We start from the raw sequence: 1,153,433 nt of genomic DNA on the forward strand, positions 1-1,153,433 counted from the left end.
ACCCTTTAAACTGCAATAACATTTTTGAGTTTCAATTATGTGCTGATTTATTACTGTAGGAATCTTTAGAACCAAGACTATGTCTTTTTCATCTCTGTATCCCTGTAGCAGAGTAGTGAATTTATCCTATGTCATCTTTTTTTTTTAATTTTCACTATATATGTTTCCAAATTCTATTATGCAACTTTGCAGTTTTGAGACTACATGTTACTTTGTACTTTTCCCCAAATTGTATACTATGTTTAAACTTTGCTTTTTCAGGGAGCTAAAAATACCAGGGATTATGTCTTTCCTTTCATTGGCACGTTCCCTCCACATACACAGTCTCCTCGCTTATTACCCCAACATATACTACCTATTGGAAGTTCTACATAAAGCAGATGTTAAGTAAATTCTTATCAAAATAACTAATTACAGGAGTTTAAGGAAAGAGTAGAGATATGAAGGAATCACTAGTTACCTTGAATCTATGCCCTTAAGCTACTAAATGAGTTCTTTCAACAAAATAAAGATGAGGAGGCCGAAGTATGAGAGGTAATATATTGCCATAATATATATTTTATGATAGAGAAACATGTAACTGATCTTATTAGGCAATCTAAAAATACTTTGGAATTCATAATCCATTCCAACCAACATTACAAAGGAAAAAAAAAACCTTGACTTGAAAAAAAAATACATCTCATTCTTCGAAAAATGCCTACTATAACAACATTGGTCTATCTGTATCAATTTCAAGGCCAAGCCATGCCTACAGTCCCTTCTAAAGATAATTTCCTGAGCTACCCAGGACCTGTGATCTCCCTTTCTCTCTGGCCACAGCTTATTAGTGATCATCTAACCCAAAGGTGTCATTTAATTACCCAGACACCTATGAGCTAGAATGCAAAGCTTTATCCAAACAAAAATAACAGCTAACGCTTGAGCCACTCAGACTCTATATGTCTTTTTCCCTTTTCTCTATCTCCCTGTTTCTTTCTCAAATTTAAACTTGAAATTTCAGAGCATGCAAAAAGATAGCAAAGCGAAAAGCTCTAATTCTGAGACAGAACTATGAGGCATCGCAGTAAGCTAAAGATAGGGGAGCAGAAATTATAAGAACAATAAAAGGTATCCAGACTGGAAAAAAAGTAAAACCATCTCTATTCACAGATGACATGACATGATCTTATAAATACAAAACTCCTAAGAAATCCACTTAAAAAAAACTATTAGAAATAATTTTAAAAATTCAGCAAGTTTGCAGGATATAAGATCAACATACAAAAACCAATTGAATTTCTATACACTAGCAATTAACAAGCTGGGAATGAAACTAAGAAGACAATTTAATTTATAACAGCAGCAAAAAACAATTCACATGCTGTGAGCTAATGAATTGGTAAACAAAATGTAGCATTTCCAGAAAATGGAATATTATTCAGCAATAAAAAGTAATAAAGTGCTGACATCTGCAACAATGTGGATGGACCCCAAGAACATTATGCCAAGTGAAAGAATTCAGACATTAAAGACCACTTCTTGTATGATCCATTTGAATATAATGTCCAAAATAGGCAAATTCATAGGGGGAATAAAAGTAGATTAGGCTTGCCAGGGGCTAGGAGGGGGTAAGATGGAGAGTGACTTCTAGGTGGAACAAAGTTTCTTTGGGGGGGGGGGGGGAGGAGCAGTGATAAAAATGTCCTAAAATTAGATTATGGTGATGTTTGCAGAACTCTTTGCATATACTGTCATAGAATTGTATACCCCAAATGGGTGAACTATACGGTATGAAAGCTCCATACCAATACGACAGAAATTTATTTATCATTCACTAAAGTCTAAAATAGGATTTTTAAAGAAAAATGGGAAAGAAAAAAAAAACTCTGAGAAGCTTCAAGATACTGAAAAATAAGCCAATCAAAAGAGATACTAGAATAAATTGGACCTTTCAGAATTAGCTCAGTCCTACACATAGCATGGGGGTGTTGAGGGTGGAGACCCACAGCTCCAGAAGCTTCCGGAGTTCCCTAGGATTCATAAAGGCCTTCAAACTGCAGTTTTTTACAAGGACTGGATCTTTGAAGGCTCCTACTCTTCCTAATGCCCAGCTGTTCCGTGTTTCCTAGGCTCTGGGGTACACATGCCCTTACCAAAGAATCTTTGTAATCCTAGGAGGCCTACCTAAATATCTACAACAATATTAATACAACATAGCATTCTCTTCAGTCTTCACAAGGAGACCAGCACTCTAAGTAAAATCATTGGCTGTCAACAGTTTACATTGATGCCGAACAGAGAACTGGGCAGTACTTTGTTCACAACGCTTAGCTTGGCCAGCAAGCAACATTACCTTCCAATTCCTTCATCCTGAGTGACCTCTTACTTTCCCGCCATCTCAAACCTTTAGAATTAATGCTCCAAATAAAGAAAACAAATAAATAAATGCTTTTGGTGTCAAAATTCCAATCATCCCTAATTCCCTCCATCCCCTGGAAAAATAAAAGCACACCTAGACTTCCAAATCACTCACATAAAATTCCAGAAGTCTCACGTGAGGAAGGTTTGCACTACATACTCTTGATTTTTCAATTCCAACTTTAAACACAAAGTTGCAGAAGCAAAATCCTGGTGATCCCTCTTCTACCACGTTTCTTCACACATCACTTGACTGTCCCTGATATACTACTTGGGAATGTAGGAAGAAGTGTGTGAGAAGGAGAGGTAAAAAGAAAGAAAGAAGATGATCTGGCATGATGAGATATCAGGAAGGAGAGAGACCTGTTCCTGGTCCTGAACCAGAAACACTAATGAATGTGTTGTTCATCATAGCCTCTCCCCCGCATTTCTGAGTAGCATTTCAGCTGCACAGGAGATCACGCAGATTCTATGACCTGTGCTGAAATAGAAGATAGATATAACGATCATGTTTTCTGAGCTAAAAATTGGAACACATGCTCTGACTATTATTTGTGTACTTATAGAGACAATTAAATCAGTCCTTGAAATCAGGATCATCCTAGAAAATCTAGGACATATAGTTGCCATAGTTATAGGAAACCAATTAAAATCACTGAAAAGGGCTTCTTATGTAGTGCAGACAATCAATATAAAAACATTCTGGAAATATAGACTGAGACTTATTCAACAAGCCAGAACAGGACAGCAGCCTTAAAGCTTTCCCCACCAATTACTGTATGTAGAATCATAAAAACAATGAAGTGTGTGTGTGTGTGTGTGTACCTGCACAAGTGTGCTTATGTGACATATTTCAAATACAAGAATTTTGAGCAGCATACTTGAAGAGATTAGAAAGCCAAAATAGCATGAAACAAGTCAGCAATAATTACAAGGTATTCATAAGTACAGTAGGACAATATCTCTTTATGTCTTGGAAAATATCCACAGTAATGGCACAAATCACATGGTGTTCCTTTAGTATCTCATCACTGGTCAAGTAAAACAGACCCCTGCACTGCCCATGCATCTAGTAAAATCATGAGGCAGTGTTCTCCATGTTTCAAGGACCTCTCCATCTATCTTTGACTTTCACCTCATAGTAGCCTTTGCTACTGATTTCTTGTTCACAATAAATTGTATAAGCTGTGCTACATCGTCATCACAGTATGGGCTCTGGTGGCCATTCTGCTTAACAGACATCACTTAACACCACATAGCTAAAATAAATTTTACACATGGGTTATCACTTGGCAAAGCACCAGGAAGATTTCCTGGTACCTCTGGCATAAAGATTATCATAGAGTAAAGCTTCAACAAATTTATAGCCAGTTTCTAAAAGGCCATTCTCTGCCATTTCCTGGACATCCTTCTGATATATATATTTTTTCATTTTTATGTTTTTTCCTTGACATCTTATTTCTTTTCTCCTCATCCTACATTCATCAGAATACAGTAGCCGAAATACAGTGTTGGCATCAGGACATGGAAGGAAGGATGCCAGAGAGTAGGGGAAAGTCTGCCCAGAGAGTAAGAGGCCCACCCAGCCCAGCTCCTGTCTCATCCACCCTCAAGCCCTGAAAAGGTCTCAGGGCCTTGGATTTCCTCTGTGTCTGATCTGGAGTGATCATCTCTGACAAACAGAGCCCAGGTCAGAAGAGGCTCATTTCTCCTCTCTGAACCTCAAACAGGCTCAAACATTCCATCTGTCATCTCTCCTGAATGGCTCCTCTGGCCTTGATGAATTTTCAAGCCATTTTTATCTGAGAGCACAGGGACATTCTCCTCACCCTTTAACAATATCGACCTGTCATGGATCTTGAGAGATTTCTGAAATACAGGCTGTTAGCTTCTTTACTTCCAGATAACAAATGCTTGAAATGCATCAAGGTTATATGAGCACTTCTGCTTCAGTGTTGGACAGGCAGAGAAATGCCTGTTTATTGATGCTAATAGAGTAGAAATGTCCCTAAGTATACATTCCACACAACTGGTCCTCACCTAAGTGTGTTTCCCTGCTTGGTTCCACTTGTGCCCCAGCTTAGAGAAGCACCAAGGAGGGCACCGTATGAGAATCTGAACTCCACTGAGATTCTGTTCTACTCAGATGTTCCAAACCACAGTGAATCCCAACCCTCACCCTGCAACAAGAATCTGGACAATACAACTCTTTGATTAGTAATCACAAGAATTCCAAATGGAGGTGACCTTGACAACTATTGAATCTTCTCTTTACTTTGTAGATGAAGGAGCTGAGAACCAGAAAGGCTATGAGTTGCCCAAGACCACACAGTCTTACTTTATCAGAACCTGGGGAGATCCCGGATTTAGTCTAGGACTTTATCACCACCCCCATGCTGCTCTACCATGAGAAACTGCCCTCGTGAGCCCTATATGTCAGGGCTCTGAAGCCTGATCTGAGATACTGCAGTGGCTACTGGAACCATGATGAACAAGATTATCAAGCAGAGATGGGGAGGGACAGTGCACAGCTGTGAGGTGGCAACAGAAGCATCCAGCACAGAGGTGGCTCAGGTAGCAAGAATCAGTATGCCTTCCCCATAGGAATATAAGAGGCTTCATCAATTCATTTACTAACCATCCACTAGCTAATGACCCAGAAATTCCACGCCTGTGAATATATGCAACAGAAATGAAGGCTGGTGTCTACCAAAAGACACCTACAGGAATATTCACTGCAGCTTTATTCACAAGAGCCCCAAATGTCCATCAACTTTAGAATGGAGAAATAAATGCTGGTATATTTACACAATGGAATGCCGTACTTCCATGAAAAAGAATAAACTATTGCTACATTCAACAACATGGCTGAATATCATAGACATGAAATTGAGCAAAAGAAGCCTAATGTAGAAGAATATATACTGCATGATTTACATGGTGTTCAAGAACAGGCAAAACTAATGTATGGTGGTAGATATCAGAGTAGGTGTTACCTTTTTGAGTGTGGTTGAATGGGAGGGGGCATGATGGTGTCTTCTGGTAGGCTGGGAATGTTTTATGGTGTAGTTATTATATAGGTGTCTAGAAAATTCACTGAGGGGTGCCGGCATGGGTTAGTCGGGTAAGCATCCAACTCTCAGTTTGGGCTCAGGTCATGACCTCATGGTTGTGAGATGGAGACCTGACTCATCTTCTCCATGCTGAGTGTGGAGCCTGCTTGGGATTTTCCTTCCCTCCTTTTCCCTCTGCACCTCCCCTGCTTGCACTCATGCTCTCTCACACACACACACTCTCTCTCTCTCTCTCACTCGCTCTCTCAAAAAGAAATAATAGTAATTAAAAATTAAAAAATAAAAATTCACAGAGATGGATGATTACAATTTTTGCACTCCACTCTGTGTAAGACATAAATAAACTTTAGAAGGTACATTTAAAGAGAGATTTGTTTGATACAATATGTCTTACGGGATGAGTGAATCCTTTACAGGGAAGCTGGGATCCAGAATACTTCATAATTAACAAGAACATTCTGAATCTAGTATAGCCTTCATCAGTGAAATTGAGAAAATCGAAAGACAAAAAAAGAGGAAGCAGTGGAACCAATGTGTCCAAGGCAGTCCCAAATTGAGGAATTTAAAGCAGTGATGTGCTGAAGTAAACTTCCACTGACTTGTGAGAGCTGTGCCACATTAGGTGATATCCCAACTCTCTCTTCAGCAACATCACCTCCGTGGCTTGCATTTGGCTGGGGTGGGAATAGTTTCCACCACAATGGAAGGCAAACGCTACAAATCAGAGCTCTTTTATTTTTTTTCTTCCAGCTGTTTGTTACACATCAGGTTATTGAAATGGATTTAAGGTGCAATCCACATGGGATGGTGTACTGGCATCTACTGTTAGAACCAGATACCTGAGAGTAAGTATGTCTAAGTAAAATGTGTCTGCGCTCTATTGGCTACTAATCAGGGAGGATCTGATCCCAGTCAATCTTTCTCACTATCTACCTGTGGTCACCATCTCACTAAACTTCCAAGTAGTCCAGTACATTTCATAACTCCAGACCATTCAGCAAGTTGTTACCTAAATCTAGAAACACTCTTCCTGTTCTTCAGATCGTGAATTTCCTGAAAACCCCAGTTCAAATGTCATCTTCACAGTCTAAAGTCTTCCTGAGATGCCTAAAATCAAAGAATTGCCGGGATGGACATTTGTTGGTTCTTCCCTGACACTTGCTTCTCTTCTCTCCTGCCATTAATATTGTTGTCTTCTATTCACAAACTCCCTCTTTGCCTTTCTCAGACATCAGTTTTGAATTACACTGTCCCCCATCCTCAGCTCCAGCAAGGGGTAGGAATGAGGTTCCTCAGTGGCTTACGCCTATCAGCAGATCTGGTGATTCTAGGAGGGAAAAAAATGTTCTTCTGAGGAAGCTTCTGGAATAGACTTACACCATATGGGAAGGAGGCTATAGCCTACCTAGAGTGTGTCCTTGTTTTCACCCCGAGAAAAAGCTGCCTGAAAATGGAGCTGACCCAGAAAGAACAGAGCCAAGAAGAACTGGAGAGAGAGAAAGTGAGCCCTGGTCACATCTCTTGGCTCTGAATCAAGCCTTACCTGAAGCCAGAGGTCTTCCTGGACTTTTAAGTTAAATGAGCAAACAAATCTGAGTCTTGCTTTCTGTAAGTTGCCACAAAAAAACACACCAACTGATACATTGCTTCATCTTCTGTATGTCAAGTTACATTCATTCCACCAACTTTTAGGGTAGCACCGAGTGGTCACTGCACAAGTTCACGCAGTCCTTTTGGTCACCAGGGTAGAAGGTAGGGACTGGATCAGGAACTAGGGAGATCTCTTGGGGCCCTGACCAGGGGCAGAAACTACCTAGAGTAGGTCGGAGCCTGAGAAACAATGTGAACGTATTGTTTTTTGACACCTGCTGACTGGCAGAAAGGAAGAGTCATTTGCTCCCAAGACTAGGTTGTGAGGAAGGAGTTTCTCAAGGAGGAGTGGATGTCTCAGCTAGAGTCTGCTCTAAGGCCTGAAGCTGGCCCTTCTCAGATGTTTCTACCTTTTCCCTCTATTATCTATTGATCCGTTTAAATAAAGGAACTTTTTACCCTTTCTCCCCATTTTAGCTAATGTATTTAAACCACCTAGCACAGACAGCATCTGACATCCACTGAGAGCTCAATAAATGGTGATTTTATGTTCTGGTGGGGTTAATTTCATTCTGCCTGATTTAAAATTTCTTATTAATTATATTTCCAAGCCCTTAATATTGTATTTTGTTTGTATATGTTTTAGATACTTAAATTGCTTAGATTGACTCTTTTTAAATTCTTAATTTAGAATTCTTATTTGTAACCTGCTGTCTTATTTTCCTTAATCTTCCTTGAGTTACTTTCACCTATTAAAAACAACACGTTGGGGCACCTGGGTGGCTTAGCTGGTTAAGCAACTGACTCGGGGTTTCAGCTCAGTTCAAGATCTCATGGTTTATGAGTCGAGCCCTGCATCGGGCTCCAAGCTGACAGTGCAGAGCCTACTTGGGATTCTCTCTTGCTCTCTTTACCTCTTCCCCGCTTGTCTGTGCAAATGCGCATGTGCTCTCTCTCTTTCTCTCTCAAAACAAATAAAACTAGAAAACATAATGTGTTTATTGTAGTAAAGTAGATAAACAATAAGTTGAAATTTAAATCACCCATAACTACTCATTACCCATAAATAACTTGGGCTAATTTATTAAGCATATATACACCTATTTTCCCCCCAAAACTAATGGAATCATATAGTATGCATTGTTATTTAGCCTGCTGGAGTTTTTGCTTAATGTATTGAGATTCTCTTTTCCATGTCATTAAATACTCTTTTAAACAATGTTTTAATGATTGTATAGTATTTCTTTTGTAATAAATCTTTATTAAATTTCCTACTATCAGGCCAGAGGGACTTTCTCCCTCTTAATTTCAAAAACGCCACCATCAATGCTTTCATGAAAGTAACTCATTGTGCATATTTGTGATTATCTCTCTACCATAAAACCCTAGCATCGAAATCATTGGGCAAAAGAATATATATCCTGAAAAACAAATACTGTCTGATTCCATTTAGAGGAGGTTCCCAGAGTAGTCAAACCCACAGAGACAGGAAGGAGAACAGCAGTTACTGGGGGCTGGAGGGAGGGGGAAATGGCGAGTTATTACTTAATGGGTATAGGGTTTCGGTTTTGCAAGATGAAAAGAGTACTACTGGAGATGCATAATGGGGATGTTTGCATAACTATGTGAATGTACTTAATTGCATCCACTGAACTGGACATTTAAAATGATTAAGATAGTACAATTTATATATACTTTGCCACAATAAAGAAAATTGAAAGAAAAAAAGGTTCAAGGTCCTTGTATGTCTTCTCAACCTCTGTATCTGAAACAATTCACAATTCCACCTGTCAGGCATGAAATGGTTGTTTTCTATATCCTTGACTACACTGAGCAGCATCATTTTTTCAAGCCGTTCCCAACTTAATAAATAAAAAACCAACTGCTCATAGTTTTAATTTGCATTTATTTTATTACTAGTGAGATTGAACATTTTGGCGTGTATATATTATTATTTGAATTTCTTCATATGTGAATTCATGTTCTTAGTCCATTGTTCTGTTAGTGTACTCATCATTTCTAAAATATTATGTTAACTAATTAGAGTTTTTAACTTAATAATATTTATCTCTGCTTTTTAATTATAAGTCTTTTAAAAGTATAATTAACTTAATTTTGCCTTATAATGTTAATCATGATTTTGTTTTTATATTATTAATTATGATTTTTACTTTAAATTATTTTGTATCTATTTTTAATTGTCCATCTCTCAAATTTGTTCCCAATTTTTTATAATTGATGTCATCTTACTGAGTCTTTCTAAATTCTTTCTTCAAACAATTTTTTGCCTTATATAATCTTCTTTTTATTCTCTCCTCATTTCTTTAGAAAATCATTTTCTCTGCTTTTAATTACATTTTTAATAATTACAAAACTAATAGGAAGAGAAGCAGAGACAGCAGTGGTTCTGGGTGGGGAGAGTCCTCGACATTCAAGACATCTTTCCCCATCTGCCCTGAGGTTACTCTTCTCCTGGACTTCCTTACCTTCTGAGGCTGGGTTCCTACCCCTTGTGGGTCTGTCTCCTTATGACAGACACAGCAGACACAGCCTGTGTGTGCTTCTGTAGGAACCCTATTACCTCTGGCCACTCTGCATCTGGACCTTGCATCAGAGGTTACGAGTTCGTATATGGGATTCCTGAAACACTACAGCAGCTAGATTTGGGACACGCTGTGCTACGCACATTCCATGAGGAAAGTGAAGAAGGTAGGCAGGAGATCTCACCCAAGGAGGGCTCCTACACAAACCGTCCTTCTGAGCGTGGTGAGAAACCAGGGAGCACCCATCTGTATCACAACACCGCCCTCCTCCCTTGTACCCTTGTGGGGACTGTGTCCCACTCAACTTTCTATTCTGCCCATCTGGAGTCCCTAGTCTTTGATGTATGTCTGTTAAATGATTAATTGATGTGAACCAAGCACATTCTCGTTTATAAAGTGCCAGCATTGTAATGCAGTGGAGTCAGAATTCTTAGGTTGTAACCCAAACTTTGTGGTCAGTAAATTGCTATCTAGAATGGGACCTGCACATAACTTTTAATTTCTCGAACTTTTTGTTTTCTCATCTCTAAAAACAACACCTACCTCATCTAACTGATATGAGTAACATAGGGGCGCCTGGGTGGCTCAGTCGGTTAAGCATCTGACTTCAGCTCAGGTCATGATCTCGCAGTTCATGAGTTCAAGCCCCGCATCGGGCTCTGTGCTGACAGATCAGAGCCTGGAGCCTGCTTCAAATTCTGTGTCTCCCTCTCTCTCTGCCCCTCCCCTGCTCGTGTTCTCTCTCTCTCTCAAAAATAAACAAATATATTTTTTTTAAATATGAGTAACATAAAGAATAGCTGTTTGGTTATTATGAAGATTTCAGGAGAATTTTCTAATTATTTAAATTTAAAACGACTAAGATGGTCTCGCTCTTGCCCAGTAAGATACACATGTGGCTCGTCTACTCAGCAGATGAGGCTATGGTGGAGGCAGAGGCATGGGGTGACTGCAGAACACAAGGGTGTCAGGGATTGCAAATCCTAGTGATGAGGGAGACGGGGAAATTCCTTGGACAAAGAATTGGCTCCATTATATTGGCTCTTAGTAGATGCCAGCTGTCTCTCCAGAGAAACAGAAATAGTAGGAGATTTGATACCAGATTGAAGATAGTGATGATAGATGATAGATAGATAGATAGATATTATGGATGATTGATAGATAGATGGTTCATAGGTACAGATATTTCAAGGAATTTGTTTATGTGGAGGCTGGCAAGCCTGAAATCTGTAGGGCAGGCCAGCAAGCTGGAAACCCTGGGGCAGAAGCTGATATGGTAGCCTTGAGCAGAATTTCTTCTTCCTCGGGGAAAACTCAGTTTTACGATTAAGGGCATTCAACTGATTGGTTGAAATTATCACCCGCATAATCAAGGATAATTTCCTTTATTTAATCAACCGATTTTAGATGTTAGCCAGATCCAAAGCAACACCTCGAGGGGCACCTGGGTGGCTCAGTCAGCGAAGCGTCTGACTTCGGCTCAGGTCATGATCTCACGGTTTGTAGTTCGAGCCCAGCATCAGGGTCTCTGCTGTCAGGGCAGAGTCCGCTTCAGATCCTCTGCCCCGTTCTCTCTACCCCTACCCCGTTCATGCTTTCTCTCAAAAATATAAACAAATAAATAAATAAAGTGACACCTCAATGAGTGTTTGACTGAATAACTGGCCAAGTCATAGGCTAGCCATGTTGACACAGAAAACCGACCCTCACACCAGTATAGATTAGATCTGCTTTACATTTTTGTCATTGGACAGTTTCTTTGGGTGAGACCCTGACCCGAGGCGCATCCATACAGTACAAAGGGATTTATTTCTGTTAAAGAGTATCAGACATGCACAGACACAAAGACCAGTGACTGTCTGCAGACTAAGCGGGTGCTGTGCAAAGCATTTTTGCTGATTAAAATTGGGGTATGGGGAGAAAGAGAAAATAATGGGGCAGGTGGGCATTGTGGCTCTGTCTTTGGAGAATTCCTGAGGAAGGGCCTTTCCTCTGAGGGCGAGCAATCTGGATGCGTACATCCCAGGATGAAGAGCTGGCCCAGAGAAAGGACAGAGTCTTCGAAGAGAACACCTTGATGTCTGACATGCACATCCTCATCCACCATAACTTATCCAGTGCGTGCATCTGCAAAGTCCAAAGGTGCTATTCACATGTAAATAGAAACAACCTCTGAAATCTGTAGGGCAGGCCAGCAAGCTGGAAACCCTGGGAAGAAATTGGGGGCCAGAGGGCCACTGAAAAGCAAGCAAAGGAAAATCTGCAAAAGGCTTCTTGAACAGCCTAGTCACGTGAGCTCTCCTGCACAGAGCATTAGCTCTGTTCTCTAGGGCCCCGAATGGAGGCTGCTCAAAGCCCTGTGCTCCCAAGGCCCCATTCACCAGGGCAGCGTGACAGGAGGGAAGAGAGGCAGCAACCTCCTGTGTCCTCACCCCGCCCTCACCCTGAGTCCCAGGGAACCATTTCCTCCGGCTCAAGCCCCGCATCATCAATCGCCAATGGACTGTTGAAGCCCTCTTTGACTTCCCAGAGTAGGAGATTTCCTGGATGGGAAAGCAGTCCTCTAGATACCCCTTCCCAAGTTACGTGCTGTAAACCGAATCCTGAGCATGGAAAATGCAAGCCTTGCCAGCCCACAAATCACTTTTAATGATCCCTGAAAGAAACCATCAGTAAACCTCAGGCAGCAATCTGGAAGTCTGAAGGTACAGCTACAAAAACACAAGGTAAGGAAGGTGACATATAAAGGCTCATTTCACTTGGGCAGCATCTCTGTTTCTTTCTTTCATGGATCATTGTGTTTGCCTTTTTGTCTGCTGTGAGGTAGAGATGTGTCTTACCTAAACACATTAGGAATTTATAGTTAATCTGGAGCTGCGATGAACCTTATCAATCTCATATCGGCACCGTCTTCATGACTCTACTGCCTGTGTGTTCCAAGACGGCGATTCAATTATAAACAAAATCCTTGCAAGAAATGCCAGCCTTCTACCAGAATATTAAATGGTTAATGGAGCTGTGAACAGCAGAAGGAAGAATTCCTAGCAACCTCCTCTCTCCTCCTTCAGTTCATTTCTGCTCCAACTTCCCCAGCCTTTCAGAAATGGGATGGGGTACTCATACTCAGGCCTCACCCTCTGCCACCCCCTAGGCAGCACCCCCTCCCAGGCTGAAGTGGGCCCCAGTACCAGAGCCCATCTGACTCGGAGAGGACTTGTATCAATGTCACGGCCCTGATTTTATATTATGACTCTGACAAACTGAATTTTCCAAAAATAGCCACTGATATTTCCAATCTTTCTAATCCCAAGTGCTTTTTTCCAAGAGCGTTGCCACTCCCTGTGAAGAAGTGGGGTCTATTCCCCACCCCCACCCCCGCCCCCTTGAGCCTGGTTGGGACTTTGCCACAGCCTCAATGAATAGAATGAGGCACACAGACACTGCATGACTTCTGAGGCTAGGTCATCAAAAGCACTATAGCTTCTGCTTGGCTCTCTCTTTTTCAAGATGCTGACCTGTGCAAACCAGCCACCATGCTGTGAGGAAGCCCAGGTCACATGGAGAGGCCGTGCGTTCCAGCGGATGGTACCAGCTAAGGTCCCCACTTCCAGCTAGCATCACCGCCAGACATGGGCATGAGAAAGGCTTCAGATGATCCCAGCTTATGCTGTGTGAACAGAGATGAGCTGTCACTGTTGAGCCCTGTTCAAATCAGATCTGCAAGCAGAATGAGCATTGCATTGTTTCAAGCCATAAAGTTATAGGGTAATTCTATTGCAACAGCCACAGTAACTGGAATAATTACTCTTCTAGATCTGGAATCCAGGGCTTGGAAAGACCACCAGACTCGTCGCTCACTGAGTCGGTCTCGTCCAGGCCCATCCCATGCCTCGGTTCCCCAGGGTGGCCCCCCGTGACTGTTAATGCCTCCCCATGCGGGCTTAGTCTAAAAGGTTGGGCTCCTGCACGCTTCCATCCTCCTCCCTTCTAACCCCTTCCCTTGCCCAGTCACCCCATCTCCCTCAGAAGGGCAGTTTGGCCCTGTATTCTGCCTGGTGGCCCAGGAACTGAGCTTCTCTGCTCTGTTCTGGTCCGTGTTTGCTGTGGGATAGAGACCCACCTCTACAAGTCCAGCCCTGTCACCCTAATACACCTACCCCAGCCCTTTGTGTGTGATGGCAGCCCTGGTCCCCGACCCTAACCCTGGCAAGACCAGCTTGCTTGGGACAGGATCGGGCATGCCGTACCCAGGGATGTTTCTTGCCAGGTGGTGATACCTCAGGAATGGGCTTTGCAGATGGGCGAGCTTCCCAGTTCACAGGGACATTCTCTTACCAGGTCCCCAGGGGCTCCTCCTCTCCAGCACCAGGTGTCTCAAGTAGCTCATCCTTCAATAACCGCTGGGTTTTTTTTTTTTAATTTTTTTTTAACGTTTTATTTATTTTTGAGACAGGGAGAGACAGAGCATGAACAGGGAAGGGTCAGAGAGAGGGAGACACAGAATCTGAAACAGGCTCCAGGCTCTGAGCTGTCAGCACAGAGCCCAACTCGGGGCTTGAACTCATGGACCGCGAGATCATGACCTGAGCCAAAGTCGGCCGCCTAACTGACTGAGCCACCCAGGCACCCCAATAACCGCTGGTTTAATACCAGAGAGTGATCCGGGGTAATTGTGGGTCAACAGCTGGTATTACTCTAGGAGTTCTGATCAAAACAAAAGTTCTTGGAGGGACAGAAGTTGGAAGTTGCTATCTAATCTTTTGATTCTTACCTAGGATTTGGCAGTCTATCTATATTTAACAAAATAAATAAAAATACATGCTCTCGGTTGCTGGCAGCAAATGTATTCTGAGGGAAAAAGTCTCTGTCATTGGAAAAATTCCACCACACGATACAGGCAAGAACATTGGCCAGTGTCAAGGCTTCAGAGAAGGCTGAAAACATATTTTGTGTAAGACAAAGATGGACATTTTTCGCTCCCTAATGGAGAGGGGAGAAGGAAATGAAAGGAGAGGGAAAAGGGGGGGTGGGACCTGTGTGGAGAAAGCGTGTTGTCAGGGATGGAGGAAAGCCTCAAGGTCTTCCGTGTGCCCCTGCTCTGTGAACTGCACAGCTTCCGAGAAGTGCCCCCAAACCGACTAAACACTACTTGGCTGTGGAAAGTAGGGATGATGCTGGAGTTTGGATCAGGGCTGAGGTGGGGCAGAGAAAGCCCACAGGGAGGACACCAGAGCTGGAGACAGAGGTCAATGTCAGCCTGGAGGAAAGGGCTGCAGGAAGCTGGGGAACCCCCTGAGGTGATGGAACTGGGAATTCAGAGCAATCTCGCTGAGGCCTAGGGGCTGTGCAGGCTCCAGCTGAACTCTGCCTCGTGTAGAATTTCAGGCACCCGAGGGCCTGAAATTTATACTTTGATCCTTCTCTCACGACACAATGAAAAGGCAATACATGGTCACTGGAAAATATTTGGATAGTTCAAAAAATAGAAAGAACAAAGTGCAAAATCGTATTTTGGTATCTTTGAGACAAAAAGTACTTTTCTCTGAAAGAATAGGAACAATAAAGATGTTCTGTTGCCACCTCTTTTCCCAACTAATAAGACCATTATTAAAAATAATATAATATCTTTCTATATAATTGTTCCTCTTTACCAGGAACAGCTGGAATAGCTGAAACCCTATCATGGTTTATGCAGAATTCTAAAAAGATCCACCTAACTTTTTGGAAACGTTTATTGCTGGATAATGCTGTACATATTCCCATGTGCCACATATTAAGCTTTTCGTCACTGACAACCCTGCAACCTCTCTAGAAAGTCCTATGTAATTTGCACTTAGAGTCACCAGTTTTTGTGGACAAATTTTCAAATACTTGTTCATGTGTGTCATCAGAAGTATAAAAAGAATTAGGAAATACCGGTTGTTTCCTCAACTCAAGAAGCTCCGTAAAAAGCACAGATATCAATAAATACATATGTGGGGGCACCTGGATGGCTCAGTCAGTTAAGCGTCTGACTCGTGATTTCGGCTCAGGTCATGATCTCACAGTTCATGAGATCAAGCCCCAAGTTGGGCTCTGTGCTGACAGCACGGAGCCTGCTTGGGGTTCTCTCTCTCTCTCTCTGCCTCTCCCTAACTCATGTGTGCTCTCTCCCTCACTCTATGAATCAATAAATAAATAAATAAATAAACTTAAAAAAAAAAAGAAATATAAAGTTGACCAGAAGCTCTCTTTTTATGCTAGCTGGAATTTATCCAAAGGGAATTCAGACTGGAGAAGTGTGCAAGATGGAGTTAGAAACTACAGACCTGCGTGAAATGCAAACAAAACACACTTTCCTCTACAACAGCCCACAGAAGCTCATGCTGGAGGTCAGGGGGGTACTGCCTACTCCTGTGTCCTCCTGGCATTGGCCTCTGGCCTCACGGCTAGGAGCTCACCTCTGCAGGACCTGACAGGGTAACCCTGGGGCCACGGGTAGCATTTTCCTTGTGAATGTGTCTTTGATTTGGCACAACTCTGAGCTGGAGCTATCCCACAATAGCTTTAACAGGGTTATACACAAAATCTTGTGATGCTGGCTAGCAGAAGGTTGGAATCTTCAAGTGATACTTTAAACATGCTTTTCAAAGCAATACGTTGTTAAGTCCCCTCAATCCTTTCATTGCTTTTATCCTTTGAAAAATGAGGTAGGGGTTTCCCGATCAAATAGTACATTCTCTTTAAAAATACCTATCTCATGCTAAGTATTTCTTGGCCTCTTTCTATAAAGTGGTGGTATAATGAAGAATAACATTGCAAGTGCATTGTTAATTTCTTTTTTTTTTTTTTTTAATTTTTTTTTTCCAACGTTTATTTATTTTTGGGACAGAGAGAGACAGAGCATGAACGGGGGAGGGGCAGAGAGAGAGGGAGACACAGAATCGGAAGCAGGCTCCAGGCTCCGAGCCATCAGCCCAGAGCCTGACGCGGGGCTCGAACTCACGGACGGCGAGATCGTGACCTGGCTGAAGTCGGACGCCCAACCGACTGCGCCACCCAGGCGCCCCTGCATTGTTAATTTCTTTATCTGTCCTTACAAAGGTTTACTTCTCCAGAGCAGCCTTAAAATTGAAGTGCCAGGTGCTGTCAGTGCCAGAGACAGAGTCCTACCTCTAGTGGCTTTCTGTTTGGGGTGGCAGTTCTAAGCACTGATGTGCACCAGAATCACCCAGGAGGCTTCTGAAACATGTATGAATAAATATCTGGCCCCATGCCCAGATACTGTGATTCACATTAGGTTTGGGTGGGACCTCCTCATCTACCTTTTTAAAAAAATTTTTTTTTAATCTTTATTTATTTTTGAGAGAGAGAGAGAGAGAGAGAGAGAGACAGAGTGAGAGTGAGAGTGGGAGAGTGGGAGAGAGGAGCACAGAGAGAGAGGGAGACACAGAATCCCAAGCAGGCTCCAGGTTCTCAGCTGTCAGCACAGAGTCCCACGCGGGGCTCGAACTCAGGGACTGAGACATCATGACTCAAACCGAAGTCGGATGCTTAACCGACTGAGCCACCCATGCACCCCTCTACCTTTTTAATAAACTTCCCCAGCGATCCCCGATGCAGGTAGTCAAAGGCTCACACTGGTGTTTCTATGGTTCAAATCTCCTTGGTGGGCTTCCTGCCTTCCTAGGCTAGAAACTGTCATCTCTCTGCATCTGAGATGTCCCTGTCATTTTGATTTTCAATATTAACTCTTTCCCCAGCGTACAACTTCCAAGACTTTATTAAGACTCACTTTTTACGTTTTCCTATATGTCCCCTAAGGTCCAGACTTGAGATAGAGGTAGGTTTGGTGGTGCAGGATTTCCCGCCGGTTCAGTGTTTAAAGTCTAAATCAGAATCTAATTGCAATACAAGGAATAATGATCCTTTGCTAAAAGCAGCTTAGGGATTCTGAGCTGAGAAATATTCATGTGAATGGGAAAAATATAATCCACTGTGGAAGAAGTGAGCCGTGTGTTCTTTTCTGGAATGGCATCCTCTATATTTCATGAAAGCCTCTGGGCTCCTTGCCACTTGTGCGAATAACCAGGTTGGCAGACCACACAACTTGAAGAATGAAAAGGTCATAACATCCTGATTCAAGACCTCATAGCTGCAGAATTTATCGTCTTACCACGGGGTCAAGAAAATTTTCCCTTCTCGTCTGACCTTGCACAAGCCCTCTGTTCCCCCTAGACTTCTGTGCACAGAGCAGAATTGAGATGAACTAAGTGGAGCCGCAAGTATTATTTCACGTCGGTCCCTCGGCTTCTTAAGGACGGCAGCTACGGTGAGGGCAGTTTGATAGTACTCCCGAACTAGAGGGAAGAGAGCGAACGAAGAGGTGAAATCTCCCCACCTCTCAGAATTAAAGGTCTGGCCACCAGGAGAAGGAGAAAAGCTAGAAAAACAAATGGGTGGTCGTGGACAGCTGCTGGGTTTCCCCCCACCGAACATCCCCTTTTCACCTTCTGCTTGTAGAATTCTTCTTTTCTGGGGGAGACTTTTTCCTTGTGGCTAGGATAGGCTATCTCTGCCTCTCACCACTGAATACTCTGCCCCTTGCCCCGCCCCCCCATCTCAGGCCTTCAGCGATTGGTTCAGGGATACAACCCGGGAGGGGGGGGGGGCGGCCAATCAGCAACTTCCCTGGTTTTTTTTTTTGTTTTTTTTGTTTGTTTGTTTGTTTGTTTGTTTTTTGCCAGAGCTGCAGGAAACCTCTTTCCACTGGGATTGCCAAACCAGCAAGATGGGAGTCTTGGGCTGTGGGATGTCATCCTTATGATCACAGTGAAAGAGGCTGTCTGAGAAAGGGAGAGATAAGTGGAGCTCTGGATGCAGCCAAGTATGATTTTTTTTTTTTTTTTTGGATGTTATTTATTTTTGAGAGAGAGAGAGAGAGAGAGAAACAGAGCACAAGCAGGGAAGGGGCAGAGAGAGAGGGACACACAGAATCTGAAGCAGGCTCCAGGCCAGCCAGGCACCCCGGGTTTTTATTTATTTATTTATTTTTGAGAGAGAGAGACAGAGCTCAAGTGGAGGAGGGGCAGAGAGAGAGGAAGATAGAATCTAAAGCAGGCTCCAGGCTCCAAGCTGTCAGCACAGAGTCTGACACAGGGCTCGAACTCATGAACTGTGAAATCATGACCTGAGCCAAAGTTGGATGCTTAACCGACTGAGCCACCCAGGCACCCCAAAGCCTGATTTTTAAGAGTCAACAAAATCCTTCTGTGCCTTGTTTTCCCTTATTTTAGTTCGGAGTGGCTTTCTGCCACTTGCAACCTAAAGAACCCCGACTACTAGAGATTGTGCATTTATCCTTGAGATCTATGGCATGTTAGTGTGAACGCTGTCGATGCCCCATCCAGGGCTCCTTTGCAGCTAGTGTGCCCACCCCCCAGCTGCCATAAGTGCTACGCTAATGACTTAGGCCTGATCTCTGGGTTGACAAAACATCTTCACCCTGAGGTGCCTAGGAAATTATGCCAGGCATCAGCCTCCGACTGACTGATGCAGGCCTGCCTCCGGGTGGGACAACTCTGCAGAACACATGACCGAGAGCTCTCTGTGGATCCACCAAATCGAGACTCGAGCTAAGGCCACTTTCTTGCTGGGCTCCTTCCTCCTCCCTGTCCTCCGGCTCTTGCTTCCTTACAGAGCTTTCCCAAGGGGCCCGACAAGTCCCAGGCACCCGAGTCCCTCTCAGCTCTGCTTTTTGGGAACACAACCTAAGATGCAGAGTGGTTTGTTTTTAATTAGTTTTTATTTTAATCAAAGAAATAGATAACATAGTTAAAAGTAAAAAAGTAGGAAAAGGCGTTTACTGGTAAACAGTCCCCTGCCCAAACCTTCTCCACCCCAGTCTAGGAGGTAGTCCTTCTCGAGTCTTCTAATTCTCTTACTATTTATCCTAATGTTTTAAGTAACATGCATACCCTATTTCCTTTTTAAACATTATCTACTGACTTCCCACGGGGATAGAGGAGAACTCAGTCATTTACACTGCCTCTGCTCCCGCACACCCCTTGACACTTTATCATAGTATATCAGAACTTTTGGCTAAATCAATAGTCATTTTTTTATATTATTTGTGACTTCGATGACCTACACCCATATTTCATCAAATTTAAGATGCCATCAGTTGTAAGACACACTATTAGTTTATCTACTACTAAGAAGAAAAAGTGTTGCCAATTAAGCATGACATGCCATCAATTATATGGTGCATCCCAGTTTCAGAAGTAACATGAGGTGAAAAAAATGTTTTGTCAATCCGCCTCCCCAACACACGCTAGCGTATCAGATCCATACAAGCACTCGGTCTGTTTTGTTCACTGCTGCGGGCACACCAGCTGGCACATAGTAGGTGCCCAGTAAAGAACTCTTGCGTGTATTTGCAAATAGTGCCAGAAATGTCACACATCGCTTTCATTCACAATTCGTCAGGCAGAATAAATCGCCTGCCTTGCCCCGCTCCAAGGGCGCTAGGAAGCCTTCCACCAGCCCAGAAGCACAGCGGAGGCAGATATTGACAAGCTACCACTACCTCCCGACCATCTCCATCAGAGCGGCCACACTCACCTCCTAGTCAACAAGTCCGAAACAGAGCACGTCTTCTCCCATCCCACCCCGCCCTACGGAAGACTGAACGGTGTAGGTGCTCTCTCAGAGACTGATACCACCCTCTATCCAGTTCCCAAGCCTCGAATCTGGTACCCATCGTCTCCCTTTCTCTCTACATACAACTGGTCTTTTCGATTCTGTTACCTTAAAATATTTTGATTTGGTTTTCCATCTCCGGAGATCTCTAGTACTTAGTATCTGCCTTCCTTGTTTCCCTCCTGGAGCATTAAAAGAGGCTTCTTTTAAAATTTTTTTAAGTAATTTTTTTTTGTTAAGTTTGTTTGTTTGTTTGTTTGTTTATAGAGAGAGCATGAGCCAGGAAGGGGCAGAGACAGAGGGAGGGAGAGAGAGAGAATCCCAAGCACCATCAGTGCAGAGCCCAATGTGGGGCTCGAACCCAGGAACCATGAGATCATGACCTGGGCCAAAACCAAGAGTCAGATGCTTAACAGACTGAGCCACGCAGGCACCCAGAGGCTTCTTTTAAAAAGAGAATAGAGTAGTGGTTACCAGTGCTGGAAGGTGGGGGAAATGGAGAGATGTTAGTCAAAGAGTACAAACTTCCAGGTACAAGACGAATAAATTCTGAGGATTTGATGTACAGCATGGGGATTAGAGTTAATAATACTGTATCATATACTTAAACATTGGTAAGAGAGTAAATCTTAAATGTTCTCACCACAAAAAAAGGAATAGTAATTATGTGACAGGAGGGAGGTGTTAGCTATGCTGTGGCGGTTATAGTTGTGCAATATACAAGTGCAATATACAAGTCAACAAGAGGTGCACCTTCAACTTACACAATGTTAAATGTCAATTACTGTCTGTAAAACTGGGGGTGGGGTGGGGGAAAGAGGCTTCTTTTTATCCCTCCAGGCTTCAGGTTCCAGCCCACTCGCTACACAGTTGCCAGAGGTAACCCTCTAAAATGCAAGTAGTGAAATGTCATTCCTTTGTGTGCAAGACTCTGCTGCCCTTAGGCTATGGTTCAAGCTCCTCAGGGGTTGTGAATTTGTCAGGTTCTGCCCCCATCTCTCTGCCCTCACCTACTCCTCTGCCCTGCTACCCCTGCACCAGGAATGCAGGTCTCCTCACCTCCTTTCCGCCTGCTCTAGAGACTCTGCCTGGAGCACTCTTTCCCCAGCGATTTACATAATTAATTCCCTCATTTCCTTCCAGTCTTTTCTCAAAAATCACCCTCACACCTCATTGCCTCCTCACTTGGGACCCAACTTACCCTGTTTTCATTTTATCTTCCTCATACTTAGCACGTTTGCGTGGGCAATTCTTTAATTTTGCTTATTAGATGTTTTCTGTCTTCCCCTCTGCTAGAATATACACTTCGTGAAGAGGAGGAATGTTTGTCCATTTTGTTCACTGATGTTTTCCAAAGCACTAAAGAGGACATAGCACATAGTAAGTGCTAAGAGAATACATGAACAGATGGAACAAATGAACCTCTGTTGTATCACGTTGCCTAGACCATTGTAATTATTTACTGGTTTATCTGCTGCTTGCACTAAGATGTGGATTATTTTATTTCTACAGCCCCAGCATGATGACTGACACCTACGTGTTCAATAAATATTCGGTGTATATCTCAGATAGGATAAACCTCTCACTCTATCAGTGGGAACACTGAGGCCCACAGAGCTTGCTCCATGGCACACGGTGAGTAGATGCTGGGGCCAAGGTAAAATCCAGATCTTCTGTGTCTGTGGGATGAATCTCTCCACTATACAGCCCAACGATACTGAAAGTATTTGTTTATTTTGTTATTATTATTATTATTATTAAGGTTTACTTCTTTTTTTTGAGAGAGAGACAGAGTGTGAGTCGGGGAGGGACAGAGAGAGGGAGACACAGAATCGGAAGCAGGCTCCAGGCTCTGAGCTGTCAGCACAGAGTCTGCTGCCCAATTTTATTTTATTTTGAAAGACAGCACGTGCACAAGTTGGGGAGGGGGAGAAGGAGAGGGCGAGAGAGAATCTTAAGCAGGCTCCTCGCCCAGCACGGAGCCAGATGCTGGGCTCCATCCCACCACCCTGGGATCAGGACCTGAGCTGAAATCAAGAGTCGGACACTCAACAGACTGAGCCACCCAGGCGCCCCTGTACTGAAAATATTTTAAAAGAGAGCTTGTCTTTCAGCTATGTTGTAAATTTCCAGAGCTAGGGGCCAGGTGCCGAGCTACTCTGAAGTTCTAGGGGCGCCTGATACTGTGCTAGGTAGACACAATACTTATTCAATAATATTTGCAGTTTGAGTGCTCAATAACAATATTATTATTGGTAGCGTTGTTTCCACTTTTAACGACAGAAAGGCTAATAACCTCCCAGCAGTCTGCTTTAAACAGGTTCAAGACACTGAAATACAATTTTAACAGTGTCTTCCATCAACTTGCTCCCTGGAGAGATGAAATGAGTTCATAATGAGATTCCTGCAATGAGTCAAAAAGCAGAGGGAATGAGTGCGGGCTTTTGCTGCGGCTGACCCAGATGTTTTTCCCTGACATTTGGGAGCCCGGTTCTCTCCGCGGCTCAGAGCTAGCACCAGGCTCTGGGGAGACGGACAGCAGTGTGACCCCACCAATGCCAACAACACATCTTCTTTTCTGGGCATCCTCCTTAAACCTAGCTTAGCTGCGGTAAAGGGCTGGCAGGCAGTGATTGTCTGCTCACAGCCAATGCAGTGTGCTACCAGCCTACGGAAACATAGGCGCCTCTGAATCCCCCACAAAATAACAAATTGATTAATTGCCAGCAACTGCAACAGCTTATTTTCTCGGCAAGAGATTGCTGTAAAGACTCTTATTTCAAGCTTATGTGGCTAATATGTTTGACTTGCTTGGTTTTAACGTAGGGGTTGATCCCATCTGCTGTTTTGAAGCCTTGGTGATGAAAGCATTAGTTCGTAGATTCTGGGCCTGAGGTGGCCAAACAAATAATTGGATGAACAGGGGTGGGTTTCCTTATTTCCCTTTATGCAAATCGAATGGAGAAAAATAGCGAAAAGTAGCCTGGATTGGAAGGGCTCTTGAAATGCTGTTCCCTGCTCCTGGTATGTTATGCTGCTTTTCTGTTGTTCGGTGGTTCCAGGGTCAATCAGGGGAAGGTGTTCCAATGACAGGATGTCAGAATGCTGTCCTATTTATTCCTACTCCTGAGCTACAATGTCTAAGGGCCTTCTTCACCCCTAATGACTCTCTGAAATAAATAAGTATATACCCTTATTTCCCAAGCACTTTCGTGACTCTGTGGCATCACTTCTGACCATGTCTAACGTCACAAATCCCTGAGATGCTTTAGGGTAGCCAAGGGTGGCCGAGGTTGACCTTCTCTGTGCGGACAGCATCTGTGCTCACATTCAGGGCCTTCCGACTGGGCCACGTCACCACTTACTGCAATGCACCCTCCCGATCTCCCCAAGTAGCACAACAAACAAACCCATCTATAGTAAATTCTAACTCCAAAAGCACCGGCAAGTTGCATACGTTATGGCAGATTTTGTGATAAGACAGAGGAGAGACCTATAGTACAGTCCTGTCAGCAACATTTTCCAAAGATTGTTCTAATGTCTTCTTAGGACTCCGTGGCCTGCCCTTTCCTGGAGAGCAGACTCTCCAGCTATTTGGAGCTCAGCATCGCCCTCTCCTAGCTTCCTATTTCCCATGGAACAATTTAGAGCTTCTCTCAGCTTCCTCACTTTGCATCCGTACAAAGAACTTTCTCCGCATCCAACTTTCTTACAAGAGAGGGGGATTGAGAATGACATTTTGGGGGTCAAAAGCTATAAATTCCAGCTGTAAAATAAGTAAGTCCTGGGAGTGTGATGTACAACATCACGACTATAGGTAATAGTATGCAGTGCATATTCGAAAGTTCTTAAAAGAATAGATCTTAAAAGTTATCATCATAAGAAAGGAACCCTTATGCACTGTTGGTGTGAATGCAAACTGATAAAACCACTGTGGAAGACAGTGTGGAGGTTCCTCAAAAAGTTAAAAATAGAACTACCCTCCGATACAGTAATTGCACTACTGGGAATTTACCAAAAAAAATGAAAACATTAATTCAAAGTATTAATTCAAAGTACATGCACCACTATGTTCATTGCACCATTATTTTGTAAATTTTTAAAAAAATTTATTTGAGAGAGAGAATGCAAGCAGGGGAAGGGGGCAGAGGGAGAGAAAGGGAATATTAAGCAGGCTCTGTGTTCAGCGCAACATAGGGCTCGATCTCACAAGTGTGAGATCATGACTTGAGCCAAAATCAAGAGTTGGATGCTCAACTGACTAAGCCACCCAGGTACCCCTTTTGCAGCATTATTCATAACAGCTAAATTATGGAAGCAGCCCAAGTGTCCATCAATAGACAAATGGATAAAGATGTGAGATATATGTAACGGAATACTATTCAGCCATAAAAAGATTGAAATCTTGCCATTTGCAACAACATGGATGGAGCTAGAAAGTATAATGTTAAGCAAAATAAGTCAATCAGAGAAAGACAAATACTATATGATTTCACTTATATGTGGAATTTAAGAAACAAAACAAATGAGCAAAGGCGGGGAAAAAGGAAAGAGAAAAAGACAAACCAAGAAACAGTTTCTTAACTATGGAGAACAAACTGATGGTTACTAGCGAGCAGGTGGGCTAAGGGGATTAAGGAATGGACTTGTCATGATGAGCACGGGGTGGTGTATAGGATTGTTGAAGTACTTTATCACAGACCTGAAACTAATGGAACACTGTATGTTAACTGTTACTGGAATTTTTTAAAAACCTTAGTAAAATTATATATATATATATATATGCATATATATATACATATTTTTTAAATTTCCCATCATAAGAAGAAACTATAACTGTGTGTAGTGATGGATGTGAACCAGACTTATTGTGGGAATAATTTTGTACTATATACAAATATTGAATAATTATGTTGTACGTCTGAAACAAATCTAATGTTATATGTCGGTTATACCTCAAGAGAAGAATGCCTACCAATAATTGAATCATGGCATTAGACTCACACCTAAGTTTTCTGGCCCTACGTGAAACGCTATTTCTATTGTGTGCATTTTGTCCAAAATAACATTAAAATCTATTTTTTGAAAAAGGATATAGCATCTTTCCCTTTGTCACATGATGCGAAAGCGGTTGTTTAATGGGTATCTCGTGCTGAGATATGGGGACTCGGGCACTGGATGGTATGTGATTCAGCTTTCATTGGGCCATGTTCTAGTGAGGGCACCAGGATCAGAGGGTAAGATACTGGCCGGAGCTCGGATCTGTGAAGGACATCTCTTCTACCCTTTCCTCATTGATAAAGTGGGGCTCCTAACACCTTCCCTACCTCCTCTGCAAGGTGAGATTATAGATGAGAAAGCTTTAGAGGGAACAATTAACAGATCCTGAGACATTGCACCACCATGGCTGAGACTCTGTGATTCCCTTCCCACTCTTTCAACTTCCAGTGGTTTCTATCTGTAATCTCTGTTTCCTTTCCCCATAGTGGCCCGAGGGAAGTCTGATACAGATAGATACTTGGAGAATCCCAATATCTAAGCCCCCAGAAGTATTAGTGTGCCCATGTCAGTCTAGCACACTGCTTGCCTGATTAGCCCTTTGTCCCTGCCTTTCTGATCGCTAAGAAAAACATTGCATTGAAACGAAAAATCATTCCTTTTCTATGCCTGCTATTATTTCTCTTCACTGAGAGTATGTTTCCCAAGGTTTCTAAGGAAAATGCAGGGAATAATGGCCACAAAGGTAAATTGAATTACATTCTCGTGGTATGAGGATGACTCTCAGGTTAAAAAAAAAAAGTGCAATAATGTAAGAGATAACTTTTATTATTTTTAGCAAAAGTGTCTCTTAAAGGAGAGTTTACCATAGGATTTTCTATTAACTTGTCACCTGATCTGGCTGTATAGGCACAAAGAAGCAGGCAAAGCAGAGAGGGATTGAAAATTCAATGAGACTCAGAGGGTCTCTTTCCCTTTTTCTGTCTCTGTTTTGCTCTGATTCATTGTGTTGGTGAGGAGTTGATCTTCCGTCTGGGCATTTGGTGCCACTGAGAGAAAAAAACAAGGATGGGCGGAATTTTATTTTGGTGCCAGATTCTTTCACAAAGCCTTTCAGAGGACATTGGCCTCTGCTTCATTTCATTTTTGGAAAACTCATCTCCCAGCCCTGCCGTGACAATATCCCTAAGTCTCCTAGGGTTTGGTCTGAGTTCCGGGTTTCTGAAATCCCCTTCTAGCCTGTCAGTTTCGCACGTGATGGACCTGTTGATTCCACAACATGCCAGCACACAAATCCATCTGTCATGATGGCATGGTGCCCTTGCTGCAGGGTGACATGCCAATATCCACCAGTCCCGGTGCCAGCCAAAGTGGCATTAGCAACAATGCCCTGCATGACACAATAAACTGTATACCATTCAGTAAGAAGGTCTTCCCAGGGAAGGCACATGCTGCCAAATTAGGAACATCGCTCATTATGGCAAGTGACACATGGCCCATTTCGGTGTAGACCCTGTCCCATGGGTAAGATTGGCTCTGTCTGTGAAGAGTGACTGTGAGAGGGCAGCTCCTGTGCACTGACAGAGCACACCCTGGAAGGGAGAATTAGCAATTGCCAGAAATGTCATTGGGTGACAAAATATCCCCATGTGCCATGAACTGAGGGGTTTCCTGGGACAGAGGATTGGCACTGCTAATAACAAGAGTGTCTCAAGAATACTGGGATGAGTTGGTCAACCTACCTGTATCCCCATCACTGGCCCTACCAGCTAAATTCCCCTTGGTCCTGTGTCTCCATCTAACCCTATTTCCATTTCCATGCCATTGTAGTAGGCATCCTCTGAGATGGCCCCAATGATCCCCTCCTTCTAGTTTGCATGCCTTTTTAATCCCCTCCAGTTGAGTGTGGGCTTAATTTATTCACTCACTTCCAATGAAAACAAGGTAGATGTGAAGGATATTACTTCTGAGATTTTAGAAAAAAGACTGGTTTCCATTTTGGGTAGTCCCTCTCCTCAGTCTCTCTTCTCCCTGCCCCTCCTTCCCCTCTCTCTTCCCTCTCTTTTCCTCTTCCTCTCTCTTTCCCTCTGAGGATAGCCAGTGACCATGTCTTGAATAGCCCTATGGAGAAGCCCACATGGCAAAAAATTGATGTCTCTGCCACCAGCCTACAAGGACCTGAGACCTGCCAAGTGTCATCTAAGTGAGCCTGGACACAGATTACCCCTCTATCCAGCCTTGAGCTAACTGTAGCCCATGCCAACACCTTGACTGTAGCCTTGAGAAAGACCCTCAAGCTGGGCACCAGGTGGAGTCACACGGGGATTCCTGATACAGAGGAAGCTGAGACAATAAACATTTGTTTGTTTGTTTGTTTGTTTGTTTTGAGCTATGAAGGTTTGGGGTATCTTGTTACATGGAAATAGATAACGAATACAACAGTAAACCATGAAGGAGCCAGACTGGTTCAGAAAGAGATGGGACTTGGAATATCACAATATTTAGAATTTACAGGAATGCAAGAGCTCAACTGTTCCTAACAATTCATTAGGAAAGTGAGGAGCCTGAGCTCAAAGGGGACCAAGGCACTTGTTGTGGAGTGAATTGGTGACAGCTTGACTTAGACCTGGATGCATCTTCAGACTCTGGCTTTGGTGGTGGTTTTGTTCAGTGCTGCTGCCCGGGTTTGGTGCCACCAAGCACCCAGAAACCTGCCACCTCTCATTTGGTTTGCAAAAGGAGACTCCCTTGAACAGACCAGCGGCTTCTTAATCATCTCTTCCCTGCTGGAAGCCTTTCTGACTCCTATTAGCTGGCTAGATGCTGCTTTCAAAGGCTTTCCAGGTGGAGTGGAATGTGAGTCCCATCCCCCTATTTGATTCCTTTTCAAATTGTAGTGTTTCTCTGAGATCTTACAGGGAGAGAATTTATCTCCAGCTTTGTCATAGGGTTGATAAACTTAATAAAATCTTTTATACATGATCTAGAAACACTGCAGATTTTTCCTGGATCTGACAATCAAGTAGCCTCTTATCCTCTTTAAATCAGATTTCTAGAGTGTGAATAAACTCTCATCTCAATTTAATTCAATGAGTGTTCCCAGAGCACCTCTGTCAGCATTTGTTCTAGAAGGACTGGAGTGGAAAAAATTTAAGACATGATTACTATCCTCAAGGAGCATTTCTGGGTGGAAATGATAATCATAAGCAAAGTCATAATAACATTTAGCACCAAGGGCTTATCTATGTTTATCTATAATGTGTTCTTTCTTTCATTTAAAAAATCCGAAAAAAAAGATGAAATATTAGTTGTTAATTCTGAGTAGTGGGCACATGGTTGTTATGTTATTTTCTTTTTAAAAATATGCACTATATTGAGGTGTCTGGGTGGCTCAGTCACTTAAGCGTCCCACTTTTTTTTTTAATTTGTTTTTAATGTTTATTTATTATTGAGAGACAGACACAGAGCATGAGTAGGGGAGGGGCCGAGAGATGGAGAGACACAGAATCCGAAGCAGGCTCCAGGCTCCGAGCTGTCAGCACAGAGCCTGATGCGGGGCTCGAACTCACAAACCGCGAGATCATGATCTGAGCTAAAGTTGGATGCTTAACTGACTGAGCCACCCAGGTGCCCCATTAAGCGTCCCACTCTTGATTTCAGCTTAGAATATGATCAGGGTTTGTGCTGAGCATGGAGTCCGTCCGCTTGGGTCTCTCTCTCTCTCTCTCTCTCCCTCTCTTTCTCTCTCTGTCCCTCCCCTGCTCATGCATGGGTTTTCTCTCTCTCTCTCAAAATAAGTAAACGTTTAAAAAATATATACACTATATTTTAATAATATGTATATTATAACAAAACTAAGCATACATTTTTATAATGTATACATTATAAATGTATGTATCTTTTAAATTAAAAGTATCTGGCATTTAGCAAGTTTTCACTATGTCAAAAACTCTCTACCAAGTCTTTACATGCAATTTCTCATTGAATCCTTCTACCAATCCTCTGAGGAAAGTACTGTTTTTACCTTGTTCCAATTCAGAAAGGTTGAGTAATTTATTCAAAATCGTTAGGCTAAAAAATGGAATTAAAATCTAGTTCTATGTCCTTCGGAAGTGGATGATCTCAGTCACAAAGCTTAAATTCCTGCCAACAAGAAGTAACAAAAAGTATATTGAGGTGCAGAAAAAAGAGATACGTGTTCAGACTTCAGTAAGCTGCCACACCCGATCTAACCTAGGGTCAAAAGTGAGGTAATGTGCTATCAGTCAGGAAAGTGAGGAATCAATGTCAGCCAACCTAATAAGAGAAGGCTTCATGAAACAGACTCATTCATTCATTCAACTACTATTTCTTGAGCACCTGCTATGTGCCAGGCACAGGTGCTGAGGATAAAGTGGGGAACAAGATGTACAGGGCACTATTCTTGTGGAGATCACAACCTAGTGGGGAGGGATAGATTGTCAACAAGGACATGAATAGGTCATTTCAAATGATGAAAAACTCTGTGAAGAAAAGGAAACAGAATGAAAGTAACAGAAGTAGGGGCTTTTAGACTGATTGTTTTCGAAGTCCTGGTCATTAAAGTTTGGAATCAGTTCCCCTTTATGCCTCATTGCTCTGAGGTGGAGGGCTTCACGTGACTGGGGCACCCTAATAATCAGTGACATTTGTGAAGAGAGGACCAATGTGAAGATTGACTGTGTCAGGTAGAGTGCTAGATTCTGCTGCACATATTATCTCATTTAATAACATTTGGATGTTAATGATGGGCAGGAAGGCAATAATAAGAGCACGTGCGATGTGAGATCAAGAAAAGCATCCTGAGTTTGGGCAACAGACCAGATAAGGGAGGGCACAGGAAACAAATTAGGGATGGGGGGGGGGGCGCCTGGGTAGCTCAGTCAGTTAAGCAACCGACTTGGCTCAGGTCATAATCTCATGGTTTGTAGGTTTGAGCCCTGCGCCAGGCTCCGTGTAGACAGTTCAGAGCCTGGAGCCTGCTTCGGATTCTGTGTCTCCCTTTCTCTCTGCCCCTCCCCCTCCCCTGCTCATGTGCTCTCTCTCTCTCTCTCTCTCTCAAAATAAATAATCATTAAAAAAAAATAGGGACAGGGTATTCTAGACAGCTGAAGAAGAGCTGACTTTCAAAAGCCAGGATGGGGTCTTAGATAAAAAATTTGAACCAGAATGAGATACTAAATAAGACAGTGAAGTGATGAAAGTGGTGTTTTAAATGGCTTATCCTGGCTACAGATAACACAGGGTACATACATAGTGGTGATGAGGTAGTGGTGGGAGGCAAGAAAATCTTCCAGAAGACTATAGTTCAGATAAGCCATATGGAACCCTTATCTAAGAAAGCAGGAATGGGGAACAGAGTGATGTATCTGAGAGACAAATTGCAGAGAGAGAATCAACTACCCAACTCCAAGAGGTAGGACGGGGAGGGCTTTCTTTGGATATAAGCTGTGTGAGCTCCCAGTTGGAGGTGACAGTGTGGTTTTTGCCCAACAGATCTGGAGGACTGAGTTGTTCTGGTCTGTTGATGCTTGAACAGATGGTGAAAATGATCTCTCCAACTTTTTGGTTTTGGACTTGAGATGAAAAGTTTCTCTGAACTATTTACTGGGTAAGTGGGAGGGACTGTGCATAGGACTTGAGCTTCCGGGGGCAAGAGAGCTACTGCACAGATGGACATATTACAGAATGCACACTACAGTCAACTCCTGTGTTCAGAAGATTTCCTTTCTCCCTAAAATTTGTTTCACTCCTTGAGAAATAACAAAAGAACTTGTACCATATGCTTCAAATATCACTAATGCTCCATTACTTTCCAAAAATATTGAAACTACTATTCCCTCCCAGTCGTATAATTAACACCCTCTTTGCCAACATCTATAGGTTTTCATTGGATTCTGGGTTTCAAAGAGTAAAGATTTGCCCAAGTGGCCTCAAGAGAAAATAGGGAAGGGCAAAGAATTATAAGGACTTGTAATAGGATATAAAAATAGGACTCTTCTTGTCTCAGAATTTGGGCTCAGGCTCCCCAACTCATGATTATAGGTGCAAAACACTCCTACATTCTAAACTGCATCCCTAGATCACTGATAAAAGGGGTGGTGGAAACATTCTGGCCAGCATTGGCTCATCACCCGCTTCTAGGCAATATGAAGGATGGGAAATTTATTAAGGAGAATAGAGGCCAAGAGTTGGGATATCTTTGGAAAGAGTCATCCGTGTGTTTTTCATCACCACACGCCCCATCCCACCCCCTTCCATGGTGTGGCAGATGTGGTTAGTGCTCGTCCCCTTGCCCTTCCCTCCTCATTGAGCACTGATCCCCCAAACAGCCTGCCCTGCCTTTCTTTGCCTGAGAGTTTCTCTGGCTCTCAGAACCCTGATAGGAATTGCTGGAAATTAATGCCTCCCTACCTTCAAACTCAGGGATTTCAACCACTCACTGATTGGAGTTGGTATATGAGAACCCCAGTTCCCATGCCCGTTGAGGGGGACATGCCTCTGAAGCACCCAACTTGCAACACTGTTCTATAGGAATCAATACTCCGAAATGCTTGGAGATTTCTTTTTCGTCCTAGCACAGGGTCAGTTTTTGTAAATTTTCCATAGGTCCTTGAAAAGCATCAACATCCTAAAGATGTTGGGTGCTGTGCTACTTGGGCTATTAGGCAAAGTTTGTTTGTTAAATTGTTAATTGTTCTAATCTTCCATATTCTTACTGGTTTTGTCTATATTATTTTATTTTATTTTATTTTATATTTTATTTTATTTATTTTATTTTATCTTAAGATTGATTGTTTGATTTTTATAGTAAGCTCTATGCCCAACGTGGGGCCTGAACTTGTGGTCAGGAGATCAAGAGAGTCACATGCTCTACTGACTGAGCCAGCCAGGTGCCCCTGAATTTTGTCAGCTTTTTAAAGGAATTTTTGAGAGAGGTGGTTAAAATCTCTTGCTAAGTTTGTGGATTTATCTGTTTTTCATTTTACTTTTGTTCATTTTTGCTTTATATATTTTAAGATGATATTATTAAGTACATATTACGTTAAATTTGCTATCTCTTTTTGGTAATTTAATTATATCATTAAGAAGTGATCATCTTTACTGCTAACAGTATTTTTTTGTACTAACCATCTATTTCACCCAATATTAGCATAGCAAAAGCAGATTTCTTTCAGTTAGTATTTGCCTGGTATCTTTGTGCATCACAATGAACATAACCATCACCTTCAAAAGTTCCCATATGCCTCATTCCCTTTCCCCGTGATTCTCCCTGCATTGTCCCCTAACAGTTCCTAGGCAATGTCTGACCTTTTTCTCTGTCACTGTAGATTAGTTTGCTTTCCCTAGAATTTTATATAAATGAAATCATTCCTTATGTACTCTTTTTTTATATGACTTCTTTCATTCAACATATTTATTTTTAAATTTATTTATGTTGTGGGCATCAATAGATCTTTCCTTATTATTCCTTATTTTTTATTATTTCTTATTTTCACTTGAAGTTGTCTCATGGTCACTGAAGCTCTTTTCATTAAAAATTTTTTTTTTCTTTTTGTTTCATTTTGAAAAGCACTTATTTAGTCTTCAAGTTTAGTCTTCAAGTTCACCACTCTTTTCTTCTGCAATGTCTAATCTGCTGTTAACCCATTCAGCATTTCTTTCATCTTAAATATTATAATTTTCATATCCATTTTTTTAATGTCTTGAATATCTCTATTTACCTTTTTAAATATATGAAAATACAGTTTTTAATATCTTTGCTAATTTTAATCTGTGTAAATCCCTTATCGGTTCCAATTAACAGATTTTACTCCACTTTCTGGGTCATAATTTCCTGCCTTTTTTTCCAGGTCTGGTATTGTTTAATTGGATGTGAGTCATTGTGAATTGCACCTTGCTGGGTGCTGAATAGTTTTGTATTCCTATAAATAATTTTGACCTCTGTTCTGGTTTAGTTACTTGGAAACCCTTTGATCCTTTCTTTTCTCTCCTTAAGTTTTGTTAGTTAGGACCAGAGTAGTATTTAGTCTAGGACTAATTATTCTTCACTACTTAGGCAAGATCTTTTTAAGTACTCTGTTCAGTTATCAGTGAAGTAGGTTTCTAGTCTGACTGGTGGAAACAAGTACTGTTCCCAACCCTGTGTGAAAGCCTTCAAAGGTTGTTTCCCCCCTTCCCCACCATCTCAGAGTTTCCTCACATGCATGTACTGATCAGTACTCTGTTGAGTACTCAAGGACCTTCTGCAGATCTCTGGAATTATCTCTCTTTTCAGCCCTTTCTTTTCAGCACTCTCCTGAAAACTTGAACCACCCATATCACCTTGGATTCTTAGCTCTGTTTCCTCAATTCAGGGAGTTCACCAACCTCTGCATGGCTTCTCCCTCCCTATCTGTGACCGGGAAACTCTCAAGAAATTAAACTAGGGTGGTGGTGTGGTTCACCTCATTTGTTTCCTGTCTTCTACAGATCATTGATCTTCATTGCCAAATTCCAGCATCTTGAAAATTATTGTTTCAAATATTTTGTCTGCTTTTATTTGTTTCAGGTGAGAGAGTAAATTTGAACTCTGTTATTCCATCTTGGCTGGAATCAGAAGTTCTACCTTTTTACTCCTAATCTTTCTATAGTCTCAAGTTTTAGATGTGTTTTTTGTAAATAACGTGTATTTGGATCTCTTTTTTTTTTTAATTTTTAATGTTTATTATTTGAGAGAGACAGAGACAGAGACAGAGAGCAAGCAAGGGAGGGGCAGAGAGAGAGGGAGACACAGAATCGGAAGAAGGCTCCAGGCTCTGAACTGCCAGCAAAGAGCCCGACATGGGGCTCCAACCCACAGACTGCGAGATCACAACCTGAGCCAGTCGGCCGCTTAACCCACTGAGCTACCCAGGCACCGCGTGTATTTGGATTTCTTAAACCTAGCATAAAATCTTCATTTTAGCTAAAGTATTAGCTAAAATTTTATTAATTTTAGCTTAATTATAATACAATTTAAATTCTTTATTTACGCACTCAATGATTTATTTAGGCTTATATCTACCACCTCATCTTTTTATTGTTCGTCTCTATTCTACATGTATATATATTTTTTATTTCCATTTACTGATTTTTAAAAAATTGACTATTTTTTATTTTTCTCGTTTTTGCCTCTGGACTAGTTTGGAACTTAGTAGGATATTACACTTCGCGAAAGCAAGTTTTGTGAACCTGATAATATAGTCAGCAAGATTCAGAAGAAGGATAGCTCAGAATCCAGGTGCCATAATGAAATCACAACAGGCCTCTGAAAAGAGAATTCAAGGAAGGAGAATATCCAGCATGGCTACTGAGTAAAAAATTAATTAATAATGGGAGGGAAGATAACTGGGAAGAAAAACTCATTATTATCAGAAAGATTCTGGTGGAAGAGGTAAAATAGCAATCGCCACTGTAGTTTTAATTATGTTTGCATGCCTTATGGGGCCCAGCAAGCAAATGAATTCCTTAAAAAGACGATCCCAGAGATGATGGGAGGTGGTGTTATAATAATCTAAGCTTTATGCCCCTTGCTCTTTCCCTAAATAAAAGGTCTACCCCTCAGGGAAATAATAATGATGATGATGACAGTAATGACAGAGTAGCTAAGAGTTTTTGAGTACTTAAGTATGTAATAACAATGCTTTCTCGTTTAATTCTCCCAATAATCCTTTGGCGTAGATTTGACTGTATAGAACACGTAGGCTACTTTAAATTCTCTGAATCTCCCTTATCTGTTAGTCTAGCCAGTGCTACAGTGACCAGTCCTGCCCAGCTCCATGCAGATGCAACCTGGCGATATCTGCCCTCAGCCCCATTCTTCCTGCCCCAGAGCTTCCCTGCTCATGATCAGCATGGGTTGTTCTGAGAAAGCCCACGTGTGTCATTGGGATGGATATACTCAAAAGTTAGAAGAATCCTCTCGTTAGTTTTCTGAGCTCTAGAACAAACGCCACTGTGATAGAAAGGACAGTGTGGAAGCTCTTGTCATTTCTCCCCTCCCTCACTTTTCCCGCCAAGAGAATAAAGCAATCGTGTATCTCCGAAGTTGTAGAGATTAGTGCTACCAGCAAATGTTTAAAAGGTGCAGGCGTAGTGGTTGCCATAATATTTCCATTTAATTCACCTATCCAGATGCTGAAAAACAAAAACAAAAAATCCATGATAGATCATGGTGGATGAAAACCAGAAACCTTAATCAAGTGGTAACCCCAATTAGCAGCTGCCATTTCAGCTGTGATATCTCTACTAAAGCAAATCAACACAGCCGCTAGCTTTTCATATGTGTCTGTTGATCTGGCAGATGACTTCTTCCCCATCCAGATCAGTACAAGAAGGATCAGAATTAGTCGGATTTAAAAAAAAAAAAAAAAAAAAGAGTCGGATTTTACATGGGAAGGACTGAAGTACGTTCACTGTCTTGCCCCAGGGCTGTGTTAACTTTCCTATTCTCTGCCCCAGTTGAGTCTGTAGGGACTTGATTGTCTTGACATGCCACCAGAGCATTAATGACATCTTGCTAATGGGATCTGGTGAGAATGGGATGGCAAGTGTCCTGGATGCCCTTGTAAGTGAGCCAGTTTGTGGAGATAAATTCTACAGACTCAAGCTGCAAACATTAGCAGTGTGATTAGTTGCTAATAACTTAAAATTTTTTAACTTAAAAATTTAGCTTTTATTATGGAAAATTTCAAACATATACAAAGCTAGGCAGAATGAGATAATAAATCACCATGCATCCTTCACCAATTTCAACACTGATGAACCCATAGCCAATTCGTTTTTCATCTATAACTTCATTCACTTCCCCTTCTCATATATTTTGAAATAAATCTCAGAGTTTGTATCTTTTCACTCATAAGTATCCCATATATACCTCTGGAAGATAAGAATTCTTTTTAACATAATTACAATATTATGTTCACATCCAAAAATACTTAAGAATTCCTTAATATCATCAAATGTTAGTCATTTTTAAAAATTTTCCAGTTGTTTCATAAATGTTTTTAAAGTTGGTTTTAATGTTTTTAAACGTTTTTAAAGTTGGTTGTTTGAGTAAAGGTACAAAGAAATCCTACACCTTGCAAGTAGTTGGTATGTTCTTTTTAACAATTTTTTTTAATGTTTTATTTATTCTTGAGAGAGAGATAGAGCATGAGCGAGGGAGGGGCACAGCGAGAGAGGGACACAGAATCTGAAGCAGGCTCCAGGCTCCAAGCTGTCAGCACAGAGCCCGACGTGAGGCTTGAACTCATGAGCCGTGAGATCGTGACCTGAGCCGAGGTCAGATGCTCAACTGCCTGAGCCACCCAGGCGCCCCAATAGTTGACATGTTCTCAATGTTGCTTCTAATTTACCAGTTCCCTTTCCATCTCCCTGGGATTTGTTTCTTGTAATTTATTAGTTAAAGAGACTGGGTCATTTTTCCTACAGATTGGATTTTGCTAATGGCATCCCTGTGGTGTCTTTTGGCATGTTCATCTATGTTTCCTGTAGATACGCAGCTCGTGATGAAGTCTTTAAAAGTCCATAAAGTCTGGGCTGTCCTGGTAGAGGACAAGCGTTTGTACCTTGCACCTCTTATCAAGGAGGCACAACGTTCGATGCGCCTTTTGGATTTTGGAAGCCTGCACTTACTTGAAAATACTATTCTAACCAGTTTATCAGGTCACTAGAAAGTCTTCCATTTTCAAGTGGGATTCAAAACACAAAAACAACTCAGCAACAGGTCCAGGCTTTAGGGCAAACTGCCCCGTCGCTTGGACCACATGGCCCAGCAGATCTAACAGTGCTAGGGAGATCCCTGGTGGGCAAGCAAGCTGTTTAAAATTTCTGGCAAGCCCTGACGTGAGGGTTATAGCAGGTTTCTGAAGCAACATCTGTCCTCGACTTGCAACGATGGCTTTGTGGAGTGGGAAGAGGGTGTCCTTCCAGCCAACTAACACAGGGAGAAAGAATGTGCATCTGGTTCATAGACGGGTTGGCTATATATGTTGGTGCTGGCCAAGAATGGATTCTGTAAGTCCAGTGGTGAAGGGAAATTTTCCTAGTAGATGGAGCAGTGAGAAGTAGTGAACTTAATTGTTCCATTTTCTATGAAAGGAGAAGTAGCCTGAGGTATGGATAAACACAGATGTCTGGGCAGTGGTGAATGCTTTGGCTGGTTGATCAGGGACATGAATGAGACCGGAAGATGTAATAAGACAGATAAATCCAGGGGAAAGGTGTGTGGCTGGACCTCTGGGAATGAGAAAAAAGCAGGCAGACCTTTGTGTCTCACATTGATGCCAACAGAAGATACCTGATATCTCCTCTACAGAAGCTATAAACAGCCAGGTGGATGGACAGGCTAACTCATCCTATGAATGAATGTCAGCCAGCTTCTCTCCTAAGCCACTGCAGTGGTGGCACAATGGATCTAAAGATGGAGTGACTATGGTGGCAGCCATGGAGACTATGCATGGGTCCAAGGGCTTAGGTTCCCCTCACCAAGGCTAATGTCATTTCTGAACGTTCAACCTACCAACATCAAAGACTGACCATGAGCCCTCCATGTAGCACGCTATTCCTCAAGGACATCAGCCAGACAATCGGAGTTGATTATAGCAAACTCTTCCACCCCAGAGAGGGCAGCAATTTGCCTTTAATAGAATGGATATTTACTCCAGATATGTGTTTGCCTTTCTAACCCACAGTGCCCCCACTAGAGCCACTATTATCGAACAACAGAATGCCTGATCCATTAACAGTGTGCACAGAACAACACAACCTTAGAAAAAGGGTCGTTTTTATGGCAAACAGCGGGCAACATGGATACATGACCACAGGACCCTCTGGTCTGACCACTTACTCTGTTATTCAGAAGCAACCAGCCTAACAGAATATTTCATTGAGCGCCAACCCCGGTGAGGCTCCATCTCAGAGGTAGCACCTGCTGGGTTGTCTTTTTTTTTTTTTTTTTTTTGGCTTCAAGATATATGCATGGAGTCTAAAGAAGACATGTGGTGTTATCTCCCCAACATCTAGAATACCTGGAAGGGGAGAAATTGTGCCAGGGGACTTAGCCACCGAACTTGAAGCAGTCACTACCACCGGATCGTTTGGGGATCCTCATGCTGGAGCGCAAGGACACTAAGAAAGGAACTGGCAAGGGTATTTGACCTTGATAACTACAAGGAGCTAGTGCTATACAACTCAAGTAGGGAGGGGTTTTTCTAGACTCCAGGGGATTCAATGTGGGCATCTCTTAGTGACTGGTGAATGAGAATTGCAGTGATCACTGTCTGGCAAGTGCAGGGCAACCAAAACTTAGGTTGTTCGGAGATGACCATCTGAATCACTTCCCCTCACCAGGAAGGAAGCAAAGGGGGTAAGAACCAATAGATAAGTGTTTCCCATCCCTTTCCATTCCCCAGAAAACGGAATCTGCATTGAGCCTTATATAGTTTTTCAGATAGTCTTGAAGAATCGAGTTGTTAATTGCTTGTAGATGATGTCCACTCAAACACATACCATGTACAGGCTCTCCTCCTTTCATCCTTCACTTGTCCCATCCTGTTCTCTGCAGTGATACTCCCCAAGAAAGGATTTGCACATAGATCTCTGTTTTAGATTCCGTTTTCTGGGACACTTCGGTGAGGACAGGTACTATTATTATTTCCATTTTATAGATGCCAATTAATTATTTGTCCATGGTTATATAGCTGTAGGATCATGCAACTAGGATTCAGGCTTTGTCTGACACCGAGGCTGTGTTCTCAACTGGTGCCGTCCAACAGAACTTTCTGTGATAATGGGAATGTTTTCTCCCTGCACTGCCCAATATGGTAGCCAGTAGCCACCTGTGGCTACTGAGACTTGAAATGTGGTTAGTGCAACTACATTTTTAATTTAATTTAATTTTAATTAGGTTGAAATCAAATAGCCACATGCAGCCAGTGACTATCATATTAGGTAGTCGCCGATTATCCAGGCCAAACAGCTCAAAACCACTTTGTGCAATTGCCTTCTAGGAAAGACCTAGGGTAAGCTATGAGGCACCGCTGATTGAATATTCATAAAACAATCTGGAAGCAGAGTGGCCAAAACCAATAAAGGTGTGTTTGATTATTCTTGCTGAGATTTAACTGCGAAACAAACAAAAGAGCCTCATGTCAGAGACTAGAAACTTATTTGACAAATCAAAGCAAAGATGAGGAGCCAAGCACGTTCTGAGCAGAGGGTAGACACCGGCAACCAGGACAGATGTGATCCTTCCCCTGCGTTTAGATCAAATCAATGCCAGATATTACAGGCAGGAGATATTATCTCCCTTCGTCTTCCTTCGTCACAACACAATTCATCTGTGCAGGATGTCATTTTTCTTATCTACTCTCTTGACCTTTGATAGTTTCATTGCTATCTTACCAACCCAACCTGTTCAGAAGCGTATCTAGTGAAAGGAGCCCTGGAATCACACAGACCTGGGTTAGAGTCAAGTTCTACTTTTAAGACCTGCCCTGTCGTATGTAGTTACTTACGTCTCTGAGACTTAGTTTTCCTCATCTGTAAAATGGTGGTGAGAGGATTAAATGAAGTAATAGATGTATATCCTGGCATTGGAGAGCCCCACAGAAATGTTACCTCTCTTTTCCCCACTCTGACCTTTAGGGATTCCCTGTCCTCGTTCTCCTGGAACATTTAAAAAAAATTTTTTTTAATGTTTATCTATTTTTGAGAGAGAAAGACAGAGCATGAGTGGGGAAGGGACAGAGAGAGAGAGGGAGGCACAGAATCTGAAACCGGCTCCAGGCTCTGAGCTGTCAGCAGAGAGCCCAACGCGGGCTCGAACTCGGAAACGGCAAGATCATGACCTGAGCTGAAGTCGGTCGCTTAGCCGGCTGAGCCACCCAGGTGCCTCTCTCCTGAAACATTTATAAGAACTTTCCACAAAACAGTCAAGTACATGGCAAGAGAAGCCAACTCTAGAATGCCACTGGCAGTGACAAGTTAGTTACAAGATAATATTTAGAAATAATTTGTAAAAGGAGATAAAGCTCCAGGCCTGGTGATCACATAGCTCTTTCAAAAGCAAGAGAGAGTTACAGGCCCATAATCACATATTCCTGCCGCACTCACCATGGAAACAGGTTTGGGTTACTAACCTGAGGCATGTAAACACAAAGCAATAAAAAATAGATGATACGAGAGCTATGCTCCTTTTATTACCTTAGGAAATTTAAAACTGCTCAATTTACATGCATGGCACTATTAACAAATACTTTTTGAATATCCACGGTGCGTTCATCACTGTGCTGGCTCCTGGGGATAGAAAGATCAATGCAACCTGGCCTGTGTCCTCACCCAGGCTGAAGTGCTGGAATACTATGTTCAACACATATCACAGGTAACATGTGACGAGTGTCAGGCCATTAGGACAGCTGCCTTTTCCCGGGATGCCTCATGGCCCTGGATAGAGTGACAGAAGCGGTGATGGAGAGCTCTAACAGCCCAGCTTAGAGGACACAGCTAACTGGCCAAGTCATGGTCTGTAGCAGGAATTGGGCCGGGAGTCTGAATGATGTTACTACAAAGGTTCCAGGCTCTCGTTTGCAGCCAGGTGAGATTTCGTTGCAGCTTAAGTAAGCCCCGTTCCTGATGGCTCAGACGGTGGAACTGGAGGCCAGAAGAAATGCACATGACTAGCTCTGTCCTGGCTCCCAGGTAGGGAATTCTGGCAGTATTCTGAGATACTCAGCTGAGATAACTCAGGCTGGACCATCAGCTGATCTCCATTCAGATGAAAGGGCTGGTTGCATCTGAACACCCATTTTGATTTCCCTGTGGTAATGGCTGAGTCCTCCTTGGCCCAAGAACCCTTGCTGTGGTTTCTGTAGGTAGTTTAACATCACTGAGGTGACTGGTTTTCCTTGTGGAGTTAAAGCTCCCTTCTTGGTTCATTTTGACCACTCACCTTAGGTCTTCAGGGTTCCCCGAGAATTCTCATTTTAGGAGGACGTGGTCTTCTCATTAGATCAGAGCCAGAGGCACCTGTCTGAGGTACCACTGGTAGCGTCTTTGAGTGTCCACTGAAGGGAGAGAACCCTGGAGACTGAGGGGGTCCATCCCAAGATGGAGCATGATCGTCAAGAACACTGATCACATGGGGTCTGTGTGACTGGAGCCCCTGGAGATATGCAGTGCACAACATATGTAGCTGCACATGGCATCCCTGTAGATAAGTAAAGAAGAAGAGGGTTGAGCATTCTAGGTAGGGAAGACAATGTGAGCAAAGACCTAGAAGTTCTCTCTTTTTTTTTCTTTAATTTTTAATGTTTTAATTTATTTTTGAGAGAGGCAAAGACAGAGTGGGAGAGGGGGTGGGGCAGAGAGAGAGGGAGACACAGAATCTAAAGCAGGCTCCAGGCTCTGAGCTGTCAGCACAGAGCCCAACATGGGATTTGAACTCAGAAACGGTGAGATCATCACCTGAGCTGAAGTTGGACGCTTAACCGACTGAGTCACCCAGGCGCCCCCAGAAGCTCTCATTCGATTCACATTCACTTATTACCACTTTCAACCAAGGAAGATTCTATAATCCACAGGCATTATCACCTCATTGTTACTTCATTAACTCCCTCTATATCTCTGGAGAATTATTTTGTGGCAAGTGTTAGTAACCTCAGTAGAATACATTAAGGGTAGTGATATGGATTCTGATGATGAGTTTTTGAGAGGTCGAAAACGAGAGCTTCCTGTCCTTGGGTTCTACCTCGTCTGTAGTCCCACCTTGGATTCTATCACCTTCATTTTAAAAAATCAACCTGATTTTTTCAGGCTGATGGAAACAAAGTAAGCTAGCCATGAGTGTACTCTACTGAGGAAGAGCCAAATCTGGACAAAAAAATTTAAAAATCACTTATCCTTGCACAGTGACAAACTGAAGTTGCTATAAATGCCAAGAGAAAACAATACAGAGAAAATAGATGGGGTTCCTGGAACACATTCATAAATTTATGCAGTAAATGTGCTGTGTGTTCTCCAATTGGCAAGCGTCTAATATAAGACAATATTAAGGTGCTGCAAAACCTAAGTTAATATAACATTTCCCCTCTATACTATTTAGATTTATTGCCTGAATTTTTATGGGTTTTAAACAGCTTTTCTTGACATTAAATATTTAGCAGTTAACAGTTAATTTGTCACTTTAATCTCGAATTGTTTCATACTACATAATATGACAGGAGTTAGGGGGAAAAGGGAAGTTATGTTCCTCTGCATGTTGTAAGGTTATGTCTTGGATTTGTGGGCACGTTTGGGGATGAGGGTGCCAGCTTGGAAAATTTCAACACTTTCAGAAGTCTCTTGCACTTGAAATGATGATATGTTTCACGGCTTTCTGGAAGGTACTTTAGGAACGGGAGGATGGCAAGATCCTCTGATCGCTGCTATCCATTCCTGTTAGCAAGGAGGGGAATAGACATTGGTCATTCTTTACTATACATGGGAGAAATTAAGACACCAAAACCAAGTTGCATATGGTTGGCAAACACTCATTGAGACTGGAGGAGTATGTGGAAGGTTGATTAGAGTATGCTCTCTGCTTTGGTGTATGCTTAAAAAATATCCATAATGAAAAGGAGAAAGAGAGATTCTAGAAACAAACAAAAAAGCAAAAAGCACATTTTTGTCCCAGTGACAGGACATGGCCTTGAACCTTGCTTCCTCTCTCTTTCTCAGGTTGCTCTGGTTTCACCTCAGTTTCCTGTGCTTTTCCTCCAGGCCCTCCTGAATCATGTGTTAGCACTGTCATTGCAAATGTAGGATTGAGGCTCCTTTAAGATTTCATTTCAGGAGAGTCAAAGAAATAATCAACACCATAGAAAGTAATAATAGTTGCCATGTTTTGAACACTTACTGAACACTGAACCAATGCTTTAATACATCATCTCAATTAAATACTCAGATCATCCTCTGTGGGAGGGTATTAGCACTGTTTTACAGATAGAGAAACTGAGACTTAGAGAGTTATATAATGTGTCCAAAGTCACAGAGGAAGGCAGAACTGGCATTAGAACCCAGGTCTGTTGTCCCAAAGCACCAGTTTAAATCTTGTGTCGAAGTGGATCTAAACTAATCTGTAGGGGGCGGAGGGTTACGGGAGGCCCTTCAGGCTGACCATCAGGGGTCAACTCCCCTTCACTCTTGGGTTTGAAATCATCCTCCTATTCAATGTCCAAAAGCAGCAACATAATTTCAGGCTGTCATCCCCCTTTCTGCCCCCAGTACACCCACAGGAATCCACAATGGGAGCACAGAGTTGGGGCATGGGACAGATGATGTGGATGATGAGGTCTTCCTTGGGAAAGATTTAATCTGGGCAGTGCCACAATACCTGGTGTCTGTCCTGAAGGCATGCTGGGTTCTCGGCTGTAAGCCAAGATGAAAAGGAAGAAGCCACAAATAAGTAGAGCTGGCACTGAGGTATTACTTTTGCTTTCTGGGTGGTCCTCATGGGATGGTAGCCTGTGGTCTTTGTCCCAGTATGAAAAGAAGGATAGAAACAAGAAAAGAAGGAAGGAAGGAAGGCAACTCGAACTTCAAAGGGCTATAGCAAATTCAGGCTCTGTCTGGGATGACATAAATATGTAGAGGTCCAGCCCACTGGGTGAGGCATGTCAGCAGAAGTTTCTATGATGCCGAGATGCTTGAAGGCAGACAATGGCAGTATTAAGGTTCAAGAAGTTCATCCTTGTCAGAGGCCAACATTAGGTAGGAGATTTTTACAAATTTCAGATAGGATATCAAGGCCCTAGTCAAAGAGTAGGAGGTTCAGAGAAGAGCTCTTGCCTCAGCAGAAACCCTAGAGTTCATGTCAAGTAGTCAAGGTCATTTAGATTTGAGACTGGTCCTTAATGATTCTAGGAAATACCACTGCAAAGCCCACCATGATTTCCTCAAGGAAAAGGTCCACATATCAGCCTTTTTGTATCCGTATCTGCAGTTTCAAATGCAATGCCTAGCGCAGAGTGGGTCCAAGGAAATGTCTGTTAAAAGAATGAACGGGAAGGTTTCATGCCTGGATAGACACAGGAACTTTCTGAAGTCAAGATAATCCTGACAGATCAGGCCTATTGATAGACTCAGCTCCAACTGTGTACACACCTCTCCAGGTGTCCACAACTCAAAAGGTAATCACTGAAAAAAGCAGGTCAGCCCTGCAGACTTGATTCAGGTTGGACCTTCTTCAAGTATAACCATCCTGGTTGGGGCTCTGAGAGACCAGAGCCTCATTCTGTCCCCAGGTCTCCTCACATAGACCAAGCTTCAAATGCTGGAGTGCCAGACTGGAAAAGGACACCCACAAGCCAGGAGTGGTAAGACTTTCTCTGTGGCTCTGAGTCTCATTTTTAGGCTCATTCTATTTCATGAGCATCTATCACATTGCTATAGGGATCCAGGCCCCCGGGACTGAGAGGAGAAGTTCCTCAGAGCAGCTAGCTCAAGAATCTATGGTAGAGTCCGTAGGAGAGTGGTGCCCCGGCATGGCTCAGGTCTCATAACATAAATGAAGTTGTGTTGAATTTGCTCTTTGCTGCTTACCATACTCCAGGGTAGCTTTGAGTTAAACCAATCTGAGCTCTGCAAGCACAGGTTCCTTAGGGACAGTGAGGACAACGTCTTACTCTGAATCTGGTCCTCCCTTGTAAAATCAACACTTGACATTGTGTCTGGGCTCCCTGTTGCTCGTGGACATGCCCTCTGCATCAGTTAGGGGTTGCGCAGCCACCAGCAGCAAGAAGATGTGAGCTTCCATCGCTCAGCTTCTGTCTTGCATCTTCCAGAGCCTGTGAGATGAGTGTAACAAGCTTCCTGCCAAAGGACTAGTGAGAAGGGTAGAGGCAATAGGGATCCCTGGACTGCTGGATTCTCCTTCCTCATCCAATTTCTCTCTTCTTTCTTTCTTTCTTTCTTTCTTTCTTTTTCTTTCTTTCTTGCTTGCTTGCTTTCTTGCTTTCTTTTTCTCTTTCTCTCCCTTCCTTTCTTCCTTTCCTTTTCTTTCTTTCTTCCTTTCCTTTTCTTTCTTCCTTTTTCTCTTTCTTTCTTCCTTCCTTCCTTTTTTCTTCCTTCTTTCCTTTTCTTTCTTTCTTTCTTTCTTTCATTCTTTCCTTCCTTCTTTCCTTTCTTCCTTCCTTCCTCGCAGGAATTATCAGTGTCTGTCTTAAGATTGCTGATGAATGCTGTGATATGCCACCCAGATACCCTGATGGATGTGTTGTCCCAGTTTATTATTCCTCTTTGCCTTCTTACAGTCCAGTCAGCCCAAGACGTGACTGTGTATATTAGGAAGTAAGCCTAAATAGAAGGAGGAGCGCCAGAGTTCTATGTCCAAGTGCTGACTTTTCTATTGACTTTGATAAGACCACAAGAAGAGCCATTTGCCCTTTCTCTATCTTAGGGCCTTTATCTATTAAAGGAGAAACAAGGGTATCAAGCTGACTTTTGTGATGGGGGAAACATACTGTTAGATTGTCAAATTCTCAGGAATAGGAATCATGAAAGAAATGTGAAGCGATTGACTTGAGACATGTTGCTTACTGCAGATTCCAAATACAGCCACGGTGGGAAAAATCTTTGAAATGATAGATCTGTAACTGTGGGTTTAACTCCTGTCTTTGATCTCTGCTTCTCTTTAAGAATAGTGAGCATTTCTTTCTTTCAGTGTTTAAAACAAGAAGGAGCCTTGAGGGACGGACTCCAGCATTTGAGAGTTTCAATTTCTTAAAAAAAAATTCTTTCTTCAAATGGCAGGATCTCAGAATTATTGCTCGTAATTACCTTGGAGAAGGAAATGCCATCGGAGGTGGAGGGATGAGGGATGAACTGGCAAAGGGAGGGCAGAATGGGACCCCAGGGAGTCAGACTGTTTTGCTCCAAAGGGGTCCCCAGGTAATGGATGTTTCTGGATTCTCTCTCAGGCCCCACTGTGATAGGACACTAGGTACTTACTTCTCATTTCCATAAAATCGAATTGGTTATACGTGGTGCCTCTCTCAGCTGTTGTGAAAATGGATTTCAGAGAATAGATTCTTTCACCACATTTTCACCTCGACTGAACCAAGCAGCGATGAGCAGTGATTTGCAGATGTTGACCATCCCCTGTCTCCATCATTTCTCTCCGCGTCTGCCTCTTCTTTGACAGCCCAGAGTATGGATGGCATCCTGGGATGGCTCACATCTCTCTCTGTCTCTCTCTGTCTCTGTCTCTCTCTCTCTCTCCCCCTCCTCCTTTTCTTCCTCTTTCTTCCCCGGCTTATTTCTCCCTTTGATGAAAACTGTCTTCTACCAGGGTGAGATATACTTTGCATATATTTGAAAGCAGCAGGATCTTTGGTTCTCCCCAGGTATTGCATAAGCAGCAAATACCATCAAATATGAAAAGTGTCCTTTCAATGGTCCCAGGAAAGCAAGATGCCTATAACGTGAAGAGGTATACCACCCAAACATAGTCCTATTTTTCAAGAAACAGTGGGCTGGGGGCTCAGGAAGATCCCACAGCTTCCTTTTTTTTTTTCCTTTTCTTTTTTTTCCACTTTCAAAAAATAAAAAGTAGTCCTGGTCAAAGGATTATCTGTTTTTGTCAGAAACAGGAACCTCCTATAGTTTTTCATGGATGCTTACAGATCCTTAGGGCTCAGAAGCGGACTGATCAACAAAGAGGTAGGAAAATGCCAGTGGGTAACAAGACACATCCTGGGCCAGGCAGACCTATCTAATCCACAGAGGCAAACTTCCACTGCTAAGTGCTAACTGTCCTCAGATGGGGCTGTTGGCAAGCTGCTGGTAGACAACACTCTCTGAAAAGTCCTCTGTGTTGTAGAAGAAATGGGAAGGTGGCTCTGGCAGAAAAAATAGTACCCCTGTCATATTTATATGGTACTCTGCTCTTTGGGGAAGCTTGAAATGAGTTTAATCCTCACCAGCAACGTATGAATTAGAAAGGGCAGTTTTTTTTCCAGACTGAAAAGATAAATAGCTTACTAGGGTCGGTCAGGACCGCAAAGGTTCATCTTATATATCAACTTGACTGGATTACAGGTGCCCAGATACTTGCCTAACTGTCATTTCTGGGTGTGTTTCTCTGGAGAATCCCGACTGAGACAGGGAATCCAGGCCTTCCAGCGTCCAGAACTGTGCTCTTTCCAGCACACGAGGCACCTGCTTCCACAAGGTCTGCAAGGCCAGCCGGAGGGGATCCGACAGCCAGCAGCGAGAGATATCACTCCAACAGCATGGATCACAGCCAGGGGCCCAAACTTCATTCTACTTAGCCGTGTGGACCCCTGCCGTGCAGATGTCTGGGACACCTGCTGAGTGCTGGTCCTAAGGGCAAGGGACAACTACTGCACTTACCACTTTGTGTACCTTATCACACTGTGAGACGGCTTCCTTCTTACTTGCCTGTGCCCTCTAGATCATAGTTAGCAAGCTTTTTCTTTAAAGGGCCAGATAGGGGTGCTGGTTGGCTGTAGTCGGGAGAGCATGTGACTCTTGATCTTGGGGTCATGAATTTGAGCCCCACGTTGGATGTAGCTTTACTTAAAAAATATATTGTTAAAGGGCCAGATAATAAATAGTTTAGGCTTTTCAGGCCTTAAGGTCTCCGTAGCAAGTACTCGACTCTGCCACTGTAGTGAGCAGGCAACTACAGACAACAATACAGATGTATGAGCATCTGTGTTCCAATAAAACTTTATTTACAGACACTGAAATTTACATTTATTTTTTTAAGTTTATTTATTGATTTTGAGAGAGAGAGAAAGAGGGAGCATGAGTAGAAGGACAGAGAAAGGGAGGGAGAAGGAGAATCCTAAGTAGTCTCTGCACAGCCAGCCCAGATGCTGATGAGTGGCTCCACCCCACGAACCATAAGATTATGACCTGAGCCGAAATCAAGAGTCAATGCTCAACCGAATGCGCCATGCAGGTGCCCCTGAAATGTGCATTTAAAAACATTTTTTTAAATTAGTTTTCTTTATTTTTGAGAGGCAGAGAGAGACAGAGCATGAGCAGGGGAGGGGAAGAGAGAAAGGGAGATACAGAATCCGAAGCAGGCTCCAGGATCTAAGCTGTCAGCACAGCCCCACGCGGGGTCCGAACTCATGAACCGTGAGATCATGACCTGAGCCAAAGTCGGACACTCAACCGACTGAGCCACCCAGGCATCCCTGAAATGTGCATTTCTTCTCATTTTCACTGGTCATGAAATATTTCCCCCCAACCACTAAAAAAAAAAAAGTAAAGACCATTCTTAGCCCTCAGGCTACTCCTGGAGTAAGGGAATGAGTTGCTCAGGCAGCCTCTGCCCTGTGTGTCACACAAGTCTTGGCACACAGCATGTGCTCGGCACTTACTGGGTGACTGGATAAATGGAGTAAAGGCCAGTCCCTAGACTGTTTCCTAAGGCTTTCACTGGCTTAACCCCTTATTCCATCAGCCCATGAAGTCTCCCCAAAGGCAATTGCTTTCCCGAATTGCCCATCAGGCTGTTAGGATGCTTTCCTCAGCACCAAAGGCTCTCTGAGAAACACATCATATGGGTTTGTGTTCATTCCCAGCAACATAAAACCTCCTCTTCCAGCCTTGTTTCCAAAAATTTCCAGGGAACATTCTGGCACGGTAGAGAGTCTGAATTTTGTTGCTGTAAACAGGAACATAGGTAACAGGTGTCTCGGCTGCTCTCATCAGAAAAGGGAAATTCCAATGATATCAAAAGCTTTGTTATTGAAATGATACACACGCCAGGGGAAAATAATGATTGCAATCTGATCAAGCAATATTACCAGCCTGGTATTTTATAAGCCCGGAGTACATTCCTTAGATGACTTCCCCATTGATTTCGTCCTCAGTTAGGATAACCATCTGCGGGCTCAGCCTAAAGGATTTATCACCTCCTGGTTCTGCTGCTAGACCAAGTGCCCACTGTTGATAAGATCAGGAGGCTGATTTAACAAATTGAACTTTAATATGATTTTCCTAAGAAAATTTATCATCCCCAGTTCCCCTCTGCCTTATTGAAACAGTCCCCGCAGGAGATAAAGAGATAAGGAAGTTCTGAAGCCGCCCAGCCATTGGGCTCAGCACTACCCTCATCCTTGGAGATTGTGTGGACACGTGCCACTTCCAAGAGCTGCTAGAGAAACGTGGTGAGGTCGGGAAGAGCCTGGTTAGCTAGGGATGCCAGAGCTCCTACAGGATTCAGGCTGGGACCCTGGACCGACCCCAGCGAAAGATGTGATGTGGGAACAGCCCAGACCTCTGATCATCCCATCTGGGTCTTCCTCTCATTCACATGTCCCCAAATAACCCTGTTTCCCCAAACCAGGTCCTCAAGTTTGGGCCATCTTCTCATCTATCAAAATCTACCTTCAGGGGTGCCTGGGTGGCTCAGTCGGTTAAGCGTTGGACTTTGGCTCAGGTCACCATCTCTCAGTTCATGAGTCGAGCCCCGCATCAGGCTCTGTGCTGACAGCTCAGAGCCTGGAACCTGTCTCCCTCATTCTCTGCCCCTCCCTCTCTCTCTCTCTCTCTCTCTCTCTCTCTCTCTCTCAAAAAAAGAATAAACATTTTAAAAATTAAAAAAAAAAAACCAAACAACCCTGCTTTCAGAAAGACTATCTGATGGACTTATTCATCCCCCAATGCTGGGTTCCCTAGAATAGTTATTTATAACTAATTTGTTTGTCTTTTTCCGCTGGGATATAAGTTCCGGAAGGTCAGAGTGAGCTCTTTCCTTGACTTAACAGGTGTGCAGTAAATCTTTCCTGAAAGAATTAATGAATGAGTGGTCTACACTTAGGTGCACCATGCCATCGTGCTGACCCCCAGAACAGAGAGAGGAAGGTGAGAGAGAAGAAGTGTACCTGCTACTTTAAACAAAGCCCGAGACTCCTGGGCCTACATACGATCAAATGCTTAGACTTGTAAATTTGTACATTTGTAACAAATTTAATATTTACAAAGCGCTTAGAGTAGTGCCCAGCTCACAGAAAACAGTATATGGGATTCTTCAGAAAGCAAGCAGATGTACACAAAATGAACAAAAAGCCGGCCAACATTCCCTCATTGCTGAGACAAATTAGAAAAGACAGCTTCTCCTAACATCTCCCTCATCACCTCTCCTTTTCACCTTCCACCTCCATTCCCCCACCCCTTCCCCTCTCACCACATTACTTATTTTCTTTCTTCTCCAATTTAAGGGTATTACCACTGTCCATTCTTACCGAGTTTGATCCGTCTGGGAACATCGGGGTGGGAAGGGCCCCAGCCCCCATCCCTTAAAGCGGCCTGAGGACCGAGGAGCTCCTAGAGAATGCTAACTGCATTTCGATAGGCTTGAACTCAAATATGTCTCGGAAGGTGTACTTCTGGGGACAGTGAACAGGCCCAATCACACCCCCCTCACTGAATATGTAAATCCCTTCTTTGTAAGATCAGACCTGGTGGGTCACTCTGGGATTGATTTCCTTCCCTAAGGTAATGGTGGCGGTTGTGGGTGATGTTGAAGGTATAAAGATGAGGAGGAGGAAGATGAAAACAGGGGCTGCCGTGTAAGGTGCTCACCGGGGGCTCTTTGCTGTACTGAGAAGCTCTTTTCTCATTAATTATCCTCCTTAACCCTACGAGATCGTTATCATTTTTATCTCCCCATTTTACAGACTCAGAGAGGTTAGCTAACTTGCCCAGGGTCAAACATCTAGTAACCAGCAGAAATTCAAACCCAGCTCTGTCTCTACTCATACAAACTCTGCATGAAGTGCTATCCGTAAGGCCATGCTTCTACTATCACTCATTCTTGCCACAATACTCTCAGGGAGGTATCAATGTCCCTTTTCTAGACCTGTGACAAATGAGACTCAGAGGAGCTAAGTGTCTTGTGCGAGGTTACAGCTAAAAATGATGGCACCAGCATCTTAACTGAGAAGTCCCACATTCTCTCCACATGCCATTTTGTTGTCCCAACACGGTGGATCGTTTTTATTTGCTCCTTCAAAGTTATAGAATATTTTTCAAATTTTTAATAAGCATGTATTTTATTTTTATCTCTTTATAGCCTTTTAATTACAATATTAATATCGGAATACATGCTTATAAAAAATTTAACACTGCAGAAGTTATATTCCTTTTGTAATGAGGAGAAAAGATAATAAAAATGATGTTATTCCATGTTTCTTTGGTTGCATTAATGACCTCGCTTTTGTTATCACTAACAGTCCTTAGAGCAAGAAGTGAGGCATGACTGTGGCAACACCCCCATTTTTCAAATGAAGAACCTGGTAGGTAGTGAGAGTGCTATGGTCACCATCAGTTTACATTGAGAGATTATGTTGACTAAATCCCTCATCGTCCTGCTTCAACCTGGTTTGCAGACTCCAAGGCAGTCAAGGTGGGCTTCAGGGCATCAGTGGGAGGCAAGTTTCTCTTGTTCTCTAACAGAAGCATGTCGGTTACAGGCTAGTGGGGTGAGGGGTTCCGGGGGATGGGGCAATCACACGAAGGAGCATTGATGATAATCAGGGTCTTGAAACCCTGAATGTCAGTAGGATCAGGGCGGGATTCAGGTGGCACATTCAAGTGGGGAAATAGGGAAGAGTTTAGTGAAGGGACTACTTATAAAGGTGTGGGCAGGGTTAAAGGAAACCAAGGAGGAATGGTAAAATATCTGGGTAGCAGTAGCATCTGTAACCAGGCTAGATCTGAAGGAGAAAGAGGACGGAGTGGTTAGGGAAACAGAGAGAGATCTGTTGAGAGGGCCTCCCAGAGCTCTAGCCTCAGGTAGTACAACACAGTCACCGCCAGCCCACAGGCAAGCAGTAGGGACACCAGGGAAGTAAATACCCCAGCTTCTCCCTCCTTCCACTTTCTGATCTGCCAGCACCTTCATTTGCAGAACCCAGCAGGAGTCAGAGAGCAAGGGAGCCCAGTTGGTGCAATTCATAGTGGGCAACTTCTAGAGGCACAGAGTAAGGGTGAGGAGTGAGGGGCAGAGAGACAAACAGTACATCTGGCCTTGCCCTGCCATGCTAGCCAAAGGTAAAGGAGGGCAAAGCAGAAGAGCTGCGAGGCTCCCAGAATGTGGAGGTAGGAGAGAAAGGGACCGGGAAGGTAGCCTTGATGACCACAGAGCTTGTCCCCCCCACCTTTTAGTCTTTGTTTGAGAATGGTTTTGGAGTTACAGATAAATTAAGAAGATAATACAAAGAGTTTCCATAGACCTTGCACCCAACTTCCTCTATTGTTAACATCTTAAATTAGTATAGCACATTTCTTATGGTTAATGGACCAATTTTAATACATTATTATTAACTACAGTTCATCGTTTTTTCAGATCTCCTTAGGTTATGTTTAATGTCCTCCTCGCTCCCACCCCGAATCCCATCCGATACCATATTACATCCAGCCATCATGTTTCTTTTGGCTCATTTAAAAAAAATTTTTTTTCAACGTTTTTTATTTATTTTTGGGACAGAGAGAGACAGAGCATGAATGGGGGGAGGGGCAGAGAGAGAGGGAGACACAGAATCGGAAACAGGCTCCAGGCTCTGAACCATCAGCCCAGAGCCTGACGCGGGGCTCGAACTCACGGACCGCGAGATCGTGACCTGGCTGAAGTCGGACGCTTAACCGACTGCGCCACCCAGGCGCCCCATCTTTTGGCTCATTTTAGATGTGACAGTTTCTCAGACCTTCTTTGTTTTTGATGTCCTTGACAGTTTTGAGGAGTACTGGTCAGGTATTTTGCAGGATGCTACTCTACTGGAACTTGTCTGATGTTTTTCTCATGATAAGACTGGGTTATGGATTACTGGAAGGAAAACCACAGGGGTAAAGTACCATTTTTATTGTGTCATATCAAGGGTACGTACTTTCAACATGATTTATGACTATTGATGTTGACCTTGATCACCTGGCTGAGGAAGGGTTTGTTAGCTTTCTGGACTACACAGTTATTTTTTCCTCCTTTCCACACTGTATTCTGGAAGGAAGTCACTACATGATGCCTAAGGATTGGGAAATTATGCTTCCCCTCTTTGAAGGAGCAATATCTACATAAATTATTTGGAATTTTTCTGCATGGCAGATTTTTCTTTTCTCCACCATTTATTCTTTTATCCAATCATTCATTATATCAGTATGGACTCATGTATACTTATTTGGATTATAATCCAACACACTTTATCTGTCAGGTTGTCCAAACTGTCCCAGCTTTGGCCATTAGGAGCTTTTCAGTTGGTTCCTGTAGTCCACTGACACATCTCTATCAATTTGTTTTATTTTTATTTTTTTGTGTGCACTTTCTTTTTTTAAAAATTTTTAAAAAGTTTATTTATTTTGAGAGGGACAGAGAGGGTGCAAGTGGAGAAGGGGTAGAGAGAGAGAATCTCAAGCAGGCTCTGAGCTGCCAGCACAGAGCCCAATGCAGGGCTTAAACCCATGAAACTAAGACATCGTGACCTGAGCGGAAACCAAGAGTCGGACGCTTAACCAACTGAGCTACTCAGGTGCCCCTGTATGCACTTTCTTAATTTCTGGCCCTACGAGATGTCTCAAGGCTTATTCTACGCATTTCTTGCTAAGAGAAAAACCATTTCCTCTACCCACATAACACGTCTAATGCCAAACGTGTGGAGTTCACCCTTATATTAAGCAATTTTGACACTAACTACCTGGAGTTGGCACAGACCCCACAGGTTAAGAGTTCAATCCCACAAGACTACCCTTGACTTGAGTTGCTAATCACAGGCAGTGAGCCCCCAGGTTATCCACACTTCTGTCTGACTTGGCTACAATTGGGGGTTCCCACGACTTCTTCCTCAAGTCCAATAATTTCCTATAATGGCTCACAGAATTCATAGGAACACTTTATTTACTATTACCAGTTTATTAGAATGGATTCAAACTCAGAGCATCCAAATGGAAGAGATACGTAGGGCAAGGAAGAAGGCATGTGGCGCCTCCATGACCACATGGGCACAACATCATCCTAGCACCTTGGATATGTTCAACAACCCAGACTCTCTCTGAATTCCCTTGTTTAGGGTTTTTATGAAGATTCCATTACATAGCATAATTGATCATACCACCAGGCTCTGGCGATTAATTCAGTCTCTTGCCCTTCTCCCTTCTTTGGAGGTAGAGGTAGGGTTGAAAGTTCCAGCTCTCTAATCACATGATTTGTTCCCCTGGCAACCAGCTGTCCTCCAAGAGTCACTTTGTTAGCATAAACTCAGGTACAGTTGAAAGGGGGTTATTATGAAGAACAAAAGTGGTCCCTCTCACCCTACGACTCAGGAAATTCCAGGAGTTTTAGGAGTTCTATACCTGGAATTGGGAAGAGAGACCAAATATATATTTCTTACTTTGTCACATTAGCCTTCATTCTAGAAACTGCCGTTTCTTCAACGGGTTCTGGTCCCTTTCATTGAAGGATGATATTAGAAACCAAGATCTGGGTGTTAAGTGTGTTTGTTGCTCCTGGGGTGTTGTTTCTCTTAGACCCTCTTAGCTAACAAATCAAAAATAGATGCATGTGTACGTATATACACACATACATACACATACGGACATGTGTATACACATGCACATATACAAAAATACATTTCTACATGTAATCATCTGTATCTATACTAAGCTAAACATGAATTCATACTGATATCTCCAACTCTAACCCATTACCGCATGGATCATTCTAGGTTTCTTCCCCTACTCGTCTGTAAATTTCCACTCCATCAGTGAGAAAATTGGTTTGGATCATTGGCCATTCATTTACCTAATTCCAGTATACATGAATGTTCACTTCCAACATGCACAAAATGCAATATCAGAACTTGTGGCTGTGGCTAACAACTGTGGCTAACAACTTCATAAATACAGGGCTTATGTGCAGTGTCTTTCATTTTTATTCTTACAGACTCAACTAATTTCCAAAATTACTTAGGTCGGCATCTTTTCCCCTGCCCTCTTCAGTGAGGTTTCATACATTTAGACTCTCTTAACATAGTCTGCATTCCTTCCTGGGATCCTTCAACACCTTAAATAATTTTTTTTAAGTTTACATACATTAAGATTCACTCTGGGGGCACCTGGGTGGCTCAGTCCATTGAGCGTTTGACTCCTGATTTCAGCTCAGGTCACGATCCCAGGGTTGTGGGATCAAACCCCACATTGGGCTCTGCACTGAGCATGCGGCCTGCCTAGGATTCTTTCTCTCTCCCTTTATGCCTTCCCCCACCCTGTCTCTCTGAAAAGAAAAAAAAAAAAAAGATTCACTCTTTGTGCTGTAAAGTTCTCTGGATTTTGAGAAGTGCCTAATGTCAGGTATCAATTACAGTATCATACAGAATAATTTTACTGTCTTAAAATTGCCCGTCCCTCACCCATTCATCCCTCCCCTCCTCCAACTGAATTCCTAGAAACTGCTGAGCATTTTACTGGCTGTATAGTTTTCCCTTTTCCAGAATGTCATATAATTGAAATCATACAGTATGTGGCCTTTTATATTGGCTTCTTTTACTTAGGAGCTTTAAAGTTCCTTCATGTATTTTTGTGTCTTAATAGTTCATTTCCTTTTTTTAAAAATTTTAACCTTTTTGAGAGAGAGAGAGAGAGAAAGATCACACATGCAAGCAGGGGAGAGGGCAGAGAGAGAGGAAGAGAGATACTCCCAAGATAGCCCCACATTGCCAGCACAGAGCTAGATGTGGGGCTCAATCATATGCTCCTGGGATCATGACCTGAACTGAAATCAAGAGTCCAATGCTGGGGCACCTGGGTGGCTCAGTTGGTTGAACGCCGACTTCAGCTCAGGTTATGATCTCGCATTCATGGGTTGGAGCCCCACATTGGGCTCTGTGCTGACAGCTCAGAGCCTGGAGCCTGCTTTGGATTCTGCATCCTCCTCTCTCTCTGCCCTGCCCACTTTGTCTCTCTCTGTCTTTTAAGAAATAAAGTAAAACGATAAAAAAAAAAGAGTCTGATGCTTAACCAACTGAGCCACCCAGGTGCCCCTCATTTCTTCTTATCATTGGATAATATTCCATAGTGGGGATGTACCACAGTTTGTTTATCCATCCGCCTATTGAGGGACATATCAGCTGCTTCTAAGTTTTGGCGATTATGAGTAAAGGTGCTATAAACACTTACGTGCAGGTTTCTGTGTGAACATAACTTTTCAAATCAGCTCGGTAAATGCCTAGGAGCATGATTCCTGGATTGTATGGAGAGACACTGTTCAGCTTTGCAAGAAACTGCCAAACTGTCTTCCAGAGTGACTGTACCATTTTGTATTCCCACAGCAACGAATGAGCATCCGTGTTGTTCCAAACCTTCCCTTTTAATTCAAGCCATGTCACTTAAAACATGAAGACAAGCACCTCGCTAGTCTCTCCTGCTCCAGAAGGCAGGGTTTCCATAAAAAGAGGTGGTGACTGAGGCACAGAGCCTCAGAATCTACCACACCCATGACTCTGTGTGTCTCCAGTTCCCAAAGGATACCTAGAGCTCCAATATTTTCACAGTATAAGGAGAGGCTGTGATTCCATGGATGAAATGAGGGAAGAGCATGTGGAGAACACCCAGGACACTAGAAATTCTCGTCACACACCCCAACAGTGCTTCCTTGATATCAAAAAGGAGCTCCACTAACCAGCCACTCAAGTTGCATATATATCACCTGGGTCCCAAGATTTCCTCATCTATACTGCGATCAGGACAAATTTATCAGCAGGAGCCTTCAAAATGAAAAGCTGTAACATAGCAGAGAACTTAAGAACTTGCTAGGGTTTTCAATGCCAACACTTAACCCCAAAGATGCATTGAGCCCATGCTACGGACCAGTCACTATGCTAGATGCTAGCATCCCAGAACTGCTTGTACATGGAGGAGACCAACATGTCCACAAGCCATCACGATTCAATGTGGTACACACCATGACAAATGGACACACACTGACTTTGGAACCGATGACACAAGTCCGGTTAGTGAATGGGAGCAAGTTAAGTAGCAATTTCAACAACAGCTTCTGCATCCAAGGAACCAAGCCAGTCAACCTGAAGGCCCATAATTAACTTTTTCAGGCTTATGCTAAATTACCGCAACTAGCTTTTTGTAGATGGATTCGAAAGAAGAAACGAATTCCCTTGTGTTTTTGAGGCCGTTGTGGAGGAAAAGATGGCAGGAGGTTAGAGGAAGAAGCCCAGCAGTGGAGCGGCCCTGGGCAGACAGGCAGAGACATTTATTATAGGAGCAGCTGTACCCCACACTCACCAGTTTCCAAAGCTTCCCTGTCATTTGGAGGGAAGACAGCACACATTTTAAGGACACAGTGGAATGCAAGCGATTGATGGGTCAACACGGCTGACTGGGCTGGTGATTTTGTAATTACGAAGCAGATTTTTTAGACAGAATGGTTACCCCGACTGTGTAATTAAGAGGATCGTTAAGGATTGTTGCTGGGCTGTGTGTCACCCTGGGGCGAGAGCTACCACATGGTTACAATAGAAAAATGCAGTCAGGCTTCATCATAAGGCCATCGCTAATTAATTGAAACAAATATTTGCAATAACAACTCCAATATATGATATATTTGCAACAGTTGAACGCTGAGAGAATCCTAACAGTGGGGTCTGATCAGGGGTAAAACACACACACACACACACACACACACACACACACAGAAAAAGAAAAAAAAACACAAACAAACAAACAAACAAACAAAACAGGTGTTTTGCCCCAGGTCAGAGAAAAACCAATGGGCCAGTTGAAATTGGAACTGAAATTGGCCTTGGTGCAGGTTTGGTTGACTCCAACCCCAAAGCGCTGGTTAAGACCATATTTTGTTGTTACATTTACCCTAGCATGGGCATGGATAGGTGGGAGAAGTTCCATCCACAAACAAGAGTGATTGAGTTGGAAAATAGCACCTATGGGGAAGGTGAGAAAACAGAGATTTAGTCTGGCTATAAATCTGCTCACTACATTAATAGAGACTTTCACAATTATGAGAAGTTTTATTCCCCAAGGATAGAAATTCACTGTGTCCATCTCTCCAGAGCCCAAAGAAGAAATGAGCCCCCACTGCAGAATGAGGAACTGAAATTAGCACACATTTTGACATTTTAGGTTCTAGAGCAAGAGATGACACAGACATCTGATCTAATTCCCCTCGAAGCCTTTAGAATAGCAAAGAGGCCATAAATCCCAACACAGAGCCCCCTCCATGCTCAGCACACATTTCTATTTTTCTTCATATCATTCTGCACATCATTTTTGCTGGAAATCATTAAGCAGCCTTCGCTTCAGTCGCGAAAGCACTACTTTGGAAAAAATACAGGCCGAATCATTAACAAAGGACGCCATCTCATGTACTGGAAGGAGGGTCAGACTGTAGACAATAGCTGAAGCCACTTGAGGCATAGGCATGAATTATATATGCTTTGGAGGTTGCTTCTAATCTTGGGATTCTAGAAACTAATGATTATTTACCTTATATTTCCACTGTCTGCTACTATATCCAACACAGTAGGTGCTCAGTATCATTGCTCAGGGATCACATGTAATGTAATTACTCAAGGCTCTTGCTTATCAGGGAATTTACTTTTTTTAATGTTTATTTATTTATTTATTGAGAGAGAGACAGAGAAAGAGGGAATCTTAAGCAGGCTCTGAGCTATCAGCACACAGACCCACATGGGCCTCAATCCTACATACTGTGAGATCATGACCTGAGCTGAAATCAAGAGTCAGACATTTAACCAACTGAGCCACCTAGGTGCCCTGGGAATTTACATGTTTAATAGCCTCTTCAAGTGATTTTGAAAACCTCTGGCCTAAGGCTACCAAACCTCAGCACTGGGCTTGAAGTGATCTCCTTGAGAACAGCATCCTCAGAACGCTAGGACCTCAGTGATCAGACAGGAATCTGCTAACTGGCCAACAAGTTCAGTCTGCATCCACACAGCCAGCCAGGTTGTCACAGCATAGTTAAGGAATGGGAAAGACCTTCTGAAATGACCTCTAAATGTTCCCTGTGCTTTACAGCATCTCACTGGATGTGTGGGGAAGTTCTGTGAGAGGTTTGCACTGGTGACAGGCAGGGGAGAACAGTCCTCCACACCCCCAAAGGGTGTTCCTCCAACTGCAATATGAAAAACCACAGGATAAATCTAATGCCTTTCTGGCTTGTCCTTGTTATTCAATGTTTGATATTTAAAATCATATTTTTACATTAAAGCAAATGTGTAAGTGTCGTATTATAGAATGAGAAATGCGCATGAGCTTTTCAAGGAAAATGAGAGTCTTCAAAGAAATTTATTCCCTGATGAAGTTCTGGGAAATGCTCCAGAATCCAGGGGTATGCATTTATTCTCCTCTAACTAATAAGAGTTTAGGGCAGCGCTATCCATAGAACTTTCTAAGATCATGGAAATGCTCTATATAGACACATGTGCTATTGACATAGTGAGACTGTGGAGCTACATTTTTAGTTGTATCTCATTTTAATTCATTTAGTTCATTTACATTTAAATAGCCACATGTAGCTGGTGGCTACTGCATAGGACAGGTTTAAAGGACAAGTTTATATTTTATTCCCAACATCTCCTGAGGCAAGTCTTTGGGAAGTAAGGAAGAATCCAGGAAACGGAGCAGAGCATGAGGCTTCTGTAACATTTTCCCCGTCATGCCTCACTTCTGCTCCTAAGCCTCTGCTCACCTGAGAACCCTTTCCAGTCTTTGGAAGAACTGAGCAGATGAAAAAACCTGTTTCTGGGAAAAGCCAGAAGTGGTGAACAGTGCGTGTGAGGAAATCTGGGAACCCATCCTGGGTGTCTTGTGATCCTCTCAACAAGACCTCAGGAGTCCTGGAGGTAATTTTTTTTAATGTTTCTTTCTTTATTTTTGAGAGAGAGAGAGAGAGAGAGAGAGAGAGAGAGAGAGAGAGAGAGAATCCCAGGCAGGCTCCATACTGCCAGTACAGAGCCCGAAGGAAGGCTCTAGCTCACGAGCCGTGAGATCATGACCTGAGCTGAGATCAAGAGGACGCTTCACAGACTGAGCCACCCAGGTGCCCCCGAATCCTGAATCCTGGAGGTAATTTGCAAGTTCCTCCTAGAGAGGTAGAAAGTGAGGTTTGGCAGGTGGAACTATGTATTGTTCCAGCGACTCGGTGAATGAACTGGAAGAAGCACCCTCAGCCTCCAGCTGCCGTGGATTAGTTCCTGTAATGAGCCTGGACCCTTCTCAGGGAAAGATGCTGTGAGGTTGCTAAGATTTCAAAGCCGGACAACATCCTTGCAATGTGACTATATATATATATATGTCACGTGATTTACAAATGCCCCTCTGACTTAGTAATTCCTGTACCGGTAATGTATCCAAAGTAAACTATGGAGAAATGTTAATAATATAATAAATGGGAAAAAGGAAGGGCACCAAATTATATATACTATATTTGTATAAAATAATATGCCATATATATTATATATTTTATAATAATGTAGTTATTATATCATGTAATCATTATATATAATATATTATACATGCTAGTATGTATCATATATATAACCTCAAGAGGTTTTCTTCAATGCATGAATATGTCTATAACAAAAATTGAAAGAAAATATACCAAAACATTACTAGTGATTATCTCTGAGTGGTAGGATTATGAGTAGTTTTAGTTTTTCACTTTATACTTTTTGCACATTTTAATTTTTCTTTAGTAAACATCACTTTTATGATTAGGAAAGCCAATTATATATATGCTAACACCTCACTTATGAATTGATTTAGTATCTCATATTCAGTGAGACCCTACAACATTATCTTCACTGCTGTGGACATACATTAGTATGCTTTGGTCCTGCACTCAAGGAGTGGATGTTCTCAAACAGCTTGGAATTTTATTTTATTTTAATGTTTACTTATTTTGAGAGAGAGAGAGAGTGAGTAGGGGAGGGGCAGAGAGAGAGGGAGACAGAGAACACCAAGCAGGCTCTGCAGCTGTCAGTACAGAGTCCGACGTGAGGCTCAAACTCACGAACTGTGAGATCATGACCTGAGCCAAAACCAGGAGTCAGAGGCTTAACCGACTGAACCACCCAGGTGCCCCAGGAACCGCTTGGAATTTTAAACATCCCCTTAACTTGCTGTGTAAGTTTTCTCTGAAGGAGACTCTGCATGAAGATAGGCATGTTCAAAGGGCAATGCCAATGGGCAAAGAACAAGAGTAACTTGACCAAGGAAGAGACTGTTTAGAGAACATTTCAAGCGACTAAGAGCTGGGGTGGCTGTAACTAGCAAGCAGCTATCATCGGAGTGAGCAGTCTTGTGGACACCCAGCGGAAGAAGCGGTGCCTTTTTCCCATTTACAAAGAGGCAACTTCTAGGCTGACAGTGGTCTGGCGTAGACTCTTTGGTATCACTGACTTGATCATATTCAGAGCGAATGCAAATCCGGCAAACACATGCAGGAGCTAAATGGGAAGTTGTCCTCATAACAGCCTTCAAAAGACAGAGCAAATGCCGAGATTTCAAGCATGCCTAATTTCTAACCAAAGATATGCCATTCCAGGCTCCTGTCTTCCCTGAGGCGGCTGATTTTTTTTTTAAAGCAATTGCTGATAGAATTGGGGAAAATGCACTTAGAATTGAACAGTAGTTTCTAAGGTGTTGAGAGCCTAAGCGAGCCAGCTTCCCCCAGTCCACTGACAGACGCAGGATCGGTTGAGAACAGGGCTTTCTGTTGTGATGTGCTGCTCCCACTGAGAACACGCTGCTTTGCAGGCGGGACACGTAACATTGCATTATACATCACCCAGCTTGCCACATCCTGTTATGTTGCATCCCATCAACCTCAGCCGTGATGGAGGCGAATACAACCTGGGGTTGCATGAAGCACTTTGTAATGCGTCGCAGCATTTAAGCCAGCATCAGCCAGGTTGCACACTTTGGCTTGGAGACTACATGCTCTTTATTCAGAGGATGCAGTCTAATGTGCAGGAAGTGATGGCTGAGGGTACAAAATTCATCAAGGAGGGGCATCTGAGTCACACCCCGTCTGAGAGCCAAAGTTCATCCACGATGTTGAATTATCAGCTCCCCCTTGGAAAACCCCACAACCGTTGGCTCCTTATGAGAGAGGATCTGACAAATGAAAACATTCCAAACTTTTGGCAAGAGGAGGTGCCTCCAATCTACTGTGGAAAGAGTCATGCCTTGTAAGGAGATCATCTTCAAGTATTCATGCTGGTGGATCAATAGCAAGCAATTTACAGAGCCTAGGACTGGATTAACAGCTATCACCGTGAATCAGAATAGTGCCAATGCTTTCCATGCTCTGAGGTTCTCTTGACCCAGTCAGAGAGGGAGGGAGGCACCTGGGAAGAGGGGTCAGGGCCACATGTCTCTCAGGACACTTCTTTTTATTCAGTAGAATTGGAACACTCTGATGGATGAGCAGTCTGTCCAATGATCCAGTGATGAGTAGCAGGCCCAGAGCCATGGCGATGTCAGGTGACCCTTCAAGCTCTCAGGCTTCCTTTGATGTGGCTAAATTCTTGCCTTCCCGTCCTAGTCAAGACTCACTGGTTGGCAGTAACAGAAAGAACAAGCTCAATCAAAAGAGTGCAGCTGGATTTTGCCAGACCCAGCACTGGAAAACCCAATGAGTCAAAGCAGCTTCTCTCTACCTCATTTGGTCCCTTTCCCTCTCTAGAACCACATAGCCTCTCACTTCACCTTTCCTTACATGACCCTCCCACCCTTCTCTCTCCATCTCCATCCTCACCTTTGCTTTTCCCATCTAGCTGTCTCTCTCAATCAGCTTTTTCTACCTCCTTACGTGTCTAAGGACAAATGTGGCTACCTCGACCCATTTTCATTCTCCTCAGGTCAAGTGGCTAAAAAAATTTTTTAAAAAGTACTGTATCTTGTAGCTCTAATAAAATTCCCCAGAATATTTAGGCTCATGTTTTGTCTACTCCAGTTCGATTGGTACTGTCCCCTGAGTGTCTACTCTAGTCCGTTTGGGATGGCCAGAAGAGTCATATCCTCCAACCAAACCTTTGAACGACAACTTCACACAAAACATGACACAGTGGAAGAGCAGAGGCTCAGAACCAGACAGACTTGGGTTGGGGCACTGGCTCAGAAATTACCAGCCATGTGACCTTGGTTAAGGAGCATAAACCTCAATTTCTCCATAAGAATAGAGGAAATAGCATCTCTCCTAGCAGGTGTTTTTGAGGAATAATGACTTATTTTGGAAAGAGTTACCTAAACTCAGAATCTCCATTTCTTCACTCCCCACTCCTTCTACATTCACTTACTTCTCATTAAGGTCAACTGTGGCTTTCCTACTGGGAATATTTGTCTTAATCTTACTTAGCTTCTTTTAAGAATTGGCACAGCTGACCATTCTCTCCTTGAAAATGCTCTTTCTATGGCTTCTATGACAATATATCTTGTGTTTTTACAAACCTATGTTGGTCGCTTTAAGATTGCCTTAATATATAAATGAACAAAATGAAATATTTCGTCTTTTTTGTGTCATCACCAAAAGTTAACTGCTGCTAACATGTTTGATTCTCTTTTCTTTTTCATTCCTGTCTTTATGAAAACTACTCCATCATTTTGTAAAAGAAATTTTTTTTTACTTGTCCAGGATGTAAATTTCAATTCAAGGAAGTGTAAAAAAAAAAAAAAAAAAATTAGAAATTTAGAAACAGCTCAAATCCCTCCATCCCCAAATTCTATTCTTTATTTAGGATGAGACAACCAAAGCCTTTTTGTTATGCACGATATCTTTTTACATTTATTCATTTTTGAGAGACAGAGCATGAGCAGGGAAGGGGCAGAGAGAGAAGGAGACACAGACTCTGAAGCAGGCTCCAGGCTCCAAGCTGTTAGCACAGAACGCAATGTGGGGCTTGAACTCACGAGTAGTGAGATCATGACCTGAGCGAAAGTCAGATGCTTAACCAACTGAGCCACCCAGGTGCCCCACACAAAATATCTTTTTAAAATGCAAACGTGGAGGGTGCCTGGGTGGTTCAGTCAGTTAAGCAACCTAATCTTGATGTTGGCTCAGGTCATGTTCTCACTGTTTGTGAGTTCAAACCCTGCATCAGGCTTCACACTATGACAGTGTGAAGTCTGCTTGGAATTCTCTCTCTCTCTCTCTCTCTCTCTCTCTCTGCCCCTCCTGTGTGCTCTCCCTCTCTCTCAAAATAAAGAAATAAAGTAAAATGCAAATGTGGAACTAGAAATAGATGCAAATACATTTTTTTAAATGACCTCACACTATAGATGCTATTTTATTTAGTTTTTTATTTAAAAAAATTTTAATGCTTATTTTATTTTTGAGAGAGAGAGAGAGAGAGAGAGAGAGAGAGAGAGAGAGTTGGGGAGGAGCAGACAGAGAGGGAGACACAGAATCCAGAGCAGGCTTCAGGCTCTCAGCTGTCAGCACAGAGCCCAACGCAGGGCTCAAACTCACCAACCGTGAGATCATGCCCTAAGCCACAGTCAGATGCTTAACCGACTGAGCCACCCAGGTGCCCCTATAGACGCTATTTTAAATTAAAAGAATTAAACTTAATTTCACTTTCTTTTAATAGACATGAAACAAAAGAATTGTTGACCTTCAGATAACTATTTCCTTCACCTGCAGTAGAAGCAACTTTCCAAAAGATCCCTTCAAAGCTAAGATGAGAATATGAAAAATATTTGACAGATAGAGTCATTTACATATTTCTCCTTTAGACATCAGTACTGTCTCAATTCCTCTCAGCTCCCTTCACGCATGTCCCAATCTGCTTGCTGTATGTTTTTTTTTTTTTAATATTGTCCACACTTGTAGCTTTCATTTTAATTTCTGTACATGTAATTCTCATCGTTTCTTGGAATCTGGTTTTGGCTCTAGAGTTGGCTCTCTATTCAAAGGTATTTAATGCTTCCTCCCAGTCCTTGGATCTTGGAATGTCCATTCTTGAGCTCTTGATTTTGAGTTATCTCTATGTGGTATTTTGTTATCTGCAGTTTTTTTCAGAAATGCTCAGGGGTCTGTAGTCTTTGAGTTATTTCATATGTGAGAGAGTCTGCCTGTAGCTTTTTACATGAAGGCTTCTTGGGTCATGTAATGGTCACAGATCATACTTTCTTTCTCTTAGAACTCTGATGATGATAGTCCTCCTTTACTTTCTTCTAGCATCGGATGCTCTTGTAGAAAAGCCTGGGGCCAGTCTTATTTACTGTTCCTTACTTGATGCATGAGAAAAATCTCTCTTTACCTTTGTTCATGTAACTTAACTACATGAGCTTAACTGGACTGTGCCTTACATTCTGAGCAATTGAGATAATACATAAAAGTGCCCAGCACAGAACCTAGTACAGGGACTGACCAACTGTGACCCGTAGACCAAATCAGCTTACAACCTGTTTTGGTAAACAGAGTTTTACTGGAACACAGCCACGTCTATTCATTTATATCTTAGCTGTGGCTGCTTTCCTGCAACAATGGCAGAGCTGAGTAGTTGTGACAGAGACGACATAGTCTGCAAACCTAAAATATTTACTACCTGGCCCTTTACAGAAAATGTTTATCATCCTTGACCTAGACACAATCTTCTCCCCATTACACACCTTTTCTCACCCATAGAATCAGAATACGTGGACATTAAAAGAAACTTTATACTTCAGTCTCTAGTCTAACACCTTGTTTTCTGCAAGAAAAGTTTCCATAAAACCTAGACATGTGCGCACCCGTCTTTTGTTAACCAACTCTAAAGAAGAGTTCACCTGCCTTCCATCATGTCCATCTTACCTGGTATTACCTTTCAAAGATGAGCTCACATCTATGTCCAGAGACCCATCACAAATGAGGCAGAATTTAAAACCGTCTGCGTTCAGACACATGCCCTGTTGCCTTCATGCTGTCACATGGGCCTGGCCCACTTGTAAATAACCAATTGGTATCAACCACAGTATGACGTTTGATGACAGGGAGAATGTAGTCAAATCACTTGATGTGAGTCAAGTCCAAGAAAATTAAACGTGAAGTCTCTTAAAGGTAACTTTGAAACGATCCAGATTTTAAAAGAGTTTCACTATGATGACTTTGAAATGCACTTGAGCAGGACTCATCTGGTCCTTCCTCTTGGGGAATGGGCAGCTTTCTGCAGGAGGAATACCTGTGGAGATCATTTCCGGCTCTGTGAATTGCCTTCTCCACTCACTATCTCTCATGTACCAATTTACGGAGAGTGATGAGGGGTGGTGAGATAGGAGAAAGGATTAATAGTCTGCTTTCCAGTGACTGGGAATGTTGAGAATAGATATTTAGCAGAGGGTGAGATAAGGAATCTCCACGTTCTCTGTGTGTTTGTACATGGAGGATATCAATATATCAGCCTTTTAGATATCTACTTGCCTTAGGGCAGTAAAAATTAGAGGCAAGAATTTTATTTAACTCTGTGTTATCTGCTCTTTGCAACTTGAAGTAGAGGTAGGCTGGTTAACACAAAATATATCTCGGCGTGGGCACATATTTGTAATGTACATAAAAGGCTGAAATACAGCTTTTTCTAGTTCCTCGTCCATGGACAACAGAGTAAGCATCTACAAAGCTAAGAAATATCATGAGTCAATACACCCAAAATGTGTGGCTTCAGGCAAGTTTCTTAACCTGCTCTGCCTTAGTTTCTTTATTTTAAGATGGAAAAAGAAGAAGAACTAACCTTAGGCAAGTACTGACTATGTGCTAGGTATGATTCTAATGATGTCCACCAATGATCTCATTCAATTCTGACAACTCTTCAAGATATAGACTATTATCCCCTTTTGCAGGAGAAAAGTGAGGGATAGAGAGGTTCAAGCCATTAGTTAGCAGGATGGGAATCTGGAAGTCTGGTTCCAAAAAGTATTCTGCCTCCAATTAACAATGAGATTAAAAATATACATAAAGTGGGGCACCTGGGTGGCCCAGTCAGTTGAGTGTCCAACTTCGGCTCAGGTCATGGTTTCATGGCTCATAAGTTTGAGACCCATGTCGGGCTCTGTGCTGACAGCTCAGAGCCTGGAGCCTGCTTCAGTTTCCGTGGATTCCCCTCTCTCTCTGTCCCTCCCCCGCTCACTCTGTCTCTGTCTCTCTCAATCTCAAAAATAAATAAAAACATTAAAAATGTTTTTAAAAAATATATGAAAAGAAAAAAATTCAGCTACATTTCTTATCATATGCATTTGTATATAGTAAGATGCAAGAAATGGTAGTGATCTAAAATAATGATGATTGTGAGGAAAAGAACAATAAAAAAAAAAACCAAAGTAATTTAGAAAAGAGGGATTATAACCCCTGAGAGGGCTGCTGGCCCTACGCAAACTCTCCTCCTTACTGGAGAGAGGGCTGTCTTTACTTGATTCTTAGATCCCACTTGGGACAAAGAATGCCTCCTCCTGCCACAGCGCTGATGGAGTTCAAAGTTGCTGAGGCCATTATCACAGTTCTGGCTTTTAGTCTTTGATTGTGGGACTTATCCTCAGCCTTCATCTTCTGACCGGGTCTCAAAACCAAGGATGATTTTCATGCATTCATGTAGGCTGCTGGGTAGGAATCAGGAATTACCATTTCTGGCTGTGGAAGGCTTGGGACTGGGGCCCACCCTGGCTATTGGCCATCAAAGAGAAAAGGTGCAAGTATTCCTCCTCTGGGAGTCCAGCCCTGGGCCCCTGCCTCTTCTATGGCAGACTCATGGTAAAAAGGAGGTTTGGGAGAAAAATCACAGTCTGTGAGCTGAAGAAGAGGATGCAGGGAGGGCAGAGAATAAAAAGAGGTGAAATTCAGGTAGCAACAATGAAAGGCTTTGGCGGGAACCGCAGATCACAAGGAGATGGGGTTGGGATGTGGTCACATGGTAAAGATGAGCAGTATTTCTAAAGAGTAAGCAAAGACCAAAAGAATTAAAAGCAGGTGCTCAAACAGATACATTTATACCCGTGTTCATGGTAGCGTCAGCCGACTTAAAATGGAATGCTATAAGATGGTCTGTGTAAACCACATGGTGACCACAGAGAAAAAACCTTTAGTAGATACACAAAAGATAAAGAGAAAGAAATCAAATCATGCCGCTATAAAAAAAAAATCACAATAGCCAAAAGGTGGAAACAACCCAAATGGCCATTGATGGACGTAAAAAAAATATGTATATATATATATAACATATGGTCAATCCATACAATGGAATATTACTTGGCCCTAAAAATGAATGAAATTCTGATATGTGCTACAACACAAAACTTGAAGATATTATGCTAAATGAAAGAAGCCTGATACTGAAGGGTGGATATTGTAGGAATTACACAGGGCACCTAGAGTAGTCAAATTTGTAGACAGAAAGTAGGTTGGAGTTTGTCAGGGGCTGGAAGAGGGGAGCGGGGGATGAAGAATTATTGATTAATAGGTACAGAGTTTCAGCTTGGGAAAAATAAAGAAAGTTCTTATTTTGTTCTGGAAGTGGATGGTGGTGGTGACTGCAGAACAATGTGGAAGTCCTTAATACCACTGAAAATGGATAAAATGGCAAATTTTATGTTATATCTATTTTACCATAATAAGAATAATAAATATGGGTGCCTGGGTGACTCAGTTGGTTAAGCACCCAACTCTCGATTTTGGCTCAGGTCATGTGGTTTCATGGTTCGTGAGATCAAGCCCTGCGTCGGGCTCCGGTCTGATGGTATGGAGCCTGCTTGGGATTCTCTCTCTCCTTCTGTCTCTCTGCCCCTCCCCCTGGCACTCTCACTCTCTCTCTCAAAAAAAAAAAAAAGTAATAAAAAAATAATAAAGGAAATCTCAAAGGAGCAGGCAAATAGGACTTCATCACTGTAGTCGCTTTCTAATGTACATTTATTACATAGATTTATGTTTACATTTAGTGGTAGTGGTGGCTGGGGTAAAGAGGAAACTGACTACATGTGTTTTAGGTTCCATTTTTTACCAATCTGAACCCACTGGTCAAAAATAAGGCCCCTAATTTCTTCGGGGGAGCTGCCACAGAGTTTAGGCAATCCTGCCCTCCCATCAGTCACTCTCCAGAGAGGCCTAAGGGACACCCCATGCAGGGTGTCATCACCAGGATTCCTGACTACCAGAGTTGGCAAGATTAGAGGGGCAGAAAAGTAGGTCAGTGGAGAAGCCATTTGGCAGCTTGCAGAGACTTCGGTTGGGGTACAGAAGAGCAGGCTGTGCTGCCGGCTGTGATTCAGGGCATGAGTGCCTTATTATACACAGGGGTAAATGTTGTTAATATCATGAGGTTGCACAGAGCTCTCCAGAAGCCAAACCAAGAGACTCTCATTGACTCTGGCAGGCTCCCCAGTGCTGGCAAATCAGGGCATCACGGGACTCTAGTCTCCCTACAATTAAACAGATAATTAAGAAATAAGAACATATTTTTCCAATATAAATTGATAGATGCTGGTTGGTAATGTTAGCATCAGGAATAAATTGAGCAGTAATCTGCAAAGGATGTTATTGCTATTACAAAAATAAAGATCTGTCTCCGCAACCAATCAATTCGGCAGATATATACCGACAATCAAATTGTTAAAAATGACTTCTATAAATTGCCCAGTGTTCCGTCTAATGGTACCAGAAGCAGCTGTGACACAATTTAGGGCTGATATAACCATACGTCAAGCACGCTTTTTCATCCTGATGTTTTTTGTTCCCTTCTAAGCAGTTGCAGTAGGGCCCCAGCTTAGTTTAATGCACCCATGTGAAAACAAAGTGTATTTCACTCCACGGGTTAGCAAAGGCATTTTGGCAGAAACACTCACAAATATATGCATTTAATATGGGAAGAATAATTCAATTTTCTTTCTATTATTTCAGCTACAAGGTTGCAATATCTTTAATTCTTCCTTAAGCCCTCTGGCTTGCAAGGAAGTTGCTGTTCTTTATGGGCTGCCATACCTCTTTCACATGAATGTGGAAAAGACCCACCAAAGGGTAGTTATAATCAAGTATTTTTCAGTCTTGTCTAACAGCCATTTCAATGGAATCAGAACGATTTAGTACATTTTCTTGATACCCGCAGCACTTGAAGACTCGGTCTGTTCAAACTCTGATTGTCTGTTAATTCCTAATCACCAAGTCACCCCGTGATCTGTCAGTGGCCTTTTTTTCCCCTTTGCATATTCATGTCAACTGACAGAGTAGTTAAATACTGGCTGGACTGAAAGCAATTTCCCCGGTGGGGAGCCCTGACACAACAGGAATCCATCTTGAATATTACAGTTCCAAACTTAGTTCTCATGTTGAAGTTTGTCTAGTAAACTTAGATGGTGCCCAAGCTGAGACATGGTTTACTCCAGACACAATTAACAGTGAGAACAAAAACATCAACAGTACCCACCGGTCTCCTACTGAGTGTTAAGTTCTTTCCTCAAAACCAGAAGGCATATCAACACAAATAAACATGGTCCCAGCCCTCAAATAACTTACAATATGGTGAGGAAATGGCTAAAAAAAATGGAATGGTTTGGGAACGACTAAGGTGATACAAATTAGGAGGAGTCCTATGGAATAGATTAGGTAGGCAAGATAAAGGTAGGCAAGCCCTACAGAGGTCATGTGGAAGGTGAAAAAGGAGCCACATCCTTGTCTTGAGTTCAACAATCTAATGATGTAGCAGAGGAAGAAACTTAGAGTGATTAGCTTCTATAATAAGGTAAGAGAAACAGAGAAATTCAGGGGCAGGGGAAGGAGAGAGTAGTCGAGGTGGGACAGGGCCAGGGAAAGTTTCGGCCTGGGGGTGGGTGGGGGGCACAAATGAGGCATATTAAGTTTGACATAGAAGTGAAGCCCAGCAATCAATTCAAATCTGAGTTGGAACTCAGGAGAAAAGTCAACAATAAAGATAAAGATTCAGAAGTCCTGTTTTGTGGAATACTAGGCAGGAATATTGCAGAATGCCCTAGAAGTCCTAGTTTTGACTCTCAAAAATATTTAATTTCTTCCTGACAAGTACTAATCCTGAAGCTCTTAATGAAAACTCCCTATCTTTTGGTATAATTTTTAAAAAAATTTTTAATGTTTATTTCTTTTTGAAGGAGACAGAGAGAGAGAGAGAGAGAGAGAGAGAGAGAGAGAGAGAGAACCTGAAGCAGGCTCCAGGCTCTGAGCTGTCAGCACAGAGCCCAACGTGGGGCTTGAACTCACGAACCTTTAGATCATGACCCAAGCTGAAGTCGGACGCCCGGCCGACTGAGCCATCCAGGTGCCCCTTGGTATAATTTTTTAATATAAAAAATGTTGATAACTCTTAATCGGTCTATTAGAGATTTTTTGAGCGCACCTCCAGATTCTCCCCATCCTTCTCCATCCTGCTTTGTGACCCAAGAGGCTGACCCCTGTGGACTGTATCATCTTGCCCTCTGGTTGCTAACGGCCGCTGGGAAACCCAGATGAAAAGTAATAGTCAGAAAGAGAATGAGGTCAAAGTATATCTTTCCCTGGATCCCTCTATGCCTGGTCATAAGGAGGTGGCTTGCCTTTCTCTGTAGATCATCCAGAAACCTCTTCTCCTCCCTGCCAGTCTGGCCTAGAAGTGGTGATAGCTTCTTGAATTTAGTATGTGGGGTATAACATCATCCCTCATTAGTTTCCCTACCCCCTGCCTATGCTTTTGTAAATCCTGCCTTTATTAAGGATTATTACTTTATCAAACTTTAAACTTTATTAAACTCTTCTCAAATACCGAGGGTGAATGCATTTTCTTTTTTTTCTGGCATGACTCTGATAGCGTTCTCTGCAAATATTGACTAATTGACTGATTGGTTGACTTGATATGATCCAGTCTTGGCTCTAATACATCTTCCCTTTAAAAAGTTCTACAGCATAGTAATGGCTCTCAGGCTGGTTTCTTTTAATGAAAAAAAAATGTTTAAGATAGTTTCCTCAATAAATATTCATCAATGGGAAAATGGTTAAATAAATCATAGTTCATTGTTATATATAATACATAAATTAAAAAAATGAGATGGTCTTACCGGTACATGGAAGTATCTCCAAGACGTAATAAGTGAAAAAAATTAAGTGTCAGAAAAAATAGACTCAGTATAACCCCATTTATGAAAACAACATTAAACAAAATAAAAATAAATATTTTATATGAACTTTTGGTCCTTCAATCTCTATTCCCAAATTTTCCTTGCCTCATCTCCTGCTATGTTCCTTCCTCGACCTTACATTTCAGCCTCATTATACAGAAGCTAAGTTATAGTAAGCATTCAATACTTGTTGGATGAACAAATGAATTACAATTTTCAAATATAACCTACACTTTCTCTTTTCCCCCCATCTGAGGTATAATTGACAAGTAAAAAATATATATATATTTAAGGTATATGCCTTGATTTGATAGATATATAGATTGTGAAATAATGAATACTGCCAAGCTAATTAACATATCCATCACATGTTTACCCTTTCCTTTCCTTTCTTTTTTTTTTTTTTTTTGTTTTTTTGCACACGGTGAAAACACTTAAGATTCACCCTCATAGCAAATTTCAAGTTTACAATATAGTGTTGTTGACTATATTTATCCTGCATTTCCAAGACTCCGAGTGTTAGCTCATACTGTTCCACCTGGTTGGAATACCTTAACCTTTCCTCCACCTGTTATAATTAGATTAGTCATCCAGCATCTGCTCTACATACCCCCATATCTGTGAAGTCTTCCCAAACAACTCAGCCTACAATTTCCTGCCCCTCCTCTGCCATTCTATAGGGATTTGTAAGTTCAGCTGAGCACTTAAGACACCTTGCTTTGTATTCAGTTCTAATTTCCTCATAAGATTCTAAAATCCTTGGGAGGGCTTTGGCAATTTTGTATTCCTAATACATGGCATAGAATCTCACACATAGTAGGCACTCCATAACTAATTGGTGCATCTGTCTTGAGTTAAATCTAATTGATTGTTAGGATACAGTGGGCCAGGTCTTGCTGCCTATTGTTGATCATTAATTGAATGTCTCCCAAACTAAATTGATTAATTTAATTATGAAATTGTGCGTTGTCGTATTTTAAATAATTTACTCTAAAATTTCAGGTAATTTAAATTTACGATGAAAAGCAGATGTTTCATGTAAGACCGCTAAGTAGGAAAAATGTTTCTTTGTTGGATATCAACGTCAACACAGACAATGTAGGGGCTTCAAGCAAAGATCTGGCCTGGCCGGTGTGGGAATGGGCAGGAGAAGAGACGTTGGCACATTTTTGGGCAATCAACCTCCTTTCCCTTTTCTCCAGGGGGATGAGCATATTTTCCCGTCTAGTTTAGCAGCAGTTACCCCCTGCAGACTTCCCAATGAATCAGAGGCCGCCTCTGCACAGACCCATAATCCACAGCTTGTAAGTAATTCTCAAATCTAATTTATTAAAAACTCATTTATTTTCAACAACACCAGATTTCTGATTAATTCCCAGCACCATGGGTTATTTAATGCAGTGGGTTTCATTGTCATTTCTGATTTCCCAAAGTGCTTGATTGATAGAAGCTATTGTGGGCTTAGTCTGTCAGCGTATTGTTCCCTTGTCAAATGACAACAAAAAAACCTTATTGATGGAATTGCTTAAATAAGGTAGAAATACGGAATTGCATTGGAGACACACAGGTGTTAGGCATTCACTAGGGAAGCTAAAAAGTATGTTTAGAAACTTCACTGAAATGTAAGGCATAGATCCCCATCTATACCCCACCTAGAAAAGTGTAGCAAAGCATGTAGTTGTGCTATCTCCTCCAATGTCAAGGAATTAAGAGGTTTATTTCCATTTTGCCTTTTTATGAGGGTGATGAAACACAGTGAAGTAGATTCAGAACCATAAATCACCTTTAAATGAAACCAGCCATTTTGTTTGTTTTTTAAATTTTTCAGAACTCTAAAGACCCATTTAAATCTTTGAGAAGAGTAATCCTTAGAAGACAAGATACAGTCATTAAGGCTCAAACTGCCAGGATGTTTGTGTAGCTGATATGCCGCACTAAACAGGAACCCCTCTTTGTTGACTCCCTTAGCCTCTCCCCAAACTGAGATTACTTCCCCAACCTAGCCACAGATACACGCTAGGAATTGGAAATTTGGTATAAAAATTGCCATAAAAGGTTAATAAAGGGGAAAGACTCAGTTCTTCCACATATTCACAAAGGATTTTCACAATTTGGTGCACTAAGTTTGTTAAAATGCAGCAACTCTCCCTTCTATACCTTCCAAGAGTGTCTTTTATCTTTCTAGACAGACAAGGAGCCCAGTGTGAGAGAACTGACCATTAAGTGGGAAAATCCAGATCCTTTGCATTTCTTAAACTTGAGGGTGGATAACTCCCTAATCAGATCTTTCTTGTCTAAACAACTTCCACAACCCTCAGTGATGGCAGACCAGAGATTTGGATTCACTTCTGTGTGAATGTTTCCCTTTAGCCTGGCATCTAACGGCTGGGCTCTTGTGCCATTTGTGAAATGTTCATTGTCAAAGAGATTATAGAACACCTTGCACAGCTTAGAGGACACATACTGTGTAAAACTAAGAGCTGAAAAATCAGGAGCCTGCGAAGAAAGCCTACTATAGGATAAGTCTCCCCACCCCTTTCCCTCACCTGTACTTGCCTCCCTAGAGGAAACTCTAAGAGGGCAAACTAGGGAATAATGTTACAGGATCCAGAGTTCTTAAGATTACACTTCCCCACACCCTTTATTATATGCAAACAAGCCCACTCATGTGCAATTTCTCATATATAAATACAACTCTCCAGAAAATCTCCTGCGAGAAAAGTGAGCGCTCTGATATATTTACTAAAGAGGAATTTATAGTAATTTACCTACAAACATCTGTAGGCAAAGACATGTATTTACTGAGCGACTAAATTTAGAATGAATGGGGCTTTACTGCCCTTTGCAAAAGATGTAGTTAAAACTGGGCCATCTCCATCCTTCATGAAGATTGACCAAGACTAAAAACGGACTGTGTTAAGATGGTGATGATATAGAGAAGGGACACCTTTATATTGCTATTTATAAATTGGTGCAAACTCTATGGAGGATAATTTGAGAACATGCATCAAAGTTAAAATGTGCTATTAGAGATTTCCAATTTTAAGATAGCAGTGTAGTGTGTAGTTTTTTTTTTTTTTCTGACCCTGTTTCTTCTAAGAAATCACCCACAACCAACAAGGAATATGAGAAACAAAACACAAACTCCATAATCCATGAAATTAGGAAATATTTATAAACTCAAACTATAATAGATGAAAATAAATGGAGTTTAAATGATGTAGCAGCATGAAGAAAGACTGTATAGTTGGTTAACAATAGGATTTTTTAGGACACTTGATACCATAGAAGGTAAGAGTATAGAAAGTGGCTAAAAATGGGGAGATTGATTAAAAATCTATATAAGGAGCAGAGAGAACCCCTCAGAACCTCATCCTGAGCGGCCAGGTGTATATCTCTCATTCCCAGGACCAGGAAGGAATTAAAGCAGTGACTTCAAACTCAGGGTCACCAGCCCAGTGGAAGGCAGGGAATAAGCACTAGATTAAAAAAAGTAAATTATGTGTAAAATGAACAGCAAGACCCCCACCTCCTCTGCGATGCGTAGCTGCCAAAACACTGGGAACCAGATTTATTGCCATGGCCTTCCCCTTGCCCCACCACCCTCTACCCAAAGAAAGTAAAATAGATTATAGACTTCTTCTCTGGAATAACTGAATGTCCCAGAGAAAATACCTAGAGATATAGATATGAATTCCACCAATAAAAATCAATCAGCTTGCTACTCTACTAATTTACAACGGAGCCAGCAAACTCAGCTCTACAGATGGAATTTCCAATCAGCTCTTTAATAGCTCCTTCTAAAATATGAACTGACACCCAAGGATCTCTTGACATTTGAGAAAATCCTCCAATATGAAAGACAGTAACACACACACACACACACACACACACACACACACACCAGTGAAAAGGAACTAGGAAGAAATAGAGACAATGTAGGCAGCAAAAAATTATTTTCAAAAAACAAATAATTTATTTTCTTAGAAATAATAAAAAGAAAAAAAAGAAATAATAAAAAGAATAAATCCATGGGGGTGGGGGGAAAGGAACTATAAAAAGAATAATCAGAAAAAAGGAGCTCTTAAAAATATCACAGCAAACATTTAAAAAAATTTTTTCAATGAATGTGTAGAAAAAAGAGTTTAAGAAATCTCTCAGAGAGTATACCAAAACAACAACAACAACAACAACAAACCAACAAGGAGATAAATCATAAGAGAAACAATGAGAACATTAGACATTCAAACCAAGAAATCCAACATCTGATTCATGGACATACCAGAAAGAGAGAACAAAGAAAGGCATGGAGAGAGAATTATCAAAGAAATAATACAAGAAAATTGTAGGACATGGGTCTCCAGATTGAAAGAGCCCCCAGAAAGTCACTACAAAGAACGAAAAAGACCCACACCAGAGGATATCATTGTAAAACTTCAGTGCATCTGGAATAAAGAGCCTTTCAGAGGTTTTTTTAAAAATCATACACAAAAGATCAAGAATCAGAATGGCATAGCATTTCTCAACAGCATTATTGGAAATTAGAAGATAATGTCTTTAAAATTTTGAAGGAAAATTATGTTCTATCCATATCCAGCCAAACTATCAACCATGAGGGTAAAATAAAGACATCCTCAGTATCAAAAGACCTAAGATGTTTACCTCTCATTAATCATTCTTAGGAAGCTACTAGAGAATGCACTTCACAAAAAAGGATTAAAACAGACACAAGAAAGGATGAGAAACAGTTCTTTGGGGATCCAACACAAGACAGAAAGATAAGGAGGATTCTTAGAATGAGAGCAGCAAGCCCAGAAAGCAACCAGTCAACACTGGAGCAAGGAAATGTAAGGTTCCAGGGATAAGAAGGAACTGATTGATCATCTCATGAGTGTGTCACCGTGGAAAACTGTATTGAGAGGTAGTTGGATGAAAAATTAAGTATTTACAAAGAAAACAGGAAATGGAAAGTACGAGGTAATCATTAACGCTAGAGGAAAAAGTCCAAGAAAGGAAACAATCATGGTATACTCCCTGGTGCACCAGTGGACAAAGTTTGCACAAAGTAATGTAATGTAAATACAAATGTCACTTTAACCTTCAACTGTGATGTAAGCACATCCGGAGAGAGGGGAGTGAGTGTGTAAGAAACCTAAACCTTCATCTGACATAACACGAAGTCAGTAGAAAACACCAGAGAGGGTAACTCACACATCAACATGAGCTCATGACCTAGAGAGGCAGAGGTAAAAACCAGAAGGAACAAACAGAAGGATTGAGAACAGTGGGCCTGCAGGGAATCAGGAAATGGCGGGGTCTGGCACTGTGAGTTTTACTTCTTTCAGTGCTCCTTGGTTTTTAAAAATTATCTGCCTGCGATAATTCATTAAAAAGTAACGTTTACTTTTTTAAAAAGTTGTTCAAAGTTTTAATTTATTTATTTTGAGAGGGAGAAAGACAGCACAAATGGGGGAGGGGCAGAGAGAGAAGGAGAGAGAGAATCCCAAGTAGGCACTGCACTGCCAGTATGGAGTCTCCCCCACCCCCGCCCCGCCCCCCCGTGTGGGGCTAGAACTCACACACCCTGAGATCAAGACCTCAGCTGAAATCAAGAGTCAAACATTTAACTGAACCAGCCATGCGTCCCCAAAAGTAACATTTACTTTTAAATAATAAGGTGGTCATATTAGGTGATCTTTACAATTACTCCTGGCTTTAAAAGGCACTTATTGGGGCACTTGGGTGGCTCAGCCAGTTGAGCATCTGACTCTGGTCAGCTCAGGTCATGATCTCAGGGTTTGTGGGATTGAGCCTCGCATCAGGCTCCATGCTGACTGTGCAGGGCCTATCTGGGATTCTCTCTCCCTACCTCTCTTCCCCCCCCCCCCCCGCCCCACCCCCGCTTGCAAGCACATGCTCTCTCTCAAAATAAATAAATAAACTTAAAAAAAAAAAAAGGCGCCTATTAAAAGGTTCCAAGGAAAGAAACCACTTGGAAGGAGAAAAGTATGAAAAATTAACTAGCATGTTGAAGGACTAAAGACTTTTTTCCCCCTTCATGGGCTTCTTTTTTCCTGCTCTTATGCTAATTCCATAAGCTTTGAAGTAAAAAAAGTATGTGTTTGCATGAATAGAATCGACCTCTAAACTTGGCCTAAGTTCATTTCCTGAAGAGTAATTTCTTTCTTTTTTTTTTAAATTTTTATTAAAAAAAATTTTTTTTTTTAACGTTTATTTATTTTTGAGACAGAGCGAGACAGAGCATGAACGGGGGAGGGTCAGAGAGAGGGAGACACAGAATCTGAAACAGGCTCCAGGCTCCGAGCTGTCAGCACAGAGCCCGACGCGGGGCTCGAACTCACGGACCTCGAGATCATGACCTGAGCCGAAGTCGGCTGCTTAACCGACTGAGCCACCCAGGTGCCCCCTGAAGAGTAATTTCAAAGAACACAGACAGAATACTATTCAGCAACACAGGAGAACAAACTGCATGCTACAAAATGGATACACCTTAAAGGAATTATGCTAAAGCAAAGAAACCAGAACCACAGGATTAAGACATTCTGGAAAAGGTAAGACTATAGAGACAGGAAATAGATCAGAGGTTACCAAGACCTGGGAGTAGAGTGTGGGGTTGACTGTAAGGGTGCTAGGGGGAGGGGGAAGAGGGCTGATTTTTTGAAGTGATGGAATAAATCACTCGATTGTGCTGGGGGATGAACTACGATAAGCATTTGTCAAAACTCGTAGAACTGCATTAAAAAGGGTGAATTGTATTGCATGTACATTATAACTCAGCAAGAGAGGCAGAGAGGGAGAAGAGAGAGAGGACATGGACAATGGTTCCAAAGTAGTTTTAGCTTCACAGATTGTTAGATGAGCCTGAAGTAATCCCACCTCATTTGGCCTTTCCTCACTGCACCAGGTAGGTAATTAAGGTCCCATAAAGCCTGAGGTTCCACATAATTCTTTCCCAGATATACCAGCAGGGATAGAGAAACCCAAAATATCATGCAGGACTCTATGATAGTTTTTTGTTGTTGTTGTTGTTTTTTGTTTTAATTTTTTTTTCAACGTTTTTTATTTTTTTTTGGGACAGAGAGAGACAGAGCATGAACGGGGGAGGGGCAGAGAGAGAGGGAGACACAGAATCGGAAACAGGCTCCAGGCTCCGAGCCATCAGCCCAGAGCCTGACGCGGGGCTCGAACTCACGGACCGCGAGATCGTGACCTGGCTGATGTCGGACGCTTAACCGACTGCGCCACCCAGGCGCCCCGCTAGTTTTATGATCAGCGCAGTTTTTTTTTTTTTACAACTTTCTAAAAGCCAAATATGAAAATTAAAAGCATCTCTATGAAAGACTGCAAAAATAGCCACAATTATTCTCTTCCTTGAATCTACACTACTTTGCCATGTGCCTTTGCAGCTCCTTCCATCAAGAGGACTCATCTAGGTCCCCACTCCTTGAATCTGGGCTGACCTTGTGAATTGCATTATGAGCAGAATATGGTGGGGGTGAGTTTGTGCCAGTTCTGAGCATAGGTCTGAAGATAACTTGCAGCCTTTCGCTGATCTCTTGGAGCGCTGTCCGGGCACCATGCAAACAAGCCTGGGCGTGTTCCTGTGAGAGACATGGGTCTGAGTCACCATCATCATTGTTTGCTAACCTTCAGATATGTGAGTGAGGCCATCCTAGACAAGTAAGCCTCCAGCTAACCCATTGGCTGACCACAGACACATGAGCAAGCCCAGTCGAGACCAGCCAAGCCTGGCCCAATGAGCTCGATCATCCAGCTGAACTATAGAATTAGAAACAATAACAAATGGTTACTGTCTTAAGTCACTAAGCTCTGGGGTAGTTTGTTAGGCAGCAAAGCTAACTGATAAAATATAAAAGAGAATATGATTAGGTAAAAAAAAAAAAAAAAGAAAAGAAAACACTTAGAGTCTCTGTAATATGACAATACCTAGAAAATAAAATAAATCAGAAAACAAAAATAAATAAGTCTTCTTAAAGTTTCATAAAATAGAGTATTATACTTTGAAAAAGTAATTTTACTTACAGGAATTTATTCTATAGGTGTACTCACCTCGGTATGCATTAATATCATTAGCCAAGTGAGCCCTGATTAGGCTAAATAAAGTTCTGTTACAACACAGCCTCATCCATTTGTTTACATATTGTTCATGGCTGCTTTCACAACAATGGCAGAGCTGAATAATCTTGAGAGATTGTGTCGCTGTCAAAGCCTAGAATATTTATTATCTGATCATTTACAGAAAAAATTTGCTGACCCTTGGTCTCAGCCAGCTGTTCTCAAATGTTACCGGGCCTCAGAGCTACACGAAGAACCTATTAAAACATGGATTGCTGTGTCTACCTTCAGGGTTTCTGATTCAGTAGATCTGAAGAGGGCCTAATAATTTGTATTTCCAGTTCTTTCTAATGATCTTCAGATTACCCTATGGAGGCAACTACCTATTCCATGTTCTCTATGAGCTGGAAGATAGAAGATTCTCAATCCAAATGGCAGGTGTAATCTACAGCAGTGTGTTCAATGCAACATTGCTCTGCCCACTCTGCATGGAGCATTCTGCCCAGCACTAGGGTCCAGCTCACAGCTCTCACTTTGTCTTACGATAAGCCATTTAATCTTTCCTGCCAAGTATTTGGAGGGAGAGCCATAGAACCTGGAAAAGAAATACAAGGCCTGGGTTCAAGGTTTTGTCCTACTGTATCCTTGAGTAAGCTGTCTGAAGCCATGGAGATACTAAAATGCTCTTACCTACTTTACACGGCTATTGTGAATATTAAATGGGAGATTCTATACAACCTATTCCGTCAACGTTAATTTTTCAGAAGCTGAAGTTATATTGTTATGATGTATTATTGTCAGTAACCTACTGTATTGTAACATTGCTATTATTTTTTTTCAATTTTTTTAACATTTATTTATTTTTGAGACAGAGAGAGACAGAGCATGAACGGGGGAGGGTCAGAGAGAGAGAGGGAGACACAGAATCTGAAACAGGCTCCAGGCTCTGAGCTGTCAGCACAGAGCCCGACGCGGGGCTCGAACTCACGGACCTCGAGATCATGACCTGAGCCTAAGTCGGCCGCCTAACCGACTGAGCCACCCAGGCGCCCCGTAACATTGCTATTATTGATAACCCTAGCAGTTTTGAGCAGACGTTTGCTCTCAGTAGAGAAAAAGGTTCTGCCTGAAAAGAATGAAAGACATTAATAAATTATTAAAGACATTAATAAAATCCATCTCCAATTAAAAGGGAGGACTTCAACCCATTAAGTAGCTTTAGACATTGCATTCAAACATCAATGTTTGTCTTCATTCTTGGCGGAAAACAAATGTGTGCAGGACGCGCAAGTGGTGTTGATAAAGATCAGACTTGCCAGACTGAAAACTCAAAGGAAATCTACCTGTTTCCCTGCAAAGAACGCGTCCTCAATCTCTAGGTTCCACTCCTATTGGAAGCCAGCCACCAATGCCACGCCAACCTCTGAGTACCTCCAGGTGCTCTAGCACCTCCTGTTGAACCACTCCAGGAGGACCTCAGGCCCTGAGAACACCTGCCTACACAACAGGAAAGCTCAGGGAACTACTGGCGGCCGGCTTCAAGCTACAAACAGCCATTAACTGCCATTGACCTTTGGCACAACTGCTAGTCGGGTTAGAAGTTGGTGCGGAGTGGGGCAAGCCAGCATAGCTCATTACTGTTCCCTCTAGCCACTCCAGAGGCACCTGAGCTGAGGTTTGCTGGCAGGCTGATCTTGTCGATGTCTTTTCTGGGACCTCACCGCTGGTACTTCTCAGGGAGGTTAGCCAGAGGGGAAGGCCCGCCTACCTGCTTCATGTTTTGCTTTTTAGCTGTTATTTCAGGGTCAACTTAACTCAGTGGCGTCCAGGTCCCAGCTTTCCCATCAGGTTGGCACACGCTGCCGGAGTCCTGATTCAAAGCAAGGCGCTCACGCACTCTCTCCCTCGCAACACTCCCCGAGGCACAGATCCGCTAATCCCAGTCTTTGTGGCCTCCCCCGCAGTTCCCTACTCCCAACTCACACAGAGCTCAGGTGATCCTCCTTGGGGGCTCTTGGCTGATGCCAAGCACTGCAAACCTGACAGCCTGTAGTAAGAAGGCTCAGAGCACTCCAGGGCTATTAGCTGCCTTGGGGAAACAGGTGTTAGCTAGTCCACGTGGAGGCGGAGCCTTCCTTGTTCTGGAAGTCCTGTCCCTCCAGAAGCCAGGATGCCCACGGCTTCACCCTTTGGAGGCACTAACAAGATGGTTTCCGTGTTCGGGTTTGTCCGGGAAAAGCTGGAGCACTCAATCGGGCTTCTGGTTTTATAGCGCGTGTTTCTCCCTTGGAACGATGCCGCCTCGGATGCCTACTCCGCGGCCAGTTTAACTCGGCATCTCACGTAAGTCGAGTAACCGCTCCAGGCCTCGGCTGCTTCCTCTAAAGAAGTGAAGGAGTAGTTGCATGACGATTTCGAAGGCTTCTTTCCATGCCCAGGTTTTATGATTCTCTTGAACTCCGGGAATGCCATTCCTCCCCCCCCCCCCCCCCCCACACACCCAGAGAATGCAAATAATTTTTTAATATAAATCCAAGCAAAATGTAATAAAGAAGGTAAATTTGCTGTCAAAATTTGCATAATGTATTCTCAAGCCAAGCAGAAATGGCATTTGGGTTGTTTGCTGTTTTGAATTATCTGCACCACCGCATCCCTGCATTTGTGCCGATAATTGGGAGTGACTGTATATGGGGGAAGATTCACAGTTGTCTCATATGGATCACATCACAGTAGCATTTCTCAGAGTTTGGGTTAATGTGGTTAACTCGGGTGGGGGAGCCAAAGAAGAGCTTTGTAAAGACTCTGTAGTTTTCTAGGGGGAAAAAATCTCTTTTTCAGATGTCCCTAATTGCACCTCTAATCATAAAAGAAAAAAGAAGCTCAAAAAATGCATGTGTTCACTAAATTCTGAATCAGTAGACTCTTGCATTCATGAATTTTCGTTCGTCATCGGGGTAGCTCCAAAGGCAGGTAAGAGAATTTGTCACTTTATTGAGGCCTGAGTTTGGATGGCTTGTGCTTGGTGACGAGTACCAGGAACAAAGCCTATAGGTGATGGTGGCACCGAGCCAGTCGCAAAGCAGCCACTCAGCATCTCAGCTCCGTCCTTCGCATAGGCAGCAACTCGCGTGGATGCTGTAAGGAAGTGATTTTACTCTGACACTTCAATAAAGCTTAAAAAGGGCTGTAAGCTTGTCTGTGAAGATATGCAAAGAAAATACATGATTTGGAGAGCAACTCGGAAGCAAAGCGCCGCAGCACCCGTACAGATGCTCCCGTTCGCTTGAAGTCGGAAATGCGAGCAGGTCCTTGTGGTGAAGGTCCCCGGGGCTACTGAGGTAGAACCGAGACGCTGTCTTCAGGAGTTTGAAGGCACAGGGGCCGGTTTAGGACAAACACAACAAATTACTACTGGACAAAGCAGGTAGTAAAGAAATGAAACATGTTGCCGCTGAAGGCGATATAGACTGAAAATAGAAATAGGCTCAAAAATTGCTTTGGATAAATTCAAAGCTTATAAATCTACAACAGAGGGTTTCCTTTGTAATGGGAAAGCTAGGTATATTGACACTTGACCGAGAATAGCCGCTCCTGCCGCAAAGCATCCTTTTTCCCATTCTGACTGCAGCTGACATTATCATTACCATCCAACGTTTACTGAAGGCTAGGCGATTACTAAAAACTTTATATGCATTATCTTTTTTTAATCTTCACAGGTGCATTGTGCTGAGTATTATCCCCATTTCAGAAAGGAGGAAACTGAGTACCCTACAAACATCCCGGGTTGACTGCTCAGCTCACACAATCCACCCCCCCAACATTTGACCGCATTTATGTCACATGATCCCTCCCCCTCCCCCCGCTTGCCAGCCGATTTGGGGGGCAAGCCCCTGATCCAACCCAAGCTGCGCCGATGGCATTCTCTCTCCCGAAAACGTGAGATGGGAAGTGAGGGCGGACAGATGTGGAATGTGCCCATTAGAGGCAGAAATTCAGTTAAAGAACATATCCTTCGAGAAATTGGAACCCTCCTAAGTTGCTGCTGGGAATGTCAAGTGGTGCAGCAGCTGTGGAAAATAGTTTAGCGGTTCTTCAAAAAGCTAAACATAGAATTACCATATGATCCAGCAATTCTGCTAGGTATATACCCCAAAGAATTGCAAGCAGGGACTCAGATACTTATATACCAATGTTCACTGCAGCATTATTTATAACAGTCAAAAGGTGGAAGCAACCCAAATGTCCAGAGATGGGTGGATGGATAAACAAAATATAGTCTATCCATATGATGGAATATTATTCACCCATAAAAAGAAATGAAGTCCTGACACATGCTACCACACGGACAACCTTGAAAACATTACACTCGTTGAAATTAACCAGACACCAAAGGACAAATATTATTTGATTCCACTTATATGAAATATCTAGAAGAGGCAAATTAAATGAACAAAAAGTTTATTAGAGATTATCGAGTGCTCAGGATTTTTGGAAGGGGTGTTCAGTGTTCAAAGTAAGAACAAACCTGCTTTTACACACAGAATTGGCCTTTATAGTCTGAAATCTAACTAGTACAGGTATGCATAGAAGAGCAAGGCTACATTTCATTGTTTATTTAGTCCAAAAAAAGTCTCACAGTTCATGTCAAAAGGATCCCGTCACTCTGGATCATCTTCATGTCCGATCTCTTCCCCGACTTACCATTTTGGGTAAGCCTGACTTACCAGGTCAGACAGTTCAGTGATCAGCTGTGTAAATCTCAAAAATATCTCTTAAATTCAATATGATAAATTATACCCAGGAACACACTCACAGGAAAACAGTCTTACATGGGGATCGAGAAAAGTAGCAACCCTTACATCCGACTTACAAATGTATCTTCTTTGGCCTGTATAGCAGATACTGTTGATCGATTATAAAAACATTTCCCAAATGTTTTCTCCCTTGGCACTTTTCACTATGGGGGAGGGGGGGGTCTCTCTTGCAACTCGGAATGATCACATGACCCAGTTTTGGCCTTTGTGATGAAAATGAATGGCTCTCGGGCTAGGGTGAAGGGGGGGCTTCAGGAAAATAATTTTTGATTTCCTGATTAAAAAAAAAAAAAAAAAGGAGATGGCCTCTTCTGCAGGCCAGGAAGGTGAATGTGAGACACAGGGTGTTGGGGTAGTCATCACATGAGGGGACAGCGTTGAGGATAAAGTCCAACAGGCTTAGGATGTAGAGCACAAATACAGAAAGGCCTGGGTCCCGGAATTAATACCAGCAACCACTCACCTCTACACTTTTTCTTCTTTTAAAATATTTTTATTATTGGGGCACCAGGGTGGCTCAGTTGGTTAAGCGTCTGACTTCAGCTCAGGTCATGATCTTGCGGGTTCGTGAGTTCCAGCCCCATGTCAGGCTCTGTGCTGACAGCCTGCTTCAGATTCTGTGTCTCCCTCTCTCTCTGCCCTTCCCGGGCTTGCACTCTCTCTCTCTCTCTCAAAAATAAATAAACATTTAAAAAAGTGAAAATTTTTATTGAAGTGTAATATACATGTAAAAAGGACAGCAACCATAAATGTACAGCTCAGTGAAACCTCACAAACTGCACACATCCACAGAAGCAGAACTCAGATCACGACCAGCACCCCAGTGTCCCCCACTATCCCATGTCTTCTTTCACTGTTTACCTCCACAAGGATAACCCTCTTCCTGCTTCTAATACCACTGATTAATTTGGCCCGACTTTATACTTTATATAGATAGAATTTTACAGTGTATCATTGGGGGTATTATTTGGGGTCTGGCTCCATTCACACAATATTATGTTTGTGACAGTCTTCCATGTTGGTGTGTGTTGTGGGTCATTTGTTTTCGTTACTGTGTGGTATCCCATGTGTGTATACACCATAATTTATCCATTCTACTGTTGATGAACATTTGTATACTAGCCAGTTTTTGGTTATTATCAATGAATGTTCATAAACAGTCTGAGGATAAACACATATCCCCATTTCTGGTGGGTATACACCCAAGACTGGAATTGCGGGGTCCTTGGATATGCACTGCTGAGCAGTTTTCCAAAGTGATTGTGTCAGATATCTTCTTATGTGGAAAAAATACGGCCGCATTTGATTGAAGCCATTGTAAGCTGTGTTTTCAATAACTTGCAATAGAATGTATTCCTAACCTTCTTGGTGTCTTGAACAATTTTTCAATATTTTTCAATAGATAGTCAGGGACTTACCATAATAAACTGCCTTTTTAGTTGTCTTAAGATATTAGAAGATCTCACAAGATAGAGAACATCCCAAAATCAAGAGTCAGATGCTTAACCGACTGAGCCACCCAGGCATCTGCTGTGGAGTTGTTTTTTCTTTTTAATTTTTTTTCAATGTTTATTTATTTTTGAGAGACAGAGACAGAGTGTGAGTAGAGAAGGGGCAGAGAGAGAGGGAGACACAGAATCCGAAGCAGGCTCCAGGCTCCGAGCTGTCAGCACAGAGCCCGACATGGGGCTCGAACCCATGAACCGCGAGATCATGACCTGGGCTGAAGTCGGACACCCAACCGACTGAGCCACCCAGTCACCCCTGCTGTGGAGTTTTTAAAAACTATCTCTCTGGGGCACCTGGGTGGCGCAGTCGGTTAAGCGTCCGACTTCAGTCAGGTCACGATCTCGCGGTCCGTGAGTTCGAGCCCCGCGTCGGGCTCTGGGCTGATGGCTCAGAGCCTGGAGCCTGTTTCCAATTCTGTGTCTCCCTCTCTCTCTGCCCCTCCCCCGTTCATGCTCTGTCTCTCTCTGTCCCAAAAATAAATAAAAAACGTTGAAAAACAAACAAACAAAAAAAAAACTATCTCTCTTCGGTCAATAGTTTAACAGATAATTGTGTTACTATTTGTTTTTTTGTTTATTTATTTATGTTGAGAGAGTGTGTGCATGACAGGTGAGGGGCAGAGAGAGAATCCTAAGCAGGCTCTGTGCTGTCAGCATGGAGCCCCATGAGGGGCTCGAGGCAGAACTTGATCTCAAAAACTGTGAGCTCATGACCTAAGCCAATACCAAGAGTCAGATGGTTAACTGACCTAGCCATCCAGCCACCCCATGTGTTACTATTGGTTAAAGTAGGCACCGTTTGCCAGGCTAAAAGCCATCAGGCCTGGACGCTCAAAAATACCAATAGAATGGGGCCAAGGGAAGCAGGCAGAAGAATGATATACAATGAGGGAACATGATCTGGGGGAAAGCAGAAGTGATCAGAAAAATTACCTAAGCAAGAGGCAAATCAGCTAGAAGAGGCTTGGAAACCGGCAGCAAATGCTGAAGGGAGTATTTTCACTTAGTTTGAAAGCTCTGAGGGAAGGAAAAGGAAGGAAGAGGAGAAACTCACACGGTTGAGGTTGATAACTAACTGAGAAATTCATTTTCTAATTGGAACTGAAGGTAGGAGAAGACGTTCCTGAAAAAACAAAGAAAAGGACCTTCTTAAGGTTTTAGGAAAGTCAAGAAAAAGAAAAAGAGAAAAAAGGGTATGTGGTGGATATTGGTTGCTTTTGCCCTTCTGGTCATGCCACTCCCAGTCTGTGTTGTTCTGTAGAATTGATGGTGCCCACAGGTCCGGGAGTTGGCATGTGGCCCGAGCATGGCCAGTAAGCATATTGCATTTTGCTGACACATCGATTGGTTCAATAATGGGCACGCACTCCAAGTCGGGCAATGCAATGAGCCCCATGAGTTTCACTGAAATTATGGGGGAAGATCCGCTCTTGAAGATATTCCTCGCTATTGATATAAACATGATAGATGTTTGAAGTTGCTGGGAGCTCGCACATGGGGACCATCTTCTTGAAAATGATGTTAATAGATATGAGAGAGAAGAAAACTGAGTGCTAATGATTCGGCCTGGTTCAGGCCCCTACACCCAGCTATACCTGAAGTTCTAGGCTTTTTCCATCACGAGAACCTATTCGTTTTTGTGCGAAAGTCAGTCGGAGTTAGTTATCTGTCACTTACAACAACAACAATACAATCTTGATTTATTTCTTTATATTCAAATTACAATGCACAATGAGTAGGTTAAGGCATGATAGACTATAAACCTTTAAAAATTAAGATAGAGAGGAAGAGAGAGAAAGAGCTTTGGCTGGTACAGAATAACAGGAAGGATAATATGTCGAAGCATATATACCCTAGAACTATTAAGAGACAGATGGAGCTGAGAAAGAAAACTGGAAGCCCCTTCTGGTATCTTACTCGCATGTGGAAGCAGGTTGAGGGCCATGAGCCCTGGTGTTCACTCCCTGCCCCGTTGGAATTTTCAGGTCCTGACACTCTGGATGATGGAATCTGTTTTATGTGGAAGATGTGGCTGAGAAACAGTGGAGAGAGTAGGGGTAAATGGCTCTGGACATAAGACTTCAAGACTATTCTAGGGATTTCTTTTACTTTTGCTTCTCAAAGCCTTTCTCATAATTTCCTTCTTCACACCTTTCTCTTCCTTTCCTCCAATTTCCATTTTTAGATTTTTTTCAGTCTTCTTCAAAAGAGTTCAAAAGAGGAATTTGAGATTGTCACCATTAATCATTTGGCATTTAATTGGGTTTTGATTAATATCTATGGATTAAGGTCACATCCTTCACTTAGAATTTCTGGCAGAGTGATGAAGGTGTATATAATCCTAACCCTGAGCCCCAGACTAAAATACTATAGACTAGGACAAATCACCTGTCAACATTATGCAAATGTTCAGCTTCCAAACTGTAAAGACAGGTTTCTCCAATGTTATAGACAGCTTTAATTTAATCACCAGAAAGGGTCTCAAGTGAGCACTCATTGCCACAACTGAATCTTTTAATTAAAAATTATATATACATACAAAATATATACTACATATATATAAAATATATATCATATATATCATATATATAAATATATAAATATATGATAAAATATATAAATATATGATAAAAATATATCATATATTTGTCATATATATGATATATATGATATATATATGATATATGTATATATATATCATATATATATATATCATATATATATACACTATTTTTCAGAGGTTGTGAAATGCTTTCTCATTTGAACCCAAAAGTTTCTAAAGAACACCTTTCCTTGTTGGTGTTATCTTTACCTGACTCAGATACAGTTTATTCATTTTTATTCCAGGTGACAGTATCACAAGGGCAAGCAATATTGGAGACTCCTCCTACTGCATAAAATTTTTACAGGATCCCCTTGATTTTGTAAGTTATGTGTCAGCACAACTATTGACATGTCACAAGTTTTTGGAAGTAATTAAATACTTTTCCACCACACCTATTTATATCTATTTTCAGTCTTTTCATTGGTTTCCTCAAAAATCGGAACTAAATTCGAGTCAGCAAGCCTTCTTTCCCATGTCCCTTTCCTCCCACCTCCTCCGGATCCATCCCTCATTCCTCAGTCTCTCCCCACTCCCCCTCCCTTTTATCTATCAACATTTATTGAAGGCCTATTGTGTTCCAGTATTGCCAACTCTGAAATGACACTAAAAAGTCCCTTACGGTTAAGTTACAGCCACTATTGTTCCCTATTATTTGACTTAATCCACTGAGGGAATAGTTTTTAATTTCATCGCTGGAAATTTCCTTAGCTTCTGATTTCCCCGGGGGATTGTGTTAAGGAAGAAAAAAAAATGTCTTTTTTTTTTCCTCCTAAGATCTTAGTGAGTTTGAGGGCCGATATACATCACTGCAGTTTGCTATTAACATTAAGTTAGTTAATTATGGCAAACACACAGTCGACATGCTGTGATGATGGAAGGGAAAAAGAATAGCCCATCAGTCAGAGGGGCCTTTAAATGATTTTGCCGTAATCTAGGGATATTGAAATTGATGGGTCTCAGCCCATCAACCAACCAAATATAGCATCTAGCTCTTACTGAGATGGGATCTTGACTTTCAAGGAAACTGAAATCCTGAGCATCTGGGGTTGGTTGCATCACATCACACTTGAACAAAGAATTATCCCTGTGTTTGTCACCAGGACAAGCGCAAGTATTCTCTACATGACCTACTGTTAGTGCCTTATGCTTTTCTGAAGGTTTCATGGCTACGAGATCTCTTTGACTTTGCTCTTGAAACTTGTGGCTTGACCACCTGTTGTAAGTGGCCCTGATTAGGTATGCTCCAATGTTTGAGCCTCTGCTCCACCCCCAGGTTACAGGGTGAGCCCAGTTGTGTCCCTGTAAACCTAGGGCCACCAGAGAACTTCAGGGTGCTGGGAAGCTTCCCGAAACTTTGGATTCCTCCGTCCCTGCTGCAAGCCACTCACTCTCCTGTGGGTGGAAAGCTTCACCTAGCCAGGTGACTGGGATCAGGTAAAGCACCCAACCCAGGATTGGCAATTGAGATCCAGGGCCAATTTGAACTGGTATTTGGATCAGTGAACAGCTGGAAGACATTTTGGAGGAAACTGATGGAAAACCTCCCTTCTGGTAGGCGTTTTCTTTGAGAGAGAGAACACTAGCGAGCGGTGAGCAGGGAAGGAGCACAGAGAGAGAGGGGGACTGAGTATCTGAAGCAGGCTCTGTGCTGCCAGCCAGCTCGATGTGGGGCTCGAACTCACCACCTGGGAGATCATGACCTGAGCCAAGGTCCGGCACTTGACCAACTGAGCCACCCAGGTATCCTTCACGGGCTTTTTCTAACACCAATTCCCTTACCCTCCCTCTCCTTCCTCCTGTTCTTCTACTTCTTTCTCTTCATTTCATGCGGATGAGTGTGTTCAGAGCTTCCTTAATCGCACAGCAAGCCCTGCCCGAAGATATTTCGCACCCCACCACGCCTGCAGGTCAGGTCGGCACCGTGCGTCTCTTCACCAACCTGCTGTAAGTGTTCCCTCCATTGTGAACAGTGTCTTTCTCTTCATCTGCATATGCTTTGTCTCCTTAACAGAAGTGCCAGCAGCTTGGAGCAGTTAATTTTTCCAACCTGACCTCTTCCAGTGATAGGCTCCCTCTTAAAATTACTGCGTACCATTTTCTCTGAAGAAAACAGAATATTAACGAAGAACACAGGCTTCAGAGCTAACAGGATGACAGAATTTCCTCCACAGAGACAGAGGGTGTTAAAATGTTCTACAGCTGGGCACCGAGGACATTTCTTCCCCCTCACACCTCTGTGAGGCCCAGAGCTGTGTCTACCAGGCTTTCGGGGTCACGTTTAGCACATATTTACACGTTCAAGCTCCTGTAAGGGTATCTAATCTTGTTTCAAAACAAAGTCGGCCAGATTGGACCACCTTATCAGTCTGAACCTATTAAATCTTATTTATTTCCCAGCTGCTGGAGATTCAGGTACCGGTGATTTATGTAGGAATCTGGCAAATGTCAGACAAAGCCAGCGATGCTTGTCTGCAGAACTGTTTGCAGAAGTTGGCAGTGAAAGGGTTATGTGAGTATTTCCCAGCCTCATCTCCTAAGGCTCCCCTGTTTGCGGTTTTTAGACAACAAGGCCATGCGATGTCTGAGCAGGAGGGAACCGGTGAAATTGTCTCTCCCTGAATGCTGAATGCTCTGGGAAACAGAGCATCATTTATATCAATTGTAAAACTGTTTGCTCCACAAAGTCGGGGTGCAAATATGTTCACAGTGTTTTTGCTTTCCCCATTATTTGCCTGACAGCAAAACTCTCCAGGTGCCTATTGGCAGAAAGCCCAGGATTTCACCCTTGAGGCCAAGCTGATGCTTCCAATTATCAGTGGACACTAAAGGCTTAATCCCCAGGGAGAGGGTGTTGGGCATGGTGGTGACAGCCCCCCTAGAGAGCCGGCTTATCAGCACACAGTACAGTTCCTGGGGCCCTCCCCTAAGCCCCTCCCCCAGCCTTTCCCTTTTAGGCCTGATTTGCTTGTCTGTCCTTCCTCAGAGAGGAGCTCCTATACTAAGAAGTATTCTCTGCGAACAGCCTTGCCACTCTTCCTCGCACTGCAGGAAATCCCTCTCCCACGTGTACAGATGGTCTGCTCCAGTGAATCTTCCTTGATAGGACAGGAAGAGTCCATCTAGGAAAGGCCGTCATTTTAAGCATCTCTCTGTACGGACACTGTGTAATCTGTCTTTTAGGTCCCAGCGTGTCACTTACACGTGGTCATTTCTTAGTTCCAAATGCAAACGTAGGACCAAAAATCTGCCTACGCTAACCCAAATGTCCGAAACCCACAGCTTAGGACAAAATGTAAGATGCTCGAATTTTCTTTAAGACCCCAGGCCACCAGACCCCTGAGCCGCTCTTGCCAGACCTCCTTAAGAACCCCATGGTTTCTCCAGGGAGGCCCCCCTCAGGGCTGGCCAGCTGTTGGCAGCCAGGAGAGAGAGAATTCATTTATTCTTGAGGCCAGCCAGCCAGTCAACAGCAGTGGGAACTGTTGGCCTCCCACTGGCCTGGAGTTTCCATCTCTGCCCCCTGCCATCGGGCCAAATGGAAAGCCGGGAGAGGCAGCCAGCCGCACTGCCGTCTGGGTCGCAGCGGGCACAGCTCTTTGAGTTTACAGCCATTTTCACCATGGAGGTCTCAGAGTGCTGAGAAGGCTGGGTGGGGAGAAGTTTTAGTCCATGGGCTCCGCTTCAAACCAACAGTTTCCTCTGATAGCAAACTGCTTGTGCTAAGTCAAAGCCTCTGGCCTGGATTTCCTCCTCTCTTGTGGCATAACTTCTCTGTTCCGCAGCCTGGCCTTAGGCTGGAGGAATAGTCTTTGTCTTTCATATCCGAGGGAAGGGGAGAGAGTCTCATATATTTTCCCCACGTGGCTCTACTGTCTCCTACTTCTGAATACAAACCGCTAAGGGAAGGGAGTGGGGAATTACCTCTCTGACTGACAAGAGTCAAGACCCACACCCAATCTACCCCTCGAAACAGTTCAGTTTCAATTCTTGCCAAGCCTACAACGGGCTCTTACATCAACTCATGATGACAATGATACATTTCATCCACATTGCCCATGGGATTAGCATTCTATTGCTGCTGTTAACAAATGACCACAGCCTTGGTGACTCAGAACAACATCGATTTATTACAGTTCTGGAATTCAGGCAGTAGTCCAAAATCATATATGTTACAAAATCATGACCACACTAAGGTCAGTTAACACCTTTATCCCCTCCCATAATTACTAGTTGTGTGTGTGTGTTGGGGGGGGGGTGGTGATAATTTTTTTAAAGATCTTATTTTTAGGTAAACTCTACACCCAAGGTGGAGCTTGAACACACAACCTTGAGATCAAGAGTTGCATGCTCCACCAAATGAATCAGCCAGATGCTCCTGGTGATAACTGTTAAGATCTACTTTCTTAACAACTTTCAAGTATGTAATAAAGTATTGTGTGGGGTTTTTTTTCTTAATTTGAGAGAGAGAGAGAACGAGAGTGTGAGTGAGCATGGGGGAGGGGCAGAGGAAGAGAGAGAGAGAGCGAGAGCGCAAGAATCGTAAGCAGGCTCCACGAGCAGTGTGGAGCCTGATGTGGGGCTTGATCCCACCACCCTGAGCTGAAATCAAGAATCTGAAGCTCAATCAACTGAGCCACTCGGTGCCCCTAAAGAATTGTTAACTACAGTCACCGTGCTGTACCTTAGATCCTCAGAACTTAATCATCTTGTAGCTGAAAGATCGTACCCTTTGACCAACGTTTCCTTATTTCCCTCGCTTCCCATCTACTGACAACCAGCAGTCTGCTCTCAATGCCCTTGAGTTAGGCATTTTTAGATTCCACATATCTAAAAAAAAAAGAAGAAGAAAGAAAAAGTAATTTTTTCCTGTTGAGTTGTAGGAGTTGCTTATGTATTTGGAACATCAATCCCCTATCGTATAGGTGGTTTGTAAATATTTTCTCCCATCCCACAGGTTGCCTTTTGATTTTGCTAATTGTTTCTTTGGCTGTGCAGAGCTTTTTAGTTTGATGTAGTCCCACTTGTTCATTTTCGCTTGTGCTTTTGGTTTCACATCCAAAAAATTGTTGCCAAGATCAACGTGAAGGAGATTTCTCCCCGTGTTTTCTTCTAGAAGTTTCACAGTTTCAGGTTTTACATTTATGTCTTTACTCCATTTTGAGTTAGTTTTGTGAGTGGTGTAAGATAGCAGTCCAATTTCACTTTTCTTCATTCTTTGTTGGTGCAAAAGACTATGATTTCCCCCATTGAGTTTTCTCAACTCCTTGCCAAATATAGTTGATCGTATATGCATGGGTTAATTTCTGGGTTCTTGATTCTATTCCATTGGTTTATGTGTCTGTTTTTATATGAATATCTTACTTTTATATTATTTTTTTGTAATAAAGTTTGATATCAGGAATCATGATGCCGCCAGCTTTGTTCTTTGTCAGCATCACTTTGGCTATTAGGGGACTTCTACGGTTCCATATGAATGTTAGGGTTGTTCTTTCTTTCTCTTTCTGTGAGAAATGCCATTGGAATTTTGATAGGAATTGGCTGGAGTCCATAAATGGATATGGGCATTAGGGACATTTTAATAATACTAACCCTTTTCATCCATGAACTTGGGATATCTTTCATTTATTTATATCATCTTCAATTTCTCATAGCTTTCAGCTTACAGGTCTTTCACCTCCTTGGTTAAATTTATTCCTTAGCATTTTATTATTTTTGATGCTACTGTAAATGGGATTTTTAAACCTCTTTTTCAGAGAGTTCACTGTTAATATATTGAAACGCAACTGATTTCTGTGTGATTTTGTATCCTGCAACTTTACGGAATCTGTTAATTCTAATCGTTTTTTGGTGGAGTCTTTAGGATTTTCATTTGTAAGATCGTATCATCTGCAGAGACAAATTTACTTCTTCCTTTCCAATCTGTGTGTCTTCTACTTCTTTTTCTTACCTACATGCCCCCAAGATTCCCAGTACATCGCTGAGTGGGAATGGTGAGAGTGGGCTCCCTTGTCTTGTTTCTGTTCCTTTAAGGAAGGTTTCTAACCTTTCACCATTGAGTACAGTGTTAGCTGTAGGGTTGCCACCCATGGCCTTCACTATGTTGAGGTACATTTCTTCTCTATCCAATTTCTTGAGAATTTTTAATCACAAAAGAATGTTGCATTTTGTCAAATGCCTTTTCTATATCTGTTGAGATGATCATATGATTTTTATCTTTCATTCTATTAATGTGGTATATGACACTTATTGGTTTGTGGATGTTGAACTATCCTTTCTTTCTTGGTAAGTCTAGGGAACAGTTTGTCAATTTTGTTTTTTCAAAAACCAAGCAATTCATTTCATTGATCTTTTCTTTGGGCGTAGTTTCTCCTTCTTTTTCCAGTTCCTTGACGTGTAAAGTTATGTCATGTTTTTGAAATCTTTCTTTTTTCTTAATGTAGACTTTTAACACAATAAACTTCCTTCTTAGAACTATTTTTGCTGCATCTCATAAATTTTGATATGTTGTGTTTCCATTTTTATTTGTTTCAAGATATTTTTATAATTTCCCTTTTGGTTGTTCAGGACCCATTGGTTGTTCAGGAATGTATTATTTAGTTTCACCTTTGCAAATTGTCCAGTCTTCCTCCCATTACTGATTTCCATTTGCAAACCATGGTGGTTGGAAAAGATACTTGTTATGATTTCACCCTTCTTATGTTTGCTAAGGCTTATTTTGTGACTCAGCATATGACCTGTCCTGGAGAGCATTTCATGCACACTTGAGAAGAATGTGTGTTCTGTTGCTCCTGGGTGGAAGGTATTGGATATATCTGATAGGTCCATTTGGTCTAAGAGGTAGTTAAAGTACAGTATTCCCTCATTTTCTGCTTGGATGACCTCTCCATTGTTTAAAGTGGGGTACTGAGTCCTCTACTATTATTTCATTGTTGTCTATTTCTCCCTTCAGATCTGTTGGTATTTACTACGTCTAGGCTCTCTGGTGTTGGGTGCATATATTTATAATTGTGACATGCTTTTGATGAACTGGCTCCTTTATTATATAGTGACCTACTTTGTCTCTTGTAACTGAATTTGACTTAAAATCTATTTTAAAATCTAGACATTTTGTTGTTTGTTGTTTATTTGGACCTCTGGTTCTATTATTATACTCCTCTGTTCATTGCACGCTGCCAACACTGGTTGGGCTAGTTTTCCAAATGCACTTAAAGGAGTGTCTTTCGTTACTAAACTCTTCTTCTCTGCGTCTCCATTCTGCCTGGCTATTTACTAATTTACAAAATAATCATATTCCCAGAGGGGAAAAACTGAATACAGAGCAAGGAATTCTTTGTTCTGGTTCTCGAAATCTAAGTCATAGGACAAGATACCTGAGTAGACTTTGAATCTAAAGGAAATTTTTTTTTTCGTATAATATGGGAAATTGTAATGCAAATTTCCTCTTGCTTTAACAATCACACTGACACTCTGAGTCTTTTGCTTTTTATAGTTTGCACCATGTTCCCCTTTGTCCTTACTGAAACAAGTAATGTCAGTCTGATTCTTCTCGTCTAACTTCAACAGCACCTTTGAAGTGAGTCCTGAGAAGCAGAAATGAGCAGTCCTATATACTCTTAGTTGCAATTATATAACTCCTTTTCCACTCCTTGGAGCTCATATCAAAATATTGGTACAACTTTTAAGATGAACTGGAGGCATTCTCTCTTCCCATTGCAAACAGGAATGTGTTCATCCTGTTCTCTGATGTTGGCATAGTCTTACCGTCTTTAGCAATCATCCTAAAGCAAGTGATCCCATTGACTATCAAAAAAAAAAAAAAAAGCCTAAAATTGTACCAAATTCTAAATAGTCACCATGCACAAATGTGCTCCGGTTTTCAGACTAAACAACTTTGTTATTTAATTTAGTCATCAGGAGATATTTTAGATATCCAAAGCTGTATCCTGACAAAAATCTTGGCACTGTCTACATATGCATCGGAAAACTACTAAGGGTACAAATGGAAAAACCTTCCACCTAGGCAAGAATTTATTATTTTTTATTTTTTTATTTTTTCAATATATGAAATTTATTGTCAAATTGGTTTCCATACAACACCCAGTGCTCATCTCAAAAGGTGCCCTCCTCAATACCCATCACCCACCCTCCCCTCCCTCCCACCCCCATCAACCCTCAGTTTGTTCTCAGTTTTTAAGAGTCTCTTATGCTTTGGTTCTCTTCCACTCTAACCTCTTTTTTTTTCCTTCCCCTCCCCCATGGGTTTCTGTTAAGTTTCTCAGGATCCACATAAGAGTGAAACCATATGGTATCTGTCTTTCTCTGTATGGCTTATTTCACTTAGCATCACACTCTCCAGTTCCATCCATGTTGCTATAAAGGGCCACATTTCATTCTTTCTCATTGCCACGTAGTACTCCATTGTATATATAAACCACAATTTCTTTATCCATTCATCAGTTGATGGACATTTAGGCTCTTTCCATAATTTGGCTATTGTTGAGAGTGCTGCTATAAACATTGGGGTACAAGTGCCCCTATGCATCAGTACTCCTGTATCCCTTGGGTAAATTCCTAGAAGTGCTACTGCTGGGTAATAGGGTAGGTCTATTTTTAATTTTCTGAGGAACCTCCACACTGTTTTCCAGAGTGGCTGCACCAGTTTGCATTCCCACCAACAGTGCAAGAGGGTTCCCGTTTCTCCACAGCCTCTCCAGCATCTATGGTCTCCTGATTTGTTCATTTTGGCCACTCTGACTGGTGTGAGGTGATATCTGAGTGTGGTTTTGATTTGTATTTCCCTGATGAGGAGCGATGTTGAGCATCTTTTCATGTGCCCGTTGGCCATCTGGATGTCTTCTTTAGAGAAGTGTCTATTCATGTTTTCTGCCCATTTCTTCACTGGGTTATTTGTTTTTCGGGTGTGGAGTTTGGTGAGCTCTTTATAGATTTTGGATACTAGCCCTTTGTATGATATGTCATTTGCAAATATCTTTTCCCATTCCGTTGGTTGCCTTTTAGTTTTGTTGGTTGTTTCCTTTGCTGTGCAGAAGCTTTTTATCTTCATGAGGTCCCAGTAGTTCATTTCTGCTTTTAATTCCCTTGCCTTTGGGGATGTGTCAAGTAAGAAATTGCTACAGCTGAGGTCAGAGAGGTCTTTTCCTGTTTTCTCCTCTAGGGTTTTGATGGTTTTCTTTCTCACATCCAGGTCCTTTATCCATTTTGAGTTTATTTTTGTGAATGGTGTGAGAAAGTGGTCTAGTTTCAACCTTCTGCATGTTGCTGTCCAGTTCTCCCAGCACCATTTGTTAAAGAGACTGTCTTTTTTCCATTGGATGTCCTTTCCTGCTTTGTCAAAGATTAGTTGGCCATACGTTTGTGGGTCTAGTTCTGGGGTTTCTATTCTATTCCATTGGTCTATGTGTCTGTTTTTGTGCCAATACCATGCTGTCTTGATGATTACAGCTTTGTAGTAGAGGCTAAAGTCTGGGATTGTGATGCCTCCTGCTTCGGTCTTCTTCAAAATTACTTTGGCTATTCGGGGCCTTTTGTGGTTCCATATGAATTTTAGGATTGCTTGTTCTAGCTTTGAGAAGAATGCTGGTGCAACTTTGATTGGGATTGCATTGAATGTGTAGATGGCTTTGGGTAGTATTGACATTTTAACAATATTTATTCTTCCAATCCATGAGCATGGAATGTTTTTCCATTTCTTTATATCTTCTTCAATTTCCTGCATAAGCTTTCTATAGTTTTCAGCATACAGATCTTTTACATCTTTGGTTAGATTTACCCCTTGGTGTTTTATGCTTCTTGGTGCAATTGCGAATGGGATCAGTTTCTTTATTTGTCTTTCTGTTGCTTCATTATTAGTGTATAAGAATGCAACTGATTTCTGGACATTGATTTTGTATCCTGCGAATTTGCTAAGTTCATGTATCAGTTCTAGCAGACTTTTGGTGGAGTCTATCGGATTTTCCATGTATAATATCATGTCACCTGCAAAAAGTGAAAGCTTAACTTCATCTTTCCACCTAGGCAAGAATTTAAATCAAGCCTTAGTTTTCATAATAAAACCTCAGCTCTGCACACCAGATATGTGTGTGAGTCTCCTATCAGCAGCGTGGAAGATCTATGCTCTAGGTCTCACATTACCTGTCATTCACTGTCTGTTAATTATCCACCTAAGATGACTGATGATTGAAAAGAATTTTCTAAGAAACATAGCTAAAGATGTATTCCTCTAGCCTAACTTCTCTTCTGGTCTAAGTTTTATCTTCATGCCAAATCAAAAACTAGCAAATAACACTTTGAAGATAGACTTCTTTAAGCTGCCTCTGAGAAAACTTTAACAAATGTATGACTTAAGATACTCCCCTTGGCACTTACCAAAAATGTATTTGAGAACTTTCCTTGTAAGAATGTCCCTGTATCTCAAATAAAATTGGAGGTATTTGAATCCACCATATTAGTTGAATATCTGCATGACAGATAAATTTACTTGAGAATTTAATGATAGGAAAATATTTTTAAAGCTGATATATTTAATTTAATAGCTAATGAAGACTGCTTCCATCATATTTTTTACCTTGGCTTCCAGGGAGCTCAGAACTATGTTTGGGGATTAACTGTAGTTTTGCTTAGCCTAAGTTTGTAAATTATGACATGGCTATAACTGACCTATTGCTTGGCCCTTATGTTTTTGCTCTCTGGATGGTTTCTAGAAGTTTGCTCTTTATTGTGAATAATTTCAAATGCTTTGGGCAATAGATAAAATCAAAGTAATAGGTAAATAAACTGTATATGCTTTTTATATCACCATTCTTGGAATTTGATAGAGGGAGAGCAAGAACAAAAATGAACTGCCCTAGAAAAAGAGAAGGCGTAGATAGAAACAGAACAAAGGTAACTTTCTGCCTAAGAGCAAGACAGGAAGACCCCATCTATGGAGCCCATTTTCTCAGACGGATTAGAATTTGCATTCACTCTGGCTACTAAGCAGCTAGATCTGCTGCTGCCTTGGCCCAGCTGCTAATGACCTTTTAACAGAAAGCGAAAGATACCGTGTTGGTGACTGATTTTAACTGAAGAAGAATAAGAAATTAAGTCTGTCTCCAGATATGATTTTTTTTTTTTTTTAGTGGTGTATGTTTGTTGCTTGCTTGCTCGGGAAGGACTTTTTTTCTCTTTTCCTCATTTTGCTCCATGGTCTATTCCTAGGCTTGCCATTTCTAAGCACTCTTGGGACCATGAGCACAAATGTGTATAGCAGAGACCCTGTCATTGGCCCATCAGTTCCCTCAGCTGCCCTCTGTGCCAAACCTGTCTCTCTGACTTGTCTTCCCAGGTCAGAGTGAATTGGCGAGAGAGTGAGGGTCTCCGATGTCCCTTCCACAGCTTCAGCTGTGGGGTTGGGCTGTTGCCAGTCAACAAACAGGATGCCAGGCTCAGCTGTTTCGGCCGAAGGGATTGATCCTTTTTAAATAAAATCTGTTGGGGTGAATAACATGACTCTCAGGTGCTCTGACAGGGAAGGGTCTCACTAGGAGGGAAATATCAGGCCACAATCAGAGAGAAATGTATATGGTAGCTCTGGACCTCACCAATTACAGAACAGGATCTCAGAGACAAATTTAGGGGAAAGGATTACAAGAAAAATTTTTTTTAATTGTCCTTTTTTTTTTTTTTTTTTTTTTTGCTAACAAGCCAGCTGATTTTGTAGTATAACTGTAGTCATAATATTGAATTGAAAAGATACCCATGGTAATCAAAGTCAGGTTATATTAAGCAACAGTCTATGGACCACCTTTCAACTGAATGCAGAATTGTGTGGGTATGTGCAACGTTCATTTTCCTGGAAAAAGAAGTCGTATTTTCATCAAATTTCCAAAGAGGTCAACAACAAAGAAAGAGGTCCAGAACCTCTCACTGATCTAATCCAATGCCCTCATTTCCTAGAGCTCATCCAATCATAACTAACTCAAGTCACTGTGCTAAAGCTGAGGTGCCAGGTGAGGGATTAGGAAAGATCAATCACAGGAAAGGAACTTTTTTAATAAGATTTTTTTTTAAGTCCTATAGCTTGCAAGGCTGAAAACACTTGAAAGGACAAGAAAGAGCTGGACCATCTAGAGCACTAAATACACAGTGTTTCTGATCAAAATATTTCAGGCATGATATTTTTCCATGACCATTTTATGTGTTTAGGAGTATCATTTTTTTACAGAGGTTGTGAATCACTTAAAGTAGCAAAACCTGCAAGCAGGAAATGCTGAGATATTTATATATACATATATACACACACACACACATATACATACATATATACACACACACACACACACACACATACATACATATACACACACACACACACACACACATATATATATATATATATATATATATACACATACATACATACATACATACATTTACTTAAGGAATTCACTCATGCAATTATGGAGGCTGAAAAGCCTAAGATCTGTAGTCCCAAGCTGGAGACCCAGGGAAGCTGGTGGTGTAAGTTCTAATCTGAGTCCAAGTCTGAAGGCAGAAAGAAGACTGATGTCTAAGTTTGAAGACAGAAAACTCTACCTTAGCCTTTTATTCTATTCAGGCCTTCAACAACCTGGATGAGGCCCATCCACATAGCTTTATTTTTTAAAGTACTTTGGCAGTTTTATTGAGGTATAATTGATATACAAGAAACTACACATATTTAAAGTATACAATTTGAGAACCTTTGCGTCTATGTTCACCCTTGAAACTAAAACCAGTCAAGATCATGAACACACGCATCACCTCAAAGTTTTCCTAGTATTCCTTGTCACCCCCCTCTCCAGCCCCTTCACGCCACCACTCCCTGACAGTCCCCAGGCAACTACTGATCTGCTGTTTGTCACTATGGATTCATTTGGATTTTCTAGGATTTTTTTTCAATTTTAAATACAGTCATATGGCATATTCCCTTCTTCAACACTTGTTTGTTTTTTTTTTAACGTTTGTTTATTTTTGAGAGAGAGAGAGGGAGAGAGACAGAGCACAAGCAGGGGAGGGGCAGAGGGAGAGGGAGACACAGAATCTGAAGCAGGCCCCAGGCTCTGAGCTGTCAGCACAGAGCCTGACACAGGGCTGAAACCTATGAACTGCGAGATCATGATTTGAGCCGAAAGTCAGACACTTAACTGAGCCACCCAAGTGCTCCTTTCATGACTTGTTTTTAATTCTCATAATAACTTTGAGATTTATCTATATTATTACATGTATCCGTACTTAATTCCTCTTGTTGCTGAATAGTATTCCATTGTGTAGCTATACTACAATGTGCTCACCCATTCACCTGTTAATGATGAACACTCGGGTTGTTTCCACTTTGGGGCATTACAAATAAATCTATACAGATTTGTGTACAAGTCTTTGCATAGACACATGTGTTCATTTTTCTTCTCAGTTTTAGCCATCCCAATGGGTGTGAAGTTCATTGTAGTTTTAATTTGCATTTTCCTAATGACTAAAGATGTTCAGTATTTTTTCATGAGATTGTCATCTATATATCTTCTTCGGCAAAGCGACTTCTCAAATCTTTTGCCCATTTAAAAAAATTTTTTTAATGTTTTTTATTTTTTGAGAGAGAAACAGAGGATGAGTGTGGGAGGGGCAGAGATGGAGGGAGACACAGAATCTAAAGCAGGCTCCAGGCTCTGAGCTGTCAGCACAGAGCTGGACTCGGGGCTCAAACTCACAGACCGCGAGATCATGACCCGAGCTGAAGTTGAGCATTTAACCTACTGAGCCACCCAGGTGCCCCAAATCTTTTGCACATTTTTAATATAATTGTTTCTTTTCTTACTATTGAAATTTGAGAATTCTTTATATTCTCTGGATCTAAGTTCTTTACCAGATACATAATTTTCAAATATTTTCTCCCAGTCTACGGATTTTCATTCTCTAATGAAAGTTCTTAATTTTGATCAAGTTCTGTCAAAATTTTTAACTTTGATGAAATCCAATGTATTGATTTTTTTTTTCTTTTATGGTTTGTGGTCTTGGTACCATATCTAAGAAACCTTTGTATTAGGCCACAAATATTTTCTTCTAGAAGTTTTAGTGTTAGGATTTATAGTTCCATATAAAATACATCTTGAGTTTGTTTTTTATATAGTATAAGATAAAGATCAAGGGATAATTGTTGCACATAGTTGTTCAATTGTTACAAAATCATTTGTTGGAAAGACTAGCTTTCCTCCATTGAATTGCTTTTATGCTTTTGTTGAAAATCAATTGACCATATGTGTGCATCTATCTCTGTACTCTCTAATCTATTTCATTGATCTATTTATCTGTCTTTATGCCAATACCACATGTCTCGATTACTGTATCTTTATAAGTCTTGAAATCAGGTGGTGTTAAGTCCAGAATTAAATACATTCTCTCTTTCAACCTAGTCTTATTCCTGTCTTCTTTATTTCAATGAATGGTGGTGCCATTCGTCATGCCAGAAACCAGAGGGTTAGCTTAGGCTTCTTCCTCCACTCCTATCTTCCCTCAATTACTGGTGTTTCCTCCACCCTTACCATGACTACTCTGGGGCCACTATTGTTTTATTACATATTGAGTCTCAGTCTCTCTCTCTCTCTCTCTCTTCCTCTCTCTTTCTCTCTCTTTCAGCTTTAAAGGTCATGAGGATAAATCATATCTGCCTTGTCACCACTGTATCCCAAGCCCCTTGTATGGGAATCAATAAAACTTAGTTGAATGAATAAATCAATTATCTAGCTTATTACCTGGAACTCTGTAACCCACACAAACCAGTCTTTTAACTGGTTTCCTCCATTGTGAGCCCATCCAATCCATTCTGCATGATGCAACTGGAGTAATTTTATAAGCAAATCTGATAAAGTGCATTTCCCTTTAAACCCCTTCTATGGCACCTCATTCCCCTCAAGATGATTTCCAAGTTCTTGAAATTGATTTCCACTGCCCTCTGACCTGGCCCATACTTAGCTCACTAGTCCCAAGTCTCTTCGTGCCCATCCTCAATGTCATGTTCCATGCTTTCTCTTGCTTTTTGATCTTGCTGTTTGCCTACTTGGAAAAATGTTTTGCCCTCCCTCTTCCCTTTCATCAGGCTAATTCCTATTCATCCTTCATGCTTAAGTTGAGATGTCTTTTCTGAATCCACCACCCCTGGGTTAAATGCTTTTCATATGCTCTCAGAGCATCAGGTATTTCTACTTATCACAATGTATTACCGTTATCTTAGGTATCCGTACCCATAGGAGGCTCTGTGGGAGCAGGAGATGTGACTATTTTGTTGATCATGTATCCCCAGCATTTAGTACAGTTCCTGTCACACGGTGAGTGCTTAATAAATATTTGTTGAATACAGGTTGCATACCCTGATCTACATGATTTAAAACTATGTGTGTGGCATTAAAAGCACGATTGATATTGTTTCTAATGCATTGCTCTCTACTAACAGATTTAAAACTCTTTTGAATAGTTGAACTTTACATTTTTAAGAAAGCCTTCAATTTAATATGTAAATGGATAACTTTTAAAGACATTCAAGTCTAAAGTAGCGCTTCTCAAACTTCAGTGTGCATAGAATCACTTGGAGAACTTAAGAATCCTAGAGTCCTGGATCTTGTTCCAAGAGCATCTGATTCAATATATCTCGTAATGGAACAAAACATCTGTAATTTTAATGAGCACTGTATTAATTAAGGTAGCTTATCTGCCATAACAAATAATCTCCAAGCCTCAGATGGTTAACATGAGAAAAGGTTCATTTCAGGGCACTTGGGTGGCTCAACCGGTAAGCATCTGACTCTTGGTTTTAGCTCAGGTCATAGTCTCACGGTTTGTGAGTTTGAGCCCCACATCAGGCTCTGTGTCGACAGCACGGAAGCTGCTTGGGATTGTCTCTCTCTCTCTCTCTCTCTCTCTCCCCCTCCCTGCTCATGCTCTCTCTCTCAAAATAAATAAAAGGACTTTAAGAAAAGGTTTGTCTCTTGCTCATATCCCAACCCAAACGGATTAGCAGCTTTCCATGCAGAGATTCAGGGACTCGGACTCCTTACATTTCATGGTTCTGTCACCTTGTAAGGACTTTGAGTTCTCTGTGTGGGAAAATGGCCTCCAACCAAGAACTGAATGAAGACTGAGAACGTGAAGATGTGGACGATCTGGGAGTTTTTGCTGCAGTGCCATAAGTCATCCAGGGCTCCACTCAATCGAGAGATCACACCTAACTGTGAATTGGGAAGGGGAATGTAGTCTCCTGGCATGTCCAGGTGGAACAGAAAAGGCTTAGATATTGGTGAAACTTGCGTTTCCTCTCTAGAGCCCTTTGCTTCAGATGCACTAATCTATGAGCCATCGTTGGAAAAAACCCTAGCATAACATAAAACTCAGTTCATCTCTTACAAATTCTGAACATAATCATTCATAGCATAGTTTCTTATCCCAAGACTTGATTTTATTTATTTATTTTTTAAAATGTTCATTTATTTTTGAGAGAAATAGAGCATGAGCAGGGAGGGGCAGGGAGAGAGGGAAACACAGGATCCGAAGCAGGCTCCAGGCTCTGAGTGATCAGCACAGGGCTGGACACAGGACTTGAACTCATGAACTGCCAGATCAAGACCTGAGCCGAAGTCGGCAGCTTAACCGACTGAACCACCCAGGCGCCCCTTTAATATTTGTTTTCAAGTCACATAATATATCAGATGGTTCATGTCCATGGCTCCATAGGCTGACTGCCTGGGGGTAAAACATTGTTTTCATAGAGTCCATCAATTCCTGGCTATTGCTTTAGCTTAAAGAATCATTTCAGGGACTCCAGTCTCTCCATAGCTTCTGCTGAAGTAGCTCCTTCTAAGTTTTAGGTCTTTTCATCGATTCTTTGCAAGGAGCAGGAAAAGGAGGAGATTATGACCAGGTAAGGCATTTCAGCCCTTCAGATAAAAAAACCTTTTAGTAATTAATTCTATTTCTAGATCTCTCTTCACTTGAGTGCCTTTACATCTTTGCGTTTTATTTTTCTTTTATGTGAGAGCTCGCTTCAAGTTACAACCATTTGATCAATATTTTATTTTGCACATAAATGATTTTCCTTAGTAACTTTTTAACAACTTACAACTTTCATAAACTACCTTCTTAAGTAAACTACTTTCTGAGAAAGATTACATAAGAAAGTCATTTGTAAAGATTATACGTTGTAAAAGTCCTAATAAAAATTATTGTGTGCAAATATTTTTGCCTGCAGATCTCACATTTGGAATAGCGTTTTAATACCAATGATAGAAACCACTTAAAGTAGATTTTAAGTTTTTTTCTCAAAGACTCCAGAAATTATTTGGATGATTTGGGGAGGCAGGGTAGGAGACAAAGTATTGCTTCAGCTTTAAACATGTGAACTTCGTCTTCCCCTTCATTTTCTGCCTTGTAGAAAGAGAGCTATAGTTGAAGCCTGGGAGATAATTATTCTAAGATGCCAAAAAATCATTGAGGGGAAGAGTAAAAAAAAATCAACTCTCTGGTTGAGTTTCTCATCAACTCATAATGCCATCGTGTGCTTTCAAATTCCCCTCCTAATCTTTTTTTAAAAATATATTTTATTGTCAGATTGGTTTCCATACAACACCCAGTGCTCATCCCAATAGGTGCCCTCCTCAATGCCCATCACCCACTTTCCCCTCTCCGCCACCCCTCCTTCAACCGTCAGTTTGTTCTCAGTATTTAAGAGTCTCTTATGGTTTGCCTCCCTCCTCTCTGTAACTTCCCCCTCCTAATCTTGAGTAACTTGGACTCCATCACTCCCCCAACTCCCTGCCTCAGTTTCCCCACCTTCGAGGCCAGAAAGTCCTGCACTGATCCACGAACTTGAAAAATCATAGGTCAGAGGAACTGTACCAAATCTGAAAAACACTTTGAATTCTCTTTTAAAAAATAGTATAAGAAAAACGATGGATGGAAATAGTGTTGGCAAGATGCAGTTCTGTATCCTTTTATTAAAGAAATCATTCTGTCTCAGACCTTTCTCAAATGGCCAGGGAGAAGGGTAGAGAAGAGGCTCAGCCTCCTTCCAAACAAGCAAATGTTAGCTCTTCTAATGCAATCTAAAGTTCAAAGGATAAGTAAGTGGAACACATCTGGGGCACAGTGGCAAAGGCTCTGTATACATTTCTAGGAATGAAATTCCCCTAAGCCCTCGAGAGGGCAAAGAGCCTGCTGGGTTGTGGCCTTTCTCTCACCACCATTCTAATCACTGCAGATGAAAGTTTTAATAGTGTTTCAGGTTAATATTTCCCAAGCTCTTCCTCTTTGGGCCTTGCTGGGACTGGGTGCCAGGGGCTTAGTATTCTAATCCTGGCTGTGTAGAGTAGATTCTGGGGAGAGCTCAGTTAAGATGGTGGAGCTATCCCTGATCTAGTAAGTTCTGCCCCCTCGTCCACCACTGAGAGGTCTAGGAGCCTAACTTCCTTCTGCTTCCATTTTCTCATTGAAAACCTTAGAATGATGCTCTCTGCACAATGGCTGTGGAAAAGGATGGCAAGAGGGCAAGGGACTTTGAGTATCTTATAGGAAGTCTTCCCCTATGGCTTATATGCCGGGCCATACAGATCGCTCTGCTTAGATTAGGTTTATATCAAATAGAGAGAGGGGCTAATAATGCAGTATGCCATATAAACATCAGGCTTAATTAACTGTTAAGGTGTTGGCAGAACTTTCTGGAGACTCTAGCGGACAATCTGTTTTCTTGCTTTTTCCAGCTTCTACAAGCTGTTGGATTTCTCAGTTCAGGGCCCCTTTCTCCATCTTCAAGGTCAGCAAGAATGGACCAAGTCCTTCTGACGCCTCTACCTCTTTGGTTCTTCTGTCTTTGTCTTGTGATTCCACTGAACCCACCCAGAAAGCCACTTGTCTTTTCTTCTATTATTACTTTTTTGCATTAAGCTTTTTAAAAACTGTGATGAAATACATGTAACATAAAATTAAGGGCACCCGGGTGGCTCAGTCAGTTAAGCGAACGACTTCAACTCAGGTCATGATCTCGAGGTTCATGAGTTCAAACCCCACTTTGGGCTCTGTGCTTACAGCTCAGAGCCTGGAGCCTGCTTCAGATTCTGTGTCTCCCTCTCTCTCTGCCCCTCCCCCACTTGCACTCTGTCTCTCTCTCTCAAAAATAAAAATAAAGTTTAAAAAATAATTAAATTTACCATCTTTTTTCTAATTACTGTCCTTTTAAGTTTTTTTTATTTTTTGTCTTTCAACATTTTTAAAAATTTAAATCCAAGTTAACACATAGCATAATAATGATTTCAGGAATATAATTTAGTGATTCATCGCTTACATATAACACCCAGTGCTCATCCCAACAAGTGCCCTCTTGAGTGCCCATCACCCATTTTCCTTACCCTTCAGCGGCCCACCCCCATCAACCCTCAGTTTGTTCTCTGTATTTAAGAGTCTTTTATGGTTTGTCTCTTACCATTTTTTAAAACATTTATTTAAGAGAGAGAGAGAGAGATTGCATGGGCAGGGAGAGGGGCAGAGAGAGAGGAGAGAGAGAATCCCAAGCAAGCTCTATGCTGTCAGCGCAGAGCCAGAGGTGGGGCTCTGTCTCACAAACGGTGAGATCATTACCTGAGCCAAAATCAAGAGTCAGGCGCTCAACTGACTGAGCCATCCAGGTACCCCTACCAATTTAACAATTTTTAAACGTACAGTTCAGTAGTGTTAAGTATATTCACATTGTTGTGCCTTTTCTTCTGTCAAAAAGGAGATTCAAGTCCCCCTAAAATATAAGTTAGATATTTAAGGCACACTTCTAATAATTTTTGGTTTACAAACCATATCAATGCTGAAATTATAAATTATTGAGAAATGAATGGCCACGGTAGCCCCACATATCAAAACCTGTAGGGTATGCCAAAGAAAATTTATAGCCTTAAATGTATTTATTAGAAAATAACATTTAAAAAAGTGAACTAGTCATTTGTTACAAGAACCTTTGAAAATAACACAAGAGTAAAAGGGAAGTATTATAAAAAAAATAGAATTAATGAAAATATAAAAATAGACATGATCAATATAAACAAGAATGAATTATTTAAAAAGAATAGCAAAATAAACAATGGCAATTCTTATAAAGATAAATGAGAAAATTAAAAATAATAAACATTAGAAAAAAGAAAGCAGACTAGAGGTCTAACAGTAGTTTTTTTAATGACGCAAGATTATGTAAATCTTGTACATTATGTTTGAAAGTATAGACAAAATTGATGATATTCCAGAAAAACATAAATCTCCATATTGACTTAAGGAGAAATAAGAGGTAGAAAGCTGAATTTCTCAATAACTACAAAAGTAATTGAATCGGTAATCAAAGATCAATTCTCTAAAGGCTCGGTCTCAGAAAATTTATAGACCAGTACTATCAAACTTTCAATAAACAAATATTCTTATGGAAATCATTCCAGGAATAGAAAAAGAGGGAAGCCTTCCCAACCTGCTACACAGTCATGGATAGAACAACAAAAAAAAAAGGACTATAAATACAAATAAATATCCTAAGTAATATATTATAAAATGAAGAAATATAAATATATAATCTCATAAGCCCACACCATAGGCAAGTATCATTGAAACTTATGAATTTAAGAATACTGAAATGTTAGAAAATCTTTTTCATGTCATTTTCTACATTAACAAATAGGAAAAGTGACATCAATACATGGTTTAGAAATTTGCTCAAATTGAATTCTTATTTCTGATCACCATTAAAAGCCTCAGACTAAACTAGGAAAGGAAGAAAACACTCTTACCCTGATAAATGATCTCTGCCATAAATTCAGACCAAGCAGTAGAACTTCAGGTGGGACATTGGGAACATTCTTGCTAAAATCAGGGTGCGGGAAGGATGTGTACATCAGCTCAGTTTTTCTATATTGTACTGGAGCTTGGAGCCAGAAGACGAAGAAATAAGTCCCAAATACTGAGGGAAAGTAAGATAACTGTCTTATTTGTATCTTTACAAATTACTGTGTAATGCAAATGTTCAAGATAATTAACTGAAACTATTAGAGTCAATAAGGAAGTTCAGAAATTTGAGCAAACTTGAAATCAGCATTTAAAAAAACATGTAAGTGCCAAAGAGCCTTGAGTATTCATTTGGGATCAAGTGTATCTACACACACTTTTAATTTTTCTAATTCTTAAATTTTTTGGCTTCTTTTTTTAATTGAGATATAATTGACATATAACATTGTATTAGTCTTAGGTGCACAACATAATGATTTTGTGTATGCCTATATTGCAGAATGATCAGCATGGTAAGTTAATGGATATCAACACACATATTACAAATTCTTGTGAGGCAAACGTTTAAGTTTACTCTCTTAGCAACTTTCAAACATAGAATATAGTTGAATGTGTTATTATTTTTTTTAAGTTCATTTATTTTGAGAGAAAGAGAGAGAGAGGGAGGGACAGCAGAAAGAGGGAGAGAGAGAATCCCAAGCAAGTCCCGCTCTCTCAGCATAGAGCCAGATGCTGGACTTGATCCCACAAACCACGAAACCATGACCAGAGCTGAAGTCAAGGGTGGGATTCTCAACTGACTGAGCTACCCAGGTGCCTCCAGTTGTATGTATTATTAACTATAGTCACCGTGCTGTACATTATATCTCAAGAATTTATTTATCTTATAACTGGGAATTTGTACTTTTGTGCATCCCCTCTCTGCCCCACCTCTACCACCTCTAGCAACCATTAATTTGTTCTATGAGTTCATTTTTAAAAATAAATTTTTAAGGGATGCCTGGGTGGCTCAGTCAGTTGAGCCTCTGACTCTTGATTTCAGCTCAGGTCATGATTCCAGGGTCATGGGATCGAGTTCTGCATCGGGCTCTGTGCTGGAGCCTGCTTAGGATTCTCTCTCTCTCTCTGCTCCTCTCTCACTTGTACTCTCTCTCTCAAACTAAAAAAAAAAATTAAGTAATAATAATTTTAAAATTTCTTCTTTATTGAAACATAGTTGACATACAATGTTACATCAGTTTCAGGTATACAACGTAGTGATTTGACAACTGTGGTATGCTCACAAGTGTAGCTACCATTTGTCAACATACAACGCTGTTATAATACCATTGACTATATTTTCTATGCTGTATCTTTTATCCCTGAGATGTATTCATTCTGTAACTAGAAGCCTGTACCTCCCACTCCCCTTCCCTTCTGGCAACCACCAATTTGTTCTCTGTATTTATGGGTCTGTTTCTGACTTTTTGTATACATACTTTTTTTTTTTAATGGTTATTTTTGAGAGACAGAGAGAGACAGAGCATGAGCAGGGGAGGGGCAGAGAGAGGGAGACTCAGAATCGGAAGCAGGCTCCCGGCTCCGAGCTGTCAGCACAGAGCCTGATGAAGGACTCGAACTCACGAACTGCAAGATCATGACCTGAGCCGAAGTCAGACGCTTAACCTACTGAGCCACCTGGGCACCCCAGTATACTCTTTCAAAAGTCACACAGTGCCAGGGGCTTTTATAACAAAACACCAGTCTTTCCCCATCCAATTCACCCCCTTCCCACACCATGCTCTCGTTACCTGGTTCCCTTTCCTTCATAGAGGCAACCAACGTTACTGATGTCTTGTATCTCCTTCTAGAGGTATTCTGCATGTGTACAAACACAAGCACACCTGTACGTAAAGTTTGTATAGTGCTCTAAATCTTACTTACGTCACTTCACAATGTACCTCAGAGATGTTTTCAGTGTCAGTACCCATGGCACTGTCTCATTCTTTTGGATGGTTGAATATTATTCTATTGTTTAGAACACTATTGATTTAATGCTATTGTTGTCCTTTATGTTGTTTTCAACCTTTTGCTGTCTTTTTTTTTTTTTAACTTTTTTTTTTTTTTTTTAATTTTAGAGACAGAGCATGAACGGGGGAGGGGCAGAGAGAGAGGGAGACACAGAATCAGAAGCAGGCTCCAGGCTCTGAGCCATCAGCCCAGAGCCCGACGCGGGGCTCGAACCCACGGACCGCGAGATCGTGACCTGAGCTGAAGTCGGACGCTTAACCGACTGAGCCACCCAGGCGCCCCAGCCTTTTGCTGTCTTAAACAACATTGCCCTAAGTATCCTTAAGTATGTGTGAATACACAGTATGAATTATTGTAGGGGGAATTCTTGGGCCATAAGGTATGTGCATTTTAAGTTCATAGCGACTTCCCCTTCTTCCCAACACAATCACATGTTAAGTGTGTTTTCAGTATAATGAATATATAAATACTGTTCACTGCTGAGCCAACTGATGTGCTGTAATTACAATTATTTTCTTGTGCAAATTTTTGTTTTACCTGGAGTTAAAAATACACTCATTTTTTCATTTGCTCAATACTCTTCGACTGGATAGTTAAGCTTTCCTGTATAATCACAGAGAAGTGTGAAACGCCACTGCAAATAATTTTCTACATAGTCAAACCTGTCAGGAAATGGATCTATTCTAATTTTTATTTCCTGGAAATAATCCTTCTTGGGGCTTGCACCTTCCTGCTCCAATCTGGACTCTCTGTGGTTTAATTTCTCCAGAAAAGAAATCCCCTATCTCTGGCCAAAGTGGGTGAGCATGGCTGTCCTGGGTTTGAAGCAGAGGCAGGGACATGGGTATTACTAGCCAGCCTTTTAAACAGTCGTCCTGTTTTTACCACCTTGTACCCCTTCCTTTCAGACAGTCTGGTGCTTTCCCAAGCTTTGCAATGTTGTTTATCATTCCTCATCCTCTTTTCTCTCTTCATATAATGTGAGTTGGGATTACACATGACAAACGGGGTGTTTGTTCTTCTGTTCATTGTTTTCATTAGTGTTTGGGGTGATTTTTAAGAGGAGAAAGGGGTGTGCCATTCAGGGTCCTGAGAGGAAACATATAGCATATTGAACTTGGGATAATTTGAGGTATGTTTAATAAATGTACTTTTTGCAAAGAATGAGCTGGAGGGAGGGGAATCACAGGGGATACTATGGTGCCAGAGGCTAGAGCAGAGCTGTTACTCACCCAGGCCCCAGCCTGAGGGGGGAAAAACAGGGAAAGGTAACTGGGATCCAAAAGAGAGGGCTAAGTAGAGGAAGCCATCTTGAAAGAGTAGCAGTGACCTTTGGTTGAGGTGACCCTGTAAGGAGGCAACCAAAGAACCTTATCATCCTTCCTCCTCCTCTTTTCTTCCTCTTCTCCCTGGGGGTAGATGGAGGATCCCCCAATCACGGCGCCCTCAACCTGGAGCCAGAGGGCAAGGGAGACCATGCATGGCTCCTTACACACTTACCAATTCGCTCAAGGCAGAAAGTGGTGTAGAAACAGGAGGAGAGTGAGTCTTGGGGGATGGAGGAGAAGGACAGACAGAAGATAACTGACACAGGGACAGAAATGCCTTCTGCAACTATTTAAAAACTGGAAGATTCGTCTCCTGGCTTTAAGTGTTATCTCTTGGGGGCACCTGTGTTGTTCAGTTGGTTAAGCATCCAACTTCGGCTCTGGTCATGATCTCGAGGTTCAGGGGTTTGAGCCTTGCATCAGGCTCTGTGCTGACAGCTCGGAACCTGGAGCCTATTTCAGATTCTGTGTCTCCCTCTCTCTGCCCCTCCCTTGCTCATGCTCTGTCTCTCAAAAATGAATAAACCTTAAAAAAATTTTTTTTAATAAATAAGTGTTGTCTCTATATTTGTCACCTAAATTGATGTTATTAAGGCCTAAATTTATTATCTCATGCCACAGTTCTTTAAAATCTAGACTTGTAGCTCCAACTGCCTACTTAACAGTTTCACTTGTGTGTCTAACTGACATAACACATTCAAAACAGAATTGCTGATTTCCACCGCCAAACGTGTGCCTCCCTGGCCTTTCCAGAATTAGCAAAGCTCTGGCAGACTCCCAGTTGTTCAACACCAACACCCAAGACTCACCATATACTCCCCTCTTCCTCTCACTCTTTACATGCAGTGCTGTAAACTCTATCCTCAAAATACACCTGGGGGTGCCTGGGTGGCTCAGTTGGTTAAGCGTCCCACTTTTGATTTCAGCTAGTGAGATCAAGCCCCTTCTTAGGGCTCCCCACTGGGCATGGAGCCTGCTTAAGATTCTCTCCCTCTCACTCTGCCCCTTTCCTCTCTCTCTCTCTATGTATATGTATATGTATATGTATATGTATATGTATATGTATATGTATATGTATATGTATATATAAATATCTTGATTCAGGCCATGACTCTCAATCCCGTTGCCATCACCTTAACTGAGCCCCCATCATCTCTTGCCTCAATTACTAATTTAAAATTGTTTCCAACAATCAATCAAGCAATCAGCTTCTAATTGGCTTCTCTGTTTCAACTCTTGTGGTCCTGAAATTTGTTCTTCTTGGAACAGCCCGAGTAATCTTAGCTAAAAACTTAGCCAGATAATACTCCCATACTAAAAATACTTTCCAATAATTCAAGAGTAAATTCTTCAATAAAAATTGGGGGAGGGGGCAAATGGAGAGAGGGAGAGAGGGAAAGAGAAACTTAGGCAGGCTCCATGCCTGAGGTGAAATCAAGAGTCGGATGCTTAACCTACTGTGCCACCGAGGCATCCCAAATAAAATTCTTGATACCAAGAATAAAATTTTAACTGCTCATCACGTTTCAAGCTTCCACGGTCTTTGGTCTGCCTCCCCAACTTCTTATATGAATTTAAATGCAGTCTTACATTTTATGCTATTTTTTAAGTTTATTTTTATTTATTTTCAGAGAGAGAGAGAGAGAGAGAGAGAGAAAGGCAGAGAGAGAAGGAGAGAGAGAACCCCAAGCAGGCTCTGTGCTGTTAGCAGAGCCCAACTCAGGGCCTGATCTCATGAACCCCAAGATCACAACCTGAGCTGAAATCAAGAGTCAGACACTTAACTGACTGAACCACCCAGGCACCCCATAGGCTATTTTTTTTATCTGCCCATGAGAATAGCCCTCAAACAATGACTATTGGGAATTGTATATAAATACTGGAGAATAGGAGAGTATGCCACTCCAAAATATGACTGTAGGAGTTCAGGACGTGCCACCCCCAAAAAATCCATTTTGATAGATTGATTCTTTTGAGCTGAAGGCACTTTGAGAAACAGCAAATGCAGGGAGAGCTTTCTGTGAACACCCCCCATGTCTGCCTAAAGATGCACCCTCCAAAAGGAACTCAGTTGTAAATCTCCTCCCCAAGAGTTTCCTCCTCCCCAGGGAAGATTGACTCTTCTCACAGGAGAGGAGACCAGAAGTCAACGCCACACCAGACAATTTTGTCTACCTTCCATAGATTTTACTAAGGATCCATTCACCTTCCCTAAAAATCATTGACCCTCCCTTTACTCTATTACCATGGTATTTAAACCTGAATTAAAAGCCCCCTCAGAGAGTTACACATTTCCCCCTGGGCATCTCTCATGCAGGTATGAGGTGCACGTGTTAATGAACTTCTGTTTGTTTTTCTCTTATTAATCTGTCTTTTATTACAGGGGTCTCAGTTTAGAACTCAGAATGGTGCAGGGAAAATTATTTTTCTTCCACAATACTTAGCTCCTTCAGCTTTTGGCTTGGATGATACAGGTGTGTGTTCTATAACATTTACCAGAGTTTCTTATGGGAGGAAGCTGCAGACATTCAATTGGAAGTTTGCTTGATAATGCACGCCTTTTTGGCTGCCTTCCCATTCCTGTCTCACTTGCCCACTCCCTTATGGAGCTTCTTTCCTGCCCTTCCAGATGAAAGCACTTGCACTTGAATACTTGTCTCATAGACTGCCTCTGGCAAAATTCAAAAGTGGAGAACACTAAATTGAGCTGTATTATTTCCCATTCTCCTAACTTGTATACCTGCCCTCCCAACCCTCCTCCCATGGTATGATTCCTAAGATTGAACATAACATAGATCTAGCTGTCAAGTCTAGACAGTGAGGGTAGGGGAGAAGCAGATCACTGGATTCTCTAGAACATTTCTACTATACATATATAAATATATTACATATATAAATATATATATATTTATATATATACACACACACATACGCACACACACTATGTATATAATATATAGTATATATATAATGAACAATATAAAATTAGTACCTATATATTTAATATATTTTATTTATATACTTATAAATATAATTTTTATACATATACATAAAATATTATCTGGTGACACATGTGCAAGTCAGGGTAGAGCAATTCTGGGTTCCATTCATGTTTTGAAAGCCAAGTTGTAAAATATATAGTTATGATGCTTATTTCAGCCCACCAAATTTCTTCATTCAGTGTATATTTTAAGTAATTGGTCTTTCATATAGACCAATGGAATAGAATAGAAACCCCAGAACTAGACCCACAAACGTATGGCCAACTAATCTTTGACAAAGCAGGAAAGGACATCCAATGGAAAAAAGACAGTCTCTTTAACAAATGGTGCTGGGAGAACTGGACAGCAACATGCAGAAGGTTGAAACTAGACCACTTTCTCACACCATTCACAAAAACAAACTCAAAATGGATAAAGGACCTGGATGTGAGACAGGAAACCATCAAAACCCTAGAGGAGAAAACAGGAAAAGACCTCTCTGACCTCAGTTGCAGCAATTTCTTACTTGACACATCCCCAAAGGCAAGGGAATTAAAAGCAAAAATGAACTATTGGGACCTCATGAAGATAAAAAGCTTCTGCACAGCAAAGGAAACAACCAACAAAACTAAAAGGCAACCAACGGAATGGGAAAAGATATTTGCAAATGACATATCAGACAAAGGGCTAGTATCCAAAATCTATAAAGAGCTCACCAAACTCCACATCCAAAGAACAAATAACCCAGTGAAGAAATGGGCAGAAAACATGAATAGACACTTCTCTAAAGAAGACATCCGGATGGCCAACGGGCACATGAAAAGATGCTCAACATCGCTCCTCATCAGGGAAATACAAATCAAAACCACACTCAGATATCACCTCACACCAGTCAGAGTGGCCAAAATGAACAAATCAGGAGACCATAGATGCTGGAGAGGCTGTGGAGAAACGGGAACCCTCTTGCCCTGTTGGTGGGAATGCAAACTGGTGCAGCCACTCTGGAAAACAGTGTGGAGGTTCCTCAGAAAATTAAAAATAGACCTACCCTATTACCCAGCAGTAGCACTGCTAGGAATTTACCCGAGGGATACAGGAGTACTGATGCATAGGGGCACTTGTACCCCAATGTTTATAGCAGCACTCTCAACAATAGCCAAATTATGGAAAGAGCCTAAATGTCCATCAACTGATGAATAGATAAAGCAATTGTGGTTTATATACACAATGGAGTACTATGTGGCAATGGGAAAGAATGAAATGTGGCCCTTTGTAGCAACGTGGATGGAACTGGAGAGTGTTATGCTAAGTAAAATAAGCCACACAGAGAAAGACAGATACCATATGTTTTCACTCTTATGTGGATCCTGAGAAACTTAACAGGAACCCATGGGGGAGGGGAAGGAAAAAAAAAGAGGTTAGAGTGGGAGAGAGCCAAAGCATAAGAGACTCTGAAAAAATTAGGGCTGATGGGGGGTGGGAGGAAGGGGAGGGTGGGTGATTGGTATTGAAGAGGGCATGTTTTGGGATGAGCAGTGGGTGTTGTATGGAAACCAATTTGACAATAAATTTCATATATTTAAAAAAAAAATAAGTAATTGGTCTTTGTTGGTAGGCTGGTTGCTTTTAGTTGTTCCCCAGTTCTGCAATTAATCCATTAACTCACTTTTTCACTGATCTTTAAATTTGCAATTTTTATTTATCAGCAGTCGTATGATGTAGGTCAAAGCCTTGTTTTATTTGGGTTTAAAAACATTTCAGTGCATGTGGTGCTCACTAACACTGGCTAACAATTTTGTGCTTCCATATTTAATACATAATGTCCAGACTTGAATGGTATTAAGAAAAAGAAAAAAGCAATCAAAACACTAAAAGCTCCAATATCTCTTGGGGAATTATTGCTTAATGGTTACAAATTTCTGTTTGAGATGATGAAAAAGTCCTGAAAATGGATAGTGGTGATGGTTGCACAACATTGTGAATTATCAGTTAACCATAAACTCTTAATAATGATTCAAGTAGTAAATTTTATGTGTATTTTACTGCTATAAAGAATACCAAATTTTAGGTTCCAATGTCCTTATCTTTTATCAGAAAAAAATTGGAGTTTCCTAAAATGTTTAAATTAGACCAAAAAGTCTATAATATCATCAAGAGTAGAAACTTCAATATGGTTCTCTTACCTCCAAGCCCAACCTCTATTCACAGGAGCTCAGCCCATTCTGTGGTACATGGCAGGCCTTCAATAAGTACTTATGGAATTAACTTTTGAATGGTTAAAATCATGCAAGCCTCCATTATGTATCTTGTATGAGCAGAGACTGAAAGAGATATCTTCTCATAGAACAGATTTAATTCTCATCATTAATACCATTACCTTTGTTCACTCTTGATCAAGAATCTTTTATTGTCCAGAAGACCATTCCCATTGTCTCTTGTTTGTCTACCATGCTTCCTTGTTTGTTTCTTTAGCCATTGCTTCAAATGCTTGCTTTCCCAGTCTTAAATCACTGCTGTTTCAGTCTCAGATTAGGGTGCTGATATGAGCTCAAGTTCAAAATCCAGGTGCAATCCTTCAGCCCCCTAGAGAATGGAAGACTTGGATCCACACGATCGTACTTGGTGTTTGTCTAGTCTTTCCTTGTCCTAGACAATATATAATTGTCCTAGACAGTTTGTGATGAGCAGGGAGCAATCTGCTGTGCCCTCCTTCTACACCACTGAGAAACCAGCCCCTCACTTGATCCCACCTCCTGTCATCTTTATCTGGGTTTGCTGCATCTGCCTAGCTTCTTTAACCCTTATATGGTCCTGAATAACTTCCAGCTGATTCTCCCTGCCACATGATCCTGCCTATGGGTTACCTGCCCCCTCTCCCATCAGCTTGCCAAATTCAGCATGGACAGAACAGTGTGGGGGTGTACTCTAATCTGGAATGTGTTGGTGAGTGTTTAACAAGTGGCTCTCCTCACGACACATGCAAACACACAAAATAACCCACAAAGAAACAATAATGAAAACCACTTGATTTGTAGCACTTCTTGATTACTGTGGTATAAATACTTCTACTACAGTGTCAATCAGTGCGATGTCACTGAAGGCAGAGTTGGGAAGATAGACACAGTAGCACATCATTATACAGTATTTCCACCTGTGCTGGCCAGCCTCTAAGATAGCCTCCCTGGTATTCACACCTAGTGCTTATTCCCACATTGTTCCAGGGTTAGTTTGTGTAACTGATAAAATATGGCAGAAGTAATGGTAAGTTACTTCCAAGGTTAGGCGATGAAAGACACTGCTGCTTCTCTCTCTCTTTTTCTCTCTCTCTCATCATTCACTTAAGGGTTAACTGCCATGAGCAGCCCAATAGAGAAGCCCGGGCAGCAAGGAACTTAGGCCTCCGGCCAACAGCCATGTTGGTTAACTCTTGAAAGCAAATCCTCCAGCCTGAGTCAAGCCTTGAGACACCTTGACTGTAGCCTCATGAGAAACCCTGAGCCAGAACTATCTAGCTAAGCTCTTCTCAGCTTTTTGATTCAGAGCCTTGGTGAGCTAAAAAGTATTGTTATTTTGAGCTGTTAAATTTTGGGGTAATTTGCTATACAGCACTAGATAACTAAAACACCACCATACAGATAAAATAGATGTAAATAACCTCAAGAAAAGATACTAAAATAATAATAGCGAAATAATTAGGAAACAAAATTTTCAAATAATTACTACCTTGGTTTTAAGTATTTATTTATTTACTTTTTTTTTGAGAGAGAGAGAGAGGATGAGTTGGGTGGGGGAGAAGGGTAGAGGGAGAGGGTGGGAAAGAGAGAATCTTAAGTAAGTTCCTCACCCACTGTGGAGCCTGACTCAGGGCTCAATCTCATGACCCTGAGATCATGACCTGAGCCAAAATCAAGAGTTGGACGCTTAATCTACTGAGCCACCCAGGGGCCCCGCTACCTCTGTTTTTAACAAAATTTGTAAGATTACAAAACTAAAATTTTAATAATATCTGCGTTTAACATAGAGCTTGAAAAATTCCTAAAAAATTAACAACCAGCTCTCATGAGCCTCTATGGGCCAATTCCAGCACACTACTGACTTTCATCCAGGGGTTGCTGAACTTTTGTAGTTGTGTATACCTATCAGGAATAATTCTTTGAGTTTACAATTGCAAAATAGCATGTACTACTCTATTAATATGTTATGAAATTATTAAGGAAAAATATATAGTATTTTAAAATAGATTTTACTCCATTTATATAACACTTTCTATTTTCAATGGAAACAAACTTGTCCTAAGCAAGAGAAATGTATTAGCCCTATTCAATCATCACTGTTTTCACCTGCAATGTGGCTGAAATAGAGATCATGCCAGGAGAACGCAATACATCAACTTTGCCAATTTCTTGTTGTTCCCTTGTACCTGCATTATTAAAATTCAATTTATGGTCTTTCTGTAGGAACATTTTAAAACTACTTCTTCGTTGAGTGGATTAAACCTACACAACACAGTCTGTAAAGTCCTGTAACTATATGCATGCAAATGACAACATTTCACAATTCCATCAAATACTGGGAATGAGAATGGGGATCACAGTCAATTTCAACTCACTGTGGAACCCCCACTCTTCCCAGTTCACTTCGCACACCACAGGTGGCAAATGACTGAATGGACCAGGTGAGGATGATAGGGTCAATCAATCCATGTAATAAGTATGGAAGTTTAACTCCTTTCATTTTTTTAAGGAGAAATCACTGTCTTGTTATTTTTCCTCATACACCAAAGGACAATTTTACCCAATCCCTGGAGTATCACAGGTCTCCCCCACCTTCCCCTTTTACTTTATTATTTTATTTTGTTGTTTATTTATTTTGAGAAAGAGAGACTGCACGTGCACAGGGGTGGGGCAGAGAGAGAGAGAGAGAGAGAGAGAATCCCAAGCAGGCTCCAAGCTGACAGCACAGAGTTCGATGCAAGTCTCAATTCCATGAACCATGAGATCCTGACCTGAGCCAAAATAGTTAGATGCTTAACTGACTGAGCCACCCAGGTGCCCCCACCTTCCCCTTTAGAGACCTATGGTCTAGTCCTTTGCTGGCAACCAAGGCTGATAAATGGTGTTAAATAGCCATGTAAGACCTCCAACAAGGGCTCCTAAGAGGCACATCCTCTTTTGTAACAGGAGGGGAATCTCTGTAACTTGGATTTACAAAACTACGTTGAAAGCAAGGGATAGAGGAATACAAATAGCTAGAAAACACGAAGCTATCTCTGTGGAGCTGAAAAGATGAGACTACAAGAAGAATGTTTTAAAAACAGCAAAACCAAAAAATCGCAGCCGAGGCCCAACATGGGTGATGGATGTGACATCAGGGTCATGAAGCTTTGTGGAGAGCAAAAGTCGGAGAAAGCCTGTGACATAAAGAGAGGAACTGGAAGTATGATTTGCAAGCACCTTTCGAGTCCTTAAAGTTTCCTTTTCTGGGAAGATTTAATAGAAGAATAAAGCAGTCACCCAACCTCCTGCATAACGTCTATAAATGTGTTATTTCCTCTCCCTCCCAAACTTCTTAAGAGACGATCATTCAAATGCATATTTTTTGGCATATTATAAAGTAATTTGTCACTTCCTTTGTAGTTTGATAGATGTTTCCTGGTGTTTAGCTCCAGAACATTTTCTTTCATGCATCTGAAGCCTTGACATTTCTTAGAGACTCCAGTGTGGCTTTAAAGAGACTGCTTCTGTGACCATCACCAGCTCTCCAACAGAGGGCCTTAACCCAGGGAAACTGGAGGGCACTGGTGATTTACAATGGAGGTGGAATCTTGGTCCACCTCAGTTAAGCTTCCTTATCCCCGTTTATAACACCTCTGAGTAGTCGTTGGGGTTAGGGTGAAGGTGGAGAGAATATATTGACAACATTTCTTTTAAAGACATCCAAGCCTGTTTTAGAGGTGATATTCCAGGAGGAAAAAACACATACTAAAATATCTTCCGTAACTCTCATATAAATAAAGAGAAGTAAATATTGAAGACAAATAAAATAACTTTCCTAGCCCCAGCGTTTTCTAAAGTACACTCACATCCTTTTCTCATTGGAGCCTACCTGCGGTCTTTGGTTGAGATTATTTTTTATTTACAGTTGAAAAACCTGAGGTCAAGTGGCTTACCCTATTTACACAAAGCTGGTATCTAAGGTAAATATAGACAGACACAGCGGGTCCCACCTTCGGTGATGTATAGCAAAAAGGGGAAAGGAAAACAGATTATTTTTTCTTCTCTTTTGCTTCCTGTGTTGCTGCCTCCCTACTCACCCCAGTCCAGGTTGAGGTAGGCTGACAGTCCTCATTTACTTTGAACTTGTTTTGAGAAGACTCCTGGGCAAAATGAAACCTCCGGGCCAGGCTAAGAAAACAGGGGCGAAGAGAGGTTCATTGGAGACGTAAACCATGAAGATGATTGTAGATACAAGGGACAGAAGAGGTTAATTAGAAATCTGTTTGGCCGTAAAGCAGAAAAGACAGAGGCAGGACGGCACGATCAAGAAAGACAGGAATCAAGAAAGCTCCAGTTTTTCAACCACGATTTCACCTTCTCCCAGCATCTTAGGGCAAAATGAACAGGGACCCTGACTCACCATGGGAGACTGTGCTGGGACTACCATGCCTTCTCTGACACTCAGTTTCTGTCTCTCCTAAACACGCACACCCCTCATTTAGGATGGCCAGATAAAATACAGGTTACTCAGTTCAATCTGATTTCAGATGAAATCGCTGTCTTAGTCTAAGCATATTCCAAGCAAGATGTGGAATATACTTTAATGTTTATTTTTTTAATTTATTTTGAGGGGGGGAGAGAGTGAGAGAGATGGGGGGCAGGTGACAGAGAGAGAGGGAGAGAGAGAACCCCAAGCATGCTCTGCACTGACAGTGGGCTCCGTCCCACAACCATGAGATCATGACCTGAGCCGAAATCAAGGCTCGGACACTCAACCAGCTGAGCCACTCAGGCACCCCAGAATATACTTATACTTTAAAAATGTGTTCTTGGGGGCGCCTGGGTGGCTCAGTCGGTTGGGTGTCCAACTTCAGCTCAGGTCATGATCTCACAGTCCATGAGTTCGAGCCCCACATCGGGCTCTGTGCTGACAGCTCAGAGCCTGGAGCCTTCTTCAGATTCTGTGTCTTCCTCTCTCTTTGCCCCTTCCCTGCTCATACTCTGTCTCTCTCTGTCTCAAAAATAAATAAAAACATTTAAAAATGTGTTCTTGATCTGCAATTCAAATTTAATTGGGTGCCCTGTGTTTTTATTTGTTAAATCTGGCGGCCCTAATCTAATAAAAACCAGATCACCCAGATTACTCGTGAAGCAGTTTTTCCCCATTTCCCTTCCCGCCCCAGGCCTTGCAACCAACAATCTGCATCTTGTCTCTATGGCTTTATCCATTCAGGACATTCCGTATAAACGGAATCCTACAACCTGCAACCTTGTGTCTGGCTTCTTTCGGTGTGTTTTGGAGGTCTGTCCACATCGTAGCATGCATCGGTACTTTATTCCTTGTTATGGATGAAAAATATTTTCCCTGAGTTTTAAAATCCGAGTTTATAAATCTTATTCTATTTTATAGAATTCGCAAATTTTGAACAATAAATTTTAAACTGATTAATATTTAGCCATTTACATTGTTAATTAAAATTCCTTTAAAATTTCAACTAGCGCATACACTTAATATATTCAATTTCCCTTAATACATTAATGAGCTTTTTAATTGAAGTATAACTCACATATAGAAAAGTACACACAACTCATAAGTATGCAGCTGCATGAATTTCCACAAAATGAACACTGCTAGGTAGCTGTCACCCAGATCAAGAATTAGAACATAACTGGCATTGCAGAAAGTTTCTCCTGCCGCTTTGCATTTTCCTGTGAAAGAGTCGTCTTTAAGTCTTGAATCGTTACGATTTTCTGCGGTTGCTGGACTCATCTGCCAAATGTTCTACCAATTATTCGCCAGTCACTTGTGTACTTTAACAACAATGGCTTCGTGGTGCAAAGGACAAGATTCGGAAAGAAGCTGTGTGTTTGTCTTGTGGCTTTCGGTATCCCTGGCAACCCCTCACAACATCCCCCCTGCCCCCGCCACCCACCAGGGAACATTCTTCCCGCCGGCCTGAGTATACGACATTCACGTTGCCCTTTATTTTTTTTTCAAGTTTTATGAATTACTTTTATTTACTTCTTTTCTAATTTTATTTTTTTAATTTTTTAATTTATTTTTATTTTATTTTTAAATTTACATCCAGGTTAGTATATAGTGCAACAATGATTTCAGGGGTAGATTCCTTAATGCCCCTTACTCATTTAGCCCATCCCCCCTCCCACAACCCCTCCAGTAACGCTCTGTTTGTTCCCCATATTTAAGAGTCTCTTCTGTTTTGTCCCCCTCCCTGTTTTTATATTATTTTACCATCCCTTCCCTTGTGTTCATCTGTTCTGTGTCTTAAAGTCCTCATATGAGTGAAGTCATAGGATTTTTGTCTTTCTCTGATTGATTAATTTTGCTTAGCATAATACCCCCTAGTTCCATCCATGTGGTTGCAAATGGCAAGATTTCATTCTTTTTGATTGCCGAGTAATACTCCATTGTATATATAAACCACATCTTCTTTATCCATTCATCCATCGATGGACATTTGGGCTCTTTCCATACTTTGGCTCTTGTAGATAGTGCTGCTATAAACATTGGGGTGCATGTGTCCCTTCGAAACAGCACACCTGTACCCTTGGATAAATACCTAGTAGTGCAATTGCTGGGTTGTAGGGTAGTTCTATTTTTAATTTTTTGAGGAACCTCCATACTGTTTTCCAGAGTGGCTGCACCAGTTTGCATTCCCACCAGCAGCACAGGGAGATCCTCTTTCTCCGCATCCTCGCCAACATCGACTGTTGCCTGAGTTGTTAATGTTAGCCATTCTGACAGGGGTGAGGTGGTATCTCATTGTGGTTTTGATTTGAATTTCCGTGATGATGAATGATGTTGAGCATTTTTTCATGTGTCGGTTGGCCATCTGAATGTCTTCTTTGGAGAAGTGTCTATTCGTATCTTTTGCCCATTTCTTCACCGGATTATTTGTTTTTGGGGTGTTGATTTTGATAAGTTCTTTATAGATTTTGGATACTAACCCTTTATCTGATATGTCCTTTGCAAATATCTTCTCCCATTCCGTCGGTTGCCTTTTAGTTTTTCTGATTGTTTCCTTCAGTGTACAGAAGCTTTTTATTTTGATGAGGTCCCAATGGTTCATTTTTGCTTTTGTTTCCCTTGCCTCTGGAGACGTGTTGAGTAAGAAGTTGCTGTGGCCAAGATCAAAGAGATTTTTGCTTGCCTTCTCCTCGAGGATTTTGATGGCTTCCTGTCTCACATTTAGGTCCTTCATCCATTTTGAGTTTATTTTTGTGTATGGTGTAAGAAAGTGGTCCAAGTTCATTTTTCTGCATGCTGCTGTCCTGTTTTCCCAGCACCACTTGCTGAAGAGACTGTCTTTATTCCACTGGATATTCTTTCCTGCTTTGTCAAAGATTAGTTGGCCATACATTTGTGGGTCATTTCTGGGTTCTCTATTCTGTTCCACTGATCTGAGTGTCTGTTCTTGTGCCAGTACCATACTGTCTTGATGATTATGGTTTTGTAATACAGCTTGAAGTCTGGGATTGTGATGCCTCCAGTTTTGGTTTTCTTTGGCTATTCGGGGTCTTTTCTGGTTCCATACAAACTTTAGGATTGTTTGTTCTAGCTCTGTGAGGAATGCTGGTGTTATTTTGATAGGGATTGCATTGAATATGTAGATTGCTTTGGGTAGTATTGACATTTTAACAATATTTGTTCTTCCTATCCAGGAGCATGGAATCTTTTTCCATTTTTTTGTGTCTTCTTTGATTTCTTTCATAAGCTTTCTATAGTTTTCAGTGTATAGGTTTTTCACCTCTTTGGTTAGATTTATTCCTAGGTATTTTATGGTTTTTGGTGCAATTATAAATGGGATCAATTCTTTGATTTCTCTTTATGTTGCTTCATTTTTGGTGTATAGGAATGCAACCAATTTCTGTGCATTGATTTTCTATCCTGCAACTTTGCTGAGTTCATGAATCAGTTCTAGCAGTTTTTTGGTGGAATCTTTTGGGTTGTCGATATAGAGTAGCATGTCATCTGTGAAGAGTGGAACTTTGACCTCCTCCTGGATAATTTGGATGCCTTTTATTTCTTTGTGTTGTCTGATTGCAGAGGCTAAGATTTCCAATACTATGTTGAATATCAGTGGCGAGAGTGGACATCCCTGTCTTGTTCCTGACCTTAGGGGGAAAGCTCTCAGTTTTTCCCCATTGAGGACGATATTAGCATTGGGTCTTTCATATATGGCTTTTATGATCTCGAGGTATGATCCTTCTATCCCTACTTTCTTGAGGATTTTTATCAATAAAGGATGTTGTATTTTGTCAAATGCTTTCTCTGCATCTATTGAGAGGATCATATGGTTCTTGTCCTTTCTTTTATTGATGTGATGAATCACATTGATTGTTTTGCGGATATTAAACCAGCCCTGCATCCCAGGTATATATCCCACTTGGTCGTGGTGAATAAGTTTTTTTAATGTATTGTTGGATCCATTGGCTCATATCTTGTTGAGGACTTTTGCATCCATGTTCATTAGGGAAATTCATCTATAGTTCTCCTTTTTACTGGGGTCTTTGTCTGGCTTTGGAATCAAGGTAATGCTGGCTTCATAGAAAGAGTTTGGAAGTTTTCCTTCCATTTCTATTTTTTGGAACAGCTTCAAGAGAATAGGTGTTAACTCTTCCTTAAATGTTTGGTAGAATTCCCATGGAAAGCCATCTGGCCCTGGACTCTTGTTTTTTGGGAGATTTTTGATTACTAATTTGACTTCTTTACTGGTTATGGGTGTGTTCAAATTTTCTATTTCTTCCTGTGTCAGTTTTGGTAGTGTATATGTTTCTAGGAATTTGTCCATTTCTTCCAGATTGCCCATTTTATTGGCATATAATTGTTCATAATATTCTCTTATTATTGTTTTTATTTCTACTGTGTTGGTTGGGATCTCTCCTCTTTCATTCTTGATTTTATTTATTTGGGTCCTTTCTTTTTTCTTTTTGATCAAACTGGCTAGTGGTTTATCAATTTTGTTAATTCTTTCAAAGAACCAGCTTCTGGTTTCATTGATCTGTTCTACTGTTTTTTTGGTTTTGATAGCATTAATTTCTGCTCTAATCTTTATTATTTCCTGTCTTCTGCTGCTTTGAGTTTTATTCGCTGTTCTTTTTCCAGCTCCTTAAGGTGTAAGGTTAGGTTGTGTATCTGTGACCTTTCTTCCTTCTTTAGGAAGGCCTGGATTGCTATATACATTCCTCTTATCACCGCCTTTGCTGCGTCCCAGAGGTTTTGGGTTGTGATGTTATCATTTTCATTGGCTTCCATGTACTTTTTCATTTCCTCTTTAACTTCTTGGTTAGCCCATTCATTCTTTAGTAGGATGTTCTTTCGTCTCCAAGTATTTGTTACCTTTCCAAACTTTTTCTTGTGGTTGATTTTGAGTTTCATAGCGTTGTGGTCTGAAAACACGCACAGTATGATCTCGATCCTTTTGTGCTTGTTGAGAACTGATTTGTGTCCCAGTATGTGGTCTATTCTGGAGAACGTTCCATGTCATGCGTGTTGCCCTTTAGTGTGAAAGGATGGCAAGTGAAGAGAATGACATTATATATCAATTATAGCTGGGTTTATGCTGAAGATCAACTGTTAGTAACTGTATATAAATTTCCCACTGTGGTGTGGACAATTTAACCCTTCTGTTATGAAAACCCTTTAGGTATTGCCAGGGATAGACACAGGAAGTCACTGGGCTTTAGCAGTATTTGCTGTCAAGGGTTCTCACACCCAGATTGAGTAAAGAGCCCCCCCTTAGAAAAGATACCTTGAAATGAATTATTTCTAGCTGGAATAAACTTTCACAGCAGCTCGATGAGCAGAAGGCCCAGAGCTAAGATACATTTAGAAAGTCGTCAAGAGTTCAGATGGGAAAAGCCGTCTGGGGCCATTTAATAAAGGTCTCTAACAGCTAAGGGAGGAATCTGTTGTTGGGAAATCGGGAATCCTTGCAGGCTTTGGAAGGGAGAGCTGACCAGATGCTAATCATCCTCCTCCTCTTTGTCATTATTTTTATTTTTATTTTCAAGAGGAGCTTTCTGATGCGAAGCCTCAGACTGATGAGTGATTTTTCACCCCTGTGGCTTGCTAGGGGAGATGTATCTGTTCAGCAAGGCTCCTTTTCAGCTTTCCGACCTCATCATGGTATGGGCTGCCCACCCAGCCTACTGGAGGAGTTGAGGACACATTACCTCAAAATATGCCACTTTGGCATATCGATTATTTTGAGCTGAAGTAACTTGAGAAACAGGAGATGTAGGAAGGGCTCTCTGACCACCACTCTTTCCACCTAAACACTGGTCATAACATTTTTCCTGAGGAGGGTGCTCTCCCTGTACCAGGAGGAGAACTTCCTCTGCCCCGGAGACCAGGAGTTGCTTTTCTACTCAGAAAATGGAGCTCCCCTGATAACATTTTGCAACAGAATACTTGGAGGGTTTGTTAGAGTAAAAGTGGTTTAAGATCTAAGGCAAAATAACAAATGTTATTATCTGAGTACACATTGCCCTTTTAGTACCACTGCCTGCAGCCTTCCTGCACAGAGCAAAGCCCTCTGGGAATGAGCACTTACAACGAAAAATGGTTTATTATCATAATGGAGTATTCAATTACTTGCTCTGATGAGAAGTAAAGGCGTTTCTAAATTCATTGTAGTAATTTAGAGTTTTGGGGGGAAATAATTAAAAATGTAGGCCACCTATGGGTGCTACATAACGTGGATGATCTAGTGTGGTTATAATGGGAATATAATACATTTTATTTATACAGTGTCTAGCTACAAAGAGTATATTAGGTATTTTGCAGTGGGGCTCAGAAGCCTAAAGCAAACAAGATTAAAATCAGCAATAAACCAGATCAGGAGAAGCCAGTGAAATTCAGCAATAAATTTGATGCAAAACCAATGTGATATGCCAAAGGCCTTTTAGAATTTGCTGCAGGCTGATGCGTATGTTTTTTCATTTTAGTGATATAGAAGGATAGAGAAGGTGGGGTTGATGGCTGTGAAGGAGAGTTCAGCCCTGGAGCACTTTCTATTGTAGGAAGAACAATCCTGATTTTCTGGGGAGAGGAGAATGTTCGTGGCCTGAGATTTTTTGAAAACTCTTGTGTGTGTGTGAGCTTGTGTGCGTGTGTGTGCGTGCGTGAGCGTGTGCGTTGGGAAGATTTACTTCCCACAGTCACTCATTCCTGTGTGACTCATAATCCTTATAGTCAGGAAATCCTTCCTTCCTGCATAACCCCACATTACCTTCTGGGTTTTTCTGCTAATGTTTTCCCTCTCTGTGTGTGAATTTTATTTCTCCTACTCTCCTACTCAGCTTCCAATCTTCTAAGACCTCTACTCTTGGCAGCCCCTCACGTTAGTGTGACACAGCATACTAGACAGAAATAGGCTGTGGAAATCCGATTTTGCAAAGAGGACCAGCTAGCTTCTCCCTATTCAGGCAGGGGGATACAGACTTAATGGTATGGGGTTTGTTGGGTCCAGGTATCTAAATATAATAATACTTAGAGAAAGTCCTTATCGCAGAACTTTATGAAAATGGCAGAAAACATTTGTCGAGAAGGGCTGAGTGCGCCCTCTGTAAGGAAAATAGCTTCTTTTTCTGTAGGCACCTATGTTACGCGTACTGCAAAGCATACCTTCTGACGCCCTGGCAAAAACCTGTAACCAATGTGGCGAAGAGGATGGTGCTGGTCTCGTTTGTGCCCTCTTTGATGTATTCCGCGTTGTTCTTGCTGCAAATGCAGATGTGTTTGCCTGTCAAAGAATCACCTCTAAGGACTGAGTCTTTATTACACATTTTCTACGGAAGGTTTGCCTGTCTGCTCTGTATTATGCAAATTACTTGCCCGTTGCCTGCCCGCCTTGTTAACAAAAATGGGTGCGTGCTGCCACGGCATCTCTCATTCCACTCAGCGTGGACTACACACTTCGTCTCTTTGGCCTCTGCTTGTGCTTTGGCACAACCCATCTTCCGTCCTTGGTGGCGATCTTTCACAGAGCTGGTTCATCCCCCTTTGGTAGGAAGTGTTACTTCCTGTTTGGCAGCCAATGATCCTGCTCTGGGCTACACCATGGTACTTTCTAGACAACACCATTAAACATCCTCTAAGTCCCTGTGCCATTGACTGGAGGTGTTATTCTTGGAGCACTTTGTTTCCAAAACTGCGTAGTAACCTCGGATTGTAAGCATGTTTGTGTTATTTCCCTATCTGTTGATGTGATACCACAAGATGAGAACTATTTTCACATTTTCTTTATGTACCTCCGTGTCTGGTCCATTTACACAGTAAATATGCCTTTTCCACATACACGTTTTATATTTTTCTTTTGTCCCTCGACGTCGTATTTTTAAAATGTTCAAGCCTACAGAGAAAGTGAAAGAAAAACTGTATTCTTGGATTTACCAATTGCTGACACCTGGCCACATTTGCTCTATCTGTTTACACATACATATGTATTTTTTTTTCTAAACCATTTGGAAATACACTGCAGAAACCATGATTTTTCATCTACAAATAATACACATTTCCTAAAAACAAGAACATTTCCCTATATAAGCAAAATACTATCATAACACCTAAGAAAAAAGAATAATATACAGTCTATATTTACAATTCCAGAATTGTCTCAAAAATATCTGCTATGATTGGTTTACTGCTTTTTTATTTACTTTAAAAAAATGTTTAATGTTTATTTCTTTTTGAGACCAACAGAGAGAGCGAAGGAGGGGCAGAGACAGGGGGAGACACAGAATCTGAAGCAGGTTCCAGGTGCTGAACTATAGCACAGAGCCCGATGTGAGGCTCAAATTCATATACTGTGAGATTATGCCCTGAGCCGAAGTTGGTTGCCTAATCGAGTGAGCCACCCAGACGCCCTGGTTACTGTTTTTTCAAAATCTAGAATCCCATTAAGGTTCATGGATTGCATTTTGTTCTTATATCCAAAAAGTCACTTTGAATGAATGTGGAAATTGAAAATCATTTGTGTCGTGGTTCTTCTTGGTAGAATCTGGAATAATTATGTCTACCTAGAAAGATGATAAAGGAACTAGGGATAACATATTTAGAAATATTTATGTGTGTGTGTGTGTGTGTGTGTGTGTGTGTATCTCAGGAGATCATGATTGTTACTGGGATTAGAACAGGTCTTGTATTTTGCTGATATGCACTGGCATATGCAATGATGTTAATACTGAAATGCTATTTACTGTTGATAAATAGCTATTGCCTGAAGCCCCCATAATGTACTCCCTTCCTCACACCTCTCACACTGAAGCACCTAAAGTCTGAATTCCTGGCACTGCAGATGGCCTCCAGGACCAAGGCTGAGATGTCTGCTCTGCTTGGTTAGTCCCTGTGTTATATCATTCTTAACCTTTAAAATATCACTCCTGCACTGTTGGTGGGAATGCAAACTGGTGCAGCCACTCTGGAAACCAGTGTAGAGCTTCCTTAAAAAATGAAAAATGGAATTACCCTACAACCCAGTGATGGCACTATTAGGAATTTATCCAAAGGATACAGGAGTGCTGATTTGAAGGGACACATATACCCCAGTGTTTATAGCAGCACTATCAACAATAGCCAAATTATGGAAAGAGCCCAAATGTCCATCAACTGATGAATGGATAAAGAAGAGGGTATTATGCTAAGTGAAATAAGTGAAAGAAAGACAAATATCATATGTTTTCACTCATATGTGGAATCTGAGAAACTTAACAGAAGACTATGGGGGAAGGGAAAGGGAAAAAATAGTTTCAAACAGAGAGGGAGGCAAAATAAGAGACTCTTAAATACAGAGAATAAACTGAGGGTTGATGGGGGTGGGTGGTTGGGGGGCAGGGAAAATGTGTGATGGGCATTGAGGAGGGCACTTGTTGGGGTGAGCACTGGGTGTTGTATGTAAGCGATGAATCATGGGAATCTACTCCCGAAGCCAAGAGCACATGGTATATGCTGTATGTTAGCTAACTTGACAATAAATTATATTTAAAAGAAAAAATAAAAAAAATAAAATTGTCATCAATGGTATCACACTGTACAAAAATTTTTTTTAAATAATATCACTCCTGGATTAAAAGAATGAAAACCTTGAATAGACACATTCCAGATTACTCTGTGTCTATTTCAGTTTTCCCATCTGCTGAGATTATTGTAAAAATTTATTTTAGAACTTCTGCTATTTTATCAAGTCACTCAGTAGGTTTAGGATTTAACAGTTTTTACTATTTAAAGTATTAAGTCACCTCATTCGTCTGTCCCGTAGTTCTCTGCATTTTGCTTTTCATTAGACTCACGCTAATGTATTGTATATAAAAATCTAATTTATGTTTCCCCAAAGAAGAGCACATTCTCTGCATGATCACTCCAGCCAAAGAACCCAGCATTCCATGCTCAGGTGAAAACCATATTTATCAATTTACAAATGTTGGCACTGAGCAGGTAACAGGTGGTAATGACTGTTTCTTCAGAATTGTGTGCATAGCTGAACATTTATTTACTTAACATTTTTGAAATTAAGTGTGAAAATTCCACAAACCTGTAAAGTTAAACAAATGTCTATTTTGCGTTTACTTCGTGCACACAAGTGTTTAGGAAAGTGGTGCTTCTGAGCAGTTATTTACATAATCAAACAATGTGATGAGGTTTTGAGCCATCATTTTGTTCAATTTTTAAAAGTTTTTAAGAATGTATAAAAGTGAATGAACTGTGTTTCGGAACTCTGAAAACCTGTATCAGAATTGTCAATGAGGGGCACCTGGGGGGCTCAGTTGGTTGAACATCTGATTTTGGCTCAGGTCATGAATGATTTCATGGTCTGTGAGTTCGAGCCCTGCGTCGGGCTCTGTGCTGACAGCTCAGAGCCTGGAGCCTGCTTTGGATTCTGTGTCTCCCTCTCTCTGCTCCCCCCCCCCACGCATTCTCTCTCTTTCTCTCTCTCAAAAATTAATAAACATTAAAGAAAAAAAAAAGAATCGTCAATGAAATCTTAGGAGAGAGTTCTGGAGCCTGAAAGGGATCAGTGATAGAGAGTGCCGGAGGATGACTTAAAACGGAAAGAGTAAAACGCCATCAGATTTCTTAAGTAGATGCTGATCGTCAATGGACCGTCATCACCCGAGCAAGACACCCATGTGAACCCTGTGCAATGCAAGATATTGGTGACAAATGTAAACCACAGGAAGTAAAAGCCAGAATACAGATACTATGTATGTCAAACAATGTATGTCAGATAGAGCTTGGAATAACTTATCTAAATTATTATTGTTTGAACAGAGAACATTCACATGGCTTAGACATTTTCAAATACGGGGGCCCCTGGGTGGCTCAGTCGGTTGAGCATCGACTGACTCAGGTCATGATCTCACAGTTTGTGAGTTTGAGCCCCTCATCGGGCTCTCTGCTGTCAGCCTGTCAGTGCTGAGTCTGCTTCCGATCCTCTGTCCCCTCTCTCTGCCCCTCCCTGCCTTGTGCTCTCCCAAAAATAAATAAAATATTTAAAAGGTTTTTAAAAATACATTCCTAACCTTCAGCTGCCTGGTTCCTTCCCAGGAGGGAACCCAGATGATGACATTATCAGCTTCTTGTATTCTTTTTAAAAAATTTTTTTAAGTTTATTCATTTCTTTTGACAGAGAGACAGAGAATGAGGAGGGGAGGAAGAAAAAATAACCTAACTATAAACTAAATATCAAACCAATTGTTAACCCAACACAGGCATGCAACTAAGAAAGATTAAAAGAAGTAAAAGGAACTCGGCAAACACAAACCCCCCAGAGAGAGGGAGAAAGAGAATCCCAAGCAGGCTCCATGCTGTCAGCACGGAGCCCAACGTGGGGCTCAAACTCATGAACCACGAGAACATGACCTGAGCCAAAACCAAGAGTCAGACTGAGTCATCCACCCGGGTGCCCAGCTTCTTGTACTCTTACAATATATAATGCATCTGTAAGTGTAATATATTTAGATTTTATGTAAATTCAGTATGGTGACATTCAGAAAAGTGAACAATATATTTGGCAATTCATTGTTGTCTCTTTCAGAAAAGTGAATAAAATAGAATATAAAAAATAAAATAGAAATAAGGTATAAAATAATGTTGACACTTATATAGCTACCACCTAATCAAGAAAGAGAACACTACCAGCACCTCTCCCCTCCAATTGCTACCTGTGCCTCTTACCTAGAAGGTAACCACAATTTTGACTTATAACAGTATATTTGGCCTGTTTTTGAACTTTGTGTAGGTGAAACTATACAGTATGCATTATTTTGTGTCTTTCTTTGCGTATTCCATATTCTATTTCTGAGATTCATTTATATTGTTGTGTGTAGCTGAAGTTGGGCACTTTTCCACTGTTCTAGGGTATTCTATTGCATGACTATGGCACTGTTTCTGTGTTCCACTCTTAGGCATTTTCTTGTAATGCCCAATTGGGAGATATTATGAATGATGCTGCTATGAATATCTTTCACATTTCTCTTTGTAATATGTACTCATATATCTGCTGGGGAAAAATATATCTATATAATGTAAATAAATCTTACTATGTTATCCCTCCTTCCATACATACAATGGCTTTTTTCAGAAGGGTTTTTATCAAACAGGATTAATAGAGGAAGATTAATGTTGGAGACCTAATCAAGTTACACCAGGTAAGTAGCTGTTTTTCATCTATTAGCTGAACCAATTTAACTTGATAATCTCTGTTCAATAGATGATTAACCCATGCAAAATAATTGATTCCATTTGTGAATCAGGTTCCCCTGTGATGCCTTCCAGTCTCCAGATATCAGAGGGAATTGTCATAACAAATAAAGCTATCTCAGTAGATGGTTGAAGATGCTCTTAGAAGAGCTAAAGATTGGGGTGCCTGGGTGGTTCAGTGGGTGAAGTGTCTGATTTTGGCTCCAGTTATGATCTCAACGTTCATAAGTTCGATCCCTGTGTCAGGCTTTATGCTGACAGCTCACAGCCTGGAGACTGTTTCAGATCTTGTGTCTCCCTCTCTCTCTGCTCCTCTCTTGCTCACGGTCTGTCTCCTTTCTCAAAAATAAATAATCATTAAAAAAAAAAAAAGAGCTGAAGATCAATGGTGGTCAACCTGTTGTTCCCATTGGAATGGGAAGTGTGATTTCAGAGTGACTGAACTTCTTGAGACATTAATCCTTGAAATCTTGGAATAGGAAACTCTATTGTTTAATTGTCTGGTACAAGTTTATTTTATTTTTTAAACCACTGATGGACTAATTAAGGACAAAAGTATTATCAAATCATTATTTAAATAAAAACCAAAAGCTTTTATATTTTGAATATTTGTTTCATTCCACAATAAACATCTACAAGCATTTTTACAAGACAAGCACATGGGTCTTTGTATTGTCTATGGTTTACTTTTATATGGGAAAAATGTAGACAGCACATGATAGGATTTTAGTCCAGACAGTATGAAAAATTACAGATATGAAATTTTGATGCTGATTCTATTTTAATATTCCTCATGATCTTATGTAGTAAAATGAGATTATAATCTATAAATCTGTCAAAAATAATTTCTATTTTTGTTATTGCTCCCAAAAGGCAACTTAAATTTGAATTAAATGGTAACTAAATGGTAAAGTCTTCTTTAAATTGCTGAAAAAAATACTGTGTTTAAATCACTTACTAGTTTGATGACTGTGGTGACATTTGCCAGCCTCTCTGGTGTAATTTTCCTTAAAGTATTTTTGGAAGATTCAGTCTCAGCCCAGTACAGACACACGCACGCACACGCGCGCACACACACACACACACACACACACACACATATATGTATATATAATTTCAGAGAGAGTGTGAGCAGGGGAGAAGGGCAAAGGGAGAGAGAGAGAATCTTAAGCAGGCTCCACACTCAGTGCTGGGGGGCTCGATCCCATGACCCTGAGCCAAACTCAAGAGTCAGATGCTCAACTGACTGAGCCACCCAGGTGCCCCTGGCCCATTGTATATTAAAAGAGTATAAAGGATGTTTCAGTTCAACAAATACTGAGACACTACTCTGTGGAAGGTGCTGAGTGTATGGAAATGAATACAACAGTGTTTGTGCACTCGGGTCCCCAAATTAACAAGACCCAAGGAAACCAGCACAGCCGCTATAGCAACCATATCATCTCGTCATAACTGCTACTAACCAAGAATTAAGGGAATTGTGATGTATGCGTGTGTAGTGCATGAGTGCTTAAATGAGATACTGACTTTTGGCCTTAATGGGCAAGCAGAATTTTAACCAGGTAAATGGAAAAGACATTTTTTCCCTTAAAAATAACTGTATATTGAGCGTCCTACATACATATCTACTTATCTCTGAGTTTCTCAACAAACCTGAAGATAGATAGCCACATGTTAATGGATATGGGATCTGGGGCTCGGAGACACTGTAGGCTGAGCAGAAGCACGTAGAAAAAAGGAAAATGTAAGAATATCTGGTGTATTTGGAACATGGCTAGAGAGTAAGATGTAATGGGGAGGAATCACTAAGGAAGCTGGAAAGATCATTTGGAGCTGGTTCTCTAGCAAACAGTTTTAAAACAATGCTGTGGGCAATGAGAGTCCTTGGAGGTTTCCAAAGCAGGAGTAAAAGGATCAGATTCCTTGTGTTAGGGGTGGGGTATGTGAGAGATTCATGTGAAGAAATATTACAACACATAAAAAGTACATAAAGTCTTGGGGTGCCTGGGTAGCTCAGCCAGTTAGACATCCAAGTCTTGATTTTGGCTCAGGTCACGATCTCATGGTTCGTGAGATCGAGCTCTGCATTGGGCTCTGCGCTCTGCTTGCGATTCTCTCTCCCTCTCTTCTCCTCCCCCTCCCCCCTCCCCTCTGTACACACTTGCTCACACGTTCTTTCTCTCTCCAAATAAGTAAATAGTTTTTTTTTTAAGTACGTAGAGTCTTACTTTGCACTCATACAATGGTAGATTAGATTTAATGCATAAGAAAAAACTTTTAACATCCAGAATGCACAAAGTACTGCACAGTCAGATCCCTAAATCATTAGTTGATATGCAGACCTCACAGAACAGCTTCAAGTCCTCAAAGACCACAGACACCGCATGCAACACATTTGAAATGGCAGATTTCGACTAGTGGTGGAGAGATCAGAATGAGGGAGGTATAACAGGAAGGAATACCGCGTGGGAAGCTAATGAGGGCTGAGAGGAGAGATGATGAGGACTTGATGAAGGCAATGGGGAGGCAATGCCAAGAAGGGGATGGAATTAAGAAGCATTGTGCAGCTCAGGGTGCCTGCGTGGCTCAGTTGGTTGTGTCCGACTTCGGCTCAGGTCATGATCTCACAGTTCGTGAATTCGAGCCTCACATCAGGCTCTGTGCTGACAGCTCAGTTCAGATTCTGTGTCCCTCTCTTTCTCTGCTCCTCCCCTGCTCTCTCTCTCTCTCTCTCTCAAAAATGAATAAACATTAAAGCATAATAATAATAAAAAGCATTGTGCAGGTCAAGTTGATAGAATTTGGTGACCAGTTGAAAGATGACTTAAAGGACTAGCTTGGTCTCTTTCTTCCTTTTTTGCTCTTTCATTATATGTATATATTATAACTACATTATTATAAAATATATTAGAACTTTATACATATTATAACTATATATTATATATCATAATATATATTATGTATATATAATAGCGTACAATTTAGTGGCATTTAATGTATTTACAATGGTACGCAACACTATCTAGGTTCCAGAACATTTTCATTACCTCAAAAGGAAACCCTGTACTTGTAAAGCAGTCACTCCCTATACTCACCTCCCCTTAGCCCCCAACAACCCCTAATCTACTTCCTCTCTTTTTTGGATTTACCTTTGCTGGATAAAGGGAATCACACAACATGGGACCTTTTGTGTCTGGCTTCTTTCACTTAGCATAATGTTTTTGAGATTCATCCATGTTGTAGAACTGATCGATACTTCATTCCTTTTTATGACTGAATAATATAATCCATTGTATGGCTATGCCACATTTTGTTTCTCCATCCATCCACTGATGGACATTAGGGTTCTCTCCACCTTTGGATATTGCGTGTAGTGCTGCTATGAACATTTGTGTACAAATTTTGATTTGAATACCTGTGTTCAATTCTTTTGTGTATATACCTACATGTAGAATTACTGGGTCGTATGGTGATTTTAGGTTTAACCTTTTGAGGAACCACCAACCTATTTTCCACAGCAGCTGCACTATTTTGTCGTCTCACAGGTAATGTACTAGGTTTCCGTTCCACATACTTGCCAGCAGTTGTTATTTTCCTTTTCAAAAAGTTATAACTATTGTAGTGGGTGTGAAGTGTTAGTATCTCATGGTGGTTTTGATTTGCATCTCCTTGATGACCAATGATGTTCAGCATCTTTTCATGTGCTTATTGCCCATTTGCATATCTCCTTTGGTGAACCGTCTAGTCAGATCCTTCGCTCGTTAAAAAGAAATGGATTATTTGTCTTTTTGTTGCTGAATTGTAAGAGTTCTTTATTTTCTAGATACCTGACTCTTATCAGATAAATGATTTGCAAATATTGTGTTCCACTGCATAGGTTGCCTTTTTTTTTTTTTAATTTTTTAAGGATTATTTATTTTTGAGACAGAGGGAGAGAGAGCACGAGTGGGGGAGGGGCAGAGAGAGAGGGAGATACAGAATCTGAAACAGGCTTCAGGCTCTGAGCTGTCAGCACAGAGCCCGATGCGGGGCTCGAACCCACGAACCGTGAGATCGTGACCCAAGCCGAAGTCGGACGCTTAACCGACTAAGCCACCCAGGCACCCCTACGTTGCCTTTTTTTAAAAAAACTTTATTTATTTTTGAAAGAGAGAGAGAAAATGAGTTGGGGAGGAGCAGAGAGAGAGGGAGAGAGAGAGAATCCCAATCGGGTTCCACTATGTCAGCACAGAGACCAATGTGGGGCTCAGACTCAAACTGTGAGATCATGACCTGAGCTGAAATCAGGAGTTGGACACTTAACTGACTGAGCCACTCAGGCATCCCAGGTTGTGTTTTTACTCAACAGATTTTTGAGCCATTTGTTGAAACAGGAAACACAATGGAAGAAGGCAGTAGGGATAGAAGGGAGTAGAAAGAGTGGGTTCAGTTGGAGGCCTGGTTGAAAATCTGAGCAGAGAGCCCCAGAAGGTATTTGGCTATGCCTGGTGCCTGGAACACCTATGCACTTGGTGTTTGTTGAGTGTTGGAATCTGGACTAGAGACTGGGGTACAGTTGCTGCCTTAGCTACCAGCAGTCAGGCTTGTGTCCCACAGAAACAAAGGACACTCCCCTTTCAACAAAGTTCCTCTTTATTATTGAAAATACTAATCTTGACCAACTTCCTAAAACACTCATAAACTCCAGTGCATCATGAAAATTAAACCATAATTCTGCAATCAGACAACACAGGCTGAACCAGGTACCAAGAATATGGAAAACAAAATCCATAGGTGAGACGTTGTAGAGCCTATTGTGATCTACTTACATTTGCCTCCCAGTAGAATACATTGTGTGTATATCTCAAACTAAGCTTATATTTTTGTAAGATTTATGTAAACTTAAGTCATTGAAAAAGCTGATAAATTAAAATGCTGAATAAAATCGTTGTTTTTTCCATGATCAAAGCATCATTAACTTTTCCCTTCAGTTTTAATCTAAAGGCTCAACCATGCCTAAAACACATTTTTTATGTTTATTTATTTGTTTGAGAGAGAGAGACAGAGAGAGAAAGTATGAGTGGGGTCGGGAGGAGGGGGAGAGAGATAAGGAGAGAGACAATCCCAAGCAGGCTCTGTGCTGTCAGCCCAGAGCCCCATGGGGGGCTTGATGTGAACCGTTGAGATCATGACCTGAGCCCAAACCAGGAGTCGGATGTTTAACTAACTGAGCCACCCAGGCGCCCCACGTTTTTTTATATCTTAGATGAGCTGACTCTTGTATGAAGGCAACATTGACAAGGACATGAAATAGCTCTTTCCAGGGTTCGGCCCACGTGGCTGACGTTATGAGACACTCTTTTTAAAATATGCTGGGTCAACAGGGAGGGGGACAAAACAGAAGAGACTCATGAATATGGAGAACAAACTGAGGGTTGCTGGAGGGATTGTGGGAAGGGGGATGGGCTACATGGATAAGGGGCGCTAAGGAATCTACTCCTGAAATCATTGTTGCACTATATGCTAACTAATTTGGATGTAAATTAAAAAAAATAAAAAATAAAATTTAAATATGCTGGTTCTGTGCTGGGCATCCTGCAGACACCTAGGCCTGGCATTTTTTATGAATCTGCTGCTGAGGTAGGCTTACTCACACATTTCATTTATCTGCAATAATAAGAATATCAATACCTTGGATTTATGTAGAGCCTCTCATCCAAAGAGGTCAAAGCGTTTTAATTTAATTGGATGTTCCCGTGGCTTTAAAAGCCTCTGGGTATATTTACAAATGTAATAATAAGAAACAGTCTGCCCTGGTTTACAATATAATAGACAGCATAAAACAAGATCTGAACATAAACTGCTTCTCACCCTCACCGCACAAATGTATCCAATGCCCGGCCATGGGGTTCAAGGTCCTTTCTGAGCGGATCTCCATGTATCTCTTCATCTATGACACCATTTCTTCTCCATGAATCCTTTATTCTATTCAAATGATTCTTTTAATACAAGATATGTGTTTTCACTTTGTGCATCTACCTGTCTAAAAGGCCCTTCTCTTCCTTTTCTTGTATTTAAGTCTCCACTCTTTTTTTTTTTTGGATCTGATTCAATTATAACCCACCTTTTCCATGAAGACTGCTATAGTCATCCTAGCCTTCCTTTATTTCCCATTGAAACATCTACAGTAGTTATGTTCTTTTTCTTTGAGTATTGAGTAGATGCTATTTCCTTCTCTTTTATTTCCCCATATAGTAGGTCAGCCCCTCCACACAGCAAAGTCCGTAATCCGTGCCTTAGATCTTCATAAATTTTATCTGGTTCCAAGTAGCATGGTGAGTTTGGGAGTCTGTGGTTGAAGGCTTACAAAAGGGTGGACCTACTAAGCCTTCCCTGGATTTTATTTTTCATTGTTCATAGTTGTGTGTGTGTGTGTGTGTGTGTGTGTTTTAATTTTTAATGTTTATTATTGAGAGAGAGAGAGAGAGAGAGAGAGAGAGAACAAGTTGGGAGGGGCAGAGAGAGCTGGAGACACAGAATCTGAAGCAGGCTCCAGGCTCTGAACTGTCAGCACAGAGCCCGATGCGGGGCTCACACTCACAAACCAGGAGATCATGACCTGAGCTGAAGTTGGCTGCTTAACGGACTGAGCCACACAGACGCCCCATTTGTTCATAGTTTAGTGCAAGTTTGAGATTAGTTTGGAAGGTCACCGAGAAGAGAAGCCATGTGAAAGGGCATGCCTGTCCCTTTAAGATGAAAGGTACAATGGGTAAGATTTCCTGAGATGAGATATGAAGGAAATGGAATAGAGAAGCAAAAGCAGTTTGTTGAATTAAGGTTTAATTGGGGTGCATTGGTTTAACTATCACATAATTATATTTCCAGTTTGTGATAGAAGTAGCCATCATTTTGATTTTTATCCAATTCTTGTGTTTTTTAAAAAAAGTTCTTTTGAAAAAAAAAAGTTCTTGGGGCGCCTGGGTGGCTCAGTCGGTTGAGCATCCGACTTCGGCCCAGGTCATGATCTCGTGGTCCGTGGGTTCGAGCCCCGCATCGGGCTCTGTGCTGACAACTCGGAGCCCGGAGCCTGTTTCGGATTCTGTGTCTCCCTCTCTCTCTGCCCCTCCCCTGTTCATGCTCTGCCTCTCTCTGTCTCAAAAATAAATAAACATTAAAAAGAAAAAAATTTTGAAAAAAAAGTTCTTTTGTTTATTTCTGTTTATAAAGGCAATCTATTCATAGAAAATTCAGGAAACACAGGAAAGTATTAAAAAAATGAAAAAATGCCTATATTCTTGGTCAAAACAACTTCATGATACCTGCAGAGGTGTATTTTAAACAAAACTAGTACCTTACTTTACTAATAATAGCTGGTATTTGCCAAGTGCTGATCATGCATATCTCACACAGTCTCACAATTACTCTCTCTAGGAGACTTCCCTATTATCAACTGCTTTACAGGTAAGGAAACTGAGGTACAGAAAGGTTAAGTAACTTGCCTAAGGTAACCCAGCCAGTAGGTGGAGAGCTAGGATTGAATCTAGGTAGCCCTACTGCACAGCCTGAATTTTTAATGTTTTCATTGTGGCCAAACACACATAATATTTACTATTTTAACCATTGTAAAGTATATTATTTAGTGGCTTTTAATATATTCACAGAATTTTGGAGCCATCACCACCATCGAGTTCCAGAACATTCCCATCTTCCCCAAAGGAAATCCTATGTCTCTAAAGCAGTCATTCTTCATTCCCATCTCCCTCAACCCCAGAGAATCACTAATCTGTGTTGGTGAAGAAGAATTTCTTCTGGTCTTCAAGGTCCTTCCAGCTGGACTAAGAATCAAATTGCCATGAAACAGATCAACAGGAGAAAATACAATTTAGTTTCCTATATACAGGGAATCCACACAGACATGAGATTCCAAAGGCAGTCAGACAGAATGAGGTATATGTGTCAGCCTGAATGGAGAAGAAGAGTGCAGAGGTCTGGGACTTCAAAGGGAAGGAATACAATTTATAGGAAGATACACAAGAGTATATGTTTGATAAACAAACATTTGCTGGGGCACTCAGAAACAATGAGACATAGAGGACTTGGGTCAAACAGGCATTGCTAGGTTCCTCCATGTCTGCTGTACCTGGTTCATATTGCAATGTAGTTATCTATGGACCCAGAGCAGATCCTCTATCTAAGTTCTTTTTAGGCGGTTGAGAGGGAGGTAAAGAGATTTTCCTGAATCTGCAGAGTTTTGATTCCTTTTTAACTCAAAACAATCTTTATGCTAAAGTGGCCCATCTTTGGGTGTCCTGCCCTTGGCCCTGACATCTGCTGTCTGCGTGAATTTGCCTATTTTGGATACTTTTCATATAAATGGAATCATAGATTGTGTAGCCTTTTGTATCTAGCTTCTTTCAGTTAATATAATGTTTTCAAGGTTCTTCGATGATGTAGCATGTATTGGTATTTCAATCCCTTTTACGGCTGAAGGATATTCCTTTGTATGGGTATGTCACATGTCGTTTATACCTCAATCACATACCACATATTATACCACATTCATCCACTCATCCAATGATACACACTTGTGTTGTTTCCACCTTTTGGCTATTGAGAACAGCGTTGCTATGAACATTTGTGTAAGAATTTTTTTGAGTACTTGTTTTCAATTCTCTTAGATATATACCTATGGGTAAAATTGGTGGGTCATGTAGTAATTTTAACTTTTCGAGGAATCTCTGAACTGTTTTCCACATTGGCTGCACCATTTTACCTTCCCACTACCCATGTACAAGGGTTCCAATTTCTCCACATTCTTGCCAACATTTATTTTCCATTATTTAAAATTATAGCCATCTGATGGGTGTGAAGTGGTATCTCACTGTGGTTTTGATTTGCATTTCCCTGATGACTAATGTTTTAAAGCATCTTTTCGTGTGTTTCTTGGCCATTTGTATATTTCCCTGGGAGAGATGTCTATTCAAATTTATTGCCCAGTTTTTAATTTGAGTTTCTGTCTTTTGCTGTTGAGTTGTAAGAATTCTTTCCATATGCTGGATATAAGACCCCATCAGATATATGATTTGCATATATTTTCTCAAACGCTGTGGGTTGTCTTTTTACTTTCTTGATTGTGTCCTTTGATGCACAAAAGTTTCTAATTTTGATGAAATCCAAGTCATCTATTTTTCCTTTTGTTGCTCATGATTTAGGTGTGATATATAAGAACCCACTGCCAAATCTAAGGTCATAACAATTTACCGTATTCTTTCTTCTAAGAATTTTATCTCTTATGTTTAGGTCTTCAATCCATTATGAGTTAAATTTTGTAATATGCTGTGAGGTCTGAATGTATTCATCCTGACCTGCAAATTCCTATGTTGAATCCTAACCTTGAAACATGATAGTATTAGGGGGGTGGGGCCTTTTGGAAGTGATTAGATATCAGTATTCTTTATAAAGGAGACTTCATGAAAGTCCCTAGTCCCTTCTACCACTGAGGTCACAGTAAAAAGTTTCTGGCCATGAACAAGGACGAGGCCCTTCACTGGAACATGACTATGCTGGCACCCTGGTCTTGGATTCCAAGCCTCCAGAAGTGCAAGAAATAAATTTCAGTTGTTTATAAGCTACCCAGTCTGTGGCATTTTGTTATAGCAGCTTGAGTAGACTAAGACAGGATCCAACTTCATTCTTTTGCATGTGTATGTCCAGTTTTCCCAGCATTATTTTTGAAGAGACTTTTCTTTTTTCATCAAATAACATTGGCACCCTTGTAGAAAATCAGTTGATCATAGATATACGGATTCATTTCTGGACTCTCCATAAAATTCCAGTTATCTATATGTCTATCTTTATCCACATGCCACACTTTTGAATACTACAGCTTGTTAGCAACTTTTGAAGTCAGGAAGTCTCAGTTCTCCAAATTTGTTATTAAAAAAAATTTTTTTTACATTTGTTTAATTTTGAGAGAGTGTGAGCTGGAAAGAGGCAGAGAACCCACAGACTGTGAGATCATGACCAGAGCTGAAGCTGGACACTCAACTGACTGAGCCACCCAGGCGCCCCCAAAATTTGTTATTGTTAAAGATTGCTTTGGCCATTTGGGGCTCCTTGCAATTCTGTATGAATTTTAGGATCAGTGTTTCCAATTTGGCAAAAAAGGCCATTGGAATTTTCATAAGAATTGCATTGAGTTTCTAGATAGCTTTAGGGAATATTGGCATCTTACCTGTATTTTGTTTTAATTAATGGACACAGGATGTCTTTCCATTATTTGATTCTTCTTTACTTCAGCAATATTTTGTAGCTTTCAGTGTAGAAGTCTTTCACTTCCTTGGTTAAATTCATTTTTAAGTATTTTATTCTTTTCAGTGCTGTTACTGGAATTGTTTTGGCAATTTTCTTTTGGATTGTTCATTGCTAGTGTATAAAAACACTGCTGATTTGTCTTAATATTGCATCCTGCAACCTTGCTGAAGTAATTTACTAGGTCTAATCATTTTTTTTTTTTAATTTTTTTTCAACGTTTATTTATTTTTGGGACAGAGAGAAACAGAGCATGAACGGGGGAGGGGCAGAGAGAGAGGGAGACACAGAATGGGAAACAGGCTCCAGGCTCTGAGCCATCAGCCCAGAGCCTGACGCGGGGCTCGAACTCACGGACCGCGAGATCGTGACCTGGCTGAAGTCGGATGCTTAACCGACTGCGCCACCCAGGCGCCTCGGTCTAATCATTTTTTAAAAAAAATTCTTTAGGATTTCCATGTGTAAAATCATAGTATCTGCAAATAGAGATAGTTTCACTTCTTCCTTTCCAATTTTATTCTTTTTCTTGCCTAATTGCTCTGGCTAGGATTTCCAGTAGTTTGTTGAATAGAAGTGGCAAAAGTGGGCATCCTGGTCTTGTGCTTGATCACAGCTGGAAAGCTTTCAGTTTTTCACCATTGTGTATGATGTTAGCTGTGTTTAAATAAATAGTCTTTATCATGCTGAAGAAGTTCCCTTCTATTTCTAGTTTGCTGAGTGTTTCATTGTGAAAAGGGTGTTGGATTTTGTCAAAAGCTTTGTCTGCAGCAACTGGGATGATCATGGTTTTCTCCTGGCCTGCATTCTTGGTCAGTAGGGTCAATTACTTTTCTCTATGTATATAAGTTACCTAAGTTTGTAGCCTGCTTTCTGTACTCATACCATGAAAATCTCATTTTCATTAAAAACCATTAAAATTATGATTTCCTGAGGCCATATATATATATTTCCCCCGAGGTTGTATGTTATATCCTCATATGGATGTTCTACAACTTACTTAGTACTTCTATATCGTTTCAGTAAAAATAGTTGATGTGTTCTGCTCTACAACTCCAGAACCTCTGAATTTGCTTTCTTTTCAGTTCTGAAGTTCTTTAAATCTTTACTGCTACTAAGCAGATCACCTCCTTCCCTCCTGCTTCATGTTTATTTTTCTTCTTGTTCCTTGATTTATACTTCTCATACATATGCTAATCTTTGTTTTTTGCTTATTTCATCTGCTGAATTAATGACTAAGCCAGTAGAGTCAAATGCACGAAATATAACAACCAGGGCACCTGGGTGGCTCAGTTTGTTGAGCACTGGATTTTGGCTCAGGTCATGATCTCAGGGTTCGTGAGTTCAAGCCCCGTATCAGCTCACTGTTATCCACCTGTCAGTACAGACCTGGCTTCAGATCCTCTGTCCCCTTCTTGTGCTCTCCCAGCTTGTGCTCTCCCCCCAAATAAATAAATATAAAAAAAAAAGCATAAAAACTTACTGGCAAAAATAATAAAGTTCAAATGTACATTATTACTATCTATATTTTATTTAGCTTGGGAAGAAAAAATCTGCAATTTGGTCAGTTTTGTTTTTTGGTCTTTTTGTCAGTATCCAATTTGTGAGCTCTTGCAGCTATGTTTTTAAAGCATTATCTGCAAATACAGGGATGTTGGAAGATTATTGAACTCACATATAAAACGAATGTAGAAAATTTAGTTTTAGAGAATAAGTATTTATTCTCTAAAGAAAAGCATCTCCGTGTCTTATTTTCGCACTTTATTTATTTTTTAAACCACTTGTGTTTAAATTACAATTTTGCTCATAGACATCCCTTTCCACAACCCCGCCCCAGTAAAATACACTCCCCTACGTACACATTTTGGCATCGTTAGATACATTTGATTAAAAAGCTGATCAAATTCTAAAAACAAGGACACTGAAAAAAAAAAAAAATCCCACAGATCAGAACAGATACAAATCAGACAGTCCTTAGGAGACTTGACCAAGTTACCACTGGTTTAGTTTCCCTGTGTTCCCAGGAATCGCGGAAGAAAACTACAATTCCCAGAATGCTTAGAACGCGTGCGCGGCCTGGAAACTTGCTGCCTCAGTCCCGCCTCCTTATTCCAGTGATTGGACTATCCCGTTGCGCGTCTCTGAACTTCTCTTTTTCCATTGGTGGACTCCCCAGCGAGGTCAATTACAGAGCCTACGTTCGTTTTGGCCCTTCTAGCCTACCGGCTCTCCCCCTCCCCGCCCGGTACCAAGATGGCGGCAGAAGCAGCTGGTGGGAAATACAGAAGCACTGTCAGCAAAAGCAAAGACCCCTCGGGGCTGCTCATCTCTGTGATCAGGTGAGGGAGGCAGGAGGCAGGGTCAGGGGACAGGGGGCAGCGGGCAGCGGCTCGACCTCCGCTTTGGAAGGGAGAAGGGTTAGGTGGGTTCCACCCTGCCGACCCCTCCCCTTTCCTCCTCGCCTCCCCCAACCCCTCCCAAGGACCCCCACAGTCCCCCCTTTTTCTCTGGGGTTGGGCTAGAGGGAGGAACCCCGCCTCGCTGTCTTTTCTTTAGGGCCAGAGCTTTCCATTAAGGTCCCCGGGTCCTAAAGGCACGCTGTTTGGGGGCTTGGTAGAGAAAGCCAGGTGTTTCATTTATTCATACAACGTTTATTTATGGATTGCCTTCAGCCGCGCTCACTAGGGAAGGCTTCTTGTTTCCTGGATTTCTGGGTGGAAGGCCCTGAAGTCCGGGGACTACTGTCACGAGTTGCAGATTGTGTTCTCACACTTCGGACACCTCCAACCACCTGTGAATGGCCACAGCTTCAGATACAAGAGCCTGTAATGAGCTGGTAGAAGGGCCGTGGGTTTGAAGGCACACATCCGTTTTCAATTTTTTTCTGCCTTCCTATCCCGGTCTAGTCCTTCAAAACAAAACCAAACAAATTTCGAGTTATCTGCCATTCTCCCAGAATATGTATGGTGGGAGTGGGATTGGTGGGGTTCCTGTTTTAAAAATGTGATCTAGATTAAGGATAGGAGAATCCTTTCAAACACCATTAAGCATGATCCAGGGAGTGATTAAAACAACCTGAATAAAATGTATTTAACACGTTTTTACTTTGTTGACCTTTGAATTTAAACTCAGGTATTTTTCATAAAATGCCCCCCCCCCTTCCCCCTCTCCTCTATCCCTCTACCTATGCTAAACTTTTGGTTGAGTTCTAGGAGGGCTCCTGGAATGTCCTGTTGATCTTTTTAAAACCCAGGTTTAGTAGTACCTGGTAGTTCCTAAGGGCTTGAAGGTATGCATAGATTGAATTTTTGTTTTAATTTTTTTTAACGTTTATTTATTTTTGAGACAGAGACAGAGCGTGAACAGGGGAGGGTCAGAGAGAGAGGGAGACACAGAATTTGAAACAGGCCCCGGGTTCTGAGCTGTCAGCACAGAGCCCGACGCGGGGCTCGAACTCACAGACTGTGAGATCATGACCTGAGCTGAAGTCGGACGCTCAACCGACTGAGCCACCCAGGCGCCCCATAGATTAAATTTTAAAACAGTCTCCCACTCATGGACTGATAAAGACCCTTCTCATGGGTGTTATTTTGGGGCCTCTAATTTCATATCATGGTATATTGAATCATTATTACTAAGTTTTTTGGTTGATTTTTTTCTTTTTAATTAAGATTTTTAAATTAAGATGATAATTCTCTGTATGGAAATACTTAATAAACCTGGCAGGCCATACAAAGGGAATGCGGGTCTAGTGTGGACCCACATTCTTGCTGTGACAGTATAGATAGTGTAGATGTTTCATGATACTAAAACTCCAACTAGAGTGTTGGTAGTGGCCCATCTTAATCTCCTGTAGAATTATAATGCATGAATTTATTTGGGTTATTTTTTGAGCTTCTTTTTTCTGCCTTGTAGTCAACATTCATTTAAACTGTGCACTTAATGCTAGTTTGTAGTATGATGCCTGGTCCTTAATACATACTTAGTAAATATATAAATATATGCTAAACAAATGAGGGAATGCCCTGAGTTTTGCGAAGATGAATCAGACATGACGTTATCCTGAAGAGTATAGCTCACTTGAGGGGTAAAATACAGAAGTAAAAACTATGACATAAGAGTGGGAGAGACAGTGACAGGTGAAATATGAGAATCCAAGAGGAGTGGTGAAGTAGAGTGTGGATTAGGGAAGGGAACAGCTGTATATAAATGTACCATTTCAACTGTGTACTTATGATTCTGTAGGCTTTACCACTTCTGCTGTGTATCAATTTTCTTAAATGCCAATTACATTCACTCTAAATGCCCTACATTTGAAAACATGAAAACCAAACTAAAGTTAATTTATTTATTTTTTTACTGATGCTGGTTCAGAAACACTGCCTTTGGTCGACTGTTCCTTTGCTCTTCAGGGGGACTTTGCCGCTGGATGGTGTGGAATATGATTTTGGTTGTTTGTCCATCTTTTCCACCCATCTATATTACCTTCACGTTATCACCATGATTTAGGGCAATGCATTTTTTGTGCTGACTTCTGTTGTGTTTTAATATTGGTCATTTTTCTTCCTTATCCTTGACCACCTCCGACCGCTTGAATAACCCTTTTCAAACATCTGTTGACTAGCGTGGTATAACAGAGTGTCCAGACCTAGTATCCTGGGCAAGTTTTTTTTTTTTTTTTAATTTATTTTAGAGAGAGAGCATAAGCTGGGGGGAAGGGACGGAGGGAGGGAGGGCGGGGGGATCATCTTAGGCTCCACGCTCAGCATGGAGCCCAATACTGGGCCCAATCCCATGACCCTGGGATCATGGCCTGAGCCGAAATCAACGGTCGGACACTCACTGACTAGGCCATCCAGGTGCCCCTCTGGGCAAGTTTAGTAAGGATTCGAGCTCATGGTTACATAGGACCTTACTTATGACTGGATATTGTTGGTTCTGGAGTGTTAATGTTTGTATTTCATTATTTCTTTGAGTCATAGGAACATCGTGGGGTTGAAGCGAAAGCGTTGCTAGCTCTCCCTCCTTGTTGTTATGTCCCTGATGTGCTTTTGAACATACACAGTGGTTTAAATTTCATAAAAACAGTGGCAGTTAATGAGAGGAGGATGGTAGTAACTTCGGTGTTTAGGTGGGGAGTAGCAGGGGAGAGTACTTCAGCAGAGAATAGAATGGGGAACGTTGTTGGTAAGACAGTAGATCTTAAAAGTTTTCATTACAAGAAACTGTCACTGTATGAGGTGGATGGATGTTAATTAAGCTTATTGTAATAATTTTGCAATATACACAATATATTAAGCCATGTTGTACAGCTTAAAGGACTGCAGTGTAATATGTCAATTACATCTTGCTAAAACACGAAAAAACGGGAATGTATATTTCTTGTTAGTAAACTCTTTTCTCACTCTGAAGTTGCTGCTTTGTCTGTTCAGTTTGTATTCTTTGTGATACCCTTCTTGCAACATTGTATTTGTGATTAAAAATTTTTTTTTAATGTTTATTTTTGAAGGAGAGAGAGAGAGAGGGAGCACGTGAGTGAGCATGAGCGACCATGAGCGGGGGAGGGGCAGAGAAGTTGAAGCAGGCTCCAGGCTCTGAGCTGTCAGCACAGAGCCCGATGTGGGGCTTGACCCTAGGAGCAGTGAAATCATGACCTGAGCTGAAGTTGGATGCTTGACGGACTGAGCCACCCAGGAGCCTCTGTCTTCATGATTCTTAATTTCTCATGTAAAACTTTTGAGGATTGCCTCCTCTTCTCCTTAACTTCTTTTCAGATTCTCTTTCAAATAAATACCAAAGCTTTCTTGAACCCATTTTAGGCTCATGTTTGTAAAGTCTCAGCATCCTTGAAGATCTATCGGATACGTGCCAGTTCTCTTTCATGTTCCCTTGGACCTATCATTTTATCACCAAAGAAATGATTTGTCAGTGATAGTCCTTTGAAAAATTTGATTAGTTGGGCTTTATTTCTCTTTATTTCTCTTTTTATGTCACTGAGCAGTTTTTTTTTTTTGAATAGTGAGTGTTAAAAATTCTCCATCAGTTCTTTTGTTCAGATGTGTAAAAAACAGTTATTTGTATTTCTTATTGGGCATTAGCATAACACATATATATTTAATGCTCTCTCTATGAGTTTGAACAGCATAAGGAAACTACAGGTGGGTAAGGGTTCGACCTAAAGATACAGTAGATATAGACACGGGGAATGGCCAAATCTCATCACTGTTTCCTGCTGTGGTGCCAACTAGTTAAATAACTATTTTGCTGGTGTGATCGACCACCACTTTAAAGCATTTGAAAAACAAAATAGCTTCAAGAAGTGTAGTGTAGTTGTAATGAAAATGTTATGTTTGGTAGGTGGTTATTTAAGAACCTTGAGACTCGTAAAATGCAATTCTTAGCCTTTTAAAAAAAAGTACTGGGGAAAAAGATTTCAGGTCAATCAGAGGTTTCAAAGGGTGGGCTCCCGGGGTATTGCTGGGTCCTCAGGCTGGGAAGTGGGGCTTTGATGAGGAGACAGACAGTGCTTGGGACTGAGTCTGTCGGAGGCCACTCCTCTAACTGCAGCTTTTGGCTTAAAGTCTTGCCGCTGGCCCTTTGAGATGGAACTAATTGGGTGGACAGAGTCGTGATTACCTGCTGATGTAAATTTGGACAGTTTTACACGTGTGTGTGCACACACAGCATTTTCCTACTTTTTTATTGATTCCTACCCCCTAACCTCTTGTTTGGTGTGATGTCGAAACAGGCAGCCTTTCTAAATGAGAAGTAAGCAGAATGGCATTTTGGAGATGCTATTTTATTTTTGTGAGTTCTTGTCAGATTTTTAATTGGGAAATGTGTCTACCACTTACTGTTCGGTGATTTGCTTTCCAATTAAATGTTGACTCACTTCTCCTTGCAAGTTGGCCTTTAATAGACCATTTAATTGGGAAGCCAAACTTTGGCTGTGGCTTGAGGTGACCTTACCGGAACCTCAGAGCGGAGCTTTTGTAGACAGACTCTGGCTACAGTTGTCAAGGAGGTTTGAAGGCAGTTGAAGGCCCACGGTGTCACCAACTTTCATGTCTTCACAGAAGTTGGGATTTCAAAAACTTGGGAAATCCTTTATTGTAGACACCTGTTAAATTCCCTTCCTCCTCAGAGAGTGTTTTTGGTCAGCCCCGTACGTAATTCAAAGCCCGCTTTGTTGAAGGGGTCCGGGCTCTGATCCGAGCTTTGAACAAACAGCTTTGAGGTCCATGGCACAGTCTGTGGCAGAAGGGAACGTGGTCACTGTTCAGAGCGGAGGCCTGGAAGTTGCGCTAAGTGGTGAGCGCTCTTTGCGGTGGCCCCTCCTCTCTTCATCTGAGCCAGGCTCATTGTGGTTTTTAGGGTTCCCTGCTCTCTCTGCATCCTGGGGCGTCTTGGCCCTAGCAATGTGGTACCGTTTAAACATCACTGCTAGGCTCTCTCGAGACTAAACACTTTTTTCTCGAAGTCCTGCCACATCCGACAGCATATGTGGATATGAAGCAAAATAATCCCCCCCGCCCGGCTTATTTTTTTCTGTGAAACATGAAGAATTAATATCTTGGGAACCCGTGTCTTAGTTTCCAACCTCATGTGTCGTTTTTAACACGGGGATTTCCTGAAGGCCTTGAGGCAGAGAGGGGTATTTAATGTTGGGTGCTGGGTCAGGTTTTTTCCAAGCCACTACTTAGAGTAGATAGGTGCGGTCAGTTTTTGGTGGGAGTTGTGTAGTTAGTAGAGGGAGAGAGAGAGAGGAGGGGGAGAGGGAGAGCGAGATCTGGTGAGAAACTTGATTGTAATGTTTCCCAGATAGCAACCGGGATAGGATGTTAGTTTTCGGTCAGAAATCTCCTTCCCAGTTTGGTGTGAATGTAACCAAAAAACCTTCTGTAGCTGAATTAAGATGGCAATTATTGATAATTTGGGAGTCAGCCAAAGAAGCTAGATTTCAGTATATGTACTCTTACGTGTACATATGAAATATATATAAGCAGACGTAAAACACAAAATATTTATTAGGTTAAGGACAGAAAGTTTATAAACGAGCAAATTGAAAAGCCTATGATCACTTTGTCTAGATAACCCCTTTTGCCATTAACAAATTATATGATTTTCTGAAATCACAGGTATAATTTTCAAAATTCAGTTACATATTTAGAAAATGCAAATATTTCAAGAGGAACAAAATAAAAACCGAAGACTTTTCTCCCTGTTCATCTCTTCCCTGAAATATCTCTGTTTAAAGTGTCGTTTGGTTCTTTGAGGAAAATAGAAACTGTATTTAAGTATGTATGAATGTATGATCTTTAAACAAGAATGTATATCCTTTAATATTTTTTCTTTTTTTAAATGTTTATTTGAGAGAGAGCGAGCGAGTGAGCACGAGTGGGGGAGGGGCAGAGAGAAGGGGAGAGAGAGGATTCTAAGGAGGCTTCGAGACAGCGTAGAGCCCGATGCAAGGCTTGATCTCATGAACCGTGAGATCGTGACCTGAGCCGAAACCAAGAGTTGGATGCTTACCTGACTGAGCCACCCAGGCGCCCCATTTTTTAATATTTAATATGTTAATATATAATATTATTTATGAAATTATATGCACTTAAAGGAATATTCATGAAAATTATGTATTATATATTCTTTAAACAATTGGGGTCATACTATGTATATTTTTGAACCTTTGTTCGTTGGCTTATTTTTCTCTATTTTGGAGATCTCTTCTAGCAGCACGTATTGATCTATTCAATCTTTTCAGTGGTGATGTCGCGTTCTGTCATATGGCACCCCATAACCTATTTAATTGGTGGTCTCTTTCCCACCCCTTTTGTAACACTTAAGTTTTTTTTTTCCCCCTTTTTGTCTTCTGTTAAAAATGCATTGCAGTGAGCATTCACGTACCTCTGAGAGCCATATCCATGGTGTAAAATCATGGCAGTAGCAGAGGAATTGCTACATCTGAGTATATGCACATTTTGTATTTTGACAGAGTCAAAATGTCCTCTGGGAAGATGGTAATTTACACCCCCACAAGTGGTGTGGTAGCGTACCTGTTTTCTCTGGCCCTGGCCAGGAACTGGATGTTTTTGATGACTGTCTTTCTTTATTAACTCTGTTATGAGTAAGAGGGTAGTATTTGTCTCACTGTCACGTAGTTGCATGTTGTAGTTGGATGCATGTGGGTATACGTGTTTTGCAAATATTTTTTCCCGATCTTGTGTTGTCATTCTCTTGACATAGTCTTTCCCAGAGCAGAAGTTTGTAATTTTCATGAAGTCCAGCTCATCAGTGATTTCTGTCGTGGGTCATGTCTTTGGTGTTGTATCTAAAAAGTCTGTGCCGGGTCGCCTGGATGGCTCAGTTGGTTACGCGTTTGACTTGGCTTCAGCTCAGGTCAGGATCTCGGTTTGTGAGATCGAGCCCGGCTTTGGGCTTCGTGTTGACACTGTGGAGCCTGTTTGGGATTCTCTCTCTCTCCCTCTCTTTGCCTCTCCCCTGTGTGCATGTACGTGTGCTCTCTCAAATAAACTATAACAAGTCTATGCCATACCCCAAATCGTCTAAATTTTCTCCAATATTAACTTCTAGGGGCTTTATATTCGGTCTTAAATTTGGGACTGTTATCTGGTATGAGTTAAGTTTTGTGAAGGCTGTAAAATCTGTGTCTAGATCTTTTTTTTTTTTTTTTTGCACGTGGATGTCCAGCACCATTTGTTGGAAAGATGATCTTTTTTCTCCATTGTTGGACACATGTGGGATCGTGAACAACATTCCATGCCTTTTGTTCTCTTCTTGTGCACACTTGTCACTGTAGCTTTCCTCATTTTCCTTTATAAAAATTGCATCACAAAAGGTGGTAAAAAAAAAAAAAGTCATAAAAAAAATCCAACAATCTTCTTCCCAAATAATACCTATTTTCTTTTTAAGGTTTGTGTGTGGATTCTGTTTAGGTACATACAGAGATTTAATACTTGTAATTATAACAAACTTAATTTTTTTTTTAGCATAACAAAATTTTTTTTGTATTGCTGTGTAGTCTTTGTAATTATACATTAAAAAATTTTTTTTAATGTCTATTTATTTTTGAAAGAGAGTGCGAACAGAGACAGAGAGAGAGGGAGACAGAATCTGAAGCAGGCTCCAGGCTCTGAGCTGACAGCCCCACGCAGGGCTCGAACCCATGAACAGCAAGATCATGACCTGAACCGAAGTGGGATGCTCAACCGACTGAGCCACCCAGGCACCCCTGTAATTTTACATTTTCTAAGTGGGGAAATCAAAAAATATGGAAAATTACAGAGAAGAAAAATATAAACTCATTCTCTTTACCCAGAATTAAAAATTATTAAGAAATTTGCTTCCAGTGTTTAAAAATTGTTATAAAAATAATACACATTCATATAAAGAGTTCAAACACTGGAAATGCAGCAAGATGGAAGATGAAAAGTATTCCAAACTTTATCTTTTGTAAATTACTAACCATCATTGATATTAGCTGTACCTAACTGTAGACATTTCTCTGTCTCTGTGTGGGTATGAAATGGGTGTATCGATAGAAATAATTTTTTAAATAGATATAGGATCTTTATATGCTGACTTGTATGCTCACTTTATTTGTCTCACTTTTTGAGGCATATATACATGTAGTAAAGTGTATACATATTAAGTATGTGTCTTGACGAATTTTAACTTGTGTAACCACTACCCACATCAAGGTAGAGGTGAACATTTCCAGCATCCCTGTCCATTTCTTTCCAATTCGTATTTTGTGTGAGAGTATCCTGTTATTCCAGCACCATTTGTTAAAAAGATTATGCTTTCTTCACTGAATTTCTTTTGCACCTCTGTCAAAAATCATTTGACCAGTGCGGGTCTCTTTCTTGATTATCTAGTCTGTTCCATTCATCTGTTTATCTTGATAACATTATTACACAGCAGCCCCACAGTCTTTTTTTTTTTTTTTTTTTTTATTTATTTTTTTTTAAATTTTTTTATTTAAAAAAAAAATTTTTTTTCAACATTTATTTATTTTTGGGACAGAGAGAGACAGAGCATGAACGGGGGAGGGGCAGAGAGAGAGGGAGACACAGAATCAGAAACAGGCTCCAGGCTCTGAGCCATCAGCCCAGAGCCTGACGCGGGGCTCGAACTCACGGACCGCGAGATCGTGACCTGGCTGAAGTCGGATGCTTAACCGACTGCGCCACCCAGGCGCCCCTTTTTTTTTTTTTTTTTTTTTTTTGAGAGAGAGAGTGCAAGCAGTGGAGAGGGGCAGAGAGAGAGAGAGAGAGAGGGAGAATCTTAAGCAGGCTTCATATTCAGTGCAGAGCCTGACACGGGGTTTGATCCCATGAACTCTGGGAACATGACCTGAGCTAAAATCAAGAGTCGGCTGATCAAAAAACTGAGTCACCCAGGTGTCCCTACAAAGTCTTGATTGTTGCTTTTATAAGTCTTGTAGACAGTGTATGTTCCCCAACTGTATTGTACTTCTTAAAAGTTTTTGTCACTATTCTAGGTCCACTTCTGTATCAATTTTATTTTTTATTTTTTTCCATATTAATCTTTGAATTAGCTAGTCAATTTCTACCATAAAACATGCTGGGATTTTGGCTGGGATTGCCTTGAATGTACAGATTAATGTGGGAGAATTGACAGCTGTGAGTTGTCTTATCCCTGAACAGGTATATCTCTTTATTGAATTAATTTCAGCAGTTTTTAAATGGATTTCAGCGTGTAAGTGTTACACATATTGTTGGTCAGATTTATCTTACAGGCCACTTCAGTGTTTTCACACAGTCTTTTTTTTTTTCTTTTTTTCTTTTTTTTTTTTTTTTTTTTTTTTTGTATCGTTTCCATTATTGTGTCTTCAAGTTCATCTTTTCTACAATTTCCAATCTGTTGTTAATCCTATGTGATGTAATTTTTATTAGATTGTAGTTAGGGGCTCTAGAAGTTTGATTTGGGTTTTTTTAAGAAAAAAAAATCATTAATAGCTTTCCTTACATGTTCAGTCTTTCCTATAGCTTCTTGAACTATGGAAACAGGTGTAATGGTTTTAATGCTCTTCTTTACTAATTTTGTCATCTGTGTCATTTTTGGGTTAGTTTCAGTTGATTATCTCCCCCCCCCCCCCCCCCCCCCGTTTTACATTCTTCTATACCTTTTCTATACCTTTTGGATACTATATACTGTGATTTTTACCTTTTTGGGTACTGGTAGTGGATGTCTTTGTTTTCCTGTAAATATTCCTGAGTTTTGTTTTGGGATGTGGTTAGGTTGCTTGGAAACTGTGGTCCTTTCAGGTCTTATTTTAAGTTTTGCTCATTGGGAGCAGAGCAGCATTTGGTTTAGCGCCAATTTTGTCTCACTTCTGTTGCAAAATCCTTTTGAATACTCCACCCAGTGCTCTGTGAATCATGAGATTTTTCACTCTGGCTGTGTGTGATTTCAGATACTGTGTCCACTAATCCTTACTGGTGGTTCTATTCCTGGCCTTGGGTTATTTCCTTTCATGCATGTGCTGATGATGGTCAGCGGGAGCTTTAAGGGAGCCCTTCTCCAGATCTCCAGAGTGCCCTGTGAAGTTCTCTTTCCTCTGTCACCAGCCCTGCAAACTCTTAACTGCCTTCATGTTTAAGGCTTCAAAATTGGGTTTTTTTGGTTGTTGTTGTTACTTTCAGATGCTAGGGTAAATTTAGTTCCTGTCATTTCATCTCGGCCAGAAGTGGAAGTCCATCAGGGCTTACTATTTTGAAAAATATCTCTAAAGTTTGATTTTTCATCGGTCCGATTTCATCAGCTGCATATGCCCAGAGAGGAAGAATAAGGTAATCAGATGTGCTGTCTGAAGGTATGGCAGGAGAGTGAGGTAGGTATCTCAGCCCTGATGGCCTGATTTTTGCAGTATTTTGCAGAGTGTTTAATTAAGCAGCTAAAAAGTTTCACTTCATATAATATTTTTCCAGAAACTTTGCCTTCAGAACTCCTAGAAATGCTTTAGAACTATTTTGCATCTGTTTATGTATTTGTTTTTGGGGGTATAGTTTTTTTTGTTTTGTTTAATGCCTGTGATAGTATTGTTTGTCGCAGCCTGAGCTCTCATAGAGCTGGTAATTGGTTTTCTTTGGGTGGCACAGCGTTTAGATTATTTTTGTTGGTGGTGGTTTTGTTTTGCTTTTTGCTTTTGCTTGCATTTGGAAGTTTGCAATCTGTGCTCACATTTTTCAGTTTGCAGTGGTGGGGGCTGTTCTCTATCATCTTCTACTCTGCTCCTTACATTGTTAACTGCTTTTCAAGCCATGAAATGAGTTCTGCTCTTTTCAGTAGCCAGTCCTTTATGTGTTGGGAATTCGCCTTGAAAAACACGGGAACTACCATTTAACAGGGAGGTTCTTGTGACTATTTGACATGGTAGGCAAACTTAATGTTTTAAGTTCCTTAGGAGAACCTTTCCTGACGTTTATTGTTTTAAAAGTTTTTGTATAGCCCTTGCAAAAAATAAAGTGGCACATAGTTCAAAAACGTGTTTTTCCATTCAAAATTTGGTGCCTATCATTGTGCTAAATATTATGGGAGACGTCATTTTTATACTCAAAAATATCACTTGCGTGTTTTTAAAAATTCAGAATCTCAAAAAAAAAAAGTGCAGACTCAGTCACCACCTACCCACCTTGGCAGAACCTCCATTTTAGGATTAGCAGGTGTTTTGAATGCACATTGGGTAGCCTTTAGGATGTAATTTAGTTGGGGGAAATAAGGTAAACCAATTAGCATTAACTTTTTAAAGCGGAGACGATGGTATCTTGGCTATGTTTACAAAAATGTTCTTAATTTAAGTAAAAGAACAATTGAACATGGAAAAAGACAGACAAAAGAAACACAGCCTTCTAACTGCCAGAGAGGAGGTGAGTGGGAGGATGGGTGAAGTAGGTGAAGGGGATTAAGAGTACATTTATTGTTATGAGCACGGAGTGATGGGTAGACTTGTTGAATCGCTGTATGTACATCTGAAGCCAATATAACACTATATAAATTATACTGGAATTAAGACTCTTTCCTTTTAATTTTGAGAGATACATACTGAATATATGTAAAAATACCGTGTCTAGTATTTGCTTCAAAATCATGGGGGTTGAGGGTCGAAATTAGGGTATAACAAGATTGGGATGTGTTCACAGTTATTGAAGCTGGGTTATTTGAGGAGTCTCTTGGTTTTTGTACGTGTTTGAAAATTTCATGAAAATGTGTGGGTGTGTTTATAATGTAGGTCCTGGGGAGAGGGAGGGAAGGGCATTACAAGGGTCTGTGGACAAATCTAAGAGATACTACATACTCTTCACGTCTCGTCCACCCAGCTTCTGCCCTCCCTCCCTCGCGCATGGACGTGTTAAAGTCTCTTGGATGTCTGTAGTTAAGAAACCTGCTTCAATTTGGGTAATCCGGAATTTCCAAGATAACCTAGTGCCATGCAACACCTACTTTTGTCTTCTAAAATGTGATTTCTGAGGAACTCGCCAGAATCTCCACGTTAGGGAAGTAGCCTACACCTTCAAAATGACCAAATGCCGTAATGTGTGGTAGTCACAGGAGCCTTCCATCGGGGATGAAAAATAAGATCCCTGTGGAGAAGGCTGTAGGGAGCATGTGGAGCTTCAAGCTCAAGTGGGAAAAGAGATAGTGCTGGTTAAGTGAGGGTAGAGGGTGGATTTCAAATGGACTCTGTCAATCCTGGATTCAGTTTTATGCTTTAGTGAGGCTGATTTTACTTAATTTTAGATAATGCCCTTCTCTGTTGGTTATAAGATTTAGAGCTTTTGGCCCCCAGAAGTATTTTGTATAACCGAGTTAATTGAAATATTGAAAAACCACATGTGTTGGGTGTAGTAATTGGCCCTAAGTGCTGTCTGAAGCAAGACACCAGTGAATTTTCAATTGACTTTAAAGCAGAAATTGTTTGCTGTCACTTGATATTAAATGAATCTTAGTAGTGAATTAAGGGATGTTGTTTTTATGCATCCAAAAAGTTTTTCAGAAGACTTGTCATCATGAATTGCTATCAGTTGGGATGGGATTATCTTGTATTTTGTGGGATCTAATAAGACATAATTAAGAAACAAGCCGTCACAGTGTATAATTGAATATAATAAAATCGGATTAAAAAGTGTAATGTAGATTCGGTTATGCTTTGAGTGAAGCCATATCTTATGTGATTATATAGTGATACACATCTCAAATATTTAATGTGTGATTTTTTTCCATGCAAACTCAGAATTACGAGGGTCTCTCTTTTTTTATAATTCATTGGACCATTTATAGACGATTCATCATATACAAAGTGCTCTGCATAGTAGAATAGGCTTTGAAGACCACTTCTCAAGTTGTTTTATATTTTTGATCTCTTTTCCTCTTCTTTAGTTTGGAGTTACACTCTACTCTTATGTAGAACTGGCTTTAGTTCCCCTGCTGACATGTTACTGTCAGGCATTTCTTAGGTTGGTTGTTTCATGCTTTAAAGGAAAAGAAAATCTGACTCTCAGACTTTGAAATAAGGGCTAAGTAGATCAGCTAATAGTGTAACCTAAATGTTTTTGTTTAAAAGCAGTTTGGGAAAGAAAATAGGATTCATGTTTTCAAGAATCATGTCTGTTCTAGGGTTTTTTTTTTTTCTGTCTTGGGATCAATAACCAAAAGGAATATTCTAGAAAGCTCAGTAAGCTAATGGTTTTTTTTTTTTTTTTTTTTTTTTTCCTGTTTGGAGTGAGGGTCCAAAACTAGTTAATCCTTGTGTTTTGGGGTTTAAAAATACTTACTTTTTGCCTTATGACAATGTGTTATTCTATTTTGTAAATAAAGAGGACCCCTTGTCTGGTGCTCTTTCCATTATGTGATTAAAAAAAATTCATTAGGATTGTCCTGACAAGAGTGAAGGTGGTACAGGTTGAGGGGTTCAGGTGCCTGATGAGGAAAAAGTACAAGGGCTCAGAGACTGCTAGCTTCTCTAAGAGGCCTTATTTCCCAGGAAGGGTATCACTGAGTTTTGATTCCTGCTGTAGATTGTGCTTTGAACAGCTGTAGCTTCCTGATAAGTAAGTGATTTTTGGATATGTGGGACCTTACTTGTGATTAGTTTTTCTGAGTTGTTTGAAGGGATTTACATCAGTTGTTTTTATTATTCCTGGAGGAGAGGTCACTGGATACCAGCAAGGAATGCCCTTAGTAAATACTTAAGCATATTAACTGTTTTCAGATAGCATGACTTAATACTAATTGTTCTGCAGGGGTCACCAGAATTCAGGTGTATTACGTTAAATATTTCTTCTAGCAGGTTAGTTATCTGAGGCTGTATCAGGCAGTTAATTCTTGAGGATTTGTGGAGAATCCGTGTTGCTGTGGCTAAGGGGTATGACCGATAACATCCGCCTTGAGATTTTAGCGAACCAAAATAATACTGCCTGTGTTTTGCAGGGTGGTGTATAAGTCTGCTCGAGCTGCCATAACAAAACACGGACTGAGTAGCCTAAACAGAAATTTATTTTCTCAGAGTTTTGGAGGCTAGAAGTCCAAGATCAAGGTACCAGTCAGGGTTGGCTACCTCATTAAAGCCCCATCCATATGACCTCCCTTAGACACCCTAATCTCCAAAGAGTCACATTGGGGGTTAGTGCTTCAACATAAATTTGGTAGTGGTAGGGGGTATGTCTCAATTCAGTCTATAACAGCTTGTACTCTGGGGACTCTTATTACTTTGTTAAAATACCCTAAAAGGCTTCCAGAGTGATAGCCTGTTATCACCTATAGGTGGTCTTGAGTCTAGAGTCCTGGGCAGGCCACTAATTTTTCCTGACTGGTCGTCAACCTTTCTACTTGCTTTTCTGGCTTATAATATTTAACAGTCCCCTACTAACCCTTTAATACAAATACTTGTACTGTTGAACTGCTCTCTTGTCAGGTTGAACTATCAAAGGGCTTTCTGAGAGGAGGAAATTAATGAAACATGGTTTGATTCATTTCATCCTGTAAACTCCCCCAATTCTATCCTTAGATTAAAATGGATCATTGGAAACCTTCGTGTTAGGATTATGTTCAGAGTCACAATCTCTAGGTCTGAGTTGTGTTTTAATGTTCTGTTCTTGAAGGGATTTAGAAGAACTGACCATATAAAATTTGTATTTACAAGGTGGTTGAAGACATTGTTCACTGTATTGTATATTGTATTCCTTGTTGTTGTTGTTGTTTTAAGTTTTTATCTATTTATTTTGAGAGAGAGAAAGAACAGAGAGAGGGAGAGAGAGATTACCAAGCAGGCTTTGCACTGTCAGCGCAGAGCCTGACATGGGGGGTGATCTCATGAGCCGTGAGATCATGACCTGAGCTGATAGCAAGAGTCAGACGCTTAACTGATCCACCCAGGCGCCCCTCTTCCTTGTTTTAAGTGAAAGATTTCTTTTAGAATTTAGGACTAGCTTAAAGTGTGCTTCCTCAGCAAAGGAACTGGAATCTGTACTTTTGATAATGAGAATTATTTAGCTACATTTCACTTTTTGCATGGCTAGGAACCTCACGGTTAGATTGAGGGCTGATTTCATATCAGCTGTGTTCGTTTGGGTATGACCTGCATACCTGTGTTCTACATTCATGTGGCATTGTTTTGTCCTGTATCTCCTTAACTAGTTCTGTTTTCTCATTGATATTTTCTATATTCTTGTACAAATGATCTCCAGTCCTTTTTGGAAGAGGTTGGAGAGAAGTGAAATGAAACTTGAAATATTGGTGAATATTCGCCATTCAGTATTCACGAATAAATACTGGTTGAGGGGTGCCTGGGTGGCTCATTCGGTTAAGCATCTGACTTTTGGTTCTGGCTCAGGTCATGATCTCACGGTTTGTGAGATTGAGCCTGCATCAGGCTCTGTGCTGGGCATGGAACCTGCTTAAGATTTTCTCTCTCTCTCTGCCCCTCCATGTATGTGCATGCACAAGCTCGTGCTCTCTCTCTCCTCTCTCTCTCTCAAAAAAAAAAAAAAAAAAAAAAGAAAAAAAAGAAAAGACAAAAAGAATACTGGTTGAAAGCTATCATTGTTTTTTAAAGTTTTTATTTTTTTTAGTTACCTCTCCACCCAACATGGGGCTCGAATTCATGACCCTGAGGTCAACAGTCGCACGCTCTTCAGTCGACTGAACCAGCCAGGCACCCCAAAAGCTGTCATTCTTTGTTTGGGTGCTAATCCCCAGGTGGCATCAAAGAACACTTTTAGAGTACAAGTCCACAAAGGTGTCCCTGTTCTGGCTCCCGGCTTTCTACCTGATCTCATGTCTATCACTGTCCCCTTCCTTGCTTCTCTGAAGCCACACGGACTTGCCTGCCATTCTTTCTTCCTTGAACAGGCCCAACAATCCCCTGTGCATCTTGAGAGTCTGTGCATCTTCCCTTCTCTCTAGAATCCGCTTCCCCAGATAGTGTTCCCTCTCTTTCCCTCATTTCTAGAAAGCTCTGGTCAAATGCCATCTTTATCTGAGAGGTCCTCTGGCCTCCTGTGTAATACAGTTCCACTCCTCCTACCGTCCCTCTTTTTTCCATAGCTGCTTCTTCCTGGGCTGCCGTGTATTCTGTATTTCTCTTGTATCACCTGCTTCTCCCACGAGAATGTAAGTTTCCTGAGGAAGGGATTGGCTTTATTCACCTGCCAAGTAGTAGGTGTTTAATCACTATTAGTTGAATGACTAAATGAACTAAATAGGGTCGCTGTAACTATTATTCGTCCTTTCCTAGAGATTTCTGAGCAGGCATTTCTTTGCGCGAGATAATTTAATAGCAACTGTTTCTTCCGGCAAGGAACTGCCCTCCCTGACCCCTTCAGATCCTGTATCTTGCTGCTGCTCATTATTTAGCTTTTCCTAAGCACTTTTAAAGTGCCACGCACCAGAAGAGTATAAAGAAAAGGTCTGACCTCAGTTTGTGGATAAATATCTTCAGGAACTTTCGAATGGGGGGAGGCTTTGGGCTAACCGTGTTGTGATTCACAGATGATGTATTTGGTTCCTAATAATGTATCAGCCCACACGTCAATGGCACTTTTTATTTCACCAAGCACATTCATGGACTTTGCCAATCACAACCGCCTGGTGAGGCAGGTACACTTATTATCTTGTCTGTCTGACAAGGGAAGAAACCCACAGAAGTTGACTTGCCCAAGTTCAAAGAGCTTGAAAGTTATAAATGCCTCATGGTTGACATATATGAAGGGAAGAGGAAAAACTTCTGGTACATTCCAAATGGTAGTATTTTTGGTTTGTGGTTCTTTGTTGCATCCTCTCATTTGTCTTTGATTGAAGGTTATTGTTTCTCTTGAGTGATGGGTTACCTTTGGGTGACTAACCTTATTTTTATAGGTGTGCTTTTTCTGTTACTTGATCTCACTTTTGTCTTTTTTAAGAGTAATAGCAACTTTTGTGTGCTTTTCCCGTGTCTGGACTCCATTTCTCTATTAAGTCCGAAGTGAAGGCAAAATTGCTCCGTAGAAGTAGTCCATGATGGTGACTAGTTATTTTCCTTTCAAAACACTTGACTGACTACATGGAAACACAGAGAAGCTGGTATAAAAAGAGGAAACTGACAAATTCAGTTTTAGATCTGCAGGTTTTTAGCTTGGGTTTAACGCTCATGCGTCTGGCTTGCTTAGAGCCGATGGTTATGAATTCACTAGAATCATGTAGTATGTGTCCCTACTAAGTGCTGTAAACAGTAACTTAACATGTGTGCTATGGTCTTTTGAGCCCATTAGGTAAATAAATTCCTTCCTAGGGATTAATTAGTCATGGTTAGAGATGCAATTCATCATGCAAAATGCCAGAGCTGTCTTAGTGAAAAATTCTTGGTGATCCAGAAATGTCTCTCTGTCTGGCCTAACTAGAATTTAGCGTAGGCTTTTGTGTTCCTCCGTGAACTTGGCAAGTTTGTAAATCATAATGGTTTTGAGATAAGAGTGGGGAAAAAAAAATCTAAAGAGCGATTCGCTAACGTGAATGCATCTTGGGGTGGCAACTTCAAATCGTTTCCTCTCTGCTTATGTCTTTAAGCTCATACTTCTTGTTCATACTCAAGACTGTTAGAGCTCTTAGCAGCTTTTTTAGTACTGTCCGCATCTCTACTCATCCACTCGTTTCTTCACATGTGAGCTGTAGCTTGATTAGGAGCTGAAAGCACAAGAAGTAGGAGTTCATAACGTGCACAGTGGAAAAGGCATGGGCTTTGAAGTCGCGTATAAGCTTGAAGTCCAGGTCTGATGTTAGCTGTGGGTGTGGGAGCAAGTTACTGTACCTCTCTGTTCCTCTGATTCCTTATCTGTAGAAAGGGTGGTGATAACCATCTCACCAGACTGTTTTGAGTATTGTCTTAGATTATGTGTGCAGAATAACCACCGCAATCCCTGGCACGTAACAGACACTAAATAATATCCTGTGTTCACTTTCATCTGCCCTTTCCCAAGTGTATGACACAAGGTGCATGTACATTTTTGTGGTTCGTTTGAAAATTTCCCAAGTAGATGAGTGAGAGCTGGCTTGTCAGCATTTATTGTCAGTGGGATCTTGGATAATTTTTGGACTCAATATTTACAAAAATGCAGGTACTTTTAGGCCTGGTCATTTAGAAATATAGTACCCATGTTAGAGGATATAGAAGCCTTTTACTGGGGCGCCCAGGTGGCTCAGTCAGTTAAGTGTCCGACTCAGGGCTGATTTTGGCTTAGGTCATGAGCTCATGGTTCGTGAGTTCGAGCCCCGCCTCGGGCTCTCCGCTGACGGCGCAGAGCCTGCTTGGGATTCTCTCTCTCTCTCTCTCTCTCTCTCTCCCCCCCTCTCTGCCCCTCCCCTGCGCTCAAGCTTTTTGTCTCTCTCCAAATAAATACAACTTAAAAAACAACCAAACACCTCTTCCTGTTTGGATTGGTCACAGCATATTAGGAATTTTGTGTTCGGTTCTAGCACCACGTCTTGAGAGGCAGGACAGGGAAGCTTTTAAGGGCCAGAACGCTCAGGCTTGCGGACGGGCTCTGCTACTTAAAAGTTCTGTGCCTCCGACGCACAACTCTGTTTCCTGTCTGTAAAAAGAGGGGTAATAATGGCACCTACCTCCTAGGGTTGTTGTCAGGAATAAATGAGTTCCTATGTGGAAACCACTTAGGTTAATGCTGAGCGTACAGTGAGCTCTATGTGAATGTTCGCTGTTTTTGTAGGGACTTCAGAGCAAATCCACAAGGATGGTGGGCTGCGTGGGAGCCATGTTGTGGGAGAAACGGTGGAAGCAGTTAGAGATGTTTATGTAACCTGAGAGAAAAGTACTGAGAGCGCATTGCCATCGAAAGAGAAATTGTACGGAGGAGGGAATAGACTTCCGTCACCGCAAGAAGGTGGAACTCAGATCAATAGTAGAAATCATCAAGAGGCTGATTTTATTGTAATGAAAGGCTTCATAACAAGGAGAGCTGTTAAGAATTGCAGTGAACGGCTTTGTGAACCGGGGAGCTGTCCGTGTCCGTGCCACAGAGGCTCGTCAGAAGGCTGGGGAGAGGTTCGCGCCCCGGCTGGCAAGGTGACCTCATTGGCAGGTGTTCTCTCCTACCCTGCTATCAGTCCGGGTCAAGTGACTGGCTTCCAGGAAGATAATTCCACACTGAAATTTGCTGGGTTTTGGTAGCAGGCCTGGAAACTTTCTCCCTAGAATTCTAGTCTGCTCTTATGGTCTACCGTTCATTCATTGTGCAGATACTTATTGTGGGAGACATTGTATTTCTGGTCTCAGAAAAGAGAACAGGTTGGAAACGCCGTCCACTACGCAGTCTTTGAAGGTACCCAGTGAATGGCGTTTCGTTATTGTTGGGGGCCATTCTCCTTGTGTTGTTTCTGAAGTTCTCTTTAAAAGAAAAAAGGTTTTTTTAATGTTTATTTTTGAGACAGAGAGAGAGCATGAGCGGGGCAAGGGGAGAGAGAGAGGGAGACACAGAATCCGAAGCAAGCTCCAGGCTCTGAGCTGTCAGCACAGAGCCCACATGGGGCTCAAACTCACAAACCACAGAATCATGACCTGAGCCAAAGTCGGGACACTTAACTGACTGAGCCACCCAGGTGCCCCTGTTTCTGAAGTTCTTAGGAGCAAAGCACGGGATGCCCTTTGTTTGAGAATGTCTTTGTTAAGGATGTTTATTTGGGTGTTTGGAAGACAGAGATGATCTGTCCCTTTAGAAAAATGGGAAGGCATGTTTACTGTCCGGTATAGAAGATGTAGTTTTCTAAGCTGAGGGTTCCTCTCTAGGTACTCACAGCGTATACAGGCACGCATTTGGGTCCAGTTGCCTAACCATCTTGGGACTAGGGGCCTGGTGGTGGGGGGGGGGGGGCTGCTGCAGATATGCTGGTGCCCTTGCTTCTTGCTGTGCTGTGAATGACAAAGCCCTTTGCTTCTGACCCACGAGTTTTGTGTCTTCTAGCAGCATCCATGAAACTCTGGCTAGCTCACTCGTTAGCTTGTGGGTAGGATAAAATCTCAGACTGTCCACAGTGCTTGACGGCAAAGAGGAGTAAGGTGAGCCAGAGAGGTTAAATCTCATAGCCAGTGCCAAATGACCTACTGTTTTGGGGGTGATGGAATTCGAACCTGTGTCTCCAAAGGATATTCTTTCCATGACCTCGTGGAACACTGCTCTTGCCTTTAGTGCCATCACTGCTGTTCCTGTGACAGTGATCGCCAGCCACAGTCCCCACCGTTTGTTGCGTGCTGGTGACTGCCAGGCCTTGTTTGATCTCCTTTACTTCCCACCAGCAGCCCTCCAAGGAAGGTGACCGTACTGTCTGGGTTCTGTAGGCGAGCAAAATGAGATGCCGCGACCAAGGTCACATGGGCAGTAAATGGTGGAGCCAGGATTCAAAAGGTAGAGGGAGGATGACAAGAGGGCTCCCCCCCACGCCCCAAGGGCCGTTAGGAGGGTTAAACATACGTTTTATGAGGTGCACAGCACTGCTGGTTTCTGGCCACTATAACAAACCTTCCTAAAGGCTATTATTATTGTTATTATTAACCTTGGTGCCTTTTCCCCTTCTAATTAAAAAACAAAAAAAAACCAAAAAAACAAAAAACTTTAGTTTTGGTCTCTCTTACTGACGAAAGGCAGAATGTCATTCAGCCCGGTTCACATTAAGAGGATGAATATTAAAGGGGTGCAAACCTGGCACAGGCTATTTCCTTATACAAATATTTTCTTTAAAAATGAAAATAGGAGCTAAAATCCCCTATAGACCCAATTTACTTTTAATCTTCATTTTAGTAACCCTTTCCATCTCATAAATAACTCCTAACGCGACGGTAATGTGTTACAGTGACAGCTGATGCCTGGGAAGGTGTCCTCTCTGGGCCTGACATTTTCTTTAATGGTAATTCTCCTAGTTAATGTAAACAATGTGAAATGTTTGGCATGTTTCCTTCCACAAATGGTGGTGGAGAGGAAATCAAAGCATTGTAAAGACGGCAAACTGATCCAGGGTAACTTTGACAAATCCGTGTCTGTGTGCTGTTATAAGGGGAAATGAGAGGTAGATACCTAGGAACTCTTCCCTTTGGGACAGCTGATACATTGAAGGCCTTTTCTGATTGTGCTTTACTTTAGATTACCAGCCTGGAAGGTTTCAGATTTAAAGAGCAAAGTTATGTATCATAGAAACAATAGGAAGACATGCTTAGCTCCCTGTACCTACGTATTGCAAGTGATATTCGTAGCTCCATCTTTGAAGCCATATTCCTCCTAGGTTCTCCACTCTGATTCATGTTATGAGTCAGATACTTGTGTGGGACTTTCTCCCTGAAAGTAACCTTGGAGGTATGGTGGTCTGATATATGATCACCAGTTGACAGAGGAGGACACAGGATCTGGCAGGATACAGGCCTTCCTTCAGGTCTTGGGGTTCCTACTGCGTTGCTTTCCTGAGCGAACACCACAGCCCTTAGAGGCTTTGCCTTTTCCTTCGTTATATGTCTTGTCCTGTCTGTACCTCCCTCACCCCCGTCCCCGCCATTTGCTGCTAGAACTGGTCTCTTGGCATCCCTAACACATTTACACAATTCTTTTTAGAGGTGAGATTGATGTCAAAGACTGGCCTGCTGAATCTCTCTGTAAATTGGAAAAGAAGTTTTATATATTATGTGGCTCATGAATTAAGATCTCTTGCTCTAAATGACAGTTGGGGAAAAAATCTGTTGTACAGTATTTTGCTTGTGAATATCTGGAAGTAGATATGTGATTGATTCACTGACAGACCATCTCTGAAAGCAGTTCTAATGATGGACTTATAATTGATTGCATCCATCATTGAGAACCTAAACTACCCCCTTCCTAAATTAAAGATAAATGAAATAAGCTATGCTGAATGTATAAGCTGACAAATCTGAGGGAATTTAATGAAACTCTAAATTACCACAGCCAACAGATAAGAGAAAAGGGTTTCTTTGTTGCTGATTATAACACTAAATAAAAAAATTTTTCAAAAAAAGATAAAGAAACAAAGATCTGTGGCCCACATATCAAACTAAGTTATTGAAAGGTTTTTAATAAGTGTATCTATCTCATTCCCTGGTTATTGTTGATTTATATCAATCTCATTAGTGCTGTTGGAAGAATAGTAAACGTAGGGATTGTCTTCTAGTGTAGCTTATATTATTGTTGTTGTAACATACTTTAGAATCGATATGACTTTATTTCCGGGCTGTTGGGGGCTCTGTGCCAAATTTAGTTCATTTAAATGAGCTATTTGGAATGTAGTTCTTCAGTGTATAAGTAATTTTATCAGTGAGTACACTTTTAGCTGTTTGTAAAAGACAGGTTGAGGGTGACTTAAACAGTGGGTGTTTGTTATCTCCCCTAACAAGAAGCCCTGAGGTAAGGCAGTGTAGAGTTGGCTGCTTTGGTGGCCCAATGATGTCACAGCAGTAGCCGGCATTTCTCTTCGCTTTCCCTTCCATGGTTGTAAGGTGTGTGAAATATTTGAGTATCTTAGCGTTGTGTAATAATCGGGAAAAGGGACCTGCATCCTATTAATCTTGCAAGAAAACTCCTGGAGGCCCTTAGGTCTCATTGCTCAGATTTGCCACGGATAAGGCGAATGGAATTACTGGGATTCACTCAAGTGATCAAGACCTGCCCAGACTCTTGCAGAGTTCATGCTGCCTCTTAATGGATTAAAATTGGTATGCCAGGGAAAGAGTGAAAGCCTCCTTGGATAGGCAAACAGCAAATCCACTTAGATGGGCTACTGAAATTTGCTATGAAAGTGGTTTCATATTTTCTGTTAGTAACTTGTTTTCATTTCCTCCCTAGTTAGTTAGATGAATGTGCCAGCATATTAACTTGTCTTTTACTGTTTTGCTTTTAAATGAATTTTTTAAAAAAAGTTGATTTTGAGAGAGAGAGAGAGAGAGAGAGAGAGAGAGAGAGAGAGAGAGTGTGTGTGTGCATGCCAGCCAGGAAGGGGCAGAGAGAGAGACAGAGGATCCGAAACAGCCTCTGTTCTAACAGCATGGAGCCCGATGGCGGGGCTTGAACTCACGAACCGCGATATCATGACCTGAGCCGAAATCGAGAGTCAGACGCTTAACAGAGTAAGCCACCCAGGCGCCCCCTTTTTTGCTTTTAAATTTCATTCGGCTTGATATAATCTCTGTCTTCACCAGGACTCTGTCTACCAGTGATGATGTTGAAGACCGAGAAAATGAGAAGGGCCGCCTTGAAGAAGCCTATGAGAAATGTGACCGTGACCTGGATGAGTTGATTGTACAGCACTACACAGAGTTGACAACAGCCATTCGCACATACCAGAGCATCACAGAGCGCATTACCAACTCCCGAAATAAAATAAAGCAGGTGAGCCTCCTTCCCTCCTGTGATTGTCGCACCGCATCTACCGTTAGTAGCTTGTAGAGGTGCCACGGTGGTGGTGAATGGCCATGGTGAGTGATGCGTAGCGACGCTTTTCGGGAGTTTTGCAAGTGTCTTTGAAAGCCTGGCTGCGGAGGATCACAGAGGGCGTCCCAGGCTTGCCTCTTCCCGACGTCTTATCCTCGGCTTCTGCTGCTCCTTCTCCTTGCCGTGTGAAATGGTGAGGAGGAGGTGGCCTCAACATGAGGACACTGAAGGGCCTCTTGCTATTAGAGGCTCCCATTTCTGTGTATCAAATGTATGGCGTCTGGTCCTATCCCACACTGTGTGTGTGTGTGTGTGTGTGTGTGTGTATGTGTTGCTGTAGCAGTTGAAAGATTTTTTGAAATTTCGGCTTTCACTGTGTCCCCTCATTTGAAATTGGTTGTGATTTCTATGCAGTCATTGTACATTCTTGGCATGATTTTGGGAAGAAAACCTAACTTACAGATTAATTCAACATGCATTTATGGATACTGGCATTCTTGAATATCGTTCTTCAGTAGTGACGAGCATGTATTAACTTACTTACATTTTGTCATTTTCTTAATATTTTGCAGCAATTTCTTTTCATTCTTTTTTTCTTCCTCCCCGTCTTTCTACTTCTTGCCCCCTTTCTCTCCCCGCCCACCTCCTTCCTTTTGTAGTAGGTCCTTGAAAAACTCTTGGTTCCTGGCTACCAGGTCTTCACTGCCTAAAGGATAAAGTGGGCTCATAAAGGGTATTTTTATATTTGGCCTGAGGGATGAACTGACCTTTAGGTGCTGTCACGTCGTCATATGGTTTTGGCCATGTGTTTCGAGGGTCACTCCTTTTAATACCACTCCGATGGCAGTAATTGCTACCACTTAGCACGGCTTGTTTGCCAGGCATGGCTGTTCCTCACTCAGCAGACTAGGATGTAAACGCTGGTCTCCCTTTCAGGTCCTTGCTGCTGGTTTTCAGACATCTTTTAAGTGGTAACCTCCCTTTTTGAAATGAGCTGTCTTGTGGAACCCCGATATGTTAGCTGCCTCTTGTTCTGTGTTGGGTGAGAGATGCAGGGCCTCATGCTTGATCCCCTCCTTAAAAGCCTGCAGCTGCCCTTCCAGCACCTCTGCGGCCACAGGGCTGCACAGACCATTTGCAGCACTCTGGCTGTGCTGTTGATCGGTCAGGGAGTTCCCTGCACTGTGCCCGCCTGGTGGTATCTTCCCCGCCTTGTGCCCGCCCGGGGATATCTAGGCTCCCAGCTTTTTCCCGCATTTTCTTTTCTGTCTTCTAGGCCTTATGTTATGATTTTCTAAGCAGAGACCTAAATTATTCTTCTAAGAATGTGGTTGATGGTTTCAGCCTCTCTGAGTACCGGTTGAGAACCGGTAAGCTCTTAACCTATTTTGAAGCAATTTGTTGACCTCTTTACCTTGTCAAATTAACTGGGAATTTTCAAAAGGAATACTATAATTCTTAGCCTTTACAAATGATGAGTTCATCCTATGGATTTATCTGTGAAACTAGGTAAAGCTGTAGATCAGTTTAAAGTAAACTGTAGTCCATTTTGACCCAATATACTAAGCTCGAGAGGAGTCAGAAAATGAATGTTCAGCGGTGCTGACCTTCTGGCTCTGCCCCGGGGAATCCCAGGAAGGGTGAAGGTTTGGTATCTCTGTTTTCTGATTAGTTTGCTTGGCTGAAAGGACTTTGTCATAATGTCAGGGGAAGCGCTGTGGTGGTTTCTGCCTTGACCCCCTCTCACTTGGAGTCGATAGCCTCTTTGCCTAGAGAGTGTTGGCTGGTTTTGAAGAGTCTCATCTTGATTATTTCACATTTACTTTAGTGGCCATAGTCTGTCCACCATCCCCATTTTTAAGTACGTTGGAATTTTGAGCGAAAGAAAATAAAAAGAAAACTTGGTGTTTGTTACATCAGACAGTTGTCAAAGTAAATGTCACACAACTCTGTTATGAATTAGCTTCAGTATTGGGAAGAGAAAGGGCTAACGCTCTTTTCCAAAAAGCCTCTAGTAATTGATAAGTAAGAGCAGAAAAATGTTGGGGGGAAAAATGAAAGCGAATTTGTTTCTATTGTATAATTCAACAGTTTTGTAATGTGAAAGTCCATTTCTTATCACCAAGGAAACACTGATGTTTTCTTCCGAATCTTTCCCTGTCATTTTTGGTTTTTAATTGTTACTTTGGATTGTGTGTAAAATCTAGGTGTATGTAGGTGTGTGTATTTTTAAAGTAAAAGTGGGGATGATTGTATAATCATGGGGCTACATGATTTCACACCCAGCAAGATATTGAGGATGTATAGATGTGAGTTGAAATTTTCTTTCTGCTCTCTGCCAAAAGTAATGAGGATTCATTCAACAAATACCTGTTGAGTGCTGGCTGTGTACCTGGTTCTGTTTTAACTGCTGGGGTGACACCAGTGGAAAACACCTGTCCCTGTCCTCATGGAACTTACACGTTACAGGAGGAGACGAAAGGAAAAAGAAAGTGGGTGTTATTTAACAGCAGTGATTTGGTCTCTGTATAAAGTGCCTGTTTGGTGCTGAGCGTTGCTCTAGGCTCTGGGGTCTAGAAGTGACAACAAATTCCTGTCCTTGTGGAGTTTACATTCTGCTTTACATTCTAGTCAAGGGAGACCCCACTATAAATTAGTAAAATGCTGTCTAACAGATGGTAAGAAGTGCTGTACTTAAGAATCCAAGAGCAAGGAAGGGAGAAAAGCGAGTTGCTGCTTCAGTGGCCTAGCCGGGCAGAGTTCACTGAGGTTACATTTGAGCCAACACCTGCAGAAACTGAGGGAGAGTCAGGAGAAGCGCCTCAGGAAGAAGGCATGGCAGGGGCAGCAAGGTCTTGAAGCAAGAACATGATAGGAGTTTGGGGGAAGCAGTGAGGAGGCCAGTGGGGCTGAAGCAAAATGGGGTGGGGAGAGGTGAGAGTGCTGGAGAGAGAGGGCGAGGGAGAGAGAGAGAGCTGGTGGGTGAGGTACAGTGTAGTGGGTCAGGTCACGTGGGGTTTTGGTGCCTGAAAGGACTTTGTTCATAACTCTTTGTGATGGGAGACCACTGTAATAAGCTTTTGAACATAAAACCGGCATGATATAACTAACGTTTTAAAAGGGCTAGCTGCTATTCTGAGAGTAGATATTGGTGGGGACCAAGGCAGGTGAAGGTGTTCATGTTCACGCTTTTAAAGCTTGAGAACACAGAACTGTTTACGTTTCCCGCTATGTTAATAGTTTCGTATATGGATTTATATTGGGAGGATCTATGTCCTTGGGGATATTGAGGTGACAGACAGAGTTGACTCTTTTCCCAGGTAGTCAGGTCTATTGGGGATGGTTTTCTAGATTAAAAAATTTACATGTCCATACAAGAGATATATATGATTGATCAGGTTGAGTGATGTGGATAATCAAAATACTTAGGCTACCCTATTATTACTGTTGAACACATATTGATATCAGTCAGAATGAGATGTTACTGTACTAGAAAACTTCAGAAGCCACAGGTACTGCCAGTGTCTCATAATAATGACTGTTCCAGCAGCGGCACCAAAATAGAGGGATATGAATGGATACAAGCTGGGAACTTGGGTAATGTTTGAATTTGAATGTAATTGTTGGTCTTTGAATTTGAGTGTTTCCTCCATGCTCTACTAGGTAGAGGAGAGGACATCAGATTCCTTTAAAGATACTAAGTATCTGTCTAATGTTTATCACAGGAGCTGGAAGACCAGGGAAAACAGATACTTGTCTCTCTTGTGAGGTGTGCACAAACACTTTACGATTCCCCCCAATTTCAGCTGCTGTGTTGGTACTAGATGAAACTGCTAACTCATTTTTCTTGCCTGTAATTGGAAATAACTATATGTGATTATTCAAATGAAGTTGTTAAGAGCTTAATCATTGAGTAGTGCAACATTCATTACTTAACATTTAAAATAATTTTGTGGCTTTTATATGAAACTATACCTTAAGAGGCAGAATAAGAACAAAGAATAATCTTAATATAGAAAATGTCGCAGTAGAGCAACATGGTTGTGGTAGGAAATTGTTTACGGCCCAAACGTATGATGGAAACATCCCGGCTGCTTCTATGAGAAAGGGAGAAAGGGTAGAAAGGTGGGCTAAACGGTCGGCAATAATGCGCTAGCATAATTTAAAATGTACTAGGCAGTATTGCGTGTTAATGCGGTCACAAGAACTATGCGCTCATCTCTCCGTTCAGTTTAACTGTATCTGTATTTGTGTACCATGTCAGGACTCTGCAACTTAACGGAAAAGTATTGCCCTCAGAAGGGGTTCTGTGGAGCCTCTCAGAGAATTTAAGACCTTAGAATGGCAGCTAAACCTGCCCCTCCTCCTCCAAAACTAAGGCAACAAAAGCATGGGAATAAAAGTTTGAAGGTAATTTAAAAGTGATCTGCAGTTCTTCTAACAGGCTTTTAAACAGAACGGTGAGTGGTGTTTCTGCACTTCTTTCTAGGCACTTTCTAGAAGGCTGTGGAAAAAAATGGGTTGGACACAGGTCAGGAGAATACCCATGAACACGCTTATATGTAGATTTATTTTTAACTACAGAAGAGAAGTCTGTTTTGTACTTTCAGAATTAAGAATGACGTTGACTGTTACGTTAGTTTTCACCTCCCATCCCTTGCGTAGAACATTTCTAGTCTCTAGTTTCAGTGGGGTGCTTGCACATTTGTTGTGCTTTATTATAGATAGTTTGCACACTCAAAGGCAGTCCCTCCTCCCATTATCCTTGATCAAAATCAGAAAGGCATTGAATTTGATGACTTAAGGCCTGGATCCATCAGCCTCTCGTACATGTATCTCTGTTACTCAGAGGCTCCAGGTAGTTTTCCTCCTGTCTTCATCTTCCCCAAGTCAAGGGTGCGAATGACTCTGTTTCTCTGCTTTCTGTATCCTCTCCCATACCCATTCACAGTAACCTCTTGGGGCCTGTTACCCTCATTTTCTCTTTTGCTAATAGTCTCTAATTAGAATGGCTGGAAGTTCTAGTATATTGAAACTGAAATTCTTGCTGTGGCTGAACAGGTGATTAGGAGCAAATGTGAAGTTACTAGAAGTCTCAGGAAGGAAAGGAAACTTGTGTTTGAAGAAGGATTTCTGTACGTGGGTTTCGATGTCTTGATTTGAATAGTTTGACTCCGTGGATTTATTTCAAGAAGAAACAGGAAGATAATTTTTCAATCTTAATTATCCTGATAAATTAAAATAGAATGGAATTAAAATACTGTTACCACATCGAGAAATAAAAGTTTAGACGTACTTTGGTGACTTTCTCACATTTTAGATGATATTCATTGATGGATACAGTCCTGTTTCTCTTCCCTGTATAAAAACATTTATTGAGCTATAATTTACATACAATAAACTGCAGTATTTTAGAAGACAGTTCAGTGAGCTTTGGCAAATGTATATGTCCTAGGATGTGTTCCCACCCACCCCAGAGAGTTCCCCCTTGCTTCTTTGGAGTGAAAAGACTGTGTTCCTCTACTTCTTTCCCACTCCCCTCCACATGCTGCTCCAAACAACTGCTGATTTGAATTCCATCACTACATTAATTTTTGCATGTTCTAGAACTTCAGTATGTACTTCTTTGTATCTGGCTTCTTTTGTTCAGCATAATGTTTCTGAGATTCTTCATATTTCTTTTCTTCTATTACTGAGTAGTATTACCCCCCTGCCGCCCAAGTTTTAAAATAACATTTCTTCATAACCGTGACTTTCCAATCAAAAAGCTGAAGCCTCGGGGCAATTTAATATTAAAAGTTCTTGTACCTTCTTATGTCTGGAGCTTTGGCTAATAACTCAGTTTAGGGAATAGTTTTGGTGATGTTCATTTTCACACAGCCTGATGCTGTCTTCCCCACCCCTAAACACAGACAGAGTCTACTTTTCTTTTCCATTTTCTTCCATGTAGTAAGCAAAAATGAGAAGTGAGCAGACTACATTGTATATATCCTGCTGTGAAATGCCCTAACAGTCCTTTTCCCAATCAGAAAGGAGTTTGCCAAGCTTTACTGACACTAAGTAAGTTTATCCCGAGCCCTCTTGATCAAGAGCCTAGTTGGGTGTTGCACGACATAAAATTTATTTTTAACAATTTCCATAATAACTGTTAAACACCAAAGAAAAATCCGAGAATTACAGAACCCAGGTGATAAAAGTAGACTATCAGAAATCAAATTCTAATAGATTTTAACTAAGGATTTAAAAGAGAATGGATTTAATAGTTGGAGTTCTTAGCCCAGAGACCAAGAGTGCCAAGAGGATCTGGGAATAGCCTTGAGAAATACGTTTAAGAAGTCCAATAAAGGGCATTAAGAGATACACAGTTCCAAAAGAAGACCTAGGGATGAAGAGTAGAGCCTGGGGAATACCGTCAGTAATAGTGTAACGACTTTGTATAGCGATAGATGGTAATGACACTTCGTCATGGTGAGCATTTTATAATGTATATGATAGTCATATCGTTGTGTCATATACCTGAAACCAATAGTACATGTCAACCATACTTCAATTAATATTTTCAAAAGTCAAAACCGTAAGTGGTGACAAAAACCAGTACTTCCCTACCTCATCCTTCCCCAGTCCCACTTCCAAAACTTCAGAGACACTGACTTTTACTCTTAGTAATATGCTTATACTATTCTTGGTTTTTCTACTTTAGACATTGGATATAAGCTTCCGGCTATGGAAGATGAGGATTTAGGTCCCCCTCCCACCCTTTCCCCTGCCCTACTTCATCTTCTTCCCACATCCTCTCTCTAGTTGTATCCTAGTTGTTGGTTAAATAGATGGTGCTCATTTTATTACAGCTACGTGACTATTTCCCTCTGAGCCATCCAGCATACTATTTGTGCCTGTGCAGTTTTGTTGTTGCTGTTTTCCTTGCAGTTAATGCTTGAATCCTCCTGTTGTCTGTCTTCTGCATTGGTTTTCCCCTTTCCTGGGTCCTGTGTTTCTGGTCTTCTGTTATTCTCTTGTGTTGATGGAGCACGTTCTTCACTAGCTTGCTGAGCTATGGTGCATCTAAGGTTTATCATTTTGAGAGCTTATAAGTCTGAAAATGTCTTTATTCTTCCCGCACACTTGATTGATAGTTTTTCTGGGAAATAATTCTCTCTTAGGATTTTGAAGCTATATCATTCCTTTGTCTTGTAGCTTTTAGTGTTGCTGTTGAGAAAAGTCTGATGCATTCTGATTCATAATGCTTTATATGGATTCTGTCCCTCCCTACTTCCCCCAAAAGCTTTTAAGATCGCCTCTCTATCCCATGTGTTCTCACACGGCAGGATCACATGTCCTGGTGTGGTTCTTTTTTCACTCCGTTTTCTTGAACACTTGGTGTACTTTTTCAGTCTAAAAACACATGTCTTCTGGAACATTTTCTTTTATTGTATTTTTCTTCACTCCATTTGTCTCATTTTTCCTCCCCTGGAACTCCTATTTGGCAAATAGTGGACTTCTTGGATCAGTCTCCTCATTTCTTTTATCTTCCACCTTTCGTTTTTTGTTTTATTCTCTGTAGATTTCCTCAAAGATAGCTTCTGACCTTTATATTGGATTTTTTTCTACCATATTTTAATTTCCAAAGCTGTTTTTATTCTCAGGTTTTTTTTTTTTTTTTTTTTATAGCATCCTATTCTTGTTTCATTGATGTAATATTTCCTATTTTTCCTAAGGGATATTATAGTTATCCCAGTCCCCTCCAGCACTTTTTTCTGTTTGTTTGTTTTGGTGCCTGCCTTTGCGTATTCCAAGCTTTCCTTGGCTGTCTGGTGATCCTTGTCTAACTATTTGAATGAAAGAGGGAGTCAGTACAAAGCTGATTGGAAAGCTCAGAGCATGTTGTGGGCCTTGTCTAGTGATGATCGTGCAGGGACCCAGTAGTTTCCTCGGCGAAACTTCAGGTGTCACTAACTCTGGGTCTTTTCGCCTTGTCATCTTTCCCAGGGAAGGCCATAAGTTTCCTGTGTTGGAGCTAAAATTCAGGCTGAGTGTATTTAGAGGCAACCCTAGCAGGAGGCTGGGTGTCCAGAGCAGGCTGAGGGTTTTACTGTTCCATAGGCCCACTTTAATATCATTCTTGTGTTTGCAGTCTGGTGCCTCACACCTTCCCCTTAGTGATGTCTGGCCTGGATCCTTTCTGATTGAGTTTCTTCAGATCATAAGCCTTCTAGTTAGCCAGTGTTTGGGGGGAGGGAATTACCCATCTGTGTGGATTGATGAAGGTCCAGGGCTCAAAATACTCCCTATGGAAGGTGTTGGCCCTGGGCTCCAGCTTTCCGTGTCCTCGGCACCTCCTTGTCAGTGGTAGCAAACCCGTCTCCATGCTAAGACTTTCAGATCACTCTGCTCTGCGAAATTACCCACATTCCATCTTCCTGCCAACTTGAAAAGTTTTGTTACCATCTCTTATATACCATTCCCCCCTCTCTGTTCTCTTTTCTAGATGCTTTATGATTAGCAAAAAAAAAAAAAAAAAAAAAAAAAAAATCACTTAGGGACTGCAGAAAGGGGAAGGAAGGAGTGGAGGTAATTAGCACTGTCTTTGGTAGTTTTTCAAAAGGGTCCATGACTCCTTCCAAAGCAAATAATCGTTCCACTTTGCTTATCAGGAGAGATTACAGAATCTCTTTATTTAGGGTTCTTTTTACGTTGGAGAGTTTCATAAAAGTATGATAGGTGTATTGTCCTTAAGTTATTGGGATAGAGTAGATGCTTTCTCAGCAGAGAAATGTTTCTCAAGAAACATTCTGATCTTAGCATTCCATCTTTATATTTTCCTTGTTTGTCGGAAAATGTTAAAATTTAGTTTTATAATCACCAGAAGCATAGTGTTCATGAGTGTGTGCACCACCACCCCAGATCTTGTAGAAGACAAATTTTCAATGGTCAGAAACGTGGTAGACTTTCTGGGCTGATGGAAATGTCTTATATATGATGGTTTGGATTATACAGGTGTCTTACATTTGCTAAAATTCATCAAATGGTATAACTGACATGTATTCATAAATTTTACCTAAAACAAAAACCAAATTAAATACTGAATTCGAATTTAAAAATACATGTGAGGACTGTCAAAAGTACATAAGAGTAGTTCTGTGAATTGTGAAAGGTCCTGATTCTTTTTATTTCATGCTGTAAAAATTGAAAAGCCTTAATTATGAACATGAAAATGTGCTCATCATGTACATCGTGACTACCTCCTGCTCCTTCTCCTCCTGTTCTGTCGAGCTGTGCCATACTGATCACTAAGCTAGATCCATGAGAATGTTTGAGATTGTCTTATTTAATATCTAAAAATCCTTGGTATGTCCTAGTGCTTTTATTTTGAGATTGTCTCTGGACGTGTCTCCTCTTTTCTGGAAAGTGGGCTTATTTTCGTGTTAGTTGAGATGAATGCACAGTTCATTGGCTGTAAGCTTCAGCTGAAGTTGTAGATCTAGGATGGTCCAAGTGAGCTGTCTGCTGAATAAGAAACATGCAGAGAAGAATTGGGAAGGAATAAGAGCATGGACTCGATCAGTCATTCCCTTTTAGATAGTTTAACATCCGTGGGTTCTTCATGTCTTCAGAGTGCTGTATATCCTAAGTAGCTTCTTCCAGATTCACTCAAAGGTAGGTTAGGAGTAGTTTTCTCATTTCACAGGAGAGCAGATACACACAGAGGTGGAGACCCCCATCCATGCGAGTCAGTGTCAGAACCAGGATTAGAATTTTGCAAGCCAGCCAACCACGGGGAACTAGTGGGAGGGGGAATTGGGAACTGTTACTTCTAGTGACACTGATAGTGAAAACTACTAACCAGATTATAGGTTTAGGATGGCAAGACTCTGGACTGACCCAAGGTTGAATCTGTTTATTGTAGGTGAAAGAGAATCTGCTTTCTTGCAAGATGCTGTTGCACTGTAAACGGGATGAGCTCCGGAAATTGTGGATTGAAGGAATTGAACACAAGCATGTCCTGAACCTGCTGGATGAAATTGAGAATATCAAGCAAGTGCCTCAAAAGCTGGAACAGTGCATGGCCAGCAAGCACTATCTCAGTGCCACCGACATGCTGGTGAGAGAGCTACCTGTGCGAACGGTCATTTCTGCTAAGATAGGAAAGCCCTTGCTCTTGTTCTCTGAATGCTGTCTTTCATGTAGCACATTACAGACCGCCTCTTGGGATTCACAAGCCCTTGTAGGTGAAGCCTGACCGGTTCTCTTCCTAATTTCAGTGTTTGAAGTGGTAGGCGATTATTTATGCATTATCTGCCTTTGGGACAATGGCAAGGTGCGTAATGGTAAGAAACTGGTACCTAGATCACGTTGGCATGGTAATGAAGGTGTTTGAATTTCAGAGGAAGGTGGCTAATGAATCCTATTTTATTTTATTTTTTATTTACTTACTTTTTTAAAGTAGGCTCCATGTCCAATGTAGGACTTTAACTCACAACCCCAAGATCACGAGTTGCATGCTCTACCAACTGAGCCAGACAGGTACCCCTAATGAATCCCATTTTAAAGAATGAAATCTGTGTGAGAGACAACTTAAGGATATTTATGGACTTCATGTTCCACAAATTCTTTGAAGGGATTGTTACGTGAGGGCTTTGTTTTTTCCTTTAAACTGAAGAGCAAGAAAATAATTTTGGAGCAATAATTCTGGAAGCGACTTTGTCAAGCAAGCATACTCCACAGACTAGCCTTTAGCCTCTGAGTCATTCTGTTACTTTTTTTGTTTTTTTTTTTAAAGTAAGCTCTACACCCAGCATGGGGCTCAAACTCCCAACCCTGAGGTCAAGAGTCACATGCTCTACTGACTGAGCCAGCTGGACGCTCCCATTCTGTTACTTTTTGAATTAGAAATGAAAATTCAGAGAATGTTGTTACTGGTGGTGCATGTGCTGAGTGTCAAGAAGATGAATAAAAAATAATACACATCTTATTTCCTAACAATCCTAACTTTCCCAGGGCTGGTGGCTCTTAGAGGGCTGCTCTGTCTACCCCCCACCCCCGCCCCCCCCCGCCGCTTTCCACATGACCACTCCACTGCCATGTTTCTCGAGCTGTTTGGGGACTACAGAAGCCCTCCATAGCAGGTGACTGCATTTGGTTCCTCTTTTCCACAGTTGGTGAGAGTCCCCTGTCTTTGTTTCACTGAGTTAGATTGGCTGTAACACTGAAAAAAACACTGAGACGACTTGGTGGGAGAAGCAGGATAAATCTTCCAAATGGTAACAATTTAGATTTTCAAAAAGAATTACGCTGTAAGCCCTTCATGAGAACCTGTTATGGGAATTCGGTCACTAAGATGTGAGGTACGCTGTGATATTCTGTCATATATTGAAACCTGGTGTATGATAGGAGTAAACAGTAAGCAGTTCCTGTAACCAGTCAGCTAAAAGGACAGGAGGAGATGTGGAATGCCACCTGTGTGTTCTCTCTGCCTGTTGTCTTCAGTGTCCTCTTGCAGACTGTTGCTTTCACAAGTGGGTGGGGTTTGGGTGTTTGGGGGAGGAGAAAGGGTGTGGGCTGTGGCCAACGTCTTTCTAGCTTTGCGGAGGAAAATTTCTTTTAATTAAAACGTGCAGGGATAGGGATGCCTGGGTGGCTCAGTCAGTTAAGCATCCGACTTTAGCTCAGGTCATGATCTCACGGTTCATGGGTTCGAGCCCCATGTTGGGCTTTTTGCTGACAGCTCAGTGCCTGGAGCCTGCTTCGGATTCTGTGTCTCCTTCTCTCTCTCTGCTCCTCCCCCTCTTGTGTACTCTCTTTCTCTCAAACATAAATAAATAAACTTAACCCCTCCTCTCCCCCCAAAGAAAACATGGATAGGGTCCAGATTGGGCCAGCTTGAATACTATGATTGTCAGTTCTAACTAAAATCATGTGGTTGGGAGGAGTGGGGTGGGAAGGAGGAGCATTTACCTCCAGAAAGGGGTGAGTATATGAGCTGTGTTGCCCAGAAGTTCCTTTTTTTCCCCTGTTTGTCATTGTTTATATATAATGGACACTAATATTTTGTTAGAGGTATTTGAAATATCTTCTCCTAGTTAGTGGTATATATTTTTGCTTTATGAAGCCCTTTGTTACAAAGAAGTTTTGAAATTTAATGTGGTAAGATTTCTTTCTTTTTTCCTTTATCTGATTTTTAAGAAAAAATTTTTTCTATCCCAGTGTCCTCTAGAGAATCTACTATGTCTTCTTTAATTCATTTGGACTCTATTTCCGTATATGGTATAAACTCGGGATCTAATTTTATCTTCTATGTAAAAAGCCACTTAGCTCAGACCATTTGCTAAATTTGTTTCCTACTGACTTTGAATGCCATCTTGGTCACATACCAAGTTTTCACGTATGCATGGGTCTGTTTCTGAGCTCTTCATTTTTATTAATTGGTCTTGTCTATATCTGCACTGAAACCATGCTGTTTTAATTACCGTTATTTTATGATATAGCTTGATAGCAGGTGGAGACGTTCCCTCATCTTGCTTCTCAGAACAGACAGAACTGTCTGTTCTATTCGTGGCCCTTTACTTTTCCGTATGAATTTTAGTATCAGCTTGTCACATTCCGCAAGAAGCGTCATGAGACTGATTCATTGTAAGAATTTCATCTTCATATTACCGAGTCTTTCAGTGAACAGGATAGACCTCATTTATTGAGATCTTCATTTATGCTCTATATAATAATGCTTAGTAATATGTTCCTTAGAGGTATTAAATATATCTTATTGCTGGTTATCATATTTTTTAAAAGTGGCGCTTTATTAATAACAATTTTTAGTTATTTGTTAGTGATGAAGGGATGTGATAGATGTTTAATTGATCATATGTCCCTGAACCTAATCCCAGTCCTGTCTGCCTGGAAAATTATTTATTTATTTATTTATTTATTTATTTATTTATTTATTTAGGGCTTAGCTCAGGTTTCTTTAGCTCTCTGAATGTCCCAGGTGATTAGGTGCTTTTTCCAAAAAATTAGGCATTTGTTTTTATCGTGGTTGAGAATACTTGACCTGAGTAGATGCCTTTTTTTGTTTGTTTGTTTGTTTCCATAAGCTGCATGTACTTCCTTGTAATACAATTGCTTTTGTTTGTATGGTAGGTCATTGAGGGCAAGGGCTATATCTTATTTATTTTTGTCTGCCTTGTGCTGAGCACCGTGGGCCTCATATCGTCAGGGTTCACAGATCATTAGCCAGATGGGTAACCATGTGAAAGACTTTAATAGAGGAAAGAGGTGTTTCCTCTCTAGGGGCTCTGGTCTGATTTTTTCTTTGGGTTTGGTGTTTGTCTTAATGACAAAGTCTTCCAGTTTCCAGCCTTTCCCTTTAGCAATATTTGAGTGAACAACAAAAAACAATAATTACACTAGCAGCCAATACGTACTGAGTATTCACTCTGTCATTACATTTAAGAAGCACATTTGTTAACGCATTTAATTCTTATAGTGACCCTATGAGAGATGGGTTTCTGATGTGCTCTCCATTTTTCCGACGAGGTAGTTGCTTTGTATGATCTGAGGAGCTGGAGCATCCTAATGTACAATGAAGATTTCATGAAGGTAGGATTAAAGGTGTGCTTGAAAGGTTGGAAATTTCCTTCAATTTGGCCTTTTGTATATGAGCGAATAGTAAGGGCTGTAATTGCTCCTTCATTGGACTTGATGTGAAAAAATATTCACATTTCCTTTCCCCGTGGCTATGTGCTATTAGAAGTAAAATCTACTTAAGGCATCTCGAGGGTCAAAATGAAACATGCTTGCTAAAAGACGTCATAGGAAAGTGAAGACAAAAAAATCAAGTCTTTCAAAACTCTCCGATTTCCTTGGATCTGTTTATCGAAAGATTTTGCATTTCCATTGTAAGGCAGGTGCGGACAGCCAGTAGTGTAATCCCTACTCAGGTTCATAAATCCAGAGTAAATAAATCAGTGGTGACCCATGGCCCTTGTCAGCTCCTGCGATTCCTACTTCACTATCACACTGGTCTGATAGCTAGAGACTTGGCCTCTAGATGGGATATTTATTTCTTCTTTTGATATGATAACCTGAGTATTGCATAAAATAATTAAATTGTCATGACAGGGACTGTCTGCAAATAGGCATGGCCTTTTGTTTCCTTCTTCAAGGTAAACAGCTGCTGTTAGCTCATGAAAGGCTAAAAGTGGTCCAACAAGAAGCCTGTATCCGTCACATTGAAATCAGAGACTTGATTAATATTGTAGCCTGTAGCTTTGCGATATGTATGGTTTAAATTAGACCTCTGCAGTCATTGTGCTGGGTTGATGCAAGCACATTAATGACATAATTTCTGGTTGCTGCATCACATTTCTGCAGTCTGTCCTTTGTATTCCACTCACATTAATTGAAGTAATTTTGCCAGTGAAGCGTGTTTCAAACCTCTGCATTTAAATTGAAATTTTAATTCCCTTATTGTCTTGAAAAGACGGCTGAAGATGCCTTGTTACAGGTTTCATTATCACTCAGAACACTCCAGCTGCTGGTTCTAATGTACAATGACTGATTAATTCCGGGAAGAATTATTAATATAAGAACAGCAGCTTCTTCCCAGTGGCATGAGCTAACCAGGAAGGTATTTGATGATAGTTAATATTTTTATGAACTTTTTTTAAAGGAAAATTTATGTGGAAGTCTGCATCACACGAAAACTGCACAGATGAGCTTTGAAAACCACTTACCCAAGTTCTGATTTATCAACCCATAGAAGTCGACTCATAATTGCATTCAATCAGTGGAAACTAAGCCAGTGTGAGTAGTTTTGAACCACTTGAGCTGACCGTCACAAGGCCTGGGACTACATTTTTTTCATTTCTAAGTCTTCCTGAGATTGTAGAGATTTTGAATGTCTCTTGTTTTTCTACTTATATTTTTTAAAAAAAATCATAGCTGTGTACTAAGATAAGGATTATTATAATAACTACTTAGATTTATGTAGTTGCCTTCCTCCCAGAGACTCCCACGTGCTTTGAGAGAATAGTATGGTGGAATTATATCACTTACACTGAAAATGTGGCCACATCGGGCATAAAGGGAGTAAGGCAGCAATTTAATCTCATGGTTTTCTAAGCTCCTATAATAAAAATATACTTCTAATGGTTTCAGCTTACAAGAGCCTTTGCATTAGTTGTATAACAATCGAGGTCGTGAATGTCAGTGTGGGTCAGATGGACCTGTGTTTGGGTCCTGGCTTTGACTTTTACTAGCTGGGTCACTTGGGGCTAATTATTTGACTTTGCCGAAAGTTGGGAGTTGAGAATTACATCTACTCCCAAGGATTGTTGAAGGGATTAAATGAGATACTAAGCTATTTATATAAAGTACACGCAGTATACACAGTAAGTGCTTAGAAATGTTATTTATAGTGAATTGATTACTTTAATGGATACTGTAAGAAGGATAATGGTGATTGCTCCCACGTGAGAAGTTCGCAAAGTGTTCGGAAGTGGACTTGTTCTGAACTGTTAAGAGTTGGAGTAGGGCTGGCTAGGTTAGGCATTATGGATTCCTTCTTCCCTTAAATGGACATCTATCTAAATGAAAGACTACCCCACATTTTATGTAGTCCAAGGAGTTCCTGCAGGCCTAGATAAGATTTTTCTCTGAAAACGGGTGCCTGGCTGGCTCAGTTGGTGGAGCTTGATGTCAGGGTTGTGAGTTCAAGCCCCACGTTGGGTGTAAAGATTACTTAAAAATAAAATCTTAAAAAAAAAAGATTTTTCTCTGAAAACAAGGTTAGTCTGATCTAACACACGCACAGAAGGATGATCAGGACCCCAAAGTTCTTTCCCATATATTTGGGATTTGACATGGGTAAATTTCAGATTCTGTGTCAATCACCTTTTTGGCTTCAACGATACGTTCATAGCAATGCAATTTGTCAGTAAACTATCTAGGATCAGTTTGTTGCAAAATCGACTCTTAGGTAACTAAGTGTGTTTTTCTGCTAGTATTGTAAGTAAATATAAGCCAGTTCACTATTGGAGGGTACTTATCAATAATGTTGATTGTAGTGTTATAAAGTAGTTGATGTTAAGCTATTTTTTTCTGTCAGTGCTTAGATGGCAGGAGCAGTGGACCAGCGAGCTTGTTCTTTATGCTGCCATTAGAACTGTGTCATTAGCAAATAGACAAATTCTTCTTTTCTCATATTATGGGCAGGGAAGGGGTGATCATGCATCTACTATCAAATGATTAATGCACAAGAAAGAAAAAGGGGGCAAAGTGTACATCCCTTTCATCTGATCCGAGAGTTTCTAAGATCTCCCAGGACTGTTTTTTCTCATTATGACTGTGGGAATGGTATTGAGGTGAAAACTCTATAAATATCGAGAGCTGGAACATTCTAGTGAACTTATTGGACTTAACCTGAAAGTGGTAAGTGACTGCAAAAATGTTTCAATATTCCATATAGATTTCTCTACACGTTAAAAAATATATCCGTGATCAATAATGAAATAGCCACCATTAAACCCATCTATTTCTAGTGTAGAATATTGACTTGAAAGACCATTGCCAATATTCTGTACTAATAACAGGAAAGAATCGGGCACATGTTTTGGTAGACTTACAAAGAATGGTATGATGCCATTGTCGATGACTTCCGGTTGCTGGGAAATACATCTGAATGTGTGCCCTTAACCTTGAAGGAGCTTACATGCTAATAGGGAGAGACAGTGAACAAATAAAGAGTCTCATATCATGATGAGCATAACAAGAAATTGGGGATCAGGAAAATTGGGGATGGAGGTAGGGTAGTATGGTTTGCTCTATAAATAAGGTGGTCAGCTATAGCTGCTTCTAGCTGCATTTGGGACCCCTTCAATCCTTCAAACGCCTACATCTGGTCTTTTCAGAAAGGTTTAGGAAGAGCTGAAAATAAAGGTATTAAACAAGAAATCTTGGTAGTTGTCTAAAATTAAATGAGTAGGCCTAATGTGGCAGCTTTATTTTTTTCCTGGAGAGTAAAAGCACAGGGCTTGTAAACAATTATTTGTGTTCGTGTCCAATGCCCTTTTTTATTTATGTTTGTTTTTGAAGGCTAGGGTAGCACACTGTTTGAAAAGCACCAGGTTATTGTATTAGCTTTCCTTCCCTTTTACTTTGTTCTTTTGTCTGCTTTTCTTTGCCTCTTTTATTTTAAAGCAAATAGAAATTTTGTTATATTACACTAAACCTCATAAGGTTCAGCAGTTTTCAGTTGACTCGCCTGGCTGTAGGGCAGTGATTCCCAAACTCTGCACATTAGGGACCTTCTTGAAGAAATCTAAAGCCCAGGTCACACCTTACGCTGATGACATTGAAGTCTCTGATGGTGGTACACTACCTTCAGTAATTTGACATTCTTCAGGTGATTCCATTGTACAGATAAATGTGGAACTGTAGATCTAGGGTATATATACCCTGTGCCACTTAACAGAGTAAAACTAGTTGTCTTTGATGTCTTTTGATACCAGTTTTGAGGGGTTAGAAACCAAGTACGAGTAAAACCTTGGACTGTGAGTTACTTGTTCTGTGAGTGTACTGCAAGATGAGCAAACATTTCTAATAAATTTTAACTTGATCAATGAGTGATGTCTTGCAGTATGAGTCGTACGTGATGCTGAATGTCACATGATCACAACTGAGCCAGTGGTTCTTGAAATCCTCTTTGATATAAAAGTGCTTTGGATTATAAGCATGTTTCCAGAAGGAATTGTGCTCACAAACCAAGGTTTTACTGTATTTGCACAAGACAGACTTCGCACAGTGATTGGTACATTTTTGTAGAAATACTGTAGTGTGGAGTTGCTTTGTTGCCATCCTCTGTTGCAGGTTTTGGGTAGGGCTGACAAGTATTTGGCCCTTACTCTGATTTTATAGCCTGATTATTTGGTCAGTAGGAATGGTGTTGAGTGGTTAAATTAGATGCTCTCCAGGTTTGGGTGGACTTGAACTCTTCAGGGCTGCCTTCTTGGTGCTCTGCCTGCTGCTTTCTTCCTGTGGTTTCTTATTGGAATTGCACTGGGATTTCATGGGTTGAAATTGGGGCACAGATTTACTCACTGACGAGTGGTGGCTAGGTACATCATGGTGTAGTGCAAACAGAATGGGTTTGGAAGCCAGACGTTCTTAATTCTAGTCCTGACTCAACAACTCCCTAGTTCTGCGAGCTTAGACAAATCACTCTCTCTCTCTGTTATGTAGTATTCTCTTCTCTAGAGTGGATCTACAAATACCCTATCTAGATTGTAGACAGGCTGTGAGAATAAAGGTGAAATTGGTAAGGTTACAGTGCTTTGTAAAATATAAGGCAATAGACAAATTTAAGAAGGTGTAAGTAGCGTCATCATCACTATGACAAAGTGCCAGGTTAAGAGAAAAGCGGTCATCTATCATCTGGGACTTGTTTATACCGAGAAGCCTTTCTCTCTCTCCTGGTGCTACCATCACTAATGCATTAATCAGATCACCTGTGTGCACGTGCCCTTTTATATACTTTCGCCCCGTATGAGGAATAAACTAAGGCAGGAATAATACACGAGGCCTTTGCTGACCTCCTCTGTCATATTCCGGGTTTCAGCCTCACATATGGACTTCCTCAAACAGGTTTCTGTTTGGTCATTGTGTGGCCAGATGGGGACCCTGTATATGTATAAGTAGCTGCAGGTGACCACGCGTGTTGGTGGGAGCCCTCTGTCTCAACTTGACGATGACTGGGGAAGGTGGATCAGTAGCTTTTGCTTGGCTCGACCAGAGAGGAGCTTGCTGAAGTATGTTTTCTCTGTGATTTATCCCAGTAGTAATTACTTGTCGTTCCTAGCTCTTCCTCTCACATTCCTTTGTGGGATTTTAACAGTTGATGTTAGTAAAGAATTGTGTAAGTGCTGGGCATTTCTAACGGATTGGGAATTTGTCTTGATTGAAGTGTGAGCCTGACGTGACTCTCAGAGACCTCCTTTGCCAACTCCTACGATAATTGTTCTGTAACTTGTTCTTGTCCCAGAATAACAAACAGGATGACAGAAGTAAGTGGCTTTGGGACCCTTGTCAAATGAGGATGTCTTTCCTAGTGGTCTCTTCCCTTGGATTTTGGAGTAGAAACCTAGGATTTAGTGCTGTCTTTATGGAGCACTGATGGGAACTGAGAATTGGAGGGACCATTAGATTAGGCACAAAGAAGGATTTTTTTTTTAAAGTTTGTGTATTTATTTTGAGAGAGAGAGAGAGACAGACAGACAGACAGACAGACAGACAGACTGAGCAGGGGAGGGGCAGAGAGGGAGACAGAGAATCCCAAGCAGGCTTTGTGCTGTCAGCACAGAGCCTGATGTGGGGCTTGAACTCAAAAACTTTGAGATCATAACCTGAGCCGAAACCAAGAGTCAGCTGCTTAACCATCTGAGCGACCCAGGCTCCCCATTGGGGGTGTGTGTGTGTGTGTGTGTGTGTGTGTGTGTGTGTGCGCGCGCGCGCGCGCGCGCGTGCAATCTTGCCCATAAGCAATTGACATTTTAACTTTCACTTAAGGTGTTAGGTATGTTTAATTTCATCAGGAAAGTAATTATGAACTGATCTGTTGTAAGTTGATTTAGAACAAATAAGGCTCCAAATTTGGCATTATGTATTAGAAGCCCTAAATATGTGCATTACTTTGGACTTGGAATTCTACTTCTAGAATGTTAAGAGTTAAGCATTTTAATTATGTGATAAAAAATCTATACAAGGATAATTATCACAGAAAGATTTGTGAAAGTAAAAGAATATAGCAACTACTTTGTATGGGGAAGTGGTTTAAATCATTAAATCAGTACTTCTACATTTGGGGAATATTCATTTTATGGAGTAGTATGAATGCTAAAAATATATTTGGTAACGGGCAGATGTTCCCAATGTATTGCCAAATGGAAAAAGCCTATTTAAAAATAATAATACTTTTTCAAAACTTTGTATGGAAATCATTTGGAAGGAATCAGATTAAAACATATTTCACCTGAGTAGTGAAATGTGGACCATCTTTTTCCTTTGGGATTTTGTGTTTTTTGAGTTTTCTTGATCATGTATTTTTATAATTGGGAATTAAAAATAAAGGTTAAGAAAAATACATTCCTGGGCCTTAGGCCTCACTTTTTTTTTTTTTCCTTAATCTGTGAAATTGGGGTAGGACTCCAGTCCTGACAGCCTTTAAATGTCTCTTGTAATAGAAAACTCAACATTTCATTTCTCAGATACTGTCATTCTTTTAGACTTGGGCTTATGGAATATCTTAGATCTGAACACCCCTACTTGACAAGAGGAAAAAACCCCCAAAGATTTCTGCTTAAATTATGGGAATTATTTGTGGTAGAAGGCCCTGATGTTTAAGAAAAAACGAAAACCAAGAAGTTGGGGGGATCCCCAAAGAAGACTTAAGAAAGAGCTTAGTCAAATGGTATGCTTTTAAACCAAGTCTATGTGTCACAGCAGTGGTAGGATGAGCTCTTTGTTAAAATCAGAAGTCACATTTGATCTCTTGTGAGTTTTGTTTTCTAAGATAGTTGTGAAGATAGTTTAAAGAAGAAATTCACAAGTAAATGGGCTTTTCTTTGACAGCACTTTATCTTACAGGCCCCCCTCCGCTCATTCACTTATCAATAACTTCATCTCATTTGCTGTATCCTGTAAATTCCATTAGCTCCCCGGCAGTCTATTGCATTAAGCCTTTACTACCTAATATCACCTCATTTACATTGACACATGCTTGACCTCAGCCCTTCTCCTCTCTTTGCTAATGCACCAACAAGCACTGATATCTCTCTGGAGCATTATCATTTGGCTGTTAGCACAACTAATAACAGCCCTTCATTTGAACTGATGAAGGTTTATTAAATAAAAACATGTAATAACCCTAGCAGTAATGAAAGCAGAATGGAAGTAGACAGCATCCTGTTTTTAATGGTGTGAGAGCATGCTGAGTCTGCATTATAGGTATCGGGTTTCTGGAGGGAGAAGGGGCACCTGAATGGGGCTGATCAATATTCTGTTCACAGATGACTTTAAGAATGGGCATTTTTGATTGCCTGATTGGATCACTGGGTTGGCTGCAGGCTGAGGACTTAGGGTGGAAAAAAGTGTTCATGCTCCAGGCGCTTGGCCTTGCTCCTGTGATGCAGCTTTCTTGGGAAGTGTGTCTTAAGTTCCAACTGTCAATAGCTCGGGGGCCTGCAGGCTGTGGCAAAGCGGAACCCTAGGGAGCCAAATCTTCTCCAGTAAAGCTGGGATCGGGGATTCTGTTTTTCCTATAGATCCCCGAAGACTCCTCTAAGCCTTGCAGGCATTCCCTTATTCTGCTTTCTATGCCCCTTACCCTGCCTCCCGACTTCCCTCCCCCGCTCCCCTAACCATTTTTGTATGAAGAGCAGTCTAAGCCATCTTCTACATATGTCCCCTGTGGTGGCTGCTGTCACGTTTTAAACACAAGCCGAGTGGAGGTTGTTACTAAGTTTATATTTAACAGGATTTTGATCAGCAAAATCCTTTGGGGGTCACATGTTTGTGGTTTTATGTCGCACACATATATAATATTCTGCTAGTTGAAATTTTCCTAGGTTCTCTGCTGCAGTTAACCCTATAGAACACAGGTTCTATCAAGGCCACAGTGTTCTACAAACAGCACTGCGATGTCCTAGATGCACCAAAGCTTTCAGATCTCCTAAAACTGTTGGATTAAATCATATGAAACAGCCAATACTGGATCATTTTTGACTTGTAAGAAACAGTTTCCTAAGGTTCCGATTTCAAACTAATACATGAAAAAGACTGCGATTTTGTTTGGGGGAGGGGCTTAAAGCTGTGTGTTGTTGTTGTTTTTGTTGTTGTTTTGGTTTTTGGGTTTTTAAAATTTCTGTCGGATAACCAAACTACTGCTTTGGGCACTGTGGTATATAGCAAAATGACAATGTTTGGTAAGTGATTGATCTGGAGTTCTTGGTGATAAACATTTTCCTGATTGTGTAAAGGTGGGTTTGGCTCATTCTGCGTCCAGAGGAATACTTCTTATGCCCATCTAGGACTCCTTGAGCCCTCTATGTGGATACTTCTGGGTATAGGGCTGTCTTGAGGAGCAGGGCTGAAGCCACCAGAGGTTGCCTTCTAGCAGCTCAGGGGCCCAGGTGGCAGCTGGCCAGTGGCCTGGGCACTAAGTAAATGTCAGATTCCAAGGCCTGCTTCTTTTGTTGTTCATAGCCGAGGTTTTTTGGTGTTCTTAGTTGAGTCTGTTCAACAGGTTTAACTCGTGGTGGTATAGGAAGGGAGAGGGTATCCATTCTCTGGAATAGCCTAATTTCATATCTAAAAAGATACGCTTCTGTAAGTTGAGCCAAGGCAACATTTGCAGAATGGTTATGTCTTACTCGAAAAGTACTTCCTTAAGGGAGGCATACAGACCTATTGAAAAGTGATAAAACATTTTGGAACCATTTAATTATGAGAGTCCTGAAGGAAATACTTGTTTTAGGCTCAACAGTGGCAACACATTTGCTTTCTTTAGGGAACATTATTGCCAAAACAAGCATTTTCCTTAGCTGACAGGTGGTTTAGTTAGATGGCTACTAATGTCAGTTGCCATTGTGTCTCTCCTCTCCCCCAACTGAAATAATAATATAAAAATGATAAGAAACCAGTCTTTCTTCGGTGAAGCCAACTGAATGTTGAGAATGGCCAACTTTCCTCCAAAACATTTCAAGTGGTTCATATTAAAGCACAAAACTAGATCTTTTTACCTAATCAACTTGAGTGAGGCTAGCAGAAGATGAACACTTAACTATGAGATAAGAACTTCCTACTTTAAACTAGAAGGAAATTGAAGGGTACCTGGGTGGCTCTGTCGATTAAGCATCCGACTTCGGCTCAGGTTATGATCTCGTGGTTCATGAGTTCGAGCTCTGCGTTGGGCTTTGTGCCGACAGCTCAGAGCCTGCTTCGGATTCTGTGTCTTCCTCTCTCTCTACTCCTCCCCCCACTTGTGCTGTCTCCCTCTCTCTCTCTCTCTCTCTCTCTCTCTCAAAAATAAATAAACATTAAAAAAATAAACTAGAAGGAAATTGAGAAATAGACATTTGGGAAAGAAAATTTAAGGGCTCTGTAGTTCGTAATTACAAAGATGGCTTTTGTTGTAAACTTATCTCTCAACTCACGGTAAACTTTTTTGAAATACCAGACAATTCTTGATTGTGTACATTTTAAATGTAACTGTTGCATACTTACTGAGTTATGGAAACAGTTTTTGGGATTTCTTTGTTCTTCAGTGCATAGGTTTCTAATAGCAAAACATGCCGTCCTGTTCAGTATCACGTATGAAAACATTTGGTGAATGCTTGCTTATTTTCATAATCCTAAAGGAAATATTTTTCTTCCTTTTTTTTTTTTTTAAGTTTATTTTGAGAGAGAGCACGTGCATGCAAGTGGGGGCAGAGCAGAGAGAGAGGGAGACAGAATCCCAAGCAGGTTCCGCACTGTCCGTATAGAGCCTGACACCAGGCTTGATCTCATGAACGGTGAGATCATGACCTGAACCGAAATTGAGAGTCAGACACTTAACCAACTGAGCCACACAGGTGCCCCCCCCCCCCTTTTTTTAAGTTTATCCTAAAGGAAATATTTTTCAACTCCAAAGCAGAGTTCTGTTATCAAAGCCATTTCCAACTGTGGTGAGTAGAACACTAATGTTCTTTTGGGTAATAATAGATGTTGTATGAAAAAATTCCCTCAACCCTCCAATTTTATTTCTGAAAATATGTGTAAGAAAACTTCCAAATACATTTAATTGGCTCATTATATGGCCATCTACCCTTAAGAAATGGTGTGGCCTGTCTGAGATTTCTAGAGGGTCATCTAGACATCATTTGGGGTATGAATGCATGTTATTCCATCTGTGAGTAGAGGTATAGACAGCATTTACTAGTGAACTGTTGTCCTGAATGCTGTCTATTTGATTTTTCATCTGGTATGTCTTGTTTGGTAAGAATATATATTTATTTGATGTTGTATGTCACATTTAAGAACCCAATTTCAATAATTTCTCATAGTAACTCACCTGTGAGACCGTTTTGTTGCTACTTTAATCCAACCTCATCTCTTGAATTCTTGTTAATGGTTCATTAGTGTTATTTAAAAAGTGCTCTGTAGGGGCGCCTGGGTGGCTCAGTCGATTAAGCAGCCGACTTCGGTTCAGGTCATGATCTCACGGTCTGTGAGTTCGAGCCCCGCATCGGGCTCTGTGCTGACAGCTCAGAGCCTGGAGCCTACTTCAGATTCTGTGTCTCCCTCTCTCTCTGACCCTTCCTCGTTCATGCTCTGTCAATCTCTGTCTCAAAAATAAATAAACATTAAATAAAAAAAAGTGCTCTGTAGACATTAAATTTGGGAAACAGTGAAATGATTCATAAAATGACCACATTAAAAAAAACCCAAACTCTTTAGTTGTGTTTTTACCAGTAGTTATGCATATCTAAACGTGGATGTATATTTAATATATATATTTTTTAAGATTTTATCTTTAATCTCTGGACCCAATGTGGGGCTTGAACTTACAACCCTGAGATCAAGAGTTGCATGCTGTACCAATTGAACCAGTCAGGCACCCCAAAGATATTTAATGATTTCTAATAAAGCCTGAATGTTAGTAAATGCCTGGAAACCAGGTTTCCCCCATCCCCCATACAGCAGAATTGACCATCAGTGATGTTTGGATGGATTGGCTGTTTTCTGCCTCACCAAGTTTTGCTTATGTATAAATGTTATGCTACAAGCTTCTTGAAACCAGGTAAGATAAATGTCAGGTTTCTATAAACTGATGTTCTAGAGATCACATGTTGCACTGATAACTATTTTCTTAAAATCCGTTTTAGTACCACTCGGTAAGGTTAGAGTGGGGGAAGACAGTGCCCTTGCCTAGCTTTCATAATTATAGCTTTTAATAAGTGAAGGCCAGGAAATTGGAGCACTGTATTTTCATATAAAAATAAGCGTGCTGTCTTCCCTGTGGTATGGTTTTCAAATCTTTGAAATTGTAAAATTACTCTTGATTATATATATATAAATTGTACTTGTATTTTGGGTCAAGAAGACATATTCAGAAAATTTGTCATCCAAATGCTTGTAATGGAAACGACACTTTACTGAAAACAGTAGCATTAGCACATGTTAGTAACACCCCATGAGATTTCTTTAACCACAGAATAAATAGATTCTGTTAAAAATCTCATGTCTAATTCCAGTGAGCACTCAGTATGTGCCAGGCACTGTGTTAAGTGCTTTACTTATATTAAAAAAACGAAAACAAAAACAAACTTCAATTAAGTAGCTTTGAAAGTTGACATTATCCTATAATTTTGTTTTGGGAACATGAACTGTTTGGGTTAAAAATCTTCATGCAAATTCCTACAAACAAATTGAGTGTGGATGTGCAGTGGGTGGTTTTTAAGCTTAAATATCTCAGCTGGATTTAATTACCTTAAGGGATAAGGCTACATGATGGGCCAGTGGCTTACCAAATTATTTTTCATTTTCTGGATCTCGATGTCACTAAAGGTTAATGCATCCTCTTTTCTCTGTTACAGACCCGAGTTAAAATCCATTTTAGAGCATAAGTGTAAATGAATTTGTTGTTGTTTTTCCTCCTTGGGGACACAGTGGTCATTTTGCGAAGCTGCTTTTCCATTTGGAATTGTTGGCAGCTCGCATGAGGCCCAGGGGCTCTTGTCACGGGGGCAGTTATGGGTCAGCATGAAAATGAACTGGCAGGCTTCCGGGGGCAGAGCTGGCTCAGGGCTTGCCACTTTTTCATTCCTTCCTTCTTGCTTGGTTAACTTAAGGAGACTTACTTGCTACTGACATTTGATTGTATAGCACATCACAAAACAAGTGCTGTGTTTGTGGGTAAGCCGTTGCATTTTCCTCCCCCACCTCAGGCCAGTTTGTATTTGGCGGCTCCCAGACTTTCTGTATTCGCTGCCCACGTGCTCCTCAGTGACGTTGTGCACTGGTGTAGGTCTGTGATCAGCACTTTTGATCATTGATACGTTTCATGGCTTTCGTTATCTATTGCTTTTATTTAAACGCCTTACTTTTTAGGAGCATGTTTATCTCCCTAATTACATCCACTCTTTGTACCTTGAAGTATTACCAGTTATTGCCTTTCTCTGTACCTTTTAGGGATATTTACAAGTATAACCTAAGCAGGGAAGAGTCATAGCATAGGAATCCCTTTGGGGAGCTGGGTAGGGCTCTTCTCCCTCTGAGTTCAGCTTGTAGTCCTCTCTTTTCTATTACTACTCCTACTACACTACTACTTCTATTATTATTATTTTGTTTTGTTTTGTTTTATTTTATTTTTACTCAATATAGTGTATTGTCAAGTTAGCTAACATACAGTGTATACTGTGTGCTCTTGGTTTCGGGAGTAGATTCCCGTGATTCATTGCTTACATACAACACCCAGTGCTCATCCCAACAAGTGCCCTCCTCAGTGCCCATCACCCATTTTCCTTACCCCCCAGCGGCCTACCCCCATCAACCCTCAGTTTGTTCTCTGTATTTAAGAGTCCTTTATTTTCCCTCCCTCTGTTTGAAACTATTTTTTCCCTTTTCCTTATAATTATTTTCTTCTTTGTGTTTCTCTCTTGCTTTTATTTTTCTCCTAAGGAATAGTAAGAATATATTCTTCAGCTTGTTATTTTCTTTAAAAAATCTAGATCTTGGGGTGCCTGGGTTGCTTGGTAGGTTAAGTGTGCGAATTTGGCTCAGGTCATGATCTTGTGGTTCTTGAGTTCAAGCCCCACGTCGGGCTCTGTGCTGACAGGTTGGAGCCTGGAGCCTGCTTGGGATTCTGTGTCTCCCTCTCCCTCTGCTCCTCCGCTTGCGATCTCTCTCTCTCTTTTTCTCTTTCTCAAAAGTAAATAAACATTAAAAAGATTTTTAAAAATCTAGATCTATATGGAAAGACAAATATAATCTTACATCCGTGGATAAATGGGATCATATGAAACATACTTTATTTCCCCCCCTTTACAGTTACTACTGTGGTTTCAAAGTGAGTTGTTCCACACTCCCCGAGGCCCTCATCTTCATTTGTTGGAGGTATTCCTATTCCATTTTTATTCATCCAATCTTTTCTGTCTTAAAATCTCCCAAATTGCACGTCACACCAGGAGCGTTTCCTTCTCTGTAGTTTATCTTCTCTTCACCGTTCATATCCCATTTCTTCTGTCGAACTGGATCAGGTCAAGGAGAGGTGATGACTGTTATTTTCTGCTCGTAGCTTTCATGTCAAAAATGCATTTACCTCTGTGTATGTGTGTACGAGGAAGAGCGAGCAAGAGCCTGTCTGTATGTAGGCACACATGTAGACTTAGGCTAACCAAGCTCTGCCTCATGATCACAGTGAGAATTATTTAAACATTCATGTAGTGTGCTTTTCTTATGTTTTATTTTTATATTTTAAACATTTATTTATTTTTGAGACAGAGACGGAGCATGAACAGGGAAGGGTCAGAGAGAGAGGGAGACACAGAATCTGAAACAGGCTCCAGGCTCTGAGCTGTCAGCACAGAGCCTGGCGCAGGGCTCGAACTCACAGACCGTGAGATCATGACCTGAGCCTAAGTCGGCCGCCTAACCGACTGAGCCACCCAGGTGCCCCTCATGTAGTGTGCTTTTATTTAGTCTTAGTCTTAAAAAGCTAAATGTGATTAAAAGTTGATTTCAGTCATTAGTATGTGGACTTCTTGTGAGGAAATGAATGACATCATGTGGTCGGGGAGGCCATCACACTTGTGTCTGTTAACAGGCAGTGTGTGTGGGAATGAATGATACATACAGCTCTATGGCGCTTTAGATGCCTTTATGTTTATCTTTTTTTTTTTTTTAGTGAAAAATTTTCCTCTATTCTTTTTTTATTTTAATTTATCGTCAAATTGGCTTACATACAACACCCAGTGCTCATGCCAACAAGTGCCCTCCTTACTGCCCATCACCCACTTTCCCCTCTCCCCCACCTCCCCATCAGTTTGTTCTCTGTATTTAAGAGTCTCTCGTGGTTTGCCTCCCTCCCTCTCTGTTTGTAACTGTTTATTTTCCCCTTCCCCTCCCCCATGGCCTTCTGTTAACTTTCTCAGGATCCACATATGAGTGGAAACATGATATCTGTCCTTCTCCGACCGACTTATTTCACTCAGCATGATACCTCCCAGTTCCATCCACGTTGCTGCAAATGTTTATCTTTAACAAGATTGTTTCCTTCACTATTTCTCTTAGATGGTGCACCTTCAAAGGCACAACTAGGCCTAACCACGTTATACTCTTCAAAGTCTGATGTATGCTGGTAGGGTTCATATAAATTCTCTTTTTCTTTTAGAAATAGTCTCTTGTGTTTCTAATATTGGTAGGTTTTGTAGTTGTCCCACTTAATCATTTTTTATTCTCTCTTCAGGTGTCAGCAGTGGAGTCTTTGGAGGGCCCCCTGCTCCAGGTGGAAGGACTGAGCGACCTCAGGCTGGAGCTTCACAGCAAGAAGATGAACCTCCACTTGGTTCTCATAGATGAACTGCACCGGCACCTGTACATCAAATCCACCAGCCGAGTTGTGCAGCGTAACAAGGAGAAAGGGAGAGTGAGGTTGGTTAAAGAGCCTCTTCGCTACAGTGCCTTGTGGCAGTGGAGAAGTTCAAGGACCATTATTTGTTTCCCAGAAGACTGTTGTACTTGATTTGCTTCTTGGTTTTGCTTCTTACTTTTCAACATACTGTCCCTGAAACTATAAGATGGCTTTGTAATAGCAAATACTCCATGTTCTGAAAGGCTGTCATCCCAAGTTTCTTCCTTCCTTCATTGCACACTTATTATGACCTTTTTATGTAAAGATGGATAAGAAACATGTACTGTGGGCCTGTGTGTGTACTGGATCAGAGATATTCTGATATATCTCACAAGGGAGAGAAAAAGATCCTTAAGTTATACAGTACAGCTGGCCTAATTAAGAAATATGTGTGTGGACTGAAGTTATAAGATTCTTTGTTACTTAGGGGTCATGTTCAGCTGTAGACAGTCTTCTTTCTGGAATAGTTCAGGGGAGCTTCAGAGAGAACACTTTTCTTTTATCCCTGGGCTTGATCGTAGCATAGTCCTGTACTTAAGGGCCTGGGTGTGGACTCAAGAAATTCACTGGGTTAGTTTAGACCTGGTAGGAAGTAAGACCAGGTCTTAAGACAGTTAAGACAGTAGACTACTGACGTTATTAACATGTACCAGATAGCTGTGCATGTCGTAGTCCTTCCAACGTTCCTTGAAAATAGCTCTCAGATCTCAGAGGGCAGTTGAGCTGTACCTGTCGAAATACATGTGCTCGTACTTTTTCATCCAGCTACAGACAAGAGGAGCACTGGAAGCAGTGCATGCTGGGAAGGAAGCCTTTGAAGTCCTATCCTCTTCAGACAAAAATTGCCAACTTTGTGTGTGATGCTTCAATTTAGTCCAAGACCCTGACAGAAAGAGAAGTTTCTATCTCGTTTCCGCAGATGGGCACTAGAAAATCTTCTGCCAGGCACACAAATTGAGCTGAGGGTTATGTACCCGAGAAGTAACTTCAACACTGTGTCTGAATAGAATGTTAGTTCCTTAGTGGAAAGTAGTGTTGGGTGGGGGCGGTGTTAAGGCAATTCCTTCCACAGTGTGTGGTGGTAAATAGAAGGTATGAATAGATTCCTTCCCATGTAAGGATTAAAAAAAAATCCAAAAATACCCTGGGTTCTGTGAAAGTATTCTATAACATAAGGGAGAATAAGCATTACCTTGAAGTCTCAGAGAAGAGCATTTATTTGAAATAAGTTTATAAATCAAAACAGGAAAATTTAAGATGCTTAAGCTGGAGTTTTCCAAAGGATACAGGATGATGTGATAGATGAGATTATTCAAAATTACTACTCCTTCCTCCAGTGTAGTGAGAGAGGTATATTTCCTGTTCTTTGATTTTTTGTGATTTTTTTTTTGGGTGGGGTGGGGTGGGGTCTTGCCTTTGCTTATTGTTAAGCATGTGCCACAAAGAGGGGCTCGAAATGGGCTTGCGGCAGGGAACATGCCCTCTTGTGTCTTTGCTGTTGCCGGGATGGCATCAGGCCCAGAGGAGGATGAGAGCTCTGTGGAACTGAGCTAAGATCACCTGGGCTGCCTAGCCTGGATTAGTCAACCACCAAAATATGTGCTTATTGTTGAATGTGCTTATTCTGTGGCTGTATGCAGCAAGCATATAGCTTCTGTGAGAGGGTAATGGAGAGCTGTAAGAATGGAATTGGTAGAGATGCAGAAAGAATGAACTAAACATGAACAAAATATAAGAACAAATGAGACAAAGTAGGGAAATTCAATCTTTGTTTCAAGCACTGGGGAGAAGACTTGAAGCAGTGATAAGGAGGGAAAAGTTTCCTCATCATACAGAGGATAAAGACAGGATGATAAAAGAAAGATAGTGGATACGAAAGTTGGAGAATAGTGATTTTAGTTACTCTGTAGAACAACACTAACATGATAGTGTTTTGGGCTGAATTGTGTCCCCCCCCCCACCCTAAAATTTAGGTCTTCAAGACCTAACTGCAAGTACCTCAGACTGTGACTAGTTTGGAGATAGGGTCCTTTAAGAGGTAAATAAGTTAAATGAGGCCATTAGGGTGGGCCCTACTCCGGTATGACTGTTGTCTATTTAAGAAGAAATTTGGATACAGACTCACCCAGAGGGAAGATCCTGTGAAGATCTCGTGCTGAGATACCCTCTACGAGGCAAGGAGAGAGTCGTCAGAAGAAACCAAGTCCCAACTTCTTGATCTCGACTTCCTGCCTCCAGAACTGTAAGAAAATGCATTTCTGTTGGTTAGGCCGCCCAGTCTGGGGTACCTTATCGTGGCGGCCCTAGCAAACGGATACAGGGAGAAACAGATAATAATTACAATGTAAATAAAGAAGCCTACTTAAACAGGAGAAAAGAACCCAAAAAGACCTTGGTCTGAAAATCAAAAGGATTTAAGATGAGATTAATGAAAAATCTTGTTCTTAGATATGATCAGGAGATATTTATGAATTGTAAAAAAATTCTGTGAGGACTAGGAAGAAAAATTGTCTCCTGTGACAGAGTTATTTGCCCACCTGATATCCATTTGGCCCTTCTTCATTTTTCATGACAACCCTTATTTTGTTCCTGGCAGCTCACAGGCTGTATTTCCCATCCTCCCACATAGCTAAAGGTGGTTCGGGAGACTTCTGCTTGCAAGCTTTTGAATCAGGGCTCCTAGGAAGGTTCTCTAAAGGTGCCAGCCAAACTGGTACACTCACTATCTTACCCTTCCCTTGCCTTCCTTTACTTCTCGTCAAGGACGTGGATTGGTGCCATCAAGCTGTCGTGGATACTAGGTGACCTTGAGGATGGAAGGACATCCTGAACCCCGTAATAGCATGGATCCTCCTTTATAGTCTGAATGGGTTACATCTTTCATATGAGAGGGAGGAAAATTTTTTTATTGTGCTCAGGCCACTGCTGCTTTGAGTCTTCTGTTTTTTGTTTTTTTAATGTTTGTTTATTTTTGAGAGAGCGACAGAGTGCGAGTGGGCGAGGGGCAGAGAGAGAGGCAGACACAGAATCTGAAGCAGGCTCCAGGCACTGAGCTTTCAGCAAAGAGTCCGACGCGGGGCTCGAACCCATGAACCGTGAGATCATGCCCTGAGCTGAAGTCGGATGCTTAACTGACTGAGCCACCCAGGTGCCCCAATGAGTTTTCTGTTTTATACGGTTGAACCTAGGCCTGGTAAAGAGGAGCAAAGATCAGGATCACCAGGATTTGCTGAACACAGAATACCAGAAGATAGCAGAACAGAGTCTTACAAAGTGTTGAATAGGGAAGAATGGGGACCAAAGGTTTCTATACCCAGCCAAGTGGACACTGTTAAGCATGGGCAGCAGCAAGATGTTCTCATATATAAAGTAACAACAAAAAGAACTAGTATGCAAAGATGAACTCTAAGATACAAACCACAATCAGCAACTTGACAACATTAAAGTTGTAGTGGTTTGAAACTACTGTAAGGACCACACACCATTAAATATGTAAATGTGCATATAAAAAACTGACAAATACATTTTTATAAGATCAAAAATATAAGCTGAAGCTATATTTGAAAAAGGTCTATGTGGTAAAAGAATACTCTATAATAAACAGGAATTATATCCCTATCTTATGTTAGAGACTGGGAAATTTGGACAGTCAGGAGATAAAAAGGAGTGGTGAATTCTTGTGTAAGATAAGTCAGAAGTTGTTTTGGATTTGAATAATTGGAGAAAATGTTTAATTTAATTTTGTGTTTATTAACCTAGATATGTATATTTAAAGATGTCTTTTTTTAATTTTTAAAATTTTTTTAAATGTTTATTATTATTATTATTTTTTAATGTTTTTATTTAGTTTTGAAGGAGAGAGAGACCGAGCGTGAGCAGGGGAGGAGCAGAGAGAGAAGGAGACATAGAATTTGAAGCAGGCTCCAGGCTCTGAGCTGTCACCACAGAGCCCGATGCGGGGCTCGAACTCACAAACTGTGAGATCATGACCTGAGCCGAAGTCGGACGCTTAGTCGACTGAACCACCCAGGCGCCCCATTAAATGTTTATTTTTGAGAGTGAGAGAAAAGAGGCCGTGTTAGCAAGGGAGGGCCAGAAAGAGAAGGAGACAGAATCCCAAGCAGGCTCCAGGCTCTGAACTGTCAGCACAGAGCCCGATGCAAAGCTTGAACTCACAAACCATGAGGTCATGAGGTGAAGTAGGATGCTTAACCGACTGAGCCACCTAGGCATCCCAAGATTTTTTTTTTTTTTTTTAATGTTTATATATTTATTTTGGGAGAGAGAGCGCGTGAGAGAGGAGAGAAAGAATCCCAAGCAATCTTGGTGCTGTCGGCACAGAGCCCGACAGAGGCCTCAATCCCATGAACCGCGAGATCATGACCTGAGCTGAAATCAAGAGTCGGACATCCAACCGACTGAACCACCCAGGCGCCCCTACAGATTTCTATATGGAAAATCACTAGAGGGGAAGCAAATAAAATATTCTCTAGTGCAAGGATGATTTATTAGCTAATATTCTAGATTGCAAGTAGCAGAAATCCTGATAACTCAAACAAGGAAGGGAATTAAGTGGAAAGTGGTAAGGCGGTAGGTCATAGAGCCGAAGGGAAGGAAGGCTGTGCTATCAGGCTCTAACACCCAGGAGGGACCAGGAGAGATGAAGCAGCTGAGCGCACCCCGTCGACAAACCCAGGGAAGGGGCTGGTTGGGTTGTTGTCTTTGTCACCATGCCTGCAGCTGCTGGAGTTTGTATTCTTGTGCCAGTGTTCTGTAAGTGTCCCTGCATCTGTCTTTATCTCCTCAGGATTTGAAGTCCTGGGTAGAAGCATCCAGTTTGTTGAGCCTGAGACATGTCTGGCCTCCTTCAGCTGGTACAGTAGGAAGTTGGGCCCTCTTTCTTTTTTGCATTGACCTAGACAGTCGAGAGTCTTTCCAAATACAAAGACTGTTCTAACTGCTGGTATCCAGAAACAAACACATAAACACCCAACAACAAATTTCTACTCTCACAGAAAACAACAAAAAAAAATCACCCGAAGGCACATACATATTTTTAAAAATTTTTTGTTTAACGTTTATTTATTTTTGAGAGACAGACACAGAGCACAAGAAGGGGAGGGGCAGAGAGAGAAAGAAGGAGACAGAATCTGAAGCAGGCTCCAGGCTCTGAGCTGTCAGCACAGAGCCCGATGAGGGGCTTGAACTCACGAACTTTGAGATCGTGATCTGAGCCGAAGTCAGATGCTTAACCAACTGAGCCACCCAGGCACCTGGGCACATACGTATTTTTGAAGTAGAAATAGACAACTAGTAGGTGTAATAAAAGGAAGTTACATGGCTCCATGGAAAAAATAATAAAAATGGTATTTGGAGGATATGAAACAAGACCTAAATAAATCGAGAGAACTTCCACATTCTTAACTCAAAGATGTCAGTTCCAGTTAAATCCCAGTTGGGTTTTTTGAAATTGTCAGATCTGTAGTTCACATAGAAGGATAAGTGAATAAGAACTATTTAAAATATTGAAGGGCAGTATTAAGGGAGGCTTTTCTTATCTAATATTAAAATGTATTATCAAACTAATGAAAACAGTGCAGGTATGCAAATAGAAAATCAGATTGGGGAGGCACCTGCATGGCTCAGTCAGGTAAGCGTCCGACTTCAGCTCAGGTCATGGTGTCATGGTCCGTGGGTTCAAGCCTTGCCTTGGGTTGTGTGCTGACAGCTTGGAGCCTGGAGCTGCTTCAGATTCTGTGCCTCCCTCTCTCTCTGCCCCTCCCACAGTCACTCTCTATCTCTCAAAAATGAGTAAATGTTAAAAAAAAAAAAAAAAAAAGAAATCAGATTGGTATAACAAAATAGAATTTAGAAACAGATGCAGGATATATGGAACTTTAATATTTTTTAACAATAATTCAAGTAAGTAGAGGGAATGATGGCTGCTTAGAAATTAGTGTTGAGACATTTGGCTAAAGAAAAATAAATTTAGATGCCTACTTGTTATTATATGTGAAAAATTCTAACTCAGTTTAAAAATCACATGCTAAAACTTTACTAGCATTAGAAAAAATTAAGAGAATGTATGTGGAGGAGGCTTTCTTGGCCCATATCCTACAAAATAGTACCATATCATGAAAATATATGTAAAAGGATATTCATTGGAATGTTGTTGGTAAGAACAACAACAAAAAAATACAGTTTAGATGTTCATCAAGAGGCATATAGTGAAATGAATTATGGCGTACCCATGCCATGTAATTCTTAAATAAACGAGAAAGATCTCTGTGCAGATAGGGAAAGATTTCTAAGATACATTATTGGGTCTAAAAAAAGCCAATTGAAAAACAGTGTGTACAGGATGAACCTATTTGTGTAAGAATTGAGAGAATATATATTTAAATATGTATCCTTTATATGTAGACATAAATGTATGTTTCTATAAAGAAAATTCCTGGAAGGATAATACTGACACTGATAAAAGGAATTAGCTATGAGAAGTGGAAATGGTAGATAGGAAATAGGAAATAAGGACTTAGTTCATATCCTCAGGACTGTGAGTGTATCCATCATGAGCATGTATTATTACTTCAGTAGTAATATAATTATTGATGATGCCTCTGAAGATTACTTTTAATGAAATAGCAAAATGTTTGCTGCTGAAACGAAAAACCAGGATCTAAAATTCTATATAGGATGATCCAAATAATGTTGAAAAAGAGCATGTGTACGTTTTTGTATGTATGAGTGTGTGTATATGTAGGGGGGTAGGGATGGATGGACAGATAGACTCTTTGCTGTCAGCTGTTTTAGAAAGTGCTACAGTATAATTAGATTATTTTTTAATATATATTTAAAAAACCTATAATACCTTCATAAACTGATAAGCAATAAAGAGTTATTTTTTAAGTTAATCCATTTACTTTCTGCATCCTGGCTTAATACTTGATTTGACCTTGTTTCCTTGGATGCTCTCTCGCTCATACAGAGCCCCATGGATTTCAGCCCCATGGATTTTGGTGTCCATATTTGTCTGTGGGGGCATAAGGAAAGTGCTGGACCCTGTTGTGTTATTTGTTTCCTATTTTGTCTGCTAATTTTTTTTCTTTTTTTGTCTGCTTTCTTTTTTATCTTTCAGTTCTTTTTCTCTTCTTTTTCCCTCTGCCTACATTTTAGTTTCACTTTTTTTGTACTACATGGCTTCACTCTTGATCTATCATTTGAGACCATTACTGTTTTTGACTTTTATACCCTCTGAATCATTCATTATTCTTTCTGTATGTTCAGGCCGATCTTAGAACGACAGAGAATTACTTTGCCAGCCATTCCCCTGTTTCATTATTCAGTTACATTTTCTGACTAAGGGCATATTATCGTGGACAGCAATTTCTCAGCTCAGTTTGACTTAACAAACTTTTACGAACCCTTGCTCCTTGCCGGGTACTGTGCCAGGCGTTGGGGTTATAGAGGCAAACCTAGTCATTACTAGATTTACAACTTAAAGTTCGGCTCACCTCTGTCAAGTTGTAGTTTGACACTAAAATCAGCCATAGGAGCCGCCCCTGTGAAGTTCGGCCGTAGTTAGACAATACTGTTAAGTGAAGGAGTGGAAGGAAATTCTAATTAAAAAGCAAATGTTTAATAAGTTTTTGGGTCTTCTAATCCTTCTTAAAAAAAAAAAAAAAAAACGCCACAAAACCCAAACTTTTCATGGTGTATTAAAGTCAAGCACATATAAATAGGTCCTTACTAGATGGATGGTTAACGGCCAGAAAGTCCTTAGGGTTACGGTGGTAGGGAATGTTTTTGGTAGAGTTTGCTTTATAGTTTTCCTGTTTGCCACCAGGTGGTTAGTCAATGGCAAACCCCATTCAATCACAACATGCAGTTAGTAATTGTGAGGGTATTGTCTTATGCCGGAAAGGATTTTGTGTATGTCAGCTGTCTTTGACAGCTCAGCCATGAATGATTCTAAATATATTTAAAATAAAAATTTGTAGGGGACGCCTGGGTGACTCAGTCTGTTGAGCGTCCGACTTCGGCTCAGGTCATGATCTCACAGTTGATGAGTTCGAGCTCCACGTCGGCCTCTGTGCTGACAGAGCCTGCTTCGGATTCTGTGTCTCCCTCTCAGTGCCCCACACCCGCTCTCTGTCTGTCTGTCTGTCTGTCTGTCTCTCTCTCTCTCTCTCTCTGTGTCTCTGTCTCTCTGTCTGAAAGGTAAACATAAAAAAATTTGTAGTAATATATGTATAAAAAGAAAAATAGCTTCTGATGTTTCTTTCAAAATAAAGCAGTTCAGAGCATTCATATGAATTACAAAATTGATAAGAACAATCTAATTTTGATTTTATTTTTTGTTTTCAAAAATACTTCCTTAGAGATATTCCGAACTCTTTGGAGGTACTAATACTTGCTCAACTTTATTTCTTCTGAAATGGAAACAGAGGCCGTGTTCTATAATAGCACCTCCTTTCTGTGGTGCTTCATGACTCTAGTTACTTGAATGAGTGGGTGTACTCGTTTCTCTCGAACTCTTGAGACTAAGTCCTTTCATAAAGGAACAAGAGAAAAACCAAAAGTCATTTCCAGAGTTACTTGCCTTTGGGTTAGTGTTCACAAAGGAGAAAATTGAAGCCCAGGGGAAAATTTTAGAGAGACGAGTCTATGAAAATAGTTTTGCAGTCCATTGACTTTCTAAAAATGTATTGATGGAGTTTGAGAGTCCTTTTGGCTCTCATAATAAAGTCAGTAGGTTATGTTTTCCAGAGTTAAAATGGCATGCCACTTATTACCCTGTTTTTAACTGAAAACATATTTTTGGGTTAAAATTGAGAAAATAATTGTAGGTTTTAGTCTGGAGTGAAGCTCGTGCCCATATGTGTCTGTAGAAGGGTGTATTATACTCACATATAGACACATCACTGCACACAAGTAGGTACTAACTTTACCGCCTCATGTATCCCAGGTATACACCTGAACTTTCCTGTTAATTGATACCTTCATTTATCAATGCTCTAAAAATAACTTGTCCATTTTTGTTATGGAAATATTTATGAAATGTATTATATATTTTTCCTATCATTTAGAATTGGAATGGACTTTTTCTTAATACCGGGTAGCAGCACTGTAAACATTGGTGTTTACACATCCTGTATCCAGGGGAGGGAGGCGTATGGAGCTAGGTTTGCAATTGTGAGTAAATCCGGGCAAGAGGATGAGGTGACGTAATTGAGGGAGAAACTGAGACGAGAGCAGTAGTTGGTATGTAAAAGATGACTGGATAAATCTATGCTCTAATTGATTTTATAAACAGACAAATTACTGTCACCAATCACTAGGTTTGAAGGCTCTGTTTCTTAGGATAGTTGAGGTAAACAGGAAATTAATAGCTTTATATTGGAGGAAAAGGTTTATAGGAACCATGTCCATTTACTTCCAGGTAAATGTTATCTTTGTTACTTTTATATCTTACATTTGAGGTTTGACGTTAGTGTGCAAGCAGTTCCAGCAGCTGGAAATGGGCTAAGTTTGGTTTCGCTCGTATGGTGTTCGTACTTGCATCCTTGGCACTGAACCCTGTGCCCAGCACTTAGATGCGGAAGACTTGTTTGAGTCAATGGTTCCTTCTTCCCCTGTAGTCAGTGAGAAGGGAGAACTTAGTAACTGTCACTTATCCACAAGGCCTGGGACAACAGCTCACATGTTATTAGCACTTGATAAAAATAATACCTGAAATGATGATTTTGCCCTTTAATGTAAAGTTTGTTTTTCAGCGTTTTCTGAAAGAACGTGCATACATTTATTAGATTAAAAATACACACATACTAAAATACCTAGTACTTAGGACCCAAAAGGAGTGATGAGAGGGAGATAGGGATATGTCACTGTGGGTTGGGGGGGGTGCAGATGTTAAAAAAGCATGCGACTTTCTGTCCCATTTGGAGAAAGCTTTCCTTAAGGTGTGGTCTTGTCCCCACGCCCTGGCTCTGCCTGCCCTCTGTTTACAACCACTGTGAGGGTCACTTCCATGGTTAGCCAGGTTGCCACTGCTACTACTGATATTGTTTATGGGACTGGAGAGAGGTGAGAATTGTGGCTTTGACCTGTCTACCCTTGGAACTTGGAGAAGCTTTCCTGTTGTAGATGCAGAATGTTAGATGATTCAGTTTATTCCTTCCTTCCTCCCTCCCTCCCTCCCTCCCTCCCTCCCTCCTTCCTTCCTTCCTTCCTTCCTTCCTTCCTTCCTTCCTTCCTTCCTTCCTTCCTTCCTTCCTTCCTTCCTTTTTTAAGTTTATTATTATTTCTTTAGTGATCTGCACACTCATTGTGGGACTTGAACTTACGACTCTGAGATCAAGAGTTGCGTGGTCTTCTGAATGAGCCATCCAGGTGCACCATAGATGGTTCAGTTTCTTGAGAGTAGAACACAGGTGTTACTTGCCTTGAAATTGCCTACTTCTTTCACTTCACAGATGGCTATAAGTGGGAATTAACTTGAAAATTTAATTGTTTTTTATAGTCTTTGTGTCATTTAAAATTAATGTGTTTATTTTGGAGATGCTTAAAGTTAATCATTAAGATGAGGTGTTAGGCCTTTTTGGAAAAGGTGAAATGGGTAATCAGATACTGAATTAAGCTGTTTGAGTTCCTTAAATCATCTTTTATTGTCGTGATTCTCAATTTGATGAAATTTATGAACCTCTTTTAAAGAAAGCTGAATGTAGTGAACTCCCAGAATATATCAAAAACTCCAGCTGGAAAACACAGGTTCAACAAAGCTTAACTACTTAAACCTTTGTTCAGTTATCATGAAATGGTGACATTGGATCTTCCTTTGCTGATAAATTAATTTTAACACAGAAACAACAAAGGGTGCTGATATTGCATGGCATAATTTGGTTGTAAGGTATTCATCCAGATGATCCAGAATATATTTACGCTAATGTTTTTAAACCTAGCAGTGAAGTAAGACAATAAAAAATTGAATACTTAGAACCCTTAGAATATATCTTTAACCCCCTTTCTCTAGCAATCACCACTGGAAATACTCTTGGGAGACCTTTGAAGTCACAGTGGAGATAGAGGGCTCATGACAAAAAGAAAGGGCTAAGCGATGGGCATGTAGTTGGTTTTGGAGAAAGTGGAAACTAACTACTCTACCTTTCCCTTTTAGCTCCCTTATAAAAGATGCTTCTCCCGTTCCTCTGATTGATGTTACCAACCTTCCTACTCCTCGAAAATTCCTCGATGCCTCTCAGTTTTCTACTCCTGGAAGCTCAAGTGGTAAGCTTTTAATTCTTTAGCCACTTAGCCTCTTTTCATAATACTACAGTGAGGCAAAGACCTGGGGAAGTCTGGGGAGTCAGGGGTGGGAGGTCCTGGGGTGAGTGCCTTGGAGCCTCTGATGAGCTCTTTGCCACCCTCAGAGGGAATAAGGAAATGATTGGTTGGGCCTGTTGCATTATCAGCTTTGAAAACTGGCAGCTGAATCTGGCCTGACTCCTGAATCCAGATGTAGTTATGCTTTATTTGACGAGCACGGTTTGTTTTTCTGAAGTTGAATTTGAATGCTTTTTGATGCATTGTCTTTTTTTTTTCCTTCTTTTTTATAACCTCTATTGTTTGTGTTAGCTTTTACCCAGCTGCTGCACCTGTTACATTGCCTGTCTGGTTCTTGAGAGCTTCTGAGTGTGTGATCTATATCCTGTGTGTCCTCTATACTGATTCCTTGTACCTTCCCGTGGCCTCTCCACTTCCATACGTGCTTGCATGTGGGTGTGCACACACACTCATACATATAATGCACTTCGAGGTCATAGCTGCAAACTAACCATGTTTCTTCTTGGGCTACCTACTATTCTGTTGAGTAAGACAAAGGAGGGCCATTTTAGCCTATATTTAAAGTTGCTTTGAATTTAATGCAGATTTAGGGGAATTCTGGGATGGCTCAGACCTGCTCCGTTGGAGGGTTCAGCTTAGCTTGGCTCAGATTGCCTCTGGGTCTCTGCAAAGAGCTGTTCAACTATTGCATTTCTGGATCGAGGCGAAGGAGATGGGGTGTTTTTGAGAGATGTCCCACAGGTGCCTTCTTGTCACAGCTAAAGTCCTCAATACGTTTCAAGGAATGAGTAATGTTGGTTATCGTAGGCTTTGCAGGTATAAATCAGTTCTTACTATTTCTTTAGTCCTGTAGAGCTTGAAATAATGAAAAGGTAGAAAGGTAGAAAAATAATTTGGATTCAGTCAATACATTTTGTGTAACTAATTGAAAGTGTTTCTTTTGAGAGCCTGACTATATATTGTTGTTGCTGGAACGTATTTAATTACCTTTTAAAATATCATTTAATTAAGTTTTAGGGTTATTTAGGCTTGGAATCTTGAGGTTTATTGCTTTTACTGTAGGAAAAGTGTAGAAATTATTTTATAATAGATTTTACTGTTAGTCTACTTAATGATTTTTTTTTAAACCCCAACACTTATTTTTATTATGACACTTTACAAGGTTTGTGCTCAAGCCTCTTCCTGGAGCTAAGAAGTTTTGTTTTCTTCCTCTGTCTGTTGTAGTGTTGCCGTTCTCTGAGTTTTGACACTGCTTTGAGCTGTTGTAGAATGTAGAATTATGAAACACAATATATATTTATACTTTTGATTTGGATTTTTCCCTCTACCTGGAGGAGACATTATCAGTTGTTATATTTTCTTATGTTTATAATGTGAATTATCATTGCTTAGCCTGGTTATATCCATTTAAGTAAATGTTGCCGAGTCAACGGTCATGTAACAAAAATTTTAATTGTTTATGAAGAAATGATAGGGCAGGCATTTTGCAAATGAAAAGCACTGTGTAAATATCAAGTAAGTTGAAAACATGCCAATTATGGCAAATTTAAGTAGAAACTAATTTTGCTCCATCTATTATTTTTAACAAGACAGCTCTTTGACGGGCACTTTTTCTGTCAGGTCCTGTAGTTAGCGTTTCTCACTTAGTGGAGTTCGTGGTGACACTTTGACTTCGGCAGTCTGTTCTTCATTATTGGGGGCCACGCTTGAAGAGCCGGATGTTGTCTGAGTGGAGCTGGGACCGTCATGGAGACTGCTTGTACATAAGCTACAAACCTTTCTTTTTACAAAGGCTCGTTTCTTTGACCGGTTAGGACTTTTGATCTCATCATTTTTCTGTGGGTGACCGAAAGAGAAGGTGGTCGAAATATTACTGGTGGAGATGTATACTAGTAGTAGTTAAGACACGTTTAGGGCCTACTTGTATGCAAAATGGTATGTTGAGTGCTTCATGTGAATTAGCTCAGTCCTTTAATAGTCTTTCTAGGTAGGTACTGTTATAATGGCTCCATTTTATAGCTGAGAAGAACTGAGGCATTGGGGGGAGTTAATAAGTGGCTTAAGTTGACATAGCTGACAAGTAGTAGAGCTGTGATTTCAAGTGAGGAGCTGGATTCCGGAATACGCTCTTCTAACCAGTGCGTTTCCTGCCAGAGAGGTAGGTATGCTCTGGGCATTAATTTTCCCTTGTTACCCCAACAGATGACCACGACCATCTTACGGTTTTGTAGCTTAGAAGCCCAGTATGGGTCTCCCTGGGCTGTGTTACTTCTGGAGGCCCTCTGGGAGGCCCTCTTCCTCACCTTTCCCAGCTCCTAGAGGCGGCTGCTTTCCCAGACTTGTTGACCTCTTCCTCTCTCTTCCAAACCAGAGACAGTGTGTTCACCTACTTCTTGGGTCACATCTCTTTGACCTACCCTTCTGCCTCTTCCTCCCTCTTTTAAGGACTTGTGTGATAGATTGATTCCACCTGGATAATTCTGGCTGCTCTCCCTAGCTCAGGGTCCTTAGCCTTAGTCACATCTACGAAGTCACCTTTGCCATGTAATGCATTCACAGATTCTGGGAATTAGGGCACGGATAGCCTTTGGGAACAACTGCTCTGCTTACCATACTCTGTACTGCTTGTTTTCACTTGAGTCGCCTTGAGGAGCCAATATGTAAAATTTTGACTTTCTTGAAATTATGTGTGAAGTCTTTTTTTAAATCACTGCAGTCCTAGTCTTTAGGACTATATTAATCTGGGTCACATTATTCAAGGGGGTTGTATAAATGAAGAAGATGCAAATTATGTAGAGAACTGCACAGAATGTTGCTAAGTACATATAAAAGTATGAGGCTGATGAAATACACTATAAATAAAGGGCAGGTATTTTCTTATTCTTAGTGAACAGTAAGTCCTGCGAGTCTATTTGCAAAGTGCCCTGCAAGTCAGTCCTGGAAGGAATAGTCATTTTCAGCAGGGAATTTAACATGGGATTTTAAAATTGCCTTCTCAGCTTGTGAAATAGTGGGATTGAGGGTGTGATCCACTAGAACTGACATCTTTATAGAGGAAGTTCCAGTAGGGAATCCCTGGATAGAACAGATCTCTCGTTGAGGTGCTATAAATCAGGGTTGGAGGTGATTCCTAAGGACTTTCAGATTATTATTAATTAAACAAGAATTTTGATTGTTTGCAAATGAGTCATTTTTCAAGTGTCTTATTTAGAGGCAGAGATGTGAGTGACTTATGTGAGATTTTCTAATGGTTTACATGTTATGGTTTGCAAAACATGTTGCATCATGCAACTGATGCAGCAGTCCCCTGAGGTAGTTAGGGCAGGTACTGTTGTCATTATCATGATGATTCTTTTCATATCTATCCTTTTTCAGTCTAGTAAATACTTAAGTTATAAGTAAATACTTAAGGTATCAATATAAACTAATATGGAGTGATTTCCAGGATATATTATAAAGTGAAAATAGCCAAGTATTAAGAGAGTATCTGAAGTAAAATTTCTCTTCCTGGAAGAGAGGTATAAGAAACACAGGAGGGATAAACCAGAAACTAATGAAATCGATTAACTAACTACATGGGATGGATAGAAAAACAGAAAAATGATTAGCATCCTTTTAACTCTCATACATAGTAATAGGGAAAAGAAATGGCCTAGTAAAAACCAGGGAAACAATAGACGATTTACAAGAGACCCAAATGGTTCATATACCTGGAAATATTCTCAACACCACTAGAAACCTCAGAAATGCAAACTAAAATAACAAACTGAAAAAAATAAAAACACAGAGCCTGTCAGATTTGTAAAAATCAAAATCCACTTGTAAGAATTAAAAGTCTAACAAAGCCAATTTTAAGGGCAAGAAAGAGAGAAACAAAAGCTCATGCACAGGTCAGAGAAATCTACATTGGCACAATCACTTTAAAAAGTTATTTGGCAGGCTCCTGGGTGGCTCAGTTGGTTGGGCGTCCAACTTCTGCTCAGGTCGTGATCTCACAGTTTGTGAATTCGATCCCCATGTCGGGCTCTGTGCTGACAGATCAGAGCCTGGAGCCTGCTTCAGATTCTGTGTCTCCCTTTCTCTCTGCCCCTTCCCTGCTCATGCTCTCTCTCTCTCTCTCTCTCTCTCTCAAAAATAAATAAACATTTAAAAAAATTAAAATAAAAAGCTATTTGGAAAATGAAGTTTAAAATGCACCAACATTCCTCTACATATATAACACACATGCCCCCCCAAGAGTTGGGCTTCCTCAGTTTTTAGGCATTATGGCGCATATGCAAAATAACTTATACAGCACAATGACTTATATAGTACAACTAGGGTAAAGGGAGGTGGCTACACGTAGCTAAAGAGAACTTGTCTAGAGATTCTGATTGCCCCAAGACCCACCTAGTTACCTGCCCGAAGGCTGAGGGGCCCATTATCTCAGATATATCTACAACCCATTCCCAAGAGATCAGTGGTTGGAGAAATTCTGTCCTACGGAAATATGTACAATCAATCTCATTCCTGTAAGGTTTCTAATAATGACACATTGCAAACTTATAACTTGCCTATCTATAGAAGAATGGATAAATTGTGATTATATAATGAAATACTATACAGTAGTTAAAACTAATAAACTAGAGCTATACTGTAACATAAGAAAACCCAAAAGATACAAAGGTGAGTTTAAAACCCAAGCAGTAAAATGATACATATCATATTATACAATTATAAGCAAATTAATTAAATTATACAAATTCGAATCAAGTAAACATGTAAATCAAGTTATACAATTTAAGCCCTACTCAAAATAATATACTTCGTATATATAAACATGCACAATATATAACATTTATATACAAATATATGTATATATATATATATATATAAACCACATGTATTGTTTCTATATTTACAAATATACAACATACACATTTACGTACAAACAGTAAAAGTGTGCAAACATACAGGACAAAGATACAGAACAATTTCAAAACAGTAGTTACCTCTAGGGTAGAAGAGAGAAGAAAAGAATTGAGAAAGAATTCATGTATTCACAGGGGCCTTCAATTATACCTGTAATTTTTCTTTAAAGAATCTGAATCAAATACAGAAAAATATTAAGATTTATTAATCTAATGGGAAGTACCTGAAGATGGTTACATTAATCTCTAATATATGATATAATACTCATGTGTAATAAATGTATTTTAATTAACAAACCCTGTCCTTGCTTTATTTTTACATTTATAAACATGTGAACTAACAATTCTATTTTGGCCCCTTTGTATATAGTCCTCAGCTCTAGGGGCTGGCTAGAGCTATGGGTGCCTCAGTCAGTTGACCATCCTACTCCAGATTTCTGCTCAAGTCATGATCCCAGGGTCATGGGATGAAGCCCTGCGTCAGGCTCCACGCTCAGTGTGGAGCCTGCTTAAGATTCTCTCTCTCCCTCCGCCTCCTCTCCCATTTTCTCTCTCTCTCCCTAAAATAAAATAAAAATAAAATAAAATAAAATAAAAATATAGTCCTCAGTTCTATTTATGATTAATCATAGAAATCAACCAAGATAGTTAATAGCAAATGAAGGATTCTTTAGGAACAACTGATTTAAAATGCCTAGGGAGGCCCCAACCTTAGGACAGAAGTAACTCAAAAAGTGTCCTGTCGTTTTGGAGAACCTTCATTATTCTAGATAAGTGAGTTGCAGGAAGAAAAATTTCATCTCCTTTTATGTTAGGATTCATAGCTCCCACTCCATGTAGAGAGAATTTAAATATCAAATACTAAATTTTTTTTTTAAATTTTTTTTTTTCAACGTTTATTTATTTTTGGGACAGAGAGAGACAGAGCATGAACGGGGGAGGGGCAGAGAGAGAGGGAGACACAGAATCGGAAACAGGCTCCAGGCTCTGAGCCATCAGCCCAGAGCCAGACGCGGGGCTCGAACTCCCGGACCGCGAGATCGTGACCTGGCTGAAGTCGGACGCTTAACCGACTGCGCCACCCAGGCGCCCCCAAATCCTAAATTTTTAAGAAAAATATCAAGTCCCAGAACAAGACTTTACGGAATAGAATGCACGTAAGAAAACAGCAGCGAAAGAAAAAAAAATGATTTAATTTGTGCTCTCTTTGGGTTTTATTGCTTAACCTATGCTGGTACCAAAAAGAAAGAAAGTAAGAAGTCCAGTTTCATTACGGTTATATTCACAGCAATCCCAGCAGGAGCATGCATAAAATGAATAAAGAAGCCACAAATGAAATGCCTGTGTACCCCGGGAGTAATTGCTCAGTCAAAACGTTCCAAAGGCAGTTTGCCAAATGAAAGGACATACTGAGAATCCAAAAGCTTAAACCAACATTTTACTACAATTATTGGCTTTTCTCCACATTTCTCCCATCCTTTTACCTAAGTTATAGTTGAATTACTACATCTAAATTAGACATTAGTTTCCTGTACATTACAAAATACTGTGACTGATGAGAAATAGGAGAAAGGCTTGCAAAATACATCTCTTACTTCTTTAGAGTGGAAACAGCAAGGGGCTAGCTTCCAATAATTACCATCTGGTGAACCTGGACCAATCACTCAACCTCTGTGGATGGAATAGGTTTATAAAATGAGTTTTGAAAAATAATACCTGATGGGGGCACCTGGGTGACTCAGTCAACTGGGCGTCTGACTTTGGCTCAGGTCATGATCTCACGGCTTGTGGGTTTGAGCCCCACATCGGGCTCTGTGCAGACAGTTCGGAGCCTGGAGCCTGCTTCTGATTCGGTGTCTCCCTCTCTCTGGCCCTCCCCCACTCACACTCTGTCTCAGTCTCTCTCTCTCTAAAATAAATAAACAAACAAAAAAAAAGATACAATTTTGAAGCTTTTCTACAGTCTCTTCTCTCAAAAATGAATAAACATTAAAAAAAATAAAATAATAACTCATTAACTAGAGTGTATAAGGAATTTTTCATATATTTACTACAAACTGTTCATGTGGTTTGCCTATTTTTTAAATAATTTTACATTTGCATATTTTTGCTAATTAGCTTGTTTTATTGATTCATAGGGGTTCTTTATATATTCTGGATACTTAACCTCCGTTGGACAAATGCCAATCTTCCCATGTATAAGGACTCTTTGGTAAAATGCCCATCATGTGCAGAGGCCTTTAAGATGTCATTTCTTTTCTTCACTAACATACAGGAAAGCTAAATGGACACTAACCATTTTTCTCTCAGTGGGTTTCTTGCTTCTGCCAATCTGTGCCTTGATTTTACATTTTGCAATTAATATTTTTTAATTAATGATGTATACACATATACAGTTCTATGCTTTTATTTTGGTATTTCCAAATACCAAAGTTCTATGCTTTTATTTTGGTATTTCTGGTATTCTCCAGAAGAGTTGTAGTAGGTCACATTGTACCATGAGTGTGTGAGAGTGCTCGTTTCCCTCACAGCCTCACCGAATAATGTGTTATTAGACTTTAAGAAAAAGAAAAAAATTTTTTTAATGTTTATTTACTTTTGGGAGACAGAGCGAGCGAGCGAGAGAGCGTGAGCAGGGGAGGGGCAGAGAGGGAGGAAGACACAGAATCCAAAGCAGCCTCCAGGCCCTTAACTGTCAGCATGGAGCCCAATGTGGGGCTTGAACTCACGAACTGTGAGATCATGACCTGAGCTAAAGTTGGATGCTTAACCATCTGAGCCACCCAGGCACCCCTGTGTTGTTAGAGTTTTTCAGTTTTGCTCATTTGATAGGTGAAAATGGTGTCACAGTGTTGTTTAATTTGCATTTCTCTGGGGTGCCTGGGTGGCTCAGTCAGTTAAGCATTTGACTCTTGATTTTGGCTCAGGTCATGATCTCATGGCTCATGAGTTTGAGCTCCGCATTGGGCTCTGCGCTGGCAGTGTGGAGCCTGCTTGGGATTTTCCCTCTCTCCCCTTTCCCTGCTTGTGCACGTGTTCTCTCCCTCTCAAAATAATAAAGCTTAAAAATATTTCAAAAGTTTGCATTTCTACAATTAGGAGTCAGTTCAGACAATTTTCCTTAATGTTTAAAGTCCATTTTAACTTTTGTGAATTGTTATTGTCTTTTATCCACTTTGTTCTATTTTATCTTTAAGTCTCTTACTGTGCAAGACTTCCTATTATTGAACCAATTTTTCATTACCTAGAAAAAAATGCCTCTTGATCATGGTGTGTTATTTTCTCAATGTGGTGGTGAATTCTATTTGTGAATATGTTAGTTAGAATTTTTGCATCAATGTTTATAAATGATACCACCACCATATTGGAGTTTGGTTTCAGTGGAATAATTTGCTTCCTAGAAGGAGTTAGGAAGCTTTTCTTTACTCTCCATGCTCTAGAACAATTTCTGGAGCGTTGGAGTTCTCTGGTGTTTGAAGGTTTAGGGAAATTTCCTGTGAAAACATTTGGATCTGATACATTTTTCATGTTTGTGCTTTTTATTTTCTCTGTTTTTTCCTGTGTAAATTGCTCTCCTCAAGTACTCTGTCTCTTTTGGGATCAATTTTAATCTGTATTTTTCTAGGAAATTATTGATTTCATTTAGTTTTTCAAATTTATTTATGCAGAGGTCTCTAAAGTATTTTCTTATGGTTTTGAAATTTTCTTTTTTCCTTTTGTTTATTTTATTTGCACTAGCCCCCTTTTCTTGATCAAAGTAGCTGGTGGTTTGTCTATTGTGTTAGGGTGGTTTTTTTTTTTTTAATTTTCAAGAAATCAATGTTTTGATTATTGGGTAGGTCTATTTTTCTTTTCTCTACCTCATTATTTTCTGCTTTTATCTTTATTTCCTTTTTTGTGCTTTCTTTTGGCTTATATTTTCTTCTGATCTAGACATTGAAATCGTGTATTTTAATTTTTACTGATAAATGTGTTCAATGACAGGAATTTTTCTCAACACTTTAAATTTGTCCCATAGACATTGGTATTTAATGTTTCCATTATCATGGGCATTGAAGAGGGCATCTTTTGGGATGAGCACTGGCTGTTGTATGGAAACCAATTTGACAATAAATTTCATATATTTAAAAAAAATGATCTCATTTCAATTTGTATTTGGCTGGAAACATAATGTTTTTAGTAGAAGGATTTTACATTCATAAATAAAAGGGTCTTCTGTGTGTGTTTTGTTTCTAGTAATACTTTCTACCTTTATTGCATTGAATTCAGAGAGTATTGTTTTTAATATTTTTACTTCAGGGAACTTACATTTTCTTTGTGACTTATTATATGATCAGTGTTTATGAGTGTCCCATGGATACTTGAGTAAAAGATGCATTCTTTATTACCAGGTGGATGGTTTGATATATATCCATAGGATCCACCTTATTTAATTATGTTGTTTAGGTCTTCTATCTCATTTTTTTTTTTTGTGATGTATTCAAGTTTTCTCTTGGATTTTTCCTCTGTCTCAGCATCACTTGAAGCTTTTGTTTTAAAATGGTGGCTGCTGTTTAATTTGGTATATAAATATTCATAAATGTTATAGCCTTATTGTGAATTGTGGCATGTGGTATTAGAGGGCATGTGCCTTTTGTCATTATGGTTAATGCCTTTTGACTGGCATACCTTTGTTCATTTTTTATTTCTAGCTGTTCTAAATTTCTAGTTTTGGGATCAACAATATTGTTGAGCTTTGCTTTCTGATTCAGATTGAAAAACCCTTTTCTTATAATAGGGGAGCTGAATCTATTAATATATGTTGATAAGACTAATATGTTTTGTCTCAACTCTATCGTAGTATTTTATAAATATGTATATTTGCTATATTTCTTTATCTCTGGGATATTAATTCTTTGCTCTTTAAACAAATTTTTTTTTTGGCTTAGGAGGTGATATTTTTCCCCCCAGTGATGGTCTATTTAATGTATTTAAAAACTTGGATAAAATGCTCTTAGTCCCTTTTTAATGCTTTAATCTTTCTCTCTCATTTCTGTTTTTGTTGGTATCCTTGAATCCCCATCTTTTAAGTAGCAACATGACTTTATTTTCCTTTCTTTTCTGCCAATTGTTAATTGTGTTATTTTTACTTTTTCACAACATACCCGTCTTAGTTGTCTTCCATTCACACCGGCCAGTTTTGCTTTTGTCATAAATCTGTACTTAAATATTTTAAATGCTTACCATCAATCTTTTTTGCTGAAGTTTTCCCACTTATCTCTTGGTTGCATAAAGCTTATCAAAAGATTCCTTAAGGCTAACTGCTTTTTCCCCTTTTTTGTTTTCTTTTCATTGGTACTTAAAGGACAGCTTAGATGGGCATAAATGCCTTAGTTTACAATTTTACTTACTGATTTTTTGCCCTTGTAAGCTGTGATCCTGTAGACCTTGAGGATTTTTAACTTAGGAACTTAATAGTTTTAGTAGGATATGCCCTGGAGGCTTTTTTTTTTTTTTCTTTTTTTTGGGGGGTGGGGTGGTTAATTTTTCCAGATACCCAGTAGGCTCTTTTATTTTGCAGATTCAAGATTTTTTTTTTTTTTTTTTTTTGCTTTATAATTTCAAGTATTCTATTGTTTGTTTTTTTCTAATGTGTACTTTTTTTCTTTGCCTGTCTTCCATTTCTACTGCTTTCTCTTTGGTCTCTTTATTGCTGTCTTTATATCCCTTTTATTCCCTATTTTGGTTCCCTGAATTTCCACAATGCCCTTTATAAAATATTCATTTGAGTCTGTTTCCCCTTGGGTATTTTATAATTTATTCTTCCTTTCTGAAATAATCGTCTTTTTCTTCCGTATTTCTTCTGAGTTTAGTCTGTTTTCTTTCCATACCTTTCTTTTATTTGTCCATGTCTGTTCCTAGTTTTGGAATTTTTGACTCAAAGTGACTTTTCTTATCCCCAGATTCTTGTTTGAGTATAATACTTCCATCTGGAGTGTTGTCATCTAGTTTTCTTGTGCTTCATGATAGTTTTATTGTAGGAAAATTTATTGAATTTTCCTGTTAATGTGTGTTGGATTTTCTGATCGCCCTCCCCCCATATACCTTTATATGAATCTGTTCATTTTTTATGTTTTTTTTTTTTTTTTAAATGGGTATGGGGTGTTTTATAGAATTCCTAGCTCATTGGCTCCCTCTTCTGTCAGCATAGCAAAATCCAAATACTTGCGTGTATTATTTGTTTTGATGGTAGGAGAAGATTGTTCTCAGAATTTTGACTCTCTTGTGGGGTCCTGAATGTTCTCTTTATGCTTCTTTCTCCCTTCACTATGCAGTAGTCACAGGGCATTTCTCTCTTCCTTTTGTCTTATTTCTCCCATAGAAGCTATAGGTCTCAAATACTCTTGCAAATTGTCTGTTTTTAAACTCTCTCTCTCCTGTAGTCCATGTTCTCATCTACTTGGATACTTTTTGGGTATTTTCAAACTTAGGGTGGACATTGTCTCTTTTAGTGATAGTTTTAGGTCAATCTTAGGATCATCAGTAAGTCCCTTGTCTCTTCATCATGGTTCTTCACCTGCCTGCTTTTGCTTGCTTGCGACAAAGCCTTGTGGCAGAGCAGGGGTGGGGCAAAAGTTTGAGAGATTGCTTGCTGGGATTAGGTGTTTCTTATTACAGTTGTGAATTTTGGGCAATTTCTATCTTCCAGGTTATCCTGAGAGTATTATTTGCACAAATTTTATTTGTTCTTCTAGTTGTTCTTTGTTGTTTTGGAGGAAATAAGGAGAAATGGGGACCTAAGCAACTACCATTGTCTCCAGCAATCCAGGAGTTGCTAAAGCTGGAAATTTTAAAAGTACATTTTTTTTTTTTTACTTCCTTAGGGGATTGTTTTTGTGTTTTGATATCACATTATCTCATTTAATAGACACAGCGGTGTCGATGTTATCTCCATTTTACAGATGGAAAAATTGGGGTTCCGCAAGATTTAATGACTTGAGAGAGATTTACACAGTTAGAACATGGTAAAGTTGATAATCAAATCTAAAATTCTATGATGCCCAGTTCTTGCTCTTTTTACTACATCATGCTGTCTCTTTGGGCAATTGAACTTATAAAGCCTTAGATATTATTGAATATTAATATAAAGTATGAATTTGTTCGTCTCCTCCTTGTCTCTTCTCTTCTCCTGTATCCCTGTTATATTTTTAGTAGCCACTTTTCCATTGGTGGCTATTCCTTGACTTTCAAAGATGCATCCTCCTTGCTCTAAAAAGAGATAATGTACATTCAGTGCTGTCCCAAGGGAAACTGAACAGGTGTCGGTTTTGTTGGTTTTTATCCTAATAATCCTTCCTCCACTCTACCTTCCCCTTCAAACGTACCATCATTTCCCCCTTAGCCCACTTTCAGTTGTGGAGGGACCAGTGTTCATTCATTGTGCTTTCCAACCTCACTGCAGTGTGGGGTTCATCTCCACCTCTGAATTGAAACTATTCCTACATTGCAGCTGTAAAAACCCCTAGCTCCATGTCAATGACAGCCCAAGTAGCAGTTGGCAATATTTTTTGTCAGTCTCCTTTCTGGAGTGGGGTGTTATACTGTCTGTAGTTTCCTTCGGAATAATTTAATCTGCACCTTAGGGGTGCTTAGTTAACATTTTTGAAGTACCTTAATCAGGAATCCACACTTCAGAGATAGTTAACATTTGAAAGACCCTAATCAAGATTCTATACTCCAGAGGCGACCAGTGCATCGTATACTGCGCTCTCGATCTGTACCAGTGGGTGTGTTAAATAAAAGATGTTAGGAGTAATTTTTTATTGGTGAAACAAATGGTATTTAAGGTATAGGGTTGACCAAGTATCTCCACTGGGACATGAATGGAAGATAAGGATTTGAAGAGGCCAAAAGCGTACCCAGGTCTAGAGCTGGATTTGGTCCTGTTCCTGCAGTCTTAATGGAGGATTTTGTCAGCTCATATGGCCAGTGGTGCGTGTTAAGTCTCTGTAACACCCCTGGGCTAAAACCTGCCTGCCTCTGCCTGCTTGTCCACACACAGGTCACTGGATACATACTTTGGCTCCACTCCTCGTTTCCATTTCTTGTCCACAGAGGTGTTACTCTCAATTTTGAACCAGACTGTTTTTTTTAATTTCTTACTCTATACTTTATGTATACCTGTGTTTTGAGATTGGATGTCTCAAGTACGACTTTACAGTGCCATTTTGACCAGAAGCACAGAATTATTTTTAGGTGGTAACTTTCTTATTTTCTACCTGAGAGTATTGTTACTCTTCTGAGGCCAGATTCCCATCTCTGGGGGCAGCATTTTGGATGTGTAATTCTCTTGATACTTTATTGGTCAAATTAGGCTTGGTAATTTTTTTGAAGTCCCTTTTTTATATTGAATTCCGTTCAACAGTGACACAGTTCTCCTGTTATATAATGTTCTCATATGCAACAGGTAAATGAAGTTATGTATGTAGGCCAAAATCATATATATCAAATTTACATACTTTAGGTACCGTGCATAGTATGAGGAATGACATCTACCAGGAGTTTCTGTGGTAAACACCACCACTATTTTACAACTCAATCAACATGTATAAATGCTAAGTCAAATAATAAAGCTTATTCAATACAAAGTTAAAGTGTATTACCAGGTTTCTTGTGCAAATTTGATAACATTTGTATATAGCCGTGGCATGTGTTACTGATATTTTCCTACCAAACATACTGAGAAAAGAAAGCAGATATATACCAGTCTACATTGCTTCCTGTACTCACTGGGAAACAAAAGGTGGTTTTCTTTTATAGAACACTTACGAGCTTAAATGGATTATTCACTTTATCTGTTATTTTTTTAAATGGGCTATCTATAATCTAGGTGCACATAATTAGCTATGGGCCATGTAACTGGAGATGTAGAGATTTAGACTAAGTTGACAGAATCATGGAATTGTGGAGCTTGAAAGGACTTGAGATATCATTTAGTTAATCGTTCCATGAGTCCCAGCGTGTCTTACTTAAACCTTCCATGAATCCCTGCTTAGCCTCAAACCACAGACACGGTTTCTATGCACTTAGGCATGTATATCTACACATCCATATCTCTTTCCTTCCTTCCCCATCTATGCGTGTAATAGAGACCAATTGGGACCAGTAGGATTTTGGTAGAAATAATGGGTTAAAGGATGTGAAAGTCTTAATATTTAACACTGTCCTGCCAGTAAAGGTCTTTAAAACCGGGTTCAAGAAATCCTCACTTGGTAAGTATCCTCAGAGCAAAAAATCAAAGAGAACTAGGTAAGAGAGTCAAGTGTTTCTAATTATAAAGTGTTCTCAAACCTACATGGTGAGTACGTATTCTATCACTGTAGATACAAGGGAATGGTTTGGTAGCATTTGGTAGTTTAGAAATATGTACATTTTGTTCTAATTGTGGTGTGAGGCCCTTGCTGAATTTCAGCTACTTTATTTTTGTACAAGCCTTTTTCCACAAAGCACCAATAATTCTCTCTGACCTCACAGGGCTTTTGTGATTATTGGACTAGTCTTCACGGTTGATTATATTATCCTTTTAAATTGCCTTTTAATTTTCAGCTGATGTAAGTGAAATAGATCATATAAATTAATTAATATTGGATCCATTCAGTGTTTATGCTCTAGGAGATTTCAGGAGACAAACAGAAAGGTAAGGTTCTACACAAATGTGTCATTTGGGGCTGTGGCATTTTATTATTCAGACCTTGCTTATTTGTTATTTTTTAATAGGCCATCTATCATATTAGCGCACATATAAGTAGCTATCTGCCACATAATCTAGGGGCTTATTGATTTAAACTACATTTATCTCCTTGCCAATCGCTTTTGCCGCAGGTGGTTGCCACATTCAGATGGCCCCTTGCTTGTGTCTTTTGTGACTCATAGGTGCCCTTTTGTGAAGATCATTTTCTCCCAGCTAAATTTCTATTACTTTTGTCCCCTCGCCTGAAGCCCCGCTTATAGTTGTGTTTCATTTTCCCTCTCTAACATGCTGAATTTAGATGGCTCCTTGGCTGCTAAGTATTTCTCTCTTCTTGCTGCTGGGATTGGTTTTGCAGGATGCAGTGATTCTGTGGCCTGAGGTGTCTAGTTCTTAATGTATAAAGCAAAACCAGTAACTAAAATGTCTTTTCTTGGGATGTCACATTTGGAAATATCAATGCCCCCCCCCTTTGTTGTTGTTGTTGTTGTTTTTGATTTGCCATTAGAATTGTCATCTTCAGAGGGTTAAGCCACTTTGGTTCTACTCCTGCTTTAACTAGTATTAAAATTATTTAAATTAAATACCGTATCATCAGATGTCCTCTATGTTGCAGAGAAAATCATAGGAATTTGGTCTTTCCTTATGTGGTTCTCTTTTTCCACATGGTTTCAGCATCATGGATAAATATTGAGAGGATGTCTTCAGTGAAGAGCAAGCTTGTTCAAGTAATTATATCATGCACATCATTAAATGCTTCTGGTTCATGTTTAAGTGCATTTTATGAGTTGGGAACAAAAAGAAAAAGGATTGAGGAGAAGAGACTGCATTCATCTGAAGCAGGGATTTTTGGGGGCTTTGGGCAGTGGGTATAAGGATTTACTCCATAGGCTGGGATATTTTTATTCTTCCCCAATAAATAGATTCCAGTATATTCCAGCGGTGCTGAACAACTTGGAGTGGGACCCGTAGTGTAGTTGAGATTGAATCTACTGGAGAAGAATGCATGCATTCTTTCAGGATATCCCATGTTTTAAAAACTTGCCACTCGTTTTGAAGAATAAAGGAGAGGGAAGGATGGGGAAAACTTTCACTATTGGGGTCCAGCTTCAGGCTTGCACTCACTTTTGCTTTATTCTCTCTTAACCCAACCATTTTTAATAGGAGAGAATTATTTTTGGGCGAGAGGTTTTTTAACCTGTGGTTCTTTGGTAGTTGTGAACCCCCTGGCATCCTGTGAGAAGTTTCGTGTGTATCTGTGTTAGTTTGAAGGGAAGGCCTGGTTATCAGTGGTTATCAGTGGCTAATAGAGGTCTCAGAGCCTCATCCCTTGTTCCTGCCAGCTCCTCCCTGGGGGTAAGAAGCACTGCACTGGGCTGTCCTCTTCCAATCCCAAACCACGTGGTTTCCATGGAAGCTGTCCTCTGCCGATCTACAGAGACTTTGGATGTAGAAAATTACTTCTGAAAACTAGCACGGATTAGCAAGAACTGTTTACAGCAGAGAGTGTTATGGTAGACCCATGTTTAAAGAAAAATAGAAGGTGGTTCTTTTGTATTTATGAAAACTCCTTACTTAGTACTCTTTTCCTCAGAGTCTTGTGTCACTGATACGTATTGTTCTTCCTTTATTTTTCTTCATCTTATTTAACTTCTTTACCTTTCTACATTAACTTGTAATCTCTTCTTATCAAGTTACTTATCTTTTCTATTAAGTGAGAGCTTTGAGACTATGGTCTGCTTCTTTAGAATTCTCCTGCACACCGAGCATGGTGCTTTATTATTTAATTAATTTATTAAATTTTTCTTTTTTTAACATTTATTTATTTTTGAGAGAGAGAGGGAGGGAGGGAGGGAGTGTGATCAAGGGAGGAGCAGAGAGAGGGAGACACAGAATTCGAAGCAGGCTCCAGGTTCTGAGCTGTCAGCACTGAGCCCTATGCGGGGCTCGAACTCACAAAGTGCAAGATCGTGACCTGAGTCGAAGTCGGATGCTTAACCAACTGAGCCACCCATGCGCCCCAGAGTATGGCGTTTTATAAACAGTGAATGCTTTATCAGTGTCATGAACTGACTGACTGTGGATGGGGCAGTCTGTGGAAAACTTTCTGTGGAGATTTGCTTGTTTTTAATGGTTTCTACCTCTTATTTTAACTGATGGGTATGATTTGAGGAATATAACTGTTATTTTGTGATTCTTAGTTATTATGTAAAAATGATTTAATTATTAATTTAGTTGAAGAAATCTTCTCTGATTCCGTTAAGGGAGTAATCAGAGCAGTGATCCCGTTTAGTTAGCCCATTCTGTTTTTGAATCTTGTAATGGATTTTTTTTTTTTTTTTACAGTCAAGGAGATAAACCTGCAGGACATCAAGGAGGATTTGGAGTTGGATCCAGAGGAGAACAGCACCCTTTTTATGGGCATCCTCATCAAGGGGCTGGCCAAACTGAAGAAGATCCCAGAGACCGTTAAGGCAATCAAAGAACGCTTGGAGCAGGAGCTACAGCAAATTGTGAAGCGGTCTACGACCCAGGTCGCAGACAGTAGCTATCAGAGAGGAGAGAACCTCACTGTGGAGAACCAGCCAAGGTAAATAGCGTTTTTGAGAACTCTGTGTATTGTACGTTTACTAGGATGGGGGATTGGTGCCTAACTCCTGTTAGTGTTATTTCCTGAACTTGGGCTGTTAGAGCCCATACAAACTCAGATTGGTGAGAGAGCTTGAGTAGGCATGATTCAGCTGGTTCTGATGTAATTAAGAAGGGTTTTTTTGTCTAGTTTTTTTTTTTTTTTTTATAAATTTTTTTTTTTTTTCAACGTTTATTTATTTTTGGGACAGAGAGAAACAGAGCATGAACAGGGGAGGGGCAGAGAGAGAGGGAGACACAGAATCGGAAACAGGCTCCAGGCTCGGAGCCATCAGCCCAGAGCCTGACGCGGGGCTCGAACTCACGGACCGCGAGATCGTGACCTGGCTGAAGTCGGACGCTTAACCGACTGCGCCACCCAGGCGCCCCTTGTCTAGTTTTTAAGAGCAAGAATGCATACGTGGTGGCTGGGGAGGGACGGAGAGGGAGACAGAGAGAGAGAGACAGAGAGAGAGACAGAGAGAGAATCTTAAGCAGGTTCCACACCCAGCTTGGAGCCTGACACAGGGCTCGATCTCACAACCATGAGATCATGACTTGAGCTGAAAGCAAGAGTTGGATGCTTACCTGACTACCACCTAGGTGCTCCTGAACAATATGCTTTAAAACTTCTTAACTACAGGGGTACCAAGAGCTGACTCTTGGTTTTGTCTCAGGTCATGATCTCACGGTTTTTTGAGTTTGAGCCCCACGTCGGACTCCACGCTGACATCTTGGGGCCAGCTTGGGAGTCTCTCTCTCTGTCTGTCTGTCTCTCTGCCCCTCCCCTGCTTAAATAAATAAGCTTAAAAAAACGTATATTGGGGTACCTGAGTGGCTCAGTCAGTTAAGCATCTGAATTCAGCTCAGGTCATGATCTTGTTTGTGAGTTCAAGCCCCGCGTCTGACTCTGTGCTGACAGCTCAGATCCTGGAGCCTGCTTCGAAATCTGTGTCTCCTTCTCTCTCTGCCCCTCCCCTTCTCTCTCTCTCTCTCTCTCTCAGAAATAAACGTTAAAAAAAAGCATATTGTTAATACTCAAATGAAAAAAAAGTACCAATTATTGAATATTAAGTACTAAGCAGTATTCAAGCCAATTTATATCATCTCATTTAATTCTCACGACAACTGGGGCTCAGAAACTAGTTATTAGCTCAAGGACACAGAACAAGTGGCTGGCTTTGGAATTGAAGGCAGGTCTATGGTCTTTCTTCTGTCCTATGCTTTCTTTAATGTGTGGTGCTATTTGCCAATAGGCACATCAGTTTCAAAAAATAGAAACTATGATTCCGGTGAGAGCAGAGGGCAGAGTGAAGCATGTCTTCTCAGTTTCTCCAATAACGTAAGTCCCTGGGAGGTGCCAGACTGTGTGTAGAAGGGCTCATAATATCGTGGACCTGTTGTTAAGGAAATTCTACTGTGTGTACTTAGGGCTTTAATATATTTTTTTTAAAAAGCAGGTAACAAATGTAAGGAGAAATAATAGCTTACTTAGTATGGAATTCTCCAGACTTTAAATTTTGGGGAAAAATTAATGTTACCTATATACATTTTCTATATTCTTTTATACCGAAATCACATTGATTTTGATTATGCCTTAAATGTCTTCAAAAATTAATTGCCTTTTAAACTTCATTTGGAAGTGCAATTGGTGAAGAAACCATCCTTAACCCATCTCCTGCCGTAGACCCTTTCCCAGCACCTGTTTTGATGAGCATGCGCTTTGGAGTCAGGCAGACCTGACTTTGAATGCCAGCTCTGTAATCTGAAGAAAAGAATCCCTGTCTTAGAGGGTTGCTTGGTCTAGGTGAGATCTTATGATTAGAGTTTAGTCAAGTAGCGCCAGCAAGGACTATCACATGCATACATATATGTGAATGCACGCGTTTGTTTATTCTTGCCTCCTTCCTCGACTTCCGTGTTCTTTGATTCACCCTGTGATCCAGAGAGGCTGGGCAATGGTTCTCAATTGAACTTTGCTTTTCTTCTTTCTATGCCCTGTGCCTGGATTTCCGTGAAGACCTTTTGCCTCCTTACTAATGAACACTCCAGAATTCTGGTCTGGCTTGCTATTTGCCCTGTTGCTGCAAGTCCCTAGATGAATACCCTGAACTTTCATAGGGAAATAACATGACTATCGGGTATATTGAAAATGAAACGAAAGGGCACGGATCAATAACTTTTCTGCAAATCTCATTACAGTACCCTTAAAAGCAATGTGTCTTTCATAGGATTTTGACCTCTTCCTCTTCCATTCCTAAGCCCGTTCCAGAATTCACAAGTAGAAATTACAGCTATGGAAGTGGAAATTCAGCATACTGCCCCAGGAAATAATAACTGTTTCCCTGTGAGGAATGAGTCAGCAGCAGGGTCTCCCCCCCACCCTCTTTAAGTTTTGTTGTCGTCCGTATTTAGAGGCTGTTGTGGGTAGGGTATATTTGACACTGGAAAGTAAACCAGCTGCTTGCTCTGGTTTCTGGTGTATCACATGATCCCATTTTATAAATGACCAGATCTGAAAAACTGGGCTGAAACTATGGTGAGATAGAATAATACAGAGAAAGCAAACATTTGGGGTGAAGCACTCCTCTTGGAGATGAAAGATGAAAGTCTTGGGCTGGGATTCCAAACGACTGATAGTTTCATGCTAGTCTGTGAGGGCTCTGTGCTTTCAAATGCTTTAAAACTCACCAATTAGTGACCTTGGGAACGTCATTCAAAAGTGATTGGCACTGTTACTTCCAGAGGCTGAAAATTTTAGAAGGGATGTTGTCAGATTATCCCTTGCAGCCTGCATGGTACTTTGTGTTCATTAAACTGTACTGGGATGTGTTAGTGGCATTTATCTTAGAAAGAAGTCAAGTCGCAAAGCTTCATATTATTTACCATCCAGGGCATCTTTCGCTAAATTACCAGAATCTGTTTTTCTTAAAGTTGGGGTGTAGGCAAAAAGAGCCACAAATCCTTTTTCCCCACTATGCACGTTCTTTCCCCCCCCCCCCCCCCCCCCCCGTGAAATAACCTCTTTCAGATCATAAGCATATAAATGCTGCCGTGAGGCAAGACACCATTACTGTAACTTTTCTTAAAAGTCTCATTGTTCAGCATCATCTTACTAAATATATTCTGGTTGTGATGCATTGCAGGCCTGTTTTCATTTGTCTTTATGGAAAGAGAATTTATATGGTGTGCTATTCTTCTGGAAAAGTAGAAGGAACCAGGCTACTGAATGGTCATGTTTCACTTCCTGCAGAGAGAGCCAGGATACTCCCTCAGCCAGTTTGTAAAAATCACTTCGGTGACCCACTTGTTTCCCGACCCCCCCGCTCCCGACGATCTGTTGTCTGTGTGTAGGAGAGATACTCCTTTCATTCATTCGTAATCTGTCTGGTGTCCATAAACCTCTACTTACTTTTGAAGAAAAATATTCAGATGGTCTTGTTGCCAACTCGATATAAACATTAGGGCAACACGTGCTTTTTGCTAATCTCCCGGAAGCTCTCGCTACCCATAATTTCCTCAGAAAGGCAGCCGGGGTCTTCAGTTTCAGATGCTGAATGTGGTCTCCAGTCTGCGCAGCACCTTACCGATTTCTTCCATCTCCTGCTGCCTAATTGTTGATTCTTTCCTCAAATCTAGCTCATGAGCCTTTCATATCATTTTTGAGCCTAAGAAGCTGGAAGAAGTTCTTTAAAAAAAATTTTTTTTTCAACGTTTATTTATTTTTGGGACAGAGAGAGACAGAGCATGAACGGGGGAGGGGCAGAGAGAGAGGGAGACACAGAATCGGAAACAGGCTCCAGGCTCGGAGCCATCAGCCCAGAGCCTGACGCGGGGCTCGAACTCACGGACCGCGAGATCGTGACCTGGCTGAAGTCGGACGCTTAACCGACTGCGCCACCCAGGCACCCCAAAGGAAGAAGTTCTTTAATAATTAACAAATAGGAAAAGCATGAGGAAGAGCTAAAAGAAATAAAATCCTCTCAGAGGTGCAACGTTAAGACAATGGAGGAAAGAGGGGCGCCTGGGTGGCTCAGTCGCTTGAGCACCTGACTTCGGCTCAGGTCATGATCTCACAGTTTGTGGGTTCGAGCCCCGTGTCAGGCTGTGTGCTGACAGCTTGCTCAGAGCCTGCAGCCTGCTTTGGATTCTGTGTCTCCTTCTCTCTCTCTGTCCCTCCCCCGCTCATGCTCTGTCTCTCTCTGTCTCTCAAAAACAAATAAATGTTAAAAAATTAAAAAAAAATAAAAAAAGATGACGGAGGAAAGAAAGATGTGGGAAAAGACAGTGATTGGCGTGCGTGAGGCAGCTCTTCCATCTATTTGAAAATGGTCCTTTTTCTTTTTCTTTTTTTTTTTTAATTTTTTTTTTCAACGTTTATTTATTTTTGGGACAGAGAGAGAGACAGAGCATGAACGGGGGAGGGCCAGAGAGAGAGGGAGACACAGAATGGGAAACAGGTTCCAGGCTCTGAGCCATCAGCCCAGAGCCCGACGCGGGGCTCAAACTCACGGACCGCGAGATCGTGACCTGGCTGAAGTCGGACGCTTAACCGACTGCGCCACCCAGGCGCCCCGAAAATGGTCCTTTTTTCAATATGGAGGCAGCCGATCGTGCAAGAGGCGATGGAGGGCTGCTCCACTTTGGTAAACCTGCTGGTCTTGGAGAGGGCAGGAGGGATTGAGTCCGTGGAAGCCGTGGCGGGTTATGGAGACCTTTTTTCCTTTTGGAAGGTCCTTTTGCCGTGTTCCTCCATCTTGGTTACGAATGAAGGGAGCTTCAGTGTCTGATCTAAAGAGAGCTAAAGAGAACATTGCATATTCTGTGCTCACTGTGATAGGAAAGAAAGGTTTGTGGAAGACATGGGAAAGAAATCTGCTTTAACGCTAAAAGTAGTTGTGTTTGGATAATAAGGTTGTAGATCTCCCCCCCCTCTATTTTGTAACTGTTAGGAAGTCTAGTAAGAAATAAATTCGTTATTTAAGAATTAAAGTACTAAAGTTATTTTCATCAGAAAAAAAATCATTAAAAATGAAAATGCCTACTGGGGGTATCAGTATGGAAAAATGTAATACCTGTCGAATATTTGTTGAACGAAAGCGTGAATTCCACGTGTACTGAGTATGTACCATGGACCAGACACTGGGATAAAATGCCAAACAAATAAGACATAGTCCCTGTCCTTATAGAATTTAAAGTCTAGAGGGAAGTAAAGGCATTAATCAAAGAACTGTTCAGTAAGTATATTATTACAAACTGTGTGAATGAAGTGCTGTAGAGGAAGAATAGAGCGTGCCCTGAGAGTGTATAACCACGGACACCTGACCTGGTCTGGCTAAGTGGGCACTGAGGTATTTCTTGTGTGGTTTTAGATAAAGTGACGCAGCTCCTGTGTTTTATAATAGTTGTTTTCAAGCTCTTTTCACTGATAGCACCTATCAGTTGTGCTTCCAGTGGTGCAGTTAGCTTGGCATCCATATAGAAGATGGGAGAAGGAAAGCAGCTAGATTCTCCATAGAGCATTTTCAGAGTTTGTGCTGACCTCTGTGGTTGATACGATTTTGATAATTATTGCCAGTGTGCTTTTCTTAATACCAAGTTTTCATGTCGTGCAATGTTTGAGAGTTTCTATAGTCCCTTGCCAACAGATTGTATTATCAAACATTTAAAAAAAAAAAATTTTTTTTTTAACGTTTATTTATTTTTGAGACAGAGAGAGACAGAGCATGAATAGGGGAGGGGCAGAGAGAGAGGGAGACACAGAATCTGAAACAGGCTCCAGGCTCTGAGCTGTCAGCACAGAGCCCGACGCGGGGCTCGAACTCACGGACCGTGAGATCATGACCTGAGCCAAAGTCGGACGCTTAACCGACCGAGCCACCCAGGTGCCCCTCAAACATTTTTTTTATCTTTGCCAAGCTGATAGGTGAAATGGTATTTCCAAGGTGGTTTTGATTTGCATTTTTTTTGTTGTTGTTGTTAATATGAGTGAGGTTGAACTTGACATTTGTGTAAAAAAATTTTTTGTTATGATACCTGGGTTGTATCTGAATATATTACTTCAAAATAATCTGAATTGAGAGTGGGTGGAGATACAGATAATATATTATTAACTGTAAATGATATTTCCTGAAGTAGTGTTCTAGATACAGGGTGGTTTATTTTCCTGTTCTTTTTCCTTTTTAAAATTTGTAATTTTCAATAATACAGAGTTCAAATAATGTTTATTCTTTTTCAGCGAACTATCTACTTTTCTGGTATTTATTATTATTATTATTATTACTGACTTGTGGGAACTCTTTATTTTTTAAGAAAACTAGTTCCTTGAGATTTATAATTTCCCCTCACTTTTTCTCTTTTGACTTTGTTTATGATATCTGGCCATGTAGGCATTATATATTACAGTTTTTGTTTCAGTGAGGCTGTATTTATCAGTGTTTTCTTTCAAACCTTCTGAGTTTTGTGTTAAACTTAGATATTCCCCACTCTTAGAGTATAAGTAAAATTTCTCAACTTTTTTCTGGTATTTATGTAGTCTCATTTTTAATATTTATGTCTTTGATACATCTGGAATCTGAAGGAGTGGCCACACCACTTTTAAGCGGATATAACACTAATGAACTGTATTATAATGGGCTGTATGCCCCCTTTCATTTGTGTCTTCTATGTATTTGCCATGTAATTGATTGTGAGTGTGAGCTGAATGCTTGCAGAATAATTCTAACACTGAATCATTTACTTTATAGTCATGTTTTTTTTTCAAGGTTGGTATTTGCCTCATTTCCTAAAACTATTTTTTCCCCCCCTGGTTTGTCAGTCAGTGAAGCCTGGGAGGTTTGCATAAATCATTGAATTACTGCTCTAAAAGCTAAAAAAAAATAAGCTTTAAGAATATTTTTAAAACTCAGAGGTCAGAACTTGGAATGAGGGCATACTGATACAATAGGGCATCCTTACACGGTAATTCTGTCTATAAGGAAGTCTAAAGGCTCAGTCCCCAAGATTAGTTTTGTCGTTCAAATGCAGTGTTTATGAAAAGACAAATGTAACACTTCTCATGGTTCATTCAGATCTGTGGCTAGAGTCAGGCATATGTTTCTCTTTTTTAAAGAAGTAGCATTGCCTTTCATTTTTTATTTCTCTATTAGTAGTTCTCCTAAGTATCTGAAATGTAGGATTATGTGGGATTGGTCATTGTATTCGACCGAAAAGTCATTTGGAGCAGCGTTGCAGCAAGGTCAGGCATTTGTCCTTGTGGCTGCTTGAGGCCATTCCCGGGCACCACACGTAGCACCTGGACATGCTTGGAATCAGGGAGGGCCTTGATGTAATTTAGATGAGTAGTTAATTCGAATCAAAGCAAGCGGGAAGCAAGTAAATTTAACTTCAGTGATTATGGTATCATTTGATTAAATCTCTCCTTTTGATTACACATATCAGTGAGAACATGCTTTAAATATACTCAACTGTTAAACACTGAAGGATGGATAGATAGGATGAACTAGTGACATACAGAAGAAATCCCACTATTCTTCGACTAGAATATATCCCCTGCAGCTTTATTGCAATATTTTTAGAACAGATGAAAGGAGTTAATTCTTTACATGTGGGACTTAATATACCAATTGTTAACTAAAACATAAACTTTATTACCACGGATCATGGTACTGGTTCCAAACCTCTGTAGGTTCTAGTAAGACTTAATAAATAAATTGGTAATAGCTTCATAACATATCAGGTGAGTTAGTAATGTTCATTACTCTCTTGTAAACATGTTTGGATAAATGGGACAGGGCTTAATGTCACATCGTTTAAATCTTTATATTTGTCAGGGTAATAAAAACAAACGCTGCTTTTGATTTCTCTTGTTTTGCAGGGTTTGCAGGGTCAAATTAGGGATCATGCCAGTTGTAGGGATGACGGGTAAAATCTGTTTCATAGGATATCGATAACATTTAGGTGATAGCCATCACGCTGCGTCAGGACCACTCCTCTATGTGGCAGATAGTGGGAGCTGCCTTAGGTCTTATTTTCTGTGCACTTGGTGTTCGATGGAAGGTATTCCACATTCAAACTGACATTAGGTCTTTCGTTGAGGAAACACACGGACAAAAAACTTGTGTCAAATGACAGTCTTTCCTTGCTGATGTTGACGGTGGTATCCCTTGGGATGTCACACCTTATGGGCTCTTCTAACTCCTGGCCCATTCCATTATCATGGTCTCTAATCACATCGGATTGTGATTTTTGTAAAAGGGTGCTTAACTTTGTGTTTGAAGCCTGATATAGGGCTGAGCACATATTAAATGCCCAAGAAGTTTAATGAATAAGAAAAAGTTGCCAAAAAGGTGATTTTTAAATAAGAGGCTGTGAATTATTTAAAAAAAAATCCCCACACTGCATACCGAAAGATCAGTGTCACCAATGCCATTTGAAAGTTAGAAAGGGAGGGGTGATTAAATTGGAATCTCTGGGTGCAGGGCCCACAGGAGTCTTGCCTTAGGTAATTCTCATGCATGCCAAAGTTTGAGAACACTCTTTATAACATTACAGATATCACACCGGTTGGTAGTTTGGTGGTATTTATGCTTTGCAAAGCAGTTTGTCATCCAGTATCTCACCTGAGTGAGCCTCACTATTGGCGTCATCACAGGTAGGGACATTATTATTAATCCCAGATTTGCCCAAGGAAATGGGAACGCTCAAATAACTCAGCAGTTGGTGGTGGTAGAAAGAGGAGTGGAAGCACTGTCTTTTCATTGTGCAAGTTTGCCTTCAGTCTTACATAAAGATGATGCTCCTGACCCCTTCCTGGGCTGATTTTGTTTTTCCACCGGAGAAAGGTGGTATTTGCACTGACGTATCCATTCTCCCCCCCCGACCCCCCGTGGTGATCAATGACAGGCCTCTCAGAGATAGCTGGACACGTTAGGAAGTATGATCAGCAGCCACAGAGTAAATGGGTCTTAATTAGCTCGCGTGAGAATTAAACAGATGACTTAGATACCTGAGTAACTCCCCTAGAGACCTTGCACATTCTTGTACTAAAAATACACACCTAACATCTTCAGGTATCGCTGAGAAGCGGATTTATGGATACTTTTTCTATTGTTCCACTCTGATGAATATTATTTCGGAATGGGGGAGAGGTGTTTTCCCCCTAGCTTTAGTGAGGTGTAGTTGACCTACAACATGGCATACATTTAAGATGTAGAACAATATATAAGGACACCCTCATATGTTGCAAAATGACTACCACTGTAGCATTAGCTAACAGCTGTATCACATCAATTAAATACCATTTTCCTTTTTGTGGTCAGAGCTTAAGATCCACCCTTGGCTATTTTCATGTGTATAATATGGCATTAACTACAGTCACCTTCTATACATTAGCTACCCAGAACTTAACTCATCTTGGAGCTGGAAGTTTATACTATTTGACCGTCACCCCATTTTCTCTACCCCTAGCCCCTGGCAGATACCATTCCAGTCTGTTTCTTTGAGTTTGGCTTTTTTAGATTTCACGTATGTGAGAATGTACAGTATTTGTGTTTGTTGGATTTATTTCACTTATCATAGTACCCTCAAGTATTATGAGGGTTGTCACAAATGACAGGATGTCCCTCTTTCTCATCACAAAAACATATTCTGTTGAATGTGCACACACACACACACACACACACACACACACACACTGCATCTTCTTTATCCGTTCATCCATTGATGGACACTGAAGTTGTCCTGTCTTAGCTGTTGTGAGCAGCACTGCAGTGAGGATGAGAGCTCAGACATCTTTTTGAGATCCTGTTTTCATTTCCTTTGGGATAGATACTCGGATGTGGAATTGCTCGATCATGTGGTAGTTGTATTTTTAAATTGTTGAGAAGCCCTCATACTATTTCTCATACTATTTTTCATATTTTTTTGTTTTTGTTTTCTTGTTGTCATTTGTTAAAGGCCCTTCTGACAGGTGTGAGGTGTGGTATCTCATTGTGGTTTTGATTTGCGTTTCCCTGGTGATGAGTAATGTTGAGCACCATTTTATGTACCTTTTGGTCATTTATATGTCTTCTTTGGAAAAATGTCTTAATATTTAGCTCTCTGCTTATTTTTATTTATTTATTTGAATTTTTATTTATTTATTTAAGAAAAAAATTTTTTTTAACGTTTTTATTTTTGAGACAGAGAGAGACAGAGCATGAACGGGGGAGGGGCAGGGAGAGAGGGAGACACAGAATCGGAAGCAGGCTCCAGGCTCTGAGCCATCAGCCCAGAGCCCAATGCGGGGCTCGAACCCACGGACCGCGAGATCGTGACCTGAGCTGAAGTCGGACGCTCAACCGACTGAGCCACCCAGGCGCCCCTTATTTGAATTTTTTTTATCTTACAGAGGGAGAGTAAGCAAGGGGAGAGGAGGCAGAAGCAGAGGGAGGGAAGGAGAGAGAGAGAATGAGTGGGGGAAGGGCAGAGAGAGAGAGGGAGAGAGAATCCCAGGAAGCCTGACTGCAGAGCCCAACATAGGGCTTGATCTCATGACCGCGAGGCGAGATCACAACCTGAGCTGATATCAAGGGTCAAATGCTCAACTGACTAAGCCACCCAGGCGCCCCAAAATCTTAGATATTAACTCTTTATCAGATGTGTCATTTACACATATTTTGTTCCATCCTGTAGGCAGCTTCTCATTTTGCTGGGGGTTTCCTTTGCCGTGCTGAAACTTTTTAATTTGATGTAGTCCCACTTGTATGTTTTCACTTTTGCTGCCTTTGCTTGTGGTGTCAGATCCAAAAAATCGTTGCCAAGGCTGATTGATGTCAAAGCGCTTACCTCTGTTTTTTCCTAAGAGTTTTATGGTTTCAGGTCTACGTTCAGGTCTTTAACCCATTTAGAGTTGATGTTTGTGTATGGTGTGAGATCGTGATCTAGTTTCACTCTTGTGCAAGTGGCTTCCAGCATTCCCAGCACCTGCAACCGAGGAGGTTATCCTGGGAAAGGCTGTGGAAAAAATGACCCTGATACTTTAATTAAAAGGAAGAAGGCCTGGGTCTGTTTTCTAATTTTAGTCATTAGTTTGCCCTCTGTTAGAATTAAAAGTTCATTTGCGCTTGTGTACTGAGAGTTCAGAAACCGAGCACAAGGGGCCAACTTGACAGGGAAGTGACACAGGAGGAGAGTCGCCAGAGCTGGGGCCCAGCTCAGTGTTCTTACTTGTGCTCCGTGTCTTTCTATGTTGCTAATGGTTTTTCCCGTTCTTTTCATTGCACAGATGGAGAATTAGTCAGCACTCCTCAAATAGTAACTTCTTTTTACATGAAGATTGTTATTAATAAGTGGCAGGACTTATCTCTGCCTTTAAAAGTAGGCATTAGATAACCCTGAAGATTAAATAGGGGTCTCTGTCCTGTTTGAAAAGAAAACTGCTAGTTCAGCCAAGCCTATTCTGAAACTGTGTCTGTGAGGTAGAGACATGTAAAACTGAGACCGTTTTGATAGGAACGTTTTGATAGGATCAATTTCTTTTCCTTTTTCATGTAAGACCTAAGCTCCGAGTTCAGTCTCTTCTTATCTTTTAGAGCATAGTGGTAGGAAAATAAATACTCTGTGGTGTTTGCCTTGGTCTGTCAGTGGGAAAATGCAGAACCCTGATATTAAAGTCTCTGCAGATAAGTAGTAGAACGGAACCGATTTTCTACCTCGTGTGTGTGTCTGCTTCGTGACCGAGTAAGGCAGCTTCTTGGCTGCAGGCATGGGTTTTCCAGCCAAATGACTAATTCAAGGTTCCCTGGATGTTAAGCTCAGATTCAGATAGTCGTATCTCACCTTAAATGTTGAGCATTTTTCACAGCTTGATGATCCAGCTCTAGACCATAGACACTTCTTGCCCCTTGCAACTGTACCTGTTCCTCCACATTTTCTCCTTCTGTTTCTTGGCGATGACACAGATTGGGGTGGCTGCAGGTGGGAGGTTAGTGCAAGATCGGGAAATAAGTAACAGGTTACTTATAAGAGGGCTGTTTTAAAAACCTGCCAGGTACATCGCATGTATGTTTGAAGAACAAGCGCTTTCTTCAACTTGACACTTATGTGTTTCTTTTTTCTTTTTTCTTTTTTAACACAAAATGGATTTTATTACAGTATTATTAATGTTAGCTCTGAGTGCGTGTATCTTTCAGCTTGAACTATACTTCTTTTGATTCTCATGTTAAGGTTGGTAAGGTTATCTTTTTGAGAGGATAGTTACATGTGGAATATTTTTTTTTTTATCGTGGGCTTCTAAAACTAGGAGGCTATAAAACATAAAAAATAAAACCAGGAGATTATAATTCGTAACACGTGTTTCCTCACCTTGTTATCTATAACCAGGCCTCTCTCCCTCTCTCCCCGACCTGCTGGAGCTCATTTTTTTCATTCTTTCAACAAATACATACTGCCTATCATGTGCTGAACATTATGGTAAATATTGGAATACAGTGATAAATTGGACACAGTTCTTACCCTCTATTAGTATACAGTCTAGAGAGGGGGAGGGAAGGACCGGAGGAAAGCAGACCAGTTTGAAGGCTGTTTTTGTGGATGGTATGGCCTGCATTAGTAGGGTAGCAGTGGCATTGGAGCACTGTGGTCCATCTGAGAGATAGCACAGGAGTAGAAGTAGAGGAACGTGGTCACTGATTGGATCTGGGGGAGGAAAGGAGGTAAGGGTGATTTGCTGGGGCAAGTGGTACCATTCACTGGTGTAGGGGCCGTGGAGGAGTAGGTTTGGGGAGCGATAGGATGAGTTCTGTTTGAGACCTGTGAGGTTTGAGGTCCAGAGCTCAGGAGAGTGAACTGGCCAGAAGATGGGTTTAGGCATCGTTAGTAGGTGGGAAATTGAAGGCCGTGCTGAGCGAGCTCACCCAGAGAGAGTGTGAGGATTGAGAGGAGTGCACAGCCATTCAGGAGAGGAAGAGGTTCCCGAGGAGGAGCAACCAGAGGGAGGAGGAGAGCCGAGGAGAATCGCGTTGTGGACCAGTGGGAGGCAGTGTTTCCAGGAGCATTGAGAGTAGTCCGTAGAAACCAGTGCTGTACTTATTTAAAGAAAGGGTGTCTATGAGATGGAGCAAAATGAATGTGGGAGACTTCTGCAAGAGTTGTTTTAGTAGCGTGCCGGGGACAGAAACCAGTTTGCAGTGAGAAGGTAGAGGCAGGTATAGACTGTTCTACTGACACTCTTTCCAGCCTGGTTTCCTTGGCCTTGTACAGTACTGATACCTCTTTGGCCTCTTTTGAAAAATGACTTCCTTTTTTTTTTTTCTAATACCCCTGAAAAGGAACATCCTCTACAACCGAGGGCTTTGCTTGCACCTTATCTGTGTTGTAGTCTCCTGGTCCGTAATAAGCGGATAAAAGCGGCACCTTCCTCACGGGGTCATCCAAAGGTTTAAATGAGCTAATCCAAGCACAGCACTTTGCACAGTGCCCAGCATGGGATCAGTGTGTCTGTCTGTGGTGGGCGTAGTGGTCTTTGTCATGGCCCTCGTCCCCTGTGGTCATCATTCTCTTTCCCCTCCTACTTCAGCCCTGCTGTTTCAGAGCTCGCTTCCATTGTGACACCTTTAGCCACCAGCCCCATGCAGAGGACCCCTGGTCAGTGTCTCTGATCCTAGACTTCTACTAATATTGCCACCTTCTAAACTGCTCATTCCTTTACCCCTGAGCCGGGGCACCCACAACATTCGACTGTTTCCATTCTGAGCATTGGGCCATGTGTTGGGGGAGGTGGGTGGTTATAAGGAAGCATTAACCAAGGACTCTGTCCTTACTTTCTAGTCTGGGAGGCCATGCGTGTCACTATTTTGTCACTTCTCTCCGTCCATTGGGAGCATCTCTTTTTGGAGGGATTATAGAATCCCAGAGGAATGAGGGAATTGGCTCTTATTCTGTGAGTTAGGCCTCCATTAGTTACCAGTGACAGACCCCAACTCCAACTAAATTAAAGAGGGAGTTTTATTGGGATCATGCTGGAACATGTCACGGAATACAAGCTGGGTTTTACTAACTGAGCTGTGGGAGGGACAGAGACGACGCTGGGCCATGGAAACATCTGGAGCATCTCTTGTGTCTTCTGCATGTCCCACCCCCTCCAGATGGTGACTGTTAAAGGTACAGAAAATAGGGGCGCCTGGGTGGCGCAGTCGGTTAAGCGTCCGACTTCAGCCAGGTCACGATCTCACGGTCCGTGGGTTCGAGCCCCGCGTCAGGCTCTGGGCTGATGGCTCAGAGCCTGGAGCCTGTTTCCGATTCTGTGTCTCCCTCTCTCTCTGCCCCTCCCCCGTTCATGCTCTCTCTCTGTCCCAAAAATAAATAAACGTTGAAAAAAAAAATTAAAAAAAAAAAAAAAAAGGTACAGAAAATAGTTTATGTTGTTTTAGGTTTGTTTTTCTTTTTAAGTTTATTTATTTTGAGACAGAGAGTGAGTGCAGCGGAGGGGCAGTGAGAGACAGAATGAGCAGGGGAGGGATAGAGAGAGATGGAGAGAGAGACAGGGGAGGGGCAGAGACAGAGAGAGAGGTAGAGAGAATCCCAAGCAGGCTCCGCTCTGTCAGCGCAGAGCCTGATGCAGGGCTCAGTCACACAAACTGTGAGATCGTGACCTGAGCCGCAACCGAGAGCTGGACACTTAACTGACTGAGCCACCCAGGAGCCTCCGGGGTTGCTTTTTGAGTATACTTTTGCATAGTTTTTGCATGTAATTCTCGCCGTCTGTGATTAGGAAATGGTAATCGAAGAAGTTTGCGTTTGAGGAGCCTGCGATTGGGAAGGCCTGCGTGACGTGTTGAAGGTCCCACGGACGTGCAGCAGAGAGCAGGCTTCAAGTCCACAGTTCTCAGTGGCATTTATACTGTCTTGCCATCCCGGGATTAACATTTTCCTTCACCCGCTGTGATGTCGTGCTGGTGTTACAGCATCCTTTTCTGTGGCTCCAGACATAACCTCTGTGGTGTGTGTGTGAGAGAGAATGTGTGTTCTTTTCTTCTGAAGGGTAGAAATTGCAATTAATTGAAATTTTAATCTCCGACGTTCTTGGGCGTCTTCGTGTAAGAGACCTTTTCTCGTTGAGTTCGGTCTAAGGAGTCTCTGGTAGTTTATTGATTCTGTCTGTTCTTTTGTCTTTTAGATCAGTGGTGAAGGCTTGAGCCTGATACGATTTAAGCAGCTGAACTATCTGCAGTGTAATGTCTTATTTCTCTTATTTATTTAAATTTTGTGGTGGGAGTAGGGAATGATTTCAGCGGGGCTCTGTGTGTTTGGGTGACCCTGAGTATATCTGCAGCGGAAGGCAAAAGACGTGTTTTCTCCATCTCGTGTTGTGTGGGCAGTTGGAGAGTGTCTGTGAATATTAACTCGTTTCAGTTGATTTCTGCCGGCTTTAAATTGAGCCAGATCAGTGTGGATTTATGTCCTATTTATGTGAGTGATTCCCAATCTCTCTTGTTCTTCGGCGCATCGGGAGGGAGTGGTCTTTCTTTTTTAAGGAGTGCATATGTTGGTGAGGAATGGTGCGCCTTTCGCAAAGCGTGCGTTTTAACTTTGGTTACTTTTTCCTTATTAGCCATTCACTCCTCATCCCACTGCTGAGTTCAGACATCCTTCTTGCCAAGGTCGCTGGGACCTGTGAGTCGTACAGTTCTCCGTCCTTGCCTTCTCTGACCTCCGTGTAGCTTGGCTGCTTCTCTTCTCCTTTGTCTTCTACAGTTTTCTCTCCTGGCTTCGTTCTTCCTCCCTAGCTCCTTCCTCACCATCTTTTCAATGCTGCTATTTTGGGAAGTGTTGGCTGTGGACCTCGCCTGCCTTACTTACTTTGCATATTATCCCCGAGTGATCTCATCCTCTCAAATGTTTATCATTTTAAAAATTTCCAATGTCATTCTCTCCCCTGAGCTCCAGACTTGCATATCCAAGTGCTTAAATACATAACACCTTAAACTGAACCAGATCTAAACCCACCATCTCTCCTTCCAAATTTCTGCCTTCGCTTGAATCATCTCTCACTCTCAGGAAAGGTAAGCGTCATCTTCAGAGTTGCTCAGGCCAGAAACCCAGACAGAGAGGGTCTGAACGCCCTTTCCTCTACCGAGTTCTGTCCATTTTCTACTGTGCTGTTTCCAGCAGTTCGGTGAGAGCTCTAGAGAAGGTATCAATTAATACTTTGTTTTTACAGATGGGAACACTTGGAGACGTTGACTTTTTTTTTTCCATAAAGAAATGTAAGAATTATCAGTGCTGGGAAGGAATTTGAATCTTTTGATTTCTTACAGGTTATTTACATTAGCAGGAAGAACAAACAAAAAACAAGTGAACCAAAAGAGAAAAGTTAATGTCCTCCTGTAACAAGACTCCAAAGGAATCCATTTTCTTAATATTTTACTTTTTAAGACATCAGTTTCCTTTTTCACTGTTTTATATGTTTTTTCATTACGAGGGAGGTTTTGGGCCCTACTGTCCTCACTCAAATGTTATAGCTGATGGGTTTCTTTTTAAAACAGACATACTGAGATATAATTCATATACTACACAGTGGTTTTTAGCGTATTCACAGGGTTGTGCAACCAGCATCACTGTCTAGTTCCAGAACATTTTTGTCCCCTGCCAGACAACAACCAAAAAACCCTCATAGGGGCACCTGGATGGCTCAGTCAGTTAAGTGTCCGACTCCAGCTCAGGTTATGATCTCATGGTTCACGGGTTCGAGCCCTGCATCGGCTCTGTGCTGACAGCTCAGAGCCCGGACAGAGCCTGCTTCGGATTCTGTGTCTCCCTCTTTCTGACCCTTGCCCACTCGTGCTTTCTCTCTCTCTCTCTCTCTCTCAAAAATAAATAAATGTTAAAAAAAAATGTAATAAAAAACCCCATATGCTTTAGTAGTCAGTTCCCACCCACCGAAATAACCATGAATATATTTTCTTTTTCTGTCATTTGCCTGTTCTGGATATTTTTTATAAATATTCGTATCTTCCGTGACTTACCTACGTATGTTTTCAAGATTCTTCCATATTGTAGCATGCACCCACACTTCTTTCCTGTCGATAGCCAAATAAGAATCCATTGTATGAATATACCACATTTTGTTTGTCTGTTCAGGAGTGGATGGATATTTGGATGATTTCCATTTTTACAATTTTACTAGTATAATATTTTACTACTAGGAATCATGCTGCCATGAACATTTGTGTACAAGTTTTTGTGCACGTGTATTTTTTAATTTCTCTCGGGGCTATCCCTAGAAATGGAATTCCTGGGTTCGTATGGTAATTGTATGTTTAATGTTTTGAGGAAGTGACAGACAGGTTTCCAGAGCAGCTGAACTGTTTTACACTCCTACCTGCACTGTATGGAAAGTTCCAGTTTCTCTCTGCATCTTCACCAATACTTTTTATTGTTTGTCGTTTTGAAAATAGCCATCCTGATGGGCTGAAATGGGATCTTATGGTTTTGACTTGCATTTCTCTGATAGCCAATGATGTTGAATGTCTTTTGTTTGCCTGTTGGTCATTCGTAGATTTTCTTTGGAGAAATATATTCAAACTCTTTGTCTATGTTAAAATTTGGTTATCTATCTTTTTATTATGAGTTGTATGAAGTCTTTAGGTATTCTAGATACAAGTCTTTGGTCAGATAAATGGTTTTCAGATATTTTCACTCATTCTGTGGATTGTCTTTTCACTTTACTGATGGTATCATTTGCAGCACAAACGTCTTTAGTTTTGCTGTAAGAACCGCGGGTTTTATTAATATTGCCATAGTCATGCTGTGGTAAGGCAGAGGAGAGCATCCCTCTCCTTGAAATGGGTCACTGTTTCAAATGTAGGTAGAGCTGGTAGAATGTTTCCACTTCCAGCCCTTCTCTTCTCCCTTCCTTCTTCCCTGTGTGGCCTGTGTTAAGGCTATGATGGTCATACTACAGCAGGTCTGTCTTGGCCTTGATTGTCCAGGAATGAGAGAAGCTGGCAATGAGTCTGCATTTTATCAAAGGACTGCTGTTTCCACGATGTTCACAGGTACCATGGATCTCATCTTACACTTCAGTTCCCTGCTGGGTCTCTTTTCTAAATAGAGCACTGTCCCAGGTTGCCGAGCTGCTCGTGTCCTTGAGCGCCGGCAGTCAAGATGTGCAGTCATGGAGCTTGGTGGCCCTGGAGATGATCAGACAGCAGCGCCCCTCCATGCAGAGGAGCCACTGCGTTTCCGTTTTCTGGTTCGTTGCTGGTGTGCAGGCTTTTACCTGGAGCTTTGTGCCGTTGGGAAATTGGACACCAGTGTGCTTCAGGCTTCTGGATGTCCTGGATCAATATGACTTCAAAACTGTTAGGGTATAATACGAGGTTATTCAGTTTTAATTTTGTCAAGGACATTTTGGCAATGTAATTGCCATCATGACAGAAAGCAACTGGAGACTTTTCCTATCAGGAGAGTGCTCAAAATACCAAATTAATTTACTTTTGTGAAAAGTTAATATATGTTTCTGTTTTTCTTATTTTGCTATCACTGAAAAGTACACTGTGGTCTGTGGATTGATATTTGGGAACCACAGACTTACATACTTAGCTTAAATATTTGAAAAGTAGAATCTTCACTTCATCAGGAATTTACTCTGTACGATGCCAGGTATCTGTTTTATGCAGATCATTTCCCTACGATGAATTAGCTATTTCGGCTCTTACGTTAGGCACGTCTTCCTGCACTTTGTACCCCTCTGCTGATATGTGAAAATTTCTTCAGTAACACAGATGAGAAAGAACTGTTTTAGGTATATGTGAGCATAAATAGGACTTGACCTTTCAAAGATTAAAAAAAAAAAGTAATTCCAAAGGTAGAGTGGCTCCTATTTATAAATACAATGTTTAATTTCTGGATTATTTGTGTTCTAAACTGGGAGTACTACATAAATTTTTATTGATTCTGTCTCATCTAAATTAAAACGTCAAACAGATATTAGGGTTTTATCATAAGATAGTTATTGGCTGTCATACTGGCACATTAATTATCGTAATTGGGCAGTAAAGTAGCCATAGGAATGGTAATATGCTATACATTTTGATGAAATTGTAGTTATCACCTCTTATTTATGGCACTAAAATCTTGTTAATGGACACTGCTGACAAGCTCTTTTGCTTTTCCTTTTCTACTTTTCAGGCTGGTTTCTAAGTCCACTTAGGAAATCTCAAACCGAGAGCCCACAATATACAGTAAAGGTCACATTTCCGAATTTTCTCGACTCTTGCATGGTATATACATTAAATTCAGCAAATATTTGCTGATCACTGTTTTAAATGCCCTTGAGTATACGGAGATGCATAAAGCAGTTCCTACACTGAAAGACTAATAATGAAGAAGGGAGTTAGAATGTCTCTATATAAATACCTGTGACCCGCATTTATCGAGTCACATCTATGAGTCACGTATAAGCACCTTACAAGTGGGATGAGATACAAGTTCAGAGGAGGAGAGGATGCTTCGAAGCCTGGGTGATCAGTGCAGCTGTAAGCCTCCGTGATAGAGGAATTACTTGGCATTCCTGACATAAAGCTTCGAACTATCTGTGAATACATATCTACATTTTAGAACTATAGTGAGAGGTACGTGGCTAAATGCACTGACATGGAAATCAACTTTTGTTCTAGGCTCAGCTGCCTCGCAACCTCATTTTGTGTCCTTGAGTATATAAAATTGATGTAATAATATGTGTCCAGCATCTCTCACTATGAAAAATGAGATAATGCAGATGCCTAAGCTGCTCCCTGTGGTGAAAGTCAGATTGCTCGGCAGGTGTGTATCTTTTTTCAGGCGACTTCGGCCATACGTTTGAGTGGTAGGCACAGCTTTCCATGACTAAAAGGATTAGTATCCTTACAAAAGTGCCCAATTTATTGCTGGGGAAATAGCATATTCTGTGTAACATCTGAGCTGTTGTCTGAAAAATTGCCTGAATTTCTTAGAGAAACTGCCTGTATGAATACAGAGTAGCAGTGTGGTGATCACTGAAATGTGATAAAAAGGGAATGTGTTTATTGAGCTGCTCCAGCTGGTTTAGGGACGTTACAACTGGTTTTTAGATTCTTACGTCGCTTCCAGTTTGCAGCAGAGGAAACTGAGGCTTAGATTTCCAAAGCTGCTTAGATCCTACAACTGTTGGAAATCCGTCCGTGGAAATCTCATGTGCTCTATCCATGGTGGCTCGTTGCTTCCCCGCAGATTGATGGTTTTGGTGTGGGCCCTCGTGAGCCATCCTCGTGTGCGTGGGCGTGCGTATGTCAACGTTATCCCTTTTTTCCACCAGGCTACTTCTAGAACTGCTGGAGTTGCTATTTGACAAGTTCAACGCTGTAGCCACTGCGCACTCTGTGGTCCTGGGGTACCTGCAGGACACCGTTGTGACCCCGCTGGCCCAGCAGGAAGATGTCAAATTGTACGATATGGCAGACGTGTGGGTGAAGATCCAAGACGTTCTGCAGGTAAAAGGTCCTTTTACACGTGGTGCCATCTCGATTCAGAATAACAGGTTGGAACGAAATATCTACCACCTAAGATATTCCCTTGCTCATAAACAGTGAGAGAATAATGTTACTATTGAAAGGGGATGCTGCTGATGTCATCAACTTCTGTCATCTTCAGAAGACCTCTTAACTTTTTTTGCCAGGCTTGAAAATGAGGAGATTCTCAATATGTAGCCATCAAGGAGGTACAGTATTTGGCCTTCTGTTGTAAAGTGCTTTACTGCACTGGAATTAGTCCTATATTAAGGTAATCAGTGTTAAAATGTTCTCAGACAGTATTTTATAAACATATGTAGCTTAGTTTTATGGCCGTTTTCGTACAGTCATCTCTTGCATATATTGAGGTAAATGACCGGTCAAGAGCTTGTTTTGAGAGATGAAAATTACTGTAAGGAATAAATGCCTCACTTTGATTTGCTGAAGATTGGAGCAATGATATTACTGTTTGGTATGATGCTGCAGAGATGGCATTTAGAAATTTTATTATATGCTGTCTCCAAGTGCCAGGCAAATATATTTGATTTGGCCACAGGAGAATTGGAAATACGATTAAGAGGTAGCCGAAGCAAATTTGACATAGCTAAATAGAAGTGACTTGGTTACATAGTCCCTACTAATGTGAAAAAAAAGTGTACGTAGGAAATTGAAAAATATAACTGTGCGGGGATGAAATTTCTTGCATGGCAAATAGGAATATTTGCCGGAAAAAATAAATCACGAATCTAAATTGTAGTCGTTTTTAAGAGTATAGGCATGCTCCTGATGGATTGAATGATGGATTCTTGCTTACTCATTCTTTAGACTTTTTTTTTTTTTGGTGCAGTCTGGGTGCTTTATTGGTGGCTCAGTGGAAAGATTATAGGTTGCAACTACGTCCCCCGAGGCCCTTTTGCTCCTTTGTCAATTACCACGTGTCCATAGTAGGCACTTGAGGAACATTTGTGTATTGAATAAAATGTCTTTATTGCCCAGACACTGGTTTTACAGTGTTTTATATCTTGATTTGCTAATGTCATGGAAATAGGTGCTTTTCAGGTCACCTGTTTATTTTAAGGATGAAATAGGATCGTAGATTTTAAAGCCATTTCAGAAATAGTTAGAATGAGGGACTCTGGTTCTAGCCATGATGAAATTACCTCCTTTTGTGAGCAGCTCTACAACTGGGTGGACTCAGTCCGCACATTCAGTTCAGAGCAGAGAACACGTGAGGTGGATCCCACGTTCATCCTGGCTTCTTCCTGGGGGACACCTGCCGTGCTATGGCCCAAGGAAGTGAAACGTAGGCAGACAGCAGCGGAGCCTGTAAGCAAAGGGAACAGAGTTGAGAGCTTGGAGGTGTAGAGGCAGCTGGAATTTGTGGCGTAGGGTAGTGGGGAAGAGAGGATCACACAGAGGAGGCACCCTGTCAGCCTGAAAAGAGTGCCTTTGAGCCTTTGGTCAAAAACCGAGTGATGCAGACACCGCAAAGCTTGGCAGGAAACTGTCACTGTGGGACCGTGAGTTGAATGGAAATGCCGGACGTTGCCAGATGATTGGAAATTGGATGTTGGAGTTCAGTCAGTGTGGGGGGATCCTGCTGAACACCCCATGCTTTCAGATGTGGCCTCAGCAAGGTTGTGATTCAGGGATAGGGACTATTCCAGCTGTAGGGGAGGGGTTACTCTGGATCTTGCATAACCAAGTCTCTCCAGCATCAGCCCGATCCACCTGTACATCAGCTGCTGGCCAGAACAAAACTCACTCTGACGTAAGGCAATATAATCCACATTTTCACTAGTGAAGCATCTACAGTGTCCAGCGTACAATTATATTTGTGGGAAAGCAGAAAAATGTGACTCTAACTGGGAAATAAGAAAATTAATAAAAATTAATATCTGAAATGGACAAATCACAAGATGGGTTTAGCCGCAGATGCCTGCTATAGAGAAAAAGACCAGGGAACTCAAAGATGAGTAAATCAGAGTGATCCAAAAGGAAGCACAGGAAGAAAACCAACTGCAAGGAGAAATGAACAAGGCCATATTGTCCATAATGGCACAATATCATGCAGCGTAGTAGTTGCAGGTACGGAGGAGAGGGAAGAGAGATACTGAGGCAGAAAATTATTGGAAGAAATCATGACCAAAAGTTTTTAAATTTACTGAAAAGCATAAACCCACAGATTCAACAAGCCCAACAAATCCCAAGCAGCTTTAACCTAGAGAAAACCAATGCCTAGACAGATCATCACCAGGTTGCTGAAAAGCAAAGAACAAAGGAGTCTTAAAGATAGCCAGAGGAAAAAAAGACACAATGCTAAGAAGGAACCCATGATAAAAATGTCCACTAACTTCTCCCTGGCATTTTGAAGAACATGGCCCTGTCTTTTAATACGAGTTCCTGATTTTGGATTTTATAGATCCTCTTTAGGGGGCCCTGGCTGGCTCAGTTAGTTGGTTGATTGATGCTTGATCTCAGCTCAGGTCATGATCTCATGGTCTGTGGGAAGGAGGCCTGTGTCAGGCTCTGTATTGACAGTGTGGAGCCTGCTTGGGATTGTTTCTCTCCCTCTCTCTCTGCCCCTCTGGTACACTCGTGTGTGCACGCATGCGTGGATTCTTTCCCACTCTCTCTCAAAATAAATAAACATTAAAAAAAAAAAAAAAAAGAGATCCTCTTTAGGGTTGCCTGGGTGGCCCCATCCGTTAAGCATCTGACTCTTGACTTCTGCTCAGGTCAAGATCTCACGATCACCTGGGGCTCCACGCTGGGCATGGCACCTGCTTAAGATTCTCTTTCCAGGGCGCCTGGGTGGCTCAGTGGGTTGAGCATCCAACTTTGGCTCCAGTCACGATCTCGTGCTTCGTGAGTTTGAGCCCCACATCAGGCTTACTGCTGTCAGTGCAGAGCTGTCTTTAGATCCTCTGTTGCCCTCTCTCTCTGCCCCTCCTCTGCTTGTGCTCTTTCTGTCAAAGATAAAGTAAAACATTAAAAAAATAAAAAAGATTCTCTTTCCTTCTGCTCTCCTCTCTCTCTCTCTCTGTCTCAAAAAAAAAAAAAAAAAGAATCCTCTTTAAATATAAAGATATAGATAGATTAAGGTGTATGAATGGAAAGAGACATACCGTGGAATACTAGTAATTTGTATTATGCAAACATGTTGGACTCTATTAGAATATGTAATATTATCAGATGGAATTGCTTTGTGTCCTGGTACTTACGGTGTTTAAAACTTGAATACATGAAGCCCTAGAAAGTATTTATCGACTATTAAAACCTACTCTTGCAAGGTTATGAAATACTTTATAAATTCTTATGATCTCTGATATGTGATCAACTTAGGCTAGATAGATGTTCTAAGTTGAAAACAACTTTAAGCCTATTAGGATCCTATTTATAATACTATCATGAAGAATTATGATTATGAACAAAGATATATATGCCTTAGCTCTACTTACTTTGGATATGTTAAATGTATACAATCCTCATACTTTTGAAAACAAAACACATAATTTTATGTTGAAAATGTTTATAATATACTAAGGAACTTTAAGTTCGCTCAGACATTAACAGCCAAAATGTAAACATGATTTAAAATATGTGTTTGTGTCTTATTAAATGACTTATACCTTTCACATATGTTGTTTCAGGAGAATGATTTGGGGATCCTACCTTCATATTATGAAATGAGTTACTTGTTTTGCCTATTTAAATAGCTTTATTGAAATAGAATTTACATGGCATAATATTCATGCATTTAAAATGTAGATTTCAGTGGTTTTTAGTATATCTGTGGAGTTGTACAACCATCACCATGATATAATTTTAGAATATTTTCAACACCTAAAAAGAAACTTGGTGTCCATTTGCAGTTTCTTCCCATTCCCCACTGCTTTTACCCCCAAGACACGTTTAAGTCAGGAAAGAGGGCTCCGTTGTGTGTTACAGCTCCCAGGAAACTGGTAGTGCCCAAGTCATACACTTGGAAAGACTGTTACTATTTGATGTTAATGTGTTCATGTATCACTGGCATAAGCTATTTGACAGATAAAGAACATAAAACTAAAACTGATCTAATAGCACAAGGTGAGGTGTCTAACATAGAAATACTGTTTCCTTTCACTTACTGCGTTTGATTGGTTTGAGATCGAGGTATAACTGTGTTCTTCTTTCCTTTTAGTCCATTTTTCTCTTCCTCTTACCTATCTACTTTGCTGCCCCCATCTTTTGTTTTCTTAGACATATGTTGGAAGAATGATCTTAGTCATGACTTGAATTAATCTGTGGTTGTTCTCTTAATGGTCCATTCTGCTCTTTTTTATTAACCCGCAGATTTGAGAATGAAGCATTTTTGAATAAGAAGTTCATACTTTACATTGTTACTATACTATAAAAATCATTCTGCAACTTTTCAATTTGTTTTCAGTGTGCTGTATTCTCTAGTTCCTTCGGAAATTCAGGGTGCAGGTTACTGTACCTGTATCAGTAACAGGTACACACCCGTCAGTGAATTGGGTACACAGTGGCAGACACACGGATGAACTGATGTTGCCAAGTGTAAGAAGGTAGGTGGCGCCGTGTGTCATACAATTGTTCTAAAACATGTGGAATGGACCAGAAAAGTTTCGTTTTGTTTTGTTTTTCGATGTTGATGATACGCTGATCCTTGGAGGAGCCACAGGAACAGAGGAGAGATGGAAATGGCCGTCTAGATAGCGGGAATGGCGAATGAAATGATGTTAAGTGGCTCAGAAAGAATGGAAAATGGTATTCAGAGATAGAAAAAGAATGGTTTAGCTGTAAGCGAGGGCTTATTTTGTGGACTAGATAAGTTTGTAGGTGGATTTGGGTACAGGTTGTGGAAGACCTCTAGTGTCATCCATAGGCTTTGTTATTAATTTTCAGACTGATGGTTTCTGAGGCTGGACGTGCGTTTGATATACCCAGGGTTTGATTCCTAGCCCCATCCTAGACCTTTTGAATGAGAATCACTATGGATAAAGGCTGGGTTCTGTAGGCTTATTTTTTTTTTTTTTTTCGTTCCTAAGGTGGTTTTGTTATATATGTTTAGGATCCTATAATTGGGAACCATTGCTTTGGGCCAGTGTTACCTGGGGGAACATATTAAAAATGCAGATTTTTAATTTCTTATTTAGAAAATTTTTTTAATCTGTATTTTTGAGAGCGACAGAGCACAATCAGGGGAGACACAGAATCCAAAGCAGGCTCCAGGCTCTGAGGTGTCAGCACGGAGCGTGACGCGGGGCTCAAACTCACTGACTGCGAGATCATGACCTGAACCGAAGTGGGACGCTTAACCGACTGAGCCACTCAGGCTTCCCGAAAGTGCAGATTTTTATCCTTAACTTACACTTACCAAATCATAAACGCCAGGGATGTGGCCATATAATCTGTGTTTTAAGAAGCCTTTTGGGAGATGTGTGTGTGTGCTGAAGTTTGGGGACCTTTGTTTTCAGTACTATTGGCTCACTGGGGATTTTGATTGGGGTGTGATAAGATAAAGTAGGATCAGTGCTGGCGTTGAAATGGACTGAGCGGAGAAGCTAGAGACTAATGCAGGGAAGCTGTTCTGTAGGCAAGTGGAGAGTCTGCGGATATTACTGGAGGTATTGTCTAATAGTGAAATAAACAAGACAAGCTCCCACGGGGTATGGAAAAGGAATACAAAGGAGAGCAGGATTTGTAAGCCGTTTGGGAGTCTTGGGAATTCTACAAAACTATGTCGTCGACTTAGGAATCTGGTTTCCAATGTGACAGAGACTTTAACGATGGTTTAGTATTGTTATTGGGGCCAGGTACATGCTAGGCATTAGGGAATAAAGGTAAACACGAGACCGCTCACTGGCAAAGTGAGGAGGGACCTGAAAGCAGTGTATGTTTTTCCACTAAAGTCATTCTTAGGGATCTTGTGGGAGTGGTAACACGGCGGAATGTTTTTTTTTCCAAACCAACACGTTCCTCATAGAGTTTTATGCTCCGGCCAATTTAGCTCTCACATACTTGGTGGTGGCATGCTCTTTGGGTTAAAGATCATTCCTGGAGAATGAAATAAGGGAGCGAACAATAGATACCTGCAGTTAAGCATGCGCCAGGCTTGAGTGGAGGTGATGGCATCACATGGCGAATGGAGTCACGTAAGTAGAGTTTGAGTTTCTGCGTTTCTTTGAATGGAAAGTGTTTCTTGCTAAAAAGTGGAAACGCCCTTATGTTTATTAAATCTCGGAAAAGAAAATAATTTTTGATCTTTTAAAGACTTCAGCAGTTTTTCTCCACTGGAACCTGGGCTTTCCCCAGCAGGCAGAATCCATCCTGCAGTTGAAAGGCTCGTTTGTCTCGGCGTGTTTGTGTCTGGAGACAGCCTCTCGAGGAGACAAGGCTGTAGCTATCATAGTAACAGGGTGTCAGAGTTTTCTCCTGGTGTCAGCCCTGTGACCACACACCGCTGCACTCCTTTTTCAGTTTTACACTCTCTTTGAAACTGTGATAATAGAAATACATGTTTTTGCCCTTCTGAGCAGCGGCAGCACCTTCCAAAATGTCACCTACTTGGTGACATGCCTGTCATACTGTTGGCTGCACATTTTCAAGTGCATAAGACTAAGGTACACTGGAAACAAAATACTCTGTTTCTTGTAGAATTCTGCCCAACAGGAAATAAGAGCATCACTTTGAATGGGTGTTAGGATTCTAAAAAAGAAATCTCCCTCTTTCATATCTCTTTGTAAAACAAACTGTTTAGCCATTGCTGGCTGAAACGTGTAACCCTTTGGTGTGCTAAGCAGCGTTCTATAGGTGGAGGCAGTTCTAATTACTCTGTTTACCACTGACAGTGACGCCCAGAACAAGTCAATTCCCCTTTTAGGGCCTTGATCTCTTTTTCTGGAGATTAACACACACAGAATGTAAAATCATTTTCCTTTTGTTAACTGCCACATAAATGTTTAAATGGTGATAAAATTAACCTCACCCAGAGAGAACTTGAAGTTTGCTGTCAGGTAAGAAAATCGACAAATCTTATTGGTGGTGATCTGTGACCCGGAGGAGTTTTTCAAGGAGACACGTGCAATTTCTATTTTGAATCCAGGTCTGAAACTAGGTTATTCTTAGGTTTGGTTTCGTTTGATATTTTGTTGGCTGAGGATTCCAGACCTTAAAGTAAAACTAGCTTTTTTTTTTTTAATATTCCAGGCCAGATAACCTGTGAGATTATCTTTGCAGAAAGAGCTTTTCTTCATTTCTCAGCCTTTAAAACTTTCTGATAGTCTCTCTTTTGGGTGGCGTATTGAAGTCCTCCCACTGTGTCTCCAGAAAGGTGCTTGCTCCTAGAATTTTTGTTGTGTCTTGTCAGTGGATAGTAGGCTGCCCAGTGAACAGGACTGAGTTAGCACTAGAACGTTAAATTAGAAATCTTCCTCCAAATTGGAGTCCGTTTCCATAGCATCAGGACTCAACCTGTATTGTTTAAGGTTCACTACTACTACTACTGCTTAATGCAGGAACTGATGGCTGTCGCGGTGTCCCTCTAGCTCCTGGTGTACATGTGGCAAGTGCTAAGGTGTCTGTCTGCCCAGTGAAACCGGAGGTACATGTCACGGGCATCTGAATACATTGGGCCAGACTCTCACACAGTAACTTGGTGGCAGAAACTGCAGAATAAGTACATCTGGTGGAAAGTCTGCTCTCCTTAAATTCCTTGTTACCCAGGCAGCGTCTGCTTGGCTCTGATTAGATCTTGGTCTAGAAAAACCAGTGGTAGAGATCGCCGGTTTTCCATCCACACGACCACTTCCAAGCCTTCTTCCTCCGTCCCGTTTTGTCTGAGGTTTGAGAGAGGGGAGTGTTACAAGCCACGTGCCCATTAGGCTTGTGCCGCTACTGATGCTGTTAGGGTCCCTGTGATGACGGTGTGCTTATCAAGCTGTAGTGCACCTGGGCTGAAGCAGGGGGCTTGTTAGGAACCAAGAGACCCTGGTGAGTGGTGAGGATTCCAGCCAGAATTCCCTGTGCGGCCCACCCCTGGAGAGCCTGTTTCAGTAGGATTCCGGTGGATGCTACTGCATGTTCTCAGTTGAGAGCCAGCATTAGCAAATGTTAGAGGTTTGGTCATGTTAAAACCGGAGCTATTAAAGACAATCTTCAGGAGTAAGAGAAGTTCGCAAAAGGCGAATCTGGTTTAATTTTGAAAGAAATGTCGCTGCCGCATGTTCAGGAATGTCAGTGGTCCATGACATAGAGCGAATGAGAAGATGTTGAAACTCCATCAAGATGTGAAAATGCTTGAGTATACACACTTTAAAGGGAAAAGAAAACTGAATGATTGTGCTGTCACTGATCTCCCTTCATAGCTTTTGGACAACTTATTTAGAGTAGCATCCCAAACAGGTGATTCCTATTGACTTGAATAGTTGAGAATGTGGACAAATACATTATTTCATCTGAGACTTTGTTTGGATTGGAAGCAATTACATCAGAATGTCTGTCATTAAGAATGGGGGTTTTCTATGTTGCCTTTCCCCACCTCCACTTACTACTTATTTGAGGTTTCTAAATTTATGTTAGCGGAACTTCTTTTTTTTTAATTTAGGGGGAAAAGAAATGTCTTCCTTTTTAAACACTCATTAAAAGGAATTTAAGAAAGTATAACCTTGCAGGGAGTTCAGATAAAAACATATATCAAGGACAATTACAGAACAGTTTATGATTCGAAGGGATAATGTTCATTGTGAACACCATTGCTAGGGAAGACCAGCGAAGGAGGTCAGAATGGGTTAAAGCCGTTGAGTTCATGGTCAAGAGGATACTGGGCATGTTTCAATTTGGTTGGGGTTAAATGCAAAATGCAGGTGGTATGCTAGAGAGCTGCGGAGAATGGAGGTTTTTGGTTGGTTGGTTGGTTGGTTGGTTGGTTTTTTGGAAAGCATTACCAAAAAAAGATTGAATAATTTTGGGTGACAGGGGTAAGAAATTGGGCAATTTGGAGATAAGAGATTGGGAAGTTTGGAGATAAGAGATTGAATAAGAGATTGGGCAGTTTGGACTTGCTCCTTTTGGCAGTGAGCTACCATTATGGATTTTTGTTATTGTGGGAAATTTCAAATGTGTTCAGAAATAAAAAAAAAAAAAGTATATAATGAACCCCTATCATCCAGTCTCAGCAGTTTCAGGAGCTATCAGTTGATGGTAATACTGTTTTGTTTCTACCACTGCCCATTTCCCTTTCCTTTACTGTTTTGGAACAATCCTAGAGATGATATTATTTCATCTGTATTGGAGTATGAATCTCGAAAAGATAAGGACTCCTTTAAAAAAAGAAAACATAGCCATACCTAAAAACATAATTTCCTTATCACCAAAATATCCAGTCAGTGTTCAAATTTCCGGTTGTCTCAAATGTTGTAATTGTATATATTTTTTTTACAGTTTGTTTGCATCAGAATCCAAATAAGGGTTAAATAGTGTGGTGTGATTGGTAAGTTTCTTAAAACTCCATCAGTCTGTAAGTTAAATCTCTCATTTTGTTTTTACCACTTGCAGTTTATTTATTGAAGAAACCAGATCATTGTCCTGTAGAACTTTCCACATTCTGGCTTTTGTTGATTGCTTTTCCACAGTGTCACTTGCTATTTATTATTGTCTTGTAACTTGGGTCTAGAGGCTTCATCAGATTGAGGCTGATTTGGGGAGGCATAATTACTTCGTAGCTGATGGTAGAAATTATGTTTTTCTGATAAAGTAAAATGGTGAAAATAATATTTTTAGGGTGATTTATCTGGAAGCGGTGTGCAAAATGGATTGGTGGAGAAGGAAATGGATGGAGAGATCCCAGTTAAACGTCAAGCTCAATCAGTGCAGGAGAGAAGAGGGAGACTAGGGCAGGGGCAGTGACAAGCGAGAGGACAGAGGTTAAAGAGATTTTGAAAGAGGAGTGAATTTTCTAAAACCTTTTACCATCGACTCTAACAAAGAATCGTAAGTCAGGATGGAGTTTTGGGAATGGGTGGTTGGCAGTTAGGATCAGGAAGATGGTATTTTTGTGCCTGTTGAATCGGCAGAGTATCTCCGTCGAATTGGGTTACTCCAGGCGACTAGAGATGGAACGCGGGAGGCTAGGGGAGAGACTAGGGCGGGAGATAGAAATATAGGGATCATCTATCTGCTTGGGGATAATAGCCGAAGCAGGACAAATGGCCCAGCTCAGAAACTCGTGAGTGTAAAAGTGGAGCGAGGTCTTTCCTTGAGCAGTTCATCAGCTCAGTTGGCTCTCCACACTTGCGATGAGCAGCCTGTTACACAGTCCCTCGAGGCTAGAGTTTCTCTCCGTGAGGCCACATCTTGCCTTTCTTTCGCTTCTGCATTTTTTCAGGATGTGCGGGTGGTAGGACCGCAGCCTCGTTGAGCGGGACCCACGTGCTGTTCCAGCCAGGGGTGGTAGCTTTCCGACGCAGGCGATTCCTTCGGGGATGTGGACAGACAGCTTGGAGAGCGAATAAAAGCTTGTGTGAGCAGGTGCAGAAGTGAGCCTGGAAGGAAGTGAATGAAGCAGAGGGAGCAGGGCCAAAAGTATATTTTGGCCAGCGGTAGGGAGAAGACATTGGAGTTGAGGTGACTTGACACTTACTTCTTTCCCTCATGATCCTTGCATTTGCCAGCCTGGCCTACGCCATGACTGAGAAGCAGGTAGTGAGGGTGATTGGTTACCAAGAGTTTCCTGATACCCTCTCCTGTTTCTTTCGTCTTCTAACCCTCAGAACTCCAGGGAACGTGGTTAATGGGAAGCCACGAAAATTATATGCTGTCATAAGAAGTTCCTCCTCACTTAAAGTATCTTAAGAAAATGTGTTATTCAGAGATCTGTTTAAAACTTTTTAATAGCATCATATTCACCCAGCTATGTTTTATGTATGTATTGCCTAGTTGTCGAAGGATGGACAGAATAAGTTTTTGCTGTCAAATCTCTGTTGGTAATACAGCGAGGCATTGCAAAAAGATGATGGGCCCTTCACAGGGGAATTTTCTCACAAATCACTTAAAAGTTTTAATCCTTGATAAGATTGCATTATCATAGCATTCAAAGCTGCAATTTTTTTTTTTAGTAGTTCTGGGCTTTCTGGGAGTATTTGTTGGTATTGTCAAAGAGTTGTCACACTAGTGAGGGGTGTGGACCTTTTTTTGTTCAGCTACTTAAAAGTTTTGAAGGCTTTTGAAAATATAAAGTGAACAACGACACACAAAATTCACCGCTTGGGATATGATTCCATCTAAGGAAAACAAGGGCCGCCAGGCACACTATAGCAGATGACGAAAGCTCAGCATGAAGTAGCCAGTCTCACGGGGGTGATAAATGACAGCACATTAGATATGTGTTAGCAACGTGATATGGCAATGAAAAAGGCCAGCGCTATTTTTGGCTATGCTGCACAAAACCGCATCTCATCTCGGAGGCGGGGCCGATCATCCCTGTTTACCCAGTTCTGGAGAGGCAGTATCCCAGATGCTGTGTGGGACTCGGGTGCACCACACAACGGTAGACAAATGGATGGAAGTCCCAAGCAGAGCATCTGCAGTGATTAAGGACTTCAGATGAGGCAAGTTCAGCGGTTTTTAGAACTGGCATATTTAGGAAGGAGCACGGAAGCAAAGAGATGTTAACCTTTTTGGAGATAGGATGATACTGAAGAAACATCGTCATTCTAACGTTAGTCACTCACAACAGAGTTATGAGTCCTCAGAAGTTGGCATTGGTTTAGTACAGAGCACGTTGGTGTAGTTACTCAAGCTATTTCCCAGATAGCTCCAAGTAAAATTAAGCAGTTGCTTATAGCCAACTGTGATTTTTTTTGATGTTTATTTATTTTGAGAGAGTGAGCAAGTGCACACGCATGGGAACAGAGAGAGTGAAAGAGAATCCCAAGCAGGCTTCATGCTCAGTGCAGAGCCCAACACAGGGCTTGATCCCACGACCCTGGAATCAGGAATCAGATGCTTAACCAACTGAGCCACCCAGGCGCCCCTCAACTGTGTGTGTGTGTGTGTGTGTGTGTGTGTGTGTGTGTGTGTGTGTGTTTTAAATGTTTATTTATTTTGAGAGAGTGAGAGAGAGCGCGAGCATGCACATGCACAAGCTGGGGAGGGGCAGAGAGAGACAGAGGGACAGAGAGAATCCCAAGCAGGCTCTGCATTGTCATCTGCAGAACCTGACGTGGGGCTCTATCCCATGAACTATGAGATCATGACCTGAGCCGAAATCAAGAGATGGATGCTCAACTAACTGAGCCACCCAGGAGCTCCTCAGCTGTGGTTTTATCAAGGGATCGATAAACGTGGCAGTGCCTGCTGTTCTCAGAAAAGGAATACGAAATAATAATTGATCAAGTAGCTTAGGTAGCTTGTGATTGGAAATACAAATGTGAAAGGTAAACTTGGGAACAATGAAGTTGAGGTTCTACAAGAATTTTTAAAAATTCAGATAAGAAATGAAGGAATTACTTTTCACAACAGTAGAGGTGAGCACGGCAGAAAGAAATAAGAAGCGCATGCTGTATACTGAGTGTCAGGAAATACTTCCACAGTGAGAATTATTGGGCTACCGGATAGTCCCCTAGGAAAATGGGGTTGAATTTCCTTGGGCATTTGATCCTGACAGGATTGAATGTGTATCACTAGGGAAATAGGCTGAATATCCCTGCAGGCTTTCTCATTTCTTCTCTGATTCTGCGTCCTTGCTGATGATCTGCTCACCTGCTGTGAGTAGAAATACCATCTCTTGTTTTTCCACACACGGGCACATTTTAGATGCTCTGCTGATTGATAATAGGGCACAGTGGAGAGTCATTGCCCTGGGGTTGACCTGGTTACCCCCCCCCCCCGCCCCCCCCCCATCCCCGCTGATTTTATAGAACTGCCCCTCTGTCTGGGATGTAGCACAGGTGGGGGCACTGGGGTCCCTCACTGAATGCAGATAAACTTGGTAGAGTGGGCTGGTGTGAGGGGTCAGGGTCTTCTTCAGAGATCCCTAAGAATCCCAAAGGGTTGCAAGCTGCCCTCCCCGGGGTGCTTTGGGAATAGGAGAGTGGTAGGCATGAATGCCAGTCCTATCCCCACTGTTCCTCTAGGATTTTACTGTAAAGAGAAAGGATATTCCGCAGGCTCAATGACCACAGACCCTTCCTGTGTCCCGTAGAAATGTGCTTATTTTAAGTTCTTGCATGGGAAAGGGCTCTTGAAGAATAGCTTGACTCCCTATGCTGTGGTGATGATGGCTATTCCAGGCTTTGTGGCAGCATCGTTGCTTAATCAAAGAAAGAAATTGCAAATGCAAACTACATATTAGGTTCATCACAAATGCTCTGCTTCCCTGTAATAAGCTAGTTTGTTGGATAATATTATTTTCCTAGCTTGGCTTTCAAATGCCTCCACGATTTGGACAAGCCTACTCTTCCATGCTTAGTTTTATTCTTTTCCTATAGAAATGGTCCTAGTAAGTTAGTCTGTCCTTGAAGTAGGACTCTGCCCTTCCTTTATACTGCACATCTTCTCCCTGTCTTTGCCCCTGTGCCTGAATCCCCTCTCTGCTGTGCTCCAGTCAGTTCTGTCTTATCCGTGAAGCGGCCATGATTTCCTCTCCAGAACTCATTGCGCTGCTTGTTTTTACTATTCATTTGACATCTCTCATGGTCATTTCTTTTCCTGTACTGAATCCACATCTTTCCTTCTCAGGCAGGTAACAACAGTCCCCTGGAGGACCATTTCTCACATGTCTTTAAATTTCTGACAGTGCTTTCACACTTGTAGTTTTTAACTCCTTTTTCAATTCCTCTTTGAGCCTTTTGAGAGAAGGGACTATTGTTTATTAACCGTGGTTCCCACCCCCCGGCCCCTGCCCTGCTGCCCCAGAATTTGGCACAGCTTCTTAGGTGCAGGATGTACCTAATATTTCTTGAATGAATGAGTACTTGATACCCAATAGATACCTATTGATTGGTTGATTTAAGATTGAATTCTAAATGCCTTGTAAATGGGATGAACTTTGTAGATTTAAAACTCATGTAGCAGAGGAATCATAAAACTCAAGATTTGCTGTGTTCCCAGGAGACCATTTCTTCCTCTTTCTCTTTTTTTTTTATTAAAAAAAATTTTTTTTAACATTTATTTATTTTTGAGACAGAGAGAGACAGAGCATGAACGGGGGAGGGTCAGAGAGAGGGAGACACAGAATCCGAAACAGGCTCCAGGCTCTGAGCTGTCAGCACAGAGCCCGACGCGGGGCTCGAACCCACGGACCGTGAGATCATGACCTGAGCCGAAGTCGGCTGCTTAACTGACTAAGCCACCCAGTCGCCCCTCTTCCTCTTTCTCTTAAACTGGATGGTAGTTAAATCATTTCCAGGGTTTCTGTTGACCAGGCAGATTAGCTCAGGCTTCCAGATAAGGGGCGTGAGTAACGTTGGCAAGAGAAACCGTTAATGACAGAGATGATCCCAGTATGGTTACCAGCTAACCCAGCCTCACTCATTGGCATCATTTTTAGTGCGGGTGTGACAACCCATTTGGAAGAACTGTGACACTTTTGATAACAGGTTAAGTCAAAACGAAAGCACCCCAAATTGTTCTTAGTTCTTTCGGGAAAAAAAGGGAGAGATTTTACATTTTGATTTTCTTATCCTTATTAAAGTTTTCCTGCATATCTTGCTGTAAATTAAATCCACTTTCTTCAGTGGTATCTTTTGGGTGTAATTCCCTTCTTTAAGTGTTACGTCTCTCTTTCGAATCATCAGAGCTCGTGTGACGTGATTCTTTTGAATAAATGCCATTTAGTCAGAGCATGCCTTTCACCTGAGGGCCAGCTGGGAGTGCGTGGTGTGGAGATGTTCCTTCTGGGTATAGTTTTTGGAAGTGTTTTGTGATCTTCTGGGAGTTGTGGTGCTATAGAAATGTAAGGTTTTTGTTACAACTCCCTACTATGCAGAAAGAACCATGCTTAACATCACTGATGATTCTTTTGCGTAATCAAAGAATTAAGCAAAAAAGTCACATTAATTTTCAGCTCCATTAGAGACGCAAGAATCAAAAAAGATGTTTGCCAAATGGGAACGGACTAAATTGGTAAGAAAGAGAAATTTCAATTTCAGGCTTCAAGAGAACGTTACAAGTCTAGCATAAAAAAAAGATCCTACCGAAAGTGCCTAACAGTGGCCTTTTTAAAGACCAGCAAAGTTTTACAAGGGGGAAAAAAGAAACTATAAGAATATGAAATTAAAATTGCTGTAATTCAGGGGGCGCCTGGGTGGCGCAGTCGGTTAAGCGTCCGACTTCAGCCAGGTCACGATCTCGCGGTCCGTGAGTTCGAGCCCCGCGTCGGGCTCTGGGCTGATGGCTCAGAGCCTGGAGCCTGTTTCTGATTCTGTGTCTCCCTCTCTCTCTGCCCCTCCCCCGTTCATGTTCTGTCTCTCTCTGTCCCAAAATTAAATAAACGTTCAAAAAAAAAAAAAATTAAAATTGCTGTAATTCAGTCAGTTTAGTAAATTACTTCAGCGAGCCTCAATTTGAGGATGTCCAGCCAGTCTGTGGTAATTAGTATAATTTTCCCATGGTGACCAAGTCTTTATATTGTTTCTGGTCAAACAGCAGTACTTTTGCCTTTTTTTTTTTTTTTTTTTTTTTAAACCTGGTAGCAATTGGAGATGATGAAAATCCATTTACTTGTGGAATGGCAAAGGTGAAATTCCTGAAGTGAAACAGGGACATTTAAAGTGTTCACTTTAGGGGCACCTGGGTGGCTCGGTCAGTCGAGCGTCCGACTTTTTTACTCACGTCATTATCTCGTGGTTTGGTTCGTGAGTTCGAGCCCCACACTGGGCTCACCACTGTCAGTGCAGAACCCGCTTCTGATCCTCTGTCCCCCTTTCTCTCTGCCCCTCTCCTGCCTGCGCCTTCTCAAAAATAATAAAACATTAAAAAAAATAAAGTGTTCACCTTAAAGTTTGCATTTTTAATATAAAATAGTCTTCTAATTTTCCTCTACCTGCACAGAAACTCCATTTCAGTGTGTGTGAGCAGCTGTTCGATGGTCAGAGGACTAGCGGGGTGGGAAGGGGTATGCCATGAAGAGCAGAGCCCTTTTCTTGAAAATAAAAACCTGGAGGCAACCAGAAGAGCGTGGAAAAACCCTCATCTTCCATCTCTCTAAGGCTCTTGACTTCGTATCTACTTTATTTCCATTCACGGCCAACGGGGATCTGATAGGGTATGAGCAGTTCACAGTGTTAAAAGAGCAAGTGAACAGGACCCCAGCACTGTGGTGGTTGTGAATGCACGGAGATTACTCATACTTAGGCCCTGTGTGACTCTGGAGGCAGTGAGTTTTACTGCTCAAGTAAAAAAAAAAAAAAAAAAAAAAAAAAAAAATTACACACAGTATTCAGAAAGGAAGACGCCATCTGTTCATTCTGCCTATGTTTCTGTGGGGATTTAATCTGACATGAATCACTTGGGATTTGTACAAAATAAGCCTGTGCTAATATTTTATGAAAAAGGGCACCAAGAGGTATGTGTGGGGCAACCCAGACTTTCTCTTTAAGGACTGTTTAGCTCCTTTTTTTTTTTTTTTTCCAAATGTTTGTTTTTATTTATTTTGAGAGAGAAAGGCAATCCCAAGCAGGCTCTGCACTGTCAGCACGGAGCCCGACGTGGGACTTGAACCCACAAACGGTGAGATCATGACCTGAGCCAAAATCAAGAGTCAGATGCTCAACCGACTGAGCCACCCAGGTGCCCCCAGGACTGTTTAGCTCTTAATTCAGCTGATGCGGTCTTCTTTTCTTTATTGCATATGTACATGGCCAACAATTTTTTTTTTTTTTTTTTTTAATGTTAGCCCCTCTTCTGACTCCTTCTGAAAGAGGTTCGTTCCTTTGTCTTAGCATGAAAAGTTCTCGGGCTGGACAGGGGCATCAGGAATGACTTCAGACAGACCAGTGGTTACAAGTGTGGTTCCCAGACCAGCATCATCAGCATCACTTGTGAACTAGTTAGAAGTACAAATTCCAGGGCTCCGTCTCAAATGCACTGAGAAATTCCGGGAGGATGGAGTTCTGTGATCTGTGTTTTAACAAGCCCTCCTGGTTATCCTGATGTGCAAGAGAACCATGGAATTAGACACTAGGGTGTAAAAAGAAGATACTGATGTCACTTCAGGAAACTTCAGCACTCGTACTCACTTAAGCTAATGACTGTGACCCAGGCCAAGCCTTAAATATAGTCTGTTTTTGAACCCTCACAACATTTCAGAGAGCTTGGAGGTATTCTTCCCATGCTCGGATGACAACTGTGTCCTCATAAGTGGTGAGCAGTAGAGCCAGGCTTTGAATCCTGGTCTGATATCAACGGTTATTGTCTTAACTACTATCAAATAGGGAGATTTACGAAAGAATGATTTAAATGACCACAGTAGTGACTTTTTACAACTAGTGTTAGGATGGCACCCGGGAAGTTAGTTGCATAGCAAGTTGGGTGCCCAGAGCAACCCAGGCTGTAAACCTAGAGCTCCGTTCTAGCCCATCTCTGCCTTTGTTTTCTCGTATTCATTGAGTTAGTCTAATGTCTTACTCAATCGGCTTCCTCCTGGGGGTCCTGGTTCCTTGGATGTCAGTCACTTCCCTGGATAGTGCATTAACATCTCTTACCGCAAGGCTCTCACTTCAAACTGGAAAAATCAGCATGGTCGAGTGACTTTTTCAAGGTCATTATCCCTGTTCAGTGGAAGAACTGTAGTTTGTTTCCATTCATATTAGTGTTGCAGGATTAAAAGTTGCTGCCAGTCTTTCTAAGAGCAAAGAAATACAAACTAACCAAGAGGCTGACTTTCACTTTTACCTGCATTTTATTGAGGAGTCTTTTTGCAAACCCAGAGTATTTGTTTGACTCCAACCTGGGTGTTTGTCACAACTATCATGGTTTTATCCATCTTGAGCCTTGGTTCCTCACAGCCTGTGAACCGGTCAGGATCTACCACAAACAGAGCTGGTCTTGCCGCCCATCTTGTCTAAGCCTGAACATATCCTCTGCTGCTGCTGTTTTTCCCCACCCCCAACCTGTCACCCAAAGTCCCAGGCTCTGCAGCTGAATTAATAGCTCTTGAGCTGGTAGCACTGAAGACAACCCCTTCGTTTTTTTGTCTATAAACTATGTCATCTCATGGAAGGTGCTTGACAATTTCGTAAAGAATTAATATTTTTGATCCTTATCGTGCTATCTTTTCCTATTATTATGAAGCCTGCCCTCTATTATTCTATTTATCTTTCAGTTTTCATAATTCACCCTGTGTTACCTCTGAGCATTTGTACTTGCCATTTGCCTAGTACAGATACACCGTTCTCTCTACATTTAGTCTCTCCATAATAACTAAAACATTAAAAAAAAATTACAGCTAATGTTTCCTGAGCATTCACTACATGCCGCTGTGCATAGTACTTGACATACATTATTCCATTTAATCCCCACATTGATAATGCCATTATTCTTCGTTTTCAGTACCAAAAACAGGGTTTAAAGAAGTTTAGTGACTTACCCCACTCCTAAGTGGTGAGGCCAAGATTCACACTCTGTTTTGTCTAATTCCAGTTAGACACTTAACCACTGTGACATATTGTCTCCATTGTTTTTCGAAATGTATATAAACCTTTATGGCTTTGTCTGTTTCCCTTTATTATTGTATCTTGCTCGTATATTAAGCTTCATATGCTTGTTGCAATTGGAAAAAGATCAAAATGTGTAGAGATTACTAGGCAGGCCCTCCAGGCCAGAACTTCTGCATCTAAAATCTCGAGAATTTTCTAGTAAAGGGCCCTGAATATTGCCGGAGGTCATGATGGGCTACAGCCTTCCGGGTTAGGATTTATTTGATGTAGGTCAAACTGTCTCCTCACTGTAGTTCTTACTTAAGCTTGGGTACCATTTTTTGTAGGTTTAGGGTCGGGGTGAGAAGGATGCATGTGTGGCTCTTAAGAAATAGGGCTGTGTCAGCATTTTCCTAGTTGAAGCAGTTCCTTTCAATCCAGGACCTTAGTGACTCTGTCCCCTTGCATGTAAACCCTTTCTTTATTTCACACTTGCTCTCCACATTTGCTTTATTCGATTATGTTGAGCTTCTGGTGTAGCGTATAGCATAGTGGGGTCTGATCTTCATTTTACTTAAATTCCCGCCCCAGGCATTCCCAGTAACCCCATCTTTTTTTTTTTTTTAATTTTTTCAATGTTTATTCATTTTTGAGAGAGGGAGAGCGAGAGCGAGAGGGAGAGCGAGATCGAGATCGAGAGCGAGAGCGAGAGCACAAGCCACAAGCAGAGGAAGGGCAGAGAGGGAGACACAGAATGTGAAGCAGGCTCCAGGCTCTGAGCTGTCAGCACAGAGCCCGACGCGAGGCTTGAACCCACAAACAGTGAGATCGTGACCTGAGCTGAAGTCGGATGTTCAGCTGACTGAGCCACCCAGGCGCCGCACCCCATCTTTCTTTAAGCAAAGTTTACAGGACGTTGAGTTTTTCTTGTCCTCCTTTGTTTATTTCAGTGTGTTCCCCATTCTCAGTTGACATTCTGAGCACCAGAGAGAACTGGATTATCTCTGGTTCTTTCAATATGAGCCCGACTGAGTGACCGGACTTCCATTTTCTCTAAATGGAATTATTTACATGTATTTCTGAGGATGACCTGTGGCTTAATTAGTATCTCTAAACTGATTAGAGAATGTAAAGCGGTATTTAAGTGCTTAGTTTTTAATTACATTTGTAAAGGTTAAAATATTGATAACTCAACCATCATTATCATCATCATTTAGAATTTGTATACCATTTGCATTTCCAAAGTGCTTTATTCATGTAAATTAGCTGGTCCTCCTGGCATTTCTGTAAATTATGTCGGTATTATCCTCTGAAATGTTGACATTTTTAGTTTATAGTTATTATTTTTATTTCAGCCAAACTGCACCTTGTTCAAAGGGTGAAAGTAATTAATAGCATTTGAACCTCAAAAGTAAACATTGAGATGGCCGCCAGGCTAATATCTGCGAATGAATTCTTCCTTTGTACAGATGGTGGATCTTAGGTTTTCCTCTTCCCCTTCTCTTTCTCCCTCTCCATTTCTCTTCCACCTGCTTATTTGCCTTGCCCACACACCCGAGAATGTGTACACATCCTAAGAGTGTATTCTTTTTTATATATTTTCACAAACCAAACATACCCATGGCATCAACACCCAGGTCAAGAAGTACCACAGCGGCAGGATCTCCTCGGCTCCCCATTTACTTGTTCAGTAAGTTCATTTGAGGGCAAGATTCTGACTTACGGACAAGAGATAGGTTGGTAGAGTTGGAATTAGGGGCAGGGTGAGTTTCATGCTGAGATGTTGTTTCCGTGATGACACTCATCAATCATGTCTTCCAGAAATTTTATCTCACCCATTGGAAGTAGTACCTGATGGTCACAGAAAGAGGTTTACACTGCATGAGTGATGTGGCCAAAATGCAGTTTGGACCTCACAGGAGCCATGTCAGGCCCTCTTAGGAAAGCATCATGAGGAAGTGGGAGTAGAGCCGAATGGCCCTGGTGGTGGAGAGCATGGACAGAAGAGTAGGATCGAGTTAAGAGAAGGGAAAAAAGGGGGAGGATAAGAGCGGTATATATTCCCAGCAGGGAAAACAGATTTAGCATGTGGGGTGTTGTGGTGACAGGTAGTCACCACTTTGTCTGGAGGAGAGGAGCCCTGCAAAGGCCTCATCACCATTCACATTTGTGAGGGAAGTAGGGGCCAGATTTTTGAGGCTCTTGAATGCCAGCTACGGTTTCATAGTAAACTGACATTTACCGAATACCGTCTATGTTAGGCATAATGCTCAGTGCTTTTATATGCATTTTGAGTTTATACGCGAGTCATTCGGGGCTGTGGGATGCAGAAGTTAGTGGCACTAGAGACATCGCAGCAGCCTGGAGAAAAATGGCGAGGCTGGAAGTGGGAAAAACAATTAGAAGGCCTCTGTGGTTGATGTGACAGGAGATGATGAGACCTCAGAATAGGCTTGGTTTTGAAATGTGTAAATTTAGCTACTTGAAGACCCTGGACCTAGACAGCAGAGATTTCAGATTTTCTGAATTATTTTACATACAATACATATAATTACATATGTAATTATATACATATGTATATATAAAATGTGTATAAAAATACATATTGTACATTTAATACATATAACCTAATGTAACAGTGATAAAGTGATAAACAGTGATAAAGTGAGTATTATTTAGGTGGCAGATAATTATCAGTTACCTCCTCTAGGTACATCTCTATACGAGCTTTGAGGTGTTGCTTGGCCCCGGTTAATTTGGGGGCAACCATTTAATAAGTCACTTCTTAATATTTGTAGACAACCGGTTACTGAGGAGTCGCCCTGCCCCCTGGAGATTGTGTGTTACAGTGCTCTCTCCTCTGCTTTCTTCTTGGGGATTGTTGCTTTTCTCTTTTATGGCAGCATGTTAACGTTAGGTCATTGAATCTAGTATAGGGCTTATCATTTTTTCTTTCTCATTTCATCATTTTGGGAACCAAAGTCAGATTTCTGTGAGAAATTACTTTTGACCTCTTTCTCCTAGGTTTAGAACTTGTTGTTCATAGCAGCTACCTACGGTTGGTCTTGGGCTGTCCTTCCCTCACCCCTCCGAGAGGTCTTGTTCCCCTGTTTTGTGTTACATGGCAGGTTAATAAACTAGATGATGGGAGGATGAGTATCAAGATGGGTGGTGTCTATAGATTGGTAGACGAGTGGGTATGACGGAAACTGAATTGTAATGGAGAAATAAGGAAGAAAGAACAGATGCAGGGAGTGAAGCGGTGAAATCAGGACAGAGAAAAGGTGAGGGTATGAGACCTCGGAGTGGCGACATGAGGAGCCGTTGGTAGCCGTGAGGGTCATAGTTGACGTCAGGTTCCGAAACTCATAACCAAGTTGTGCAGCCAGCAATGAGAGTGACAAAATGCCTTTCGAGTGTTCTCTTAACCTCCTGGCAGAGTTGCCATGATTTTTTTTTTTTTTTAAGTTTATTTGAGAGGGGGAGAGAGATGGCACGTGCATGTGTGTCGGGGAAAGGTAGAGAGAGAAGGAGAGAGAGAGAATCCCGAGCAAGGTCTGCACTGTCAGCGCAGAGCCAGATGCAGGGTTCGACCTCGTGACCTGTGAGACCATGACCTGAGCCGAAACCAAGAGTCAGATGCTTAACCAGTTGAGCCGCCCAGGTGCCCTGCCATGATTTTTAATACTGTTCTGGGTGTGCCTAAGAACCTTAGTTATCAGCACCATTTTTTTTTACAGCATTGTTCCTTGAGGCCATAGTGCACACGTCTTTTTATTGGGCGTTCTGAAAAGATTGAGCTTCGTTGTAGTGGCTTTTGTACTAATTCTGATCCCTAAATTAGGGAACCGTGTTATCTGCTTCTCTCATACTCATTCTGTTAACTTCCCAGTGACCTTAGTGGTCCTAAAATTTGGTCTTTTGTAACATGGAGTTTTATATTCTTTAATAATTAGAGGCTAAATTATGAGTCTTTTTACTGAAGATTTAAAAAAATAACTAAACATATTAAATAATGTATACAGCGACGTTTGCATGGCTTCTTTTGTTTTTTTTTTGTCTAAATTTTGACATAACTTTAGCTTCTTCAACTTTTAAATTTGTTCCTAAATGCAGTACTTTTAATAGATGTAGTGTTTATTTTCAAACTAGAATATTAATTACCCCTTTTAAGGCAAATCACTATCCAAAACACATTAACTGTGCCTTCACTGAGAAATGCGGTAACACATTTTCATCTGACAAAAGGGGTGGGCAGAAAATTAGCTAATGAAATAGTTGTTCCAGACTAGTATATAATTAAGGTCTTTGCAAAGCCCTTTGGGAAACCAGAAAATCCGGGATGAGTTATAGGTATGTAAGTTATCTATTGCTTTACTAAATAAAGTGGAAATGAATTTTTCCTCTGGAAGGTATTTAAAACAAGAACAAGTCATAATTATATTAGTTTTGCCTAAGCATTCTGGTGCACTGAATACACGAAATACTTGAGTTGCTTTTTGACTCCTGCTAATTGCCATTAACTACCAGTGCGTACTTCTGCCTGCGTTGCCTGATTTGAAAGCTGTTGTTGAATTACTCCTTCAAACAGGTGGGGGGCGGGGCTCCTGGGTGGCTCAGTTGGATGATTGTCCAACTCTTGATTTTGGCTGGGGTCATGAACGCGTGGTCCGTGAGTTCAAGCCCCGTGTCTGGCTCTGTGCTGGCAGCATCAGGCCTGCTTGGGATTCTCTCTCTTCCTCTCTCTCTGCCCCTCCCCAGCTCTCTCGTGCACATGTGTACAAGCTCTCTCTCTCTCAAAATATATAAATATTAAAAAAACCACAACAGGTGTGGGGGCATCAGTGCTGACATGCTCATTTGAGCTTTGGGAGGTGAGTTTTGGACAGGTCCCCTAATTCAGTGCTTCTCAAACTTTAACATGGATATGAATCACTTGTTGATCTTAAAATGCAGACTTTTCTTCAGTAGTTGTGGGTGGGGCTGCATGGTTTGCATTTGCAGCAAGCTCTCAGGTGATGACAAAATCACGTGGACCACAATTTTAATAGCAGGACTCTGATATTTACTGGAACGAGTGGAGAAATGTCTTTACTTGTAGAATACCGCCCTCCCCTCCCTCGTTGAGCATTTCTTATCTTGAGAGTTTGGGAGCTCCTTAGGGTTTTTAAAGGGCTGTGATCTCGACTCTTGTCTCTTCAGTATCCTTTTCCCCTAATTACTGCAAGCCTACTGTATTTGTGGAAAGACTCCTGGCTGGGCATCACATTTGACCCAGAATGCAAGTTGTGAACTTTTCTGTCAATGTTAGCAGAAATGAATTTGGCCTGTTCCAGTGATTGACCACGAGAGTGATGCCAGTTATTTATCAGATCCTCCCTTTTTTGCTTCACTCAGTGCTGGGTGTTAAGCCAGCTGTGTTTTCTACCCTAGTGACTTTGGAATATTACCATTCCAGATGCTCCAAGTTAAAACTGTCCCATATCACCCTCTAGAGTCTGACAAGTCCACCTCTTATGTCCCTAAAATACTCTTTTAAAAAAATGTTTTTAATTTTTTTTTTTTTTTTTTTTTTGGAGACAGAGAGCAAGCGGGGGAGGGGGGGACAGAGGGGGAGAGAGAGACTCCCAAGTAATTCTGTGCTGTCAGCACAGAGCCAGATGTGGGGCTCGATCTCATGAACCATGATATCATGACTTGAGATGAAATCAAGACTTGGACACTTAACTGACTAAGCCACCCAGCTGCCCCTGCTAAGGTCTAAGTAAGAGCTTTAAGCCCAGATCATAAGAGCTCCGTCTCACGGACCGTGAGACCATGCTCTCAGCTGAAATCAAGGGTCGAGTGCTTACTTGACTGAACCACGGAGGTGCCCCACTCTAAAATTCTCTTATTCCTGTCACCTCTACCCCCAAGGCTACAGCTTTAGTTCAGGGCACCATTCTCTCCCCCCAGGTCACTGCACCAACTATTAATGGAACTTCTTACCCTCTTCTTACTTACTCTCCACATTGCAGTGGATTATCTTTCTAAATGATGAATCTCTCCTTAACATCTAAACTCTGGTTTAAGTCCAAACTCCTTGGCATGGCATATAGGGCCTTTCTTGAGTCTGGCCTTGGCAATTTTACATCTCACTTTACAGGTGGCCCTTGAATGATGTGGGGGTGAGAGGGGCCGACATGTGGTTGAAAGGCTGTGTGTAACTTTTGATTCCCTAAACACGTAACTACTAATAGCCTGCTGTTGACCAGAAGCCTTACTGACAGCATAAACATCCGGTTAATGCATACTTTGTACGTTATATGTATTGTATACTGTATTCTTACAATAAAGATAGTTAGAGAAAAGAAAATGTTAAGAGAATCATAAGGAAAATACACTTACACTAAATGCTGTGCTGTATTCAGCAGGGAAAAAAATACCCACACAGTTTAACGCCGTGTTGAAGGGCCAATTGTAGTTCCTTGATGTGATCCTATTCTTTCTTGGCTCCAAACTTTCACACTTACTGGACCCTTTGCCTAAGATACTTGTTCTCACCCCCCCCCCCCTTTCCCTGGGTAGCTCTCATTTATCACTCACTTCTCAACATTGATGTCAAGCTTCCTGGAAGGCAGTTCCTGAACCTCCGAGGGAGGATTACGTAACTCCGCGTGGACTTCCCTAATGGCCTCTGTGCTTTGCTGCCCTAGCAGTTTGTGTCCAGTACGCTTGTTCTTGGCTCATCTGGGAACTTTCTCGGGGCCATGACAGAGGCCCGTGCACAGCTATGTGTTTTTTGTTTTTGTTTTTTTTTCTTTTGGCCTCAGTTTTGACAATTGTGGTAAAATGTACCTATTAAAATATTATATAATGTTGGGGCACCTGGTTGGCTCCGTCAGTTGTGTCTGTTGATCTAGGCTCAGGTCGTGGTCTCACGGTTCTTGAGTTTGAGCCTCTCATCGGGATTCTCTCTCCCCCTCTCCCTCTGCCCCTCTCCTGTGCTCGTGCTCTCTCTCTCTCTTTCTCTTTCTCATTCGCTCTTTCAAAATAAATAAACTTTATATAATATGCCATCGTATGTGTATGCCACATTTTGCTTGCATTGTGATTTGTCAGTGGACACTCGGATTGCTTCCATGTTTTAGCTGTTGTGAATAATACTGCTGTGAACACAAGTGCACAAATATTTCTTCAGGACCCTGCTTTCATTTCTTTTGCATAAATACCCGGGAGGGGAATTGTTGGATCATATGGTAATTTTATTTTTAGCTTTTTGGTAGTGGCTGTGCCATTTTACATTCTTACCAACAGTGCACAGGGTCCCAGTGACTCCACATCATTACTAACACTTGTTATTTGTTTGGCTTTTGTTTTGTTTTGTTTTGGTTTTTTTTTGAATAGTAGTTATCTTAATGATTATGAGATGGCATCTCATAGTTTTGACTTGCATTTTCCCAATGATTAGTGATGTTGAACATCTTCTCATGTGCCTCTTGGCTATTTGTGTATAATTTTTGGAGAAATCTCTATTAAGTCCTTTGGCTCTTTTTGAATCAGATAGTTTTTTGGGTTAAGTTTTAGGACTTCTCTATCTATTCAGGATATTAATCCCTTATCTGATGTATGATTTGCAAATATTTTCTCCCATTCTGTGGGTAGTTTGATGCACATATAAAAATTTCAAGCAGTCCTACTTATTCTTTTTGCTGCCTGTGCCTTTGGTATCATATTCAGGAAATTATTGCTAAATTCAGTGGCATGGAACTTTTGCCCTGTTTTCTTCTAAGATTTTATATATTTACGTCATACATTTAGGGCTTTAATCTATTTTTACTTTTATTTTTTTTAAATGGTGTTAGGTAAAGTTCCAACTTCAGTTTTTTGCAAGTGGATATCCAGTTTCTCTAGCACCATTTGTGAAAAAGAGTCACAGCTGTATTCTTAGTGCCTGGTACATACAAGTATTTATTGAATAAATACTCAATGAAAAAAAAAGTTACAGGTTAAGTATTGCCTTTATTTTGTCGAAGGCAGAATTTACAATGCTTTTGTGGCTATGGAAACTTTCTATTAAAATCATACCACATTGATTTAGTAGTAAAATTTTAATGTATGTAGAGCAAATTTCAATAAGACAAAATTTATCATTTTATGTTAATATGTAGGCAGTGATCCTTATTAAATATGAAGGAGGAAGGAAGAGTTCTGGAATAATCATCATAAGACCAATAATAAATATCTGAATAGAGATAGGTTGTGGGAATTATAAAAAATAAGATTACTTTTCCTTTTTGTGGTTTCTCTATTCAGATTATTGCCAAATAATGTAAATATTACCAACAAATATTGATCTGATAACTTCTTGTTTTCTGAATGTGATTTTTGTTTGCCCTACAGGGCAAATGAGCCACCATAAGATGGTAATGGGATCATGATTTAGAGCTAGAAAGAGAAAGAAATTCTATCCACCCATCTACCCATCCATCTGCCTCACGTGGCAAATATTGGAGTCTACTGTGGGCAAGATGCTGGGGTTGCCAGCACAATATATATGATCTTAAAATATGTACATAATTTTCAAAGGCATCTCAAGCATGAGTCTGCTTTGGTATTCTCCATGTTGTTGGTACTTAGTGATTTACTGCCTGCAAAGCTCTTTCGTGAGCCTCATCTCCTTTTATTCCTACATCACAGATGAAGAGACTAAGGCTGAGAGTGATTTACACAAAGTCACATGGCTACCCATGGAGAAAGTAAACTGAAATTCAGGATAGGCTCTGATCCCAAATCCCACGCTATTTTCTTAAACCATTCTTTGTTCACGAGCTACTGTGGAGTACTTCACAGAACCCCAACAAGTTTTCAAGATCATGGTTTGAAAAATACTTAAAAAAAATTACCACACGTGTTCCAATGTTTAGTGGTTCTTGAGCATCGTGGATTAATACAATCTGACTTGTGTCCACTGTACTATCTATTGAGTCTCTGTTGCTTTAAAGCATTAAAGTCATATTTTTACCCTTAATGGTTTTCTAAGATGGTGTTTTTAATTTAAATGTAAACAATTGCACTTTTTGAAAGTTCTTTGGACTCTTTGTCTTTGCCTCTTGTAATTTGCTGTATTGATAAAATGTAAAAGATGCAATCCTCACAGCTAAAAGGAACTTGAGAGAGTGATTATATGATTGGAATTCTAGCATGTAAGTAAAATGTAGTTCTTACAGTTCACTTTAGTTTATTTTTCTGTCTGCTTGTGCAGAAAGCATTTCGGCAATAATCATTTTTATTGATAGTATCAGTTGATGAAAATGAATGTAACTGTGGTTTATTAAGTACATGATGCTTAGTGAATGTGAAGTGGTATTATAACCCTGAACTTAGACAGTGACCGGAAATATTCTGTTGCTGATAGTGTAAATGTCCCACAGTGTGTGCAGTGAAGCTCATTTTCTTTATTAGGATGGCTGCTCTTTTTCCTCATTCATGGATTGATTACTCTTGGATTTGACAAAGATCCTATCTGTGAGTAAACTTTAATAAGAGTCCTCTAGCCATCTTCGTGACTGGGCCTCGACCTTGAGCTTCTGTGTTCGTTCTCACTGGGTTCAGTTTTAGCAATAATCCTAAGTCAGTTTAGGGAGAATCTCCTCATCTTTGGTTTTTGGTCACTCTTAATAACTCATCCAAATTCCTCACCCCCCACCTTTGATATATAAGTCCTTGACCTGGGTTTAGCAAGAATTCCCCTACCCTTGGTTTTTCCTTTTAGTACTTTTTGATCCACTGACCTCCTCACTCTGCCTGTCATCTATAAATCCCCAACGGTCTCTGCTGTATTCAGAGTTGAGCCCTCTCTCTCTCCCCTGTTGTAGAAATGCTTTTGCAGTAGTCTTGAATAGTCTTTCTTACCCTTCCAACAGGCATCGGAATGATTTTCTCTTTAATGGATTCGCAACAGCAAAAGCAATTCAAGTAATCAAGTCTGTGACTGGGCGTAAAGGTTAAAGTCACTGTGTCTTAATGTTAAAGGAAAGGGATATCAGCTATATGAAAATACAAAGTATTTGAAAATTAAGCTATGAAAGAATACCGGCCTGCAGCAAGATGAGATGTTTGTAACATGACGTCTCCAGCTAACTGAAAAGGATTGCTGTCAATTGCTGGACTTAGATCAGTTTAAAGAGAATGTTGATAGTACCAGAATTACCAAAGTATGGAGCATTTTTCCTTGGTCGATGCAGAGATACTTAAAATGAACAAGCCCAGAACGTAGAATTTAGGTCAGAAGGGGTCCATGTTGAGTACGTGGGTTTGTGAGGTGAACGTGATAACCACTACACTACGGAAACAAGACCTGGAGTTTTAAGTGTGTACTTGGTCTCATTTAATTTTTTTGTCCTCTCAATGCTTATGTTAAACCAAGACCATTATTCATTTTCATTTGCTCAGCTGAGAAACCTGAGGCTACAAATGGTCAAGTAACTTGAGGTCAGCTGGAAGTTAAACCCAAACCTGACTCCAAAACCAGTAAAACGATGATGATGAAGATGGCAGGGGGTGGTGGTATTGGTGATGCCGGTGAAGGTGACATAGGCGACAGTGCTGGTGGTGGTGGTGGTGATGACGGAGGCGGTGTGATGACACAGCTGTTGGGAGTCGTGATGGTGGTGGACGTGGGGGTGGCAGCTACTCCTTACTTAGGATTTTGTTGTTGTTCTGAGCTCTGCCATAATCTTGTTTCCCCTACGTTGCAATGTTCTGTCCGCGTTTCACTATGTTATTGCCAAATGACAATGCTTGGATTTGAATCTAAATTAGTCTGACACCAACGTCTATGTATTCCACTGGAGTATTAGATTGCTGCCCACATTCTTTCCCGTCCATCATATGTAAATTCTACGGATTTTCATCGAGTAGCGACACTAGCCATGGACTGTGGGCTGTGGGCCTAGGAGAAGATGATTGAACAGGAATCGATGATTTTTTTTTTCATATTTTAATATTTAATACTTTATAAGACCAAAAGACCTTTCTGGAGCGCCTTCAGTGGTCTGTGTTCCGACCATCTTACATAAGCTTTTCTCTTGCTGGAGCTGTCTGGAGTGACTGCATAAAAAGAGAAGTGTCATCAAAATCAGATAAGCCTCCCAGTAGGTTAGTTTATAGATAAATCATCATCCTTTTTACCCATAGGCTGTGCCTTTGCATTGCTCATGAGGGACTGTACAATAAACCAGCAGATTTATAAATGTTTAGCTCAAATACAATAACAGAATGATCGGGCTTTATTGCCACTTTATTGAGGTTTTGTTTTCCTACTACAAAGCTACCATTTTGATAGTCTGAACATACTAGAATTTTGGCTGTGTTAGGTTTGCTCTCTCAGTGCATTCCTCTTACAAAGGCTGCATACTGCCTCAGTGAGAGGAGAGTCGCATGTGTAATGTCTGTGGTACTACACGTTGAGGTTAAACATAGTGCTTCCCCTCCCCCCCCCCCCCCCCCCAATTTTCTCAAAGCAGTCGTGTGGAGTATCACCAGCTATGAGAGACAGAATGTGCTGGAGGCTAAATTTCTCTGTTGATGTTCCAAATATTGCCAGAAAAGTTGATTTGCTTTTGTTTCTCTGAGCATTTCCGTTATTACCTTCAGAGCTCACTAGCTCAGAGCAGCGGGCATGACTTTCTTCTATCCTCATCCTGACCCTTGCTCAACTTTTCTTACTGTGGAACATATTAACAGCTAGCCTTATTCAGACATTTGGCAGGCTGTGATTGTTCAATTAATTCTTTCTTTCTTTTCTATATATTTTAATTACCCCAGGGATCTGGTATTCTGCAGAATGTTACATTTGGCCTGTTGGAAATACTTTGCTCTTCGTAACTCTGGGTTAGTTAACCTTACCAGGGAGGAGCCAAGGGAAGAGAGTCGCTTGAAAACTAGAAGTCATTGGACCTTACTTGCAGAGAAACCTGCTGTCAGTTAACATTTTTAAAGAATTTTGCATTTTCCTTGTTCTTTTTTTTTTTTTAACTTTTTAAAAAAAGTTTATTTAGAAGGAGACAGTGCAAGTGGGGAGGGGCTGAGAGAGAAGGAGACAGAGAGTCCCAAGCAGGGTCTGCGCTGTTAGTGCAGAGCCTGCTGTGGGGCTTGAACTCATGAAACTGTGAGATCATGACCTGAGCCGAAATCAAGAGTCGGACACTTAACCAACTGAGCCTATCCAGGCGCCCCTGTTCTTAATCGTTATTGATTCGTTTATGTACATTTTACTCTTAACAGCGTATTCAGAATTATTAGCCTTGTTTAGAAAATAAAGACGTGAAGACGAGGCATACAGATTTGCAGGGAGTCTCTTTTTCCAGGCTAAGAAATGCAATTGTATTTTACCTGGGCCTTTCTGCCTTTTCATTTTTCCCCAAGCTCCAGACAGCCCATCCTCCTGAGCCACTGCACAGTGAGTGCACTTCTGAAATGGTTTTATGCCCCTGAGCACCACACAGTTAACTTGTGGGGATCATAATAATGTGTTGGGCATGTGTTTCCAGGTAGTCCAGCGTCTCCTTATCAGGCTTATCCATCTTACAGGATATCAGAGGAGGGAGAAAAGAAAGCATTGTATTTGAGAAAACAGCATTCATTTAGAGAAACTAAAGTTTTGTGCAGGATTATCAAAAGAAAGTTAAGATGGAGGAATGTCTTTGTGTGATATTCTTCTCTGTATGGCTATGCATACCTTCACAATGTTCATATGTGGGCCTCTGTCTACTGTCTTTATTTTGTATTCATTTGAATAAATATGGGGCGCCTGGGTGGCGCAGTTGGTTAAGCGTCCGACTTCAGCCAGGTCACGATCTCGCGGTCCGTGAGTTCGAGCCCCGCGTCAGGCTCTGGGCTAATGGCTCGGAGCCTAGAGCCTGTTTCCGATTCTGTGTCTCCCTCTCTCTCTGCCCCTCCCCCGTTCATGCTCTGTCTCTCTCTGTCCCAAAAATAAATAAACGTTGAAAAAAAATTTGAATAAATACATTTAAGGTCCCCAAAAGATGGCAGTAAAATTGCTTTGAAATCTACATTAGCATCAATAGATTTTGACCATTTAAATTGTGCTAGGTCACCATCTATCATCTTAGTAAAATTTGCGACCGGCATGCTAGTGGATACAACTATGATCTTAAAAGTTACAGACCCTGTTTTGTTTTGTTTTTTTTAAATATAATGTATTGTCAAGTTAGCTAAAATACAGTGTATACAGTATGCTCTTGGCTTCAGGAGTGGATTCCCGTGACTCATCACTTGCATATAACACCCAGTGCTCATCCCAACAGGTGCCCTCCTCAATGCTCATCACTGATTTCCCCTCCCCCCCAGCAACAACCCTCAGTTTGTTCTCTGTATTTCAGAGTCTCATATGGTTTGCCTCCCTCTCTGTTTGTAACTATTTTTTCCCTTCCCTTCCCTTCCCCCATGGTCTTCTGTTAAGTTTCTCAAATTCCACATATGAGTGAAAATACTGACTTATTTCACTTAGTATAATACCCTCCAGTTCCATCCATGTAGTTACAAATGATCAGATTTCATTCTTTTTGGTTGCCGAGTAATACTCCCATTCTATATGTATACCACATCTTCTTTATCCATTCATCCATCAATGGACATTTGGGCTCTTTCCATACTTTGGCTGTTGATAGCACTGCTATAGACATTGGGGTACATGTGCCCTGTCGAATCAGCACTCCTGTATCCTTTGGATAAATTCCTAGCAATGCTGTTGTTGGGTCATAGAGTTACTCTAGTTTTGTTTTTTTGAGGAACCTTCACACTGTTTTCCAGAGCAGCTGTACCAGTTTGCCTTCCCACCAACAGTGCAAGAGGGTTCCCCTTTCTCCACATCCTCACCAACATCTGTTGTTTCCTGCGTTGTTAATTTTAGCCATTGTGACCAGAAAAGTTAGAGATACTTTGTCATTTACCTATTTTTTGGCTACATATGATAAATTATAAAATAAACAAAAATAACCGTTACAGGCAACCGTCTTAAAGGTGTCCATTTTCTCTATCAAAAGGAACTTGACAAAAGCATGTGTCAACTCATTCACTTTTGTAAGAAAAAAAACCCAGTTGAACTTCATCATATCTCATATCTGTAGAGTCATTTTTGGATACAAATGAAAGGGCCTTAAATAGTTGATTAAAAGTGTTAACTAAAATAGAAGGAAGTTGAAACATCTTTCAACCATCTGTAGATCTTACAGCCTCACTGAATCACTTTACTCACTACAGTGTTGTCTCTAGTAGTCTCTGAAATGTCATTAGAAGTAAACTCAAGAATTCTTATTATCTAGAAATATTCTTAGTCATTTATGCATTATAAAGACATTTCCCTTTTCCGGTGCTGTACCTGACCTCTGCCAGTACATTTAGCACATTCTTACACTTGCCGAATTCTAACTAGATCTTATCACAGATTTTTAAATCTGTAGATTTAATATTTTTGAGACTCAGCATCAGCAAAAGTAGAACAATTTCTTGGTCTTTACATTCCGTCTAAACATGTATTGACATTCTCAAGAAAGGTGTTTAAACAAAAATCCCGACACCAAATAGCCCGATGAAGGTATCTCTGGGTACAAATTATGATCAGATTATGAGAGACTTATCTTCAAGGTCACAAAAATATGCCAGCTTAGGGAAAGCTGTGCCCCAGTGTCAAGTGGAGCATGAACTAGTTTATTTGGAACTCATGCAGTGTCGTGTTTACTGAAATACTTGAACGTATGTTCTCATCTGCCGTCTGTCTTTTTAAAAGTCATGGAGTAAATCATTATAACAAAGCAGTTTTTTCCCCTTGATGTTGACTTGCAAGTGTTTTGTTCCTTTCTAGTGCAGTTTACTTCTAAGTGTGGCCTTTGAAAGGAGGAGGTAGGACCCCTAACTGTTAAAGTGGATCATGAACTAATAATAACCTGTCCTTCAGTGAGCTAGTTGATAAGAGTATATTGCTTTGGGAGAGTTGTTACTTGACTGTCGGGCCAGGGTTAGTCCTGCTCCTCAGTGGACAGTCTAACTTTAAGCCTTGTAAGGGTTTCTAGAGTATGCAGAATTCCTGATTTATACCTGCTAAGTACTTGAGAATTCACCTTTTTAAAAAAATCTTTAAAATTTTTATTTATTTATTTATTTATTTATTTATTTATTTATTTATTTATTTATTATGTTAAATATAATTTATTTTCAAATTGGTTTCCATACAACACCCAGTGCTCATCCCAGCAGGTGCCCTCCTCAATGCCCATCACCCACTTTCCCCTCTCCCCCACCCCCCATCAAGTTAACATACAGTGTTGTATTAATTTCAGGTGTATCATATAGTAATTCATCAATTCTCTGCATTACTCAGTGCCCATGAAGATAAGTGTAGTCTTAATCCCCTTCACCTATTTTACCCTTTTGCCTCCCCAGCCCCCCACCATGGTAGCCATCTGTTTGTTTTCTATAGTTAAGAGTCCATTGTTTGGTTCATGTATCTTTTTTTTCCCCTTTGTTCATTTGTTTCTTAAATTCTACATATGAGTGAAATCACACCGTATTTGTCTTTCTGTGACTGGATTATTTCACTTAGCATTATACTCTCTAGATCCACCCATGTTGTTGCAATGGCAAGATTTCATTCATTTTTATGGCTCAATAATATTCCATTGTGTATATACCACATGTTCTTTATCCATTCATCTATCAATGGACACTTGGGCTGCTTCCATAGAGAATTCAGCTTTTTTGGGGTCAGTGTGTGGTGGGCGGGAATTAGTTAGCTGATAAAAAGTAGCATGTTGTGGTGGTGGCATTTGGAGGATTAGATACACTTCTGTTTGAATGTATTTGGATATTTTAATATTTTCATCTTTATTGGTGGTAACGTCTAATCTTTTTTCCACATTCAGGTGTAGAGTGTTTTAGCGTTGATTCTGAAACCTCACAATTGTATGTTAATCCCAAGCCAGCATGTAGAATCAAAAATCCTTGAGTTAATTAAAACAAAGCCTGGTCATAAGCCTAATTCATATGACAGCAGCAAGCATGAGAAAAAAGTAGTATTCATAAAGAACATTTTTTCCATAAATAAATCCTTAAATCATACTAAAATTTAAAAGGAGAGATAAACTCTTTTTCTTTCTTTTCCCATGAAAATAAAATCCAAGAGTGACTTACAGTCGTTGTGTTGACTTTCTCGAAACACTGGTTGATGGCAAACTACCAGGCAAGTGCTCTGTCTCTTTCTTACAGGTGCTGAAGGCGTTGTTGGTGCTCAGTTCATGTTTAATAATAACATTATTCAGAGTTGAAATGTGGCTGGTACACCAGGGTTAATGCCAGTGCTCTTAGGAGAGGGTGATTGGCATTTTAATCAGCACAAATGTTCAGAACCTTTGTCTAAATGACTATATTTCTAGCTCTTCAGATTTCCCTGCTCTGTGTGGTTCAGCACCAATTCAGAGGGGAGAGCTCCATCTACCGAAGGCCCGTATCAGAATGATTCCTTCTGTTGAGTTCAGTGATTTTCCTTTTGCACAGCTTGTTGAATTTTCTTCCGATATATAGGCTCCGATGGAGGTAATGCTGAAACTGGTAATTTTGTTGTTTCAAAACCAAATTTCATGTCATTTTGCTTAGTGCTTAAATCTAAAGGAGTTATTAGGGAGCATTCTTAATTCATTTAATAATCGTGTTTTGTTGGGACTTAGTAAAATGGTAAAAACTGCCCTTAAGAAAATGTTGCCATAGGTGGTTTATCTTTACTTATCCCTTCCTTGAATCCCCTTCAATACCCTCACATTGGCATTGTATTGGTGATGTCTGGATATTAAAAGTGACTTTGGTGTCAGATTGCCACTTGATTTTCAGTCTAACCGTCTTGGCTGGCTCTGGGATATTGTGAAAGTGACTTAAGTTTTTTATAAACCTCAGGGATCTTGTGGGCCATGCTTAATGCATTTGGATTTTGTTGGAGAGGCATTAGAGTCTTTCAAGAGTTTTAAATAGGGGACCATTCACATTTGCATTGTGGATCCGACCAGAGATCTTGGTGGCCATGACTCTGGACGTCAGCCTCTTCAGAGACTGCCCAAGATGCCTATTCTTGCATTCGCTCACATTGATCAATGAAGGAGTGTGAAGGTGAGGCCATCTTTGCTCTGAAGGGCCCTTCTAGCTCCAAAGCTCCCCATGGTGTCAGCTCATGCTCTTCTTGGGCCTTTATTGGGCCTTGACATTTCCCTCCACCCTGCTTCTCTTCTCTGAAAGGAAACTGTGGGTGTTGATCCCAAGAGTACTCCTAAATAAACATCCGGCATGCAAAACTCTGTCCTGGTCTGTTTTCTGAGGACTCCAGTTTGGGACTTTGGATGATAGAGAGCGAATTATGGAATTTGGACGTTTACCCGTAGGTGATAGGGGGCCCATTGGGGATTATTTGAGCAGAGAAGTAACTCGCTAAAGCAGTGTATTAGGATGTGTAATCTGGCATCCACGTGGATCCCACAGAGGGGAGGCGGGAGTAATCATTATGAGAGGGTGAATGGAGCAAGAGTCCGTAGGTACTATTGAAATAGGGAGAAATGGCACATTGCCACCCACCAGCTGTGTGGCCTTGGGAAAATCTTAACCTCTTTATGCCCTATATTCCTGGTCTGTGAAATGAGGGAATTAATATATGTATCATAAGGCTGTTGAGAGGATTAAATGAGATAATGTCACATACATATTTAGGGTTTAGTAAGTGCTGTTTCCTTTAAATAGATTTATTAATCACAGTGTCATTACTGACACACACGTGCACACACGCACGCGCCCACACACCTTCTGCACCCGTAGTAGTGTGCTATTCTGCCTCTTAAAACCTTTCAGCTTTGCCTTTTCCACACTTCTTAAGTGTCGCAGCCAAGGGCTTTTCCTCCGTCGCGGTGCTCGCCTGTCATCTCCTCACCTTTATGTTCCCACAGTGCATGCAGCAGGCCAGAAAATTTCATGTTCTTCGTGCCTCTTTGCTTGTGGGCATGCTGTTTACTCTTGTTTCTGTGCCCTGGCTCTGTGGTCTCCCTGGTGAATTTCTATTCCAGCTTCTACGTTCCCGTTCAGATAACCTGTTTTTTAAAAAGAATTACTAACTTCCTGGTCTGTATATTGTATACATTTGTTCCTCAGACTTAACGCACCGCGATGCTTTTGTGTATGCTTAACCGCTTTCATCGTGACCTTTCCCAGGTTGTATTCATGGTTGATTTCTCCGCACACGGAATGGTGTTGATGGCACATCATGGGCACTCGATAAATGTTTATTAATTTTTTTAAAGTTTCTTTATTTATTGTGAGAGAGACAGAGACAGCGTGAGTGGGGAAGGGGGCAGAGACAGAAGGAGAGAGAGAGAATCCCAAGCAGGCTCCCTACTGGCAGCACAGGGCCGATGTGGGGCTTGAACCCATGAAGCCGTGAGATCATGACCTGAGCCGAAACCAAGAGTCGGACGCTTAGCCGACTGAGCCGCCCAGGCGCCCCTCAATAAATGCTTATTAAAAGTAGGTTGACAAGGGATTCTGCACGGTGCCAGCAGCGGTCAGCGTTGCACAGAGTCAAGGCAACTTGCGTATCGCCCTGAGGATTCACAGAATCTGGGAACGCCACACAGTGCCGGGGCGCGTGCACCAAGGGTTCCCTGGATCTGGGGAGGCCGCACAGGGCGCGTGCACCGAGGGTTCCCAGAATCTGGGGAGGCCGCACCGGGCCGGGGCGCGTGCACAGAGGCTGTGTTGCGTCACTGCATCCTTTGGTAGGTTGGAAGTCTGCTTTGCCTATTGAGGACATGCATTCTAGAACCCTGGCCTAATAGAAGATCCTGATACCTTGCCAGCTACACCTGGTGGCTCCAAGACGTCTTGTCAGTTGGTGGCTTCTTGTTCTGGGAGGTCTGGTATTGGAACAAGCCTGTATGCCATCTCTCTGATGGAGAATGTCATTGGATCTGCCTTCTTTGAAATTCTTTCTTGGACTCACCTTGTCTGTCACAGATTTATCAGTTTAGTTCTTCAGAGTTATACATTCTTTCTCCACTTACTGGTCTATTTAGGTAAAGTAATTTTTATTTTTATTTTTTTTAAGTTTATTCACTTATTTTGAGAGACAGCGAACAAGCACGGGAGGGGCAGAGAAAGAGGGAGAGAGGAGATCCCAAGCAGGCTCTCTGCCATCAGCACAGAGCCTGATGCAGGGCTTGAACTCATGAACTGCGAGAAAATGACCTGAGCCAAAATCAAGAGTCAGATGTTTAACTGACTGAGCCACCCAGGCACCCCTAGATAAAATAATTTTTAAATTGTAATTGTCAAAATCAGTAAAATTGGTCTTAATAACCTCATAGTACCCTACAAGTTGAGTACAGGATCTTGAGTCTAATAGGATAAGTCATGCTAAAACAACTTGATAGAAATTAGAAAATTAGAAAGGGAGGCTATATTGGGGAAAACATTTATTTTAGGTTGATGTCAAAATGATGGTGTCAAAGATGAAATTTAAAAAGCAGTAGTTCAAGATAGAAGTTAGGAGAGGCACTGTAACTTTTACCCGTAGGGTTTTTTTTTTTTTAACTTAAACTGTAAGAAATATTGAAAGATAGTACAATAAACATTATAGACTTGTCACCTAGATTTGCCAGTTCTTAAAATTTGCCAGATTTATGTAGTTTCTCTCTGTGTGTACATATTCTATATTGTATGTATATATGCACACACACAAGTATAAAAATATGTGTGTATTTGTAACACACATCAAGACACTTTATCCTTAAATCCTTTAGCTTATATCTTCTCACAAAAAGAGCATTCTTTTACATGGCTGAATTCAGTACTGTTATTACACACGATATTGATACAGTATTATTTAACATGCATTCCACATTCACATTTCTCCAATTAGTCAAAAATATCTTTTACAATTGGACCTTTAAAATAACCTAGGATCTCTGCAAGGATTGTATTTACATTTTTGTTTGTCCTGCCTATTTAATTTTTTTAGAATAGTCCTTTCACCTTTTTGGTTTTGATAATTTTGAAGAGGTCAGACCAGTTGTCTTGTAAGAATGTCCCACATCTGGATTCGTCCAATTCATTCCTCCTTCTTGGGTCAGTTTGGCAAAGTTGGGCACTAATGCTGCGTGGGAGGTGTTGTGTGCTTTCCATGGTCGTGTCAGGAAGTACGTATCACTTTGTTTGGCTATTGGCGATGCTGGGTTTGATTGCTTGCTTAAAATGTTTCCTCCAATTCTTTCCATTTTAGGGAGACAGATCTCCTTTATAATAGGCAGTCTATAGAGTGATAGAGACCATTTGTTGATCCTCTTTCTTAACCTTTCACCAGGTAGTTCTTGCATCCAGTTTTGATTCTAGCCCGAATCAATGATTATATTGGTGATTATAAAATAGTTAATACAGATTTGAAAGTAATGCATGAGTTAATGATTAGTGGGATAAGAATGGATTTGGTAAATAATAATGAATGGATATAGAGTTATCTATATAGAAAAAATAAAATTAAATCTCCACTTAACAGCACACAGAAAACTAAATTCCACATGAGTTATAGGCCTAAATATGGAAAGCAAAACTCTAACATTTTCATAAGAGAACACACAATGCAGATTTCCATGACATTGTGATAGGGAAGAATTCCTTAAGACATAAAAATTATAAGCCCTAGAAGAAAAGACTGACATTTTGGAATATATTAACATAAAAATATTCAATATAACAAAAGGCATTAAAAAGAAAATGAAAAGACAGACCACAGACTGGGAGTATGTACTTGTAACTCTTCTAAATGATTAAAGGTAAGTATCCAGAGTTTGGAAAAAGTTACACAAATCGGTAAGAAAAAAACCCAGTAGAAGCAGGCAGTAGAAAACAGGCAAAGACTCAGTAGAAAACAGGCAAAGGATGTGACTAGGCACTTCACAGAGGAAGAAGATTGAATGGCCAATTATGAAAGATGCTCAGCATCACTAATAATCAGGGAAATGAAAAGTAAAACCCTGGTGAGATTCTGTTTTACACCTATTGATTGGCGCAATCTAATCGGTTTGCTAACACCAAGTGTTGGCATGGATGAGAAGGAACAGGAACTCTAGCATATAACTGATGGGAGCACATTCTCTAATATATTTAGCAAGCAACGTGGAAATATCTGGTACAGTTGAAGATGCACATATTCTGCAACTCAGCCGTTCTGCTTTTAGGTGTTAGCCTAGAAAACAGTCACACACTTACAGGAATATGTACAAGGAAGTTCTTGCTAGCACCACTTCTAATAGACAAAAAAGTACGGGTCCTGATAAATGCAGTGTAATTTTCCCCCCATGCACTGGAGCCGTTAAAATAAACTAGTTTTATCCACATGGATGAATCTCAGGAATATAGTACCGAATTAAACCGTAAAAGAGTATGTAATACATACGTAATGTAATGCTATGTATGTATACCATGTTTTGTGTGTATAAAAAAGCCAGCTTTATTGAGATATAATTCCCATATCACACAATTCACCTGTTTGAAGTATACAGTTCAGTGGATTGCAGGGTATTCAGTGTTGTGCGTCTGTCAATTTTAGAACCTTTACATTATCCCTAAAAGAAACCCTTAGCTGCCCTACCCCCTTTCCGAGTCTTCTATCCTCTCCAGTCCTAGGCAACCACTGATCTACTTTCTGTCTCCCTATATTTGGCTATTCTGGACATTTTGTGTAAAAGAAATTACACCCTATGTGCTCCTTTGTGACTGGTTTCTTTCAGATAGATCGTATTTTCAGTGTTGATACATGATGTAGCCTGTAACAGTCCTTCATATTTTATTGCCGGGCAGTATTCCATTATGTGGATACACCACGTTTGTTTATCCATTCATCAGCTGGTGGACCTTTGGGTTGTTTCCGCTTTCTGGCTAGGATGAATAACGCTGCTAGAACATTTGTGTACAAGTTTTTGTGTGGACGTGTGTGTTCGTTTTTCTTGGGTGTATGCATTGGAGTGGAATTGCTGGGTTATATGGTAACTGTGTTAGAACCACCAGACTATCTTCCCAAGTGGCTGTATCCTTTTACATTCTCACCAGCAGCCTATGATGGTGTCTGTCCTCTCTGTCCTTGCTGGCACTTGTTAATGGCCGTCTGTTTTATTTTAACATTGTAGTGGGTGTGAAGCAGTATCTTATTGTGGTTTTTATTTGAGTTTCCCTGATGGCTAATGATGTTGATAATTTTTTCATATGTTTGTGTATGGATCTACGAACATTAGTATGTACTGTTTCTCATATATGTATAATCAAATGTATAAAAATGGAAAGAGATGGGAGAGTGGGTCTTTAGCTATATTTGTATCATTTTGCTTCTTAAAAAAATGAAGTCGTGAGGCAAGTAAGGCAGAATATTAGCATTTATTAAATCATGGTGACAGATACATAGTTCTCTGTTACATCATTGTCTAGTTGTGTGTGTATGTATGTAAAAAAATCCATATTCTTATATATATATATATATAATTCCATATAAATCCATATTCTTATATATATATATATATATATATATATATATATATATACACACACACACATATGTGGAGAGAGAGTGGGGGAGAAAGACAGCTCCCCAGAAATGATAGTTGGTGTGGTGAGAGTAGAAAATTTTTTCTGTGGAAGAATAAAAAATAAATAAATCTCAGAAATACTTTAGTGCGTGCTTCCGTTTTGGTGAGGTATGAGAAATGGGAAATAAAGTTTGGTCAAAAGGCATAAGTTGAAGAATTGTTTGTTAGTACAAATACAAGTTACGGTTGTCAGCATTGTCACATGCTGCAGAGAGGGAGAGAGTGTGGTCTCGCTAAGTAAAAAAAATTGGGCCGCCTGGGTGGCTCATTTGGTGGAGTGTCTGACTCTTGATCTTGGTTCAGGTCATGTTCTCACTGAGATCGAGCCTCCCATCGGGCTCTGTGCTGGGTGTGGGGCCTGCTTAAGATGCTCTCTCCCCCCCCCCCCGCCCCTCCCATTCTCTCTCTCTCTCTCTGTCTCTCTCAAAATTAATAAATAAACTTAAACACAAAACTTTTAATTTGGTGATCAGCTCATTAACACCCTCCAAGGACAGAGTTTTGAGTTTTAGAAATAAGGCTCAGATTTACATTGTAGGAGGTAAGCAGGATATGGTGTGTGAGAAAATAAGTGTAAAACACATTCAAAAGGTCGGTGAATTGAAGGAGAGAAATAGGGCAGTAGCTCAAAGGGAGAGGTGGATCAAAGTATGTTATTTAGCCTTACATATCAGACTTGGTGCAGTACTTGACCATCATCCATGTGAGCCGGTTGGAATTTCTAAGTGGCACCCCAGCAACAGTGTTCTGATTTAGAAACACGAGAGTGACTACTTCCTTATTCATATCTTCTCTCCTTCCTCCCTTGTTAAAAGCATGATAGTATTTGCATATATGGCTTTTTCTCTTTCTAGCTCTTAAGATCCTTTGAGTGAAGGAATAATGGGTGATTTATTCATCTTTGTACCACTGCCAGCTACAGTACTTTGCATGTAGTAGATGCATAAATGATATATCTTAATTTTAAAAGGAACAACTTTATTCAGCACAGAGAGACCTTATGGGAAAGCCATCCAAAAGTTGGAACGACTGAATGGTAACAGTGTGTGCAAAGTGTGTGCACAGTACATGACTCAGGGTCGATAAACATTAGTATTCCCTCATAGCTCCTTCCTTCCCAGTTATTTGAGAGGATACAATTGAGGAAACAATTCCAGAAGACACAGAAAGGATGGCAGGATTAGACTTTTTAAAGGCGGGATGGAGGGAGGCAGGATAAGCCAGTGTTGGAGCAGAGAAGGGTGATGGGACTTGTGATCATGGCTCTGTGTGTAGTGAAGTGAGGGCCTGTGGAGTTGGAGGTGGCAATGTAAGGTTATCACAGAGAATGAAGAACATTTACAGCATCTTCCTCAGAGCAAAGAAATAAAAGCGGATGACTGACTGCATTGTCTGGCAACATTGAGAGTTCACTTGAATTTAGATAGTGTGAATGATGAGGTCTATGTGAATAGGTGATTTTTATGCTTTGGAAGCTGGGATTGAAGAAAAGCACCCAGAATGTGCAATATAAACGAAGGGATCCACAGGGCTGCAAGGGAAAGATTTGGTGGAGGTATGGTAGTTTCCTTTTAAATGTTCGAACAGTTCCCATATGGATAAGTAATTCTTCTAATTCTGTTTTGTGAGAGCACAGGGCTCAGGCTAAGTAACTGGAAGTAAGACAGATTTCTGCTCGGTAAGAGAACTTACAAATAATAGAGCTATCCAATATTAGAATACAGTATTCCGAGAGCTAGGGAGTCTCCTGTCAGGGGAAGGATTCAAAGAGGGGCTAGGATGTGAAAATGGAAGGTCTGATTGCATGCCAACTAAAAACCTTTTTTAACACTTAGGGTGTTAAAAGGTTTTGTGATCACAAGGTTGATGGGGTAAGAAAATGTAGTTTCTAGTTAAGAGCAGAAAAAAAATGTAATGACTGTGAGTCCACACTAGATTGGGACATCATTTATAGACAGAAAAGAGCCAGAGATTGAAGACAAGTGGGAATACCCAGGCCACAGTTACCTCCTTTTTGCTGCCTCTTCACAGTTGACATTAACAACGTGATCTCATCCGTCCTCATCTGCCGTTGTTTGCAGGAATTCTCCACCACTCCGTCTCAGCACTGCCTTTGGGTGCCATGTGCTTTTACCTTCGTCTAAAATGTCATTGTAGAGTGAATAACTATAATTAACTGATTTGAAATAAAAACTCTGGATTTTAAAATTTGTGCATGTAAAACATGAACATTTTTTATATACTGACGGTTTTTGCATGGTTTCTTTTTACTGGCATCAGTTAATAGATGAATGTTTGATTTTGAGTTAAGGCCATACTGTTAATAGCTAAATGTTTTTTTTTTTTTTTTTCTGTTTTTACTGGAAAACAGCTTCTAAATAATTGTCTCCTAACTTTTCTCCTCGCTTTATCTCCTCTTAGTAATAGAGAGAACATAGTAGTTTTATCAGTTTCACCCACCTTGTGAAGAAAATGTCACCAAACATATAAAGTCCAGGATAAAGAACAACTAATTAGTACAGAATTCATGTATTGGTTTCTTTCCGGGCTCAGTGCTTAGCATATATAAGCTGTAGGCTGTGATCTTGTAGGGTCTCAACCTCAACACTTTTTTTGTTTGTTTGTTTGATATGGTACCTCAGTGCCCAGAAATTTCACATTGATTACTGTAGGATCTCTTGGTTCATCTGCATGTGAAAGGAATGGAAAAATAGCTTGGATCCTAAGGTTGGCCAGTTAGCCCTTTGGCTTGCTAAGGTTGTGTGTTGGTTCCTAGAGAAGATTGAATAATCAGTCGGTTTAGCTTTCATATCGCACTGCTAAGACACTGTGGAATTAAAGTCACAGCATTCACGGAAAGCCATGTGTTCGAAATTACATCGAAGGATGTCTGACATGTACGTAGGTTGGGGATGTACCGGTGAGGAAAAAAAAATGGGTCAGTACATGGATTCTCTTGGGGTGAGGGAAAGGGCCACAATCTTCAAGGGACCATGACAAAATCTCTGGTAAAAACTTTCCTGCATATACCTGACCCATCTCCTGAGGTCCTGCTGTGGCTATCACTCCCTGGATTCTGTGTATTTTTAAGGCCTGTTTGGAATCATTATGTATACTATTACCTGTAACTACTTTTCAGATTATCATGAATATTGTCAGGTATAAGATGAATTGAGGACAGTAGTGCCGGTGAATTACTCTGGGCTGAGACCGTTGTAATTGATTGGCCAGCTGTTTTATAGCAACTCTTATGTGGGGCATAGGATTAGATAAAGCCCTCAGACATGATAAGCTTTTAGAATTTAAATTAAAAATGAAAAGAAACGGACATTTATGGGGAAATATTGTAAGGACAACTGATATTTTCAACGTTAGGAAAAGGTCATCCTTGGCCGTATTTAGAAGTGATTAAATGGTTCAGTGTGATCTTTCTGGTATGAGTGAATCCGAGGGAGTTATACAGCGGACTCCTCTGAATATCAGTGTTATTTCAAGTAGCAGGTATCTGGGTGGAGTTGAAGAGGGTAGGGCGGAAAAGTGATTTCAAGAAAATAACAAGGTGGTTTCAATCTGAGGGACATCAGATGAATCATCTCGTGAGACTGTTGGTGCTTATGGAATAACAGAACGGTACAGGGGCAGATGAGCTGACATATGGTCAGTATGACCAGGAAAATATCAAGGAAGAGAAGGAAAGGAAGCACAGGGCAGCAAACAGAGTAAGGGCTTCTTTACAGATGTAAGTTTGAAATTCTCCAACCCTCCAAGTTAGCACTCATCCTTGAAAGAATGAAGAAGTAATTTTTGAGAACCAACAGTAAAGAAATTTACCACCTGTGTGTGATGTTTTGATGTGAAGCTGAATTAAAGGGATAAACCGAAATCTGGTGGAAGTGAGACGAGGACGGTAACAATGACACGAAGAAAGCCAACACTCAGGTATTTATTGAGGACTGTCCTGGGAGCCATGGAATATAATGCTTTGTGTTATAAGGAGATTGTAGTCTGATGGGGACCAGAGCAACTTGAAAGCTGAGCCCAAACGGGCAGGCAGCAAACGTTGGTGTCACATGCCTCGTGCTGTTCCAAGTGGGTTTCTCTCAGTCCCCCAGCTAGACCTGCTCTATTAGTTTTCATGGTTGCCTTGTATATTACCGAAAACTTACTGACATAAAACGGCGCACACGTTTATGACTTCACAGCTTCTGTGGGTCAGGAGTCTGGGCAGCTTAGCTGGTTCCTCTTCATCAGGGTCTGTCACCAGGCTGCAGTCTAGGTGAGCCTCCTAGGTTCGACTGGGAAAGAATTTGCTTCCAGGCTTCCTCGATTGGTGTCTGAATTCATTTCCTTGCTGCTCCTTGATTCCTGGGAGCTTGCTTCTTCAAAGCCAGCTAACTGTGGAGACTGACTAGTGGTGAGGGTAGTGGGGAGAGAGAGAGAAAGAGTTTACTAGCAAGACAACGTCTTACATAACATGATATGACATCCTGTCATCTTTGCTGTATGCTGCAAGTCACAAGTCCCTCTCCAGGCCCACGGGGAGGGAATTACACAGAGGTGCGGACACCAGGAAGTGGGGATCATGATGGCCATCTTTTTTTTTTTTTTTTTTTTTTTTTTTTTTTTTTTTAAATTTTTTTTTTTCAACGTTTATTTATTTTTGGGACAGAGAGAGACAGAGCATGAACGGGGGAGGGGCAGAGAGAGAGGGAGACACAGAATCAGAAACAGGCTCCAGGCTCCGAGCCATCAGCCCAGAGCCTGACGCGGGGCTCGAACTCACGGACCGCGAGATCGTGACCTGGCTGAAGTCGGACGCTTAACCGACTGCGCCACCCAGGCGCCCCTCATGATGGCCATCTTAAAGTCTGTCTGTGGCACCTACTAAATCATTATCTGCATTTTAACTACAGTCCCTAGGTGATTGCATGCTAAGAAGCAGTGTTAAAAGGTGGTAGATGCCAAAAGAGTTTCATGGAGGGAGAAGAAGATTCTTGGGGCTTGGCTTAGGTAAACCGTTTTATGACTTGAAGATAATCTGTGTAAAGACTTCTGCACACCAGGGAATTTGTTGTATCTCCTATCGCCCCTGCTAACAACCCCCACCTCCCCCACCACCTCCAATTAAGTACAGTGTTTTTCCCTTGTGTGATGTTGCCCGACGTTTCTTTCAGAGTTTGTAAGTTCCTAACTTTGGCTTTTTGAAAAAACGTTGCTCTTTTCACCTTCACTGTTCATTTTGTTGGTGGGAAGTATCGGATATGGGTTTTTTTCCTCTGCCCTAATAGTTGAGAAACCCTGGGGAAGTCCTTGAACTATCCTCTGCCTCTGTTTTCTTGTGAGTTCTAGCATTCCTTCTTGGAGGGTTACGGTGTGAATTGAATGAATTAAAGAATATGACCGTTGTTGGCAAGCTGTAAAGCCTTATGTAACGTTTCAGTGGACTTGTTCGGTTGTACATGCCTGATTCCTAGTGCTACCCTCTTCCCGTAGAAACAGGCCCCTAAAAGTCATGATTGTGCCTTGTTCGTGCCCGTCTGACCGCAGTCTGTCTGAGCGGGGATGGATGCCAGAACCAAACAGGGCCACACAGATTTTCCTCTTGCAATTTGAATTTGGGACCAAAAGATGACAGTTCTGGCCTGGCTTATCTAATGTGAGGAGATTAGAAACCAAGGAGGCTTTAGTGCAACTGCCTTCTGTTACATGGGGCAGTAGAGAAAGCTTGTCGCAGAGCCTAGAGGGAAATTAGATCTGCAGAATAATGGCGAGAGAGGGATCTTGTCTGCTTCCCATTTCCCGCCTGCTTTTCTTGGTTCTGGCTACACTTTTGCCTTTGAGTTGCATAATAGCCCTCTAAATTCATATATAAATTCCCTTTTTTATTTAAGCTATTTCGAGTTTTCTGTTACTTTCAACTAGAGAGCTGATGCGAAGGCCAATGAGAATGGTACTTAAAATTTCTTTTTTATCCCCTAACTACTCACCTCTTTTTCTTCCCTACATAATTTGTTTGTAAAGGCCAATTATATTCTTTATTGAGTATTTTTTTTTTCCAGGGCGTTTTAGAAATGTGAGACCAAGAAATATGATCCTTGCCCTCAAGCAATTTTTAATTTCTTGAGGCAGATGGACATCTAATTGACCACGTATAATATTGGGCAGAAGAAAGAAATAAGTCCTATGTGCAGCTCCTGTGAGGCAATCTTGATCTTCTGCTTGATAGCATTACTTAAAGCCATTTAAACCTTTCTTTCTTTCTTTCTTTCTTTCTTTCTTTCTTTCTTTCTTTCTTTCTTTCTTTCTTTCTTTCTCTCTCTCTCTCTCTCTCTCTCTCTCTCTCTCTCTTTCTTCCTTCCTTCCTTCCTTCCTTCCTTCCTTCCTTTCTTCTTGTTTGTTTTTTTTTTTTTTTTCCACTAAACCGTTTTGTCCCTGACTTGGTGCTAGGGTCCTGACTGATGCTTCTGGATCTATCATTTTTGTCTGTTCCTCTGAGCACTGCAAGCAGGCCCCGTAGGATGGCCACGTACGCCTTTCTTGATTAAAGTAAGTGGAGGAAGTTACAGTGATGAAGCTAAAACTGGAAACAAGACCAAACAGAAGTTCTGGTCTGAAATTTATTTTTTTTTAAACTTGCTCAGTGAAGTTATTTGCTCTCCTGAGATGACTTAGGTCTCCCTTACCTGAGGATGATTTGAACATTTCTGTGTTTAAGCTTGCTCTTAGAGTTCTGTGTTTCCTATAAGCAGCACTGCGTACAAAAAGGGTGCTTACACAGCTTGCATTGTATACTAAAAAGGATAGTCCGTACAAGAGTTCTGTGTTCCCTATAGCTCGTGTTATGTAACGAAAAGGGTATTTATATAGCTTGCATTGCGTAATAAAAAAGAGGACCTACTCGGAGATTTCTGTGTTCTCTATAGCTTGCGTTACATAACGGGTGCTGAAATTAGATGGAAGCCAGGGAAATTGTGGTCAAACTGCATAGGACTGATTTTAGAACCACACTTTCCTAACGTGGAGGTTATATAGGTTATATGTTTTACTGGCTCGTGGCAGCTTTTCAAAATGACCCAGTTCGGAACGACATTCAACTTAGAGCTGATTGAAATGGGCATCGGTGGAAAATCCCTTGGGGATTTGTGGAGCAATTAAAAAATCTAGGAATCTCATTCTTTTCAATAATAGAAAAAAAATCTGTGGTTAGAATTTTAGAGAAGGATGTGAAGCTTTATCTTACTAAAGAAATTGTGGGAAATGCTTATATTTTTTAGAGAAGAAAGGAATTACTGTAATGAGTCTTAATTTTGAAAATATCATTAGGGTAAGTAATAGAGTTAATGGAGTAACCCAAGGATGAGCTCAGTGATTTTCTTTGAAGTGAGACTCCTTCTAGAGATTAATTCTAGAATTGTTCTGGAGACTTTATAAAACAAAGGAGTGAAACCACAGGTAACATTAATCCTGGCTTAAGGTATTCTCTCCCGCCTTTTTTTCTTGCCTTCTTTAAGGCACGTGTAGTTCCCTCATAGTGTTCTTTATCTTATGTCATATCACTTCGCTCATTTGGGAATTGTGTGTCTGTGTGTGCATGTTACACATTTGTCAGGTTCTTCCCTCTTCCCTTTCAAGCTCATAAAAAATGAGAACCATGTAATTATCTCATTGTCAATATGTGTCCTGTACCTGGCACTGTTCTTGGACATGGTAAGCCCTCACTAATTGTTGATTGAATGAGTGCATATTTGTTATTTATTCACATAACCCTGTACTCTACAAGTATTACTCATACAAAGATATGCCAGAAATACTTACGCACAACATTTTTAGTCTCTTAGAATATTGTATACTTGCTGTGAGATATAGCACTACAAATATGGCTGGTAAATCCATAAAAATATGATCAGTTAAGTCTAATTTCTCATATTCTATCAGAGAGAAACTAAAGCAAGGAAAGAAGAATAAGAGAGAGAGATCAGTATGTGGGGCTTTAATAATCTTTAACCCATGACTTGGCGAATGAGTACCACAATCTTCTGTGGACAAAGCCCCGACTAGGTCGGCCAGCGCATAGACAAGGTTAGGGCCATTGTCCCAGCCACAAACTAAGTCAGTGGTGCCAGCAAGCAGACTCTTTTCTCAGGGCCAGAGCTCAGGAGAGAGTGCTGTCTGGGGGAGGGGATGTGCCCCGTGGATCACAGTTACAGGTCTGTAGGGCGAGGCCCTGAGACAGTCAGTCAGCCGCAGCCACAAAAGCTGCAGGGGATGTGGGGGAAGGTGGCAGGGAGTTGCCCTTTGAAGGGAGCCACAGGATTTAGAAGTTGGGTTTGGTGCTGATTGCCTCCATCCTACCCCTGAGATGTTTTCTCTGTCTCTGGCAAGGATGCTTTCGGCACAGATTGTGTCACTGATCAACGTGCTTACCTGGATAGTAGAGGTGTTACTGAATTCAGCCTTGGCTAATTCTCTGTTCACCCTAAAGTTGATGACATCACGCCCCAGTTGGGGTTGTGTCTGCTGTCACCACAGAAACAGCTCTGTGTGTTATATCTGCAGATGGCTCAGAATCTGTCAAGGAAAGAGCAAGATAAATATTTTCTTATAAATATAAAAGGAAGAGTTAAACACTTATTGTTTAGAAATCAAGCTGATAAACATATTATATTGTCTGAGGCGCCAGAAATAAGCAAATTAATTACATGCAAATAACTGTTGCTCACGAAGTGTGGGATAATAATAGTATCTGTTGGATGTTTATGGCAAGTTTATTTACATGACTCAATTTTCTGCTAATTTTCCTGTGGAAAATGGTAAATACTTGGTTCCTTTGCCTTTGTTTCAGAAATACTTTCTTGAAATTGTGAAAACTGTTGCTTTGTCTTGCTATCATTGCCTTGCCAAGGGCAGTTCTAAAGACAGTATTTATGTAAACATGGTGAAGAAAGAACTGTTACTTGTATGCGGGGCCTTTTTGCCTTAAATGAATGTCATCATCAACATGCTTCCGTAACAGAAGTTCTGATTATTGAATATTGTCACTCGTGTGGTGCAGTCCAGATTGACCTTTTGTTGATCGTTTTCATGAACACCTTTTGATGTCAGCTTCTTGGTGAACTTCAGACGTTTCCTCTCTTAAGGCAGCACAGGGAATTGAGCAGTTTATATTGACAGTGCGACCCATGGTGTGGATCGCTGGCTTTTGTGCTAATGAGTGATTGGGTTCATTTTGAAAAGATGGCTCTGAAGTCTACATAGGACTTCACACACTGTCAAGAAACCTGTGCGTTCTGCTGTCACTCTTCACGCTCCTGGAGGTGTATGCTCCTTAGGTACTTGAGAGGTGATTGGATGAGTTCTTTTATTCTTTCAAGATGATCAGTTCTTGTGGGTCATTAACTTGTACTGCGTATCAGATGCCTCATAAGCTAGGCAGCATTTTGGTTGGGGTAAGGAGGGGTTGGTTTTCTGTCCAACTTTCCAGGCTGAGTTTATCCACTGAATGTGTCCCTCGATAGGGTGATACATACCTCCCCAAGATTACTGTTTTGTTTGCTCTCTATATGCTAAATCTCAGGCATTTCACTCACCTCTGTGCATTTTCATCAACAACCCTGGCATCTTGATATAATTTAGAAACTATTATCTTACGGCATGCCAAACACTGTGATTAATTATATATTCACAGAACAGGAAGGAGAATGGAAGTAGACTTTTGCTTTAATTTTTGGTAGAGGAGGAATTTTAACATCAAGTCTGAAAGGAAAACAGAGCATTTTGTATCTTGGATTAGTTTGTACCTGTTACTCTCCAACCTGATTTTGCCATCTAGTGGTTACATGTGCATTGGGGTGCTGGAAAGCATGGGGGTGGCCTAGGAAGGTTGAACCACTGAACTCTGTAAATTAACATCTTGCCTTTGGGGACTCTCTTTCCTATCCTTTCCATGCATTACCATGGTGCAGATTAAAATTCAGAAGGCTGGGGTGGCCAAAAATTTTCTTACTGTGTTTCTGGACAGTGGGAGTGAGGAGTGAGGGCAGTACACACACACACACACACACACACACACACACACACACACACGCCCCTTGGGGATCCCCTGTGCTGCTATTCCTCCTTTCAGATTGAGGTTCCCACATAGAGAAATTCTGCTGATAATATTAATAATCCTGATTAAAGGGAGGAGAAAAATCAATTGGTAGATTTTGAGGATAGAATCAATTTTTTTATTATAGAAAAGGATGAGAGACATAACTACCTTGTGTTTGCAAATTATTTGCTTTCAGTCTGTGGTGCTTTCAAGAGTTTGAGAAATAGGGTATTTAACTTCTCAACTTATGACTGATAGGATCATGCTAAAAGTGCTGCAGCCTAATGGAAGCTTAAAATTCAGCTCTCAGAATTGCTGGATCACACTTGACAGTGATGTGTATGTCTACGGATTATTAAACCTCAGCATAGAGAATGTCCTGATTTAAAAATTTCCAATTTTATTCACTTGGTCTGATGTGAGGAGTAGCTACCCTGTCTGCAGTCTTGTGTAGTAGAATGTGAATTTCTCAACCCCAGGTTAGTTTCTGGTCAGGCCCAACCAAATGGAGCTGTAGGGAGTTCTTTCCTTCTTGGGCTTCACAGAGGATTACTAACATTTCTTTCCCCTTGACTTTGTTCTTCATGGACACCTCAGTGCCATTTGTCATTCCAGCAGCCAGGAATGCCATTCCAGTGCCAGGAACTGGAGCACATGCTAGAGAGTGATCAGGAAGATGCAATCTCAGAACAAGTGGCCATCACTCTATGCTAATATTTTATTGTATAATGCAGGCCCTCCTATAATTCATGTAAAAATCCCTGGAGCTTCTTTACGTTTGGCTAAGTATGCATAAACTTAATGTTCAGAATTTGCTGCTGTAGAATTTATAAATTAGGAAACTGATTCAATAATTGTGGCTCGAAGACTTCTTTACCGATTTTGAGCTTTCTTCAGCCAATTTCTACATCAGTGTATTTTCCTGTTACTCCTCTTTGCTTATTCCACCCGCATTTATTGGTGCTTACTGTGTATGTTTAGTTCTGATTTGGGTTATATCAGGACTTAAAGTTAATTTTGGTAAAATTGCTTGCAGTGAGTATCATCACTTTTTCATTTTTGTGTTTTATCTCTTGTTCTTTTGCACTAATCAAAAGATGCCTTATGAACGTTATGCAGATGTATGTATCTAAGAATACTAATTTGTTGTGAGTCAAAAGCCAATTAAAGGGGGATGGTAGAAATATTGATGCCTTAGAAAGCCTGGAGAGGCAGGGAAAGTATTAACCAAGAGAGATATGATTTGAGAATAGGGATTGAGGTAATTAATAACATGGGTTAGAAGAACAATGAGGAAGGAGAAATAGGGAGTATATTGATTTAGTAGGTGCAAGCGTACTAGAACAATGAAATCTTATAATAGAATATTAGAGAAAGAATTGATAGAAACATGGCTTTTCATATCTTTTAATTGACTTTAACAGTGTTTGCCCTGGACCTAAAATAATGAACCAAGTGTAAAATTTACTTTGAAATCTTAATCTGAGTATTGTAAATATTTCACTAGCAAATCCTCTACTTTGTATTCCAATGTACCATTTTCTAAGATTTGCTAAAGGGAAGTGATGCTATTACATATTGGGGCCAATATTTTTCCATAATTGTTTTATTTTTCAAGATTTAAAAATTGAGATATAATCCACATACCATAAAATTAATCATTTTGAAGCACACAGTTCAATAGTTTTTGGTATGTTCACAAGGTTGCGCCTTCTTCATCATTATCTAGTTTCAGAACATGGTCATCACCCCAGAAAGGAACTTGGTCATTGGCAGGAAGTCATCCCGAGCAGCTCACTGCCATTCTTCCTCCTCCTCAGCGTTTTGGCAGCCATCAGTCTACTTTCTCTCTGTGGCTTTATGTATTTTGAACATTTCATATAAATGGAGTATGCAGTATATCTACTTTTGCGACTAAAGGTATATATATATACCTTTTGCGACTAGCGTCTTGTACTTAGCACATTGTTTTTAAGGTTCATCCATTTTCTGACATGTATCAGTATACCGTTCCCTTTTATTATCTAATATTCCATTGTGTGGACATTTGATTTATCCATTCATAAGCTGGTGGATATCTGGATCGTTTCTACTTTTGGCTGTTATGAATAATGCTGCTGTGAACATTCACGTACAAGTTTTTGTGCGAAGATATATTCACAGTTTGAATAGACCTAGGAATGGAATTTTGAAGGTCATATGGTAACTCTGTTTGACTTTTTGAGGAACTGCCAAGCTGTTTGCCAAATTGGCTGCACCATTTTGTATTCCCACCATACTGGGCATATTATTTGAAATGTAAGTGGAGTACAGTTAAAAAGCTTACCATTTGTTTCCTGCGTTTTGGAACATCATGTGTACTGGAATGAGTTACTACCTGAAGCTTTGAGTGGTCATAGAACTTTGGAGCTGGAGGGTTTTTGATGGCTCCGTCTTCCCACTGGAATGGAAGGTCCGTGTCTCTTTGGTTCACTGCTGTATCCACTCCATCTAGATCAGTGCTATAAAATAGTAGCTGCTCAGTAACTGTTTTTGAATAAATGAGTAGAATCCAACTCCTCTGTATTTTAATGAGAGAAATTATGCCCAAAGAAATCAGGTGGCTTTCTAATGGTCACACAGAAACTTCATGGCAGAGCAGTAGCAGGAATCCTGGTCCTGATTTCCTTGCCCAGCTCTTAGCATCACAATCCTTTTGAATTCAGTTCTCTTTCCAAGCGTGGTGGTCCATTGCTGACCTTGTATAGCATTTTCTGACAGTTTATAGCTTTACTTTGGGGCTTTATTGACATTTAATGAGTGTTTTTGTTCTTGTGAAGTCATTTACATGTTTACTGCTGAGGCCAGCATTCATAAAAGGAGAAAAACATTTAAATAACTGCATTTTACCTAGGGAAGATAAATTACAGTTGCCCATCAATAAATAGATAACTTTCATAGCTGCCAAGATTATTAGATTGTGGAAGACAATAAATTTGTACCCTCCCTTGTGAGTCACTTGCTTTAAAAAATTCACAACTAATTATCTAAAAGTGAGGCAAGTTAATGGACGTTTGCTATCTATTTACTAGTATTCTTTTCTTTCCTAATCACCCTTGTGGATAGAGGAATCCATTTTATCCGTCTTTCCTCCCTACTCTGCTCTTCAGAGTAATATATGTATAAATTAAATGTAGCATAGCGTAAGTAAGCGTAGATTACCCTGTATCTGAGACAGTGTTCTTGGAGCCACATTTGCATGTTAAGTGGAGTTGTGCACCATGAAGGATAGGTTTATAGACTGGACCCTTAATGAAGTTGAGAATCACTGTGCGAAAGCTATAGACTGTAGGTAGAAATCTAGAGCCTTTGAACACAAAGAATATATATTTCACTTCCTTTTGACCAAGTCTTTATTTTATAAGGCTTTATGGGAAACAGTTCAATTACTTCAGTTAAAACTCATTCCAGGAAGCAGAATAGGAAGATGTTACTTGGAAGTATTGAGATTCTTCTTTTTGTAACTTGTCACCAGCTGATTGATACTTGATATTAGAGTAAGAGGTTTAACAGATTCCTCAACTCTGCTTATGTTTGTCAATAGCTGTGGGACATCTCCTGGGGAGGATTATAAGGCTGTTAAGGTAATAATTGTGTTTCTGGTTTATTCCATTCATGTAGTGTTGGCATGGAGGTCGGGAAAATATAAAAAGAATCTGCTTTTTGGTTAAGGTAAAAAATAAAGGCATTTTTAGGGATTAGCATGGGGTGGTAGAGGGGAAAAACACACTTTTGTTGAGAAGATTTATCTTCAAATTCTGGCTCTATGACTAACTTGTTGAATAATCTTATTTAAATCACAGAACTTTAAGTATGTATAAAACACGGATAATAGTAATTCCTCACAATGTAACTTTTGTATTTTGTGAGATACCGTATGGGACACACAGTAGGCATTCGGTAGTTGTTAGTGGAGTCTGAACCTGGGGTTCTTTGTCCTGTCTTCATCAAGTTTTGTTATATGTCCGTGCATGCATACATACATACATTCAACACATACACGCGTGCGTGCGCACGCACACACACACACACACACACACCAGTCTGTCTCCATCCCACATTGTGTTCCCACTAGAATTTAACTGGTTACGTAGTTGCCATACATTTAACTCTTAAATGTGTGTAGATAACCAGAGCCTTTTAAAATTATTTTATAATGTTATTTACTGTAAGATTTGTTCATCTTTTCTAGTTTCTGCCAGTGCTACTCCTATCGCTTACATCTTGGCATGATCTTTTCTACCATCTCGGTTCTTTGTCATTTTGCTGCCTAGAAGGCTATTTCTTTGTAAAGCTCATATTGTATAAAAGATTGTTGATGCTGATGTAAGGTAGACAATTTATTAGTTAACAGATTACCGAGGTGCTAACAATAAACTTCCTAATTGTGTCCATTTGTACTCAGAAATACATTATAATTCAATTCCAAAGGTTCCCCCACCCCCATTCTTATTTTCTAATGATCCTCTAAATGACAAGCTTATAAATCGAGGTCTCTTTCACCAAGATGATGTAGTGAGTAGACAATAGCAGGATACCAGGTGTGCATAAACAACAACAAAAAACTGTAGCAGCCTGCATCTGAGGATGCAATAGATTGGGTTATTGTTCAGCAAATTGTCATTCCCTAAAACTATCCAGCCCCCCTCCCCCACCCCCTGCCTTTCTCTATGAGAGAGGTATACTTCCTCCTTCCATTGATCATGGGCTCAGACATGTCACCTACTGTGACCAGTGGAGTTAGCAGATAATGCCACTAGCAAAGGCTTGAAATGTGCTTTTGGATTTGGTCTTTTGCCAAATCCCAGATAGCCAGCATATATATTGTTGGAGAAGGAAATGCTTATTGTTGTACATTGTTGAATTTGTTACTCAGTATTCTTGTGGCAGTAGCTAACAGATACAAAGAGATGCAGGTTCCTTATAAAGATTTTCTGTATGTACTGATTTGGGAGCCTTAACTTTCCCTATAGGATCAAAAACTTTATTGGTTGTTCCTATTTTAAAGCCAATTTTGTGTCTCTGGTCACTGACAAAATCGTTCAGGATTGAAAGCCCACTTAAAAATGAATGCTAACAATTTCGATCTGGAAGAGGAAGGGCGCTTGGTTGACCCTCGCTATCTCTGCAAGCCTATCTGTACTTGGAAGTTGTTTCTGGGAGAGGATAATGGCCAGTGGCTCCTTTCTTTGGTAAAGTCATTGCATTTTCTTCGTGCTGAAAGGGCAGTGAATACACAAAGATAGTCTCTTTAATTATGGAAAGAGCCTATTAAAATTCCATTTTGTCTGTAGAAGTAAACATATAAAGGAATGTGGAGGAGGCCAAACACCTCTTTAAAATAATGATTATCTTGGGCTAATTCCTTCACTGTGCCTCCAGCATCATTAGATGCCAATCCTTCTGTGCAGGTTCATTTGCAAACAAAACTGATTAGAGAGGGGAGGCTGTGTGCAGGAGACTTCCCTAAAGCAGAGGTTTCAGACACCTGCCCATTGTTTAAACTGGTTTCCCTTGGCAGGACTTTTATTTATTTTCCCTCTACCTAGGAAAAAAATGGGGGGAGGGAGATTGTTTATTTCAAAGGGTATTGGAACCCATCTTTCAAAAGAGAGCCCTGAAAAAAGAGAAAAAAGGATATTGTGAGAAACCTCAGAAGGTTTTCAGAATTTCTCTCTGGCCCTTGTAAACCTGATCATTCCCTTTGCTCTGAGCTCCCCCCTCTGGCATTCATGGTATATTTCTCTTTCTATTATTAACAAACTTCAAAGCTCCCCCACCATGTCATTTTGCTATCCCTCCAGACTGTAAAGTGATGGTAGGGGCTGCTTTTATTTCCTAGAGTTTGGGGGTTGCTGATTAAGGAATGCAGAGGAACTGCCTGCGACATTTATTAACTTTTAATTCAGTGCAGAAAAAAAATCAGAAACCCAGCGCGCCATTGATACACTGATACTTTGAGCTTGTCTAACCGTTTTTTAAGGCTTGTGTGCCAGGACTGAAATGAGTTGTATTTCACAGACCTCAGGATTGTGCTGTCATAATAGCCAAATCCATATGGCTCTTTGTTTTTGTAATTAAAGCTTTATCCTTGCTGCTTTTTTTCTTAAATGGCAACCACAGTTCTGATGGGGACTGATTGCTTTATTGTAAGTAAACTCCTAACTGTTGTATCACATTTTCTCCAAAAGGAAGATTGATAATGTTCAGTTTCTTTTGCACTGTCTAGGGATCGGATTTTCAATATAGCTCTATTTTTATATTTTAGAAAGCAAAAATCTCATTTCTTTAAGTACCAAAGGTTGTATTCTAACGTTTTTAAGTGGAAAAGTTTATAAAATATAGTTCTTGAATTAGGTATGAAGGGGTGGAAAAGTTTTCCTTCCCCCGCTTCAGGTCCCGGCTGGGTTTGAACATCGACAACGATGTTTAAGAGGAGAAAGGCATACAACTGTATTTAATGTCACTTTTATGTGACACGGGCCCCTCATCAAGAAAGACTCAAAGACATAGTGAACCCTACTTGCTTTGTTCTGTTAGGTTGAACAAAGAGAGGCAACCATGGAAGTGACTGAGCTATGTGAGGAGGCTAAAGGAGATGAGAATTATTTTAACAAGACCTGTTTGTACAGTTCTTTCCCTCCCAAATTCTTGTCCTTGACGATAAGAATGTCACTTTCCCTCTGGTCTAGAGAGGATATCTTTCATAGAGGAATTTCATCTCCTGCTCTTAAGAAGGAAAGTCAGAGTGTTTTTCTTGTACTTGCTGTTTTTCAAGTGCCTTTAACTGAAAATATGCCAAAATGGCACATGTGCTCTGAACTCTTTCAGATCTTTGTGCCACAAAAATCCCGACCACATTGAGACTTATCCTGATGATTTGAAGGGCCGTCATGTTGACCCTGGTTCACTGATGCTTCCTTTCAACTCTGCACTGCTACCCTTTATTGAATGTATGGTGGTGTGTCAGAGGTCCCCTCATCCCCTCCAGAGGCTCATACCGTGTTGCCTGCATTTTGAACCCGCCCCAGCCTTCCATTTCTTTCTGTCTCTCTTGTCTGTTTTTCAGGCCATCTGTCTTTTTCTCCTTGCCGTGTGGTGGTAGGTTATCCTATCTAGAAGTTTATCATGTCTGTTTCAGACAAGCTCCTCTTGCCTTCTCCAAGCCGCCCAACTACTCTGGTATGAGCTCCGAAGGCAGGAACCAAGGTCCCTAGAATTGCGTGCAGAATACCTAATCAGGAGAACTCTCCCTGGCATCAAGTGCTCCAGCTCTTCGCTGTGGATTTTGTAACATGAGTAAATTTTGGCTCTGGAGAGGTCTCCTTTTCTTTCCTGTTCTTTAAGTTCTGAGCGGTTCAGGTTACCAGATAAATTAGGTGTCAGTTGTGCTAACAATAACAATCAAATGACACTTAAAACACGTGTGTTGTGGAACGTTCTCTCCTAGTCAGCTGCACCTGTACTTCTGTTATTCCGGTTTCAGACGTGCCATGGACATCGAGTTTTGGGGAAAAAATGCTCCATTATATTTAGTAATTTGTTAATTTCCGAAAGTATCTGAATTAGGTAAGTTTCTGTCATTGCTTCTTCTCCTACCTAGATTGTGTTCACTGAGTAAGTGACTAAATAAACTTGCTTCTTTCAACACTGAAGCACTTGGGTTTTTTTCCTTGCCTTGGGGTCAAGTCCTAACTTGGTTAGCTTTTTTTTTTCTAATTTGCTCCTAAATTTTTTTCTCCTGGTTGAATGATATTCCACTGTGTGTGTAGGTGTATGTATGTGTATATATACATCTTCATTATCCATTCATTTGTTGATGGACACTTTGGTTGCAGCATTATTCACAATAGTGAAGGTACAGAAACAATCTCTTAGTTTGTTCCTGTCAGTCTTTTATTCCTAGAGGTGGTATAGGGTGTTTGAACTTTTTTTTTTTTGATCAGCACTTTTTTTGCATGCGTTGTGTTATGCCCTGTTCTAAGGAGATAGAATTTATTCTTGCCAATTATTTCAAGAGATTGGTACACTTATATCAGCTTGATTGTTTTTGAAAGATTTTTTTTTTTTTTTTTTTTTTTTTTGGCATCCAGACAAACTGGATATTCCACGGGTCAAACCTAGAGTGGTCTGGCCTTCCTTGTACTTCCTCTTACTCTCTCAGCTTGGTATCTCTGTGCTTGCCCATCCAGCCACCCTGAGCTGGGCCCTCTGAATGAGGTCTTGAATTTGACTCTAGCCTCTGTAGGCCAGAGCTGTTGTTATTCACACAAAATTACCTTTGGGTTTGTTTTCTCCTTTGTTCTTCATTTGGCATAAAGACTTATCAGTGATGAAACCCCTTTTCTCAGTCATCGGGGCCAATACTCTTTTCTGTTCCTCTTCATCTCCATGTGGTCAAAAGCCCAATATCACTCATATCTTAAGGGATAGTCTGGTAGCTTAATCCTTTACTAAGGCCATAGAGGACCTGATCAGACAACTGGGACTGACTTGTGACATAAACAGCCTTCTTTTTTTTTTTTTTTTTGGGACAGAGAGAGAGACAGAGCATGAACGGGGGAGGGGCAGAGAGAGAAGGAGACACAGAATCGGAAACAGGCTCCAGGCTCTGAGCTATCAGCCCAGAGCCCGACGCGGGGCTCGAACTCACGGACCGCGAGATCGTGACCTGGCTGAAGTCGGACGTTTAACCGACTGCGCCACCCAGGCGCCCCCATAAACAGCCTTCGTAATTGTCACATACCTTTCCTCTATCTGAGTTCAGTGGCTTTCAGTTTGGCTTAATCAGTGTGTAGTTATTAGTTTATACACATGGAATGCACTCTACATAAAGATATACCCAAAGATGGAGTCTCCCCATCTTTTAGTGTAGCTTGTGGGGAATGTAGCGTTTTGTCTTTTTGCTTCTGTTTATAACTGTTTGAGATCTTTTCCCATTAGCTAGTGTCAACCTCCTGAAAGCCTCTGCCTTAAATAAATTTGCCTGTCTGCCTTGTTTATAAATTGAGGATAAATTAATCAAAAAAGTAGTTGGGTGTTTGGCATTGCATGGGGGTTGGGCTGGAATGTGTGTATATGGGACTCACTTCCATGATTCATTGAATTGTAAGGATCATAGTAACGGTTGATTTTAGGATTTCTGCTTACTTTTGGCTCCTCTTTAAGCTTGGTATGTTCTCCAAATTCTTAAGAAGATTGCTTTATAAAGACAGTGCTAAGAATATTTGCTCAGTTTATGGTATATATTGTACTTCTTTTCTTTTATAGTTTCTCAAATTTACTATATGTTTCTAGAGTATTTATGGTTTTATTCTGATTATGGTTTATGATTTAATTGGCTACCAGATGTTCAAGTATTTTACCTTTTCTTATTACATTATTTCATACACAAGAGAAAAAATGGGCTATCACTCCCTCTGTGGTGCAATTTTCTGCTTAGAAGAAATGGAAAAGTTTGGTACCGTTCACTTTCTAGCTCATTGCCTTTATATACACTCAGCTACCGGATGCTCACTTGCTGATTGCTCCAAACTTGGTGCAGGTGTCACAAAGTGAAGAGAAATGCATGTCTCTGGCCTCATGGAGCTCCCAGTCTGCATGGGAGAAAATGTCACTGGTTTTACCATGAACGTCTTCCGTAATCTTTCTTTGTAACCATTTTAAGACTGATAGGATATTTCACTGTCTAAGCCTTTCCCCTTCAAACCTTCTGTTTCCCCATTTTTCTGTGATCTTTCCATAATGATTGTAAATGACTCCTCAAGTATGTGAGTGAATTCCCTGAAGAGGCTCAGCTTCCCATCATCCAGGCCGGCTCACTGGGATGAGTTCAGTTTTGTCAAGTGTTCCCCATCTGCTTTTTGTCAGTCGCTATTTTTGTAAAGTCTTCATTCTCTCTAATTATACAAATACATCTTCTTCATTTCTCTTGTCAAAGACATATTAGCAGGAATTAGTTCAGTTTCTGAGCTGGTTTAGACTTCATTCATTCCGTCCCCCACCCCATTTTTAGCGGCACTTTTCCTAGTCTTCCCTCCTCCCCTTGATGATTTTAAAAGCTTGTCTTCTCTTGTCTGACTTCTTTGAGGAGCACGAATTAATTTGCTACCTCTGATTATCTTTTATAAGTTTTAGCTGACTGTAACAAGATACTTTTCACTTTCCTCCATATTTAGTTCAGATCTGTCTTTGTCTGTAGGTATTTGAAGAGTCATTTGTGAAAGTACGTTAGGTGTTTCTTGTTCGCTGTAATTTCCCCCAAGAGGAATTTTAATCCTATGTGTGTTAATTATTTAATTATCCTAATGATGTCTCATATGGTACTCCTGGCCTCTTGCACACTAATGGAATTAATCCTTCATCCCAGGGCTCCTCTGAGCTGATTCTGTAATGTTTGTACATTTATATTCAAATGGCTCTTACTTTATAACTAACCTTCCCTTGTTTCTTCCCCCCATTGCCCCAGTTCTGTCTCTTCTCTCTCTAATGCCCTGTGTGCTTTAGATTTAAACTTTTGTTTCTCTGGAGTTCCTTACCTTCCTTTGCCTCCACTGCAGGTCGTTATTGTCTCATACATTTGGGTTCTCAAACGCTGATGGCCAGGAGAATCGCCACGGAATGCTTGTCAAAAGTCAAGATGTTGGGTCCCATGGGGCGCCTGGGTGGCGCAGTCGGTTAAGCGTCCAACTTCAGCCAGGTCACGATCTCGCGGTCCGTGAGTTCGAGCCCCGCGTCGGGCTCTGGGCTGATGGCTCAGAGCCTGGAGCCTGTTTCCGACTCTGTGTCTCCCTCTCTCTCTGCCCCTCCCCCATTCATGCTCTGTCTCTCTCTGTCCCAAAAATAAATAAACGTTGAAAAAAAAAAAAAAAAGATGTTGGGTCTCAAGCCCAGAAATTCTAATACATTTGGTGGGTGAAGAGCTTAGATGTCTACCAGATTTTCATCTCAGGACATTCACCTGTAAATTAATTTGCAAAATGCCTGTTATGTGCAAGGCACTGTGTTGGGCACTCAGAATTGTCATAATGAGCAAAAGTGACTCTGTCTCTGGTCTTTTATGTGTATGGGATACTGAATTGCTTTCTTCATGTCTTCCTCATCCCAAAACTTTTTTGATTTCCTGTTGTTTACATGTAACACCAAGTCAGTTCTCTAGTATCTCTGGTGAGATTTTAGAACACAGAACAATAACTGTATCAGGAGGTTTGGATTCCAGGATTGATTTTGGCTTCTGACCGTGTGTGTGTGTGTGTGTGTGTGTGTGTGTTTAACTTACAAAAGAAGGGGATTGGATTGGATCAGCAATATTCCCTTTAGTCAATCATTGTGAGAATCTGTCTTGCTCCCTGCCTTCTTATTGTACCAGTTCTAATATATCATCCTTTATAAGACACCCCCCGCCAATTTCAGAAATGTTAAAACGCAAAATGATGTGCACCATGTAATCAATGCAGTACTGCCTCTGCGTGTGTGTGTGTGTGTGTGTGTGTGTGTGTTTATGACAATAAGGATGCTACAGAAAGCTATCGTCTAACTACTGACATATGATCACCTGGGACCAAAAAAGATGTCTCACTGGTCTGGCACTGGTGAAAGAATCAGGATGTATTAAGAGACACAAAGTCTGTAACACAAAAGAAGCAAAGATGTAGTAGGAGACCAGCAGTCTCCTCGCTCAGGTGACCCTTCCTGTGTTTCCCCTGGATCTGCCTCACTGTTGAAATGTGGAGTGTGTAGAGATTTCTAACAATAAAGTAATCAGGGTGACTATAACTCAGTGGGTAACTCTTACATCTATCACTCAGTTCAGACAGCTCAAAGAAACCAAACTCAAGTTAGCACAATGCTTCTCATGAGTTACAACCTCTTTATTTATTTTTTTCCTTTTAATTAAATGTGTTCATTTAAAAGCATTTTTAAAAAACAAGTTTAGTGGTTCATTTGAATAATCACTTGCTGGCAACCCTCTCCCACCCCCCACCACCCGCACCCCCACACTTTAACTCTTCCCAAGCCAGAGTCTTGCATAGGTAATATCAACTACCTTTTAAACTTAAAAAAAAAAAAAAAAATTGTAGTTTCTGAAAACTACAAGGGCTGTCTCATTTCTCTTCCTGCTTTTTACTGAGTCTTACTGTTCCTGAGTGATATATTAAGGGATGCAGAGGAAAGTACCAGAATCAACTCTGTACTTTTATGAAGGCTCTCACTTTGTTATTCTTCCTACCTTTATCTCTACCCCTGGCTGCCCATTCAATTCCCTCTCCCTTTCAGGCATTTTTAGCCTTAGAATTAACTTCTTATGCTACATTTGGGCATCAATGTTCATGATTTGACTCGAGGTATTTTAGTACTACTGGGACACTTTGGTTGAAATCTTCTATTTCAAAAGTTGTAGCTTTAACAGCTATAGTGCTAAGTGCCAAACCAGTGATATGGACTCCAAGTACCAGGGGAGTTGAAGGAAAGGAGAAATTACGGAGTTGTTGGGAAATGCATCAAGATGGAAGCGGTGTTGCAGAGGAATAAGCAAGTGAGGTCTGGGGGAGCAGTGCCCGCACAGGTAGAGGTGGGAGAGGGCAAGGAGTGTGTCAGTGGGGGGACTGGACTGCATGAGTTGGGAAGGAGGCTGTACGTGGGACACATGTATGAGTGAGAACCCTGTCCAGGTAGGCTGAGGCTGAGTCATAGAGCACCTAGAAATCCCAGCTAAAGATGTTCAGTTTATATTTTATGGAGCAAGAGTTTCTAACATCTGAAAGAGACATTTATCATTCCCTGTAGAGCTCTAACCCGTCCTCTAAGGGATCGGGCTTGTGAATTGTACAGGGGGGCTAATTCTGACCAAAACCTCCGAGCCTTTGTGTAGGTCTGTACATGTGTGTGTATGTGAGCAAACACAGTACTAATGGATATTCCTGAGATGAGAGCCCGGAGCAGAGCAGAGCAGAGAGCAGCTCTGCCGGCTGAGTTCTTACGAACCACCTTCGAAATTCTGCCCAGATCTGTTACTAGTGATGATCAGCCTGCCCACGACTCCTGACGTCAGGAGTGGGAAACCATTGGAAGATTTCTGTTGTGTTTTTGTGTGTGTGCACTATGTATGTTTGTTTGTTTTTTTTTTTTTAACTCTGGAATTGATACGATGAAATTATTGTCTTAGAAAGGATGTGGGATGTGGTTTTCATGATAAACTGGAGGGGATGAGACTCAAGGCCGATTCAAAAGACCCCTCTGTAAGGACAGTGAGAATAGAAACGGGTAGTTATTAGAGAAGATTTATAGGGAGAATTTATTCACTTAGTAAACATTTATTGAAATTGATTATACTGTGGAGATTTAAAGTTGGAAAAGCTGGAACCTCTGCTTTTCAAGAGCACTCACCAGTAGGCAGTCAGTCATATAAATTGTGATAACAGGATGTGCTAAGTGTTGGAGCAGGGCTGAAGCACTAGGGAAGTAGGAGGGAGTCCTCAGTTTAGTGGGGCTGGGGGAGGGACACCGGAGAGCTTGAACATGATGGGATTTGAGCCTGTTTATAAAGCTAAAGGAGAGAGCCTCATAGATAAGGAAGGGTTTATGATGGAAGGGTTAGTGAATGAACAGACATATGGAGGGGTGGGAGTACATTGACTTTGACCACAAGGAGAAAACATTTGAGGGACTTGAAGATTGGCTGGTTATTGGGGAAAGGAATAGATCAAAGCTGACCAAGCTTTGTGTAACTAGGAGAATGGCAGGACTATTTGTAATAAAGGGAAGATGAATGGTTTTAAACCCATTCGAGTTTGAGATGATGGCGGTCCAATCAGAAGCTTGGAGCGAAGGGTGATAAGGTTGACCAGGGTAAAGATAAGGGCAAACACCATTGATCAGAGAGGAGCGTAATGGTAACGTATCCGTAGTAGAAAGTGCGTGTCTGTGGGGCTGGGGGGTCCGGGCAGGTGGTGGAGCGAGATGCTGTAGTTGATGTGGATGGAGGCATTGAGTTAGTTGGAAGGCCATTCATTTCCTTGTTGGGGTGGTGCCGCAGCTTTTGTCCTCAGATAATCTTCCAGAGGTTATGTGTGTTTGTCCAGGCTGGACCTGGTGTAGGAAATACAAGTAGTGGTGGGCACAGGAGGATGGGTTTGCAGGAAATTCTAGCAGGGGAGGCCCACCCCAAGGGGAAAGATGAACACTAGCACACCTGCTGCTTGGTAAACTCTTATGTGGTGTACCGAGCGCGGGCTCAGCTCCACTTTCTTGACCAAAGAGCAGCTGGGTAAGCTTGGATACGTCAGGACTCGGTCTGTGAAGTGCGTAATAGTTGCACGTGAGTCTTGTCACTTGCTTCTGGTGGTGGAAACACAAATATCATAAACTTTTCAATGACCCTTCCTATGGTTAAGGGTGCAGAATCCAGCAGATTCTGCTGCTCTACAGATTCAGTTTCCTGCCTGTTGGCTTGCCCCTAAGGGGTGTCAGTGGGTGGGATGAGTGGCCCTCAGGAAGAATTCCCCCATCTTCCTGGCTGCACTGGGGGGCCAGAACCAAGCATGTTACTGTGGACCCTGGGGCTTCATCCTTATCTCTCAAAGTTACATGCCCAGAAAGCTCAGCTGGAAAGTGGCTCCTCAAAGTGCAAAGTGGTAGCTAAGTGAGGTGTTATCGTCTGTGCACGGAAAGCTCAAACTGTACAAGAAGTATTTGTGGCAAGAAGATGGTGCCCAGATCAAGGAAGCTTGTGATGGAGTATTTCCTTTATTTTGACCATTGCGCCAGGGCCAAGGACAAATGACAGACCCAGGAACTGTGTGGTTCAGGGAGTTACGATCACTTCCTGTTCTTTTGTTCCCAGGAGACCTGAGTCTACTGGTATCCTAGTCAAGAAGGTATGCTGAGAACCAGGTCTGCATCAGAGTAGAGTGTAAGTTCACTCACTGACTGCGGTTGGCCAAGGGTTCGATCTGAGTGTTGTCTTCAGGAAAAGCCAAATTATAGAGTCAAGCTGGTAGCCAAAGGAATTTTTAGTTCAAAGGGGCAAGGGAGATTCTGGGTGAGAGTTAGTATAATGGACCAAGGAGACCAGAAATGGAGGGATCAAAGCATAAAATACCAAGTAGAGCTTGGAGGACTTTTCTGCATCAGAGTGAATGGAGTATCAGGTACGAAAAGGAGGAAATCTTTAAAAGAGCCTGACCATTTGTGGGTAGTTTATTCCTTTTCTAGTCATCTTCTTGAATTTCCCTTCTTCAAAATGCCTCTATTGGGACACATAGTTAGTTGGAGAGTAATATTTATTCAGGACTGACTCTGTACCAGGTACTGTTTCACATACCATGGCTACAGCAATGAACAACAGAATCCTGGAGATGGAGACAATAAACTCATCCATCCATCCATGCACACACATACGCTCGTGTGCACACACACACACACTAATTTCCTTCCTGATGAATTCTTATGAAAAAGATAAGATAAAGGAACACCACTTCAGGGTGTGGTTTGTTGTCTTCTTCAGGCTCGGATGGTCAGCAAGCTCTGGTTGAAGAGGTGACATTTTAGTCCTGAATGATGAGAAAGAGCCACATTAAGATCAAGGAAAGGGAGATGAGAATTGGGGTTTTGTTTGGCCATTTTAAGTTTGTAGTGTCTGTGAGACGTGAGATACCGAGCTGCCAGGTGGGTTATGCTTCCGGGTACTCAGAGGTCTGGGCTGATAGATTGAGAGGTTTCAGCAGATAGATTGTATTTTAAAGTCACAGGACTGGATGAGATCTCAAACTCACACTTTTTAGAGGCTTTTTAAAATCATGTCTGTCTGCTTAGGGATTAACTGCACATAAACATTTTTATTTATTTATTTATTTATTTATTTATTTATTTATTTATTTATTTATAGTGCACGTGTATGAGAGAGGGACAGAGGGAGAAAGAGAATCTTAAGCAGCGCCCACGCTCAGCACAGAGCCCAATGTGGGGCTCAATCCCACGATCCTGAGATCGTGACCTGAGCTGAAATCAAGAGTTGGGTGCTCAACCAACTGAGCCACCCAGGTGCCCCTAAAACATCTTACTTTAAGTACAATAGATTTTTACAAATTAGGCACATCTTTGGAGACATGAATATGGTTTCCTGTGTGCATGTATTTTTTTGTGTGTTTCTGAATCATATGTGTACTGATTGCCAAGTTCCTCCTAGCATATATTTGATTCTAAATGGCAGCATTTCTCAAAGTTTTCAGCTTACATTCTGACAAATTGAAATTTTCCTAAACTCATTATAGAATCTACTCAAGTGTGCATATGCAGTCATAGGTTTCTGATCTTCAGATTTATTAAGAGTCCCTGAAATCTCTCTCTTAGTAAATATTATATTTGAAAAGGATTCCTGGAACACGTGTAGAGTGCTCTATGGTTAACACACATCTGAGGTTCTGAATCCCCCATGAGGTACAAGAGTGTTATATGTACTCATTCCCTTGCAATTGTGTAGAGTAAGGCTTTGGACTATCAAGCAACTTGTACAGAGCAACACAACTGAACATTGTTAGGGCAAGTCTTAGAAACCAAGGCTTAATTTCTGTGCTGGGGTTCTTTTTCATTACGTCAGTCCTCAGTGGTTCTCAGCCTGGACTGTATATTAGAATTATCCTGGGGAGTTAAACCAACCTATTTTATTTTATTTATTTATTTTTAAAGTTTTTTTTTTTTTTAAACATTTATTTATTTTTGAGAGACAGAGCATGAGTGAAGGAGGAGCAGAGAGAGAGGGAGACACAGAATCCGAAGCAGGCTCCAGGCTCTGAGCTGTCAGCACAGAGCCCAGTGTGGGGCTCCGACTCATGAACTATGAGATCATGACCTGCCTGAGCTGAAGTCAGATGCTTAACTGACTGAGCCACCCAGGTGCCCCAAGTCAACCTTATTTATACCCAGGCCCTGCTCTAGAGGTGTGGATGGTGATAACATATATATTTTTAATTTTTTAAGTTTATTTATTTATTTTGAGAGAGAGCTTGAGTAGGGGAGGGGCAAAGAGAGAGAGAGAGAGAGAGAGAGAGAGAGAGAGAAAATATCCCAAACAGACTCCACAGTGTCAGCACAGAGCCAATGTGGGGCTCAAACTCATGAAACTGTGAGATCATGACCTGAGCTGAAACCGGGAGTCCGATACTTAACCAACTGAGCTACCCAGGTGCTCCGATAACGCATTTTTTATACTCCCCTGGTAATTCCTTTCTAATGACACTGGTAGGGAAGTCGTCTCTTTTCTTTGCCGGTAGAATCTCATGCAGAGCCCCTCCTCTTATCATGACTGCTTTCCTTCTCCAGTTGTGAGTGTGAAGGCGTTACATTTTCATTCTCTGGCATCAGCATTTTCTCTGCCATAAGACCAGTGAAGCTCGGCCAACCTTTTCTTCCCTCCAGCCCAATAAGATGACAACCAAAAACTGGCAATAAAACTTTCCATTTCTTATTTAGGGCCGCCTGGGTGGCTCAGTTGGTTAAATAGCCACCTCTTGATTTCCATTCAGGTCATGATCTCACAGTTTGTGGGTTCGACTGGGCTCTGCGCTGACAGCGCAAAGCCAGTTTGGGATTCTCTCTTCTGTCTCTCTCTGCCCTTACCCCTCTCGAGCTCTTTCTTCTGCTCTCATAGTAAATAAAAACTAAAAAAAAAAAAAAACAAAACTTTTTTAAAAGGGCACATTGTCCAGTTTTTAGGATTGAGAGATAAGCTTTTGTCTTTGTGCTGGAAAGTTCTCTCTGGTGATTTGATGGTAGTTTGAATGGTTGCTCCCAGCTTTTAATGCAGATTTATCTGTAAAATGCAGGTGGCTTTTTCTCTAGTTTGCTCACTGTTACCTGGTGAGAACATACCTGCTTCTAGCTTGCCCAGACTAGTGATACTCAAGGCATGGTTCTAGACCAGGGTCATTTTGCTCAGTTACCTATTCTTGACAAAAGAAGCTTAGAAATGAGATTATGCATTTGGAAACTCTAGGTGATTGCACAAAGTACTTTTATAAGTCTGAATAATAAATAAATAATAATAAATAAATAATAATAATAATAATAAATAAATGAACTGGGAGCTTTGATTTTTATCTTAGTGTTTTTTAAGTTTTACTTTTTGTGTTTTTTTAATAGCATCAAAACTGATCCAGCCTCGCGGATGATTTTGGAAGCCATGGATTAGATATCTGAACCCAGTAGAAACTGAGAGGAATAAGGACCACTCTTCCTTTTTCCCAGATGAGCAGTGATGATATTCTTGATTTGGGACTATTTTGAGAATGTGGAGTGATAAACCGTAAAGTGGAAAAAACTCAAGTTCTGGCAGTGAGAATCGGCCTAGAACTCAGCCTCAGTTTACTGTGTTAACTTTCTAAAGTTGCATGTTTCTCACACTTTCCACCTGTCCTCCTGAGGCTGCAGTTACATTTACATAAATTTTATTTAGCTCTTTGCAGTCCCAGGAACATTTTGACAGGTTTACTGTTGGATTTTTAATCACGAATCAAGAACCAAAGGGGAAAAAGAGTTTTGGGTTTGCTTCGACAGCCTCTGTTCCCATTTTTAAGTGAGTCTGGCCGTGTCAAGTAAGCATTTCATCATTTTTTATATTCAGATGCATTTGGCTCTCTATGATTATGTTCTAGAAGATACATCATTTTCTAAAGCATATTGAGGCATGAACACATCAATGTTGATTCCTTGCTATTATATAGTGTTTTAGGCAGTCAGAGTTTTCTTGTTGCTTTTCCCCCAACTAGTGTGCATAGATCTTACAGATGGGAAAGGACGATGGGTTCAGTCTGCTCTTCCTGCAGAGTCTTCCAGGGAAGTCCCCCTCCCCATTTTCTTCTTATATTATTATTTCCTATTACAAGAATAAGGCCTGCTCATTATAGAAAATTTCAGAAATACAGAAATGGAAGAAAGTTAATTTTTCCATGTTCCCTGCACCTAGAAATAACTGTTGTTTATATATCAGTGAATTTTCTTCTCCAAATTTTTACTTCATTAAAAATCATAAAATCAGCGTCGTATTGGGAATGTAAAATTCTATGCACTTATTTAAATAAGCCATTTTACTCTGTTTATAAATGTAGTTGTATGTTCAGTAAAGACATGTTTAGAAAGCAGAGAATATATGTAAAGTCTAGAATTTAAAAATCACACAGAATTCTATATCCTGGGGATAATTTTAACTTTGACTTAGGTTTATTTACTTTTAATATTTTTGAAAGCATAGTTGAGGTCATATCGTAATTATTTTTAAGCATATATAATACAGTTGTAGTCATAGGACCTAGATGAGAGAAGAGTTCATTAAAGAAACCTAATGATTCAAGAAATTCAGTGTGAGTTTGAAATATGTGAAGTTATTTCTCGAGTTTCTAGGCCAAAAAAAGGGGAGCTATTATGTTGCTCTAGGTAGCTATTCTCTTTTAGAGAGAACAATACACTTACTATTTTAGTGCTTCTCCTGGAATATTGTCCCAAATGTGTTTAAAATAGTTGAGCCACTATTAGTGGTAGAAAGAATAACACTGCTATTGTTCCAAGTGTCTAATTAAGATATTTTGACTGTGAGTCAAAATAAGTGATTCTCAGTAAAGGGCGGAAGAGGAAAGGTGCCTATCAGGGGAGCGTTTTCTGCCCACACTGCTCAGCGCCCTCCATTACACCAGCCCAGGCATGTTACTAATGTTAGGGCTGGGAAAGCCCACCAGTCCTTTGTGTCATGACTTGCTCATGTTTTCACTCCCAATTTCTACTCATCTTTGGTAGCCTAGAGTATCTGAACACCTCCCCAACACCCCCCACCATGACATTGTAGGTAGAATTGTGTACCCCCAGAAGATAAGTTCATAAGATAAGAAGATAGGATAATAAATGTGACCTTATTTGGAAATAAGGTCTTTGCATATATGATCCGGTTAAAATGAAATCATACGGTATTAGGGTGGGCTCTAATCTAAAGATTTATGCCCTTATAAGAGGAAAATTTGGATACAGAGCAAAAAGACAGGATACCATGTGATGTTGGAGGCAGAGGTTGAAGTAATGGGTCTCCAAGCCACCGCCGGAAACTAGGAGGTGGTGAGGTAGCGTCCTCTCCTAGAGCCTTCAGAGAGCTGTGGTCCTGCCAACACCTTGATTTCGTACTTGATTTCTCTAGAAATGTGAGAGCAGTTTTTGTTGTTTTGAGACGTCCTGTTAGTGCTAATCTGTTAGCACAGCCCTAAGAAACCAATGTACTCCCAAGAACTACTGGTTCCTTATTTTCTGAAGTCTCTCAAGTTTATGTTTTTTAAATGTGAGGCTAATTTTTAGGGGACACTATCTTTTCTCTTAAAAACCCGTGGACTGTGTTCCATAGTCTTCTATCATACAGTGTTGGAGAAAGTATAGAGCTTTCCTCATTTTATTTTTGTTTTTAGAAGTTTTTTTTTTTTTTTTAATGTTTGTTTATTTTTGAGAGGGAGACAGAGAGAGAACATGAGCAGGGAGGGGCAGAGAGAGGGAGACCCTGAATCCGAAGCAGGCTCCAGGCTCCCAGCTGTCACCACAGAGCCCACCCAACACGGGGCTTGAACTCATGAACCACGAAATCATGACCTGAGCTGAAGTCAGGTGCGTAAGGGACTGAGCCACTGAGGCATCCCTAGAAGTTCTTTATTCTGCCTGTTTATTTTAATTTTACATCACAAATGAGATCTAACTAGATAAGGGTCAATTCATTGTCACTCTCCCCCCTCCCACTCCCGGAAACATGGTAGATTCCTTTGTCTTACACATATTTTTCCCCCAATGCAAGGAAATATGCTAAATGGTGTGTGTTTGTGTGTGTGTGTACATACACATCTTTTTAAAAAAAGTCTTGTTTCTATCATCTTGGATTGAATCCATGTTCTCCAATCTTGGTGGCTATCACCTGTTCTCAATCTTTGTTGTTTTTTCCCATCTACGTTTGGGAGTACTTCTCAGATTTGTGTGTTTCACCTCTGCTTTTACTTTATGGAATATAAATTATTAACCTATTGCTCTTATTGGAGGCTTCTCTTTTGTTAGAGCATTTCTATTTTCCTTGCAATTCTTCGTGTCTTTCCATTGTCCGTTTTTTATCTTATAGTGGTGTCTTTTCCTTTCAGCCTGTTTTCTCTTCACAGATTCCTTTTATTGTTACAAGAGGCCGTGTGTCCTTGTACGCTCCTGAAGATGCCAGCATTTATTGACGTTTTCTCGTTTCTCGTTTACCGAAATTTCTCTTGCTTACTTTTCCTTTTTTCTGTTTACTCATTCTCAAATGAGAGGAAATCTGAGACTTTGTGTTTGCCGACTGTTAGAATATGAAGACTGCTATTCAGCTTATTATTTAAATGTTTGGGTGCTCATGAAATCATTTTCTGGGTTTTTGCTGCTAAAACTCAGTGTCATGTGTATATCTGCCAAGCCCAGTTCCTAGTTTTCATATAATGCAAATCTGTTTCCTTGAGATAGCATCTTCAACCTTCATTTCCTTTTGACTTCCTGATACATAGAGAAAAGGTGACATATTAAAATATACAAATGCATTTTCCATGATTATTTTTGTTCTTATCTACAGTCTTTTACATAAGAGGATTCTATTTGTCAGAGCCTCATTGCTAGGACTCTCCCACTTGCTCGCAGATTGTTTCCTGTGAAGTGCTGTTTCTAGTGGACATAGTTCAAGAAGTGCTCCCATGAATGTGGCTCAGTTTTGTTTCATTTGGAGAGCAGGGACAGCGGAAGAGTGGGGAAGGCTTTTTGCATCTCATCCAGGCAAGCGGACTGGCTTTGCTTCCAGTGGTGCGCAGCAGTTAAACCATTAAATGTGAACCAGAAAGGTGTAGGTTTAACCCCATTCCATCAGCCTTCTATTTAGTGCAAGGTTTTTAAAGATTTTGACAGGAGTTGTGTGTGGGCCAGAGTCTGAGCATGGTGGGTTGTTTTTTTTGTCTTGCACTGATGGATGAGACTGTGGGGAACTATGGCCCAATACCGTCTTGACATGTTGACTTGAAAGGCTGATGGTTGTTTCTCATTTCTACTCAAAGATTTTGTATTGACTTGCAGCTTAGGTCAAGATCCTCTTTTTATCTCATTTTTGTTAGCTTCAATGGGATTTTTAAAGTATATATTCAAAACAGATTAATATAAATATGTATTAACTCAGGTAATTTGCTAACATTTTACTTAATACATTTTCTTTCTTGTGTTCTTGACCAGACGATTTTTCCTTTCTTCATTTGATAGACTCATAGAATTGAAATTTTTTTTTTCTCTTTGTATATTCTTCCTCATCCCCAGGCATATTTTATTTAAAAGGCGTGAGTCACAGAAAGAGTTACAGGCATTTATTGAGGGGTTAGATGGTGGCCGCCCATCAGTAAACTGCCTTGCTAAGCATGAAATGAAACCCCAATTCTGATGTATCTTCAGTAGGGTCTCCAGCAGGAGGCCAGTTAACTGCATGTCAGGGGGGTGGATCTGCTTAGCCCATAGCTAATTGATGCGATGGAAAGAGGTCAATGATTTTGAGTCGAGAAGGTATAGCTATATAACAGGATGACTCCAGAGAGACCTTGTGCCTTGCTTGCTTTTGCTTTTTTTTTCTTTTTTAAATTGTAATTGTTAAAAGACACATAACATAAAATGTACCATCTTAGCCATTTTAAAGTGTATAATTCTATAGTGTTAATTATGTTCACAATGCTGTGATGCTTTTAAGTCTTTCTCCTGAGAAGGGTGAGGGTTTGATAATTAGTCCAACGCATTTGATTTGTTGAACAAACCAGCTTTCCCTGTGAAACAAGTATATGAAAAAAAGACAAAAAGACAAAAGACAAAAAGGGGGGGGTGGTGATGGTGGGAGAAAAGCAGAAAGGAGGGAAGAGGAATAAAGCTTCAATTAGGAATAGGCTTTACTATTCTTATTCTTAACTCTAAGATACTAAGAAATATAAGATTAGGAAGAAAAAGGAAAGGTACCTAAATGTGTACATTTGTCATACAAGACAACTGTTGATAATTACTTTTAGAGATGTTACAACTATTTTAGTACGTTAAGATGGGAGAAAGTGTGTACCCTGGAATCTAAGAAATAGAGGGAAATGTCACATACAGTGATGAGAGGCGGTAAACGTCGTGTCTGAGGAGAAAGCTGGTGACCCAAGAGGCAGAACGGTAGCGCAGCACAGGCGTGGAGTGTGAAGTGGTGTCAGGGGTCACGTTGACAGCTTCAACGGCCACCGCCACCTCCGTACCCGCCCAACCTTCAGCTCTCCGCCTGTCTCCCATGTCCAGAATAGCTAACGCGCGCGAGCGTAGACAATAGTTTTTTTCCTTCTAAAAGTTATTTTTAACTAGACGGTTTTGATTCTCCACCATCATGGGCTATTGACAGCGGCTGACAGCCTAACAAATGTACACTGTGGAAACATGTTCTTAGCAATAATGACAGAAGAGCCAACAAAATGTTACACGTGTGAACTACTAGCCTTTGTGTTTGCTCTGAGCAAATGAGCAGTATAGGGACATTTGAAATATCTGTCCATTTAAAATTCTGTCTTGTGAGGTTAGTTGAGTTCTTTAGTTATATGTATTTTTCTTCCGTGCGAAAAGTACCTTATAATGGCATCACCCACTGTTCATCAGTCTCCTTTCCATTATGTAAAGTCCACATGTGTCCCCCCCCATCATTCTCTAAGTTTATCATGACACACATACATGGGATGGATTGTTACCTTTTTGGGGAGGAGAATAAACCATAAATAGGACCTAATACAAAAGCCTAATATAAAACCACTAAGGAGGTCAATGATTTGAGCCTAATATAAGAGCCTAATATAAATCACTAAGAAAAATCTGTAGTAGGCTGTAAGAATATAAAAGTCACTGTGAATTATAAATAATACAGAGGGGTTATAGAAATCATCTTGTATGAAAGCAGATACAGATTTCTTCTTCCTACAATAAGGCTCAGTGATTTTCTATTTATATATATATATATATATGTATGTGCATGTGTGTTTAAATTTTATTTATTTTAGAGAAAGAGCAGTGGTTCTAATAACATTGGTTGACCAGATTTCTGTGGAATGTGGTAGAAAGTTCCATACTGAAAATTCTTGGTGATAATTGATAGCGTGGAACACTAATGCTTCCTTCTGTGGGAGACTGCATTTGTTTTCTTTTGCTCTCAAGGTATTCTCAAATAAAATCTTCACCTTTCCTCTTGCATTTGCTCTTAGATAATACCATACAGATTTTTAATCCTTTTAAAGTTAAAAGTCTGTATTGAACATAGCAAACATTATATTTTCCCTCCCTTAAAAAGTCATTTCTCTGAAATTAGTGATTAACTTTTGGGCAACTTATGAAAAGCATCCAGAGAATCTCTTGTTTTTTTTCCCCCCTGTTGTATCTATTTTAACAAGATTTTCTGAGGAAAATTAATCATAAATATATGTTAGTAACCTTCTCAAATGTATATCGAATATTCTCTGCTAAAATATCCTCTTGGTTAATTAGCTGTTTTAGCTAGCAGGGTATTTCGTGCTTTAGAAAGTTTTCTTTTCAATATGTAACTCACACGTGGTTAAGAGTTACACGTTCGATGTTAGATGCACAACTTTACTTTGAAACCAGGATGATACTCTCTTTACATAAAAAGTGCTTTATTCATGTCATTGGCATTGAGCACCTCTATATAATGCAGGAGATAAAGAAAAAGTGTAAGATGGTACTTGTTCTTGGATTGCTTCCTAGTAGAGATCAAACTAATATTATTTTTAACAGCACTGACATTTCAAGACAATATATGATTAAGTTCTAAATTGTGTGGTTCAGGCCGCTTTTAAATGTCAGTCTTAAGGAAAGCTAGAGACAGGCTGCTATTACATTTTTACCCCTATTCACACATAACTGGACTGAAAACATTCTAAATATTCAGTTTCTAATAGATTAGGAGACTTTTTAAAATTCATTTCTAGAAGGAAATTTTTGCCATACGAGGATAGCTCTGCTTATATGTTCTGTATTATATTTTAATAATTTCTCCAGCACTGCCTTCATTCTTAAGAAGATTTGCTTTGGTTCATCGTTAGGCTGAAGGTTACAGCACACAACTTTTTCTCTGCTAGAAATAGATATTTCTAAGGTGGCAGTATATGATTATTATTTAATAGAATGATTATCTTGCCAACTTTCAACCCATCTGTGACAGAGCTCAAGAATACCACCAGCTAGACTCCGTTGATTTTTTTTTTTTTAAGTTAAAGTATCATGACTGACACATGAGAAAAAAATAATAGTCTTTATTTTCTAAAGTTGTTACCTGTCGAACCTTTCTATTATGAGAAGCCTAGGTTTCTTTGAGAGCTGTTTCAGAGTTGATGAGTCTGAAACTTTTCATATATATATATATATATATATATATATGTATATGGAACTGTATCAATGGAGGCTGAGCTGCTGATTGTCTGGATGGAAAAGTGCTGATTGAAAAGCACATGTGTCATATGCATAATTGGCATTCTATAGATTTATGGGTTTGAACTTCCTCCTATTTTTACTTAAAAATGGAATGATCTGTCTGTGGTCCTAGCGGTGTTTCAAGCAGTAAAAGACACGGAATTCCATGAAACATAAGCAGTTCAGCTAGCTACTCCCCCATCTGCCGTCTCCCAAGTCATAAATTTATATTATTTAACTATGTTACTTATTAATTTAAGAATTATTGATTATGATAGCTTCACTCTTTGAGAACATACAAGAAATTAATTACATTAGCAGTCTGTTTCCCTCACGTTGCACTAAACCCAAATGTCTTTGGTTGCTATGCTACGTTCTGCATTCAATCTAGGTGTATTCTCCTTTATCCATGGAAGCTATTATTTAAAGGTAAATACATGTTTTCCTGTCGAAAGTAAATGCGAAGGAAATGAAAGCAACTGTATCCCGGCCTATCTATATGTTGTCATTAACAAATCTAATTCCTGCTTTCAGGTTGCTGTAACTGAATCCTAGAATCCCTGTATTCCTATGGGTCGTCAGATTCTCAGGGGTCATCGTGTGGCTAGAAATGGCATTGTGAGTCCAGAAGAAAGAATAGCTGTATCACGGCCAACAAAACAGGCACTAATTATTTTATCTTCGCTGCGTGAAAGTACATCACTATCAGGAATGATAAGCTCTGTTGCTTTTATGAAGCACACCATCATAATTTACATTGACGTGATCATATAATTGAACACCTTCAGGAGTGTTCTTTAGGAATGCTTCAGGAGAAACTTCAGATGAGGCTGCAGAAAACTAGATTCGAGGCTATCTAATCAATGTCTCGTGTGTGAGAAAACTCAGGAGACATCATGGATTGAGCTCCACAAGCTGCTCTGAATGGTGCAGATACTCCTCTTGTACCTGATGGCAGATGTGCCTTCCCAGGCTCCCAGAGCTTTCTTTTGGGTTGCAGGTGTCACCAGTATGGAATCGGTTAACACGGAGCCTGGGATAAAGGGCATGATAGGTGATTTGGGGACTAGTTCATCCCACATAGCAGCTAGGTGACAAATTAAGGTGCTTAGGGTAATGCCTACCATCTAGAAGGTGCTTACAATTACTGTTTAAACTAACAAAGGAAATTACCGAAACAAGCCAGACAATATGGAGAGTAGAGCTGGGAGCTGAGTCAGTAGCTGAAAAGTCTGTTCTAGTGCTACCTTCGCGTGTATACTTTGGGTGTGATGTTTGTAATAGATTTAAGGCTAATTTTGTTTGCAGCATTATTTGTTTAAGCTAGCAGAGAAGCTAAATGCTGTGGTTCAAAGGAATGGAAGGCCATTGAGCAACCCTTAGAGCTCCTTCGGGGCGTCCACTGTCTCCTGTGCCTTTGTATCCAACACGCTGCCTTACACTCAATAAATGCTTGAAAAATGAACAGAAACGTTAGTGTAAAGCTGATATTTGTGCTGGGTCTTGAAAGGTGGTTGAATTTGTAAGCAGAAGGAAATGAGCCAGTTTTTCAAGTTACTAACTTTTCAAATCAGTAAAACTCTATGAATAGAGGCACAGATACTAGAATGAGGTGGTTTCATTTTGTGAGACACTGGCTAGGCCAGTCTCATTAGAAGCCTGTGGTGGCTGTTGTGATGGTAATGGTTGGTAAGAGGTTGTTTTTAAAGACCGCTTCCCAAGAATCTTGTCTTCTGTCTTTATTGAAGCCCTGCCCTGATTATCTTGCTGGGTACTTTAGGAGGGCAGGGTCCTAGTGAGGCCAAGCTTATGGGTTTCATCCGCATAAAAACCGCTTATTCAGTTGGCATTAATTGCATGTACACACCTCCCTGCATCCACAAACAAACACACAATAATAAGCTTCTTTGGGGAAATACAAAGGAGAATGGAACATTTTTCTGCTGAGAAATTCTGTCTCATAGAAGGAAGTGCTGTTTCCTAGTCTCCTAACTCCTGGTCAGCTGCCTTGCTGCGTGCCGTTGGTCACAAAGGGGCACTAGCAAGAAGCAAATGTGCTTTCTCATCCATCCATCTTCCAGTAGCTTAGAGTTGACCGTATCGAGTGCGGTGATTTTCTCAATCAGATTGCTTATTGAAAGCCTTGGGGCACCTGGGTGGCCCAGTCAGTCAAGTGTCCGACTCTTGATTTCGGCTCAGGTCATGATCTCATAGTTTGTGGGATAGAGCCCTGCTTTGGGCTCCTTGCTGAAAGCACGGAGCCTGCTTGGGATTCTCTCTCTCTCTCTCTCTCTCTCTCTCTCTCTCTCTCTCTCTCTCTCTCTGTCTCTCTGTCTCTCCCCCCGCTCCCTGCTTGTGTGTGTGTGTGTGTGCATGTGCAGCCTCTCAAAACAAACAAACAAACAAACAAACAAAAAAGCCTTGCGGACAAGTTGGTGGGCTGAATCTAATGTAAAATTCAGACTCTGCCCTGAGGAAAAGGGAGTCCCTTGTAGTTTAAAGTTGGTCGATGCCACCGTCATGCCAGTCTTCGGGAAGCACAGCCGTGACTCAAAGGACCTCATAGTCTAGCAGAAGCGTTTCCCAAAAAGAACCATTTAAAAATTCTTCCCTGCTTCCTGTCTCTTCACCTCAAATTAGCTGATCATTGTATTGTATTACTTTTTCACTTCTGGATTTCTTTAAAACACCAGAGCCTGGGTTTGCTTCATGGCCAGGTTTCATCATGATAGTACAATTACTGGCAAGAATTCTAACAGCAGTCATAGCTGTAGCTCTGGCAGGAACACGAAGAACCCGTGTTTTTCTATTAAAGTGTGCTGTAGGTACGCGGTATGGCGCAAACACTGAAATTTGCTCAGACCTTTAGAAGGAATAAAAGGGAGAATTAAAAGTATAATCAGAGACAAAAGCAGATGAAGGTAGGGCCGCAGAAGAGATTTCTTTCTCTTCCATAAGTAGGTACCTGGCTTAAGGAAGAATTATTTATTTTTACTAGCTAAGTATTATACTACAAATATTTTCCGATTTTGAGTTCTGCTGTTGTTTCGTCTAGGGCACCACACAGCTGTTCATCTTAGTCATTATTGTACTCAGCGGTCGTTGTGCCTCGCTCCTCTTAAGCCGGCGAATCTGAGATGGAGTGTTAGAGCAGGAGGACCCGACTCGGGGGTTGGGGATCCGTCATTTATCCTGTCGCAGAATACAAGCACTCGCAGATTTTGTGAAGTGTGCTCCAAAGACATGGTTTTGCTTTCAACTGTGATGGCACTGTAATTGATCAAATATATTCTTTCCAAGAATCATAAATTCTTATTGGAGTTTGAGGGGATGTCATGTTCATTTGTCAACATGTCACTCCAGGGACACAGGTGCAGCAAATTTATGGAGGAAGCGTCTCGCGTTTCTCCCAAGCCACATAAATATGAAGCAGACTTGATTGAAAACGTGTGGCTTCGGATTACTCCTCGGATGGAGAGCAATTAAGATCTCTGTGTGGAAGGCATTTCACTGTGATTCTCAGGTTCTCGTGTAGCGGGTCTGAGGGGACACCGGAGAAGTTGTTGGAGACCTGCAGATGTTGTCTCAGGAAAGAAGACGAAGGCATTTCTTCTCTGGCAGAGTGAATAGTGCACATTTTTAGTCGAGTGCATGATTAACTTTGACATTTGAAAATAGAACTTCACATAAAAACAAGCATGGTACTTCTGCATGTTTAATTAAGATGTTTGGTTCCTGTCAAGGCTGATAGTTTTTTTCCCCCATGAAGGGCAATATATTCTCAACTTCTGAAATTTCAGAAACCTGTACTTAACCTTTAATCGTCATTCCATTTACATGGGAATCTGATTAACAACTCTTAAAGTTCATGAGCTCCTGGTAAATGCAATTAAGACCTTTTTGGAGTTTGTTATTAAGAGCTGGCATTTAAAGAAGACTAGGTCCTGGCTAGTGTTGCTGTCTCCTCCATGGCAGGATGTCTTCAGCAATTAGCAGAGAACACGAGGTACACGAATTGTACCGTATTGCTTCCGCGTTAACATGGTTGGTATTTAAAATAGCATGCTGCCTTTTTCTTTTCAATGACTTGCTTTACGGTATGAGCTTGTTACCCAGTGAGAGTAGGGCCGGGGGCAGTTAGGCGGAGCTATGGCGGTTTTCATCCCAGGAGGGGTGGGCTCAATTTCCCCCTCCCTCTGATGTTCCCAAGTCATGTTTACAAGCATTCATTGCCAAGTTGTAGGAAGTCGGGTGCACCACGCTACTGCGCTGCATTTTATTGCATCTCTCTGCTGGGTGTGGTGGTCTTTCTGAGAGTTAAAAGTAACAGATGAGATTTGGGAGAGAGAAATGAATCAGGTATGCCACTTACTTTCTAAACTCTTAGGCATCCGCTCTTCAGACATTGCCCTTAGACCGTAGGGACAGAAGGGAGGAGCTAAATGTGTTGGAGCCGACAGGTGTAGTACAGTCTACAAATTGATATGTGCTGTGATGTATGGAAAATGGAGGCTAAATAATTGAAAGCCAAAAGGATCTTATTGGACCATATGCTGCCAATCTGGCTTTTTTTTTTTTTTTTTCTTTTTCTTTTTTCACTTGCTGATAGAGTCGGGTTCTCTGGAAGGACATAACGTGTTTCTTAGGTCCTGTATTTGTGCACAACACTGTGACTATTACCAGAGGAATGACGAGAAAATAATGAAATGAGGTATCAATAAAGGCATCTCAGTGAAATATGTTGCATATAACAGTACGATTAAAGAGAACTTGAATCTTTACATGTTTCTGTGTTATTTGAAACTTTCGTGTGCATATATTACTTTTAAACAAAAGATCAAAATAAAACAAAGAAATATTTGGGAAAAAGTAAAGTTAAATAGGAAAACCAGTCTAAAAGAATTAAAGTTGATGCCATAAATATCAGTAAAATAGTTCTCCATTTTTGAACCCTTGACTTTTTTAGAATGTTCAATAAACTTAAACCAATAGTACGGTTAATTTGGTTAACCTTTCCAATTATAGGCTAACCTCAAGTTCACTAGATAAATGTAATAGTTTAATCCCCATGTTTTGAATTAGCGTATAACATTTCAGTAGAAATAATGTATAATAATCACAGATTTTGTTACAGGAATTTTTTTTTCCTTGGAAACAAAACCGATAAAGTAGGATTATTTATTGTTTAACCAGGCTGTTGACAGGTATATTTCATCAGGTTAGTATCTTGCCTCCGGGATGTATATGTATTTCATCACCTTCAGATAGAAGAATTTTGCTTAGTTATAGAAAAATCATTCTTGTAGATGCAGGAGTTGACAGAGTCTAGAAATGAGTGATATTAAGTTGTTCCTTTGGTTTTAAAGGACTTTAGTTAAAGTGTTTCAGTGTGACGTGAATTATGGTAATACAGGGAAATATTAGAGTGCCTTCTCATCAGGTCACATTGGGAGTTTAAGAGATAAATACAGGAAAAGTTAAATAAACAGCAGTATATGATTAATTACCGAGTCCAGGTAACCATCTGTGGATCCTGGAGGAATTTAAGTTCCTGTAGGAACTTAAGATACGTTGGTCAGAGAAGATTTCGTCTGTTTGTAGGAGCTGAACTGGTCCTTGAAGGAAGGCTAGGATTTAGGCATTTGGGAAGATCATTCTAGGTAAGGATAATATGCACGTATTCACAACAGTGAGTACCTTACTGAATTTACCATATACATAATTCATAAGAAAAGCATAAGATGTGATTCGATAGCCTGAAACCAGATTCTGAAAAGCCTTAGATGAATTCAGTGGAGATCTTTGTGAACTCCTTAAAGAAGGAGCCATTTTTTTTTTTTTTTTTTTTTTTTTTTGGTCTTTGTATCCTCGTGCGTTATACACTCAGTGCCTCCAAACGCCATTATCCGTCCCATCTTCAGAATATTATCCTCAAATACTAATGAGAAGGTACTTCACACAGTTTCTGGCACTCAGTAGGTACAAGGTAAATGTTAATGGAATCTGAATCTGCACTTGTTATTCCTGAAGAGTCTATTTTGAATGAATGATAAACAAACATTTTTTTATAGGCGTGTCACTGTTCACAGATTACAGAGAACCAATATGAAGGAGGCTTTAGTAACTGAACTGCTAATTGAAAATTCTGGGTTGGAGCCACTTAATTGAATAAACTGTCTCCAGAGAGCAATTTGGGTCTTTTCCAAGATGCATTAACTCTTTCAGGTCATTAGGGTAGCACTTATCTCAGTGGAGCAGAAAGTTCATAAATGGTATTCCTGTGATGTGAGTAAATTAATGTACCTCAGAAAGCCTGAAGTTTCAACCTGGGTGTTGTAGTTCTACTCCAAGGAGCTCATCTGTGAGTGTAAAACATCAATATGGAGCTGCCCTTTAGAGCATCTTACTTTGAATTTAGGTGACCTACTAGAGAGCACCTACTTTGTTTAAGACACTCTGCTGGATGTTACCAGAGATACAAAGAAAAGGCATGGCCTGAGCTGAGAGGCAGGAGAGAAAGCAAATAGCTATAAGATAAAACCCTTGAATAATACAAATAGCTATATGGGTTTTAATGAGAATGGGACATTCTAATTAGCAATTAAGAAAGATCTATGACAGGTCCACACAGCATGCCCACTTACGTTTATTTTCTCAGCATATATAAATCTGCATATGTGTCAGTAAGAACAAATATCTGTATCCATGTACATACGTGCACATGTAGCGGTAAAATATGAGCTAGATCATCAGAAGCGTTTACAATTTTCACATAGATTTCCCCCTGTGGGATCTAAGTTATCAGTGTCTAGTGTTGATCTGAAATGAGTATGTTAAGTATATGAAAACCAGAAAAACAGCCAGTATCTTTTGGAGATAAGCTCACTGGTTGTCTGATAGTCTCAATTTGGATGTCAGTTGACTGCTGGAATATTGACCTCCAGGTAGAAAAGCAGATAAGAAAGGTCTGCCCTGCTCACCAGCATGTGTTACACATTTACATCTAATGTGAAGATAGAGACAGCTGGCTGTCATCCTAAGACTAAGGATAAGTGACATTAAGAGACCACTGCGAAAAGAACTCTGAAAGAGGAGGATGGAGATGACACCTCCATGAGAAGATAAAGCTTCAAAGGTGTTTATCTGCCTCTACTTCCTTATTCCTGGGGTTGACACCTCCTCTGGGCTTGTGGGCTCTGATTAGTAACATCTGCATGGAACACATGAAATCTGTTAAAATCAGTCCAGTTAAAAATTCATAAAGTAAAATCAGTCAAGTTATACTTAAATTCACTTTCTTGATCTCATTCCCCCATGTTTGATAGATGGAAGAGGTAGTAACAAGTAAGGGTTAAAAAAAAAAAGAGAGAAACTCAGACAGGACAAAACACCTTGGGACTTGGGTAAGGAACAGGACACTGGTTTAACCAAACAGTAACTGTGTAAAAACAGTTAACGGGAACTGAGGCTACAGAGGTCAGTCAGGGCTGTGGAAGGTGCTGAGTAAGAGTGAGGAGATGGGGTTTATTTTGTAGGCAGGGGGAAGCCATTGAAGGGTTCGAGAATAAGAGTGATTATGTTGAGCTCTGCATGAGTGAGCTTAATCTGGTGCCAGGTTGTGGGATAGATGGTCATGAGGCGTTTGAGGCAGAATGACAGTTGGGAGACTACTGTTAAGACTTTATGACAAAGATAACGAAGACCAGATTTAAAAGGATGGGTGTAGGGATGGAAATAACTAGAAGGGGAAATGGACGTGAGATGTATGTTATAACATCTATAGGGCTTGGCATGTGATTTGGACAGCCAGACTGAGAAGCGTCAGAGCTAACTGCAGATTTTGATCTTGGGAGATCAGTAAAATAATGGTATTAACAAGGAAGGGAGCTAAGGGGACCTTTCTTTTGTCCCTCCCTCCTTTTGAAGAATGGTGGTGATGAAAGAGTTTGTTTGGTCAGGCTGTTGGTTTTGACCCTGTGCCTCTGCGCTCCCTTAATGTCTGTTGTGCTGTTTTCATCTTCTTGTTGTAAGAAGGATGTGGAAACCAGACAGGTGCTCTTGCAAGTGAGGGTATCGTAGCTTGAGAGAAAGTATGATGGTAGAGGGAGACTTGGGAATAATTTGAAATGTAGAACTAACTAAAACAGAAGAAAACAAGAACAAGAGTAGGATATTCAGCATTCAGATACTTAGGTTGGACAATATGGTAGTCAGATTCACTGAAGCGAAAGAAAGTGTTCCAAAAGTATAGAGAATGAGTATTAGCAGAAACCTAGCCTTAGCAAATGAGGTTTTTATTGTAGAGAGAAGGGGAGGAGGAAGGAAGAGGAAAGTGATAGCAGTGGGAAGATTATGAGGATGTAGAGAGAATTCTGTTTATTTAATAATGCTGATAAATTGTTTGGTATGCTCCAGGCAGTGTTCTCAGTGATTGATAGCATTAACTTATTTCATCCTGATGATAGTACCTTGGGGTAGGTAATATTATTACTCCCGTTTTACAGTTGAGGAAACCCAGGTTCCGAGGCGTAGGGAGATAATATCTTAGTTATGTGGTTCCTGGGATGCATCACAAATAACAACAGCAGATCTTCTGAGCCTCATCCCCAGAGATAATAGCCTGTTATGTGCCAGACATTTTATGTTTTTTCTTTTAATTCTCATATTAATTTTATGAAGTAGATTCTGTTATCCTTATTTCACAGATGAGGGAAATAAAGCTTAGTGAGATTGAGCAACCTATGAAGGTCGTACAGCTAGTGAGTTGTAGAGCTGATTTCAAACATAAACTTTATGCATTTCTATATGACCCTCTCATTTTGCATTTTTGAAATTGAGGACACTGAAAAAGGATGTGTAATGATAAGAGGGGTCATTAAAATATTGTCATGAGACATCTTAGTGCAGTGGAAAGCTGAACCAGTAGCTGAAATTTTACTTTGTAATGATATAAGAAAATCATGGAGCTTGGTGGTCAAGTTTGAGAGAAGGGGAGAAAGTGATAGAAATAGATAGAATGAACTTTAAAATACATTTGAATTGAAGTGGGTAGAGAATGTATTGAAATAGAAATGTGCCTTTGGGTGTTGAGACCATGCTTGTGTCCTACCCTGGTATCTGTCTGTCTTCTGTTTTCTGTAAATGAATTAAAAGTAACAAACCATCAAAATACTGTAAGGTCCAAAATACATGGAGGAAAAACTGACAAACTTGAAAGAATTCAAAAATTCAGTGATTAAAGTTAGAGATTTCAATACTTTTCTTCAATAATTAATAGAACAGCTAGACAGAAAACATAAGACTGAAACAACACTATTAAGCATCTTGAGTGAAACCAACATACATGGTACACTCTACCCAACACCATCAGAAAAGAGATTATTTCACAGTGACATATTAGACATGTACTAGATCATGGAATAAGTCTCAGTACATTTATTTTTTAAATTTAATTTTATATTAGAGCACGTGAGCAGGGGAGAGTGGCAGAGGGAGAGAGAATCTTAAGCAATCTCCGATGTGGGGCTTGGTCCTACAACCCTGGGATCACGACCTGATCCGAAATCAAGAGTCAGATGCTGAACCAACTGAGCTACCCAGGTGCCCCTCTGTATATTTGAAAGGGTTGAAGTCACATAAAGTATGTTCTCTAGCCACAACGGAATTAAAAAAACAACAGGAAGAAAATTTGAATCTTCTCAAATATTTGGAAATAAAACAGCAAACTTCTTTTTTTATTAAAAAAATTTTTCTTTAATGTTTATTTATTTTTGAGACAGAGAAAGACAGACATGAATGGGGGAGGGTCAGAGAGAGGGAGACACAGAATCTGAAGCAGTCTCCAGGCTCTGAGCTGTCAGCACAGAGCCCAACGCGGGGCTCGAACTCATGGACTGTGAGATCATGACCTGAGCCGAAGTCAGATGCTTGACTGACTGAGCCACCCAGGCGCCCCAAAACAGCAAACTTCTAAATACACCATGGGTAAAAAGAAAAAGACCTAAAAGCAGCACTATCACTTTCTACCTTAAGGGCTAGAAAAAAGGAGAAAGAGAATGCAAAGCAAGCAGAGGTAGGAAATATTAAATTGAAAATCAATGAAATAAAAATCAGAAGAATAATAGAAAAATGTAATGAAACTGAAAGGAGATTCTTTTAAAAGATCAAAATTGATAAATCTCAAATTGATCAGTTAAAAAGAAAAATTAAAAAACAGAACAAAATCAGGAATGAAAGAAGAGACATTACTACAGACCTTAAAGAAATTAAAAAGCTTACATGGGGATATTGCAAACAACTTTATGGCAACCAATTAGATAACTTAAATGGAGAAATTCTTAGAAAGGCACAAAATACCAAAACTGACTCAAGAAGGAGAAAAACTGAATTACCCTAAAACAAATTAGTAATTTTTTCCTAAAAACAAAAAGCAGAAACATCCATAAGTACAGAGAACAAACTGGAATTCGCCAGAGGGGAAAGGGCAGGAAGATTGGAAAATGGGTGAAGGGGTGTGGGCAATAAAAGAAAAAAAAAAATTCCTGTGGATACAGAAGGTTGCACGATGGTGTTCTGTGAGACATTTAAAGAGGAAATAATACCAAATCCTTTGCAAACTCATTTAGAAAATAGAGATATGAAGGAACATTTTCCAGTACATCCTGTGAGATTAGTATTAGCCTGATAAGAAGGGAAAGATACCACAGGAGACTGTAGAGCAATATGCCTCATGAACATAGATACAAAATTCTAGAACAAAATATTAGCAGATGGGATTCCTCAACTTAAAACTATATTATGCATCATGATTAAGTTGAGTTTATTTAAAAAATCAATGTAATACACAATTATTAATGGAATAAAGGGCCAAAACCACTTGATCATCTCTGTAGACACAGGAAAGCACTTGGCACCTGATAATGATTAAAAAGCAAAAACCTTTAGCCAACAAGGACTAGAAAGGAACTTTTTCAACCTGATAAAATGTTCTAGGAAAAGCTGCAGCTAACACCATAAGGGAAATTTTGAGATGTTAGAAGTGTTCTAAAATGACGGTGATGATGATTTCAGTGTATACATTTACTTAAAAATCACTGAACTGTACCCTACAATGGGTGAATTTTATGGTACGTATATTATACCTCAACAAAGCTGTTTTACAAATACTGTGGGACAAAATCACATTACAGATATTCAAGGGTATATGTCCTTCAAAGTGTCCTTATGAGACTGTATAGAAATATACTTAATAGTCCTAATGCAAGTTAATTAATGTATAAATCATGGAGATCTCATCACCATTATTTCCCCTTTCACAATTATGCATTTGAGGGTACACACGAATATGAATATTCATGTGCTTCACAAGGGAGTATATTTCAAACTAAATTTATCGTCTATATGAAACAGACTCTTCCTGCATTCCTGGTTACTGTTCCTGGAACCATAGATTTTTATTTCCTCAGATGTGCAGTCCTTTGTTTATTCTTTATTTCTCTTCATCTTTCCTTTGCTGAGTAGCTGGTTAAATTTTATTCAGTTTTTCCTCTGCATTGGCTCTCAGAGGTATCCCTAATTATACAATCTCATTCCTACTACTTTAGTTAACCTCTCTTTTTCTTTTCCTTTTGAACTATTTTGGTAGATTTTCTCTTCATGTGTTAAGCACTTCCTCAATCATTGACTGTTTCCTTAATCATTCATTTTGCCAGAAATCCCATTGCCTTCTAATCTATTATTTCATATGCCGCTAGATTAATTTAAACTAGATGTCTCGCCGTTTTACTTACCCATTGAAAACCTTTTTTGCCTTCCCATTTTACTGTGGCTTCAATACCTGAGCCTGGTGTTAAAGGTCCTGAGAAGTTTGTTTACCAACTTTTCGGGTCTACCTCTTACTGTTTCTTTTCATGTTACCAGAACTATTTGTTCTTCACTAAAGATACTCTGAATTTCCCTAGCTCCATTTCTGTATTTGTTGGGTTCCTTCCACCATTTTAGGTTTTGGCCTTTTACACATTTGAATATTGTATTTATGTCTTACATGTGCCATGATCTTGAAACCTTATTTCACTGCTTCAGTTAGGAGTAGTTTTGTCCTTTTGATAAGTGCTCACGGCAATTTCTTTGTCCTGATGCTTACCACTTTCCCTTGTATTGTGGTCACTCATGTGTGTGTCTGTCACTAGATAAGCACTTGGGGTGAGAAGGGGGAGGATTGATTGATTGATTTGGCTTTTAACTCTTTAAAAATGTTAACACCTTAAAAATTTTATTTATATATAGTAAAATTCCCTTGTTTTGATATGAGGGAAGGATTTATTTTTAAGTCTTGTTTTTATATCCAGCACAGTACTTTGCATATTTTGTGTATTAAATAAATATGTTTAGTTTAAAAAAATGAAAACTTTCTTCTGGAAGCTTTTAACTGGGTTTTCTTTGTTAGGAGCTCATCTGTTGGAGGTTGGCAGGGAACTAAACATGATCTAGGCTTTCCTGATTAGGTGTTTGATACAGGACCAGAAAATACATGTGTACTCGTTGAATTTTTTGGTTTGTTTTCCTTTAAACACTAAGGCAACTATTCACAAGATCATGCTAATAGTGGTTTTAATTACACAATTGCTGTTGATAATGAGTATAATTAAGCAGGCAGCCATTCCACTTTCAAAATGACTGTTTATTTTTCTTTTAGTTTCCTTACTGCAGAATATTTTAGTCCTTATATAATGGGAAAATGAAAAAGTGCTACATTGAAAAAAATAATTTTTTTGGCTTTGTTTTTCTTCCTCTTTAACGTTCCATTCACTAGCAACATACATGGGGGAAACCTGATAGTTTTTAATAATTTTAAATGGTCCTAATTTTTAAAATGTTTCAGTGTCTGTTGTAATACTTTCTGGAATCAAGGTGATATTTTGAGGGATATATTACACTGATTTTGCCCCCACCCCTTCTTTGGATTTCTCTTCTCAAATTCTGGACGTCTTGGTATCCCTGGACCTAGTCTTGTCTGCTCCATCCTCTAAGACTATAGTTTCTGCTTGGGTTCTACCTTGTTCCGTGGAAATTAGAAGTAAGGGCTTTTTGGGAAGAAGCCAGGGGAACTCACCTACTGTGCTTCACTTCTTTTAAGGAGCATAGTTTATGCCTCATTTGGTTCCTCTCCACGCCCTTCAAATTCTTATTCTTTTGGTCTCACTGTTGAGCTCTTATAATTATTATCAGGATAAGGGCTAGTCCAATGGAAGCTACTTTGCTGTTCCCGGAACAAAAAAACTCCTAGACATCTACATCTGAAAAGTAAATTATTGAAAATTATACTATTTAATATAGGCACATTCAACATATTGCTCAAGATGAGTAGAGTGTTGGTTCATATTGGGAGCTGAAAGTGATTTTTTTTTCCCACTATATTATTGCTCCTGTCATAAGCAGTTGAATTCTCAGATTCATCACATGGGACAAGTACAGTATGGCTTTGCTGTAAAAGCATTGGACATTCAAAGTTAGTGGTGAGGAGAATTGGTTTGTTAGTTGAACAGATTGAAATATATATAGACTGCTACTCTTGTTATCATGAGATACCAGTGTTCTGCAAAAAATAGGATTTGTGGTATAAATGTCACCAGATGCATGTTAGTATATATCCATTTATCCATAGGTATCTTGGTGAAGAAACAAAACCCCATTGAAGCTGTCATAAGAAAAACGTAGGGAAAATGTATTAAAGGCCAAAAGGATACCAAAGAATAGCAACTGGATTTGAGACCTATAAATTATGGAAAACTTAGGTTGCCACCTTTAAATCTCTGTTCTGTGGGTCTCCTGTTTCTCTGTGTCTGGTCATCTTGTTCATTCTTTTATTCTCTCTGTGCAGGTTGGCTTTCTTTGATTTCTCATGGTACAAGGTGGTTGCCCCAAAGAATTTACATCTCTTTGCCTATATTGACCACCGGAGACTGTATCTCACTAACACATTCCTGGGAGAGAGAACCTGACGGGCCAATTGGATGTTGGCTATTCCCCCCGGTGGAGTAGGCTTCGGCTGGGAAGGCATGGTTCCAACATGGTCACAAGCATGGTTACCAGAATCTGCTGTGCAGTTGGGGAACAGTTCTTAGATGAGGTGAAGATTTTGTAAGCTGGGAAGCTACTGAAAGGTATTTACCATGTTAAGCACCTAGAAGGATCTGAATGTTTCTACTTAGATTAATGTGGAGGCTGAAGACAGGTGATGTGTTCATTGGAAGCTGGTAAATTCAACATTTATTTTTAGAAAACTCTGGGTGTATGACCATAAGCGGCCGCAAGCAATCTGTTAAATAAAGAGGGTTAAGTGGTAAATGAGGAGTTCATTCAGAATGATGTTACCAATACTAAGCAAGTTCTAAATCTCAAAATCTTGGCCCTGCTTTATATATCATGTGATTTCTGACTAGCATCTTAGCAACTGCTGATCAAATATTATAGCATAAGAGATGCCTGACTCCCTCGTTGTGTATGTTCTTTAAAGCATCATATTTCTTTGTTTCCACCACAGAACCATCCAGTATACCAGGTACTCAAAAAATATGGTGAATCATAATATCACTGGAGTATATAGATACTCCATGTTTTTATATTTCCAGCCATGTTTTTATATTTCTTGTCTTTGGTTTTACAAATTAATACCTTTTCAAGTTAAACTTAAAACACCTATAAACTTTGAGTTTATTTTTTGAAATAGCAATTCCCTGTACTAAAAAAGAGAAAAGAAATGAGTGTCAGAGAGATGAAGGAATTTAGAGTCAGCGAGAACATGGGATAATCTGCAGATTTTCTGTGGCCAGGATGTATTTGCTATTATATGTAATGTCCCCTTGCCCCAGACTTCCAGGCTTGGGTGACTTTCCCCGGGCAAAAGACAAGCTGTATAGCTTACTTCCTTTCATAAAAATGGAAATTTGAACTCATAGGTAGTGGTTTAGGATATTTATGTACAATTTAGAAGATGCAGCACATTATCCACAATGATGAGGAATCACCAAGAATTGCCATGGTTCTACTTTTTTTTCTTAAATTTTTTCTTTTTTCTTTTTTTTTTTTTTTTTACATTTATTCATTTTTGAGAGACAGAGAGAGACAGAGCATGAACAGGGGAGGGGCAGAGAGAGAGGGAGACACAGAATCCGAAGCAGGCTCCAGGCTCCGAGCTGTCAGCACAGATCCCGATGCGGGACTTGAACCCACAAACCGTGATATCATGACCTGAGCCGAAGTCGGATACTTAACCAACTGAGCCACCCAGGCGCCCCTGCCACGGTTCTGTTTTAATGCCAGGTGTCTGATGTGTGTGTCAAGACTTGGTCGTAGAAGATTTAGTCTAATTCAGATAAATTTCAAGCATCTTAGAAAAAAAGATTTATTTGTTCTTTGAGATATTTAAAAGGTACTTCTCATAATTTGGTGTCAAAATAAAACTTTACCCTGTTTTAAAGTAATATTTTCTAGCTGGTAGTAAACATTATTAGGAAAGAAGAAGATATAGTGAAGGAAACAAACATGGCAAAGCCTATGATTAAAATCATAGGTATCCCTTTTAATTTTACTTGTAGTATAGATTTGTGTACTGAGGAGTCATTTGCAGGGCTCATTTTGGAGACTGTTTCTAATACGTGTATTACAAACATATCCATCAAGGCTTCTTATCACATACTTTGTAAAATTTAGGAATTCAGTGATATATATAGATATGTATATATATGAATTTATATGAATTCATATATATATTCATATTCACATATATGTATCTGTATTTATATATATATATATATATTGATTTTCTGGTTTGTTTCACGGTTGTGCGATTGAAGTAAAGAAATGTAAAAATTGGGGTGGTCAGGTGTCTTTTTCCTTAAACGATAAGTAATAGTATAGGGCAGTTTTCAACTAATACTTATCGAATGATGTGGGAAATGGGTACTGTAGGAACTCAGAAAAGGGGACAGCTGGCCTAGAGTGTCTTGGGAAGGTGTCATGGGAGAGAAAACGTTGGAATTGTTTTTGGGCAGGGTTTGTCAGGATATTGAGGAAAGAGGGTAATCTAGGTAAGGCATTCCAAAATCGAGGGGGCCCACGCATGCGTGTTCAGGGAAGAGTTAAGTAGTTGATGCTGATGGAGTGTTGGGTTCGTGTTGAGGAGAATAAGCTATGACTGGGAATAGACATTGAGGTCAGATTAATGTAGACGACAAAATAACTAGCCTTAAGATGACAGTGGCAACAGTTGTTTAGGAAGATCGCTCTGACCGTGGTGTATGGGAAGGACTGGAAGAATAAAACATGTGAGGCAGAAAAGGAGAGAAACTGCATGAGTTGAACTAGGTTGGTGGCTAGCAGATGGATGGGGAGGGGCAAACTAAGAGAGAGCTGAGGAAGAGTAACCAATGGGCTGCATGGGGACAAAGGGAGGGAATGTATCTAAAGACAGTTCTGAAGTTTTAAACCTGGAGGCCGGTGAGAATAAGAAACCACTCACAGAAAGAAGACAGAGGAAATTACCGATTTTATGGGAAAAGCATTCAGGTCTCAGAATTTAGGGTTGATGTTATCAGTGAAATGTGTGAATATGTCAAGCGTGCAGTCACATCCGTGGGATTGGAGTGTGGAGAGGAATTGGGACTACATTACGTCATGATAATGGAAATATGTGGGAAGGCTGCCTTTTAAGTTTGGAACCTAATGACAAAAGAGAAAGGAAATTATAGAGAATGAGGACCAAAGCAACATTTTCATTAAGAAGGTAGAAATAGTACCTGTTTGTAAAAAGAAAGGAAGAAGCCAGTGTGTAAGAACAGACTAACAAAGTGAGCGGTGAGAATTAAGAGGACTTTACTAACGTGGAGAAAAAGAACAGTGATCTTGAAATACCTGAATTTTAAGGATGCTCACCAGGTAGGCCCTGATCAGTCAATACTTTATTGTACAAGGCCAGTCATTGAATTCTAGGACGATGAGTACCTCAGAAGGATCACTGGTCTGGTGTATCTTCATGCTTTGGCTGAAACATACTTCCATCATACCGATCGGTGTTAAAACCAACAGGTGCCTTTGTAGACCTCTTTCTGTGTTCTGTCAGTTTGAAATTCTGTTCTCGTGTACCAGCCTCTTTTGATCACACAGCCCCACAAACCTTATTAGCATCAGTGCCAAATCGACCAAGTAATTGAGTCCTTCAGTTGAGTCGTTACTGGAGACCCAGTTTAATACCCTTCTTGACTCTTGGGCAGTTTGGATGATGTATTCACAGAGATAGTATTTGTCAACATACTACTTCATCACCATGCTGAATGATGCTGTAGTAGCCTCGTAAATATATATATTTAAAAAAATTGAACAGTTTGTTAATGTGTTTTATAGTTTTCCATTGAAATCTCTAGTGTACATATATATATGTATGTGTGTATGTGTATATATGTATATGTATATAACTTATATTTAATGTGTATATATATACACACACACGTATATATATATACACACACACATTTATAGGTATGTGTATAGGTTCACAGCAAAATGGAGGGGAAGGTACAGAGATTTCCCATTAATCCCTTTACCCACACCTGCATATAGGCTAGTTTCTTCATACCTCTAAATCTGTTTCTTAATCTCTAAAATATGCATATTAGCTCTAACTTCATAGATTTCAGGATTGAGTTAAGATCATTTTCTAAAAATGCCTGATATTTGATAACTATTTAGTAATGTTTGTGCTCATAACAGGCATAATTAGCTTTAAAACTTGGGAGAGCATCATGTTCACAGAGTGCTTCATAAATGCTTTTCGATGATAACATTTAATATGATCCTCAAATCTTTTTTTTTTTAATTTTTTTAACGTTTATTTATTTTTGAGACCGAGAGAGACAGAGCATGAACGGGGGAGGGGCAGAGAGAGGGAGACACAGAATCTGAAACAGGCTCCAGGCTCTGAGCTGTCAGCACAGAGCCCGACGCGGGGCTTGAACTCACGGACCTCGAGATCATGACCTGAGCCGAAGTCGGCCGCTTAACCAACTGAGCCACCCAGGCGCCCCATCAAATCTTTATTGAATGAATAAGCAAATGAATGAATATATACCCCATACAGGAAGGAATCGTTTTTGGAACCGGAGTCTCTGAAAAGCTTTTACTTCAGTCATGGGTAGAATTGCTGGCTTACATTTGCTGTAACACTTGGTTATCTTAAAATTTTAAATGTTTCTTCTTCTTCTTCTTTTCTTTAATGTTTGCTTGTTTTTGAGAGAGAGACAGACAGGGGAAAGAGAGAGAGGGAGACACGGAATCTGAAGCAGGCTCCAGGCTCTGAGCTGTCAGCACAGAGCCTAATGATTCAGGGCTTGAACCCACGAACCGTGAGATCATGACCTGAGCGGAAGTCAGACGCTTAACCCACTGAGTCACCCAGGCGGCCCGGTTATCTTAAAATTGTAGATGTGGCAAGTGATTTCAGAAATGAGTCGATGTACTTTAATCCCAGGTTAGATATGCTTAGGAACCATGATGATTTCTGGTCCAGATCTGCTGTTTTCTTTCACAACGGTGGGAACTTTAAAAAGTTTTGTATTTGTCTTAGAAATACGATGGCGGATTCTAGCCCAGGCCCCACCGAATGAGGCTGTAAAGCGGATTGATTTTTTAAGCATTGCCCATTGGCAATAGTGATTAAAAAGCTGTTGGTTTGCTTGCTTTGGAGCCGTCAAGATGAGTGGTGGCCCTAGAAATTATTTGCGGGTCAGCACCTCTTAGCCTGCAGTGGCTCACGATACCTCTTAGCAGGTCTGTTAGAGTTGTTTAATCCCCTGTGCTGTGGAGTGAGGGGTGTGACGAGGGCTCCAGAGCGAGTCCCCCGGGGTTCCTTCTGCAACCCCAGCCCTATTCTTGGGCCTCGCTTCCTTCTCTGTAATCTGAGAATTCACTTGATCAGAGTTGTGCTTTAAATAAGATAATACATCTAAATTAGCCCCTAGCCTACCACAGTGTAAGCCCTCAGTAATTATTATTGTATTGCTGCTGATGTTGCTGTAAATGGCAGTGATGAGGATTAAGCTGTGAATGGTGATTAACTCGCTCGGCACAGCGCATGGCAAGTAGCAGACCCTCACTAAAAGCGCCCCCCTTGACCCCTGTGTTCAGATGCCTAGCACATCCTATTCTCAGTTTCGGGTGTAGGTGGCAAGTAGATGATGTTCTGGCTGCGATGAATCTTTCCTCAGATCTACAACTGGAAATATGAATAGCGAGGTTACTCTACTTCTGAATGTCAAGGATGAGGGTTTAGAATTAGGTTTTCGTTGTTTTAAATTTGCTTTTCTTAGTAGCACATCATAAATGTGTGTGTTAAACTGTTTATCTGATTGTACAGATGCTGTTGACCGAGTACTTGGATATGAAAAATACTCGTACGGCCTCTGAACCATCAGCTCAACTAAGTTATGCCAGCACTGGCCGAGATTTTGCAGCCTTTTTTGCCAAGAAGAAACCTCAAAGGCCAAAAAATTCTCTTTTTAAGTAAGTATCTCCCTGATGGTAAGATAGCAGGTGTCAAGAAATGTTTGATCCAAGTAGGATGGCTTTCTACTTTATTGGCAGCCGTTGCTTCACCCAGTTAAAGCTGTTTTGAAATAATTTATGGGCAGTGAATGTATTTTTTATTTTGTGTACATTTGTTTTCTATAAGGGGAAGTAGATATTTTGGAGTATGGTTATTGGACTGTCTAGGACTTTTAATAAAAATTTTTTGTAATTTGTTTCTGTGGCATTTTATATAAAATGAAGGGCAACAAAACCCTATTTCTGGGGAATTTTGTATGAAATGAAATATGTCAGCTTTCGGGAAAAAAACACTAGTGCCAAGAAATAACCTTAAAGTTTACAAGAATCTCCTTAGCTAAGTAGCATTGGATTCTGTTTGATTTTTAAATAAAGGAACACTCCGGAAATTCTTTTTTTCTAATTACTATGTTAGTTAATACCACCAGGCCACGTACCTATGTCATTTGGTAACAGCTCATAGTTAATATTATTATATTAATAGTAACAGCAGTAACAGCTACCACTGAGTGCTTACTATGTACCAGGTACTGTGGGAGATGAATTTCGCAAAATAATCTCAAACATAATTTACATGTAATTATATCAAATTTTGGCAGCGGGAGTTGTGGCTGGCACTGAATCCTCACCAAGTACTAGCGAAAGCATTAAGCCATTTTCATGGATTATCTCATTTACTCGTTGCAGCCTTACAGGTCTGGGTTTTATTTTTAATCCTTTTTTACACATAAAAGCTTGAGGCAAGCGAGGTTAAGTAATTTAAGTAGATTCACTGGCAATAACTGGCAATTGGTCAAAGCAGGATTTAAAATCTTAGCAGATCTGTGCATTCTTCTGACGAGTCGGGAGATAACTAGTTAAGTTGTACCTGTAAATCTAAGCCTATAATGTGACTCTAGAAGCATTTTGAATTCATTCTTTTTGAACAGTTGAAGCTCCAGTATCTTTTATTGATTCACTTTTGAGATTTGTTTATATCATAGATTCATAGAGTTCTTTTTTTTTTTTTTCATAGAGTTCTTAATCATTATGGAAAGTTTCAACAGTTCATTTATCTTGTGGTCCAGAGGAGAGGAGATTGAGTGTGCCTGCATTGGGATAAAATACATTCTGTTCGTTGAATGCATTCTTTTCTTATGTTTTACAGTTTTGTTAAGAGGACAGATGCACTATTAGTTAAAATGCCTTAGTCCGCAGGTAATCCAGACCCCAAAAGAATGGGATTAAACCATAGGAAGGTTATTATGTTACACAGTGGGGAGGATTGTAGAGGACTCCGTAATCCAACAGTGCGGAATGGCCAACGACCCCGCCCTTTCCATCTCCCTGCCTTAGGTTCCACTCCAGGATAGAGTGATGCCAAGGAAAGGGTGTGATTCTTCCTGCGACAAAATTTTTTATTAATTAGTAGACTATTTTTTACACCATTTTTCAGTTTACAGAAAAGTCAAGCAGACCATACAGAGAATGTCCTCATGTCCCCCTTCTTCAGAATTTCTCCTTTTGTTAACATCTTGTGTTCTTACGTATGGTGCATTTGTTACAATTGATGAACTGATAGTGATCCTTCGTTATTATCTGAAGTCCATGGTTTATATTGGAGTCCACTCTTTGTGTTACACATTCAGTGGGTTTTGATAAATGCATAATGTCATATATGCATCAGTACGTTATACAGAATATTTCAGTGCCCTAAACATCCTCTGTTTTCTACTTATTCCTTCCTCTTTTCCCCACCCCCTGAGCTCCTGATAATCACTGTCTCTGTAGTTTATCTTTTCCAGAATGTCTTATAGTTGGAATCATCCGGTATGTAGCCTTTTTAGATTAGCTTCTTTCACTTAGCAATATGCAGTTAAGGTTCCTCATGTCTTTTTGTGGCTTGATAGCTCATCTCTTTGTATTGCTAAATAATATTCCATTGTGTGCCTGTACCTTGATTTTTTTTTTTTCATTCAGCTTTTGAAAGACATCTTGGTTGCTTCCAATTTCTGGCCATTATGAATAAAGCTGCTGTAAATGTGCAAGCATTTGTGTAGATGTAAGTTCTCTGTTCATTTGGATAAATACATAGGAGAATGATTACTGGACCATAAAGGAAGATTCTATTTAGCTTTGTAAGACACTGCCAGACTGTCTTACAAAGTGGCTATCCCACTTCAGATCTTTTTTTGTTAATAATTATTATCCATTTATTAATCTTTTCTGCCAGTGACAAAGTCTCTCTGCAAGTTTTCCTCAGGTCTTACGCCCATTCCTAAAGCAGTGACTGGCAAAGGGGAGCACGCCACGGTGATGGTCTTCATCCAGTCAGGGGTTCTCTCTGGTGATAGGTCTTGGGCTGTAAAGGAACCGCTTTTCCTGAGCACACAGCTGTTTGCAGAGGGAGCAAAGGCAACTAAGACGGCCTGAGATGCTGCCTTAATGCTTAGGCCTTTCCTCTGCTCACTTGTTTGCTCGCTCATGTGTGCGCTCTCTGTCTCTGTGTCTGTGTCTGTCTCTTCTTCTTCCTCTCCTCTTTGTCTCTTCCTCTTCCCTTTCCATCTTCCTAGCTCCACTTCCTGTGGTAAATCTAGGTGTATTGCAGAAGCAGGTTTCAGGGTGTTTAGGTTTCATGCTGTCAACCCTCATCCTTAACTTTGAATCTCAGGCCACACGTACATTTTTATATGTTGAGCCAATCCTGAAATTGAGGTACTGGAAAACATAGAATATTGGAAATGAATAAATGGACTTAAGTAATTGTTAAACATTTATTGTTATTGCATAGCAGTAAAAACTCATCGCCCACATGGAATGAGGCCATTACTACAGACTTGCCTGTTTCCGGACCCGGCTCTACCATTAATGAGCTGTGCGCGGCAGACCAGGTCTCCCGTCTCAGTGGGCCTCTGTGCCTTTGGCTATACAGTAAGAGGTGAGGCTGTATCTTCTCTAGTGCCTCTTTTACTGTAAAATCATACGAATCTGTGAGTGGTGGCAAACATAAAGAGGGTTCCTCAGTAGCAAAAATACATCAGGTCATAAAGGATTAAGGTTTGGGCGAGCTGTAATCTGGTTTTATCGCATCCATGAAGGACTTTATTACTCTCTTTAATTGCCCTTAGCCAAGGTTAATTAAGTGTGTTTAAGTTCTCTCTCATTGTATAATCTGTGCCTCTCTGTTCTTTGCTCAAGAGTTTATTTTTCTTTCCCCCCCCTCGCCATTTCTGATCAATAGCCGTCAGCGTGCTTTTTGGAGGTCGGCGGCTTCTTTCCTGCACTTGACTGGCAGGTGGCACTTGTGAAGTACCACACACTTTGCGTTCCTTCTGGCTGTTAGGGCCCTCTCAGTTCTTGGCAGGGTGCAGAGAGAGGATCAAGAAGGCCAAGTGTTTCCCTCCAACTGACATTCATCTTCCTTGTCAAAGAATGGATAAAGAAGGCATAATTAAGAAAGTGATGGCGTTCCTTTTTTGTTGCCAGAAACCTATGCCATTATCGCTGCTGCTCTTTCGTGATGTTGCTGTTTACCACTTAGAGGCAGTCATTCTTAGAAGGATTTCTCCTGTCAGCCTGCTCCCCTCACTTTGAAAATCTCAGGTTTGAAATGCAATTTCTTAACACATCAGGGGATTTACTGTTGATTTAATCTTAAATTTACCTGTTTCTTTTTCCCCTTACCTGCAAGTTTCTCTTAAGACTGGGATTTTTTCTTTTGTTTTCTTCATCCTTGAATTATTATTTTAGCCTTTAGAAACCTGTTCTGTGTCCTGTGCCTATCCTTCATGTTTCTGGCCTCTGAAACGAACGATTCCTGGGATGATGTGAACACACACTTTGTCACCTGATTTTTGTTTTGTTTTGTTTTGTTTTGTTTTGTTTTGTTTTAATGTTTATTCATTTTTGAGAGCTAGAGAGAGACAGAGCATGAGCAGGGAACGGGCAGAGAGAGAGGGAGACACAGAATCCGAAGTAGGCTCCAGGCTCTGAGCCGTCAGCACAAAGCCCAACATGGGCTCGAACTCACAAGCCATGAGATCATGACCTGAGCCGAAGTGGACGCTTAACCAATTGAGCCATCCAGGCGCCCTTGATACTTTTGAGAATATTTTATGTTGTAGATGGCAGATCAGAAACCATTTAGAAACGGTATTGCTTTTGAGGACTTTTAGGGAGAAACCACAGATGCCTTGCTTCCTTGGTGTAGTTATCCAGCGGCACTGCTAGTGTGCCTTCTGTACTCGTTCTCTAACCAGGGGAGTGTAGAAAAGCAAGATACATTTCTGTGGCGGGGGCGGTCACTCACAGGTTTTGAACCACATAGCAGCAAAATGAGAATGACCTTACAGGATACCCTTATTCGTGTGTGTAGGGACCCTGGCAAAGGGTCTGGAGGCAGAAGAAAGTTGCAACAGATGAAGAGTTGTACCCGTTGAAATGAAGAATGAGCGAATGGCCCAACTGCTGTTGTGGAGGGGCGTTGGCCAGGAGTGTTGTTCATGAATCCAGGTCTGTGGCGGCCGGCTTTGGCCCTGTCATGGGTTGGCCAGTATGTTTGGGTCAAGGAACGCTAGGGAGTGCCACACAGACTGGAGTAGGACACTTGGGGTACAAAGGTGGCCACCGCTTGTTTGGTTACTGCCTCTCTGTTTACCCTGCGCTTCATTCCAGGTTCGAATCCTCCTCCCATGCCATCAGTATGAGTGCCTATTTGCGAGAGCAGAGACGGGAGCTCTACAGTCGCAGTGGAGAACTTCAAGGTAAGTGATTGAACTTCTCTGGAAAAGTTAGTTTCTGGAGGAAGATCTGAAGTGTGTGGCACATGTGAATTTGCCGTTCGCATTCACCAGTTTCTTTCAAGATAGCAGAGATTTAAAGACTTGATAATCTGTTTCCTCTATCACTTCCCAGCGTCTGCTGCCGAGCAGCTAAAACGATTGCTATGGCCACAGGATTTATAGACCTGCTACCATTCAAGTGAGAACTCAAAGCAGAAAGACAGGAGGTCAGTCTCTTTGTGCTTAAACATGGCAGCCATGAGTCCAGTCACAGTCCACGGGAATGCCAGTCTGTGGCCGTCAGTGTTACACTTACTGTTTTCTATACCTTCTGGAATGTGGCAGGAGTGCCTGGGATTTGGAAAAGGGCAGATGCAGCCTCTGCCATTATTTAAAAGGAAGAAAGATGCCTCTAAATAGCTAGCTAGCTCTGATATACAGGATATTTGATATCCATACGTGGTTACTAAAGAGTTGTAATCTGTAGGAGAAAATACTTGAGAAAATAAATCGTAAGTAGATTTAATTAAATCAAAAACCCAATAACGTTTCCTTCTGTGACAAGAAAGATGCTAATTATGGTAAATGGAATCAATCAAGAAAGATTTGTGAAGTCCTGCTAAGTGCAAGCCATCCCAGGCATCAGAGGGGATGGAGGGGGAGGAGACGGAGGTCGAATAGAAGGAAAGAGAAGATAAAGCCTTAAGATCCAGCTGTCAGTGTTCATGGACATCAGTAACAATATCAGGAAGTCAGTGCTTACAACCAAGTAATGTTATGCATAAAAACTAGTAGAGGAGTTGAGAGGACGGGGCGATGATTTAAAATTATTTTAAAACCGTGGGCTTCCTGCTTGAAGGGTGCATAAGAACACTTCCACTTTTGGGGAGGCAGTAGAGGCACTTGAAATATTTTGCAGCGAGTAGCCTACACAATTAAATATTTAGTTTTTAAGATTCATCATGGTTCTACGTCAAAACATTATAAATTAAGCAGCTAGCCTCTCTGGATTTAAGGACCACCGCCTAGTCATTTCTACCCACACCTTCATTATTGATCTAAACACTTGTAAATTTTTCTGAAGATGCGGCTATGCTCTCCCATAGCTCTGCCACAGTAATAATTCCATAGCTCACGTATATATCAGAACGAAAAGCCTAGAAATAGTTTGAGGATACAAGGAAAAGGAAATTAGCTTACCGGCATTTTATTTAATGATAGTGTTGCCATGTGGCGGGGGCGGGGGGGAGGGAGGGGGGAGGGAAGGGGCCTGGGAAACGTGAAGTGTGCATCTTGGAGTCTTAAGGTACATGGGTACAGAGGGCAGTTAGGATTGAAAAAAGTCAAGGAGTGAAGAAATACAATTTTACTTCCTGTCCTTAGCGTAGTGCCTGGTATGGTAAATATTCAATAAATACTCACTGACTCAGCGACAGAACAAATGAGGACAGTCAATGTCAAACGTAGGAGAGGGAGCTTACCATGGAGAGAGAGGAGGGGCCCCCAAAAGGAGGGGAGGCCACTGAGAGCCGGTATCAGCTTCACGGTTCTATTAGTTTTTAAGTTTGAGGAGAAGCAGAGGCTATGTGTAGATCCATTTTTGTTCTGTGCACTTGTAACTAGCTTCAATAAGTAGAAGTGTGGCCACTGAGCTGTCTGGCCTAGGATGATACTGCCGTATATGATTGGAAAACGTTTTGAAATCCAAGTGAGTTATGGAGGAAGTTTATTCTGTGAGGGTGGTTAATTGAAGAGTCACTATAATCTAATTAGGAACTTTTCTCATTTTTCAGCAAGTTAATAGAAATACGGAGCTGTATTCTGTAGTCTGTTTTCCTTACCAGGGTTCAGCAAAGTGGGAGGATTTATCTTTGGTTCCAGGGAAGCAAGTAGTTAGCAAACATATCATGCTCATAATAATCATTAAATAATTTCACTGAGCTGACAGATCACTGCCTGGTGAGAGAATAGCTCAGCTGAGGAGTGTTTGTAAAAGTTTGATGGTGTTTCATTGAGGAGCAAAAGCATCTCTGATGAATGCTTTTAACATTTCAGCTGGAAAAGGGGAAAATCACACCTATTTTCCATTAGAAAACGACCATCCTTTTTCAGTTACTCTATTAATCTGGCTTGTACGAGGGCCACAGTGAGATCTGCATTTCAGTTTATCCTTGAAAAGGCATAATTGAATAGGTCAGTCAAATCATAAAAGACTGGCAGAAGATTTGTGTCTCTCCTCTTACTACCGCGTAGCTGCAGGCTTCGCTTCCTAGTGCTTTGGTTCACAGGGTCAACCTTTCCTTCTGCGGCAAAGAAAATCCATCAGAAAGACCATCAAAGTAACATTAAAAAGCTCAAATTTTATGAAAGTAAAGTTCCTGCCAACATTTTCAGGTTATCATGCAATTAAAAATGTTACCCACCCTAACGACACACAAGGGGAAAAAAGAATGCAAAAATGAGATTTCTTTGGTATCATCAACCCATCTCAGTTGGCCCTGTTATGGTACAGCTGGTTCATTATATAGTCCACTGTTGGCAATTGGGCCGAGGAGGTGGGGGTGCTGTTTCAACGTTTTTTTTTTTCTATTTATTTTTGGGACAGAGAGAGACAGAGCATGAACGGGGGAGGGGCAGAGAGAGAGGGAGTCACAGAATCGGAAACAGGCTCCAGGCTCCGAGCCATCAGCCCAGAGCCTGACGCAGGGCTCGAACTCACGGACCGCGAGATCGTGACCTGGCTGAAGTCGGACGCTTAACCGACTGCGCCACCCAGGTGCCCCGGGGGTGCTGTTTCAAAGTGTGCACAATAACAAGTGGAAATCTAACTTGTGTGTCTCCATTAGTCAGAGACTTCCCGTTGTTTTGAGCCTCTTGACTGCTTCATTTTACCGCTTAGACAACCGTGTCATAGGTTACATGAACATTTAGGTGAATATAGCTTCTCGGGTTTAATGTGGATTCTTTGGGAAACAAGGTAACTGATGAATACAGTATCTCATGAGGGTTAAAAGAAAATCAGAATACTGCTGCTCATGATCAAAATAAGCTCTTAGGTTAATCAGCCCCACTGTGCCTCGGTTTTTTCATTTGAAAAATAGAGCTGTTATCAATTCTGACTACTTTAGGAGGGACATAGGGACTGTAAAATTAGATACTAAAACTCTGGTAAAATTAGAAGAGCTATAATTGATTTACGTTAAAACGGTACTTTAAAATATTAAACACGGTGGAACTGGGAGAGTTGCATCCATTTCTCTATATCTCTTGTTTTCTCTGCCTCACCAGTCTTACTCTTCCCGAGTTGGTTCTTCTCAAGGTCACCGGTGACCTCCATCTTGGCAGATTGAGCGTTTGCTGCTCTGTGTTCGTCTCACTTGATCTTTCGGCCAGCCACGTTTCTTTTCCCCTCCTTATGTTTGAGTGTCTCAAGGTTTGGTCCTGGGAACCTTTGCTGTGTTCACTCTGTAGACTCCACCCAGGTATCTCAGCCCCAGTTGAGTTTTGCTTAGTGCCTTGGTTCCGGTGACTCCCAGATCTAGATCTCCTGCCCAAATCCCGTTATTGTTTCCTGACCTCTCCCAGCATCCTGCCCACTCCCACCACCATCCTATCATTCTTTATCCCATGTTTTTGATCTTCCGCAAAAGACTTAATTTCTGTGTGTGTGTGTGTGTGTGTGTGTGTGTGTGTGTGTGTGTTTCCCGCTTGGTAATTTGCTACCCTTCTCTCCGAATACCCAAGTCTTACTCATTAGTGCAAGTCTTACTCATTAGTGCGTTCCAGTGCCTGGGACAATGCTTGGCTTGAATTAAGCACTTAAAAAGTATAATGGAGGAGGCCTCTATCCCCAGTATCTCCTTATTTGTAGCTATAGGCCTACTTATTTGAGAAGGCCTAGTGGGAGGTTTAGTACAGAGTAAGAGGCCTGTGATTTGTCCTCTTTGCTCGTTTTTCAGATAATAAAATCACGAATGAGTAGAGTACATTAATTGTCATTGATCCAAGTAGAAATGTATACTCAGTTTTGATTACAGTTCTTTCCTGTCTTGGGGCTACTTAGTACTTCTGTTTGTACTCAATAATATTACCTTTAGAGTGCTATTTTTATTCCCATTAGTCTAATGAGTGGCATTTCTATAGCCCTGACATTAAAATATTCTGTAAAGCTCCCACCACTTGAGAATTGACTTCTCTAAGAGGATTTGCTTTACATGGTAAATATGGAAGTACTCGCATCAGGGAAAACTGGGCTCTTAGCCTGACCTGACCTGAATTTTCTTAGTCTTTCCCTCTAATGGGTTGTTGGTATCTGGGGCTGTGAATACTTAATGATATCGTATGTAATTAATCTGTTTGGAGGTACCTTGCCTTAAGGTACAGTGATATTTGGAATATATTAGGCATGAGTTGATCATCCTTTTCTACCAAAGGATTTATAATACAAGTCTCTCAGATAGCGAACTGTTCTATAATGGAGCATTTAAAGCAAGACTTCATTTACGCACGCATTTTCAGGGCCATTTTGGCTGAAGTGAGGTACAGCACCTTTACACTTATACCACACGTTTGTTCCACAGCCTTAAATATAAGAAGCACTTATAAAGCTTTATATCCTGAAATAAGATTGGAAGATTCTTTGTAGTCTTAAATTTTGCGTAATGACTTTGTTAATAACTATGTAGCAATGTGCTGGGCACATGAAAAAATATATTTTTCTTCTTAAAATTGCATATAATTATTTCAAAATAACCTTAATCTTTCATCGTTATCTCTTCTGGTTTAGATTCTAAAATAGGGTATAAAAATTGATTCCCCTTCCTTTTATATATGTACACTCTTGCCTTTTTAAAAGACTGAACTTACTCTTATGTGAGGGTAACCTTATAATGAGATTATAATAGAATTTTCAGAAATGCTAATTTCTTTATGTGTTCCTAAGAAGTGGTAAGTTATAAGTATATGTTCCTCAGGTCGTGAACAGATATGAAATAAAAGTATTCTTATGCTGAGATTTGTTACTGAGTGTGTCGCCTCTCAGCCTTAATGTGTGCAACGTAGACATTTATTTAAAAACGTTCTTTGTTTCTGGGTTTCATTTATAATGCGGGTTTATTTTCCGAAGAATTCTAGTTCCTATAACATCCTTTCTACCCATGGTTCAGAGTATTGGTATCTGCACTGTGTGGAGGAGCCTGGTGGTCATGGGACAACGGATCCTGAGAGTGCAGAGCAACTGTCACAAAGCCTTCGTAAAGCCTGTGAACCTCACTCTTGGGAAGTGATCATTGGTCATCATGCAGAACTGGTTGATGACCTGTAACCTTTGTTCTACCCATTTATTCATTCATCCATACAGATAGGGGAAAAGAGTGAATACTCTTAAGTGACATATGTATTAGAGATTGGAAAGTGATACATATGCATTTCTCTTTATATTATACTTGAGTTAAAAGTGTTTTTTTCTGTCAGAAAACCCGCCCAAAATATGAAAAAAGTTAACAAATTTCTAATATGTAACAGAAAAACTTTAAAGTTAGCTTCTGTCATATTTTTTACCATTTGTTCACATTAACTTTTCAATGTAAAATAACAGCTTTACTCCTTTCCTTAGAGTTGTGTTAGGGCTGCAAGAAATTATATTTTTTCCAACCTCAGTAGTTTATATGATGCAACTAATTCTGACTTCATCTGTTTTCACAAATAGAGAAGACCAGAAACGTTTATGACCCATCATGGGGAAAGTAATTCTTAGACTGGTGAGGGCACCGAAGAACATGTGGGTCATTGTCCCAACAAGACATGGTTCCTAAGGCCTTTTTACGTTTTCAGAATGAAGGTTGAGTCCTTTCAGGACTACTCCTAGAGATGGCCTTACCTGAAGTGAGCTGTTATCAAAATCCAGAAGAAGTTGACATGCATATATATATATGTAATATGACGTCTAGAAAATAAAGCAGTAGATTTTAATGGTAGAAAGTGATTTGGAACTCGTAATCTAGTTTTCGAACTCATTTTCTTAGTCTTAGAACCTGTTTTCTGTAGGTCTTATTTCAGAGTTGAGTATAGAAAGCAGATGGAAGTGGAGGTGGTTTGACTAAGTGGGGTCCAGGGTTCAGACCTCTGCCTGCCTAGACCCCCAACATCTGTCCCTTTTCCCCTCCTCTGTACAGCACCCAAGGTACCATTACAAAATTAAAGACTCGCAGAAGCAGAGCACTATGCAAAGGAAAATTGATAAGGGAGACAGATGCCATTATAGATCTGTAGGGATAGGACAGATGAGTCAATGATGAGTGGTCAGACAATTATCCATAAGCAAACAAAACAAAACAAAACAAAAAAGATGTTGATTTGAAACTCCTATCATTTAGGAAAATAAATCCTTGGCACATTGAGAACTGAAAGGCAAAATCTGTTGACACTTGAGTTTATAGTAGCATTGTTTGAATAACAAAACCTGGAAACCATTCAGATACCATAGACAGGAGAATGGATTCATAAATAGTGGCATAGCCACACAGTAGAATACCATGTAGCAATGAAAATGAATGAACCGGACTGTATATTAACATGGTTGAATCTCAGAAGCAATCACAAATGTTATGTATAGTCAAATTCCATCTGTATAAAGGTCAAAAGCAGTCAGAACCAAATAATATCTTCAGGTGTATGGCCTTATGTGGTGAAAATGTGAAGAAGGAAAAGGAGGGAGCATAAACATAAAGCTCAGGGAAGAGATCACCTCTGGAAAGGATAGAGGAAGGAATAATCAGAGAGGAGCACCTAGGACTTCAAGGATAATGGTGCTGGTTCTGTTTCTTCAGCTACGTGATGGAAATGCTGTTGTGTTTTTACACAATCGGTACTAAATGTCCGATACATTCAGCTATTATACATTTCATAAAAAGTATAAATACAACAATTTTTAAAAGGCCTCTGAAACCTCCAGAGACACAACCATATATGTAGTGTAATGTTCCCATTTAGAAGTCTGCAGGAAATTTGGAGTGTTCTGTGAGAGCTGGATTGGTTCTTTGGCCTGCACCTTTCCACTGAAATGCCAGGTCTGTGCCACCGCTGTGAATTCCTACTGGGCTGGAGCTGTCCCTTGAGTCCTTCACGAGAAGATGACTCAGGAGCAGGAGCACTCCCTGCTGACCTCCTGCCCCCTCCTCTCCCTCATCCTCATCGGCCAAGTCAGAACCTAGTGTTAAGTGACGTCAGCAGCTATTCTTTCATTTCCTGTGTTTTCTAGGTCTTTCTGGTTATTTGTTGAATATGTACAGATTCATTACATTTATTTGTCCTGGACGCTTCACTAGGCCTTTAGAATACAGTAATGAACAGAACCCAGTAATGTCTTTGGAGGGCAAAGGAGCAGAAACGGGCCGTGACTGTGTTCCAGAAATGGGCAGTTGCCCCCCCAGCATGTGTTCTCTTTCCTCCATAGGAATAGAGCCCCTGGTTTTTAGCTATGCACGTGGCCCCCCAAAATAAAACATTTCTAAGCTTTCCTTGCAGCCAGCCATGAACATGTAATTCAATTCTAACCAGTAGAATGTGCGTGGAAGTGAGAAAACTTCAGGCCTTACGTTTAAAGAGAAGGAACAGGCTGCCCCCTTTCTGCCCGGCGCGGTGTGTGTGAACGTGTCCTCACACACAGCCCTAATGACACGTGGTGGTGAGCCATGTTGGACTGTGCGGGCGAGGCGCCCCTGTCGGTGGTAGAACAATGAGATCGGAGCAGCTTGAGTTGGCTGCTGGGGTCTGTGTCACATCGCTGATGGCCAGAGCCACTGTAGCCTCCCGGACTTCTCCACGAGAGAGGAGTTTCAGTCTTGTTTCAGTCACTGGTATTTTGGTTCTCTGCTACTTGTAGCCCTGCTTATATTCTGTTTAATTCAGCAGTGCAAACAAGTGATCAGAGCACTGTGAAACGCATTATGATGGAATCGTGTAGATCTGTAACAGATGTGCGTACAGGGCTGGGAAGGCAGGGAGGCTCTTGGGAGCACTGAAGTTTCAAACTTCTTATAGAAGAAGGTGGAAAGAAGCTTTTCAAGTAAAGAAGGTGGGCGTTTCAGGCAGTGGTCATGGCAGGTAGAAACGTCTAGAAGTGTGAGAGTAGATAGAGGCTTTTCTTGTTTCATAACGTGAGTTAGATGGATATAACTTTTTCTATTTAAGGAAATCAGTTTATGTATACAGACCTTTACTGATTATAATTTGTTACTTTCAGGAACCAGAGATAATAGATGGGACACTAAAGCTGTTGTTCATAATAACAATTGGGCCACTGTTCATAGTAACAATTAAGACATTAAGAATCGGTAGAACCAATGGTGTACTGGTGATGATAATGAAATAGAAGTCGTGCTACACTTGAGCAAAAGCCAAGTGTAATCACATACTGGATTTTCTGAAGCGTATTCAAATGGTATAGCTGTGCCCCCTTATTAAAAATTTTTGTAGGAAAAATCACGGTGTTGAATGCAACTGTGGTAGTGTATCATATCAGACTGTGCACGGTGCATTTAGCCAGAGATACTGGCAGGGGCTGGATCACGAAGGACCCGCCTACCCTAATGCCATAGTACCTCGTTCAGTGTGGACTGCAAATGGCAGCAGACGGCAGAGTTCTGTGTGCTCACATCTGATTTCCAGCTCGTAATTGTGTGGGTGAAAATACGCATCAAGTTACTTTTGGCTTCACCACAATTTTAAACTCAAAAAGCCCATATTACAGTAATATATGATAGTATGTACGAATGCTACATGAATATTGTAACAGTCATAATATAGGATGTTCATTCCTAGAATTGTGATGACATCTACTGAATTGCAGCCAGTTCATTTGCATATTCATGCCCACTTAGCTCAAATAAGTCCCTGTTTGTTTGCACATTAACGTCTGATTTCAGCACCAGTTAACTAATTTACATATCCCTGTTCAGTTGGTTAGTGATGTTCATATGTGGAATATTGGTGCAGCTGTTTGTGCTTTGAGTAGCTTGGGGAGCATGGTGGTTTAATGGAAGGAGTAGCTATTACTCATCTTGTTCTTACTAGGCAAGTCACGTTACCTTTCTGGGCCCTAGATTGCTCATCTGTATAATGAAGTTAGCAGCACTTGCCCTGTCTATTTCTTAGGGTTGTTGTACCAATTGACATAACAAAAGTGACAACATACGGTCAACATTTCTAGGCCACCTGTATTCTAAGCCTGCTCCTGGAACATCTGCGTGTAGGAGAGTTCTAGGTGCCACGGAAGACAAGGCTTGCAAACAGATACAGTTTTAATGAACGTCCTAAGCACTTTCAGGAGCATGGAGGAGGAAACACTGAACATTGCTAAGGGGAGTTGTAATCCAAAAGCGAGACTGTCCAGGGAGGGCACGCACTGCCAGTAGGCAGAAGACGAAAACAACACCCTGTTGTGTGAGAGCTTCGTGGGGTAGTCGGTATTTTGTTGGGGTTGAGGCAGAGAATGTAGGGAAGATTGGGCTTAGAAAAGGGAGGCCCGGTGGGCAGGTATCAGGGGACCTGGTGTAACAGCAAGAAGGCACGGTTTGTCCTCTGGGTGATAAGGAGTCCTCCAAGGGTTTAAAGCAGGAGAGTGACATAATCAGAAATGCATTCTAGAGAAGGTATTGTGGGAGCTCTGTGGAGGATGCATTGAGTATAGTGAAGCTGGAGAGGGGAGGCGAGTTGTGTTGTTATGTCAGCTGAGAGCTTATAGAAGATCATGGCAGCATTTTAGGAGGTAATAGTGGAGAGGTTGGAGGAGGGGAGTACATCTAAAAGCCAATTCTGAGGTAGAATCAAGTGGACATGATGACTCCTCCTGTGTGGAACTTGAGCAAAGATCAGTGTTTTGGCTGATTCCCAGTTTTCCTCTTTGGTGACTTGGGTAGATAATGATGTTATTTGTTAGGATAGGCAGTACAAGAAAAGGGTAAGGTTTTTTTTGTTTGTTTGTTTTTTTGTTTTGTTTTAAGTTTATTTACTTTTGAGAGAGACAGTAGCAGAGAGAGAGAGAGAGAGAGAGAGAGAGAGAGAGAGAGAGAGAATCAATCCCAAGCAGGCTCTCTGCTGTCAGCACAGGGCCTGACATGGGGCTTTGAACTCATGAACTGTGAGATCATGACCTGACCGGAAATCCAGAGTCAGATGGTCGACTGACTGAGCCACCCAGGTGCCTGCCCTAAGAAGAAGGTGGTTTTAATGGAGTGTTACATAGGGGTGAAGATAGCTTTTTATAAACATATATTTTCACGTTTCTCTTTTAATTTTGTTGAGATCTGTCTAATCTAACGACATCTAATCTAGCCTAATCTCTTATCAAGTTCCTCACATATAAGGCATTCGGCAGTGTTTGATTACCTGTCACCATTCCCTTTCTGACATCCGGTGTCGGAGTTCAGGTTTTCTTTTCGTCCTTCCTTCCTTCCTTCCTTCCTTCCTTCCTTCCTTCCTTCCTTCCTTCCTTCCTCCTCCTCCTCCTCCTCCTCCTCCTCCTCCTCCTCCTCTTCCTCCTCCTTTTAAGTTGCAAATACCACTTTCTCCTTTTTGGCTTTGTTTGATCTGTTAATTTGAGTGCTCATTTTAAACCATCTGTAGAATACGATTCTTTATTTTTTATTCCAAGAAGGACCTGTATTTGTGTTATTAAAATCTAGCTACCATTCATCTTTCTTAACAGCTTGCTCTGGGGTTTTGTGCAAGTCCCTTAACGGGTTTTCTCCGAGAGAGAGAAGTTACATGATTTCTATGACTCTCCATCAAGTCCAAAACTCTGGGTTTTGGATTCTCAGTATTTGGTCACTATTCCTAAAGACTGGAATCTGAAGACTAGTTGGAGGTTCAGAGTGTGGTCTCTGCAGTCAGGCTTCCTACCTGGGTGACTGAGTAAATTGGCTCTTTTGTGTGTCAGTTTCACTTTCTACAAATTGAATGTAATATACTTAAGTATATAATATACTTAATGTCATAGGACCAGAGTGAGATGTGTGAATACGTATAAAGTGTTGAGAACTGTGCCTGGCACGTATGAAGTAATGATGAAGTGTTAACTGTTGTTAATTTATCTGGGGTCCCCCCCCCCACATTCACACATAGGAGACACTTAAATTCACACATAGGAGACGATTACATTTTTAAAAATTAATGAAAATGAGACTCAAGTAAAATAGATTTAAGTAAAATCTTCTAGAATGGTTCTTAGAAACTTTTTTTTTTTTTTAATCCCTGCTTTCTTCTTTGACAAAAGTTCTTTGGGAGTGTTGAAAAAATGTGCTTACATCAGTGGTCATCCCAATCATGCAGTGTTAAGTGTCATCCAGTGCGGTGGCCCGGGTGGAATTCACATAACGTCTCTAACCAAGAGGGCAGCACTTAGTGACTCCTTAGTGATCTGCTCTTAACCACTTACATCCACCCCAGAGGTAAAATCTCATGGCAATAATCAAAGTGGCCATTCCTCTTCAAAGTCATTTTGATATTCAGTGCCACTGACTCTGAATTGTACTACATAAGTAATTGAGAATGATTAGCATATGGCTAAAAAAGGAGGTTAAAATGGAAAGGTCATTCCTTCTCTTTATAAATGAACTACCTTACATCTGATCATTTGGCAATGTGTTAGGACACTCTTGTCTTGCCTGCCTCTTGCCTTCATTCTGAGGTCACATCCTGGCTACCCATGGGGGAAATAAAAAACAACAAAAAAAAAAGGAGTCATAGGCTCACTTGTAATTTGCCAACAATTCTTAAACTAAAAAATCCTAGAACTAGCAGAGATCTCAAATTAGTACCATAAAGGAAATGATTTGAAAACAACATAAGTTCTTGAAAACAATAAAAAGTGTATGACTGAAACAAGCAGAAAGAAAGAAAGAAAGAAAGAAAGAAAGAAAGAAAGAAAGAAAGAAAGAAATGAAGGTTACAGCTAATCTGAAAGGGAAGTTTTTGACTTGGCTTGGAAGATGAGCAACGAATTGTTTACCTAGTTTGCGACAGCGTGGCTGTAGGAAGCGGCTGGATAAAAGTGAGGTTGTAGATGGGACAGACCACCAGTCATCTATGATTACCCCTTCTTTCTAGATTCTGTGACTCTTATTGGGAATCAGTCATTCTAACACCTCTTGAAAACCTTATTGAATCATTTTTAAAAAATTCTCAAGAGAAGATCTTGTGCCCCAAGAATTCTTTAGTATCTAGATTGAGTGGTTGTCGCTGATCATTTTTTTTTAAATTTTTAATGTTTATTTATTTTTGAGAAAGAGACAGAATGAGTCGGGGAGGGGCAGAGAGAGAAAGAGACACAGAATCTGAAGCAGGCTTCAAGCTCTGAGCTGTCAGCACAGAGCCTGATGAGGGGCCTGAATTCACGGACTGAGAGATCATGACCTGCACCAAAGTCGACGTCTAAGCTATTGAGCCACCCAGGTGCCCCGTCTCTGATCATTTCTAAACTGTTTACTGTGGTTAACTCAACAGATATAGTTTCCTCAGAACAGATACAGAATTTGGTTTTATTTCCTGAGAAATTGAAATCTTTTGTTACCTAAATGATAGTAGTGTTCCTTTTATACCTTCACTTCTAGGACATATTTAGGCAAATATAATGCCCAAGGAGAATAATTACTCAGTTTTAGATGACTTTGCTGAGATTTTAGCCATCATTGTTTGTTTACACTTTAAATTTATAACTGCCTCAGTTACTTTTACAAGTGGTAACATATGTTATGTAAACTTTTGAGCTTTAGTTCCTATGAACTGAATCCTTTCTGTTTCTTCTCCCTTTTTTCTAGCTTATTATTTTATTTTATTATTTCTCTTTATATTGAAGTGGACTATACCTACAAAAAAGCGTGTAAAGTGCTGTTTACCTTAGATATACAGCTGGGATTTTGCGCACACACACACACACACACACACACACACACACACACACTCATACCCGTGTAACCAGCCCCCAGAAGGCTTTCTCATGCCACTTCCTCGTCAGTACCACCCCCTCAAGGTGCCACTCTTCTGATTTATAATGTCATCACTTAGTGTTGCCTGTTCTTTAGACCTATAGAAATAGGGTCATACGGTATCTTGTGTACTAGCTTCTTTTGTTCAACAGGATGTCCGTGAGATTCACTCATGTTATTGTATGTATCAGTTTGTTGCTCTTGTCGTATATTCCATTGTATGATTGTAGGACAATTTATTCATTCTCCTGTTAGTGGACATTTGTCATTTCTACTTTGGGGCTGTGACAAATCTGCTATAAATAACTTTGTACATAAACACTCATTTCTCTTAGGGATGTGCCTGGGAGTGGAATTGCTGGGTCATGAGACAGCTTTACGTTTAGCTTTAGAAGATACTACCAAACATTTTAAAATCATAGAAATTAATGAGAAATTGCTTGAGAATTTCAGTTGCTTTCCATTCTCACTAAAATGGGATTTTATCAGCCTCTTAAGTTTGTGTCCTTCTGGTGGATGTGCAGTCTACCTTATCGTTCTCATTTTTAAAAAGAATCTCTAGGCTGTCTCTATGCTTTCCGTAGGGGAGTAACCTTGTTCTTCCTTGGAAGGCCTGACTGTGTATACATTTTTACCCAGAATTCTTGGGTGACCTTTCTTGCTAGAAATCACTTACTAATTTCTTACAACTTTTGAGGTAGAATATAAAGATATTTTCTCTCTTCCCCTATGCCATTGTTTTGGTCAGTGGCTTTCTACTTTGAATTATACCTTTATTACACATATCTAATTGATATTCCTGCTGGTGGTAGGCAGAACTCTAAAATGACCCCAATGACCTGCAACCTTTATAATTCCTCCTCTTGTGTGGGGGCTGAATCTGTGAATATGACGGACTATCACTCCCATGATTAGGTTACACTATATGGCAACTGTCGTAGGATTTTCCAGATGTGATTACAGCCCCAGACGATAGTCTTTACAGTATTCAAAAGGGAGATTGTCCTTGGTGGGCCTGACCTAACCACGTGAGTCCTTAAAAGAGACAAGAAGCAGTAACAGATGCTTGCCTTGAGGAAGTAATTCTTGCGGGAAGAGTGTACTATGTGGCAAGTACCTGAGGGTGGTTTCTGGGGCCAAGAGGAACCCCCATCCAACAGTCCAGCTGGACAACAAGGGTCTCAGTTCTACAACCACAAGGAACTGAATTCTGCCAACAGCCTGAATGAGCTAGGAAGACGACCTTGAGCCTCAGATAAGGTTGCAGTCCTGGTTGATACCTTGATTTTAGATTTTAATGAGGCCCTGAGCACAGGACCCAGCTAACTCATGCCTGGACTTCTAACCCACAGAAATTGCGAGCTATTTGTTACACATCAACAGAAAGCTAATCTAGCACCCCATCTTGATACCCCATGATTTCCCCTTTGAGACTCTCAAATATTTCCTCAGACTCATGGGTAGAAGTTGCTAGAATAGTTCTTGCTGTAAGCAAGGAAAAGAGCCGTATTTATTCTAGTTGTCAGTCTTATTTCCTAGGTTTCCAGTTCTCTGTGATTTTAGTTTGGAAGCTGAGACGGACTTTGAGAAAGTGTGGAGGTCTAGTTGTTTTTCAGTGTTTCTGTAGACTTTACAGTGGGGAGTAACAATTTAAAAATATTGATAATAATTTATGCACACAGCAATACAAAACCGTCACTGTCATGATAACCTTCTGAGGCAAAGCAGTATAGATTTTCTGAGCTGGCTGTCTCTTGAGCACCCGATCCTGAACATGGCCAAGTCAGACCCACAATCTCCCCTTCTCCCCACTGCCCCCCAAACCTGCTCTTCTTTCAGTGTATGTACTTGATTTCATTAAATGTGATTGTTGAGTTAGCAGTTGCTAAACCTGGAGGCCACCCTTGTCTTCCACCCGTGCGGCGTGCAGTTAATCTAATACCGGGTCCTACCGATACTGCCCCCTTACCCAGGTTCTGACTGCTCTCCCCTGTTGGTTGGTTCTGCCTTGAATCCTTCCAAACCATTCGTTACACTGGAACCAGAGTAATTTAAAAGTATTTAGTGGTTTTTTTAAAAATATCTCTTAGTACCAAGTACCATGCCCTTAATACGCCTAATAATGTTCTGCCTGATTTGGGCACCACTTACACCCAGCCTCTTTGTGGCCTCTTTTCTTTTCTTTTGTCTTTTCTCCTCCTCCTCCTCTCCTCCTCCTCCTCCTCCTCCTCCTCCTCCTCCTTCTTCTCCACTGAGATATTTCTTATTTATTTATTTATTTATTTATTTATTTATTTATTACAATATAGTTTATTGTCAAATTGGTTTCCATACAACACCCATTGCTCATCCCAACAGGTGCCCTCCTCAATGCCCATCACCCACTTTCCCCTCTCGCCCACCCCCCCGCCCCCCGTCAACCTTCAGTTTGTTCTCAGTATCCAAGAGTCTCTTACGGCTTGCCTCCCTCCCTCTCTGTAACTTTTTTTACCCCCTGCCCCTCCCCCATGGTCTTCTGTTAAGTTTCTCAAGATCCACATAGGAGTGAAAACATATGGTATCTGTCTTTCTCTGCCTGACTTATTTCACTTAGCATAATACCCTCCAGTTCCATCCACGTTGGTGCAAATGGCCAGATTTCATTCTTTCTCTTTGTGTGGCCCCTTTTCTGATCACAGCCATGTTGGGCTTCTGAACATGCCATGTTCATTCAGGCCCCGGGAACACCTCATGTGCCCTTCCCTATTCATAAAACTGACTTGCCCATCTTCTCTTTGTCCTTGATAACTAGTTGTCATCTTTAAGGTAGCTCTCTGCTTTATATGATTTTTAAATAATGCTTATTAAGTACTTACCATGTGTCAGTATTCTAAAAGATTTTACATGGAGTGTCTCTTTTTAATCTGTAAACTGATATTTCCTTGAGGCGGCTTACCTTGTTTTGTTTTTTCAACCACCCCCCTCCCCCCATCCCACCCCCAGAACTAGGTTAGCTTCGTATTGTTGTAGCCCAGGACATGCCTGTAATGACTCAGTGTTTTGTTTTTGTTTGTGAAAAATGTGTAGTCATTATTTATTCTAAGTTCCAAGCGTGCAGGGTCCATGTCAGTTGAGCTTACCTTACATCTCAAGTTCCTCATACAGTGACTGGAATATGCTGTGCACACAATAAATATTCATGCTTTTTACAAATGACAAGAAGTTCAATATTACACGTTAACCAAATGGTGAACTAGATAGAAGCTTAGGTGTTTTCTCTTCAAGTTTGGAACTTTTTCCAATATGTTAATGATACTTGAGGAGATACATGAATATATCATAGATTATAATAGGGAGGAAGAGAAGGGAAACTAATATTGCGAGAAGAGGGTGAAGTTACTGAGCTGTCAGTTTTTTGAATACATACATAATGAACACTTGACTCTCATAATCCTTTTGTCTAGTAGGCCTTTATTTTCTAACTTTTTACTTCTAAGAACAGCTTGGCTCGTAGAGGTTAAATAACTTGACCAGTCACACAAAGTTGAACAATTGATATCATAGAGTTCATTATATAGGGTTTGCAAAATAACTTGCATTTGAAATAGCGGGTGCTTATTTTTCTTTTATCGAGATAATCTGTATACAGTAAGCCACATTCATTTAGAATGAACAATGTGATGAGTTTTGAGATATGTTCACCTGTCATAATACAGAACATTTTCATCACTCAAGAACTTCCTTGTGCCCTTTCATAGACTATTTCTCTCTGTTCCCAGCTCTAGGTAACTAGTGACATGATTTATCCCAATAGTTTAGCTTGCAATTTCTAAATTTTATGTAAATAGACTCATATAGTAAACAGTTTTGTGACTGGCTTCTTTCACAACATAATGATTTTGACATACATACATATTACTGCACATATCAGTAGTTTCTTTCTACTGCTGAGTGGTACTCTATTGAATGGATATACCACAGTCGAAATGGATTTACTACTTTGTTTATCCTTCCAGCTGCGGATGTGTGTTTGGATTGTTTCCAGTTTTTGGTCACTGTGATAATGCCGCTCTAAACATTTGGGTACAAATCTTTGTGTGGCACATAAATTTTGAATTCTCTCGGGAATACCTAGGTGTGAGGTTGTGGGTCCTATGGTAGGTGTATATGTAACTTTTTAAGAAGCTGCTAGGTTTTTTTAAGTGAGAGTATCATTTTGCATTTCCACCAGCGGTATATGCCACTACTTGGTATTGTCAGTTTTTCTAATTTCAGACATTCTGGGGGGTATATAGTGGTATCTCGTATTGGATTGTGAAGTTTTTAATGTAATCTTATTGATGGTAGAAGGCTATACAACTGTGGGTTTGAGCATTCTGTGTTCAAGTCAGAATCAACCTGAAATCCTTTTTCTCTTGTTGTAGTAATTCATCCAGGCCTGTTATTCCGTCATTTCTTTTAGCATAACTTTTGTTGTATCTGCTTTCATGAAATTTAGGGAACGTAGACGTAACTATTTTATAAGTCAACTGGAGAACCACATTTATTTTCATTTATATGTTAAAAATAGTGCTTGTTAAATGTACTCATTGTGCATCTATATTGTTCCAACATCTTCTGAAAGTTTGTATAATATTATTAAACAGCAGTGAGTGAATTCTAAATAATTCCTGCTCTGAAGCTGAAAATTCCCAATTGTTGCCTTATTAGTAATCATAGGATTAATGCAAAGTGCTGCTAATTAAGACTTACTTTTTTCCTTTGAGTGCCACCGTGGCAGCAAATGGTATCTTATACTGACAAGCTGTAAATTAAAATCTGCAGAATGCAAGACCCAGTCTAGGGAAAATGAAGTTATGTATAGGTGACTTGTTCCATTTGAATTAATCAAAGGGCTGCTGGTGTAGACCAGCTGTGTTCTGTGATGACAAAAACGAATCTTGACATTTTGGATAATGAAAATCCAGTTCAGCACCTCTTAGAGATATGTATGATAATATATTGTCAGTCAGAAGCCGAGGGAAGGAGAGAAACAAAAACCCTGTCTTATTAAAATAGACAGTGTGACACGTGGACATTGTTGGATCTCCAGTTTCTAGGGGGAAAAAATGCCAAGGGAAACCTCTTTTAAAAAAATGATAGGAATAGCTGTTTTACGGGAGGAGGGCGAAAAGATTTGACTTTTGATGCATGACCTCTGTGACAGTTGACTTTGTTCATGATGCCTAGTTTCATGGTTTATTTTACTGGGGTGCTGGGTGAGGCATGAAAAGCCCGGGAAGGAGACTCACTTTTTTAGTTTGACAGTATTAATGCAATCATCTAGTTCATACCTTGTAAGCCCACTTATTATTTCTTTCTGCGTGTGTTTTTTCTAGTTTAGTGGATTAGCTGCACTGTCTCTTCAAAGGCTATCCAATCAAGGAGGGGTTATTAAAACCAGGGCGATTTATGACTGAGAATTAATTAGAGAAGCATTTTCATGCAAAACATCCAATTTTTTGATTAGCAATGGAGCAGGGCTGCAATTAACACTCTAGGAAGCTTAAATTTCCAGCTTTTTGATTCTCAGGAAATGAGATTATCAAACTGGGGTCAGACACTTGACAGCAAAGCGGGGGTGGGGGAGTGTGAAATTATATGTAAAAAAAAATTGTCTTTTGATTTTAATTCTGAGATTACCATTAAAGCAAAGGAAAATTTGGAGAAGGGAATGAGCAAGAAATCAGAAATGGAAGAACCTAAAATGCCCGATTCTTTAGTGGCCTGTTTGCTATGCAAAATCTCTGTTGTAAATGTTTGCTTGGAATATGTTTTAGAAGCACAGTGGTATTTTTTGTTCCTGCATTATTACTTATTATTCCATTTTCCTCCAATAAATTTCATTTGCATATTCAGTTGCTGAACAAACACTTAGTGTTTATATGCTTTGGAGAGAAGCCAACATTTCTTTCATTAGGAAAGGAACCTTTTTTTCTAAATGGTGGTTTGTTATTTGGGGAGTGTATTTTATTTACTTATTTATTGGGGGGGTGTTTTAAATTATTTTAAATCATTTGAGACATCATTTAGGTGGTGAGTTATCTCAAGACATAGTTTACCACTTAATGATAGGTGATCTTTGTCAAGCTTAGGGGCCTGAGATGATAAGTAAGGCACCCCCACGCGTCCTGTAAAACAGCGTATTCTGTCATCAGCATAATTGGTGCTCCCCGTGGAAATTCAACATAATGAAAATTCATTTGTTCTGGAAAATATTTTTCATCCTCTCCTTCCTTAATTTAGACATCTCATTTCGGATTGAGAAATAGAGGAGCAGTGTATCTTTTGTGTTAGCTCACTCTGCCAGGGTGAAGCTCTTCTCTTTGTCTTCTTTATCCCGTAGATTCTAAGGTTTCCAAGTAAAGGGACCTTGTCAGTACTTTCCAATCACCCAGCATTGTCTTCGCTTCTCTGGTATTTTGTTTTGTTGTTGTTTGTTTGTTGTTTTTTGTTTCTTGTGCTTTTTTTGCACTCACGATGGTGGTACGCACATCTGAAGCTGTCAATATATACATTTATGGCCCGCCTGCTTATTGACATCAGGGAGATTGTATCCAGAAGATGGGATGCAGGTGACGAGCCCTGCCTAGGCCTGAGGTGGTGGTGGGGCTGTGAATGTGGCTTTTCTCATGCTCTCCAGTGTTGATCTTCTCTATTTATATAAAGGATAGGCGCTTTTGTTAGAATCTTGGGGGATATTTTAAAAAACAGATTTATAAGCAATTTTTGGACTGTGCTAACCATGAATGGAAGAGACCATATGGTGACTATATAATCGGTGATTTCTGTCATTGCATTTCTTCCCCCTAAAGCATCTCTGATTTAGGAACAAGATTCATTGATCTAGTCTATCATTCTTGCAATCCCACACGGATTCTCAGCTTTGTCAGTCTTGCTTAATCTTCCTTCCTTTGTTGGTGAAGAGTATCTATCACTGGCTGGATGAGAATTGGCTGCAGTTTAATCTTGGGGAAAGGAGGAGGAAAAACTGCCAATCAGGGTCTGAAGAGTTGATCCTGTCAGATTTGGAGCCATCAGCCTCGAATGCTGGCCTTCGTGTTTTTGGATGTTAATGGTTATATAGGCTTATTTTGGTATCCAATAAATATTTGCTGAAAGAATTTATAGGGTTATGTTTATGGATGTTTTCTTTGTTGGAAAATGTTCCTACATTTCCGGATCCATAACATGGGGAGCCTAAGCAGATGAATTAGGGATTTTCACTACATGTGCATGTTTGGAGGACGGGGCATGGATGACCTGTGGGGAGCCTGACTTCCGCATTGTACGCAGATTTGTGGTAGAAGAGGAAAGAAGGTGCCTCGTGTTCGTTAGATTTGCCAGATTTTGTAACTGCACATAGACACGCACACGTTCCCCAGTATGCGTATAAAAACAGTTCCCATCTATGAAAGCAATAGAGGAAAACAATAAAATAACTCCAGCAAAAGTGCATGAAATGATATCCTTTTGTAATAAGTGTGGACATACCTATATTCAAATGTTTACTTCAGCATCAAAGATAGAAATAATGGAATTTATCAAAACCGGAAAAATTGATCAGGAGAGGCATTCTAATTAAAGTGAAGCCATTTTAAGGAAAACAAGGATTATTATTTAGTGGAGTGGAAAAGGAGAGCATATTCTAGGGTTCCCCCCTGCCTCCTGTAATGTTAGGTTTTTAAAAACTATAGTTTGATATAGCTCAATTCATCAAATGATTAAGGAACTTGATTTACTTTAAGAGGCTCCCAGTTATTAATAACCTTATTCCATTCTGAAATTCCCAGTGACAGGGTGAGGATGTCAGCTGGTCTTCTGGCAACATTTCTGCTTTGTTTGGTTTGCTGTGTGCTCAGTTCGTGTCATGGTGGATGATGGACTTGGGTGTAGGCTGTTGAAAAATCTTTGCTGGCAAAGTTTGGAAAAGATAGCTTGTGCTTTTACGTTTAACATAGTCTTTAACAGTGGTTGAATCATGTGTGTTTGCATGATTATATCTTTCTGTACAGATACAGATATTAAGTATGCAGGTAAATATTTAATTATTATTGAAATTTCTACTGGGAAAATCACATTGTTATGGAGTGCCTAAAACTCTATTCTTTAATACCATTTCTCATTGAAATACTTGATTTGATAAGGATAGCTTATTCTAGCAGAAATAGTGTGGGAACAAAGAAGCCTACTTTTTATCCTGATCAATCTAATGTAAAAAAAAAAAAAATCAGATTTTGATGAGTTGATGCTCAGTTAGGCCAGTGAAATGAAAAGCTGAGACCTGGGGGTTCCAAGCAATGAATTGGGAGAGGTTCGGGTCAGGAGTTGAAATAAACGAGGCATTTGTGTGGTAGATAGAAACCTTGGTGTGGCTGAGTTTTTAAAGTCAGGATCAATACAAAGAGAAGCTCAAGGTTAAGCCTTGGTTGACGGCCTCACTCCTCAGGAAACGTGAGGGGGATCTTCAGTAAGTTAGGGGGAGGACAGACAGGTGGACAGTTAAAGTTTATAAGTATAAAAATCTTCCACCATCAGCTTTTTAAAAACCTTAACGATTCCCAGTAACCATAATTAAATGTTTGCTTTTGATAACTATGCCTTTGCAAGCCCAACATATCTAAAATACATCTAAAAATATTAAAGCTGTCTTTTCCAAACATTACCAACAAAGATTTTTTAATGGTTTAATAGTCTGCTCTTGACTACAAGTTCCTGAGTTAGAATGGGAGGACTTTTGCAACCATTGTGAGAATAACGGTCAGTGAAAAACAAGGTTGGACTAAATAATGGCATCTTGTCTTTAATGGAAATAACTTGTTCTGATGACATGAAATAGATTAGAGCCATGAAAAAAGTTTTAGTAAAAAAATAAGAACTTCTCTCTCGCTCTCGCTTTTTAATGTTTATTTATTTATTTAGTTTTGAGAGAGAGAGGGTGAGAGGGGCAGAGAGAGAGGAAGAGAGAGAATTGCAAGCAGGCTCCTCGCTGTCAGCACAGAGCCTGACACGGGGCTTGAACCCACGAACCATGAGATCGTGACCTGAGCCGAAATCAAGAGTTGGATGCTAAATAGACTGAGCCACCCAGGTGTTCCTCTCTCCATCTCTTATATGAACCTTCTTTGAGGCCCAGGTGATTGCAAGACCTCCCTTCCTGAGAGGACCCCATCCTCTGATTCTTTTAAGCTTGAAGTACTATTGCAAATCACATTAATATTTTCAGATTTTTTTGTTAATTCCTTGATCGTATAAGAACAAAAGCTTGATGTCCTGTAGCTGGTTTCTCTTAAATAATGTAAAAAATGTTATAAATGATTAGTAGCTTGGGTGACTTTCCACATTTCTCTTTGGGAGTCTTAAATTGCTATGATTTTGTGGTTGTGTTCAGCTGAATTGCCATTAACCACTACTGAGGGCTCCTGCTTACTCAAGTGCAGCCATTGCCCCTAAGAGGCATTTAATACGGGATGAACGAACAATCCCTTCCTTGTGTGTTCAGCGAGGGTACAGATACTTTCAAATGGTCTTCCTCAACTAGAGTTTCTTTAAAATGGGAGACATGCTGAAGACATATTTTCAAAAATACTCTTTTTTTCAATAGCAGGTGGCTTATTTGGTAGTAGTATTATGCTTGGTAGTTGGCTGATAGGTTGTCTTAGAATATTTAAATGGCTAGGAAGATATGTTTCTTAATATTGACACATGACTGATTTCAGTTGAAGGTCAAACTCCATGTCAGTGGTCTAAAATCTAAATGTAGTCTCACGTATGTGACTGAAATTTGGACGGACTTCAGTAATACTAAATGCCTCAAAAACATTATATTCTCCTGTGGGACTAGGAATCATCTTCTGAGTTCATATAGTCTAGTGGTTTGAAAACTGAGTTTGTCCTCTGGAACACTTCCAGGCCTGAAAAGGTTCAAGAAATGGTTTAGTCAAGATGCCTCGTCCTCCCCTGAAAGCTTCAACCAAGGAGGCTCGAGTTTATTGTTTTGTTTGGTATGTTGAGATTTAGTGTAAGATTTTTTTAATTGGAGTGGAGTTGACATATGATTTTACGTTAGTTTCAGGCGTACAGCATAGTGATTGGACAACTCTATATGTTATGCTATGATCACCTTAAGTATATAGATGTATAAGACTTTCTTTTAAGTGTTCCTCTGTATACTTCTATTTTTTAAAATTTTTTGAATTTTATTATTTTTTAAATATTTATTTGTGTGAGAGAGAGACAGGGTGTGAACGGGGGAGGGGCAGAGAGAGAGGGAGACACAGAATCTGAAGCAGGCTCCAGGCTCCCAGCTGTCTGCCCAGAGCCCGACGAGGGGCTCGAACCTACAAACCGTGAGATCATGACCTGAGCAGAAGTCGGGTGCTTAACCGATTCAGCCACCCAGGGGCCTCTGAATTTTTTTTTTTTAAGTTTTATTTTGTTTATTTTGAGAGGGAGAGAAAGCCAACAGGGAAGAGCAAAGAGAGGGAGAGAGAGAATCCCAAGCAGGCTCTGCGCTGTTAGCACAGAGCCCGACTTGGGCCTCGAATTCATGGACCGCGAGATGATGACCTGAGCTGAAACCAAGGATCAGATGCATAACTGACTGAGCCACCCAGGCTCCCCTATGTTTTTTTGAATTTTATGTGTGAAACTGTTGTTCATGCCTGATGTAATTTTTTAAAAAAAGTTTAGAATCGTTCATCCTCTCACTCTTTTTGTTCCTCTGCCCAGACGGTCCATTGTAAGGAATCTACTGTGCATCCTTTTCCAGTTCCTGCTGTACGCACTTCTGTATGTATTACATGATTTCACAGACACACGGTTTCCAAATGTTGCTCTTTCAAAAATGTTGCAGTGCGCACTTTCAATGAACATTTGTGAACACTCCCTTTTTAAAATAGGTGTCTAGGAGAGGAATTCTTGTGTAAGAGGATAACCCCGTTCAAAATTGGAATATGAGGTGCGCCTGGGTGGCTCCATCGGTTAAGCGTCCAGCTTTGGCTCAGGTCATGATCTCATGGCTCATGAGTTCAAGGCCTGCATCAGGCTCTGTACTGAAGGCTTAGAGCCTGGGCCTGCTTTGGATTCTGTGTCTCCCTCTCTCTCTGCCCCTTCCCCACTCACATTCTGTTTCTCCTTCTCTCTCTCTCTCAAAAACAATAAAAAGAAAAGAAAGAAAGAACCAACAACAACAAAATTGGAATATGAAAATTAGAATCTGAATAGAGGATCAAATTACATTTCAAAACAGTTTTTGCAATTTTACATTCTCTCCAAAAGTCTGTGAAAGCATCCACTTCTTTATATCCTTGATATCACTGGATATTATCAATTTTTTAAGAACTTTGAGTGCATACTCAATTTAGCCAGGTTTACCACCTTTTCTACATTTATTTGATTCTTGTCGTTTTTTCATTGAATTAGAGTCTAAAAGTTTTTTTTTTTTTTAATTTTTTTTTTCAACGTGTATTTTTTTGGGGACAGAGAGAGACAGAGCATGAACGGGGGAGGGGCAGAGAGAGAGGGAGACACAGAATCGGAAACAGGCTCCAGGCTCCGAGCCATCAGCCCAGAGCCTGACGCGGGGCTCGAACTCACGGACCGCGAGATCGTGACCTGGCTGAAGTCGGACGCTTAACCGACTGCGCCACCCAGGCGCCCCGAGTCTAAAAGTATTGAATCTTTAACCCCTTTGCTACTTTTTATTGAGTTATTTTTGCTAGTCTTTTTAATGATTTTTAGATATTTTTTGTGTGTTCTTGAGGTGAATGTACTGTGTTTTTTTCCCCTCCCTAGTCTGGCCCTTAGATCAGATTTAATTTTGAGGGAAATAATGTTTGTGTAAAAATAATTTTAGAGCTATTAAACTAGCAGTGCTTTTGGTGGTAGGATTTCTTTCAGATGGATGGCTAGATGTTTAAAAAAGATTCTCAAGTAAGTAGATATTGCAGTTTTCCTTTAGTAGTTTTCCTGGAGTGTCTAATAGTTCTTACCAATGTTGTTTCGTGACATAAAAAAAAAGAAAAATTAAGGTCTATTCAGGTCCACGGCCCACTTTTTAATCTGATTATTTGATTTTTTTGGTCTTGGGTTATAAAAGTTCTTTATGTTTTGGATATTAATCCCTTATTGGACATATCATTTGCAAATATTTTCTCCTATTGGGCAGGTTGCCTTTTTGTTTTCATGATGGTTTCCTCACTGTACAGAAGCTTTTCATTTAGATGTAGTCCCAATAGTTTATTTTTGCTTTTACTTCTCGTTAGAGACATATCTAGAGAAATGTTGCTATAGCCAATGTCAGAGGAATTACTGCTCATGTTCTCTTCTAGGATTTTTATTTCAGGTTTCACAGTTAGGTCTTTAATCCATTTTGAGTTTATTTTTCTGTATGGTGTTAGAAAGTCATCTGGTTTTATTCTTTTTTCATGTAGCTGTCCAGTTTTCCCAGCAAACTTTATGGAAGAGACAGTCTTTTCTGCATTATACATTCTTGCCTCCTTCGATAATGAAGTAGCAGAAAGAGACATTAAGAAAACAATTTCATTGATAATCGTACCGAAAAGAATAAAATATGTAGGAATAAACGAAGGAGATGAGAGACCTGTACTCCAAAAACTATAAAATGTTAAGAAACTGAAGATGACACAACAAAATGGAAAGCTATTCCATGCTCATAGATTAGGAAAATTAATATTGTTAAAATGTCTGTACTATCCAGAGCAATCTATAGGTTAAGTACAATTCCCATCAAAATACCAACAGCATTTTTCACAGAACTAGAATAAACGATACTAAAATACGTGTGGAATCGCAAAAGACCCTGGATAACCATAGTCTTGAGAAAGAAGAACAAAGCTGGAGGCATCATATTTCCAGAATTCAAGATATACTGCAAAACTGTAGGAATCAAAACAGTATGGTGCTGGCACAAAAACAGACACGTAGATCTATGGAACAGAGTAGAGAACGTAGAAATTAATTCATGCTTATATGGTCAACTAATCTTACTTAGCAATGTAAAAAATTTTCCTGTTAACCTAAAATTCCAAAATTTTATTAAGTCTTTTAATTAATATTTCAAATCATTAGTAACTAAGTAGCAATTTGACTCTAGTTTTTCTTCTAAAAATTAGTCTGTTGTATAGACCGTGGTCATCATAGTGTGCCTTATGGGTTGATTGTGAATGAATAGGCATCCTCTGTAATTTTTCAAAAGGAGGAACAGATGTTTAGTAACTTGCCATAGGTCATACCACAGCAGAACCATAAGTTAGCATCTCAGTCTATTGAGATGTGTTCTCGAGAGAAAACACATTTGCCATGCAAATAGGGCATAGTTATCTTGTGTAGCAATACGTGGTCCAACATGTGGTATTTTCCTTTAGAAGGCATGGTAATCAGCTTTGTGTTCTATTCCTCTATTCCTTGTGTTGTATACCTCCTTGAAGAATTACCTCCTGGCCGAGGACCATAGCTGAGTAGGGCTGGAAGAATTTTAGCATGACTAGTTGACTGACTTTTTTTGCCATCACCAGCAGCTAGTGCTGAGGTATAAATAATAAACTAAGGCATTATAAGTCCTCGTCTCTTAAAATAAAAAATCAACAAATACATACGTTATTTTAATCTATGACCAGAAAGGCACTTAGTTGAATTTGTAATGATATTTCTCATTTGTCCGTGAAAACTGGGTCATTTTCCATGGAAGATGTGAAACACGATGTGTATCCTGAGACAGTATTTTCCAATGTGAAGGCACATGAGAATACCTGCAGGGTTTGTTAAAACACAGACTGCTGGACTCTGTTTCCTGAGTTTCAGATTTAGTAGGTTTGGGGTGGGGTCTGAGAATTTGCATTTCGGACTTAATTTTACGTGGCCCTTCATGCTGCTTGTCCAAGGAATACATTTTGAAAACTCTACTCTCAACCTTGGAGTAAAATGAAAAATGGGGCTGCGAGTCAGGATAGCCCTGTTGTCTCTGACCAGCTGATTTTGTTGCCTCTTTTACACGATAGCACTTAGGAATCATCTTATTTCCCCTGGAGATCAAATCTAATAGAATTATGCATGTGCATTAAGAGATCATCAACCTTATATACCTTTTCCCCTGGGCCTAGAGCAATTTGAAAAGAGACATTCCCATCAAATGACATAAAACCTGTAGCTATAGTAACCAGTTAACAATTGCCAGGCTCTATAATTGGGTGTTTTGTTTATACAAGTCTCCTTCATTTGGGTTTTATTTATCAGTTACAGACTGGAGATGGGGAATGTTTAGGAGAAGGTTGAAGGACTAGTTTTCAAACTGTTATCCTAATAGAAATTTTGGACTCTAATTTTGATTTGAAAACGAGAGTCAGTATGCTTCTTGGCATTCTTGAAAAGACTAAAATACACATATGCCATTTTTATCCTAGGTGTTTAATTGTACAGTAGTATTTTGTGAGTTTCTGTTCTAGACTTTCTTCTGATTATTTTTGGTCCTGGGCGATTTTGAACAAAACCCAGTAGAAAGTGCTGGTTGCTTAGCGGTGTCCATTCACGGGCCCCTTTCTTTTCCTTTTCATTCTACCTCTTGAGTGTATTCTAGATGGTAATGTTACCAGCTTAAGTAAATGAATTTTTCCAGTATTCTTGGCAGTTAGGCATGGCCAATGAAATCTAACCTGAGGTGGTTGGACGGGGCTTTGAGAAAATTCCTTAACAGGCCTGACTCAGCTGGAAGGTATCCCTTTATAGTGTTCTCTCCCCCTCTCTGCCTGGAATTTGGGTGGGATGGCTGACATTTCAACAGCCAACTGCAACTGGGAGGACATCTTCCAAGTTGGAAGCCAGGCAGTAGTGTTGGTAGAGCAGGGAGGAGCCTCAGTTGCTGGTGAACACAGGAGTCCTCGTTCCAGCCCAGGACCGTGTACTTTCAGATTGGAGGGAGAAATAAGCCTCTGTCATATTTAAGCAGTTTGTATGTGGCTTCTGTTATTTGCAAGCAAACCTTCAAACCTTTGATATTGAAGATTGTGTTTTCTCTCTTTTTAAAGAAGGGTAGGCCTTCCAAACCTGTGAGATGTTCACTGCTGCACCTGTAAGTTCATTAAAAATGATTCCACACGTATAACTTCATCCCTGTCATCTCACACCTTTTATTTTTTCTTTCCTTGTGAAATAACATGTTTCAAAGGTCAGATACACCTGTTTGATTTTTCACAACTTTATTGAGGCATCATTAAAATAACAAAATCCACCCATTTTAAGGGTATAATTCAGTGATTTTTAGTGAATTTACTGAATTGTTCAAACATCAGCACAATCCAATTTTAGGACTTATTTGTCACCCCAATAAAATCCCTTGAGCCTGTTCACAGTGAGCTCCTGCCCCAGCCTCAGACAATCACTAATCTATGTTCTGTCTTTGTAGATTAGCCTTTTGGGACATTTCACATACATAGAATCCTACAATTATGTGATCTTTTGTATCTGGCTTCTTTCAGTTAGTATGGTATTTTGAGGTTCCTTCGTGTTGTGTATATCAGTAGTTCATTACTTTTTATTGATGGATAGCTTTCCATTATATGCAAATATCACATTTGCCTATCCATTCATTTGGGTTCCTTCCATGTACTTTTTGGCTGTTATGAATAAGGCTGCTGTGAACATTCTTCTGCAAGGCTTTGGCACACCTGGTTTTGAATCTTAGCTCCTACACTTAAAGTCCTCTGACCTCAGGTAAATTACCAACTGCTCATCTCTAAAAGATGTGATTTCCTTGTCTCCAAAAGATGATGCTACAGTCTTCCTCGTGGAGTTGCTGTGAGGGTGAAATCCTGTAAGAGATCATTTATTAAGAAATCTAAACACTGGAGGCATACAAGCAATAAAAATTGTTTTAAGAGCATACATTAAATACAAATCACACCATTACAGTGATTTTTAGTAATGCACTGTGGGTGGTGATAATGGGACCCACGGGGCTGCAAATGACTAATTAGTACTGTCATGATAGTTTGTTCGGTTCATTATGGACAGGACGGTACAGATCACAGCAGAAGCTGTAGTGACTCTATTAGGATCGTTCTGGTAATGCACAAGTTGTGATGTTTTGCTTCTTAGAGTTTGGCGGGTAAGAACCATCTTGTAGTTCTAAATTGCAGTGTGCAAATACATATTTTATTTTGGGAAGCACTTAGAATTGAAGATAAATTATCTGAAACTTTTAGCCCTATGCCTGATGTTATTTTTATCTTTAAAAGTTTGATCCGTTTTCTAGAAAAAACTTTCCGAGATATTCTGTGTGTTTCTCATTGTCTCGAACAGAATATTTTATCCTGCAACTTTGCTGAATTCATGAATCAGTTCTAGCAGTTTTTTGGTGGAATATTTAGGGTTTTCCATATAGAGTATCATGTCATCTGCGAAGAATGAAAGTTTGACCTCCTCCTGGCCGATTTAGATGCCTTTTATTTCTTTGTGTTGTCTGATTGCAGAGGCTAAGATTTCCAATACTCTGTTGAATAACAGGTGGCGAGAGTGGACATCCCTGTCTTCTTCCTGACCTTAGGGGGAAAGCTCTCAGTTTTTCCCCGTTGAGGATGATATTAGCGTTGGGTCATTCGTATATGGCTTTTATGATCTCAAGGTATATGATCCTTCTATCCCTACTTTCTTGAGTGTTTTTATCAAGAAAGGATGCTGTATTTTATCAAATGCTTTCTCTGCATCTATTGAGAGGATCACATGGTTCTTGTCCTTTCTCTTATTGACGTGATGAATCACGTTAATTGTTTTGTGGATATTGAACCAGCCTTGTATCCCAGGTATAGATCCCACTTGGTCATGGTGAATAATTTTTTTAATGTATTATTGGGTCTGCTTGGCTAATATCTTGTTGAGGATTTTTGCATCCATGTTCATCAGGGAAATTGGTCTGTAGTTCTCCTTTTTAGCGGGCTCTCTGTCTGGTTTTGGAACCAAGGTAATACTGGCTTCGTAGAATGAGTTTGAATGTTTTCCCTCCATTTCTATTTTTTGGAACAGCTTCAAGAGACTAGGTGTTAAGTCTCCCTTAAATGTTTGGTAGAATTCCCCTGGAAATCCATCTGGCCCTGGACTCTTGTTTTTTTGGCAGATTTTTGATTACTAATTCGATTTCCTTACTGGTTATGGGTCTGTTCAAATTTTCTATTTCTTCCTGTTTCAGTTTTGGTAGTGTATATGTTTCTAGGAATTTGTCCATTTCTTCCAGATTGCCCATTTTATTGGCATATAATTGTTCATAATATTCTCTTCTTATTGTTTTTATTTCTGCTGTGTTGGTTGTGATCTCTCCTCTTTCATTCTTGATTTTATTTATTTGGGTCCTTCCTTTCTTCTTTTTGATCAAACTGGCTAGTGGTTTATCAATTTTGTTAATTCTTTCAAAGAACCAGCTTCTGGTTTCATTGATCTGTTCTACTGTTGTTTTGGTTTCAATAGCATCAATTTCTGCTCTAATCTTTACTATTTCCTGTCTTCTGCTGGTTTGGGGTTTTATTTGCTGTTCTTTTTCTAACTCTTTAAGGTGTAAGGTTAGGTTGTGTATCTGTGACCTGGATTGCTATATACTTTCCTCTTAGGACCGCCTTTGCTGTGTCCCAGAGGTTTTGGGTTGTGGTGTTATCATTTTCATTGACTTCCATGTACTTTTTAATTTCCTCTTTAATTTCTTGGTTAGCCCATTCATTCTTTTTTTTTTAAATTTTTTTTTTCAACGTTTATTTATTTTTGGGACAGAGAGAGACAGAGCATGAACGGGGGAGGGGCAGAGAGAGAGGGAGACACAGAATCGGAAACAGGCTCCAGGCTCTGAGCCATCAGCCCAGAGCCCGATGCGGGGCTCAAACTCACGGACCGCGAGATCATGACCTGGCTGAAGTCAGATGCTTAACCGACGGCGCCACCCAGGCGCCCCGAGCCCATTCATTCTTTAGTAGGATGTTCTTTCGTCTCCAAGTATTTGTTACCTTTCCAATTTTTTTCTTGTGGTTGATTTCAAGTTTCATAGCGTGGTGGTCTGAAAATATGCATGGTATAATCTCGATCTTCTTGTACTTGCTGAGGGCTGATTTGTGTCCCAGTATGTGGTCTATTCTGGAGAATGTTCCATGTGCACTGGAGAAGAGTGTGTATTCTGCTGCTTTAGGATGAAATGTTCTGAATATATCTGTTAAGTCCATCTGGTCCAGTGTATCATTCAAAGCCATTTTTTCCTTGTTGATTTTTTGATTAGATGATCTGTCCATTGTTGTGAGTGGGGTGTTGAAGTCTCCTACTATTATGGTATTACTATCAATGAGTTTCTTTATGTTTGTGATTAATTGATTTATATATTTGGGTGCTAAATGTGCACCAAATGTGTTTGGTGCATAAATGTTTACAATTGTTAGGTCTTCTTGGTGGATAGATCCCTTAATTATGATATAATGCCCTTCTTCATCTCTTGTTACAGTCTTTATTTTAAAGGCTAGATTGTCTGATATAAGTATGGCTACTCCGGCTTTCTTTTGTTGACCATTAGCATGATAGATGGTTTTCCATCCCCTTACTTTCAGTCTGAAGGTGTCTTTAGGTCTAAAGTGGGTCTTTTGTAAACAGCATATAGATGGATCTTGTTTTCTTATTCATTCTGTTACCCTCTGTCTTTTGATTAGAGCATTGAGTCCATTGATGTTTAGAGTGAGTGCTGAAACATGAATTTATTGCCATTATGTTGCTTGTGGAGTTGGAGTTTCTGGTGGTGTTCTCTGGTCCTTTCTAATCTTTGTTGCTTTTGGTGTGTGTGTGTGTGTGAGTGTGTGTGTGTGAATTTTTTTTTTTTCATCTTTTCTCCCCTCAGGTGGTCCTCCTTAAAATTTCATGCAGGGCTGGTTTAGTGGTTATAAACTCCTTTAATTTTTGTTTGTCTGGGAAATTTTTTATCTCTCCTTCTGTTTTGAATGACAGCCTTGCTCGATAAAGAATTCTTGGCTGCATATTCTTCTGATTCAGCACGTTGAATGTATCCTGCCACTCCTTTCTGGCCTGCCAAGTTTCTGTGGATAGGTCTGCTGCAAACCTGATCTGTCTTCCCTTGTAGGTTAAGGACTTCTTTTCCCTTGCTGCTTTCATGAGTCTCTCCTTGCCTGAGTATTTCGTGAATTTGACTATGATATGCCTTGCTGATGGTCGGTTTTTGTTGAATCTAAGGGGAGTCCTCTGTGCTTCCTGGAGTTTGATGTCTGTGTCTTTAGCCCTTCTACCCCTATTTCTCTCTCTTCCTCTTCTGGGATCCCTATGATTCCGATGTTGTTCCTTTTTAATGAGTCACTGATTTCTCTAATTCTTAAATCGTGCTCTTTTGCCTTAGTCTCCCTCTTTTTTCCAGCTTCATTATTCTGCATAAGTTTGTCCTCTATCTCGCTGATTCTCTGTTCTGCCTCATCCATCCTTGCCGCTGCAGCATCCATTCGTGATTGCAGCTGAGTTATAGCATTTTTTATTTCATTCTGACTAGTTTTTACTTGTTTTATCTCTGCTTGAACAGAATATTGTAAACATAATGCAACTTTTTCTTCATAACTTAGAGTCATTGTTATGAACTTTAAAGAGTAGACTGTACTAAAGGTTGGGTCTCTTTGTCCTTGACTTAGATCATCCAGCATCCTATCTTTTTTGTTTTCTAGGTTCAGCTTTTTAATTTAATTGTTACTTATTTCCTATGTCTTGTTTCCATATTTTCCAGCATTTTTTCTGCTTTTAGCTTACTTTCTTCTAGTAATCTTGTTTTCATTCTTTCTTTTAGACTTACAAATTGGATATAAAAATGTCCAAAATTCACAAAATTGTTCTTTGTAAAGTAAAAGTAAATAGACCTGAGGTGAGTAGTAAGGCTTATGAATTTTTTAACATCCATCTTGTCCCTTAAGAGGCATTTTTTGTTTACTTTCAATTTTTGATTATTATCTGGAGTCAACAAATTGCTGAATGTATGCGAGCTGTGTCTGCTGTCCAAATTGCTGGAAGGTAATTGGGCAGAGGACAAAATTGGTTGTTCCATTGAGTGGTATTTTTCTAGCACATTTGTGGCTGGCTCAGGGCCCTACATCATGCTTGTTAATGCATGTAGTGTGATATCTAACATTTGTTGGGTCCTATGTCCAGACATTGTTCTAGGTGATTTACATGCATTAGTAATAGTGATAATATTTTGTTACTATTATATAACTCAAGTTGATAAATTTTGCTCTAATATTCAACTCTCAGGGACATCTCTATATTTATAACAAATAGAAATTCCTCTAGGTAATTTCTGATACATCTACCTCTGGAATGAATGTTTTAGAAAATTTGTCAAAGGTGCTCTGTGCAGCATCAGATAACCTCTTCAGTATCTAAATTATTGATGAGAGGCTACGTAATCTAGATTTAGAGACTGTTCATGGGGGCAACAGGAAGCATTAACGTTGTTAAAAGGAGAGAAATAAAAGTACAAAAGTGTGTAACTAAGAACATGTTAGTATTTTGAGTTGGCTAAATAGCAGTGAACCTCTCAGAGCCTAGACTTAGGGGCACTAGGAACTGGGCACTAAAATGAGAAAAACTGGAGCTATGGATTATTTTGATCCGTATTTTGTTTGTTATACTAAATTCTCTGCAAATAAGGAAATTTTCCTTTCATGCATTAGACTAAGGATATTTGAATGTTTGTTACCACTGCCAGTTTATTATGTATTATTAATCAGAGGTTCAGATTGATAACCAAGTATTAACTCTAGTTCTTATTAATGTCAAAAGAAATTTTTAGAGCATGTTGTTTTTCTTGTACATGTCTCTACAATGTAATTCATTTTGATTACTAGTTGCTCATTTTTTTTAAAATTTATTTTTAAGTAAGCTCTGCATTCAGTGTGCAGACTAACAACTCTGAGATCAAGAGTTGCATGCTCCACCGACTGAGCCAGCCAGGCTCCTCTACTTGTCATTTTCTTGTGGTATGACTTTATACTATTGGTGGTTTTAATTAGTAACTTAATATTAACTTAATATTAATTAACTTAATACTGATGCACAGTACACTGTATTGCAAGAATTGCAAGTATTGCATACTTCCTTTAGGTGGGCTCTAAGTCTTTTCACCTAATGACCTTGGAGGTTGGTAGGGACACAGGAGTTCCCAATGGATTTGTTTGTCACCAATCCATTTTTTTTACAGTAGCAAAAATAAAAGTTCCAGTACAGCCACTTTCTTAAAGAACTTACCAACAGCATGTCTTCTTACAATTTGTAATTATTATAAAGGTAATGAAAACAGGCCATTGAAGAGCCTTATTGTCAATAACAGTGGTTTCATCAATCTAAATAGAAAAATTGTCTTTGATCTTAATTGACCTCTCATCAACACATCTTTGAGTTGAATCATTGCTCAGTGCCAGTACTTTTAAAATACTGGAGCAATCCCTATAAAAATAACACCAGCATTCTTCACAGAGCTAGAAAAAACAATCCTAAAGTTTGTATGGAACCAGAAAAGACCCCGAATAGCCAAAGAAACCAAAGCTGGAGGCATCACAATCCAAGACTTCAAGATGTGTTACAAAGCTGTAATCATCAAGACAGTATGGTACTGGCACAAAAACAGACACTCAGATCAATGGAACAGAATAGAAAACCCAGAAATGGACCCACAAATGTATGGCCAACTAATCTTTGACAAAACAGGAAAGAATATCCAATGGAATAAAGACAGTCTCCTCAGCAAATGGTGCTGGGAAAACTGGACAGTGACATGCAGAAGAATGAACCTGGACCATTTTCTTACACCATACACAAAATGGATGAAAGACCTAAATGTAAGACAGGAAGTCATCAAAATCGTAGAGGAGAAACCAGGCAAAAACCCCTTTCAGCTGTGTCACAACAACTTCTTACTCAACATGTCCCCAGAGGCAAGGGAAACAAAATAAAAAATGACCTGTTGGGACCTCATGAAAATAAAAAGCTTCTGCACAGCATAGGAAACAATCAGAAAAACTAAAAGGCAACCAATGGAACGGGAGAAGATATTTGCAAATGACATATCAGATAAAGTATCCAAAATCTATAAAGAACTTAAAATGAACACCAAAAAAACAAATAATCAAGTGAAGAAATGGGCAAAAAACATGAATAGACACTTCTCTAAAGAAGACATTTAGATGGCCAACTGACACATGAAAAAATGCTCCACATCACTCATCATCAGGGAAATTCAAGTCAAAATCACAATGAGATACCACCTCACACCTGTCAGAATGCCTAACATTAACAACTCAGGCAATATTAGATGTTGGCAAGGATGTGGAGAAGAGGATCTCTTTTGCACTGCTGGTGACAATGCAAGCTGGTGCAGCCACTCTGGAAAACAGTATGGAGGTTCCTCAAAAATTTAAAAATAGAACTACTCTATGACTCAGCAATTGTACTACTAGATATTTATCCAAGGGATACAGGTGTGCTGTTTCAAGGGGGCACATGCACCCCAATGTTTATAGCAGTACTTTTGACAATAGCCAAAGTATGGAAAGAGCCCACATGTCCATTGATGATGAATGGATAAAGAAGATGTGGTGTATATTATATATATATAATGGAGTATTACTTGGCAGTCAAAAAGAATGACATCTTGCCATTTGCAACTACGTGGATGGAACTAGAGGGTATTACGCTGAGCAAAATTAGAGAAAGACAAATATTATATGATTTCACTCATATGAGGAATTTAAGATACAAAACAGATGGACATAGGGAAGGGAAGCAAAAATAACAAAAACAGGGAGTGGGACAAAACATAAGAGAGTCTTAAATGTAGAGAACAAACAGGGTTGCTGGAGGGGTTGTGGGAGGGGGCGGATGGGCTAAATGGGTAAGGGGCATTAAGGAATCTACTCCTGAAATCATTGTTGCACTGTATGCCAACTAACTTGGATGTAAATTAAAAAAAATAAAAATAAAAATAATAAACATTTGAAAAATAAAATACTGGAAGGAATTTGATGCATCAGTGTTGAAAATACAATCTCTAGTGTAGGTCACATAGCAATGTCACATGGTCACAGTTTCTGCAACTGTATGAACACCAGAAGGTTTGGGGGAGCTTTTTTTGTTTTTTGTTTTTGTTTTTTTTTTTTTTTTTCCTTTTTTAAAATATAGCTTGATTGAGGGGTGCCTGAGTGGCTCAGTTGTTTAAGCATCTGAGTCTTGATTTCGGCTCAGGTCATGATCTCATGATTGGTGACTTCGAGCCCCACATCAGGTTCTGTGCTGTCAGTGCAGAGCCTGCTTTGGATTCACTCTCTCCTCTCTCTGCCCCTACCAACCTCTTTCTCTTTCTCTCTTTGTCTCAAAATAAATAAATTAAATTTAAAAAATATGGCTTTATTGAAGTACAATTCACGTGACCATACAATTCACCCATTTAAAGTATACAGTATGGTGGTTTTTAGGATATGCAGAGTTGTATAAACATCATCACAATCAATATTAGAACATTTTCATCATCCCCAAAACAAGTCCTGTACCCTTTAATACTCTTTTGTTTTCCCCAGACCTTGGCAGTCAGTAATCTACTTTATTTCTCTATAGATTTTTCTTTTCTGGACATTTCATATAAATGGAATTATACAGTGTGTGATATTTTGTGACTTTTTTTTCACTTATGTTTTCAGGATTCATGCATATTTTAGCATGCATCAATCCTTCATGGCTTTCCTTTGCTGAATAATTTTCCATTGTATGGTCATTTTATTTATCCATTCACTAGTTGGTGGGAAATTTGGGTTATTTTCACTTTTGAGGTTATTTCCACTTTTTGGCTACTGTGAATAAGGCTGCGTTGAACATTCCTGTGTAAGATTTTGTGTGCATGTAAACTTTATTTTGCTTACATATATATGTAGAAGTCAGAAGGTTGGAAGATAAGGTAACAGTTTTTACTGCCAAACTACCTGTTCATTTTGTCATAGAATTTGAACCATTCACAGAAAATAATCATTTAAGGTATTTTTGTTTCAGGTCATTGTCTTCAAGGTAAGTTGTTTACCCTTTGTTCTCCTACCTTGTGAACCTGTCTATTTATAATGTGGCTCAATCACTGACTACAATTTAGACACATATCCACCTAAATCTGTTCTTTCTACCCCAAGTGCATATGTCTAATTACATGTCCTCACGAACTAAGGAATATGAGATATACTATAACCATGAAGAGACTGATATTGGACAAGAGTGACTAAATGAGAGCTTCTCACAGTTACAGGAGTTCCACCCACTGACGTGACATTGTGAATGTACTTAAAAATGGTTAAATGGCCATATGTGGAATTTAAGAAACAAAACAGATGAACATATGGGAAGAGAAGCAAAAATAAGATAAAAACAGAGAGGGAGGCAAACCATAAGAGCCTCTTAAGTACACAGAACAAACTGAAGGTTGCTGGAGGGGTGCTGGGTTGGCGGATGGGGGCTAAATGGGCAATGGGCATTAAGGACGGCAGTTGTTGGGAGGAGCACTGGGTGTTACATGTAAGTGATGAATCACTGAATTCTGTTCCTGAAATCATTGTTGAACTATATGTTAACTCACTTGGATTTAAATAAAAAATAAAAATAAAATAAATAAAATAAATGGTTAAGTGGCAAATTTTATGTCATGTATTCTTTTATTAAAAAATATATATATATTCACTGCAGCAGTGAAATAGTGACAACTACCCAGATGCTTCACAATAAAGAAATTATACTTAAGTGAATATTTCACCAAAATTTTAGGAAGCATTAGGTATTAATTTAAATATTTTATGAGAGTGTGGAGCCTGGGTGGCGCAGTTGGTTGAGTGTCTGACTTCGGCTTCGGGTCATAATCTCCAGCCCCAGGTGGGGCTTGCTACTGTCAGCTTGGAGTCTCCAGATCCTCTGTCCCCCTCTCCCTGCCCCTCCCCTGATTGCACTTCTCAAAAATAAATAAACATTAAAAATATATATATAACAAATGTTTTAATAAGAAATATGTTATAAATGAAAATTACACATTCAGTACAAACATGTAAATAAAATACATAAAAACAGGTATGTGTTTACCTTTGAAACTATGAGAGAAGTTTCTAAAAAAATAATCAGAAAGTAGATAGAAAAAATAATCAGAAAGTAGAAAAGCCGAGCCAGAGAGGAATCCACATAGACTTCTTCATACAAAATGGACAAAAAATTGGACAGAAGTTGACTACAACCTAACTAGTCTCCAAGTGAGAATTATGAATGAATAGTTTATAGAGGTTGAGCATTTATAGGAAATCAGGTCTGCCAACCTGTGGCATTAGGAAGCAGTTTTCAGGTCTAATTCTTACTGTAAAACAGACCTCTAGACCAATGGGAATGAGTAGACATGTTATTTTCTTTAAGAACTTACTGCATATGATAATTCAATGTAGAATGGATATGTGGTCAATGATCAGTATTAGAACAATTTGGAAAAAAATTTAATTTGTGAAATATCTGACAAAACTAATTACAGATGGTTGAAAGACTAAATGTAAGAAAACAAAAAAAATTAGAAGGTAAAAGTAAATATTAGGTGTTGAGATATGCAGAGACTTAAAAGAATAAAGAAAAAGATAGTTTAATATTGCTCCATAAAAATGTAAAACCTTTTTATCATCAAAACATAACATTGAAAATAAATTTTTTAAATAAATTTTTAATAACACTAAAAGCTAAAAAAATAAATTGAATAATATCACAACAAATAGTGGCTGAAAGGCTTATGTTCTTATCAGATACAAGCCTTTGTTTTTTTAATTGAAGTATGGTTGACAAATAATGTTACATCAATTTCGGGTGTATTACATTGTGATTTGAAAACTCTGTGCATTATGCTATGCTCACCACAAGTGTAACTACCATCTGTCATCATGAAATGCTATTAAAATACCATTGACTCTTTTCCCTATGCTGTACCTTTTATCCCATGACTTCTTCATTCCATAACTGGAAACCTGTGCCTCCCATTCCCCTTCAGCCATTTGATCTGTCTCCACCCCCGCCTCCCATCTGGCAAACCTACCAGTTTGTTCTATTTATGGGTGTGTTTCTGCTTTTCTCGTACGCCTCTTCTGGATGTACCGTATATCCTGTACATGTCTCTTTAATGTACTGAGTGCATTTTTTTTTAAGTTTATTTATTTGTTTTGAGATGGCGGGGGAGGGCCAGAGAGAGACGGAAAGAGGATTCCAAGCAGGCTCTGCAGTGTCACTGCAAGGCCGACGTCAGGCTCAAACCCACGAACCATGGGATCATGACCCGAGCCGAAATCAAGAGTCAGATGCTTAACTGACTGAACCACCCAGGTGGGCCAATGCCCATCCATTGGTTTCTTAATTGCCGTTTTTCTCTCTCTCTCATTCGATGGGGGTCCTGTATTCATTTTTACATTTTTAGAGATAAGCACAAAATCTAGCCCCTGGAAGGAACCCAGTAATGTCTGAGTATGAAGGAATAGGATTTTAAGGCCCTTGCTTTACTGAGGTGTGAAATGCTTATAAGTGCATTGCAGTTGATGATACCGATTTGAGTAAAGGGCAGAAAGGTGCTCAGTTCAATTATTGTACAAATGTAGACTTTTGATGTAAAATATTTTAAAAGATTAAATATATATTCCAACAAAAAATGGAATGGCTGTTAGAGTCATACTATAAATTATTACTTTATATAAATAATGGGAGATCTCTTTGCTGTTCTTGATAATTCTTCTCTCTTTCAGTTCCTTAAAGCCTTACCTTCATGCCTCTGGTCCTGATTTCAGTTCTCTCCTTTCCTTATCATTTTCTCTCTTTCTCCCACCTTCTGCTTTTCCTATCTTGTGCCCTCTTTTCCTCCCCACAACAAGCTCAGCAAGAAAGTAAAGATTCTGAGTTTCATTTATGCCTTTCCCCACTTGGTCATAAGAATCAACCAGGTGTGTGTTACAGAGAATCCCAGTACGATTTGGAAGTGAGCTCCAAACACAGGATGACTGCTCTTGGTGATGTATAAAATAAATAAAAGGATGCTATGCGGAATGTTGACCCTTCAGGGCTATTATGTGCAAACGACATGATTTGGATGGTAAACTGAGCCAATTTAATATTGGCTAGTGGAAATGACGGTGTTTATAAATTTGCAGAGTGACATTTGTATGAACCAGGCTTTAAGTTTTATTGCATTGAATATACTTACTTTAATATTCTTCTTTTAGGGGCGCCTGGGTGGCGCAGTTGGTTAAGCGTCCGACTTCAGCCAGGTCACGATCTCACGGTCCGTGAGTTCGAGCCCCGTGTCAGGCTCTGGGCTGATGGCTCGGAGCCTGGAGCCTGTTTCTGATTCTGTGTCTCCCTCTCTCTCTGCCCCTCCCCCGTTCATGCTCTGTGTCTCTCTGTCCCAAAAATAAACGTTGAAAAAAAATTAAAAAAAAATTCTTCTTTTAGAACTGTTTATGCTATGGGAAACTCTAGTTGAAAACTTGAAATCCTTAGAAATTGGATGATTTTACCTAATCTTAAATGATGGCTGTAATTAAGGTGTTAGGTTTGTAAATCACCCTGCCATAGCCTGTGAGAAAAAAGTTGTTTTTTTTTTCCCCTCCAATGATTTTCTCACTGAAAATAGTTTTAGCCATTTCTGTTTAAAAATGCTTTCTTTTAAACAATGAGTGCTCCTTATTTCCATAGTTTTTGAAATTTTTACTGCTCTTAATGCATTTTAAACAATAATGGGGGTGTTGAATGAAAGATAACCTAGAATTATACCTCCAGAGTAACATATACTATTTATTATTTATGATTTATTCCAGTTCTGTTTCATATGTATTTGCAACTAAAACAATATGATAATGTATGGATTCAGCTTTTTAAAAAAATGGACGTAAGTAGTTTATCTTATGACTTCTAGTCGTTAAATCAGAATCAGCAAAGGTATTCATGAAGACTAATATTTGCCCTTTTCAGCCATTTTAGTAAATTTTAAGAAGTGCCAAATGAGTTTAATACCAACCTTCAGTAATGTGTTAATTTTTAAAAAAAATTGTCAAGCTAGCAAAAGCCCTTCCAAAACAAACACACAAACCCCCAAACTACAGGTGTGGGCCGCCATTATCTTTCCTGAGTTTTGTGCCATTAATGTGTTTTTGAATCTCTCCAAGGTACATAATATGTGTGATTTGTTTGAGTTTCAGCCATAACTTAGTAGCGATTTTTCTCCATTATGGACTTTACACATAATGAATTTCAGGAAATAGGCAACAACAGCTTCTTCTGCTTGTAGATAAAGACAGTAATATGATGAAGTGATCAAATACAAATGCTCCTTTAATTTATTTTGCCAAGACATTTATCCATGTTTTATTTATAAGGCAACTGAAGTCATTCATTTTGTATGGAACTCTTCCTTTTCTGAATAACAAATAATATATTATCATATATACCACATTAGAGAAGGGAGTGATGAAAGCCATACTTGAAAATAAAAGTTTAATATTTTGGGCTCATTGGGCACAATTACAGTGGCATTGTCTTTGTTTTCAACTGGATTATAATTGTGTGTTCAGATTTTTAAACAATTGGGATGGCTTATAGCATAGTTGTGTAGAAAATAGAAAATTCTTTGTTCAGAGAAGAAAAAAGTGTTTCTTTTCAGCTGCAGAGAATTTTAAATGCACAGGCTCTGTCTCAGAAATATCCCTTTGTGAGATCCTTGCATACACATGACTTTAAGTTGTTTCATTGTAGGGATGATAAGGAAATTGAAGCCTGTCTGAAAGCCGTGGCCAACTTGTGTGTTTTGAACTCTTTTCGGAAACCATCCTGTGTAATGGGCCTCTGCAACATTTCCCTTCTGCACCAAATCAAGTAATGTTTTGCCACTAGTGTTTTGCTCTCCACTTGGTGTTTGTTTTTGCTGATGTCATGAAGAAATCCATTTAGAGTTGCATCATAGTGATAATTGTTACTTACCCCTAGGTACAATTCCAGCTAACAACTGTCATATGCCACAGCTTCTTATGTACTGATTGCTTGAGACTACCCCCACTTTGGGGCGAGCTTAGAATAAAAGATCACGCCAGAAAGAAAAGTTTGAAGTTTGGAATGTCATGGCATAGAAGTCAGATGATGACGTAGCTAGTGCATATCTCTGTTAAAGCAGACACTGCATATTAATTTCTGTAAGGATTTGTATATGGTTAATAGTTTCCTATGAATTAGTTTGGGTAGATCCTTGTAATGTTGATATCATAGTTTACATGTTTTTTTCAAAGCATGGTCCCAGACAACTCAAATCTTACTATAAGAGTCCTTTCAGTAATGCACTCATTCTTAGCACATTGAAGGTTATCGGACTTACAAACCTTTATTTCAGGAATAGCCACTATGTACAGAGATTGGCCTATCAAAACATAGCTGATTATTACGAAGATGTTAGTTTGTGACTGTTTTCATCTCCTGTGTGGAATTTCGCAAAGCTATTCTGTTGTCAGGGCATTTGAAATCTTTTCTATACAGAGAGCTTTTGACCTATTCCATCTTGTAAGTGTAACATTTAGCTATTTGAAATACCCACCACAGGTTATTTGCTAGTTACTACTTTCATACTGTAAGGCCTTTGGTTCTTGGAGTGCCTCATAGTGTCCTTTCCGCGGTACCTTGAGTGGTATTTTGGACTGTGGAAAATGTGGCTCCTGACGATATGTTTGCCGAGTTATCTCTGAGTGGCCTTTTCCTTTTCCAAGAATAGCCACCGCTGTTTGGGTAGTATTTCTAAGGTCATATGGATTGCTAGAAATTATTCCTATTCAGACCAAATAATCCATCTGAAACTTTCCAAGGTTTTGTTGTAGTTTCCAGGTGAGAATAGTGAGCTGGTGTTGCTTCCTGACATGTTTGTGGATTTCGGAAGAGAACAATGGGTATATGTTTTTCTTAGAAAATTCTTTATGGTAGGGTTTATGATGAGTTTCTGGGACTGTTTGGGAGTATTTCCTTTTCCCCATACTACTTTCTTCTTTCTAAAGTAGGGTTCTTAACAGTTTTTGAATCATGATCACTTTTGACTTGTCACAATACTGTTAAATGGATTAAAAATGCACAGGAATACAAAAGGGACCGACTATGTCAAAATGCACTTATAATAAATAACAAGATCTAGTGGCAAGTTTGATGACAAAAAAAGTTTGATATTTTTGAAGCCGTTGTGAGCGTGATTTTGAGATACGTGGAACAACTGTAAGGATGTGAAAATATTGTTGATTTCTATCGGTGACAAAGTTGCAGGTATGTTAATACTGTTGTAGTTGTTGCCTGTGACCAAAACTGAAGGGAATGCCCAATTTCAGTTAGCAGTTAGTGAAATAAAGATAAGGGTTTTTTTTTTTTTTCCGTTCAAGGTCATGTACTCCTTGAATTCTCTCCATGGATCACAGATTAAGAGGCCCTTTCCTAAAGGGATTCCTGCTTTCCTATCAGTATTTTCCCTGAGCTGAGGAATGAGAGAGTGAGACACTTACTTGCCTTTTGTTCCTGAAGGACAGACTTCCTTAAACGTTAGCAGATGAGTCCTGCAATACTGCTAAGGCTTCACCATCTTTGGCCTCTTCTGCCACAAGAGACGTATGTTTGGTGCATTATTTTCCTTTCCCCAGTAATTGGCTCTTTCTTCACTTGAGAGACCAATACAAAATTGTTCCCCAAGCTGTTGAGAAATTCTTATTTCCTTGGGATGGTGTAGACCAAAGCATAAATCAGTTTGACAGAAATACCCGACCTTTTTCTTTCCAATTTGCTGAAATAAGTTAATCCCATTTATAAATGTTGACCACTCCTCCCCTATCCAAGTTGATGTCCGGTTAGGAATTTGTGATATAGGATCAGTAATTTGAAGTCAACCAGTTATTCACTGGTCTAAGAAGAAAGATCAAATTGATTTGAGAATTTTTTTTTTAATACATGATCTAAGATTCTATAAAAGTTTTCCCATTGATCTTCTCTTCTGTTTCTTAGAAGTTTACCAGGATAGAGCTTCCTGTAGCAAACAAAAATACATCATGACAATCTAGTTTTACAAATTGATTCACTTCTTTTTGCAAAGCATTTCCCTTCTCTGCGCACATCAGAGAGGATTAGCAGTATGAATATAACTAATTTTGCTAGAGACTTAATGGGAAATCGATTTAGAGGACAGTAGAAAAGGGAGCAGTGTTGTGGGGACACTAACCATAATACTACTCCCATTAGTTGGATTTCTCTTGCATCAAGCTGTAGTTGATTTTATATATATGTATATATACACACACACACACACACACATCTATATATACACACATATATAATATATATTTTATATATATGTATATACATATATACATAAATATGATTTTATATATTAAAAATGTATATTATATATATATATATTTGTATTTATATTTAAGTCATGCAATAGTTGGGCCTTTTATGTTGGTTAAGGGCTTGAACATACAAACAGAGACCTTTGCCTGATTTCTGAACCTAAGGTATTCCTATGATATGTCTGTTGTGTTATACCCTGAGCTGTAGTCAAAGGAATGAGATGTAGGCAGTGTGGTAGAGTGTAGTTCGGGAAAGCTGGAAAGTCACTGTAAAACTAAAGGAAAAAAACCCTGGTTAGAATTACTTTCCAATTCTATAGAAGGAAAAAATTGTATATGAATGAAACAAAACGTTTCAGTTCATTTTGTGAGGGCAATGAAAAATGTGAATTGCACCCATTTAAGAAAAATGGCAGCAGTTGAAAGTATTCTATTCAGTAAACCACTGTAGGATGCCCTAGGAAATAGTCCTCAAAATTCCCAAATGAAATGCAACATTGTTCTAAAAATAATCAAAATTCTTTCTATTTTTAACAACAAAAAAAGGGGGGGGGGTTAGGGGACATGTTTACTGTTCATCTGCACTTATTTTTCATGGTCAGACATCCTCGAATATACTAGTCACTCTTTGAACTTTATTTGCATCAGAATCATCTGGAGGGCTTGTTAAAGCACAGACTTCTGGGTACCATCCACTCCCCCTCGACTTCTGACTCATTATTAGGTCAGGAGCAGGACCCAAGAATTTGCATCTCTAACAAGTTAGGTACCACACTTCAAGAACCTCTCTGCTATCTTATCCACCTAGTTATCTCCTGCTGGTAGTGATGACTTACCTGATGGCTTGCTTCATGTGTCTGCATGACCCAGTATGACCCAGTAGGCCCAGCAGACCGTCTCATCTTATTAAAACACAAGGGAGTGGTTCCATAGTTCAAAGAGGCTGTCTGAGGAACACGAGGCCCTGTGCCTTGATCTCAGGAACATTCAGAGTTCTTTAGATTGGAGGTTGATCCATTATGAAATGTTTTCTTATAGTCTCAGCAAATATGTAGCTTAAGTAAATGTTAATATTGTTAACTGGCTGTGAAAATTCTGATTGTTACAAATATACTTAAATGTTTTATCAGTTATTTTGATTTTGAGTTTGGCTTTAGTTATGCGTTGGATAACTATCAGCTACACATTGGGTGTGTGTGTGGGGGGGCTGATATTGTTCTCAGATTGTTGTTACCATCATTTGATTTATGCAAACATAAATGAGGAGTGTTTCAAAATTCTCTTCTCTGGTCATTTAAATTAGTGGTTTATTCAAATTCTACATGACCATTTAATATTCTAAATGAGCTGGGACCCTTAAGTGTGCTCAGACTGAGAGGGTATATGGGTACTGTCTGCACTATTCAATTTTCTGTAAACCTAAAACTAGTCTAAAAAATATAGGGGATTGTTTTTTATAAAAACTGCTCTGAGCCAACACATTTGACTGAACAAAAGGAAAAGGGATTAGAAAATATACATAGGTTTGACAGTTATTGGACAAGAAAGATCCCGGACGTGCAAGGTGTTTTTTTTTTTTTTTTTTAATCCCTATTCATTTATACATCCAAACACCAACAGATGTATGATTTAGCATTTGCCCTGCACCTCTGGCTGTAGGGACTGTGGAGTTTTTGTATGTGGATCCTCTGCCGCAGTGAACTCTGTCATTGTTCTGAACAGCTGGGAATAGAAGATAGCTCATTAAGACAGGAGATGTTATCCAAGCCTCCCCTGGCATCCCAAAGAGGAGTGAATATGTTTTTGCTTCCCAAGATCTAAAGTATCCATTTCGTTACCACCTAGTGTTCTCTTTGCTTTTATTGAAAAATTCTATTGGCCCCATTGCCTCTTTGAATGATGTGCACAGTTTATACCAGCTGTTCCCTTGTTAGCCTCTTCTCCTTCTTATTTCGCTTTTTATTATGTTTATGGTGTATGGTGTGCCTTTTATTTCAAAAAATAAAACCCCAGTGTAATTAGTGCATATCGCTTGTTTATGTAACTAGAACAATATTAAGAACAGATTTCCACAAATAAATCCCTACCATCCGGACATCCCTGCTCCCTTGGGGATAAAAAGCAACTTTGCTGGGGAAGGGGTTTAATTTAAATTCATTACCTTATCTGGGAAGGAGCTTACATTTGAGTCTTTATTGTGTGCCAGGTGCTTTGCTCATATTACTTCATTTGATGATATAAGTGTTATCCCATTTTATAGATGGTGCATGGGGCACTGAGCATTAGGAAGATCAAATAACTCATTAATGATTCGTGGAGCAGGGATTCAAACCTGTGTCTTTCTGATTCTGATACCTATTATGTTACCTTTTGATGAGGTATATGTCCATGTTCATTTTTCATGTGGCATCATTGCTTATGAGGGATGATTATTCAGAACAAAAAGACAATTAGAGAAATCATGTTTAAAATACCCCTTTTATCTGGAGATTCAGATGCTTATCTAGGTCATCATTTTTCAATTTGGAGAATTATTCAGTCTTTGCAAATGAAATAAGCAGGGACAATCAGGAATAGCAGCCTGGAGCCTCCTTTGTAATTGGAGCGAGAAACATCGCAACGTCTGCACGAACATTTACTGGGAGAGTACAACGTGCCAACCACATGCATGCATCATTTAATCCTCTAGGAAGTGTAGGAATATATATGGAAAATGGCATCCAGAACCATTGAGTAATGTGCCCAAGGTCACATAGCCTGCAGGTATACCGTGGGGCGAGAGCTACCATCAGATTCCAGGGCTCACACTCTCCATATGTGCTACGCTGCCATGAAGTGGCAGTTAAAACATGGAAGTGGTGTGATGCCATAGCCTAGAAAAGAGGCAGATGATTTGAGCACCTGGCATTTTCTTTTTCCATCCGCTAAATAAAAATATTCTTTAAGCGGAGGTACATTTGCCCCTCCTCAAATAACAGATTTCCGAAAGGGAAGTTAAAGTGCAGGTCAGTTTACTCTGTATACTTTTGATTAATCCAAGAAAGTTGGTCATAGGATTTCTAAATCACTCTATTTGGGTATAAATGGAAGGAGCTAGGGGTTTTGATAATAAAAAAAAAGTTAAAAGCAGGGACAGAGAAAGGCTAGAGGTTTTGCATGTATGCGTCTTCACCCAAGGTAAAAGGCGGTGAAGGGTATGAGTCAATTCACTTTCCATTTCAAGGCATCTGTGAGGAAGGAATAGACAGTGTCAGGTGCTTTGGCATATTGATTGCTTATGCAAATACCTTGAGCGTGGTGGAGGGGCTTACCCTAACCTTTTTTTCCTGGTTTAAGTCCCATTAGACATGAGCCATCATGGCAAGATTCAAGGGGGCAGGACTTAATGGAGACAGTGATCATTAAAAGTGAATGGAGTAGTAGACACGTTTGGGTAGACGTATACAAACACATACCTGTTAATATACATATTTTCTTGAGCACAGCAAAACTGTAGGCAAGGAACAAAGTTACATTTCTAGCGAGGAAATAATTTCAATTAAAATTAATAGTATAGTACCTATTATTATTCATAGCTTTTAAAATATACCTGATACTTCCTTTGTGTAAGAAGGTGTCTTTATTTTGTTGACTGGATGTGGTCTTTACTAGGTTGAGTCCTGAACCACAGAATTTGCCTTCAGTGTTCTATGGCATCTAACCATCCATGTTGGAGAGTGTCCATGCTTTTTTAAATTCGTTTTCTTTAATATGATGAAGTATTTCATGTTTAGCATTTGAGAGTACGGTCCACTTGGCTGCTGACTACAGATTCATTAGCTGAATTTGTGTTTATTTGTAAAATGTTGACAAGTAGGTGAAAACTGGAGAGGAGACAAAGGAACATGTTGACAAAACCAAGGAAGACTTGGCTGGCGTCAGGGCCTGTGGCACTATCACTTCTTGGGGACCCAGGGAAGGCTTGGGAGCAGATCTTTCAAACTCCATAAAAAAAGAGGGGGCATGAAAAAAGTTCTTTTCATGTGAAAAATACAGTAGTCCTTAGGAACATAAATGCATCTTGGGGTTACAGTTGAGAATTCAGTGGTACTGCTGCTTTTCAGTGAACCTGTCCTCATAATAACGTGGTAGTTTTTTATTAACCTTCTATTGGATGGTTTTTAGAAATCAGTTTTGGGAATCAGAGGCCTAGGGGGCCTACAGGTACCCAGTATTTACTGCTTATAATTTTGGGGAGCCCAGTTCCTTCCCAAAATTCTCCGAACTTTTTCTCTCTCCATTAGCCTGCACTTGACTTACTAACTGTATTCATTAGCATATGGCTGATCAAAATTAAGTATTTTAGAAAAATACAAGAAAGGATGAGCTTAGAGTGAGAAGATTTAGGATAAATTGCATAAGTGAAAAACCTCTTGGGAAATGAATATCTGTTGTATTCTCCCACTGTGTAAACAGAGAGGGGCAGAGTAACCACACTGACCGAGAGGTGGGTCTTAGGTAATTTATTTGCCTGAGTGCTTTTCATACATGGTGCTATGGTGGTAAGTTAATTCCACAAAACAAAGAGCAATGCTAAAAGAAACCATTGACCTAGGAGAAAGCCTGCTTTGGTACCCTTTTCTTTTCTTTTTTTTTTTTTTTTCCAAAAAAAATTTTTTTTTACATTTATTTATTTTTTGAGAGACAGAGCACAAGTTGGGGATAGGCAGAGAGAGAAGGAGACACAGAATCCGAAGCAGGCTTCAGGCTCTGAGCTGTCAGCACAGAGCCCGATGCAGGGCTCGAACCCACAAACTGTGAGATCATGACATGAGCTGAAGTCGGATGCTTAACCGACTGAGCCACCCAGGCGCCCTGATACCCTTTTCTTTGAGAAGTGAATAAGACTTCGGTGTAGCCAAGTCATAAATTGGCCACATCTGTTAAGTTTGGAAACCATGTTAGATTTTAAATCTTAGCACACACACAAAATGAATTATTTACTCCCATATAAATTTGTTGGGAGGTTCCTGTAATTGACTTATTTAGAAGCAATAAGGTAATTCAGATAATTTCAGAAAATTTACTTTTGAGAAAGAATTCTAATAAAGGATAATTTAGATAATTATGCACGAGAAAAGATTGTTTACTGAAAAGGGAGTAAGTAAGGTTACTATAGATGGTTAGCGTTCACAACAAGAGATTCTCTTTGAAAATTGTCTATTCTCTGAGATTTAAGGGTGAAAATTACATGGATGGAGTATGACCCAGAAACAGCCCTGTCAGTGATTGCCACTGGGAATACAGTAATTGAAGATTTGCCTGTGTTGATTGACTTTCAATATCTGATTACAGAAACTCTGAGCAGTGTATCTTATTCTTTGATCTCCTTTGTTACCTCTTCAGAAATGCTTGTAAAGTGGGTCTGGTCTATCTATAGGTTTTTGGATTCTTAGAGGGCCACTTAACCATTTCTGCTCAGGGTTTACCAGTAGAATATTTTGATTGATAGCAACATTAACATTATACAGTACTTGAATTAGAATTTGCTAGAAATATGAGACCGATATTTTTGTTTTTTTTTTTAAATTTTTTTTAACGTTTATTTATTTTTGGGACAGAGAGAGACAGAGCATGAATGGGGGAGGGGCAGAGAGAGAGGAAGACACAGAATCGGAAGCAGGCTCCAGGCTCTGAGCCGTCAGCCCAGAGCCTGACGCGGGGCTCGAATTCACGGACCGCGAGATTGTGACCTGAGCTGAAGTTGGACGCTTAACCGACTGAGCCACCCAGGCTCCCCAGAGACCGATATTTTTGGCATATAATACACTTATTTCTTATACTACTTCATATATATAAATATTTATACTGGAACACTTCTTGATCTTCTGTGCTAGAATGAGGACATGTGGCTGGATGCTGTAGCTTCTGGATGCCAACCCTTTTAGAAAGACTCGTTGGTACAGGGTACGTTTTAAGTAAATCTGCCTTTGGGAATTAATTATTCAATACTGTCAACATGAGAATTTGGTCACTTTATTTAGAAATTAACAGTGGCAGTGTGTATGAGTGGACTTTAACTTAAAACAAACAAACTGGGGCGTCTGGGTGGCTCAGTGGGTTAAGCGTCCGACTTCGGTTCAGGTCGTGATCTCACAATTCATGGGTTCAAGCCCCACATTGGGCTTTGTGCTGACAGCTCAGAGCCTGGAGCCTGCTTTGGATTCTGTGTCTCCCTCCCTCTCTGCCCCTCCCCTGCTCATGCTCTGTCTTTGTCTCTCTCTGTCTCTCAACAATAAATTTTAAAAAGTTAAATAAAACAACAACAAACCAAACACATCTGTCTTCTGTTTTACTCTAGCTCTGAGAGTAAGCCTGTACAGGGTGGGTTATTTATGGTCAGCTTTTTGCCATGGAAAGCTATGGTAGTGCCACAGCTGACCATGCCATTTCTGTGTGGATTTCTGTTTTTGTTCAGTTTCTGGCTTTGGGGTTTTTGAAACTGGATTATGCTGCTGGAAACATTGGTGGATGAAGAGCACTCTATTAGAAAAGAGACATATGTTACCAACTTCTTTAGTTTTTCCAGGAGTACGTTTCGACTCTTACAAACCCAGTTCAGCGACTTTTCTGTTTCGCCATGTACTGACATACCAATTTGGCCATGATGGCTTGGGAGTAGATGGAGAGGAAGGGGGAGGTGAGGAAGGTGAGGTGATTGTCCTGAAGGCTGTGGATAAGATCTCCAACTCCAAGTCTCTCACAGCGACCAATGCAGGAAGTTCACATGGCATATGAGAACACTCTTCCTACATTACTGTAGATGAGAGACTTTCATTTCAGCTCTGATAACCACTTGCTTTGTGTTTCTAGTATGCCCGGTGTTTTCATAATCAAACCATATCCTCTACCTTTTGACATTTTGTTTTCCTTGGCACTTGGGTTCTATGTGTTGATGTTTATTGCCATTTTTTGATTTAGTGTAGGATTTGAATAATGACTGCCTCCATTTTAAACGATGTCTCATTGCAGTGTGTATTTGCTCAAATTTATGTATAATCAGTAAACATGTGTTTTTGGTGTTTCCTTTCTGTTTCAGAGATGTGTGCTTGGCTGTAGCTGTTTTCAAAGCCCTTCCATTTTGGTCCTGGGTTGAAGAACCTTAGCTAATTTTAATCAACCCTGAGCTGTCATTTCTGTTCATCACTGTCACATTAGCATCATTCCTGTTCATCAATGTCACATTAGCAGCAAATCTGAACTTGCTGATTAGTAAAGTGGATGGAAATCACAGCTCTGTGTGTGTCCAAATAGCTACTCATCAGCAAGGCTTGTGATGGGGTCTGATGGTTTAATGCAGGCCTTAATCAAGGGCTGAGAAATGTTTTCTCTGCAGTTTAACCTAGTACTATTGAATTGCATTAATGTGTATATACGCTCGCATTCACATACACACACAGAAGGAATGCTATATCAGTGTTCAAAGCCAATCAGGCCGACTCAAATGAAGGAAAGAATGGACTTCGAAGATGGCTTTTCTTGTGATTTCAAGTCAGCAAACACACATAGCATATTCACTTTTGGTAACATTGAGTCATTCATATCTAGCTGAAGAACTGTTTGATTGACAATATACTGTCTTTGGGGACATAAACTGGAAAAACTATGGGGCAGATGGGGTAGATTTTATGTTCAGAGCTGACATTACCCTAAGTAGTTGCTTATTTCTCAGTGGTCCTTGTGCAGGTGTGTAAACACACATTTGGATTGTTGTGCTTGAGAGGCACGGGAGTCCTTATTTGGATGAGATGAGGTCACATTATGTAATATCTCTGCTTGAGCACAGGATACAAGTATATTTTATTTTTCAGAAACAACCTTCTTTGTGCATCAGTTAAACGCTGTATATTGAGTATGCACTGTAAAACCTAATGTCTTTGTGCACCTGACTTTTGACATGGCATTTTGATTTTGGGAGGGAAGTGTCAGTATGACTTTACTGATGAAGTTCTGAGCGGGTAAGTGACAAAGTCACACGACCCACACATAAAAGCTGGGCCTCACAGACAGGTCTTTCTGACTCCGGGTGTGGTGATTTTGTCTTTTAACCACACCGCAGCTGCCTCGTTTCTGTGACTTGTTAACACGATGCCCGACTACGATGATGAGGGTTTCAGGTTTTTAAAAATCCCCCATACCTTGACGCTTACAGTCCTATCTGAATGACCAGAGCCATTGTGAATCCTGACTTCACTCAGGATAGCACAGACGTTGGAAACATTGGAGACAGCAAGGATGAAACCAAAGTTTGCACCAACACTCTCAGGAAGGTTGGTAGGATTTGCCTTCAAACTAATGAGGACAGCCTGGAGATCAGTACTCTGGTACTATTTTATGGAAACCAGTGTAGTGCATATTTTTAAGGTAGTATTCATTCTTTTATCTTCTTAAAAATTTTACCTTACAGATTTTTATTTTCTTTTATAGACTCTAGTCCTGGAATTGTGTCTTTTAAACCTATTGTCATTTCCTTTCTTCTAAGACTAGTAAGTAAGTGCATGTTCAAGTATTCCCAGCATATATTGTGTTGCTGTTACAAACTGGATGAACATACTTCTTTTCTTCCAGGATGTCTGTTACTATCACATTATCTCTTTCTTTTCTGATGGCTCAGATTAACAGAGTGCTGTCACATTTATTTCTCTGGTCTTTTATGCCAGACTGGGTGTTTTACTTTGCTTCTATTCTGAGTCTGGTGAGTTTTGTTGAGATATAGAACTTTGAGGATGCATCGTCATCAACATGTAATGGGAAGAGTGTGAGCTTTTGAGACAAAGCCCTGAATTAGGATTCTTGCTCCTCGACTTACTGGCTTTTTGAGTTACTTTTTGAACCTTTTCCCAGCCACATTACCATGATCTGTAATAATAGGGATTAGTTGGGTTTTTGTGAGGATTAAATAGGGCAACCAAAAAGAAATGGCTCCTATATTCCCCTTTTAGAGTAAATGTTCAATAAATTGTGATTTTCCTTTACATGCAGTCCTACTTTGTGTGTTTGCTCCCCTCCCCCCTCCCTCCTGCTCTCTCCGTCTTTCTCATTCTGTCCCCCCCCCCCCCCCCCCCGAAGTTTTAATGATCCTTAAGAGATCACACTTATGCATTTTCAAGAGTACTTTGACCATGCTCTGGTCATCAGTGTTAGACAAATAGGGTCCTCGATACTGTTTCTAGCCAGACTTCTCATTTCAGCAAAAATAGTCCTGGGTATAGTCTGCGTCATAGCACTTTTCCCTGTCACACCTTTTGTCTCTCCTGTTGCCTATTTTTATCCAAGCTTGTCTCTTCCCTCCTATCTATTCATGTTAAAACTCTCCCTGCCAGGTTGAGGCACTTGGCTGCCAGACGTCTTTAACTTGGCTGTAGGGGCAGGTGTAGTTATGAACAGCAGAGACTCACCAGTGGCATCAACAAAATGGAATTTTATTCTTTTTCCACATCAAAGTCTGGCAGTCAGGTCCTGGTCAGTGGCTTTGGTTCATGACGTCATTGAGGAACTAGGCTCGCTTTTCTTAATATTTCATCACGTGTGTGCTCCATTCCTAAGGCTACTTTGTTGCTGCCTATTTACTTCTCATACCACTTTATCACTTAAGTCTACACTACCTGTGGAAACAGAATATCGCCTATATAAGAGGAAAGTGTCTTTACCAGTCGGATTCTTTGTTCCCGCCTGTATCAGCTATCTTGACCATCGACTGCCCCCTAGCAGAGTGCCATGTTGGATTTTTCTCCACATTCCTCTGAAAGTAGTCCAACGTGTGAATTTTAAGATTGTCTTCCACCAGAATAATGGTAGCACTCTTCAGTTTATTTTTATCAAAGCATTTGTGGAAATAGAGTCCGTATTTAAGATGTATAGGTAGTCAAGTGTAATTATGAATTGTATTGAAGATGAAATTGTAAACAGTTCTATGTGTCAATTGTAATAGCCCATACTTTTGGTTCATTTTGTTTTCTTTTATAAATATTTCCTCTTTTCAGTAGCAACAACTACAAGAACCTTTGCTTTTTTCACATTATGTATTGTGATTGACAGATATGTGAGGCCATAAGAGCATTTTTATTTTAATAAATGAGGCAACTGGTTTCAGAGGTTGGGTAACTTGTCCCAGGTCATATAATGAGTAAGCGGCAGACCTAAGCCTCAAGCCCAGATCTTTTGAATCCCAAATCACTTCCTTTTGCACTATGGTATATGAGCTGGAAAATAAGGGCATTTTTTTTGCTTAGTGCAGACTGAATTCTCAGAACTCCCTGTTCCTGCTTTTCCAGAATGGATGGACCATCCTTGAAGGGAGAACCATCATTTCTAGCAGAATGTTGAGCTGGAATAGGGTTGTTTTCCTTGATTTGCGTTAAATCTTCATCCATAGCTTAACAAAGATCTCCTCTTCCCTCTTTAAAATCTTTTACCTGTAGTCCTTTTTCTTTGTCTTCTGGGATTGAATTTATAATACGTTTTTTTCAAATTGTGTCCATGCTCTCAAGGAGCTTAAAACCTCTTTATGGGGGTTCCATTGGCATACGTGTCTCAGTGAAATTGCTGCGTGTGTATGTTTTTGGGTTTTTTTGTTGTTTTTTTTTTCACTGTTCTTTATGTGGTGCATTTTAAAATTGATATAGCTCTGTCATCCTCTGTTTCAGAAATGTGTACTTAATTGTCTTTATGTTTTACCCTTGTACTTCGTACCTGTGGTATGCTTAAAACTCTGCTTTACTCTGTTATGTCTAGAAAGAACAATCTAGATTCACACCTGAACACACTTTATCATCTTATAATTACAAAGGGTCAGACAGAAGGTGCTGGCAGAGTATCCCAGCTCTGCCCAGAAATGGGGATAGTGTCATTCTTCCTTCTGTGCTGCTTCAACCACCGTGATGCTTTGATTAGGTAAGAGAATTTTTTCCTTATTGTTGCAAGCTGCTATCTGATGCAAATAGCCATCTCTCCCGTATCTAATTTGTCTTTAGCTTTACCTCTTGAGCGGTATTTTTCCATTTTGCACGACTGCCAATGTGTGAACTTTAAAATGAACTCAACTTATGAACTCAGGAACTAGCTTTCTTTGGCAAGACTGACTTCACAGAGTTCTGGATCTCAGTTGCCTTGTACTCCTTGCTGATGTAAGTGAAGACAGGCTATTTTAGTACCTCGTTAATCAAGAACAAGAAAAGCCATTTGTCTCAGGCATAGGTTCTCTCTAAGAGCTAACCGTAATATCTTTGTAGGTTGTGACTGAGTAATTTGGAGTTTTTCCTTTTTTGTGTGTGACTTAGCAGTTTTCAAATATAGGAAAGGAAATTGTAATATGGTTTGTAAGCATAAAAGCGTTCCCCAGATCCTGTCATGGATATAACCTCAATTTTTAATTGTCCTTTGGGAAGAAGTCCATTGCTTATGAATCCCTAGATCTGAGAATTGTAGACTTTCTCCCAGAAAATTCGAAGGAAGCATGCTGTAGGGGCACATCTGCTCTAGAGGTAATGGATTCACTGTAGGCACTCTCTCTCAGAATCCCTTCTTGCTTTATGATGCTTTGGTAAACATTCTGTAATTCAGATAGGTGAAAAAAAATCACCACCAGCAACCTCCAAAACCCGGGAGGAACAGTTAGCTATTGCCTGTTGGTAGTTTTGAGTACTTTAGAGGGAAGGCATTAGATAAACATGAGGCATTTTTTGTTATAACGATTGCCCTTACTTGTTGTCATTTATGTACCACCTGCCTCACTAATGCAATTGCTTACGGGAGCTGCAATTTTATTCCTGATGGCTACTTTTTGTCAGTATGTAATCTCTGGTAAACCACATACCATCTGAATGTTGCCATTGGATTTCTTTTTTTCTTCAAACTCCAGCCGTAGAATACTGTTTCTATCCCATTTGTCAGTGAGCCACCGATGGGAATTTCTTAGGAATATATGCTGCCTGGTGCCCAGGAGAAGAAAACATTAAAAACCAGTGTAACAGCAACTGGTTACCCCATCATAGTTCTGATTACCTCAGAAAACTATTAAAAGAACATTAATAAGTTTTCCATGCGTGGCTTCATTTTTATTACCAATTGCTAAATTGCTCACTTGCCCCTTTATTTACTTTCAGATTTGCAAACATAAAATTTGTGGCTTTCATTTGCTGACGCATAGCTCATCGTATATATGTACGTGTGTGTGTGTTTTCCTGGTCAACTGCTGTTTCTTCCCTGTTCAAAAGCTTGGGGTCTTTTATTCTGAAAGATTTCTGCCAGCAGTTACCAATTTGTATGTTAGGGAACAATGTATTGACCTGATAGACTTTGCCAGTTTCACTTGCACAACTAATAGCTTCCTTCTAGAAAGCAGAGAAAGGCTTTCTTGCTGAGAAATATGTTGATTTAGTCTCTATTTACTTCTCATCAAAAAACTTTTTAAAAAGCATATTTTGTTTTCAACTTTGAAATCCCTTGATGTGTGAGGTATTTTTACGTAATGAATCAAAGCACTTCTTACTAGTTATTTTTCTTTTTCTGACAGTACTAACAATTGTATTTTTAATACAATTAGGAACATGGAAGATTTCACATTATACTAGGTAGCAATATGGAAACTCGTGGCCCATCTTCTGAATTTTTATGTCTGTATGAAATCATTAGGCTTAAGTAAGCTAATTATAGTCTTTATTTACTTTTTTTTTTCTTATTGGAAAGGATTCTCCCCACTTTTTCAAACAATTGGAGAATTTGAACAGTACCCTGGAAGCACAAGTTCGGTATGCCATCTCCGAAATTCTGTGCCAAATGGCATCTGGTCAGTTTTCTGTGTCTGAATGTCCATCACTCTTACCTGCTCCATTCTTTATTTAGCACTACTGGTTGGCTTCCCCCTGATACATTTGAAAGACATGGGCCATAAACACTTTGGAATAACAATGTATGGTACCCCATAAATAGTTCCTTTTAGGTGTGAATCATCAACCCAGGAATATTTGTTTTTTAAAGAAAAATCTCGGGGCACCTGGGTGGCTCAGTCGGTTGAGCGTCCGACTTTGGCTCAGGTCATGATCTCACGGTTCATGGGTTCAAGCCCCACTTTGGGCTCTGTGCTGACAGCTCGGAGCCTGGAGCCTGCTTCGGATTCTGTGTCTCCCTCTCTCTCTGCCCCTTCCCCACTTGCATTCTGTCTCCATCTCTCTCAAAAATAAAGAAACATTAAAATTTTTTTTTTTTTAAATAAAGAAAAGTCTTATCTGTGGACTTACTTCCTGTGGTCTTTACTTGGTAGATATTTTAGCAGTAAGATAAAGTTAAAAAAGGTTAGGGAGTAATTTGACAAGGGGGGAAAGAATTTTTGTCACAGCACGATATTTGCATCGTGTGTGGGGTTACCTTCCCAGTAATAAGATAGAGGCTCGGTTCTCTCTTCTGGTGGTTCTGCATTTTTGATTCTTGATTCTTTGTTTAGTATACAGTATAACTCCATTTTATAAACTTATTTTGTTTTAATGTTCTTAATCTTTATGTATTTTTGAGAGAGAAAGACAGAGTGCGAGCTGGCGAGGAGTAGAGAGGGAGACAGAATCTGAAGCAGGCTCCAGGCTCTGAGCTGTCAACACAGAGCCCAACGTGGGGCTCGAACCCACAAACTGTGAGATCATGACCTGAGCCGAAGTTGGATACCCAACTGACAGGGCCACCCCGGCACCCCTATAAATTTATTTTAAAAATTATTTGGAAATAATATGTCACTTAGAGAGTGCCCATTTTTTTCTCTTTAAGTTGTGATGTAGTTGACATATAACATTAAATTTAAAATGTACCACATGTTGATTTGATAAATTTGTATATTGCCATGTGCATACCGTCGTGGTGTTAGTTAATACCTCTGTCCCATCACATAATTTTAATTTCTTTTTTGTGGTGAGAACAATTAAGATCTAGTCTCGGGGCGCCTGGGTGGCGCAGTCGGTTAAGCGTCCGACTTCAGCCAGGTCACGATCTCACGGTCCGGGAGTTCGAGCCCCGCGTCAGGCTCTGGGCTGATGGCTCAGAGCCTGAAGCCTGCTTCCGATTCTGTGTCTCCCTCTCTCTCTGCCCCTCCCCCGTTCATGCTCTGTCTCTCTCTGTCCCAAAAATAAATAAACATTGAAAAAAAAAATTAAAAAAAAAAAAAGATCTAGTCTCTTAGCACCTTTGAAGTTTATAATATGGTATTGTTGACTATCATCACTATGCTGTGCATTTGGTCTCTAGAGCTTACTTATCTACTAGTTGCTAATAAGTTTATATCCTTGAACAACATCCTCCAGTTTTCCCATCACCCCAGGCCTTGGTAACCACCATTCTACTCAATGTTTTTACAAGTTCAGCTTTTTTAGATTCTACATATAAACGATATTGTACAGTATTTGCTTTTTTTCTGTCTGACGTATTTCAGCCTCGAGCCCTCAGCGTGCATTCGTGTTGTCATAAATGGCAGAATGTCCTTCCCTCTCCTGGCTGAATAATATTTCATCGTGTATATATGCCCATCTTTATCCATTCATCCAATGGTGGACATACAGGTTGTTTCTATATTTCAGTTCTTGTGAATAATACTATAATAAATATGGGAATGCGGGTATCTCTTTGATATCCTGTTTTCATTTCCTTTGGATATATACCCAGAGGTGGAATTGTTGGATCACATGATAGTTCTATTTTTAATTTTTAGAGGAACCTCCATACTGTTTTCCATAGTGTCCACACCAATCTACATTGTTACCAAAGGTGCACACGTGTTCTCTCATTGCCACGTCCCTGCTAACACTTGTTATATCTTGTGTTCTTGATGACTGTCAGACAATGACCATTTATTATTATTATTTTTTAAATGTTTTATTTTTGAGAGCGAGAGTATGACTAGGGGAGGGGTGGGGGGGGGGGGCAGAGGATCCTAAGCATTGACAGCAGCGAGCCTGTCGTGGGGCTTGAACTCACAAACGGTGAGTATCAGACGCTCAACCGACTGATCCCTCCAGGTGCCCAGACAATGCCTATTTAAAGGTGTTCATAAAATGATTTGAAATAGTTTCACACTGATTCAGTGAATGGCATTAACTTTATATTGGATTATCAGTACCAGTTTTATTTTTCTTTTCATTAAGGACCACTTGAATTGTTCTTTTCAAACCTGTTGATGGATTCAGAATTAAAACTTAAAGATTAAAAGTATTAATAATAAGCATATTTAGACTGGAAACATGTCATTTGAGAGCTGTCAGATGACCACAGTTGTCAAAATTCTTTTTTGCTCGTTTTCATTAGTCCGCAAATACAACAGGTTGAGTGTTTTGCGAAACTTGAGCTCCTTAGCTTTTGTCCCTGAACTCTTGATTGGCTTTGCAGTTTGGTGTTTGGTATTTAGTCCTCCTTGGTAATAATTTAAGAAGGCAATCAGGTTTTTATAGCTCTTCCAAAACTCCCTTTGCATGTAAATTCAGTATCCTGATATAATCCCTACAACCTAAGATTTTTTCCCTAAGACATATTTTCATGTTTGTATTTAATCGACTATTTCTATTCATTTCATTATTTCTTGAGAGTTTCAGTAGATTACCTTGAGAATCCAAATATAATGTAATTAATTCTGTTGACTCCACCCAAGCTCTTGTTCAGTTGATCTTCCCTAGTGTTGAGTTTCACAGGAGAATTTTTATACATTCAGTATCTAATGGTTATACTGTGGGCAAGTTCCTTTCTTCATTTTACCTGATTTCTCTCATTCCATTTTTGCTTGGGTTGTGCAGCTTGACCCATCCTTCAGACAATAAGCTTTCATATATTTAATAACTATTATTAGGTTACCCTTATGCTGTCTTTTCTTCAGCTACAGTAATCACAGTTGCTTTGAGTTTTATTTCTATGCTGCTTTTATAAGGCTTTAATAATTTTAGTGGCTTCTTCTCGATCTTTAGAAAACAGTAGTATGAGATTATAAAATGAACCTACCGGTGGAAGTGTGCTTGTCGTGTATCCTCTATATCAGTCAAATTCTTGGAGATCTTCAAACTGAAGCCTCCATGGGAACATTTATTATTTGTTCAACTATGGCCATAAAAATCGACTTTGCAATCATATTGAGTCATCTTGACAGTGCTGTGAGTGACAGAAACTAATCTTATCTGCTGGCTAGCATTTTAAAAATGATAAATGGACCCTCAGTCTTTAGTTAGCCTATAAATGAAATTAGGTTTATCTTATTTCTCCAAGAAATAGCATTACTTAGAAAATTTTGAATTATACCTTTCTGAATGGAGTTAAATAGTAAAGGCTAGGGGCTACATTTTGATTATTATTATATACATATATAAATTTTTTTTTTTTGGCCTGGCTTTTAGCACCAAATAATGGTGCTTTGGGAAAATGAAAGTGTAAAGAACTCAGCATATATTTCCTGAAGAGAACAAAAGATTCCTCATTGTCCCTGCTTGCAACCTAACGTGAAAATTATACTCAGATACACTGAAAAATACATGTTGAAGATACAATTTTACCAGGTATTTGTGCTTTGATTTTTTTTTTTCAGATCTAAAATACATTTTTAAATCTTGATAATCACAGCATGTGAAGGACTAATGTTTTATCTGTCTTCCTTCTAGTCCTCTAATCATTTAAAGATCAAGTTAAATTGAAATCTAGTACAATTCCTGCTGGTAAAGTGACTTTTATAGTAACTTCCGCCATTCATTTGTTTTCCCAGTAGGAAACTGATTTACCTTACTTCTCCATGTGGTTCTGATATCTTTGTTTTGAAATGGTCTTTTCTTTGTCAGTCAGGATCAATGACTTCAGAACCCATTTTTATCAGCTCCTAGAACAAATTAAATTAGGTCACCTCACAGTGTCTAATGCCTTTTGCTTCTGCATTTTAACTGAAATTTCAGAACCTCAACACTGTCAGTTTTCCCCTTTTCTCAATTCTTATTCTCCAAGACCATGCTAATAAGTTTGTTAGATGGTATTTTGTCAAATCTGAGGTTTAACCAAATCAAGGGAATTAAAGCAGTAACCTTTTTATGTTCTGTTTCTAAAGCAACAGGATATTGATGTGCTGGGTTGATTGGGTGCGGAAAAAAAATGTTATCTTCCATTTGTAGATTTCCTTCTTTTTTCCTGGTCAGCATGCTTCAGAGCTTTGTATCTCATACATGAAATAATAGAGCGATAAGACTTGAATGAGTAGGAGGATAACTCTTCACCTTTTGTTCTGATTATTTTGTTTTTAATTCCGTTTCACTTTGGGTTTTTAAAAGCCAGGGGATCTGTGTATATGCTTGGTGGTTGAAAATTTGCAAGGGATAAAAAGATTACTTAAATTTTTTTTTTTTTTTTTTTTTTTTTTTTTTTTTTTTTTTTTTTTTTTTTTTTTTGGCGTGCATGGTAGCTATTTTCTTTGCCAAATACTTTTAAAAGAGATATTTCACCCCTCTAACACTTTAGGTTCAAGACTCTTGCTTTGTGGAGAAAAAGTATAGTAATGCCTCATTTGTTAGTATCATTAAGAAACAAAGTGTCGCTCAAAAGTTAATTTTCCAGATAACTAAATCCTACCTCTGGGAATCACACGGGGGTTCAGTGGACGTGGTGTGGGCTTTTGAGGCAAATCCAAGTAAGAATCCGAGCTCCACCAGTTTTTAGAGGTTTAACTAGTTGTTGAACTTCTCTGAGCCTCAATTTCCTCTTTACTAAAGATGGACTTGTAGTAATCCACACTTCAGTGGTTTATTCTCAGGATTACATGTGTATAAAATACCTAGAGAAGCACTTGATATCAGCTAGCCATTTATTTTTCAACGTTTATTTATTTTTGGGACAGAGAGAGACAGAGCATGAACGGGGGAGGGGCAGAGAGAGAGGGAGACACAGAATCGGAAACAGGCTCCAGGCTCTGAGCCATCAGCCCAGAGCCTGACGCGGGGCTCGAACTCCCGGACCGCGAGATCGTGACCTGGCTGAAGTCGGACGCTTAACCGACTGCGCCACCCAGGCGCCCCTTCAGCTAGCCATTTAATACACAGTAGGTTCTTTCCTCTTTCCCGTTGGATGTCATAACTTGATTTACCTTCTCTTTCTCTTATTTCTTCACATTCTTACCGTCACAAAAACATTTAGATTTTACATCCAGTTGTCTTGTCTTTCCATATTTGCTACAGCTTCCCAGTTAAGATTCTTTGCATCACTCCCTGGAACTATTTTCAATATTAAAGGCTTTTAAAAGCCATCTGGACTGACTATTCTCCTAATGCTTGGATTCTCTCGCCATTACTTCTTCAGCTGGTTTTCCAGTCTACATCTGTGCTTCATCATGCTGGTCATAGTGTGACCCCATCTAGCCTTAGAGGGCCATGTCATCTCAGTCTCTCATGGCAGCCCTTGAGATACATGAGGATGGCCAGCACGTTCCCACTGAGCCTCTTCTTTTCCAGATGAAAACCCTCAGTTCCTATTTTATATTTCTGGGATATTCTGCTAGACATTCTTGACTGGTTAGGTTGGTTCAAATCACTCTTAGAAAATGGATTCTCACTACAGACATGATTTGATCTGTCTAGAGGAAAGTTGGACGATTTACTTCTCTTGTTCTAAAAACTGTATATCTGTGGGGTGCCTGGGTGGTGCAGTCGGTTAAGCGTCCGACTTCAGCCAGGTCACGATCTCGCGGTCCGTGAATTCGAGCCCCGAGTCAGGCTCTGGGCTGATGGCTCAGAGCCTGGAGCCTGTTTCCGATTCTGTGTCTCCCTCTCTCTCTGCCCCTCCCCCGTTCATGCTCTGTCTCTCTCTGTCCCAAAAATAAATAAACGTTGAAAAAAAAAACTGTGTATCTGTTAATCTAATATTACTCTAGATATGTCTTTCTTTTAATGTTTATTTTGAGAGAGAGATGGCAAGTGGGAGCAAAGCAGGGGCAGAGAAAGAGGGAGAGAGAGAATCCCAAACAGGCTCTGCACTGTCAGCATAGAGCCCTACACAGGGCTCTGTCCCACGAATTGTGAGGTCGTGACCTGTGCCGAAATTAGGAGTTGGATACTCAACTGACTTAGCTACCCAGGCACCCCTTCTCTAGATATATCATAGCTAGTTACTCTGTTGATTCATATTGACATTTAATAGTTCTTCACTGGTGCTGTTACAAAGCTAGGTTTGTCCATTTTAAGATCAAGTTTATTGTGATTTAATTAAAGCAGAATTCACTCTTTTTAGGTGGACTATTTGATGAGTTTTGACAAATATACGTAGTCATGTAACCAGCACCACACCCGATATATAGAAAATTTCCTCATTCCCAAAAGTTCCCTAATGTCCCTTTATAGTCATTCTCTTTCCTTACCCCCCAGCCTCTGGTACCTTTTCTGTCCCTATGAATTTGCCTTTTCTAGATGCTTTTGTATTCTTACATGGCTGATTTTTCTGCTTTACTATAGAACTTGATTTTTATTTTTTAAAATTTTCTTCATCTTAGCTTGGGTACATAGCTCTAGACTATCATGATCTCTTGGGATCTTATTGTTTTTATTGTCTTCCCAGTCTCATGGCATGCATGAACTTGATATGCACTTGGCTATATTTTTTTTTTGTCCATGTTGTGGAAAAGTAAAAGGCTGACCAAAGAAGAGCTAAGAACAGAACTTTTGTTTGATGCTACAGAACATTCTCTAAGCTGACATTTACTTATCAGTCTCTTTTTGTGTTCTGTTCAAGAATATTGTTCTGCTTATGTTTATATATATATTTGTTAACCAAGGACAACACAAGAAATTTTGGCAGGTGGAAGTCTCGAACATAGTTTTCATCCTGCATTTCTATTATATACTAGTCTAACCTTTTCCACCTACCGATATGATTTTGAAACTATCATATGATACATTGTTGATTAAAATACACATTTCTCCTGACATTTCTGTTCCCTGACAGCTTTAAATTTGAAATGTGTATGCCTAGTACGTTCCATTCACCGTAAGAGGTAAGAAACCCATGAATTTTGTTTCTCAACTGATTTTTTTTTTTCTTACAAATTAAAATTTTTGTGAGGTATACTGTAAGACGTTTTTGTTTTTGATTTGAAGCCATGGTTTCTGTTATGAAACTCTTGTCACTTTCGTTAGGTATTAAACAACCCTACACTGGTAGGGAAGAGATGTTTTGCAGTAAATGATTTATATTTATTAAATGAATTCTCTGAGGGCAGGGACCATGTCTCCCCTGTGTACCACTGTGATCCTAGTACCAAGAAGACAGCAGTAGGCACTCCCGGAGAAAGAATCTCTCCCGTAGCTCAACCCTTTCATAGAAGAATGTACTGTGTTCCGTTGTATTCAAAACCACACCCTGTTTAGGCTTGTTTTGTTACACAGTTATGGTTGTCATTTACAATGCTAGTTATTTTAGCTGCGTGGATTTCCAATAAAGTTTTGTTTGTTTGTTTTTTTAACTGAGCTCCGTGGTTGAGACTGTAAAACCTCTCTTTGAGCAATTTCTAGTAGTTAATGACATCAGCCTTGTTCAAGAGTGATGGCCTGACTGTTATTACCACCAGCAGCATCATTAAGGCTTTTTGTATTGTAGCATCCATTTTGTATGGATTAAAAAAGCATAAGCTTTCAAATTTAGCCAACAGAACTGTGTGCGTGACGTCCACTGTGCCTTAACCCCGCAGGTGAGGGACTCATGCTGGCTTCCAGATGATTACCTGTGATGATCTTTTTGAGGTGTCAGCTTGATTAGGCTACAGTCCCTAGTTAGTTCAATACAACACTAATCTAGCTGTTGCCGTGAAGGAGTTTTGTAGCTATGATTAAAGTCCATCACCAGTTGACTTTGAAACGTGGGGGATCCTAGGTAATATGGGTGGGCCCGATTCCACCAGCAAGAGGCCTTAAAAGCAGAGCTGCCCTACCTCTTTGAAGAAGGAATTCTGTCCATGGATGACAGTGTCTGCGTGGGCCCGAGAGGGAGCCCCTGCCCTTCCTGGAGAGGCTGCCCTGTGGGTCTCCGACTTGCCTAGCCAGCCCCCAGTCACTTCCTTGTAATCTCTTCACCTTTATCTCCTACTGATACTCTTTCTCTGCTTGAACCATGACTGATAAATTACCCCTCAGAGAGGGGGTTTCTGATCACTTTATAATGAAAAATGTGACGAAAGCATGCTTCCTAACACATCAGGCTGTTGCTATGTGACTTTTGCTAGGTGAGAGATGCTTCCATTTTGCACACATCAACCGCACTGCCGTAATTTGACGTTTGATTTTTTTTTCCAGGTTTTTCTTCAGAAAGAAAGGTTCATCTTACAATTTTACTGCATGAAGAGGATAGGGAGATAATGTTTTTGTAATTTGAGTTGTTTTGAAATTGCTCTGTTTACTTTTTTGGAAGGAGAAAAGTAACTGCTGTGCATTTTGATTTACTGCCTTCAGTAGTTAGGGAATATGTTAGCATAAGGTTTAAAATGTGAACGTTCTAGAGCACCAGTACAGAGAATTGATACATGGAGGATGTCAGTTATTCTGAAGCTATATTCCAGGATTCTGTCACATGCTGATAAAGTGCCAAAGCATATGGATCTCCATATGGTATTTCTTTTGGGGTCCTTCCCACCTGTAATCTAGCTGCTTTTCATTCATTTAAATTTGTCCAAGAGGTAAGCAAACTAAATATGGAAATGGAAATAATATGCCAGTGTTAAGATGCTGAAGTTTGGGATGAGTTACTGTTATTACAGTGATTACCAAGAAAAAAATAATTCATTAAGTAAGTGCATTAGTGCTATAGGAGTAGGGTTTCTATTACCTCATTAACAGCAGGGAGCAGTGTATCCATTTCTGACTTGGGGGAGTGGAGAGGAAAATTAATTTTTTTTTAATCTTATTGAGTCTTTAGAGAAGATAGAGTTAGATCATTTTGGACATCCTTAAATGTAATAATAATAATGAATTTAAACATGTTTTCATGGTTCAGGGATAATGGTGTTGTGAATAGCATTTGGCATTTTGATTGAATATAAAAAGTAATAAAATTAGTTGCATTCTGACTGCATGATATTGCGGTTGTTTTATATCATTAAGAACCTTGATTTCAGAAATGGAAAAAAAAAAAAAAACTTCATTGAACCTGGTTTTCAGACCTCATATAAATGCCTCTCTAAGCTCCAGAGTTACTGGTTTATATGTCAGCTAGCATTGTTTTACATCGTGTCTTAAATGTTTTAGCTTTTCTTCAAAGCAGGTGTTTTAATAGGGCAGAAATCATTGAGGATGTCTGTGTTACTGTTGTCATGTAAAAACAAAAAGGTACTTCTTGTTTATAGTTTAGCAAACATCTGAGACTTTTAACTGGGGGTATTAAAAATTTTCTTTAATGTTTGTCTAGTTTTGAGAGATGGAGACATAGCGGAGCAAGGCAGGGAGTGGGGGCAGAGAGAGAGGGAGACACAGAATCCAAAACAGGCTCCAGGCTCCGAGCTGTCAGCACAGAGCCTGATGTGGGGCTTGAACTCGTGAACTGTGAGATTGTGACCTGAGCCGAACTCGGACGCTCAGCCAACTGAGCCACCCAGCACCCCTAACTGGGGGTATTTTTATTGATACCCACATGTTGGGGAAATTGAGGCATTATTATTGATATTTGAAATTCTTTCAAAAGCCAGATACACTAGGAATTACCTCCTTCCCACCACTGACACCCGCAGGGTTAGTTATTCCTGAGACTCAATGGTTACTTGGAATGGGCGTGGAGGGAGGAGTATCTCTAGTTGGGACTGGTGGTAGAATTGATCATATGCATCTAATCAATACAGTCAGCCCAATCAGCCCACATGAATGTATCCACCGTGGTATTCATAGCCTGTTACACGCTGTCTGGTGTGAAGCACTAAACACCATATTTTCTTGATAAGAAAACATAATTTTTTCTTATGGTATTCATGGTATCTTAGGTATTTATGAATTCAAGACACATCTTGTTTAACTTCTTCAAAAATTAAGAAATCTTTGAACAAAATATGTTTGAGATAACAAAGGAAGGAACAGAACTTACCCTTCTTCATGTCTGATCTCTTTGCTTTTTTTGTATAGTTGAAGGATCCTTGGGTTGACGTGCACTGAGCTCTAATACTGTCTTTGCCATTTAATAGCAGGTGACACTGGGCACATCTCAGGCACAGAGTCATTATTGATAAGGTACAGACTATTCTATATCCTACTTAACTTTACAGGATTATCATGAGAATCAAATATAATTGATAGAAAGTGGTGTTTGTAAAGTATGATATACATATAAAAGATATTATTAAATCACAGTATGTCTGTAATTCATATTTTCCCATTCCCATGGCCCCAGTTGATTCAGGCCTTTTGCTGCCTCGCACTCGGACTACATCTGTCTTCTATTAAAGAAATTCCCTCTGCTTTTATGGACTGCGTTGAGTGGTCTTCAAATACTATTATAAATATGTTGCTTTCCTTTTCAAGACTTCAATATGCCACCTGTCTACTCTTCCAGTTGCTGCTTTCTTTTTGTACTTCTTCCTCTCGTTGCATTCCCTGAACATTCCGGCTCTTTATACTTGCCACCCATGGTGCCTTTGCACGTGCTGTTAGTTCTACCTTGAACCCTTTCTCCCTTTTAAACTCAATTTGTACTCACTCAATAAAGTCTGTCTTCCAAAGTCCATCTCAAATCTGATTTTCTGCCTTTAAGTATCTTCTGGACTCTACTAGACCCAAATTTTCTTTAATAGAAATGGAGTAGATAAGGGGAGCCAGGAATAAGGGATGACGACCAGGGCAAGTCAGTATGACCCAGCTAGATTTTCCATGTTCCCAGCATGGTGAGAGGTGATCACAGGGTTTATTTGCTGTTGGAAAATCTAAAGTTGTGGTAGGTTTTTAACTCGATGGTAGCATGTCACCAGTGCCTCGTGCCACCACCCATGTCTATTCTATGGTGCTTAAACCTTGTTTTACCTAGTAAGTAGATGTTATGTAGATCTACAAATATTCCTATTTTATAAAATGAAGTAATACAAATTTTAAATCTTATAATGTAAATTCCTTGGGAAATGTGCTGTTTAGAGGAATGCAGAAGTAAGCTCTCTTGAAAGTGAAAATTCAATTGTACATTGAAAAATTTTGGATTGCCTGTTACATAAATTGAGATATTTGAATGTCAGCTTCTCTCAGGTCATACTTTATCCCATGTTAATATCTGTAGGAATGCAGCCCAGGCCAATTCCTTAAAGCTATAAAATTTTATAGACTGTGTTACTGTAGGTTGATCAAACTTTAAGGTTTAGCGTTTGGTGATGAAATACTATTCTCTAAAAGTCTTTATTGTTAATAAGGTTTGGGCAAGAAGAATCTTGAAATATGTATAAATTCTAGGTTCCTAAGCTTGCTGCTCCGAAAATAGAAATGTTATAATTTTTGTCAACATCAAAATAAGTTGCTCTCTGGTAGAGAAGTTCATTGCTTCTGTCCTTCAACCTTCATCTGGTGCTAGGTTAGTATCTAACCACTCTGCCTGATGTGTGCTTCAAAATACAACCAAACTGACTTTTCTCTAATAAAATTACCATACATCAGGATTCTAATCACAGAGCATATTTCAGGTTTTAGACTTGGTCTCCATTGTCATTTTTTCTTTATTAATGTACTTGAATCTGCTCTTGTCCCAGGTCTGCCTATCATTCTGTGTGTCAGTTTTCATCCATAGAGCCCTACCTGACCTCTTAGAGTCTAATGTCTTCTCTTTCCTATTTCAGTAGTTCCTTATATATTAATAATCATCACATTGTATTACAATTTTTTATTTATACATTTGTCTCCCAACTTAACTGTGAGATCCTTATGGGCAAGAATCCTATCTTACTAATTTTTTTTATCACCTTGTGCCTTGCAACTTACAAGCAGTAAATGTTTATAGAATCAAAAGATGGGTTAACTGAGAGCAAACTGGTGGTTGCCAGAGGGGAGGTGGTAGGGAAATGGGTAAATAAAGGGAATTAAGAGTACACTTAAGCTTGATGAGCAGTGAGAAATGTATAGAATTGCTGAATTCTTATACACCTGAAAGCAGTGTAACGCTGTATGTTAATTATACTTCAATTAAAAAATGACAGATTAGCGAGCATAAGATTCTCTCATCTTCTAGCTCCCCTTATGTATAGCAGTATGTGTAAAATATATAGAAACCTCTAAAACGTTGCTATGGATGGAAAATATTTGGGAAAGCAGTGGATTAGAAGTTACTGGAAAATTGAATCTAGCCTGTAATGCCCCTGGGTATGGATTAATTCCTGTAACACAGAATGGCCTGGGCAAGTTATTTATCTAAATAACAATGAACAAATATTTATTGAGTCTCCATCAGCTTAGGGAGCTGTGGAGATTTGCCTGTTCTTTGCAGAGAGTAAGGTGTCTGGATAGATTGAAAAAGTAGCAATGATTACTTTTTTTTTTTTTTTTTTTTTTTTGAGAGGCAGAAAGAGTCAGAGCACAAGTGGGGGAGGGACAGAGAGAGGAGACACAGAATCTGAAGCAGGCCCCAGGCTCTGAGCCATCATCACAGAGCCCGACGCGGGGCTCGAACTCACAAACCGCGAGATCATGACCTGAGCCGAGGTCGGACGCTCAACCGACTGAGCCACCCAGATACCCCAAAATAACAGTGATTAAAATACCTTTTTTCTTTGCCGGTCACTGACTATGTAGTGGTTAAGAAGATGTAGTACATTAGCTATGTGTTAACTCTTTTCCCAGGCAAGACATTTCATGTCTCACCCTCAAAGATACCTATAATTTATTTTTAGGTGTATTTATTTCCTCACTAGAGTTTTCTTTTTTGAGTAATACCTATATGCTCCTATTTTTATTTTATTTTTACAATAAAATTTACAGACATTAATTTTTTCTATGAAACAGCTTTATATTCAGAAGCCCTAAGGTCCCATGAAATACACCTAGAACACAGACTTTAGAATCAGACTGCCAGATATATGTACGTGTGTATATTTTTATTTTAGAGAGAGAGAGAGGGCAAGCAGGGGAGAGAGGGTGAGGGGCAAAGGGAGAGAGAAAATCCTAAGCAGGCTCCGTGCTTAGCATGGAACCTGACACCGGGCTCATGACCCCGGGATCATGAAATCAAGAGTCAGACACTCAAGGTGCTGAGCCACCCAGGTGCCCCAGACTGCTCTTTGTTCCTTCAGCTTCATGAATTTAGACAAATACTTGGCATCACATTGGTATTTTGTCATCTACAAAACAAGGACAACAGTGGTTACCTATATCATAGGGTAAATTCTGAGGATTAAATAGATAATGCACAGAAGACTGTTACCAGTGGTTGTTAACTATGATGACACACACTCGATACGCAACTGTTTTTGAAGTAAAAATAGTGGCATGACACTTCTACATAGCTGGCAAAATGCAGTTTTTTTAATTTTCAAAATGTTGAATGTTTCACCTTTTATATACGTAAACATATAAGGTAGCTAGGCTCTTCTGAAAGAATTGGCCAGGCAAATTAGGTTGCCGCTGACAGAAACAGGATGTGTGTACCTCCCTGAGAAAATTGTTACACCTGAGGTGGCTTTTCACGGACTTCATTTTTCCTGTCACTTGGTGCCCATAGTGATGCTGTTGCAGGGTAGCTTGGTACCAGTACTCTCCGTCGCCAGAATGTTCCTAATGGATTGCTGTAACTTTAATGAAATCCAGTCTTGCTGAATCACTAAACCTGCTTTCTCCTAGAAGGCTCTTTATTGGGAGCTGACAGATCACCTCTCCAGAGCTTTCAGACGTCCTGGCTCTCTAATTCTTCTCCATAACGAGTTTTGTGCTGCATGATAAAATATTCATGTTAAAATAGGTTCTAAACTAATTATCTGCAGCCAGCAGTTGCCAGTGCAGTCATTTGCTGTTAGCTTGGCTCAAGTTAATGGCTTGTATTTCAGTACAAATAGTCCCTTCTGGCTGTTTCCTGTCGCTGATTCTTATCCTAAATGGAATTTCCATACATATCTAGAGTTAATTCTTCTTATTTAGAGAAGAGATTTCTTGCCCTACTTTTTCCATCTCATTTTGTGAAGATGAACTTGATTTTAGTGTCCAGTTCCTTATTGTTCCCCTCCATCTTCTGTCCCTGTGTCACCGCCAAATTCATGACTCCCACCCTGACCGGTAAGAGAGTAGTCAGGTTCCAACTTTATAGTCAATGGAATATGCCATATCAGCTTTTTAAAGAAACAAAATAAATACCATGTAAAGGATGAATTTTGGCGTTTAAGATGGGCACTTAGGCTTAGATGCTGGAGACCTACAAAGGGGGTCTGAGGAGAATTAACCACTTTAGGAAGGATCATGGGGCTGGATGTGAGGGAAAGGAGACACCAATGGAGTGGTTTGGGTGGGTATCAGTGGAAATGATGAATGAAATGCTGAAGCCGTAGGTGTTTTCAAGAGCAGAGGACTAAGGACTTTGTCTCTGGATAATCCACAGTGAAGTAGAAGTGAAAAGAGAGGAAGCCAAGCAAGCCAGGGAACCTTCCCCGTAGCCAAGGCCAGGGTTGGGTTTCCTGCCCAGGTCTTTCGTTGATCCTTTCTGTTCCCACGTGTTTCCGCAATGAGTGAGTATGAACGGAGTTAAGTCGGAGAAACCACATGGTTCGGTAGAGGGTGGGCTTTCTTTGGAGTCTGAGTGCCTCTCGCCTCAGCAGCCTCAGCAGCATCTTGGCCACTGAGCTCTTCAGAAAACAGCAGCTAACCTAGAGCAGGTGACTGGGGTGTTTGACCACGGAGACACATACTCATCCCTTCAACTAAATTATACAGCTTTTCTTCAACTCCTTTTTCTTCGAACGTTGTAGGTATCACACTCTTTTAAGTACCACCTGGCCTCCTCTCCTCCTTCCCAAGTACAGCAAACACAAAAATCCTAAGTTGCATATTGATTCTCTGTCAGTTAATTGATACATGCCATATGCATTCTATAAATGGCCTGCGGATTTCATGAGTCCAGTGTTCGTGATTCAGTTTTAAAATAAAGCTTTCCATTTTTCACGAGCTTATAAAAAAATTAGAATTTTACTTTAAATAAATAGTTACTAGATTTGTACCGTTAGAGATGTTAATAGTAAAGAAAATTCTCCTGATACTAACTGCTCAAATCCAGCAGTCCATTTTTCATTGTACTTAAAAGAGCACACGCATGGGGAATTAGTATGGTAAGTGTTTTCCCCTCACGCGTTGTTTCTGACCTATGTCATATGTTTGTTAATTCATCTGCTTTTTATTCCTTGATCAAAGCCGAAATATGCCTGTTATAACACCCACGGTAAGATGCTTCCTGAAAGGAAATGTGAGCTGACATTTTGGTTCTCTTCTTTCTTTTTTTAGTAAAAACATTTTTGTCCTGGAATCTGTTATAAATGTGGTTCCCAGGAAATGTGTAAAAGGGAAATCTAATAAAAGTGTTAGTTAGAATTGTGGCTTCTGAGAGTTCAGGTATAACTTAAAATTAAGAGTTATTGCATATTTTATATTTCAGGTTTTAGTTATAACTTCATAATAATCAATGTCTTCAATTAGATGTATGAACAATCGTTTCTTTTAAGTTCATAAAATACCTGAGGTATTTTGGGGTGGGTGTGTAGATATTGACTACTTAATGGGAAAAATGTGTTTAAGCTGACACCTCCCTGCTTTTAATGGTAGGACAATAATTTTGGAAACTACAAACAAATGTTACATGTATTCTTTAAATCTCTTTCCTATTCTCTTTTTTCAGTTTTAAAGGAATTAATGTTTTATGTTTTTCTGATAGTCCCCATGGACATAGATGTATGTATTCACTGAAGAGAGAAAAGATGTAAATTGTATGTAATGGAATCCTGATCATTTAAGATGTCTGAGAGTTAACGCTGTTGATACTTGTTCCTGTCATCTGCTAAACTTTCAGTTGCTCGGAAGGAGAATGCTCCTGGTGGTGGCCTCTAAGAGATGTATGAGGGGTGGAAGAATGAAATTCTGTACCCAGCTAGGGTGCCTCCGGGATCCCATAAGACTGGCCATGTTAGCCCTCTCTGCTATTTTAAGCCTGAAGGGCTCGTGAGGAGAAATGTATGATAATACACAGAAATTATATAAAATGTGTATCTGATTTTAAGCAGTTCAGCCAATTACCCTCAGCTTTGGTTTGCATTTGGTATGTATTTCTATTTTCCTTTTTCCCCAAATTGTCAGATTCTTATCTCTTGACCGTTTTTCTCTACTTCTGGATATACTCTCTACTTCTCTACTTGTATATATTCTGGATATCCTTTTTCATTAAATACGACAAAATTATTTTCTCTCAGTTTGTTGCTCATTTTTTAAACCTTGTGTGCAATGTCTGTCATTATGCAAAAGTTTAAGGATTTATGTCATTAATTCTATCTATTTCTTCCTTTATAGCTTATTGGTTTTTAACCTTTTTAAAATAACCCTTCCCTGGAAAAACAGCTATGACTTGGGGACTCAGATGCCATCATGTTTTCATTCGCTTTCTCTCTTTCTTTCTCTCCATTTCTCATCTTCCTGTCTACAAGTTGGTTTCATTCTTAACTTCCTGCTGTAGACCGTCCTTTTGTAAGTGGTTCCTGGGCTTTTCATCTACCCAGAAAGAGACTGATTCTTTTGCTCTTCAGTCCAAAAATCTCAGTTTGGGTCAGCTACCCTTCATGGTATCCTAGAAATGAAGTCATGCAAGAACATGGTCAGCCCCAACCAGAACCACAGGGATAAAAGTGTAGTGACTAGTAAAAGGCATCCTTAGATGCCTGCCTGCTGTAGCTTAGGTACATGGGTATCGTTCTGGGCTCTCTAGAAATTATAATTTAGCTATTGGCCTGTGCCTGTTCCAGTTCAGTGTGGTGTGCTGTTGTCCTCAGAAACCAGTAGGACAAGTACTTTCTATTTTTTTCCTTTAGAAAATATTATTGGCTGGTGTTTGTTCTTCCAGATGAAATTGAGAATTAGCATGTCAGGTTCTATTACACATCTCTTTTTTGATGGGAATATATTGAATACATAGATATATAAGCTCAGAATTGGCTTCTTATTCTGAGACTTACTTTCTAGAATCATGGTATAACTCCATTTTTTTCAACCTGTCTCTATGTTAAAGTATCTTACGTGGCTGTATTAGTGTCAAATGAATATTTGCGATTTCTCCTTAACCAAATAAAGCTTCGTGGAATAATTATAATTTAGGAACAGATGTAAGTAAAGGAAGAAAATAAAGGTTTCCTATAGTCCTGCCACTCAGAAATAACTATTTACATTGACGTACATGATGGGCTTGCATCTTCCTTGCACAGGGGTTGAATTTTAGGATACAGAAATGGCACTTGTATCAGTTCAGAATGCATTCAGTTGTACATAACAGGAAACCTGATGATTGTAGGAGTTTATTATTCACATAAAAAGTCTGGAGATAGGCGGTTGGTTCAGTGATGCAATGAAATCAGAGCTAATTCTGTACAGTTCTTTTGGCTTTTCTCAGGTGGTCACAAGATGGCTGCTGCAATGCAATCATTATATTCATGTTTGAGGCAAGAGGGTAAGGGATGGGATGCATCAGTTTGTCCCTTTGTTAGAAAAAGGAAGGCTCTGAGGCACCTGGGTAGCTCAATCAGTTGAGTGTCTGACTCTTGATTTCGGCTCAGGTCACGATCTCATGTTTTGTGAGTTCGAGCCCCACATCGGGCTCTGCGCTAGACGGTGTGGAACCTGCTTGGGATTCTCTGCACCTCTCCTGCTCTCTCACTCTCTCTCTCAAAATAAATAAACTTTAAAAAAATAAAGAAAAAGGAACGCATTTTCAGATAATCTCACCTTCTGTCTGCTCACTTGACCATCCCTCTATGCAGATAAGGTTGACAAAAGCTAGCCTTTGGCATTTTAGCCTCTGTTGTGGTAAGTGAGGTTGGATCTGCCTTGGATAGCCATTCAGCACTACCTGTCTTTGCAAAAAAGGTGAAAAATCACCATTGGAAACATTTTAAATTGTACAAACCCACTTTCGTACCAGAGGTAGAGATACAGAGATACCGAGATAACGTCTTAAACCAGTATTTCCCAATACCCCTTAATTAAGTCTTCATCTCCTCCCCCCCCCCCCCCCCAAGGGTTTCTAAGAAGCCTTTCTCTCTACTTGGCTGCCACCTGTACAGTGCAGGACAGAGCCCTGGAAATCCTAGAAATAATTTATACTTGGTTTCCCTCAGTTTTAAATGCCATTCCTTGACTCACTGAGACTGAATTACCTTGGCCGTTGCCCAGGAGTTGGAGTGATGACTCCAGTTGTGTTTGCTCGTTTGCTTTTTACTGTTAAAAAATAGTTGAGCTTCTGTGAAGGGTGCTTTTGCTCTCTGCCAGCTCTGCTGTCCTCTTCCACGCTGCCCAGGCCCAGAGTTTGGTTTCTGCTGCCATGATAGACAAGGAGAAGGCAGCGAGAGAAGTTTCCCTGGGCCATGCCTGACCTCTGGATTAGCCTCACGGTGCCTCTCTGACTCTCGGGTTCTGTTTTCCTCAGTTCCTCTGCTTCCTGAAATTGCAGCCTTGTGCTTCTGGTTCGCGTGGTTCTCTAAATCCCATGCATCTGGCACTTCCAGACTTGTCATTTTTATTAGGTCTCATTGCTTCAGCAGTTATGGCATACCCCTGACAAATAGAGTTCTTTCTTACCTAGGAAAAATATTAGCTTTAGTTTAACCATAGCTGTTTTCTGCAAGTGTGTGAAGAGCTGGAAAATTGCAATTAGTTTCAGATAAGCACAGATGAAATATTCTTGTTTTGTACTAAGGCAACAAATTGAAAGAAGGATTGAGGGCATTGAGTCATTGTAGTGTCTAATGATACAACTAATGCATTATGGGGCTCATGTATCATACTGGGACCTTGTTACTTATGAAATCTAAAATAAAAGGATCTTAATGTGTCCTTACTAATCCTTGTGCCTCTTAATAAGAGCTTTTAATTTTTAGTCCCGGGGTTAGTCATCACATTTTTGTACTGCTAGCCCCCCTGTGGCCAAACTCAGTACTAATGAATTTTAATAATAGACTCATTAGGAATGTGCTGGCCTACAGGGATAGGCTGGTGACTCATGAAGTCATGGGAAGAGGATGAAATCATTGTGGTCATTTCAGTGCCACTGAAAAAAAAAATTCAAATGGCTGTTTCAGGGCAAGGAGGACTGTTTGCGGTCAGCATTTGGGAGGTTGAGTGTTAAATTGCATTGGTTTGATGTGTACTGGTGGGTTGTCAAACTCTGCCACTGATGGTCATTTTTTAAAAAAATATTTATTTTTGAGAGAGAGAGAGAGGAGCAAGAGCACACAGGGGAGGGGCAGAGATAGAGGGAGACAGAGGGTCCTAAGTGGGCTCCGTGCTGACAGCAGAGAGCCCGACTGGGGGGGCGGCCGGAGGGGGGCTTGAACTCACAAACCGTGAGATCATGATGTGAGCCAGTCATGATCTGATTGAGCCACACAAGTGCCCCAAGAAGTGTATGTTTCTAAAGAATTAGCAAATGAGCTCTCTCATAAACATCTGTAAGCGTTGAGTTTCGTTGAGCTGCAGCCACTATTGGCTGTGAGGTTTCCAGTTTTATTTCTCCATTGCTTCCCCATCATTATATGTCACTTTATTTCCTCTTTTCTGTTGTTGCCTGGGTCAGATGGGTTTGCTTGTATAGAACAATTAGGATGCTCTAGTTATTTTTAAGAACCTAAAGACAAGTACACTTATCTGTTAGAACGCTTCCTCCAAACACCTCTTAACAGTTGAATTGAATCTGCACCAGCTGTAGCCTCGTTATGTGTGGTTTGAGTGGGAGGTGTCTGATACATGGTCTGTGTTTCCTGTCTGTGTTTTCATGGAAATGGATTTGGTAAAACTAAGTGACATCAGTTAGAAAAATGAGACAAACCCAATACTAGATGAAGACCTTGCAAAATTGGGCCTTAAAACATAGTGGTTCAAATATACTTGCTCACACTTTCAACATGAATGCAAAATTGGGTGATGGTAGAAAATTGTTTAGGCACGGTTGCCAGGAATTGAATTAATTATACACTGAGACCACTCTCTTTGACACCACCCACTCTGTCTATCTGAATTTGCTGCTGAGTTACTCATTCGGGCATGATTTGTTTATTTTTTTGGGGGGGTGGTTTCAGAGAGAAAGGTTGACAGAGGATCCAAGGCGGGGGCTCTGTGCTGAGAGCCCGATGTGAGGCTCGAACTCACCAACTGTGAGATCATGACCTGAGCTGAAGTCGGACGCTTAACTGACTGTGCCACCCGGGTGCCCAAATGGTTTAATTTTTTACAAGAACGTGAGTTCAGTATCATTTATGAAGGTATGCAAATGCATTGGCCTGAATGAAAGTGAAGATAATAGATTCCATTTTTTTAGCATGATTTTAATTTAGCCACATTTTCATGAATTTTAGATTTATAGCCTTCTAATGCCAGGAATTATATTTTGGGTTTGGAGTGAAGAGGGCCAAGGGCTAGACTTGAAACTCCTGTGTACTTTATCTATAATCTCTCTGGAAGTCAGAAACCAGCAGTGAGAGACATGCAAGAGGCAGTGTTTAGAGAGTGGTAATTTCATGAGCTGTAGAGGTAGGTAGTATTTAACCCATCTTCGTCTCAGTGTCTTCATCTGTATAGTGGAAACAATAATAGGACCTATCTCACAGGGTGGTTGTGAGCGTCATAGAGAAGAATACGCATACAGCATGACTTAACATGTCGTATGTACGTTAATAGGATTAGGATTTAACAACACTCAAATGTTCTTTCTAGTGAGTAAATTCTTAAACCATTGTAAATCAATCCTCTGAATTAAGTTTTTTTTTTTTTTTTAAACAAGAAACATCATTTATTTGTGATGCATGATCAGTATGCATTGACTACAGATGCATGTTGAAACTCAATTACTTGGTCTTCTATCCACTAGAATATTAGCTCTAGCAGGGCAGGGACCATGCTTGTTTTCTTCTCTCTTTTATCCTTTGTGCCTTCAACAAGGTCTTTCACATAATAGGTGCTCAGTAAATATTTGTGGAAAGAATGAAGGATGCCTGCCACTGTAAATGCTTTCACGAAACTAGATTTAAAGGATTTTATGATTATGCATAGGTAATCTTGTTATACTGGATAATTATGTTTCTATGGATATAATAATATTGGACTAAAGATTTAGAATATTTTAAATGACAAATCTGGGCATCTCTATGGAGTCATGTAGGATGTGAGGAAAAATGGAAGTTTTCACATGTGTTTGTGTACTCCGTAAAAGTACTGATGTGAGAATAAAATCATTTGGCTTTTTTTTCTTTCTTTAAAACTTTGATACACTATGCTGTCCTAAAAAAAGCCTTCGATTTTACTATTTTGAAAAAGTCAACGTAAATAGGCAATACACCCTTATGATTCAGAATTCAAAAGTTTAAAAGTGTGCATGGTAAACATCTCCCTGTGACCCCCGTAGACCAGCCACTCTACCGTCTTTCCCACAGACAGCAGATACCTTTAGTTGCTTATGTACCATTTCAGAGATAGTTTTTGCATAAGTAAGCAAATATGTCTATATTCTTTATTCCTTTTTTGCATTGGTGATAGCACATTAGAAATACTGTTCTGAACATGGTTGTTTTCATTGGGTGTATCATGGAGTTTTCTTTCTTCTTTCCTTTTTATGGTGAGAGCATTTCATTGAACTGATAAACCAGAAGTTAGAGAACTGCTCCTCTGTTCATGGGCATTCAACTTGTTTCTGATTTTTTTCTTCTCACAAGCAGAGCTGCAATATAAATGTATGAATATAGGAGTCTGCAGACTTCACTGGGTATCACCTCTCGGCCTTTTGGCTAAGATCAAGTGCAGACCCCACTGGTTATGCACATTTGTGATTTAATGGACACTGTCATACTGACCACCATGGTGGTTGTGCCAGCTTATAGTTTCACCAAACTAGGTTTGAAACTATTTCTTTGCATTCTCATTCATATCCATGTAATGGATATTCAGTCAATATCCACTATATTACCAAGCTCTTGACTCATTCCCTTTCTGACATGTAACAGAAAACAGTGTTTTAGTTTGAATTTGTATTTTTCTTCTCAGGTTCAACTTTATATATATATATATAAATACATACATACATACACATACACACACACACAAACACACACATATATATGTTTAAGGACTTTCTATATTTCCTTTTTGTGTGACCTATTTATATTATTTTGTATAATTTTTAATTAACTCATTTTCCCCCGTTTTTGTTGATTTGTAGGGATTCATTAACAGGTAAGTGAGCACTTTGAGATATGAATTTCCAGTTTTTTTCCTATTGATCTTTTGACTTTCCTTACCATAGTTTTTGCCATCAGAAATGTTTGATTTTTATTCTGTTAAGTATAACAAGCTTTTCTTCTATGGATTCTTTGTGACTCAATTACAAAAGAGTTCTACTGGCTGAGGTTATAATGTGAGGAATTTTCTCATTATTTCTTTCATTACTTTTATGTTTAATTTTTTTACATTCAAATTTTCAATCCACATGGAAATTATCCAAATATAAATGATGGAAAAATCATTTGACTTCTGCTTTGATTTTGCTTTATTTGTGATCTCACCAAGTCACCTAATTTTTATCGAGTACATTTACATGCAAGAAACCTTGCTGCACACCCTCTTACTGGGTACTTTATAGCTTAGTAGGATTGATAGGATTTCCAAATCAAATTATACAAATAATAACACAACAAGTGTGATCAGTTCAATGGTAGAGATGTTTGGGAATGCAAAGAAAAGAGTGCTTAATTTTTTCTGCATATAAGAAGGGACAGGACTCATAAAGAAATATGCAGATCATAATAATTTTTGAACCAATTAGTGTCTCAAAGCAATTTCATTTTATAAGATGCTTATTGAAAGATTGATTTAGAAGAACAGGTACAGTCTGAATTCTAAGAATGTTGAGTGTGTGGTATGAATAGATTAATGATATGATTCACATTGATAAGCCTGGCATCCCTAATGATATATTTTTTAGCTAAGAAAAAAAAAAAAGAAAAAAAGAACTAGGGAAACAAATTTGAGAGAGCCAGTTTTCAAGATAAGGGAGAAGATGGCACTATAAGAACAGTAACATACCAACTTCATGCATTTGGAACTCCCTTTGAGAAAGAACCAAGAATAATTAAGGCTTAATTTTTTTAAAGGTCAATATATCAGTAAAAAGGAGCTCAGATAACTAGAAAGGTGACAGTAAGTTGTGAGGCGATGAAGGAAGAGAAGCTTAATCATGTGGGGAAATGTGTAATACTTGGTACAAGAAGAGAAAGTAAGCAGAGAGTTTTCCGTCACGCCACAGGACTTGAATGAAGGGGACGTCAATGATGTCCAAAGGACACGAATGATGTCCAAAGGAAACGAATGATGTCCAAAGGACACGAATGATAAGAGAACAGCTTAAGTTTTGACCATAAGATGAAATGTGTAAGTTGACGTAACTTTCAGAAAAGTGAAGGAAATTTGATGTCAGGTACCAGCAGGTAGTTGCTGTCATTTGCAAAAGGAAGCAAACCGTTTGCAAAGCGGAGTAGAGATTGTGACTTTACAGTGAAGCATGCATTATTAACCCACTGTTTTATGAGAATAAACAGTGAAGAAGACCCAGTACTGGGGGAATAAACTCCAAATGTATATGGAGTAGATTATGTTTCAAATATATGTATATATATATATATATATATATATATGTATATATGTATATATGTATGTACATATATATGTATATATGTATGTGTATATATGTATATATATGTATGTATATGTTCATATATATGTATATGTGTATGTATATAGGTACACACACAGATATGGTAAAGCATTGAGTTTTGTTCTCAGAGAGCCAAAAGAAGTATGAAGTACCTACTAATGCTTCAGTTTGGGGCACAATCTTTTGCATTTTATGCATGAAGATTAATATTCTTCTGTACTCAAACCCTCAGGTTTACAGGCTTCTCTTAGTGAATGTGTGGTGACTGCTAGAGAGTCTATACTTTTGCACACCTAATATTTTACATTTATGTCTCAACTGGAACATATTTATGAGACCTGTGTGCTTATCAGCAGTACGCACACTTGTTTTGCTGTGCACCACTAATTTTGATAAGATAACGCCAAAATGCAAGAAAATATCAAATAGTTGCCTAACTGTGCCAAGATGGCAGTGTTGCTGACATTGAATTGTGAGCAGGCAGGAAAGCCTTCTGTGGATTAACTGGAAAGATCTGACAGTGTATATAAGTCAGCTTAGTGGTGTCACTATATAATATGTGATGTATGGCGCTGTATAGATGTTGACGTCCTCATGTACGTAGAACCTCTGCAGACTTTTAGTACTATGGGGGAATAAGGCCGCCATATGTCTTTAGACTGGGGTTCGGGAATCTAAGGTTGTACAGCCTTAGCAGCTAATGATCACCTGGTTTAGTCACATTATTTTATAGTTATAGTTATTTTATAGTTGGAGAGTAAAACCTAAAGAAGTTGTTTTTGTTTTTTTGTTTTTTGTTTTTTGTTTTTTCCTGAAGGGATAAGGCAGATTGGGTGGCAGAGATGTGATTAACAGTCAGGTTTTCTGATGGGCTGCACTGGTTTTCCTCAGCACGCGTTGCTACTTTGCCATACTGGTTTTCAATTTCAGTGTACCCCAAGTAATTCTTGGCAAAGATAGAGATTCCTGGTCTCCAACCCAGAGATGTTCTGATTTGGCAGGTCTGATATCTGGGCCTAAGAATCTATATATTAAAAAAAAATTTGTTTGAACATTTTTTGAAGTGTGTTTATTTTGAGAAGACAGAGCAAGTGAGGGGCAGAGAAAGAGAGAGGAGAGAAAATCCCAAGCAGGCACTGTCAGCACAGAGCCTGATGAGGGGGCTTGAGCCCACAATCCATGAGGTCATGACCTGAGTCGAAACCAAGAGTCAGATGCTTAACCTACTGAGCCACCCAGGTCCCCCCCAAGAATCTATATTTTGAAGTATCCACTCAGATGAAGATGGTATTTGCGCCATACTTTGCAAAGGGTGGCCCATGTCATGCATGAAGCCGGAGTACATAGATGTTATATATCCATGGTCACGCATGTAGGAAGTGGTAAAACCAGGACTCTTTCCCATTCCTCAGTATCTTTTTGCTGTGTGGCTTTGATGTTACGGAAAGGGAAGTGACTCCCGCTAGAGGTTGGGCACAAGATGCAGCAAGCAGCTGAAATCAACATAACCCACCGCTCAGGGTGATGTATGCTTGTTAATAACCAAAGTACAGTTGCCCAACATGAGCCACCTTTATACAGGCATTTAAAAGAAGTAACGCTAGGATAACTAATGCTTTCAACCACAATTTATTTTGAAACTGATTAGAGACGCTGATTTTTAAGTATTGGCATCTCCATGCTTTCCAGTCATTCTCCTATTGAACATCTTGGGTAGCCTTCCCCTCCTAGACGCTGGACTTTAGAATTGTTTAAGAACTCTGCCTTTATAGTTTCTGGAACATACAACTTAAATATATAAATAATTAAGGAACATTATTAAAGTGATGAGAGTAATTGCTTCTTGTGTCTGTAGGTCATGTAGTACATGTCTCTCTTCACAAGAGAGACAAGTGTGAGCCCTTGGAGTGACCAGATAAGCTCCTTTGGTGGTCCCTACAGACCAAATGTCATCAGACAGAAGGGAGCTAGTGAGAGTGGAAATTGCTAGTAAAAATGAATCCTTTAGAAGGAAGGATAATGAAAAATTAGAATTCACTGAGAAAGTAGATATGGAGATTTTCTGTTTTGCCAAGTCATTGGGTGAAAATAAACCAGAAGATGGTTGAGAGAATCTAATGGAAAAGGCAGTAGTGTTCATGAGACGAGAATTTAAGTGCCAGCGGATGTTGAAGAAACCAGGACGTTATTTGAATGGCTATACTTGTTTGTGTTCAGAGGTACTTTAACACAACATCCCAGTCTGTTTTCTTTTGTTTCTGCACCTTTACAGGCTAAATTCTTGTCTAGAGGGCTGTCTAAATTTTTCCTCCAGATTTGTAGCACTGCAAACAGTAAATCAGAATCCTAGCACTGAATAATTGAACAGGCTAAAACATGAGTCTGCCTGGAAAAGAAGACTGGAACTGAAAAATCAATAAGGTTAGGAAAAAACTTATAAAAGCTTTGCTCAATATAAAATAGCAATAAATCAAGAATAAGAAACAATCAAATTGTTTGGATAATCGTTTTACTTTGAACAACATAAGCAAAAAAATTGATAGTTTTTGTGTGCGTATATGAAAAATCCCTAGCATTTGAAAGGTTGTAGAAGAATAAAGGAAGTACAAACAAATAGGTACATGAAAGGAATTCCTTCTGGCATAACAAAAATCACTTTAGTAAAATAAAATAGTAAACTTTAAGGAAGATAGATTACTGATTTGAAGAGCTGCTAGGATTCTGGGGAAGCTTTTGGGACATCTCTAAATGTCATCTCGCTGAAACAGGAACAATGGTATTTGAATATGATCTATAGTGACTTAAGGCTTATGACTCGGTCTCTTTCTCATAACTTCTAGAAATTCAACAATTTAATAAACTCATGTCCCCACTATGAAAATGGGGAGTTTGGGTTTGTTTGGTTTTTTTTGTTTGGTTTGGTTTTAGGGCTTTATTTATTTATTTTTTTTCTTCCAATAGGAGAGGGCTGAAAACAAGGCCCTGATGCCCTTGGGGTGAGCTTTGTAGGTAGCTGCTGGGAGCAGAAGCCTGTTTAGGGAGTGAATGGGAGTTGGGAGCTGGGAATGGGGCCTCGGAACATCAACTTAAAGAATTTTGCTGTGAAGAAAACAAAATATGATTTTTTTTTTTTTTTTAAGGTGTGAGAGGGTCAGGCAGCTTGAATTCTAAGCTAGGGCCAGTGGTGATGGAGATGTTGAGGTGAAGAGAAAGGGGTACACCGTGGACCATTGCCCTGGGTGAGCCTGAGATGGAGGGGGGCAGCAGGGTTTCTGGGTGTCGGCAGGAAGGAGCAGACTGGGAAAGAATCTAATTTTAAATTTTTCGGTTTGACACCTTCCACTTACCAGGAAGCCCTAGCCAGATTCTAAGGTAATATTTAGGGATATGACCATATGATAAAGCATAGATAGATAGATAGATAGATAGATAGATAGATAGATAGATAGATAAATTGAAACTGTACCAATTCTGAAACAAAAGAATATGGTCATATGTAGCTACAATAATATATGAATAGTTAGATCTTGAATATAGTTAACACTGTTGACTTTGAAATTTCTGATTAATAAAAAAAAAAAGCCAATACTAGTCTATGATGTATGTGATACTCTTAACTTCCCATGGAATATTAGAGATGGGGGGCACATGGGTGGTTCAGTCAGTTAAGTGTCAGACTTCGGCTTGGGCCATGGTCTCACGGTTCGTGAGTTTGGTCCCCGCGTGGGGCTCCTTACTGGCAGTGCAGACACTGCTTGGAATATTCTCTCTCTTGCTCGCTCGCTCAAATTAAATAAGTAAATCTAAAGATAAGAATACTAGAGAAGTGAGTGGACTGGTTATTGACAAAGACAAGGAGGAACTTAGGTATTCTGGGCACCAGTCCAGAGAACCGTAGAGCTACTTCTGAGAATGGAAGAAGGACCAGATGGGTGACACAACAGATAGTGCTTCAGTCTCCTCCTCTCTGGCAGGTCTTCACCTCTGCTCTTCTACTTGAGTCCATCTGAGGAATTGCAAGGGCAAGTCCGACACTGGGGATTCAGGGGCCCAGGAAGCTTGTGGTGATGTGCCCCACCATATGCAGTCCTGCAGAAGTTCATGGACTCAGAGTCCTTAACTGCCAACCTTGGGTTTCGCTGCAAGCCCTAAAGTTGCATGTTCCTGTGTTGAGCATGAAGTAAAGATGTTGGGATGTAACTTCTGCTGCGAAGAGAGATTCTTCAGCCTCGTAAAAATTTAAAATCCCTTTGGTTATGTTATAGTTATTTCCAGGTGTTATTTAGCACGTATAGAGCATTTTGTGCCCTCAAAGTACTTCTTAATATCATTGGTTATTAGGTAAGATTTCTGATAAGTTGTTCTTACTAGTAGTTTGGATAATTACATATTGTTATTTATAACCAGTATCTGACAGGAGTAAGTAGAAAGTGTATAGTATAGTGACGTGGCTCTGGATCTTGAATGGAATCAGAGGCGTGCGTGTGTGTGTGTGTGCGCACATATATAATTCTACATAGTCCCATATTATGATTATACATGCAGTGTATACGTATGTAAAATCTATATACATACGTGTCATTTAAATATTTATACATATACCGACACACACACACACACACACACACACACACACACAGACTTCTTTAAATATTTAGGGAGAGATTAGACTGAATCTAGATTATAAACTTTTAAACCAGATTGTAAGCTCCTTGAGAGTAGGCATTTTTTAAGTTATCTTGTTGCATCTCTTGCTTAATGGACACTAAAAATACTTGCTGATTGCTCTGATTTTATTACCAAGTATGGTGGACATTTTTCCTAAAGAACAGGGCTCTGTGTGTGTAGTCAGTCAGTTTGTCTAAAGGGCTGCTGACATGCCGCCACTGATAACTGTCTTTATCCTGAAGTGTCTGCTCTTTGCTTGTATGAGACATGAAGCTCATGGTCAGCATAGCCATTGCTTCTCTGAAATGTAAATATCCTCACTCTTGTTAATGTCGTACTTTGATCTCATGCTGGCTGCTCTCCTTTTCTTCATTTTTTTTTTCATTACAGCTTTGCCTCTGCCCTTTACACCCAAATGCATCTGAAAAGACATCACCTGCAGAGATGCTATTTGGTGAAGATTTGGAACCTCTTAAGACTTAAAATATCGCCCTTTATCTTCAGTGGTGATGACAAATGTTTTAGAACCAACTTTTTGGAAGGAATAGTACAATAAAGATGATGAAATAGATACTATCCATAAAAATTAGTGTGCTCCTATATTACCTATATCAGTGAAGTGCTCATCGATAATCAGATAATTATATTTGGTTATATACGTTTGTTGAAAAGAAAGAGGTGGGCTTAATTCTTAGCTAAAAAAGTTTTAAAGTGGGGCACCTGGGTAGCTTAGTCAGTTAAGCGTCCGACTTCAGCTCAGGTCACCATCTCATGGTTCCTGGGTTTGGGTCCCGCATTGGGCTTTCGGCTGACAGCTCAGAGCCTGGAGCCTGCTTCACATTCTGTGTCTCCCTCTCTCTCTGTCCCTCCCCCATTTGCACACGCTCATGCTCGCTCGCTCTCGCTCTCGCTCTCTCTCTCTCTCTCTCTCTCTCTCTCTCTTTTTCTCTCTTCCCCCCCCATAAATAAAGAAACATAAAAAAAATTTAAAAATCACCTTTTAAACTGATTCCCCCCCCCCCACCCCATTCCCCGGGGAAATCAGTATGTGTCCAATCACATGTACTTTTGAAGGTACCACATTTCTTTTGTCCCCTAGATCTTTCTAGAACTAGATCCCTTAGAACTTTCATATCTTGTCATTTCCTCTTTCATTTAGATTTACCTCTTGTGACTCCTAATCTCACTGCTACCACCTTGTCCAAGTTTTCATCACCTTGCACTGAGTTATATATACCTAATGATATCTCTCTTAATCCTGACCCATCTGTACAGTGCATTTTTCAGTGCAGATTAGTTTCACCTCGAGTATGGGCATGATCACAAAGTAGACGGGAGTTTTTTTGCTTTGTAGTGGAACATTAACTTTGGAAGAGCTCTCCTCACCTTAAAATTATGGAGCCATAGAGCTTACAATACTACTTTAGATGTTGAGCACATGTAATAAATGTCTCAAGAATTGAAACAGTTGCCTTGATTTAAAAATCGTGTTTTGGTGGTGGGGGATGGGAATAGGATGGCTGTAGAGGGGTCAGTTCCGTATGTTCCCTGTCCAGAGGGAACCAGTTCTGGGAATGAGTAGACAATTTCTTGAATTTACAGTTGTAATAAGCGCAGTAGAGCAAAGAGGGTTTATATCATAGTGGCACCTCTCTCCTTTCATGCTTCTTTGGTGCCCAGCGTTCAATTCAGATACATTCTGGTGAGTGCTTCTAACAGTTCTCTAATTTTCCTGTTTCCTTTCTTCACCTCCAGGTTCATCTTAAATGAACTTCTCCTTGGTCCCATAAGGCCAGTCTGTTTTTGCATTCCTCAGTTCTGATTTCTTTTGGCAGGAAGATGAGATGTGGTTGACAGATTATATCTGAAAAGGGCTTTGGTAATTGCTCGTTCTGTTCGGTGACTGTGTGGCTGACAGATGGGCACAGTGAATACCGAGAGTGTTCTGGACCTCCACATACTTCTTCAGCTCACGAGCGGCGAGCACTGCCAGCATTTTTGTTATTATCTATCAGCATATTTAAAAAGAATTGCTTGGATCTTTACATCTTCTTTGAACCTATAACTAAATCACGTTTATGGCTAGGTTCTCTCCCACCTCTTCGATTCCCTCCTCATTATGTATTTTTTGGAATAGACGAAATTCTCAAGATGTTAGTGCAGGCTGGCATGAATGGGTGCCAACAGCTCTTACAGACTTGTTAAAAGATTTATTTTTTGCCTGCGAATTACACATATGGCCTAGAATGATAATATTAGGATCTGTGTTGGTTGAGATAATTGGCAGATCACACCTTAAGAAAAGTGATTGGTTGGCTTGTCTCTTTCATTTTAATCTGCTGTCTCCATCACAGTCACATTACCATTATGTAGTGTATTACTATGCCTGTTTAAAAAACTTATTTAACCCATTTATAGGGGGCATCTGTTAGTTGAGCTTGAATTATTTAAAACATTCTCTTACGTTGGCCCATTTGGTAACCGCCAGCAAAGTCAAAATGAGCAAAGGGGGATCCCAATAATCCCAGGTCTATAAAGATGGTTACTTAAGGAGGTGACAGTTAGCATCCAGATAACGCTAGAGGTAATCTCATTCAGACTCCGTAGAAAAATAAGCCAGAACTGAGAAATGGGACCTCTGGGTACCAATGTGGAGACTAGGTCTTGAGTGTGCTGTTGGAGAGGTAACCATGAGGCCTTTGCCTCCGTGCAGCCCTTATATATATAACACAGCAAGTCTTGGTAGAAGTCCTTGAGATGCAGAGCAGATTAATTCATCTGTTTAACTTCAGTGATGACAAATGAGAGGATGACCTTCGAAATATCCATAGTTCTGATAATTATTCATTTAACATTCGTGTAAACACTGGAGTTGTACTACACCAGTCTTGTAACACCTAATTCTTGTGATGGGGATGATGATTATTTCTGCTTATTAAAAAATGCTAGAATTAAATTAACTTGGTTTTCATGTTTTCTTTTCTGTTACTCACCGTATGCATGTGAGTGCTGCATGAGAGAGAGAGAGAAAAACATATGCTCAGGTTTGGAGATTAATTTTCATATGTTAATAAATGGAAGAAGATGTTCTTACTCACAGGCACAGAAGCTGGACTTGGAAGTCTCTTTTACAATGTAGTTTAAAGATAGACATAATCGGGACACCTGAATGCCTTGGTCGGTTAAGTGTCTGACTTGAGCTCGAGTCATGATCTTGCAGTTCGTGAGTTTGAGCCCTGCATCAGGCGCTCTGCTGACAGCTCGGAGCCTGGAGCCTGCTTTGGATTCTGTGTCTCCTTCTCTCTCTGCCCCTCCCCCACTCGTGCTCTGTCTCCCTCTCTCTGAAAAATAAAAACATTAAAAAAATTTTTTTTAAAAGATAGACATAATCAAAAAATAAAGTATACACGCGACGGAGCTGGAATATACCTTTGTTAAAGTTGGGATAATATTTTAGATTAGAAAAGTAGAATATGTTACCTCCCCTTGCCTTCAAATATTTACTCGCTGCATCTGTCAGTCTTTAGGAAGCTAGCAAATACATGATGTAATAACAAACTTGTATGTCTTTCTTTCTCCTTCAACTTAATAATATTTTTCTCCCAGAAAAAATTTTTCTTTGTTCCATGAAAAAAATTTTGAACTCTAAAAATGCCACCATGTAAATTCCTGGACCACCCTCGAAAACATTTTCATTCTCTTCCTGGTACTAACTTGTCCTAAAATAATTGTTGCCGCATTTATTCCAGTGATTACTGTGCAGTTAGAAGATGTCTTGGAAAATGTCTAGAGTGTTTTACAGAAGCGAGAACTGAGGCTCGCAAAAGTTAAAGCGACTTGTTTGACATTGCACAACAAATTACGTCACAGAGTCCAGAGAAGGAACCTAGATCTCTTTGTTCTTTCTCAGGACTCTCTTGTGGTTTATGTTAGTCCCATTGCATCTCAGTTTGGGTGAATTGCCTGTAAGAGTCAAGAAGATGCAGTTTTTAGTCTACCGATTATTATCAATGTCGTCATCCATGTTGTAATAATCGAATTATACAGTTCAAATTTGTTACTTCCTCGGGCCTTATATACTCAATACATATTTGTTGACTGACTGAAACTGGTAGTTTTGTTTTACATATGCAATTTTTCTGACACCCCCCCCCCCCGAAAAACCCATTAAAATAAAAAAAAAAAGAAACCAAGATGGATCCCTCTGATTATTTGGAAGTACATTGCATAGTAAGATACCAGTACAATGACATTATGCAAGTTAAGTGTTCATAGTTGGAGATAAATCAGCATAGTAGAGATTCTAGATTTTGAAAATTGTACAGGTGTTCCTTTCATAACCCCCTCGCCCCAAATAGGTAAATGTAAATTTTTTCCAATTCGTTCTACATGTGAAATTGTTATTCTTACAGGCTTAATGTGTTAAAATTAAAATACATAAGTAATGGAGTTACCATATTGAATTCAAACAAAGAAAAGGAAGCCCATGGTTCTCTATCCTGCTTTTGGCCACATTCCTCCCTTTGAAATCAGTTTCACCTCTCATCAGATATTTGGTGAGATTTTCATGACTTACCTGTCCATCCTAAGTCCATAGAAAGGAATATTTTTACCTTACTTGATGCTCCAAAACCTTGAGTGCAGTTCCCAGATTTCTGATTATTTATCAGGCAACTAAAATTCCAACCTCTTGGGCTGCCTGAGTGCTTCGGTCATGTAAGCATCTGACTTTTGATTTCAGCTCAGGTCATGATCTCATGGTTTGTGAGATCAAGTCCCACATTAGGCTCTGGGCTGACACCACAGAGCCTTCTTGGGATTCTCTCTCCCCCACTCTTCTCTGCCAGTCCCCTGCTCATGTTTGTGTGTGTGCGTGCTCTCTCTCTCTCTCTCTCTCAAAATAAATAAATAAACATTTAAGAAAAAATAAAATTCCAGCCTCTTGTTTTCCACTCACAAGATTTTGAACTTAACAATATATTTTTGTATCTCAAAATCAGTGAGAATCAGAATTTTTCATAGAATTTTAGTCATTATATTTCTTATCACCATGGCTAACTTGCAAATAATAACATGATTTAAAAAGTATATAACCTGATGCGGTGACATATTCTGTGTAGCTCTTTGAATCAATAGGTTATTTGTCCCTTTGCATTAAAATGTGTTGCTTCACTTTGGGGGACTACCAATTTGCATAAATGTATTTGCAACTGGAAATGGAAGGAATGTGCAATTAGTTTTATAAAACAGTTGGCATGGCTGTCAAAGTTCTTAAAATGTTTTGCAATGTTAGAGCTGGAGTGTCCCAGGGCTTCAAAGAGAAAGCAGAGAAACAAAGCTTTGATAACATTGTCTTCTCCTGGTTCTCCTGGGCTTGTCGTGAGGAACAGGTGTTGGGGGTGGTTTTGAAATTAGTTTGGAATCCCGAGAAATAAATACAACTCTTTCAGAGGGTTAGGGTAAAATGACTTTGGAATACCACTGTTGACTCTGCCCCCATCTGAGAAAATGTTGCTTCTGTTCAGTAGCTCTTGTTAACCTGAAAAACTCTAGGATTACATAAATAATGAATGGGCCCACAATGCGTTGGTTTTTGTAATGTAGATGAAGGTAAGATGTCTTGTCAGGGTTGAAATTTGCATATTAGAATAATTCGGTTATCTTACCATGTTCTTTAAAGAAATAAATGCCTATGAATATTCATGTATTCAATTAAAATATTAATGGTATACTGATACTTGAGTTTTAGGTCTCTAGTCATCCATAAAGAGTTTCATTTAAAGTTGATTAACAGTGAAGGGATAGTTCAGCATAAAGTATAATATATTGGCTTTTTGTCTCTGAAATGAAAATGTAGTACCTGACATGAGTAAATGATTTGTTTATCCTTGCCATGTATCATTTCTTTTGATAAGAAATGGGCACTGACAGAGTATGAATATCTTTTGGTGCCCGAGTACTCTTTTTGGTTTGTTTAAACGCTACTATTTACCTGTGTTTTGTAGCTGGGATTTTCTTTAATCGCTTCATTGACTTTTAAATTTTCACTTATTTTTAATTGTGGCGATACACACATAACATAAAATTTGCCAATGTTATCAGGTACATTCACCATCATCCATCTCCAGAGATTTTTCATCCTCCCCAACTGAAATGCTATAGCTATGAAACATTAACACTCCATGACCCCCTCCTCTAAGCAACCACCATTCTAATTTCTGTCTCTTTGAATTTGACTAGTCTAGTTACCTCCTTAAGTGGACCCGTAGTATTTGTCTCTTGTGACTGGTATATTTCACTTGACATGCTGTCCTCAGGGTTTATTCTTGTTGTAGCAGGTGCCAGAACTTTGTTCCTTTTCAAGGCTGCATGATACTACATACTGCATTGTATGTGATACCAAATTTTGTTTATCCATTCATTTATCTGATGGATGTTTTATTTGCTTCCTGCTTTTGGCTATGTAGATAATAATATATCGATGTTGTGATTAATGCTGCTGTGAACACGGGTGTACAAATAGCTCTCGGAGATCCTGCTTTCCCTTCCTTTGGAAATAAACCCAGAAGTGCAATGACTGGGTCATATGGTAATTCTCTTTATATTTTTTTTATGGAATTGCCATACTATTTTCCATTTTACATTACCACTGGTAGCGCACATGGGTTCCAATTTCTCCACAGCCACACCAACACTCGCTATTTTCTGTTTTTAGGTTTTTTACAAAATGTTTATTTATTTTGAGAGCAAGCGAGTGAGCATGAGTGGGAGAAGGGCAGAGAGAGAGAGAGAGAGAGAGAGAGAGAGAGAGAGAGAGAGAGAAAGAAAGAGAATCCCAAGCAGGCTCCTTGCCATCAGCTCAGAGGCTGACGCGGGCCTCCATTTCACGACCAAGAGATCATGATCTGAGCCAAAATCAAAAGTTAGATACTTAACTGACTGAGCCACCCAGGTGCCCCCTGTTTATAGATTTTAAGTTATGTAGAGATTCCAAGCAGTACAGAAAGGTGTAACGTAAAATTGAAACTCCTTCACTCCCTCTGACCGATTGGGTGGGGGAAGGCGAACGTGTAAAGGACAGGAAGGAGCGTTGAGGTGAGTGCTGGCCTGGGAACTTGGGTGGTCGAGCGTCCAGTTTGGGGGGAAGAAACCCAGGTTGTAGAGACGAGGCATTCGGATTATTGAATTTGAAATGTCCGAGACATTTAGATGAAATCTGAAGTTTGGGAGAGAGGTCAGGGCTCTATTAGCAGGCTTTTATTAGCATTCAGGTGGTAATTGATGCCCTGATGGTGCATTTGATCATTCAGGGTGAGGGTTAAGAAGAGCAAAGAATTGGAGAACAGAATCTTGGGGGCCTCTCAAGTTAGGGACGTATGGAGGTGGAGGAGAGCATATTAACCTACAATCATAGTCATCATCTCCCTTAAAACCCTTCTCTTCCTAAATTTCCCTGTTCTCCCAAGATAGCAGCATTAGCAATGTAGTTAGAATCCAAAATGGCAAGTCCTCTCTGGTGGTTGGTTGTCTTTGCCTCATCTCTTACCCAGTTCTTTTACTTTTTTCTGTGATAGCACTTTTCACACCTGTCACTTGTTATTTCTTCCACTTGCATCATTGTTTTTTAGGCCTTTGTTTTTAGTCTATTGTAGTTTTCTGTTAACCTCTCTTCTCCAGAATTTTCTCTCAGATTTTTCATTGACAGTATTTCAGAATTCTATATAAGCTTTCAGATGACAAAAAAAACCATCTACCATTTAAGAAAAATAAAAGTTTGTAAGTGTTCGTTTGTAAAAATACAGGCCCTGGCATTCAAAGCCCCTCAGAGTCTTACCTCTAATTTCTCTCAACGAAAATCTCTACCTAAATGTTGGGGGTTTGCCATTCTGCTGTCTTTGATCCTCGTGACTTTTCAGGTGTGTGTTTTTTTAGGCCATTTTCACACAAAGATCCAACTCAAGGATTCAAGTCTCATTTCTTCCTTGAAGAGGAAGCAGTGTGGTGTCGCTTAAGAGTTTTGTGCAGATCCTCGTCAGTTACTTACTATCTGTGTAACTTTGAACAACGTACTTTCCTCAAGTTTCGATCCTTCATTTGTAAAGGAGACTATTGTATAGGTAAATTTTGAATTAAAATTTTTAAAAAGTGAAATGTGAACCATAGTAGTTAATAGTTCTGATTTTTGTCCCTTGGGGTTGTCTCACTCATTTATTCATTCAGTGACTACTTGCCTTGGCAGGATGCTGGGCTTTGGGGATGTAGCATTGTACGAAGTGGACAGAAGTCCCTGCCATCATGGAACTTAGCAGAGGTGGATGATAAGCCAGATAAGAAATCTTTTATAATGCTGTAACAATGATAAAGGCTAAGGAGGAATATTAAAGCAGGAGAGGAGGCATAAGGGAAGGTTGAAATTTTAGATGGGGTATATGGAGAAGGCCTCTCTGAGAAGTTTTCTCATTAGAAATTCAGAACAAACTCAGTACTTAGGCTGTGACATGCTGTTGTGTGTCTCGATGTGTGTGTGCAATCAGCTTTGACCTCAGTTCCCTGATGGGCTCCTTGCGCAGAGGGACAGACAGTTTGTATTAGCTCTTTGTATTCCTCATCCCTCTTACCCTGCAGTGGAAATACATCATCCTGACAAGGAATTGATAGAATATCAAAATATAACTGGAAATGGGAAAAGCCAGGCCTTCATATCTAAGAAGAGGTTGGTGGAATCCCTGGGAGTTAAATATTTAATAACTTGTTTCATCTGATTTTTAACAGGCCAGACACTCAGGATTGCAAAATCAGAAGCAGAGAGATAAAGACTAGTTGCCTCCATTGGTTAGGCCTTGTTAATTGTTTTTTTTTTTTAATTTTTTTTTAACGTTTATTTATTTTTGAGACAGAGAGAGACAGAGCATGAATGGGGGAGGGGCAGAGAGAGAGGGAGACCCAGAATCGGAAGCAGGCTCCAGGCTCTGAGCCATCAGCCCAGAGCCCGATGCGGGGCTTGAACTCGCGAACCGCGAGATCATGACCTGAGCTGAAGTCGGACGCTTAACCGACTGAGCCACCCAGGCGCCCCTTTGTTAATTGTTCTTTAGAGACTGAATGAGGAAGGAAGTACCTTTGAATTCCATAGCGAAAACTGGATCTCTCAGGGGAAATTGAGCTCAGAACTAAGTGAAACGTCACTGCTCACACACAAACTGAACTTGACTGGCCTTGGAAAGCTGGGGAGTCCACAGCCATTTTTATTCAAATCTTTAGTCTGTTACAAGGTATTTACATGTCAGAGGGAACAAAACTCTTGGAGTAAATGGCCAAGTTTTACCATCATTGTTTGAACCCATCAGCAAAATCAGATGATGGCTTGCATCTGTAATTAACAGTTAAATTTGTTCTCCGGATTGCTTTAGCTTCCCGCATACCAGGCAGGAAATTGGAATCTGAGAGAGGAACTCAGAATGTGCAACTCTTATTTCTGGTTCATTTTTGTCCAAAGAAAAGTTATCCTGAGAAGAGTTAAATTTCCTGCCAACAGTGACATGAAAGCTATGTTGTTGCTTTTGCTTCTGTTTTGAACTTCGAAAACAGAAAACCCAGCAAACACTACACTTTGATTAGTTCGAGCATTTTGTTCCCTTAGGGGAGACTGTAGACTATAATTTCATCACAAGAAAAGTAGTGCCTGAGCTGTAGCCAAAGTTTGAGTTTGTTTTTCCCTTGGGGATTTGACATTTTCTGTTTCCTGACATTTTTACCATTGTTAGACACACGTCTTTGTATTCCTGCCCTATATTCATCCCCTCAGGGAATTTGTGTATTTTATCTACTGGAAGGCAGGAATGCCTTCTGTTTTGGACAAGTCATTTAATTGTTCAAATAAATCCACCTATAGTGTAATAGACCAATCATTAGGAACTGAGCCATGTGGCAGCATTTAGATTCATGAGACCCAGATCCCAGGCTCAATCCAGAAAAGAAATTAAATACCACGTACACAAAATGAGTGATTTCCCTTTCCCTTCCCTTCCTCACCTGGCCCTTCCACCCCACCCTTTGAAAATATTAAATAGCATCTTAAAAGCAAACAAAATACCTTTGGTTCAGTATTTCTGGCATGTTATTTATGGTTATCTGTTTGGGAGGATAAGAATTTATTAGCAGTAAGTACACTAGTAATGAACGACGGCTGCCTTTTTGCCGTTATCCTTTATCTGTTTTATATAAATGTCCAGTAAAAAAAAAAAAAAAAGTAATGAAGGCCTAACACTTTTTTGCTCCCTTTTTAGCTAATTTGATGTAATTCCACTTTAATTAATGGATATATTATTAACGAATATATTCCATATATATATACACACATGGAGATATAGCATATTTTCCTAGCTGTATTTCCCAGCAATACTGCCTCTTTTCCTTCATTTCTGACACTGTATTTATTTTGTTTAAAAATACACGTTCTGGGACAAAGTTGCTGATATGAATTTCTTAAGGGGCTTATTGAACCGTTAGTTTCTGGAAGTGATTTCTCGTAGGTTTGCACCCCGTTGGACAGAAGGCGCAGGTCATTGGATTACAAAAGGTGACATTGGGTTTTGGGACAGTGAATGAATGCAGGTTTGAGAATTGGTTCATTTTTGCCTCATACCGCGGCAACAAGGTGCATACAGACATGCAGACGTGGGGCAGTAACCGTACTGTGTCCTGAGAGCGTAATTTGGGTCTGTGGGACTAACCAGTTCTTGTCATTTTTCCCGTCCAGAACTCTATAGAATTCACCTGCTGTAATTATTCGTTAGCCAACAAAAGTACGGCAAGGTGTGGACTTGAGTTCTCTGTAGCCTTAGGAGCCTTTGGAAAGGATTCTTTTTCGGCCACTGTGTTGCACACAGGAGTGTTGACACCTGCAGTTATCTGGAGAGCCCTCGAAAGATCCATCCAACAACCGAATTGATAGATGTTAATCAAAGGGCTTAAATTTTCAGAAAATCGAGGAAGTCTTCCATTTCGCTGGCCGTAATTCTTCTCCGACTTGGTGTGATGTGACGCGCAGGAGACAATGCGGCGAATAGCCACTACCTCTGTGCCTTAGATAAGTATGGTGATGCCGTTTTGTTGTTTTTACAAGTGATACGGAGTGAGTAACATCTGCGCGAGGAGAGATTTGTCAAGGCGAGATTGGAGAGGCTGCTTTATTGCTCCGGTTGTAGACTCTGACGTTTCTTCATTAGTCTTGGTATCTCCAGTTCACTATCTGAAATTAACTCTGCTAATCCTTTCCTAGCAGGCATAACCTTCAGAGCCTGAGATAATCCAGCTAGAAATCTGTAAGCCATAGGCCATCTTGCTCCTTGAATTAGTAATGTGTGTATAATTATAAAATGGGAATCAGTTTGTCTTGGAGAGTCTGGATTGAGAATAGCTGATGAAGTCCCCTTGTCAGATCTGTATAGTAAAAAATCGTAGGAGATCTTTATGGATGGAAGCTCTTGAATTATGACGTTCCCTCCCGGTTTTAGATCCTTCGGTTCTGTATTTTCCATACATCGAAGGGTTGGCTTTAAAAGACAATCCTGTTTGTCACATGCAGTTCTCACAACTCCTGCACCTCACTTTCACAAAATCCTTCTAACGGTGTGTTTCTATAATAGATGAGCAAGCATATTTGAGCAAATACAGTAAAATATACATCTTAGAAACAATATACAAAAGGATCTATTAAGCAAACAAAAAGAAACCTGCGTTGTTTATTAAATATTAAAATGAATTATTAAGTATTAAAACAAGAATAAATGCATTCTAATTTCCTATCAGAATCCACATTTCATGTGGTTACATAAAGACGTAGTAGAATTTAATAATATTTTAAAAACTCATTTATCAGAAAGCAACCCTGCAAAGCCTAGCTGTATGTTAGATGAAAATAAGTAATGTGCTCCCAGGAGGTAGAATCGGGGCATAGTGATCAAGAGACTATCTGCAAACCAGAGATACTCCTTTCGATGATTCCGGGTGTCAATGAGAGAAGAATTTTAGAATCTTGCAGTTGCCAGAAACCTTAAAGGGAAACCAGGTTGATGCAGGTTAAATGGTGCTTTCCTTAGACCAAAAGGGGGAAAAGTATGTGAGGCTTACAGATTAGAGAGACGGTAGATAAGATCTAAAGAGGGAGAAACTAAAAGCTGGTTAGAAGAGATGGGGCAGAAAAAGATTGAGAAAAGATTTCCATGTGGACTTTCCTCTCTTTCTTCTAGCAAGTGCTGAACTTTGTTGTTTGAACTCTGGTCTTTCTAATTCTAAAGCACACCTAACACCAACACGAAGTTCTTTCCTGTATCTCCCACTTCCTATATCTTCTCACCAAACTTCTCGACTCTTCGATTTATTTTTTTTTCTTCTTTTTCCTAAGGCATTGACGGAGAGTCTCAGATTTGGAGTTCAGCCGTGATCCTCCCCATCAGGCCTCTGTCCTCCCTGGCTCCGAAGACTTGAAACCCAGATTCCGGCACCTCTGTCTGCCTGTCTTTGTCATAGCTGACGAAGCGTGGCTTCTAAGTGGCCTTGGCCACCTCCCCTGCTCCACCATCTGTCTTCCTCCGGCTTTTCTCTCACCCCACAATTTTCTTCCTGTGTCTCCCATCTCCCGCCTCACTCCCTCGTGCCATTTCGTTCCCTTCCCCCATAGTGTAGGTACCCCAGTTGTTCCATAGCTCGATCCTTGACCTATCCTTAGGTCAATCCTTGACCTAAGAAATCCTGGATTTCTTCTAGTCCTTTAACTGCAGTAGTAGCAATGCTCTTTGGTTACTTTATTTTACATTGCAAAAAGAAATTGTACCATGGATTCACGAGAAATTTTGTGAGAGTTCTGGCTGTTGTTTTATTTCCTAATGTGCTGCCTCGTTTTGGAGAAAAGGCAAAAAATAGGCAACATTAACTTTGTTTTATTTTATGTTTCATTTTTTAAATTTATCAAAATTTATTCTTTAAAGTATTTTTATTTTTTTAAATGTTTATTTATTTTTTTAGAGAGAGAGACCAGAGTGTGAGCAGAGGAGGGGCAGAGCGAGAGGGAGACACAGAATCTGAAGCAAGCTCCAGGCTCTGGGCTATCAGCACAGAGCCTAACGGGGGGCTCAAACTCAAGAACCATGAGATCGTGACCTGAGCTGAAGTCACACACTTAACCAACTGACCCACCTAGGTGCCCCATATTTTAATTTTTTAACTGTGTTTTAAAGATAGGGAAAATACGTGTTAAGTTGTTCATATTTGCAAAATGAACAGTAGAACTACTTAAAGTCAGATTTTCCTGCTATTAAATTCCATCCTTTGTCATCAACCTCTATGTTCCCCTAATGCAGTGGTGTATTCTTTGTTTGTACATTCATGTTTTTTCTTTGTTTTGGGGCTTGGGAAAAATGGTATGCTTCTGTGGGGAAATTCTTATATCATTTTATATGACCCTAGCTATTAGTAATAGAATCACACATCTTCGGGGGGCCTGGGTGGTTCAGTCAGTTGAGCGTCTGACTTCGGTCAGGTCATGATCTCACGGTTCGTGGGTTTGAGCCCTGCGTTGGCCCTGTGCTGACAGCTCAGAGCCTGGAGCCTGCTTCCGATTATGGGTCTTCCTCTGTCTCTGCCCCTGCCCTGTTCACACTCTGTCTCTCTGTCTCTCAAAAGTAAATAAACGTTAAAAATTAAAAAAAAAAAAAAAGAATCCCACATCTTCCCCTTAATAAAGGGGCTTCCCAATCAGTGTCGCAAGAAGCCCCTTCGGAAGGGTAGGTTTCTGGTTTAGTACAGAGGCCCTGCCTCAGGCTTTGTTTCTCTGCTGTTCTTTTGGGGTCTTCCCTTTTCCAAGTGTGGACTTCATTTTCACATTGGCTCCAAGATGGCACCAGTGTCCAAGCACATTAGTTTTCACAGCTATCATGAGAGCTTGTAGGCAACAAAGGTCCACCTCTTCTTGAATTTCCTGTATAAAACAAGAGAGCCTTTCTCAGAAGACGGCATATCTCACTGGCCTAAAGTACAGACTCTTGGCTAAATCTAGCTCTGGCCCTAAGAACATTGGGGTCAGCCTCCCGTATAGCGTGCTGCTGTCCAAAAGAACAAAATCGGGGTTCTTTTGAAAGGCAGAAACTCAGGGGCAGATGTGAATTTGTAACCAGCCAAATTTTCACTTTTGTTCATCTTCTTCAGTATATGTGAACTGTCCTTTCAAGCCAGTCAGATCATGGAGATCAAGTTTGCTGAATTGATGTCCATAGAGTACCCACTCTGTCAGTGTGGCTAGTTTCTGCTCTAAGTAACGAAGACCTAAAATAACGACGGCTTCTACAATGTAGTTGTTTTTCTATTTTTCCCTCTTACTTAGAAGTCAAAAGTTACGTAGTTCAGGGATGTATGATGGTCTGGTTCCACAGACTCCTTGTATGGTTTGGTTCCTTCCAAATCATGGTCCTGGCATGAGTTCCAACTCATTCTGTGGCAGAACCATGGTCTGAGATGATGGCCATTGCAGCCACTGAATGAAAAAGGGACAAATTATAAATGGGACAAATGGCCTGGTCCAGCTGTTTTTTAAGGGCTATCCCAAGAAACGACTACCCAGCACTTCTGCTTATGTCCCATTGACCAAACTCAGTCATAGAGCCACACCTTACTTGATGGAGGGCCAGAAATACAGTCGGAATTTCAACATGCTTCACCTTAACTCAGGAGAACTGTTCGTATGGGAGAGCGATTGTTGGCAACAACTAAGTCTTTGCCACACCCTCCCAGTCTAAGTACTGTTAGTGAACAGATGACCAATTATTTAGTATTTGGACTTCGTTCACCTCCATTTGTTCTTTTGGAAGCTGTACCAGGTTTGGCAAAATGATGCGTGATGTTCTAGAAACTGCAGAACTTGATGTGTATGGTTGTGCTGTCCAGCATAGTAGCATGAATTACATAAGGCTCATTATACAGCTGAGGAACGGAATTTTAAATTTTATTGAATTTTAATTAATTTAAATTAAAACTGATACTGATTCAGTCACTGAAAACTTATAATTATATCTAGAACACCTTAGGTATATGAAATCTACTTTTTCAGTTGCAAATTTTATGAAGCTGAAATACAGATCAGGGTTTTTCTGATGAAAATTTAATGTCTGGATTGGGTTGTGCTCTAAGTATAAAAAGTAACCTAGATTTCAAGGCAGTGTTAAAAAAGAATATAAAATATGTCAATTGTTAAATGTATTCACTTGTTTTTTTAATGTTTATTTATTTATTTTAAGGGAGGAGGTGAGGGACAGAGAGAGAGAGAAAATCCCAAGCAGGCTCTGCGCTGACAGTGCATGGGGCTCGATCACATGAAGCGCGAGATCATGACCTGAGCCAACACCGAGAGTCAGATGTTCATCCGACAGAGCCACCCAAGCGCCCCTACATGTGTTTACATGTTCAAATGACATTTTGGATGTGTTAGGTTAAGTTAAAGTATTAATGGAATTAATTTGACTGGTTTCTTTTTACTTTTTTAATGTGGCTACTGGAAAATTCTAAATTTTCTAAATATGTGACATATGTGGGTCACATATTTCCATTGTTTATCACTTTTGTAAAGCCTCACCTCTCAGCAGAGGACATGACTCCCATGTGCAAATGAAGAGGCTTGCTAACATTTCCTTTTTTTTTTTTTTTTTTTTTCTGGAAGAAGCAGAAATTCCAAGATGAGTAGAGAAAGCTGTGTTTTAGTTTTTTGTCATATTGTTCTTGCTGAATGTTACTATATTCTTTTCTCTTTGCTGCATTCCTTTCGTTCTCCACTTGTTCCTCTTGTTTCTTCTACATTGTTCTGACCCTTTCTGGCTTCCCTTTGGCCCTCCCCTCCCTCTGAGAAGCCCTGCTGTCTAATTGCTGTTAGACAGAAGATGACCATACTGTGAAATCTTCATGTGCTCACTGAATATGGTGTACTGTTGTGGTTTTGAAGACAGATACCAAATCAGCCTTTCTGACCTTAACTTCTAAATCTGCTATGAGCTCGTCCTGAACATTGGTTGTTTCTGAGATAGATGGGTACAGATTAAGTCTTTTTCTTGGAATTCGTGGAATGTTTTGTGTTCAAAGCCTACCTTTCATTGTTTCATTTATTTTGGTAACTGCGATGAGATAGTTGGAGTGAAGTGGTATGATTCTTAGTCTACAGAGTACAAATTCATGTCCAACTTGACATCATTTCCCCCTAACTACCAAGTTGCGGGTTAATTATAGAGCAGGTATTGAAAACTAGACAGATCCTTTGACTTTTGAGATGTTTGAATGTTCCTCGCATTGCCTAACATTTTCTTTTGTTTTAAAGTACTAACCATCTGTCAAGATCTTAGGCAAGGTGCTTCACATTTTGGTGTCTTGATTTTTCTCATCAATTGCTTTCCCTCAGTACTGTGAGGCTCAGATAAGAGTATGATTACAAAAGCAGTTTGGACATTAAGTAGCTGTGTCGTTTTCAAGTGTTATTATTTATGTAGACCTGTTTTCTTCTTCAGTGAAATGAGGGTTGCATAGTTTCCCCCTCGCCCGGTCATCTCGATGTGGAGTACCCTCTATTATTCACACTAATGGAGAGAAGCAGTGTCGCACATTTTCCAAAAAGGCACATCATTAGAAAATCATTTAGAAAATATTTCAGCATTCTCATTTATATAAGGTCTTTCTGCTGTTCCAGGAATTCATAATTGCAGAATCAAAAACAACAACAAAAATCAGTCATGCTCAGAAGAAAATAAGAAACCTTACAACTTTGCTCTCTCAGCCCTTTGTTCACCCTGCAGCCTATTGTGGGGCAGAAATGCACGTATGTTTCTAACCAGCCAAGGGTTCTAGCTTAAAGCGTTGTAGGCTTATTTTCTTAATATTTCAAACCTTTGTCTAGTCAGATAGTAACAGGCTTTTGAGAAATAGCCTCTTTTTTAGCTTCTGTAGAAGCGTCAACTACTTACAAATTATACCAAGAAAAGTACACAATTAAATGTTGTCCATATACATTTGAAAGCAGGTTTGCTGTGAGTCATCTATTCTGGGGGGGGTTATCTCTTAAAGATTGTCCTGGTAACAGTGCATGGAAGTGTGACAGGTACAGACTCCCTGGCCCACTCTCTGTCCTGTTTATATGTTACTTAAACAAAGAAACAAACAGAACTGGGGTGCCTGGGGGCTCAGTTGTTTGATAGTCCGACTCTTGATTTCGGCTCAGGTGATGATCCCAGGGTCATGAGATCAAGCCCCATGTTGAGCTTCATGCTCAGTGTGGAGACTGCTTAAGAATCTCTCTCTCTCCCTCTCCCCCTCTTTCCCACTCACACTCTCTCTCGCTTTCTAAAATAAAAAATAAATAAATAAAAAGGAAACTAAGACATAGTTTATTTGGCATATTCTTCTCTCTCTCTCTTTCTCTCTTTTCCATAGACCTCTCTGTGATTGGAGTGGTGTTTTCCAGGATAAAAACTCTGATTGGCCTTTTAGTTAATTGCAGTGCTGAAATTTGATGTCTGTTGGTGTCATTGGCCTGGAATATCACTCATAGTCACATTATTTATATTCAGAGGAATTTCTTTGATTAGCAGAATGATCTGGTGGAAATATTTGGTGCTCTAAAGCAGTCTGTGGAAACGTTTGGAGATGTGTATTTCCGTGTGTGTGTGTGTGTGTGTGTGTGTGTGTGTGTGTGTACATACATATATGGGCGTATATATTTTTTAAGAATTAAGACTGAACTCATCCCCTTCAATTCGAATAGGCTATAAGTCATCCTGAGTGGTTTCTTCCGCCATTATATAACATATACATACATTTCCTGATGGAAATAATCTTTATCGATATATAAAACATTTCAAAGTGGCATCTCCCTCTCTGCGCCCTCTGCCCCTCTCCTCAGCGCTCCTGGTTGGTGAGAAGAGACAAGTCCTGTAAGTGAGAGGATAGCAGAGACGATGACCTGTCAGTTTTCTGTTGTTCTTTCTTTCCTTCTACTTGAGGACAGAGGACAGCTCTACTGTGCCCTCTCCAGCTACAGTAGCAGTTGTGGCAGCTGCTGTAGCTTAAGGTATGACCGTGGCCTTTGCCATTTCGCCAGGACATAGTCCAAAAATCAAACTGATGGCCGAGTTAAGTCAAGCTTCATGGCTTCCTGAACATCTGGGCCCTGTGTCTATTGCTGGCAGAGGCTCGGCACCAAAAACACTCTACCCCAAATTTCTCTTTTGAAGAAAGCCTCCAGGATCATCTCTGGGACATGGGGACAACCCAATCCAGATCCTGCACCTGCCCACCCAGCTGCTCACCAGTCATACAGGTTCACATTTTCCAGTACTTTCGTTGACCATAGAACCTTAACAGTGTGACTGCGTGCCTCGGTGGTGTCTCTGTGGACGTGCATGTGTGTGTTTGTAGAATATAGACGTGTGAATATAGAACTGCTGTATGGTATCAAAGAAACGTTATCTACAGAATGTGTATGTACGTAAACTTTTTAGAGTTTTGCTAAATTGGGCCCAGCATGGCGCTGACACATTGGCTCTTATGAAATTGGTTTCTATCAAAGTCTGCAGGTTATTCTTGTACCGGCGGTGGCTTTGATTAAGCACTGTATTAGGGTCATATCCTAGAATAACAGCATTTCGAAATCCCTGGCTGTTTTTGAAAGAATTGTGATTAAAGTTCTGGCTGTTTTCCCATGATTACTAATGTCTGCTGAGGGTTGAGTTTCCCTGGTTGTTACTGGCGATTGAGTCGTGTGGCAGCCCCTCGTGCTTTCTCGCCAACACCAGTGGCATTCTCGAGGGAAGAGTGATTTTCCATTGAAATGTGAGAACCAAAAGCTGTAACAAAATTAACACGGGGTCTAGGGTTTCTGATGTGACTACAGAGCCTGAATGGGAATGTTTCCTAAAGTCCAATTCATCTGTGATTGAATTTCAGACAAAACAACATTGCCGTGATGAGAAGGGAGAGAAACCCATCCAAAAGAGATTATGGATGAACAGGTTGAGGAATGCGATACGGCAGGGGGAAGTCTAGGCAATCAGATATTTCAGCTTCAGCTGGGGCTTTCTTCTTCACGGGGGTGGTGTTCCCTTGGCGAGAGCGCTCTGGGCAGCAGCGTGCTTGGGAAACCATGCTTTTAGGAACTTTGTTTGCCTGCCATTTACAGTGGGGAATGGAAAATGAGCTTCTTTCTTATGTGTGTTGAAAACAAGCGTGCGTGTGTGTGTGCAGGGATATGCTTCCCTAGGTTTGAAGATATACCGGGAAACCTTGGACTGCAAGTAACTTGTTCTGTGCGTGTTCCACACACATTTCTAATCAATTTTAACTTGATGAATGAGCGATGTCTCGCAATAGAGGAGGACAGGATGCCGAACGTCACGTGATCACAACTGAGTCAATGGTCCTTCTCTCTCTGTCTCTCTGTCTCGCTGTGGGATTGTGGGTGATTATCTCCCATGTTCAGATGCTTGGTCTCAGGTCATGGTGTTTGGCAGAAATCCGTGATTTTTCAGAACATTAGAAGGTGCCCACAACTGGCACCTGAAGTATCTTTTTTGCGACTTCAAAGCAGCTATGGACAGTCCTTTGCTCTTCTGTACAAGAGTAAGCTTAGGAATCCTTTGCTTCATTCTAGGTCAGGCTGCCTGCAGTTATAGACCCTTTGCTGCCTTATTGCCAGTTACATTCAATACTGTCTATGACAAGAGTTTATTAATACTGTACTGTAGTCAAGTTCATTAATGATAGTGAAAGTTCATTAATGATAGTGAAACTCATCTTATCCAGTAACTCTCCTCTCTCTTGTGTCCCTCACACCAGACATGAAGGTTTTCAAAGGTAAGTGCAGGTTAGCTTATTTTCCTTTATGTTTTGTATTTTCTTTATCATTTTGTATTATATTACAGTATTATAATCATTTGTATCAATATTTTGGGGTTGTGGAATGAATCCTCTGAATTTCCATTATTTCTTATGTGGAAATTTGCTTGGGTATACAAGTGCTTTGGATTACAAGCATGTTTCTCAAATGAATCATGTTCACAAACCGAGGTTTTACTGTACTATGAAGTTATGGTCATCTAAATGAAAGCAATTATTGAATATCTACTACCCGCCCCCCTCCCTCCCCGTTAATGATAAGGTCTCTGCCACATAGAAAGAAAAACCATCAGATTAAAAAAATGAAGGATGTTAGATATGTGATTTTTCCCCCATTGCTACCAAATTTAAATCATACATAATTTTATTCTTTGACTTGCTGGGTTTTTTTTTTTATAAACATGTGGTTTAACCCATTTTTATCTTAAAATAGATTTAGATTTATAGAAAATTTGCAAAGATAGTGCAGGATTTCACATTAGCTCAGATCCAGTTTCCTGTCTTATTACTGTCTCATCTCATTATGATTTATTATTAATGAACCAATGTGCTACATACACTATTATTAACTACGGTTCATTTTTTTCAGATTTTCTTAGTTTTACTTTTTTCCCCCTCTATGTTCTCATTCAGGATACCTCATTATTATATTTAGCAATCATGTCTCCTTAGGACATTCTTGGTTAGAGTTTATAAAAAGTTCCTTTGGTCTTGAGAATTTTCAAGAGTACTTTTCAGGTATTTTGTTCTCCATTTGGTATTTACCTGATGTTTCTCTTAAAATTAGCCTGGAGCTACGTGTTTTTGAAGAGAAAGTCTGCAGAAAGCACTTCATATCAAAGGCACATGTTCTCAAGATGACTTATTTCTGTTGATGTTGATCTTGGTCATCTGGTTGAGGTGGGGTTTCTCAGGTTCCTCCTCTTTTCCCCAGTCCATTCCATATGTACTTTTTTGGGAAGAATGTCACTATATGCAGCCCATACTTCCTAGTGTTTTTACCTTTGGAAATTTTAGGCCTTAGGTATTTATTTTCTAACCATGTAGGTTAGAAATTCCTTGAGAGTAGACTTTTTATTTTCTGTCATTGTACCATTCAGAAATGGTTTTATAATACCTATCTGTGGGTTGATTTAGAATTTACCCTTTGTGCTCTACTAAAATATAAATTGAAATTTTAATTTTTAAGCTTAAATGCAGTGATATGCAAATACCTAAAATTATCTTGAGAGAGTTACGAACTTAAAGAATTGACATACTTGATACTTCTTATTCAGCTCTTGTTTCATGTTTAATTTTTAGGGCTGATTTCAAGATAGAACAGTGGACCATGGGATATATGCACAATAGTAGGTGTGTATATATGTGTGAAATTTAGAGACTAATTCATCAGTTATTCAGTAAATATTTTTTGAGTAGCCTCTTGTCAGATGTTGTCATAGGTGCTTGAGATACAAGGACAAACAAAACAGTTTCTATAATCTTTTATCATTTTAATTTTAAATGTTATTGAGATAAAATTCACATACCATAATATTCACCACTTTATAGTGTAAAACTTAATGAGTTTTAGTATGTTCATAGAGCTGTGTAACCATTACCCGTATCTAATTCCAGAAGATTTTTATCACCCCCAAAAGAAATCTATCTCTGTTATTAGCACTCGCTCTCTATCCCTCCTTCCCCCCCTGACATCCACTAATCTATTATTGATTTGCCTATTCTGGACATTTCATATAAATGAAACTATATATGGCCTTCTGGGTCTGGTTTTGGCCACTTAGCATAATTTTCCAGTTCATCTATCGTGTAGCATGAGTCAGGACTTTGTCCTGTTCTGCAGCTATAAGGAAGGCTGTCAGAAGAACAAGTAGGGAATGGGAGGTGGAACAGATTGTGTTGTTGGACATACTACATTAGCGTCATGCCTACTAGAATTCCAGTGGAGATCCTGAGTAGTCAGCTGGACATCCAAGTTGGGGTTCGGGAGAGAGATCTAGCCTGGAGACATGAATTGAGGCATCATTCGTATGTAGATGATACTTAAATAGAATCTCCTGTTCTTGTGTCTAGAGCACAGAAGGGTTCAGGGGTTGAGCACTGGGGTACTTGAATGATAAAAGGTCAGGAAGATGAAGGAATCAGCAAGAAAATGGAGAAGGACTGATCAGTGAGTAAGGTGGAGAGTCCAGAGATTATAGGGTCCTGGTAGCTAAGTGAAGAAATTGTTTCAGGAAAGGAATGGTGCTGCTAGATCCAGTGAGAAAGATGAAGACTGAGAAATGTTCGTTGACTAAGACCATCTTGAGAGGGTGCTTCCATCCTACCATCCAAAGAGTGAACATGAGGGTTCTAGAACTATGCATATTCTTGGCACTTTCACAGCCCTCATTCCCCCCACAACTGTTAACAGGCTCATGTCTGTAGTCTGTTCCATGCCATCATGCCCTGTATCTCATCCATGTCAGTTACCACAAAGAGCCCAGGGTTCCCCACTTACCCAGCATAGTAAGGCCCCTTGTCCCCAGTACTGTGCTCCACATTTCCATTTCCCTCCTCCATCCTGTCTGAATTTACCTGTCTCACCATTGCGAATCTCTTACATCCCAAACACCTGTATTGAATGTTCCTTTAACCTTCTTCCTAGAGCAATTGGAACTAAAACCTCTTAGCACCTTGAGAGCCTTCTTCCCTTGCTGCTGTTGTAAATAGTGGCTCTTTCTGCCCCACAGAGACACGTGATAGGTGCCTTCCTTGCCTCTTCCAGACGGTTTTCTCTCTCTTCTCCCTAAGAATTCCCACACCTGCAGATGGTTCCGTCTGTTATTACTCCTTGTAGTTATTTTGAGACCCTAGGATTATTCCATCTTTTCCTAGCTATAGATCATGCCATATGTACTTGTTAATAATAGTTTTTCCAGTTTGGGCAAACCTCAGTGTTTCAGTCCGACCTCACTGTTTTTTACAAAAGCAAGGACAGTTTTTTGAGACTGGGTTTTTGAAACATTAGTAAATATGGAAGATGACAAATGTATTAGTCAAGCTCCTGGTGTACTGAACTGATCTTAAAGAAATGCATGAATTTTAAGTGGTTTGTGTAGTTGAAAGGAGAACTTAACGCATGTGTCAGATATGCTGATCAAATGATAAAGTGAAGGGAAATCGAGCCTCAACCTTTTGTGCAGCCAGTGAAAGTGAAACATTGCAGTTTTCTGAGGCAGATGGAATGTGAACAACTAATAAATCAGGTTTTGAAACATCGAAGAACAACTTATTTCAATGCATATGGGGTTGGATCTTAGACAAGATAGTACTGGGGGTAAAAACAGATAAAGTAGCATCAGAAGGACATTGTCCCTAAGCATCATCTGCATGACAATATTTTCTCCATATCATGGCATCAGGCTCAGAAATTGAGTAAACAAATAATTGTAGTGTGCCAAGGAGAGCCTTGGAGATCTCCGTGGAGTTGTACATGAAAGAGATCAGAGTGAAATTGTATTACCACAAGCATTCTGTGATCATTCTAGCATTTCCTTCTCTATTGTGCTTTAAGAAGATCAGAAGACTATAATCACTTTATAGGCTTCTCATCAGAAGCATTTAACAGTAGAAATGCTAATTATTATAATGGACAAATTTGCATCAGTGCTTGTGAACCCGCTTTGTGCCTGGAATGTATGCTGTATGATCTCTTGTTCACAGAGTGATTTAAAATGGACTATTGTATAAAACTACATACATCTCATGTATAAAATAGATTTGGGGAAGGGAACAAGAGGTGGGGGAGAAAAAGCAAGCAAAACTTAATATCATTAAGTAATTTTAAGTCCTTTGTTGACCTTTTTTAGTTAGAAGTGGAGTAAGAAAATTTTTCTTTGATTTTTTTTAATAAAGCATTTTTAATAGAATATGCTTCAACTTGAAGTTGTTCAAAGTTTTATAGCATAATTTTCCTGGGATTTTGTTTTAAGCTACCTTCTGGATCTTTAGCTTAATACAGAACAATTTAATCTGAATTTAGGACTGTTTTTTGGTTGGATAAATAAACAACAGGAAAAAAATTATTTTCTCTTGGAAAAACCAGGAAGATGAATATAGCGAACATCTTCTCTCATATTCCTCCAAGATACCTCGGTTAACAATTTGTTTGATTACCTCATTTGCGTTGGTGGGCAATTTCTTTCTGTCTTCTCAGAATAGTTCTATATTTATTGTGCTCATCAGTTGAACACTATGTTAGTGCATTAGGCATCATATGTAAATAGGAGATACAAAGACCTTCAAGATGGTCACAATCCCTGGATGGAAAGAGAAAAAAACAAAACAAAACAAAACATTGAATGGTTCCAAAATGCCGTGAAGATAAAGATGAAATCGAACATCAAAGTACAAGATGCATGAGATTTGTTTGGCAGGACAGTCATTTGTCCTGGGCCTAGAATGTAAAACTTTTCTCCAGTTATAATAAACTTGTGACCAACTTGTACCCATTTGTGATGTTTTGCTCTCAGCCTGTCTTATGACTTGACACTGTAAGCGTATGTTAAGTCAGGTTATTTCTTCCTTTGGGTACTTTTGAGACTATTGAGTGCTACCCCCTGAGCATTTCTTGTTAAACTCCGTGCTTCTGATGAGGAACATGGAGTGTCCTGCCGTCAGTCAAGCCTTCTAGGTTGCCCAAATCGTGGCTTACTGAGTGTGTGTTATTTCCCAGGCCAGTACTCAGCAAAACAAATGTAAAATGACTAACAGTGGGTGTTTACCTTGGGGTAGTTTCCTTTAATAGGAGAACAATTAATATTATGAATGAACGCAGTGATAGATATCTGTGCAAGGTCAAATACAGAACTCCAAGAAGGCCTTGTGGCTTTACATTACTTTGGAATGGGAGAGGACTCAGGTTTGTCCTGAGTAGTTAAATGGTGTTCTTATCCTCCAACTGTTAATAATAATAAATATGTATTCAGACATGCCAAACAGGATTTAGGAGGATGTTTACTAAGGTCTCTAATAGAGCCGCAGAAAATGAAGAAATGTTTTCTGTGTTAAAGCTAACGAGTGTATTTCTGGCAGCTTTGTTTATTTTAGGGTGTGAGGGAGAATTTCAAACAAACACAAAAGTTGGGGAAATGGGGTGTGTGCGTATCTTGTATATACTCCTCACCCACATTCATTAGTGATTAAGATTTTATTTGCTTCATCTCCTATTTTCTTTTTCTTTTTAATTCTTTGCTGAGGTATTTTAAAGCAACTTCCAGACATGATGTCACCTTATCCCTGAACCCCTAAATATGCATCTTTGAATGCTAAGAATACTTTCTTAGATGTACACAGTTCTGACAATTGTTTAATATTGTCCTGAGCCATATGGAAATTTTGAGAACTCTAATTATGTATTTTGCCTTTATTTAGGGCTCATCCATTGAAAGGAGGTGGTAAAGAAAGGAAATAACTTTTGTTATGTGAAATTCAATATAAAAATACAAAACCTCTTCATATTATTTACGTACTTAAAATGAACTTGTAGTTGAACTTAAATTGAACTTGCAGTTATTCAAGATTTTGATTCGGATATTAACCCTGAATGATTTTTTAGCTTTTGTGAATTTAACATGTTCCAATTACATGTATACTGTGCCTGCAATGAGTTGGAAACTAATAATTTTCTGATAGTACTAGTCCATAATAGGTCTGTAGCAATTTCTCTATTCTCCCCCTGTGTGATAAGCACGGGGAGTATGTAGAAGTCAGCTGAGGAGAAATAGAGATAGAAGAATACTTTCACATAAACTGCAGCTCTCACATTGAGACATAAATACAAATTTGTATGTGCAAAACGTAGTTACTGCCCAAATGGGAAAATCCTGTATGTAAAGGAGAGGTATCGTTATGTTACATGTGTTTTTTTGTGGGGAGGGAGTAGGGTTGTAGTAAAGTTATGTAATAAGAATCCTGAGGATAGTTTTAGACTCAGTGGTGGGCTGGAGCAGACTCATACTAGCTCGCTGGAGCTGACTCAGAACCTTTTGTCCCAACTGTGCGTTCAGTGATACCATGTTGGTAGCTTAAAATTGGCCTTGATGGCAGTATTTACCCCACAGAAATCAGCCAAGGCTACAAATCAGGGCTTCTGCCGCCCTCAGAGAGCTGGTTATTAAACATTTACCAGCACAGCAGTGGTTATAGTCCATCAAAAACTTTTTACCTGTAAAATAGAGATTCAAGTAATGCTTTATTGTTTTATACTCTTAACCTGTTTTTAAAAAATAGTGTTCCCATTGCTTTGTAATCATTTGCTCTTTAATTTGGGTAGTACTCCCTTTTATTCTTGATATGACTAGACATAACTAGATATAATTAGACAGGTTATAAGTTTAATTCCATTTTTATGATCCTACATAACTGTGACAGAATTCTTTAGGGAAGTTGACTATTGCAGAATCCTTGGTGATGGGCTTTGGCTTAATTATATTTATGGGTTTAATCCCAGGATGTTTTTGTGAAATGCCAGAATCTCACTGTTGGGACTGATTCTTACTTTCTAATCATTGCTTTAAATCTCCTGCACGGTACCATGACAAATGCATCTTGTCTTAGGAAAAAACAAACAAAGACAGACCTTCAGTTACAATGAAGAAACTATCTTCTAAAATAGTCGTTGCTTTCTCACGCTCCTCTAATCCTTGGGAAATTTGCCCTTTTATAAAGCCAAATCTGCCTTTTTGAAGGTTCCAACCTATTTGTCCTAATACTGTCTCTAGGACCACAGAATACAACTCAACTCCTTTTTTATTTTTAATTTATTTTTATTTTTTTATATGAAATTTATTGTCAAATTGGTTTCCATACAACACCCAGTGCTCCTCCCAACAGGTGCCCTCCTCAATGCCCATCACCCACTTTCCCTTCCCTCCCACCCCCCATCAACCCTCGGTTTATTCTTAGTTTTTAAGAGTCTCTTATGGTTTGCCTTGCTCCCTCTCTAACTTTTTTTTTTCCTTTCCCTCCCCCATGGTCTTCTGTTAAGTTTCTCAGGATCCACATAAGAGTGAAAACATATGGTATCTGTCTTTCTCTGTAGGACTTATTTCATTTAGCATAACACTCTCCAGTTCCATCCACATTGCTACAAAAGGCCAGTTTTCATTCTTTCTCATTGCCAAGTAGTATTCCACTGTGTGTATAAACCACAATTTCTTTATCCATTCATCAGTTGATGGACAGTCTCTTTCCATAATTTGGCTATTGTTGAAAGTGCTGCTATAAACATTGGGGTACAAGTGCCCCTATGCATCAGCACTCCTGTATCCCTTGGGTAAATTCCTAGCAGTGCTATTGCTGGGTCATAGGGTAGGTCTATTTTTAATTTTTTGAGGAACCTCCACACTGTTTTCCAGAGCGGTTGTACCAGTTTGCATTCCCACCAACAGTGCAAGAGGGTTCCCGTTTCTCCACATCCTCGCCGGCATCTGTAATCTCCTGATTTGTTCGTTTTAGCCACTCTGACTGGCGTGAGGTGATATTTCAGTGTGGTTTTGATGTGTATTTCCCTGATGAGGAGTGAAATTGAGCATCTTTCGATGTGCCTGTTGGCTATCTGGATGTCTTCGTTAGAGGTGTCTATTCATGTTTTCTGCCCATTTCTTCACTGGATTTTGTTTTCCAGGTGTGGAGTTTGGTGAGTTCTTTATAGATTTTGGATACCAACCCTTTGTCTGATATGTCATTTGCAAATGTCTTTTCCCATTCAGTCGGTTGCCTTTTAGTTTTATTGATTGTTTCCTTTGCAGTGCAGAAGCTTTTTATCTTCATGAGGTCCCAATAGTTCATTTTTGCTTTGAATTCCCTTGCCTTTGGAGATGTGCCAAGTAAGAAATTGCTGCGGCTGAGGTCAGAGAGGTTTTTTTCCTGCTTTCTCCTCTAGGGTTTGGATTGTTTCCTGCCTCATATTCAGGCCCTTTATCCATTTTGAGTTTATTTTTGTGAATGGTGTAAGAAAGTGGTCTAGTTTCATCCTTCTGCATGTTGCTGTCCAGTTCTCCCAGCACCATTTGTTAAAGAGACTGTCTTTTTTCCATTGGATATTCTTTCCTGCTTTGTCAAAGATGGCCATACTTTTGTGGGTCCAATTCTGGAGTTTCTATTCTATTCCATTGGTCTGTGTGTCTGTTTTTGTGCAGATACCATTCTGTCTTGATGCTTACAGCTTTGTAGTAGAGGCTAAAGTCTGGGATTGTGATGCCTCTGGCTTTGGTCTTCTTCAATATTACTTTGGCTATTTGGAGTCTTTTGTGGTTCCATACAAATTTTAGGATTGCTCGTTCTAGCTTCGAGAAGAATGCTGGTGCACTTTTGATTGGGATTGCATTGAATGTGTAGATAGCTTTGGTTAATAGAATGTGTAGATAGCTTTGGGTAGTATTGACATTTTAACAATATTTGTTCTTCTAATCCATGAGTATGAAATGTTTTTCCATTTCTTTATATCTTCTTCAATTTCCTTCATAAGATTTCTATAGTTTTCAGCATACAGATCTTTTACATCTTTGGTTAGGTTTATTTCTAGGTATTTTATGCTTCTTGGTGCAGTTGTGAATGGGATCAGTTTCTTTATTTGTCTTTCTGTTGCTTCATTATTAGTGTATAAGAATGCAACTGATTACATTGATTTTGTATCCTGCAACTTTGCTGAATTCACGTATCAGTTCTAGCAGACTTTTGGTGGAGTCTGTCGGGTTTTCCACGTATAATATCATGTCATCTGCAAAAAGTGAAAGCTTGACTTCATCTTTGCCAATTTTGATGCCTTTGATTTCCTTTTGTTGTCTGATTGCTGATGCTAGAACTTCCAACACTATGTTAAACAACAGCAGTGAGAGTGGACATCCCTGCTGTGTTCCTGATCTCAGGGAAAAAGCTCTCAGTTTTTCCCCATTGAGGATGATGTTAGCTGTGGGCTTTTCATAAATGGCTTTTATGATGTTTAAGTATGTTCCTTCTATCCCGACTTTCTCGAGGGTTTTTATTAAGCAAGGATGCTGAATTTTGTCAAATGCTTTTTCTGCATCGATTGACAGGATCATAAGGTTCTTATCTTTTTTTTTATTTATGTGATGTATCACATTGATTGATTTGCAAATGTTGAACCAGCCCTGCATCCCAGGAATGAATCCCACTTGATCATGGTGAATAATTCTTTTTATATGCTGTTGAATTCGATTTGCTAGTATCTTGTTGAGAATTTTTGCATCCATATTCATCAGGGATATTGGCCTGTAGTTCTCTTTTTTTGCTGGGTCTCTGTCTGGTTTGGGAATCAAAGTAATGCTGGCTTCATAGAATGAGTCTGGAAGTTTTCCTTCCCTTTCTATTTTTTGGAACAGCTTGAGAAGGATAGGCATTATCTCTGCTTTAAATGTCTGGTAGAATTCCCCAGGGAAGCCATCTGGTCCTGGACTCTTATTTGTTGGGAGATTTTTTGATAACTGATTCCATTTCTTTGCTGGTTTTGGGTCTGTTCAAGTTTTCTGTTTCTTCCTGTTTGAGTTTTGGAAGTGGGTGGGTGCTTAGGAATTTGTCCATTTCTTCCAGGTTGTCCAGTTTGTTGGCGTATAATTTTTCATAGTATTCCCTGATAATTGCTTGTATTACTGAGGAATTGGTTGTAATAATTCCATTTTCATTCATGATTTTATCTATTTGGTTCATCTCCCTTTTCTTTTTGAGAAGCCTGGCTAGGGGTTTGTCAATTTTGTTTATTTTTTCAAAAAACCAACTCTTGGTTTCATTGATCTGCTCTACAGTTTTTTTTAGATTCTATATTATTTCTTCTCTGACCTTTATTATTTCTCTTCTTCTGCTGGGTTTGGGGAGTCTTTGCTGTTCTGCTTCCATTTCCTTTAGGTGTGCTGTTAGATTTTTATTTGGGATGTTTCTTGTTTCTTGAGATAGGCCTGGATTGCAATAAATTTTCCTCTCAGGACTACCTTCACTGCATCCCAAAGCGTTTGGATTGTTGTATTTTCATTTTCATTTGTTTCCATATATTTTTAAATTTCTTCTCTAGTTGCCTGGTTGACCCATTCATTCTTTAGTAGGGTGTTCTTTAACCTCCATGCTTTTGGAGGTTTTCCAGACTTTTTCTTGTGGTTGATTTCAAGTTTCATAGCACCGTGGTCTGAAAGTGTGTATGGTATGATCTCAGTTCTTTTATACTTACGAAAGGCTGTTTCGTGACTCAGTATGTGATCCATCTTGGAGAATGTTCTGTGTGCACTCGAGAAGAAAGTATATTCTGTTGCTTTGGGATGCAGAGTTCTAAATATACCTGTCAAGTCCATCTGATCCAATGTATCATTCAAGACCCTTGTTTCTTTATTGATCCTGTGTCTAGACGATCTTTCCATTGTTGTAAGTGGGGTATTAAAGCCCCCTGCAATTACCACATTCTTATCAATAAGGTTGCTTATGTTTGTGATTAACTGTTTTATATATTTGGGGGCTCCCATATTCGGCGCATATACATTTGTAATTGTTAGCTCTTCCTGATGGATAGACCCTGTAATTATTATATAATGCCCTCCTTCATCTCTTGTTACAGCCTTTAATTTAAAGTCTAGTTTGTCTGATATAAGTATGGCTGCCCCAGCTTTCTTTTGACTTCCAGTAGCATGTTAGATAGTTCTCCATCCCCTCACTTTTGATCTGAAGGTGTCCCCAGGTCTGAAATGAGTCTCTTGTAGACAGCAAATAGATGGGTCTTGCTTTTTTTTATCCATTCGGATACCCTATGTCTTTTGGTTGGAGCATTTAGTCCATTGACATTCAGTGTTATTATTGAAAGATACGGATTTAGAGTCATTGTGATATCTGTAGGTTTCATGCTTGTAGTGATGTTGCTGGTACTTTGTGGTCCTTGTAACATTTCACTCACAGAATCCCCCGTAGGATCTCTTGTAGGGCGGTTTAGTGATGATGAATTCTTCAGTTTTTGTTTGTTTGGGAAAACTTTTATCTCTCCTTCTATTCTGAATGACCGTCAATTCCTTTTTTATGATGTAGCACTTTACGTGTCTGAAGACCATCGTCATATTCCTCCCCACACTCCCATTCCTCCCACCTAAACATTTTCCTTTGCTTCTACCCTGGTGTTTTTAATGCCTCAGAATAAAACAATGACTTGAACCTACCTCCCTCTGAGGATTTGACTCTTGGAGCGTCTTCCTAGTAGGGATTAGCAAAACACATAGTTGTTTCCGTGTTACATAATAACTATCATTCATACCATGCTTCGCAAAAATTTGATGAAAAGCTTCACATACGTGCTTGTATTTGTTGACAATATTTTGAGGGCACAGATGAGTATTATTCTCTTTGTAGATAAGTAAACAGAGGTTGGAAAAGTTTAAATGCCTTGACCAAGGACAGACAGAGAGAGGAAGTGGTTGAGTGGGAATTGCACCCAGATCGTTTGGACTCTTGAAACTCTGGTAATTCTCTTATACCTGGGGTCTCTTGTTTGGAGCCTCTCTGTGTTCCCCTGGAATTACTTGTCACATTTTGTCTTAATGTGTATGTGCATTTTTCTGAGAAGATCCATAGTTGAGATCAGATTCTGAAAGGCTTTCGTGACCTCACGAAAGGTGAAGAAGTATTACTGTATTGCCTGTGCTTCTGAGGGATTATTTATCAGGAAATTATTTAGAAGTAGAATCTTCAATAAATAAAAGATTGGGTTTTAATATTTCCTTTTTGAAGAGCTACAGCTTTCATTGAGATTTATGTCATAGAGCAAAGATGCCTTTCTGTAGCCTGAAGCAGCTGACTATATTATATGAAATACATAATAAACATTCACAGTTTTTAGATCCAACCAGAGCTCACTCGGTCTCTCTCTGTCTCTCTCTCTCTCTCTCTCTCTCTCTCTCTCTCTCTCACACACACACACACACACACAATATATATATTTCATACTCTCTGAATATGTTTTCCATTCTTTAAAAATTTTTAAACTTAGAAATTTGTTAGTTTCATAAACAATAAGATAATAAATTTGGGGAAAATAAATTTGGTATATGGAACTGGTCTTACTACTTTTCTGCCCCACCTCATTAAATAATATTGAATTTTCGTCAGAGTTTAATGTGTGCCATCAATTCCCTTTGGTTATTTTGAGTGGGGCTGAATTTTCACTTATGTCATAAGCTTAGAAGTGTTCTAGAACTCCTAGGTATTGGCTTTAGGTTGGGAGGACTCTGTTTGAAATGCTCAGAAGAACTAAAGTGGGTATAGATGTAGGAACATTTGTTTTTCTGCCCATGGGGAGATGAAGGATGTCCAGGTTGTTTATCTGTTTTCTCTGTAAAGTAGAAATAATTTTCTCTGTAAGGTCACCTGTTAGAGTTAGGGAGAAAGTCATGTGGTGAATATTTGAGAGTGGAGGATTGTTGTAGACAGCGGGAGAATGAATTATCAAGAGAATGGAGTTGAGTTGCCGAAGGGTTCATTTTAGTTGGCCATTAACACCTTGTTTGCTGACTCTCTACAGGAGTGGTTGGTGAAAACCCTGAGAAGGCAGGTAATCGGGCTTTACCATGTTTGGCTCTTACCAGACTGGTATGATGAAAGGACAGAAGGACCAACAGTGGCATTGGCAAGAGCGCTCCTTGCATTACACATCATGAATTGTTGAATACAGAGAGAAGTGGAAAATTTCAAAAGGTGATGACATGGGAGAAAGATAAAGGGCCTATATGTTGGAAGTCATATTGGCGTCAAGATGGTGTGAGGAGAGTGGTAAATGTGTAACTAGAGCAGTAACAGATGGTAATAAGTCCAGGTTGGCTCTGAGAGTGGGTGGCTGTTACAGGTTGGGTCCTCCAGAAGCAGACACTGAGACAGAGTCAGTGGTATGGAAGGTATCTTTCGGAAGTCACCACCTGTGAAAGCAAGTGGGGAGTAAATAAGGGTTAGCAGAAAGAAAAGTCAAATTGGAGGGGTTCTTCTTAGAACCTTGGCCAACCCAGCAGAGATCGGTGGAGTGGATCTTGCCCATCAGAATTGTCTTGCATTCAGCTGAAATGGCTGGAACTTAATATTCCTTCCTAGCTTAGTCCCTGGATGTGGGCCTTCTGAGAAAAGGCTCTCTGTGGCTGAAGCGGACTCTGAAGTGACTGATAGCTAGAGACTGTATGCTGGGTAGTGCGTATCTCTATTGACTATAGTGCCGAGGTGGAATGAAGGAGGCCATTGGTGATAAGAATGTCAAAGCTCGTAGAAGCCTCTGTGTTTAGGCCATAAACATGAATGTCGAGGTCATTATGCTAGATACTAGATTGTGAATCAGGGGCCAAAGGTAGGAAGAGGTAGCAAAAGACAGGGTGACATAGCACAATGAGATGGACCCTGAAGTCTCAAAATTAAAAAAAAAAAAAAAAATATATATATATATATATATATACACACACACACACACACACACACACACATGTATGTGTGTGTGTGTGTGTGTGTGTGTGTGTGTGTGTGTATATGTATGTTATTTATCAAGTGCTGGAATTACAACGGTCTGGAAGCTGCTTTGGGACGCCACCCAGTCTAGATTTTCACTTCTTCTTCCTATGAGAGAGGAAATAACCAACACTTTAGAGCTTGTGGAGAAATGGTGTTCATGGGAGAAAACCAGGGGTAATAAATAGCGAGGGGTTTTGGAGATTGGAGGTGAGTAGGATCTGGATCAGGAGCAACGAGACTCAGAATATTATGCGGGGATAGTAATGGTCAGTTACTCTCCAAGGAGGTTGATTGGCCAATGACATTGGAATGAGAGGTGGGGTAGGCTTTGGGCATAGTGGCCAGAGGCCATGCCACCTTTGGCTTGCTTGATGGTGGTCCCAGAAGGTGCAGACTCCCATGTGCTGCTTGGCAGAATTGAATGCGGCAGATACAGAGACTTGGCTTCAGAGAAGATACATGAGGCATTTTGAAGCAGGACTTTATGTCAGGCTAAAAAATAAGGAGAAGGTTGTGTTAGAGATTGCTCTGGGTCTTTAAAACATGATCTTCTGAAGATTTTACACCTAAATTGTTATTTTTCAATTCTGGGGAAAAAGGAGAAATGAAGTTAAATGACTTGCCAGGGGTTATTGTTAATAGAAAAAGGAATAAGAACCAAGGTGTTCGGACTTTTACATTTTAACTTGACTTTCCCCACAGTAATTGTGTGCAAAGAACTTGGTACAGTAGGTAAACAAAAACAGAGTCAAACAGGAAAGTCAGTGAAGATAAAAAATCACACAGGGAATGTCAAATAAGATGTCTATACCTTCTCTAATAACTAAATTAAATAATATTTTTAAAACTCAAAAACACACATGATCTTCTTATATTTGCATTAAATCCTATCACTCTCCTTCTCCAGATCTTAACAGCTTCCTCTTTAGGATAAAAAAAATCTGTTTTCTCCAGCATGACCTACCAGGCCCTTTGTGACCTGGTTTTGCCTAATTCCCCTTCCAGCTAACTCTTCTTCCTCGTTAGCCTTCTAAGGCTGAACTTTTTCTGGTGCCTCCAGTGTGCCTTGCTGTTTATCGCCTCAGGGTCTTCACACATACTCTTCCCTTTGCCTCGAACACTCCTACCCCTACTCTGTACAGACAATCTCCTCCTTATCCGTCAGACTCTGTTAATATCACTCCCTCAAAGAAGTCTTTTCTGTCTTGGAGTAAATTAGTCCCTAATATATACTATGGAGATTATTGTTAAATATTACGGAGGTATCATGGTCTGTCCTGCTAGTCTGTTCCAGTCTCATAACACAAAAGACAATTTGTAATTACATATTTCTGTGTTAGCTTCATGTCTTAATACAATATGGTTAACTCCTTAAGGGCAGGGGCTATGTCTTTATGACCACTTTTTTCCTAGTACCTAGCATAGTGCCAAGCACGCTTGCTAGTAATTGTTTGAATGGTGAATGTTTGGTGCATCTCTACAGTATTACACAATTTTTAATCATATTCTTAAGTTTATTTATTTTGAGAGAGGAAGAGAGAAAGAATCCCAAGTAGGCTCCTTGCTGTCAGTGTGGAGCCCGTGTCCGGTCTTGACCTCGTGAACCGTGAGATCATGACCTGAGCCGAAATCAAGAGTCAAACACTTAACCAACTGAGCCATCCAGGTGTCCTTTTAATAATCATATTCTTCAGAAATATTTAATAACTTGGGAAAACACCCAGGATAGAGCGGTAGGAGCAAAAAGCTGGCTTAAACATTTATATGCACGTGGTTTCAATGTTTTCTGTGTATGTGTATTGTTTTAGTGGTTACTCCCTATGTAATATCCTCCTCAGAATTATATCATCGTGGCCGGGTTTCAGAAACTTAGTTTTTTATAGACTTACAGTTGCTGGTATATAGAAATGTATGCTTTCTACTAGCTAAATTTATTATTTAAATGATTTTATTTATATCTTATTGTACTCTTATTTTGCATGCCAGGGAAGGGCTTACTGAGAAGGAAATAGTTGAGTGACAACTTGAAGGAGGTAAGGGAAGAGGCTATATAAACCTGGGACAAGAGTACTAACAAGGAGGACAGAGGCCCCGAGGCAGGCAGGTGCATGGTGTGTTCACAAAAGAGCACAGTTTCCTTGTACCTGGAGCTGAGTGAGACGGGGAGGGAGCAGGCAGATCTGAACCCCGAAAATTACAGGTACAGATCACAGGAAGTCTTCTAGGTCATTGTAAAGCGTTCGGATTTTACTCTGAATGAGATAGGAAGGAGAGCACGATACTCCATCAGGCTGAGAAAAAATAATGACTCGATCACACAACAAAAGAGCTACTGATCAACATTTTCTTGCATTGGAACAGGATCACACTGGCTTGTATGTTGAGAATCCCCTGAAAGGGGACAGGGAAACCAGTTAAAACACCGATAATCAGGAGAGAGATGGTGGTGGTTTAGAAAGTAGTTTTCAGTGAGCGTTGTGAGAAGTACTGAATTCTGTGTTTTGAGAGTTGAACTGATAGGATTTGCTGATGGATAGGATGACCGGAGGCATGAACAAAATAGAAGAGTGAGCATAACTCCAAGGTTTTAGACATGAGCGACCAAAGGTTGATGTTGCTGTTCCTATTGGCAGGACCTCATGTGGAACTTATACGTGGTTGGTCCTTAATAAATATTTGTTGAATGCGCTTGAATTTATCTGCCTCCAGTCTCTGTGTTCTTTCTCCCCTTAGTTCTCTATTGCTGGAGTGGTGGTTGCTGGTTGAGGTTTTTTTTGGTTTTTTTTGTTTTTTTTTTAAATGTTTACACTAAAGCTGTGTCCACGAACCATTACTTTATAGGTCTAGGTTGCTTTGTCTAAGAATCTTCAGAGCCTCTTTGTTAGTAACCTCAGCTCTTTTCTGGTCCCTCCTGAGCTAAATTGACAAGGCATTCTTTTGTGCATTTTATTTTAAGAAAAGCCTTGTCTATATTTTAGGCTTTTGAAAAGCAACATTTAAAAAGCAAATTCACTGATCTTTGAAGAAATACAAAAGAAACATACTTTTCCAGGAAGAAAGTTGTAGCAGTAATTTTATATGATGTATTTCGAAAATGTTGATCAGTAGCTCTTTTGTTGTGTGATCGAGTCATCATTTTTTCTCAGCCTGATGGAGTATTGACCTGATACCAGTAAAACCAATAATACTGATATTAGGAGTTCTGTGTTACATGTTATTTTTGTCAGTCTATTTTCTTCTGTTAATATTGGGCTACTTTGTAGAGGATCACTGTCGTATTTTCTCTCCCCCAAAACTGTAACTTTATATATCTTCCGTGAATTTTATTATGCATATGTAAGTTGGTTTCCAAACTAAAGTGTAGTACTTGTGTCTTGTTGGAATGCTATTTTTTCATCCTTTTTTGCTACATTTTATAATAGCTTTGACTCCAACTTTTAGTGTGTTCTTTTTTATACCCCGATCAAAACATGAATTTCTTGAGGTCACGGACTGTACTGTGTCTATTAGTTAGGTTTATATCCTTGTGAGCCCACTCCTGGGCACAAAGATGCTGAGTTCCTAATTACAGATTGAATTCAATTAAATAGTGTTTTCATATTAAATGCATTTCTGTCAGAATTGCTATTTTGAAAACCATTGATTATAGTGATTTGTATACACTTGTGATACCTGGTTTGGGGTGAATAATTAAGAAACATTTTAGGTTAAAATTGCACAGACATGCCATGAGTTTGCCCATTTTATGTCTCTGCATTGGGGAATTCTTGTGATAATCAAGGCAGGATCTAAGATGCTTCCCATAAAAGAAAGAGAGCATATATAATCATAATTAGATGGTGTAAAAATGTCAGACCAAAATGATACTAATTATTTTTTCCTGAAGCGTAACTAATATCCCAAAGCAAAAATACCGTTCATTCCCATTTTAAATCCCATTAGGATTATTGCATATGGTATCTCAATGATTATAATAATTGGGTATACATTTCTACTTGATAAAGGTGCTACCATATTGTTACACAATATCAGAAAATGTAAATAAAACCAATGGGTAGAATATATTCCAAAGGAAATTTTATGATCTAGGAAATAAAAATTCATAAATGGAATGGTTTCTCAAGACTACACTGTCTGATTCATTCTCTTTATTTTATTGGTAAGAAAAAGAAGCCTCAGGGAGGTTAAACAACTTTCTTGTTGTGACATAAAATTACTTGATATCAAAGAAGGAGGACTTCATTTCTTAACATCTGATTATAATCTATATCAAATTCCATTTTGTTCTATATTGTTTATTTCACTCTATCAAGTTAACTGATAACATTTAAGGCAAAAGCTGTATTATTTTTATTCTGTTAATTTTTGTGTACTTGTAATGATTATCTTAGGCTAACCATGAGAACTGACTGAAAACCAACAGCAAACAGGAATAGAGATATCTATATAGAATCCAAAGATACTTGTGTCGGAATAGTTGAATTCAGGGGGGAATTGTAGACTGTTCTATAAAGAGTATGTTGTGTGGAGACTTTTCTTTCTAGCAGTATGACTGGTATCTTTGTTGATCGTCGGGTGAAAAAACTTCAAGTGTTGGGTGAAAACTTAAAAATGTGTTAAATCAGGGCGCCTGGGTGGCTCAGTCGGTTAAGCGTCCGACTTCGGCTCAGGTCATGATCTCATGGTCTGTGAGTTCGAGCCCGCGTCGGGCTCTGTGCTGACAGCTCAGAGCCTGGAGCCCATTTCAGATTCTGTGTCTCCCTCTCTCTCTGCCCCTCCCCTGTTCATGCTCTGTCTCTCTCTGTCTCAAAAATAAATAAACGTTAAAAAAAATTTTTTTTTAAATAAAAAAAACAATGTGTTAAATCACTTTGATGAGCTGGCAAGAAAGTTAGGATTATTGGAAGCAGTAAAAGGACTCCAGAGAGATATTGGGGAAAGTACTTCCAAGCCAGTTTTTACCTTGAAAGTACTTACCAAACCCAAGTGAACTTGCAAGGCACAGAGTAGGAACAAAGCCCAGAACCTCCCCAGCCTGGGGAGTCTAATAGAAAGTTACACCCAAACTCCATATAGAGTACATGGATCATCTAGAAATACCATCCTTTTCTCCATAATCTTCCCATCTCCTGTAAGGGACTGGAAGAAAATTGGTCACCTTGGCATAGGCTGAAAGCAGGAAAAATCCCCAGAAAAAACCACATTTGCTGCCAAAATAAACATCATCTGGGTGGTGTGAGAAAATTTTAAAGCGAGAGTTTGGGCTCCAGGTTGGTAGTTCTCTTGTTAACTAGCAGAGGCCATTGCTAATCTTTTCTGATGGAACCTATCTTTAAACCAGGCCTTCAAGAATTATTACAGACAAATTTCTAAGGAATATGAACTTATATAACACACACTTTTCCACACATATGTGCACACATACACGACACACAATATATCCAGAAAATGAGGATCCAGGAGCAAGATTCAACAGAGATGGTTTACAAAAGAATCAAATCATCAGACATTCAGTATTGCAGCTATGAAACACTTAATACTGGTTTATCTCACAATGATATTTTAGTTAATAACTTTTGCCCTAATGGCTCCTGTCTGTTATGTCTTTTTCTTGCCTTATTGCAGTGTCTGTATTTTTTAAAAATTTTTTTAATGTTTTATTTATTTTTTAAGACAGAGAGAGACAGAGCATGAATGGGGATGGGGCAGATTGAGAGAGAGACACAGAATCCGAAGTAGGCTCCAGGCTCTGAGCTGTCAACACAGAGCCCGATGCGGGGCTCAAACTCACGAACCGTGAGATCATGACCTGAGCTGAAGTCGGACGCTTACCGACTGAGCCACCCAGGCACCCTGCAGCCTGTATATTTTTAATGGCTGTATCATATTCCAGTTATACATACGTACATACATAAATTCATACATACATGTTTGTATCACTTATGTATATGTAGATTTGTGTGTATGTTTGTAACTAAGTCCCTGTTATTTTGCATTTTAATTGACTTTTTAAAAGTTGAATTTACTGTTCTATGATGAACATGCTTGTTGCCAAATCTTAAGTTCCCCCATGATGGTGTTTATTTTTATTGAGGATGGAAGGAAATGCCTAGAGCCAGAATTATGGAGTTAAGTAATATGTAAAATGTTAACGTTGAAGGAGGAATGGATATATATATATATATATATATATATATATCCATATGTATGTATACACACGTTATGACAATCATGACTGATGGAATGGAAAATAAAAATTTTGACAAGTGCAAGATATAAGCATGCCAGATAAATGTGGAGGAAATAAGATTGGAAAAATTCACTACTTTTTTATTTGGTTTAGGTAAAAAAAAAAAAAAAAAAATATATATATATATATATATATATATATATATATATATATATATATATATAGCATTTGAGAGCTGCAGGGGATGGACAGTCTGGATAGATTGCAAAACACAATTTTTTAAATCAGTTTTTTTGCTGAACATAGGGCAGACACAATCCTATGTTATGCTCTATTTATATAGAAACAGAGGGGGAAAAAATAAACCCCCTGCCAGCTGTAATTTTGAGTGTTGATCATGTCACGGCTCATGCTTAGCTGGTTTGGAAGGCTGATTTTAATTCTGTGGGAATATTCCAAGAGTTGTCGCCTAGAGTGCCTGGAAAGTTGACTATTGCTGATTAACCCTAAAGAGTGACCATGGGTTTGCTGGGAAAGTTATTTAAAGCCACCTGTGCCTTAGTCATCCAGATGCTTCCAATGAGCCATGAAATAACGCTGTTTCTGTTTGGATGCCAGCACTCATTATCTTTGTCAGTAAGTTAAACCTACCGTGTTTTGGAACTTGTAGTTTGACTCTAAATTTGTATTCAAGGAGACCTTTCTCTCTCTTACCTCTTACAGTCATTTAGGGTTATTACACTTCCTACCTGTCACATTAGGCCCTTCAAAGTAATTTCTTTCTTACTATGGGCATCCTTAGATTTAAGCACATCTGTGAGCATGGAGACAATGACAACATTTAACAATACCATTTCTTCTATACGAACTAGTGTATTTATGCACCAGTCATTTCCAGTGGCCTGGGCACCATCATAGACCATTTCACAGGCAAAATAAGATTAATGGGCTCAGTCTGTGTTCAGCTTGATACTCATCCGCACCGTAAATCCACTACTCAGCTGGCAAGCCATCATGGGACGAGTCGACTAGTATGACTAGTCGAACATACATGTTAGGTCAGCACTGAGATGGGCTCATCTGATTAGAGAAATTCACTGCATTCTGTCATCCTTCGTATCACTCTTGGCTTTATTTTAACAAGAACTACTGAGCAAACGGTAAAATCTTTGGCGATCTGAAACATGAGTGAGGAGAGAATCCTTATTGTCAGGTTTAATCGTGGTCGGTGAACCAACACAGAGGCTTAGTTGAAACAGTACAGATCGGACGGAGAATTTCCCAGTTGTACCAGTTTCCAAAGACTTCTGCCCTGCCATCCACTTGTTACACTGGTAATGTTTCTGCAGTGATCCTTCAAAACAGGGTCACCCCTACAAGAGGCAGGGGGACATCTGGGGCTGGTGGGAAAGGGTTTTTCTGGAGAACAAAATACTTACACTTCCTCTGTGGGCTACTCATCACCTCCCCGCCCCAATGCACAGATTTTCTTTTAAATAGTTATTAAAGAGAATAACAACAGTGAGCATTGGAGTGTAGCTTGCTTGGAAGACAGTCTGCCGTTTCCTCAAAATGTTAAACATCGAGTTACTGTATGACCCGGCAATTCAAATTCTAGGTATATATGGAAGAGAACTGGAAACATACGTCCACACAGAACTTGTATATGGATGTTCCTAGTAGTGTTGTTCATAATAGTCCCAAGTGAAAGTATCCACGTTCATCAGTTGGTGAGTTAGATAAACTAACTGTGGTATATACACACACTGGAATATTACTCTAACTTAAATGAAGTACTGATAAATGCTACAACATGGATGAACTTTGAAAACATGCTAAGTGACAGAAATCAGACACATGATAAAGGAGGGGACTCCAGCTTACCCACACAAAAATCTTTGCGTTAGATATACCCGGCTAACCGCTAAAACCTATTTAGTAGATTCAAGATAATTAAAACTAGGGAATCAGTTAAAGAGTGGAAGGAGAAAGAATCAATGCCGTCTCCTTATGTAGCCTTAAAATAAAGTGAGTTGCAGGGTAATGTCACTAAGATAGGAATGCTTCTCAAAAATGGTCAATTAAAGTTCCCTTGTGCCTTATTGATCAACCATTTAAAAATATGCAAGCAGTGACTGTGGATCCTTTGGTAATTGGCTCATATCTTACATTATGCTCTTCATAGAGCATGCCATTTCAGACTCCATTAGAGAAATAGTCTGTACTGTTACTAATGGAGCCGCCTTTGACTTACGCTCACGGAAGAGCACCGGGTGAACACGTTTTGCCGATGGCTCAGGGTGAGCTCCATTAACCTTAAAATCTGTTGTTTCGTTGTTTTTGGTTCCTTGTCATTCCTCCGTCCGAAACATCGTTGACTTCATTGTTAGCAAGATGATTAAAGATTTTTTTTCTTATTTTCTTTTTTAAGCCAAGACACCACCCCAGAAAAATTATTATAAATTCACGTGTTATTTGGGAAATAGAATGTATTGCATTCTTGAACCACCAACGAATATGGTATTTCTGGCTTTATAAAAATTTCTCCACGAGAAATTCACCCTGTTACGTGACCAAAAAATAACGATTTCATGCTGTGTCGCCAAACGTCTGGGAGAGAGAGTCTTACCTGAAGCAAGACTCGGGTGAGGTTTTTGCTTCCTAGCAGTCCGCTCACATTGAGGTTTCAGTCGACACAAGGTACTGCGCATACACATGCGCTGCTCCTTATGCTTCAGGACATGGACTGTTTGTCTCACAATAATCTGTCACTAGGCAGTCTCTAATTTAGATCCTCCTTCTGTACGTTACGCTTTTTACCTGTGGGTGACACTAGAGAGGGGCCGAAAGGAACTTCCCCTTCTTCCTCAGGGCTGAGGTCCTTGGAATTTCCTTTATTTCTTTCATTTCTCAGTCTTGCCCCGCCCACAGCCTCTGCTGCTGCCCAATTCTGTAACTACTGACCATCAGACTTACTGCCCCACCTCACCTTGTTTCTAAATCAGGGCTTCCTGTGATGACCACAGGGAAGGCGAGGAGAGAGATCATTCTAAGTATGTCCCTGACTACAACCTCCATTCCTTTTAAATCTTCTCTGTCTCTGACTTCAGCCATAAAAACTCTGATCCGCGAGAAATCCCCACGTGACAGCTTGCACTGCTTATCAGTCAGGGCGCTTTCCAAGTCTCATTTATTTCTCACCAAGCCTTGACCCCTCTGTGGTGGATCATTGGAATGTCTTTCTTACGAGAACCTTTGACTCCTTTTCCCCTTGTTCTTTTGCTCCATTCGGCTGGTAAATCCTCACCTCTAGCTCTCAGAGTCTTGTGTCTCTTCTCCATTCTTACTTCTGCTCTAGACTATTCCACAGCAATATGGTGCTGCTATAAATTGCAGTTATTTCAGCCCACCTGGGCCCTCAGCAGTATGGAGGGATTATCAAGAAATCCTTCCTCAGATGTAACAGGAAAAGACAAAGTGAGGGAGAGCCACTGGGATTCCTTTAAAAAGAAGAAGCAGAAAAAGTGGGCTTCTGTTTGTATTTTGGGTATTGATACAGGCGGACGCTCCAAAGCTCCCTCCTGATGAAGGGCCAAACCCTTTCCTGTCTTCCTACCCTCGTTTTCCTGGACCCCCGAGGAACCCTCACCAGTAGTTTGGAGTTGGAGGGGTCATTATATGCAGTGCTGGCTAGTCATGAGAGATGGGGAGAAATAGTTAGTTCTGGGTCTTGCTGCTGGGACTACATTAGAGAGGAAAGTTATTTCTGGCCTCAGTTGGACCATTAAGTGTCTTCCCCCCAGAATCATTGCTTACATGATGGTTTTATCTGTAGAATGTTGTTTTTGTCAGGCTTCGCTTACATTTTTTATCAGAGAGGCTTTTTGTACATTGACTTGGATAATCAACTGCTCTATTTAGTGTCGATTCTGTGGAAAATGGATTTTAGGTGTCAAACCACTGTAAAACCAGGGTTTACTGCTCCCAGTTTTAGAGTTTTCCTATGTCACCCATCATCTGTGTCATTTGTTTTAATTTTTTTATATTTGTTTATTTTTGAGCAAGAGAGAGAGTGACATACAGACCGAGTGCGAGCAGGGGAGGGGCAGAGAGAGAGGGCGACACAGAATCCGAAGCAGGCTCCAGACTCTTAGCTGTCAGCACAGAGCCCCACGTGGGGCTTGAACTCACAAATTGCAACCTCATAACCTGAGCCGAAGTCAGATGCTTAAACCAACTGAGCCACCCAGGTGCTCCTCATCTGTGTCAATTTATTCAACCTGTGAGTTTCCTGGAACATAAAGTGATATTAAGCACATTGTAGCGTATGTATATTGGGAAAAACTGTTTAAATACTGAACCTGCCATGTGTGGTTTTGATTTTGAACAAGGCTCTGCACCCCCTGCCCCAGAGCCTCCCATTTCCTCATCTCTATGTTGAGTAATAATATTACAGGGATATTACTAGGATTAAGTGAGATGTTTTATGCTAAGGGTCCGGCACAGTGTCAGTTTCCTGGTAGATGTTTAATAAATACGAATCCCCTCTCCCCCTCTTGACCTTCTTCCTCATATCTGCATAATACTTGACACCTGTCTTCTTTATCTACACAGTACAAAATTAGAGCTACCCGGGAATAAAATATAATTGAGCAATGAAATATAGACAAGGCATTTACTCCTCTAATGGTGGGGATAACTAATTTGTTTCTACTTGGGAGATTGTTTTCTATAAATAATATTTATTATAATTTTTTAGCATTTTGCTGAAACATGATTCCTTACTTTGCATACTTTATGCAAAACACATTTGCTATTTGTTCCTACGTGGTTTGCACTTAGAATTCACTAGATCTAAAAAAGACATTATCATTTTTTTGTTTGTTCATTTGTTTATTCATGTAAATAATAAATACTCAACAAACACTTACCAAGTACTTATTGTGTGCCGGAAACTATCCTAAGCACAAGAGATACATCCATGAACAAGACTGTATTGTTGTTAATCATTATAGACTTAGTGAGAGTTGAGTCCAAAAGATGATCCTTTCCTTGAAGGGGTTTACTCCCAGGTCCAACAGCAACTTACCATGAGCAATGGGATGTCACCACCAATCTTGATTTGCTTGACTTGACCGTAATAGTAAGTTATTTGAGTGTAAGAATAAATATCGTACTTCTGTTTTCTTCTTAATCTCGCACCAAACCCCAAACTCATAGATAGTCCCTGTCGCAGCTCCCAGCATTGGTGGTAACAGCAGCAACAGCATTGAGTCCTAATGATAATCTGTGCTTTAGAATGGGAACTTGCTAAAGAACTTAATCTAAGAGAAGGCTTCTGGCAAGGTGACAGCTGTGAATTCAGGGAATTCTTAGACCATTCAGCAGGTTCTTAGAGCCAATTAAAGACCCTGTTTATTGATGCAATCAGAATGCATTTTTATAATCCTTCAAAAGTGTTTATGAAGCACAGTATTTGCTGTAAAAAGAAATTCATCTTCAGTGTGGTTCTTTTCAATGTGGAAAGGCCAAGTTGAAATCCAGGCCATGTTGAACATGTCAGATAAGGCATGCTGCTTTCTATGGCTCAGCACAGTTGACCATCAGATTCTGTACTGTTTCCACCTAAGCACTTGGCACAAACAATTCATAATCATAATATCTATACATTTAATACTATTTTTTTACTTTTTATTTTATTTTTACTTTTTAAAATTTATTTTGAGAGAGCAAGAGGCAGCATGCACACATGAGTTGGGGAGGTGCAGAGGGAGGGAGAGAGAGAATTTTAGTCAGGCTCCACACTGTCAGTGCAGAGCCTGATGTGGGGCTCGAACTCACCAACCATGAGTGAGATCGTGACCTGAGCCGAAGTTGGACTTTTAACCGACTGAGCCACCTGGTGCCTCAATAGTATTTAAAAAAAAAAAAAATTTTTTTTTTACATTTATTTATTTATTTATTTATTTATTTATTTATTTATTTATTTATTTTTGAGAGCTATAGAGAGACAGAGCACAAGTTGGGGAGGGGCAGAGAGAGAAGGAGACACAGAATGCGAAGCAGGCTCCAGGCTCTGAGCTGTCAGCACAGAGCCCAACAACGGGGCTTGAATTCACAAACTGTGAGATCATGACCTGAGCCGAAGTCAGACACTTAACCAACTGAGCCACCCAGGCGCCCCTCAATACTCTTTTTAATTGAAAAACTAAAAGTAGAGAAAGGCAGATTTTATTCTGTCATGCTCTAAGTGTTCTCAGCAGTTTTCTAACCTTGCACTGCAATAATCATGCCCCCCAAATAAGACAGACGTGTTCTAATGGCCTTGCTAACGCTCTTGACTCCTCCAGTGCTGCCTAAAGTAGCAGGAATAACATTTTAAAAACTGGACCTTTTGTATTTTAATTTATGTTTCGGTGATTGTGTGTGTGTGTGTGTGTGTGTGTGAGTGATCAGTTAGACCCTTAACTGTTTGGTAATTCTAATGAGAAAAGGAGACCATTTATTTGAGATATACTAGGTGTCAAACCCTGTACTGAATCCCCTTGAGTACGTTCTCACCACAAGTCTTTGGAAGAGTTTATTTCAGTATGTATTTTATAAATGGGAAAGCTGAGGCTCAGAAAATTTAAATAATTCTGTCACTTATAATATCAAGTAGCACATCTGGGGTCTGACATCGATCTTACTGATTTTTCCCACCATAACATGTAGTCCTCGCAGCGAGAACATTTGTTTCCATTTCTTTCTGAGGCTGGGCTTTTCGATTTCTGTTTTATTAACATGACTATATTCATTATAAATGCCATCAAATTGCAGTTGGGAAGAATCAAGGAATAAATAAGCTTAGGAGCTAATCACTTCTGTGTCAACGAATTCTAAAAAGCCCAGATTGTGAGCACTAAGATGCTGCCATCCCAGCAGTCTTTGGGTGGCCTTGGGGCCTCTTGCCACTTGTCTGCAAGAGCCTGTCAAACCATTGTCCTCGTTGTTAGAAACTAAAATATGACTGGGGCATTTCCTCCCCTTTCTGCACAATATGTATTCTACTCGATACTATTGTCAGTTTCTCTTTCTCTCTAACCATCCATCATCATTCCGCATTTCCTCTGGTGCCTATCACCCGGCCTCTGACAGCTGAGATTAGACTGTAAGCATAATGAATGAAGGGGAAGGAGATGCTCTGGCCCCTTTCGTGCTCTTCTCAGGATTGAACATGTTCCTTAAGAACGTTCGTGACAGCAGCTCCCAGATTGCTTGATTACAGGGAGGCGTGTGTTTCTCACCCGGAATATTGCAATGCTAGACTAAATCTCGGAGGATTAGAGACTCAGACCATATGGTCTTTGGCCACGGCCTTTACTTTTGGTTCCTACCTGTTTATTTTAGGACGATGGTTTGACAAGAATATCTTCATTGGGTTGGTGCTGTTTATTGGTAACATATAGTAAGCTGGATTTGAACTTGTCGCAAAGAGGAAATCACATCAGATGGAGGGCAGATGGTGTTTGCGACGGGACTGGAAGCATGTACGAGGTTCCTACAGGTGGAATTTTGGTTGGAGGTTGAGGTATTTCTTCCCAAGCTCTACTTTTTATTTAGTTTCACCCTATTCTGGAAAGCAGTAATCACCTTTCTAGAGCTAACAGGGAACAAATGCAACTATTACTTAGGTTCCAGCCGGATGCTGGCCATTTCACAGCCTAATCTCCCTGTCACTGACATTTCTAGTGGCCCTTGGGCCTTATTTTTGGTATTGGATCTTTTGTTATCTACGTTTCTCATATGATTGCCATCCACAAATGGTGATTAAACACACCTATTACCCACAAGGCTCTGGGGATACAGAGAGAATTGCTTATGTTTGTTAGGTTTTTGACAGTTTACAAAGGACTTGCACATATACTTTCTCATATAATTCCAGTAACATCTAAGTTAGGTGTTTCTTCCTTCATTCAGCAAATGTATGCTTTTATAACCATTTTCCAGGAAGTTCCATTCCAGGTTCGAAAATGTTACATAAGTATTAGAAAAGGAATGGAAGTAGAGTGACCTAAGTTAAGGTTATATAGGTTATCACATATGAAGTCACTGTTAAGGGAATTGTGGACCCTGGGAGAAGGCCATTGGACAGTTTAAACCTTTATTTTTTTAATTTTTCAAAGTTGATTTATTTTTGAGAGAGACAGAGACAGCATGAGTGGGGGAGGGGCACGTAGAGAGGGAGAGAGAGAATCCCAAGCAGACTCTGCACTGTCAGCACAGAGCCCCATGTGGGGCTTGAACTTACGAAACCGCGAGGTTATGACCTGAGCCGAAACCAACAGCCAGAGGCTTAACCGACTGAGCCACCCAGGTGCCCCCCCATTTGACAAGTTTAAGGCTAGATGTGGTGCCTGAAGGAATGGTGGGAGGAGGCAGGGCCCTGGAAATGGAAGCCCGTTGTGGACCAGGGCACGGAGGTGTGTGTGTATTCAGTGCATTTGGTGGGCATGAACATACTAGTTTGACTGGAGCTAAGTTAATCAGGCCTATATATAATTATCGAGGACCTAAAATCATTGAACCTGAGACTTTTTTAGAAATCATTGGAAATCATGTAGTCTTAACTCACATTTGTTCTTAAGAGAAATGTTCATATTCAGTAAATGAAGGTATTATATTGTTATGTAGATTTATTTCATAGGGAGTTATTGATTGTTGCCCCTGGAGTGCAGAATATAACCTGTTTTTTTTTTTTTTTTCTACACATACACACACGTTTCTTTGGTAATTCAGTGCTGGCTTCATTTTATGATCTTAGAGAGGTATTGATAAAGACGATATATTTATTCTGTTTGTGACCATACCGTGTGTCCTCGAGAGAAGGATTTTGTTAAAAGAGTCATGTTTGTGGTAGCCCTGATGCTCTCCTTATGCAAAAACACTGACTTAGCAGAACACTAATATCTCTGGTGCAAATCTAGTAAATACAACATGGATTTTTTTCCATGAGAAAAATAGCTTATGACTTTCAACCAAGAGCTGTACATACTATTATATTTTCTGTTTTTCTTAAGAAAAGCCTTGCTCTGATTAGTTGGCAGAGACAACTGATCCAAATGGGATTTGTCTAGACTCTGATGCCTCTGGGAAGTCTTGATGATCCAGGGTATGGATTTCTGAGGCTTCACACGTTTTTATCAGTCAATCTCCAAGATACCTCAGAGACCGTTAAGATAGATAATAAATCAAATGAGATTTAGTTGTGTTTGGTATCCTGCAAAGAACTATAATTAGGAGGAAAATGTAATTTCAAAAAAAGAAATGAAATAATTTAAGTGTAGGTTGTTAGGATTTTGAGGAAGACCATGAAATAGCATCTATCTTTACTGTCAGAGTTCTGAAACTATTAGGAAATAACATAAGTCGGGCAGATGGAAGCTGAAATACCAACTTTTATTGGCACAAGCCAGACTGAAAGATGTAGCCTTCTTTGAGAGCCAAAGGAGTTTGCTAACTGAAAATCAAAACTAGACAAATTTACTCACCCACTTACAGAAGGGACTGGACCACTCCATCCCTCTCTGACAAGGCAAGACCTTTCTGGTTAAACTTGACAAGACAACACCATCTACAGGCATTCTGGTTTCTAAAGTGGAATAAGGAGGTTGCTGAGACATGCGTACTCAGCTTTTTCTTCTCAGTTTTACTAAGGGAGTCACTTCACTTCCCCTGGAGTGCATAAAAGACAGAGAGGGGCCAGGGATTACATTAATTTTCATTCTAATGGAAGGTAATGTGAATGGTGTGGGAGGGATGGGGAGCACCTCTCCCAACACCCCAAGATGCACACTTTTGCGCATTTTAACCCTCTGAAATCAGGATGTTGTATTAAGTCTATGGCATGTTATCAATGGCTGTGGACCAGAAGACGGTCAAAATGAGTTGTTTTCGCCTCAGTGTTTGTGAGCTGAGTGGATAGTCCTCATACCACGAGCCTTCACTGATTCAATTAATGAACCTCTTAGGGGCCTTTTGAGGAAAGAGCATGAGTCTTGGTCAGTATTGGAACACCTTCTCTTTAAACCTACTGATAGCATCAAGTGCATACCAATGTTAGACCTTGCAGGATCGGTATCAGCAGCTGGCATAAAATATTGGATGAACTCCTGTAAGAAACCCACTTAGTGACACCGTTTAGAAAACAAGGATATTGACAACTCTGAGTCATTAAGAAAAGCTGGATTCTGAAAATTGCGTAATTTTAAGAACATCATAATTCATTTTTCTCACTCTCCCATGTTAAATGTGTATGAGAGCTCTATGGTAAACACCTATTTATTTTAAAAACCTTAAAGTCTTAAAAAACCCTAAATAAATATTTATAAATTATATAACATACTTGTATATATTTAAACTATAAGAAGCTTTTCAATGAGAAAAAGATAAGGATGCATTATATAGTTTCAGTAGCAGGATTTAAAAAAAAAATTTTTTAACGTTTATTCATTTTCGAGAGACAGAAACAGAGTGTGAGTGGGGGAGGGGCAGAAAGAGAGGGAGACATAGAATCCGAAGCAGGCTCCAGGCTCTGAGCTGTCAGCACAGAACCCGACGCGGGGTTCGAACCCACGAACCGTGAGATCATAACCTGAGCCGAAGTCGGACGCTCAACCGACTGAGCCACCCAGTGCCCCCATTAACAGGATTGTCTTAAATTTAGTGTTACTCGATAATGTGTCTTACAATGAATGGGGTCTGAGATTTGGTGAAGTGTGGTCAGTTAGGTCTGTATGGGTCTCTGCTCCAACCTTTTCTGCCCCGGACAACTTGGATGGTACTTCCTCTTTGGGAAAGTTTCATGTGCTGCACTATCCAAGATGGACACTGCTGAGAGCAGATCCTAACTTTCATGTTTAACTGGGTCATGCCTTACCCTCTTTCTTTAAATACACAATTTATTTTTATTGTGCTTCCACGTTTTCACTCCAGAGTGAAAGTGCTCCCCTGCGGTTTACGTCATCAAGAAGACTGGATCCAGTCATTCCAAATAATTTTGTAGACCTGAAGGCAACTGTTTGCAAAGACAGTCCTTCTTATGGCGGTATAACATTCATCTAGGTAGCCCGGGTTTCTTTTTGGGGAATGTTCTAGTAAGCTCAGTCTCTCTTCCTTTTCCTGCAAGGGGGTCCTGATGACAACCTAATTGAAGGTGGAGGAACAAAATTTGTCTGCAAACCTGGAGCCAGAAATATTACTGTCATATTCCATCCATTATTAAGGTAAGTCAAATCCTATGTACTTACTGAAAAATCAATATTTTCATTATTTATGCCGATGCACTGAATGCCAATAGGTCAGTCAGCATTGAAACAAGTCCTAAAGAAAAAAAAAAGAGTGTTGCATCTCCTAGGGCTTTACTATCAAAGTTTGTCAATAAAACAAATAATGTCAACTCATCTTAGTACCTATTTGTTCTCAGGAATAATACTCCATGAATGCTTTTTAAAAATTTTCTTTATTTCCTGTCCCTGCCCCTCTCCCTCTCTCTGTCATTGTCCCTCCCTTCCCTTCTATGTTTATTTCAGGGAGGGGCAACTTATGGTCCACAGGAGAAATCTAGTCTGCCACCTGTTTTGTTTTTTTTTTTTTTCACTAAAATTTTATTGACACAGTCATGCTCATCTATTCATGTATCCATAGCTGCCTTGTGCTATGGTGTTGCAGAGTTGAATATTTGCAAGAGAAGCCATATGGCCTACGAAGTCTAGAATATTGACACATTGGCCCTTTACAGGAAAACATGGCAGACCCATGATCTGTCTCCCTAATTTACATTAATGATTCAGATATCCTTTGAGGATTGGCAAATCTTTGAACAAATATGACTTACCAAAACCGAAAGGCATTATAGCAGTTGTATATATGGTTTTATATATTAAAGGACAGCTTGATGCTAACCAGAATAAAATCTGTTGCTCAGTTTATTGTGGTACTGTGATTATAAGAAAATAAAAATCTGTGATACTTCCATTTAAAAAACTTCAAAGCCCTAAATACCTTTAAAAAGAAACTTTTTTGGAAGAAGGGAAAAGGGGGTTATTATTCAGTGGCTCTAAAATGTTGGTTTTGCACAATGAAAAATGTCTAGAGAACTGTTGGATAACAATGTGCATAGAGTTAACACTACTATACTGTATACCTAAAAAAGATTAAGATGGTGAATTAAATGGTAAGCATTGTTGACTTCAATAAAAAAGGGTACTCTTTGGGGCACCTAAGCGGCTCAGTAGGTTAAGTGTCCGACTGTTGATTTCGACTCAGGTCATGATCTCACAGTTCGTAGGATCGAGCCCCATGTGGGGCTCTGCACTGACAGCACAGAGCCTGCTTGGGATTCTCTCTCTCTCCCTCTCTCTCTGCCCCTCCCAACCCCTCGTGCAGGTCCTCTCTCTCTCTCTCATAATAATTTTTTTTTTAAAAAGGGTACTCTTTGGACACAGATATCTGATGTAATATTAAGTGTATGTTTTCTCTGTGATGAGCCAGTATTTATTTTTGCTTTGTTCATATAATGGACCAGAAACTCTTGGGTTCATTAGAGGTTAGGTCCTCAGATCATCCCATTAACTTTCTTATGTAACTAATATAATTTTTGAGGCATTTGAAATAACAGGTAAGCAGATGCTACTAAATTGTCCAGATAGAATATTGAATGTACTTTTCTAAAACATGAGCAGTTTACTACTGGAATTATCCTACCTTTTCATTAACCAAGACTTACTAAATTGCAATCATTGGAATGAGTTCGATTCAGATCTCTTATTTAAGCAATGAGTTTTAAAAATTATGCTGAAATACTTTACTCAAAATTAGTTTTAAATGCAGAAACACAAATATGTAAATTAAACAATAAAGACATCCTTCCATGCAGTAACAAAGAAGTTTTTTTTAACGTTTATTCATTTTTTGATAGAGAGAGAGAGGCAGAGAGGGGGGAGATACAGAATCCGAAGCCGGATCCAGGCTCTGAGGTGTCAGCACAGAGCCCGACACGGGGCTTGAACCCATGAATCGTGAGATCATGACCCGAGCCGAAGTCGGCTCAGTCAGCTGACTGAGCCACCCAGGCACCCCGATTTTTTTTTTAAGTAGGCTTCATGCCCAGTGTGAAGTCCGATTCGGGGCTCGGACTCACAACCCTGAGATAAGACCTGAGATGACACCAAGGGTTGCACCCTTAACTGACTGAGCCACCCAAGCACCCCAAAGAAGAGATTTTTAAAGAAGCATTATTAATCTTTCAAAAAACCTGTTTCAGCAAACATTCACAACAAGTAAATCGTGTAATTTAAGAATCACGGAATTGGGGCGCCTGGGTGGCACAGTCGGTTAAGCGTCCGACTTCAGCCAGGTCACGATCTCGCGGTCCGTGAGTTCGAGCCCCGCGTCAGGCTCCGGGCTGATGGCTCGGAGCCTGGAGCCTGTTTCCGATTCTGTGTCTCCCTCTCTCTCTGCCCCTCCCCCGTTCATGCTCTGTCTCTCTCTGTCCCCCCAAAAAATAAATAAACATTGAAAAAAAAAAAAAAGAATCACGGAATTAAGAGGATTAAGACTATTCCTCTATAAATCTAGTTGATTTTCTATATATAAACATATGAATTGGAACATATAGAATTTCTGGATTAAGTGACAGTGCTCCTATTTATTTCACCTGACTTTGGTACTTAGTTTAATACTCATTTTCTTCTTCAATTAAATTGATTTCTACTTAGTTAGAGCTGCTAATTGTTAGGAAAATGGGAAAATACCTTAATCATTATAGGCATCTTCTAACCTAGATTTAGCGCCATAATTTACTGGTAAGTTATGCCATTGCATGGATAAATGAAATCCTTATGCTTATATTTGTTCCAAAGCATAGAGGAAGATCTTTGGAAGTTTTTTAGCTATATTGTCAATAACCACTTTTCAAGAGATTTTTTTTTTCCCCCTAAGGTTGTTTGTTTTTTTTTTTCCCCTTTGTTAAGGTGAAGTTAGAATGGGGGAAAAAGGTTATCCTTATTTCACACTTAATAAATTGCATTTTTGCAAAAATACTCATAGAGTTTAATGTATTACAGTTCTTGACTATTATTTTTTAGCATTTATCCTGCTTTACAAGAGAGGTTTTAAGGCTTGGTAGTGCTCGTACTGGTTTTACACACTTGATTGGTCTCTATTTTTATTCAGTATTTTATTATTGATTAGAATTGGAGAAATGTTTGTTGCATGCCATGGTTTATAGTCATTCTCTGTGTATCTCTTAATGGAAGCCAGAAGAATCTTATGTGGTCTGCAAGGTGAGTGAATTCCTTTCTAAGCAGGTGATCATTATGGATTTTGAATTAGCCTTTGGCTCAAATGGAAACCTTGCTTCTCAAACCCATATAGAGTCTCAGCTGAAACTTCATAATGGGCTTAAGGGACTTCAAATCATTAAGATCTTACAGTTTTGTTTTGTTTTGTTTTGTTTTAGTTTTTACACTTACAGATTTGGCAGTTACTAGATTTATTATTTCTTCTAAAGTTTGGAAGTTTAGTTTTGGTAATGAGAGGAAAGTGCACCTTATCATACCAGTGCATTTCATTTTTACTCAGTGTTTAAATTTTTCATTTCTCCTCTGGCCACTCAGTCATTCATGATCAACAAATGTGTATTGAGCACTTATGATACATGTTTTCCCTTCTGTAAGTTAGGTGAGGATTCTTTAGAAATAGTCACTCTTATTTCTATGGGATTATTTCAACAAAATACGTATACATATATTTTCCATCCTCTAGAATGCCCCTTGTTGTGTTTCCGTGCAAGCTCAAAGTGAATGTGATTTTGCACATTCTTATTTACAAGACAAGATAAACTATGGGAGAGGTAGCCTGGAAGAATGGAAAGAGGGGAGAAAAACACAGTATAAGAAATTTAAAGTGAAAGCCTCAACAAATTAGGTGCAGATCCAGGTTCCTTCTGTTCGGTTTTATTCACTGATTATTTATTGGACTCTGATTCTATGCCAGGTCCCAGGAACACACAAAAAATAACATGAAATTCGTGCCTAAAAGGTACTCACTCAGTAGCTGCCTTGGTGGCAAAAACTGAGAAGCCCCAAAACGCCAATTATTGGCGCGGACGGAGATGATCTCTTACACCTGGTGTGCAAATTGGGCACAGCCTTTCCTGAAGCCAGTTGGACAGTAGTGAGCAGTCACATCCCTTCCACCCAGTACTGCACCGCCTCGACTCCCTTGTGTGCTTCTCCCTTGCAGTGACTTGTTCTTTTCCCATCCTCATTCCCCAAACTCTTCTCCTAATGGATCATAATAATCTTTACTTATAACTGGCATCCTATTCAGAAAGTGAGTTCAGAAGGAACTTATCACAAGTTGGCTTTTATCACCCATTTCAACACTGCCTTTGTTTTCTTACACTCTCTCTTTCCGTGAACGGAGATAGTGTTCTTTGGAAGCCAGAAACCATTTCAAGTGTATAGGGCTTTCCTTTTCCTTTGCTACTTTCCCCCTGTGTCTAGCAATACTCGTATTCTATCTTCTTGAACTTTGCATGTGGCTAGTCTACCCTTCATTTATTAAAAATGTTCTTTTCATGGGGCGCCTGGGTGGCTCAGTCGGTTAAGTGTCTGCCTTCAGCTCAGGTCATGATCTCACAGTTCATGAGTTTGAGCCCTGCATCGGGCTCTGTGTTGACAGGTCAGAGCCTGGAGCCTGTTTCAGATTCTGTGTCTCCCTCTCTCTGCCCCTCCCCTGCTCGCTCTCTCTCTCTCTCTCTCTCTCTCTCAGAAATAAATAAACATTAAAAAAATATTCTTTTCATAATTTTCATTTAATTGCCAATGTATTCTCTGTAGCACAGTTTTCTTCATTGAGAACTCTGAACCACCCTATTCCAGAACACCACACAGTGGATTCCCGTTATGCATTATGTTTTCTGTATTCTTAGCAGTCATTTTTCCTGTCCTCCCATAACATCACTGTACAAGGTCCTGGATCTGGCAACCTTGCTAGTGTATTTTTGCACTTTTCTCCTAAGTACTGCCATTTCTTCACTAGGAAATGTCATAGGGTGTTGGAGACAAATACGCCGACTTCCAGTTTGTTCACTCTGCGTTTACTCTGTTGCCTCCTTGACTTGCGTATTTAATGATTTTCCTTACTATTTTCTCATTCCGGTTAAGAAATCAGAAAATTGCCACAGAGAATGAAGTTTTAGAAAGATGAGGTATCTAGTATTATCTTGCTTGCTTTACCCGTAGCCTGGCAAGACACTGTGTGCAACTAAACCCTTAATGGAAGTTTTTGATGGCAAGGATTCATCTCATCAAGTTTGCTACCTCTGGGTCTCACTGAACAAAACATACTGAAATGAAGAGGTTCTTATACTTAGGTAGATTCTGACATAATTTCACCAAAATAGAGACCCTGAATATGATAGGACGAATACCTTCCCCCACCCTCCCTTCCCCACTGACATATTTGCTGTTTTTAGTTTTCTCTGGAAATAGTCATGAGGAATGGATGTATTCGCTCTAGTAAATGGATTTTATTTTCTAGGCTTTGAATTGGGGAAACAGGAAGAAAATATGTTATTGGTGAAATCTGAGTGATGTACTTCCTTTTGTCTAGATCTGACATGCATTTGGATTTTTTTTACAAAAATTATTTCTGACTAGTTACATCATGGTAATTATTAACTGTGAGCTGAATATAAAAAACTTTGCCAACAAAGTGCATTTTATTGAGGTATCAATCACAGTTTGACAAAGTAAGACTTTTTAGTTATAATTAATATATAATGTAGGCATTTCTGGAAATTTGAAATTACCTAAAATTTGTGAGATTTTGCAGGGAAGGAGGGAGAAATTATTTCTCCCTTTGTTTTTTCATTTGTCACTATTCTTTATTCTCTAAAAGCTCCCAGAGAACATATCGTTCCTTTGATTACTAATATACTTCATATAGCAAAAAATGAGTGACAACAAAAATTATTCCTTTAAAAGTCTAAATGCTTGCAGCATCTAACTAAATTAGATGGGGCGCCTGGGTGGCTCAGTCAGTTAAGCGTCTGACATCAGCTCAGGTCATGATCTCACAGTTTGTAAGTTCTAGCCCCTTGTAGGGCTCTGTGCTGACAGCTCAGAGCCTGGAGCCTGCTTTAGATTCTGGGTCTCCCTCTCTCTGCCCCTCCCCTGCTGGCTCGCTCTCTCTCTCTCTCTCTCTCTCTCTGTCTCTCTCTCTTTTCTCTCAAAAATAAGTAAACATTAAAAAAAAAAACCACCTCAAGCTTTATTAGCCTCTCATTTATTTATTTATTGCGTGCATTTGTTATTGCATACATTCTGGGCCATTGAGGCAAATTGGTGGGAAGTGTTGCTAATGGAAATGAAGTTACCAGGATGCGTGGGTGGCTCACTCTGTTAAGCATCTGACTTTGGTCAGGTCGTGATCTCATGGTTCATGAGTTCCATAGTGTGGAGCCTGCCTGGAATTCTCTCTCTCTCTCTCTCTCTCTCTCTCTCTCTCTCTCTCTCCCTCCCTCCCTCCCTCCCTCCCTCCCTCCCTCTCTCTCCCCCTCTCCCTCCCTCCCTCCCTCCCTCTCTCTCTCTCCCTCCCTCCCTCTCTCTCTCCCTCCCTCCCTCTCCCTCTCTCTCCCCCTCTCCCTCTCCCCCTCTCCCTCTCCCCCTCTCCCTCTCCCTGCCCCTCCCCCACTCACTCTTTGGTCACTCTCTCTCTCAAAATAAATAAGTAAACTTAAAAAAAAAAGACGAAGTTATATATTTGAGTCTGTTGCACTCAACCTTCTCACTACTGGAGGTTTTCGCTTTCAAAGGTGGACTCATCGAAGAGAAGTAGTGGGATTTAATGTAGCTCATCACTGCTTGAGAAAGAAAAGTTCTTGGACTTTAGGGCTAGGACAGGGCAGGAATAAGGACACCTGAGTCCAAGGAAGCCTTCTCATTGTACCCTGATGTGACCTCTTCCTCTTCTTATAAGGACTCCAGCCCTACTGGATTATGGTCCCACTCTTATGGCCTCATTTAACCTTAATTCTCTGTTGTGGAAAATGTACACTACATTTTGCAATAAGAACAAACTCAGGAAATTAATTTATTAAATGATGTATTTAATCATTCTTTCAGCACTGGAGCCATTGTTTCGTTGGAAAGGAGTTTTCTGTATCGCCCAATGGAGAGGACAGATCACTGAATGTGGGCTGGGGGTGGGTAGGAGTGACCACATTTTAATTTTTTATGTTGGCCAAATTCCTGTGTGTCTTAGTTTTCCGTGTCTATAAAATAAAGGAGTTGATTGGTCTGGATTTTGCTTTCTACCTTTCAAAAGTTTGTGCTTTTGTGACTGGGACATGCTTTTATAATATTTAAGGACTCCAAAGGCCTGACATTTTAAAACTTAAAAATCCAAATGACAATGTGTTTCTTTTTGCTTATTTGCTTCAACTAGCTTTTGAAAGACATTTGGCTCTTTAGGGTAATGACCACTTTGCATATATGAAGTATGTTTCTTATGAGACAGTTGAAGAACAGATGTTTGCAGTTGGGGTAACTTGGCAGAGGTAAGAGGCTAGAGATAGAGTGGATGATGATGGTATTTGAGTTGCAGAAATGTCACCGATGCTTCCTCTGTTGAACACAGCTCGAATATTGAATATCCGGGCCATGAGCATTTTTCACTATTTATTATCAGCCACACTTCATTAAAACCAGACAGCAATTAAAGGCTCTCTGGGTAGAACAAAAGATGAAATATTCATTGGTCAGTAAGGAGCAGGTTGGCATTTAGATTAGTTAGGGGGATGAAACATCTTGGCAGCTTGAGCTTTGGTGGTGGTCAGAATTTCTGTGGTTGGCTGTGTGCCATTCTGAGGGCACACAGCAGTAGGAGCAAGTAATCATAATCATAATATCTAATCATATTTGTCTCCGATTACAGAGAACAGTAACTTCGAAAAGTTAATCTCATCAGATGTAGCAACAGCCAGTTAGCAGCAGCTTGGGTAGGGGCAGTTAGGGCTGTGAAATTGCTTTGAGAGGCCTGTGATTGTTAATGCAGGGCTTGAAGTCAGGAGGTCAGGAAGTGGTTGAAACCAAAGCTCGGACAGTGAAAGGCACCGAAATTGATGATGCCATTAATGCAGCAGGTCAGGTTTCTCAACATGATATTCCAAAGTAAATGGCATTTGTGATTAACACTTGCATTTTGTATTTTTTTTGTTTTATTAATTACAGTACTTATCGCGTCGACAATGCTGGTAGATCAAAGGCATAAAAAATTCCTTGTGATAATTAAGCATAATAAAAATCCATTCGCTCATCCATTTAATAAAATTTATTGAGCGCTTACTTGGTGCAACTCCTCTCCATCTAGCAAGTAATGAGTCTCTACCCTTGTGGAATTTAGTCCAGTGGAAAAGTCAGACAATAAAACAGTAAACTAACACACATGGGAAACAGTATCGGGTAGTGATAGTTTTAGGAAGAACAATAGATCAAAGTTAGGAATTTGAAAAGTGACCGCTGGAGGTGAGGGCACTGTTTCAGGTAGGGTGGAGTAGGAAGGCCTTTCTGGGAAGATGACATTTGGTTGGACTGTGGAAAATGAAGAGACGGAGGAAGCTGTGTGAATATCTGGGGCAGAGTGACCTGGGCAGAGGAGATGGTGCGTGAAAAGGAAAAAGACGCAACAGTCGGGGAACAGCGAACAGATGAACGTGAAGAGGGGTCTGTGTTGCTGGCGGGCGTGTGGGGGAAGATAAGTACACAGGATGGTCAAGGTAGAAACTTCTCTCTTTTGTCTAAACAACAAAGAAGGCATCATGTTAGATTTTTTAGAAGCTTTTGGGACTAGATCTGAAACTTCCAGAAGTTCTGAAGGTTTAGAGAAAGCCCCACACAGTGACTGTCAGCGAATACTCTTCCAACACCTCATCTTACTGGATTTGGGGCACTCAGGAAGGCTTGTTTTCAGGAGTGAAGTCATCAGCATGACTCTGTTTGGTATGGTGAAAATCTCTGTCCCTGCTGACAGTTGTGTCTCCTGAGACGGAAAATAAGTCTTTTGTACGTAGCCCACTTCGATGATATTATCAAAAGATATTGAGCCATTGTTAGTATGCCATCAGCTTATCAACATGTTATTAAGGATTTATTCCGTGTGACATTCCAGATATCTGGGAGTTTTTAAAGAACAGTTGTGGCCGAACTCGAGGCTGTTTCCTCGTAAAGGAGTGGTATGCTTTGGTGGGCTGCTTTGTAGAGGGCCTGTGGGATTTTTGTAACTTTGCCAACAAATTAATCTTTTTTTTAATAGAAAATAATTCTGGGTGATCATAAACTACTTACGAATCTTACATATATTAGTTTAAACCTGGCCTAGCACGGAAGATCTTTTCAACTTTTTGGCACTAACTCTTGCTGATTAGTGACTGAATCTGGTTCATTCATTTTAGGCCATTTTAGACCATTTTAGGTCTACCGAACTCCAAATCCGCATTCCTGTAACAGCCTCGATTTCTGCTTTTTGTGGTCTTTGCTTTCCTCACCTCCTTTCCTAACATTACTTCCACCATTCAGGAAGGAAAGTGGTTCACATGCACCTTTTACATGAACGGGGTGCACAATAAATATTTGTTGAAAGAATTAATGTGTCGCCTGTAAGGGTGCTTAGCAAATGTCTGTTGATTTGAATGTTTTTTCGTCAGTTAACAATAAAAATATAAAGGAAAATTATATTTTTCTTTAGTGATGTTACTGAAATAGATCAATCTTTCATACCTAGAAGTGGTAGAATAGTGGGGTGTGTGTGTGTGTGTGTGTGTGTGTGTGTGTGTTGCCTCTGTTGTAATAAGAAAGTGTCTGTTACAGGAAATACACAAATATAAAGGTGAACTTAGAAATTTCCTTTTTTTTTTTAAACATTGATCCTAACATACTACTCTTGTAACTTAGCTTCGTAGTTTGTTTCTTATAGTGATTTATCAGAAACCTAGATACTTTGTCCTTTCACTCTTTTTTCTCTTATTACTACGTCAAAAGCTTATGGTCATACGAAGTGCTTTTGCCTTATCATTCTTTCATGAATTGTAGAAGCTCCTTTCAAGATTATAAAACCGTTTCTTATAGGAGAAGCCTTGCTTTAAAAGCTTTTTTATTTAGCCTCTTCTGTTTCTGCTAGTTTTTTTTCTTCCCACTTTTATTTAAAAAGTGTGCCATAGTCCCTAGATCATTTTTTTGATTATATATGTAGCGTGTGTGAGTGAGTGAGTGTGTGTGTGTGTGTGTGTGTGTGTGTGTGTGTGTGTTATGTGTGGTTTGTTTTGAAAGAGGGAGCTAAGCTTGATTATTTGGAGTAAGCATGAATGTCACAAGCTGAAATAATTCTTTAGTCTTTCATTTCCCAATGTTTTTATCTTTGAGAAATGCACAAAAGTAGGGTACCCATGTCAGTTTGATGTGTGTGTTGGTATTTGGCGGAATATTATTCTGAGTGTTCACAGGTATGTGATATTTTTATACGGATACATGTTTGTTCTTAATGAGCTAAAGCTTATATAGACATTTTGAAAGATGCTAGTGATTAGACAGTCTAGCAAATAACATTGTAGATCATACATTATTCATGCATGGGAGGAAATGTGGCTACCCTATTGCATTTTTATGACACATACCTTTTTTTTCCCCTTGTCCTCAGAATTATGAAAAATACTGCTATGTTTTCAGACGGTCTGACCCGTGAAGGGCTGTGAAACACTGTCGTGGTACATTTAGATTTCAAACCCCACAGCTGAGAAACTGCTTTTGAATTTACGTGATAAACGTTAAGTGTTTTTAATCCTCAAATTAACTTTCAGAGATTCAACTGTAGTTTTCTTCCACTTTTGTGTTTCCAAACCATGTTGCGTGATACATGGCTGCACACGGATTGCGACTAACTGGCAGTTTTATGTTACTGACCGCAGTGGAGAGACCATCAAGGCGCCAAGCCAAATAGCAATGCACGTTTGAACGACGACGTTAGGAGAAGTCAGGCATGCCTGTCTGGTTAGGAGGAGAGTACACGCCGTTCCTCGTGAGAAAGAACTGGCAATCTTTGTGAAAGCCAGAAGAAAACCAGAACATTTGATGCCTGTTTTCAAATATGTAAATGTGTGTCACTTAAAAGGCAGAGAGTAGTTTGGGTTTTTGTCGCTTCACACATCTGGGTTAGGACCAGTTAGTTGGTTGGATGTTAAAGGGGTTGTACTCGCCACAACAAGAACTTTCTTTTTTTTTTTTTTTTTAATTTTTTTTTCAACGTTTATTTATTTTTGGGACAGAGAGAGACAGAGCATGAACGGGGGAGGAGCAGAGAGAGAGAGGGAGACACAGAATCGGAAACAGGCTCCAGGCTCTGAGCCATCAGCCCAGAGCCTGACGCGGGGCTCGAACTCACGGACCGCGAGATCGTGACCTGGCTGAAGTCGGACGCTTAACCGACTGCGCCACCCAGGCGCCCCTGGGTTCTTTTTTATATTGCAGTTTAATGCTGATGATTGTCGTTGGCTAGGCCAAGGAGTTATTGTAGACTTCTGCAGCGTTTCATCACCTTTGTTCTTTCTGACACAGGGTAGGAAAGAGATTCACATGACGGCTGTTTGCAGAGCAGTGGTTATAGAGTCTCCACCCTTCCTCCTTTTTTGCTTTTTATTTCTCTTCTCTTTTTTGTATTTTGCTGATTTTTTTTTTTCCTGTGCCAGTAATGGTTCATGTGAGTATAAGTTGACTCTTAGTGATGTTTAAGGCAAAAAGAAAGCTGGCTCTCCTCTGCAGTCAGCTAACACGGGACTAAAACTTAATAAATAAATAATAATAATAGGGGTGCCTGGGTGGCTCAGTTGAGTGGATGTCCGACTTTGGCTCAGGTCGTGGTCTCATGGTTCGTGAGTCAGGCCCTACATCGGGCTCTGTGCTCACAGCTCAGAGCCTGGACCCTGCTTCAGATTCTGTCTCCCTCTCTCTGCCCCTCCCCTGCTTGTACTCTGTCTCTCTCTCTCTTATTTTTTTAAATAATAAATGAATAATAAAATAACATTATAAGTAATGAACCTAAAATCATGCCTGCTGTTGATTTTGACCTGGATATGCTGATGTTTTTGGTACAGTGTTTTCTACTAATTAAATTTTATAATTATCACTTAATATTATTGGAAGCTTACATATAAAAGACAGCAGAGAAAAATTGTTTTTTCTTTGTAAAATATTTACGTAATTTGTGTGCTGCTTTTTACATATTCTGAACATATATTTGTCCTGGGCTGCAGCAGCCAAAACATGCCCATTCAGCATTCATTGAAATGTGTTTATATCCAGCCACAGGCCTATTTACATCTGATTTTGAAACCTAAATTGATAATGTAATTTGGTATCAAAATAATGTAGGAATGCCTACAGGAAAATCACAGTCTCCTATATATAACTTCTATTCCTTTGGGGGTGTGGGCTCTACATTGCTGCTCTGTGTGATTTGGCAAATTATTTTGCTGTTCTCCTTGCTTGCCCCTCAGAAGACTCTCTCCTGTCTGTCTGTCTGTCTGTCTCTCTCTCATACACACACACACACACACACACACACACACACACACACACTCCTGTTCATTTTGTTCTCTTATTTCTGTTTTGTTTACTTTGTTTCCAGGGCTTCTGTATAACACCCAAGGCTCTTCCTGGTCATTTTTAACTTTTTTACTTTTAGTGATTGTAATTTGAACATTTAATCATTAATATTGCCTCCTGTGTGTGTTTTTTTTAATCTGTAGTACTGCAAGTGAGATATTTTCCATTTCACGGGCAAGAAACCCTTTTCATCTTCTTTTTGTAGTTAAAAACAAACAAGAAGAAACTTCAAATCGAGCAACAGTATTTTCTTGAAACTTTGTTATTTCGCAAGTGAGCAAAGCAAGGTTTTTGATTTCAAGCAAAAGAGGCAAGAACAGCCAGATAAAAAGAATAGAGGTGAAAAGGTCATAAGAGAAGCTTTAGTTTTTAATGACCTTAATTTCATTTTTTGGTGAGAGCGGTGGTTTTGAACTTGGAAATGCTGGATCTTTCTGTTTTGCAGTCGGAATAGATCCTGGAGTTCTCGATGTCCTCGAGTTGTTTTTGGCATTTGTGGAAGAATAGTAATCGTTTGGTGGTTACTATTTCTAAATTCAGTGAGCACTCTCTAAAGCCTATTCCTGTAAGCTACCACATCATGAGTAGGTGAGAAAGTATTTGATACACAGCAAGAAGAAAAAAGTGTAATGCCAGCAAGTTTCTAAGCTATCACTCTTGAGTGAAAGAATATGGAAGCATCTTAATTGGATTCTGGGAATTCAGAATCTATAAATATTTTAAAAGCTAATCTATTTTTCATTTTTATTGATGATACATATGCATCAACACGTACAAATCTTTACATATGTATTTGTGTATATATTCATATACTTGTATGAATGTTTACATTTGTACACGCGAGTATATCCGTGACCCAGATCAAAATAAGGAACACTGATACAGCTCATTATCAGTGCCCCAGAAGACCTTCTCGTATTGACTGTCAACCCCCTTCCGGAAGAGGTGACCATCACTGCCATTGTATGTAGATTGGTTTTGCCTGTGCTTGAACTTCATATGAATGAAACCATACAATATGTCCTCTTCGGTGTCTGGTGGCTCTTATGCAACACGATGCCTGTATTAGTCGCCCACACTATGGTTGTAACAGCAGTAACTGGTTCTTTCATGTTGGCCATTGTATCAGTGTACCGCTGAAATCCGCAGATATAAAAACACAATATTCAAGCATTATTTTGGAATAAATGAGAACGTATTAGGATCTTATGGTCCGAAATACTGCTTATAACCTAAACTTCTTCAAAATAGCTTTTCAAGAAATCTTTGATTTCCTATCTCGTGGGGCCAAGGGGTCCCTCAGGCAAATAAGAGATCGTGGGAGGCTCTCCTCTGGTCTAGCCAGGCAGTGAGCCAGGATGCCCAGAGTCCGATTATCTAGATGATGAATATAGACTGTCCTACAGCCTTGGAAGTAAAAGCCAGGGAAGCTAAAATTAACCAACTGTGTATTTCCTGGACTTTGAGATGTACGAATCAAGGCAAAAATAACCGGCAACTAAAATAGGTTGCCAGTTTTGTTAAGCAGAATGAATATAGAACAACAAAAAAAGCAAAAATGATATTACCTTGAAATTGAGAATGATTCTTTTCAAAGAAAGGTAATTGGCAACTTAAATCAACATTCTTAAGCAGATAACAATATGTAGGCTAGTGTTTGGAAACAACAAATTCAGCCAGGAGGGAGGGGAGGGGTGTGACCTGAAGGATTAACCAAGAGCCAGTGGGATACGGGAATACCAGAAGAAACAGTGAGCAGGCATGGGCTAGACTGGAGGCAGGAACAGGATTGTAGTGCGTTGGTACTGGCTGTAAATCGTGTGGTTCTGGACCGTAATAGGAAAGGAGTAAAAATGTTTTGAGTAAATGAGCAAATGAATTATAGGTGGGTGGGCCAGTTTTAAAAGCACAAGATAAACTTGATGGGCATTAAATATTCTTTCAGTAGGTCTTTAGAATCTTGCATCTTAATTCTTGCAAATTAAAGCATTCGTATTTTTAACTATACTATCTTGAACCTATTGTTAATTATATTTACTGCCTTCCCTTCAGCTGCTTGGTTATAAAGTATAATGTATTCTGTGCAGTCACACGTGTTATAGCCGCTTTGTTTTCTGGAGTTTCCCGTGTCTGCAGCCTCTCCTGTCGTCAGGGATGCCAATGCCAGCCCTGCCCAGGGTGCTCAAGGTGCTGCCAGCAACGCCGTCGATGCCTTGTTTGCATATTTTCCTTATTTTTGCTCTCTTTGCAAAAATCTATGGGAGATATGGTAGAAAAAAATTAAATATAAGAGCGGAAATAAGAAAAGCAAAGAAAGTTGTATAAGAAGAGACCACTCTATCCTTTCTTGAAAACGAAATTATAAATGCTGAGCAGGTTGGATAAAGGTGCATCCATGCTCAGAAATGCAACTGAGTGAATCTATAGTTTTTTTCTTGTTTTGAAGCTTTCAGGAAAATTGAAATGAGGATTTCACTGAAGAGTAAAGAGGAGGCAATATCCTTCTCTGAAAGTTGGAAGTCCCTCCACTTTGTACGCCTAATTCATTACATTTGCCTTTTTTACGTGTTTTTGATTGATGTTGACTTTTCAAGATGCAACTCCTACATTCAGTAGGAGTTGAGTGTACTGTAAAAAACTGAACTTGGTTGGGGGCACCTGGGTGGCTCAGATGGTTAAGCGTCCGACTCTTGCTTTCAGCTCAGGTCACGATCTCACATTTCCCCATGTCGAGCTCCACATTGACAGTGTGGAGCCTGCTTAGGATTTTCTCTCTCTCTCCCTGTCTCTCAGAAAAAAAAAAAAAAAAAAAAAAAAAAAAAAAACAACCCTGAATTTGGAAATTTCTTCATTTTAGTCATGTTTTTCTGTTCATTATTTTTCACCCATTTATCCATTTTTTTTTCAACAAATATTTGAGTGCTTGCCATGTGCCAGACACTGTCCCTGTCCTTGCCTTTAGAGAGCTTTGGTTCCTAATTAGGTATTGTGGTATTTGAGAACAAAAAGAAGGAAAATCCACGACAAAAAAAAAAAAAAAAAAAATTTCCACGAGTGCTAAATTTCCTCAGTTTTCCTTCTGTACCCTCAGAAATTCATCTGTTGGAGAGACACATCTCACTGTGTGCCCTTTGCTTTTTCAGAGGCTGTTCCTTCTCTAGACTTAATCCCATTCCCCTCCATCCCCCCCCCCCCCCAGGATCTTCTTTTTGTTCAACCTGGTCTCTCCTGCGTTTTCAGTCTTCTCTGATCTGCTGGTCCTTCCCTGGGACCTACAAATGTGCTCAGCCACTGCCCTTTATAACATCTCTTGCCTTAAACTTTCATGGCAGTCCCCCCACCCCCACCTACCACTCAAATTCTTCTTTGCTTCCTACGAAGCTGCTGGAGTACATTCTGTGATCTTCATTTTCCCCTCCTCCCGTTCACTCTACCTTCTGCTGACTGTCACCATCTCAAAGGTGCCAAATCTCAAGGGTATTTTTCCATCTTACCTTAGCTGGTTTTGTGAACACTCGAGGCAGCTGATCGTGCTTTTATGTCTGGACTTTTCCCTCCCTTCTGTGTTACCACTGTCTCTGGCGTCTCGTTCCACCTGAGACCATTCATTCTCAGGCTTCTTAAGGTTCTCTCCTCTCTGCCGACTCCCTCAATGCAAGTCCTCCACGGAGTCTGTCTCAGACTGTTTTCTGCTTACTCCACCATTGTCTCACCCATTCAGTAACTTTAGCTATTACTTTCAGAATATTATCTCCAAACTGGAACTGTCTCGAAAGCTCCAGGAAGCTGTTTCAGTTCTAAAACTGAACTGATAGTCTTCTTGCCTAAATCTTTCAGTCCCAGCCTTTACTCCCCTGCACATACCTCCATCCTGGAGTGCTAATCTGTGTCTGCTCCTTCCCTTCCTGTGTTCCCTCTCTTGAGAGATGATGCCACCAGCTCCCCGGTGATCCAGACCTCAAAAACCCAGGAGTCCACCTAGAAAACTTTTATCCCCCCTGCCCCTACACATCCAGAGTCACTCTTTTTACCAGTTCTGCTTCATAATTATGTCTCAGATCCATTCTGTCCATCGCTGGTGCCTTTGCTTTCCATTCCCAACTTCCTAATTGGTTCCCATTACTCTGAACCTCACCTTCTCTGACCCATCTTCCACACCTCTGCCAGAATGATTGTGCTCCTTCCTCTTTGTCATTTCCTATCGTCCGCCAATGAAGGAGTCAGAGTTCCTTTTTGTAGAGTGTAGGACCTTCTCTGACCTTAGCCATGTTTTTCTTATGCTCACCTTTTATGCCCTGGTCTTTTCTTAGGTCTGTCATACTGTTACACATATTTATTTATTTCTACCCTAAATCTGCCTACCCATACCAACCTTTTTCTTATCTGGTGTACAATTTATCCTTCAAGATACAGGTCATGTATCACCTCTTTCAACTTTCACCTGGGCTTATTCCTAGTCACTTTTGCAAAATGTGAGTTGACCCCTGCCTTCTTTTTAAAATTTTAAAATTATTGTGCTCTAGGCATATTTTCATTATAGTGCTTAACACATCACCTTGAGATGACTCAAGGCAGAACACAGTTTTATATTGAAATTAATATACCCACACTCAGTGGAAATCTTAGACTAGGAATATATAATGTCCCCATCAGGAGAAAACAGTAACATCTGCAATTAATAGTGATGTTTTGGAAGAAGGTAGAAGACTAGAGAAAAAAAATTGGATTATATTCAAACTTAAGATATTTGTTTGAAGTTGGAGATGAGTGTGAGGAGAAAGTATGTGTGAAGGGCAGGAATGAGATTCCTGGATGAAAGGTGTGAGAACCAGATGTACTAATGGCCTTTGTAGTGGAGATGAGAGTTTGTAGGTTAAGTCCTTGAACAATTATACAATGAAGTGAAGCTTAATATAATATGGAATCTGATGATGCAGAATCGAGGACTTTCAGAAAATCCTCAAGATCAAATACAAATGTTCTGGCAAAGAAAGCAAAAGGATAACAGGGGTGTGTGTGTTGGGGTATGGGGTAAAAGAAAGGATTAAAGACTGAAATGAATGGATCACAGGGATTGTTTAGCTAAGATCTATATTCATATATTGGGCGATCTGTCTAGAGGATATTGGCTGCATAAATTGTGTTCTATACATATAACCTCGTCCAGCCACTGAAAATAGTAGAGTAGGTGTATTTTTTATTAACATAGGATAGGTTAAATATATTGAGTAAAGAGCTGGTTACAAAACAGAAGTATAATAGGACCACATTTTGATCAAAATATATAGATGTATAGCTTTATTTATGAGTACATATGTACCTAGAAGTGAATGTGGGATTATCTTGTGATACGTTTCATAATTTTCTGAATTTATTGAAATGAGGCCATATTTATAATTATAAAGGTCTAAAGGGAGAGGCCAGCATACAATGCCATGATCTACTAGAACATAAATAATAAGATTAATACTATGATTATGCATCTACTGGAGTTATATAAATTATATAATAGCAGTAAATAGCTAACATTAAAACAGCAACTTCCAAGTACATTGTCTTATTCGGTTAGCATAACAACCCTGAGAAACAGTTTAAAAGCTCGAACAGTCAGTTCCTTCTTCAAGGCAAGGACGTAACAGTGGCTTCTGACTCTAAATCCTGTGCTCTCTGCACAGTGTTGCATTGCAGCCCAGGCATGAAGAGAGCCCGTCCAAGGTACTTAGTGGGATGGACCGCAAGGTGATTAGAGGGTCCAGGTCACCTCCATTTTGTGGCTCCTCTCACAGTGAGGCCCTCAGATTCTTTCCAGTTAGTAAGTGGATGAGAAAAACAGGATTGTAAAACTATCCTTTAAGCCTCATTTCCTTCATTTTCTTATATATACTTGCTGTATATATATATACATATGTATACATATATACATATATATATGTGAGTGTGTCATACACTTGCTGTAGTCCCTTTTGCCATCCTAAACTATTTCAAATCTTTTTTTTTAAATTTTTTTTTTAATCTTTATTTATTTTTGAGAGGGCGAGAGACAGAGTGTGAACAGGGGAGAAACAGAGAGAGAAGGAGGCACAGAATCCGAAGCAGGCTCCAGGCTCTGAGCTGTCAGCCCAGAGCCCAATGCGGGGCTCGAACCCACCAACCGCGAGATCATGACCTGAACTGAAGTAGGACACTTAACCGACTGAGCCACCCAGGCGCCCCTGAAGTTGCACAAATCTTAATGCTCTGTCCCCCCTCTCTTCCCTTGCCTGCGTTTTCTCTCTACCTGATGGCCTTTTCCTCTTCCTTTACCTGGTGAATTTCTACTCCTTCCTCAGTAGGATCTTTTCTGGGGACTGTCTGACGCCTCTCTTACTCCTCCTCTTTCCTCTGTGCCCTTGCTGACCCAACATATAATTATTCTCTATTTATTCTCATGTTTCTTCCTCATAAAGAAGATGCGAGTGGCCATTTTTTGATTGGCTTTGTATACCTGGAACGTTGCTGATATCTGGCACACACTAGGTTCTCAGTAAACGTTGGGTGGGGAAATTAATAATGTAAACTTTGCACGGAGAGCAGTGTCTTAACACTTCTTACCATCGGTAAGAAGGTAATGAAGGTAGACAGCTGGTTGTTCGGTGACTGACCATACACAAGTTTTGTGCTTCCGTGTGCCTGAGGTTCATTGCCACCTAAACACATTTGCACCTCGGCTTCCTTCTTGGGGTTGTTTTTGCTGTTCAAATCAATAAATTGCAAATATGAATTTACAAATGTGCTTTGTGGTACAATTACTTGAGAACTGATTCTTTAAAAAAAATCTTTTTTAATGTTTATTTATTTTTGAGAGAGAGACAGACAGACAGTGCGAGTGGGGGAGGGGCAGAGAGGGAGGCACAGAATCTGAAGCAGGCTCTTAGCTCTGCTCCAAGCTGTCAGCACAGAGCCCGACGTGGGGCACGAACCCACAAACTGTGAGATCATGACCTGAGCCAAAGTCAGATGCTTAACTGACTGAGCCACCCAGGTGCCCCGAGGACAACTAAGTTTTACCTAGGTCATTGTACAGGTGAGGGTGAAGCAGAGAGAGAAAGTCGCTTCTTTGTCTCTCTTTAATGCTTAAGTTAGTGGATGGGCTGCCCGTGTCTGATTATAAATGATAGTCTGTAAACCTCCGTAAGGCAGACCGTTAATTTCCCATGACAGCACACGAAACTCCTTCTCTCCTCCCCTCCTCAAGCCCCAGAGCACACACCAGGGAAACCTCCTGTATAAGACATTTCTTTAATGCTGCCTGTCGGAAAAGGTGCTAGAACGAGTCAGTCAGGTTTGAAGTTTGCAAACATACTTCTGCCTTACTAAACGTCACAAAGGCTGTCAAATATTTCATTCCCGCAGATTTTCTCTTCTCTCTAGAAGAAACACCATTACGGATGTAAATGTTAGAGGAATTTCGTCATTGGCTTTGGCTTCTGAGGAAAGTTTTATTCATCGTTTGGATCCGGGAGAGGAAGGAAGCCTCTGCTGACATTTTGAAATCTTTCTAGCAATTTATGTGAACTGTACTACTAGGGAGTAGATACTTTCCTCTTCTAAGTATTAGTTACGTCTCATGCTCTTTTTGTCTACTTTCTCTGGAGGAAAAAAAGAATAAGCTTTTCTTTTTTTTCTTAATTTTTTTTTTTACGTTTATTTTTGAGACAGAGACAGAGCATGAACAGGGGAGGGGCAGAGAGAGAGGGAGACACAGCATGTGAAACAGGCCCCAGGCTCTGAGCTGTCAGCACAGAGCCCGACGCGGGGCTCGAACTCACGGACCGTGAGATCATGACCTGAGCCGAAGTCGGACGCTTTAAGCGACCGAGCCACCCAGGTGCCCCAATAAGCTTTTCTTAATGACCTTGATATTTCTGAAATGTGTGTTGATTTTTCCTGTTAGTTTCTTCTCAGTCTGTAAGACTCTCTACCAAACCCACTCTTGGTACATACATCCACGTATCTATTTTCCTGGGGGCTGAATGAAACATATTTATGTGTGCTCCACATATTTCAGGTATTATTTTGTTTGGTGGATGATGAATAACTACTGAGAAAGAAACCAGTTGCCCTTCAAAATATAATTAGCAACCCCAGCCTGGGGGCACTTTGCGTTTGGTTGTGACAAAGCCTGTGGCATGCCCTCTGCAAAGACAAGAAAGGAAAGATAGATGCATTTCTAATGCAATCAGGAAGCCCCTCTATAATTTAAATATATTAGCATATCTCAGGAAACCTGGTTATTTGAATGTCCCCAAGATAACTCAGAGTCTCTCCCAAATAAACATGATTGAATTACTTGAGGGAATGCATTAAGACAGCAGGCGTGGTCCTTAATGGATCAAGGCTGTCTATACTCATTACCATAGCAAACTCCAGCAAAACTGTCACCAATGCCACAAAGACTCAGGTTACTGATGCAGTCCTAGTGATTTGGCTTACATGCCTCACATCCAGTTGGCTACCAAAAGTTTGATGTCATGTCAACAGTGAATTTCTACAACATTATATATTGTTTCCTGCTTGTGTGTGGCAATAGTAATGAGCATACATCTTGAGATCCTGGTGTTTTAGATTATATACATGAGCGTAAGTAATGGTTTTGAAACTGTCTGCATTCTAGGAATGCTGGGGTAATGTAAGATGGAATTACCTTAAGTGTACATTCTGGGTCTCACTTTCACAGTCTGCTTATGTATGGTGAAGGCCTCTCAGTCAACGCAAGTAAATAACAATAAAACGGAAATTACTGAGCCCTAGTGATACACCCAATTATGTTTTTAATGCTTAGCATCTATGAGCTGATTCAGTCCTCACTGCAACTCTGGTGGTAGATGCTATTATTACCCTTTTTACCCCCATTTTATAGCTAAGGAACCTACCCTGAGGCACAGAGAGTTGAAGTGGCTTGACCAAGATCACACTATTGTAAATGGAGGCACCAGGATTCAAGCCCAGGCAGAAGGACCCCAGAGCCCTAGTGCTTACTGCCTCCTCTCCGTTCAGAACCCTGAAAATACGAGGTTTCTCAGGTCCCAGGATTCTTTAATGGAGGCTCTAATTGGGCTGTCCATTATCATTTCAGTAGGACTGGAATATCATTTCAGTAGGACACTCTGGAAGCAGTTCATAAACATAATTCTCCCCCTGGATTAGAGTGTTTTTTCTGTTAAAAAATTATGATGAAAGACACAGTTTGACCAGCTCTGGGTCTCAGAGACAGATGGGACAGGTGGCAGCCCGGTCAAAATGAGAACCTCAGAGTACTTTCTCATGATGGTCTAGTGTAATCACTATGCCCTTCTCTTAGTCTTACTTCTAAAAGATAATCATCTAAAAACAGTGGGGCTGATTTAGAAGAAAACTTTATGAATTCAACTGGTTAATGTAGGCATAATTATTTGCAGGACTTAAGGACTTTGATTATGTAGTTTTACCCAAGATAGATTTTCAAATTATATTTAAGATATAATTTAATTTATGTAAAGGTAAATTTCTCTCTACAGGTCAGGGATATCCCCATTACAAGAAAGAAGTAGCACTTGAATATTTTGAATGTATCTAGAATAGAACATTGTGGTTTCCATTTCAGCTTTGGGTCTTGGTATGATGTAAAATGAAAACTTTCAAGAACTATGCTACCTGCAGGAATGTCTTCTCTTTTTTTTTTTTTTTTTAATGTTTGTTTATTTTTGAGAGAGAGAGACAGAGCCAAAGTGGGGGAGGGGCAGAGAAAGAGGGAGACCTAGAATCCGAAGCAGGCTCCAGGCTCCGAGCTGTCAGCACAGAGCCCAGTGTGGGGCTTGAACTCATGAGCCATGAGATCATGACCTGAGCCGAAGTCGAACACTTAACCGACTGAGCCCCCAGGCACCCCAAGAATGTCTTCTTTATAAACATTCTCTATTGGCGTTGTCTTCTGAAAAGCACGCATTTCCCTATATTTTGTGGTTTTACATTATCTCTTAAATGCTTCCGCCATTGTGGGCCCTTCTTTTTTTCCATGAGATATGAGAAGTATAACATTCTCAAATATTTAGTCTCTATGGCACTTATGAATTGGCTTTCAACACATATCTGCCTACATATGGTTTTTTATTGAAAGCAGGATGATATAGTAGGGGCCATAAAAGGAGAGGAAAACAATTGCGATTTACCCCGGGCATTTGTTAGTACCATCTTGCTAAACTTTACTCTTTTGTGAAGAGAAATGGACACATCTATTTATTTATTTGGATAGTCTGAGTAAATGATTAGCAATTTGACTCAGAAACGTTATTCTTAAAATTCACTTGTTCATTTACTGTTTGTGCCTCTCTAAAAAGAACATGAGATAGCTGATCAAATATTTTGTTTGAAGATCAGTTAAAAACTGTAGTTGTCGAGAAACCATGCCAGAAACAATTTTATGAAAGGAAAACAATGGACATGTTGAATTTTTTTTTTACCCTTTCCTCTTAATATACCTGTGCATTTGCATCAAGTGCCTTAAATATTAGGAAGAAAGAGAAATGAATTTCTTCTCTCTGGTAGATTGCAATGAATACTCAGTAGACTTTTTTTGTAGTGTGGTCTCTGCATAAGACACATAAAGGAAAGATCATTTTGAGCTTTAAAATTTAGTTTAGCATTTTCTTGAGCTTATTATTATAAAATAATGCCCCCTCCTCTTTTTAAAGTACGAGCATTGCAAACCCTCTGCATAATTTCTTCCTAATGTTTGCAAAATCCCCCTGAGATTTCTTCTGGTTCCATGGAATTCTCTCTTCTCCAGATATTGACAAAATCATTAAACAAGCCTGAAGCTTCATGATTATTTTTCCAGCAGCACTTTCGTTGCTCTTTATCATTACATTTAGTTATGTTTCATCTAGTTTTCAATATATGTGACAGGGTTCATATCCCAGCCAACTGGAATTAATTTGATAGCTAAGCATTTCATGAGCTGCCTCCATAACACACTCTGCCAGATCCTGCCATGTGTGAAGCATTACTCCTTTTTTTTTTTTAACCACTAAAGATTATATATAACTTTGACTTCTTCTGTGCTCATTTGTGTTTCTGAAAGAGGGAGGGCATGGTGTGCCTGTTCAGAGTGTTTCTCTTGGCTTTCCTCTATGTAAACCTCACTAATGCTTTCAATCACCACCTTCTGTGTCTTTCCTTTTGAGCAAGTGGAGAAAAATGGAGTTGGTTTGAATGCCATGCCTTGCTTCTCAACAGGAGAATGTACTTGGAAGCTCTGGTGTCGTTCTGAGTTCTCTCTCTTGCTCCTGTTAGTAGCTCGTGAGGGTATTGGGGGTGGTGGTGTGGTTGGTGGTAATGTTGGAAAGGACCTCGAGAAATAATTTTTTTTAATGTTTATTTAGTTTTGACAGAGAGAGAGAGAGAGAGAGAGAGAGAGCGAGCATAAGGTGGGGAGGGGCCAAGAGAGAGAAGGAGACACAGAATCCAAAGCAGGCTCCAGGCTCTGAGCGGTTAGCATAGAGCCCGACTTGGGGCTCGATCTCACAGACCGTGAGATCATGACCTGAACTTCAGTTGGACACTTAATCAACTGAGCCACTCAGGAGCCCCACAATAAATAATTCTTTAAGAGCTTAGTTCTTGGAAGTTATCACAGTCAGTGACAGAATGGGAACCTATTGAATATCATATCACTATTTGGGGAAACAATTTTTTAGCTACTTATTTCAAGAATAAGAGAAAGAAAGTGTTTATATTCCTAAGATTTGGTTATATTCCAGATTTCTACCCTTTTGTAAATATCCAAAGCTGTCCAAAACAGAATTGATTAATTCTGTGAACAAGCTTAGAATGTACTCTTTTATTTGACCATTTTTGCTTTTATTTTTATTATTATTTTTTTTTTCCAACGTTTATTTATTTTTGGGACAGAGAGAGACAGAGCATGAACGGGGGAGGGGCAGAGAGAGAGGGAGACACAGAATCGGAAACAGGCTCCAGGCTCTGAGCCATCAGCCCAGAGCCCGACGCGGGGCTCGAACTCACGGACCGCGAGATTGTGACCTGGCTGAAGTCGGACGCTTAACCGACTGCGCCACCCAGGCGCCCCCATTTTTGCTTTTATTATCAGTTTGATAATTTAAGTTTATGGCCATATATATGTTTCCTTGTTTAGAGGTTTCTCTCACATGGCATGATTAGCAATCGTGTGTGAAATGATTATGTGGAAACATTACTAGCGAATTACTGCTTGTCTAAATACTGTATGTTTTCACTTGAGAACATTGGCTCTGGAATGTATTTTTGGCACTGTGAAGGGAAAAAAAAAAAGTCTTGGTGTTAAAAGATGCAGCCAGAATTTAATTTGTGAAATGGAGCTTTAAACTCAGTTGTTCCTCCCACTGGCAGCAACTTGAGGTTGCTTATTTCCTTTCTAGAATGAAAATTGTGCCCTTTAAGGCTACTTAATCTTATTTTTAATCTTCAAATTGGTGTTTTCTTATAGAAAGAGCCAAAACTTCACACAGTCTGTGTTTGTTTCTGTGTGTTATATAGACTCTAAATTATAAATCCTAATTAGTACCACTTAAAACTAATGGAGTGGCCATTTCAAGGTCCTTTACTACAGTAATTATCACCTGGAACAGAGAAATGAATCGTATGTTAAGACTTTATAGTAAGAATAATGGCTGACTTCTCATAAAGTGCAGAAGCCCAAATTGGGAGTAGTATTCATATGATAATATCATCAATAACCTACCCTGTTGGATATTCGCTATTTGGGGGGATTAACTCCAATCTGTAAAATAATGGAGAAAAAAGAGAGAGAAAAGCCAGCAGATATAGTCTTATTTTCCTGGTTATTTTGTCCTATAATACAGAGTTCATCCTAGCTTATAAATAAAGTTTTCTTAGTATTGGGATTGGCCAGTTTCATTTCTAGAGTGGACATTTCTTATATATCCCTAAAGAAAGAGCAAAGGGGGAAGGGAGTTTCTTTACTGATTTAATTATTATGACCATAAAATGTTCTCTCCATGTGAGAAAGTACATATTCTCTCCACGTGAGAAAGAAGAGAAATCGAAAGAAGTATTACACCACATTTCCCCTTTTTTCTCCCCAAAGAGGGGCCTCAGAGTTCTGTAATAAAAAGTCGCTTTCTCCTCACTCCCAGCATTTGATGTAGAAGATTGACAGCATGCATAGAGACTTAGTCTCATTAGAGTCTAGGCCAAGGAAGACATCATAGCCAAGAAGATCAAAGCTCTGAACTGAAGCAGGCACTTTTCATTCAAACTTGAATAAATCTAGAGGAAAAGGATGATCCATCTCCCAAAAATTAAAAATCAAAATCAAATGGGAAAAAAATGTCACACCTATAGTCTTTTAGCCCTACAAATTCTGTATTTATTTTGAATTGAACATTTTCAGGAAAACATCATGATTCATTAGTCTGAAAAATTATTGCATTATCATAAGAAAAGGATTGTTGACTCTCGTAGAAATAGGCTTTGGATCACTTATAGTATGAATTAGCCTCATAGCATTAAACCATAATAAGAAGATACAGATTGCTTGTTCATTGAATAAGATGATTTTAAATATTACTCTGAGGACTTCTTTCTGATATCAGAATTGCACACAAACACCTCACTGTGTAACTCCAAAATTCTGGTAGGCAGGTAGCGCTTGGTAGATTGATTCTCATTATTAGCTTAGAGATACACAGAAAAGCTGGTTGATTTCCTTTTCCAGGTCATTTGGCTATGATGTCAAGGGCTTATAACTGCCATTTTTCCTGTGATATCTACAGTAAATGCTCTCACGGTAGATGAAAAGCTACCCACATATAAGTACTTGTGATATAAGGGTATATTCTTAAAAATTGATCTGTGAAAAAATGTGAATTGTGGTTACTGCCACAAACAGCATAGAAGTACAGTATCTTTTCAATGAAGATAAGTGGGCGATGGGGAAGAGAATTTTTCCTTCTGATTATCCAAAAGTAAATTGAAGGCCACGTACTGCTAAAATGTTTTCTTTCTTTTTTCTTATTTGTTTTCTAAAGAGAAATATGAGATATTTAATTTAATATCATCTAGGGATTTTAGATCCATACTTACTAAACACAAAAATTGTTGAAACATCTCAGCTCCATTTAGCCACTTAACACAGGGAATGGAACAAAAGGAAGGAGTGGAAAATGGCAGAGAAGCCAACTAAAGAAGAAAGAAAAGAGTGACAGGGATCCAGAGAGAGGGAGGAAGAGCAGGGGAAAGAATGAATCTTGGTTCAAGGAGGAGACCTACTTGGTAAAAGAGAATTGGAGACGTTGGGGCAGCTGTGGACAGAAGGCAGCCCCGGGGATAAGGGCCTTGTGTGGCCCCCCTGGTTTGTCAGCCTCAGAACAACTGGCTGTTCTTACTGTTTTATGGAATTTTGTCTGTGTTTCCATTCTCCAAACTCTCATTCATGATGCTCATTTTTACTTAGAGATATAAAAATGAAAATAGCTTTAATGCTTTTGTAGTAATATCCTAAAAATTCATAGGCCAGACACTAGTAAAACAGACCCTTTTAGGACTTAAATATTAACCCTGCTTTTCCCTGGTTGAAAAGAAGAAAAACAGAGTGAAAATCTCCAGAACAAAGAAATTATAGGAACTCAAAAACGCTAACAATGGCAATATTTACCATTTTCTAATTAGGGAAAATTCTAGGAAGAGAGCACCATCAGCAAGGAAGTGAGATTGTGTCCTTTAAGGGTTTTGACCTGAAGTTGCTTATTTGCTTCCATGTGTGGTACTTTCCTGTAGATTTTGAGGGGCCTGAGGGTGTGTTCTAATGAAACTTCAGAAGGGAAAGAGAACATTATGAGAGTTAATTTTTATATTTGTTGGTAGATATTATATTTTCTGTTACATTGAATTGGCCTGGAATCCAAAAGGGTAACTCAGCTTTGAGGAGTTTGTTTTTGTTTTTGTTTTTGTTTTGCCTTTTTTTCCCCTAAAGGCCAAAGCAAACCTCTGCACTTTATTATGATGAAAAAGTTCTCAATATGTTTGTCTATTACAACTGAAAATACCCACGGTACCAAGACCCTTTTATTTATAAAAGAGAGTCTCAAAGTCATTTTTGAAGGGTATACAAAACTGCACTGAACTATTTTTACACCACTTTGCATTTGCACACAAACACTGTATTGAGGAGGAAAAAAAAAATTCCTTCTGCCCTTCCAGATTATTTAACTGGTCTCATAAATTAACATAAGGCAGATAACTGAAGAAAAATTTACTTCCATACATAGGGAAACCCTACATGCATATGAGACCCAAGGAGAAGCCGGGCAATCTTGGACTAAGGAAGTCAAGGTTAGGGCCTTCAGAGGATGTTCACAGGATGATAAGAAGAGTGATGTTTGGTAATTTGACGTTTGTCTCGCTTTACAGACAGGTCAGATAGAAAGTTATCTCTCGGTAATGGCTCCGTTTCTGGTCAAGACCCCCTATCTAAATTATTTTAGATAGTTTAAGGGAGGGATGAAAGTTTTTCTTGAATCTGCCGGTTCTTGATTGCCTTCAGCTCAAAACAGTCCACATGCCAAAGTGGCACGTTTTGGGGAGACTTGTTATGAACCCCTTCAGTAGCAATTCATTTACCTTTTAGAACATTCCTTTCTTTCTGGCAGGTTAACAGGGTAAATACCTTCTCTAATTTTTTTTTTTTTTTTTTTTTTTTTTTTTTTTTTACCTCTGAGTCTTTAACTCTGCAAACATCCTTATATTCCTTGTAAAGTCTCCAAAGCTTAGCAAATACTTTTCCCTGTATACCCGACACTCTCTTCTCTGTATAGCTCTATTTTCCTCTCTTTGGAAGATAAGAAAGAGGAAGCCTGACTTGATGAACCTTTTCTTTGTCACTTTCCAAATACCTTGCGTTTCTGAACTGCACAGCAGAAATTGAAGTGAAAACAATAAAAGTATATGAGAATGGTGGGCTTTCTGTTCATAGCCCTTTCTCTTTATGCTTCCGTGATATGAGACAGCAGAGAACTCAGGGCTGGAGGAACAGGAGGTGAGGAAATCTAATTATAATAAAGAGACCTCATCAGGAAAGATACAGGCAGTCGTGAGAAGAAATGAGTTTCCTCCTAGATATCATGTATTTTTTTTTCCCCTTCGGGATTCATGAAATAGGGTTTCTAATATATGGAGTTTTCCTTTAATAAGAAATAGGCTAGTGCACTGGGCCATCCCTGTCTTTCCAGGACTGGTTCTGTGCATGCGTGAAGAAGGGCTTATAAAAATCAATTCTGCATGAAAGAATATGCCTCAGTAGGAATTTGAAGGAGTGCCTTCAATTCATTATTAGGTTGCTGAGAGCTCTGAAGGAGGTTGTTTAGCCCTGAAGAAATGCTATCGATATTCAGGTGTTGAAGTCAAACCAGTCTAGTCCATTCCCATTCTAGTCATCCAACTTCCAAAAGTCTGTTTCTTCATCTGTAAAATGGGAGTAGTGCCACTGACTCTGTGGGATTGTTAGAAGATGAGCCAATCTACATAGATCACTTAAACGTGTACTTGAAACAGTAAGGTCTTGACAAATGAATGATGTTTGTAGATGTTACTGTAATTGAAACTGAAAATGGATGGCTAAATGGATCACCATTTTTAGAAGATCCGTGAGGCCTTCGCACTTGGTGGCTGTTGGTTGTGGGTGGGGCAAACTGAAGCGGGGTGTGTGTGTTGAATATCTGTCCTCTGACTACAGTCCTGGGCCCAGTACTTGTCTTTTTTTCCTTTCCCATTGCTCAGAGCTCCGTTAAGTAACGGGATATATGCGCCACCATAGTGTTAGTATAGAATGACTTAGGGAAAGATCGCTTACACTTAATACATTATTAAGGGCTGAATTTTAAGCTTTAGTGCCAAAGATATCATTTGGGAGGCTTTCATATTAATATATTAGAGTAGGCTGTGTTCTTTTCTGCCTGGGCAAAGACATTAGCAGAAATGGAGGTGGGGAGAAATGGAAAATGAATGCTGTCTTATAACACATCTGAAGTATGTGACTGGAGTAGTGAGAATTATTTTCAAATTCTAAAACTGCTCTGAAGGTAACAGTAGCCTCCTCAAGCACAAAACAGCTCTCGTAAAATGATGAATGACCCATTAATTAGAATAATGTTGCAAATGAAATGGCGGCAGAATACAGATAAAATTGCCCATTACAAACACATTTACATTAAACAAGTTAAGTCTGAGGGAGGACTGTGGTGAACCATCACAGAATGAAAAGATAGGCAGCTCCTTGTATAAAAACATTTCCATCTTTCCAGAAAGAATCCCCCAAATCATAAGCATTGCAGTTATTTGAACGAGTTGAGTCAGGCCTGACTCTCTCTCTCTGACGTGACCCAGTAAATCCACACCAACTACAATACTGTGAAGTGATGTAATCCAGGTTTGTAGTGATTCTTTTAACGTTTTGTGTGATATTTGCCTGTATTTTATTTTTGATGTTCAGGTGTAGGAATTAATTCCTGGGGTGGGAGGCAGGAAAGAATATCTGATCTGGGGACTTTAAATGAGATTTCAGAAGAGCATTTCAAAGAACAAATGATACTTAGGGAACAACTCATTCATCTCATCTAGCATGTCCTGTGAATAGAAGAAGACAGCCAGAAAGAAAGCGTCGGAAGTGGCAGATATTCTTAGTGTGTGTGTGTCTTTTGTTTTTGTTGTTGTTGTTGTTGTTGTTCTCAGCATGGTAAGATACAATAGTATTTCTTATGGTCACTGAGGCATGATTTTTTTTTTTTTTTAATTTTTTTTTTTCAACGTTTATTTATTTTTGGGACAGAGAGAGACAGAGCATGAACGGGGGAGGGGCAGAGAGAGAGGGAGACACAGAATCGGAAACAGGCTCCAGGCTCTGAGCCATCAGCCCAGAGCCCGACGCGGGGCTCGAACTCACGGACCGCGAGATCGTGACCTGGCTGAAGTCGGACGCTTAACCGACTGCGCCACCCAGGCGCCCCAATGATTTTAAAAATATAGAAACAAAAAGAAGTCATCCACCTGCATGATGATAGTCGCTGATCACTTCTGACTTCTTTTTAACTTAATGGTAGTGAAGTCTAGCAAAAGAGAATCAATTACATCAGTTTCTTTTTGCTTGTAATTAACATTCACCACCAAAAAAGAGACTGCCATTTATAGCTATTAAGTTCTTAGGATTTTGTTACAGAGCATAGAGTTTTGTTAAGTAAGAGCATGTTTTTTAGCATGGATCTTAAACCTCATCGAACGTTCTGTTAATCTATCCCAACTGAATTTCCGTGATGTTCCCAATTTGAAAATACCCTTTCACTCAAGAGGATCATTATACTTTTAGGATAAACTGTGGTTTAAGTAGAAAGGATCTTCAATTTCCTGAGCATATTATTTTGGGAAAGCGTGTCTTTTGAGTTTCTCATCTAACCAGAGTTGCAATCCTATTTTACAAGTCAGTGTGGATCCTGTCCGGGTTGAGTGCGGAATCAGTGTTGGAAGATAATTGAATTGGTACTGAGGCTACGTGGAAAAACTTGGAACCAAGAGATGTGGGTTTTCTTTATTCATCTTTTAATGGTCTGCATTGGTCTGTGCTTTCAGAAGAAATCAGTCGTGGTCTTTGCATTTAGCCACTTCGTATTGCTACAGGGTGACCAATATATGTGTTGGGTCCTGTGCAAACCAAAAGGAGTAAAACAGACATGAATAACACTCCCAACCCTCATGTTTTACAGGCTAGCGGGAAGGCTAAGAATTCCCAAAGAAGGCAGTTAAGTGCCACAAAGAATGGGAGAATACAGTAGAGACAGCCTTAAGGCACGAGAAGTCCTCATAATGTAATAAATTGTCTACATGAGGTGTACCAAGGAGTTGGGGGGGAGGGGACTTTCCTATCAGAGAATATGTCATATGCAGAGGTAGTAAGGGATAGAGGAGGGAGGAAGAGAGAGAGAGATCTATATACATCTAGGAGTACTTAGAGAGGTCTAAGACCTTGACTGTCAAGTTCAGTGATTCCATATTACCAGCACCAGAATGTGCTGGTATGAACTTGTTTGGTCATTAAGCCCTTGCTCTTCCTTGACTATGGCTTGAAAGTGCAACCAGATGTTTATAGGCCACTCCCCTCCCAAGTGTATTTTTGGCCTTAACAGAATTCTAGCAGGTTAAAAATTACTTTAGCGACGCCTGGGTGGCTCAGTTGGTTGAGCATCTGACTTCGGCTCAGGTCATGATCTCGCAGTCTGTGAGTTGGAGCCCCACGTCGGGCTCTGTGCTGACAGCTCAGAGCCTGGAGCCTGTTTCAGATTCTGTGTCTCCCTCTCTCTGTCCCTCCCCTGCTCACGCTCTGTGTGTGTGTCTCTCTCTGTCTGTCTCTCAAAAATAAATAAACATTTAAATTCTTTAATCTGCCCTGTGTCCTGGTAAGGAGTTTTAGAATTCAGGAAAGCTGTTTTTATGGTTAAGATAAATGCGAGAAAATGCCTTTATTTGGGCTAGTTTTCCCAGGATAGAAGCAGCTCTAGTGTCCCCTCTTAGGAAAAATGCCTTCAAATCATTGGGCATTGACTATCCATAGTGGACAGGAACAAGCAGACTGTTTGTGTAAGTCAAACCTAGCTCCACCATGTTTTGATTATGTACATTGGGCAAGTTGTGTAATCTTGGTTTCTCTTTCTCATGAGGATATAGTAGTGGTACACATTTCATAGCGTTGTTGAGGATTACATAGGTACTCAGTAAATGGTAACTGTTACCCCACTATAAGAACATTCATTCACTCATTTGCTCATTTAGTCACAAAGCGAATATATACTAAGGAGGCTCAAAAGGTCTTGTCATCTAGCCTCGTTCCAGAGGGAGGAGATGGTCTTGTTACTTAAATTTCTTTCTCCTTCCCCCCCCCCCCAGATCAAAATTATTGCTTATTTTGGTTCTATCTTACACCTTTTCAGTGTTTGTGAAAGTATGTTCCGAGAACCACCTGTATGTATCAAAATCAGCGGAGGAACTTGTTAAAAATGTGGGTTCCTGGTCCTTGCTTTGGACCTGCTGGTTCAGAATTCTGGACACAGCAGACAGGATCAGCATTTTAAACGGGTTCTCCAGGTGGTTTCTAAACACACTGAAGTTAGGATCGTGTGGTCTCACTGACCTCTCATTTGGTGCTACACTTTGGAAAGGCAAGCGGTCACTCCTCTGTTCTTGCTATGATACGAGCGTTCTATGACTTGGGATCCTGAAAACCCCTCCTTGTTGTACTTTAGATGGGGAAACACTCAGAGCCTGGAGCCTGTTTCCGATTCCGTGTCTCCCTCTCTCTCTGCCCCTCCCCCGTTCATGCTCTGTCTCTCTCTGTCCCAAAAATAAATAAACGTTGAAAAAAAAAAAAATTAGATGGGGAAACAGCAGTTAACTTTTTTAGCAGCCTTCAATTCCATGGATTTTTCCAGTGATGAGTAAGATATGTCTGAACCGTCTTTGTCTCTGGATGTCGTCTCAGCATCCATCTGTCTAAAACTCCAGAAGAAGAAGTTTATACCCGTCTGCCGCCAACCTGCAGTGTAATATAGTTAATAATGCACGTTCCCTTTCCCGGTTGTAGGGTTTTTTATGGCCCTTGGGCAGTATGTTCAGGACTCACAGCCTGACTGTTAATGACAAGGTAAAAAAGGACTAAAACTTCTGAGTGTGTTTTCATTAATTTTTTTGCAGCCTTGAATTGATTGCTTCCCTTCCCCCAAAGCATACCCCGTGTGACCCTGATTTAATGTGGCTTAATCAATAGACTGCAGAATGACTAATTTGTTTCCACTCATTTCTTTATTGAGTATTTTCCAAGCAAAGGTGAGTATGGGGAAACTACTGTCTGTGAGCTAGGGTGCAGGGAAGTGTTGAGGCATAGAAGGACAGCTGCCTGCCTGTGTTGACTGCAGTAGTTTTTAAAAAGAGTAAATGGAAGGGAAGAAAAATTGCTGGTTAAGATGCCTGTCCCTCTGAGATAGCATTTCTGCCACATTGTGTGAAAGGCCTCTTGATAGCAGGCAGGCAGCACTCAAATGCCTGTTGTTTTTGTTTTATGTTGATCTCTGTAAGCCATGGAAAAGCATATATTCCCTACTGAATGGGCCTAGTGGAACTCTGCAAATTTTAAAAGCATCCAGTCTGAAGAATATTAAGCCTTTGAGTGCAATTTAGGGCTCCCCCCCCCCGCCGCCGCGCATTCTTCTCTTTTTCCTTTCTGATTACTTATTGGGGAGACCCAATGCCACTCGGATTCTGTGCAGATACACAACAAACACCTCATTAAAGTGGAGTGCAGGGTTTGATGAAAAGGGTGGTTGTGTCGGGCTGGACTTGGGAACCGCTCTTTATTAAGTGTTTGTTGTATACCACCGACTTTCCGTGTCTTGACTTTTCTTCATTTCCAGAACATTTAATTTAAAAAGCAGGCATCTCTCTGAGAACTAGATAAAGTGATTTGCTCAAGGTCACCGAACACAGTACCTTACAGTGAATTTGAAGTTTGAACTCCTGTTCCTCTGGCTTTAAGTTTGCTTGCCAGCTAGGGCATTTTCAGGATTCGAGGGGCAGTTGAGATGGCTGAAGTAGCAGAGGGGCTCCATGTCATCCCAGAGAGGGGCAAGGGGCGTGAGCTCAGCCTACCTGCATGCTCTCCAGGGCCTCTGTCATTTCATGCTAGCAGAGCCCCCGCGTAGTCAAAGAGTAGGGCGCTGGGAAGTCCCACTTCAAGAGGGGCAAGCTTCTGGTCATCAAATAAGTCATGGGGCTGAAAAGTATAGCAGGGAGAACATCGTCAATAACACTAACTGTGTGGTGACAGATGGTAACTATACTTATCGTGGGAGCATCGCGTCACGTATGTAATTGTCAAATCGCTACGTTGTACTCCTGAAACTGATATAATACTGTATGTCAGCTGTACTCAAGTGAAAAACCAAACTGCTGTTGGAGGGGAAGAAACACAAAATCACCATGAACCGTGTACATGTTTTACTGTGTGTGGTCATGGAGCAATACAGGAGGAATCCTGTGCATTTTACTAACTACCTCCAAGACCTGAGCTGTAGTGACCTTCCACCTCCTTCTTCTGGGCCAAAAGCTTATAGCTACAAAGGATACAGAAAGCTCACACAGAAATGGTAAAATACACGTTTTACTGGCCCCGTGGTTATGTTTTATCAAGTGTTTCTGATGAGGGGCTATATATTTGTGAAAAAGAAGAATTTTGATTTCAGTGAGAATCTCTATTTCAGAAAAGACCACTGGCCAATTTAGGTTTTGACAACTAATAGAGTATCCCATTAAAAATAAGCAATAAGCCTTCTTATTCAGTCGTTCAACGTCCGACTCTTGATTTCAGCTCAGGTCATGATCTCACGGTTTATGGTTTCAAGCCCAGTGTCAGTCTCTGCACTGATGTGTGAGCCTGCTTCAGATTTTCTCTCCGCCCCTCCCCTGCTCGAAAATAAATAATAGCTTCAAAAAAGAAAAAAAGAAAAATAAGCAACGAGCTAGGTGTCCCGTAGAATTGCGTGTGATAACACACTTCAGAGTGCTTTTATAGGCGAGAACAGGACAGCTCTGGGTGCGTGCTCAGTGTTCTCTGTTAGTACTCCCTCCCAAACAACTTTTGGGATAATAGGATAAAATATTTGAAATGGAATGATTTGTTATTTAAAATACATTAATAATAAAAGTTTTTTGTTTTTTTTTTTTTTTTTTTAAGAGGAAAATGCCTTAGAATCGTAAAGTTCCCTGTGACATTTTCTAAACTAGCAATTTTCATCGGGGATGAGAAAGGATGATTGATTGAATAAACATACTGTTTTATTAGTAAAAACTGTAAGAATGAAATTTGACTGGATGGAGGCTGGTGAAGTAAAGAAGGAGCTGGACAGCATTGCAGGAGGCATATGCTAAACGCTTTGTAGACACTCTCTCTTTTTTGTTTTTCTTTTAATGTCTTACTTATTTTTGAGAGAGAGGGTGTGAGCGGGAGCAGGGAAGGGACAGAGAGAGAGGGGAACAGAAGATCCGAAGCAGGCTCTGCACTGACAACTGAGAGCCCAGTGTGAGGCTCATACTCAAACTGTGAGATCACGACCTGAGCCCATGTCAGACACTGAACTGACTGAGCCACCCGGGTGCCTGTAGACACTCTCTTTATTTCAAGTTAGGTTATTTCAAATACTGAAATGCCATTTCACTCATCATACTCTTAGGCTAACATTCATTGAATGATTTGCTGTAATTGACTCACTAATGATTCAACAATGGATTTTCTTTATTCTGCGTGTCCTAAGTTATTTTGTCTTTGGTTCACAGAGAGTTTGAGGAAGTCAAATGACTAATTCCAGTAGGCAATAGAAGTGCACTTGAAATAAAGAGAGGCTGGAGCTAGGACTTTACATCTGGGAGGTACAATAGCAGTCAGCATTTTTTGCATGCTTGATACGTGCCAGTCTTCCTGTTGAGCCTTACATGGATTAGCCCATTAAGCCTTCACAGAACTCCATGAAGCAAGTAATAATGATACTCACGTTTTACAGATGAGGAAACTGGTGCAGAAAAGATTATCATAATTTGCCATAGGTCACACCACTAGTAATTGTTACAGTGAGATTTCAGCAGAAATCTTGATGATTTTAAGTCCAAGCTCTTAATCCCAATGGTTTCTGCATAGAGGGGATTTTTAAGCCTTTGAATAGAGTTGAAAACTGAGGTCAATTTAATCTTGGAACACTCCATATTAAGAGGACGAGAGAAATGATGAGGCAGCAAAGGACATAGAAGTTAAGCCAGTTATGGAAACCATACAAGAGGGTTTAAAGGAGGAGAGGGTTATTAAAAGCTGCAGAGAAATCAGGAAGAAGAGAAATTATTAGGTAGAGCGAAGATGTGTCTCTGGGAACTTTGAGCAGAGCAATTTTGAGTGTGGCATTTAATCACACCTCAATATGTGGTTTGTTTTTGCCGCTTTGGACTTATTTACTCAGTCGTTCTCCTTGGCTGTCATTTGAGGCTGGTTCAAGGGCATTACTTAGTTGAGGACAAAAGTGCTGCACGTTTTTTAGCAAACGAGGGCACGTATGACACTCCCTTTCTTTCGTCCCCTTCCTTCTTTCCTTCAAGATATATCAACAAGTCCAGGTATAGAACACAGGGGGAAACGTAAAAGAGTGTCTGCCTTACCGAGAACAGCAGACGAATGCCAGAATGGCTTTGTCTGCCTGAAAGGTTTACGTAAAGTAGTAGATAGAACGTGGCAACAGGTGATGTGATAAATGTGTTAGTGGACTCTCCCCTCTCGGGAGTTTTCCTGAGCTTTTTACAAAGACCTCAAAATAGGTTACAGATTTGGTCAGTTTTCATAAATATAACATGGAGAAGGGGGCAAGGCTAATTTCCTCTAGTTTTTCCCTCACTGGAGAAATTGAAACAGAAAGGGATGGCATAGACCAGTATAACCCCCAGTTCCCTTTTGTTGTGCGTTCTCTCCAATCTGCACTTTTCCTGCTAGTCAGCACAGTGTCCCCTTTCTTGTGACCGTGACCGGCTACTTAGACATGTCTCCACAATTGCGGTATGAGATGCAGCTTATATCTGCCTCTTCCTCAGGGGTTTTCCTCACTTGGCCCCCAGGACTTCACACTCTGCCCGTTCCCCTTCCATCCTCATGAATGTCCCCCTCTCCTACCTGACGTCTTAGCCTGGAGCGCCCAGGGTTTAGTTCTCGACTGCCTTCTCTTTTTCAGTCTACCCTCGCTTTCCTGGCGGTCTGAGCCCATCTCAGGACTTTAAAAACCATCTCAGGCTGATGGCTCCCAAATTCCTATCTCCAGCCTGGACTGCTCCAGTGAACCACAGCCTGAAAGCCTATGTCTTGGGCTTTCTTGACTCTTCTGCTTCTTTGTCACATGAGAATCCCAAATTTAAAATAACCAAAACGTGGGCGCCTAGGTGGCTCGGTCGATTAAGCATCCAACTTCGGCTCAGGTCATGATCTCATGATTTGTGAGTTTGAGCCCTGCATCGGGCTCTGCTCTGACAGCTCAGAGCCTGGAGCTGCTTCAGATTCTGTGTCTCCCTGTCTCTCTGCCCCTCCCCCACTCAAGCAAGCACACTCTCCCTCTCTCTCTCTCTCTCTCTCTCAAAAATAAACATTTAAAAAAATAAAAAATAAAATGTCCAAAACTGACATCCCAGTATTCTACACTCTCTGTTCACCAACTGCTGCCCTTTAGAGTTCCCCATTTCAGTAGATAGTAGCACCATTGTTCCAATTGCTCAGACAATTGCTAAAAATCTAGGAGTGTGCCCTTCTCACACTCTAATCAGCACATCCTTTTGGCTTTTCCAAAAACAAAACACCCAGAAACTGACCATTGCTCACCATCTTCATAATCACTATCCTGATCTGTGTGTGCCACCTTCATTTCTTGCCCGGGTAATTGAATCATGCTCCCAACTAGTCTCGTGCGCAACCCATTGCTCCCCTCCCTTTTAGCCGTAGTGATCTGTTTAAATGTGAGTTATGTCATGCAAACTTTTGGGCTCAGAATTCTCCCGTAGCAATTCATGCAGAGGGAAAAACAGAATTCTTCACAGTGGTTTAGAAGGCCCTGCGTGATCTGCCCCTACCATTGTTGCTAAGTGCATTTTCTACTGCCTTCTCTGTAGATCACTTTGCTCCAACCACACTGGTCTCCTTGAACTTTTCCCTGAACCTTTGCACAGCACTGTTGTTCCTCTGCCAGATAACCCTGTGAGTCACTACCTTAACGCCTTTAAGGCTCTTCTCAAATGTTACTGTCCTACAGAAGCTTTCCCTTGACTGTCCTATTGAAAATTATAATATGCCTGTTTCCCCTGCCCCATTTCCCTTGTCACCATCTGCATACTTTATCTCGTATCTCTCTTACTGTCTCCCCCAACCCCGATCCCTGCTAGGAATGTAAGTTGCATAAGGGTAGAGATTTTTGTTTACTTAGTTTACTGTTGTTTTCCTATTACTTAGAATGGTACCTGACATAGAGTAGGCCCTTAATTTACGTTTGTTGAATGAATGAATGAATAATGAAGTTTCTGAGCCTCAAATAGGGCTCTGGAGCTCAGGGTATGCACGTATATGTGTGTCTGTGAATAAAATTTTTCTCTCGATTTCTGACCTACAGTGCCGAGATAAGAGTTTTCCACCTCTAAACAAAGGTGCCTCTGAGTGCCCAGATCCTTTTCCCCTTGAGCAAGCATTGCCTGTTAGAACCGGTGTGACAGGAGAGGCACATATTACTTTCTCCAACTCTGGAGAGTCCTTTAGCCCAGAGTGATTTCAAAATGCTGTCCCATAAAGGCAAACATACCCAGAGACCTTTGTAGTTTCCCTTAGCCTCTGCTGCATTAGTTGAAGATAAATCTATGCAGAGTTCACTAAAGGGAACAGACAACTGCATTAAGCTGTGTAATGATGAACACTAATGGCCTGTGACAAAATGGGTCTCTTGTCGGCTCAGCTGCCATGCGAGGTGGGGATTTTTCCTTCTTTTTGATAATGGTAATGGAAAAAAAACAAAACAAAATCACGCACAGAGATGCAAAGAAACAGCTTACAGGCCAAGTTCAAGGTGATTTTCATGGTATCTCTGTTTTTCCTTTTTCCTTTTGGTAAGCACACGCATTTTGACTGTAAAAGATACATATGCTATTGTCATCATACGGTGATACGGGACACTGGCGTATTAAACAGGAATTCAGTGTTCTTTATCTTCAGTAGCAACTCGGTGTAGTTCATTTGTTTCCTTTTCTGTGGCATATGCATTGTCATGCAAGTGGTAACAGCAAATTTTTTTAGTTGCTTGTTATTTTTACTTATAGGCACTTGTACCTTTATTACAGTGGTTGATTTTATTGTCTGTAGATTTCTTTCCCATTCTTCATTTAAGTGAGAAGCTTCTTTACTTAGACGTCTTCTCCCCTTTTGACTTTCACATGGTCAGCTGAGTAGTCTTGGGTAAACTAGTTAATTTCTTCTGTTGCATGTGATTGTTGTGAGGATCAAATACATATGTGTAAATATGCCGTATAAATATTTTATAAACATTTAAGTTAATGATGCCATTGTAGATATTAGACCAGTTGATCTCTAAGATTCCTTTCAATTGTAGAACTAAAGTGTTCTAAGACTTTCCAAAGCAATCTTTCTAGTATATTCTATCAATCTAGATAATTGGGATATGTATATATTTTATTGTACATATTTATATTTTATGGTATTTATGTATGTATGTATATTTTATGGTCAACTCTGAGAAACCCCTGGCTCTACATTATGTGTGTCTTTTCTATATATGAAATATAAATCTATACCTCCATCCATGAAATACTGAATAACCTGGCCCAGGACTTTATTTTTAATCTATTCAGAATGTCAGTATGACCTACACATACTGTATTTCCACTGTTTGCTTCTCAGATATTCAGAACACATTTTACTCTATAGCAGAATTATTTGACAACATTTTCCCCTGCCCTCTGAATCTCCATGGATGATCTACAAAAAAATAGCATCTCCATTTGTTACTAAATAAAACCCTGGTATGACTCTTTTCTATAAATCCAGTTTTATTACCTTCTTCCAAAGTAATTTCTGGTAATTCAGCCAGAACCTTCACTTTTGTTTGTCATTTTCATGCTAGATTCTTGAATAAGAGAGCTATTTCTAATTTTAGCCTAAGAAGAGAGGATTATGAGGCGACTTTCAAGACCCTGGTTTTGCTGCCTGATCTATTAAATTTGTAAATTCTAGGAGTCCATGTACTTTTTAAAAACAGTTTTGTTCTTATTTTCAGTGTCAGTTTGTTTCCTTCAGCTTTCCCACATGCATGACTTTTATAGCCCCTTATAAAGTAGAGTGCTCTGCCATATTGATTTAATGGTATGTTTCAATAAATTTCCCCTGTTACAGTGCTTGCTGCATAGCAGGCAGCCAAGGGGGAAACAGACGGATGTGCTGGTTAACTAATTTTAAAAGAGGAAAAAATTCCATTTTCTCCATTCTTTAATGTCATAGCTGTCCTGCCAATGACCTGATACTGAGATGTTTTAGGCTCCCCCTGACATATGTTACAGGAAGTAGTGACCTGACCTTTTAAAAATTTTATTAACATTTATAAATTTGTTTTAGTGCATTACGTTGGAAGCAGTGATTTTTCTGCAGAATGGATTGAGGTGACTGGTGTACAGATTGATAACCATGTCGTACATTAAGCTGGTGGACATTATGTAGAGTATACAGGTGCTGGGTGGTTTTTTTCCCCTCCTCTTCTCCTACATTTAAAGCTTATGCTAATGAGGGTGGATACATTTTAATTTTTTTTTTAAGCATTTTACAACAAACTGAATCATTAGCGTCAGCCTTTACGTAGCCACTTATGTTGTCATTATTGCTTGATGAAACTTTGAGGCTTGGGCATCCTTCCTTTCATTCCTTCAGCATCTCCTTAGTGCCTAATGTATTTCAGACACTATGCCAGTCACTAGGGATGTGTGAGCGATTGCCACAGTCCCTGTTCTCAAGCAATTTACAAACTGATGGATTAGGTACCTGTGGTATACAGTCAAGATTTTAATCAAAGATTTTTTTTTCTCTCTCTCAACTCTGTATTCAGAAGCCCTGATCTGTACCTTGTTTGTTTTTCACCTGTTCTATTCTGTTTTGGCTTTTCCTAGTAAATAATTTAATTTATAAATGCTTTGTGAGCAGAAGTATTTGCCAAAGATTAATAAAGGGAATCTTTATTAATGCAAATCACTGGAACTTGGCTGTATTCAGTTTTATTGCCTTAGCAATCAGTTCTCATCTTTTCTGCCCAACCTTGAGAAACTGAGCAGTGTGTGGCTATATAAAAAGGACACATCTCCCATGACGGGAAACATAGGAGCCGGGAGAGTTGGCATGCTGCGTTTCTAACCTGTTCATCACAACAGCAGTTGTGACGATGATGATGATTGGCATCCCATCCATCATCCGCCTTTCCCCAAATGCTCCTGTAACATAAATTAAGCCTCCCAGCTCCTCAGAGAGTATGGATTGCTGTTTTATTTCACAGTAAATATTTGTTTATTTTATAGACAGAGAAATTGAGGCATTGAGAACCTGAGCATGGGTAGGTAAATAAATAAGTTATGGACACTGCTGGGAAGCACCAGCTAATGTTGATTGAGCTCATGTGGTGCGTAATACTTTCATAAGCCCTGTGCAGTAGATTTTGTTGCTAGCTTTCCTCCTTACTTCCCAAGGAAAGTATTCCATGGAACGTACTGGCTTGAACTTACCTTTTTGTCCTCTTGGAAAGCTATTGTTTTGTTGTTGTACATTTCACTTTTATGTTGGAATTTTCCCAATACATTTTACTGTTCACTTTAGCTATATAAGACCCAGGAAAGAAACATCAGCCATAGTTCCAGATTCTAGGCTTTTCTAGGTTCAGTCATTCAGTTTTTCAAAAAACGTGAACACCGTTACATATCAGATACTGTGCTAGGGCCCATGGCCAGGAAGGTGAATTAAGATACAGTTCTTGCTCCCGAGAAACTCTTTTCTAGTAAATTCTTTTTAGTACTGTGAAACTGAAATATACTTTTTGTTTGATATTAAAATAAGCAACTCTTTATTGCAGAACTTTTCAGAGCCTTTAATTCACAAGATATATTGTGACTTTCCAGAGGCAAATAGCATACACTACGTTTTTTAAGGTTATATGAACAATAAACATGTTATTCAAGGAGTAGATTTTGGAGTTCGTATTCTTTAGAACACCCTTGAAAGAACTGATGACATAGCCATTTCTCTCCATCCACTTGCCACGAGGCAGTAGAGGTGATCATGGGCAGACAACCCAACTTTAAATCTCTTCTCATTCTCTGAAGCTGGTTTTTCCCAACTGAGTAGCAACCTGTGAAAGAGAAATGGACTGCTTCCCCCCCCACCCCCCGCTCACACTTATACTCAATCTATATATTTTTATGCATGAGATTCATTGAAAAGATTAGCGATCACCTAGTCTTGCCTCTATATTCAACTTGAGAGGAATTAAAGTTAGTGTAGAAACGCTCTGTAACTTACCTACGATAATAGAAGTACCTGCAGAACCTAAAAAAAAAAAATCCAGCTCTCCCAAGTCTTCCATTATACCATACTCCATCTCAGAGGATGCCTCATCAGAAATTTTCTACTTCAAATACTTGAGACGACTTCTTCTTCTTCTTCTTCTTCTTCTTCTTCTTCTTCTTCTTCTTCTTCTTTTTTAAGTTTATTTATGTATTTATTTTGAGAGAGAGAGAGCACAAGCGAAGAGGTAGAGAGAGAGAGGGAGAGAGCAAGAATCCCAAACAGCTCCGCACTGTCAGCACATAGCCTGAAGCGGGGCTCGAACTCCCAAACTGTGAGATCATGACCTGAGCTGAAATTAAGAGTTGGACGCTTACCCCACTGAGCCACTCAGGCGCCCCTCAAATACTTGGAACTTTTAAGAACCAGTACATTTGGTACAAACTCCTATAGTAGTCTTTACAATCAGATTAACTAAAGATAGCCTTTACAATCAAATGCTTTTTGCCCTTTTCCCACAAAATATCTATTCCTGCTTTACTTTGTGGCTTGCTCCCCTGCCATCTATTCCATCATAATGTTTACCTAATGTTTTACCTAATAAGCATGTTGTGTCTTGGGCACTGGGGGGCTTCCCTCCTCTGTGCTCCACAAATGAATACAGTGACTCACTGTTAAAATCTGATGCACTGCAGAAGCCCTGTGTAGGTTATATTCTGAATATATATTTTTTTATGTCAAAGGAAGTGCAATAAATCTAGGCAGGGGAATAAAAACCATTAAATGTATGAATGGAAAAGAAGTTCTAAGAAGAACTTGCTTTTCTCATAAATGTGTTCCAAAAATGCATGCAAGTCAAATAAAACTGTGTGCATACATTGTATAATAGTCTGTGGGCCTCTTTAGGTCATGTTTCATGGTCATTTGCCAAACTGCCTATTTTCTGAAGCTTTTCTGTAACAGGGTACCTGATGGCATCATAACAATATAGTTTCATGCTTGTGAATAGATTATAGTTCATATGTCTGCTTCATTTATTAGTTAGTTGTTTAGAACTCTATTTTCTCATAGAAATAATCTTATTTGGTGCAAACCTCTGTGAAGCAGTGTTATCCATAATATATCTTATGTCTTATCGTAAGTGTCTTACTGCTCTCTCAAATTTAACTAAAATATTAGCATGTGTCCTGAGAATGGATTTAGAATTGGCTTGGGATTCTGGGAGCACATCTCTTCCTACTGAAGGCCTAGCAGTGGGGTCAGAAGCCCATACGCAGTGTTGGGACGTGGGAAATACAAGGGACTTTAGAGATCATCCAGTCTGGCTTTCTGATTTTCAAGAATAAGGACATTACCTTCAACATGCCCTACTCGTGGTTACCAAAGACTTGGGGCAGAGGTTTCCTTCTTGAGAGAGGTAGGTGGTGAGGGGCAGAGTCTCCAGGGGTCGCTGGTATGAAGAGCAAGGTGTGGCCTGGGTGAGATGGCCGTTCTGGGAGAGGGAAGTGTGGTGACGGGGGTGTGGGCGTGGCGGGGTGTATATGGAATCCTTAGTAGGCACCACAAAATTGTTCTCCACCTTTTGCCTCTCTCTTTGTACCCTACTCTGTCTTCTTCCCCTTCATAGTCACGGAGGCACACTGGGGGAACCCGCTTCCTTTTGATAAGACGGCATTCATCTTCCTCTTCTGCTCTGGCACTATGAGTGCATCAAAGCAGATGCTCCCTTACTCAAGGAGGCCATGTCTGCAGGAGGGGAGAGATGAGGAGCAAAACAAGTTGTCTTTGGTGCCTGCAGAGCCCGCAGTGGAGCAAGGAGATGGACTCGGATGTTTCTAGCAGTGGGTGAGGGCGAGGAGTCGTCTGGCATCCCAGAGCAGGTGTGTGGGTCATGAGGCTGCCCGAGCCCAGGGATGGATTCCTGCATCCACACCAGGGAGGCTGGTATAAAGCGGCGGGGAGAGAAAGTGGGTGCTAACCTCGTGGCTAAGCTGGGGGATCTGTGTGCATGCGGGGGTGGAGGGTTGAAGAGAGTCTCTCGCGCTGTCTGGTGAACCAGAATTTGTGGCACAGTGACCAATCCCAGAAAGTTGAGTACGGAAAATTGGATTTTAGGAAATAGTCACACATCATGATGAAGAACCATGTATGTTAAATGGCCTGTGTTGATCTTATAAGAAGGTATGTCGCTTTTACCCTGAATCTTCTAAATATTTATATTCTTAAAAGACAGAAATTTGCAGTAAAAGGCAGTTTGTATGTGTTTGGGGGAAGATAGGATGGTTGGAAAGAGAGGGAGGAGGATAGATAGGCTGACACAGAGTCCTTCAGAATATTCTGAGAGTCTCTTGGAGTCACTTAAAACTTCTCAAAGGTCATCAAGAGAGAACACTCTCATTTCTGAGGAACGCCTATGAGGACTCTAAAGGATGTCGTTTCTCTGAGTATATCTTTATATCAAAACATTTTCTTTTCATATAGTTATTTTCTTTGCCTAGTTTGGTTTTGTAGCTATGAGATTTAGGAGAGTGAGCGGTTGGAAAGTCATTTTATTTTTTAAGACTGAGGTTTCTGGTAAAAGTTTTGTAGGTTCTTTATCTCAACTTTTGGTAGTACGATTTCGCTGTTGGCTTTAGTATTATGACCGTTCCCACTGCAAGTAACCGGTACGAGTGGCTGTTTCACTGTGATTTCAGTGTCGGGTTCAAAGGTTGGGGTCTACTTTGCTGAGCTGGGTGCTGTCCTCAGTACCTTTGTCGCTTAGCACGTTACCACAGACTTCAGAATTCTTTGGAGTCATGCGTTGGTTAAAATTCTAGCCTGGCCATCTTTGTGACTTTGAACACGGTCTTGAATCATCTGAACTTGTTTCCTCGCCTATAAAATGGGGCAAATAATAACCAGCTGGCAGTGTTCTTGGTCTCAGCTGAGATGACACAGGGGAAGGCTCCTGGAATTTATTAGCAAATACTTGGCTTGTTTTAGTTGACTTCACTTCTGACTGTGTGCTTCTGGCCTGTTGCTGACCAGCAGACAGAGAAGCAGAGGCACAGTCTGGCTGAAGATATTGTTGAGCCGCTCAGTGCTGGGGGCAGCCTGGAAGACTACTTAGCTTCTGTGTCAGGAGTGGGAGCTCTCGGGATTTGCTTCTTTCCTTCCTAGATTCCCTAATGCTGCCTCTTCTTCCCCAAATGTAACTTGTTATTCGTGGGAAGCTCTCCTGAATGCTTGTTAGTACCTGAGTTCTCTACATTTGTGGTTAGTATTTGCCCAGTGGAGATAATCCCAACTGGTTGGCTGTGAGTTGATGGATCTGGAGAACATTCTTCTTATACATTCCTTTGTTAGGGCATTTGCCACAGTGATACAGTTTTTTGTTTATATTTAACAAATATTTATTTAGCTTCTATTATGTGCCAAGCAATCAAAAAAAAAAAAAAAAGTCCCTACTCTGGTGGAGTTTATATTCTAATGGAAGATTCAGTCAATAAACAAATTAAAATATGGTAAATACTATGAATAAAAATAAGGCAGGGTGAGAAGGAGCCAAATAAAATGCTGTTTTATATAGGGAGCTCACAGAAACTGTTCAAGCAAAGACTCGAATGAAATGAGGGAGCACACCATGAAACACCTAGGAGGGAAGCATTCCAGGCAGGAGACAGAGTAAACACCAAAGCTCTGGGACCAGAATGACTGAAAGTCAGGTGAGCAAGGAAGGGAGTGTGTTAAAGATAAGGTGAGAGAGATTATAAAGCCAAGATTATTTAAGGCCTTTTTTAAATTTATTTTTATTTTTCACTTTTTAATGTATTTACGTAATCTCCAGTTAACATACAGTGTAATATTAGTTTCAGGTGGACAATATAGTGATTCAACACTTCCATACAACACCTGGTGCTCATCACAAGTGTTCCCTTATCCCCATCACCTATTTCACCCAACCTCCCACCCTAAGGCCTTTTAGATGGTGGTAAATGTTGAGGGAAATAAAGGCAAGAGAAATGGAACATAAATTAAATCTCCTTGCAGCTTACAGCCCACGGATAGACGCCTGAAACATGGAAAGCGTGACCTTGCTCAAGGAACCCGTGGCTGCCTTACTTCCCCCATGTTTTTGTTTTATTAGAGACTAAAAGCAACCTTATCTTAACAACAGCTAGCCCCTCAAGGTCCTGAAAGCCTTGCTTCCAAATTCCTTAGAGACTTACGCTATCCCTACCCCTACTAACTTAAAAGTACGTAATCAGTCACTCCTCACAACCCGGCACAGCCCTTTCTGCCCATGGGTCCTGTCCCTGTGCCTTAATAAAATCACCTTTTTGCACCAAAGACACCTCAAGAATTCTTTCTTAGCCGTTTGCTCAAGAACCCCATCAGTAAGCATTTGGGATTTTATCCTGAGTGAGGGGGGAAACTTTTGGAGGGTTTTGAAAAGAGGAATGTCATAATCTGATTCAACTTTGTTTTAAAGGATTGCTTTGGCTGCCATGTAAAAAATATACCATCAGGGGGCAAAAGTAGTAGCAGAGGGTAGAAAGCCACTGCAATAATTCAGGTTAGATATGATGACCCGAACTAGGTTGTTAGCAGCGGAGGAGAGAGGCGGTCACACTCTGGATGTACTGCTAAGACCGGCCAACGGGTTGGATAGGAGTGTGAGAAAAAGAGGAGCCAAGCATATCGCAAAGGTTTTTGAGCCAAGCAGCAAGAAGAATGAAGATGGGATTGCTCGAGAGGGTGAAGGAAGAGCTAGTTGGAGAGTAAGATCCTGAATTGAGTTTTGGAGATGGAAATTTGAGATGTCTGTTAGATTAGCCCGGGTTATATGTTGAGTAGGTAGTTGAATACAAGGCTCTACAGTGAGAACTAGACCAGCATTGTCCAATAGAACTTTTTCCATGATAGAAATATTTTATAACTTCACTGCCCGATACGATAGCCACTAGCCATATATAGCTAGTAAGCATCTCAGATGTGGCCAGTGCAACTGAGGGACTGATTTCTTATTTTACTCAGTTTTAATGAATTTAAATTAAAAATGCGACGGCTGCGTGTGATTAGGGCTACTGTACTGGTCAGCATGGAAGACCTTCGATACAAATTTGAAAGCCAGCAACATTCCATTGCTATTTCAGACCCTGAGACAAGATAAAATCTGCTTGGGAGGGACCACAGGTAAAGAAAAGACCTCCAATGTGCAGGTTAGGAAGATACAGAGCTCCTGGTAAAGAATATGAAAAAAGGAACAGACAGGGAGGAAGCAAAAGACCAAGAGAAGGTGGTTTTTAGGAAACCAAGTGAAGGAAGTGTCTTAAGGAGAGTGAGCAACTATGTCAGATGTTGCTAGGCTGTCCATCACCCTCATTACATAGCGAGTCACGTAAGGACTTCCCCCAGCCTAGCAAGCAGCTGTTGCTTTATAAGTATTTGTAAAATGAAGAGCGTTGAACAAATGAATGGATCAGCTCCATCAGCTTTTACAAACTCATTTTCAGGAAATATGCTCCCTTATTTAATTGTCAGGGCACCGAAGTTTTAGGACTACCTTCTAGAAATGCCCAACTCTGCTTATGACCTCTTACTCACTGGAACCTCCCACCATCTCCCCCCCACTAGTCCTCATAGAACATGATTTTGGAGAAGCCGGTATGGAGACAACATCAGCACCTCTCATCTCAGCAGTGGAAGTGAAAGAACCAATGATCTGCCTAGCCCTTGACTTCTCTCTTCCTTACTGTGCCCTTCAGATGTTGGTTCCTTAAAGGAATCCCTTTTAAAGGGGATTCCTGGTCGGGAAGTTAGAAGCTGTATGCACACTTGGCCTGTCCACACAGCCTTCAGGGTCAAATAAAGGAGTCCCTGGGGATGGCTGGGAAGAAGCAGATAATTTTACCCCAAATCCCTGAAACACTGGTGTGGCTTATTAAGTTGGTTATTGTGATACCTAGATCTCTTTCCCCCCCCCCCCCCCCCCTTTTCCCAGATTCCCTGTTAGTTCTTCGGACTCTGAGTGTTGACTGTCAACTTCGTGTGTTCTGCCTTTTCTCTTGTATGTTTTTTTTTTTCCTGATTTTTTTCTCCATTTATTCCTCTGGTTTGAAAAGTTCCATTCATCGTTCCTATGTGTGCCCTGACTCAGATTGTTACTGGTTCTAACCACACACTGTTGCCTTGTCTTGCTGTTCCCTCATAGGCCTTCATTTGGAATTTCTCCCTTGCCCCCAGACTTCTCACTTTGTTCTGTGCACCTGGCCCTGCCTTAGCTTCCGTTCTGTATTTGATACACTGCTTCTGATTATCCCTGATTAGCTGGGAGAGAAGTCTCAAAAGCCAAGACACAACAGGCTTGTCTTTCTCCTTGCCCTCTTTTATATGTCGATTGTAGTTTCTATGGTTATCCTCTTAAGTATGATTTTAAATAGTTACCATGGTACTTTGTTAATACTCATTTTCCTTGTTCCTTGTTTCTGTATTATACCATCTTCAAATACTCAGTGAGTGTTATAATTGACACAAAATTCATTATCATCCCTATTGTTAAAAATATTCACAGTCATGTGGGTGGTGTTGGTGCAGCACCGTATAAGGAACAGATGCTAGGGTGGTACGGGGCCTGATGCTGGAGACCCACGGTGACTTTCTGTCGTGAAGTCCAAGGGCAGCAAGGAATTTGTGTCACTCTCAAGCACTACAGAGTTTAAATCTGCCAAGGAAAAAATGCAGAATTGTAGGTCGCCTTAAATGATTAAAAGTCACATGAAGGATGGGGAAAGAAAACCCCTAAGGATTGCTGGCTAGACAATCTTTTATAGTCAGAAGCTGTACCGAAAGCAATTGTGCGAGACCCTAGAAATCAGAGATGGAAATGGGAGTGGATTACATATAATACAAAAGACAAATGCACACACATTCCCTATGGAATGGCCTTTTAATGTAAGACAAGCTGATTAGGACAAAATGCACAGTAATTAAGGCACGTCTTCAGAGGGGTTGGGGTGCCGAAGTCTTCACATTCATACACTTAGTTTATTTTGAATTCTATTATGATAATTATATTATTTTTAAAGTGTGAATTTTTATAATCCAGTTACATGAAAATGACAGATGACTAAGTGAGGTTTGTGTGTTTAACCTCATGATCTGGTTATATGCCATTTGTGTGCCTCGCCTAGAATGTTTGCCTTCTAATATTTCTGTGTGTTAACCCAGCTGCCTCCTTTTATTGCTGCCATATTACAATGGATGTTTTCTGCATTTTTATGAAGAGCCTATTAGCAGCCTAGGCTTGATTTAAAGAATTTCTCCAGTTTATGAACACAGTTCATCTCTGTGAATGAATTTAGCACTTTAATGCTATTTATTTACTCCACACCATAAAATGTAATATAATAAATAATGGGTCCCTTGGGCTTGTGGTAAAACTCAGTGATCATCCTCTCAGCAGGAAGATGAACACAACTTGAGTGGAGAAATAATGATCAAAATTCACCACGCTCACTGGGATGCCATTTATATACCTGAATCTAATAAAGGCAGAATTACAATGCTTAACATTATGCTTCGTACTAGCATCTGAATGTAATGAGACCGGGGGAAGGAAAAGACTCAATCATATTAGCAACATTTTGGAAGATTGTAACAACTCCAAATCAGTACTTCAAGTAAAGAAGAGTTCTTAAAAGTATATAACACATGATTTCTTGTGATAAATACGTGTTAGGTTAGTATTTTCTACCATCTTCATCCATGGAAAATCCTTGGATTTTTTTTGGGAGGGGAGCAGAGGGAGGTAGGCAGAGGACATTGTTTCACATTTTCTTCATTATCAGTTTATCATTTTGGAGGTTTTCAAGATGACCCTGTCAACTCTCCATAAATGGAATATCTCACTGTGGTCATTGGTCCATAGGGCCATTCTCTTTCATGGTTGAAATCCAAAAAGAGTTAACATTCACAAATGTTTAAAACTCTGTGTGTAGCAATGTGTCCATGATTATATTGAGATTATTCAGGTTATCTATGTATCATCTTTGCTTCTATTTCCTTTCATTAGACGTTTGTTCCTTGAAATCGGAGGCAAATATACATGCCTGTAGGAGCTTGACTGTTAAATAAGTGTCTTTGGCATAAATGGAGACTTAGGCAAACTGAAGGGGCTAGGCTGTTGTCGGCTGCAGCTAATCACTGTCATTTAGAAGATAATCCCAGTGGTGCCAGATTGTCTAAAGTTGAAAAACAAGGAAAAAGTCAGATGCCTTTGATTACTGTACGAAAACCTTAGACATTCAATTGTCATCTCATTTTTAAATTTTTTTTAATGTTTATTTATTTTTGACAGAAAGAGACAGAGCATGAGTGGGGGAGGGGCAGAGAGAGAGGGAGACACAGAATCCGAAGCAGGCTCCAGGCTCCGAGCCGTCAGCCCAGAGCCTGACGCGGGGCTCGAACTCACAGACCGCGAGATCATGACCTGAGCCGAAGTCGGACGCTCAACCTACCGAGCCACCCAGGCACCCCAGTCATCTAATTTTTAAAAATTAAGTAGTGTGGTCTCCTATCACATATGTCAGCATTCTGGTTTTGATTCATCGGTTGCCAGTGTGATAGTTTTGTTTTAAATTATAAATTCATGCAAATGCTTATACAGTCAAGGCTCTTATTATACTTTTAGTTTGAGGCATTTACTACCAGTTCCAGTGTGCCTCCATTTTCGTTCTCCCTGGCCACGCAGATTTGCCACGTGATACATTGCTAGGGCTTTTCTTTGACATCAAATCACTCAAAACTTTTCACATCTTTAAAGGAAGACTGTCGAATGAAGTTAGATATTGCAAAGTACAGGTATATATACTTCAACAAACCCAAAAATACTTAGTGTTTCTTTCATATTGCATGTTTACTTCTCAGTCTTTAAAATGAATATAATTTAGGGGTGCCCGGGTGGCTCAGTCAGTTAAGGGTCCGACTTCGGCTTAGGTCACGATCTCATGGTTTGTCAGTTCGAGCCCTGCATCGGGTCCTGTGCTGACAACTCAGAGCCCGGAGCCTGCTTCGGATTCTGTGTGTCCGTCTCTCTCTGCCCCTCCCCTGCTTGTGCTCTGTCTCTCTCTCTCAAAAGTAAATAAACATTAAAAAATTGTTTAAAAAATAAATAAAATGAATATAATTCAATTTCAGTTGATTATTTATTTAGAAGTATATAAATGGTAGAAGGATATGCTGAGGTTTACCCTTACGGTAACAGAATCATATATGATTTGGTGATTGCATTTTGCTACTAGCAAATGATAAGCAGAGTCATCACCAAAAAGAGGTATCGACTATAAATTTAATGTTTTTTAAAGACAGGTATCAAAGGGTTTTCTCATTTCATTCAAAGGCATTTGCTAAAGTCATAATTTTACTGTTATCATATGATACTCAGGAGAATTCATATTGATCTATTCGTACAACCCAATGTTTCTCTAGATAAAATTTATTTAGTATCACCTGGAACAGTGCATGTATGTATGTAATAGTGACCAATCTGTGAAGACTTTTTGCCTTCATAGGTCTATGTGAGAATATGTGATATCACCTTAGAAAACCCCAGGTTATTCATATAAACCAGGCAGTATATCCTAGAAATACACCATAGGCTGTGTGTAATGCTGTGGTTCTTGATCAGGTAAGAGTTGGCTTTATTCTGAAAGATTTTGAGGCCTGATTTGCTAGTTATCTGCTTCTGGCGTGGACAGATCATTCTACTTTGCAAACTGTATAGAGCAGACTATATTCTTGATGGCCCTGCAAGATGAATAGCCCCAGACTGTGTCTCCAGATAATGGGGTGGGAGTAGGGAACAGTGTAGAGTAACCCTCTGATGAGAGGCTTCGGAAGGCACAATTTTGATTTGGGGAGCTGGGAGTTCAGTACTTGCTTCTTTGTTGGCCATCTTCAGTTATTAGATTGAGCTGAAACCTGCTTCCTTATAATTTTTACTTTTAATCTCTTCAGCTTCTAAATTCACGTAGCACTTTTTGATTCTCTTCTCTGGCAGTTGATCGTCTCTGCCTTGTGCGTTATCTGTGCTTCTTTCGTGAATAAAGAATGGCTCGTCTCTCTTTGGGAAGGCTGCCTCCTTTTTGAGCCTGCAGCTTTGATGAAGAAGATGAGGCAGCCACATCTGCTGATGCAACTCAGTCACGCAGGGAGCTGCAAGACGAGTGGGGCGAGAGTTGCAGTCCTTTACTCATTCAGACAGATACTTAGTGAGTGCCTGTTATATACCAGGCACTGTTCCAGATGCTAGATGGCACTCCTACTCTAACTGGATGTCTTCGTTTCCTTTAGACTATATGAGAGCAGAATTTTTGTCTGATTACCTCTGTATATTCCACTTCATCTAGCACAGCACGTTACATTTAGAATGTGTTCAGATTTTATTTTTTAAATGAGTACAAGGCTCAGTATGCCTATTTTGGAGAGCACCATAGAGTAGAACTAATCCCTTTACGACAGCCATTAAATAAATTAGTTACATTAGCCTTCTGTCCGGACTAAGTGACCTTAGTTCTTCAACAGTTCTTTTTTCTAAGTAGTTTGATCGCCTTTCTTTGGTTCTTCTGTAGTAGAGTATTTCCCTTTTCATGTGTAGGAACCAGGAGTAAGTACCGTATTCAGGATGCGATCTGATGTATGTATGTTAAGTGCAGAGGAGAGCACTGTACTTCCTGTGATTCATGAATTTCCCATAAGGCATTTTATTAGCCAGCACCCTCTCCTTTTATCCCCCAAGGCAGTCTTTTCTCTCTTTCGTTAAGTAAATATATTAACTAATAGGGTATTAAATGTCTGTGTACAGGCTCCAAATATGTATACTCCTGAACTGTTTTCCTGATAATTTTCATTAATGAAAAGACCTTTTATTTTCAGTAGGAGGTTCTTATCATGTACATTACAGAAAGCTTTTCAAGAAGTCATTTACGATTACCATTTTGGGGATACAAAAATGTAGTAAGTGTGTGTGTGTAAGAAAGAGGGGGTGGGGAAAGGGAAAATGAGAACGAAGTGATGACTCTCCAAGGCTCCACATTCTTGCCTCCTAATTTTCTGACATACTTGTTTATACTGATAATATCTGTGTAATCCTTGTAGAATAGTATTCTGTTTTATTTGACTTCCCTATTTCCTGTGCACGAAATAAAATGAACTGGTTTGGTAATTCTTAGTGTCTCTCTTATCTCTGGTTTTTAAGTTCTAGAAAAAAAGAATGAAAATATTCTTGTTGACATCTTTGTTATGGTTACGATGTGTTGCTGTTTCTAGGAACAAATGACAAATCCCCTTGTCTTTACCACTGCACAAACCTTCTACCAAACCCATGGGTCAAACGGCCCTATCCAGGTGATTTACTGTGCTTGATCTGATCCATGATTTCATCTTTAGACACTTCCATCTTTGTCAGGGCCATACTGATCTCCCCACAAGGGATATGTAGCAGTATTTCTCATATGTCAAGTGCATTCCGTGCATTAAAAAAAAAAAAAAAAAAAGAACATCATCTGAGTTAGCCATAGTAAAATTCCAAAGCTTCATTTTGGAATTACAGGCTTGAATTTTAAGTTTGCTTTTCTGTTTTATTGTTGTTTCGCTTTTGTTTTTTAATTTGGCTTTTGCTTTCCTCCTGGGTTCCAGCTTCCTTTTTTCTTCAATTTATCACATATTTTTAAAATGCTCACTACATGCAAACCACTGTGTTCAACACCTTGACAGTTAGAAAGGTAAGTGAAAGCTCCTTTCCTTTTTCCCCACTTCAAAGCAACCCAAAAAAGTAATCTCTCAAATCCTCCCCTTTCTGCTAACTTGCTTCAGAATAGAAAGCTTTGGTTTGTTGTTGTTGTTAGTGTTAGCTAAAAGATTTTATACATATTTGCTTACGTTTCCTCCACTGGTCGATAGTATGTTTTAGAGAGCCTACATCACTTAGTGCATTAGGATGTTTATTTCGAACCTATAAAGCGTTCAGCAGTATACCGGGCTTAAAATGCTTCACTCTAATTGTACTCTTAAACTTTCATTGGCTATTTTTAATAAGGCTCTATTTTCTCCAGTTTAAGAATAACCTTTTTTAAAAGGGTGAACTTTATGGAAATTGTATTAAATATATTTTAGTAAGGCTTTTTTTTTTAACACACACAAATACACATACACACACGCACACACAAAAGATCTTATCTAAATAATGTTGCTGTGTGTTATAAACACAAAAAGGCTTCTTTGGTTGGATTTAATCACATGTCTAACAAATCTGCAGTGCCATTTTGTAGCACCATAGATGGACTGCTTTATTCCATAGACTAGTTCCAGTTCTAAAACACAGGGAAATCTGAGTTAACTAATTGAAACACTCATTTGGATAAGAACTTCAGCAAGGTTCAGTAATTCTCAATTTCCCACTTTGCTTGCAAAACACAATGTAAGTACAGAATTACGCTCTTCACAGCTTATTACACTGTGTGTTCACTCAAAGGGAAATAATTTAATGCAATTTACTCCCAACTGTTTCCCTCATGCTGACCCCTTTATTAAAGTTACTGATTTCTCAAGGTTATGTTTATTTTGAAACTTTTTTTTTTTTTTTGGAGGTCATAAATTTAATCACACACCTGGTGTCCTTCTCCTTTTGTTTTTTTCCCCTTTCAAATTTCCTCCTTGTGTCACCACACCAGCTCTTGAGGGCTCCTGCCCTCTTTCTTCCTGCCTGGTTGGTCTGTTTCATTTTAGATATTTGATTTTTATATTTCCCTGGTTATTCTTCATATGTTCAGACTGATCTCAGGACTTGTGTTTAGTTCAGGGTCATCACATATTAATCATTCAGGCCCTTGCCTGGGGTTGTTTTTGCCAACACTCTCAAAGTTGGAAAAGCAGGACATATTTTCACTTGTTATCCTAGAAGTCTGATGCTTCTCTTCCATAAATTGTTCATTTGGAGATGAGCCATCATGCTGAATGCGAACACACCATGCAAAAATTTGAAGAAATTTTGTTTTCAGAATTTTACAAAGAGCTTTTTTTTTTTTTTTTTTTTACCTTTTGCCACCTGTGTTCTAATCATGCTTTTCAACTTTGTCTCCAAGCATTTTTAAAAAACTTTTTAAATGTTTGTTTAATTTTGAGAGACAGAGAGAGACAGAGAGCACGAGTTGGGGAGGGGCAGGGAGAGAGGGAGACACAGAATCCAAAGCAGGCTCCAGGCTCTGAGCTGTCAGCACAGAGCCCGATGCGGGGCTTGAACTCATGGGCCGCGAGATCATGACCTGAACCGAAGTCGGACGCTCAACCGACTGAGCCACCCAGGTGCCCCTCAGAGCATTTTTATTAATAATGTTGTCTGGTAATCTTTCCTTCTCAAAACTGATGGTGATCAGGTATCCCTCTGTTCATGCTCGGAAGGCTCTGAGACTTGTTTTGACAGTGATAGATGTCCACCACAGAGGCACTTAGAGCAGAGCTTTGCACCTGGTGTTCCTTCCAGAGCTCCTGCTGAAGGTGCTGTATCGTGCCCAAGACCTGGTCCTGGGGTTGGCTATTTATTTATTTTTTAGCTTCGCTTGAATCCCATCTTCTCCCCATAGAACGGTGGAGACATTCTATTAATTGTAATGCTTTATAATTGGTTGGCATTGCCAGTCATTATTTGTGTTAGGCCTTTTTTCTCCTAGCGTTTGTATTTTCTCAGTGGGCAACTTTCTGTAGAATCCCGGAGCTAAAAGATGACTCTGAAATGGCCAGAGGTGATAATGTATGCAAGACAGCATTAGCTTGTTAATCTGCCTATGACCTAAGTATGGAAGTAAATAGACCTGAAAGTGTAGAATACTTAGCACAATATCTCACTGTTAAGTAGTGGGTGTTTTTAGAAAAATTAGGTCAAAGTCCTTTGTGATTTTTATTGATTTTATTTAATGAATTTATTTTGTCCTTCTAAGGAACCACCTTTATTCCTCAGCAATCCCTGTGAATTAGAGGCTAAAAATCTTTGTTTTACACCTGGGGAACAAGTGGATGTTCTGCTTCATCCTCAGACAAGAGGGTGATTGATGGCTTTGATATCAAAGTCTTAACTGAAATAAATTTTGTCTCAATTTGAAAGAAAATAGTGATAACACAGGGCCACTGCTGACCATCTCAGGCTTACGGAAATGTTTTCTTTTTTTTTTTTGGTCCTTCTCCATTTACTTGTACCCTAGACTGAAAATCTTGCATTTTCCCTTAAAGTTGATTTAACAACATGGCAAACATTTAAAAATATCTGAAATAAAGAATATAGCACATTCTACTGAAATAGGAGGCCAGTAGTTTATATATGCTTGGTCTAATGCATTCCTCACCTTACATAAATCTCCAGAAAAGCTATAGGAAGGAAACACATTCCCCTGACACGACAGGATGTAAAATGGATATAAACCAATTACTTTTTGCAGTTCTCAGAGCAGTCTCAGGAATACTGACCCCTCTGACTTCATTTTCAGGCAAGATCCTTCCACCCCCACCTTGCAAGAAAAAATAATTGAGCTGAATTCCAAGCAAGAAAGCAGATCAAGGTTTTCAAAGAATAATTTTGCTAGGACCTATGAAGCAAGTCACCTTTAAAACATGCCAAACGTAGTTGCTTAAATACATTTAAGACTCTAATCACAGAGGTCTTTGATGAACTTTTCCCACTTTAAATACATCAAAGTAAGTAAAGAGAGTAGAGAAAGCCATTAGAAAATCATTATAATAAACACCAACATTGATCTACTTCTGTCTCCTTTGGAACCTTCCCTCCCCTTGTTTTAAGCTATTCAGGTGGGCTTTATCTAGTGAAGTAATCAGACTCTCCAGGCCATCAAAGAAGAAATGTAAGTGATGGGGGGGAAAAAAAAACTTTTTTGAGATTTCAAGGATACTGATCTGTACTGTGAGGACCCAGTTTTTGGTTCTGACTTTCAAGTTGAACCTTTTTGATGGTAAACAGCCTCCTGCTTATGTCTGTGTGTTTTGGCTTAAAAAAAATCAATCTCTGAGAAAATGGGCTTCCTTTCAGCCCCGTCTCCTCTGATGATTGATGTTAATTCAGGAAGCTGCTGACCCAAGAAAAAAGAATTGTTTGTGCTGTTGTTTTGAATAAATAAACTTACGAAGAATCAATGGCTGTAGCTTGGAGAAATTAGGTGGTCGAGAGCATAAAGTCTCTTTCCATCGTGTCTCTCATGTAAATAAGGCTTGTAAAGGGCATTTCAGCTCCAGATATCTTTTTGAATGATGGAGGCTTGCTACAAAGGGGAATTGTCCTTTAATTTAAAAAGAAGTGTTCTATCTGTAGTGAGGAAAGTTCGTGTTTGTGACAGAACAGGACACCTACTAATTCCTACAAAGAATTCCAAACTGGCAGTAGCAAAGCCAGTGTCCCCGTCACGGGCCTTAGCTCACATTCAGGATTGTTTGCTTTGGGACCTCAGTCTTCCCACTGCGGTTCAGAGAAACATTTCGGAAGGACTTTGGAATGTTTTATTTTGTTTGAAAATTCAAAGGCTACGTGGTCTGCCAGCCCCAAATAGTTAACCCGGGTGATTTTCGGATCCTGCTGGCTGTTTATCCACTGACCGTACGTGAATGCTTCTGCTTTGCCGCATCACGATTTCCTTGACCTAAACCACACCACCAAGCGTTGCGGTCACGGAGGGAGGGTGACATCACCTACGATGTCTGTTCTTCAGGCAAAAATGTGGTTCACTGGGTTCCTGGCCATGAGACTCACAGTCCACGTTATAGGCCGTCCACGACATTTGAAAATAGAAAGACAGCCTTGCTCTCTGTTACTTTTTATTTTGGTACCACTTACTCAGCAATGTCTGGTAAAGAATGTGCTTCGCTTCTAAGATGATCTAATCCACAGTTTCAGCCAATCCAGCACAGATTTATGTTAGAGATACATGCAGAGTTAGGGGCGCCTGAGTGGCTCAGTCGGTTAAGCCTCCGACTTTGGCTCAGGTCATGATCTCACGGTTCGTGAGATCGAGCCCTGCGTTGGGCTCCACCGTGACAGTGCATGGAGCTAGCTTCTGATTCTGATTCTCTCTCCTCCTCTCTCCCTCTCTGTTCCTCCCCCGCTCACGCTTGCTCTCTCTCATATAAATAAACTTAAAAGAAATTTTTTTAAATATGTGCAGAGTTAGAACTTAACATCACCATACTAATTACAGCCTTATAAATTGCAAAAAACATAAAAATCAAGCGATAGTGTGGAAGCTAAGTAAGTTATGGTATTTTCAGGTAATGTACTATTATATAGCCATGAAGTCAGTTTCTTAATCTGTAGAATGGAGAGAATAGTACCCGCCCCATAGGACTGAGATGCAGACTAAATGAGTTCACATATGTGAAGCACTTCAAATAGTGACTGGCATGTAAATATGATAGAGCTGTTTGCTGTTTTTATTAGTGGTATGTTAAAAGTTTACACATGAAGAGCTTTTGTTAGCAAAGAGAAGTATGTATGTTTCAAGTAAATACAAAATTATGGACATAATGAGATCTTAACTATGTAAAATACTTTTAGGAGGTAATATAACAAATAATGAATATAGTTATCCCTGAGTGTTACTTTTTCCTTTTTAGTATTTCATTTTTTCTATATTTTAATATTTTCATCAGATGAGTATATGTTCTATGATGGGGGAAAAAATGTGATTTTAGAAAGTGTCAATAGTGTCCAAAAATGCATTTTGTCGAAAAGAAATGATCTGATACATCCAAGTCTGCTCAGGCAATTCAGATTAAATAAAAAGAGTGAATATCTACCTAGTTTCAAGTCCTGACCCTACCACTTACTAGATGGTTGGTCATCGGTAAACTATTTAAACCCTAAAAGTCTCATCTGTAAAAGAGAAATAAGGTCATTTTTTTCCACTTATCTGATAATGCGATTGAAAGGGTTGCCTGAGGAAATGTATATGGACGTGCTTTACAAATACTATCTCACAGTATACAAAATATTCTATCTAGGCTTTGTTTTCTAGATTTAAATGGTAGGGACTTTCAGGTGTAAATGGTATTAACTAAAGAGATTTACTGAAATTTTTAACAAAAAACGAATGACGTATGACTCAACAGTAGAAAATGGGTTTACCTAAGACTGTATCTTAGACTTAAGCCTAAACTGTATTCCACACTGGGATTTAGATATCTGTGAAGTACTGATTGGGTAGCCCAGAGTCCAGTTCATTTTATGGGAAGAAAATCGGATTGACATTCTTAGGTCATGAAACAATACTCTTGATTTAGAAGGAGAGTGGCCATTATATGCACACCCAGCTCCACCCTCAAAACCCTAATTGTCTCCTAGACTATCCCTCTTCCCTTGTTTTCTGTTATTCAGATGTAGTCTTTAGTAGGGTGAGTTAATCCCAATGAGTGTGCATGCCTATGTATGCCCCCCCTGCTGTTTGGACAGTGAAATCTGACAGTGCTGGTGTTGAGCAACGAAAGTCGCAGTGTCTTGTAGGTTTATGACTATAGCATGAACTTGGGGATCTGCTTTCACCTGTAATGATACTGGGACGTGTCCATCATTCTCAGGTTCAGTTTATTTGTTTATTAAGTAGAGGATTCTTGGGAACGTCAAAGGAAATGGTATCTGTAAAAAATGGCTTTTGGAAACACTTAAATTACAGAAACAGGATATTTGTATAGCCTCAAAGTATCTCTCCCAAAGTGTTTATTACCATGGACGTTTTAACCTAAGTCCACAGATGCCTTGACACTCCTCCCCCCAAAAGATAAAACCTAATTCCCCTGCCCTAGAGTGTGGGCTGGACCTTGTGACAAACCCCTGGAAAGGGAAAGAGAGGAACTTTATAGTAGAGAAACCTGTCAGACACCGCCTTGCATGTGATCAAAGTTTACATCACCAGTAATAAGACCTATTGATATCATGTATCCCCTGATGTGATAAGATGAGGAAGGCACTTCACCTCTGGGGTAGTCCTCCCCGAAATCCATAACCACCGTCTAATCCTGTGAAAACATCAAAGGAACAACATAACTGGTGAGCCCTCCTCAGAAGTTTTGAAATCATGAAAGACAAAGCCTGGGAACTGTCATAGGTTGGAGGAGACTAAGACATGATGATTAAATTCAATGTGGCATCAAGGAGTAGACCCTGAAACAGAAAAAGGACATTAGTGGAAAAACCGGGACATCAGAATGTAGTCTGTAGTGGAGTTAATAGTATTGTACCAATGTTAACTTAGTTTTAGTAATGGCACCCTTGTTAAAATGCGGGGAAGTGGGTGAAGGGCACGCGGAACTCTCCATACTGTACTTGCAGCTCCTCCGGAAGTGAACAATTTTTTCAAGATTAAATGTTAAAAAAAGAAAAAGAAACTTAATACTCGGGAAGTAACACACAGGTGTATAACTTAATTCGAAAGAAATGGTATGCTGTGCACTGTATTCAGTTGTATTTAATAGAATCTGTATAATCTGTGTAATTAAAAATTTGATTCATCTGGGGTGCCAGGATGGCTCCGTCAGTTAAGCATCGAACTCTTGGTTTTGGCTCAGGTCATGATCTCACGGTTTGGTGAGTTCAGGCCCCGCGTCGGGATCGGCTCGGTCATTGTGGAGCCTGCCTGGGATTCTCTCTCTTTCTCCCTCCCTCTGCTCCTCCCCCACTCATGCTGTCTCTGTCTCTCTCAAATAAATAAATAAGCTTTAAAAATTTTTGATTATTCTGATGAAATTTTTGACTTACTACCTTTTGTTACCATTTTAGAGCAATTCTATCATACATTTTCATTGGGCTGTTTTCTCTGCTGGCACATCAGCTCTTGTATACGTCCTTTATTCTGATGGTCATTTTTAAATATGCACAGTAACAAACGCTTTCCCTTTACTGTGGAGAAGGAATGCTATATCAAAATGGCTGAAATGGAAGCTCGCGAGAAACTTAAAACTTTACAAGTTGGTTAAACGATGTAGAAGTCAGGAAAAATGAGTAAGTCTGTTAAGCATGATAGCAGCCATGCTATTAGAATAGTTAATTATGGGATATCACAAATCTAGCACTGTTTTCAACACTTGATAGCTATGCATTTATTTAATCCTTACAATGAAAACTTACAACCTATGAGGTACTCTTAAAGTTCTCAAGGTGAAGAACTTGACACTTCGAGAGGTGTCACCCTATTTCTGAGAATCCATATGCTAGGTTCATGCCATAACATGTACTAGAGAAACACCCAGGTTACCCTGCGTGGCTTTCCAGAAGAGAAGCATTCCCTGAGCAATGGCGTAGGCCACTTTTCTCATGCACACATTGTAATTTCATTGCCTGCTAGTTCCGAACCAGATGTTAAGTCGTGTTTGCCATCAGACCCTTTTACCACCTCCTAGGGGCTGAGGCCGTCAGTCAGAATGACTCAAAAGCTACACCTGCTGGGTCCCAGAGCACATTATATTCTCCAGCACCAATACGTGCTTTTGAAGGAAAGGAGTTGGTCCACACATGGCAAAGGCATGTATGGATTTCCTTTCTGTGCCAACACCATGAAATGCTTTTCTTTAAACAAGTCCGTGTCCTGATTTTTCAAAGACTTTATCATTCTATGAAAGGGGAAAAAGTGTGAAGACCTGATTGAAAGACTGCCCTTCCCGCTTTGATTTTTCTGAGCACCGTGGCTCTCTTGAATGCCATCTCTCCTCTTCTTTTACTCCGGTCTTTCTTCGTGGGGCCTCGCTTCTCCTTCCCTGTGTGTTTGTATTACATGGCTCATTCCAGCTGACACATTTTGTTAGTGTTCACAGACAGATGAGAAGGAGTAAAATCACTGTGAGTGTTGTTTCTCATTCTTTTAGGTCAATGGGCTTACTTTCAGAGATGGCACTCCTCGATTGCTCTGCTTGGGGCATAATTGATCAGTATCAAGTTGGCAGCATATTCTACATCTGGCTTGTTAATTTAACTCACCGCGTGCCGACTTCATAGCGGTGTTGGCTTCTCTCTTAGGGCTCAGTATGTAACATACGTATTAAACTGTCAAGACGCTGGCAAGGCAAGAATGAGTGGTTTATAACTTACTCATCTGAGCCATTATAAGTAATATCTGTGGCTTTTGCATCAGACTAAAACACATGGTGATAATTACTCTCTCACTGATCGTTAAATATTGTTTAAGGTTAGAATAATTTTAAGTAGAATCCTCATTTGAAAGCCCTACCTCTAATATGGCTTTATGGTCTCTGCACAGCACATAATTACCAAGTTTTGGGGCATTTGCAAGATTCTAGGCATTCTTTAATCAAGAAAAGCAATTTTGCCAGTTTTGTTAAAACAGCTGTCACTTTATGATACGTCCACTTGTGGGGAAAAAAAAAATGAGGTGGTATATATTAGCATCAAATATGAAAAGCTGGTGAAAATTTTACCTACAAATCTCCACCTCCAAAATACAGTGATATAAAATAAAATACCTAGAAAACAGAAATTCCACCCATTTTTCAAAATTATTATTAAACCATGGCATATTAAGCAAATGATCACCCTGTGCTCCCGGGTTTCTTTATATGCATTTAGCAAGCTGTCCTGGATCATTTATAAAGAAAGTCACAAAATCACATTTGCTATTTTAAAGATGTATTACTTGGGGCGCCTGGGTGGCTCAGTCGGTTAAGCGTCCGACTTCGGCTCAGGTCATGATCTCGCGGTCCGTGAGTTCGAGCCCCGCGTTGGGCTCTGTGCCGACAGCTCAGAGCCTGGAGCCTGTTTCCGATTCTGTGTCTCCCTCTCTCTCTGACCCTCCCTCGTTCATGCTCTGTCTCTCTCTGTCTCAAAAATAAATAAATGTTTAAAAAAAAAAAAAGATGTATTACTCTGCCAACATAATCCATACGGTTTATCCAAGTAGTTGAGACACCTCCGCTTAACCAAAACTTTAACAGATGCTACTTAGCACAGATGTGATGAACTTGTAAGAGACTGATCACAGCTCAGAAAAGACGCCTCTAGATGTCATCTCCTTCTTTTGCCTTTGATAAGACTGCATGTAAACTGTGATATAGTGTTTTACAAATGAAAGGTAAAGTATTAATCCTTCATGATAATTTATTATATCAAAATTAATTAATTAATTAAAATGTGTTTAAAATGCCAGAAAGCATTATTCTTTGGATTTTAATGCACTTCTATAACTTTGTGAAAGATGAAAAAGTGATGGTTTCATTATACTGTTTATAAGCTTGATAGACTTACAAAGACCAAGCATTTCAGTCCAAAACTACCACATTCTTACTTGATTTTCAACTTTAAGTATTGGTAGTTTGAAAAATGCCACATTACCTCAACTTTTTAACGACTGGGTTTGATGAAGGAGAAAAGATTTTGCATAATACGAGACATTTGTGGGTCCTAGGTTAAAGGAAATGGGGAAGAAAAATTATTCGAAATGACCACATAAAAACAAAATGAAGGGGCTTTGATTTCTGGCAAGGTTGAGAGCTAAAAAGTCTGGAAAATTTCCCAGTATGAAACAGTTAGAAATGCTGGATGTAATGTAATAAAGGTCCTTTCAAATGTATTGCTGACCTTGTTAGTAAGAGGTCTCCTGGGGACGAAAATAAAGAGAAAACCAAAAACCAGAGCAGTAAAGCTAATACCGATATTGCAGCTGCTTGGGGCATTTGTCAGTCTCAGTAACCAGGAGGCTTGAGTTTTAACAGCTGCATCACTACTGGAGACAGGACCTTGGGCCTGCACAAGAAGGGATTTTAGAATTAAAACCACCATATGAAGCACAGAATTTTTGAACAGTTATAACTTTAGTAAAAGAGTAGAATAGAAAAAAAAAAAAATCCACTTAGCAGTAAAGAGAAATGACGAGGAAATTCGTCCTGGCAAAGCAAACAATTCTTCTCTGGAAGGATACGCTGTGAATTCAGACCTCAGTTCTGTCCATAGATAAAATTGCCTAACACATGAATTCGCAACCTGAAATTATGGAAGTACACAGGGGAAATGTAACCATGAGCTAGAGTCAAGCAGAAACAATAAGCAGTTGAATTAGTTCCTAATAATTTTAGAAATGGGATTAGTAGTTACAGAATACAAAACAGATGTGTTTCAAATATTTAAAAACTAAAATTTGCATCAAAAACATAAAAGAATAAGATGCTGGCAAAATAAAACTCTAGGCAGTCTTGATAAAGAACCAAAAGGACCTCTAGGAGTGAAAATTCTAATCTTTGCCTTAAGAATTTAGTTCATGGTTTAAACATCAGATTAGACACACGAGAGAATTAGCAAACCACAGACAAATCTGAAGAAACTACTTAAAAGTAATGAATAAAGACAAAATATTTAGAAAATATGAAAGAGAAGTTAAAATATGTAGGCTACAGTGACACTTTTACAAAGGACTATGAATTTTTTTTTTTAATTTTTTTTAATGCTTATTTTTGAGAGAGATAGTGCAAGAGGGAGAAGGGCAGAGAGAGAGGGAGACACAGAATCCAAAGCAGGTTCCAGGCTCTGCGCTGTCAGCACAGAGCCCGATGCAGGGCTTGAACTGTGAGAGCTTGACCTGAGCCAAAGTTGGACGCTTAACTGACTGAGCCACCTAGGCACTCCAGGGACCACCAGTTCTTTGATGACCTTCCTATCTTGAGATGGAGTCCATGCCCTTGAAACTGGGCAGATTTGTGACTGGACCAAGAGTATGGTGTAAATATTATATAATTTCTGAAGCTAAGTCATAAAAGTCTATACAACTTCTACCTTGTTTGCTAGAATGATCGTTCTTGGATCCCTGAGCTGACATGAAAGAAATCCATTAAATTACTGTGAGCCTCTGATGTTTTGAGGAATACCAAACCATTCAGAGCCCAGTCCTAGCTCTTGAGGTCACTCCTAGTTGTTTGAGTGTTCCCATCCGAGGTCCCAGACATCATGGAACAAACACATTCCATCCGTGCTCTGCCCTATTAGAATTCTTGACCCACAAATAGTGGTTGTTACTAAGTTTTGCAGGGAGTTTTTACACAGCTGTAGGTAAATGGAACAGATAAGATGAGAAGTTCAAACATACATCAAGAGAGTTTTGAAAGAAGATAATAGAATGGGAAAGAGGCAATAGCTAAGGAAATAGAAATTGAGAAATTTCTAGAATTGATAAATGACAAAAACCCTTGGATCCCAGAAGCATAATGAATTCCAAACAGGAAAGATAAAAGAGACCATACTTTAATGCAGCAAAATACTATGGAACATTAAAGTCAAAGATAATACGTTAAAAGCAAATGGAGAGAAAATAAAAATAGATTACTGAGCAATGAAGTACAACCTGCATCAGTAAGTATAGTTAAAACCTGGAAACATTCTGTTAATTGACAGAAGGATTAATAAATATATTGTGATACGCTACAACAATAAAAAGCTACCCATGCTACCCAGTAATAAAAAATGGTTGAACAGGAACTGTGTACCTCAACAGGAATCAATCTCCCAAACATAATGTTGGAAGAAGAATATAATATGATGGCATTTAGGTAAAGTTTAAATGTGAGAAACTGTACATATGTCTCTGTGTATTCTTTCGTAGTCCATGTGTATATAAAATATAAAGACATAGTTCAGAAGGATGAACATTAAAGTCAGTATAGTGGTCACTACTAGGGGTGAGAGAAGGAAGAGGAATGTGATTGGAGAGGACTACACTCGAGGCTTGAATGTTTTATTTATTATTATTTTTTTAATGTTTATTTCTTTTTGAGAGAGAGAGTGAGAGACAGAGTGCGAGCAGGGGAGGGGCAGAGAGAGAGAGGGAGACAGAATCCGAAGCAGGCTCCGGGCTCTGAGCTGTCAGCACAGAGCCTGACACGGGGCTCGAACTCAAAAACCGTGAGATCGTAACCTAAGCCAAAGTCAGACACTTCACCGACTGAGCCACCCAGGCACCCCAAATGTTTTATTTTTTTAACTGGGTAGCAGCTGCATGAGTACTCATTATTCTTTGTACTTGTATGTCTGAAGATTTTATAATAGAATTTTGAACAGGAATAGGAAGATTTAATGAATAGGGTGAATAGGAAGCTATATGACTTCTTGAAGGAAATACGTGCTTAGTGTGAAAAGATTTGGAGAATAGAAATTATGTGAATCCTATTGTCACAGGAGGGTGGGAGAGACACTGGTCCTTGTCTCACAGAGTCGAAGAATTAATCTCACGGACAACAGAGAGTGAGCAAAGTGATAGAGTCTGTTGAGAGAAAGTGTAAAGCTTTCAGGAGTGAGAGGGGTCCCGACTGGGTAGCCAGCAAGGATTTTTGTCCCAGACTTTTTATTGGGACCTTATCAGAAGGTTTGTGAGACTTGATGCGTGGCATCTAGCTCGGGCAGGTCAGGAACAGGTTTATCTCATCCTCCTTTCTTCCCAAACTCTGCTGCCACTGACTCTTCCTCAGCCTCCCCACTGCAGCTGCAGCCTGACTCCCTGAAGATCCCTTACCTCTCCCTGCCTAATGTTAACCCTTTCCCTATTCACTGTTTACCTTTTGGGTTAAGTAAATAGTTAAACACATAGAAGAAAGATCAAAGCAGATCTGGCATGAAATCAGTTCTACCTGACTGAGACATTTTTGAGCCTTGGCAAGTGGGGGTTGATGAACTGGTGGAGGGGAGGAAGTAAAATAGGAGATTCGGAACCTTATGGCTGAAGTCTAGGAATTGTTTATGAATGGAAGGTGTTGTTTGATAATGAACAAGGTAGAATTTGGACTTCTATATCATTAGTGATACCACTGAAACATCTTTATACTCTTAAAAATCCTCTGATCTTTCTGAATATTTATAATAACAAATACCGTGCTCCATTTTGATGGTGACTATTTTTCATTACTCAAACACCTGTCCGTCACTGTGATTTGTCAATCATAAATGAAGTCCTTGTAAGTAAGAATGAATGGGAAAGAGGGGGATGTGCGTGGGTGGGACTAGAGAAAGACAGGTGAGAAGCAAAATACTCACTGATTTTTAAATTGTTAAGAATATTGGTTCTGAGGCCATTAACGCCATTTTCTTCTTTCCAATGGTAATTTGGTCAAATGGAGAAGCATGAGTTATGGGAAGACAGCTTACTTGGAGATTTAACTTAATTTTTAAACCCTTTGGCAAAACTTTTGCTCAGTCTTTTAGTTGGATCTTTTCTTTGCAAATAGAGACTCCTTCAGATTATTGCCAAGTGTTATGGCAAGTATGTGATGTACTCGGGAGTTATTAAAAAATACAGGGGATGGGGCGCCTGGGTGGCGCAGTCGGTTAAGCGTCCGACTTCAGCCAGGTCACGATCTCGCGGTCCGTGAGTTCGAGCCCCGCGTCAGGCTCTGGGCTGATGGCTCGGAGCCTGGAGCCTGTTTCCGATTCTGTGTCTCCCTCTCTCTCTGCCCCTCCCCCGTTCATGCTCTGTCTCTCTCTGTCCCAAAAATAAATAAAAAACATTGAAAAAAATACAGGGGAATCACAGGAATGGTAGTAAACATTATAAAGCTGAGTAGAAGAAGAAAATAGAATCTGAATGATAGCTGGCCCACAAATACTCATCTTCCAGTAAATGATTCAGCTGACTTTTATGTTTGCCTTCCCTACTGTGGTTTTATGTTCTCACAATTTGGATTCTTTTAAAAATTGGACTTCTACATCATGATGCTTCAATTGCTTTTTTCTCTACCTCATTTCAATTTTTAGCTTTATATGAGTAAGCATATGATCTTGGCTTCTAGCCAGGCTTCGAATCAGCTGCCGTGGGTCCACTTAGCTGTAGAACAAGGTCTCTAGTCTGACCCCATCAACAGGGACTTTATTATATGTGGACTAGATGAACTCAGTGATGGTGACAGTTCCTTGGTCTCATTTTTACGCCCAGCAGTGTACCATCAGCAGAGTGTGATTTCCACCTAATCAGCTAGTACAAGCAAAGATTTGACGGGGTTACCACAGTTTTGATAAGTCTGTAGGCAAAGAATTATTACTAAGTTTAATATCTGGTACAAAGTTAACGTTACTAAGTTTAATGTTTGGCTTTCTCTAGTAACCTTATTGTTTCATATGTTTTGATTCTAAATTTCTACAATGGTATTTGCCCCTCTCTAGTGCCTCTTAGAACCTGTGTTCCCCACACCTCATGACCTGATTATTAATACAAGTACTAACCTTTCTCCAAACTAGTTAGTTCTTTAATCTGGCCTTAAAATAAATTCAAGCCATTGTTCATTATATTTTAGCTTACCTATTACTAATCAGTTGCCGGGAAATGTAACTTAAAGAAAGCACCTACTGGATAAAGGTATTTGTTTGGCATAAATATTTGCATCAAATCTTAAAATACTAGTGTATGAATCTAGGAAACGATGTGTGTGTACAGGCATATGTAAAATTTATTTTTAACAGTAGGCTTAGAGGACATGTTTGCCTTGAAGCACTCTTAAAGTAGTTGGTCTAGAGTAGAACTCTTTAGCATTGCTTTATATGCCATTGAACTCAGACTTAGAATCATGATTGAGACACCCCATAATGCAAATAGAAATGTCCTGAGGTCATTGTGTAATTTTATAGGGCTCTTCACCAAAGCCCAGAAGAAAGTAGTAAATTATATTAGCATGATTAACTCGAAAAGAGCTGGCCTTTTTGGGAAGCCAGCTGAAAATCGAATTCTGTGTGTAGGCACACAGTGTATAGAATAGGCATTATATGGTGTACATATCTACATGCATTTTTCCTTTGATCAACACAGCGTTTAATTAACTGGAATGAAGTCTTCCACAAAATGACAATATGTCTTGAAAAAAATGGCACCAATAAAACAATACCTTGAAGCTTTCTACTCTGAGTCCCAGTGGATTAGTGATTTCACTTTACATTTGAAATGACAGTATAGTGGTGATTATTGCTCCTTTGGGATGGATAAGAAAAGAAATGGTGCCCAATTTTATTAGTCATTAGTATTCTCTGTTATAAGTGATATGGGAAGCTCTGAAACTGGAAGAACATGGCCTGAATATATTTTTTTAAACAAGTAAATTATCTTTCAGTATTAGTAAAAACGTAGTTTGTCTGCCTTAGAAAAAGAAAACCTTCAAACATAATTTAGCTTGTCTGTCATTTTAAACACTTCTGAAGACATAGCCCCATGGTCCAGGCCCATTTTTCTTTGTCAGGAGATGGTTCGTTGGTTCCTGGGTGAAAGTTTTGACATTTATGCTACATTCTGAGTACTTGAGAAACCAAAGGGTGCCAGTTCTTCTGGGATTAAATAATGGTGTCTCCTCCGTCAGTCAGACATTTGCAGTATTCTGTGTATGGTCTGAAATCGTTGAAATGCCCTCTTTCCTTACATATTTTTATTATGATACTATTGATTACCATTCTTGTTAGATTTCTCTTTGTTACTAGTCATCTTTATAGTGTCTTCCATATGCAGTCCAGTCTTTCTCATCCCCACATTTATTGCTGGATGGATTAAGAAATCCATTCCTGAAACTATGTTTTGATCTCCAAGCAAAACAGCCTACTCCTCCAGCTGTATCTTGGTAAGTAATCCTCGCAGTGGAGCACTTGCTCGGAACCATGCTGAAAGTCCTTTCCCTGACCATTTTCGGCTTCTTCCTTGAGTGTTCATCCAGTTCCCCTCCCATCTCTCAACTCTCAACACATACAAAGTAAGGGAAACTGAGCAATCTCATGGCCCCAATCTTCACATACCTGCCCAGTCATGACAGCTTTGAAGTAATAAAGATTTTTATTCCTGATTTTCTTGAAGGGGAGAAGAATCACTTTTTAAAATTCATCTGAAAGCCAAACGTTATAAAAATCTTTTTTTTTTTTTTCCTTATTAACACAGTATTTATTTGTCTTCCCTCTGTCAAACCCGGAGTCAAGAATTCTCCCCAGGCTGCCTGGCAGTGGGAGGGAGGTATTCCAAAAGGAACACACAGGGCAGATGAGACACTGGGGAAAGACCTATGGGAAGTGGAGACAGCTCTGTCACATGGAGAAGAGGATGAGAAAGGCCACCATCATGCAAAAGAGTCCCGTGGCCTCCGGGAGGGCAAAGCCCAGATGACGTGGGAGAAGAGCTGTTGCTTCAGAGAGGGGTTCCTGGCATAACCAATGATGAGGCTCCCAAACACAGTCCCAGTTCCAGCCCTGGAGCCAGCCACCCCTACCGTGGCAGCCCCAGCCCCAGTGCACTTGGCTGCTGTGTCCTGTCCCTTGAAATGGCGCTGGTTCGGAAGCTGCGGCTGGGAATACGTGAGGTCAGGGGTGTGGGACTGCCAAGCTGCCAAGGCTCCATCTGTCAGTGTCTCCAGTGGTTTTAGCGACACTGCAGACAGTGATGGGCTCAGCAGCTGAGAGGTGCTCCTGACCAAGAAGGGACGGAGACTAACTTTGCACTGAGGGGCTTTGGCCGGAGAGTAGTTCCCAGTGCAGAGAAGACGGGGCGGAGGGGGGATCCTCTTCGGATAGCTTTCCTAACACCCTTCAAGCGTTTTCCAGCAGCCCCTGGTCATCTCTCTTTCTTAAAAATCAGTGTTTCTTAATATTGTCAATGACTTAATCACATTTATTAAGCATTTGCTTCGTGTCAGACGATGCGCTAACCACATTATAGGCATTATTTTTACTTTGCCCAAGCGGCCTTATGCAGTATGCTCTTTTTTTTTTTAATTTTTTTTTAATTTTATTTATTTTTGAGACAGAGACAGAGCATGAACAGGGGAGGGTCAGAGAGAGGGAGACACAGAATCTGAAACAGGCTCCAGGCTCTGAGCTGTCAGCACAGAGCCCATCGCGGGGCTTGAACTTGTGGACCGCGAGATCACGACCTGAGCCGAAGTTGGGCGCTTAACCGACTGAGCCACCCAGGCGCCCCTGCGGTATGCCCTTTTGATATCTTTGTTGTTTTGGAAGGGGAAATTGAGGTTTAGCGACTTGAGTTACAGACCCCTCGTTACACAATAAGGAAGTCATGGAACCCTGGTTCAAACCCAGGCAGTCTGATCTGATTCCAGAAGTTGCTCTCTTGATGGTCATATGCACTAAAATCAGTAAAACTGTGTAATGCTGCCTGTGTCCGCACACTGAGGATAGAAAGAAAGATGGCCATACTCAACTCGGTCTCAGTAGCCTCTAAAAAAGAAAGGCTATTAAAAAAAGGTGGGGGGGGGGGCGTCTATTAGAGGAAGGGAGAAGCAGGACAGCAAAACACTAAGACTTTAGAGAAGAAATTATTTTTGAGCAAAGTTTCAGTAGGTGTGGCCAGATTGTGTAGCCTGGCTCAAGGCTGAAGAGAAAAGGGGAGTGGTCCTGAGAGGGTGACCCCTGTACCAGTGCCGTCTCATCTCTTGGGAAGTTGTTAGAAATGCAAACTCTCAGTCCCACCCAGACCCGTGGAATCCGAAACACTAGAGGTCAGGCCCGGGATTTTGCTTTGTTGCAAATCCTTACAGGTGATCCTGATATGTGTTCAATTTTGAGAGTCATTGTAAATGCTCAAGTGAGAACACAAGACTTATTTCAAGAATTTGAATATTATTTTCACTTCTCTTCCTTGCAACCAGAAGGAATAGATCTGGGTCTGATTCCACCTTGCCTGTCTCTGGTCCAATAGTATTTGCAAAGAGAAGCAGTTGACAATATATTCTCTTTTTATTTATTTTTAGTTAAAAAAGTACACTTTATGGATAGCAGGAGCCAATGGTTTACCCTCAAAGAGTTGAGCCTCTTTTCAACTAACCTATCAGTCTTGAAAAACTTACTGTTGTTGCCATTATTTAATGTCTGGGTCAAAACCAAACCATTGACAGCTTAAGTCATTGTTGATCCTTGTTAAACTAACAGTGACTGATGTCCATTAAATGTCTACTCATTTTAAAAGTTTGACATGCAGGGGTGCCTGGATGGCTTGGTTGGTTAAGCGTTGGACTCTTGATTTCGCCTCAGGTCAGATCAAGCCCTGCATCAGGCTCTGTTCTGGGCGTGAAGCCTGCTCTCTCTCTCCCTTCCCCCATGTCTAGAATTGACATGCAATTCTAGAAGTTCTGAATTACGCTTATCTGAGCAACTAATGTTGTGCATCACATCCTGTTATAGTAAAAGCCAAAGGCCTGTCCAGATTCATTTATTGTAGTGAAATATGACTGTAGTAAGGATCACTTGAAATAATACTGTCTTATATGAAGATTAACATATGGTTGGTGTATTCTTCACATTTCAGAGATTATCTGTGCTGTTTCTCAGGTCATTAAAAAGCAAAATATAGTACTGATTATGGATCATTTAAGCATGACATTATAAATGTAAAACAAATTAATAGTCCCCCTTACATTTTGGTCTTTTTTTTTCTTTATAATCTCTTGGGTTTTTTATTGTTGTAGTTGACATTGAAGTGACATAATTTACTGATTTATTGAAATTAACTGCTTTTGAACAGCACATTAATCCCCCTCTCCTTTTTACTGTGTTTCTATTATATTTATTACAGTTATATTTTAACTTACTTGTTTGCATGTTTTCGAATCTGAAGGCAGAAAATCTTGTTGGTGTCCCATGCCTAGGGCATAATTACTGGATTCCTTTTTTTCTTTTTAAGTCGTGTCACAAATGGTCCAGTCAGTCGACCCTATGCAATATATACATTTAATAAACATTCACTGAGCACCAACTTTGTATGTTAATTGCTTTAGGAAACATTCTAAGCACTGACTGGTCTGTACTTGGCTGCGTGAGAATTACTACCTCCGGGCCCCATCCCTAATGATTCAGACACTACAGGTTAAAGACTGGGACCTGAGAAGCTAGTATTTGAAAGCTCCCAAGGTAATTCTAGTGTTCTCTTAGGGCTGAATGATAAAGAGATGGTCCTTTCCCTAGACTGGTTAGTCTTCTTCCTTATCTTTTCTGTTACTCTTTATCTCTGTTCTCATTCATAGAAACAAGCGAAGTAAAATAGGGAGATGATGGCTTATGTTAATGCTACAGAAGTGGAAGGCACCTTCACAGATTATCTTACTTAACTGCTACAGTTTTTCTGTGAGGTAAATACTATTATTTGCATAATTTTTTTCATAAAGCACCGAAGGTTACAAAATCTTACACAAGGTCATGCATCTAGTTAGTTCTACAGCATGGGTTTTAAAACCCAGAGGCGTGTAACTCAGGAGCCCACGTTCTTTTCCCCTAACATAACCAGCACTACCATACAATGGAAATTAGTTGTTTTATAAACGTGCTATGCTAAACTGAATATATGTGTTCAGTTTTAAGAACAAAGAAAAATGCAAATAAGTCGAATGCTTCATTAAAAAGAGTTCAAATGCTCTAGGAAAAAAGAGGATGAAGTTGATTTTATGTTTGTGGCCTTTGATTTTATTTTTTTCCCCTGTGCTCTGTGTATTTGTGCCTTTTCAGGAAAAGAATGCCTTCGGCTATTTTTTTTTATTCGGCGTGTATAGTTTTAAGTAGTGATTTCATTTTTGAGTTGAAACTACTAATATGAAAGACAATGCATAGGGGTATTGTACAACTTTATTTTTTAGCACTATACATTATATATCTTTTCAACTCGTGAAAAGAGCTACCAACATTTAGTGGGCATGTTACTCTGTACCAGGATCTAATGTCTTGGTTTTTTATTTACATCAAGTATGTTGGCTATTGTTTTTCTCTCTAAAGGGTTTTTAAGGCCATGTATTTAGATTTTGCATAGAATGTTAAAGTTTGGAGGCCGATGGTTAATTTATTTGTGCGTGTCCTGTGTCTATAATATGGAAATTAAAAATAGGGTCATGATAATAACTTAGTCAATAAAAGTAGGCATGTGTTTTACCAGTATGATGCCATGAATATATTATTTCTTATAAAGGTATGCAGTAACCTTGAGGTTGCTTTTGAAAAGTACTGTTACTGTTAATTAGTATCAACATTCACCTTTTTAGAGCCACACGATATGATGCAAATGTTTGCAAGGGTGAAATCTTAACACACACTACAGAGGCCAGTGTGAACTATATTTACAGAGGGTTATATTTACATTGAGACTGTTCAGAGATTCATATTCTTAAACTCCTCTGTGTCTTTAGGATGCCCTTTGCCTTAGCCCCTCGTGCAAATCTATGATCAGCCTTCATATCCACTCCTCAGTAGAGTTTTGCCTGCCTGACCCTTTTTATGCTGAATCAGTGATTAGGTGCATCACTTCCTGTAGAGATTTATCTGAACGTGTGTCTTCTTTACTACTGTGAGATATAAGGACCATCTGTAGGTGCTCCAGTAGAGTCTAACGTATTGCACATTCTCTAAATGTTTGATTTTGGCTTAATGAATAAAGTTTATTACTTTGTTGTTTATTGCCGTTGTAATGGAGAATGTACTAGAGCAATTGATTTTTCGTTATTAGTTGTGAGATACATATTGTGACTCTTATTTTTAGGAAAACTGAGTTCCAGAGTAACTAAAAAGCTTGTTAGAGTCATATAGAAGGTTCCTTAAATTTAGTCTGACACTGTAATCATTTGTCTTTCAATCCTATATACTTTTCAATAAAACAGCATTTGCCAAACTGTTCCAAAAGACATTAGTGCCCCAGGAAATGTAGCTGGAGTCATGGCCTGTAAGGGACAAGACAGAAGTTAGCGGGGGAAACCCTTGCTTAAATAAAATCTAGTAGTTTTTTTTTGGGGGGGGGGATTGGTTTTTTTTTTAAACTCCAGGACTTTTCTGAACTATAATGTACTGAAGTGCAGAGTGCCAGAAAGATTCATATAACATAGAGTATTTTACGAAGTTACGTGTTAACCCCATCTTTAAATTTACTCTTCTCTTGAGAGACTATTTTTTTTTTAAAGATACAGTTTAGAGAAGCTGCACTAAATGAATTCTGTATGATGTTGATTCAAGTTCTTTATATCAAAGTCATCTTGACTTTGTGTGTGAACAAAAGAAATTGAAAGATATTGGTTGTGGACTACTCTTTTCCTGGATTTGTCTCTGATTTACTCTCTGAGTTTTGCAAATTCCAAAAGTGCAGGAAATCATTTCCATTTATTCATTAATAAAGAGGTTTTCTGGGGAAGACACATGTTAAAATATCCAACCTTGGAATTTGCGATTTTGAGCCTGTAAGTCTATTGTTTTGCTAATAGGTCCTGGCCAACATGTATATGCCAGATAATATTACAACAAATAACAATGGACAATCCACATTCATTTATTTTACTGAATTTATGTTATTTCCTGAAGTAGGTTGGCTTGGTAATTGTTTTTTATATGGAGACTTAGTTATCCAATGTGGTCCAAGGAACATTGCAGGGACCACTCTATGTTGTAGTTTATTTGTTAATAAAGGGAAAAAAACAGAGTTTTTCTCTGCTATTAAATATCATCTTGATAGTATCTGTTTTAAGAAAATTCAACTGATCAAATTCAAATCCTAGGCTTAACCTGAATTAAAGTTTAATTACAAGAGGGCAGTTAGAGGTAGTTGTGATTTCAGAAGGAAATCTCCAAAAGCTAATAGAGATTGTGGTTTTGGGGAGAGAATCCACAACACTAGTTGTAAAGAGAAAAGAACCCATTAGTGTCCAGGGTAATCAGTGTAAGGGACTATTACTGCCATCACTGTAGGGAATTCGTGATGGTAGAAGGGACAATTGAGTTTTTATAGTTTCCTCCAGGGACTAAGTAACTTAATTTGGTTAAATGTAGTCTGGAAAAAAAACATCCACACAAAATAAATATTGTGACTTTGAGAATGAGAATACCTGGCCTATTTGAATTTGAAAAGGAAAGGGGAGCTCCAACTGTGAATTAGTGTGGAAGCAGTGTGACGAGGGACAACAGGCTCCACCATTTTCAAGCTTAATGATCTTGCACAGCTCACTGTCTATATTTACTTAAAAGGAAGTGGACTATGACTATAATTCTGATTATAACCTAGGAGTGTGAAAGAAAGTAAAGTAAATATGTCTGCAGCTGATTTTTTAGATGACACAAAGGGTACCTGGGTGGCTTAGTTGGTTGAGTATTGGACTTCGGCTCAGGTATAATCTCACGGTTGTGAGTTCAAGCCCCACATCAGTCTCACTGCTGTAAGTGTGGAGCCCACTTTGGATCCTCTGTGCCCCTCTCTCTGCCCCTCCCCTGCTTGCGCTCTCTCAAAAATATTTTTAAAAAAGAGAAAGAAAGAAAGAAAGAAAGAAAGATCGATCATAGGACTGATTTTTTTTTTTTTTTTAGTAAATATTCCAGATCTGATCATCTAATTGAATTTTATCCATGAAACTCCTTAGATTATTTTTTTAATACAAAAAACTCTACCAGGGCACCTCGGTGACTCAGTAGGTTAACTGTTCCACTCTTAATTTTGGCTCTGGTCATGATCTCAAGGTCATGGGATCGTGCCCTGTGTCGGGCTCAGCATGGAGCCTGCTTAAGATTGTCTCTCTCTCTCTGCCAATTTCCAGTGCATCCACTCATGTGCTCGCTCTCTCTCTCTCTCTCTCTCTCTCTAAAAAAAAAAAAAAAAAAAAGCCACCCTTGCTCCAAACATTTCTTTTTAAGTTTATGTATTTATTTTGATAGAGAGAGAGAGCAGGAAGGGCAGAGAGAGAGGGAGAGAATCCCAAGGGGGCTCCGCACCATCAGCGCAGAGATGGATGTGAGTCTTGAACTCACGAATGAGCTGAAACCAAGAGCTGGACCCTTAACCAACTGAGCCTCCCATGTGCCCTGAGCTGAAACCAAGAGCTGGACACTTAACCAACTGAGCCTCCCCGGTGCCCCTAAACATTTTTTTTTAATCTTCCTTTGGAATTACCTTACAGAAAATGTAAGGACCCAAAGGTTAAGTACAATTGCTTTATATATCCTCATATATGTTATATATACTTACATATAGTCTATGTGTACACATGCACATATTTTTATAACACCAAATGAAAGTACCTAATTTGTTCACTTTTATATTCATTAGAGGTTTAAATGATTTTAAATGATCCAAAAAATCTGTAATAGACAAAGATATGTAACAACTTCACTTTTTTTTAATGTTTATTTTTGAGAGAGAGAGCGTACATGCACGGGAGGGGCAGAAAGAGAGGGAGACAGAATCCGAAGCAGGCTCTGAGCTGTCAGCACAAAGCCCAGCCTGGGGCTCGAACACATGAACCATGAGATCTTGTCCTCAGCCAAGTTCGATGCTGTACTGACTGAACCACCCAGGCACACCACCATTTCATTTTTAAAGGCAGTTTCTGAAGTAGAATAGTTTTAACAGTGTCAGTACCTCTGAGGTTAATATCTAACATCCATAGGCAAGTATTTTGAACGACTTTTATTTGGATGTTTACATTATTGTATTTAAAAAAAAAAAAATAGCAATTATCTGGGCCACCTGAGTGACTCAGTTGGTTGAGCGTTCGACTTCGGCTCTGGTCATGATCTCACGGTTCGTGGGTTTGAACCCCTTGCCGGGCTCTGTCCTAACAGTTCAGAGCCTGGAGCATGCTTACGATTCTGTGTCTCTCTTTGCTCACCCCTAGCCCCCTCCTCTGACGCTCGCAGGCAGGTGCACGTACTCTCTCCCCTTCAAAAATAAACATTGAAAATTTTTTTTTAAAAAACAGCAGTTATATTATAGCATATTCTTACTTGGTGAAAGAAACAGGACAGATAGGCAGGGAGTTTGTGAATAAAATGCAGAGATGGGTATCAATGAAAATAAACAGTATGTTAAATTGGCAAGTGGTATTCCATCAAAGGGTTAAAAATACCTAGCAAGTCTTAATTTGCCGAATTCTTAATTCGTCGAATTCTTCTGAGTAATTAAAATTAAAATATAGTCCTAAACTTCAGAAAATTTCCATTATTCACATAACTCTTATCCTCCAAAAGACCTGAGCAGAATATAATAGGACTGCATAATTCACAATCTCTGATAGGATCATCTGAATTGGAGCTGAGTTGAAGCATAGTATTACCTTAAAGATTTTAATGAAATTGAATATTAACACAATTAAACAAGATCAACCAGATCAGAAGCTAACAGTCAGATCATTTTAGGCACTGTTAAAGAGCTTGCTTCCACTGGGGCTTTGCTGTGCCAATTGCTCATGTGCTGTATTTGTGTATTAAACCATATTTTCTACCAGACCGCATTTAGGTAGAAGTTCCCCTGCATTTATAGCTTTAAAAGTGATTCAAGTTTTTTTTAAAGACAAAAGTATGGTATTCACTTGGCCTTTCTGATAACGTGTTAATGGACTTCCCTCCCATCCAATTTGAACTTGATGACCATCCTGTGGATGTATGCATGATGCATGCAGATTTCTATGTGAAAAATTACACATGTGTATACCTTTTTATTTTATTCGTTCCATTAGCCTCAATATAATTAAATTATTATGATGAAAACATCCAGTTAAACCATTTCCAGCATGGTACCTTTATAAGAATTTATAAAGTATATGTACTTTATAAGAATTTACAAATTTGATTGATCAGTTACAAATGCCTACTGCAAAGGTGATAGACACACATATGTATATTTGTATTTGTGTGTACATGTATACAACTATACAGACTCCTAGGTCAACATTGAACGTAGCTTTTGGTTGCCTACTAAGTGTACAGATCAGCACTCTCCAAGAGAGAGATAATATGAGCCATGTTAGGAAAAAATGGTAAACAAACAGATGAAATAAATTTAGTAATATTTTATTTCACCCAACACATCCAAAATGTGATTTTGTTAATCTTAAAAAATAAAACTGCCAGTTATTTTATCAGCAAAAATGGGTTTATTTCGGAATACCAGAGAATTGCAATCGGAGACAAGCAAGCCATGTCAAAACCAGAGGCAATTCCAGAAAACCAAGGAAGGGTACAGAGAAGAGGGGGGAGTTGGGAAGGCTGTTACAAACAAAAAGCCCATTGGAGTGCCAAGTATCCTTGTTTTTCCGGTGGCTGAGTTGTGAAGGTCTCTCCTTGACTGGGCTGTTGCTGGGGGAGAAGGAAAGCCTTTCTTCTGCCTGCTGGGAGAGTGAAGTCTGCCCAAGGTCCTTCTCTTCCTGTGTGTGCCCCCTGCCGGTCTCCATTCGAAATGAGACTTCCTTTCATTAATTTTCCACAATTTCCACCTGTAATTAATATAAAAATCACAAGATATTTTACATTCTTCTTTTCATGCTAAATCTTAGAAACCCGGTGTGTATTTGACACTTAGAGCACATCTCAGTTTAGGCTGCCCACATTTGACTTCACAGCTGCACGTGGCTTTTGCCGCCACTGTATCGGACCACGCAGTCACGTCCGAGTCTACGCCCAGCGTGAGGGGCAAGAAGGGTCGGGATTTTGAGAACAATGCAGTTAGGATGAAGTCAGAGATCATTTAACAGTTTCTCCAGTAATCGCTGCTTCCTTACTATAGAAAGTTCAAAAACAAGAAAACAAAACACAGGGTAGGAAAAAAAAATAGCTTTCTAAATACACGAGGACGCAAAGACTATCTGCCAAAGAGCTGCCTGAATTATTTTTCTTTGTTTGCTGACAGAAGCCACATTTTCCAAATTCAAAGTAAGAACCACAGAAAGCTCCAGTCCTTGCTGATTCCTTCTCAGGTTGGGGAAGAAAAGTCTGCCTGCCTCCCCGTTGGAGCCATCAGCAGCTTTCCTGAACATTCCTGTTGGGGAGGGCTGCCCCCCCCCCAGCAGCTCTGAGGGGAGGTGTGGGGTTATGTGAGTAATCCGCTTCTCAAAAGAGATTGCAAACAGAAGATTCTGCAACTTTAGACTCTTAGGCCCAATTCATATGAATATGAAAGGGGGTGTCTTAGTCCCTAGACTGGGCAGCTTAGGAAACAAATTTATTTCCCACTGTTGTGGACGTTGGAAGTCCGAGGTCACCATGGTACCAACCTGGTTGAGTTCTGGCGGTGAGTTCCCTTGGTTTACAGGTGGCCCACCTTCTTGCTGTGTCCTCACATGGTGGAGAGGACGCGTTGATGTCTCTTACTCTGCGTAAATGAGCCCTGATTCCATCGGGATGCTCCCTTACCATGACCTTATCCAAGTTTAACTACCTCCCAAAGACCCCACCTCCAAATAACCATCACATTGGGCTTCACTGTGCAAATTCTCGGGGGGCGGGGGGGGGGGGGACACAAACATTCAGTTCATCACAGAGGGACTGCTTTCATATCTCAGGTGTTCACTGTCTCCATTTCTGGTAAAAAACAAAACAAATCAGTTCTTACGCTAGTTTGTGTGTACATACTCAGTGGCCTTTTCCTACCTGTTTTTTTTTTTTTTCTTAAACTGACAAAAAATTGAAGCCAAGGGACTCATTTAGCATATAATTAATTGTCAGGTGCTTTGATAGAAATCAACTTATACTGGTGATTAGTTAAGAAAATGACAAAAAACATGGGGTGCCTGGGTGGCTCAGTCGGTTAAGCGTCCGACTTCGGCTCAGGTCAGGATCTCACGGTTTCTGAGTTCAAGCCCCACAATGGGCTCTGTGCTGACAGCTCAGAGTCTGGAGCCTGCTTTGGATTCTGTGTCTCCCTCTCGCTCTCTGCCCCTCTCCTACTTGCCCCCTGTCTCTCTCTGTCTCTCAAAAATAAATAAACATTAAAAAAATTTTTTTTAAATGACAAGACACTTGTTAAGTAGAAACAAAGAAAAAGAGAGTTGACAATGGTATACCAATTAATTCGATTACATTTCCTATTTTAGATTATAGAAATCTGTTCATTTTTCCCCCTCAACTCTCAAATGCTTATTTCTGAAAAATGTATGTTACCATTTTTGTTTCTGACAGATACAAGGACTTGAAATTTTGAAATTCTGCTTAAGTGACAGTGGACAATTACTTAGATAATGGAATAATAAAAATGGTACTTGAAATTTGCATGGTGCTTTACAGTTCATATTATTTGTAAAGTGCTTTTTTGAAATCCTCAAGATAGAACCTAATGAAAACCCTCAGATTTCGAGAACTTTTGAGCCTGGGCCACCCAGCTGTCAGCCAAGATAAGTCCTGCTTCTGACTTAGAAAACCCTTAGCTCTTCTATTAGAATGCAGCTGACTTTCCTGATTTACAAGAATTATAGGAAAAAGAAGACAGAAAAGTAGAATATGTGGTCAGTACGGGAAAAAGAAATTCTTCATAAGTGACTTACAGACTAAAATGAATGATTAGCTTGAAGCTCAGATTCAGTTGAAAATAGAGTTTGGGAAAGAACATCTATTCCAGTTGGCTGCATAGGGCCATACTGATTGAAAGGGTTCCGTAACTTATCTAGTCCTAATAAGAATTTCTTCGTCACTGAAAAAGAGGAACTGACTTGAATTGATGTTGTCTCAAGGAAAAAAGCAACCAGTGTGTTTATTCATTAAATATTTATTGAGCATGTATTATGTTCTGGAGAACAAAGACAGGAATGTCCGCCATCATGGAGCTTCAATTCTGGTGGAAGAGAAGTTTCTATTTCACTGAAGGCACTCTGCTGAGTATTTGATACTCTCAAAAGTCCTACCATGACCATTCAGCCTCTAGCATTATCCTGTTTCCAATTTAAAGATGAAGAAACTGAGTCTCAGTAAGTTGCTCAATATTGCACAACCAGTAAGCCCCAGGAATAGTAATTAAACTTTGTTCTGCCTGACCCCTTTACCCAATGGTTCCACTACTATTCTGTCTCCCAGGTCACCCTCTTTATGAGAGTACCTTTCCAAATGTCAGCATTTAATAATGTTAGAACCTTGTAAGTCTGCTCATCCTTTACTTGCTTTTATTCAAAGCAATCATTTTGTAGTATTGGGCTTAGCTTTATCTTCAGAAGAAATTACATGTGATGTGTTTAGTCTATTTGGTTGCACAAATGACTGCTTCCCCTCAGTAACAACAGGACGGTTCTTAATGGGCTCTATCTTCAGGATGTGATTCTGATAAGCAGTTGCCTCTTTAATAGCATAGTCTGTCATAGCAAAGGACAGCCCATTATAATCAGGCAGTGTCCGCCAAGGTTGACTCTGGTGGCCATACTATAGAAATAGATTTTGTGAAGGAACAGAATTCAGGAGGTGATGTCAAGAGAAAAACGTAAAATAGATAGAAAGGGGGCAAGACAGAGCCACACTTCCTGATCGGCTACAGTGAAACGTGTTGCATGCTGATGATTCCCAGCAGTTTGTTGTTGGGCTCTGCCCTAGCACGTAGAGTTGTTACCTGGATAATCATCTTCTTTCTTAGCAGATTAGGGTTTTGACTACGTCCGGCCCAAGGGAGGGGGCGTAGTCATGTTTAGAATGTGTTTGGCCGAATCTCGGACTTTACTTACTGGAGGATTATATCTCTTGGTTGCCTGTGTGAGCTTAGCGTTGTGTTTCAGATTTCCCGGGATGCAGTCATCACTACCATCATGTGTTTTCTATTTCCTTTTTCAGGGAGGTGTGAGATCCTAGTGTCAGGGTAAAGAAGCTGGGGCTCTCAGGCCTGATTGCCTTGGTGCCACTCTCTTCCTGGCTCTGAAACCTTGGGCAGATGACTTAGGGCTCAATCTCTCCATTTCTTCATCTGTAGAATGGGGACAGCAATAGAACCCGCTTGATAGGATTTTTGTGAGTGAAGCACTTAGACCAATACGTAGCCCCCGGTACATGCTACATGTATTAGGGGACTGTTATTATAATGGTGGTTATTATTACAGACGTGTTATCATGCTACACGTAAATCGGCCACCATTATTTTCTTAGCATCAAATGGCAGGTGAGCAAGAACACTGACCTTTAGATTCTTAGCACTTTGCCTATGAATGTTGACAATTTTGTATCAGCCCTGGGAGACCTTGTGAATTTAACAAAACAGTGCGTGGGGTAGTTGTCAGGCATCTAGGACACAATATGTGCTATTTTAGGCAGTTGAGTCTGCTGTAACAAAAATGCCATAGGTGGCCGACAGCAGCAATTTATTTCTCAGAGTTCTGGAGGCTGGAAGTCCAAGATCAAGGTGCCAGCAGATCTGTGTCTGCTGAGGACCTGTTTCTTGATTTGCAGGTGGCCGCTCTCTTGCTGTGTCTTCGCCTGCTGGAGAGAGATCATCTCTCTCCTGACTCATAATGGCCCTCACCTCGTTCATGAGGGCTCTACCTTCATGACTCCATTACTTTGGGAGGTCCCCACCTCCAAATACCATCACACTAGGGCTTCTCAGGACTTCAACATGAGTTTTAGGGGGACATAGCATTCAGTCCATAGCACTTGGGGAGAAGCACGGTAGCAACCGCACACGGGTAATGGTGAGGCTCACATCTCAGATTGGGGTGGCCCTCAGGAATATGCTCATCTCCTCTGCATCGGACCTTGTAAGGTGCCTTCCTGTGTCTTCCCTCTCATTCGCAGCCCTGCGGCAGTACAGTTGCTGTGGCTCATGTTGTAGGTGGGGATTTCTCAAAGAGGCGAGCTGAGTTGGAGATGGAAACCAGTTGGGATACAAACTGGTGGTTGCAGATATGAAATGCTACTATATGAGACCTTTCTGTAACCCCAGCTATGTTTACTGTACAATCAGACAAAGAAGCGAATTCCAGAGCAGTTGCTACTGACTTCCTCTTTGTTTTGCTTTAACACTATTGCCACGTGCTTTTTATTTTCGTTTTTGTAAGTAATCCTAAATCAGATAACAATGTCATGTTAGCCTGAAAGTTAAGCTATGTCAGGCTTAATTCTATCAACGGCAAAAAACAAAAACGAAGAAGGAGGAGAAGAAAAGGAAAAGCCATCACCACCAAGATATCAAACATTTTACAAAATGAATGACGGGCAGGGATAAATTTAGCACAGGGATAAATTTAGTGGAGTCGGTGGGGGGTGGGTGGAGAGCGAGGTACGACATGCCATACCGTCCCCATAGAACAACAGCAGTAGAAAATAAGCTATATCATTTTTTACTGACTTCTTCTTTTGGTGATTGAGGCATTTCGTTGCACAACCAGGAAAATAATAGGTTACTCTCACAATGGGAGAAGTTTAACAAATGCTCAATCATTCACCTACATCATCACTGTCGTTGGCGAGAGCTTTACTGTATGATATTGATGCCTTGCTTCTTTCTTATTGCCGTATTCTTTTCAGATTCAATCTGTCTGCAATGGGCCACTAAACATTTCAATTTGCTACCTGTAGAGCTGGATTGCAGTGTTCAGGCTGAAATGAGAGAGAAATGGATTTAGTGAAACTCAAAGCAGAGACTTTCATGGATTTTTGAAGAAGAATGCACAAACTGAAACCCAGATAAGATACACGTGATCACTTTTGAGTGTCTCAAAGAAGTACATGGTATTAAGCAATTCATGGATGCTTATAGGGAAAATAGACTCAACCAGATACTGATGAGACCCCCTGCAGTCTGAGGACCACAGACTCTGCCAGCCTGGGGTCTGCTCGCCTATAGTCGGTGCCATTATACTAGCCCTTGAATACTTCTAATACTGTGCTAGTTTAGGCGCTCTTAAGGAAGCTTAGCTAGTGAAGAAGACAAAGTCCAAATTATTTTCTGGCCCCATCAGACTGAAAGGAAGGATTCCAGAGTTGGGAGAGAGGTTTTCTCTGCTTTGCAATTATAAGGGAAGACAAGCTGGCTACAGAGGAGTGAAGAACCAAGAGAATCACAGCCAGCTGAAACAAGAGCCTTGATTTTACCATTCCTGCAGCCCTCACCACCTTTGGGACTTACTGTTACATGAGAAAATAGATCCTCTTCCTGGTGCTGCTGAAAGCATGCTGATATGTAGATCACCTTGGATGTTTTTATATGTCTCTCCTCTGTCGCTATATGAGTTTGAGAAAGACATCCATCTTTGGGCCTCATTTTTCTCTTCTATGTAATGGGGTAGGTTGTATCTGTTGATCTCCAAAAAACTTTTTGTATAAGCCTGATTTCAGTTAATGTTTTTTTCCTCCATATTTGGCCTTTCTCAAAATCCTCAAAAGAGCCACTGGTTCTTGGTGGCTTGAGTAAATAGGGGAGAGCTAGAGGACAGAACACCAATTGTGGGTGGCCTTCCACTGAGCATTCTAGGCTTTGGGCTGCCAAGCCAGTTACTTGGGGATTTCAGGGGTCTCACTGTTCTCTTATCTCTTGCTGCCACCACTGAACACTCCCAATTGGAAATGGCCTTTCTTTACCTGACTGTAGACTACAAAAATGGATCTGTCTGTGACTCGTTCCCTGTTGGCCCTGAAGTAGCCATTAGAGTCTTTAATGGTTTCCAGTGATTGGGGAAGGGGGTGGTCATATTGGGAGTTCAACAAATGGGAGAGATCCCAGGTTAGAGATTAAAAGTAAGAGTAATTTAGAATCTTAAACATAAAGGCCCCTATATTTGGAGTGAATTTAGGGACTTGATATTTTTTTTTTGGCCTATCCTTGCTCTTCTTTTTTATTTTTCTCTGAATTCCTACTTCTTAGGGACTTTCTGTCCTAATTGTGATAAATTCAAACATGGTGCCTTCTTCTGCATTTTGTGTGTTATTTCACCAGACATTGCTTGTTTGTCTTCTCTTCACTTTCAGGGGCGTTTGGGTCTGGAGGGTGGGGGATGATGATGCTAGAATGCTAGGGCCTTGAATTATCTTACTTGGGGAGGAAGAGCTATTTGTGGTACAGACACAAACTAGGCAGGCTACTTCTTGTGGAAACTCTTAGTCTTACTGTAGAAAGCATATTTCTTTATAGGAAAGTTGTTGTCCAAGAGCCATATTATTTCTTTTCAAATGGGGAGCACTATTTATAGGTGATGCACAGTCATTCAAGCAAATAGCTTTGCCTTGAGTTACATAGAAAGTATATCCCAATCAAGAGCTTTTTTTCTTCTTGGGGCTCCTGGCTGGCTCAGTCGTTTGAGCATCAAACTCTTGATTACAGCTTAGGTTGTGATCTCACAGTCTGTGATATGGAGTCCCGCATCAGGCTCTGTGCTGTCAGCACAGAGCCTGCTTGGGATTCTCCCTCTCCTTCTCTTTCTGCCCCTATCCCTCTCGCGCTCGTGCACCCCCTCTCTCTCTCTCTCAAAATAAATAAATATGCATTTAAAAAAATAAGTTTTTTCTTCTTAAAAATATTATAGGCAAGTTCTCAAAGACTATATGTTAGACTGCTACCTTCAGAGAGGTTTGTTCTAGTATTGATACTTAGCCAATATTCTTTTTCTAGAAGCATTCCATTCATTCAGCAATTCACTCAGCAAATATTTCTTGAATACTTCCTGTGTGCAGAGCACTGCTAAGTGCTGGGGACAGAGCCATGAAAAAGTTGCCATGGGACTCTACCTTCCAGAGGCTTTCAGTATGGTAGAAAGAGCAAACTTAACCAGGGATTGCAAGGGCTTGTTAGAGTGGGAGTACCTGTGTGTATTCACTCTTCTGTGAGCACAACCTATTTATACACGTGCACTTGGAAAATTTGGAGAGAGGAGAGCGCTGCTTTGGAAGGATCTGTGAGCAAAGTCCTCCCTGATCATCTTGGCAGGATGCATTTTGCACATCTGACCTTAACTGTTAGACTTGAAGATTTAAAGTGATTTTTAATAAAGATCTGGTCTCCTGCCACGAGATATACAAAGAAAAATACCTTGGGATTGGAGCTTTCTTCTAGAGTATTTTCGTGCAATTAAAGAGTTGATTTTTTTACATTAGTTTTAGAAAATGTTCTTTAAAAGTAGCTTCCTTTATTTGGCAATATTTCACACCAGCTCTATGTTCCTTAGACTCAGATATAAATAAAGAAACAATAAACTATTTTTAAGTTCATTTTAAGGTTTTTTTTTTGTTTTGATAGCAAGTAATTGTATTTGATATTTTCCATAGATTCAGATTTAGCTGTAGAAAGAAAGAAAGAAAGAAAGAAAGAAAGAAAGAAAGAAAGAAAGAGTAAAAGAGAGGAGAGAAGAGAGAAAGAGAAAGAAAGAGAGAAAAGAAGGAAAAAAAAAGAAAAGAAAAGATCAATCCAGACAAAGATGAATTGTTAGAATTTCTGAAAGCTTCACTACTTTTTTTATGTAACCTTTCAGATGGCTCATGCCAAAGAATGAAATAAGTAAAGTTGCCCTTTTCTGTGTAATTCAAGGTTAATAACTGGTAAAAGAACTTTTGAAAATTAAGTGAGCTTTATAATTTTACAAGTGATAGGAATAATCTCCTTTTAAATTAGCATTATTCATTTATCAACTCTTTAGTTGATATACTTCTCTCATTCAGTTGTAGAAGTTTTCTCCCTTTTAGTCTGTTTTACTCATCAAGGCCCAACAAAACTGTGAGTGTTCTGTGTGTGCCCCCCTTTCTCCCCATACCCCCAATCTAAAGCTCTCCACGATCTTCTCCCCCCCCCATAGATCTATATAATTTTATTATAATACAACACTCACATATCTATCTTTCTGCTATGTTAGGAGTTCCTTGTGTCAGAACAGTGTTCTTGTAAACCCAGGCCCAACATAGGGCTCAGTATATAGCAGGTGCTCATATGTATGCAATGAGTGGATGAAATGTGGCCTTCTGAAGAACAAAATATACATACAGACTTAACACACATACAGCCAGGAAATCTATATAAGATGCGTGGTGTTGCCACTGTTGAAGGTGTTAAGTGTATAGGGTCCCTCCCCTACATTTGGGAAACTTAAAATTTCCATGAAATCCAAATGCGTATTTGTGGAAAAGATGCCCAAACTAATGATACATAGCAAAGATGTGCTTTGTTCAGACACCGAAGGGTAGCCTATGCTGTTGTTGAGAGGTTCAAGGATCTCCCTTTGCTAAGGAGAGTCAGGAACTTTGTCATTTGAGAAATGAGATTTTAGCTCAGTCTTGAAAGAGTGGGTAAGATGTGTGCGAGAGGGTGGTTCTGTCCATTAGGTCCCATCTTGTTATCAATTCAAAGACTGATTGCACAACCTCACGCAGCATCAGTTAGGGAATAGATTTTACTGGGGAAGAGGAATACTTACACAGCTAAGTCAGCAAGACAAAAGAAAGCACGGTTTCCCCCCATTCTCCATCATCCCCCAGAGCAGTGTATGGGGGCTTTGGCTCTGGCGAGCTTTCAGAGTGGCTTTGAGATCTCCTGTTATTCTGCCTTACTATCACCAGGAATGAGAAAGCATCCTTGTCATTGAGGGAGCACTGGGGCTGCTTAGGTCCAAGCAGTTCAGTTTGGAGCCCCAGCTGCCTCCAGAAGTTGTCTGAGAATGTCAGCTGCCTAGTCTCTAGATGCTTCAGTCTCTTCTTCTGAAGGACAAAGCCATCAGTGCTGTGGATAACTAACCTTCACCTGGAGTGCAGTCCCTTCTGTTGGGAAAAAGGTGTTCACCTGCTCCCAGCTCGTGTGTTTCCAGGCAACACTGAGTGAGCTCTGGGGGTCACCATCAGATAATCCTGCTCATTGCACTAGAGTGGTCAAGAGTTTGGGGCCTGGAAGTAGAGACCTTAATTCCAATCCTAGCTTGCCTGCTTACTGGCTATGTGACTGTAGACCTTTAGTCTCTCTAAGCCTCAGTTTTCGGAGATGGAAAATTAGAATAATAATAATAATAATAATAATAATAATAATTGATTCTTCATAGGGTTGTAGTGAGATTAAATAAAATAGACAGGTAGCACCTAGTAAATGTTCAGTGAACATTAGCTATAAAGGAAGGATAATGATTCTCCAAGAAAGGTGGGAAAGGTGAGAATGTGTGAGAGCAGGCGTGCTCTGGGGACAGTGAGTGGACCAGTTTTGTCAGGCTAAGGGTTCATTCTGGGGAGAACAGGACTGGATTTGTGGTGGGCCCATAATGTAAGACTAAAGAGTCATCCTCCCATCAGTTTGGAGCCAGTGAAGATTTTCTTGTCAAAATATGACATGTAGAGGAATTTTTCAGAAAAATAATGTGGTGGTAGGCACTCCAGGTATATTAAAAGGTAAGGAAACCAAAAGCAGAAAGACCTTATAGGCTAAAAGTAATTTATTTTCCAGGAAGCTGTGGATTAGAGTTGCTTGAACTTTGACTTCCATTCTGTCTGCCATTAGCCTTCACCCAGTGAGTTATAATCCCAGTTGTAGTATGCTTTCCGAGCCGTGTCCCTCCGCTGTTATTCTTGACTGTGTGCACAGCTTGAGGCTTAGCATTGTAAAAACAGTTAAAAAACCATTTTTAATAAAGCATAGTAACAAATAAAAATACTGGCAAGCAATATGTACGAGAGGAGTGTCTTAGAAGTGGGTTTTGGTGATTTCTCATTAAAATGAGTTGACAAACTTAGGAACAGTTCTACCCCTTTTCAAGAAATAAATATTCTTAACTAGGGAGAGTTTTATAAAAGTTTGCAATGTCTTGTTTACCATTGTTTTCCAACCCTGCTTAGTGTAGAGCTTTATAGAAACTAATCAAGAAACGATGGATGAATGAATGAATTGATGGGTTGCAAAAGAGTTCAGAATTACTGCCTAGAATAGTCTTTTCTTTCTTAAGTGAATTTATCCCTGAAATAAAATACGGGATTTTGAGAGAGTACATTATCAATAAAGGATTGTGTTCTGGCCCTTGGGCTACTTAAGATCTCTGAGCCCTAGTTTTCTTATTTGTAAAAACGTGTATTACACCTATTTTGCTACGAAATGATACTTAAAAGATAGCAAAAAATAGTTCAGAATTATATTTAAATCTGCTAAATATGCAGCTAATAGGGGTTATCGTTTCAAGAGTGTTGCCTGTGAATTATGAGAATTTAAGGCACAACCACCAATAAAGGAACCACCTTTTTTTTTTTAACCTTGAAAATTAAACAGCCAGTTAATTTACCAGCAATATAGGTTTATTTAGGAATAGCAGAGAAATTGCCATGATAGACATGCAAACTGTGAGGAACCGGCAAGTCTGGAGAACAAAGGAGAGGAGCTTGCTTGTATAAAGGAAAGGGGGGAGGCTGGGGAAGGGGTTGCCTTGACTAAAAAGTCCAGTGGAGGAGACCAGGAGTGGTGGCTTCTCATCGGCTGGAGCTGTTGCTGGGCGAGGTGGAAATCTTTCCTCTTGCTGGGCTAGGAGGGGAAGCCTCTTCCTGTTGGAGAATGCAAGGGACGCGTGTGCCTCTGGGGATCTGCAGTCACAGGTAGTGTTTGAGAGCTCCCCTCAGGGCTTCCCCACTCCGTTTCTTTTTTTTTTTTTTTAATTTTTTTTTCAACGTTTTTATTTATTTTTGGGACAGAGAGAGGCAGAGCATGAACGGGGGAGGGGCAGAGAGAGAGGGAGACACAGAATGGGAAACAGGCTCCAGGCTCCGAGCCATCAGCCCAGAGCCTGACGCGGGGCTCGAACTCCCGGACCGCGAGATCGTGACCTGGCTGAAGTCGGACGCTTAACCGACTGCGCCACCCAGGCGCCCCTTCCCCACTCCGTTTCAAGTGAGGCTTCATCTTCACAACTTTCACATGCAAACCAGTCAGCCTTAGGATCTGATTTGGAAGGTATTTTCTTATTCACGCAAAGCAAAAAGAATTAGTTACTTGGCAGATAGCTTAGGTTGTAAAATTTCTAGAAATTTCTGACAATGTAGATTTTCCTGCCTCAGTTGTTTCCTGTTAAAATATCACAGGGGAAAAAAAAACCCAAAACTTTTAAAAGCAATATTTTGCTTAACTTGCTTATATTTATGGCAGTCCAGCTGTGGTGTTTAGGAAACCATGTTTCCATGGGAGATAAGCAGAACGTAGACCACTTGGAGATGTAGAAAAATGAACATTCGGGCAAGGGGATAGATAACTTGGATTGACTTGGATCGCCATTTGAAATATGCCACCTCAAACACGGCAATTTTATTTGGGGCTTAAATTTATCTGATAATTTTAAGAGAAAATAATTTTGGGGCTAAAATAGAACTTCTTAGTATGAATAACACCCTTCAGTTTTCTTAAGTAGCTAAGTGTTGTTTGATGTTACAGTTGTCATTTTGCTGTATTCCTTTTGCCTCAGTAAACTTGTCCTTATATTTACTATCTATATACAATTAAGGGGGAAAATGGAGAACTTGAAATTCAGAGACCTCATTCTTTTTGTCACTAAATTAATGGACTGGCCTTGGTTTTGGGGGAACGATGAGAAAATGTGGATCTTCATTTCCATTTTTTTTTCATTAAGAAAAACATTCGCATTTTGTACATTTATCACCAGTGGCATCACCTTGCAGTTTACTATTTTCCATACTCTTAGGAGCTTATTATAAAGAAAAATACTTTGGAACATCATCAAGCATACATTCTGAGTGTTACCTGTTGGGGGTTCATACGGTATCCTTAGAGAATGAACCAGGAGTCAAAATTATAATTGGAACCATTAATAAGATTTTAAAAGTCTCTTAATAGGAGGGCAGTGTGGTGTGGCAGAAAAAATGTTTGGAAGTTAAGAGGTCTCATTCCTATTCCTAATATTGTTACTGTGTCAGAGAACAGAGTTTCTCTCCTTCGATGTAGGTCTTTGTAAGATTTAGAGAAATAGAAATGCAGATGTAATGTAATGCTGGGTGTTAAGATGAAGTTTCTGAACCCTTGTAGTGAGTTTCTCACCCCCTAGTGAGTCACGTGTCTCTTCTACACGTAGCCACTTGGCAGGTATATGTGGTAAGAAGATGTTTGTTGGGAGACAGTTTTCCATGGGTTTCTTGTGTTTCTGCACGTCTCGTGAACAGAAAAGCACGGCAGGTTTTTATTGGAGACTGTCTTCTCAATGATAGTTGTTCAGTGAACAGCCTTGGGATAAGGAAAAAAAAAAAAAAGTCTCCTCTCCGGAGCAAAGGGACAGGTTTATTGGCTGTCCAGTCTCATAACAATAATGTCTCCCAATAGGAGAAAAGATTGAGAGGGTTTGCTTGCAGCCCATTATGAAGGATCAGGTTTCCTGACCCCAGGATTCCACTCTTGTCCTGCACCCACTATGTGTCATGCATTACCTGACCCTTGTCACGTGGCTCTGTGGGAGGTAGGCCTCAAGGAACCACAGGAAGGAATTGATGATGCTCTTACTGTTACTGCTACAGTAAAATGTTGTCTCTGACCCATTGGGCTTTTTTTTCCTGGCAGCATTCTTGAAACTGGGAGGCTAACTTGTTAGCTTGTAAGTAGGGTAAAAACTCAGACCATCACAGTTTGTGACAGAGTTGAGTTTGAACATACTGATTTTGAAGTAAGGTACATAGATCAAGTTATATACATCTGAGGCAGTTGGCAAGTGCATAGAAATTCTGGCCGGAAGAGGTCGGAACTCAAAATAGAAAATGTAACTTTACGATTTCTCGCTAAACAGACTTTACCTAGTACTGCATTTGGAGCTTGCCTTAAAACCATTGTTTCATTGCAGTGAAATGTTGGAACTGTATTGAGAAGGCACTTTGATTTTGAGAGTTAAGGATACGTAATGAGGGAAGACCAGTTTCTCTGGCTACACATAGCTCCTTTACCTGAGTTTGTTAGTCCTGTTGCTCTTGGGTTTATACTGGGTTCAGAGGAAATCAGAGGCCCTTTAAATGGAGAAAAGGGGTTACTTTCTTTCTTTAGAAAAAAATCAAGATTCTGCAGACTGAGGAACGTTAAAGAAGAAACGTATCCTTTTCACAAGGAAAGGCAAACTGGCTGTTGTTAAACTCTGCTTTGGGCAATTACATGTCTCTATCAGTAGCCAATTTGGAAACATTATTGAAACCTCAGGGATTTTGTATAATGTAACTGGTGCTGTAAGCAGGAGTGAAAACTGTTAGGTCCCTCGGCTTGAATTCTAGGCATTTTAAAGGTCATCGGGAAAGGGAGAAGAATCCATTAATTTTTACTAGAGTGTTCATTTAAGCGTCTTCTGTGAAAATCAATGTAAAATTTCCCTGCCATTCAAAATGCAAAGTGGTGGAGAACTCCAAACTGCCCTAAATTTGTTGAATTTTTAAATAAGCAGGCTTTGAGTTATGCCCTTACCACATAAATTCAGCTTCTCAGATTGGATTATTGCCATATGGTTGCAATAGCAAGAAAAATAAATTTATGTCAGTCTGAATTCTACTTGTGCATTTATTATTTAAGCTGCTCTTAACCTTTTCCTAGGTCAGTGATCATCTCATGGATTTGCTTTTACTCGCATGCCTCAGAGGATAACAATTCCTTTCTTTATGAGTATTATTTATAAGTTAAATGTTACTTCTCCATTTACATCAGTAATCTTAAATTATTCACCTGCTTTGGAATTCATATGTTACAAATTGGCCAGATGAAAACTGTCAGATGAGCACGTATATTTGCCCTCCTCCTCTGTTGCCCATTAAAGTAGCTGGTTTGGGAAAAATACAAAGTGTTCAAAAGGGCAGAGAAGAGGTCAGGTGGTCCCTATCAAAGTCTGCCTTGCTACAGCTGGCACCAGCTGACCTCCTGGCACCTTCCCGAACTTTGAGCAGTTGTGTTAACCTTTCTACCTCCTGTGCGTTTCCTCCATTAATCACTCAGTGGAGTCATTGGGGTGGAGAAACAGAACACCTTGGGGGGCCTGGGGGGCTCAGTCAGTTGAGCGTCCAACTTGGGCTCAGGTCATGATCTCATAGTTCATGGGTTTGAGCCCCGTGTCAGGCTCTGTGCTGACAGCTCAGAGCCTGGAGCCTGCTTCGGATTCTGTGTCTCCCTCTCTCTCCCTGCCCCTCCCCTGCTCACACTCTGTCTGTCTGTCTCAACAATAAATTAAAAAATTTTAAAAAGTTAAAATAAATAAAAGAAATGGTGTCTCCCTCTGGGCAGCGGTGTGACAATACCTTTGGACTTGATCGGGAATAATATCTTGAGTTAGTAAAGAGGTTTAATTTTTTTTCCATAATGACTTAATTCCAAATTGAAATGAAGCCCTGAGTTATATAAATGAAAAAAATCTTCCATGTAAATTGCCAGTCATGCCAATCTAAATTATGTGAGTCAAAAATCCCATTATCAAGATTAATAATTAGCCCCAGGCTAGCAGATTTGGCAATGGCATTGGTGCTCTGGGCCTGGCAAATTTAGTCTCAGGCCTTGGGCAGCTAGATCGGGGCTGGTTTTTCCAAGCTGATATTTCCAGTCTTATAGCCTGTCTTGTTGAATAGCTTGAAGCAGAAAGGACTCACTTGGGGCTGTTGAGCAACTTTCACTTAACTGAAAGATCATCTAAGCTTTGGTAGGATTCAAAGACAAAATTTTCAACCCACATCTGGAAGATAGGTTAGCAAGGCAGATTTTAAAACAGAACCTCTTCTTAATTTTTCTGGAGCCTCTTGTGCAAGGTATTCTTATTCATTCATTCAACAAATATTTATTGAGTACCTACTGTGTACCGAGGCTCTGAGGGTATGTGAGAGAACAAAGCAGACAAAATCCCTGCTTCTTGGAGCTCACACTCTGATGGGAAAACATAGATATTAATGTCATATCTATTTTATTAGGAATAATAAACTGTAGCTAAAACAGTCCAGCTAGTGACCAGTGTGCCAGGAAGACAGGGAAAGTGGAGTGATAGGCCAGTTAGGAAAGGGCTCTCTGAGAAGGTGTTCTCTGAGCAGAGACCAAAGGAAGTGAGGAGATGATTCATGCAGGTATCTGGAGACAGATGGTTAGGTGGAAAGAACAGGGAGTGAAGTACCTGAGACCGTTAGTGATAAGAAAAAGGCACGAGAGATGTAGCTTAAATTAAATCTCCTTACAGCTTGTAGCCCAGCAATAGGCACCTGAAACACGGAAAGCGTGACCTTGCTCAAGGAACCCATGGCTGCCTTACTTCCCTCATGTTTTTGTTTTATCAAAGATTAAAAGTAACCTTATCTTAACGACAACTACGCCCTCAGGGTCCTGAAAGCCCTGCTTCCAAATTCCTTAGAGACTTATGCTATCCCTACCCCACCCCCCCCACCCCCCACCCCCCACCCCGCCACTAACTTAAAAGTGGGGAATCAGTCCTCACAATTCCTGCACATCTCTTTCTGCCCATGCGTCCTGTCCCCGTGCTATAATAAAATCGCTTTTTTGCACCAAAAACGTCTCAAGAATTCTTTCTTAGCCATTTGCTCATGATGCCCACTTCATGACTTCATCGTTTTGGCACCCTTATGTGGGGCTTTGAGTCTTTTCATCTGGACTCTGAGCCTCGGTGCAAACCTGACGAGTAATTCCTCTTCTCTTGCCTTACTTTTGTTTCAGGGACTCTTCCAGGAGTCTGGTCTTACTGGGTCACTTTCGTGTCAATTGCTCAGGCTGCAATCCTCTAGCCTGTGGCTACTCTACAAGGAGGAGAAAGCCTGCCTTTTGGCTGGAAGTTAGTACTCTGGCAGGAATGGTAATAAGACCCAGAAACTTGGTGCCCTCTCTTCATTCCCATTCTTATGCAAGGTTATCTATCTTGTGCATGGGACAGCCACCTAAGTCACCAGGACGACTGCAGTCTTAAAGACTCCCGTGTGACCTTTCCTCCTCATTGGTCTAATGTGAGCCCTTCCACACCTCTGGTCTAGCCACTTCTGGCCGTGAGAGCTCCGCTCCGAGCCAGTCGAATCCAATACCCAACTGAATTAAAACCCAACTGAAGACCGTTTCCTAGGGAAGTTGGCTTTAAAGACTACATGTGTTGGAATGTTGCTTAGACCATGGTGGATTTCTGTCTTTGCTATTTTTCATGTGTCCCCTACTGACTGCTGAAGTTATCTCTTCTATAGGAAATGGGACAAATAGACTGAGTTACCTGTGTCCAGCCCTGAATAGCCCTAAATCAGGACCCCGATCTAAGGGCCTCTTGTAGAATGTGTTTGGCCACTAACCAGGCTGGTAAACTCCCTCCCTGTTGCTTGTCTAAAAAGGCCTCCTCCTCAAGGAGCTCCTCCCCAGGAGTCTTGTTTCATTCTCGTCCTGATACACTTGGTGTCTGTGCTGCTCTTAACCTCGTCCGTCGGTTCCAGTCTTCAGTTCCATTCTTCAGTCAGAACACGATTCTGGGTTTAAAAAAAAAAAAAAAGCAGTTACATTAGCATTTGGAGTGTTTGCTTAGTGTTTGGAGGGTGCCATGGGAGGACCCATAGTATTAAAACACAGTGAGTAAGGGGGAGTGAAAGAAGATGAGGCCAGAGAATTGGGGGGGAGAGGGCTGGGGGCGGGGGATGATCAAAGAGTAGGCCTTAGCAAAGAATTTGACGTCGAATAAAAAAAGAAGTTCATGAAGAGTTTCGAGAAGTGGAGGGAGATAATCTTACATTTTAAAGCACTGCTGAGCAACAGAACTTTGGTGAAAATGTTCTAAATGTTCTAAGATCTACAGTGTCCCACAGGTAACCACTAACCACTTGTGGCTGTTGTGTACTTGAACTGGGGCTAATGTACCTAAGGAACTGAAATTTTTATTTAATAGGATTTTAATTTGAAGAGCAACACGTGGCTAGTGGCCAGCATATTGGACAGCATAGTTTTGAATTTTCATTGGTTGCTTTGTGGGGAAAGCAGCAGTAGTAACCCAGACTAGAAGGTTAGCAAATAATTGTTTTGTAATGTGCCAGGTAGTAAAAATTTAGGCTTTGCAGGTCATATGGTCATCATTACCACTATTCAAGTGCATCGTCACCACCTGACGTCAGGACAGATAATACATAAGCGAACTGAAATGGTCATCTTTCAAAAACACTTTATTGGTGGGTCACATTAGGCTCTTGAGCTGTGGTTGGCCAGCCTCTGATGTGGATGACAGGGCTTAGTGACTTCAAAGGTCAAGTTAATGGAGAAGGCTTGATAGCAGATTTGGAAGGAGAGGCCCGAGTGATTTTGGCCTTGTTAAGTTTGAGATATCTATCTGGCAACCTGGGGGAGCCTAGAGTTGAGAGAAGTCTAGACTGCAGAGATACATTTGATGGTCATCGAAATTAATGGCGTTAAACCCATGGGTGTAAATAAGGTCTCCTAGAGTGAGAGTCTGATGAGGAAGAGAAATGGTCTGAGTGCTGAGCCCTGGCATACCCCAGTGTGTAAAAGTAAGACAGGTAAGGGGACCACGGCCAAGGAGACCTTAGTAAGGAAGGGTCAGAGCAACCCAGAAAGTGATGTCCTAGTAACCAAGTGAAAGTGCGTCAAAGAGAGATCTTTCGATACTTGCTAAATGCTCCTGGAATATAGTGGGCACATGCGTATTTGTGGAGTCAGTCAATCACTGGGCACACTACTCTATTCTGACTTCTGTTGAGATGTAATATGCAAACTCCCTGCTCAGAAACTTATTAACGAATGAATGAATGAATGAATTTTTGAGAGAGCAAGAAAGCACGAGCAGGGGAGGGGCAGAGAGAGAAGGAGAGACAGAATCCCAAGCAGGCTCCACGCTGCCAGCACAGAGCCCGACACGGGGCTCCATCTCATGAACCCTGAGATCATGACCTGAGTTGAAACCAAGAGTTGGGCGCTTAACCGACTGAGCCACCAGGTACCCCCAGAAGCTTTTCGTGAGTCCCCTTTACCTACAAAATAAAGTCCTAAGTCCTTAACCAGGACTTGATATTTCAGTATGGCTGTGAACTGAACTATAGGACCTCTTCACAGGTCTCCAATAAGCCTGGCAATTTTACAGTTTTTAATTTACTCGTCCTCTTCAGATTCCTTGATGTTTGAAATGCCATTCTGTCCTTATTTACCTGTTACAATCTTAGCAGGATATTAGGGGCCAATTCAGATGCCCTCTTCTCTGTTAATACTTCTTCACTTCACCCACCATCTCTCTGTACCCATTCTTTTTTTAAATTTCATTTTAGAGAGAGAGAGAGAGAGAGAGAGAGAGAGAGAGTGTGTGAGGGGGGGAGAGAGAGAGAATCTCAAGCAGGCTCCATACTCAGCACAGAGCCCGATGCAGGGCTCAATCCCACCTCCCTGGGATCACGATCTGAGCTAAAATCAAGAGTCAGGTGTTCAACCGACTAAGCCACTCAGCTGCTCCATCCTTCTCACCCATTCTTTTAATTTAATTTAATTTAATTTAATTTAATTTAATTTAATTTAATTTAATTTATTTTTTATGTTTTATTTTTAATTTTTTTTCAACGTTTATTTATTTTTGGGACAGAGAGAGACAGAGCATGAACGGGGGAGGGGCAGAGAGAGAGGGAGACACAGAATCGGAAACAGGCTCCAGGCTCCGAGCCATCAGCCCAGAGCCCGACGCGGGGCTCGAACTCCCGGACGGCGAGATGGTGACCTGGCTGAAGTCGGACGCTTAACCGACTGCGCCACCCAGGCGCCCCATGTTTTATTTTATTTTTGAGAGAGACAGAGTGCGAGCAGGGGAGAGGAAATGGCATAGAGAGAGGGAGACACAGAATCCGAAGCAGGCACCGGGCTCCAAGCTGTTAGCACAGAGCCAGAGGTGGGGCCCAAATTCACGAACTGTGAGATCATGACCTGAACTGAAGTTAGATGTTTAACCGACTGAGCGACCCAGGCACCCCCCTTCTCACCCATTCTTAAATCCTTGTCATGGTCCTGAAACATGTCCCCACTCTGCAACTGATGCTGCCTGTTCGTTGTAATTCATTCCCATGCGATATTTTAGACTTTCTGTCAGCAGGAGGATGGCTCTGGAGTGGAGTGATCGTAAGCATGGAGAATGGTATAAAACAGACCTGTTTTTAAATGCCAGTTCTGCCATTACTAACCTGTGACTTCGCTAAGTAACTTGAAGTCCTGGAGGCTCCATTTCTTTACCTGTAAATTAAGACAAATAAGGTTTCGTGAGAATTAAATGAGATAGTCGTATTAATGGTATGCATTTATTGCATTTACTGTGTGTCAGATTAAAGCAAGATCTTTCCAATGTAAATAATTTAACGAACAAGCTTGTACAAGGAAAAGTCATAAAGATTGTTGTTTTTCTCTCTTAAGGTGTTTATCACCTTCTCCTGCTCAGACCTCCTCTTAAATTATTTACATTGAAAGGATCAAGCATTAACTTTTATGCTGAGTTAATTACAGGTGAATTTCTTTTTTTTTTTTTTTTTTCATTTTACAATCTTTGTTGAAGTTCTTTTAGATAATTGCCACTTGGCTGTTTATTAACTTGGTAACAGCACATGACTATCTAATTCTTCCTTTGCCCCCAAACACCACTTTTCGTGTTAATCAACAGAGCATCCCTGAGTGAGAGGGAGCCGCAGCTAAAGTCAATACTTATAACTTTTTCATTAGACCTTAAAACGTTACATTAAAAATTTATAGTAGTGCATCAGGTGGAGAAAGGGAGAGTTACGTGGAGAGCCGGACCTCTCCTTAGGGGCTTTGGGAACCTTCAGCGGGAAGAATCATCGCTGATCTTTCCCGAAAATAACTATTTGCTAGAGAGTTGTCTTGAAAGGCTTGTTTCTGTGACAGGGTGTACCGGGGAAATTTTTACCGAGACTTCCCATTGATGTTGTCACATAGTGTTTACTGAAGACAGCTTTTCATTTCAGAACTGTAGATAACATTGGGAGCTAGAGAATATCTCAAACCTTTTTGACAATATTGAATCAACCGAAGAGTACCTTCCCCTGTCAGAGTTAGTCTGGATTTTCTGTCCTTCCTTTGGAAAACGGTCGTATAGGCTGGTAGTTTGTCTTGTTATTAAGACAAGCAACGATTATTACTTTGTTGCCTTCTAACTATTTAAAACCTACGTATTGTGTCCCCTTAACATGATATAAACTTTTTCTACTCTATAAACTCCTTTTGGGCTCTTAACCTACTTATTAGTTAGCTAACAACAATAAGAGAAGAAGAATGACTTCCATGTATAGGTCATTTTACTAAGAACCTTTAGGGTTTTCTAACCCAGCCATCCTCCAACATATGATCTTTTCTGTATAGTATTTCTCTCTCTTAAATTTTGTCCATTCCAATATTTAGACCTTAACATAATACAAAACTTTCCACGTTTTGAGGAAATTCATTTTATCATTCAATGAAAGCCTTCCTTTGGTGCAGAACACTCTTTCTCCTTGCGGCCATACCTGTCCAGTCCAGCTCCCGCCTCTGTGTTTTTAAGGGAAGTAGTCCCTTAAAAGACTACTAGACTCAAAGAGTAGTCCCTCTTCCACATAACAGTCCTTGGAATATTTCGATGACAAGCACATGGTTCTGTTGTATAAACCCTATAGAGTTTCAATAATGCTGGTTATGGATGAATTTTCTCCCTCTGTTTTTCTTTAGAAGTAGTTTCAGGAAGAGTTACAGCCAATAGATACCACCCCCACCCCCCATTTGCTAAGTACAAACTTGGGCAGGCTGTAAGAAGAAATGTGGGAGTGACATAACATAACATAACACACTTATGCTATTAAAAGAAATCTTATTTTTCAGTTTATTTATTTTGAGAGAGAGAGAGAGAGAGAGAGAGAGAGAGAAACCCAAGCAGGCTCCATGCTCAGTGCCAAGCCCAACATGGAGCTCAGTCTCACAAACTGTGAGATCATGACCTGAGCTGAAATCAAGAGTCAGATGCTCAGCCTTCTGAGCTACCCAGGCGCCTCAAAAATAATCTTATTTTTGAGAAGACAATAATTGCACTAGTGATTGCATTATAGTTCTGAAACATTACTACTTATTCATCACCAATCAGTGGGTTTGGACTCATGTTGGCCTACAATGCAGATCTTGCATACTGCCATTTGAAGGAGTGGGGGAAGGGAGAAATACATAAAAGATAGTGTCGGGTCAATACTTAGTAGAAAGAGGCAGTGTGGTGCTTTCACTAGGGAGTAATGGAAAGGACTCACTGAGCTTCCTGTTGAAAGCCGGCATGGCTGGAAGGAAGTGCTTATCTACAGGAGATCTTCTTGGGTCCTTGGGGCATAGTAAGACTTTTCTCAAGCTTTCCTGATGTTATTTTATTTTTAGTTATACATTTTTATATAGCCATAGATCTAATAAGTCTTCATTGTCATATTTTCATGCCTTTTTTTTTTTTTGAAGAATTGAAGTAGTTAAAATCAACTTTCATTCTTCTCCTTTTCTAAATATTCCTATGACTTCAGTAGACAGATTCTCCCCTTACCCGCAGAAGACTAAGAAAAGTTCCTTTTCCAGGTCTAAAATAGCTTAGTCTCATGGTCAGACTAGTAAGACTAATTAAATCTTAATCTGGAAATCTCCCAGAGCAAGATATAAGGTAATTGACCTCTAGAAATTAAATACTATAGCATTCAGATGAATAATTATTGGCAACTGTGATTGCTTTTCTTAGATTTAGGTGAAAGGAATAAATGATGCGTGCTTTGCCCAAATAACAGCCTGGCTTTGATTTTCTGTTATTCTAATAACTGCTACCATTTCTAACAATCACAAAGCAAGGAAGGTTTTTAAAAGAAAAAAAGGAAAAAGAAATCACTCGGTGGATCTCAAAGGCAGCTAAGGTAGCTTTGTAGTGACCTTCTTTCGGACCTACGTAGGACAAATGAAATTATTGGAAACAAGGCAACAATTACTGGTGACACTAAGGGGAAGCTTGCTAAATGGGCTTGAAATCATATTCTCCACCTGGATACCTGGACAAGGGCCCTACAGGGGAAATCCTAGGGGTGAGTCTGTAGGATCCACAAGTACAGAGTCTTAGGATTAACTGCCCATGATGAACCTTTACTGAAATGTTCTAAATTCCCATTATTCCTTTCAAACAGATGATAGATTGGTAAAATATTGTTAATGGTGCCGCCATATCTGCTGAGCATGGCTCTAGGAAAAAAAAAATAGCTTTTTGATATAATCAAGTCAACTTGTTCAGCTACCAACTATTTCGGATTTGGCAGATCCCAAGTTTTCTGGATGCTTGTTTGGATGTGTTTATAAATCCATTTGTCTTCCTTCTCTCCCCACTCTCCCCTCCCTCCCCTCCTTCTGTTCTTTGTTAGATTCTGAACATACAGCAGAGAGCAAGTCTTTCTGCCCATGGAGCTTACAATCCAAGGCATTTTGAGAAAAGTGTCCAAAAACACCAATATCAAATATTAAACAATTTAGAATTATGAGCTTTATATTTTTTCCTGTTTTGTATGGATTAACTCACATTAATAGATGCTGTTATGGTGAGCCTCAGTCATCTCATGTTTAATGCTGCAAAAGACCATAAGCTTTTAGTAAGATTAAATATTCTAGTCTTCTCTCTTAGATTTCATTTGACTTTACAAGACTCGCTTGATAATCATTACAAAGTGAATCTAGTTGTACAAATGGAAAATGGGATTTAGTTTTTTTCTTTTCACTCCAGATCTTACTTAAAATATGGGTCATATTTAAATAGAACAGCTGTGTATTTAACACAGATAAATCAAAAACAGTAGATTTTACCCTGTAGTAATTTATCTTTCTTACAGCAGAATTTTGGAAATTTTAGTGCGATTTAAAAGAGGGTCTCTTGCTTTCTATTATTGTGGTAAAATATACGTAATGTCAAATTTGCCGTTTTAACCATTTTTAAGCGTACAGTTCCAGGATATTAAGTATATTCACGCTATTGTGCAACCATCACCCATCTCCAGAACTTTTTCCTCTTCCCAAACTGAAATCCTACCCGGTACGCGATGGAACCCTATTTCCCTTTGTATTGCTTTTGATGTCTTCTGTGTGGGACATAAATAAAAGAATGGCCTTTGTCCTTGGACTCTTGGTAAAGTAATAGGTACTGACTGAAGACACTCTTTTTTAGCATTGGAATGAGAAAAAAAAAAACATGCTAACTTCTAGGAAGGACTACCCAATTTGCAAAAAACAGCAGAGAGAGAGGATGAACAGAGAGATAGTAATTTGTGCCACCAAATGAAACCCTCGCTGGTAGAGTGGACCAGCATGGAATCTGCTCTGGGGATCTCGCTTTGATTCCCAGCCCCAACCTTTAATCCAGATAGTTGCTTCTTTGCAAGTTACGGAACTGTTCTGAGCCTCAGTTGCCTTAGCTCTAGAATGGGTATAAAAAAAGCTTGCTTTACGTACCTCACAGGAACCAAGGAGTTAATTAGGTCAAAGTATCCTGAAAATCAGAACTCCCGTCTCAAAAGTTAATTTGTTATGAAGCCATGTACCTGGGTGTCTTTCTCTTTCTGTCTTTCCTTGCCGAATCTAATCATCCTACACTGAGGTTTTGTTATTATGTTTGACAGATCGGCATTCTTCAATTATTATCGTCCCTAAACTTTAATTTGTTTTTAAAGTTTTATTTAAGTAAGCTCTACACCCCCCATGGGTTCAAACTCACGACCCCAAGATCAGGAGTCACATGTTCCTCCAACTGAGCCAGCCTGACACCCCTAAACTTTAATTTTTATGAGTATGATCTTGTCCTTTTCGGTGTATGGAACCCACCACATCTCCGTAGATAGATACACTGGCAGTGATCTGTTGCGACTGTCCTTCACTTCTAATTCTTCAAGCTCCAGATGACAGAGACATAACCTGTTGTTATTTAGGTCGGCAAGGGGAGTATTGCTTCTTTGACCTCTTTTCCAAACATGTCCGGCAGACGCAATTTAAAATGCACATCTTAACTTACTTTTTAGTGATGTTCCAAGAAGATAATCACCTAAAAGAATAATTTTTCTCCCCGTCACTAAATAGTCGGTGCTGTTTTTCAAAATGTGGCTTGTGACAGAGGAATATGATATTTAAATAAAATTCTTAGACTCAAAAAAGTGCCGAAGTTAACAACTTTTTAAAAGGGCTATTTTACCAACTCTGTAATTGACATTCTGTCACTGCTCAGACTTTATTTCATTTCTGCTCAACTCAATATATGGATTTTTATACAAACCATTTACCAAGCACTAGACAATAGCGCCTTTGGCAGATCAAATTTGTGCAGGGGGTTGTTTGTTATCCACAGGAGAGCTTCATTGTATTCCTGGGACAGCTTCCCTTAGCAGCCCAGGGTGAGAGTTGGTGACACTTAAAAACTCAGATTATTGATGGGAACATCCCAGGTACTAGAAAGAATTTACAATTAAACGTTTTAGGCCTGTGCAGTCATTATCACATTAAGCAGGGAGATGGTGATGGGTCATAAATTGGTTTTCCTTTTTTTTTTAAATAGGACTTGGCAAAATGTAAATGGAATCTTTGAAGTTCACTTATCTCCTGATAATTCCCTTTTTTTTTGCAACATGAGTACAAGGTTGAAACGTTAGATGATTTCTGATTGTTTCTGTTAGACTCCATTTATTGGGAAAATTCTCTTTAGAGTTTTTTTTTTTTCTTCTAGTTTCTGTATGTTTTTCAGAAATCCAGGAATTCCTCAACATTCTAATTTTTCTGTATTCATGCAACTTTTGGAAATTTTAGGGACTTAAAACCCTGTGACTCATAGTTCATGGTCAGCGTTTCTTGAGGCTTAAAGAATTTTAGCGTTAATCAACTGTTTTGAAAGCCATTCCTAACTTAGAACTTCAGTCAGAACTTAGCTTTCTTCAAGACACATAATGTAGATTTGAGGTGAAACTTTGGTTCAGGCAGTCTTACTAATTTCCTCTGAATCCCTTCGGAAGGAAGGTCTTGGCGACAAAAGCTCCAGGTTGTGCGGATCCTTGTTACCTGACTTCTGATCTTCAGCCACATTGTTTATTAAACCTCTACCAGATGGGGGCGCCTGGGTGGCACAATTGGTTATGCTTCTCGCTTCAGGCCGTGATCTCACAGTTCTTGAGTTCACGCCCCGTGTTGGGCTCTGCACTGATGACGCGGAGCCGGCTTATGATTCCGTCTCTCCTTCTCTCTGCCCCTCCCCCACTTGTGCTTGTGTGCACTCTCTCTCAAAAGAAATGAATAAACAACAAAATGTAATAAAAACCACCTCTACCAGATGACTCACAAGTTTATCTTGAGGCCTCTTCACTACTCTAGTTCTCTTCCTGGTCTGTTTTCCTAAGAAATCTGATTAGTTACAGGAGAAGATGGTTTACCTACCCTAGTTCAAGGGGATCTTTGGTTCTTCACCTTTTGAGACGTTGTAGTCCTTCTCCACTTCCTGAAGCCCCAAGTCTTCCCGTATTTATTTGCCTATTGACATCATCTAAAGAAGGATTCCAGTAGCATGCCCCCGCTAACACTCTACCTCAAAAATTTCCCTTCCCGGGGCGCCTGGGTGGCGCAGTCGGTTAAGCGTCCGACTTCAGCCAGGTCACGATCTCGCGGTCCGGGAGTTCGAGCCCCGCGTCGGGCTCTGGGCTGATGGCTCAGAGCCTGGAGCCTGTTTCCGATTCTGTGTCTCCCTCTCTCTCTGCCCCTCCCCCGTTCATGCTCTGTCTCTCTCTGTCCCAAAAAAATAAATAAACGTTGAAAAAATTTCCCTTCCCTTCCCGTATTCCTTTCCCTGAAGAGTAAATCCCCCTCGACCATATATCAAGCTCAGCTCCTCATTTGTGCTTTGATTGTATCCTCTCCCAAATTTTCCAGAATGTTGTTCCATTGTCCCCTATCTACCCTCCAACCCTCGCTTCATTCCCGGAAGTTACTTTCTCTACATCTCCTCATCTCTTTCTATCCTAAGGCTGACCGGAGATCTTCTCAAGATACTGCCCTCTCTTTTATCCAAAGTTTATCCCAAGAGTAGACTGTGCTCCTTTTCTCCACTACTCACTAGCTCTAATCTTTCTCCCTCTTCCTCTTCTTCTTTGTTGATATTGTCGCTTCCACCTTTCTGTCTGGAAGAGTGGTTTTCAACCCTGGCGGTGGCTGAATCATCTGGACAGCTTTTAAAAATTACATATGCCTGGGCACCACCTGGACAAATTCTGATTTAATTGGTCAGTGATAAGTATCTCCATTGAAAATTTAAAAAAATCTTTCCGGAAGATTCCCACGTGTTACCAGGGTTTAGAACCACTAGTCCTAATGATGATTGTAATGACCTTCTGATGGTTAAATCCAATAGGTTTTCTCCCCAGTAGGTGTCCTCCTTGTCTTTTTGGTTCTTTCAAAATAGGTGAAAACCTTTTCCTGAAGCTCATAAATTCTTGGTTGGAGCCTTTGCGCCGTATTTGTCTCATACCTTTTTGACTGCTTATTCTCTCTATCCTCTTGCCGCCTCTTCCTCCTTCCTATTCCTAAAATACTGCTTCTGCCCAAATTATTAACTTAGGAAGGTCTTCTAGTCGATACAATTTACATCAGTGATCTTTCCTTGCTTTTACCTTTGTATTTATGTAACATCACCCCATCCTCTGTACCAAAACCCAGATTCCTCATGACAGACTCCTTCTGGACATCTTCACCTCTGTGTACCATTGGTACTGAGGTCCAAAGAAGAACTTACTATCTTGCTCTAAGGTTTGTTTTTTTTTTTTCTTTTTTCTTTCTCACTGCTGTTTTTTCAGCCACCTGTGCCACAAGCACCATATTTGTCTTCAATTTTATCTACCTTTTTATCACTACCAGTTATTATTTAAATTCTATAGATTCCATTTTAGGAGTCACTCCTCAGTTTGCTATTCTAATATTTTCACAGTCATTAATCTTGTCCTGGCTGCATATGAACAATTACAGTGGCTCACTTGCTGGTCTTTACTGTGTCCTATGCACGTTAGAGTCACAGTTCCATTATTTTCACTACCCCTTAAAACCTTCTATGGCTCCTTACAGACTATAATTGAATACCATTATGAAAGTCTAGGCACTTGATAATAGGTCTCTGCCAGCGTTTTAAAATCTATCACCATCGGGGCGCCTGGGTGGCGCAGTCGGTTGGGCGTCCGACTTCAGCCAGGTCACGATCTCGCGGTCCGTGAGTTCGAGCCCCGCGTCAGGCTCTGGGCTGATGGCTCAGAGCCTGGAGCCTGTTTCCGATTCTGTGTCTCCCTCTCTCTCTGCCCCTCCCCCGTTCATGCTCTGTCTCTCTCTGTCCCAAAAATAAATAAACGTTGAAAAAAAAAATTTTTTAAATCCATCACCATCACCCTTCCATAAGAATCTGTGCTTCAGCTAAACTGGGCTCTCAGCTGTCCCCGCCCCTCTAAACTTTTCTTCCTGGCATTCCTTTTCTTATCTAAATGTTCTACCTCAGGAAGCTTCTTATTTATTTATTTTTTCTCTGAATCCCTTAGGAAGGTAGGTTTTTGCCATAGAAGTTCTAGGCTGTGTGGATCTTTCTCTTGTTACTTGACTTCCAAAGTCGATGTGGAATTAAGCAGCTTAAGGTTTCTAGTTGCCTAGATATCATTTAACAAGAGTGTGTTTGTACGTTAGAGGACCGCTGGTGGCTGACTGTGAGGCCTGGGACATCCTGGGACTTGTCTAGCAAATTGCTCTTTAGCATGCCTCAATTATATGAGGTAAAGATGAGGCTTTCACTTTCTCATTAGAGACAACTCCCATGTTTCCTGTGGGCTAGAGTCTGTCTTCCCCGCCTGGACCTTTTCATGAAATATACCATTTAGCTTTTGAGTTCAGTGCCAAAATAAATATCCTAGAAAGTTGGACCAATATGCTTTTAGATTCTTTTAACTTTGCATGCTTTCTGGTGCCCCTCAATTATTAAGCCCAAATTGTCTCCTGCTGTCTTGAAAGAAATGAGATTTCTCAGCAGTGGCAAACAATGTCAATCTATTTGAGACTGTTAATGACTCATTTATAATGCTGGCAGACACACGGAGGCTGGAAAAATTAAATGTACAGCATCATTACCTTTGTGGTTAGCATTGCTGGGAAGCACTACCGTGCTTATTGCAACATTTTAAAAGACAAGAAGAATTCTTTTAGCAGAATGAGTTTTATACTTGAAGGTGTGGATAAGGCAATGACAAACTGATACCTTCTTGCTGTTGGAACTTCCTGCCCCAAAGCCTTCTTTAGAGATTAACTAATGGACGCTGCATGCCTGCAAAAGCCGAGCTGTTCCAGTTACCATGACCTGTTTGCATAGATAATTTTGGAAACGTATTTTTGGTGTCTTAAGAACATTATTTTCAAAGAACAGGACTTAAATGCTTTTTTTTTTTTTAATTAGGAAGTTATCTTTTTTTGTTTTTTGAAGTATAATTGACATATTATCTTAATAGTTTCAGGTGTACATCACAGTGATTCGCTATAAAACCTTTTTGCAAGTAGAAGCTATTAGAACTTGTCTCCACTATTAGCTTCTTCCGGTTTGAGGACGATGTTACTGACATGTCCAGGGATGCTGCAGATGGGCTGCTGTATGTAGCAGCCAGCATGTCTAAGCTCCCTTCCAAGTCCAAGTTGTGCTGTTACTTCCACTCCTTTTAATTCTACCCCAACTAACTGACATGAAGATGCTCTGATTTTCCTTTATATATGGAGAACTTTTTTTTTTTTTTTTTTTTTAAGTTGAGAGAGAGACTGCATGTGTGCAGGGAAGGAGCAGAGAGAAAGAATCCCAAGCTGGCGCCACACTGACAGCACGGAGCCCCATGCGGGGCTCGAGCTCACCAACAGTGAGATCATGACCTGAGCTGAAATCAAGAATCAGATGCTTAACTGACTGAACCCCCCAGGCGCCCCTGTATGTGTGGAACTTTTAATAAAGTAGATAGTTTATTTTGAAAGTTCATAGCTCTGGCAGAGAATGAAACTAACTGGCCCAACTGGAGACTGAAAAAAAAACTTTGAACTGAGATCCAAAATTGCAATCTAAACTATAAAGTGTAATAGAAACGCAAATTAAATGTGGTGGCCTGAAACCTCATATTCCTCCCTCTACTGCCTTTTAAGAATACCCACCATAGTGTAGGACTATGCTTTTCTAAGAGGGCAACAAAAGACATGTTGTGAAAGGACAACGTTGAACTTCATGACATCAGTCTACCTTCTCTTTTTCACAGTGAATGTATACTTTTATCACAATTCTTTTGAAATCTTTATTATTTTTAACCTGCATTGCTTCCTTGAATCAGAGCAAGTTCTGTTCATCTACCCATTGTTTATAATATTTTCTTGGAATTGTTCTGAAATGACCTTTAAGCTTCAGGATAGACCCCCCTTTGTGGTATAGTTAAGCCATTTGGTGAATGGGTCTGCATATCCTTTCTGTAAATTCTTTAAGTGAAAAATTTGGGGTTTGTATCTATTTTCAGCTTTGTGTTGCCAGATTAAGGAGCCAGTTGACTATTAAAATTAATAGGGCTTTACTGAGTACCTGCTTTTTGCAAAGCATTGTGTACAGTTGAGACGATGCTAGGAAGCAGAAGATATGGTCTATGCCATTAAGAGGCTTTACACCGGATGCCACTTAAGGGCCACAAACCACTGATTCACAAAAACCGTGACTAAATGCATATTACTCGGAAGTGTCTGGAAGTTGTCATGAAAAAGTTATGGGCCTGACCTCAGGAAGCTTACACTGTGATCGGTGAAAACCGGTTACACCTAGATGATTAGGTTAGGTTTAGTTAGGGACCCTGAGAGGAGGAACTGAGATAAGACAGAGAGGCATTGTATGGTGAGTAATTGAATTTTGTAAGGAGTATTTCTGTTTCGAAACATTTTGTATAAGTTTTCAAAGTTGTAGCATGAGAGTAGGAATCTCAGAGTTGGTGAAATGCCTTGTTCTGCCACTTTCCTGTTAGGTGATACTGGGAAAGTTATTTATCTCTTAGTTTCCTCATTCGTACAAGGTAACGTAATCACAGTCTTCCCTATATGTGGTTGAGGTAAAATGTTACATCTAAAACTCATAGACTTTCAGTGACTTCCATTGCAGAATCCTATATATGAATATTTGCCATAATAATAATTAATATTCTTTGGAAGACTCCTATTAGTAACCCTTTTGCCCAGTAGATGCAGCCGTTACCACCCCCCCCTTATATAGAGATCTATATATTTAACATACTCTTTGTTATTTTCATTTTATAATTTTCTCTAGTGCGTATATTTTGAAAAGTCAAAATTTCAAATATATCAGTGGCAGAGTTTTCTAGATGGACTGGAGAATAAGTCTGGAAGCCAAATTTAGGGGATAATTGAGGGTTAGCTTTTATACTAAAACTTAGCTTTGAACCTCTCTTAAATGCGTAGGAATCTTTCTTGACTTTGTAAGCCTTATCTGTCCATTCTTGATGATTCACACATCTGTCAATTACTTGATTGTAGGACCTTAAAGCTTACTTTTAGTCATTTCTCTTCAAAATAAAGATTTTTATGGGCAGTAGGCCATGGAATGATATTCCAACAAATTAATTATGGCATTAAAACCTGGTGTTCAATTAGAAAAGCAGAAACACGTGTAGGTTTGTGGGTGTATCATATAAAAACACATATAAGGAAAAATTTGTTGTGAGGACTTGGCCTTACACAATCATGGGCTCTGGTTAAACACAGCTCACGCTGAAACTTGAAGACTGAGGGGCATACAGGAAGCAGGAGGGAGAGATAGCCAGCGAGGGAGAGCCAGGACAAGCTAGAACCCATGAGAATGGGCTGGAATTAGTGTCACTTCTCACTCTCTCCATCCCCGATGATATGAGTGGCCTACAGGAGGAGTTGGCCTTCACATCACTGAGCTAAACACATACCTGGCATAGGCCGTCCAGGAGGCTGCGGGAGGGCCAGGGGAAGGTGGAACAGCTCAAGGCCAAGGACAGTAACAGGGAACCAGCAACAACAGTAAGACCCCAACATCTTGAGTCTATAGAGCAGTCAGTACTGGGTCACTCCCATCCTTCAAATCCCAAGCAAGAACGTCTTTTGTAGCCCACCCTAACTGGAAACACACAGGGAAGAGAATTCAAGGAAACGTAGTTTAGCTTAGTATGCATTACAAAGCTACTACCATAATAACAAATTACCTTCTGTATGTCTTCTTTATCAACTTATTTTTTATTATATGTTTTTAAATTTTGGTTACTTAACATTGAGTTATTGGGTTCAGGAGTAGAATTCAGTGATTCATCACTTACATACAACACCCAGTGCTCATCACAACAAGTGCCTTTTTAATACCCATCACCCATCTAGCCCATCGCCCACTTCTTTATCCTATTATTCTACAAGTCAGAGTTTTTCCCAGCATTTTCATAATAGCATGACAAGATCCCAGGTATAGCCATTTTATATAATTGCATCCTTAATGTTACCAGAGAACTGAAACTCCTATATAATGGCTCGAAGTATTTGAAGGTATGGGATTCTAACGTAGTGAAACTGAGAGTAAATAAATGAGGATATTAGGGGAAGTTCCTTTGAAAAGTTGCATCAATTTATGAGATCATTTATATAATAATATTTTGTATTATAATGTGATTTGATTCAGTGAATTAACTTTGGCAAGCAGAAAGATACTATAAGCATATTAATAAGCAGTCACCCTTGCTACCCTCACATAACTATGTGAAATGAAATTCCACTGAGTGTACGTAAAAGTGTGAATTTGGCAGGAGGAATTTATATGGCTTAGATTGTACCCTGAAAGCAACAGGTAAGCATATGACTCTTTGAAAACCCAGGACTATGAAATTTGCAATTAGCCGCACATTTTATACGTAAAAGCCTGGATGGGTGTTAGCATGCGCATTAATAGTAAGCCCTATCTGTTATCACCTGCTGCAATAGTGGTTGACATGCGTCACAGACATAGTTGCTTCATCAGCGTAGTGATATGGCTCAAGAGAGTCTCTGTCATAAACAGCACAAAAAAGTTCTGTGGCAATATTCCAACTGTAAGGACATTTCATGGTTTATTGGTCGTCTTTCTTCAGGTAGGCTCTAGCCGTCTTGCCCATAATGACAATATAAAACGCTTCAGAAACACATCTCAGCAAATGGCTTTCCTTCAAGGCAATTATTTGCCCTTTTGATTAACACTGTTTGGAGTGGGTGGTACTTTGTGAGAACAGAAGTCTCTTCCTTCACACTCCCCCTTGCGTAGTAATGATGGTCTCCGGCATTGTCTGCAGAAGCCTTTATATGGCACTTCCTGTGATCTTCCGGGAATGATGGTCCTGTCAGATCACAGGCGCATGTTACCTTGGCATGATGCCCCTCTTAGCTGAGTAGGCAGATATTAGCATCCTCACGTTCGAATTGAGGAAAGTGAGCCACTGAGAGTGAGTTACGAGCAACTTGCCTAATCTGTTCATTGCCTCCTGCCCCATACCCACACCGCATCTTCCTAGCTAATTTTGTCAAATGCTAATTTTGTTGGGGTTGCACTCTGCAAGGTGATCTGCTGAGGGAAAGGTCCTTTCTCCTGCCTCAGGGTGCAACATGATTTGTCTAGGCCAGTCATGCTAATGCTGTTTCTTTTGCAAATGGTGGTCTAGGCTGTGAAGAAACAATACAGTTCTGGTCAGCAGATAGAGAGAGGGCCTACTGAGGCATTTTGGGTAATGTTTTCTCTGACTGGAAGCTAATATGAAGAAATAGGCCTGTTTGTTTCTGTCAGCAATGTCAGAGGTACATGAGTTACCTGGAACCGTGGCAGCCATTTTGCAAACAAAAAGGGACAAGCTTCTGATGAGAATAGAGTAGAAAAATGGAAAAACCATGAGTCCTTGATATTGGAGAGCCACCGAATTAACCAGTTCTGAAACTGCCTTGCCTTTGGGATTCTGGTCATGGATTCTAATTTCTATCCTTATTGTTCAGTCTGCTTGTGAATCTGGTAGCTTGGTGCTCAGAGAACATTCCAAGGTAGTGTGCCTCCATGACTATATTTTCTGGTGTCCTTGCAGCAGAATTTAGGTGATAAATGAGGTTCTTCCTGTGAGATGCATTCATGTGATATTTGTAAGGGGGGGACTGAGGTGAAGGCTGATTTTTGTTTTATTTATTTATTTTTCTGTTTTTGTTTTTGTTTTTGTTTTTTTTAATCTTAACATCATTTTATTTTTTATTTTTTAAAATTTACATCCAAATTAGTTAGCATATAGTGAAACAATGATTTCAGGAGTAGATTCCTTAATGCCCCTTACCCATTTAGCCCATCCCCCCTCCCACAACCCCTCCAGCAACCCTCAGTTTGTTCTCCATATTTATGAGTCTCTTCTGTTTTGTCCCCCTCCCTGTTTTTATATTATTTTTGTTTCCCTTCCCTTATGTTCATCTGTTTTTTCTCTTAAAGTCCTCATGTGAGTGAAGTCACATGATTTTTGTCTCTCTGACTGACTCATTTCACTTAGTGTAATACCCTCCAGTTCCATCCACGTAGTTGCAAATGGCAAGATTTCATTCTTTTTGATTGCTGAGTAGTACCATATTGTGTGTATATATGTATATGTGTGTGTATATATATATATATATATATATATGCCACATTTTGTTTATCCATTTATCCGTCGATGGACATTTGGGCTCTTCCCATACTTTGGCTACTGTTGATAGTGCTGCTATAAACATGGGGGTGCATGTGTCCCTTCAAAACAGCACACCTGTATCCCGTGGATAAATGCCTAGTAGTGCAATTGCTGGGTCGTAGGGTAGTTCCATTTTTAGTTTTTTGAGGAACCTCCATACTGTTTTCCAGAGTGGCTGCACCAGTTTGCATTCCCACCAGTGGTGCAAAAGAGATCCTCTTTCTCTGCATCCTCACCAATATCTGTTGTTGCCTGAGTTGTTCATGTTAGCCATTCTGACAGGTGTGAGGTGGTATCTCATTGTGGTTTTGATTTGTATCTCCCTGATGATGAGTGATGTTGAGCATTTTTTCATGGGTCAGTTGGCCATCTGGATGTCTTCCTTGGAGAAGTGTCTATTCATGTCTTTTGCCCATTTCTTCCCTGGATTATTTGGTTTTTGGGTGTTGAGTTTGATAAGTTCTTTGTAGATTTTGGATACTAACCGTTTATCTGATATGTCATTTGCAAATATCTTCTCCCATTCCGTTGGTTGCCTTTTAGTTTTGCTGATTGTTTCCTTCGCTGTGCAGAAGCTTTTTATTTTGATGAGGTCCCAATAGTTCATTTTCACTTTTGTTTCCCTTGCCTCCGGAGACGTGTTGAGTAAGAAGTTGCTGCAGCCAAGATCAAAGAGGTTTTTGCCTGCTTTCTCCTCGAGGATTTTGATGGCTTCCTGTCTTACATTGAAGTCTTTGATCCATTTTGAGTTTATTTTTGTGTATGGTGTAAGAAAGTGGTCCAGGTTCATTCTTCTGCATGTCGCTGTCCAGTTTTCCTAGCACCACTTGCTGAAGAGACTGTCTTTATTCCATTGGATATCCTTTCCTGCTTTGTCAGAGATTAGTTGGCCATATGTTTGTGGGTCCATTTCTGGGTTCTCTATTCCGTTCCATTGATCTGAGTGTCTGTTCTTGTGCCATGCTTTTTTTATTTTTGTTCTTGTTTTTTTGCTTGGATGTTTTCTGAGAGCAAGTATGGAGGTGTTGATATTTTTGCAGCAGTATTAAAAGTCACTGAATAGTTTCAGGTTTATGGAGAGATCATTGTAGCCTAACCCCTCACTTTCCTGGTGAGTGACAGGTGTAATAGTTCCTCTGGTGTGTCAATTCTTTAAGTGTTATTTTGGGATAATTCCTGGAAATCCAGCTTTGACCCAACTAATTTTTTACATTAAATCTCTTTCTGCTTAAAATAACCAGAGTGGTTTCTGTTTGTTACAATGAAATTGTTTATGACTTTTAGTCAGTTTCCTATTATTTGTAGGTAAAATAATCCTGGTTGAAACAATCACATACATAGTAAATAGTGGAGCTAGGATTTCAATCCAGGTCACGTGACAACAAATCCATGGCTTTTTCCGTTGTACCATGTCTAGGATGTTAATAAGAGCTATAGTTCAGTTCCTGGAAGATTACTTTTTTTTTTTCTTTTTTTGTCTCCCTTTCCCTTTATCTCCTATAGTCCTCTCCCAGCCTTGTCTTTTTAAACACAGATTATGTACTTTTATGGTTCTGTCCTATTGTATCGATTATAGTATGACTTTGTTTCTCAGTACCTTCCAATGAATTTTGTGTCATTTGCTGTTCCGGATTGATGATGTATTTATGTCTTTAACCAGCTGATACGGTGATGCCCTCAGGAACTGATGACGTTTTTTAACAGAAATCCATTTGCCCTTTCACTTAACTACCCCAAAGTCTGTAGACTTGTCACTTTATGGTTAATGTGCCTTTGTTGTCATCATAATACACTTGATGGGTCCTAAACTGCCTCTGCTACTTCTGCTTCTGCTGCTTGGTGCACCATTTCTTCTGTGTACCAACCATTCTTTAACTCTTCTTTAATGATTTCTTGCCTTCATTTTTCCCCTTCGTATCCATTGGCTTCCTTCTCCTATCGCTCTCCTCAATGCTTCTTGGGTTTCGCCCCACCAACTTGGTGTTTATGGCTATTGTCAGCCTTTAAGAATGCTCCTTTCTTTCTGGAATATGCAATAGAATTTGCAGCCAGGGTTTATTCTTTGGGAATTCCCCCTTTCAGATATTTGTGATTGCTTTTTAGCACCGGTAACTGCTCCTGCTTGATTTTCTCTGAGAGTTGCTTCAAAAGATAAGATAGAAGAACGCAGCATGACATCCAGGCTTGCCGAGGTTTTTTTGGCTCCTAGAAAACTGAGTTCCACAGAACATTACTAAATTGTGTCTGCTTGTAGTGAGTACACCTTGATAGCAGTTTAAGACTCTCAACCTACCACATATCACTACTGTTCTAGAACATGTAGGTATATGAGAAATCGAAAAGTTGCAAGTCCTTTAAGAACTAATTATTTTTAAAACGGGTTTTCTATTTTACCGCAAAAACGCTTCACATTTCTCCCTGACAAAGGAATCAGGAACTGTTCCAAGTGTTTGTGAAGGATACATTAATATTCAGGACCACTCATCCAGCATTGCTTCGTTATTTTCAAGTTGAGACTTTAAACACAACAGCATTTAAAAGGCAACACGTGTAGCTCGAAAGGATGTCACCTTCATTCCTGGGTTGCTCGTCCCCCCTGGAGTTGCTGACCTGGGAGTTCTAGCAGAATATGTGCCGCAAAGAGGGGAAACACACCATTTTAACATCAAAAGAGGAACAAAGGGAGAAGGGGCTGTTTTCCTTTTTCCCAGCTGCCCCCTGGTGGCAAAGGCACAGCAGACAGCAAAGGCGTTGAGCAAAGATGCTTGCCGTGTGATGCTGCTGGTGACTCTTAAGAGGGTCTCCAACCAAAGTCTGTGCCCTACGTGTGCGCTTCTGAAAAGGAGGAGCACGGTATCGGGCCTCCTAATTGCATCTCGCTTCCCGACGGCATCTGTTCTTATCATAGCAGCGCCAGGCTCCAGCAACTCGGTCAATACTTGTATATTAACAAGAGACAATCGATGGAAAAATTAAAAAGGAAAGTCAAGGTGATTAGGCTGAAGCTGCTGCTTATGAGTTTTCAATAATTACTTTAGCTGCCTCTTGTTTTCCCATCTCCAGAAAAATGGGGCCTGATTGAAGGACTGGGTCGTGTTTGACTGAGGACATGTCAAAATTACACAAAGCCAGGCAGGAAATGAAATTAAGCCGTGTTTGTTTTAGAGCAGTCAGAGGGGCTTCTCACCATGGCACGGGAAGAATAGGCATTGATTTCAGCGTACCCATTAGCAGCTGTGCCATTGTTGGTACCTGTTTTCGTGTCATCGGTTTTTGCGCCCCTGGCAGAAGCCCACTCAAAGCGCTGCGACATGTCATGTATCAAAGCTCCCGAGGAGGACAGGATCTCCCAGAAACAGGATCTTTGTGGAAATCGGATGTCGTCCTTTAAAACACCGTGAAGTAACTCAAAATCTCGTGGCTGCCCGTGTGGACCATACCCTGGACGTTGTTCTTTGTGGCCGTAATTGGCAGGGATTACTGTCTATTTATTGGGCCTCCATAAGTGGATTGGCCTGCTGTTTGGTTTCGCGCTCCTTTGACATTTTTGTGCCCCCCGGTGCTGGAAGTCCTGAATACATCAGAGCCACCCTGTTTCTGCCCTGCTGCAAATGAGGTTGCTGTGTCTGCCTCTTAGGGGAAGGGGGGAAAAACAACAACAGAGGAATCCCTGGTTTGGGAGAGATAAATCTAGGGAGGAACGTGAGAGAGCTATTTTATGTTTTATGTCCATTTACAGTCTTCATTTGCACTGTTTCTGTCAGCCCAAAGCACTTTATAAACTTTACAAGCAGATTATGTACCAACATCATTTCATTCACTGCTGATATATAGCTGTTAAACATCTGCCAGGTACATATTTTCTAGAGGCAAAAAAAAAAAAAATGTAGAAGAAAATTAGATCTTGTTAAATATACACAGAAAATGTAGGTATGCAAGAATATACCATGAAGCTATTTATCGAACATCTTCTACGTCGAAAGCATCCTAGAGGATTACCCGGATACAGGAAATCATCAACGCTGTGCCTCCCGTCCAGGTTTGTAAATCAGAAGTGACTGACGGGGCCAAGATTTGAATCCAGGACAGTCCAGTTTCAAAGCACAAGCTCTGAACTCTTTTATTACATCTCAATTTTTACTTGGGGCTTGATAAAAAGACTGTCTAGGGGAAGATGAAGTGTTTGAAGCATGGTTTTTACTCCGTGAACTCCAAATCTAAGTAATGATAGTGTCGCTGGGGTGTGGGATGGGGGAGTATCGAATGAAACACAGACCCCCAAAGGCACTGAGCACAGATGCCTCCTTAAGTTACAACTAGAGCTTTGGTGAGAGCGGTTATTTATTTTTACTATTACAAACGGTCTTCTGTTATTCCACCACGCATGTGGCTTGCCTCATGTGGGAACGACTTCTCTGTGTACAACTTCCTGCTTGGTGATGTGGGTCTGGCATCTTTGTGAGACTGTGTCAGGGCCCCCAGAAGATTCCGTGTACCTCTTAGATTAGCTGAGGCCAAGGCATTGCAAATGCAGCTAAGCCCACACACATCTGGTGGCTGCATTCTTGGCTGCTTATTGTCCGTGATCCCAAGTGTTTGGAAGGTTCTAGCTGATGCTTTCATGGAGAAAATAGTACATAATAAGCGTTTGTTCCTTTACTTAAAAAAAAAGTTATTCTAAATACATAATCACTTCTGGATTAGATATGTTTAGAAATTTGCCAAGGGGATAATTTCTGAAAGCTCATTTTTCTGCTTCTCCCTAGACCCATTTTATTTAGAAATTGCAAAGGAAGCTTTTTTCTGCTTCTCTGCTTTTTTAAAAAAATGTGTTTGTTGCTTCAATTGTCCTCCATATGTTTTGTCTTTGTGGTTTTCATTTTTTATCCTATAAGAAGTTTGTGTACCAAGTACCAAATAAGAGTGATGGAATATTATGCAACCATTAAGGCAGTTTAGTTTCCTTTTGTGACAAGAGCTTCGATGCGATTGCATCCACCTGGTTTGAATCTTAGCTATGCTCCAAATTAACTATATCTCTTCAATAAGTTACTTAAACTTTCTAGTTTTTATTTTTTTAATCCATGAAATGAGAATAATAGAAGTACCTATCCTACAGATTTGTTATGAAGATTGAATGAGCTGACAGAGAAAGTATCTTCTACCCCGTGTTTTAAAAATAACAGAAAACTGTTATTAAACTTGTATTCATGGGGTGCCTGGGTGGCTCAGTCCATTGAGCGTCTGACTGAGGTCATGATCTCACGGTCTGTGGGTTCAAGCCCCGCATCGGGCTCTGTGCTGACGGCTGGGAGCCCAGAGCCTGCTTCGGATTCTGTGTCTCCCTCTCTTTCTGCCCCTCCCCTGCTCACACTCTTTCTCTCTCTCCTTCAAAAATAAATAAACATTAAGAAAATTTTGTTGAAACTTACTCATTAGGCATGTATTACAATATAGAAAATGTTCATGAGAGAACTTTAAAGGAAAGATAACTGTAAATAAAGTGGCATAGGATTACAACTATAAAAACAAGCATTTCAACATCTATAAAAGGACTTTAATAATATGGGCCAGAATATTCTCAGGGGTTTGTTTTAGAACCATTGCCTCCTGTTAATCTTTATCTGTTGTTTTTTGAGGGGTTTTTGGGGGGGGGTGGGTGGTAAATTTGAGGTGCTTATCACAGAACACATTGTTTTCTTGATCTGTTTACTTGATTTTTGATGGTCTGTCCCTCTAAAACGGAAGCTATATAAGAACTCACGGTGGTCTTTTTCACCGTTGTGTGTTTTGTGTCTAGTGTCTGCCAGAGGGTATCCCTTCAGTAAATATTTGTGGAATGAATGTATTTATTTCTTACTGTTCCATGTGTTCCAATTATGCTAATAGAAAATTTCTGTTATAATAGGGCGGGGAAAGCTGTTTTAAAAGCATATCTCAGCCTTCCGAGAGGCATGCGGTTGCTCTACAATTCATGATAAGGTAGCAAATACTAAGAAAATGTTTCTCACATTACACGTGAACTTGATTTATTTGAAGGCTGTTCCAGTTCACGGCCTTTATTTATTTATTTATTTATTTAAGCTTTTTAACCCTCCTAAGTGGGTTGATTTTCCACGATTTTGTCTTAGCCATATCAAAGCTCTTCTTTTTTAGTTAGAATAATTGCCAGTTCCAAGTTACGGAGAGAGCTTCAGTTATTTTGGTAGTTCTGTACAACCGTAAAGCTTTACCGTAAACGAAGAAATAGTCCAGTTTTTAAATTCAAAATATTATTGCCTGGCTAATTGAGGCGTAGATTCCTTCAGCGGTTTACCCAGCATTGCCCCTCTCACTGCCCGCGTCACTACCTCGTGTGTTTCTGACCCGCTGAGCTGTGGCACCTGTCTGCCGAAGGCTGAGTTAAATGCACGTGAGGCGAGGGAGGTACTTGGTTCTGTGCCAGGGAGTTTGCTTTCCGGTAAAAGCAGGCCTTGCATTCAGTGTTGACGTTCGTAAGATTTTCTGGTAGCTCCATAATTCAGTGCTCATTTTCGAAAAAGCAACCTCAGCCAGATAGGACTATAACAATACACACAGCTTCATACAGAGAGAATTCGGAGAGAATGCGGAAACCTCGTTATCCGTTGCTAAAAAATTTCAAAGTTGCAGAGATGCAACCCACCTTTCCCATGATTCCTCATTCAACAGCCAGACTGACAGCAACCTGTCTACCATGGTTCGTAGAAGTCAGCGCGGAATTTTCTCTTTTCTAAAGAGGGGCTCACTGAAGCATTTTGGAGACAGCCCCAAACGAAGGATCTGAAGAGAAGGAGAGAAGAAAACAAGTTCCAGGGAGAAGGACATGACCCTAGTGCAATCACACCGGGGGCATGTTACAACTCAGGGATGTCAAGACAAAAGATAGGTCGTTTCAAGCAGCATTTAGAAAACCATCTACATCTCTACATCCGTGGTAGAAGTGACATAAATTAGATGCATGTAGTGAATCGTGCAGTAGCATTTTGTCTCTCTGAAGGTCCGAGACTTCTTCAAGTCCTTAAGTCAGCTTAACTCCAACTTGCTAATGATCCCATTTCTGAAATGTTATTACTGCTTTATGTTAAGACCTCTCATTTTTTACTTTTATATAATATTGGAATGCATTGCAATGAACACACTGAGATGCAATTACTATAGAAGGTAACGTAGTCTAGAATACAGACAGCTGTGGACTTAGCACAAAGAATAAATGGTAAGTAACATTCTGCTGGACCTTTATCCTAAGCCAGGACGTGGATTGGGGATCATCTGAGAAGAGTAAAAAGTGGCCAAGAGAGCCTCTTCATTTCTAGATGGTGGTTCTCTACTGACTTGGTTCACTGTACCTGGATGCTTTTCTTTCTCCCATCCCTGAAGACCACCATGCATAACATAGTGATATAAAAAAGTTGATGTCGGGGCACCTGGGTGGCTCAGTCAGTTGAGCGTCCGACTCTTGATTTCGGCTCAGGTCGTGATCCCAGGGTGGTGGGATTGAGCCCTCATTGGTGGAGCTTGCTTAAGATTCTGTCTCTACCTCTGCCCCTACCCCTGTCTGCTGCTCGCATGCACACACTATCTGAAAGAAGGAAGGAAGGAAGGAAGGAAGGAAGGAAGGAAGGAAGGAAGGAAGGAAGGAAGGAAGGAAGGAAAGTAAGTTAGTTCAAAAGCATTATGTTTCAATTGCAAAATTTCAGTGGCCAATTCTTCATGTTTTCCAACGTTTTTATTTATTTTTGGGACAGAGAGAGACAGAGCATGAACGGGGGAGGGGCAGAGAGAGAGGGAGACACAGAATCGGAAACAGGCTCCAGGCTCTGAGTCATCAGCCCAGAGCCTGACGCGGGGCTCGAACTCCCGGACCGCGAGATCGTGACCTGGCTGAAGTCGGACGCTTAACCGACTGCGCCACCCAGGCGCCCCAATTCTTCATGTTTTCCTTAAGCCCTCCTTCCATATTTCTTTCAAATATCATTTAAATCCAACTTTACTTTGAAGAATTTCCCCTAGGCTATTCTGATTGTCAGTGTAAAACATTATGTATTTTGAAGATAAAAGGCAAGATATGTAAGATATTTAATAATTTGTGAATTGGTTTTGAAATTCACATACACTGAAATGTCTCTCAGTAAAATGATAACGATATATCTTTCAGGACCTTTATGTATTGAATTGTTCTTCTCAAAAATAATGGTGGTTTGAGCTATTTTGCCCTTCACAGGATCAACCCAAGTATGCAGCCTAAGTTAGCCTCTCAACGGCTCCTTACCGACAACTCAACATAACTGTTCCTATTCTGAGGCAAGGTCCAAAATCTGTATGATTCAGCAAGAAAACCCATCAATGAGAGAGAATATTTATTATTTTCTAGCCTACAGGACATCACCACATAACTGCAGCGTCTACATCCTGATTGAAATTTTAGTCTTTTAGATTTAGAATAGCCCGTTAACTTTTTGCTCCCTGATCTCATGCTGAAAAAGAGGAATCTATACTTCAGAGGTTAGGAGACCAGTAGATTTTCCCTTCCTATGGGTACTTCTCTTAAGCCTTCTTTTTGTGCTAGGGCAATCCCATTATTTGCAGATCTAGGAACTGCCCTTGTCATATGAGCAGAGGCACTGCAAAGCCTGTGTCACTCCAAAATATGTTTTACTAGAGGGAGCCTGGCTGGCTCAGTCAGTAGAGCATGCAACTCTTGATCCTGGGGTCATGAGTTCAAGCCTCACCATTGGGTGTAGAGATTATTTATAAAAAATATTAAAAGGACAGTAGACAAAATACTTTTTACTCATCACTTACTGAACTAACATCTTTCTACCTGTCCTTAGGTGTCTACTACCAAAATCAATACTTTGGATTAGTCAGTCAACCTGAATTGGTTTTCTTCAGAAAGTCACTTGTTTGAAATTGTAGTTTTGGGGTGCCTGGTTAGCTCAGTCAGTTAAGCATCTGACTTTGGCTCAGGTCATGATATCACAGTTCGTGACTTCAAGCTCCGTGTCAGATTCTGTGCTGACAGCTCGAAGCCTAGAACCTGCTTCAGATTCTGGTCTCCCTCTGTCCCTGCACCTCCCCTGCTTGCACTCTGTCTCTCTCTCCTTCAAAAATAAACAAACATTAAAGAAAATTTTTAATTAGAGTTTTGGGGCACCTGGGTGGCTTAGTCGTTTGAGTGTCCAACTCTTGATTTTGGCTCAGGTCATGATCCCAGGGTCATGGGATTGAACCCTGCATCAGGCTCCATGTGGAGCCTACTTAAGATTCTCTCTCTCTCTCTCTCTCTCTCTCTCTCTCTCTCTCTCTCTGCCCCCTCCCTCTCTCCCCCTCCTGTGCTCTTTCTCTCTCAAAAAAATAAAAATAAAATTATATATTTTTGAAGGAAGACCTCAGATTGATCCTAGAGGTCTATAATGACTCTTTTTTTGTTAATACACTTTATGTATAAACTAGGACAGGCTTCAAGAGAGAATGTGAAGCCTACCAATGAGCGAGCCCTTGTGATGAGAGACACCATGTGATTGGGAAGTCCCAGTTGGAAAGCCCCAGATTGGGAAGTTATTTCATAGTTTCATTAGAGGGTCCCCAAGGTCACTCCCATGTTCGGAGATTCACTAGAAAGACTCAGCATGTAGTTGTACCCATGCTAAGATTTATTACAGTAAGGACACACATTTGGCCGATAAGGGGGGGTGGGGAGCACAAGTGAGGTCTATAGGAATTCATGCACTGGCTTTCTTATGCTTTCTCCCTCCCCTGAGGGGGATCACACAGAGCACACCCTTCTCGCAGCAACAAAAATGCAACAATGCGTATGAGAGATTCAGTCAGGGACTGGTCAGTTGGGCACCTAGACACCCTCTGCCTAGCATATATACCGAATTTTCAGAATCCGAGAAGGAAAGCCAAGTGTTTCGCATAAACCACATTGTTTGTACAAACAATGTAGGCGCAGCAAACCTTATCGTTTAGAGAAAGGTGAGAACACTTTCCAAGTACTAGCCAAAGGCCAACTTTGCAAGCAAGCCCTTCTCGGGCTTGCTATTTTAGCGATTTTCTGCACAAGGGTACTAAACTTCAGTGTTTTTGCTAGACAGCTTAAGGACAACGTGACAGCAGCTAGGACAGTTGGCTTTAGGTATGATAGCTGTTGTCATAGGTATGACATACTTCCATCTTACGTCAGTAAAGATGATTCATTGTGGTAGCAGTTTGGGGGATCTTCATTACTTGGACATCAAAATCAGAAGAGCCTAGTGTCTTGCTCTTCGTTCTGGGAATCCCTGCCTTGGCTGATAGACTTCAGTGAAGTCCAAGGGGTGATGAAAAGGAGAGAGATTTCCTCCAGATGGCCTGCCTTATAATTTTATCCATGCCTCTGGATCCTGATGGACGGTAGCCTATATCAAGAGGCTTTATGTATTAATCAGACTGAAGAATTCTCAAAATGTGAATTAGTTGTTTTGAGTTTTGTTCCATCTATGTCATAAGCAATTTGATCTGGTCAGACTTCAAAGGGATAATATTATGTCTAAAATTCCCTAGTTTAAGCACCGAGCAGAATCTAGTATGTTAATATCATATCAAGGATAGATTCTTTTTCCACATTGATTAGTTCCCTTTTTACAGTACCTTGAGGTTCGGTAAATAACGAAAAATCCCAGTCACTTGTTGAACATATTTTTGCCCTCCCTTCTTGGCCTCTCTCAATGTAAGTTAGCTTTTTCTTTGCCAATGGATTTTCTTGCCGTGAAAACTAAACAGATAAGCCTCTGAGACCAAAATGAGATCTCCAGAAATTTAGCTGAAGTGAAGGAAAGCCACCAGGCCTAATGCTGTGATTTTCTAGTCATCTGTAGAGAAGGGAGTGTGTGTTAGAATTATCTGGGGATTCAGAACACATAGGCTTCTCTTTACTGCCTCTGCCTCCCACTGTCCCCAAAATTAGGGATTCTGTATGCCCTTAATAGTGAGCCGTTGTTATTAGCGTTAATGGAAATTTGTATTTCAAGCATATTTAGATGCCAATACATTTAAGAATCGTTGGCCTAAGACGCTTTTTCCAGTGTGTCCAATAGAATACCAGTTCCTAAGGAAGTTTTAGGCTATTTTGGTGTTATATGTGCTTGCCTGGATGGAGACTCAGAGCACCATTGTTAGATCACTGGTTTCTTCTGGAATGAATATATAGAGAAAGCAGAAATGCCAATGGTGCATCATTGTGTGGGAAGGCCAGTTTTAGAATAAGATAGCATGGGACGTGTGAGATGAGTAGCTGATGTGTGAGGGAATTAGAGACTTATTTTGAACTTTTTCAACAGAAACACCTCAGAAAACCAGTTTTTGGAAAATGCAAAGATTATTGACATGCAAAAGTCAAACCACTTGGAGAAGTCATTTGTACTTTGCACCCACACATGTGTAATAGCATGAAGGAGGACCATCACACAGAAAGTAATTTTTTTCCCCTGAGCTGGTACACTGAATCCTTTGAGTTTCTTGTTTCGTTGAAGATCATCCAAATATTTGGAAGGCCAGTGTATTTCACGGACACAAAAGCACCTTTAATTGCTCGCGTGACGTTGGATCCTGTCTCTCTCCTTTTCCAACAAAGTGACATTTATTTGCGTTTCTCTGGTAGTTATTTGTAATTGCGCTAATGTTCGCCATTCCCAAATGTTACAATTAAATCATTTGAGATTCCAGTCACACTTGGCAGCAGATGTAACAAATTACAGCTCAAGGCTTCTGCTTGAAATCTAGAGTTCCAATTAGTCAAATATCCGGGGTGGGAAGGGTTAGCAAGGGAAAGACCCGAGAAAACACACTGCCCGAAATAGTTTGAAATTTCCTTGCTGCTTTGCCTCCCCCAAAATTTGATTTGTCAGCATGTAAGAGGGTGTTACATCTTCTAAGAAACTGCTTGGTTTCCATTTCATTCAAGTATAATTGGTTTTCATGGACTGAATTGAAGCAGGAAAGCAAAAGTTGGGTGGGTGACGTAAGTGAGCAAATAACCCCATATAGAACAGCAGCTTGGCTTGAGTGCTTGTTAGTCTTTGGTCTTCGTGTCCATCAAAACCACAGTCCCCTGTATAGCTCTTTTTGTCACGCTGGTCTTCGCGTATTGTCTTAACACACAAGTGTGAAATACATCTAACTTTCCATGTTAACGTGTTTTCAGGAGCCCCTGAAACTACCCTCTTACGTTTGGGATTGCTCCTCTAAGGTAGCTGCTGAGTTTTCTCACTTACTTTCTTTAGGACCAGCATCTAAAATCTCTTTTTCCAGTTAGTTGTCCTATTTCCGGGGACTCACTTAGGTCTCTGTAACCTGTATGCATTTAGTTGATTTCTTTCACTGCAGCGCAATCTAAGGGAAGCTCTGGAATCAAGAAGGAATGGAGGAAGGATCATGGGTGCCAGAGTCTGAGTCGTCCTGGGTTCACAGCTGGCTTTGCCGCCCACCATCTCTGTGAGTTTGGTCAGGTCCCCTAACTTTGCAGAGTGGTGATATTCTGCCCATGGTGATGGGCACCCATCATTGTGAGATGTTTGCTTTTTTCACATGCTCATTTTTTGGTGTGTGTGTGCATTCTTTGATTCATTCAGTCAGAATACGCGTGGAGCACTTATTCTGCATCCAGCCCTGTGCCGACACAGTAGTGCTGTCGAGATGGATGGATGCGGTCTACGCTCTTACGATGCCTTACAGTATAGTGGGGAAAATGGACGTGAAATAGTAGTTACAAGTACCGTCACTGTTTAGGAGCAAAATAAAGTAAGTACAGAATGAGAAGCTGTCTTAGTTCATTTGGGCGGCTATAACAATATATCAGAGACTGCGTAAACAGGGACATTCATTTCTCACAGTTCTAGAGGTTGGGAAGTCCAAGAACCAGGCACCAGCACATTAAATGTCTGGTGAGAGTCTCTCTCCTCGTTCATAGATGGCTGCCGTCCTTTGGACCTCCGCATGGCAGAAGGGGCAAGGGAGATTTCTGGGGTCTCTCTTACAGGGACACTAATCCATTCATAAGGGCTCTACCCTCAGGACCTAATCACCTCCCCCAAAGCCCTACTTCCCAATACTGTCACATTGAGAATTAGGTTTTTGTTGGCTTGTTTGGGGCGGGGTGGAGGTGGGGGGGGATTAGGTTTTATTATATGAATTTTAGGGGGAGACAGACATCGGTCTATAGCCATCAGAGTTCTGTTTGGTTGGTTTTGGCAGGGAGAGAGAGACCCAGAGAAGACATGGACGACTTTGCTCAGCAAATAAATGTTAGCTTCATGGGATGTTGTCCCGGAAGGTGAGCTACAACAGACCATGCTTTGTTGCCCTTAGCAAGTTTTCCAAGTCTTTCACCAGAGACAGCGTTTTCCGATTTGTTTCAACCTTTGAACTCTCCTCTGGCTCTGTCAGACGGTACCCCGCACCATTGCCTGCATCCGGCCCCATGTTTTGTTGCTGTCCCCCTGTTCCCTGTTCTCTGATGTGGGCACTCCTCCTACTCTGACAACGTTCCTTTTATCCTGCAGAATACTCTTGATGTTTTTCTCCAGTGTGCTGACCACCTCTTTCAAAGATCAAAGAGCTTAATCTTCTTAGAATGTGCTTTATTTGTATGTCGTGAATCTTTTTGGCCTAAATTTATAAACATAGCAATCTTTCATCTATTAGGAACGTGGACACCAGGAAATTGAAAAAAACTGCTCTCTTCCCAAGACTGATTCTATAGTCTTCATTGTACCTATTTACTTTTAAAAATCTCCTACCTTAAAGTGATCTCACTGAAGCAGGGGCTGGAAAATATTCCTTGTTGTATCACTAGCACAGCCGAGAATATGACACATGGAAGATACTTGATAAGATGTTTTTAAGTAAGGAAACATACTAACAAACATTCAAGGATGAGCTTAGATTCCATCTAAACCACAAACAGAAACTCTAGAAATGAGATATGTTAACGTCTAATAGGTCTAGTAAGGTGTCATTAGTGCTGTAGCAATGCACCAGAGGAAGTAAATGACCTCTATGCGGGACATCCAGAAGGCCTCTGTGACCACAATACCATTGTCTTCATCCGTTCAGGCTGCTATGAGAAAATAACCAGACTGGGCAGCTTATAAACAACAGAAGTTAATTTCTCACAGTTCTGGAGGGTGGGAGTCATAGATTAGGGTGCCAGCAAGTGTGGGTGAGTGCTTTCTTCCAGGGTGCAGACTTTTGTATCCTCACCACCCCTTGGGGAGAAGGGTGAAAAAACTCTGTGGGATCTCTTTCATAAGAGCACTAATCCCATTTTTGAGAGCTTCACTTTCCTAAGCTAATCATCTCCCAAAGGCCCCACCTACTAATACCATTACCTTCGGGGGTTGGGGTTTCAGTGTATGGATGTGAGGGGACACGAGCATTTGGACCATAGCAATCATTTACATAAATCTTGAAGGATGACCAGGATTTCTCCCCGTGAACAAGGAAGGAATCACACTCTAACTTGAGAAATGTACAGAGAGCGCATAGCATTGGAAAGGTTCTCACACATTTGCAGAGCGAACCCGAGAGCGCTAGGTATAGGTGGGGGCACGGTGAGCACGAGGCTCGAGGGATGGGCCATGGCTGGAGCCTGGGGGCCTGTAGAGTAGAGTAAGTTTGGACTCCATGAGTTGGGGAGCAATGAAGGAAGTGAAGTCAAAGAATGATCAGAAATGTATAGAAGCCAGTGGAGGAAAGGAAGGGGGAAATGATAATGGTGCCTAACAACAGCATGCCAGACAGTGTCTATGCCCTCTGTATAGACTTACTGAATCCCCACACCTCCAGTTCCCACAGTCGTGTGTCAGTGAGCATTCTGAACTGGGCAAAATCGAAGGCAAGGAGAATAGTTTATTATACAGGTTCGTTGAGAAATGATGGGGTCTTGAACTAAGATCATTTGAGTAAGGCTGGAATGAAGGCGTCTCATCAGCAGAATTGACAGGTCTTGGGCCATCTGCTGGAGGTGAAAGAGGGAGGCAGGAGGCTAGGACGGCCTCTCCACTTCTGCCTTGGACAGCTGTGTATGTGGCAGTGCCTTTCTCTGTGCTGGAGGCTATGACGGCAGGAGCGGGCTTCAGGCCAAAGGTGTTACGTTTAGGTTTGAACTTGGCATGTTTGGTCCTGATGGGATACGAAGGGGGTGTGCATTGGTTAGGAACACCTCTCAGGAGCTCACGTGTAGGGTAGGAGGTATATGTCAGGGCGTTTGTGATATTTGGGTAATGGTTGAATCTATGGCAGTAGTTGAAATGGACTAGGGAGTTTACTAAGGATGACACCTTAGAGAATATCGCCACTTGAGGAATGGTCACAGAGAGAGGACTAAGTGGTACCACTGCAAACTTCTGTGGTTCTTCACCATGATAAAATGTTCAGACATCATGGGGCGCCTCAGTGGCTCAATCAGTTGGGCGTCCAACTTCGGCTCAGGTCACGATCTCCCAGTTTGTGAGTTCGAGCCCCACTTCAGGCTCTGTGCTGACAGTTCAGACCCTGGAGCCTGCTTTGGATTCTGTGTCTCCCTCTGTCTCTCTGGCCCTCCCTGGCTCACACTCTGTCTATCTCTCAAAAATAAATAAACGTTAAAAAAAATGTTTAAAATTGTTCAGACATCATGAATGTTCAGTATTGATTGATTCTGTGAGGTGATGTACTATGAAATATGTATAGTAACACTTTAAAATTAGGGGCGCCTGGGTGGCGCAGCCGGTTAAGCGTCCGACTTCAGCCAGGTCACGATCTCGCGGTCCGTGAGTTCGAGCCCCGCGTCAGGCTCTGGGCTGATGGCTCAGAGCCTGGAGCCTGTTTCCGATTCTGTGGCTCCCTCTCTCTCTGCCCCTCCCCCATTCATGCTCTGTCTCTCTCTGTCCCAAAATAAATAAACGTTGAAAAAAAAAATTAAAAAAAAATAAAATAAAATAAAATCCAACTTGATTTTATTTTACATTTAATCCTAGCAAATATGATAAAACATCCCATGCCTAATTAGTAATAGACTATCAGTTAATAATAATTATTAAATTTGACTATTTTTCTCTCACTCTCTTAGAATTAAAAGGGTTACTAAGTATTGTTTCTAAAATCCAGGTCTAAAGCTGCTCAAAGAAACTGAATTGATGATTTCGTTTTCTCTACATACATGTCCTTGCTCTTAACAAGGAAGAATAGTTCACATTTTCCCACAGGTTTATAAATAGAGTATTTTAGTTGCTGATTAGTAAATGTTTATTGAAAATGATCCTTTTTCTAGAGAAAGAAAAGCTTGGCATAAAGGCTGACCCTGCATTTCTCCCATACACCTTTCTCGATAAACATAATCTGTTTCAAATATAATTCCTCTGCTGAGAATCAGACCAAAGACCACCAGAAAATAGGTGCTAACAGATCCTCTGTTCACCAGCATTGTTACCACGAGGCCTACTAGATGCTGAAGAAAGTTCTTCACGATGTTAGAAAGCCATAGGAGGCAATCCGTAAGCCTTCTGTGTAGAAGTTTTTAAAGGAGTTACAGTATATTAACAGCAACACTGAGTTCCATTTGCTGAATGCTTATTATGTGCTAGCTTCTGTACAAATAGGCACAACGCGTGCCTTCTCTCTTTTACCCTCCCCACTGCGTGTCCACACGCGCTGAACTGCTCAGACTCTTCCTCCAGATGTTCCCATTTGTAATTTCTTCACTTCTTGACTCAAGGTGAGATGTTTGCTCTGAATACCTTGCCCTCCCTCCTCTGTGGCGCCTCGTCGTCCTACAAGTTTATTGCCCCACAGTCTGCATGGTGGCTCCCTTCCCCGTGAGATCACTGAGAAAGCAGTGTTGATACCAATGAAGTATGTGGATGAAGAAAAAAATTATCATTCTATTCCAACATGCCAGCCTTTCTTAGTTCCATAGCCTCCAGTCATTTTCCTCCTGCATAGTTATTCGTACAATACCGCATTACTAATTTGTATTCTGCTTTTCCTCTTACACATCATATTTTCTCATATTTCCATATAATTTTCATAATTATCATTTTCATCATAAAAACAGTATTACCCCATTACAGAAAATAAATCACCCGTAATTGCCATCTTGATGACACTCCTTGCTTGTTTTCTCTCAGTACCTGTGTTACAAGTTAAAGGGGAGGGTGGGGATATTTAAATAGCCAAGGAAGCCTTGATTGACATGTTTTTATTTTGATAATGTTCATTTTAAAAGAAAAGTTCTTGGGGCACCTGGGTGGTCCAGTCAGTTAAGCGTCCGACTTCAGCTCAGGTCATGATCTCGCAGTTTGCGAGTTTGAGCCCCACGTCGGGCCCTGGGATGACAGCTCAGAGCGAGGAGCCTGCTTCAGATTTTGTGTCTCCTTCTCTCTTTGTCCGTCCCCTGCTCACATTCTCTCTCTCTCTCTCTCTCTCTGAAAAAAAAAAAAAATGCTTTCAGGGCTCCTGGGTGTCTCTGTCAGTTAAGCATCCAAAATCAGCTCAGGTCATGATCTCCCTGTTTGTGAGTTCAAGCCCTACATTGGGCTCCATGCTGAAGTCTCAGAGCCTGGTTGGGATTCTCTGTCTCTCTCTGCCCCTCCCTGACTCGCACTTTCTCTCTCTCTCTCTCTCTCTCTCTCTCCCCCTCAAAATAAATAAATAAACTTAATTAAAAAAAAGTTCTTTCAGAATTCACTTAACCTGCCTGTACTTCCATCATTCCACCTGTAGGGTGACGAGGTATGGAGCTTTATTGTCTCTAAGATTATCTCCTAAGTCCTTTTACAGTGTAGCCAGAGTGTGACTCTGTTTTAATGTGATGAACCTTGATGGCTTTGGTAATTGGTTGCCTTTTTTTTTTTTTTTTTGGTCATACGCCCCATTAAGAGTATGGTGAGAGCTTTGGACCCTCTCCACTTAAAAATGCCACTATGCACAAACATAAAAAAATGTTTCATGCAAGACCATCTGGGGACCAAGAATCTTTTGCTCTAAGCACAGGAAAGAAACATTTATGGAAATGACAGATTCAGAAAGTATTTCATATCCAAGAGGTGGGGAAAATGACATTCATTTTTCTCTAATACTGTGCAACCAATGACGCAAAAAATGGGAAGAAATTCTGAAAACACGTACATAAAACATTGCACAGTTACAGAAAAATATTGACTAAAATGAGCTTTAAGTATTTGGGGGGGCCCCTGGGTGTGTCAGTCAGTTAAGTATCCCACTTTGGCTCAAGTCATGATCTCGTGGTTCATGGGTTTAAGCCCCGCATCATGAGGCTCTCTGCTGACAGCTCAGAGCCTGGAGCCTGCTTCAGATTCAGTGTCTCCCTCTCTCTCTTCCCCTCCCCTGCTCGTGCTCTGTCTGTCTCTGTCTCAAAAGTAAACAAACGTTAAAAAATTTTTTTAATAATATTTGAGTGTGATTTGATTATTTAGGACAGTCACTGTGGCTGTAGTCAAAGACTCCTGAAGCCATATGTGGAATATACTAAACACAGGCTTCCAGGAGGAGAGGGCGATAATGGGCATGATCACGATGGTCTGGATGTGCTTTAAAAATTTGTATTAAAGGACTAGATATGTTCCCTAGCTTCACTGTACGTGAATGCTAAATCTGTGCAAGTGGTTGGTCGAGATTTTGTTTTCTGTTCGTAAGAGGATAAGCAGATACTGACATTCTGACTTTATACAGAGGAGACCACTCTTTCTGCCAAGACCCCCTTCCGACACGTGCAGGTAGCGGATCCTACTTTAAAATGCGATTATAATGGGGCAATGATGTAATGTTGAATGCCAGCCATTGAATGTAAGTTGCATTTTATGGCTCCAGTTAAATTGCTCAAGATTTTTCTGCTGAGTTAGAGAAGATAGGAGGAGAAAGTCGTTTTAGAAAACAAAATATGAAGCGTCTCATTTTTTAAGATGTAGATGGTGTTTGCTTTGAGATTTAGATGTTTAAAGGAGTATCGAGAGGATGCTCCAGCTTTGGAAATGCCCGAGTTGAGCCGAGAGAGAAAATGATCAGCAGACAGCTCTTCTCCTGAGAGACTGTCGAGTCATCACTAAGAGTGACTTCTTTCCACTGCACTAACAAGATAATGGATTCTTCTAAGAGTTATCACGTCCTATTGGTTCTGTTTCTCTGGAGAACCCCGACTAATATAGTACTATTATCATGCCCATTTTCAAACAGACAAGGAGACTGAGCCTTTAAAAATGTAAAGAACTTGCTTGAGTTGACACAGCAAGTAAATTGTGAAGCAGGGATTGGAACTCAGGCCAACTGGATCTAGATCCTTCTTTCTTAGAGGTTACAGAAGGATCGCTTTCATGGTTGCTTTTATTTTCTGTTCAGTCGGGGAATTCCAAATTGCTGGCCTTTTTAGGAAACATCTTTAATGCTACAGCCTGTGACTGTGACCCAGAAGGAAAGTCAAGAAGCTCGTATAAAGTAATTAAATCAATGTGTTATTTATTCATTGGATTGAATGGATATTTATTGACTGCCTGTGATCTCTCAGGCACCATGCCAGGCATTAGGGATACAAAGATGGAAAGGCCAGGGTTCTGTCCTCAAGGGGCCTGTCACACTGTCTAGGGGAGGCAGACATGCAAACAGCAGGTACACTCTAGAAGCTCTCTCATTTCTGGAGTGAAATATGTACAAATGTAGTGAGAACATGGGAAAAGAACACATATTCTTGTTTTTCACACCTATTCCATGTATTTGTGTATATATTTTTTAATGTTTGTTTATTTTTGAGAGAGAGAGAGAGAGAGAAAGAGAGAGAGAGAGAGAGAGAGAGAGAGAGAGAGAGACCGGGTGCAAGTGGGGGAGGGGCAGAGAGAGCCAGAAACACAGAATCCGAAGCAGGCTCCCAGCTCTGAGCTCTCAGCACAGAGCCCAACATGGGACTCAAACCCACAAACCGTGAGATCGTGACCTGAGCCACCCAGGTCAGACACAACTGACTGAGCCACCCAGGCACCCCTGCATACATTTTTAGTAACTAAAACAGAAACGTGATATACAGTTATACTCTGGAAAGTGTGGGTGGGTGTATACAAGCATGGTCTGTGTACGTATACATTTTTTTTTTAATTTTTATTTATTTTTGAGAGATAGAGACAGATCACGAGTGGGGAGGGGCAGAGACAGAGGGAGAGAGACACAGAATCTGAAGCAGGCTCCAGGCTCTGAGCTGTCGGCACAGAGCCCAAAGTGGGGCTTGAACTCACAAGCTGTGAGATCATGACCTGAGTCGAAGTTGGACGCTTAACCAACTGAACCACCCAGGCACCCCTGGTCTATGTATGTATAAAGTAGCATTAATATTTTTCTTGCCTGGATACTCAAGGGATTCTTAATCTTTGAAGTTTAATGACATAACTAAAATATATAGCATTTTTTTTCTGGAATACATTGTGCCTTTTCAACATTTATTTATTTTTTTGGGGGGGGACAGAGAGAGACAGAGCATGAACGGGGGAGGGGCAGAGAGAGAGGGAGACACAGAATCGGAAACAGGCTCCAGGCTCTGAGCCATCAGCCCAGAGCCTGACACGGGGCTCGAACTCACAGACCGCGAGATCGTGACCTGGCTGAAGTCGGACGCTTAACCGACTGCGCCACCCAGGCGCCCCCATTGTGCCTTTTCAATCTTTAGATTATAAAGAGTATAAAGATCACGTTGTTCTTAAGGGAAAATCAAGAATTAAAGTGCATTGGCAGTTTTAAGTACTAAGGAAGAAGTGTCAAAACTTTGAGGCATTTCTGGAGGGTAGAGAAGAATAAGAAGGGCCAGTGCAACCTTAGAGGCTAGGCAGTTTGAAATATGGTGACATTTTGTAGGATTCAGGGACTGCTCCCCATGCCAAAGATTCCTTCCCTCCAGCTTATAACAGTGCCTGAAATTATGCCAGTAAAATCTAGATGAAGGCGCTTTGCCCAATTGTGTTTTGTAGAATTTCATTATTTTGTGAAATGTTAAAAGATGTTCTAGGCAGGGAAATAGTTCCATAAGTAAACAAGGTTGGAAAATACTACAGCTAATACCCCACTTAGTAATTCATTACTCCTTCAGGTAGTAAAGATCCTAGAAAGTCCCATAAGAAAAAAAAAATCTTTATTTATACCAGTACTTCCCACATTTATTTGACTACATAATTCTTTTTCTCATGGAATATTAGATTACGATATTATTTCTCTGAAGAATCTTCCTTTAAAATTCTGATGTATCTGGGAGAAGCTAATCAGTGATGCTGATTAATAGTAACATATTAATGATGTAATACAATAATATCTAAGCTTCGGTGCATATTTACTGTACCCCAGGCACAGATCTAAAGTGGCCTTAATGTGTTATCTTATTTAAATACAGCAATCCTGTGACCTTCCTCATTTTACAGAGGAAGAGATTTAGGCTTGACAGGATTTACACACCTGTTTCCTGGTCACACAGTTAGTAAATGACAGAGCCAGGATTCAGGCCTTGGTAGCACGGTTCCAGAGACTCTGTTATTGGCCCCTTTTTCCACGCCAGCAAGCAGAGAGAAGCACCTTGCTGAGTCGGCGTCCTCATGGACAAGGACGGAAAGCAGTCAGAAGAGGAGGCTGTCCTTGAATGCTGGGGAGGAGCGGTGTGGTCAGAGTTCAGGAAGGAGTACTGTAGAAGAAAGTCAAGGGCAAGGGTGGTGGTGCACTCCACCCGCTTTCCAGTTTGGTCTGGAGGTGGCCTCGAACACAAGAAAAGAAGACACAAGAAATGTGGGGGGGGGGGGGGGGGTGGCCAAGAAAAGCAGAGTACAGGTTAAAATTAATCATCATTGCCTCCAAGTCAGCAGCAGTCTGACCAAAGATGAAAACAGGACAAGTCAAGTCCCTTACAGGAAAAAATCACGGGGAGACGACGTCTGTTTTGACACGTCCTGTTGTAATGCCCAGTTCTGTGCAGTGAGACTCTCCACAGGCCCCATGGACACGGCAAATGGTATTGAGTCAGCAGATTCGAACAACAGAGACATTCAGAAAATTTTGCCCTTTTTCAGCTGTAGCTGAAAGTAGCATTTTGATGGAGTGTTTGTGGACAGTAACTACATTTGAGTATGTAATATTCTTAACACAGAAATGTTTTCCAAATATTGTTTTAGTGATGGGATAGGATAAGGAAAGACATACGCTATCATCGTGTTTTCCGTTAGTAGAATGTCAGTCCCTAGAGTGAGGGTGGAGCCCCGAGGGCTGTCCTATCGCTGGGAACCTGTCCCCTTAGAATCTCAGAATCCTGTGTCTTCTAGGACAAGTCTCCACTCCTCCTGCCTCTCTACCTGATGTTACCCACACCTGTGCTTTTTCTCTGCTGCTCAGGTGACTTCCCTCTGCCCAGCTGATTTGACCTTGTACCATTCTAGGCCTCATTATGGAAAGACACTTGTAGCAAAGCCAGGCACTGGGGCCTCCTGGTTTTCATTCTCCATCATCTCCACTATACTACCAAGTTTTCTTTCCAAAAGACAGAAGTTAGAATTAACACAGCATGTCAGTGTCTTTTCAGGCTGATTTAAAAAGAAGTCTTTTTCCTAGACATCAGAAAGTTCTGTGTAACAAAAATATTTCCATGGCCTAGGAAATGGTCTCCTTACTGCAAGCAGTACTCGATGCAACAAAATTATAACAGAAAAAAACAGATACGTATCATCTCTTGGATTTTCCATTATTGATATTTAACCTGAAATACCATCTTTACAACTTGATGGCAAAAACAAGATGGCCAGTTCACAAACCCCACACGAAAATTTGCATGATTCAGCCTATCAGTGATCAGAGAAAGAGCACACAAACCGATAAATTAAGAATTTAGTAGTAACAACAAATCTACTGGGGCTTCAACCTCCCTTAATTAAGAAGTCTTAAAGGAAGATTAGCATTTTGTGTTGATGTTTACCTCTGAAATTTTGAACAAAACAATGTCAGCAGAAGATACCCTAAGGAGCATTTTTGGAAAAATCCCAACAATTGCATAGAGCCACACAGATGAAATGAATTAATTAGCTTGGATAACACTATTTCTTCTAAAGCATCTGAAATAGACTCCTGAAACTCATAAAAACCCTTGTATTTTCTAGCATATGTGAGAGTTTAAGGGTGCCTCAGAGGCTACTTTGAAAGATTTGCTATGAAAGTCCCTTGATAAAATGTACTGTTGCCAGAGTTAAAAAATAAAAAATAGAAAAGGCTGCCTGTAGTATTATCCAATTGTCAGTGTCTTCATAGAACTGGAAAGAGACTTTAGAGCACTTCTACGCTGTCTCTTTTTACCAGAGAGTGAACTGATACCTAGATTGGCTCTGGACTGAGCGAAGGTCCCATAGCGAGCCAGGGCTAGACCCCAGATTGCTTAGAAGATGAAGTTGACTGCTTTTCCCACCCTACCTACCATGTTGCTTGGTTGGCATTGGACTTACTTTACAGTGTGAAATCAACTTTGTTGATTGAGATAAGAGCTCATAAGCATATTCTCTGTACAACTTGGTTCAGTTCTTCCTACCTCCCTTTATAACCTACCAGCAATACTAATTAGTAAGGCAAACACTTTGACCTGGGTGCGGTGATTTTGGCCTAGACTGAAGAGACTGACAGAGTGGGCGATTTACGTTCCTTTTAGAAGGTTCTTCTTCTCCCTCCTTGCCTGAAACTTCCCTGAAGTGGCTTACCAAGAAGCAGTGAGCAAAAGGCTCCTGAAGAGATAATGTGAAAGCTTTTCACTGCCTCCTTAAGTTCCTCTCGTTCGTGTCTGGCCTTCTCTGTCTACATCTTTGGAACAGAAGAGAAAAAGCGCAGGTGTGGTGTAACGAACATCCGGTAGAGAGGTAAGAGGAATAGAGACCTGTTCTGGAAGACACAGGATTCTGAGATTCGAAGGGGACAGATTCTCAATGATTTGATAGCCCTCCCTCCCCTCTCCATTTATACTGTAGGAACTGACACACCGTTAAGGGAAAACGTAAAATGGGATTATACGTTTATAATCCCATTGTGTACTTGGTTGCAGAAGGAGGCAGAGCTCTGAGTGAGACCCAAGATGATACTGAAACCAGTGACAAGATGTCTTTTTCTTGATTCCATATACATATGTCCTTGTCCCAATATACAGTGACAGACTTGCCAATTTAAGTGATAAAATTTCAAATCCTGAAAGTTAACCTATTGTACTTGAACAGTACGAAATTGCTGACTTTCAACTATATTTTACCTGTAAAAGGGCAATTTCATATGGCTTAAGTTAAGCAGTAAAAATCAACAAATGAGAGCCTGTATGGGTGCAAAAACGTCTGCTGGCTGGTGCATATTAAACATTGTTAGAAACAAAAAACTAAAACGTAAACCATTTCCTTACCTTTGTCAAATGGCAAGCCAACAGGTAGTCTTACATTCTGCCAGAGGGATCATTGATTAATACAACCACTAAGTATGGAAATACTTAAACTTAGCGTTTTTCACTTATAGATATTTATATCCAAGTAGTATACTGATATGTGAGTAAATATTTTTGCACAAATATGTTCATCGCAGCTTGTTTACAGCAGCAGAAATTTGGAACCAAATTGGCAGTAGGAAAATGGTATTGTTCTATATCCACATGACGTTGCGTTATATGGTGACCAGAATAATATTTACCATGGATTTTTAATGATACTGAAAAGTGTCTAGGATATAAGAAGGGAATAAAGTAACCAAACACCATAAAATACCTAGGACTACACCTAACCAAAGAAGTGAAAAATCTATGCACTGAAAAGTATAGAAAGTTTATGAAAGAAATTGAAGCAGACACAAAAAAAATGGAAAAATATTCCACGCTCCGGGATTGGAAGAACATGTATTGTTAAAATGTTGATACTGCTTAAAGCAATCTACATATTCAGTGTGATCCCTATCAAAATAACACCAGCGTTCTTCACAGAGCCAGAATAAACAATCCTAAAATTTGTATGGAACCAGAAAAGACCCCAAATAGCCAAAGCAGTCCTGAAAAAGGAAACCAGAGCTGGAGACATCACAATCCCGGGTTTCAAGCTGTATTACAAAGCCTTAATCATCAAGACAGTATGGCACTGGCACAAAAACAGATACTCAGATCAATGGAACAGAATAGAGAACCCAGAAATGGATGCAGAAACATATGGTCATTTAATCTTTGACAAAGCAGAAAAGAATATCTAGTGGAATAAAGACAGTCTCTTCAGCAAATGGTGCTGGGAAAACTGGACAGCAACATGCAGAAAAATGAACCTGGACCACTTTCTTACACCATACACAAAAATAAACTCAAAATGGATGAAAGACATAAACATAAGACAGGAAGGCATCAAAATCCTCGAGGAGAAAGCAGGCAAAAACCTCTTAGACCTTGGCCGCAGCAACTTCTTACTCAACGTGTTTCCAGAGACAAGGGCAACAAAAGCGAAAATGAACTGTTGGAACCTCATCAAAATAAAAAGCTTCTGCACAGCAAAGGAAACAAATCAAAAACTAAAAGGCAACCGACAGAATGGGAGAAGGTATTTACAAATGACATATCAGATAAAGGGCTAGTATCCAAAATCTATAAAGACCTTATCAAATACAACACCCAAAAAACAAATAATCCAGTGAAGAAATGGGCAAAAGACATGAATCGATACTTCTCCAAAGAAGATACCCAGATGGCCAACTGGCACATGAAAAAATGCTCTACGTCACTCATCATCAGGGAAATACAAATCAAAACCACAATGAGATACCACCTCACACCAGTAAAAATGGCTAAAATAAACAACTCAGGCAGCATGTTGGTGAGGATGTGGAGAAAGAGTATCTCTTTTATACTGCTGGTGGGAATGCCACCCTGGAAAACAGTATGGATGTTCCTCAAAAAATTAAAAATAGAAGTACGACCCTATGACCCAGCAATTGCACTACTTTATCCGAGGGATACAGGGGTGCTGTTTCAAAGAGGCACAGGCACCCCAAGTGTTTATAGCAGTGCTATCAATAGCCAAAGTATGGAAGGAGTCCAAATGTTCATCGAAGGATGAATGGATGAAGAAGATGTGGTATACACACACATACACACACACACATACACACACACATATACATACAGTGGAGTATTACTTGGCAATCAAAAAGATTGAAATCTTGCCATTTGCAATGACGTGGTTGGAACTAGAAGGTATTATGCTAAGTGAAATTAGCCAATCAGAGAAAGACAAATATCATATGACTTCACTCATATGAGGAATTTAAGATACAAAACAGATGAACATAAGGGAAGGGAAGCAAAAATAATATAAAAACAAGGAAGGGGACAAAACATAAGAGACTCTTAAAATATAGAGAACAAACAGTTGCTGGAGGAGTTGTGGGTGGGAGGATGGGCTAAATGGATAAGGGGCATTAGGGAGGACTCTTGGGATTAGCACTGGGTGTTATATATAGGGGATGAATCACTGGAATCTACTCCTGAAATCATTATGGCACTGTATGTTAACTAACTTGGATGCAAATTAAAAAAATAAAAATTAAAAAAAAATTAAGTGAAGGAACAGTACTAACCTCTTTCAGAAAGAAAAAAAGGGAGGAATAAAGCAGTATCTGAATGATATATGTATCGTGATCTTAACTGTGTGTTAGCTAGGAAGAAAATACAACAAAACATTGACAGTGGTTATTTTCTTGGCACTTTTCATTGTGTTATGCAATTAACATGTATTGCTTTTATAATGTGGGAGGACATTTAAAATAATTGCTTGCTGGATATCAATTTATAAAGTCGGGATATCTCTCTGGCAAAGGTTGCGTGTCTACACAGAACCATGGGCATCTGCGTTTCGAACTATTTTCCTGGAGGAGTTGGTGCTGAGAGTCTGGGGACCACACAGAGAATTATGAATGGTGGTTAGGTTTATTTGAAACAGGCCTGAGCACCAAGTATAAATGCTTGTCTCTTTCAGTCACCTGTCTCTAGAAAATGAAAGTTTGGAGTATAGTTTGTTCAGCGTCTTGTTAGGTGTCTGCCCTGAGGACCCCAAACCATGTCTTTCCTTTCTATATCCTCTTTACCTCGCACAGTACCTGGCAACAAGAAAAATGTTCCGTTCTTTCATTTGGTTTATTGAGTGGATTAAGTGGTAAAGAGCACAGTTTTGAAATCCTAAAAAAAAAAAAAAAAAAAAAAAAAATGGACTCCTAGCTCCCTTAACTTACCAGCAGTGTGACAGTAGGCAGATTCCTTAACTTCTTGGTGCCCATTTGAAAATGACTTCATGGGGTTGTTGGAAGGATTAAATGTATTAATACAAATATACAAGTTCTAGAATAATGCTCAATAATGGGAGCAGCTGCTACTGCTTTTATACAGGACTGCCTGCATTTTAATGTTTTCCAAAAAAGAAAAGGTATCTGGGTTTTCAACAAACAACAACAACAGACATTGCAACACCAAACACTTTTAAGAGAGGGAAATTAGAACCCTTTTACTAACAACAAATCTCAGGAGGGGCCCTTAGGTGGCTCAGTTGGTTAAGCGTCTGACTTCAGCTCACGTCATGATCTCAGGGCTCCTGAGTTTGAGCCCCCACTGGGCTTTGTGCTGGCAGCTCAGAGCCTGGAGACTGCTTCGGATTCTGTGTCTCCCCCTCTCTGTGCCCCTCTCCCCTTCACACTCTGTGTGTCTCTCTCTCAAATATAAATAAACATTAGAAAAAAAAAAAAAAGAACAAATCTCAGGAAAAGGACTGTGGAGAAAATAGGGTTCTCTGAAAGCAATTTAACAGATTACTGCTGGACATTTCTGCTTCAAGTGACCCTCACAGTCCCGGGACTTACCTACTGTGGGACCTCTCAAAAGTACTTCAAAGTTTCTTGGTTTTCTTTTGATTTTTGTAGCCATAGAAAATAAAAATCAACTACAGAGAACATAACTCTGTGGAGTAGAATTTCTTAATCTCATGACTTTTGCCCCCATCTCTTACATTGATGATGACGATACGGATTCCCTTATATGTTACACGTGAATATTAAATGAGGGATGGCGCGGGGCGCCTGGGTGGCGCAGTCGGTTAAGCGTCCGACTTCAGCCAGGTCACGATCTCGCGGTCCGTGAGTTCGAGCCCCGCGTCGGGCTCTGGGCTGATGGCTCGGAGCCTGGAGCCTGTTTCCGATTCTGTGTCTCCCTCTCTCTCTGCCCCTCCCCCGTTCATGCTCTGTCTCTCTCTGTCCCAAAAATAAAAATAAACGTTGAAAAAAAAATATATTTAAAAAAAAATAAATGAGGGATGGCGGGTAAATGAATTAGAGTGTCAGGCAAACAGTTGATTCAACTTAATAAATGCTTATTCATTTTATTTTACCTCCTCACTTTCTGCTCATCTTTCTGCACCCCACAGTTTCTATGTAGTTTTCATACATTGAACAGGGTTAACGTGTTTTCATTAGGATTGGCATCATTTTCCAAAAACTTCTCCAAAAGGCTGCAATTGAAAAAAAAATATGTATATATATATATATATCCTTTTGATATTCCTGCCATGAAAAAAGAGAAGAGGCGCTCTGAGAAGTTAATCCATGCAGTGAAAATATGAAGCCCTCTACCCTCTTCTACCGCAGGAAGTCTCATGGGCATTTCACTATGGTGTCTCTAACGTGGGGACAAATCCATTGACCCCTCTTAGGAGGGCTCCAGCATGCTGTGGGCTGAGAGGATTTGGCCCAAGAATATGGCGTTTTACTGAGGCAGACAAGCCACTGGACTTTGTTTGATGTGAGCCTCTCAGTTCAAAAACATCCTAGTCTTAGAGGAGTGATTTCCTCTGAGACAGTCAGCAAAGAAACTTTCTTTGTCAGATATGTTCACTTTTCTTTTGGGTAATATTTGAAATAATGAGAAAGTTAGTGGTTTCAAGTGTATTGAGTAGCTTGGTGATTTACTTTCTATTAGCTAAGGAGCTGCTTAATATTGATCAAGCTTTTGCTAATCTGGGGATTATTGGGATCTGTTATACATACACACAGACCTTTCTTCTTTGACATCTGCAAGGTGGTAGGAAAGACAGTAAATTGAAAATTCCAAGACGGGGTTTTGATCCCAGTTGGGCCATTTATTAGGTAGGCGATCTTGGGTAGGACATTTATCTTCTCCAGGTCTCAATTCCTGTATAATTAAGTACAGATAATCACCAGGTAACTGCGATGGTTACCAGCAGTAGGTAAGATAAAATGTGTGAAAACTTTTTATAACCTTTAAGTCCTACATAGAGGTAGGTGAAGCTTTTAGGCCTTTGGCTGCTATCCTTGTCTTAAGATTGTTTGTGAGTACAAGCTTTTGTTTTGTTTTCCTATGAAATGAGCTTAATCCTGTTGCTTAAGGAGATCTTACATTTTCATTTAACTGGGTGTTGTATGAAATCAGAATCACTATTTCTTCCCCTTGATTTCAGGTCTTAATATTTATTTCTTTTTATTTATTTGTTTTAGAGAGTGCCTGCGAGTGCGAGAGGGAAAGGAAGAGGAAGGGGGTGTTGGGGGGGGAGAGAGAGAGAGAGACTATCCTAAGCAGGCTGTGTGCACAGCACACAACCTGATGCAGGGCTCACTCAATCCCATGACCCTGAGATCATGACCTGAGCAGAAATCAAGAGTCGGACACTCAACTAACTGAGCCACCCAGGCGCCCCTCAGGTCTTAATATTTAAATGGAAGTGATCTCTAGCAGATAAAGCCACAACCCACCTGCGTTTTGATTGAATTTATCACTGGTTTCCATGTAACCTGTGGTAGGTAAAAATTTTAAAGCAGAATAGCTTTATAGTGTACATAAGATTTAAAAATGGCTGGTTCTTATTTTGAAAACCCAAGGTTAATGGCATACTTCTAACTATGGTCGACTCAGAATTAGAAGTTGTGATATATCTCTAGATGTGTATGGGGGTTGTTTTTGTTTTTTTGTTTTGTTTTTTACCATGAGCATATCATTTGTTTCTTAATCACTAAAAGCATCATGTTTTTTGTAAGTATAGGATAAAAATAAGAAGGGAATGTATTTTGGGGCACCTGGCTGGCTCAGTCAGTATAGCATGTGATTCTTGATCTCTGGGTTGTAAGTTCGAGCCCAACATGGGGTGTAGAGATTACTTAAAAATAAAAAAAAATCTTTAAAAAGAAAAGGGAATGGGGCGCCTGGGTGGCTCCATTGGTTAAGTGTCTGACTTTGACCCAAGCCATTTTTTTTAAAGAAAAGGAAATGTATTTTAAGGTCTTTGCATAACATAGCATTGTGATAAAGTTTATACTTGGAGTTTTTCTAGAAATGACCTAATAAAACTTTTCCTTTTTCTGCATGAATCATCTTCCTCTGTATTTATAATCTTTCTTACAAGGAAACTATCAGATTAACCCATCATTTTTATTTCCTCATTGTTAAATAAACATACACACTTTAAACTTTACCTGTGAATTATAGTTACTCTCCCTCTTGTAATTTATTTCCTTATTCTCTTCAGAGACCCCTTTGGGACACAAAGTGGCATGTGATTTCTGGGCGACTTGCTTTCTCTTCTAAGGACAGAGTACCTAACTCTAGGAGATTTATGTAAAATCAGTCTTAACCTATATATACAGTTAATGATAATACTATAATTTGTGTGATGTTATATTACATTATGTTATTATATATCTGCTCAGCTTAGGGATGCAACCCCATAAAACTGAAGTAGAATGAAATCTAGTGAAGTTCAGACAGAGCTATCCGATGCTTCCTCTTCAGTAAGATTTCTTCTATTTGCTTTCTGTTACTTGCTTTTAGGAGACTCATATTTAGAACTTCTGTTCTTATAAAAAAAAGAGAGAGATAGCTTTATAATTACTATGTAAGAACTGTGAAGTGGAAAAGAATGCATTGGCAAGACATATTACAATTACTTTGTCATGCATCTGGTTATGTTGGCGTATTTGTTTAATTAAATTCCCTGCTAATTATAACTGTATGTACTTGTGTTAATTATTATTTGCTTAACACAGGAAACAGTGTAATTCTTTAAAGGAAAGCAACTCGCTTGCTATTTAAATTAAATTCCAATGTAATATGCTTTCTAAAATAATAGTAGTGACATTTTATTAGAATGGTGGTGGAAAAATATTTATCTAACTCAATGGAATTTGGACTCGCTAACATTCAACCGAGTTGTTTTAATATCAAGTTGTAATTGGGAATAATAAATTTTAGAATATAAGGATCAACATTATACCAAACCTACCCACACATGAAGGATAGATTCTCACCCTGCAGGGTAAACTTTCTCCATCATTCTGAAACTCCTTATCCACTATTCTAGAAGAGAGGAAGAGAATTAGTACTTGACAATGATTCTCAAAGGCCCAACAAGTGCAGTTTACTTTCTAATATGTTCTCTGAAACATTTGCTTAATGTCAGCCTGCCCAGGTCACTTGGTTTTTCATATAGTTAGAGGTTTTCTCCAGCTTGCAAATCTTTATCACTAGAGTGAAAATAAGATTCCCAACAGAGTTGGGTCTTTTCTCTTTCACTGTTTTCGTCTTCTCTCAGTTTGAAGCATTTGCTCCTTCCTCTTTAAGTTTCCCCTTCCTCCCACTCTTTTTCAGGCGCCAGATATTTTTTTAAAATTTCTCCCACTTACCTTGTGATGTGCTGGGAACTCTTATTTACAGAACTGTCCCCTTTCATTGCATGCTTGGAACTATTCAGAGAGCTTGATTCTTCTCTTTTCTTTCATTTGGTTTTAAAATTAATTTCCTTCTTTAAAATACTTAAAATTTTTTTGGCAAGGTATTCTTTGTTTTCTAATTCACATCAAAAACTTTCTTTTCTTATCTCAAGAGCTTTAGCTTTGGCTCCGGACAGAAATGGATTTAGAGCATGCCTCCTTAGGTAAATTGCCAATTATCTGTGAGTCAGGATCTTTATTTATAAAAGGGGGCTATCAGTGGTATCTGCCTTATAGGGCTAGAGAAGAAAAATCAAATGACATATGTAAAGCACCTAATTTAAACTATCACGAAGGTTAGATAATGAACCTTAGTTGGCAAAATGAAAAATACTGCATTGTTTTTTGAGAGGGATTCCTTGTCACTATTGGAAATTTGTATTAGGCTCACAGAAGGTATTATGTCTTAGCTACATGATAGCACTAACGAATTCCCTAAAATTTGATGCTGAAGTCAGGACAGATGTTCAGTTCAGTTCAACAAACGCTTTTTGATCGACTGCCATCTTTCCAGGCACTGAACTGTGCCTGAGAGGAAAAGGGCAAGGCCCCTCTTCTCAGGGAACCGTGGTCAAGTGAAGGAGTCAGATCGGTAAATGGATAATTTCAAAATATTGTAATACACGCTATGGGAAAATACAGAGAACAAGCTATGGGAACACAGGAAGGAGGGTATCACATCAGAGGCATTTAAGCGGAGTAACTGGGCAAATGGGAATGCCGTTCACCAGATGATGGAATACGGCAGGAAGAGCAGGGGTTTGGGTTGAGAGAGGAGCTACCGATCACATTTTGAATCCGAGCATCCTCCATGTCGTGCTGGTGGAGATGGACAGCAGGCAGTCGAAATTTTGTGTCCGAAGCACTAGTCGTAAATTTTGTATTTAATGGTATATAACGTGACTTGAAGCTACTACAATAATGATAGTGAAGGTGGGCATACGAAGTAAAAAAAAAAAAAAAAAAAAAAAAAAAGGTAGGTGACGGCTGTTTAAGGTTAGATGGAAGAAATGTATGTCGCTGAAGAGATCAAAAAGGAGCAGTCAGGGGAGAAGGAAAAGGGAAGTGTACAAGCAATGGAAGAATAGCCACGTGCCTCCTTCCTGCGTGAGGGGGCCATTTCAGGCGACAGTGTTGGATGGCGTGAAGACATCAGACCCGATGAGTGCTACCAAGAGATCGCCTGTTACTTTCAGACAAGCATGTTCTGTGAGAGCCATTCAGGAGGGGTGAGGCAGTACCGACTGCTAGTGTAGACCGCTCTAAAGAAAACTTAGAGGGGAGAAGAGAGCGGGTTCTGTCTCCTTTGGAAAGGCAATGGCCAGTCGAGGGTAACATGTCAGAGTGTAAGCTACTCTCAGCTTAGCTGTAGCCTGTAACTTCCTGTCCTTTTCCTGTGTCAACAAAGGAGAGGATCCTACCATCTAAATCCTCTTGGACATTGTCTCCAACAGCATGAGTTAATGAATAGCCACGGAATGTTTTTCCAGCGCAAGTTGAGAGTAATTGAATAGATTTGGACTTTAAAGCTGCCATGAAATAAGTTTTGGTGCCACTGACAAGCCTTCACATGAATATGATTTGTGAAGAAATGAATTCAGGATGAGTGACCAAGGGGGATTGTAATCTTGGACTAGGGTGAAGGGCAAGAATGATCTGTAAGTGAAGTAGCAATTAGAACGTAATTTTAATTTGTTTTTAAAAGTTTTCTTTCTAGAATTATATATGTTTAAGAATTCAGCTATGACTCGGGGCACCTGGGTGGCTCAGTGGGTTAAGCGTCCAGTTTAGGCTCAGGTCATGATCTCGTGGTTCATGGGTTCGAGCTCCACGTCTGGCTCTGTGCTGACAGCTCGGAGCCTGGAGCCTGCTTCGGACTCTGTATCTCCCTCTCTCTCTCTCTCTGTCTCTCTCTTCTCTCTCTCAAAAATAAATAAATGTTAAAAAAAATTAAGACTTCAGCTATGACTCCGGCAACTTCCATCAGTTGGTGATAATAAAATAGATCAGTTGCAACTTCAGTATTTTTAGGGGAGGCATGGAAACCTGATGGTAGGAGGAGGATCTTGAATAAGTTTCCAAACTGAAAAAGAACACAGGGGCCCAGTAGCTTCCTGTCTCGAAAATAATGTTGCTTGTCTTCTTTTCTATCAGCATATTTTACTTTGCCTTTTATGGATCAATATATCATTATATATAGACAGTATTATGGGAAGCAGTTCTTTTCAAAATTGTCTTTGTTGTGTCCTAATAGAAAATTCTGCCTTGTGGCATGTCTGTATTGCTAGAGAAGACAGCCCAAATGCATCTTCTCCAGCAACTTGTAAACAAGATGTCTTACATTGATTAATTACTGATGAAAATCCTGAATGATTAGCACCTTTTACATATACAAGCATCCTGCCTGGCCCCTGTGGGAAACTAACTGACTCTAAAGAACTAAGTCTCAGCCAGAGGTATAGAAGTTGCTGTTTGCAGCCTCTAGAACCACAGTGGTTGTGGGGGTGGGAGCAGCGGTAATGACTAGAACTAATAAATCACCTCTATCCGGCAGTTCTACTGTCATAATTCACAGTGACTCTACCTCTAATCAGCAACATATTTGACTACTCCCAAGACACCCACAAAGTTACATTACATGACTGACTCTTCACACACTCTAGCCTTAATCGTAGGGCTCCCATAAAGTCATGAGACTGTCATCTTCATGACTTCATGTGAGGGGTTCCAGGGACACTTCCACGTCTACAAGTTCTTCTCCCATGAGTCTGCTACTGCACTTGAACTCTGCTACTGGAGACTTACTGACTTCATGTATTGTTTTCATTCATTTGTCCACTCAGCCATCAGGTATTTATTTGTCGCATGTCTTCAGTGCGTGTCACTTCTTCCTAGGCACTCTTAAGAGATAAAGGTATGATTCCTTGTCAAGGGAAGAGGAGACGAAAGTCGCAGTTTCTCTCCTGTAGGAGAGACACGGAATGAAAGGTGATGCGACACATACATTAAGAAGTTTAAATAAAATGTTGTGGCAGTTCAAAGAGGGCTAGAAATACTTCTGGCCAAGAGATTTAGGGTATACTGCCTGGGGGGGGGGGGGATGACATTTAGGCTAGATGTCAAGGATGGGGAATATCCCCCATGCACCACATTTAAATTTTCTTTCATCCACAAAGTAGGCATCTTATTTATGGATATCTTGCACGGTGCTTTGGTTATATAGAAGTGTAGTGAATGTTTGAAATGAATGTTCTCCAACCAAATGTGTTTCACCCCAGGATAAAAGTAAGTGAGGGGAAATCTCGAGGCACACTTTTTTGCCTTTTTCAAAGGTGGTCTCAGCTAAGGCACTCAGGATAAAGTCTAATTGGGAGGTAACACGAGGGTAGTAAATAATCAAGTGCTGAGGAAGATGGCATAATTTTGAGGAGATAAACTCCAAATGGAGGGGCTTATGGTCAGTAGCTCATAAATGAACTTCTCGAGTATAGTCTTTCTCCCCAGAGCAGTTTTTGTGAAACGCCTACCCAATTCCTTTGTTACCCTACCCTCCCTATAACCCTTCCACACCTTCTGTGTATCTTCATTGAAGCTTGCAAGATCTGGCCCTGTGCCTGCAGCTTCTTCTTTTGCTTTGCTTTGCTTTGCTGTGCTTTAAATCTGTGCCTCTCTCATACCCAAATGTTGCACCATGGTCTGGCTTCAGTATCTGCTGTCCTCTGATGAGTCTTTCCTGAGAACTCATTTCTCCTCCCTTTCTTTTCCACTGTACGCGGTATATATCTGTGTCACAGAATCTCTGGTATTTAATGCGCTCATGTGTTTTCCTCTTACTAGATAGTATAGTTTTTGAGAACAAAAAACATACCTTTATCTACATATCCCCAGTCACTAACACTATCCCTGATACATAGTTATTGCTCAGTAAATACTAGTTGGAGAGATAAGGAGACGTGTAGGCAAATGAACAGCTTTGTCCTGAGCTGACCCTGTGTATACCACCCCAGTTCACAAAACCCATTAACTTTGTTAAACCTGTGGGCCACCATCTAAGGCCTGAGCCACATAAGTCTCTGGACAAGGTATCGCAAGCAGAGCTAATGTAGGGAAACCCAGAATGTGATTTTCAATATGGTAATTATTTATCTCTCATGGGCAGATGTAAATATCATTTAATGTATCCACAGATTACTGGATTTTATTGGCTCCTGAATGTGTCATAATTAAGTAACTGCTTCTGACTCTGTAGTCAAGATCATACCATTTAAAAAATTGAACATAATTACCTGCTATGATCACTTAGATAAAATATTATGGCTTATTTTACATTTCAATAATGCACATGATGGAGCTCTTTCAACATTTACCAGCATCCTGGATCTCAGCTAATTCTTCAACAGAAGTTGCAACTGACTTTACCACAAGTCATAGGGTTATTTTTCGACCTTTGGCACTAGGATCATTCCCATGCTGTCTGATCACTCTTCACGGAAGAAAGATGGGAGCGGGTATGTCTAATGAGTGGAGTCTGAAGGTAAATTAAGTGGCTGACAAGCAGTATGCCAATTCAGTTTGCTTTGGGATCCTATGTGTGTTTAGTGAATATTTGTTGACCAATTCCTTTGTCTGGGTCCAGAGATTTTCAGAAGTTTTGCCCATAACCGACAGTGTATGAGTATGCATACGTAATACTTACGTACATACACATATATATTACTGCATACAGTATATCCTGATATTTTCCCTTCTGCTCTGTCCTATTCCATACTATATCAATCACTTCCATGTTGGTTACGATGCGGTTTGGAAAACACTGCTTTAGTCGTTATCAGTAACCCAGGTTAAGCGGGTACGGAATTTGGCCTCTACTCCCAGAAAAGCCTACACCGACATGCATTGTACCAATACTGAGGGGTGGGGGGTGGGGGTGGGGATGACCATGGATGTGTTGTATGCAGGATCGTACACAACTTCTGTCAACTGACCGTCTTTTTTCTTGTTTCGTTCAGCCTCATTTGCAAATGTTCCTTGCTTAGTTGCAAACTATCATGGGTCTGTTTGGGGCAGCCGATGAGTAATCTGGTGAATGGGAAGACGAACTGAGGGAAATTACTTACTTACTGCGTTCGCTCAGGCCACCTTTCGTCTTAACTCCCTAGTTAGAAGACATCAGTAATGGTTCTGTCTCCGCAACTCATCCCTAAATAAAATTAATTGGAAACTAGATAGCTCCCTAATAACCATGCTTGTTTTTGCATAATAGAAGGAGAAAAGGATTAAATTCTTTGTTCTAATTAATAGGAATGAAAATAGAATCACAATCCATGGTAGGGCAAAATGAGAGAAAATACGGCTTGTAAGTAATTTTCATGGTTGTTTAGGAATAATTGTTTCATTATTGAGTTAATAGGTTTTACAAACAGCTCCTATTTCCATATCATATTTCTGCAGTAGCTCTTTATTGCGATTGCCTAGGCGGAAGACAGGACGCTGTTTTCAGTCCATCACTTGTCTAAAATATGAGTTCCGAAGTAGTTAGGGGAGGGGCATGCAGCAGGAAAGAGTAAGGTATAGGAGGGGATCTAGGGGGTCAGACTGCAATCAGTTGATTGATAAGACAACAAAAATCATTCACCGGCTTGTTTCAAAGGAGACTCTTATTATTCTGGAGAGAAATTAGACATCAGATCCCTCATAGGCCCCAGGCTCTGACATGTGTTTTATAATGACAGTTAATTAGATACTGTCTGCAGCAATCATAGGCTGTCATTTCTAATACATTTCTGGGAAGTTGAAGGACAGGAGAAGTCACCCCCTCCCCATCTTCCCCCTTCCCGTAACTGAAATCGCTTGCCAAAATTAACTATGAATATATGAGGCACAAGTTCAACAATTATACAGCCGTTCTGCACATTTATGTTTCCTACTTGGTATGTGCTCTGCATCCCAGGCTGTGCCGGGCTTGCATTTTCCAGACAGAGTTGTTACTGAAGCCCTGGTAATATTCAGGAGCATCTCATGCTGCAGTCTCTAACACCTGGTCTCATGGAAGATGCCACTTAGAGTTGCAGCTTTACATGTAAGAACGCAAAGAATCTTTCATGCTGTTAAACTACTAGAATCCCCCCCCTTTTTTTTTTACTAAAGCAGAAACTGCAGTGCATTAATTAACATGATTTATTCTTAGATATATAAACCTTCAATTTGGAGAACTCCTACAGTAGGACCTAATCTAAAATTTATTGCCCCCTTTGGTTGAACATCGTTATAACATGGCAGTGAAGTATAACATGAGAGAAACCGAGCCGTGAGGCAGAAACCTTCCTTGCGATAGCTTAGAATCATAAATTGTTAAGATTTTAAGAGACCTGACAAATGATGTAATCCGCAATCCCGTCCCTTTGCTTTATACGCAGAGACATTTGAGGCCGAGAGTGCTAGAGTAAGCCTGAGCTGAAACTCCGTTCTCCTGACTTTTCAGCTGTGGCTCCTTTCTCTTTACAGCTCTGCTTCCTGCCTTATTATCTGGGTGACTTTGTGCAAATCACTAAACGTTTCTGACCTGGAGTTTTCTCATCTGTAAAATGGGCATAGAAAAAATGACTTCCTCGTAGGGTTGCAGTGAGCATAAATGGAGGAGCTCCTCCACAGTCTGTAGGACTCTGGGCAATCTTACTTTGTCCTCTGCTTGCTTTTTTTTTTTTTTTCTTTTAAATGTTTGTTTATTTTTCAAAGAGACAGAGCGCATGAACAAGGGAGGGGCAGAGAGAGAGGAGGACAGAGGGTCTGAAGCGGGCTCTGTGCTGACAGCAGAGAGCCCAAGGAGGGTCTTGAACCCACAAACTGCGAGACCATGACCTGAGCTGAAGTCCGACGCTTAACTGAGTGAGCCACCCAGGCGCCCGTCTGTTTGCTTTTCTCACATGTCATGTTCACCCTGCGCATGCCTAGACCTCACAGACACCCCGCTGAGGGTCAGGAGAAAGCTCGCCAGAACTTTCTGGTTGAAAACTATACTCCTTAACAGGTGACCCACTAAGTTTCCGGTTCCTGGTTAGGGACATGGTCGGTCAGGTCAAGTGCAGAAATTGAATCTTTTTCCACCGCAGGTTCTCCTAGCCGAGGTCCCTAGGGTGGTGGTTTCTAAGCATAGCAAAGTAGGAGTGCCCTAGAGGTTCTCCTAAAGGTACAGATTGCTGCTCCCATCCTGCTTCTGTCCTCCTGTCAACATGCCCCCCTGCCCTCCTGAGAAAAAGACATAACACAGTAGGTTTGGAGCGGAGCCTTCATAGTCGTACGATTGCTAGGTTTTGTTTTACTTGTTTTTGCTTTTTGAACTCCCTAGCTGGCTGCCTGGGAGATGCTGCTTACCAAGGCAGATCGTATCCCAAAGTGTGCTACCTTCTACAGCAACTAAAACCTCTGGATACTTTCTTGTGGTTCTAATTAACTTCTACACTTAAAATTGTTTTTAATGTTTATTTATTTTTGAGAGAGAGAGAGGGCGCACGCGTGCAAGCAAGTAAGGGAGGGGCAGAGGGAGATGGAGACACAGAATCCGATGCAGGCTCCAGGCTCTGAGCTGTCAGCACAGAGCCCGCCGGATGTGGGCCTCAGACCCACGAATCGGGAGATCATGATTGAGCCAACGCCAGATGCTTAACCTCCTTGAGCCTCCCAGGTGCCCCTTAACTTCTACATTTCAGAAGCTGGTAACATAAGTCTTGGAGGTACTGGCTTTCCCTTCCTTGCTCTTATCTACTCCTACACCCACAAAGGTGCTGTTCCTGCTGTCCACCCTCCCACCCCAGTCTGCCTCCATTGCATCTGCAGCCCTTCCGACCTAGATGGACCTAAATAGCAGGTGGCCAGTGTCCGTGAACGAAGGTCTGCTGTCCACTACCGGTAGGGAACATGTTTGAGATTTGTTCTGTTTTATGGTTGTGGTGGCTTTAATCTCCCACACCCACCATCCTAGTAATAGTGCTGAGTTTACAGTGAGCCACTACCTTTTACAGCTGGTCTCCTCATGATTAAAGATAGATTTTCAAAACACGTGGCTGGGATTAAGGATACGATGTGTGATGTTGAGTGATTATTCTCTGTGCAAAATAAACTGGTTATCAGAAAGCTGATTAAGCCGTATTCTGGACCTCATTGTATGATTTTCCACCCGGTGAGATAACCAGCCCCGGGGCAGAGTTGGAAAGGGTACAGGAGTGCAGACCACCAGCACCCCTGAAGACACAGCCTGATACCTTGAATTATTCTCAGGCGTGAGCAGAAAGCATATGCTTAGTCAATTCCATATGTGCTACTATAATGGTTCACTTGCTTTCCAAATGAATACGGCCTCCTTACCAGCTGTGGACTCCTAATGTTTGCAAAGGTTTAAAAATATTCCATTAGGAAGTAGAATGATATTGAAATTATATATGTATAGTATATATACATATATAATTAGCTTAGCTGGGGCCCAGCACATAGTAAGCATTCAATGAATGTTAGCCCCAGTAGAAGTTATTGCTGTTATTCTTTTATCATTGCTGTTTAATTCAAGTTATTATTGCTAATCAGTGACATATTGTCCATGGATATTAAGCATAGAAACTTGAAGGGATGTAACTTGTTTTCTTATTAAAAAAGAAAAAAGAAATTTTAAAAATCCACTTAGTTCAAGCCTAACTTCTTGTTCTATTTGTGTGAATTATAGTATATGGTCCTTAATTTATGGACATTAATTCTGAGTTCCGATTTCACTGGATTTAGTGAATTGGGTGTTTTTAGGTGAGTTAAATGGGATGTATGAGGCTCATCCCTGGACCGATTTCAGGAATCACTTGAGGTTTATGGAAAACTCACGATGTCCATTCAAAGCTTGTGGTTCTTTTTCCCTGAAGGTTCTAATCCTGCACCGAACCTACCCGTCCCCACTAGTTGAATAAATAATGTTGAAAATGTAGTTGACCTGACTAAGGTCTGTTACCTCCAGCAGTGACTCAGACAAACGGCCGTAAGTGGAGCATTGCCTTTATGTCAGGGCTTCGGGTCTGCTGGTTTTAAGAGGGTTCATTAGCTCTTCACAGAGTCCTAATTGTGGCAGTTTTTCTAAAAAGGCAAACAATATTTTACATTGTTTTCCTTTGTTTGGCACGTCAGAAATTCCAGTTTTCTTCCAAATTCTTTACTGTGTCATGCCACATGCCAGAGTTTCTTCACGTCTTCAAACTGCAATGTGCTTACCCTTTGGGGAAAAGTAGAAATCCGTTTGGATGAAATGCACAGCCTCCATGTGTGAGGCTTTTATATAAATTGGAAGAGTGTACATTGATCAATCTTTGCCTACATCGCGGCGAAATGGCTTCAAGCCACATTTTAGGCCATTCAGTAACATAGTCAATTAGACCCACAGGGTGATCCGAAAACTCTGCTTGCTTAAACTGAGTACACAATGTAGCACTGTCCTTGCACTTTTGTCTTGGCTTATCACCTTTAATAAAGTTAGACAGGAAGACTGATTTTCTCCATCAAACGTGTGGCAGGTGCATCTGGAAAAATACATGCACAGCTACATTCATGTTACCTGGGACATATTCTACCTATACTTTTCTGTGGATTTAGTACAATACAGAGGACTGTGACACAGTTAAGACATCACAATATCCAAGAAAATAGGACATCTTTTTCCCTGTCCGTGTCTCTCGTGAGACACCCATAATTCCACAAACTTGTTCATTCATTTTTCTGTTGTGTGTCCTAAGTCCGTATACAAAGGAGATAGTAGATTTGGTATGGGGCCCTCAATACAGGTAAGTCATGGCTATAGACCATTTGAGATGTTCTTTTTTTTTTTAAGTTATTTATTTTGAGAGAGAGGGAGAGAGTGCCCACAGGGGAGAGGTAGAGAGGGAGAGAGTGAATCCCAAGTAGGCTCCGTACTGTTAGCGTGAGCCTTGAACTCACAAGCTGTAATGTTGAGCCAATGTTAAGAGTCAGACGCTTCAGGCGCCTGGGTGGCTCAATTGGTTAAGCGTCCGAGTTCAGCTTAAGTCATAATCTCTCGGTTTGTGAGTTCAAGCCCCACACTGGGCTCTGTGCTGACAGCTCAGAGCTGGGAGCCTGCTTCTGATTCTGTGTCTCCCTCTCTCTTTCTTCCCCTCCCCTGCTTGTGCGTACACTCTCTCTCAAAAATAAATAAACTTAAAAAAAAAAAAAAAAGATGCTTAACCGGCTGAGCCACCCAGGAGCCTCAGCCATTTGGGATGTTCTAATGTCTATAAATGAACAACTCAAATTTGGCAATCTTGAAACATCAGAAAAGGATTCCTAGGAAGTACGGAATTAGGCCCAGTGCCAGAAGAAAACCACATCATTAGTTCAACTGAAGGAAATACATCTGCTCTTTGCTTATAGTCCTCGTGAACTTAAGGTTTTTTAGACATTTGTGGATATTCTGTGGATGAAAAGCCTGAGGAAATAAGGCAAAATAAAGCAGAGCTCTATTCTTGCCAGGATGGAAAGCTCAGGGAAGTGGAAACTTCAAACTGGAAGTACAATTTGAAAGGAATAGGTTAGTCACCTGAGGAAATTGAGTTTTTTGGTTTCTTTTTTCACTGCCTGTTTACTGATTATAGTCTGTTTTCCAATTTCACCCTCTGGTGCTAGGAATATAAATGGCGGTGTCTTCGTGTTCTTGTTCAGTAAAGCAACGATGTGTGGTATCCTCCTTATAGGCTAGTCTTCTCCCTCCTTTCCCGATGCTAACTGCACTGACTCCATTTGTACCTTAGTTTCGCTTCTATGTTAATTTATTCAGTCATCTTTCGGGAGTGAAGTGAACATCCTGTCTCTTGTTGCAGACCCTGGGCTTGTGTTACCCCAAGCCCAGTGTCTTTACGTGGAAAAAGAGACCACCAAAGAAGGCTAATTGACCGTTTTGTGAGTGAAGGACTACAAAAGGTGAATGAGGAGTCGAGTTCCATTGTGAATGTGGACAGGACTCATTAATCCTTGTCTCTAATATTGCAGATCATGTGTAAAGAATGACAAATATAAATCATATTTGATTTGTATCCTCTTAAATCATCAGCATATTATTTTTTAAGAGTTATCAAATGCTCCAGAGCTATTATTTGGCTCAGAGTAAGTCTATTCATATGCCAAATAATTTGGATTAAGTTCAGAAACCTAGTGCTTTGGGTCTTCAGATGGGGGTTCTTAACAAACTATGATTTTCTGTATTTCTGTATTGCAATGTATGGGCCACAGATTTGTTCCCCGCTTTACTGATGCCCTCTTAATTGCTTTATATGCAAGAATACTCAATGTGTAGCTCACTACCATGTTAAAAGTAGGAAACAAAGTTGTCTTGTGACAACAAGGCCCTTTAAGTCTTCTGGAAAGGAACTACAGTGAAAACAAAAAAGAGCACAAGCTTTAATTTTGTTCTAAATATAGGACTACTTGAGGGTCAAGAAAGTTACTTAATTTACATTTTGAGACATTATTTTATTATCTTTTGCTATTTATGTCTTTATATTTAGTCTGCTAAAATTATAGATTTAAAATGTTTTTACCAGGGCCTTTAATGATGCCTGTTCCCTATCAAGGAGAATCCTTTGCACATAGTATTTATCAGAATTTCTACCAAGATTAACAACCATGTACATGGTATTCCTTCTTCTAGGCCACTGCTTGTTCTGTCGAGAATACGTACATAGTTTTTTGGTTGTTGTTGTGCAGTTTTTTGTCAATTAACTTTGCTTTCACAGATAAATCTTCAGAAGATATTAGCAGGAAACCTTGTGTATGGATTGTTTATTCAGGTCTGAATCATACAACCTGAGGATCTCTTTTTGACCTCAGTGTATAATCCAGATACTTCCTACAGAGTGTCATGTGAGAAGTTGTTACTCTACAGCTGAAAAATGCTTTCACATTCTGGGTGAATTTCACTAAAGAACAAGGCAGTACTGTGGTTATTGATGGAATTGGGGATGGCCTAATTTGGAGTTACATTAAGAAGCAGATGAGTAGTATAGATGAGAGATCGTGCATGTGATTGCGAATGCAGACTTTGGAAACCATCCTGTCTTGGTTCACATCCTGGCCTAGTCATTTATTAGTTGTGTGACCTCAAGAAAGTCACTAAACCTGTTTTCATTTTCCTCATCTGATTATCGGGGAATGAGAACAATAGTACCTACTTTAAAGGATTGTTGTAAGGATTAAGCATGTTAATATATATGAGGTTTAAAAATTTTTTTTTAATGTTTATTTATTTTTGAGAGAGGGAGGGAGGGAAGGAGCAGGGGGAGGGCAGAGAGAGAGGGAGACGCAGAGTCAGAAGCAGGCTCCAGGCTCTGAACTGTTAGCACGGGGCCCAACGTGGGACTCAAACTCACAGACCACGAGATCATGACTTGAGTCGAAGTCATAACACCCAACCGACTGAGCCACCCAGGCGCCTCAATATATATGGGGTTTTTAGACAGTCTCTGGCATATGACTAATACAGATCCTATGTAACACCTTCTATTGCCTTGATTCATTATGGAGATTGTCTTTGTACCATACTTTAACTGGATGATATTCTGTTCTCTGTGGAACTACATCTCTCCCACACATCTGCAATTTTCAGCCTAGGTATCTGTTAAAATCACCCTTTACTTTATCCTTCATTATAAAAAAAAAAAAGAAAGAAAGTGTCCCTGAAGGGCTTATAAAAGCATTATTGATTGATTGATGAAAATTGCAGACATTCTTCCTGGTATTGTGCTCTGATTAAGACAAAGGAAAGGTCCAAAGTGTGGAGAGTAAGAGTTTTAACCTAAGTTGTCTTTCGTCCTGTTCTAGCTCTTGTTTCTGATTTAAGGGCATAGTTAATGAGAAAAAAATATATATGAACCAAGTCCCTCGTGATTCTCTTTTTAGGGTATGGAGAAAGTCAGAAGTTTACGGACCACTCACTGTCCTCCCACCATTATTCGTGTGGGAAGCCGTAACCTACCTACAGTGTCAGAGTTGTTACCCTTTCATTCATTGTGTCACATAGTGGAGACAATGCCCAAGGATAATGCCTTATGGAATCCCTTATTAGTCTGTAATGTGACCTCTGCCATGTGGGTTTTTTCTTTCCGTTTAATTCTGCTAAAATGCTAACAGCCTTTCCCTTCTGATTTAGCCTCACATGGGCTGCACGAGAGACTTTTAAGTAAATTGTTACAGTGTTAATTAAGATTTCATGGTCAGGCTCTATTCTGTAATAGGTATGAGAGGATTTGGCCTCCTCTGTATCGTCAAATAAGCAATTCAAACATCCTTATGATCTTTCCTGGTGCCTTAGAAGATCTGATATAATGGAGGGATGATGAAGCTATCAAACAAATTCTATTGATTCATCTTTGTGAGTGTAATTCATAGATCAGTAAGTACCTTGGAGGCAAAATTACCTCTGGAGTTGAAATTTCCATTGCAAAGTTGCATTCGAAAGGTGATTTTGTTTGGGTAGGCCACAGGGTTTTGCTTTTAAATACTGTAAAATTTATATCTACTTGCCATCTTCATTGTATAAGTGAGAGGTTTAAATACTACGCAGTTTATTTCCCTGTCTATAAAAATGAGGGGCTTTTTAAATGGCTTTCCCAATACTACTAAGTCTTATTTCTGCTGTATTGCTAGGTGAGAAGTGTAGATTTATGGTACTATGAAAACGAAGAGTGAGGGGGAAAAAGAGAAGGAACAGATAACTTAGCAACTCTGTTTTTGGAACGTTTCAGACTCAGTAGGTCTGTTTGGGAGATTACCGTGAGTGATTTGTTGATATGCAGATCAGAGGGCTTATCCTGATTATTTAAGGGGAACAGAGCAGTGTGTTCTGGTAGGTTGAGAAGAACAGACATTGGATGCTGAAGGGATGGGTGGGTTTTTGTTGTTTTATTTCTTAGTGTTTATTTTATTTTTGAGAGAGAGAAAGAGAGTACGAGCAGGGGAGGGGCAGAGAGAGGGGGGGACACAGAATCCGAAGCAGGCTCCAGGCTCTGAGCTGTCAGCACAGAGCCCGACGTGGGGCTTGAACTCATGGACCACGAGATCATGACCTGAGCTGAAGTTAGACGCTTAGCCCACTGAGCCACCCAGGCACCCCAGATGGGTTTTTGTGAGAATTTTTTTGGTGTTTTTTGTTTGTTTGTTTGTTTTAGACAAGTGGTATTAACATGGAACTAATGGTCACTGACAGTTTTTTACAACTAACGATGTTTTTATTTCTAGTCATCGCACATACCCCAAATGCCTTAACATTCGCATTCACAGCTTTCCTCCCAAAACCCTTCATTTTCTTCATATTTGAAATAATTTCTCCTTCTCATAATTGCTTTTTAAGAACCTAGAGAAGCTATACTTTATAAATTTGGAAAAGGGAAGCATTAATGGTATCAGGAGCCTCAGAGAAGTGATGGACTTGGGTGCTCAAAAACTGGTTTTAAGAGCTTGCCGTTAAACAGATTTCTCCCTAGGCATATATTTTTTAACTCCCCTTTTATGTTAATAGAGACAACGTCTTGCTTGGACTTAGCAACGGTCCCAGATTTACCAGGAGTCTACCAGAATTACTGTCAGTAATTCTCAAGAGCAAGGTCTTGTTTTCATTTTGGAGCATAGTAGTGTCCAAAAGACTCCTATGTTGGGCTGCAATGGCCCAGTTTAAGTATGCCTGCCATGCTCTGTCACCGGCTGGGAACAACTCCAGAAAACATGGCCTTGCATGACTACTGAGGAGATTCAAAGGTGCGGTACCTGTCGGCTGGCAATCACCTTTGCTCCCCATAGCACATCGTCTTAAAGGGAAATAAAAGGAAATCTAAATGGAGAACTTCTGTGGCTACCACAGTCCCTCTTAGCATGTGGGTATTCTTAAAACTTAAGAACTATTAAAATTTGCCTCCTAAAATGAAAAGTGATTACTTGATTTTCTAGAAATTGCTCTGCTTCATGGTGACAACACATAGGACATCACAAAACTGAGCAGATGTTTTTTTATTAGCCTTTGGGAGAATGAGACACTGGCCAGTACATCAGCAACACTGATGAAAATGGAACATTCCGCCTATGTTCCTTCCAAACCTTTGGTTCTAAGAGATTATGGCAACTATTAGATAGTAGGGCCGCCTATGTAAGGGAAATAGTCTCAAGAAGAAAAACAAAAAAATCTCTCAAATGGAGAATTCAAAACAGTCATGGAGAACCTGTTTTAGATGATCTGGTTCATTTGTTGATAGCCTACAGAGGTCATTAAACCTCTCGATTAAACCAGACATCTTGAGCTTCCTGGATTCATGATAAAAATAACCTGGCTTTCTGTTGGTTCTGAAGTCTAAAGGTGGTTTGTCCACATAGTGGCGATGATAACAGAGCAGTGGGTTAGGAGGTGGTAGACCGGAGTTTGGGATCCGGGTCTGCCACTTAACTAGTTGTGTTTCCTTGAGCCTCACTTAGTCTTTCTGGGTTTGTTTATCTGCAAAACCCAAGAATTGGGATATCCATGAGTGAAGAGACCTTTTCTAATTCGAAAATCTGTTGATCCTAAGACCAGTGTGTGGGGTTTTTCCAGATGGGTGAAGCCCACCCACCCCCGTCTGAAGCTTATGTGAGAGCTTGATATGTCTCCAGAGAATTTGCTTTGTGTTGGGCCTTTGGCACCTGTGTGAGTCCCCCATTTGGGGCTCCACGGTAACTCACCGTGATCAGTAGAGAGGTAGGGGCTCAGAACCTCAACTCCCAACCGTGTTCTTGGCTGATTACAGCTATTATGCCTTTGGGCAAGTTGTCTAACTTATTTTTAGTTTGGCCAGCTACAAAACACAAATAATATCTCCTTTGTGACATGTCACATGAATGACAACACACAAAAAAAGCTTTTGTTGCGTCAGAATCCACCTGTTCTAATTTTACTCATTCCCTTATGGCTTCCAATTTTTTTTTTATAATCATTCCTTTGTAATCCTTTGTAGTCTTTCTACCTAATTTATCTCTGGGGATGAATACAACCAAGTTGGGTCAGTATCAAAAGGCTGCCAAGGGTTGCAATATTGTCTATGTTCAGAGTGCCTTTTAAGCCTTTGTTGAGAACGTGTTAGCTTCCTCAGAAGCTAGCTCAGAGAAAGTCATCAATGCAGATGCTGCTAGTCATTTGTCAAAATGCTGCATTAGGAAATGTTATATTTATACATATCTAGGTTCACTAAAATAAATGTAACCTCTGAGGGCATGCAATCATTCTGGGATACAAACTAGTTAGATACCTGGGCCTCTGGGCTTACAAACAAGCTAATATCCCTTCTTGGTCTTATAAAATTGTTGGATTATTTCAAATCACACAAATGCACCCATTCTTGGGGCCTTGAGGGCATTAACATTAATCAAAGTGATGCAAAATTCAATTAGAAATTATCTGATGCTCCCTGCATGTTGATCTCACTAGGCAAGGAGTCTCTTTTGCAGTAATCTACTTGAACAGATGAGACTCAGATCAGGCAGGCTGAAAGCTGTCAAACGAGAAGTCTCGAATCAGGGCAGAAAAATGATCCTAACATGGGGACCCTCTTCACAACATCATCTGTAGTAAAAGTGGAGCCTGGGGCAAATCACACTTTTAATGGGTTCCCTGAAATACTTTCTTTTGTAGATAAAATCTGGTTAAATGAATGCCAGGAATTACTGCCCTTAAATTAAATGTTTCCAGGACCTGGGAGCATAACCACAATTATACTGTGCATGTGGGGAAAGGGGCATGATATCAAAGACTGGCAATATTTTGTGGAGTGTACAGAAAAACAAGTCTCCACAGACCTGACTTCTGCTTTCAAGGCTACCTGTTGGTTGATTCTACCCTGGTGACTGGCTCCAGCCTTTGCAAAGTAAGGTGACAGAATGGAAAGACTCAAGTGTTAGGACAGACTGGGGTTGGAGTCACAACTGTGCTATTTTATTTGCCTAGTGACAACGGACATGTTCTGTATGTCTGTGCTTCATCTTTAAAATAGGGATGTGTATCTCATGGGAGTCTGATGAAGATTAGTAATAAGGTATATATAGTAATTCATGCATTTCATAGTATTCAATAAAAGACTTCTAAAAGAACCTTCTTGGGGCACCTGGGTGGCTCCGTTGGTTAAACGTCCGACTTGGGCTCGGGTCATGATCTCATAGTGTCTGGGTTCGAGCCCCGCATCAGGCTCTCTGCTACCAGCACAGAGCCCACTTCGGATCCTCTGTCCCTACCCCCTCATTCCCTCCCCTGCTCGCTCGCTCTCAAAAAGAAATAAACATTTAAGGAAGCTTCTGTAAGTCATATCCTCTCCCATGGATATGAGCCATTGTATCCCTTGAAAACCTTATCTTTTGGGTCCCTTCCCAGGAGTAGGGGACTTAGAGCTCCCTGTTTTCATAGTATCCTTAAGTCTCCATTGCTGTGCGGGCTGCCAGGACCAGCTCTGGTTGGAGATACCCAGACACCAGGGGTTATCTATGGTGGTTGTGGGAACAGTGGATCATAGTTACGTACCCAGGTGGACTTTGATGCTCGCCCGTGGAACACTGCGCTGTGTGGCATCATGATATCAGCCATGGCCCCGGCCATCATCCTGCTTGCAGTGCCCCTAGGACTGCTTTTATGAACAGTGAATTTTATATGGTTCCTAGTGGCAGAAGGCCAGAATGTTCATCTCATTCACCACACCAAATTACTCATCCATGTTTGTGCTCTTGACTCGTGCTCTTAATAAAGTAGGCATTCAGTGAACTGTGTGCAGAGTTAGCGTATGGGATCATTGCTTATAGGTAGTTCTAAAAATTGTAAATTATTCGCAAGGGAGGAAATTCAGATTTTGACAAACTAACAAAGATAACTTATTCTTTTGCTTACGATATACCGGTCATACATGTTCTTAGTAACAGGAAATAATACAGGTTTGTGGTTGTGGATGCTTTCACATTTTTCTAAACTCTTCTATACAATTTAATTGTTCAGACTCTTAGTTGATGGCAGTGAGTACCAAGAGAAAGTTCTGTACACGGTGAAATGCGTATTTATTTTTTGTTTTGATTTGGTTTCTTTGGACGACTTACAAATGTGATAAATTCTTCACACCCCCATTCTTCCGTTCTTACGTAATAGTAGTCATCAATTTAAAACATGCATTTTATCTATCCTTTCATTTTCAGTGGTACTATTGTTAATTATTATGTTAATTCAAATCCATAAAAATTTAAAATTATGCCATTTAATTTTTTCTTAAAGCACTTTCTTGTGTGATTAACACATAAGTTTTTCTTTGCTCAGATTTTTTCCCCTTTATCATCTTTCTTTTACTAGGCAGAAAGGTCACGTGCAAGTGCTTGTAATGGTGCATAGTAGCTATTGAACTCCGGTGGTTAAGACTTCAAGAGACCATTAAAAGGACAGAAAAATGTACCTTTGATATCTTAATTTGATCACTCTAACTGAGAAAATACACCTTAATGATTGCTCTGTAGGTATATTGACCTGATCATTCATTGGTCTGCTAATTTGGACCCTTGGTCTTTGCCTTTCTAAGTTTTATCTGCATTTAACTAGATGATAGATGGGGAAGGTTGGACATCAGTATTCAGGTGATGGAGCACAGGCCTGGACCTGTGCCTCTTTCTCTTCTTTCTGCCTCCCTAGGGTCTGTTCTTCCTGTACATGGGCATAGCTGGTGGGCTCCATCAGGGAGCTGACAGCACAGGCTAGTTATAATGATTATAATGATGCTTTCAGATTTCTGCAGAGTCTGTAATTAAATGACATCACTAAGTCTTAAATGCATCTGCTGTGAAAGTCAGAAGGCTAAATTATCCCATTAAAGAGAGAAAAGTGTTACTTGGTGTTAAAGAATCCCAAGTTTAGTATGCTGAAGAGTTGCTTCGGGAAAGCTGTTGAAAGCCAGTTGAGCATGGAACATAGTGGGAAGATTGGGAGGCTGCAAGGCCGTGTGGTTCAGAACAAGCTGTTCAAGAATCACAGCTGCAATCAGGCTAACTTTTAAAAAAAGAAGGCATTTTTAAAAACTGTTTTTTCCTTTCCCAAATGCAGTTAACTGCTTAGCTGCTGGTTTTTACTCTGAACAGCTGTGCTATCCTCCAGGCAGCTAGCAGCCGCTGCGTGACCCCAGAATAGTATATTGTAGTTCATTGGGGGCGCAGTTTGAGAGCAATGAGACCATGTCGTGAGTTCAGTTCCCCCAGGAGCAACTGACTTCACTAAATTAAATCACCGGTTATCCTGTCTCCAGCCCACGTTAGCCATCTGCCATCTCCCTGCCTCATCACAAAAGGGGATCCAGGAGAAGAACCTCTATTGATCAGCCCAAAAGTGCCACCACTATTGATAGGATACCTTAAAACTGTGACGGTTAGGCCTACTTGGCTAAGTACACAGTTGCTAGAGTGAAAGTATTGTTGTCGAGGTACAGCAAGAAATATTTATTTGGTCTTTGTCCCTGGTTCCCAACACACAGCTCCTAAGGAATCTGTAGAGGGATAGAGTATCTGTTGTATGCTGATGAGGTGACTAGTGGCTGGGTACCCCTGGGTGGCTTCAGGGTGGGGGCTGATCACCAGAAAGACCAAGGCAGGATTAGAGATTAGAACCTTCACCCTCCCCCCACCCCCACCCCCACCCCACCCCAGCCCCTCAGACTTCTGGAGGGGAGAGAAACCGGAAATTAATTTAATCACCCTCGGCCAGTGATTTAATCCATCATGCCTGCATGATGAAACTTCCTCAAAACCGCCTAGATAACAGGAGATAAGAGAGCCTCCAGGTTGGTGAACGCATCCACATGTCAGCAAAGTGGCGTATCCCAGCTCCACTGGGACAGAGGCTCTTGGGCTTGGAACCTTTCTGGATCTCACTCTGTATACTCATCCTTTGGCCATTCATTTATTCCTTTATAATAAACTGGTAAGCTTAAGTTAACTGATTTCTCTGAGTTTTGTGAGCTGTTCTAGCAGATTATCAAACCCGAGAAAGAAGTTGTGGGGGCTCTGATGGATAGCTGGTCGGTCAGGTGTATGCGAGGCCTGAAGGCTCATGACTGTTGTCTAAAGAGGAGGCAGTCCAAGGCACCTGAGCCCTTAACCCGTGGTGGCTGCCGCTAATTTTCCCGGTGGTTAGTGTCAAAACAACTGAATCACCAGACATCCAGTTGGTGTCCAGAGAGTTGGAGAATTGATTGTAGGTATGGAAGATATTTCCACACGGGATGCCAGAAGCACTGGGACTGAAACCAGCTCATACTTTTTTCAGTTATCAGTTGTGATGCCCCCTTTTGAATACGAAAAAAAAATAACAAGCACTTGATCAAGGCTTAGATTTTTCATACACCGTTTTCTTTGGCACTTCTGGAGAATGATCCATTTTGCCACTAGATTTTTTTTCCCTCCATATGTGTCTGATTTATCACACTGCATCATCATTTAGGACTGTAGTCTCTCGTTTACTGAGTAGAGTGGTAGCAGAGGGAGGAACTGGGGTGACGTGAGCAAAAACCACCCCATACTACGTCCCTCTTTCCCAAGCACGTGGTTACTTTCTCAGAACTGCCTGGTTCCTTCCACCCCCAGCTCCTGAGAATGCCATTGTCACCAGGCACCAAACCAAGAAGTCAAAGGAAGAGCTAGAGGAGGGAAATGGGCATGTGTTCTGTATTCTTGGTTTTATTTTAGAAACGCTAAAAAGTCTTTTTACTTCGGATCTCAGCCTCTGTCCAATATACCAGACATATCAGGGGAGAAGGTTTTTTTTGTTTTTGTTTTTGTTTTTTTGGTTTGCTTGTTTGGGGTTTTTTGTAAGTAAAAGAAACCAATACCAAAAAAAGGAAGCTTTTGGAAGGGTATTAGAATCTCCTATAATCCAAGCGTCTGGAAGGACAGAAGCCATGGCGGCTCTGGGGACCACAGCAGAAAGAGGCTGTGAGTCCTCTGTAGTTCTGTTACATGACCCAGGTCTCCCACCTTCGTCAAATATCTCCTTACACTCTACCCACCAAGTAGTGCAAAGACCGGGCCGTGAAGCGGAAAAACTAGTTTCAGTCTACCCTTCTGGGTTTATGGGTTCTCCTCGAAGGACACTGGGTAGGCCATCCAGGAAGCGTCCATGTTGTTGAAGGTACCAGAAGTTTCATTTTAGTTACTCAAAAAAGAAGGTGTCAAAGAGCTCTCTAGACCAACACCCATTCCAGAAATGTAGTGAAAGTTCTTAAAGCACACTTAGTACCTGAGAAGTTTGGAATACTAGGCCTTAGGCTTAAGGCCACATGGAAGGTCTGCACTCTGTGTTATTTTACATTTTTCTGACCTTTATTTGGTAGTTTGCCACTTCCTTCCCCTCGCACCCCCCTCCACCCCCGCAATCCAAGAGGAGGCCATGTGAGCTCCACCAGTGATGACCCCATCATCTTGGCTCTTAGAACCCTTGGGCTTCTATATCTTCAAGGAACGTACAGTGTTCTGCATAGTAAGTTTGCTCTTCTGGGCATCCAGGCAAACAGAGAAGAAACTCCACTTTGGGTGATAACATAGCACATAAATACAGAAGTAGTTGCTGTATACATCAAGGTTGTAAATAAATCCCAAATGGTCAGTATCTGGACGGAAAGTACTTTAGACCTAAAAGAGGAAGGATTCATGAATAACGATAATGATAAGTAACATTTATTGAGCATTTTCTGTCCTAATGCCATTTTGAGTGCTTTTTATGGGCTGTGTCATCTAATCCCTCAGCATGTAGGTGGTATTGTTTTATAGATAAAGCAGCAAGCTTACAGAGGTTAAATAACTTGTCCAGGGTCACACAGTTGGTAGCAGCATAACTTGAATACTTCTTCCTAGTGCTCATGTTCTTAACTGTTATGTGATCTATTGTAGCGTTTTTCCTAGAGGAAAGGGAACAAAGTTCACATAGATTCAAAACCCTGGAATTACTAGGTTGTTGGTTGGTTCTCCCCCTCTCTTGTTGCTGTGGCTTTTCTTTTGCTGGCTTCTCCTTGTCTTTTCCACCTCTAAATCAGAATATTTCAGAGCTCAGTCTTCATACCTCTCCTCTTTTCGATGAGATGCACTTCTGAGTTTCATGACTTGAAATACCCACTGTGCACTAATATTTTCGAAGTTTTTACCTGTGCTGCCGGTCTCTCGAGTCCAGACCCCTGTATCCAACTGCTCACTTGCTCCCTCCACTTACGTGTCTAACTGGCATCTTCATCTACCTTTGTCCAAAATAGAACACTTCATCCCTTTCCAAACCTGTTCTCCGGTTCTCTGGCTCATCTCAGTAAATGCCAGCGCCGTCCTCCTGTTTGCACAGACCAACAGCGCTCGCCTTGTCATGCTTGACATCTCTCTTTATTTTATACCCCACACACAGTAGGTCTTTGACAAATCTCGTGTGCTGTGCCTTCAGACTGTTTAGAGAATCTAACGACTCGATGCCATCTACACTGCTCCCACCCTCCCTGATCCAGGCCACCGTAATCTCTCATCCGCTTGGCTGCTGTAGCTTACCCTCTGAAGCTCTTACTCCTCTTGTCCGCCATTACTCTGTTGTCCACATGGCAGTCAGGGTGTTCCTGTTAAAACACAGAGTAGATTGTGACACTTAATCGGGGTAAATTCAGATTCTTTACCATGGCATATAAAATCCTCATGATCTGCCCCCTCCACACCCCTCCCCACCCCCACCCCAGTGATTTTTCCAGGTGTCCTCTCCCATGACTCTCTCTGTCCTCCTGCTTCACCCCACTGGCCACCTTGATGTTTTCCCAGTGCGAAAAATCCCTTCTTCCTCAGGAGCTTCACACGTGCTGTTTCCCCCATTCCAGAAGACTGTTGCTCCAGCGATCTGGAGCACTCTTGACTTTTTTTCTGGTCTCCGTTCAAATCTCACCTTCCCCAGAGGCTTTTTCCTAGCTTTCCCTTCTCCTTTTGAAGAGCAACCACTCCTCACTTGCTTTTTCCCAGTCTCCTTTATTTTGCTTCATAGCATCTGTCACTGCTGGATACATATCCGTTTCATGCCCATCTCCCCTGACTAGAATTTATGCCACATTTGTCAGCAGCTTTGTCTGTTGGGTCACCAGTGTCCAAAGCGATGCCTGCCACACAGTGGATTCCCAACAAATCCCTGTAAACTGATTGGCAGTTGTGTTCAGATGTTTGTTTGTTCAGCAGCAAATAGTGCCTTCATTTTAAGTACAATCCCAAGAAGCAAATATGTTCATACTCAGCAGTGACCTCAAAGAACTTGTCCCTTAGAAAGTTTGCTGTGAGATCCCAGTGCAAGGACAGATTCTGGCATGTTCACAAGGAACCCTGAAGTTGGAATATGTGATTGTTTAATAAATATTTGTTAACTCTGGTTCAACCAGATGCCATTCTAGGCTTTTGGGGAGGTTCAAAGATGTGTAAGACATGGGAACTGGTAGGTGATTAACTCTGGCACTGACATTGCCTTTTTCTAATGAAGTAGTGAGAAATCACAAGGAAGGCACTGTGAAACCCAGCCATCTCTGTGGAGTCACTACACTGTGGTGATGCCATGGAAGCTGCACCCTTGTATCTTCCTAGATAACAAATCACCTGGTTCCTAAGATCCACTTTCTTTTGGTATTCTGTTAAGGGTTTACATTAATTCCATTATCATTCATACTAATCTATGCCCTTTCATTCTCTTTAATCTGGTTTTCCATTCTTATTTGGATTGTGTTAGTTTCCTCAGATAAAAAACCACTATTCCATTAATGATTATGAATGAAAAACACAAATAGTAATAGCAGTGAATTTTAAGTTAAGGAAGAACCCGGAGGGATTTTAACATTTCAAAAGGAAGGGTCATCTCTCAACTGAAGAATAGATAAATAAAATGTGGTAAATCCATCCAATGGCTTGTTATTCTTCAATAAAAAGGGATGAAGTATAGATGTATTCTGTAACAAAGAACCTTGAAGACATGCTAAGTGAAAGAAACCAGTCACCAAGACCACCTATTGTATGATTCTGTTTACATGAAAAAAATGAGAACTGACAAATGTACAGAAATAGGAAGTAGGTTATTGGTGCCATAGGGCCAAAGGTGGGGTGGAGTTGTGGGGGGAAATGGAGATTCCCTGCTAATGGGTGTAGAGTTTCTTTTGGGGGTGATGAAAATGTCTGCCAGTTGATTATGGTGATGGCTGTACAACTCTGAATATACTAAAAGTCACTTTAAATGGGTGAACGTTATGTGAATCATATGTTAATGAAGCTAGTGTATAAGAAGGAAGGAAAAAAAATGAAAGAAGGGAGGAAGTTCTGTAGCTGAACAGTTCTGGAAAAGTTGAGCATTTTCCTCAGGCCTGAGACTATATAGGAGCTCTCCATTTTGTATTTTGCTGCCTTTTATTCAGTTATGTGCCTCTTCTCCCCCCTGCAAAATGACATGTATTTTCCTTTTGTCCCACTTAATTTGTTCAATTAGTAACTTCCAGGAACTTCCTAATCTAATTTTATAGTCTGCCACACTAACAATATAAGATTACCATTTGATGATAAAACAAAATGGTGCCGTGTGTTGGAAAGAAGACCAGAATGGGATTTGAAAATCCTGGGTTCTAGGCCCAGTGTTGACCTAGGTTTACCCTTGGTCAAATGACAAAACTCCATACCTTAGTTACTCAATTTGGTTATAAGATTGTGTTACCCTTATACATTTGCAGATTTGCTGATCAGTCCAAGTCTTAATGTATTTCAGAGACAAAATGTTACTGTGGTGTTAAATGTAGAGGATGATGGGAAAAGACTCTGTCCTTTTCATTTTCTAAGAACACACTGTTGTTTTAAAGTGGCAAGTGATTTCATGTGTAAGTTGTACATTTTAACCATCACAGCCATATTCTACTGATTTACCTCCTAACTCTTCATCTTGGATGTAGTCAACATATTGATCACCCAGTTTAAAGTGTCCAAGGACTTGCCATTTTTTTCTGGATAGCAAGATCGCCAGAAGAATAGTTGACCACATAACCAGAAGAAATATATATTCTCATGTAACAAACCTGACGCCATTAGTGTTAGGCATCTCCTGAGGGAGTCAGACGCTGCCTCCAGCCTGGTAAATAATGAGCACATAACTAACACAACCTGATCTTCCCCGCAGAAATGACCGTCAGCCTACTTTGCAGTCCGCAATATGGCCAATGAATCAGTGGTGGCTGAGTGAACTGCAGTTACCCCAGCTGGAAGAGAGACAAGCTTTTTTAGGAGCAGTAGAGCATGCAATAGAATGTAGACAGGAAAGGAATTTGATGAATTGATTTTCACTGGAAAAGTCTGAGAGATGTCTTTACCTGAGATCACTTAATGGTCCTTTAAAGCTTTAAGCTGCTAATGAGTCTTTGCCCACCCCACTGGGGACACTTACATGCTACTAAGCACTGGATAGTCTGAAGCAAATGAGGCAAAACCATGACTCGATTTGTTGGAACTATGGGGGTGATAACCGCAAAACCTCTAATTGCACCAATGAAGTAGAACTTCCACACGATGGGTAGAAAATACGGGGAAGCTATTTGCTTTCATCCCAAGTTTACATAGTAGCCCTCTTTCCCCTAATTTTTATTCTGTGAGTGGCCACATGCATTCCACTTGAAATAAATGATGAGGCAAATTCTTCCAATCATGCAAACCCTATTGCTGGAACTAGGTTGTCCTCTTATTTAAGGTGTGCAGCTAGCTAGTAACTGAAGGGAAGATCTCATACCGAAATATTCTTCTGCTTCAAAGAACAAGCCTTTCCAGAATGAGATGGGCAGGTAAAGATTCACGCTGCACACGACTGGGGGCTCTGCTTGTCAAATAAACAGAACGTTCATCCTCAGGCATGTGGTCCCAATAGCTTTCACAAGCATTAAACTCACTTAGAAAATAATTAGTAATCAAAAAAGGCATTTAAACTCAACTCTCTGAAGCATGGAGGAAGAGGTACATTACATAAATTGAATTATCAGTATAAATATCTACTTTAGTTATAGACATAATTAGGTTGTAGTGAAAGAAGACATTTATGTAGATTGGGGAGATGTGAGAGTGTTGTAACCATTGAAGTATCAGTTTTATTAGGGCCAGATATCAGGGGCTTATATTGAACTATGGATCCGTCTTCTCCACTCAGAAAGGTGAGATCCTAATGTTTTCGGACTAGGAGGAATCTGACAGCTGATCTCACCCAGCAGCTGACTGTCCAAGATTCTCATTTCCTAGAAGTCTGTGAAATTGGTGATACGGTTCACAATTTATTTTCAGTGTATTCGTGAGTATGGATGCACTTGCGATTTGGTTGCATAATTCCAAATTGGTTTGTTTATTTTCTGGCTGGAGTACTATTAGCTCAAGGCATAGCACTCACTGTAGGGGCTGGGTCTGAGTGGTTAAGTTGTGTGTTCTTAGTTCCCTGAATGTGGCCTCGCACATGGCTAGGAACTTAATAAATATTTATTGATTTGCTGGTTGGACAGATGGGTAGGAGAACTGAGCAGAAGTTCTTTGGGCAATTATATAAACCTGGATTGGTTTTTAAAAGGAGAAATTATTTAATAAATGCAGTTTGGTTAGTAAAAACATTTCAATACAAAATCTCAGAGTGAATTAGTAAAGTAAGTTCTGGATGCGTAAACTACTTTCAACAGTTTTGAGCTAGGGTCCAGAGAAGTTCATTAGTTAAGTCCTGCTCGAGCAGCAAGATGGCGGCAGAATAAGGCTTAGAATCTAGAGCTATTTGGTTCACAGTCTTTCTGCTACAAACTATATTATCTAAAACAGATCATGTTTCCTTATATTTTTAATCTTTGTGAAATAAAAATGTTACCTAAGCTTTAACAATCAAACATCTCTGGCTCTAAATAAAACTTGCCTCTAAAGTTGCTTCCTTTTATTATTGTGTACGACATATAGAAACTGAATTGAACATTGCTTTTCACATGCAGATGAGACACTATTCAGGGGAATTTTATGTGGTTTAGGATATTGGGGTGGGGGGTTGTACCGCTACCTTTGAGGATCTGATGACACCCGTGGGCCCTGGGGAAAGACTTGGATGCCCAGACCCGTGGAATTTTCTGCACAGTTTCAGGTGATTCATGGAGCCGAGGTTAAAGACACCGGTTAGGGGCTCTGTTGCCATTCCTTTTGTCGCTCTCATGGTCTTGGATGTTCTCTTGAGCACTTTCACATTGGCTTCTACCCATATCAGAATTAAACAGCCCATAATATTTCATCGTTTAAAATCCCTGCAAAGGTAGTTTCCACATTATCCATTGAAAGTGAGGATTTACAACTAAGGCATTTTCATTTTTTAAAAAAATACAGAAAATGAAAAAAAAAAACAACAAAAAAACCTGCCACAGGAGAAAATGGTGCACTGGAGCAAAATCCTAAATCACTGTTGTGGGATGAAGCCGTGAGTGGAGCTATTGTAGAATACGCATTTTTATCCCAAAATGGAAACGGAACTGTAAAAACGGAGACAATTTTGATGCCCTGAGAAAAAGCGTAGTAGGCCTTTATAGTTCTTCGAGAGGAGGTATCAAAAGGAAGTCAACTTCAGGGCTGGGCTGAGATGGATTTTGCGTGTCCTCCTTGCCTTTGGAGCATCAACAGGACTGGTGCAAGAAAGGTGAAGGTGAACATCTCTTTCCCTTTCGTGAGGCCTCCTCTCCCACCCTCCGCCACCCTTTTTCTTCTTCACCTGTGAAAAAAACATTCATAAGGAGGAAGGCAAGCCCAGTGTGTTTAATTGGCAAGTGAAGATGTTTAATAAAAGTCGGGCTTTGAAATCCTTAAGGAAGAGCTTGAGCAGGGAGCCTGATCCCCTCAGGTCATGGTCTTGATGATTTTCTCTAGTGATTTAAAGAGACTCTTAGAGGGACAGGGGTGCTCGGTTGATCTTGAGGGCATTTATCAGGCGCCTCACGAAACTTTTGAACTGGGAGCCTCCAATACACAACTCCAAGCGCATTTGCAGGTTTGCCCTCCTAACAACAATGAAAACCTCCCCCTTGCATCTTGTAGATCATTTCCTCTCTCTTCTCCTGATACAGCAGGAGACAGTTGAAAAATTAGCACGGAGGTCCTTGAGCGCCGGGAACCATTTTCTTCTTATCTTGCCCATCATCTGCTACTGGGTGGGGCTTTTCTTTTTCTGTTTTCCAGTTTCTGCAAAGGACTTTCACTCCTTCATGAGGCTTCTAATGTTGTTGACTCCTACTTGGAAAAATAACTCTCTAAAGATACCGTACCGTATGCATTCAGGTGACCTCAGTAATTAGAGTGGTATTTTCATCTTTGCTGTCCACATGCGTCATGGACCGTGTCTCTCTCCCATTTTCAGTACTTCAGAAAGCCACTGGCAGCCTAGCCCCTTGTCCTCCCTACTAATGGCACCGATACTCCCCGGCCTCCTCAGCGAGCAGGGTAGTAGAAGCTTGGAATGCTTACTTAATTTTCAGTGTTTGTAAAATCTCAAAACTTAATCAACTTTTCCCTGACTTTGAACTTCAGTAACCAGGCACTTCCGTCTCTTCTCGTGGCACCTGAGAGTCATTACCCTTCAATTCAGCTCCTTCAGGTTTCAATTCTTTTAGCCCAAGTGTTCCTTCCATTATTATATTAGTTTCCTTGGAAGCCGTCCAAGCTGTTGATAACAGCCTGAATGTGTCACAGACAACTGCCAGTGATCACTTGTTCTTCCTCCGTAACAGCATTCTTTGGCTCCATTGACTGAACATCTCCCAGTTAATCACTCTGGTTTTCAAAAAGATGCCTCACTGTGAGTGCTTTCTTAAATGTGGAATCAAAGAGCCTGTGGTCAAAGAATCGGGTTTTACACAACCAAGTTCGTATGTAGCTATTGTTGAAGATAACTAGTACCCTCAATAAATAAAGAATGGAAACACTTAGAAAAGGGAGAACGATGGTTAATGGGCCTGCTTTTTTCCCCTCCTTTAACCACAACCATGAAAAAATATAATCCTCATTAAAGGGCTATAAAGTTATCTGCTTTAGTGCTTCAACACTAAACACTAATGTCTCCTTGCCTTTAGTGCTGTTTTAGTATGTTGACCCTCTGTTCCCTGCAGCTGGGAGTTTATTAGTCTTTGTGGCCTTTGAAAATGAATATTCATAATGAGATAGCAGCGATACTCCAGGTCCCTGCGGGAATTACTCTTAGCAATGAGGAAAGCGGACAAATTGGGCCAAATCGTGCCAGCATCCCATAGTGATTCTTGGAATGTAAGGACTGTAACCAAAGGATCTGTGAAGTTCACCTAGTGAGTCAGCTGAGGCCCAGGGGTGGCCAGGTTGGAATCTAGGTCTTTCTATTCTCAGGCCGTATTCTTTTCATGGCACTATGCTGTCTCCATATTAATTAACCTTTTTTCATTCCTGAGATTCTAGCACACTGAAAACATGAAATGCCAAATGTCTTATTAGAATTGAGCCATGATGTTGACACATTTGTGACAAAGCTACTCAAATTGGGCAGAGGAATAGAAAAGAATCTCTGTCAACCATGGAGGTTCTTAGAAGTAGAGTCTCGTTATATCTGAGGACACTAATTTCACCAACTATATCACAGTTTTCCCCTTTAACAATTAACATCATGATTATTAATAACATCTGTAAAGTATTTTTAAGTTGATTCAACAAAGAGTTGAGGGACCACCTGTTAGATGCTCATCATTATGATAGATAGAGTGGGAAATAAGACACATGATGGGGCTTTCTTTTAAATTCTGTAACTGTGTCCTATGCATCCTATGAAGATTTATAATTATAAGATAACTTCATTAAAATTCTTAGGATTGCATTTTAATTTACTCTTGGCATCTAGTCCTCTATTCTTAAAAGTTTCCGGTTAAATTCTACTTCGCTTTCTCTGTAGGCAATTTATTTTAGTGAGTGTTGTGCTCCTTTTATTTCTTCGTGAGATCAGGTCAGATGAAAGAACCGTTCTAACTTTCCCAAGGTGACACCATTTAGATCCCAGACTGCGGTTGTATTTTTCTTGGAGTGGCTACCAATCAGACGTAGGCGGGAGGGCTGGAGTGGATATATGGCCGGAGGGCCACTCCTCCTGATCAAGACCGCTTCTCAGTAGACTGAAGCATAACTAGATGGCCTTGGCTATTACAGGCATGGCATCGACATAACATTAGGCTAACAAGATTATTTTTAGTGATCTGTGTCTTTGGTTCTATTTGGAAGACACCTGACTTTATAGATAGGCTCCTTCCCTAGTTATGTGCCCAGGAAGCTAATTATTCAGTCGGAGGGTAATGAAAGACCTTGCCATCTGTCTGCCGATTTAATGGAGTGTCAGCACATCCCAAATAGGAAGTAATTGGATTGACAGACACAAAGCCAGTTATTAGACTGTTATTATCTGATTGGAAAAAGCAGGCAGAGAAGCATACAACTGTAGCAAAACTAATCTGATGATGTCTGTTGTTCCCGGAATGCACAGTCTGCCACACAGAATTCATGGGCTTTGAAACCCCTGACCAGCTTGCGAACGTTTCTGGAGTTCCTTCTCTCAGAATCCATCTCTGTATTCTTATTACAAATCATTATAATGCAATCTAATAAAACACAGTTTGCATAAAGATGGGGCCCATTTATAAAACTGTCACCACAGCCACTCTATTAATAGAGCCATTTTAAAGATTTATTGTGAGCATATGTTACTTTTTATAGGGGGCCAGATTGAGAGCTGCAGGATTTGAACATGCAAGAATGTGCTACTGGTGATAATTCAACAAAAAAATATAAGCTATTCTGCCCGAGTAATGTCATTAGACTCGTACTTGTTTCTTACTTTTCAGGTGTGAACATCAAACGATAGTCTTAACGAGGCATCAAAGAAAAGGGACGAGGTCTAGGGCCACGTTGCACAAGCACATCATTTTCTTTTACAGACTCCAGTTTTACTGCCTGGCATCAGTGGAGGTCGGGGGGCACGTTGGACGGGTTAACTATGACCGTTTGGGAGCAAGACTAGACTCTGGAGCTTTATTCTTCTCTGAACAACCGTCTGGAATGGACCTGTTGGGGGAGAGGTAGTAAAAACAGACATTGCCTCTGTTCGTTGCTAGTAGGTTAAGTGAAAATCGGAACGTGCTGGAATTTCTGGTCCTCGGAGTTCACGGAGAGAAGTAGACGGGAATCCAACAAGCTTACGTTTATTCACCAAGTATCTCTGGAGTACCTGCCATGTGTTAGGTACTTTCCTAGGTTCGAGGTGTAGGTGAACCGACCTAAGTCCCGGCCCTCGTGGGGTTTACAGTCCAGCAAGGCAAATGGAAAATGAGCACATAAGCAAATGAATACGCTATTAGATTATGCTAAGGTCTACAAAGAGAAAGAGGCAGCTGAAGGAGGTAATGATTAAAGAGCTATGTTAGATGTCAGACCTTCCTTGAACATCTTCAGAAGGTGGATGACTGTGCGCAGAGACCTGACAGAAGTGAGGAGGCTGGTTGTATGAGTGGAGGGAGAGCAGCCCAGGCAGAGGGGCCGGCACATTCCGAGACCCAGAGCACTGTATTCCTATCGGTGTCACCACCGAGACACTAGGTGCTGTCAGGTTCCTTTGCCTGATAAAGGTCCCCAGCATCTCTGGTTTGCAAGTTTGGAAGGACTGAAAATATGCATGAAAGGGTGTTGTAAATTCTAAATGACATATAGACATAAGATATTGTTAGTAAGCTCCAAGTGAGCTCTAGAGATCTCCTTTATTATAAACTCGAAGTCATTACAATTTTCAAAGGATTTCCTATTTAAAGAGACTCAGCTGTGACAGAACATTTATGATACAGATACTCTTATTTGGTTGCCACATTTACAAATAAATGAACAAAGGAACTGATAGGAGTATTACTACCACATAATGGGTGCTGCTGTATTTCAGGTACTTTGTTCATCTACATTAGGTGAATGTAAAGCATCGATACAGGATATACATCACTGCCAACCTACAGTAACCCTCCAAGGGAGGTATTATTCCCCTGTTTTGTAGATTAGGGGCCTCGGGAAGGAGGGGTGGTCAGCAAAGTCCTAAAGTTGAGTATCTGAGAGAGCGGAGATTGCAAACCAGGACTTTCTAACCCCAGACCCTGTGCTCTCTTCCGTGTACCATGTTGTAAAAAAGATCATGGCATGGAGATCTTCAACTGAGTGACACATTGTGTTAGGGACCATGAGAAATATGAAATAACATAATAAAACCACAGTCTCTACATTCAGAGAAATGAAAATATAGTTGGGAAGAGATGATTACATGAGAAATAACAGAGGACAGTGAAAGACGAGGTATAAACATGTAATTGTGTTCCTTGGACTATGAAAGCAAGGGAAGGGAGGGAGATTAACGTGGGCTGGAGACAAGAGGCCTGAAGCTGAGCCTTTAAAAGACAGGTGGAATTTCGGTTGGTTTTATCGCAGAGATCCAGTCATATATGGGTGTTAGAATCTACTCCTAGACCTAAGGTGAAAATCGGGTATCATCATGATTCCTTACGAAAATCACTTAGCAAGTTAGAGATGAACTGTTGTCTCTCGGCGTGTAGATACAGTGCAGCTACATTTCCCTTCAGGTTTTCTTCCCTCTTCGGTTAAGTTTCAAAAGAAGTATTCACCCTGTGAATCATAGGCATTATATTTTATATATATATAAAATATATATTTTAAAGTACTAGATTACATAGTCTCAGGGCAGCTAGATGCTGATACCACAAAAGGTAGCTAGGAGGTAAGTCTGACCGAGGGACTTGGATCCGTGTCTCCCTCCCTGTCCTGCTTATTGTGGAACACATTTTCATCAAGTAGAATGACAGGCCTCAGGCCCTGATATTTATGTTGCTCCCCCCACCTCAGCCTGTGAATCACTGATTTCAGTTACGTATGAAATGTGGGTCTTCTGAAACTTCACCGAGATGAGATGTGTTCTGAAAGAGTGGAAAAACCTCACTGAAACGTCCAAGACAGGAATAATTTTGGATTCTTATGAAACAAGAAGCCCATGAGTATCCTGCAGAGATGTGAGAAGGTGATGGGGCCAGTCCGCAGGAGAAGGGATTTTCAATTCATGAGAAGACAGTGGAAGCCATTGAAGGTTTCTGAGAAATGGAGTATCACTACAAAAGAGACTTTTGATGTAGATTAACCTGGTAGTGAGATGTCAGGTGGGAATGGGAAAGATCAGTCCAGAGGCAGTACCATAATCCAGGAGGAGATTATAGACCAGAACTATAGGCCAGTCATAGAGATGGGACTGTTTGGAGATAATTTTGTTGCCTTTTCGCCTTACTTGATCTCATTAAAGAGACATAAAGGGAATAATGTGCATCCGCCGGAACTGATTAAATATCAAGAAATCAGCAAATCAGCTAGCTGTAGCTTTTTGCAGCATACTTTTTCATCCATCCATCCATCCATCCTATACTCTTTCCTCCCTTTCTGAAATTATATTTACAGTCAAACAGTACTTTCCCCAGCTAACAGTCCCAGTGTAGCACTGTAAGATGCTGGTGGCATTAAATTGGGTAATGAATATGAAAGTGACTCATTCTGAAGACAAATTTGAAACATTATGATTATTATTATTTTGTTCTCACCCCTTTGGGGTTCTCTTAGAATCATATTTAGGTTAGATAGGTCGATGTATATATACCTTGTACATTTAAAAAGAAATATATCCCTCAGTGATCCAGTTTCCCATTATTATGATTCCTTCTGCATTTAAAAAAATTATTTATTTTTGAGAGAGAAAGGGATAGAGCGTGAGCATGGGAGGAGCAGAGAGAGGGAGACACAGAACCTGAAGCAGGCTCCGGGCTCTGAACCGTCAACACAGAGCCTGACACAGGGCTTGAACTCATGAACTGCGAGATCATGACCTGAGCTGAAGTTGGACGCTCAACCAACTGAGCCACCCAGGCACCCCTGATTCCTTCTGCATTTTTTTTAAAAAAATTTTTTAACCTTTATTTTTGAGACAGAGGGAGACAGAGCATGAACAGGGGAGGGTCAGAGAGAGAGGGAGACACAGAATCGGAAGCAGGCTCCGGGCTCCGAGCTGTCAGCACAGAGCCCGACGCGGGGCTTAAACTCACGAACCGCGAGATCATGACCTCAGCCAAAGTCGGACGCTTAACCGACTGAGCCACCCAGGCGCCCCTCCTTCTGCATTTTTATGACAACCCCTTGTCTTAGAGAATTGACCGAGGATGAAGAGACTCTTCCCGCTCCCTCCCAAGACCTAAAATAATCACTTTGATTGTGATGGTCTGAATGAAAGAGTAACACCTCCAAGAAGAAAAGTTTTACTAATGTCCCTTTTAGTTTCCTCATAAGACAGTATTAAGTACTAGTCATACTACTGAGTAATAATATCCCTGCACTGAATTTTCAATCCTCTGATGATACAGTTTTCTTTCTTTGGTTTTAAAAGTTCAGACAGTCTTAGAAAATAGTTAGATGAAGTTTGTTCATGGAAATATTTCACCCACATCCCCTGGTCACTGCTTTCAAGGTTCAGGTGACCTGAGTAACTGACAGTGTTACCATCTGACTCAACTTTCCCAGTGTGGAGATGTAACAGGCAGGTATCTTCTGTTCTCTGGTAATAACACTACAAAGTGTCAAGCACGTGTACTTTCTCAAGTCGGAGAGCCAAGATACACAAATTTTAAGAGCATCCTATGCTTTTGTTTCTTTTCAGTGTTGAAACTTACATAAATTACCTTGGGAAATAGAATGGTTCAGCCTTATGGCCAAAGTTGATCAAGCCTTTCTTTTTTCAGATGAAAGCAAGAATTGTTACATGACAACTGGCCAAGAGCCATGACCTGCCTGCATGGCAGAAACCCACTAGATACTGTAACATGGGGAGGGCAGAAGATGAAGACTTGGCACGTGGGGCCAAGGTGACTTGAGAGCATGAAGGTGACTCTTTTCACTGTGGAGCACTTTCTTAACAATGCTGCTTACTCCTGTGCTCATTTCCAGGGGAAGCAAGGAGATGAGAGGCATGGACTATATTTGGCAATGACTGTCTTCTTGTTGGCTGTGAGCGAGACATTATTTACTAGCATCCCCTCATGCTGCTGTCCTCTTGTTGGTTGAGTATGTTATATTTGCTCATTATGAATAATCAACAGGCCTACTTCCCTCCCTGCTACTCCAGTATATGTCCAGCTAATAAGACGCACAATTTGTCTTCACGGCAATACTGTTTGTAATTTGTAAACACTTCCCCAAAGCTGAGACGTCGAATTGTGAATTGATTAGAGCTTGCACGAGTGAAGTCGGCTTTGTCATAGAGAAGATGAATATGTAAAATGACCATAAGCATTGGCCAACAGCAGATGAATATGTATTTTCCTCACGTATGCTCAGCGAAACACAGCCCTAAGGTAGCTGGTTTACATCATGGCCATTTTGAAAGCCGTCTTAACTTGACCACTTTACGCAGGTGCCTTGCGTTCTGCCAGTTCACCGTGCTAGGCACGAGGGGAATGCACTGATAACGCTGAGCGATATCCTACCCTCAGTGAATTGAAGTTATCTCGGAGGATAAAGTATGCACACGAATTATAAAGTGGTCTGTACCATTCGTGCTGTCAGCTTGTCTAGAGTTTAATTCTTTTCTCTCTGGATCAGTCACTTTCATACGTCTTTTCACAGTAAAAATTATATTTGGTACCAGGATCCAGTACACTCCTGAATGTGAATGTTAAAAAGACACCCAAATACATACACGTGTACATGCACACACATACACACACATGCACATGCACACCTATACATATATATAATAAAGATGACACAAATCAATATTTGCCACTAATATATGTTATGCATCTGATACTTTCAATCCTGTTTAGTCCCCTTCCATCTCCCTGTCTCTCAGTGCTGATTGCAACTTTCTAATTTTATTTCATGACCACTGATAGGGTATGGATTGTAGTTTGGATTCAGCTTTGCCTGAACTCTCTTAAGAGCAAGTACCGTGTTTTGTCTGTTTCTTATTCTTGTCATCTCCTGGTGCCTGATGTACAGTTAGCACACTAAATGTTTGGTGGGTGAGTGAATGCATGGTTGCCCAGATCTACTCAACTAATCTTTGATCCAACCTGAGGAATAGCACAGATACAGTCCCTATAATCCTGGCCGACAGAAATTAGAAAAAATTACAGTCTCATCCTGTCACCTCTACTGAAGTGACTCAAAGTAGGATAATGAATTATATATTGAGAAATGATCGACATAGTCCAAGGCTAGGCAAAACATCTACCACCGTCAACTTTTAATACATTTCACTTTGCTAATAGTCTCTTTTTATTCAGCATGCAGTTGAGGAATTTTTCCGAATCCATGACTTAAGGAACGAACTCTACCTTCAATTATTTATGGTTTAAATTAATGCAAATAAGACTTTCTGGCTTGCTGTGCTGATACTCATTAATAAATATTTCACTGGGTATTAGGAAGATTCAGATGGACTAAATGAGGCTCTTTTTCAATATAAACAAAAGCCCTTGTGTTTTTCGCAACTGTGCAGACCCGATTTTTACGTCTGGCTTTCATTAAGACAAACGAATGTTAGGTGGGTGCCTCTACAGAACAACGGGGCCTCTGGGAACTGGAGTCAGCGGGGCTCTGCTGTGAAATAATCCTCCATTTAAACCAAATGTAATCTCATTAGCAGGGTAATTGTGCTGTTCGAAGAAATGGCCAACCAGGTTAAAGAGAACCCCACGTAGTCTAATTACTCTTTCACTTTTGTCATTGAAGAATAGAACGTTGAACTAAGAGGCAGAAGATGCAGGTGTTGCGTTTGGCCTGACACTGCGATTGAGTCTTCTACCATTCCAGATCTCTCCCAGCTGCTTGGGCCCATGTACGGCATCGGCGTCGCGTCGTAACACATTCCGTGACCCTCCCTGTAGAAGCAGCCACGCCAGTAGGTAGAGGCTGCCATGTCACTCTTTTTTACGCATGCGTTTTGCCCACTCCTGTTTCCAACAGAGTCATAGGCATTTGCCTTCGCCAGTGCTTTTCAAAACTGCCAAACTGTCTAAAACTAAGTTACGAAAAATACGCCTTTTCATCTTTGGAAATGAGCACATGGGGAAATTTTCTATAATCGTTGAGTCTGCGACCACTTAATTTTACTTTCTTGTGAATTTCCATGCTTATGGGCTCCGCTGTTTTTGGATATGGTGTAGAAGAAAGAATGGCGAAGTAATTAGGAGCCAGATCTAGGTTCAAGACCCAGTCTTAAAGCTTGATAGTGTTGTGACCTTCAGCAAATTACTTAGCTTGTCTGAATTGCAATTTCTTCATTTGTAAAATGGAAATAATCGTCCCTGTCAAAACAGCCCCCAAAACAGAGTGAGGTTCAAGGATGTGGAAAGTCCTTTGTAAGTGCTAACATGTGCTATAGATATGAGAGATCATTTCTTTTCTCTTGACTTCTAAGACTTGGCATCCCCAGCTCACAGGGCATGGCTTATACATCGTCAGTAAATGTTAGTTGAATTAATCCGTTACTTAAGTGTTTGGGAGGCTTACCATCATATTTCAGATTGTCGCTGGGAACTTGCGTGAATGATTAGTGCCAAATATTTGTCAAAAACAGAGATTAAAAGGGGAGAAAATATGGGGCGCCTGGGTGGTTCAGTCGGTTGAGCGTCCGACTTCGGCTCAGGTCATGATCTCACGGTCCGTGGATTCGAGCCCCGCGTCGGGCTCTGGGCCGACAGCTCAGAGCCTGGAGCCTGCTTCGGATTCTGTGTCTCTCTCTCTCTCTGCCCCTCCCCCACTCATGCTCTGTCTCTCTCTCAAAAATAAGTAAATGTTAAAAAAAAATTTATTTAAAAGGAGAGAAAATACAATGAATACCTCCTAACAGGAGCTTGTTACATGAATAGCTGATCAAACAAAATATGCATGTGGGGAAAATGACATCAAAACACTTAAAAATATTAATAAGTGTGAAAGTACACCGTAACAACCTGAGTATATAGACGTTAAATGCAAAATGAACTCTCGTGCCTGTGGCTATCATGGCTGTGGCCATACTTTTTATTTGCTGACCTCATAAAAATGGGCAATTTTATGTATACTGCCATATTGAAAATAAACTGTCCAAGGGAAGTGGCTATCAGTCGGATGAGCTAGAAATTTTTTCACAAGTTTCATATGAGACCAAGTACTTTTCTGAAGTAATTTTTTCCATTAAGAAGTACTATGTATCTGTGCGATGATAAAATGTATATTCCTTGTATTTTTTCCATTGCTTTGAAAATAGGAAACAGATGAAACCAGGATTACATTGGATTTTTCTCTTTTTTATGTTTGGAGTACTTCTGTAGGCTTTTTCTCTCTTGCACTGTCAGCTATAGTCAGTTGCTACAGTCAGCCCAAGAGTAAACTCACTGAGCAGAGTGTAACCTGACTGCAGACATTGACTGGTGGACAGTTTTGTCTTCAGTATTTGTCATCAACATAATCCAGGGGAATATCAGTTATATTGTAATCAAAATTCCTCAAGAAGGTCTAGTTGTTCTTTGGAAATGCCATCACTTTAAGGCCTATATGATTGATACTCACCAAGTAATCAGCTAGACAGGAGGCTATTTTGCTGTATTATTCCATGTACAGATGTAATTCTAGTCTTCTACTGCTCAGATGTGTTGGCAGAATTTTTAACACTGATCTAGCCTTCCAGAGGGTATGAAAACTTGAATAGGAGAGAATGGAAGGAATTATAAAGTCTTTAATTCCTATCTAGTAAGTAGTCCTATTTGTGAAATTAACTATAAAGAAGGAAGTGACTCCAAGGCTTCCGGAAGGAAGAAAAGTAGAACAGTAATAGAATGGCAGCTGAAACAGCTTAAAAATAATCAGTATGAAATTGCTGTTGCTCCACCCCGTTTTGTGATTTTGAAGCCCTCTTGGGAGTGTGACATTGACAATAGATGACCAATGAGACTCTGGAAAGCAGATATTGTCTCCCAAATAGGAAAGAGTTCTGTAGGAGGTAAATTTGAAGAGAACCTTGAGCCATTATGGAAAATCACTTTGTGAGTACTGTCGCAAGATCATTATAGATCCTGGCCTGGGACAGTGTGGACACAGACGAGGGAACCCACAGCGAAATGAGAGGACCATTGTGACTTGCTTGAAATAATCAAGTATGTGAATAAAGGAGACAGAAGTAGAAAAGTTTAGGGGACAAGAGGTGTCTGTGACTCATGTATATCCTGATCGTTGACTAGTCATTCACTCTCTTCCAGGTACTTTTTCTGAGAGCCCTTTGCATTCAGGGTGGCAGTTAATCACGTGATAATAAACGTAAGAGCGGGATAAGAAATCATCATAAGCTAAGTTCAGGAACAAGCTTAGCTGCCAAATAGGCTCATTAGAGATAATTCAAACTGAGTTTTCCAAAGCATTCATTTATTAAATGTAATGAAACCCATCCTTTTCGGGAACAGTGAAGGAGAGAACCAAGTGGCCAGCCTGTCTCCTGGCAAACAGAGTGTAATTTTACCCAGCAGGCTCACAATTCATGCTTTTGACACATGAAAGAAAAATACTTTTAGTCTCTGACTTCTGTCGTTGATACCCAAGTAGTCTTCACTAAATTTCGTGGCACCAGGTGTGTGAGCAGGTTTTGATTTGCTGACAGTTTGCCTTAAAATGCCTAAAAAAATTAATAAGTTAACATAATGCATGCATCATTTAAGTTCCCAACTTTCTCTTTTTTCTTTCACTTATCTGTTTTTTTCCTTTCCTTTTTTTTTTTTTTTTTACTTTTTTTGACCAGCCATATTTATTCTCCCCAAACATAGCCTTATAATTATTTATGCATTGTAGTTCTTTCCAAAAGCACTGGCCTTTCAAGACAAGCCCAGGTAAGTTGTGATAGAAACATAACGTTACCATTTCTTAAACCTCGAACTGTGTCCACTGTACTTGACATAGTGTTAAGTGCTTCAAGTATGTTCAAAGATGTATGAAGGACAGTTGCTACTCTGAAGGAGCTTAATTCTAATAGGAGAGAGAAAATAAGTAGAAAGTGACTAATACTATGTAATGAAGTAAAGTATTTCAAATTAATAAAGTAGTTGAAAGAGATCAGGAGGGGCCCCTGGCTGGCTCAGTCGGTAGAGCATATGACTCCTGATCTCGGCATTGTGAGCTCAAGCCCCACACTGGGCATGAGATTACTTTAAAAAAAATAATAATTAATAAAGAGACCAGGGAAAACTTTATGAGTGAGCGAGCTTTGAATTGGTCCTTGAAGGAAGGTTGTAGTGAGAATGACAGCTTTTCAAGCCTCCACCTTAGCTTATATACCACAATTTAGAAAATGGATGGATTAGAAATAGACCACATAGACATCATGAGAAAAGATATGGGGAATTTTTTTTTTTTTTTTTTACAATACTGGGAATATCTAGGAAGCAAAGCTTGCTGGTGAGTAGAAGTAAAAATATATTAGACTTATGTCTTGATTCCTGCTAGGTACCAAACACAATAAGCAAGACACATTCCCTCTCCTCAAGATGTTAGAAACTAGCAGGGAATACAGACACCTCAACAGGAATATTCCGTGGACCTACGGTACTGTGGGGCCAAAGTGAAGGAGCATTCAACCAAGACTCAAGGGGCAAAGGCTCCTGGAAGAGGTCGTATTTGAACTACGGCTATAGGGCAAGGGATTGTTGGGGGAAAAAGGTATGGAGGGGAGTGTTCTAGCAGATGGACCATCATGTGCCAAGACCTGGAGGCAAGAGTGAGTAGGGCACACTGACGAAGCCTGAAGTAGGTAGATATTCTGTGCCTTCATGAGACTAATATAACAGCCGTGTGTTAGATAAATTGGAGGAAGAAGGGATTAAAGACGGAAACATCAGTTGGGAAATTGTTTTAGGAAGGCCTGGGAAAGAAATTGCCTTATATTATGTTCTGTCCATCCATCTCCATCATCTAATGTAATAAAAGCCTGAATTATGGTGTCGGATGTTAACAACTGGAGGCACAGGAATGCCTCTCCAGGGTCCAGCACGAAACTAACTGAGGTGGCAGCATTCCTGTCATAGCTATATCGGGAATAGTCTCTGGGGCGTGGTTCTGTCCCTATGGATGCTTTAGCACCTACACCAGTACATGGCATAAGGTAGACACTCCATACATACTTGCTTAAGTGAATGAAGGAATGAACACATGAATAAATGCATGAACATGAGAGATAATATAAAGAGAATGTCTCGAAGTCTGGAGACTTAGCTGCTTGCATAAGTAGCAAGGCTAAAGATAAGAGCGAAGTGAAAGATGAAGAAGTTTGAGCAAGGGTAACTGGAATGAGAATGGGACAAAAATAGGGAACGTAGAAGGAGAGAATTGAAATAATGAGAGGGCAGCCATGAAAAGTACCATTTTTTAAAATTTTTTGAGACAGGGGGAGGGGAGAGGCAGAGAGAGACAGGGAGAGAGAGAATCCCAAGCAGGCTCCACGCTGTCAGTGCAGAGTCTGATGCGGGGCTTGAACCCACCAACCATGAGATCACGACCCAAGCAGAAACCAAGAGTTGGATGCTTAACTGACTGAGCCACGCAAGCACCCCTGAAAAGTTCCATTTTAGAGATAGTTTGAATTGTCAAAAGAACATGCAGTTGAAAATATCTAACAGATGATTGAAAGTATAGATCAGGATCTTGGGGGAAGAAATCAGAACAGGGCTTTGAGATAAGACTTCTTCTATCTCAAGAGAAATAATTCAGTCTTCGGTATGTATATGCAAGTATTTGCATTTAGCACAATTCTGGTCCTCTCAATCCATGCAAGCTTCCACTATATCAGCACATTCTAGGGCTTTTCACATGGACTTCTGTTGATTGTCCTTTCCTTACCAGCTCCCTTAAGGGTGAACATTTGGGAGGCAGTAGTGTTAGAAGAATACATGGTATAGGGGGGTGGTTAAGTCTAGCATGGCGTCTGGAACCACATCCCCCAAGTTCAAATTTTGGCCCTGTCACACTTAGTAGTTGTAGGACCTTGAGAAAGTGCATAATCTTTCTGCGCCTTCATTTCTTCTTCCAGATAGCAATTACAGCGTTAGTGGTATACTGGTAAACAAAGCTGCCTTCCAAATACCAGTTATACAAATACTCTTCATAGCGTCGTAAGGAATACGTGAAGCAAAGCATGGCGGTTACTTCAAAACAGTTCTGGCATGTTCTAAGCACAATGTAACTGTCAGCTATTAATGGTACTGTTATTTTTTCACTTTGTTTCATTGTATGTAAAATGCAGATAGCAATGGTGCAGACCTCATGGAGTTACTGTGAGAATTGCATAAAAGAATCCATATAAAGCTCTTCAATCAGGACATGGTAAGAGCTGACTGGATATAAGCAATTATTAATGGAGCTCCTACTGACGACAACAGGTAGAAGATTTGCCAGATTCCCCTGTGTCTCGCATTAGAATATCTGAAGCCAACAGATACAGAACCCCCCAAATACAATATGTTTAATACATTACATGTAAGTTTCCAGGAGATATGATAGGCAATTTGTAATAAGTTACTATTTTTCTTGAAAAATTTTCAGGCAGCCTTATCTTTTAAAAAAAAAAAAAAAAAAAAAAAAAGGAAGAAAGAAGAAAAAAATACAAAGGAGGTTATTTTCACTATAAATATGTGGAAAGGATAGAAACAATTCCAGGCCCTGTCGGAAAAGCAGGATTATCATTTTGTCTCAGAATTTGATATCAGTAGCCCTTATTGATTATTTATATGGAATTTCTCATTAAAAAAGAAGATTGTTTAATATTAAGGGTTTGAATTACTTCAATTTCCAAATTATTTGCTTAAAAAATGTAAACAGCTGTCGTTTCAAAGCGGCTTACTTCATTTTACCTAAAGTGCTTTTCCGTCTGGAGGGAACACTTAAATGCAGTCACAAATCACTTGCAGTATACTCGTGGTAAGATTTTTTAAAGTTAAATTTGTTTACAAGCCTGCAGAGTTCAAATTTTGTGGCTAATATTCTTTTCTCCCTTTACTTAATGATCTTTACCTCTTTTTCCCTCTAGTGCTAGGCATGAATTTTACTCATTACAAACAAGAGCACCCCAAACCCTTTTTATTTCATTAGTTCAGCAAATGGTCCCCTAGGGGTGTGGGCTGAGGAAATGATTGGGCTCTGTGATGATGAGCTTATTTTGCACTTTTACCCAGAAAATCTCTATATACAAAAGGCACAGAGAGTACTTACACTCAGCATGAACAATTACAGACTGTTGGGGGGGCCTCTTCCCGATGTGCCAACGACTTACTCCCATGAATTAAGAGGCAAGTGCGCTCCAAAGTGCATTAACCTTTATGGATTTTTCTCCGGTTTTCATGTTCCACTGATTTATGGTCTGAAATATGCCTGTTGCTGCTGCTTCTGAGTGAGTCCCTTGTAAGTCATTTCTAAATGATCTTTTTTTGAGTCAGATAATCCAAGTAAGTCGAATATCTCCAATCAATTCCTGTGAGGCTGCTTTTTTTTTTTTTTTCCTCCAAGCTGTTTTAGTTTGCTGTGTGCCTTAAAGGTCAAATCTGAGAATGAGTGCGTAAGAATGATGTCTTAAGGGAGCCAAGCTTGCCGGCAGCTTCTTGGTGCACGCCGAACTATTTGCGGCCTTTTGCGTGGCCTCACTTGGGTTTGATTCCAAAGGTCCATTTACCTTAGTACCTCATCTAACTGGTTCCAGTTTCTTTGTGCAAGGATAGGCTCATGTCTGGGAACAGATTTCATTACGGGTTATAGATTGCTTTTTTTCATACAAATCAAGCATGGCGGGGATTTTGAGTCTACTGTGCCATCATAAAAGTCTCCTGTTTCTCTTAGAGTAAAAGGTGGAAAAGTGTCATCAGCATTCAGGTCTCCGTTATCAGTGCTGCTTGGCATCATTTTCCGCGGGCCCGTATTTCTGCAGAATAGTTCTGCGTTGGACACTCAGTGTTCCATTCTCTGTGTGTCCGAAGATCATTTCTATTTACTGGATTTGGGGTGGGGGGGGATGTAATTTGGTTTTCTCTTTGCAATGCCTGTATCATTCACCCTATAGGGTCACTGTTACCGCTGTCGTTTGTGTTCGTGCGGTAAAACCACAACATAAAATCAAAGGTACAAATTTCAGAAAATTCAAATTCAGAATTCTGGCTCTTAAATCACAAGTAATTCTTTCATGTCTCTGTCATAAACAGTACATCACCACTACTCGGTATTTATCCAAAGGATACAGGAGTGCTAATTCGAAGGGGCACATGCACCCCAATGTTTCTAACAGCACTGTCGACAGTAGCCAAAGTATGGAAAGAGCCCAAACGTCCATCGATGGATGAATGGATAAAGAAGATGTGTATGTACATTTTGTATATGTACATACATACATATACACAATGAAATATTACTCGGCGATCAGAAAGAATGAAATTTGCCATTTGCAACAATGTGGATGGAACTACGGTATATTATGCTAAGCAAAATAAGTCAGAAAAAAGATAATTATATCACTCACTCATATGTGGAATTTAAGAAACAAAACAGATGAACATAAGGGAAGGAGAGCAAAAATAACATGAAAACCGAGAGGGAGACAAACTGTAAGAGACTCTTAAATACGAAAAGCAAACTGAGGGTTGTTGGAGGGGTGTTGGGTGGGAGGATGGGTTAAATAGATGAGGGGCCTTACAGAGGACTTGTTGGGATGAACACTGGGTGTTATATGTAAGTGATGAATCACAAATTCTCTTCTTGAAATCATTATTATACTATGCGTTAACTATCTTGGATTTAAATTAAAACAGAACAAAACAAAAACAATGCATCACTGTTGATTGCTAACTAAACTTTCAATGTGTGCATTTATAAATATCTGTGTCATCTGGCATTATTGTACAGATACTAAATGTGACAGTAGGGTATTGTTCAGTGAGGAGGGTGCCATAGGGACTTACCTTTGAGTATGCTTCACTACTTAAGCAGAGCTTTTGCAGGCTTGTAAATACCATGCAACTTTTCATGTAGAGACCTCGGATCAAAACGAAGGGAAGAGCATGGTTCAGATTCTTCAAAATGTCTTTAAAGCTATTATATAATGGAAGAGATTCAGAGCTTCTTGGTGGAGGTAAGCACAGTACATCTCTGCAGAGAGTCTAGATTGGAAGGTCCATTAGTGGAACTGATAATGCTAAGAGAAGCTAAAGAATATAGGTAGTCAGAGGGATAAATCCCTCTACACATTTCTACTGGTTCCAATGGATGGGACCAGGAGAAAAATCTTCAAGCCTTTCAGACAAATGTTTTGTGTACATTATGCAGCCTAAAATACCAAAGTTAGATGTGTGATAATATACAACAAAGTTAGGAAATCTCAAAGTGGAAAGAATAAATATATTGTATGTTGCATGACACAGATTATATACAAGTATATACATTAAAAATGTAATTAGCAATAAACTGACACACTGTTTATGGGAGAGACGTGAATGAAATTTCTTGTGTTCCAAAAGCCAGATGAATTTGAATTTTCTGAAATCCACCCCTTTGATTTTCTGCTTTGCAAAATCATGGTTCCCCATGACTGGGTTCACATTATGCATTTTTGGCAAGAACATCAGAGAAGCGATGCTGTATTGTTCTCTATCTTATTAGGAGGTACATATCAGCTTGCCCCGTTACTGGTCATGTTGGCCACAGAATTTTAAAAATTCATTAGGGTGTGAATGTTAGGAATTCATATTTCCTATGAGTAACTACTTTTATTCAAATGAATAACTACTGCTCCCATTGCAACGTCTAAAGTATAAAATAGGCCCTCCATGTTCAAGGGCATTTCCATCTGGTAGTAGCTGTAATTCTTGGCTGAGATAAAATGGAAGACATGGAGCTTTACAATGAAACAGAACTTGTGGTGAGGAGGCTGGGGTTAACCAAGGAGCTTGGGAAGCCTGAATGAAATTTTAATGAGTTTACGATTTCCCTGGATAGAAATCAAATCAAGATAAAAATTTTTTAAACACCAGGTCAAATATAAGTCGTGTGTGCTCGTGTATGCATTCCAAAGGCCATGCACTTGCTGTAGGAAAGAGCAGACTTAAAATATAGGTACTGCATATGTACGTATTTTAGGAGGCCCCCCAGTTGATGATATTCTGAAAAGAAAACCTGTGGTTAAATATTTACGAACAGCAATATTAGAATTTAGGAAACGCGGTCCTAAGTGGTTTAGACATTCAAATGCCAGGAATCTGTTGCCTGCTTTCACTTGTTTTTTGGTTTATCCTACTTTGTAACCTTAGGTTTAGGAGGCTGATCTGAATAAGGCGCCTCAAAATCCTGTGATTAGATGCTCTGCATGTAGCATTATGTAGATCCTTTTCTTTGAGTCTCATTCTCCTCGTTTCCATATACACAGCCGTACCTGGGGCCATCTCATCATTTACAGGATAGGAATCCCTAGTGTGAAAGCACTTCACCAGATTAGATAATACCCTTTTGACAAGGTTCCATCTGTGTTCCATCTCAACTTTGAAGTGAAGTGTTTTCTTTCCTAATGAGATTCTTTTCACTGTTAAAAATTCATCACTTTCTTACTTCCCTAGAGCTGATTAGGAGCATTGTTGGAAAAACTGGGCCTTTTGATGAGTCGCCTCCACACCCTTGACTGTCTCTCCTGTCTTCCCATTCACCGGATCAATTTTACAGTCCTTCCTTCCGAGGGAAAAGGAGTCACGCAGTACATTGTGGGAATCTGGGGTAAATCAAATGTAGAGTCGTCCATGAAAAATCATGAGGAGCTACTCCCAATAGCTTGTGGGTATAATTCAACAGACGCCAAATGAGGATGTTCATTGTAGGATTATCTCTAATAAAAACAGGAGACAGCATTAATATTCCCTAATAGATGTTTGGTTTAATAATGCTGTGTTCATTAGTGTGATGGAATGACTTCCTAATACTCTGTAGAAGAAGAGACTGTAAAGTTGTGCGAATAACCATATTGTACAGAGCAAAAAACAACGTTGGGACTGTGGTCAAGGACCGGATAGAGAACATTCTTTCAGGAAGAGGCAACTGTTAACAGTGGGGTGGTGGAGCGATGGGATGATTTTTCTTTCTTCTTAAATATTTTATTGGGGCCTCTAGTCCAGATTCTTGGGGGGAGGGCATTATTTGTCAGAGAAGTCACACCTCAGTTTCAGGAACTGTGGGTTGAAGTTCAAGAACCTGCTACTTTTATTCAGCACTCCCTTCGCCAAATACCTCCTGAGAGCCTACTGTGTGCCGGCCATAGTGGACGTAGTACTGAGCTCTGAGGATACAGAAGTGAGCGATTTACACTTGACCCCTCACCACACGGAGCTTTGGCCGTTCCTCCGTCAGCTTGTTCCTGAAAGGGTCGAAGTATTAATCTGCTGGTCCACATGGCCAGTTATGGGCAAGCGTAGGAAAACAAAGGGGCAGGGTGAAAAACAACCCGTCACGCGTGTACCCCTTTCCTCCACAACCCCATCAGGGCTCACGTGCCGGTAGTAATCACAAAAAGAGTAGCTGCTGCTTACTCAGCGGTTGCTGTGTGCCCACCTCGGTGCCGAGTGCTTAACGTTGATTTCCTCCTTTAACCATCAGGACAATCTTGAATATTACCATCTCCGTTTTATAGAATACAACAGAAAGACGAAGAGGGGCTAAGTAACCTGCCCAAGACTGCACATTCAGAATTCAGTCCCCGGAATACCTACTGTGAGTGTTCTGCCGCGGCCGCTCAGCTTCCCTCAGTCAGTCCTCCCTGCAGCGACCGAGAGTCTGCATCCCCTCCTGGCTGCTTGGGAGAGTTCCTTTTCTGTGTCCTTCCTGCCCAGGAAAGGGCGATTTGCCCATTTCGTGTACTTGCTTCCCCTTGTTGACGGGAGTCAGAACAGGCTGATCGGACAGCCTTATTTTTTCTCTTCCCTGGCACATGTTTCGTGCTTTCTGTGCAGTGAGAGGGCCTGCCTGCACAGCTCTGAAAGCAGATTCGGACACATGTCGAACGGGTCCCCTCGAGTTAGAGGTGACGACGGCAACCTGGGTGTGTCCTTTTAGACGGATAGGCGTGCTGTGGGGAACGTGTGACTTGTGTTTGAAGGCCATCCGTCAGCTACAGGTGATGGGAGCCCTGCCCCTCCATCATTGCGGCTCAGAGCAACTTCGTATCTGGGGGACACCAAAAACAGATAACGGACTAGAAAAAAAGAAAGTATGGATAATTTAGACTTCTCTCTCATACTGTTTAGGAGCAGGCTAACTAGCAAAAAGAAAAATTTTTTAATTTAAGTTCTACTTATTTATTTTGAGAGAAAAAGGGGGAGAGAAGTAGAGAGAGAGAAGAGAGCGAGAGAATCCCAAGCAGGCTCCGTGCTGTCGGCACAGAGCCCGCCGTGGAGCTCGAACTCACGAACCGTGAGATCATGACCTGAGCCGAAATCAAGAGTCGGACACTTAACTGACTGAGCCACCCAGGCGCCCCCCCTAGTAAAAATCTCTTTTTAACATCTGGTAAAGATTTTGAAATTGTGGGAAGTGCCTCTCAGAAAGCTTCTTCTAAGTCCCGTTGAAAAGAATAAGGAGGGATTCTGATGATTGAATCCCATAATATTAAATAAAATACAAAGGTCTTTGGTGTGGTTACTCATAAGCAAATTCAAAACAGTGGTTTTCTTTTAGAGGCAGACCAAGGAGAGAGGGATGCATCTGGGCTGGCAGGGTGGGGAGTGGCACCTGGGACAGGTACTTCTCAGGATTAGATGAATCAGAAGGAGTCAACACGGCAGGATGTGGGTTTGGAGATTTTTAAATTACGGTTAACTACCTTTATGTCTTCATTTTTTCCCCACCTTCTTCCCCTCACTCCCTTCTTAAAGATTTATTACGTCTTGTTTGGTAGTCACTCTTTTACGTCCCTTTCCGTGTTGATAAAGTCAGTTAAGAGGCCTCATTGATGTTTCCCATGGCTTTTCAATTTCTGCTCTTTCCCTTACATTGAGTTACTCTATCGCTATGATGATCCTATATGTGTAAGTTCTCACTTTCGCCCAACCGCTGTGTGCTTGCCTCTGGGTGCAAGCACAGGTTGCAGGCTCATCAGAGGTTAATGGAATGTTAGACTGGCGATATGCAAGATTAACCATGATGTGTTTATGTATTAGGTAAGGAAACCCTTTATTAGGTCACACAGCTAAACTGAACATTTCTACACCAAACTTTTTTTCTTTATTATTTTTTAATGTTTAATTCTTTTTTAAAGAGAGAGAGAGAGAGAGAGAGAGAGAGGCAAAGCGCAGAAGGGGGAGGGACAGAGAGAGGGAGACACAGAATCCAAAGGAGGCTTCAGGCTCTGAGCTGTCAGCGTAGAGCCTGTCAGGGGGCTCGAACTCATGAACCATGTGATCTTGACCTGAGCAAAAGTTGGACGCTTAACCAACTGAGCCACCCAGGCGCCCCACCAAACTTCACATGTGGCCTAATTAGAAAGCCATTTATGAAGTACAGTCTTTGGTATATGTAGGTAATTTCTTTTTAATTTTCTAATTTAATTTTATTTGAGTAATACATTCATGGTCTTTAAAAATCCGATGATTGTAAGCGCTCTTTCCTATTTACTAGATGGGATGCTGATTCATAAATTGTTGAATAAAGCCAGTTTGATCTTTAAAAAAATCAAGCAATTATTAAAAGTCATAATTGAAAAAAGTCTTATTCCCACTCCTCTTGCAGACCCCACTCGTCCCCTACTTCCTACAGGTACTCACTTGGATTAGACCTTTGTGAGTCCTGTCAGGATGTCTTTATCATAAAATAAACAAAGGAGGGTATATAATTTTTACAGAAAGGTCAGTGTAATGAATACTACTAAATACATATTGATCTGCAGCGTGCGTTTCTCACTGAACAATTTATCTTGGAGATCTTTTCACGTTAGTGCATCAGAAGCTTCCACGTTTGGGGGTTGAGGTTACTGTAGATACGCCATAGTTTATTTGATTAATCCCTAAATGATGGATTCTTTTGTCCTTTGCTGTAAAAACAATGCTACACTGATCTGTGTAATCATATTTAGAAATAGCTGTCAGAAGAATTTCCCAGAAGTGGGATTTCTGGGTCAAAAGGAAGTGCATTTGTAATTTTGAGTGATGATTCCAACTTGCCCTTCGTGAGGGTTGCACCATTTTTCATTCCCATCAACAATACGTGAGAATGCCTCTTTCCCACACATACGCCAAAAGAGCACGTTTTCAAATTTTGGGGATTTGATCAATGCATGGTTATAAAAAATGGCACCTCAGTATAGTTTACTTCTCATTTTTTTCATTAGGAACAAAGTTAAGAATATTTTCTTATGTTTAGTGGCCACTGTATTCCTTTTTACCGTAAACCGTCTTTTCCTGTCCTTTGGTCATTTTTGCACTAAGTTGTTGGTTTTTTTTTTTTCCTGACTCATCTGTGATAGAAGTTGCAAATATATCTTCCCAGTTAATCATTCAGTTTTTGTCTTTATTTCATTTGATTTGATTTCACTTCATCTCCCTCTACATTTTTTTTGGAAGAAAATTTAAAATACAACACAGTCCTTGCTTTGCATAACATTGTAGAACTGTAAAAATCACCATGCAAAGCAATCTTAGTCAATGGGGTAAATCACAATTCTTTCTCGACTTTAGGAAGTTTTTGCCAAAACATGAATAAGTCCCTTGCTGGCGGTTATAAATTTGTCCAAAAATGAAAAAAAAAAAAGAAAACTAATATGTTTTCATATTAGTATTTCATTTCTTCGTTAAAATCCTATCAGAGTACTTGGAACACCTTCTTTTCATCCTGTGCTTTACGATACACAGTGAGCACCTTTTGTAGGTGTTGGGGAAATGTCATACCTCCTTTAAGTCTGGATCTGCCAGCATTTTATTTTTTGCTTTTCAATGTCATGAAACATCTTCAAGAGCTCCTTCACCATGCAGTTGGGGCCACAGCACTTCCTCCGGGATGTTTTCATCCCTTTTGCCACAAAGGCTTTCTCCCTGGTGAGGTGAATAAATTCTCCTTCCCTCTGGTTGTGTTCCTTTCCCAGATGGAGGCGATGTCAACATTCCTAGCTGCTTCTTCTGTAAATCCCTTTACATTCCATCCAAATTCCACTCCCAGTGTTACCACTGTTCGTTTTGTTTTTTGTTTTTTCTGCACATCTGTCTTTTTTGGCCAATTCCCTCTTTTAATGATCCATTTTTGTAAAATATCGCATGAGTTTATCACTGGGAGACAAGGAGACAACACAAGTACACGCTTTGTCACCCGAACATGAGTGGCAGATGTGCAGTTATCAGTCACTGATAGACTGATCCATTGATCATGGTGAACATCAATTGTTTACACAGAGATTTCTAGACTGAAGAGGTAGCAGCAAAGTTTTCATTTTATGCCATTACTCACAGTTAATCTACTGTAGTAACTGGAATTTAAACCTTGTTTTCTGGGGGACTGGTGTTACTAACTGGGTGGTAATAACTTAAATTTTTGCATATCAAAACCATGCAAAGCAGGTACAAAGAATAACCTAACAAATATCTGCATACTCATCTGTGAGTTTGGACAGTTACTAACATTCTATCTTTATGTATTTTTTTTTATTTGAGAGAGAGAGAGAAAGTAAGTACGAGTAGGGGAGAGGGGCAGAGGAGGAGAGAGAATCTTAAGCAGGCTCCACACTCAGCACAGAGCCCAGCACGGGGCTTGATCCCATAATGTTGGTGCCAAAATCAAGAGAAGGACACTCAACTGACTGAGCCATCCAGGCGCCCCTTTGTTTGAAGTGTTTTTAATAAAGGGAACAGATCATTACAAATAAGGTTGAAGTACTCTTTTGTCCACACCTCCCTTCCTGTTCCCTTTCATAACCTCCCAACTTACATACCGTCATGAAGTAAAAGAATACCATTCATTCTCCCTCCCTCCCCCCACCTTTTTTTTTGAGTGTTAACACACAATGTTACATTAGTTTCAGGTGTACAACTTAATGATTTTGACAAGTTTGTACATTATGTGGTGTTCACCATGAATACAGCTTCCACCTGTCCTATTACATCACTATGGTGATATCACTGACTATATTCCTTATGCTCTGCTTTTTAATCCTGTGACTTACTCATACCATACCCAGAGGACTGTATCTCCTTGCCCTTCCCTTATTTTGCCCAGTCTCCCCCATCCCACTCCCAGCAACCATCAATTTGTTCTCTGTATTTATAGTGTGGATTCTGCTTTTTGTTTGTTTATTCATCTTTTTTAGATTCCATTTACAAGTGGATCATATGGTATTTGTCTTTCTCAGTCTGACTTATTTTACTTAATGTAATGGGTCCATGCATGTTGTCTCAAAATGGCACAATCTCATCCTTTTTTAATGGCTGTGTAATATCCCAGTGTGCGTGTGTGTGTGTGTGTGTGTGTGTGTGTGTGTGTGTGTATGGTATATATATGGTCATATATATATATATATATATATATATATATATATATGTATGTATATATATACATATATATATGTATGTATATATATATATACATATATATATGTAGATGTATGTGTGTGTATATTTATAACATATACATATACAAACATACATCTCACATTTTCTTTATCCATTCATCTATTGATGGACACTTAGGTTGCTTCCATGTCTTGGCTATTGTAAATAATGCTGCAGTAAACATAGGGGTGCATGTATCTTTTTGAGTTCGTGCTTTCATTTTCCCTGGGTAATTATCCTGTAGGGGGATTATTAGATCATATGGTTGGTTTGTTTTTTTTTTAATTTTGTGAGGAAATTTCTTACTGTTTTCCAGAGTGGCTGTACAATTTACATTCCCACCAGCATTGCACAAGGGTTCCTCTTTCTCCACATCCTCACCAATACTTGTTGTTTCTTTTCTTCTTGATTTTAGCCATTCTGACAGGTGTAAGGTGATATCTCATTGTGGCTTCATGTAAAAGAATGAAATTGGACTACTTTCTAATACCATACACAAAAATAAATTCAAAATAGATTAAAGACCTAAATGTGAGACCCAAAACCATAAAAACCCTAAAAGAGAACACAGACAGTAATTCCTCTGACATCAGCAATAGCCATAATTTCTAGATATGCCTCCTGAGGCAAGGTAAACAAAAGCAAAAATAGACTATTGGGATCATATCAAAATAAAAAGCTTTTGCACAACAAAGGAAACCATCAGGAAAACAAAAAGACAATCTACTGCATGGGAGAAGATATTTGCACATGACATATCTGATAAAGGGTTAGTATCCAAAATATATTAAGAACTTATGTAACTCAGCACCAAAAAAACAAAAACAAAAACAAAAAACACCACCAAATAATCCTATTAAATGGGCAGATGACCTGAATAGACATGTCTCTAAAGAACACATGCAGATAACCAACAGACACATGAAAAGATGCTCAACATCACTAATCATCAGGGAAATGCAAATCTCCCTTAAAAAAAAAACAAACACATTTCTATCTACACATATAAAGATCTCTGTGAGAAATACGGAGTATTTGGGGATGTGCTTTTAAATTTGCACTGTAATTTTCTGTTCATCATGCCTGCCTTTGCTTTTTGTATTCTTATTTCCTTCTTGAAATAATACAAATGGGTTTTGGTGTTACCCCTTTTTTCCCCTTTCAGTTTAGCAGTCATGTGTTCTATTTTGTCCTATTTCTATTCAATTAGTGAAATAATAACTTAGAAAAATAAAAAGAACTCTTATAGAGACAAATAACAAAGTAATGACGTGTTCTTGTTAAGAATTCTGGGAATTCCCCCTCACCTCTCCATAGAAAGACATGCCAAAGCCTAGAAATACCCATATGTGTTTTATGATATTTCTAGAACTATTTTTCTGATATATTTAACGACCATTTTCTTCTGTTGTCTTCCAGATTTATTCAAGAGATCGAGCATGCCCTGGGACTCGGCCCAGCCAAACAGTGTCCTCTTCGAGACTTTCTCACTGTGTACATCAAAAACATCTTCCTGAATCAGGTCCTGGCAGAGATCAACAAGGAGATTGAAGGAGTCACTAAAACATCTGACCCCTTGAAGATCCTAGCTAATGCGGACACCATGAAGGTGATGGGGGTACAACGGCCTCTCCTACAGGTGATAATATACTCACTGTTTTTATCAGTAGTTTTCATGGAATTGGCAGGAGACACAAATTACAAAAAGAAGAAGAATTACCATCTGTTTCCATATTCATCAGAGACAAAATAAGAGGAAATAAATTAGACAGGCACTAGGGGAATTTAGAACGAATGGGGAGATAATGGAAATTCCTTAAGATCTTATATAAGAAAAAAGTGGCTGGCTTTGAATATGGAAGGTGGTGAATCTCATTAATATGCAAGCAGTTCCTCATTATTTTCCTGGAACTTGTCCTTGAGAGGAATTCTTTTTCCACTGGCGAATGTGTCAGGAGTATGCAGGACTTAAGGAGAGGAAATTACCATGCCTAACCTCAACCACCAACAGGAAACCCTGTGTGCCATTTCAGGGCAGACCTACTGTGAGCTTGGCTAGCTCACAGTGAATTTGAACCCACCAGCAAACTGACTTTTAAAAGGCAGATCATTTAATTCACATGATCCTGTTAATACCGGAAATTTTACATAGACTATATAAAGAAATGGTTTCTAGGCAACAGAAAATAATTTGTCAGTATTTGGATTTATAGGCTTCCGGCGTATATCCATTGTAGCCAGTGACTTGAAGGTAAATATAAAACCAAAAGAGTATTAGTATGAGTTTAACTCATATATGTACATTAACTATTATTACATGGTTATTGTATTTTTATAGTGTTTCTTTATTTGAGAGAATGATGGGCACGATGGCATATTTTTTAATAAGTTGCACAAAACAAGGATATCTCAGAGTGTGGAAGGCTTGAGTTCTTTCAAAGAAAACTTGTATAAATGGAAAGGAGTTATAGCTGCTACAGTTGCTCGCCCTTACCTGCCTTTATATATGTGTTCCTTGGTTTTTCCTTCTTTGCACATCAGAATTAATAGAAATCCTGGACTTTTCGTAGGCAAATGTTCGAGTTATGAGCATTCTTTTTTTAATGTTTATTTATTTATTTTTGAGAGAGAGAGAGAGAAAGAGAGAGCAGGGTAGGGTCAGAGAGAAAGAGAGAGAGACAGGAGACAGAGAAGCCCAAGCAGACTCCACGTTGTCAGCGCAGAGCCCAGTGCAGGGCTTGGACTCCCAAACCATGAGATCTTGACCTGAGCCGAAATCAGGAGTCAGGCGCTTAGCTAACTAAGCCACCCAGGCGCCACCATGAGCATTCTTTTCCATGAGAAAACTCGTTGGTGGTATTGAGAAAATAGAATAGAGGCATTTGCTTCTCCCAGAACTTGAGTAATAGCATCACACCTACGAAAGGGTACATTCAGATCATCTGGGTCTGTGTCAGATACATTCCTTGTGAGGGATCTCTACTAAGTGTGGAAGCAGAGAAGGGACAATGGCAAAGGCATGTGCTCACTTCTGCCCCTACTGGATTACTCTTCCGCTGGCTCTTGCATGGCTGGGACCTTGTTCTCTCAGAGTCTCAGTTCAGATGTTACCTCCGCGGGGCAGCTCTTCCTGACTGTCCTACCAGAGTAGGTCCCCTTCCCTGGTTATTTTACATTCTTCCCTCCCTCTGACACCCCAATCCGTTCCAACACTGAAACTGAACTCCATGGACTCTTATCACCAAAGCTCTCTTCCCAGGTGACTTAAGATCTGGTTTGGCCAATAGGAGGCACTAGCAGCAGATTGGAAGAAGAAAAAGAAGAGAGAGATTAAGGTTGTTTCTTACTTCCTTCCTCTCCACTTTGGATCATTGTTCCGGCCACGGGTGCATCCCTCATATCCAGGGGTCCTGTCAGGTGACACCCATTCCATAGCTGCAGCTCTCACTGGGCTCTGGTAACACCATTTCTTCTCTTTGTCCCTTAATGACAAACTTTCTGCTATTAGACTCTGGGTGCCTCACCAGCCCTCCTTTCTTCTTTCAGCACTGCCCATATCTCGGTAATTCATCTCTTCATCAGTGTTTCTTCATTCGACCATCTGCCTGGAGTTCTCTTTTTTTCTCAAGATCCTGAATAGATCTCCTCAGTTAGTCACTGTTTTAACACTTTGATTTTTTTTTTCATCTTCACACAACTACCATAATTATCAGTTCATTGATTTTCCAACTTGTTTATTTTGTCTTTTCCTAATAGAACATAAGTTCCAAAAGCATAGTACGGGACCAGGCAGCCAGAGGGGCTCGATACATAATTTATGGAACAAGTGCATACATGCACGGATAGATGGATGGATGGATAGACACAGTTGGATAAGTTTGGAGAGTCAGAAATAATTGCAGAGTCAGAGTGGGAAGACGAGAGACAGAGAGTGACAAAACCTTGTCTTTCTCTAGCTTCTGGCTGACCATATCATGAGCTTCCTCTCCTTCAGAAAAGCATCCAGTATTTATGTCCCTGCAACGTCAGTCTGTACAGCACAGAGCAATTTTAATATGCTTTGGTGTACTGAATTTAAAAGAACACAAAGGCAACAACGTACTACAGAGAGAATTTGTGTACTAAAGAGGCTGGCTTATTGTACATAATAATTTTCAGCTTGAGTAGCAGAAACACATTAAAACTCGTAACTGGTTGACTACAGGCTGGGCCATGTCAGGGCCACACTTTGCGGCTCAATGACATCTCGGGGAGTCTACCGCTGTCTTATTAAATCACGCCCAACCCTGTCACCAGCCATAGTGTTAGTGTGGCTCTTGTTTTTTAAATCGATTACTCCATTCTGAGGCAAGATGAGAACTCCGCCTTCACCCGAGTCCAGATAGAATTCTATTTATGTGAGTAAATCTTTAAACTAAGGTCATTCAACTAATTAATCTCCAAATTTGTTGTCAGAGCCCCAAACACCTGCTCTCTTATTTAATTATTTTGTTGCCCTTTCTTTTCTTCATAAAAATTTTATTTTCTAAGAATCCAAATTAGTGAGGCCATATCAATAAATTTGTTTAATATTCTCAGAGTAATGAGATTGAAAAAGTAAATGAGATGGTTATTTTCCTTTCCCATCTTAAGACATCCTCTCGCTTTTATAATCATTGTAAATTGCTTTCGGACGTAAGTTTCCATGGTCAAGTTTCAGTGTTCCTTAAATGTGTTTCTGTGTCACCTTGACATTTTCATTCCCAGCTAATTGTAAGTGACTAATCTGAAGCAAAATAAATAATTCTCAAACATTTTTGCTGAGAATCCAAAACAACCGTTAAGAAGGGAGCTTGGAGAAATACACATAGGCGTACAAGATGCGGGTGGGTTAAGTAGTCAATTACTCGCAGTTTAAAAATGTCCTTTATAGTCACTCCCTCTGCTTGACTGTCCTTTGGTTTCCCACAAGAAAAGGACTGCACCTGTGCCCTGAGGCCGCTCCCAGTGTTCCACAGCAGTGGCCCAGCCCAATTCCCCAAGGGCGGTGTGGAAGGACAGCTGTGTCAGGACTGATTTCATTTGTTTGATGAACAAACATGCCCAGAACCCCAGGACCTGTGTCCCTACTGCTCTGAAATGGCATCTGGGCAGTGTAGACAGTCTGTTACGAGGGGGCATTTCCATGGGTGATGACCTGCTTTTTGAATCCATAATTTCACTGTCAAGGCACAGAATTCACAGAAGGGAAGGAAATAGGAAGGAGGAGTTGACAGACACCATCTTCTAGGTGTGCAAGGAAACACACAGCTGTGCAAGTATTGGCCCAAATTATACAGCAGCAAAGTACTGGTAGTAATAACAGTAACAGTTGCATTCATAATAGTAGATAGTAGTAATGAGAGCAGCTGACACTTTCAATAGCATTAACCACGAGCCGGACACTATTCTGATGGTTTGTATGTATTGGCTTGTGTCTTACATGAATTGGCAACAGCTTTGCCAGGGTGGTGTTTTTATTACGGGGAGGAAACAGACATAGTGAAATTAAATAACTTGCCCACGGTCACATAGCTAGCAAGTACTAGAACTATAATTCAAACCCAGGCAACTGACCCTGGAGTCCGGTGTCCAAATGAGTTCTACTCAGAACGTAGCCTGAGGAGTATGCTTGTCTGCAAGCTATTCGTTACCAGTCTGCAGTGAGACTACAGAACTGGAGAGGAAGCATTTAGACACCCCCCTCCCACTCCTTTTAAAGGAATTTGCCATTGCCTGTCGAAACTAATAACAAAAACGATTGGGATTTGTGTTTTGTATATCTTTGTGGTTAAAAAAAATTATTAATCGATATCTGTTGTATTTTATAAAGGTATCAATCTACAACAGATTGTGGGGGCCGGGCTGTGCTCTCACCATAGTTAGGGACCCACTGCCCTAAATTTCTTACTCCTTTAAGAGAGTAAGAAGTAAAAGCACGGAACCAATCGTCTCTCACCTTGGTGCCCAAGGCGCTTTCCAATAGATGGAGTAACTTAAGTATTTCTCACAGGGGGTTCTCTCCTACATCCTCAGCTCCTAGAACGGTGTCTACTCTAGAGGAGGTACTCCATATTTAATAAATGGATGAGTGGTTGCGTGATTGCAAGTGAATGAATTAATGATGCCTTACTCAGGACGAAGGCAGATGTGTGCGTGTTTTCTCCCCAAGATTCGTGGTCATGGGTTTAAGATTGTTGACAATGCTTAAATTAAAATGTTGCAATTCTTATTCCTCTGATGCTATCCACATGAACGCAGGATTTGAATATACCTCGTGGTCTGATTGTCTGCTTCCTCTCTTGCCATCCTTGTTTGTTTGTTTGTTTGTTTTTTCAAAATGGCTTCCACTTGTTGCAAGGCAAAGCATGCTGATTCGAATGAAGGAAATCTCTCAGGAGCAATTCCTCATTTCTCCTAAGCCAGAGAAATGAGCATTCTGGCATTCTGGGCATGGAGCTAATGGAAACAGTCCATTGAAGTGGATATTCTTTCATTATCTTATACATCTGTAGGCGTCTACAAAGTTTTCCTTCCTTAGACACGAGGAAATACCCACTCCGCTTCCACTTTATCATTGATTTGGGGATGTTTTTAAATTTCTTTCTTCTTTACTGTCTCCAACAAAAAAACCCAAAAAACAAAAAGGGGGGGGGGGGGGTGGAGTTAGGAGGCTAATGCTCAGGGTTTTTATCTTTTTACCTGGTAAACTGATGAATGGGCATCTAAGCCTGTGAACACAGGTACAAGTAAACATTCTCCCCCACCCCCCGTGGAATATGCTATAAACCCTTGCTACTTAGAGAGTGATCTGTGGAAAAGAACATCAGCCCTCTGAGTCTGATATGCGTTTATACAGTATTAGATGTGATCTGCATGCACGTTTAGAGTTTGGGAAGCACCGCTTTGTACCAGGGCAACACAAAGTGTGGTCCCTGGACCACCAGCGTCGGCATCACGTGAGCTGGTGAGAAATGCCAAGTTCCGGGGCGCCTGGGTGGCTCAGTTGGTTAAGCGACCGACTTCGGCTCAGGTCATGATCTCGCGGTCCGTGAGTTCGAGCCCCGCGTCAGGCTCTGGGCTGACCGCTCAGAGCCTGGAGCCTACTTCAGATTCTATGTCTCTCCCTCTCTCTACCCCTCCCCTGCTCATGCTCTGCGTCTCTCTGTCTCTCAATAATAAATAAACGTTTAAAAAAAAAAAAAGAAAAGAAAGAAATGCCAAGTTCCTACAGGAATCTTGTTCTCACCAGCCCCCCTGGTAATGTTGACAGAGACTGAAGTTTTAGAAGTATTGCGATATATCACACCACCATGCCCAGCTGGAGGTCAGGAAATGGGATCTAACGCTTCGGGCTCTCAGCACTGCAGCGAACAGCAGTCATCACTTTAAAAACAAAAAAACACAACTATCCGGCTTCGTTTCATACAGGCCCAGAAATTGTAAAAACAATATTTGCAGTGGCAGCAGAAGCTGCTTCCTAGTCTAGCACATTGCTGAATTTTGCAAAGTACTTTGCAAACACAGGACGAGCCTCCGTTTTCTGGCTCATGTCGGGGAATGAGAGGAAGAAGCAGCTTTCCTAATGCTTAGGCTCTCATTCCCACATCACTGGAGGAAAAGAGCAGAAGCTGTGCAAGAAAGAATGGAGGCATTCTTGAAACATTTAGAGCGTATTTTCATGCTCCTCACCGCCCCGGTATTTGTCAGAGTTGTTCTGAGACGTGACGTGGCTAGATTGCCTGCTGACACCACACCCTTCTCTTCCTTGGCCGGCTGCACCTCCCACCCTTACCTGTGGGGTGTAGAACAGCAGTTCTCAGCAGCAGTACCCATTAGAGTCACCCAGGAGGGGAGCCTGGGGGCTCAGTCAGTTGAGCAATGGACTTTGGGTTAGGTTGTCAATCTCACGGTTTATGAGTTCGAGCCCTACATCGGGTTCTCTGCTGTCAGCACTTAAGAGTGCAGTTCAGATCCTCTGTCCCCCTCTCTCTCTGCCCCTTCCCCCTCTCTGTGTCTATCTCAAAAAATAAACATTAAAAAAAAAAAAAAAAAGAATCACCCTGGAGCTTTCTGCAAACATCACTGCCCAGATCCCATCCCAGAGATTCAATTCAGTTGATCAGGAGTGGGGCCAGTGTTTTCTAAGATGCTCAGATGATCCCGACATGCAGCCAGAACTAGGGCCACTTGTCTGGATCTTCCATAGACTCAGTTATTGCCCTGAGAAGGAGTGTATTAAAAATTATAGTTGAGACGTTCTTCAATTCAGTCAGGCTTATGAGGGAAGGCACTCTTTGCTACTTTGAACCAAGCTTGGTACATAAGCCTTGGAATCAGATACAAACGGATTTACAGCCCAGCAATTTCAGCTGATAACTTTGTGGCTGGGACCAAATTAGTAACTTCTCTGTACGTATCTTTCCTTCTGCAGAAAGCCAGAATAGTGAAATAGGCCTCATAGGAACACAGGAATTATTTCTAATGATTAGGTGGAGTAATGGTTGTAAAACACATCTCCTTCTGTCCCCGTGTCACATATGTGTGAGTTTCAGCATTGACTGCCCTGACATGTGTCACCTGCCTACTCCCTCACTCTTGCCTCTATAGGCGAGACTTCTGCTGACTCCTGTCTAGATTTCACTCCACATCTCTTCTCCTCACTAAGTTGTATTCACCTGCAACGGTCTTTTGGACTCCAGCATCCACCTAGTACTCTCTGTTTCCTGCCTCCCCCTACCCTAGTGTGACAGCACGAGATGATACTATTTGACCCCTTTCTCTTTATTCCTGGAGTTTCTCCGCTGATTGTTTATCAGGAGCAGAAGCAACACTCGGTGTTGATGACCATCAAATTAGTGCATCTGTTTCCTAGGGCTACCATAACAAATTACCACAAACCTGAGTGGCTTAAAACAACAGAAACGTATTTAGTCACACTTCTGGGGGCCAGGGACCGTATTCCCTCCAAAGGTTCTAGAGGAGGACTCCCCCGGCCCTTGCCTCTGGTGGTCCTAGGGTTTCTTGGCTTCAGGCAGCATAATTGCGATCTCTGCCTCCATCTTGACATGGACTTCTTTCCCTGTGTCTCCTCCGTGTGTCCTTTTGTGGCTCTTAGAAGGACAGTCTCATTAGATTTAGGGCCTACCCGGGCGCCTGGGTGGCTCAGTCGGTTAAGCGGCCGGCTTCAGCTCAGGTCACGATCTCGCGGTCCGGGAGTTCGAGCCCCGCGTCGGGCTCTGGGCTGATGGCTCGGAGCCTGGAGCCTGCTTCCGATTCTGTGTCTCCCTCTCTCTCTGCGCCTCCCCTGTTCATGCTCTGTCTCTCTCTGTCTCAAAAATAAATTAAAAAAAAATGTTAAAAAAAAGATTTAGGGCCTACCCTAAGCCAACCTGATCTCATCTCAGTCCTTACCATAATTATATCTGCAAAGACCCTATTTTCAAGTAAGATCACATTCCGAGGTTGTGTGTGGGGTTGAACAGCGTTCCCCTACTATCACTGATAATTGGAAGAAAGTTATAGCGAACTCAGTATATTTAATTTGCTCTATTTTCCTTGAAAACCTTCTGACAGGAAGCAGTATAGAAGCGTTGCCATTCAGGCACTAGGGTCAGGACCGTCTCGATTCTGGTGTCAACAGGGTTCCAAATGAAAGTTTGTGGTCGGCTGAGTGATTGCCGGAACTCTTAGTAGGTTTCATTGAAGGTTGATAGACACAGTTTGCTGCCTTACTGTGTATAATGATTTGCTAGAGATAATTACACTGACGCCCAAAGCCAGGGTGCTGCCAGTAACGTCTTGCTGGTTTCCCAACGAAGTGTAGCCAGAAGCAATATCTTCATCATATCACACTGTGTGAATACGAGCGATGTTGCTTTTGAGTGGTATTTGCATCGCTGGCAATTGTTGCCGTTCGACTCTGTGGTCCACAATACATTCAGCTTTTATCAGCGTAAATAGATTAGTCCCATTTAAGGTCTGTTGGAAGTCATCATGAAAATCGTAAAGTTGAAAAGAGAGCCGATCAGTTGATTTTCACCCCCTGGACATTCTGAGAGATGGTGCTCATGGCCCCACTTTACCAAAAGAAATACAAATTTACCGCCGTTTGAAGTTGGGATTTTCCTTGAGTTTTACTCTTATTATTTTATTCACTAGCAATATTGTTTGGTCTCTTTATGACAAGTGGGGGCCTCGGATAAATCACCCACTAGTGGTTGCATCAGGCTTTATCCAGGACGATGGAGTAGAAGATGCCTTTATTCTTGTCTTTGGTTGTTTATGTCGTCACTGGGGCTTTCAGCACTCAACCTGTTCACTTCTGAGACAGCTGAGCAAATTAAATCTTTCGTTACCAATGGGGACTTAAGGGATCTTATAACGTTCATTTGTGTCTTCAAATTGTCTTCCTGTGTTGTTTTTTTTTTTTTTTGGTTTTTTTTTTTTTTTTGGTAGTATTCTGTTTACTGATTTAATATACTTTATTTTTGTGAAATTTTGTTGCGATGCTTCATAGCCTTTTGGGAAAATAACTCATGTAAATGTTATGTCTTATGGGAAAAACACCTGAAATGTGGATCTAGTCTTGTCAGCTCAGTGACCTTAGACAAGCCCAAGCCACTTGTCTCCCCTGACACCCATCCCTTCCCTCATCTGTCAAAGGGGACTGATACTCAAGCTACCTCCTAAGACTACGGTGAGAAGTCCTTATGGGCTCATGTATTCAACAGGGCTCTGTGAACTGCTCTACATACTGGATTGTTGGGTCTTGATATTATTGGTCCACACACCCACCTGATCCTCCATTCAGAGAAACCCATTAACATTAAAGGGAATGGTGCTAAAAAGACACCTACAGGCATGAAAACTGTTTCCTGGGAAATGAAAAGCTTTACTTGTTTTTACCGACAGTGTGGTATACATGATTAGACAACCAGCATAAGAACCTGGCAATATTTTTTCCACAGTTTATCATGAATATTTTAAAATCCTAAAAAGGCTGAAAAAAATTATTCAGAAAACACCCACACACTCACCATCCAGATTCTACTGTTAACACTTTATGCTGTATTTGTTTCACAGCATGACCAAACCTGGTCGTTTTAATTCGTCAGCCGCCCCAGAAGTGAATTCCCAGTTGTTCCCTAAGGACTTTACCATGATGTTGTTCACAGGTTTTTAATATCTTAGAAGGTCGGAACATAAAGTGAAATAAATTAAGTGGGAAAGTAACTGCTTTGTTCAATTTCTAAAAGTACTCACCCAACGGTTTCCTTTAAGTAGTGTCACGGAACAGTAAATTGACCGGCTTATGCTTGTGATTAATCTGTAAGTACTGCCTTTATTGATAGGAACTTGTCCTTATAACTATTGATGAAAAAGACTGTGAAGTGAGCAAATGAGAGGTGATTTTATATGCAGACAGTAGGCACATCATATGGTCAACTTGAATTTTTACAGATATCTTTATAGTCTTATCTCTGCATGAGATGGTTTTCTTAGAAAGTTCCTTCTTAACTAGACTTCTGTAAGTAGCTTTGTGCAAAGCAAGGAGCGAGGGAAATGAGGGAGAGTGAGCAAGTATACACATGTTTCCAGAGAGATCAAAAATGATGATTGTGTGTGTGCGCGTGTGCGTGCATGTGTGTGCGTGTGCGTGTGTGTGTGTGTGTGTGTGTGTGTGTGTGTAGAAGATCTTTACAACCAGCCCTGTGAGAATTATTAACGATTTCAAAGTGTGTTTCTTCAAGTCAGTTGTAGTTACAAATGTTTTCTTCAACAATCCATCATCCCTCATAATGTGTTGGGAACACATTTTAGTTTAGATGCAACTTTTCAAGAATTTATTATATCTGGGTTATGAGGTCAGTTTAAAAAGAGCAAGCTGGACGGCTTTATCCACGTGGATAGAGGAGTCATGAGGAACTGTTGAATGAGAAAGTAATTACAGTTAGTGACACGTGTTTACCAGCTTAGCTTCGTACTATGAAACTTGTCAGAGCACGAGGCTGCTTCAGAGTGACGTCAATATAGGGATAAGCCCTGGATTTTAAACGATGATTCTGAACTTATTTTCTAAGTCAAGGTAGGCCCACTGATGGCCATCTCAGTTGTCACTTGGACTGTTCTATGAAACAGGGCTCGTTTGGGGTGTTTGGGACGTGGATCGGCCGCTGTCTGCTTTGATCTTGCCTTGGCCCACTCCTGGTGGATAAGCAGGAGAGAAGGTAATGACTTATGACAGGTCTGCTGACAGGGACCGAGCTACATTAACACTCTGTCGCTCAGATCCATAGAGAGCTGCCTTTGCCCGAAGTGTATTTGACTTTACTTGCTAACAAAGGCATCTTCAGATTTATTTCTTTTCCGTAAATGCTATAGAAAAGGAAGAACATCCTATCAAAAGGTACCAAGAGAGAAAAGTCTGGCTCGACAGCCTAAGGAAATGATAGCTATCATTCTTGGGAGCAGCAGAATTGCTGATCTGGCGAGATTACCAGTAGGAGCCAGATGAGTGGAGACAGAGAACTGCTGTTCTTGGGCAATTTTTAAGGTTCTTATCCCAAGTAATTTTGCTCTGAGTGTCACAGCTCTGGCTTGGAGATGTTCTAGTGAGACAATGGAAAGGCAGAAACCAGAGCATCTCAGCTTAAAAGTTAATTGGCCCTTCAAGAGTAACTGTTCAAATAAAGCAGCTGTTCTTGCTCTGGCTTTGCAAGGATCCTGCCCTATTCATCAACTTGCATGCATTTATGTTAGTTTAGATACTGTAAGATGGGCTGGTGAAAATCGGATACGTCTAGTAGAACGAGTGATAGACAACGCAGTGTAGTGGGGTAATTTCTATTGTTGAAATTCTAGATAAAACTCAATGATAAATCTTGGTTAAACACCTGCTCGATGCCGTCACTAGAAAGGGAATGTGGGGCTCCATAAAGGATGGCTCCCATTTCAGAGGGGCTTCCAGTTGGGGAATAGGAGTTCCTCGTGCCTGCAAACCACCTTGGGGGAGAGTTTGTAACTAGCACTGAACGCAACGTTCCAGAGGATTTGCAGTTTGAGAGTTGAGGGCCCCGAGGACTAGAGGATTCGAGAGACGTCAGGCAAGCTGTGGGTCCTGAACGGGGCATCGCAGGGCGTGTAGAAATGGAGACAACAGAGGAGAAGGTAACCCAAACAAGGGGCGTAACATAAGTAGAGACGCAAAAGGTGTGTTCATGAGACAGTTGAGGTTAGACTACCTGAGCGAAGGATGAATGGGGAGTGGGAAATAAGAATAACAAGGGGCACAAAACTTGTTATGCAGGTCTTAAACTTCAAGCAGAACAGTTTACTTTCAAAGAGGGAAGCGGGGGGGGGGGGGGGGGGGGCCCTGGGTAGCTCAGTCGGTCAAGTGTGGTTGGTTAAGCGTCTGAGTCTTGATTTCGGCTCAGGTCATGATCTCAAGGTTCGTGAGTTCAAGCCCCGCTCAGCTGGGATTCTCTGTCTCCTGCTCTCTCTGCCCCTCCCTACTCACTATCTCTCAAAAATAAGCAAACATTAAAAAATTAATGAAGCAGGAAGAGGCACAGTCATGAAAAGTTCTAGTGAAAGGAGTTCTTTGGCTCTTGTCTGATTTGACCTTGCCTAACGGAAGAATGAGCTTTTGAGGGAGAGTGGGCTTTGGCAGTTCACAGACAGGATTAGAGGGTAGGGAGCGAGCCTGGGGTCAGGGAGGCCATCCACGGCAGGGATCCAGTGTCCCAGCTTAGAAGTGAAGGCAAAAAAGTTTCCTGTGAGTGTTCTCTTCAGACTGAAGCTTCAGGTAATGACCTTCCTGGCTGCCTGAGGTTTGGCGAGCCCCCACATTTTGCTCAGCCTGGCATTTGAAGTCGTTCTTTTGATCGTCATAATCGGCCAAACAGGCTGACTTTGTGGGACAGGGATTGTGAGCCCTCCCAGGCAGTGCCTGGGTGGGGTTCTTCATCACCTCTGTCCACGTGAGCAGCCATTGGTTGTAGCGTGTTCATGTATTTAAAAATTAAGCCGTATATTTCCCACTTAGTACCTTTTTAGACACACAGGAGCTCTGTCAGTTAAAGCCCTGCTTTGGGGAAAAGGCAACACGCAGCTAGCTCATTAACAGGCTATCTGTGTCATTATGTCCTTTTTGGATTGTGCATATTGGAAATAGAGTCTTTTGGAAGGCAAAAAAAAAATCCTTCTAGGCTTTCAGTTTCCCTTTCTGTTTCTCCTCATTTTTATCTGCTTCTTTTCCCTCCATGGTTACAGCTATTCCCATGATGGATGGTCATATCTTTGGAGTCCAGAATACCCTGAGTATATTCACTTGCAAATAGCTACAAAGTCAAATTCAGATAGCTGCACTTAAATGAAAGGCTTTCTGTACCTCTCTTCATCGGACACATACGACTCCTCCTTGCCCTGTTTCAACCACAGGAGCTTAATTGCTTCTTCCTTTTTATTCCACAAAGCATGTTTTCATTTGTTCTCCCCTTGGTCCTTCCAAGGTCAAAGCTGCCTAATCAGGTGCTTGCAAAAGTGTTCTGGTGACCTTGCGTGCTGCGTTTGCCCATGGCTTCCCAGGCTTTACCAAAATGAACAGCCTGCCTATGTAGAGAGGGCTGACCTGTCAGTTAATTTCTTGCGCCTCAAACAAGAAGTATCTCCTTTTCTTCCATCCTTTCAGAGTTTTACTTTAGAGCCAAAAGAAATCTCTTGACACATAGTAGGTGCTCCTTTGGTGAATGAATACACTAGAAATTGCCAACAGTAAGCCTCTGGCTTACACAGTTAGGAATATGGTGTGTAAAAGCCAGCCTATGTTGTTTGCCAAGAAAAGTAGCATTAAATATTTGTTTTTTTAAATAAGCTTTTTATTTCAACAAGTCTGAGGTTTACAGTTGCAAAGACAGTACAGAGAGGTCTCATACACTCCACACCTCGTTTCCCCTGTTATTAGCATCTTCTGTTAGTATGGTGCATTTGTTGCATTTAACCAGCCAGTGTTAATACATTCTTGTTAACGCCCTTACGTTATTCAGGTTGCCTTGGCTTTTACCTGACGTCTTTCTTCTGCTCCAGTATCCCGTCCAGGACACCACATGACAGTCACTGGGCTTGACTTCTTAGGTTCCTCTTGGATGCAGCAGTTTCTGAGACTTTCCCTTTTTTGAATGGCCTTGACGGTGGGTTAGATACTTGTAAAAAGGCCTGTCATATGGGTTTGTGTGATGTTTTTCTCATGACTCGACGACAGAGTATGTGTTTTGGGAAGGAAGACCACAGAGGTAAGGTGCCACTCTGATCACATCATATCAGATAGACATGATGCTATCAACTAGACTTATCACTGTCAACCTTGAGCATCTGGCTGAGGCAGCGTTTGTCAGGTTTCTCCACTAGAAAGTTGCTCTTTCCCCTCCTCTGCATTGTCTACTCTCTGGAAGGAACTCTGCCTGCAGCCCCACACGGTGGGGGGGAGTAGGGAGTTGTGGTCCACTTCCTTGAGGGTAGAGTATTTGCATCAATTATTTGGAGAGCTTCCGCATGAGAGATTTGTCTCTTCTCTTCTGTTTTTGTATGTATTTAGCTGCTTATTTATGTTGTACGGACTCGTGGATTTTTACTGCATACAGCAGGTTATGACACAATACTGCTTTATTTATGTTGTACGGACTTGTGGATTTTTGCTGTGTACGGCAGATTATAACCCAGTATTTTTATTGCTCACGTTGCTCCAGCTTTGGCCACTGGGAGCTCTTTCTGTTAGCACCTGTACCTCCTGTGTCCCTATCTTTGTGATTTTTTTTTAACATTTCTTGTTTTCTGGCACTACAACATGCTCCACGCTCCATCTGTATATTTTCTGCCCCAGTCCTAGAATCAACCATTTTCCCAAGGAGCCCCAGCTTCTGTTATTAGAGAATAGCATTGGCAATCAGTATCTGGGGACTTGGATTATTGCTACTTGAACATGATTACTTCTAGGTCCTCTCTGCTGGTAGAGAAAATAAATCTATGGTTTATTATATATTGTGTGTATATTCTTATCCATACCTATTTCTGCACGTAGCTACTTATGTGTATATATTAACTAAAAATGAATTCATACTGATGTTTCCAACTCAAGCGCATTACTGTGTGGATCATTCTGGCCTCCTCCTCTCGCCTTACTTATCTGAAACCTCCTTCTCCAGTAGTAAAAAAAAATCTGGCTCCCACCATCCACCATCCATTTGCTCAACTATTGAAGCCCAGCAAATACGTCCAGCAGTGTCAGAATTACTAACTCATGCCCTGTGACAAATAGCTTGATCAGCTAGGGCCTAGTTCTTAATGTACAGTTTCTTTTGCCTATAGTTTTACATACCCTACCAGCTTCTGAAATTGCTTGGGTCGGCACCTTTTTCTCCTACTCCTCTCAAGAAGGTCGTTTTATATATTTGTAATACAACTGGATGGTTTTGTCACATTCTGCACTTCACCCCGGGATCCCTTAGCCTTCTAAATGATTCTTTAATTTGCATACATTAAGGTTCATTCTTTGTGCTCTCGAGTTCTGTGGGTTTCGACAAATGCATTAATGTCCTATATCTGCCATTACAGCATTATACAAAATGGTTTTTACCACCCCTCTTCCCCCCAAATATCCCTATACTTCATCTTTTCAACCCATCTCCCCTTTCCCCACATCTCTGGCCATCACTAATCTTTTTACTGTCACTACAGTTTCGCCTTTTCCAGAATTCATGTAATTGGAATCATACAGTATTTAGCTTTTTTCAGACTGGCTTCTTTTAGTTAGCAATATGCATCAGATTCATTCATAGCTTTTCATGGCTTCGCAGCTCATTTCTTTTCATCACTGAATAACAGTCCATGGTATGGATTATGGATGTAGTATGTGATACACATATACCAGTTTGGTTATCCGTTTACCTATTAAAGGGCATCTTGGTCGCTTCCGTTCAGGGGGATTATGAGCAAAGCTGCCGCAGACATCCACCCTGTAGATTTATGATCGTAAGTTTTCAAATCAGTTGGGTGTTGTTTTTAGCTGTTTATAGAAATTGTGAGGATGAATGGGGTTGCGACGGTGGTGAGGACAGACTTACAAATAAACAAAGTTGCCCCGGGGGTAAGTGCTTTAATGAAACTATGAATATGATGAGTAAACTTGTATATAAGAAAAAGGCAAAAGTAAAAATACCCACATTTACTCTTAGGTGCTATTTTAAAACTTACTCTTAGGTTCTATTTTTTTAAAAATACTTAGCATTCCTTTCCAGGAAAAACACTCTTTGTCCAATTCCCCCTTTCCTCCTAGGCCCCTCCCCCCACAAGACCACCCTGCTGGAGACTTGCAGCTACAACCACAGTAGAAGACGGTGAGTCAGGTGGCTGTGAGTCAGATAGCACCAACATTTTCTGTCTGCAAAGATAGTCCTGGGAATTCACTGGTGACAGACACCTTCAGAATTTAATGATTTTTCTTCTTCCAACTGAAATAGTAGGAGAGAACATCCATGTAAGGGTTAAAAAAAAAAAATGCTCTTGCCCATTAGAAGGGAAAAAAAAGGCAGAGGGACTTTCCGCTATCTGGAAACATGGAATTAATAGGCCAAAAGAGCAAATAAAATAATTTTACCAACTCATTCAGTGCTAACAGTAAGTAAATTTATTCTGGGATTTGGGGTTCCTCCTCCAGGGATTTTTTTTTAATGTTTATTTATTTTTGAGACAGAGACAGAGCATGAGTGGGGGAGGGGTAGAGAAGGAGGGAGACACAGAATCCAAAGGAGCCTCCAGGCTCCGAGCTGTCAGCACAGAGCCTGACTCGGGGCTCGAACTCATGGACCATGAGATCGTGACCTGAGCTAAAGTCAGACACTTAACTGACTAAGCCACCCAGGTGCCCCCAGGGATTGCTTATAGAAGGAGCTAAACCCAGTGGAACCAGCCACATGGGAATGAATCCTTGCTTTGTCAAGAGCTAAGCTTGTGTCTTTCAAGAAGAGCTTTTGTGTTAAATTTCCAGGAAGAGAGGCCAGGGGTCTGTTAAGGGGCTTCTTGCTTTCTGTTTGCACACCTTTGAATGTTAGGTGACAGGGTCAGCTGGGCCCATTGGAGCCTGATTTGTATACCAGTCAGCAGTGAAGAAGATGGAATAGAGAGAGAAGAAAAAAATGTGTGTGTTTACAGCCTGGGCAGTGGGGACAAGCGTTGGTATATGCACATCCTTCTTGAATGTACAGTCACCTGCATATTCGTAAAATACAGCACAAGCTCAGAGGCTCGATTCGGTTAGCAGATCCTTTTTGTGTGTAGAGGGATTAATAGAGTGGAAGGAGTGTAGACAGAGGGGCCAGATTGTAAGTGCAGAGAGAACTTTCTCCAACACCCAGCATGACAGGAAATTTGTAAGCTGCAAGTGATCAGAAACTTTTTGATGAACAGAACATAAATATGAGAAAATTAAAGATTTCTCTTTAAGTGAAAAACAGAAGAATCCAGATAGAAGTTGTAATTTATAATGTTACAGTTTAGTTGGTGAGTGTTTTTAATTAATCCCTGGGTAACTATATTTTTAAAAATCTTGCTATAGTTCATATATTTGGCTAAAATGCATTAGTTAAATATTTATGTGACTAGTTATATATTTATAATGTCTGCTCTTTTTATGGAGTGGTTTTACAGAAATAATCATAAGTGACTGGATCGAAAGTTATTTTTACTTTTTCCCAGCTAACCATATGTAGGAAAAACCAAGCTAATTGGCTCCTGAAACTATATCAGATTGACCCCCTGAGTACTAACCCACCTGGAACTCTTGTACCTGGGTAGCAACAATCAATTGCTGTCGAGCTAGCTTAGCAAATGCAAATACGTCCAGTCTTGGCGCAAATTTTAGGCTTATGTTAATTCTCCTTCCTCACTTCTGGACAGGTAGGTACATGCTGGTTTACTTCTATAGCAGAAAGACAACTTAGCAGACAAGGAATGTTGTAACCAAACTTCCACACGTGAGACACGTGTTCTGTGTAAGCCCTAACTCTGATTGTATGTGGTTAGCTTGTAGTATAAATTTTCCCCAGTTAGTGTTGATATTTTCTACCACGGAAAGTCTGGACTCCCAAAGAGTTCTAGAGCTGGAATTTGAAGCTTAACTAGTTAAGTGTATGGTCTAAGGTGATATATCTGATAAACGACAGCTCCAGGAGTAGAATCCAGACCCCTCTTTTGCTGACCCAGTTCTCTTTCTCTTCTACCTACCGTATTATTTAAAACCTTCTCCCCCTTTCCTGTTCTGAGTAATTTGTTTACATTGGATTTTAGCACCAACACTTGTAACTATAAGGGAACTATTCCGTTCTTTGGCACTTTCAGGAAAAGAACATCTCGCACCACCTCCTGTTTAGGGTGACTTTGCTTTTCTTTTTGCTCCTTTCTCTAAAGGCAGAGCACATTTCACTCCAAAACCAAATAACAAGCATCTCTCTCCTAATTTGTGGTTTTCAAAATTTTCGACTGTTTTTTTCCCCTTGCTGTCCAGAATGCTGTCTGAAAAGTCACAGTGATTTTAATAATTGATGGCTACTTTATGAAATTGTCAGCCTGGATCCATCCCCCTCCCTCCTCCAACCCCGAATCCTTGAACAGCTAATCCTTTTATGTTGCTTCCTTTTTCTCTCTTTTTTTTTTTTCTTCCTGGTTTCATTTAGATAATTGTATTATTCGCCCTGGAATATAATTGCCGTTACACTATGGGGGGAGGGGGGCGGCACAAGGTGGGCTTCCTGCTGTTGGCATCCGCGGGTTGTAAAATGTCTGTTATGCTCTAGCCTCTAATTTCTTTGCCATCCCACCTTTTAAAGATTTAATTATACCTGTGTGGAAGCATAATTTGAAATACGACTTCTGATTCTTTGGGAAGATAGACTAATCCATTGTTAAACGTGAACAAGCATGGCACTGTGGAGAAAACTTTGGACTGGAATCTCTGTGCCGCTGAACAAACAAGTTCTGAATGCCTACTGTGTACCGGGCACTGGACTGAGCACGAAGGAGGGCAAAATTTAAAAGAAGAGAGAAAGTGCCTTCCAGGATGGAATATCTTGGTGATCTGCTACCCACTTGTGATGCAGCTTTGGGCAGTGCACTTAACCTCTTTGGGCCTGCCTTTCTCATCTCCAAACAGAGGATACTGGTCCTCTTTAGAATATCCTTCCAGCTGTAACATTCCATGGTGCTCTGGAAAAAGACCATCAGTTATCAGCCAAATTCCCTTGTTGTCAGATCTGATTCGAAGAGCAGGGGATGGTAAAAAGCATACATTCTCTGTGACAGAAGTCAGTTTGTCACCTCTGAAGTCAGAGACGGTCCAGTGTGAAAGCTCTTAAAGGATTGCCTTTTCTTGGCAAATGTATTTTCTACCTGGTAAGTCCAGCATGCCCAAAGCAAGGTGCATTTTGGGAACAGAAGGTGATCGTCTCTGAGCCACTACAAGTTGTTCGGAAAGGAGCAGTAATAACTTTTCCTCCCAAATTACTGCCTGATATCTTTCTTCCGTCTCAATGAAGCTGTTTTTTCCAGTGAGAATTTGGATCCTAACACGTGTTTTTCACAAGTCGGAGTTGCGCTGTCCATCGGTTGGAAGAAAGTTCGCAAAATGGTTCTTGTGCTTCTTTATATGTTGTTATGTTTCTCTTTGGAGGCGTCTAGTTTGGATACAGTGAAACTTGCCAACCCAAGAACTTAGAAAATGAAGGATGCGAATGGATCAGGCTCTGTAACTTTGAGGGGAAATGATATTCATCTCTGTCAGATCCTTATAGTGTTGGATAAAGCAAACCCAAAATGACAGCATATAGCTGGTTACAAATGGAACACAAATAACACATAATAAAATAGAGATTTAAAGTAGATTTTATAACATGTTTATTTCAGGGAACAAATCATAACCCATTTGCCTTATTGGAAAAACAATTTTCTTGTTACACAGGGAAAATGGAGTATTTAAAAAGGAAATGAATATGACAACCAAATGGACTTGGTTGAAATTGGCAAATGTGTTTCTTATTTACTTGTTGTTTTTGTGCTGGGGAGAGCGATACTGGGCCTAGACTGAACCTGCTTTCAGGAGTGATGGTTCTTTTCCAAAAACCTAGCCATCTGGGATAAAGTCGTTTGTGCACATCCCGTCCTTTCCGGGCATATAAATGGACACCGGAAATCTGTCCCCTTCATGTACAATCTTCATGCTCTCCAGAATTTTCAACCTACCTCTTTTTTCCTCTTCATCTGTATGCAAATCTTTGCAAGCAGCCCTCTCCTCTATTGTCCAGTAATAAAATATTGTCAATCTAGTAGTAGGTGCTCCTCTTTTTTGTCGTTTTATTTATCTTCAGGACTGTGTTCCTTAGCCCAATGCTTCTAAAATTTTAATAATCATTTTAGCCACCAGGAGGATCCTTTTAAAATGCATATTCTGATTCAGTGAGTCCCAGGACACCTGGGTGGTTCAGTTGGTTAAGCATCCAACTCTTGACACAGGCTCAGGTCGCGATCTCACGGTTGTGAGATCAAGCCTCACGTCGAGCTCCACGCTGAGCATGGGGCCTGCTTGGGATTCTCTCTCTCTCGCTGCCCCTCCCTCACTCGTGGTCTCTCTCTCTCTGATTCAGTCTGATTGATTCCTTAGGTTCTACATTTTGAACCAACACTGAAGTAATGCTGAAGCCGCTGGTCCGTGAGCCATTCTTTGAGTAGAAGGCTGTACACGAGGGGCCAACAAGCTTTTTTCTGTAAAGGGCCAGAGAGCAAATATTTCCATGCATCTCTGCAAGCTGTATGGTCTCTTTTCGAACAGTTGGGCCATTGTAGTATAGAAGCAACCATGGACAATGTGTCAGTGAACGAGCATGGCTGTGTTCCAATAAAACTTTAATTATAAAAAAATATAGCGGCTGGATTTGGCTTGCAGCCATAGTTTGCCAACCTTTGCTTTAGACAACGTCTTTGAAATGATAAGTGTGTTTTTTAAACTTGAAGGTTTTCATCCAAACGTTTACAAGGGATTGTCTTACAATGTTAAGCATATACGTGAAGTGGGTAGAGGTTAATTTGTGCTCTACCAGTATTACTCGAGGAAAAAAAAAAATGTAGGCCAATCAACAAGGTATCTTTTCTCTCTAGGGGACTTAGAAGAAGGTGAGAGGCATCATGTTTTAGCGCTGTTGTGGCACAATGTGACAACATTTTGAAAACTCACTTCCTGTCTGGCAAGCGGTGGCTTACGGTCAATTTATTGTTATGGGCACGCGTCTCTCCGAAGCCTGACTCTTGTCTGCCTATGTGCCTTCCTCCCATCACATCCCTTGCCATATCACTTGGCACTGATCCATATTTGGGTAATGAGATAGTTTGTTGTGCCTGCAATGAAGAAAATGATTTAAAATGTTTTTTAATAAGTTAACAGGAGCAAGTGTTGAAATTACTGTAATGAGATAATGACAGTGCAGCACATTGCTTTGAAGATTGTGCTCTGGTGAAAAATGTACACTCTTAATAAATTCATTTTCACCGTATTTTCCTTGGCCAGGTTGTTTAGCCTTGGCCGGTCTGCCGGTAGCAGAGAAATGGGCAGATGAGTTAGTAATCAACAAAGAAAGAACACCAAAGCGGGCCATCATTTAAGAGGACTAGTGAGCTTTAGGATATCAGCCATGGGGGACTTGGGGCCAGATCTTTCCAGGACAGGTGCCTTATGGGAAGATGAAAATCCAGACTTCTGAACCGCCGGCCAGTGTAACAGGTGCAGCTTTTAAATCTGTGGACGTGGGTCACGTGTAACTTTATTTCTTTGAAGTTTCAAGTGTTAAACCTGAAAGTTCTCTAAGTCTCCTTGCATGTACTCAGCCGGCACGTATCCTACGTGTACTCAGTACGCAGCACAGCGTGAGATAGGGAGCTACCGAGGTGAGAAGGCCCAGAGACTGCCGCTAAGTGTATTATTTAGGAGACAGTGGCAGTCAGCAAATCCGTGTTAGACCTTCCGCGATCTACATTTGTACTTGGCACGTTGGGAGTTCAGGAGGGGGAGTGGTCATTCAAGAAAGATTTCCTAAAGGAGGTGATACTTAAGCTGAATCCACAAAGGTGGGGCATATTCAAAGTAGAGGAAAAGACATTAACAAAATAGAGAGACATGGAATAGCATAGCACATGAAAGAAAAGAGATACGTTGTCTTCTACACCTATCATGGAATCCCATACAGCGGCGCATGAATAGCATGTTCTACATAGTCTGGATGAATCTAACGAAATTACGTTCCAAACGAGAAGCAAGACACAAAAGAATATGTAAAATACGATTCCATTCATAAGAATTATGAATTATACTAAATATTTTAGGGACACATATCCAAGTGGTAAAATTATAAAGAGCAGCAGCAGAAGGATTATTATAAAGGTTACCACAGGTGGTGAGAGAGAAGGTTTCAACTGGGGCGGAGAGAACTTGGGATACTGGAAAGTTCTGTTTTTGGGGTTTTTTTTTTACCATGTTTGGGGCTCCATTGGGGGTTTGCTTCCTGATTAACATAAACATACATTGTCATAAACCTTCTCACGTAGATGTTACTGTGAAATATATGTGTCCTATTTCACAATAAAGAGGTTTTTTTTTTAAAAAAGAAAAACTCTGAGATAGGCAGTAGGAAATGAAACAGTAGCCATGAAAGGGGTCAGGCTGTAGAATCACATAATCACTGATATAGGTGGGCATGGAAAGCCAGGTCTATGATGGTCCCAGGTTTTTAATTTGTAGACTAGAAAGATGGCATCTGTGGAGACCGGGAATGTTGTATCCATACCAGGTTAGGGCTTTTCTGCTCTCTCTCCTCTCAGGCCCATTCTTATTCTACCCAAATGTCATTTTTTATACCTGCTTCTTCAGATGAGTATAAATCAGCACCATTTCCCCCATAGTCCTGTCAAGAAAATCGCTCAGTTGCCCCATCTTCATGCTCAGGGATTCCAGCAATCAGCTCCAAGGATGTGTATTATGTTTTACACTTTCACCCAATTTCATTTCAGAGTGTTTACTCCACCACACATTCCGTTCTTACCAGGTTGGCATATACCATGCTTACTGCTCCCTTTTCTTTCCCCGTCCTTGGCCATACCTCTCCGCCATGTTTCCATAAGAGGGACAGCATTGCTTTATCCTTTTCCTCAGATTCCACCCCATTTTTTTTAATGTTTATTTTTGAGAGACAGAGTGCGAGGGGGGAAGGGCAGAGAGAGAGGGAGACACAGAATCCGAAGCAGGCTCCAGGCTCTGAGCTGTCAGCACAGAACTCGACGCGGGGCTCGAACTCAAGAACCATGAGATCATGACCTGACCTGAAGTCAGACACTTAACCGACTGAGTCACCCAGGCACCCCAGATTCCACCCCGTTTTTTTTAATGTTTACTTTTGAGAGGCAGAGCGTGAGTGGGAGAGGGGCAGAGAGAGGGAGACCCAGAATCTGAAGCAGGCTCCAGGTTCCTAGCTGTCAGTCCAGAGCCCAATATGGGGCTCGAACTCATGAACCTCGAGATTATGACCTGAGCCGAAGTCAGATGCTTCACCAAACTGAAGCACCCAAGCGCCCCAGATTCCACCCCATTTTTATAACCAAACTTAAAATCCCCTTCAGAAGGCCATTCCTGACTAAAAAGGAAGTCTGAAAATATCGGTGTTTACATGAAAACCACACTGAATTTTCTACTTCGATTGTGATCAATTCTGGTCTTTCTCATATGGATTTTGTAATTTTTAATTTAAAAGGGCCTTTCCTTAATTCAAACCTGAAAATGCAAAGTTGACGTCTTGAAATTAAGATTGGTGTGTATAAGGAGCCTCCCCATCATGGGAGCTTCGGTTTTTAATGCTGCATGTTTTCTCTTTATGTGAACCTGAGCGAATAAGCTGTTATCTATTTAGAAGGATGATAGGGTGGCATACTCTGAGCAGGTAGGCACGTGCTTTGTGGTGTTGTCCCAGTGCAAGAGCCGCAGCCACAGCGTCCACGGACCAAGTTACGAGAGGTGATGGGGAACATTCCATTCGGTTGAAATGCATTGAGCACGGCCAACGAGCAGAGGTATGGCCAACTAGCGGAGACGATGGGCTTAGGAACAGAGCCTCTGCCCATTGTGCTGGCTGAGACATCTGTGGGTCAGACTCCTCCCAAACTGTCTGGAAGCTGCTTCTCCCGGAAAGTCAGAAAACCCTTTCCTGGGGCTCGGCGGGCTTTCTCCTTGACAGAAGCGCTTTGCCTCTGGCTGCCCTCTCCAGCACACAACTCCTGCCCCCATGTCCCAGCCACACCATTCTCCCCTCTCACCCAGCAAATCACATCTTTCTTGACACCAGTCCGGAGCTTGGTTGAAACAAAACTCTGCACTTGCAGTTGCCAGGCAGTGAGGTAGAGGAGGCCCTGCTTACTTGAACCGACTAAAGGTCCATTGTATAATCATGTCGTGAACGCAAGTCACGGTAATCTGGTCTTCGCTGTAGTGGTGTCAGAGTGCTGACGGTGCATTCTTGTTTTGGGGGGAGCGGGGGATGGGGGACAGGGAATGAAGTGTCTCTTGTTGACTAGCTCAACTTGTCAGGCTTCTAGGATTTAAAAGAACATAAAAGGCAGGCGGTTGTTCACCATAACAAACCAAGAGACTTTGCAGTGAGTTCTCTGATGAGCGCTCTCACCTCCTCACTCCGCCCCCCCCCCCCACATATACACACATGCACGTGCCCGCACACACACGCTCACACACACACACTGGGGAAAATTGTAATTTAGAGCAAAAAATAGTCGAACATGACCCTGATTTTATGTCTACATAGTTGAGCTTCAGTCAAGCAAAGAAATAGAGGGTAAACCGAAAGGAAATTGGAGGAAAGACCACGCAAGAGGCAAGCTAAGGCTGGAATTTCGTAAAATCCATTTCTAGGCCCGTCAGCTGCTTGCTTCATTACCTTAGGCTTCCATTTCATCTTTGAAGTCTTTAGTTCTGTCTTTCTATTCATTTCCTTTTCCTTCAGTTTCTCATAAACCTCAAAATGCTAATAATAGAAATCATAGGCCGTCAACCCCGAGTTAGTCGAGTACCTTGTAAGCACAGCCATCTGATCACCCTTAGCTGAGGTGTGGTTTTGTGGGGGTGACGTGTATCCCCCTGGTGGTCGTGGGGGCCTAGCGAGCACCCCCCCTTACAGTACTGGTGTCTGTAGATTGCCCCACCATGTATTAGGCTGAAAGAGTCCGTGCGATTGCTGCCGGAAATTTAGGACCACTCAACTGTAGGACGGGGGTCAGCAAACTTTTTTCTGTAAACAGCCAGTTGGGAAATATTTTAGCCTTCAGAGGTGATATGGTCTCTTTTGCAACTGTCCAACTCTGCCTCGGTAGCGGGAAGGTACATAAATGAACGCACGTGACTGTTCCATCAAACTTCAATTACAAAAATAGGTAGCAGGCAGATTTGGCCCACAGACCATGGTACAGTGGCCAGACTGCTGGATTTCGAGCTGGATTTTCACATGACCTCTCAAACCCATATCATCACAGTGTGCTCTTAAGTGGGTCTCATCACTTGTGTATTTATTCATAAAATTTAGAGTAAGAGCACTTGTCATGGCTCCCTTAGAAAGTTAAATGGGATAATACAGGTGAATAAGACTAACTGTGAAGAACTATGTAAACAGCCTTTTTTTTCCTCATAAGTATGATTAGCAGCAGCAAGGGCAGTTTTTCTAGAGGAGTAAAAGGATTACTCTTCCCTTCTAGTTTCCCACAACCATATCGGAGTGTCTTAGAACTCAAGAGAGCCCCATGATAGGAGATAGACTGTTCTGGGAAGGTTCATAGACATAGCATTCCAATTTGAAATCCTAACAACGTATCACATAGCAAAGGGAAGAAATCAGAAATGGCCCTTTTTGCCCGAGTACATCCAAGTACACAGCTTCAGGAAGATCTTACAGGAGAGGAGAGATGATGCCCACATAATCTGTGATACCTTTTCCATCACCCGTGGCAGTCAAAGGCGGGATCGGTAATATAGATAGTCTCCTTCCCATCTAAATATTTTTGTGTGAAAATGTTAAACTTAGCAGGAAGGATTTGATATACTCAAGGGACGACATAATACTGAAACTTTCCCACTTTCCATATTTTTAACACCGGGGATGATGGCTTGTAAACATGTTTCATAAAGGACAGCGAAGATAATTGTATGTTACGTAGAATGATGTATTCTCTATAACAGAGTTTCTAACTGGTCTGAGCACTGTCTTCAGAATCATACATGGCATTTTCTTCACCCGTTAATGTCTTGCACATGATGTTTAATACATGTTTCTCGAGTGAAAATATGTTTAGGCAAAAGTAAATATGTTTTTTTGATATGGGAGAGCCTCTCAGAAGCCAAGAAGGCCAAGATACTTTAATCTCTCAATGAAAGTCTCATCTATTTTAACCTGAAGCCAAGGGACCTGAAAGTAGTTTTTAATCCGGTGGGGTTCTGGTAAATTTTCAACAGCCTGCTCTCTGGGGAATAAAAAAACAGGGGGTCAGGGAGGTCAATAAATCAAGCCCTGGTTTGTGGTGTTTGTGAACCTCTGTGGTGTAACCAGCCCCACCGCGGCCAATTTGAATCTACCAGCATGGTGCTGAATGCGGTCCTGAGACGTGCACAGTATAGAATATTCACCGCATGGATGCGATACATGCAAATAACCTCAAAAGAATAGATGATGATGATAATAATAATAGTACATGTGTGTCTCATAATGCCCGTGGTTCACCAGTCCTAACAGTGGACCAGTTCGCTCAATAGGAACCAGCCCCAGCTCCTCACCTTGCTTACCACAATGTATTCTAGTGGCTAATTTAATTGTTTGCCTCCTTTCGTAAATAATGAAATGCTTCCTGAAAGCATGCCTGGTGTCTTGATTTGCTCACCCTTGCAGCTGCGATGCCTAGCACATGGTAGGTACTCAAGTATTTGTTGACTGAGTGAGCCATTTCAATCCTTTGCATTCCCCCCAAATTAATATCACTGTGAAACCAAAGATGAGACTTGCCTTCCCTAAAAACTACATTTTCTTTTCTTGGTTTTGGTCAGCTTTGACAACATACTTACTATGAATGTTCATCTCTCAGCACTTCAGCGTATGAAATATTAATGTTTTCAGTATCTTGCGACTAAGGATCTGTGGGTTATTCATGGGCATAGTGTTCAAAGAAACAACTCCTATAATATAAATATGTTCAGGAACGATTTTTCAATAGAACGTCAGTTTCTTTGATCTGTTTGTGTTCTTCTAAACCAACAAAACACTTCCAGTTCCTGTGATATGCAGATTACTTGTCTGGATAAAATTGTAAAAATTTAAAAATTTTCTCTGGGTGCTGCATAACTTCCCTGTTTTCAGCCCAGAGGTTTGTCACGGAGCAGAGTTGGAAATCCTGGCATCTTTGCATTAAGGAGAAAAGAATATGTTTCCCGTAGCGTAGGCTAGTGTTTTCCCAAACTGCGTTCCCCAGGGTCCAATTCTGTGGGATGTTAATGATACTGTGTGGCAGCCAGTTTCAAGGTAAACATCGGTTTGGAAAAAAATCACTTGAAACAGGTAATTTTACAGTAGTAGCACATTCCAGAAGGGGACCCGGTATACACTGTTTCCCGGTGAATTTCTTCTTACCAGAGTATCACAGGGACCTCATGTTCTGAGAAGTACTACACTCATATGTGAACAGACTTACAGAATCAGGTAATGTTTAGAACCGAAAGGCCTTAAAGGTTACCTTGGTCACCTCCCCACTCCCCCCACGTGTCAGAATCCATTTGACATCACCTCTGCCAGGTGGCCATCCAACCTTTGCTCAATACCCACCTTATCAGGGAGCAGTGTACTCCCAAGGCCACCCACTCCCTCACTGGACTCCTGACCTTTTTTTTTTGTTGTTGTCAAACCAAGCTCTTCCTTAGGATTGAACCAAAAACCTGCTTCCCTGTACTTCATCCGTTACTTTCAGTTTTGCCACCTAGCATATTGGTGAAGCAAGTTGGCTTCCTTTCCTTCAAGACAACGATCGTGTTTCCCAGAACCTTCTCTTCCTTAAATGGAACATGTCCAGTTTATTCATCTCTTCTTCCTATGAGGAAGTTCCTCATCCTGATTACTCCCCTCTGGGTGATATCTAATGTCGCTCTCAGAATGGGATACCTAAAATTGAACACAGCCCGCTGTGGTCTGCAGGGTACAAATGTTTAACTTTTCAGTCAGCAGATACTCCTGGAGCCACTATCCACTTTGGGTACTCTTTTAGACAGTGGGAACACAGACGGCAATAGAGCTTACAGTCTAGCAGTGGAAAAACCAACCAGAAAATAAGCAAAGAAAGGAGATGGTGTCGCATAGTCAAAAATGTTACAGAGGCAGTAAAACCGATGTCTGTTATACTAGAAAGTGTTTAGGAAGGAGGTGGCTTGTTTTAGATCAGCGGTGAGGGAGAGGCTCTCAGGAGATGTTTGAACTGTTCTCGAATGATACAAAGGAACCAAGAGTGAGCGTCTGTGGGTAGGGGTGTCACCGGAAAGAAGGACCATGTGGGGGAGTATAGTATACTAAGAGAAGCACAGAACAAAATTAACTTCTAAAGGGTAATCCAGTTAATGTGATCTCCGTCAATAGTATAGCGGTCTACATTTGTTAGGACATCGTACCGCTGTTCATCCAGCCTGGAATTTTTGGTTGTTCTGGTTATTTTTCCAAGAACCTGATCAAATTCTAATTCCTGTTGATTTTTTAGAGATTAAAATCTCCAGACTTTTTTTTTAATGCTATTGACAAAGCCAATAATTGGGAACTTAAGGGGAAAACATTCGTTGCTCTTAAATTACATAATTTTGGTTTCTTGCTTCTCAGGATGACATTGAACCCTGACTTTATCATCAGTACAACAAATAGCATTATATGCAAATAGTATTCTCAGTATTCTGGTTTTTTTTTAATTTAATAAATCTTTTATCTCTTTATTCAAAGGTATCAATAAAATTGTTGTACAGGTTATTTCCAAGGAGTATAGACTGTTCTGAATGTCCCCTCAGGTTTGAAGACTCCATTAAGCAACCCTGTCTTAATATATCACCTTTTTTTTATTTTTAATTTTTTTTTTTTTTAGTTTATTTTTGGGAGACAGAGAGTGCGTGAGCGGGAGAGGGCCAGAAAGAGGGAGACAGAAGATCCAAAGCAGGCTCCCGCACGGTGAGCACAGAGCCTGAAGTGGGGCTCGAACTCATGAAGAACCATGATATCTTGACCTGAGCTGAAATCAAGAGTTGACTGCTTAACTGACTGAGCCATCCAGGTGCCCCTTAGTATATAGCTTCTCAACGGCCTGCTAATGCTTGACTCCATGAGCTGTTATCTACCCCATATTTTTACCGTAAGGACAGCCCTCAGGATAACTGAAGAACTGTATCAGTCTCCACTAGTCCTATAAGAAAAGAAAATTAACGCCCTCGTGAGTACAAGATAGCTCTTAGATCACATATCCTTTTCTAAATGTTCATAACCCAAGAGATGATAGACATTTAATCGATTCTCTCTAAAATGCATTCTTTCCCATTAAAAAAAAAAAAAAAAAAAAAAGCACAGCATTTTCCTGACTCCGGGCAGGCTGGAGATTAAGGAGTAAGCAAAACTCATGGAATCATCTTTGATAAAAGCATCGTTTCTAAAAGAAAGGAGTAGCCACATCTGTGTCACTTAAAATCTGTTCCTCACATGGATTTGCACAAAACAAGTTTATATTTATTGAGCCCTGTCACAGTGACCTAGGGGCCAATAATTTGTTAAAGACACAAAACATCACAACAAGTAAATGCAAGACAATCAGGTATCTTGGCTCTGGAGTGCCCCCTATAGGCCCAGGAGACCTGAGATGGGCTAAGTTCCTGGAAGCTAGATCTAGTCAATTAACTGTCTTTCTGTTCCTAATGTTCAGAATCCAGTAAACGATTCTAGCTGGAGGGTAAGTGCAATTCGGCTGGGTGTTAGGCAATCAAGGTAGGTTCAGGCTTCTTGGGAACAGTGCCATTCGTTAGCATGACACGAAGCTAACTATGTGCTCCGTCACCAGCAGGAACACCTGCTTCCTCTAGCCAGCTGAGTTCTGTTGCCATCCACTTCTTCTGAATCTCGTTATGGGCGAGCTCTCACCTCTGTTTTGATGCTCATCCCCTTGATTTTATGGGAAAAGAAAATCTTTCTCTGCCTTCACATCTCAGTCGCTTACCATCAGGCTTGGGCTCACTGGAGGCCCTGCAAACCAATCACAGGCGTTGCCACTTAGACATCCTGAATCAGTTTGGTCCAGTTCAGCTGTTTCTTGAACCCTCACCGAGTGCTCATGTTCATATTCATCTCTGGGGGCACAGGGATCTTGTTCTAGGTGTCCTTCCGCATCTTCTGGTCAGGTTTAACCTCAGAAGAACCCGCGGGCTCATGTCAGCTGAGCCGTATCTGTATTACACCGTTCCCTGCCCCCGGGCTTTGCTCCTAGCTCCCCAAAGAGAGCTCTCCTGCAGGTGTGCCTCCTTTCCCTGGCTTGTCTGTGAGCACGGAGGCGCTCATTAGCAGGGCCTGGCAGTTCACGGTCCCTGGTTGGTACGCTGTGTTTACCTTTGCCCTATGGAGGTAGAGCGTTGAGCCCTCAAGACGGGCTGTGCACAGATGAAACAGCCCTCACCAGGAGCGAGTAGGCAGCGGCCTCATGAGACAGAGGCAGTGCTCATGGGAGAGGGTGTGTGTGTGAAACGGTCCATCCCACTTGACTCTGGGAAGAGGACTCATGACGACAGGCCAGCAGTGTCCTTTTAGACTCGTCTCTCCAAGAGACCGTCTGGCCCCCTGCTTCTCAGGGTGAGTCAGCAGGACACGTGGGGGCCCGGGCACTGACGGAGGGAACTCTGAGGATGGCATCCCCTCACACACGCGTGCCCTCTCTTGTTGGTATCCTGGTCCCTGGGTATTTCTCTAGTGCATTCTCTTCCTGGCCTCAACTGTTTGAAAGAGAAGAAGAATTAATCCTGTACTTCATATGCTCTGAAACTAAAAAGAGGGCAAGAGGAAAGAAGTTTACATCAGATCTGACAGTCTTACTGATCGTTGCTGATAAAAACTGGCAAAGAGAAAGGTAACCGGAGCCTCGGGAATTCAATTCATTCTTTTAATCCACTCAGCAGATATTTTATTTTTAAAACATGAGTGCAGCCATCAGCAAAATTGAGAGACTGTGTGGGGCCCTGAAGCACTTTAAACTTTGGACCCTCTTAACTCTCACTCCATCCCTACCTTCAAATAGGCCCTGTCGGCTACTTCTTCTGGGGTGTATCCTCCCCACCCTCTCTTCCCTTTACTCCCTAGAAACCAATTAAAAAAAAAAAAGAACTTGCCTTTTGGCATTAATTAAAGAAAGAAGGCGCTATATCATCTGGGCCATCAGCCAGGGACTTGTGTGGTTTATGACCCCTACTCGTGAGTCACTAATGGCTCCGTGTCTTTTTTACTTACAGGAAGTAGACATCACAACGCTGCCCTCCCACTGCCCGTGGTGTTGTCAATGGCTCCCCCTCCTGTTCCTAGGGTACTACCAAATCGGCTGTTTTTAGCCGCCAGGAGAACTGGACAGTTGCTTCCCTTGTAAAGCTTTCCCAGGCATTGTCAATAGAGAGTAATTTTACCACTTTCTAACTCCTTTCTCAGCCCCTCTCAAACCACCAACCTTCCTGGAATGATCTAATAATCTGAACCAGAAAACTAACTTAGTTTCACCTGTGAGTTCTCACTGCCACTGTGTACTATAGTAGAAAGATTCCTCCTGTCCCGTATGATATGAAGAGAAGGTATGAGAACACCCATGTCCCTATGTCCTCCACTTGGTGGGAAGGATGGATTTCTTCTTTGTTCCCAAGGTACTAGCACAACTGCGCATTTGGAGATGTGTGGCTTTGAGTGTAGGGCCCAGCGATCTGTATTGCAGCCTGCAACCCTCAAATCTCCAAATTCACCTTCTCTGGGCTAAGTGCCCAAATGGTGATGGAATAGTACCTGGTAACAGAGAATGATGGACGGTTCTGAAAAGCACGTCTACCTTTTTCTTTGGGGAGAAGGTAGAAGCAGCTAGTGTTAGGAGGCAGGCGTCAGGTCAGCTTCTGTGTTTCAGCTGCAAGTCAAAGTAGCTAACCCTGCATCCCCCTTCGCACCTGAGAATGTTGGCAGACGGTTATTACGTATGTAGACTGTAGTGGGAGAAGCTTCGATTTAGAGTCTGGCACCTGGTGGTAAACCTTTAGCTTTACCGCTGTTGAGTCCTGTAAATGGATACCATCCCTCACAACTCTGAGCCTCAGTTTCCTTACCTGTTATCCGAGATACTTACCTTACAGCCTTGTCCGGAAGATGAAACGACCTGGAACACGTAAAAGCACTTTGTAAAGTGAACCCCTACATGAATATTGATTTTAAGAAGCTGGCCTGTATAGTTAAAAAAGAGCATGGCCTTTGAAATTAGACATGGGGACAGATCCAAGCCGTGCTACTCAACTGGCTGCTTGACCTTCTACAGGAAGCCTGACTTCCTTGAGGCTGTATACATTTGACCCTTGAACAACGTGAGGGTTAGGGGCACTGACCTAACCTCTCTGTGCAGGAAATCCATGTAAACTTTTGACTCCCCAAAACATTAGTAGTAGCTTACTGTTGACTGGAAGCCTTACAGGTAACATAAACAGCTAATTAACATATTTTGCATGTTGTATGTATTATATACTGTATTCTTACAATAAAATAAACTAGAGAAAAGAAAACGTTAAGAAAGTCAAAGAAGAGAAAATACGTTTACGGTATTGTACCGTATTGAAAAAAGATCTATGCCCATACTGTTCAAGGGTATACTTGAATGCCTTGAATACCCTATAATACTAATTCGACCCTTACAGCATCAGTAAGGAGATTAAATAAGTAACGCGTAAGAATACATTATGAAGGCAAGTGCTATGCCGTCGTAAACGAGAAAATAGATGTGTGATGCCCTAGCGCCTTGGAGTTGGACACACTGCCCAGCCTCATTCCTGGCATTGCCCCTTACCAACGTGCGGCATTGCCTCTTTTGTAATTGCTTATTTTCTTCTCTGTCACCCACAAGTGTGTGAATTACTTGAGGATGGAGAGACTATATTCTCACCGCCTGTGCGTCTCCTAGCGGAATATCAAACATGTAGCAGGTGCCGAGAAAGTCTGTTGGGTAACCAAATACGTGATTTTTTAATCTGCTGATCCTTTTATACTATAGCACGTCATAGGTATCACTTTCAGTTTTTATGGTTTTTTTTAAATGTTTATTTTAGACCGCGCATGCGTGCACGCAGACACAAGTGGGGGAGAGGCAGAGAGATAGGGAGAGACAGAATCCCAAGCAGGCTCTGCACTGATAGCACAGAGCCTAATGCGAGGCTTGATCTCACAAACCTGTCAGATCATGACCTGAACCGAAACCCAAGAGTTGGACACTCAGGTGCCCCAGTATCACTGTCATGTATAAAGATAACCATCAGTTGGAACTGGGAGGCCAGTGGCCAGTTCAGGTAGCTTGTACAAAACCCCATTCTATACCTCCAGGCCTCTCGATTCAGGTTCCTTGCTTGGTAGGTTCTTATGTAAAGCCAGAAATGTGATGGAGCCACAGAACATTTTTTTAAAAGTAATGACCTCCACTTGATCCACCTGGATGACTGCCTTCTAATACCCTGAGACTAAACAGACATCTTTCATCTGGTAAATGGCTCTGGTGAAGACACTCCTAAACATCTTTTGGAATCCTACCCCTTGGAAACTCCTCGAGGGTGGGGATTTGGCATTTTCAAGGTGCTCAGGGAACGTTGATTCTGAAATTAAAGGGTGTTGGTTAAGCGTCCGACTCCGGCTCATGATCTCACGGTCTGTGAGTTCGAGCCCCGCGTCGGGCTCTGTGCGGACAGCTCGGAGCCTGGAGCCTGCTTCGGATTCTGTGTGTGTGTGTGTGTGTCTCTCTCTCTGCCTCTCCCCCACTCATGCTCGGTCTCTCTCTGTCTCAAAAATAAATAAACATAAAAAAAAATTTTTTTTAAAGGGTGTTCTGTTCACAAACATCAGAGTTTTCTTCTGCTTTTACCCCATGGTGGCTAATCCAAACCCTGTAGTATTAAATTATTTTCAAATAAATCAAAACGGTGGCACCTTCTTCAGCATCTCCTCTGCTTCATGTGTTCTGAAGAGCAAGTGGCATCTTGGTGGCACCAAGGTGCCACTTGCTGTCCAGTCCCAGGGTGCACTTCCACTTCTGATGGCCTATTTGGCCAGCCTTCCACTCCAGCAGGTCTCTTTGCTGCCATCTCTCCTGCCCTGTGGCTACTGGACTTTTCTCCCCCAAACCTTGCAAAAGCCCACCCATTGGCACCAATTTGGTCTTCAGATACCTCGGTCCACTTGTCTCATTGATCCTTCCCGGTTGAGTTAAACCTACCACCATGGTCTGTGCAGTGTTCCTTTTTCCAATCAGCCATTAGAAGTAAATGGCACCACAGCTCCTGCCCCGTTTCACGCACGTGTCCCAGAGGTAGCGCGATGGGACATCAATCTTCGGTGCCACCTGGCTCCCTGATAAGCTTTTGTTGTATACGTGGCTATATTGTCAAGAGCCTCCCTTCCTTCTTCCCACCGCCTCATCCTGAGAGAGCTTTTCTGAATATGACAAGCATCTAAAGACAAATTATCTCCTCACAAAGTTAATTTCTGTTTCTCAGCGGGGAGCCGTGGGTGCCCGCTGGGTTTGCAAGTGCTGCTGTTTGGTTAATGGATGAGTGTCTCTTGGATCCGGGTACCCACACCCGAACTGCTGCAGCGCCTGCCTTTCCATTTGCTTTAATTTCCTACTTGCAGCTGGCGTTAGGAGACCTAAATGGGTTTATTCACAGGGTAGTGGCTTACAGTCATTAGCACTGGAAGGAAATCATATTGGAGACAAGGACCAGAGAGCTGCTTTCGTGTCATCCTTGATCAGTTAAGACAGTCTGGTTGGTTTTCTTTTTGTTTTGATGTTTATTTTTGAGAGAGAGAGAGAAAGAGCGTGAGGGGCAGAGAGGGAAGGAGACAGAGGACCCAAAGCGGGCTCCGCGCTGACAGCAGAGAGCCCGACTCGGGGCTCAAACCCAGGAACCGTAAGACCATGACCTGAACCGAAGTCAGAAGCTTAACCCACTGAGCCGTCCAGGCACCCCCAGTTGTTTTTTGTTTTTTGCTTTTAGAGAGAGTGAAGTCACAAAATCCTTCTAGAGCCAGAACAAATGACCTAACATAAGAGGTCCGTCTCCGAGTTGTAAGAGTTGAAAAGGCAGGGAATTTTTGTGTGTGTTCCAAGTACCGGATCCTGAAGATTAACTAAAGTGCAGGATGAACAGGATGAAAATCGCTCTGAGCACCGTTAAGTGTCGTTGTCATTGCTTCGTATGCTAAAGCTTTTTAAAATGCAGGAAATTTTGTAACAAGTGGTCGTGTCATCATGCAGAAAGCAGAGCCAGAAGTGGACTAGAAATTCCTCCGAACACATCCGGAATGTGTCTAAGTTACAACGTTGTTGCTGTTAGAGGTCAGACAAGGTCAAATATCGGCAGTTTCATGTTGTCCGGGCCTCGCTAGGCGGGCTTTTTAGACAGAATTCTGAAGGCCAGCCGCACCATAGACAGGTTTTTCCTCTTTGAAAAAAATCCACAGCCTGTAGGCCAGTACCCATATGTCCTCGAGAGGAGCCCAACTCTAAGCTGTAAACCGTGGGAGCCAGAAATAGGCCTCAGAATTGCAGCGTTACGGGAACAGCTGGTCACGCAGACTGGCGAACGTTGGCCAGCTCCCGTCTCGTCGCCGAGCCTCCTTTTCCACGGTGCTTCCGCACGCTGCACGCAGGCCAACGGAGCATGAGACCATCGAACTAGAAGTCCCGAGGAAGAAAGGAAGCGAGCCATCAATTCCTCATTCCTCAGTAGCGCCTCTTACGATGGACAGCTTTAGCTCCGGGGCCTCCGGGGAGGTGTTTGGCCATTCGTGGGGGGGGAGGCAGGAACCATGCAAGACAAATTAAGAGTGGAACAACCCGCTCCCCCAGAGCCGCTGTGCGATCTCGGGCAAACATCTTAGTGTCTGATAGTTTTTGGTGGCGTACTAAGGAAAATAATATTTCAGAGAAGGGCTAGTGAGTTGACGATCAAATAGTAAAGTGTCTAGAGTCAATGCGCATAAATGCTTAATGGATGTTATTTCTCTTTTTCCTCTGTATTTGCAAGTTTGGGGCATGACATTTAAATTCTTTAGGTCCTGCAAGAGCACTTACACCCTGTGCAAGCGCCATAAACATTTAAAGGAGCCGCCGCGTATGCATGAAGATTCACTGCATTTTATTCACTGCCATACATGGTATCCACATGTATGTATATTTTTTCTCTGTATCACTAGAAATAATTCAGGCACCTCAGCCAACCTCAGCTATTTCCTGTCCCCTTGACTTGCTGAGAGCATTCTTTTTAGGTTCTTACTCCCTCCCTCACTTTTCTCTACTGGGATGCTTTTCCAGCCGTCTTCAAATATCTAAATATCACCAGCACAACTGTCACCTCTTTCATAAGGCAGTGGTTATTTCAAGAAATAAATAAGAATCAAAAGCTAACTATGGGTGGGACACAATGTTAGGTGCTCTGAGATATGTAGAAATGAGTAAGATGGCTTTGCTTTCAAGAAATTTAAATTTTAACACAAGGATTTGAAAAATACGTCTCTTATCGTGAAACCTCTCACATTCATCAAAGTATTCATAGTACTTTTTGCACACCTGGCTTTTGCACACCTGGTTGTGGGAGAGAATAGAGATATCCTCCGATTTTACTTCCTCTAAGTACTTGATCGATTAAGGAACTAAGCGCCAAGAGTTGACTAGTAGAAGCAAAATTGAAAGTTTCTGAGTTACATAAATGGTGGTCCTAATATACCTAGATACCAGAGCCCACATGCTTTACCCTCAGACCCTTAGTCAAAGCCTATTCTAGAAAAGTTTGCCGGTTTTCTGGTTCACAGTATTTTTAGCAGCAAATCAGCAGTTGCAGAAACTGACAACAGTAAGAGTCGACTGCTACTTTTTTATTCAAAGCACCGAGAATTAATCGCTGCTAGTCTCTATGAGAAAAACTATATAAAATCATGAAATGACATACTGGTTGGGGGCCATTTAAGTGGGCTACAAATTGCTCTACCTGCCGTGGTAGCCTTTAAGGGCAGGATTTATTGCTAAACAGAAAGGTTGATAATAGTGGTGAATCATTAATTTGTAATGAGTCATTATGAGGTTACATTAAGACCTGTGGATTCCACCTCCAATAGGCAGGGAAGTATGAACTTGTTTTATTCATTTACTCATTTACTTTTCATTGAAGGATAGTTGCCACACAATGTTACATTAGTTTCAGGTGTACAACATAGTAATTCAACAAATCTACACGTTGTGCTATGTTCACCGTGAATGTGGTTACCATCTGTCACCATACAGCACTATTACAATATATCTCTGTGTCTTTAATAGAATTTTTAGTTTTGCATTGACATGTAAGTGTTTGAACTTTATTGAGTGGTTTATATGTTAGGTGAAAGTTTATGTCTCTATTCACTTTTTATTTTCATATTGAATATATTTTAGAAAAAATCATCAGAGATGGGTGTATAAGAAACTATATAACATGTATGGTTGTACTGGAATTTGGCTTTATTGAATCTTATTTTGAAATAAGTGAACCACCTGTTAGGAATTGGGATTTTATTTGAGAAATCCTGGTCTGAGAAATGAAGGTAAACAGTGAAGCATTATTATGCACGTCAAGCGGCAATAACGTACCTTTGTCACAGGGTTGTTGCAAAGGATTAAGTAAATGACCGCGTCAGTTTCTAACTTGCATATTAATATGCATGCTTCCTAACACAGTAGTGAGCACTCAGGAAAATCTTGGTGTTGTTACCATCACCTTCACTGCCATCCTCTTGAAGCCTGCAGACCTCCTGCCCCTTCTCAGTCAGGTGGTCCAATTTCCCTTTGCCGAGACCTACATGGTAGGTTTTCTTTCGGGGAGCTCCTTGAAGCAAAGGAAAGCACTTAATCCTTTCCTGGGGAACCAAAGATTTGGTTATTCTTTTTTTTGCAAGGGGGAGCGGGGAAGGAGAAGAATCTCTTTGGAGTCCGTCTCCCAGCTCCCACCTGCCCTCCTGCATTTCCCATGACAGACCAAAATTTAGTCTCTCAGCTTATCCTGCCACCTCCACTTAAGTGTGATACATGGGATGACCTATAAGAACCGGTGGAAGGGCTCTAATCACTTACTCAAACCTCCCAAAGACTAATTTGTAGAAGCCTCAGAGGTAGGTGTGTGTATTGAAAGACACCAGGTCCTCTCACTAGAACCCTGAGCAAATGTCTATCGATTAACTTAATTAAAGGAAGATTATAGCTTGTGCACTGGGCTCTGTGAGTTATCTAACTATATGATTCCAAGGGATCTTTAAAGCATGTGTGCTAATGGCCTTCTCATTTAAACCAGCATGAATTTGAGTTCATTTCATCAATTTGGTAATCAAATAATTGCCAAGAACACAGAAGGTACAAAACAGGAATTTTCCCTTATAAGTAAATTACAATATTTTAAACTGTCTTTCCTAATACTTCTATATGGAGTTTGGTTCGAAGAGATCCTGTTTTTCACATATTAAGGGCAAGAGCTCTTTAACTTTTATTTATTCTTCTGATCTCATTTCCTGGCTCGGGCTGGGGTCATGGAACCATGAAGATTTGATTGGGCCATTTGTTTGGGAAACCTCCAGTGTCAGTATCTTTAGGTCATTCTTGGACCAGACTCCACAGAAAAGGATTCTCCAATCTGCTCTCTGGAGATTGAAGGCCTCCCTGCTAGCATCCAGGAAACCAAATGGGAAGAGGAAGGAACAAAGGGTTAGGGATTCTTGGTATCCAGTTTGTATAAAGTCATTCAACTCTCCTGTTTGTTGTTGGTTTTTTTTCCCCCATTCTTAATTGTTTATCCTGTCTCCTAGTCCAGAGATCCTCTCTTTTACTCTTTCCAGAGAATAAATCTTCATGTTTTTACCAGGGTGGAGGAGAGCCATCCTGTTTCCCAGTGGGGGAAGGGATCTTGGGAATCTGACTACCTCCTAAATAGACTTTCATCTAATCCTTACCGTAACCACTCTTTCCCTTTTCCCCACATCCAGATGTAGCTGGGGCTGTTGAAATTCACAGTAGAGATTGGTTTGCTTTTCAGCTTTCCACTTTCTGATACAGGATTGTACTTTTCTTGAGTCTATTAGAGACATTTACCACTCTGATGGGCTTTCCAGCTTCTAAAATTGTGTTACCTTTGTCTTCTCCCCACCCTCCCCCGTTCTTCTTAATCCTTAGTGGTTTATGTCTTGGACAAAAATAATCTCTTTACTGTCACTTCAGAGATTCGGGGAGCAAGAGAGAATAGATGTGTGTTTAAATGTTTTCCTTACCCAGAAGTAAATTCTCCCCTAGGTATATCGTTCTCACTCCTGCTGCCCGTGTCTTTCCTCAGAAGGCCCTGCCCTGCCTCTCCTCCCTGGTAATTGGAGGAATATGGAAGACCAGTTCCCTTTCTTTTCTACCTCCCTATGCCCTGAAAGGCCATCTTTTCTACCCACCTTCCCTGAAGGCCCAACTCAGCTTGTGAATTGTCTGTTAAACCTTCAAGAGTATCTCAGGCCATGATGAAAAGCACTCGTATATACCTCAGGTCGGTAGCTAAATTCCTGTGTATGCATCTCGTCTACCCTCTCTGAGTAGACTAAAACCAGACTGTAGTCTCCCTCCTGCCAGGCCTTGCCTGAGAATTGGGGATTTAAGTTGCCAAAGGAAATGGTGGAAGGAGCCCAAGTTTGGATTAGAAACAGTCTGAGGGCAGCTCTGGGCCCCACCACTTACTCTGTTATCTGGGACAGGGAACTTAACCTTTCTGAAGCTCCCTGTCGCCTCCGTAACATGAGTTATGTGAGGACAAAATGAGATGACGCATGTGGCACTGCTTAGCATAATCCCTGGCAAACAGAAGGTGTTTAATAAAGGTTATTTCCCCCCACCCCTCACCTCTATTTTCACATTTCCTGAGCACAGTCTTTATCCTGCAGTAGAGGCTCAAGAACAATCCCTAAATGATTTCTCTGGAAGAAGCTGATCAAGGTTATTCATTAGACATTATGCTTTTCTGTATCCAAGTTGTACCACATCCACCAGAATTTTATGGCAGGAAATCCTTACTGCTTAAGTAAGGGGGGACCAGGGGAGCAGAAACACAATACCCAGTAACACGGAGAGGACCTCAGTCTCAGTATCGGCTTTAACAAAGCCAACCTGCGGCTTGCAGCTGTGTTTCCTCTTTGCAATTATAAAAGTGAGAACTATGTGAACTAACTTCCAATTCAATCCACACTCTGCCCCTTGGGATCTGGAAGCTAGCTGATTTTTTGACCCAAGGTGCTCTGCTGTGTAGGCTTGCCAGTTATAATTATATTTTCAGGTGTCAATTAGCAAAATAGCCCATTCTTTGGCAGTTTGGAGTAATGAGATGAATCTTGCACTAATCTTTCAATTCAACGAGCACTTGATGAGTGCCGTATACATAAAATTCTGTGTCTTGCTGTACGTAGTAAGGGTACATGAAGAGCTGGAGGCTGGAAATTTCAAAGGTGTTTCCTGTGTGAGCTCACGAATTTTCAAATATTACTAGAATCTTGAGCAACAAAGAAAAAGGCAGAAAGTTTTCCATAAAAATAGTTCTCAGTACACAGTGTCCCTTTGTATTCAAGTGACAAGAATTTCAAAGACAGTTACCTCCTGGAACAGATATAATGGAAATTCATTTAGCGAAAAATATACTTACTGAATATGATTGCACCAGACTCAGTGCTTGTCTCTGGGGAAACCTTGGTGAGTGAAACAGACTGGCTTTCTCCAAAGATTGCTAGTTCCCCATGATATTTGATCTTTTCCTCTCTGTGTTTCAGGGCTTTCCATGCGCATTTTTCTCTGCACCGTATCTAGATATATGTACACATAGTATTTGCTAAATTCCTGATCTCATGTTCATTCTGCACAATTTATCATCATTCACCTAAAGCTTGCCAGTTCATGAAATGTCCTCTAATTCCTGCTTGACATCTGTTTGTTGCCCATAAATAGTCTACGTAGAACCAAGAACGCTGATGTGAGACCTCAGTGAGGGAGCACAAAGCACAGCATTCTGTGCTTTACCACGCATGGTCTATAGCATCTTAAGAGAACACAGATTCAGGCCTTCTCTAAACTTCCCTCCTCAAAGTCTCTGCTTCACACTCGACCTCTTTCTTCATCAAATTAGAGTGGATATTTCTGTTTTTTGTAAGCTCTGTCATTTTTGTGTGCCTCCCTCTTCCTGCATTTATTTCCTCGTTGTGGTGAATTTGGGACCTGATGAAGTTCAAGTCTCCAGACCCCTGTCCATCCATTTATTTGAGAGTAGATGCATTTGGTTAGTCAGACTCAGTGGCTTGTGGTTGCTGGTTCCCACAGGCTACTAAGAGCTGGTTGTGAAATTTTCACAAGTTTTGTGAGCTGGCTACTAAACATAGTCATTATTAAAAAGTAAGTTATAAAATACTAAACACAAAGGCAGTAAATGCTCCAACTCACCACTTCTTGATTGGTTTACCACAATCTGTGCTCTTTTTATCTATGCTCTTGGGTTTTTGCATCGATTGTAACTAATGCCAGAAATACTACATGGGTGTTACTGGGCACCTCTTTGCAGCTCTAAGTTCAGTGACGTCACATTGGTAGTGAAATTGGCCATGGTGGAAATGTCCACGCATAGACACCGGCAAATACTACAAATCGGGACTCCCACACCTCCCCAGAGAGCAAGGTGTCAGACATTTCCCAGCACGTTGCCAGTCATGTGGTTCTCTTCTACTTCTGCCAATACTACAGTCACTAATGATCTTTAGCCACATCAGTTACATCTGTCTTCAAGGTGACAAAACTCTTCCTCCGGTGAGGCCATGCCTGCCTTATACTTCTTTACCCAGAGCCCTAGCCAAGCACGGGTTTTTATAATGGATCCACAGCTACTCCTAGGCTGCCCTTCCCTTCATCCTTCTCATCCTCAGTGAATCTATTTTCTCCCTCCCCTCCCTTCTCTTTCCTTCTTCTCCTTCTTCTTCTTAAAAGCAAGGATTCTGGAGCCAGACTGACTGGCTTTTCCTCAGACTGTGTCATCCACTGTATTGGGTTATCTCAGGCTTGTTACTGAGCTTTTTAGGCCTCAGTTTTATCATGTGTCAAGCAGAGATAATAATAGTATCTACTTCATAAAGAAAATGAGTTAACAGTTTGTAAGTACCTAGAATAATGTGTGGCATATAGGAAGCAATATATGCATACTTATTTATTTTTTAACTTGTTTTTAATGTTTATTTATTTTTGAGAGAGAGAGAGAATACGAGTGCAGGGGAGGGGAAGAGAGAGAGAGGGAGACACAGAATCTGAAACAGGCTCCAGGCACTGAGTTGGCAGCACAGAGCCCGACGCGGGGCTCGAACTCACGGACCGCGAGATCATGACCTGAGCCAAAGTCGGACGCTTAGCCGACTGAGCCACCCAGGTGCCCCATATATGCGTACTTACTTAATAAAATACACACTTCCAGTGTTCATCCAGCACCTATCTGCAGACTTGCCATGTGGTGGAGGGTTCATGATCTTCGTTCTAGAATAGCAAAAGAAACACATGAAAATAAGGAAGAGAAGGCATGGCCTGGGCTTGTGACATAGGAACAGTAGCCCTAGGGAACCAGGAAAAGGGTTACCAAAATAAACCAGAGGAGGGGTCAAGATCAGGAAGGGAGACAATAAATAAGAAAAATAGTTGCATTTCAGAATAACCTGCAAAGGTTAGAATGTATGTAATATAAACTTTTTCTATTTTATTGCAAATATATATACCAGGGAAATAAAGGGATACTTTAGAAATACATAGAAAATTCCCGTTTTGATTTAAGTAATTAAGCCAATTTGGATGCTCATTCTGGGCAGGAATGTGGTCGTCACACGCTGAAGGTGCTTAGGCTAAATCAAATTTGTGTTGAGCTACAGCCATGGAGACCGAGTGAGGGATGTCCGTCCGTGTCCATGAAAAACGCAAGCCCAGGAGCCTCAGGACCCATTTGTCTGACCATCTGGAAATCTCTGGTGATCTAAGCACTTAATTTTACCCTCATTTTTAGAACAAAAGGCAAACAATACAAGAAGAAAATGGGCAGCAGAGACATTCTACTTTTCATTTAAAAAAAAAATCTTAGTGATAAAAGGAGCAGAGAGTTTAAAAGAAAAAAATGAGAAACCATTAAAATGAATTGAATGCTCTGTCTGTGTTTTGCAGTAGGCTCTATTGTTTTCAGTTACACGGGAACTGTGGTAATTTTGTGAATCATTAGAGTTTTCTTTCCAAATTATATGTGCGCTCTTAAAGTGCCTTCTAAGTTACCCACAGGAAGAGACCGTTGAGCAATTTTATGATTCCATTTAGTACTTTTGAGCTTTGTATTAATTTTATATTTTAAACAAATTTATACTTAAAATCCAAAGATAACATTGTGACAGCTGAATCGTTGTGTATTTAATTTCTTCTGCTCTTACAAACATATGAGCCTGTTTCATGTTTTCAATCCCTGGTCCCACAAGAGACTGTAGAATAAATATGGAACCATGGTTTGGTGAAATGATGACTTCCCACGTAAAAACTCTTCCCACCCCACCCCAAGGCTGAAAACAATCACAAGAGTTGAACAATGTCCTTTGGCATTTGTGTCTCATCGGGCATGGTGATCTGTAAAGCATTGACTCTGTTAGTGATACCTAATACCTACTGCATTGGTGCCCTGTCCAGTCCATCCTGGGCCAGCCTAACGTGGGCTGCACAGAAAATGGGTAAAGTCAAGTCAGCGTAGTGGGGGGTGTGTGTGTGTGTGTGTTCCAGTTTACTTTCTTGGGAAGGACTTTTTTTCTGATATTTTCCTCCACATTCTTGGTGTGAAAATATTCATGTTTTTATCATACTTCTATAAAAACAGTGGTATTATAAGTGATCTGTTTTTGTTTTGTTTTATTTTAAGCATCATAACTTGGCAAAAATCAAAAGTTGGATCTATGTTGGTTCATTTATTTTTCCCGGTTGGTGAAATCTTGATGTCTGGAAATTATTGTACATGTGTTGGCTGTATCCTTCCCAGTGGCGTGGGTGTTTGCTGTGTGAAGAGATTGTCTTAGAAGGAAATACATCAAAGCTTCAATATTCAGATTTTTAACCACTAACAGTTCTGGGAGTCAGGAGCAAAGCTGCTTCCCCGGGCAGTATGTGGGTGGTTCTATTACTGTCCCTGTCACACAAACTTTGGCGGGATGCCATCTGTTTAGTTCATCAGGATGCATTGTGGTCATCTCTAATCTCACGTAGGCCTCTCTCTTCATAAATCATGTGCTTTGATAACTAAAATCTAGGAAGGGTAAATGCGAATGACTCATCTCCTAAACCTGGGAAAATGAGTTAAAAGCCAAGTTGACATGATGGTGGGCAGGCTGGAGATGTCACCGTGGTTCACAAAGAATATTGCACTCTCACTGCTTGTTCAACATCTCAGAGTTACTGTTAAAACCATATTTGGAGTACAGGTCTCCTCTGTACTAGTCACTTGACTTTTGCCCAGCGGCACATACTGTTTTGCTCAACGTGCAATGATCATCTGGAACAGTTAACTTTATTCCTAGAAGGGGCTAGAATGCTGGGTTTGCAACAGCCGGTTTTGTCAAAAACAAGATCTCCTTTTCAGAATGTATCAGCTCTTCACAGATTTTATGGTCCCTCCCAGTCTGAGGCATATCTGAGTTGTATCACTGCCCTTGAACAAATTTCCCCCTGTGTGTGCATGCTTGCACGCTTGCTCGAACACTCCCCCAAGCAGTTCCATATGTTCTGTTTTCCTGCAAGCCAAGCTCCCTGCTCCTCCTTCTCCTAAGAGGGCTCCGGATCTCACCTCTGAGGTACACGAGTAACTGAGGCTGAAGCAGTGTGTGGGGAAACTTGTCAGCATAATTGATTATTCTGTGGAATGAGCCACCAAAGGCAGGTGAGCCCTCAGAGTGTGGAACAAATGTGCGTGTAGGATGCATCTTCCACTGGTCCAGCCGGACTTCCTCCTCTGACAAGTTGATTTATATCTTTGTAACTCTTCCCTAACGAATCGTGCCCCACTGTGGACCATTGAATCTCCTGCCGCAGAGACCTTGCCTTTGCTAGCAGAAAGGAGAAATGTAAAGGTCCCGCTCTGTGAATCTCTGGGTTTGTTTGTTTGTTTGTTTGTTTGTTTGGACTAAGTGGAGTGACCAAGGACATGAAATCTTTAAAAGGACAGAAGAATCACATAAAACGCTTGACTAATACCTGCTACATCAAGAGAAGGGTTTCTGTGAATACAGACGCTTTGCGGCATGAGAGAAACCAGAGTGGAATGAGAATTCGAGAAGCATAAAGAAATGCAAGCATTTGAGACCACCTTTGGTGGCAGCTTGATGTTCTGGAGTTCTTTAAAAACGTCTAAGTGTTATACTTGTTCCTTGAAACCACTTTAAGTGTTAGACTTGCTAAAAAATAGGGATGATAACGACTGCTCTACTTTCTCACAATCTGTTGGGATATTGATTGAGATATTCGTGAAGTACTCCGAGCTCTCAGGAAGAAGGGTGTTAGAAAACGCTATGGTGATGTTGTTAGCAGGGCTTGGAAAATCATGCAAAAACATAATTTCGGAAAGATAACTTTAAGATAGGCTGGATTATTAGCCTGAGCCTATATGGCAGTCTTAACAATCTTACAGTCTTACTATGGACAGTCCAATGCTTTTGCCCTAGGTATCCGTTCTGGGTGAACTTGGGTTAAGGAAAAGAATGAAGGACTTTTTTTTTTCTTTTTAATATGTATATAACTAGACAGTAGAGCATGGAGTGATATGGGCCCTTAAGGCAGAAAGAGAACATTTAGAAATATACAACTGGGAAATAAAATTCCAGGGCACACGTTTATGTGGAGTCCATCTTCCTTTGGAGGTTTTTCTTTCTCCATGGGAGGGTTTTGTGAATGGTTGGTTTGCTTCCTAAAGATCAGATGCCCTTACTACCTCTCTTCCTTGAAACTCTTCTTTCTTGTTTTGTTTTGTTTTTTGCATACTTGGTTTTCCTCATTTTTTTTTTTTTTTTAATCTTTGCCCCTTCTCTTCTTTTCTATCTTGGATCCTCTACTCCTCCTGTCACCACCGTCTGAGCTGCCCTACACTTGGAGGGCAGCCTCCTTGTCGTGGAGTCCCACACCTCTGAACCACCTCTGCGTATCAGCCTGGCTCACCTTCCCCAGGACCGGGCACAGTGTGGGGTGCTAGACAGAACATTGAAATGGGAGTCAAAGGGACTGATTTCTTCATTTTTTCCTTTCAGGTCTCCTTGCCTTTTTTCTTGCTGTTATTAAGATTGTTTCTATTAATCTCACTGGTTTTCAACAATTTGATGATAATGTGTCTTGCTGTAGTTTTTGTCATCTTCCATGTGAGATTTTTGAACTTCTTGAACCTGTGAGCATACACTTTTCATCAGATTTGGAAATTTTTCAGCCCTCTTGTCTTTTTCTGTCCCCCATCTCCTTCAGGAACTTTAGTTATATGTATTAGGTTGCTTGATTGTGTCCCACGGACAGTACATGGACTCTGCTTGATCGTTTTCATTTTTCTCCTGTTTTATCCTGGATAGTTTCTATTGCTGTGTCTTCCATTTTTCTTCTTGTCATGTTCACGTTTTGCTGTATGTTCTTGAACACAGGAGAATATTTATAATGGCTGCTCTAACGTCTTTGTCTACTAATTCTGTTATCTGTGTCATTCCTGGGACTGTTTTTCTGGACTGATTTTCCCACTTCTTTGCATGCCAGGTAACTTTTCATTAGATGCTGGACATGGTGTTTTTTGGGTTTTTATTACGTTGTTGGGTGCTGGCTTTTCTTGTAGTACTTTAAATATTCTAGAACTTTGTCTTAGGACACATTTCAGTGGTAGAATTACATTGATCGTCTCAAGGGTTGCTTTGGGGCTTTGTTAGACATGTCCAGGGCAGCCCTTCGTCTTAGGCTAATTTGACCCCACCGCCCGAGGTGCCATACCTTTCTGAGGACTCTACCAGTTGCCATATCTGTGAGGTGGCTCTTCCACTCTAGCTAATGGGAACGTGAACCATTCCTGGCCCTGTGTGATGAAGTCTGGGAGTTCTACCTGCTCTTTTCAGGTGGTTCTTTCACGAGCGTTAGTAATTTCTGCCCCACAGGCACAAGTCAGTACTCAGCCCACGATTTGAGGGGGCTCTTCTACAGATCTCCAGAAAGATCTCAACCTCTCTTTCTCCCTTCCTCCCTCTCTCTATGCGCCCCCTCCTGTCCAGTGTTTCACCCCACAAAGCCCTACTTGCCTTAACCTTCCAAAGCGCCGGATTCTGTCCTCCCCAACTCAGAAAAGTCTGTGTGGGTCCCCCCTTTCCTGAACTGTGACCTAGAAACTCCAGCTACAGCGTTCGCAAGGCTCACCTCATTTCCTTTTCTTCTCCGTTGTCTGAGAATTGATGCCTCATATATTTCATCTGGTTTTCTTGTTTTTGTTTTTTAAGATTTTATTCTGAGTAATCTCTACGCCCAACGTGGGGCTCAAACCCACAACCCAAAGATCAAGAGCCACACAGTCCACCTACCGAGCCAGCCAGGCGCCCATCATCTGGTTTTCTCATGTTTAAAGCAAGGCTTCAAGCTATTTCATACCAAAACACTTTAGTATTACTTCTCTGCAAAACAAGAGCATTATCTTCATTATCACAATCACGTTATCACAGCTTTTAGCATGCGCAGTAAGTTCTTAACGTCTTCTAATACCTACCAATTTGAAATTTCCCACGTTTTGCAAAAATATTCTTTACAACTAGTTTGTCCCAACTAGGATTCCATGTAGGATCATAATTGTCATGTGGCTTACATCTCTTTTAATCTAGAGAGTCACTTTCTTTCCCAGTGCTGATGTGTTTAACAGACACGGTCACCTGTGCTCGACAATATCCCATGTTCTGCATTTGTCTGATAGCGTCCTCTGTTTCCTGTGACTAGAAGCGAGATCTAAAAGCGTGATTAGATTGGGATTAAATGTTTTAGTAGGGATATATCATAGATGATGCTGGGTTTCTTGTCCCATCACATCCGCAGACCCAGAAGAGCTGGCTTCCTAACATTAGTGATGTGAACGTCTCACCCCTGGGTGGGACCTGTGACCATCTGGTCCGTCCGTTGTTCAGGTATGGTTTTCCTCGTGCGCCCAGAAAGTAATCTGTGTGTGTGGCGTATGTTTGGCACTACAAAAATGTTCATTTTCCCTGTCAACTGTCCTCTCTTTGTTTTAGTACCAATTGATCATCTTTACTCAAATCAGCTGTGTTGTTAGAGGCTGCAAAAATGATTTTCTAATTCTGTTATTTCTTCTACACTTCTTAGTTGGCATTCTTCATTAGAGTAGAGCTTTTCCCTATTTGGTAATCCTGAAATAGATATAGTTCCTACTGGAAAGACAGAGTAAATGCATAATTCTTTCTCTTTATCAATTCTCAAAGAAGAATTTGATTTAATAGTCTCCTCAAATGGTGACAAATGAGTTTTTTTCCCTGACTTTCTCTCTGCATTGATCTTTTATATTTTTCAATAAAAATAATCAACTACAATAATTTATTCCATTTGATGCAGTAATCATCAGCTTTGGCCAGAGAGAGCTCAAAGACCTGGATTCTAGATTTTTGAAGTATCATAAGCTAGCTGTGTATCTCTGACAGGCCCTTTAATATTTGTGTTGGTCGTTTTTCTTTTTTAAAGCCAGAGAACTGGACTGTGGATAGCAGGGGTTGCTTTCGGCTCTAGGGTTGGGATTCTGAGCTCCACTACCTTAAACTGTCCCTGTGCAGGAAGAAGCCCTCAGCCTGCCATCCAGGCCTTCCACACTCTACTCTGTCCAGACCGCCCTTTCTCCTCCAGTTCCTCAACATGAATCTCCTACTCCAGCCACAGTTGTCTCCTGCCTTTTCCCTGGCTTGCTGTGCCTTGCTTCTTCCTCTCCATGTATCCTAAACTTGGTCTATCTCCCAGATACCAGTTCAGTCTTTCCCACCTTTTTACTGCTGTTCCCCTACCGTATCTTTTGCGCTTAACTTGCCTCTTGGGATATCACTTGTTTCTTGTTTTAAATGATGTTATCCCAACTAGATTATTAGCAGCCCCTGGAAAGTAGGACCATGCTTTATGTCAAGAACATTGCCTGGCACAAATGAAGTACTTTAGCTGCTAACGTTATTATACTTCTGTGTCTCCCCTAACATGTAGCACTATGTATTTTGCAGAATAACAACCTTAAGGCGCTTTTGAAGTTGTGTTTGTGTGTGTGTGTGTGTGTGTGCGCGCGCGCGCTTGTGCTGGAGTTAAGGATATTGCTTGTAAGTGCTAATGTTTACCTATTCGTTGATATTCCCTGGGTTCCATTACATATCAAGGGGAATTGATAACCTGGACATAGAATTATATTGATTTGAAGCATGTAAAGAAACAAAGATATGCCCTGAGATCCCACGGTCTAATTAAACACAACTGTTGTATACTTCTTTCCCCTTTCCTGCTACATTGTTTTGTTTTGAATATGAAGTCTCAAACCCCTAAATAAACCTTGTAAAGAGCCAGCTGTGCTTATAAGATATGTTAGGCACAGATTTCATTCTACCATCAGTGATCCTCTAGCCAAAATGTTAAGAAAATATTACTAGTAATCTACATCAGATACATTTTCCAAGTTATTAACTGCCAGGTAAATTTTATAATCACTTATGTGAGTTCTAAAGGGATATAGTGTTTCTGGTTGCCCAAAATTTGACCTCCTATTTTCGTTGTTTAAGCCTATTTATAAATTACACTTCTCTTCAGCCTGCCAAACAGAGCTTCAGAATGAATTTCCCTGTTGGTTGTAGAAGTTTGTCTTTTCTCAAGAGTAGAACCTTTCGAAATTATCTTCCTACACTTGGAGTGGATCATCTAATGATTAGTGACATCAGACAGGATTAACTTGTACTTTCTTGCTGGAGAGGGTAAAAGGGATATTCAAAATATTTAGGTGGTAAGCACATATGTTATACAAGGACCTCCAACATCTGGCTCTGACTTCCTCACACAGCTTTCCTGATCTATACACACACATACACACACACACACACACACACACACACACACACACCCTTCACCGCAGCCATGAAGAACAATCTGCAGGTCTCTCAATCCCACACTGCTTCCCGTTCATGCTGCCCTGTCTACCTGAAGTACTTTTTTCTCCATTTTTGTCAGTGTGTAAGTCACTGTCTTCTGGAAATCAATTCACTTATAACTTCATCTTTCTCACCACTCCCCACCCCCACCCCAGCCCAGTTGACTTTCCTTTTCTGTACCTCTGCTGTGCAATATTCACAGAGACTTTGCGCTTTTATTTGTGAACTTGTCTCCTCCTCCTAATATCTAAGACCGCTGGAGGGCGAGAACTTTGTTTCATCTGGCTTTTTATCTCCTGCATTTAGCCTTCTATTTAAGCCAGAGAAAATATTTACTCGATAAACATGTATAATAATAAACATGTATCTCTCTAATTAATTAAGTTCCTTGCCCTATCCCCAGTTTCAGGCCCTTCCCAACAGCTGTCATCTGATGGTCTATGGTAGTTATTTCCAGCAATATTGCTACATCCTCACATTTTAAAAATACACCGTAAGTGAAAACCACTATAGTAGGATAGTTACACCCTCTCAGACAAGTTGTTGAAGGAGTACCTATTCATTTGTATAGTGGTTGGACACTGTTGTTTAAAATTGAGATTTGGGGTACCTGGGTGGCTCAGTCGGTTAAAGCATCTGACTTCGGCTCAGGGCATGATCTCATGGTTCGGTTCATGGGTTCGAGCGCCGTGTCGGGCTCTGTGCTGACAGCGCACAGCCTGGAGCCTCCTTCAGACTCCGTGACTCCCTCTCTCGCTGTCCCTCCCCTGCTCGCACTCTGTGTCTCTCACTTTCTATCTCAAAAAAAGGTAAACGTGAAAAAAATTTTACAAATAAATACATAACATTGAGTTCTAACACGCATGTCCACAATCACCACCTGGGAGTCACTCCCAGTCAGTGTTTCCCTTTCCCCTAGCAAAGGTTTATTCATCTGAGTTCTCCAGAGAAATAGAACCAAAGGGGGGTGGGGAGAGATGTTCCAATGGGGGTTGGAGAGAGTTTTTCTACAGGAAGGAGGTTTTAGCTGAGATGTGAAAGATAAGGAAAAGTATTCTAAGAAAGGAAGACAGGGGACTGAACTTTGCAGGCAGGTTCAGGGCCCTGAAATGGGAATGAAGAACCCAAGAAGCCCCACGTAGCTGGCTCTCAAAGAGGCAAGGGGACATGTAGCCAGTGCGGCTGGAGGAGTAGACAGAAAGACCTTGCAGATTATCTGAAGAATGTGGGTCCTGGCACATTAAAGAGCTTCAAGTTGGTGAAGGCTAGAATCAGATATCACTTTAAATGTTTTCTTTTGACATTAAACGTACAAACTGTAAAGTGCACAAATCTTTAGTGTGAGAAGTTTTTATATATGTGTTTATTCATGGAACAGCTACCCAATCAAGATATTTCCAGCACCTGGACGGTCGTCACCTTCTCAGTCAGGATCCACTCCCTCCAAGGGCAGCCTCTATTCTGACTTCTATCACCAGAGATTACTTTTGCTTGTTTCTGAACTACAGTAATAACATTCTTGCAGTCTTCCTTTGTGTGTGGATGCTTTCACTTAGCACACGGGTGTGCTGTGAGATCCATCCACGCTGTCACAGGCAGTGGTGGCTCGTCCTTTTCCGTTGCTCTGTAGTATTCTGTTGCGTGCGTGTGTCACGCTGTATGTCCCCATTCAACTACTGATGCACACGACAACCACTCCTTTTTTTTTTTCGCTATTATAAGTAAACCTGCTCTGAATCCGTGTGATCCTGTCTTTTGATGGATGTAAGACTCCTCATTTCTATAGGAGACAAAACTTTTTAACAGATCCCTGAGCTTGTGCGGTAGAGAATAATTTGGAAGAGAATAGAAGTGGCATTTTCTCAGGTACCAGCTCCCTGGATGCATAGACTTTTACCGGATAGCTTATTAAAGGAGCAAACCATGCAGAGCATTCTAAACATCACACAAGTCAAAATATAGATTAAAAAATGACTTCCATCATTACTGTCATTACTATAGTTATAATTGTTTATAGCCAGCTATAAGTTGGAGCTGATAATAATTGGAAGGACAATATGGTAGGACAAGCTTTACTGACTCGTAGTTGAAATGCGCCAATAAACAGAAACATTATTGTCATCGTCAGACATTTGTGAAGCACCCCCCTCTACAATTGCTGGTGTGTGTGTGTGTGTGTGTGTGTGTGTGTGTGTGTGTGGTAGTGGGGGGTGTCTGAAGCAGTAGAAGAATTCCCACTGTTTCTCTCAAATTCTTCCTACAGCAATTTTCAAGAACCTTAGGTTTTTTGTAGCATTTCTGAACCATCCCTGCTCCAAGAGCTAAAACCACCCATACAGAGATTTCATTCTCCACAAACTGAAGTGTTTTGGTTTTGTTTTTCCTGAATTGTGAATTTATTTATATTTCTTAAAACTTTAAAATTAGCACATTTAGTTGTATATATACTGGGTTGCCATTACAGAAAATGACACAGTCGAGTGAAATTAGGAATGTTTCTTCGAGCAATCTAAAATCTTTAGTCACAATAAATATTCAGTCTTTAGAACCATGGGAATTAAGATACAGTAATATAGTAATAAAGAGGCTGTGCTTTGATTCCACCTTACACAGCATGCTTTTGGCTGTCTGTTTTTCATTATAAGTTTACTATAAATCTGTCTTTTCATCATATTCTGAATGTACTCTGCATTTTCATTAATTAAGAAACATTTATGGGACACCTACAATATGCCAGATATTTTGCTACGAGGTGATAGAAGATATGAAGGTATAGTCATGATCAAAGGAATTTATAGTCTAGGGGAAGAGATAGTCAAGTGAACCAGTGGGTACCATCCTCTCTTAGGGCTTGGGCTAAGCTGTGCCCCGGGTGTTCTGGTAGCACAGAGGAGGGGCGTTTAAATGAGAGCAGGTAGACTTGAGCTGACTTCTCAAGGATGACAGACATGAGCTAGGAAGGCATTCCAGGCACAGAGACAGGAAGCCAAAGGCACAGAGGCGGGAAGTAGCCTGGTGCAGTCAAGGAGTAACTAGTAGGTTAATGTGGTCAGAGCACAGGGTTAGCATGCTCAGTGGAGCTGGAGAGAAGGTTAGAAAGGTGGGTAGGGGCCAGAGTTTCAAAGGTTGGGGGTGTGGGAAAGAACACGGACTGAGAAGGAAGCTCAGGTTCTCACCCTTTTTCTAGCTGGACTTTTTATGGGTCCTCAAGCATGTCACTGGGCATAGTGTCCTCATTAGTATAATCAGAGAATGAGGAAGTCATTCCGAAACCTTGTTCCAGAAACACTGTTCCAGAAGATGTGAAAAGGTCTATGCTGTGCTGTGAAAAATGTTTTCTTGGGGCGTCTGAGTGGCTCAGTCTGTTTAAGCATCTGACTTTGGCTCAGGTCATGATCTCACAGTTTGTGAGTTCGAGCCCTGTGTCAAGCTCAGTGCTGACTGACAGCCGGGAGCCTGCTTCGGATTCTGTCTCCCTCGGTCTCTGTCCCTTCCCAGCTCGTGCTCTGTCTCTCTCTCTCTCTCTCTCTCTCTCTCTCTCTCTCTCTCTCTCTCACACACACACACACACACACATGAAAAGAAAAGAAAAAAATGTTTTCTTTACTTAAATAATTAGGGGAAGATTGAATACCACACACATTTGCCTGTTTAAGATTCACAATGAAATTACCATAGTAAAAGTTTCCAGAGTCCTCCCTCCAGTGAAGAAACCACTTCCGTTCTCTTTAACTCAGCATTTTCAATTACTTGAACTTAGAGTCAGTTTTCTGTAATATTAATATTGGCATCATGCTGCAGAACCCCATTTTGACGAATTATGGACAAGGTCTTAAAGGTCCAATCATCATCATTCATTCATTCAAGTTTTTCAAAGTGCAGAACTCAAGAGCTGGTCCTTATATACCCTGTTGTTATTTTAGCCTGCTGGTATATCCCTGTGAGAAACTGTAGTTATTTCTCATAGCACTGTTTTTTGGGTTTTTTTTTTAATTGCGTCTGCTATCTCGGGATTTTTTTTTTCCTTTTCTCATTTTTCACATCATGCCCAGACTTTATTACCTGGTAATAAGTTGCAAGAAATGAGAATTGAGTTGTTTCTAAACAAATATCAATCATTTGTGATATGTTTAGTAGAAATTATAATGAATATAATCAGGGTTTTACTTATTATAAAGTCATTATATTCAACATTGGCAAATCCCGGAATTAATAACAAGTCAATACATCATTTGAAATGCCAAAGAAATCAAATAAATAAAAACATAACTGACCTTGTTAAAAATTTGATATTTTCAACATTTATCTGTCAGAGCCCCTGATTTAGAAAATGTGATAAATTCTTGAAAAATGGGAACTTTTTTCCCCTGTAAAATATACCCATCATTTGGCAAACTACAGTGTCATTTGCCTTGAAAAGAACGTGGTGATTGATTATCCAGAGTGCTACCATGACAAGGTAAACCAAGCAAATAGCTGGAAAATTGTATGTAATCATACAGCATAACATAGGCTCTTTGTTGAGCACAATCATTAGAATTAAACTGTGGCATTCCAGTCATTCCCTGTAGGTACTTTCTATTCACCCCAAAACCTCTGTCTCCAGGGGGGACGTTCCCACGTGCTTGCATTTTCCCCTTCGCCTCCGACCATCGCACGAACAAAGACCACACCGAACCCACACGACAAGATTGCAGAACGCAAGGAAGCCGACGTCTGGCGTCTCTTTGTGCCATTCGGAGAGGTTTATTTACATGTGCTAACGTTACCAGTACTGTTTCTTTTATTAGTAGCATTTTCCTGAAGGTCCTGAGAAATTGTAAACACGTGGGGGAGGGGAGGGATGGGAGATGGACAAAGGGAAGTGAAGAAAGCCAGTCTTGCTTTCGAGAAGCTGGTGTTCTAATCAGGAAGACCAAACACACCTGAGATGACCTAAAAACAATGCTACATCTCTTCCGCTGTGTAAAAGCACCGTGCACCAATTGAATACCGGCGTGATGGAGGCCAGTAGAAGAGCCACCAAATTATCCTTGGTTATTAGAAGACGAAATTGAGTCATATGAAAGGAAGACGCTCCCCCAAACCTGCCCCGAGTTAATTATCAATAGCTTAATTGGAAATAGAACCAAGCCCTTTCTCTCAGTAAAGCTGAGCAATCCCCCAGTGCCCCTCTTTCCTACGGTGTTTCACATTTTCAGCGGGCTTTGTTAGGAGGGCTGAACTCCGCTCCCCTTTATTAATTGCCCTCCGCGTGTTGTAGGATACCCTGTGTTCTGAATCAGGATGAGGATTTTAGATTCTTCTGAGCAGCGTGGGGACATGTAGCTAAGCAGAATCAATTCCTGTCACTCACACACAAATACAGAAGAACGGGATTATGGATCAGGGTGAAGCCGCAGTGCTTTAATCTTAAAATCAATACCGAAAAGGAAGTTGAACTTGTGGGGATTCTATAGAGACTGTAATTTGGTTTCCTATGAGGTTTGCCTTCCAGAATATAACTGTTCCTTCCTTTTCACCTTCTGATTATTTTACTGGGGGGGGGGGTGGTTGGTGCGGGGGGTAGAGGACCAGAAGAAAAGAAACCTCTACTTATCTGGAATAAGTATGCACATATGAACTCGTAACTCAAGCTGATCCTCCATTGTATTGAGAAGAGCTGTACGCTTTTATCCATTCTTTTAATTTTTAGAAGAAAAAAAATTAACCCGGACCCTGAACCCCGTAGTCTGCCTTTACGCAGAGTAAAATGCCTTTGATTTTTTTCACAGGTCACTATCAGAGTAGAAAAAAAATTTTTTTTCATGTTTATTTTTATGGTCTGAATCTAACCATAAGCTTATGTAATTCTGTGTAAATAAATACATCTTCAACAAACCAGTTATCGACCAAAGGATTCCAAGATGCTAAGCATGTGATTAGTATTTACTCCAGCGTTATTCTGCTCCTTTTGAAAGAGGCATGAACTAATGGTTCAAACAACTCAGTCTTTTCTTAATCCGAGGTTTAGGGTTGATTGAATGTGCCTCTTCTCAGAACACTGATTTGCTGCACAGTACCGTCCGTCTTTAGCTGTAAGGTGGCTTTATTATTTGTTTCCCTGGGATATTTCTTTAATTCCATTTTTGAAATAATGTCTGAGTCTGTTTGGACACTGCTTCTGCAGCAGCAACAACAATAGGAAATATCTGATCCAACAAGAAAATGGTTGGGCCACAGGCAGGGGAACTCCGGGCTAGCTCTCAGGCAGAATGGTATAGTTAAAAGAGCAAAGCCCGCAGCCCGTGCTTTGTTCGCTACCTTTTCTAAGCCTGTTTCTTCATCTTTAAACTGTGGATGATCGTGGGGCTCGCCTGATAGATAGGTACGTGGAGAGGATTAAGTGAGCTAAAGTATGTAGGGTGCCTAGCACTGGACTTCCCACTTGTAAGAACCCAATAAATGGTCATGATTCCCATGATTAATATGAGTCTCAAGTGAGGTAACGTATGCTGTGTATGTGAAAACACTGCACAAGCCCAGAAGGCACAATACAAATGTTAGTTGTTGTTCTTAAGAGACTGAGATTTGGAAACTTTTAAAACAAATTACGGAGGATATTTTCTCTGTGTTGCGTTTCATAGGTCCCTAATCTCAAAGTAGAGCCCTGGAGGAGATAATCCAGGGGCTTGAAAGCCATAGCCATAGCTTGTGGATGCCAAGAAGCCTTTGAAACCAATCTGTAAATCCCTGTCCGGTGTCCTTCCACAGAACGTACTTTCTCAGGGGTTTGGGAAACCGGCACTACGTAAGATACGTATTTGGTTGTTTGCAGTCGATACTTGTCATGAGGGTCGCATCCTTCCAGGAAGGCTCAAGTCGTAAATGATTGCCTCCTTTCAGTGGTCTTTCCTTGTCCTTCACATGACTTGACATCAAAACAAAACGAAAACTCATGAACTTCTGTGTCCTCTCGCAGAGCACAATCATCGTGGAGAAGACAGTGCAAGACCTCATGAACCTGATGCACGACCTGAGTGCGTACTCGGATCAGTTCCTCAACATGGTGTGCGTGAAGCTCCAGGAGTACAAGGACACCTGCGCTGCGGCCTGCAGGTAGAGCTCAGGGTGGGAGCCAAGGAGAGTCACGTCAGACCCTGACCCTTGTTATGCTTGTTGATGCTGCTTTCGGAGCCTCCCTTTTCCACCGTGATAGAAAAGGACCGGTTTTTGCGTTTGTCAAGGGGCCTGACGAGAGCACGTGTCGCAGAAATAGTCTCCTAGATGCACATGTCATCATACCGACAGAGGGAATGAGAGCGACCAAGGGGCAGCACCACTTGGGACTGCCATTGAGTGGCATGGACAAGGTGTCAACCTTGATTTTCAGGAAAAGCTAGAACTGTAAGATTGTCTTCTTCAGGGAAATGCCAGATCGCATTTAGATCTTGTGATCCTAAAAGATCTTTCAAGTAAAGCAGTTTCAAACTTTCAGCATCCTTTATAATCCAGAATGTGATTTCTCCCTAGTTCTTAAAATGTGTTTCTCCTGATGCCTGATCTGTAGCCTTCCCACTGTCATGAAAAGATAGTTACACCTGCTTCCAGCATCAGCAGAAATGAAGAACCATTGTTAGGAACTTGAAATCCCTCAGCCTCCCCTCTGATTTCTTTTCTCTGGGTTCAGAAATCTCATGGAAAAGATCATAGCGCTTGTGGTAACAAGCTAATAATAGGAACCAATTATGGTCTGGTTGACAAGACCTGAAACAATTAGGGAAGAAAAGAATGTATAATAAAATACTAAATTTTATGTGATGTATAATTAAGGATAGATATGAAAGTGCAGTACATAATCAAGTACTACCTGCACAGCACAGGACGTAAGAGCAGAAGGAATGAAATGTGAGAGAGAAAAACAGAGAAGGGGGGACTGGCTTGAGGAAAGACTTCCCAGGTGAGATGTGTGCTGCGTCTCAGAAAGACATGGGATGGAGGGAGGCGGACAGAATAAAGAAGGACGTTGAGGGACACAGTGGAAACACCGACGTAGTTCCCTGATATTTCAGCAAAACCATTACCTTCCTTGTGGGGGACCCAAGGCTGGACACAGTGCTTCTTATTACGTCCTGTCATTGCACTGGTCAGAGATTTCTGGAGCCTTTACCGGATCCAAGACAGCTGAGTGTGCAGGGATGAAGTCAGTCAGTCAGTCTCCGGTTATAACTTTAATGAGTTTGCCATCTTGGTAGAGGATAGGAAGGCAAGTTGGAGACCAAGGCATGAATGTCCACGACATTAATTTGTGACAGAAAATATGGTAAGATAGATGGACACGCTGTAGGAGGAAGAAATGACTTGGGGACAGGAGCAGCTCGATGAAGGGTATGAAGTAGGCCTTGTGAAGAGTGAGGAGGAGTTAGACAGGATTTGGACTAAAGTTGCTGAAGGAAGGAAGGAACCAGAGCAATTTCAAGGAGGTGGGAAGAGAAGGAAAAGAAACAACAAAGGATGAATGTTTGGGTTTTTGGAAAGGAAGACTGAGCCAAAATGGAGGATCTTAAATGCCAGGCTGAGGGAACTTGGCCTTGTAAAAACTTTTAGGTAGTGGGGAACCACTGAGGGGGAGTGAATGGGGAGTACCAAGCACAGACCTGTGCGTCAGGAAGATTTTTCTGAGCTTTGTGTAAGATGGACTGAAAAGGCAAGAGTGTGGAGGTGGAGGGAGAGGGACAGATCAGGAGACACTAGGAGGTAAATGTGTAGCCTTGTGGCCGCTGGTTGGCTGTAGAGGGTGGAGAATGCAGGGAGAAGTACTCGGGGAAATTAGCCTTGTCTTTCCTATGCTGTATTTGTAGAGAATTTTTTTTAACTTGAATTCAAGATCTCACATTTACCCATTAAATTTAATGTTATTTTTAGCTCAACGCTTCAGTCTTTTGAGATATTTTTGAATCCTCATTCTGTCATCAGAAAATCTTAGCTTTTCCCCACATTCCGTGCCATTTTTGATAAGCAATCTTTCAGTTTCTTATTATGTCATTTGAAAAAAAAACAATGTTCAACAGGACGGGGCTACGTTGAGAATTCGGGGGGCGGGGGTGCACCTCTCGAGACTTCCTTTGAGATTCCCATGTATATGTTACTCAGTGCTTCAGGAGTTCATGTGTTTTTTTTAACTGTGAACCCAGACTGTACCTCAAGAGCAGGGTCTGAAACCTACATTTGAATGCCAAGTTTTTCACCTGTTAGTTATATGACCTTGAACAGTTTCAGCTTCTCTGTGCCTTACTTTTCTCATCTGCAAAAAAAAAAAAAAAAAAAAAAAAGGATAATAATAGTTCTTCCCTCATAGGGTTGTCTTGAAAATGTTAGTCTTCTAGACCTATTTTTAGCAAAATAGTAAGCTTCCCCCAAAATGATTAGCCGCGACTCTGATGATGACAAAGATTACCTTTATCACCATCCATGACGGTACCTCCTGTATTTTATTATCTGCCCTATGAGAGACTTGTTAGATTTCTTGCTGGTGTCTTTCGAGTCCTAATCCTTATAATGCAGCTACCTCCCCACTCAGGTCTCCCCAGATGGGCACGTACAAGTCTGCAAAGGACAGTACTAGGTATTTGTTCAGGAACCCTCCCAAGGGGTCCCTTTCACCTTCAGGACCAATGGGCCCTACCCTGCTGAATCTTTGTTAAGAACTCTCGTCTTGGACAGCTTACAAATTACCCTTGGAAACAAGGTCTCTTGACCTTGAGCCAAATTGACCATTTCTTCCTTCAAGTCAAGGAGTTACTCAGGAGAGGAACAAAGTTGGCGTGACTTGTGCATTGTGAGCCCTTCTTGGCTCCTCGTGAGGACCACTTCCTAATTGTTCACAAGCCATGTTCAATAACCTGTTCGAGGATTTTACCTGTAACTCCAAACTCAGCCGATTTCTGTCATTTACCTTCTTTTTTTTAGGAACATCAGGGCGTTTGCTCTCAGGCGTTTTTCACTGTCTGCCAGGATACCTCTAAGATTATCAGGAAGGCTTCTGTGATTCTCTGCTCTGAATTATTTCTGTGCCCCAAGGTCCTTGACTAAATTTATTAAACCTGTCAGAATATTCTTGAATTTCAGTAACTTGACACAGTTGGTTACTCAATCCTTAAAACAATATGTTGGTTTCTAGGATTTCATGCATTCGGCAAATGTTTATTGAGTACTTCTACAAGACTTTGTAGATACGGCAGTGAACTTAAAGATAAAATGCTGCTTTCATGGGGTTTACATTCTGTTGGAGACAGAAGAGAGGAGATACACAATAAATATAATGCATAAACACAAAGAATTTTAAAACAGTAAGTACCGTCGGGGAAAATGGAACAGGGTGAATAGATTCGAGAGTATAGGAGAAGGAGCCTGTAATTTTAAATAGGGTGCCTCAGAGGGCCCGCTCAAGTTAAGTTTGAGAAGAGGCCCAAAAGAATTTTGGCAGTGAGATAAAGTATCTGGAAAGAGTGCCCTGGCAGAAGGCTAAGGCCCTGAGGCAGGACTCTGCATGACACATTCCCAGAGCCTCAGCAGGGAGACCAGTGTGATTGGAGTGTATTAGAAGGACATCCGTGGGGCGCCTGGGTGGCTCAGTCGGTTGAGCGTCCGACTTCGGCTCAGGTCATGATCTCCCAGTTCATGAGTTCGAGCCCTGCGCCGGGCTCTGTGCTGACAGCTCAGAGCCCGGAGCCTGCTTCGGATTCTGTGTCTCCCTCTCTCTCTGCCCCATCCCCACTCATGCTCTGTCTCTCTCGGTCTTAAAAATAAATAAAACATTAAAAAAAAAGTTAAGAAAAAAAAAAAAGAAGGACGTCCAAAAGAGAACAGGGGACAGACCATGGAGGGCCTTGTCGGCCATGGTAGAGGTACTGAGTTCAACTCTGAATGAAAGGGGGAGCCACTGCAGGAATTGTGCCTCGGGCCAGGATGATCTGACTTACATTGTAAAATGTGTTGAGAATCGGTTGTAGGGCCCCTGCAGGTGTGGGAGCAAGCAGATGAGGAATTCAGTTTGGGGTGTCTCGGCGCCTGGGTGGCTCAGTTGGTTAAGCATCCAACTTCAGCTCAGGTCATGCTGTCATGGTCTGTGGGTTCGAGCCCCGTGTCGGGCTCTGTGCTGACAGCTCAGAGCCTGGAGCCTGCTTCCTATTCAGTGTCTCCTCTCTCTCTGCCCCTGCCCCGCTTGTGCTCTGCCTCTGTGTCTCAAAAATAAATGTTTACAAAAACATTTACATTTGGAGTGTCTCTTAGGCATCCACATGGAGCTAGGGAGCAAGCAGTTGGATGTATGCCTCCAAAGGAGAGAGGTCTGGCCATCAACATATAAATACTTGCTATAAATGGTGTTTAAAACCATGGACGGGAGTGAATGCAAACATGACAGGGAAGAGGACTATGGGTTTGAAGAAGTTTGCAAGGAGAGGAGAAGTCACCAAAGTTGACTGAGAAGCAGCCCCCAGTGAAGTAGGAGGAAAGTCAGAGTAGGGTGTCCCAGAAACCAAGGAAAGAAGGGGGAGGGGGTGATCAGCATTCAATCAGCATTAGAACAGAGCAGTGACTGAGCGACAGATTTAACAGCATGGAGGTCATAGGGGATCATCATGAGAGCGGTTTCTGAGGACCGGTAGGAGCAAAACCTGGAAGGGTGTGGGCTTAGGAAACTGAGAGTGGGGAACTTGTAAATGTAGGTAAAACCCCTGTAGTGAGATTTGGCTGCCATGGGGGACAGAGAAATGACATGGCTGGAGGGTTAAGGGCACATGAAGGGTTTTTTGTCTTTTTATGTGTTATTTTAAATAGAAGAAATCAGTGCATGTTTAATTACTCTTCAAATGAGTACTGTTAAAAGAAAATTCCTGATGTAGGAGAGAAAGGGGCAAATTGCTGAAATTCTGGTTTTTGGCTTGTGAGTAGAAGCAGGACATAATACCCCACCGGAGTGACTGGCCTTAGGCAGGAACATGGATAGGTGTTTGTTTGCCGTGGCTTGGCCTTCTAGGGACTGAGCTATTTCTGTGTCATTCGCGTGTCACCGTGTTGTCCAAACAGTACAACTGTGTCTCCATTATACTACTACTTCTGGGAACATAGCTACTGCTTTTGGTTCCTGATCTATTGTGGTCATCAAGAGTACCTTGATTCATTCCCTCCAGGAGTCTGTCCCACTGTGGTGTCCCTCCTGGCCGAATTCCCTGGAATGGTGTCCACTTATTGGTGCCCATGATCAGATCTTCGCATATATATTATCTGTAGTCATCTACCACCGTTGCTGAAGTGTAGGCTTGGGATGAATTATCCCAGGGATGGGAAAAGTAATTCTGTGTATCTTTGAAGGGGAATAAATAGAAAATCGTTTATATGGCTGTTATACGACAACACACACAGACACACACACACACACACACACACACACACACACACACACCACATATAATCCCATGATGCCTGTTGCCTATTGCTTAATCAGGTTTTTCAAGCCAGAGAGAAAGTGTTTTCTTCTTGTGTGTCTCTGAAGATGCAAAGTGTCCTTACTTCCTCTCTTCCCATTTATTGCCCTCCCCCCGATTGGCACCTGCTGAGGAGTAATTAGGGCAGTCCTAATTTGGACAGCCAAATCCTGATTACAGTGAGAGGAAAAACAGGAAATGTTCTAGTTTTGCTGCCAGCAAATGACTGACTTAAATAGAAAGCCATATACAATTCAAATGATCCAAAATGATACAACATTGGGGAAGGAGGAAGGGAAGAGGGAAGCAGCACAGTCTGATTCTTTCTCCGCAGATAGTCTTTTACAGAAATGATCAAATCCACAAGCTCACAATGCCCTCTGCTGAGAGCTGGCTTGTTTTCTGAGTTTACCATGAGAACCTGAGCGTCCACTGGGAGTTGAGAGATCTGAGGGAAGGTCAGAGACATCTCACCTTTCTGTGAGCACCTCACTCTGGAGAGAAAGACTGTACCGTCTAATGATGTCATGTTACATGCTTTGGATAAAGAGAGGTTTCCTAAAAGGGTAATGAGGACTAGAAGTCTTTTCCTTAATTAGTCACACCCCTTGGGGCTCGGAGGAAAACTCAGCTGTGAATTCTCCACTGCACGTATTCTCAATCAGGCAGTCGGTCCATTAGTCTGCTATTTCCAAGCCGAATGCCAGTCTCCCTCTGCTTATTCTTTATTCTGGGGTACCACCAGCAGCTTAGGTGTCCCCAAATAGTCATTTAAAGGTTGGAAATCATGGGTTTTTTTTTTTTTTTAAGTTTCTGCCTGTTCTAGTTCAACGTCAGTTCATTAAAAAGAAAAAAAAAAAATTTTTTTTTTTTGGCCTTTCTGCATTGGTTTGGGCCTGGTAGAGAATACAAATAAACCATCTTCTAATCTTTGAGGCTCTGTTGACATAAGTCAGGAGCATGTTTTCATCAGGAGAAGGTATAACCATCCTCGGGGTTTACAGAAAACCGAGAACTCGTGCCAGAGCATGAAGAAAGAGTGACGTGGCGATGAACTTGCAATCGCTGATGGCAGAAACCAGGTCTGGCACAGGGCTCGGCAACTGATTGGCCCTCGGTATGTTTGCTGCATGAAGGAGGAGCTTCTTAGAGACTGAACAGGTTGAGCCAGCAGTGGGGTAGCATAGGCGGATGTGATGTGTGGGGGAGACGTTGAGAAATCACAATGAGCGGGTGGACATCGTGGTTGGGTAGGAATGGGTGGAATAGGGGAGTTCTGAAAACTTCCCGTATCGAGGGAAGGAATACTCTCGGAGGTCGTGGCGAGGAGGCTGACCTCACCTTCTCTGTGATCAAAGTGGTGTTCTAAGATCTCGGTGGCCCCATTGTGCTGAATAGAAACTGGACACCGGGGCCCGTGGTGGGTCTTGAAGCCCTAGGGTTTCCTGTGTCGCCAGAGGCCAGGGTTCTGCAGACTGAGAGCTTGGTTGAACTTGGCCTTGCTGCGTTCACAACCCGGCTGAGGTCGCGGGGCACGGGGGTGGGAGCGCATGCACCAAAAGCCAAGTCTGTCTGGCTTAAAGCCCAAAGAAGAGGCAGTTTTGAAAACCTCAACTAACTTTGAACCTCAGACGAGCCAAGGGAACGCTGCAAGCTCCATGCAAGCTTGTCTCCAGGTTTTCCTCTTGAAACTGTGTTATACCCCTCACCCCCTTGGCTTACATAGCACTGATATATTCATTTGTATTAAATATCGAGCAGATACAAAAGAACACTTATAAAACATGTACACTATCTGGTTCATAGAGAGCACTCAGCAAATGAGAGCTTTTATCTGCTCCTATAATTTATTATGCAATACTATTCTGGCATCCCATTATATTGCAATTTAAACATTTTTTATGATGCATTATCTGATCGGTTATTGGTTTACATGCCTTTCTCTCTCAGAAACATTATGGATTCACATCAGACTTATTTGGGGGAGATTTCAAAGCCCACATACTGGATTTCCCACACTAGGGCCCCCTGAGTGATGGGCCTGGGCGAGAATAATTTTGGGGCGCCTGGGTGGCTCAGTTGGTTAAATGACTTCGGCTCAGGTCCTGATCTCATGGTTGGTGAGTTTGAGCCCCACATCAGGCTCTGTGCTGACAGCTCAGAGCCTGGAACCTGCTTCGGATTCTGTATCTCCCTCTCTCTCTGCCCCTCCCCCACTTGTGCTCAGTCTCTGTCTCTGTCTCTCTCTCTCTCTCAAAAATAAATAACAAACATTAAAAAAAATTTTTTTTTAATGTCCCAAAAGTGATTCTCATGACTGTTAATGGTCTAAACTCTGAGGATCTAGAAGGAAATTATTATGTCTTTTTCCACATAATTATCTCCAACTTTTAGCATGATGTCTGTATATAGGCCCCACTGACATGTTCACTGATCACGTGAATGATTTCCCTCTGCCTTCCGAGTGCACATCAGCTGGTACAGATGCTGCCCATGCAGGCAGGTGGCCCACAGATTCCAGAACAAGAAGCCAATTGTCATTTCTCCCAGGTAACTCAGTCGACCATGATCAGATAGGAGTCTCTTGTAGTAACTTTGCTACAAAGGAATAACGACCTGGACAGGAATGGAACCCTACTCAGGAAAGGACGCCGTCACTGTGCAAGGGACTGTCAGGCATTAACTCGTCTCCTCGGTCATAACAGTCCTGAAGACAAGACTCCCGCCATCTAACCAGTAAGAAAATGGATTCGGCTAAGGTCACAGGGTGTGCGGGCGGTTGTACATGCGCTAAAAGCCAAGTCGGTTTGGCTCTAAAGCCCAGAGAAGAGACCCTGGAGTTAAAGAGGAAACAGGAAACCTGAGAAATGTTTCAAGTGGTTCAGAGAGACATGCTAATGGGAGCACAGGCTCCAGAACAGTTTGCACCGGCCCAATTCAGGTTCTGCCCTCACCAGACACTTGATCCTAGCAGATCTTGGTAGTTCATCTATCAGATGGGAATAATCACAGTGCCCATCACATGGGATTATTACTAGGATTACAAGAGTTATCCATGTAAAGTGTATAGGAGAATGCCTTGTTCATAGTAAATGCTCAAGAAGTGTCAGCTGACAGTTATTGCTGCCGGTGTTTTTGTTATTTACTTTAAAATTAATTCACTGGGGCGCCTGGGTGGCTCGGTCGGTTAAGCGTCCGACTTCGGCTCAGGTCATGATCTCGCGGTCTGTGAGTTCGAGCCCCACGTCGGGCTCTGTGCTGACCGCTCAGAGCCTAGAGCCTGCTTCAGATTCTGTGTCTCCCTCTCTCTCTGCCCCTCCCCTGCTCATGCTCTGTCTCTGTCTCAAAAATGAATAAACATTAAAAAAAATTTTTTTAAATAATAAATAAAATTAATTCACTGATCATATTGTTATTCACTAATAAGATGGCAAAAGAAAGGTATTTTTATAACATCTGTTATTTCCCTGGTGTTTTGCCCTTTGGTGTGGTATTCATTCATTCATTCATTCATCCATTGCTTGATTTATTCCACAGTTATTTGTGAAGCACTTTTAGGGGCCAGCATTGTTCTGGATCTAAGAGTATAGAAGTGAAAAAACAGGCAAGGTCCTGCCTTCATGGATTTTATGCCCACATGGAGGACACAGAATACAAGCAAGTAACAATCACAGTAAATTTCTCAGAAATAAGGGTGAGGGAAAGACCTTGCCGAGGACCTTGATGTTTGAGCTAAATTCTGAAGGTTGAGAAGGAGCCATGTGGCAACATGGGGAAGAGCATTCCAGGCAGAGGAGGGAGCAGGTACAAAAATGGCAAGAGGCTTACAGCCTAAGTGCATTAAGCCTAGCGTAACTGGAACAGAGGGAGAAAGAAGTGAATGGTGAGTAAGGTTGGACAGGTGCAGGGGTCAGATCATTTGGGTTGTTTCTGGCTACTCGTGAGAATCACGTGAGAGCTCGAAGCTGTCCACGCTGAGCCCCACTTCAGAATGTGTAATTGATACATTTTTAAAATGCATCCCAAGTATTTTAATGTGCGCCAGAATTAAGGACCATTGACAAAGGATCCCAATGCCAGGGAATTTGGGTTTTATTCTAAATGCAATAGGATGGCATTCAGGGTTGAAATAGGCAGTTGCCTGGCCTGATGTCTTTCCATAAAGATCTTCAGGATATTCATATTTAAAGTTGCTTGTCATAAGAAAAATCTGAACGCTGACAGTTGAGACATATTTTAGATTAATTTGTGGTCTTCTGTTACAACACAATTATTTTCTTCTTGGCTTTTTAAAATATCAGTTATGACCGTTCATATGAGAACTTGTCTATTTAAAGGTTGTTATTAAATCATGCCCAAGGGTTACCTTCTGTAAACTCTCAAATTTCAAATCCTTTTCCACGGGTCTTCCTGAACTCTTTCTGTGTCCCCTGAGCCAGAGTACCCAGATGTTTCTGAAGTTGTGATTCCTGGGTAGAAATCCATACCGTCATAAAGCTCTCTGACCAGCGTTGAGTGTGATGGAAAAGTAGCCCAATGTCTCTCTGATCTTTTCCTACTTATTCTGCCCCATCTTCTCTCAAGGGATTTCGGGGTGTTGTGTTTGTGTTTATTTCAATTAGAGGCATAGCACTACCTGTTACTTTTGCATCCCTCATCGTCATTGTCACTGTGTCACTGGACATCGCGTTATAGTGTGGCCTGCTCGGGTCCGGTCATTCACAGTTGAAAACCCACTACAGCGTCTCAATGAGAACCATCTTTGTCCGCGGTTCATCAGGCTGTGCGTCTCATCTGTCTAGCTTGGCTCCTGGGTTTTGAAGTATCTGGAAGATTCAGTCTGGGAAAGTAAACATCATGCCCCGGCTGTCACCAAACAGTTGAATCCAATTAGCCCCACCTGCCCCTGGTTGTTTACCTAATGAAAGACTCAGCATCCCAGCTGTGTCCAGGGACCAGGCCCACGTGGCATTTCCCAACTGTTCCAGAGAGGAAGCGATGCACATCAGAGCCAGTCCACACCAGCAGATGTTTTCTGAACGAAATTCGCTCAACTGTGTCTAGAGGGTGGACCCTTCTCATGGCCGCCTTATCACCTGTTCTGAGAGGTGCACCGATTTTCCTCTTCCTCCTGGGAACGGGTACCGATAGCTGCACAGATGGCTCTGTCTGTGGCCCATTGAGCCGTGAATTAATTAGTAGATTATGGTTCTGGTAGTGGTGATTAACCCTACTCCTCTTGTGGAATAATTGTTGGAAACGTAGCTCTTCTTTTTTGAGGGTATTCGGGTATGTCCTAGAATGTGGTAGCCCACACAGTCCAGCTGATCACAAGATGAGAAACTAATAAATGCAATTGGTTAGGATGGAAACTTTGCCATTTGAATTAAAAACTCCCTTCGGGGTAATTGTATGTTGCTAATCAATGCCAGTATTTCAAATTAGAATGCTTTGGCATTTGGGATTGATCTTCATTCTGATATGAGTTAATAATTTATTGTTGAGAGCAGTGTATATAGGTAAGCATCTTAGTTCTTTTCGATTACTGTTTTTTTAATAAAATAGGATCTATGAATATTAGTGAAGCCAGTAATATAATATTGATTATTGAATTAAACCAGTCTTTAAAAAATATATATAAGTAAACAATGTGGGTGCTTTTAATGTAGTCTTTCACTGACATATTTTTTTTTCATTTCAGCTAGTGCTAAGGTGAAAAATTCTAGATCCCTAAAGTGTACAATACCACCTCACATCTATATACCCAAACTATTTCCTAAACGCTGAGCATCCATGGGCTCAAAGATTTAGATGCCAGAAAACTGAGTTGGGTTCTGACTCCGTGGAACAGAATTTCACCTGGATTACAGTTCTAAGGGGAATTGAACCACCCAGCAAAATTCTTTCTAGATACAGATGCTGAAGTTTAAGTTTTATGTAATATTCACAGCTCACAAAATATTCTTCCTTTGGTTTTTTTCTTTTTTTTTAAAGCATTTTAAAATGTCAACCCTGGGGGTGCGTAGGTAGCTCAGTTGGTTAAGCACCCGACTTTTCATTTTGGCTCAGGGCATGATCTCACAGTTTGTGAGATCGAGACCTATGCCAGGTTCTGTCTGAATGGATGTCACTCATTGATGACAGTGTCTATGAAGGGGAGGAAGGAGCTTCATTAGAAGTAAATGCAGGATCAAGAGGTTGATTCGTTTCTTCTTCTTCTTTTTTTTAATAACATGGGTTGGGGAATATAATGAGAGAGATAGTAGACATATAGGGAAAGGGGGATTTGAGGGGTGGTAGGGAGGATCCCTAAGGGCCTAGGTAGAGGATTACTGGAAGTAAATGAGAATGAAACAGATTTGAAGACATTTCTGTGGGGGATAGAGATGGAATGTTGAAAAGTATATAATTAGGAGCCCTCCTTTCTACATCAGATAGGAAGAGTGTGGGGGATAAGCAATGAGGAGATAAAGGACAAAGGTTTAACAACTAGGCATTGAGAGAGTGGGAAGGGAAGTTGACCAGAGACAGGTAAAAGGAACACCAAAGAACACTGAGGGCCCACCCGGCATACAGCATCATAAATGTGAGATAGGACCATTCTGTAAGGTTGGATCCAGCACCCCACACACAAATGTGGAAAAGTCAGATTGTGGGATTAATTCATAAATATCACAGGAAAGAGGCAAGAAAGTAACAAGGAAAAAAAGAGAATAGAAAGTACCATTGAGAGTAATTTGAGAGACACAAAAGAAGGTTTTGTAGTCTAATTTCTGTATCACTGACCATAGTCACTGTTAGAAAACTTTTGCTTATGGTGCATTAGAAGAATTCTAGAAATCAACTATGGTTCTCTTATTCTAGCTTATTTTCAGAGAACCACGGGAATATTGTTTCCTACAACGTGAAATCCTATTACCTTGAGTCAGGTGCTGATGAGTCAAGGTTTTTAGGTTTCAGCTTCTTTTGTTGACAAATTGTACGTTGGTAAAGGAGGTTTTATCATGCATACACACAATGCATGTGTTGTATATTTAGGAATGCATAACGTCTCCTAGTATAATCCTTACGCCAACATAAATTCCTGCCTGTGTTGGAGGGAAACCTCTCAGTGTGTGGGTCAGCTGGAGAGGGGATAGCCAGCTAATTAGCAGTCCGTTCGTAAATAAGTGTCCTTTCTGTCACCTAGAGTTGCTGATGATTTTTAGACCATTGAAATTAGTTACAGTGACAGAAATGTTGAACAGAAGGAGAAGCTTTTTAATTAAGTTGAAATTGGACGTTTAAGATGAATTTACAGGTACATTCTGGTCAGTGCAGTGTTAATAGCTAACCCATGGGCCCTATTAAAGGACTTGAAGCCTGTCACTCTAGGTCACCAGTCAAAGCCCACTGGAGAGAGCAATAATCAAAGACTTTTTCTGTCTGACATCAGGGGCAGAAGGTTTCTCTATGATGGTAGATTTACTTTGAATAGAGGGGTGTCCATAGTTCAAAAAGTACCTTCAAGTAGAACTAATTGGTGGTTTAAGCCAAGAAGTCAGAGAACAACCTTTTGTAACACTTTCGACCCTTTCTGGTACCATTTGTGTTGTTACTTAATAATATTCTTTTATATTAAGCGGTTGCCCCACTTGTTATTTGTTCAACATTTTTCTTGAAAGATCCTCCCCCCAAACCCTACCATACATTTTTATTTACCCTAAGGGATTAATTATGATAAGGGCTACTAATTAGTATTATTATTACCTTTCACAATTACTCAACAATGAAGAAACTACGCATGAAATCCAGAGATAGTTTCCCAGTAATGTGACCTGTTAATGGATGTCATGACTCTAACTCACATAATGGATTATGTTAATAAGAGAGACGACTGTAGTATCTTTTTTTTTTTTTTTTTTTCCCACAACAGAGGTAGGTGAAAAAGGCTAACTGGGTACCAGGCAATGTGCTGAAGTGTCTCTTTTCCATTGACTATGTTCAGGGGCATTGTCCAGTCAGAAGAGAAACTTGTCATCAGTGCATCTTGGGCAAAGGACGATGATATCAGCAGACTCTTGAAATCTCTACCCAACTGGGTTAACATGGCTCAACCCAAACAGCTGAGGCCAAAGAGAGAAGAGGAAGAAGATTTCATAAGGTAAAAGATCTCTTTTCTAAGTTGTATTAAACATCGAGAGGAAAAACATCTGTTTAGCCAACACTCTCTTGCGTGAAATTGTGGGCAATTCTGAATATCAGGCAGCAACGAAATGAACTTAGTAAAGTCTTTCTGTGCTAACACACCCCATTTCCCATGTGAAGATGACTCTTGTACTCAAAATTTTTGAAGGGCTTGATGTGAATCAAATATCTTTTAATTTGTAGGTCATTTTTCCCTCTCGGGGGAAGCATGTAATTTTTTCATTAACGCATGTATTTATTCAGCAAAGCTGCAGTCACCTTATTATGTGCCGTACTGTGGGAGCAGGGCAGTTAACGATGCAAAGTTCTTGCCCGTACAGAGTATATTCAGATTGTTCCCAGCATGTTCTTTAGTTGAACTTTCTGGAAACCGGCTTCTCAATTTTGTTCGTATACATTGGGTTATCTCTGATTGTTTCCTACTTATTTTTAAAAAGTAAGGTCTCTCTTTCACCTTTATCACTCAAAATATACCTCTGTACAATATAAATGATTTACTTAGCCATGACAGTATGGCCTAATTTGACGAAACTACTCGTTTTCACCTGGCTGGCTTGCCACAGTGGAATATTTCCACCTGTCACTTTGGAGCTGCATCAGGTAGAAAAAAAAAATTGAGGTAACACTTTGTCACATTAAAATTAGGTTTCTTCTTGCTGTTTTTGCCTATCCAGGTAAATGAATAAATAGTAAAAAGAAAATAAAAGCACCTTAAAGAGGCAAAGACTAAAAAAAGAAGGAAGGATGTAATGACCAGTATTTTACTTCTAATTCACCATAGAACTGTGAGCTCATCTTTTTCTCAGAATGTGGGTTGCAACTGTAGATAAATAGGTTTTTACTGCTCACAAAGTTGACTGTATTCATACATGAATGATAGTGCCACCATTTTCCCAAACTTTTATTATGAAAATTAGCAAATTTCATTGCCGTTTAAAACCTTCTCAAAATCATGAGACTCAACAATTCACCTGTAGTGTAACCTAAAGTCCTCCTATTTTTGTTTTCTTCTTCATTATTTACACTGTCTCAGAAATACTCGTCAGCTACTTACATTGATATAAGAAAACTACATGTATAATTTTCTTTTTACATCAATATGGTTTATTTGGTGGGGAGGGGGGCAGAGCAGTTTTAGGTTTACAAAAAGTATTGAGCCAAAAGTATGGCGTTCCCATATGTACCCTCACCCCCTGCCCTCACTTGCCTTTAACATCTTGCATTAGTGGGATACATGTGTTACACTTGATGAGCTAATATTGATACATTATCAGTTGAAGTCTGTAGCTTACGTTAGGGTTTAAGCTCTGTGTTGTATATTCTACAGGTCTTGACAAATAAAACGAATGTACCTACCATTATAGTATCTTTTAGAAAAATAGTTGCACTGCCCTAAAACTCTGCTCTTTTCCTCCTGTTCATCCCTGCCTTCCTTTCCCCCAAGCCCCTTGCAACCACTGATTTTTTTCTTACTGTCTGCATAGTTTTCCAGAATATCATATAGTTGGAATCCTAGCCTTTCCAGATTCGCTTCTGTGCTTAACAATATGCATTTAAGATTTCTCCACGTCTTTTGTGGCTTGATAGCTCTTTTTTCTTTTTAATCCCTGAATAATATTCCATTATATGGATGTACTGTAGGATTTTTTTGTCTGTTCACTTGGTGAAAGACATTTTGATTGCCTCCAAGTTTTGGCAATTATAAACACAGGTGCTGTAAACACTTGTGTACAGGTTTTTGTGTGGATGTAAGTTTTTGATTGATTTGAGTAAGTACCATGGAATGTGATTGCTAGATCATGCACTAAGAGTATGTTTAGTTTTGTAAAAAATCTTCACTGTTTTCCAAAGTGGTACTATTTTGCATTCCCCATATCAGCAGTGAAGGAGAATTCCTCTTTAGCATTTGGTGCTAAGTTTTGGACTTGGTACATTCCAATAGGTGTAAGTGATATCTCATTGTTTTGATTTATATTTCCCTAATGACATATGGTGTTGAGCCTCTTTGCATATGCTTATTTGACATTTGTATATATATTTTTGTTGAGATGTCTGCTCATTTTTTAATTGGGTGGTGTTTTCTTATTGTTGAGTTTTAAGAATTCTTTGCATGTTTTGGACACTTTTATCTGATACATGTTTTACAAAGATTTTCTCCTAATCTGTGCCTTGCTTTTCATTCTCTTCACAGCTTCTTTTGTCGAACAGAAGTTTTACATTTTAATGAAGTCCAACTTACTGATTGTTTTTCTTTTATGGGTCATGCTTTTCTGCTTTCTGACTTTAATTGAGTATTTTATATGATTCTACTTTTTCCCCTCTCTTAGCATATAAATTATGCTTTTCTTTTACCTTTTTTTTTTTCCAGTGGTTTCCCTAGAGTTTGCAGTATACATTTATAACTAATTCAAGTCCACTTTCAAATAACACTCTACCACTCAATGGGTAATGCAAGCACCTTATAACAAAGTATTCCCTGCTCCTCCTTTATATCCCTTATGACATTGCTGCCATTCATTAATTTCATTTACCATAAGCAATAATCACTATATGTATTGTTATTATTCTTTTGAACAAACTGTTATCTGAGAGATAGATTAAGAGTAAGAGAAATAAAAGGTTTTATTTTCCTTCATTTATTCCTTCTCTAGTGCTCTTCCTTACCTAATGTAGATCCAAGTTTCAGAACTAAATAATTTTCCTTTTCCCTAAAGAACTTATTTATTTATTTTAATGTTTGTTTATTTTTGAGATAGAGAGACAGATTGTGAGTAGGGGAGGGGCAGAGAGAGAGGGAGACACAGAATCCGAAGCAGACTCCAGGGTCTGAGTTGTCAGCACAGAGCCTGACGTGGGGCTCGAATCCATGAACTGTGAGATCATGACCTGAACTGAAGTCGGTGGCTTAATCCACTGAGCCACCCAGGTGCCCCTGAAGAACTTCTAACATTTCTGTAAGGCAGGTCTGCTAGTGACAAATTCCCCCAATTTTTAAAAATGGGCTTCATTTAGTGATTCATAATTTGGGTAGCAATCCCATCTAGCAAGTAGATGGGAGATCGCAGATTCCCTCAATTTGTTTTTGTCAGAAAAAGTATTTCTTCTTTGCTTTTTTTTTTTTTTTTAACGTTTATTTATTTTTGAGACAGAGAGAGACAGAGCATGAACGGGGGAGGGTCAGAGAGAGGGAGACACAGAATCTGAAACAGGCTCCAGGCTCTGAGCTGTCAGCACAGAGCCCGATGCGGGGCTCGAACTCACGGCCCGCGAAATCATGACCTGAGCCAAAGTCGGCCGGTTAACCAACTGAGCCACCCAGGCACCTCTCTTCTTTGCTTTTGAAAAATAAGTTTTCAGGATACAAATTTTTTAGGTTGGTGATTTCTTCCTTTTAACATTTTAAATATTTCACTTCATTACTTCTGCTTCTATGGTTTTTGAAGAGAAGTCTAATGTAATTTTTATCTTTGTTCTTCAGTAGGTAATTTTTTTTCTCAAGCATCTTTCAAGATTTTATTCTTTGTTTTTGAATTTGTGCCATTTGAATATTGTATGACTAAGGGTAGATTTTTTTTTTCTGGTGTTTATCTTGCTTGATGTTCTCTGAGCTTCCTGGATCTGTATTTAGATGTCTGTCATTGGTTTTAGGAAATTCTCAGTCACTATTGCTTCAGATATATCTTCTGTTACTTTTTTTTTCTCTCCTCTTTCTTCTTCTGGTATTCCCACTGTGCATATATTCCCATTGTGCACATTTTTTAGATGTTCCACGGTTCTTGGATATTCGTTTCTGGCTTTTCATTCTTTCTTCTCTTTGGATTTCAATTTTGGAAGTTTCTATGGACATTTCCTCAAGCTCATTGATTCTTTCCGTGGTTATACCCAGTCTACTGAAAAGCCCACCAAAGATGCTCTTCATTTCTATTACGGTGTGTTTGATTTCCAGAATTTCCTTGTGATGCTTTCTTAGAGTTTCCATCTCTCTGTTTACATTACCCGTAGTTTACTTTTTACCAAATATATATGATATAGGAACATATATCAAAAGCACACCTTGGTATATTTTCATACTTTTTATTGTGTAACCTGTACCCAAATTAAGAAACAGAGCAGTAGCAACAACAAGCCTTTTCGTGCTTCCTGCTGGTCACTACTTGCATCTCCAAAAGTTGCCCTTATCTGACCTCTAAACACAGAGATTAGTTTAATCTTTTTTTGTATTTTATGTAAGTGGGATCATGAAGTTATATATTCTTGTGTGGCTGGCTTCATTTGTTCCCCATCATGTTGGCAAGATTCCTCCATATTGTTGTGTATAGATCCTAATTACTCTATAGTCTGTATTGTATTACATTGTGTGAATACACAAGTTTTTTTTTTTTTTAATTTATTACGTGTGTGTGTGTGTGTGTGTGTGTGTGCATGCATTCGTTTACTCTACTGCTGATAGGCACCTGGGCATTTCTAGGTTGGAACTATTTCAAATAGTGTTGCTATAAATATTCTACTACCTGTATTTTGGTAGCCAGATGTATACATTTCTTTTGTCTATGTTCTAAGAGTAGAGTTGCTTCGTCACAGGATATTCATGTGTTGAGTTTTAGTACACACTGTTAAATGGTTTCCCAAAGTGGTGGGAGGAGTTTACATACTCAGAGCAGTGTATGAGAGTTCGGGTTGCTCCATATCTCATCTATACTTGATATTCCCTTTTTTTTTTTTTTTAATTTTAGCCTTCTTGTATTGGTAGAGGTCTCTTGTTGTGGTTTAATATCCATTTATCTCGTGACTGATGAAGTTGAGCACCTTTTTTATGTGTTTATGTCGTGATTGATGAAGTTGAGCACCTTTTTTATGTGTTTATGTATGTACCGGCCATTTGAATATGTTCTTTTGTAATATATTTGTTCACATCTGTTGCTCATTTTCAAGTACATTGTCTGTCTTTTCCATACTGATTTGTAGGCGTTCTTTATATATCAGGATGCGACTCCTTTGTTAGAGATGGACAGGTATTTAGAAATCCTTGTTTATACCAAAGTCACAGAGCTGTTTTTCTCAAAAACCTTTATTGTGCTGAATATATTTTTCCACAGCATCTGAAATAAATTATAAACTCTTGCATTTTTATTTCCTCTCCCTGCTCTCTACTCCTCCTCTTATTTTTTTTTTTTTTAATCTTTTAACGTTTATTTCTTTTTGAGAGAGGTAGAGAGCAAGTAGGGGGAAGGGCAGAGAAAGACAGATAGACAGAATCCGAAGCAGGCTCCAGGCTTGAGCTGTCAGTGCAAAGCCTGATGCAGGGCTTGAACCCATGGACTGTGAGATTGTGACCTGAGCCGAAGTCGGATGCTCAACTGACTGAGCCACCCAGGTGCCCCATATACTTCCCCTTACTTTAGATTGTATTGTCATGGTAATAATAGCAAAGAGTAGCCTCATGAGTTGTTTTTTCTATCTAGAGAGGTCAAGAATGATTGAGACACTGATTAATTGGAGCCTCGAGTAAGAATAATCAAACTGACCTTGGCACAGAAGTCAGGCCACAGACTCCCCTCTGTCTTAGTATTACTGTTACATTTTCCTGCTGCCAAATTTTTAAGAGATCTGGGTAAGCATATTGGCACACCTTCTCTTTAAGTGTATCCATTTAATCATATCTATAGCCTGAATAGTTTTATTAGAAGTAATTTCTGGAAGATAAATTATTTTCCTCAACTTTTCAGGTTACTTTAAATGAATGTAAATCTTCTTCCTATTTCCTCGGCTTATTATTTTGTAACCCCTTAACTGTCTTCTACGTTTGCAAAGAGATTTTCAATTAGTTTTATTAGTGTCTTAAGTAGCTCAAAAGAAAGAGTTTCTAGCCCTAGTCCAGAAAAGAGGATGCCAATCCAAAGAGCCGCGGATCTGTGCACCACCTCACGCTTCTGATTGAGAAGAGCTAGACTGGGGTCCTGGCTTTCTTACTCATGCTCTGCTCACTGAATCTTACCACTCTCCATCTAAAATTTGAAGGCAAAGCCACTTACACATACATTTAAAAAAAATTTTGGTGAACCTGAATATACGTCAAGGCAGTATATATAAAGTCAAGTATAGGGGTGCCTGGGTGGCGCAGTCGGTTAAGCGTCCGACTTCAGCCAGGTCATGATCTCGCGCTCCGTGAGTTCGAGCCCCGCGTCGGGCTCTGGGCTGATGGCTCAGAGCCTGGAGCCTGTTTCCGATTCTGTGTCTCCCTCTCTCTCTGCCCCTCCCCCGTTCATGCTCTGTCTCTCTCTGTCCCAAAAATAAATAAACGTTGAAAAAAAAAAATTTTAAAGTCAAGTATATAACCTTAGGTATGTAATTCAGTGAAATGTTATATGTGTTTATACCCACGGAACCCCCTCCCAGATCAAAATACAGAACCTTCCTAGCACCCGTATGGCTTACCCTCAAGATAAGCACAATTCCGACTTGTATCACCATAGATCAGTTTTGAATGGCCCCCAATTTTATATATGTTTAATCATAGCATCGGGTTTATTTTGCTGAACATTGTGCCCGAGAGATTTGCCCATGGTTCTGCAGGTAGACATAGCTTGAAAACAAATTATATGTACTTTAACAATAGAAAAGTAATTTTTTTTCAGTCTTTTGTTTATGATTCTTTCCTCTTAAACTGTCACATTCTCTATTCTGATTAGAAGTTTAGAGCAAAGATAAGTAAGAGTGAACACCCTTTGTTGATATTCCAATGTGGTAGAATTGATAGAGCCTTGATTTAGCACATTAGAGTACCGTGGAGCATGGTGGGAGCCAAAAAGACTAAAAAGTCACACTCCCCTCCTATAATTAGTTTTTAAAGCTCAGAGGGCTATTTGGCGCATGAATGAATATAGAATCGAGTGCCCTTTGCATTGAATAAAGGTTATATTCCCTTCATTACTAAATGAGGCCCTTTCCTATTCTTGTATTTTAACCAAAAAATAAAGTGCGTTATTTCCAGGTTTAACTTTGAATAGAGGGGGGAAAAAATAGGTCAAGCCAGGGCTTTAATAGAAAAAGGAAAAATAGCAAATATCCCTTTGTTCCCAAAGAAGCTGAAAGCAGGCTCTCTAGCCTATTGTCTTTGCACCTGTCATATATATGTATATATTTATCCTTTTGGGATCAATGAATATCTACTAATAAAAGCAGTCCCACTTCCTGGAGATGTAATTAACCAAAGAGGTAAGGTGTTGGGACAAGTAACAGGGGTGAGGAGGGATTGTCTAGGATTGGAGCAGGCCGTATGTATTAGAAAGACTGTCCCCCAAAACCTCTAACCCCCATGTCACTCAGGGACCCTGGATTTCAAAAAGAAGAATCCTTTCTCGAGAGCTAGGTTTGAAAATCCTTAAGTAGATAAATGTGTTTGGCGAGACCAGGACCAGAGTTTTCAGGTGATAGAAGTCAAAGAATATGGAAAGCCTACGAATTAGTCTTGAAGTATAGCAGGCAGAAAGACAAATGATGGAAGATTGTACAATCGGTTCCAACAGTCACAACAATCAGAGTTGACAGTGCCCGGAACCGTACAGCAACGTTGTGAGTTTTCAGGTAAGTTATTCCCATTCAGATGAGAAGACTGAGGTGTAGAGAAATTAAGTCACTTCCCCCAGATTTACAGAGCTACTAAGCAACAGAACTAAAATTTGAGCCCAGGCGTTCTACTCTCAGAGCTACCGCCCTACAAACCACCAGCCTAAAAATATACCAGGAGTTTACAGTTTGGGACATTCGAATTAGTCCTTCATTTTCATTGATCATTATAATCTCGACTGATTTGCTAGTCATGATATGCTAATGTCAGACATTTATCATATAGGTGCTTTTACTCTAGATTTAGTTTGCAATTATTAGTATTCATTATATGACATTGTTATGAATTCTCTGAGTTTTATTGTTTGTCATCAAAGAGAAGAAAAAACAAAAAGAATCATTGTTGAAAGAAGAGGACACAGAGGGGATGAAAATACAAAAATGATATAAAAGAAATTATGTAGGTTCAGATAGAGTGTGATGCAGACCTAAGTAGGGAAGAGAGACTAAGGATATTTTAGCTATTTTTAGTTACTGAGTTTTTTAAAAGATAAACTTTTCATGTTATCTGGAGAATCAAGTGAGTGCTGTGTTCATTAAGGATGCTTTTTGTTGTTTTATGAAATTTGGAACTCGGTATGATTAAAGAACAGCAAAAGATTATTTTCAAAGAGCAAGACCATTCCTGACATTTTATTTGGCGTGAGTTCCACATTGGATGGTTAAGGAAGAAAAGAGCCAGAGCGAAAGCAGAAAGGAGGTTTGCATATTCACCTGCCTTCTGTGAGACCCTAGTAGTACATCACAGATCCTCAATAAATGTGGAATGTGTGAAGCTGAATTTAAAAATAGGAAGAATCCCCCACTCTTCGAATGAAAAGAATAAAATGTAAAGAATGGTGAGCTGGTATCTTCATTGGGAGAAAATGCCTTCTGTGGCCCCTGTAAAGGTTGCCCACGTAGGAATATGTTCCTTTTAGAAGCTCACTAGTTTCCAGTCTCCGCATGGCCATTAATTAGTGTGTTTCACTTAGCTTTTGCCTTCGGTAGGTCTTTATACCTCTTTGGTTTCTTCAGCCCGCTCAGATTAGACAGAGAGGCAGAAATCTAGTAGGTTTAGGAATATGTTTAGATGAAACGTGGTATGAGTAAAGTAGAGCATAAATAACTTTCGTAACAATTCCACTCGGAAATTTAAAAGGTTCTCAAGACAAGCGTAAGCAACAGCTGTTAAAAGGTTCCCAGGAGCTACAGCTATTGAAGAATCTTCAGATGAATTGAAGGAACAAGTAAAAAAATCTAGTGCAGGAAAAATAGACTAGCTAGCTTGAACAAGACGTTCATTAGAATGGAGACATTTATTCCACTATCTCTGCAGGCTTAATATGACTTTAAAAATATAATTATAAGAGGAAAGATGAATCAGAAAATATGAATATATTAACTAAGTACAGGGGCAGAAAATGCTTTGCTAAAATGTTTTTTTCCCCTCATTTAAACAAGATGAAGGTCATAGATGGATGTAGGGCATTGCCAGGCAAGAATGGATGAGAAGCAGACTTAAATCTCAAAATTAAACAAGAAAGACAGGTAATTAACTGGAGACTCAGCTACAAAACATATCAATTAATGTTCAGGACGATTGCATTAGGCACTTTGTTATTATATTATAATGATATCACTCTTGTTAGCATAAGATCGGCAGTAAATGGAAAAACACTTAAAATCTCCCCTATATATATTCCATAAATGCTAACCTATTTAGACAATTATTTGAGGATTATAATTATTCATTAGTGTTATTTAAAAGTCACTAATAGAGCATCTTCTACATTGTGTTTTTTGTAGAGTTTCAGATCATAGAATTATTTAACTTTTTAAACTTAGATTTTACTTCATTTAACACCATTCTCCTCTCTCACTTAGAATCTTAATCAAAGAACAAATAATCTCCCTGATTTAATCCCACGCAGCCCTTCAGAAAGAGGCTGAGAATGATGTTCTGTGCCATTGTGGAGGGAAGGATATCTGTTACCTAGCCTGGGGTAGGAACCGGAAGAGGTGTTCCTAAGACACCGGCCAGCAGTGAGCTGGTCTAAAACCACCGCTGAAAAGTCCTGCTCTTGTCGTTCCCCAGCTCTGTGCTGCAGGCTGATGTCCCTGCCAGTTGATTGAGGACCACTCACCTTCTCACCCGCATCCCTTTCTCCCTACTGAACTTTCTCTGGTTCTCAGCCTACGGTGCTCATTCCTACCTGTGTGTCTTTCCATGCGCATTACTCTTCCTGGAATGCCCTCTGCCTATCCCACCCCTGCCTGCTGTACTCCCATCCTGTTCGGCTTGCAAGACACACAGCTCAGGTATCAGCTGACACTCCAGCATTTCCCTCTGGGCACCCTTTCCCCCTCTGCGCCCGTTTTCCTTCTGGGTAAGGAGCTCCCAGTCTGGAGGCGTGGGGGGGGGGGGTGTAGTTAAATAAGCAATTTGTAGTGTGGGGAGTCCTGCTAGAGGTAAAGATATGTGTAAAAATATAAAAGACCAGTGGAAACATTGAAAATAATAATAGAACTGCATCAGGAACGGGGAGTGGTATAATTGAAGGAGGGAAGAAGGGTGGTCAGAATCAAAATGTGGAAAATTACTACATCAGCAAGTAGCAGTTTCCATTGGTTATGTAGAGAGGTGGATATGACGACTGGAAGAAATAGGAACAGAAATTGTTTGTTTTTTTAAGCTGTAGGTGCTTTTTTTTAGGGTCACAGGACTAAGGATGAGTAGGAGTAGGACAGGGGAATCGTTGCTCAGCATTATAGATTATTTAACTACAAGTAATTGTTACTTAGTTTTAATTTTTTATTTGACTAAAAAAAAAAAAATCCACATATCCTCAAACCCTGTTACTATTGACTGCCAGCTCACTAATCTGAACACATTGCCATTCCAACATTTTTTTATCCCTGAAAAATATCTTTTTTAATTTTTTTATTTTTTTTATGTTTATTCATTTTTGAAAGACAGAGATAGAGCACAAGCAGGGGTGGGGCGGAGAGAGAGGGGGACACAGAATCCGAAGCAGGCTCCAGGCTCCGAGCTGTCAGCACAGAGCCCAACATGGGGCTCGAACTCACGAACCGGGAGACCATGATCTGAGCCGAAGTCGGACGTTCAACCGACTGAGCCAGCCAGGCGCCCCATCCCTGAAAAATATCTTAATCTTAAACCAGCTTCACTTTCCTGCCAATGTTATGCAAAGCATTTACTCTTCTCTGTATTACCTCACTTTGCCTGAGGCATTCCCATCTCTTTCTTTGTCTTCCTCCTAAAACCCCTGAGCCCCCAATCATTCATCAGTTCCTTCCCCTTCTGTGTTCCAAGAAAGCTACCTTGAAGACGGGCCACCTAATTGCTTAGTTTGGGAGTCATTGCCTTTGCTTGAGATCAGTTGTTTCCTGTCTCTGCTCAGCGTAGATTTAGATTATTCAAAGGAAATTGTATGGCAATTTGAGAAATAACCAGAATGATCAATGAACTGGAATATTTAGGTGAGGAAGTTCAATCGTACATGAATTTTGATTTCTAAATCTGTAATCATTCTTGGTAGTTAAAAAACCAAAGTATATGTTCAACTTATAATTACTGGTTATTTTAATCCTATATTTGATCATCTGTTTTGAAGCTTAATAAATGTTCTTAATGGAAAACTAAACTGCATACCTCAGAAGTCCTAGCACCTGTAGAAAAACCTTGTGCCTCATTGTTTATATTCAGTGTTGTTTGACAACATCCTACAAAGAAAACTTAGTAGCCAGGCTTATTTGAGTAGCTTGGCTAAAGGAGACATTCTTGTTCCAAGCTAACAGCGCTTCAATGCAATTTTATTCCAAGTGGATTCTATATCAGAACACTGAGCAGGTGCTATCAGCCTGAAAATAATGTGCTGTTCACAATTAGCTCTTTGCTTGTTAGAACCCAGTATTAATTTCCATGGAATTTTTCACTCTCCCTACCCACTGTTACATCAGTGTACTCGTCTCCTTGGGTCTAACAAGGGGGTACAGAATGTGGGGAAACCCTGGAGACTCAGCTTTGGGTTCATCCTCACTCTGCCCCTAATTCTCTGTGTCTTTAACCAGCTTCCCTCACTTCTCTGCATCTCTGTCCTTCCTTTCTAAATGACAGTCCTCTCTAAATGACTCTGCACCTCTGTCCCTCCCCTCTAGAACTTACAGGCCGGAGAGTGAGTGAGTGAGTGAGTGAGTGAGTGAGCGAGTGTGTGTGTGTGTGTGTGTGTGTGTGTGTGTGTACGTACACTACATTAGTTCATGCTGAATGTTCAGGAGAATCGTATTTTCATACTGTGAATTTATATTTTAGAGTAGATGGAGCCCTCTGTGTAATCAGTACACCTAGTGCATTCTGTCCATTTTGTAGAATTTTTAGCGTAATTTTACTATTTTTTAGGTACTCAGGGTTCTAGTTTTAGTATGTTTACATTTATGACATATTTTTTGCAATTTTTTTTGCAATTTTTTTGCAATGTTTTTTGCAAACATTCATCATTTTTTTGATATCTCTGAATCACAGCCTTTAATTATTAAGCTGATATTATAAGAAAATTTGGTCAACTCTTTTATGACTATTGTTTTCCAGAAAAAAACGTTGTCATAAAAACGGAGGGTGCCTGAAAGGCTTTTGAAATCAAGTTCCTAGTCAAATTAGGATTCAGCACTGATGTCAAAGGTATAGGGTTAATGGCCAGAGTACTTAGCTAGTAACATTGGTCTAGAATTTGGGTATTGAATGTCAGACCTAGAATGAGTCACACAGTGGTTGCTTAGTAAATGCTTGTTGAATGAAAGGATGTCTATACTCATGGACTACTTCATATACAAGTACTGGAGTGAAACAAGAGAAAGGGTAGCATAGGAGTCTTAGTGTAGGGGGTATGTATTAGCTCAGGCCGCCATAACAAAACACCATAGATTGGTGGCTTAAACAACAGAATAGTTGTTTAACCAAATAGTCCCAGAAGCTGGAAAGTTCAAGATCAAGGTGTCAGCCAATTAAGAGCTCTCTTCCTGGCTCGCACAGGCCCGTTTTATTGCTATATCCTCACATGTCAGAGAGAGAAAGAGAGATCTCTCTCATGTCTCTTCATATAAGGGTATTAACCCATCATAAGAGCTCTACTTTCATGACTTAATTACCTTCCAAGATCCCATCTCTAAATACAATCACTTCGGGGCTTAGGGCCTTACCAACATGAATTTCGGGAGGCGGGGGGAATACATTTCATCCCATAGCAGAGTGAAAATACTTAACTGTTCACCTATATTCTGAGCTGCAGTTTTACATTAGCGGTAGGAAATTAGCCAGAAATAAACAAGCCAACTGTTTAATGTATAGAATATATTGTTAGTAATACAGGCAAAAGCATAAAATGCTGCTAGAGAAGAAAAATGAGAAATTAAACTATAATTATAGAAAAATTTAAAGAATTCTTGTTCATATGACTTAATGCAGTTCTGAGTCAAATAGAATCAGAGGTTTGTTTTATTGTGTCTTGTTTGTACATAATGAATTTCCATAGTGTACTGGGACTCATCACCCAGTCACTTACATTGACCTGTGATTACAATCTTGGCCTCTAATCAGAGAGAGACTCACTATTTGAACCCCAGTGTTTTGCTCCCAACCCAGCCTCTATAGGCTTTGTGATGAAAAGGGTGATGGTTTCATGGCTCTCTTTTAGACAGGGAACCCTCATGGAGGTGAAACTCCCTTTAGCAGAATGGTGCCTTTGCCCCGCCATCACCTTGGTGGCTCTAAGCCATTTTTTTCGAGAAGAGACTTATCTGAGCATAATAGTTTTTCTGTGCTCACCCTTAAGAACACAACACATAAACGACTCCAGAATTCTTATACAAGGACGGAAAGATGGACTGACGGAAGAAATTATGCATTTATGCCTGCGTGGATTAAACATGTCAAAACATAACTGGCTGTCATTCTGCATTTTCTCTCTCCAGATTTGAAATGAGAATGGCAAAGACAGTTCGCAACAGTTCTGATTGCTTTAGTAATATTGTTCAAGTTTTTAATTTGGCACGTTAAAGTGTCCTCATACATGTTATGTTATACCTTGTATTGAACCTTCGTTTTCAGAAACTCGGTGCACTGGCAAGAAACTTAAAAAGCCCTGTCAAGGGATCCAGCTAGGAAGTGATTCCTAGGAGATTGCTCTCCTAGAAACTGTTTTGGGCAGTGATTTTGAAAAGCGCCACAATTATCCATCTGTTTCTCGCTTTTTTTGTTTTTCCTGAACTTAAACTTTTTTTTTTTTTACTGATAAATTCACAGAAAAGTTGAAATAACAGTCCAGTGAATGCATGTATGCCTTGACTTAGATTTACTGACCGTTCACATCTCGCCATACCTACTCCATTCTCTCCGAAATAAATGCACATACTTCTCTCTTGCCAAACCATCAAAAGTAGGCTAAAGACATGGTGCCCTTTCACTCTTAGACACTTGAGCGTGCATCTCCCAAGGACAAGGGCACTCGCCTAACACATGCACATCATTACCACATATATTCATTTTATGATGTGTGCATTAACAATTTACCACAACAAAGTTAGTGGCTTAAAACAACACAGATCCATTTTCTTACAGTTCTGTAGGCTAGAAGTCTAACACAGGTCTCAGTGGGCTAAAATCAGGATGTCAGCAGGGCAGCATTCCTTTCTGGATGTTCTAAGGGAGAATCCATTTCCTCGCCTTCTCCAGCGTTTAGAGGCCACCCTCATTTTTTGGTCTCCCTCCTTCTTCAAAGGCAGCAACATGACACCTCTCTGACCTTCTTCCATCATCATGTCTCTCCCTGACCACAGCCAGGAAGGGTTCTCCACTTTTAAGGACTCCTGTGATTAGACTTGGTTTTACAAAATAGAAAAGAGCCTGTTCTGAGATTTGACAGATGTGTGTCTCCCCTGCTTCAGCACTACTTGAGAGTTGAGTGCTCAAGAAAGTCCAATTCCTTGATAAGAAGCAATTTTTGTGTGTCTTGAGGCGGCAAGACTGAGGGCTGTGGAATCCCTGGGCAAAGTGAAACCCTAAAGCTACTGTAACTTGTGAGGGGCAGTGTGGCTTATTATGGCCCTGATCAGTAAACTAAGAACAGAAACTGTTCACACTTTTGCTACAGTGTGCAAATGAACACATCTTCCTCTGTGTGTTTTAGTTTCCCTATAAAATGCTTCATAAATGTTCACCATCTTTGGGAAACCCAGTCAAGGAACACATTCATAGAGCCAGGCACAATTTAACACAGTATTTTTCAAACTCTGGGTTATGGCATATTAGCGGACTATGAAATTATTCTAGTGGGTTTTGATCCCACCACAGGATCTAAGACAGAGCCTGGGTAATGGTGGATTCCTCGTATGTATCTGCTAACAAATGGATGAGTCAATAATAAAAAGACAAATAACCCAATTAAAAAATGAACAAAGGATCACAATTGACATTTCTCTAAGGAAGATATACAGATGGTCAATAAACACATGAAAAGATGCTCAGTATCATTAGCCATCAAGGAAATGCAAATCAAAACTACACTGAGATAAATGCTTCTTCACATACACTAAGATGACTGTAGTTTTTAAAAAGACAGATAATAACAACAGTTGGCAAGGGTGTCGAGAAATCAGAGCCCACATATACCGCTGGAAAATGGTGCCGCCATTTTGGAATACAATATGATATTTCCTTGAAAGGTTAAAGATAGTCACCATATGACCCACCAGTTGCACTCCCAGGTGTATATACCTAGAGAAATGAAAACACACCCCCACACAAAGATGTATACATGAAAGCTCATAGCAGCAATACTCACAATCGCCTAGAAGTGGAAACAACCCTAATGTCCATCAACTGATGAATGGATAAACAAAATGTGGCATATCCATACGATGGACTATTATCTGGTAATACAAGAAATGAACACAGATGAACCTTGAAAACATGGTAAGTAAAAGAAGTCAGTCACAAAAGACGACCTACCGTATGATTCCTTTTATATGAATATAGATGAAGTCCAAAATAGGGAAATCTACTGAGATAGAAAGTAGAGTAGTACTTACTTGGGGCTGGAGGGTCGGGGTTGGGAATTAAGTATAAAGTCTAATGGGTACAGACAGCGTTTGTTTTTGAAGTAATGAAAATGTTCCACATCATGGTATGGTCGCGTAACTGTGATGGACTGAAAAGTATTGAACTGCTCATGTTAACTGGGTAAATTTTACAACATAGGAAATATATTCCAGGAAAGCCACTCTTTTTAAAAATGTCCATGTCTGAGCCCCACCCGTGACCAATTAGATCAGAATTTTTGCACATGGAGTTTGGCATGGGGAATTTTGTTTATGCTTTACTAGTTAAGCTTTTAAGGTATAGCCAGAGTGAGGACCACTGGTTTCGCTACCCGCCGAGATCCCTCTCAGTGCCAGGATATAAGAAATCCGTGAGTCCAGTGTTTGGTGCCTGTCTCAGTGAGCAAACAGATTTAAAGAAACAAGAGAAAGAGCTGGTGGTCAAACCCCCACCCCCGCCCCCAAGATGGTCATGATTAATTTTTCCTGGCTGTCACCCAGGAGTAGAAACCCAGAAACTACAATTTCCCTGCGACCAGGGGGGAAAAAAAAAAAAAAGTAACAATAAATTAATGTTCTTCTAAGCCCCAAGCAGGACCCAGGAGCAGAAAAGTTGCTGATATTTTAAATATTCACCTTGATTGTGGAGAAGGCCCCTCCCGGACTCCTTCCTGGTTCTGTCTCTGAACAGATTTGTGGACTTCTCAGCCCCATCTAGCCAGGCCAGAGCATTGCAAGTTTTTACAAGGCAGAGGAACGGTAGGCAAAGAACGCCAACGACAAAAACCCTTGATTGTGATTATTGATGGAGACAAATTTCTGAAGAAGAGCAATTACTTATTAAATGTGAAAAATAGCTACTCACGTGAGAGTGTGCATGCAAAACCACTGAAGGGGAGACTTAGTGATGAGTTTTAGCATTTTCTAGGAGGAAAAAAATAATATTGTAATCAGGATAACTGGGCTGTTTTATTCTTATTTATGAGGGTTTAGCCAAGATCATCTTAGAAAAACAGTTTTTGAAAACCTGATTAAAGAACCCATCAGAATGGTACTACCCCCATTATTTTTGACACAGACAAATTAAGTTTTGAAAGGGTTGAAGATTGAGCAGTTGTAAAAAGCAGAAGTGATAAATGGATGTGTCATTGTCACATCTCAATAGAATCAGTCGGTATTATTAGGAATCGAGGTGGATGACCTGACCTTTTTATAACCTTCATCGGTTTAGGCTCTGACAGATAACGGCTAAGTCATCTCCTACAGGTCACCTTAACCAGTCTCAGTTTCTCTGCCTACACAACAGAACTAATTAATTCCCAAGCCAAATAATTGACTCCATCCCCAGTAGCATTGAATATGGTAAGACATCATTATTGGGTCTTATGTAAGTCAAGGTCTAATGTGGAAAACAGAAACCATGTCAACTATTTACCTCCAGGAGAATTTAATGCAGGGAATTGGTTATACGTTTTAATGAGGATGTATCAAACAGGGACATTACAATAACCCAACGGCAAGAAGCCACGATCTCCCTTTAGCCAGAATGCCAAAGGAGAGAGGCATTTACCAGAACACAGAGGCACCCAAAGTAAGTTGGGGCCTGGTAGGATCTGGAGCCAAGAAGGAGATGCATCTGTTGCCAGAGACATCGCCCAAAGGCGAGAGGGAGGGGGACAAGTGCCCTGCCTTCACCTTGCCTCTGGCCGTCAACATCCCCGACCTAGGGCCTCCCATTGTCAGAACCCAGCCGGGAACCTGGAAAACAGCCTACAAGGGTCGGCCCCTGCCTGCCCCCCACCCCCAGTATAGATCCGAGAAGGGAAAGGTGAGGAATAGAGCTTAGGGTAAACAGGCCTGGGACTTGTTACTCTGTATCCTTGTTACCTTTATGCCAGTAGCTTAGAACTTCTTCCTTCTGCTTCATCCAGGCTGCTATTCATCCTATTAAGGCATTCCTTCCCCCCTCCCCCAACAAGGGAGAGTCTGTCTCATCACTCAGTGTGTTAATCGCAAGTCTAGGATTTCCGGTGTCCTCCCTGGTCAGGTCAGATGTGACTTCTCCTGTCTGGTGACCTCTGAATGAAACTGGAATGTTGATCACTACCAGTTCCTCATATAAAACGAGTGGGGAAGATGCCACCTCACACCCATTAGGACGGCTGTTATTTAAAAATTAATTAAAAATTTTAAAACCAGAAAATAGCACATTTTGGCAAGTATATGGAGAAATTAGAACCCCCTGTGCATTGCTGGTAGGAATGTAAAATGGTACAGCCACTGTGGAAGGCATTTTGGTAGTCCCTGAAAAAGCTAACGCAGAATCACCCTATGATCCAGCCGTCCAGCAATAAAGTTACTGTTTAATGGGAATAGTTTCTGTTTGGGATGATGGAAAAGCTCTGGAAAGAGATAGCGATGATGGCACGTGGTGAGTGTACTTAATGCCATTGAACTGTATACTTAAAAATGGTTAAATGGTCAGCTTCATGTTATGTATATTTTACTGTAAATAAAATGTAGTGGGGGGAGTGGAAAACAAAAAGAAACCATTGGCTGATATATGCGTAAATATGCAGGCTGCCACAGCCCGTGTAACTGGTCAGAAGCAGCAGATGATATTGATGACTTCCTTTTTCTAACCACCCATTCCATGGTGCCCTCGCCCTCTGCCAGCACCTCAGGTGGTCAGGGTCCTCCACCTGGATGTGTTGAATAGAGCCTTTGTTCCTGAGAGACCTGAGTTCTTAGCAGCTCTGCCTTTATTAGGCTGCCCTGGTTTTTCCACTAATTTCACCATGGACATGGAAATACTCAGATGGAGCCCAGTGAATCTGACGTAGTCCTGCCCGCCCTGATTGTGCAGAAGCAACACATGTCCCCCTCTTGGCAATTGAGGCCCGTCATTCCAGGCATCAAAGTAACGCCTCTCTCTGCCTGCGGGCTCAGTAGTGAGAAGCCCAGAAAACCACATGACAGTCTCTGCTACCAATTTAATGTGGTCATTGTTGTATCCTCTGATGGAGACCTTCCTTCCTGAACACCTGAAAAGTGGCCTAGTGCCATGTGGGGGGGGGGGGGTGGGTGAGGCAAGAGTAGACCCTCCATAAGAGAGGAGAGCCCATTGCTACTTTTATTCCTTAGTCCCCAGACCCATATTTTCTTGTCATTGGGGGGAAAAATACTCTATGTGGGTCTCTGAGTCAGGCCCTCAGCACTCCAGCCTTAGAGGTGTTGCCTTCCAGCTGGACCATAGCTGAATCCTACATAGGCCAACCCTTCCATCAGGCCAGTTCCCCCCCCACCACCACCCGCCGGGGGATTGGGTATGCAACAAGACGGGAATTCCGGGAACATCAGCTCTGCCTTACTTCTTTTGCTGCAAAATGAGTTTCTTGGCCAAAATGAGTTTCTTGGTCAAACAGGATTAGCAGGATTGTTGAGGAAGACCTTGAGGAAAGCGGTACTTCTGGAAACATTTCAGGCAGGGGAAGCAGTTCAACACGTCGTCGAGGGGCTGTTACAGCGCGGGGGCACAACACTGCCCCTTCGAAGGTGCAAGAAGTCTGCGTGAGTCTGGTTCGCTATATGAGCCAGTCCTGGTTCTTCCCTGCCCTGTCCTGGATCAGAGAGGAGTGCACTCTGGCAGGGTTTCCCTGACTCCTGGGGCAGTTCTCACAGGGCAGGGGTGAAGCCGAGGTGGGAGACTGGGGGAGATTTGCTGGGAGAGCAAGCAGTGAGTCTGAGTATACAATGTCATGTGATCAAACATAGCCCAGATCTGCAGGTCAATCATGTTGAAACTATTTGCAGTGTTTCTTTCAGAAATGCATTTAGTCTGCTGAAAATGCAGATTTTTTTTTTTTCCTTGCTAAGATTTCAGCGGATAACAGAACTATTTAAAGACTAAACGGAGACAATTTTCGGCATCTCCGGCAAAATTCTCTTAAATGAATTCTTGTCAGATAGACCTCCTTAAAGATTATAATTGTGTGGTAAAATTAAATTAAACAGGTTTTACACTCTTGGCAAAATCTCCTAAATGAATTCTTGTCAGATCAAGCTTTTAAAGATTATAATTGTGTGCTAAAATTAAGCTTAACAGGCTCGACACTTCTGTGGTTTTCATGGGCTCCTACGCTAGCGTGTTGGCCTACTGATGATGAAGGTGGCGCCTCACACGGGCCCCGGTACCTAAAACACACAGCTTTGAGTTCTGATTCCTGTTCCCGGCTCTGACAAATGGTCTGTGGGCAATTAGCGGGTGCCTGTTACTTCTGAATTTCTGTTACTTCACCTTCTCAAGGTAATGATTGTTCTGTTGCCGTTTCACTCAAATATACGTCATGTGCTCCTTAATTAATGTGCTTACATAGCAAGCAGGAGCGGAAGAGTGAGTAGAAATTTGGATCTGGAAATATTGGCCCAGGTGCTGGGTGGTAGGCATTCTGGCAGTGAAACCCTCTGTGGTGGACAGTGACTCATTTTTAGCAAACCTGGAGCCACAGCCCACACCAGCCTTCAGACCAGCCGACCGGTCATTGTCTCCCAGTTTGGCTAAAATAACTATAGTATCCATGTCTTCCAATTTTCCGTGCTAAAATTCTTGATATGGCCCTTTGAAAGATTTTCTCATTCATTTGTGGTAGGGTTACCAACTTCGGTGTTTTTGTTTTGTTTTTTGGGTTTGTTGGTTTTAATGTTTATTTTTGAGAGAGAAAGACAGAGCCTGAGCAGGGGAGGAGTGGAGAGAGGAGGACACAGAATCTGAAGCAGGCTCCAGGCTCCGAGCTGTCAGCACAGAGCCCGACACGGGGCTCGAACCCACCAGCTGTGAGATCATGACCTGAGCCAAAGTCGGACACTTAACCGTTCAACTGACTGAGCCACCCAGGCGCCCCTCCCAGGTTTTGTTTTTAACTAAAAAGTATACGTGTTCTCTGGAGAAAATATAGAAAATACAGAGAAGCACAAAGCATGATCTTGTTACACAGTGCACATCTTGGTATGTAGATATCCAGTCCAGTCTTTTTTAGTTCATATAGATACATAATCATTTTCTTTTTTAATATCATAGAGTTTTATAACAGCTTGTTTTACTCGGCTGCAGATCATGGTTAAAAATAAGCCAGAGGAAACATTTTTCTGTGGTAGCAAGTATTTTTTACTATATAATTTCTAATGACTGCATAGCTTTCCACAGTGTGGATATACCATAATTTATTTAATAAATTAGAGGGTTTAGAAAAAGATCCACAGTCGAGCAACTAAAGCCATCCCCTAAGGTTATTGTAACACATAAAAACCATCCACCAAGCTCTTTGACACCCACAAATCCTCGAAGGAATGATTTCTTGTGTGAAATAGTTTTAGCTGTCAATCATTTATCCTCAATGTCATGGTTTCTGTGCTCTCTCCAGGTTGTTAGGGGGTGATTATGGATTCCTGTCAAATGAGATGTCTACTATGTATTCAACATGAGGCAGTTTGTGTTTTCCTCAGTCTGTTGCTCTCCCGTCGGAGGAGGTTAAGCAAATCGGAGTGAACCAAAGGGAAATGGGATAGGCATCCAGTGCTGGAAGGTGCACCACAGACATGCCCAGGGCCCAGAGAGCCCCACCCAAGCAGATTAGACTTCCACATAAATACATTTGTCTTGATTGTCACATTGCACCCAGGGTTACACCTACATGCATGAAAATGCCTCCGAGCCTGATTTTCAAAGCTGTTTGCCTCCCCTGTTGCTTTTTAACCACCCAGCTCAGAGGCATTTTTTTGTGTTGTATCTATCAAAGATGATTAAGGGGCTGGGAGAGTTGATACGTAAGGACAGATTAAGAAAACTAAATATTTACAACTTGACTGAGTGACAGCCACAGGGAAGATATTATAACTGTCTGCTGGGCTCAAAGCAAGGAGGAGACATTGTTTTGCCTTTCCCTGTAACTTGATTTTAGGGATATCTAAATTCAGAAAAGTTCTCTGAGCGTGACATCATGTATGCTAATTAGATCATTGTGTCAGTTAGAAATTGCATTTCGTTGCCGGTAGCAGAAACTTGGAATAGCGGTGGCTTAAACAAATAGGGTTTCGCTGTCCCTCCCGTAACTTGAAGCCCAGAAGTGCATTGTCTCCGGCCGTATCGCAGCTCCGTGGTGACGCTGGGGCACGCACACCGCCCACCTGGGCCTCTATCATTCTGAGCATTGTTTTCATACTCATACTCACCTGATGTTCGAAGAAGCACGACTGCATCCCAGAAAGGGAGAAGGCAAAAGAGGCCCCGGCCAGCTAAGACTCTTCAAAGAGCTTTCCTGGAAGCCCAGCTCCTGATTTCGGTTTAGAGCTACATCTGCCACAAGGGCGGGGAAATTGAGGGGCGTTTTTGTTTTGTTTTTAAGTCGCGTACGTTGCTGACCCCAACAATACCAGGGTCCTTTTACTAAGAAGGCATATGGGATAATGGATACTGGCTCGGCAACCAGGGGCTTCTGTCACAGTAATTTACCTCTTGGAGATTCTGGCAAGTCTGGACTGTGAGACACAGTGATATGTGCTGTGATGTTACAAGGCCCCACTTGTAAAACGAGCCCTTGAGATCTAATTTATTTACTTCTGATCACTCACCTATTTCAATTCATTCATAGTAGCGCACCCTGGGTTGGCACTAAATAAACCAGCCATCTCAACAGGCCAGAGTGTTAGAACTACAACTTGTTACCTTTCACCAAGTTCCATGCACTTACCATCACCTGAATGATTTGTTTCAAAATACTGCAAGACAAGGAGAGGGGCGCCTGGGTGGCTCAGCTGGTTGAGTGTCTGACTCTTTTTGTTTGCTTGTTTTTTAAGTTTATTTATTAATTTTGGGAGAGAGAACAAATCCCAAGCAGGCTCTGCGTTATCGGCATGGAGCCCGACCTGGGGGCTCGAACTCACAAGCCATGAGATCGTGACCCGAGCTGAAATCAAGAGTCAGATGCTTAACCTACGAAACCACTGAGGCATCCATCTCTTGATTTCTGCTCGGGCCATGATCACAGGGTCATGGGATCGAGCCCCACGTCAGGCTCCACGCTGAGCACTGAGCCTCCTTAAGATTCTCCCCACCCCTGACCCTCGCTTTCTCATGTGCGTGGGCACAAGCTCCCTCAATCTCTCTCTCCAAAACAAAAGAAACAAAAATACTCCAAGGCAGATGGGGAATGGATGAGGATAGATGAACTAAGGCTTACCATGAGTTGCTAATAGTTGAAGCTGAGCATTGGCTACACGGGGGGTTATTGTACGCTTCTCTCTGCGTGCGTAATTACTGAAATTTTCCCAGTAAAGACTTTTTAAATCCCCTCTATTTTTACGTTACTTCCTATGAGGACACCACTACCGCCCCTAGCTAACGGTGCTCGGAGAAGCGAAGGCGATTCACACGGTGAATGACAGACTGAGAATTCAGCCCCAGATGTGTCTTTGGTCTGACTTTGAAGCCTGGGCTGCAACTCTTTGTGCTCAAAGAACGCGTGCTTCCCAGACAAGGGCCTGAAACGAGTTAGAAACGCAAACTTTTGGGTCCCACCCCAAGACGTTTTTACGTGACCTCTGCGTAAAGGCTCATACGCACGCTCCGAGGTTCCTGGGCTGGCTACGTGTTGCCTCTGGGACCACAGCTTACCCGACTCGGCCAATTATGACTTCCTTAAAAAATGCGCGAAACATTCGAAAATGTCCGAAACTCTCCGTTGAAACAAAAAGCCTAATGGCGAGTCACTACTTGGCAGCGTAAACCTTCTTTATGAAGCATTTAATTCACAGCAGGCGTTTTTCTCAACGTGGAGCGTCTGCTCTAGTGCTGGGCCCTACGGGCCTATGTGTCAATTAAGCATCCTTCTGACTGTATGTCAGCTGCTACTAATCACTGCCTGCTGGACACTTCATTCGGTTTGTTCTACTTAAATAAACCCTTTGCTCCTGCTCACTTAAGGTGTTCTGAGGTTTCAAAAGCCTTGGGACTTAACAGAAAACTCTCCAGGTGCCTGTTCCAACCTCCACCAGCCGCAACTCTGCTTACTCACCTGTGTGGAACTTGCCCTAAAAGACCAGATTTTTCTCCCTAGCGTCCTCGGTCGTCTTCTGTCACATCAGCCCTCTGTCTTTTTGAAAGAAAGGGCACTGTGGGAATTAGACTGAGTCCCAGCTCTGCCCCTTGTGTGTTATTTGGGCAAAACGGTTCACCTCTGGGCCTCCGTTTCTGCACTGTGCAGGGGCAGTGCTGTATGGTCTTCAGGGGCCCCTCTGCCCCCTCCTTCTGTGAGCCCACAGAATTTGGTTTTTCAGCACCCCCACCCCCACCACCACCAAACTGTCATGAGGACACAGATTTGTGCGAAGACCACCTGACTCTGTTTTTCCAGTCAGACGATCCAGCATTGATTTTTACTGGTTTCTCTTTTCGAGCAACACATAGCTTAATGCTTTGTAGTTCATTCGCTTCAGATTCCTTTTAGAACAAGTAAACGAGTGAATGAACGAGGCCTGTCCATCTGAACTATAATCTGCTCTCTTAAGAGGCTGGACCCTCTTTGCTTTTGAACATTCTAAAACATTTTCTAGCTGATTAACTTGGTGGTTTTATGTATTACAATAACCTTCAACCGTGTACGTTTTTAATGTTGTTCAGCAACATCCATAACAGAAGAGGCAAGGACGTACCCACAAGAGAGCAGCCATCAAAGCCATCCCCAGCGACCATCACCGTCTAGGTCAGGTCCATGCCGGTTCCTGTTGAAGGCATAAGTGTCAGGGGAACTTCATTCTTCTAAGAACCATCTTTCTCCAATTAGAGTAATTTTAAGCAGGTATACGGTAGTTTGCTAAACTTATAGGAAAGATAGCATGCTATGAAATAGCGACTATAACAAATAACACAGTGCTAGACATGCCTTAAAAAGTACTGCCCACCCCCTCTCTTTTCTGTGCTGTGTGTGAAGTATGTTTCTGATTTGTTTTTCAGGGCAGCCTTTGGTAAGGAGTCAGAAGTTCTCATTGGGAACCTGGGTGACAAATTAATCCCTCCGCAAGACATCCTCCGTGATGTCAGTGACCTCAAAGCTTTGGCCAACATGCATGAAAGCCTGGAATGGTTAGCAGGTCGAACAAAGTCAGCTTTCTCCAATCTTTCTACATCCCAGAGTAAGTATCTATCATGGCGGCTGTTTTGGGGACAGCAGAGGAACTAGACTGAGTAGTTTCATTGGAAATGTGAGTGCGTGTACAGGTCCCCATATGAGGGAAGGCCAGGTTGTCAGAAGGTCTGTGCTAGATCCGTGCAAGAATTCTGCTTGGGCTGTGCCTTACGTCCTTTAGAAGAACCACAAAGGACGTAATCTCGGCTTTCCTGTGTGAGACGTGGAAGGCCAAAAAAGGTTCGTGTTCACATAGCTTGATGTTAAACCTTCGAAACATAAAATCGTGTAAGAACACACCATTGTGTCTCAGGAACAGAAAGCAACACCTTTGCCCTCCTCACAATAACTTCTCAAGGATGGAAACAGTATCTCAGAGCTGAGCACACAGCTAATGTTTTCATTTTAATGAAAAACTGTCTAACAAGAGAATGATAGAAGTGACGAAGACGCTAGGAAATAAAAAAATGGGAAAAACAGTTATTCCCGAAAAGAGATGGATGAGAGATAACTTAACCATAGGATTCAAGGAAAGGAACGTATAGGATATGAAATAAAAACAGGAAACTTTTTTCCATTGAGGACCATTGACTCTGAGAGACATCATTTGAAAACTTTAAGGCCCATGAACTTTATTCAATAACTATAAAATAAGTAGTTTTTAAATTAAAAAATTTTTTTAAGTTTATCTTTTTTAGTGTTCATTTATTTTTGAGAGAGAGAGAGAATGAGCAGGGGAGGAGCAGAGAGAGAGGGGGACAGAGGATCTGAAGCAGGCTCTACACTGACAGCAGAGAGCCCGACATGAGGCTCAAACTCACAAACCATGAGATCATGATCTGAGCCAAAGTCAGATGCTTAAATTACTGAGCCACCCAGGCACCCCTTATTTATTTATTTTGAAAGAGAGAGGGAGAGAGAGAGAAAGGGAGAGGTAGGGCAGAGAGAGAGAGGGAGAGAGAGAATCCCAAGCAGGCTCTGCACTGTCAGCACAGAGCCAGACACGGGGCTCAAACCCACAAAGTGTGAGATCATGACCTGAGCTGAGTCAAGAGTCAGACGCTTAACCAGCTGAGCCACCCAGGCACCCCAATAAATCCTTTTTTTTAAGGCATTAGTTCAGAAGTATGTGTTAGGCAGTTAAAATAAAAGCAAAGAAAAAATGATAGGAAGAAGGAATAAAGGCACTGACAGATTTGAGTGCATAAATAAACAACAGAAAAAAGTAACATAACAGCAATAACATGAAAGAAAGGATCGGCTTTGAACTTAATATTAGAGTTAATGTTAGGAGATAATTAGAAAGAAAATACTTGCATGTTTGGACTGAACTTCAGTGTAAGTTATTATCATTGTCTTTTGAAAAGTCATTATTTGATTAACCACGGTTTCCAGCCTAGAGATGGGAAGAGGTATGGCTGAAACTCACAGGGGTAAATTCTCCCCTGCCATATGGACCCAGAGAGTCTCGGAGTCCCTTGAATGCTCACTGCTCAACTGGTCTCATGCTGATTGTGTAGCTATCCTGAAGGTCAGTAGCAGGTGGGGAAAATGGACAGAAGGAAGGGACTTTGAGCAAGATTATAAACTCTGCTTTAGAAATCCTCTTGAAATACTACTTTTTATTTATACTTTTATTTTTATACTCTTTATTATTTAGCATTACTTTTTCTCTGAGGATAAAATTACATATATTTATTCTCAGAATCTATAAGAATTGGATAGTTTGGGCACAGTGTTGGGCCTGCGCAGATCTGTAGATATCCTTGAAAGGCCCTCAACTTGCTAATCCTGTCATTATCAGGCAATCTGTTACAAGCAGTTGTCTAAATTATCCGTTTTATCTCCCAGTCCCACCCCACTCCACCACAAAGAAAAGTCAGAGCTAATTGCCCTTTTGATAATTGCCAAATAAACAGTCCCCTAAAGGGACCCCGTGCTTCTTTTCCCGGTTTTTCCTTTGACCCTTACAAATGCCGGGCTGGTTGGGTTGGCTTATTAGTGATGATTGGAAGGGGTCCTCTCGCTTGGTGGGCCATCAACATCTAATGTTTAATAATGCAGTCGCTTATTTCGGTGGCTCAGCATTCCAGATTTCTGTTCTGTCCATTTTAAAAGGGTTTTTACACAGCAAGACAGTACATAACCTCTACAGTAAGCCACTGCCAGGCTAACCTGGCATCATCTGTTTTCAAAAAGAAAGATGTTCTCTGAGTTACGCTCAACTTTGTAATTGCACAATTTAGCTGTTGTCTTCATGTCACTGAGAGTCCCTGGTACACTTGATGTCTAATTCTTGCCTTATTCATCTCTGTTATTCTGACAAAGATCTCTTCGACCACACCCATTAATACTTTGTCTCCTGTGCTCAGTTCCATTTTATAATATAAGTTATACTCTCTCGGTTCCTTTCACGGTGATTATTCCACCCAGTGAGTGATTTAAGTGACTGTCAGCATTTTGATGATCAGTACAAAACCCAAGTGAACTATAATCACTACTTATGTTGTCTTTGCTAAAACAAAGCACCAAGCAAACCTGGTTTATTCCGCTAACAACGAGCCTAGCTCACCCACACTCGTCTGTTCTTTGAATTCCCAAGAGAGGTGCCCATTGATGTTTATAATTTGAGCAATGCAGGGAATTCTCTGATAATGGGTTACTTTGATTGCCCCATGTCAGTGTGACTCTAGAAAGGGAATAAGGGACAGGTCTTTATTATTCTTTTGAAAAGTGAACTAAATGATCACCTCAACAAAAGCGTTTCCAGATCCAGAGATTGGATAACATGAAGGGAATGCCAGCCTTTTATCTAAGCACTCATGGATCCTCAGCAGGATGGGAAGAAATCCAGAAAAGATTGTAGATTTATTTCTCGTTCTGCATCCTGTTCATCGTTTGGTATGGTAAATACCAGGCTTCGGTATAATGCGGAAGCTATTAATGTGAGGGAGTAGAGCAAGTTGGCAGAGAATTATTTTCATAGTAGAATATTTGTCCAGACAGTACAGCAGGACTCTCACCCTCCCGAAACATCCACGTCATACAGAAGAGAGTATAGTGGGCACTGGGGCAGCTCGGTTGGTTGAGCATCTGACTCTTGGTTTTAGCTCAGCTCATGATGCCAGGGTCCTGGGATCAAGCCCCATGTTGGGCTCCATGATGAGTGTGTTGCCCACTTGGGATTCATTCTCTCTCTCTCTCTCTCTCTCTCTCTCTCTCTCTCTCTCCCTCTCTCCCCCCCTCCCCCTCCCCTTCTGCCCCTCTCCCTGCTCATGCTCGCTCTCTCTCTCAAATAAATAAAAATTTTTTTAAATATTTAAAAAAACAAAAAAGAAGAGAGTATTGCCTTTTAGAGGCAGGACATGGTTGCCCATTTGTCCAAGAGGTCAAAGTTGACCATTTCTTCAAAGATAATTTTTCTTTCGGTGTTTGCCTAAATGTCACTCTGTCTCTCTATACTCAAAGGGTCTCCTCCCCTCAAATAGGTCCTGCCTACATCAAAGGCACTGTTCTTACTTTTGTCCTACTGGAGTCTTCAGTTCCTGCTCCATTTCCTTAGGTAACCCCCACCACCCTCATCTTCCTTATGCCTGTTCTACTTAGGATTCTTTCCAGTGAAAGAAACAAACTAATTGAAAGGAAAAAAAATAATGCATTGACTCATAAAACTGGTTAATCAGAAGACTTCAGGAGTGGCTGGATCCAGGTTTAAAAGACGTGCTTACACACCTCTGCATGGTCTTTTGTACTCTCTCTCCCTCCCGCTTTCTGCCTCACTTCTGTCTCCTGGTATTTTCTCTTTATTCCTTTCCATCTCGGGCAAGCTCTTTGTATATGGCAACACCCTTGGCCACCAGCAGTCCCGGGATTTATTTGATCCCAGACAAAAAGAGCATTTCTGCCAGGAGCTCCAGAAACAGTTCCAGAAAGGTCTTGGGTTGACCCAGCTTGACCTTCTTTCATGAGTTTCTCTGATTCTCCTTGTATAAATCTTGTTTTCTGAGTCTGTTTTTCTCCCTACTTGTACCTCAGTCTCTGTCTCCTACTCCCAGAGCTCTTTTATATGCAGGACATTTTCAGTGCAAAGAAGTTGAGCGGGATCATAGTTAGCACTGGGCGTTCAGGATCTAGGTTTATACATATTTTCCCTCATTGATCACAATTTCAGCCTTGTAGTACAGATTCCAGATAACATCTGCCCTTTGTAATATCTGCTGTGTGTAAAAATCCTAAACAAAGACTCTGAGATTAACTGTTATGGTTAAGAAAATTCTCAGCAAATGTGACCTACATAAAAATTATTGGAGTGTATTCAATTTGAACACTAATGCTGTTCTTTTGTATTGTATCCTTTTGTTTTAGGGATGTGTTGCTTTTAAAAATAGACTACAGAGGACTACAAAGGGCTCAGGGGTTTATTCTGTCTGCATTGCTTCCTCAGGGGGCCTCCTCTCTGGCTTGGAGTCTGTAAAAAAAATCTCCAGGATTAGAGATTCTAAAACATCCTTGATTACATATTCTGCTCTTCAAGTAACCTTACCGTCTGGGAGGTCTGTCCTTTTCTTTCTTTTCTTTTCTTTTCTTTTCTTTTCTTTTCTTTTCTTTTCTTTTCTTTTCTTTTCTTTTCTTTCTTTCTCCAAAGTCCCTTTGCTTCAGTCTAAACCTCTTTCTTCTGTCATATTCTTCAGAAATTAAATGTTGACTGTTTTCTCTGTAAAATACTAAATGTGTCTGAAAATATTTCCCTGGCCCCTACCTGCCCATGTCTACAGATTAGATAGACTAAGACTTCTGGCCTGAGGATCCCAGTCTCTGAATCAAGAGCAACCAAATGTGGGAGAATTAGGAGCCCAGAGCAGGCCCAAGTTCACTGACACTCTCTTGGATGGAGACTTGGCTGCTTGTGAATGTGGGCCCTTCTGTAGGTGACTTTGACCGAGGCTTCTCCACCTCTGCTCACAGTTCTCATTACCGAAGTTCTTGCTGAACCCACATGCATGGATGATAAACAATAAAATGCCATACCCTACTCTTTTCCAGTTTAAGAAATCAAAAGGTTACAATATCCCTCTAACCTCCAGACTGAGTAAATGTCATAATTTTGGTTCCTGGAATTGGTTCTGGAATTGTACTATTAGTTATACAATTATTTATCCACTTCCTTTCTAATTGTAAAAACCATTTTTAAGCATACAGTACAGAAGTGTTAAATATATTATTGTATAGCAGATCACTAGAACTTTTTCATCAAACTCTATACCCATGGAACAATTCTCCATTTCCCCTCTCTCCCAGCCCCGGGGAGCCACATTCTACTTCCTGTTTCTAGAAGTTTGACTTTAGATACCCTTACCTATTTGGAATCATACCGAATTTATCTTCTTGGGACTGGCCCATTTCACTTAACATAATGGCGTCAAGATTCATCCGTGTTGTAGCATGTGATAGGATTTCCTTCTTTTTTATGGCTGAAAAATATTTCATTGTATGTGTATACCACCTTTTTAAGATTCACGCATCTGTCAGTGGACGTTTGGGTTGCTTCCAACTCTTGGCTGTTGCAAATAACGCTGTAGTGAAGATGTGTGTGAAATTATGCTTCTTTCTGGAAGTGAAATTATTGCTAGGGATCTTAGAAACCATCTGGTCCAACTCCCTTATTTTGCACACGAGGAAATCGAGGCTTCAGAATGGTCACGCTGCATGTCTGTGCCTGAACTGGGATGGAGCCAGCTCTCCAAATTCCCACTTTAATTTTCTCTCCGCTGCCTCATTGTCTTGACTGGGACCAAGACAGTGCCAGCAAGGCCGTTCATGCCATATTTCTATTAAAGCATCCCGGAGGGTCATCGTGTTTTTTTTAACGCAAGCACTTTAATGCCAGCATCCAACCTGTGATCATTTCCGATCATCATTGTCAGTGTGTAACCAGAATTTCTAGGCCTTAAATATACAGGATTATTGTACGTATCCCTCGTGAATTTCATCATGGTGGTCGGAGAACATTTCTCGAATTGGTCACTCTCTATTTTTGTTCTATGGGTATTCTCTAACTTAGAAGCTCCACCTGTCTTGTTACCATGTTATGTAATATATTCGAGATACTGCACTGTCCTATCCAGTAGCCCCTACCCTTGTGTGGCGGATTAAACTTAAAGAAAACTCAAAATTCAGCTCCTCATTTGAATGCTCCACATTTACAGCAGTTCAGTGTTTCCCAGACTTAGCAGTGAATTCTCTCACCACAAAGCACCTCCCAGGACTTTTCTTCCATGGAGCAACTTGTGGGAAACACTGCCCTGTGCTATTATTTACATAACTGGTTCAGCATCTTTCATGTCTCCCAACACGGTCAGGTACAGGGCGGGACAGATGTTTTACTGTTGCAGGAATATAATTTTGTATCATCGGCAAACGCGCACGCCCTCAGATGGTTTGTGTTACAATTTGGTTGATTATTTGATTTGTGTGATCATTTTTAGAAACGTTCACGTCAACCAGTATAAAATGACTGTGGTTCCCTTTTTCGCGTGTTGCAAACTTGGCTGGTACACTGACCTTTCTCCGGTCGCTGTGCTTCCCTCACGGTTCCTGAAGACTCCAGCTGCTCATATAATCCCTTACCTCCATTCACTGTTGAATGCCTGTATGTCCATTGTGGGGGTCCAGGCATGGATTTTTTATTAGAATTTTTATTTCGGAAGAGCTTTAGATTCAGAGTAAAGTGACAGAAATGTCAGAGTTTCCTTGCGTCTCACACCAATTTCTCGCGACTGTTAACATCTCACATGAGTACTGACACACTCCTCACAACTAATGAACCAGTATTGATACCTTATTATTATTATTATTATTAACTAATGTCTTTACTTTATGAGACTCTTCCTTAGTTTTTACCTAATGTCCTTTTTGCATTCCAGGATACCCTCCAGGATATAATATATTTAGTCATTATGTCTCTTTGAGTGCATCTAGACTGTGACAGCTTCCTAGCCTTTCTTTGCTTTTGATGACCGTGACCACTTTGAAAGGAGAACTGGTCAGGTATTTTGCAGAACGTCCTTCAGTATGGGTTTGCCTAATCTCTTTTCGTGATGAGACTGAGCTTATGGGTTTGGGGAAGGAAAACCACAGAGATAAAGTGCTATTCTCATCAAATCGTTTCAAGAATAACTCCTATCAGTGTGACTTATCACTGGTGATGTTCTGGGATTGATTTTTATGCCTCCAATTCATGTAGTCCTCTCTAGACAGTTCCTTCTGAATTCTGGATCGACTTTCCACTTATCCACCACAAATTGTTCTGTGTATCTTCGTGGTGACTATTTTTGAACATGATGAATGAATGCATCTATTGTAAGCTCAATGTTTGGGCAAGTTGAATCGCTGCTAAAAAAAAAAAAAATTAGTTATCTACCTTAAACAATTATGCGGTTGATATAGATTATATAATCTTGTGGGTCTGAAAGTCTGTGTGTGAGAGGAGCTGTTTTTTCTACCCTGAGCCACTTGATTAGGGCCTATAGCTACTTCTTAGTTACCATATGTGCTAAACAGTCCTTAAGAAACCTACACAATCGGGGCGCCTGGGAGGCTCATTCGGTTGAGCGCCTGACTTCGGCTCAGGTCATGATCTCGCGGTCTGTGAGTTCGAGCCCTGCGTCGGGCTCTGTGCTGACAGCTCAGAGCCTGGAGCCCGTTTCAGATTCTGTGTCTCCCTCTCTCTCTGACCCTCCCCCCGTTCATGCTCTGTCTCTCTGTGTCTCAGAAATAAATAAATGTTTAAAAAAAAATTTTTTTTTAATTAAAAAATAAATAAATAAAGCCATTCCTCCTACCCTTCTCAGGACAGCCAAAGGAGAAGGGCACAAGGAATCCTTGTCTCTCTTAACACGAAAGACTGCAATTGCCAAACCAATGGAATGAATGTGGAAGTGTTTACAAGTCAACTGTATCACTGAAAATAAAGATGGAAAAGGTCCAGGTGTCTGTATACTCCCATCCCTCACGTACGTGGTTTTGTGGCGTCCCAGGAGGCCTTTATGCATTGCCTACTATAATTTAGCATTTTCTAGAAGATGGAATATGAATTCTCCCATGCTGGAGCTCACTATCGTGGGCTTTTTCTGCCTTACTGGCAAATGTAAGATAAAATGTGGACCCCTCCACATACTCACACCTACTGCTGTTTGTTTTCCTGTCTTGACGCAAATGAGAATAAAAATGTCCCTAGCCAAGATCTCATGGGACGCTGTCCTGTTTCAGCTCTGCGTTTGTCAAACTATTAAGCCAGAGTTTTCCCTGCCATAATTTCATCTGATTATTTTTAATTAGAACTCCACACGAGCTAATTCCTCTCTTGCTTCGGTATTTACAAGTTTCAAATATTTGTAGACTGTTATCAGACAGCTCCTCACCAGGCATTGCCTAGTCCGACCCTGCATATTTCGTTTCCCTCCTCGTCTTTCTGAGGTTAGGCTTTCTGTGCCATAATCAGTTTTTGGTCTTGCTAGTAGTCATTTTCTTAAACTGGCTTTCCTTCTGTGGCCTCACTCTCACCTTCCTTCCTCTATCAGTGATGCTTTCCACATTCGCTGCCTTTGGTTAATTGCATTTTTACCGAGAAAATTCAATTACCACTGGCCTTACATCTTGTTCGTGAGTTTCCTGTCCACTGTCCAACTCCGAATTTATTTTGATCTTACCTAATTGACGCTGCTTCTAGCTCTGTATGTGCTTTTCTCACTTTTTAAAATAATGTCCCAAGTCCGTTTCCGTGTTGTACCCAGTTTCACAACTAATCATATGTTTTGTAGGAGTAAAACCACCAAATGACGATTTTACGATGATTCCATTGTGTTCACTTTCAGTCTTCATTGTACTCTGTTGTTTATAAGCTGCTTGAAATTCATCCTAAGGACGGACTGTGTGAAAAGCCCCTGTGCTCAGGATGCTCACCGATTCGTAGGACTCTGTTGAAACCCTGTTGTCACTAACAGTAGAGATGCTGGTGCCTCTCTCATTTTATGAGAAAGACCATCTGGACCCCTCCAGCTCTTTCTCCGCATTGATGTGCCGTGCGCTCTTACTGCTAATTATCGTTCCAGCTTCAGGCTGATCATGTTTCTTTGCTTTCGGTACACTTTAAGCACTGATACACAATGGTCAGCCCTCTTAACACTTCCACCCTGTGGTTCCCTTTCCTCTCATTGAGTACCCTCACGTGGCTCCTGACTTGTGGCCATTTTTTTGCCTGTCCCTGAATACCCACGATGTTCTTTTAGTTCAGAGACTCTTTCCCGTACCTCTCCTGGTCTAGGAGGCATACGGCACATATGTGACTTTGAAGGCAGGTACGCTTGGGGACACGTGAAGGGGGTTATAGCACCACAGGGAATTTATTTAGCCTCTCTGAGCTAAAAAGGTCTCTTTACCTGTCAAATAGAAACCATGATACATACTCCTTGGGTGGCCATAGCCATTAAATGAGATGATGAACTTGGGAGCTGTTAGCAGGGTGTTGTGGGGACTCCATATGGGGTTCCCGAGGTCCCTACTCTCAGTGTTCTCACTAGAGCTCTCACTCATCGCTCTCCTCCCTTAGTGCTGGGCCTGGACTTTCCTCCCGCCCCTTCCAGCTTCTCTTTGATCTCAAGCCCTACGGTTGGTTGCGTTTAAAACTGTAACATCTGTGCTCCCGAATCATTTCTAGTAAATCACGGCTCTCAGTCCACAGGGTTCCCCAGTGTTTCAGAGGTCATGGGATGTGTCTGAGAATGGACCTGCGTCTCTGAAAGTCGCCTCTCTGTACAAGTGCCCATCTGAGAGGCCAGAGTTGAATGTCAAAGAGATACCCTTTTTGTTCTTCAAAACTGTGAAAAGAGGACTCTGTTATTATTTAAAGACAGAACCAGAAACAATTCCCTTCTTGTCAATCAGCTGGTCATCTGTAGAGTTCATGGTCCTGTCTGCATACTGATTAGGAAGCAGTACCCGACCTCCCTCAGCTCAGAGGTGATTATCAATTGTGAAGCTATAGAAGGCCAGTGCTGTGGGCATTTCAGTGTAATTATGGAGCTCTGAGTATCTCTCCATAAAGAATTATGTGGCTGTTTCTTTGAAAATGCCAACATTTGTATCCATAAGGGAAATATTTTATTAAAATATGGTAATATCATGGAGACTTAAGTATGGTGGCTGGGAGCTTCCAGCTGAATGATTATATCTTCAAACAAAACTCCAAAGTGGAAACAGGAAGAAGAAATAAAATTGAAAATCTTTGGGAAAAGGAGGAGGCCGGAAGAAGTCGGAGAACAAGGGAGGGCTCTAAAATGGCCTCCCGAAATGACAGAGCCAGACAGAGAAGAATAGTGGAAACGCAGGATTACCTGAGCACCCCCCCGAGCTGAGGTGAGGAGTAGCTGTTAGGGCAACAGGACTTGAGCGAAACAAAACCTAAGGGGACTGATTTGGCTGCCAAATAGGAAACCTCTTCTAATGAGAATCGAGTGAAAGATTGTACCTGAAGGCACTGATTGTACTGTTCAATCTGAGCTCTTATCTAGAAAAGCCCTGAGATAGTTGGGTGCTTTAAAACTTGAGATAAGCCCACTAACCATGACTTAATGAACTCCTCACTAGAAAAAGAGTATGTCTCTTAATTCCTTCACCCTTGAAACTGAGTTTAGGTATGCTGCAGAGTTGAGTGGGTAGGAGAGACGAATCCTGACAGGAAAAACAAAGGGAATAGAGGGCTGGCCCAGATTTAATGGAAGAAATCACCATCTGTGGAGATTGAATTTAGAAAAATGTTCTAAATGTAAACTGGATATGCTTTTTTCAGACAGCTTACTTATTAATCAATAGTGCATAAGGACCCTTTCCAGACTGCCAGCCCCAGTAAAGCGTAGCAACGGGGCGCTATGTGCGAATCGTGTGTGCATGCGACAGTCCCAAAGGGCATCACGATGACGGGAATGGACTCAACATTTAGATTGCATTTCACACTTTCAAGGTCCTTTGTAACCATTAATTCTTAATCCCTCATCCCTGCCTGAAGCTGCAGTTGACGGGCCAGTCTTCATTCTCTCAGTTTCACAAAGCATGATCGTGAAACGGAAGTTTGACCATTGGCCCGAGGTCAAAATGGGACAGTGACAAGATCTAGACTAAAGCCTGACTGTTGTCAGAGTGCAGACGACGGTGCCTAGAAAAACAATACAATCACCTGCTGCTGCTGTGCCTCAGAACACCAAGCCGGCGTGCCTCTGTTTCCCCGCAGAGCTAGTGCTCTTCTTCGACTGTCTCCCAAAATTACAGCGAGATGGGTGTGATGCCGCCTCCTGGTGTGGACGGCATTGAGTGTGCTTTAAAAGGGGACACGGGGATAAATGATCTTGACATTTCACCCGTTTTAAGAAGGTGAAGCTTAAAAGCTGTACCCCTACCACCCCCGACAAGGATCTGTCCTGGAGCCAAATTTTGTAGTCCTGGATTTAGGGAAAGGTTCTCTTTTACTTTATTGTCCTGAATTCAGTACTATAGCTTATATCCAGTATTAGAAATCATACAAGAAAAATGTAAAAGACCTCTTTCTTCACAGGACATAGAGGGACATGCCAGGTGCAGGGCCCTAAGACACAGTGTTGTTTATTAACAGCAGTTAATTCAGCACACTAACATCTTTGAGCTCTGGTCATTGAATCCCGGGTGGATTTGACTGCGGTCCCTAACTAACAACTTAATCCAATTGTTATGAAAGGAAGCATAATGAGGACTTTTCTATAAGAGTGATGAAAAACCCAAGTGTCTTTCTGGAAACCGAGAATATCTGATCAGATTCTTCAAGGAAGCAAAAATCCTGTAAATGTCAGAAAGATGTCACATGCCGGAAAACCCCTTTGGTCAAATTCATCTGAAGAAGGTACTGTTTGTAGGTGACTTTTCAGCACGTCTGTCAAAAGCTCCTTGCTACAGATAAAAATTCAATAACCTTTCACTGTGGCTGTGCCACAATTATCACTCATTTAAAAACAGTCCCTCTAATAGAGTATTTTATCATGCTGGACAGTCTCTGCATTGTTCATTATTTAGTGTTTGCTAAGCTGATGGCACTTCCACAGCGGTTTTCTTATCTCTCCTTCTTCAGAATTGGATTTTATATTTCCGAACCAGTCAGATATGACAAGTCATTTTCTTCCCTCTTGTCTTTTAAGAAATGCAAACTTGATTTTTTTTTTTTTTTGACAATCAGCACTTAAAGATTAAAGTTATTGGAAATGTCTGTATTAACTAGCGTTGGGACGTTGTACTGGAGAACTACCAATTTTAATTGCAATTGAGGGTTTCCTCTCGTCTTTTTTCTTCTTTTTATTTTCCAATATGTGTGTGTTCTAGATCTCTTTGGAGCCTCATTCTTCTAAAACACACAACGTATGGCAACGATGAGGTATTATGAAGCCTGATGTTGTTAGAAGACAAGACGAGGTATTATCGGAATTATTATATTATAGAACCTCGGTAAAGGTGATGATAAGCTATGTAAGTGGGTCTCTGTATATAAAGATTGTCTTTATGTGAGAAACTTCCTGAAAGGAAAAATGATAAAGTCATTAGCCTAATACCTGGGGGAGAAGTGCCAGTTCAAACAATATCGCTTTCTATATATAGCTCGTTATTGAGAATCTTAACATTCTAAGTCTGAAAAAAAATTCACTTCTCTGCGGTTCTTAGTGAATTCTTTCTAAAAGAAGTGTATACTTTCTCCAGGCTTTGGAACTGATCTGTAGCACACAGTTTTAGGTGTTTACCTTTTAGTCCAGGTTTTATCTTGGACACTCTCATGTAGTTGTGCTGTTTTCTAAATAAGACTGGGACTGTTCTCTTGATAGTGAGGAATCCCTGGGAGCTTTAGGTGAGGCAGCCTAAACAAAGGATCAGAATACGGTGGCCCCATATCCTCTTCCTTCATTGGAAACGCTGTGGGTCCCCTGACAACCTGTCCATTTCCTCTAAGAGAGTCTCTTGCACAATTTTTACAGCAATATAAAACTTCACTCAAGAACTGTGATGACAGTTGGCCTTTTATGGTACAGTCTTTAAACAGTGATACCAGGGTACGGAGAAAGCACAGAGAGACATTCTTACCACAATATTAATGTTAATATTTATGGATTATTATTGTAAGCACCAAAGCAGAAATAGCATCAGTCTTTCTTCATACAGGAATTAGAAAGGCCATCCTTCCGGGCTGGCTTTATGAAGAAAAATATTTGCTCAAACTTTATGCAGAGAAAGGAGATGTTCCGAACTTCTGTCATGTCTGCTACTAAAAGAGGGAGTGTGAGGAAAACTCCTTCGTGTTATTTGTTTAAAGGTACCACAGCCCAATTACCACATTTGCTCAAGCCAGCCGCCTTGGGACTTTTCACAGAAATCTTGGAAGTGTGCTAGAGAAACGCCCCCACAAAAGACTCTTGCATATGCTGCTGTATCTGCCTCGTTCCACGAAGCAGAGCATGGGTCACCGAGGGACAGATGGCTGCCCCACACACCCCCAGTCGCCGGAAACTCCTCCCACAAACAAGCGGGGAGAGGTGCTTTTCTTCAACACTATCCCCAGCCTACCCATGGAATACCGAGGCAAGACCTACATCGAATGTTATACTCCTGCCTCATTTCTGTTCTTTAGTCCCCGCGTGACTCAGCAGACAAGCATGGGCTGGGCCTGGGACAAGGCACTTTTAATATCATCCATGCAATTGTCTATATTATACATTTCTCATAGGATCAAGTCTACTAAGGTATACCCGATATCTGACGTACTGCCTCACAAACAGTGATCTCTTGGTAAAAGGCAGGTTTTTCTCCCTTCTGCTTCTTCTCTTTAAAGCCTGTTTCCCCATTCTTAGTCATCTTGAGGATATTTTATTTCCGACTCTTCCATTTTGCTGCCAATATTTGCCCTTAGTGGTACCCAATGTGAGATGCCCAGGTCTGTGTCCGGTTGTCTCCCCCTTCCCCTGTCCTACCTGTTGATAGCTGGGCCATTCCGCCTGATAATTTAATGTCACTGTCAAGGGACCTGTGACGTGTTGCACTTTGAAATTAGACTTTCGGCATTTATGTTTCACAGCCTTCCAGAAGTCACGTGGTCGTGGAACTCAGGCGTAGGACAAGGGTGTATTTATTCAGGGTCACAGTGAGGAAAACTTCAGGTTAAACCTCAGCTCTCATTAAGTGACTTCTCAAGCGTGCAATTGAGTGTGTCAGGGTGGGAGGGGGAGGTGGGGGGGCATGGAAATGAAGAAGCTGCCGCATGGTGGTTTTAGTAAAAAACAGGAAGAAAAAGAACAGACCATCCAGCCCCAGAGCCCTTTTAGCATCAAGGGTTTCTGTCTGTGCTCAGCTGCGTTCTCTTTCTCATTAGGGATTAACTTACATGTTTCATGGAGTTGATTGTTCATATAATTTGTTGTGTTTTGTTTTGTTTTCGGTTAGACAACTTATAAATTGTTTTATTTTTTAATATTTATTTTAAAAGTTTATTCATTTTGAGAGAGAGAGAGAGAGAGAGAGAGAGAGAGAGAGAGAGAAAGTGCAAGCAGGGAAGGGGCAGAGAAAGGGAGAGAGAGAATGCAAGCTGATAGCACAGGGCCGGATGCAGTCCTCAAACCCATGAATGGTGAGATCATGACCTGAGCTGAGATCAAGAGTCAGACACTTAACCGACTGAGCCACCCAGGCGGCCCTAAATTGTTTTATTTCTTTTTTTGTTAACTTTGGGACCCCAAACAATCTTTTCTTTTTAATGTTTATCTAGTTTTGAGAGAGAGAGAGAGAGAGAGAGAGAGAGAGAGAGAGCAGGGCAGGGACAGAGAGAGAGGGAAAAAGAGATCTGAAGCAGGCTTCCCACTGACAGCAGAGAGCCACGAGATCATGACCTGAGCTAAAGTCAGATGCTTAACCAACTGAGCCACCCAAGCACCCCTAAATTGTTTCATTTCTTAAAAGCAGAGTAAGTATAGACTGTTAAATGTCCTAGTAGTCCTGAATTTCCCTGGGAAGGCGTACTAGATACTGACATTTCATCGATGCCCCATACAGAGGAATTTTTTACATAAATAAATATATATATGCATTAATTTAAAACATCTATCATAACTTAAAAGTACTACATTTTTATTAACTATAGGCTTTAGTCCTCAATAAAATCCTGATGGCAAAGTACAATTTAGTCTAAAAGAATAAGGAATTCAAGCCATTCTGGTCTTTCGATTATGAAGTGCAGAGTCTTAAGTGCTAATATGGTATTTTCTGCATCCGCTATTTGGGTATCTGATTGTTCGTTGATTTTCTTCGTATACCAGTGTCGTGCTAAGGATGGCTTAAGGTTTCACATATATCATGAAATGACAAGAAGGCTTCATTATCACATAGCTTCTTTTAGTTTCCCCAGAACCATTTGAAACATCTCAACAGTTGAAAAGTGCATCCCGGTAATATACTGAGAAACAAGAATAGTGAAAATAGCTATTTAGCTTGAATTCATTAGGGGTCAATTACCCATGTTGCAATTCACTTAATTTCCCACTTTCCACACTGAATTAGTTATGTGAATTAGTTAACAACCCAGCCACCACCGCCATATCAGCTAGCACTAACACTGCTTTCCCTCATCAGCGCTCCACACTGGCTTGGGTTGTAAACCACAGCACCAGGTGGAAACCGTAGCCAACCTGGGTGTGCTGCACGGGCCTAGGGAGTTCTTCGTGCTGATACGGAAGTGAACGAGGCCAGTGTAATTATCAGTATCAATAATAGAACCAGCGCAAGGCATAACTCCTTGAACGCAGCAGGCACTCAGTAAATATTTCCTCAAATTAAATTAAATTAACAAAGTGCTTACAATAAGAGCCTGGAATCTGCTACCTTTCCATTTGCTGAACCAGCTGGTAAAACCGTGTCTGCAAATGAGCCAACCCTTTTTCTTATTTCTGTAGATACTACCATTCCCTTTCTTCTTTCCTCTCGTTTCAAGCACCGATAATAACAGTTACCTTACAGAGCACAGGAAGATTCCCTCCAAGTCATCTATTTATCTCCATGAAGAATTTCTCCTAACGTTGAACAGTATAATTACCTTTGGATCTTCACAGTATTTTTAGCCTCCAATGTCCTTATTTAAAGTAATATATTTAATTACATACCTATTTTATCCCTTGCCAAATGTGGATTTTACTTACTGAAAATGTTCCTTCTGACCTTCTACTTTGACTTGTAGACTTTGACTTTGGCTACTTCCTTTCCTTAATCCTTCCTTCGGTGCTGGTTTGGGCCCAAATATTCAGTCACCAACTAATGAGCGTCTTGTGATCTAAAAGTTCTTTTTAAAAACTCTGAATGCATTTCCTCCATAGAAACGTTCTTTCTGGCTGTGAGATACGTGACATGATATTTAATTTCTAGAAGTCTCAATTTTCTCATCTGTAAGTTAGGTATAGTGTTAATGCCTCTTTTTGATACTTGCCCTGAAGATCCGCTGATTTTACTTCCTAAATATTTCTACATCTATCGTTTCTTCTTCGTCCCTACTGTCGCTGCCCTACTTTATACCTTCATTGTTTCTCACCTGAATCATCTCAGTAGCCTCCTAGTGATTAGCCTGCTTCCATTTTTCTTCTCCTCTTATGATACAACTGCTGTGCCAAAGTGATCTATCTAAATGCAAATCTGACCATACAACTTGTTACAGTGGCCTGTCATCATCCGGTGGGCAAGATCCAGGATCTTTAACATGACTTAGAAGGTTCTTCACAATGTTCTTCACAATCTGTATCTCTGGGTTTTTTTTTTTTAATTTTTTCAACATTTATATATTTTTGAGAGCAAGCATGAGCAGGGGCGGGGCAGACAGGGAGACACAGATTCCAAAGCAGCCTCCAGGCTCTGAGCTGTCAGGACTGAGCCCAACGCGGGGCTCGAACCCACAAACTGTGAGATCATGACCTGAGCCGAAGTTGGACGCTTAACCGACTAAGCCACCCAGGCACCCCTCTAGATCTCTGTTTTTAAGGGCACTGAACTGCCCTTAGTTCTCCTACAATGCCCTGCCATTTCTCACCCCCTTACCTTTATTCAAGCTGTCTCTTCTGAGCCTAATGCCCATTCTGCTACCTTTTCTCATTCTCCTTCACCCATTCCTCCTTTAAAATGTAACTTAAGCATCAGCACTTCCAAGAAACTTTTTTTGGACCCTTTCAGGCTGAATTAAGTAATCTTCATCTGAGCATTTTACATACTGTATTGTGCCGTTTATCTCTTTCTATATCTGCCTTGCCAACCAGACTGTAACCACTTGGAAAGTATGCACTTGGTCTCTTTCCTGTTTACACCAAGTAATATGGTACCTAGTACTTAGAAGGGGCTGAAAAAATGTGGATCGTAGCAATTAGCATAAATGACAAACAAATTGACCCTAACCTCCATTGATATTATTATTTCCAGTGGGGAAATATATATCTCTGTCTAGATGACTCCAAGAACACAGTCCCCTATGCAGCAGTCTCAGAGAGAACTTTCCTTCCCACCTCCTACCCCTACAACCCTAATGTATCCCTAGTTGTTATTTCTAACAGCTGTTACTTACCATGAGAGTACATCTGAAATAATGTGATATGGACTATAGTTAATGCTATAGTATAAACAAGAATAGCCTCTTTTTACAAGGGCAAGGTTGTGGCATAGACCTAGGAAACATTTTTGAAAGCCAATGAAGAAAGCCTGTCTGAAGTGGAGCTAAAGGAGAAGCTATGAGCTGAGTTAAAATCCTCCTCAAAAAAAATAATTCTGCATTCACTCCAGTAGGTTAAGTTGTTGATTGAGGCCCCCCAGTTTTTTGACCATAGAGCAGCGGTTTCCATACAGTTCAGAGGGGTCCTGAGCCAGCATAGTCCTAGGCTTTCCACTTTCTTTTTTTAATTTTTTTTTAATGTTTATTTATTTTTGAGAGAGACAGAGACAGAATGTGAGTGGGTTGGGGCAGAGAGAGAGAGCGAGACACAGAAGCAGAAGCAGGCTCCAGGCTCTGAGCTGTCACCACAGAGCCCAACGCGGGGCTCGAACTCACGAGCTATGAGATCATGAACCTGAGCCGAAGTTGGACACTCAACCAACTGAGCCACCCAGGCGCCCTCCACTTTCTACTTTAGCCAGAGCACCTTCTGAACTTTATGCCAGTTATTGGAGATTAGGTGTTGAACTCAACTCATAGTCTTAGCTATGAATCGTTCATGTCCACAAAGTCAGAGTCCATGAAGAATCAATAAAAGCTGCCACCTCCATCTTTTATGTGGTTCCTAGCAGATTTCTTCTTAAGACGTTGGGGTAGGAAGGATAGAAGTGATCATCTGTGATGCCTGAAGCCTACCTATTTCTTACATTGCTTTGACATGCCCAGGCATGTAGTTTGCCAAGGAAGACACTGGCATAGAATTTAGGAAGGATATGGGGCGCCTGGGTGGCTCAGTCAGTTAAGCATCTGACTCTTGATATTGGCTCAGGTTATGATCTCACAGTTTGTGAGATATTTTCAGGCTCTGTGCCAACAGCGCGGAGCCTGCTTGGAATTCTCTCTCTCCCTCTCTCTCTGCCCCTCCCACATGCACACACTCTCTCACGATAAATAAGTAAACATTAAAAAACCAGAATTTAGGAGGGATATTCAGCAAATGTGATGGATCTATAGATTGGGAGAAGTGGAAGAACACCATTTCAAGTAAAACACACCCAGGTCCAGCCACATGGTAATATAACTATAAAGTTAATAAGGATAAGCGATTGTCACTTAGTATGAACCTTAAATAATTATAAAAATAAAAATGTGGTGAGTGAACATACACTTTTATCTGTGCTGCCTCCAGTAACCCCACTGAAACCAAACAAAAGGGAATTTTAAAGGTATAAATCCACAGAAACAAAGACTACCAGAGAAGAGAAAATCCAGGAAGGCTAATATCTGAACCAGTAGTGAGTACATCAAAAAGTTATTCAACTTATATTAAAAAAAAAAAAAATTGGCATAGCTAACTACCTCTGAAAGAGTGAATGAAGGTGGGGCTCAAAACAGGAAGACTTGTTGAAAGCTGTTGGTGAGACATGCACTCTCAGATTTTCTCCCGTACTTCCCATAGCTACGGCATTGCTCCTATCAAATCATAACAGAGTATTGGAGTTTCGTTCTCTAAAAATGGTAAAACAGAGATTCCTTGGACTGTGGACAGAAGTCATAGTTGAGTGTGGGACTATCATACTGAAATTAGGGCGGCTAATTCAGAGTTCATGTTAATGACAGTTGAGACCTGCCTTCTTTCCCCAGTTGGCTGGCAGCCAGGTATATGGCTTCAGACAAGAGACCAGAAAGTCTTTGAAGACTCTGAGCAGCCCAAGAGAAGAAAGACAAAAACAAAACCCAAAGACACTGACATCTGTGGTTCCCCAGTAAAAGAGACCAAGCAGCTCACCTACCATGATGACCACAGTCTACAAACTCCCATCTCCACAGACACAAACTTCAGTCAGCCTCACTTCAATATGATCGGAGAGCCAGGGACAGTAGACATTTGAGGAAACCAGATAATACGAAACACAGAGACCAAAATAAACAGAAACATGACTCAGAGGAAACAAGGACTATCCAGAAAAAAAAAATGCACTTTAAAAACACCCCTATATTTAATATCCTTAGAAGAAGGAAGAGAAGATACTGCACCCATGATAAGAATAGTATCGCATATGAGAGGAACATTCAGAGAACGGAAAATAACTCTTGGAAATAAAAGTAAGTGAAAATAGGCAAACATAAAAATAAAAAGGATCCGAGGAGCAGTCCAGCATGTCCAATAACTGAATAATAGGGCCAAAGAGAAAGGAGAGAAATAAAGGAAAGAGAAACATCAGAGAAAAATGAAGAAAACCTCCCAAAGCAAATAATACATCAATTTTCAAATTGGAAGAGACCAGAGTGCCCAGCATAACAGATGAAAACAGAGCTAGAGTCCTCCTACCAAAGCAATCATCACAAAATTGCAGAACCCACAGGATAAAGAGAAAACCCTACACTGTCCAGGAAAAAAAGAAGTATGGGTGTGTGTGGGGGGGGGGGGGGGGGGGGGGGGAATAGAAAAAAACCAAGAAGCAGAAAAGCAATGACTCCTTAGAAGTAACACTGGAAGCTAGAAGAGAGTAGAAAAATAATACCTTTTAAATTCTAAGAAAAACTATTTCCAATCTAGAATCATATACCTAACCAAACTGTCAGTTCAGTTGGAAGGAAAAACAAAAACATTTCAGGCGTATCTAAGATCTCAAAAACCATATTTTCCATGCAGTCTTCTTCAGAATCTACCAAACTGAAAGAGTTGACATAAAAATAGGAAGGCATGGTGAGAAGAAATGGAAATCATAACACAGAGAAAGAACCCCAAAATGGTAATGACAAGAGATGCCAAGAGGGCAGCAATGCACCAAGCATAGGGAATAACTGGCCCAGAGATGAGGGATTCCCAAGGTCTCAGGAGAAGTCTGTGCAGGAAGATGATACTGAGAGAACAGCCAGTGTGTTTGAATTTATGGAGAGAAGAACTGTTCAATCGGGGAAGTGTTCGAGGTTACATAAAAAACTAAGCAAACAAATAAATAACAAGGCTGTTATTAGCACCAGAGACATCAAACTTGTGATGCTAGGGGGGAAAACTAGGGAAGACCACATGGCCTTAGATGTCAGTGGCACTTAGAGTAACGTAAACACCACACACCGATCTCACCAAAATGAAGAAGCAGGTGTAGCACGAAAGCAGTGGGAAGAGTGAGCATCAGTGGAGGGAGCCAAGTCCTCATCTTGCCTAGTGGGAGGGCAACAAACACCGAGAACTGGAAAGTCAAAGAGTAGAGAAATGGACAAGTTCATTAACCACAGAGGGGTAAGAACTGTGCAAATCAACCAAAAGAGTTAAACGTGGTGCCCCTAGCGAAAAAACTTATAAAAATGACCCTTTATGGACATCGTTAGCTTTCATTAAAATTAAAAAGTGAACTGAAAAGTGACTATGTAGCTGAAATCCTCCCTGGGTCTTCACTTTTAAGTTTATGATCAATTGTAATGAATAATTTATACTACTGCATGAAAACGTTAGGTAGACCCAGTCAAGGAAGAGCCTGTTTTCCATAAAGATCCAGTCTGTCTTCTTGAGATCCAGGAACTAGAGAAAAACAGACCTTCCAAATGTCAGGTGAAATCTGGACTTTTACAGTTTCTCCTGTGAAAGTGATGACAAGAGTAACTATCATCTGCCTTCATTCCTAGTAGTGACCACCAAACCCAGATCATACCAGAATAATTTATTTGCTTGTGTTTGAGTGAGATAATAGGAACTCTGCTATCTCGTATTTAATAAGATCTCAGGTGGCTTCTCTATATTCTGCCTTGCTTATGGACACGCTGTCTTAATCAAGATGTTTTCTCATTTCATAAGGACTATCAGATAGCTACAACCAACTGGATGCCTAACAGAACGGACAGAAGTGGATTCTGTTTCTCAGCTATTTCCATAGAAACAGCAGAACCCTGATAATTTACATTTTAGGTATAATGAAAATTTTAAGCCGTTATATTAGATACGCATGTATAATACACAGAAAAATTGTTAAAATAATTCAAGTATGTTTAATATTGGAGATATAACATTATCCCCCCCCATTAGTGAGAATATAAGCAATTCACTATTATGCTGTTTCCACAAGCTATCTGACAGATTTTTTGAGACAAATCTCCCTAGGAGTATAATGATCACACTAGAAGATTTAAGTTGCCTTAAATCTCTACCAACAGATTAACGAGAAAGATACTGTGCTGTTACAATACAATATTCTGGCCATTAACAAACAGATGTTTATGGATATATGATCAGAACTTGGAACCTACTTCTTTATGATCAAAACATAAAGCTATTAATGGGGCGCCTGGGTGGCTCAGTCGGTTGAGCGACTGACTTCGGCTCAGGTCATGATCTCACAGTTTGTGAGTTCGAGCCCTGCATCGGGCTCTGTGCTCACAGCTCAGAGCCTGGAGCCTGCTTCTGTGCTTAATGTCTCCCTCTCTCTGACCCTCTCCCGTTCATGCTGGCGTTCTCTCTCTCTCTCTCTCTCTCTCTCTCTCACATAAATAAATAAATAAATAAATAAATAAATAAATAAATAAAGCTGTTAGCAAAACATTTCACCATAGGATTATAAAATAACACAACTTCCAAGATTGACAGGACCTTGGTCACTAGTCAGCTCCAGTAATGAGCACTGCCATTTATTGAGAACTTACTAGGCATATGACATTACACAGGTTTTAGAATATTCTCCCTAATTGTTAGAACGCTATGAGGGTAAGTGTGGTAGGCAGCATGTAGCCTCCAGAAGGTGTTGACTTCTTAATCCCCAGAACCTGCAAAAATGTTCAGGAAAGGGGGATTAAAATTGCTACTCAGCTTAGTTTGTAGTAGGGAAATGATCCTAGATAATCCAGGTTGGCTCAGTGTCACAGGGGTCCTTAAAATTGGAAGAAGAGCGGTGCCTGGGTGGCACAGTCACTTAAGTGTCTGACTCTTGATCTCAGCTCAGGTCATGATCTCACGGTACACGAGTTCAAGCCCCGCATCGGGCTGTGCGCCGATGGCGCGGAGCCTGCTTGGGGTTCTGTCTCTCCTCTCTGCTCTTCCTCCATTTGTGCTTGTTCTTTCTCAAAGTAAGTAAATAAACTTAAAAATTTTTTAAACAGTGGAAGGGGCGACAGATGAGAGGTCAGACTAATGCCCTGTGAGGACCCGGCCCTCCTTTGCTGGCCTTAAAGATGGAGGAAGGGGCCACAAGCCACAGAATGTGGACAGCTTCTAGAAGCTAGCACAGACCAGGAAATTAATTCACCCCAGAGCCTCTAACATCTCAATTTTAGCCCAATGAGACCCATGTCAGACTGCTGATCTTCAGAACTATAAGATAATAAACTTGTGTTGTTTTAAACTATGACATCTGTAGTAATTTGTCAAAGCAGCGATAGGAAAGTAATACAATAAGCATTATCATCTCAATTTTTCAATGACAAAAGTCAGGTTGAAAAGATTGAGAAACTTCCATAAAATCGTGTAGGTAGTAAGTGGCAAGGCTGGGACTAGAACCCGGGGCAGTGTGAATCCCAGACCTGAGTTCAGCCTGCAGTAAATAGCTGGCATTGATTGAACACCAACCAGATAGGAGGCAGTTTATAGACAAGGAAACTAAAAGCCCAATGTCTAACTCTACCGAGGTCACACATCAACATGGTGCCGCAAACGGGTTCAGAACCCAGGTTCCGTCCTACCCTCTCTCGGGCTTTGTCTTGAAGAACATACGTCATGCCGAAATACAAGTGGAAAAGTCACATGGGGCAGAGATACTAAATAACAGCTGTGCAGAGAAAGGGATGCATTTGCTGTCTCCTTCTCGTTAGGGCAGTTCGGTTTCCTGAAAAAGTTTACACTGACCCCAAATCCTTTCCGTCACTTGGAACTGTGCAGCTCCCAGGTAGCTGGTCTGTGTTTCAGTCGTTAGTCCCATTAGCATATCTTTCACCTTAGAGGAAGCTTCTCATTAAGTGAAATGAGTGAAAAGCTTATCCCCCGTGGCGGCACAGCTCTAGCCAGGGCAGGGATGCAGCGCCCTTGACCCTCCTTTGACCCTGGCGTTCCCTGGAACAGACTCTCCAGAGAAAGGATCCAAGACGTTTAAAGGGCTATGCTCTTATTTTCTGTTACTTTTATACACAATCTAAATCTTAACACACAAACAACACTTATCATGCAAGTTAAACAGATTTAAATTTAAGCAAAATTGAGTGCCACCACATGTGCTTATGCCAGATCTATATAATTCTTTGGAGGTTTCTGGAAACATGAACCAAGCCATTTATGCTTCATAGGAACAGATTATATCATTTGAAATCCTCAATAAAAATGCAGTCTCATATTCTACAGATGGGTGTCATTTAATTAAAATATGTATTTAAAATGCAAAGGGCTACATTAATTCTTCACTGTGGCTGAGATTTTAATTGCACTTGAGTTAGGAAATTCTGAGTTAATGTTCCCCTGGCATCTCTCATCCAGCCTCTTAGAACAGATGTATTGTGATCTGAGGAGGATTTCAATATGTTTTCACATGCTGTCCATGTAGGGATGGCTCTGAGATGTTAGGGTGGCAGGCATTATAAAAACAAGGAGACGGCTCCCAGGGGAAGGAGCCCAGCAGCCCGTGGCTGGTCGCTCCCCTGCATTCATACCTCATCTGCCTCTTCTACACCAGCTATCACAGGAAGGTTGGCCTGGGCCTCACATTTTTGGTGGGGGACCGACTTCCGTATTTAAAGGGCTCAGAACTTTGAAAAGCTCAGGCATTTTTTTGAGAACCAATTCCACAAATGTCATTTAGTTTTATTTTTTTAATTTTTCTTAGTGTTTATTTATTTTTGAGACAGAGAGAGACAGAGCATGAGCAGGTGAGGGGCAGAGAGAGAGGGAGACACAGAATCCGAAGCAGGCTCCAGGCTCCGAGCTGTCAGCACAGAGCCTGACGCGGGGCTCGAACTCACGGACTGTGAGATCATGACCTGAGCTGAAGTCAGATGCTTAACTGACTGAGCCACCCAGGCGCCCCAGAATGTCATTTAGTTTTAGAGGACATTTTAAGAGTATACTGTGAGTGTTTAATAAATGCTAATTGAGCAATAAGAAAACCATCAGCCTCACTTAAGTACTTGTTGTGGTACAGTAAACTACAAAATACATTCCACAGCAGAACACAGGAATTTTGCACTCTTAGGAACTAGGAACTGTTGCAAAGACAGTCCAGGGGCCAAGAAATGCCAGAGCTCGGGAGTGTTTTCTGACAAGTAAGAGTGGGGAAAAAAAGGGACAAATAATAAATGTTGTGGGCACAAAACTGTGGGATAATAACTGTCAAGGATTTGGGAAACTGGTTTTATATTTAAATTATTAGAGAGGAATCCATGACACTAAAGCATCAAAATAGAACTCCCATGAAAGGAAAGAGGAGAATGAAATTGACACAAAGCAAGAAAAGTTATGTGTCCCTTCGTTCATTCTGGTACTTCACTCATTCAACCCGCTCTGTGCCCAGGACTGAGTTAGGCATGGCAATTCAGTGGTGAACAGAAGATACAAGGTCCAGTCGTTTGAGGCCTTATAGCCTAGTGGGGCATCACCTACATAGGACATGAATACAGACACATGGTCAAATCAGTTCAGGGGTTTCTGTTTTGTATTTAACACAGTTATCTAGGAAATAAGAAGATTATGGAGAAAACAAAGGGGTAGTCAACTTAAAGGGATGAATGTTAAGAATGTTAGTTTAGGGGTGCCTGGGTGGCTCAGTCGGTTAAGCATCCAACTTCAGCTCAGGTCATGATCTCATGGTTCATGGGTTCGAGTGCCACATTGGGCTCTGTGCTGACAGCTCGGAGCCTGAAGCCTGCCTCACATTCTGTGTCTCCCTCTCTCTCTACCCCTCCCCACTTGTGCTCTCTCTCTCAAAAATAAACAGAGAGAGAGAGAGAGAGAGGGAGAGTGTTAGTTTAGAAATAGCAATATAGGGGCACCTGGGTGGTTCAGGTGGTTGAGCATCTGACTCTTGACCTCGGCTTGGAATTCTCTCTCTCCCTTTCTCTCTGCGCCTCCCCATTTTGTGCATGCACTCTCTCTCTCTCTCTCAAAATAAATAAACTTTAAAAACAAGAGAAAGAAATAGCAATATATATTTTAGGAGGTTTTTATTATGTATGTAATATATCTTTTTAATTAAAATCTGCAAGGCTAATATGAGGTAATATATGAGAAGGAACTTCATATTCTTAGGAAAGGAGGCAGTATATAAATCTTAGAGAAGAAAATAAATCCAAAGTCCTCTTTAAAAAATCAGCAGAAGAACCAGTCATGGAACTCAGACCTTCTGGCTCCTCATGTAGTTCTTTGTCAGTAACCAATCTCCTAAGGGGCGCCGGGATGGCTCAGTCAGTTAAATAACCAATCTCCTTGATACGAACTTTTTATTATTTTTTTTAATGTTTATTTATTTATTTTGAGAGAGCACACGTGCAAGTGCACATGTGACCGAGGGAGGGGCAGAGAGAGAGGTGAGAGACAGAGTCTCAGGAAGGCTCACCCCTGTCAGCTTAGAGGCCAGTGCGGGATTCTGTCTTACTACCATGAGATCGTGACCTGAGCCGAAACCAAGAGTGGATGCTTAACCAACTGAGCCACCCAGATGCCCCATAAACTTTTTATGTTAAAAAAGAAAGCCAGGGGCGCCTGGGTGGCGCAGTCGGTTAAGTGTCCGACTTCAGCCAGGTCACGATCTCGCGGTCCGTGAGTTCGAGCCCCGCGTCAGGCTCTGGGCTGATGGCTCAGAGCCTGGAGCCTGTTTCCGATTCTGTGTCTCCCTCTCTCTCGGCCCCTCCCCCGTTCATTCTCTGTCTCTCTCTGTCCCAAAAATAAATAAACGTTGAAAAGAAAAAAAAATAAATAAATAAAAATAAATAAATAAATAAATAAATAAAAAAGAAAGCCAAACCATAACAGACTCTTAAAACCTGAGAATAAACTGAGGGTTGATGGGGGGTGGGAGGGAGGGGAGGGCGGGTGATGGGCATTGAGGAGAGCACCTGTTGGGATGAGCACTGGGTGTTGTATGGAAACCAATTTGACAATAAATTTCATATTAAAAAAAAAAAAAAAAAGAAAGCCAGCTAAGTAGAAGAAACAGCTATATTTTTCTCTCAGGCTTTTACTCAGTTTTGTTGTATGAGTATATGCTTCACTGGTTCAAAATTGCCAACCACAGGGTGCACACCCACCACCAGAAGGTTCCAAGGGCCTTCCCCAGACCCATCTTTTTAAAGAAACGTCTTCTAGTTGAAGAACTCACAGAGAGGCTGGTTAAAGGCTGGAAAGAGAACCTCAGCCCTAACTGCGTAGTCTTTCGCGAACTATAGCAGTTTTAAACCCAAAGAAATGAAATATGATTACGTGTGTCAGAGGCCCAGGCCTGACTTTCTAATTCTGCAGGGATAGATAAGGTTCAGAGGGCCTTGGTGAATGGACCTAATCACCAAGCTTAATGTGCAAGAGTGGACTAGTAAGAGACTGATTTCTCTTTATTGTTAAAGAAGACTAATAAGGTTTGAGAGTTGTTGATTTTCTTAAATATTCCCAGCTTATATCTGGGCTCTTATAGAAATCGGATCTATCTATCTACGTGCCTACCTATCTATCTATCAAATCTTATGGGAGACTGTTTTGCCTGTTTTTTTCTTTAATTTTTATAGGGAAGTATGGAAGGAGAGGCGAATTTTCTTAAAGCAGGATGTGTGTGGAAACTAATTGAAAAGGAACTTCTTTTAAAAGGAGTTACTGCCTCCTTAAAAGTGCTGATTTCCATGTGAAATTTATGCCTTCTTGCAGAGGCAGAGAGGAGGACCCCAGGCAGTTCTAAGGAGTCAATTCATTACTGGTTAGTGTAGACACACCATGAAGGACATTAATTCACAAAATGAAAAACTAATAGAGTGTTTAGCTGCCTCTTTATCACCAGTGGCAGTCTGCAGTCTCTTCATCATTGGTGTTTACTGAGCTGCTGGGAGGAGGTAATCAGGCCTGCTTATCACAGCTCGTCTCAGATGAGTTTACATCCCTTTCTGAGCTCTGTTGGGCATCCCTCCTCTCGTCACTGAAACGAGCAGTCCAGGGGTACCAAAGAAGTTACTCCATCCATTTTTTATTTACTTCCCCTCCTCTTTCCTGTTGAGTCCCCAGCAGAAGCCCTCTAGCACTATACATCTGTAACTCACACTCTGGTCACCCTTTGGTTAATCCCCACAGCCATGGTCCAGACTTCTCTAAATAAGTAAATAGTGTATAGAATAAATAATAATAAAGCTAGCATCTTTTTTTTTTTATTTATTTTTTTTTAAATTTTTTTTTTCAACGTTTATTTATTTTTGGGACAGAGAGAGACAGAGCACGAACGGGGGAGGGGCAGAGAGAGAGGGAGACACAGAATCGGAAACAGGCTCCAGGCTCTGAGCCATCAGCCCAGAGCCCGACGCGGGGCTCGAACCCACGGACCGCGAGATCGTGGCCTGGCTGAAGTCGGACGCTCAACCGACTGCGCCACCCAGGCGCCCCAAAGCTAGCATCTTTATTCCCATTTTACGGATGGAAAAAAACTGGAGCGTGGAAAGTGTGAACTAGGCTGAGCCAGTGACAGAGCCGAGACCTTGATCTGGGAGCCGCATTACTCTTCATTAAGCTGAAAAGAAATTTTACTCTGCTTCTCTAGCTTTTTCCTTCTTACATTCTGCACTTTACATTCTTTCAGCACCCCTCATTGTAGTCTTGGTACTATTGATGATTTCTACTTTCTCACGTGACAGTTTTTACCAGCTGTTCACGTGAAGTGCTGTATTTGTTTCTCTCCAAAAATCTGTTTTGGCAATTCTTGGGCATGCTTCCTATTTTCTCGATTAGAAAGTCCTTTACTCCTCTTCCTCATCACTGAGGTTGCTTCCTTATCTGATAAAAACAGATACGACACTTTAACAAACTTTGAAATACCAGACTTGCCTCATTCAATTCAAAGCATGTTTGAAAGCTCACTGTGGTAGGATGTGCAGAAGGAGCATTATTTACACGTCTTTATGTTTAAGTAAAGCAACTCAGGTTAGCATAAAGATTTCCACAGTCTGCATTATTAGGGGAATTTTGGGGTAATTTTCTGTGTTGTGGATTCTTTGAGTAGCAGAGGATGAGCGAGTGCTGAAAGTGGCGCTAGAAAAGGCAATTTGGCTTCTCTCTCTTTTTGCCTTTGTCCTCTGACTGTCCTGGTTTATTCTTCAGCTTGGCCAGCTGGTTCTGTCTCCACCCCTCTTCTCCAGTAGGCATCTCCTACTGAGGAGACAAAAAGACACATGGTCAATCAGCTGGAGAGCCATAGTGGTAACAGGCACAGATAGGAATTCATAAATCATGTGTTCCATTGAATTCATCCAATAGAAATTAAACTAGATCAGTGAAGTGCTGTCTCTTGGGGCCGTCAGAGAAGATACTCATTTGGTAAATATTTGTGGATCAACTTGGCTTCGCAGATAACACAGTACCCGCTGTGTGCTAGGCCTCAGGGACATGAGTAAATAAGACCCAGCTTCTGCCTGCAGGGGATTTATAGGTCATGGAAAAGATAGGAATGAAAGTAATGACACCATAGTGTGATTGGGCAACCATGGAGTAAACACAACACGCAGTGGGAATAAAGGAAGCATATTTTTAAAGGAGAATATAAGTATCAGAGAAGGCTTTCTGGAGAAGGGGGCAGCTGATCTGGGTCTTAAAGGGTTAATAGTAATTCGCCAGGCAAAGACAGGATAGAAGGGTATTTTATGGAGGAGAAACCAAAAAGAGGAAGGGGAGGGAAGGAGAAAAGGTTATGAAGTGAAAGAAAATAGAGTGAGTTCAAGGTCATTCATGTGTTCAGTGGGGCTGGAATGTAAGGTTCACTGTAGGGGAGCAGCAAGCAATAGCTGGAGATGTGAGCAAGGACCAGTTGAGATGTTATTTGAAAGGTAACGCCCAGCTGTTGAAAGATTTTAGACGTAAGAGAAACATGATCAAATGGTGATTTGAAGGGATTCCTTCAGCAAGACTACGTAGGGGGATAGATTGGAGAGGAATGATTCTTGAGATGAAGAGGTTAGTTAGAAACCTGCTACGTTAACATGGGTGATGAATGCCGGAAGACTGCACCAAGGTGGAGGCATTGGGGTTGGATTCAGAGATATTAAGGAAGAATGATCAGCAGACATCCATTGCTAATTTAACATCGGAAGGACAGGATACAGGCATCAAAGGCCTTTCCAGATTGCTGTCTATGCAACTGGTGGACTGTGACTGTGCCAGGCCCTGTGCTGGGATAAGGAATTAGCTCTGCCAATAGAGCCATATGCTGAAGTGACACTCATTTAAATGAAACAGTACCTGCACATCACAGACGTGTGGTACAGCTCAAACATAAATACAAGCAAATAAACTATCCAAGTGAATTTGTTGAACTAGAACCTTATCGTAAAAAAAAATTCTCCTTAGGGTATATACTCAACTGACTGATTCCTAGAAATTTCTTTCATTATGGAGACATTTCTATTCATGGTAGTTGATCTCTAGTACGTAAATCTAACTTTAGATATTAGTCTAGAAGTAGCAAAATGGACTCATTCAAATGTCATTGACTTTGTACTCTGCATTTGTCCCGTGTTGGGAGATAGAGTGAAACTGGAATTCTGTTTGTGGGTCAGCATATGGAATTATAAACACGTTATATAATTACAAGATAAATAACCAACTAGGATTCAGACGTAATACCCACACTGGGCAGTAGGCACCTGAATGCCCCTAAAGTAACTCAACCTATTGGTAGTTCTTATGAATGGTTTCATGAAGAAAGAGGATGATGCAATACATAAAATTAAAATATGGGATCCTGTGCAGATTTCATTGAGAATTGACTCTACTACTGACTTCGCAGTTACTTATCAACATCTTTGTTGTATATGCAATGCTTTCACCTAAAATAATGGCCAGGTGTAAAATGGACCATTTGTAGCACGACAGGAAATTCAAGCTATGTAGACATTCCTCTGTGTTTATTGTGAGTTCTGTAGAAGCAGTTGATATTGTTATGAAAGTATACTACTGACCACTCAGTGAAATACAGGCTGTGAATGGTGCTTTCTTGTTATGACGATGAAACTGACATGGTAGCAGCAGTGATGAGAGGTTTCGGGTCGTTTCCTGAAGTCTAATTGAGCTAAAATAGGATGAGAGGTTCTTGAGTTGTCTTTTGAATGATTTTTCTTCCCAAGAGGGAAAAAATGTGGAGACTCAATATCCTGTGCTTAATTCTGACCGAAAGGAGGAATCAGCGGGAAAGTGAAAGTTGTATTAGTCTTTGGAGAATGTTACCATATCATATTGGAGTTCACACAGCAAAGTAAACACCAGGCATGGCTAGATGTATCATTTTCAGAAAGTTAAATTTTCAGACGTTTAGAAAAATATTGCTGTGATCCCATGATTAGAACCTCTGAAAGAGAATATAGTTCATGTTTGTGGGAGATGATGCAACATAAAATTTGCACCATAGAAGGCTAAGTAATTTTGACAAGAAATATCATACTTATTCTATGATAGTGTATATTTTTTAACAGCCACACATTCTCTCTCTCTCTCTCTCTCTCTCTCTCTCTCTCTCTCTCTCATTTAATCCTCATAATACTCCCATGAAGTAAATACCATGATTATCTCTATTTTTACATCCTGGGAAACTGAGGCACAGAGAGGTAAAACAACTTACCCAAGGACACAGAGCTATTAAGCAGTCAGTGGTGGAGCCAGAATTGGAACTTACCCAGTTTGCTTCCAGTCTAGACTTTTAATCTCCACACTGCTGCCTAGCATCTCTCGAGCTCTTTGAGGAGCCCACGTGGAAGGATACAAGAATGAAAGAAGAATGAGTACATAGTAAGCACAGAAAATATAAGCCTTAGGTAAAGTGTCAGGGTGGCCAATACCCAGAACCACTGGATGGTCATCAGAGATGCCGAAGACAATAAAATTTAGCTGTGTTTAGGCACAGAAAGAACAGGAAATGGATGGGTCCAGAATTGCTGAAGTGGTGAAGGTAGTGTTAATAAGAAGGCAGAGTCACTCTACTTCTTCTCTTTTGTTTAAAAAGGGAACTGGTTTTCAAATGAAAAGATAGAAGACGAGTCATAGTAAGAAATAAGCGTGAGGAAAGCATCAGATGACTCGTGGCTTTTTTTAAGTACAATTCAAATGATTATCTTGGGTTATTCAGGAAATTTGCGAGAAAATGTAGAACATGTAAAAGACGACTTAACACTGGATTATGGCAGATATTCCTGTTCTCAGAACAGTGAAATCTGAAGAAATTCTAGAAGCTGCAGACTAAAGTTTTGCCATAATCCCAAGAACCAACATGATTGGTAGCACCTAGAAAGAAATGTGGGGAGAGGCAGGAGCCACCGTGATTTCACGAGAAGAAAAAAAATGTGCTCACTGCCCAAGGGCCACGGGAAGAGACTGAACAGGATGTACAGTGGAGGAAACAGGGGCACTATGCGTATATCCATAAAATTAGTAGGCAGAGACCAAGTTTTACCATAATCCCAGTGTGGATATTTCATTTCCAAATGAATACGAATATATTTTCAGTTTAGATCTTGTGTCTCAAATCAAGATTTACCAATATCATTTTATTGTTCCTCTGAAAATAAAATTCTACTTAGTCCAGCAGAGAAATTGATGAGTACCTACTCTTTACAAATGAATTTTCTGATGGATGAGCCTAAGAACAAAGAGATCAAAGCTTTTAGCGACCAATACGTGGTTCCTTCTAAATTTCGTGACTGTCGAAGGGCCAGTGATCCAAAATGTGGAGCATGGAAGTTGTCACACGCTTAGTGTGCTCTAACGAACATGGGGTTGTTTTGGAAGATAAATTCAGTATTAAGCTAAAGCTTTTTTATGTAATGGTTGATAAACAGCTCCAAATCGAAGCTAGCTCCTAACCTCCCTAAGAAGCCAGCTTTGTGGTGATCTCCATCTTTCACCTGGGATTTCATTAGAAAATAATAGAGAAGCCCACGGTACACTTTTCTGAAACATTAGACTGGTCATTGGTTCCGTGAAACATTTTCCAAAGGAAAGGTTGAGTCTCCTTTGCAAGGGAGTCTTGGCGTGTGCTCTTCAAGAGGAGAGCAATTCATAATCTGTTCGGTACTCAGTAAACACATTCTTTTTAAAGACACTAGAATTCATGTAGCTAAGATAAGAAAGAGAAAGCTGGTCACTTGTTTTCAAGTCAGTATGTGTATAGACTTTCGTGCCATTCATTCTCGGTCTTTAGGAGTTTTCCATAATTTAAACGTTTGACTTTTATCCCTGCTTTGGCCGGTATCTGAAGGCTGGAGTGTAGTGGGAAGTGGTTTGCTCGTGACCAAATCCTCCTGTTCAAGGGCAGTGGTTTGCAAATGGCTCTTTTGGCAGATTTTTACTGCCAGATCTTAAAGGTAACAAATGGAAGTGGAGCTGTTGTGATTGAGGTGGCCGGGACACAAAACCGGGAGAATGGGGATCGGGAGGCCAGCAGCCCCGCTGAGCACATTCAGGACATCGTCGCCTTAGAGGTCACAAGCGTCCGTGAAAGGAGAGCCCAGGGATTCCTAGTGACTCTTCATCCCACTCTGCTGCTCCAGATGTGCTCAGATCTGAGGTGCCCTAGCTCAGGAGGATCTCGGGAGTAGAAGGTTCGATTTATTCATCTAGACTCAGGACAACAGAAGCCACTTTAGGTATTTCAAGCAAGAGGGAACTTAATAGAAGGAATGAGATGTTTTTAAAATTGCTCAAAAAGCTTAGAAAACAGTGGGAAGGAAGCAAAGACAAGGGAAATAGCTGCCGGCTTGCAGGAAATGAGGAAATACAGGAGATGTGCCAGGAGGTGTCACCAACTGCCGCGAGGAAGCAGCTGTCACCAGAGCTCTCCTGGAGCATCTGCAGTCCTCTTATTCGCCATCTGCCTGGGCATCTTTCCTCCACTGCAAGGGGAAGATCGTGCCTTCCCTCTCTCTGTGCCTTCCACAGCTTCGGGGAGTGCCTCTTGCTGGTGGGATCTAAACCCAAAACCCTGCCGGCACAGAGTTGGAAAATACGGTTCCTGAGCTTCCAGGGAAGGGTGGGGGATGATGCCAAGCTGACAACAGACAAGGGCACAGGTGTATTATCTCCTCTCACTTTCTACGATGGATGGAATCTAGGGTAATATCAAGACAAACATATTCCCAAGAAAAAACGAAGTAGCAAGTCTCCAATGGAGACACACACACACACACACACACACACACACACAGGGGCGTCTGGGTGGCTCAGTTGGTTGAGCTTCCAACTCGGTTTCGGCTCAGGTCAGGATCTCCCAGTTTGTGAGTTCAAACCCCACGTCAGCCTCTGTGCTAACAGTGCAGAGTCTGCTTGGGATTCTGTCTCCTCTCTCGGCCCCTCCCCTGCTCCCTCTCTGTCTCTCTCAAAAATAAATAAACATTTTAAAACACACACATCTTTTCAAAATAAGCCCAGTTCAGCTGTTTGAAGCTTTCATAGAAGACCTGACTCGTCAGTGTCTTTACGTACATACTGAAATAATTTATAATACTCTTATTGTGAAAATAACAATTTTGATCATTTCAGGCCCAAATGTTATGGCTATGTATAGATTCATGATCACTCCTCCCATCGCCGTGCCCCATGCACACACACCCGGGTGCATCGTTTCTCCTGTCTCTCCTCATAGCACCTTTGGCCGGGTGAAAACCATCTGTGACCGTGAAGTAAACGCTGATTCAGAATACAAATTTGACCTTACAAAGCCCTGTTTGAGTCAGGCAGACCTGCTCTCCCAAAAACACAATTTCCAGGCTTTGTTGAATATCCTTTTGAATTCCTACGATAACGCCTAAGTTCGCTTTGCTGAAGAACCAAGCGCTACAGACATCCTTTCCTTGAAAAGAAAGATCCCGTCATTCCTCCCTCAAAGGAATGTGAGAAACACGACTGTATCTCCTCATCTCCTCCCAAGCTGCTTCTGAGTCTCATTCCTTGCTTTCCCGCCAAGCTCCACTTCCTCATGTCTGCCTGAAATGCCGCCTCCTTTATTGAATTGACAACTCTGGAGAAAGTCAGTCTCCTCACTTTGTAGATTAAAAGGTAAAATTTAAACCTGCCACTTTTAGTCCCTTTTTCTGCTGTTTGCCTCTGCTGCTTTGAACATTGCCAGAATTCTAGTGTTCTCTTACTTTTGTCATTCCTCATTTTAAGGTCAGAATGTCATGAGTTTACACCCGTAAATGTCTTACTACAGCGTTTTCTTTCTGTCCATTAGCTGCGTGAACAACTAAGCCCACAGCTCTCCGGTGTCTTGCAAGGTGTTTGGATGAGGAAGGAAATGAGTCTCAGAGTTTCAGTCTCCGGGGTTCCCACCAAGAGGTCCGACAACAATAACTGAGATTTAGTAAGCACTTACTGTGTGCCCTGCATTGTCCTAAATGCTCTACGTGCGTTACATACGCCGAGTTCTTGTGATGACTCTCAGAGGCTGAAACTGTCACCGCTCCAGTTCAAGGTCTTCACGATTTTGCCCAAGATTATTCCCTTAGTAAGTGGTTGAGTCAGAATTTAGCCACTACTTGCTGAGCTAAACTTGCTCATTGCAAGAGAAATGTTATAGGTAGAAAAATGGGGTTCATAGTTAATATGAGAACACTCAGGTCCTTTTACTTAGAGAAAGAAAGTTACTTTGATTTTGAGTGAGGTGATACATATCCCCAGATCACATAGTTGCCAGATAGGTAAATGATTGCTGCTCTATGTAGCTTACCCTTAACTGGCCATAAAACAGAGTATAGGGGTTCCTGGGTAGCTCAGTCACACGTCTGACTTCGGTTCCAGTCATGACGTCATGCTTCGTGAGTTCGAGCCCCATATCGGGCTCTCTGCTGTCAGCACTGAGTCTGCTGGGGATTCTCTCTCTGTCCCTTCCCTTCTCTCTCTCTCTCTCTCTCTCTCTCTCTCTCTCTCTCTCTCAAGAATAAATAAAAAATACATTAAAAAAACAGATTATGAACCTTTTGATATTTAGGAAAGCTGATTCTGGAAGCATCTATATGAACTGTTAATTATCCTAGGGATTATATGGCAAGGCCAGAATGCATGTGAGAACAGTATTCATGTGTTACTAATGTAGAAAGACAGAAATAGGGCTGCATATTATTAACCTTCACAAGGCATTCATCAGTAGGTGTGTGGCACCAGCTCATCCCTTTAGCCTGCAGAGGGAATGTCTGACACAAGAGAGAGTACAAGGGGGGGACTTGGTTAACTGCCATCTTGACTGCGGACTGGAGAAGTGGCCACACTTGTCCTCACTGAGGAGAAATTCTCTCAGCAGGATTCACACCGGCAGATCCGGCACCATGTGTTAGCAAGTACGTCCTCCCTGTATTTGTTACTTGCAGCCTCAGAGGGAGCCGTCACCAACTCCACAGCTGGTCTCCGTGACTGTCTGTGTGCTCGGTGGCAGGGACAACTCTGTCTTCCGGATATGTCAGTTGCGTGTGTGTTGTCCTCACAGCAATAGGATCAGAGTGACCAGCGCATCTACGATTCTACCTGCTCTGTTCTACACTAACAGTAGTTCGTGAGGGCTTTGCCGTTCGCTGTGTAAAGCTACTCTGATTGTTCCGAAGCCGACCGAAAGCGACGGACGAAGGAGAAGGAACCTGGGTTGTTGTTATTTATTCAGTCAGTACATCATTGTTTGAATAAGTAACAGTAGTCATTGTGATGGTAATAGCAATTGCCGTATATTAAGCGCTTGTGTGTCAAATACTATTCTAAGCCTTTGTAGATTTTCTCATTTAAAAAAATTTCTTTAATGTTTATTTTATTTTTGAGAGAGAGAGAAAGAGCACGAGCAGGGGAGGGGCGGAGAGAGAGGGAGACACAGAATCCAAAGCAGGCTCGAGGCTCTAAGCTGTCAGCACAGAGTCCGACGCGGGGTTCGAACTCACAAACCGTGAGATCACGACCTGAGCCGAAGTCAGACGCTTAACCGACTGAGCCACCCAGGCGCCCCTATATTTTCTCATCTAACCATCAGACTCCTGTGAGGTAGGTACCTGACCCTCCTTTTACCGGGATACAGAGATAAAAGCGAAGTTGTATCTGCTGTAGGTCAAGAAGATAATGATTACTTTTCAACTCCAGTCCAAATGTATGGATGATGTAGCTGCCTGAATAGGAAAGTCCTGAAGAAAAGGCCCCTGGGAGAAGTCCAGTGCAAGAGAGACCCAGTGCAGGATGTTCCCTTTAACCCCTTCATCTCTGTCGTCATCTGTGGCCGCTGCTTACCAGTGTCGTCTCGGGCAGCATGCTTGCTTTCTGTGTGGTTTGGTTTCACTATCTGTAGATGGACCTCATGTTTCTGATTTACGCTGTGAACAAGCCATCTCCAAAGGCTCTTTGGAAGATTTACAAATGCTAAAGCCGGAAGGATCCCATTGAGACATGACTAAATGTTATCTCTTTGCCACATAATATTTTGGCCTCTGAAATTCTCTTGAAACTTACATCTGGGTTGCTTATTCACGTAAAATATCTGCCTAAGTATTTGTTAACACCTCAAGATGCTTTTTGATGCAGGGTTTTACGAAATACAAAAGGCTCACAAAGTCCGCGGAAATCTAATAGAGTCCCACAATAGTGCCTTTCAGCAGCAAGGACGGGAGCTGTTCATTAGCTTTTCCTCCATTTCTCTTTCATATCCGGCAGGAGCTGAATTGGCCACACCACACGCCTTTTGAGTCGATGATTAGGTTTTTACCAGGCCTCAGGGAGGATTATTTGGAATAAAGGAAAAATCAATCTTCATGTTTCCCCCCCAGGACCGAAGGGGACTAAGGTCTGTACTGTCACTCACAAGGCGTAAAAACCAGTGTGTCTGTGCTGGTTTGCCTTGTATAGAAGGAGGAGTCTCCAGCTAATGGCCTTGGATGACCTGGGGCTTGCTCAGGCCTGTTACCATCAAGCGCCGTTTTGTGAGTAGCAGAAGATGTGATCTTCCCTCTACAGAACTGCAGTGTGTGGCTTAAACCTGTTGGCTCAGAATCGGCCTCTTATCCTGTGGTAGCCTAAGGGAACAACTGTCCTTTTTTTTTATCTTGGTTCTCATTTTTGTTTTGCCCTTTGCAATGAGCCCTACACGAATGACCCTTGTTTTCCCTCCATAGGTCAATATTTGGAATAATTCTTCAGTTTCACTCCTAGCCTTTCTTACCCTAAAATGGAATAATGTTCCAAGCGAATAAGCTTTAACATTAGGTTGAAAGGCATTGTGGAGATTCAATGAAAAGAAAAAGATACGAAATTCTTTGATTTGTCCTTAGCGTGAAGATTCCATTCAACAGGCATTGTTGCCCAGTTTAAGGAAGAGCCATGGTCTGTGAGAGATGCCAGGAGAAGGAAGTTACTCCTTCTGTTCTCACAGACCTCACAAGCTACCAGGGACTCTCTCTCTCTAGGCAAATACAGCGTGAGGTGAGCAGTGCTGAAGGCCAGAAGAAGAAGAAGAAGGAGGTCCCTAACTTTGTGGCAGGTGCTATGCGAGGGGCCACATTCTGCATTTGGTCGTCACAACAACTCTCTGAGGAGACACATGAGGAAAGTGAGGCTGACAGTGGTTAAGAACTGTTGTTCTAGGGGTAATAAAAAGTGAGAGGATAAATTCTGTCCCTCTGGGAAGCAGGACGAAAGAGTATGGTTTCATAGAGATGAAAATTACTCTTAAGCAGCATCCTTAAAACTGAGCTCTTCACTGGGTGTTGTATGGAAGCTAATTTGGCAATAAATTTCATATAATAATAAAAAAAAAGAAAGCAAAAAAACTGAGCTCTTTATGAAAGTTTGCTCTTTGGGCTTTGTTTTATTTTATTTTTGCCTTCTAATAACACATTCTTACGTAAATGTTACTGAACATCTATGTCGTTAGGCTGGGTGGTAAGTAGGACAAGCATGCCTTTTCTTCCTCAAAGCATTACTGCCTCCAGTTAGGGTAATATAAGACATTTCAGAGGGGAAAGAAAGGGGTGACAGAGGGATGTTCCAAAGAACACGAACTTATGTTGTCCATAAGTCTATGACTAACAGGAGAAAAGGTGTAACACATCATCATTTAAATAACAGTAGCACGGAACGGAAAGTAGGTCTTCGCCTCCTGTACCCACTTGAAACATTTTTTTTTTTTTTAACCATCAACATTCTCAATTAGGTGATTAGACCCTAGAAAAGCAAATATAAATAGGACGCAATCACTTTGTGCCCTAGTTCCTCCATTCTTGATCGTTTTTCCCTTCCTGGTAATGCATTCCTTCCATTTTTTTCCCACCCCAACTTGAGGGGGGGGGGGGGAATCACTTCCATTTGTCCTTCTTCCCCTGTAAGAGTAGACAAAAGAGAGCTTCCTTCTGGAAGCAGCGGTGAAAAGGGTTGGCATCCGTGGCGCATAGCTATTAGCTGTAAAAGAATTCATTGGTTGGGTGTTACGTCTCACAGAGTAGGCTGTATTTCCAGAGTTGGTTATACACATGGATGCATGTACATGGTCTAATCTGAATAACGTATACATCGCTGTCCCTTGCCATTGGAATTCTGTAGGCCAAGGAACAATCTGAGTCAACATTTTGGTTTTTAAAATCAACTGACTTTATTTGTTCACCCCCAAATCTTCTAGGGAAATCTGGACCGAAAAGAACTACTTATTATTTAAAAAGAACCATTGCTCTTGAAATAGGAAGCAAAATGAAGAGAACCTACCAAACGTGATTCTTAGATAAGGCCTGCTCTTATACAAAAACGTAGCAAAAGAACTTCAAACTAGGTTCTGGATTGTTCAGTGGGTGGCAAGGAGTGACAAAATAAATCATTTGATCACAGTGGCAACAGCGAGGACTGGCAAAGAATAGCGAGGGGTTAAAAATGTGTTTCAGGAAAAAAGAATGAATGATGAAAAAGAGTCACCATGAAACGTTAGTTTGGAGTAATTGGCAGATAAAGAAAGGACATCGCTGTCCTGAGAAGATTCAAATTAGACGCGAATAAGACGGTGGATCCTTCAGTTCGCGAGGATCACCTATGCTTCCAGAAGCCAGTAGGCTTCACAAACACATAAGTGACGTACTTAACAAACACTTATAAAGTGACTACTGTGTACAAAACACGGGGGTAGGGAGACGGTTAGCTTGTATAGGCTTGCAAATAATTCAAGGGAATGAATAAAAAGTAGGGATGGTGGCACAGAAAAATTGAGAAGACTGAGGACAGAGCTAGCTCCCATTGTCATTGACGGTCCAGCTTGGAACCACAACGTCATAGTGTCTGACGCCTTTAAATCCTACCCCCGGGTTGGGCTCCACAGTAGCACATCCCTCAGGCATTTAAGGAGAGGGGAGAGTTAGGTGGAGGGTCTCCTGTCACAGCCCCCTTTGACTCCGTGAGCCTCATGAGTCCTTAATGTCACAGCCCTAATCAGCAGTCCTATTTTTTTTATTTTTTAAAAATGTCAGCCAGGTAACAACATCACAGGATCTCAAAATTATTTACAGAACCTAATAACCCATTGCTCTGGGAGGGAGGAAGATGCTATTACCACAGTTTTCTAAACAGGGAAACTGAAGATTAGAAATTAAGTAAATTTATTCTGGGTTCAAGCAGACGTCATTCTGTGGTGTCTGTCATTTTGCCATACAGATAGCAAGGGGAGTCAGAAATAACGATTGTACCAAAATTTGATCTTCTAAAATGTTTTCCAGCCATTAGATCTCATGGGATCATTCTTCATTGTCTTTTAACCGTCTTCTGAAAAGCTGGAATTCACAGAGTTAACCTTTCTTTTCCTGCCATGACAACCATCTTTCCCTTTTCAATTTATCACTTTCGCGACAGCTGATACCGGTCTAAGCTAATATTGTGGCAATTTTAGATAATATTGCAGACGCACAAGGACATCCTCACATGAATCAATTAAAGAAGTCACAGTAAGTTGCCATTGAAAGTGGAGCAGCTGCATCCTTGGAAACAGATGCTCTTCTGGGTCTGAATGAGTCCAATTTTGACTAATTTTAAGACTTAAACGCATTTCAGTCTGCTTAATATTAGGATGTGGAACCACTTGAGACATCCTAATGTCCTAGGCTGATTGCCCCTCCATGACAGCATGTTGGCTTTCCTTGAAAGATGCTGGTTATTTGATATGCCGGGGACTTTAAGTCAGTCAAAAAGAGAGGACCCCCAAGTCTTGGCTGCCACTAGGTGGAAATTAAAGTGACTTCTAACGGCAACACAATTTATAAGGAGAGTGCTTGGGCGGTAGGAATTGACCAGAAAGCCTTTAGCCTGTGCTTCTGCAAGATTCCTGAATAGCCCAGGACACCAGTTATAATGAGCTATTTCCATATCCCCACTCAGCCCCCAAAATATACTCAAGAAACTAAGGAAGAAGTTATAATTGTAAGTGGCAAGCTCTGCCTTCTCTTTCCTGATTTTATTATGTGAATTCTTTGTCCTGTCACGTTGGTCAATTAAATCACTTGTTCTGTTTAATTAAAAAAGCATTGATTGAGCTCCTGCCATGCCTCCAGCAGATATAGATAGAGATAGATATATAGATAATCTCTGCCCTGAAGGAGTTAATGATCTGCTAGGGGGACATACTGATAAACAGATAATGCCAGTGGAATATGATAACTACTGTAATAGAATTATGTGGAAAGAAAACCCCCAGAGGAGCCAGTGACCCTGCCTGGAGAGTCAGGAAACACTTCCTGAGCCAGAAAGCACGAATAGTTTAGAAAGGGGATTAAGAGCCATGGAAGGTATAGAATCCTTAAAACAGCAAGATATGTTTTGGGAACTTGCTTTCAAAAGATGTCAGATTAAAGGGCCAGGATGGGAAGGAAGGGAGATAAATTGGCAAGGAAGGAGAAAATGGTGAAAGATGGAGAAAAACTAAAGTGTTGGACAGAAACCAAAAACCATGGAAAGCCTAGTTGTTTAAGGAGCTTGGACTTCAACATATCAGCAATGGGAAACACTGATGTTATTTTTACCAGAAGGTGACAAAGTCTAATTTGTGTTTTAGATAAATAACTCTACTTCTCTAACTCATATTTAGCGAGCTAAATATGGAGGGTTGAATTAAGGTAGAGGCCAGGCATGAGGCCTACTATTGTGGTAGCTCATGGAAGAGGTGAGGGCTGAACCAAGAAAATCACAACAGATCCAGAAAAGACAAAAGATATTAAGAGACAAGGGTGCCTGGGTGGCTCGGTCAGTTAAGCGTCCAACTTTGGCTCGGGGCACGATATCATGGCTCATGAGTTCGAGCCCCACATCAGGGTCTGTGCTGACAGCTCAGAGCCTGGAGCCTGCTTCGGATTCTGTGTCTCCCTCCCTCTCTCTCTGCCCCTCCCCTGCTCATGCTCTGTCTCTCTCTGTCTCTCGAAAATAAACATTAAAAAAAATTTTTTTTTTTTAAAGCTGTTAAGAGACAGGAAATGGAATTTGCAGAAATTAGCCTTTGCCGAGGAGAGTGAGGGAAAGGAGAGGCTCAAAAATCACTCTCAGGTTTGCAGCTGAGATTCCTAGATCGCCACACCCCCGATGGAAAGGGAATTCAGGGTAAAGAGTAAATGCCAAAGATAGATAATGAGCTTAGTTTTGGACACATTGCATTTGAGATGCCTGTGGGATGTACACAGGTAAAGCTAGCCTGCGCACACTTGATCACATGAAGTTTAGGAGTCACCAGTCCCTAGGTAATAGCAAAAACTATGAAAATGGATGAGCTCACTCAGAGAGAACATACAGAATGACAAGTAAGGGAAATGAATAGAGAAAAAAGGCCTGGGAACACCAGCACTCGTGGGTGGGCTACAGGGAGAGGATCCAGGGAAGGAGACAATGAAAACAATGTCAGAGACGTAAAAGTACCTCCAGGGGTGTAGGGTGCCATCTAAGCCAAAAGAGAACAGAGATTTAAGAAAAATTGAACGTAGCAGAGAACCTTTCTGAAATTAGGACTGAAAAGCACCCATTGGATTTGGCAATTAGGATATCATCCGAATAACGATGTAATAATGTGGTGAAGGCAGAAGGATTATGACACATGGAAAAGTTAATAGAAGAGGCAAGACCACAGAGAAAGCACGTGTTGACGATTCCTTTGAAGTCTTAATGAGAATCTGAGGTCCTTAAGAGAGGGGTGAGGAGAGAATAGGAAGGACAAAGCAGCAGCACAAATTTGGGAAGGCTGCCAAGAACAGGAAAGAGCCAAACCAAGCACTGGCAGAGGAAGGACAAGGGGCATGGAAGGTGTTCTTGAGATGAAGATCCAGAAATTTTTTTGCGGCAACGACCCGTACTTTTGTTTCCCCATCAAAAGATGGGTGGCAGAATTGGTCCAGGATTAGATCAAGCTGCCACTGAAGAGTCTGTTTGAAGGTCGTTGGGCAAATGGTGACACATGGCCTCCTCTAGCTACAAACAAGGCTCGGAATGCAAGCATTTAGGTTTCTGGAGTCTTGCAGAGTGAGCAGGGGAGAATTGGAAATATGTGTCGGTTCACCTAACCAAGCAGTGTCTGCCCTAGAGAGCAAGTGTCAGCATCCTCATATAGACCAATCAATTGAGTACAGAAAGCCACAGTTACATTGCCACAATTAGTTAGCTAGGAGTCTCAAAGATGCCTGCTTTTTTTTTTTAAAAAAATTTTTTTTTTCAACGTTTTTTATTTATTTTTGGGACAGAGAGAGACAGAGCATGAACGGGGGAGGGGCAGAGAGAGAGGGAGACACAGAATCGGAAACAGGCTCCAGGCTCTGAGCCATCAGCCCAGAGCCTGACGCGGGGCTCGAACTCACGGACCGCGAGATCGTGACCTGGCTGAAGTCGGACGCTTAGCCGACTGCGCCACCCAGGCGCCCCAAAAGATGCCTGCTTTTATACAATGGTTGTAAGAGGAATGGAATAGGACGAATGATCTGATGCGACCCCTCCCTAGTATTAGCAAAACAGCTCAAAGTGTATATTTTAATTAAATGAGCAAGTACTAACATTTTTTAAAGTCTAGTATATGTGGGCTTTGCTGATATGAAGAACAATCCCCAAGATCTATAACCACATAGCCTCTAAAAGGATATGTCCGTTTGTGTGTGTCCAGTAGCCTTCTATCTTGACTATATCCCAAGCCAATTCCGTCAGCACTGCTTATTTGTAGATTTCCACTGGACATTTAAGAGAGAGTTCCTTATTTTGTGTTGTATTTGTTTGCCGTGCTCAGCAGTTTTTGGCTCAGTCTACTCCTTCCTGTTAAGAAAACTTCGCAAATTTCAGTGAGCCCTCAGGAATTCAGAGGCCAGCTTTTCAGTAGAACTCTGGGCTGTGATTTTTCATGCTCCTTTACTAAAATGTTATGTTTTTGTTGTAGATTACAGTCAAGTGAAATGTAAGTGCACTGCCTTTTTAATCTCCTTTTTACCTCACTCACTCCAAGTTTTATCTGGACTGTTTCTCTCCCATTAACTTACTCTACTTGGATTCTTTTTTTTAATTCAACTTCCTTGGTGGAATTTGTCTAGAATGCCTTTGATGGAGTTTAGGAGATCGGTATAACTCTGGACCTCAAGCCGGGCGTCTGATTTCTTCGGGGTCTGATTTCTGCACCTTATCGTTGGCACTTAAAGAGCTCTCAAACCACAGTAACTGACCGTCATTCGGCAGTGGAGTCCAGGGACTCAAAAGCCCTAACATGCTTTGAAGTATTAGAAAAGTGTTACTCGTAGGCACTTTCATCCAGCCTGCCAAATGAAAACATTATGAAGGCAGTGATCTCACCTCGCAGTCGTACAGCATGAGCAGTGTTAACCTGAGAGAGGCGGCACCATGCCACGTGTCCATTCCTACAGATCGAGGTGGTGAGCATCTTGAACGATGCCAGGGCTGGCAGTAATGCGAAGACTATTTCACTGCATTTCCTTCTTCCTTACAGATCAGATCCCTTGGCCTGAATTTGTTTGTTTGGTTGGTTGGTTTTTGTTTAATCTTTGCCACGTATTAAAGTCTGGTTCTCCAGAGGAGATCTTGGCCTTATGAAGCTGGACTGTCTCTCTGGGTCCTTCTCTGGGCTTAGCAAAGTCCAGAAACAGATGCAGCTGTGAAAGGCTGTGACTGCAGACACCGCTGTAGTCAGATGTGACTCTCTACCCTGTGAGGCAAACCCCTCCTGAGTTAGTCAGTGATGCTTTGCCAAATCTTACGTGCCCTAGATCCCAGGAGCCTTTCTTCCAAAAGATACTGCGTCCTCTGACAGAAGAATTTTCAGATGGAAAAGCAAAAAATACCAGTAACGGAATTTCGAGATGGGATTACCTTTTAAGTACCTTGTTGCTATAATTAAGCTTAAGACTCTTATCCTGGACAAGTCACATGCCAATGAATAATGATAATTGCTTATTATCTGTATAATCTTAAGGGAGATTGACATGCTGTTCTTCTATGTGTCTTACCTACAATGGCCCATTTAATGCCCCCCCAAAGCCCCATGTCATAGGTACTATTATCTCCATTTGACAGCGAGAAACTGAGGCAGACATAATTTAAGGATTTAGCTCTCAGTCACATAATAAGTAAGTAGTGGAGACAGGATTCAAAGCCAGTCTTGGAAACTCTAGAGAACTAAGAACTCCTCAATGAAATTGCCAAGTTAATTGCTGGCGATCTTTGAGAAACTGTGGGTAACGGGATATGCAGCAGAAGTCTAGACACAAATGTGGTTCGCGCTTTTGCCGTTAAATTTTGTCAATTACTTGATAGGGATACAGAAGGTAGCTTTCTCAGATTTTCCACAAAGACCTTTTGGGGCTTTTAACTGATTATAAGCTCTGTACAAGTTAAAGTAGAATACAGCGTGCTCTGCCTAACCACCCCCCCCCCAAGAAGATTTCGGGCTTATGTGCAAGCAGCATAGCATCCAGAACAGGGGGGCTGATCATTCTCTCTAGAAAGGTCAGACCTACTGTAGTATTTACTACACATTTCAAGGGACAGAATGTTTTTGTTAGCAAATTATGAGAATTATAAAATAATTCAATCTGGTTATTTGAGGAATACCTGAAAAACTGGGGACAGTTAGCCTGGGAAGGGGAAGACTTCAGGGAAGCCAAAAGAGGGGATATCTACAATACTTGAAGTACCAGCATATAGGGCAATGATTGCAAAGTTGGTAGGATCAGAGCCAGTGATTAGAATTGAATGGCAGCAGGGGCGCCTGGGTGGCTCAGCTGGTTAAGCATCCGACTCTTGGTTTCAGCTCACGTCATGATCTCAGCATCGTGAGTGACTTCAAGCCCCACGTCAGGCTCTGCACTGACGGCTGACAGCACAGAGCCTGCTTGGGATTCTCTGTCTCTCCCACTCTCTCTTTCACTCGCTTGTGTACACATGTGTGCATGTGCGTGCTCTCTCTCTCTCTCTCTCTCTCTCTCTCTCTCTCAAAATAAACAAACTTAAAAAAAAGAAATTAACGGCAACAGATAACGGCTAGATATCGATGGTCAAATCCTTCAGAGATGAAGTAGGCTGCCTTAAAAGGTATCGAATTTTCTTTCGTAAACATTTGAGTGAGTAATACAACCAGAAGCGCAACAGCCACTTGAAGATGTACAAGGGACACAAGCAGAGACCACATGGTTGGGCCAGATGACGATTAAAGTCACTTCCAGCTCTGAGTTTCTGTTCTATAATTCTGTGAGTTGATTGCAGACGATCGGTGTTGAATCGAGTACAGAGGTAGGCTGTCATGTCTTGGACGTCTCATGCTGCCAACACTGACGTTAGCCAAATTGGTCAAAACACGATGAACAACAAAATAGCGCGTCGCTTCAAACAAATCTGTGGGCACCTAGTGCAGTGACTGGGGTTTTCTCCCCACTTCTTTCAGTGCTGTCTCCTGCTCAAGAGAGCCACGTGAACATGGATCTTCCCCCAGTGTCGGAGCAGATCATGCAGACTCTGAGCGAACTTGCCAGATCTTTCCAGGATATGGCTGACCGCTGCTTGCTGGTCCTACACCTGGAAGTCAGGTACGACACAGCCAAGCCCGGGGCTTTGCTCTTTGAATGCACAGTGGGTCATAAATCGCTTGCTGCTTTCTGGGGAGTGTCACCACAACTTTTGATTCTGAGTTTTGATGCTGTCCTTTTTTTTTTTTTTTTTTTTTTTTTTTTTACACTGAACGTGATTTTTAGTGTTAATCAGTCACGGTAAAAGTTTTTCAGCATGTGCTGTATCGTCAGCGTGGTGATTCAGTGTTTGCATGGCTTGTGACATCAGCATGATGTGGATTTGAATGTCCCTACCAGCTAACTGGTCCATCTTAAGTCAGTTAGTGACCTTTACTAGTCCTGTTTTCTCATCTTAAAAATACAACAATAATTCCTCACTTAGAGACTTTATAAATGAAATAATAAATAATAAGTACAATGCCGGCCACAAAATAAGGGCTCAAGTGTGGTAGTTCTGCGATTATGGTGACTTTACTGTCACTGATATTTTTACCGACATACTCTGCTAATCAGTAAGGAAGTGTATGGATGCAAGAACCATGGGCCCTTCCTACAAGAACTTAAAGCCCAGGAGGAGGTTATGTTAGATAATAACTGAGGAGAAAAGTTTCAAACATCTTTGAATATGGCATCCCATATTCTTGGACTCTTTCCTTCCCCTGCAGTGTAGAACATTGTTAGGTTTGCTGGCCTCTCTTACCACAACTATGGAAATGGTAGAAAGAAAAGACTGGGAAGTTTTCAATCGTTTGCTCATTCAGTAAACATTTACCGAGTGCCCTCTTTGTGCCGGGCAGTGTTCTAGAAATTGGGATACGGCAATGAAAAAAACACTCAAGGTTCCTGCTCTCATGGAGCTACATTATAATGGGGGAATATGGCCAATGAGTGAACAAAAAAAGATAATTTCCGAAAAGTGCAACAAACAAAATAGCATAATGGAATCAAGCAATGCTAGCCAACAAAAATGTAAAGTGAGCTATATGTTCAAACCACATAGATAATTAAAATTTTCTAATAGTCACATTTGAAATAGTAGAGAGAGACATAGATTATAATCTATTTTATCTAAACCAGTGTATCACAAATATTATCATTTCAGCATGTAACTAACCTGAAAATTATTGATGAGCTATTTTGCCTTTTTGTGTACTAAGCCTTTTAAATTTGCATATTTTACACTCACAGCACCTTGACATTCAGACTGGTCACACTTCAAGTGCTTGATAGCCACACGTCGCTAGTGCTGTCATACTGGACAGTGCAGAGAGTAGAGGGGTTTGACTACAAAGGGGGATTGGCTCTTTTGTTTTTTTGTTTTTTAATAGTGTGGTCAGAGAAAATTGACAGGATAACAAGAAGGAGCCATCTGTACAAAGCCCCAGGAGAAAAGAATTTCAGACGGAGAGGGCAACACTCCAAGGTCCTGAGAAAATCGAGCTTGGCAGTGCTGAGGAATGGAGAGGGGTCCAGTATAACCATAGCCCTATGACCAAGGAGGTGGGAGGAGTGGAAGGGATACGTAAAGAGGCGGGCTGGAGCCTGACCGTGTGTGGTCACCAAGCCTGGCACATTATAGCGACCCTCAGACCAAGTAAATAGTTCAGATTTTATTTTAAGTGCATTAAGAAGTCATAGAAGGGTTGTAGACAAGGGACAGAACTTCATTCATTCATTCACTCTTTCATCCATTTACCTTTTTTAAAGTCTTTATTTATTTATTTTGAGAGAGACAGCAACAGTATGAGCAGGGAAGAGGCAGAGAGAGAGGCAGAGAGAGAATCCCAAGCAGGCTCTGGGGCTGCCAGCTGTGGAGCCCAACGCGGGACTCGAACTCACAAACCATGAGATCATGGCCTGAGCCAAAACCAAGAATCAGACTCTTAACCGACTGAGCCACCAAGGCGCCCTCCCCCCGCATTTACGTTTTTAAAAGAGCACCTTAACTGTCGTTTGGAAAAGGGATGATAGGAAGAAATATGAATGGAAGCATAGCGACCATTGAGACCAGTTACGAGCACCAGAGTAACAGGTGGAGGTGTGCCAAGGGTTGGTTTGAGATATATCCCAAAGGTAGAGCTGATGAAATGTGTTGATCAACTGGGTCGGGCGCAGGGGCTGGTGGCAGTGAAAGAGGGGACCCAAGGAAAACCACCAGCTTTGGGGTGAGAGTAATTATGTGGATGCCAGGGCCATTAACTAACTGAGGTGAGAAAGTCTGAAGGGAGGAGAAAGGTTGAGAGAGGGGTGGAAGCCAAGACTTCCGTCTTGGAAACGTTCAGTTTGAGATGCTTCCTAGACCTCTAGGTAGCAATGTCAGATAGTTGGATAGAGGCTTTTGGGACTTCAGGATCAGAAAACTCAAGATCAGAGACTATATACATTACATCAGAAAGGGTGATACATTTTCTTCTATATTACCATGAGACGTTATTAAAGTTTATGGAGTATTTATGGGGCGCCTGGGTGGCGCAGTCGGTTAAGCGTCCGACTGCAGCCAGGTCACGATCTCGCGGTCCGTGAGTTCGAGCCCCGCGTCAGGCTCTGGGCTGATGGCTCAGAGCCTGGAGCCTGTTTCCGATTCTGTGTCTCCCTCTCTCTCTGCCCCTCCCCCGTACATGCTCTGTCTCTCTCTGTCCCAAAAATAAATAAACGTTGAAAAAAAAAATTTTTTTAAAAGTTTATGGAGTATTTTGCTTTCTCGTTTGGAGTCTTTACTATATTAAGTTTTTAAAAATGTAAATAGACCCCCTCTCTCTGTCCCTCCCTCGCTCATGCTCTGCCTCTCTCACTCTCAAAAATGAATAAATGTTTTTTAAAAAAATGGGGGGAGGGAGCGCCTGGGTGGCTCAGTCGGTTGGGTGTCCGACTTCAGCTCAGGTCATGATCTCGCAGTCTGTGAGTTCGAGCCCTGCATCGGGCCCTGTGCTGACAGCTCGGAGCCTGGAGCCTGCTTCAGATTCTGTGACTCCCTCTCTCTGTCCCTCCCTCGCTCATGCTCTGTCTCTCTCACTCTCAAATATGAATAAATGTTAAAAAAAATGTAAATAGGATTTTGGTTCACATGTTTGGACTCCAGTTAGAACTTGGATACCTTTAGGGTGCTGGGTGGCTCAGTTGGTTAAGCGTCCAACTTTGACTCAGGTCATGATCTCACGGTTCGTGGGTTCGAGCCCTGCATCAGGCTTGTGCTGACAGCTCGGAGCCTGGAGCCTGCTTCGGATTCTGTGTCTCCCTCTCTCTCTGCTCCTCCCCCACATCTCCCTCTTTCTCTGCTCCTCCCCCACTCATACTCTGTCTCTCTCTCTCAAAAATAAATAAACATTAAAAAAAAAGAACTTGGATATCTTCAGGTGTGCTCAGGCAAAGCCAAATTGATAATGTATTGTGGATGTCATTTCTTTTGTACGCCTCGTGCTTTTTTCATTCTTCATTATCTTGTCCAGTGAGTTACTTCTTAATTGCTTATGAGCACCTTGTGAGTGGAGTAAGAGAAGAAGCATTGCAGATTTGAAATGTTTTACCCAGCATTATTTCCAATTTTGTTTCTCACATGCAGCTGTCCAGAAAGAAAGGCTCTTCCTCTGTGTTTTCTGACTTGTTTTACGATAGTTTGTAGATTTGTTTTCTATTTATTTACAAGCTGACAGTGAAATAAATCGGGTGGTTTCTATGAATAGATAAATGCAATAGACAAAACAAAAACCAAAACAAAAAACAGTAACATTCTTATGCCTCTGTTACCCGGGTTGCACAGAAAAGCAAGGGAACATCAAATTAATTACTATCACAGCTCCTGGAATTTATGCTAGTGATTGTGTTGGGAGCACAGCGTCTTCCACATTCAGAATTAGCTGCTTGTCCTATAGTTAATTCCAAGTGGGAGATTTTCAACACATTTGAGGAAGTCTTTTAAATCCTCAACCTCTAGTCTGTCCTTTTTATTTTGGTACATCATGACAGTACTATTCTTAATGCTGAACATATTTTAGTCATTATTTGTTAACTCTACAAGAAACTACCCATTGCTCTATCTCCTTCAACATTCGTTTAAAAACAGAAAAAGGTCATTGTAAGCATGAAGAACAAAAAGGACCGAGTTTTAGAGTCCTGGATGCAGAATTCTCTTTCCTTGACTTTCACTCAGAGCACTAAGCATGTTTATTTTCTCAAAGTTAAACTCCTTCATCTTATAACATGGTTTCAGCATTCAGGTTGCTTTCTTATGAATGTGCTTCATATTGTCTTTGTCCCTTTGAAAGTATGGTAGATGACACTAGGCAGAAAGCTCCATGGATGGCTCAGATAATGAATGTGGACACACTTCATTCATTCCTTGTCACAGGAATGTGCACTTTTGTGTGCATCTGTTTATACGGTTGATGACACTATATCAATAGGCCGTACGTATAGGATCCGTACACGGTCCTATAATAATGCTGAAATAAGGAGACTGCTGAGCGCTCTGGATATCCACAGCGCGTGACCGTGGAAGAGACTCTCGGCTCCCAGAAGGCAGGAATCAGGTGTGCCTTGTTCATTCCTGTGGCCCCAGAACCTGGAACAGTCCTGCTACATATTAGGTGCTCAATAAAAACCTGAATGCTTCTTGCGAATTAGCTGGTTTGAAATCAAGCCTCGATAAAACACGTGCTATTTCTCCAACCAAAACCTGTTGCCCTTTCAAGAAAATGAATTGGTTTGGAGACTCTGTTTTCACCATATGCTAAGAAGTACAGAGATGCATGGCCAGCATCACCCTTGTCACCAGAATCTGCTAGCGTTTGTTTTGCTCCCATCCTGCCGTACAAGAGAATTAGAACTCAGGGCCTGTCACTCAGGAGCTGGTGCAATGAAGAAGTGCCTGGGTAGGTACTGTCTCTGGTACTTTTACCCCAGAAGCCACTGAAATAATATAGCACCACAGAAATTAACAGGGAGAAAAAAGCATGGAAAATGCTAGCGAGAAGTCCAGAACAATTTCAAACGCCCAAGTGTGTCTTTTTCACCAATTTTTTTTTTATATCCGTAGCCCGTATTTTTCTGTAACATGTTAAAGTTCAAGCCAGAAAGTGTTCTCAAATCCAGTAGGTTCTGCATTTAAGGACCCGTCCAAAGAGCATTTGACAGTTTACCTGCGTCACTTTCGGTCACATTTAACCAATAATCAGCCCCTTTCCACAGTTTGAAGCCTAAGGCAAATGACACCCCCAAGAAATGAAAGACATGGTGAGACCATTTAAAATTGTTGAAGTGGTGGGTTTTTTTTTTTTCCTATTTGAACTTTAGAAGAAGAAAATCAAGTTGCCATTTGAGTCCAAGATGCCAAGAATGTCACCTTTATCGGCTGATTTCTCTCGCCATCAGGAGGGCTCTAAGTGGATTCAACAGCACCCGCCTGTCACTGTTGGGATCCTGAGTGTGCACTTTCTGAAAATCAACCACCCTGCTGTGTAATCAGCAATATTTGCAGAAAACCTTAATGCCAAGGTCGTGTTAAGGTCAGCAACAACATGCCAGAATCCAAAGAAAACACTTTTTGAATTTGACATTGGCCAGCGACTGTTTTCTTTGTCACCTCTAATCACTGGGGGAGAGGAAGATCGTACCTTAAAGCCGTCTTACTTCTCTCTTCTGCCACTACTTCAGGATCTTAGAAGCGCTCACCTCCAATTCAGGAGAATGTCCCAAGCAGTCTCTCTCCTTTCAGTTGCTCCCATTCTTCACCATCAGCCCACCCGTTATACTGTGCTAGAGTGATCTTGCCAAAGCTTGTATCTGATTGTCATTCCACCTCTTAAAATCCTAAGGCTCCTACCTCCTAAGGCTCCCTAGAAGCCATTCTCAGGTGAAACCCAGAATCCTTAGATGGCCTCCAAAGCTGAATGACCTACCCAAGTCCCCAGCCTCACCTCATGCCCCTGTCTTCATATGTGATCTCTGCATACCAAAAGGAACCACTTGTCATTCCTCAAAACCAACCTTCATTCACACCCTCATGCCTTTGTCCAGAGTCTTCCCTTGCTAGAGTTATGTCATCTGTAATTTACTGTAAAAATACCTTAGCACTGATGGCTTGATCTTACTTTCAGCTAAGAGCTGCTCAGTTTAAATGTCAACCACAGTAGCCATCAATTTCCCTAGTCATGAATCCCACCCCAGATTGGTCAACTTTCATTCTATCAGAAGGGTCACCTTCCGGAGGGCACTGCAACCAGTGCAGTTACTAGTATCTTGATAACACTATACACCTTGCCAATTAGCAGATGAATGCCAGTATAAACTTTTGTTGGCGAAATTAGTCATTAGTTGATGCAGCTATTAGATCACCACTGATAATGAAAATGAACTGATAGTCAAGATACTTAGATTCCCCTGCATGAGCAGGTTATAAGAATACATCACATCCTATACAAAATTATAAAACCTAAAACTATAAAACTTCTAGAAGGAAACATAGGGAAAGAAATTCTGTGACTTTGTTTAGGCCAAGATTTATTACATAGGACCCGAAAAACACCATCCAAAAAGAAAAAAGTGATAAATTGAAGTCCATCAAAATTGAAAACCGTTCTTTTTTTTTTTAATTTTTTTTTTTTTTAACGTTTATTTTTGAGACAGAGAGACACAGAGCATGAATGGGGGAGGGTCAGAGAGAGGGAGACACAGAATCTGAAACAGGCTCCAGGCTCTGAGCTGTCAGCACAGAGCCCGATGCGGGGCTCGAACTCATGGACCGCGAGATCATGACCTGAGCCGAAGTCAGCCGCTTAACCGACTGAGCCACCCAGGCGCCCCGAAAACCATTCTTAAAAAGACATCACTAAAATGAAAAGACAAGCCAAAGAGTGAGATAAAATATTTGTAAAATGCATATCTAATAAAGGAGTTGTATCCAGAACATATAAAGAACACCCAAAACAACCCATTAAAAAAGGTGGGCAAGGGGCACCTGGGTGGCTCAGTCGGTTAAGCGTCCGACTTCAGCTCAGGTCACGATCTCGCAGTCCGTGAGTTCGAGCCCCGCGTCGGGCTCTGGGCTGATGGCTCAGAGCCTGGAGCCTGTTTCCGATTCTGTGTCTCCCTCTCTCTCGGCCCCTCCCCCGTTCATGCTGTGTCTCTCTCTGTCTCAAAAATAAATAAACGTTAAAAAAAATTAAAAAAAAAAAAAAAAAAAGGTGGGCAAGAATTATGAGCACAAAGGTATATGGATGGCAGACAAGCACATGAAAATATGCCCAACATCATTAGTCATTAGGAAACTGAACATTTAAAATCACAATGAGATATCACTGTACACATCTATTAGAATGTGTTCTATTAATTTTTTTTTTAAACTAACAAACACTGAAGGCTTTATGCAAAGTGAACTAAGTGTGACAAAGACAAATACTGCATGGTGGCACTTATATGCAGAATTGAAAAAAAAAAAAAAAGTCAAAGTCATAGAAACAGAATAGGAAAGTTGTGGCTGGGATTGGGGGAAATAGAGGTTGGTGAAGGTACAAACTTCTGGCTATAAGGTTTGAATAAGGCCCGAGAATCTAATTTAAAACATGGTGACTATGGTTGATGACACTGTATTGTATAATTGAAATTTGTTAAGATGCTAAAAGTAGAACTTAAATGTTCTCATGGTTAAAAAAAAAAAAAAAAAAAAAGAATAAATATGTGATGGACATGTTCATTAACCAGACTGGGGAAAGCCTTCCACAAGGAATGTGTATATCAAATCATGCATGATGTGTACTTACAGTGTCTCACAGTATTATAGATCAGTTATACCTCAATAAAGCTAAAATCTTTTTAAAAACTGATGACAGTAGGTGCTGGTGTGCATGCTCAGCATCTGGAACTCTCGTACGCTGCTGGTAGGAAAGCGAAATGGCATAGCACCTTTGGAAAATAGTTTGGCAGTTTCTTTTTTTTTTAATTTTTTTTTTAACGTTTATTTATTTTCGAGACAGAGAGAGAGAGAGCATGAACAGGGGAGGGGCAGAGAGAGAGGGAGACACAGGATGTGAAACAGGCTCCAGGCTCTGAGCTGTCAGCACAGAGCCCGACGCGGGGCTCGAACCCACGGACCGCGAGATCATGACCTGAGCCGAAGTCGGACGCTTAACCGACCGAGCCACCCAGGCGCCCCAGTTTGGCAGTTTCTTATAAAATTAAAATATACTTATCTACATGACCCAGCGATTCTAGTACTTACCCATTGGAAATGAAAATTTTTATTTACCCAAAATCCCGTACCTGAAGCAGCTTTTTGTGATATCACCCCAGAGTAGAAACAGTCCAGATGTCAGCGGACGAATGGTTAAATTGTGGTACCTCCATACGGTGGAGATGTGCTCAGCATTCACAAGGAATGAACAATAAAGTGGATAAATCACAGATGCCTCAGGCTGACCACGAGAAGCCAAACTCCGAAAGCTACATACTCTATGATTCCATTTATATGGCACTCTGGACAAGACAGAACTATAGGAAGGGAGCATAGATAGGTCAGCGGTTGCCAGAGCCTTGGAGTATGGGTAGGGGTTGACTGCAGAGGGGCTCATGGGAATTCTAGGAGTGTTGCTGTTGTTCTAGAACTTGATCATAGTAGCGATTGTACAACTGTGTAGATTTGTCAAAACTACCCTCCAAAAAAAAAAGGGTGATTTTTTTACTGTTGATACATTATTTCTCAGTAAACCTTACTTTAAAAAAGAAAGATGAAAGCCAAGCCTAAAGATCCAGCATTGGGGATAAGGCCCAAGGCTTTTGCAGCCATTTGTTTAGGAGTATTTCCTATTGCTTAGTGCAGACTATAAGGGTACCAGAATCTTGACTCTGAACCTCCCGTGGTACAATCAGACAGAGCACCTAAAACAATAATTAGGACTTCACTGAGCTTATAGGACAGACTGTTTGAACTGTGCCTGCCAACGGATGGAAGGTTTTGGTTTTGGTTTTTTAAGAAACGCCTATATGTGCGGTAGAATTATTTGGAGTGAAACCTGCTTTCGTTACAGCTTAACACAAAGGTTATGGAGTGGCCTGTCTTGACCCATCTCAGACTTCTTTGGCAGTTACCAGTAACTACCAAAAAGACCCTAAGAACTGTGCATGGTCAGAGTGATCAGGCCATGTCAACAGAGGAATGCACTCCTTCCTCAAGCTCATTCAGATCATCTTTCTTACTTAAGTATCACCTCCTGTTGTGAACCTTTCCTGACGCTCCATGGCAGGTTTCCATGGCACATGGATACATGTGCTTCTGAGTGAGACGCTGCCTTCTTTTGGTCTCTGTCTCTCTCTATCTCTTTTTTTTTTTTTTTTTCTCAGTCTGCCCGACTAGGCTAGGGAGTGTTTAAGGGCATAAATCATGTCGCACATTCCCAAGGCCGAGCACAATTTTATTTTTAAATAAGTAAGTTTATTTTGGTGTTTTACTTAAGTAATAGATGAATAATAATAAATATGATAATAGCAATGATAGCCAACACTTACTATGCACTTGCTTTGTGCCAGGCCTGTGCTGTATGCTTTATGTTCACCAGCTCCTCCGAGCACCTTATGAGGTAGGTGTGGGCATCATCTAGACAAGGAAACCGAGAAAGTAACTTGCCCAGAATCACACAGCTAGAACATGTTGGAATTGGGAATTGACACCAAAGTAGTCTCATTCCAAAGCCTGCTCGTTAGAGCTCTGTGACCTCTGCCTCTCATTTTCACTATAGTAATATCCATTGAAAGATATAATGCTTTTCACAGTATGCGTATAATCCAGTCTTTGAAAGGAATCTTAGGGGTGCCTGCGTGGCTCAATCGGTTAAGCGTCCGACTTCGGCTCAGGTCATGATCTCGCGGTTCAAGAGTTCGAGCCCCGCATCGGGCTCTGTGCTGACACCTTGGAGCCTGGAGCCTGCTTCCGATTCTGTGCCTCCCTGTCTCTAGCCCTCTCCCGCTCACCCACTGCCTGCCTTTCCCTCTCTCAAAAATAAACGTCTTTTTTTTTTTTAAAGGAATTTTAGAGTTCATTTACTCCTCATCCCCAATGTTTGGATTAAGCAAGTGAGGATCACGGAAGCTGACTTGCTCAAGATCTCTCACTTACTAGGTGGCTTTCCAGTGAGTGAGCCGAGGAGTACATAAATATTTACAGAGCCACAGCTGCTTTAAGTGTTTAGGTGTTCTGTCACAAGAAGATTATTGTTTTCATCAGGAAAACGTGTTACTAACTGCTCTCTCCATCCTTGCCTCTCTTAGGGTTCACTGTTTCCATTATCTCATCCCCCTTGCAAAGGAGGGGAACTATGCCATTGTCGCTAATGTGGAAAGTATGGATTATGACCCTCTGGTGGTCAAGCTCAACAAAGACATCAGCGCCATTGAAGAGGCCATGAGTGCCAGCCTTCAGCAGCATAAGTTCCAATATATATTTGAAGGTCAGACCCTGCCTTTGCCCTTGGGATCTGGGGAGGAAGGAAGGGTGAAGGGTTTTTTGTGTGTGTCTCTCCACTTTTGAAGTTCAAAACTTGTAGTTGTTTGGGGTTTTTTCCTTTTCTTTTCTTTTTGGATTAAAGCTGCAATACCTAGTTTCTCTGTGTATGGATAGGTAGACAACAATATGGCTGCCATCTGCTCCCGGTTGATAAGATTTAATCCAACGTAAGGCAGATAGATGGCAGTCTGGCTGCCTCCCTGACATGTCACTCATAGGAATTGGGTAAATATGTAGAGTGGGCCATGAGACCCACTCAAGAGGAGTTCATAAAAGGAAAAGAAACAAGATGCCTGGGTGGCTCAGTTGGCTAAGCATCTGACTCTTGATTTCAGCTTGAGCATGATCTTACAGGTTTGTGGGGTCGAGCCCCACAACGCAGAGCCCATTTGGGATTCCCTCTCTCCTCTCTCCCTGCCCTTCTCCCATGTGTGCATACATGTGCGTGCTCTCTCTCAAATTAAAAATAAATAAAAATTAGGGGCGCCTGGGTGGCGCAGTCGGTTAAGCGTCCGACTTCAGCCAGGTCACGATCTCGCGGTCCGTGAGTTCGAGCCCCGCGTCGGGCTCTGGGCTGATGGCTCAGAGCCTGGAGCCTGTTTCTGATTCTGTGTCTCCCTCTCTCTCTGCCCCTCCCCCGTTCATGCTCTGTCTCTCTCTGTCCCAAAAATAAATAAACGTTGAAAAAAAATTTTTTTTTAATAAATAAATAAATAAATAAATAAATAAAAATTAAAAAGCTTTAAAAAAAAGAAAAGAAAAAGAAACACGTATACAATGAGAAGAGGACTCTGAAAGATCTGTCATTGGCGAAAATTATCAGTGAAAGGGCAAGGTTGCTCTCAAAGAATGCCCTGTTGTCTGAAAAGACCAGAAACCTCTGATCAGCAGAGATTTTAGAAAGGCTGCATCCATGAATGCCGTGGGGCAGGCCAGCAAGGAAAGGTATGAAAGACAGTTCCATCTAAAGGCATTCACCTTCAACATTTCAAAATATGTGATGCCAGCCAAATAAGTTTTCATGCTGGAGTCCCCCACTAGGGACCCCTTTTGGGACTTCAAACTATATTCCCTTCTTTCTTGTTTTGGTTTATTTGTATGTAGGCCTGGGTGCCAAAAGTATCTACGAGGTCTCTCAAAATTAAACCAGTGTTATTTCAAATAATTAAGAAGGTACACCGTGCAAATGATCGTGGAACCCAGAGACAGGAAAGAAATGCTGGGCCATTGCTCACTTTATAAAACAGTTATGTTCCAGCACATTTGGACCCCGAAACTAAAAATCTTATTTTCCCACTAAATTGTATCATAAAGGTGGAGGTATGTTCTGAGAGGAAACTATCCCTAAAAGACTTAAGCCAAAAAGTCTAAGTGATTAAAAGGTGAGCTGTTCCTTGCGTGGTGCTGACACTCCAAGGGCCACAGCGGTGCCCATCGGAGAAGTCACTCCTCACTCACTGCACAGTTTCCTTCTTGCTCTCAACTGGGGCTCTTCTAAGCCCTATCTGTCAACATTTGCAGTTCCCAGACTTTCTCTCTCATTTTTCCCAGCCATTTCTTAACATCTAATCCTGATGAGTAGCGACATTTTCTTGAAATATGAGCATAACACACTGATGTAGAATAGGGTTTAAGAAACCATAAATTGGAGACCTTCTGTTTAAAAAGCTCTAGCTATTTCTCCGTGACACCACTTTCCAAATTGAAAAGGCGTAATATGGAATTTCCCAAGGGGTAGAGAGTGGGGGTGACAGGATCCCAGTCTTCTTTGGTGTGACAGAAAAAAGTATGTTACCACAGGTATTATATGAAATTGCCATGGGCACCTAGGTGGCTCAGTCAGTTAAGCATCCGACTTTGGCTCAGGTCATGATCTCACAGATCATGAGTTCAAGCCCTGTGTCGGGTTCTGTGCTGACAGCTCAGAGCCTGGAGCCTGCTTCAGATCCTGTGTCTCCCTCTATCCCTGCCCCTCCCCCGCTTGCGCTCTGTCTCTCTCTCTCTCTCTCTCTCAAAAATAAGCAGAGAGGGAGGGAGGCAAACTATAAGAGACTCTTAAATACTGAGAACAAACTAAGGGTTGATGGGGGGTGGGGGAGAGGGGCATTGAGGAGGGCACCTGTTGGGATGACCACTGGGTGTTGTATGAAAACCAATTTGACAATACATTATATTTAATAAAAAATAAAATTAATTAAAATAAATAAACATTTAAAAAAATTCTTAATTTGAAATTACCAGTATACAGTGGTAATGTAAAGCAGACAACCTCTAATAGGTTTTATTTTTAATTATTATTACGATCTATTATACATATTTATTAATATAAATTTACTTATTTAATATATTGATTATTATTTGCTATTCTCTATACACAGTGCACCCCCCTCCCCCATTGCCTACACTCAGGGCAAACTGCATTTTACCATGGTGGAATAAAATTATGCCTGAAGTTACAGGCTCAGTAAAATCACACCAAAACGTGACTTACAGAGATTTTTCACATCAATCAGTTGTCTGGATTTACATGTAAAATCCATGTGTGTGTTTCTTTTTCTTTGAGTAAAAAGCCTTTTGCTTCCCTTTCAAATGGTAACACATACAAGTGAGTTCGTGGTCTGGAAGTAACGCTGGATGAGGGGAGCTGAAGCAAGAGAGAATGTTCCTCCTCTCCTTTTTGACCTTCATCCTAAACAAGGAAACTCATTTTGCAGATAGTGGGAGTCACTGAACCTGAAGAGGTGCCCTGAGCTCCCATCTGAACCTTCACCACAGAGGAACTCTGCCTTTAGAAGGGGAAGATAACAAAAATAGTAGACGGCTTGTAACAAGCCGGACTAGCTTTCGAGTTCTAGCGAAAGCTTTGACAAATGGCAACCCACATGTATCAATTTCTTATTCTATTTTTGCCTTATTAGGTTCCAAATCAACTTTTGAGCCAAAAGTACACCCCTGGCTTTTTTTGTGGGAGGAAGAGGAAAGCAAACAGATCATTGTATTTACATGTATTCATCTCTGCTTCCAAAACCACTTTGCAGAAAAATGAGTCCCACTGCTCTTGAGTAGTTTATAACAACCTGGCGTATTTTCTTTTTTTTTTTTTTTAACTTTTTAATGTTTTTATTTTATTTTTGAGAGAGAGAGAGAGAGTGTGTGTGAGCGAGGGGTAGGGGGTAGAGAGAGAGGGAGACACAGAATCTGAAGCAGGCTCTAGGCTCTGAGCTGTCAGCACAGAGCCCGGCTCAGGGCTCGAACTCAGGAACCGCGAGATCATGACTTGAGCAGAAGTCAGACACTTAACCAACTGAGCCACCCAGGCGCCCCTAACCTGGCATATTTTCTAAGCCCCTGGTATGATAGCTTACGATATATATGGCAGTGCTGGAGCTATGGATTTACCAGGTTATGTTACATAAAGCCTCTCCATATCTATTAGGACAATATTTAAATACTCTGGAACAAGTGTAAGATCAGTGGGCACAACAACCCTCACAGGTATGTTTTCTTTGGTCGTTTAAATTTGTGGAGGATGACAAGAGAGAAATCCTTCCATATTCATGTGTAAGTTCATGCAGGGTGGCACTAATCTATCTTCTCTTTTCCCTCCACTGACGTGTGCTGGCCCCTCAGGCCTGGGTCACCTGATCTCCTGCATCCTCATTAATGGTGCCCAGTACTTCAGGCGCATCAGTGAGTCCGGCATCAAGAAGATGTGTAGAAACATTTTTGTCCTTCAGCAGAATTTGACCAACATCACCATGTCGCGGGAGGCAGACCTGGATTTTGCAAGGTAGGAGGAAAGATTGGGCGAAGTCCCTTGTACCAAAGCCAAGATCCCATTGCCCGTAAAAATCATTTAGAAAAATGGATTCTCAGTACTGCAAAAGTTAATTTAAAAAAAAAAACAATGAAATAATTAGATGTTCTTTAGTCTTAGAGAAGGTAATTCGATACAATTCTGTTGGATGCTTAACCTCACTTAGGCAGGTAGTTTTCCCTCTTGTCTAAGCTAAGCTCTTACTACAAAACTTCAGTAACTTTTTTCTTATTATGAAAGTAATATTTGCTCACTGCCTAAGATCTGTGACATAAAATACAAAAAATAAAATAAACATTACTCCTAAGACTTTCATCCAGAGACTTTGACATTGGGCGTTATTTCTCCTGGCTTTTGTGCCTGTGCTAAGTATACAAGTGAATTTTCATACTATGCGTGCATGCAATTTCTCTTTTTACAAAATTGGAACTATGTTAATGTAATTTTATATTTGCTTAACTGCATTTTCCCATATCAGTACTATTCTTTGAAAACAGTGTTTTATGTATATAAAAATAATATATAAAATGTATAACATACAAAATATGTGTTAATCAACTGTTTATGTTCTCGGTAAGGCTTCTGGTCAGCAGTAGGCTGTTAGTAGTTAAGTTTTCTGGCGGGGAGTCAGAAGCTATACACAGATTTGTGACTGTGTGGGAGGTTGGCGCCCCTACCCTCCCACACTGTTCAAGGGTCGGCGGTATCACGTTTAATACCTGAACACTTACTCCACGGCATAAATTAGGCATTATTTAATCATTTGCAAATTTTTTAAGCATTAGGATTTTTTCCCTTTTTTTCTCTCATTATACATAACAAGGGTTGAGTGTATGTGTCCATGAATCTTTTTCCTCATCTGTTCTCTCTTCCCAGTTGAAACCCGTCTTCTCTTCTCGTGTTCGTTGTGGGGGCTCATCGTCAACCATGCCCACCCTTCATGTCCTTGAAGTCTCTTCTTTTAAATCGCACTCTTCCTTTCTCTGTCCTAGGTTTGCTGATCTCAGTTTTTAATGTTTCTTTATAATACACTTTTTCAAATTTAAGAGGTGATTGTATTCTCTCTTCGTGTGGTCTCAACGCTGGCTCTCCCTTACTTAAATCATCAGACCTTTGGAGCTTCAGTGAAAGTGAAAACAGTTTTGCAGAGGATGAATGATTATCGTACCGTGGTGCATTACTGCTGTTTGTACCTTGGTGAATTATTCCACAAACTCCCTTATGGCTAGAAAGTCATTTGTTTGTAATAGTGCAGAGTTCTCCTGCCTAACATTTAGTACTTCTGTGCCATTTCACTTGACTTTTGGATTCCTCGAGAAGTTCTAGAAAATTTGAAACAGTTCTGAAGACATTTCAAAGGATGATGAAATATTACATTACTTTGACAAGTATTAAGACATATGTGCTAGGATCTTTGTTTGGAAAGCATATAACCATATATCTTCATTTTTAACTTTTCTTCTCCAATCTATCACTCCCATTTGTTCCATTGCCACCTGTTCCTCTGCCTCTCTGTCCTCCTCCTGTCTTGTTCTTCCTTCTTGCGTGTGTGTATGTGTGTGTTCATTAAATTCCCTATTTTAGGCTAAATTTGGTAGAAAGCCTTCCTTGCTCAGATTAGGGAAACCAGGTGTGACTGAATACTGCATTTATTTGGTCGCTCTTATGGGGAATGATCTCATTATTGAATTAGTCTATTCATAATAACATTGACAAGGGGAAGTTAAGTACATGGAGGCCTGAGGGATACAGCAAAGCATTACTAATTCTCTGAGGAATATAATTCTTAAATTCAATCATCCTTTTTTAAATGATTTTTTTTTTTTATTTAGCTGAAATAAGTAAATTAGCACAGTTTTTGGCAGACAGCATGGGGCCTGAACGCGTACTCAAAAAACTAGCATCTGAATAATGAAATGCTGACTGGGCAGTATTGAGGTTGGCATCAGTGGGCTGTGTGCCAGCAAAGCGTTTCTTCAGGAAATAACTGAACGGCAACCAAGCCGTGCCTTTTACAGTTGGATTTATGAATGATGTCCAAGGAAATGGGCATGAGCGGAAATGTGACCACTTGGGAGAGGTACTGCTACTGTTACTCTCTACTCCCCATGGAGTATGAAAGGAAATAGGCAGCATAAGTATGTAGCATTGGATGAGTCTGTCCTTTTGATCCTGGCTCAGAAGACCTCTCCTTATGAGACTTGAATGTTCCAAGAGACCGTGACTGTTCCTGTCTGTTTTCTCAGTGCCCGGACCAGAGTAAGTGCTCATCACGTGTACTGGATGAATGGATAGGTATCAAAATCAAGGCTTTTGTTGGGGGGGGGGGGCTGGCAAAGGGCTTGGATAATGGCAAAGTTTAGTTTTAGTTTAGTCTTTAATGCCCTGAAAGTTTTAACCAGCTGACATAGGTCAATGTTCTTAGAAGCTTATACGGAGCAGTATCTCCCTTGCAGGTCTTTCCTTGTAGAGCATTTACAAAAGCAACAGTCTATCTCCACTATTCCTAGTCTGTTTCACCCTCATTTTCTCTTGCTCACATACACACATGCATACATAGATGCACTTTATAGCCTTATTTTTTTTCATTCCTGTTTTTGGTAGGGACGGGTTTTGTGAAATGGGCTCCATCAATTCTACTGAATTTGAAGCTATGTAAAATAAATATAACAGCGATACCAAAATAGCCAGAAATAAGAGACGGCAACAGTGTGCCTCAGCATTCCTTAAGCAATGTCTAATCAAGCATGGACAGCATCTCTATTTCCAGCAAATCTCTATAGGAATGTTATCTTCTAACACAGTAATTAATCACTAGTTGCCAATGTGTCAGAAAACTTACTTAACGAGAAGTTGCAAAGGCTCTTGTAGTTTTTTTTCACCTCCACAGCCTTCCTGGCCGGTGGAAAATAGAACGCCCTTTCTGTAATAAAGAGAGATCTGGAGTGATTCCATTTGTGTTGATTCTTCTACTTGCAGTATTGTTGTCTGTCTTTTTTATACACACCTTTACTCTAATCTCCAATAAGAAGATAAATCTTGGGTGAGCAAAGGATTATATAGGTTATCCTATATAATCACCAGAATTACAGAGAAGCCCTGTCCCCTATGATAATGATCTCTGCTATGGCTCTGACCCTTTTGACCCCACTCTAAATTTTCAGACTCAAGAAGTTACTTTGTCCTGGAAAATTACTACAGATTAACTAGGCAATGGAAGGGCTTTACGGGTGTGCTTTTTAGTTCCTTTCATCAGAAATCATCTTACCCTGAGCTGCCATGCACTTCCCAAAACTGAGTCACTGAAACAACCTAGCAGTCCAGGCACTGTGTATCGGGAGACGTCTGAATGAATGGGCACTCAAGTCCCCAAGGTGGATCTGGCAATCTTTACAGTTTAAGTGAACCCATTATTCAAAAAGATGACCCCAGAGGTTTCTTCCTGGTTCTTCCCTCTGTGCTACGGTGAAAAATCAGGCATGGGAAGGGGACTAGAGTATGCCAGGGTGTAATGAAGGTAACCCACAATTTTAGAGTGGCCACAGAAGCCCTTAATGATACGGTAACATTTGAGGAAAGACCTAAAGGAAGACCGGGAGCAAGCCAGGTGGATACCTCGGGAGAAAGCATACCAGAAAAAGAGGTATGAGAGGAAAGAACCAGAGAGAGGAGTATGACTGGCATTTAAAGAACAGCAGAAAGGCCAGTATGTATGGCTAAAGTGAATGAGCAACAGGAAGAAGAAGAAATGACGTCAAAGGTTTAAGAATCTGAGATCTTGAAGACTGTTGCAATAACATTGGGTTCTACTTTGAGGGAGGTAGGAAACTATCAGATGGTGTGGAACAGAAGACCGCCATAATGTGACTTAGGTTGTAGAAGACTCACTCTGGCCGCTATGTTGCAAATAGACAATTGGGGAGGGGAGGTTGCAGGCCAGGGCAAAGGCAGAAGGAGCTGTTAGGAAACTATCGCATGAACCTACATGAAAGATGGTGGTGATTCAGACCAAGAGGGTAGCAGTGCAGAGGACGAGAAGTGGTCAGATTAGGATATATTTTAAAAGGAGAGCTGATAGGATTTGCTGAGGGATTGGAAGCAAGCCAGGGACTCCAAGGTTTTTGTTCTGAGCAATTCAAAGGTTGGCATTTTGATTTACCGAAGCAAAAATGAGCCAGACGGTGGGAAAGGCAGATTGAGTTTGGGGAGGTAGCAATGGGGCAGATAAGAAGCAGGTATCGACAGCTTGGGTTTGGAAGTACTAAGTCTGAGGGGCACATTAGACATGTGAATAGAGATAATGAAGAGAGAGCTGAATATACCAATCTGAATTCGGGAAAGAGGGCTGGGCGGGAAAAAGGAGTCCGGGAATCATCAGCTTGTAGATGGGATTTAAAAATAAATAAATAAGTAGAGCCATGAGATGACATGAGACACCAGATCTTACTGAGAACACAGGCAGACTGAAAAGAGAAGCCATCCAAGAACTGGGCCTTGGGTGGGTCCTCCAGCGTTGAGATGTTGGAGTGCTGAGGACACACCAGCCCAGGAACCTGAGAACCAGCAGCCGATGAAGTAGGATGATAGCAGGAGAGAGGTCTGTGTCCCAGAAGAAAGTGTTTTAGGAGGAGAGTGTCTTCATCTGTGTCAAATGGCGCTGGTAGGTTAAATTAGCTTAGGGCAAAGTTTTAGGCCCTGGTGACCTGAGGAGAGGGCTGAAATGCTTTGGTTCACACTCCTTAATCTTCCCTACACAACTTACCCAGTGCAGAAACAAGTTTTGGGAATAGACTTCTCACTGCTCAATGCCGTGGTAGGGTCTGATGCGTTCGTGGCAAACAAAAATGCAATTAGAGTGTTTCCGGTGTGATACAGAAAAGACTGAAATTGGCAACCTCTCTTTTCTCATTGAACGGTCCCTAAGAAATCCCTGCTCTTCCCAGCATATACACTCATCATGTGTTTCCAGTGATGAAGCGGATCTCTCCAATGATGAAGTTATGATCTCTCTTTGGACACTGAGTGGTTTTATTTTTAATGAAAGTCAGTCTCTGCTTCTACATGTCCGAATCCTCCCTTCTCCAGCCCTAGGTCCCTTTCCAGCAACTCCAGTTTCGCTTTGGAGCTATTCTATATATGTTTACTTACCCAATGAAGTCCCATATCTCCTATGTGTAATATACATACTTAGGAACCTCTTCACAAAAGCCAACAGAAAATTCCCACTGGAACCATTTGGAATCTGGGAACCAAAGGAGAAAAAAATCTTGCCTAAAATGCTTCCTCAGGACACAGGTTTATATGGAAAAGTATAATACACCATGTTTGTTTAACTCATTAAGAGGCTGAATCAAGACAGTGAAGAGACAACCAAAAGAATGGGAGAAAATATTTGCATATCATATATCTAGTAAGGTACTTACATCCAGAATTCATGGAGAACTCTTACAACTCAATAATACAAAGGCAAATAACCCAATTAAAGGATAGGTAAAGGTGCCCCAGTAGCAACCATCATAGCTAGTGCCCAGATCTTGATTTCTAAAACTCTTCTCCAGTAAACGGAAGCAGGGCTTCTGAGAGAAATGGCTCAGTCTAGGACTGGGACAGAAAATATACAAGATGAGCCTGGAACATCTTATAGTGCCAGAAATTTAAGGAGGTACTAAATAGACACACACACACACACACACACACACACACACACACATACACACACACACACACACACACACACACACACCCCACATTGCCAGGAATGTGTCAGAGGGGCACAGGAGCCAACTTGAAAGAGCTCCTAATGGGCAAAGCTAGGACTGTTTGTGCAACAAATAAAGTATTGGGCTATGACACAAAGTATAGAATAAATGTTTATGAGTCCAGAGTGATATAATAAATTTTTTGAATAAATTAATAATAAGTGAGGAAGAAGAGACAAATCTCCTATAGAGAAGAATTCCAAATGAATTATGTAGAAACTACCCTAAAGGAGGAACCTAACTCCCCACTTCTTAAGTAGAGGTTGCACATAGGGACTTCCTTCCAAAGCGTACGTATGGAATGGGAGGAAAGTAACTTTATAGTGGAGAAATCTGATCAATTTAGTCAGGTGATCAAGGATCAACACCAACATGCATAAATCACATTGACAGATAATACCCTTGATTTGAAGGGATGAAAATGATACTTCACCTCTGTGATCTTTCCCGAAACCCATAACCCTCATACAATTGAGGAAAACATCAAAGAATTTTCAATAAAGGGGGATCCTACGGAATACTTGACCGGTACTTCTCAAAACTGTCAAGGTCATCAAAAACAAGGCAAATCTGAGAAACTTTTGTAGCCAAAAGGAGCCTAAGAAGGCATGGCTGTTACATGTAATGCAGTGTCCTACATGTACATGTAATGTAATGTACATCTACATGTAATGCAGATGGGATCCTGGAACAGAGAAAGGATCTTATGTAAAAACTAAGAAAATGTTAATAAACTATGGACTTTAATTAATAATAACATATCAATATTGATTCATTAGTCAGGATAAATATATCATACAAATATAAGATGTTAATAAGAGGGAAACTAGGCCTAAGTATATGGGAAGTCTTTGTGCTATCTTTTCAATTTTTCTGTAAATCTGAAACTACTGGGAAAAAAAACTTAATAAAAAAACAGGCAAAGGATGTGTATAGCCATTTCTCCAAAGAAGATACATAGTTGGGTAATACACACATAAAAAGATGCTCAACATAGTTTGTTATTAGGGAAATGCAAGTCAAACCCACAACAAGATAATCATATTGCACCCACTAGGATTGCTGTAATCAAACACAGATGGGCGCCTGGATGGCTCAGTCAGTTAAAGGAGTCTGACTCTTGATTTCAGCTCAGGTCATGAGCTCATCAGGGGTCATGTGATCGAGCCCCACCCTGGCTCTGGGCTGACAGCGTGGAACCTGCTTGGTATCTTCTCTCTTCCTCTCTCTCTGCCCCTTCCCTGCTCATCTCCCCCCACCCCCAGTCTCAAAACTAAATAAATAAAAGCTTAAAAAAAGAGAGAGAAAGGGCAGTTCAGGGTGACTGGAGCAGACCCTTGAGAAGAGAAGGGTAGAAGATAAGGCAGGAGGAAAACAGAGCTGGCCAAGGGTGACTCAGCACAACTGTCACCTCAGGAGAGGCCTCCTCTGCAGTGTTTCAAAACACACCTCTCCCACCAGCACTCCCCGTTTTACTTACCCTGATTTGTTTTTTCTTAGCACGCATCACCATCTTACACATTCTCTACTTACTTATTTGTTCCTTATCTGTCTATGAAAGTAGAATGTGAGCGTCGTGAGACAAGGATCTTGTTCCTTTCTCTAGCCCCAGCGCCTAGAACGCACCAGCCTGTAGTAGGCGTTCGGTAAATGCCCGTGGGATGAAAACGTGAAGGTGTCCAGAATTTATCCTGCGGGGTAAATGGATTCAGGGGAAGAGTGAGATGGTCAGATTTGTATCTAAAGCTAAGTAGGAAATGGATAAGAGGGCCGTAAAACTGCAGGCCTTGCAGACCAAGTGGAAGGTGATTGTTAAGAGAGATGTGTAGGGCCTGAATTAGGTCAGTGCTGGGGGGCCATGGAGAACACCAGTTGAGAAGAACTAAAATTGGCAGGACGTAGGGAGTGACCAACAGTGAGAATAAAGGAAAGGAGTCAGGGCACTTTCTGACATGGGTATCTAAGATGCTCACAATACCATCCAATAAGATAAGCCTAGGAGCACCCTTCCATTTGCTAGATGGGATGCTGCCCAACTCAGAAATCAGTGAATAAAGGCAGTTAGATTTTTTTTTTTTTTTAAAGATAAGCCTGGGGGGAGGGAGAGGGAGGTTTGATGGAGGAGAGATCAGTGGATGTGACGAGTGTTAAGATGCCTGTGAGATTTCCCAGTGGAGTGGTCCAACATGCACCTGGGCAGGTAAGCCAGAAGCTGGGGTCGGGGTGGGGGTGACGGTATTGAACAAGCAGATGTGGGGAGTCATCAGCCCAGGGTTGTCGTTTGAACCCATCAGAGAAGTAAGCACCTTATAAGCACGGTAGATGGAGGCCGTGCCCTGCGGAACAGCATGTAAAAGGTACGAGAGGAGGAAGCCCTGAAGCGGATAAGGAAGGGATGGCCCCACAGTGCCTTCCTCAAGGTGACAGAGTGACAAAGCCAGCCTAGAAACCGAATATGTATCAGTTCACATTGTCCTTGACCTTGTGCTGTATCTACGGCCAAGAACTATCTCCAGCGTGGCTGAGAATGTTGAACTCCTTCCAAAGTGGCTGTTCAGGTGGGCTTACTTCCTGCAAACCTATGGCAGGCACCAGGAGCAGCCCTTTTTGGTTTTCTGCAGGAAAGGTGGTGGGTTTTCCTGTTCGGACTGACCAGGGTGTAGCCTGCTAGACAGGAATTAGCAATGACATGCTGCCATCTACTGGAAACACCCGCAGACCTGCAGACAGATGAATATCTGTGGTCCCCTAGATCGCCATCAGTCAGTGCATCAAGAGGGGGTACTGCCTCTCGAGTAAGCTTTGGAGGTGATTGGGCTACAAATATGAAATGCCCCCACCTATTAAGTAAAATGTTACTTGATTGCCTTGCTGGAAGAGCAATTTTGTTTCTGAAAAAAATTCATAGGTCTATATTTTTCATATTCTTTTCTCTGCTTATTTTTTTCTACCTTTATTCTGCCATTGGTTTTATCTGCCTCTCTAATCTTAGGGTAACCTATTCCTTTTCAAATCTTTTTTTTTTATGCTTTTTTTTTTTTTTGAGAGAGAGAGAGTGACAGAGACAGAGACAGAGTGCTAGTGGGGGAGGGGCAGAGAGAGAGGGAGACACAGAATCCAAAGCAGGTTCCAGGCTCCGAGCTGTCAGCACAGAGCCCATCGTGGGGCTCGAACTCACTAACCGCGAGATCATGACCTGAGCTGAAGTCAAAACACTTAACCCACTGAGCCACCCAGGTGCCCCCAACCTCTTCCTTTTCAAACCTTTACCTGTAATACTCCAGGTTTTTAACTCAAGATTATTAATCATGTGGATTTATGATTCATTTTATGGGAGAGATTAGTCTGCTAACAAAATTCTTTTAATGGTGACGCCCCCTAAAAATTCTGTTTTATCTCTTGAATTTGATGATCATGCAAAGCTAGCCCTGACTTTCCTAGGGGCCAGAGTAAATTGGGAAATATGATGGTTTAAATAGCTTTTGCTGCCTGGGAGAAGGAAATATACCCATTAATAAAATTTAATAATAAACATTTGTATGGCCTGATCTCTGAGAAAATTTTCTTTAAAATTTTGTATAAGTGGATCTCAATAACATTGCATCTCAGTAATCAAACCTTCATTTGCCTTTGCTGCCTGTTTCTGACCATCCCTCTTTCTACTGATCTATTTTTTCTGTATTTATTGCACTCATAATAGGTTCCATACATTCTAGCAATTAATTGATCTTTAATTAATTATTTAATGAGGACTCTTTATCCCCCATAGAGTACCTCCCCAAAATGAGCATTTATAAAGCTCTCAAAAGTAATACCTGGCTGTATTGGTGTTTGATTTCTCATATCTTATGCATGAGGCTTTGATTAAATCAGAATTCTTTCTGATTATGTTCAATTAATGTCACTATACCTTGTACATATATAATGTCAATGTATAATTTAGGATTCCTCGAGATTATTGGCAGATAGTTGTAGTTTTCCCTTTGTAGCACATGTGCTGAAATTGGAATGATTCAAGGATTAGCATAGATGACAGGCGGTGTTTTTCCAATAAAGATCCCAAGGAATGGAAATCAGAAGTGACTTGCCCAAAATCTCTCATCCAGTTGTGCTATTTTTATACCCTGCACTACCTCTGTGGTCGTCATAGTTAGGAAATTGAATTAATTCATCCAGTGAGGCCATTTTTCTGCCAGGAAATGATTGTGCTAAAAAGATACAAAGCTTGTTCTCGACTAAAGCCCAAGAATGATCATTTACTGACTTTATTAGAATTCTTACTGAAAAACTTTAGGCTGGAAGCTGACCGTTCTCGTTTTCTAAATGAAGATATAGTGTTTAGTTTTGCTGCTTAAATGTAGGAAATGGGCAGAATTGCCATAGCTATGAAAGCAGAGCTACAACCCCTCACAAACCATATCAAGGCCAGACTTCCTCCCCAGCGCCTTTCTCATTATGCAATTCTTGTGACTAGTTACCATAATTGTGTTTTGTTTTTGGCTTCTGGGTGTTTTTTGTTTTTTTTTTCCCTCCTCTTCTTCTCTGTAATAGCAATCTAAAATGTTTATGAATGTGATTTGTGTTTCAAAGTGTTTGATAAATATGAATTTACACGTATGTTTCAGAGAGCATCCTTAGCTAAATATGAACACGTTACCAAGAAATAAACATGTACCTGGCCTTACAGACTTTTGACTCCACACTGCTGTCCCTGAAGCAAGGACAGCTTCTAGAAGACAACTGACTTTAGTGTAAAATACCTAGAGGCCTAAATTAGTTACTTTCTTGCAGTGATGACATAAGAGCAATTATGATTACTGTTATATAATTAAACTGGGTTACATGACATGAACCCTAAGAAGTACTTTACCTATATTGGTCTACAGAACCCTGAAACTCTCTATGAAACTCCATATGGAACTGTTATTACCTCATTTTCTCCATGGAAAAAAACTAAAGCTTAAAGAAGCTCAGCAAATTCTCAGTTTACATAATAATAAGACTTAGGATTCAAACTTAGTCTATGTATTTTCTTAGCCATGTGAAATCAGGGCTCTCATTTGGTAAATATTGGGTCTCTGTTTGCTTTGTTTAATTAAAAATATGATTTCATTTTTCAGTCAGGCTCTTAGCTCTCAAACGTTTTCTTTTCCTTAATTTTTTTTCTGGTTGTCTTTCCCCCCTTGATTTCCATCAAGCTCTGGTCTCTGGCACTTTTCATTAGCTTTAATGAGCAGTTTCACCGTGGGGGGCTCTACAGACCCCCTCCCCCACCATGTGAGGGAATGTGTTACCTGGTTTTGCTTAGTCCTTAGGTACTCAGCACTTACTGGTCTTCTGTCCCCCCTTCCAAACAACTGTCCTAGTAGCATTTGACACTCCTGAACACTCAGAACCATACCACAGACGTGACCATATCACCGCTCAACTCTTAGCACCGATCCAAGTACACACACGTGTAGTCTTCAAACACCAAGCAGATCGACCGAGTGGTTCTCAAAGGCTAGAAAGTATAGGAATTTTGTAGGGGGGTGCACCTGGGTGGCTCCATCGGTTGAATGTCCGACTCTTGATCTCAGGATTGTGAGTTCAAACTCCACGTTGGGATCCGTGCTGGATGTGAAGCCTACTTCAAAGAAGAAAAAAGAAAGAATTTCGTAGGAGACTTCCTTTAAGTGGAATTCTTTGACTCCATCCCTAAACATTAAGATCTAGAAGGTTGGGTAAGAGGGAGAGCAGGAATCTGCAGTTTACTTAACAAGTGCCCAGGGGAGCCTGATGCAGGTGGTTCTTGGACACCCTTGGAGAAATACTAGCCTACCCTCAGGTTCTGTGAGGCTCACGACAGGCCATTTCTCAGCCATTGTTCTCTATTATTTCCCCCATCTTCCTTCTTTCTCCTGCTGCAGGCAAGAAGAGTAAAACTTGCCTGAAAGCCCTTTTCTGGATTAAGTGGAACTTTAAAATCACCCCTTAGGGCAGTCACTGTTGTTGTTGTTGTTGTTGTTGTTGTTGTTGTTGTTATTTTGAGGCAGAGTCAAGCCGTGTTCCTAGAATTTTCCTGTGAGCTAAGTAGTATTTCACTGATCTAGTTGGTGGCCAGTAAACAAATTCAATCCATGATTGTGACATAAACTTGGGCAAAGTCACTTCAGCTCTCTTAGCTCAAGTTTCCTCATCTGTCAATAAGGCTCTGACTAGAACGTCAACCCTAGATAAGACTCGCCCAGAGCTCCACGACGTAGAGCCAGAGATGGGGCTCTGAGGTCCAGAGCTCCCCTTGACCACCAGTCCCAGAAGAGGCTCTCGCAGGAGAGATTTCTAAAAGGAAGCAAATCACCTTTAATTCCACAGAAGTACGGTAAAGATCTCGGAGATATCCATTACGTAACAGGCACTTGCAATACTTGATGACTGGATGGACAAGTGAACGCGTGTGTGCACGAATGAATGAAGAAAGAAGTAATGTAGGCTGGTTTCCTTCCGTCAAGATTGTGGTTGCAGCGTTTGCTCACCACACCTCCTGGGGAGTCAGACAGACAGACTGGCTGTGCTTTTGCATGACCTATAAAGGTCTTCTAAGGCTCTGAACGGTAATTCAAAAAATAAACATGTAGGTGCTCAAAAATATAAATGTCACATCTGCTATAGCTCTGCATCTCCTTTGCTGCGTTCTGGTTTTCCAGTTGATGGAAAGGTTTTATTCAGATCAGCCATTTCACTTTTTCCTGGAGGCGCTCGTAATCTTTGTATTCTAACCTTTAAAGACACAGGCTTCGGTTATAATGATTTCCATTGCCTGGCATCTACATGTTTCGATTCCTCCAAAGAATTGCCCACCTTCTATTTTTCTCAATTGCAGATGGACTCAAATGAGGAAAGAAAACAAGTGGGGGGGAGGGGCAGGGGGAGCAGGAGAGGCCAGCTCTTGATTGACTTTTCTCTCTTGGTACCCGGGTCAGGGAAAGAGCAGATCAATGGCCTCAACTCAGCAGCAGGCGTTACCACCGCGTCTCAGTCTCCTCTCTGCAATCTCTGATGAAACATTTTGGGGTACTGAGGACAGAAGAGGGAGGTTGGGGATTTTTCAGCGGCCGGAGCATTTTATTGACAGCGTGAAAGGCTTCATGGATATATGCGACCAGAAATTAATTACAGCCCAGTTCCCCACTTCTCCCTTAGGTGACAGTCTTCTGTTGGCATGTGCCGCTGTGAAAGTAATAATAGGTTTCAAATGTTTGTGAAAAACATGAAGTAATTACTTGCTGTGATAAATCAGTCATCTGAAGTTTCAGCTTCTCTCCACTCCATGTTATGTGGCAACGGGTCTGTTTCTTTTGTTAACTTTAATTATATAGCATGGGAGCATTTTTATTTTTCAGTTTTCGGAAATTTTGCCTTTTTCTTCTCTTGTTTCCTGGTTCTCCAGGGATGAAAGTATTGAAATGATAATGACACATAACTAACATTGGAACAAGGGAAGCATACGTCTGCCAGGGAGCCGATTGCCTTCGTTCGGTTTTGTAGCTATTGGCTATCAGCTATTTGCCAGTTTCTCTAATGAGCCTTAAATATTTACTGTTTGTTGTGCAGAGGGAAAGAATGTGCTCTCGGGCATTCCGAGGTTCCTTCTCACCAATAGCATATGTTTAAATTACGGGCCCTGAAACCAAAGAGCCTCTAATAGCTCTTTTCCCTTTTTTAAATTTAAAAAAAAAAAAAAAAAAGTTTCCAGTAAAATCTGCAGCTCCTTTCCCCGGTTCCCATTCTTCGATAAGGGCCTGTGTGGATCTGCTTGCATGATGCCCCTGTGTTAGCTCACCTGTAGAATAAGAGACATTTCCTTTGGAGAACTATCTTAAAAGAGATCCTTACCCAAGCAGATACAGTAGTGAGGACCAAATACTGGCCAGCATGACATAACATCACACGCAGGTATCTTGCTAACAGCCTTAGGCTGGCACCCCCCTTAAAAATGTGAACTATACGTGTTCCTATTTCTTTTTAACTCCTGTAATATTAAGTTTTTCTATTCGGTCTAATCTGCCTTGTCCATTCCTGCTCAGTGAGCCATTATCAGTCCTAACTTCAAAGGCTTGCTTAATCTCCTGGATCAAGCTATCCCTTTCTTAGAACAACACGTTTTTCCCTTTCCAATATTAATCTCTCTCTTTGAACTATTGTTTATATTTAGAACTGAGGAGAAGAACAGTAAGACATTGGTTATCCCATTATTTATCTTATTTATTAACTGGGTACTTCTTGGATAATTCTGCATGGAAAATCATACTAACTGGGACTTCCGAGATTTTTTCATTGCAGTGATAATTGGTGTTCATGATGTTTGCCCCTGAGACTAGAAGATCCTGTCCATCATCAAAGAATACTACTACATTTAGGGTAGTTTCAGCATTATGTCTATTTTACTGTATTCTGTCTGTTAGAAACTGATGGCCCAGTATGATATCTCAGTATAAGCCAGAATCTCTGATTACATGTGGAACTCCTTATTTTCTTTTCAGGCTGCATCATGGAGTTTTTATAGCGCTATAATTCTGTCATAGCATTTCAGTTTTCCACAAATAAGTAACACTAGGCAGTTACAACAAAACACTTAAAATATTTTTATTCTATTATCACTAACATTATTACCAATACCTACTATGTACTGAGCACGTACTTTGTATAAGGCTCTCTGCTTCTGTGATTCACACGCATTATCTTGGTTAATCCTTATAACCTAGTGTGCTTACTTAGTAGCATTTTCATTTTACAAATGGAAAAATTGAGTCTGAAAGATGAAGTAAGCCAAGGTCTACACAACTAGGAACTGACAGACCCATGATTCAAAGCCAGGTCTATCTGCATTTTAGCTATTGTTCTATACAGCTCATGACAACGTAATGCATTAGTATTTCCAGAAGATATACCACAGCCTCAGTGATTTTATAGACTCTATTAAGTGGTGATGACAGGGTGTTCCATGTTGAAAGGGCGTAAAGGAGGTGTATCAATTTTTTATCTTCCCTGCAAGAAATTGAAAGGAGATGTTGTTTTGTAGGTCTGCGGGGATAAACAAGAGGAGGCCAAAAAGATTATGAGAAAGGATTTTGGCACAGCACCTAAGGCCTGTCTAGGAATGATCACGGTATTGTTAGACCCAACACAGGCAGGAGGGCGTGTAGGACCTCTGAGAGAGCTGGCATGCAGTAGCATTAGAGGGTGTCCAGGTCAGGGAGGAAGGCTGGACCGGACAGCACAGGGAGAGCGGGGTCACTGCCAAGCGCAAACCCTAATTCCCCAAGTATCAGAACACGTACATATGGTGGTGATACATATGGTAATGATAATGAAATGAAATTGTCTTAAAATAGCTTTTAAGCAGCTACTATGGTTTTTCAATGAATTTTAAATACTCAGAAAGGAGGGGAAAACAAGAAGATACGTGTTTTTGTTCTATCAATAGAAAACCCAGTCATTTTGAAAGAAAAATAAAAGAAGCGCTGTATGATTGACACTTGTCATTTTTTGATGACTTAGCTTCTAAATCTCTTCCTGTGTTTAAAGGGCAGAAGCCCATCTTCCATCATAAAAACACAAAGCCCAGGCTTGTTTACTGTATGGGGACCCACCCTACACGAAGCCAATCAGATGTACCTACTCCAGACTAACCGGGGAGCCGGAGACTCCCAAGTTCAGGGGTAATGGAGAATTACATGAAGTGATAGCAGCAGCGGTGGCCACTTCAGTTTCCTGGGGTGGTGGCAGCAGCAGTGGCCAGGGCATAGTCAACGTGCGCTTTTGCCAGCAGCAGAGTGAAACGTGGTGTTCTGTGTTTAAGCAGCGGCAGCGGTATCTTCATGAAACTGTCTTCGCAGAGTGATTCGGGAGTGATTTTGGTCACGATCTCAGCTGCTGCCTAGCTTTGCTTACTCCTGCTCACTTTCCAAATGTGATTCTCTAGTCTTGCTGGCTCATCTGTGCACCACCTACTATCCTTTATAAATTCCTTCTCTGCAAGCGCTCTCAACAATAGCCAAATTATGGAAACAGCCTAAATGTCCATCAACTGACGAATGGATAAAGAAATTGTGGTTTATATACACAATGGAATACTACGTGGCAATAAGAAAGAATGAAATATGGCCTTTTGTAGCAACGTGGATGGAACTGGAGAGTGTTATGCTAAGTGAAATAAGTCATACAGAGAAGGACAGATTCCATATGTTTTCACTCCTATGTGGATCCTGAGAAACTTAACAGAAGACCGTGGGGGAGGGGAAGGAAAAAAAATGGTTAGAGAGGGAGGGAGCCAAAACATAAGAGACTCCTAAAAACTGAGAACAAACTGAGGATTTATGGGGCGTGGGAGGGTGGGATGGGTGGGTGATGGATATTGAGGAGGGCACCTGTTGGGATGAGCACTGGGTGTTGTATGGAAACCAATTTGACAATAAATTTCATAAAAAAAAAAAATTCCTTCTCTGCAATGCACAGCCTTGATTGTTCCATACATACATGGTAAAATCTAGTGAATCTAGCACACTTTAGCTTTTAATTCTTCCAGTCCTTAGCAAAGCTCAGTTTTACATTATTACTCATTACTATGGAAGTTTTAATTTAAACTTTGATTTATTACTCATCACTATTAAAGTTTTTATATAAAGTTATACCTTATCTCTTTATCTTGGTCAGTTATATAGAATACTTAAATACCCATCAAGAAGTTTTAATTTTTTAAGGAGAAAGCAAAATTGGTTGGCTTGTGTGCCCTGAAGTTTGGCTCCCCATGTCTGGGAAAACTTAATTATCCGTTCTATACATTTGTTTCCACTGTCTATTGCTGTATAATGAATCCTCTCCAAACTTGGTACCGAGTACAACAACCATGGCATTAGTTCTGTTGATGTAGCAGATTGGGACTCATCTGTACAGTTCTTCTGCTGGGCTGCCTTGGGACATCTCACGTGGCTATCATCTGATGGCGCTGGACCTGGAACATCCCAGATGTCCTGTCTCATGTGACTGGTGGGGACAGCTGGAAGCTTGGGCTCGGCTGGGCTGTTGGGACGGCTAGGTCTCTCTCTTCCCCTCGTCACTTAATCTCAGAGATTCCACTTTCCACCTAAGTCTTCCGTGTTGTTTCTCCATCAGAGCAGTCCTGCCTCTTATGTGGTGACTTAGAGCTCCCCAAAGCATGAAAGGAGAAGCTGCCAGGCCTTCCTAAGGCTTAGACGTAGGACTGGCACAGTATCACTCCTGCCACATTCCGTTAGTTAAAGCAAGTCACTGGGCTAGCCCACATTTAGTGGACAAGGGGACTACACAGAGGCATGAATAACGGAAGGCATGGTTCATTAGGGGTTATCTTTGGGATTTAGCTACCGCTGTATCTAAACTTCAGGCTGCAGGTTAGACAGTCAGTGCCTGGTACAGGAGGCGTCCAGCATATTTGTTAGGATTATTTCAGTTGCAAGGAGCACAGACCAAAAAAGAGAATTTATTCAATCATGAAACTGGGATATTCAAGGGGTGATTGGTTTGAAACACAGTTTTTTGTCCAAGGAGTCAAACCATATCGACAGGACTCAGTCTTTTTTTTTTTTTTTTTCTCCATCAGACTCTTGCTTCTGTTTGCATCTGTTTGACTTTATGATTACATAGCCTGTCTCCCCGTGTGGCAAAAATAGTAGCCCCCAAACTAATATCATACCTGTAGCAGGAAATCTTAGGGAAGGAAACCCTCTCTCTTCCAAAATCCATACAGCACGTCTCATGGAGGGACTCTGATGGGCCCTGTCCGTCTCTGAGCCCATGGCTGTGGCCAGGAAGAATGGGGCCTTCTGACTGGTCAGTCCCTGTCACGTGACCACACCTGTTGTGAAGGGTCAATGGGTCCAACCTGGACCTCACAGAAAGTGTGCCAGAGAAAAGGAAAAGTTCTTTTACCAAAAGAAGTGGGAGGGATTCTAAAAAAACAAAAACAAGGTAGACGTACTACACCCAGTAACAGTTTGCTAGGTGAATAAAATGTCATAAGTGGGTGGCATAGACAGGAAAGTACTGAGCTGATTATCTGCCAAAGAAAATAGACGCTTAAAAGAAATTATTTTATGGGAAAAGTTTCATGAAGGTGCTGCTGGGACGCTATTCAGAGTAGATTGAAATAGAGAAAAATGCAGCTTTTGAGGTGTACTTGGAGAGGGGTAAGATTTAGAAGGAGGAGGACATCAGAAAGAAGAGGTCCCTTTCTCCAGAACCGAAAGCTATTACAGAGAGGATTTTCCAAAGTCTAATTTTTGGATACAGCTCCTCTCCTTAAATTGTAGCTTTAAGAAAATCACAAGCTTGGTCACTCCAGTGCATTGTACCATATAGTTTCAGATTTAGTTGGATCCGAGGAAGAATCGTTTTTTAACCCTGCAGGTGACGAGTGGATATGTCGGGTGTTTTGGGGGCTCCTACAAAAATAAAGTTCCAAGGTGACTGTTGTCAAAGGGTTAAAAGAAAAGCCTTTTAAAAACATACACTCACTTGTTGTCTTCTGTCGCTTTGATTAACAGTAGATGCTGAAATTACCAGAAATAATAGTAATCTGCATTTCTTTTTTTTTTTTAATTTTTTTTTCAACATTTATTTATTTTTGGGACAGAGAGAGACAGAGCATGAACGGGAGAGGGGCAGAGAGAGAGGGAGACACAGAATCGGAAACAGGCTCCAGGCTCTGAGCCATCAGCCCAGAGCCCGACGCGGGGCTCGAACTCACGGACCGCGAGATCGTGACCTGGCTGAAGTCGGACGCTTAACCGACTGCGCCACCCAGGCGCCCAGTAATCTGCATTTCTGTATTTATTGTCCTCCTGTGAGGCTGAGGGTTTCCACGAGTGTGAATTAATTGAGCTCCTATCTGCTGCATTAAGCAGGAAAGGACAGCACGCCCAACTTCCCTCCCGTCCTCCTCTCTGAAAAACAGTGAATGGGGATGGGGAATGTGAAGAGAGAAAGAACAAAAACTGCCCTGGCTGAACTGACTGCAGTTTCCAGGAGATTAGCAAAAGGAGAAAGCACTAGAAGGCAGAAGTGAGTTTAGGATTTGGTAAGAAGAGTCCCGGTTGGCTCTCAGATTACTTAAATCGTATTGTCTTCGTAGAAAGCTAGAAAGTCTTCGTTAGCTAGGACTTTGAGGTGGTACCGTCTGGTCCCCTTCCTTTAACAGGCAGGAATTTAACAGGCCCAGGGAGATGGAGTACGTGGCCAGAGAATGATCCTGACAGGACTAGAACTCAGATTTCCTGACTCCTTGGTCAGGCCCGGCAGGTCTCACTGCCTCCTGCAGGCTGATGTCAGAAGCTTCACATTGTTCACACTCCCTCTGGAAGCAGTGCTGTCCTAGGTTAGTGGCAGACAGTCTCAGGAGAAGGAACATCAACTTCGTGTGGCTTGAGCCCCTCCCTCCCCCAGTTTCTTTTACACCTCTTGGGATACCTTGTTAACCCCACTCCCCGTAATGTTTGTCTCCCCTAAGACTAGAATAATATTGCTGCTAGACACTTCTTTATAAGCGGAAATTACTATGTGATAATAATTATGACTTCTGTTCGCTATCTCCACAGTCTCCTCTCCTTGTTATTAAGTAAATACAGAAAGATTATTAATTTTATTAGCTTTTGATACTGATATTGCCATGTTCTCTCTCAGCTATAAATACCTGCTCTGGCCACATCAATTTGAGTCTTTTTTCCTAAGCAAATTAAAATAGAAATGATAACACAATTACTATCTAAATTCTACTAAACTCTAAGTCAAAACAAAATATAAGAACTGTGATGATTTGGGGGGCTGGGTGGGGGGCCTTCTCCTGCTACTAAGGAACAGGAAGTCAAATCCTTAGCAAAAGAACCTAGAGTCCTAGGTCAGCGCCAGTGTGGAGGGTGGCTGGACTCGGTACCAGGAGACACAGTGCAGTGGCCCAGGGTTAGAAGTTGAATGTTGTCACTGCCTTGTTATGTGCTAACCCCGTACTAATCTTCTGCCTCTAATGAACATTTTTTTCCGCAGGGTGTATGGCTTCTTTTCCTGCCCCAAGTTCATGATAATCACGTAGAAGAGTAGTCTTAATGTGCTAGGTAGACAGGGAGAATCTGCATATCTGTGGTCAGTCTGGAAGAGAGCCGAGGTTTAGTGTTGGGGTCACTTACAAAAAACCTTCAAATGCTTCCTTTCTCCCTGAGAGGAATCTAGTCTAATTTAGACCCCTGCTGTTTGCCTTGAAAGAACATTCTCAGCTACCTCGCATATCTCTTGAGTAGACATGAGAGGATCCTTAGACCCCAAAGTGGCTTTTGTAAGCCTTGAGGAGGTAGCAGGAGGAAGAATTCTTGAGTGTAGGCTGCCTACTTGAATGGTTTTCTTACTTTGATACAGGAAGTAGACCTTGTATAGACCAAGACATGACCAGCCAATGGGTTATTTTCTCATGTTCAGGGGCAGCATATTCTCATTATCCAAAATATGTGGCTTGATATCTCCCTTGTATATTGTACATTAAGCTTCTGTCTCAGGTTAGCACCTCGGTGGACAGAAGCTTCTTAGGCTCTTATACATCTTTGGAACCATCTACCATTGGGACTTCTTACTGCTGATTTTCTTAATGAATAGAACCATGCATGAGCACAAAAGCATATAATTTAAACTGTTTCAATATCTGAGGCATTTCCTAAAGAGGTCAGTTGCTCAAGGTGGTTATGACAGATCGCCAAGGGGGTCATCCATTCATACATCAAATAGTTACTGAACGGACATGAGAGCTAACCATTACTGGAACTTCAACGATCAAGATCCAGTTCCTGCTTGTGCATGGGGTAGCAAGGTGGGCTCAGGAGTGTAAGCAGTACAATGGGATAACCATGAAGAGGGAGAAGATTAAGCTAAAAAAAGAATATTAAAACCTCATAAGATTCCCTCCTGGTTCCATACCCAAAATAAATGAAAACATATGTCCATACGGAAACTTGTATATAAATAGCATTATTATGTTTAACAACCATGAGGTCGAAACAACCCATATGTCCATCACTGGATGGACGGGTAAACAAATGTGGTATATCCACACAATGGATTATTATTTGGCTATAAAAGATTGAAGTACATGAGTGAGCCCTGAAAACATTATGCTCAGTGAAAAAAGACAGTCACAAAAGATCATATAACTATATGATTCCATTCATATAAAAGTCCAGAATAGAGAAATCCATAGAAACAGAAAGTAGGTTAGTAGTTGCCTAGGGCTGGATGGGGAGCAGGGGGGACAGGGGCGTGGTAGCCAAAAGGTACAAGGCTTCTTTTTGAGGTGATGAAAGTGTTCTAAATTCGGCTGCGGCGATGCTCGCACATATCCATAAAGACGGTAAAAGGCATTGAATTGTACACTTGAAGTTGGTGAATTATACAGTGTGTGAATTACACTGCAATAAAGCTGTTTTTTAAAAAAACGAATAAGAACTAAAGTTGAGAATAGTGGTAAAGAATGACGGGGGGTTTCTCTCTCTCTCCCTCTCTCTCTCCCTTCTTCCCTCCCTCTCTTTCCTTCTCCCTCCCTCCCCCTTCCCTCTCTCTCCCTTTTTCTCCCTCTCTCCACTGCCCCCCCCCAAAGGGAAATACAATCTGTGTTTGGGGACAGACACCACTTCTGGAAGTAACCAGAATGCTTTTAGTGTGCCTGGTGATTTTTTAAAGTCATTATCAAGAGTTGATTATGGAGCTAATTAGGACTCTAGAACTTCCAGCTAGACAAAGAGAAAATGGCACTTGGGAGGGTAGAGACAGGTCTTACCAGTCGGAAATGTAACAAACATCTCCATCCCAGCTGGGGGAGGACTTGCTTCTTACAGGAAAGCAGCGATGCTGCAATCCCAGGGTTCAAACCGATGCATCTAATGGAGGAGAAAGAATCAAGGCTCCATTATAGATCCATTAGGTTAAGAGTAGCTAAAGAAATGTAAGGAATTCTTTTGTTTTGTGTTGGCAAGAAAGATTTTTCTTTTCTAAGTTTTCATTTGTTACTGAATCTCTCAGTTTAGCTTGTTTTCATAAGCACACGGCGAGTTCAGTTACAAAGTCGTGATTTAAAATTCTAAATGTCGGATCTCCCTAGGAACCCAAACCATCTGGGGTTGTAAAGTATGACTCGTTATTGCCACCTGATGACAACAGAGAGTACAGCTCTTCTAGAAATTCGAGCCCTTTTAGACACAAAGGAACCAGGGGCACCTGGGTGGCTGAGCATCTGACTCTTGACTTGGGCTCAGGTCACGATCTCACGGTTCCTGAGATTGAGCCCCACGTTGGGCTCTGCCCTGACAGCACGGAGCCTGCTTAGGATTCTTGGTCTCCTCTCTCTGCCCCTTTGTCCCTCTCCCTCTCTCTCTGTCAAAAATAAACATTTAAAAAGAAATTTTTTTTTTAAAGAAAGAAATGCACCCGTTGCCAGCTGAAATTCAGAATCAGTGGCACAGATGATGACACAGTCTCTTTAGAAGGTCCTCTGACCTTGGAATAAGAAGGAGGCCCCTTGTCATAGGAGTCTTTAAGTATGACGAGGTCTTTTCTCACAACCACGTTACCTAGAAAGCAGCACTCTGTATATCGAAAGTGACTTTCGATATATTACATTACAGTGTTAGGTAGGTGTTGCCCTAAGTCTGTCACCACCTTCTTCTGCGGTGGTAGCTGCTGCCGTCCCTGTCCCGTGGCCGCCACTCGGGCGTCGGTGGCAGCTGCCAGCCTATTCTCGCAACTCCCGCTGTCATCGCCATCACGCACAAGCTGTTCCCTCTGCCACTGTCTTCCTGCTGCTCATGGGACTGATTGGCACCTCTCCAGCCACATCAAGGTGCAGAAGCTTTTCGCCACCCCAGGCTCAGAGCCATCTGACACCCTCTACTGCCACTGCTCATCACCACCCTCCTAGCGATGACGCCAGCTAGGACCAGCCCAGCCCCGAGCTGGGTGGCTCCACTGGCAAAGGGAGGATGATAGTCCGCTTGCTACCTGCAGAGGCAGCTGGGCGGGGCCTCTCAATGACACTGGACCTGGGGACTCCAGACATCCTGCCTCTTTAAGAGTCAATACATTAGAGCCCAGCATCTCTCCTCTTCACTTGTTTCTGGAGTTGATAGCAACGTGAAACTCTACACACGATGAACGGCTTCGGCAGATTCCTCCTCACCATGTGGCTGCTCAGATGCCCACAATAAGCAGTACCACGCCCTCCCTGACTATACACTGAATTTCAGTGCCAAACGTTAAAAGTCATGTTAAAACACTTTGTGTCATCTCCAGCGTTTTTAATAGAGCACGTGAGGTTTAAATAATATGTAGGATTCAACATGGCAGACCCCACGACCATACTTTCACAGAAAAAGAAGCAAGAATAAATCCACAGCTGAGAAAGGATAAGAGGGGATTTACCGGTAAATGCAAGCGGCCGACAAACTTCTAGAAGATGGGGTATAGTTGATGGATGAACTGGTGGGGAAAACCTCTGGCTGGAATATGCAGCGAGTGCTTTGGAGAAGTTCCAGGTTCATAACCAACAATTAAAAACGAGAATGCCGAGAGAAACTGAAAACAGAGGGACTAGTGAAAATTTTATAAATGGGAAAATGTCATTACAGCACTGTTGTATTCACCCCTTCAAAACGCCAGCATCCAGAATTTATTCCTGAAGGAGCCATCTTAGGGAATAGTCAAGGAAAGTCCGGGCATCTGGTGTGGATGTTGCAGCCCCAGAATGAGCCCTCTCCATTGTGGCTTCGGAGAAGGAGGTTCCCCACTGGACAGTTGGCATCCCCACCCGCTCACCCTAAAGAGAAACAAACCTACCTTCTGGCGCTTTCAGCACCACCCACATAACGCTCCCAGGCCAAGAGGAGAGGCTTTTTAGGAACATGATCCGACCTATACTTAGAGGCCTAGCATCCAACTAATTGGAGTCACAGGAAAAGAGACGAGAAAATGCATGGGAAGGGAAAGTACTACAGAACTGGTAGAGACGCTTTTCTAAAACTAAGAGCCTAAGAGACTCTTAAAGACAGAGAACAGGCTGAGGGTTTCTGGAGGGGAGGTAGGTGGGGGATAGGCTAAGTGGGGGGGAGGGAGAGGGACTAAATGGGTGATGGGCATTACAGAGGCCACTTGTTGGGATGAGCACTGGGTGTTATATGTAAGTGACGAATCACTGAATTCTACTCCTGAAACCCATGCTACATTGTGTGTTAACTAACTTGGATTGAAATAAACAAACAAACAAACAGACAGTAAGACTAAGGGCACACGTTTTCACAGTAGAAGAGTCTGTTGGGTGCCCGGTGCGGTGAATGAAGAAAAGAGTCTCACGGAAAGACAGCCTCGTGAATTTTTAGAATGCCAAAAGTAAAGTTCCTACAAGCTTCAGCAAGCGAGGGAGAAAAAAAAAGTCAACCGCATCAGACTTGTGATCAATAGCAAGCACTAAGTGCTAGGAAATAATGAAGGGGTATCTGCTCAGCTCAGAGGAAGAATGATTTCAACCTAGAAATGTGTATATCCAGAGAGTGTATCAGTCATGCTGAGGGTGAGATGAAGACATTTTTAGATTTACAAGGATTCAGAAAGCTTACTTCTCATGCTCTTCTTCCTGGGGGACTAACTGAGGATGTATTCAAGCAAAGCAAGTAAATAAACCAAAAAATTAGAAAACATAGTGTCTAAAAAGCACTTGATCCCACTTGGAAAAATAGTGAAAGGGCAGCCCCGAAGCAGGTACAACACCCTCAGGAAAAGGGCCTTGGCGGGGGGCGGGGGGGGGGGACTCAAAAAAAGTGGATAGTTGATTAAGAAGAAAAAACAGGGGGCACCTGGGTGGCTTGGTCAGTTCGACTTTGGCTCAGGTCATGATCTTTTGGTTCGTGAGTTCCAGCCCCGCATCGGGCTCTGTGCTGACGACTCGGAGCCTGGAGCCAGCTTTGGATTCTGTGTCTCCCACTCTCTCTCTCTGCCCCTCCACCTCTCACACTCTGTCTCTTTCTCTCTGTCTCTCTGTTTCTCTCTCTCTCAAAAATAAATAAACAGTAAAAAAAAAAAAGAATTTTAAAAAACTTAAGCTATGATAAATACAAACAATGCAAAAAGAAAAAAGAAAAAGAAAAGCCAATCTGAAATTTTGATGGGAAAAAAACAAACTGTACAAGAAATTCCTGGTCCGAATACAAAGCAGGCCTCCAGAAGCATGCTCTCGAAAAGGCCCAACGGTTATGACTGGCGGATAGAGAAGGAAATGTATCCTTACACAGTACCAGGCCTGGCACTGAGCAGACACCCACAGTGACATAAATGCCCTCTGCTGGTTTTCATGAGTCACCATGCAGACAAAGCATGCACTTGTGTCTTTAGGGTCACACAGGCAAAAGTAAAAATGTAGCTGAGAGAAAATGGAAGATGGGGGCCAAGTGGAAGGTGGTGTGTGGACCGTAGAGAGGAACAAAGGTTTGCAAAAGGGTCATTAATAGTTTCATCTTTGGGGTTATGGGAGGGGGGTTGGGCTAAATGGGGAAGGGGCACCAAGGAATCTACTCCTGAAATCACTGTTGCACTATATGCTAACTAATGTGGATGTAAATTTTTAAAAATTAAAATAAAATTTAAAAAAATAGTTTCATCTTAAAAAGTGGGGGCAGTCAGGAGATTAGTGGAAGTAAATATAATGGTCTAGGCCGTTAATTATTTAAATTATCAAGGACAGCACTTTCACACTGAAAAAATAAAATACTAGAAAGAGGAGAGAGATTGCAGGTGAGTTGTACTTTGGCTTCTCACACCAGGTTTATCTAACACTAGGATACTTTTGGCTACGTGAAGCAGGAAACGCTGATTTAGTGGCTTAAAACGTTTCTTTTCCTTAAAAAAAGGGGGGGGGAGTTTATAAGCGACTCTTAAATATAGAGAACAAACTTAAGGTTGTTGGAGGGGTGGTGGATGGAGAGATGGGCCAAATGGGTAATGGGCATTAAGGATGCATTGGGATGAGCACTGGTTGTTATACATTTATACATAAGGGATGAATCCCTGGAATCTATGCCGAAATCATTATCGCACGATATGCTAACTAACTCGGATGTAAATTAAAAAATAAGTAAATAAAAAAATTAATTAATTAAAAAATAAAAATAAATTCAAAAAAAGTTTTATCTCCCCTAATGTGAAATCTTAAGATGGGATGGCTTGAGGCCATTCGCTGGCCCATTGATGTCATTAAGAACCTAGGTTCTTTTTTTTTTTTTCTTTTGATAGCCTTTCTAGTTTTATTGGTTTTTTTTTTATTTTAATTCAGTATAGTTAACATATAGTGTTATATGAGTTCCAGGTATACAGTATAGTGATTCAGCAGTTCTACACATTACTCGGTGCTCATCGTAAGTGAACTTTTCAATCCCCATCACCTATTTCACCCATCCCCCTACCCACCTTCCCTCTGGTAACCATCAGTTTGTTCTCTGTAGTTAAGAGTCTGCTTCTTGGTTTGTCTCTCTCTTGTTTTCCCCTTTGTTTATTTGCTTTGTTTCTAAAATTCCACATACGACTGAAATCATAGGGTATTTGTCTTTTTCTGACTGACTTATTTTCACTTAGCGTTATCCTCCATAGCTCCATCCATATCTTTGCAAATGGAGAGGTCTCATTCTTTTTTATGGCTGAATAATACTCCACTGCATATATATATTATATCTTGCCAGCTCTCTGCATTTCCTCCCTCAAGGTCTGTTGGCTTCATAGTCCACAGCCCGTTCTGTGGTCCCAGGCTGGCTCGTACATTTCTAAGCATCGCAAAAACATCCAGTGGAAAAAGATAGTTTCCTTCCCTGTGCTTTAGTTTTGTCTCAAGGAAACATTTTCCAGTAGTCCCTCTACAGACTTCCTGTCATGTCTCCTTGGCCCAAATTGTATCACACACCCTCCTCTAGACCCAGTCACTGCCGACAGAAATGGAAGATTGCCTTCTTACAATTACTCAGCTGACTTGACTTGGCGGAAGGTCCCTGGAAATGGCAACTTGAGTTCCAGTATGAATCTAAGACGTAGGTATGAAATTTGATAAGATGTCATAGCGATAGACCTATCAAAGAAAAGTTGTTGTCTGTTCAATTATAGACATAATTCAGGGGGAGAAAGACCATAGTGACTGTCTGGTGGCCTTGTTCGGTCATTCTCCCTTGAGATCTAGAAATCTAGGTTTCTTCTTTCTGGCTTACGAATCAAATCAGGATCCTCAGAGCTGCTAAGAACATTTTTTCTCTGATTAAATAGCTTTGTATACTTCACAGATCCTAAGAGATCCCTCGTCCCTTTAGATGGTCTGTAGCTTTCCAATAATAGGTGAATTCTATAGAGAGAGAAGGATTCTGTGCCTCTTCTCAAAACTTCCTGGTTTTGCAACCCGAGAAAGTGGAAACAAAATGCAAGCCAGTGTTTAGATCCCAGCCCTACCAGTCTCTAGTCGCTGCAGTAACCTCCAGTAGTTTCCAAACCTCTAACTCTTCAGTTATCTCTAAAATGGAGGTGATTTGCTTACATTTTAGGGCGGTTTTAAGCCTTAAATGAAACTGCAAATACAAGTACCTTGTTTAAATATGAAGAGAATGTCAGCAATTGTTCACTCTTCCTATCGGAACATGCGAGAGGATATGTAGCACTTGGTTCCCCAGTTTTTAATGTGTTTGATAGTCAGCCAACGTTATTGAAAGTGAGTGAAATTAGGCAAGGCAGAAGAATTTGATTCTCATTTGAAGCACAAATATAGTAACGAGAGGAGAGATGAAAAGCAGCAAGGGTGAAGACCAAAGGGTGAAGATATCGGCGCTTGTGACCAAGTTTTCTCAATCAAAGACTGCAAGCTGTTCCCACAGCGCCCTGAGCTGAATCCTACGGAGCTCCATTGAAGGGGATTTCAGTGGAATGGTTTCCTCCCAGAAGGGGACCGTGGTAACTTTATTTCTTCACCGAAACACTTTGAATTATAAAAAGAAATCAGGCGCAGATCATCAAAAAGCATGAGATGATGGATAAGGTATGTTAGAGGATTATAATTCAATAATAATTGAATTCCTCTAGCAGACAGACTCGGGGAGGTTCAAATGTATCATCTCAATTAGTTCCCACATGCATCGGTCAAGCTGCGGGCCTGGTGTTACACGTTGTACCCTCCACATCCCTTACGAAGACGATGAGGCAGGGTCGTCTTTCTGTAGTTTTTGTATCCATGGCTTCACACACTCTGCCGTGAATGTTTTAGGCACGGTTTAGAAGTGAATTGTCCCCATTCCTCTTTGTGGACTTTCTTAGTCCTGAGTAGAGACATCATCTTTCTAGTTTCTTCTCTGCATTGTCTCCCTTAGAGCTCCCCTCAGGGCAGTATCCCTAGATTCAAACAGGTCGTCGAACGGGATACCGTGACAAAATTAACTGAAGACTTTCTGTGACGTTTTACAAGTTATTCCCCAGCTGTAGCCCAGAAGTTCTTGAAAAAGTACATATCTTTAATTCCAGTATTCCAGTTATAAAATAGTAGTCCTCGGCATCTTCCTGCTTACCGACTGATTCTGAATGTAGGGAGTTCTTTTCGAAATGCCTCGCACCATGAATAACAGGGAATTTAGGAGGTAACTTGGCTTTCCACTACTTCCCTTTAAAAGGTCAAGATGGGGGGAGCCTGGGTGGCTCAGTCGGTGAAGTGTCCGACTTCAGCTCAGGTCATGATCTTGTAGTTCGTGTGTTCGAGCCCCCCGTCGGGCTCCGTGCAGACAGCTCAGACAGAGCCTGGAGCCTGTTTTGGATTCTGTGTCTCCCTCTCTGTCTTCCCCGCCCCCACTTATGTTCTAGCTCTCTCAAAAATAAATGTAAGTAAGTAAGTAAGTAAGTAAATAAATAAATGGTCAAGAGGGGAACGCAATCCAGTGCAGTATCGCCTCCCGCACCCCCTGTGGACCATGCAGTGGAACAGACATCACATTTTCTGAGGCAGGTCTGAGAAGCATGAGGCTCAGGAATTGCGTATTGATTGTATAAAAATTAGCATATCTGGCAGATGAGGACTGTCTGAGCTCATTCAACTGAGAGGCACCTGCCTGGAGCCGGTTTGGCCTTGCTGGGCTCTCACATGTCAGGGTTAGGGTTTTAACACTCAGACCGACACAGAGCAGCCTGAGACTGCCCCCGTGGAGAGCCAGTGAACACATAAAAAGGCTTACGCTTTTATTAATTCCAGGGCACATAACATGTTGCAGAATAAAAATATTGTCTCCAAACACTGTGTTGATACTCGAGGCATCTATGTGTACATTTACGCTCTTGAGGAGCCACTGCATGTAGTCAGTTGTTTAGAAGTTGTTGGCCTCTCTAATTGTCTTATGAGTCTTTTAATTTGGTGAGTAAATGAATCTCTTCTGAGAAGTCACTTGCAAAACACTATTTTATTCTCTATCACTTCCTTCTCATTCCTCGGCCCTCCCTGTCTGTGCCCTGTAATTCATCCTCCTCTCCTTATGCTCCTTTCCCTATTTCGTACCTTCTGTTCCTTAGCTGTCCTCCACGGCCCCCATACCCTCATCCTCTCACATAGTAGTGGGAGACCGATGCTCCCAGTCTCTGTGTATCACCTTTGGGAATAACGAGGGGCTCTTGTAAGATCCCTGGGCTGTAAATTGGAACCAACATTCTCCTGAGGCTTGACTGGCTCTGGATGAGAGCCCTGAGAATCCAGAGAAGTGGACATTTGCTTACCCAGCAGTCTCGAAGCACTCAAAGTGCCCATGTAAAGATACGCATAGGTGTATCCGTACAATAAATCCCATAACCTGCATTCTGACTTGCAGCGATACTGAGGTTTGTTCCTTCATTTTCCCTGCGACAACGTGGAAAGATCCACCCACCTGAAACCACCCCACTCTCCTGCTTCCATCTGGTCTGAATAGACATCCTCATTAATCAGAAGTGGGTGAAAGAGAGCTACATTCAGCTCTATTGGTAGATAGGGGCGCACACACACACACACACACACACACACACACACACAGAAGCACGATATATGTTTGTGTAGAAAAGAAGAGTCTCTGTATATGGAGATGGAGATGTTTCTATGCATGGGAGGGCAGTGTATGTGATATTTATAGAATCTAAACCATGTAGGGGCGCCTGGGTGGCTCAGGTCATGATCTTGCAGTCCGTGAGTTCAAGCCCTGTAGCAGGCTCTGTGCTGACAGCTCGGAACCTGAAACCTGCTTCAGCTTCTGTGTCTGCTCCTCTCTCTGCCCCTCCCCCACTCGCTCTCTGTCTCTCACTCTCAAAAATGAATAAACATTAAAAAAAATTTTAAACAAAAAGAGTCTAAACCATGTAATGGTAACATGGAGTGCAAAATGGAGCTTCAGGGGATCCATAAACCTCAAAATTATATGCAAAATCTGTGTTTATGTCAATTTTAATTTTTTCTGGCAAGACAGTCCATGATTTTACTAAATTTTCAAAAGGTTCTGTGAGAGTCTCAGTCTCTCTTCTTTGACATTCTTGGAACATTCTCAACAAAAGTTAGGGATCAGAACAGGCAGTCGTACTAATGCTAAAATGATATCATCTTGCCAGGCCTGAGTGTTTCCCTCTTCACCACCTTCCATCATAGCTCCCCATTCAGAATTGACTACCACTTCCCAGCTAGTCAAAAAAATTTTTTAACATTTATTCATTTTCTGAGAGACAGAGCGTGAGTGGGGGAGGGGCAGAGAGAGAGGGAGACACAGAATCTGAAGCAGGCTCCAGGCTCTGAGCTGTCAGCACAGATCCCGACGGAGGTTTCGGAGGCCTCGAACTGAGGAACCGTAAGATCATGACCTGAGCCCAAGTTGGCTGCTTAACTGACTGAGCCACGCAGGCATCACCCCGCCCTCCCCGCCCCCCATTCAGACTCTTGTGCTGGGCTGCCCCAACAGAAGGAAAGGGGTGGGGGTGGGGGAGGGGAGGATAGAGTGTCACAATACACAAGTTTTCACCTTGTTGAAGAGTTTATATTTGAAAAGAGTTCACCCTCTTCTTTCCTAAAGCAGGTTCCCATTTCTAAGCTTAACAGCATTCTCCAGTCAAGAGGGAAATCTGGATAGTGGTAGGTTCCCGATTCTCTTACGTCATCTTTATCTGGCCCAAGCAATTCTTCCTCCAAGTTTGCAAATATTAATAACAGACTAACAGGTGCATTCACTCTGGTTTTGGTTCTCGGTAAAAATAGGCTCACGGTCTGCAATATCTGAACCTTAGTTCCTTAACCTTAGATTTTACATGATATTACGTTAGAAATTTCTAGCACCCTCTGTGGCTCATTCATCTGTCTGGTCAACCACTTATATCCAGTCAACACAAGACTTGGCTGACTCTGTCTTCCTCTGAAAGGTTTAGGTTGGATTCCTGTTTTACTATTTCTCCCATCACTGCTCCCCCACATTTGGAACAAAGCCCCGGTCCTTCCGCTGATATTTTATGTCTTTCCGGTGTCAGCCGTTCTTTGTGATACTGCTTCCCTTAAATTGATTTGTTGCTCAATCCTTACAGCAACTTTATTATAAATTACCCAGCCCAAACTTTCCAGGCTTGAATAAAAATTATCCTAATAACTGTCCTTTCTTAACTGGCTAGCTTCTTCCCTCATTGTTTATTCCGGAAACTTCTGTTCCCACTGATCTCACAGTCCTCCTTACATGCGACTCCGTGCCTTTTTTCTGACTGTTCTTTATTCTTAAACTTCCCGCTTGTCAAGATGCATCACACTACAGCCCCTTTTCTGGAATATTCCACTACTCCACTTGACACTCATTTTTCTGTTCTCCGACATCATTGGCATACTGTTTGTATCTTCCATAATGCAGGCACATGACATATAATAGATGCACATAATATTTGATCATTTCAAAGATAGCTTTCCAACCAGTGGAATCCAAGAGTAATAAAGGTATGTTTTGGGGAAAACAGCTAATGGCTGGTCCCGAATAATCACTGCACAAATGTTTACACATATACACCTAATTCTGAGGTCACTGAAGCTCAATTAACAATTTGTAACATCTTCAATATTCTAGTATGTCAGCAAAGAAAAAGATACATGTTTAATGCTGATGCTTCTAAAGGGTAGCCAGTCAGCTGTGAAAACAAAGAATGGTACTGTTACTGATCATCTTACACAGTATAGATGGCTGGCCCTCTCTTTGACTAATCAAATGACAATTTAGTATTGCTTCCCAAGCATATTTCTTGCCTGAAATGTGATCAGCTGGTGTGTACCTTTACCCCCTGATAAACATAACAGTGTTTCCCTTCCCCTCTCAAAACCAATGGTAAACGCCACCAAATTGGTATATGTCCACCTCTCCTTGTGATTATGGCATCAGATATTTGTGTATGGTCCCATTCCAGTTCATTCCAAATAAGGAAGAATTTTACCATCATAATTGCTGTTCCCAAAGAGTAACATAAACTGCTGTAGTCAGCAAAAAATATATATCATCTTTCCCTTACTATATATTGAATCGCTGAGTCTCTCTCTTCTTCAGACCCAATAGTCATTTCTTTGCCTCCTTAATTTATGCATGAAGCTAAAAGAAAAATCACTTAGTATTCTTAATAAAATGGCATAAGGTTTAGATAATTTTTTACCATATGCAGTAAAAATGCAAATGTGTGTGGCTTATTTGCAAATGCAGACATTAATAACTGATATTTAAACAGACTGGATTAGCAATTTTACTGATATATTCAAGAGATTTTTCCAATAATTTGCACACTCAAAATCAATTTGAATACAACATGTAAATTGAATTTAATTTTTTGATATAAAATTGTAGTTATCAGCTTGAACCATTAAATTTACTATTTAATATATGCTTTCCAGCTCACTTGGTTAGAATTTCATTGCGCCTTATCTATATAAATTTAATTAGGCTTGATATCATCAGTATATTATAGAACTAATTAAAGATTTAGATAAGTGCTGAGGGGGCTTATTGAGACTCCATAAAGTTCCATTTGGAAAATGAGATATTCTTCCTTCAGTTCATTGTAAGAGAATGAACCCGCAAGAAGTGCATCTTGCAGTGTTTCCGAAAAATTATTTAACTGGATTTAACGTACTTATTCCATTCTTTGAAGAGCTTTTTAATTACTCTGTATCTTTGTACAGTCCAACAACAGTTATAATCTTTATTTAAAGGCTTGAAAATCCTCATTTTCCTCTCCTCCCACTGAGCTAGCTGCCTTGTATTCCGGTGCGCACGTGCGTGTGTGTGTGTGTGTGTGTGTGTGTGTGTGTGTGTTTAGAGGTAGGTAGGACAGGATTTGTATACCCTGATTGAGATCATATCATTGTGTAATAGAACTTTTGGGGAAGTCTGTTAGTCCTCACGAGCAGAATAAGCGTCGAGAAAGATCAGAGAGTGCCTGCCGTAAACACGGTAGGAAAAGACAAAAGATGAGAAGCACTGACCCAAGGGGTAATGCCTGGACAAAGCTGAGGTCCCCCCTCAGAGGGATGGCTACTTTGAGTACATCATTTTGTAGCATTCCCTTTGAATTCCCTTGTATGTGCATCTCTACGATACACAGTAGAAAGCAGATGAGTTTAAAAGACTGTGATTTCTGCTAAGTGCTTTGTATCTTCATTACAAAGCACAATAAAGCTTTTTATTACAAGGGAGCCGCTATTACTTTCAATTGAATATGCACTGAAATAAAGCTGCATCTACTGCTCTCCCAGGGTGCCCAGTGCTCTTGTCAAAAGCACATTTTTTTGCCAGCACAGACTGAGTGACACAACGTGTGGTAGGAAAGAGATGAAAGTGAGGGGACAAATAACAAATGTGGGCTGTCTATGACCGGGTATACTGTGTGCCTCTGGACAGAGGCACCCAGGAAGCCAGAAACATTGTCAAGAGCCTGTGTGGTGTGATGGAAACGTTACAGGCTCTGGGGCTTAGGAGATACAGATTGAAAACTCTCCTGTTGATTAGTTATATGACCCGGGGGCTCATCTCTCCGAAGCATGAATTCCTTTTCCTGGAAAATGCAAATAATAATGATGATGCTGCCTCTCCTGCCACGTCAGTCTCCCTCGTGGGTCAGGATGGCTTTCAGATGTCATCTCTGGTGGTCTAATCCATTTATGTTTCCAGATACGGAAACTGAGGTACAGTGGCATTCAGTGCTGTGATCATGATCACCAGTTAGCCAGTGGCGGGGCGAGGACTGGAATAGATGCACGCGAGGTGGCACATCGTGTCCACACTGTCACATGGAATATGAAAGAAGGCATAGGCATTTTCTTAATGACACCTTCACCGCATTTGATAGCCCTGCGACTCCTCCCGGCAAGCAAGCATTTCTGAAACATCACTGCAGTTTTGCTGCCCAAATGATTTGTCAACATGTGCACCCCCAGCCTGGAAAAACATTTGCAGAAACACTTGGGTCACAAACCAGTGTTTGTTTCACCACTGCACTTGAAAGGTTTCTCTTTGAAAACACTAGACCTGTTTCCCAGTAAAGCAGATTCTCAGCAGAAGCAGAAACCTGCATCGGGAGGGACCCCACCCCCAGCTACCTGGACTGGTACATCAGGGCCCTCCAGGCATAGCAGTTCCTTTGTGGCCTGTAAGGAACGTGTAACATCTCCCAGCATGACCTCAGATGGCCACGTTCTTTGATTTTGAACTATATAATAGGTTTGTTACGCTCCAGTAAGTTTGGGGCAGCAGGTGAGTTCTCTCCTATGTCTGTGAATTTACACTGTTGAGAAGGATGTGGAAAAAGGAGGCAGGAAACTGGCTCAGTGTAGGAAGGACAGATGGAAGGCTTACTTGGTTTTTCCCCATTATTTTTTTTAAATGTTTATTTATCTTTGAAAGCTAGAGACAGAGAGAGCGGGGGAGGGGCAGAAAGAGAGGGAGACAGAATCCCAAGTGGGCTCTGTGTTCTCAGCACAGGGCTCAAACTCACGAGCCATGAGCTCATGACCTGAGCCGAAATCAAGAGTTAGATGTTCAACTAGTTGAGCCACCCAGGCGCCCCTCTTCCCCGTTCTTTCCCACGCTCTCCTGCTTAGTGTCTGCAGCTCAACACAGTAGTACTAAATTGAGGCGCAGGGTGTTTAGGATAACCTTGGTTAGTAGCACCAGCCTGATAATTAATGATGGAGCACGGTCTAGTGACTAGATCAGCAGCTCGGGGGTCCAGGCAGAGTGGGCTTACTCATAACGCTATGGACTCATGGATAAACCCAAGTAACGCCTGTGCCATCTTTCTCTCCTTTCCTTTCCTCTACTGATACTCACGTCACTAGAGCAGCATTTCCCCGGGGCCACAGGAGAATAACCAGGAGGCCACCTCTTGCTTCCTGATAGAGCTCACTAGACCACACGTGAAGCCCTGCGGAAGTTCATTAGATTTTTGAAAGCACTGGAAATTAGGAGACACTGATTCTGAAGGAAGCAAATGTGAAGGGGACGGAATACACCCTTTTGCTCTTTCCTACAACCTTCCTCGGTATTTGTGAAATACTGGGTTCAGGTTTCCAGGTTGTTTTCGCTATCTTTTGAGTAACTTTCCACTTTTCCTATTGAGAATCAACATAGTTTTTTTTTTTTTCCCCCAGACCTGTACCCGCTGGGATCACAGGCTGTCCTGCCCTACACCTTCCTCTCTAGTGCATCCTCAACTCCACCCTGAAAAGTCTCATTCCCGTGAATAAAGACCTGAAAGGGCCACTATAGAGAGCAGATAACTGCAAGAAGTCTTTTCTTTCACTTTAACTTAGCATAAGTGAGCACAGCAGTCCTGCTGCGAGGAGTTGTCTGCACCTCAGCTCTCATTTTCCCCAATCCAGTACCCAGGCTATAAGAGTAACAAGAATATATTTTTTGCTGGATATGTGTATTTGCATGGCACTTTACAGTTTACATAGCGCTGTCATAAATATGATCTCAGTGGATCTTTCCACTATGAGTAAGTCATTTTTGTCTCCCCAGGCTTGGTCCTGGGTGTAAACTGTTTTCTTATGTACCAATTCAGAATTTTTCTGGAATGATCTGGGGTAGGTAAGATAGGGAAGTGTATTATTATAGAGGCAGAATTCATTCGGTCTGTTGTTAAACAACCAGGTGACCTTAGCTATTTATTTAGCCTCTGTGAACTTTGGTCGTGAAGATGAAATCAAATACACCTGTAAAGCATCTAGCATGTAGCGTTAAAGAAATAAGAATTGTTCCCCTTAATAAAACATTAATATAATCAATTGTGAATCTTTGGCTCAATTATATTTCTGTTACTCTGTAATCATGCGCATAAAATTGTTCCCAGTTCTAACCTACTTTTCTAGTAGGGGTTATTCATCATTAGTTGTCATCAATGTTTCTTGAGAGTAGCATACACGAACAGAGGGAGTTCAAAGGCATTTAGTGCAAAGATTTTGGAGGAGGGGTCACGGGAGGACCTCCAAAAGTCTGGAGCCCTGAGAAATGGCTTTAGTACATTTCGGGGGAAGTTCATGTAAATGTGAGCTGGTGGAAATGTTTCTGTGTCTGTCAGCTTATGGAGACACTTCGGCAAATGTCCCAAGTGGACACTGAACTGCAGCAAACGTCTTGATTAATGGACCCATCTTCACAACACTATCGGGTGTGGGTGTACATCTTCTGTATAGTTAAGAAGTCAGGGTTCTAGTTCATGAAATTAGCATTTTTATAACAGCTTGAGATCTGGGGCGCCTGGGTGGCTCAGTCGGTTGAGCGTCCGACTTCGGCTCAGGTCATGATCTCACGGCTCTTGCGTTCGAGCCCCGCGTCAGGCTCTCGGCTGACAGCTCAGAGCCTGGAGCTTGCTTCGGATTCTGTGTCTCCTTCTCTCTCTGCCCCTCCCCCACTTGTGCTCTGTATCTGTCTCTCAAAAATAGATAAATGTAAAAAAAAAATTCAAAAAAAACTTTATAACAGCTTGAGATCTAATTTATATACCATAAACATTAACCCTTTTAAGGTGTGCAGTTCGTTGGGTTTTTTGGTATGGTCATAGGGTCGTGCGGCCATCATCACTAGATAATCTGAGAGCATTTTCCTCACGGAGAAAGGAAACCCTGTATCAGACACTCGTCTCCCCACCCCCACCCCTGGCAACCGCTCATCTTTCTGTCTCTGGATTTGCCTGTTCTGGATATACCATTTGAACGGACTCACATAACGGTGTGGTCTTCTGTGACTAGCTTTTTTAGCTCACGTAATGTTTTCAAAGTTCACAAAATTAGCATTTGTCTTAATGTTAGGATGCAGGGCTGAGTTAAAAATACGTATCCACTGGGGAGCCTGGGGAGCTCAGTTGGTTGAGCGCCCATCTTCGGCTCAGGTCATGATTTTGGGGTTCCTGAGTTCGAGCCCCGCATTGGGCTCTCTGCTGTCCTCGCACAGCCGGCTTCGGATCCTCTGTCCCCATGTCTCTCTGCCCCTCCCCCGCTCGTGCTCTCTCTCAAAAATTAAAACTAAAATCAGGGCACCTGGGCGCCTCAGTCAGTTAAGCATCCGACTCTTGGTTTCGACTCAGGTCATGATTTCAGGGTTGGTGGGTTCGAGCCCTGAGTCAGGCTCTGCACTGTCAGCGCACAGCCTACTTGGGGTTCTCTCTCTCCCTCTCTCTCTCTGCCCCTCCCCTTCTGGTGCTGGCTCTGTGTCTCTCAATAAATAAACCTGTTTAAAAAATTAAATTATGTATCCACCTACCCACCCCAACACCTGGCCTATGGCCTGCTCTCATTTTCTTTTCTTTCTTTAGGTGGGGGGGGGGGGGGGGGGGGGAGAAAAGTAATATGCTTTTATTGAGATACAATGTACACCCAGTAAAGTGCAAATCTTAACTGTGTAGCTTGACTACAACCAGATGACCGTCACCCAGATAAAAATACAGACTATTAGAATCAGCCCAGAAGCGGTTCGAGCACCCCCTTCCTAGTCATTACCTCCACCACAGGTACTTCCTGATTATGTGTAGTTTTATTTTTCTGAGTCCCAGCACACCCACACATCGCATGCTGTCTCATAGCCCCTGCCTCATCCTCATTTTCACAACAGACGTTTCCCCGGCACTCGGGGCCTCGGTCACTGCATTCATTACTGCTGGTTCCCATGGGAAACGAGGCGACACTAAACCTCCCGGGAGCCCCGTGCTGTGCGCCCTGTGTCCTCCTGATTTTCTGAGCCAGGTGACCCCCCGGCCTTGGGCCTCCTCCTTGCCTTGGGCTCTAGCTTTCCTTCCAAACACCAGCGCTCCCCCCTCACGGGACTCTCCATCAGGTACAATTTGTGGCCAGCGTTGAGCTCCAACGGGAAGTCTTTTGAGGGGAAACCCCGATTTGTGACAGAGGCAGCCCCCCCCCCACCCTCTCCATTAGACTGGCCTGCTGTGTCTAGGTGGTTTTTACCCTGCTTGGCACACTATTCCTCTCATGCGATTCCATGCCTTCGCTTCTCTGCAGAAATTAAAAAAAAAAAAAATCTTTTATGCACGAAATTAAGTTTTCATTTTAAATTCACTTTATGGTCTTTGAAAAACTTTAGTTTTTTGTGTGGTCCAGAGCTATAGGTTAGCATTAGCATTTAAATGGAGGTATTAAACGTGCTCAAAGACCTTCCACTCATAAGGTGCCCTTACTGGGAGGTTTTTCAAATCTGATACTTTTTTCCTCCTACAAAAAGAATGCAAATGCTATATATATTTTCCCCATCAAACACCCTTTTCTTTGTTTATAGACTTAGGAGAATGGCATTGTTGAACAGTCTCGAATTAGTCTTTTTATATGGAAAGGGCCAGTTTAAAAAAAAAATCACTATTCTGCCCCTCGATGCCGGATTTTCTCTGCGGACTCTCAGAATGAATTTCCCTGTGGTTAATTTTATCCTGTTACACCTCCTATCCCTCCACACACCCTCCCCAGACTCAAATCCTGCTTCTACACAAAGAATGTGGCGTAAATTCTTGCTGGGCAATATGACACTCTCGGTTACCAGTGCTCCGGGAATCCCCGTAGCTGTAGTAGAGAATCCCACGGACCAGGCTTGGAATCCAGGATCAGTCCATGAAGACTTGTGACCTTGTTCTCGGATTCCCTCTTTCTCTTCTGCCAAGCTAAGGTTATCAAGCCTGTTGTGTGTGGTTGGCAAGAGATTAAACAAGATGATGGTCGTACTCCTAATTAAAATTTTATATGTGATTGATTATATACACCCTAGTCCTGGACCCTGCCTCATTTTTCCAACAGCCCAGCGGAGGAGTGAGGTGAATGGTGTCCCTTCTGCCTTCTTCTCTCCCTGCTACCACCTACCCTTCCCTCTCTGCCTCTTCTCGGTCCTTCTGCCTGTGTTGTAACAGTTCCACACCAGCGTTGAGCTGAATGGAAGGCACTAGAGGTGACAGCCAGGATGTGTTTTTCTCCTGAGGTGCTGGCATTCATCTCTCTCTTTGAGCTTGAGTTTGTTCACTACAAGCTTGGGGACGTGGTGAGGACATCTAGAAGATGGATACGGTCTGACGAGGAGAAAATGAGCCAAACCAGGGAGAAGCAGGGTAACCCGACAGTCAGAAGGCGCCCTTGCTGCTCAGAGTGTCTGTCCTGCGCCCTGCAGCCAGAGACGTCTTTCTCAAACCCAGTTGTCCTCATGTCTGACTTGTTTCTCAGACCCTCTGTGTTCACGTTCCTTCCCATCAACCACAGCACTGGTTCCCAGATGCCGGCGTATAAATATAAACCAAAGCAAAACTGTCCTCATCTTTGGGAAAATTGGAAAAATAATGACAGTCCAGTGAGTTTCTGAGTTTCTTATTGAAGAAAACATGTTTTGTTCTGAAATAATTACCTTTCTACTTGAGTATTAAAATACCTTCTTTTATTAAATCCTGGTAATAACAGGTCATTGTTTTATCTTAACAACATAGGCAAAATGGAAGGTCAACAGGCCTGTCAGTCTCACCTTCATCCCCTTATTCCACCTGCCCATGAAGGCCCAAGGTCTCTGGCATGACACACAGGGTCTGTTTTGTTCTGGCCACAGCTTACCTTGCTGACCTCTTGTCCTTCCCTCCCTCCACACCACAGCCTTGCACTCCAGTGAGGAATAAACCATTTGTAGTAGCCCCTTCCTCCCAAATATCATAGTCCTCCTGCCTTGCTACCCAGTTCCCACATTCCATCGCCTTCGCTTGTGGAATACTTTCTTTCCGTCATGTTTGCTCAGCCCCGATGTCGCCTCCAAACAGCCTTCTTGGACTGCTCTAAGAAGGATACAGTCCCTCCGACTGTGCTCTTAGGAAGTCTCATTTGTACCTTTATTATAGCCACTGTCACACTGCTATGATCCCATGGCTACCGTCCTCTCCGGAGAGCGGAGTTTTACTCATTTCTGCAGCCCCAATACCTATTATATACTACCTGATGCGTAATTGATACTTAAATGTTTGTTGAGCAGATAAACAAAGAATGATTTTGAAAGGTACTATATAAGCACTGAGGATGCTACAGAGACTCATAAGACACAGTCTTTGTCATCAGGAAGCCTGCATTCTGGGAGAAGATAATAAATACATATTATGGTACATCCAAACAATTGAATCCTCTGCAGCCATTAAGAAGAATGAGGCAGGTCGATATGTGCTGAAGTGGAACCATCTCCAAGATATATCGTTAAGTGGGAGAAGCCAGGTGCAGGAGAGCATGTAAACACCATTTCTCTTTAACTATATGGGCACACGTGCACACGCACACACACACACACACACACACACACACACACACACAACTATGCTTGTGTGTGTATAAAACGTGTTTGGAAAGATACCCTGGAAACTAATAACAGCAATTGTTTCCAGGAAAGGAAATGGCGGGTGGCTAGGAGACAGGAGTAGAAAAAGACTTTGCGCTATATGCTTTTTGATACCTTTTATTTTGCCTATTAAACAAACACTTATATGTTATGTGTCAGGCACTGCTTTAAGCACTTTGCAGGTATTAGCTCATTTAATCCTCCTAATACCCGATGTGGGAGGTGCTATCATATCCTCATGGAAGACTCTAGTACCCTTTTTTATGGTATCCCCAGTTCATAAAGAATCTTATTAACCTCTTTTTTTTTTCAATTTTTTTTTCAACGTTTATTTATTTTTGGGACAGAGAGAGACAGAGCATGAATGGGGGAGGGGCAGAGAGAGAGGGAGACACAGAATCAGAAACAGGCTCCAGGCTCCGAGCCATCAGCCCAGAGCCTGACGCGGGGCTCAAACTCACGGACCGCGAGATCGTGACCTGGCTGAAGTCGGATGCTTAACCGACTGCGCCACCCAGGCGCCCCTATTAACCTCTTTTAAAAGCAAATACTATACTCTGAATGACACATGTTAAATGGGTGACCCATGCAGTAACAGAGAAGGGAGAAATTGTTGAGGATAGCTTCATAGAGGATTGAGATTTCATCAGTCTTGAGGGTTATTTAGACTTTGGATACACAAGCCCAGTGCCAAAAAGTATAAAGTATGTTCTAGGGATGTTGAGCAGCTCAGTTTGGCTTAAATAGAAGGTTGATACAGAGGGGGAAATGGGAGAGAAGGTTTAATAGGGACCAAATCTATACATAAAAGACTTTGGATGTCAGTGTTAGAAGTTTGGACTTGATCCTGTTGGCACCAGTGAACACACATGAGGTTTTTGGTTTGGGTTTTGTTTTTGTTTTTGTTTTTTTACCCTCGACAGTAATCTGATCTGGTTGGAACCAGAGAAGATTAGTCTGGGAGGAGTGAGTGAGTGTGACAGACTCCAGCAGGAGACAGTTGTTATAACCTATTGAGAAGAGACTCGGATTTGCGATCACATCACTGGAAATAAGCAGGGAACGTACAAGATATTACAGTGGTAGACCCGGCGATGATCACACAAGAGTCAAAAGTGACACTGATATTTTGAGATTTTGCCCACTTTGGAAGTTAGGTACCTGATAAGGGCATCTAGTAGAACGTCTGGAAACCGTGAAAATGAAGCTTTGATCTGTTGAGAGACCAGATCTTGAGAAAGAACATCTCACGCAGAGGTAAAACTTTTGGAAGCAGAGAGAGATGACTGAAGGGCCAATGCCTGCCTGGGAGGAGTGCCCACAGTGAACAGAGAGAAGAAGAGCCAAGAAAGAAATGGAAGAATCTGGGGGAGCTGGAAAAGGACCTGGTAACGTGGCTCAAAGAGAGTTGAGTTCAGAAAGGAAAACCATCAAGGGAAGAGACTAAGTAAAAGCCATTCTGTGTATCTACTAGGATGTCACTGGGGACTTTTTAAAGTGTGGTTTCAGACAAAATGGAGGCTTTGGAAGGAGAGACAGTGAATACAAATGATGCCTTCAAGAAATTTAACAACGAAGAGGAGAAAAGAAACAGAGAAAGAGAAGACAGAGGATTGCATGAAGGGCTTGGGGTTTGTTGTTTGCATGTGTTATTTTTTTTCCAAAGTGGGAGAAACATAAGGATGTTTGAAGGCAGACAAGAAAGAACCAAGGAAAGGGGTAGATACTAGACGCAGGAGTTCAAAACAAAACAAAACCCTAACAAGGTCCTAAAGGTGTTGGGATCAAAGGCATAGGATTCATCTTAGAAAAAGAAGAAAAGAAATCCCTCTTCTGAGGCATGAGGGAAGGATTGGTAAAAAAAAAAAAAAAAAAGCATTTCAGTGTGGAGAACATGCTATCTTGTACAATCATGAAGATCCAAAGACATAACATACACAGGGCCAGTACAGAGTACGTAGTAAATATTCAATAAACGTTAGCTAGTATTGTTACCGGGTTTACACAGCAGGTGTCCTAGCCTGTCATTTGATTCAATCCTCAAGCTTAACCTGTGATGTTATATTGTCTCCCCCAGTGTTTAAATGCAGAAGCTGAAGTGCAGACAAACTAAGACATGTCCAAGGTCCCGCACGTTCAGTAAAAGTTGTGGGATTTGTGTCTAATTCCACCAGTTGGAATTAGAGTTGGGAGGATGACGCATCATAAGCCAGAAATGGGTCTCTTCCCTCTGTCCTCCCCTTTTTCATTTGCCACCAGTTGTCCCACACCGATATGCTCCATGTCTCCCTCTCAGGGCTGTGGAAGACCCCTCTGCCTTTTGCACGGAGCAACTATTTTACCCACCCACCCTCCCCTCCCCTCCCCTCCCTCCCCTCCCCTCCCCTCCCAGTGTCGAAGAATCGCACGCTGCTTCTTTGTGTCCCATCTCTTAATGAGATTTACTGACTGTTGGCTTTCTCATTCATTCATTCGTTCATCCATTCATTCATTCCTTTCCGTTCATTCAACACCCACTAGCTGTCTCGTCCTCAGGCCACCGGGTAACGAGGAGTGGGACAGAATCCAACCCCACCCTCAGCCCCAGTGTTCTAGGAGGGGCGGCAGATATTTACATGGTACTTACACGACACTTACTCTCTTCCAGCCACTGCTCATCATTTGATCCTTGTAACAAGCCCATATTACTATTTCCTTTCTCAGATGAAGAAAAGTCACAGAGAGATTCATAAATTGCCCAACAGCATATAAATAGTAAGAGAGACAGAACTAGGATTTACAGCCTAGGTCCGTGGTTCCTGAATCCCTGATCTTAACCACTATAAGATGCTGTGTCTCTAACTTCTTATGTACATATATTTTAAAAATACGTATAAAATAGGAGCACCTGAGTGGCTCAGTTGGTTGAACGTCTGACTTCGGCTCACGTCATGATGTCACGGCTCAAGGGTTTGAGCCCCACATCGGGCTGGCTGCTGTCAGCACAGAGCCCGCCTCAGATCTTCTGTCCCCCCTCTCTCTCTGCGCCTTTCCCACTTGCGCTCGCTCTCAAAAATAAATTCATCTTTGTAAAAAATGTATAATATAAAAATACAGCTTTCCCCAGAAAACATTTTTAATATATATTTATGTTTGGATGGAGATGAGTGTTAAACAGAAAAGTGAAGGTCAGTAAAAGGACAAGCCTTGCTGAGGATGAGGCTGGTTATCATTCTAGATAAGGAGGGGTCAGAGAAAACATCACCTATTGATAAGCTGACATTGGAGCAAAAATTGGACTGAATTTCTTTCAATACTCTATTTTCCTCCAACCGTCTGTCCCTCTAATCCCATCTGATGCCCTTTTCTGATTTTCTTTCAGTTGGCTCAGGGTATAAAGCAATACAGAACTATGAGATACAACAGACGCAGGGATTATCATCACCTCCTTGCCCGATAACTGGTCCTTTTTTTTTTTTTCTTTTCTTAACAGGAAGTAAGAAAATTCTTCGGTTCCATGCCCTTACCCTCCCCCCGCCCACCCCAACACACACACCATTTTTACCAGTGCTATTCCAGGGTGTCTCCCAACTGTGGACTCCAGAAGGTTAGAATTTCTTCCAGATACATTCACTTGGGTTTTTCCACCATGAACTTCATTTCGTTAATTTTCTGCCCATAATTCTGAATTCTCTGGAGTCCTTTACATTATTTCTCTTTCCTTGCTGCTGTTCACGGCCCTTCCCCATTTAGGAACGTTTGCCCTTCGCGGGCACTGTGTATGTGCTTGCACATTAATTAAGGTATTAAGTGAGATCAGTTATAAGCCGGTATCCTTAGCATTCACTAGATGCCTTCCCTCTGAATCTGTTGATTTGCCTCGATCGTTACCCTTTGTTTGTTTTTCAGCCTGTGTCCTATCAGGGATACCCATTCAAAATAAATTCATTTTGCTAGTTTATATTTTTTTAGAGGCACTGTATAAAATGGTTCACTGACCTCCAAATATATGTCAGCCACAGCGGTCTTTTCATCCACCAAATTCACATTGCTACCCAAAGCTATTCATCAAGTTTGTCAGAGTATTTGGGTCTTTAATTAAACGCTGCTGGGTATTGTACATATTTCCATTAGCTCTTTCTGATTTAGTCTATTATTTTTCTAATTGACATCAGTTCTCAGTCACATGTTCTTGAATCTCAGGTGGCCCATTTTGTAGCTTTGGTTTATTTAGGTTTTCTTGCTTCTGTAAATAACCTGAGGGTTTAGTAAATACGCCCTGGAGTCTTTGCCATTGGGACCTGCTGATTTGCATATGCTCTTGCTTTTCAAATAATCTGCTGATTTTTTTGTTCCTCTGCCAAACTCATTTTTGTTTCTGGCCCTTTAGCCCTAAAAGATACGGGTTTTTTTTGTCTCAGCAAAGTAGAGAAATCCCCTATCACAGTATCAAGAAGTGTACTAGGGTCCCTAACTAAGACCAAAAAATCATGAGTCTGGGTCTGAGTAACTCGGAAAACTGATGGCTGAGTAGCAGTTCTTGTATATAATGGCTTGCAGCGAACTCTCCTTTCAACCTCACTCAGACCTTCTCTAAACACACGTGTGAGGTAGCTGGCTAGGGGCGGAGTCAATGGCTAAAGAATAGAAGCAACACACCTACGGGAATGAATCCATTATCTTGGCCTCGTTGGTTAATACTCCAATGGCAAGTTCTTCCGTGGAGGTCTTGTAGTCCAGGCCTATCCCTGCTGACCTTTCTGCCCAAATGCTTCCAGGTACAGAAGGATCTCCATATTATAGATGCAGAAACCCAACACCCATTACCCCTTCACTTCTCCATCTCATCACTAACTGGGAGTCACTTGGCTTCTATACCTTGTCTAGGATCGCCCGATTCTTTTCTTCTTTCCCACATTCCTAGAGAGAGGAGCAGAATGGGCAGGCTAGCTGGCAAGTCCAGATTTATTTTACTTTAAAGTATTTGCCTAGGGACTGCTGGGTGGCTTAGTCGGTTAAGCGTCCATCTCTTGATTTTGGCTCAGGTCATGATCTCACAGTTTGTGGGTTTGAGTCCCGCGTCAGGCTTTCTGCTGACAGTGTAGAGTCTGCTTGGGATTCTCTCTCTCCCTCTCACTCTGTCCTTCCCTCCCTCCCTCAAACACACACACACACACACACACACACACACACACACACACTCTCTCTCGCGCGCGCGCGCACTAAATAAATAAACAAATAAACTTTAAAAAAGAAAACAAAATATTTACCTAGTGTCTTAGAAACCTTTGATCTGGGTCCATATTGGTTTCTGTGTTTTGGTGGGTTTTTTTGTTTGTTTTTTTGTTTGTTTTTTTTTTTTTTTTGAGAGAGAGAGCATGAACGGGAGGGGCAGAGGCGGGGGTGGGGGTGGGGGGGTGGGGAGGTGGAGTGGGGAGGAGACACAGAATCCAAAACAGACTCCAGGCTCTGAGCTGTCAGCACAGAGCCCAACATGGGGCTCAAAATTGCAAACTATGAGATCATGACCTGAGCCAAAGTCAGATGTTAACCGACTGAGCCACCCAGGGACCCTGGATTTTTTTTTTTTTTATTTTCATTGTTTATCTTATTTTTGAGAGAGGGAGAGAGAGAGTGAGCGAGCAGGGGAGGTGCAGAGAGAGAGGGAGACACAGACCTGAAACAGGCTCCAGGCTCTGAGCTGTCAGCACAGAGCCCACTGTGGGGCTCGAACTCACGGACCGTGAGACCATAACCTGAGCCAAAATCGGACGTTTAACCGACTGAGCCACCCAGGCACCCTGCATTGTATTTTTTACAGTGTGGATAAAAGAAACTTCTTGAAGCCAAGGACTATACCTCTGTAACTTTCTCTGTTACACAGTTGCCCCCCCATCCACAAGAATACGTTCTAAAACCCTGCCATAGATGCCTGAATCCACAGATAGCACTACCCTATACATACTATCTTTTTCCTGTACGTAATACCCATGGCAAAGTTTAATTGTAAGTTAGGCACAGTAAGAAACTAACCACAATAACTAATAATAAAATAGAACCATTGTAACAGTACACTGCAATAAAAGTTATGTGAATGTGGTCTCTCTCTCAGAATAGCTTGTACTGTAACTCATTCTTCTCGTGATGCTGGGAGATGATGAAATGCCTACGTGATGAGATGAAACGAGGTGAATGACACAGGCGTTGTGACCCAGCGTCAGGCTGCTGTTGACAATGTATCAAGAGGAGAGTCATGTGCTTTCGGACCGTGGTCGACCGCGGGTAACTGCTACCGCAGAAAGCGAAACCGTGGATAAGGGGCACGACTGTATTAACTTTTAAGATGTGATGAGAGCTTCCTAAGTGTTAGGGATAATAATACTAGATTTTCCTTTGAAGAAATCCTTTGCATTATTTATTGAAAAGTTGATAATTGCTTAAAACTGAAAAAGCCAGAGGGCCTCCGAATTATTTTTATTCTGCCTATGTCAGCAGCTGTTTCCCAGATTGCTGATCTGGGAAGTATAAATAATATACAGTATAAGGGCCTTGTGCTAATTGGTAAACAGTATGTAGCTTTGAGGCCACCAAAGTACAGAATGCTATCTTCTTTTATCAACCTATGATATTCGATAAATTATTTTTTCAAATTGAAAAAAACTCTCTAAAGTGATATTCAGCACAGCATAACTCTCCTTAACCTGGATTCACCTTTTGATAATCAAAAGAGCATTTACAGGAGCATGAGACAAACACAATTATGAAAGTAAAATGAAGGACCTAAATAAAAAATCACAGAACAAGAGGGTAATTCTATTCACTCTTTCATATTTCATTATTTGATAACATCAGAAGATGAATCCATCAGAATTGCTTTGGCAAGTGCAAACAGAAATGCGCTTGATCAATATTTATTAAAACCTTCAAAATGGGAGAAGGAGTTGAGCAGACTTCTTAATGGACTGAATAATTATTCATACAAATGGGGTTTGACCGAAGGCAGTGCCAGACCAAAGAGACACAGTTTTAATTGTACTGAATTTAAAATGCTGATCTTCCTCCAGCCCTGCTGTAGAAAACTTAATTTAAAAAATTATCTGATGGAGCAGAGAGTGACATACGAATCCTTAAGTTGTAGAGGAGGAAATTTCAGCCACGGATATTATAAATTCAGAAGGTGTTCGAAGGTGGGGAGCAAAATTTCTAGCTGAGGGAACAAGAAGAAATTTTCTTCCCGTCTCAGCGACGGTAACCGAGCTTGGGAGAGAGTCATCGCGTCAAGTGACGGGCCGCAGAGGAATTCCTTTGTTTTGAATGGTTGTATTTTCTGAAGAGAAATAAAGCACAGCTCTGGCGGCCGCTATCAAGAATATCGGGATAGGTTCCTGAAAGGAAGGGACACGGCCAACTTTAGCTTTTAACGTCTCCTCCGGAGAGACACCCCCCAGTGCTACTGAAGCATGGTGGTTATGAGAACCGGGCCGATAGGAAACTGCCTTTTACACGTAGCGCTGTTGGTGAAGGCAGGGATGTGTGTGCCGCTTTATATGAAGAAAAGGTAGGTAGATGACCGATCAACGAAGCCAGTGCAAACCTTAGCACAGCAGACTCTCAGGGTCTCACTGCCTCCTGAATGATTTTCTACTGCCACCAGCTGAGGGAATTTCTACACTGTCTTTTCTAAAGACCATACTTCTCCTGGGATGTCCTGATCAGAACAAAACCCTGTGCACAATCCGATGTAAGAAATGTCAACACACACACACACACACACACACACACACACAAAACTGTCCCTTTCGAACGTAAATCTAATTCTGCCACTAACTCCCCAAAAATTATTTAGCTTTTCTCTACCTGAGTTTTCCCATTCCTGAGATGGAAGTAACTTCGCCTATTTCAAATTAGAATTTTCAATCATGTCTGTAATAAACTCTAAGCTCCTTTGAAGGGGAAGACAAATGAGAGCAATTATATTATATTTTTGAATAAACTAATTTATTCTTCTGACACACAGGATTACCATCCATTTTATTATTGGTCTGGAAAGTACACATCGGAGCTAAGTTTACGCTTGTTCGGGATGTTTCCAAATCAGTCACTGCTGCGTCTTGCCTGCTGCAGTTTAGGGAAAATCAGCATCAGCTAATTCTGATGGAAGCCCAGGATTTTAAAGGACCGAGCAGAGGACGCTGTAAAGGTTTTAAAATCAAAAACTGCTTCAATAGCGTCTGCTCTAACCTCTTTGTTTTTCATATGGGAAGCAGAGGTCCAAAGAGCCAACAGCATTTGCCCCAGGTCACACAGCTAGTTAGAGGGGAGGGAAAGACTTAACCAGAATCTGAGCTTAGTTGATCTCTTGAGTATTTACTTCTCTAAGTCTTCCTGCTGTAACCACCTCTTAATTATTTATGGGATGCTTATCCAGTTTATGGATTATTCACTTCCTTTCCTTTCCCTTTTTCCATTTCCCTGCCTATTACCATGTATGCCATTGAGTGAACAGAGAAAACAGGAGTTGAATGTTTTCCCCGACAGTTTAGTGACCCCTCTACTACTGAGTTTTTTGGGTTTTTTTTTTATTAAAGTTCTCAAAATCCTTCATCTGTTGGCTAAAAAGAATTGGGGGAGGCCACTGGCAATACTAAGTTCTATTCGGACAAGATCTTCCTCCTTCAAACCTTAATATTTAAGAAGTCAGCTTCAGTACCTAATTCTCTTGTTGACATCAACACTATCATTATCTTTGGAAGGACTAGAGGAGAAAGTCTTCACAATGAAATTACGTAATTATCCCTCTTCCTCCAGGAAGTAACCAGTCAGAAGGGCAGCCAACTTTTGGAAAGAAAGGTCACCTTGTCCATTTTCTGCTCGGGGGCGGGGGGGGGGAGGGGGGGAAGCGAGAAATAGAGAGGTGACAAAGTGAAAAAGCCAAAACTCGTTTCTGTTAACTCTTGAATGCCGACTTGACAATATGACTTCATTATTTGTTTTAGAGCTCTGAATTCCCAGATCAAACCCACTGTTATTCAAATATATCTACATCGCCTGGGTGGCTCAGTCAGTCGAGTATCCAACTCTTCATGTTGGCTCAGGTTATGATCTCACAAACCGTGAGATCAAGCCCCGCGTCCAGCACCGCACTGACAGCACAGAGCCTGCTCGGGGATTCTCTCTTCTCTCTGCCCCTCCCCCGCTCAATCTGTGTCTCTCTCCCTCTCTCTCTCCCTTTTCCTTCTTTCTCTGTCGCCCTCAAAACAAATAAACTTTAAAAAAAAAAACAGCTACAGAGTTTGTAAATGAATTTTTGAATTGCTACAATACTGGCTTGTCCCGTTACAACGGAAGGCAGAGGTGTTGAGTTAGTGTGTGAATTTTGTTTAGCTCATCTGACTTAAATCGTGACTAAAATTTGCTATACAGGTATTCTTTGCAGTTAGTGCTTTTTTACAGTTTCCAATATTTCCATGTTATGGTGGCTTTGCAGTGAGAACGGGGTTCAGAGTCCTTGATTTTGAGGCCACAGATGAATCAGTGATGCTCACTGTAGCTCAGTGTGCTCATCTGGGCGATGTGGATGATTGCACTTCCTACTGCAAAGGGTTGAATATGCCAGTGCACCTAAAAGCTAGACATTAATGTGACCTCAGTCCGGACAGATTCTAACACCCGGCATGAGACATAGCTGGGTATCCCTGACAAATGCAGTTTTCCTTCAGGGGTTTAGGACTCTGAACCCCACCCCATAAAGGGAAGCAGATGGCAGAGGTCTCCCGGGGACTGTGGCAGCCCCCAATCAGCACCTTCTTTCCACCCCCACCCCCAGGCTTTGGGGACCGACCACCTGCGGTTGCTGTGTGGGAATGACTGGTTGTATTGGGGCTTTCTTTCCTCAGTTTACACAGAAGAGAGCTGAGACTGTTTGCAAGATCTTTCAGAGAGGCAGTGGTATCTTTTACAATGAGTATGGAAGAGTGGGAGGTAGAACCCCCAGGGTTGAGAGACTAGAATGCTCCTTCTTGTTTATAGAAATTTCTGAAGAGCTCTTTTTTTTTTATTTTTTTTTAATGATTATTTATTTTTAAGAGAGAGAGAGAGAGAGACAGTGTGAGCAAGGGAGGGGCAGAGAGACAGGGAGACACAGAATCCGAAGCAGACTCCAGGCTCTGAGCCGTCAGCACAGAGCCCGACACGGGGCTCGAACCCATGAACTGTGAGATCATGACCTGAGCCGAAGTTGGATGCTTAGCCGACTGAGCCACCCAGGTACCCCCTGAAGAGCTCAGAATAAGAAAAGTATTCATACTTAAAATATACAAAAAGATCAGTACAGTTTGCTTATACATATGTTCAGACCTATGTGCATTAAAAACCAATAAGTAGGTGAAAAATGGTTTCACTTCATGAATATTAAAAGCATATGAGGAAGTAGGTGCTGCCATGGGTTGTTGGTAGGAAGCTAACTGATGCAGTTTTTGTAGAAAGCGGTTTGGCTGCATTGCTGGAGTGCAGAACAGTATACTTACCTTTGACTAAATCTGCTCTGGAAATCCGTCCTCAGGAAAGAAAGTTTTTTTGGTGTTTTTTGTTGTTGTTGTTTTTAACGTTTGTATGTTTATTCCTTTTTAAGAGACAGAGCACAAGTGGGGGTGGGGCAGAGAGAATCCGAAGCAGGCTCCGGGCTCAGCTGTCAGCACAGAGCCCAACGCGGGACTTGACCCCACAAGCCCTGAGATCATGACCTGAGCCGAAGTTGGACGCTTAACTGACTGAGCCACCCAGGCGCCCTAGGAAAGAAAGTTTTTAAAATTAGAAACAAAGTGTCCAATAGTCTGTCAACCCAAATATTTCAACTGTAATAGAGAAACTGGTAGAGCATTACTTACATATGGAAAACAAAAACGTGACTGAAATGTGCAAACGGGGTATGTCTTTATAGTAGAATTATAGAAGTACTCTTTTAACTGCTTAATCTTCGTATTTAGTCTGTATAGTCTAGACGACATGTATATTTCCCAGTCAGCGAAAGATGAAATTGACTTCATTTTAAAACTTTAAGAAGGGGGCGCCTGGGTGGCTCAGTTAGTTAAGCGTCCGACTTTGGCTCAGGTCATGATCTCGCGGTTCGTGAGTTCAAGCCCCGCTTCGGGCTCTGTGCTGACCACTCAGAGCCTGGAGCCTGTTTCAGATTCTGTGTCTCCCTCTCTCTCTGACCCTCCCCCGTTCATGCTCTGTCTCTCTCTGTCTCAAAAATAAATAAACGTTAAAAAAAAATTTTTTTTTAAATAAAACTTTAAGAAGATCTGCCCAACTTACCAACATGCCCTTCCTATCCTTACTTGTATAAATATTTGCTCACGGAATCAATGAGGAGAAAGAGTTGCAGTTCAATGCCATTAAAATAAGAAGAAAAAAAACACAAGCACAGCCCATTGAAAAAGGGAACATGAGGAAGATACGAGAAAATAATCTGCCTGTACCAGAACAAAGCATGAATGTTGTCCTATTCTGGACTGGGTCCAGGAGACCAGCCTACGTGACATCACCCCACCGCTTTCCTGTCCCTCCACCCGCCTCCCTCTCCACTCAGGCCACTTTGGGAAATGCCGCCCAAAGGTGCACAGCAAAGCGAGAGAGAAACCAACCATGGGAGGAAACCACCTCCTCATAGAATGTTCCATCCATCAGGGTGACATGCAACTCCAGTTCCCAGAATAAGATATTTGGGCCACGTCTAGCAATTGGCCCCCGAATGTTATGGGCTATGAAGAGACTTGCCGTACAAGTCATGAGCCAGAAAATGCCTAAATCAGGTGTGTGTTCACTGATCCCATCCTGGCAGCTGAGTGCGTACCTACTACAACCGTGATGCCCAGAAGCCATGGCTGCTATTGTAATGCTTGATGATAAAGATCAAGCTTTCATTTTCCTGGGGCCTCAATAAGTGCTGGTGAATTATTTATCCCAATTGGGTTACATGATTTCCTTTCAGCATGTCGGTGTTCATCATGGAAGCCCATTCTAATTGTAAAGTTTGGGGCATTTTCCTGTTTTCTCCTTGGGGCACCTTGTAGCACCCTTTCTCTATCTCCAATTGCAACTGTTGCTATGCTGATTTAATGTAGCCTTTGCTACTGGGTGCTGTTCTGCAAGATGAATGAATTTCATTCCATCTTTAAATATTTATGTTTCTTTATGATCTAATATATCATCGTGGTTATGGGTAATTTTTTTTTTTCCCTAACTACAGAAAAAAACACCATCAGTTACCTGTCGATTTTGTTTAATAACTCAGCTTTGCAATTCTGGGGCCCGGTTCATCGGAGGCTCTTGAGGACTCTTTTAGTCTTCGAGTCCACTTCAGAACGTCATTCTGGGATTTATAAAGGTCTTCACTGCACAGAGGATATTGAAACATTAAGGACTTAAGTGGCACGCCCTTTATCACTTATCCCGCTGAAGGATCCAGGACTAGAAATCCAGGCATCTTTGGTTGCTTGCTCCCAGCATGGAACAGTGGTCTCTGTAGAAAACCAGCCAGTATCTCTGGAAACAAATTTCATCAGATGTTTCAAAACAAATCCAATTTCATCTGGTTAGATGGGCTCAAGGTTACCTCTTAAGATAAGCGATGAAAATATCAACGTCATAATACAGAGAAACCCAGTTCCTTTGGTTTAATCTCAGTGAAAAGCATCACCATCCCTAATGTTTTTAGGTCCTTGACTCAAGGAGATGGGCGGCAGTGGTTCTGTAACTCTTTGCACACCAGAGAGACTCTGGCTCAAAGTCCTTTGGGAATCACAATAGCTGGGGTGGGTCCTAAAGAATCTGCACTTTTCATAAGCTCCCAAGCACTTTCTAGTTGGAGAACCACCAGTTAAGAACTGCAACCACCAAATCTCTTCTGGCTTTGAAAGAATCCTGAGCCCCAAATGCTCTCTCGTTCCATTCAGTAAGTCTAGATTCAAACATGTTTTCTTGAGCATGTTTTAAAATGCCTTCTCAGGTAGGTCCCTAAATGGACAGCTCTCTCCCTCATCTGTGCATCTAAGGGAACCCGAATTCGGTGATACAGGGCTTCATTTGGCAAAACGGGCTCGTGTCAGGGAGGAAGCCATGGTGTGCCAAGGGACATGCAGAGCCATGGGAAAAATATGATGTGTCTTCCTACAGCGTCAAGCTTTTCTTTAAAATAGTATTTTTAGGGGCGCCTGGGTGGCTCAGTCGGTTAAGCGTCCGACTTCGGCTCAGGTCATGATTTTGCGGTCCGTGGGTTCGAGCCCCGCGTCGGGCTCTGTGCTGACACCTCAGAGCCTGGAGCCTGTTTCAGATTCTGTGTCTCCCTCTCTCTGACCCTCCCCCGTTCATGCTCTGTCTCTCTCTGTCTCAAAAATAAATAAACGTTAAAAAAAAATTAAAATAGTATTTTTTAAGTTACAACAGGTGCATTGTGGAGTAGGGGTGGTTCACACGGGTTTTGTGCTGAACATGAAACTTCTGAAAAGTTCCTGACTGTATCTGATATTGGGCTCCCAGAAGTCTGCAGGTTAGAGTTAATTTGACTCTCCTATTAGAAGCACCTCTGGGGGCGCCTGGGTGGCTCAGTCGGTTGGGCGTCCGACTTCAGCTCAGGTCACGATCTCACGGTCCGTGAGTTCGAGCCCCGCGTCGGACTCTGGGCTGATGGCTCAGAGCCTGGAGCCTGCTTCCGTTTCTGTGTCTCCCTCTCTCTCTGCCCCTCCCCCGTTCATGCTCTGTCTCTCTCTGTCCCCAAAATAAATAAACGTTAAAAAAAAAAAAATTAAAAAAAAAAAAAAGAAGCACCTCTGTCTACATTCAAGGTTACCTTTGACCAGTGATTTCCACCTATGTGGTTCCAGGAGGTTGAAGTGAACCATCATTTACAGAAAATTAGCCCCAAGAGAGGGCTAACCCTCTACACAAGGATGTTGAACCGTTTGCTGCCTGGAGTACTCGTAAACCTGCCAATATAAGACGAGCACTTACCCGCCACTATTTAGGAAATATTCACAAAAGGGTATTCTTTTTTTTTTTTTTAAGAGTGTGTTAATTAGAAAAGGAGGTTCAGCAGAGCAGGAAAAGGAGCTAGCCACGTGAAAGGACACCCTTACCAACCATATTCCCATTGTAGCAAAAATGCATAAAATATTCTTGAAATTATGAGCTCCTAGAATGTATTCCTCACTATAAGGATGGCTTACTTCTCCCAGAGGATGTTCTTTTTATCAAGATGTTCTTGGTGAACAAGAAGCAAACTCAAGACTCAAATTCAACGACCCTGGTAGATCTGTAAGATCCCTTCATCTCTGGAATTGCCTTGGGCCTTCTGCCGTGGTCTGTCCCTCCATTGAGGCCAAGCTGCCTTTCCGGTCAGAAAGAAGGAAGTAAACTGCCTGGGAAGGCTCCTCTGTCCTTTGCCTAACCAGCTGTGATAGCATTGCTTGGCTCAGAGCCTGCGCTCAGCTTTACCTCCTGGGTAATTGGTAGTAGCCGTGCAAGTCCGAGCCTCAGTGTAGACCTGGTGAGGAACAATATGGTGGCATAATGTTGGTGTTGAGAAGAGCAAATGGCTGCCTTCCCCTTTCCTGACTCCCACCTCCCCCATCCTGCTTCTGCATTCCTGGAGACTCGCAGTGATGCACGTGCTCTACTCTCCTCCACCCAGGCTAATGGCCTTGCAGCCAAATGGATCTCAAGTCCCCAACTTGTTGCTAGAATTATAACCAATTCCCTCCCAGACCATTCTGTGTACTGTTGTCACATGTATCTTCCAGAAGCACAACTTGGATGGTGCTTCTGCTCCCAACAGAACCTTGAGAGCTGAGGGAGGGAGGTCCTTTATTGAACTGACTAGGTCTATGGTTCTTTATTAACTTAACTAGCCTGATCATCAAATAGTCTGTCTTCTGGCTTCAACTGCCTTTTCCCAAAACTCTGGTTTTTAGCTGCCATCCCCAGACTGACCAGAGTCCTCTTCCCAGGAGGAATCTTTGCTTCTGCTCTTCTCTTTTCCCTTAGTCTAGAATTTCTTTCCTGGAAGCCCTGCCTGACAATATGCTACCCCATCCGAAGTCTTCCTTGAATCTTCACCTTCCCCTCCACATGGTGGGCTTTCTCCTTCCTCCGCTATAAATTCATAACATTTATACTTCCCTCCTGTCAGTTGGAACATTGTTCTTGTCTTTTTCTGTGAACAAGGAGCGTTGGACTGAGAGTCAGAAACAGGTACATATCCTGCCACAGTCCCTCTCTTCTCTGTGACATTAGACAAGTCCTGTCACTTTACCATGTTTCAGTTTCCTTTTCAGAAAAAAGGGAGTTATAGCCCCCTAGGTGTAGTGAAGGATAAATGACACATCACGTGGAAATACACTTTGCCAACAAAAACACAATCATGGTCTCTCTACTTCTCATTATCTTTCCAACTCATCTCTGAGCTGTTTGAGGAAAGAGGCTAGGTCTTGCTCATCATTATATACTTCTATTACTATCATGACTTTATTAATACATTATTATTATCTCTGATAATAATAGCTAATATTTACGGAGCATGTATGTTTGTTGGACACCATTCCAAGTGCTTTATATGGATGAATTCATTCTTCTGATAACTCTAAAAGGTATCATTGTCCCACCTTATGGAGGAGAAAAGCATACACTGCACAGAACCTCCAGTGAGTGAGTGAGTGAATGGATGAGGGATTGAATGAGACAAAAATGGTTTTTGCAATGCCTGCCGGATGATTATTTCTCTTCCTCTTGGTTCCGCCCCTACTTCTTTTTCTTTGGATATTCCCAGGTAAATGTAACATTAGGGGAAATCTTGAGTGAACTGAGACCCTGAAAGATGTGAGGTCTCCCCGAGTCTTCATTTGGACATGGTCTCGAGAAGAAAGCTCCAGTGAGGTCCAAGAGGACAGAGAATGTGCTTGTCTTGTTCCCCATTATATTCATACAGCCTAGAACAACAATGCCTAGTGATCAATAAATGTTTATTGAACTAAAGCCACATAAGTGGCTGACAGTGGAGATGGTGAACAGTATTCTGTCTTGTTTCCTCAGGCAGTATTACGAGATGTTATACAACACGGCCGACGAGCTCCTGAACCTGGTGGTGGACCAGGGCGTGAAGTACACAGAGCTGGAGTACATCCATGCCCTGACCTTGCTGCACCGCAGTCAGACTGGGGTGGGAGACCAGACCACCCAGAACATGAGGCTGCAGCGGCTCAAGGAGATCATTTGTGAGCAGGCTGCCATCAAGCAAGCCACCAAGGATAAGAAAATAACTACGGTTTAATTGGGTGCACTTCTGGGGGAGGGGTGGGGGTGGGGAGGGGCGGTCATTTTTGTTTACTCAGTCATGAGTAACTGCTTCTTTCAGTAGATTTTTACTCTCCTGACCCCGTTGGTTTACAATTCAGTAAAATAAGTCTATGTGTGTTACTTTCTGTGTCTATTACCAAGATCAAATCAGTGGCTTCTCCAAGCCGGCTGTAGTTTTCAACAAATTCTCCTAACCAAAACAAGACCTCTCCAGGGCCAGGGGAGAAAGTTCTTTTATCTCAGTCCCTGAGACAGACAGCTTTCTGTGTAGCAGCTTGTACCCAGGTCCTAGTCAGTGTATCGCCTCTGCATTTTTCTTTCTGCTGTCTCAAAACCAAGAGCCATCAAATTAATGACAAAAATGGAAGGTTGAATGGCGATCCAACCCTCTTGATTTTTTTTCCCCTCTACTTTCCAAGAGAAGATGATGAGTAGAGAACTTTTATTCTCAGTTAAACATTGTTTGGATGTGAGTGCTTCTTAGATGCTTTACTTGCTCTCAATATGAGCCCCTAGGACTTTCTCACCTTAGAAAGGAGCCCTGGTCCACCCAGCTGAGTGCACGCAAGATGAGACAGCATGACGTTCATCCTCTGTGCACCCACAGCTGAGTCCATTTTCCAGAGTGCTCCCCGGGGTTATGGGCGTTCACCGCTCGTGGCACACTCGACCCCACCGTGGCTCCCATGTCTCCAAGCACTCCTGATACTCATGGTTGATAAGTCACAAGAGAAAGCAATGCACTCACCACCCGGGACACGCCTCGGGAGCACGTGGAGAGGAGAGCAGGAAGGACTTTGACCATACACGGTCATGCCTCACGTTGTGATGGTCCAGAATTGTACAGCTTTGGTCTTGGTAGGAAAAGCAGAAAATTAAAAAATGTTTTGAGAAGCTGAAGTGTTGTGTGTTGTCTTTCTCGTGTTCTTTATTCAGCAGACATTCCCTCAGGGCCTAATATGTGCCAGATGCTGCTAGGCAGAGCGTTAGATACTAGACAATGAGGGAGGATACCTTGTTGTCCACCTTTAAGACAGAGCCCGGACACTGGACTCTGACCAAGACCCTAGTGGGATGTGCACTCAGGGCTGAGTTAGAAATCAGGGCTGACGGTGGGAATTCAGCAGGCGGCCAGAAGATGGTCTTCCGGAGGGACCTGGAAGGAGTACTGTAAATCTGTGTGCTTCAGAGGCCTGGTCGGAAAGAAGTTGAACCCACATAGGAGACAACCAAGGAAGAATATCCCGCTTCTAAACAACACCGTAGAAAAGTAGTCTCCAAGAAGCAAGGGTGGGAGAAGGGAGACGAGGGAACCCAGAGCCGACCTTTGTGGTTCGGAGGCCTCCTCTTAGTGGCTGTGACTTCCCAACATGGTTTCTGTACCCCCTTCTCCTTCCTTCCGCTCTAGGTGAAGAACCCTGGGGTGCTTATGGGATGCCAGGAGTGCGATTGGTGAGTGCTTAGGAGGGTCTTAGTGGACGTGGAAAGGGACACGGGTTTGGAGGGAGGAGAGATGCCGAGAACACTGAGAACCAGCAGGAAGATGGCCGATGGGCTGCTGCGGGGGAGCGCTTAGAAAAAGGAGAACCCCTGCTTTGCTTCCAATAATGATAGGATTGAAAAATGTCGGTTCTGCACAGAGAAAATGGCCTATGCCTCTTTGTCCAAGACACTCAAGGCACAGATTTCTTTGTAGGATCAGTCATTGTTTTAGGACAACCTATTCATTTTTTAGGACAACCCATTGTCCCATTTCAAGGACAACGTGTTTTCAAGGACAACCCGTGACCTGTTCAGTGGACGGTTGAACGGATGCAGATAGAGTGACATCATTCACAGAAGCCCCAGCCCCTCTTCTTGCCTGAATGTTTTCTCAGCCTGACCGTCGGTAGTTTCTGTTTCAAATAGCTTGGGGAGAAAAACCCCAATACAGCCAAGTTGAATCGGCTACCACACCCAATGGTCTTCCTGCCGAGTCATATCCGGGAATGTCTTAGCACTACTGCATGCATTCAGCCAAAAAGACGTAATTGCCCCCTTAGAGCTCGGGGGATAATGGGATTCACGTGGTGGCAGGCAACAGAGGCAGCCCCCTGTGACGTGGAGCTTATCCTTCCACTCCGATCCTGCCCTCCCCAGAGTTTGTACTTGCCACTCCATCCACCAAGACTGGATATCCTTTCACTTAGGAAGGCATCTCAGAGGATGAAGGACTGAAATCTTCAGCCCGGCCCTCCGTTGCTCTCTTCTGAGCTTTGCCCTTTTGGCACCTCGGGACTGTATCTCGCTGTTCACTGTGCCTCCCTGGCTAGCCAGAGCCATCGGTTGATGGAGCAAATGGATTCCTGCCTCCCGGGTCCCACGAAGGGACTGAGGCCATTGTGTTCCGGATCCTCCCTCTGGAACATAGCTGTGGCTGCCTCCCTAGCACCAGGGCGCAGGCATTTCAACCAGAGGGTGTCGGGTCTCCACCAGCCCTAGCTGAACTCCACTGCACTGGAGGCAAATGCGACGAGAAATCTGGCCAGGTGGCTATCCTTGTAGCAGGAGGTGGTAGGAAAACGAGGAAGTGTTCCGATCAACAAGATTGTGCTCGAAAAGCAGAGCGTGTGCCGAAACGCACACCCCTGAGAGCAATTGTCTTAATGTGGCAGGGATGTAAAACAAATTGGGCATCATTTGGAGGGAGGGTAATGAGGTACCAAGGAGAGGCAAACAAAGTCTTGGCTCAGCAAAGGTCTCGGCTCTGTCCTAATTAGCCGTAGTTGTTACACGAAGTACGTAATTAATAAGCCTGTGACCAGATGTGAAATACGGCAGAGTCTCTTCCTGAAACGGAAGTTGTGATGAAGTGCACGCAGCTGGAAGGAGTTGTCCTGATCCGGCTGAGGCGGGCAGCCTGCCTGGAATTTTGAAGAGGTGCACTAAGAGGCACACCACAGGTTCACCCCTGAAAACGACGAATCCTTTTCCAACTGGGCTGGGCGGTAATGAGATCTAGCTCATTATCACTGGGTGTAATGGGATGCAAACGCCACTGGAACGGAGCTGGAAGTTTCCTCAACAGTGAGCTCGGATGCAAACAAGCAGAGAGGATTCTGCCAACGGGGCCGGGCGTGAGTAGGGGGAAACGTGCACCACGCGAGGACCCGCTTTAGCATACCTGCCAAGGACTTGTGTGTGTGGTTAAAAATACTGCCAGGACGTTCGCACACCTGGAGGAGGAGCTCCTGGGAAGCTGGGAATGCGGTGACCCGCAAAAGCTGCACATGTATTTTTTCAGCGTACCTACAACATGCGTATGCACATACAACTGGGGAAAAACGAGGTTGGGGTGCCCGGTGAGTGTAGCTCCCGTTATATACCATCCCTGTTAGAAAAGTGGCCTCAGATTCCTGCTGACTTTGCAATGCATGCTGGAGGAGGAGAGAAATTGGCAGCCTCTTCAGCCCAAATGTACGTACCTAGCAGGCCGAGCTTTCTTTCACGAAGGTTTATTTACTGCGAGCGAAAACCAGGAAAACAGCACCTGGTCGTACTTTTATGATTGCTGTTAAGGTTATTTTGGGTCTCGCTTACCGCGCGCTTAATATGCGTCAGGTGTTGTGCTAAATGCTTTACCACGTTATTCCATTTAATCCTCAAGGAACCCTGCGGGATTGTTACTAGTACTGTCCCTACTCTGCGGAAGAAACCAAGGCTCGGTTTAAGATGTGGCCCAGACGGACGCCAACACCGGAGTTCAGGCTTGGAACCCCTCTCTTCTCACCCCTTGGGGCAAAGGAGGGACCCGCACATGCTATATTTGAACTCCAACCGATATCCTCTGGTAGTTTAACACCTTCATCGACTGTGTCCTCTCCTGTGGTTCCCAGAGGACTGGATTGGGGACTGCCTTTCCCACTCTCCTCTGCTGCTCCCCAGCTCGCTGTGGCCGATATAGCCACAAAACTCTTGGAAACAAGAACTTTCGGCCCAGGGGCTGAGCCCAGCCAGCTGGAGGCCAAAGATGATCCATACCTGGACCACAGGCCAGAGCACCAGCCAGGTGGCGGCTAAATGCTCAGGTTTTAGAGTCCTCTGTACCTTGGCTCAGAATGTCACCTCGGCCTCATGTAAGTGGTTTGCTGTGGTATAAGCTGTTAAGCACCCAAAGTGTCAGTTTCCTCATCTGTGAAATGGGATAATAACAATAATAATAATAATAGCTCTTATCCCACAGTGTTAAGGTATAAAATAAAAGAGGTGCCTGGCATATAATAATTATCACATACGCATAATAATATTCTAATGAAAATATTATTAATTTGTCGGTTTCTTTGAGGAGCTATGGGCCCATATCGGAGGTCCTGCTCTATGGATGTGGTGTAGGAGTGCAGCCGCCTTGACAGGGTTTGTCAGAAAGGCCTGGGATGTGCTGGGGGGGGGGGGGGGCGGCCAGGATGCTGCTTGTTGTAGGTGGAAGCTGGGCACCCCCACACAGCAATAGTTCTGACTTGGACTTTGTTATTTCCTTGTTGCAGCCCCCTTTGCAACAGGATGACCACCCTCCGGCTGTCTGCTTCCTGGGCCCGCTTCCCTTTTAGCGATTAATGAATATGCATCTCATTGCCTGCTGATGTATTATGCGCATCTCATTAAACTCCGAAGGCTCCACCAGCCTTTAGGGACCGGGTCTTAAGGACATCCTTAATGGCCTTCTGCCTGGGATTTGAGTTTGTGGTTACTCTTCCTGCCCGGGCTGAGCAATGTCAGGTCATGGATTTCTAAAATAAGATCGCAAATTGATCTATGAAATTCAGGTGAGAATATGTCTCCCCCCCCCCCACCCCAAAATCAAATCTAGCCCTGAGCTCCCGCTTACTATTCTCAGCACAAGCTTTTAACTGCAGTCATTTTTCGTGGTTTCCTGGTCGGGAGGTAGGGAAGAGCCCCCCCCCCCCCCTTTGCCTTGTGTCGACATTGCACTGCTAAAGCACGTCAGGAAAACGGGGGTGAAGACAGTATCGTCATCTGTGTGTCCTCACTTCACCCCTGCCCTGGACGCCCTCGAAGCACGTGGAGCCGCAAGGAATCCACGGCCACCATCTCTTCCCAGCTTTGGGGACCAACACTCCAGGTGGGACCGTTCTCCCCTCTTTGCTCCAGATGCCAAAGTCTGCCTTCCTTTCCACTGCTGGGAGGTCCTGGACCTTTCAGAACAGCAGCTGCTTAAGAGAGTTTCCCAAGTGACTCTCCCATACCCCCCTTCTTCTTTCTCTGCCCTGAAACAGGAAGTTTGTTAACCAGACACCTGGGGGTAAAGAGAGCCTGGGCTTCAGGAGGAGTCCTCAGATAATCTTCCTAGAAGGTGGCAGAGGAAGGGGATGTTCCTTTTATTCTAATCTGGGGTGGAGCGATGACCTCAGTTTCTCAGTAGCGCACCTGTTGTGGATTCGTAAGAGCTGGATCAAACTTGAGACAGCATTTGTCCCCACCATTCCGCTTTTCTGAGTGGTCAAATAAGAAGCTCCAAGAGAAGAAAGGGGGTTACGTAGTGACTTCCAGGGAACCCAAATATGCCCCACACTGTTAAGCTACCAAGTAGAATGGTAGAAGGCAAGGCCCTGCCTTCAGAGATGTGACATGTTCACATGGAAAGAACAGGGCAGTGTACCTGATTTCCGGCTCTCCACCTTCCAGAAATATAATAGGATGGCATTTCCTGGCTCCTTTGGGTTTGGGTGGGATGCTGTGATTCAGTGGCTAAGGAGTTGTGAGAAGTGTGTCATTTTCCAAAGCAATTAATTAGCTGTGGGCGACCCTCCAGAGCTCACTGCCCCCACTGCCACAATATCCAGGAATGTTCCAGACAGCAGCCATTCAGCATGCTTGGGTCCCAGGAGGAGGCCAATGCAGAGCAGAGCCCCAGGTGACCTGCAGTGGATATGTGGTGTAAGCATGGAATGAATCCTTGTTGTAGGCTGTTGAAATTCAGGAGTTGCTTGTCCCTGCAGCATAACCTTGCCTACCCTGACTAGGATGCCCAACAAAGAAGCTGACCATGATGAGAGCAGAAAGAGCGAGGGGCTTTTAAAAGAGGTGAAATTATTAGCATCAATGAGAACCATTTGAGTGGAGTGATGGGAACAGAAGCCAAATTTAGAGGCTCGAGGGAGAAGAGATGGCTTTGCCAACATCAAGTCCCCCGTCAGCACATTTGCGCTAGAGATAGAAGCAACAGGGATGTGTTGTTCAGTCAAGGAGTGACCCTGGAGCCACCCACTCTATTTAATGTCTTTTACTTTTTCTGCCCCCTTCCTTGAACTCCTGATACTCCTAGTATTAGTGGGCCATATACACAGGCCTTAGTTCAGTATTTCTGACTATTCATAGGACAGCTTCTGTATACACCCAACACATACAGAGAAAAATAGAGTAGCATAATGAACTGTTTTAAAGCTTGAAAATGCCCAACCCAGAAGCCACACATCTCTGCTCCTAAATTTTCTCCGAGGTCTGATCATCTTACCGGACCAGCCCCTTTTGCTTTGGAAGCTTTCTATCACAGTGCCATTCAATACCAGTCCCTAGAATTGAGTTTTTATCCCCTGAGAACCCGGGTCCACTCATAAAAAAAAAAAAAAACATGAAGACCGGCAGAAAAATCTAGTTTTCTGTTTTTCTACCCTCTCTTCAACAGCTCAGAGTTCCTTGTATTTCTCTGATGTCCCAGTGGAAGTAAATGTTAATGGTTTTGAAGGAGATCTGAAGATAACAATTTGAAAGTGAAGAAACATACCACTGAAATGCTGTTAACTCAGCTAATTTTAAGGACAAATAAAACACAAGGTACTAGGCCTTTTGGTACGTGCAAAGCTATAGTTCCCTCATCTGCAAGATAGCAAGCGTTCAACTATTTTCACAGGGGCTACAGAAATTCTTAAGTTTTGCAGGTTTATTAACTCATCCTTTGCTTGGATTTCTATTTCCATGTTTCCTAGGTACAGATAGTCATGGCACAGGTCGTGCCCCATCCGACCCCGGAGGCGGTTGCACACTGCCCCAGACCCAACTCAGAGTTCAGAAGGGAAGTAAGAACGTCTCACCCCTCCCCTGAGGACTGATTTTCTTTGTCCATTCTGGCTGCCATAATAAAGTACCAGAAACTAGGTAGATGATACGCAACAGAAATTCATTTCCCACAATTCTGGGAAGCCTAAGATCAACGCACTGGCAGATTTGGTGTTTAGTGAGAGAGCCCGCTTTCTGGTTCCTAGAAGGCACCTTTCCACTGTGTCCTCATGTGGTGGAGGGTGTCAGGAAGCTCTGTGGGGTCTCTTTGTTAGGGGCACTGCTCCCATTCACGACCCCCATTCACCCTCATGACCTAAGTGCATCCCAAAGGCCCCACCTCCTAATCCCATCACACTGGGGATGAGGATTTTACCATGTAAATTTTAGGAGAACACAAACATTAAGGCCATGGCATGTATCTAAACCAATTTGATGTTTGTATTTGTCAGATTACTTTAGTAAACATCAGTCGAGCCTTCAGCCATATGGCCCCACAACTTTGCCGGCAGGTAGTATGTGACAATGTAAGCAGGCCACGGGCAACATTTATTAGCAACCTCATTAGCAAGAATAAAAGTCATCTTTCAACATGCTCTGTAAGTTCAATGAATTCCCCACTCTCTGTCCCTACTCTCCAACCACCACTGTTACTAGAACATTCATTCCAAAGCAAACACAGCAATGTTTTGCCAGCAGGATCCACCTCACCTTCTAGTCAGATATGGAGACAGAGTTCTTTGTTAGTTACAGGGGATCCAGGTCCTAGAGTCTAGTTCCATAGCCGTATGTCCTGGGTTTACTTATTTTTAAGCTCCTTCACGAAAAGGTGGTAAAGCCTATAAAGTCTTACCAGCCAAGCACATGTCTTGAACACATTTCACCGTCCACTTCTAACCCCTCTCATGTTTGGGCTTTCCTGCCCCTCATGAATATCCCGCCCTTCAGATGGAGAGCCAGTTCCTCCAATGCCACACGTTAGGACATGGAATTGTCTCCTTCCTGGCCGTGGATATGGCTTTGCACTAAGTGGTCCACGCGACCATGGGACATGCGACTTGAATTTGTAAGGCAGGACCCAGGGTCTAGTCCCAGCCTGCCTCAGAGCACAAGGGCACTGGCTAGGTGCCCCCCTCCCCCACCCCACCACACACACACACACACACACACACACACACACAAAAGCCAGACTCAGCCCCAGTCATGTGGCTCTTCTCTGACCCACTGAGCACTCCACCCCACTTACCCACAGTCACAAAGCCTGGTCCGGAGGCCCCATGAACTGGTACACGGAACCCGCAAACCTAACCCCTGTTGCTGCTGCAAACTGGCTCCCTCTCCAAGGGTACGGAGCTTTGTACCTTTATCACACCATCTACCTTATGCTATTAATACCCAGGGCCGTGCCACCAGCTTATTAATAATGTATAGCTACAGCCCCTGACTTAGTCAAGCTACAAACAGCCCTTATTTGCATGATTAGCTCTTACCTTACTGATTAGGAAGTTTCATCCTGCCCCCAAAACCTACCCTTTCTGAATGAACGTCTCTTTTAAAGGGAGCCAGGCTTTCTAAAATGCATCTCAAATCCAAATAAAAAAGAATCAACAGCAACAACAACAAAGAGAGGCCTGTTGTTTTCCTTATGGAATGAGAAGAGAGGAGCTTAAGAAGGTTTTTAAATGTTCCGCGCCATGCTTATCGAAGGAGCTAAAAGTATCTATGGCTGTCAAGGGGCACCTGGGGGATAAAAGGTTGTCCTAGGGCACCTGGGTGGCTCAGTCGGTTAAGCGTCTGACTTAAGCACAGGTCATGATGTGATGGTTTCATGGGTTCAAGCCCCCACATCAGGCTCTGTGCTCTGAGCCTGCTTGGGATTCTCTCTCTCTCTCTCTCTCTCTCTTTCTCTTTCCCTTTCCCTTTCCCTTTCCCTTTCCCTTTCCCTTTCCCTTTCCCTTTCTCTTTCTCTTTCTCTTCTTTCTCTTTCTCTTTCTCCCCCACCCCTCCTCCGCCTGTACTCTCTCTCTCTCAAAATAAAGAAAAAAAAGCACGATGACTCCTTTACCTCCTCCTGGTCTCTGCTTGGATTTCACCGGAGTCCTTTACTGACTACCTGTTTAAAATAGCAGCCGCTCGCCCATACGCTTTCACCCTTTTCTGCTTAATTTTCTCCGGAGCATTTATCACATTCTGATGTCCTATAGAATCTAGTTGTTAATTAATTTTTTTATCTTTACCAACTGAAATATACATTGTATGAGGGCTGGGATTTTTATATCCTTTGTTCTCTGGATTCCCAACACCTAGACCAGTCCCTGAAACATAGTAGATGGTCAAGAAACATTTTTTACACGATGTGTTAACTAACTTGGATTTAAATTTTAAAAAGTTATAAAGAGAAGGAGGCGCCTGGGAGGCTCAGTCAGTTAAGCATCCGACTTCGGCTCAGGTCATGATCTCACGGCTCATGAGTTCAAGCCCCACATCGGGCTCTGTGCTGACAGCTCGGGGCCTGGAGCCTGCTTCGGATTCTATGTCTCCCTCGCTCTCTCTGCCCCTCCCCTGCTCACGATAGAGAGAGAGGAGACACCAGGGATGTTCACACACAGAAAAGGCCATGTGAGGACACAGTGAGAAGGTGGCCGGCCATCTGCGCTTCTCACCAGACATTTACCCTGCTGGCCCCTTGGTCTTAAACTTCCAGCCTCCAGACTGTGAGAATATAAATTTCTGTCGTTTAAGCCACCCAGTCTGTGGGGTTTGGTTGTGGCAGGCCTGGCCAGCTAATACAATCTACAACACAGAAAATGAATGAATGAATGAATGAATGAATGAATAAAAGAAACCTTTTTAGAATGAATGTAGGGGTGAAGAATGAATAGAATTGCAGGACATGATCATTGGTTGGCTGGGAGGAGGTGAGGAGGAGGAAGTGATAAAGGAGCAAAGAAAGGTTCCCAGGTTTGTAGCGAGTTAACGCAGGGGGTGGTGGGTCAGTCAACGAGACAGGGAAGAGCATGTGGCGGGGGAGAAGCAGGGTTGCAAGTGAAGGAGCGAGTGGATAAATTTGAAGCCATTGTTCCAAAGCTCATGTGCGTGACTCAGCAATTTCTCTTCTAGATATTTGCTAATCAGAAGAACAGGAAATGCTGTACACTGAGAGGATCCGCTTCCGTATGGCCAGCTGGCACACCACCAGACAACTAGGAACCCCATCCAGTGCTGCCCAGGACAGGCCCCTTAGTCCCGGCTCCCTAAGAAAATCTGTGAGGGCCCCATGTAGATGCTGCAGAAGAGTCAGGGTCTAGCTCTGGTCCTTGGCTTAGCCTAAGGCATACTCTCACAGGAGCCCTTGGCTCATTCTTCCAGTTACATACTGCTGGACGACGAACTAACCCAACCTAGTAGTTTAATCACTTTATTATACCTCCTGGTTCTTTGACTTCAGAGTTTGAGCAGAGACTAGTTGGGCAATTCTTCTGTTCCATGTGGCATCTACCAGGGTCACTCAGGGGTACTGAGTTGTCAGCTGGGCTAGTCCGGAGCATTTAAGATGGTTTTACTCGCGTGACTGACATGGTGGCAGGAATGGCTCTAAGGGTCCCTCCCTGCATTGTCTCAGAGCCTCTCCGTGTGGCTCTCAAGCAGGGTAGTTGGACTTTTTACATGATAGCTTAGGGCACCAAGACACCAAAACAGAAGCTGCCAGTTCTTTTAAAAGCTAGCCCTGAGGGGCACCTGGGTGGCTCAGTTGGTTAAGCGTCCGACTTCGGCTCAGGTCATGATCTCATGGTTCGTGAGTTCAAGCCCCACATAAGACTCTCTGCTATCAGCACAGAGCCCTCTTTGGATCCTCTGTCCCCCCCTCTCTCTGCCCTTCACCCAGCTGCATTCTCTCTCTTAGAAATAAATAAGTATTGGGGCACCTGGGTGGCTCAGTTGGTTAAGTGTCTGACTTCGGCTCAGGTCGTGATCTCACAGCTCATGAATTCGAGCCCCGGGTCGGGCTCTGTGCTGACAGCGCAGAGCCTGGAGCCTGCTTTGGAGTCTGTGTCTCCCTCTCGCTCTCTGCCCCTCCCTCACTTGTGCTCTGTCTCTCAAAAATAAGTAAACATTTAAAAAAAATTTTTAATAAGTAAATATTAAAAAAAAAAAAAAAAAGGCTAGCCCTAAAACTAGCCTTGCATCACTTTGGTCATCCTCTAAAAGTCAAAAGGTAATAGGCCAGTAATAGATCCTCCCTCTCTATAGGAGGAAGATCAAAGGATTTTCAGCCATCTTTAATCTGTCACACTTCCTCATTTGGGATGGCCAAGAGGGCAAGGTCTAGCACGTACATTCTGGTTCTTCTCCTGCCCCTCTACCGTGTGAGCAGTTCCTCCCTGTAAGCATACTGCAACATGGAAACCTCTCAGCATCTTTCTCCATAGAAAATTAGGCTTATTGTAACAAAACAGAACCCCTGTAACATCACCTATATGTGACACACACCAAGGCCGTCGATCTCCGACAGGTTCCTACCCTGGCTTTCCTGGGAAGGCTCTTCACCGTGAAAGATGATATAAACAGCCTTGGAAACATAGCTCAGCCAAGAGGGTGGAGTTTCTACCGATCAGGTATTACATTGAGCACCGTATATAAATGGCCACTGTGAAGGCTGTTACTTAGGAGCCAATTGTACATACCTAAGTTATAATTCGAAAACGCTCCCATGGAAGACATGGGTACCTCCTTGTTTATCCAATAACAAAGAGACTTGCTTCTTGTTGGTGTTGAAGACAGCATAAAAGACATTATAAAAATCTCTTAACCAGGACACAGTGGACTACATAAAAGTGCCAGAAAGGCCACCCAAAGGTGAGAGGATGGCCGCCAATTGGTAGAGCACCACCCAGGCAAGAAGAGCTACCAGGCACATTGAGTGACCTTGTTGGGAAAGCCGGTCAGACCGAAGGTCCCAACAGGCTGGCAGACCTTCTTACCACAGGTTGATACCTGGGCTGACCTTGGTTTATCTTCATATCAGGAGAACCTCCAGCAGGCTTCTTTGAATGTAGATGCCTCTCCACCTTGCAAGGCTAACAGGTGGTAACAGAGGGCACAGGCTTTCCAAAAAGCCAAAAAGAAGACAGGCTACTCTGGAAAAGCATCTGGTTCAGCTCTAAAAGAAAGTATTCACCAAAAGGACAGACCTCCCCCCTTCTCCACTTTAGTTCCATTGCCATGTCTCACAAATGCTAATGAATGAATGGACCCTCTGTGCCAGGTTGGCAGGTGAGACTTCAGATTTGAGTTCTGAATGCAGATGCCATGTGGTGGTTTTAAATATGTCCACAAATTCTCTGGTACTCTTCCTTTCAAGAGGTGGACCTTGGAGACTTCCAAAATGGTGGAGTAAGAACTTCTGAAAATTCATTCTTCCATAAAAGCAGTAAGACTACTTGTAAAAATTGTCAAAATCAACTTTTCCAAACAGTGGAAATTAACCAAAGGCTTCCAACGAACCAAGGAGTACTTATTTAAGAAAAGATGCTGGGAGTGCCTGGGTGGCTCAGCTGGTTTAGCATCTGACTTCAACTCAGGTCATGATCTCATGGTTCATGAGTTCGAGCCCTGTGTTGGACTCTGTGCTGACAGTTCAGAGCCTGGAGCCTACTTCAGATTCTGTCTCTCTCTCTGCCCTCTTCCCACTCACGCTCTCTCTCTCTCGAAAATAAACAATAAAAAAAATTAAAAAAAAAAAGATGCTGTATCTTGGTTAAGAACAGCAAATATTGTAGCATTTTCACTTGCACTATTCTAGTGCCCCCTCACCCTGGCTCCGCAGCTGTGAAAAACAGCAGTTTCAAAATCATGGTAACTGTGAGAATAAGCAGTCTTACAACCACTGGAGGGTGGATTGGGTTTGGAGCCCCTCAAGAAGCCCTTCTGCTTTAAGTTGCCACTATTTTACCGGTCTTACAGCTCCATGGAAAGCCCTATTCATAGGACATTGTCATTATTTGACCTGATTCAGAGTCCAAGGGGGGGGGGGGGTAGGGAGGGGGAAGGAACCCAATCCCTAGGGCATTTGTCAAAAACAATAAATAGCAATTGTTTAGCATCCTGACAGCCTGAGGTTGGATACCAGTTGGGGCTAACAAGAGCCTGGCCAGTAATTTAAGGGGAAGATCTCAGAAATAAGTTGTTCATAGGGATCTTTGAAAAAATCCAACATTATCACAGGATCTGGAAGGCCACCCACATGTGCAGGACTGCAAGAACACTCAGGAAAGATACAAGAGAGACCTTATTTCACAATTTCTCACCACTGCCTGACCTTGAGAACCTATACAAGCAGGAAGTTGTAAACTCCAGGAGAATTGGAAGTGTGCCCCACAGTGCATGCACACACGCACACACACGTGCACACGCATCCGGCACACACACACACACGCAGTGCCTCTTGGGAAAGGCTGGAGACTAATTGGTTCAAAGCATTTATGAAAATCTCTATTCAGTCATTAGCTTGACCATTAAGTTAACTGAACACAGAATTTAGGGGTCACACATGACAGGGAATACATATCTGCAGAATTTGTCCAGGAAAGTTACTGAACAAATGAATAACAAAACAGCAACAACAACCTTGGTTGAGGAAGGCATCTGATTTACAGAATTGCCACATTATATTGATTTTAAATGTCCAGTTTTCAGTGGGTATGAAATTCCTTTTTAGGGTGATGATAATGTTCTGGAATTAGATAGCGGTGATAGTTGTATAACTTTGTGAATATACTGTACCTTGCATTGCCCAGTTTAAAAGTGTGAATATTATGGTTGGTATGTGACAAATCTCCATGAGGTTTTTTTTTTAATTTTTTTAATGTTTATTTATTTTTGAGAGAAAGAGAGATAGAGTGTTAGTGGGGGAGGGCAGAGAGAGAAGGGAGACACGGAATCTGAAACAGGCTGTAGGCTCTGAGCTGTCTGCAACATAGAGCCTGACATGGGGCTTGAACTCATGAACCATGAGATCATGACCTGAGCCAAAGTCAGATGCTTAACCGACTGAGTCACCCAGGTGCCCCTACCATGAGGTTTTTTAATGTCTAGTTTTCTTTCTTTTTTTTTAATTAGTGAGTGAGCGAGAGAGAGAGCACGAACACGGGAGAGGGGCAGAAGGAGAGAGAGAGAGAAAGAGAGAGAGAGAATCCCAAGCTGGCTCCATGCCAAGCACAGGGCCTGACATGGGGCTCAATCCCACAACCCTGGCATCATGAACTGAGCTGAAATCAAGAGTTGGACCCTCAGACAACTGAGCCACCCAGGTGCCCCTAATGTCTAATTTTCAACAACAAAAAAGAAAATTATGAGACACACAAACAGGAAAGTATGGCCCATACACAGGAAAGAACATAGTCAATAGATATTGTCCTGGAAACCTATGTTGGACTCACTATACAAAGACTTTCAATCGGTTATTATAGATATGTATAAAGCACTAAAGGAAACCATGTCTAAAGAATTAAATGGAAGCATACGAATAACATCTCACCAAATAGAGATTATCAATAGAGATTATTTGTTTTAAAGAGGCAGAGCTTCCCCTACCCTTGATTTGGGCTGCAGTTAGCAACTTAATTCTACTAAGAAGAATATGGCAGAAATGATGGCGGTGGCCATATTAGGTACTAAAAACACTGACACTTTTCCTTGCTCTCTTGGATTACTTGCTCTGGGGGAAGCCAGCTGCTGTGTCATGAGAACACTGAAGCAGTCCTATGGAGAGAGTCGCATGATAAGGAACTGAGCCCTCTTGCCAACAACCATGTGATTGGGTCATCTTGGAAGCAATCCTCCAGCTTCAATCAAACCTTCAGATGACTCTATCTCCACCAACGGACATCTCAACCATAGCCTCATGTGAGCCCCTGAGCTATAGAATTGTCCAATTAATTTGCTCTTGGATGTCTGACCCTCTGAAGCTGTGTATTTCATATCATCTGTGTCTGGTGTTTAAGCGGCTAAGTTTGGGGATAATTTGTTATGCGACACTCGTAACTAATAAATGCTGGGAGGCAAAACCCTTTAACATAATCAAAGGAAAGAAGATCAATAGAGAAATGTTACCAGGAAGCTAATTTTGTTTCAATAGGAGGAAGAACTTTATACAATGAGAGCAGCCTATAATGGAATAAGTCACATTTTAAAGTGGTGAGCTACTGTCACTTAAAGATTTCAACCAAGATCAATGGCCATTTATCACAGATGATGAATGTGGTTTTCTTTTCTTGCAGGTACAGGATTTTTCTGGATGACTTCGGTTTTCAAGTTTACTTATAGTTTGACACCCACCACTACCACTACCATCTGTTTTCCAGAAAGAATTTGAAGTAGTCTAGAATTATGACACATCCATAAACAAGCTAAGACAAAAATAACAGAGACCAGAAACCACATAGAAGAATTAGGAGCGTCGCTACCATTAAAAATAACCCTCGTAGAGGGGCGCCTGGGTGGCTCAATTGGTTGAGCGGCCAACTTCGGCTCGGGTCATGATCTTGCGGTCCGTGAGTTCGAGCCCCGCGTCGGGCTCTGTGCTGACAGCTCAGAGCCTGGAGTCTGTTGCAGATTCTGTGTCTCCCTCTCTCTCTCTGACCCTCCCCCGTTCATGCTCTGTCTCTCTCTGTCTCAAAAATAAATAAACGTTAAAAAATTAAAAAAAAAAAAATAACCCTCGTAGAAACTTAAGTAAAAAATCCCACTCCCAATCACTAGCGATGTTGACATCATAGGCCTATTGTCAGACCTGGCAGTCTCTTCCTTTTTTTTTTTTTTCCCCCCCCGAGCCTACTACCTAATTCTGGTTGGAGAATTACTGGCCCAGATTATCCCTCCCAACTCTGTCACCCCCTTTATGCTTTTGTCAGGGACTAAATGCTACCTGATTTAACTGAAGCACATTCTCTAATACAGATAAGAAGAAAAAAAAGGTCTATGGGTAGCCGGTCCCAGAAGATGAATCTGATGGAGACAAGCAGATCTCACTGTCTGTTGCTCACAGGAAGTGTCTTGTGGTCTCCCAGAGCAAGTCTGTTTTATCTCACCTAACGTTAGGAGGCAACCTCCCTGGTTTACCCCAATGGAAGATGGAGATAGTTGTGGCTCATAGACATCCTTGCTGAGACAAGCTTCTGGGTGATCCAAAAGCAGAGTCAACTCACCAATCCTAAGGCATCCTATACATTGACCAGAGATCAGCCTCCACAACCTGATATGGATGGAAACATCCAAGTTCCTAGCAGATTCCTTTTATCCCTAAGCCTCTCCTCCTCGTGATCTCAATGCTTCTGGAAAAGACACTGAGATGTTGTGGCTCTAAATCTAATAGGGGCCTGGAAAAGGCTCATGATCCTGTCAGTGGGCCGCCTTAGTTGTGAAAGGTTCTGGAAGAAATCTGACTTGGAGTTGTATGGCCTTCTGGTGAAAACTTAGATGATCAGTGACATGCAAGGTCCCTAATCACTACTAGGTTTGAGTGCTTACAGTGCTTTGAGCTTGGGTAGTGAAGTCAAATGTGTGGAACCACCAAACACACATCCGAGCAATGTCATGAGAGGGGGGCACGCACTCACTAATCAAAATCGAGTCGGAGACAAAGGAGAGAAATGGCACCTGATGTTCTTTTCACCAAAAGTCTCTGCTTAATTCCAAACATATTCTGCAGGCTGGATGTCGGGCAGCTGAAGGGTGATCAGTCTTGTGCTGGAATTAAAGCCTGCTGCGATGTTAATGAAGAAGCGCCAGTGGGTTTGCTGGAAGGTAATTTAGATCTACATAATTATGACTTAATCCCTCACCCTGTGACATCAAAAAGGTCCCTACCCAAGTGGAAGCTGCATGATTTCATGCCACAAGGAGTACAGCTGTATGACTCCTTTTCCCTTTTGTGTGCAACGCTCACATCACTCGTGATAGCTTTATTAAATGGTGTGACCCGACCCAATTCTTGCACACAGGGCACTATCTCCTAATCAAAACCTCGAAATGTGGCGGAAAAGGCTGTGAAAAAGAAATCCAGATCTGCATCTTAAATAGCAGATTAACTGCTCTGGAAGGGAGAGCTGCCGGCAGGGCTGGGGATGGCTCAGAGCGACCTCAGTTCTTTCCACGGGTAGCAGTTGGAAGCACAGCCTCCAGCAGTTGGAGGTGAAGGAGTCCACAGAGGTGTCTCCAGAACTCCAGCAATGGCCCTGGGGACAACCGTCCTGGCACGGAGTTGTCACTGGGACAACTTCTCATCACACACAGCAGGTTCCCGGGGCCAAGGACAGCCCTCTGAAGCATTCATGCTTCTCCTCCTCCATCTTCCAGGACAAGGGATGGGTGTCGGAGTTAGAGTCGCTGCGGACAGGTCAACATTCCCTTCAAAACGCAGCTTGGTGATAACTCAGTGCCCGAACCAGATGCAAAGCCAGTGCTTGGGTCCTAAAGCACAGATAACTTATAGGGGTTACTTAGGCCGAGGTGGCAAAGGAGGGATGGAGGGTATGGCATGCGTGGGAGAGTGAATCTGGGATGTTTCCAGAAGGAGGTAACATTTGAGCTTGGCTATAAGGATGGTGTTATGGGTTGAATTGTGTTCCTTCAGAATTCATCTGTTGAAATCCCGACCCTACTGCTACTACAGAATGTGACTTTCTTTGGTAATAGGGTCATCATAGATGTAATTAGTTAAGATGAAGTCATACTGGAGTAGGGTGAGCCCTAATCCAGTGTGCGTGGTCTTCATACAAAAGGAAATTTAGACACACATGCACACACACACACACACACGCCATGTGAAGACTGGAATTACGTTGTCACAAGCCAAGGAACTACTAGAAGGTCTCAGACAGGACTGAAACAGAACCTTCCCTAGTGCCCTCAGAGGGAGCATGGCCCTGTTGACACCTTAATTTCTGACTGGCCTAAAGGACTGTGAGGCAATAAATTTATGTCATTCTCAGCCCCCCAGTTTGGGGTGCTTTGTGATGGCAGCCTTAGCAAACTAATATGGCTCTTCAGGACTATATTTCGGGTGAAGGGAAGAGCACGAGCTGGTCAAGTTAAGAATTTGAGATTGCATCTCAGGAGCATTCAGTGGTTCCATTTTGTTGGATCCGAGAGTCTGAAGAGGAGTCATGGGAAGGTATTTTGGGGACAGGCAATAGAGAGCTTTGCATGGCGGGAAAGTTTTGTGTTTTTTTTTTTATGGGGGGGGCGGGTTTCCTTTTCGGTAGTTTTGTGTTTATTTATAGCCACTTTGACAGGAAGTGATTTGAGGTGTGTGACTTCAGTCTGTGGGTCATGGGGAACCTGGTTATGTTCCGGGAAGTGACCTGATCAGAGTTTGTACAGGAAGACGAACGTGGACACATCTAGCCAGAGAAATGAGAGATGGGAAGCAGCCCTGAAAGCTGCTGCAGACACCCGAGAAAGAAGCTGGGACGGACGGCAGTAGGAAAATGGCAGCAGGACAGAGAAGAGGGGTTGAGGACAAGAGATGAAGCTCTGTGTTGACCTGGCAGATGTTTGCAAGTGAAGACGAAGGAGGAGAGAGGAATTGAACTACATGTGGTCAAACGTCTTGAGCCTGGCGACTGGGAAGACGGTAGTGCCACTAATTGATTTAGTGAGGAAGGGAGAACCATGTGGATGGAGGTTCCTTTGAGGTTGTCTGTGGGACCCCGAAGTACAGGAGTCCAGCAGACCATTGAACTTGGAAGAAAACATGAACTTGGAGAAAATATGACATCATTCACCCTGACAAGACAATTGAAAATTTTGAAGCCACCTATAAAATAACAGTTCTAGCGTTGGAAATGAAATGAAAGGGTGGGAGGAGCCCAGTCTGGTAATCCATCTAAAGATTGTTCTAATCTACTCAAATGTGGTTGTTTTGGTGTTTTCTTTTGAAGTACTATTAAAAAGAAAAGATCCGGTCAGTGGCAAAACTGCTTGAACCTTGCCATTAGCAAAGTCATGCCTCTGTGTGGAAGGACGAAGTAATGAAATAAAGATGCCGTTCGGGAAGTCTCTCCCACCTGGAAAAACAAAAGTAAGCACTCAAGCCTGAGGCCCTGCAGCCCCAGAGAGTGATCTCCCCGCTTTGCTCTCCTGGCCAGAGCAGGAAACGGAAGTAGAGACACCGAGGGAGTAAGAAAGCAAAGCTCTCAGCTTGCTTTGGAGAGCTAATTAGTCCGTGAGCGCTGAGCTCTCAGACAGAGGAAGCCCCTGTCATCAAAGTATTCCTAATTGATGCGTGGGTAGAAAGAGACAAAAGAAGCAGCATCTGGAAAGAGGAGCTTGGATGCTTTTTGCAACAAAGTGAGAGAAAGTACTTTCTTTGAAGCAGAGTGGAAACAAACAAAAAAAGCGGTGGTTGAGTTCAGCAGTGAAGGGTAGTAAGTAGAATACCTGACCATACTTAACTCCTTCTATGCTTAAGTATTTATTCAGACAGGTGTACGGGAATAATAGTTCCTACAATCTCATTACCAAACGTTATTAAACCAAATAAAAGTGAGTAAGACCTCACACGGTGGCTTGCCGCCTAAACTACTTACTACCCTGTCACCATCCAGTAAACATAATGTGAGCCACACGTAATTGCTAACAGCCACATTTCAAAAAGTAAAAAGAAACAGGTGAAGTTAATTTTTTTTAAGTTTATTTATTTTGAGAGGGACAGAGACAGCATGAGTAGGGGAGGGGCAGAGAGAGGGGGACGGGCAGGGCTTGAACTCATGAAACCACGAGATCATGATCTGAGCTGAAAGCAAGAGTCGGACGTTTAATCGGCTGAGCCACCCAGGCGCCCCAGGTGAGGTTAAGTTTAATAAAATCTAATAATACTCTAATAAAATACTTAACTCACTATGTCTGAAATATTACCATTATAACATACAATTGTTATTTAAATTTTTTGAGGTATTTTATAGTGGCTTTTTTTTTTTTTGTATGACGTCTTCAAAATCCAGTGTATGTTTATGCCTATGGTATATATCCCAATTCACGCTAGCCACATTTCAAGGGTTCAGTAGCCCCATGTGGCCACCCTCCGGGAGAGCTCAGCACTGCCCCTTCTGAACAGAGAGACTTCATCCTTGCTCAGCTGTTCATTCACATCAGTCCTCTGGTTTGGGGCTCCCACCTCATTTTCAAAATAGACGATTTTTCTTGACTTCAAAATTTGTGACCAATTCGTCTGCTAGAAACTTCTTCGAAATTATATGGTACTTCCTCCTATTGAAAGGTTGGCCGCAGGACTCAGTTGACAAGTAGGATTTCGTACTCAGGTCAAAGTAGAACCTCAAGCAAATGTTTATGGAAAGGGATCTGGGGGGAGGGATGGGCACAAACATGTATGAAATGCTGTCCCTGGGCTGCATCCTGTGCTGGATACTATATTTACATATATTTACATATATTTCCATTGATTCGTGTAATTCCCACACGGAGCCTGCGCCATACAGTGACGATTCCTACTTTTCAGGTGAGAAAACTGGAAATGACAGAAGCTGAGTACATTGCTCACATGTGTTACCAGAAAGGGGTCCTAAGTTTCAGTATTAATAGTCCTTTTAGTTCTGAGTAACATAAGGCAAGAGGCCAACCATACAAATAGTGGTAATTAGTGGATTTCCTTAGCTTTCGCAGTGGACGAGTCAAGACCCTTTGCATTCTGATTACCGCACTCGGGTCATTGGACCCGGCCCACCAACCTCCCCTCATCCTGTTCCCCTGAGCACAACAGTGAAGCTGGGCTGAGGACATTATCCACGGCAGGGAGTAAGCCAACTGCCACGACCCTGGAAAGCCTCAGCTCTTCCTCTCCTACTGAATTCTCGACCCCACGGGCTGAGGGATGGGACCTCACCTGCCATCTTGGAGCTGACTCTGCCTCACACCCAGCCTTGGAAGATTCCAGATCATATCCAGCTTAGGAGAAAACGGGAGCTGAAGGTAATGGCAATAATAATAAATAGCACCTGTTTTTAAGTAGTTGAAGGGAGCGCCTCATTTGAGAGAGGAGGTGTGGACAGTCAGTCTTGTAGTTGATCTGCGTACCATCATGCCCTCGTCTGCCCAGGCCCTCCTGTGTGCTCACAGCCTCAGTCCCTCCTGCCCTTTCTGCATCAGCTGGTCAAAAAACAGTGCCCTGATTTGTACTCTCTGCTTCCTCTACTTTGCTTGGCCTGAGCTCTCTGGCTAGAATCGAAACTGAGAGCAGGGACCTTCCTCAGCTTTACATCTTGCACTCTGTTTATCACAGGGCTTTGCCCATAGTTGGCACTCCATAAGCATTTGTTGAATTGAATGTTAAGGATAAAGATCCGGGGTGCAGCATAAGGTTGTAAAGAAAAAGGGTTCAAAGTGTAAAGAACGGAGAGGATATTGAGAAATCCATTTGCATTTGAGAGAGAGGTGGGAGGAGGCTGCTGAGAGGGGATGAATTGGGAGATGTGGTGCAGGCAGGGTGCAGTCTGCAGACCCTTGAAAAGCCCGGGAGAAATCAGAGCCCGGCATTATCTCATTATCACATTAAAGAGCTCTAGCAGGGATGACTGCCCTTTGTTGACAGATACCTGTTTGATCTTATAAGGGGACGTGGGGAGAGAAGTTTCCTATGGCTTCTGTGAAATTGCTCTGCGTTTCACAGAGAAACCACTCTAAATTACAAAAGAGAAATGAATGTGATGTGATTAACTGCCCCAGATTCTTAAAAAAAAAAAAAAAAAAAAAAAGCAAATTAACTCAAATATAACCAGTTAACCGTTGGAAGCATCCAAGGATGCTTCCCATGATCAAGGCAAGTAATGAAAGACCCAAGGTGGTCCCTGACCTGGGCAGAAGGCAGCCATTTTTCAGGAAACAGGCTCCCCCTGACCCCATCCCACTGACTACAAAGGCTGATGATTTTCATGCTGACACAGTTCAAAAGCCTTATGTGGGTGTGTCCCCAAACCATGCAAGAAGAGACCATCTCTGCCTCTGAAACTTGTTGTTTTGTTTGGTTTTTACGTGGGAAGCCGTTCCCAGAAGCTCTTTCAGTGGAGACATACCATTGGCCAGATGAGTTCCACGTGAACATCCTAAGCCAATCGCCAGCAAGGAATGGGGCACTCTGATTGACGGAAATCAAGAGTGGGTGGGGCCAGGCTCCAAGAAGCCCCTGGAGGCTGATTGTAGGCAGAGTTCCCGAGGAGGTTGAAGGTCTGTGAGGAAGGAGGGGTGGAGGGGAGGTTAGGGGTAACAGATGTTAGGGATATGCCCCAGCCTAGGTATTTCATGGCCCAGTGTTTTAATTCTACTTGTTAAAGTAATGAAACGTCCGCTTTTTCTTCTAAGAGATTTCACTGGTACCGGATTAGATTTCATTTTTCCGTGGGATGCACAGAATGTGGTAGAAAGAACGTATAGGCTTTGGGATCAAAAGACCTGGGTTTGGGGCGCCTGGGTGGCGCAGTCGGTTAAGCGTCCGACTTCAGCCAGGTCACGATCTCGCGGTCTGTGAGTTCGAGCCCCGCGTCGGGCTCTGGGCTGATGGCTCAGAGCCTGGAGCCTGTTTCCGATTCTGTGTCTCCCTCTCTCTCTGCCCCTCCCCCGTTCATGCTCTGTCTCTCTCTGTCCCAAAAATAAATAAACGTTGAAAAAAAAAATAAAAAAAAATAAAAAAAAAAAAAAAAGACCTGGGTTTACAGTTTTTGCTGGAACACCTACCTATTGGCTCATGTACTCTTAGGCAACTCATCTAACTTCCTAAACTCTTGTCTTCTGGTTTGCAAAATGGGATAATAATTCCTACCCTTGTGAATATTAAGAAAGAGAAAGTATAAAAGAGCCCAGCATAGTGCCTGCCATAGACCGGGTGCCTTTATTATGAAATCTCTTCATCTGTATTAGAAACGATAGCAAAACCTGTTAGAAATAACAATAGCTGCTTATTAATTTGCTGGGGGGTTGACATCCTAGATTTGTTTTCAGGGAAAACACATGAAATAACTTACAGTTCCACAGAGTCTTTTGAGAAAATAGGTACAATAAGGTATTTTTCATAAATATTGAGGATGGGAGACACCTAGAGCCAGTCTAGCAAATTAAGGGACCCAAACAAAAGGGAAAACATTGGCATGCGTTTTCTCTCCTCACTAGGACTGGATACTGCACTTGCTCCCTAGCCTACGATGGTGAGAAAGGGCTGGGTTCCAAAACGGCCACAGCCTCCCCTACCTTCCCCCAGCATTTGGTCCTCACTCCATCATTAGTGTCTTTCACGTTGTGTTACAAAAGCCACCCATCCTTTTTTTTTTTTTTTTTATGTTTTATTTATTTTTGAGACAGAGCGAGAGAGAGCACAAGTGGGGGACAGGCAGAGAGAGAGGGAGACACAGAATCTGAAGCAGGCTCCAGGCTCTGAGCTGTCAGCATAGAGCCCGATGCGGGGCTCGAACCCACGAACCGTGAGATCATGACCTGAGCCAAAGTCAGTTGCTTAACCGACTGAGCCACCCAGGCACCCCGAAAGCCACCCATCTTTATGAATCATCTGTACTTCGTTCAGTTTCTCCCACTAGACCATGGGTTAGCATAGGCACCTTTTATTTATTTTTGTCTCCCTAAGGGAAATTCCAGGAATCTAGAGTCTTCTGTTTAGTATGTAAATTATAGAGAGACTCCCATTTGCTAACTAAAATGTGACCCCTTTTAGTGCTGGGATGAGGTCATGCAATGTTCATTTTCATCTTTAAGGGATGGCTGCGAAGTTAACACAACTGACCTCGGAGGAGCCATTAGGAAGGCTAAGAAGGGCTGAGGCTCTGACCCACATTTCAGTTTTCGAGGGCTGATGTCTTCCCACTGAGTCATCCCTTTCTTATCTCAACCTCTCTTGGCAGGCTCTCATAACTGTTGCTTCTTGAGAGGGAATTGTTAATCCTCTGTTCCAGTAGAAGTAGCTCAAAATTTATGATATCAGCTTTTTTTTTTTTTCCTGTTACTCTTCTCCAGGGGCTGTGTGTTTATCAGATTTTCTTTAAGACAAATGTCCACTTTCCATGGGGCACTTGGGTGGCTCAGTCGGTTAAGCATCTGACTCTTGATTTCGGCCCAGGTCATGATCTCCCAGTTCGTGAGATCGAGCCCTGCATCGGGCTCTACACTGACAGGAGCCTGTTTGGGATTCTCTCTCTCTCCCTCTCTCTCTGCCCCTCCCCCGCTCTCATGCATGCACTTGCGCTCACTCTCTCGTTCTCGAAATAAATAAACTTTCTTTTGTTTGTTTTTAAAGATGAATGTCCCCTTGCCTGAAACAGTCGTGAAGTTTGGCAATGATGGCCTCCTTCCTATTTTGGATTTCCACATGTGACTCATGCCGTAATGTTTCCTCACCTTAGATAGTTCAGTTTTTGAATGGTTGGGCTCACAAGTGTAGACCTGACCGCCTATAGCTCAGATTCGACAGCTTGTCGCATCATTAAAATGCCTGTGTTCTTTGGCTCTCAATTAATACATGAATGGACCTGCTTCATAGTGATATGCATTCAGTTTCCATATTTACTACCTGTAATCAAGAATCAGGTGGGTGGATACTCCTGGTGATGCTAAGAGTAGAGTAACATTTGTTTGGGAGTGGGGACTGGTAAGGCATAATCGTGCTGTGAATCCAAGTGCTTCCCCCCAAGTGAGCTCCAAATACCGACCAGGACCTCAATGATGGAAATTTGCTAAAGGCTGAAACCCAAGAGCTACACTATCATTTGGGGTTACACTGACTTGTCTTTGGCCTTGCGTGACACCCCCAACCTTCCCTTTCAAAGCACCTGATCTTTTTCTCAATAATGGACACCTGATGCCTCGTGTTCTCTGACCCCCTGTGTCGAGGCAGAGGTCCAGATGCTGACCTCTGCTATTTCTTCTTACACTGCCTCATCTGTTTTCCTGCCACTGAATTTACTCATGCTTGCAAGATCCTCACGTGCACCCCAGTGCATTCCTCCCCCCGCCCCCCATCTTCTCCTCTTCTATTCCTGTCTATGCAATTTAAATGGCAACCTCTTCGCACAGTGGCAGCCTCTTCAGCGGGTAGTGTTGTAAAACAATATAGATCTTTTTCCTCCTTCCTCAGAATAACGAATGTCTTTTGTGGTCAGAAAGAAAATTAGTAGCAGCTGAAAGCAGAATTTTAATGACACTAAGACCTAATTGTTATTCAGCTTTAACTTTAAATCCTACCTCCTCTTCCACGAATTCCTATTAATTCATCAGCTAAATAATGTGGCTGCTACTAAAGGTTCTGACATCTAATTCTCTGTCTGTGCAGGTTTATTGCCAAGGTGAAAAATACTTAGTCTTTTTGCTTTCATTTTTAAAAACAAGCATAATGAAAATATAAAATATTGTTTAGGATTTATCTAAGAAGCCTTGGCAGTTTCTTTGAGAAATGGTTGAATGGGGAGACAGGAATCAAATTTGGAAGTCCTCTCTCCCAGCCTCTTAGTCATTATTTGAATAAGTGCGAACTGATGGGACATGGAGAAGATCTCTCTGTATTTTTAACTGTGATCCATATGCACTTATTTCTTGTAAATGTTAAGGTAAAGGGTAATTTTTGAGATGGCAAAAGGTTAGGAATTAGCCATGTAACCTTCTACATTGTGATGATTGTCATCCTCAGAGGAGGTGGGGTTTACAAAATATCCCACAAGTAGGGAAGGCGATTATTTCCTTCCGAGGCATGACCTGCCATTGTGAGAACCGCAGCCAGAAGGTAGTGAGGATATTTATAAGCGCAGAAGCGGTTTCATATGGATTGAATCAGCAATGGGGGTAGCTGGAAGGTGTAGGAAATACTGTAATTCTCACTCTGTGTGTGCCCAGGATTCACTCCAAGGGTACAACATTCTGGGTGTAGTTTGCAGAATGATTGAATTCAAGTTCAGCTCGATGGCAGAGGTCCCTTCCAGACACAGTCAGATTAGTTCAGTAACTGAGGCGGGTCTGGGTATGGAGCCTGAGTTTGCCCTTTAGTTACGTTCCAATGCGTAGGAGAGAAATGAGCCAAGAGAAGAGACAGTTCCTTTGAGACATGACTAAAGGATCAAGATGGAAAGAAAGCGAATGCTTGGGTGCTCCCAGATTCAAGCCGGTTCTCTCATTAACCTTGGATATAAATTATTGCTTAATGTAATCCAGTCCTGGGTTTACTTCTTACGCCCGAATAGTAAACATATCTTTATGGCCGAGAGGTATATAAACAACGTTTAACTTCTGGACCGGTTTTGGGGAGACTGGAGAAACCCTTCTGGCTGCTCTAATTTGCTAGGAGTATAAAATCCTACTGCTAGTCTGCTTATAATAGCTATCTTTAGTACTTGGCAGAGTATTGGTCTTTTACACTGTTTTCCCTTTGAAATCTTAGCCTTAAGACAAAGAGACAGACAAAAAACTAAAAAACAGAATTTCCCTCCCCTTCCTCCCTAATTCTCTTGCATCCAGATGAGATTGGGTGTGTTTTCAGGGTGGTATGGCCATAGACTTCCCTGGCATCCAAAAAAAGAAAGGAAAAGGAAAGGAAAAGGGCAAGAGAGAGGACTTCTGGGTCTCTCTCACTCGACTTCTACTTCTAAACCGGATGTAAATACCATGGTAAGAATCTCACTAGACGGATTAGCTTCACTGGCTCCTTCAAAAAGGCTGTCTTCGTGTTCCCCTACCGTTCATATCGATGAGGGACTCAGCAGGAAATTTTAGGCCCACTCAGGGTTCTGAAGAGAATTTAATAAAGGGACTGTTCACAAAGGTGTGAGTAGAGTCAAGGAAACCACCAACGGATGCTGAGGTTCCCAGGGCTTCACTGAAGCAGGAACTGAAGGATCAAGGGAAGCAAATAATATCCCACAGCCCGATGAGAACTGAAGAGGGGCTCCAGACAGGAACCAGAGTCACGGAGGGATGCGGGAGCATAGGGGAGCTCTGACCATTCTCTCGCCTGCCCTCCCTTTTGCCAAAATGAATGAAAAGACAAAAGGCAGGGGAGCCAGATGATATTATCTGCAGGGATCAGTCCCTCTGGGGAGGGAGACTGGAAGGGAACAGAAAGGGCAGGGGAGAAATGGAGACTAACGAGTGCCTATGCTTCAAAGATTATTAAATCAGTACTGGTCATGTGCTTGGTAATGCCTGACCATCTTGTACAGTGGTAATACTCTCCGCCTAAAGAGACAGACCACCTTCATTTCTTTCCTGTTATTGTTGTTAAGATTTTTTTAAGTAATCTTCACATCCAACGTGGGACTTGAACTCACGACCCCAAGAATCGCACGCTCTACCAGCTGAGCCAGCCCGGCTCCCCAGTCTTTGTTTCTCTTGGTAATTTTTTTTTTGAAGTTTATTTATTTATTCTGAGAGGGACAGCATGAGTTGGGGAGGGGCAAAGAGAGAGGAGAGAGAGAGAATCCCAAGCAGGCCCTGCACTGCCAGCACAGAGCTCGATGTGGGGCTCGAGCCCCCGAAGCCATGAGATCATGACCTGAGCCAAAACCAAGAGTCAGACACTTAGCCGACTGAGCCCCCCAGGCGCCCTGATAATTTTAGACATTAAAAAACATGATCGTGTCTTTTCAATAAATAGTGTGGAGGAAACTGGATGTCCATATGCAAAAGAATGAAGCTGGATCTTGCTTTATACCATATACAGAAGTTAACTCAAAATGGATCAAAGGCCTAAACATAAGAGGTAAAGCTATAAAACTGTCAGAAGAAAACACTGGAGAAAAGCTTCAAGATGTTAGTTATGACAGTCGTTTCTCGGAGGTGACACGAAAAGCACAGGCCACAAAGGTACAAATAAACCAGACTAAATACAAACTTAAAACTTCTGTGAATCAAAGAACACAATCAACAGAGTGAAAACACAATGAAATGAGTGAAATACTTGCAGATCACATATCCGATAAAAGATTAGTATCCAGAATATACAAAGAACCTCTAAAAATAACAAAGCCGTGGGGCGCCTGGGTGGCGCAGTCGGTTAAGCGTCCGACTTCAGCCAGGTCACGATCTCGCGGTCCGTGAGTTCGAGCCCCGCGTCAGGCTCTGGGCTGATGGCTCAGAGCCTGGAACCTGTTTCCGATTCTGTGTCTCCCTCTCTCTCTGCCCCTCCCCCGTTCATGCTCTGTCTCTCTCTGTCCCAAAAATAAAAATAAACGTTGAAAAAAAAAAAATAACAAAGCCGAAGCAACCTGACTTAAAAAGGGGCACAGGAAATGAAAGACATTTGCCCAAAGAAGATACACAAGTGGCCAATAAACAAATGAAAAGGTGCTCAACATCACTAATCATTAGAGAAATGCAAGCCAAACCACAAGGTGATACAATTTCACACCCATTAGGATGGCTACTATCCAAAAACAAAACAGGTAAGCAAAACCCAGAAAGTAGCAAGTGTCAGTAAGGATGTGGAGAAACTAGAACCCTTGTGCACTGTTAGTAGGAAGGTAAAACGATGTAGCCACTGTGGAAAACAGTGTGGCAGTCCATTACAAATTTCCAAAGAGAATTATCATCTGATCCAGCAAGTACACTTCTGGATACATATACACGGGAGAAACGACGGCGTGGTCCCCACACACCCAAGTTCAGAGCAGCGTGTTCACAAGAACCCAAAGATGGAAGCAACCCAAGTGTCCCCTGACAGATAAATGGCTAAGCACAATGTGGTCTGTACATCTAATGGAATATTGTCCAGACTTAACAAGAACATTTCTACACATGCTACAACGTGGATAAACCTCGAGGACATTTTGCTAAGTAAAGTAAGCCAGTCACAAGAAGACATATATTCTTTGATTCCACTGAGGTGCCTGGGCTGGGCAAATTCATAGAGACAGAGGGAGAACGGTGGTTTCCAGAGGAAGAATGGTGGGACTGGGGTAAAGGGCAAATGGGGAGTTACCGTTTGCTGGGTATAGGGTCAGTTTTGCACAATGGAAGGATTCTGGGGGCTGGATAGTGGTGATGGTTGTCAATATAATGGAAATATACTTAACGTCACTGAACCCTATGTACACTTTTGTAAACGGTTATGGTGGTGAATTTTATGTGCATTTTACCACATTTGTTTTTAAAGCTGCAGTGTGAAGAACTCAGTACCGAAATAGTTAAAATCAAATTTCTCCAACATGATTTTCGCGCAAAAGAATTTTATGAAGGCTGTAAATCACTTCCTGAGTGAACTCACAATCAAGGTGCGCTCTAACTTGATTTGGTCCAGAACAAAAATCAAAGCATGACAGTAATACGAGCTGCTTGAGGGACCTCAATAATTAATGAACTTTGAAAAATACCCTAAGCCTCTAGTTATTTATAACGAAAATACTATGCATATACAGAGCTGTTTGTATCTGCAAGAGTCTACAAAGCAGATAAATAATTCAAACACAGATTTGCTCACCTGGGTATCTAAGGGCAGTGAGAGGCCAAAGGTCACGATGCTGTCCTATTCTTCCGATAACCGATGGTTATCGATTCTTGTTCTCCAGACACGCACTTTGCCGATGTCCTATGACTCCTAAAGGGCCCTGTGACATGACTCCAGGTATGATTTCTCTCCTTATCATCCTCTTTCCTCTTCTGAATATATAATGTTTCACCTTAAGGGAATAGAATTCTAGAACTACCTCTTGTCTACTTGTACTTTTTATGTAAGTGTGGCCCTTTCCATTTTTATTATCATTATTATTACTATTATTTTTATGTACCCCCTAGACTGTTTAATGCTCTCAGTGGCTTGCATCACCACAGACCTAAGGAAGACAAGAAATGAGGGACGGTGTTCAGATCATCCCTGAGGCTCACTTGGCTGGACAGGGCCACCTGCAATGAAGGCAAAAGATGTGAGATTTGTTCTTTCCCTTTCACAGCTCCCAAAGGACTTTGTTTCTGTCCCTTTCTTAGAAACCACTTGTAAGTGTTACCTTCTGTGATGGTTGATTTTATGCGTCAACCTGACAGGGCCACGAGGTGCCCAGACATTTGGTCAGATGTAGTTCTGGGTGCATGTGTGAGGGTGTTTCTGAGCGAGATTAACATTTGAATCAGTAGACTGAGTAAAGCAAACTGCCCTCCCTGATATGGGGGGCGGGGCTCATGCAATCCAAGAAGAAATGAATAGAACAAAAAGGCTGAGTGAGAGGGAACTCTATTTCTCTACTGAGTGGCGGCTTGTGTCTTCCTCTGCTCTTGGCCTGGAATGTATACCATCAGTTTTCTGAGGTTTCCAGCTTGCCAATTTCGGATCTCAGGACTTGTAGCCTCCAAAATCATGTGAGTCAATTTCTTATTTTCCATATATATCTTACACACACATATTTATCCTATTGGCTCTGTTTCTCTGGAAAGCCCTAAGATACCTACATTGTTGGAAAGATTTGCAGCTTCTTTCTTGGTCTTTATAGTAGCAAAGATTTGTTTATGATGGAAGATAATACAGTAGCAGAGGCCAATATGAAAATGATCACTTGAATGAAAGTCACAAGATAAAGATTCTAACTTCAATGTGTTATTAACCAGTCCGGTGAGACTGTAGGCAATCCAGACACTATAGGTATAAGTTCACTTTTGCTGCCTTTCAGAGCATCCCAGATCTTAGTGGCTTAAAACAACCGTTTATTTAGCTTATGCTTCTTCTGGGCTGGTTTTTGCTGGGGTTTTGCTCATCTGGTTTTTGCTGGGTTCCCTCAGAAATCTTGGGTCATTTGGCAGGTCGGCTGGTACTGGATGATCTAGGCTGGTTTCACTGAGTGTCTGGTAATGGAAGGCAGCTGGCGAAAGCCCCAGGGAACTAGCCCCCCTGTCTGTCACTAGCCAGGAGGCTGGTCCTGGCTTCTTTACAATGGAGAAATAGGCTCCACCTTTTAATGGGAGGGGCTGAAGTCCCATTGCAAGGGGTGTGCCTACAGGGAACAGAAGAATCTGTGGCTGCCTTTGCAGGCTACCCCCCTGAAGCCCCCAGTTTCACATTCCTCTGATTTAACTCTCCCTGGAACCTTGGGAGGTAGCATTAGGACGGGCTTGGATCAGATCCCAGGTGTGACTTAAAGACGTCGTATCAGATCCTTTGAATTCTGGGATTCCCATGTGCGTCTTTTTGTTTCTTTGGCACCTTCGGAGTCCAGGCTCTCCTTTCTGGGACAGGCATCCTGCTAATTTAATTCCAAACACTCATCTGCGCAGATGTCATTTCGCTCAGGAGGAACGAAGCAGCAGCTGCATTCAGTATAATCGCTATCGAGCAGTCAATACCTGTTTATAAAGCATTTTTTATAAAGCTTATTATGCACAAGGCACATTGGCAACGAAGGGTGGGACCCTCCGTGGAGAAAGGTAGCTGAGGAGGTCTGGCCACAAGGTGTAGATGTAAATTGCGCACAGTGCCTACAATATATGGTACGTTAGAGACCAAGAGCCTCCCGTTACTCTCATGGGAAAGCATCATCTGTGCGTAATAGACTTCGTGTAAAAGCAAGGATTTTACAGTTCCTGCCTCCTCCTCGTGGCCGTCAGAATCTCTTGCGAGACCCATCTCTTCTCCCCTTTTTCTTTACTCTCATCCCCTCGATCCTAAGATATTTTGACACACGAGGGAATTTCATCGGCTCCTTCACGCACGCCCCTCTTCTTCCAAGAAGGCAGCACCCTCCCTTCCCAACTTTCTGTGAGCAGGTTGTATTCCATATCGATTCCTTCTCAGAGCCTCTTCCTAAAGCGCATCCAGGCCCACCTCCTTGCCTCAGCTTATGCCACTTCCCATTAGTGGATTCCCCACTCCCCCTCGTGTGTGTGTCTCTTTTCTCCCTGAAGGCCTTGTTCGTCTCTTACCTCATCCGTGAAGTTTCTGAGAATCCCTATTTGGGGGATACAGATTTGTCTCAACTGACAGCTCCCACGGACGGGCCTGCCTTATCTGCCACGAGGAGTGAACCCTGTCTGCTAAGAGTGGCAAAGGGAAGGCATGGTCTGCACCTGCCTCCACCCCCCTCCCTCCCTGAGGGCCTAAAACACTAACTCCAGATCAGTCAGGTGGGACTTACCTTCTCTTGGGTACTTTGAATTCATTTTCTAAATCTCTATATCCTGCTACCCATAATGCAGATCTCTTGAATAAAGAGATCATGATGTATCCCAGTGCCTGAAACAGGGCCCTCTTACATGGGTTGTGTGATCAGTCAGTTATCGGCTACCTGAGTGTTTCCTGTGCTTTCCATCAGAGCCTGCGTGATTTGCCCTTTCACAAAGCACCACTATTTCAAGCTGGCTCTTAACTAGATGAAGTGCATTTCAGTGTTTGCAGTGCGTGGCTTATGGAGGGATTTCTTGCACTGTTCATTCACCCGTCTCCTGTTTGCTCGTCCTTCTGTTTTATTATTCAGTGCCATTGAGATGCTTTGGTTATTAAACCTCATGTCTCTCAAACTCTGTTTTCTTTCTGCTACCTCCTGACATGATGTCTTCCGGAATTCCTTCTGGTCTTCTTTGATCTTCTTCCGAACATCCTGGTATAACAGCCACAAGTCCTCGTGTCTTCTTCCAAAAGATTTCACACAGTCCCATCTGGTTGTCATTTGAACATTTTAATCATTGTGATCTTATGTCGTTGTAACTGCCCTGACGAGATCCACCCTTCTGTCTGCAAAGGTAATCCGAGCTAGAAGTTCTCAGTAACCCTTGTCTAGCCCCCTGCTCAGATTTTATTCATGACCTGATGCTTACAATTCCTTTTCAAACAATTTTTTCATTGGCTTGATTTGTCTGCCCTTGCCTGTGAGCTTTTGAGATTATCTCTTCCCAGACTGCAATTTTTACCTTTGATCTCAACACCAGTTTTTAATACAGAGTACCTATTAGTGGGGCACCGCCCAAAATCCCTTTGATATTTACTTAGAACAGATATTATTTGGCTTAGTCAAGCCCTACCTGGACTTTATCAGGCTCTACCGGCCCAATTAATTACTACCATCATAATCTGGATGCCATTGATTTCTGCAAAGACAACAAATGAAGTCCCTCATGTGTTGTACTGTCTCTCCCCAACCTTCTTCATAATCATGATGAGGTACAAAGTGTCTAACATTTTGAAGGATCCTTCCTCACCATATTGTGTCAAGGCCCCAGGTTATATTCTCATGGCTCCTGTGTTTTCCCTCTTTAGGCCTTATGGCAATTGAAATTAAATGCTTATTTGTGTAATTATTTGTTTAATGTCTATAGTCCCACTAGGCTGTTATTAGATAATGAACTTCCTTATGAAGAATCGTCTCTTCTTCTTAGAAAGGGATAAGAGAACATAAAAGGGTACGATGTTAATGAATTAAATTATCTCAACTTCAAGGGTCTCCCCTGTCTTAGTCAATTTGAGCTGCTATAATAGAGTACCATAGACTGGGTGATTTATAGGCAACAGAAATTTACTTCTCCCAGTTCTGAAGGCTGCAAGTGCATAAAAGGAAGCAATTACTGATGTTTTATGCTAATAAGGGTTGAGACAAAATACTTCCTCCCCTTGCCTCTTCTCCCTCTACCTAATTCTGTCTTCTCTACCTGGTAACATAACTTTTATAGAGATAATGCCTTTTATCTTGATGCCCACGGTGCCACGTTCAGGTTCTGGTGAGGACCTTCCAGCTTGCAGACTGCCACCTTCCCCTTGTACCCTCAGATGGCAGACAGTGGAAGCTAGCTCTCTGGCCTCTTGTAATCCCATTCAAGAGAACTCCACTTTTATGACCTAATCACCTCTGAGACCCCGCACCTCGTTATACCATCACATTGGAGATTAGATTTCAACATTTGAATTTGGGTGGGGGAAGGGGAGGGCACAAAAATTCAATCCATAACATCCCCACAAGCTTTTACTAAAGTGGTTGAATGGAAGTATAGTGTTTTGATTAAGGATGTGGGCTGGGAAACCAAGCTGTGTCCTTTGGAGTCCTAGCTTTGCAACTGTGTGACAAAGGAGGTTGAGTGAGTTATAACCTCTCTAGCCTATATTACTCATCTATAATATGGGGATAATATTAATCTCTACTTTGTAAGGTCCTTACAGGGATTTAATGAGTTAATATATATAAAGCACTTATAAGGATACCTGGCACATAGTAAGTACTCATAGACATTCGTTGTGCTTATGTTTTCATTGTTATTGTCATAGCAATGGTGCCTCCTATGGCCTATCCTACCATTTCATGATATTCTGTAAAAATTTAAGTATTCCATAAAAAGCACCATGAGTTCAAGGTGCTGCCATCTCAGATTCCTGAGGAGCACTGTCCAGCCCGTTTTTCGTCACACAAAATTGGGAAGGGGGTGCAAAATTGGGTACATGAAGGGGATAGAGGCACACATTCCTTGCTTTGTCTGACATCTGTACTCCTGGGAATGTACTCTCCCTAAATACAGGAAACAGAGAGTCTGTCCCTGCCTTTTCTTCCCATTGTCAATTACGTTAGCATGCTGGCTCCAGACTGGGGGAGACCCCTGTTCCACACAGAAAAGTTAAGAGTAAGGGTAAATAATATTATTGGGGCAAAGCTACCTAGTAGCTAAAGCTCTAATTAGCACCTTCTTTCAGACTACAGCTCTTGACCGCTTTAATTCTGCCCTCCCAGTAGCCTATTCTGTATGTCCTCAAGGCGCCCCATGCCTTCTTTTTTGATGCCCAGAATCCCAAAGTAGCGATTCTTTTCATACAATTCCAGCTTAGGGAGCATTTTGGTGAAGTAGCAAGAGCAAAGATTGAGCAACGAGAAGTCCAAACTCAACGAGAAGTCCAAATTCCTGCTCAGCTGCTAACAAGTCAGGTGATTTGGGGCAAGTTTTTGTCTCTGGTGGACCATCAATTCCTTCTTCTATAAAAGGGAAAATTCAGGGGGGCCTGGGTGGCTCAGTCGGTTAAGCGCCCGACTTCGGCTCAGGTCATGATCTCACAGTCTGTGAGTTTGAGCCCCGCGTCAGGCTCTGTGCTGACAGCTCAGAGCCTGGAGCCTGCTTCAGAGTCTGTGTCTCTCTCTCTCTTTGCCTCTCCCCTGCTCGTGCTCTGTCTCTCTCTCTCTCTCTGTCTCTCAAAAATAAATAAAAAACATTTTTTTTAAAAAAGGAAAAATTCAATAAGATAAGCTTTTAAATTATTTTTAGTTCTGACATGCTATGATTATATATGAAAGGGTCTTTCGAGTGAATTCTTTTATTTATCCTTAAAAACATTAACTGATGCTTCTGACACCTCTTGTGTCCCTTTACCTTGACTCACATTATCCATCTGCACTAATGGTAATTGAACATTCTGGGTTTGGATCTTAGCACCACCACTTGAATTTGGGCCAGTCACTTAACTTCTCTGGGCCTCAGTTACCTCATCTGTCAAATGGGGATAGACATAGGGTAAATGTGAAGGTGAAAGAAAGCACTTAGAAATACCTGATTCCAAAGGTATAGTCTTATATCCTGCAGGGCATTAACCAGTTTTTTTTCCCCCCTTTAACTTAGTGAACTTATTTCAGAATGCCTTTCTTTGTGTATTCTGAATACCCTGTAACCATCATACTGGTTTTCCCATTACTTAATGAGCTGAATAAAATCTTTCCCATGTTTCATTCAGTTTTTTGTATGAGAATCATGTTTTTTGAAAATTATTCTTTGACAGGTCCTAACTCTGTCTTAAGGCATTGTCCTCAATAGATTAACACTGGCAAATCTTGCTTTGCTAGAAATGCTGATTAAGTTATTTTAAGAAACCAAAACTACACTGGGTTTCCATTTTTATACTTTCTGCCCCCTTCTTCCCTATGTCAGTTACCTAGAGCCAGGTCCTGCGGGGGTGACAGTGAAGAAAAAATCCCTTGGAGGAGTCTCTACCCCCTGGAAAAAGAAATAAGCAAGCAGCGAGATGAGCCAAGCAAAAAGAGATACTTTCATTGTGGCCTTTACATTTATGACTAGCAAGATAATGAAGGAAGGTAATTCTGAAAGCTTTATGTCAGTTTTAACGGTCCCTCAAGCACTGAGAAAGATAATAGTCAATGGATGGTGTCCATAAGGATTTTTTCTCTTTCTCCCCTGACAGCCATTGACAGGATCATTTTGTATTTGCAACTGCTTTCACTGAAGCATGGAGAAAAGGCCCTGTAAGGCCAGGAAGATGAGGGCGACTTGCCTGCAAGGATTTCTATTGTCATCGCTATGGCAATAATAGTTACTATAATTTTCATTCTGCTTTTCCATAGAGTGTCTACTTTGTGGAGCTCAAGGCTATGGGATTTGGGTCACATAAAATCACACTAGCATAAAATCATGCTTTGTAATCTTGCAAGAGTATTTTATGAAACTGCACAGGGAACCTATGCAACAAGATAAAAATAATTACCAATGCAGGTCACTTGACTAATACAATTATTTATGGGATGCTAATAGCTTTTCAGAGGCTTTCAGATACAGTGTCAATTTGACAATCGTTTTTTTTCTTCTTTGGATTGTTAGACCATAACCCGTGTCTCTCCCCAAGGACATGGCTTATCATTTGGGGGAAGGGGGGCGGGTAATGTAAATTAATTGCAAATCAGCCCTCAGTCCTCGTCTGGTAGTTTCTCTTTATTACCCGCAATTAAGTAAGAAGGACAGGAACCATGTCTTGTATTTCATTTATGCACGACCTCGTCTCCTAACACCAAGGTCCGCATAGAGTAAAATTTCAGTGTTAATTAGCTTTCCAACAGAGAGCATCAGACTAACACTTTCAAAGTACCACTCCGCGGACAGAGCCTTTGTGAATGAGGCAGGTGCGGGAAGGAGGCTCACAGGTGATCTTAGGGGGGGATGAAAATTCCCTAAGACGGGCCACCAGGCCAGGAGAAAACAACTGGAGACCAAAGGGGTGCGGAGAAAAAAGGTGAAAATGAGAAAGACAAGCAAAAAGAAACAAAGCCAGCGACCGAACGAACTAAACAAAAACCAAAGAAAAAGTCAAGCTCCAAGGACGGCGCAGACCTTAAGCGAGGACGCGCGGAGGAGCGGAGATTACAGCCCAGAATCCCTTGCGGCTCCTCCTCCCCTGGCGGCAGTCTCCTAGGCAACCCTGTAAACAAGATGGCGACCGCCGGGAGCGATCCCCAGTGGCCGATGCCTTCCTCTCTCCAGGGTAGTTCACGACGCGGAGCCCAGTCGATACTGTCGCGCTCAGAAAAAGAGCGTCAGTCTTGCTGGTCTTCTTCCCCCATGGGGCAGAGACGGAAAGGTACTTTCCACAGAGCCTCGTCCTACCTGCTCCCGCAGCTCGTTCACCGCTCTGTGGAGTCGGACGCGGACGGACAGGACTGCGGGGACGTGGGCGAGGGCGAAGTGGAATCCGAGGAGTCCTCAGAGTCCGAGATGCTGAATTTGGAGGTGTGCCTTCCCCCCCTCCCCTCCCCCCCTCGCTCCCTTCTCCAGGCGTCCGGCCCTGCTACTCAGGCGGCAATGTCCCGCGCCTAGGCTCCCGCCCCTTTCTTCCCTCCTCACCCTTGGTCTGGAATATTTCCCCGCGTCTCCTTTATTTCTCAGTAGCACCTTTGGTTTCTTAAGAGTCAAGTTACACAGCGTCCTCATGAAACAGTTTCCACCTATTTGTATGGGAGTTCTACATTTAGCTTTTAAAAGTTGTGCTTCGACAGTATGGTGAAGAGGCAGAGTTCGTGTTTGGCATCCCTTACACCCTTTTCTGTGATTTTTGTGAAGTGCTCCAACACTCTCCAGCTTGCAGTCCCTTCGTCCTCCTTCCTCGAGGAAACAAAAAATTACTCTCGTGATGTAATCTGATAAGCGCGAACTCAAACATTAAGTGACTTAGAAGTTTAATGTATTGCTTCTGCCAGGGGTATATAATGCATTATGCAAGACACGCACACCCACACACCCACCCATCCACCCACCATAGAAAGACCCTTAGAATGTTCGAGCAGCTGGCTCACTGTGGTAGTATTTTCACAGGTGGGGAATGTTTCTTAAATTCCCATCTGTATTGCCTGACGTTCACATTAATTGCCTTCACCTTAATATAAATTCTCTCTTTTCTACAATACCTTTTCTAAACATTACCCAATTCTACTTCTTTCCTACACTCGTACTCATCCTCTTCCTTTTTTACCCCCTGGCCTAGGTTTTGGGGTTTTTTGCAGGGGTGGGAGGAGTGGGGAGTTGGTCCCTTTCTATCTCTTATCACTTCCTTCCCTTGGTCTCTAATACATTGTTTGCTTTCCTTCAAAAATACAAATTGATTGGCTTGCTTTGAATAAACGATTGGATTTTCCTCTTTGTCTTGGCTGCCAGGAAACTCAGAATCAATATTTTTCTTAATTTTAATAGTTTTTTTTTTTTAGGTTTTTCCTCTCCCCTTTCCTCTTCCTTCATAGTATAAACTGCTCCAAATTCTTTTCCAAAGTAGATAGAATACAGAGAAATAGAATGTTTCCAGTATCCCCTGCGACATTATGTGACATTCTGGCTTCACCACTTCTCATCTTTGCCCATTTTCTTAGCATGTGTTTCTTTGTTATTCCTGTTCTCTTTCACAGACTCCTTCTCCGATTTGTCCTCTTTCATCCTATTCACGCCTCTGTAATTTGCGCGGTCCCGTGTTATTCCAGTCCTGCCATTCATGAACTGCACTCTTTTCCTACTTAGGTTCCCTTCTTTTGTAACATCCTTTTGCCCACTTTCAACATTTGGCTCATTTTCCTGCCCTTACCTCCCATTTAGACTCTCCTCTTCTCCTACCTCCACCTATATGGGCTTGTTACACAATTCGTTTTTCTTAAAGTGGGCAATAGAAAATTATTTCTTATTTTACTCATCCTTTGGTGATGTACTTCGCTACCCTTCACCGTGTCTATAGCAAAACTGTAGCAGTGTTTTTACAACTTTGAGATGTTTGCATGGTTGCTACCAGCTTCCCCCAAAGGAATTCGCAGGTGGCTCACCGGTTTACTTTATTATTCTAATTAACGCATGCTCTTGGGCTGTGGGGTTCATTAGTGCCGGTGTTAATCTGTCTTCAGTATGCCATTAACAAACCATAGTGGGGGTTGACTTGAACTGGTTATTCCTGGCTTGTAGGCTGTGTGTGGAAAAGTTTATTATTTCCTCCACTCGTATTCTAAGTATTAATATTTATTTTGTGTTCTTACATCCTGTTTTAGCATTTTATGGTATCGAATAAGTTTTAATATGCCGAATAAACTGAAAGCTTATAAAAGCAAAGATTTAGACTTTCATGTTCAGAGATTTATGTCCATCTCCTAGCCTGGTTAAGGTTTATAATGCTGTGATGGTCCCAGTGGTTCTTGAGTGCCTATAGTGTGATTAGTCTCCGGAGCCCTGGTGAACTTAAGGAGGTAAGGAGGTAGCACAGACAGGCTGTTCAGAATACTGCCTTTGCAGTCAAAGATTTATGTACAGCCTTCGGTTGGTTTTGAGATTTTGAGCAATTTATTTCACCTCTATGTCTCATCTGTAATCTGGGAATTCTAATAATACCTACCTCACAGGAGATGTGAGAATTAAACAAGAACCTATGTGTGTAAATACTTAAAAATACATTATTTTTACTGTTACTGATACAAGTCATAATGCACATGTTTTTTATCTGCTAAGTATAGCTCATTAAGTGATTTGGTTAATTTAGCTGACTTTGAACACGCATTCACTGAAAGATTGCTACGTAGGAAGCACACTTTGACTATATAGGGCAGAAGCATCTGGGCCCACGACAGGTGTCTGATGCATGGAAAGCACTCTGCTAGTAACTGTGGGTAAATGATACCTACTCATGGGGCAGTTATAAATAGCAAATTGAATAAGAAAGTCTGTTAAAACTCTTAATACAGTGTCTGATGAAGAGTAGGTTCCTAAAAATTATAGAGGTAATGCATAATAGCAATAGTAAAGGCAGAAGATGAGAACATAATTGAGGACATTCGTGGTCCCTCCTCTCAAGGTCAGATAAGAATGTAAGTCACAGCTCTTCAGCATCTCAAGCGTTATCCACAGAGCTGTGTACAGATGACAGCTGGATGGCAGGGATCATGGGAGACTTCGAGGGAAGCAGACCCTTGTCTTGGTGGATGGGGTTGTGTGGGCAGGGAGATGGCAGCTGTTCCTACTGATGATTTACAGGTGAGAGCAGCTGAGGTGGGGGTCAGATTGTGGAGGGTTTTATGCTGTTTTACAGACTGTAGACTTGGGTGTCTGAGCAGAGAGGAGCCTCCCTGATTAGATTAGATTAGATTGATTAGAACTGCCCTGATGGTAGGACTGGAGACAGGGATGTCAATGAGAAGGCTCTAGCAATGTCTATGGAGGAGAAACAAGAGTCTGGATCAAAGCAGTGGGAGTGGGGATGGAAAGGGAGCTTAAAATTAAGACATTTAAAATATTTATTAAATATTGTGAGTCTAGGATGACTGTTAGGTCTATGGCATGGTCTGGGGGTGTGTTAAGGCCACTGACCACAATAGGAAACGGGGACAGGTGCAGCTGTGCATGAATGGGTTGGTTTTATGAATCACATGAGTCTGGAAATCAGGGGAGGGGGCCTAAGGGTAGGAGACCTGAGATACTCAGCACTGGAGTCTGTGAGGCCATCTAGAAAGAGGAGATGAGGGCCAAGGGAAGACCCCCAGGGGGTATAGGTATTTAAGTCACCAGCAGATGAAGAGGAATCAGGGAAGGAAGCTGGAAAGAAATGGTAAGAGAAGGAGAAGGAGAAGAAGAAGAGAAGAGCTGTGTGATGGGAAACCAAGGCAAGAAAGAGTCTCAAGACCATGGAAATGAGTTGTGCTGCCAGTAGGTTAAGTGGGAAGGCGTCTAACAAGTGCTCATTGGCTTTGCCCATTTGAGGGCAGTTGGAGACCTTGGCTCATGTGGTTTTGTGATGTGGTGAAGGCAGAAGCCCACCTGAAGGGAGTTGAAGAGTGACGGGGGGTGAGCAAGGGGGCACTAAAGGATGAAAAAGCAGTTCTGCTCTAGCTTGGTTATTTAGGGTAACTGTAGCTAAAGCAGTGTGTAGGATTGAAGAGATTCACAGACTTGTACAGCTGGAGAAGTGACAGGGCCCGGGCCCAGGTAAGTGGCTGGTCCCTGAGCCAGGTCCCTGAGGAAACAGGAGGCGGGGGCCCTGAGTGTGGACAAGAAAGCAGTCTGCCTCTGAGACCCCAGTGAAGGGCAGAACACTGCCCAGGAACAGGTGCAGAACGCTGAGGGGGTTGATGCCTGACTGCTTCTGCTTTGCGTTGGAAGCGGAGGAGAAGTGCACCTGCTGAGAGCAAGGACTAAGGAGTAGAGGCACCTGAAGGCTGGAGGAGTGGATGAAGACTCGGTAGCCAAGGTCAGAGGTAGAAGGCAGCTGATGCAGAGCAGGGGACTGGAACAGCACCAGGCCAAGCTAAAAGTTGACTCTGCAGTGGTACCAGCATGCATGGTTGTGAGGCCTCTCCCAGCCCACTCAGCTCAAAGGCAGGAGAGGTTTATGAATTCACTTAGCCATGTTTGAGCGCCCACCAGCTACCACGCACTGTATTCCCCCTCCCACTTTATGCTTCAGCTGTTTTGAGCTGCTCGTCGTTTCCCCAGTGGGCCATGCACACCTTTGCCTTTGGGATTTTGTACACGTTGCCCCTTTTGCCTGCAGTACCCTTCCTGGTCCTCCTTCCTGCCCTTTCTTCCCCTTCGCCAGAACAACTCAGTTACTTGGGTCTCAACCTCATTGCTTTCTCCCCCAGCAAGCCTTTGCTAACCTCCTAATCCCCACTAGAACTGACATAAAATGGATGCCCTACTTATAGTCAAAGCACCCTGCTCACTTGTATGTAATATTTATCAAACTATTGAAATTGCTTGTGTACTTGTCTGGCTCCCAGATTGAATTGTAAATCCCTTAAGGGTAGGCACTATGTCTTATTCATAATTCTGTCCACTGAGCCCAGCATCCTGGCTGGCATGTGCCTGGCCTGCTATAAAGATTTTTATCCCAAATGAATGATGAACATGACACCGTCCCGCCTCAGCGCAGTAGTTGATTGTGAACTTGATTCAGGTTTGGGCGTGTACGTGGTAGTTTCAGTCAAGGGACAAGCAGTCAGAGACTTGAGGGTAGAGAGACACTGAAATTGCCCATGGCATACCAAGTAGAGAAGGGAGGAGGAGGGGACAGATAGACTCTGAGGAAGGGAAAGAGGAACAAACTGGAGATCTTGACATCCTCACAGAACAGGGGGAGTGGGTGTTGGAAAGGTAGAAGGACAGGTAGTTGTAGGATCACAGAGTAGGATACTAGGGTCTGAGGTTTCTAAGGTGGAACAGTTTAGCATGATGACTAACTGGGCATGGCCCAGTCCGGGGCATGCCCATGGGAGTGAGTGGCGGAATTTGCGTAGAGATCATTTAAAGTGCCTAGAGTTGAGAAGGAAACGTGTACGTGCATGTGCTTGGGAGTAGTAGGGGTGAATGGCCATCCTCAGGCATTCTGAAGCCATCCAAGATAAAGGTAGGGCTTGTAGAGGTCTGAAAATGACCCAAGATCAGAAGGGAAAGGTGTGATACTGATAAATGGTAGGAACTTCAAAGAAGGTGTGAGGGGGTTGCCATGGGGAGGCTTGCTATGGGAATCTGGGAACATGCTGATGGTGTGGCCAGTCTCCGTATCAGTGGCTATGTTGAAAAACAGACATTTACCTCCTATCAGTCAGAGGTGTAATATCTTTTCACATCCAGGAAAAAGAGGGGTGGGTCAGGTAAACATAAGAGGTTTAGATGGAAAGTTTTGGAGGGAAGGTAACACCCCCACCTCTAATCCTACTCAGGCTTTATATAAGAAGTTGGAACTTTATTTAGAAAAGTGAGTGTCTGTTGTGACGAGCACTGGGTGTTATATGCAAGTGATGAATCACTGAATTCTCCTGAAACCACTATTGCACGGTATGTTAACTATCTAAAATTTAAATTAAAAAAAAGAAAAGTGAGTGTCTTTCCTCCATTTGTAAACAGGTTGATGGGTAAGGAAGAATGAAACATGAAGATGTGGAATTTCTAACTTCATCAATTAGTAGAAACAACTCATTTATTGGGAACACTTCTACAGTTCTAGGCAAGGCACTAAGAGCTTTATATGCACTATTTTTTTTTTTTTCATTTTCCCTAAAACATTGAGAGAAGGTAATAAAATTTCCTATTTATAGATGAAGAATATGGGCAAAGTTGTAAATTCAAAATGGCAGATCTGGGGTTCAAGCCAAGCTGCCGAGCCCCAAAGCCTGTGCCCTATCTTCATATGAGCGATATTTGCTCCTCTGGGCTAGTGGAAATGGGCTGGGGGCAGGGGAGAAACTCTTTTTAGTAGCATACACCTATGTAGTTGCACCTCAGTACCAGCGGCCTGAGCATCATTGTTGATTCCTGAATGAGTACAGAGCTGGAAAGGGTGTTTTGCCATCATGGTCCCCATGCTGGTCATGGTTAGTTATCTTGGTGTGATTGATGGGATTACTGGATTTTGTGTCCTCATGCTGGTGTTAGGGTTAAAGTGTTGGTCATTGTAGAGTCGAAGTCAGTTCAAACACAGTACTGATCTATCTGTTGTCTCTTCTGTTTGTTTTCTTTTGGGGGGGGGTGCGGGGGAGAGGGCATATGGAGTCACCACTGGTTCATGGCTTTCTATGGACCAAGGGCCAACCTCCTTATGGAAATGATTATTACCCTTTGAATAAATCTTGTAAATTGTATGAATCTGGCAAAATTAGCTAATAGAAAGCAAATCAAGAACCTATTTTTTCCAGCAAGAATACCAGATTTAGAAGAGTAATTGCCTTGGGGCGCCTGGGTGGCTCAGTTGGTTAAGCATCCAACTTCGGCTCAGGTCATAATCTCACAGCTCCTGGGTTTGAGCCCTGAGTCAGGCTCTGCAGAGCCTGGAACCTGCTTCGGATTCTGTGTCTCACATGCGCTCGCGCTCCCTCTCTCTCTCTCTCTCTCTCAAAAATAAACAAAAAAAATTTTTTTTTAAAGTAATTGCCTTAATTTGGATGTAACCATCCTTTTGGGTGTAGGCAAGCAGTCTAGTACAGCGGTTGGAATTGCCCTGGAGTCAGACAGATTCAAGTTTGTCCTCTGTTTCTGTCATATACTAGCTATGTGGTTTCAGGCAAGTTAACCCCTGGAAGCCTTAGTTTCTTCATCTGTAAAATGGAACTAAGAGTACCTACCTCAGGGTTGTCAAGAGGATTCAATGAGTTGCTTACTGAGAGCTCTTAGCGCCTGGAACAGAGAAGCAATCAACGTAGCTATCACCACTAATGGTGACGCTTCCACTGCCATCGTGTTCATTCACTGTGAATACCTAAAGCAAGTGATCGCCTGAAAATGCAGTGGCAATGAAAGCACGGATTAGATAGATATTTATTTAATTATATGTCCTATGTATGTGTCCTCAACACAGAATTTTCTTCAGGGCTGGTAAATTTTGGAGGGGTCAGCTCCTGAGTATGTAATATACAAGGTAAGTGCTGTCTATAAGGACGTGGATTGTTTCTTTTCTAACGGAAGTCCTTTGTCCTCTCTGGTGTTTGTCTGTGGGTTTTTTTGCAGGAGGAATTTGATGGGGTACTGAGAGAGGAGGTTGTGGCCAACGCCCTTCACCAGTTGGGGCGCTCAGGTTCTGGCACTGAGCAGGTCTACCTCAATCTAACTTTATCAGTGAGTATGACAAGATCACCATGGGTTGGCTATGTCTTGATACTGGTTGGACCATATCTATTTTTCCTGATACTCATAGCTTTTGGGGTGGCCCTAGATCTCAGAGTCTTGCATTTGATGGAGACTGACAAGAAGAGTTATTTCTGTAATGTTAGGCATCAAAGAGCCCTGGGCAATCCAGTAATCAGGCCCTGAATTCCTTTGTTTCCATTCCCTTTAGACTCTTGCTTTTATCTTAAGTAGTCTATATTATAGTAATCAATGCTTTCTTTCTAGAAGTTGAATTTAACTCTGTGAAACCAATCAAAAATTCTTTAAGAATTTTCTCTCTGATCAGTGCCAGGACTAAAATTAATATCTAAATCCAAGGGAACAAAGTATTTTGGTATTGACTTTCCGCTCCCACTCCCAAGCATATCAAGAAACAAGTAGCTTTGAGCTATAACTCACTTTCCAGACATACTGTTATTCATCAATTTTCAAGATATCAATACTAACACATAATCTTGGCACTTTTATCATAAGAGAAGCTGTAAGAGCAAAGTACAGACTCTTCCTTTTGTTTCTTTATAGTCCTAGAGAAATAATTTAACTCTTTTTGCTTCCTTATATTGTAAAGTATTAAATATTCCTTGGAGATCCACACAATAAATGCAGATATATAGGTGAAAAAAAGCACACTGAAACTTTGCTATTGTACCATAATTTGGCTAAGTATAATTCACAGCAAACAAAGCATATACGGTCGCAATCTTGTTCTGTCTTGGATTTGAACTAGTAAACTATCCAAGAAATGTAAACTCGTTTCTTCCGTGCCGGTTCTATTGCCTATCCTTTGAGGACAGCCTATTAAGGCTGTAATCTTTTACTCTTTTCACTTTATAACATTTTGTGGATGACTCAGACAGTTAGGCAATAACTTACAGGGAGCATCCTATGTGCATTGCCCTATGTTAGGCATCGGGGTGGTAGATCATTCCAGCATCCAATATATCCCCATACAAGTCCATTTCAATCAGTATTCTACTTATGTATGTAGTGCTATGACTTAAATTGATCTACCAAAAAAAAAAAAAAAAAGCAATCCTTTGAAATTTATTTCAGCAAGATGGACTGAAACTTAACTTACTTTGCCGCTGACCTCCTTACATTTGAGATATTACATGTTGAATTACTTTGCCTTCATAACCTGTCTCACTGAATACACTTTTTTAGGGTTTCCTGGTTTAGTGATTTCCCCCCCCCCTTATATCTTAAGTTACATGTTATTTTTTAATTTTTCTTATTACTTATGTACATAGGCTTTCCTCCCAAAGTCCTGAGTTTCTTAGGGGCACCGTATAGGTCTACTCCACCATTGCACTGTATTTCTCATTGTGTACAATGCCTTGTACCTGGTAGGTTTTCAGTACATATTTTTTTAAAAAATTTTAAAAATGTTTTTATTGATTTTTCAGAGACAGAGCATGGGAGAGAGAGAGAACAAGTAGGGGAGAGGCAGAGAAAGAGGGAGACACAGAATCTGAAACAGGCTCCAGGCTCTGAGCTGTCAGCACAGAGCCCGATGGGGGGCTCGAACCCACGAATCGTGAGACCATGACCTGGGCCGAAGTCGGACGCTCAACCAACTAAGCCACCCAGGCTCCCCTTCAGTACATATTTATTACACCTTCATTGAACATTTTTATCATCATTCTATTAGAGAACTTGCTTATCAGGATACTTCACTGGCTGGCTTTTTCTGATTCTGACACTGCAACATAAACCAGTAATAAGAGTCTGTTCCAAGAGACCACATTCCCCTCCACTCCATCTTGAAGTTCTCTAGAAGCAAGATTTTGTGGAAAGAATCCTGGAGAAGGATTCAGGAGACTTGGATCAGCTACTTTGATGCTAACTTGCTGTGTGATTTTAGATTATTTCCATCCCTCTCTGTCCCTCATATTCCTCATCTCCAAATTGGGAATAGTCTGCCCTATGGATCTCAGTTTTATTTGAACAGAGGAGATCACTGTGAAGGAGGAGCTTTGAATAGGAGGACCCTAAGTGTAGGTGATAATGTCATTAATGATCTCCTGATTACTCAGGAGATCTCTTAAGCATTTCATTTAAATTCCAGGCATCTGCCTTCTACTAGAGAAAGGCTTTGGCCTTACTGCTATTACGTGATGTGTTTTTTTGGTTTGGTTTTGTTTCTGTTTTTTAATAATAAAACTCTGCTCTAAAGGTCTACGTGACACTGCTTTAATTTGCCTTTTCATGTTGTATTTGTTCTTGCTAATACCACTAATTTTCCAAGCTACGTTCTGCTTCAGAGAAATGCATTTTTAAAAGGAGTCTGTAGTCTGCTTTGAGATCCTGTTAGTAGTCAGCTTCAGATTTAGTTCTTTCATTTAATTACTACACTTTTGAAAGAAATTCTGGATTTCTTTCTGTCATCTATTATTTCTACGTGTCCTGAGAAGGCTGAAGACTAACCTGTTAAAGCAACATTAAAGCGTTTTTCCTTTTCTTTTCTCAGGGTTGTGGTTTAATTGACATTAGCATTCTCTGTGAATATGTTCACCTACAAAAGTTGGATCTTTCGCTAAATAAAATTGAAGGTATGTAATTTTCATTCTAGTAGATTGATGGATCATTCAGTTATTTCCAAATGTAAGCTTTGCGGTACCTGATATGGTTTTATTCCACCAAACTTGATGTAAATGCTATTGTGGATCCATTTTACGCTACCGCTACCGTTGAAATGCACTCAGTGATGTTGAAGAGTAGCCCACTGAATGTTTGCTTTGTTTTTTCCTTGAAAGAGATGGCTCATTACTTCTTAAATGCTTCCTGAATATTTGATGATTCCCTTGTCTTTCCCACTATTAGTTTATTCAATGCAGATGAATTGGTCCCCACCGTCCCCCCCCCCTTTTTTTCCCCCTTTAATGGATTCTTTTCTTTATTTTGCCTTTCTACGTTTTAATTCTGGCCAGTTACCTCTGTTCTTATTTGAGCACCAGGGATTCACACATTTATTTTTTCCTCTCTTTTTCTGCTGTCTCTATACATGTGGTTGACTCTTTCAACTCCCACCATTTGTAGTTCCCTGTCACGTATTTGTTGTGACCTCTTGCTCACATTTAATGAAATTAGTCACATCTTCTTCGGAACTTGATTCTTATTTCTAATTCTCCGGTCTTATTTGAAGCCGAAGTGGCCAGTGTCTGTTGCTTACACTTCGATGGAAGTCAGCAGTTGTTACTTCAAACCTGTTTTCTTCACTGATCGTCTTTCCACTCGCTTCTTTGGCCTTTATTGTGACAGTTAAATGTTGCTGATGCGGTTTTCCCTGGCTCGTGTCTGATTTCTTCCCCTCCTATGACAGCAATAATTAAAATTCAGCCTTGCTTTTCACGGGCTAAGAAATATTCTAGCATTGTTTATTCCTCAAATGCTACTGTTTTGAAAGACTTATTACTTTTTTTCTAGTTGTTTTAAATCTTTTTTTTTTTAATGGAAAATTACAAAAGTGCAATCAGGGACTATTGTAATGAACATTCAAGATTCCACACTTATTGGCTCATGGCCCGTCTGGTTTCACCTATACCTCTCTCTCCACCTTCCCCGGGGCTATTTTAGTTTTTTTTTTTTAATGTTTTATTTATTTTTTAAATGTTTGTTTGTTTGTTTGTTTGTTTGTTTATTTATTTATTTATTTTGAGAGAGAGAGAGAGAGCGAGCGAGCCTGCACGTACGTGCACCAACAGGGGAGGGGCAGAGAGAGAGGAGAGAGAGAATCTCAAGCAGGCTCCCCGCTGTCAGTGAAGTGCCTGGCCAGGGCTCCTTCCCTGAAGCAAAGAGCAGGACCTGAGCAGAGATCAGGAGGGGTCGGCTGAGCCACCCTAGGGGTCCCTCCCCAGGGTTATCTTAAAGCAAATCCAAGTATCCAATCTTGGGAAACAGTTCTCGGGCGTTAGTTCTGGCAGGAGCTGCCCCGCCCCCCACCACTCCAAGGTTGGTTTCCTTTCCTGGATAAGGAATTGCCCCGTGTAGCCATGGGGGCTTCATACCCTGGCATCGACAGTTGCGAATGGCGCTTTCCTCACATCAGTCTTCTTTAATCTTTTACCGCCCATTTTTGTAGCTCGTCAAGTGTTTGAGAACCAACTGTAAGGCGCAGCTTTCTGAAACGTTATGATGTAGACCAGATTTCAACTTGCATCAGAGTCACCTGGGGGGCCTGTTAAAACGCCGATGGCTGTGCCCCACCCTCAGTTTCTGATTCTGTAGCTCTGGGGTGGGACTTGAGGATTTGCATTTCTAAATTAGTTCCCTGGGGAAGCGGATGTTTCCCCGTCCGCGACCACACTTTGAGAACCACCGTCGTAGACGCAAGGAACTCCTGCCATCTGGTGGACACGGGGGTCACTGCACCGAGTGGGGATCATTGGGCCTGCGTGGGTCAGAAGCCCAACAACCTAGACCATGCATTTTTTTTCCCTGTCAGAGTGATTTGAAGGCTTTAGTGGTGCATAAAGCGTGAGACGTACTCGCCATTTCCTTATCTCCATCTGCGTGGTAGCTGCTGCTTCTGCTTAAGACAGCTCCTCCGTGCGGCACCTACCTGCCCACAGAAAGATCAGCTCCAGGGAGGTTCGGGGGCTGCTGGACGGTAATAGTGTTGAGGCCACTACTGACTGCTAGACATGGAGCTGAGCTCAGAAGGACAAATGGGCAAGACTTGCGAAGTAATGACCGTTTCTCTGGTGTCCTTTTCCAGGCGGCCTTCCTTCACGGCATCAATTGCCACCAAAGTGTTAAAGTCTCTGTATTTGTCTGTCCTAGAACAATTCCATAAAGACAGGCTAACAAAGGGTGTGACTTAGAGCAGAGGAATGAAGTCGAATTTGATGGGGATCTTGCGAAAGGGGCGGGCCGGGTGGCTGTCGCTCATGGTGCCTGCTTCACCTGCTCCTGGGCAGGGCCCTCGCTGCTGGCCTTGCCCCCTTCTCTGGGTGTGTCTGCCACCTGGTGACAGGGCGAAGCAGTGGGCTCAGCTTCAGGTGTGGGGGCTCCATCCTCCCACCAGGGGCCTTCCTCTGAGGGATCCTAATAGCTGCTCCTGTGACATAGAATGAAAAGAGAGAAAGAGCAGGGGATGCTGTTATTATGACTGTTTTCAGGTGGAAACAGGTGTTCCTGCTAAATCCTCCTCCTAGGAGTCTTCTGTGTCTTTTTCTAACTCCTGCTGCCCAGAAGCGAGCCTCTGCCCTAAAGGGGCAGAGAAAGGCCGCACAACACGTCACCGTTTTTGTGTTTTATGTGTACCAGGATCGGAGCCCAACCCTTTACTTGGTATTTGAGATTTAGAGTCTTTGCTTGGGATAAAATGGAAAACTCTGACCTGCTTCCAAACCAAGCCAGAGTCCAAGTAAAATAATAGCAATAATTGAAATCACTTCAAATTAATGAGGTTTAGGATTCAGTCCAACTACAACAAAATTGAATTTATATCAAAGAAAATTCTCTAACTGGGGCATTTTCGGTCTTTCTGAAAAGACTTAATTCAGTTACTTAGGGGCTAATATCAAGAGGATTATCTAAGGCTTTCGTTTCTTGTCCTTGGCTCCAAGGCTGGTACTTTTTGAAGCATTTGGCTGTTAGTGCACGGGAGAGCGGGCTGGGACATGGAAGGTGCACTGGTCACTTGAAAAGGGGGATGGGAGTGGTGGGGAGGCCCTGGGGAGGAAGGTTCAGATTAGGAGCTCATGGAGAGCTTTCTACCCTTGGTGTGTTTCACACATTCCTATTTTTCTCCATTTCACTTGTTTGGAATAATTTAGTGCCTGCAACTGGTGTAATTAAAAAATGTTCTGATGTAACACATGCTGTTTTTAACGGCTTAGTCTAATTTTTATTTTATTGGCTTATCTTGTTCTGTATTTGTTTTTCCCCTCAGATTTGTCCTGTGTGAGTTGTATGCCTTACCTTCTAGAACTTAATGCTTCTCACAACAAACTGACTACGTTCTTCAATTTCAAGCCGCCCAAAAATCTCAAGGTAGAGTTTTATGAATACATTAATTACATATGTTAACCAGTCTGCAAAGGACATTCACAAGCAAAACAGCACTAAAATAGGGAATTTTGAGAGCATAAGATATGGGAGTAAATCGGGAATTTTGAGAGCGTAAGATATGGGAGTAAATCGGGAATTTTGAGAGCATAAGATATGGGAGTAAATCGTATAAAGGCCTGAAATGAAATAAAAGGGGATGTGTGTATCACTTATTTATGGAAAAGGAAGGGGTCTGTCTGCAGATAATCTCTTTAGGAAGCTTTGCTAAAGCATAGTGTTCAGGCTGAAGCAACGGACTTCCTTCCGTCTCTCCCCCACATTTAAATACTGGCAATTATTTGTGTATTTTTAACATAGTATAAAATTTTATACCTGGAAAATCCGCAAAAATTTCCTTGGGAGCTCAAATTTTGCCTCCTTATCGATCCAACCTTCCCCCCCCCCCCTCGTTTTCTTTTTCTCTTTTCTTTTCTTTTTTTTTTTTTTTTTTTGAGCAATGATTTCAGATCTGCATCCGTCTCTGAGGTTGCTCCTGCATCTGACACTGAACTTAACCCTGTGAGCAGCCTGTTCCCTGCCGTGTCTCGTGCATTCATGTGCACACAGACCACCTGGGGCTCTCGTGAAACTAGGGATTCTGAGCCAGGACATCCCAAGTCAGGCCTGAGACTGGGGTGTTTAACAACCGCCTCAGGCGATGCCCCTGCTGGGGGTCCGTGGGCCACACTTCAGCAGAGAGGTTACAGACTGGTGGTTCCCAGACTTTTCTGCACATTGCAGTCCCCTGGGGACTTCTCAAAACTAATGGCTGGATCTCAGTGCCAGAGAGTCTGATTCAAGAGGTCCGAGGTAAGGCCCAGGCCTGGAATTTTTTTTTTGTTTTTTTAATTATTAACTGTCACCAATTTTATTTTATTTTTTTAAAGTTTATTTGGGGGCCTGCATGGCTCAGTCAGTGAAGCGTCCAACTTTGGCTCAGGTCATGATCTCACGGTTCATGGGTTCGAGCCCCACATCGGGCTCTGTGCCGACCGCTCGGAGCCTGGAGCCTGCTTCGGATTCTGTGTCTCCCTCTCTCTCTCTGCCCCTCCCCCACTTATGCTCTGTCTCTCTCTCTCAAAATAAGTAAACTTTATTATTATTTTTTTTAATGTTTATTTTTGAGAGAGAGAAGGAGAAAATGAGCAGGGGAGGGGCAGAGACCGAACCCCAAGCAGGCTCCACCCTCAGCTCTGAGTTCAACATGAGGCTCCAGTCAGGGCTCTATCTCAAGGCCTGAGCCAAAATCGAGAGTGGGATGCTTGACTGACAGAGCCACCCAGGTGCCCCCCGGAGGTGGAATTTTTAAAACAACCCCAGGTGGCTCTAATGTGCCGGCAAATTTGGGAACCATTGCCACAAGGTTGGGATTAATAATCTAGTAGACTAAAATATTCCATTAAGTAGTTTAAGGAATGGGCATCAATTATTGCCTTTTATTATCTATTTTATTTTATTTACAAACCGAATTGCCTTAGATCCCAAGTATTCTGCCGGAGCTTGCACAAATATGAAAATTTGTGTGAAATCAAGAACCTCACATCACCTGTATTGCCAGTGAGACACTTTTCTTAATTTTTCTTCTCTTCACTCCATTTTTATCAGTAGTGGGTTTTTTTTTTTCCTCCTTCGAAATTAGAGTGATTGCCAATCACTCACTGTGGCTTTGTCCAAATAAGCCACACGAGGTACCTGTTTGTACTCAGTGTGGGGCCACATGGTCTCCAGGTTATCACGAATTTATTTGCAGGGCTGTTTTCTTTTCCCTCCTTTGCTGCCCCCTTCTGCTTTGTCCTAAGCCCCAGGCCACTTAGTCATGGCAACAGCGTGACCCCATCCTCGAGAAAAACTTCCTTGGAAGTTCTTCCATTCACATCCTTACCTCCTCCTCCCCCAAGGAGGCTTCACGAATGAACAAAAGCATCTCAGATACCCCATCTTTAAGGTCCTGAGCTCCCCAAGAGTAATGAGCTAATCTATTGGTAACTTTAGGGAAGTGCCTGCAAATTGCCAGACTGCCCTGGCGGGGTGCTTCAGCCCCACACAAACTCTGCGTGAGCCTGGGGACAATGACCACGGCCTTCCTGTGTTTTCAGTACATTATCTTATGTAATCCTCCCTGTGCTTTCCCAGTAAGTCAGGCCTGTGTTCAACAGGCCACCCCCTTGAAAAGCTCTGCTTCCTTTCCACTTAATATCTGTGAGCCTTGTGCCACCAGCCAAGAAGGCATACCTCTGAAGAACAGAGGCTTGTTCTCAAACGCTCTTGGTATTTCCCAGAATGCTTTTGCTTTTAGCAGGTACACAAGGTTCATTTGACGGATGGGACTTTAGGCAAGACTTCAGGTCCATTGGAACTCCCAGGGAGAGTCCGCGATCTCAGGGCCCTTTAAAGTCTCTCAGCCAGGCTGGCATCATAGCCGCATAGAGGGCACAATATTGGCGTATCACCCCCACGGGGTAGAGTTAGAGATGAGCAGGCGCAGCTGTGGCACGAGAAGAACGGTGTTAATAAAAAGCGTTAATTACAAGAAAGCCTAGATCATTACGTTCATGTCAAGTCCATCACAACTAGACAGAAGACAAAAGTGAATATGGAACTTCATTCCATCATGCCACACTGACTTCTTACTTTGCTCATGGTCTGCCTTTTACCTAGTTGGAACGTATGGATGCATAAAACGTGGTGTTCCCATTGTTTGTTTGTTTTTTCATACTAACAGCATTTTGTTTGCACGTTACTATTTCTTCACATGGTCCGCACATTTGTGTTTTACTGACTATGTGGTCCTGTTGCCATAGTGCCTGTAATTGACTTGATCCGTTTTCTTCTGCCACTTGTGTTTCCAACATGTTTGTTAGTATTCAGTTAGTAAAGTTTTAATATTTAAAGTATTTCGTATTTAATACATTGATAAAATAATCTTAGTACTTGTTTGGGGGTGGGATCAGTGTTTTGAAAAGTTTTATTTCTTAATCATTTTTGTTCATCTTTTGCTAGTGGGTGAGAAGTTAAACAAAGTCCTTGCACGTTTTTTTCAGTCTCCTGGTTTTTGAATAGGAACGACTGATGTTGCCGAAAATGCTTTCCTAAAATAGTCAACTTTGAGAAAGGGTGTTAAGTGGATGAGATGTAGCCCTGAGGGATGAATGGGAAAGATTTTTCTGGCACTTGCGCGGAATAGAAAAGGCACAGGGAAGATAAGAATGTGAGCTCAGTGAGCTCAGCTTCCTGGGCAGTAGACAAAATGAAGGACGAGGTGGTAAGAGTGAAATCGAGGGGAGTCTTCAAGGGAGATTAAGAAAGTTTGAAGTAACTGCTGGAAAGGGAGAGAGGAACGTCAGGAATCGAAAACGTCTGGGTTGTCGCGGTGTCTGCAGCGGCCACAGGGAAGGGGCTCCTCCCCAGTACCCCTCAGAGTGAGCAGACGAGGATCTGGTAAGGAAATAGCTGTGTTAGCCGTGGCGTATTTTCAGCTCTAAACTCTAACCCCGCACCCAGAAAGGTATTTTTCTTGTGCGATGAATTGTTGTGGTTAAGTGAACGAAAAAAAAACTTTGACATCCCGTTCTCTTTTTCTCATCAGAAGGTGGATTTTTCCTGCAACCAAATTTCTGAAATGTGTGATTTGTCGGCTTACCAGGCTCTCACTAAACTCATTTTGGACAGTATCCTTTGAATGTACAAAGGGGAAATTCGGGCGTCATAGGCCCATTAATAAGCGTATACTTGGATGATGTGAAGTGGTGGCAGATACACAATTTGCTAGAGATGGCTGACGCACCTGAGTGGTTAAGAATTGATATTCGCGGGGCGCCTGGGTGGCGCAGTCGGTTAAGCGTCCGACTTCAGCCAGGTCACGATCTCGCGGTCCGTGAGTTCGAGCCCCGCGTCAGGCTCTGGGCTGATGGCTCGGAGCCTGGAGCCTGTTTCCGATTCTGTGTCTCCCTCTCTCTCTGCCCCTCCCCCATTCATGCTCTGTCTCTCTCTGTCCCAAAAAAATTAAAAAAAATAAAAAAAAAAAAGAATTGATATTCGCAAAAGGAAGAAAGATAGTGTATTTACCAAGGAGTAAAATCGTAAGCCAGGCTTGTCAAGAGCATCTTACACCCAAAAAGCTAAGTAAGACAGTTATTCTTCTGATAAACATAGGTTGATTTTTATTTGTAGAACCAGATAAGAAGTTCTGGGGTTTTTTTGCTTTTTTAATGTTTGTCTATTCTTGAGAGAGAGAGAGAGCGTGAGCGTGCGTGCACTCGCGTGCACGCGAGCAGGGGAGGGGCAGAGAGCAAGGGGGACACAGAATCTGAAGCAGGCTCCAGGCTCTGAGCGGTCAGCACAGAGCCCAATGTGGGGCTCGAACCCATGAACCATGAGGTCCTGAGCTGAGCCAAAGTCGGATGTTCAACTGACGGAGCCACCCAGGCGCTCCAAGAAGTTCTGTTTTAACTAACTCTTCAAATTTACTTACACTTGGGCCCTCATTTATTGAATTCAATATCTGAAAATCCAGCCATGACCAAAAGGAATATAAGTGATTTTTTATTTTACGAAAGCATTTATAGTAAGCTCCCTTTGAATAGCAAGCTTCTCTAGTGCATTTAAAATATACTTTCATTTTTTTTTTTAAAAAAGCAAAACCAACAACTTTTGATGCGCAAACAGCCTCAGGAACGTCTCTTTTGCATGAGTCAGGCTCCCGTGCAAACAGAGCAAATACCTTAAAGCAGGCCCACTCCAGCCTCAAGAGCCTAAGGGGTTAATTGGGGATCTGTGAGTTTAATGAGCTTCAGCCTCTTTACACCAGAGACTGATGTTTTCTGAGGAGGGAGCAGCGCCTTCTCTTTCTCAGTATCTTTCTAGCCACCTGAGGATTTTTCAGGGTCGAGCGGGGAATGGATTGATTGCCCTTGGGTGCCTCATTCCAGGGACAGGGCAGCAGTTAGAACACTACACTTGTAATGAGACCGAGACGTGGGGAGAACAGAAGATGTGTTTTCTTGAAGACGTATTTTGTTGGAAACAAAAACAAAACCCTTTTTCACGTATGATGGGACACTTAAAACGTAGCGCCACGCTCTTTAGAACTGGGGTGTGAGAATGAACTGTTAGTGGGCATTTAGATGGTGCTCTTGAAGAGAGCAAGTTCTCTTGAATGTAGCCTAATGAGAAAATGATCAAAATGAAATGTTTTGATGGCAAACTACAAGTAGTACACACGAGCAGCACCTGGCCGTAGAACTTCCACTTGACGTATGACAGTCGTACACACTGAATTTGCAGGGAGGTAGAGGCAGACGGTCCAGAAGCCGCCTGGCTCAGAAATCCACTCAGGCCACCTCGAAGAACACTGCTCCAGGAAGACTGGTGGCCTTAAAATCAGCATTGCCTGGAACTTCTTAGAAATGCAGGCTCTGGGACTCTGCCCCAGACCCCGGAAATGAGACTCTGCATTTTTTTTTTTTAATTTTTTTTTCAACGTTTATTTATTTTTTTTGGGACAGAGAGAGACAGAGCATGAACGGGGGAGGGGCAGAGAGAGAGGGAGACACAGAATCGGAAACAGGCTCCAGGCTCCGAGCCATCAGCCCAGAGCCCGACGCGGGGCTCGAACTCACGGACCGCGAGATCGTGACCTGAGCCGAAGTCGGAGGCTCAACCGACTGAGCCACCCAGGCACCCCGAGACTCTGCATTTTTAACAAAACCCCCAGGTGATGTGAGTGCACATTAACGTTGGGAAGGACTGGTCTAGAAGCCGGCTTCCCCCCAAACTCATCCCAGCCAGAAGGGAGTGAGCTTCCAGAGTTCTGTCTAATCTTCAAGGTACCCTGAATGAGCTCTGTCAGTTGACAGTCTGGGCTCTCAAAATAGAGGGTGCAGTTTGAAACATTTCTATCATGAAAGTCTTAAGTTCTATATACATTTATCTTTCCTTGTAAAAAACTAAACTATTAAACTATTATGACTAACCTAAAACTGATATCAAGTGTGAAGAAAGGAATTAGAGTTTGTTTTTTGTTTTTGTTCTTTAAACTTGACTTTAGATGTAGCAATTCAGGCTTATCTCCAAAGTATAAAAAGCTGTAATTATTACATTAGAACCAACTGAAATTCAGAACATGGACACATAATTAAAATGTCACATGGTGTCATTTCTCACCTGTGGGTTTTTTAAGTTTATGTATTTATTTTGAGAGCGAGCAGCAGAGAGGGAGGGAGAGAGCGAATCCCAAGCTGGCTCCGTGCTGTCAGCACGGAGCCCCATGCGGGGCTCAATCCCACAAACTGAACCATGAGATCGTGACCTGAGCTGAAATCCAGAGTCAGACATTTGGCTGACTGAGCCACCCAGGCACCCCTCACCTGTGTTTTTTAAAATGCAAATGCAAGTACTCAAAACAAGCTACTCTTCGTAAACTATTAATGAAATAAACTTTTTAGCTTACCATTTTGAAAAGACAAGCTCGTTTTTTAAACAGTACCAAATATGCCTCTTTTGTTCTGTTCAAATGTGTCATACTGTGTATATGATTAGAGTTTTGAAAAGAATGAAAAGCCTTGCAATAAAAAAGAATTGTTAAACAACTTTTTTAATGCCAGTACATTTGAATACTTAGATGTAGTAGAAAAATTTCTAGAAAAATCACCAAAATGCTGATTTGGAAATAGAAACCCTGTGTAGTCCTGTAATTATAAATGCAGTTCATTATAAATTAACTAAATTAAAACCCTCATATTAAAAAAATCCACCAGACCCAAATTTTTAAGAACCGATCTTCCAATAATGAACACATTCTTTCAAGGTTAAGGATAGAAGGCATTTTCACAATTGATTCTAATGAGAATACTTTGATATCCAAAAGCAGACAAAGAAGAATAAGGGAAAGGAAAATGGCAGACTCATTTCACTCATGATCTAGATATAAAAATCCTAAACAAATGCTGGCAACTGAATCTGACAGTATTTGAGAAAAGTTAATATACCATGACCAAGTTTGGTTTATCTCATGAATATAAGGATAGTTTAATATTAGGCCATAAATGTCAGTAACTACATTAACAGATTAAGAGAAATAAACCATATGATCAGTAGATATAGAAACTCCAATAGATACAGAAAATTTAATAAAATCTAATTTGCAATAAAAAAAACTCTTAGCTAGTAACGGGGAGTTTCCTCAACTTGGTAATGTCTACAAAAATATTTGAAACAAACTTTGTCCTGACTGGGGACATGTTCTAAGCATTCTTTAAAATTGGGAGCAAGGCAAAGATCACCACCGTCACCACTTCTATCCATCATTGTTTTGGAGGTTTTAGTTAGCACTCTAAAGCAAGAGGAAAAACCTGAAAGTGTAAAGATTGGAAGGAGAAGATTAAAGTCATTTTTTTTGCAAATGATATGATTGTCCATAGAGAATATCAAAACTAACTGGTAATAAACTACTAGAAATAATAGTTTTGAGAGTTCAGCAAAGCAGTTGGATGTGACTTCAATAGACAGAAGTGATTGCATTTCTCTACATCGCAAGCAATTAGAAAACACAACTTAAAAGAGAGACGCCATTTACAAGAGCAATAAAAATGAATCTTATTAACAATGAATAAGACCTGTGGGGGGGAAATATAATAAAACTTTATTGAAGAGCATTAAAGACCTAACTAAAGAGAAATATATTCCATGTTTCCAGATCAGAAGACTGGAGAAGATGTATAAAAAGAACTTTACAGAAAATGAATCAGATAAGGCTAATAAACATATGACTAGTTGTCAGCCTCATTTGTGTTCAGAGAAATGCATCCCAAGACCACTTGAGATACCATATTCATTCAATTGATAAAATTTAAGAAATCTAAAAATATCAAGTGTTGGAGAACATGTAGGTCAAAAGGATCTTTTTTTTTTTTTCTTCCTTTGGGTATGAAATTAGTTCTGCTTTGGAAAGCAATTTTATACTCTTTTTATAAAGTTGAACATCCAAATTCCCCATGGCCTGGCGCTTTCAATCCTACATGTGGGCAGTTGAGCACATGTGTATCTGGAGGCTTGAATAAGAAGGCTCAGAGCAACACTGCTTGTAATAGCAAAAAATTGAAACAGCCCAGATGCTCATTGATAAGAGAAAGTACAAATTATGTTATACTCATCCTAGCATATCATATAGTACTGAAAATGAAATAGATCTCCATGCAGCAATAGGGATGCATCTTAATAAAATTAAGTACAATTTTCGTGTAAAACCAAAGGGGAAAAGGAAGAGGAAATAGTTTGCACAGTGGTGGTCTCCAAGAGGGGGGCAGCGGGTACAACAGGAGAGGCATGCAGAGGGAGATTATGGCTCATGTTCTACTTCTTGGGCTGGAGGTGGGGGTGGGGGTGATTTCAAGAGTGTTCGTTAGATTTTTGGGGTGCCTGGATGGCTCAGTGAGTTAAGCATCTCTTGATTTCAGCTCAGGTCACGATCTCAGTTTGTGAGATCAAGCCCTGCATTGGGGCTCCTCGCTGAGCTTGGAGCCTGCTGGAGATTCTCTCTTCCTCTTCCTCTCCCTCTGCCCCTCCCCTGATCACTCACTCTCAAAAAAAAGTGTTCATTAGATTTTTAAAAATAAATATAAACAGGCCATGTGGGGGCAAATGCCGTACCTGTGTCCATCAAACATGTTTTAAATCTGAAGATTATTAATTTCTTTGAAAATAGCTATTTGCCTCAGTCGGTTAAGCATCTGACTTCAGCTCAGGTCACGATCTCGCGGTCCGTGAGCTCGAGCCCCGCATCGGGCTCTGGGCTGATGGCTCAGAGCCTGGAGCCTGCTTCCGATTCTGTGTCTCCCTCTCTCTCTGCCCCTCCCCCGTTCATGCTCTGTCTCTCTTTGTCTCAAAAATAAAATAAACATTAAAAAAAAAAATTAAAAAAAAAAAAAAAAGAAAATAGCTGTTTGCCAAGCTTCAAACCCGAGCCGTATTGGCATCCCCTGGAGGGCTTGTTAAAGCACCTCTTGCTGGCCTGCACCCTCAGAACTTCTGGCTGAGGGGGTCTGGGGTGGTGGCTGAGAATTTGCATTTCTAACAACTTCTCAGGTGATGCTGCTATTGCTGGACTGAGGAATGCCCTCGAAGACCCCCAGCTTTGAGCTAGCCAGTGCTCCCTGCTGTACCCCGCAGGGCAGGCTCTCCTAACCTGCTGCCATTCCGTGTGCCCTTTTTAGAAGTTTGGCTCTTTTTTTTGTGCTTTTTATATTTGTTCAAGCCTTCCTTAGTGAGAATGTGTCTTTTCTATTTGAGGGGAACAAGCATGGTTTTGTTTAAAATGTAAATAAAATTGTAATTACCAACATTAAAAAGCACTTATTTAAAATAAGAACAAATCAGGGGCGCCTGGGTGGCTCAGTCGGTTGAGTGGCCGACTTCAGCTCAGGTTATGATCTTGCGATTTGTGGGTTCGAGCCCCACGTCGGGCTCTGTGCTGACAGCTGAGAGCCTGGAGCCTGCTTCAGACTCTGTGCCTCCCTCTCTCTCTGCTCCTCCCCTGCTCTCTCTCTCTCTCTCTCAAAAATAAATAAACATTAAAAAAATAATAACAAATCGGTTAATCAAGTTGGTAATGCCAACATACTAATGCCTCAAAATGGATTATTAACTGTAAGACCTCAACTTTTTAGTTTATCTTATGCTATTTTGTCATTCCCTATGTGGTGAACTGATGGTTGATTGCCAATCGTCTCAATCAGAAGAGGTAAACGTTGGCAGGTATAAGTCAACATATTCAGTCTTGAGAAAGAATGCTCTGTGTTCTTTACCTATAAATACTGATTGTTCATTGGAATTTGTCTCATGATTGTAGAACCATGGAATTTTTAAAAAGTGATCACAGAATTTTAAGATCCAGACTGACTTTAGAGATTCTTACTAACTGTTCTTTTACGGAAGTTTTTGTTTTAAGCAAAAGTGCCTTGTTCCCCTTCCTGAGACCCAGGGAGACTCAGTGACTTGTCCCAGATCATTTGGTCAGTGGTCGAACTGACACTAGTCTTCTGAATTCCGTTGTTTCCCCCAGGCTACAATTCATTGAGTAATTACTACTTTTATCCTCTAGCCATTTAATGTGTATGTGTGTTTCATAGAGAGATTCACTCCTATAGTGAAGAACATTTTTCACGTGGTAAGGTGATATAGATCTTTCGGGATTGGTTTTGATTAAAGCCATCATTGCGGTTCTTTCTACTAAGCGAATTGTGATGGATTTCCTACTTATTTCTCAGTAACTGTTTTCTGTACACCAGAGCCATATTTTATGATTGTAGACAAATGAATGAGAGCGAATACTGAACTGGTGAATAATTCATGTCAAGCCCTGCAAACTGCTGACATCATCACCAAAATGTAAAAATAGATTGTGGGGCCTTTCCCTCACTGTAAAGTTGTGCTTACGTGCCTTTGGGTTTCTTCACTCAGTTTCTGAGGACCTAAAATTCCACTGTAAAAGATGTATTCACAGAAATGTAAAACTTTAGAGCTGGAATGCAGTATAATGATTTTGAGTTCTTTGAGTCCCTTTCTCTTGACAGTGGCCCTTGGAAATTAAAACATACCTCAAAGTGTAAAGCCAGTAAGCTAATTCATTGTAATGGCTTAGTGACTTATCAGATTATATTTCTTATTGGAAAGTCCCAAGACCTACATGAAAGAATACAAAACAATAATGTTCAGAGGAAGGACAAGTAACATTTCGCGAAGGTCCTTAAAATAAGAAAATGAGAGATTAGGGAGATAAAGATATTCCTGAAAACAAGCTGAAAACTCAGAGCTACATAGGGACCAGTCCTATAGATTGACCATTATCCCTGCTGGTGGTCACAGATGATGTGACCGTGGTATTATGGAGGTGGGGTGGGGAGAGCTGTTGGGGCACTGTAAAAACTACTCTTCACTCGAGAACCTGATTAATTTATAGTGATTGAAATTCCTCGAAATTTAAAGGGGAGCGAAGAGTTGGGAAATAGACAGTTTTTCTGAAATGAACTTATTTCTCAACAGAGACATGCAGTCAGTTCCTCAAGCGTTGGTCCCAGGGCTGTGAGTGATGGCAACGGTAGCTGCAGAAGCCAGGGCTACATTTGCAGTGAGGCATCTATATTCCTCCTCCTTTGGGCCCTTGCAGTACTAACTTCATAAAATTGATTTGTTGTGTTAGTCAAAGCTAGAGAGTAAGCCGGATGATACCAAGAGAACTGGGGATAGTCTCCAGTGTCTTGGAAAATTACTGTATCTACAATAAACCAGCTTTCCTTTTCGATCCCCCATCTCTTGATGGCTTCAGGATTCCTATTTCCTCCTTTTCCGATCCTTGCCTCCTTCCTGCGGGAATGCTTCCTGACCCAGCTACCCACAAGCATTTGTTTTACTCTTCGCCATCATTTAGAGTATCTTCATTTTGGTTGGAGCAGAGCTACCAGGACACCAGTGCCCCTGACATAGGACTTAAAGACTATATTGCTTCCTCTGCTAAACTGAGACAGATGGTCATTTGAAGTTTTCCTTGCCTAATTTTTCTTGCCAAAGATCACTACTCCGAGAATATTTTATTTCATTTATACCTGTGTGTGAGTTTAATCTCTTGTTTCCCCATTTCACATCCTTTGTTACCATCTGTATCTGTGAAAATCTGGTCTTTGTTCTAGCTCTAGAATGATTAAACAGCCCAAAGAACATGGAAGCAGAAAGGGCATGGTGTTTGGGAGCATAAATGTTTATTTGTGGAGCTACTTCTGGCAGAAGATTTGAAAATACATATTTGATGACCAGCAAAACTACACTTCAGCCCAAGGATTGAATCTGGAACCGATGAAGAAAAATTAGGAATTTCTGGTTCCTTTGGCAATATTTTCTCCCCATTGCTTCTAGTTTCCGATTTGCCTCTTTCTCTAGCCTGAGTCTTTTCAGAAAAGATCCTGGCCTTGAATCTTCCATTTTGTGCCATTGGCCAACGGGTAGAGGATGTGGTTCCTTGGCCTCATGTGCTTCTAATTTGGTAGTGATAACAATGCCTTATAATTATGAGATACTTTATGGTTTGTGAACTTCATATATACTTTCTTATTTTTTCCCATGATCAAACTTTTGGTTTTCATAGCAACCTGGTGTTATTCCCACATTACTGATGAAAACTCTGAGCATAGAGAAGTCACATAATGAGTAACTAGTAGAGTTAAGATAACTACAAAGAATTATGAGGCAAAATAATGTTTTTTTGATACTTAATGATCCCTTCCTTCCCCTTTAAAAAATTCTTTGATTCTTCAATTAATGGAAGAAAATACTTGGGGGGGTTGGAAGTTGACCAGAAGAGGCTTCGAGGAAGAAATGGTCTGTCTAGAGTGGCTGTCAAGAATTGAAATTACTGTGACAACTTTACAATTGCAGCAATACTCCCAGGTTTCTTCCAAAGTGGCTCTAGCATAATAAAGCCTCAGGAGTAGGAAAGAATCTGTTCTTGAGAACCTTTCAAATCCTGGCTAAACTGATAGGTGAAAATGGCATCTTGATTTGCATTCTCCTGATTAAGGGTGAAGCAGAGTGTCTTTTCCCGTGTTTATCAGCCACTTGGATATGCTCTGTTGGGAATTTTCTCAACGTATTCTTTCTCATTTTCTATTGGGTGGTTCTGTCTTTTTCTCTCTTTCTATTAAGTTACTGTCATTCTTTATGTATTCTGAATAGTAATCCCTCATCTACTATACATGTTGCAAATATATTCTCCTAGCCTATCATTTGTACCTATGTAAGAAATAAGAAGATAAGGTGATCTTTCAAAAAGAAATACTTAAGGGGCGCCTGGGTGGCTCAGTCAGTGTCTGACTTCAGATCAGGTCATGATCTCACAGTTTGTGGGTTCAAGCCCCACATCGGGCTCTGTGCTGACAGCTCAGAGCCTGGAGCCTGCTTCAGATTCTGTGACTCTCTCTCTCTCTCTCTCTCTCTCTCTCTCTCTGCCCCTCCCCCACTCATGCTCTGTCTCTCAAAAATGAATAAACATTAAAAAAAAATCTTTAAAAAACTAAAGAGGTTGGGTTAATGTAATTGTTAAAGGAAGAAAAGAAGTGGAATTTGAAATCAAGTCCTGAAGAATGGGCAGGATTTAGAAAGGGTAGGAAAGCAATGTGAAAAAAAGATACACTACTATGTCAGAAAGTCCTTGGTATACATTCCAGAACTACTGACAAGACCGACCTGGCAGAAATGGGGAATCCTCACTGGATTATAATGGAGATGAAACGGGAGGAATAGGCTTTGCTTAAAGTCAGGGGTGTTAGATGCCAGAGGGAGGAATTTGGAATTTGTCCTGTGAGAATTTGATTGCAACAAGATTTCCAATCGATATTTTGAAAAAATTAACCTGACTACAGCGTGTAAAGTGATTTGAGGCCAGAAGAAATGGATGTTAGAAGTACCCATCGGTGCTAAAGCTGAATTAAGTTGGCAGAGGAGTGAATGAAAAGGAAGGAAATAATTAAAGAGGTGTTTAAAAGCAAAACATGCCAAGTCTTGCTGATTGATTGGATGCCCTGAAGATTATAGGTGGCTGAGAGAGTGGTGATGTCTTTGGCTACTTGGGAAGGGACACAGGAGCTCTGATGGGGAGATGATACCAAATCCTGGAACTTTGCCAAATAGAGACCAGAGAGAGGTGAATAGAATTGGTGACGTTGGGACTGCAATTTTAGGTGACTATAAAGATGGAATACAAGAAAAGAAATTAAATTTTAAAATGACTGGGGGGTGGGGCGGGGCAGCACCTGGACGGCTCAGTCGGTTGAGTATCCAACTCTTGATCTTGGCTCAGGTCATGATCTCACGGTTTGTGAGATCGAGCCCCATGTCCGGCTCTGTGCTGACAACGGGGAGCCTGCTTGAGATTCTCTCTCTCCTTCTGTTTGCTCACTCTCTCTCTCTCTCTCAAAATAAATAAACTTTAAAATGACTAGAAACTTAACATGAGGGAATAAAGGCTAAGTTTAGGCCTCATTTATTTTAAAGGGAGAGGAGAAGCCAGTATGGATAGAAAAGGCTGTTCCTGTCGGCATCAGGATACTGGTTCCTTTATCACCCCTTTGCCACAGATGACCTCTCTCTCCGGCTGGTACCCTGGGTATGAGGATGATAACTTGATGTGTGTCGCCCACAGGGTGCCCTGTTTTCAGAAGTCCTGCCTGTGGGAAAGCACATGACTTTCTCATGGAGACCACTTAGGAACCAAGGGCAAACACTGCCAACAAGGCAGCTTCGAAGCACCCTGAAATGTTTTTGCTCGCTGATTAAATGAGTCACGCGTGAATGCAAATGTAACTGAGCACACTCAAAAGCTGTGTCTTAAAAAAAAAAAAGTGCCAGTATTCCCTTCTATCATGAAAAAAATATATTTCAGGATATGGTGTTCATCCTGTATAGAGCACACGTTACTGCTTTATTCATGCTGTTGTCAGATTTTTCTAATGATGGACTGACACTGATTATTCTTGTCTTCAAAATGTTTCTAATAACATTTTCCTTAAACGGAGTCACGGTGCATAGGCAACGAGATAGAGGAAATCAGCGGGCTGGAGATGTGCAGTGGCCTGATGCACCTGAGTCTGGCCAAGAACAAGATCACGTCAATTAATGGCTTAGGCATGTTGCCCATCAAAATTCTTTGTCTGGTGAGTCTAAGCAAAAGTCGTTCTTAATGGAAGGTTCTAGTTAATGTTTCAGTTAAGTATATGAATGATACCTCGGGTTTTTCGAATGTATAAAGAGCTAATCACTTCAGGAAATGTTACTGTCTTCAGTGTTCCTTTCCATGCTGTGTGTGTGTGTGTGTGTGTGTGTGTGTGTGTGTGTGTGTTATGTGTGGTTGTGTATGTGTGTAGGGTCAATATTTCATGCTATGGTAAAATGATTTTCTAATTTGGCATCCAAAGTCAGTTTTTTAAAGGATTCACATTTTACGCTGACAAAGAAAGGAATACTTGGAACAACTTTTAAAAACACATTTTATAATGTCTCCGTGAAGAAATAACATTTAAGCACATTTAAGCATAATATTTATTGCTATTAATACTTGAGTGCTCTCAAATGAACCACAAGATGTTCTCTGGGCACTGAATTTTGGCAACCCTTTTGTACTAATATATGCTAGTTGGCCATTCTAGGAGACCAGAACTGGTGCTGAGAATAAAGGAACAGTTCCAGTCAGAACTTGGAAATTGTTAAGTGTTTTCCCATAGAGAGCATTCTTCTTAAGCTCTATGATGTGCTCTGTGACTATGAATGAAAATGCAGACAGTGTATTTAAAAATCAGAATTATAAGAGTTCCAAAGATACATATAGTGTTTTTGAAATCACACTATAGCTCACTAATTTGGGAGCTGATAACACAGTTTGTGGATTATTTAGGATTCTTCTTCCTTTCTTCCTCTCTCCTACTTCTTACCCTTGGATGGCTTTGCTATTTTTTATTATATCTTGCCTTTGGTGGGCAAGGGAGGATTTTAAGCCACGAGGCTGGTAGCTTATTAATTTCTTACATGAACTATCCCACAGGAGAGTGTTGAACTGCTGTTTGAAATGACATCTTGGGTTATCTGCGACATTTAAAATATACTATACCTGTCTTATTTAACCAGAGATAGCAGATGTTGGCTAGTGTTAATTTTCTTTCCCCGAGCTTGGAGCATGAAGTGCTTTTTCAAGAGCCTTCACTCCTTACAGCGAGGTAGGTGAAGGCCAAGGACTGGTTCTAGTACCAATGGACCAGAGGCATGGAGAGTTTTAATAATTTCCCTAAGATTTTATGTTTTATGTCCCCCTGAGGCATGTTAGCAAAGCATGAAAGAAAATGAATTTGAGGAGCTACTGGGTGGCTTAGTCTGTTAAGCGTCTGACTTGGCTCAGGTCATGATCTCACGGTTCGTGAGTTCGAGCCCCGCGTCGGGCTCTGTGCTGACACCTCAGAGCCTGGAGCCTGTTTCGGATTCTGTGTCTCCCTCTCTCTGCCCCTCCCCGCTCATGCTCTGTCTGTCTCTGTCTCAAAAATAAATAAAAACATTAAAAAAAGATTAAAAAAAAAAAAGAACCTTAGCCTTTCTGTACATCTCTTTGTATCCGCATTCCCGTTAACTTTGAGTGGAGCTTGCCATGTGGAAAGAGATATGGGGGCGTGCTTAAGGGGAGGAGAGCTGAACCCATGATTAAGCAAAACAACACATAGCAATTTTATCGTAAGAGTTTGTTTCAACAAGTAAAGTAATCCACCTTGACAATTCCATCTCAAGCACTTTTTAGAAAAAAACATAAAAGACTTACTTTTTCCACAAATAAATTAAGGGGATTGTTCCCAATCCCTGCCGCCCCCATCACCCAAGATGAATCAGAAAATACAAATTATGCCCTCATTCATTTTCCTTAAAATTTTTGAGAATAGTAAGGGTTCTTTTTACAAGTGTTAACAAAATATGTAAAATAAAACGGTACACATTTGTTTCAACAGTTTGTTAATGCTTTTATCTTTTAATTTGTGGAATGAGAAAACTAGTTGCTTTACTACTACAAAAATTCATTTTACGTTTGTTTGTTGTTTTTTTTTTTTTTTAGAGAGAGAGAAAAAAGAACAACTTGCTATACAAACCAGTTGTTAATTCTCTACCATCAGCTTTTATACTAAATGTAAGGGGAAAATGTGGTTCACTTATGGGCTGTGCGATCAACCATTTCTTTTAGCAAGTAAGGGCGATGCATTCCACACTTTAAAATTCATTTTGTCTTAGTAAGAGCCGCTTATTTCTTCCTTTCCAAACCAGGGCGATGAGGAATATTTCTCATTTCGTCTTTTAAAGGAAATAGCTTCTCTCTAAAGGCCCCCTTTCCGCTGCTAATCACGATTTAAAAAAAAAAAAAAGGCGAAAGGAACTGCATGTGCTAAAACTGGATGTCCACTTTGAGGGGCGACGTATCTGTTTTCAGCATGGGAGAAAGGGTTTGACTAGACGACTTTAAACTCAGAAATTCTGTGATCCTGAATATTTCTCACTTCTGCTTTCCTTTGTGGCCGTAGGCTAGCTAATTAAACGTTTCTCTGCCTTACCCTGTGCCCGTGCATTTACCACTTTGAAAGCCATCAGAGGTGCTGTGAAGAATTATTACAGTCTGTCTTCCACAGCTACAGCACTTCAAAGTTCTTCGGGAAGAAGTGTATTGTATATAAATTTTATATGTGGGCATATTTTAAATAGGATATTGAGGTCCTATTTCAATACATTAAATTAGTATGGATATTATGTTAACTTCAGTGCAATTTTTTCTTTTCCTTTTCTGTTACACTTTCTGGAACTTTTTTTGAACTCTGAACAGTAGGAAATTTTGCTTAACTTAGGCAAATGGGGGTATGAGTATTTTCCCCTTCTTATTATGGAATTTCTCAAACATATATGAAAAAGGGGAATAGTTTAATGAGCCCCCCGTGTATTATCACCCAGCTTTGTAGATTATCAACATTCTCTGAACATATTATAAAGAGCCACAGAATTAAACTAATGAATGCAAATCTTGCTCATTATTGAAGTAAAATGTTATGAAAGATAGGATGAAAATGAGCTCTTGCTATTATTAAATGTACCAGGAAACATATTGTAGATGGAAGAGAATGCTATAATTTAATTTTTCAGTTATGTAGTTGTTAAAAGTATTAAGAGTTTAAAGATGGGCATTATATGGTATTAATTGAAACCTCAAAATTGTCTTTATGATTCTCAAACTAAAAGTGTAATTTTACTGTGGCATGTTCTTTAAGGCTAGGGAACCCAAGGAATCGTATGTTGGAAAATGCTCACGAAAATGCAGACTACTGTTGCCACTGTAATGTGTTGTTATGGGGGCATGCGGGTTGGGAAAGAGGATCTTTGAATCTTGCTTTGTTTTACGCTCACTGTCTGGGAAGATGCCTGCGTGTGAATCATTGAAGAACTAGGTTTAGTTATCTATTACTGGATAACAAGCCACCCCCAGTGTAGTGGCCTGTAGAAATTTTATTAGCTAACAGTTCTACAAGCTGAGCTGGGTTCAGCAGGGTGCTTTTGCTGCTGCTGCTGCTGCTTGCCCCATTCAGCTGCCAGGTTGGCTGGGGGCTGGGCTCAGCGTGGATGCTGGGATGGCTGGAATTTTCCTGTTTAGTCTTAGGGCCCCTCTCCGTGTGACGGCTTCTTCTCCATGTGACCTCTCCACACATTCTTTCCCAAACAGAGCGGGGTCCTTACATGTCAGTTTCCAAGACACAAGAGGAGATGTGGCCAGGCCTTCTTAATTCTTAAACTGGGCACTGGCACCCTTCTGCTGTATTCTTTTGGTTAAGGCAAGTCAGAGCTCCAGCCTAGACTCAAGGGGAGGGACACAGCACAAGAGCATGAATAACTCAAGGCATGAATCGGACTACCACAGCCCTCGTGGTATGAAGTGAATAGAATGTTTCTGAAAACCAAGTATATGGGGGAATCGCGCTATTCAGGTGGTTTCACGTGATGGCGATGAAAGATTTGCACTGTATTTTGTTTCTGGAGATAAACACGGAGTTACGCTGTCATTAGGCTTTAGGCGAACAATGTTAAAAGCTTACACCACCTAGGTTTTTGCCTTTCGTACTGCTTTGAACATTCATCTTTCATTAACTTTAGTGAAAATATTGCACTCTGAATCTTCCAGCTGAAAAACTGGGATTTCTTTCTGGGGTGTTTGCCTCTGTGTTCAGGGAAGTGTTTGGTAGAAATGGTGGAGGGCAAGGGAACAAGCACGGCTTGCTGACTTTAAGACATTTAGGCGGTATCGAGAATGAAAACTTGGCCTTGCACTTTTTCCTACTTGAAGCTTTTAAGGCACTGAATGTGTTTTACCAATTTTAGAGCAATAACCAGATTGAGAAGATGACCGGTTTGGAGGAACTAAAAGCCTTGCAGGTCGTGGATCTGTCCCACAATCAGATCAGTAGCCTCCAGGGCTTAGAAAATCATGACTTCCTGGAAGTGATCAACCTCGAGGATAATAAGGTAATGTCACACTTGAACTGTCACGGTTTCAGTGTCTATGTGTCAGAGGACACATTAGGACCCGTTATTGGTTTCTCAAGGGGCTGTTACTTTAAATGCCGGCTTAGAAATGAAAAGATGCTCAACGTCACTGCTCATCAGGGAAATACACATCAAAACAACACTGAGATACCACCTCACGCCAGTCAGAGGGGCCAAAATGAACAAATCAGGAGACTATAGATGCTGGAGAGGATGTGGAGAAACGGGAACCCTCTTGCACTGTTGGTGGGAATGCAAATTGGTACAGCCACTCTGGAAAACAGTGTGGAGGTTCCTCAAAAAATTAAAAATAGACCTACCCTATGACCCAGCAGTAGCACTGCTAGGAATTTACCCAAGGGATACAGGAGTGCTGATGCGTAGGGGCACTCGTACCCCAGTGTTTATAGCAGCACTTTCAACAATAGCCAGATTATGGAAAGAGCCTAAATGTCCATCAACTGATGGATGGATAAAGAAATTGTGGTTTATATACACAATGGAATACTACTTGGCATGAGAAAGAATGAAATATGGCCTTTTGTAGCAACGTGGATGGAACTGGAGAGTGTGACGCTAAGTGAAATAAGTCAGGCAGAGAAAGACAGATACCGTGTGTTTTCACTCTTAAGTGGATTCTGAGAAACTTAACAGAAGACCATGGGGGAGGGGAAGGGAAAAAAAAAAAAAAAAAGAGAGGGAGGGAGCCAAGCCATAAGAGACTCTTAAAAACTGAGAATAAGCTGAGGGTTGATGGGGGCGGGAGGGAGGGGTAAGTGGGTGATGGGCATCGAGGAGGGCACCTGTTGGGATGAGCACTGGGTGTCGTATGGAAACCAATTTGACAACAAATTTCATATTAAAAAAAAAAGTTATTCTATAAAGTCTCCTGGAGCAGTAGTTGCAGGACTGTTTCGTTTGTTTGTAATAAATACAATTCTTAATTTTTGAAAATCTGATGATTCCTAATTACATTGTTTTAAGGGTTTAAGCTGCAACCAAGTGGACATGACTTTCTGAAGCAGAGATGTTTGTGTAAAATTTTGTGTAGAAGGATGCCAGTGGGAATGTCTGAAATGTCAGAGCAGAGAAATTGGAGACGAGAGAGGAGCTTCAGGGGGCGCCTGGGTGGCTCAGTCGGTTGAGTGTCCCATTTCAGGCCAGCTCATGATCTCGCAGTTTGTGGGTTCCAGCCCCGCGTCAGGCTCTCTGCTGTTAGCGTGGAACCTGCTTTGGATCCTCCGGCTCCCTGCCCCTCCCCCGCTAGTGCTCTCTCTCTTTCAAAAATAAACAACAGCATCAACAAAAATTAAGGAGAAGAGCCTCAGGCTGGTGTTGCCCGGGCCTGTCATTTAAATAGAAGAGGCACAGGAAGTGAATTCCTATCTTCTATTGGTAACAATAGTGTATGTTCCTAATCTGTAGGAGTTGAGGATTGGACTTACTCAAATTTCCGTATCTGGCTGAACACCCACTTTATTTCACAGGTTATGTAAATTGGCTTTCACTCTTAATTAATTACACTTTATTTTCAGTAAAGCATTTGTGCTTGTAATCCCGGTATATCTGACCACTTATGCAGTAAGGTCTATGAAACAATTTTATTCTTTTATTTTTTTTATTTTTAAAAAAATTTTTTTTTTCAACGTTTATTTATTTTTGGGACAGAGAGAGACAGAGCATGAACGGGGGAGGGGCAGAGAGAGAGGGAGACACAGAATCGGAAACAGGCTCCAGGCTCTGAGCCATCAGCCCAGAGCCCGACGCGGGGCTCGAACTCACGGACCGCGAGATCGTGACCTGGCTGAAGTCGGACGCTTAACCGACTGCGCCACCCAGGCGCCCCGAAACAATTTTATTCTTAACTGAGTACTTCATCATATTTTTTGGAAAGACTTCCTAAGGAAGTTGAATGTTTATTTCTTCTTGAAAATGCAAACTTTGGCTGACCCTGGAAAGGACATTGTTCTTTCCTGGGGTGAGATGTGATGCTGTGGAGACGTTGCTGTCTTCAGGTGTGATAGTGCTTACCAGTTGTGTCTGATGAATTTGCATCACTTGTTACTTTAAACAGCAAGAAAAGGCCATCTTTAGGTCTGGGCAAAGGTGGATTTTTAATCACTGACAAAACTGTTCCTCCTTATTTTTACCTGATTTGTATATTAAACTGTTTGGTCAACTCCTAAAGTTAATTCCACTTTTGTTCACGATGCCGCATATCCTACGAAGTCAGCACAGTCTCTGTCTCGTACGGTTCTAGTATCTTTTCATGAACTTGCCGTGAAAATGGCTCTCCCGTATGTATGTCCAAGGAGTGTTACAAAGCTGGAATGCATTCATCGAATCCCAACTGAATGCATCTCAGACTTCGGGAAAAAGGAGTAATGGTTAATGGTAATAACAGTAATCCTGCAGTCATAAAATAATCTAGAGATACTTCTGGAGTACTTGTGCACAAGGCACTGTTCTAAGCACTTTTCGTATATAATTATAACCCTATTGTTGTCACTATGTTACAGATGAACAAACTGGGGCACAAAGAAGTTAAGTAACATGCCCAACGTTCTATATCTAGCAAATAGCAGAGCCAGGATGCAAATATAGAATAGTTTGAGTCCAGACTCAGTGTTCTCAACCCTGACAGATAATACAGTAAATGAAATGCTAACGTCCCTTCCTTCAGAAAAGCACGTGGTGTAGTGCTCTAGAAGGGGGCTTTCTGATAGAAATATAATTCAAGCCATAAATGTGAGCCACACAAGCAATTTTAAATTTTCTAGTAGCCACACTAAAAAAGAAGAAACAGGTGAAAGTAATTTTAATAATTTATGTTATTTAGCCCAGTTTTTCCAAAATATCGTGTCAGCATGTAATCTACAAAAAAAAAAAAAAAAAATCATCGATGAGACGTTTTACAACCCCTTGCTTCATACTAAGTTTCTGACATCGGGTGTGTATACTATACTCACAGCCCAGTTCAGTTCGTCCCAGCCATCTTCCAAGTGTTAAGTAGCCGGGTGTGGCTAGTAACTTCCATATTGGAAAGTGCTGGTCTAGAACGACCTCATGAATAAATATATTGTTCTCTTCTATTTCAAGAGACATTTCAAGTTACATTTGAAAAAGTTGAAGGAAAAAAGGGGGCATCATTTAGCGAGTAAAGGAGTTTATAATTTTCAAATGTTAGAGAGCCTCCCATTAAAGAAAAAATGGCCATGTGTCCCAAAGCGGGAAACCCTTTGGCAACGAAGGAGTCCGTAACAATAACACAATTCCCTGGCTGCCCACAGGCACGTTGGGGAGCAACCAACAGTGCTTCGAAATGTTCTGTGAGCCTTCCAAAGATTTCCTCAGAGATTTCTCCAGGACTACTGAGAATACCATGTCAGGGATGGAAAATGTATCATTTGACGGAAACATAACACAGCTGTTGCTTCTCATATGATTCATTTGATGTTGTACCTTAACACTTTCATCAGTATTATTTCCTTGGTTTTAGCTGCTAACACATTGCTAAACCCTCACACGATCATTTCAACATCTCTTTTTCTTTGCCAGTGTTTATAATCAGCTGGTTACTTGGGGGACCCTTATCACTCTCGCTAGTCCTTGTTAGATTTGATGTCGTTTCTACCATTTAAAACTTATCCCCAAAATGTCAACTCTATTATAACCTCAGTCCTTTCTCCTAGAAGCAAGACATTGGTCTTGGAGTTACGTAGGGAATGCTGTTTTACTTCTCTGAGTCTTTGTGTCATTATTTCACAAGTCTATCTACCTATGAAAAACCTGAACAGGTGGCTTTAGGTCTGGATGCTTGGATTTGGAAAGCATAGCCTAGAAGGCTATGGCCAAATGGGAATTAATTAAACTGCTTTCCCTTGGAATTCAAAGTTGGCAGGCTGTTAAGGGTGGGGAGTAACCAACAGGGCCGAGGAGAAGAGGGGCATCTGGAATCTGGGGATCAACCGTGCTGATATGACATTCTTAGCAGCAGATGGGTGATGTTCCTTTAACAATAGAATCTTTCTGGCAATGTTTCACTTTAAGTCGTTTGGAGTGCTGTACCCTACATCTTCTGTAATGGTCTATGATACACACAGCCTTGGGTCTTGGCATTTGAGAAGACATGAGGGTGGTTCTGCTCTGGGGTGAGGTCACTGAGAGAGGGAGGGCACATCAGGACCACCAGTGTCGGTTGCACGTTGCTAATTCAGCATGTGTGGGAACAGGCTGCTGCATACTTGTTGTCCTGTGCCCTTAACAACCTCTTCCTAGGACCAGGGGGGAAGCTGGATCCCTGTCTTTTGACTCTCAAAAGACCAGGTGATCCCTGGTCTGACAGTTCAGTTACAATATAATTTTATGTAGTCTGTGATCATGGTGTTCATGTTGTTGGCAACGTTTCGAGATCTTTGCATGTCAATCACCGTAGATGTCACCATCATCTCAAGTGGGTGCACAGCGTTCCCATTATGGGACTGTACTGTGACTCATTTAATGGCATAATGATAGTGTTTTTAGGAATTTAGAAAATTTTGAACTTTTACTAAAAAAATGTTAGACTGAACGTTCTTGTATCTAATTTTTGCCTGTCTGATGATCTTCACTGTAAACCTCTTGAGGTGGGATAGCTGGTTCATGGCTTATGCACGTGAAACATATCAGCTTGCCTTTTTAAGAAGAACATGCCAATTTCCACTCCCATCAGCAGTGCGTGTTAAGTGCACGTGTTAGTGAGACACGTTCACTGCAGGAAAACATCTCCACCTAACATTTGTGTCGGGGTCCAGGCATATGAGCCGTGTGCTACAGGAAAATCAATCCAACTGTTTAACAGTTCTGACCGAGCAGGGTGAACCAGTTGTATTTTTCCACCTTCCTGAATATCACAATATTTAGAAAATGATCCTTTTGTCTTGTAGATGTGATCCAGATGCCAATCTAATGGATCTAGTCATTGTATTGACAGAGTTGTGTCCAATAGCATAACACTACTGTCAGCAGATTAGTGTGTGCGGCTTCTGTATGGTAACCCGGATTTTACCTTTCATATTATGTCTTTCAAAATGGCATCCTTTGAACATGGTGCCTATGTTTTTTCCCCCGACTTAGCTTTGGGAGTAGTTTTTTTTTTTTTTTTTAAATGTTTTTATTTATTTTTGAGACATAGAGAGACAGAGCATGAACAGGGGAGGGGCAGAGAGAGAGGGAGACACAGAATCGGAAGCAGGCTCCAGGCTCTGAGCCGTCAGCCCAGAGCCCGACGCGGGGCTCGAACTCACGGACCGTGAGATCATGACCTGAGCCGAAGTCGGACGCTTAACCGACTGAGCCACCCAGGCGCCCCGCTTTGGGAGTAGTTTAATTTTAGCATTTTGTGTTTGGAGAGCTCAGGAATTATTGGTGACTGCCTTTGGAGTGCTTTCACGTACACGCAGAAATGGCTTGGGGAGAAATAGAAATGAAAATGTGGTTATTAATTTTTTAAGTAATTTTTAAAGTTTAATGTTTACATTTGAAATAAAATTGTAATTATGCTAATTACAGGAAATTTAAGTAAAACTCTTTGTCTTTAGTGGGAAATTCAGGAATTCTGCAATCTGTGCTCTACTTTGGTCAAATTAAGGGATTGTCAAGCAATCTTTCTCCCCCCCTCACTTAAATTTTTTTTTAATCTTTATTTTTTATTTTTGAGAGAGAGAGAGAGAGAGAGAATGAGCAGGGGAGGAACAGAGAGAGAGGGAGACACAGAATCCGAAGCAGGCTCCAGGCTCCGAACTGTTAGCACAGAGCCTGACGTAGGGCTGGAACTCAAGAACTACGAGTTCTTGACCTGAGCCAAAGTCGGACGCTCAACCGACTGAGCCATCGAAGTACCCCTTTCCTCTGACTTTTTAAAGTGGTGAAACATAACCCACACAGAAAAGAGTATAAAACCTAAGGGTGCAGTTTAAACAAAAAATTTTAAGGTCCACACCCATGTCGAGAGATGTGTCTTACGGTTTTCTGTTTATATCTTTCCTTAAAATAACTCTCTCTTATTGGAAAAATAATGGTGCTGGCTACATGTGCACATTCAGTAAGAAGGCTTCACCAGTCACAAACGGCCGGTCTAGCAGAGGCAGCCCTAGGGAGGGAGGGCTGGGGAGGAGTAGGGGTGAGGAGAACCAGGGAGCCCTTGCATGCATTTTTGGTACTGTTCCTCTGATTTTGCATACTCAGTGATTTCTGCCTTAGAATAAATAATGGCTGGGATGAGGAACAGCACACTATTCTTTAGCCAGAGAGGAAAAAAGAAAATGTGGCCCTGTGCGTTCACATTTAGTGAAAGGGCCTGCAGGAATTTTCTCGTTCTGCATTAGGAAATTGGATGAGCAACAGAGCAGTTTCTAAAGTAAGTTGAATTTAGAGGATCCATACTAGCTCTCTTACACTGTTTTATATTATTGGTTGTACACTTAGTCTCTTGATAATATTTTGTTTCTTTGATTACACAGATTGCTGAGCTGGGTGAGATAGATTACATTGAAAATCTACCTCTCCTTCGAGTTGTCAACTTTCTAAGAAATCCAGTTCAGGTAAGAGATATTTATATGGGGGTGGGGTGGGGTGGGGTGGGGTGAGGACCTTCTTGGAATTCTTCAAGAAGTACTTTTGATAAGGAACATCTGGAACGTGAATAGACTGCATTTACCTTCATTCTCTGTCGCTCAGGAAACAGGAGGGTTTGGCAAAGTAGCACCGGCCCCGGCAGCGGCAGCGACAGGGGAGCGTGGAGTTAGTTCCCTGCTTGCTGTGGTCACATGTGACTCATTCGGGCTGGTGATAAAAGGTTACAGGACAGAGCTACTAAGATTGGAGCAATGCCCTTTTACACGATAGAGTGCACGATGCTGGAGGCATAGACAGGCTCCGGGTCCTGCTTTGTAACAGGGGCGAGAAAGTCTAAGATCAGATGCCTAAAGTAATTTGTCTGTATATAGTCGTGAAGTTGGTGGTGCCCTGAAATGATTATAGGAAGAAATGCTATATTTCCTAGGGATTCTTCCCCTCTGGTATTCAAAGTTCCACTGCTATTTTCCAAGCCCCTCTCTTTCATCAGTGGATCCTCCCTCCTGGCTCTCCTGTCCCTCCCTCTTTGTCCATTTGTCCTTCATTCCACTTGGCTGCCTCTACCCTTTACTGAGCTTTCCAGAGACTGTTGAATTTGTATGTATCTCCTGAGTACCTTCCCGTTTGTGTGTATCATGCTGAACGTGTCTAGACGGGCAAAAAATAAAAATAAAACAAAAGCAAAAATGAAAATGAAAAATAAGATTAAAAAGTAAATCCACTCCTTGGTATGGGAATAGTGGTGGGCAACCTAAAAGCGTCTCTGGTTAAGAAACAAGCAGGACTTCCAGAGTGGCCATCAAGCCCCAGTTTCAGAGGCACGGGGAGTATTTGTTCATGTGCATAAATCAACACCACAAACCCTTTCACACACATTAACTCATTTATATACACAGCCCTCCCACTCCCAGCTCACACATTGAAGGACAGAAAAGATACCTTTGTAGATTCATTTCATGTGCATTCTTATCTATGAAATGCGTGACCCACAAATATCTTTCGCTTCAAAGATGTAGCTTCTTGATACGAAACTTTGTTTTAAAAGCCAGGTAATCCAGGTCACGATCTCGCGGTCCGTGAGTTCAAGCCCCACGTCGGGCTCTGGGCTGATGGCTCAGAGCCTGGAGCCTGTTTCCGATTCTGTGTCTCCCTCTCCCTCTGCCCCTCCCCCGTTCATGCTCTGTCTCTCTCTGTCCCAAAAATAAATAAACGTTGAAAAAAAAAAAAAATTTTAAAAGCCAGGTAATCCTGACACGGCAGATGGTTGGGAGTAATAAGGAATTTGTTCTATAAATACTATTATTTATGATGGCCAAACAAAATCATAACAAATGATATAAATTAATTCAAAATAATACTAAGTAAATGACAAAGTGATCATAAGTAACGTTCATCATTTGCAATAACGAAACTCCCTGGAGTTAGACGATAGGGTTTGAATCTCAGGCCGTGAAATCTGAGATGAAACGCTTCACCACTCTGAGGCTTAGTTAGTTTGTTTCTGGCTAGAAATGGAGGTGATCATACCTGTCCTGCTTATGTCCCAGGGAGATTGATGAGATGGCACGTTTGAAGAGCTTTGTAAGCTATAAGGCACGGTCTGCATTTAATAAGGGGACTGGTAAGCGTGAAGCTATAGACACCTTGAGGGATACGCGTGTGTGTGTGTGTGTGTGTGTGTGTGTGTGTGTGTGTGTGTGTAGGGTGGGGTAGCAGCCCAAAGACCTACTGGGGAGAGCAGTGTGCTGGTGCTAACTCATGTGGTAAAGGAAGGCGACTGAATATTCCTCTTGATATTTTCAATAGGAAAAGTCTGAATATTGGTTGTTCGTGATTTTTATGCTCCTACAATTAACAGAATTAGATCAGAAGAAAATTAAAGTGGAAGAAAAGGTATGTAATCGTGTCATTCCTTGTGTTTATGAGGCTCTGCTACCCACTGCGGGATCAATGTCGGCGGTAAATGGCACACGTAACGATACGTGAATTGACTGTTGATTTAGGGAGTGGTTCCTCACTCTCTTGTTTCACCCCCTGCAAAGCTGTGAGCATCAGAGCAGCTGTGGCCAGGGCCCTGCCATTGCAGTGAATAGGTTGGCGGTGGGGACAGACGCCGTGCCCCGCGTGTGCGCGTGGCTGCGTGATGGCCGTCTCTTAATTTGGATAACTGTCGTCTTTGGAGAGTGTGTGATTCTGTGTTGCTCTCAACAGTCACTTAATGATGAAATTTATTCTATACTGCTGCGTATAATCAAAAGGTACTCAAATGAGTCACTGTCCTGATATTTTAAACCCTTAATTCTGCCCTTTAAAATCATGATCCCCCTGGACACGCAGTTCCAGAGTAACCAGACCTTAAATGCTATGCACCTGCCTCCCCGCCACCGTACCTGGGGTGGTACTTTGTCATGCTTTAGTGACTGGTGACAGCTGAAATCTGCACTAATGAGGGATTTCTTACACTACATGCAAATCTGAGATGAGAATGAAAATAGGTATAAATATGTAGAGGGCCAGATATTCCATTTCATAAGTGCCTTTCTGAAATCGCGGTTAAAAATAGTTAGGGCAGCTAGTGTGTCATTGTTCTCAAACTCAGAGGCACTTACTAGATTTTCCCTTTAACATCTTGCAGAGGGAATGCAGTTGGAAAGTATGCATTAAGTAGAGGTGTGGTACATGAGGCTAATGTATTTTGAGGGTGACAAGGACCAGAGCATAGAGATGTGTACGTAATAAGGGGGAAAGACCCCTATCTTTGAACAGAGGACGCTTTCTGAAAGAAGAGGAGATCTGGGTAGAATTTGAGATCTTTGAGGTAGTTCTCGATGAGATGGCATGAGAAAAACATCCCTGCAGTATCCACGACCTGGAATCTAGAACTATGTATTTCATTCCTGCAACTCGCACTAAAAGTGTAATCTCAGGCTTTAGAGATTTTGTTTTCGTTTTCTCCCCTCCCAAACCAGGAAGCATAAAGAAGTAGGGAACTCAAAGACTCCGGCTCCTTATTTTATTTTATTTTTAAATGTTTATTTATTAATTTTTTGTATTTTGAGAGAGAGAGAGAAAGAACGAACAAGTGAGGGAGGGGCAGAGAGGGTAAAGAGAAAATCCCAAGCAGGCTGTCAGAGCAGAGCCTGACGCGGGACTTGAACCCACAAACCACGAGACCATGCCCTGAACTGAAACCAAGTGCTGGACACTCAACCGACTGAGCCAGCCAGGCGCCTCTGGTTTCATATTTTAAAATAATTGTCATTATTTAGATTTTAGGAAAGTTAGAGTAGACGTGAAGACTGAGCACAAAGGTCCGTGAGCATGAGTTATTTTCCATACCTGGTTGCATGTCTAGAATGTTTTGTTAAAATCTGAGACTTGTCTTCTTTTTAGAGATGCATGTTTTTCCTCTTGCATTTCTAATTCTGGAAAAGGTTGCGGCAGTGAATAGGTACAACCCTCCCCCAGAAGTGGTCGCAGCCCAGGATCACCTGACCCATGTCCTCAACAGCGTGATGCAGCCACAGAGGATCTTTGACAGGTATTCGTTTGGGGTCCCCAGGGTAAAACTCAGGGCGGAAAGCTCAGGACAACGTCCTCATCTGCCTTAGCCCTCCGTTCTGTGACTCACCCCTTCCTCATCTCCGAGAGAAGGGTCTTTATTTGGCTGACTCAGTTAGAGTGATGGAATTCATATGCTTGAGTACGGGGTTCGCTCATCGGTGTTGTCCCAAGTGTGCGGAAGAGTGCATTCATCTTCCCTTTCTCAGCCCCTTGAGTGGCGGCTGGCCTAGGACAGAGGACAGTGAAACAAGATGTTTCAAAATGTGTCCCCTTTCCTGCCGTCGGACAGAACCACAGACCTATGTGTCATGAAAAGAGAATCGTGATGATTTCTATCCACTGTGAATTTTTCCTTAGCTATGAGTGAATGAATGCTAGATACGCCTGTCAGAGAACATCCGTGAATGCAGATTGTTGGAGGGTCCATCGAAGGAAGCCGGCTAGCTGAGGGGAAACCTGCGATAGACTTAATACTGACTCCACTGTACTTGTGAGTCACCCAGCTTGCTAGAGCACATGAGCAGATCTCTCACCTCTGAGTTCAAAGACAGATTTGCCACAGTTTCTCTGCTTCTTTTTAAACAATCTGTTGGAGCAGCCGGCCATTTATGCTACAAGTACACTGTAGAAATTCTGTCAATACCCGAAGGCATTTAAAAAATACTCGTAAGAATCTCTTCGTTATACATGGCTTCTCTTCTTTATGTGGTATTTGCTTCTGTACTTCACATGGTTGGTTTCCCACAGAGAGCACGATGTTTTATTTTGCATCCAGGACATGAGTTTTTACATGTAATTTAATAATATAGACATTGACAGTTTTATATATTTATGGTAGCCCTCTAGGTGAAATGATTTATCATTTATTTGCATACATCTGGAAAGGCACGTTTGATTTAAAAGAAGGGCATTTATGTCTTCATTGTATTTCTTTCCTAGTTTATGAGATTGCTCGTTGTTTCATGCTTTCGGGCACATTTATATAAAAATATGTATCAAAGAAATTTACACCACTGTCTGAAAAACACGTATTTCTTCATCATTTCTGGCTTTCGAATAGACAAGAGCAAATGGCCAAGCAGCCCCAGATGCTCCAGAATGGAGCAGAGTTCACTGTGACAAACTCATGGAGACAGGGGCAGGCCTACCGTTGCCCTTCCCAGGCTGGGCCAGTAGGGAACCCTAACTCTTGACCTTAGGACTTTTACACGGCATTATTGGGGAGCCACTGTCCCTTCCCCTGGCATGACTGGGGTGAGGATGCAACATTAAAGTTACCTGGCAGAATCTTGACTCTAGCCTTGTAGTCGCTGATAGCTTTCTTGCTCTCTGCTACGACAAAGTTCTCCAGGCTCGTGTTGTACAAGCCCTGTCCAAACTCTGCAATCAACCACTTCTCCCAGAAGCCCTGGTTTGTTTTAGTGAGCAAAGGTACTTCTCAGTCACAATCTGGGTGGCTAGAGATAATCACTGCTACTGAGTTGCCCGTTGTTAGGCTTTTTAGCGGACAGATCTAGGAAGGTGTTCCTTCTTTCCTCCCTTCCTTCCTCCCTTCCTTCCTTCCTTCCTTCCTCCCTCCCTCCCTCCCTCCCTCCCTCCCTCCCTCCCTCCCTTCCTCCCTTCCTTCCTTCCTTCCTTCCTTCCACCCATCTATGCATCTGCCTATTGGTGTATTCTATCTATCCTGTTTATCTATTTATATGTCTCTACATCTATTTAATCTGTTTATATCTAGTCTATATCGAACTAGATCTATCTGTATCTATTTACAGATAGATGACAAATATCTCTTGAATTCCTACTGATACAATCCAATTTCAAGATGATTGTTGATTGAGCTTTTTTTCAAAAAATTTTTAAATGTTTTATTTATTTTTGAAAGGGAAAGAGACAGCGTGAACAAGGGAGGAGCACAGAGAGAGGGAGACACAGAATTTGAAGCAGGCTTCGGGCTCCTCACTGTCAACACAGAGCCCAACGTGGGGCTCAAACTCACGAACCACAAGATCATAACCTGAGCCAAAAGACGCTTCACCAACTGAGCCACCCTGGCGCCCCTGATTGAACTTTTACTTATCCTCTCTCCTATCACATCTGTATCATCCTTTCCTCCCAAGCCAGAGACACAATAGGAAGATGGATTGAGAATATCCCGTAATTACTTTTTGAAAATCCCCTATTGCAGCACAGCAGTATCAGTGTTAATGCTACCACCAATGCGATTACTGAAAACATTGAAATCATACTTCGCTTCACCTATACTCTTCCCATCACCCCCCTATTTTTTTTGTGGTAAAGTATATATATAACAAAATTTGCCATTTTAGCTATTTTAGAGTTACAGTTGAGCGGCATGGATTATATTCACACTATTGTGCAACCATTACCTCTGCCTATTTCCAGAACTTTTTCATCTCCCCAGACAGAAGCTATAACCACTAAGCAGTAGCTGCCCACTGCCTGCTACCCCCAGTCCCCGGAGACTTCATATCTATTTTCTAGCCTTATGAATTTGCCTACTGTATATATTTTATGTAAGTGTCAATCACCTGCTTTAAAAATAGTGTACCGTATTTATCTTGTCAGAACGTATATCCATCACACCCCATACTCCCTCCTTTGCTGGCATTTGGTCTCAGGTGTATGGATAACCGCATGTATATTGCTCACTGCCAGTCCTTATTTTGAGGTCTCCTCCTGTACTTGGTCTTGTGAAGCTTGTTCTCCAGTAGACTCCTTAGGATGCACTATGGGATGGATCGGTATCCCTTGAACTCTTGCATGTTGATAATATTCTCTGCCCTTCACACTTGAAAGTCATTTTTGCTATGTTTAAAATCCATGGCTCACACTATTTTCCTTGAATATATTAAAGATGTTGCTCTTTTTTGGGGGGATGCAAAACAGCCATCAAAATCTGATACACGGTGTTCTTTCCCTTGTAAGTCAGGTATTCTCTTTTTCTAGCTGAATAGGTTTCTTTTTCTTTAAAGTTTGATCATGTACTAGACTGGGTCTTAGTGTTATTCGTTACTGGTCATTTTGGGCTAATACTCCCAGGTATGCTGTGTATTTTTTCAATGTATAGTTTTGTAATTATTATTACTATTTTTTATTTCAGGAAAGTATTCATGAATTACAGTCTTTAATATTTGTTCTGTTCCTCTGCTTTGGTTTTCTCTTTCAGGAAGAAGATCTCCTTTGCCTATATTCAGTATTTGTTACTTTTTCAGTTTTTTTCCCTTTGATCATTAACACAAATTTTACCTTGAGGTCATTTTAGATTCACATGATTTTGTAAGAGATAATACAGAGAAATTCTGTATGTTTCCCCCAATGGTGGTATCTTGCCTAGCTATAGTAGAATATCAAAACCAGGAAATTGACATTGATGCAGTCCACGAATCTGATCACATTTCACCAGCCTTGCATTGACTCGTGTGTTCATTTAGTTCTATGCAATTTTATCACCCGTGTAGATCACATGAGCATCAGTAAGGACGAGTTTTGTCACAAGGGTCCCTGTCCTTCCCTTGTAGAGCCTTAGCCACCTCCCTACTCATCTCCCCCCAACCCCTGGCAACCGGTGGTCTATTCTCCATCTCTGTACTGTTGTCATTTCAAGAATGTTATACAAATAGAATCATGTAGTATATAACCTTTTGAGACTGGCTTTTTAAAAAATTTTTTACTTAGCCTTATTTTCTGGAGATTCGTCCAAGTTCTTGGATATATCAGTAGTTCAGCCCTTTTTATTGCTGAGTCATATTCCTCGCATGGATGTACCACAGTGAGTTTAACCATTCCATCTCTTGAAAAACGTGGGGTGATTCCATTTTGGGACTATTACAAATCCAGGTATGATGACCATTGATGTACAGATTTTTGTTCACGTAGTTTCAGCCTGCTTGCTTTGCAGTGGATGCCCCTGGCTCTTTTGGGGTTCCCTTTCTTTCAGGTCTGTCATTTGCTGCCCTTTTGCCTCCCTGCACAGATTCCAGCACTGTGCAAGGCTTGTGGGTTTGTGGTGCATGGAGATACTTCCTCATCGGGTTTTGTTATACATGTCAGCCATGGGTGTTTGCTCTCAGCTTTTTTCTGTTTTTTCTGTGGATGTTCAGAGACACTGAAAAATTATGCTGCCACCACTTCCATTCTTCTTCATAGAATCCACACCTCAGCCTTGTATTTTTAAAGTAGATTTTATTCTGTATTTCTATAGTTGTGGCACGAGTGGAATTCACACACTTCAGCCCAGCTGGTAGCCGGAGATTTTCTTCCTTATTCTAGTCTTTCAGGCCCAGAAGCCATGCCCAGATTCCTGTATTAGCTGTTACCTATTAGCTGCTAACTTTGAGCAAGTTAACCTCTCTGGACTTCTGTTTCTTCGTGTGTGCAGCAGGGATAATGATAGAAATATCTTCATTATCATCCTGTAATAATTACATGAAGGTAATGTATGTAGGACTCCTAGAATAGTGCCTGGCACATAGTGATTGCTCAGGTCAATTTTAATTGTTACCATTTTCATTGCATGTCTGTGTTCTAATTCAGTAGGTATGGATGTTAAAACTTCTCACAGAACTTTCGTTTTTAAGTTCTTGAGGAAATACTTTTATCAAGCAAGAACTAATACATCTTACCATATTTTTTCCTTTTAAAAATGTTGTTCAAAAGGTGCCTAGGTGGCTCAGTTGGTTAGGCATCTGACTTCCGCTCAGGTCATGATCTCACGGTTCGTGGGTTCGAGCCCCGCATTGGGCTCTGTGCTGACAGCTCAGAGCCTAGAGCCTGCTTCAGATTCTGTGTCTCCCTCTCTGCCCCATCCCTTGTTCATCCCCATCTCGAAAATGAATATCATTGGGGCGCCTGGGTGGCTCAGTTGGTTAAGTGTCCGACTTCGGCTCAGGTCATGATCTCACGGTTTGTGGGTTCGAGCCCCACGTCAGGCTCTGCACTGATCGTGCAAAGCTTAGAGGCTGCTTCACATTCTTTGTGTCTCTCTGCCCCACCCCTGCTTGTGCCTTCACTCTCTCTCTCTCTCAAAAATAAATACATAAATAAATAAATAAATAAACAAACAAACATATAACAAAAAGACCATTAAAAAAATGTTCAAGTAAACTGACATACATTTGGATTTTGTTTGTTATCTACGCTGTGAATGCTGTTTTGGGCATATTATCATCAACTTGCTCAGGAAAGTAGGGATGAGGCTTCTCTCCAGCTCCTGCATGCAGCAAGGGCTCAGTCATTGACTTTAGTGTGATGTGGTGTAGACCCCGCCCCCTGGGTGTGTATCCGACTGGCCCAGGCCCTCACCCACTGCCTGCCTGTGTTCCAGCACTCTTCCTCGCCTGGACGCCCCTTATCCCATGCTGGTGCTGGCCGGTCCTGAAGCCTGTGGGAAACGAGAGCTCGCTCACCGCCTCTGCAGACAGCTCAGCGCTTACTTCAGATACGGGTGAGTTTGTTCGTGGGCTGGTAAGGCTGTGAAATGGTAATGTTCATTGGCTGGTAAGGCTTTTGCTCATTTCGGCTGTTAATTTTAAGCGAGCTCAGAAAGGTCCATAGGAGGCGTATCAGCTTCTTGGCCGTTGATTACACCGCCATACACCCTGCATCTTCAATTCCCCAGACGCTTAACTTCATTCCCTGGCAGCCGAAATCACTCTCCAAGGTTCGGAAACACACGTGTTGTTGGTGAAGCCTGGTGGCGTTGGAACACGGGCTCATCCTGTTACCACGTGACGTGACCGCGCGGCTCGGGATCGGCGCTGCCAGGTGTGCGGGCTGGTGTGTGTACCTGGGACCGCCGCTCCCACCCTCTGCCTTCCACTTGCTTCCCTCCCCACGGATCTTCCTCTTTGGAGGGATATTTCAGGAGGAAGGAAAGAGAAAGGGCAGCATTTTTCCATTCCCCTGGGTCAGCATTCAGTACACTCCAGTTTTCTGGAGCAAATGTTTTGCTCTGTGATTCCCTAATGGTCTGGTTAAAATAGAGGACAACCCCCCCCCCCCAAAAAAAAAAGGACCATTCAAAAAGTCTTCAGCTGGCTTTACAGACTTTTTAAAGGTTTCTGGGAGTCAGAGTTAACCACTGTGGTCTTTTAAACCGGTTTCCTCTTCATTTTGACATATGGCAAAGCAATTACTTCTAGATTAGTAATGTTTGTCGGTGACCGGAGGAGGTGGCTGCGAAGATATTTAGGACAGCCAGAGAAATACATACAAATTATTTTCTAATGCCTTCCATTCCCTTAAGCTATACATGTTCGAACAATGTAAATACTATTTTAAACAGGTCCATTTATTTAGATATCTAAAATTACATGCCTCATTTGAACAACTCGAGGATTCAAATATATAGGATGATTTATTCATTAATATATTTTAAGCACCCTGAAGTAACAAAAATAAATTAAAACTTAACGGTAGGAAAAAAAAAAAGCATAGTGTACCATTCTGCCTGTAGAAAGGTGCCAAACCTGTTTTAAATGATAAGTGGTACACAATGAATGGAAGGTCAAACTAGGGCAGAAAAGATGTATCCTGACTGTTGTGCCAATATGAAACCTGGAACCTTTTATCAAACCCAAATGCCAGGAACCAAGGCTTTCTCTGATTAGATTTCCTTTTAATTATGTGGTGAATGTTGGGAGCCAGGTCCTTCATATTTGTCTGTGATACACGCTGTGGGTCGTGCTGGATTGGATGTGTTCTTGGAGGTGTTCGTTAACTCCTCACCAAGATTGTGATCCAGTCTGCTTCTGTGTTCTCGCCTGGGTGGGCCTTCTAATTATTCATTTTTATTAAATCCTGGTTTTCCACTTATTAGGATACTTATCCGTCATGTTTGTGACTGATTTAATGTTTGTTTTCCATTCGCTCAATGGCCCATCATTGTAAGAATTCCATCCAGGCATGGATCAAAGATCATATCATTGGATTACAAAAAAAGAGATAGTAGATAGCTAGAAATCTCATCTGTTGGGAAAGTAAGATAGTACTACTTTATATGCAACAACTTTCTAATTAAACCAAATGATAAAACCAAAGCACATCCTCAGGGGCAAGTCATTGCTCTTGTGTAGATCTTTTTATTCTTTACCCAACATAATTTTTTATTGATTTTTAATTACATGGAAAAAAAAGGCACGAATACAGTTTCATCATGAAACACGTAAGTATTCACAAAGGCACTTTCTCTGCCATTTGCCTGAATCTTTTCTTTCCCTTCTATTTCATTGTCTCTTGGTATTTTGTCTTCCTTTTTACATTACATTGACCCATGATGGAGACATTCAATGAAATTCTCACACACCAAGTTGCATATGCAGATGTAAAAATATGAAAAGGAAAACATCGTGATATAACAAGTGTTGGTGTGGCTGAGAGATTCTGGACTTGTTTTAGGTTTTGATTTTTCCGTTTGTTCTTGGTTTTAGAAATAGGTTGCATGTTCCTTCTTTACCTGTATTAGTTATACGTGGCCTGGAGATATGAATTGACTGGCTTCAAAATCCCTCTCTTTCCGACCTTAATATCACCACACAAATCAGTGGCTCCCTGGACGAGTAATGAATAATGAGAGAAACGTAAAACGATGCCAGTACACCTGGGCACCTTCCAGATTTAAGCCTTGAAAGTGATATGAATGGTCACGAAAGGAAAACCTTATTTTCTTTCTTAGACCTCTAATTTACAGCAATCTCCATTTTTGTAACCTTTTTCATGATGTTGACTACCAAGTTTATTTTACTTTTATTTAGCACTGGAGTGCAGTAAAGTAAAAGACCATAGCTACATAGCTACGTGAGATCTATGAGCTACCGTTACCTAAATTCAGTCTAGTCTAATGTCTATTTATACAGATGTGACATACTAGTAGAATGGCTCATTTATTCATCTAATCTTTGTTTATTGAGCACGGACCATGTGCAGGCTGTAAGCTGTAAAACAAACAGACGTGGTCTTGCCCTGGGAGCTTACGGTCTAGCATGGGATTCTGACAGGTAAATGCTGGCTAACAAGGGAGTTTGGCGGGTGCTATGATGAGGGAAGTAAAGAGCCTCTGGGATAGGAAGAGTAGAAGGTAGATGGGATGTGGAACTTGAACGGGTGCCTTCCAGACAGAAAGAACGATGGGTGCATTCGCTGAACTGAAAGTACGCTCTGGAATGCGGCAAGACTTGGAAGTACAGAGGGAGACGGCAGAAGAGAAGACCAGAAAAGTAGACAGGAGTCTGATCGTAAAGGCTCTGCAAGTAGGGGGTGTCATGACGACCGCTGCGTTCCAGAAAGTGCGCCCGGCCGGAAGCTTGGCAGAGGGTGGGGCAGGGAAGACTGGATACAGGGAGACCAGCTGGGGTACAGTAACGGCCGGTGATGGCATGAGTTAGGAAGTGATGTGTAGTTACGGGCAAGTGGACGGGACAGTGGCTTCCTGGGATTTGATACTCAGCGTGTGCTGGAATCATATGTGCTGATGGTCTCTTTAAATGTCCAGCAGTTAATCGACGCTTATTTGCGTTGAGCATTAGGACCAATTTAAATTTCCTACCGGATGCCTTAGGGAGACCTGGGCTTTTGTGGGTAGCCTTTGAAAGAGTTCACTTACCAACACATGGCATGCTATCACTTGCTTGAGTTTAGATGTGCTCACAGCCAAACCTCTGCCTCAGTATTTGCAGTAACAAGAAGTTTGTTATTTCCTGAGGCAATCTGGTCCAGAATTGAGATTCTAAAACTGTGTTCTTCTGAATCAAACTGAAAACATTTCTACTTCCTCATCCAACTGCTAGCTCGTCTTAGACATCTTTTCTTCCTATTACTTTTCTCTGGATATTTTACCATTCCATTGTTGGGTCTGACCTTGCGGATCCCTTCCCCTCCTGATCATCTCCTCTCCACAGACTTGGTTTGTTAGGATCCTTCACGACAGCTGGCCCATGAACGAGCCTTTCGAATGTCTAACCTCACTCGTAACCCTCAGGACCAGTGTCTAACTCCGTTCTTTTCGTGTGGCTCCCTTTGCAAACCATGAGTTAACTGTTCACCATGACTTAACTAGTGAATCCATTAGTAAATAATAAACTCATGGAATAGAATTGCCCTTAGACAGGGGAGAAGAAGGCTACTGAAGGTGATGGCCCGAGCAAATTTCTTTGTCTAAAATTTGGCATCCTTTCTTTGCTAAGTAAGTTTAGTGCAACCGTGCTTTCACTCTGCAGCATTTCCTTTTTCAGATGTGCGCATTTGGGGAGCATGCTTCGCAGCGAACATTTCTGCATGTGAAAATTGGATGACAGGATTCAAAAACCCACAGGTCATCTTAGGTCCTTCTTAATAGAAGTTTCCACGGCGGATACAGGCTCTGTCATGCGCATGCTCCATGTCAGTGAAGCCTTCTCTTTATTTACCTGCCTAGAAGCTTCAGATGACTTCTTTGCCGAGTCTTCCTTTCAGAAATTCTGAAAAAATTCCTGCCGCTCAATCCCTTTGTTGGAAAATGCAAATCCGGCACGGTGCGTAAAGGCTATGCTAAGGGTGTACAGCACGGGATGCCAAGTCCCTGATTTATCTTTCCTGATTGTCAAGGACACCAATAGACAGAGGGTCTCGGGGCCCTGCCGAGGTGTGTGAAGAGATGCCAGTGTATTCGCACAACAAAACAAATGTCGTGGTGTTTTGACAGTCTTAGAATATATTCTCTTTCCCAGGTATATAATTTAAATGTAATGTTAAGACCTTAAAATTTACCAGTCTAGTTAATTCTTGATTATAATGGAAGGGAAACAGTGGGATGAATTATAAAAACTTGGCTTTGGCTTTGTAATGGAGAGGCTTTTGAGGGTTGTGACTTTACCCACTTAGCATGATCGTAAAAGGAATTGACAGGGAGTCATCCTGGCATTGCTACTTAGTCACTCACTTAATTGCTGTGCCTCAGTTTCATCGTCTGTAAAATGAAAACAATAATCCCCGCCTCGTGGTTTTTCTTGTGAGGAATAAATGAAATAACACGTTGAACGTCTAGCTATTTTCATCTCCTCTTTTAAAACCACGGGATAATAAAAGTCAGCCTGCGTTCCCAGAACTTAACACGAGACGTCAGAATGGGAGGAAATCGAGAGTCCTGGGCTAGCTGGGACCCTGTCATCTAGTTCTGGGACTGACACTGGCCTGCTCTGTGGCCTTAGACTGGCCATTTTTATTGTCCTCCGCAAAATAGAGTTCATCACACCTGTTATCCACTCCACAGGTCTCATTTACTCATTCATGTTATAGATACCTAGTGAATACCTGCTATGAGCCAGGCATGGGGAATACAGTAGCAAGTAAGATGGACAAGAAAAGGTCTGTCCTCATGAGTCCTACGTCCCGCTGGGAAGGACAGGGAAAAGCCAGACATGTGGATAAAAGAAGGCAGTTTTGGTGACAGAGAGTAAGTGGGAGCTGGGGACCGGATGGGGGCGCTGTTGCAGTCAGTGATCAGAGAACTGAGCTGAGAACTCCATTCACTGGTTCCCGTGCGAGGCTCATCCCTGGTATCGAGTACTGGCAGCACGGAGGCGAGGGGGTCCTGAACAGGGACCTGGGTGCGATATAATCGGTGGCAGACAATGAGGGTAATGGGCGCGGACAGAAGAGGTGTGTAATCAGCGATAGGGGGTGGGAAGGCTTTTGGGCTTGGGGAGGACATGTAACTTGAGTCCTGGAAGACAAGTGGGCTAGCCAGGTGGAGGAAAGAGGAGGGGAGTGCGAAAGTGCCCACAGAGCAGAGAGGACACGAAAACACTTGGGTGGAAATATATGAGCGGTAGACATCGTTCTATTGCCGAAAGTAGTGTGACAGCAGAGGGGCTGGTTCCAAGGTGGTAAACAACAAGTTAAACATCGGGTGTTGATGATCTCACATTTCTACAATCCCTGTAGAGTCAGAGCAGCTGAATGTAGCCTAGAGCTTCGAAACCACAGCGTTTTCACAACCATGTTGTTTCCCAATTCACGATCCACGGATCAACTTCAACTTTTGAAAACATACTTTTACCAAAACCTTTTCCATTTCGAATCTCAAGCTGCTAGAAGTAGACTGGTTATCTCCTCTGTTTTCAGGGCCTGTCACACCACAAGACCACCTTACTTTGGAGAGGGGGATCGAGTCGATTATCATTTTATCTCTCAAGAAGTTTTTGATGAAATGGTAAACATGGTAAGAATGTTCCCCTTTGTACCGCACAAGAAATGCATGTTCTCTGCTAGAAATATTAGGAACTAGCGATAAAATTGAGAAACGCTTTGTGTCTGTTGAGAGAGGTGTTCTCCTTGGATTGTTTTTTTTTTTTTTTTCTTAAACCACTTCCACATCCTTGTGCACGTGCTGCTTTATTTTTTGATCTTGGAGGGAATATTGTAACTTTTCAATAAAGCTACATGAGTAGACATTTTAAGGAAACACAAGAGCACTTCGAAAAGTTCTCGCGATCTGTGTTTGTCAGGTGCTGCTGTTATTGATGAGGCTTCACTCAAGATAGGCAGTTCTCACAGACCCGATCTGATGTGTGAAACTTGTGAATTGAGCCTCTCTCGGTGTTGGAGTGCTCTGTCCAGAGACCGCTCCTGTTTGCTAAAACTCGGGCTTTCTCGTGGTCGTCACGCTAAGCAACATTTCATCACGGTGTGTCCCATTCAGTTAGCAGGGCACACATACAGCCCTGACCTTCCACGTTATACTGTGTGCACATAATCGTGGTCCGTGTAAGCACGGGATCTGCCGTTTCCACGAGTTTAGTTTTGAATGGCCAACTTTACACATAGTGTGTGTTTTTTTTCTTGTGTTCACAGAGAAACCCAAGTGATTAAGTCCTACAATCCCTAGGCCGTTTCCCCTCTAACCTTGTCAAAAGAACATCCTAGAGATTCTTTATAATCTTCTCTCCTTGGGCTGTATTTTGGTAATTCAGTTTAATGTATCAAGAGTACTTTGGGATTTTATATTTCTAAAAGCCTTAATAGAGATAGGAAACATTATTGGTAAGTAGCGTTAGTAAGAAGCATTCTTTTAGGGCTCTTAGGGTTGAAAGGCAGCTAGTTCATGAAATTCATGTTGGTTTCTCTTGAGTCTGAGACATTTTTTCTTGGTTCAGTTCACCTGTTCTCAGTACCCCGTCTGCTTCCCTGATGTTATTACCTTATTTATAACCTTATATATATAAATAAATAACTTATTTATATACCTTATTCCCTTATGTTATTCCCTGATGTTATTACCTTATCCTATCAGTAATAAGGAAGTCTGGTTCAATCCCTAGTCTAAGAAATCGCTGTACTTGTACACCATATTTGCTCGTACGGTTTGACTCCCTCTGCAAAATCCTCGTGTGCTATTACTTCAATATAATGTCATTTTCTTCAACTTGAATTTTGTTTCTGAGCTCCTTTTTTTTTTTGATTTGTAAAACATTTTTTAATGTTTATTCATTTTTGAGAGACAGAGACAGAGCGTGAGTTTGGGGGGGGGTGCGCAGAGAGAGAGGGAGGCACAGAATCCGAAGCAGGCTCCAGGCTCCGAGCTGTCAGCACAGAGCATGATGCGGGGCTCAAACTCACGAACCGCGAGATCAGGACCTGAGCCGAAGTCTGCTGCTTAACCGACTGAGCCCCCCAGGCGCCCCTGAGTTCCTTTTCTTGAAAGTGAGCTTAAGACTGTTGCATGAAGAGGCAAACATACAGGTTATAAACTCGTGACACATTGTCAGCGTCGCCAGTCACACCGACACACGCAGCCTTCTGTACGCAGAACCCTCCCCCACGCCCACCCACGCAGCCTGTCCCACCGTGGCATGCCCCAGCCTTGGACACCTGCTGTGGCCAGTCACAGCCACGCACTCTGACCTACAGAGCCGCACACCCTCTCACATACATACTGCTGCATATCTCCCAGCACCAACACGAGGGTCATCGTGTCGCATGCCTACGGACACGCGAATCTTTTTTAAACACACGAATGCAGTCACTTCCCTGCAGATATACTCCCTGACTTGTGGAAATAGGATTATTGGAGGAGGCTTCTGCAATAGGACTGTTGCTGTTTATGAAGATGTCCGCGAGCAGAAAGAAATGGAAGATCACCATCCAGAAGCTGGAGGACCACTTCGTCTCAGTTCTTTACAAACAAGTTCGACAGGGCCTGTTTTGTATATAAAAGTACAGTGCCGGCTTCCTTCCGACTCTGCATTTTTCCAGAAAATACGTTTGGGATTCACAGGGGGAGGCCCTTGTACACACAAGTAAACAAATTCGTAGTATATATCTGAAGAGTGATTCAAGAACACATTTTGAAAACAGGGTGAGTCACAGTAAACAAGACAAAGTATATACCTGATGGGACATTCCGGTATCTATCCTATCTATTTGGATAACAGTATATATGTATTAAAAGATGGCGTAGTATTTGTTTCAAAGAACAAAGAAGGTATGACATTGAGGGAGTAAAATATCAAGGATATTTACTGTTGAGTTGTAAACTTCTAGAATGCATGATATAAACTTCTTTGGATTATGGGGTGTGTGGATTTTCCTCATCACCCATAGCAGACTCGTTCGCTAGAGACCCACCCACCCCAGGAGATATTCTGTGTCTCGTGCACTTCCACCAGATAGCCTGTCTCCCATCCCCCCCAATCTCCAGAACCTCTGGGCCCAGGAAGCACAGGTAGTGTAAAGGACTCCTCACTGCTACCGTTCTTTTTTTTTTTTTGTAACTTTTTTTATTTTTGAAGGAGAGAGAGAGCAGGAGTGTGGGAGGGGCAGAGAGAGAGGGAGACACAGAATCCGAAACAGGCTCCAGGCTCCGAGCTGTCAGCACAGAGCCCGACGCTGGGCTTGAACTTGTGGACCGTGAGATCGTGACCTGAGCTGAAGTCAGACGCTTAACGACGGAGCCACCCAGGCGCCCCTCACTGCTACTGTTCTTACTGATGGTGCTGCCTTTCGATGGGATTCGATTGACGGGATTCAGCCTTGCAGATTTTCATTCCATCATTTATATGAAAATCCTGTGCACGAGGAGTCACAGTTGCCAAGATCATTCATGTTTTTATTTTTTTGGTCATGAGCTTTCCAGTTTAGATTAGACCTAGTGGTTTAATAAATCTAATATTGTCAAAGAAAAAAAGACAGTTTTGAGAGCCATGTTTTTTTGTTTGTTTGTTTGTTTTTTACCTGTACCGTTCTGCAAAGGAGTACAGCTTTAGGAAGAACTGGCTTCCAGAATACAGATAGAAGGCAGCCTTTAAACCTCAAATGACTAGAGGGCACACGGCAATTCTGTTGAATAACATTTGGGGCAGTTTCAATACAAAGCTATGTTTTATATGGAAAAGCAGAAAGGGTCTGTTTTTCATGGCTTATCTCAGGATGCAAAGGTTTTCGGATGTCCCTGTAATTCATGGCCTCGGGCTTATCTGGGAATGCAAGGCTTTGGAGAATGGGAGCTTTTTCTGGGGTACCTGGTATGTTCGCATAGCCAGTGTGGCCGAGGCAAAAGGCAGGCTATCAGTTTTGTTTTCTCAGCAACGGCAGCTCATGGTACACAGTTGGCAAGGAAGAAGGTAAGTAAGCAAAATGGTCTATTCTACCGTAAGCTTTGGTGAGACCTTTACTCTCCCTGGATGTTTTGTCAGCAGATGACCGTATTTCCAGAAACTTAATTTTTTTTTTTTTTTTTTTTTTTTTTTTTTTTTTTTTTGCCAGCTGAGAATTCTGTATAAATTTCTCTACCACACTTGGGTGTTAAATTTCATAAATCCATCGTCAGCCTTCTATAATTGCTAATATTCGTAGGTTTTACGGAAGCATATAAAAGTAAGGCATCAAATAATTTTATTTATATTAAAGTTGAGTATGGCAGCTGTTACATGAAAATCTTTGTACCTCTCAAATTTCAGGGGAAGTTCATTCTCACATTTAATTATGGGAATCACAACTATGGGTTAAGTAGGGACACCATAGAAGCCATTGCAAGAGACGGTTTAGCAAGCTGTGTTCACATGGAAATAGAAGTAAGTGTTTTTTTCACTCTGTATTTTTAACGTGTGTGTGTGAGTTTGTATGTATATATTTGGGGTTGAGGAAGGGGCTACGGTGTCCAGGTAGCACACTTGCCAGGCGCGGGGGTGGGGGGAAGCTTATGGTTCGTATGGGGGAGGCCAGACATGAACAATTCGATGACAGGAGTTATAGTACGAGACATAGCACACATATACTATGAATAGATGTGCCCCTCAGGATTTATTTCCTAAATTATTTCCTCACGAAAGTATCCCTTTTATTCTAGGGTGCAGTCTCTCTTTATCTCAAGTGCTATTAGAGAAAGTTCCTTCTCACAGGCTACGGACCTGCCTGGGGGCTCTGTGCAGCTGGCCGTGCTCTCTGATCCTCTGTGGGAGATGTGTGGCTGATGCTGGCAGTGACTCCAGTTGCTCACTGGTTACGATCTTTCCAGGCTGTGAGCAGTTTAGACTTGCAGATTTCAGGATTCTGCCCCTGTACCCTGTCTTCCCCAGTGATCTTCTGCAATTGGAATATACAGAAATTTCTTTCCAATCCATATCCAGGGTAAAACCGTGACTACCTCACTTATTTGTTTTAAAAATAGATAACTTTTGGGGCGCGTGGGTGGCCCAGTCGGTTGAGCGTCCGACTTCGGCTCAGGTCAAGATCTCGCAGTTCGTGAGTTCGAGCCCCGCGACGGGCTCTGTGCTGACAGCTCGGAGCCTGGAGCCTGCTTCGGATTCTGTGTCTCCCCCTCTCTGTATCCCTCCCCTGCTCACGCTCTGTTATCTCTCTATCAATAATAAATAAATGATAAAAAAAATTAAAAAAATAAATTAAAATATATACCTTTAAAATAGGGAGGGAGACAAAACATGAGATTCTTTCTTTCTTTTCTTTCTTTCTTTCTTTCTTTCTTTCTTTCTTTCTTTCTTTCTTTCTTTCTTTCTTTCACGTTTATTTATTTTTGAGACAGAGAGAGACAGAGCATGAACGGGGGAGGGACAGAGAGAGAGGGAGACACAGAATCCGAAGCAGGCTCCAGGCTCTGAGCTGTCAGCACAGAGCCCGACGCGGGGCTCAAACTCACGGACCGTGAGATCATGACCTGAGCCGAAGTCGGACGCTTAACCGACTGGGCCACTGAGGCACCCCAACACATAAGAGATACTTAAATATAGAGAACAAACAGAGGGTTGCTAGAGGGGTTGTGAGAGGGGGGATGGGCTAAATGGGTAAAGGGCACGGAGGAATCTACTCCTGAAATCAGTGTTGCACTATATGCTAACCAACTTGGATATAAATTAAAAAACAAATAAATTAGTTAATTTAAAAAAATACGTATATATAGCTTTATTAAACATGTGAAATCTTTAAAGGCCATTGCTTGTCTATTTAAGGTACGCTCACCGAGCGGTCTAACAGTTTTGTAGTCGGAAAAAAAAAAGTTACAAAAATGATACCCTTAGATCAAGCTTAGAGAAAACAAAATCTGGGCAGGTCTGACAGCCCTTTCCTATGGATGCTGAGCCTTCTCTAGAACTCGTTTCCTTTGTGACTTGGCCGAGCGGGGGACTGTGATTCCTTCTTGGCTCCTGGTGTTGGTGGGTAGCCTCGCTTCAGTGAGACTGGTCATGTTTCTTCCAGCCCTTTAATTTTTCTAGCTGCAAAATCCTGCAGTCCTGACCTCTCTGCAGTTGATTGCTTCTGCATCCTTAAGGAGGTTTTCTTTCTTTCATTGCTAATAAGCAAAAAAAAAAAGACCTCTTTTCCCAAAAATATCTTCCTCGGGCAAGGCAGAAACTCCCTGGCGCCTCTTGCTGACCTTTACCTTCTTCTCTGGGCACTGGCTTCTGTTTTGTCCTCTTCCTCCCTGCGAGCTTTCCCCGACTCATTTCCAAGAGGTCGACTCTATATAAACCAGGTCTCATTTCCCTGATGCGCCCGAGGGAAAGCATTTTTCCAAACTGCTCTTGTCACTGACGCTTACAGAAACTGTTTTTTAAAGAGCCTGTATTTCTTCCCCCACTGAATGTTTAAAAACCAAGATTTTGAACGTTGAGTTAAACTACTGATGATGGGATCGAGGGGGGAGGAAGTTCAGAGTTCATTTGGAACGGCTCTTGTGTTGCACCTGTGAGGAAACTGGTGCTCAGGGAGTTTGCAGGATTTGCTCGCAGTCTGCTGGAGCCGGGGAGCCGCAGTCACCATCCAGCCCTGCTTCTCCCTGGGACCTGCTGGCTGCACGGTGGCTTGAGCTTGGCTGTCCCTTGCTCTGGGTAGAAGCTGTGAGATGTAATAGGAACCAGCCAACCAGGTTGCTGGTTTAGGAATAGGAAGGGTCCCAAGGCGAAGGCACAGGTAACAGAGTAGCGTTTTTGTTTTTTTTTTCTCCATAAGATCTTTATCTCCTGGCGCTGAAAGGCTGCTCTTGGAAATGTAGGCTTGAAATACATTGCAGTGGGGCTCCTGGCTGGCCCAGGCTCTACAGCGTGTGACTCTCGGTCTTAAGAGTTGTAAGTTCAAGCCCCACGTTAAGAATGGAGATTACTTCAAAATGAAATCTTTAAAAAAATGAGGATGCGACAGTGCTGTGAATGCACCTGTTTGTATCTAGCCATTTTCTTTTTGAACCATCATGTATATTAGGGTGATTAGTTGAAGGATAATCGGGTAGAGTGAGCTGTTTTATTTCCAATAACAATACATCATCCCCTGATGAACAAAGGGGAGTAATCCGACTTTGAGACATTTACAGGAAAATAATAGCTAATAATACAAATAAGTCCTTCAACGTAAGACTACTTATTATGCCAACGTTGTCAGATGTCTCCAAAATGATACCTAAATTGTATATCTGTTTCTAATTTATTACCTTTTCTTTAAACAAACAGGGTGTCAGGAGTTTGAAATATTCCTATTTTGAGCCTCGATATATCCTGGTGGTGCCCATGAACAAGGAAAAATATGAAGGATACTTGCGGAGAAAAGGATTATTCAGTCGTTTAGAGATTGAATTTGCTGTCTCCAGAGTGGACCTTTATGTTAAAATCAATCAGCAGTTTCCAGGATATTTCGACGCAGTGATCAATGCAGGTCAGTGACTTTCAGCGAGGTTTTATTTTTGAAATGTAAGGTCACTGGGGGAGGATCTGCTCCAGAGTATAATCTCACTGCTGGCTGACTGCCGTTCCTTGTGGCCGTGGGGCTGGGGGCCCTGCAGCTTTCGTTGGCTCTCTGCCGGGGGTTGCCCTCCACCCTCGAGGCTGCTCCCACGTCCTACACATGGGGCCTCTCTGTCGTCAAGCCAGTGATGGCACATCAAACTCTCCTCATGCTTCTAGCCTCTGCCTTCCTCTTCTACTACCGGGAAACTGGCTTCCTTTATGGGGCTCATGTGATTAAGAGTAGGCCCGGGGTGCCTGGGTGGCTCAGTCGGTTAAGCGGCCCACTTCAGTTCAGGTCATGATCTCATGGTGTGTGAGTTCGAGCCCCTCGTCGGGATCTGTGCTGACAGCTCAGAGCCTGGAGCCTGCTTCGGATTCTGTGTCCCCCTCTCTCTCCGCCCCACTCCTGCTTGTGCTCTCTCTGTCTTTCAAAAATGAATAAACATTTAAAAAAAAAAAAAAAAAGAGTGGGTCCACCTGGGTAGTCTTCCTTCTGACTAGTCCGAACTCAGCTGATAAGTAACCTTCATCCCATTTGCAAAAATCTGTTTTGCCGTTTAACGCGACACGACCACGGGAGTAATATCTCTTCAAGTTCACAGGTTCTGCCCTTGCTCACGGGAGGCAGTTATATGAAGGGGACGTGTCATCAGGGGCTTAGAATCCCGCCTACGACAATAGTCATAAAGTTAGAGGGAGCTTGAAAAATCATTAGCACCAACAGTGGCCAACTGACTGTGTTTCGATAGGATTCTGTTGCTTTAAAAGTACCTTCTCTCATTTTCTGTAGATGATCTAGATGCTGCCTACCAAAAGCTGAGTCGTCTCATCAGAGAGTACCTTGGGTTGTCCGAGGAAACGTCCAAGGATTTGGCTCCAGCCGCAGGTACTACCCTGTCCCTTTTGTGCCAGAACTTTTTGTTTTCATGAAGAGGAGAACAAATCTGTGAGTTGCTCTGTGGGTGCTCATTGCCCAGGCCAAAGCTGGTTCTAACTCTTGAATCCCTACACTTCCTGCGGTGTGATTGTCCCCACAAACGAGCTGTGTGGATCAGCCCTCCGGGTCTGTCCCTCTACTTGTCTCAGTGGCCATAGTGGAACTCAGGGGACTGTCCTTCAGGGACACGCTGACCAGTGACTTAGAGGTTCATGGTACGTAAGGATCAGCCTCCGGGTTCAGAACTCAGCCCTCCAGAAGTTTGGCTCCCTTAGGGAGCTGAGGCGGTGTTCTGCTGGGCAGGTTCTTATTGAGCGTTGTGGCGATCTGGTCGATTTCTTTCCCCTTTCCTTTGCGTTGCCATGGTCCTCGAAATGTCGTACCAGAGAGTGTGGTGGACGCGTGTGGTCAGAGGAGGTGAGGCTGGTCGCCCACTCCCTTGGGCAAGCTGGTTCACTGTTCTGAGCTCCGGCGGACTGTCTTGCTAGACGGAGTGAATGCACCCCACCTGCCTCACGGAGCACGTGCAGCGAACGACATAGGCTATAGAGGAGTACGATTCCTTGGAATCAGCAATTCTAAAGCCCTAACTTAGAATTTTGATGCATGAGTAGTTTGAGGTACATTTGGAAGGTTCTCCCTAATCCACCTCACCCGTACCAAGATGGCTACTAGGAAAAGATGATAGAAAAGTAAGTCTTGGCAACGGTGTGGGGAAACTGGGAATGTAAAATGGTGCAGCTCCTATGGAAAACAATGTCATGGTTCCTCAACACATTGAAAATAGAATCACCGTATGACATAGCTGTTCCACCTCTGGGTCTATCCTCGGTGTGGTTTATACATACAATGGAATACTATTCAGCCCTCAAAAAGAAGGAAATTCTGACATCTGGTACAACAGAGATGAATCTTGAGAACAGTCTGATAAGCGAAATAACCCAGTCACAGAAAACCACAAATATTATCTGATGTCACTTTTATGAGGGACCTAGACTAGTCAAATCCATCAGGACAGAAAATGGAATGGTTGCCAGGGGCCAGGAGAGGGAGGAGAACGGAGTGTCCCTGCTGAACGGCTACACAGTTTCACAATTGCAAGATGAAAAGAATTCCGGGGATTGGTTGCACAACGATGTGAATATACTTAACACTGCTGAACTGTACAGGTACGAATGGTTGAGATGGCAAACTTTATGTCTGTGTGTTTGTACCACCATAGTGATAGTAATAAAAAAAGTTCCCCCAGTAGACTGAGGAGCATTCACAGAGCAAATACTGTAAAATGTTAATGTGAGACCCTTGCTTGCTGGGCAGATACTCCGCAACTTTGTGTGTTCACGTGCTGTAGCCTTTGTGACTCCTTGCCCAGTTAGGATTTTGCTGGCTACGTTGTATCCTGGCCAGGTTGAGGCAGGCCAGGCCGTGATTTTGCCAGAGTTCAAACTAATTGTGCTGTTTTGCAATGTTACACACTCATTTCAGGTCAGGTACCCCTGGAATTCTGGAATGAGGTCAGTGTGAAACTGGTAACAACAGCAGGTAACAAACAGAGCGAGGCTGTCCCTCCGCGTGTCTCATAGGAGACAGGTGACCAGGGGACAACTTACTGCTGAGTGAAGTGTGCCCTGTGTGCAGACAGGCATTAGTGGGGGAGCGGAGGGCTGTGCCCAGGCTAGAAGAGGGGACATTCGGTTAGGAGCACGTCGGCGTGCTCACCCAGCACTGCTCCCATCTCCGCATCGGGCATCGGGCATCGGGCACCGGTCCTTTAGAAAGCTGTGCCCGGCAAGGTGCACGTTACATCTCGTGAGGCTTTGGTAGCCGCATTGGAGGTTTCTCCTGGGGAAATCATACTCTCAGCTTTAAATCTTTGCTAACCCGGCAACCTTCTGATCTTTAATTTGGTCCCCTGGGTGGACCTGTCCCTGTCGGGGGGCTGTCTCCTATGTTAGAACCCCCCACCCCCACCCCATCCCGGAGCCAGACCCATCTCCCATTGTAAATTAATAAGTTGGTGTTCTGGCTTTGAAATCAGCCCCTCGGGGATTTAGATAAGCACGAGTCATTCCCCGGCCCGACCAGTTCTGAGTACCTGAGGGAGGGTGTTTGTCACTCAGTCGCACGGAGGGCGCCTCTGAGCTGTGGCGCTTGATCGGGACTCTGCCTCTACAGCCATTGGGGCTCCAGCGCTCCCATCTCTGCACCCACCAGGACGCCGGTTCTCGGGGACAGGTGCCGTTTGCGGATCAGTGGACCAGATCATGTGTGCATGGGAAGACAGACTCCCATTGTAGAGGGTATAATGAAACTTCATTTATTTGGACCAATTAGGTTGGGCCTGTCCGATTTCATGAGAAGTATGAATTACAGAGCGTGTTAAAACGTTATCCTTCTCCGATACATTTAATAACGGAAACTGGGTCTCTCAGTTATCAACTAATAGAGTCTCAGCTTTGAAGAGTAGATGGGAGAGGGGCGCCTGGGTGGCTCAGTCGGTTGAGCGTCTGACTTCGGCTCAGGTCACGATCCTGTGGTTCGTGGGTTCGAGCCCCGCGTTGGGCTCTGTGCTGACAGCTCAGAGCCTGGAGCCTGCTTCTGATTCTGGGTCTTCCTCTCTCTCTGTTCCTCCCCTGCTCGTGCTCGCTCGCTCTCTCTCTCTCTCTCTCTCTCTCTCAAAAATAAATAAAGATTTAAAAAATCTTTTTTAAAATGAAGAGTAGATGGGAGGGGTTATAATTAATGTATCAATTCACTGGCCTCAGTAGACCCCCGTTTTCCTGGCAGGTTTAGTGTTTTGGAAAATAATGTGTCAAGAAGCCAGACACCTCATTTTATTTAAATAGTTAATCTGTGGAGGAAGTTACCTTTTTCACTTTATGGTTTAAGGATAGGTTTGCACACAGAGCGCCTGGTGGCTCAGTCAGTTAAGCACCTGACTTCGGCTCAGGTCATGCTCTCATGGTTCATGAGTTTGAGCCCCACATTGGGCTCTCTGATGTCAGTGCAGAGCCTGCTTCATACCCCCTGTCCTTCTCTCTTTCTTGGCTCCTCCCCTGCTCGTACACTCTCTCAAAAAGTAAGCTTTTCAAAAAAAAAAAAGGGTAAACTTGCACATAAAGTGACTTTGTGAAGTCCGGACATTATTCAAATGAGTATTTAAAGATTCTAATGAGGAGTCACCTGTTAAAGGATCTCTAGTGGTTCAAGAGGAGAGCCAGTGGCCTCTTTGAGTTTCTGGGCTCTGAAGTGCATGCCGTGGAGACGGGCCAGACGTTCACAGGTTCCCCACAGGAGAGCGGGGCCCAACCATAACCTCCTGGAAATGACGTCAGGACTCCCTGAGAAGGACCAGAGCCCCAGCAGGGTCACCGCCACAGGCCTGGATCACCCCTCTGTCTTGCTTCCGCTCTGAGCTGGGTCACTCTGATTTTAAGTTCTGTAGTTTAGGTAGGTTTACGTAAAGACATACATTACTTACGTGGATGTAAATGGGACCCCTACAAGAAAAGATCATTTTAGTAGAGTGGAATATTTTTCAATATATAATTGAGCTGTCAAAGGTAAGAAAATAAAAAGAATTCTTTGAAAGACAGTCCAAGCGATTAGAAAATTGCACCAGAAATGGGAAGGCTTAGTTTTGTATTCAAAATTTTGCCAGTGATCATTAATTTGATTAGAGAAATCACTTCGAACTCCCATTTCTTTTTTTTAGATTTATTTATTTTGAGAGAGAGAGAGAGCAAGCAAGCAGAGAGAGGGGCGGAGATGCTGTCAGTGCAAAGCCCGACAGGGGGTTGGTTCTCATGAGTGTGAGATTGTGACCTGAGCCAAAATTAGTAGCCAGACGCTCATCTGACTGAGCCACCCAGGTGCCCCAAATTCCCATTTCTAAAAAACAAAGCCAGCTACGTAAAATATTACGGAATATTTTAGAATTTGCTGAGGTTTTTCCCAGTTAGCTTAGACTGTCTTTATGTTAGACTCCAGTACAAATAGAAATTTGGTGGCCAATGGGATTTTTTTCAAGGAAGCAGGAATCCTGTATCATACCAGTTGAAAAATATTTTTAGATATTTGGAATAATACATTGCTTCTCCATTAGATGCACGTACAAAATAGTAACTTGAGCTACAGAGTGATTATAAAACCTCAAGATATTGAGATATACCATTAATTAAAAATGTTTATCAACCATGGTACAGATTATCTTATTTTTTCCCCATAGTAATTCAGATAATATTCATTTCTAAAGCATGAAGACTAAAAAAATCCTGAGCAAACAATACAGTTTTTATAAAAAGAAAAACTCACTCTATTCACATTTCAGTATCAGGGATGTCTTTCCCCTCCGTTTGTCTTTATACAACCTATTTCTGGAATATTTATTTGGTGCTTCCAAAAGCTTTTAAAAAGCCACCCTGAGTTCTTGCTATAGAGATCATAAAATAAAATTATATTTGCAAATCATTATTCAGAATTCCGACTAATGATGGAGGAAAATGACGATGGTGATGATGAGTCAAACGGGGAAATTGAGCAATTTACTAGTCTGTAAGTGGTGCCTTTATCTCTAATAAAGAGCAGGGTATCATTTGCCAAATGATGTGAGTTGTTAAATTGTAAAAATGGGGGAAAAATCCTTGTATGTCTGATCCTGGGAAACCGGGAGGGCTTACAAATGGAAAGAGCCTTTAGCATTGGATTTTGCTGTTCTTAAATCTTTCTGTTTTTTTAAATTACTTTTTTGTGGTAAAAAAAAAAAAACCCAAAACACATAAAATTAGCCATTTTAGCCATTTTAAGTGTATGACTTAATGGCCTCGACTACATTCACAATGTTTCATAACCACCATCACGGCTACCTGTTTCCAAAAGTTTTCATTCCTCCCGAACAGAAAGTCTATTCCCATTAAGCAATGACTTGTCTCCAGCCCCTGGTAACCTCTAATCTGTTTCCGTCTCTGTGACTTTGCCAACTCTAGATATTTCCACTGTTCTTCTATTTTTCTGTCCTTGTTTCTTGACTCAATTTGTGTTTAACTTATAACTGTCATAAACTAGGGAGACGGGAATGATGAGCAGGGCAGCCCCACAGAAACCCCACCAAGAAGCAAGCTTTTCCTTGTCCCCACTCTTCCCCAGCCCCTCTCCAGAGACGATGTGGTTCGACTGGAGGCACAGGGTACATGCCCAGACTAGGAGGTTCAGTGAGGGCCCAGAGTATTCCAAGCTGTCATCCTGCTTCTTGGAGGAGAGGGGAACAGTGGCCAGGAGCCTGGTTCGCTTCTGGGGATGGACCACCTGGGTGGCCTTGGAGGTCTGACTTGGTTTGCAGCTTCTGAGTATCAGGTCTCCCCCCAGAGTGAGCGGGGACTAGTTTCTTCAAAGCTGTTCCACACTGGTGTGCCACCTCTGACCAGTGGCCTTTCGGAGCCATGTCCTTGGGACCGGGCTAGGATGTTACAGGGGCCACCAGAATATGGCAGGGCTTCCGTCATAAGTAAGTGCCCGTCCAGCTTCCCGTGCCTCCTAGGTATTGGTAAACTGACATCATTCTTCCTGGAGCTCAGTTTCCTGAAGGGGACTGCCATTAAACAAGGACACAAGCGGGACTTCACCCGGCTCAGATGTCCATCCTTTAGTTTCTACCCCCAGAAGCAGCAGTGGCACGTAAGGTGGTGAAAATTTTAAATCCCATTCACTTAAAGATTGTTCTTGCCGCTCTCAGCCCTGGATGTAAGGTTTGGTTCTGTGGATGAGCCTCTTTATGTTTATTTATTGAAGCTCATGATTTCGGTTGACTACGGTGGTTCCAAGTTCTAAGTAAGAGGAGTCTAGGCGCCTAGTATCCCCAAGGGGAAGGCACCGGTGACAGTGCTCCTGGATGTGTCATTTTATTCTTTCCAAGGGCCTATGCGCATCCGAGAAGGAAAAGATACTCTTTGTTCTTTCTAAAGCTGCATGGTTACTTAGTATGTGTTCAGATGCCTTTAGCTAACTTCTTTTTATATTAAAGCAGGAGCTCCCTCTAGCAAGAAGACCCCCTCTGGGGTGCCCGCCCACCTGGTCCCATCCCCAAGGCGCTTGGCAAAGCTGCAGGCGGATGGCCAGTTAACCGAGCCTCACCCTGGAATGCAGATTCGTGCACAGGCCCCCGAAAATCAGAGCGCAGCTCCCTCCCAGGACCAAGCGCCGACCCAGGAGGGAGCCGCCCACCAAGCGCTCTCTCCCAGCAGCCGTGTCAGTGCCGAGCCTCCCCCGCAGGCCCGAGACTTATCCCCAGACCAGAGGGGAGGGGGTGTTCAACAATCGGATCCTTCTTCACAAATCGTAACTACAAATCTCCCTGAAAACGAGTCTCGGACATCTGAGGTGAAAGCACGTAACATAGGGCAGGCTTCCATCACTCCTTCCCAAGGGCGCCCTGACCAGGGTCGGCACCCTGAGCCGTCTGCAGCGCACAGAGCTCCGCCAGACCAGGATGAGGAGTCAGGGGAGGCCGAGGGCACCCTCGCTCTCCCTCCGCCATCTGAGGCTCTACAGGAGTCTGGCCCAACATCCCTCAGCCCCCAGAGAACCCAGGGTGAGGAAACGGAGTCAGCCAATCTGCCACCCGACGGTGCCCATCATGAGCCTCCGAGAGACCCTTCCCACCCTAACGGGGCCAAAATACCGGGACCACCTCTGGAAGATTCTCGGCCACCTCCAGTGGAGGGATCCCCAAAGGCAGAATTTGTTCGGGTCAGCACTCCTTACCCAGAAGTGCCACATCCTCAGGACTCAACAGATATCGAACAGACCCAGGGCAGGGACAACCCAATGACTTTGCTCCCCAGAAGCCGGCTGGCTCCCACCAGGCTGCCCCAGCCTCGGGTCCTCGCCCCGCTCCAGAGTCGGAGGCCCACACCCAGACTCCTCTCACCCAGCAGGGAGGAAGCTTTCGGAACAGCCTCACACCAAACCGTGACTCCCTCGTCGAGGCCTCCACTAGCTCAGGAAGGAGACCCCAGTAAACTTCCTCCCATCAGCCCTCCTCATTCCAAACCACCACAAAGTCTGAGTCCCCATCAGGACCACAGTCCTCAGCAAGTCCAGGAAGAAAAGGTCAGGGAGGTGAAACTCCCTCTTATCAGTCCCCCCGTCCAGGAGCATGCACCGCAGCCCGTCCCCGATCCCCCCGAGGAAGAGGGGACTCGGGCGGTTAGGCTCCCGCACATCCCCACCCCCTTCTCCGAACAGCAGCTGCCGCACGACACGGGGGCTCACCGTGATTTGAGGCCTGCAAAGGAAAGGCAGGCCCCCAAAGCAGGCCGCTCCTCCAGCAAGAAGATTTCAGATGTGCGGGCCTTACCCCCAAACCAAGAGCCGGTGCAGCGGACAGGAGCTAGGGAAAAAAACCTCCCTATCCAAAGAGAGACAATTAAAGGACCAGGGCATCCGGAAAAGGTACCTCCTAGAAGCCATCAGACAGCCTTGCAGCCAGAATCCCAGAGTAAGCCGACTCCCCCAAAGGTACCCCGTCGCCCGAACCCTAGCCCTCCTCAGAGTCCTCAGGGGACCCAGAGAAGAAAAGTCAACGCGCCAGAAATTCCTGAGCCACCCCACGCTGAACCATTGCCTACGCATCCCCAGTTCCAAGAAGAGAAACAGGGAAAGGTGCATCATTCCAGGGAAAAGGCCCGTGCCAGCCTACCCCCAGATGACCCGGTTCAGGAGGTAGCGGGGTCCAAAAAAGGGCCATCGTTGAAAAGGAATTCTGAAGGATCATCTCAAGGAAATAAAGCCACCCTCGGCGGCAGGCAACTGCACAGGGGTCCTCTCCGGAGTGCAATGTCCTCTGTAGGGTCAAGACCAGATGATTCTGCTCCCAGGGAGCATTCAGGGAGAAGAGAAGAGCTTCATACGAGGGGAAGGTTTCAGAAGAGAGAATCGCCTTTGGACTCCCCAGGGCAGGCCGCCACCCCGCAGCCCGTCAGAGAGACCCGAGCCCATCGAAGGCCCAGTCAGACCAGAGAGAGTTCTGTCCGAAGGGATGGTGCCTCCAGGCGGCAAGCCAAGGAGAAACACCCCGAGAAACCCGGGGGAGCACCCAAGGACAGAAGCTCTGCCGCAGCCCAGAATCGGGTGTCTGCCGAGGAGCCGGGCAGCCGCAAGGGGAGGCTGCGAGCTCGGGGCAGTCAGAGCAGCAAGGTTTAAGCCATCCCCGGAGCCACTCAGTAAGCGTGGGGTGGGCTCCAGCACCGTCCCAGCCGCTGGGTTCTTAGTCTGTGCGTTTGTGTGCCTTTCCTGTGGCTTGCCGTTGTAGTCCGGAAGGGCAGCCCCGAGAGTGGGATCCACCGGCCAGTCGTGTCCCTGGGCCAGCCGGAGAGCTGGTCCTGAAGGTTAGGGTCAGCGGGGAGCCCTTGTGTCTACACTCCTGTGAACTCCAATATGCGTGCCGACTCTGGCCGAAGCAATGTCGTGTGGCCATTACGTTTTGTGTTACTCACTAGGAAACTTCACTTCTGGACGAGAACATTCTCGCATGCCGCTTGCATATTCGAGGGGTCCGGGAGGAGAGCTCCGAGAAAGGGAGCCTTCGCAGTTTCTGGGTCTTTGTCACTTCCGCAAAGATTCCAAACCCACGGTTAATTTGTGAGCGTCTTCGAAAGGGCAGAGGGGCAAGTTCTTTACGCATATGACACGGCGATAGATGAGAGCTTCAGATTTGCGTTGGCTTGTGTTACCTGAAACTTACTTTTGCTGGAAATGTATTTCAAAATGAATACCTTCCTTCTCTCCCTGAACAGGAACCTCATGTAAATTAGCCCCTGCCTTTCATTATGCCAAACCACCCGGTTGAATCAGTTAAAAGGGTTCCTGGGGAGAAGATTCAGGGGAATCACTTTTTCTTTAACGACTCATACCATCAGCAACGGACAGGAATCCAGCCTGAGCCAGCTTACGGGAATCTACTGGAAGGGAGTGGAATATCTCCTACCAGCAGACCGTGGGGAGAACGGAGGTGCACCAGAGCCTCCGAGTGGGGACAAGTTATCGAACAACCCGGACTCCTGTCATCTCCCGTATTTTCTGTCACCGACTGGACTCTCGTCATTTCTCATTTCCGTTTCATGGCTGGGAACATAGCTGCCAATACCTCTCAAATTTTACATCTGGTTTTACATCTGGCAGCTCCCACTACTAGAAAAGGATTAATTTACATGTTCCTTAATCCTGAAATTTAAAAAAAATTCAGCGAAAGACAGATGGGCCTGGCTTGAATTAAATTAAATATTCTTAAATTAATCAACTCTGGCCAGAGACAGGGTGACATACATGTAACCGTCAGGCACTCCCGCCCCCTGTCAGGTATACGGAGGCTACATTCCCAGAAGACGGTAATTGCGACCAAAGCAGCCAACCCAAGGTTTAGCTCCTAAAAAGTTGCAAAGATGTTTAATGAGCGCTTACTATGTGTGTAGCAGCATCCTAAACTGTGTTTGGCATCCTGTATTTAGAAAATACAAAAATTTGAGGACTAAATACCTGTAGAAATGGTTCTTATCATATACACGAGGTACGTGTCCACACTGTCGTGTGCACGCCAAATATTATTTCAAGTTCAGGAGAGGACATTGGTATTTTTAAAATCCAGGATGCAGAAATCCTCTTGGAAAAGCCTCTGTTATACCCATAATTACAGTTTGATTTATCTGGTTTGTCAAAGATGGCAGTAATTAGGAATTTTTTTTAACATGTCATAACTTTTATTTAGTTCAGTTATCCAAAACGTTGATTGAGCATCTACTATGTGCCAGACACTATGATAGTTGCTAGACATAGTGGGATGATAAGGACACTTCAAGGAGCTCTTTTGTCAAGGGAGACCTAAGAGGGTCAATGACAACACCATGTAATCAGGACACTAGGAGGCCTCGCAGCATGCTGGGCTAGGTTTAGGGTCCAATAGACAGGCAAACCCATTTATTAACTTTTCCAGAATGTCATAAGGATATCAAGAAAGGACACTGGATTCAGCCTGGGACGTGAGAATTGGATCAGAAAACACTTCCAAGAGGAGGTCCTCTTTCAGCTAAGTCATCAAGGTTGCAAAATTGGGCTGATGGGACAGAGTGATGGTTTCTTAGAAGAGGGAACAGCGTGTGCTTAAGCATGGTGGTAAGAGCCGGCACAGCGTTTCTTATAAGGACCTGGATGTCAGGAGAGCGGTAGGTATTGGTAGATCCAAAGGGCATTTTGCGCTATGCTAACGAGCTTGGAAACTTGATCTTCTAACGAGGGGGAGCCATTGAATAGTTAAATTTTTATCTTAGAGGCATGTGTCTAGACTTGGTATAGAGGATAAATTTAAGGTAGTCAATACAGAGGGTAGGAAGCACGGCTGGGAAGCTATTGCAATAGTCCTAACAGGGTGGTAAGGGCCTGAAATAAGGCACTGTGGCAGGAATGGACAGATTGAGGAAGTATTTGGATTGGACCCAGGAGGAGGACAGATGGTAAAAGGGAGGTAGAAAAAAAGGATAATTACCCCTTTTTTAATGAGCTGTGAGTGGGGCATTTCAGAGACACCCACCAATACCTCACTTAGGTGAGAACTTGAGAAAAATACTAGGTTTTCTCCTTGGGCAACTGGTTCTGAGGCTCCTTAAGCATTTGGGGTTGCATTTTTTTTTCTTATTTTTTTTTAATCTTTATTTATTTTTGAGAGAGAGACAGAGTGTGAGCAGGGGAGGAGCAGAAAGAGAGAGGGAGACACAGAATCCAAAGCAGGCTCCAGGCTCCGAGCTGTCAGCACAGAGCCCGACATGGGGCTCCAACTCACGAATCGTGAGATCATAATCTGAGCCGAAGTCGGACGCTCAACCGACTGAGCCACCCAGGCGCCCCTGGGGTTGCATTTTTATTAGTGTTCTAAAGGGAAATGAGAAGCCAAGTTTCCCTTTGTTTGACTTACAGGAAGCTCGAGCTCCCTTCGCGGGGTTCATGATGGTTTAAGTTTTGTGTTTTGTTAGTATATAAAAGTGTCCCAGTTCAGTGCAGCTGGGCAGCATTGTGTTTGTAGTCCGAGGAAGGGAGTCAAAAAGATCATCAACTCCTCCGTGGTGAGCGGTTTTTACTGCGTGTATTGACTTTCTCAGTGTAATGGAAACCTCTGGTTTTTAGTTGTCTAAGAATTGTCATGTTCCGTCTACATTTACAGGGCTCGTATCACTTCTACTTGCTATATTCCTCGGCAAAATGATCTCTGGGAAAACAAAAGCATCACAAGTATTAGTCACTGTTAGCTAATACAATCTTTTGCTTTTTCAGGGAAGTCTGGCACCTAGTATTCAGATCAACAGAGATAATAGTTCCATTGGGCATAAGAACCGTCTGCGAATATGTAAGGAACTAAATCAGTTATTTTCAAGCCTCAAAAGAGAATTGGGCAAAGGGTATGACTGGGTAGTTCAGAAAAGAGGAAAGAAAAATGGCCAAAATAAATGTCAAAAAGTATATAACTTCCACTCCTTCTAGAAGTTAAAACAAAGTTTTGGGGGAATACCAAACTGGCAAAGATGGAAAGCAAATTAATGCCTGTTCTTGGTGAAATACAGGGTAAACACACTTTCCATATCATCATGGAGAAAGTAAATCGGTGCAACTTTTGGGGGGGCCGTTTTACAATATCTGTCAGAGCCTTTAATTTTTTTTAATATTTATTTTTGAGAGAGAGAGAGACAGACAGCATGTGAATGGGGGATGGGTAGAGAGAGGGAGGCACAGAATCTGAAGCAGGCTGCAGGCTCCGAGCTGTCAGCACAGAGCCTGATGCGGGGCCCAAACTTGCAAACTATGAGATCATGACCTGAGCCAAAGTCGGGACACTTAACCAATTGAGCCACCCCGGCGCCCCTCAGAGCCTTTAAATTTTGACCATCTTTAACTTCGTAATTCTAATCTAAGACTTACCATCGGGAAGAAATTGATGTAGAAGCATCGTTAATGTCTTTATAATGAGATCTGGAAATAGTCTCTATACTAAAATCTGGAAATAGTCTAGTCATTTGAGATTTGTAAAAATAAGTTATGGAAAAAAGTTCTGGAATAGCCTTATGCGAGGATGCTATTTGCCATCATAATCATGTTGTAGAAGAATATAGAGAAGAGTGCAATATTTGTTCCAAGATTACGGAGAAAGCAGGTTAAGGAGGTATAGCCAGTATGGTTCCAGTTGTTAGCTCTGGGTTGTTGGATTAGTGGTCATCTTTATTTTCTCATTTATGCTGTTTACTATTTTCTAAATTGCCTATGAACCTGTGTTTATTCGGAAAAGGTTATATAGAATTAAATTCACACATATGAAAATCTGTCGTGTGAAAGAGCAACCTTATGTTCTATTTCAATCTGGCGTAATGAAGAACTTTCTAGAAGTTAGAAGTCATGCGCAAAGGAACAAACAGGCTTTCTCTAGAACTTACAGGCTCTGTGCTGGGAATTGTACAGGAAGCCTCCGTATGTTGGTTAGTTGCACTGGATAAAATCTAAGGTTCCCTTTTTGATATGATCAATTTACTACAACTGGCTCTTGTGGCTGGCTCTGAAGAACCCAGCAGTCTCTCTTATTGAATACAGGGCTTACTATCAGGAAATCACACACAGTTAGTACTCATTAGAACAGTGGCTTTCAAACTTTCAGATCCAAAATCCATAACCGGGAATAGATTTTACAATATCATGACCTACACACAGATGCACGTAGGAGACAGAAGTATAAAACATCCTCACTACAGTGATACACCCTGATATTTTCTGTTCTCCTCAGTCTTCACTTTTCAAACTGCTGGTCATACGTAACCTACTAAATAGATTCTATATTCAGGCTGCAACCTGCACTTTGAAAACCCTGAGGTCTCTGCAGCTCTGCTCCGCTGCTGTTCCTGGAGGCTGTTGACCAGATGCTTCCCCGTGAAGTGGGATGGGTTGACATGATTTCTGCGGAATTCTCTCTGGGACAATAGCAAGGATCCAGTGTATTGGCAGTTTTGCTCTTTGTCAGTAGTAGACCCCAGAGAAAATGTTATCCAAACTTCATGTGCAAAAAAATAAATTCTTAGGTAAAGTTTAAAAAAAAAAAAAAAACCTCCAAAAAAATCTCGATCAATAGTGTTTTCTGCACTAAGTACTTAGCTGACTCCCTTTCCTTTTGCTCCATGACAACCCTGAAATCATCTTGTTAACATAACAGATGCCCCGAATTCCACTTTAGATAATTGCACTATTTATATACTACCTAGCACAATGTGTTCATAAATGAATTTAATTAATAGCTTAGTTCAATGTGAAAGACATAATTCTGGAAATCACTTTTCTTTATTGACCAGACATTCAAAAAAGAGGAGAAAAGCCTAACCATTTCCTTGTGTTGATGATAGATCAATGATGTCAGACCACCAAATCTGGTTTTGAGAGTGCAGGAAAGATAAGCAAAAGCTGGAGGCCTTTTTTTTTTTTTAAAGTTTGTAACCTTAGGAATTCATAAATCGACACTAGCAGTCAATCGTTGGAAATTCCAGCACTAATACAATCTAGCGTTGTGACCTTGGGCAAGTTACAAAGTTCTCACGTAGGGACAGTAACGCTACCTACCTCAAGATTATTGTGGGGATTGAATAAGTTCATATATTGAAAACCAACGTCTGGCACACAGTAAGAGTGTGTATGAGTGTTAGTGTTAACATGGAGGCGGGAAGAACATTTTAAATAGCATTTTGTCATGAATTGGATTTAAAAACACTGTTCAAAGTGGGCAGAAATATTTGGCAGAAAGGATGGTCTTCTCTGAAAATCCTTTAAAAAAAAAACTTTAAACAACCTTGATCGAATTAAGGAGCTTAAACAGAATTAGAATAATATTGGGAAGAAGCAAAATGTAACTGAGATCAAGAGATTCATGGGCGTTAACACGCAGCTTGGAGAAGTGTGTTTAGGGAAACACCAGTTCTGAGCTTATAATGAAATTTACTTGTGATACACACATGAAACACTTTTCATAGCACCTGGCCCATCGTACATGCTCAATAAATGTTTTTTTTCATATCAGATATGAACTTTAAAAAAAAATCTCAAACTAGCTTCCATACAACACCCACTGCTAATAAATGTTATCTATTATCTTTACTATTGTTATTTCCTTATTGGCAAAATGAAAGCCATTTATATTCTATGTTTCAGTTTGGTTAGACAGTAAATGCTGTCACGTTATTTGACTCAGAAATGGACTACCAGACTGTAGGCGTTTTGTTTGCCTTTTGTAGTGGGTTGAGACAAAGACTGACTTCTACAAGCTACTCCATCCAAAGACCTTCAGTTTCCATGGACAAAGAAAAGTAAAGTGAAGAAACCCCTCCCCCCAAAAAAAAGTCTTTCCTAGAGGAATTGACCAATGAAGTAACATCTTTGAAAGAGTTGTTCTTCAAGGATGAGCCTTCAGGAAGTACCTCGCACTTAACAGGAGCTGGAGCGTGGAGTTGGGTGGAAGTCCCATCACCAGCCTCATCATCAGACATCATACTTAAAGGAGAAGTCTTTCGTGTGTATTCAAGCTCCCTGAAGGTTTCTTTCCTATTTCCTGCTTCTCCTTCCTCTTGCCCAAACGCTATACACATGCAGATCTTATGTATCATGTTTCCACTCTTGAAACTTACCACAATAAACTCATCCAATAAAAACAAAAACAAACAAACAAAAAACCCTGGGGCACCTGGGTGGCTCAGTCGGTTGAGCACCCGACTTCAGCTCAGGTCATGATCTTGCTGTCCGTGGGTTCAAGCCCCGCGTCGGGCTCTGTGCTGACAGCTCGGAGCCTGGAGCCTGTTTCGGATTCTGTGTCTCCCTCTCTCTACCCCTCCCCCACTCATGCTCTGTCTGTCTCTCCCTCTGTCAAAAATAAATAAACATTAAAAAAACTAAAAAAAAAAAAAAAAACCAACCCTGAAATTCAGGGTACTATTGTCCTATGTTTTATTTTAAGTTTATTTACTTACCTTTCAGTAAGCTCTACACCCAACGTGGAGCTCAAAACCTTGAGATTGAGAGTTCCATGCTCTTCCCACTGAGCCAGCCAGGCGCCCCGGTTTTATGTTCTAATCAGGACGTTCTAAATACAGGATGCAAGTACTGAGTCCATTAGTTCAGCTGTACTGAGGAGGTTTGAAAGCGTGAAGTTCAATGTAAGGAAACATTTTACTTTGTACCTCGTTCTCTCTGAGTGAGAATACACATTCACATACTTTGCTTTGTCCTGATACAGAAGCCGCTCCCTGTTTAAGTCACTGATTATTCCTTTGACTGGAAACTGAAGAAAAGAGCACTTGACTGTTAGAATATCTTAATAAGTATATTCATTTTACATGAACATTATTACTCTACTTCCTTAGACTGGGATGGTAGCTTCCTACTATAAAACCTCATTTTGCTATGGAAAATTATTATGGGTACCGTGTGAAATGACTTTCTTTTGGTTGCTTTTATTCCTTTCTTGGAAGCACAGAGAGACAGGGCTTTCAAGATTTAATTCTGTCCTAGAAAAATCGCTTTTTTCAGAACATTTACTTTTGTGATAATACTTCCTAATGAACTGAGATTTTCTTTAATTTTCCACTACAAATTATGTAACTGTCTCATTAAAAATAAATAAATACTGTATCACAGGTTATTTTGCTTTAATTTGGTTTTGGCCTTTTTTATGGTTACAGATTTAAGTATTGAGACTGTTACAGTGATTTTACAAGGATTTATATGTTATGTATGTGTATGTATTTAATCATGGTAGGGATATATTATTCTTGTTAAAAAATACCCTCACTGTTACTAAATAAACATTTTTTTTAAAACCCATTTGAGTGGGGGGAAAAGATGAATGATACTGAAATCTGGCTGAGAACTTTTGTTTGAAAATTAAAGCCTATCAGGGCACCTGGGTGGCTCAGTCGGTTAAGCATCCGACTTCGGCTCAGGTCATGATCTCACGGTTCGTGAGTTCGAGCCCCGCGTCAGGCTCTGTGCTGTCAGCTCAGAGCCTGGAGCCTGTTTCAGATTCTGTGTCTCCCTCTCTCTCTGCCCTTCCCCTGTTCATGCTCTGTCTCTGTCTCAAAAATAAACATTAAAAACAATTAAGACATACATTTCTTTTTTTTAAAATTTTTTTTATGTTTATTTATTTTTGAGAGAGAGGGAGAGACAGAGTATGAGCAGGGGAGGGGCAGAGAGAGAGGGAGACACAGAATCTGAAGCAGGCTCCAGGCTCTGAGGTGTCAGCACAGAGCCCAACGCGGGGCTCGAACCCACAAACCACAAGGTCATGACCTGAGCCGAAGTCAGATGCTTAAACCAACTGAGCCACCCAGGCGCCCCTCCAAGACATGCATTTCTAATTGTTTCCAAAAGGAGACAAATTCTAGTGTTGATTCATTTTTTCCCCAAGGTCTCGTTTAAATGTTAAAACCTTTATAATGTAAAGTGTTTAGTCTCATATTTTTGAACAGGAAAAGGACTTAGTTGTTTTGCTCTATAAGTAATCTTATGAATGTAGAAAAATTGGCCATTAAAATAGGGATTTTTGTTTCTCAAAATATTCACTGTCTGATCCCCACATTCTAATTTTACTACTCTTGACATGGCTCTGTGCCAGTAATGTCAGATCATCAACATTTTTAATTTTCTCTTTTATGCAGTAAAAGCCCTTGTTTAGTCTATGGGATGATATGATACTAAATATATACTCAAAATGCTTTATTCTGAGGTACATGGCTCCCATCGCATTTGTTATTTAGGTTGGATTCTATGCTTCTTTTAAAATTTATGCACATTATTTTAATTCACTTGACTGCAAAGGGATAGAAGTCTAAATACAAGGTCTAAGCCACTTAGAATTAATTTGAGATGTACTTCTGGTTGTTCCGGGTAATTCATTTATATTTTCCTGCGTTTAATAATGATACTAATCCATAAAATAACTTTAAAATCTGTCATGCATCATTGAATTCAGTTGTGCTTCATTGTAGGTGTTAAAATTAACCTTTATACTGAAGAACTTGGTTGTTTTTATGGACTGTATATATAGATTTAATGTTGCCTCAAGGTTGTCTTTAATTTAGATACTTTGAGGAAGATTATGTTAAGAAGAGTTGTTGCAAGGTGTTATGACATTGGTAATATACACATAGATATTAAATTGAGAAGCAGGATCTCTTAAGACATTAGAAACTCCTTTAAGAACTGTAATGGAACTCTTCATTATAGGAGTTCCAAGTCATTAAAGTGGTGGCATTACAACGTAGTTTAATAGGAATGTAAACACATTATCGTTACCCAAAATGTTTGATTATTGAGAAACCATAAAGCCATTATATTGTTGAATTGTAGCTACATTGTATCATCGGATTGAACTTAACTTGTTCACACACCATAATACAGATTGCTTCCCTCTCAGAAAGGTAGAAAAAGGAACCCTGACATTAATACTGTATTTTGAGCAAGTGCCTGTGTGTATGTTGTGTGTATGTGTGTACACACTCTCGCGCGCGCGCACACACACACACACACACACATACACATGGTAATTTTGTGGAAATTACCTCAACGAATATAGCTTCTATTTAATTTTTATCTTAACTTTTCTCAAATTCATCTGGTCTTTTCCACAATGCTCTCTTTCTTAGGGTCCCATCAGGGAACAAGATCACTCGCTCTCTCTTTCTCTCTCTCTCTCTGGCTCTGGCTCTCTTTCTTTTAAATGAACACAGGATCCAACCTCTCCACCCCACTTTCTCCCTCTTGCTTCAGCCATGTCGATTTTTTTTTTTTTACTGTTATTCAATTATGTTAAGCACGCTTCTGGGTCCTTATACAAAGCACCTCTTTCTATGTGAGATGGTTTTGCCTCAGCTACTTGAATGCTTTTCCTGTGATTTTAGATCGCTGTCCAGATGTCGCTCCTCTAGAGAGGACTTCTGTGACCATCATGCCATCTCTCACTCTGTCCCCTTATCTGGCTTCCCATTACTTCGTTGCACTTCTTAGCACCTGACGTTATCTGATGTGTTATTTGTGTCCAATATTAGAATGTAATTCCCACAGGTCAGGACCTTCTGTCTACTGTTATATCCCCAGCCTCCAGAGCACTGTCTGGTACATGCTCAACAAATATGGATCGAACGGCTTTTCCATCATGAAGATTTAACGAAGAAGACTGGAATCCTTCGGGCATAGACTTGCTCATTCATTGCACCTCCTGAGTCTCTCACTCGAGGCAGGTGCTGGGGTGTGGACCTTGAGCGTCCCCTATGTGATTACTTGCACTCATCTGCAACAGCTTTTTCCTTATTTTATTGGCACACGATAGCCACACAATTTGGTAGGAGTTCGAGTTCAGATTCCATACCAGCATGCAACACAACACAGGATCACAGGCCTGATTTCCCCCAGGTGTTTCCACCCTCGGTCCAGGTGACACTGGTCCAGGCGAGACTCTCTGTCTGAGCACAGTCCCTGGGTCTGTGGGCCAAAACTTCTAGATGCCCCCTTTCCAGCTCCCCCCCCCCCTTATCAAAGAGCCCAGGTCTTCTGCACCAAGAACACGGACTGGCCTCCCTCAGTCCCCGAAGCACTCCGACTTCTTGACATTGATTCCCACTCTTCTGACTTGGGACCTTTACCTCCAGCACGAGGAAATTTTTCTTCCTTGGCTTCTCAGCTTTGCTATGTGTACAAAACAAGTCTCTTGTTGCACATCATCTAGTGTTTTGTTGTCTCTGGGTGAGGAGAACTTCCCACGTCTGCTCAGAGCAGACGGTGGACATGTGGAAATCATTTATTTTAGGATTTAAAAAAAAATTAATGCTTTTTTTTTTTTAAGTTTATCTATTTTGAAAGAGAGCAGGCCCGAGCTAGCATGAGTGGGGGAGGGGCAGAGAGGAAGGGCAGAGATTCTGTGTCTGTCAGCACAGAGCCCAACACGAGGCTCAATCTCATGAACTGTGGGATCATGACCTGAGCCGAAACCAAGAGTCGAGACGCTTCACCAACTGGGCCACCCAGGTACCCCTATTTTAGCATTTTTAAGGCAATATTCCTGAAAGTTTTAATGTTTGTATATATCCAAAGGCACTTACACTAAGGCTCTCTATAGATGAATGGTAATAAAATTTTAGCTTTATATTCTAGGTCACTGGACATTCTAATGTTTTAAAGGAAACTTTCAGCATTATTTATGAGTAAATTCTGTTAAGCGGTGACCACATCAGTATCCATTGCATTCTTTTTTTTTAAGTTTCTTTTCAGTATTGCATGCTTTATTTTCTTCTAGCCCTTTAGAAGAATTTTGTTGAATGGAAAGTAATTATCAGTGTGACTTCTCAGTTACATATCTGGAAGGTATTGTATGAGCCAAGGTTTACTTCAATGCCCTTTATATGCCTGCATTGATGAGCTCTAAGTATACTCCCAGGCATGTCTACTAGGTGCTGTGGCCTGACTTTATTATATTCAGTGATAACTATTACCTTGTTTTCTAAGACATATCTGTAATTGTCTCACTTTTCAGGTTGAAATGCACAGACTTTCAATATTCACTTTTGCTGTGTTTTAGACCCATCCAGAGATAAGGCATTTCTCTTCCTTCAGAAAGTTCCCTTATCTTACTTCATGCCTTTGATTTTTAAACCTTGGTTCCTTCTCTCCCAGATGTGGAGACACCCCAGCTGAAATCTGAAGAGGCTTCTAGCAAGCTCACTGCCACCAGTTTGTGTGATTTCCTGGATGCTACAGACAGAAACTACTTTGTGAAACTGTGGGCCAAACTTTCAGCCAAAAAAAACCCAGTGGTAAGGAGGGGTGGAGGGGTGGAGGGGGCTGGGCCCCTACTGAACACTACACGGGTCGGGCCCGGAGGAGATTTGGCATTTTGAGACCAACTTTCGCCGAGGTTCTTCTCTGGTATCGGCTGAAGACAAATTTTTGGCCTCTTTCTACACTTGTGAGAATAGACGTGGGCTCTACAAAGGGCATCCAGTGTGGCTTTGGTGACTACCTTTCCCCAGCTTCCCAGGCAAAACTCAGCTCTCCTAGTTACAAGAATAGAAAAAGCGCTGCAACAGAATAAACGCAGTGAAATACGCATTTCAAGAGAAAATTCGCTTTCTTGTTGGGGTAAGTTTCTGAGTGTTGTCGTGCCAAGCCTTCAGAGCGAGCCCGCTCAGAGGCCATGGTGTAGAAGTTTGCAGCACACAAGCCCGTCATGTGATTCTACCCCAGTTCAGTTCTTGGACAACTCAGAAAAATCAGTGTGTGCGGGAGTATGGAGTGCATTGTTGGCTCTGCATGGAAATTAGGTTGTGCTCATTTTCCACCTAATAGTTTCATAGGACAATCTGGGAATCTGAAGAGGCCTAGATCATGGCCACTGCCGTCATCACCGATTCCACAGGACTTGGCTTTTGGTTGTCAGGTCCTACTTTGTTTTTCCTTAAGGCTAAAATGTTCTTCCTCTTCCTCTTTTTAGTGTTTGCTTATTTACTTTTGAGAGAGAGACAGAGAATCCCAAGCAGGCTGTATGTAGCGCAGAGCCCGACATAGGGCTCGATCTCACAAAACCGTGAGATCATGCGTGACCTGAGCCAAAATCAAGAGTCAGAGTCTCAGCTGACTGAGCCACCCAAGTGCCCCAAGGCTAGGCTGTTCTAAGCAAATAATTATATCACGTTCTAAAGTCAGAGGCGCGGACAGGTCAAGAGAATCAGACTGGTTACTTCAGACGAAAAGTCTCGGGCTGCAGTGTATACAGGCGTAGCTCTGCAGCCTACTTGGATTAAGTCATAAAATGACAGTGTTGCGGGTACAAGACACAGATATCCATTCAAGCCAGCTTCAGTAAGAGGTCGTTCCATATAAAACACATGAACGAGTGGATTCACAGTGCGTCACGAGCATGGATGAGGTATAGACCTCACAGGAGCTGACCAGCGCTAGGATTAGAAAGTGAGGCACTGGGGTTCCTCCGCCTTCCAGAGGCATCAAGTTCCTGTCATCTCTGCCCCTGTTTCTCTCTCCTGTTGTCTTCTCTCTCCTAGCCAGCCTCCTCCACTCACTCAGGCTTCCCTCGCACATAACATGAACTCATTCTCACGCACACCAGCCCTGACTCTCCATGGCCTCTTGGCTGTGTGCTCACAATTCCTGGCCACTTCTCTCTGTCTCTTGAATTTGTATTGTAGAAGGCAAGAGAACCTAACTGTCCAGTCACCTGGGGCAGGGCAAAAGGCACAGGTATGGATGAGGGCTTCTTAAAAGGCACAGAGGGTGGGTGCACTCCAAACATTTATAAATAATAGGAATTCATTGGGGCTCCTGGGTGGCTCAGTCGGTTAAGCATCCGACTTTGGCTCAGGTCGTGATCTCGCAGTTCATGAGTTGGAGCCTCGCGTCGGGCTCTGTGCTGACAGCTCGGAGCCTGGAGCCTGCTTCAGATTCTGTGTCTGCTTCTTTCTCTGCCCCTCCCCCCACTTGTGCTCTGTCTCTCTCTGTCTCTCAAAAATAAATAAGTTAAAAAAAAAAAAAAGGAATTCGTGTCATGAGACTTAAGTGCAGGAAACATCATATTTATCCAAAATAGATTAGATCTGGAATTGTTCCCATTCACCAAGATCTGTGGGAAGTCAAATATCAGTCATTAGCAGCCGGGATCACTCCCATTCTTTGGATCAAGTTCAAGGATCTTGAGGTTTACCCCATCCTGGAAAATTGGGGAAGAGGAGTTACCTCCTCTCTCTCCACGAGGAGCCTACCAGCCTCGATCCTCCCATCCTGGGAAATCCAGCTCTTTTCAGCTCAGTCTACCCCTTTCTCTCTGCCCTTGTTATCCTGTCCTTGGATAGTATGATTTTATGCTTGTCGGGGCTTAGATTTTCTTTTTTTTCTTCTCTTTTTTTTAATGTTTATTTTTGAGAGAGATAGAGCTCAAGCAGGGGAGAGGGCAGAGAGAGGGAGACACAGAATCTGAAGCAGGCTCCAGGCTCTGAACTGTCAGCACAGAGCCCGACGCGGGGCTCGGACCCACGATCTGCGAGATCATGACCTGCACCGAAGTTGGACGCCCAACCAACTGAGCCACCCAGGAGCCCCTGGGGCTTAGATTTTCAAATGTATGTTCTCCTTTGTGTCCCCAGGACATGGCGTATCCATAGTGTAAACCCTAGAACACAAATCCTTGGCCGTACTTACTCATTCATGATGGGTCCATGTCCTGGGAGCCGTCACCAACCGGCTCGCATCCCAGTTCTGCTGTCCTGCCATAACAACCTCACACACACGGAGGAGAAACTCACACCCCTCTGCCAGTTAGTGGGTATTCATGATTTATTTCAACACGACCAGTCTGAATTTTACCTGTTAGAAAACTTTCAGGCTTCATTAAAGATAGCTTTTGTCTGGTCAGGGGCACTCAGGTATTTAGGAGTGAAAAGAGAGGGTAAGAAGAACAGAGCGGGGGAACCCCCCCCCCTCCCCCAGTATGTGTTCTTAGCTATAATTCCTGGCCAACGTGTCAGTATGAAATTAATGAACAGTATGGAGAAACTGGAGAGGGAAGGATATGATAAAAAGGCAATGCGAGGGTAGAAGGGGCCACCTTGGTGGTGGTACATGGAGAAGGGGTGCAGGTGTTACCTACCACTTGTGGTCAAAAGGAGCCTCGTGAACTTTTAGCCAGGTCGTTCCTTACCTGCAGTCACCTCCCTGAGAAACCACTCAGCCCTGTAATCTAGAGCATCCGTGGTCTGGTCTGGAACATGTATGGTGTTAGAGGGTTGGCAGTGACCCATCCAGGATGGTAACATCGCTCAAACCCCTTGCAGCCTGGAGGTTCTGGTATCTTTTCTGTGGGAGCTGGTAGAGATACAATGTAACAATAGCTTCACAAAGAAGCAAATCACATCCCCCCACAGCCAACAGCTACATTCTTCAGAAACACACACAAAATACTAGCAAAATACTAAACTATGCTGTCATATATATGGGGCGAATGTGCTTAAAGTTATTTTTAGTGCCTTATTTTCTTTTAAAGCTTATGAATTCAATGCTATTTTTAAATTGTAAGCATTTATCAGATTTTAGGTTATTAACCTTTTGCACGGCTGTTAACAATGCAAAAGGAGCAACAGGACAGCAGAAGCCTCTAGAGATGTTACCATGTTATGTTAGAGAACATAAATAGCCCCTACACACATTTGTAATTTGGAAAGGGCTTTCATGTAAATGATCTCCCATACCTTTCACTGTAACCTTTTGGAGAAGATGTTGTTTTTCCTCATTTTACTTTCCCAACATAAATTTCCATGTATTTCTGAAGCCTTTTTTAGTGGATTGAAGAAAGTAATTGCAACTTCCTGTCAAAAACCTGTATCGTAAATTGTTCAAAAAAAAAAAAAAGTAGAAATTTTTGTGCTTTTTTGGTGTCTCTTAACTGTAGATATAATGTGTTCATATTCGCCTTTAGAAACTGTCAAGGGAGCCATTTGACAGTAATGGATAGGTGGAAATTTCCTTTCTGGGTCCTGTTTCTCTGAAGCTCCTTCCCTCTCATGTTGAAGATGGTGGTCTTCCTCCGTGCTCATACCCACCCAAACTCTCTGTGCACACGACGCCTTTCTGTCTCATCCCTGTATTCAAGTACTCCACCTTTTCTTGAGCACAGTTTCTAACTGCAAGGTGTGATTACAAAATTTAAGGTGGATTATCTATGTTAATGTGAAAGACAAAGCAATAATATTGCTAGAAGATAAGGTAAGAAGATATTAATGACTTTGAGGCAGGTGTAGATTCCTTAAACGTAATACTAATTACGAAGGAAGAGTTTAAACGTTTAAAATGTTGAGGGGCATTAAAATTAGAAACTTTTGTTAATTAAAAAAAAAAACAGTATTAAAGAGAAAAAAAGACAAACGACACAGAGGGAGATGATATTTGCAATAATCAAAACTGGCCAAAGGCTTTTATTTAGAATATATAAAGAACTTTTATAAACTATTAAGAAAAAATGGCTCAGGGAAGAATCTCTTCACAAAGGATAGTATCTAGATGGCCAATAATCAGGTGAAGAGATAGGCAACCTCATTATCAGGAAATGCAAATTATAGCCACAGTGAGATACCACTATGCATAAACCAGAAGTGCTGAAATTATGAGCTGACTGTTGAGATGTGCAGCAGTGGAAATTCTTGTCAGACAACTGATAGAAGGTTCACTTTGTACGCTTTAGAGAATAGGTGGGCATTTGTACCCTATGCCTCGGCAGTGGTATTCCAAAAGAAATGTGCGCCTATGGGCACCGGAAGATGTGTGCAAGAATGTTTATGGTACCCTTGTGCATAGCAGTTTCCAAACTGGAAGCTCAAGTGTCCGTTAGCAGTAGATTGGCCGAATAAAATTTTGAATATTCATAGAGTGAAATATGTGCAGTAATGAAAGTGATCCAACTTTGCTCCATGGATGTATCTTGCTAACATTGCTGTTGAGCCAACGAATCGTTGACTCTAAAGAATACATACTGTATGATTCTATTAATACATAGTTTAAAAATTGGCAATACTAGGGGCGCCTGAGTGGCTCAGTTGGTTAAGCATCCGACTTCAGCTCAGATCATGTTCTCGTGGTCCTCGAGTTTGAGCCCTGCATTGGGCTCTGTGCTAACAGCTCAGAGCCTGGAGCCTGCTTTGGATTCTGTGTCTTCCGCTCTTTCCTGCTCCTCCCCTGCTCATGCTCTTTCTGTCTCTCAAAAATAGACATTAAAAATTTTTTTTGAAAAAAAATTGGCAATAGTAAACCATAATACTTAGGGTGTTTAGGTGATAAAAGTATAACAAAAAAGCGGATACCATAAAGTCGGGAGAGTGCTTATCTAGGGAGGGGGAAGAAGGCGGTAAAGGTTGAAAAAGATGTGAGGGATGCTGGCACTTGTGGGGTTTAGGAGGGCACCTGGTGCAGTAGAATGAATGTCATTTGTTCGTTAGCTGGACAAGCCTCAGTGAGTTACTTAACCTCTCTGGGGGGTGAGTGGGATTTCCTGCAGCTTGAAAAATCAAGGGCAGTCTACAAGGGGGTAGTCCGAGGGTGATGCTGCAATCAAACCCAAAGGTCCAACTGCACAATCGGGCTGAAGGGTTTGAAGAGAGTGAGGAATGCGGTTAAGACCTGAGATTTACTTTCCTGTCCCACTGGATGTAGATCTGGGAGAAGGGGAATAATGAGCTGAGGGAAGTGTCGCCATGTGTGAAAGTAGTGTCCATAGTCTGAGTGATAGTTGTTGGAGGCTGAGTTCAGTCTGTCATTGCGAATTTAGCAAGCCTGGGAAGAGCCTTTGCTGTCCTAGCCATCCAGTCTGTTCCCATTTGCAGAAGGCTCCCTTCCCTTCCCCTTTCCTGCCCTAATGCGTTCCCTTCCCCTGCCTTCCTTCTCACTGATGCATCTTCTGTTCTTCTGACACGTCTTGAATCTGTTGAATTCCTACCAGGTATATAGGATCAGGATTTGCTTTTCAGTACATATCAGGTATTTGCTTGAACAGACCCTGTTCTAGACACTAGAATGAAGTAGAACTCATCCCTGTGCTTACCGAATGTTCCATCTGGTAGAGACCCCTCTAGTCTCTTCTCGTCAGTGTATCTCTAGCCCTTCTACTACTGCCTTCTTTCTCTGAGTAGAAAATGGGCCAACGGAGCATGGAGATAGTCTCAGTATTACCTCTGCTTAATATATTGACAGCTGTTTTTTGTTCCTCATCTCTGGGATCCCTGGGACCCAAATGGCTTGTCTTTGTTAGAAAAGAAATGTCGAAGAATAGTATTCTTTGTTCTTCAAGTTTGAAAACCATCTGCTAACATCATTTTTCTTGCTTGTGACTCTAAATAGCTTATCAATATAAAATGCTTTCAATGAATATAACCATAATTTCACAGGAGTTTAAATGGTAATAAAGTATTCAGTTTATTTCCTTATTCCTTGCTTATACAATCCTTGTTGCTTTATTTCTTCTCTCTTCTCAGCTTAAATGGTACTTACTTTTCCGAGTGACTCCCAGAGCATATTAATTTGAACTTCTCTGAAAGATTCCTGGAGAACTGTAAATAAAATTTTGATCAACCTTACTTCTTAAACACAATTTTCGTTTAAGGTTTGAGTACAAAAAAAAAAAAAAAAAGGTGCACAGCTCTTTTCTTACTGCTGCAAAAAGTACATAACAAACCCTATGCAGTGAGAGGTTTTGTTTATACAAGACTCACTTTATTACTATTGATTGCAGAAGTCAGAGTTCTTGTGTTTTGTCAGATAACACTATACCTCATTTTCCCTCGCTGACACAACCCCTTTTTCAATGGCTGGCTCCCTGGAACGCATACGTGAAGGTTATGATGGCTTGGTGAACACTTTCTGCTCTGGAACTGTGGTGACATCTTTGCCTTCCAGAAAGAAGCAGCTCGATTTTCAACCTTCACTTGGCCTTCGCTTGTATGTTTCTTCAGCCGGGTCTTCTGACTCTCTTAGGGAACACCCTCGCTCGTGGGGATTGATTCACTCAAAGCCCATTTAGCAAATGTACGCGTGGGGCAGACGAGGCCAGTCCAGTCCTACAAAGTACCTGACTGTATGAAAGCCAGTGACAAGGGGAATCTCTGGTGACAAAATATTGGGCACCAGCATCCACTAAGCACCACTTCCTTTCGAGACTGGGAGGAAGCTCAGCTCAGGGAGCTTGTCCAAGATCACACAGCTTAGCAATGTCTGTTTTGACTCCAAAAGAAGAATGCTTTCCACATCCACCGGATTTATTAGATGCAATAGTACTACAAAGAGATGCTACTCTCTCCTACCACCTGGTCACCAAGTGACACAGGTCAGATAGGATCAGCAGTCTAAGTGCTTTTTTCAAGATAATGGTTTCCTATTAATTAGTCTCTGAAGGTGACCAATTAATTTTTAAATATTATTTGTGATCATTCTGTTCTTGATTTGTGCATATTGAACGGTACCTACCCGCTGCATTTTGTAACCTTATTGAAACTCAAATTATCCTCCCTTTGGCCAGTGTGAGCCTCTTCAGGTTGGCTCCTGTGTCCTTTAACATGACCTACGTCGACTTGGGTTGCCGTCCTGCTTTCTGTTAGGACCAGATATTCTACGCTCTTTTGTTCATTACCTACTCCAACCCGTAACCCCCCTATTCTCCAAGAAGCTCTGGTTCCTTTAAGCAGAAGATGGTAATGCAAGTCGCTAAGAGCAGAGAGCTCATTGCTATTGGGGTGGTCATTGTTTCTAGCCCTTTTCTGTGGATAGATAAAATATTTCATGAGTTCAACTTAATATTTCCAATTCAGATTCAAGACGTGAGGATTTTTACTCATCTTCTCCTCTGTGACATATCTTTCTTCCACACTGAGAATCCTGATTCTGAAAGACGTGGGAGATGATAGAACTCCAATGTCACTAAACTTCTCCCTTGTTTTTTCTAGATCACGTATAGAAGAGTCTCAGGATGACAGTGCCAATGCTACTAGCCCCCAGTATAAAAACGGAAAACGGTTAAAAGTATTTTGTTTGCAAATGTTCTCCACCCCAGTTTGTTTATGGCGGGGCTACAGCGACACTCTCAGTGCACAGTCATACGCTCGCTCCCTTTTAATTCTCATTTTGTCTTAGTTCTCAAGTATGCGCATACTTGATACTTACCATTAGACCTCAGGCCAATGTCTCTACTAGTTTTGTTGTTGAAGCTTATTCTCTGCTAGATCCAGAAAGGGCTGTGGGGACAGCATTGCCTGCTGATGACCATCTGTCATACTTTAGACTTGAATTGTAGTTTTTATGACCTAACGGGTTTGTTTTGGTTTCTTTCTCAAGGGCTCTCACTGTTTGTATGTTGGATCTTCTTTGCCTGTCTTTAATATTTGTCATCTCCTCTTGAATCTTTTTACCTCTTTCTTCATTTCTTTTTGAGTTTAAAAAATTTCCTTCATTCACTTTCTGTTCCTCTGAAGGCATTATGTGTGCATGTTATTCACTCTTATATTCCTTCTGGTTTAGTTTTCATTTTTTAGGTGACTCTTTTTTTTCCCCCTCATATTTCTAGTTCTTTCTTGAATTCTGTCACCTAACTTAGAAGTTTTAAAAATTGTGGGGCTCTTGGCTGGCTCAGTCAGTTAGGTGTCCGACTCGTGATTTGGCTCAGGTCATAGTCTTGTGGTTCGTGAGATCGAGCCCCACGTCAGGCTCTGCTCTGCCCCTCTCCCTCAAAATAAACATTTTTAAAGTTTGTAATTTATTTGTTCCTTAATGTTTTGTGTCATTTCCTTAATGTCTTTTAGTTAATTTTGAAATGGTAGATTACAGACTTTATCTGTTTTGTGAGCATGCTTTCCTTGTATGTAGAAGTGTTATTCTCCATTTTTATCTTTTTTAAAATAATAGCTTTGGGATTTTACTAGAAAGTTTCTCATTAAAAAAAAATTTTTTTTGGGGCGCCTGGGTGGCGCAGTCGGTTAAGCATCCGACTTTAGCCAGGTCACGATCTCGCGGTCCGTGAGTTCGAGCCCCGCGTCGGGCTCTGGGCTGATGGCTCAGAGCCTGGAGCCTGTTTCCGATTCTGTGTCTCCCTCTCTCTCTGCCCCTCCCCCGTTCATGCTCTGTCTCTCTCTGTCCCAAAAATAAATAAACGTCGAAAAAAAAAAAATTAAAAAAAAAAAAAATTTTTTAATGTTTATTTATTTTGAGAGAGACAGAGCTAGAGCAGGGAAGGGGCAGAGAGAGAGGGAGACACAGAATCCAAGGCGGGCTCCAGGCTCTGAGCTGTCAGCACAGAGCCTGACATGGGGCTCGAATCCACCAACCACGAGATCATGACCTGAGCTGAAGTCAGACGCTTAACCAACTGAGCCACCCAGGCGTCCCAAAAGTTTCTCATTTTTATGGGAAATTACTTCTCTCAAACATTTATAAGGAAGCATGGTTCTTTCAAGTTGTGTTAAAATATACAGCAGTTTTCTTTTAGGGGTTTCCTGGCTCTGTTCCCCTCCACCACTTTGGTCTAGATGTTCTCTTTTCTTTGTCTCTGTTTCCTCTGTCCCAACTGATTTTTATTCTGCTCCCATCAGCTTTTCTTTAGTGTGGGGGTCCTGTCTTAGAAAAGAACCATAGTGGGTCAGTGTCAAGAAGTCACAGTTGAAGGGCACCTGGGTGGCTCAGTTGGTTAAGCATCTGACTTCTGCTCCAGTCGTGATCTCACGGTTTGTGAATTCGAGCACCCCCTCGGGCTCTGTGCTGACAGCTCAGAGCCCAGAGCCTGCTTCAGAGTCTGTGTCTCCGTCTCTTCTGCCCTCCCCCACTCTTGCTCTGTCTCCCTCAAAAACACACAAACATATAAAAGCATTACAAAAAAGTCACAGTTGATCCAGCTCCTACAGGACTCACTGTGGACCCTTTATCCTTACCCACTACTGGAGTGAGAACGGGCCCCCCTGTATTCCAGCTGTGGCGCCCAATGGTGCTGCTTTTCTTTCCAGTGAATACTTTTGGCCATTTTGAAGTTCTCCTGTTCTCAGCTCTTTTAGTCCCCCTGTTGCTTCCTTTGGCTTCCTCTCACGTGGACACTGGTACCTTGTGGTGTTGTGGCTATGATCACCTTTATTTAGGGGTTGTAGGGGATATCTTGCCACCTAATTTTCTTGTAAATATTTTGATTATTTTTTAGTTTGCTGTCTGCTTGCTGTAACTAGTTTTTGTGTGGGAATTCTGAAAGATACAAACTATGCTTCCACTGGTACTGTCATCTTCCTAGTCATGATATAATTTAAACCACTAATTAATATAGAAAAAAAAAAAGATGGTATAAGCAAAACCACAATAGAAAATATATGTGCTGCTATAGAGATAATTTGAGGAAAAATAATAACAAAATAACCTGAGAGTGAATAGTACAGCAAAGTTGGTCAATATATAGTAATTTTATAGTAGTATGAAACAATTTAGGTGTATTTATGGAGTTATTTAAACAGTTTTCAAGGGTGTTTTTAGAAGCACATCAACTTAACCCCTAAAAATCGATTCTTGAAGAATTCCCCCAAACACATGCAACCACTTGGTATGATGCTAGCCCCCAAGGCTAAACTAGGTGTTAGCCTGGAGGTATGGGCTCACGACCATGCCTTTGGCGTTATTCTTCCACTGGAATACTGGTTTGTTGTCATTTCCTGTGGGATTTTAACTAAATATCAAGGTAGAGAGGAGGCTGGGAGTGACATTAAAGTCGAAACAGGTTTATTTCATATTAAGTTTCTGCAAGCGAAGATTGCTGTTTAAACAAATGCTATTATAAATCCCTTTACAAATGGGTCTTTTATGTAAAACAAATAAGCACCTGCTAATCTATCTTTCCTGTAAATTAAGAATTTTGTATGTCAGATTTGCTTAAATTGAGCAAATCCTGTAAATGGATGGTTGCTAAAAAGATCACACTCTGTTAGATAGTCTGTATGTAGATACATGTACTATTTATAAAACAGCATGTGCTCTCTTTTTTCTCCATCTTTTTATTTTTATTTCATTTTTAATTTTTTAATTTTTTTAATAAAGTTTATTTTGACAGGGAGAGAAAGACAGCATGAGTAGGGGAGAGGCAGAGAGAGAGAGGGAGAGAGAGAATCCCAAGCAGTATCCACACTGTCAGCACAGAGCCCCATGCAGGGCTTGAACTCATGAACCGTGAGATCATGACCCGAGCCGAAATCAAGAGTCAGACACTTAACCAACTGAGCCGCCCAAGAGCCCCTTTTCTCCATCTTTTTACATCCCCTTTTGCCACCAAAGTATAAATCTTTTGAATGCGGAGATTGTGTCTTTTATGTTTTTGTATTCCCATCCAATGGTTAAGTATATAATGATGGTGATGTGATGGTGAAACATGGGAGAAAGACCTCTCGCTTTGTCCTATTTCAGGGTCGTACTTAGCCCATCCACTAACTACTCTGTGTGCCAAGATCTGGGAAGACTAAAGAGACAATAATAATATATATCCTTGAGAGATAATCTCATGGGAAAGATAAAAAAATATGTATAAACATTAATAAGAAATTGCTACACTATTATTTAGATATCAAATAAAGTCGATACATTAAACTGTGGTCTTCATAAAACTATTTTTTATTTATAACTTTTTTTTTCTTTTCACTGAACCAATACCAGTTGTTTATTTAGGCCTTCTTTCCCTTTTTCTTTCCACATATTTGACAATCTCTTGTAAGAAGACAATGATTATGGGTACTTTTACCATCTGACATATTTTTACCAGCAGTATAATTTTTTTCTCATCATATTTCTTGCCTAGGAAAGAGATTCTATGGAGAGACAATATGAGACAGCCCGGCAGGCCCTGATGGGAAAGATACCTCCTCATCACACCGTTTTGTTTCAAAGGTAGTGATTTATCACATTTATTTACACCTGGGCATCTTTACCTTGATTCTCTAGGATCCAAATAGACCCCATGAATCCCAGATCATCAACCTAACGGGGGGCCTCTGTACTAAAGTAGATCCGGTGAATGAGTAGTAAACTTGGTTCTATAAGTGGTATTTTCCTTTCATTTATATATTTTTTAAAAAAGATGTAATACGTTCACAGCTCCTAGAAACTGATGGTTTTTAAAAAAAAATGGTATTTCAGGTGGAATTGAATACATATATCGGCCTTCACCAAAGCTGTTCATGACTGAAGGTTAATTATATCTTGCTGAATATCTTGTTCTTGTCCATCACGATTCTCAAAACAATAGTAATTAATTATTTGTGAAGTCATTTATTTAATGCATCCTCCCCATATTAAACTGCAAATTCCATGAGGGTGGGAACTATTGTCTCTATTAATCTATGAATTCTCAGTTCTTAATATGAAAGGTTTTATGTAGTTCATTCTGCATAGTAGTCTTTGTGATGTTACGGCTATAGTAATTACTGTACTACTAATTGTTGTGTATTAAGAGGCGTATTTAGGCTTTAATATTTACTCAAAATGAATAGGTCATATGATGGCTATAAAATGTTTGCAATTTTCTCTTTAATGTTACAGGGTTTGTTTGTTTTTTTTTTTTTTTTTAAGTAATGGCAGTCTCATTTAAAAAATTTTTTTAATGTTTGTTTATTTTTGAGAGAGAGAGAAAGACAGAGCATGAGCCGGGTAGGGGAAAAGAGAGAGGGAGACACAGAATCTGAAGCAGCTCCAGGCTCTGAGCTGTCAGCACAGAGCCTGACGAGGAACTCAAACTCACAAGCCTGAGATCATGACCTGAGCCAAAGTCCGACACTTGACCTACTGAGCTACCAGGCGCCCCTTAATGTTACAGGTTTTGATATTCTGAATTCTCTTTTCTATGTCACTTTAGAAAATTTGAGAAATAAAGTGAAGTCCCTGTTTTCAGAAAGTTAGTAAGAACATTGACAAGACCTTAATTATAGCATTTAAAAAAGCTTTTTAGAATGCAGTGATTCAAGGAAGCAGAATAAAGAAGCCATTAAAAAATTTTTTTTTCAATTTCAGCTCTTTTCATTGTCTATAATTTTAAGCTGTGGAAAGTCTTCAACCAATATAAATGAAACCAAGTTTTGTCTATTTGTTACCTATCCAAAAAGTGTGATGAATTTTCTCCATCTTAGTAGGCTATCTTTGGATAATCTCATTCAAAAGATTGGCTGTGCCATATATATGGAGTTCTACTGAAGGGCCGGGGGGTGATGGCCAGGAGGTAGGCAGTGTCCTCCAGAGCATCAAAACTGGGGTCTGTGTGACCTCTGACCAGCAGCAGGACCATGCTTATGAAAACACTGGGGATAGACAACTAAGCAGTTTGAAATATGAGCTCCAAATGGGTCATACTAGGACAGAGAGATGCTTTGAATTTGCATGCATTTATGTGCAATTGGCCTACTTTGCACACAGCAACTCTATTTAGCAAGTCTGAGGGGAATAGAGATGGGATTTTTTTCGCTGAAAATGGTTAATGATTCTTTCAAGTCACTCTGGGGAAACAGGCTAGTAGAGATGAAAAAATATTTTTCACTAAAGTTCAGTTGAGATTATAACATTAGCATTTTTAGAAATACTTTATTCTGGTATCATTTCAAAGCATTGGATTGTAAACAAAATTCAAAAATATCTATTTCAGTTTTAATAGCAGTTGATACATTGCTGGGCCTCCCATAACAAATGGACTGGGATTTATAATAGAATACGTAGAATACGTCCTATCAGTAGGAAGATAATTTGCCTATATTAGTGACTTAATGGATAAGGAAGATTCAAAACAATACAAATTTGCTTAATCTACAAATTAGAATGTAATAACGTTAGTGTTTTAAGACAAGCTCTGGAGTAAATGTTGCAGTTGGTATAGTACATTGTTCCAAATAGATTTTATTAGCATTTGCATTTATGTGGATAACATTGGTCAGTATTTAGGTATTACATGTGTATATGTTTGGTATCATTACAAAATTCTTGCAGGTTTTCTTTTTCTGATTTCAGGGGTCTGGTACCAGCACCTATTATCAATGGTCTACATTATTTTACAGCTTTCGAATTACAGAAAAATTTTGACCTTTCTGAAGATTATTTTAAAACCCCCTTTGGACCATATTCTGAAAAGAGGTGAGTTGAGTTTTGTTGGATATAATTGGCTCTTTTCTGATGATTAGTTAAAATCATGGCACTCATCCCTAAGCTTCAGAGAAATCCTAAAACTGGGAAGCAGGGCCCCACCGTCCACTCTGGAATTTCAGAGGAGTAGATCCTGGCCCTCTAGGGAGGACACAGGCATATAACCTGTGTTCATATGGTTAAAAGCTTCTTTCTGGGATTTTAAATCTTAAGGGAGTGACACAAAGATGCAGGGCAGTTAGAGATCGTTCAAGACACCAGTCGTGGAAGATCAAGCATCCATTGTGGAGTGCAAGCAGTGATGATCTACCAATCTCTTCCCATATTGAGACCTGGCTGTGAACTTGGTACCTGGCTTACCTTGGTTCCTGCCTGGGTTTTAGGTGTGATTTCTCCGTTTTCCATTAAGTCTATAAAGTATGCAATAGCTTTTCAATAACTCTCTTTTAAATATTAAAATTAGCCAGAGTTGGTGTTTGTAATCTGCAATCAACATCTCTGATTAATGTAGTGCTGTGTTTCTAAATGTTTACCAGCCGATGTCTAACATTAAAGGAAAAGAGGGGCATTTCAGGGTTCCATTGCTTAATGTGTCAAAGTGTGGTTCAAAAGCTGAGTATGTGTTAAGGTGAAGACTACATATAGACCACAGCAGACACTCCCCCACTGAATTCAGTGCTTGGCCTTAGCGAGCATTCTATTATATTCTGTAATAGAATAAAGCTGCTGCTTCAGCCACATCTATTTCTACAATTGACCGTCTCTCCATCGGTCTTGAATCCAAACTTCCCAAGCAAAGATCTGGCTGGTTGGGTCAATAACCACCTGGCACCACTCTTGAATAGAGATCTGTAGGAAATAAGCTGGTCTACACATTGGTTGCACCTATATCAAGCACCCACCCTTTATCCGATTATCTGTGGCTGGGCCAGACAGACCAATGACAGAGAACCAAGTAGAGAACTCTTCAGACGGGGTGTGTGGGTTTGGCAGTCTCTCTGGAGTGTCTGAATACATGGCAATATATAGACAAGAAATGTGATGGGAACGAAGTGCACTAAAACATTTACAGTGGATATTTCTCTAAGATTATCAGTTATTTTTATTTTCTTCTTATCCTTTTTCTGTACCTTCTAAATTGTGTGCACTGGATATGTATTTTATATTTATATCCTAAAAAGACTATTAAGAATCCATGATGATTTGATGAAATATTTCGTCAGTGGAAAAAATTGGCCCGTTACACACAGTTAAGTTTCTCACATGTTAAAACAAATGTTAGTTAAGGTATAAGGAGTTAAATACTAATCAATGCCTATGATATAATAAGTGTTGAAATTGAAATGCATATGTATATCCAACATAATTAGGTTTAAAGATATTCATGCGTATGTATAGGAAAAAAAAAATACTGAAAATATCCGAATAGTATCTTCTGGTGATGAGATTATGACCAATTTTTATTTTCTTTGTTCTTCTCCCTTATTTTCAATGGTGAACATTTAATCAATTTTGAAGTATTAATGTAACTTTAAAAAGTTATTTTAAAACTCTGCCCACAGCAAAGGATATTTTATAAGGGCATGTATCATGATAAGAATGACAGTTTAAAGAATGAGTGATGTTTTCCTTTATTTCTGGGTTCTATTGTTGTACCATTTGGATGTCCTTTCATAAGCTTGATGATGAAAAACAACCATCCCTTCTAAATGGTTCCTCCAAGCCTATACATTTCGCCAGATACTGGGGACCTAGTATTATGATTGGCAAGTTAACTTTCTTTGATAGTGTTGAAACTGTGGATCTGTGAGGATTTATTCAAGCTCTGAAGTTTTAGTGCACTAGGTTGATGAGAATCCAGTGAGAAAGAGAAGGTCTTGGTTCAGGCGGCTGTAACAAATTACTGTAGACTGGGTTGCTTGAACAACAGACATTCATTTCTCACACTTCTGGGTGCTAAGGAGTCTGAGATCGGGGACCAGCGTCGTCACATTCTGGTAAGGGTCCTCTTCCTGGTTTGCAGATGGCCACCGTCTTGCCTCTTCCTTACGTGGTGGAGAGCAGAGAGAGGAAGCAAGAGCTCTTGTGTCTCTTCTTATAAGGGCTCTGATCCAATTCCTCACAAACTCCGGCAGGTCCCACCCCAATATCATCTTATTGGCATTAGGATTTCAACATATGAATTGAAGGGAGGGGAGTGGACACATTCAGACCATGACAGAGAGAGAAAAAGAGTACTTAACGGGCTGCACTGGGCTTATTCATCGTCTGTCCCCCAGGTGAAAAGGGTGGGTCAGGTCTACCCTCAAGTCTGAATGTTCACTTGTGGTAATAGACGTTGTCTTTCAACTCTGATATTTCTTTTTTTTTTTTTTTTCAACGTTTATTTATTTTTGGGACAGAGAGAGACAGAGCATGAACGGGCGAGGGGCAGAGAGAGAGGGAGACACAGAATCGGAAACAGGCTCCAGGCTCTGAGCCATCAGCCCAGAGCCCGACGCGGGGCTTGAACTCACAGACCGCGAGATCGTGACCTGGCTGAAGTCGGACGCTTAACCGACTGCGCCACCCAGGCGCCCCACTCTGATATTTCTTTATACTTCTTTTACATCTGTCTTTCAAAGCATTTTCATTGAATGCTTTCTTTGATACAAAGGAAGAGTAATTGTTGAGAGACAGAACTTGCTCTGTAACCCCCCCTTTTTTTTAAAAAAAAGGTTTACTTGTGTTTAAGTAAGCTCCATGGCCAACATGGAGCCCAGCATGGAGCCCAATGTGGGGCTTGAACTTACAACCCTGTAAGTTGAACTTACAACTCAAGACCTGAGCTGAGATCAAGAGTCGGACGCTTAACCAACTGAGCCACCCAGGTGCCCCGATGTGTGCTTTAAATGCACACATACTCTTTCAAAAATAAGAGACCAAAACATGTGTTATGGGTTGAATTGTGTCCTGCCTCCCACCAAATTTACCTGCTGGATTCCTAACCCCCTCAGAATGTGACCTTACTTGGAAATATGGTTGTTGAAGATGTAGTTAGTTAAGATAAGGTCATACTGGAGTAAGGTAGACCCCTTATGCAATATGGCCACATAAAAAGGAGAAATTTGGACACAGACATACACACAGAAGAGTGCTTGGGTGATGTAGAAGCCCAGGAACATCAGATTGCCAGAAAACCACCAGAAGCTAGAAGAAAGGCCTAGAATTCTTTGTCACAGCCCTCAGAAGGAACCAGTCCTATTGATACCTTGATCTTGAGACTTTTAAATTTTTTTTTTCAACGTTTATTTATTTTTGGGACAGAGAGAGACAGAGCATGAACGGGGGAGGGGCAGAGAGAGAGGGAGACACAGAATCGGAAACAGGCTCCAGGCTCTGAGCCATCAGCCCAGAGCCCGACGCGGGGCTCGAACTCACGGACCGCGAGATCGTGACCTGGCTGAAGTCGGACGCTTAACCGACTGCGCCACCCAGGCGCCCCAAGACTTTTATACTCCAGGACTGTGAGACAATGCATTTCAGCCACTCAGTTCACAGTATGTTGTTACAACAGCCCTAACAAACTAATATGATATGTATTAAAAATCCATGTGATGTTTTTCTTGATATTTTCTTTCTGTGCTTCCTTCAACATACTACATTTGTATTACTTTAGTGATTTGGCCATAAGATCTATGGATTATTGTGTTTTTTCCTAAAAGAAGGAAGAATATCTTTATGCTTCTATAGTTTGGAATAGAAGATCTAGCCTATAAAACATAAATGCATCTAACATTGTATTTAGGAGAACAATACTCAGTTTATTATACTTCTAGAGAGAAGTTTATTATACTTCTCAAGAGAGAAACAGGGTTAATAATGCCACTTGCCCACTGCAAGAGGAAAGAACTGCTCAGTCACTGGGAAATCCAAAAGTATTGATCTCAATTCTTTAGGGAGTGCTTCTTAGATAAGCTCAGTTACCTTATGTGGGAGCAAGAGATCGGAAAACAAAGTCTTGTAGGAGCATGGGTATCTACCTGAAGGGGGACTAGTATTCTGTGAAGGGATTCCAAAAACTGTTGTCTAACAAAAAAAGAACAAACCCAAGAACTCAGTCCAAGCTGATAAGAGGGACCTGCTCCTTCAAACAAAGAGTTCAACTTTTCTATCTGTTGATAATGAGTACCCAACACTTCTAAGCAGAACTCTGGCTGCAGGTACATTGCTCCGTCCTGGACTGTCTCTGCCTGGGAACGTTGGGGCCATCTAGCCCCAGCTGTGGTTTGAAAGGTTAAGCAGAAGGCAGGTGTCTGTGCCCAGGGTGGGAAAGCTGATTTTGGATTCCAGCCGTGGACTACCACCCAAGTGCTACAGCCTCTGCTTGCCATTCAAACATAACACAGACAGCATGAGTGTCCTCACATTGGACGTGTCCCTCAGTACGCCTACGTCACCCACTACATTTCCTCCTGGGTCAAGGACACACCCAGGCAACTAATTGGACTGCGCTTCCTAGGAAAGGGGCCTTGAACTCCTGGGGACACCTCATTAAAACTCGCTTCTACACTTTTGATCTCTGCTACCATCATAATATCACCCTGGTAGACAGAGACACCCTCATTAAATGACAAGCTTTGTCCTGAATAGACCCAATTTGCGTCAGCCTTTGCTACTGCCAGATGTGAACGTAAGTTAAATGTGACGTGTGAATGAGTGGAGGTCACCCTGAATTTGACATTTGATCCTAGAAATGTACTTCTGTGCTAAGATAGTAGTTATCACATTGGAACTGCAGAGAAGAAAGCATAATCATGGCCAACTACCAGGCTCTGCAGTAAATAATTACCTACTAGTTTTCAACATTTTATTTATTTATTTTTTAGGGTTTTTTTTTAAGTTTATTTTATTTTGAGAGAGAGAGAGAGAGAGTGTGTGTGTGTGTGTGTGTGTGTGTGTGTGTGTGTGTGAGAGCATGAGCTGGGGAGGGGCAGAGAGAGGGAGAGAGAGAGAGAATCCCAAGCAGGCTTATGCTTTCGGCATGGAGATCGACCCAGGGCTTGAACCCACAAACCATGAACTCGTGACCTGAGCCGAAATCAAGAGTCTGAAGCTTAACCGACTGAGCCATCCAGGCTCCCCTCAACGTTTTAAATTGTTCTTTGGCTAAATCATAAAAATACAAAACTATGAATACAAAACTTCATCTCATTAACATTGGCAGTGAAACGTAGAGCTCTAATGACAGTTGAGGAGGTGGGGTGGAAAGTTAATATGCATCATCTGTTGATGGAACGAGAAAATGGGGATTTTAAATTCAGTACATGGAGATGTAGTTCTGACAGACGGGAGAAGTGAAAATAGTGATAGAGCTATTTGGGGGGGAAATAGGGGAAGTGTTAGTAAGTGAGCTGAATCCTTTCCGATCATAGCAGAAATCCATATCTGCCAAAGATAAGTTTAAAACCAGTAAGTCAAAAGAGGTCAGTAACATTTAGCAATAAGATTATTGTCAGAATATCTAAAAACAGACATGGTTAGAAATGGTTGGCTCTCAGGAGAGTAAAAGTGATATCGGGAGAGGTAGGGCTTGGATTGTCGCTTTTTATTATAAGTCCTTCTGTATGATATCACTTAGTTTTAATTATATGTATATACAGTTGACCCATGAGCAACACAGGTTTGAACTACATGGGCCCATTTATATATGGATTATTTGCAGTACAGTATACTGCACTGTAAATGTGTTTTCTCTCTTACTAGTTTCTTTTTAATTTTTTTCAATATTTATTTTTAAGAGAGAACGTGAGCAGGGGAGAGGTAGAAAGAGAGGGAGACACAGAATTTGAAGCGGGCTTCAGGCTCTGAGCTGTCATCACAGAGCCGGACGTGGGGCTTGAACTCACAGACCGCGGATCATGACCTGAGCCGAAGTCGGACGTTTAACCGACCGAGCCACCCCGGGCACCCCATAATTTTCTTAATAACCTTTACTCTATGTTCCTTTATTGGAAGAGTAAGAATGCAGTTCATAATACATAAAAACTACAAATTATGTGCTAATCAACTGTTGGTGTTATCAGTAAGGTTTCCAGTCAATAGTAAGCTGTGAGTAGTTAAGTTTTTGTGGAGTTAAAAGTTATGCATGGATTTTCGACTGCACTGAGGGTCAGCACCCCAAACCCTCACAGTGTTCAAGGGTCAGCTGTAGTAAGTTGCTTAAAATGTTAAGGAAATGTGTTTGGAGAAATAAGAAAAAAAATGAGGACAAGATGAGTACATTTTGACTGTATAAACATTTCAAGTTTCTCTAAGTCCAAAACACATGTAAAAGGGAACCAGCAAACTCTTTAAAATATAACACAAGCGTTAACATTCAATCTGTAGAATTCACGCAAATTGATATGGCAAACAGGAAGATAGATCCTCCAAAGATCAATGAGGAGAAGACAGTTTACAAATGACAGGAGACAAGCTAATTCACAAATGGATAAATTTTAAAATTCAGAAAGACTGGTGAATCTTGGTGGGAACAAAGCAGCAAAGCCCAGCTACGTCCCAGTGCTCTGCATGTTGAGCCCTTCCCCTCCCCTCCATGGACCTGCCTCCCCTGGGAGGAAGCCAAGAAGCAGGTGAACCCCAAAGGGGGGTAACCTGGTGACAGGATGGGCACTGGCCCAAAGACAGGAACATCGGACACCCTAATCCCACCCAACTTTATCCCGGAAAGGGCAACAAAATCACAGCCCCCCAAAACTAGCATTGGATGTGCCCATTGCGTGATCCAGATCAGGTCCCCCTAATACACTTTCATTTCCTCTATCCTTGAAGTAGCAGGAGCTGCCATATACAAATTGCACTTGATTCCAAAGCCCTAGGAATTAGTATCTGTGTCTTGCTCATCTTGTGAACACCCCAGCATCCATCACGATGCCTTGCTCTTAACAGGTGTTCAGTTATGTTTGTAGATTGTACGAGAAGTTTATGCTAATACGCACAGTGTTTCCTCTGTCCCCTGCCATCTAGTTCCTCCTGCTACAGATACCGCTGAAAACTTTAGCTCGACAGGGATGTGCACTGACTACTGAAAGGACCCAGTAACGGTAACCCAGTGAAGCCACAGGCATAGATTGTATGGCCCTTGGTAGTTTCTCATCTCAAAGGTATCATTCACTTTTCATTTTTCAGTGGCAAGGAGTCCCACATCATCAAGAGCTATTCTACATTATTTCGTGCCTATCCGTGGTCCAAAAAAATGTCTTTTCAGCCTCCAGAGGGCAGCATTTGTTCATACGTAGGATCAGGAATAAGCGAAAGTGAGGCAGATGAGACCCTAAAAGGTATGAGTCATTTTACATATGGTTCTCATATAAATATTAATGTTATAATTATATCTATTTCCCATTGTTTCCTGCTTTTTTTTTTTTAATTAAATGAGTGTTTTAAGCCAGAATCTCTCCTCTGAGGTGGACTGGGTTTTTGTCTCCCATTGTTAGAGATGAGAAACAAAGTTCAGAAAGGTCGGGAATATGTCCAGGGTCACTTACTTAGGCTACTCAGAATGAGCTCAGAATACACTGCCCGCAAGAGTCTTCTGGGGCCAAGGGGCCTGTGCTCTCTGCGGCAGGGCTTTGGTGACTTAGGCCTCTTTCAGCGAAGGTGAAGAAAAACCTGGAAGATTTCAGATTGCTGGCCCATCTCCTGCTCTGGGAACCTGGCAGAATCCTGATGGTTTTAGATTTTAAGGCTCTGGCCTACCCACGTCACCCCGTCTGTGCCCCTTGTTCCTCAACACACATGTGAACGGGTATCTCCAGGCACCAACAAGATGGGCATTGCCTTTTTGTCTGTGGGCATAGCAATGTTCGTGAATGACAGCAAGTAAAGACCCTGAACAGTGCGAGGAGACTGAAGGGCTAGAGGGGATGTGAAAAAGGGAGAGAGTCACCCAGTGTTGGGATAGAAGGCTATACTCTGTGAGCAGCAGATAGGGCGGTGAGTACACTGGGGGATTCTGGAGGACCTGCAAGCTGGCACGGGGCCGCCATTTGTAGCCTGGGGTAGGTGGCCAAGTTCTGCCTGAGCCCAGAAGAAAGCCCTCTGGATGTGGTGTGAGAAAGAAGTAAAGTGCTAGATACCAGGCATTATGATTATAACGTTGTACACACACGAGCAGAAGATTGTGGTAATTTTCTGCAGGATGGTTTCTGGAGATTTCTTTTGTTCCTTTGAATGGGCCATGTTTTCCTCTTTCTTTATGTGCCACGTGATCTTCGGTTGAAAACTGAGCATTTGAAAAAACAGCCACCTCTCCAAGTCTGCACATTGCACTGAGGGCCAGAGGAGACCGTCACTAATTAGCAGGGCGTGTTCTGAGCCCGGGGTCAGCCCAGTGTGAAGGCTTATGGTCTTTCCAGTCCTTTTCCGGGCATGTACCTTTCCCGGACCAGTGTGTGTACTTTTTTTCCAATTCTCCGCTGTACACAGGTACTGTTTCAAGTCTTAATTTCCCTCACCCCTTAATAGTCTCACCCCAGGTTCTTCTTGAGGCCTAATGACGATGTTCTATTATATTCTTCAAGTAGTAATTTCTTACGCTAGGCGTATGTGGGTCTGTCTTCCCCACGACCACCTTGTGGGTTTTCACTAGCCATGCCCGCTGCCTCCTGCAGCTTCACCTGTGTGAGATCCCAGCTGTGCCACTTTTGGCCCTCTGAAACCCAAGTTAGGTGACCCAGACAGGTCAGAACATTGCTCTACTCTCTCTTTTTCGCAGGAGGAGGGTGGGACAAAGGTGAATGAAAACAAACAGACCAACCTTGAAATTTCCTACTGGGGTGTGTGTGTGTGTGTGTGTGTGTGTGTTGGGTGGGGGCAGGCAGAGAGAAAGAGAGGGGGAGAGAGAGAATCCCAAGCAGGCTCTGTGGTGTCAACATGGAACCCAAGTCGGAGCAGAATCCCACAAAACTTGAGATCATGACCTGAGCTGAAAGTAAGAGTCAGACACTTAACCGAATAAGCCACCTAGGTGCCCCCCTCCTGCTTTTAATGCGGCTTTTTTCTTGATTGGGCATTCACTTGCTTGCTACGGCTCTTCCACTGATTTCCAGAGCTCCTACAGAGTTGTTTTCGTTCGTCTTGTCGGTCAGTGTTTGCATGGGGGAACAAGGGCCTGGAGCTTCCCCGTCTGCCATCTTGCCATTGTCCCTCTGGGGTGGTCTTCTTAGCAATATATCACACGACTGGTTCTGGGTCACTTAAGCTCTCATATCTTTTCCACATGAACTGCCAAACCAGGTTTCCATCATCTAATCTATCTATCTATCTAATCTATTTTTTTCTTACGTGGATGCAACTTTTATTTTCATCTTTTTATAATCTTGGTCTCAGTCCCACATTTTAGTTTAATTAGATCATTTTGGATATTGATTCATCTTCCATATTTATTACTTTATGGGTTTCTGTAAAACCAGCATGTTTGCTATCTATGCCTTTGTCATAGTCACTGTCAACAATAGGATCCAGGACTTGGCCAAGGGTAGTGCCCTGTGACAAGTGTCTGGAGACTCACTTCTACTTGGCATGTGATTCCTAATCATATCTCTCTAGTGTCTTTATGTGAGAAACTTTGATATATGCCTTGCAGAAATTAAGACAGACTACCTCAGTGGTGTTTTCTAACTCAGAGGTCAGCAAGTTTTCTGTAAAGGATCAGACTTTTCTGCAAGTACTAAACCCTCCTGTTGTGGTGTGAGAGCAGCCATGGACAGTATGGACCAAACTAATGGTCATGGGCTGGGTTCCAATAACTTTATTTGCTAAAACACACTGCAGACCTATGGGCTATAAATATATTGACCCCTGCCCAAGTAAAAGGGAAATTAAGTTAATTTGAAATAATTTTTTTTTTTTTTGCAAATCCCTTCCAACACTTACCACTCACTCTGGTATTTTCTAAATGCACCAACCATTTCTTGCATAAACCTGAATTTGCTTAAGGCTTAAAGTCAAGTGTACTGGTTTATAAATCCTGGTTCCCATTTTAAAAATGGCAATGTTATTTGTCTCCAGTACTTTTCTCACTGTTCATGCATTCTTTGAGACCAAACACTCCAAAAGCACTTCTGGAGTTATTTCAGCACCGTGGGATACAACTTACCTGCGTGTGGAAATGTGAACTGATTTAGAAAGGAGGCTTCTTCTACTGTCTTCTTTCTTCTTCAGGGCCTTTCTTCTCTTAAGATGTTTTTGTCACCCTTTCCAGTTTAAAAAAATACCTCCACGTAGGCGGAGAGGGGGCGGCGGTATGTGGGGAAGAAGAAGAAACAGCAAACAAGGAGAGAGATTTCCGTTTTTTTGTTTTGTTTTGTTTTGTTTTGTTTTTTGGTCCTCTGCTAACATAGTGTCTCAGGGAGCATGCCATTCTTGCTCTGAATATACCTTAAAAAGGCCCATTTCCCTTCAGTGATTCAGATTGCTTCCATATGCCCCCTAGATAGTCTTTCTGATCTTTTGGTATAGATCACACCATTTTTCTCACTCCGTAGAATACCGTGCTTCACTTTCTCAATCCCCACTATGCTGCTTCTCCCCAGTGAAAATTCGACTTCCTCAGCCAGCAGCCGCCATGCTCAACCTTCAGTCTCTATCTTCCAAAGTCCTCTTGCTTCCCACAGTCTCCAATGGAACCTAGCTCCGTGGCCCATCCTTGCTGTCTTCATCCTTGGTGAACAGACCAACCTTAGAGCACAGTATATGAGATTTTACTAGGAAGGACTTCAGGGTATATAGGTGCATGTCTGCATTTGTATGTCTGTGCCAAGTCTGGTTAAGAATGATTGTAAAAGAATATGATGCCAGGCAGTGTTACAGAGGGTATGAGCAGGATACAAGAGTAGCATAGGAATTACTTACTTTTGCAACCTTCTGATCATTGGGCAAGTCTACACAACCCCAGTCTCGTCTAACCATGCACAGGGTATATGTTAAAACTCTGATTTTTTATTGCCTGGATATCATTTGTTCCCTGTGGTTTGTTTTGAATTAACTCTAAACAATATTGTGGTGCTTACAACATTGCAATGTTTGTTTTCTTTTGTTTAGTGTACCAAGAGGTTAACTACATGTACTGTCTTTTTTTGTTAATGTTTTACAGTTCTACGTAAACAGTCATTTCCACATGAAAAAGTGTCTGTCGAACACAGAAGACACATGATGACTTCAGTTGTCAGTCAACCAGGTCTCAACACCAAACTCATCCTCCCTCCAATCCCTCAGGGCTGCAAGTGGACCAGTGGTTGACATTTGATCTTAACACGTAAAACTTGTTCTGATCATGTCCAATCCCTTTGTCTTACCTGGCCATGGATCCTGTTTCCCACTCAACCAATTACCTACAAAAGAATGTTCTGTAGGCCTTAATTCTCTCAATCAATTTCTTTTGTGATTCTCTGAGTAGTGTCTTTTTTTTCATGTAAATTATTCTTAGCTTTTAGAAATGTAATTTCAGTTTTTCTCGTAAGCTGTTAATGATTTCTCCAGCTGCTTCCTGCTCTGAAACATCAGGTGGCAAAATCTCCCAAGATCTCTGCATTGCTATGTACATAGTGATTTTTGGATATATCCAACTGGGATTCTGCTTTTGAAATTTCAATGCGCCCATTTAGAACATTAGTGTATACTCTAGGGGGATTGAAATATTTTGTTCTTCTGATTATGAAAGTGTTGTAGAGTTCCATTTAACTTGTGACCAATAGGATATCGACTGCGTCTCTCAAAGGGAATTAATTCATGTCTTTTTCATGGTACATGGTTCTTGACTTGCTTTAGCAATATGAAGGAATAAGAACTATCATATATTTATTTTAGTTCACCCTTTCCTGACTCTGATTATGTGCTTCTCGTCATTAGACATATTTCTAAACAATTTTCATCATCTGTATAGTTTCACTACCTACTGTTTGCAGCGAAAAGAAAGAAAGAAAGAAAAGAAAAACAACAACAAAAAAACACTGGGTACTTATAGATAAGGCTAGTATTCAGCTGATATGTGCCAGTAAGATTATCCTGGTTCGTAAAACATTGAAACACATCTTTGGATTGGTATATTGTCTCCTCTCTGAATCCTCTGTACATGATGATTCATGGGAACAGGAGCTTTCATATAGTACTATACTAATTGTTACATACTTAAGATACCAAAAACCCTCTAATGACTTCCCTTTTAAAAGTATCAAAACCCCTTTTAATAACCCTTTCTCCCATTATCACATTTGGATGTGACATGATTTGCTATTGGCGTCTGTCTTCCACCTAGCCCTAAGCAGTCTCAACAGAAGCCGCTTGAAGTTCTTTTCTTGGGCTTGGTGGGAAGGGACAGGAGTGGGGTGGGAGGGAAGGGCAGAACGTGAAGAAAAGGACAGGCTGAGCAGGAAAAGGGAGTCAGTCCTCTCTGAAGAAGTAAGGAGGCAGAGAGTGGGATATTTTAATGTTCACCAGGATCATCTAATCTTTTAAAAAGTTATTATGAAATATTTTAGACATACCAGAGATATAAAAATAATAGTTCCAATTTCAGACAACATGGAAGAGATATACTTGTCCCTATTTCTTCCACAAAGTATGGTCAAATCCTAGAAATTGTATCTAAAACAAACATTAGGAGATGGAGAGGTGGATAGAAGAAGGCAGATGAGCTGTGGAGCTTGGGGCCTAAGTAACACACAGTGGTGAGTTCCTTGAGTTTCTTTTTATTTTTTTATCTTCCCTTCCCTTCCCTTCCCTTCCCTTCCCTTCCCTTCCCTTCCCTTCCCTTCCCTTCCCTTCCCTTCCCTTCCTTCCCTTCCCTTCCCTTCCCTTCCCTTCCCTTCCCTTCCCTTCCCTTCCCTTCCCTTCCCTTCCCTTCCCTTCCCTTCCCTTCCCTTCCCTTCCCTTCCCTTCCCTTCCCTTCCCTTCTCTTTTTTTAACTCAAATATCCTGAACTGGGCGCTGGAGAAGCTACAGTCCCAAAACATTAATGGTAAAGACAACAAAAGCTCCAGCAAAAAGTTTCCTCTCTCTAGCTAAAGGACTAGGACACAGGCAGCCTAGCAAGACAGAAAACTTTTAGACAGTAACTGCCTACTTTAGTCTAACACCGTGGATAAAACTGTGGCCCCACCATTACTCCCTACCCTGTAAGCAAAGGCTTCTCTGGCTATAATGAGGCTCCTCTCCTCCCTGCTGCGATAATGTCAGAGAAGTTCTTTTGGGCAGCCAGCCCTTGCATGACTACCCAATATTAATGAGAGCCACCTCCCACAGTGTCATTGAAGGTCATATAGGGACCTGGACTTCCATTCCCTACATTATAGTAATGAGGCACTTCTTTCCCTTCCCAGGAGGATAGTATCAGAGAAGGTCCTGTGGATATCCAGGACTTTTACCACTGATCTGTCTTCTTGCACCATCAGTGGAGGAGGCTATGTGGAGAACAGTAAAGAGTGCCCTCCTCCTCTAAGCCAAGGTGGTGTCACTGGAGGCCTAGTGGGGACCCTAAACTTCAACCCCCCCCCCCAGTATCAATAAGGCATAATTCCCCCTTTTCCACCCTAAGTGTCAAGAGAGGCCAAGTAGAGAGTTTAGACTTCCACGTCCACTTGGCAGGAATGAGTCATGGTGTCAGAGAAGGTCTGCTGAGACAGATTTAAATAGGATCCAGACTCTCATAACATACTGTCCCAAATGTCCAAGAATCAAGAAAACTTCAACCTGAATGAGAGAAGAGAATCAACATATGTGAATGCCAAGGTGAAACAGACGCTGGAATGATCTGGTGGATTTTCAAGCAGCTACCATGTAACTGCTTCAAGAAGGAAGCACTTATAAACATTGGAAAAAATGAAAAAGACTATTTCAGCAAAGAAATAGAAAATCTTAACAAATAAATGGAAGGTATAAAGAAGAACCAAATGGAAATTTTATACCTGAACAACACAGTAACTCACCGGATGGACTCAACAGTAAAATTGAAAGGATGGAGGTGGAAAACATTCAGTGAACTTGAAGACAGAGCAATTGAAGTTACCTGATCTGCACAACAGGAAGAAAATAGACTAAAAGATACAATGAACCCCAGGGACCTGTAGGACTACATGAAAAGATCTAATGTTTATGTCATTAGAGATCCAGGAGCAAAAAAGAGTATGGGGCTAAAAAAGTATTCAAACAAATAATGACTGAAAATTCCCCAAATTTGGCAAGAGCTAAAAATCTACAAATTCTAGAAGATGATGAAACCCAGACAGGATAAACACAAATAAATTTGCAACAAGGCACATCATAATAAAACTTTTAAAAACTAAGGACAAAGGAAAATATCTTAAAGCAATGAGAGAGAAAACATATCTTACTTATAGGGAAATAGCAAGTCAAATAATAGTGGATTTCTCATTAGAAATCATGGTACCACCAGAAACCATGGAAGTGGATCAACATTTGCTAGTGCTAAAAGGGAAAAACCCATCAATCTAAAATTCTATATTTAGTGAAAATGTCCTTTAGGAATGAAAGAGAAATCAAGACATTCTCAGGTGAAGAAAAATGAAGAGACTATGTTGCCAGCAGACCTATCCTAAAAGAAAAGCTAAAGAAAATTCTTGAAACAATGAAAATAATAAAAGGAAAGTTGGAACACCAGGAAGGAAAAAGGAACAATAGAAAGAGTAAAAATAAGGATAGATGCAATAGAAGTTTCTTCTCATCTTGAGTATTCTAAATTAGGTTTGATGATTGAGGAAAAATGATAACATCTGATGTGGTTCCCAGTATATGTAGAAGTTATGTGTAATTTAAGGCAACTATAAACAGGAGTAAAGGGACCTATGGAGGTAAGCATTCTACATTTCTCTGGAAGTCTTAAAATGTTAACACTGATAGACTGTGTAAGTCATATGAATAATGTAATACTTACCTAATAAAGCTACTTTGTGAGTTACATTCAAGAAGCACCATAGATAAATAAAATGGAATTTAAGACATTTTAGTAACACAAAGGTGGGAAAAAGAAAATAGAGAACCAAAAACAAAAAACCAAAAGCAGCCTTAAGCCCTTATATAATAACAATTAACTTTAGAGTAAATGGTCTAAATAAACCAGTTAAAGGTAGAGATTGACAGAATAGATTTAAAAAAACATCACCCCATTATATGCTATACAAAAAACTCACTTGAAACTTAACAAGGTAAGTCAGTCAAAAGTAAAAGGATGTTTGTGTATATCATGCAAGTATTAATCAGAAGGAAGCAGGAGTGGTGATATTAGTATCACATAAAGTAGGCTTCAGAGCAAAGATTTCTACCAGAGACAGAGAGGTCTATTACCTAACAATGAGAGAAACCTTAACAAACTTAAAGAATTGAAATCCTACAACGTATGTTCTCTGATCACAATAGAATCAAACTAGAATAAGAGAAAGATAACAGAAAAATCTCCCACATCTGGAAACTAAACAGCATACTCCTTTTTAACCCGTGGGTCTATGAGAACCTCTCAAGGAAATTTAAAACTGCCTCAAACTAAATGAAAATACACCATATCAAGATGTGTGGGATGCAGCTAAGACAGTGCTGAAAGGGAAATTGATGACATTTAGAATGATGACATGCATACATTAGAAAAGAGGAAGATTTTCAAACCAAGAATATCCTACCTCAAGAATCTAGAAAAAGAGCAAAATAAACCCAAAGTAAGCAGGAGAAAATAACGAAGATAAGAGCGGAAATAATTGAAAATGAAAGCAGAAAACAATAGAGAAAAATTAGTAAAATAAAAAGGTGGTTCTTTGAAAAGATTAGTAAAATTGACAGCCCCACTCTTGTCAAACTGACAAAACACACACACACACACACACACACACACACACACACACACACATTACCAATATTGGAAGTAAAATGGGATGCAACCACTGACTTTGCAGACATCAAAAGGATAATACTACAAACAACTCTACAAACATAAATTCGACAACTTAAATGAAACAGACCAATTCCTCAAACCACAGCTCACACACTAGGAGATAGATTATTTGAATAACCCTAAAAATACATTAAAGAAATTGAAGAATTAATCTGAATTGAGGAATTATAATTAAATTTTGAAAGAGAAATCTCCAGGCTTCATTGGAGATGGGTTTCATTGGAGAATTCCACCAAATATTTACAGAAGAATTCATACAAATTCTTTGCAGTCTTTTCTAGAAAAAAAAAAGGAAGGGAGGCTTCCAACTTATCTTATGAGGCTATTATTACCCTGGTACCAAATCAGACAGGCAGTACAAAGAAAGAAAACCACAGACTAATATTCATGAATATAGATGAAAAAATCCTTAACAAAATATTAGCAAATAAAATTCAGCAATTCATAAAAGGAATTATACACCGTGACCAAGTGGGGTTTATCCCAAGAATGCAAGCTTGGTTCAGTAGTTGAAAGCAACCAATAGAATCCACTGTAATAAGAGGCTAAATGAGAAAAATCAAATTTCACGAAGTCTAGCACCTTCTTATGGTAAAAATCTAGAAATCGAGGAGGCCTTCCTCAACTTGATAAAGACTTTTGTACATATGTATCTATCCTGAACAATATATACTTTTGTTCCCTAAGATTTTACACTTCATATTATACTGTATACATTCAGCAATTAACTTTTTACTCAACGTTATATGTGTGGAATTAATCCATGTAGATTGTATTGTTTTAGTTTTAATTTTTTTCGGACTGTTGTATAATATCCCACTGTAAGACTACACCAGTTTATCCATTTCCCTGTTAATGCTAAATTTGCTTCCTTTTCTTTTTTTTTTTCCCCCGTATTACAAAAGATGCTGCTAAAAACATTCTTGTCTAGGAGGTGAGTTGCTGAATGATGGCATGCAAATCTTTAACTTTACCAGATACTCCCATGTTGGTTACTCTAATGCACCTTCCCCAACATCTAAGAGAGTTCCTATTTTCCTGCATCTTCACTAGTAAGTGGAATTTACAGTCTTTTTATTGCTAGTCCATTGACTGTTAATGTCAACTCATTTTTGTATATAATTTGAATTTCTCCAATTACTAATGAAGTTCAACATTTTTTGTAAGTTTAGTGGCCCCATATGGCTCCTCTTCTGTGAATTGCCTATTTGTGTTTTGCCTGTTTTAAATTGGATTACTATACTTTTCTTATCAATTTGCAAGATTTATTTCAGAATTCTAGTTATTCATTCTTTGTTAACTATGTGTATTACAGGTGTCTTTTTCCAAAGCTATGTCTTGTCTTTTCATTTTAAAATAGTGTCTTTTAATGAATAAAGGTTTTTAATATGGTTGAATTTGTCAGTGTTTTTCTATATGGCTTGCATGTTTAATTTTTATATCTTATGGATTCCTTCCCAATCCCATAGTCATAATCTCCCAGATATTCTTCTAAATTCTTTTTGTTTTAATTTTGCTTTTCCCATTTAGGTCTATACTTTCCATGGAGTGGATTTTTGTGTATGATATGAGGTAGGATTGAATTTTTTTTTTCCCAGTTGTCCCATCCCTTTTTCTCTCTAATCTGTAAAACCATTTCTTTCATATATTGTTTTCATAAATGCTTGGGTCTCTTTTTGGGCTCTCTGCTCTAACTTACTCTTGTATTTACTATATATTTGTAATAAGGCTTACAACATGGTAGGACAATAAGAATATTCATATTCTTTAAAATTATCTTGGCTGTTCTTTGCATTTTGCTTTTCCAAGTAATTTTAGAATTTGTTTTTCAAAGTCTGCAAATGCCCTGGCTTGGAGTTGATTACACTTCATTCATAAATTTGAGGAAGCTTGTCTTCTTTATGATATTGGATATCTCTGTCTATAAACATGCTCCATTTGTGTAGGTTTTCTTTAATTTCTTTAAGTTGTATCATTTTCTCTTTAAAGGACACATGTATCTTTAGTGAGATTGAGATTTATTCCTAGGTACCTTTTTTTTTTCTGGTTATTGTAATTCGAATATCCTTTGATTATATTTTCTGTGAACGGTGTATAAAAATCATAGGTATTTATTCTAACAACACTTTTGTAGATTATTTCAGGATTTCCATCCACATAGCATCATCAAAAATGATGTTTGTCCCCCTTTTCTTTCTATTCCCATTATTATTCTCTTCTTTCTTTTTCTTTTTTCTTCTAAAAAACTGCACTGGAGAGGATCTTCAATACAATGTTGAATACAAGACATTGATAGTGAGCATTCTAATCTCACTTCTGGTTTTAAAATATATATATTTCTAATGCTTCACAATTAAGTATGAGATTTGCTTTAGATTTTTGGCAGATAAACTTTTTTTTGAAAAAATGTTTCATTTAATTCCTCATTTAATTCCTGGTTTACTATGAATTTTACCATGAAGAAGTATAGAAAAGAAGTTTTCTTTTTAGAGTATAAAAAATGAGATATGTATTAATTTAATGATATTAATTATTCAAACCATTTATTGATTTAATTTAATAATTTAATGATATTAATTATTCAAACCATTTATTTCCTTTTAGTTTTTTTCTGCTCCTACTGAGATGTTAAAAAAAAAAAAAAAACCGGGGCGCCTGGGTGGCGCAGTCGGTTAAGCGTCCGACTTCAGCCAGGTCACGATCTCGCGGTCCGTGAGTTCGAGCCCCGCATCAGGCTCTGGGCTGATGGCTCAGAGCCTGGAGCCTGTTTCCGATTCTGTGTCTCCCTCTCTCTCTGCCCCTCCCCCGTTCATGCTCTGTCTCTCTCTGTCCCAAAAATAAATAAAAACGTTGAAAAAAAAAATTTAAAAAAAAAAAAAAAACCTACAATGATTGGGTTTCTGTCGCTTCCTTCCCTCCCTCCTTCCCTTCCTGGATTACCTGCTGACTATAAAAAAAAAAAAATTAGTGGTACATAAAAGAAATGCTTATAGAAGCATCAAAAGTAAGATCCCACAAATAAAAAAATAATCAGAATATATATATTATAATCAAAGTAAGAAGTCAGGATAAAAATCATTAAATGATACATAAAACACCCTTTACATTAAACCAGGTGCATCCCATTACTAAGATATAACAGTCAGGAGTCCTTATGAACTGAATCACATAACATCAAAGTATATAAAGCAAAAAGTGTTAGAAATGTAAGTTATTTTCTATCTGAATCAAACCATTATCATCTTAAAGCAGGAGCGCCTGTTTGGGATTCTTGTGATGAGTAAACTAGATAATGTGTAGTGAGTAAGAATATCTCAGACCATAAACTTTTCATTTTAAGCCCACATCCAAAGCGAAAGAAATTTTATTTTATTCTCAGTCAGATCAGAACACTGTCAATCACTTCCATTTCTCCTCTTTTGCTTTTTTAAAATTTATTTATTTTAAAACATTTTAAATTTTTCTTTAATTTTTTTTTATTTATTTTTGAGACAGAGAGAGAGCATGAGCAGGGGAGGGCCAGAGAGAGAGGTAGACACAGAATCTGAAGCAGGCTCCAGGCTCTGAGCCATCAGCACAGAGCCTGATGCGGGGCTTGAACCCACGAACTATGAGATAATGAGCTGAAGTCTGACACTTAACTGACTGAGCCACCCAGGCGCCCCTTTATTTATTTTTTTAACCTGGGATTGCATCCCACTTGCAGACGTTACAGAGTTTCAAGACATGGGAGGAGGCATCTGTTTCCTGCATTAATATGAAAGCCTTGGTTGTTACCTGCTCTCCAGCGTCCACGCCTGTATCTCCTGCTGAAACCCTTCATTCTGGCCGCTCCAGGTATGTCAGCCATCTTTTTTTATGTAACTTTGTTGTGTTCATGAAAGCACATAATAAACCAGCTTCTTCCTTGTGTCATTCCGGGGCTAGAGGACTGTCTCAGGACTTCTCTGCCTTGACAGTCACACAGTCTTTTTTTTCTGATGAGCTCCCACCACATGGGGATACTGGAGACTCCATGGACAGGCTACCTGGTACAGCTCATAATGGGAAACCAAACAGTGGGCATAAGTGCCTCGCACTCAAATGAGATTTTTATTACATCCCAGACCCTGAGGTTATATCTCTATATAACTCTATATCTCTATAACTCTACACCATGGTCTGCTTACTCGCCATAAGCTTGAAAACCTCTCATGCCCAGTCTCCATCTCAAGTCATTTAAATAAGGATTTGTGGGTATGGAAGCTCAGGCATTGTACTTTTTTTTTTTTTTTTAGTCCCCATAGTGGTTCTAAGGTGGAGCCAGATTTCAGAACCACTGCTCCTAGAGTGATAATTTCTAGAATGACTGAGGAGTATGGCGGGGGGGCGGGGGGGGGGTGTGCTTTCTGGAACGATTTTCTCAAAAGTTTTTATTTGCCTTCATCCATTTACGAGTGACTGTTTTACCACACTCTAATTAGTATAAAGTGTGTTATAATTTTTTATCACTACTCATTGGATAATTGCCAAATGATTTGTTATTTGGATTATGTTTAGTATTTTTCGTATGCTTATTTTTGGTTAGTATTTCCTTGTTACGAATTATTATTGTTCATGCCTTTGTTACATTTTTATCCTGAGATGTTAGTGTTTTATATTCTTGTGAGAGCTATGTCTCTTAAATATTAACTATTTGGTCTCCATTAATTATCATAAATTCTGTTTTCTAAAAGCATTTCTGTGATGATGGAAAGGCACAGACATATATACATTGTCCCATATGGTAGCCACTGCTCCATGTGGCTATGGAGTGACTAAGATTACTTTTAGTTAATCTAGATGTAAATAACCACATGTGACTAGTGGTTATCATATGGAATAGTACAGTTCAAAAGGGTCTATCATCACATTTTGGGGTTTTACTGGCCTGACAGTTATTTTGAGAGGTTTTTTCTCCTTAGAAGTTGTAGTTTCAGTGAATTATAATGAAGAAATGAAAATATGTTTTATGTTACTATATTTTACAAACTTTATCCATGTTCATTATGCCCTGGCATGTACTCAATTTTTAAAAATCATCAATGAGCCTGGCAGGGGGGGGGGGCGGGAGGCAAGATGGCAGAGCAGCATGGAAGTTCTCTGATTCTCTCATCCCTGAAATGCAGCTAGATCAGCATCAAACCATATTGCACACCTAGAAAATTGATCTGAGGATTAACACAATAATCTGCATAACTTGAGCCCCAGAACTCGGCAGGTACATGGCACAGAAATGGGGAGAGAGAGAAACTGCGGAGGGTGGGGAGCAGTATTTGCAGAAGGAGGACAGAGACGGGGGGAGAGTACAGGAAAAGTACTCCCCCCAAAAGTAGCTGGAGAGAAAGAGTGGAAGCACCCACAAGTGCCTGAACAAGAAAGGGAGAAAGGAGAAAGGAGAGGGTTTCAATATCATTAGGACTCTATAAACAGGGCAGATCATCAGAAAATCCACAGCCCAATACCTGGCAGGGCTCTGGTGGGAGAGGCAAATCCCCAGGAGCTGAAAGTGAGGTCTGAGGGGCCCACTGGCCACACAGGGAGAAGCAGTTCCCCTGCTACCCTGCTAGGAGGACAGATAGTGGAGACCCTATGGCCTCCCCACAGGCAAAGCTCCCAGTGGACCCTTGAGAACACGATTGCTGGTATTGGAACAAAAACGTCAGGGTGCAGTGAAACTTAACCTGAGTTGTGTGTTGTGATTTACCCTAATCCCTGAAATTCTGCCACTACACAATCTCATGAACTTATTCTGGGGCAAGCATCCAGCCACAACCTCTGAGCCTCTACAGCAGCGTGATTGCAGGAGTGTTCCTGGGGGCAAGCCAGCAGCATCCTGTCCCATCATTGCTCAGCGAGTCCCTTCCCAAGAGGGTTGGAGCGAGCCCAAGTTGCACAGCCCTCAGAAGTGAAGAGTTTGGAAACACAGCCCATCTGAGATAAAATTCAGAAGGGGGGTGCCACCTGACAGGCTGACTGCTTAGAGGCAGACAGTGTAAAAGTGGGGAGTGGATGGAAGCCAGATAAACAGAAGGGGTGCTTGATTGCTGTGGGAGAGACCACAGAGTTCTGATGCTAGAGACTGAGAAGCTGGGAGATGCCATTTTCACCTCTACTGCAGATGTGCACACATGCACATGTGCACCACACCCATCTGTCCCAGCAAGCTAAACAGCACCACCTAATGGAGAACAGAGCCATTACACCACGCCTTATCCACCTGCACCAACCAAGCCCTAGAGGACCACCACAAGTCTCTCCGTCTGTTTAGTGTATAGACTATAAAGTGCTTCATAGTTTGACTTCTAGGGAAAACTGGATGTAATTTCATTCAGATTTCATTCTGTTCACTGGGCCATCTATTTGGGGTTTTTTGTTTGTTTTGTGTTTTTTTTTCTTTTCTTATTTTTTGATATAGAAAGAGAAAAATTATTTTTACTTTATTTTTTTATATAAAAATTTTTTAAAAATGTTTTTACTATATTTTTTATTATTTTTTGGAAATTTATTTTTTATGTTATTTTACCTTCTCCAATTCATTTCATTCTGTTTTATTGTATACATTTTCTTAATTTTTAAATGTTTTCTTACCTTTTTTTCATTTTCTTTTCTTTGCCTTTTTTCTCTATTCAGTTGAACTTCTTCTAACAACCAGACCAAAATATACCTAGGATCTAGGTATTTGATTTGATTTTTTTGTTGTTTTTAATCTTTTTAAATTTCATTTTTTATTTTATTAATTACTTTTCTTCCTCCAAAATGACAAAATGAAGAACTTCTCTCCAAAAGAAAGAACAGAAGAAATTACAGCCAGGGACTTAATCAACACAGATATAAACAAGATGTCTAAACTGGAATTCAGAATCATAATAAGAATACTAGCTGGGGTTTAAAAAAGCATAGAATCCCTTTATGCAGAAATTTAAAAAAAAGTAAAATCTAGTCAGGACAAAATTAAAAATGCCATAACTGAAATGCAATCTTCAATCAATGCCACAGTGGCAAGGATAGATGAAGCAGAGCAGCAAATCAGTGATATGGAAGACAAAATTATGGTGAATAAAGAAGCAGAAAAAAAGAGGGAAACTAAGGCAAAGAGCACAATATAAGAATTAGAGAACTCAGTGGCTCACTAAAAAGAGATAACATCCAAAGCATAGGACTACCAGGAGATGAAGAGAAAGGAAAAGGAGTGGAAGGTTTATGTGAGCAAATCATAGTGAAAAACTTTCCTAACCTGGGGAAAGACACAGACATCAAAATCCAAGAAGCACAGAGAACTTCTATTAGATTCACCAAAACCAACCATCAACAAGGCATATCATAGTCAAATTCACAAAATACACAGACAAGGAAAGAATTATGAAAGCAGCAAGAGAAAAAAAGTCCTTAACCTATAAGGGAAGACAGATCAGGTTTGCAGCAATCCTATCCACAGAAACTTGGCCGGCCAGAAAGGAGTGGCAGGATATATTCAATGTGCTGAAATGGAAAAATATGCAGCCAAGAATTCTTTATCCAGCAAGACTGTCATTAAGACTAGAAGGAGAAATAAAGTTTCCCAGACAGAAACTAAAGGAGTTTGTGACCACTAAGTCAGCCCTGAAAGAAATTTTAAGGGGGACTCTCTGAGAGGAGAAAAGATGAAACAAAACAAAAAAAGACCAAAAGCAAGGACCAGAGAACACTACCAGAAACTTCAACTCTACAGGCAACACAATGGCAATAAATTCATATCTTTCAATACTCACTGTAAATGTCAATGATCTAAATGTTCCAATCAAAAGGCATAGGTTAACAGAATGGATAATAAAACAAGATCTATCTATATGCTGTTCATAAGGGACCCATTTTAGACCTAAAGTCACCTTAAGATTGAAAGTAAGGGGATGGAGAACTATCATGCTAACGGTTACCAAAAGAAAGCCGGAGTAGTCATACTTGTATCAGACAATCTAGATTTTAAAATAAAGACTAACAAGAGATGAAGAAGGGCATTATATCATAATTGAGGGGTCTATCCACCAAGAAAATCTAACAGTTATAAACATTTATGCTCCCAATGTGAAACGTCCAAATATATAAATCAATTAATCACAAACATAAAGAAACTCATTGATAATGATACCATAATAGTAGAGGACTTCAACACCCCACTTACAGCAATGGACAGATCATCTAAACAGAAAATCAATAAGGAAACAATGACTTTGAATGACACACTGGACCAGATGGACTTAACAGATATATTCAGAATATTTTATCCTAAAGCAGCAGAATACACATTCTTCTCGAGTGCACATGGAACATTCTCCAGAATAGATCACATACTGGGTCACCAATCAACCCTCAACAGGTTCAAAAAGATCAAGATCATACCATGTGTATTTTTAGACGCTATGAAACTGAAAATCAACCACAAGAAAAAATTTGGAAAAACAACAAACACTTGGAACTTAAAGAATATCCTACTAAAGAATGAATGGGTTAACCAAGAAATTAAAGAGGAAATTAAAAAGTACATGGAAGCCAATGAAGATGATAACACGGCAGCCCAAAACCTCTGGGACGCAGCAAAGGCGGTCATAAGAGGGAAGTATATAGCAATACAGGCCTTCCTTCAGAAGGAAGAAAGGTCTCAGACACACAACCTAACCTTACACCTTAAAGAACTTGAAAATGAACAGCAAATAAAACCCCAAATCCGAAGACAGGAAATAATAAAGATTAGAGCAGAAATCAATGATATAGAAATAAAACACACACACACACACACACACACACACACACACACAGTAGAACAGACCAATGAAACCAGGAGCTGGTTCTTTGAAAGAATTAACAAAATCGATAAATCCCTAGCCAGTTTGATGAAAAAGAAAAAGGAAAGGACCCAAATAAATAAAATCAAGAATGAAAGAGGGGAGATCACAACCACCACTGCAGAAATACAAAAATAATAAGAGAATATTATGAGCAACTATATGCCAATAAATTGGGCAATCTGGAAGAAATGGACAAATTCCTAGAAACATATAAACTACCAAAACTGAAACAGGAAGAGATAGAGAATTTTAACAGACCCATAACCAGTAAAGAAATTGAATTAGTAATCAAAAATCTCCCAAAAAAACAAGAGTCCAGGGCCAGATGGCTTTCCAGGGGAATTCTACTAAACATTTAAAAAAGAGTTAACTCCTATTCTTTTGAAGCTGTTCTAAAAAATAGAAATGGAAGAAAACTTTCAAACTCATTCTATGAGTTCAGCATTACCTTGATTCCAAAACCAGACAAAGTCCCCACTAAAAAGGAGAACTATAGACCAATTTACCTGAGGAGCATGGATGAAAAATTCTCAACAAGATAATAGCCAACCAGATCCAACAATGAATTAAAAGAATTATTCACTGTGATCAATTGGGATTTATACCTGGGATGCATGGCTGGTTCAATATCCACAAATCAATTAGTGTGATACATCACAGTGATAAAAGAAAGGACAAGAAACACATGATCCTCTCAGTAGACACAGAAAGCATTTTACAAAATGCAGCATCCTTTCTTGATAAAACCCTCAAAAAAAGTAGGGATAGAAAGATCACACCTCAAGTTCGTAAAAGCCATACATGAAATACTCACCACTAATATTATCCTCCATGGGTAAAAACTGAGAGCTTTCCCCCTACTAAGGTTAGGAACACAACAGGGATATCCACTCTCGCCACTGTTATTCACCATAGTACTGGAAGTCCTAGCCTCAGCAATCAGAAAACGCAAAGAAATAAAAGGTATCCAAATAAGCAAGAAAGAAGTCAAACTTTCACTCTTTGCAGATGACATGATACTCTATATGGAAAACCCAAAAGATTCCACCAAAAAACTTCGAGAACTGATCCATGAATTCAGCAAAGTTGCAGGATATAAAATCAGTGCACAGAAATCCGTTGCATTTCTATACACCAATAATGAAGCAGCAGAAAGAGAAATCAAGGAATTGATCCCATTTACAATTGCATCAGAAGCCATAAAATACCTAGGAACAAACCTAACCAAAGAGGTAAAAAACCTACACACTGACAAGTATAGAAAGCTTATGAAAGAAATTGAAGAAGACACAAAAAATGGAAAAAGATTCTATGCTCCTGGATAGGAAGAACAAATATTGTTAAAATGCCAATGCTACCCAAAGCAATCTACATATTCAATGCAATCCCTATCAAATAACACCAACATTCTTCACAGAGCCAGAACAAACAATCCTAAAATTTGTATAGAACCAGAAAAGCCCCCAAATAGCCAAAGCAATCCTGAAAAAGAAAAAGCTGGAGGCATCACAGTCCCGGACTTCAAGCTGTATTACAAAGCTGTAATCATCAAGACAGTATGGTACTGGCACAGAAACACACTCAGATCAATGGAACAGAATAGAGAACCCAGAAATGGGCCCACAAATGTATGGCCAGCTAATCTTTGACAAAACAGGAAAGAATATCCACTGGAATAAAGACAGTCTCTTCAGCAAATTGTGTTGGGAAAACTGGACAGCGACATGCAGAAAAATGAACCCGGACCACTTCCTTACACCATACACAAAAATAAACTCAAAATGGATGAAAGACCTAAATGTAAGACAGGAAGCCATCAAAATCCCTGAGGAGAAAGCAGGCAAAAACCACTTTGACCTTGGCCGCAGCAACTTGTTACTCAACACATATCTCCATCTCCAGAGGCAAGGGAAACAAAAGCAAAAATGAACTATTGAGACCTCATCAAGGTAAAAACCTTCTGCACAGTGAAGGAAACAATCAGCAAAACTAAAAGGCAATCAACGGAATGGGAGAAGATATTTGCAAATGACATATCAGATAAAGGGCTAGTATCCAAAATTTATAAAGAACTTATCAAACTCAACACCCAAAAAACAAATAATCCAGTGAAGAAGTGGGCAAAAGACATGAGTAGACAGTTGTCAAAAGAAAACATCCAGATGGCTAACAGACACATGAAAAAATGCTCCACATCACTCATCATCAGGGAAATACAAATCAAAACCACAATGAGATACCACCTCACACCAGTCAGAATGGCTAAAATTAAACTCAGGCAACAACAGATGTTGGCGAGGATGCAGAGAAAGAGGATCTCTTTTGTACTGCTGGTGGGAATGCAAACTGGTGCAGCTACTCTGGAAAACAGTATGGAAGTTCCTCAAAAAATTAAAACTAGGACTACCCTATGACCCAGCAATTACACCACCAGGTATTTATTCAAAGGATACAGGTGTGCTGTTTCAAAGGGGCACAGGCACCCCAATGTTTATAGCAGCACTGTTGACAATAGCCAAAGTATGGAAAGAGCCCAAATGTCCATCGATGGATGAATGGATAAAGATGTGGTATATATATATATATATATATACACACACACATACATGCACAATGGAGTATTACTCAGTCGTCAAAAAGAATAAAATCATGGCATTTGCAACCATGTGGATAGAAGTAGAGTGTATTATGCTAAATGAAATTAGAGAAAGACAAATATCATAGGACTTCACTCGTATGGGGAATTTAAGATAAACAGATGAACAGAAGGGAAGGGAAGCAAAACTAATATACAAACGGGGGGGGGGAACAGAACATAAGAGACTCTTAAATACAGAGAACAAACTGAGGGTTGCTAGAGGAGTTGTGGGTGGAGGGATGCGCTAAATGGGCAAGGGGCATTAAGGAGGACACTTGTTGGGATGAGCACTGGATTCTGCTCCTGAAATCATTGTTGCACTATGTGCTAACTAACTTGGATGTAAATTAAAAAACAAATAAATATATTATTAAAAAATCATCAATGGCATCGAATAGAAAGTCTGTGGTATAAAATTTTGCTACCTTTACACATTCAATTTTACTAATTACATTATTTATACCAAGATATATCTTCTTTATTAACTTGCTCTGTCATAGATGATACTGGCATTTTAGCATGTCATTGTAGTTTTATTTCCGTCTCTTCTTAGCAAATAGTTTTTTGCTACGTAAATTTTGAGGTTATGTTAACTCATAAATGCTCGGGATTATTATGTTATTACGGGTTTCGACTTGTTACAGTATATAGGGATCCTTGTTTGTTTCATTGAATCCTTTTTGCTTTGAACTTTCCTTTGACAGTATTGGTGCCACCTCTTATTTTTGTTGGCCTGATACATTTTATTCCACTTTTTAATTTTTTTCTATGTAATTTGATTTTAGTCTCACTGTTGTAAGAACCATACAGTTGGATGTTCTTTAACTCATTCGGAGTCTCTGACTCTTCAGTTGTGAAGCAAAGCTATTCTTATTTTTTTTTTTTTTTTTTTTTTTAATTTTTTTTTTCAACGTTTATTTATTTTTGGGACAGAGAGAGACAGAGCATGAACGGGGGAGGGGCAGAGAGAGAGGGAGACACAGAGTCGGAAACAGGCTCCAGGCTCTGAGCCATCAACCCAGAGCCCGACGCGGGGCTCGAACTCCCGGACCGCGAGATCGTGACCTGGCTGAAGTCGGACGCTTAACCGACTGCGCCACCCAGGCGCCCCTCTTATTTCTTTTTAATGCAGATAAATGCAGTCCTATTTCTGTCACTTCATTTTATATGTTTTATGGTGAGTTTGAGACTGTGTGTTTTTGCTGTTTCACTGGTGGGTTTCTGTCTTTTGCTATTTATTTTGCTCTTTCCGTTTACAGTGATTTGGAAGGTATGTTTTCCACTACTCTGATGTGATTCGTGGAATTTTAAATGTTTTTATCCCCCTTGCCCCATCCTTTACTATCCCCATAATTATAAATTTAATTAGGACTCAGTTTACAGGCGATGACCCCTCTTTTTGCCAAATAAATCTTCAAGAGCTGTTTCGGCCTTATATTCAGTATTTATGTTCTTTCATTTCTCTCTGGATTTTTCAGTAGTTTCAGTATTTACTACCAGTTGATGTATATGATGATTTTCTCCTTGTCGAATTCTTACACTAAAAGCCCAAAGGGAAAGTGAGGGAAGGGGAATATTTCAGAAAATAGTCCTACAGTAATGGAAGAATCTGCTTGATTTCTGTATTCCAGTAGAAGAAATGAGAGGTGACAGGTGACTGAACTTGTTAACATTTTGCTAACATTTATTCTATTCCCAGGGTATATTTTCTCTTCTCTTTTCTTTCTGGTCTCCCCAGGATGCTGCATGCAGTGGATAAGAACAGGCCTTGGGCATATGGGCTTACCTTTAGATTTTATTCCTAGTGCCAGTTACCTTTGTTATTGTTGTTTTGTTTGGATTTTATAAGGGGGTTGTCTTTCAGAATCCATTGAATGCGAAGTTAGAATAGGTAGCTGCTTATATGCTGCCATATTAACCTGGACACCTGCACCTCCATTTCTAGAAAGCATTACCTTTTTAAAGAGCTCATGAAAATGTATGTCGGTATTGTATACCACTGCATTCCAAAAAGGTTTGAGGCCATGAAAATTGTGGTCCATGCAACTCCATCAACAGAACGTGAAAAAGTAATGATATTAGGGCAAAGAGAAAAAGAGACCGTGTTTAACGTATCAAATGCAAGCCCGCATTATTAGAGATGGGTCACAAAAGTAAGCTTCCCAGTAGTCCCTGTGAAAAAGGAAGCCTGATCACTTCCATAGTGTCAGGATTCGCAGTGACCTTGAGATGAAGTCAAATGGTTGCCTGGGGGAGCACAGCTTTTCTGTACAGTGAGACTTCAGAGACATTTCTCCCCACTTCTCCCAAAGGGGGCACTGTGTAAACGTGGGCCACATCCTCCAGATTTCCAGGCATTAAATAGTCTTGAATGTGACGCAGCTATTTCTTGTGGTATCCTCCAGTGTAGAGTATGTAATACAGAATCATAATGCCCGCGTGCCACCCTCCCCTTCAAACAAAAACATATTTTTAGAAGCGTTGTCTAAATATGTAGGGAAGCACTCTGGCACAGTGATGTGAGACTGCGGTCAGAATTCCTGAGTTCAAATTCTGATTCGGCCATTTGCTAGGTTCTGACCTTAGGCAATATTTTTACTGTATTACAATTACCATACAGCATTATATTAGTTTCAGGTGTACAATATCATTCAACAATTCTATACATTTTTCAGTGCTCATCATGATAAGTGTACTCCTAATCTCCTTTAATCTATTTCACCCATTCCCGCACCTAGCTCCCCTTAGGCAACCACCAGTTTGTGCTCTGTGCTCTGTATTTGAGTGTTGTGTGTGTGTAATATGTGTGTGTGTGTATGTATATGTATATACATATATATGTATGTATATGTATGTATATGTATATACATATATATGTATGTATATGTATATACATATATATGTATGTATATGTATATACATATATATGTATGTATATGTATATACATATATATGTATGTATATGTATATACATATATATGTATGTATATTACCACATTTTCTTCATTCATCTATAAATGGATATTTATGCTGCTTCCGTATCTTGGCTGTTGTGAATAATGCTGCGATAAACATAGGGCACCTGTATCTTTTTGATTTCTTGTTTTCATTTTTTTGTATAAATACCCAGTAGTGAAATTACTAGGTCATACAATGGTTCTATTTTTAATGTTTTGAAGAACCTCTATATTGTTTTCCAAGTGGCTGCACCAATTTGCATTCCCACCAACAGTGCACAAAGGTTCCTTCTCCTCCTCATCCTCATCAACAGTTTTTTTTTTTTTAATGATTTTTTTTTTTTTATTCTGGCCATCTGGCAGGTGTAAAGTGATGTCTCATTGCGATTTTGGTTTGCATTTCCCTAATGATTAGTGATGTCAAGTGTCTTTTCACGTGTCTGTTGGTCATCTGTATGTCTTCCTCAGAAAAATATCTATTCAGGTCCTTTGCCCATTTCTTAATCAGATTGTCTTTTTGGTGTAGTGTTGTATAAATTCTTTATGTTTTTTGGATATTAACCCCTTGCCAGATATATCATTTGCAAATATCCTCTCCCATTCAGTAGGCATCTCTTGGTGTTGTTGATGGTTTCCTTCACTGTACGAAGCTTGTCTCAATAGTTTAATTTTGCTTTTGTTTCCCTTGCCTAAGGAGACATATGTAGGAAAATATTTCTATGTTTCAGGTCTCATGCTTAGATTTTTAATCCATTTTGAGTTTAGTTTTGTGTACAATGTAAGAAAGTGGTCCATTTTCATTCTTCTGCACATAACTGAGCACTTTTCCCAACACCATTTGTTGAAGAGACTGTCTTCTCCCCATTGCATATTCTTGCCTCCGTGGTCGTAGATGAATTGACCATAAAAGCATAGGTTTATTTGTAGACTTTCTATTATGTTCCATTGATCTATGTGTCTGTTTTTGTGACAGTACTATACTGTTTTGATTGCTACTGCTTTGTAGGATATATTGAAATTTGGGATAATGATATCTCCAGCTTTGTTCTCCTTTATTGCTTTGGTTATTCATTTGGTGTCTTTTATGGTTCCGTACAAATTTTACTATTATTTGGTCTAGCTCTGTGAAAAATGTTATTTTGATAGGGATTGCATTAAATCTGTGTATTCTTTTGGGTAGTATGGACATTTTACCAATATTGATTCTTATAATTCATGAATAAGGAATACCCATTTGTGTCATTTTCAATTTCTTTCATCAATGCTTTCTAGTTTTTGGAGTACAGGTATTTCACTTCCTTGGTTAAGTTTATTCTTAGGTATTTTATTATTTTTGGCTCAATTGTAATTGGGATTGTTTTCTTAATTTCTCTTTCTGCCATTTCATTATTACTGTATAGAAATACAATAGATTTATATATTTTAATTTTGTATCCCACTACTTCACGGAATTCATTTATTACTCTAGTAGTTTTTTAGTAAAGTTCTTAGGGTTTTCTACATATAGTATCATGTGATCTGCAAATAGCTAAAGTTTTACATCTTCCTTACCAGTTTGGATGACTTCTGTATTTCTTTTTGTAGAAAAGGGATGTAGGTATGAATGGAGATATGTTTCCTCTAAACCTATTTTGTTGAGAGTTTTTGTCATGAATGGATGTTGTGACTTGTCAAGTGTTTTGCCTGCATCTATTAAGATGATCATATGGTTTTTATCCTTTTTCTTGTAATGTGATATATTGTATTGATTGATTTTGCAAATTTTGAACCACCATTGCTACCCTGGAATAAATCCCACTTGATTGTGGTAAATGATTTTTTGAATGTATTGTTGGATTCAGTTTGCTAATAATTTATTGAGGATTTTTGCATCTATATTCAGAGATATTGCCCTGTAGTTTTCTTTTTTGTAGTATCTTTGTCTGGTTTTAGTATCAGGGTCCTGCCGGTCTTATAGAATGAATTTGGAAGGCTTCCTTTCTTTCTGTTTTTTGGAATACTTTGAGAAGAAAAGGTATTAACTCTTCTTTTCACCTGTGAAGTCATCTTGACCTTAGACAATTTACTCAACTCTGTTTCTTCAACTGCTAGGCTCAGTCATGGAGGGACTGAGAGAAATGTCACTTCACAGAACCCAGAGTGGCATGGGGGCAAGGTGAAGGGATGTAATGAATCAGTTGTACAAAACTCTGCAGGTTTCCAGCCTCAAGTCCCCAATCCCCCATGGTGGGTTTTAGAAGAAAATTAATAATCAGGTGGTGGAAAATTGAAGGAAAAAAAAGTATTGATTCTAGGAGGCACATTTTTTGCATTTTAATATCTTTAAAATAAAGCACATTTTAAAATTGATGGCATGCCATTGTTGAATTGGCAGCATTATTTTTCTTTCTGGGTGGAATATAAAATGATGTTATATATTATAATTTATAACATCTTAGATTCAATAAAATATGGAAGTGATAATTATTGTAAGAGACCAGCTTTTCCTCAGAGGCATCCAAGATCTGTTTGGGGGGGTAGAATGGACCCCTCTGCACTTCTGGCAATCTAAGAGGGCTGCAGCTGTCCAGGGAGGATTCTGCCAGAGAAGGTGTTCAGAAACAGAGCTCTCCCATTTTATGAAGAAGCCCTGCTGGGGCTAAGTCGTGCGTTGTCCGTCTTTTCCAAGTCCCTCATAATGAAGGGAAGGAATTGCATGTACCAGGAAACTCCTTTTGTCAACAAGGGAGGAGAGTCAACCCACAAATAAACACAAGAATATGTGATTAGAGGAAGGTAAAGAGCAAGTGGACAGCCTGTTTGGGTCCTCTCCAATGCCACTTCCCTATGGTGGTGGTGGTGTGTGTGTGTGTGTGTGTGTGTGTGTGTGTGTGTGTATTTATATATATATATAAATGTATATATATGTATTTATATATATATAAATGTATATATATGTGTGTGTGTATATGTATTTATATATATATGTATATATATATAAATGTATATATATATGTATTTATATATATAAATGTATATATATGTATTTATATATATAAATGTATATATATGTATTTATATATATATAAATGTGTGTGTGTGTGTGTATATATATATATATATAAAGTCAAGTCAGCCAGGACTATTGAGAAGTCATTGCCAGTAGACTTTTCTTCTGACTTTTCCCTTTTGTGTGGTATCACATCGTTGGCAAAGCTGGCCCCAAGTCAAACAGGAAGAATATCAGAGACTACTGTGTTGAAGCACACAAAACCCCACATTGCAGGGGAAGGGCAGACTGAATAGCTATACCGTCTCAGTTTGGAAAGAGGCTATATCTACCTTCAGGGGACGTTTACACCCTGTTCCCTCCAGAATTGTCCACGTAAAATGTCTATCGAATGATAAATGCTCTATAAACGTAGCTATTTTTACTTCTAGAAGTATTTTTGGTAAGACAGTTTGGAAGATAGGAAGGCTCTATTATGGAAAACCAGAAATACTATTCTGTTTCATGGTGCCTGGGAGTGCTGGGGTAGGGGAAGACCTAAAAATTCCCTTGTGGGTTGAGTGATCAAGTTTCTCAGCTTGGGGCAGTCTCACTTTATGCCTGTTGTCCCAGCAAAATTATAAGTGGGGCACACTTTCACTCTCAAATCATCCTAGTGTAGATACTAATTTAAATGATCACTCTACATGTGGGTTATGTGAGGTCAGTTTTTCCACTTCCATTAATACAATGTGAGAAATAAAATAATTTAAATATAGAAGGATAAAAATTAAATTAGGAAGATACTTAAAAGTTTAAGAACAAGAATTTCAAAACCAGGAAATTGGGAATAAGAAAAACAAATTGAAAAGAAAAGAATAAATAAGAAATACCATAGTAGACAAATTTTCACATTGGACTTGTTAAATCAAAAGCATTTGAGACACTAAAAGAAAAAAATTTTAATAAGATTTCAAAATAAGTGTTTTTAAAGGTTACATTAAGACATGTAATGATAAATATTAAAAGACAAAGTACCCAAGGATTAAATAAGTTGTAAAACAGGGTAAGAATATAAATAGAAAACAAAACAATAAAAATAGGTCCAGAAAAAGTCACTAAAATAATACATATCTTGGTACATAATACACACATATGTATTTATATTTATAATATATTTATATATACATCATATTTTTCTCTTTAGTAGAATAAGCCAAAAACTAAAAGAGAATGGGGAAAAAATAAAAACTAGGGCATTACTGGAAGTCAGCAAACAGCAAACAACTCTGTGGTCAGGGGGGCTCTCTCACAGTGCAGGGGCCAAGCAGAGTCCTGGTGGGGGAGAAGTAGCATGAGGGCACCCAGAGAATGACCTGGCTCTTGTAGGGGTCAAGGAAAGACTGCCCCAAGATGGGCCACTTTGGCATGAAGATTATTTTTGAGTTAAAAACAATCAAAACCCAGAAGATTCAGCAAAAGCTCTTTACCTCTCCCTCAAGTGCCTAAAAATAACTTAGGTAAAGGACCTGCTCTGGGGCACCTGGGTGGCTCAGTGGGTTAAATGTCCAACTTCAGCTCAGGTCATGGTGTCATGGTTCATGGGTTCCACCCCGCGTGGCTCTGCACTGACAGCTCAGAGCCTGGAGCCTGCTTTGGATTCTGTCTCCCTCTTTCTCTGCCCCTACCCCGCTTGCACTCTGTCTCTAAGATAAATAAACATTAAAAAAAAAAAAAAAAAAAAAGGACTGGCTCAAGGAAGACAGCCATTACCATAGATAACTACATTATGATATAAAACTAGGTTATGGCAGACAGGGAGGAACCTAGCAAGGCCTGTCTGGTCAAAGTCTATGCCCCAGAAAACATGTGTTTATCAAACATTTATTCTTTTTCATCTTCCTGTGTATGTATTATATTCCTTCCCTTTAAAGTCCCAGACCTCTGCCCCCTTCTCCTTAGTTCACAGTGACACATATACCTCATTCTGTCTGACTGCCTTTGGAATCTCATGTCGGTGTGGATTCCCTGCACTTAGGAAATTAAATTTGATTTTCATCTGTTAATCTGTCTCATGTCAATCTGATACTTAATCCAGCTGGAAGGACCTTGAGGGGCAGAGGAAATTCTTCCTCCTCACCAGTTGGCATAGTTGGCAGAATAAAATTCCCTGGCTGTACATGAATCAAATGGTCTCTTCTCCCCAATCCCATTAAACATCTTAAAGATTTCTCATAACGGTGTTGGTGAGACACTGCATATTTGAATCTATGTTGCTTTGATCTCCAAATGCATAGGTATCGTATGGTTTTGTTTTCAGACTTTTTTGAAAAGTGGTCGTGTGTAAAAACCTAAAGTGTCTGATTAATGCAAGCATTCCAATCCCAAGCTATGTTGATAATGAAGTTGTTTACAAAGAGGGTGAAATTGACACATAAAGAAAAACTCCTCAGTATAATAATCAGCCTAGCACCAGACAGAATCTATGGTGTATCACTGCTTTTAAAAAAAAAAAAAAAAGCATACGCAGCAAGTTTTGTTGAACAAGAACTATGTAAAATGAGAGCAATTTGATCCACTAATTAGAATGCCTCCATCAAATCACAGTGGTTCAGCTAAGGTCACGTACCACTTGCTTGCATTTAAGGAGGAGAAAGGTCTCCGATTTTATATTTTCTCTTATTTATTAACATGTGAAAAGCTCTCGGTTTTTTTATTAACCCAAGCAGTTGTTGGCATGAGAGATTAGTTCAGCAATTTGATGAGGTGAATTCTGCAGCATGTTAAATTAGAATCCGAGACATTAAAGCCCCAAATCTAATTTCACCCTAGTTTATAGGGTTCTCTTGAAAATTCTGTTATCCTAATGCATACCTCTAATTCTCTAACTCCTATGAGAAATAGTAATTCCTACCACATGCAAAGTCAAAAATATCCTCAATTGCCACTGTGGAATATTTAAGTTCTATATTTACTGGATCTTTGAGATTAGGTGCCAAGATCCAATCTAATTTTCCCTGAAATTGCAGTCCTTGTAAATTGTGGCAAAATTCTTGATCTAACCATGAGTTTTGCTAAATAAAGGTTTTGCTTGGGCCGCTAATTTTACCTCAATAAGAACTCTGTTCGCTTGTAATTGAGGCAGGTTCTTAAAAACCCAATCAATATTTGATTCAGAAAGCCAGATAAAAGAAAGAAAAAGAAACACAGTAAAGGCAGGGAAAGCTATTCTGTTTCTCTATAGGTATAGCCAGGAGTGATTTCTGGTCCTTGTATAGACACGTTTTCAGATTTAAAAGAGAATGCCAAATTATCTTCCAAGTCAGCTGTACCAATTTGCAGCTGTACCAATCCTTGTCTACACTGGCTTTTTTCTGACTTTTCAATGTCAGTCTGATCAATGTAACATGATATATCGCTCTGCTTTTAGGATGCATTACCCTAATTAGGAATGAGATTGAGCATCCTTTCATGTCTAGGGGCCATTGGGTGTTTTTTTATTCTGTGAAATATCGTTCATGTCATCTGTTCTTCTATTCAGTTGTTTGTGTTTTCCTTATGGATTTCAAGAGCTCTTTATAAATGCTGGATATTAATCCATTATCGGTTAAATATATTACAAACATGTCCTCCTCGTTTCTACCCTACTTTTTCTCCTTTTCCTCTTTCCTCCCTCCCTCCCTTCCTTCCTTGTTACTGTTCCCCAAAATATCTATGGATTTGGAACAAGAGGGGAAACAGTCCATGTCAGCTCAACCCATCACATTATACAGAAATTCCCAGTAGACTCTGCCTCTTAAATTTTCCCATTCCTAGCATTTTGGGCAGCTTTTCCTAGATAACATTTTGGAAAACTAGACAACTTATTGGACGTGTGTGAGTTATTCATTTTCATTCTTAAATTGTGGAAGTAAAATAATTATTTATTTCGCTGAGTACCATTTGGGATTAAACCAATTTCTAATACTCCTCTAAAACCTTAACTAACTGAACACATAACTTATGGGTGATTGCATAATTTTTGGGCAATTTGACAGCTGTATAATGCTTAGCAGATTTTAATAACATTTGTTAGAGTCATTTGCATAAGTGGCATTCTGAACGTCAAGGTTTTCATTTTGTTCTTATTTTTCCTTCTGCCAAGTTCTTAATTCTGCATGAAATTTAACATGAAATCTACAAAGATTCTTGTTTTCAGTTCTCAGGTTAGATCTAAACTCTCTTTCAGTGAACTATAAATTCTCTAAGGAGAGAGACCCTGTTGATTTTTTTCACTAATGTATTCCTCGTGCTGCAGCACATAATAGCTGGTTTATAAAATCCTTGCCTAATCAACTATGTGCAGTCTAGATCCACAAAAATTTGGCCATTTATCTTTTAGAATCTAAAACTGTTCATAGGCTGTGAACCAATACATCTGCTTCAAGGCATGTATCCTAAGAAAGAAGTCTGATTAATGCGGGCAGATTTATGTACAAGGATGTTTATACAGTCCCTATTGAGAAGTTTGGAAACATAAATGTGAAACGTTCAACAATAAGGGTTTTGTTCAAATAGTTACGGGACATCCACATAATAAAATGTCATGATGTCATTAAAACTCACGTTTCCAAAAAAATACAAGAAATGCATACAAAACAGCGTTAAGTAAATAACACAGAACACAGAACTGCATATGTAGCGTGATCCTCATTTTGGTATATGATATGCAGGCATAGAGAAAACTGGAAAGAAATATACCAATATTTTTCAGTAGTTGTCTTGGGTGGTGAGAATCACCAGTAAGCATGATTACCGCATTAGACTGTAAACGCCTTAAAATTAGTACCAAGTTTCTAACAGCTTGGTATTGCTCTAGTTTAAGCACTGCACTTGTGAATTATGGTACTCAATGATTAATTAGAATAATGCACTTAAAAACAGTAAGAATTCTTAATCCGTTGGAGCCCTTTATCAATAACTTGTCATTGATCACGTATTCTTAAACTTCATTTTTTATCATATATTTCTGCTTGCAGACAGGTGGTTGGTGGGCCATGCCAGCCACATCTACCCAGGCATTCTGGATCCTGGAAATGGCAGAGGCACAGAGGCACATAACATACTTTTCACCAGCCTTTGAATGCCTGCAGGCTGTCACCACAAAGTGTATTTGTGGAATTTATGCCTTAGTTGTGTGAAATGAACTCAGCATGCGGTGCGTGTGCATCTTTGATTGGAAATAGATATATTTCCATTCATTTCTGGTGGGAGATTGTCAAACACAAGGCACTAAGTGTGCTGAGCTCTGCAATGCCTTCCATAAATTATCTATGGTGATGGCGTTTTGGCTACTTAAGGATGATTTGGAGATTGGGGACATATGTTTTCATTAAGAAATATTCTGATTTTGTCGTATTACCCGTTGACTGCTGTAGAACAAGAAATGCCGCGAGACTGGAAGGCAAACTAAAGGCTTCTATTTGGGGCCCGAGAATTGCAGTTTGGGAGACCCAGATGAGCAGGAGTTGAAAATCTGTTCCAAAGCAGGGAGAAAAGAGGCGGGCTTATAAAGGCAACGAGGAGACTTTCACTAAAGCCACGTAAAACTGTGTGTCAGGAATTCCGATTGGTGTTGACAAGCTGAATCTATTCTTATCTCTACATGGTTGGTTGCTAAGGGCTATCACTAAGCAAAAAGTCTGTTTCTAAGTAGAAGAATAAAGTTCATTTCTGGACATGGCAGCATTGCCTCTGGTGCCCTGGGATCTTTGTAGTTTGGCAGAGACCTCTATTTTGAAGTTTATCTTTTCTTTCAGGTGAGGATGTGCATAAACTCGGCTTCATTAATAGCCTCCTGGCTCCATTTTAAATGGCTCTCTTAGCAATGCTGACTCCATTTTGATGTTTCCTTTTTTTTTTTTCTAATTTTTTAACATTTATATATTTTTGAGAGACAGAGAGAAACAGAGCATGAGCAGGGGAGGGGCAGAGAGAGAGAGGGACACAGAATCTGAAGCAGGCTCCAGGCTCTGAGCTGTCAGCACTGAGAGCCCGCCTCGGGGCTCGAACCCACGAACCACAGGATCGTGACTTGAGCCGAAGTCGGGCGCTTAACCAACCAAGCCACCCAGGCGCCCCATCCATTTTGATGTTTCTTTCACACAACTAGGATCTGATCCTGTGTGGAAAGCGTGTGACTCCCAACAGTGGCTGGTTGTGGGGTCGGCTTCTTCATGCCTTCCTGGGCTTTACAGTTACAGATCGCAAGTCCTTCTGGGCAGAAATGATGAGGAGGAGGACTTTGGGAAAGTAGGAATTGTATTCTAGTTTCCCCGATACAGGGGGTCTGAAGGAAGTGTGGCTCTCAGAGAAGATCTAAAATTCCTCTAGCTGCTCAGGAGGAGAAATGCTCCTTCAAGGTCTACAGTCAAGTACGGATGCAGCAGCAGAAGCCGAGGGGCCCCCGGACCACACCGGGCACTAGCTGGACCCTGCTCTGATTGAGGTGACGGTGAAGGTGAGAGTTCTCTTGGAAGCTAAGAGAATATCGGGCAGACAGAGGGCTCTAAACCAAGCGCTCTTCTTCTCCTAAGGTGGGAGAAACAGCATCTGCACTTACACAGTGTTTCGCAGAGTCCTGTTCGCCTCTGCCTTCCCAGTCTTTTCCTTCATTACCCCTCCAGGTCCTGTGCTCCCCCGCCTGAGGTTAATCTAGGCATTTGGCCCCAAGAAATACCAAGAGTAACATAGCCAAGGGGAAAAGAAGACAGTGTGTCCAGGGCAGGCACTGGAACTGCAGGGTCACTGGGCTTTGGGAACCCCAACACCCAAGGATGGACAGAGATCAGAACCCCTCATCCATTCTCTAGACATCACATAAGCCTCCTGGGTCTTTTTGTTCAACCCCAAGGAGATGCAGGAGCCATAACCAAGATGGAGAATGAGACACACCCACCAGCCCAACAGGAATGGGGTTGGGAATCAGTTCTTTAAGTCAATTTCTTTAGATCAGTTCTAAGCGACATTGCTTTCACAATGCAGCTTGTGGTCTAAAATTCACGCCCATCACACTCACAACGGCTGGGGTGGTAGAGAGTATGGTTTTTGAGCAGTGATAGCCAAAATGTCGGGGGGGGGACCCCAAATCATGTCAACAAATGTTTAATCCCAACAAGGCAAGAAGCCTTTTGTCTTCTAGCACATGACAGCAAAGTGCTAATCTTATCAGTGGCGAACTACCTTCTGTCACTGTCAGATGCCTCAGTTTTCTGTTGCCCCTAAATGTCATCCATGGTTATATATTCCCCCAAGTAGGCCCCTCTTTACATAATTAACAACCTTCCGCAGTGGTTAATGGATGAGGAAAAAGCTCTCTGAGGAGTTGGTCTTAATTTATCCCACGTCTCCTACAGGAAGACACGTGCTTCTGTGCCAAAAGTAGACATGACATGATGGGGAATTTACGCACAGCCTCTATGGGGTAATTTACTGGCAAACTTGGGTGTATATTATTGTAAACTGCATCCCGTGTGGTTACAAGATTAAGAAAGAAGGGGTGAATTGCTAATCTTGTCGGTCCAACTGTTTTCTTCCTTGATAACATTTGTGTTATTACACTGGGTGATGAAAGATTGCAATTGGCTGTTGACACTGATTGAAGGAAGGAGGCTTTTTTTTTGTTTTGTTTTAAAAGGAGAATTAATTAGCTTGTTGAGGGAGGTGACGTCATTCAAATCCGCGACTCTCCTCGCAGCTGCAAAACAGAAGTGAACTGTCAAAGAGTGTGTTCATCTCTTCCTTCCCCACCTGTTTTTCTCCCTTTGATGACATCTTTTCCCAGATTTAACATATGTAAAGCGGGCCCACCAGAGAAAGAGAGTGGGGGTGGGGGGAGGGATGGGGAGCTTTCAAAAGAAAAAGACGGTATGTAGCTTTCGGGATTCGCACCAGAAACACTGCAAATGTGTGTGCTCATTTGCATGTGTTTAAGCTGTGCTTGATGAAGATGCCAGAGACAGACAGACAGAGCCGGGCCAACTCTGTGTCACTCACGTTGGCCTAAACCAGTAACAAACATGGGAGACCGGCTGCCTGTGTGGCAGCCAGAAGAAAAGGTTCTAGGGAAGTCGACGCACCCTGGTTCGCCTGGTTCAGCCGCCAGGTGTCGGAGGAGCACGTAAACCCTACCGTCCCGCAAGATGCAGTATCTTGTACCAATAACCAACATACGGTCCCTTTTCGCCCGCGGAGAGACACCACAGGACCAAAAATTGGGATAGATGCGATGTGGGCCCACCCCTTTCCCCCCTCACGTAACTTGTGAAATGTTTGTTTCTTGTGTCCACAGCTTTAAGGGCCGCTGGTCTAGAAGTTAGAGCTTCCCAGGGAGGAAACCTTTTCCCGAGGGATGCAACAGAGGTCCAGTTGGGGAGGAAGTCGAGAATGCCACCTGGTCGTCTTTGGCTTCTTAGGTCCCCGGGGCAGTGGGCGAAAGGACTGCGATCATTGTTTGGGGGAATCTGGATCCTGAGTACGAAGGGGAAACAAGGTCCTGCCATACCACGAGGGTAAGAAATGTTGGCAACTCGGGGCGCCCCCTGGGAAACTGCCGTGGGGCTCACGTGTCCGGAGGTTCACATTAATGGAAGGCAGCCCCAAAAGTGTAGGCACTGCGGGAGTGAGGTTTGGGTCGTTCCGACACAGTACAGACCCTTGAGAAGCTGGGAGCAGGCAGAGGGGACACAGCACAGGAGGCGGAATAAGAAAGTTGTAAACGTCAACTGTGGCCTCGAGAACAGTTTCTGAAATGAAGACTTTCCCCAGCCTGCCTGTTTTGCTCTTTGCCCTGTTAGGAATATATTAGTGCATCAACATTAGCAAATTGGTTTTCTCCTCAGCGACAAATCCCTCCCCCTTTCCGTGGTTTACATAAGACGGGGCGGTTAGCTTGATCTTTGGTTTCAGGTTAGAGGACAGGGAAGGGAACTGTAGCTGAACTGGAGATGGCGCCTTTGGATGAGATGGCCCATCATGTTAGGCAGAAGCGGGCTGCTTCGCTCGATTGTTTGCCTGCAAGTTAAATATTACCAGTTTACAGTCTGGCCGTGGGGCAGACTGTGCTGGGTCCCCTGTGAGCAATGCAGCCGTTCCCCCCTCTCATTCTGATCTCTCCCCGGTACCAGAGGGTTTGGGGGTCTTGGAATCCACATGTGCCATTGCATAGCAGCCTCCACTTTGCCTTCCTTGAGTGGCTGAAGCAGCCCTGGGCTGCCTACCTCCTGGGAAAGATAAGCCATCAGGTTAAGCTTCTGTGGTTTGGGTCTCTATTACAAGCAGTTAAACCTAATCCTGATAAAATTTGAATAAAAAGGATGACAGGTTCCATTTTCTGCTAAAATTACACGTGCAAACACATCTGCAGAGACCAGTGTTTTCTGGAATTGAAATGTGAGCAATACTGAAACACCGATTCTTGTTTGAGAGGGGCATATTAGACAATCCCGTGGATAGTGAACGGCACGTTACTCCATTTGTGCCAAAGATAGTGCATCACTGAAAACGAACACTCTTGTGATGATCCTTGCATAATGGTTGCAGGTTTATTATCAAAGTATAATTCAGGGATGGCATGTATCCAGGTAGATGAGATAACATAATTTAAATGCTTTCTGATACAGAACTTGGAGACACTAGAATGGTTAATGCACACATTAAGCATTCTATAAATTATAGCTACTGAAGCAAATTGTTGATAAAGGCCTTGTGATTTAATGGCCTAAGGTTCCATACTGCATGTTTGATATTATTGATTAACCTGAAAGTCCTGTGGTTCAGATACCGGGAATAATGGAGACATTCTGATGAACCAGAACGGTTTCAGAGTCCTGTTTTGCTACTAACTTTCTGGTTTTTGTTTTCTTGCTTGCATCACAGAACGTTCATAAGCTCTCAGAGGAAAGGTAGAGAATGAGATACGAATTCAAAGACACGTGTTAACATTATCGGCGGCCAAACTGATTCAACACTAATTGCTGTTAGCGTACAGAGATCTACACCAAACAGGCTCTTACTAAGATTTTGGAGCTGGCATAGTGCTGTGATTAAGAATGTAGATTCTGGAGTCCGTCTTCATGGGTTCGAATCCCAGCTTCGACACATACAGATTAACTGAGGCATTAATTAGTTCCTCTGTGCCCCAGTGTCCTTATGTGAAACTAGGATAATTTTCTAACTTCAAAGATTTGTCATGAGGATCAAGTCGAGCAAAGTGCCTCACACATGGTAAATATGTGCTTACTATTAGTACTATGTCACTCCACTTAATTGCCGGAATGAAATGCATTATTGTAACAATGTTAAAGACCCTGGGAAATTGATACAGATGTGTGGCCTTCATGAACGGAATATGTTCATGCAGTAAACCTCATTTGAAGCTATTATAGGAAATAATAAAACTCCAATAATTATCATCACAAGCTCCCTCAGCTTCAGAACGCATCTGTGCACCAGAGTAACGCGCAATAATGAGGCCAGATGCTGAATTCTTGAAGTGCTGATTAAGAAACAATCAGACATGAACATAACTTAATTTTAATGATGGGGTGATTTTATTAAGTTAATTTGCAGATAAAGAACATCATCGAAAAGCTTTGCCTATTAGCCAGATGTGCTCCCTTTTTCTTTTACGACGTTCTGAAGTTAGTACACACTCAGTTCATTGACCTGTGCTCATTTAGGATGGTTGCCCGCACGCCGAATGTCAGGGACAAACAAACTGGATCTTTTCTGACATCCGCCCATGAGCTTGAGCCCTTATGTAACGAGAGAAGTCTTCAGGCTGAGCTACTGCTGAGCTGTCTGCAATTACACTCTGCTGGGGCACCGGGATCACAGCTCCCCTGTGGAAGACGGCGCCACGGGTGAGGCAGTATGCTCAGGAGTTGAACTTAACCATGGTTTCATCCCCCAAAGGGTGCTTTATTTTTTGGAGGCTTGCAGCTCGTCACATTTTAGAGTTCACCCCCCTCTATGCCTGTGTGACTTGGGCATGAAGTGACTTCAGCAGCCGCCGAGGCCGTCCCGGCACACGCGGTCACGGGCTCGGGGCCAGTTGGGAACACCAAGCCCTGTCCTTCTGATACAGTTGCGCTGTGGTTTTTCAAGAGATGGATTTCTTTTAATGTTTATTTAGTTTTGAGAGACAGAGACCGAGACCAAGAGAGATGGGGAGGGGCAGAGAGAGAGGGAGACACAGAATCCGAAGCAGGGTCCAGACTCTGAGCTGTCAGGGCACAGCCCGATGTGGGGCTTGAACGTACAGACCACGAGATCATGACCTGAGCCGAGGTCGGATGCTTAACCCATTAAGCCACGCAGGTGCCCCTTAAAGGGATGAATTTTAATCCTACTATATTTAGTACAAAATCTCCCATTTGTTTTTTCTTTCAGTGTCCTGGACCTAGGGGCTACTAAATGGCGTAGATTAGGCATGGCCAACTGCTTGGAAACTTGCTTTCGTGGTAAGATTTATTTAAAAGCAACAAATTGGAGATAAATAGAACTGGCTGTTGCAGCATTACAAAAATCAATGTGTTTCTGTTAAAGCGGAGGGGTGAAGAGATTGGCTACAGCCCCCTACTGCCACGAGCCTCTAAAACCCCCAAAAGTGGGCTGATCTTCCTTAAATCTGTAAAGTAGAAACAGACCTGTAGCCTGAGAAGTGGTTTATGATGGATCCAGCTGCTAAGCATTAGGAAGAACAGGTTGCTTACACTCATTGGTAGTAAAATGTACCGGCACACACCATCCAAGGCCAAAATTGGAGAGCTTTTTGAAACAGCACACAGCACTTGAAAGGTAATGGTGATGGGAAACACCTGCAAGAAATGTATCACTTTTATTAAGAAACAATGTACAATTCAAGATAAAAACCAGGTGTCTGAGAAGTTGTTTCAGAACGTAGAAAATTGCTCTTTGTAAGAAATCACGGTAAAAAGACCAATTCACTTCGGCAAAACATTTTCTTCTACAAAATTTCCCTTTCCTCCTTAACTCTCTGCGCAGATAACTCTTAACTCATAAGGCTGGAAGGAGCCACTGCTCAATATTTACAAGCTCAAAATCTGAATACAAACTGTCTTTTAGGCCTTCTGGTACAAACCCTCCTGGTATTCAGCCCCTTCTCCCCCAGTCTCTGTTCTTAAAGCAGGATACTGAACGAAGAGCGAAGAGGCTGGGTACATGAAAGGTGGTCCCTTCCCACCCCTCCTCCACATAATTTGTTCAGAAATCTCACTTTAGAAATCATCCCTTGTTTCGGAGGATGATGTCATTCCCTGGATGAGAGTAGCACAGAAATGACCTGTGATTGCAAGTGGTCCACAGACATTTTCATTGTGCTGGGGAATAACCACTCCTTCTCTCCTTGGTTCACAGGCATCTTCTCACATCTCAAAAGATATAAATAATTCAGTAAGCCAAAGAATTCTTGCAACTTTTTTTTTTTTTCTTAACAGGTATGGGTCTTATTTCTTTTAAATGTAGACCAAGCTCCTCCCCCTTCCCATCTCTGGTACCCTTGCAGCCTGCCTCACTTGGTCCAAATTGAGGATATTTGGTAGAATGGTCAGTGATTTAAGTAGGGAAAGCTCAGGGGAGGGGTCTCAGAATGGTACCGAGAATAGACAAATAGACACTGAACTCCAGGCATCAGCCAACACCGGTTCTGAAGATGTAAGGGTCACCCCAGGCAGCCTACGTCAAAGACTTGAGAATCTTTATGCTACCCCGAGAGGCATCTCCTTGCACCGAGCATCAAATGACCCAAGGTGCTAAATACAGAATGTTCTTCCCCAGCCTGATTACCCCCAGGCCATCAACACTCCCTCGGGTATGTCCTCCACTCCTTAGAAATGGTAGAAATCTTAGAAAGGTTTTTCCTCTCATTTGCTTTCTTGCCAACCAGCTAATGAAGAGTGGGAACAGGTATCGGGAACCAACAGATGGTTTCTCAGAAATGTGATGGAATATGAAATCTTGGTAAGCATTCATTTATTCTCTGAATGCAAGTCAAACACTGCACTGGGGCTGGCACTACAGAACCGGAAAAGATGTGATCCCTGGTTCCTCCCTTCTCTGTAGTGTCTACTGGGAGGAAGATGCTAGAAGGAGCACACTACAAAGTCTCCACCCTAGCTTGGTACGTACTGAATATATCCCAATGCATATGACTTTTACTTACAAATATTGTTTATACTTGTTTTGTCTTAAAGATTTTTCTTATTTAAAAAAATTTTTTTAATGTTTATTTTTGAAAGAGAGGGAGAGACAGCACAAGCATGAGCAGGGGAAGTGTCAGCACAGAGCCTGATGCAGGGCTTGAACTCATGAACTGTGAGATCGTGACCTGAGCCGAAGCCGGCGCTTAACCGACTGAGCCACCCAGCAGCCCAGATTTTTAAAAATTTTGAAGTACTCTCTACACCCAACATCAGGCTCAAACTCACGTTCCCCGAGATCACGAGTTGCATGCTTCTCTAACTGAGCCAGCCAGGCGCCCCTTCTTTATACTCATTTTGAAATGTCCCTTCAATCAGTAATAATAAACGAATAGATTTTATCTACATTTACAGTTGTTTCAATCTAAGAATGTACTGTCACCGATAAGATCTCACATTTTCCAGAATAAAGCTATTGAGACCAAAATGCTTTGTTTCTCTAAGGGCAGAATTAGTCATAATTGTATTGACTGCAAGCCAAAAAGAAACCAACTACAATAAATGTAGGATCTTGATTTCCGACCTCTATGATGAGGATCTTCTCAGTGTGTGCGCGTCTGCTCAGGTCTTTGCCGCGTTCCCCTGCAGTGTCCAAGGGCCGGCCACCCATAATATACCGACCACAATGGTATACTAGTCATCTTGAATTGAAGGTCCTTGGAAAACAGTCAGTGCAAGGGCACTCAGACCCTCCTCAGTCCCCCTGAAAGCAGAAACTAAATCTCCCATATGAGAGGTACCCTCCCTGCACTAAGAATGTCTTTTTAGAGTTAGCCTTATCATCAGAGCTAGGCACTTTGTAGCAAAGAAAACTGTAGAAACAAACCTTTTTACTTTTTGACCAATCTTCAGCCCAAATTCCACCTAGAATTCCATACTAAAACTCCCAAATATGTTTTTTTTAACCTATCAATTTCTCACAGATTTATTCTTTGTCTGAAATGTGTAAAAACTGCCTGCCTTGCTCATATCTTGAAGTCTCAGTTTCATTAGTGGGTCTGTGTGCACAAAATAAAATGCTGGTGGTTTTCTTCTTTTAATCTGTCTCATATGAATTTAATGCTTAGTCCAGCAGAAGAACCTTGGACAGAAGAAAATGTCTTCCTCCTCTTCAGTTGGCATGATATACTTTCACTGGATACTTGTAGATTCTGCAGCTTTGAGATCTTAGGACATCTGACATAAATCTGGCAGAAGGTAAGACTTCTTACCATATCAGCCTCCCAGAATCTGTCTACAGTTCAATGGAGTGAGAATGGTGAGGATCTTTTTCTCTTTCTGAATTTAGATTAGCAGGAGAAAATATTGTGGAACTGGTTCCTTGGGCTTAGCTACTGCTGGTGGGATCCTTTAGGTTTTACTAATCCATTTCCTCTAAGAGACTGTCACTATTTTCCTTTGTGTCTTTTGTGTCATCATAAAAAGGAATTACCAAATTTGAGGAAGCTCTGTTCTGTTTTCCACAGTGGCTGCACCAGTTTACATTCCCAACAGTGTACAAGGGCTCCGTTTTCTCCACATCCTCACCAATGCTTGTTATTTCTTATCTTTTTGATTCTAGTCATTCTGACAGGTGTGAGATGATCTCTCCTTGCAGTTCTGATTTGTATTTTCCTGATGATGAATGATGTTAAGCATCCTTTCATGTGTCTGTTGGCCATCTGAATGTCTTCTTTGGAAAAAATGTTTATTCAAGTTCTCTTCCCATTTCTTAATCAGATTATTGGGGGGGGGGGATGTAAAGTTGTATAATACGTTCTTTATTTATTTTGTGTATTAATCCTTAATCGGGTATATCAGTTGCAAATGTCTTTTCCCATTCAATGGGTTGACTTTTTTATGTTGATGGTTTCCTTGGCTGTACACAAGCTTTTCATTTTGGTATAGTCCAATAGTTTAATTTTGTTTTTGTTTCCCTTGCCTGAAGAGAGATACCTAGAAAAATGTTGCTAAGGCCAACATCCGAGAGATTACTGCCCATGTTTTAAGGAGTTTTACTATTTCTGGTCTCATATTTAGGTTTTCACACCATTTTGAGTTTGTTTTTGTGTATAGTGTAAGAAAGTGGTTCAGTTTCATTCTTTTGCATGTACCATCCAGTTTTCCCAACACCATTTATTGAAGAGACTGTCATTTCCCCATGGTATATCCTTGCCTCCTGTTGTAAGTTAACTTACCATATTAGCATGGTAAGTTTATTCCTGGGCTCTCTATTGTGTTCCAGTGATCTATGTGTTTCTTTTTGTGTCAGTATCATACTGTTTTGATTACTACAGCTTTGTAGTATATCTTAAAATCCGAGATTGTGATACCACTAACTTTGTTCTTTCTCAAGATTGCTTTGGCTATTCAGGGTCTTATGTGGATCCATACAAATTTTATTATTTGTTCTAGTTTTGTGAAAAATGCTATTGGTATTTTCATAAAGATTGCATTAAGTCAATATATTGCTTTGGGTAGTATGGACATTTTAACCAATCTGGTTCTTCCATTCCATGAGCATGGAATATCTTTCCACTTGTTTGTAGCATCTTTAATATTTTCATCAATATTTTATAGTTTTCAGAGTACCAATCTCTCACCCCCTTGGTTAAGCTTATTCCTAGGTATTTTACTCCTTCTGGTACAATTGTAAATGGGATTGTTTTAGTTTCTCTATTTCACTATTAGTGTACAGAAATGAAAGATTTCTGTATATATACTGAGACATTACTGAATTTTTGATGGAGTCTTTTTTTTTTTTAAGTTAATTTATTTTGAGAGAGAGAGAGCACTAGCATGAGCAGGGGAGGGGCAAAGAGAGAGAGGTAATCCCAAGCAAGCTCCACACTGTCAGCACAGAGCCTGATGCGGGGCTCGATCTCACAGAGAGAACATGACCTGAACCAAAATCAACAGTCAGACGCTTAAACCGACTGAGTCACCCAGGTGCCCCAGGGTTTTCTATATATAGTATTGTGTCATCTACAAATAAAGTTTTACTTCTTCCTTACAAATTTGGATGCCTTTTCTTTTTGTCTGACTGCTATGGCTAGGACTTTCAGTACTATGTTGAGTAAAAGTGGTTAGAGTAGATAGCTACTCTTGTCTTGTTTCTGACCTTACAGGAAAAGCTGTTAGCTGAAAGCTTTTCCTCATTATTTTTTTAGTTTGTTTATTTTTGAGGGGCAGGGGGTGGGTCAGAGGATCCGAAGTAGGCTCTCTGCTGACAGCAGACAGCCCAATGGGGGGGCTTGAACTCATGAACTGAGAGATCATGACCTGAGCCGAAGTCAGATGATTAACCCACTGAGCCAGCCAGGTGCCCCAATACTGGGTATAATGTTAGTTATGTTTGTCATAATGGCTTTTGTTATGTTGAGATAGGTTTCCTCTAAACCCACTTTGTTAAATCTTGTCAAATGCTTTTTTATCTCTTGAGATGGTCTTATGGTTTTTATCCTTCATTTTGTCAATATGGTGTATCACATATTGCCTGATTTGCAGATATTGAACCATACTTGCATCCTGGAATAAATTCCAGTTGATCATGAATGATTCTCTTAATGAACTGAATTTAGTTTAATATTTTCTTGAGGTTGATTTGTTTTTTTAGAGAGCGAGAGTGTGCAAGCTGGGGAGAGGGTCAGAGAGAATGTTAAGCGGGCTCCATGCTCACATAGAGCCTGATGCGGTGCCCAGTCCCACAACCCCAGGATCCTGATGTGAGCTGAAATCAAGAGTTGGACATTTCAACGGACTGAGCCATCAGGTGCCCCCTTTGTTGAGGATTTTTGAATCTATGTTTATCAGGGATATTTGCCTGCAGTTTTCTTGTAGCATCTTTGTCTGATGGTATCAGGGTAATGCTGGCCTTGTAAAATAAATTCGGAAGATGGGGCACCTGGGTGGCTCAGTCGGTTAAGTGGCCGACTTCAGCTCAGGTCACGATCTCGCGGTCTGTGAGTTCGAGCCCCGCGTCGGGCTCTGTGCTGACAGCTCAGAGCCTGGAGCCTGTTTCAGATTCTGTGTCTCCCTCTCTCTGACCCTCCCCCATTCATGCTCTGTCTCTGTCTCAAAAATAAATAAATAAATAAATAAATAAATAAATAAATAAATTCGGAAGCTTTCTTTCCTCTGATATTTTTTGGGGTAGTTTGAGAACTAGCCTTAACTCTTCTTTAAATGTTTGGCAGAATTCATCGGTGAAGCCATCAGTTCCTGGACTTTTGAGAATTTTTTGATCACCCACTCAATTTCATGACTAGTAATTGGTCTGTTCAGATTTTCTCTGTCTTCCTAATTCACTTTTGGAAGACTGTATACTTCTAGGAATTTATCCATTTCTTCTAGATTGTCCAGTTTGTAGCATAGATGTTTTGTAGCCTCTTACAATCTTTTGTAATTTTGTGATGTCATTTGTTACTTCATTTCTGATTTTATGATGAATGTAGCTAAAGGTTTATCAGTTATATTTATGTTTTCAAAGAGCCATCTCTTGGTTTCCTTGATCTTTTTTATCTTTTTAGTCTCAATTTCACTTATTCCCATTATGACCTTTACTGTTTCCTTCATTGTAACTTTGGGCTTTGTTAATGTTCTTTTTCTAGTTCCTTCAGGTGTTGTTAGATTATTTGAAATTTTTGTCTCTTGAGGTAAGCCTCTAATGCTATAAATTTCCCTTATAGAAGTGTTTTCACTGTGTCCTAAAGATTTTGGACTCTTGTGTTTTCATTTTCATTTGTCTACATTTTTTAATTTCAATTTTGATTTCTTCATTGACCCATCAGTTAGTTAGTAACATGTTTAGGCTCCATGTTCTTAGGTTTTTTGCCATTCTTGTAATTTCTAGTTTCATACTGTTTCAGTCAGAAAAGATGCTTGATATGATTTCAGTCACCTTAAATTTATTGAGACTTGTTTGGTGGTCTAGCATGATCTAGTCTGGAGAATGTTCTATGTGTACTTAAAAAGAATGTGTATTCTGGTGTTTTTGGATGGAATGTTCTGTACATATGTGTAAAGTCCATCTGGTCTAATGGGTCATTCAAAGCCACTTTTCCTGACTCATTTTCTGTCTGGATGCTCTATTGCTGTAATTGGGATATTGAAGTCCCCTACTCTTATTATTGTCAATTTCCTCCCTCAGGTCTGTTAATATTTGCTTTATTTAGGTGCTCCTGTGGTGGGTGAATAGATATTTATAATGTCATATCCTCTTGTTGGATTGATCCCTTTATCATTATATAATGCCTTTGTCTTTGTCTCTTGTTACAGTCTTTGTTTTAAAGTCTGTTTCTCTAAATATTGCTATCCTATTCCCCCCCCCCCCACCAACCCTTCATTTGTATGGAGTATCTTCTTCCATCCCTTCACTTTCAGTCTGTAAGTGGTCTGAATTCAGTCTCTTGTAGGCAGCATCTAGATGGGTCTTGTTGTCTTATCCATTCTGCCATCCTGTGTCTTTTGGTTGGAGCATTTGTATTTAAGGTAATTATTAACAGGTATGCACTTACTGCCATTTTGTTCGTTGTTTTCTGGATGTACTTCTTCTCTTTCACTTGTGATTGATGATTAGTGTTATGCTTGGCTTCCTTTTTTGTGTGTATCTATTATAGGTTTGTTTGTGGTTACCATGAGGCTCATACATAATGTCCTAAGTACCTAAGTCTGTATTGAGTTGATTGTTGCTGATGTTCAAACACATTCTAAAGGAACTTGCTTTACACCCCCTCCATGTTTTATGTATATGTCGCCGTATTTTACATCTTTTTGTGGGTCCCTAGATATAATTTAACTTAGATATAATTGATTTTACTACTTTTGTCTTTTAAGCCTACTAGCTTTATAAGTGATTGATATACTACTATCACTGTATATTTGCTTTTACTTGTGAAATGCTTTCCCTTTCATAATTTTCTTCTAATTATGGTCTTTTACACTTAAAGAAGTCCCTCTAACATTTCTTGTAAGGCCAATTTAGTGGTGATAAACTCCTTTACCTTTTGTCTGGGAATTTTTTTCTTAATCTCTCCTTCAATTCTGAATGAGAGTCTTGCCAGCTAGAATACTCTTGGTTGTGGGCTTTTTTTTTTTTTTTTCCAGCACTTTGAATGTTATCAGGCCACACTCCCTTCTGGCCTGCAAATTTTCTGCTGAAAAAATCAGCCTCATGGGCATTCTCTTGTACATAACTAGTTGCTTCTCTCTGGCTCCTTTTAAGATTCTCTTTGATCACGTGTCTTGTTGTGTACCTCCTTGAGTTCATCTTGTTTGGGGCTCTCTGTGCCTCTTGGATCTGGCTGTCTGTTTCCTTCCCCAGGTTAGGTAAATTTTCTGACCCTTTCTCTTCTTTCTGAGGGCCCTATAAGATGAATGTTAGTATGCTTGATGTTGTTCCACATATCCCTTAACCTAACCTTACTCAGTGTTTTGTTTTTTGCTGTTCAAGTTGGGTGCCTTCCATTAGCCTGTCTTCTAGATCACTGATCCATTCTTCTACGTTCTCTAACTTGCTGCTTTTTCATTTGTTACTGTATTCTTCCACTCTGATTGGTTCTTTTCTGTCTAGTCCACTGAGCAATTTTCTAATCATTTCTTTATCTCCAATTTCATTTAGTTCTTTTTCTGAAGTTTTGGGCTTTCATTTAGAGCACATTCCTCATTTTGTTTGTGTTTATTTCTATGAATTAGGTAGAAGAGCTGCTACTTTTCTCAACCTGAAGAAATTGACTTGTGTAAGGATGTCCAGTATAGACTATGTGCCTGGCCATTTTGGCTGGCACTGTAGCAGGTGTGGACTAGGGGTGCCAGGGCTCTGCAGAGGGCACTCTGGCAAGCCCAGGTAGAAAGCCCCACAGCAGTACCTACAAGGGGTGCCCAGGCAGTCATCTGGAGCATGCCCAGGGTGTTCTGCCCTTGTTGATACAGATGGAGCTGTAGTCAGTGCTGTCCAGGTCTACCCAGCATGTGCTGGAGGTGGGGGCTCATTGAAACAGGCCAGCCAGGGAGCCTGGATCCTACCTACACCCTCAAAATGGAGGAGTGTAAACAGTGGCAGGCCCCCTACTGCTTGGCGGAGAGCTAGTGCCCTTATATTATAGTTGCCCTTTGAAACCATGGCTTCTTATCTGTATCCCAAAACAGATAAATCTGCTCACAGGCCCTCAATTTTATCCCTCCCCACTGCAGTTTACACTGTTAGACACGATAATAACTGGAAACCCCAATCCCTACCTCTTTTGCTGTTCTCTAGGTGTTCCCTCCAACCTCTGTTGTGCAGAAGGTGTCTAGTCAGCCCTCGGTTCTCCAGGAGGTACTGCTATATATGTAGAGATAGATTCACCGTGTCCATGCAGAAGGTGAGATCAAGGTTTTCCTACTTCACTATTTCGTTTCCACTAGAAATTAAAGTTTCTATGTTAAGAATCCAAATTAGTGAGTTAAAGCTACGCAAAATAAGGGAAACAATTCTGTGCACAAGGAAATTGTTTTCAATAAGAAAATGGTATGTGGTGGAAATACATTTTTGTTGAAGGAAAACTTAGGACAAAATCTTAATGTAAAAAAGATAGTTTATAGGTTTATAGAAAAGAATTTTATACATGGCCAGTAATGGCTAAGACTAGAATAAATTTAAGTTTTAACATTAAAAAGTTTTGTTTATAGGGGTGCCTTAGTCAGTTGAGCATGTGACCTTGGCTCAGATCATGATCTCATGGTTTGTGAGTTTGAGCCCCGTGTTGGGTCCTATGCTAACAGCTCAGAGCCTGGAGTCTGCTTCAGATTCTGTGTCTCCCTCTCTCAAAAAGACACGTTAAAAACAAGCATTCAGGAAAACTGAGTCATCAATATTAAAAGAGACAAGCTTTGCTCACAATTATGTAACCTTCTATATTTGCCTTTAAAATCTTTTATTGTCACTTTGGTTAGATAGTTCATAATGATCTGTGATCCTATTTAATAAAATATACAAACTTCCCCCAATTAAATTCTAAAAAGTCTTTTCATCACAATCTAACCAAAATATTCCAGAGGGCCCATGGCATATTTCAAAACATTTGGTTTCCTTATATAAAAAAAGACATTACACTAATTAATCTTGTTGAGTTACATGGGAAACACTGTCAAATGAGTGATACTAAACCCTCTCAGATTATATTTACATAGCCAGATAAAAACTGCATGAAACTCCTAGAAATCAGGTTATGTCCTATTATCTTGAAATGTGTGTCAAAGAAGTAACCAAATTTCCCTGTCAACTGCATCGTAATGAACACTAATCAGATCTTTAGCTATGGGCGTTTTTAAGTCTTTTGTCATTTACAACACCTATAACTTAGATGTGGTTACAAAGCTTCCTGCAAATGTGTTTCATCTGCACTGATACTCATGGAAAGAAATCTGAGTACAGGTTTCTGATAACATTAAGATCACACAACTGAACTGGGTAAGGATTTCCAGAACTAATAAAAGAACTAGATGTAAGCAAACCAAGAGTAACATGGGACTGAATGAACTGAGGATTATAATTTTTAGGATTTTCGTTTGTTGAAACATCGATTTTTTTTAAATGGTTTTTCCAGATTAAAAGAAATGTTTTCTCTTAAGATAACTATAATTTACATCAATTTGATAAATGTTTTGTTTCACAAAGGCATATTTTATCTTTTTCTCCCTGATCCCTTCAAAAGTCAAAAAAAACTCTGTGTTCTTACATTTTCATAATATAGTAAAACCCCGGATTGCGAGTGACTTGTTCTGAATGTTCTGCAAGACAAGCAAACATTTCTTACAAATTTTAACTTGATAAATGAGTGATGAGGAGTGGTATGTGACACCTAATGTCACATGATCACAACTGAGCCAATGCTTCTTGAAATTCGCTTTGATATAGGAGTGCTTTGGATGTCAAGCATGTTTCCGGAATGAATTATGCTCGCAACCCAAGGTTTTACTGTGCATTCATCTGCACAAGTTCAATAGTAAGAGTACCAGGACACAATTAGAAACACTGGTTATATTACCAAGGCTTTGACTGGAATGTCATATTTGAAGGAAACATGCATAAACTCAGATCTAACCAGACAGCTTAAGCAACTATGATTGGCCTTATGGAACCAATAGAGCCCCTTGGAAAGATAGCTTGACACCTTGCTTACAGGGTTCCCATCAGACTTACCAGGTGAACAGAGAAGGTCACTTCTGGGCAGGTGCAAGAACCTGCACCTTGAGAAGAAATTAGCCCAGTCTGCATGTGTTACAGGCGAAGTCTGTGGCACGTATCTGGCCTGGCTTTAGACCTTGAGAGGCTGTTAAAGTTCAGTCTGAAAACAGCCTATACAATCGCTATTCTTGATGCACTTATGTAAATAATCAGACCAAGTTTTAAAAAACTAGACTTCCTTGGCAAACAAATTTTAATTAGCTGTCTTTGGTAAAAAGGAGTGTGATTGTAAAAATTGTTTTAATAACATACCTTTGTGAATATTATATTCTAATACATTTCATTATAAACTGGATGAGATCCTGATGTCTTCTGGTTTTCTCCAATGCCTGGCTACAACTCTCCAAACCAACATTTTGGGTTTTTGCCCATCTTTTGTACTTGGAATAATCTGATAAAACTGCCCTTTTTCCTGAAGCCCTGCAAACTGAATATAAACAACTTAATGTAAACTTCACAGAAATCACAACAGCTCATATGTAGACATTTTCCATGTCTGTTGCTCTATGGGCTTCTCAAAAAAAAATCATCACTCAAACTACAAACCAAGAATATATGCCAGATTGTCACTGCCTTCCATCTAGAAATTCACTTGACTGGCTACCCTCAGAAACTGGTTTATAATTTGATCCAATCATTAATCATTGCTTTTGTTTCCACAGAAATGGATTTTCATTACCTGATTTGAACCATCGGACTTTGAGAACACATCACCACCTCCTGAAATGAGTTTAACTAAACTGACCTATTCTCAAGAACTCAGAAACTGGTTCATGGAGACAGAACAACCTACCAGGTCAACTTTTATTTTTTTTTGAGAGAGAGAGAGAGTGCGAGCAGGGGAGGGGCTGAGGGAGAGAATCTAGAGTAGGCTCTATGCCCAGGGCAGAGTTTGATCTCACGACCATGAGATCATGACCTGAGCTGAAGTCAAGAGTTGGATGCTTAACCAAATGAGCCGCCCAGGTGTCCCCAACTCAACTTTTAATGTGTGAAACTTCCTGGGAAGTTTCAGAGGAGGGAAATGTAGGGGCCAAGGACAGGCCCCCTTAATGTCCCACAATGGCATACTGATCATTTTGAATTGAAGCTATGTGGTAAATAGCCAGTGCAAGGACACTCAGACCCTCCTCTGCCCTTTTGAAAGAAAATAAATCTCTTACATGAAAGGTACCCTCTCTGCTCTAAGAACTAAAATTACGTCTTTATTTTAAAGTTTATTTACTTTGAAAGAGAGAGGGGTAAGAGAATCCCAAGGAGACTCCACACTGTCAGCACAGAGCCCGATGCAGGGCTCAAACTCATGAACTGTGAGGCCATGACCTGAGCTGAAATCAACAGTCGAATGCTTAACCAACTGAGCCACACAGGTGCCCCAAACGACAAACCAAGAGGGCTGCCTGGGTGGCTGCTGGTTGAGCATCTGACTTTGGCTCAGGTCATGATCTTGTGGTTTATGGGTTTAAGCCTCGCATCGAGCTCTGTGCTGACAGCTCAGAGCCTGGAGCCTGCCTCGGATTCTGTGTCTCCCTCTCTCTCTGCTCCCTCCCTGCTCACACTCTGTCACTCTCTCTCAAAAATAATAAACGTTAATAAAAAACAAATCTGCAGAAATAAACTTGCTTACATTTTTACTAATCTACAACTGCAGCCCGAAACCTTACTAATGCTCCCAAACATTCATTTTCTTTTCCTATCAATTCCTGACAGATTTACTGTCTAAAATTGTATGTATTTTTTAAGTGCCTGCTTTAGTCTTTCGTTTGGGTGTCCGTTTCATTATGGGTACTGTGTGCACAAAATAAAACTGATTTTTTTTCTCCTCTTAATCTGTCTCATGTAAATTTAATTTCGAGTCCAGCAGGAAGAACCTTGGCCAGAGGAAAATTTCTTCCTCCCCTTCACTCTAACATGCCAACTGGTCCACCCATGAGCAGGCCCACAGCTAACTCATGGGCTTTCAATACTTCCTGAGGTTTTCCACCCCCCGCCCACACCCTCATAGGCGTTTGGCACTGTTGAATAAAGTCAGCTCAAGGTGGGTGAAAAGAGCAAGCAAAATTATTTTCCAAACATAGAAGGGAATGGTAGTTAAGATTCTCAGCCCCAGTTTGAGGTAACAAAATATATAAACATTTTTACATTAACCCTTATGTTCATACTTAGCTATACATATACTCACATATGGGCCAGATATTCTCACACTCCAAGTATCAATGCTGCTAACCATGTATAACAAAATACGTGCTACACAGATATAAATACCTTATAAAAACCCACAAAAACATCTGAGAGGCCCCAAAGAATAGAGGCCTAAACATACAAGATTATAGGTGTTGCTCAGTAGAAAACTACACACGTGAACACAAGCTGCAGTGAAGAAACTGGAGGTGGTGCTGAGGAAAGGAAAAAAAATAGGGCAGAAGGGAGCAAAGTGCTCAAGAAATGACCCCAAGATATTAGAACCTTTTAAACATGTCCATTAATCTTCCCAGAAGAATACAGTACTGTAGCATTTCATTTAGGATAACTGCGCAGGAAGAAGGGGGAAAGACGAGAGTATTTCCTAGTACTTTAAAACTTGCAAGTTTCTATCAAGCATTAATGATTGCTTTTGTTGGATGAAAAGGAAAATACAGGATCAAAAATAAATTAACGAAAAGTGAAAAAGACAGCATTTATAATGTGACAACAGAACTGTGGTAAAGGCTACGGAGACACTATGTTAATATAATTCAAATATCTACCATTTTCTCCTGTTACTTTACGATACCAGTCAAGGTGTTAAAACGGGTACACACACACACACACACAATACTTTCTCGCTAGTGTCATCCTATTTGATCTTTGCTCTTAAACACCAAATCTCTTTTGTAAACAAACTATCTATGGGGTACAAAGTTACATAGTCTTGACCCAGAGAAAGAAGAGAAGCATTTAATAGACAATTCTCTTCTGGTTACATGGGTCCGGTTTTCTACAAAATGGTTTATTTGCCCCTTTAATACAAGTTGAAATTAATTTCAACCTGGAATGAAAAGCCAGTTATCTAATGGAAATAAATGGTCCCCCCCCCCCGAAAAAAATAAGTTTCTAATGAAAGTATTAACTAGTGTCCATTTCTTACATTCGGCCACTAGACAGAAAAATCAACTCACAGGGCATTTGAGACATTCTGTTATGTGTTCTATTTTATTGTGTGAGTGCACTAATCTGTCCACATATAACCTCTGGTTAATAAAACCAGCGGAGGTATTCATCTGAGAGGAACATATACTCCCTAAAACCAGAATCTAAAAGCTAATAGACTCAGTTAAATGCTCTCTGGGGACACCAATACATTTCGATTACTACAAATTTTCATCGACATAAAAAGGACACTAAGTTAGGTAAGGTTCTAGCCTGTTAAGACTCCAGACACATTGCAATCCGATAGCCCCCAGGGGCAGGTTCTTCTATTAAGTGATTTTTTTTTTTTTTTTTTTTTTTTTACAAAAGTAGCTTTTATTTTTGTTTTTAAGAGGATATTTAACAGATGCTATTCATAGCACCATCAGTCTGAGGAGCTCTACGTATTTCAAAGAAAATGCCTTTTGGTTCTATAAATGGGTTCATACCAAATTCACCATCTTTTAGAATAAATCACTACCAGCACTAGAACGACAAATCAGTCTGAAAACCCCGTGACTTAGATGGAGAAACAATATCCACGTTATGGAACGAGTGAGGCAACTTAAGTTACTTCCCCAGAGCGACCCAAAGGTTCTAGAACACTTATGTCAGACCCCCTCAGACAAAAGCTGCAGAAAGAGAAGGAAACACGACACACCACAGAGTGAGCCACGGGGACCCGGAGAGCCACGTCGCAATTTAAGACCACAATCTGCATCCAGAAAAACATGAAAGGCCTTTGTGTGCAAAAAAGAAAAGCATGTGCTTGTGGGAGGTTAATGAAGGTCTGGGGCTGAGTGAAGAACAAGAAAATAAAAGAACAGATTTTCACGCTCTTCTCTCCTCCAATATTGTCACACAAGCTACACGAGTGCGCACACACCCCTACACTCTACGTTCACATTGTTCCTCTTTCTCCAAAGTTTCCCAGGGAGGGAAACTACACCTCCGACGTGATTAGCCAAAGGGGGGCAGGTTTCTACACGGAGTAAAACACACGACCTCCCAAGCCCCCGCAGATTACCCATCAAGAACATTAAGATACCTCATAGGAAAAAAAAACCAAAAAACTTTTCATTTTAGTTGTGATTTGACCTGACTTATACACCACAACCCACACCCACCATGTATCAGTCTACTCCTTAGCCTGACGGACCAGGACTCTTATCAGACTGACCGGCAGGGCTGCATCTCTCTGGTGAAGAAGCCTTTCGAACATTTAGCTGTGGCTCTCTCGGTGCTGACGAGGGCCAGCTTCTCCCCGCCATCGTGGCGTCACCATCGCATCTCTGAGCTAACGGGGTTCATGTAGAAGACTGAGGGAGAACGTCTCTCCCAATTCATACACGACCTTTCTTTCTTATTAACTTTGTGCCATAGAGATATGCTGCAGGTTTGTTTCAAGCACAGAAAATAGAAGACTTTTGCATAGGGGGAAAAAAAAAAAAGCTGTGGGAAAGGATTCCCATCAGTCCTGCTCCAGCGTTACCAGGGCTCAGCTCACAGGACGACTGTTTCCTTCCCAGGCCAACGTCCTTGGTGTCTCCGTTCACCTGGCCACTCAGTTGTTCCTGATGATGATCCCTGGAGCGTCTGACTGGCTGAAAGTGCTGCTGGGGTTGGGGGGGTGGGGAGGGGAAAGGTGACAAAAAAAAAAAAAGGGACCAGGCCACAGGATGATGATGACTGTATGGCAGAGAACCATCAGAATAGCAACAAGAGATAATCTTGCCAGAGACCACGGATAAAAAACTAGAAGCTCTGAGGACTCAGAATTCAATAAACAAGTAACAGTACTAAATATTCTGGTAAACAAGTAACAACCCAACTGGCTGTTCAATAGTGGACAACTGTTCTTATTTCTATTTCAGGGTTGCGGGGTTTCCATTCAGAGTCCACAAACGTTGGTGTCTACAGCGGTAAGAAATCTGAGGCGTCCGTCGTTCTGAGGATTCTCTGGTACATGGCTGGTTCAATACTTCAGCATTAACAAAAGCAAAACGGTGGCCAGACCTTCACCAGACCCTGGCCCATTTTCACACTGGTCTCTCTGTTCCAGGCTGACCTCAGTCCTTCTTGTCCTCCTTCTGAAGCTGGCTTTTTGTGCTCCCTAGGTTGTTCCACACCTCTGTGTACATTAGGGTCCCAACGAAGACAAACAAGGTACCCAGCCAGTGCCACAGAGTGAAAGGGTTCTGGAAGTACAAGATGGAAAAGATGAGGCTGACAAACTTGCGCAGAGTCACGACAAGGGTGACGGTAAGGGAGGCGCATTCTGTGGTGAGGATAAAGACACCCCGGATGCACACGTACCTGGAGTGGTGGGTTAAGGTGGTTTTCTGTAGACTGCCAAGAGAACCCCAGGGAGAACCTTCTGGCATGGTTTAAATGTTCATATTCTAAGAACCAGAAAACGCGGGGATGGGTGATGGCTGCTCTGAGTCTCCTCCCTGGTAGAATATCCTGCAGAATGAATGTCCTGCCATTCGTTGGTGGACCCTAGCTTGAAACTGCCCGAAGGCCTGAATTCTTGTTCTGAATTCTTCCCACTGCTTACAGTGAGGGTCCCCTCCCCCATAGTGACAGGAGGTAACACTTTCAGGAAAGGTCAGCAAACCTACTTCATAGGACCTGGTCCTCGGCCCTTCGACCCACTCGTCCCAAAAGGAACTCTGCGGGCAAATCTCTGAGGTGACATCAGAGGAATGAGATCGAGCTCCATCTGTTTCATTGTTCCAAAGACTTAAAGGTTTTTTTTAAAAATTTTTTTTTTTTTTCAACGTTTATTTATTTTTGGGACAGAGAGAGACAGAGCATGAACGGGGGAGGGGCAGAGAGAGAGGGAGACACAGAATCGGAAACAGGCTCCAGGCTCTGAGCCATCAGCCCAGAGCCTGACGCGGGGCTCGAACTCCCGGACCGCGAGATCGTGACCTGGCTGAAGTCGGACGCTTAACCGACTGCGCCACCCAGGCGCCCCATCCAAAGACTTAAAGGTTTTTATAGTGTACTTAAGGTCGTTCAAGAGAGCCATTTACAAAATTAGGCTTTAATTAGTTTGAAATTTCGGGCAGAATTTTGTGGCAGCTGGTGAAATGTCCGAGGCTGCTGAAAAACTCCAGGAGAAATCACAGAGCATTCTTGTCACATACCAATACTGAATTATCCACGGATTTCTCCACGCCACCCACAGCAATTCCTTTATGTGCCCAATGACCTGCTGACCTCCTGCAGCGCTACCAACTCTCTGGCCGTTCCCAAAAGCCCAGGCTGGATGGGAATCTCTGTCTCCTGCAGTACAGATCAAGGCAGACGCAAAACTCAGGTCACCGCACCATTAGGAATACAAACCTTCTCTGTGTTACTTTGACATAAGAGGAGGGTATGGCAGAGGGGTGCAAAGGATACTGAGTGATGACATTCATGAGGAGGTAGAACCACATGATGGGCACTGTCACACCAATGAAGGGAACTTGGTACAATTCTGCAAAGATGAAAAGGGGATACAGTCATACATTTAGGACAGCGTAAGTCTTCATCTTTTTGGACAAAGCGATACAGACTGAACATAACAGAGACAGCAACGTTACTCCCCTAGCAAAGAGATTTGGATCGTACACCATTTCACTTGCCCTGATTCCAGGCTACACCAGTCTCAAGAGTCATTACAATGGTTTCTTAAATTCTAATTTGTTTTTTATTTGAGAGCAAGCGAGCATGCGAGTGAACAAGAGGGGAAGGGGGAGAGAGAATCTTAAGCATTAAGTTATCATTAATTTTAATTGTAAAATAAGCTCTCTACCATTCACCTGAATAGGACCCCACTTTACAAAGAAAGACTCAAGTACAGAGCAGTGAAAAATGACATGGTCTCAGCTGACAATTAACACAAGAATAAAGACAACTAGGGGCTCCTGGGTGGCTCAGTCGGTTGAGTGTCTGACTTCGCCTCAGGGCATGATCTCCCAGCTTTGTGAGTTCAAGCCCCTCGTCGGGCTCTGTGCTGACAGCTCGTAGCCTGGAGCCTGCTTCGGATTCTGTGTCTCCCTCTCTCTCTGCCCCCAACCCGTTCGCATTCTGTCTCTGTCTCTCAAAAATAAATATTCTTAAAAATGAAAAAAAAAAAAGAATAAAGACAACTAGTAACTAAATGCCATCTGAAAATATATTCAATCCTACTAGTGATGAGAGAATTCTAAATTAAAAAAGGCTCTACCATTTTATATTTATTAAAACAGCGATTAAAAATTTGTAAAATCCTGGGCGCCTGGGTGTCTCAGTGGGTTAAAGTGTCCGACTCTTAATTTCAGCTCAGGTCACGATCTCAGGGTCGTGGGATGGAGACTTGCGTCAGGCTCTGTGCTGAGTGTGGAGCCTACTTGGGATTCTCTCTCTCCCTCTCTGCCTGTGCTTGCTTGCATGCGCGTGCTCGCTCTCTCTCTCAAAATAAATAACCATTAAAAAAAAATGATGAGGGGCGCCTGGGTGGCTCAGACGGTTGGGCGACCGACTTTGGCTCAAGTCATGATCTCATGGTTTGTGAGTTCGAGCCCTGCATCGGGCTCTGGTGCTGACAGCTCGGAGCCTGGAGCCTGCTTCGGATTCTGTGTCTCCCCCTCTCTCTGCCCCTCCCCTGCTCACGCTCTGTGTCTCTCTGTCTCTCAATAATAAATAAACGTCAAAAAAAAAAAAAAAATGATGAAATCCTAATCTGGAATGGTGGCAGTGGAACCAGCAGCCTTGGCTGACAGTAGCAATTGGTGCATTTTTGTAAAAAAAATCAATTTCATAATTCTTAAGGGGCAATAAAGTATTTATATGCATTCTTAGGAATCCTCACTAATACAAAAGATGAAAAATAGTTCTCCATTGATGACAGTACTATTTATGATAAAACACTGAATCAATCTAAATGGCCAATCTTAGAGCAATGGCTATGTATGGCAAAGGAACTTTAAATAAGGCATTAAAAAATTAAAATTAAAAAAATCATGAAGATTATATGCAGTCATATAAAGAAGGAAAGTGAAAAAGTATAAAATTTAAAAAATCATGAATATCATATACAGTCATATAAAGAAGGAAAGTGAAAAAGCAAGTATAAAACTATGTCCATGCTAGGATGACAACTATGCAAGAATATACATAAACAATATCTGGAAGGAAACTGGGAAAATGAAATTAGCTGACGTGTCAGGCAATGGAAAGGTAACTCTTCTTCTCTTAAATATGTTCTCATATTAGTTTTATATAATCAAGGCTTGCACAGTAAATATTTGGGAGGAAACAAAATAATCAAGATCAAAGAGATTTTTAAGTTTCCAATTTTGTAGCTTAAGATATTTCAGTTTTTATTTATTCATTTTGAGAGACACAGCAAGGGAGGCGGGGCAGAGAGAAAATCCCAAGCAGGCTCGGCACTGTCAGCATGGAGCCCGATGTGAGACTTGAACTCACGAACCGTGAGATCATGACCTGAGCTGCAATCAGGAATCAGAGGTTTAACCAAGTGAGCCACCCAGGTGCCCCTTCATCACTTTTTTGAAACTGCTCAATTGTTTGTGGGGTCTGAATTATACAGAATAACTTGGGAAATTCGAACAGTGATATTGAAACCTGGTTAGTAAATGAACGTTACTTTTCTTTTGCAAAAAAATAAAAAGCCACGTATGTAAAGATAATTCGCTATAACTGTATGTCTGGACTAGAATGCCATAATCTGGCATTCTACTGTCTTTGAAACACTTAGCGTGTACTGAAATGAAAAGAAAGTTAACAAGTATTATTACTGTTTAATAACTTCAGAGATCCACGGTATCGATTTGCTGGGAAAAGAATCAATCAGTAGCACTTAACATATTTAGGTGGATTTTTAGTTCTCTTAGCAAATTCAAGGATAACAGATTCATCTGAGACAACCTCAAAGCAAGCAAGAGAAAGAAGCATCTATTCAACGCAGGTATGAGCTGAAGGCAGATTCTAAAAGAGATTTTACATAAACACCCATCCCTGTGACTTTTAGAAGAGCGCTCTAGGAACGAAATCAAATCAATCCCAAGGAATCTGATGTTCATTTTAATAGCCCTTTGCTGTGTGGGGACTCTCAAGGGACCTTAAAAATCACTGTGACAAAAATGGCTATATGTCAATGAGATCTCCAAAAAAAACCCCAAAATCAGAAATGGAGTAATTCAGAGCCTTAGAAACGTTAACACACTACCTTCATTACACATTTTTTTTTTTTTTGTGGGCAAATGGGACAGGCAAACACAGCAAACTCAAACAGAAAGCAGTCACAGTCACAACCTCACAATATGCATGTTCAGACTTCAGAGCGCAAACAAGTTTACAGAGCACACACTGCCATTCTACAAAATGTCCTCACCATTTTAGGTACGAGCCACGTAAAGCCTTAATTCTACAAACGTGTATCTGTTCCTGTGTGTTCATTTGTCTGTACAACGCCATGTCTTTTAGTAGATATTCACGTCAGATAAGTAATTTCTTTCAAGTTAGTTGGCAATTTATAGCTAGTTTATTAACTCGCCACTTTAACAAGGAATAGCTAACTTACCCTGCAGACATTTGAACTAATTTTGCTTATTCCTGCTGCCTACCTACCCTGTACCTTGGAAAAAAGCCCCCTCATGGTTTTTGCTTCCCCTTGCTCCCAGGTGGCTAGGCTAGGACTGGGTCTGTGAGCAGGTCCGCCTTCGCCAGCCGAAAAAAAGATGTGCGGGAACACAGAGCTGGACTGCCGCCCGGCTTCTCGTGGTCCCACCCCTGCAGTGTGTTATTGCTATGTCTTTGCATCCTCAAAACACCAAACGTGCCACATGCAAATGCAAACACACACATTCCAAAGCGTTCTGTGGTGAGGATGAAGACACTTAGAAAATCTGAAGGCAGTTCTCTAACTTCGTTGGCAAATAACTGAGAAGCACCCGTAAAAGCTTTTGCTGCTGCAACTGCTCATTAACAGCACTATATTCCCGGAAGGCGGAACAGGGAGGGTTTCGAACAAGGCAGGGATTTGGATAAGACCGTGAAAAGAAGCGGTGGTCAAGTCAATAGGAAAACTGAGAGCTGATCCCAGAAACTGTCAGGTAATTCTCCCGGAGATGCCCACACTCACCAGACTTATTGAACAGAACCGCATGGTCATAGATGTCAGAAGCCAGGAAGATGAAACCCGGGAGTGGAAGGGCGTGCTGTGGGAAGGAAGATTTCACGTAAATTGAAATGCAAACACATCACAGAACATTTAGAGCGGCTTTACAGTGACTTTAAGTTTTACAAGGTGTTTGACAAGCAGTGTCAAGAAAAGGAATTTAGACTCGCTAAATTAAATATTTGTATCCAGTGCTTCCGCCCACGTGACCCTGAATGGCGTGCTGTCAACCCCAAACTACAGCTCTTGCCCTTATGGAACAGAATCAGATGATCATCACGCACTAAACAAAAAAAAATGGAGCCGGCATCCTTCCCTCAACAAAAGGGAAATTAACTCCCAGTCATCTTGCCCACAGGATTTGCTGTATTTTGCTACTTTTGAAAATGGCTGAGCAAATACAAGGATTTAAAAGTTACAAAGCAAAGGCAAATTTCAGGGAGTTTAGGAAACTCGAGGGAAAAAGAGATTTGAGGACAATATGAGGTCAGGGAAAATAAAATGAAGACAAGAATAAAAAGGGGTTGAAGAAGACACAACAGGTCGGCACAGATGAATGAACGAGCCTGACGATAACCCACCACAATAAGGAATCAGAGCTAACATTACAGGCAGTTACTCTGTGCCGAGTACTGTTCTAAAACAAAGGTGTGAACCGGACCGATTGTTCCTTATTTTTTAAATTCCCAGACACATACTCCAGCTCCCATTAAATATCTCAAATTGATGGTCTGCAACTTTAGTACAGAAAGCTGGCGGTGAAGGAATCTCTGAATACGGACCCTGAAGGCGTCCCTACCAGCCAGGACGGTGAGGGGCTGTGCTTTGGATGTTATCTCCACAGGAGAGACGCTGGAGGAAGAGGACAGTTAGAGGAGGTGGCTCTGGCTCAGCAGTTTTACAACAAAAGAGTGGAAGCACACAGAATTTGCTAATGAAACTCTCCATCAAGGGAAGACAGCCACTGGGAGGGACTCCGCACCTCCCATCCCCCCACCGCCAAATGCCTGCCTGGCTGCAGACATCCTCCCTGGCATGTTGCTTTGGGACTCGTTTTCCTGTTCCAAGTTTCCATATTGCTTTTAATTTGACTTCACCTACAGGGACCTGGGGGGTGAAGGTTCTTCATCCCCAGGGGTCGTTCCTGGCTAGCAGACACACGAGGTTCACACCGACTGAGCACAATCGTCTCCTATAGAGAACTGTGGCTCAGAATACACCATTAGTAGCCTATTAAACGTACTTGGTCCTTCAACGACATCAGAAAAACGTGTATTTCATTTGAAATGACATATGACGACTCAGTACTTTTTGTCTTCCCCAGGTTCAAAAAATTGCTTACATTATAAAACAAAGCCTCCTTAGAGTGCTTCCCAAATTGTTTGTATAGGGTCTCCTGGAAAATACCCATCCTTGCTGACATCAGAAGAGCAAAAGTCAGTGCCCCTATACCTAAAAAACAAAAATTGGGTTATAAGAATTAGATTTGCTCATTTCCAGACATTTTCCTAAAGAACATTGATTGTTTAAAGTTCTACATATATTACAAACTAGTTGTAGAACATGCACAAAATTTTTAAAAGAAATAAAAATTAACTACAATATTACTACCCACTCCTTAATAGCTTGCTCTATCTCCCTACATACATTTATTTATTTATTTTATGCAAAAAAAACAGGATCATAATGAATATACAATTTTATATCTTGCTTTCTTCATGATCTTTTTCTTGGATTTTCCTTCAAGTCGTTTATTAAAATTTTTTCAAAGGTATGAGTTAATGGCTCCATATTATTGTAGCACATAGAAACCATAGTTAAATGTATTATTATAACATGAGCCTCATTAGGTTACTTCCAGTTATTTTACCATTAAAATCACTGTCCATCTTTCTACATAAATCTTTAAACAAAATGTTGATTATTTCCTTAGGACAAACTTTCCAAAATGGAATTACTGACTCAAAAGTTGTAGCTATTTTAAAAACTCAATACATCCATTTTTTCCAGAAAGGCTATGTCAATTTCTACCATAAACAGGTTATACAAAAATGGTTGTCTTACTTCACCCTCAGCAGCAATGAGGATAATAATAAATGATTATCCAATTTGATAGAGCGAAAATAAAAAGGGACTGCATTTTGGTTTCAATTTGCATTTCTTTGATGCCAAGACTACTGAGGCCGAACACACAATGATCAGACACTAATGTTTTCCCCATGAATTGTGTGTTCGTATCCTTTGCAACTTTTTCTTGTTGGATGAAGTGTTTTTCCAACAGCTCATAAAGATCTTTCTATGTTAAGAACAACAACCTAAAAGGATGAAGTCTCAAAGCCAAGAAGCAGGGAGAACAGAGTCCTTTCATTGCTACTTCTCTTCCACTTGGTCTCAATCTGGTACTGCTGCTACCTGGCTAAGCAGGAAAGAGTTTCACCTCCATGTCATCCAGTGTGAGGCCAGAGCTCTGCAGGGGTTGTCTCGTGACTTCCACAAAGAGATACTTGTATTTTTAAAGATTCCCTAGGAGACTCTGCTGATCAGTCAGGTTTGGGAACACTCATTAGGGAAAAGCTAACTTATGAAGAAAATGAATCTAAGATTCAGAAATGAGCCCCTTGGAAATTTCAAGAGCCAACTGCTCTGACGTGCCCTTCGTATGTAGAAGCTCCTGCTCAGCAGACAGCTCATGAAGTAATGGACACTCGAAGCAGTGCTCCCAGTGAGTGTGACAGGCAACCAGAAACTATTCCAGTGGCAGCCGTGGAAATATGGATCCATGTTGTAGAACACGCTACCCTGAACACGGACATTGTCTTTCTTTCATGTTCCCAACACCAAAGTTCAGAGACAGATGACGACCCAGCGTGCCTCTCTCCTCTGTGGCATCATCTGTGTAGCCAAAGCTTCTTGCCAAGAAACCTGTCCCTTAGGAGAAAGTTCAGCCAACAGAACTGCAGAGGCAATTAGCTTCATTGTAATTACTGTACTTGCCTAGTAACCACCTTAGAAATGCCTGGAATCCGTCATTCTCGCTGGAGCTGGACTGGGAGGTCTAGGAAATAAGAAAAATACTCAGTATTGAGTCTAGAACTACATGCAAGGTGCTTGGGTACAAAGGAAATATCTGTGTTACCCAGTCACCTCCACTCTTTTCTTGCAGAGACCCGAATCCTTCTATTGCATAAGCATTTAAGTTTATTGCGTCAATAATAGGTACCTGTGCCCCCACGGCAAGGAGTGAATATAAATAATTTGTGAAGTGATTCTTACCACCTGCTTTGCTGACATGAAAGTGCAAATAAATATCCCCACAGACACCAGGGCAATGGAGGTATATTTGAATATGCTGTATCTGCAAAAACAAGAACCAGAACACCTTAGGAAAAAAGCACAGATCTGAATTTCCACACGATGTTCACAGTCAGATGGAGCCTAAGAGTAAAAATCACCAAAACATGGCTGAGGGGATCACTTTCTAGCAGACTTCCCACGTAAGGCCATGTGAGAAAGAGTCAGGATGCTGGCTGGTGTCTAAACAACACCCAATCTTAGCGCTGCTTAAAAGAGTTTCCATTGGTCGGTGGACCGATAGATCGTTTCATCAGAAAACAAGAACCAAAAACGACACAGACCAGACATGACATTCCATTCTGCTCAAGAGTCCAAATGAAAGCCCGACTGAGATCTTAACTGTCACCTGTTTCTCCTGTCTTCAGGGGGCCCAGACCTGAGTGTCAAGGGACACAACACACAAGAGGAAGAACAGAGTATCACGGCCAAGTAGCAGGATTCAGTGCTCAAAAAAAAAAAATCATTCAACTTGTCCATTTTCAGGAAAGGATTCTGTAAATCATGTCTGAATGACTCGACTGTTGCTTTTATTTTATTATTATTTTTCTTATCTTAGAGAGAGAGCATGTGTCCAAGTGGGGGAAAGTCGGAGGGGGGAGGGGGAGGGAGAGGATCTTAAGCAGCTGAGTGTGGAGCCAGACTCAGGGCTTGATCCCACAAGCCTGGGCTCATGATCTGAGCCAAAATCAAGAGTCGGACACCCAACTGACTAAGCCACCCAGGCGCTCCTCTAATGTTTTTAAATGCTGGCACAGTTGGATAAAGGGAGGACTATGACACTAACAGGACTACTGGCAGTAAGAACGGTGGCATTTCCTATTAACTGGAACAACATCGTTAACATCCCTCTTGGGCTCTTAGTGATAAAGCAAAAGGACTCAGGCAAGAATGAAAGGAAATGAAACTTACAGGAGGAACCATCAGAGGTTTTCCAGTCAAATACTTTGTACACTTCTGGTCATATCACCTCATAAAAGGCCAAAAGGACTGGCTGAGCAGCAGCTCAAGGGGCCAACAGCACCACGCCAGAGGAGAGGGGCAGGGTGAGGAAACAGGCGCTGGAGGAGGCAGATACAAAAGTAAGGGAACTCTTCGGTCTAGAAAGATCAAGATCGGGAGAGGTTTGGAATTGTGGCCTGAAAATTCATGACAAGTAATGAGTATGGGCTTGGTCTTCAAAGCCTAGAAAGAGGAAAACACTGTGAACCTAAGAGGCTCTACTCAGGTTAAACAAGAGGAGATACTAACTTACTAAGTCATGGTAGTAGATAGTTACCTTAGGGAAATACCTGCTTTTTGGGGAGCACACACCAAGGAGTGTCAAAAAGGCTTACTTGGATAGATTCAAGATGACAGACCCAAAATAAGTTCTTAAGGGAAATGGAGATGTTTGAGAAAGGCCCAGGACATTTCAGAGCATTGTCAGGAGAATACATTCCTTTTATAACATGTCTTTTTGTATCCCTGTTATGAGCAAAATCAAAGGCTGGAAGGACTGCAGGTCTGTCCCAACGTGAATTCTACACATTATCAAGAAGCGTGGCAGTCACTTCGATGTAACGAACCTGACCAGTATATACGAATGCTCACCTGGAGAGAACCTAGAAATCAGTTACAATCATACCTATCTGGAGGAATACAGAAGCCTCAGAAGATAAAGGGTTTGTGATAAGGAGCCTATCAAGACAGGACAACTATCTTTCTCGTGACACAGCCCTTATTTCTTAAAAACTCTAGATTCCCACAGAGAGTTCTAATACTGGGGTCTAGGACAGAAAGGTTGGCATAAGCTTGTACAGTTGTGATCTTAACAGAGGGTGAACTTTCCCTGAGAAATGTTCCAGACTGAATGTGCTGACTCTCCCCAGTGCCCCACTTCCTTGGGGGCATGGGGTAAGGCTCAGGACACAAATGGAAGGCAAACACTTTGAGAAAGCATCTCAGGGCCTTCTGGTATTCCCAACCATATCCCAGAGAAAGCCACTGGCGACAACCACATAGAACAATCCTGAAACTTTTCATTCTATCTTCTTGGCCATTTGGGCCTTTGTTAGGAATTTTCTTTCTAACACGGATGATCATGCTATACTCATAAACACCTTCTATGACACCACTGTCCCAGCACTTCCATGAAGCTGAAAATGTTCCATATCTGGGTTCTCCAACAGGGTCACCACCGGCCACATGGGGCTATAGGCAGGTAAAATGTAACTACTGGGACCAAGATACAAGTATTTATTTAATTAAATTTAAATGTAAACGGTCTCATGTAGCTAGTGGAGACCACACAGGAGTGAAGTTCTAAATCAATTGGTCATGTAGGTTACTGTGGTACTAAAGACTCAATGATGACAAGAGTTCTACCCAGAGAAAATGCTGCTCCAAAGCGACAGGTGGGGCCCCTTACCTGGTCCACGGCCTCAAGATGCATGTCACTGTCACAGAGAGAGCTGAGAAACAAGGAATTATCAAGAGCAAACTTATCATCACTACAAGAAAAGGAATCCAGCTGATGGATGGGGCTCAGGATAGCCTTCCTAGACATAAAATACAAAAGTGTATTGTTTACCTTTTCTTCAAAATGATAATTCCTAGGATCATGTTGGCAATTAGAGAACCCTATAAAAGGAGACAACAGTAACAGAGTTTTAGTGCCCTAGGAAAGCAAATAATTCCAGATAAATATGAACATGGACAAGCGGGCAAAAGAGCCGAGGAGGGGGAGGAGGTCAGGATGAATAATAAGGTTCACTTGTTCTTATAATGGCAAAAAGTACAAACCACATAAATCTCTTATGTAAAATAATAAATTCTTTCAAAGATAACAACAAGAAAAATGGCCAATTCTCTAAATACCGGTCAGAGCAGAAACTAAGGCTAGCCGAAATAAATTGTATTGTAGATTTATTGTGAAATTTTCCATCTAAATTATGAGAGTTTTAATAAACTTCTCCTCACCCTCGGTTTTAAATAATGAAAGAAGTCATGCAGGGATGTCTTTCTCTTCTTTGGAAAGGTGGCGATCAATCAGCAAGTCTTTACTGAAAGTCTACTACACGTCCAATGCTTTGAAGGTTATCTACGTAATTATAATTAGGGCTGAAAAGTCCCTTTGGGGATAGCACCTTCGATCTCACAAAAATCTCAAGACTACACAGAAGTGCTGTAATTCCAATGACACCCCATCTTGCATTTTTCTGCAATTCTAACTACACTCCCCTTGAAGTCTTCCCTGTTCTTCAGGGAGCACACTATTCTTATTTATATACCAAACTACATGCAGATCTCCCACCAAACACTAGTGGAAGAAGAAAATGTCTGCTGCTTTGGGAGAAACCCTAACTTCATCAAAAATTTCCCTTTAATTGTCTCAAGTCTCTTGCTTAAAAAAAAAAAATTGATTATATATATACACATATATATACACATATATACATATATATACACATATATACACACATATATACATATATATACACACATATATACACATATGTATATATATATGTGTGTGTGTATATATATATAATCAGAAAAGGGATGTATCTATTTTATGTACTAAGAGTAAATGTAATTTTATGAAAGAAACCAAAATTGATGAGTAATAAGTTAAATAACATTCATACCAAGTCTGAATATAAAATCAGCCAGATGAAAGAAATTTAACATAAAATCTGTGTCCCGGCAACATTTTAGCTCCTTTTACTGATCATTCTTAAGACTTCAGAGGGATAAAAGTCAACTGTCCACCTTTTATCTTACTTTGCAGATGAAAGCCAGCCTAGGCTCACTCATCCAGGACATCTATTCTTATACCTTAGACTTTACTTACTACAAGACTCTTCTACTTTTGCCAAGTGTTCAATCTACCCTCTTGGCTTCATCTTCTGCAAGAACATACACATGGGAGCCGGCAGCACTTACAGATCTAAATATCATATGCAGGGGCATGGCGATGTTGAGATTCAGGGCATAGTTGTTCACCACGCTGACAGTGAAGAACATGGTGACCATCACAGCATAGTACCTGAAATGCAGACATCACAGCACATCACACAAAATCTACTTCAAGAAAATCAAGTGTGGAAGGAAATCAATCTTTGTGGTTAGAAAGGTTATTTTGTTTTAGTTCCTCTACATTAAGAGACTGTATCACTATTATAATGTGAAGTCAATACTAAGTACATATAAAAATACATCACAAAGCTAGACTAAGATGGAAAAAGTCTGAATTACAGAGTATGTTTCGAGGAATACTATTTTAATCTTTTTCAAGGACACTCTCTAAGTATTTTTCAAGCAATTTAAAACTAGTATTCAAAAAATGTTATCTGATGGGGTGCCTGGGTCACTTAGTTGGCTAGGCGTCCAACTGTCGATTTTGGCTCACATCACGATCTCACAGCCCCGTGTCAGGCTCTGGGCTGACAGCACGAGCCTGCTTGGGATTCTCTCTCCCTCTCTCTCTGCCCTTCCTCTGCTTGAGTGCATGCACTCTTTCTCTCAAAATAAATAAACATTTTAAAAAATGTTATCTGATAGACATCAACAGATTTTTTTAAGTGAATGGACAATTATCATTATCAGTTCTTTGTGTGGAATGGTCAATTCTCGCAACTATTCTACACACTTGTTTCTCCTATTAATTTTCACTACTCTTTTCTAAAGTAAAGATTTGCTAAATTAAGGATGACTGTTAAGATTATCTCACATTCCGAACCAGTAGCCTCCGAATTAATGAGGATATTATTTGGCATAGATCTGTATTTAAAATCACAGTCCCTGTTTTTGACAGTTTATAGGTCTTTAAATAATAATAAAAGCAAAAGCTAAAAAAAAAAAAATCAAAAAAAAAAAATCAGTAACCCTAATCACTTAGAAAGATAAAGGGACAAATACAAACAATTATGAAATAAGTAACTTTGCTCTCATATGTCCCATTTTTATCTAGAAAATACTTCAAATGCCTTTCATCCCTATCAGGTTAAGCCATATGAAGCTGCCATTTTTTTGGTAGGTCAAAAGGGCTGAAAAGCAGCAATTTCATATGATTCAACCTCATACATTCAAAAGGAGAAAAAAATAATATTTAAAATAAATGACTAAAGAATGCATGGCAAAGGAAAGTAAGTGGTTCCAAATCCTTCAGGACATGTTCAAAGTCCTTGAGCACAGACCCCCCCCCCCCCCCCCCTTCTTGTGTTTTCACGGGTGAAGAACCACAGCACCGAGACTCCAGGGACCTTCCTCGACAAGAATCTACTTGATGATGCTGGTTAGATGTGGAGCTGAATGCCCTAACAAGCAGCCATGCCAGGGCTAAGCTAACACAGTCTGGAGAGTTTGACAAGTTTCACGATGAACGCAGGACACAGCATTACACACACTCAAAGTTACTGGTTATCAAAAGAAAACCACAGGCCCCAAACGGTGCCACATAGGTTAAGGACCCAAGTCAGTAAACCAAGACCTAATTCCTAACCCAACTGCAGTTTCAATCCCCCAAGAATATAACCCTGAACCATTCAATGTAGAGTTTCCTGGTCAATACTAGGGAGTTTACTGATAGACCCCTTCCACTCCCCTTAGGAGGCAACCTTGCCTAAACAGCACACATCTTGCTAATAAATTCTGTTCTTTTTTAATTTTAATTTTTTTAAGTTTATTTTGAGAGAGAAAGAGTGCATAAGTGGGGGGGGTGGGGGGCAGAGAGAGGTAGAAAGAGAGTATCCCAAGCAGGCTCCACACTGTCAGCACAGAGCCCTACACTGGGCTTGAATTCATGAGCCAGGAGATCATGACCTAAGCCGAAACCAAGAGTCGGATGCTTAACTGACTGAGCCACCCAAGCGTCCCTCCTTTCTTTTTTTAAAATGCCTTCTCTCTGAGGGCACCTGGGTGGCTCAGTCGGTTAAGCATCTGATTCCTGATCTGGGCTCAGGTCATGATCTCATGGTTCACTCAGGAGATTGAGTCCCCTAGAGGGCTCTGTACTGACAACTAAGGCCTCTTCCTCTCTCTCTCTCTCTCTCTCAAAATAAATAAACATTTTTTTTTTTTTTAAATAAATGCCTTCTCTCTGCCCTTAAAAACCATTTTCTTGTTTACTTGGTGGAGCTCCCCTCTACTTGCTGGATAGAATGCTACCCATTCATGAAGAGTTTAAGAAAGCCTATTAAATCTTCAAATTCACTTGGTTAAATTTTTTTTCTAAACACATTTGGTAGCAACGTCAGGATCCAAAGGGAACTTCTGATGGTGTTCAGGGACAGGCAGAAACACAGGCATGGCGCCCTGAGAACTCTTCTGAGTTTTCTCTTCCTGGCCATTTCCAAGAGCCAGTGGTAAGTCCCTCCCGGTTTCAGCTCTGCTCTTTCTGCATTTGAGCTACCAATCTAATTAGCTTCCCAGGCCAGAGTTAACAGGTCTAGAGGGACAGGAGGATCTAACAGCACTGGTCCTTAGCTCTTGGTTCGGTCTGCAGTACCACATTGTAATCCCTTCTCCAGTTCCAGTCCACGCCCCCCATTTACCAGAGTTTGGAGTTTTAGTCCTTTACCCCTTTCCAGTGCGCAGTCTCCCCGAAGGGAGTCTGCTGGTTTGGTCTCCGTGGGCAATTGTCAGTTTTGTCCCTGGTCTTTTCTTGGCCAGTGCAGAGTAACATCTTTTGCTGACTCCTGGTGTGTTAAGGGACACGTCTTTGTGGGTCGTTTTGTGTAAACAAAGGCTTAGCCTGGAGATCCTTAAATTCAACAGAGTCAAGCCCACCACCTTCTGGCAAGGCTGCCTATTTTAGGTCTAAAAACTATGGTGCCGGAAGCTGTGAACAGCAACAGAAATAGCGATACTAAAAAGAACCTAGAATTACAATGGCCAGGATGGAGAATGTTCCAGTTAGGTAAGGCCATTTAAGAAGTGCATTTGAAAGAAAGGATTCCCAAATTAGACACAACGGGATACCTATTTTACATGGCAAGCAGAAGCCTCCAAAACGTTTCAAAATTCCCAAAGTTTTATTAAAAAGATTCAGTGTAAAAAGCTCGTGAAAATGAGAAAAGGTACTTAAAACAAGACTGTAAGGCCAGTGTAACCCTCCTGTTCCCCTCTATCCTTTGAGTACTCATCCTGGTCAACCTGGGTGAACTGCCTTTTACTCTAAAGAGACTATTAAGCAGTCACTTGCAGAATAAGACTAATTGAGGCTATAGGTGATACTCTTCAGATATCTTTCACTCCGTGGTCAAAGGTCAAACTAAAGTCCATACTTGAATAATTTTTTTAATGTTTATTTATCTTTGAGAGAGACAGAGAGAGAGAGACAGAGAATGCAAGCAGAGGAGGGGCACAACGAGAGACAGAGAGAGAGAGAGAGAGAGAGAGAGAGAGAGAATATGAATGAATCTGAAACATGTTCCAGGCTCTGAGCTGTCAGCACAGAGCCTGACGCAGGGCTTGAACTCGTGAGCTGCAGGATCATAACCTGAGCCAAAGTCGGACGCTTAACCAGCTGAGCCACCCAGGACCCCCTTTAGTTGAATAATTTCTTAAACCTAGGGAGGATCCTCAAGAGTTTTTGTAAATATATTACCTGAGCCCAGCTGAGAGAGGAAAATAAAAATCTGCATTGTCTCTTCCTTTCCAAATCCAGTTCCAATGGTTACTGATCCTTTCTCTCACGGAAACAGCTTTTTCCCTGCTTGTCTCCTTTTATATCCTAAGAACTTGACTGGCTTTCTGCCTGCCTGGGGCATGCAGGCAGTTGATTCTTTCCTCGGCTATTGTTGAGAGTGACTCTAGATTCTCCCAAGACAGTATCTTTTACACCCTTTCTGAGGACCCCTCTTGGGTCCATTGTTTAATCCTCCCAGAATTATTTACTGTTTGCCCTGACAAAATATTTGAAAGGATTTAATAACTTTATAATCAAGAATTGGTTGCTGATATTCAGAGCCTGACAGCAATTTTTATGTCAAGGCCTTCTCCCCCAAGCTATTATGAACCTGGAGACAAAGAAGACATTCTCATTTTTTTTAAAAGACTTTTTAAAGTAATCTCTATACCCAGGAGCTGGAACTCACAACCCTGTGATCAAGAGTCACAAGCTCTATCAACTGAGCAAGCGAGGCACCCTGGAAAGAAGACATTCTTTTTTTTTTTTAAGTTTATTTATTTATTTTGAGAGAGACGGAGAGAGCGAGCAGGGGAGGGATAGAGAGAGAGGGAGAGAGAGAATCCCAAGCAGGCTCCATGCTGTCAGTACAGAGCCCCAGATGGGGCTTGAACTAACAAACCGTGAGACCATGACCTGAGCCAAAACCAAGAGTCAGACGCTTAACCAACCTTAACCAACCGAGCCACCCAGCCGCCCAAAGAAGATACTCTTATAGCTAGATGGGTGTGTCAGTACTTTGATATCATTTAGGGGACAATCCAATTCTTTGAGGAATTAATAGCTGTTCTTGTTTTAGAAATCTAGTCTTTACAAGACCAGAGCTGTGGTTCAAAACTATTCAAAGACTACCAATCCCTTTTGCCAATCCCCAAACCCACCCTATCTCAAAAGTCTTGTAAGTGTAAAAATTCCGACTTTAAGGGAACAAAAATCCTAGTAAGAGAAGCTTTTATTCTTTCTCAGTGCCTTTAAGATGTAAATGTCCAATGTTCTCCAAGGTCTTCTCTAGGAAATTCTATCTGCTCCATCCCTTTAAAATGCAAATTTCAGAAGCGCCTGGGTGGCTCAGCCGGTTAGGCAGTTAAGCAGTTAAGCGTCCAACTTTCCACGTAGGTCATGATCTCACGGTTTGTGAGTTCAAGCCCTGCATGGCGCTCTGAGCCTGTGGCCTGCTCTGGATTCTCTGTCTCCCTCTCTCTCTGACCCTCCCCCACTTACACTCTGTGTGTGTGTCTCTCTCAAAAATAAACAAACATTTAAAAAAATTTTTTTGAATGCAAATTTCAGGTGGGGCGCCTGGATGGCTCATACAGTTAAGCTTCCGACTTCAGCTCAGGTCATGATCTAGCGACTTCAGCTCAGGTCATGATCTAGCGGTTAGTGAGTTGGAGCTCAGTGACAGGCTCTGTGCTGAAAGCTCAGAGCCTGGAGCCGGCATCAGATTCTGTGTCTCCCTCTCTCTCTGCCCCTCCCCAACTCTCATTGTCTGTCTGTCTCTCTCTCTCAAAAATAAAAAAAAAAAATTCTTAAAAAATTTAAAAAAAAAAAGAAAAAAGGAAAAAACAAAAGGAGGAGAGGTTATTTGGAACTCGACTTGCCAAAGAGAAATACAAATCTTAGGTGTCTTCATAAATACTAGAAAAATCTTTAGCTATCTAGACTGATAACCTTACCCCACCTACCAGAAAAACAACTTGAATCTAACTTTTAGAATTAGTAAATTCCGTACCTATTTCACAGCAATACTTTAAAACCTGAAGCTATAAGGGCTCTCTGTCTATATGTTCACGTGTACCTGTATTTACATGCTGTAATTCTGTGCTATTTTCTACTTCTAGATGGTATTACTAAAATTAATTTGTAAGAGCTCTATTTAGTTGGTTTGAGGGCAAGCACTTGTAAGGATTGGGCATTCTAAAATTCTCAAACAGACACTAATCCAAACATATTACAAGTTCACATGGTCTGAAAAGAAATATTCGATATAAAAGCTAGTTTAAGGTTGATGGCTTAATTAAAACAGATATGTCTTTACAGTTAAAACACTACATATAAAACGTATTCTCCTTGAATTTACTAGCCAAGTAAGTTCACGTTGTCTAAGATCTGTCAACAAAAATTAATAGCTTAGGATAATGGCTGACTTTGTCTAATGTTTAATACAGCTTTTACAGGTAATCTAAAAATAGTTATCAGGTCACCTGACTCACTCAGTTGGTAGAACATGCGACTGATCTCAGGGTCAAGTTCAAACTCCACACTGGGCATACAGCTTACTTAAAAATAATCAGTTATTAAAGACAAGTAAATTAAACAACATAAAAGTTTATAAATGAGCTTTTCTATGATATTTATGTCTACTTATAGAGTTTTCCCATTTTTTTTTTTTTTTTTTTTGGTAAGCTAAAACCTTAAAGTTTTGCTGAGTTAGGTTAAATGATGAGTTAAGCTAAAATCATTAAAAATCTAGATCATTTCTGGAAGTAGAAGTGATGAAGGAGCATAAGGCAAGCTGACACCCTACAAACTATCTCCCCCCACCCCCATCCCTAGGTGGGATATGTTTTATATTCCTCAGGCACTCCTTGCTGCCCAAGAACAAAGCAAAGGACAGAAAACAAATGGTTAAACTGACAGTCTCCATCAGTTTACAAATATCTTAGTAAATTACAAGAAAAAGGCAATCTTATCAATAGCCTAACCTCCATGAACTCCCTCCGGTCTTAATGATAATGCTTTCCTAGAGGGAAAAACCACCTTAGCTTGATAATAGCTAGGCCTCCAGTAATTATCTTTAGCATATGGAAAATCCCTTTAAAAAACCTCCTCTTGACTTACTCTCTCCTAACTCCACAGTACATAACCCCAGTGCAACTCTTTCTGCCCAGGGGTCCTGTCCCATGCTTTATTTAATAAAATCACCTTTTTGCACAGAAGCCGTCTTCAAGAATTCTTTCTTGGCCATCAGCTCCGAACCCCACCATCACTCCAAAACCCCACCAGGAAGATCCTAGGCTCTCCTCATACTAGAAAACTATCAAATCACCCTAAATACCCAGAAATTGACCTGAAGACTAGCAGACGAAGTCCACAACTAAAGGTAGAGAAGAGCCACATCAAAGAAGGTAGGAAGTGCGGATATAAGGTTTGGGAGAGACATGAATCCAGGCCACTATGGTGGGGAAGGAGCTGTGGTCACGGAGAAGGACAAGAGTTAGAGTAACACATGGGAACAGACTAACCCAAACATATTACAAGTTCACATGGCCTGAAAAAAAATATTCGAGATAAAAGCTAGTTTAAGGTTGATGGCTTAATTAAAACAGACCTGTCTTTACAATTACATGGGGAGAGCGTGGGGAAAACGAATCCCCACAGCAACTGGCCTGGACAGTGAGAGGGGCTGAATTTCATGAGTTCTCGCAACCAGGCTTAAAGCCTGGAGTTCTAAAGGTCAGCAGGCTTGGCTCCGACAGAGCCCCAAGGCACTGGGCCTGCTCTTAGACCCAAGGCAGGGTAAACAGCCTGAGGACATACAGTGATTTGAAGAGTGCCTGGGGCACACAGTGCTGAGGTTAGTTGCTCCTCTGAGACTCGTCCCAGAGAGGCAGCTAACAGAGACCCCTCTGGGGGTACAAAGGAACTGGCAGGAGGCTTTCCCTCCCCTGCCCCTCAGCATAAACACTCAGAACCATGTCCAAGAACCAGCCCAGCAGACACTGGCCACCTAACCTGCTGACAAGGCTTGAACTGCCCCTCCCAGTCATGCTTGCCTCAGACCCAGCAAGGCAGGCCCCTAGAAGACCAGCCCAAACCCAGGCCCACAGCACCTATCTTCTGACCTGGAAGTTTGGCAGGGCCTTGGTTCCAGTGGCAGTGGCTCATTTAACAAGCAGACCGCAGCACTAGTTAAAGCACGCCACATTCAGGCCAGAGACTAAACACTGCCCACAACAGGCAAAGAAAGGCTCTGCAGAGGTCTGAAGGATAAAGCAGTCAGAACACAACAGCGAAGCACGAGCAGCATGCATTGGAGAAACTCCCAGAAGCAGCAGGCCCTGGGTAACAGGGGACACTATGCTGTAGGGCACTGCACGACCTCTTCTTCAGAAGGCCAATACCCTCAAGATCAAGAGACATAGCGGACTTTCCTAATACAGAGAAATAGGCACAGAGACTTAGACAAAATGAAAAGACAGAGGCATCTGTCCCAAATGACAGGACAAGGCCATGGACAGAGATCTAAGTGAAACATATGTAAGTAATATGCCTGACAAAGAGTTTAAAGCAATGATCATAAAAATATTCTCTAGACTTTCAGATAGAGTAATGGAAAGTAACCATGCTGAACAACAACAAAAATTATGTAAAATGAGAACAGACTTAGGGAACTCAGTGACTCCATTAAACATAAATGCATTTGCATTATAGGATTCCCACAAGAAGGAAAAAAAAGGGGTAGAAAATTTATTTTCAGAGATAATATCTGAAAAGTTCTCTAATCTGAGGAAGGAAACATATCCAGATCCAGGAGGCACAGAAAACCCCTAACAAAATCAACAAAGGGAGATCCAGACCAACACATATTATATTAAAATGGCAAAACAGGGGCGCCTGGGTGGCGCAGTCGGTTAAGCGTCCGACTTCAGCCAGGTCACGATCTCGCGGTCCGGGAGTTCGAGCCCCGCGTCAGGCTCTGGGCTGATGGCTCGGAGCCTGGAGCCTGTTTCCGATTCTGTGTCTCCCTCTCTCTCTGCCCCTCCCCCGTTCATGCTCTGTCTCTCTCTGTCCCAAAAATAAAATTAAAAAATTAAAAAAAAAAAATGGCAAAACACTAATAAAGAAAAAATTTTAAAGCAGCAAATAAAATAAAATCAGCAAAACAAAAGAAGAGAGTTACATATAAGGGAAACTCCATAAGGCTATTGGGATTTTTCAGCAGAAACTTTCCAAGCCACAAAGGAGTGGCATGATATATTTAAACTTCTGAATGGGAAAAATATGCAACCAAGAATACTCTATCCAGTAAGGCTATCACTCAGAATAGAGAGAGAAAGAGTTTCTCAAACAAAACAAGAAAACAGGTAATAAAATGGCAATAAATACATATCTATCATAATTACTTTGAATGTGAATGGACTAAATGCTTCAATCAAAAGACACAGGGTGACAGAATGAATAAAAAAAAAAAAAGACCCCTCTATATGCTACCTACAAAAGACTCATTTTAGGCCTAAAGACATCCACACATCAAAAGTGAGGGGATAGAGAAACATTTGTTACGAAAATAGATGTCAAAAGAAAGCTGGAGTAGTAACACTTATGTTGGACAAACTAAACCTTAAAAACAAAGACTGTAAAAAGTAAAGACTATAACAAGAGACAAAGAAGAACACTAAGTAATAATAATAATAATGACAATCCAACAAGATCTAACAATTGTAAATATTTATGCACCCAACATGGAGGTACCCAAATATATAAAACAGTTAATAACAAACATAAAAGAACTAATTGATAATAACACAATAATAGTAGGTGATTTTAATACCCACTTATATGAATAAATCATCTAAACAGAAAACCAAACAAGGAAACAATGGCTTTCAGTGACACACTGGAACACATGGATTTAGCAGACATATCCAGAACATTCCAACCTAAAACAGCAAAATACATTCTTTTCAAGTACACATGGAACATTCTCCAGAATAGATCACCATATGAAGCCACAATAATAAGCCTCAACAAATTCAAAAAGACTGAAGTCATACCGTGCATCTTTTCTGACCACAAGGCTATGATAATAGAAGTTAACCACAAGAAAAAATCTGGAAAGATCACAAATTCATGGGGGTTAAATAACATGGTACTAAACAGTGAATGGGTCAATCAGGAAATAAAAGAGGAAATTTTAAAAGTACACAAAAACAAGTTAAAATGAAAACACAATGGTTTAAAACCTTTGGGATAGGGCTCCTGAAGTGGCTCATTTAGGTAAGTGGCCGACTTCAGCTCAGGTCATGATCTGGCAGTTCATAAGTTTGAGCCCCACATCAGGCTCTACACTGACCACTCAGAGCCTGGAGCCTGCTTCAGAATCTGTGTCTCCTTCTCTCTCTCTGCCCCTCCCCCAAACGTGCACGTGTGCAAGCTCTCTCAAAAATAAACCTTAAAAGAAAACGTAAAAAAATAAATAAAACCTTTGGGATGGAGCAAAGCAGGAAGGTTTTTTGTTTTGTTTTGTTTTTTAGTTTATTTTTAAGACAAAGAGTGAGTGAGCAAGCTCAGGGGAGGGGCAGAGAGAGAGCAAGAAAGAGAATTCCAAGCAGGCTCTGTGCTGACAGCACAGAGCCCCCATGCAGGGCTCAATCTCACAAACCATGAGATCACAACCTGAGCTGAAATCAAGAGTCAGACGCTTAACCAACTGAGCCACCCAGGTACCCTAAGAAGAAAGTTTATTGCAGTACAGGCCTACCTCAAGAAGCAAGAAAAATCTCAAGTAAACAACCTACCCTTACATCTAAAGGAGCTAGAAAAAAGAATAAATGAAGCCTAAAGCCAGCAGGAAGAATGAAAATAATAAATATTACAGCAGAAATAAATGATACAGAAACCATATTTATACATACATGTATAGTGTGTGTACATGCATATATATACATATATATGTATATATATAAAATAAATCAATGAAACTAGGAGCTGGTTCTTTCAAACAATTAATAAAACTGATAAACCTCTAGCTAGACTTATCAAAAAAAGAAAGGAACCAAATAAATCAAATCACAAATGAGAGAGAAAAAATAACAACCAACATGACAGAAATATAAACAATTGTAAGAGAATATTATTAAAAACTATATGACAACAAATTGGACAACCTAGGAAAAAATGAATACCTACAAACTTGAAAGTTACCAAAACTGGGGCGCCTGGGTGGCGCAGTCGGTTAAGCGTCCGACTTCAGCCAGGTCACGATCTCGCGGTCCGGGAGTTCGAGCCCCGCGTCGGGCTCTGGGCTGATGGCTCGGAGCCTGGAGCCTGCTTCCGATTCTGTGTCTCCCTCTCTCTCTGCCCCTCCCCCGTTCATGCTCTGTCTCTCTCTGTCCCAAAAATAAATAAACGTGAAAAAAAAAAAAATTAAAAAAAAAAAAAAAAAAAGTTACCAAAACTGAAACAGGAAGAAATAGAAAACCGGAACAGACTAATACAAGAAACTGAATCAGTAATAAAAAAATCTCGCAATAAACAAAAGTCCAGGACCAGACGGCTTTACAGGTGAATTCTACCAAACATTTAAAGAAGAGTTACTGGGGCGCCTGGGTGGCGCAGTCGGTTAAGCGTCCGACTTCAGCCAGGTCACGTTCTCGCGGTCCGTGAGTTCGAGCCCCGCGTCAGGCTCTGGGCTGATGGCTCGGAGCCTGGAGCCTGTTTCCGATTCTGTGTCTCCCTCTCTCTCTGCCCCTCCCCCGTTCATGCTCTGTCTCTCTCTGTCCCAAAAATAAATAAAAAAATAATAATAAAAAAAAAAAAAAATAAATAAAGAAGAGTTAATACATATTTTTCTCAAACTGTTCCCCCCCCCCAAAAAAAGGGAAGGAAAACTCCAAATTCATTCTATGAGGCCAACATTACCGTGATACCAAAACCAGATAAAGACACCACACACACAAAAAAGAAAAAAGACAGAGAGAGAGAGAGAGAGAGAGAGAGACAACGAACTATAGGCCAACATCTCTAATGAACACAGATGCAAAAATCCTCAACAAAAATACTAGCAAACTGAATCCAACAATACATTAAAAAAAAATCATTCACCAGGATCAAGCAAGATTCATTCTTGGTTTGCAAGGGTAGTTCAATATTCACAAATCAATCAACATGATACATCACATCAATAAGAGAAAGGATGAGAACCATACAATCATTTCAATAGATGCAGAAAAAGCATTTGACAAAGTACAACATCTATTCATGATAAAAACTCTCAACAAAGTAGGTGTAGAGGGAACACACCTCAACATAATAAAGGTCATATATGAAAAGCCCACAGCCACAACCATCATTAATTAGGAAAAACTGAGAACTTTTCCCCTAAGATCAGGAACAAGATAAGGATATCCATCCCACTCGTTTTATTCAACTTAGTACTGGAAGTCCTAGCCACAGCAATTAGACAACAAAAAGAAAAAAAGCATCCAAAGCGATAAGGAAGAAGTAAAATGTTCACTATTCTCAGATGACATGTTACTCTATACACAAAACCCTAAAAGACTCCATCAAAACATTGCTGGAACTAATACATGAATTCTGTAAAGTCTGAGGATACAAAATCAATCTATAGAAATCTACTGCATTTCTATACAACAATGAAGCAGCAGAAAGAAAAATTAAGAAAACAATCCCATATACAATTGCAACAAAAGTAATATGATACCTAGGAATAAGCTTAACTAAAGAAGTGAAAGACCCGTATTCTAAAAACTATAAAGAAATTTGGAAATGACACAAAGAAACGAAAAGACATTCCGTGCTCATGGACTGGAAGAAAAAATATTGTTATAATATCAATACTACCCAAAGTAATCTACACATTCAATCTACACATTCAATGCAATCCCTATCAAAATACGAAGAACATTTTTCACAAAACTAGAACAATCCTGAAATTTGTATGGAACCACAAAAGACCCCTAATAGCCAAAACAATCTTGAAAAAGAAAAGTAAAGCTGGAGGCGTCACCACAACTCCAGACTTCAAATTATGTTACAAAGCTATAGTAATCAAAACAGTAGGATACTGGTATAAAAACAGACACACACAGAGATCAGTGGAACAGAATAGAAAATCCAGAAATGGACCCACAATTATATGGTCGACTAATCTTTGACAAAGCTGGAAAGACCATCCAATGGAAAAAAGAGTCTCTTCAACAAATGGTGTTGGGAGAACTGGACAGCAACATGCAAAAGAATGAAACTAGGCCACTTTCTTACACCAGACACAAAAATAAATTCAAAATGGATCAAGGACCTAAATGTGAGATCAGAAACCATAAAAATCCTAGATGAGAGCAGAAGCAGTAACTTCTCTGATGCTTGCTGTAGCAGCTTTTTTCTAGACAGGTTCCCCAAGGCAAGGGAAACAAAAGCAAAAATAAACTATTGGCACTACATCAAAATAAAAAGCTTCTGCACAGCAAAGGAATCAATCAACAAAACTAAAAGGCAATCTATGGAATGAGAGAAGATATTTGCGAATGACATATCTGAAAAAGGGTTAGTATACAAAATACACAAAGAACTTATAAAACTCAACAGCAAAAAACAAATAATCCAATTAAAAAATAGGCAAAAGACATGAACAGACATTTTTTTTTCCAAAGAAGACATACAGATGGCCAATGGACAATGAAAAGATGCTCAGTGTCACTGATCATCAGGGAAATGGAAATCAAAACTACAATGAGATATCACCTCACACCTGTTAGAAAGGCTAGTCAACAATGCAAGAAACAAAGGTGTTGACAAAGATGTGGAGAGAAAGGAACGCTCTTGCACAGTTGGTGGGAATGCAAACTGGTGCAGCCACTGTGGAAGACAATAGGGAGGTTCCTCAAAAAGTTAAACACAGAATTATTCTACGATCCAGTAATTAAACTATTTACCCAAGGAATACAAAAACACTAACTCAGAGGGATACATGCACCCTGATGTTTACGGAATTATTTATAATAGCGAAGATATGGAAGCAGCCCAAGTGTCCATCAGTTGATGAATAAAGAATAAAAAATGAAAATCTTTTCAGCCATAAAAAAGAATGAAATCTTGCCATTTGCAACAACGTGGGTGGAACTAGAGGGTATAATGCTAAGCGAAGTCAGTCAGAGAAAGACCAATACCATATGATTTCACTCCCTTTGGGAGGGAGAGAGAAAAACCAAGAAGCCGACTCTTAACTACAGAGAACAAACTGATGGTTATCAGAGGGGTGGGGGGTGAAGGATGGGTGAAGTAGGTGATGGGGGCTAAGGAGTGCACTGGTCATGAGGAGTACCTGGTGATTCACAGAACTGCTGAATCACCATACTGTACGTGAAAAATTACTGTAACGCTGTATGTTAACTAACTGGAATTTAAAACTTTTACAAGATCTAGATCATTTACAAATAAGACAAAATACTAAAACATTAATTACTAAACATAAGTTTCTCTCATTTTGGCCTCTTATTGCAGAGAAACTAAAAGATATGTGGATGTTATACTGCACTGGAAAATTTTAAAAGGCATACGCTTTTTAAATTTTGAAATGTATTCAATTCTAATCAATGTATGTAATTAAAGCTACTAAAAATAATCAAAATAAAAAATAAATAAAAATAATAAGGAAAACATTTCTGTGTGGCAGGAAAGTAGGACGTGTTTTCAGGAGAAAAAGGTATGAGAAACGGAGATCATGTAGCTGGGGCACAGGCGTGCACAAGCGCATGCGTGGCTCTGGGGGTCCCAAACAGACCAGGTTCGGCCACTGGCCACTGAGGGAATCCAAAGGCAGAGAGACGAGGGGTGGTGGCACGAGGAATTTATTTCAGTGATGCCAAGGGCAGGAAGACAGGGGACTAGCATCTGAGAGACTATCTCCGAAGTGCTGAAAATACTCTCAGGTTTATATAAAGAAAATGTGGGGCAAAGTGGGTGAGTACGTGCAGGTGGGCTGGTTCCGGAGGGTCCTTACTGCTTGAGGGGGCAGTTTCAGTTCCCTTCATGGGACACTTTGCCCGCTGGATCTTCAGCCTGAGCCGAGACAAGCTAGAGAGAAGAACCCAGCTAGAATTTGAGGTCAAAATGGAGTCAGCAGGAGTTCTCTTTCAATACAGTTTTTGTTAAGGGGAAAGGAAGTCACTTTGTCCTAAAACGAGGCTGGTTGTTTAAAGAGAAAAGAAAAAACATAGGACAAAATTGGAACGTAGGGGGAAAAAAGTTGTAGGTTTGCAGAAAAAAGAATCTTTAAACAGGAATTTTCATGTGTGGTCAAGCTGGTTAAGATGAAAATAAATGTATTTTAAAAAATGAGTTTTGGGGGTGCCTCTGTGGCTCAACTGGGGTATGTGGTCGACTCTTGATTTCCACTTACGTCATGATCTCAAGGTTTGTGACATCAAAGCCAGTGTGGAGCATGGAGCCTGCTTGAGATGTCTCTCCCCCTCTCTCTCTGCCCCTCCCCTGCTCTCTCTCAAAATAAATAAATAAACATTAAAAAAAGGAGTTATAAGCTAGCACTAAATAAGAATTTGGTTTTCTTTCTGTTAAAAGGACAAAGTTTTCTTGGGCTTTTGATCTGATTTAGGTAAGACTAAAAACTTATTTTAAGTATTGGGTTTCATAATCATCTGTGATCTTATTTAGGGAAGTGCTTTAAAACCTTTTTAAAAAATATTTTTGTCTAACTTCCTAAATGAAGTCCTTTTCACTTAGAATATTTCAAAGCACTTGCTAAATGAATTAGGTTTATTTGATATGTATATTACATGGAAAGCATTGTCAAAAAAGTAACACTAAGCCTTTATGTCATATTTGTAAGACTGTGGCACATGTGAATAAAGTCTATTCCCCTCGCTGCCAGACTAATGTCCTTGTAACTTGGCAACCTCTGATATTTAAACAACCTTTTATTTCAGGATAAACAATCTCCCTGCGCACCTAACTTTTCACAAACAAAATTAGAATCTTATTGTCAACTCCCCTAAATTGACACTGCTGAGTTAAAGAGCGCCTACCAGAAGATATTCATGATTTATAATTCTCCTTTTGACAGGTCCCTGTTTCCCTGATTAGGGATAGATGCATGAGGCTATGATAAAGAACTGCTCCTTAATTCTTAAAATTACAGCAAAAACCTGTTAAAACAATAGCAGCTCAACAAATATCCTTAAACTCTCTAGCCAAAGCTCTCCCTGATAATGGAATAATTCTTAATTATCTATTGGCTGACCAAAGAGGTGTCCGTGCTGTGGCAAACACCACCAGCTATGCCTAGACTGACACTTCTGGGGACACTGAAACTCAATTATGTTAGATCGCTTGGCTTAAGAAGGTGACTCTTTCCAAAGGGTCTTTCTTTGACTTATTTGATTTTGATCGGTTTGGGTCTTGGGGACCACGGCTCTAAAGTGCACTCCATATACTGGGATTTATCCTGCTTATAGTAATGATAATCATCTCCCTGCTGCACTGTATTCTTTCAAAAGCTTTAAATGCATATAGGCGCTAACCACCAAGCAAATGATCTCCCTAAGACTGGAACATCTAAGGAACAAAGAAAATAACCGATTTAAGGAGCATGAAGCTGTGACCTGTGAATATCATAGAGGTTAAGACCTATGGATACCACAAAAAGGAACAACCAAAACTTCAAGAACTTTAGAGCGGTAACTGAGAGTGATGCTAATGCCTTAAATTTTTATCACATATCTCAGCTAAGCTGACAGTCTGATCAAAAGGCGGTAATTTGTTAAAAGAAAACGGCAGGCCCAAAATGGTGCCACTTAGGTTATGAACCCAAGTCAGTAAACGGAGACCTAATTCCTAACCCAACTGCAATTTCAACCCTCCACCCCTCCCCACCCCCGGAATATAACCTTTTATCGGCCAAGATAGAATTTCCTGGCCAATACTAGGGAATTTTCTGATAGACCCCTTCTCCCCTTAAGAGACCACCTTGCCTAAACGATTCATATCTTGCTAATAAATTCCTTTCTTCTTCTTTAATGTCCTCTGCCTTTAAAAGCCTTTCTCTTCTTCAGCTGAGTGGAGTTCCCCTCTACTTGCTAGATGTGATAAGGCCTGATTCATGAATCATTTAATAAAACCAATCAGATCTTCAAATTTACTTAGTTGAATTTTTTTTTAACACTGGGAACAGCTATTTTCACAGTTTCTAAATAATATACTATTGGTGACTTCACAAGGTTTCTTGCCAAATTTTCTTAGTCCTATCTTGAAAGGATGGCATTTGGAGATAAAGAGAGTTCATCAAGGTCTTTTAGGATAGTGAATTCCAACTATTCCACATTGCTGTCTACATAGCACAGCCTAGAAATTGCTCCTGGCGGGGCGCCTGGGTGGCGCAGTCGGTTAAGCGTCCGACTTCAGCCAGGTCACGTTCTCGCGGTCCGTGAGTTCGAGCCCCGCGTCGGGCTCTGGGCTGATGGCTCGGAGCCTGGAGCCTGTTTCCGATTCTGTGTCTCCCTCTCTCTCTGCCCCTCCCCCGTTCATGCTCTGTCTCTCTCTGTCCCAAAAATAAATAAAAAACGTTGAAAAAAAATTAAAAAAAAAAAAAAAAGAAATTGCTCCTGGCAATGAAGGACATGCCCATGATGTCAAGATTTTGATGGTAGCTTCTTCTCAGATAGAAAATAAAACAACCAGCACAATGGACACACGTGGAAGTATGACTGTTAGGGCAAGACCCTGGGGGGCCTCAAAAGGCAGGTTAGGCAGCTAGGCTCCCCTCTGAGCCTACTGGTGACCGCTGAGTGCTTGGGGTAGGTGGGGGGCGGTGTCACAATACAATGGTAGGAAATCAAAATACAGGGATGCAGGGGTGGGAGACAAGAGGCCGGCCAGCTAGGGCACCATTTATAAAAGCTAATGATGAGGGTGAACGTGTTCCTGAACTGTGCTAGTGGCAGCCAGAATGGAAAGAGATAGTGGGAGGAAGGGGGAAAGGGTCAGAGGAATCAAAAATGCTGGGGCTCCTGCTGGGATAGAAATGTTGGTCTCAGGAGCAGAAAGTTTTATGTAGATATTAAAGCCAATGGAAAACAATGTGTTCAAGAATACTTAGCATTGCACTGGGAAACTTAGAAGTACAATATTAGTAACAAAATTCAGCCAGATTCTCTACAGCAGACTACTCAGGAATGCTGCAAAAGAATACCAACAAGGATGAGCCGTAACTAGTCCTCTGATACATTCACATCAGAAAACCCCTGTCAAAGGAATTTAGTAACAGGATTCTACTACAGACTGACAACTGGATGCATTACATTTTTACCTCAAGTCCGTCTCGGCAAGAATGCTGAATTTCCAACACGCTATTTATTAGAAGAGCTGTCCTGTTTCCTATTTGACCCCATGAGTACAGTTATGCAAATGTGCACAAAGGGGTGGAGGTCTGGAATTAACAATTTTGCCTTAGCTTACCTTTCATTTTCTTTTAATTGAGGGGAAGTTCACGAAACACAAAATCAACCATTCTGAAGTGAATAATTCGGTAGCGTTCAGTATTCGCAAGGCTGCGTAACCACCATTTCTGTTTATTCCCCAAACCCCGTCATTTTTAAAAAGGAACAATAAGGGGCGCCTGGGTGGCTCAGTCGGTTGAGCGTCCGACTTCAGCTCAGGTCACGATCTCACGGTTTGTGGGTTCGAGCCCCGCGTCAGGCTCTGGGCTGATGGCTCAGAGCCTGGAGCCTGCTTCCGATTCTGTGTCTCCCTCTCTCTCTGCCCCTCCCCCGTTCATGCTCTGTCTCTCTCTGTCTCAAAAATAAATAAACATTAAAAAAAAATTTAAAAAAAAAAAAAATAAAAATAAAATAAAATAAAATAGAAAGGAACAATAATACCGCTCTTAGTGTATCTGATATCTTTACCAACATGAGGATAGCATACATAACTATTAAAAAAAAAATCTGTGGTCACACTAAGCCTTTAACCAACCATATACTACACACACACACACACACACACACACACACACAGTGTTGTCTCCATCATAATTCATTTTCTGCATTTAATATGTTGTGAAACTACAGGAGTTTTATTCTAAAAATAGTCTCCCTGTAGTTTCACAGCATATTAAATGCAGAAAATGAATTACCTTTATTATTCTTCTAATACCTTTGACACAGATCTTATGCACAGATGCCTCATTCTCCTTTACCTAGGTACCAGAAAAGTTCTGAACTTCTTTAAAACAAACAAAGGCGAAAAGAGACTTCAATGTGCCATACCTGATTGGGATGGCTGGCCGCTTCCTTCCCAAATCAGCTTCAAAGAGGAAGCCTTCCACGGCAATGAATAAAAACTGTGCAAATGTCACAATGTTCCCACATCCTGGATGCTTCCTGTGTAGTAAATGACAAAAAGGTAAATAAGGTACGAAAAGCTGAGATAAAGGGCACCAACACTTGTTATACCGATAGTTCAGAATAACAGGGAGGCCTGATTTCTATTACCCACTGTGTTTTATCTCCGGTTTCACAGCCCGTGGATCACACACAACCATCAACCGAGCTCACAGAGAAGAGTGTCAAGGTTTCTTATTTCACTCTTCCCTGGTTGTAGCAGGCCACGAGTAAGAAGCACTCTGATGCATTCATTCTTAGGACCACGATACAACTTTCCTGGTAAGCTGGAGGAAGTGCTCGTATGTGGGATCCTCAGTGAAGCACAAGGACTTTAGGCAGGATCCCAGTCAGCTTGAGCAGCAAAGTCCGGCACAGAAATACGCCGAGGTCTCCGGGAACGTTCACGTAGCCTCCTGACCAGGAACCACGGAGACTACCATTAATGGAAGACATGCGCCCGCTTTGGTGACAGGACCACCACCTTAGGTAAGGTCCCCAAGGGACAACTGGTTCTTGGGGCGGAGAGATTCATACTCTTTTTCTAAGTCTCAAGCACAGATACGCATACAGCACATGAACCGGTATCTAACGCATCTGTGGAGGGGTGATCGGGAAGAAAATGTCTACAGACAAAGGATCTCTGGCCAGAGTAAGGAGAGATAAGGAGCAAAACGAGGAAAAGACTGAAGAACACTCCTATCATCTACCGTTCCCCACAACTCTTAACACAGATCTATCAGGTACTCGACAGATGGTGAAACTGAATCGAACCTCTTCAGGGATCCATGCAAGGGTTGAGCAATCTTCCACAGTGACTGTTAGGAACATATTTATAAGACAGAAAAAAAAAAAAAAATCCTCTGACCTCCCTCTTGAAACACTCTGCGAAAACTGGTCACTTAAAAGGCCTGTGGTTTTGAGTCTGTCTTCTATTAGGTTCTGCTCAGTCACTGGAAGAAGTACAAAGCGAACCGTTGTCTTTGTTTCTGTGAAGCTTCCAGATTTCTCATATGACCAGTATTTTTCAGGCTTCATATTCTGTGTTCTCATCTTGACCAAGGACATTTATTTACCAGAGGCTAGTGAGTAGAGGGATTCTTGTATTGCAAATGTACTATCACATTGAAAATAATGCTATTTAGGGGCGCCTGGGTGGCTCGGTTGAGCATCCAACTTCAGCTCGGGTCATGATCTTAGTCTGTGAGTTTGAGCCCTGCGTCGGGCTCTGTGCTGACAGCTCAGAGCCCGGGGCCTGTTTCAGATTCTGTGTCTCCCTCTCTCTCTGACCCTCCCCCGTTCACGCTCTCTCTCTCTGTCTCAAAAATAAGTAAATGTTAAAAAAAAAAAAAAAAAAATTAAAAAAAAATAATGCTATTTATTAAAAACAACCCCAATTCTCTCTTGGTGGTGTTAAGATTAAACTGCAGTGCCAAGGAGACAAGCTCTTAAATATGTCCATCAGGCGTAAAAGGGACAACTCAACATGAGCCTCTCCCGTGCAGAGCTCTGCTTACCATCTAGAACAGAACCACTGTTCCTCTTCGGTCTCTACCGCCTGTGGAGGTGTCCCTGAAAACGACTGCTTTATGTTCAACCATCTCTTTTAGCATTTACGTTCAAGGGACAGGGATAAACGGGGCACAAAACCATAAATAATCACGTAAGACACCTACCTCCCTTGAAGAGCTAATTAGAACCATTAGCCGACATAGGGGTGATGGGAGAAGGTACTTCAGCTCTAGATAGTTCCTGGCACGGTTCTTGTTCAACTCAGGCTAGGCTGCTCTTTAAAACCCCATGTGCCTGAGAAGCCTCACCGCTCCCCCCCCCCCCCCACGTCCGCTCAGACTCCTGTGGGGTAGGGTCCTGGAACCCGGACTTTTCCAAGCTTTCCACGTGATTCTAGCGGGCAGCCAGAGCTGAGAACCACTAGTGTAGATCTAGGGAGAGGGCGGAAGATGTGGGGGGAGGTGTGTGTGTGTGTGTGTGTGTGTGTGTACCCACCCATGTAAGATATGCGGGTAATTCTCATATGCTCTCACAGAGTTGAGAACCACTGTAGTCCACGGTGGTTAAAAGAACACAATGGCTGGGGCGCTGGGTGGCTCAGTCGGTTAAGCATCCGACTTCGGCTCAGGTCATGATCTCGCGGTCCGTGGGTTCGAGCCCCGCATCCGGCTCTGTGCTGACAGCTCAGAGCCTGCAGCCTGCTTTGGATTCTGTGCCTCCCTCTCTCTCTCTCTCTGCCCCTCCCCTGCTCAGGCTCTGTCTCTGTCTCTCTAAGATAAATTAAAAAGGAAAAAAAAAAAAAAGCACACAATGACATGTACGATCCAGGTCTCTACCACTTACTGTGTGAGAGTAGAAGTTTATTCCCCTAAGTCTTGTTTCCTTATTTTTAAAATGGGAACAGTATTAGTTCCTATCTCACCTCACTAGTTTATTGTAGACAAGCCAGTCCCTGAAAAGTACTTAATAGCGTGCCACAGAGGCAAAAAGGCCCTAGGATCTCGCACACTGAAGGCCTTCAATCAAAGTATAGTTAACTCTTCTAAAAAGGCATTTATCTTGACCAATTTTTCTCACTTATAAAAACGCAAGTGATACAGTTTTCAGTTTGTAGCGAGGATCCAATGAGAGAATATATATCAAGCGCCAAACACAAGACTTAGCCCAAAAGGGGCTCATCAAGCTTCCTCGCTTCCTCCTGTTTCCTTTTTACCAACAGATTAGGTCATTTCCATTAAAGAACAATTACGGAGGGGTGCCTGGGTGGCTCCGTTGGTTAAGCCCTCGACTTCAGCTCAGGTCACCATCTCGTGGTGGTTCGTGGGTCTGAGCCCTGCCTCAGGCTCTCTGCCGTCAGCACAAAGCCCACTTCTGATCCTGTCTCCCCCTCTGCCCTTCCCCCTTTCCCACTCTCTCTCAAAATAAACAAATAAACATTAAAAAACAAAAGGACAATTATGGAGAACCTATTATGTGTCAAATTCGGGGCTAGGGAGCTCCCAATGTGAAGACCTGATCCCTGAGCCCTTAAGGATGTGACAATGTACTGAGGAAGCCAAACATGGAATCTGAAAACAGTAAGCACCTGATGCCACACAGAGAAGGTCAGAGGACCGCCCGTGTCCAATTCGTCTTCGCGCCCCTACTCTCTGGGCACAACATCTGGCCTTCACTCAAGGAGCTGAAGGGGAGGGTGCCTCCCTTTAAGCAAATAGGACCTAAAATAGTAGTACTGTATGAAAGATAAAAAGAAACCATTTATTTCAAAAAATGATTCACAAGTGTATTCCTCACAGGACCTTTGAAAAGGCATAATGATTTTTAATTTTATCTTTATTTTACAGAGGTAGTTATTATTACGCCCATTTCATTGCTAAGGGCACTGAGGGCCACGTGGCACTGACTCAGGTAAGTCTCCCAGAGCCACATGGCACATAAATGATGCACGCAGACTCCCTTATATTATTGTTTACAATTCAGTGGTTTCTCGTATATTCAAAACTGTGCAGCCATTACCATTTTAGGGCATTTCCAAAAGAAATCCCATACCCTCCCCCTATCCCCTGACAACCCTATTCTACTTCGTCTCTATCTCCATAGGCTTTTTAAATCTCCCTAATGTACTCACATAATTAATTTTTTTAAAAAAATCAACAGCGTTTTCGGGAACACACCGCTGCCAGTGGAACTATTTGTTTTAACTTGAATAATTCATTTTTTTTTTTTTTCATTTTAAAACTTCAGCATTAAAAACTTGGATCCTTTTCCCTAAGTCACTTGTTCTCTTGGACTTTATTCCTTAGAAATTATAATCACCAACTGCAAACAGTTTCTCGTACTTTGAATTCTCTTTGGCAAGAATTCAAATTTTGACTTCAAAGATGAGCAACTCCGAAGGGAAAGAAATCTACGCCTTTCGTATTTCTTATTCTAGATTTAGGAAACTTCCTTACTTGAGTGAACGTTACGCACTTGATCGTAAAATCAAATGGAAAAAAGAAAATGTTTCAGATTGTTCTCCCGACGTAAGGCACGCAATACCTTGCCTGGCTAGTTAGCTGACAGGGGCGCATCCTGTTTCCAAGCTCTTTCAGGAGGGAGATGAAGGCATCCATTCATTACTTCACATCTGTTCTGTACACTGCATGGAGCTTTTTCTTTTAGTATAGGTCCCAATTATAGATATAAAAATCAGAAAGAAAAACCTAAATCTATTTTCCAATTTGGGGAAGATGGATAAAGACGCGTGCTTCTTCCTACAGGTCACTCTAGCTTTCCATGTGTATTTAGTGTTCTAGTTGCCTCTTTATTAGGGCACATAATGGTTCCAAGGAAGCCATAGGAGAAGCAGAGTTCCTGCTCTATAAAAATTTATGAGCTTTCCACCGTGATGTCCCAAGATAAAGTCAAAAGTGATGAGGAGGCCAAATCTACAAAGAACCATAAAGGCCATCTGGTTCAACCAGCTCTCATTTTATTGATCTTTGGCATGGTAAGTCGTGAGTGGCCCAAGCAAATCAGGAAAAAGCTGCTACTCAGCCTGATGTATGCCACCCACTACATTAACAAATGTACCCCTCACAGCTTTATGAAAACCCACTGCTGTACTGCAAAGAGCCAGATTTATAAAAAAGGTTAAAGGACGAGGATTTGTTTATAAATTATTCAGACTGTTCTACATAGAAGCTCCTACAATTCACAGAAGCATTAGATTTATCCACGGCTTTTCATGAGCAGCTCATAAAGCAAGGTTTACCTGTACTGAAAGTTTAGAAGGGGAAGGTCAGTGTGCTTCAGGCGCTTTGCACGTGCATCTCATTCAATCCTTCAAAACCCTGTGGGTCTGGCAGAGCGACCACCAGCCTTTTGAAGTTCAAAGAGCAGACTCAGGAGATGAAGTAATTTAGCCAAGAGCTCACACTTAGTCAAGAGGACCTTCAGTTGCTACGTACTCTGAAGTCACACAGCCTTTGGTAGGATTTAACTTAATGACATATTCAACACAACTATTACACTATTATTCTCTGACTTTCATTTCCATGGCTGGCCTGATTTTATCATCTTAATATTTTTAAGTCAATTTCCGAAGTGATCTTACTTTGAAGTTTGTAAGACTAACAACCAGATACATTTTTTCTTTCCATTTTTAAACCTCTCTCCACCTACTCCCCAAAGAAGTGACAGATCTTTATCAACACTTTCTGCATAAAATTTCAAGCTCTTTAACAGCAAAAATTAACCCACACCGTAAGTAAACTGCTTCAGAATGACGTATCAATGGGATCATGAAAATAAAATACATTTCCAGTAGTCTCCACGTGAGAAACTGACCAAAATTCTGTGGGACGCTCAAGTTCAAAAATAACAGAGGGGCTGCAGACGGTACTAGACTAGAGTTTAGGTATCCTGGATTCTAGTTCTGGTTCTGCCACTTAAATTTACAGTAAAAGACCATCTACCTTCTTGGGACCTGTCTCACTTTCAGTAAAAGAGATTATAATTTCTGACCTATTTGGTACACAAGATTGTTCGGATGATCAGTAGAGGTGTCCAGATTCAGAAATATGGCCACAGATATTTTATTTTACAGGCAGAAAAGGGAGACCCCAGAACCAAGACTTGAGATTTTTTAATGCTGAGCCTTTTCTAGTCTGTTATCTTTTCTGTAACAACAGTTTCCATCCACTGAACTTTACGCACTACTCCGTATCAAGTGCCACCTCAATAAAGCCAACCTGGTTTCCTTTTGGGAACGTGTCATAATCATTCAGAAAGTTACGCTTCCAAATGCATGCTTCTCAATTTAAAGACTGTAACAACTTAGAGCTGGAATTCCTCTCTCTGGTCAAGGGGACGGGCTCTCTGAATAAAAATCCACTCTACTACATCGCTGGGAGGTATGCTGGGTCGAATGCTCCCAGCCATCTCTAAAGCCAATAAAACAAACGTTTTGGGGAGCCACATTAAAGAAACTTTCTTTGCAGCGAGTACAAAATCAGACTGCTTTAGAAGTCAAAAAGCTTTGCCCAAGTCAAACGCGTGGCATTAACGGAATCGAGAAGAGGTGGAAGAAACCTGGGTTCTGCCACGAGCTTCCTGCCGACCTTGGACCCGTCACGAGAAAAACTGCAGGCTTCGGTCCCCAGTGCGTGAGGACGGCACCCGGGGCGCTCCCCTCCGAGGGATGCTGTGAAGCTGGTGGACGGGACAGCGGGCGGCGCGCGGAACCACGGGGCAGCCGACTCCGCTGGCCGTGCTACCCGGGCCCCCGCGCGCCGCCAGCGAGGGTGCGGCCCGCGAAGGTCACTTACCGGGCCAGGAGCTCTAGGAAGATCACGTTACTGCAGCAGCCTGCGAACACCAGGCCCACCGCGAACGCCGGGCGCATGACCGGTGCCGGGGAAGGAGAGCGAGCGCGCACAAGCAGGCGCCCGCTTACACCGCCACCCTAAGAAGCCCGGCTACTGCGTTCGCCGCGGCACAGAACATCCCCACGGCCCTGCAGCGCTGCTCTCCTCCGGGGCCACCACCGACGCTGCCAGCCGAGGAGCTGTAGTTCGCAGTCGGCTCCGGCCCCATTCATCTGAGGGGGTGTCCCAGTCCCGGCCAGACTACACATCCCAGGATGCCGCGCGCCCTTACGCCTGGCTGACGTTCCCGCCTCAAGGTTCTTCCGCCAGAGAAGAGAGCGGGAGGAGACGCCCGTCATGCCTAGCGCGGTAGGAGGACGCGGGGCTTGCTGGGAAGTGAAGTTCCAATGCTGTCAACGTGGTTTCTCGCCCGGCCTCCCAGGCTCAGGAAGGGATTCGACCGTCGCTGTAACAACAAACTCAAAGCTGATGGCACTAGAACTACAGACCTGTGATTAATTGATTGTCAGAGGCGTTACCACCTGAAACAATTCTCCTGAATTGAGTGAAAGTAGAAATCCCTGTGAACTTGCTTGTCTACGAATAGAAACTTGGCTGAGCCCCTAATCATCTCCGCTATCCCAGGCAACTTCTTTGAGCCTGAGTATCATCCTAGCTAAAGATGGGAACGGTAATGCCTATCTTACCTGGTTGTGTGAGGCGCCACAATCACATCAACCTGTGGATCTTGTTTAAATGCAGACTATGATTCCCTAGGAACTGTGGTGTTTCCTGAGATTCTGCGTTTCTAGTATGTTCCCAGGTCACGCTGATGCTACTGGCTGTGGGACCACACTTGGAAAACAGATGACTCTGGAGACCCCTCTATCCCACCCCTCCCATTGGTTCAGGGACTTTCTGCCGGCCAACCTGTCTTTAGTCTCCTCCTTCCTCATAGCTTGTGATTGTTCTCAAACAAACTTATTTTTGTTGTTCATTTTGCCATCAGATATCTTTAAAGAGTAATCTAAATTCATAGTTGCTGCTTTTGACTCCGATCAAAGCGAGATTATTGAAAGTAGTCTCATTCAGACCTCTCTAATAACCTCCTAATTGTCAAAGCCATGCACCAAGGGCTTAGTTTACTTGACGTTGCAGTGGCTTTTGACAATGAAAACCCCATCTTCTTGACATTCTCTTGTCCATCTGCTTATAAGACATGGGTCTCCTGTTTTCTCTTGCTACTTCCTCTGACTTATGTCTTTCAGTTTTGTTTGCAGGCTTTTCCTCCTCTGCCCCAAGTCTTCCGAAATTCCATGATGTGTCCCTCTTCTGGTAGCGCTAAACGCTTTCTATTGGTGATCGCATCTCTAATTTCAACCATCATTACATGTAACTGTGAGCCTGTGTGTGTATATGTGTACATGTTCAGCCCCAATTTCCCATGTGCCTTAAATAAAACTGCTTATTTGACTTCTTCACCAATATATCCTTGTAAACCCTTCAGCTTAAGCATGCACACAGTTCATTATCTATGTCCCATAAAGCCCCTTATTTCTATTATGGACATTGTCCACACCTATTCTCTTTGGGCAAAAACGTGAAAGATTTTCACAGTCTTCCTCTCCCTCCCACCACACGTTTATTTGATCCTACGTCCTGTCAATTCTGCCTCACAAGTATCTCCAGGTTCCAGACTCTCATCCAATGATCCTCCTGTAAAAACCTTTGAACACATCTTGGTACCTTCAGCCTCTGTCTTCTTCAACCCATCCTCCACGCTGTCCCCAGACTGTGTTTCAAAAAAAAAAAAAAAAAAAAAAAACACAAAAAAACTCTCTATGTCACACTGCTATTCCAGACTGTTCTAGTTGTCTAGTACTGTGTAATAAACCACCCTGAAATGTAGTGATTCATGATACAGCGTAGAGCTGAAAAAATTCTTTCTTACAGTTCTTATGTTGACCACATTCAACACATTCTCCATTGGGGTTTCTGATGTAGTTGTGGTCAGGTGTCAGCTAAAGTTGGAGTCACCTGAAAGCTTGACTGGGCTGAGGAATAGTTCTTCTCACATGGTGTCTCTTAAGCTGTGTTTCCTCACAATATCGTGGACTCAGGATAGCTGGACTTCTTATACGATGACGGGCTCCCCTTGAAACAAGTTTTCCAAGAAATCGAGGCAGAAGCCACAATGGCCTCAGAAGTCACGCAGTGTCACTTATAACCAGATTCTATTGGTTTCATTGGCCAACCAGATTCACTGTGGGAGAGGACTAAAAAAGGCATCAGGGGTGTGTGGTGGGCAGGGGTGGGGGCAGAAGGGCATCTGTGAAGACTATCTATACAGCACTTGTTGGCTCCTCATGCAAAACTCACACTTGTAGAAGGTGTACAAACATGTCACAATCAGACCTCAGCTCACCTCTGTGGTTTCATCTTTTGCCATTCTTTCCAGTGCTACCAGGAATCCTGCCACATTAAACGCTCTCTATTCTCTGCATTTACGGTGACTTTCAAAATTCACATCTCTGCACATGCTTAGAACACCCTTACCCTTTTCTCTTTGGCCACCTCTTACTCATCCTTTTATGGAAGACAGTGGAGCGAGTAGATGCTTCTACACTGTGCAGAGGGAAGGTCCCCTCTCAGACACCACTTTTCTTTTCAAAAAAAAGTTTTTAATTTTTTAATGTTTATTTTTGAGAGAGAGAGAGAGAGACAGAGAGCGCTCATGGGGGAGGGGCAGAGAGAGAGAGAGGGAGACACAGAACCCGAAACAGCTCCAGGCTCTGAGCTGTCAGCACAGAGCCAGATGCGGGGCTCGAACTCATGGACCGTGAGATCATGACCTGAGCCGAAGTTGGACGCTTAACTGACTGAGCCACCTAGGTGCCTCAAAGACGCCACTTTTCTATGTGTAGCTTTTCAATTCTTGGCTCCCTCCTCCACCTGCAGCACTCCATCTATGCCTAAATTAATCCACGAATCACGTTGTATTATAGTTGTCATTTTCAACTTGTCCCTTTATGGACAGAGCCAAGAATAACTAATTCATCTCTAGAGCCTCAGCACCATATACAGTGAGTGGTATATAATAACGTTCATATGTTTTGTTGAATGAGGTGAGCCTGACTTTATTATTTGAATCAAATAACTATAGCTCATAAATTCAATAAATATGTATGTTTTTATTACATATTTTATTAAATAGATAATACTTTTCAGCGTGACTAATTTTGAAACATCAAAAATGCACTGCTGAATTAATTTGCATAAACAATGATCTAGATAACCGATGCCCTGGCCAAGAAACAGAACATTGCCAGCATCCCGGAGCCCCTTGTTCCCCCTTCCAACCACTAGTCCCCTCCAGGAATAACCACTTTTCTTGCTTTCTAGCACCAGAATTAGTTTTGCCTGTGTTTAAACCTCACCTAAATGGAATCATCTGCATGTTTTCTTTTGTTTCTGCTTCTTTCGCTCAACATTATATTTCTATTTGTTTGTGTTGTTGCATGTGTTTGTCGTTTATTTACTCTCATTGTTCTATAGCATTCCTTTCCATGAATATACCACAAATTATTTATCTCTTCCCCTTATGGACATTTTAGCCATTATGAATAGTGCTACCATAGAATTTCTTGTACATAGCTTTTGATGAACTATGAAGCACACATTTCTGTCTGATAGGAGTATATTAATCAAGGTCTAGTCAAGAAACGGAAATCACACAGCAATGAACAGGGAAAGTTTAATATGAAGAATTACTAACCAGTAACAGAGAATTCGTTACTATAAGGAGTTAAGAAACTCCCAAGATTATACAAATAACAGATACAAAGAGCAGCTCTTACCTAGGACTGAGGCAGACCACCCAAGGAAGGAACAAACTTGGAAGAGGGCTTTTATGATAGCCAAATTGAGATGCAGGCCTTATTGAAGAGGGTGCGGTTATGGCCCTCTGGCTAGCAGAGAAGTTCAGTGAGATGCTGATTACATTCCACCCTCTGGCATCCAGTTGGGTCGCTGGCCAACTGCTCAGGAAGCTGCTGGTGGGGGGCATCGTACTTTCTAGGAAGCCAGCTGGGGCTCTGGCAGAAATCTCTAGTAACCTTCACCTGTAAGGGGACTGCTGAATCGACGGAGATGAGTGCCACAGGATGTTCCCGCTGCTGCAGGAACAAAGAGAGAGAGGAAAACACCAGAACCAGGAAGACAAACCACCGCCTCCCGCACCTCTCCTGCAGCACCCCCTGTGACAAAGCTCTGCATGGGGCCACCTAGCAGAGCACAAAGGTCCTCAGGATCCGGCTCCAGCACCACGTGCAAAGCCATGAAGAGAGAATTTGGAGCTGAGAGGCTATAAATCACCAACTGGGACACCCCAGGGCTTTATTAGGGGGCATTTCAACGTCAATATTTTCATTGTTTCCTCGTAAAACCAAAGTTATACGGTGTAGGCCAGGCTTCATCTCCCAGACTTTTTCTCCTCTTTCCCCGAGTTCAAAATTCTAGCGTCCTAGAATGAATAGAATTTCTTAGCAGCTGGGCTCAACGTGTTAAACCTTCATACAACCGTCTTCCCTTGTGAAGAAGGATCTGTCGCTTTGGGAACGTTCATCATCTCCGCCCCCTTGTCTGTCAGCAGGAAACGCTATCAAGGTTGTTTTAAAGACCATTTTTGCTTCTAGTTCCAGCCACTCAGACATATTTTGAATCATTTATAAAATCCACTTAACCAAGTTGTTGACAAAAAAAATTAAGTAAGATGACTCCTGTGGGGATACCGCTTGACAAGTGTCCTCAAGTTGATAATCCTACCGAGATTTGTCACTTGATTTTTTTTTAACCCATTTTCCATATGTATCACACGAGAATGATTTTCTTCTCTGTATATCACATAAATCTTCAGATGCTTGGAGCTGCGTCCTGGAAAGACACACTATAAATATACTTAAGGTATTATTTATAAAGTCAAAATATTTCTGTTGCTTGTTTCAGGGGTCAGATTCAAGCAATGCCCCGGTGTGTTGATAGATGTATGCACTCTAGCTTCTCCAAGGACATTATTCAAGGCCAGATGTTCTTTTTCAGAGCACCACATGAAAACACATAGAGTTTTGGAGTTTTGGCTAGGAAGGCAGCCTTCCCGACCAGAATGTTAGTGGCAAAGGTTGAGGACTTTGTTTTATTAGACACCGTATCTTCTACATCTACATTTGTTTGGCTTATGGCAGATGTCCAGTAAGCAATAGTTCGATGGTAGGAAGGAAGGAAGGTAAAAAGAAAGGAAAGAGGGAATGGAGGGACGGAGGGACAGACAGAAGGACAAATAGAGGGTAAATGGAAGCAAGAAGGATCTTAAGTAAAACCAGCTCCTTTCTATGGAACTCTTTAAAAAAAAATTTTTTTTTAATGTTTTATTGATTTTTGAGAGCAAGAGAGACAGAGCACGAGCAGGGGAGGGGCAGAAAGAGAGGGAGACACAGAATCCGAAACAGGCTCCAGGCTCTGAGCCGTCAGCACAGAGCCCCAAGTGGGGCTCAAACTCACAGACCACGAGATCATGACCTGAGCCGAAGTTGGACGCCCAACCGATGGAACCACCCAGGCTCCCCAGGGAACTCTTACACACAAACAAGAAAGCGATTGAAAGAGCTACCTGCCATGGCAGAAAACAACTCCACAGAATCATCGCCTGAAGTGCCTTAGTGCCACTAAGTGCCAGTCCCTAGCGTCTGGGGCCGTGGGCGAGCTCCTGAATGTCAGGAACCTTGGGTACTTCATCTCTGTGCCTCGCGGTTTGCTCCTTCATTTCCGTTTAAATTGATATTTGTTAAACTGTCTTCTGGAATTGAGGTGGAAATTCTAACAAGGAGGAAAAGACACTGTTATCCCACTTCTGGTGACAATGATGTCAGAAAACCAAGTTTTCTACACGGTGTAACATGTCTCAAAATTACATCCCGTGCTTCCCCCTCTGCCACTCAAACCGGAATGACTGGTCATATTTTAAGGGGGAAAAAAACCACACCCATGGGATCATTTAATTTCAGTTTCCTTCCACTGGTTCTGTCACCTTTTGCCCACCGCAGGCATTAAGTGCCTGTGAAGCCGTCGCTAACCCGTGTACCGAGACATGCTTTGATCTGTTCCAGGAGGTGAACGCGATACCTCACAGTGTGTGACTTTTTTCTTTTTTATAGTGAATTCCTTTTGCAATGTTTTTTTTTTCTTTTGAAAAAAATGTTGATTTATTTTTGAGAAACAGGGAGGAAGGGGAGGGGCAGAGAGAGAGGGAAATGAAGGATCTGAAGCGGGCTCTGTGCTGACAGCGGAGAGTCTGATGCAGGGCTCGAACCCACCAACCATGAGATCATGACCTGAGCGGACCTCAGACGCTTAACCGACTGAGCCAGCCAGGCACCAACTATTTCGGCTTGTAAACGCTTCCATATGTAACTCATCTACCCCTCCGTCAATTATGTAAGGTAGATAGGGATTATTATTCCTAGGAGAAAATTTGAGGGTTGAAAATGTTAAATACATTTTCCGAAGCTCACAAATTTAAATGCACATGGGGCCAGGCAGGTAAGGCAAATGCACAAAACTGATTTTTGAGGTAAATGTGTGAAACAGGGTGCAAAACATAGGAATCTTGTTGAGGAATTGGAAAGCGTTAACTCTGAACACATTCAAATTCATATTTAAAACATTTATTTTGGGGGTGCCTGGGTGGCTCAGTCGGTTAAGCGTCCGACGTCGGCTCAGGTCGTGATCTCCCGGTTGGTGATTTTGAGCCCTGCGTCGGGCTCTGTGCTGACAGCTCAGAGCCTGGAACCTGCTTCAGATTCCCTTTCCCTCTCTGCTCCTCTCCTCCTTGCACCTCTGTCTCTCTCTCTCTCTCTCAAAAATAAACATTAAAAAATTAAAGTAAATAAAGAAATTGTTTTTAGTTGTATAACATACATATAAAATTCACCATTTTAATCACTTTTGAGTTTACAGTTCAGTGGCATTAAAGACATTTACATCATTGTGCAATTATCACAACCATCCATCCCCAGAGCTCTTTTCATCTTGCAAAACTGGAACTCAGGACTCGTTAAACAATTACTCCGTATTCTCTCCCCGTCCCCTGGCTCCCCGTCCTTAGCAGCCATCCCATTTTTTGGCTCTATAAATTTGGTTAGTCTAGGTACCTCACGTAAGTGGAAACATACACTGTTTGTCTTTTGGTGGCTGGCTTATTTCACTTAGCAGAATGTCCTCCAGATTCATCCACGCGCGAGTATACGTCAGAATTTCCTTCCTTTTTACGGCTGAATAATATTCCGTTGTATGTATAGACCACATTTTGTTTATCCACTTACCCACTGATGGACATTTGGGTTCCTCTCACCTTCTGGCTGTTGGGAACCATGCTGCTATGAACATGGGTATACAAATATCTCCTTGACACTCTGTGTTTAATACTTTTGGGTACATACCCAGAAGTGGAATTGCTGGATCATGCCATGAGATCAGGGTCATTCTATGTTTAGTTTTTCTGAGGAACCATCACATGTTTTCCACCGCAGCCACACCATTTTCTATTTCCAGCAACAGTGCACAAGAGTTCCCTTTTCCTCGTATATCTCCCCAACTCTTGTTATTTTCGGGGTCTTTTGTTGGTTGGTTTGTTTGCTTGCTTGACAGGGGCAATCGTGGTGGATGTGAGGCAGAATTTCGTTGTGGTGTTGATGTGCATTTCCCTAATCGTTCGTGATGTTGAGCATTTTTGGCCACTAGTCTGTCTTCTTTGGAGAAATGTGCCCTCAAGTTCTTTGAATCCACATTTTAAAAGCATGGAGCATGCCCATCTTTGAGACAGATTCTCCATGCAGGCTGCTGGCTTATGACTGCTGATCATACCCATCTGACATTGCCAAAACAAGGAGGAGGCAGCCCTCGCTTGACAGCTGCCCAGTTCGTGCCTCCATTTTACCGCAACACGTTCCCCTTGGGATCGATGATGATACTTTTGATTTTTTCCTCATTTAAAATTTTGTTTGCAGATTGGTTTTTGACTATGTAACACATAAAAATTTACCAGTGTAGGGGCGCCTGGGTGGCGCAGTCGGTTAAGCGTCCGACTTCAGCCAGGTCACGATCTCGCGGTCCGTGAGTTCGAGCCCCGCGTCAGGCTCTGGGCTGATGGCTCAGAGCCTGGAGCCTGTTTCCGATTCTGTGTCTCCCTCTCTCTCTGCCCCTCCCCGTTCATGCTCTGTCTCTCTCTGTCCCAAAAATAAATAAACGTTAAAAAAAAAAATTTTTTTTTAAAAAAATTTACCAGTGTAAAATAATTTTCTTTCCTCTCCTAAACTCCAGTCACCCAGCACCCCTACCATTGTGACTACTGTTTTGTGCATCCTTCCATTTATTACAAAGTATGGGTTTTTAAAGTTTAGATGCTATTTTCCCCCTTAATATATCTTGGAGAAGCTTCCATGTTAGCACAGTCTTGTTCTTGTTCTTTTTCTTTTTTGAAATCTTTTTTAAAATGTTTGTTTGTTTGTTTGTTTGTTTTGAGTCAGAGAGATACTGTGCACAGGAGTGTGTGAGGGGGAGGTGCAGAAAGAGAGATGCGGGGCTCAAACTCATGAACATGAGATCATGACCTGAGCTGAAATCAAGAGTTGGACGCTTAACCTACTGAGCCACCCAGACGCCCCAATCTTGTTCTTTTTAATGACTGCATAATATTCCACACGTGGATTTGCCATCTTTTATTTAACCAGTCCTCTGTTGTTGGATCTTTAGATTGTTCTAGGTCTTTTGCTCCAACAAACAGCGTTGCGTAGAATATCAACAGCATGTACTTCTGAGTAAACCACACAGGTGGACTATTGGCCGTTTCTTAGTTACGAATCATAGTCAAGTTAACGGACTTACTCACGTTTTAGATTCAAAACTGCAACATTAATGGTACCGCACTTACATAGAACTGCCGTAGCTAAGAATGCTTCTTCCTCAACTGTCTCCCTATGACCAGATAGTTAAAAGAAAAGACCAAAGTAGATATTTAATTTCATACTTATGTATAATACAAAATATTATATAGTATACCTCATTCATTATCTGAAAACTATGGCCTAACACTAATCCCCCATAGATCTAATGTCACTAGGAAATAAACGTTAGTATCACAAGGGCAAGATTTCAACTAAGCCAAAATTTCCAGGTAATGCAAACTTAAGAGCTGAAAGGGAACTGGAGATTGTACTGAAATCATTTTGAGTGGACATCTGCATGTACTTCCCCACCTTATCGAATATAACACGGGGAACTTTGGTTAGTTATCCTTGTCTTGTGGGCTCAGCGTCATGGTTTTGAGCATCCGGTTTTGCAGTGTGGTGATTCTTACGGAGCCACTGGAGGAACCGTGGCCTGAGAGCCCTGATACTAACATGCCCCTCCTCCCCCATTTCCTCCATGAAATGGTCTACGGTGGCCCAAGACTGATTGGTGCTCCTCCAGCGCCCCCTACTGTCTAGTACTCGCTCTGGCCCATTTGTCTCACCCGCTGTTGAGATGGTTCCCTTGCCTGTCCCCGTCACCTTGCGGTAAGCCCTGTGAGGGCAGGGATACCGTTCTTGGTATTTTTGTGTACCCGGGTCCCAACAACAGTGCCTAGCTTACAAGAGTCACTCATAAGTATTTGTTCGGTGAATGAATTATCGAATAAACAAACCAAGGAGTGAGTGAATAGATTCCTGTATTCCTTTTTTTGAATTCTCCTCTCCGCTTTTTAGTTTGACTTTTGTCTTCTTGTGCACCGCTGCCCTCTTTACAATCAGCGCATCGGCCTTCGGCCACTGTCCCTTCCAACCCCCTGGAACCTGAGAAACCTGACTGACTGAGCGTGTGATTGGGTTTAAAAGCGTGTCAGGAATGAAGAACTCTCTGTGATTCAAGTTTATAGCTTTAGCGCGTCATCTTTCTGACAGGTGTTTTGGGAATTCAAAGACCTATTTTCTTTTCTTTCCGGTTCTCGGGTTCTGCATAGAGTTATCAGTCAGCTGATTGCTAGGTCAGAAAGTTATTGCTGTCTTGTAAGTCTATAAAAATTAATTAAGAGTCGAGTTATGTGCTCAACACACACATGGGAAGTACGGGGATTATACATCACAAAGCTTGCAAAGGTAAGGGCTTAATATGTATTTGTTGATTGATAAAGGAAAAGTGCACAGAATAGTCCTGCTGCCCTTAATAATAATAGTTAACATATGCAGCACTTAATGCTGGGCACTTTACTAAAATTATCTCATTTAATCTTCATAAAACTCCAGTGAGATAGGCACTATTATTGTCTTCATTTTATAGAAGAGAGTATTAGGCTTAGAGAGATTAAGAGACCTTTTCCATGTGATATAAAGTTGGGAGCTTGGCTAACATCCAGATCCATGCGATACTCGTCACTGCTCTGCTCCGCTGAGTTTCATCAGAGACGCAGGATAAACACGCATGAAACCACCAACACTTCTGAAAACACTCGAACTTATGACCCAACCCCTGGGACTTCTCTTCCACTCACCCACCCCTCTTCCCTGTGCAGCCTGCTCTCCGGCCACACTGAGTTCCTTGCCGTTCCTGCAGTATGCTGAGCACGTACCTGCCCCGGGGCCTTTGCACTTGCCGTTCCCGCGACAATAGCCTTCATTTCATTAAGTTCTGTGCTTAGATGTTACTTCCTCAGAGAGACATTCCCTGACCACCATATGTGAAGTAACATTCTCTGACAGACTTTCTGACCTTATCTTGCTTTATTTTCTTTATTTTACCATTACCCAACATGATATTAGCTATCTTTTTATAGATTTATTTTATTTCTGTGTCTTTCACTAGATAGTAGACTCCAGAAATCCAGGGGCTTCGTATGTACCCCCCAGCGACTAGAACAGTGCCTGGCACATAGCAGCACTCGATAGATACTTGCCAAATGAACAAATTATTATATGGCAATTATCTTTAAGATAATTTATAAATATTGAACAGCAGCTCTGCATCAGGCGTTTTGCCAGATGTTTTACATTGTACTATCTCATATGTTACTTTGTCACACCCCGATGAGAGAAGCATATCATCATCTTCTCATTTTACAGACACAGATAAGAAAACCGAAGTTCAGAGAAGTTGAACCATGGGCTCCTGGGCTCACTGGCTGAGCTAGGATCTGGAAGTGCTCTTTCCCGTTATGAGTTATGTCCTGAGAGTTCATTTCTTAGGGCTTAGTTTTCTTGCAGACTATAGTCTATTGTCCGTAAAGCTTTCAGCCGACAGTGGTTCCTCGTTCATTTGGCACCGATGGTATTTCAACAAGTTCGAACAGGACAGAGAAGAAGGATGGATCACGGGCTTTTCAAGCGCTGGCCTAACGTCTAAAGTACCACTTCCCAAGGGTCAGGTCACAGGGCAGCTGTTCATCCAGGACCAGATTTCCTCCAGGATGCTTCAGATGCCCCAACTTTTTTTCAGCCATGACAGATGGCTTAAGAAAGGAAAAATAACTGGGACACCTGGGTGGCTCAGTTGGTTGAGTGTCCAGCTCTTGATTTCGTCTCAGGTCATGATCCCGGGGATTGTGGGATCCAGTCCCATATGTGGCTGAGTGTGGAGCCTGCTTAAGATTCTCTCTCTCTCTCTCTCTCTCTGCCCCTCTTCCCCACTCGTGTGCTCTCTCTCTCTCTCAAAAAAAAAAAATAAATAAATTTATTTTATTTTTTTCAACGTTTATTTATTTTTGGGACAGCGAGAGACAGAGCATGAACAGGGGAGGGGCAGAGAGAGAGGGAGACACAGAGTCGGAAACAGGCTACAGGCTCTGAGCCATCAGCCCAGAGCCCGACGCGGGGCTCGAACTCACGGACCGCGAGATCGTGACCTGGCTGAAGTCGGACGCTTAACCGACTGCGCCACCCAGGCGCCCCAAAAAATAAATAAATTTAAAGGCAAATGTTTAAAAATAAAACAGAACAAATAACTCAGAGCAACTCCACAGCAGAGAGGACTTTGTGTCACTGCCCACCTCTCTGACACGAGGAAAGCTTATTCCTCCACGGAATGTTTTCCAAAGTTCCCAATGATGTGGCAAAAGGTTTTTTTGTTTGCTTGTTTCGAGTTGTGATTTTTGCCACCAGCCTTACTGGCACAGCTCTGATTGCTGGCCATCGCATCATGCCCTCTGAAAGTGGAGAGTCTGTCCCTCATCTCCTGCTGGAGAATAATCATACTCTGAATGCACCCCTGGAAGGTTCCACCCGTAACAAGCCTACTTCATTCACTTTAGCTTGTTCTCAGGGAAAGGGGTGAGGGAAGGTGGTTCTTTCATGCAAAATCAAAACCACTCAGAATTAATACCAACTGTGTTTCCCACGGCGGCTTGGGTTTTTGTTACCAATAGAAGTTTTGTCCCCCCCCCAACTTTAAAAAAATTTTTTAAATGTGTATTCATTTTTTGAAAGAGAGAGAGACAGAGCGTGAGTGGGGAAGGAGCAGAGAGAGAGGGAAACACAGAATCAGAAGCAGGCTCCAGACTGAGCTGTCAGCACAGAGCCCCACGTGGGGCCAGAACTCATGAACCACCACATCATGACATGGCCAAAGTCAGACACTTAGCTTGACCGAATGAGCCACCCAGGCGCCCCCTGACATTTCTTTATTAACAAACTCTGGAGCAGCATGGCTGCTTTTTGTCCTTGTTCCTGAGTCAGCATTGGTTCCCCCCACCCCGGGTCCCCAACACCCATAATTCCGTGGAACGGTGCAGGTGGGGGGTGGGTGTTAAAGAGGAGGGACTGGATTTGCAAAAAGGAAGGTCCAGATGGCTCAGCGTCAATACGGTGGTGGTGACAGCTGAGAGAGGGAAGGGGCGGCACCTCCCGAGAAGGCGAGCGCTGAGGGGACAGCCTGGAGGGCCAGGCCGCTAAGGCGTGTGCGCACGCGCAGATCCGCGAAGGGAGCCCGGTTGTCAGCGCTTCGCGGTGGCCATACCACACGGAAGTTCAGAGAGGCTGCTAGTTAACTCGAGGTCACACCTAAGTTCTCTGCTTCTCTGCTCCTGAGCCTTCATTGAGCTCCTGCGTCTCTACCGGAAAACCCCAAACTTCCTTCCAGGGCCCTGCACGCCGTGTCTTCCCAGCCTCATTTCACCCCCGCTGCCACCTGCACCAGACCCTGGGTTATGAGAACCGCCTGGGCCTCCCTGAGCACGAGCGCGACGACCTTCGTCGCTTTGCATCTGTTGAGGTCTCCGGTGCCTTTAGGGCCACCTGACAAGTGTCTGCTCTTGGCTTCAGGCCTGCTCAGGAGTGGCCTCCTCTCCTGCGATGCTCCCCCACCCTCATCCTGAGTCGGGGCTCCGTCTTCACAGCTTCTATAGCGCCCCGGGTGTCATCCACCAGACCGCCGCAACGTGCAGCCAACACAACTCTGACCGGTCCTTTTCACACTGACCGACACTCTTCAGTGGCTTCCCAGTGCCCACACAGTATGATCCAAAGCATGGCCTCTGAGCGATGGCCCTCCTGCCGTGAACCACTGCCCCAGCCTTCTCTTCTGGAATTGCACCGTCCAACTTGGTAGCTACTAGCCCCGTGTGGCTATTTAAATTTAAATTTAAACAAAAGGTGGGGCGCCTGGGTGGCTCAGTCGGTTGAGCATCCGGCTTCGGCTGAGGTCATGATCTCGCTGTCCGTGAGTTCGAGCCCCTCGTGGGGCTCTGTGCTGACAGCTCAGAGCCTGGAGCCTGCTTCGGATTCTGTGTCTCCCTCTCTCTCTGACCCTCCCCCATTCATGCTCTGTCTCTCTCTGTCTCAAAAATAAATAAACATTAAAAAAAATTTTTTTTTAAAAATTTAAACAAAAGGAGATATTCCATGCTTTCGTCAGATTGGCCACTCAACAGAAACATGTGGTTGTGGCTGCCATTTTGGATAGATTTACAGAACATTTCCGTCATCATAGAAAGTTCTTCTGGACAGCACTGTTCTAGAGCCATCTACTCCCACTTTTTGCATCATTTTGCTTGTGCTGGTCCTTCTGCTTGGACCGCCCTTTCCATCCTTATTCTTCTGCATATATCTCCCAAATGTAAGTTCAGGCATTTATCCTTGAGGAAGCTTTCCATTAATCCTGACTGGGTTCAGTGCCCCTTTTGGGTGCTTATAGCTTCCTCTGCCTCCCTGTCTTATAATACGTTCTCTCTTGGGTACTCAATGTATCCAAACTGGGGAAACTTCAAGGGCAAGGAGCCTAAGCCTTATTCATCTATTTCTGGTGCCTCCATATAAGAAGGGCTGTGCTCATCTTTTTCAGCACTGCAAACCTAGTGCTTAGCATAGTAATTGGTTCATAATAATAGATGCTCGATAAATACTTGCTAAATGAATGAATGAATGAATGACTCTGTGTAAGTAGCAGTAACACATCCTTGGGAGAGCCTGGAGTGGTAAACTTTGAAATTTTCCTGAACAATAAAGTGTGCTGTTAGAACAGATCTCCCTTTTCTTTTTTCTTCTTTCTTTATTTTTTTTTTCCCTGTTTGCTGTAGAATAAAATGAATGTACAGAAAAATATCCAGAAAGAAATAATTGCCCAAAGATCACAACCTTCCAACATCTTTTTTTAAACTGTGTTATTATCTTTCTCTTGGTATTCATTGATTCTGTATTTGTTGTTCAGTTTTTACCTGGTTTAACATTTGCACTCAGCAGATGGGACACAGGGCAACTGGATGTAAGAAGCCCTTTCCAACAAATCTGGAGAAGGAACTGTAAGGTTATTCTCTGAAAAGAGCCACTTTCTGTAGGACCACTACTAGTATATCCAGAAAATACTCTTTTCTAGTTTCTTGGCCCAAAAAGATATGGGGAAAGGGAAGTTTAAAAGAATATTGATCGATTCATGAAGACTAGTCAGCATTTCAGTGGACTATCCATGCTTAACCTTATCATAGAAAACTGTGCTGGTCATTCTCCATTGTCCTTCTGGGTCCCTTTCCCACTTTTCCCTGTCCTGCTTTGGGGCCTGGGAATTCTGCTCAACTGGAATACATCAACCAGGATCTCTTGCTCACTGGTTTCCAGTTGAGTTTGGCAAATAGAAGACACCAGTCAGGCGATCAGACGGCAGGAAGAGAGAGAAGCTGGGGTCTTTATTCTCCCTGCCCTTCATCCCTCGGGCCATGGTTCAAGCAACGGCTTCATCTTTCTACATCTACAGCCCTAATCCCTGATAGAGGCTCCTTTCCCATGAATATAGCTCATGCCATGTTCCAATAATAATGTTCTTCCCTTTGTCCCTTTAGGCCTAGGGTAGGCAACTGCTTCCCAGTGTTGCCAGTCCCTGTAAGTTTCACCATCCTTCATTGGTTCTCTTATCTCTGCACATTTCAGCGGGAAGTCCTGCCATAAAACTCTGTTTAGTTAACTCTTCGAGGGTGTCATCTGTTTCCCTCTGGGATCTTGAAAGAGATAACATCAAGTTATGTTCCATCTTCTTTGGGGCCAAACTGTCCCCCAACTTAAAGCAGCCATTGGTTTTGTTGGCAAGACATCATAGACCAAGAGTTGGCAAATTCCAAATGGGAGAGGTGATGTAGATCCATCCACTGCCTGTTTTTGTCAGTAGAGTTTTATTGGACCCCAGCCACGCTACAACAGCAAAGTTGAGTAGTTGTGACAAAGCCTAAAATAAAACTGTATGACCCTTCACAGGATGTTATATACCTCTTCTAGACTTATCCCATATTGGAATTACAGTTTGTATCCACAAACTTACGAAAGGCACATAGCCTTGGCACATGATGAACCCATTCCTGTCTCCGGCGCTGTTCAGCAAACATTTTGCTGCGTACACAGGAGTGTGTAACTCAGACCACAGGCTATGGCATCAGACAGACCTGGATTCAAGTCTCAGCTCTGGCATCTACTGGGTGACCTTGGACAAATTTTTAGAATTCTCTAAACTGACCTTAGTTTCTTAATCTATAAAAGGGGAATAAGAATTCTACTATCTTTTTCTCCCCTAGACTTGTAATGAGAAATGAATAAGGCAATATGATGTAAAATGCTTACCACAGGGCCTGGTGCCCAGTGACTGCTTCAACACTGTTAGCTCTGCGCTAGGAAAGGTGGGAAGATAAAGACATTAGAGATATAGTCTTATGCCTCAAGGAGCGCACAGATACGGTGAAGGAGAGGCTTGGCTTCACTGCAGAGATTTTTCTCATGTTCAATATGCGAAATGAGCACAGCCTGAACAGCCTTCCTCCCTAGCCCCAGGTCCTTTTCAATCGTCCAAGTCTGCCCTTTGTAGCCCCAGCTGGGCAAACTGCAGAATCTCATGCTTGGGAGAATGGCCTTCATTATTGCCAGTGCCCTGTCTTCATCCTATCAGGTGATAGAGGGGTCCTGCTCCATCGAAGGTGATTTGTGCTCCATTTGGAAATCATTATTTCAAGGCCACCAACATCCATTGGTTTGAGTAGAAATACACAGCTCCTACGGAACGTTTCTTACCTTCTGTTGACCTGGGACCCATGACTCATCTGCAGCAGCAGCTTCGAGACCAGCATATTATCAAAAAAGATCTTGGCATACTTATTGGCATTCCATAGAAGGCTTAGCGACAATACGGAGCTGATGGAAGGGTCTTATGCGTCATGAATATGAATATCATCATTCAAATTACCGTGGTGGATGTCGAAGATAAAAGGAAATGTTTTATTTTGTGTTCATTAAGCACTAGAGGGTATGTTTCCCCTGGATGCCAACTCATTATATCTGTAATGGTTAATGGGAGTTAAATTCCAACATCACATCAAGGGGGGAAAAAACGATCCCTCAAGTATTCGGAAATTCCTTCCTCCAAATTGCAGATCAAAGCTAGGTTGTGAACTCCTAGGCTGTCTTGCTAATGGATTTGACTAGCTGTATTCTTTGCATTTTTTCCCCCTCCAAACACTAACTTTCCCTAAGTAGAGATGATTACAGAAATTTGTAAGCATGAGATATTATGAGGTCTCTCAGAGCCAGGTCCCCATTGGAGACTTCCCCCCACCCAGGGGAGAAAAGCTAATATTGAATGAATGAGCTAAGTATCAGGGACTTTACTTATGCCTCTCTTACTTCCATTTCACAAAACCCCCAATGAGATGCTTCCGTCTTATATATGAGGAAACTGAGGCCCATGAGGCTATGTACCCCACCCCAAAGCACACAGCTGATAGAAGGATGAGGCCACATGCCCAATGCAGTCCAGTTTAAAAATACATTCTAGGGGGGCCTGGGTGGCTCAGTCACGGTTAAGCATCCGACTCTTGGTTTTGGCTCAGGTCATGATCTCACAGTTTCATGAGTTTGAGTCCCATGTCAGGCTCTGCACTGGCAGCACAGACCCTGCTTAGGATTCTGTCTCCTCTCTTTCTGCCTCTCCCTCACTCACACTGTCTCTGTCTCTCTCAAAATAAATTAAAAACGAAACTGAAAATAACATAAAATAAAATAAAATAAAATAAAAACACATTCTAATCCACTGCTTGGGGCCATCTCCCCAGTCCCTGTCACGTTCTTCCTCTATGATAAGTGTTATCCAGGGTTGAGGTAGGCAATCCAGGGTTGAGGTATCCAGGGTTGAGGTAGCTCAGAGAAATCTGAGCTAACAAAATTTCCAGAGAGGTGTGACCGACCCATGGGAACTCACGCAAGCTGTCTGCAGATGTGGTTTTCTCCCTTTCCCTGAACGTGCCAACGAGGAAACGCATTAGTCCCAGGTCATGGTCAGTGAGCAGCTAGGAAGCCGTCCTCTCTGTGACTGGGGAGGGGAAAGCACATGGGCAGAAAGGACAGGGGGTGGAGAAGAGAGGACTCGCTGCTGAGTTGTGCCCTCGGCAGGCTCCTGGGACAGGACTCTGCTCCGTGTGTCCCGTCTCACCCAGGAGGAGCCTTCCAGTGACTTCTGGAAGGAGAGAAACCCCAGAAAACCCATCCCCAGGCAGGTTTTCATAACGGTTAAGACAACATGTCTCTGCCGTGGAGTGACACCTGCTCTCTTGTTACTAAAGAAGAAGGTGAAAATGAATCCCTGCCCTCTTTATCCCATCTTCCTGTGACTGCTTCTGGGCTCGAAACCGAACAGGGCCCAGCTTTGTAATCTTCCTCCCAGGACCCGTTTTCCGGGTCAGGGTAATACTGGTGTTGTTCTCCTTTGTCTTCCCTTTGTATTCTCCTGTCTGGGGTGAAATGTGGGACCCAGGAGGACAGGGAAATGGATCTGCTAACCAACACTCGGAGCTCCGGACGACCCTGCTGAGACCCCACCTGGAAAGCTGTGCTCAGCTCTGAGCCTCTAATTACCAGCCAGGTACAGACAAATGGGGTGACCACTGGGGGGAGAAGCAATGAGAATGATGGAAGAGGAGAGCTGGATTTATGAAGAAAGATTAAAAGAGCTGAATGGGTAGAGCTCCATAAATGATGTTCCGGGGGAACTTGGGGACCATCTACTTACATCTGAAGGTTGTAAACAGTCAGCAGAGCAAGAATTATTTTGGTTCAACCTAAGAAATATAACAGAGAGTAATGAAAAGAAATATATAATAATAATGGACTGTAATTTTATACCTATTCTATTCCCATCCCGAGAAACCTCAAACCGTATTATGGCTTAGGATAATATACGCACCACGGTGGGGTGTATTCAGACTGTAAAGTGGCTTGTAATTTTGCTAAAGCCCTGGAAAAAATAATATTTAGTGAGAGGGTAATGGGCACTTTGTGAATAAAGAGCACGGCCCTGGCTTGGCTTAGCCAGTAGCGTAGGGGGGAAGCAAGACTGCTTTGTGGAAGTCAGGCCACTCACAAAGCTTCCCGTGACCGTGCTCAGGGGCGCACACAATTCGACCCCCATTTAAGAAAAAAAATAGAAGGATCTTCACGGTCAGAGAAATATGGGTCTGGGAAAACCGTGGAAGGCTGCTACAGCTCACATCTTACACGGTCTCAGGTTGTCAGCTACCTGATGGGGTCCACACAGCAGCGGCCAGACCTCCTCCGTCCTCACCCGCTCCTGCCCAGACCGGGAAAGCCTGAGGATTCGGTGGGGTCTCCGCGTCTGTCTGGACCTCACCTTCTCAGTCCCCGCTTTAGGGGGGCAAATCTTTGCCTCTTTTCTGTCCGGGATACTGAGCAATGGGTGAGCTTTTGCATTTTGCGGTTCTCTCTGCTTAGGACGCCCCTTTCTCAAATGCCCACGACTCTGGCATGGCTCACTTCCTCATTCATTCAGGTGTAGAGACTGCGTCTGGCCGCCCTGTCCAAAATAGCAGCACCCTCTCCCCTCCTCACCCTCTTGCCTCTTACTCTTTATTTTTTAAGCATACTTACTAATACCTGAGCTATTATATTATATTATATTATATTATATTATATTATATTACATTTTCTGTCTCCTCTGACTAGAATGTAAGCTGCTTAAAGACAGAGACTTAGCTGTTCTGTTTACTCCCAGCACCTGGATCACTTCCTGGCCACCCACAGCATCTGCTCAGCAAATATTACCAAAGTGAGGTTACCTGATGTGCCTTGGTCGTCTCAGAATAAGGGGACTTCATGAATTGCACGTGTAGTTTGTGTCTGCAGCATGTTTTTAATCTCTTAAAATTCTTACCCTTTCGATAGTCCCATGGGATTCACAAGCCGTCTTCTCCCCGGTTTACGGGTAGGAAAACTGAGGCACAAAACTACAACCGGAGAAAACTTCACATTGCAGGAGCCCAGTTTAAACCCAGAGCTCCTGAATTTTTGGGCCCTTTTCGGGGCCCTTGGGTTTCTCCTGTCAGAGTCTAATTCTACATCT

General features: G+C 41.2%; 3 protein-coding genes, 3 long non-coding RNA genes and 2 pseudogenes across 8 annotated transcripts; 4 read left to right on the forward strand and 4 right to left on the reverse strand.

Moving 5' to 3' along the window:
• Positions 1 to 93,765: 93,765 nt before the first annotated feature.
• Positions 93,766 to 94,283, forward strand: LOC115500883. The gene is made up of 3 exons (XR_003964662.1): positions 93,766 to 93,868; positions 94,026 to 94,029; positions 94,272 to 94,283. It is a non-coding gene; the product is annotated as an uncharacterized LOC115500883 (long non-coding RNA).
• Positions 94,284 to 148,092: 53,809 nt separating this feature from the next.
• EXOC4 (exocyst complex component 4) lies at positions 148,093 to 902,635 on the forward strand. 2 transcript variants are annotated; one of them, XM_030308464.1, is made up of 18 exons: positions 148,093 to 148,203; positions 171,588 to 171,777; positions 181,724 to 181,918; positions 200,312 to 200,496; positions 211,653 to 211,762; positions 228,803 to 229,046; positions 249,402 to 249,576; positions 345,928 to 346,073; positions 350,769 to 350,857; positions 487,658 to 487,754; positions 687,748 to 687,967; positions 744,931 to 745,067; positions 758,424 to 758,579; positions 783,351 to 783,529; positions 830,296 to 830,437; positions 840,674 to 840,852; positions 844,539 to 844,698; positions 901,472 to 902,635. In XM_030308464.1, the coding sequence occupies exons 1-18, from the start codon at positions 148,118 to 148,120 to the stop codon at positions 901,707 to 901,709; spliced, it is 2,928 nt and encodes a 975-aa protein (XP_030164324.1). In that variant the 5' UTR covers positions 148,093 to 148,117; the 3' UTR covers positions 901,710 to 902,635. The 2 variants fall into 2 exon arrangements, with proteins under 2 accessions (XP_030164324.1, XP_030164325.1); XM_030308465.1 differs by lacking the exons at positions 687,748 to 687,967; positions 744,931 to 745,067; positions 758,424 to 758,579; ... (3 more) ...; positions 844,539 to 844,698; positions 901,472 to 902,635 and adding an exon at positions 494,664 to 496,539.
• On the forward strand, positions 430,253 to 430,396 carry LOC115509551 (annotated as a pseudogene).
• LOC115527347 lies at positions 558,440 to 605,078 on the reverse strand (annotated as a pseudogene).
• Positions 686,482 to 691,857, reverse strand: LOC115509205. Its single transcript, XR_003967256.1, has 3 exons — positions 691,846 to 691,857; positions 690,588 to 690,589; positions 686,482 to 686,566 (listed from the first exon to the last, which is right to left on the reverse strand). It is a non-coding gene; the product is annotated as an uncharacterized LOC115509205 (long non-coding RNA).
• Positions 717,170 to 803,111, reverse strand: LOC116737948. Its single transcript, XR_004343313.1, has 6 exons — positions 803,050 to 803,111; positions 783,050 to 783,118; positions 775,209 to 775,267; positions 735,381 to 735,470; positions 730,231 to 730,311; positions 717,170 to 718,474 (listed from the first exon to the last, which is right to left on the reverse strand). It is a non-coding gene; the product is annotated as an uncharacterized LOC116737948 (long non-coding RNA).
• Positions 902,636 to 938,950: 36,315 nt separating the features above from the next.
• LRGUK (leucine rich repeats and guanylate kinase domain containing) lies at positions 938,951 to 1,046,826 on the forward strand. The gene is made up of 20 exons (XM_030308470.1): positions 938,951 to 939,247; positions 946,478 to 946,585; positions 949,107 to 949,188; positions 952,533 to 952,633; positions 956,277 to 956,358; positions 967,262 to 967,386; positions 971,618 to 971,761; positions 978,283 to 978,363; positions 980,204 to 980,290; positions 981,832 to 981,938; positions 987,306 to 987,425; positions 993,080 to 993,176; positions 996,913 to 997,026; positions 999,913 to 1,000,114; positions 1,000,976 to 1,001,071; positions 1,020,854 to 1,020,993; positions 1,032,537 to 1,032,625; positions 1,034,729 to 1,034,851; positions 1,042,031 to 1,042,182; positions 1,045,998 to 1,046,826. The coding sequence occupies exons 1-20, from the start codon at positions 938,951 to 938,953 to the stop codon at positions 1,046,141 to 1,046,143; spliced, it is 2,493 nt and encodes an 830-aa protein (XP_030164330.1). The 3' UTR covers positions 1,046,144 to 1,046,826.
• A 48,790-nt stretch (positions 1,046,827 to 1,095,616) lies between these two features.
• Positions 1,095,617 to 1,133,782, reverse strand: SLC35B4 (solute carrier family 35 member B4). 2 transcript variants are annotated; one of them, XM_030308472.1, is made up of 10 exons: positions 1,133,496 to 1,133,782; positions 1,127,059 to 1,127,172; positions 1,108,291 to 1,108,393; positions 1,106,936 to 1,106,985; positions 1,104,286 to 1,104,367; positions 1,104,007 to 1,104,067; positions 1,102,355 to 1,102,464; positions 1,100,977 to 1,101,052; positions 1,097,250 to 1,097,325; positions 1,095,617 to 1,096,154 (listed from the first exon to the last, which is right to left on the reverse strand). In XM_030308472.1, the coding sequence occupies exons 1-10, from the start codon at positions 1,133,570 to 1,133,572 to the stop codon at positions 1,095,908 to 1,095,910; spliced, it is 996 nt and encodes a 331-aa protein (XP_030164332.1). In that variant the 5' UTR covers positions 1,133,573 to 1,133,782; the 3' UTR covers positions 1,095,617 to 1,095,907. The 2 variants fall into 2 exon arrangements, with proteins under 2 accessions (XP_030164332.1, XP_030164333.1); XM_030308473.1 differs by having other exon boundaries at positions 1,095,617 to 1,096,036; positions 1,097,193 to 1,097,325.
• Between the last annotated feature and the right edge of the window lie 19,651 nt (positions 1,133,783 to 1,153,433).

The sequence above is a fragment of the Lynx canadensis genome, chromosome A2 (assembly GCF_007474595.2).
Source record: "Lynx canadensis isolate LIC74 chromosome A2, mLynCan4.pri.v2, whole genome shotgun sequence".
Taxonomy (NCBI): domain Eukaryota; kingdom Metazoa; phylum Chordata; class Mammalia; order Carnivora; family Felidae; genus Lynx; species Lynx canadensis.

Excerpts from the sequence above, each read along its gene's own strand:
- EXOC4 (XM_030308464.1), top strand. The coding sequence starts at position 148,118 with ATGGCGGCAGAAGCAGCTGGTGGGAAATACAGAAGCACTGTCAGCAAA. Across the intron at positions 346,074-350,768 it reads CCAAAAAATTCTCTTTTTAA|GTTCGAATCCTCCTCCCATG; the intron begins GTAAGTATCTCC and ends GCTTCATTCCAG. Across the intron at positions 487,755-687,747 it reads ATATTCCATCCATTATTAAG|ATTTATTCAAGAGATCGAGC; the intron begins GTAAGTCAAATC and ends GTTGTCTTCCAG.
- LRGUK (XM_030308470.1), top strand. The coding sequence starts at position 938,951 with ATGGCGACCGCCGGGAGCGATCCCCAGTGGCCGATGCCTTCCTCTCTC. Across the intron at positions 993,177-996,912 it reads TTGATGAAATGGTAAACATG|GGGAAGTTCATTCTCACATT; the intron begins GTAAGAATGTTC and ends CTCAAATTTCAG. Across the intron at positions 1,000,115-1,000,975 it reads CGACGCAGTGATCAATGCAG|ATGATCTAGATGCTGCCTAC; the intron begins GTCAGTGACTTT and ends CATTTTCTGTAG.
- SLC35B4 (XM_030308472.1), bottom strand. The coding sequence starts at position 1,133,572 with ATGCGCCCGGCGTTCGCGGTGGGCCTGGTGTTCGCAGGCTGCTGCAGT. Across the intron at positions 1,104,368-1,106,935 it reads ATTATCATTTTGAAGAAAAG|ATACAGCATATTCAAATATA; the intron begins GTAAACAATACA and ends TTGTTTTTGCAG. Across the intron at positions 1,104,068-1,104,285 it reads TCATGTCAGCAAAGCAGGTG|ACCTCCCAGTCCAGCTCCAG; the intron begins GTAAGAATCACT and ends CTTATTTCCTAG.